Source organism: Pleurodeles waltl, chromosome 7, assembly GCF_031143425.1.
Source record: "Pleurodeles waltl isolate 20211129_DDA chromosome 7, aPleWal1.hap1.20221129, whole genome shotgun sequence".
NCBI classification, from domain to species: Eukaryota; Metazoa; Chordata; class Amphibia; order Caudata; family Salamandridae; genus Pleurodeles; species Pleurodeles waltl.
The window spans coordinates 674517506-675670938 of NC_090446.1; the positions used below are offsets into that span (position 1 = coordinate 674517506).

At 46.9% G+C, this 1153433-nt stretch overlaps 2 protein-coding genes across 3 annotated transcripts; one reads left to right on the forward strand and one right to left on the reverse strand.

Moving 5' to 3' along the window:
- Nucleotides 1–144430: 144430 nt before the first annotated feature.
- Nucleotides 144431–145978, forward strand: GPR151 (G protein-coupled receptor 151). Its single transcript, XM_069201698.1, has one exon. It carries the CDS (start codon nucleotides 144431–144433, stop codon nucleotides 145691–145693), a length of 1263 nt encoding a protein of 420 aa, XP_069057799.1. The 3' UTR covers nucleotides 145694–145978.
- A 6242-nt stretch (nucleotides 145979–152220) lies between these two features.
- Nucleotides 152221–889256, reverse strand: TCERG1 (transcription elongation regulator 1). Of its 2 annotated transcripts, XM_069244675.1 has the most exons (21): nucleotides 889152–889256; nucleotides 851740–851962; nucleotides 848064–848276; nucleotides 810940–812338; nucleotides 746095–746337; nucleotides 673617–673679; nucleotides 672006–672206; nucleotides 670655–670779; nucleotides 627466–627554; nucleotides 591479–591648; nucleotides 444190–444256; nucleotides 375870–376005; nucleotides 368207–368296; nucleotides 349396–349514; nucleotides 316655–316805; nucleotides 242484–242648; nucleotides 225220–225402; nucleotides 223826–224005; nucleotides 223513–223596; nucleotides 191118–191218; nucleotides 152221–155222 (listed from the first exon to the last, which is right to left on the reverse strand). In XM_069244675.1, exons 2-21 carry the CDS (start codon nucleotides 851959–851961, stop codon nucleotides 155021–155023), a joined length of 4203 nt encoding a protein of 1400 aa, XP_069100776.1. In that variant the 5' UTR covers nucleotide 851962; nucleotides 889152–889256; the 3' UTR covers nucleotides 152221–155020. The 2 variants fall into 2 exon arrangements, with proteins under 2 accessions (XP_069100776.1, XP_069100777.1); XM_069244676.1 differs by lacking the exon at nucleotides 242484–242648.
- Between the last annotated feature and the right edge of the window lie 264177 nt (nucleotides 889257–1153433).

Here is a 1153433-nt window from a genome sequence, read left to right on the forward strand (position 1 = left end):
AAGCTTCCATCTTCTCCGTCACCTTGCACCATTGCTTTACCCAAAGACATGGCGCAACACCTTTCTCTGCCATTACAATGTAAGCTGGTGTACCTTCTGGCAGTGTAGCCTCACCTATACTTGTTGTAATGTATGTATCATCCCCTCAGGGCACTCTATAAAGCTTTGAAAATTTTCATCTTTTTGACCTTTATTATTATTTGAAATCAAATCAGGAAGTGACTTGTTAATCAATAGCATTAGTAATCAATTGGAGTCAGTAATTATCACACACCATGACCTTTCAGTCATGAATAACCACACCTTTTAGTAAAAGTTAGAATATTTATTTCCAATAAACAATGTTAACAATGCTAATGTCACGTAAAATAATCTCAATATCAAATGATAAACATACAGAAACAGCACTGGCTGCCCAAAGCAGTGAAAGAAGAGTAATCTAATCAAAGCTTGAGCCACTACACATTCCAAAGTTACGGTGCAAATTAATAACAAGAACAACTGCGCAAACGATATCACATACATTTAGATTCAGCAAAGAAAAGATATTGATTGTTACTCGTTATAGCAAACTTTATCTAGCAGCACACAGAAGGTAAATATTGGTATAGGTTTCACTAGTGGCAAAATGCTGAGGCTGAAACATTGGAGGAAATTCTTGGCATAATGGAGGACAACCATGGCATATGTCAGGGGGTATCCATGATAAAATGCTGTTCCCGATATACTAGACATAATTTTTAACATAAGGGTCCTCCATAGTACATTGGCGGCAGTATGGGCAAAGATCACATGCAATGTTTGGGCAAAAGTGGCACAATGCTGGCCCTAGAAATGGAGGTAATTTTTGGCACATGGTGGCACACAGGCATTTTAAAAACAAAATGGGGTCAACTCATAAAGACTGTACAGTTTCATTATTTTGGCACACCATGAAAGGACTTAAATGTTTAATGAGTGCCTTTGCAGAGTCTATGTTTTTTTAGCAAATATATGTGAAAATTATACTTTAAATGCACCATTAGAACACATTTCTTTCACTATTTTCTCAGAGGAGAAAATCCCACTCAACGCACAAGCCATCGTAGAATAAGTCAGACCCATGTCACTCACTACAGGTCAGGTAAATGTTCCCTTGGCATATCATTGGTTAAAGGTCATATGACGTCACTTCCTGTGATATCAATAAGAGCAAATGGTGTATGTTGTCACCTCCGCTACCACTGGTATTTTGGTGAATCGACGTCCATGACCATCAAGTGTTGCGTAAGAACTTGGCTTCTCAAGTCGAGCAGACCTCGACCACACAGGGTAGATGGAAGCCTGATAGCCAAATAGGCCTCACTTCCCACCAACCACAAAAGGCTGCTTTTGCATTCCATGAGCAAAACAGGAGTTTACCACTTAACCCTACAAGACCTGGGTAATATATAACACTGTTTTAAAAAGGTGGTCAAATAGTAGGAAAAAATATATATACACCTAAGTTCCGTCAATAATGCAACATTTAAAATGTTGAACTTTGGTTGATGCATGTACAAAAATGACTGCTATAATTTGACCTGTTGTCTTAGTCCGTGGGTGGGGTAAGATGCTATGATTAAAAAGCAATTTAATTGCATGCTCAATGACTGACTGATTGCATCATTGATGGAGCTTTGGTGTGTATATATTTGTTCCTACTATTTGACCACCTTTTTAAAACAGGGTTTGCATTCCATGAGAGCAGGTCACAAGATCCCCACCCATAGGTCTGCTGTCCTGAAAGAACCCAGCAAACACCAGACACAACAAGCACATAGGTAATTGATAGAAACTCAGCCTGCAACACCTGAGAAGGCAGAGGGCACAGGAGAGAGAAACAAAGAGCATAGGCGAGAGTGGAGAAACAAAGAGAGTCAGAGCATAAGAGAGGTACCTGAGTATAGGCGTGAGGAGTGAGAGTAAAAGGGAAAAAGTCAGGGTCTAAGAGAAAAAGATAAAGAAAGGTATGCAGGGGGAGAAAGAAGAAGTAGATCTAGAAAGAGACAGGAGATTATGAGATGACAGGTAAAGAGAGGCAAAACGGAAAACAGAGAGAGAGGGAGAGAGCAACCAACAGAACGAGGGAAAAGATGAAGACTAGACAGACAGACCGCGAGATGGAGGGAGGATGAAAGAAAGTGAGAGATCATGAACATGGTTCTTTGGAGGCTCGTGCTTTGGCGCTTAGAGGCACGCCGCACCACTGGTTCAGGCCCTTCCCACAATCTTTCTGGCTTGTTTACCTCTGTTCGCGAACTTGCTAGTACTAAAACTGATGAATGTAACGTTGAGTGGTCCTGAGGATAGTAAGACCAGTAGCCTGCAGGTTGCACACAGATCTTAGCGCTGGTCGCACTAACCACTATACTGTTTTACTAACTGGAGCTTGCGGGTGCTTCGGTCACAGTTAAGTTATGAAGACACGTGTTTGTGGGGCGGGTGAGGCGTGTCCTATGGCTTTAAGAAACTTGCAGGTATGTAGCTCTAATGGTGGATTTATGGCGGTGGGTGATAATGTACTCGAAATACGTAGGTAGTTTCTCAAAGCAAAATAGGCAAGTTACTCCTCCCCTGTATGCCTCTCAGTCCTGTGGGTCCCCAAGGAGGCTCGGATAAAAAGATTAGGAGGGCAATCCCACAGAATTAAATAAAACTTGAAATATGTTTTTGGAGGGTGAGAAAGTTTTTCAGTGCAGATGAAGACGCAGACATCTATGGAATGCATTTAACTTGTTTGGAAAGTGAAGATGAATTAAAGGAGGGCGCCAGCCTTCAAGTGAGAGTGAGCCTGAGAGACGTGCGTGAGAACAGACTCGTCAAAAAATACTTTTTCCACATTACACGTTTGTTGTTACTGCTCTGCTTTCACAAACAGCATATTACCTTTAATGCTATAAAGATGAAAAATTCAGTTTCTGTGCGTCAGTTAGCAGCAGGTGAACGGTGTCCTTGGGCTTACAGCCTTCTGTGTTCGTCATACTTCGGCGTGGATTGTTTAAAAGGGCTGGTATCGACAATGCTAATAAAACTACGAATAATGCGCGCCACCTGGTGGAAGTCTTGTATAATTGAACTAACAAAGGGATCTCAGAAATGAATAATTTCCCCTGGCTCTCGGAGAGAGGACACACAATACAATTTCTGATGACTCGAGCCTCTCCTTTGCTAACAGACCTTCAGTTGAAAATAATACTGACCTCAGAGGCAGTGAGTGGATGAAAATAGTAGAACACCACCTATTATAAAGTTCAGGGATAAATGGGAATTACTCATGATCTTTAACACTCACCATTACTTACACGCAGATTAGAGAGCCCCTGCGCTAAATATGATGTGAAGTCAGCAAGAATGGTAGCTACTATCGTTCTCAAATGAACAACAAGTATATCTACTCACTCACACAGAAGAGGCTGCAGGCTCCCATCACAAGGCAGTGGCGGCCCACACCTTTTGCCCCCCATGAAGAGTGTCTGTCAGGCTGAACAAAGACACTCTTCATGTTCATGTTTAGGTCAGGCAGCCAGGAGCAGACATGCGCGATTTGCCAGACTCCTGGCTGCCTGAGCTGAACTTTGCTGGGCTGAGGAGATCACAGCTCCTATGGGCGTGACCTCCTCAGCCAAGCAAAGGTGCCTCGAAGGCCCTCCCCTGGGTGACGAGGAAAGCGTCACCAATTGACACTCTCCCTGAGCACTTCAGTTTAAGCCCTGAAGTGCCCAGGGCGAGTGTCAATCAGTGACACTTCGTCACAGAGTGGGGTGGGGTCAGCAGTCTCACTGACCCCATCCCACTCTGCGACAAGGCTGGGACTGCTGCTTTCCCTCATTGGCTGACCATAGTCAGCCAATGAGGGAAGGCAGCAGTCCCAACCCTCCTGGGACCTGGAGGCCGAAGGTAAGTGTGTGTGTGTATGTGTGTGATGTTTCAAATTGAATGTTTGGTGCATGCGTGCATGTTTGAATGGTATGAATGTTGTTAATGGATGTGCGTGCGTGTGTGAAAGAATAAGTGTGTGTGATGTTTTAAAATGAATGTTTGGTGCGTGCGTGCATGTTTGAATGGTATGAATGTTGTTAATGGATGTGCGTGCGTGTCTGTGTGTGAAAGAATGAGTGTGTGTGTGTGCCCCTCCCGCCCCACTCCCTCATAAAGCTGCCGGCCGCCACTGTCACAAGGTACTGAGGGCCAGATATAGGTAGCCTTTTTTCAGTCGCAAAAGCTTTGATTTGTACAACGGGGCCATTTGCAAATGGAAAAAGGCTTTCCTGTGTGTACAAACCACAAAAGTCCAAATAGGTATTTGGAAGGGGTGTGCTTAGTGATTCCTTTCCAAATACTGATTCATATTGGTATGTATTTATGTTTTGCAACCGAATTCCGGTCACAAAATATTACTCTTTTACTACCTTACTCAAAAGACTAGGGGGACCACTTCCCCATCTGAGAATATTGAAACAAATATTTCCAAGAGTAGGCAGTGATCCCCAGGACTACTGCCTACTTTTAAAAATGCTAAATAAAATGTTACTTTTTAAAAAAAAATGCACTATGTTTTCCTTTGAGGAAAACCATTTGCATTTCAATAAAAAGGCTCTATTTAAAAGTAATCACAGACATGGTTGTTTCCTGACATCAGCAAGTCACTGTCTCTTTGATGGCATTTTGTGACCCACCTCATTAATGTTCATGTGGTAGGTCAAATTGCGACCCGCTAGGAATCAGTAAATTAGAAACCGACCTACAAATACAAAGGTCAGTTCACAAACTACTACACAGGTCACCAAATACTGGTCGCACATTGAGACCAGTATTTTGTGACCAGTGCTACGTACATCTGACCTTCAGTAATCAAAAACAGTGAAAGGACAGAAAAGTTCTGCGAAGGATTTACGCTTTCTTAGAAAAGTAAGTGAAAATGTTCATTCAATTGGGATACAGATTGTTGTTGGAGTAGTTCTATTTTCTTTCTACTAGGAGGGAATTCCTAACTTGTAGCATTTTATAAAAAAATACATATTACTGACAGTCTCCTGTACGTAGTTATAGTTAGGACCTAGTTTCCATAGAAAAAGTGTTTTTTGACTTGCATGTATGTTTGGTGCCCTTTGACAAACCTTCACAAAATTACCAAAATAAGTGCCCCCTATGGTCTTGTTGTGCATGGAAAATTTTGTGATGATCTGGTGGGAGGGGGTGGGGGGGTAGAGACGAGCAGAAGGGGTTGTTAAAAAAACAAAAATGTGGGTTTCCAATGTTAATTACCGTAGACTCTTTAGACACTCCTACAGCCCGAACCGCTAGGGGGAATTACACCAAATTTAGCAGAAAGGTAGCTTTTGGTCCACAGATCACCCTTTTTTCTTTCTTGGTGAGAATCTGCTCAGTAGTTTGAGATATTAAAGAAATCCATATTTGTATCTCTGGAGACAAAGCCTAAGCACAGATCTTATGATGAAATCTGATTAGCTGTCAGCACTTCAACCACAAAGTGATGGCAGCCATCTTGGGAGCAATATACATGATAGCCCATCGCATTGAAATGCATTGTAGTGAACGGTAGGTTTTGAGGGTCACAAAAGGAGAAGATATAAAGGGTGATAACAAATTTTAGTTACAATATAAATCATTTGTTGATGGTACAATACTAATGTTGAGAATTGTAATGTGTTCAAAGGTGATTTTACCCTGCTAGGATTTCATGAATCATGCTTGAGAGAAAACAGTTTTCTCATGATTTTCCCATACAGCTTTTGGAAGGTGCTTCAGAAGCTAAAATGAGAGCATATTTTATGTAAATTCATAACTACCTTTTTCAGCCATATGAGACTGAAGTCTGACATTCTCTGAACATGAACTTCCAACAGGAGCAGCCTGTCAGGGTTGTATGATGAAACAACGCATGCTCCAACCACGCATGCCTGAACAACCGGGTCGGAACAACGACTGCGTTGTTTCCACAAATGCCTTTAACACGCATGCCTTTACAACAATTTTTCGTTGTAAAGGCATGCCTCGTAAAGGCATGTGTGGAATGGCATGCGTGGCTGTAGTATGCCACCCACGCTCTAAAAATACAACTCACCTGACCTCGCCCACCCACCCCTAAAAATAAAGGTACCCCAACACCCCCACCCACTCTGAGCCCTAAAACATTCCCAAACCCTCAACCGCCCCTAAAAAACAAAACTACCATGACCCCCCCACCCCTGCCCCTAAAAACAAAACTATCCTGACCCCCACCCCACAAACAAAACTACCCCCACCAGCCCTAAAAACAACAGACTCCCACCCCAAAAATAAAACTAACACCACCCTGCCCCTAACAAAACTACCCGCTCCTAAAAACAAAATTACCCCGACCTCTAAAAACAAAACTACACCGACCCCCCCACCCTGCCCCTAAATACACACCTACCCTGCCCCCACCCCACCGTAAAAAACAAACTACCCCACCCCTAAAAACAACTACCCTAGTGCCCCCTTGCCACCCTGAGCCCTAAACCCTACCCGACCCCACCCCCAAAAATAAAACTACCCGCCCCTAAAGCAAAATTACCCTGACCCCGCGCTAAAAACCAAACTACTCAAACCCTCGACCCCACCCCTAAAAACAAAATTACCTGGACCCTCCACCCCGCCCCTTAAAAAAAGAGAACCCAACCTCCCCTATCCCTAAAAACTACCCCCCAACCCTGCCCCCGCCCCACTTACCTGACTGCCTCCTCTCCTGATGCTCTCCCTTTTTCTCTGCCTTAACCATGCATGTGTGTTGTTTAGCACATGCGTGGTTAAGGCAGAGAAAAAGTGAGTCGTTGTTAACGTAAGCGTGGTTCCGCTTGCGTTAACAACGCAATCATTGTTCCGGAGTCAATGTTCTGGATGTTTCCCGCCTGTCAGTTGATTCCTTTGTGTTCTACTGCAGCCTCCCAGAGTGTTCTAAAGAACTACTAGAGCGCTGACAGTCAACTTATGACAAAAGTATGGCACACCTTAAGCTATCTTGATTGAATCAAAATGGTAAACTTTAAAACATTTAACTTAGAAAGAAACTAAATAAGGGGGTGCATTTTGTCATAGAAATTATGATTAGTGCTGTAGGAAGAAAAATTAGAACATGTTTTAAGCGAGTTCCAAAATATCGTCCTGTTTTACCTCCAACAGGAGTAGCCTGTCAATTGATTCCCTTGTGTTCTACTGCAACCTCTCAGAGTGTTCTAAAAAACAAATAGAGTGCTAACAGTCTTACTTATAACAAAAGTGTGGCACACCCAAAGCTATCTCGATTGAATCAAACTTGTAAAACCATCGACACTGAGAGAAATAGAATGCTTAGGTTTTGTTGACATTTCTTGACTAAATTATTAGTAAAACATCAGCAGTGGTGATGGTCATTGGGTTTAGGTGATTCTGTGGTTGGAGTATACACCACATAAATATGATTTACTAAATTTCTCACAGTTTGCAGATTTCATTAAAAATTGTGTTTCTCAAACAGGTGACAATCTTAAAGTCTGAGAAAGTGCTATATAGCTTGCATTTTTGCTGAATAATTTAAATAATAAAGCATAATTTGGTCCCCCATGTTACTTTTTGCTAGATGGCATGGCAATGTTTTAAGGTCTGCAGAACGGTTTGAGGAAAGCCATGATGATGATGGTGAAATCCATATTTCACAGGCAAGTGAGAAATATTTTCCACATTTCACTGTGAATTATGGGTTTTTACACAATTGCACTGTGTGCAATAAAATACATAAAAGTTCAAAAACATTGCTAAGACACTAAGACACTTGCGCACACTCAGACACAAAGACACTCGCGCACACTCAGACACAAAGACACTCGCGCACACTTAGACACAAAGACACTCGTGCACACTCAGACACAAAGACACTTGCGCACACTCAGACACAAAGACACTTGCGCACACTCAGACACTCATGCACACTCACACACTTGCGAACACTTGCGCACACTCAGACACTCGCACACGCTCAGAAACTCATGCACACTCAGACACTCAAGCACACTCGGACATTTAGACACTTGCGCACACTCGCACGCACTCCGACACACACACACACTCAGACACTAAGACACTTGCACACACTCAGACACAGACACTTGCACACACTCAGACACAGACACTTGCACACAGTCAGACACAGACACTTGCGCACAGTCAGACACAGACACTAGTGCACACTCAGACACTCTCGCACACTCAGACACTTGTGCACACTCGCACACACTCAGACACTCGGACACACTCAGACACTCGGACACACTCGCGCACACTCAGACACACTCGCGCACACTCAGACACACTCGCGCACACTCAGACACACTCGCGCACACTCAGACACACTCGCGCACACTCAGACACTCGCACATACTCAGACACTCGCACATACTCAGACACTCGCACATACTCAGACACTCGCACACACTCGCGTGCACTCAGACACTCGCACGCACTCAGACACTCATGCACACTCCCACACTTGTGAACACTTGCGCACACTCAGACACTCGCACACACTCATAAGCTCATGCACACTCAGACACTCGCGCACACTCGCATGCACTCCGGCACTCACATACACTCAGACACTAAGACACTTGCGCACACTCAGACACTCACGCACACTCAGACACAAAGACACTCGCGCACACTCAGACACAAAGACACTCGCGCACACTTAGACACAAAGACACTCGTGCACACTCAGACACAAAGACACTTGCGCACACTCAGACACAAAGACACTTGCGCATACTCAGACACAAAGACACTCGCGTACACTCAGACACAAAGACACTCGCGCACACTCAGACAGTTGTGCACACTCAGGCACAAAGACACTAGTGCACCCTCAGAAACCTGTGCACACTCAGACACTTATTCACTCATGCACACTCAAACACTTGCACACACTCAGACACTTGCACACACTCAGACACTTGCACACACTCAGACAGTAGCGCATACTCAGACAATAGCGCACACTAGTGCACACTCGTGCACTCAGGTGCACTCAGACACTCAGGCGCACTCAGACACTCGCAGACACCCGCGCCCACTCAGACACGTGCACGTACTCAGACATTCAGACACTCACGCGCACAGACACTCATGCACATTCGCGCACACTCACGCACACAGACACTCAGACACTCGGGAGCACTCAGACACTCACGCACACTCAGACACTCATGCACACAGACACTTGCACACACTCAGACACTCGCGCACACTCACACGCACTCAGACACAGACACGCGCGCATACTCAGACACTCGTGCACAATAGCACGCACGCAGACACTCGGGCACACTCAAACACTCGGGCACACTCAGACACTCGCACACACTTGGGCACACTCAGACACTCGCGCACACTTGCACGCACTCAGACACTCGCACACACTCATAAGCTCATGCACACTCAGACACTCGAGCACACTCGGACATTTAGACACTTGCGCACACTCGCACACACTCCGACACACACACACACACTCAGACACTAAGACACTTGCACACACTCAGACACAGACACTTGCACACACTCAGACACAGACACTTGCACACAGTCAGACACAGACACTAGTGCACACTCAGACACTCTCGCACACACTCAGACACTCGTGCACATTCAGACACTCGCACACACTCAGACACTTGGGCACACTCAGACACTCACGCACACTTGCACACACTCAGACACTCAAGCACATTCAGACACTCGCACACACTCAGAGACTCACACGCACTCACTCAGAATCTTGTGCACACTCACTTAGACACTAGAGCACACTCGCTCTCACTCACTTGCGCACACTCAGACACTTGCGCACACTCATGCACACTCAGACACTCGAGCACATTCAGACACTCGCACACACTCAGAGACTCACACGCACTCACTCAGATACTTGTGCACACTCACGTAGACACTAGAGCACACTCAGACACTCATGTATACTCAGACACTCGCGCACAATTGTGCACACTCAGACACTCCCACACAATGAGACACTCCGGAACTAAGACACTCGTGCACACTCACGCACACTCAAACACTTGCGCACACTCAGGCACAAAGACACTAGTGCACCCTCAGAAACCTGTGCATACTCAGACACTCACACTCACGCACACTCAGACACTTATTCACTCATGCACACTCAGACACTTGCACACACTCAGACACTAGCACGCACTCGCGCACTCAGACCCTCGCACGCACCCAGACACTTGCGCGCAGACACTCACGCACACTTGCGCACATTCTCACACACTCAGACACTCGCGCACACTCAGACACTCACGCACACTCAGACACTCACGCACAGACACTCGCGCACACACACTCGCGCACACTCAGACACTCGCGCACACTAAGACACTTGCGCAAACTCAGGCACTCAGACACTCGTGCACACACATGCACACCCAGACACTGGTGCACACTCAGACACTCACGCACACTCAGTCGTGGACACTCGTGCACACTCACTCTCACGCACACAGACACTCAGACACTTGGGCGCACTCACGCACCCTCAGACACTCGCACACACTCAGACGCACTCAGACACTCGTGCACACTCAGACACTCGCACACACTCAGACACTCGCACACACTCACACTCAGACACTAGTGCACATTCACACTTGAGCACACTCAGGCACTCGGTCACACTCACACTCGCGCACACTCAGACATGTGCACGCACTCAGACATTCAGACACTCATGCACACAAACACTCATGCATAGGCACATTCAGACACTCGGGCGCACTCACTCAGACACTCACGCATACTCAGACACTCACGCATACTCAGACACTCAAACGCACTTGTGCAAATTCAGACACTCGCACACACTCAGGCACCCACGCTCACTCAGACACTCACGTGCACTCAGACACTCGCTCACAATTGTGCACACTAAGACACTCATACACACTCAGACACTCGCACACACTCAGATACTAGTGCACACTCACACTCGAGCACAGTCAGACACACTTAGACACTCAGACACTCGCGCACACTCAGACACAAAGACACTAGTGCACACTCAGGCACAAAGACACTTGCGCACACTCAGGCACAAAGACACTTGCGCACACTCAGGCACAAAGACACTTGCGCACACTCAGGCACAAAGACACTTGCGCACACTCAGGCACAAAGACACTAGTGCACCCTCAGACACTAGTGCACCCTCAGACACTCACGCATACTCAGACACTCGCTCACACTCAGACACTCGCAATCACTCACTCGCAATCACTCAGACACTCGCACACACTCAGACACTTGTGCACACTCGCGCACACTCAGACACTCGCGCACTCTCATGCACACTCAGACACTTGCACGCACTCAGACACTCATGAAAACTCAGACACTCGTGCACACTCATGCACACCCAGACACTGGTGCACACTCAGACACTCACGCACACTCAGTCGCGGACACTCGTGCACACTCACTCTCGCGCACACTTACGCACACAGACACTTGGGCGCACTCACGCACACTCAGACACTCGCACACACTCAGACACTCGCGCATACTCAGACAGTCGCGCACACTCAGACAGTTGCGCACACTTGTGCACACCAAGACACTCGTGCACACTCAGACACTTGTGCACACTCAGACACACACACACTCAGGCACACTCAGACACTCGCACACACTCAGATACTAGTGCACATTCACACTTGAGCACACTCAGACACTCGAGAACACTCAGACAATCGCACGCACCTTGACACTCGCGCACACCCAGACACTAAGACACTTGCGCACACTCAGGCACAAAGACACTTGCGCACACTCAGGCACAAAGACACTAGTGCACCCTCAGACACTAGTGCACCCTCAGACACTCACGCATACTCAGACACTCGCGCACACTCAGACACTCGCGCACACTCAGACACTCAAGCAGTCTTGTGCGCACTCAGACACTCGCACACACTGAGACACTTGCGCACACTCAGGCACTCAGACACTCATGCACACTCATGCACATCCAGACACTGGTGCACACTCAGACACTCACTCACACTCAGTCGTGGACACTCACGCACATTCACACTCGCGCACACTCACGCACACTCAGACACGTGCACGCACTCAGACATTCAGACACTCACGCACACAGACACTCGTGCACAGGCACACTCAGACACTCGGGCGCACTCACTCACGCAGACTCAGACACTCACGCATACGGAGACACTCATACATACTCAGACACTCGCTCAAACCTGTGCACACTAAGACACTCGCGCACACTCAGACACTAAGACACTCGTGCACACTCAGACACACACTCAGACACTCGCACACACTCAGATACTAGTGCACACTCACACTCGCACACACTCAGACACTCACGCTCACTTAGACACTCGCACACACTCAGACACTCACGCGCACTCAGACACTCGCTCACACGTGCACACTAAGACACTTGTCCACACTCAAACACTAAGACACTCAGTCACACTCAGACATTCGCACACACTGAGTCACTCGCACACACTCATATACTAGTGCACATTCACACTTGAGCACACTCAGACACTCGCGCACACTCAGACATTTGCGCACACTCAGACACTCGCATGCACCTTCACACTCGCGCACACCCAGACACTCGCGCACACTCAAACACAAAGACACTCGCGCACACTCAGACACAAGACACTCGCGCACACTCAGACACAAAAGACACTCGCGCACACTCAAACACAAAGACACTCCCACACACTCAGACACAAAGACACTCGCGCACACTCAGACACAAAGACACTCGCGCACACTCAGACATTTGCGCACACTCAGACACTCGCATGCACCTTGACACTCGCGCACACCCAGACACAAAGACACTTGCGCACACTCAAACACAAAGACACTTGCGCACACTCAGACACAAAGACACTCGCGCACACTCAGACACAAAGACACTTGCGCACACTCAGGCACAAAGACACTAGTGCACCCTCAGAAACCTGTGCATACTCAGACACTCAGACACTCACGCACACTCAGACACTTATTCACTCATGCACGCTCAGACACTTTCACACACTCAGACACTTGCACGCACTCAGACACTAGCGCGCACTAAGACACTCAGGTGCACTCAGACACTCAGGCGCACTCAGGCGCACTCAGGCACTCGCGCGCACTCGGACACGTGCACGTACTCAGACATTCAGACACTCACGCACACAGACACTCATGCACATTCGCGAACACTCAGAAACTCGCACACACTCACGCACACAGACAATCAGACACTCGGGTGCACTCAGACACAGACAATCGCGCACACTCAGACACTTAGACACTTGCAAACACTCAGACACTCGCGCACACTCACACGCACTCCGACACTCGCACACACTCAGACACATAGACCCTCGCGCATACTCAGACACTCGTGCACAATCGCACGCACTCAGACACTCGCGCATACTCAGACACTCACACGCACTCAGACGCTCGGGCACACTCAGACACTCGCGCACACTGGGGCACACTCAGACACTCGCACACACTCAGACATTTGGGCACACTCAAACACTTGGGCACACTCAAACACTTGCGCACACTCAGACACTCACGCACACTTGCAAACACTCAGACACTCATGCACACTCACATACTTGAGAACACTTGCGCACACTCAGACACTTGCACACGCTCAGAAACTCATGCACACTCAGACACTCGAGCACACTCGGACATTTAGACACTTGCGCACACTCGCACGCACTCCGACACACACACACACTCAGACACTTGCACACACTCAGACACAGACACTTGCACACACTCAGACACAGACACTTGCACACAGTCAGACACAGACACTAGTGCACACTCAGACACTCTCGCACACACTCAGACACTCACGCACACTCAGACACTTGTGCACACTCGCACACACTCAGACACTCGGACACACTCAGACACTCGTGCACACTCAGACACTCGTGCACACTCGCGCACACTCAGACACTCGCACACACTCAGACACTCGCACACACTCAGACACTCGCACACACTTGCACGCACTCAGACACTCATGCACACTCCCACACTTGTGAACACTTGCGCACACTCAGACACTCGCACACACTCATAAGCTCATGCACACTCAGACACTCGCGCACACTCGCATGCACTCCGGCACTCACATACACTCAGACACAAAGAAACTTGCGCACACTCAGACACAAAGACACTCGGGCACACTCAGACACAAAGACACTCGCGCACACTCAGACACAAAGACACTCGTGCACACTCAGACACAAAGACACTTGCGCACACTCAGACACAAAGACACTTGTGCACACTCAGACACAAAGACACTCGCGTACACTCAGACACAGACACTCGCGCACACTCAGACACTTGCGCACACTCAGGCACAAAGACACTAGTGCACCCTCAGAAACCTGTGCATACTCAGACACTCAGACACTCACGCACACTCAGTCACTTATTCACTCAGACACTTGCACACACTCAGACACTTGCACACACTCAGACAGTAGCGCATACTCAGACACTAGCGCACACTTGTGCACACTCAGACACTCAGACACTCACGCACACTCAGACACTTATTCACTCATGCACACTCAGACACTTGCACGCACTCAGACACTAGCGCGCACTAAGACACTCAGGTGCACTCAGACACTCAGGCGCACTCAGACACTCGCGCGCACTCGGACACGTGCACGTACTCAGACATTCAGACACTCACGCACACAGACACTCATGCACATTCGCGAACACTCAGAAACTCGCACACACTCACGCACACAGACAATCAGACACTCGGGTGCACTCAGACACAGACAATCGCGCACACTCAGACACTTAGACACTTGCACACACTCAGACACTCGCGCACACTCACACGCACTCCGACACTCGCACACACTCAGACACATAGACCCTCGCGCATACTCAGACACTCGTGCACAATCGCACGCACTTAGACACTCGCGCATACTCAGACACTCACACGCACTCAGACGCTCGGGCACACTCAGACACTCGCGCACACTCGGGCACACTCAGACACTCGCACACACTCAGACACTTGGGCACACTCAAACACTTGGGCACACTCAAACACTTGCGCACACTCAGACACTCACGCACACTTGCAAACACTCAGACACTCATGCACACTCACATACTTGAGAACACTTGCGCACACTCAGACACTTGCACACGCTCAGAAACTCATGCACACTCAGACACTCGAGCACACTCGGACATTTAGACACTTGCGCACACTCGCACGCACTCCGACACACACACACACTCAGACACTTGCACACACTCAGACACAGACACTTGCACACACTCAGACACAGACACTTGCACACACTCAGACACAGACACTTGCACACACTCAGACACAGACACTTGCACACACTCAGACACAGACACTTGCACACACTCAGACACAGACACTTGCACACACTCAGACACAGACACTAGTGCACACTCAGACACTCTCGCACACTCAGACACTTGTGCACACTCAGACACTTGTGCACACTCAGACACTTGTGCACACTCGCACACACTCAGACACTCGGACACACTCAGACACTCGTGCACACTCGCGCACACTCAGACACTCGCACACACTCAGACACTCACACACACTTGCACGCACTCAGACACTCATGCACACTCCCACACTTGTGAACACTTGCGCACACTCAGACACTCGCACACACTCATAAGCTCATGCACACTCAGACACTCGCGCACACTCGCATGCACTCCGGCACTCACATACACTCAGACACAAAGAAACTTGCGCACACTCAGACACAAAGACACTCGGGCACACTCAGACACAAAGACACTCGCGCACACTCAGACACAAAGACACTCGTGCACACTCAGACACAAAGACACTCGCGCACACTCAGACACAAAGACACTTGCGCACACTCAGACACAAAGACACTTGTGCACACTCAGACACAAAGACACTCGCGTACACTCAGACACAAAGACACTCGCGCACACTCAGACACTTGCGCACACTCAGGCACAAAGACACTAGTGCACCCTCAGAAACCTGTGCATACTCAGACACTCAGACACTCACACACACTCAGTCACTTATTCACTCAGACACTTGCACACACTCAGACACTTGCACACACTCAGACAGTAGCGCATACTCAGACACTAGCGCACACTTGTGCACACTCAGACACTCAGGTGCACTCAGACGGACTCAGGCGCACTCAGACACTCGCAGACACTCGCGCCCACTCAGACACGTGCACGTACACTCAGACACTCGGGAGCACTCAGACACTCATGCACACAGACACTCATGCACACAGACACTCGCGTACACGTGCACACTCAGACACTTGCACACACTCAGACACTCGCGCACACTCACACGCACTCAGACACAGACACTCGCGCATACTCAGACACTCGTGCACAATTGCACGCACGCAGACACTCGCGCACACTCAGACACTCGGGCACACTCAAACACTCGGGCACACTCAAACACTCGCACACACTCAGACACTCGCACACACTCAGACACTCGTGCACACTCAGACACTCGCGCACACTTGCACGCACTCAGACACTCGCACACACTCAGACACTCAAGCACATTCAGACACTCGCACACACTCAGAGACTCACACGCACTCACTCAGATACTTGTGCACACTCACTTAGACACTAGAGCACACTCGCGCTCACTCACTTGCGCACACTCAGACACTTGCGCACACTCATGCACACTCAGACACTCAAGCACATTCAGACACTCGCACACACTCATAGACTCACACGCACTCACTTAGATACTTGTGCACACTCACTTAGACACTAGAGCACACTCAGACACTCATGTATACTCAGACACTCACGCACAATTGTGCACACTCAGACACTCCCACACAATGAGATACTTGAGCACACTCAGGAACTAAGACACTCGTGCACACTCATGCACACCCAGACACTTGCGCACACTCAGACACTCACACACACTCAGACACTTGCGTACACTCACACTCGTGCACACTCACGCACACTCAGACACTTGCGCACACTCAGGCACAAAGACACTAGTGCACCCTCAGAAACCTGTGCATACTCAGACACTCACGCACACTCAGACACTTATTCTCTCATGCACACTCAGACACTTGAACACACTCAGACACCTGCACACACTCAGACAGTAGCGCATACTCAGACACTAGCGCACACTTGTGCACACACAGACACTCAGGCGCACTCAGACGCACTCAGACACTCGCAGACACTCGCGCCCACTCAGACACGTGCACGTACTCAGACATTCAAACACTCACGCGCAGACACTCATGCACATTCGCGCACACTCACGCACACAGACACTCAGACACTCGGGAGCACTCAGACACTCACACGCACTCAGACACTCACGCACACTCAGACACTCATGCACACAGACACTCGCGCACACTCAGACACTTAGACACTCGCGCACACTCACACGCACTCAGACACAGACACTTGCGCATACTCAGACACTCGTGCACAATCGCACGCGCGCAGACACTCGCGCACACTCAGACACTCAAACACTCGGGCACACTCAAACACTCGGGTACACTCAGACACTCGCACACACTTGGGCACACTCAGACACTCGCGCACACTCAGACACTCGCGCACACTTGCACGCACTCAGACACTCGCGCACACTCAGACACTCGTGCACACTCGTGCACATTCAGACACTCGCACACACTCAGACACTTGGGCACACTCGCACACACTCAGACACTCAAGCACATTCAGACACTCGTACACACTCAGAGACTCACACGCACTCACTCAGATACTTGTGCACACTCACTTAGACACTAGAGCACACTCAGACACTCACGCACAATTGTGCACACTCAGACACTCCCACACAATGAGACACTTGAGCACACTCAGGAACTAAGACACTCGTGCACACTCATGCACACCCAGACACTTGCGCACACTCAGACACTCACACACACTCAGACACTTGCGTACACTCACACTCGTGCACACTCACGCACACTCAGACACGTGCACACACTCAGACATTCAGACACTCACGCACACAGACATTCGTGCACATTCACGCACACTCAGACACTCAGACACTCGCTCACACGTGCACACTAAGACACTTGTCCACACTCAAACACTAAGACACTCCCTCACACGCAGCCATTCGCACACACTCAGTCACTCGCACACACTCAGATACTAGTGCACATTCACACTTGAGCACACTCAGGCACAAAGACACTAGTGCACACTCAGACACTCATGCACACTTGCACGCACTCAGACACTCGCACACACTCAGACACTCGTGCACACTCGTGCACATTCAGACACTCGCACACACTCAGACACTTGGGCACACTCAGACACTCATGCACACTCGCACACACTCAGACACTCAAGCACATTCAGACACTCGCACACACTCAGAGACTCACACGCACTCACTCAGATACTTGTGCACACTCACTTAGACACTAGAGCACACTCGCGCTCACTCACTTGCGCACACTCAGACACTTGCGCACACTCATGCACACTCAGACACTCAAGCACATTCAGACACTCGCACACACTCAGAGACTCACACGCACTCACTCAGATACTTGTACACACTCACTTAGACACTAGAGCACACTCAGACACTCATGTATACTCAGACACTCATGCACAATTGTGCACACTCAGACACTCCCACACAATGAGACACTTGAGCACACTCAGGAACTAAGACACTCGTGCACACTCATGCACACCCAGACACTTGCGTACACTCACACTCGTGCACACTCACGCACACTCAGACACGTGCACACACTCAGACATTCAGACACTCACGCACACAGACACTCGTGCACACAGACACGCACACTCAGACACTCGCTCACACGTGCACACTAAGACACTTGTCCACACTCAAACACTAAGACACTCCCTCACACGCAGACATTCGCACACACTCAGTCACTCGCACACACTCAGATACTAGTGCACATTCACACTTGAGCACACTCAGGCACAAAGACACTAGTGCACACTCAGACACTCACGCACACTTTAACACTTGCGCACACTTGCGTACACTCAGACACTTAGACACTTGCACACACTCACACTCGCGCACACTCACACACACTCCGACACTCGCACACACTCAGACACAAAGACACTCGCGCATACTCAGACACGCGTGCACAATCGCACGCACTCAGAAACTCGCACACACTGAGACACTCGCACACACTGAGACACTAGCACACTTGCACACACTCAGACACAAAGACACTAGTGCACACTCAGACACTCGCAAGCACTCAGACATTCGCGCACATTCAGACACTCGTGCACAATCGCACGCACTCACTCGCGCACACTCAGACACTCACGCACACTCACACACACTCAGACACTCATGTAACACTCACATACTTGCGCACACTCACACACTCACACACTCGCACACACTCAGAAACTCATGCACACTCACACACTTGCGAACACTTGCGCACACTCAGACACTCGCACACGCTCAGAAACTCATGCACACTCAGACACTCGAGCACACTCGGACATTTAGACACTTGCGCACACTCGCACGCACTCCGACACACACACACACTCAGACACTAAGACACTTGCACACACTCAGACACATACACTTGCACACACTCAGACACAGACACTTGCACACAGTCAGACACAGACACTAGTGCACACTCAGACACTCTCGCACACTCAGACACTTGTGCACACTCGCACACACTCAGACACTCGGACACACTCAGACACTCGTGCACACTCAGACACTCGTGCACACTCAGACACTCGCACACACTCACACTCGCACACACTCAGACACTCGCACACACTCGCGTGCACTCAGACACTCGCACGCACTTAGACACTCGCACGCACTCAGACACTCATGCACACTCCCACACTTGTGAACACTTGCACACACTCAGACACTCGCACAAACTCATAAGCTCATGCACACTCAGACACTCGCGCACACTCGCATGCACTCCGGCACTCACATACACTCAGACACTAAGACACTCGCGCACACTCAGACACAAAGACACTTGCGCACACTCAGACACAAAGACACTCGCGCACACTCAGACACAAAGACACTCGTGCACACTCAGATACAAAGACACTCGTGCACACTCAGATACAAAGACACTCGCGTACACTCAGACACAAAGACACTCGCGTACACTCAGACACTTGCACACACTCAGGCACAAAGACACTAGTGCACCCTCAGAAACCTGTGCATACTCAGACACTCAGACACTCACGCACACTCAGACACTTATTCACTCATGCACACTCAGACACTTGCACACACTCAGACACTTGCACACACTCAGACAGTAGCGCATACTCAGACAGTAGCGCATACTCAGACAGTAGCGCATACTCAGACACTAGCGCACACTTGTGCACACTCAGACACTCAGGCGCACTCAGACACTCGCAGACACTCAGGCGCACTCAGACACTCGCAGACGCTCGCGCACACTCAGACACGTGCACATACTCAGACATTCAGACACTCATGCGCACAGTCACTCAAGCACACAGACACTCAGACACTCGGGAGCACTCAGACACTCACGCGCACTCAGACACTCACGCACACTCACACTCGCGCACACTTGTGCACACTCAGACACTCGCGCACACTCAGACACTCGCGCACACTCACACGCACTCAGACACATAGACACTCGTGCATACTCAGACACTCGTGCACAATCGCACGCACGCAGACACTCGCGCACACTCAGACACTCAAACACTCGGGCACACTCAAACACTCAGACACTCGCACACACTTGGGCACACTCAGACACTCGCGCACACTCAGACACTCACACACACTTGCACGCACTCAGACACTCGCACACACTCAGACACTCGTGCACACTCGTGCACATTCAGACACTCGCACACACTCAGACACTCAAGCACATTCAGACACTCAAGCACATTCAGACACTCGCACATACTCAGAGACTCACACGCACTCACTCAGATACTTGTGCACACTCACTTAGACACTAGAGCAGACTCGCGCTCACTCACTTGCGCACACTCAGACACTTGCGCACACTCATGCACACTCACACTCAAGCACATTCAGACACTCGCACACACTCAGAGACTCACACGCACTCACTCAGATACTTGTGCACACTCACTTAGACACTAGAGCACACTCAGACACTCATGTATACTCAGACACTCACGCACAATTGTGCACACTCAGAAACTCCCACACAATGAGACACTTGAGCACACTCAGGAACTAAGACACTCGTGCACACTCATGCACACCCAGACACTTGCGCACACTCATGCACACTCAGACACTCAAGCACATTCAGACACTCGCACACACTCAGAGACTCACACGCACTCACTCTGATACTTGTGCACACTCACTTAGACACTAGAGCACACTCAGACACTCATGTATACTCAGACACTCACGCACAATTGTGCACACTCAGAAACTCCCACACAATGAGACACTTGAGCACACTCAGGAACTAAGACACTCGTGCACACTCATGCACACACAGACACTTGCGCACACTCATGCACACTCAGACACTCAAGCACATTCAGACACTCGCACACACTCAGAGACTCACACACACTCACTCTGATACTTGTGCACACTCACTTAGACACTAGAGCACACTCAGACACTCATGTATACTCAGACACTCACGCACAATTGTGCACACTCAGAAACTCTCACAAAATAAGACACTTGAGCACACTCAGGAACTAAGACACTCGTGCACACTCATGCACACACAGACACTTGCGCACACTCAGACACTCACACACACTCAGACACTTGCGTACACTCACACTTGTGCACACTCACGCACACTCAGACACATGCACACACTCAGACATTCAGACACTCACGCACACAGACACTCGTGCACATTCACGCACACTCAGACACTCAGACACTCGCTCACACGTGCACACTAAGACACTTGTCCACACTCAAACACTAAGACACTCCCTCACACGCAGACATTCGCACACACTCAGATACTAGTGCACATTCACACTTGAGCACACTCAGGCACAAAGACACTAGTGCACACGCAGACACTCACACACACTTGCACGCACTCAGACACTCGCACACACTCAGACACTCGTGCACACTCGTGCACATTCAGACACTCGCACACACTCAGACACTTGGGCACACTCAGACACTCACGCACACTCGCACACACTCAGAGACTCACACGCACTCACTCAGATACTTGTGCACACTCACTTAGACACTAGAGCACACTCGCGCTCACTCACTTGCACACACTCAGACACTTGCGCACACTCATGCACACTCAGACACTCAAGCACATTCAGACACTCGCACACACTCAGAGACTCACACGCACTCACTCAGATACTTGTGCACACTCACTTAGACACTCGAGCACATTCGCGCACACTCAGACACTCAGGCACTCACGCGCACTCACACACTCGCTCACACGTGCACACTAAGACACTTCTCCACACTCAAACACTAAGGGGGTTATTCCAACTTTGGAGGAAGTGGTAATCCGCCCCAAAAGTAACGGTAAAGTGACGGATATACCACCAGCCGTATTACGAGTCCATTATATCCTATGGAACTCGTAATACGGCTGGTGGTAAATCCGTCACATTTGGGACGGATTACCACCTCCTCCAAAGTTGGAATAACCCCCTAAGACACTCACTCACACTCAGACATTTGCACACACTCACTCGCACACACTCAGATACTAGTGCACATTCACACTTGAGCACACTCAGACACTTGTGCACATTCAGACATTCGCACACACTCAGACACTCGCATGCACCTTGACACTCGCGCACACTCAGACATTCGCACACACTCATGCACACTCAGACACTCGTGCACACTCAGACACAAAGACACTCGCGCACACTCAGACACAAAGACACTCGCGCACACTCAGGCACAATGACACTAGTGCACCCTCAGGCACAATGACACTAGTGCACCCTCAGAAACCTGTGCATACTCAGACACTCAGACACTCACGCACATTCAGACACTTCTTCACTCATGCTCACTCAGACACTTGCACACAATCAGACAGTAGCGCATACTCAGACACTAGCGCATACTCAGACACTAGCGCATACTCAGACACTAGCGCACACTTGTGCACACTCAGACACTCGCGCGCACTCAGACACTCGCGCGCACTCAGACACTCGCGCGCACTCAGACACTTGCGCGCACTCACACTCGCGCGCACTCGCGCACACTCAGACATGTGCACGTACTCAGACATTCAGACACTCACGCACACACTCATGCACATTCGCGCACACTCATGCACACAGACACTCAGACACTCGGGAGCACTCAGACACTCACGCGCACTCCAACACTCACGCACACTCAGACACTCACGCACACTCCGACACTCACGCACACTCAGACACTCACGCACACAGACACTCACGCACACTCGTGCACACTCAGACACTTAGACACTTGCGCATACTCAGACACTTGCGCATACTCAGACACTCGTGCACACTCAGACACTCGCGCACACTCAGACACTCGCGTACACTCAGACACTCGCGCGCACTTGCACGCACTCAGACACTAGCGCACACTCAGGCACTCACGCGCGCTCACACGTGCACACTAAGACACTTGTCCACACTCAAACACTAAAACACTCACTCACATTCAGACATTTGCACACACTCAGTCACTCGCACACACTCAGATACTAGTGCACATTCACACTTGAGCACACTCAGACACTTGCGCACATTCAGACATTCGCACACACTCAGACACTCGCATGCACCTTGACACTCGCGCACACTCAGACATTCGCGCACACTCAGACACTCGCATGCACCTTGACACTCGCGCACACCCAGACACTAAGACACTCGCGCACACTCAGACACAAAGACACTCGCGCACACTCAGACACAAAGACACTCGCGCACACTCAGACACAAAGACACTCGCGCACACTCAGACACAAAGACACTTGCGCACACTCAGACACAAAGACACTTGCGCACACTCAGACACAAAGACACTTGCGCACACTCAGGCACAATGACACTAGTGCACCCTCAGAAACCTGTGCATACTCAGACACTCAGACACTCACGCACACTCACTTATTCACTCATGCTCACTCAGACACTTGCACACAATCAGACAGTAGCGCATACTCAGACACTAGCGCATACTCAGACACTAGCGCACACTTGTGCACACTCAGACACTCGCGCGCACTCAGACACTCGCGCGCACTCAGACACTCGCATGCACCTTGACACTCGCGCACACCCAGACACTAAGACACTCGCGCACACTCAGACACAAAGACACTCGCGCACACTCAGACACAAAGACACTCGCGCACACTCAGACACAAAGACACTCGCGCACACTCAGACACAAAGACACTCGCGCACACTCAGACACAAAGACACTCGCGCACACTCAGACACAAAGACACTCGCGCACACTCAGACACAAAGACACTCGCGCACACTCAGGCACAATGACACTAGTGCACCCTCAGAAACCTGTGCATACTCAGACACTCAGACACTCACGCACACTCAGACACTTATTCACTCATGCTCACTCAGACACTTGCACACAATCAGACAGTAGCGCATACTCAGACACTAGCGCATACTCAGACACTAGCGCATACTCAGACACTAGCGCACACTTGTGCACACTCAGACACTTGCGCGCACTCAGACACTCGCGCGCACTCAGACACTCGCGCGCACTCAGACACTCGCGCGCACTCAGACACTCGCGCGCACTCAGACACTCGCGCGCACTCAGACACTTGCGCGCACTCAGACACTTGCGCGCACTCAGGCACTCGCGCACACTCAGGCACTCGTGCACACTCAGACATGTGCACGTACTCAGACATTCAGACACTCACGCACACAGACACTCATGCACATTCGCGCACACTCAGAAACTCGCGCACACTCATGCACACAGACACTCAGACACTCGGGAGCACTCAGACACTCACGTGCACTCCAACACTCATGCACACTCAGACACTCACGCACACTCAGACACTCACACACACTCGTGCACACTCACAAGCACTCCGACACTCGCACAAACTCAGACACATAGACACTCGCGCATACTTAGACACTCGCACACACTCGCGCACATTCAGACACTTGCGCACACTCAGACACTAGCGCACACTTGTGCACACTCAGACACTCGCGTGCACTCAGACACTCGCGTGCACTCAGACACGTGCACGTACTCAGGCATTCAGACACTCAAGCACACAGACACTCATGCACATTCGCGAACACTCAGAAACTCACGCACACAGACACTCAGACACTCAGGTGCACTCAGACACAGACAATCGCGCACACTCAGACACTTAGACCCTCGCGCATACTCAGACACTCGTGCACATTCGCACGCACTCAGACACTCGCACGCACTCAGACACTCGCGCATACTCAGACACTCGCACACACTCAGACACTTAGACCCTCGCGCATACTCAGACACTCGTGCACAATCGCACGCACTCAGACACTCGCGCATACTCAGACACTCGCACGCACTCAGACACACTCAGACACTCAGGCACACTCAGACACTCGCACACACTCAGACACTCGCGCGCACTCAGACACTCGCACACACTCAGACACTCGCACACACTCAGACACTCGCACACACTCAGACACTCGCACACACTCAGACACTCGCACACACTCGCGCACACTCAGACACTCGCACACACTCAGACACTCGCGCACACTTGCACACACTCAGACACTCGCACACACTCAGACACTCGTGCACAGTCAGACACTCGCACACACTCAGCCACTTGGGCACACTCAGACACTTGCGCACACTCAGACACTCACGCACACTCGCACACACTCAGACACTCATGCGCACTCACACACTTGCGCACACTTGCACACACTCAGACACTCGCGCACACTCACATGCACTCCGACACTCACACACACTCAGACACAAATACACTCGCGCATACTCAGATACGGGTGCACAATGCCACGCACGCAGACACTCGCGCATACTCAGACACTCAGGCACACTCAAACACTCGGGCACACTCACTCGGGCACACTCAAACACTCGCACACACTCGCACGCACTCAGACACTCGCACACACTGAGACACTAGCACACTTGCACACACTCAGACATAGACACTAGTGCACACTCAGACACTCGCAAGCACTCAGACACTCGCGCACACTCACTCGTGCACACTCGCACGCACTCAGACACTCGCACACACTCACTCGGGCACACTCAAACACTTGCGCACACTCAGACACTCGCGCACACTCAGACACTCGCGCACACTCGCACACACTCAGACACTCATGTAACACTCACATACTTGCGAACACTTGCGCACACTCAGACACTCGCACACGCTCAGTATCTCATGCACACAGACACTCGAGCACACTCAGGCATTTAGACACTTGCGCACACTCGCACGCACTCAGACACTAAGACACTTGCACACACTCAGACACAGACACTTGCACACAGTAAGACAGACACTAGTGCACACTCAGACACTCTCGCACACACTCAGACACTCACACACACTCAGAGACTTGTGCACACTCGCACACACTCAGACACTCGGACACACTCAGACACTCGTGCACACTTGCGCACACTCACACTCACTCAGACACTCGCACACACTCGCACGCACTCAGACACTCGCACGCACTCAGACACTCGCACGCACTCAGACACTCGTGCACACTCAGACACTCGTGCACACTTGCGCACACTCACACTCACTCAGACACTCGCACACACTCGCGCGTACTCAGACACTCGCGCGTACTCAGACACTCGCACGCACTCAGACACTCGCACGCACTCAGACACTTGTGAACACTTGCGCACACTCATAAGCTCATGCACACTCAGACACTCGAGCACACTCGGAAACTTAGACACTCGCGCACACTCGCACGCACTCCGGCACTCACATACACTCAGACACTAAGACACTTGCACACACTCAGACACAGACACTAGTGCACACTCGTGCATACTCAGACACTCGTGCACACTCGCACGCACTCAGACACTCGCTCACAATCAGACACTAGCGCACAGACACTCGCGCACACTCAGACACTTGCTCACATTCTCACACACTCATGCACACTCAGACACTCGCACACACTCCGAAACAAACGCACACTCCGAAACTCACTCAGAAACTTGTGCACACTCAGAAACTTGTGCACACTCAGAAACTCGCGCACACTCAGAAACTCGCGCACACTCAGAAAATCACTCAGAAATTCATGCACACTCACTCAGACACTCGAGCAGTCTTGCGCGCACTCAGACACTCGCACACACTGCGACACTTGCACACACTCAGGCACACAGACACTCGTGCACACTCATGGACACCTAGAAACTGGCTCACACTCAGACACTCACGGAGTCGCGGACACTCGCACACACTCAGTCACGGACACTCGCGCACACTCACTCGCGCACACTCAGACATGTGCACGCACTCAGACATTCAGACACTCACACACACAGACACTCGCGCACAGGCACACTCGCGCACAGGCACACTCGGGTGCACTCACGCACACTCAGTCACTCGTGCACACTCAGTCACTCGTGCACACTCAGGCACTCATACGCACTTGTGCGCACACAGACACTCGCACACACTCGTGCACACTCATGCACACCCAGACACTGGCTCACACTCAGACACTCACGGAGTCGCGGACACTCGCACACACTCAGTCACGGACACTCGCGCACACTCACTCGCGCACACTCAGACATGTGCACGCACTCAGACATTCAGACACTCACACACTCAGACACTTGCGCACAGGCACACTCGCGCACAGGCACACTCGGGTGCACTCACGCACACTCAGTCACTCGTGCACACTCAGTCACTCGTGCACACTCAGGCACTCATACGCACTTGTGCGCACACAGACACTCGCACACACTCGTGCACACTCATGCACACCCAGACACTGGCTCACACTCAGACACTCACGCACACTCAGTCGCGGACACTCGCGCACACTCACACTCGAGCACACTCAGACATGTGCACGCACTCAGACACACAGACACACACACACACAGACACTCGCGCACAGGCACACTCGGGCGCACTCACGCACACTCAGTCACTCGTGCACACTCAGTCACTCGTGCACACTCAGGCACTCATACGCACTTGTGCGCACACAGACACTCGCACACACTCGTGCACACTCAGACACTCACACGCACTCAGACACTCACACTTGTGCACAATCAGACACTCAAGCGCACACTCACACTCAAGCACACTCAGACACTCGAGCACACTCGCCGGCACTCACATACACTCAGACACTAAGACACTTGCACACACTCAGACACAGACACTAGTGCACACTCAGACACTCGTGCATACTCGCACGCACTCAGACACTCGCTCACAATCAGACACTCGCGCACACTCAGACACTTGCTCACATTCTCACACACTCATGCACACTCAGACACTCGCACACACTCCGAAACTCACGCACACTCAGAAACTCACTCAGAAACTTGCGCACAATCAGAAACTCACGCACACTCAGAAAATCACTCAGAAATTCATGCACACTCACTCAGACACTCGAGCAGTCTTGCGCGCACTCAGACACTCGCACACACTCAGACACTTGCGCACACTCAGGCACTCAGACACTCGTGCACACTCATGCACACCCATACACTAGCGCACACTCAGACACTCACGCACACTCAAACGCGGACACTCATGCACACACTCAGACACGTGCATGCACTCAGACATTCAGACACTCACATACACAGACACTCGTGCACAGGCACACTCAGGCGCACTCACGCACACTCAGGCACTCGCGCACACTCAGACAATCGAGCAGTCTTGCACACACTCAGACACTCGCACACACTGAGACACTTACGCACACTCAGGCCCTCAGACACTCATGCACACCCAGACACTGGCGCACACTCAGACACTCACGCGCACTCAGTCGCGGACACTCGTGCACACACTCAGACACGTGCACGCACTCAAACATTCAGACACTCACATACCCAGACACTCGCGCACAGGCACACTCAGACACTGGCGCACACTCAGACACTCGTGCACACTCAGTCGCGGACACTCGTGCACACACTCAGACACGTGCATGCACTCAGACACTCACATACACTCGCGCACAGGCACACTCACTCACACTCACTCACACTCAGACACTCACGCATACTCAGACACTCACGCACACTTGTGCACACTTAGACACTCGCACACACTCAAACTCACGCACACTCAGAACCTCACGCACACTCAGAACCTCGCGCACACTCAGACACTCACGTATACTCAGAACCTCACACGCACTCGTGCACACTCAGACACTCACGCATACTCAGACACTCACGCATACTCAGGCACTCGCACACACTCAGGCGCACTCAGACACTCAGGCGCACTCAGACACTCGCTCAAACTTGTGCACACTAAGACACTCGTAGACACCAAGACACTCGTGCACACTCAGACAAACGCACACTCAGACAAACACACACTCAGATACTCGCACACACTCAGATACTAGTGCACACTCAGATACTAGAGCACACTCAAGCACACTTAGACACTCAGACACTCGGACACACTCAGACACTCGTGCACACTTGCGCACACTCACACTCACTCAGACACTCGCACACACTCAGACACTCGCACGCACTCAGACACTCGCACGCACTCAGACACTCGTGCACACTCAGACACTCGTGCACACTTGCGCACACTCACACTCACTCAGACACTCGCACACACTCGCGCGTACTCAGACACTCGCGCGTACTCAGACACTCGCACGCACTCAGACACTCGCACGCACTCAGACACTTGTGAACACTTGCGCACACTCATAAGCTCATGCACACTCAGACACTCGAGCACACTCGGAAACTTAGACACTCGCGCACACTCGCACGCACTCCGGCACTCACATACACTCAGACACTAAGACACTTGCACACACTCAGACACAGACACTAGTGCACACTCGTGCATACTCAGACACTCGTGCACACTCGCACGCACTCAGACACTCGCTCACAATCAGACACTAGCGCACAGACACTCGCGCACACTCAGACACTTGCTCACATTCTCACACACTCATGCACACTCAGACACTCGCACACACTCCGAAACAAACGCACACTCCGAAACTCACTCAGAAACTTGTGCACACTCAGAAACTTGTGCACACTCAGAAACTCGCGCACACTCAGAAACTCGCGCACACTCAGAAAATCACTCAGAAATTCATGCACACTCACTCAGACACTCGAGCAGTCTTGCGCGCACTCAGACACTCGCACACACTGCGACACTTGCACACACTCAGGCACACAGACACTCGTGCACACTCATGGACACCTAGAAACTGGCTCACACTCAGACACTCACGGAGTCGCGGACACTCGCACACACTCAGTCACGGACACTCGCGCACACTCACTCACGCACACTCAGACATGTGCACGCACTCAGACATTCAGACACTCACACACACAGACACTCGCGCACAGGCACACTCGCGCACAGGCACACTCGGGTGCACTCACGCACACTCAGTCACTCGTGCACACTCAGTCACTCGTGCACACTCAGGCACTCATACGCACTTCTGCGCACACAGACACTCGCACACACTCGTGCACACTCATGCACACCCAGACACTGGCTCACACTCAGACACTCACGGAGTCGCGGACACTCGCACACACTCAGTCACGGACACTCGCGCACACTCACTCGCGCACACTCAGACATGTGCACGCACTCAGACATTCAGACACTCACACACACAGACACTCGCGCACAGGCACACTCGCGCACAGGCACACTCGGGTGCACTCACGCACACTCAGTCACTCGTGCACACTCAGTCACTCGTGCACACTCAGGCACTCATACGCACTTGTGCGCACACAGACACTCGCACACACTCGTGCACACTCATGCACACCCAGACACTGGCTCACACTCAGACACTCACGCACACTCAGTCGCGGACACTCGCGCACACTCAGTCACGGACACTCGCGCACACTCACACTCGAGCACACTCAGACATGTGCACGCACTCAGACACACAGACACACACACACACAGACACTCGCGCACAGGCACACTCGGGCGCACTCACGCACACTCAGTCACTCGTGCACACTCAGTCACTCGTGCACACTCAGGCACTCATACGCACTTGTGCGCACACAGACACTCGCACACACTCGTGCACACTCAGACACCCACACGCACTCAGACACTCACACTTGTGCACAATCAGACACTCACACTTGTGCACAATCAGACACTCAAGCGCACACTCACACTCAAGCACACTCAGACACTCGAGCACACTCGCCGGCACTCACATACACTCAGACACTAAGACACTTGCACACACTCAGACACAGACACTAGTGCACACTCAGACACTCGTGCATACTCGCACGCACTCAGACACTCGCTCACAATCAGACACTCGCGCACACTCAGACACTTGCTCACATTCTCACACACTCATGCACACTCAGACACTCGCACACACTCCGAAACTCACGCACACTCAGAAACTCACTCAGAAACTTGCGCACAATCAGAAACTCACGCACACTCAGAAAATCACTCAGAAATTCATGCACACTCACTCAGACACTCGAGCAGTCTTGCGCGCACTCAGACACTCGCACACACTCAGACACTCGTGCACACTCATGCACACCCATACACTAGCGCACACTCAGACACTCACGCACACTCAAACGCGGACACTCATGCACACACTCAGACACGTGCATGCACTCAGACATTCAGACACTCACATACACAGACACTCGTGCACAGGCACACTCAGGCGCACTCACGCACACTCAGACAATCGAGCAGTCTTGCACACACTCAGACACTCGCACACACTGAGACACTTACGCACACTCAGGCCCTCAGACACTCATGCACACCCAGACACTGGCGCACACTCAGACACTCACGCGCACTCAGTCGCGGACACTCGTGCACACACTCAGACACGTGCACGCACTCAAACATTCAGACACTCACATACCCAGACACTCGCGCACAGGCACACTCAGACACTGGCGCACACTCAGACACTCGTGCACACTCAGTCGCGGACACTCGTGCACACACTCAGACACGTGCATGCACTCAGACACTCACATACACTCGCGCACAGGCACACTCACTCACACTCACTCACACTCAGACACTCACGCATACTCAGACACTCACGCACACTTGTGCACACTTAGACACTCGCACACACTCAAACTCACGCACACTCAGAACCTCACGCACACTCAGAACCTCGCGCACACTCAGACACTCACGTATACTCAGAACCTCACACGCACTCGTGCACACTCAGACACTCACGCATACTCAGACACTCACGCATACTCAGGCACTCGCACACACTCAGGCGCACTCAGACACTCAGGCGCACTCAGACACTCGCTCAAACTTGTGCACACTAAGACACTCGTAGACACCAAGACACTCGTGCACACTCAGACAAACGCACACTCAGACAAACACACACTCAGATACTCGCACACACTCAGATACTAGTGCACACTCAGATACTAGAGCACACTCAAGCACACTTAGACACTCCGACACTCGCTCACACTCAGACACTTGCACGCACCTTGACACTCGCGAACACTCAGACACAGACACTTGCGAACACTCAGACACTTGCGCACAGACACTAAGACACTCGCGCACACTCAGAAACTCATGCACACTCAGAACCTCACGCATACTCAGAACCTCACACGCACTCATGCACACTCAGACACTCACGCATACTCAGGCACTCACGCATACTCAGACACTCGCACACACTCAGACACTCGCACACACTCAGACACTCGCACACACTCAAGCGCACTCAGACACTCGCTCAAACTTGTGCACACTAAGACACTCGTAGACACCAAGACACTCGTGCACACTCAGACAAACGCACACTCAGACAAACACACACTCAGACACTCGCGCACACTCAGAAACTCATGCACACTCAGAAACTCACGTATACTCAGAACCTCACACGCACTCGTGCACACTCAGACACTCACGCATACTCAGACACTCACGCATACTCAGGCACTCGCACACACTCAGGCGCACTCAGACACTCAGGCGCACTCAGACACTCGCTCAAACTTGTGCACACTAAGACACTCGTAGACACCAAGACACTCGTGCACACTCAGACAAACGCACACTCAGACAAACACACACTCAGATACTCGCACACACTCAGATACTAGTGCACACTCAGATACTAGAGCACACTCAAGCACACTTAGACACTCCGACACTCGCTCACACTCAGACACTTGCACGCACTTTGACACTCGCGAACACTCAGACACAGACACTTGCGAACACTCAGACACTTGGGCACAGACACTAAGACACTCGCGCACACTCAGAAACTCATGCACACTCAGAACCTCACGCATACTCAGAACCTCACACGCACTCGTGCACACTCAGACACTCACGCATACTCAGGCACTCACGCATACTCAGGCACTCGCACACACTCAGACACTCGCACACACTCAGACACTCGCACACACTCAAGCGCACTCAAGCGCACTCAGACACTCGCTCAAACTTGTGCACACTAAGACACTCGTAGACACCAAGACACTCGTGCACACTCAGACAAACGCACACTCAGACAAACACACACTCAGATACTCGCACACACTCAGATACTAGAGCACACTCAAGCACACTTAGACACTCAGACACTCGCTCACACTCAGACACTTGCATGCACCTTGACACTCGCGAACACTCAGACACAGACACTTGCGAACACTCAGACACTTGCGCACACTCAGACACTAAGACACTAGTGCACACTCAGACACTCACAATCACACAGACACTTGTGCACACTCGCGCACACTCAGACACTCTTGCAGACTCAGACACTCACGCCTACTCGGACACTCGAGCACACTCAGACACTCACGCAAACTCAGACACTCACGCAAACTCAGACACTAAGACACTTGCGCACACTCAGGCACAAAGACACTTGCGCACACTCAGGCACAAAGACACTTGCGCACACTCAGGCACAAAGACACTAGTGCACACTCAGACACTCGCAAGCACTCAGACACTCAGACACTTGCGTACACTCAGCCACGTATTCACTCACTCACACTCAGACACTTGCACACACTCAGACACTCGTGCACACTTGTGCACACTCAGACACACACACTCAGATACTCACGCGCACTCAGACACTCGCACGCACTCAGACACTAAGACACTAGCGCACACTCAGGCACAAAGACACTAGTGCACACTCAGACACTCACAAGCACTCAGACACTCACGCACACTTAGACACTTGCGTACACTCAGACACTTATTCACTCACTCACACTCAGACACTTCCACACACTCAGACACTCGTGCACACTCAGACACTCATGCACACTCAGACACTCATGCACACTCAGACACTCACGCACACTCAGACACTCACACGCAGACACTCAGATACTTGTGCACACTCACTTAGACACTAGCGCACACTCAGACACTCATGCATACTCTGACACTCATGCACAATTGTGCACACTCAGACACTCCCACACACTGAGACACTTGCGCACATTCAGGCACTAAGACACTTGTGCACACTCATGCACACCCAGACACTCGGGCACACTCAGACACTCACACACACTCAGACACTCGCAGACACTCGCGCACACTCACACTCGTGCACACTCGCTCACACTCAGACATGTGCACGCACTCAGACATTCAGACAATCAGGCACACAGACACTCATGCACATTCGCGCACACAGACACTCGTGCACACTCACGCACACAGACTCTCAGACACTCGGACGCACTCACTCACGCACACCCAGAAATCACACATACTCAGACACTCGCGCACACTTGTGCACACTCAGACACTCACACGCACTCAGACACTCGCTCACACTTGTGCACACTAAGACACTTGTGCACACTCGGACACTAAGACACTCGTGCACACTCAGACACACACACACACAGACACTCACGCACACTCAGATACTAGTGCACATTCACACTTGAGCACAGACACGAGTACACTCAGACACTCACGCACACTCAGACACTCGTACGCACACTCAGACACTTGTACGCACACTAAGACACTAAGACACTTGCGCACACTCAGGCACAAAGACACTTGCGCACACTCAGGCACAAAGACACTTGCGCACACTCAGGCACAAAGACACTTGCGCACACTCAGGCACAAAGACACTTGCGCACACTCAGGCACAAAGACACTTGCGCACACTCAGGCACAAAGACACTTGCGCACACTCAGGCACAAGGACACTTGCGCACACTCAGGCACAAGGACACTTGCGCACACTCAGGCACAAGGACACTTGCGCACACTCAGGCACAAGGACACTACTGCACACTCAGGCACAAGGACACTACTGCACACTCAGACACTCGCGCATACTCAGACACTCGCAAGCACTCAGACACTCGCAAGCACTCAGACACTCGCAAGCACTCAGACACTTATTCACTCACGCACACTCAAACACTTGCACACACTCAAACACTTGCACACACTCAGACACTTGCACACACTCAGACACTTGCACACACTCAGACATTTGCACACACTCAGACACTTGCACACACTCAGACACTTGCACACACTCAGACACTCGCACACACTCAGACACTCGCACACACTCAGACACTCGCACACACTCAGACACTCGCGCACACTCAGACATTCGCGCACACTCAGACATTCGCGCACACTCAGACATTCGCGCACACTCAGACATTCGCGCACACTCAGACATTCGCGCACAATCACACTTGTGCACACTCAGACACTTGCGCACACTCAGACACTTGCGCACACTCTGACACACTCATGCACACTCAGACACTCATGCACATTCGGACACTCGCACACACTGAAACACTCACACGCACTCAGATACACATGCACACTCACTTAGACACTAGTGCACACTCAGACACTCATGTATAATCAGACACTCATGCACAATTGTGCACACTCAGATGCTCAGACACTCGCACACACTCAGACACTCACATGCACTCACACACACTCACGCACACTCACACACACACACACTCAGACACTCGGGCGCACTCATACACTCATGTACACTCACTCATGCACACTCAGACGCTCGCGCACACGCCGATGCTCGCGCGCACTCAGACACTCGCGCGCACTCAGACACTCGCGCGCACTCAGACACTCAGGCGCGCACTCAGGCGCGCTCAGACACTCATGCACACACTCAGACACTCATGCACACACTCAGACACTCATGCACACACTTGAGCACACTCAGACACTCTGGGGGTGAAAGTGACTGTGAGAATGTCTGTCTGTTTTTGAAAGTGGGTGCATCAGTGTCTTAGTGGGTGCGTCCGTTTCTGTGTGGGTTTTTGAGTGGGTGCATGAGAGTCTGAGTAGGTCTGTAAGTGGGTGTGTCAGTGGGTCTGTGAATGGGTATGTAATGGCCTGACTGGGGCTGTGAGTGGGTGTGTGAGTTTCTGAGTGGGTGTGTCAGTGGGTGCGTGAGTTTATGAGTGGGTGTGTGAGTAGGTGCCTAAGGGTGTGAGTGGGTGAAAGATTGAAAAAGAGAAATTAAGAGAGAGAGAAAGTGCGAGGGAGAGAGGCAATTTTCTAGGCTTTTGTGAATGATAAACTTAGAATGGCATATTTCTTGACAATTTTTAAAACAAATGTATTCGTCAATTAAAAAGAGTGAGATCCCCTTTCATTATGCACCTTAAACTTTCCAAGATTGAAAACAAATTAAATTAGGAAAATGGCCACAGTCCCACCTGGACTAGAACTCTCAACTTTCAGTGTAAGGGTCTGTAACCTTAACCATTATGCCACAGGTGAGTCCTTGCTCTCTTAAGTCATTGAATGAAGAGGCCATTGCAATGACGACATATTTATATATATATCCCATACCATCCCATTGTGGGATGGAAGAGAGAGAGAGACAGAAAGTAAGAGAATAAGAGAGATAAATTAAGAGAAATAGATTGAAAGAGAGAACCTGAGAGAGAGAGAGAGAGAGAGAGGTTTTTAGGCTTTGATGAATGATAAGTAGAATGAGATTGTTTAGGACAAATTGAAACGCAAAGTGTATTTGTCAATAAAAAAAAAGTGAGATCACTTCTCTGTATGAACTTTAAACATTTGAAATCGAAAAAAAATCAAAGCAGGGAATTGACCTCAGACATACCTGGACTTGAACCCTCAACTGTTCGTGTGAGGGTCTGAGATGTGGTGTGGTCACCGGGACTGCATGAGAGTCTGAGTAGGTCTGTGAGTGGGTGTGTCAGTGGGTCTGTGAATGGGTATGTAATGGCCTGACTGGGGCTGTGAGTGGGTGTGTGAGTTTCTGAGTGGGTGTGTCAGTGGGTGCGTTAGTTTATGAGTGGGTGTGTGAGTAGGTGCCTAAGGGTGTGAGTGGGTGAAAGATTGAAAAAGAGAAATTAAGAGAGAGAGAAAGTGCGAGGGAGAGAGGCAATTTTCTAGGCTTTTGTGAATGATAAACTTAGAATGGCATATTTCTTGACAATTTTTAAAACAAATGTATTCGTCAATTAAAAAGAGTGAGATCCCCTTTCATTATGCACCTTAAACTTTCCAAGATTGAAAACAAATTAAATTAGGAAAATGGCCACAGTCCCACCTGGACTAGAACTCTCAACTTTCAGTGTAAGGGTCTGTAACCTTAACCATTATGCCACAGGTGAGTCCTTGCTCTCTTAAGTCATTGAATGAAGAGGCCATTGCAATGACGACATATTTATATATATATCCCATACCATCCCATTGTGGGATGGAAGAGAGAGAGAGACAGAAAGTAAGAGAATAAGAGAGATAAATTAAGAGAAATAGATTGAAAGAGAGAACCTGAGAGAGAGAGAGAGAGAGAGAGAGAGAGAGAGAGAGAGGTTTTTAGGCTTTGATGAATGATAAGTAGAATGAGATTGTTTAGGACAAATTGAAACGCAAAGTGTATTTGTCAATAAAAAAAAAGTGAGATCACTTCTCTGTATGAACTTTAAACATTTGAAATCGAAAAAAAATCAAAGCAGGGAATTGACCTCAGACATACCTGGACTAGAACCCTCAACTGTTCGTGTGAGGGTCTGAGATGTGGTGTGGTCACCGGGACTGCAGGGGGGGTCTGAAACTGAGCCCCTTCACTTTTTTATTGCAGCCCAAGGAGGTGGTCACTGGGGCTGCAGGGGGGATCCGCCTGCATTTTTTGTCATTAGTGCCCTATCGAGGTAGTGGTCCCGGGGCTGCGGGGGGTGTCAGGCAGCGTGAATCACAGTGACATTTTTAAAAAAATGCTTGTTTGAAATGTGAAGCTAACTATAACACCCCTGTAACTTTTGATTTTTTAAATTAATGTTTATGTTTTTTTAACATTAAGTAATTTTAATTACGTTACATAAATCCAACCACCAACATGCATTACTTTTGCCCGAGCATGGCAGGAGTTGGCCATAGCCGCCTACTACCAATAACCACCCAACCCTGTGCCACACACAGTCTTTCACAGTGCGCGGCGGCAGAGGTTGGCCACAAGGTCTGCCCCTATAACCATCCCACACTACGCCACTCATGTAGTGCTTCTTTTTTGGGTGGAGATGTGATCAGAATCTGAAAGCATTCGAAACAAAAAAATCAGAACGCAAGGTAGAATGTAAATAATGTCACAAACAAATGCATAAACATAACTTTAAATAAGAATGTACTACAATATTGTATATCTTCATCAGGTAATAAACAGTGGAAATCCTCCCCTTAGCAAAGCATCTGCAATAAAAAAGGAAACAGGCTTTCTAGTCACATTGATTATATTAATGGCAAACAAAGGCACACCGAAAACGAGGCACACAGAGGTCTATCAATTATTTTATAGGATTCAGCATGGGCACTGTGGTAAATATGGTGGAATTTTTTGAAAGAGCATCAGAACACAGCCATTCTGGATTTGGGATATATATAGCCCTCTGAAAAACCGTTCAACATTTGAAAAATGTAGCTATCATGCTCAGTAGACCCTCTGGTTCAGTCCTTTAGAAGGCACCAAGACTATACTCCCCAATTCCTCACAAAGAAGCTGTATAGCTACCAGGAATATGAAATTTGCAGTAAGGATCAACCTACACAACTGAAAACCTTCTCAGACATTAGCACCCCAGATCATCTTGAAGTAACATTCTCTAATGAGCCATTCCCTCTGCATAATAGTAAAGACAGACAAAACATTTACTAATTTTTCCAACTTCAACAAACCTGATTACCCACTAAAGAAGCAATATTCAGCTAATATATTTAAAATGTACACCCAAATACACACTGCACACACACACAAAAACATATTGATAATTACATATGCCTCTTGTATGGATTGTTATTCACATACAGTACATTTTTAACAGTGGTTGCTGCAAAATACAAATTCTGCCCAGTAAAAAATAACAATTTACTTTGCTTTATCAATGACAACAGGCATCAAAGATATTATCCAGATTCCCAAATCTAGAGATGCATTTTTCATTTCCCCCAAGCAATCTAATGCAAACTTCAACAAAAAGCAGTATAGCAAAAGAAAAAATGTTGAACTTGAATTTTTTAAAAATCTATCTGTACCTCCTTAACACACTCAAGAACATTTCACATTACTTGTTTTACTGACAAGGAGGAAAATTGGCCACATATCAAATTATTTTGGATCAAGAGGATTGCCCTCCAAGAAGGGCATGTCACAGAAGACTACCACATGTTAATATTGAGCGGTGAAACAGTTACACAAACTACTTACAGGGAGGTACAAAGTCAAGTAATGCTGTAGACAATTGGCATAACTCTGGTGCAACTACAATGAGAAATACACACACTGCCTTTTATCTTCTCAATTAAACTTTACAAAAGGTGCAGAGTGTGCATGAAATGAGACATGCTCAGCCCCTCTCCGGAAGTCTACAATCAAACATTTGTAAAAACCTGACATGAACGCACAATTAGTATCCAAAGTGCAACAAAACAGTACATATTTGAGTAAAGGCTACACTAACTCAAGGCGCCTAAATTCCACAATACAAAACAAATAAACCTATTGAATCTTCATGCAGTATCTGCTAACAACACTGGTAGCACTCTCCTCACTTGTAATCAATAGGTAACATTTTGAGATAAAAGAAAAAATCCCCGCGCCCAACTAACATACCGACCTCCAAAAAATACATACATTAAATGGCAAAAATGCAATTGGCATCCCAAAATAAAATACTGCTTAAAAACTCACCTTAGAAGTTGTCAGTCGTGATCAATGAAATAGAGAACTCCACCACATTCAATTTTCAAAACCACCGAAAGCACATACATTGTGAAAAATGTCAACCGTTGCTCAAGGAAAACTGAAAAATGAATGGAGCAGTGAGGAATTATCAAAATAAAACAACGACACCCATTTTCCTTGAAAATCCAAGTGCCTCAACTCCATCCAGCTCCAAAACCCCGAAACCATCCAGGTCCTCGATTCTAATTTGAAATCACACAAAATCAAAAAATACTGAAAAATTGGAAAAAGCTGAAGGAAAATCAAAACATTAAGGAATGCATTTGTTGAGGTAGAACCCGGACACTAGCCACCCATTCTCTTAAAAAGAAAAAAACAAGCTCAGTACTCCATGTACCACGGTAAGCCTGAAGTCCCATAACCTGCAAAAAGCAAGCACACAAAATAACCAGTCAGTGGAGCCATGCAACTCCACACTGCTGCTGTTCCGCTCCAGAAATGACATAGGTTCCCACAATGGTGCCACTGTGCACACTGATGTCAGTTGCTTTCGAGGCTCTCTGCACTCCCAGATGCAGACTCAACAAGCAAATTGGCTTTGCCCAATCTGCAGATGCCTAGACATGGAGTCTTATTAACAGGTACTGCCGGCCAATTCACAGAGCGGGGAGGAGGGGAGGGTTAGGGAGGAATCTGCGGTTAGACAGAATCTCTACCACAATGAGCGTTAATGAAATAAGTAACTTCTTCTTCTGATAGAGACGTCTAACTGCAGATTTCTCACTGTTTGAATAGATACCAGTGCAGTGTTTATTTGGAGGTGGATCTGTGAATTATCTCAAACCAAAAAGTGCTATATGACTCAGCTGGCAAAATGCCCCACTTGGCAAACCTGAGAGACAGATGGTAGTACTTCATTAATATATAGAGTCATGTACACAAAACTCCCTGGCACATGTCCAGGAAAGGATCTCTGCATGCCAACACAGTGGTAGCAGCTTTGGCTCTGGTGGAATCAGCCCCAAGCTTTCTGGAGGCTGCTGTTTGACCAGTGTGTACCAGGCATGGATCTGGAGCCATTTCTTGTCTCCTTGACATAATGGCCCAAGTCATCCTAGTGGTACAGATTACACCACCCACTTAAGTAGTCCTTTAACATGTCTCAGGACTGCCATTAAGACCAAACAAGATAAACCCTTGCCAGGACCAAAGCTTCCTTTTTAATACATGTACGTCACCCCTAGGTTAGGTCCTACACAGCCCTTAGGGCAGGTCATGTTTAATGTCTAAATAATTGTAAGCACCCTTCAACGAGAAAGTTGTATTTTTAGTCAAAACTACAAAAGTGCTACTTTTAGAAAGTTGCCATTTTCTTGTTCCAACCATTTGGTGCTGCAGCCTGTTATTGAGTCATGTGACTAGGTATAGCTGGCAGTTGGTCATTGTGTATTGCTCCCAGACAGTGAGACAAGGAGTAGCCTAGTGTTGGCCTACTGTTAGCAACATGTTGAGTTGATGAGGGGAAGGAGCTGTCACCTTCCATATTTGCACATCACAAAAGATTTGCCTAAGCCCACTTACAAAAGGTTTGGTACTGGTCTTTTGTGACCCCAAACAAACAGGAGCAAAGATAGAGAAGAAGGGGGTGCCTAACACCTCATGGAGGTACACACCACTAGAGGCTTCCTCTCTGTCAAAGTGGGCACCAGGTATAAATATTTGACCTCAGACCTTAACTCTTCAGTACACTTGTGGACGTTGCTGAAAGAACTGCCACTCCGTTGGACTGCAGTCTGGGAGGAATGCTGCCTTGCTGTGCTGACCTGTTGTCCTCTTGCCTGTGTAAAAAGGACTGGATCAGCACCTCTAAACTCAGGAACCCAGAGGGACTCCAGCGGCTAATTGATCAGAAACCTCAGAATAGACTTCCAGCAACCTTGAGACCAGCACCTAGACTCTGCCATCTGGGAGTACTGCCCCTTCAGAAAGGATGAAGCGCCTCTGCTGCACGGACTTCCCCAACGCAAGAACTTAGCATCGCCCATAGCAGCCCTTTGGAACTGCTGCTGCACAAAGCATCTCCATGTACAGACATTCCCTTGCCATTGGAACCGCTGATGCGTGACACATCTCCACTCAAGGACATCGCATTTCGCAGCTCCCCAGAACTTTCAACTCATTATGCATCTCCTCGCCTGGACCTCACATAACCTCTGCTGCGTGACCCATCCTTAAGACAGGATTCCGCACCTCTTCGCTACCAGGATTTAGGGTACACTTGTTCAGCAGGCCTAACTGAGTACCTGTAGCTGAGCCCGCCTGAACTTGTGACTCTGTCCTGGTCTGGCCCCTCCAGATAACCACTGTTGGTGCTCTGCCTTTTGGCACTATTTTCACTTAAATATTTAAAATTGCAAATCTTTGGTTCTACTGATTTGATTTCTGTCGTTTTGTTCTTGATTTATTTATTAAAACTTATTCTTTCTAAATTTGTGTGGGATTTGTCTTGTGTTGTGTCTTCACTTTATTACTCTTTGAAGTGCTGCATAATACTTTGCATATGTGCCTCTAAATCAAGCCTGACTGCTCTGTGCCAAGCTACCAGAGAGTTGAGCACAGGTTAATTTGGGATTTGCTTGCTTTTTGACAAGGTTGCTGCTTCAATAAGGTTTCACCTACTTCAACCGGTAACCCGATTTCCTAACTTATGTGTTTCTATGGTTAAATAAATTTAATAAGCTACTTGACAATTATGAATTGTTTCAAAATAATATAACAAGAAACTGTTTAGATTTTAAAATCTGCTGTGTTACTTAATAAAAATTGCATACACAATTTAAGCAATTGTTTTTGACAATTATTAAATGTGCTTGCCTTAAAAATAAATGTAATAAGATACGTACAGTTATGTCTGCGCTTGAAAATATTCAACAATTTGCTAGTATATGAATTATTAAAACGTAAAAATAGTTGTCTAAATATAAACGTCATAGTCTTTCTTACTTCAGACTTTCTAGACAATTTTAAACCGATATAAAACAACTTAAAATATACTTACTGTGCAGTGTAACAACAATATAATGTCTCCCGGTGTAAGTACTGTCCTGATGTAAAGGTACCAAAGTAAGCATAGTAATTGATATTGATCACAAAGTAAAAGTACTGCACTGCGCTGGTACTCTCCCTTTCAAATGAAAGAAGCATAGATGTTCAGTACCTGAGAGTACATGCCTATTTAAATCACTGGCAACAGCTTATCAGACCAGTGGCTGTTCCCGAGGAATATGAGAGGCAGTATTGGCTGCCAGACTCAAAGTTCTCTGAAATAAGAAAAAAGATATTAACAAGACCATTTTCCAAGTGTTTTGGTTACACTCTGACCACCGAAAAGTATAGATTGCCCCTGATGGTGGAAACTGAGGCCCTCATTACAATCCTGGCGGGCGGTGATAAAGTGGTGGTAATACCGCCAACAGGCCAGCGGTCACAACTGCAAAATAATGACCATGGCGGAAACAGCTCAGACAGACAGCCACTTTAACACACCGACCGCCAGGGCGGAATCAACAGGCACCATGGCGGTAACCACCTACAGCCATGTGGAAGACAATGTTCCGCCCACTGCATTATGAGACAGGAAACTGCCATCTTTTCCAGGGAGGTACCTACGACATCAAAAGCCTGGCGGAAACAGACCTCAGAAGGGAAACGACTCACCTGTGGAGACTCAGGGAACAACCATGCCGCCATGGAGCCCGAGTTGCATGTCTTCCCTATGGTCTTCTACGTGCTGCTCCACTACGAACACCAACAACGGCGAAGATGACCACAGTGAGTACAGCTGCCTAGCACACACGGGAGGGGGTAGGAAAAAGAGAGTGACACACACATGCAACACACCCACCCCCAACACCATACACACAAGCAGATGCAGTAACATAACATATTTACCCCGAATCCCTCAGGAATAATGCAAGGACAACTACAAGAGAGTAAAAAGAGTGTAATAAGATAAATATAGTAGTAATACGTGCATCTAAATCAAAAAGTATATACATATTTACAAATTAAGGGATACTGCCCAGTCCTCACTGTTCGTGGGCCACAGGGCCACATCACAAAGTCCAAGGCCCCAACTCACTCCTGCAACAACACGGAGAGAACACTGCAGGGGCATCAGGTCAAAAATAGCTAGGCACCTCAACGGGACGGGGGGCACCTCTGTCGGAAGATGGTACAATGCCACTGGTCCTGGAGGAGGCAACATGCCCTGTGCTCTGTCCTGGGGAGTGCAAGGCCACAGTCTCTCAAGTGGGTGACTTGCCCACATGCTCTGGAGGGGGCAACGTGCCATGTGCTCTGTCCTGGGGAGAGAAAGGCCACAGTCTCTCAAGTGGGTGACTTGCCCACATGCTCTGGAGGGGGCAACATGCCCTGTGCTCTGTCCTGGGGAGTGCAAGGCCACAGTCTCTCAAGTGGGTGACTTGCCCACTGGTTCTGGAGGGGGCATTGTGCCCAGTGAGCTTCATCCCGGGGAGGATGGGGTGAGTGGATGACTTCTCCACTGGTTCTGGTGGGGGCATCATGCCCAGTGAGCTTCATCCTGGGAAGGATGGAATGGCGCCTCCACTGGTTCTGAAGGGGGCATCTTTCCCTGTGATGCAGATCTTGGGGAGTGCAAGGTCACAGTCTCTCAGCTGGGTGTCATACCCACAGGACTTGCAGGGGCCAGGCCGCACAACAGCCCATGGACGCAGGACTACACACTGTCCGCCCGCGGTGACGGCTGTTCAGTGGTGGTGCTGCTGCTGGTAGTGGTGGGGGGAGGATGCAGCCTATCCCCTGCAGCCTCTGATAGCTGCCCACTGGGGTAGGTGGCGGTGCTGGTGGCGGTGCTGCTGGTGGAGCTGGTAGTGGTGGGGGAGGCTACAGCCCATCCCCTGCAGCCTCAGACGGCTGCCCACTGGGGCAGGTGGCGGTGCTGCTGGTGGAGCTGGTAGTGGTGAGGGGAGGCTCCAGCCCCTCCCCTGCAGCCTCAGACGGCTGCCCACTGGGGCAGGTGGTGGTGCTGGTGGTGGTGCTTTTGGTGGAGCTGGTAGTGGTGGAGAGGCTCCAGCCCATCCCCTGCAGCCTTGGACGGCTGCACCACCATGGTTGTGGTGGTGGCTCCGACTGAGTCCTAGCACCAGGCCCCTTGTCTCTACTGTCTGCTGTTGCAGGCCCCTTGCCCTTCCTTCCTGCAGCTGGGGCTGGCTCCTGGCCCTTCCTTCCTGCAGCTGGGGCTGGCTCCTGGCCCTTTCTTCCTGCAGCTGAGGCTGGCCTCTTGCCCTTCCCTCCTGCAGCTGGGGCTGGCTCCTTGCCCTTCCTTCCTGCACTTGGGGCAGGCACCCTTTCCGTCTGGCTGTCTGGTGGCCAAGATCTGTTCTCACCTGGAGTTGCTGGGGACACTATTGTGCCCGTGGACTGGGTGGCTGAGGTGCTTACCTGGGTTTTGACCACACTGGCCTGACGTGAGGGACGGGAGGAGGGCTAGGGAAGAGGTCAATGGTGGCAAGGAAAAGATTCTTAGGGACATTGGGGCAGGAAAAGGGAGATGGTTTGGGAGTGAAGAAAGAGGGAGTGGTGGTAGGAGGTGTCGGTCTGCTGTGTTTGGGTGCAGGTGCATGGGCTGGATGCTGTTGTGAGGTGGATGACTGTGGGGTGTCTGAGTGCTTGCGTTTGTGTACTTTGGGAGGAGAGGGCACAAACACAGTGGGAGAGGACACATGGGACTTGTGCATGGATGTGAGGGTGGTGACTGCCAGTGAGGGGTGTGTACTGATAGGTGTGCTGGTGATGGTGGTAGTGCATGAGGATGCAGTGCATACAGGTGTGAGTGGAGATGCTACTGGAAGGGAGGTGAACGAGGAGGAGGAGGGTGCCACAGTGGAGGCAGTGGATGATGGTATGTCTGCTTCTGGATGGTGTTTGTGTGAGTGCCTGTGGGATGAAGTGTGGTGCTTGTGTTTGCCATGTCTACTCTTGTGTGTTGTCCTGGGTGCCTGCTCGTCTGACTGTGTGCTTGGGATAGGTTGAGGTTGAGGGGAAATGGGATTGGGAAGGGGAAGTTGGAGGGGGAAGGGTGGAAACAGGGACAATGGCTGCCATCAGAGGGGAGGCCAGAGTCTGTAGATCTCTGTTGGGCCGCCAAGCCAGTGTGAATGCCCTCCAGAAATGCATTTGACTGTTGCATTTGGGCTGCCAGTCCCTGGATAGCATTCACAATGGTTGACTGCCCAACAGAGATAGATCGCAGGCGGTCAAGAGCCTCCTCACTCAGGGCAGCAGGGCTAACTGAGGCAGGGCCTGAGGTGCCTGAGGCGACGGAGATGCCCACCCTCCTGGGTACGCGGGCACGGGAAACTCGCTGAGGGGCTGCTGGGAGGGCGGTGCTGGTACAGGTGGAGGCAGCTGTACCTGCAGCTGGTGTGGGCACAGAGGTGTCCACCACCAAGGAGCTTCCATCGGAAGAGGTATCCGTGTCCGAATTGTCCCCTCCAGTCTCCGCCGTGGTGCTTCCCTAGCCCTCCATCCCACTGGTGCCCTCACTGTCGGTGGATTCGGCCTTCTGGGTCCTGTGGGATGCAGCTCCCTCCGTCGCTGGTGCCTCTACCCCTCCACCAGATGATGCTAATGCACATAAGGACAGGGTGACAAAACAAAAAGAGGGTGTAAGAGACAAAGGACAGAGACAGAGGGTGTAAGAGACAAAGGTCAATGGTGGCACCAACTCCACCGTTTGCGTACACAATACACTCACACACAGGGAACAGCCCTATGCATTAGGAAATGCACTACCGGTCACAATGCTAGTCACCAGCCCATGGATAGGGACACCTAACGCAAATTGCAGCATACCTGAGACCCACAGGCCCCTGACCAGTAGTGGATGCCTACTAGCTTGGTTGGAGGACTTTCACATCAGAACCCTGCCCAACATGGGACCTACTCTGTAATGCCAGGCCTGGCCTAGGGGCGCCCACAGGGCCCACACCACCCACTCGGCCATCACCCCACCAGGCGCAAGTTAAAATGTAGGGGCACTGTACTCACCCCCTTGTTGCTGCTGTGATGCCCCCAAGCGCCCATCTAGCTCCGGATAGGCCACCACCAGTATGCAGGCCATCAGGGTGGTCAGGGTTCGATGGGCACCCCTTCCTCATTGGGAGGCCATCCCCAGCTGGGCCTCCACCCGTCTTCCATGCCCAGCGTCTCAGGTCCTCCCACCGTTTCCGACAGTGGGTGCTCCACCTGCCATAGACCCCCAGGGTCCGCACGTCCTGGGTGATGGCACACCATATACCCTTCTTTTGATGGGTGCTGACCAGCAGGGAAATAGACACAGGGAAAGGTATTAGTCCAACAGTCCTGCCTGTTACACTCATGGCCCACCATATCCCTTCCCATCCCCATTAGCACAGACATGGCCCAGCATACATGCTAAACACTGCCCAGGGCCCATCCACCAAACCCCCCTACATGAGGCCTTCACACACAGCACTCCATGCATTCACGCCCCATGCATCATAGTCACAGTGTACTCACCTGTTGGTCTGGAGGCCCATACAGCAGTCGGTACTGGGGTAGGACCCCATCCACCAATCGCTTCAACTCCACCAAGGTGAAGGCAGGGGCCCTTTCCCCAGTAAGCACGGGCCATGGTCGGTTCCAGACACAGGTCGCAGCAGCACCTGCAGTGTAGGTCCTCTCCTGTTGAAGGTCAGGTAGTAAGTGAGTGAACAGATAGAAAATGGCGGTCACGTCCGCAGTGGTGCGTACCGTCACTGCCAGCGTACATCACCATTGGCCACTGTACCCCATAGGGCCTAATGATAACCAATGAGGAGTTGCACAGTGGTTCTCAACGGCCTCCGGCAACAGCACACAATGTCTGCAGAATTACCTCATTTCCACCTGTCCCTCCATACAGGACAGGCGGACGTCATTTCAGGAGGGGGGGGGGGCATGCCATGGATCCTAACAGCGTCACAGTACACAAATTCACATTTTGGACATATCCCACCAAAATAATGTTACAATCATAACATGCATTGAACTGTAGTGGTTAGAATGTACAGATAATGACCAGCTGCTCACTCTTTTGCCTAATAGATTGCAACCGCTGTGGGCGAATAGGAGATGGAGACATCCCCTGTGTTTAGACCCCTGGTGCACTTGGCAACAATGGAGGACAGGCACATTATTCTCACCTATAGACTTGACAGGGCCACAATCACTGAGTTGTGTGCCCAATTGGAGCCTGACCTAACATCTGCTATCTGTCCCCCCACCGGGATCCTCCCTCTCGTGCAAGTCCTATTAGTGCTCCATTTCCTGGCAACTGGTTCTTTCCAAGTGACAGTGGGCTTGGCAGCAGGGATATCACAGCCAATGTTCTCAATAGTGCTGACCAGAGTGTTGTCTGCCCTGATTAAACACATGTGCAGCTACAACATTTTCCTAGATTTGGCCACAGTGAAAGCTGACTTCTATGCAATGGGGCACATCCCCAACATCATTGGGGCAATAGATGAAACACATGTTGCATTTGTCCCCCCCAGGCCAAATGAACAGGTGTTCAGAAATCGAAAGAGTTTTCACTCCATGAATGTCCAGATGGTGTGCCTGGTGCACCAGTACATCTCCCACGTCAATTCAAAGTATCCTGGGTCTGTGCATGATGCCTTTGTCCTGAGGAATAGCAGCATACCAAATGTGATGGTCTGTCAGATCATAGTGGCATACTGTATGTTGCACAACCTTGCCTTGCAACGCCATGTGCCTTTTCTGCAGGAGGAGGAGGCTGAAGATGGCCGTGTGGCAGCAGTGGACCCTGTGGACAGTGAAGATGAGGAGGCAGAGGATGAGAATGAGGACAACAGAAGTACAGTTATTCGTCAATACTTCCAATAAGACACGGATAAGACATTGTTATTTCACATATAATTGACAGTTTGATGTGTGACATTGTCACTGGCAGGCTGTGAAATCCTACTTCTATGCACACTCACTGTACCCTTTGGCATGTCTTTTTGCCGATGTTAGTGCCCCACTATTGCTCCTGGTGTGTTCAGTGCAGCCAACTACGAGTCTTTCCTATGTAAACATTACTGTACAGTTGAACTGCAATGTTTGAACCCGGTTAAATGAACACATTTTGAAAACATTTGACTTACACCATACTTGTATTTTATTAAAGTGTGTTTATTGCAGTGCTCTGAAGAAGGGGGTAGTGCAGTGGGCAGGGGTGATGATGGAAGAAAGTCCAGGTTAGAGTCCAGTCTATTCGTATCACAGGTGCAGTGTCCAAGGGGACATAGGAAGGAGAGCAATGGCAGTTCAAGGTGGACAGGTTGACAGAGTGGGACACAAGGGTGACAATCAGGAGAGTCTTATTTCCTGGCGGGGATCTTGGCAATAGTCTCTGGCTTCTGCCTGGATCGTAGGGAATGTTTGTGGGGTGGTTCTCCTTCTGGAGGGGGAGGGGTGCTGGTGGCCTGTTGGTCCTGTGGCAGGGCCTCCTGTCCACTTGTGGCTGCAGAGGTGGAGGGCTGTTCACAGCAGTGTGGCTAGTGTCAGGGGCCCGCTGGTGTGCCACTGCCTCCCTCATACTGTTGGCCATGTCTGCCAGCACCCCTGCAATGGAGATCAGGGTGGTGTTAATGGCCTTCAAGTCCTCCCTGATCCCCCAGGTACTGTCCATCCTGCAGCCGCATGTTCTCATGCATCTAGTCCATGATCTGGTCCAACGTATCCTGGGAATGTTGGTATGCTCCCAGGATCGTGGTGAGGGCCTCCGAGAAGGTCGGTTTCCTGGGCCTGTCCTCCCCCGTCACACAGCAGTTCTCCAAACTTGCCTGTTGTCCTGTGCCTCTGTCCCCTGAACCGTGTTCCCACTGCCACTGACCCCAGGTCCCTGATTGTCCTGTGTTTGTGGGATGGCCTGGGGTCCCTGTAGTGGTGGACACGCTGCTGATTGACGTGTCCTGGGGACAGAGGTATGGGTCCGCTGGGTGGGTGCTGTGGTGGTGTTTCCTGAGGGGGAGGCTCTGTGGTGGTGTGAGAGTGTGCCTGGGTAACCGACTGTCCGGAAGTCCCTGATGGGCCAGGTTGGTCATCCAGATCCAGGCGACCAGAGCTGCTGTCATCACTGCTGGCCTCTTCTTGGGGGGGGGGGGGGAGACTGGACGTTGCTGGCACCTTTTCGCTGGTGACATTGGCTGGGTTACCTGTGGGGATGTAAATGCAGTGTTATTGTTTCTGTGTGTGACATATTGTGCATGGGTGTGTTGCCCTCTATGATTGTTATTGTCCTGGCAGCTTTGCCTTGTGTGAGTTGTTATTTGGTGGGCTAGGTGATTCTCTCTAGTGTGCATGCTGTGGTGATCAGTGTCCATGCAGGTCTGTTAGGGGTGTCCATGCATTGGTGTTGCATGCAGAGCTTTGCAATGGGGTAAGTGGGTTGTGATGGTAGGTGTGTGGGAGGTGGTGGAGTGATGGGAGTGAGGGTGAGGGTGGGGTATGTGATGGCATGCAGGTAGGAGGTGATAGTAATAGAGAATTGACTTACCAGAGTCCAGTCCTCCTCCTACTCCTGCCAGGCCCTCAGGATGCATGATTGCCAAGACTTGCTCCTCCCATGTTGTTAGTTGTGGGGGAAGAGGTGGGGGTCCACCGCCAGTCCTCTGTACAGCAAGTTGCTGTCTTGCTGCTATGGAACGCACCTTCTCTCGTAGGTCGTTCCACCTCTTCCTGATGTCCTCCCTTGTTCTGGGGTGCTGTCCCATGGCATTGACTCTGTCCACGATTCTCCCCCATAGCTCCATCTTCCTAGCTGCTGCACCTGTGATCCAAATCGCTGTGGTTCTACCCGGATGCTTACCTCCACCATGACCCTTAGTTCCTCCTCAGAGAAGCTGGGGTGTTGTTGTGGTGCCATGAGTGTGGTGTGAGTGGTGTGGGTGAGGGTGTGTAGGATGATGTGTTGCGGTGTGTGATGTGGGGTGCGTGGGTGGTGTATAGGTGTGGGTGGTGTGTGGCTCTGCTCTTGTCTGTGGTCGTGGTGCCTGTCTCGTGCCAATGGTTTGTATTCGTAAAGGGTTGTGTGTAATGTGGGTGTGTGTTTTTTAGTGGAGTGGGTGTGTGGGTGTGGTGTGTGTATGAGTGTCAGGTGTGTGTAGTTTGAATAGACCAATGTAATGTTGTTTTCTATGTGTGTGTGTATTTTGAGCGCAGTGGTATGTACCACCAATGGTTTACCGCCATTGAATGTCCGCCGTGGTGATTTGTGGGACATAATGTTGTAGGCATTGTTCTGTTGGCCTAACTGTGTGGATTTTAATACGGCCAGTTTATCACTGACGTTTGGGTTGGCTGACTTATGTGTGTGGCTGTATAGTGACGGATTGGTATGTGTGTCATAATATGGTTAGCGGATATCCGCCACAGCGGCGGTATGTTGGCGGCATTCGGCATGGTGGTAAGTGGGATTTAACGCCAATGTCATAATGAGGGCCTGAATCTTTTTTGGTAGACTCAATGTGTGCCAATCAGATCCAGGGAATTAAAAAAATATGGAAGTGACAGTAAAGGAGTTGTTTCTGCTATGAAAATCATAGTAGCAGAAATAGCAAATGTTGCTGATCAAATCTGTCCTTTAATTCAATCTTCTGAGTCAGACATCTCTTTTTAAGAGTCTCCAGGGGCAAGGGGATAACACATTCACTCACTTCATTAAATTAAATGACAGTGTAACCCATTTGGTCACACATTAAATCTCAGAGACCAACTTTAAGTTTAAAAAGGGATTTATTATATACTCAGGCAAACTCACATAAATGAGACTCTCAACCAATCTATATGTGTAGAGAATCACCAAGGAAGAATTAAAGCATTAAACAATATTACATTTCACCAGCATGTACAAGACCAATATTTAAATGGCAACAATGCAATAAATAAGGAAAAGAGTATGATGCTTTGAATTTAAGCTCAGGTTTTCCTGCCTAACCATTGAATCTATATTCCAGACTATTCTAAAACCTAAGGATACGTTTAGGGAAAAATGTCAGCATTACAGAAAGCTCAGTAGAAGTTCTGCCAAGAGAGATGTGAGTAGCATAAAGCTACTTAACCTAACAAAAAGGAAGAGGCCTGCACCTCTCTAAAGGTCCGCTCTAGTCAAGGGGCTGGCATGACACAACCACGGATGCCTGTACCACGATTGCCTTAACAACACCGTCAGATCTACGACCGTGTCTTTCCTATGCATGCCCTTACAACAAATTTTGTTGTAAAAGTATGATTGCTAAAGGGATGTGTGTTAAAAGCATGCATAGTTGAGCCCTAAAACCCTGCATCCTTTAAAAATAAAAACTACCTCGACCCTCCTACCAGCACTGAGCCCTAAAACAGCCCCAAACCCTAAAACCTTGCCTCCCAAACCCAGCCCCAGTCCAAGCCCTACTTACCTCACCATGCATGCAAATACTGCACAACAGTGCCCCCCTCCATCCCAGCCCTGAGCCCTTAAACACTGCCCTGTTAAAAAAAAAAAAACTACCATGAACCATGAGCCCTAAAAACCTGCCCCATTCAAAAACAAAAACTACCCTGATAGCCCTAACCCCTCACCCCTAAAAACTACCCCCCCAAACTCTGCTCCAGCCTGACATACCCCATCAAAAATACTAAACCCACCTCCTCCTCCCCACCCTAAGCACTAAAACAAGCCCCACCCCTAAAAACTATCCCCAACCCAGCCCGAGCCCCACTTACCTCTCCTGTTGCTTCCTCTTACTGCTCCTGACTCCTAACACCTAGACCACGCTCTCTGCCTTAACCATGCACATGCGTTAAGGCACATGCGTGACACAGACTTCATCACCCCGCACGCCCTAGCCTTGCCTGACTACATCCTCCTCGGGGACCTGAACTTTCACCTGGAGAAGAACGACACCAACACCGCAACCTTGCTTGACAACCTTGCCAACCTCGGACTCAAGCAATTGGTGAACACCTTCACCCACACCGCCGGCCACACGCTCGACCCCCTCTTCTCTGCCAGCAACCACGTATCCTTCAACCACTCCTCCGAGATACACTGGACCGACCACAGATGTGTCCACTTCACCTTCAGACACAAGACCCACCACCTTCGCACACAACTAATCACCCGCAGACCCTGGAACAAAATCTCCACAGAACAACTACTCTCCACTCTCAACCATAACCAACCTGCCATCACCCCCGACGCCAACAACACAGCCCTCAGCCTCACAGAGTGGATCACCAACTGCGCCGACAACCTCGCCCCCCACAGAAACCTCCCAAGACAGACCGACATCAGGAAACCTCCTTGGTTCACAGACGCCCTCAAAGAATCCAAGAAAATCTGCCGCACCCTCGAAAAAACCTGGCGCAAAGAACACACTGCAGAGAACATGTCAGCCCTCAAGATCGCCACCCGTGAACACCACCAGCTGATCCGTTCCACCAAAAGGGCATCTTTCAAAGAGAGACTGGTCAAGAACACCCACAACAGCAAAGAACTCTTCAACATCGTCAAAGAGCTCTCCAATCCCAACGCCAGCTCCAACACCATCACGCCCTCACAAGAACTCTGCAACTCCCTCGCTACTTTCTTCCATCCAAAGATCACCGACCTACACAACAGCTTCGGACCCCATATCCCGCCGACCACCACTGAACTCACAGCCCCAACCATCACCCTCAACACCTGGACCCCCATCAGCTCCGAAGAGACCAGAACCACCATGAACACATCCACTCCGGCGCCCCCTCGGACCCGTGCCCCCATCACATCTTCAACAAAGTCGACACCATCATCGCCCTCTACCTCCAGAGCATCATCAACAGCTCGTTTGCATCTGCCACCTTCCCCGAGAGCTGGAAACATGCGGAAGTCAACGCTCTCCTGAAAAAACCTACAGCGGGCCCCAACGACCTGAAGAACTTCCGCCCCATCTCGCTCCTCCCCTTCCCGGCCAAGGTCATCGAGAAGGCCGTCAACAAGCAACTGACCAACTTCCTCGAAGACAACAACTTGCTCGACCCCTCCCAGTCTGGCTTTCGGGCCAACCACAGCACTGAAACTGCCCTCATCGCAGTCACCGACGACATCAGAACCCTGATGGACAACGGAGAAACAACCGCCCTCATCCTCCTTGACCTGTCGGCTGCCTTCGACACCGTCTGCCACCGCACCCTAATAACCCGCCTCCGCTCCACTGGTATCCAAGGACAGGCCCTGAACTGGATCATCTCGTTCCTCTCGGACCGAACCCAAAGAGTCTACCTCCCGCCCTTCCGCTCAGAACCCATTGAGATCATCTGCGGCGTCCCACAAGGCTCCTCGCTCAGCCCTACTCTCTTCAATATCTACATGAGCCCCCTCGCCAACATCGCTCGCAATCACAACATCAACATCCTCTCCTACGCTGACGACACCCAGCTGATACTCTCCCTCACCAAAGGCCCAGCCACAGCCAAAGCCAACCTGCAGGATGGAATGAAAGACGTCACACAATGGATGAAGCTCAGCCGCCTGAAACTGAACTCAGACAAGACGGAGGTCCTCATTCTCGGAAACTCCCCGTCCACCTGGGACGACTCTTGGTGGCCCACCGCCCTGGGCACTGCACCAACCCCCTCAGACCACGCACGCAACCTCGGATTCATCCTGGACCCCCTTCTCACCATGACCAAGCAAGTCAACGCCGTCTCGTCTTCTTGCTTCCACACCCTTCGAATGCTCCGAAAGATCTTCTGCTGGATCCCCGCCGATACCAGAAAAACTGTTACCCACGCCCTCGTCACAAGCCGCCTGGACTACGGGAACACCCTATACGCAGGAACCACCGCACAACTTCAGAAACGTCTTCAGCGCATACAAAACGCCTCTGCATGCCTCATCCTCGACGTACCACGCCACAGCCACATATCCGCCCACCTGAAACACCTGCACTGGCTCCCCGTCAACAAAAAGATCACCTTCAGGCTCCTTACCCACACACACAAAGCCCTCCACAATAAGGGCCCCGAATACCTCAACAGACGCCACGCCTTCTACACGCCCACCCGTCAACTTCGCTCAACCAGCCTCGCTCTCGCCACCATCCCTCGCATCCGCAGAACCACCGCTGGAGGTAAATCCTTCTCCTACCTGGCAGCCAAGACATGGAACTCCCTTCCTGTCCACCTCAGGACTACCCAGGACCAGCTCGCCTTCAGGAAGCGCCTCAAGGCCTGGCTCTTCGAGCAGCAGTAATCCCCCCCACCCCTAGGGCCTTGAGACCCTCACGGGTGAGTAGCACGCTCTATAAATGCCTTGATTGATTGATTGATGCGTGGTTAAGGCAGACACCACGCCAATGTGTGGTTCAGGCAAGCGTGGTTTAGCTTGCAGGGAAATGGCAAGCATGGCTCAGCCCGCGTTGTTAAGGCTGTATCCCAAACTAGGTAAACAACCCTTTAATCAACCTCTGAACCTTCCAGTAGCGGACATCACAGCCAAGGAAATTTCCACTGAGAGGGCACCATTGTGCATTGTATCCAATTAGCCTTCATTCTCTCCGGTACACATCTGGCAACCTTGGATCCAGGAATCCGAAAGAGGAGTTGTTCTTGCAGCTTCTTGTTACTGCTCCTCCTTACTGCTCCACAACCTTGGCAACCCATCTTCATGCTACCTTATCTGTACTTAACAATGCACTTCTCATTAACTGAAGACTGGTACAGAGGCACCTGGAAATCAAAAGATTAAACAACAAAAACAGACCTCACATTGAAAGTTTAAACAGGAAAAATAAAACACAGACATTCTCTTCAGCCTGTTCAACCCAGATATTTTACACACATTTGATTATAAAGTTATATGTGAAATTCTCATAAACACAATGTAAGGATAACATCGTTATAGGAATATATTGTTTCTAAACATTATAACACCTTTACATTTAAAAACATTTTTATAGATGCAGTTTACAGGAGTCATTTGCAGGCTTCATCTTATATGTGCACTTTAATAATTTGACTTCACAGTGCATCACGTTTACATGAAAGCAGTTTATGCACGTTATCTACGAAGCTGAGTGCCCTTTCTCAAAGCATAATGGCACAGCCAAGTTATGGTCTTTTATTGCTGAGACATGATCGGCCGTGCTCTCTTTAAAAATGTTTTTTCTGCATGATAATCAGCCTTGCTCAAAGGTGAGTTAGCAGTGTTTTGTCTTGGAATCGATCTCGAGAAAAAACAGCTAGTTCACATTCCTAAATGCCCAGTATCGCACAGAGGTTAGATCTGTAAGATGTGTACTTCAGTGTAAAAACACTTTACAAGTTGGTAAATTAGTAAATAAACCTCTCGACCCCTTGCTTGTGTGTAATTACATTTGGTGCTATGGTTTGATGCAAAGTCGTATTACACAACTTTTGTAGATCTGGCTTTGTGTCAAAAACTGTGTTTTAGATGGTTTTAAGTGCCACATACGCCCTGTTTGCATACATTAAAAGGGAGATGGCACAAAGTCATGTTGGCCCTGTGCAAGGGTCAGGTTTCTTTGAAAGAAAGTTTTTGAGCGTGTCAAACCAGCACAAAACATAAGTAAATTAGGACCATAGTGTTTTCAAAGACTGTTTGAGGCCACCAAGAATGCTCCTTTTAGTTGGGTGCCTTGGAATAACAAGTCTGCTTTCTTTCAGATGGGCCCTTCTATGGGTTATGGCCCTGGCACCAGTTTTATTGAGGAGTGAGTTGTAGATGAGGTGCTACAAGGCAAAAATCTCTCTGAAAGAAATATTGGTGCATTTATTGGTGCATTTATGGTGGCAGAATTATTAAGCACCCAACAAGTACGTACATATTACAAGGGCTGGGGCATGTACTCCTGGACATTAAGACCTGCCATACTAAAACTGTTAAACTTTCAGCCTGTCAGAGATACTTCTTCATCAAAAAAGAGGGCCCAAGCCTTCTCATGCTCAACAATCAAAATGCATGAATGTGATACCACTATACGTAACTGTGGCGAAGAGGGACATCTTTGTTACTTCTCTTCCCAATGAGAATCATCCTTCTTAAATATGGAGGACCTGTGGTTCATCACAAAGATAGTATTTATCAAAAGCTATCTTCCCCTTTTTTTCAGAGTCCAATTCTGATGACTAGGATAGTGGAAGGCTCTCCTGGGGGCTGTTAGCCCAATATTGGTCAGGGTGGCAATTGCCCCAGGTCGATGGGAGGACTAGAGTCCATGTACAACCTTCATCTCCTGTACCTAATGCAGAAGAAACCCAAAGCTGCAAGTTAGTCAGGAGTGGTTTCAAGTCCATCTTCAAGTTTGTTTTATACCATCCCTTCGAAGTCATAGGTACAATTCATGCAGGGTACATTCTAGCATCCCATCCCTTTTTAAGATTTTCAGAATTCATATCTGCATATTTAAATACAGTCAAATAAGCAGCAATTCCTGTGATATGGTTTAGTAGGCCTTAATTTCAGACTTTTGAGTTGTAGTTTGGGCTGCTATAAGATAAAGGATTATTGCTTTTGGAGGAGGGTCACCATCAACCTAACATTAATGTATACTGCTATGTCAAAACACAGTTTGAATTAGAAAATGTTAGTGTAATCTCCAATAGTTATGGCCTAAAGCGGCAGATTTTCCCCAGCGAAATACATGCTAAGTGTAAAGCATATCCAACACAATATTAAAGTCAGAAATACAAATAATGACGTTCCCAAGCCAATTTAATGAAAAAGAGGAACATATACATATAGGCGGTCATTCTGAGTGCCGCGGAAGCACCGCCAACAGGCTGGCGGTGCATCCGGGGGCATTCTGACCGTGGCGGTCGCCCGCCAGCCCAGCGGGAAAGTCAGAATGACCGCCGCGGTCTTTTGACCGCGGTGCGGTCTTCTGGCGGTTCCCGCCAGGCCGGCGTCTTCCGCCGCCGGCAGGGGTCAGAATGACCCCCTTAATTTCAAAGTCGCACTAAGGAAACCAGGAATATAAACGATTAAAGTTCATAATAAAAAGAATGTGGTAACAAAATAAAAGACCTTATATAAGTTAATGTTTATGGTTAGTAGCCCCATAAGATAACACAAGGTTACTGGTTGGCACCCCAACCTGGCTAATTCCTGAATGGGTCTGCCTAACTGGGTCATGTAAAGTATTAAATTAATCATGGCATTAAACCCAACCTCATACCAGGTCCAGGTATCGTATCGCCTATTAGTGAAGTGTAGTCAGTGTCTAGGAAGCCAGGCTCGCTAGAGGTAGCTGTGGATGAGCAGCCAAGGCTGATCTAGGAGACATGCAAAGTTCATGCAATACCACTTATAGTCACACAGCACTTACACACATGAAAGACCCACACAGTGTTACAAAAATAAAGGTACTTTATTTGAGTGCCACAAATACTAAAATACTATATATGTAGTACTCTACTAGCAGGTGAGGAAACACACTATCATATACACCTTAGTAATCAGGAATAAGCATAGAAAGCAATAGAAAACAGTGCAATGACAATATACAAAAGTGACCCTGTGGGGGGGGGGGGGGGGGGGGGGGGGAGTCCAAACCATATACTAAACAAATGTAATGCGAAAGGCAGACCCCCACCCAGGTAAGTGGAATCTGTAGAGGGGAACTGGAGGAACTAGGAACCCCAAAAAGTAAATACCAGAGTGCCCCCAGTGACAAGGAGAGAAAAGGTAAGTACCTGTTTTTTTCAAACCCACAGAGAAACTTTGTAAAAGGTCTGTGCAGGACTCAAGCAAGACTGCAAGTAACAGAAGATGGATCCAGACAGAAGGGGACCTGCAAATGAAGGGGACCAAGTCCAGTTCCAGTTGCAGTATCCGGTTGTACCAGTAGCCACTACCCACCCTTTTGGAGATGTAGGACCAGGTCGATGGTGAAGACCAGAAGTTGGCTATGCAGCACAGGAGTAGAGGGAGGGTTCCAGAAGTGATGCAGTCGATGTCCCACATTGAGAGAAGACTTGCAGTCCATCAGTGGTGTGGAAAAACCACCAACAAGCCTGGGCAAAGGCAAGAGTCACAGATGAAGATTTGCAGAGCTGCGGGAGATCAGGAAGGTCTGAGGGGACTCAACCCAAGAAGGAAGTCCAAGGCGACCCTCAGCAAAAAGGAGAGCCAGAAATCGAGGATGCAGCCCCCACAGGCAACTCACAGGCAGCAGGCACAGGAGTTGCAATGAGGCCCACTCAGCACACCTGGAAAGGACTCATTACATAACCACACATTACAGGGAAGAGTGTTGGAGGCCGGGGCTACAGGGAGCCTGAGGATTCCTTGGAAGAAGAACCAACAAGCCTTGAAAGCTGCAAGAGTCGCAGTACTCACGGATACTGTCCTGCAAGAAGAGGCAAAGACTCATCACCCCCAAAGTTGGTCAGCTGGTAGAAGGGACTGAGGTTACCACTCAAGACCACCACCTGTGTTGCAGGATCCATGCAGAGTTGCAGGAGAGAGGACGTGCACAGCCAGTCATCGGTGCAGCTGGTGCCTGCGGATCCAGGGGAGTGACTCCTTCACTCCAAGGAAGATTCCTTCTTGCTTCTTGGTACAGACTAAAGGCTTCCTGCCCTTAGAGGGTACACAGCTGGGGAAATTTTGCAGTTGCTGGAAGGAGCCGGAGAAACAATGTTGCAGAGCAAAGTCATTGCTGGAGCTGCATATTGTAAGATTCTGTGAAGTCCAGTTGCGGTTCCAGTGTCCAGAAGTCAAAGTAATCATTGCAGAGGAGTCCTGCTGGAATCTTGCATATCAAATCTAAGGACCCACCCAGGAGGGAGACCCTATATAGCCCTAAAAGGAGGGTTGGTTACTTAGCAGGGTGACCACCTATCAGGAGGGGGCTGTGACCTCACCTGCCTGGCCTGGCCACTCAGATGCTCCTAGAGGCCTCTGGCCATCTTGGATTCAAGATTTCAGAATCAACAGGCTACCTGGAGGAGCGCTGGGTACCACCCCTGGGGTGGTGGTGGACAGGGGAGTGGTAACTCCCCTATCCATTGTCCAGTTTCGTGCCAGAACAGGGACCAGGCGTCCCTGGACTGGTGCACAATGGTTTATGCACGGAGAGCACCAAATGTGCCCTTCAAAGCCTACCAGTGGCTTGGGAAGGCTACCCCTCCCAAGCCTGTAACACCTATTTCCAAAGAGAGAGGGTGTTGCGTTTCCCTCCCAAAGGAAGTCCTTTGATCTGCCTTCCTGGGCTTGAGCTGTTCAAGCAGCAGGAGGGCAGAAACCTGTCTGTAGGATGTCAGCAGCGCGGGGTGCCCAGGAATACCCTGCAAACTGGTAGGAGCAAAGCTGGGGGTCCACTATGGAGCCCCCAGAGAGCATGGAATCATACAACCAATAATGACAACAGTATTGGGGTATAATTCTGACATGTTTGATACCAAGCATGCCTAGGTTGGGAGTTACTATTATGTAGCTGGATATAGGTAGTGACCTATGTCCAGTACATGGCTAAAATGGCTTCCCTGCACTCACAAAGTCCAGGATAAAGGAGCTGGAGTTCGGGGGGGAACCTCTGCTCATGCAGGAGTGCCCTCACACATAGGTACTTACACCCTGCCCTCTGGGCTAGGAGTGCCTACCATAGGAGTGACTTACAGTGACCTGGTGCAGTGACCTGTAGTGAAAGGGTGCATGCATCTTTTCAAGCAGGCTGAATTGGCAGGCCTGCAGACACATTTTGCATGGGCTCCCATGGTTGGCATAATACATGCTGCAGCCCATGGGGAACCCCTGGTGCCCCAATGCCCTGGGTACGTAAGTGCCATATACTAGGGACTTATATGGGGCACCAGTATGCCAATTATGAGGTGTACTAAGTCAGGGACAACCAAAGTCAGAGGGAGAGAGCACAGTCACTGGGGTCCTGGTTAGCAGGATCCCAGTGAACACAGTCAAAACATAGACAGCAGGCAAAAAGTAGGGGTAACCATGCCAAAATAAAGGGTACTTTCCTACACTCCTCTCCCAGGATTGCCACTCTGTGTGTTAACCCAAAAAGTGAGCTTCAAAGGAGAAGTCACCCTTATTAGAGAAATCTAGTCTTCTAGTCAAGTCTTCAGGATTTGTAAAGTGTATGGTTACCCTCCAGGGCTTCCCAGCACCAAGAAGAAATGAGATATGTGACTTAATAGGCTACATCATTCAAACAGGAAGGTTTTTAACAATTTTCTGAATTGGAGTTCAGATTCATTCTTTCTGATTTGCAGCAGAAGGGCATTCCAGAGCTTTGGAACCATGAAGGCAAAGGAGCGGCTGCCAGCTCTCACCCTGTTGATCCTTGGCACTGTAAGTAGTTGCAGATTTGATTAACACAGAGGTCTAGAGGAATGATGGCGTATCAATAGCAACAAAACCCCTGAGCAGGGTGCCTTTTGTTCCTTCAGACAACGTGGAGACAGGACCAGAGAGGGAAACTCTCCCCAAACTGATTTTACCATGGGCATGTAGACCTCTGGTAGCCACACCTCTGGGGGGCTCTACCAAGCTCCTGATGACCGAGGAAGGGTTGTTCTATCTTGAAAGGGGCAAGAATGTTGCACTCTGGGAAAGCCAGTTGCCATACATCACAGAAATTTCACGCATGCATAGGAAGTGAGCAGTAGCCCAGGGCTAGTGATTGTGTGCCCCCCTCAGGGCACTTTCAAGGAATAAATAAGGCACCCCTGGCACCCTGCCCTTTGGATCACATTGGATTTGGTCGGAGGGCTGAAGGAGGGCTTCCAAGCTGCCTGTGGATTCCCACAAAGAGAGGCTACACTGCCTTAAAGACAGCACCTGCTGAACTTTGGGTTATTGAAGATTGGACTGTGCCTGCAACTCCCGGCTTAGGGAAATGTTGATTCCTGGCCCTATATCAAAGCAGTGACTCCAAACATCCGTCAGCTGATCTCCTGGAGCCAGCTCCAGAGATGCAAGAGATGCAAGAGCTCAAGAAGCCCAAACTGACAAGTTGGTAGCCACCACAAATGTTTTGCCGCTACCAGTAATTGGGCACTCAATTCTGAGATAGCCAAAAGTCACACCCAAGTCTGCATGACCTTAGACTGCTACCCGACCTATGGATTTCACCCTACCGTGGTGCAGACTGACCTGTAGCCCAACATCAGCTGGCCTGCTACTGCAACATAGTGGACTTCAAGGGGCCCCGATCTCTGAGCCCCAGGTCACCTCACTTATACCGTGGACCGAGGAGTAACCACAGACACCCCTTTTGGCCTCGCCACAACCGGAGCTTCCTTTGAGCATCTTTTCTGGCCTGTTGTGTTGGGGATGGGAGAGCCTTTCCATGGCGATAACGCAGGGGTATCTGCATTGGACCCCCACCTCAGGGAGGTTGGAAGTTTGGGTCTGGAGGTAATGGGGGAAAAAGTAGTCCTAAGTTCGCACCATCAGGGCAGTAGACACACCAAAGAGGCATCCATTTCACATTTCTTTAGTACTGTCACGGCGCACTTTACCCTCGAGGCCCACAAAGTAACACGGCTCAGCCCAGCCTCTGTCAGCCATGGACGGACACAGATGGGCCCGCCCTTGGCCTGGGCTTCACCAGGGCCTGGCCCGCACACGTTCCACCCGCAGTGGGAAAGTGCATATAGTTTTGTAATGCGATGAGAGGGCAGCGCCACCCCCAGCCTTCCAATGCTCGTTGGAGCTTGCCTGGCGCTGTGATTTTTGGGACTTGTGGTCCTTTTAAATGCTTGATGGCTTTTTGGGCTTGGGCACCCTTTACCGATGGGCCAAATACTACACGGAGCGTACTAGACAGAACACCACCTCACCGAACAACCACCCCTCCGACGATGGGGCAAAGTCACCGAACTTCAACTAACCAACGCCCTAGCCCAGAAACCACCTGTCAACCCCACCAACCCTGACATCGCAGCACACAACCTCAAACTATGGATCAACAACTGCGCCGACCGCCTTGCTCCAGTCAGAAAACCCTCCAACAACCACATCAACAAAAAAGCCACCTGGTTCACCGACGACCTCCAAGCCTCCAAATGCCACTGCCGAAAACTCAAGCAAATATGGCTACTCAAACGCACTCCAGACAACCTCACGGCACTCAAGGATGCCACACGCAAACACCACCAACTCATCAGGCTAGCAAAAAGATCCTCCTTCAAGACCCACCTAGAAAACAACGCCCACGACTGCAAAGAACTTTTCAGCATTGTAAAAGAACTCTCCAACCCAAACAACACCGTCAACTACATCACCCCCTCCCAAGAACTATGCGACGCCCTAGCAACTGCCTTCCACTGAAAAATCACAGACATCCACGACAGCTTCAACTCCCCTCACACTCCGGACGCTCCTACCCCACCCACCACAAACTCCACCCGCTCCAGCCGACTGACCTCCTGGACCATCATCAGCGACGACGAAACCCGCAAGACCATGAACTCCATCCACTCCGGATCACCATCAGACCCCTGCCCACACCACATCTTTAACAAAGCAGACACAGCCATCGCACCATGCCCACGGAAAGCCATCAACATCTCCTTCGAAACTGCAAGATTCCCGGAAAGCTGGAAACACGCCGAAATCAACACCCTTCTCAAGAAACCAAAGGCGGACCACAAGGACCTGAAAAACTTCTGGCCCATCTCTCTGCTCCCTTTCCCGGCAAAGGTCATCGAGAAAATCGTCAACACTCAGCTCACCCGGTACCTCGAAGACAACATCATCCTCGGCCCCTCCCAGTCCGGCTTCAGACGCAACCACAGCACCAAAACCGCCCTCCTCGCCGCCACAGACGACATCAGAAGCCACCTCAAAAATGGAGAAACATCAGCCCTCATCCTCCTCGACCTATCAGCCGCCTTTGACACCATCTGTCACCACACCCTAAAATCCCGCCTCCACACAGCAGGAATCCTGGACCAGGCCCTCGAATGGACCGCATCGTTCCTCGCCGGTAGAACCCAAAGAGTCCGCCTCCCCCGTACCAATCCAAAGCCTTCAACATCATCTGCGGCGTACCCCTGGGCTCATCCCTCAGCCCGATGCTGTTCAACATCTACATGGCCCCCCTCGCACAAGTGGCCCGTCAGCACAACCTCAACATCATCTCCTACGCCAACGACACCCAACTCATCCTCTCCCTCACCAAGGACCCGCACACCGCCAAAACCAACCTCCACGAGGGACTAAAAGCCATCGCCACCTGGATGAGACAGCCGGCTAAAACTGAACTCGGACAAAACAGAGATCCTCATCCTTGAGCGCACCCCCTCCGCCTGGGACAACTCATGGTGGCCGACCACACTGGGTCCCCCACAGACAGCGCACGAAACCTCGGCTTCACACTCAACTCCTCACTCTCCATGTCAAAGCAGGTCAGCGCCATCTCCTCCTCCTGCTACAACACCCTCTGCATGCTCCGCAGAGTTTCCAAATGGATCCCAACAGAAACAAGAAAAACAGTAACCCAGGCCCTCGTCAGCAGCAGACTCGACTACGGCAACGCCCTCTACACCGGTATCTCCTCCAAACTCCTACAACGCCTCCAACGCATCCAAAACGCCTCTGCCCGACTCATCATCAACATCCCTCGCCACTGCCACATCACCCCCCACCTAAGAGACCTTCACTGGCTCCCTGTCAACGAGAGGATCACCTTCAAGCTCCTCACCCACGCACACAAGGCACTCCACAACACCGGACCAACATACCTGAACAACAGACTCAGCTTCTACATCTACACCCCCACCCGACAACTCCGCTCCGCCAACCTCGCCCTCGCCTCCATCCCCCGCATCCGGCGCAAATCTTCCGGCGGCAGATCATTCTCGTACCTCACCGCCAAGACCTGGAACACCCTCCCATCAGATCTACGACAGACCCAGGACCTTCTTTCCTTCAGAAAACTCCTCAAGACTTGGTTCTTCAACCCCCCCCCACCCCACCAGAGCCTTGAAACCCTCACGGGTATGTAGCGCGCTTTACAAATTGATTGATTGATTGATTTGTGGTGTTTAATTTGGTATAAAGGTGCGAGATGTGTATTTATTGAAGTCTGTAGTCTACTCTGACACTAAATAAATAATACTTGACTAACCGAGAGAATGATTCAGCTCTACAGATTGAAGTGCATAATATGTAAACCTGGATTCCCGTCACCCTCACTTGACCAAAGAAAAGCCCATCTGAGAATCATGTGCGTTCAGTTTGTGCCAATGTCCACGCTCACCCTCGGTAAAAGCAAGCAGTAGTCATTCAAGCAACGTCAGCTTGGATGCCACTACCTAGGCGAAGAATGATAGTGCAGCGCCATCTGCTGGTTTTAAATTGAACCTTTCAAAGCTTTACCTTTAACTGCAAACGAGGCCAGTAAGGCTGGGGGATTCATTTTTTTTTTAGTTCACTGACAACGTTTTATAAACTTTTGCCCCGCTTGATGTAGCAAAGTCCAGTTTGCTTTTATCCATACAAATTGGCTACTTTTCACCGCAGGAGGAGATAATGTTAGTCTCGTAGTAATCGACGCCAGCCATAACATTAGAGCATGAATTTTTCTCTGCTGGTTTACTTTTTGCAAAACGTTACTACCAAGATTGCCAATGCAAGTTGATAAATAAACTGATTTCTGCTGGCTTTAGTTTTATCGTAATATTTCCGTCTTGAGTGCAGGCATGTTTACTAACGGGATGGCAGTGGATCCACTTACAAAGAAGTGCAGTAAACAATTAGGGAACTGTGATGCTGAGGGCAATGGGGGCAGGGTAAGGCTGAAACTTTGGCCAGGCTGAGCCGTGACATGACCTAACAATCATTTGCAATGCAATTGGTCAGGCGTTTGCTCGACCCTAAACACCACATATACTTGCCCCTTCAAGCTGACCCGCCTGGCTGTGTCAGACTGCTCGATATTCCAGTCCATCAATGATGGGTCAGTGAGTATGAGGGCAAGGTTAGAAAGAACAAAATACTATTTAAATATTTGTTAGCCTTTCGCCTAAAGGTAAATTCATATAAAACACATTGCACACATGTTGAATACAAAAATGCATGTTAAAATAATATGCATGAAATGCATTGCCCTGATATGGAAACACAGTTAACTTGATCACTGAGATGTCTGTGTGTAACTGGAAGGTCACTGATATGAATCCTGGTTGGTGCAATAGGGAATAGTGACATTTGCATTTATAGTCGATGAGCACCCTGCCTGTGACAGAAAGCACTGTGAATATGCAAGCAAATAGTTTAAAAGTGTATTATACACATCATAAAATTCGCTGTAGCTAAATGTGCAAACAGATTGTGTAGCGTAGTTATATTGATTATTGCCCCTGAGGCCAGGACATGTAGATGAACATTAACATTACATGCTTCCATTTTGTTTGTTCTTGTGAAGAACTCAAACTTCTATAGCATTGACTGTGCAATCCATCGGGGTTGAAGACCCCACTCTGCAAGATTGTAAGTCTGTTCATGTTTAGCACACAATAATTTTAGGAGAAAATGGGTTCCACCCATTTAGTCCTCCTGAACTTTTCTCAATTAACTATCCATTTTTTATTGTTTTTACTATTACTGTAAGTCTCACCACCTGAGTTTGACTCATCCTTGGCAGTTGGACTAAGTGCTAACCAGCAGTGTCTGTTTTTTAAGATTAGGTCACTGCTGTGCAGCTAAGGTAAGAAGTACTGGTCTGGCTACACATGAACATGTGAGCACACTTATGTGGACGTGTGAGCTGCTCATATGAGGCCAACTATGTGTACAGCCCGGAATCTGCACACAGCTAGCCTCCTCAACACAATAGGGCTGTTAACAGTGCTTGGCCCAGTTCCGTTGAAAGAAAGGGGTGGGAAGGAAATCTGCATCTGTTAACTAGTTTGTCACACTGCACCTGAACCCATGAACAAAGTAGGAGTGCCAAACCTCTGGAATATAGACAGGAGGGGCTCACCTTTGAAGTTTTGGTGGGGAGAGATCAAGCAGATGTGAAGGCTAGGGTGGTGTTAAGGGTCTCAGGAAAGCTCTTTCCACAGATAACTTGAAGTTTCCATATTGGAATATTCCAGAACGCTATGCAGGAGTATTGGACAGGAATGGAGTGATGATGTGGCACCCTAGGACTGGCCAGTGATGCAAGACTCTTAGAACTCTACAAGCCCACCTAAAAGAGAGACAGATGAGAAGACACTGCACCTGGGAGCAATCACGGCGAAAGAATGCCCAGCTGGAAGGGAAGCCACCCAATGCCCTGCAAGGATGACTTCTGGACATTGACTCCAGCCGACTTGGATGGGTTTCTCCAAGGCCAGTTGCACTAGCCCCATTATACCCTATGAGTAAGAGATGGGAGATTGAACCTGCGGGAGGCCCCTGGAGGGTGTTTCTAAGAGTTTTGTGGACTGGCCCATGACTCTCCTGACATAGGTGCCTTCAAGAAGCTAGGAGGATCTGGATCACGAGGAGTTAAACATGGAGAGTGTTCTGCTGGCTTGCTGTGGTGGGGCTGTGGAGGACATCCATCAAGCAGGATAGAGCACTAAAAGCCCCAGGGCACAGGACAGGTCTGGAGCAAGGAACAGGAAAAATCCAACACCCACAATAATTGCCCCTTTGGATGTCAGTAGGCCGGATAACATTTGCGGCAAATTCAAGACATTCCCTCTAGGGGATCAAGCCCCAGAGGATTGGCACTATTGGGTGAGGAAGCGATGCTTGGGGCCCCTTCCATAAGCCAAGCTGCGCCCCCACGGGGTTTCCTCGGTCCCAGGGCCTATGCACTGAAGAGACTGTTAGGGACCCCATCCCTAGGTCAGGAATACATTAGCAGGGCATGTTGCTGCCTCTGTGCCAGAGTCTGGGGGCAGCAGGCACATTCAGTAATACAGTTCTCACAGATGGAGCCACACTTCAGCCTGCTCCTACCAGCACTACAGACCAAGCAGGCAGGAGAGCAGGAAGAGATGCGCTGGTTCTCGCATGAGCAGAGCGAGACAAATGGGGTTGTGGGTCACTTAGGGCTTCTCCCCACATCTCCCACTGCAAAATAAAGGTGTCAGTGCTGGGGTGGGACTGGGACACCCATAAAAAAAAAAAAAAGAAATAAAAGAGTTGTGGCTTCCAAACTTCAGCAAATAGGAAGCTGTTCATTGAGTATTAATGTACTGAAGAATAACAGTGGCCTATAAGCCCCTGTAGGAGCCCCATTTGCATACTGGTTTTGCCTCTGTGGTGCCTCAAGAACAGAGGCACCACCAACATAGTTTAAAGTATATCTGAAGGGCTGCAAGAAATGCAGCAGTCCCCACACGTTGCCACAAAAATTTCCCTAAGTCTCTAGGGTGTTTATACACCAGGAGAGATTTTTGTTTTTCAAAACTTCGTTCTCTGCCGAGACCATCACGGAGCACAAGGCTTTGTCCTCTATCTCTCTGGCCTCACAGGGCGAACTTAGACAATCTTGGACTTAATTTGCTCCGGGCAGCTAGCCCTACCCACCAGGAGCATTTTCTACTGCCAGTGTGTCCCTGTCCAGGAAGATAGGGTCTCCAGAACAATCTCTTCAAGGTGCTGGCCTTGAGGGGCACAACTTGGATTGAGGAAGGTGCCCTACATGAGCACACACAGCCCCACAAAGAGAGAAATTAAACTAATTGTACCAAACCCCAGGCCTTGGTCCTCCCCGGGGAATATCTTGAAATCTACTTTGTTTTCCAAAGAGGATTGATGTATGACCTGAATTACAGCTTAAGCACCACAGAACCTTAATTAACCATATACACAAACCGAATTAACATGAGAAAGGCATATGGCATTACTACCCAGGTACATTAAGTCCTATACACATTTTATTTACATGTGCTTTCACACAAACAAGGGTGAAGCCAAGAATACACTCAAATTAAGATACAAGAAAATACGAACCAACTCATTGAAATAGGCGTCTTGCTACATAAAACAGAAAAGGAACGATAGCCTATGTTTATTACAATAAATCATGTCACTTTGTCACTGAATGCATTGGTCAACTTAGGGTACTTCTGACGTCAAGAAGCAAGCACTTGATTTCTAGTCACCTCTCCTAAAATTCATCATGGAACACAACCATCATGCATGACTGAGTAAACAGATCGCTCAACTTCCCTGGTGTTGATAGAGGCCTCAACCTCCGAGATGTCCTCACCACATTGCACTCACCAGAACTACTTGATGCCAACTAAGGAAAGGACAAGGCTGGAAAGTTGAAAGCGGTGATTAATATTTATCGTAGTTATACATTTCAAAACACGGCAAAAGTCGAGTAAACATGCAGTATGGTGTCCTCCCCTGCCAAGAAGTTGGGGGACATACAGCAGCGCCTGCATGTGGTCTGCTTTCCGTTCTGAGAAGCAGAATGCAGGAGCAAGGGGCTTTCAGAATCCAGCTTGGCCCAAAACAAAGGCCGAATTTAAGGGCCATCAGCTTTCCTTTTCCTCGAGTATGATTAACAGGCTGGGAGGTATCTGGAGCCTCACCCCTAGCTGCGATACAATGTAGGGGAAACAAAACAAACATCTTGTTATCACTTTGCAAAGTACTTAAGAGAGCTTTTGACTTTGTTCATTCTCAAAATACAAGAGATATGCATGAACTATACGAATGTTAGATGTGTCGGTCTATACAAGTATTTACCCAAAATAAAAAATTGAATAATTTTTTTATTGAATTATTTTATTGTCAATGTACGGAATGTGTTACACAAGGAAATGAAGACTCTCACACTGTCCTTCACAGCTCACTGTGCTGTACTAGAAGGACTGTAATCCATAAACTGCAAGTAACAAAAATATCTGTGTTAAAATCAGTAACCCACTTACCCATCTACATAAAATAAAAATCTGTCATCTGCATGTTACAAAATGAGCTTTGCAGGAGACAGGTTAACCTTCTTCTTTGAGTCAAAATTCTGACTGAGGCAAAGCACCGATCTCTTCAGCAAGTGCATTAATTATCAGAAATATCTTACCATTGTTATGACTCCCTAAAATTTAACAGGTACACAAAGATGTCCGCAGCAGGTGCCCTAACCCTTAAGATATTTTGAAATGCAGCCTTTGGAATTAAACCAGAACAGACTTACTGTCACGTTTCTCTCCCTTCCTCTGCAATTTCTTTGTGGCAGAGTTAAATATATATATATATATGTTTCAGTTGACTGTCATGCTGCTCTTCATGACTCCAACCCTAATGCCTTCATCCCCTTTTCGTTACCACACCTTGATCTCAAACTTATGTTTTCTGGAAGTAAGGTTTTCAAACTCCACTCTGCTTTAAGGATTACATACAGGGCAGTAACAAGGGGCGGCTGGTGTTAACGGGCGTCACCCTGCCACCTTGGGGCAGACAGAAGAAGATGAAAAGACTGAGCAGCTCTTAGAAAATTGCACTTGTTGCTCAGTCACAAATCAGTTTGAATCTGTGTTCTTTTGTGGGGAGGAGGAGGGGCTGGGGAATGTCCTGAGGCTGCTTTCTGCACATGTTATGGCTGGTCAATGCCTTCCTCGCTTTGGAGGCTTAAGCCTGGCCAGCGAAAACAAGTTGTTGGCGTGCTCAACTTAACCTTCAGGGTTTAGGCTTTCATATGGGCATTATTTATAAGGGCCCAGGGTGAGAGTTTAACACTTCCATTAAACAGAATGGCCAAGGGCGGGGATAGCTCGTGGGGACAACAAAGGGGTGAGTGTATCACTCACCTCTGCCTCCTTCATTGCCCCCAGCAACTGCTGCTGTTCCTGCCCACCTTAGATTGCTATAGGTGGGCCGAGGCTGGGAGGAGTCCATCGCAGCTTGCTTCCCTCTGGGTCATGAGTGGCGTTTTACTTTATTTTTTTATTTTTTTAGAAATTGCAGGTTCAGCCAGGGACGAGCTGCGCCACTTGACTTTAGGGGCCTCATTCTCCCACCCTTGTGAATGGCGTGTCTGAGTCACCGACAGTCTAGTGCTCTATTTCCCTCTTCCCCCGGCTCACTCCATGCTGGTTTTTCCTGAGAGTTTAAAAGACCAAGTCTGAGGTCGCGTAAGGAAACCAACAGTCTGGATCAGCAAGCACGTCTATTTTCGTTTCTAAAACTTCCATTCGTAACTTGCTGCAGACGTGACTGGTTCCTGGGCTGACCCTGCTGCTCTCCGCCACGACAGGCCTGCCTCTTACCAGCCGGAGGCAACATTGCAGCTACAGAGGACAGCACCTCAGTTTCACAACTCTGTTAACTTGTGTTATTTACAGCGTTCGCGCTTAGAACGGTATGAGTGTGTGCCCTATGAGCTGAGCACGGGTGTCACACTCCGCGGTTCTTAGGCCGTCATAAACCTCTAAGCAGTGTTTCTACAGACAGCGCTACCAGACAGTGCTTGGTGGTAATTCTGGAGCAAAGGGACCCAGGGTTACAATCGAACTGTGAGATGAGGTAACGCCTCAGTGCACAAAGAATCCCATGGGAATGTTAAAATAGGCACTGGCTCTATTTACATTTGGTGCAGAAAGTGAATGCGAGATTTGGGTTGTCCAGGTATTGGGTTCGAAATGTGATGACATAAGGTAGCACACAAGCCAAGAGCTGCCCAGTGCTTGAACTATGAGGCGGCAGAGAAACTTCGTCTTCTTAAAGACAACTTTGGAAAAACATTGTCACAGGTGGGCTCATATCTCTCTACTGAGAAAACCCGTACTTCGTGGAACAAGCTGAGGTCTGTGGCCGGGGGAGGAGGAGCCGAGGCTGTTCTGGTTATGTGTTAACTTTGATGCAATTTCGTTTTCCCTTCCCACGAACACTGTATAGACACTGGTAGACGGCGGCACATGAAGGCATAAGACAGGCATATTACGTCGATCTCTTATATTAACATACATATTCATATATAAATGAATTTAGCTCGATGAGCAGACACTTGCAGCGTACACTCACAGATCTGCGCACAAGCATGCAGACGGACATGGGCATCAACAGATAATGCACACAGGTAATGTGTATGCAGAAAGTAAACACATGCATTGCGCCATGGACACATATTATTTCTATGAATGCTTGACGCTGGCATATGTCCAAAACCATTTGTTGTGCCAACTGAAAAACCTGTAAATTACTAGTTTTATTATTGGGAAGACCTATTTTGAGCTGGAATGCTTTTTCCCTAGTGACAGCTGCCTGCTGGAGTGTGTAGAGCGAAAGTAAACATAAATAATGCCACAAAGTCATGAAAAAGGGAATCGCAGGTGAGAATTTTAGACCATCAAATTCACATTTGAAGCAATTGAATTTGCCTTCTGTGTTTTTTTAAATGTTAATTGATAATTAGTTATGTCCAGCATTGATGGTGACATTCACATTTAAATCAACTGATTTTGCCTTCTGTGGGTTTTCAGATTGCTTATGTGCAACATTTACATAGTATCAGTGTACGTATGTTGCACTGTACAATTGCACACCTGTTGAATGTATTTAATAAAGTCAGATAAAGGGCAGTTTTGAATGTGTTTACATATAAATATTTCAAGACTACACATTCACAACTGCTTTATAAACCTCCTTCCCTTCTTAAATTTGCTTTAAAGCACCTAATTTACCACCGTTTTCTTCAAAATTTTTGTTTGGGGAGAACTTCCAAACACCCTGTCAGTCGGGCTCGCGTGCTGCGCACTCTCACGACATAACACTCATACCCAACTTTTGCGCCCACCACTTTCAAATATCACGAGCCGCCACTGGCAGTAGCAAGGCTGGAAAAACGTTTCAAACCTGCCTCACGTCCGCCGTCAGCGACGTAGCTCCAGTAGATAATATGGGGTGAGACACCCCTCTAATCACTTCTTAGTCGGGTCTTGGCATGAGAGTAAAAGGTGGATGGGTTGGTTGCAACAACAGTGACATGAAGTCACTGTTGCTGCAGCCTGTGTAGTAGTGGCCGAGCCACCATATTAACAGAGGTAAGTGAGCCATGGGTATGGCTTTGCTCTAAAGGCCACACGAGCCGAGCCATGAAAATATTTGCCATGGAAATAAAGCATGCAACCAACATCATGTAAAAAAATATCACTTCAAAATGTAAAAAAACAGTATTTCTGTAACATGCAAAAGTGTTTCACCTTAGTACCTCAGATTATATCATTGCACTGTTTTTTAGTGATATCGAGGAAATTAGAAACATTGAGGCCTCCCACCATTCTGATGACAATACCATTAGTGAAATCAGAGGCAAGTCAGTTGTCATGGTGTACCCCATATGTGGCCTAGAGCCTTACGCTAGACAGCACACATTATACTCTGATAAGTCAAACACAAGAGGTTTTTGTACAGGACGCTTCCTGAATTCACATATTTGAAGGTGATCTCATCTACGATAATGAAGACAAAGGAAGCTCAGTGAAATAAAATATTTGCTGAGGATCACTCAATTTTTTCAAGGGGGGAGCCGAGATTCACCCCAGATTTTCTGGTTTCCTATTGTGAAGATGGATCGCTCTTTCTCTCACCTGTTGTACATTAACGGTCACAGTTGCAAGGGTAATTCTTGGCCCATCAGGTTAGAACATGGGTGGAGGGTAGAAGCCACATGAAAGCTCAGCTCATTTTGGGCGCGAGGGTCTAAGAAGATCTTGAGCTGAGCAAAAGCCAAGCATCTGGTTCAAGCCTTCAGTGCCCCCCACCTCTAAGACTGGGCCTGGCATGGTAGCATGCCATATGATGTGTATGATTTGTAGGTAAGGCCAAGCGCACACCTCTGATTGTGCTCTGGCCTGTCACGTACCCCGCGACAGCATGCTGCTTGGGCCGGGCCCGTCAGGTTTCAATGGGGCAGTGATTAAAAACGGTCTTTAAATCAGGTCCTAAGTTCAACTGCTTTACAGGCAAAAGCACTGATCGAATTCCCAATGTATTTAGAAAGTATTAAAGTAATCCATTACAATGTTGCTGTCCCTGTTTAAGTTTTACTTCATGTTTCTACCGATATTTGCTATGTACATGTTATGTTTCTGTAGCTTTTTCATGCAACAAATAACTTTTTATGTGACCCAAGTTACCACTAGGCATCTGGGTGAGTTCGGGTTGTGGTTGAGGATTCATGACAGGCACAAGTGAGAACTGGAGAGATGTTTGAAGGTAGTCTGAAGTTCTCAAAATGTCAGTGTGTCATAAAGGTGTTCAGACCTCATGCATGCCTCCGCAAAGTGTACGGAACAGTAGTCATATATGCGCCAACTAAAACTGTGATTTTATAGCAAAGTGTGTGAAGGAGCACCACAGCTGTCAAAATATTGGCAGTGCCAAAGAAAAATAAAATGCAGTGCTTGAGGTGGAGTTTGTGGATCGTGTGTATGAGGGGATGCTGAAGTGAGAGAAAGAGAAGTATGTGCAGAAGAAAAGAGTGTGAAGATGAAAATGATATGTGAGCTATGCAGATGGAACATTTCAAAAAGATGTGGGGAGAAAAATGCAGTAAGTGGTTAACATGTTGAGAGACAGCAGAAGAACCTTGTGCAAACAGGAACAGACATGATTAACACACACTGAAGTTCATTTTCTCTTCCACAGATCTAAGCATAGTTTCATTCAGTCTCAAATGCTGAGAAATTAAACATTTCAATTCTAATTATGGGCAATAAGATCATTGCTGTTACTCATCTATTTGATACGTCTCACAAGCATTGGCAAAGCCAATACGTTTGGCTTGTTTTTAGGCATATGTTATTTTATGTTATGTTATTTTTATTTGTACCGCGCACAGCTGCCCCAGCAAAGGGGCGTCCCGGCGCTTTGAGAAGGTAAAAACAACACAGCACTAAAAGCGGGCAAAAGAAGACAAAACACAACAGATAAGCTTAGACAAATAAAAAGGTCTTAATGTTTGTTGTTGTGTTACATATCTGAATGAAATGACATACAACTCATAGAGAGGCACTCAATTACTGTCCGGGGGGCACAAGATTTTAGTTTTCAGTTTTAATCCACACCCATAATTCCACGTGCCAAGCCTCTTGAAAAGGATTCCTAGTTACATATCTTTGCCAATGTCCTCGTATGCTTTATATGTGATGATTGAGCAATAGAAGCTGGCTCTTAAATGATGCGTTCCCTATTTTCCATGAAAGAAAGACACGTTCTTTTATAGCTTTGGAAATTTGAAAGTGCTGGATATGGCTGTGTTAAAGTTTGCCAAGTTGTTACCCTGTCTGGGTAGGGATGGTCTAGTTTTTCCCCTTCTTAGCCTTATCTACATTTCCACGTTAGTGAAGTTTTTCTATGCAAACTAGCAATTTTTGTGTGAAGGCCAATATTGTTTTGAAAGTGCCCGTAGGGACTGGAATTGCATGTGCCCATTTCTTGAGAACTAACTTTAGCACCATTCCAATATCATCCTTGGACATTGGGCGAGTGACACTTATTTTGATGTTAAGCAGATAGATCTCTCTGTGAAATGTATGGCTTGTTCTTTGTGCGGTTATTCTGGTGGTACTAATTGCAGGGTCAGCTGTTCTTCAGTTGGGCTGGTGAATGGGAGGGTGGTGTAGATACAGTTATCGACGATGATGTTAAAACAGGGAGACCAAATGGTCAATCCGATGCTAAAGCGGGGATGAGGGGAAAAAATAGGATACAGCCCCCTGTCTAACATTACTGCATCACAATGTATCCTATTACACAAAGTATAAACCTTGACCCTAACAAATCAACAAGATTTCTCATTGTTTGCAAGACCCTGGTCTCACGCCCCATCTTTGGGTCTCCTCATGGTCTGACTGCAATGAAGGATGTAGGATAATTATCTCCATAGACACCACACTTTTGTACTATTTTTAATCATACCAAGAACACCACTAATAAAGTGATACCTAGGTATTCTACAGTGTTCTAGTCCTAAAACCCTAGCAGGAAAATATCCAAAGTGGTCCCTGGAATACAGTCAAGCCAGTCCTTGTTTTTAGGGACTAGGGTGATACCCAATGAAGAAGCAGGACATCAATAGGAACTAGATATAGTTATGCCATCAGTAAGAACATGGGAGATATCTGCTGCTAAATGTGGAGGAGAAACGTTTTAGGTGCAGTGTATGTGCCTAGCTTGTAGCACTTAGTGGCTTGGCTACTGTATTTGGACACCAAACTTCACCCACAGTTGGGCTTTTCATTCCTTTGGACAGGGAACTCAAGTCACAGTCTTAAGTGCTGATCGATTTTCATTTCTTAAAAGTCATGAAAGACCTGCTAAACATATGTGCGAGGTCGTGGGATCTTATCTCACTTCTTATGATGCCACTTCCTGTGAAGTCATGGGCTGTGATGTCACATGCCGTGATGTCACTTGCATACTCTGTTACTGGTTCACTCCCCTACTTCTTTTTTTAAGGACTTCTGTCCTGTTCCAATACAAATGTTCCAAGTCATTTAGTACCGACTGCTGGTTGAGCCCTCACGCCCTTCTTTCTTATTCTTTTCTGTTTCCCATCTCATCTGTTCCCTCTCACTCAGGTGGATCTCAACTAAACAAGCCATTCGCTTCATTATGTGACTCCGGCTATTAAGAATTTGTGAAGAGCTTCAAAGATGATTGCTTCTTATTGCTCCTGTGTACGTGTGGATGCTTTACAGTACAACTCAAGACACAACTAGTTACAGAGAAGCTATATGAACATGAAGAGCAAAAAATAGAAAGCAATACCCTGAGCCCAAGGCAGCTACATAATATCCCCAACAATTACTCAGAATGAATTTGCAGTTGCCACAAACACAAATTTAAACAGACAGGAACCAAGTCAAGAGAATACCCACATACTAAAAGCATATCGAAACAAGGGCAACATGTGCCCATTTAACTGGGGACGAACCGGACCAGGCAATACATATTGGCAAATTAAGAAAGGGAAAAACCTTGCTAATTGTCCTAGAAGTAGAAGTGTCTCATACAGTTGCACCTCACTCCTATTACCTGCATTTGAAACATGTACACATATCAGGAATTCTCGACCCGGAAACACACGATAAGTGCCCGAGCAGATGTGCCCCCAAAAAGAGAAATTACATCAACCAATTTGGAAGGAGGATATCTTGACAGATAATGAAACACTAATATTTTACAGTCATTTCAAACTGAGGTGGAATACGTCATCTTCTACACCATCTTTGCTTCTTCCCAAGCGCAGCCCCTTATTAACATTTTCATTTCACAAAGAGTTAATCAAGAAGGCAGTCCTAAGTCTAATTTCAAAACCAGGGAAGGATGCCAAGGAATGTCCTTCGTGCAAATCAATCTTCCCTGTAAACCAAAATGGTTTATCACCACGTCAGGCTCAAACATAACGTGGTCAAGCTGGCTTTGTAAACGAAGGAATCACCTTTGACAAGACAAGAATTATACATCTATTGGAAAAGGGCACAAGACATAGCAGTCTTACCTTTCTGCTTACCTTGGATGCTGAAAAGCTTTCAGAAGGCTGGTTTGGCAGTTTAAGCGTATGGCACCATCAAACCTTGGGTACGTGAATCCTTCAAAGCCAATGTTATCTGAAATTTTTAACAGTCCAAGGCGAATATCGAGCTGAATGGCTATCTTTCAAAGGAAAAAAGATTAGATCAGGGGATGTTTTATTCACTTCTAATTTAATTTAATTTTAAGTAACCACTCAACTTATATCCCCGAGCAAAAACCCTTTCCTTTGCACAGGCGTTTGGCAATATCAGAGTTTGAAAAATGTACCAGTTCAAGTGAACCAGAATCAAACCAAATACCAGGACATTAACAATGTTAATCAAAAAACAAACAATGCAAATATATCAAAACGTTCGACAGCGTCAGTTCAGATTCTGCAAAGTAAAACAACTCCCAGTTCAGTTATTGGAAGAGGATCTCTGGATCCTTCTGGTTAGTAGATGGTGTTCTTGCTCACGGGTATCTTTAAAATACAAATAGGCCACACAGTTGAACAGTTCGTTCATACTAGTGCTGAATATAAGGGAATTTTATAATTGGAAAAGTTGAGACTGTAGAAAAATTATGCGATGTGCTTAAAAAAAGAGGATATTAAATTCTTAAAGTGTAAACTGGACTTTTAATCGCAGGAAGGAGAAAAGCTCCATCATTATTAACCATAATATTGGGCTATGCACCAAGAACAATAAGGACCATCTGGCAAACTAACCATCTTAAAATTACTTAAATATACTTTAGAGGACTAGGCTACACAATCTACAAATTAATTTCCACTGTGAACCTGCTTTAGGTGACATGCATGTCCTACAATGAAAGGATCTTGATATATAATGAAATGGAGTGGCAAGTAATGGCGTATGGAAATGCACAGATTATCTGCGTGCATACAACACACAGAACTAAATTACATTCCCTTATGTAGGCGCTATTTCAAGCTGGCCCGCTTTAAAATATTGTATACTGACCGACGAGATCAATGCTGCAGGGTTGTGCATGAAAGTGTGACCTACTATATGTATGATGGACTACTCTATTATTAGAGGACTTCTTGAGTGAAACAGCTGACATTGCGCATTCTCTGCGGAGGCAAACAGATCTAAACTAAGGCTCTCCCCACTGCTGAAAGAGACCTTGTGCCATCTCCGGATGGAGATGCCATTCGTAATCGGCTGTGCATCGACGGCTGAGTTCAACCACTCTGACGTTCAGAGAACTCGCCAGATGTTGAACCACCAGGGTAATGCCTTGATGTTCCAGCCATGTCCAGAGGCGTAGTGCCTCCTGACAAAGGGTCCAGGACCCTACTCTGCCTTGTTTGTTGCAGTACCACATGGCCGTAGTATTGTCTGTGAACACCTGTACTACTTTCCCTTTCAGAGAGGGAAGAAATGCTTTCAACGCAAGCCTGATCGCTCGGAGGTCCAGAAGATTGACATGGAGCCCAGACTCCGCCAGAGACCAGAGGCCTCTGCTCTCCGCCTCGCCCATGTGGCCGCCCCAACCCAGAAGTGACGCATCTGTCACTATAGATAGATCTGGTTGTGGAAGGGAAAGGGCTCTGCCATGGACCCAATGCGGATTCGAAAGCCACCACTGCAGGTCTTTCGCAGTCCCCTCTGAGATTTAGACCATGTCCGAGAGATTCCCCTGATGCTGCTCCCACTGGAACTTTAAGTCCCACTGCAGAGCCTGCATATTCCATCTGACTTGTGTTACCAGCATGATGCAGGAGTCCATGAGGCCCAGCAACCTCAGAGTCAACCTCACCGAAACACAAGACAGAGGCTGAAAGATTGGAATCGTAGCATGAATGACTCGCTTTTCAGGGGGATAAGCCAGAAACTGCACTGTGTCCAGAACAGCTCTGATGAAGGGAAGCGCCTGAGAGGGAGTCAGGTGTGACTTTGGCTCTTTTATGGTGAACCCCGGTGTGTGCAGGAGGTTCGCCATAGTCTGAAAGTGGGAGACAACTTTCTGGGGCGAGTCCACCTTCAACAGCCAGTCTTTTAGGTAGGGGAAGACTGATACCCCTAGCTTGCGCTTTTGTGAACACCCAAGGAGCGCTGGTAAGGCCGAAGAGGAGCACGGTAAACTGAAAGTGCTTGTGACATACCACAAATCGTAGGTAACGTCTGTGGGCAGGCAGGATGGGGATGTGGAAATAAGCATCCTGCAAGTCCAACACTACCATCCAGTCTCTTGGGTCCAAGGCAGACAGAACCTGAGCCAGGGTGAGCATTTTGAATTTCTCCTTCTTGAGGAAGTAGTTTAGGTCCCAAATGTCTTGGATAGGACGAAAGCCCTTGTCCTTTTTTGGCATGAGAAAGTAGCAGGAATAACAACCAAGACTTATTTCGGGCACATGGACCTTGTCTATAGCTCCCTTGGCCAAGAGAGCTGCGACTTCCTGGCGGAGAAGTGCCATATGATCCTCTGGAAGGTCACTGAAGGATGGAGGCATGGCTGGTGGAGCAGGTTCAAACGGGAGGGAGTAGCCTTTTCGAACAATATTCAAAACCCACCTGTCCGTAGTGATGGATTCCCAATGGGGCAGGTGATGGTGAATCCTGACGCCAACGGGACGGGAGTGAGGGGTGGACTAGGAGGGTTTGGAGGCTGCAGCGGGGGCAGAGGTGGACTGGGCAGACCTCTGGTTTCCTGTCCCAAGCCCACATGGGATTCTGCGTCCTCGGCCATGCAGAGGCTGGGCAGCATGGGTGGCACGGTGGCTGGGCAGGGGACGTGACAGGGAGCCTCTTCCGTGGCCACGAAAAAGGCAAAAAGCAGACTGCGAGGGACAGAGGAAAGACCAAGGGACCGAGCTGTAGCCTGGAAATCCTTGAATCTCTCCAAGGTCGAGTCCCCCTTGTCTCCAAAGAGACCGGAGCCATCAAAGGGCATGTCCATGAGGGACTGTTGGACATCCCCAGAAAAACCAGAGGTACACAACCAGGCATGGCATCTCAAGGCAACTGTTGCAGCAACTGATCTGCCCAGAGAGTCGTCGTGTCCAGCCCACAACGGATTGGGAACTTCACTGCATCTCTCCCATCGTTCACAACTTGGGAGACAATAGCACAGGCCTCCTCTGGTATCTACAGCAGGACTTGCACAATCTTACCCCACAAAGAGTAGGTATAGCAGCCCAAAAGGCATGCGGTGTTCACAGACCGCAGCGTAAGACTAGAGAAAGAAAACTTCTTACCAGATTGTTCCAGCCTTTTTGATTCCCTATCCGGGGGGTGAGGAATGGAATGCACCTGAAGAAGAGGAAGCCTGGATGACAAGACTCTCAGGCGTGGGGTGTTGGGACAGTAATTTAGAGTCGTTCGGAGTGGGCCGATGGCGGCGTGTGATAGTCCTATTCACAGGAGCCCCTGTGCTGGGTTGGGACCAAGTACCCAAAAGGACATCGGTGATGGCTTCATTGAATGGCAAAAGAGGTTCTGATGTGGAAGCCCTTGGCTGAAGCACCTCCGTCAGGAGATTGGACCTGACCTCTACAGTGGGAAGCTCAAGGCCAAGGACCTCAGTCGCCCTACTGACCAGCATACCATAAGTTGCTCCCTCCGCCGTACCCACGGTAGGAGGAAATAGAATGCCAGCATCAGGATAAGTATCCAGACCTCTGGCGTCACCCAATTCCTAAGCCCAGTCCAAAAAGGGGTCATCCTGGTATTCATAAGGGTCCAGGGACCCCTCCAATCCTTCTCCGAATTCGTAACCATAAGAAAAAGGGTCTGAATCAGACCTGGGGCGCATAGGCCCCATCGAAGACAAAAGCGGCGTCGGCCGATGCTGCTCCGACTCTGAGTCATCGGGGATAAGGATCGGGTCGACAGCAATAGTGGGCACTGCTGATGTCAGGAGCGTGGACAATCGACCCAGGGCCGGGAAAGTCTCAATGCTGCGACTTGCTCCGGTGCGGATCTGCGAGCGGATCTGGAGGGGACCTCAGTGGCCAGAGCCGAAGCTGCCAGCACGGAACCTAAAGGCCCCTCAACGAACCCCTTGGGCCTGAAGGCACCGTATCAGGGTCGGTGAGCCCAATGATGAGGTGCATGGCCTGATAGAATTCTTTACATTGGGCGGGAAACTCGGAGAAGCGCGGAGCAGACCCAGACGCAGGCTCCGAGGATGGAGGCCTTGAGCGTCGACGCTCCTCCTGCGTTGCATCAATAGAGCAACGGGGCAAAGTCAGAGAGCGATGGGACCTCTTCGACTTCTTCTTCTTCTTACCTGAAAATTTTGAAGACAATGAGTGGGGATGGCTCCGCAAACGTTCTCGAGACCTTCCTCTCGATCGAGACTGGGACTTACGTGGAGTCGAGTGCCAGGCCACCATAAGTTTGAGGGACCACTCCCTCAAGGCCTTCAGGTGCATGGCCCGGCACTCTGAGCACGAATTCGGGTCGTGCTCGAGACACCACAAACAAACCTGATGCGGATCCATCTCCGACATCATCCAGTGACAGTCCTTGCACTGCTTTTAAACCTGTCTTCGGGGACATCCTCAATGCTCCAAATATCTCACGAAAACTCAACAAAACGGTCAAAGTCGGTCAAAAAGAGACCAGGGTAGCTCTCTCCGGATCAGCGCGTGGCGCAGAAAAAAAAAGAACTGACGTCCCTGCATGAAGGCGACATCTATGTACTACTTCTGATGTCATCACGGCGACTACAACGCCAACGACGCCCGTGGAGTTGACAGACGCCACCTACTGACATGCAAGGGTATTGCTCAAAGAAAAATCTCTGGATCCAGTCTGACGCCTGGGGGAAATTCTAAGGTAAGGAATCTGCAACTAGAAGTCTCTATCAGCTAGAATACATAATCGATGTCAGGTGGCTGGGTTAACAGGGTATTAAAGTAGTAAGACTGGCAGCAACCTGTCCTGAGTTTGCATCCAAGAGATGGTTAGCGGTTGTAACTAGGAGAAGGGCTGAACTGCATTGTATATGTATATGACCGAAGGGAATGTGTAGTTGGTGTGACAGTACACTCGTACATTCTAAAGCTGAGGAGTGTGGAGACAAGGGATACACAAATACATACACATACCTGTAACTGCACAAGTAACAGGGCTATTAGTTTTGTGTTGGGTGTCGAAAGAGTAAATATTATCATAACCAGAATCCCAATCAATTCCTCAAGAAGACAGTAGGAAACTTGCAAGTTTGTGATATACTTTACTTGCGACAAGATCACCTTCTAAAACACCTTCCAAAACATTTCAATAGGCTACACGACCACTACATTTGAAACGTCATTGAGATTGTTACTTAAAGATTCTAGAAAAGCGTAAAGATTGCTAAGGCGACTCATTATCACCCGCGAGACACTCTTCCAACAGTAGCAACATTCCTCCTCATCTGCTTCAGAGAAGCCCCTTCCTGCAAATGCAAACAATAAAATCTAGCACGGCCTCATTCAGGTTCTTCGGAGCCAAGCTGTGGAAACAACTGCTCCCACAATTAAGAAAAATTGCACATTTTCTTGAACTCAGGACAGCACTTAAGAAACACCATTTTCCTTGATCAGTATCTCTATCTTTGTGATTCTTCAGAACCAAGAAACCTTTAGGTGTTAGTGCTCTTAAATAATAAAAATCCGAGCATTCCCTCCAACAGGAATCCCAACTCTTAAACATAGCTTTTACTCTGTGTGATGTTAAGATTTTATTTGAGTTTTCCACATGATGGGGACTGATGAAAGCCTTTTCGGCTCTTGTAGTGAACTAAAGATTCTACTGCCCATCTCGCATTCCAAATTCAATATGCAGCAGATTCTCATCGAGGGACGAGCCATTTCCAACGCAAGTGTATGCCTATACAAAAACTCAATAGTAGTAAGGTCCCTCTTGTCCCGTTTTTTCGACTTTATCTTATTTGGGCTAGGTACAGGAATTGTTCCTCCAAACATATATAACCTTTTGAAGTCACCCGTTCATTTTGATTTTGGTGAACTTTTACAGAAATGGCTAACAAATAAATCAATTGTCACTCTCTGGAAACACAAGTGACTTGCCTTAAGAGGAAATTGGTTGGAATTTACGGAAATAGCAATTCCCAAAGATTATCAAGACAATGCCTAGTCTCAATGAGACAGAAGGTGCCTCTGTGTCACCCTTACGACTATCCTACGTCATTAATACCTGGAAAATATGTTGCAGTATGGGCCCTCTGCAGTATATGGTAAATATACAGGCTACAAATTAACACGATGTTGTTGAACTATATTGATGGGATCTTTAAGAAATTCCATGAAACACCTCTCCTGTACAGTTGGAAATGTATTCGTCTTGGTAATGAGAATGATTGTTAAGATTAAATCTTGTACTGAATATACGGGCTTAAATGATAGCATTATCAACACTGCTACCTATTTCCAACGCCCCAAGAGTTGTTAGATCAAGTAGTAAAAAAAACTACTACACTTTACAAATTCTAAATGCAAGGTCGTGCTATTTGATAGATGCAGTGTGTCAAGTGCATTTCAATATTATCTAAATTATACCTTCCAGAAATGTCAAAATATATTTAGTGTCATCCATCATTAACATACTCTTGGTGCTTTTCCAAAGTGATTTTAAGGAACACAGGCAGTAAGAAGGATAAGCTACTTACCTCAGGTAACACCTTTTCTGTTCAATAGTCTAACCACAGATTGTTCTTCTTGTGAATCTCTATGGTATCAGAATTGTGGCACAGTCCGCTTTCGCCGTGAAATCGACCTTCCTTCAGACAGGATGACATGGCGCTGCATCAAGGTGTCACCCCCGCAAAACCTTGCTACGCTACAAAAAGAAGATCATCTACCCTTTAAGTATCAACCTGCCGTCCTTTACACAGGCAACAAAAATTGGATCAGCAGCCTGAAAAAAATAGATTCGGTGGAATGTTGGCAAACATCCAAAATGACATCTACCACCTCTGGCGGTAGATCAAAACCTTTTTTAGCGTCCACATTTCGAGGTGTAGATCGTAGAACTTCGGGTATAGTACCCTGCCATATTACTGGACAGCAAATGCTCCTGAAGAAGACATCAAAGTGGGGACAGACTCTCGGAGCCAGAAGTTCGGAATAACAGACTCTCCTAACTAAATCTGGGGCCACCAGAATCCTGCTCAATCCTGCCAGAACTTTCTCAGGACCCGCAGCAAAGGTAAAGATGAATATACAATGCAGTAATCCCACCAAATTTAGACCACATCTCCTAGAGACTGCTGAAAAGGAAACCTTAAAGCACAGAAAGCTGGACTTTCAGGGTTTTGGAGGTAGTGTATTGGCATACAGAGAATGTGCCTCACGGGATGAAGATAGCCGGCACCATACGGCAGTGAGAGGTGTGAACCACAAAGGGACACCTGCTGAGTTCATGAGGGATCCTGTTGGGTGATTCAGAAATCATGTGAAGTGCCAGCCATCGCCAGAGTCCTAGAAACTCCAGACATAGTACCCCCATGACCCCATCCACCGACCTTGTTGGATGTTCCACATAGCAGTCGTGTCACCCATCAGCACCCAGACTGACCTGTCTTTGAGAGAAGGCAGGAAAGCTTTCAGGACTAACCAGATGGCTCACAATTCAAAAGGATTTATTCAAAGACACTGCTTCATTAGAGAACAGAGACCTCTTTTTTACCATACCCAGCAATTATGCATCTGTCACTGAGATCGGGGTGGAGCAAGGAGGTTAGTCTGTCAGGTCAAATTGACTTAATTCATCTACCTCCAAAGATCTTAAGCTGCCTAATCTGATGTGCATATCTTGTCCAAAATGCATTTCCATTGTTGATCCCACTGGAGTTTCAGATTTCCTTTAAGGACCTGCATCTGCCATTGGGCATAAGACACCATCAGGATGCACAAAGCCAAACGCCCAACAACTATCGAGGTCAGAAGTGAAGAGCTCATCTGAAACATCAAGATCATAACCTGAATGTCCCAGGCTCGTTGTGGAGGTAAAAAGGCCAAAGGGCCGACAGTGTTCAGACTAGCAGCGATAAAGGAAATCCTCTGCACAGATGGGGTTCGTTGATGGAGAACCCCAGGGTGGACAGTAATTAAACTATTACCTCTAGATGGGCCATAAATAGATGTGGCCAGACCACTTTGTTTACCTCCAACCTGCGAAGATGTGCCACAACCACAACACAATCTTCAGAAAGACCCTAGGGGCATTTTAAGGCTGAAGGAAAGGAAGGTGAATTAGAAGGGGTCTGAATTCATCATAAAATAGTATTTCTTCTTGAGGGACCGCAGGTCCAGCAAGTACATCTTCAACAGATCTAGGGACACCAACCCTTCCTTGGGCTCCAACACCAGCAGAACCTGAGCAAATGTTGTCACTTTTAACTTCTTTATCAAGAAAGAATTAAAAATTTGAGGTCCTGAACCACTCCTGTGTCTTTCTGGGGGTATCAGAAAGTACAGAATAGCACCTCCGCCTTCTCCCCACCTCACACATACATTGATTGCCGCTTTGTCAAGTAAAATCACCAGTGATAACTGGTGAAGACAATGAGAAATCTGCTGTTTTTGGTGGCCCTTACCTTTAGCACCAAGCTTGTCACCACAGAGAGATCACGTGGGTTTCTGCACAGATAGAGAGGGTTGCTGCTGGTGATACACAAAACTTCATAATTGTCGTCTGAATTTTCTGTATCGGTGATGGAACTAGTGAGCACAGTAATTCAGCCCAGTGAGCAAGTTGTAGACCTACTGCCTAAATCTCTTGAAGGTTGCATCAGGGTTCTCATTGAAAAGCTTATATCTATCAAATGGCATGTCCATTAAAGAGGGCTGGCCTTCCCAAGAGAACGTGGAACACATCCAGACAGGTCTCATGACACTAGTGGCCAGAACGTGGGCAACAGGATCTGTAATGTCAAACCTAGAAGGTAGAAAATGTACTTTGTAGCATCCTGTATATCTGGTACTCTCAGCAAAGGCGTTGAGCGTGGTCTCTGGAATGGCTGACAGCTCACAAGAAGTGTCCTAGAGGGTATCGTTGTATTTACTCAGGAGGCAAACTGTTTTTGAGGGAGCACAAAGAAAGAACAGGAGATAAAAAAAATGTACCCCATTGTTTCAATTCTTCTGCATTCTCTATTGTGTGGGATGGTGGGAACAGAATTTGGGTTCACCTTATTTGTGGAAGCATACACCGATTTGCTCTATGGAGGTGGATGATGTGTTAATAACTTAGGGTCACCTGCTACGGGTCAGGGGCATTTTGCAATGGGATGACACTGTCTGAGCAGAGAACAGTTTCAACCACGCTGCCAGGAGTGGGGCAGTCAGGAATCCCACAGATAGGCAAGAAAATATCAGAGGTAGATGGCCCATGTTGCCAAATAGCTGTAAGGAGGTTAAAACTAGTCTTCTTGGTAAAGACCACTAATGCAAAAGAGACATTTTCTTCTGTAGAATGTCACTTGGGCGAATTAAGAGTGGCCTTCAAAGAGGTATCCAAGCCACTGGCATTTTGCAAGTCAAAATAGTGGCCAGCACCTGTATAGTTATCTACCTTCTCATAGTCATCCGTGGAACATGTTAGAGGCCTTGCATGCAAATCCAATCCAAAAATGTACTATGTCTTCTGGAAGTGTTGCCCTGTGGGTAGAGAAACTGGAAGAGAACCCTCTTTAGCTTGAGCATTAGCTTTGGTTATAGTGTTGACACTGGATGAGCCTTTGCAGAGGATGGTTCCAGATTGGAGATCAGAACCAGCACCACTTGAGCGACGGGATCAAGCAGTGTGGCCTGCAGCAGAGAAGCTGCAGCACAGCCATTGCTGATAAGGTAGGAGGCTAACTTTGTCCAGGTCAGTTGTGGCTGGGGAGGGTTGGCTGGCCAAAGTTAGACTTGAGCCCCGACTGGTAAGTCGGGCCGGAAACACACCAGACGGATCAGGAGGCATTTTAAATATTTGCAGCATGGCCTCCTTGAATGCCTCAGTCTCCTGGGGTGTTGACTGTGACCAGGAATTCAGGACCCATGGCATCAGATTCTTCATAGGTTCCGTGCTGAACGCTAAAGTCTGATGTTGCAGGCTTTCACTGCTGCACCCCCTGAATCGGGAGCACCTCTGCTGTCAATTCAACCTTTTTCATGCCACAGATAAAACTCAAAAACAGTTCAATAGAATGTAAATTAAAAAGAGAACTAGCTTTCTAGAAAGGAATACATTTTGATACGGAGTAATGTTACTATAAACAAGACCGATGTCTCAGTGTGTGCATCAGGCCAGCAGTACTGTGCCAGGCCTGGATGAATAGAAACATGCACCAAAAAGCGAATTACTGCAGTAAACTTAAGAAAGCAAAGTCTGGATGAATCATTTTATAACAGTGTTGTGCTAAAATACTTGTGCTCATAAGGTGAAGTGTCTGATAGGCAAAGATATCATTTGAAATGCGCTCAGACAATCAAAAAGTGATAATGTGGAGGACATTAACTTGTATTAATTGTCAGTCAATACCAATATGTTTACAAAGAACACTTCTGTCATAACATTCCCAACAGGAATAAAAAAAAATAGCTGATGAAACAAGCATTGGTAAAGCCAATAGGGTTCGCCCCTACGAAATCTATAGCTTTTGTCAATGTTTTTTTAGGCATGTGACACAGCAGTGATAGTTGCTGCACAGCATGTCTTAAATAAAAAAAAATAAAAAACTTTGACGCAGTCACCGCTAAACTGTAATGCGGTCAATGCTGGCCACATTATAGCTCTTTTGTTTTAAACTTTAAGACATGCTAGCGCTTCTGTGTCACATGTCTAAAACCATTGACAAAACTAACAGATTTTGTAGAGGCAAAACCTATTGGCTTTGTCAATGCTTTTTTAAATGAGTGTTTTCTGCTTTTAACATAGATGGATTCAAAGCTTTGGTTGAAAAGTGTACAACACAAACTTTGAAATGTGAACGGACTTTTAAAAAGAGCTAAGTTTTTGTGACAGGTCAAACTTTCCTGGTTGAGCACTTAAAACCCGTTTCTGATTCTCGGGCTAAAAGGATAACATCTCTGTCGAAGACGCATCAATCGCTTTTTCTAACCCAAATCAAATGGGACTTGCAAAACTGTTAAAATGAGTTTGATTTCCCAGTAATTTGGAAGAAAAATGCACATTATGTAATGAGTTGGGAACTTCAAAAATATTATAAGTACTAGACAAGTTACAGACTTTTAAGATCGTTTTTGAACTAGAGACAGGGGGACAAGATGTTAATTGGAGGCGAATCCGTGCTGTATCTCAGTGTTTTTTTTTTTTTTAACTGGCAGTACTCAGAGACCACATTGCAGCTGTTGAATACAGGGCCTGTGAGACTCTTCCATCCCAGAGAATTCGGTGTGTTCTATGCAAGGCTTAAAGGATAAGATATAGCACAAACACAAACTTCCACTTCTTAACTTTGGCTTTCCTTTATTGCTACTAAGTAGACGTCAAAGTCGTAAATTCTCATGCATGGGCCACTACGAGGCAGGGTGGGTCCTAGAAGGAGAAGGTGGGCCCGGACACATCCATTCTGCTGGGCATGGGGTTGGTTCTGTGGGGGTGCTCTTCAGTTTAGGTGGATGAAGTGTGCAGCACCTTCCAAACCAGACATTGGATGGGTGACCAACCTGGCGCTGAATATACTAATGGTTACTGCAATGTGTCTATATTAATTGCCATGTGGTTGGTGGATGTTTACAAAGATTTTTTGTTTATAAGATATTCTTTAAGGTGCATATAATTTGCATAAACTCCAATATTTTATAGTATAGTGTTAAATATGGTGTAGCGAGTTTATGAAAAGAGACTCCCATTCATCACACTGTGATTCTTTTTTACTGTGAGAAGTATCTATGAATGAAACTTTTTTTTCAACAGGTTCACATCCATAAATTGCATGCAAAGATTCTCAGCCTGTTATAACCCTTGAAATCCTGCATGAAAAACTGACCTTCCATCACTTATGTTTTTTAAATCTATCTCTGCTTCTTTCTACCTTCTGTCTCCCTCTTCTGTATACAAGTTACTCTAAAAATCTCATGCCTAACTGCTGTATCACTCTTTGGAAACCATAACAATATTAATTCCAGTTAGCAATCATGCCTCACGGAGCCCCCTCTATTAATCATGTCTAGGTCAACCATTGCCTCAAAGAAATTGGATTGAATGGATGGAATGAGCATGCAAATCGAACCCCGACAACCAAATGACTGACCACTAACTAGGCTCTGGGTAGAGTGCTACTCACTGTAAAGCGCTTCAACTCCGTGTCAGGGATAGTAAGCGCTATACAAGTACTATTATTATGTGCATGTGTGATGTTTTATTGCTCCAGCTTTTGGTTGGCTGGTTTAAAAGAAAACTAACTCAAGATTTGTCCTTTTCTGGTGGAAACTAGCTGTGGTGATATTACAGCTATTAGGCGTTTTAAGTTTTGCGATCTACTTGTGTGGAGAAATCCCTTGCACACCCCAGAACTCGATAATTGAGGAAAACTTCCTATTCTCAAATGTTTCAGTCAAAACACAAATGCTCCTGAGAACAAGCAAAACCCTCAAAAATGTTCTTTGGCATAAGGTAAGTGTGTGGCAACTACTGTTTTAATTTATTTAAAGCGATGGTATTTTCCTCCAATATAAATTAAACAATTATATTTTTGGTGGCTCATTGTTTTCTTCGACTTTTGTTTGTTTTTGGTTCATTAAACTCCTTCCATTGAGTGCTTTGGGAGACGGCGGTGTGTCGCATGAGCTGTCTGTGGGGCCCACTCCTCGAGGTACTGACTCTAAGTCTGGAGGACTGCACTGCCCTGGATCGAAGCCTTTGTTAATGGGGCTACTTCAGAATAGACAGGTGGTGATGAATGGAGTCCGCTCCCCAGGCAGCCCTTCCAGGACGCGTCAGAGAACGGTATCTGCACGTATGTTATTGATTTTAGTATGCAAACACCTTGTGCAACATTATCGGGCTCAGACTTTGTTACAGCAGGCAAGTTCTAAGGGGTGAAATATCCCCAGCAGCACGTCTTCAGGATATTGAGAGTCTCCAAGTCTATCCTAAGTAAAGGAGAGAGGAGGGGGTGTGTCATGGCATCCGGAGCTGCCGACTTTGGAGCGGAGGAGCCGGTTTCCAGTCTCGGCACCAGCGCAATGTCCTGTGATCCTGGCAGATCTCTTAATCTTCCCGTGCCTACCAAGAAATAAAGGCGCCCTTGTGTAACATAACTGGTGCCCCGCACAATATAAAAGTGCAAAAAAAAGTAAAAGCGAATTAAGGAGCGTGACGGACAGCATGAGGAAGTACGACAAAGAAGGTGGAAATGTCACAGAAGAAGTAAGAGAAGGAGCGTGAGAGAAGGAGGGAATGTTCCGAGAAAAAAAGAAGGAAAAACGTGCACATATTTGTAGTGTCGCGGGTCGGTGACGTAACCGGCCAGCCGACACCCGTGGTCCACGAGGGGGAGAACCCAAGGACATGCCCGGATGTCCAATGTGGATTCTCCCTCCAATTATAGAGTTTGTGGTTTGCCCCAAGGCCGTCGGCCCGAGGCTATAAATAAAGGCGGCGTGGTCGGGGCGAGACTGAAGAAGCGAAGCAGAGAGCAAAGAAGGATCTGCTGCTCCGAGCGCGACCCCCCCCAGGCCGCACCTGACCACGCAGCCTCTGAAACTGAAAACACTGTGTCCATGTGCTCCTTTACTCACCGCGTCGCTCTGCCGGTCGTCAGGGCATATATCGTCCCTGTGACATAACATTGGCGACGAGGGAGGCGGCCCCACGCTGTGCTCCAAGCCCCGCAGCGGCTGCAAATCACACGGTGCTCGTGCGGCGGGGGCATGATCTCGGCTGCACTGATCAAGGGCCACGCGGCGGCCGCACGTCACGTGGTGCTCGTGCCGCAAGTGTCCTGATCCAACGATAATGCCTCCAGGCCCAACCACCAATGCCCCCAAAGCATCGGAGTGCTAGCACTGGACAGTTTCATGAACCCTGTGCACACGTGACGGCAGGGTCACAACTACACAGATAGCCATCACCAAGCCGATGCCCATATCTCCCGGATAGAAACTACGTAAACCACTGTGAGTACCAGACGCCCTCCACTTCCTGTACCACTACTAGTGTGCCAGTCAACACAGCGCATACAGCTGCTCTAATACCTGCAGGAGAAACACCACCCAACACCTCTGTCACACCCATAGCCCCACTGGCCACCATGTCTGCCATACCTCCAGTAGAGCCCTTCATCGTCGAAGGAGCACCTTCCGCGCAGGCCCCAAAATGGAAGGAATGGGTAGAGAGAGTCCTCCTCTTCTTCGAGGCCACCAAGCTTGAAAACTACCAGAAGCGCACCATGCTCATCCATTTAGGGGGGAAAGACATATACAAGATATCCAAAAACCTGGTAGAAAATACCCCCAAAACACACAACGCTAATAGCTGCGCTAAACAGACACTTCGAACCAATGGCCAACATAGATTATGAGAGGTTCATCCTCAGGCAGGCCAGACAACAGGCAGAGGAGTCGTTGGACGCTTTCCACATGAGGCTGAGAGAACTAGCGAGCACCTGCTGATTCAATAACGACACAAAGGAAGTGAGAGGGCAACTCATCCAAGGATGTGCCTCCTTGAAGCTCAGAGAGCGCATCTTAGAAGAATCCGGGAAGCCGCTAGGGGACATCCTACAAATGGGGCGCACAAAAGATCTATCAAGGGCCCGCGCGTCCCACATGGAGGCAGCCCTGCAGCGGCCCATAAAGGAAGAGACGGCCAATGCAATCACGGTGCCCACCAACAGGCCCAGACAACGGCCAAACAAGTCACAAACAAGGCAATGTGGATACTGCGGCGGGGTCCACACAAACCATCGGAGTGCCCGGCGAGAGGCAGAATATGCTCCAGCTGCGGGAAGATAAATCATTTTGCAAAAGTCTGCAGATCCAAAAGAACCAGAACAGGACAGGCTGCAGTCAATACTGCATCAAACAAGTCAGAACATGGAAGTGACATGGACGACGACGAAGCCATGGTACACGTGGTTCACTCCCTCTTCACTGTTAGACGACAAGCAAAGCTGCTGAAGTGCCAGATCCACGTAGGTACACACAAGAGAGTTGCAGTGGTGGACACAGGAGCATCCATTAACCTCCTATCCGCAGAAGAACACCGCTGAATGGTACCAATCCCAGCGCTGACGAGGGCAAATGTGAAAGTCTACGCGTATGGGCAAAACACGCCACTGGCCCTGAAGGGTGTATTTCAAACTGACCTCACCCATGGGTCGCAATCAGTCCCGGCAAAGATCTACGTAACCGAGGAAGGACAAGGAATGCTACTAGGCTCTAAAGATGCAGAGGAACTGGGAATAGTCACGTTCGCACTCAGCATTCATCAGGAATTTGGATCGGACCTATTAGCGAGGTATGAAGGAGTGTTCGAAGGGATCGGATGCCTACGAGACCGCGAGATCAAGCTCCACATTGACGAAACAGTACAGCCAGTAGCCCTCCGCCACAGACGAGTCGCATTCCACCTCCGACCCCAAGTGGAAAAGGAACTTGACCACCTCGAAAAAGCAGGCATCATCGAAAAAGTATCTGTGCCCACACCGTGGGTCTCCCCCATCGTGGTGGCGCGCAAACCAAAACAACCAGGGGAGGTCCGCATATGTGGGGACATGCGCCTCCCCAACGTCGCTATCAAAAGGGAGAGCCATCTGACGCCCACAATCAATGACATCCTGGGTGAACCCAGCGAATCCCGCTGGTTCTCAAAACTAGACCTCCAATCCGGATATCATCAACTGGTGCTAGCAAAAGACTCCCGCTACATCACAACATTCTCCACACATGTCGGGCTAAGGAGGTACAAGCGACTAAACTTCGGAATATCCAGCGCCGCAGAGGTGTTCCAAAACATCATACAGGAGCTGCTGACTGACCTCCCCGGGACAATCAATGTCCGTGATGATATCCTCGTCCACGCACCCACCATCGCGGAGCACCACTCTCGTCTCCAAGGTGTCCTACAACGTATCCAGGAGACAGGGCTCACTCTACACCGTCGCAAATGCGAATTCCTAAAGGATAGGATACAATTCTTTGGTTACACGTTCTCAGCAAGTGGCGTTGCCCCAGATCCGGCCAAGGTGGACGACATCAAGAATGCCACCCCGCCCACAAGCGCCACGCAAGTACGAAACTTCCTAGGTATGGTCAACTACTGCGGACGCTTCATCAAGGACCTGTCCAACCTCACCCAACCCCTTCGGAGATTGACCAAAGCATCTGAGCCATGGGACTGGGGAGCAGTGGAACAAGCTGCCTTTGAAGCCATCAAAGAGGCGCTGTCCAGCGAAACCATTCTGAGGTACTTTGACCCCAAACAAAACACGAAGATCGCCGTCGATGCAGGACCAAAAGGACTAGGTGCTGTATTACTCCAGGAACAGGCAGAAGGTATGTGGGCCCCAGTTGCCTATGCCAGTAGTTCACTCACAGAAACTGAGCAAAGGTACTCCCAGATAGAAAAGGAGGCCATAGCCATGTACTGGGGCTGCAAGCACTACCACATCTACGTGTATAGTCGCCCGTTCGTGGTGACTACCGACCATAAGCCCTTACTTCCCCTATTCAATGGCACTGCTTCAAAACCTCTGCAGAGAATCGAGAAGTGGATGCTGCAATTGCAGGACTATAGTTGCCAACTGGAGTACCGCCCGGGGTCTGAGAATCCCGCAGACTACCTGTCGAGACAACCAAAAGCAGCTTCAGACATGGAAGTGGGTGAGGCACAAGAGACCGAAGAATACATCAGGTACATCACAGACTGGGCCAAACCAATACCCATGTCGGTGGACGAAATTGTGCAAGCCACTAAGGCGGATGAGTGCTTACAGAAAGTTCAGGCAGCGGTCAAAAACAATCAATGGCACATATGGAAAAACAACTACCTTTATTGACCTCCGAGTCCCAGCGCGTCATAGGGAGTCTGAACAATGTGAGAGACGAGCTCACAAGTGATGCCGACGGATGCATGCTGAGAGGGAATAGACTGGTCATCCCATCTTCCCTCACCACTAGAGCAGTCGAGCTAGCCCACAATGGCCACCAAGGCATGGTAAAGATAAAAAGCCACCTACGGTCAAAAGTGTGGTTTCCCCTCATGGACGAACTGGTTGAGAACATGGTGAGGTCATGTGTATGGTGCCAGGCCACAGGAGAGCCGAGCAAGCCAACCCCGATAGAGACTGAACCCGCGCCAGAAGAGCCCTGGAGATCGGCCAGTTTAGACTTCGGAAGTTTGCCCGCTGGTAGCCACACCATGGTCATCATTGATGATTTCTCCAAATACCCAGAGGTGGAGATCATCCCCGCCCTCACAGCCGAGGTCGTGATCTCAGGTCTGGAAAAGGCGATGGCCACTCATGGACTGATAACCGAAATAAAAACAGACAATGGACCTCCGTTCCAAAGCCGCAAACTGGCGGAATACCTAAACACCACCGGCACTCGTCATCGACGAATCACGCCACGATGGCCCCAAGCCAACAGCGAAGTCGAGAGGTTCATGAGGACGCTAAACAAAGTGATTCGTATTGCCCTCGCGGGGGATCAGGCAGTCGAGTATGCCATCTACTCATTCCTGCACAATTACAGACAAACGCCCCACTCGACCACAAACAGAGCACTGAGTCACATCGCATTCGGGAGGGCCTCCATGGATACCATTCCGCATCACTCCTCGTGGAACCCCCCCCAACCGTGATTAGCGACCAAGCTCAAGAGAAGTGGCTGATCTCCAACCGATGCGCCAACCTGAGCAGAAAGGCGACCCCGTCTGACCTTGCAGTTGGGGACCAGGTTTTGTTGAAACAGATCTCGTCGGGAAGAAAATTCGGCACACCATTCAGCACCGTCCCGTGGACGATCATTCACCGGAAAGGGGTCTGCGGTAGTGGCTCAGCGTGGTGATGAGACCATCACCGGCAACATATCCTTGTTCAAAAGGTTTCATCTCTCAGGCGACAATTCCAGGATGGAGCATCATGGTGACGAGGAGGAAGACCCTTCGTCATTATCGTCCGAAGACGGCAGCCACAGCCCATCTCCTGTTGATCAGCATGGCGAACCAGCAAGACAACCCCCTCCTGAACTGGCGAACCACTCCCCTGAGCTGGGTTCCACCCAAATCCGATCAGCAGCTACCAGGTACAATCTGCGCAACAATCCCTGTCCATCCACGCGTTTGCGTGATCATTTGTACGACGGATGAAGCATCTTAATCTTGTTAAATGTTACCTGTTTTGGAGGAATTTAGTGTCGCTGGTTGGTGACATAACCGGCCAGCCGACACCCGTGGTCCACGAGGGGGAGAATCCAAGGACATGCCTGGATGTCCAATGTGGATTCTCCCTCCGATTATAGAGTTTGTGGTTTGCCCCGAGGCCGTCGGCCCGAGGCTATAAATAAAGAAGGCGTGGTCGGGGCGGGACTGAAGGAGCGAAGCGGAGACCAGAGAAGGATCTGCTGCTCCGCACACGACCCCCAGGCTGCACCTGACCACGCAGCCTCTGAAACTGAAAACACTGTGTCCGTGTGCTCATTTACTCACCGCGTTGCACCGCCGGTCGTCAGGGCATATATCGGCCCTGCAACGTAACAATATTCTCGAGACGGCGTACTGCAAGTGGGGGTGGGTAGAGCAGCACAATGGAGCCAAAGGAGGGCAAGAAGAGAACAAATGGCATTGCAGCCGCATCGATGGCCAGGAAGAAAGTAAAATAATAAGTACCTCAGAAGCGTGCAGCCAGTGGAAGGATACTGATCGCCAGCCACTGATCGCCAACTGGAAAGAGTACTTGAGCCAGAGAACAGGTGAAGCCGAAGGAGAAGAGAGGAAGTGCAACCTGATGACGTTGGGATTGCTGCTGACCAGTGACAAGCACAACAAGCATTTGCAATGCAAAGGGTCTCTCATTTGCTCAATTTAGAGCTATTAGCATTGTAAACTCCTAACCCGACTTTTCTTGCCACAGAAATTGAAAATGAAAAGTAATACAGTTTCACATAAGCGAGCCGATTCAAAGCACCATGGCATCAGTGACGCAGCATACAAAAGGAAAAAGAAGTTCCCTTGCAGTCAAACGTATCGGCAAAACTACAATTAGCCATATAACAGGGGCGATGTCCCAGGCAGTAACTAAATCGCCCCAAGGAGGGACAAATTTAAACCATTTACCAACTAAAATAAAGAATTTTTGGAGGGCAAGCCAATGAACGAGTGATAGTAATGGGCGTGCGATGGACGTGGTTAAAAGCCCAGAAACATACCAACACGTCGGAAAAGCAGCGCTTGCGTGCTGCTATGCTTGACCTACAAAGGAGAGTGATTGGAGAAGATGACCAACCGTGAGTAATGGGAAGGCTGTGGTTGGATATAAACCGGTACGTAAGCCGCAGCGCAAGCGCTGTGCAGGTAAAACCTAAAAAGGACTTATATAGTTTGCGCCAATTTAGAAAATACAAGGAGCATTAAAATAGTCAAGAAAGCCTCATAGCAGGTCATCCTGGATGATGGAAGACCATTAGATAAATGCAGTACTGGCTCTGAAGGCCTTGAACTAACACAATGGTCAACAAGACACATTAGTGAGAACCTCCCTGGAATATCCTGAGGCATCCTGATCAATCCCTTGTTAATCAGACATTAGAAAGGACATTGGCAGGACTTTAAATAGGATGAAAAAAGTGGGAAAGGTGTTCTCCAAAACGTGTGCGGCCTATGTTATTAACACAGAAATCTGTGATTTGCATAGTGGCCTACACAGAGAGTATTTTGTTGCCTCTCAGAGCTTCCTTTTATTACATCCAGATATAGAACACAACAGCTGACTATTGGCTTTGTCAATGATTGTTTTGTAAATAATTAATTTTGAAAACGCTTTAATTATGAGCCTGTGAATTAAACATTACTGAGACCTGTGGAAGGGGTCTTCAGAGTGTGTCAGTCACACCCATTATGTTCAGTCAATGCTAGACATGTATGCCGTTTATCTCTCCATGTCTCTTCCATCCATATGTTACACCTCATCTCTTTCCTCTTCAGCACCTTGTTCTTCACTCTTCTGAATGCACTTCATCACATCTACTCACTACACCGCCGCCAAACACACACCATACCCACTCACCTATCAGCACAGCATTTTCTTTTTTGCATTGTCAAAATTTTGACAACTTTGTACCTCCTTCAAACACATCTGCACAGAATCACAATTGCAACTAGAATATCCATGCGCTGTAGAGAGGCCAATGAATGGATGACCATCAATTCTGAACATCGTTTGACCCACTGACAAGCACTGTGAGAAAGTCGCACTGCCTTCAGCCTCTTCTTCAGAGCTGACAATCGTGACCCATTCTAAACACCTGGAGGCGACTCACTTCAAAGTATGCATTATAAAGAAGTAATAGGCTACCCAAAATATACAGGACCACATCATCCTGGAAATAGCAAACACTCTCATGGAATGCAAGATTAAGGTAGAGAATAAATTAAAGAAAAAAGGCGCTAAATTGCTGATATATATTACCTTAAAGTTCTTCACATACATTATTTAGAAACCAAATCCGTGTTTTTGCCTATAAAATTCAGGGCATGAATATAAGGACTCATGGAGACCAGTTTCAATGTAAGTTTCTAATAACTAAGTGGTCTCAGGCCCGACTCACTTAAACACTTGGGTATTGGCAATATAATGTACTAAAATGAGCTTACCAGCAGTGTTGAGGGGGCATTGCCTCAGAGCAGGCGCGTCCTGCTGATGTCCATGGTGGGGTCAGGCCGAGTTCGAAGGAGCGCGAGAAGGCTGGTGGACCAGTGCTGACAGCCGGGTAAGAATCAGACCCCGGAGCTCAGCATCGAACAGAAGCAGAGGAGAGGGATGACGAAGACTAACCTGCTTGAAGGTGGGTGTCCACACAGAGTCTGGTGTCTGCACTTCCCGTCAGCTGGCATCCCAGCAGGCCTAGCAGAGGTGACCAGGGCAGGTAGAGCCCTCAATGCGGCAAGCAGAGGACTGGAGACAGGCAGTAGGGTTTATGATGTATGGATTGTTTTTTTGTTTTAGGTGTGTTTAATCCACTATATTGTTGGAATAAAATACATTATTTGTAGTCCTAAAGACAGTGAAAATATATGTAATCCACCATAATGCGTCGACAGTTTAGTGCGATACAATCAGTTTACACTGGACATTTGTACATGATTAATTAATTTCATAAATGCCTAGTGATATATTTGTTGTATGTATGTGTGCCTAAATACTGATTTTCTCTTACTCTAATATTTATATGTAATAATTATGTTGTATAAATGTATTTTAATTAAAATTGTTTTTCTAAGGCTAAGAATTCTTGTATTCCTATTTAGTTTCTCTTGTTTAGGAACGTAGGTTTGTTGAATGTGTGAAGTGTTTGAATATTTATTTGGATTTTATACTAAGATGAATCCTTTGGCATTTGGTTTTAGGACCCTGTCCCCTTGATTTAAGGGGTTGCTCTCGAGTGAAGAAAAACAGCTCCTACTTACTGGACGATGCCAGATTCAAGTACCTTTGATGGTGCTTACACTTACATAATACAGTTAAACTGACGAAATAATTTGAAAGAAGAAAAAAAAAAGCACAGTTGCTGTTTTGGAAAATTCTTCAGGAAGTAAAGTATGATGATGTACTGAACACGGACGGAAATTTGGAGACATTCCAGTATGAAAACAGGTTACTTAATTATTGTTCCTTAAAGAGACTGGTGGAAAAAAATATCTTCAAGATTAGGTGTAAACTATTGGGCTATGTTTTCCAATTTTGGAGGTTGTAGTTCATTACTTATCTGTATATGAGGACATCTTTTCATTTAGGTTTTTAATTTAAGGGGGGGGGGGGATGTGTGGTGTCTAGGATTTCTAAAATCCTGGGATTCTATTAGAATGTTAGGATATGAACAGGCTTAGAAGTTCAGAGAAGAGGACTTTTGCAGAAGGCGGTGGCTGAGGTACTTCTAAGGAACAAATTTACCTGCTTTTCTGGAAAATCGCTGTCTCCTTACATGGGTGTTTACACAACTTCATAAGGAGTCATTTCCAGAAATCATTTTGCTAAGGCTTGGGGGGAGTTATTGAACTTCTGTAGCAATCTTTGTGGTGTATACTTTAACCACAGAGAATCTTCCCCAGGAGTCAGGCTGGATCCACAAACGTTTAAGCTGTAATCCTGTGTGCTGAAGGTGGCACCCTGGAGCTCTACTCGGCCACCGTTCTGCTCCGAGCTGCATATAAGTACCAGCCATGCACTTTGGCATCAGTTGCTTTCTCAGGCTGTCAGCACCCTCAGACCAGTTTCAGGGGGGTGAGGGTGGGGTGTAAATAAATGCATTTTCTGACAAATAGGTGGGTACAGGTGATCGCAGTCTGGTATGGTGAGATGTTTGTCGGGTTTCACCAGGAATTTTGACATGCACACAGACAAAAATGCAAATACGCACACTCCCTCTCTATTTTGAAAGTATTAAAAAATGTAGGTTATTTTATGAATACTGTATTTTCTCTTAGTGCTTCTAGCAATCCGCATACTCTCCCTTTCCACTGCACCTTAGGCACCATGTATGTTGAATAATGTAGTTAAACATTATATACCAGCCTGATTGTCAGAAAATCTGAAGCCCCCCCCCCCAATTTTAATGCCTCAGATACAAAGACTATCGGCAGAGTGGCATACCCAGTGTGCAGATCTCCCAAGTGGTACCTTAAAGAGCACAGTTCAGAGAACGAGAGGATTGGTAAGGAATCGCTGGTTAGAGTATTCACTAGAAAGATAGTTACTGAAGATAAGTAATTTATGGATAGTTCCAACTGTAGATTCCTCACCTTGGGAATAGACAACATGGCAGTCCCTCCACAGGCGGTTGGACTGTAAAATGTCTCAGATCAAAACATCCTGCAAGACCAAGCAGGCGAAATTCCTGATTTGACTGCAGAGGCAGTGGTGCTTTTTCAATGTGTGTAGCGACACCCATATAGCCACCTGACAAATGTCCAGGAAGGTACTCCACATGCTAATGCAGTAGTAGCAGCTTTAACTCTGATTGAACAAGCTTGTAATCCTTCTGAAGGCTTTTTCTTAGCCAGTGTGTATCAGATTTTTAGCCAGAGAACAATTCATTCGGAGATGGACGTTTTTTGCGCTGCTTTGCCCATCTTTGCACCCAGGATTCCCACAAAGAGCTGATCATCCACTCAATGGTCTTTAGTGCGATTAATAGAAAAAGCTTAGTGCCTTTCTAGAGCTTAGTGTTTCTTCCTCCTTAGAGGGATTTGGGGAGGCGGGGATAAGAATTATTCCACAAGGGTAAGAGCTTGCCTGATATGAAATGATCACTGTCAGTAGAAAGCAGCGTGGGTCCTCAACACAAACTTATCTGGTACGAATGCTGAATAAGGTGAATTAACAGAAAGGGTCTGCAGTGCTCTCACATGCCTAGTCGATGACATGACGAGAAAGGCAATTTTCAAAATCAGAAGCGTTATTGGACAACTGCGCAGCAACTCAAAACGGGTGCACATCAAAAAAAAAAAAAAAAAAAGTGAGAACCAAGTTCAAGTACGAATGTGGCATCGCCAAGGGTGTTACTGGAAACGCACCCTTACAAAATCTCATATCAGAAGAAGTGACTAAAATAAGTAAGGCTGATCCAGCAACGGCAGAAAAAAAAAAAAGAAGAAAGCTGACACTCAGCCCTTAATTCTGCCTAGACCAAGTCATTGCTGGGCCAAGGACAAAATAAAGAATAAAACTTCAAACAGGTTGGCCTGAGGGGATAAATATGGCCACAAATTTCTCCCATCAACTTGCACACACCTATTTTGAAGAGGGGCACACTGCCGCCAAGTTATCGCAGACCTCAAGAGGGAGGTTAAAAGAGGGCAACTGCAGCCACTCAGTCTCAGTATGGAGAGGCAGATTGCGCATGCTTGATTGCAGCACCCTTCCCTGCTGCTGGGACAGAAGATCCTGAGCATCCTGATCCTTCAGCTTCATCAGAGGACAGATACTTATGCCCAAGACTTCCGGGTACAACACTATCCTGGCTTAATGTAGTGCCACATGACGACTTGGGCCCAGTCATTCCTGATCTTGTTCAGAACTCAGGAGAGGCAGCAGCAGAAAGAGACCGAGCACTCCTGAGCTGCTCCACTCTAGGTGGAATGTGACTCGGAGAAAGAGAACCTTCTTGGCAACTTCAACACATTAAATAGTTGATATTGTACATTTTCATCAATGACAAAAAGATCGAGCCAGGTTTCTACCCATTCACTGAAGATACACCCTGCAACCTCTACTTGTAATTGCCACGTGTGGTCTGCTTAGCATTGGTGGCTGAGTTTATCCACCCTGGCATTTAGGCATCCTGCTAGATGGTCTATCACAAGAGAAATTACCTGGCAGTATCACCACTTCTAGGCATAAAGCATCTTGCACAGGACCCAAGAACCTACCCCGGCCTGGGTGCTGCAGTACCATGTGGGAGTGGTGTTTAAGAGCATGTGCAGCAGCATTCCTTTCATGGTGGGCAAGAAGGCTGTCAATGCCAGCAAATCACCCTCATATCCAACAAACAGATGTAGAGTCAGATTTCTATTGGAGACCAGAGAGTTCTTAGTTGCACCTCTCCCAAATAGCCTCCCAACCCAGAAGTGATGCATCTTTGACCGCTGTTAAATCTGGGTGGTGTATGGAGTGGGGTCTGTAACTGAACCAATCACAGTCCAGCAGATATACTGCAGATCTTTTGCAGTCTCCTTCGAAATCTGGATGCAATCCAATAGATTTCCCTTTGTTCCCATTGGGACTTCAGGTCCCACTGCAGAGCCTGGCATATGTAAACAGCAAGATGCAGGAGGCCAACAATCCCAGCAGGCTCAGGGTCATCTACACTGAGATCCAGGACAGATGATGAAAAATCAGGAACATAGCCCCAGTGACCTAGGTTCTCCACTCCAGGAGAAGGGCAAAAATTCGTACCATATCCAGAATGGCTAGGATGAACAGGAGCATCTGCGGCGTGAGGTATGACTTCAACTCATTGACAGAGAACCGCAACAATGTTATGCTATGTCATGTTTGTCTGCAGGTGGTTGACAACTACCTGTGGCATTCCTGTCTTCAACAGTCAGTGTAGGAAGCTGGCTCTGTATATACTATACCAAAATGAGATATAGTGTGCACAGAGTCCAGGGGGTTCCCCAGAAGCTTAACAGAGGCTAAAGTAGATAATACAAATGCTCTCTTTTGTGGTAATGTGGTTGAGCAGCTAGGCTGATCAGAGAGTAGTGCAAAGCATTTGCTGTACACACACAGGCAATAAAGAAAGCACACACTCAATGACTAACTCCAGGCCAATGGTTTTTATATAGCAAAAATATATTTTGTTAGTTTATTTCTAGAACCACAAGATTCAGTTTGCAGGTAAGTACATTTTCAAGTAAGTATTCAACATGTGTATCAATACCCTTTGTTTCAAATTGGCAAGTTATACAGTTTTCAGTTAAATAGCAATAATCTCTTTCAAAAGTCGACAATGCAATTTACAAAGACAGTTCTAGGGGGGAGAAAAGTTAGCACAGATTCGAGGTAAGTACAAGACTTACAGTGCCAGTCTCTGGGGATTAGGAAGTCCACAGGTTAGGGTTCAAGCTAACCCCAAACACCCACCACTAGCATCACAGGGTCAGCCGGGTGGAGAGGTCAAAGTTGAGGTTGATTTAACGTGGGCTCCTATGGAGACTGGGGCACTCGGAATCAGGCCTGTTTGCAGGTACGTACCCACGTCTTCGGAGAGCAGACCTGAGGGCTTTAGAGAAGCACGGGGGCTACAGGTCAGCACCAAACACACTCTCAGAGGGGCAGGGGCAGCCAGCTGCAGGGTGCAAACACAGCATCGGGCTCCCAATACTTTCCTATAGGGAAGCCCCAGGGGTCACAAAGATGCTGCAGGTGATGTCCAGGGGGTCGGATCCAGGAAACAAAGGGCTGGACCGGGAGGAGGGCCGCCTGCTGGATGTTGCTGTACTGAAGATCAGATTCCCAAGGCCAGGGGGCTGCAGGTTTCAGGAGGGGGACACAGAGGGGGACACAGACCTAACCCTATATGTCCCTGACCTCCAAACCAAGATTGAGGATTTTGCAAGGAGGGGATCACTTCATCTCTAGACACCTTAGGGATGGTCCCAGCTGAAGTGGTCACTTCTCCTTGTTTTCCCTAATTTTCCCGTCAGACTTGCTGCCTAAAGTGGGACTTTGTGTGGGGGGCGGGCATCTCCACTAGCTGGAGTGCCCTGGGGCACTGTAACAAAAGGCCTGACCCAGTTCGTGCAATGAGAAGGAGTGAAGCACCTCAACCCAGTACAGGCTTGGGTTTATGGCCACAGAGAGCCCAAAGGCTCTCACCCCATGTGATCAGAAACTCCTCTGGGAGTGGCAGGCTGGCACAGACTGGTCAGTCCTTCACTAGGAGTTTGGCTAAAGCACAGGGGGCATCTCTACGATGCCCTCTGGGTGCATTTTTCCAATAATCCAACACTGGCATCAGTGTGGGTTTATTGTGCTGGGAAGTTTTATATCAAACTTACCAGACTTCAGTGAAGCCACTATGGAGTTTGTAATGACAAACTTCCAGTCCATATACTTTATATGGCCACACTGCACTTACAGTGTCTAAGAATGGACTTAGACATTGTAGGGGCATATTGCTCATGCAGCTATGCCCTCAACTGTGGTATAGTGCACCCTGCCTTAGGGGTGTAAGACCTTCTAGAGGTGTGACTTACCTATGCCACAGGCAGTGGTTTGTGGGCATGGCACCCTGGAGGGGTGCCATGTCGACTTTGTCTTTTTCTCCCCACCAGCACATACAAGCAGCAAAGGCAGTGGGCATGTGTTTGGTGAGGGGTCCACTAGGGTGGCATAATACATGCTACAGCCCTTGGGGACTTTCCCTGGCCACAGGGCCCTTGGAACCCTGAGTACCGTTTACAAGGGACTTAACTATGTGCCAGGGGTGTGCTAATTGTGGGAACAGTGGTACAGTTTTTGGGAAAGAACACTGGTGCTGGAGCCTAGTTAGCAGGACCCCAGCACACCCTGTCAAGTCAGCATGAATATCAGGCAAAAAGTGGGGGGGTAACCATGCGAAAAGGGGTACTTTCCTACTGTCAGTTACTGTAGTATGGGAGGACTGGGACCCAGGAATCTCCGCAGATGTGCTGTTTCATGAACATCCGAGGGGCCCGGGCGAGGATAAGGGAGAGCAGTACAAACTAAAAATGTTCCAATACTACTGTGTGTTTGCAGGATAGAGATATGGAAATAAGCTTCTAGCAGGTCAAATGCTGACATCCAGTCTCTGGAGTCAAGGGCGGACAGGACTAGGCTCGCATAAACAGCTTGAATATGTTTTTACCCAGGGAGGCACTGAGTGGAAAAAATAGGACAAAGGCTTTTGCCTTCTTTGACATCAGGAAGTAACAGGTTTTACAACCAGCTACTTCCCCCAATTCCAGAATTCTCTCTATGCTGCCCTTTGCAAAACAGCTTGCACTTCCTGTTGCAAGATGAACAGGTGGGTCTTTCGTCAGCCGCCCTAAAGGTGGTGGAAGCTGCAGCAGGGTGGAATGAAATGGGAAACAGTAGCCCTGATGCACAATTAGGAGGACCCACTTATCTGAAAGGATGGCTTGCCATTCTGGAGGACATCTCGGATCCTGCCACCAACAGGGTGGCTGTGTGCTGGAAAGTGCACACTAAAGCCGTTTTGCGGCTGCTAGAGAGGCAGAGTTCTGAGCTGCACATTGTTACTGACACCCTAGGCATTGTCTTTGTAAGTCGTGGCCTCTGGCATGAAAAGACTGAAAGTCCTGCTGGGCTACCAGAGTAGCCTGAAGTTGGCAAAACTGAAAATCCCTGCCATTTCCACAGAAAGGATATAATTGTAATTGTCTGCTGGAGGCAAAAAGACCCAGGGAACATGCTTTGCTGTGTTTTCCTTAAATTGTTCTAAGGTCAAATCTGCATTGTCGCCAAAATAGGGAGAGCCATTAAAAGGCATAACCATTAAAGATACCTAGATATCCTCAGAGAAGTCAGTAGACCTCATCACGCTATGGCACCAAAGTGCCATACTTGTACCCATCACCTGATCTAAGCAGTCCGTCAAGTGAAATTCAAAACCAGACTGAATTACAAATTTTGCTCTATCATGGCTATTTTGGAAAGCTTGAGTCAGGGATGCCCTGCATGTAACAATTGAGTTATGTCCAAAAGGGCATAGGGATGCAGCCTAGAAGATAACTGTCATTTACTGAACACAGAGCAGGACGTTTGGAGAAAAAACTAGCTTTTCCAAGTAGGGTCAGCTGGCACTAAACAATGGTGCAAGGGTGAACTGCTTATTAACTGGCGGCCCGAACATGGTTGCATTCAAGTGGAACCTTATTTAATGGAAATAGAGGTTCTATAGGAGCTTGACCTGGCTGGAGTATCTTTGTTAAGACATTAGTCTTCACCTCCATAGTAGGGAGCTGTAGATGCAATATTTCTGCCACCATTCACATAACAGCGAGAGACACTTTTCTCAGTGGCAGGAACAAGAGGCATATCAAGACCAGTATCTGGTGAAGTATCCAGTCCATCTTGGAGTCCTTTATATAAACTTTCCTCATAAGGTGAGAGAAAGTTACCCCCTTCTTCAAAGTCACTGTCTAAATCAGTGCTGAAAAGACAGTGCAAAGCCTGGGCCCTATCGTATGGTAATGGGACATTAACAGTTTCTTACCCGTAACCCCAGGTCTCTCGTAGAGACATTTCCATGATAAGTCATAAGCACTGAATAGTCCCGCCCACGTGCAGGGACTCCGGAGCACTTCTTCAAATAGCTTAAGTGGAGGTTTTTGCCTTTCTTCAGGAAGGCCTGTAAAGTCACTTAAGAAGTGGACAGATAATGCAGCCTATGTAGCTAGGCTACGCTGGATGAACTCTTCATCTTAAATCTTTGAAAGGGCCAGCACATTATAATTTGAGAGCAATTTGTCAACAGAATGAATCTCCGTCACAAACACCTTTTACATGATAGATGAAGGAGCCCCTTAGGCTGCCATCATATGGTTAAACAAGTGACTGTGCCTTTAAGAACTCAGAGACCACCAGTATCCTATCATGCACAGCTAGTGGCAGTTGCTTCAGTTCTTTTGAAGTTGACGTCAGACTTGTACAGTCTGTATTGATACTTCTATCTATTCTCCCAGGGAGGAGGGAGGGTTGCTTATGAATTATCATGGAAAGTCCCCTACGAGAGAACTGAAATTATAGGTAATAAACCTTCTCTCATAGGGGGGATTTCCATGTATAGTCATAGGCACTGAATAGAATAGTAAGCCCATACCTACAGAGAAGGGTGGAAAAAGACAGAATGAACTGGAAAGATTTTAAGCGAGTACATTTCTGAGGGAAACCTGCCCTTCTGGAGTGCCTGCTTTAGTGTCAGAATCTAGTAGTCAGTAATGTTTAGTGAATGTGTGAACTGATTTCCAGGTTGCAGCTTTGCAAATTTCTGGGATAGGAATATTACGCAGCAAAGCAGCAGTAGCTGCTTTACATCTAGTAGAGTGTGCTTTTAGTCTAGTTGGGAGTATTTTGTTAGCTTTTGATAGCATAATAAAATACACAACCCTATACATTGCAAAATGAATTGCTGAGTGTTGGCTAAGCCTGTGCAAAGAGGACAATAGTTGATAAACAATTGGTCTTATTTGCAAATGCTTCATGTTTTGTCAAATTTGAGAACTTGTTTTACATCCAGGGAATGGAGCAACGTTTCTGTTGGAGTGGAGGGATTCTGAAAAAATATAGGCATGGTTTGGTTGACATGGAAATTCGAAATTACCTTCGTGAGGAATTTCAGATGAGTTCTCATGACTACTTTGTTAGAATTAAATATGTATGGTGTATGGTTCGTGGGTGTAGAGTGCCTGGATTTCACTAACTCAGCACGTAGATGTAATGGTCACCAGGAAAGTAGTTTCCCAAGATAAGTGTTGGAGAGAAGCCTTATGTAAGGGTTCAAAGGTATCTTGCATAAGGTGAGAGTCCATTTCGCGCCCATGGAGGAGAAGGATGCCAATTGGGAGGAAAAACCTTTTTCAACCCCTCTAAGAAATCCTTGATGACTGGGATTTTGAAAAAAGAGGTTTGTGAAGGACATTTTCTGTATGCAGTAAGAGCTGCCAGGTGGACTTTTGTAGAAGAGAACTGCAAGCCAGATGGTGCCAAATGGAGTAGGTATGGAAGAATAACATCTTCTTTGCAGGTGGCAGGGTCTTTGTTTTTAGATGAACACCATGGCAAAATCTTTTCCATTTGAAGGCATATGAAGCTCATGTGGAAGGCCACTTTGCTTCTTTGAGAATGTCCTTGCAGTCTTGTGGAAGATTCAGGTGTCCATACTACACTAGCTCAGGAGCAATGCTGGCAAACTGAGAGGAGAGATTGGGATGCACCCTCTCGCCTCCAAATTTCATCAATAGATCTGGTCTGTATGGCAGTTTGAGATGTGGTTGGATGGACCGGTAATGGAGATCTGTGAACCACCACTGACTTGGCCACTCCAAAGCTATCAGTATCATCTTAGCTCTCGATTAACATAACTTGATGAGCACTGCCTGAAATAGGGGAATTGGTGGATAAGTAAAGAGATATCTGCCAGACCAATTGATCCGTAGGGCATTTCACAGAGTCCCTGGCTAGAAGTACCTTGATGCAAAGCTTAGGCATTTGGCATTTTCTGCAGTTGCGAACAAGTCAATGTCTGGAGTTCCCCACTATTTCAATACATCTTGAACGACTTTGTTGTTTAGAACCCACTTCCTGAAGGAGTCTTCTGAGAGAACTGGCTTGGGTATTTTGCCCTCCTGGAAGGTGAGTAGCAGTTATCGATACATTTCTGGCCAGAAGCCATCTCCAAATTTTCTGGGCTTTGTGTGACAAGGGCCTGGACCTCATTCCTCCCTGCTTGTTGAGGTAGTACATGATGGTTGTATTGTCAGTCTGAACATGCAGGGAGTTGGAGCTGAACGATGCATGGAACGCTTTCAGCACCAGATGAACTGCACGCAGTTCTAGAAGGTTGATGTGATATATATATTCTCTCTAGGACCACTTGCCCTGAATTTGAAGGTAGTCCTTGTGGGCGTCCCACCCCAGAAGAGAGGCATCCGTGACAATGGTTTGAGGAGAAATCTCCTGATGGAATGGTGTTCCTCGTAGGATGTTGGTTGAAGAGCTCCACCATTTAAGGGACCATTTTGAATAGTGGGACAGTGGAATCCTGTTGTCCTAGTTGCCTGTCAATTGCTCCCATTAGTCTTTAAGGCAATCCTGTAAAGGTCTCATATGGAGACAAGAATTTGGTAGAAGGAATATGCTGGACATCTTTGAGCCGAGGAGGGAGGACACTGTTCTCAAAGATGGATGACTAATTTCATGAGAGCTTGAGACTTCCGAAGGATTGATATGCATATCTCCCCCCAAAGGATACACATTTGCTCAGAGGGTATCAATGAGGGCTCCGAGATAGTGAATAGTTTCCACTGGGACAGAGATTTATTTTGCATGGTTTATCTGAAATCCCAAACGATGCAGTAGATCACGAGTTCAATTGTAGTGAAGTTGTGCCTTTTGAAATGAAGACGCTTTGATTAGCCAATCATCTAGGTAGGGATAGACTAATACTTTGTGCTTTTCAAAGATGTGCCACCACTACTGCCATGCATTTGCAAAAGATTCTGGGTGCTGACCAAATGGAAGCAGTTGGTAGTGATAGTGATTGTGACCCACTATGAACCTCAAAGTTTGTTGATGTTTCGTGACCACTGGAATATGAAGGTTGATGGAGCACAGCCAGTCTCCTTGGTGTAGTTTAGGGTAGGTCTGGGGTAAACCCAGCATCCAGAATTTTTCTCGCTGAATCCATGTGTTGGCCAGCTAGAGTTTGAGAATGGGTATGAATTTGTTCTTGTCTTTCTTCTGGACTAGAAAATACCTGTAGTAAATACCGGTCCCTCGTTGATAAGGAGGAACGGGCTCCACCGCCTGCTTCTGCAATAAGATGTCCACTTCTGCCTGTAATTGTGGAATGTGGAAATTGGAAGGTTTCGGTGGAATGGATGGTGGAGGAGCGGAACATCTGAGACAGTATCCATTGCAAACAATATTCAGAAACCATGCGTATTGGACGATGTTTGGCCAGTCTGCCAGATAATGTCGAGTGCTTCCCCCTACCGGAGTGGGTAAAGGAAGAGGAGGAAGAAATGATTGAAGGTTTAGTTCCTGTTGGCTGCTTGCCTCCCTGAGCAGGTCACCGACTCGATCTGCCCCTAGGCTGCTTTCTGTCATAAGGCTGGTAGGACCTTTGATAGTGTTGGGACTGAGCACCAGTCTGTTGGCGACCCTGATACTTGAACGCTCTGTGATGAGAAGCGGCATTGGAAAGGCCTGAAAGATTTCCTTGAACTCTTAGGTTTTTCTAAACGGACAGCTTTTAATATTTCTAATTCTGCTTTTATCCTCGCCATTTCATCATCTGTGTGAGAGTCGAAGAGGGTGGTGCAAGACACTGGTAAGTTAAGAATCCTTTGTTGAGACTGTGGTTTCAAAGAGGTGAAGCAGTATTCATGTGCTGCTAGTAGAGAGGAGTTTGCTGCTGTGCTAAAGATTTTGATTGATACCATTAGGCCTTCATTGAGAATCTCGTTAAAGTCCTCTCTTTTATCTCTTGTGAGATGTTCAATAGAATGCCGTAGTGTCACAACTGTCTAACAAGGCTGTGGCGCTTGCTGCTTCTATTGTTGTTACTGCAGTATTGCAGACTTTTCGCCCTACCAAGTCCAGTTTACGTGTCTCTTTAAATGGTGGCACTGTAGAAGTGGGAGCTGTGGCATGTTGCTTTCTCGCGGCTACTACCACCACTGAGTCTGGAGTTAGGTCCAAACGTAGGAAAGCCGGATCTTGGTCGGGAGGTCAATATTTTTTCCGAAGCCTTGATGGAATAGGAGCATTGGCGGTTCCAAAAAATGTAGACATGTCATCTACTGGGGAAATGCATGGTTGAGGACAGTCGTTGAGAGTTGGGGAATATCTCCCTGTACTAAGGAGGAAGTCTCTGTTGTGTGTATAGAATAGGATCTGGCGTCAACGATGTGAGCATCTTGGAACTGTAGATATGTGGCGTACCAGGTGACGGTGTTTGGGTGATGTCTAGAATGGTGTCTTGAAGGAGAACTGAACCTGGTTCTCACAGGAGAAGTTGCCGGTGGTGGTTCTGTTGTAGGTAGTGGAAGAGGTGTTAGCTGTAGAGGAGGAAGTGTAGCAGATATTGGCAAAGGATTCCCTGGTGCTTCTCTTGAAGGAGAATAGGTGCGAGAATAGCCTGAGTCTGGAGAGCTATAAATCAGTGTCTGCTTTCTGAGCACTTCTTGAGGTGCGAAATCTGAAATTGTGATGGACTTTGATCTTCCTCTCTCCCTCAACCTACTTCTCGACATCGTACAACGTCTCACCAAAGTATGCCTTGCTGACGTCAACCGTGACGATTCCACATCGATAAGGACCTCGACGGTGAACGGTGAGAGTGCCTCAATGTCAAAGACCTCCTCGACATTAAACACTTCGGTGTGACGACGGTGTAGCTGTCGGTCTTCTTCACTTCAGTGTCGATATGCATCATCTGTTTGAATTTGACCCATGTAGAGATAGTGAACAGGTCGGCGCTGCACCGATTCCCGACATCAACAGATGGTGTTTTTTCAGGCCCTTTTTGAGTGGAGCACTCTCCAGTGGCTGATGACAGAGCCCTGGTACAGGACTGTGCTTCTCCTCGCCCTGAAGTCCGCTTTCGCCACCCCTCCATACCTTGAAGGCATATTTACTCCCCATCATGTAGGGTGCGCCTGGATAATGTTACAAATTTTGCAGGCGTCAGGTATGTGGGAATCTAGAAGACAGAGAATACACACTCTATGAGGGTCAGTCTTGGACTTTTTCCTTCCACAGTATGGATACTTAACAAAAAGATGGCATTTTTTAAAACAAAAAGCAGATTCTCGTCAGAAAAAGGTGGTGACAAAATACTCTCAAATTATAATGTGCTGGCCCTTTCCTTGATTTAAGATGAAGAGCTCATGTAGTGACCAGCTAAATTTTGGTCTTTACGACAATCTGTGCTGTGTAGTTTGGTGATGTTTCTATTTAAGTCTGTAACTAATCAAGACAAGCACCTCTGCTTAAAGAGCCTTCTTACTGTGTTTTAGGTGTAAGATAATATAACTTTGTTGTTTCTCTCATTCATCAAGGGTGAACCATTGTTCACTGGAAAATCAGTTAAGTTCAGTTGGAAAATTTCCCCTTTCTAAAGGTACCTCTGCTCAGGGGATCCCTGCTTAGGGATCGCCACAGGAACGCAATCCTCAAGCAGGGATCCACCCACTTGCCACCAGGGGTGGATGAGCCTTTTGCTCCCCCACAGGCAATTCTTTTCATTTCAGTCTACGCCCCATGGTGGCAGATGGGAGCAATAACACACGATCTGGCCCCCCTCTGGGGGTGTGGTGTGTTGGGAGGCGGGGAGAGAGTTGAGAGCAGAAAGCCCAGTAGGCACCAGGGGCAATTTTTTTTTCTTAGTGTAGGGAGGGGGGCTGCCCAGAATGGGCATGTCAATGCCCCCCGAGTTAAATGGTCAGTTTTTCTGCCCTCTCTGGGGGAAAACAGGGGCTTTTACCTGTGATCTGCCCCCACACCCCTACCCAGTGGAAGCAGAAAGCTCACTAGACACCAGAAAATGATTTTAAAGAGGTGCGGGGGGTGTCCACAATGGGCATGGCCATGCTCCGAACCCAAATAATTGGGGATCAAAGTCTTTCTGCCTCGGGCTCCCCCGCATGGGGGCAGATAAGGCAACAGCCTCTGATCTGCTCTCCTGGGCAGGCAGAAAGCCCACTAAGCACCAGAAATTTTGTTAAGTGTAGTGGTGGGGCCTGCCCAGAATGCCCCCACCTTTCCAAAAAAAAAAGGGGGCAGTCTTTCGGCCTCTAGATACCAATGAATATATATATATATATATATATATATATATATATATATATATATATATATTTTAAAGAAGGGGGTGGGGCTGTTCATGATGGGCATGGCAATGCCCTCACCCCAAATAAATGAGGCTAAAATCTCTCTGCCCCCTGGGGGCAGATGGGATAATTATCCCCAGAGGTGGGGGGCAGACAGTCTACAAGATGCCAGGGGATTAAAAAATAAATAAAAAAAGAGGGGTGGGGGTGCCCACCATCATTGACATGGTTATGCCCCCCACCCCATCTGAAGGGGGCAACAGTCTTTCTGCTCCCCCTGTGGACTAAAGAATCTCATCCCAATGGCAACCAAGACATTAGACTATTTAGGGTGTTGGTTTTATATATGGTCTAGGAGAGCTTGGCTAACTCTCAATATGGGCCCATCAATGGTGAATGAATGCCCTTTTTGGGCTTTGGTAGGCTGCTACCTGCAAAAACCAGACCCAGACACTTCTGAAAACTAGACATTTGGGGGAGTCCAGGGCGGTGTGCTTCACATGTACCCCACACCCTTTCTTACCCACAATGCCCTGCAAACCTCAATCAATGACTAAAAACACAAGCTTTTCTCACATGTCTGTGAGAAAAACTTCTAGAATCTGTGGGGAGCCACAAATTTCCTACCACACAGCATTCCTCCTTAAGCCGCTCGATAAAAATGCTACCTCATGTGTGGATGGACCAAGAGACCTTGACACAAAAGAACATGAAGTGCTACTTGAAGAGATCAACAATAGGGACAGCTGTGGGATTTGGGACCATACTCGGCTGCCACTTATGGAAACCTACCACCACAGACATTTTGGAAAAGTAGACAACCAGGGAATTCCAGGGTGGTATGCCTTGTGTGAATCCCATGATGTTTTTTTACCCACAATGCCCTGCAAACCTCCAACTTTGCCTGAAGTCACACATTTCCTACATGTGTGTATTGTCTCTTCCAGAATCCAATGGAATCCACAAAATTCCTACCACCCAGCATTGCCCCACATGTGCGGATATAAACTCTGCCCCATTTGGGTGGCTGGGCCTAAAGCCAGCGACATGAACGGATACAACGCAGGTCAATAGAAGTCTACACACAAGAGCTCACATTGTCCTCAGGTTGATCCATTCCTGTCACAACACTAGGCCCAGCCACACAAGTTGCGACCCCTAGATGTCTAGTTTATAAAAATGTACAGGTTGGCTAGGTTTTCCTAGGTGTAGGCTGAGCTAAGGTCGAAAATCTAGAGCTAACCACATTGGAAAAAAGGGACAGTTTTCAGTGGAAAAATTTGATATGTCCATGTTGCCTTTTGGACCGTTTCCGGTTACAGTCACTAGGTCTATCCACATGAGTGAGGTACCATTTTCATTGAGAATCTTGTGGGAGCATAGAATAGAAGAGAGCTTGTAATCACCAATTGAGTTTGCTGCATTTGTGACTTTCAATTGTAAGATAGTGTATAAGAAAGATGACATTTTGAAATATACCCTCCAAATCATACACTACTATGGGTACCCACAGCTTCAGAGATGTAGAAATAACCACTGCTGCTAAACTATATCGTGTGCCCATTTCAGAAATACATAGGATATCTTGATACCCATTTTTCACTCTGCCTATTTTGCTCTAAGGATTGGTCTATACTTTTTGTACTCAATGAAAAAACATTGTACGGTGTGTAGGAGGCTGGCTCAGTATATGGTGTACACATACAGGTGGGGCACCCTGTACTGAGTCCAGGCAACCCTTAATGATAGTGTAGGCAGCTCTATATAACCAGAGCTCTCATAGGGGTAGCTGTAGAGAGCAGCTGAGGCTTATCCAGGAGGGTGTAAAGCGGTTGCAAATGCCACATAGGTCAGTCAGTGAAGTACACATAGGAAAGAACCACACCAGTGTTAGAAAAATATATACTATTTATTATAAGACACGCTCTAGAACTAACTTTAGTATATCTCCTACCCTGAGATATGGTCATACAAAAATATACTTAGCAAAAGGTAACTAAAGGCATAAAATAACATGGACCTCTGTTGGGGGGTGGCGAGCAAACCACATACCAAATAAAAAAAATGGAATGCAAAAAGCACTCCCAACCCACACTATCACCCAGGGATCCTTAAGACTGGGAAAGTACTAAAATCCCAAAGGTAAGTAGGTAGGATTCCCCAGGAGCTGGAGTGCAGAGTAGTAATCTCGGGTTAGTGCCTGTAGGCTAACATAGGGAAGTAGTGGTTGGAATTTTCACGTTTTAGGACACTTCCCAGAGGACCCTGAGCAAACCTGTTGGGATAAAGGAGGTTGGATAGTTCCTCCTCTGAGGTTACACAGACAGTGAATTACCTACACCAGGGAGCCACGTGTATAGGCGTGAAGTCATGTCAGAACCTCCAGCTGAAGTCAATTGGGATCTTGATTGTCCAGTTGTTGCCGTGTCCCGTGGACCAGGTCGGTGGAACCCAGGCGTGGATTCTGGAGGAAGAAGACCGAAGGAGAGAGGGGACAGAGTCCGGACCACTCAGAGGTGCCCAGGCGGTGCAGGAGGGCAATGCCCGCCCTTCCTGAAGGACGGTGGAAAAAAGTGCAGCTGTGGAGTCTAGGTGATGCAGGAGGATCCCAGGTTTTGTCCATGAGCTGTCCCACGCAGGTTGAACTCCAGAGGGATCAGTAGTCAGCATAACCCCTAACAAGCCTTGGCAAATGCATGGAGTTTGCAGGATTTGAGGAGACCACAAGGTCCAGGTGACCTAACCTTGGCAGGTAAGTCACAGCCAGCCCTCAGCAAGTAGTAGAGCCAGCAGGAATCATTGGAGACTTCAGCAGGACCCTATGGTAACAGTCACAGGGAGGTCTCAGGAGCACCACAAAGAGGGATGCCCACTTCGCAGGACTGGCAGAGAGGACACAGTTCTTGGAGCTGGGGAATGCTAGAGGCCGGGGCTTCTTGGAGCTAGGAGGTCTTCAGGCTGAAAAACCATTAAGTCTTGGCAATGACAAGCAGACGAGGTGCACAGGGGCTCTAGCGAGGGACCTCAAACTTCCCAGTTGCAAGGAAGATAGGTCCGACCTCTGGAGAGCCACAGAACCAATACCTGTGTTGCATAGCCTTGGAGAGTCCATGGGGCAGCAGGATCCACAAGCCAGTTGCCGTCGTTGAGGTGCCTGTGGAAGCAGGGGAGTAACTCTTGCACTCCAAGGAAGATCCTTTTGCTTTCCTAAGTGCAGACAGAGTCCCAATGACTCTGGGGGATGCACATCCACTGGGTTGCAGATGCCTTTGCAGTACTTGGAAACAAAGTTGCAGTAGGAGCCCTCCTTCTGGTTACAGTCTTGCTTTGGGTTCCAGTGAACAGCAGCAGCAGTTCCAGTGTCCAGGTTGCAGAAGTGTCTTGCAGAGGAGACTTGCAGACCGCTCCTGAAGTCTTGCAGATGAATCTGGGGTCGTACCCTTAGGGGAGCCCTTAAGTAACGCAGGAAGTGGGTTGGACACTAACTGCAATGACCCCACCTACCAGAGGGGGTCAGGGACGTCACCCAGCTGCACTAACCAGTCAGATGCTCCCAGAGGCCTCTGCTCATCTTATTTGAAACCTGGCAGAATCAAGCCATCAACTGGAGAGCTCTGTGCACCTCTCTAGGGGAAAAGCTGGACAGGGAGGTGGTCATTCCTTTGACCTTTGTGTAGTGCGCCTTCCCCTGCTCGAGTTTGGGTCAGCAGCAGGAGGGGAGAACAGTGTTTGTGGGCGGCAGGAGGACAGGCTGGCATGCAGACCATGCAAGACTGTACAGGCAGACTTTGGGGCATCCCAAGGGAACCCCAAGAGTACATGGTATCATGCCACTAGCACTGGAATTGGTGTAGTTGTATGATTGCAACACGTCTGATACCAAACATACCTATGTTCAGTGATGCCATTCTGTAGCTGGACCACTCATGTTGAACAGTGTCCACTACATACCTTAAGGTGGCTACCCTGTGCTCACAAAGCCCAGGGAAGAGAGTCTGGAGTTTGTAGGGCACTTCTGCCCATGCAGAAGTGCCCTCACACTTCAAACCATGCACTGTGCCCTTGGGCTAAAGAGCCTACCTTAGGGGTAACTTAGAGTCAGAGTGTAGTGACCATGATATAAGACAACCCTTATACCTGGACTGAAAGATGCATGAATCCTTTCACACAGGCTGCAATAGCAGGCTCGTAGTCACTGTTTGCCTTGGCCCTCATGGGTGGCACAATACAAGCTGCAGTCCATGGGGACCCCTGGTGTACCAATGCAATGGATACCTAAGCACCATATTCCAGCGCATAACAGTCTAAAGACACTGACACCAGGCAAAAAGTGGGGGAAACTCTGCCAGAAAGGTGCTACTTACCTACATAGTCCCCCCCCCCCCCCCACCAACAAAAGAGGATAAGACTAGCCTTACCCAGGTGAATCTTCATTTTCGAAGTGGAAATATCTGGAAAGTCCATCTGCATTGGCTTGGTTACTCCCAGGTCCATTTTTTTTTTCAAACATTTTTATTGGCTTTATCAAGAAAGTAACAGTACAGCACGGTATCTTTTCAGGCATAAACATCCGTATTGTCTACTACATTTCGGCCTATTCATGCCATGATCAGTACAGGTAGGATAAAGGTTGAGATCTTTTTTCCCATCATAGGAAACTGTGTATTATCCTAAAACATAGTATAATACATTTGTCTTCTGGCTTGATAATTTTCAGTAGCTAGAGTTACCAGCAGCCAATATGAGTCTAACTGCACAACAAACTAATAACTGAACAAACCAAACTTTGGTCCTTCATCAATCATTACGTGTGTCTTCAGTGTAATCACAGTCAGTGGACATGATCTATGCATCACCTATCTGCACCAATGTAAATGGGGGCGGTTCAGTGTACGGTGAGAGGTCGTTGACACCTCTTATACTTGGTATCACCTTTATTTTGGAATTCCTCTATAATATCACAGAATAATAAGTGGGTCTTGGGGCCTGCAAGTTCAATTGTTAATGCCGCTCAAGTGTGTCATGTGAGTCTGTACTTGTATCCGCTCCAAAGTCTGCCCCCGGCGTTCCCAAGCATCTAATAATTCATCCCAGAGCCCTGCCAGTGGCACCCTCCGTATCCACCTCCTGTCATCATTAAGCAGTGCTCTTTCCTCTACCCTAGCCCTTAAGGTTACTTCTGTATCCAGCCTGGCGCTGTAGGACCCCACCTTGACATCCATTGATTGGCTAAGCAACATTAGGCCACCACCATGGCTAGATCCACAAACCAACTGCCCACCTTTTGTGGTCTGGGCCTAGGATACAATCCTACCAAGCAGATTTCTGGTACACAAGGGAGGGTACAATTAAGTACCTAATTTTATATATTACAGGGCAACTCCTTGTCATATGACCAATATCTGCTTCGAGGGATGAACATGTTGGGCATTGTCTAAGGCCATCCCCATATATGACCTGCAGTCTGTGTGAAGTTAAATAGGTCATATGCAAGTAATTGAGTTGGGTATATTTCAATCTTGTGTTTCTGGAAACCCGTCGGGTATAAGCCAACACCTTTCGACATTCTGAGCTGAGTCCAGTATATCCCACCCCAATAAGTCCTCCCATCTAATTTTAATCCTTGATAGTGGCTTGCTGGCTGTATACAATAGAGCCTGGTATAGCCACTTCACCAAATGTCTGGCCTTTCCTAGTGTTAGTAGACTTTGCAATACTAAATGTATTTCTTGCTCTTGGTCAATGCCCAGCCACAGACTCACCAAGGTACGCATCAGAGCCTGGTAAGTTAGGAAATGGTCTGGGGGCAACTCACATTGTTCTATCAGATCTGCAAAAGGTACCAGAGTCCATTGTTGAAAGCAGTCCCCCAATGTCACTAGTCCTGCCTCTGTCCATGACTCGAGTTGCTTATATGTGAAAATGGTCAACGGGTCCCCATACGGGAGTCCCACCAGCGGTTGCGCTGGCACATATAAGGGTGTCCCCTTTGACCTACAAAGGGACCTTCTCCAGCACCACATGGACACCTCCAAAAATTTCTTTGGTCGGGGTATCTTATTGTTTTACTAAGCAATATCGCCAGGAGGGGCCACTGGCTACCCATTTCCCTGGGTGTTCTAGTTCCTCCAGGTTACAGACGTCAAGCCACTGTGCGACCCACTGTAGATATGCTGCCACATAGTTAGCTCAAAGTCTGGTGCCCCATCCCTTCTTCATCCGAGGGGTTGCGAAGAACCTCCAGGGAGACCCTGTTTCGACCGTCATCCCAGATTAAATTATGCAGTAAGGAATCTAGGGCCAGATGTAGCAAGCAGTTTTGCCCATTCTGTGTCTATGGGAAAATGTGTTCGTACATATGGCCCCTAGTTGGTTAAACCATTAAGCCGAGATTCTAAACAGTAAGTTTACAAAATAATATGTTAGCCGAGATAGCATTATCATTTTAGACAAGGAGATCCTCTTCATTATCAGCAGCTTCAGAGACCTCCAGAAAGTCACACATGTTCGGAGCAACCTAAGGGTGGTACCCAAATTAGCCTCCTGCAGATATGCCAGGGAATGGAAAATCCTAATACCCAAATATTTAAAGGAAACCGAGGGCCAGACCTAGGGGGTCATTACGACCCTGGCGGAACAAGTCCGCCAGGGCTGTGGGACGCGGTGGCACCGCCGACAGGCCGGCGGTGCCCCGCGGGGCATTCTGACCGCGGCGGCTCAGCTGCGGTCAGAGAAGGGAAACCGGCGGTCTCCCGCCGGTTTCCCGCTGCCCCAAAGGAATCCTCCAAGCCGGCGCAGCATGCTGCGCCGGCATGGGGATTCCGACTCCCCCTCCCGCCATCCAGTTCCGGGCGGTTCTCCCGCCGGGAACCGGATGGCGGGAGGGGGAGTCGCGGGGCCCCTGGGGGCCCCTGCCGTGCCCATGCCTATGGCATGGGCACGGCAGGGGCCCCCGTAAGAGGGCCCCTAAAAGTATTTCAGTGTCTGCAAAGCAGACACTGAAATACGCGACGGGTGCAACTGCACCCGTCGCACCTTCCCACTCCGCCGGCTCTATTACGAGCCGGCGTCATCGTGGGAAGGGAGTTTTCCCCTGGGCTGGCGGGCGGTCTTGTGAAGACCGCCCGCCAGCCCAGGGGAAAACTCGGAATACCCTCCGCGGTCTTACGACCGCGGAGCGGTATTTCGGAGGGGGGAAGCCTGGCGTGCGGCCTCCGCCGCCCGCCAGGCTCGGAATGAGGGCCCAAGTCTTGTGGGATAGTATGTTGTTGTTACATGTCCGCTATCAAGAGGAATAGTTACGTTTTGGTCTTATTTACCATTAGACTGGAGTAGATTGCAAAGCCCTTTAATAATGACAGTGTGTCCATCACCCCCTTGAGAGCCTTCCCTCCGATAAAGGAGCAAGTCATCCGCATATAGGGATGATATGTATTTTACCATCCAGTGTCCTCCCCAGTTCCGCTCCTCGCTGGTGGAACAAAGCCACCAGCAGCTCAATAGCTACTGCAAACAGGAGGAGTGACAGGCGGCACCCCAGCCTCGTGCTTCTATGAATGTCTTATTGGGCTTAGACAACACCCCCTGTCCATACCCTAGCTGTCGGAGATGTATACAGAAGCTTGGCTCACCACACCCATGTTTTACCTAGCCCCATTTGCAGCATAACAGAGAATAGGAAGTCCCATCATACAGAATGAAATGCATTTTCAAGTTCAACAGACTTTAGTATCGCATTCAGGTAGAGGCCCACCTCTGGGTGATACATGAAATGGTTTAGTCTGTGTAGATTAAGGAAGTTATTTCTCGTCGGGATAAACCCATTCAGATCTTGATGTATTAGCGTTTGCATATGTTGAACTAATCTCATGGCCAGTACTTTACTCAGTATCTTGAAGTCCAGGTTGAGCATGGAGAGGGGGCAGAATGCTGAGGCAGGGGCCCCGGGATCCACCGACTTGGCAAGTGGTATTGCCAGTGCATCCCTAGTGGTCTCCGGCAACTGTCTCAGTTTAAGTGCATCTGCATAAAGTATTTCTAACTTGGGAGCCAATGTGGTGGAGAATGCGGAGTATAATTATGCCGCAATCCATCTTGGCTGGGTGTTTTCCTGCAAGCCATCTCTTTGATAGTCGCCCAAATCTCCTGTGCTGTCACTGGATTGCCCAATGTCTCCCATATGTCACGGCCTACTGCTCTCAGAGGTATGAAGCACAGGTAATCAGTCTCCGCTGCACCAGAGTTCTCCAGGGTGGCTATAAAGTTCTTCATAGTATGTACGAAAGGTAGTATTAATGTCATTTGGGGAATACCGAAGGAAACCATTACCTGTTAGTATTTGTGTGATGGGTTTCCCCTAGTTAGCGAAGTAACCAACCAGGCCAGTAGTCTTCTCACTCTACCCTCTTCATCATGAGCCTTCGCTAAACAGTCTTTATAATCTAGGCAGTGGAGATGGTCCAGTGCTTTAAAGTACTCTACCCTAGTGTCACTATGGGACTTTCCCACATCCTCTTCCATCCCGATACGATTATCTAGGTTGTATAGTCGTTCCTCCAGCATTCTGAGTTCCTCTACCAGTGCTTTCTTGGCCCCCACTTTCTGACCTACACGGTGGCTGCGCATCACCACCTTTAGAGCATCCAACTCAATCAATTTATTAGAGGCTGAACCCGGATTGTGTTCAATGAGGTCTGTAATGGCTTTGTGTAATGATTCTTTAAAAGGGATGTCCTCAAGGACCAAGGGATTAAGTTGCCACAGTGGTTTCACCTGCTGCTCCGGAATTGGCCAAAATCTCAGCAACAGAAGGCTATGGTCAGACAATGTGCATCCTAAATATTCTGCTTGTAATACAGTGTGTCCTGGTGTGGACGAACACATGAACATATCTAATCTAGTGTGCAATTTGTATACTGGCAAGTCATAGGAAAATTCACAAACCTGATCATGTTGAGCCCTCCAAATCTCCAGTAAATCGCAGTTATTGTATTGTATTGTAATCGTATCTATATAGCGCTTACTACCCGTGACGAGGCGTAAAAGCGCTTTTCAGTGAGTAGCACGCTACTCTGGAACCCAACAAGAATTAGTGATGGATTAGTATCGGGAAAAATGAGTACAGTTTTAGTATTATTAAGAGTTAATTTGAGCCGCGAATATGAGAGTTTGTTAGTTAGATTGACTGGAGTAATGGAGGGGTGGAGGAGGAAAGAAATCCAGAAGTGTTAATTGGGAGTTTATCCTTAATTTACTCAACCCAAAGGCTTGAGATGAGTAAAGGGGGATGGAGGAGGGAAGAGTATGAGAAAGGGTTAGGGAGAGCATAGTAGCAGGGTGAGATAAATGCAGGAGAATTTAGATTGCTTCAATCGCTCTGAGAGTTTCCGGGTTGGGGCTCCTGACATTGGAGGGTTAGATCTATCCAAGTCCACATTAATTACACAGTTGAAGTCAATCCCTATGAGTAAAGTTCCTACACCAGTGGTGGTTAGGGGGGTTCAATAACTCCTTCAAAAAAGTAATTTGATCTTGATTAGGTGCATATATATACCCTAATGTTATCTCTTTACCCAGGAGTCTACATTTCACTGACATACTGCCCCTCTGTATCTATCAGTGTATGCATGTGCTCAAAGGGAACAACCGCCCTTATCCAAATTAGTAGGAAGTTGCAAAAAAGTGGCCTCACCATCTACTGCAGAGCCGTTTTATTTCATCTTAGGTTAAATGCGTTTTCTGCAACATGACAATTTGCGCCCCTTGGCACCTCAAATATTGATGAATAGCATATCTCTTGGTGGCTGACCCCATCCCCCTAATATTCCAGGTAATAAGCGTCAATGCAGGTCGTGGTTCAACCATTGGGCCATTGTTGTGTGGTTGCTGAATATGCATCAGCAGACCCTCACTGTCCCACCCCCCACATCCCACCCATAAGCTGATGACCCCCAGTACCCAGACAAACAGTTCCCATCAAGAACACCCATAGCCAAGGGCAGTCCAGCAACGGTCGGTCGTCCAAACCTAGAAGACAAAAACATTGATATAAGATCACTACTTCCAGATCGCAAGTAAAGGCAATCTTCCTGGGGGTGTCAGAGAAGTTGTCTAACTTAGGGCTCCACTCCAGCCCTATATAATTCAATAGAAGGTGTCGCCTGGACCTACAGCCTCCCAGTCGCTAGCGATGCACCCCCGCATTCACGGCACAACCCTGAGTAGTGATCCGAGTCATGTAGGCCTTGAATCTTGTCAACCACTTCGTTCCTTTGGGCTACACATCCCAGTGTGTCTCCTGTCATATCATGTCCTCAGCTGTTTGGGGTGGGGGGGGTCACAGCAGGCAATGTTTCACCCAGCACATTGGAGGCCTCCAAGCCTGACATGTTTGAGCTGTGCGCCGAAGAGTTGACAGTTTCATCCACAGTCTGTTGCGTTGACGCTATTTCAGTCACAGCTGGTTGCGCAACTGCTCTCTCGTTCTGTCAGCAAGGGAGAAGGTTTTTTCAGGTAATGTCTCCCTTGTCTGCCCCCAGTTTTTTTCCTTGATTTCAGTTTTGAGTCTCTAGCTAGGGGTGTGGGTGAGATGTTCCCATTCCGTGTGCTTCAAGCCAATTCCAGGCTTCCTCAGGCGTGTTACAGAAGTGTGTCGTTCCATCTTGGATAATCTGCAATCTGTCCAGGAACATCAGTGAATATTGTACTCCTTCATCGTGGAGGTGTTTCTTCCCAGTTTGATAGGATGCCCTTTGGGTCTGAACTTTCGCTGTGAAATTATGGAACACCAACACCTTCCCATTCCCCAGTGCATAGAGGCCATTATTGTGTGCCCTATGGAGTATGACATCTCAGACTTTAAAGTGCAATAGCCATGCCATCACAGGGCCAGGGTGGTAGCCAGGGCCAGACGCCGCTCCGGCACCCTGTGGGCTCTCTCTAAGGCAAAGAAGGGGGCAAGGCAATCTGGCGCCACCACTTTTTGGAGTCAATTCTCCAGAAATGCCACTATATCTGTGCCTCCGATCCCTCCAGTAGTCCTACTACATGAATATTGTTGCAGCAATTCCGGCCTTCTGCATATTAGTGTCAGGAATAAGGCTGTGTGCGGTCCAGGTCCTATCCGAAACTCCGCTGCGCGGATTTGCGGCGCTTCATGCGCACCACTTGTCATCCCCTCTTGTTCTAAAAGTGGTCATCAGCGTCGTCTGCCCTGTGGTAAAGCTCATGTAGCTGCAGGGTCAGGACATTGGTGGACAAGATGCACTTATCAGTGCTATCCTATGAAGGGACTACAATTCCTATTTTTTTAGAGGCAGCAGCTATCTTGGCGTGTGGCAGGCCTATAAAGCCCAGCCACACCCAAGCACATTGCTTACTATTTTGAAGACTTCGATGCAGTCAGACCTCGTGGGGGTTCCCCTGAAGAAGAGTAGATTTCGTGCATGGCAGATTGACAGCAAATCGGAGTATCCTTGTTTCCATGGTGAATTCAGATATGAGTAGGTCGTACTCGTAGCGGTAAGGTCTTGATGAGTCCAATCTTGAAGGGAGTTGTTACTTCCAAAGGTAAAGCACCCCTTAGCACAATGAGCAAAGCGCTTCTGGTCACACATGTAAAGCGCCTTTGGCACGGCAATCAAAGCGCTCCAGTCCACATGAGTAACGCGCCCTTGGCACGGCAATCAAATCGCTTCAGTCCACATGAGTAAAGCGCCCTTGGCACGGCAATCAAAGCGCTTCAGTCCACATGAGTAAAGCGCCCTTGGCACGGCAATCAAAGCACTTCAGTCCACATGAGTAATGTGCCCTTGGCATGGCAATAAAGAGCTTCATTTTACATGAGTTAAGCGCCTTTGGCACGGCAATCAAAGAGCTTCAGTCCACATGAGTAAAGCGCCTTTGGCACGGCAATCAAAGAGCTTCAGTCCACATGAGTAAAGCGCCCTTGGCACGGCAATCAAAGCGCTTCAGTCCACATGAGTAAAACGCCTTTGGCACAACAATCAAAGTGATCCAGACCACTAGAGTAAGGCGCCCCTTAGCATAATTAGTGTAGCGCATCAGACAAGACAAGTAAAAGCGCTTTCTGGTATAATGAATAAAGCGCTACATGTATATAATCAATGTGCTACATGAAAAATAAACAAGGTGCTTCTGCCCAACGAATAAAGCGCTTCAAGTTCAATGAGTAAAATTTTCAGGTCTATGGTTGTAAATGTAAAAGCAATTCGGAGATCAGCAAATTATAGTTTCATTGTTTTTTGGAAAGCATAATACGTGAGATACATATGTAAGTCTTTGAGAATTTCTAGGCTGTGATCAAACGTTTATGTTATGAATGCATAGTAGTTACAGGATTGATATTCAGAGTATGACCATATTCCAAACCTCTTGCCATCTCTTGGTTCAGGGCTTGCAGTTTGTTCTTGTTCCATGATTCAAAGTAGGGGCTTCGCCCTCACTTCATAAAAGGGCCTCAATCGGATGTCACGGAGACACCTTTATTTCAAGTCTATTGATATGTTATACTGCTATGAATGAGGATATGCATATTTGTTCTAACCTTTTCTTTTCAGATCTCTCTCCCTGCAGTTCCCTACCCTAATTCCCTTACCTCGCCTGGCTTCATCTTAACTCTGTGCTATAATAGCTTTCTGAGTTGGTGACGCCGGGAGGTGGGCCTTTTGTTCAGCAGCGTGCAGATCCAGAGGAAAGGGCACTGTGACACTTAGTCCCTGCGTTCAAGCACCTTTTCTCTCTGAGATCACCCAGGCTGCGTGCAAACTCAGCCTGGCCTTGGTGATCTCCCCCACAGCGTCCTCCATACGCGTGACCTTCTCGGCCAACTTAAGGTGTTCCGCCCATAGAAGTCCCAATCCCACAGAGACTGCACTTATGTCCTGTTGCAGCCCCTGTTTGGTGTCCGCCACAGCGGCCAGTACTTTATCCAGGGGCAAATGTATGGAGTCCTCTACAGCTTCCAGGTGTGTCTCGCCCCTCGGCAGAGTAGTCTCATCAGTGTCATGCGTAATGGTGCTCATTTTATGCCGTGCTTTGCCAATGCCGTACTCCCTGCTGCGGGGGTCAGTGCCCCAAAGACTTAGTCTGTGTCCTGCAGTGACACCCTGTGGGCTCAGTATGGTTCCAGGGGAGGGTAATTTTCAGTCTGCCGTCTCGTCACGGGGAACAAAATATTCTGTGCACCCTCAAGACTCAAACCAAAGGAGCCCCGTCCCAGAACAGCTCCTCAGGCAGGCGAGATGCCACACAACGTTGCAATCTGTCCCAATGTGGTAACTTATGTTATCGGAGGGCCCACCAGCACCACTTCCAATACAGTGTCTCTGGTTGGGCACAAAGAAAGTCCAGGTCCAATGTCAGCCTTTCGTTTTAGCCCCCCCATGATCAAGGCCCACTCCCTCTCTCTTACCAGCAGGTATCTGTGGCGTGGCTTCCACAGCGCAGGCAGACCAGGCCGAGGTCTCGGAGTCTTTTTTTCTGACCTCTTGTCTTCTGCTCGCAGGGTGCTCCAGGTCCCTCACCCTTCCGCCCCCCTCTCCCCTGGGGGAAGGGGTGCCGCAGTTTGCCGCAAGCCGCCTTGTGTGTTTTGCCCAAAGGCAATCGGCTCCCACTGCACTTCTTGCTCCTCTTTCGAGGGATCAGTAATTCTGCTTCGACATCCTCACCTGCCACAGGCCCCCTTCGTCATCGGGCTCACCAGGCACCAGTCGCTGGCCCTCACCCCGCCCTCTGCCCTCCAGCCAGGAAGGACAGAACTCAGGAGGGGGAGGCGTCTCCGTCCGCTGCCAGCCACCTCAATCCCAAGGCGAGCAGCCCCCTTCCATTCCTTTTGCTCTGCTGTGGGCTGTCTCTGCTCAGGGTGAGTGACTGCTTTGGCGGCCTAACCTGCCCTAGGCCGTCTTCATCATTGTGTTCTCCGGGCTCCAATCATTCGCTCTCATCCTGTGGCTTTCTCAGTTTGCCGTCCAAGAAGGACAGCACCGGGGGGGGCCCACAAGCGCCTGCAATGATAAATGTAGTGCAGGGGTGCCCTCTAAGCGCACCCCCAATGTCGACTATACAGGATTATTATTCGGGCCAGAGCGGAGCTGTCTGCTCATGCATCCACCATTGCTGGTTTCCATGCCACCCCCCCCCCCACTCACAGGTCCATGTTCCACTGAAAAGTCCAACCCCTGAAGGGAAATGGAGCACCTCAAAAGTTTTGGATTTTTACCCTTCATCTCTAAGCCACAAGAGTGGCTTGTGGTCTATCTGAACGATGAAGAGAGTGCCAAGTAGGTATGGCCTCAACTTCTTCAGGGACCTGAGCACAGCAAAGGCCTCCCTCTCAATAGCTGACCAAAGTTTCTCTCTTTTGGGGGGGGGTTCAACCTTCTTCTGATAAAAGCTACTGGTTGATCCTGGCCCTTTTCATTAAGTTGAGATAGTAATGCTCCTATTCCTATTTCTGAAGCATTTGTCTGAACAATTAATTGTTTCGAATAGTCAGGGCTTTTAGGAACTGAAGCTGAGCACATGGCCTTTTTCAGGTCAAAGACCTCTTGACAGTTAACTATCCATAGTACCTTTTTAGACATCATCTTGGATGTGAGATCATTCAAGGGGGTCACAATGAAGCCATACCCTCTTACAAATCTACTGTAGTACCCAGACATGCCCAGAAAAGCTCTGACTTGAGTGAATAGTTGGAGCAACCCAGTCCACAATGGTTTGGATTTTGCTCTGTAAAGGTTGAACATGGCCTCTACCTAGCAGGTGGCCCAAGTAATCAACTTTGCTCTGCCCTATCTCGCATTTGGTAGCCTTGATAGTGAGGCCTGCCTTTTTCAAGGCCTCAAGAGGTGGACCAGGTGATCCAGCCGGGTGGAGCTAAAGACAGCAATATTTTCTAGATACGCTGCACTAAAGTCTTCCAGGCCTGGCAGGACTTGATTCATCAACCTCTAGAATGTGGCAGGTGCATTTTTCAAACCAACGGGCATCACAGTGAAGTGAGAAGTAGAAAAACCTGTTTCAGGTTTAGTAGCATCAGTTCATTTGAACTGCCAATAGCCTGCAGTTAAATCAAAAGCCCTGGGGATATGATGGGCATCTGTCTTAATGACTGCATTGAGGCATCTGTAGTCTATACAAAATCTCATTGCTTACTTTTGGCCCTAGAATGATGTTTGAGCAAAAGCATTACAGGACTAGCCCAAGGGTTGTCTGAAGGCTAAATAACCCCCAAATCCAGCATTTTTTGGATATTTGTCCTGATGCAATCTCTGACATGGTCAGGCTGCCTATAAATCTTACTTTTAACAGGTAGACTGTTAGAAATGGGGTATCTGGTGGGCAGTCAGTTTGCACTCTGTCCGTGCAGGGACCCCTCACTCTAGGCAGGGCAATGGAGGTACACACTTAAGATAATCCCTGCTCACCCCATTGGTAGCTTGGCACAAGCAGTCAGGCTTATCTGAAAGTCAATGTGTAAAGTATTTGTACCAACCACACACAGTAATACAGTGAAAACACTACAAAATGGACACCACACCAGTTTAGAAAAATAGGTAATATTTATCTAAATTAAACGAGACCAAAATGACAAAATTCCAACCTACACAAATCAAGATATGAATGTTCAAAGTAAAAAGTCTTACTCCATAGAAAACAATGGAAACATTGATTTTACACAATGAACCTGGTTTGCGTCACAAAGCTGCACGGGTGAGCGTTCATCGGAAAAGTCAGATGCGTCAATTTCCTTAATCGCATTTGAGGCCGTACTTCGTTTCTTCTCTGGTCGGGTAGGCGATGCGTCATTTTTCTCAGTCGCAAAAGAGCTACGGGTCGATTTCTGGACTGGGCACCTCAGATCCGCACAGGTTTACAATGACTGATGCCCAGCGATGATGCGTGAGAAATACAGTCTCAGTGTGTTAGAAAACATCACTTTGTGTGGTTTGCATCGTTATCAGCAGTCGAAAGCGGGTGTTGCATCGTTTCTCCAGCCGTAATGCGTCGGTCTCCCAGCTGCGATGCAGGTGGAGCGTCGATTGTAGCCGCGAAGCGGGTGGCGCGTAGTTTTTTTGCTGCATTGCAGGTGGTGCATCGAAAAATTTCCCACACAAGTGTTCTGTGCCTGGATTTCAGTCCTTGTTCTGCCAACTTCACCTTTCATGGGCCCAGGGACTGGATGGGGCACCACTTGGCAGGAATCTCAACACAGAGTCCAGGTGCTGACAGAGGAAGTCTTTGATGGCCCTGAAACTTCAAAACAGGAGGCTAGCTCAGTCCAAGCCCTTGGGGATTCTTCTCAAGCAGGAATGCACAAGAAAGTCCAGTTGTTGTCCCCTTTCACAGGCAGAAGCAACAACTGCAGGACAGCCCAACAAAGCACAATCACAGGCAGGGGCAGCACTTCTCCTCAGCTCTTCTCCTTGGCAGAGGTGGTTCTTCTTGAATCCAGAAGTGATCAAAAGTCTGGGGTCTTGGGTCCACTACTTATACCCCTTTTCTGCCTTTGAAGTAGGCAAACTTAAAAGGAAAGTCTCTGTAGTTCACAAGTGCCTTGTCCAGGCCTGGCCCCAGACACACATCAGGGGCAATGTGTGTAGGCAGGCACAGCCCATTCTCACTCCTCCCTCCCTCCACTCTAGCCAACAGGATATGCAGGCTATACCCCAGCTCCTTTTGTGTCACTGTCTAGAGGAGATTCCAAACAGCCCACCTGTCAGTCTGACACAGACAGGGATCCACAAACTGGCAGAGTCACACAACAGTTTAAGCAACAAAATGCCTACTTTCTAAAAGTGGCATTTTCAAACTATTTAAAGATCAACTTTACTAAAAGATGTATTTTTAAATTGTGAGTTCAGAGACCCCAAACTCCACATTTCTATCTGCTCTCAAAGGGAAACTGCACTTTAAGGATAGTTAAAGGCAGGCTCCATGTTAACCTATGAGAGAGATAGGCCTTGCAACAGTGAAAATCGGATTTGGCAGTAAAGAAAAACATACAAGTACATGTCCTACCTTTAACATACATTGTCTTACAAGTATAAAAGGGAATGTTTGGGCCTGGCAAGTGGGTACACTTGCCAGGTCGAATTGGCAGTTTATAAACTGCACCACAGACACTGCAGTGGCAGGTCTGAGCCATGTTTACAGGGCTACTTAGGTGGGTGGCACAATCATGCTGCAGGCCCAGTAGTACCATGCTCCAGGACCCACACCTTCTTTCCTTTCTGGTAAACAGTCAGCACAACTTTTTGGTCATGCAATCGCTTTTGCAGCTTGTGTCTAGCCTCACGGTTTTAAGTGGCCTTCTTCAGATTCTCAGCCATACATGACCGTAGGCCAAGGGATGCCTAAACAGAAGTTCTATTGGGTTGTAGCCAACTCCCTTTGTGGAACCTCTCTGTAGGCAAAAAGAAGACAGGGTAACAGGGCATTCCACCTCCTGAGTTTTTCAGAGAGCCCCATGATCATGCCTTTAAGGATTTTGTTGCATCTTTCAACCAACCCATTTCCCTGTGGATGTTAAGGGGTGGTGAATTTGTAGGTTAGACCGCACTCCTTCCACACTGCTTTCAAGTAACAAGACATGAGGTTTGCTCCTCTGTCAGACTACCGCCTTAGAAAAAACAAACCTGGAAAAGATTCCCAGGAGGGCCTTGGCCACTGCAGGAACTGTAGTGGTCCTAAGGGGAATGGCTTCTGGGTACCTGGTGGCATGGTCCACCACCACCAGAATAAATATGTTCCCAGAGGCTGTAGGAGGGTCAAGGTGACCAACAATATCAATCTCTACCCTTTCAAAGGGAACCCCAACCACTGGTAGTGGGATTAAGGGGGCTTCTTTGTAGTACCACCAGACTTGCCAGGTGACACAGAAGCAACAAATCTCCTTGGTGTCTTTAGACATGTGGGGCCAGTGAAAGTGTGGGACAAGTCTGTTCGAAGTCTTGCTTTGCCCAAGATGTCCTGCAAGTGGAATGTCATGTACCAGAATCAATAAAACCTCCCTTAACTTCTGAGGTATGACCAAACTCCTGGTAGCACCAGGCTTGGGTTCTCTAGCAGAGTAAAGGAGATAATTTTCCCAATAGATCTTGAGGGATCCACTGACATCCCCTGCCTCTTCTGCAGCAGCTTGCTGAGGCCTTCAAGAGAGGGGGCCAGATGTCTGCTCTAGACTCAATTCCTCCCTGGAGGGTCCCCCTACCCCCAAAGGCTCTGTGTGGGAGGCCCAAGTTCCTCTGGGGCAGGCTCCTCACAAGGGGCAATATCATCCCCCTAAGGAGACTGATCCTCACATGAAGTCTGGGTAGAGGGTAACTTCTTACTCTTCCGACCTCTCTTCTTGGGAGCTCGTTATTGCAGGCTCCAATGCCCATGCTCTCCCCGTTTTCTTGACCTATGCTCTAGTTACCACAAACACACTCTCGGGGATGCCCAGCATTGTTGCAGTAACTCCACTTCAGCCCGGGCTAAAGTCTCCAAATCATTACCCATAAGATACTCTACAGGAATGGGTGATGACACTACAACTTTCTTAGGGCCAGTAAACCCCCCCCCCCCCCCACCCCCACCCCCAAAGTAAAAATTAACTGCCGTGGCATGGACTTAGTGATGTTATCAGCGTTGGTCACTTGGTAATTGTCTCCAAATAGAATTTGCTCAGGTGACAGTTTCAGTCACAGGTGATACTTACAACTGTGTCCGTGTAAGCCTCTGCCTCAATACCATTAATGAAGGGATGCTTTCTGTATTTCCTCATATTAGGAGGCCAGATAGCCAAAGTGGCAAGGTCAATGCCACCTTCTGATACTAAGACCGTCTCAGTGGTTTCTCTGGCTAGGCCAGAGTCCACCACAGTACCCAAGGTGAACCTTTCCCCCTTGGATGCGATACAACTAATAGTGCTAGGGGCAGTAGTAGTACTCTTGGTGCTTTTTATAGGACAACTAGGATCAGATGTGCTATGGCCTTTTTCTTTACAAAGAAAGCACCATGGTTTCTTATTAGAAGAGAAGGAGGATATGGACCCACCCCCCAGAAGAGGTTTGTGGACCAGAAGAAGACTTTCTTTTTGTCTTTAGGCTTCTCCCAATCTTTCTCTTGGGACTTAGAAGTATTCTTTTGATTCTGCTCACCCTCGCCTAGTTCTTACTCACCCTGGTGCAGACCCATTTGTCTGCATTCTTTCCCAATTCTTGGGAAGAGATCAGCTCAGAGTCCATCAGGTACAGGTGCAATTAGTCGGACACAAAGTTATTAAGGATGTACTCTCTCAAGATTATATTTTACATTCCTTTACAGTCAAGTGCATTACTACCATGTAGCCAGCCTTCCAGAGCCGTAACTGCACAGTCTACAAAATCAACCTATTCTTGAGAGGACTCCTTCTGGGTTTCCCTGAACTTAATCCTGTATTCCTCAGCAGTAATTCCAAACCCCTCAATCAGTGCCTCTTTCAAAACCTGGTAGCTGTCTGCATCCTCTTCCCTGACTGCCAAAGGTTTGTCTCTTCCTTTGTCTGCAAAGAAGAGCCACAGGATAGCTGCCCACTACCTCTTGAGGACTTTTTGGACTTTGCAGACCCTCTCCAGAGCAGTTACCCATTTGTGGATGTCATCCCTAGATTCGTAAGAAGCAACAATCCACCTGAGATTCCTAGAATCAAAATGTTAGTCTCTGGAAACTCTTGTGCTGCCACCATGGGGCTTTAACACCAAAATCATCACCTCCCTCTCCACTCTAGGGCCTCCATTTCAAGAGCCAGCTGCTCCCTTTTCAACCTGAGTTTAGCTTTCTCAAGCATGAGCAGGTGGTAACCCCTATCTAATACGAACTCTTCTGAGTGATTATAATAGGTGGACCCAGCAAAGGATGCTGAGGAGAGGGAGAATCTGTTCTTCCTGCTAACCCTTTGGACCCTCCCCGTGGGAATAAAGGTGGACCTACCTAGGAAGCTCCCTTCTGTACTATGAGTACCCTCCCTCTCCAGCCCCAAGGCTGTCCTTAGAGGCCTTCTCTGAGACCTATGGGACATGGTCAGAGGCAGAGCCTGAGGTACAGGGTACTTCCTGGCCTACCTCTGAAGAGGCAACTCTACTACCTTGGTCTCCCTGCCATTCAGGATGCTGGAGGTCATATTGTGTGAGCAATTCTAGGAGCCGAGGTTTAGTAGGGTTACTTCCTGTCTTTAGTTTTCTAGACCTATATAGAGTCATAAATTCCTGGAACGTACGGATGCTATATCCAAACTCCTGAGTCTGTCTAGATTCTTCAACTGAAGACATGGTACTAGTCTAGTGTATGTGTATTTACCTTAACCTACTGGTCTAAAAAATGTTTTCCAAAGATTGGTGAAAGGCTATGCTAGACCCTAAGCAACCCAAAATAAAATATAAATGAGAAAGATACCAATTTGCAAAAAGTACAGTAGGTACCTAACTCAGCAGTGGTTTCCTGTGGAAACTCACTTATGACCAAGTGGTGAAGCAATGCAAGTCTTTTTCCCACTGCTGTCACCAGTGTAGGAGTCTAGCCCAGTATCTTGTGTACACATATAGGTGAGGCACCCTGTACTGATTCTAGGTAACCCTTAGTGATAGTGTAGGCGGCTCCAGATAACCAGAGCCCTCATAGGGGTAGCTGTGGAGAGCAGCTAAGACTTATCCAGGAGGGTATAAAGCAGTTGCAAATACCACACACGTCAGTCAGTAAAGTGCACACAGGAAAGAACCACACCAGTGTTAGAAAAATATGTACTATCTATTAGAAAACACACTTTAAACTAACTTTGGAATATCTCTTAACCAGAGATATGGGCATACAAAAATACACTTAGCAAAAGGTAAGTAAAGGCATAAAGTAACATGCGCCCCTTTTGGGAGGGAAGGGTCAAACCATATACTAAAAAAAATGGAACGAAAAAAGCACTCCCAACCCACACTACCACCAAAGGACTCTTAGGACTGGGGAAGTACTAAAACCCCAAAGATAAGTAGGTTTTATTTCCCAGGTGCTCGTGTGCAGAGTAGTAATCTAGGTTCAGTGCCTGAAGGCTAATATGGGGAAGGCACGTTGGAGTTTTTACGTTTGGGGACCCTTCCCAGAAGGCCCCAAGAAAACAGGTTGGGACAAGAAAGGTTGAATAGTATCCCTACCCAAGGGTACCCAGAACAGTGGAGTACCTACACCAGGGAGCCGAGGTGCATGGGTTGAATTTGTGTCAGAACCTCCAACTGAAGTCAATAGGGATCTGGGTTGTCCAGTTGCTGAAGTCTCTCGTGGACAAGCTCGGTGGAAGCCAGGCATGGATGCCGGAAGAAGACCACCTAAGGAGAGATGGGGCAGAGTTCTTACCACCCAGGGGTGCCTAGGCGGTGCAGGAGGGCAATGCCCACCCTTCTCGGTGACGCTTCCTGAAGGACAGTGGATGCAGAAGTGCAGCTGTGGAGTCCAGGTAATGCAGAAGAATCCCAGGAGTCCTCCATGAGCTATCCCATGCTGGTCATTAAATTGCAGAGGGGTCAGCGGGCCCACCAACAAGCCTTGGCAAATGCAGAGAAGCATCAGGATTTGTGGGGGCCAGCAAGGTGCTGGTGACCCAACCTTGGCAGGTAGGTCAGATCCAGCCCTCAGCAAGCAATAGAGCTAGCAGGGATCGTTGAAGTCCCCAGAAGGACACTCTGGCAGCAGTCACAGGGAGTCCCTGGGAGGCCTCAGCAGCACAGAAAAGAGGAATGCCCACTTTGCAGGAGTTTTGGAGAGGACACCTTTCTTAGAGTTGGAGAGTGCTGGAGGACAGGGCTTCTTGGAGCTAGGAAGTCTTCAGGCTGAAGAACCAACAAGCTAAGACAATGACAGGCAGAGGCGGTGAACAGGGGCTCAAGCCAAGTAGCTCAAGCAAGGGACCACAAACCTTCCAGTTGCAAGGAAGATATGTCAGACCCCAGGAGTGCCAAAGTACCACCACCTGTGTTGCAGAGCCTTGGAGAGTTCATGGGACAGGAGGTTCCACAAGCCGGTCATCGTCACTGAGGTGCCTGCAGGTGCAGTAGAGTGACTCCTTCACTCCAAGGAAGATTCCTTTTGCTTTGCTAAGTGCAGGCAGAATCCCAGTGTCTCTGGAGAATGCACAGCCACTGGGCTGCAGAAGTCTTTGCAGAACTTAGAAACAAAGTTGCAGCAGGAGCCCTCCTACTGGTTACAGTCTTGCTTTGGGTTCCAGAGAAGAACAGCAGCAGTTCTGATGTCCTGATTGCAAATATGTCTTGCAGAGGAGACTTGCAGACAGTTCCTGAAGTCTTGTAGACAAATCTGGGGTCCTCACCTTTAGAAGAGCCCTTAAGTAGCAGAGGAAGGGGTTGGACTCTAACTGCAACTGCGCCCACCTATCAGAGGGGTCAGGGAGGTCACCCAGCTGGACTAACTAGTCAGATGCTCCAAGGGGCCTCTGCTCATTTTATGTCCAAGATGGCAAAATCAAGTGGCCACTTGACAGAGCTCTGTGCACCTCCCTAGGAGAGGAGCTGGACAGGTGGGTGGTCACTCCCCAGTCCTTTGTGTAGTTTTGTGCCAGAGTGGAGTAGGAACCAGGGGTTCCTGCATTGGTGCAAACCAGTTTATGCAAGGTGGGCACCAAATGTGCCCTTCAAAGCAGTCTGCCGGCGCTCAGAGGGCCCCCCCCACACCCCAGCTCAGAGACACTTATTTTTAAAGAAGAGGTGGTCACACCTCTGTCCCACAGGAAATCCCTTGTTCTGTCTTCCCCTGTCCGAGTTAGGCTCAGCAGCAGGAGGGCAGAACAGTGTCTGGGACTGACAGCAGCACGGGCTGGCATACAGACCCTGCAAGCTGTACAGTCAGACTTTGGGGTATCCCTAGGGAACCCCAGAGTACATGGTATGCAACTAGCACTGGAATTGGTGTAGTTGCATTAATCCAACACGTTTGATAGCAAACATGCCTGTTTGTTGAAACCATTATGTAGTTGGCCCATTCATGTTGACCAGTGTCCACTACATACCTTAAGGGTGCTTCCCCACACTTACAAAGTCCAGGGACTGGATTCTAGGGTTTGCAGGGCACCTCTGTTCAAGCAGGAGTGCCCTCACACTTAGAACAATGCAACCTGTCCTTCAGCTAAAGGGTCTACCTTACGGATGACATACAGGGTCAGAGTGCAGTGACAATGATATAAGGAAACCCTTATATCTGGAGTGAAAGGTGCATGCACCATTTCACACAAGTTGCATTGGCAGGCCTATAGTCACAGTTTGCCTGGGCCCTCATGGGTGCCACAATATATGCTGCAGCCCATAGAAGACCCCTCGAGTACCAAAGCCCTGGGTCCCCAAGTACCATATAATAGGAACTTACATGGGTGCACCAGAATGCCAATTGCGGGTTGTAAAATGTACCTTAAAACTACATTTAGGGGAGAGAGCACCGACACTGGGGTCCTGGTTAGCCAGCATCCCAGGGAACTACAGTCTAACCACACTGACACCAGGCAAAAAGTGGGGTGAACTATGCCAGAAAGGTGCTACTTTCCTACACAGCCAGCTGCTTAGTGTTAGGCTCTGGGTACCTTAGGTTCCAGGAAAACCTACAAACCCTATATATCCCTGAACTCAGAAGGGTCTAGCGGACGTAACAATATATTGCTTTTGTCAATTGGCCATTGTGACAAAAAGTTACAGATGAAAATGTCACAAATGTCAGTTTTTTCCTACTCATTCTCAATATTTATTTCAACAGTTATTATCTTGCAAAAACCTTGAGGGATCTACACATATGACCCCTTGCTGAATTTGAAATGTTGCGCACTTTTCAAAAATTTCAAGCTTTTCTGTATCACCCAGGGGTTTCATACTGTTTTTGACTACAAACTGGAAGTAGGTTGAGAGCACAGAAAATGGAGAAATAGGCTACCTCTTTGAAAAATGCCAAAACTGTGGTACAAAATTAGTTTTTTTGATCCAGTCTACATGTTCCTGAAAGCCGGGAAGATAGTGACTTTAATTCAGCAAACCGTTTGTGTATGCCATTTTTAGAGAAAAAAAAAACAAAACAAAAAAAAAACCAAAGACATTTATCTGGATCACTTTTTCTCAAAAATGAAAAATGTTGCTTTATTTTGCCTATTTTCTCGGTCCCCTCCAGGGGAATCCACAAACCCTGGTACCTTTACAATCCTCAGAACGTTGGAAAAAAGGATGCAAATTTGGCGTGGGTACTTTATGTGGAAAAAGGTAATGGAGCCCTAAGTGTGAACTACCCAAAATAGCCAAAAAAAACTACTGGCGGAAAATGAGATGCAGCTAAGGGGTTAAAGGTCTCAGGAGGATCCTCAGTGTCCAAAACATATCAAAGCTTAATGCAAGGAAAATCCACTGGGAGAAGGTCTGTGTCTTTACAAGCTTTTCCTTCTTTGCACCACTAGATTGAACAAAAGGAAAGCTGACTGTATACTCAATACTCTTTAGTCCTTTCAATGTGGAAGCTAAGGGCTTACAATGGGTCGAAAGCAGACAGTATGATGGACTACACCACATGGTAGGGAAACACCACTTTAGGAAGGAAGGATATACAAGTCCTAAGCACCAGCATGTCAGGGAACAAATACTGCATGGAGGCTGCACTGATCGATTGAAGGACACTCACATTCAGACTTTTGAATAGAGTAAAGTGGTTTTTAGAGCTAAGAGCCTCAAGGTACAACTATACAAAGCTTTAAATGAGCGCTCAAGGAACGGGAGTAATCATATCCCAGTAACATTTAAAAGTGCCACACCAAAGACTTGCTGAGCCAAGGACAAAACAAGCAAAATGACTTTATGTAACTTGGCCTGAAAAGGATCCAGCTTTTTCCTTGCACCAGGTGATGAACTTGGACTTACTTTAACTCATTGGACACCATAATCTTTACTGTGTTTGCAGATCCTGAGCATGATTGGATTTCTATGTGTCAGCCCACTTTCTTACAATATAACGCAGCAGTCACCCCCTTGCTTCATTGCGGTTTGCATTCTGTGACTGACACTTTTAAGATGGCCACCACATCCCCCTAACTACCCTCCGGCCTGGTGTGTCCCTCCTCTATTCCCACAGGGCTCATTCATGCCCTGTTTAGTCCCCATATATTATATTTGTCTTAACTTTACCTTTCTGGTGGTACTACAAAGCCAACTATGTCATTCGCTGACTTGCTCAAATCCAAATTAATGCAGCTGTCAGTGTTCGTCACGGTTCATTTGTGTTTATCTACGTTCAAAGGCGGCCGCCACATCCCTCAAGATATGTCCTGCCTGGTTGTGACTTCTATTCCCACGGGGCATATAAACACTCCATGGGGTGCGCACGCACACACACACTATTTGGACACTTCATTCAGACGTTTCTAATCGACACTGCAGGTAAGTGGTCTGGGATTGTATTGGGTACCAGTTTGATGTCCTACTTTGATTACGGACACTGTCTGATTTTCATGCCGGTTCACCCCTCACTTTTTGCGCTGTGTTTCTGTATACTTTGTTTGCACTCTTATTGCTGTTGGGCCGTATTTCAAGAGCCCAGTGAGTGGACCTCCCACTTACCTATCTATTACTTGTTGTAGCGCTCTCATTCAGAAGAGCTTGGTTACAAAGAGACACTGTAGGTAGGGCTCAGTGGACTCCTACTTGCCTAGTTTACTGTTGTTTTTAACTCTTTAGTTCAATTTGCTGTTACTGAAGGTAGCAGATTTGGGGCTGCTCGCTTACCAGTTTTGTGTCCATAATTTATCATAATCAGTGACTTAACAGGGTTTCGTGTGTCCCATACAAATGAGTATTCTCACTGTTTACATTTTGTGTATGCTGGCCATTAGACTGCTCACTTGCCACGCTTGCTTTTGCTTTGCTGACATTGAATGTCAGCGAACTGGGACTTGCATGCGTACTAGTTTCTATGTTCATAGTGTAACGGTACCCCTTGTCTAGTTTACTGTTGTTCCTACACTTCAGTACACTTTGCAGTTACTGAAGGATAGCAGACTTGGGTTTGCTTGCTGCTCAGTTGGTTTACACCAGGCCCCTTCCCGACACATGGCTTTCACCTATGTTCTTACCTGAGCTCTTCCCCTCTCTGTCTTCCCGCTAGGTCATAGACATAGCGTGGTCTTTGCATCAGGGACTACCAGTTGCCTTGATGCATGAACCCTTTGACCGATTTCTCTTCCACCTTATGTTTCACTTTGTTATATTGAGGTGAGTTTTACTTTGGTGTTCATTCTGCAATACCTCTCATTCTGCGCTGTTCTTTCACTTCTGACTACTACTACTTGTTTTGCTTTAGACACTGGAGTGCACACAAGTTGTTTGCGCTCCACCAACATATTCTTTGCTTACCAGATTAGGTACGGCCTTCCACGACGATCTCTATTTTTCTTGTTGCTTTGCAACATTTCATGGAACCCTCTCAATAGCAACCACCGCCCACTAGGGGTCTATATAGTCGATTAACTCCACTGAGTTTGGCTTGAGCAGACCAAGCCCATTTTTAGACAGGGTCGAATCACACTTGTGTGCGTTTGGCACACAGAAAAAATCTTTGCTGTTCGCACAGTTATCACTTCCTGTCACTCATTGTTTTGCGTGCTTTAAAAACCACTCAGCTCCTTTTGTTTGGGTATAGGAGTGCTTTACCATCCGCACCCTTGCTTGGATGGACACACAACTTTTTACAATTTTTCCACACTTCGGATCTATATGCTATCATCCTCAACATCTGCATATTAGGTTTAGCAAACATTTCTGTGTATCTTACAGCCTTGAAAAAGTCACCATTTGTGATGAAACACATGTTGTCTGTGATTGTGGAATCATACTGATCTTGCTACACTGATGTCCATATCTACAAATACATGGAACCTACTACAACCAAACTCTTTTGGATGACTTGTTGATTATGAACTATTTGGAGTGCTGCAGTGTATTTAGAAATATATGCAGTGTCTCTTGTGAACAGTATTTAATGCTTTTGGGTAGTGGAGCCTACATCACCTTCTAGCACCATGCTCTATGCTACTTTGGACTAACTTCAACACAAACTATCATTGATTGTACTTCTATAACCTATAGGAAGTGCTCCCATTTCACCACCACTACCCTATTTCTTCTCTGTATATTCAACTGAATGTAGAAACAGTCTCCTAGAGAGCCTTAAAGAGGAAACTAGAGCACAAAAGGCTAAAAAAAAATCATTTTTGCAGGTAGCAAAAATATCAACCGAGAGTACACCCCACCAGAAGACATCCAATGACTTACAAATGCAGACAGCACTCATGACTGTTAAAATGACACCTTCTGAATTTGCCCTTCCCAATGCTGAAGTATCCCTCTACATAATTCATTGTAAGATTTTGGCAGTTCCAGCCACTGCCACAGCCTCCTAATAGAAGGCACACTAATGCACCCTATTTGTAGCAGTATCACCTGGCTTTCATATTGTCTGTTAGAACCAGTGCCAACCTGCCTTTGCTGGAAGGAGGAAAGGCCTTAAGGGCAAGATGGGTGGCACGCAGCTCCAAAAAACTGATGTGAGGCACTGCTCTCGGAGACCAGAGGCCTCTGGGCTCCACGAAGTCCAGGTGACAACCCAAAACTACAATGGAAATATTGTTCATCATTGATAACTTTGGTGAAGAAGGGAAGAATAGCCTGACACATTAGGTTGGCATCCATTGTCCACAAATATAGGTCTTTGGCTGTCTCATCTGAACTCCAATCCTATCTGTGAGGTATCTTCAGTGTTAGGCCCAGTACAGTAACGAGTTTCATTGAAGGGTCTGCATGTGCCAAAAAGTATGAAGCACCAGAAGGATACAAGACAAGGTAGTCCCAGAACTAACAATTCTGAGAGCAATCTTCGTCTGAAACATTAGGATAACAGCCTGAATGAAGTTGGAATCTCTCTGGCATACAAGCTGCCCTTGCTGGACTTTAGATTATTTATTTACCAAATATCTTAATCAAGTCGTAATCACTTGTCTGTTTAGAACGTACTTGACACCAAAGACCTACATGCAGTTATCCCTTTTCCTCTGGGAACATAATAAAGAGGAGGCCGAAGCAGTAATGACCTTTAATCTCGATCTTAAGTATCACAACAAGCAGACTGTAGATGATCAGGTACTCAAAGGCAAACCTTCGTTTTCAGTGAAGCCAGTATGCTCTTACTGGTCCAATGGGAGTACATAAGTTTTTTCTTGAAAGAAATAGTTTTAATGACACCCTGGACGGCAAAATTAAACTTGAATCTACCTCATGATGCCAAGTCAACAAATAATTTTTAGTAATGTTCTTCAGTGTGTACTTTTTGGTTTTGGCAGCCTATCATCTTTTTGGAATGCCAGACTCCCTTTTAAGTCGAAGCCTACTAGGCAACGCAGCTTTTTTGTTCGCTATCATTATCTTGGGGATATTCTGAAAGCTTACCTGGGAATGCATTCTGCCCATTGCTTAACACTTGCTTTAGGTTTTGTTACTCACATTTGCTTGCTTACTATTAGCTGGCTTTATTTGTTTTAGGCTATCCAACTTGAGTTTGATGCTCCCATGGAGCATAACCTATTCACTGTATTTTTCCACGAGCAAGATTTAAAGACCTGTAAAGAGGTCTTGAAATCGTGTTTTTTCATATGTGTTGTGTATTTAAAGACTGAGATCAAATGCCAGGCTCCGTCATCCTAGGGAGCTTGGTAATTCCTTTTCTTTCTCCGACTTCAAAATGAGGGGATTTATGTGACAATCTTGCTGTGGAAGCAAATGTTTTTTTTTAATTTTTTTAATAGCATGCAACAAAAATGTAAATGTTTGTAAATAAACTGTGCAGATATTTAATAATATATCAGAATTCGGAGAGCATGAAAATGAAGCACTTTTTTGTAATTCTGAAATGTGGTGGAAACATTTTAATATGATCAAAATAAATCAATACACTAGCTGATGACATTTCCACACATTGTCATTTGTGCTACATAGTTGTATCAGTAGAGCGATGTCTCTGCAAATGTAATGGTCATTTAATGGAAAATGTGTTGTCTGTAATGGCAGTGCTACCACACCATGCATACACCACAAAATGCCACTTCACTCTACACCACTCCACTACACTCTATGACAAGCCTCTCCACTTTAGGAAACACCACTCCAAAACACTGCGCACAATGTGACACCACTATGACACTTTTCTCCACTCTACTTTCAACTCTCTCTTAATGTCACTTTAATCCACTATGACATTTTATGCCACTCCACTTTGACACTTTAGTCCAATCTATGCTATGGCACTTCACTCTACACCTCTCTACTATGACCCTCTATGACACTCTTTGCAACTCCCTTCATGTCACTCCACTCTGACACTATTCCACTGTACGACACTCTAGTCCCCTCCATTCCACTCTATACAACTTTGACAATCTACTACACTCTTCTTCCACACTCCACTGTACACAACTCCCTCTACTCCACTCTTCTTCACTGTACGTCCCTCCACCCTTGCAACACCACGTCAATCCAAGACATTCAACAACATGCTACACCATTCCACTCTATGCCACTCCACTGCCCTCTACACCACTAGCTTTGATGAACAGCAGCCACGCTGATGTACAATGTGGCTAAAAAACACATTGGCAAAGTCAATAGCTCTTGCATAGGTAAGACCTTCTGGCTTTGCTAATGCTGGTTCCTGTGTGCATCTGTATGGTTAGGACGTAACGCCTACCCCTACGAGAGGTGGTGCATACATACATTACATTACAGTACTACTAGGAGGTATGGGCTGATGTTGCAATAATTTAAAAAAAACGCACTACTGTGTATGTCGTCACCTTTATAGCGCACAGTTCCGGCTTATGTAAAATATTTTAAATAATTCATTCTGGGCAGCTAATAAAAATGAGGCAGATACATTTCCCCAGAGTCACACGAGAGACGGCGGTGAGGCCGGGATCAGTATTTAAGTCACCTTGATTAAAATCTGACAATTTAGCCACAAAAGCCAGCCTCCTCTGTCAAACTATTGCCTTATGCCATTTCTTGAGGCACTTTCTGTTCATTACGCACATTTCAGTACATACTCCTCAGTTAACGTTTTGAAATCCAAGGCAACTCTACATTCTGAATACTATCCAGAGACTAGGGAACACAGCGTCGACCTTAACATGAAAATATTTGATAAAGGGTTAACCAAACGCAATTAACGAAAATAATGAAACAAATCTATTCCACCTATTCGCCTTGTGAGCGCGCTCACACGCCGAGATTTCACCACAAGGGAACTGAACTAATCCCTTCCGAACACCCGGGTATCAATGAACTCCTTACCATAAATGAGACGGAAAATAAATTAAGTTTGCATTATTTAGGTTATGAGAAAACAATAGCCCACAGATAATACATAGTTCTTTGGCATGTGAAAACATTTATAGGAGATTAAATAGCTTTACTGTTTCTCCCGACTGGTGACACTCCCTTTCCTTGTGCATAATTTAATAGAGCGGTGTTTTAATTACTCGATGGGACAAAAAAGGCGCCATTACACTTGCTAATGAGCAGAAGCCACTGTACTCCTAGTGGGAGCTGTCAATCAAAAGGACTTCTAGCTATAAAGCTTGAGACTGAAGAGGGGGCTGCACTTTCATGCCGTTCAGCCCACAGCACAAGAAGCAGGCACAGAAACCAGATTCTGGGAAAGCAGCGGATTTTCTTTGGGTGAATTCCCGATGGAGACGGTTCCGGTGCAATTCGCCAATTTTAGCTCACCAAACAGCTCTCTACTTCCCCAGCATATACACTTGGCTGGCGGGTACCTGCCACCGGACTCCAGGGAGTGGAAGGTGATGGTCCCTGCCCTTCTCGTGGTCATCTGCTTAGTGGGCTTTGCAGGCAACATGTGCGTGATCGGAATCTTGCTCCACAATTCCAGGAAAGGGAAGCCCTCACTGATCCACTCCTTGATCTTTAATTTGAGCTGCGCAGATCTCCTCCTTCTGGCGTTCGTTGTTCCCTTCCGGGCTGCAGTATATTCCAAAGAAACTTGGAACCTGGGCTGGTTTGTCTGCAAAACGTCAGACTGGTTCGTGCACGTCTGCATGACTGCTAAGAGCATTACCATAGCAGTGGTGGCTAAAGCCTGCTATATGTATGCCAGCAACCCTACCAAACAAGTCAACATCAAGCATCACACCATTGTGGCCATTCTGGTGTCTACATGGCTTGTGGCATTTATTTTACCACTTTCCGAATGGTTCTTCACCTCCACCAAGCAACTGGCAGGCTCTATGGTGTGCCTTTTGGACATTCCAGAGTATGCACATGAATTCATGGCTATTTTCGTTAAACTATTCCCCATATTTGTTTTCTGCATCCCTTTTCTCCTGGAATGCTTGTATTTTTGGAAAGCATACAGCCAATGCCAACGCAGAGGGACCAAAACCCAGAACCTGAGGAACCAAATCAGGTCCAGGCGACTGACTGTAATGTTGCTGAGCGTCTCGCTCACATTTTCCTTCCTATGGCTTCCAGAATGGATATCATGGCTTTGGATGTGGCATCTACAAAGAGGTGGTCCTTCTCCCCCTCAAGCATTTAAGATTATGGCTCAATGTGTTATGTTTTCAATTTCTTCTGTGCATCCACTCATATTCTTGGTTATGTCGGAAGAATTCAGAGAATGTTTCAAGGGCTTGTGGAAAAGGATAGCTTTGAAAAAAACACTAGCTGCTCCTGACAACCAAGAAACTCATGTGGATAACTCGGAAGGTCTCCCAGATTCTGCTCATTACCAGGAACAATTGGCATCTCCTCTGCACCCCGAACACTCCTGCTCCCAGCATCATCTCGGAAGCCCCGACAACAAGGAAGCACCAGTCCTTCCAGATGTGGAGCAGTTTTGGCATGAGCGGGAAACACTACCTTCGGATCAAGATAACGACCCCATTCCTTGGGAACACCAAGATCAAGAGACAGTAGGTTGTAACAAATGAAGCTGGGAGGATAACATCCTCTATGTATATATGCTATATATTTTAAAATGAATCTAAAAAATAAGTAGCACCGTAACCACAGTAGTGCAATTTTGTCATTCACAAGTGTAGGGCACTAAAAAAAATGTGACTTTAGATAGATATTTTTTTCTACTTACAATTGTATGGAATGGACATTGTTAAAAATCACATGCATTTATTTACATTATAGTCAAGCTGTACTTCTTTGGGACATAGCATTCTAATATTTTTTACCTTTTTTTTTTTTACTTGTACGGCTCAGGTGACCACAATGTTACGCCATACTGTCAAAAATAAAACGTTTGCTTTAAACTAACAGTGTCTCAGTATCTCAAATTAATGTTCGAAGAGAAGTATTCTGCAATCATCGTTTTGTATGCAATGGTCAAACTTTAACAAATGTTTATTTGTATATAAATTGTTTTATTTTTAATTTTTATTTAACATCTAGTAGTCCCAATAAGTTAATTAATGGAAATGTTATTAAAAACAGTTTAAATGCGATAAGTTCCAAAGGTGTCAGTTGGAGGCTCTGGTTACAGTTACAAACTGCTCTGCCTGGTTTACTGTTGTTTATAAAGAAGCAAACCTGTGAAGGCAATATATAAATAATAAAAATAAAAACACTACCTAATGTAATTAAAGTTATTACACGTCTCTAAGGATTCCTACGATCAAATAAAAGAACAAGGCCGAAGGCAGAGTACTTTTACATAAGGGGGAATTTAATTTCATACAGTCATGGTCACACCATTATTGCTGTTTTGTTTTCCCCCAAAATTCCAAGAGATCCCTAAGTCAAGTCCCTGGTCTCTTGCTCCTTCTGATCAATATCATACGGTCGCAAATAATGTATAAACGAAATGGAGTTTTAGCTGCAAAAATTCACACTACAGTAAACAGTTTATCATTTTTTGAAAATTCCTAAGCAGTTTAGTTCAAGTTCTCAAAGCTAGTGTGGTACTTTTGATTGTGTAAGAAAAACGCATAGCGAGTTACTTCACAGCAGTGCAAATGCCCATTTCAGCATCACAAGCAAACGGCTTTCAGGACAAACATTGAAAATAATAGGGTCTGAGAAGAAAGTGTTCCCCTGAACTGTAAAGGGTTAGTTAAGCGCTCTGCTCCGAGAGCCTCTTTTTATGCTGTGTTGGCTAAGGCACCAGGCACTGAGACATCAAAAAACAACCATACTAAACTACTAAAGGGTCGCCAGCTAATTCGTTTAGTACATGTGGTTAGTGATGTCACAGGTAGACTGGGAATGGAAAATTGAAACCAAAATTTGAATTGGGAACCATAATACACGTATCACATTAGATAAATGCATTAGCACATTTGGATGTCATTGCTGCACAGCCACTGTTGACACCGATCAATTGCATAATTCCCAGGAATGAAGACATGCCCACAAATTATTTTCCATAATTGCAAGGAATTGCATCATTCGTGTAAATTAAATATTTCAATCAATAACCATGAATGACCATTCCATTCCAATTCCTTCTAGGCAGGGCATTAGTGTTCGTTCTTCAAACACGCAAACGCCCTAGGTTCATCGAAATCAAATATACAATGAACACTGTTTTTGGTTTACTGAACATTCTCTGCCCAAGCAAAGTAAACAATCCATACAGATTGCTGACATTGACTTTTTTTTAGCTTCATCACACAACCTGCTACTGTTAAACCCAGAATTCTCCAGATTTATCATGCCAAAGCAAATTTAAAAACGAAAAACTACTGTAAAATCTTATCAACTAGCAGTAACAAAACTTGAACTGCAGCATTAGGTTTACTGACTCAATGAAACATTTTACTTTTTCAAAATACCCTATATCTTTGTGTTATTCTAAAGCAAAGGAAAAATGCTGTGTACAAAATAAATAACGGCTAATATGCTTATTATAAACCAACCATGGTAATTCTGGCTTCTGATATTATTTAACTTTGGTCTTGCAGTTAATTGTGTCACCAGAAACCTTCACTGAAATATAAAATAAACTATCGGACCTTCCCGAACCCGACAGTTAGGACAAATATGCAGCAATAAGGACACACGTATAACGCTATACCCAGTAATAACCAGTAACCGACATCACCTGCAATTACGGCTGTGGCAGCGACCTACCAAACTCTGCCTATTGGAGCACCAAGCCAGATAGCGTTTGCTCTTGTTTTCAATTGAACAAAAGTCCTTCCTTATGTATTACTATTCCAAGCAAATTATCTCCCTGCCACACCGCCAGTAAAATGAATGGTCTCCTATGTAACACGAGATCCTTACCCAAGCACCCTGCAGAAATCTGGGATATGCTCTCCTCCAACACCCCTGATATTGCCTTTTTTTGCAGAAACCTGGATGAGCCCTTCGACCCTTCCTGCCATAAATTTGGGTAATCCAGAAAACTATCAAGTTTTATAAGATAGGCAGGGAGGGCAACACTGGCAGAGGTATAGCCATTGCCTATAAAGGCCTAGTTAAGGTCACACTAACAGAAAAACAAATTGTTGACTGGGATGGGCTGAGATTTGTATTTTCCGAATTGAGCTCTTTTGCCGAAGGTCTCCTGGAACAGAGTACCATTATACAAATGCCCGTGACCAAAAAGAGAATTCACTTAAATTGAATGCATCTCCCCTCATGTCCTCACTTCCCAACAATTTCTTCAACTCAGCAATTTCAATCATCACAGCGACAAAATCTCCGACCCAGAGGTCTCTTTTCAGACCACGACCCTCTTGGCCTTCAGTTGAAAATAAACATCCCTACCCATGTAGCCGGTCATACGTTAGACCTCATATTCACTAACTTTCCAGATCTTCCCTGCTACCCTCCTCTACCTTTGGTCTGGACTGACCACTACCTGATCAAATTTCAGATTACCACAACAGTTCTGTGATAGATCCCTCCAGTAGAAGTATAACCAGACCTTGGAACAAAATGAGCTCAGAGTCCCCTGCTACCGAGTATAAATTCTAATTTTCGGAGGCGGTCTTAGACCCTAATGAAGCCCTCAAAGAATTCAATAAAGCCTTAATTTCGGCCTTTGACTGTCTTGCTTCATCACAAAGCAGTCCTATAACCAGACTTAGGACACCTGCCACCTGGTATGCTACAGAGCTTTGTTCAGAAAAATCCCACTGCAAAAAGTTAGAACGACAATGGCGCTCAGGGCAAGGACCTTTCTGACAAAACATAAATCTACTCATCAAAGGCACTCTATAAAGCCTTGAAGAAATTCACCAACCCAAGAGGTTGTAATCCTATCTTATGTAAATCACAATTTTTATGTGATTCTTTAGTGGATTACTTTGATCAAAAAATTAATTACATTTATGCCAAAGAAAATGGAAAAGAGCCTTAAGAAATCAAAACCAGGCTTCCCCACAGACGCCTGTCCTTCAAGAATAGTGGCACTTCTTCCTGAACCTTTGACACCTGCTATATGTTTCTTATGCAATCACTCACTCACTACAGGGACCTTTCCACTGTCCTGGAAAGAAGCACTAGTAAGGCCCATCCAAAAAAAGGCCTTTTCTCTGAACCAGATGTATCTAAATACAGGCCCATCTCTCTTCTCCCCTTGCTCAGCAAAGTCTTGGAAGGGCTCACACAACCATCTGACTGCCTATCTTGAGAAAAATAGTATATTAGATCCCTCACAATCAGGCTTTCTCTCGGCACATAGCACAGAAACTGCTTTAGTGCCAATAACACTCTACATCACACTAGCCCTAAAGTCAGACATGCCAGCAATGCTGGTGCTGTTAGACCTCTCTGCTGCCTTTGATATGGTGTCACATCATAAGTTGATACAGAGGCTGCAAGAATGTGGCATTCAAGGGATGGCCTTAAAATGGCTCCAGGATTTCCTAAGCAACAGAAGACAAATTATCTCAGTAGGTCCTTTCAAATCAGCATCCATACGGATGAACAAGTAAGTACAGCAGGGTTCCTGTTTAAGCCCTTACGCCTTTTAATATCTATGTTGTCTCACCATGTCAAAGATTGTTAGACCATATGGCTTGGAGATTCACTCTTAGCCAGATGATACACAGCTGGTTATATCCTTCAATAAAGATCCAGCCATCACGAAGCAGTGCTCTTTATCTAGCATGAAAACATTCGCTGCTTGGATGTCTCTTAACTACCTTCAAATAAATGAAGCTAAAACTGAGATAATACTATTTGGAAAAGTCCAACAGTTCTGGACTGACTGGTGGCCAACCGAACTGGTCTCCATACCCACTCCCAAACAGGTGGTGAAAAATCTAGGTGTCTGACTGGACTACAAGCTCACCATGAAAGAGCAGGTCTTAATGACAGGTACCTACATCCACACCCTACAAATGTTGAAGAAAGCCTTCCCGTTTTTACCTTCATCATCTAGAAAAATCTTAGTACAAGGGCTTGTACGTAGTGGGTTAGACTACTGCAAAACCTTGTTAGCCTTTGCTAATGATAGCCTCTTTGCAAAACTTCAAGTAGTCCAAAACAGCTACTAGGCGAATATGCAACCAACCATCTGGCACAACCTCTTTACCTCTTCTGAAATCTTTACATTGGTTGCCGGTAAGAAAAAGAACCATTTAAAAAATTTGCTGTCTCCCCCCTAAAGCCCTCATAGGTCTAGGCCCCACTTACCTCACACAGAAACTTATAACATACTGCCCAGATAGAATTTTGAGGTCCAGCGATAAAGCTCTTCTCACGATTCCTTGAGTAAAGAAAACTAAAGCAGGTGCTAGAGCCTTCTCCTATCTGGCTCATGTCTACTGGAATAAACTGCCATGTGTAATTTGAACTTGTTCTGATAATCTCTCCTTCAGATAAAAGCTTGAGACTACTGTTTTAATGGTGCTACACCTTCTGCTTGCCTAGCTGTGCTGAGATACCCCCGCGAGGTGATTCATGCACAACAAATGACTAACAAAACAAATAACAATGCAGCTGCACACTGAGGTCAGATGCAGCTGACCCAGTAGAAGAGGAGATGGGAGGAATAATGGTGAAGCTAAGGTCGCTCTCAGAGTTCCTTGGACCTGGTAATCGTTTGATAAAATATGCTCAAAGGATGATCCTTTTTGGCACACAATATCATGCCAACAGCTCCCAAGTTCTTACAGAGCCTCATTCCAATATGTGAACTGTGGGCCAAGCAGTGTTTACAGTCATGATTGTTAGAGGATTCACAAATCTAAAATGGCTGCTCAAAGACAATTTTAACCTCAATTCAATGAATGAAAAGCTTAGTGGGCGTGTTTCAAATTCAGTGCCATACATACAATTCACACAATACACAGCCAAATCTTGTTTCTGGGGAACAAAAAAAACTCAAGGGAGTTTTACGATTACAATAAGAAAACGAGTTGTGCGAGGTAAACACTGGCCGCATGACACGTGAAGGGGAGAAGTTCAGTTGTTTTAGTGCTGTAAGTGGAAAAAATCAGCCAATAAAGAAGTTTGACTGGGGGCATATTCTTGGTATAACAATGGCACCATTTTTTCTGCACACACAAGCTGCTTCAGTTTCACAATTTACTATGTGGTTACACCATAAGGCCCTTGGAAATACGTTCAACAGGAAATAAACCCTGGCTAACAGCACTTTACAAGACAAAACAATATTGCACCATGAAGTACTTTAAATTTCAAGAAATAGGACATTAATGTTTACAATTATTTTAAACTCCAACTATAATTTATCCTAGGGTCATTTTGAAATAACTGCTGTTCTCCTTTGCTAACATGATGAAGTAAACGTGAATACATAGAAGTGAAACAAAATTCACAGCTAAATGAATCAATTTATTTGGCTTAAAAATGCAGGTTTCTTTTCTCCTGTTGTAGACCCGAACCAGGTACTCGCCTCCAACTTCCAGGCCCCCAAAAACCAATGTCTGTCTATAGGGATTTTAACACCATATGAGTACAATTCTCACCTCTCTAATGCCTAAACATGGCAATCAAAAGTTGAAATGTTACCAGTTAACGTTTCAAAAGAGCCATGCACTGCTCTCTACTAAATGCAGACTTTGGGGTATGTTTTAATTAACCTTAGATAGAAACACATTCTTTGGGCACTGATAAGCTAGACGTAGGGAGAGTATGGTGCAAGTGTTGCAAATTCAGAAATACTTCTCGAAACAGTTGCATCACAATTTCGGTGGCCCTACCTGTAACTCGCACACTTCACCTACACTCTATCACAACGAATGTTTATTAAACTTGGCAAAATAATTTAGTACGGTGGTAAATCGTTGTGCATGTTTGGCCCTTTAAAATTGTGTTGCCAATAAAATAAACTTGTTTCAACCATAACTTCTGGTGCTGTCACACAATGTAACTCCACACACAGATACACAAATGTATTTTAAAGCCGGCCTTGGAGGCCCTATACTTAGGAATAACAAATGTACATATTACAAGTAGGAAAGGTGCCTAACGACAAATTAAATAAGTACATTGCGATGAAGATAAACCACTCTTTCCATTCAAACAATTGAAAATAAATTTAGCAGTTTAATAGAATTCAAATGTACAATTGTTAAAAAGCGAACTAGTACACATGTCAAGAGATGCAAATGTCTTTCATACAATCTGTTCAATTGCCACGGGGGCAAAGATTCAAGTTGAGAAATGAAGCAATCATACAATTCTTGCAACGTCTGCCATAAAAACACATTTCATTAGGTAACCTATTGGTGAAGCGCACTTTGTACATTCTCAAATACCCCACGCACTGGCAAAACCATTTAACATCTAGGGGTGCTTGCGACATTTACAATGATAAAAAAATGCTGCAACTAATGTTAAATTATATTGAGCCGGTGCACCTCGAGGCTAGGCTTCTCCAGCAGACAAACCAGGGTTTACTGTGTTCCTCTACAAAAAAAAAAAATCGGACTACTTATTGATGCGAAGTATCCATATCAGCTACCTTCAAGTCAATAATACAAGCCTAAAATGCCCAAAGTAATTGAGTTCACATGCTTTATCGAGAAAGCCTTACATGGTGCCTGTCACATTTAATGCTAAATAAATATACTCCGTTGAAGGACACCACAAGGCATTTCAGAGAGCTTTGATCTAAAGGAAGTGCAGATGGAATACATTAATTCACGGACCAAGTATGCACAAAAGGAAATGCAGGAACAATCAGGTTTTGACAAGTTTGTGGAAATCTAAGTAGGCCATTCTAGTTAAACAAGTGAAGCAACTGAGTTGCAATTGAAAAAGTCCTAGGTGCCAGGGTTCGTCCTTCAGGACTGGCTAGGCCACCTCTGGTGTGCAATATTTGATTTTTGAGATAGACTTACATTTGGGGATAAGGCTAAACCACACCACCTAACAGGCTATGCTGTGGTTAAAATGAATCCTTAGAAAATCGTTTGGTCAAAGACATATGAGAGTAGAAGTTTATCGCCAAAAGTCGGCTTGATAATCCTGGACTGACTGCTCCATAACTTTTTAGGGCGAAGCCGGTGTCAACAACACAATAGTATGTAAATCTATTTATGCATAAAATTGGAGCAAACCCAGGACTTGCTGATTCTTGTCATGGCATAGCGTTTTTCCATTCTGTACTTACATGTTACAAGGGCGCTTTGGTCTTTACTTTTACCTGAAGACAAAAAGATTAGGAAGTTCACTATCGACTACCATTTCTTGAAAATAATTGGTGTTTTGTTTATTGCCCTTTACACAGGCTAGCCTAGCTTGATTTGCAAATTTACTAGGATGGTGTAAGAAGTTGTTAGGACCTCGCAGCTGCTCAAATTATGACCATTTACCTTAATCATTGCCAAGTTAGGGAATGAAAAAATGGATAATCCTGAACATAGATATCTGCTACTAATACCGGGAAATTGCTGCTCCTGCACTCATTACGATATGGAAATTCAGCATAAACGTTCATAAGAATTATTTTTTTAATTACTGCAGCCAATTGCCGAGTAAAAAGTAGAGAGGACAGACCTGAGAGCTTTCTACTAAAACCTCAGCCTAAAGATAACCCAACCATCAATCAGATCCAAAAAAGCCGAATCCACTGGATGAACATAGATGATGTGGGCATATCAAACAAACTAAGTGCCCATGAAAACAGAAGCATATAAACTACCATCCTTAAAGGCAAGATTTCTCCTTTCCATGTTAAACAAAACGGTCTCATATCTGATAGCTACAAAGGAACCACAGACTGCTGACAAAAAGACAAGCTTCTTCATCAGGTGGTACGGAAAGTCAGATTCAAGTGTGCATGAAGGAACACTGGCATAAAATTTTCCAAGCTGTGTATAAAAAATGTTGGTTTATTGTTGTTCAAATACAGAAACTGAACAATTCCAACGTTTCAAGATTAAACTCTAGAAACACAAGTTTAACATTCAAACAGGAGTATACAGTTGACAAGATTTAGCCTGTGTATTCTAGAAATGGATGAAGACTTATTCATTGCAAATAAAAAAATGTATTTTTACAGGCATCCTGGGCCTATTAACCACTGGGTGATCTTCACAGCACATAGCGGAGCAAGAACTTGCCAGACGAACCTTCTCTTGAGCAAAGCAACCAGGTTTTCTGACAGCGCCGAGAGGACAGTAAAAGCAGACTTGGGTACCAACTGAAAACTTCAATGAACAAAATCTTCCTTGACTGCCTTGAAACTTAAAACAGACACTATTAATTTTACTGTTTCCAATAGTACAAAGGTGAGAGCGCAAACATCATGGTATCACGGTATCTCTTGGAGAACATCAGGCAGACCAGCTGTGAAATATTTTCATTCAAATAGAAGGGATAAAATGACCCTGAACAAGAATTTCATGGTATTCCCATTTGGAAACGTAGCTCAAATAAAATATCACGGTTTACTACTTCCTTCAGTTGAAATTGGTTGAGCCTTCTTTTCAGATTATGAAGCCGCAAAGAAAAATTCCACAACCGTTTGCTGCCTCACGGTGACTATGACCGTTTCTTCCGTTTAAAATTTAAAAAACAAAACAAAAAAAAGGAGAAAAATGTAAATACTACAGGTTATTTCTTTTAAAGGTCAAGTCAGAATTAAAGATTCTGTATTTGTGACTATCCATGCTACACAAAGAAAAGCATAAATATTGTATAGGTTCATTTTTTTTTGTACAAAGGCCATTATCTGTTCACAAATGCTGCTTTTTCCTCTGCTCCTCCGATCAAGGGGGTTTTCTGTGACCGTTCGTTGTAATGCACATGGTAAAAAAAAATATTGACAGGTGGCTCATGCAAGCATCTTCCCACATTTCCATCCACAGAGTCTTTCAGCATTATTTTGTCGACCGCCTGGTGGGTTCAGATGCTGTGGGAGGTGGTGGAGGGCCCCGGCGATCCAGATCGTCCACGTATGACACAATTAGTTTGCGCCTTTCTTCGGGCACACAGTCGAGCACCAAATAGCGCTTGTCGTTCTGTAAAACCTTCTCAATGTCTTTCAGATGCTGGTCCGATTCTTGAACTAATTTTTTGGATCTAAATAGGAAAAAGGTAAACCATTTTAAAGCAAGGAAATGCTAATTTCTGAAAAACAATAGGTGCTGGATAGTCCTTCATTAAAGTGGTTAAAGTAATTAACAGTTGAAGGTTTCTGACAATATATAGCCCTTCCAGAAAAAGACGAGTGTTGTATAAGTTTCATGATGGGAACTTAAATGACATAGCGCAGAAGTGAATCAATGATCCAACATTTTCATACAATTGACTGGAATCTACTGATGCATAGGGACTGCAGATTATGTGCAATATTTAGAGACAGGGAAACTGCACACATTACAGCCCATCTCAATCATTTTATTGCACATGGAATGATAAGCCATCACTGTCAGTCAGAGCAACACTTTCTAGGTTTAATGTTCATACCATATACAATATCCTCACATGCCTGGTACAAAAGCTCCCAAAAACGTCACCTACAGATTATTTTTCATGTCATGCCCCTGAAAATCTGCAGCCACTCAATTGTTTAAAAAAAATCAAATAAAGGTATAAATATGAATAAGTAAAATTGTATAAATCAAAGAAGCCAAATAAAATATGTCATTATTTAACAATGTTGACTTACCGGAATAAGTTTTCTTTTTGTACTAACCTTTATTGCATAGATTTTCTTTATTAAGTCATCTTATGTATCTCAATTATAACTATGTTCCATCATTGCTTTTAACTTTAGTATTCCCACGTCTCCTTCCAATGTCTAATGTTTTCACCATCAAATAGAATTTTTACATCTGGCTTTCTTTATTTATACATATCCGCATGCCAGACGCATTACATATTATGAGCACACTATGTGCTTGACAGACATTAAAATCCATAATCCATGTGCACCCAGACTGATGTACAACCTTCAACATGGCGGGTGCGAGCGTTCAAAGTCACCTGATGGAAATACTCCACGTAATACACAAGCCCACCCAATCCAATAATACTACACTCATGATCCCACTCTCCTACTGCACATACTCTTCAAAGACACGCTCCTTTCAAACATTAAGAACACATACTCATGGTTCAATATACATTGTAACTGACTTACCCGATACACTACTACATGTGACACAAACATTTAATACATATACACTCAAAATGATACATACCGGGAAAATACAATGACAACACTCCGAACTCTACACATGCTTGAAAGACTCCTCACACACAGACCTTCGAGAACACACACTTAAGACTTACACTCCTGACTCCACTTGTAACACAGAGATGCACTCTTCATGACAAACATTTTAAAAACACACCCGTCTCCATATACATGCTTACAAAATACATTTTGAGTATTTTGTTCATATAAATGTTTACAAGGAGTATGGATGTGTTTGTAATACATTAACAGCAGTTTAAAACACGTTTTTATACTGTACATTAACTTCTGAAAACATTTAAATAGTTTTTCTAATGAAAACTAAGCTCTGCAAATCAAATGACACCAATAAATAGAAAAACAAGAAGTGCTTCGGTTCACCCACCTATACAAACACAACACAAATCTTGAGGAAAAAAAACTCACATTACTCATGCTAACTATTGCAAAACTAACCATAAAACGCAACTGAATGTGCACAAAAAAATAACAAAACAGACACTCAAACAATGGTTCTTTGAGTTAAATTGCGTATCCATTGCAATGATGTAACACCATAAGGAAATCGGGGTTAAACTACAACAATGTAAAGGACAATTTAGGCAAAGACAGAGAGCCTGTAAGGGCATGTATCAAGACTAAATTTAATTCCCCAGTAGTTTGAGCGTTACAGAGCCGAGGGAAATTACTGGCTGCTATTTTGAAAAGTCAAAATATTTACCAAAACCAAATACCCCTGTCCTCTGGGTTATGCTTGAAGATTAATCAAATGGCTGAAACCAGAACCCTTCCATTTGCCAAAGAAACGGTGCACTCAACATGAGTTATTGGACACAAAATGTCATAGAATTCTCAAATCACACCAATCACATTTTAGCTACAGGCGTTTTAACAGTGTTACTCTACCATCTAGCCTCCGCCATCACATTTGATAGAAGCATGCTGCTGACAACTGCTCCGGAACTGTTGGGCATCTTTACCCCTTTGCAGAACTGTAAGGAAATGCCTCCTTGGCATGGTTACCCCCTGACTTTTTGCCTTTGCTGATGCTATGTTTTGAATTGAAAGTGTGCTGAGGCCTGCTAACAAGGCCCCAGCACCAGTGTTCTTTCCCTAACCTGTACTTTTGTATCCACAATTGGCACACCCTGGCATCCAGATAAGTCCCTTGTAAATGGTACCACTGGTACCAAGGGCCCTGATGCCAAGGAAGGTCTATAAGGGCTGCAGCATGTCTTATGCCACCCTGGAGACCCCTCACTCAGCACAGACACACTGCTTGCCAGCTTGTGTGTGCTGGTGAGAACAAAACGACTAAGTCGACATGGCACTCCCCTCAGGGTGCCATGCCAGCCTCTCACTGCCTATGCAGGTATAGATAAGTCACCCCTCTAGCAGGCCTTACAGCCCTAAGGCAGGGTGCACTATACCATAGGTGAGGGCACCAGTGCATGAGCACTGTGCCCCTACAGTGTCTAAGCAATACCTTAGACATTGTAAGTGCAGGGTAGCCATAAGAGTATATGGTCTGGGAGTCTGTTTTACACAAACTCCACAGCACCATAATGGCTACACTGAAAACTGGGAAGTTTGGTATCAAACTTCTCAGCACAATAAATGCACACTGATGCCAGTGTACATTTTATTGTAAAATACACCCCAGAGGGCACCTTAGAGGTGCCCCCTGAAACCTTAACCGACTATCTGTGTAGGCTGACTGGTTCCAGCAGCCTGCCACAACCGAGACATGTTTCCGGCCCCATGGGGAGAGTGTCTTTGTCACTCTGAGGCCAGTAACAAAGCCTGCACTGGGTGGAGATGCTAACACCTCCCCCAGGCAGGAGCTGTAACACCTGGCAGTGAGCCTCAAAGGCTCACCCCCTTTGTTCCAGCACCACAGGGCACTCCAGCTAGTGGAGTTGCCCGCCCCCTCCGGCCACGGCCCCACTTTTGGCGGCAAGGCCGGGGGAAATAATGAGAACAAGGAGGAGTCACTGGCCAGTCAGGACAGCCCCTAAGGTGTCCTGAGCTGAAGTGACTTACTTTTAGAAATCCTCCATCTTGCAGATGGAGGATTCCCCAATAGGATTAGGGATGTGACCCCCTCCCCTTGGGAGGAGGCACAAAGAGGGTGTACCCACCCTCAGGGCTAGTAGCCATTGGCTACTAACCCCCCAGACCTAAACACGCCCTTAAATTTAGTATTTAAGGGCTTCCCTGAACCTAAAACTTTAGATTCCTGTAACTAACAAGAAGAAGAGGACTGCTGAGCTGAAAGACCCCTGCAGAGGAAGAAAAGAAGACACCAACTGCTTTGGCCCCAGACTTACCGGCCTGTCTCCTGCCTTCCAAAGAAACCTGCTCTGCCTGAACTTAAAGTCCCTACGGCTGGAAAAGACCCTGCACCCGCAGCCCCCAGCACCTGAAGGAACGGAACTTCTGTGCAGGAGTGACCCCCAGGAGGCCCTCTCCCTTGCCCAGGTGGTGGCTACCCCGAGGAGCCCCCCCCTTGCCTGCCTGCACCGCTGAAGAGACCCCTTGGTCTCTCATTGAAAACCCGATGCGTGTTTGCACACTGCACCCGGCCGCCCCCGCGCTGCTGAGGGTGTACTTTTTGTGCTAACTTGTGTCCCCCCCGGTGCCCTACAAAACCCCCCTGGTCTGCCCTCCGAAGACACGGGTACTTACCTGCTGGCAGACTGGAACCGCGGCACCCCCTTCTCTCCATTGAAGCCTATGTGTTTTGGGCACCTCTTTGACCTCTGCACCTGACCGGCCCTGAGCTGCTGGTGTGGTAACTTTGGGGTTGCTCTGAACCCCCAACGGTGGGCTACCTTGGACCCAAAACTGAGACCTGTAAGTGATTTACTTACCTGCTAAAAATAACAATACTTTACCTCCCCCAGGAACTGTGAAAATTGCACTGTGTCCACTTTTAAAACAGCTTATTGTGTTTTATGTAAAAAGTATATATGCTACTGTGATTATTCAAAGTTCCTAAAGTACTTACCTGCAATACCTTTCAAATGAGATATTACATGTAGAATTTGAACCTGTGGTTCTTAAAATAAACTAAGAAAATATATTTTTCTATAACAAAACCTATTGGCTGGATTTGTCTCTGAGTGTGTGTTCCTCATTTATTGCCTGTGTGTATGTACAACAAATGCTTAACACTACTCCTTTGATAAGCCTACTGCTCGACCACACTACCACAAAATAGAGCATTAGTATTATCTCTTTTTGCCACTATCTTACCTCTAAGGGGAACCCTTGGACTCTGTGCATGCTATTCCTTACTTTGAAATAGCACAATACAGAGCCAACTTCCTACAAGAACCCATGAAGGAGAACACTAAAAAGCCCATTTGTCGTGAACTTCCGAAGGCAAAACATCAGCAGGCCTAACAAATCTAACCTTCCTTTGAAAGTTGTTGGCTTTTCATATCACAAAGTCATCGGTACCTGCAATCTCATTAGAGCTATCCGAATGAAGGGTTTCCGAGTAAGTGTGCAAATGGAGCCAAGCCTCCAGAGCCCCTTAGTTTACTCAAAACGAACAGTTAAAGTGCTTTTGCAGCTGGTGGATAAAAGACACTTCAAAACAAACACCAATGCTGATAAAAACAGCTTTGCCCATTTCTTTTTGGCAATGCTCCACTCACATAAAGCAGTCTTATACCTGCTCAAAGAATCTGTCTTTGTGCTGGGTTCAGCCATAAGTGTGGGGTGGGCAGCCGTGCTAGAATCAACTTCACAGACTAGGGTCATTACTTCCCTGCATAAATTGACCAGTTCCAGACCTCCACAATTAACAATATAATGGAGGGCTTTATAATGGCACTTTGGCATTCTGTCTATACAAGAAAGGAAACCAAGTTATAATGAATGCGAGGCGGAGGGGTTCAACAAATTTAAATGGATAACTACTACTTTGACAAAACAGTACTCAACAGGAGCTATACCAGTTGAGGGGAATCCCCAACTTGATGACACACATTAATGCTAAACTAACAAGTTACTTACCTTCTCTAACGAGTTATCTGGTAGAGATATTCTAGTTGCAGATCCCTTACCTTAGAATTTCCCCCAGGCGTCAGACTGGATCCGGAGATTTTTCTACAAGCAGTACCCTTGCGCGCCATCAGGTGCCGTCAGTCGACTCCGTGTGCCTGGTTGGCACAGTGGTCACTGTGATGACGTCATGATCGTATATAGGCACCACCCGGCGTGATGACGTCAGTTTCTTTTTACGACTTTCCACGCCAGTAACTCTGCTCCATGAAGAGCACTGACAATGGTGCACCAGAACTAGGGACCTGAAAGGGATTCCCTGTCCTTAGAAATGATTTCACAGAGCAGGGAGGATGGGTGGGTCGGTAAGGAATCTGCAACTAGAATAGGTCTCTACCAGATAATTTGTTACCAAAGGTAAGTAACTTGTTCAACTGATAGAGATTTCTAGTTGCGGAGTCCTTACCTTAGAAAAGATTCCCAAGCAATACCATCCTCAGCGGTGGGCAGCAAACCAAGATCAGACTAGAAAGTCCTGCAAGACTGAACAGCCAAAGTAGCTCTCTCCGCGGACCTGACTGTCCAAGCAGTAATGCTTTGTGAACATGTGCAGAGATGCCCACGTTGCTGCCTGGCAGGTGTCCAGGACCGGAACTCTGCATGCCAGTGCTTTGGTTGCAGCAGTTGCTCTGGTGAAACGAGCAGGCAAACCCTCAGGGGGTTGCTTCTGTGTCAGAGGGAAACCCATCGAGAAATGGTCTGCTTCTGCACAGCTCGTCTTTTATTTGCACTCACATAACCTACAAATAGTTCATTCATTGTCCACCAGGTAATCTTTTGCGTGATTGAGGTAGAACACCACACTTTTTCTGGATCCAGGCGGTGGAGTATCTCCACTTCATGAGAAGGATGTTGGGGTGTGTAAAAAGTAGGCAAAGTGAAGGATTGACCTACATGAAAGGGTGTGACCACTTTAGGGAGGAAAAAGGCCCTAGTACGAAGCACCACTTTGTCACGATGGACAGATAGAAATGGTGGCTTAGAAGAAAGAGGTTGTAGCTCACTCACAGTGGGCAGAGGTGATGGCGATAAGGGAAGCAGTTTTCAATGTGAGGAGCTGCAAAGGACAATTATGTAGTGGCTCAAAAGGAGTGCACATAAGGTATTTAAGTACCAGGTTCAAATCCCACTGGGGCATAATGAATGGTTTAGGTGGAAACATGTATGAGAGTCCCTTAAGAAACCTCTGAACAATGGGAGATTTGAACAAGGAGGTTAGATCTCGCAGTCTGAGGAAGGCAGAGATGGAAGACAGGTAACATTTAAGTGGCCAAAGCAAAGCCCAGCTGGGCAAGAGAGGATGTACAATAGAACCTCAGACAGAGGTGCAGAATGAGGACCAACAGATCTGTCTGTACACCATGCCACAAATTTATTCCAACGACAGGCGTACACTGTTTTGGTGGAAGGATCCCTGCCTGGCAAGATAACATTACAGACTTCAGGCAGAAGGTCAAAAGCTGTTAACTGCCACCGCTCAATCTCCATGCAAGGAGGCATAGACTGGAGAGATTCAGGAGTACCGTCCCCCCTTCTGCTGAGACAGAAGATTCTCCTGAAGCAGCAGTCTGATAATGCTCAAAAACTGGGGATACTATATTCGCCGTGCCCAGTCTGAAGTCACAAGGATTACTTGGGCCCAGTCGTTCCTGATCTTGAGAACTCTGGGCAGAAGTGGTATTGACGGGAAGGCGTGAAGGAGGCCCGAGTTCCTTTTGAGACGAAAAGTGTTGTCGAGCGAGTGCCGCCCTGGAAACTCCAAAGTGCAAAACAGCTGACACTGCACGTTCTCTACAGAGGCGAGCAGATCTAACCAAGGCTCTCTCCACCGCTGAAAGAGTCCTTGCGTGACCTCTGTTTGGAGACGCCATTTGTGATCGACCATGCATTGACAGCTGAGTTCATCTGCTCTGGCGTTCAGAGAGCCCGCCAGATGTTGAACCACCAAGTATATGCTTCGACATTCCAGCTATGTCCGGAGGCGCAGAGCTTCTTGACAAAGGGTCCAAGACCCCATTCCGCCCTTCTTGTTGCTTTTCCACATGGCAGTGGCATTGTCGGTAAACACTTGCGCCACTTTCCCTTGGAGTGAGGGAAGGAATGCTTTCAATGCAAGCCTGATTGCTCTGAGCTCCAGAAGATTGATGTCGAACCCGGACTCCACCGGAGACCATAGGCCTTTGATCTCTGCCTCCCCCATGTGGCTGCCCCATCCCCGGATTGACAGATCTGTCACTACTGAGATATCTGGTTGGGGATGGGAGAGGGATCTGCCACTGAAACAATCACTATCCGAAATCGCTATCCGAAAGTCAACACTGCAGATCTTGCACAGTTCCCTCAGAGACCTGGACCATGGCTGCCAAGATAACATTGCAGATTTCGGGTGAAAGGAAAAAAGCCGTCAAGTGTCGCCGCTCAATCTCCATGCATGAAGGCGGAGGTTGGACATGTTTGGGTGAAGAACTGTCCCCTGTTGCTGCAACAGAAGATCCGCCTGAGGAGGCAGTCTGAGAGGAGGATCAATGGATATGCTCAATAGCTCTGGATACCATACCCTCCGTGCGGAGTCCGGAGCCACCAAGATGACTTGGGCCTGGTGGTGCCTGATTTTCTTAAGAGCTCTGGGCAGAAGAGGTGTAGGCGCAAAGGAGGCCGGATCTCCACTTGAGATGAAAAGCGCCTCTGAGCGAGTGCTGCCTTGGAAACTTCAATGCGCAAAACAGCTGTTTTTTGCATTCTCTGCAGAGGCAAACAGATCTAACCAAGGCTCTCCCCACTGCTGAGAGACCGTGCGCCATTTCCGGATGGAGACACCATTCGTGATCGGCTGTGCATCGATGGCTGAGTTTGTCCGCTCTGGCGCTGAGGGAGCACACCAGATGTTGAACCATCAGGGTAATGCCCCGATGTTCCAGCCATGACCATAGGCGTAGTGCCTCCTGACAAAGGGTCCAGGACCCTACTCCACCCTGTTTGTTGCAGTACCACATGGCGGTCGTATTGTCCGTGAACACCTGCACCACTTTCCCTTTGAGAGAGGGAAGAAATACTTTCAACGAAAGCCTGATCGCCCGGAGCTCCAAGAGATTGATATGGAGACCAGACTCCACCGGAGACCAGAGTCCTCTGATCTCCGCCTCCCCCATGTGGCCGCCCCAACCCAGAAGTGACGCATCTGTCACTATAAAGAGATCTGGTTGGGGAAGGGAGAGGTATCTGCCGTGTACCCAATGCGGATTCGAAAGCCACCACTGCAGATCTTTTGCAGTACCCTCCGAGAGCTGGACCATGTCGGGGAGATTCCTCTGATGCTGCGCCCACTGGAACTTCAGGTCCCAGTGCAGAGCCCACATATGCCATCTGGCATGTGTTACTAGCAGGATGCAGGGGGCCATGAGGCCCAGCAGCCTCAGAGTCAGTCTCACTGAAACCCAAGCCTGAGGCTGAAAGATAAGAATCATAGCCTGAATGTCTTGGACTCGCTTTTCGGGAGAATAAGCCAGAAACTGCACTGTGTCCAGAACCGCTCCGAGGAAAGGGAGCATCTGAGAGGGAGTCAGGTGTGACTTCGGCACGTTTATCGTGGACCGCAGCGTGTGAAGGAGGTTCACTGTAGTCTGAAGGTGGGAGACGACTTTCTGGGCCGAGTCTGCCTTCAACAGCCAGTCGTCGAGGTAGGGAAAGACTGAGACCCCTAACCTGTGCAGATGAGCTGCAACCACTGCCATCACTTTCGTTAACACCCGAGGGGTGCTGGTAAGGCCAAAGGTGAGCACGGTAAACTGAAAGTGCCTGTGATCTACCATGAATCATAGGTAACATCTGTGGATAGGCAGGATGGAGATGTGGAAATAAGCGTCCTGCAAGTCCAACGCTACCATCCAGTCTCCTGGGTCCAAGGCAGACAGAACCTGAGCCAGGGTGAGCATTTTGTATTTCTCTTTCTTGAGGAAGTAGTTTAGGTCCCAAAGGTCTAGGATAGGACGCAAGCCCTTGTCCTTTTTTGGTATCAGAAAGTAGCGGGAATAACAATCACGACCCACCTGGTCTTGGTGATGGTTTCCCAGTGGGGCAGGTGATGTCAAATCCTGCCACCAACTGGTCGGGAGTTAGAGGACGGATTAGGAGGGTTTGGAGGCTGCAGCAGGGGCAGAGGTGGACTGGGCAGACCTCTGGTTCCCTGTCCCACGGGCATGTGGGATTCCGCATCCCTGGCAACGCAGAGGTTGAACAGCGTGGGCGGCTTGGTGGAGGACGTGACGGGGAGCCCCTTCTGTGGCCACGAAAGGGGAGAAAAGCGGACTGTGGGAGGAGAGGGGAAAAGGAAAGACCGAGGGACCAGGCCGTAGCCCGGGAATCCTTGAATCTCTCCAAGGCCAAGTCCGCTTTGTCTCCCAAGAGACGTGAGCCATCAAAGGGCATGTCCATGAGTGACTGTTTGACATCCCCAGCAAAACCAGAAGTACGCAACCAGGCGTGCCGTCATAAGGCCACAGTCGTAGCAACCGATCTGCCCAGAGAGTCGGTCGTGTCCAGCCCACAACAGATTGTGAACTTTGCCAAATCTCTCCCATCAGTCACAGATTGGGAGACGATAGCACGGGCCTCCTCCGGTATCAGCGGCAGGACTTGCGCAACCGTATCCCACAAAGAGTGGGTATAGCGGCCACAGATCGCAGTGCAAGACTGGAGGAAGAAAACAACTTCTTGCCAAACTGTTCCAGCCTTTTGGATTCCCTATCCGGGGGTGCGGAAGGGAATGCGCCTGAAGAAGAGGAAGCCTGGATAACAAGACTCATGTGTGGGATGTTGGAACAGGAATTTAGGGTCGTTCGGAGGGGGCCGATGGTGTGCGATAGTTTGAATCACAGGAGCCCCTGTGTTGGGTTGGGACCAGGTACCCAAAAGGACATCGGTGAGGGCTTCATTAAACGGCAAAAGGGGTTCTGAAGTAGAAGCCCCAGGCTGAAGCATCTCTGTCAGGAGATCTGACCTGACCTCAACAGTGGGAAGCTCGAGACCAAGGACCTAAGCCCAGTCCATAGAAGGGTCATCCTGGTATTCAAAAGGGCCCAGGGACCCCTCCAATCCCTCCCTATATTCGTACCCATAAGAAAAAGGGTCAGAATCCGACCTGGGACGAATAGGCCCCATTGAAGTCTAAGGCGGAGTTGGCCGACCCCGCTCAGACTCAGTCGTCGCGGAAAAGAATTGGGTCGACGTCGATAGTGGGCACTAATGACATCAGGAGCTTCAACAAACAACCCAGCGCAGGGGAAGGTCTCAAGGGTGCGACCTGCACCGGTGCGGATCCGCAAGTGACCTTGGTGGCCGGAGCGGAACCCGGAGGCCCCTCAGCCGAAACCCTTGGGCCCGAAGGAGCCGTATCGGGGTCGGACCATCGAAAGATGAGGTGCATGGCCTCATAAAACTCTTTAAGCTGGGCCGGGGTCGCTCCGTCTCCGGGAAACTCTGGGAAACGCAGCCGACCCAGACGCAGGCACTGAAGACAGAGGCCTTGTGCATGGATGCCCCTCCTGCGTTGCGTCGGCCAAGCGATTGGGCAAAGTGGGAGAGCAATGGGACTTCGACGACGACTTCTTACCTTGACCTGAAGATTTTGAAGAAGAGGAGTGGTGATGACTCCGCGACCGATCGAGACCTTCCGCTCGAGCGAGACCTACGCGGAGTCGAGTGCCGGGCTGCCATGAGCTTTAGGGACCCCTCCCTCAAAGCCTTCGGGTGCATGGCCCGGCACTGGGAGCACGACTTGGGTCGCGCTCAAGAATTGAGACACCACAGACAAACCCGATGAGGATCCGTCACCGACATCGTACGATGACAGTCCTCGCACGGCTTGAACCCGGTCTTCAAGGACATTCTCGACGCACCAAATTTTCACAGAAAAACTCGACAAAACTGTCAAATTCGGTCAAAAAATAGCCAGGGTAGCTCTTCTCCAGATCAGCACATGGCGCGGAAAGAAAAGAACTGACATCACTGCGCAAGGGCGGCGTCTATGAACTACTCCCGTCATCACAGCGACGACGCCCGCGGAGTCGACCAACACCACCTAACGCGAAAGGGTATTGCTCGAAGAAAAATCTCTGGACCCAGTCTGATGCATGGGGGAAATTCTAAGGTAAGGAATCTGCAACTAGAAGTCTCTATCAGATACATTGGTATCATAGCCTGAATATCTTGACTCACCACTCGGGAGGATAGGCCCGAAACTGCACCATGTCAAGAACAGCTCCGATGAAAGGGAGTGTATGAGAGGGAGTCAGGTGTGACTGGCATGTTTATAGTGAACCCTAGCAAATGCAGGAAGTTCACCGAAGTCTGAAGGTGGGATGCGACCGCCTGGGGAGAACTTGCCTTAAACAGCCAGTTGTAGAGGAAGAGTGAAACCCCTAGCCTGTGCAGATGAGCTGCGAACACCGCCATCACTTTGGTGAACACCCGAGGGGCGCTGGGAAGGCCAAAGAGGAGCACAGTAAAATGAAAGTGATTGAGACCTACCATGAACTGGAAGTAACATCTGTGGGCTGGCAGGATAGGAATGTGGAAGTAGGCGTACTGAAAGTCCAAAGCTACCATCCAGTCTCCAGGGTAGAAAGGACCTGAGCCAGAGTGACCATTTTGAACTTCTCCTTTCTGACAAAGATTGGTGGACCGGAGGTCTAGGATAGGGCAAAGGCTCTTGTCCTTTTTGGGCATTAGAAAGAAGCGTGAATAACCATGACCTACTTCTGACACAGCGACTCTCTCTATGGCTCCCTTGGACATAACTTCCTTAAAGAGAAGTGCCAAGATTCCATCCTGATGGAGTCCCAGTGGGGGAGGTGATGGCGAATCCTGCCTCTAACTGGTCCGGGATGGATCAATGGACTAGGAAGGCTTGGAGGCTGCAGCGGGGGCAGTGGTGAACTGGATGGACCGCTGGCTCCCTGATCCATGAGCACGTAAGATCCTGCGTCTACAGCCACGCAGAAGCTGGGTAGCATACGTGACTCAGTGGCTTGTGGGAAAGGGACACAGTTGGGTATCCCTTCCGTAGCTACGAAAGGGGCGAAAAGTGGACTGAGGGGGGTGGGTAGCGGCTGGAAGGCTAAAGGCCCAAGCCCGAGCCTGGTACTCAATGCGCTCAAGCACAGAGTCTGCTTTGCCTGTGAAGAGACAGTTGCCATTGAAGGGCATGTGAATGAGTGATTGCCGGACATCCCCTGAAAAGTCAGACATCCTCAGCCAGAAACGGCGCTGTAAGGCCACTGTTGACGCAACCGATCTACCCAGTGATTCGGTCATGGTCAGTCCACAACGTATTATGTACCTGGCTGCATCTCTCCCGTCAACAACAGCTTGCTAGAGAATGGCCCGGGAATCCTCTGGGACCTACGGCAGCAACTGGCTAACCATATTCCATAGAGTATGGGTATAGTGGCCCAAAAGGCATGCAGTGTCCACAGACTGCAATGGCAGACTGGATGACGAAAACAATGTCTTCCCAATTTGATCCAGTGTTTTTGATTCCCTATCCAAGGGTACAGATGGGAGCACGTTCGCTGAAGAAGAAGTCTGGATGACAGGACTCTCAGACGTAGGGTCAGGAATTAGGGGTCGTTCGGTACAGGCCGATAGCGGTTGGCCATTGTCCTGTTTACAGGAGCCCCTGTGCTGGGTCTGACCAAGTACCCTGTAGAACATCAGTGAGGGATAGGTTAAATGATAAAAGGGGTGCTGAGGTGGAAGCCCCAGGCTGAAGCACCTCAGTCAGGAGGTTATCCTGACTGCCAAAGGCAGCAGCTCAAGGCCGAGGACCTCAGTCGCGCTCCTCATCATCATGGAATATGACGCTCCCTCCTCTGTAGTCATGGTAGGGGTAGAAAGCATGCCAGCATCAGAAGTATCCAGACCGCTAACTTCGCCCAATTCCTGTGCTCACTACTCTGGGTTTTCCAGCTAGAATTCTAAAGGGCCCAGCAATCCCTTTACATTTTCCCAGTACCTGTACATATAAGAATAAGGGTCAGGATCCAACCTGGGGAATGTAGGCCCCATTGAAGAGGGAGCCGGCATCCAGCAGTGTCAGTCCGGCTCCAGTTGGGAGTCAGGTATAAGTATGGGGTCGACATCAATCATGGGTACGACCAACATCAGAAGCATCAACATCTTTGCCGGCACTGGGAAAGGCTGCGCAGGCACAACCAGCATCAGCACGGATCTGATAACGGGTCCTGAGGAGCCTTCAAGAGCCTGGGCCGGAGTCCCTGGCACAGAACCCGAGGGGGGCCCTCTGACCCTACTGGGCCCGAAAGCATTGTAGGAGGGTCAGTCTACCCGAAAATGGTGCGCATAAAACTCCATGAGTCAGGCAGGGGTGGCTCTGGCTCCCAGAAACTCAGGGAGGTGCAGGGCTGACCTAGAAGCAGATTCTGGTTGCGGAGGCTAAGAATGTCAATGCTCATTCCACATCGCCTCTCTGAGTGATGGGGTGAAGTTGAAGAACATCTGCTCCTCGACTACTACTACTGGTGGCCAGAATATCCAGAGGACTTCAAGTGTGATGAAGAAGAGTGGTGATTGCTCCGCAACTGGTCTCGTGGCCATTCTCTCGAGCAAGACCAGAAGTGACGTGGAATTGAGCGCTGGGCCGCCAGGAGCTTTAGGTACTGCTCCATCAAAGTCTTTGGGTTCATGGCCTGGCACGCGGAGCTTGACTGGGTCGTGGTCACGCTCCAGACACCACAAGCACACGAGGTGCAGATCCGTCACCGACATCATGCAGTGACTGGAGTCACATGGCTTGAAATCGGTCTTGCATGACATCGTTGATGCACCAAAAAAGTGTACAAAAATTTAAAAAAGACAAAACGGTATAAGGCAAAAAACGACTGAGGATAGCAATCTCCGGATCTACGTGTAGGCTGGCACGGAAAGAAAAGAACTGATGTCAGCACGATGGGGTGGTGCCTATATACGACTGTAACATCATCACAGTAACCACGACGCCAATGACGCACGCGGCGTAGACCAACACCACTAAGGGTACTGCTCGAAAAAAAATCTCCAGATACAGTCCGACGCCTGGGGGAAATTCTAAGGTAATGAATCTGCAACTAAAGGTCTGTCAGATAAACTTCATACTGTGTAGTCAATGAAACTACTTTACAATGGCTGTAATAATTGCTCTACCTATTATTAGATTCAAATACTAAATGAAAGACCTTCAACGTCTGTCAGTTTCCTGCAATGTTGGGCCACATATGGGTCTCCAATGAAGGGATTGCAACCTTTCAGCAAAAATTTTATGTAATGTAGTTTTGTATAGTGCACAATTACACCTAAAGGCTGTCCTGGTGCTACTGGGAAACAAGAATGCTGCTGACCAATGGAAAAAGAAGATAACAAGTCTGGTTTTGAGTTTCATGAAGAAGACAGAAGTTAAGTCTATGGGCAGGAAGTTACAAAGTTTCACTGAGAGATGGGAGAAATCTTGGCCTCCTGAGCTCGTTTTCCTGCTAAGGGAAATGACACCAGTGTTGGAAGAGCTGTGGCAGAGTTTGCAAGATAAGTATATGGCAAACATCCTTCAGGTGAAAGCTATACTCACAGGTTATGAAGCACCTTTATTTAAATGGCAACAGCTTTCCTGGATTCTCCAACACTTTCTCATTAACAACAGACTGAAATATGCCTCGAATTAACATTGTAGACATCTTTCTAAGGATATGAGATACCCATGCCCTCCATATTTAATCAGACAATGCTATAAGGCCTGAAAGGTAAAGGAAGACTACTAGAAGGAGATAACCTACACTTCAAACAGACTAAATGTCTATATTTGTGGTGCTTTTAAGACAAGTAGCTCCAGTATCCTCAGGAAGCACATGTTCTTGGTCTGAGTTGTGGTATGAAACATTTGTTAAACAAAATGGCAAGCGTTATACATAAAAGTAATGTTGAGCTCATGCATTATGAAGTGTTGTAATGGCTGCAATATATGTTGATATTTTCCTATTGACTTCTCAAATTGAAATACACCAACCTCCACTCAAGATGAAGGGAGCTATTGGATACTTGTGACGTCTTGCGAGACTAGACAATCTTGGAGGCTATTTTCAATGAATGCCTATTTACACCATCCCCCAACTGACTCCAGCACTCTGCATTTAGATCCAAAGGTATCAATGGGAGAAAGTCCACACTGGTGTAAATCTTAGCAGTTGTTTGCCTCTGGTAGAGCAGCTGAAAACGACGACCATCAGCCACACAAGTGGGCTCATTTGTCAAAACACGATTTTGAAACTTGAGCCAAAACCGATTTCTGACATTTTAGCACCTGGAACTCACCCAGAAAAGATCCTAAAAACTTGTGATTATGTTTTAAAGTGTATTTTTATACAGTTAAGAAGTCTTGGTACTGCGGTTTGAAGGCCATTCTGGATGTTGTTACTGGGCAGACTTTAAGGTGACAAGAATAATTACTCCAACATATCGGATAGACTTGTGGCGATATAAACTACAGCACACAATATTCTGCCGGGAAACGAGAATAAATTACAAGAGCTGAAGGTAAACCCTCACTCTGATTTTTGTCTTCTTGGCTTTTCTGAAGAAAGAAAGCCCTCAAGGGCTGACAGATGCAATCGAGCAGAGAAGAAGCAGAAAGCTGGGATAGTTCAGGGTCAAAAATATTCAGTCATCCCAATACTGAGAGCAAAATACTATTTTTTATGTAAGCAAGGTACCATTCAGAGTCAACACCTAGAAAACGAAGTTATGATTATCTGAAAATAAAAACAAATTGGTTTTGGCTTCATTTATTTTGTCAATTATTTGCTCCCCACATCATTTCCTGTGGGATTACTTACTCCTCACTACAAAGGCCTCAGCGGAGGTTAAGTGACCTCAGGTGATTTTTGGGTCCCATGCTGCCACGGATAACAAAAGCAGACCAGAGCTGAACAATAATCATGTGCACTGAATCACTCTTGAATGGATGAGTGAAGACTATGCAGTATCTGCTAATTGAAGGAATACCTTGACCTTATTTTTGTTGGCTTTATTATAAAGACAACCGCATAAATACATTCAATGCTTTTACTGAATTTCCTGAGGTTAAGTTCTGTGCAGAGAAAGGAGTTGCTTCTAGAGGAAATTACTCTGGATTCATTTGTAGCAGTTGACAGTGACAGAAGGTTCAGGGATGCTAACTATGAGTATCTGGACTGCTGACAGGGAGAGAACATCCTAGAGAGGGAAATCAGTATTTGTGCTCATTATCAAATGACAAAAAAAAATTAAACAATGGTAAATAGGTTAGCATCAAAGTGGATTGCTAAGAGTATAATAAAATATGTAGTAGGTTTGGTGGCTAAGAAGTGACTATTACCAAAGCAATTACAAGCTTATTATAGAAGGATAAAGTAACCTGTTTTGTCCTTTAGCGAACACTATGCCTATACGTTCTTCACCTTTACGAACCTGTGGCTATCTCTGCACTTGGTGACCGGACTACCTACTGCACCAAAAGCTGCTTTATTTATAGAAACTTAGTATTCCTGACACAGAGTAAAGAAGCCATGGAGTATGATTTATGACAGATGGCTCATGGGTGCGAGGAAGGGTGAATGTTTTGAGAAAGAACCAAATGAAGGACACTAAAGAAGGGAAAAGGAGAAAGAAATTGGCAATAGGCATATAGGGGATAGGCAAAGTTTAACAAAGCCGTCTCCCAAAATATACCTTTGCTCTGGAAGAAAGCATCTAGGGAATAATGTCAGCAGAATGCGTATGGAGCAGCCAACTTTAGTACTCAGTATATATCATAAGGATCCAAAAAGAGGTGCAGACCCACTCACTCTTTTCTTAAAAAACGTATTAAATGCATACTCCTGCCCCTCCCTGGGGTGGAATGACTCAATAACGTCACAGAGGGAAACCTTGCTACATTTTGCAAACATTATTCAGCTGCTGGATGACTAAGGTACACCTGGCCTGTGTGGTAGCAGCTTTGGCAGTTGTGTAGCCTTTTTAATCACTGAGGTGACCTTTGCATTTTGGTGGGTTGGGTCTAGAGAAGGCCTAACTTACACCTCACCATGCGCATGGAGCACGCCTTTAGAAATGGTGCAGAGCACTGGTCCACCAGGAAATCTTTGCCTCGGCCGAGGTTGAAGGAACATGCTTATTTTTAACCCCAAAACGTCCTCTCTTCATCTGCTTCCCAAGGAAGAAATGGGTACACAGGTAGGGTGATGCATCAGGAGGTTTCCATAGCTATTGTAGAGGAGGTGGTCCAACCAATGCTGCTTTAATGGCAGGAATGGCTAGCGGAAGGGGTGGGCCGTGGAAAAACATTAAAGTAAATAAAAAGGAATAAAAAACACTTACCTTCTCTGCTGCGCCTCTCCTCTGCGGCAGGCAGCACAGGCTCCCAGCTCAGAGCAGCATCAGGATTGGCTGGAAGCAGCCAGCCAGGGCGCTGACAGACAGGGAACCTGTGCATGCTCTCTCCAGCCTGGCAACTATAGCACACTGCGCAGGTGTGTTTGGCCAGCCCAAGACTGCTCAGCACCCCTCCTCCCCCCATGGCCCTGCCCCTTTAAAAGAAAACGATAACGTTTATTATTGTTTTCTTTTAAAGGTTTTTCAGCTGCCACTGCTGGCGGGACAGCAACACTCCTCCACCCTCATGGATAAGCCACCCTTGTTTAATAGCATTATACTTTTTGCCACCAACTGTGCCTATTTTGAACTGCTGAAGGACCTTGTATATTGTAGCAGGGATGTAAAATTCCTATAGCCCAATGCCCAGAACACATTGTTTGGGGTCAAGGGCAACAAGTTTTTATGCTTATCTAGTCCTTGGGACAAGTAGGACCAACCTCCTGCAGCACAAACCCTTTGGCTGCCAGAATACAAGGAAGGGCATAGTCTGCAGATGAGGTAATACTTGTATTCATATGTTAATGCTGTTCAAATGTGTATTTATGGTTCATTAATTAAAAGGATTTATTTTTGGGGTGAGTGCTCTAAATAAATGTTTTAAGCTCACACTCCACTACTGACAATGGTTCCAGTACAAAACAAATGTGTGTACACATTTAAAAAGTTTAACAATATAAGGCTAAGTATAATGTTCCCAGAATGGTCCGATGAGATGCAAATGTTTGCAGAAGACTGACAAAAAATTGATGATTCTTTCAAAATAAGATGTTCAGAATCAACGTTTTGCAAAATTACAGTGACACTAAGTACTATTTCTTTGCAGCATCACTTACTAAAATTTGTTGATGCATGCAAGTAGTTCCAAAAACTATTCATAAAAAAAAAAAAAAATCTGTGTAATCAGTTTCAACAAGATTATGGGAAACATGAAAAGAAACGAGCATTGGCAAAGTCAACCAATCAGACATTAGTGGTCAGCCTTTTGGTTTTGTCAATGTGTGACATGGCTTTTGTAAAACTTTATTGTTGTGGGAGTTGCCAGGCACTCACTATTTAAAAAACACTGGCAGAAAGTAACCAAAAAAAAAAAAAAAAAGAAGTCTCAAAAAGCACACATTGCCACAGCAGTTCCCGAGTTCCTGGCACTGAACAAAACTACTTTGTGTTCCAATATGTTCCTTGTCAAAGTAAAGCATGCTATCACTCACAGTAAAGCCAGCCAATAGATGGACAAAGAGAGAATTAGATTTACAGAAGTAGAGCAGGAAATTGTACTCCTAGAAAATATGTGCGAATTGTATATTAGGACAAGCAAATATGCAAGTGTAGGTTTGCTCATGCGAAAATCTATTGAGCATTTACAAGTTCACTTTCCCTGCAACCACTTTTTTACCCCCATCCCTGTGTTAACTTCCACTTCTGCCCTAAATTTTCATCCTTTCTCAGTGTGGGGAAAGATTGGAGGTGGGTTGGTGAAAATCCTTAGAATATGCAAGTTAGGAGGTTTGCACGGATTCAAAGGCATCTCAACCCTAGAACTGCTGCTTACTGCCTCCTCCGGCCCCAGTATGTAAATCAGCAGAAAAGTGGCGAAATAAAGGAAATGGTTAGTATTCAAGCCCTACTATATTATTAGCCCAGGCATAATCAGATAGGCTATCAGAGCTATTATATAATGAGATCGCTGTCATAATTTGTCAATGCATTACAAGGTACCAAAGAGACAAGTACATATTTTTAAAGGGCAAGTAGATTTATGAAGCAACCCGTCCCATGGACAGGCAGATATTTTATTAAATTCCACACCCCTGACTGTAGAATAAAGGGAGTACTCCATAGAAGCCGATGACTATCATGGGCTCCTGGCTTAAGGTACCAGGTCTTGAACTACAACTGCTGCATAACCACACCAGTGTCATTGGACCTGGCGAACGGGTTCATGAAATCCCAGGTCATCAGTGGTTTCTTCTCTGCAGCTTCTTTAATAAGATTATTTATTTATAAAGACAAAAAGTGCTTTCCTGGAACAGTTTGTCCAGGAGCTAAACCCGTGTATATCACAAGGAGAACTCTTCAAGCCTTACAATGTCCCATCCAGAGAAGGAAACAAAGCATTCTGAATTTTCAATAGTCGTTGAAACGATCCACATTAATCCGATGTTGAGGTAAAGAACATTTATGACACTAGTTAGTAAGTACGAAAAGCAGTGGCAAAGCCAACAGGTGTCACATTTGAGATCTACTGGCTTTGTCAATAATTTTAACCATGCTGGGAGGCAGATAGGGAAAGAAAAAAAAAAAGCCAACATGGCCGGCCACAGAACTTTGGTTGGTGGTGTGGGCACCAAGAATGCACACACCTACAAAATGATCCACACATTAAATTGTTTTCCTCTTTTTGGTTACTGATTCGAGTTGGAGGGGCAGAATTGCAGAGGGGAGAGAAACAACATGAGGATAGGGGACGCAAATACAGAAGCCAGGCAGAAACAACACAGCTGTCTGAGGGGGGGTGGGCAACATGGAGCATGAAGGTTGGAGAAGCAACAGGGAGGGCACAGGAAGGGAAGAAAACAAAGCAACATGGAGTGGTGTAAGCAAGCAAACAAGGGTGCAGCATGGACTTAAAGCGCACAGGAGAACAACTCAGAGCGTGAAAGCATAGGAATCAGTGGCTCAAAGGACAATGCTGTGGAAAATAAAATGTTTACAATGTTATGAAATGCGCTGACAGAAGTGAGCAAACACGCTGAATGCTAAAAATCTATCTACTCATGGAACATTTAAAAAAAAAAAAAGCGTGGTTTAATTTTTTTAAATTATAGTGTTAGCAGTAAGAAATTAAATGTGCATGTAAAATTGTATGAAACACCCCAGATTAAATGGTTTAAAATTGAGTGCATGGGAGAGCAAATGAAAAGGAATCTGTGTAAACCTGTAAAATCAAAGACATCAGAGCAAAGAAAAAAGGTTTTGAAAGCAGAACTTTTTAATGTTACGAAAATAAATTGGTGGGAGAAATGGGAAATCCTAGAACAGGATTATTTTTTTTTAAAAGTTTGACGGGAGAAGCTGCTTTCCAGGTGCACTATCAACATGTCGCCAATAAGGCTTCAGCCAAAAAAATGAATAAGAGGAAAGCTTCAGGGTTTGCAACGAGCATTAAAGCTTAAATAGCCTACAGATTTAAATAAAGCCCTTTTTATAAAAGGTCGAATGTGCCAAACATAGCACCGTCAAAAAGATGCATTTTTCGACAGGTACCAAGTGGTGCGCAGAAAGGTAAGTGAAATATGGGCCCTTTAATTTGTGTCCAAGATTGACACTGCATGCAACTTTTAAAGGACTTGGAGCCTTATTAGGAGTTTGGAGTTGGGCACTGTGAGAAATGTCAGGAGTTGTAGATCTGACCTTTGGCAACAACTTAGGGATGCAACTTGCTGGTAACAATGCACTTACAAGTTAATCAAGGAAGAATTGTATTTAACAGCTTCCCTTAGTTCGATAACATGTCTGACAATAATTCTTGGTTCCTTTAGCTTTCCCTTTTGTTAGTTTGTTCATGGATTTAGTGTACCACACCTTTGTTATGTTCACTCACCTCTCACTTCCCTTTTACCCTTGTTGCTTCCTGGTTTTCACCTTGTACCGTGACCAAGAGTGAGGCCATCTGCTGCCCAATGTTAGTATCCAATGCCTGAACTTTGCCAGTATCCAGGATGACAACTGTTCTCTTGGCCATTACTCCTGATGAGATTTCTGGTATGCTTGCTGCATACTGGGCAGAAAAATCATTTAAAACTGAGTCTTCATGTTATTCTAGTTTACTTGACCTGTCCAGTTCTTGCAGTACTCTAGCTCACTCCTATGTATTTTACAGAGCCAGTGTTGTGTTCTTCCACATACCCCGAAAGTCCAGTCTGGGTTTTGCACTCTCTAAATGGCCACAGCAAGTGCCCCAGTCTTTTCTTTGTCACTTCCCCCATTTTGCCCTTCCTTTTTACTTGTGAGGAAGTAGGCTATTTAAAACATCCAGCGTTCTGGGAGAGCCAGGACTCAGTAAAGTCACATATTTGGTCTACAGCTTGACACAGCCTCTGAAAGAGAACGAGAGAGTGATTACAGTAGTCAAGCCTAGACAGAATACCTGCCTGGATTACAGTCCTAGGAGTTTGTGTATGAATCGGAACTCTTCCTAGGCACAGCTCAAAAAAGTGATTTAGAGATCAAACTTATACCAAATATGGAAATTAAAGATGGTCATGAAATCACTGGCCTCTCGCAAATAGATCTCCCGACTGGTAAGTTTTGCTTCAATGCTTCTCCAGACACTTCACCTCCATGTTAATGGGGGGTGGTGGTTTGAGGTGTTTGTCACCTTAAGCTTCCAGGATGCTGATACAGCCACAACAGAATGAACTGGAGAATTTGAAAAGACTGGACAATATCATCTATCCTAGGCTGCCTGGTAATGGGTATCCAGTGACAGATGGCAGGCTCATCAAAATGCTTCATTCAAATCTCCTGAGCCTGCTGGAAAAGCTGGGGGTTCTACCTTCATGATTGGTCATTTGATGCAACTCTGATTAGTTGCCGATATCCAAATCTTGTAGATGAGCTCCCCGACCTTCTAGGGAAGCATCTGTTATCGAAAAATGAAAGTCAAATCTGTCGATAGATTTGTCTGTTGGATCAACCATGGAAGTGCTGTCCCTTCTTTGGAGTAATTTTAATTATACTGTCGATAGATTCTTGAGTTTGCATCCAGTTTGTCCAGTTCTTCCTGAAATTGTTGCATTCAAAGCGGCAATAGGGGACTAAAGGAATTCATGAAGACATCATTCCTTTTAGGGATCTGAATAGGCTAACCAGAACAGACTTTTTCTCTGTAATGTGCTTGCCAAATGTATTAAGTTTACTCAGCCTTTTGGCTGCTGCCTCGTCTTTTACAGTATCTAATAAAGCACCAGGAACATAATTTTTCTGGGTGGTCAAAGGGCTGATTTTTTTGGGTTTAGAGTAAGGCCTAATTTATTGAAAAGATTTTGACAAATTCTGGTTGATGTATTTGCAGTCTGGTGTGAAGGTGCCTTTATTAACCAGTAATATAGGTATTGAAAGACTTGGTGTCCCTTTCTGTCATAGGACTGCAGCTACTGGGGCAAGGCATGGCAGCCAACTACTACACATCTTAAGAATTTGTGGTGCTTTGGTGAATTGGAATATGGAAGAAGGCATCCTGGAGATCTATGGCTGCCATATAATCACAATTATTGATTAGTTAAAAGGATGTCTTTTATAGTAACCATGCAAAATGACTTCCTTAAATAGTTGTTTAGCTTTTGTAAATTTAGAATGGATCACCATTCCCATGAGTATTTTCTTATATAGAAAAAAAGTGAGTGGAAAACCCATTGTTTCTGACTGCAAAAGACTCGTTCTGTGGCTCCTTTCTGAACACTGCCAGGATTTCCAATATAAAAAGATGGATATGCTTTTGGGATGTCTTGTGGTGGAGTTGGGGGGTAGTATCAGAATAAATTCCAATGTATCACCGTAAGAAATCAGGTCTGATACCCAATTGTCTGTTGTTACTGATCTCCATTCTGGTAGGTAATGTGAAATTCAACCTGTAGGAAGTTGGCTCTGTATATACTATCTCAAAGTGAGAGATAGTGTGCACAGAGTCCAAGGGTTCCCCTTAGAGGAAAGATAGTCAGCAAAATTAGATAATTCTAATGCTCTATTTTGTGGTAGTGTGGTCGAGCAGTAGGCTTATCAGAGGGTAGTGTTAAGCATTTGTTGTACACACGCAGGCAATAAATGAGGACACACACACTCAAAGACTTAACTCCAGGCCAATAGTTTTTATATAGAAAATTATATTTAATTTATTTTTAGAACCACAAGTTCAAGATTTGAAGAAAATACATAAAATGCAAGGTACTTCACCACACAGGTATGTTAGGAATTTTAATTAGAGCAATAGCATACACAGTTTTTGTAAAAATGGCAATAAGCTATTTTAAAAGTGGACACCGTGCAAAAATCAACAGTTCCTGGGGGAGGTGATGGTTAGTTTATCAGTTAAGTAAGACACATACAAGTCTAAGTTACTGGGCATAGGCAGCCCACCGTTTCGGTTTAAAGCAACCCCAAAGTTACCACACCAGCAGCACAGGGCCAGTCAGGTGCATAGGTTAAAGAGGTGAAAAAAACACATAGGCACCTATGAAGAACAGGGGTGCTCCGGTTCCAGTTTGCCAGCAGTTAAGTGCCCGCATCCTCAGAGGGCAGACAGGGGGGGGGGCGGGGGGGGGGGGGGGTGTTTGTAGAGCACTGGGGACACACACACAAGTAGGCACACAAATCACACCCTCAGCGGCACAGGGGAGGCCGGGTGCAGTGTGCAAAGCAGGTGTCCGGTTTTGCATTAGAATCAATGGAGGGACCCGGGGGTCACTAGCGGTGCAGGCAGGGCACAGGGGGGCTTCTCGGGCCAGCCACCAACTGGGATAGGCAGAGGGTCGCCTGATGGTCACTCCTGCACTGAGGCTTGGTTCCTTCTGGTACTGGGGGCTGCGGGTGCAGTGCTTGGTCCAGGCGCCTGGTTCCTTGTTACAGGCAGTCGCGGTCAGGGGGGGTCGTCTCAGGTCACTCACGAGGTCGCAGTCGCCTGGGAGTCCTCCCTGTAGTGTTGGCTTTCTGGAGCTCGAGCTGGGGGCGTCGGGTGCAGAGGCTGAAGTCTCACGTAGGTGAACAGTGCCGCCGTTCTTGGGAGTTTCTTGGTCCTTCGATTCAGGGCAGTCCTCTGAGGTTTCGGAGGTCGCTGGTACCTGTCGGATGCATCGCTGTGCAGGTTCTTTGAGTCTGGAGACAGGCCGGTAGGGCTGGGGCCAAGTCAGTTGTCGTCTCTGCAGGGCTTTCAGGTCAGCAGTCCTTTGTGTAGGATGCAGGAATCAGATTTCCTGGGTTCTGGGTCGCCCCTAAATACTGAATTTAGGGGTGTGTTTAGGTCAGGAGGGCAGTAGCCAATGGCTACTGTCCTGGAGGGTTGCTACACCCTCTTTGTGCCTCCTCCCTGTGGGGAGGGGGGCACATCCCTAATCTTATTGGGGGTATACTCTACTCTCGAGATGGAGGTTTTCTTAAGGCAGGGGTCACCTCAGCTCAGGGGCACCTTAGGGGCAGTCCTGACTTGTGGGTGGTGACTCCTTGTTTTTCTCATTATCTCCTCCAGCCTTGCCGCCAAAAGTGGGGGCAGTGGCCGGAGGGGCGGGCATCTCCACTAGCTGGGATGCCCTGGGGTGCTGTAACAAAAGGCATGAGCCTTTGAGGCTCACCATCAGGTGTTGCAGTTCCTGCAGAGGGAGGTGAGAAGCACCTCCACCCAGTACAGGCTTTGTTCCTGGTCACAGAGAACACAAAGGCGCTCTCCCCATGCGGCCAGCAACTCGTCTGGTTGTGGCAGGCCGGCAGAAACTGGTCAGCCTAGGAGTCGGACTGGTATTCAAGGGGCATCTCTAAGATGTCCTCTGGGTGTATTTTACAATAAATTCCACACTGGCATCAGTGTGCATTTATTGTGCTGAGAAGTTTGATACCAAACATCCCAGATTTCAGTGTAGCCATTATGGAACTGTGGAGTTTGTGTTTGACAAACTCCCAGACTATATACTCTTTATGGCTACCCTGCACTTACAATGTCTAAGGTTTTGCTTAGACACTGTAGGGGCATAGTGCTCATGCACATATGCCCTCACCTGTGGTATAGTGCACCCTGCCTTAGGGCTGTAAGGCCTCCTAGAGGGGTGACTCACCTATGCCACAGGCAGTGTGAGGTTGGCATGGCACTCTGAGGGGAGTGCCATGTCGACTTAGTCATTTTCTCCCCACCAGCACACACAAGCATTGAGGCAGTGTGCATGTTCTGAGTGAGGCGTCCCAGGGTGGCAAAAGACATGCTGCAGCCCTTAAAGACCTTCCCTGGCATCATTTACAAGGGACTTATCTGGGTGTCAGGGCTGTGCCAATTTTGGAAGCAAAGGCACAGTTAAGGGAAAGAACGCTGGTGCTGGGGCCTGGTTAGCAGGGTCCCAGCACACTTTCAATCATAACTGGCATCAGCAAAAGGCAAAAAGTCTGGGGGTAACCATGCCAACGAGGCATTTCCTTACACAACCCCAGACAAATGCTGGGGATAATAGTTTTGTAACCAGCGCCTTTAACTTATCACTGCCTTTTTACTGAATGTTTAGCCTGCAAGTCTTCTTGTTTTCTTCCCTGGGTTTACTTTGTGTAAGTTGCTGATGGGCGTTGTCTATGCGTGTACTGAGACGATATAGTTGCTGAGAGCGTTGATATGGTTGATAGCGATATGGTTAATAACCTCCCCTGTAAGGAAATTGCCCTCTGGGCTACAAAAAGGCAACCCCTCCCATTGTAGACTACCCAAAGATCTTGCGTTGTCAGTCTGAATCAATTGTAATGCATTATCAAAATGCTTTCCAAAAAGAGCTTCATAGTAATATGGTAGATCAAGACCCTTGCTTTCTACCTCCGGTCTTAAAGAAGTGGCCCCTGTTTCCTTAGTTCCCAGCATACTGCAAATTGTCTGAAATCGTGGCTAGAATGCCCATAGCACAATCTATTATCTCCGACAATACCCATTCTTCTTAAAGGATTTTGTTTGCCACCAACTTAATCACTTGTGGCAGACGGTCAATTTATGGTCCTTTATCTGATCAGTCGGTCATAATAACCAAGTATTGCTAATGAATTAGCTGCTCAAACTGTGATCCTTCCCATAGAAGAGAAATGTTTTCCTACGTTGGTATCTGCCCTATCAGGTGGCACAGAAACTGGTGCTGATGGACTCTGAGTGATGCTGGGCTGCCTGTGTCACCACTGAATCAGGTGTTAAGTGTACAATTACGCAAACTGGCAAATCGACTGGTGCTTTACACTTTGTCTAATTGTGGCAGTACCACTGCAACCGTTGCACGATCTTTCACTGTTTTAATGCCTTCCTCTCAGATATAATCCACAATAGGAGCTGCTCTGTTTTGCAGGAAGGTTCTTTAAAATTGTACAATAAACAATCTGATTGCTTCATGGGCATTGGGAATCCAAACTGTTTTGCTGATCTTTCTAAAAGGTTAAGAAATTCTCTGATATTTTCAGGAGGAGAATCGACCAGTTGTGGCACTAGTGGGATAGGACTGTAAATAATTATCCCATTCAGCAGCAACATCTTGCCCTTCCTTTATTACTTCTCTCTCTTCATCCGTAGACATATCATTCTTTGGAATGACTTGATTGTGGTGTTTGCCTTAAATTAGGTACTGGCAGTAAATAACAAGCTGTTTGCCGAGTAGACAGATGTACTTGTGGCGATTGTGAATATCGAATTGTGAAATCAAAGCTCGTCTAGGTGAGGGTGTTGCTGAAGGCTCTGGGAACCGCTTATCATAATCCATAAGAGGGAGTCTGAAGTCACTGACTAGCACACATGTCCTCGTGGTATTGTTGTTGCAAATAAGATTTATACTCATCTGTGTATTGTACTTCTTGTAGTTCCAGTTGAAATGAGTAATATTCCTCTCCATATTACATACCCCCTTCATCATCCTGTTTACATGTAGTTCTGACGGGCTATATGCAACACCAAATGGCCCATTATCATCAATCGTCTCCATTAAAAAGGTGACTTGGGGGTGGGGAGTGGTTTCTTATTTGGAGAAGTACACCGTCGTATCAATGAAACTATTTTTTTCCATTTTTCTACACCTTTGTCTTTCGTCAGTGTCCTTGACAAAGAGGTTTTCATGGATTTAGTCCTCAACGGTGCTGTTGATTTCGCCATTGACAATGTCACAATCAATGCCACTGTCACCACCTTTGCCATCAACGGCATTGTCACTGTCTGCTGTGTTATCGATGATGAGGATGTTATAGTCAGCTAACTGATAGTAATTGGTGTCGTAGCTGTCGAAGACTTTTTTAGTCGACCTGTCCATTGTTCAGGTGAAATTGATTTTTTTTATTTTTATTTCAACAGCACCTAGGTAGATGTAGTAGGGTCAGATTTTGATTTCTCTGAGGAACAAATATGTTTTATGCTTATGAGTGTGTTCTCTAGATGGAATTCACTCCTTTGAAAACCCATGGTGAGTTTATTTCAAAGCCTTCTTTGGAGTTTCTTGTGGCAGTTGACCTATTTTCTTGAAGAATCCTCACTATCTTCCTCAGAGACTGAGTCCTGAAGGCGCTTCGGTGAAGTCAGAACGCTCAAATATGAAGCGTATGACCTCATAAAACTCACGGAGTTGGGAAGGGGTCACTTGGGCTCCCAGAAACTCTGGGAGTTGCGGAATTGATCCAGACCCAGGCTCCGAGGACCGAGGCCTGGAACGACTCTCCTTTTCCCTCTCCTTGTTGGCCGATGGTTGGGGTGAAGTAAAAAAAAAATGCTTGTTCTTCTTCGACTATAGTGCCTCGTCATACCAGACTCACCCAAGGACTTGCAGTCAGACGATGAAGAATGGTGGTTCTGTGATTGTTCTCGGGACCTTCCTCTCGGCCAAGATCGGGAGCGACATGAAGCCGAGCACCAGGCCACAATGAGCTTTAGGGACCCCTCCCTCAAATCTTTTCTGATTCATAGCTCGGCACTCTAAGCACAATTTTGGGTCATTGTTGCGCTCCAGACAACACAAGCATACGTGGTGCGGATCCGTCACACACATCGCCCCCACAACATGATCCGCAGTGCTGGAACCTGGACCTGGGTGACATCTCGACGCACCAGAAGTGCGACAAAGTCGAAAAAGACCAGTCAAAAAGTGGCTAAGGGATAGCTCTTCTTTGGATCTGCACTGGCTGGCACGGAAAGAAAAGAACTGACGTCAGCCGGCCAGAGTGGTGCATATTTAGCTCCTGAAAAGTCAGATCTGGCGTGCACGGCGCTGACAACAGACACAAAGCCAACCGACGCCACCTGATAGTGCGCAGGGGTACTGCTCAAGAAAAATCTCTGGATTTAGACTGACGCCTGGGGGAATTTTAAGGTAAGGAATCTGCAATTAGAAGTCTATCAGATTTTGCCAAACTGTGGAAAATGTGCCTGGTAATTGGTCTTTTCCATCTATAGCAGATCATCAGTTTCAAGACAGAATTTGTATTAAGGAATCTTATCCACTAAAAGAAATGAGTTGAAGGATGTTCACAAATTAAGAACTAACAGTGGCAAGGAGTATACGGATGGAATAGTTTCTTACCTGTAACTCCAGTTCTCTCGTAGGGGTATTTCCATGATAGTCATAAGCACTGAATAGTTCCGCGCGCCTGCGGGGACCCCGGAGCACTGTTGTGTAATATATTCTTAAGTGCAATCATCAGCTCCTTGACAAAAAAGGTCTGTGAAAAACACTTAAGAATAACAATGTGCAGCCTATGTGAACAGCTACACAGGCCAAATTGTTAGAAGAAAAAACAGTTGTAGTGTAAATTCACGTTTAAACCTCAATTTATTCTATAAATACATAAATAAATACATTCTCATATTTTATTTACACCTCTCATGAGAATAAAACAATGTAGGGCAGTGTAGCCCATAGGCTGCCATTATACAGAATGAAAATAGAGCTGTGCCTTTAAGAAAGTAAAGTCTTCCTGTTTCCCATCATGCACAGCAAAAGGCAGTTGCCTCAGTTCTTTTTTGGAGGCTAGTAACCGGACATGAAGAAACAAAACATTTGTTGGGAGTACCAACCTCAATAATATTCATGTTCTATGTCAACTCCACCGGGGAGGAGGGAGGGTTGCTTATGACTATCATGGAAATACCCCTACGAGAGAACTGGAGTTACAGGTAAGAAACTATTCCTTCTCTCGTAGGGGATTTCCATGTATAGTCATAAGCACTGAATAGAGTAGCAAGCCCATCCCCATAACCGCGGTGGAGTAGACATAAGAATACTGAGAAAACATGAATCATGCAAACAAATTCTTGAGCAAGGCCTGTCCAACCTGCGCATCTGCCCTAGCGTCTGTATCAAGGCAGTAATGCTTAGTAAAGTTATGGACCGACCTCCAAGTGGCAGCCTTGCATATTTCTGCCAAAGGGACATTTCTCATCAAGGCTACAGTAGCTGCTTTCCCTCTGGTAGAGTGGGCTTTTGGCCTACCACCAAGGGATTTGTTTGCTAACTGATAACATAACATTATACATGAAACAATCCACCTGGATAAAGATTGTTTAGATGTGCCCAAACCTGTTCTGATTGGGCCATAGTTAATAAAAAGCTGTTGTGATTTTCGTAAGCTTTTTGTCCTGTCCAAGTAAAATTTCAAGACTCTCTTTACATCCAGAGAGTGCAGAGTTCTCTCAGCAGGAGTAGCTGGATTCTGAAAGAAAGTCGGTAATGAAATTGTTTGGTTCACATGGAAGTCGGAGACTACCTTAGGTAAAAATTTTGGATGAGTTCTCATTACCACTTTCGCAGAATGAAAAACCGTGTAGGGTTCCTGAGCACAAAGGGCCTGGATTTCGCTGACCCTACGCGCTGAAGTGATTGCCACCAGAAAAGCAGCTTTCCATGTGAGATGCTGCAGCGATGCCTTATGTATCGGCTCGAATGGCGGCAGCATCAGACGTGATAAGACAACGTTCAGTTCCCATGGAGGAGAAGGCTTTCTAATGGGAGGAAAAACCTTCTTTAAACCTTCTAGGAAATCCTTAATAATCGGAATCCGAAAAAAGGAAGTTTGTGAAAGACTCTTTCTGTATGCCGTTACCGCCGCCAAGTGAACTTTTATTGACGACAGTTGTAAGCCCGATTTTGACAAACTTAACAAGTATGGCAGGATAGATTGTTCTCCACAGGAAACTGGGTCAATGTTGTTGTGTAAACACCAAATGCAGAATCTCTTCCACTTGCTTGCATAGGCTGATCGTGTGGAAGGGCGCTTTGCTTCCTTCAGAATTTCCATACAGTCCTGAGGTAGGTTCAAGTGTCCATATTGCACTAGCTCAGGAGCCATGCTGCCAAACTCAACGATGAGGGGTTGGGATGAGATATCTGCCCTCTGAACTTCGTGAGAAGGTCCGGACGATATGGTAGCCTGATGTGTGGTTTGAGTGACCGGTGAAGAAGGTCTGGGAACCACCACTGGCGTGGCCACTCCGGAGCAATTAGGATCATTTTGGTCTGAGCATTGGACAGCTTCTGGAGGACCGCCGGAATCAGGGGAAGCGGTGGAAAGGCGTAAAGAAATGCTCCTGACCAGCTTATCCACAGGGCATTCCCCAGTGTCCCTGGATGGTAATATCTGGAGGCGAAGTTTTGGCATTTTTTGTTTTCTGGGGTTGCGAATAGGTCTGTAGAGGGGGTACCCCAGAGTGCGAAAATGGAATGAACGACGTCGTCGTGTAGTACCCATTCGTGGTTCTCGTCCATTACCCGACTGAGGGCATCCGCTTGAACATTCTGGATGCCAGGCAGGTGAGTTGCCACTAGCGACAGGTTCCTGGCTAGAAGCCAATGCCAGACTGTCTGAGCCTCTCTGGATAAAATTCTGGACCTGGTGCCTCCTTGTTTGTTCACGTAGTACATAGTGGCCACGTTGTCTGTCTGGAGAAGGAGAGTTTCCGTTCTCAGAGAGGGAAGGAAGGCTTTGAGCGCAAGGTGGACTGCGCGAAGTTCCAGCAGGTTGATTTGATAGAGACTCTCTCTCTCTGACCACTCGCCTTGGACTCGAAGATGTTCCATGTGCGCCCCCCATCCGAGCAGTGACGCATCTGTTACGATGGTTTGAGATGGAGGCCGTTGTTGGAACGGAATCCCCACCAAGAGATTGCTGGGTAAACACCACCACTTGAGGGATTGTAGGGTATGAGGAGAAAGAAGGACTTTGTTCTCCCAATCGTCCCTCAGTTGACACCACTGATCCTCCAGATTTTCCTGCAATGGTCTCATATGGAGGCGAGCATTGGGAACCAGATGGATACAAGACGCCATCGAGCCCAGTAGAGAAGCTATTATTCTTGCAGTGGCTTGAGGTCTTTCCTGCAGTTGTTTGCACTTTTGGAGAATCGATAACTGTCGTTCCTCCGAAGGAAACACCTTTCCTAGCCTGGTATCTACAATGGCCCCTAAGTAATGCAACCTCTGAAAAGGTGTTGCTGTAGATTTCAGGAGATTGACTTGAAGACCAAGTTTTTGCAGCAGTTGTAGAGTCCATTCGAAATGTTGTTGTGCCTCGAGACAACTGGAGGCCTTTATGAGCCAATCGTCTAGATAGGGGTAGACGAATATTAGCTGTTTCCTCAAGTGGGCGGCTACTACCGCCATGCATTTGGAAAAAGTTCTCGGCGCTGATTTTAGGCCGAAAGGTAGAACTGCAAATTGGTAATGGCGTTTTCCGACGGTGAACCTTAGGAATTTTCGATGTTTCTTGGTTACTGGGATAGGAAAGTAAGCGTCGCAAAGATCTATCGCACAGAGCCAGTCGCCCTGACGCAGATGTGGGTAAATTTGGTGTAAGGCTAACATCCTGAATTTTTCTTTGCGAATCCATTTGTTTGCTGTCCTCAGATCTAAGATGGGACGAAACTCTTGTTTGTCTTTTTTCGGTACAAGGAAATATCTCGAATAAATCCCCTTCCCTTGTTGGTTGATGGGAACGGGTTCTATGGCTCTTTTTTGCAATAGGATATTGACCTCTAACTGTAGAGCTTCGAGATGGTGGTTGGCTGTTTTGGGTGGAACAGATGGTGGAGAACTGGTGAATCTGAGAGCGTAACCATGTCTCACAATATTCAATACCCAGGCGTCTGTTGTGATGCGTAGCCACTCGTCCAGATGATTTGAGATACTTCCCCCTACCGGAGTGGATAACGGAGGAGGGGGAAGCAAAGATTCAGGGCTTAGACGTGGGAGCCTGTCGAGTTGCCTGAGTTTGAGGTGTTGAACGACCCCTTGTCGACCTTCGCTGAGTGGAGAAACCCCTTTGATACTGCTGTTGTTGCTGCTGCTGGGAGCGCGAAGACATCCAGTGTGGCGACTGATACCGGTGGGTGAAAAGTCGTTGTTGATATGGCTGGAAAACCTTTCTTTGTTCTTTCGGTCTTTCCATGCCTACCGCTTTCAGGGTATCTAGTTCAGCCTTCATTCTAGCCATCTCGTCATCGGCATGAGAACCGAACAAGGTGGAGCCCGAGAAAGGCAAGTTTTGTATTCTCTGCTGCGCTTCAGGTTTGAGTGATGTAAGTCTCAACCATGCATGCCTTCTGAGCGCTATCCCGTGTGCATAATTGTGTGCGGATAGCACCGAAGAGTCAGCTGCAGCACTTATAATTTGGTTAGAAACCATGGCTCCCTCACCCACGACCTCCAGGAAATCTTCCTTTTTATCCTTAGGAAGATGTTCCGCAAACTGCATTAAAGAGTCCCAGAGGGCACAGTCGTATCGCCCTAATAACGCAGTAGCGCTGGCTGCCTTCATCGTGACGGCTGCAGTAGAACATACTTTTCGTCCTGCAGCATCTATCTTTCTGCTCTCTTTATCTGGAGGCGAAGAAGAAGACGGTGAGGTTGAATGCAGTTTCTTTGCCGCTACTATGACCACCGAATCAGGTACTGGGTCCGACCTCAAGAATAGAGGATCTTGTTCTGGTGGACGATATTTTTTAATAAGTCTGGAAGGAGCAGACTTTGTTGCGGCCGGTGCAAGGAAAATATCCATTGCTGGTTCAAGGAGACCTGGAACCAGTGGAAGCAAAGGTCTGGAAGATGTCCTGTGATGCAAGGTCTCGAAGATCACTGACGTCGATGGGGCAGGTACCGCCAGCGGGATGTTCAGCTTGGTCGCCCCTCGTACTAAGACCTCCTGGAACGTATTCACATCATCTATGGGGGACACTCTCGGGGACGGTGAGTCCGATAGGGTTGGAGAGTAGTCCCGTGTAGACGAAGAAGAACGCCTGTGATGTGAATGCTGAGATCTCTGTGATTCATGACGGTGCCAAGAGGAAGAAGAGCGTCTAGAGGAATGTCCCGAACGTCTTACAGACCGCGTTGGAGTCCTCAAAACAGACTCTGAAGGAGGAGCCGGAAGAGGCGCCGTAGGTGTTACCGGCGTCTGTGGCAATGGTGATTGTCGAGGAGAGAGTTGTGGAGACGCTGGAAGGAGGATGAGTGAAGCCGAGGATTCTGAGGTTGTATAAACCCTTCTAGGTCTTTTTGATTGTCTCGACGTCGACACACTCCTCGACGTCGAAGTACGGTGACGGCGAGTGCCCTTCGCCGTCGATTCTTCTCGCCGTTGAGAATCTCGACGACGACCTTAGACGTCACCGTGATGACGGTGAACGCCTACGACGTCGAGCACCCCTCGACGTTGATCGCTCTCGCCGTGTCGACGGCGAGCCGGATTCAGATCTCCTCGACGTGGAACATCCTCGCCGTGTCGACGGCGACCCAGATCTCGACGGCGAAAGTCCACGCCGTCTCGACGGCGAAATCGTCGTCGACGGCGAGCGATGTCTCTTTCTCGCCGGCGAACCACTCCTCGACGGCGAGCATGTTGGAGCCGTTCCTTGCCTTGCCTCGACGTCGACGCCCTCGACGTCGTCGGAGACCTGTGCCGTTTTTGAGCCGGTCTGGTCGGAGTTATAGAGGAAACAGTGTGAGCCCTGGTAGAAGACTGACCTTCTCCTCGCTCTGTGGTAGAATGACCACTTTTCCTCCTGTCCTCTTTCGCCTGGAGTCGGATCTTCTCCCTGTCACGAAGGGTCCTTCTGGAGAAGGTTTTGCAGATGTCACACGACTCCGGTTTGTGGCTGGATGGAAGGCAAATTATGCAGACCCGATGTGGATCTGTTTTGGCCTTTTTTCTGCCACAAGAAGGGCATTTGTCAAACAGTGAAGGCATTTCTGAAGTAGAAAAACCTCAAAATTCTGTCAGAATCTAACAGAAAAAAGTAGAAAATGATCACTCAATGTTAAAAACGTCGAGTGAAATTGAAATTCAAAAGATTTTAAATGAATTTCTGTCACAAAAGGATTTTGTGAGGTAGAGCTCAATGCTTCAGGGTCCTGTCAGAAAGGAGCCGGAAAAAAGAACTGAGGCAACTGCCTTTTGCTGTGCATGATGGGAAACAGGAAGACTTTACTTTCTTAAAGGCACAGCTCTATTTTCATTCTGTATAATGGCAGCCTATGGGCTACACTGCCCTACATTGTTTTATTCTCATGAGAGGTGTAAATAAAATATGAGAATGTATTTATAGAATAAATTGAGGTTTAAACGTGAATTTACACTACAACTATTTTTTCTTCTAACAATTTGGCCTGTGTAGCTGTTCACATAGGCTGCACATTGTTATTCTTAAGTGTTTTTCACAGACCTTTTTTGTCAAGGAGCTGATGATTGCACTTAAGAATATATTACACAACAGTGCTCCGGGGTCCCCGCAGGCGCGCTGAACTATTCAGTGCTTATGACTATACATGGAAATCCCCTACGAGAGAAATTAATGTTAAACTGGCCAGACATTTTCAAATGAGAAGGCATCACAGGGTGACGGAAGATTCGCAACAAGTGGTGTAACAGTGCAACCTGAGGCAAGAGCATCACTTTTTAATTCATTTTAAGCATGCTCATGTACTAAATAGAGTTATGATTCAGAGAATGAGTTTCTATAGTAATTACAAGCTGCTAACTTATGGAAGTATGTAAAGTACTAATATTTGATAAGGTCTGAAATTTTAACCAACGAGTTACACAAACAAGAGAACAATTGTGGTGTATTTAAACCCAAAAGGCAAACTGTGATAGAAGTACAGTGCACACCTAAAATGTTTTCTTTCAAAAAGCACAATTTATTGCTTTGTTTCAGTTTCTATTCAGTGTGAGCCAGGTTTAGCTGCAAAGAGCTGTACATTGGACGTTTAGCAATACATTTGGCTTGCAAACAGATTTTGATGCAGGATTTGAATTTTACATGCAATTCAAGGAAAATAATTGTGGAAGCTAAACACTTTATAAAAATTTAAAGATGTAGTACTTGGGTCCTGTCTCATATACCAATAATAAAAGTTAAAAATGACATTTTCTACTTTTTAAAAATACTAATATCACAGAAAAAACACTTGCATGGATGCTAGAACACTGGATTACAGAAAGCACTGCAGCTGATCACACTTGTAAGTGCTTAATTACTGGAAAATAGATATACGTACCGATAAGTTATAAATTTGGTCTCTTTTAGAAGTGTCCTAAAATCAGCCTTTGCAGTAATATATTTATCTCTGATATATTCTTCAAATTCTCTTTGCCTTTTCTGGTGTTGGGGGGGGGGGTTAAAAAAAAACATTTGTAATAAATTATATATTTTTTTCAATCTGTATATTTGTACGTTTAAGATATATACAAAGAATACAGCAACATCGTTAGCCTGTATTGATGGGCAAAACTATAAGACAACTTTAGGAAAAGAAACAGATGTGGTTCAGCCCGACCTCCTCACCCCAAAATAATTACAAATCACATCCATTTTCTCCATCTCACATCTACAGCAAGCCACTCAATGGTTGGTGACAGTGTCTGACCGACAGAAGAACTGACAAGATAAAGAGTGTACTCCTGTTAAAAGTACTTACTGTCCAACTTGTAAAACAATAATATGTTGATAAACATTTGAAAGACAAACCAAAAAAGGTCCATCAATTTAGACACTTTATTTAGCACAATTTACTTTACATATTCATTATATCCTGTTTGAAGGTATGCTTAACCATTTTGGCTATCAAAAGTAGTACATTATTTTATTGGCAAAGAACTGCATTTGCTCTGAGAAATCTAGTAAAGCAAGATGAAATTTACAAATATATTATTTGCAAAAAAGCATACACCATTGTGATGTTGTCCACTTTTGTTTGGTGCAAGCACTCTGTTTCCTAACTATTAGGGCAGTGTACGCTGAGCAGCTGTGGGAATAAAAGGGGGGCAAACTACACTTGAGTCTGCAGGACCAAGCATGATAGTTAAACAACTTACCCTACGAGTGATCACTAGGAGGAAACACTACCCAGACGGCTCTTCCTTTCCAGGGCACAGAGAAAGAGCTGTCAGAAGAGGAATATTAACACTTGTTCTAAAGTTTCTCTTTCTGAACCCCTTGAGTGGGAAGCTGTACATAAATAACCCAGGTGAAGCTTAATGTATGTTAAGCCGTTGATGTAAAATGTTATCAGACAAAACAGTGCTTGCTAACCACTAGGTTGGAACAGTTTCCAAAGCATTAAAGTGAGATTTTGTGAAGGTTTGAGTGCCTTGAGATTTAAAACCCGTTTGTGTACTATGAAAGCATAGTTTGTTTTAAGGTATTAAAAAGTATGTCTTAACTGTTGTCCCATATCCACTCAAAGGGACCAGAGTATAATATTTCGGCAAGAATAACTGACTAGTGGAGGTATGAGGGCACAAAGTGATATAAGGATTTGACAATGAAAACTGAAAAATGTGTCAGACCATTGTCCAAGTTGGATTAGGCTAATACGCTTAGAAGCCGTGTGTAGTAGTTATCACTAAAAAGATGAGGGCAGCAAGCTACGTGCCAATACCACGTCTAGTCAGACCTTAACTGTTGGGCATTTCTACTAGACAACATAGGGAGTTCAAAATCAATTCCCTGCAAGTGTCAGGCTGCAGACTCCTCATAACTGATAAACTATGCACTATTTCCAACTGGGTTAAAGCTGTGGCAACTCATAGTGCCTTATTGAAAACAAAGAAGCTTTAAGTAGTAAAGAGCACAGACATTGCTGCAGATGAGAGATGGATTTGTAAACCATGTCACTTATATTACATATATTATGAAGAAGGTCATCAATCCACTCATGATATAGAAGAATGACAGGAGATTTGGTCAGTTTGGATTATTCAAAACTATTTCTAGAAAACACAGGCTTAAACTGTGCATCTCCAGTAGAATCCGGGCTCAGGCATGCAGGGTAGTCCAAGTGGCTACCGTGCAAATTGCATAAATGGAAACATTACTATGAAATGCAAGCTAAGTGGTAAAAGATGGCATGAATTACTTCTGAGAGGAGGTATTTCAAGGAGCAGAATCAAAGGAAAACTATTATTCAGCAAACTAATATTGCTTTAGGAGCCAGCCAGCCTTATAGTTATCTGAACAGAAAATACATAATTTGAAAGGTTGGTGTAAAGTAGGCTCTCTGGTGATATTCATATTTGATATTTTTCTTTCCTACAATGGAGATTTGGTTTGTGAAAATATCTGTGTGTAGCACAGGTGTGTTTAGTACTGTTATGAAGATCAAACATACTTGTATCATAATGCAGAAGTGTTGTCTTTAAATTATCCTAGAAAAGAATGTGTATGTTTGAGGCAACCAGAGCAGTTGTAACACATTATCAATTATGAAGACATAACTATTTTTACAGGAGTAGAAAAATACAAGTATGCCATCTCTTTGGAATCGAATGACAAATGGCTTTTACAGTGATGGCTGGCAACAATTAAGCCACTATGTTTATTGCCCTCTACTCTTCCATAAAGGAGTGCCGTCAGACTTAAAAAATTAACATATTAAAGTTACTTTTTTATCATCTCTGGTTATTGTAATTAAATTATGATAGTGCATATTTGCACTCTTGTCCAATACAAAATATGGATATAAAAGTATGTTCTTGCCTAACTACAACCAAAGGGCAGCAAGTGGTAGAATAATGACACTATAAATATACCAACTGCATTTGTCAAGTTGCAGGAATGCAATTCTCAACACCACTTTTTTTTTTTTTTTTAAAGAAATGGCGGTTTAACTTTTAAGCTCTCACCCTCCTGTGGCACTTTTCCCAACAATTGAGCCTGCAAATACTACAATTAACTCCCGAAGGGGAATATGGACAACTTATTCGAGGGTATACTTTCTAGAGGCCCTCTACAAAATATTTAATGGTAGGTATTCTCAAAAACTAGTCTCAGATGGTGACTTTCTGTAGGCTGTAGTTGCACTACATAAACTTTAATGGAGGACATACTGAGAACATATTTTGCTAGGCATAATAGAGAAGTAATGTTACTTCTTGGCATGTCTGAGGGTTAATCAGCTTCTTAATACACTACAAGCAGAATCTCTTCCACTTGAAAACGTGTAAAGGGTGGTCACACAGAGCATGTTCATGCGGTCAGGAGGACAGTTTAAATGACCGTAATGCGTGAACTGAAGAGCCAGATTATTAAGCGTTCAGAGATGCTGGAGTGGAATGCAACATCTTGACTTTGGCTTTTGATAGTAGACCTTGTCCACGCAGTCTTGTGATTACTATTCTGATTTGCAAAGATCGGCCTTAAAGCATTAAGAAAAGTTTTTGACCTGTTGGTCAAAAATGCAGTCCAAAGAGATACCGTTCCATAATATCTAGAAGTGAAGCCTGAGCACTTTGTTAGGGTGCCCGACGGATTAATTTCAACCAGTGGCTGCAGGAAGGGCCTACCAGCACTTGTTTTTCAGGACCAGCGCTTAACTATCCTCATCAGGCATTGTCCAGAACATGAGAGAAAAACATACAAGCATTGGCAAAGCCAATAGGTTTCGCCTTTTTTTTTTCTTTTGCATTCTATCTTACTAACTTATAAATATTAGAAAAAGGTTATAAAATGTTGGTTTTAAATGTGATAAACCGTTAATAGTTGTTTATGTTGTGATGTATGTTGAATTAATATCCCAGGGTTCCAAACTCTTAATTTGTACGTTATTTAATATGGCACTATATTAAAGTACAGTAATGTGTAGTTAGAGTGCCAGTGCACCTGATGCACCATTGAAATTATGCCCAATTTAACTGCAAGGTAACTAATTGTGACTGCCTGTTTAGAAGTAAATATAGCTATATTTGGTGTTTATAATAGTTGTGACAACTTTTGGGCCTGGTGCCACTGCACCTGCTCCAGTAGACTCATATATGTACAACTCACTTGCATTTCCCAGCTGTGTCAAACCAATGGAGTCTTTCTATGATGGAAAGTGTAGTAGTGCATGTAGGAAGCTGCTCTGCATCTACTATACCAAAGTGAGGTATAGTGTGCAGAATCCAGTTGATCCCCAGAGGCTTTACAGAAGCTAAAGTAGATAATACTAATGCTGTCTTTTGTGATAGTGTGGTCGGGCAGTTAGACTTAAGAGGATAGAGCTAAGCATTTGTAGTACACACCGTCAAGAAATGAGGCACACTCTCAATGGCTTAACGCCAGGAAAAGATATATATATATATATATATGGAAAATGTCACTTACCCAGTGTACATCTGTTTGTGGCATGAGACGCTGCAGATTCACATGCTGTGCACATCCCGCCATCTGGTGTTGGGCTCGGAGTGTTACAAGTTGTTTTTCTTCGAAGAAGTCTTTTCGAGTCACGAGATCGAGGGACTCCTCCCCTTTCGGCTCCATTGTGCATGGGCGCCGACTCCATCTTAGACTGTTTTCCCCGCAGAGGGTGAGGTAGGAGTTGTGTATTATAGTAAAAGTGCCCATGCAATGGAGTAAATATGTATGTACATAATGTGGTTTAAAGTAATATATTTACAAATTTACAAATGTTCAAGATCAACTTCGAAACGGCTACAGGCTCCCGGGGAGGTGGGTGTGCGCATGTGAATCTGCAGCGTCTCATGCCACGAACAGATGTACACTGGGTAAGTGACATTTTCCGTTCGATGGCATGTGTAGCTGCAGATACACATGCTTTGCATAGACTAGTAAGCAGTTATCTCCCCAAAAGCGGTGGCTCAGCCTGTAGGAGTTGAAGTTGTTTGAAATAAAGTTCGTAGTACTGCTTGTCCTACTGTGGCTTGTATTTTTAACACATCCACGCAGTAATGTTTGGTGAATGTATGAGGCGTAGACCATGTGGCTGCCTTACATATTTCAGTCATTGGAATGTTTCCTAGAAAGGCCATAGTAGCACATTTCTTCCTAGTTGAATGTGCCTTTGGTGTTATAGGCAGTTCTCTTTTTGCTTTGAGATAACAGGTTTGAATACATTTAACTATCCATCTGGCAATGCCTTGTTTGGATATTGGATTCCCTGTATGAGGTTTTTGAAAAGCAACGAACAGTTGTTTTGTTTTCCGTATTTGTTTTGTTCTATCAATGTAGTACATTAAAACTCTTTTAATGTCTAATTTATGTAGTGCTCTTTGAGCTACAGAATCTGGTTCTGGAAAGAACACTGGTAGTTCTACTGTTTGATTTAAGTGAAACGGTGATATGAATTTTGGTAAGAACTTTGGGTTTGTTCGTAAAACTACTTTATGCTTGTGTATCTGAATAAAGGGTTCTTGTATGGTAAATGCCTGTATTTCACTTACTCTTCTTAGAGATGTGATGGCAATGAGAAACGCTACTTTCCATGTTAAATATTGTATCTCACATGAGTGCATGGGTTCAAAAGGTGGACCCATGAGTCGTGCTAAGACAATGTTAAGGTTCCACGAAGGAACTGGTGGCGTTCTTGGTGGAATAATTCTCTTTAGGCCCTCCATAAATGCTTTTATGACTGGGATCCTAAATAATGAAGTTGAGTGCGTAATTTGCAGATAAGCTGAAATTGCGGTAAGATGTATTTTAATGGATGAAAAAGCTAGCTTTGACTTTTGTAAATGCAGTAAGTAGCTTACGATGTCTTTAGTAGATGCGTGTAATGGTTGAATTTGATTATTATGGCAATAATAAACAAATATTTTCCACTTATTTGTATAGCAATGTCTTGTGGTTGGTTTCCTTGCTTGTTTTATGACCTCCATACATTCTTGTGTAAGGTCTAGATGTCCGAATTCTAAGACTTCAGGAGCCAAATTGCTAGATTCAGTGATGCTGGATTTGGATGCCTGATCTGTTGTTTGTGTTGAGTTAACAGATCTGGTCTGTTTGGAAGCTTGATATGAGGCACTACTGAGAGGTCTAGTAGTGTTGTGTACCAAGGTTGTCTTGCCCAGGTTGGTGCTATTAGTATGAGTTTGTTTTGACTCAATTTGTTTACTAGATACAGAAGGAGTGGGAGAGGGGGAAAAGCGTATGCAAATATCCCTGACCAGCTCATCCATAACGCATTGCCCTGAGATTGATCTTGTGGGTACCTGGATGTGAAGTTTTGGCATTTTGCGTTTTCTTTTGTTGCAAATAGGTCTATTTGTGGTGTTCCCCATTTTTGGAAGTAAGTGTTTAGTATTTGGGGGTGAATCTCCCATTCGTGGATCTGTTGGTGATCCTGAGAGAGATTGTCTGCTAACTGATTCTGAATCCCTGGAATAAACTGTGCTATTAGGCGCATGTGGTTGTGAATCGCCCAATGCCATATTCTCTGTGCCAGGAGACACAACTGTGTCGAGTGTGTTCCTCCCGGTTTGTTCAGATAATACATTGTCGTCATGTTGTCTGTTTTGACAAGAATGTTTGTGGCTTATTATGGGTTGAAATGCCTTCAACGCTAGAAATACTGCCAGTAGTTCTAAGTGATTTATGTGAAACTGTCTCTGCTGAGTGTCCCATTGTCCTTGGATGCTGTGTTGATTGAGGTGTGCTCCCCACCCTATCATGGAGGCATCTGTCGTTATTACGTATTGAGGCACTGGGTCTTGGAAAGGCCGACCTTGGTTTAAATTTATATTGTTCCACCATTGAAGCGAGGTGTATGGTTGGCGGTTTATCAACACTAGATCTAGAAGTTGACCCTGTGCCTGTGACCATTGTGATGCTAGGCACTGTTGTAAGGGCCGCATGTGCAACCTTGCGTTTGGGACAATGGCTATGCATGAGGACATCATGCCTAGTAGTTTCATCACCATCTTGACTTGTATCTTCTGTTTTGGATACATGGCCTGTATTACGTTGTGAAATGCCTGTACCCTTTGTGGACTTGGAGTGGCAATCCCTTTTGTTGTGTTGATTGTTGCTCCTAAGTATTGCTGTGTTTGACACGGCTGAAGGTGTGACTGTGTAGTTGAGTGAGAAACCCAGTTTGTGGAGGGTTTCTATGACATACTTTGTGTGTTGTGAACACTGTTCTTGCGTGTTGGTTTTGATTAACCAATCATCTAGGTACGGGAACACATGTATTTGCTGCCTCCTGATGTGTGCAGCCACTACTGCCAGGCATTTTGTAAAAACTCTTGGCGCAGTTGTTATCCCGAATGGCAACACTTTGAATTGGTAATGTACCCCTTGGAATACAAACCTTAAGTACTTTGTGTGAAGGATGTATTGGTATATGGAAGTATGCATACTTTAGGTCTAGTGTGGTCATGTAGTCTTGTTGTTTGAGCAATGGGATTACGTCCTGTAATGTCACCATGTGAAAGTGATCTGATTTGATGTAGGTATTTAATGTTCTGATATCTAATATAGGTCTTAGAGTTTTGTCTTTTTTTGGGTATGAGAAAGTACAGCGAGTAAACTCCTGTTCCTTTCTGATGAATTGGTACTAGTTCTATTGCATCTTTTTCTAACAACGCCTGGACCTCCAGTTGTAGAAGATCCATGTGTTGTTTTGACATAGTGTGTTTTCGGTGGCACATTTGGAGGGAATTTTAGAAATTCTATGCAATAACCATGCTGGATAATTGCTAGAACCCAAGTGTCTGTTGTTATATCCTCCCATTGTTTGTAGAACTTGGTTAGTCTCCCCCCAACTGGTGTTATGTGTTGGGGATTTGTGACGTCTAAGTCACTGCTTGTTTTGTGGAGTTTTGGGACTTTGGTACTTCCCTCTACTTTTTGGGAATTGTCCCCCTCTATATTGTCCCCGAAAACGTCCCCGCTGATATTGACTCTGATAAGTGGGCCTTGTTTGTGAGGTTGTGGGTTCCGTGCTTTGTCCTCGAAACCCCCCTCTAAACTGTGATTTACGAAATGTGCCTCTGCTCTGTGGGGAGTAGAGTGCGCCCATGGCTTTGGCCGTATCAGTATCCTTTTTACGTTTTTCGATAGCAGTGTCCACTTCCGGCCCAAACAACTGCTGTCCGTTAAATGGCATATTCAGCACGGCTTGTTGTATTTCCGGCTTGAATCCTGATGTACGCAGCCAATGCTTGTCTCCGTATTGTCACTGCTGTGTTTACAGTCCTAGCAGCTATATCTGCCGCATCCATTGCTGACTGTATCTGATTGTTCGAGATACTCTGTCCTTCTTCCACCACTTGCTGTGCTCTTTTTTGGAACTCCTTGGGCAAATGTTATATAAAGTGTTGCATTTCGTCCCAATGAGCCCTATCATATCTGGCCAACAAAGCCTGTGAGTTGGCAATACGCCACTGGTTTGCTGCCTGTGCCGCCACTCTTTTCCCTGCCGCGTCAAACTTACGACTCTCTTTGTCTGGAGGTGGTGCATCTCCTGAAGTGCGTGAGTTCGCTCTCTTGCGAGCTGCCCCTACTACCACTGAGTCCGGTGTTAACTGTTGTGTGATGTACACGGGGTCTGTTGGGGGCGGTTTATATTTTTTCTCCACCCTTGGAGTAATTGTTCTTCCTTTCACAGGCTCCTCAAATACTTGTTTGGAGTGTTTTAGCATTCCAGGTAGCATGGGGAGGCTCTGGTACTGGCTGTGTGTGGACGACAGTGTATTAAATAGAAAGTCGTCTTCAATTGGCTCAGCATGCATGCTGACATTATGAAACGCCGCTGCCCTTGACACCACCTGTGCGTAGGCTGTACTATCTTCTGGTGGTGACGGTCTAGCTGGATAACAGTCGGGACTGTTATCTGACACTGGCGCATCATAAAGATCCCACGCGTCAGGATCATCCTGACTCATCCCTGTATGAGTTGGGGATGGCATCATTGGTGGAGTGGCTACCGGTGATGGTTGTGGAGAGCGTTGTGGAGATTGTGGCGGGGTTACTTGTTTAGCAACCTTCGCCTGTGGCTGCTTGTCTTTCTCTTGGAAGGCAAGTTTTGGTTTTATTCGAATTGGAGGGAGAGTACTGATCTTCCCTGTTTCTTTTTAGATGTGGAGCCTTCTTTGGGTGTAGTCTGGCTCCATTGTCTCTAGTTCCTGTCCAAATCTATGTGTTTGCATTTGTGAGGACAGGCCTTGTTCCTCTGTGTAGGAACTTGATTTCGGTTCCGAGGCCAGATGTTTCGGTATCGAAACCTTTTCGGCAGCCTTTTTCGGTTCTGACGACACTTTTTTGCTTTTCGGCGTACTGATTTCTCGGTGCCGCTCTCTCGGTGCCGAGATTGCTCTGACCAGGTGTCTCGAGGTCGAGTCTGCTCTGACCCAGTGTCTCGAGGTCGAGTCTGCTCTGACCCAGTGTCTCGAGGTCGAGTCTGCTCTGACCCAGTGTCTCGAGGTCGAGCCTGCTCTGACCCAGTGTCTCGAGGTCGAGTCTGCTCTGACCCAGTGTCTCGAGGTCGAGTCTGCTCTGACCCAGTGTCTCGACCGGAGTCGGATGACTTCGACACATGCATGCCCTTTTTCGGTGCCGATGCTCGGTCACCTATTTTTCGGGTTAAGCCATGGCCTGTTGGCGGTGGCGTCCCCTGGGCTTTACTGGTCTTTACGTGAGTCTTGTGTATCGACGTCTTACTCACGGTTTTCGGCGTCTGTTCAGGATCGACCTCTTCGGAGTCGGAATCCTCGATGGAGAAGGTTTCCTCTTCTTCCTCCATGTGTTTTTGTCCTGTCGGCACCGACGCCATCTGTAGTCTTCTTGCTCTTCGGTCCCTTAAGGTCTTTCTGGACCGAAATGCTCGACAGGCGCCTCAGGTATCCTCTGTGTTCTGGCGACAAACACAAATTACAGACCAAATGCTGATCTGTATAAGGATACTTGTTGTGACATTCGGGGCAGAAGCGGAATGGGGTCCGTTCCATTAGCCTTGAAGACGCACGCGGTCGGGCCGACCAGGCCCCGCCGGGGAATCGAAAACCCCGAGGGCCGCCGGAGCTCTTCCAAATTCGGTGTCGATCTGTTGTAACTAACCCGATACCGAACGCATGCAATACCATCGAATTTTCTGAGTTTTTCACTAACTTTCCGAACCAAAGCGCGGCGCGAAAAGGAACACGTCCGAACCCGATGGCGGAAAGAAAACAATCTAAGATGGAGTCGACGCCCATGCGCAATGGAGCCGAAAGGGGAGGAGTCCCTCGATCTCGTGACTCGAAAAGACTTCTTCAAAGAAAAACAACTTGTAATAGATTTGCCGCTAAAAGTGGTGCTTCATGTGGGGGGTGGGCATCTTCTTTGTTTCGGACTACAGAAGGCCCTCACCACATGAGGTCACAAATGTATCTTTTAGTGGCAGGCTGGCACAGACCAGTCAGCCTTACACTAGAGGGTTGGGTCAAATACAAGGTGGGTTTATTGTGCGGAGAGGTTTGATACCAGACTTCCCAGTCTTCAGTGAAGCCATCACCCCACACTGAGTCCACATGTGTTTCAGGTAAGCTGACATGAAGATGGCACCTGTCAGAAACCACCTCCTTAGGAAACCCTACCCTGGGGTAAAGATACCAATCAGGGCTTTAGCTACTGAAGGAGCTGTAGTAGACCTAAAGGGAACAGCTTCAGTATACCTGGTGGCATGATCCACTACTACCAGTAAATATTGTTTTCCTGAGGCTGTTGGTGGTTCAAGTGGGCCCACTATGTCCACACCAATCGTTTCAAAGGGAACCCCAACCACTGGTATTGTAATTAGGGGGGCTTTGGGTGACCACCTGCCTTACCAATGGCTTGGCAGGTGACAGGAGCTGAAAAACTCTTTCACCTTTTGAGACATGTTAGGCCAGTAGAAATGGCTGGCAAGCCTAGTTCACATTTTGGTTTGGCCCAGATGCCCAGCTAGGGGGATGCCATACGCTAAAGTAAGGATGAATTCCCTAAACTGCAGAGGCACTACCACACTCCTGGTTGCACAGGTTTGGGGACTCTGGCCTCAGTGTAAAGGAGTCCTTCCTCCCAAGAGACTCTGTAGGAGCCACTGACATCTCCCTTTTCCAGTGCAGTTGCTTGGTTCTGTCCCTGGAACAGCTGGTCCATAGAGGGTCCCCCTGGACCTAAGAAAGAGCTCTACCTGATAAGGATCAAGCATGATGGGCTCAGTTTCCTCAGAGGATGTCAACCCCTCACCCTGAGAAGAGGAGTCCTGTGCCTTATAATGTTCAGAAGCTGGTCCCCCAGTCTTCCTGCCTTTTCTCTTGGAAGGTTGGGCCATTATTCCAGGCTCCAACACTTCTTTTTCACATTGAGCTTGGCTTTGAGCTCTAGTTTTCACACACAATCTCAGAGATTTACAGCAAAGCTGCATGGGTTTTGAGTTCTAGCTCAGCCCTAGCTGAGGACTCCAGTTCATTCCCTAGCAGACACAACTGGGATTGCAGAAGAGACCACTACCTGTTTCAGGCCAGTAACCCCTCCCCATTTTAAGGTCACCAGTCACATTGTCAGCAGTGGTAACTGGATAGGATTGTCCAGCCAAGTGAGGTCCTGGGGAAACCAGTTTTTCTGTCACCATGGTGACACTGGCAACTGTATCCCTCAGGGCTTCTACTTTTGTCCTATTAATCAAGGGATGTTGTCTGTATTTGTTCATATTAAGGGGTCAGACAGCAAGAGTGGCAACATGTATCCCACCCTCAGAGACTAAAATAGCTTCAGTGTGAACCCCGATTTGCTCCAGGCACAGTGTTGATCTTATCTGGAGAATGGCTATACCAGTGCTAACCGGAGCAGTGCTAGGGGGATTCTTTTTGGGACAGGCAAAGTCTCCAGTTTGGTGTCCATGTTGTTTACAGCTGAAACAGCAGGCCTTTTTGGGATCCAAATTTTTACCCTTGAACCCAATGTGAAGAGGCTCGGGCGCACCCTCCTGAGCAGGTTTTTGCAGCCCTTGAGAAGACTTTATTTTTATCCTTCGATGTCTCACCACCCTTTAAATGGGGAGACTTTGTAACCCCTTTCTTTTGGTCACCCCCAGTGGAAGTCTTGGTCATCCTAGTCCTGACCCAATGGTCTGCCTTCTTTCCCAATTCTTGGGAAGAAATTGGACCTAGGTCTACCAGCTATTGAGGCAACTTGTCAATGAAGCAGTTACCGAAAAGATGTTCTTTCATAAATAAATTATGAAGTCCATCATAGTCATGCAATTCACGGCCAGCTATCCAACCATCTAATGTTTTGAGTGAGTAGTCTGCAAAATCAACCCAAGACTGGCTTGAGGTTTTGTGAGCCCCACAGAACCTGATTAGAGACCTTCCCTGGCATCAGGGCCCTTGGTCCCAGGGGTACCATTTACAAGGGACTTATCTGTGTGCCAGGGCTGTGCCAATTGTTGGAACAAAGGTACAGTTTAGGGAAAGAACACTGGTGCTGGGCCTTGTTAGCAGGGTATCAGCACACTGTCAATCATAACTGGCATCAACAAAAGGCAAACAGTCAGGGGGTAACCATGCCAAGGAGGCATTTCTTATACAAACCCCCCACAAATGAATAAGGATGAGACTAACCTTTCCCAAGAGAGTCTTAATTTTCTAAGTGCAAGAACCTGGAAAGGCCATCAGCATTGACATAGGCAGTCCCAGGTCTGTGTTCCACTACAAAGTCCATTCCCTCTAGGGATATGCACCACCTCAACAGTTTAGGGTTTACTCCTTTCATTTGCATCAGCCATCTGAGAGGTCTGTGGTCAGTTTGAACTGTGAAGTGAGTACCAAAAAGGTATGGTCTCAACTTCTTCAGGGACCAAACCACAGCAAAGGCCTCCCTCTCAATGGCACTCCAACTCTGCTATCTGGGGAGTAACCTCCTGCTAATAAAAGCAACAGGCTGGTTGTAGGAAGTTGGCTCTGTATGTGCTATTTCAAAGTAAGGAATAGCATGCACAGAGTCCAAGGGTTCCCCTTAGAGGTAAGATAGTGGCAAAAAGAGATAATACTAATGTTCTATTTTGTGGTAGTGTGGTCGAGCAGTAGGCTTATCAAAGGAGTAGTGTTAAGCATTTGTTGTACATACACATAGGCAATAAATGAGGAACACACACTCAGACAAATCCAGCCAATAGGTTTTGTTATAGAAAAATATCTTTTCTTAGTTTATTTTAAGAACCACAGGTTCAAATTCTACATGTAATATCTCATTTGAAAGGTATTGCATGTAAGTACTTTAGGAACTTTGAATAATTACAGTAGCATATATACTTTTTACATAAAACACAATAAGCTGTTTTAAAAGTGGACACTTAGTGCAATTTTCACAGTTCCTGGGGGAGGTAAAGTATTGTTAGGTTTCACAGGTAAGTAAGTCACTTACAGGTTTCAGTTTTTGGTCCAAGGTAGCCCACCGTTGGGGGTTCAGAGCAACCCAAAAGTCACCACACCAGCAGCTCAGGGCCGGTCAGGTGCAGAGGTCAAAGAGGTGCCCAAAACACATATGCTTCAATTGAGAGAAGGGGGTGCCCCGGTTCCAGTCTGCCAGCAGGTAAGTACCCGCGTCTTTGGAGGGCAGACCAGGGGGGTTTTGTAGGGCATCGGGGGGGACACAAGTCAGCACAAAAAGTACACTCTCAGCAGCGCGGAGGCGGCCGGGTGCAGTGTGCAAACACACGTCGGGTTTATAATGGTTTTCAATGAGAGACCAAGGGATCTCTTCAGCGTTGCAGGCAGGGGGGGGGGGGGGGGGGGGGTGGCTCCTCGGGGTAGCCACCACCTGGGCAAGGGAGAGGGCCTCCTGGGGGTCACTCCTGCACAGGAGTTCCGTTCCTTTAGGTGCTGGCGGCTGCGGGTGCAGGGTCTTTTCCAGCCGTCGGGAAATGGAGTTCAGGCAGTCGCGGTCAGGGGGAGCCTCGGGATTCCCTCTGCAGGCGTCGCTGTGGGGACTCAGGGGGGACAACTTTGGTTACTCACGGTCTCGGAGTCACCGGAGGGTCCTCCCTGAGGTGTTGGTTCTCCACCAGTCGAGTCGGGGTCGCCGGGTGCAGTGTTGAAAGTCTCACGATTCTTGCGGGGATTTGCAGGGGTCTTTAAATCTGCTCCTTGAAACAAAGTTGCAGTTCTTTTGGAGCAGTGCCGCTGTCCTCAGGAGTTTGTCTTTCTTGAAGCAGGGCAGTCCTCAGAGGATTCAGAGGTCGCTGGTCCGCCAAAAGTGGGGGCCGTGGCCGGAGGGGGCGGGCAACTCCACTAGCTGGAGTGTCCTGCGGTGCTGGCACAAAGGGGTGAGCCTTTGAGGCTCACCGCTAGGTGTGACAGCTCCTGCCTGGGGGAGGTGTTAGCATCTCCACCCAGTGCAGGCTTTGTTACTGGCCTCAGAGTGACAAAGGCACTCTCCCCATGGGGCCAGCAACATGTCTCGGTTGTGGCAGGCTGCTGGAACCAGTCAGCCTACACAGATAGTCGGTTAAGGTTTCAGGGGGCACCTCTAAGGTGCCCTCTGGGGTGTATTTTACAATAAAATGTACACTGGCATCAGTGTGCATTTATTGTGCTGAGAAGTTTGATACCAAACTTCTCAGTTTTCAGTGTAGCCATTATGGTGCTGTGGAGTTCGTGTAAAACAGACTCCCAGACCATATACTCTTATGGCTACCCTGCACTTACAATGTCTAAGGTATTGCTTAGACACTGTAGGGGCACAGTGCTCATGCACTGGTGCCCTCACCTATGGTATAGTGCACCCTGCCTTAGGGCTGTAAGGCCTACTAGAGGGGTGACTTATCTATACCTGCATAGGCAGTGAGAGGCTGGCATGGCACCCTGAGGGGAGTGCCATGTCGACTTACTCGTTTTGTTCTCACCAGCACACACAAGCTGGCAAGCAGTGTGTCTGTGCTGAGTGAGGGGTCTCCAGGGTGGCATAAGACATGCTGCAGCCCTTAGAGACCTTCCTTGGCATCAGGGCCCTTGGTACTAGGGGTACCACTTACAAGGGACTTATCTGGATGCCAGGGTGTGCCAATTGTGGATACAAAAGTACAGGTTAGGTAAAGAACACTGGTGCTGGGGCCTGGTTAGCAGGCCTCAGCACACTTTCAATTCAAAACATAGCATCAGCAAAGGCAAAAAGTCAGGGGGTAACCATGCCAAGGAGGCATTTCCTTACACAACCCCCCCCCCCAAACGAAAGAGGATGAGACTAACCTTTCCCAAGAGAGTCTTCATTTTCTAAGTGGAAGAACCTGGAAAGGCCATCTGCATTGGCATGGGCAGTCCCAGGTCTGTGTTCCACTATAAAGTCCATTCCCTGTAGGGAGATGGACCACCTCAACAGTTTTGGATTTTCACCTTTCATTTGCATCAGACATCTGAGAGGTCTGTGGTCAGTTTGAACTAGGAAGTGAGTACCAAAGAGGTATGGTCTCAACTTCTTCAGGGACCAAACCACAGCAAAGGCCTCCCTCTCAATGGCACTCCAACGCTGCTCCCTGGGGAGTAACCTCCTGCTAATGAAAGCAACAGGCTGGTCAAGGCCATCATCATTTGTTTGGGACAAAACTGCCCCTATCCCATGTTCAGAGGCATCTGTTTGCACAATGAATTGCTTGGAGTAATCTGGAGCTTTTAGAACTGGTGCTGTGCACATAGCTTGTTTCAGGGTGTCAAAGGCCTGTTGGCATTCTACAGTCCAGTTTACTTTCTTGGGCATTTTCTTGGAGGTGAGTTCTGTGAGGGCTGTCACAATGAATCCATATCCCTTCACAAACCTCCTATAGTACCCAGTCAAGCCAAGGAATGCCCTGACTTGAGTCTGGGTTTTTGGAGCTGCCCAGTCCAGAATAGTCTGGATCTTAGGCTGGAGTGGCTGAACTTGGCCTCCACCTACAAGGTGTCCCAAGTAAACCACAGTTCCCTGCCCTATCTGGCATTTGGATGCCTTGATAGAGAGGCCTGCTGATTGCAGAGCCTTCAAAACCTTCTTCAGGTGGACCAGGTGATCCTGCCAGGTGGAGCTGAAGACAGCAATATCATCAAGATAAGCTGCACTAAAGGATTCCAACCCAGCAAGGACTTGATTCACCAACCTTTGGAAGGTGGCAGGGGCATTCTTTAAACCAAAGGGCATAACAGTAAACTGATAATGCCCATCAGGTGTGGAGAATGCTGTTTTCTCTTTTGCCCCAGGTGCCATTTTGATTTGCCAGTACCCTGCTGTTAAGTCAAAGGTACTTAACAATTTGGCAGCACCTAATTTGTCAATCAGCTCGTCAGCTCTAGGAATGGGATGGGCATCTGTCTTGGTGACAGAATTAAGACCTCTGTAGTCCACACAAAACCTCATCTCTCTCTTTCCTTCTTTGGTGTGAGGTTTGGGGACAAAGACCCAGGGGCTGTCAGAGTACTCAATTCCTCCCAATTCCAGCATCTTGTGGACTTCCACCTTGATGCTTTCCTTAACTTGATCAGACTGTCTGAAGATTTTGTTTTTGACAGGCATGCTGTCTCCTGTGTCCACATCATGGGTACACAGGTGTGTCTGACCAGGGGTTAGGGAAAAGAGCTCAGCAAACTGTTGTAGGACCTTCCTACAGTCAGCTTGCTGTTGGCCAGAGAGGGTGTCTGAATAGATCACTCCATCCACTGAGCCATCTTTAGGGTCTGATGAGAGGAGATCAGGGAGAGGTTCACTCTCAGGTTCCTGATTCTCATCTGTTACCATCAACAGATTTACATCAGCCCTGTCATGGAAGAGCTTAAGGCGGTTCACATGGATCACCCTCTTGGAGCTCCTGCTTGTGCCCAGGTCCACCAGGTAGGTGACCTGACTCTTCCTCTCTAGCACTGGGTAAGGGCCACTCCATTTGTCCTGAAGTGCCCTGGGAGCCACAGGCTCCAGAACCCAGACTTTCTGCCCTGGTTGAAATTCAACCAGTGCAGCCTTTTGGTCATACCAAAACTTCTGGAGTTGTTGGCTGGCCTCAAGGTTTTTACTTGCCTTTTCCATGTACTCTGCCATCCTTGAGCGAAGGCCAAGTACATAGTCCACTATGTCTTGTTTAGGCTCATGAAGAGGTCTCTCCCAGCCTTCTTTAACAAGAGCAAGTGGTCCCCTTACAGGGTGGCCAAACAGAAGTTCAAAGGGTGAGAACCCTACTCCCTTCTGAGGCACCTCTCTGTAAGCGAAAAGCAGACATGGCAGGAGGACATCCCATCTCCTTTTGAGTTTTTCTGGGAGCCCCATGATCATGCCCTTTAATGTCTTGTTGAATCTCTCAACAAGGCCATTAGTTTGTGGATGATATGGGGTAGTGAACTTATAAGTCACTCCACACTCATTCCACATGTGTTTTAGGTATGCTGACATGAAGTTGGTACCTCTGTCAGACACCACCTCCTTAGGGAAACCCACTCTGGTAAAGATACCAATGAGGGCCTTGGCTACTGCAGGGGCAGTAGTCAACCTAAGGGGAATAGCTACAGGATACCTAGTAGCATGATCAACTACTACTAGGATGTACATATTTCCTGAGGCTGTGGGAGGTTCAAGTGGACCCACTATGTCCACACCCACTCTTTCAAAGGGGGACCCCCACCACTGGAAGTGGAATGAGGGGGGCCTTTGGATGCCCACCTGTCTTACCACTGGCTTGACAGGTGGGGCAGGAGAGGCAAAACTCCTTAACCTTCTGGGACATATGGGGCCAGTAGAAGTGGTTGACTAACCTCTCCCACGTCTTGGTTTGTCCCAAATGCCCAGCAAGGGGAATATCATGGGCTAAGGTCAGAATAAACTCTCTGAAACTCTGAGGCACTACCACTCTCCTAGTGGCACCAGGTTTGGGATCTCTTGCCCCAGTGTACAGGAGTCCATCTTCCCAATAGACCCTATGTGTTCCATTTTTCTTGCCTTTGGACTCTTCAGCAGCTTGCTGCCTAAGGCCTTCAAGAGAGGGACAGGTTTCTTGTCCCTTACACAACTCTTCCCTTGAGGGTCCCCCTGGGCCCAAGAGCTCAACCTGATAAGGTTCCAGCTCCATGGGCTCAGTTCCCTCAGAGGGCAGAACTTCTTCCTGAGAAGAGAGGTTCTCTTTCTCTTGTTGTGTTGCAGCTGGTTTCCCAGCTGACTTTCCTTTTCTCTTGGTAGGCTGGGCCTTTCTTCCAGACTCCAGCTCTACTTTTTCACCCTGTGCCTTGCACTGTGCCCTTGTCTTGACACACACCAGTTCAGGGATACCCAGCATGGCTGCATGGGTTTTCAGTTCTACCTCAGCCCATGCTGAGGACTCCAGGTCATTTCCAAGCAAACAGTCTACTGGGATATTTGAGGAGACCACCACCTGTTTCAGGCCATTGACCCCTCCCCACTCTAAAGTTACCATAGCCATGGGATGTACTTTAGTCTGATTGTCAGCGTTGGTGACTGGATAAGTTTGTCCAGCTAGGTATTGGCCAGGGGAAACCAGTTTCTCTGTCACCATAGTGACACTGGCACCTGTATCCCTCAGGCCCTCTACACTTGTCCCATTAATTAAGAGCTGCTGCCTGTATTTTTGCATGTTAGGGGGCCAGGCAGCCAGTGTGGCTAAATCCACCCCACCCTCAGAGACTAATGTAGCTTCAGTGTGACACCTGATTTGCTCTGGGCACACTGTTGATCCCACTTGGAGACTAGCCATTCCAGTGTTAGCTGGAGTGGAGTTTGAAGTGGTATTTTTCTTGGGACAGGCCTTGTCTCCAGTTTGGTGTCCAGACTGACTACAGCTACGACACCAGGCCTTTTTGGGATCAAAGTTTTTACCCTTGTACCCAGAATTGTTTTGTGAAGAGGCTCTGGGCCCACCCTCCTGTGCAGGTTTTTGGGGGCCTGTAGAAGACTCTTTACTATTTTTGTTTTTGGCTGTCTCACCACCTTTCCCCTGGGGAGGTTTTGTGACCCCTTTCTTTTGGTCACCCCCTGTGGAAGTTTTGGACACCCTAGTCTTGACCCAATGGTCCACCTTCTTTCCCAATTCTTGGGGAGAAATTGGTCCTAGGTCTACCAGATGCTGATGCAGTTTGTCATTGAAACAATTACTTAACAGGTGTTCTTTCACAAATAAATTGTACAGCCCATCATAATTACTTACACCACTGCCTTGAATCCAACCATCTAGTGTTTTTACTGAGTAGTCTACAAAGTCAACCCAGGTCTGGCTCGAGGATTTTTGAGCCCCCCTGAATCTAATCCTATACTCCTCAGTGGAGAATCCAAAGCCCTCAATCAGGGTACCCTTCATGAGGTCATAAGATTCTGCATCTTTTCCAAAGAGTGTGAGGAGTCTATCCGTACACTTTCCTGTGAACATTTCCCAAAGGAGAGCACCCCAGTGAGATTTGTTCACTTTTCTGGTTACACAAGCCCTCTCAAAAGCTGTGAACCATATGGTGATGTCATCACCATCTTCATATTTAGTTACAATCCCTTTAGGGATTTTCAACATGTCAGGAGAATCTCTGACCCTATATATGTTGCTGCCACCATTGATGGGTCCTAGGCCCATCTCTTGTCTTTCCCTTTCTATGGCTAGGATCTGTCTTTCCAAAGCCAATCTTTTGGCCATCCTGGCTAACTGGATGTCCTCTTCACTGGAGTTATCCTCAGTGATTTCAGAGAGGTTGGTCCCTCCTGTGAGGGAACCAGCATCTCTGACTATGATTTGTGGAGTCAGGGCTTGAGAGGCCCTGTTCTCCCTAGATAGGACTGGTGGGGGGGAATCACCCTCCAAGTCACTATACTCATCCTCTGTGTTGCCATCCTCAGAGGGGTTGGCTCTTTCAAACTTTGCCAACAGCTCCTGGAGCTGTAGTTTGGAAGGTCTGGAGCCCATTGCTATTTTCTTTACAGAGTGACCTTAGCTCTCTCATCTGTAGATGGAGGTAAGGTGTGGTGTCGAGTTCCACCACATTCACATCTGTATTAGACATTATGCTTCTAAAAGTTGGAATACTTTTTAAGAAACTAAAACTAGTTCTAGAATCTAATTCAAACTTTTACCAGACTTTTAAACTCTAAAAGAAATGCTAACAGGGACTAACACAAGGCCCTAGTAGGACTTTAAAGAATTTAGAAAAATTTCAAATTGCAAAAAATCAATTTCTAATGAAAATTTTTGGAATTTGTTGTGTGATCAGGTATTGGCTGAGTAGTCCAGCAAATGCAAAGTCTTGTACCCCACCGCTGATCCACCAATGTAGGAAGTTGGCTCTGTATGTGCTATTTCAAGTCCAAGGGTTCCCCTTAGAGGTAAGATAGTGGCAAAAAGAGATAATACTAATGCTCTATTTTGTGGTAGTGTGGTCGAGCAGTAGGCTTATCAAAGGAGTAGTGTTAAGCATTTGTTGTACATACACATAGGCAATAAATGAGGAACACACACTCAGAGACAAATCCAGCCAATAGGTTTCGTTATAGAAAAATATATTTTCTTAGTTTATTTTAAGAACCACAGGTTCAAATTCTACATGTAATATCTCATTTGAAAGGTATTGCAGGTAAGTACTTTAGGAACTTTGAATAATTACAGTAGCATATATACTTTTTACATAAAACACAATAAGCTGTTTTAAAAGTGGACACTTAGTGCAATTTTCACAGTTCCTGGGGGAGGTAAAGTATTGTTAGGTTTCACAGGTAAGTAAGTCACTTACAGGTTTCAGTTTTTGGTCCAAGGTAGCCCCCCGTTGGGGGTTCAGAGCAACCCAAAAGTCACCACACCAGCAGCTCAGGGCCGGTCAGGTGCAGAGGTCAAAGAGGTGCCCAAAACACATAGGCTTCAATGGAGAGAAGGGGGTGCCCCGGTTCCAGTCTGCCAGCAGGTAAGTACTCGCGTCTTTGGAGGGCAGACCAGGGGGGTTTTGTAGGGCACTGGGGGGGGGGGGGGACACAAGACAGCACAAAAAGTACACCCTCAGCAGCGCGGGGCGGCCGGGTGCAGTGTGCAAACACGCGTCGGGTTTACAATGGTTTTTAATGAGAGACCAAGGGATCTCTTCAGCGTTGCAGGCAGGCAAGGGGGGGGCTCCTCGGGGTAGCCACCACCTGGGCAAGGGAGAGGGCCTCCTGGGGGTCACTCCTGCACAGGAGTTCCGTTCCTTTAGGTGCTGGGGGCTGCGGGTGCAGGGTCTTTTCCAGCCGTCAGGAAATGGAGTTCAGGCAGTCGCGGTCAGGGGGAGCCTCGGGATTCCCTCTGCAGGCGTCGCTGTGGGGGGATCAGGGGGGACAACTTTGGTTACTCACGGTCTCTGAGTCGCCGGAGGGTCCTCCCTGAGGTGTTGGTTCTCCACCAGTCGAGTCGGGGTCGCCGGGTGCAGTGTTGCAAGTCTCACGCTTCTTGCGGGGATTTGCAGGGGTCTTTAAATCTGCTCCTTGAAACAAAGTTGCAGTTCTTTTGGAGCAGTGCCGCTGTCCTCGGGAGTTTCTTGTCTTTCTTGAAGCAGGGCAGTCCTTCAGAGGTCGCTGGTCCCTTGGAAAGCGTCGCTGGAGCAGGTTTCTTTGGAAGGCAGGAGACAGGCCGGTAAGTCTGGGGCCAAAGCAGTTGGTGTCTTCTGTTCTTCCTCTGCAGGGGTTTTTCAGCTCAGCAGTCCTTTTCTTCTTGTAGTTTCAGGAATCTAAAGTTTTAGGTTCAGGGAAGCCCTTAAATACTAAATTTAAGGGCGTGTTTAGGTCTGGGGGGTTAGTAGCCAATGGCTACTAGCCCTGAGGGTGAGTACACCCTCTTTGTGCCTCCTCCCAAGGGGAGGGGGTCACATCCCTAATCCTACTGGGGAATCCTCCATCTGCAAGATGGAGGATTTCTAAAAGTTAGAGTCACTTCAGCTCAGGACACCTTAGGGGCTGTCCTGACTGGCCAGTGACGACTCCTTGTTATTCTCATTATTTTCTCCGGCCTTGCCGCCAAAAGTGGGGGCCGTGGCCGGAGGGGGCGGGCAACTCCACTAGCTGGAGTGTCCTGCGGTGCTGGCACAAAGGGGTGAGCCTTTGAGGCTCACCGCCAGGTGTGACAGCTCCTGCCTGGGGGAGGTGTTAGCATCTCCACCCAGTGCAGGCTTTGTTACTGGCCTCAGAGTGACAAAGGCACTCTCCCCATGGGGCCAGCAACATGTCTCGGTTGTGGCAGGCTGCTGGAACCAGTCAGCCTACACAGATAGTCGGTTAAGGTTTCAGGGGGCACCTCTAAGGTGCCCTCTGGGGTGTATTTTACAATAAAATGTACACTGGCATCAGTGTGCATTTATTGTGCTGAGAAGTTTGATACCAAACTTCTCAGTTTTCAGTGTAGCCATTATGGTGCTGTGGAGTTCGTGTAAAACAGACTCCCAGACCATATACTCTTATGGCTACCCTGCACTTACAATGTCTAAGTTATTGCTTAGACACTGTAGGGGCACAGTGCTCATGCACTGGTGCCCTCACCTATGGTATAGTGCACCCTGCCTTAGGGCTGTAAGGCCTACTAGAGGGGTGACTTATCTATACCTGCATAGGCAGTGAGAGACTGGCATGGCACCCTGAGGGGAGTGCCATGTCGACTTACTCGTTTTGTTCTCACCAGCACACACAAGCTGGCAAGCAGTGTGTCTGTGCTGAGTGAGGGGTCTCCAGGGTGGCATAAGACATGCTGCAGCCCTTAGAGACCTTCCTTGGCATCAGGGCCCTTGGTACTAGGGGTACCACTTACAAGGGACTTATCTGGATGCCAGGGTGTGCCAATTGTGGATACAAAAGTACAGGTTAGGGAAAGAACACTGGTGCAGGGGCCTGGTTAGCAGGCCTTAGCACACTTTCAATTCAAAACATAGCATCAGCAAAGGCAAAAAGTCAGGGGGTAACCATGCCAAGGAGGCATTTCCTTACACTGGTCAAGGCCATCATCATTTGTTTGTGGCAGGACCACTCCTATCCCATGCTCAGAGGCATCTGTCTGCACAATGAACTGCTTAGAATAATCTGGAGCTTTCAAAACTGGTGCTGTACACATAGCTTGCTTCAGGGTGTCAAAGGCCTTTTCACAGTCCACGGTCCAGTTCACTTTCTTGGGCATTTTCTTGGAGGTTAGTTCTGTGAGGGGGGTCACTATTGATCCATATCCCTTCACAAACCTCCTATAGTACCCAGTCAAGCCAAGGAATGCCCTGACTAGTCTCTGGGTTTTTGGAGCTACCCAGTCCAGAATAGTCTGCATCTTGGGTTGGAGTGGCTGAACTTGGCCTCCACCTACAAGGTGTCCCAAGTGAACCACAGTACTCTGCCCTATCTGACATTTAGATGCCTTGATAGAGAGGCCTGCTGCTTGCACAGCCTGCAAAAGATTCTTCAGGTGGACCAGGTGATCCTGCCAATTGGAGCTAAAGACAGCAATATCATCAAAGATAAGCTGCACTCAAGGACTCCAAGCCAGCAAAGACTTGATTCACCAAACTTTGGAAGGTGGCAGGGGCATTCTTTAAGCCAAATTGCATCACAGTAAACTGGTAGTGCCCATCAGTTGTAGAGAATGCTGTTTTCTCTTTTGCTCCAGGTGCCATTTTTATTTGCCAGTACCCTGCTGTTAAGTCAAAGGTACTTGAGTATTTGGAAGCACCTAATTTATCTATGAGCTCATCTGCCCTTGGAATGGGGTGAGCATCTGTCTTGGTGACAGAGTTGAGCCCTCTGTAGTCCACACAGAACCTCATCTCTCTCTTGCCATCTTTTGTATGAGGTTTGGGGACCAAGACCATTGGGCTAGCCCAGGGACTGTCAGAGTGCTGAATTACTCCCAACTCCAGCATCTTGTGGACTTCCACTTTGATGCTTTCCTTAACTTGGTCAGACTGTCTGAATATTTTATTCTTGACGGGCATACTGTGTCCACATCATGGGTACACAGGAGTGACTGACCAGGGGTAAAAGAAAAGAGCTCAGCAAACTGCTGGAGGACTTGCCTGCAATTGGCCAGAGAGGGTGTCTGAATAGATCACTCCATCTACTGAGCCATCTTTAGGGTCAGTGGAGAGGAGATCAGGGAGAGGTTCACTCTCAACTTCCTGATCCTCATCTGTAACCATTAACATGTTTACATCTGCCCTATCATGAAAGAGTTTGAGGCGGTTCACATGGATCACCCTCTTGGGGGTCCTGCTAGTGCCTAGGTCCACCAGGTAGGTGGCCTGACATTTTCTCAAGAACTGGGTAAGGGCCACTCCATCTGTCCTGAAGTGCCCTTGGAGCCACAGGCTCCAGAACCCAGACTTTCTGCCCTGGCTGAAACTCAACCATTCCAGCCTTTTGGTCAAACCACATCTTCTGGAGTTGTTGGCTGGCCTCAAGGTTTTTGCTTGCCTTTTCCATGTACTCTGCAACCCTTGAACGTAGGTCTAGTACATAGTCCACCACATCTTGTTTAGGCTCATGGAGAGGTCTCTCCCAGCCTTCTTTTACAAGTGCTAGTGGTCCCCTAACAGGATGGCCAAACAGAAGCTCAAAGGGGGAAAACCTACTCCCTTCTGTGGCACCTCTCTGTAGGCGAAAAGCAGACCTGGCAAGAGGACATCCCATCTCCTTTTGATTTTTTCAGGGAGCCCCATGATCATGCCCTTCAATGTCTTGTTAAATCTCTCAACACCATTGGTTTGTGGATGGTATGTTGTGGTGAATTTGTAAGTCACACCACACTCATTCCACATGTGCTTTAGGTAAGCTGAAATGAAGTTGATACCTCTGTCAGAAACCACCTCCTTAGGAAAACACACTCTGGTAAAAATACCTATGAGTGCTTTGGCTACTGTAGGGGCAGTAGTGGACCTAAGGAGAATAGCTTCAGGGTACCTAGTAGCATTATCCACTACTACCAGGATATACTGGTTCCCTGATGCTGTGGAGGTTTAATTGGACCCACTATGTCCACTCCCTCTCTCTCAAAGGGGACCCCCACCACTGGAAGTGGAATCAGGGGGGCCTTTGGATGGCCACCTGTCTTACCACTGGCTTGACAGGTGACACAGGAGGTGCAAAACTCCTTAACCTTGTGGGACATATTGGGCCAATAGAAATGGTTGACTAACTTCTCCCATGTCTTGGTTTGTCCCAAATGCCCAGCAAGGGGAATGTCATGAGCTAAGGTCAGAATGAACTCCCTAAACTCCTGAGGCACTACCACCATCCTAGTGGCACCAGGTTTGGGATCTCTTGCCTCAGTGTAAAGGAGTCCATCTTCCCAATAGACTCTGTGGGTTCCACTGACATTACCTTTTTCTTGCTCAGCTGCTTGCTGTCTGAGGCCTTCAAGAGAGGGACAAGTTGCTTGCCCCTTACACAGCTGTTTCCCTTGAGGGGCCCCCTGGGCCCAAGAGCTCAAACTGGTAAGGCTCCACCTCCATGGACTCAGTTCCCTCAGGGGATAGAACATATTCCAGGGAAGAGAGTTTCTGTTTCTTGTGCTCTGTTTAAGCTGGTTCCTCAGTCTTTCCTTTTCTCTTGGAAGGTTGGGCCATTATTCCAGACTCCAACACCCTGAGCTCTGCACTGTGCCCTTTTCTTGACACACACCAGTTCAGGGATACCCAGCATGGCTGCATGGGTCTTTAGCTCTACCTCAGCCCACGCTGAGGACTCCAGATAATTCCCTACCAAACATTCAGTGGAATTGCAGAGGAGACTACTTCTTAAGGCAGGGGTCACCTCAGGACACCTTAGGGGCAGTCCTGACTTGTGGGTGACTCCTTGTTTTTCTCATCTCCTCCAGCTTTGCCGCCGAAAGTGGGGGCAGTGGCCGGAGGGGCGGGCATCTCCACTAGCTGGGATGCCCTGGGGTGCTGAAACAAAAGGCATGAGCCTTTGAGGCTCACCACCAGGTGTTAGAGTTCCTGCAGGGAGAGGTGAGAAGCACCTCCACCCAGTATAGGCTTTGTTCCTGGCCACAGAGTGACAAAGGCACTCTTCCCATGTGGCCAGAAACTCGTCTGGTTGTGGCAGGCTGGCAGAACTGGTCAGCCTAGCACTAGGAGTCGGACTGGTATCATCTCTAAGATGCCCTCTGGGTGTATTTTACAATAAATTCCACACTGGCATCAGTGTGCATTTATTGTGCTGAGAAGTTTGATACCAAACATCCCAGATTTCAGTGTAGCTATTATGGAACTGTGGAGTTCGTGTTTGACAAACTCCCAGACCAGATGCTCTTTATGGCTACCCTGCACTTACAATGTCTAAGGTTTTGCTTAGACACTGTTGGGGCATAGTGTTCATGCACATATGCCCTCACCTGTGGTATAGTGCACCCAGCCTTAGGGCTGTAAGGCCTGCTACAGGGGTGACTTACCAATGCCCCAGGCAGTGTGTGGTGGGCATGGCACTCCGAGGGGAGTGCCATGTCAACTTAGTAATTTTCTCCTCATCAGCGCATACAAGCTATGAGGCAGTGTGCATGTGCTGAGTGAGGGGTTCCCAGGATGGCACAACACATGCTGCAGCCCTTAGAGACCTTCCCTGGCATCAGGGCCCTTGGTACCAGGGGTACCATTTACAAGGGACTTATCTATGTGCCAAGGCTGTGCCAATTGTGGGACAAAGGTGCAGTTTAGGGAAAGAACATGGTGCTGGGGCACTTTAGCAGAATCATAACTGGCATCAACATAAGGCAAAACGTCAGGGGGTAACCATGCCAACGAGGCATTTACTCATAGTATTATAGTGCTCTCTGTACCTAGCTGTTGTATTGCTGTCACCATTAACGGGTACTAAGCAGATTTCAAATCTCTCCCTTCCTATATGGGGCCCTTTTAAACCTAGAAAAGAAATGTTAAAGGGGACTTAATCAAGAAAGAATGTCAATTCAAAAATCAATCGAATCTAAAGGCAATTTTGGAACTTAGTCATGTTATCAGATGTAGTTCAGCAAATGCAGCCGTAGAGCCACCGCTTATCCACCAATTTAGGAAGCTGGCTCTGTATATACTGTATCAAAATGAGATATAGTGTGCAGAGTCCACGGGTTCCCCAGAGGCTTGACAGAAGCTAAAGGAGATAATACTAATACTCTCTTTTGTGGTAGGGTAGTTAAGCAGTTAGGCTTAGAGTGCAGTGGAAAGCATATGTTGTACACACAGTCATTAAGTGAGGCATACACTCAATGTAACTCCAGGCCAACGTATTTATATAGGAAAATATGTTTTGTTACTTTATTTCTAGAACCAAAATGATCTTCTTGCAGGTAAGTACATTTGCAAGACAGTATTGGACATATGCATCAAATGTACTTTGTTTGGGTTTGGCACATAAAACAGTTTACAGCAAGTAACACTTCTCACTTTCAAAAGTGAACACTGTGCAGTTTTTAGTATAGTCCTAGCGGGGGAAGTGTTAGTGCAGTTTTGAGTGAGTACCGGACTTACAGTTCCAGTCTCCGGGGTTTAGGATGTCCACTGGTCAAGGTTTAAGATGACCCCAAACATACACCACAGCAACACGGGACCGGTCAGGGGCAGAGGTCAAAGTTAGTGCTGGATTTAGAATGGGATCCTACGGAGGCTGGGTGCACTCAGAAACAGTCTGGTGGCAGGTAAGTACCCGCCACTTCGGAGGGCAGACCAGGGGGGTTAGATGAGCACAGGTTAGCACCAAACACACACCCTCAGTGGCACAGTGGCAGCCGGGTGCAAACAGTGTCGGGCTCCCAATGCTTTTCAATAGGGGGACGCCGGGGTCACAAAGATGCTGCAGGCTGGGTCCAGAGGGTCAGTTTCGGTAAACCACAGGCTTGACAAGGAGGCGGGCCACCTGCTGAATGTTGCTGGACCAGTGGTCGGATTCCCCAAGGCCAGGGGACTGTGGCTGCATGAGTACCTTGAGGCATTGGGTATCTTTGTCCGGTTCTCTCATGGTCACGTGGGTCCTCTGGATTTAGGCTGCAGGCGTCGTGTTGGCCAGGCGGGATCACCACAGGGTGGACACAAGGTCAGAATCGCCTGGGGACCTGCTCTGGACCAGTGGGCCACCTGGACTCAAGCCATGGGTGTTGGGTGCAGAGTGGGCAGGATTTGCAGATCCAGGGTGGTTCTGGAGTCCTTGGAGTTTATTGTGGACAGGGCCGCTGCCCTTGGGAGTTTCTGGTCCTCTGGTGTGCAGGCAGTCCTCCGGAGGTTTGGAGAGGTCGCTGGTCCTGCAGGATGCATCTCCTTTTTGTAGCAGGGCTTCAGAAGCTGGTCAGTTGGTGTTTGGGGTCTTCTCTGCTGGGGTCAGCTTAGCAAGTCCTCCTTTCTACTTGAGGTCACCAGGAATCTGGTGAGCTAGGTTCAGGGGTTCCCTTATATTACAGGTTTAGGGGCGTTACAAGGGTCAGAGGGCAGTAGCCAATGGCTACTGTCCCCGAGGGTGGCTAATCCCCTCTTGTGCCCACTACCTTTGGGGAGGGGGGCACAGAGCTAACCCTATTGGTCCCTTCCCTCCAAACCAAGATAGATGATTCGGCAGGGAAGGGGTCACTTCAGCTCTAGACACCTTAGGGGTGGTCCTAGCTGGAGTGTCACTCCTCCCTGTTTTAACTAATTTTTCCACCAGACTTACAGCCAAGAGTGGGGCTTTGTCCAGGGAGTGGGCATCTCCATTAGCTGGAGTGCCCTGGGGCACTTTAACAGGAGGCCTGAGCATTTGAGGCTCACCGTCAAGTGTTGCAGTTCCTGTAATGGGGAAGTGTGCAGCACCTCCACCCAGAGCAGGCTTTGTTACGGACTCCAGAGGGCACAAGGCCCTCATCCCATGGGGTCAGGAACTTGTCTTTTAGTGGCAGGCTGGCACAGACTGGTCAGCCTTACACTAAAATGTTGGTTGAAACACAGGAGGCAGCTCCAAGATGCCCTCTGGGTGCATTGTACAATAAATCCAACAGTGGCATCAGTTTGATACCAAACTTTCCAGCCTTCAGTGAAGCCATCATGGAGCTGTGGAGTTAGGAATGACAAACTCCCTGCCCATGTACTTAATATTGTCACACTGTACTTACAATGTCTAAGAATGGACTTAGACACTGAAGGGGCATATTGCGCATGCAGCTATGCCCTCACCTGTGGTATATTGCACCATGTCTTATGGCTGTAAGGCCTGCTAGAGGGGTGACTTACCTATGTCACAGTCAGTGGTTGCTGGGCATGGCACCCTGAGAGGGATGCTATGTCGGCTTTACCTTTTTCTCCCCACCAGCGCACACAATCTGCAATGGCAGTGTGCATGTGCTTGGTGAGGGGTCCATTAGGGTGGCACAATACATGCTGCAGCCCTTAGGGCCACTCCCTGGCCACAGAGCCCTTGGTACCACTGGCACCTTTTACAAGGGACTTAGCTGTGTGCCAGGGGTGTGCCAATTGTGGGAACAATGGCACAGTTTAGGGAAAGAACACTGGTGCCGGGGCCTGTTTAGCAGGATCCCAGCAAACTCTGTCAAGTCAGCAACAATTTGGGGCGGGGGGTGTTAACCGTGCCAAAAGAGGCACTTTCCTACTAGCAGGTCCTGCACTTTGCTCCCCAGCAGCTGCTTGCCCGTGCTTGAGCTCTCCTAAGCCCTCCAGAGCCTCTCCTCGATCTGGTTTGACATAGCTGTCTGTGCCCTCTGCATTCAGTTACTGCCCACTGTTGTCCGTCTTTTCTGCCGTTCTCTTTTGCCTCCTAGTGTTATCTGCTGTCTCTGCTATTGCCTTTTTGCGCCCCCCCCCCCCCTTTCTGGTTTTGTCTGCCTGATTGTTTGTCCTGTTGTCATTCTGTGTCTCCTGGCTCTGTCCATCTGATTCCCTTTGCTGCTTACCTTCATGCCCCTAGTCCTGCCACCTGCTTCCCACTGATCTCGCCAAAGGTAAGCCCGTCTGCACCCGTCCATGCCTGGAACACGCTCATTGCCAGGAACCTTGGCTCTCCTACCACCAATTATTCTGCTGCCGAACTCCTAGATCTAGCCCCCCAAGAACAAGGACAACAGCTGCTGCACCGCCTCCCTTCAGGAACTAGAACGGATCCATTCACATGTTGCCGTTTCACCTCCTCCACGGAGACCCACATCAGCTCACCACCACTGCCCGCCAATCCAGAGAAACAGATGCACTCCATACTGACCAACACAAGATCCCTCTGCAAACAACACCACAGAGATATGGGACACCCAAACCACACTCAGCCTGGACCTAATGTTCATGAATGAATGAATCATGGCTTACGCCCTCATCAGCCCTGGACATAGCATCTGCCACCCCTGAAGGCTACAAAGCGATTCATAAAGACTGCCAAAACAGGCATGGAGGAGGCATCCCCATCATGCACAAGGAAAACATCAATTGCACCACCTCTGAAGACGAGACATCCCACCTCTTGGAAAACCTCAACCTTCTCATCAGAATCAATGGCATAACCACTATCAAAGGGATCCTCGCATACATCCCCCCCCCCAGCCCTGGTTTCTGCGAACACATCGCTGATTTCATCATCCGGCTGGCCATCAACCCAACGGACTACATATTTCTAGGAGATCATAATTTCCACCAGGACAATACCCTGAACCACAAAACCACCAACCTCCTAAACAACCTCAGCAATGTAGGACTTAGACAACTGGTCACCACCTCCACCCACACTGCGTGCCACATCCTCAACACCATCTTCACAGCCAGCAATAAAGTCATTTTCTCCCACAGCTCGGAACTCACATGGACTCACCACCTCCTGGTACGTTTCTCCACAGACCACAAATCTGAGCCCGCAACCATTCCTCCACCCCCCTCCATCTGCAGATAGAAGAAAATCACAAACAATAGAATGGCACCCTCCACGCCAATAGACTCCACCCTCTCGAATAACCCTGAACTACCCACCAACAAACAAACTAATTGGCTCCTCAACTGTGCCAACGAAGTAGCCTCCATCACTAGCTCCACCTCTAGAAGATCCAGTAAGCAGACAAAACGGTTCATCCCCCAACTCTGCACACTCAAAAGGGACTGCCACCGACTGGAAAAAGACTGTGGCGCACCCTCAAAGACCAAACAGGCCGTAGAATCTACAAAGAAGCACTGAAAAAATACTACCTCCTAATAAAGGACACCAAAAAGATTGCCCTCGTCAACCACATCGAGGAAAGCTCCAACCGCCCTATGGAACTTTTCAAGATAATCAAAGAGATCTCCTGCCCGGCAGCCACCGAAAAAGCCATCCAGCCATCTCAGACCCTCTGCGACTCACTGGCTGAATACTTCCTCAACAAGATCACAGCAAACTACAGTAACTTTTCTCACCAACATTATACACCTACTCACCTCAGAAGAAGAATCTCACAACCACATGATCATGGATTGGACCCCTGTTATCCACCCAGGAAACAGTGGACAACACGGGATCCACTCACTCCGGCTCACCTAACTACTCCTGCCCCCACCACATCTTCAACCTGGGTCAGAAGGAAATAAGTCCAGTCCTCACTCCCATCATCAACACCTCCATCAGAACGGCCACCACCCCCAAAACCTGGAAACAAGGAGAAGTCAAGCCACTCCTCAAAAAACCCACCGCAAACCCCAGTGAACTAAAAAATTACCAACCCATCCTGCTGCTCCCATTTCTAGCTATAATCCTGGAAAAAGCCATCAACAAACAACTCACTCAACACCTGGAAAAATCCAACTTACTGGACACCTCCCAATATGGCTTCCACTCCAACTACAGCAGAGAAACTGCCCTCATTGCGGCAACAGAATACATCAGGACCCTCCTAGAACGCGGAGAGAAGGGGGCTCTTATACTACTAGACCTCTACGCCGCCTTCGACACTCTCAGCCATTACACCCACACCCCAAGACAACACCACATCGGGATCAGAAGCAGCACCCTCAAATGGATCCACGCCTTCATCACAAGACGCACCCAGAGAATCCACCTCCCTTCTTTTACCTCAGAACCCAAGGAGATCATATGCGGAGTCCCCCAGAGCTCCTCCCTTAGCCCCAATTTGTTCAACATCTACGTGACACCATTGGCAGAGACCTCGCACTGCTACAGACTCAACATCTCATACACCGATGACAAGTATCTTGTCCTCTCCCTTGACGAAGGACACGTCCCACCTGAAGATCACACCTCCCCCAGAGAAAACTTCAGAAAAGCCATGTGCCACGTAGCCGACTGGTTGCGAGACAACTGCCTCCAGCAGAACACACAGAAAACAGAAGTGATCATTAACCACAGGCTCTCCTTCTACCAGCCCGCCAGAGAGCTCTGATCAGCCAATCATGCCCTCTCACGAGTATCCGACGAACCTGAAGCGGAGGACGAGCCTTCTCCTACATTGCAGCCAAGAACTGGAACAAACTACCCACCTATGTACGAATTAGACCCACCCTCGCTGAATTCAGGAAGAAGCTCACGCCATGGCTCTTTAGTTTGCAGCCAAAACTCCCAGCACCTGGATACTACCAGGGGTGATAAGTGGCACTGTATAAATCGATTTTGATCAAAGGTCCCGAAAAGCAATAAAAGCAATTATAAAAGTCATGTCAAAAGACATGCTGGGGGAGGCAAACAAATTGTTCTGCATGGATAATTGACAGTGCAAGGTAAAAGTCTGCAGTTTAATTATTCTAGATTGAAAGCAGTGAATAGCCATAGGCAATCACATAGCCTACCCGGTCACTTGAGGAATATTTAATGCACCGGGGATCTTCCTTAATCATCTTTTTAACCTCCTTCCAAGAAGACGTTAGGGTAATCTGCAAAAAAAAAGCATAGCATATTACAGTTCAGCTTCTATATACACTGAAATATATAACTGTGGATAAGAATTTGGGTGGCACATATGTCATAACAGAAGAAATATGTTGAATGTTAGGGGCTGTTTATACAAGTCTATTATACAGTAAGTGTGCACTAAAATCAAAAACGGTGGTAGACTTTTCTGTGGCTCGTAGAATCTAGAGAGAAAGAAAGCATTAGGTATACCGCAGTGGTTTCATCCAGGAGTTGCCTGAAGTGTTCCCTCTTTTTTTTGGTAAGTGCTTCGATGTGTTCAGTGAAAAGTTTTTCCTTTTCTTCTCGGTCTAAAGCAGATCCAGACTCCCATCGGTGATCTTTCCTGAGGGTTCGTCTTGTATCAGACCATGATACATCAGACGATCGAACCTAAAACATAGGTATGACAATCAGAGTCTTTTAAATGTCATCATCACAAACCAAGAAAGGAGCAAAATACAAAAAATACTTATGTCGAAGGTTTTGCTTTGACTATACACTGCATAGTAACCAATATGGAACAAGCACAACTCATTTTCCTTAAACATATCAGAACATCATGTCCCTTTATCATTTCTACCACTGTAGGCACTTTTTTGATCTTTGATACTGGGAATATTCTGGCCCAAAAATGGTTAACTATAGTTTTACTGGCAAATAAGAGGTAAACTACTGCTAACTGCTCTGGGTTTAACTCAAGCTTGCAAATAAGAAATCCCTCTGAACTAGCATCAACTTAACTAAGAGGTCCATATTTCACATTTCCATTTTGGTGTGCAACTTCCAAGCTGCAGAGCATCAGAAGTGGTCATTATGGAAAAAAATGTGTATAAAATATTTGTTAACTGCTTCTTGAGAGGCAAGAAAAAATTATGGAATGCTTGCACATATCTTGTAAACTTCCTATTTGATAGGCTCCAAACAATGCACAACGCATCAATGTTACATAAAATGTATATTTCAGGCGTCAGATAGCTTTCCTAAAAGTGACCAAAATGGGACAAGTTTGCTGCATGTGATATGAAGTGGCACACACATCAACACTTATTCTTCCGTCTGAGACAGAAGCAAAACAGTGGGAATGAAACTATCCTTTATGTTTAAAGCAGGTCTGTTAGATGTAGACATGTTTTAAGCGTTTTGACATCAACAAATGTAACTGGAAGGAGCCCTGAAGAAGCCCCAGGGGGGACGAACTGCAATGTTTATGGCTACAATAAAAACAATTTTATGAGACTATGAAAAATAAAGAATCGAATAGAAAATGTAGTCAGGATTTTCTTGTTATAATACTGAAACATGTACAAGTGATTCCAGAAAACGTGATTTTACAAGAACAAGCAGATGGATTTTGGGGGTGTTGGTGTTTAACCTGTTCACTCTTAACATTATGAAGAGGAAAGCCATAGCTGTTATCAGCAAAGGCTGCTGCTGGTGTGCATAAGCATTTGAAAATTCACCTAGTGGCAATGCAACAACCTGGAGGCTCACGCAATAGTGTTCTAATAATGCTCTGTTGAACATCACATGACATTCAAGAAACACTGAAAACATGACATATAAGCCAAACGTAAGTGTAAATGGAAGAGTAATATAATCAGTACCATATCTGACAGGAGAGCCTTGAAATTCTGAATGGCTTCCTCCCGTTTATGCTGCTCTCTTTCCCTGTCAATTTCCTTGGTTTGTTCTGAACGTGCCTTTTGAACTTCTCGCTCTCGTTCACGTAAACTGGCTTCTATGCGGGCTTGTCTTTCTAATTCCTTTTCCTTCTCAGAGTCAAAATTCTGTGAAAAATGAAAAATGATTGCATTAAAGGAAATGTACTTTTACTTTCTCTGCCATCAAACGTATTTAGAGCCGTTCTTAAAGAGGAAACTATTTGGTTTACACAAAGACACACAGTGTTCACTCCGAGGTCTTATGCGTGATAAACACATATTTCATGTTAAAACTAATGGTGAAAATAAAAACAAAAAGGAGACAAGTTAGACAGAAAAGAACACAGCTAGGTGTGTGTAAAACCATGACAGATGGCAGATTCTAATGACAACAGCATCATCATGGGCGGCATTATTTGGAACCAGAATAATTTTCAATGTAATCAACAACCACTGTATTATCTTTTTTATTCAACTAATGAACAAGTTACTCACCTTCTGTAATGCCTTTTCTAGTAGAGACTAACTGTATATTACTCTCCTTATGAACTTCTGCCAAGCACTAGACTGGATCTGAAAACTTTAAAGGAATTTTCTCGACATCAAGAAATAGTTTTTTGTGTTTCCAGATGTGATGTTAGGACCGCTATAAGACCGCCTCTCCGCATGCTGGCATCAGTTTCTTTAATGTTTCTGTGCCGTCAGAAGCCAATGAAATCTGACGTGAAGTGTGCAGATGTTTCAGATTCGGGATTATGGACATTAAGAATTCACTCCCCAGAACAGAAGGAGGGAGGATCGTTGAGGAATCCGCAGTTAGAGTCTCTACCAGAAAAGGTGTTACTGAAGGCAAGTAACTTGCTCTTCTTATAGAGCCTTCTAACTGCAGGTTGCTCGCCTTGTGAAAAGATACTAAAGCAGTACATGCAGAGGTGATGGGTCTGTGGAATGAATCCGACCGGGAAATCCTGCAGGACAGATCAAGCAAGGCGCCCATCCTACCTGACCTCGTTGCCCAGGTTGTAGTGCTTTGTGAACGTGTGGAGGGACACCCACGTAGCAGCCTGGTAAATATGCATGACTGGCGCAACGCACACTAGAGCAGTATTAGCAGCCTTAGCTCTGGTGGAGTGAGCATACAAGCCTTCTGGGGGCTGCTTCCAAGCTAGCCTGTGGCACATTTTTACACACAGGACAATTCATTGAGAGACGGTACTTTTCTGTACTGCTTTACCCTTTTTCGCTCCAGAGAACCCAGTGAAAAGCTGGCCATCTGGCCGGTTATCTCCGGTTCTCTTGACACAAAAAATAAGAGCCCTCTTAGGGTCAAATCAGTGAAGCCGTTCCTCCTCCTTAGAGGGTGTGGAAACTGGCTAAATAATCCATTTTATATTTCCCCAGGCCTGACCTCATCCTGTGATACTCAAGGAACAGGTCTGAAAAACATAAGCAAAATGTTGGACGACCTTTACTAAATTAACCCCGACAGATAGCTTGTAATGCAACAGCTTGCTTAGAAGAGACACCTCACACGACATGCATTGCTTCATTCGCCCAGCAAGACAGACATCTGGATTTCCACATAGGTATGAGAAGGTTATGAGGAAACTGGTTTGGTGACGCCTTGAAAAGTCCCAACCATCCAAGTAATGTGAAGGTCACGCTTGTGATCATCTTGTATCACGCTGTTTTACTGTGATTGGTCAGATGCCTAATATATGTGTAACACCAAGCATCTAATGATCCACATCACATAATGTACTTGATTAAGAAATTACCTTTCTGTTGTTCTGAATGGATGATTTATTTCACACCTTTGTGGTTTTCATGCTTAAAAAATTGTACTGGAGTTCTGCAATTCGGACTCAAACTTGGCTCTGCAGGTCAGTCTCCGTGTCACACCAAAATACATTTTTTTTTATCCTTCCTGATAAGTTCCTACTTCTGATTTTCTGCAGAATCTACAAGGGGTGAGATAGAGCACAGAAGGTAAGCAGAGTAACAGAGTACCCTGTGTGGAAGGGTGCAACCACCTTTGGCAGAAAAAATGCCTTTGTCCAGAGGACTACTTTGTCCGAAACGACAAAGTGTATGGTTGTTGGACACAGTGCCAGAAGTTTACTCACTCACCTAGAAGATGTGATAGCAGCTAGGGAAACCTTCCTGATGGTCAAAAGGCTCAAGGGGCAACTGTGAAAAGGTTTGAATGCTATGCACATTAGATAAGAGAGAACCAAGTTAAGGTCCCATAGCAGCATCACAAAAGGTATTTGCAGGAAGATATGGTCAGGGTCTTAAAAAAACACATCACAATAGGTGACTGAAAGAGGGATAGCTGATCTGGTAACCGTAAGAATGCAAAAAGGCAGACATTACTTTCACTATAGCCACAGCTAGGCCTTGCTGGGCCAATAAGAGACAAAACCAAAGGATGTCTGACAAACTTAGTTGTAGGGGTTGAACTTGACGGAGGGAACACCAAGGAACCAATCTCTCCTAGCGTTCTGAATATAAAAACTCAGTGGAAGAGCCTGGCTGCCAAAATCCCGATCTCCACTCCAAACAGAACGAGTCTTTGAGGGAGAACTACCTTGGCACTTAAAAAATCTACACACTGCACATTCTCTGCAGTGTCAAGTAGATTGAGTGAGGATTCTCTTCATTGCAGGAAGATGTCTGGTGTCACCAACTCACTGAAAGGAAGCAGAGGTACCCAAGTGGTAGATGCTGCGTTAACAACTTCTTTGAATATGTTGGTCTTTACTACTGGCATGGGTAGCTTAAGACTAAGAACTCTGACTACCCTTGCAATTGTCACAAAGCAAGCAGATTCTCAGAGGATATCGGGTTAGAAGAGTAAGTCTACATCAGGGGAGGTTATCTAACCCACTAGCATCTTGTAGGTACTCAGACACATTGCCCTCATAAGGAAACATCTTTCCTTCAGCATTCAAAGCATAAAACTGCTGATCCTCATCCGAACAGGCAAAACAGCTATGGGGGAATCATGGGAGTTGAGGTTCGAAATCAGAGAAAATGATCTGATCAGGGCCCGGCATCAAGGATCTAGCCCGAGGTGCTGTCTGTGCCCGGGGCAGTGTCTGACGTTGGGCCGTGGCTCGAATCAGTGGCACAGTGCTCAACTGCGGGTCTAAACTTGGGGGGATGTCAAGTGGAGGATAAAGTGTCAGGGAAGGATTCACCGAAGAGCCTCCAACACACTGCTACATTGAATCCTTGGGGACCCGGAGGTGTTCCAAAAGGATCCAGTGAAGTACGAAATATGATAGCTGCGGCCTCCTTTAAACAATGTAAGTAGCCTGCTGTAGTTGTCTGCTCAGAAGGAACAAGGTAGAACGAAAGCACATGTGGAGCAGCTCTGAGGACTAGAAGTGCCTGGGGTGTCGCGTGACTGAGCGATGGGAGCAGCGGGACGAAGGAGAACCATGTTTTGACATATGTTTTTGGGTTTCCTTGACCTACCTGAACTTCTGGATCTCGAAGTAGAGTGGTCTCGGGATTGGTCTCAGGAGTGTGACCACACCCGTGACCATGTCTGGGACTGTTTCTGTGACTTCTTCAGAGCTTGGCAATGGCAAGTTTGGCTGCGTTCAGCACAAACAAAACTTTGTGTCATGCGTGTTATCACTGGCAAGCCATAACTGCACACTGCAAAGAATTGTGTTGGAAAAAAAATAAACACATTTTCCTGATGGAATGTTGTGTCAAGAGACAGGACAGTTAACTCTATGGTCAACGATGGAGAGCTTCTAAAGAAGGAACTGAAGACAGACACAACATGGAGCCGCATGATGCTATCTGTCTACACATAACGGAATTGCTTTAAAGTTTCCAGATCCAGTCAGGCATCTGGGGGATGTTCACAAGGTGAGGAATCTGCTTCTAAAATTCTCAATCTAACACATTTGGCAATAACTTAAAGCCAATCTGCAACTCCTTGTAGTACAGGAGAAACAACCCGGGGTAGTGTTTCTTTGACAGAGGTTGTACCACTGTAGCTCCATTGGAACATATTTGCAACATAGTGGCTCGCTAGGGACACCAAATAGAGCAGCATGGGATTGCTGCAAAGTGACAATTTTGCATGCTTACTCTGAGCCGATTTTTTTTTTGTTTACTACATTAGCTTTCGAGACCCCAGGGGTCCCTGCTAGTAAATTTACCTTTTGAATATGGATCATGAATCTTGAAAGCATACTAATTATGACATCTATGCATTCTTCCTAATCCAATAATAGAAACCACAGCCTGTAATAAAACCAAAAGATTCCATTTGGACTAAATTTCAAAATTAGTATAAAAAAGTCTTGTAGTGCCGTCTAGTGAGGATTAGCAGACACCTCTGCAAAGTCACAGCTCTAGCTAATTCACTGATGGGTGACAATTAGTCCAGTACCAAGCAAAGCAAACTCCCCAATGTACGCCCACCTAGTATTATTCATAGAACCAAATCTAATTCCACCCTCAATCAACTCAAACTGAGAAGGAATATGGCACCCAAACACCAAGCATTTATTTGTGACTGTGGTATTTTAGCTTTCAGAAATGGTAAAAAATAAACAAGTTATCTGCAGCCTTCGTGCTAAACTAATTGCATCAAAGAACAGGTATCCAGAGCAAAGTGGAATATGCTGGGGGAGGTTAGACATGAGCCACTTTGTTAATACTCATCATAAGTAATGGCAGTAAAACACAGTAAACCGTTTAAAATGCTGATTGGTTCAAAATCACTAGAATGGAAGAGAATGTTTTGTACAAAAAAATAGAAACAATACCAAATGTCCTAACAAGGGAAGTTTCAATACTGTGTGCAAATCAAAAGCATGAATTGAGGAAGGCCACAATGAGAGGTATGTTAATGTACTTAAACCACACACTACCTGTAGCTTGAAAATATATGATTTGTGCATTATGGGTCTTAAGTTATCAGTTTTGTTTAGGTCGGCATCAGGTTTTTTCTTTCCAGTAGTGACCTAACGTCCTATTTTGAGATGATCACAGACAACCTTGATCAAGCGAGCCAGTGAGAGATTCTGTATGTGTTTGTTATACCAGGTGTACAAGGACATCTGATTAATGCAAATGTTTGGGCTGCAGCTGCTACTTATTTGATATTCCACAGTGTTATGAAAGTGAATGTACATTATTTGGAGGCACATGATTTGTAAGGATGATTGTGTGTTAAAAAATTGAAGGCCTCAACCTAGTTCCTTATGCCACTGATTTTCAGAAATATATTTGGCAAATTCCTTGCATCAATATTCAATTACCTGGACCACTGTCTGTTCTGTTGAGTGGGCATTTGGTATGTTGAGGTGCTTTTGCAGGCGATTAAAGGCTGAACTAAGTCTTTTGCTGGAAGATAGAGAGGCATGATGTGATACACAGAAGCAACAGCTGTGTTTAAGAGCCTCAATAACATTGCTGCCAGCATGAGAGTTGGGAGATTTAGACTTGAGTTATGAGCTCTACATTAAGGTCAATATTGTTGACGTGAGCCAAGGATGAAGGAAAACAACTCATGTCGAAATTAAAATACAACCAATCAGAGTAAAGAGCCAAGTCTTCAGTGCTTTCCGGAAACTACTGTGTTTCTGTAGATCACTAATAGTTAGTGGAAGAGAATCCCGCAACTTTAATACAGCCAAAGAAAAAGACCTTCTACCCCACCTGGTCTTCGTAAATTTGTGAATGACCTTAAGATTGTGATTAGCAGACCAGAGATGTCTAGTGTGGCTATATCCTTAGAACATCCTAGTCAATGCTCTGGGTCTGATATCTTGCACTGCCCAATGAACAATGTATAAAGGAATGCTTAAAGGAAATGCAATTGTTCACAGGTAGCCAATGTAAATTAGAGATCTCCGCCAAGACTGACAGATGTTTAGGCATGTCAAGTATCAGTCTGGCTGCCACACCCTGTACTTACCGAAGTTTAGCAACTGGGGTTTTATTGATCCCCAAGTAAAGAGCACTGTAGTAGTCTAGCCTAGAGGAAATCAAGTTAAGTACAACCCGCTTACATGCTTTCAGTGGAAAGAAGGGGAACACGTTTCTCAGCATTTGTACAACTCAAAAACAGGTGGATACCGTAAGATTGACCTGGAGTTCAAATGATGAGTTGGTGTCCACAAGTAGTCCAAGATTTTTGGCGGAGTCTATTTAAGTAGGTAATACCCCTAAAGTGCCTGGCCACCAAATGTTATTCCACATCGAGAGCTGATTACCAAAAATCAGAACCCCAGTCTTAACACCATTCAATCTAAGAAAGTGACTGCTCCTCCAAGACAACTGCCTGAATACGCTTCTCAAAACTGACTGCAATGGTCTCCACATCCTTGGGGATAGACATCGTTTATGTGTCATTCGCATAGGATAATACTTGCAGTCCAAAGGACCGTTTCAAATTGGCCAGAGGGGAAAAAAAGAGTAGGTCTCAAAGCCGAGCCCTGTCACACGCCACATTGCAAAGAAATGGGATCAGAGCTAAATTGGTTCAAGACAACTTCCTGGGATCTATACTTCAAAAACAAGGTTAACAGATCTAAATTTGACCCAGAAAGCCCCAGTATTTGCAGACGATCTGCCTGAAGGCCAGGTGAGATGGAGTCAAAAGCTGCAGATAGATCCAAAAGGATCAATGTGACAACTTGCCTTGCATCAACCACAGAACGGATATTATCCGCAGCTAAAACAAAAGCAGTTTCAGTCCCATGATTAGTTCATTTGGTGGGTAGCTTGAGGACATCTGTCATTTTCTAAGTGTTTAAAGGAAAGGTGGGCATATATTTATTTCTTTGGTTTTATTTTAAGAGTTTTAGTTTTGCCAATTATTTCACACAATCTGTGCAGGAAACATCTTGCTCCAGTTGGGAAGCGGTTACTAAACAGAGCGTGACAAGACTGCATAAGAATGTTCAGTCCACGAATGTATTATACAATCAACTTTATTTGAAAATTCATAGCTGGAATTAAAATATAACCTTTGAACGACAGAGGGTTAGAATTAGAACTTAGGTGATTATTATGACAGGCTAAATATTAATTTTGACAACTCTCACCAAGAGGATTAAGATGATGTTCATGTGGATATCAACTGAGAGGTCCCTGCTCTTTTACATAGAACATATAAGCCCCCACTTCAGGAAGATGTTTCTACCTGGGTTACCCAAAGACTCAACCTTGATACTGGTGGGGACTTCAGTTTCATAATGGATAAATACAATTGCAGAAAACTAAGCATCACACTCAGGTTCCACCAATACAAGGCACAGTACAATTCAGTTAAAACAAACTGGCAAAAAAAACTTTGCTGTCAGACTGACAGGCACAAAACACAATAAGGAGAATACATCTTTCCTAAACCACACAATGACTTCAGTAATAGTTAAAATAGATCATATGTTGTTTGTCTCAGACTCATGCATAGAACAGATAGCTATACAAACCCTTCATGCTAATAAGCATGCTCCGAAGCATAAAAAGCTTTTTCAAAACCAAGAGGTCTGGCAATGGCTCCTTATTAGTAGGCTTTGCCAATGCTTATTTCATTTATGAATGTTTGTAAGAATGCATGCATTGTATGACAACCAGCGTTGCATAAAAGACCATATACATATATACATTTTATATAAAAGCACACAATACACGAGTACTACCTGGTGCAGAAGGGAATAACTTAATGTGCCCATTTTATAAGAGCAGAATATTGAAACGTTCAGGTAAGTTAATGGGTTGACCTTGTGCCCCATACAATATATGCTGGAGTGGGTGGGAGAAAAATGTAAATGACACTACATCAGATCAATTAATGAAGAAGGTTGTTTTTAGTAAAATAGCAAGGTCTTGGCTAATACCACACTTAAACGTGACATTACAAATAAAATAGTCGCTGTTGACTAACAGTGAAGATTAAAAGGGATAAACTTTCAGCTAATTAACACAATTAAATCACATTAAATGTGACGTGTGTAAGCCTCTATAATGACACGAGAAGGTTCTACATTATACCCATTATAACCGTTTATTCAGCACAAAAGAATGGCAAATCATTGAAAATGTTACAAATGTTTCACTAAAACTGTGAAAATTATGGTAATGAACATTCAAGGAGAAACTCAGATTATCAACGTACACCTTTTTTAAAAAATTCAAACTTACATTTGCCACCACTAAATATTATTAAAAACCTATCAATCATACTCCCAAACTGAAAAAGAAACTAATCCCAACTTAAAGTTCTCTAATTTACAACATATTAAAAAAGCCAACATCTGAAGTGCCCATACAAATGATAATGGTCCAAAATAGTTCCCCAAGCCAATAATCACAATTAATAACATCTTCTCATACTCCTTTTCCAACAAGAAAAAGGTGTCAATCATCACCACTGAAATGCTTACTATGTGCTATTTGTTAGACTGTGGGAGAAAATTAAGTCTACTCTCATGATACACTCACTTTCGATCTTGAACTAAAAAACAGAACTTTTGAAAACATCGGTCCTGCGCCTTAAGCGTTTAAGGCCCATGCAGAAGGACCTGAACTAGGATTTCAAAGGCTGACTATAGTCTAGGGATCAGGTCAAAACTACTATAGAGAAAAAGATTCAAAAATGGAAAGTTCATAACACTAACATGGTCGCCTGCTAAGGAGGGACAGGGGAAAACAGTGAAAATGACGACTGTGCCTATAGTAAATCACAAAATTTGCATACATCCTTTACTTTTCCCTAATCACATACTGTAAGGCCTCTAAATTGACCTCAAACATCTTCTAGAATGAATAAAGCTCAGTTCGGGGCTTACCCTAATGTTCAAATAAAGAAGTGGCACAACTGCATTTTATTACCATGCTTTAAAATCTATCAATTGGTATTTATTGCTACAAATATGTATTCGTGGTTCCTAAATGAGGATTATTATAAAAACAACGTAAGCTCAATGTGGAGAAAATAATTACCAACTACAGCTGAAAAGGAACAAACCTAAACAGTGCCATGAAAACCATTGCTAAATAGAGAAGGAAAGTAAAAACTTGTCTGAATATGGAAGTTTCAATTTGGAAATCCTAAACATCAATATTGTTGGAAACATTACTCAATGGCAGATAGCATTATTTATAAATACATACATCAAATCATTAACAGACAACAATTGACTTACAAGAAGGTACTCACATCTTTTAACTGCATAAATATAAATGCCTGCATAAATATAAATGGCTACCGTTACGCGGTTTATAACAAATTAGGCAATAAATCACCCATCTTACAAATATATTGTTGCACTTTCACAAATATATCAATGGTTTAATGCAAGGTAGAAACTAGCCCCTACTCCATTTTCCTGTACCATTATATGCAAACAAACACAAAATAAATCCATTATCAAGTAACAGACTTTTATGAGAATATGAAACTTCACTCCCGGATGAATCTAATGAAGAAGAAAGCATGTTTCCATCTTGTAAGACACTTGCATCGGCTGCCTTCTCCAATCCGGAATATACTTGTCACTGGGCTGTGCTTGGTGGTGCAACAGTCCACAAGTCTAGATTTTCTCACCAATCACAAATGAGCATAACTAGGGAGGAACTGTTCACCAACTGAGATCAATATAGTTGAAACCCCACAACCGTTCAAAAGATCGCGCAGAGAGCAAGAATAGGGTCACTAGGACTCCAAGCTCGTCTTTGAAAGTGTGACACCGGGAACTGAAGCAACAGAAACGGCCATTCAATCACCAAAATGGATACACTGGGAATTCTCAAGAAGGTATAAAAGGGGTCAGTAGATGGACTTGTCTTCACTGTAAAAGCTGGCTTAGCCAGTCGTTGTCTAAGAAAGCAGCACAACAGGCTTTATAATACAACTGCAGAAGGCCCAGCCTACAGAGCTAATGTGTTCAAGGTTCAGCTGAAGAGAGTGTCTGGCATTCTACTAGGTATACAAGGATGTAGATCAGGAAACATTACTTGCAGGTTTGTGTGGTTCTTAGTTCTTGCTAACAATCCTTGCAAAATAGATAGGAACATCCTGCAGTGGCATACAAGACCAGATAAGTTTTACAAATTACTAAGAAGTCACTAAGAATTTGATTGCCATTGGACAAGCTTTGTGCTCGAGTGCTAACTCTAAATATGCACATTTTTTTCTGACATTCTCAACTCACCCCCTCCATCCTCCAAACTTGTAAAGTTGCAGCACAGCACAGTTCTCACAGGGATGGCATGCTGACAAGGAGAACAAGGACTAGGAACGCATGAATCATGAAAAATGTTGTTTGTTCTTACTGCCGTCCTGCTCTTTCACCATCCCCAAAGGTAAAAACAGAGCTTAAAAAGCTTGGAGAAAAAAAGACAAATATAGAGAAAAGTCTGAAGCAAACATGCAGCGAAGAACATTCAGCATAAACGTTTCATCTGTACCAAAAGGTGCACAGAGGGAGTATTGTTTGCAGAAAGCATGCACAGTAGCTCAGGATGCTACCCTACAAATGACAGAGCTGTTTTTCCTCTGGTAGAATGAGCCTGAACTCCTCTGTTGCCCTAGCATTTTGCAACTCAAGAGACTATCCATTTATGTGACAAACACATGGCTGGACAATCTGCAGGGCTTTCAAAGTAAAACCTCAAAGCTGATGTCTAGCTTGCAAAATGCCTCTTCTGCCAAGTAAGCGGGCGGTGTAGACAGAATGAATGCCACAGCTCTTATGGTTTGAAAGAAAGTAAGTTAATACCTCTTGAATAAGAGATGAGAAAAGTCATGCAACATGACTTTACCAAAGACCATAAACAATGCTTGCCAGTTCCCCCTGGCACCAGTCCGCACTACTAAAAAGGCACAATTTCAAGGTGGTCCCAAGAAGCCACGGACTCAAAAGATTTGTGCATGAGCATGATCAAAAGCAAATATAAGTCCTACTTTGGGTAGGATCCTACTAAGAGGAACATGATGGAGGAAACCACTAATCTGATGCTCCACAACTTAATTTGCCACTGAAAATTGCAGGAATAGCCATCTTGTGCATGGTGTATCCCAAGATGTTTGCCTTGATTGTTTCTGCTTGCTGTAGAACTCTGTGCACTTTAACAAGCAGTAAAGTGCCTATGCTCCTTGTTTCAACATGAAGAATCCTTTTGATACTTCAGTGTCAAATCATGATCATGGTTGACAGATCTGCTAGGTTTACTTATAACACTGGTGGTACACTTGAATGTAAGGGAAACATTATGTCAATACAATGTTTGTGCATCGCTGTAATTTTGCTAAAAACCTTTCCTTTGTTCAACCACACTTGTCTCCGTGTTTGTTGTGTGGGTACAGTGACTGTCCCAAACAGGATTTTAGTGTTAAATGTGGAAAGACAGTAGGATTACTATAGTACACTCCCCTACTCCCACAGCCCTCAAGAGCCCAGGTTTAGTTTGGCTGAAGACTTCTGATATCTTGAAAATGCCGTAAGTGCACATAGTTAGCCCCAGGAACTCCTATTCCATTGGTCTGCGTGTTCCCAGGAGTCACTTGTACCCACTAGATTGTGTCAGGCAAGTGGCATCTCCAGGCACCCACTTCAAAACACTCCTGGATCTAAGGAAGAACAGAAGAGGACTGTACTTGCTGTCTGTGACGTGGACCTGCTCTTTTGTGTACAGAACAAAGTGGACTCTAAGGATCACTAGGCTGACCTGTTCAGCTACAGAGATAAAACAGGCTACAAAAGGCATTTCCACAACAACCCAGCAGATCAGTGGCAAATGGAACTGGACTAGAGCCTACTGCTCACCTCTATCTTGATACCGTGTAACACTGCTGCATACAGAAAAGTGATAGATAGAATACTTTAATTAATCTCAGCCACTGGTGATCACTCGGGCCGCCCGCCAACCCATCATTCTTTTAAACACCGTGCCACCACAGATTGGATGTAGCCATGTGCAAATTAGAACTGACTGCTCTACCAGGCTCGGTCCTCCCTGAACCATAACACAAGAAACCCATGACCGGTTTCACACTTATCAGGGCTGCTCAGCCGGGTACAACTTGGTTACAGTGGCACAGTGTGCACAGGACCCATGTCTTGTCATACCCATCCCACTTAGGGTAAAACAGCGTATTAAAGAAAACAAAGAAAAAGCATTCTATCCATCATCGTATTTTTGTTATTGCAGTAGCTGCCCTAAGTGTAACAGTAGGCACACAAGTAGGGCCCCAGGCTCATTTTGTCACTGGGACCAAGTTATATCCGACTGAAGAGCCTCAATCAAGGAAAAAACGGTCTTGGGTTGCTTGTGTTCTGGTTCAGGGAGGACCCGCCTTGGTAGTTTAGGGAGGATTGTTCTTATTGGAGCAGGGTCAAGACTGATCCACATATATCTGGGTCCAAACTAAGGTAGCATGGTGTGCAAAAAACAATGACTGAAGCGCCAGTGGCTGAAAATAATTCAAGCATTCCATTCATCACCTTGTTGTTGCAGGTGCCACAGGCTGAATCTAAGTGTATCCCTTAGACGTGCACTACTGTGGTAGATTGGAACTTAAAGGGCTAAAGTCAGAAGGTAAAAACTATGACCAGGACGAACCTTGTTAGTGTATCTGACCTGCGCTTCATTGCCGTCAACATTGACTAGAGCCCAGTTACCAGTCTACAGCGACCATTGTCTATAATTGCTATTTAATGCTTCTTGACCTATTGCTTCTTAAAATTTCCCTTACTGGATTATCATTTTGGTGGCCTTTTGTTTATTAAATATTACTCTACTTTTCTTATTTGGTTTACAATTTATATTTCTTTGCATTTCGACTTTATTACAAAAAGGGTAACTGCATTAATACTTTACACATTGCCCTACATTAAACTTGCATTTCGACTTTATTACAAACCGGGTAACTGCATTAATACTTTACACATTGCCCTACATTAAACTTGTCTTGATCAACATTTTTCAGTAGAGGAGTAAAATAGAGTTTTGCTTAGAGACTGCTCCTACATCTGAATCATCTGTGCTGGCAGAAGAAATATAAGTTTTTTTATTGACTGTTCGGACTCAAAAAATCTGCCCCAAAGACAAGTAAGGAAGCAATTCATTAACAGACCTGCATATTAACATCTGAAGGTTGTCTGTTTTCTGTGTTCTATTTCAAGAGGCAAGAAAATAAGTGATCTCTCCCCCCTGCCCCCCCAAACAAAGAGTCTTCAGTCATACAGAGCAGAACCTATGGCAAGTGGGAAAAAGGAGATGTCTGCAAACTCCCAATCACAAAATTAGCTTTGGAGGTCAAAAGGCTGAAACAGCTGGCCAGATTAAAATTAAAATCATATCAGGTCTGACACCAGTTCTGAAACAGATGTTGAGGAATTATCATCAAAGGTGAGCCAGGAGAATGAGTAGGAATGCTAGGATCTGTAAGGCACAAGGGTAGTTTGAACTACCATGTCACAGTCACGGGATGGCTGTAAAAATGTCGTCCCCGCCCCCTCCCCCACTTCTAGGATATGATTTGTTCTGGAGGCGACACTGCCAAATATGTCAGCACTGCTCTCAAGAAGTTACGTCTCAGACTGCAGAAGATGACATTTTCTGGTTGATAGAAAACTTCAGATTGAAGAGTGCTGAAAACAATCTGAAGGCTCTCTGAACAAGCCATGCGAGACCAGGCATTACCAAACCAGTTATCTGTACATGTGTACGTGTACAAGTGTGACCACCATGGGCAGAATTTACTCAAAGAACCATGGTGAACACTCTGGGAGGTGTGCTCAGACAAACACCTGTACTGATAAATTATCTTAATTCTCAGAAACAATGCTTTTACTTGACAGGAACGTGGAAGTACATAACTTGGTGATACACAGGTGTCCCCCCCGTGCCCAATCTGTACTGCCTCCATGACCTCAGCAACAATATGAAAATAGTTACTCTAAGACACTGAATAAGGCTGTTGGCCAGATACCCCTGCCTCACTGGAGTATAAGAATTTTCTTTCGGAAGAATCAGCCGAATATCCCACAGAGGTGAAGTACTTTGTGTCCCTTCCAGATGCTATGGGCAGTCTCAATCTTGGAATACAGTGAAAAATCTAGACTCAAAGCTCCACACCTGAGGAGATACTGTTGAATATAAGGGAGGGACTGAAGGAAGATTTAGACAGTAGTTTCCAATTAGGTCTAGCTTGGTCAGACCTAAGTCAGATTTTTATGCTATATACCTAATTTAAAATGAATCTACGTCAAGCTCAGTCTCTTAGTGGTTGGCTTAAAAGGCTGACATAGCTTATCTTGAACCAAAAGTAAGCGATCAATCCATCATAAAAGTTTCCATTTATTAAGGAAAGGTTAGTTAGAAATATGAGGTCCCAATTTGGAAATAAGTAGTGACAAAGCCAATAAGTCTGGCTTCTTGATATTACAAGTGCTTAGTAAACAGGGCAGGGGGTGTCTGTGTGGTGCCTTCAGCTGTCCTATAAAGAAAAAAATTAACTGTTTCTCTACAAAAATATGGAAGCTGAGAATAAGGCCACTTTGCTGAACAGAATTGCAATAACCGAGGTAAGAAGTACCTTCCAAATATAGTTTAATCAAAAGGAGCCAGATGATGAAGCTTCCGTTGTAACTGGAGAACTTATCAGGCATACAGAACAAAATATTGCACAGCACAGTACACAGTTTCAACACATGGCCAGTGTCTTCATTGCATCTTTAAAACCGCTTATCGGCGCAAACATCTTAAATGTGTGAATTAAAAAAGCAGTAAACAAAATGTTATGGCAGCAAGGTAAAACAAGTGAATGCAAATGAGTAAACATCAGTGTCTCTTTATGACAAGGTATACAAAAAGTACTTACACTCTAAACGCCTCTTAAGTCAGTAATAAAATGTCAGCCATGTTTATAAATCAAAGAAAACCCAAAGGCTATCAATTACACTTTCATGTGATGGCGCACCTAGAGTTTAAGTGAAGGACAACTTCAGCTCCCTTACCAATTAAATAATGGAAGACACAATGCAGCGATACACACAATGTCTTGGCTTGATGGACAGCCCATCAAAACAATGAGAAACCATTAAAAAAATCATGAAAGCCAACAGCTGAAAGGGTCTGATCAACATTCATTCTCTCAACTACTACTACTACTACGTCTAGGACATTTATAAAGTTATGACAAGAGGTCCTCCACATACCAAAGCAGACTAGAGCCAGACTGAAAAAAAAACTTAAGGAACCCAATTTGGAAAGAGATAACAAAGACTTAATTTCCTTCAAGATCAATGCATGATTAATATTCAGCATTTTTAGAGGCTCTTGCATTAAGTCATGCATACCAAAATCAGTTGCCAAATTTAATCTTGTAAGCAGAGAACACCATTATAAGGCAGAAAGTTAGGCTTGCCTCCTGACTGAGATGTGAAGGCAGTGCAAAGGTAGGGTCTGAAACGGACACACAAATTATTTTCCTTGAACAGTCAAGTTATCTAGCAGTGGTGAGAAAAACTGGACTGCATCACTGTGGCCATGATACTGTTAGCCAACTCAAAGAAACTGCTGAATTATTTATTTCCCTAGAGAGGCCATTATTGAAGAAGTAGCATAATATAATACAATGGGGAGCAAGGGAAAAGGAGAATAAGCATTAGCTGTAGTATGGTACAATTTGAGACCAATGTATGTTAGTTAAAAGTACAGGTGAAACCTGATTAAAGAAAGGCAATGAGACCTGCTCAGTAAAATAACAATCCCAATGAGGAGAAAATTGTAAAGCAAGTGAACAACCACACTTCTTTTGTAGGAGTACTGAAAGACTAGTCTAGAAATACAGTGAAAAATTTGGACAAAGCTCCACATCAGAGGAGATATTGTATCACCTACATACTTGATAGCCTGGAAGTCTTTGGTAGATTCACCGGTACCAAAAAATATACAATGGTGTCCACGTCAATCAGTACCATTCCAGATATCAAATCTTCCTTGTTATTTTTATTCACTGATATTTTATCTGTGTTACTCTTTCTCCTCTCAAAGGCATTGATTTCTCAGTGCCCGATCAACTGCAAGATAATCTCAGCTTGTTCAGTTGAGCTGTGGCAAAAGTGCACCCTTACAAAAGAGCAAGGATTGTTGCAGGTGTAATCAGGTAATCTAAAATTGCAAGTCCCCAAACCTTGCAACATAGTGTGTTCTTTCCCTCTGGTAGTTACCTGCAAATGGGACAATCCACCTGGAACTGCTAGGTCTCACACAGCCTGAATGGGAGCAATACAGTTTTGAAGCATTATTGGTCTTCTTGGTAAGTTGCAAAACAAATGTGACAGAGAGGCACAGAATGTTTCTACATCACTTTGCTGCTCATATGGGTTCAAGCTACACTTCAAAGATGAGGATCATTAAGTTTGTGCAACAGGTCAGAGAGAATGTCACCTATCAGTTTGTATCCTTTTTGAGGTTGGGTCACAGACCAATCTCCATGCTTGGTAAGGGTCTACAATGACAGCTTAAGAAAAGTACACTAGGAATATGCATTTCCCCAGTATTTAAGGTTAATATAAGCATTCCATAAATGGACTACAAATCTTCATTTCAGGAACATCATTAGGGAAATGTTTACAGAAAGCATGTTATGTACATGAGGCAGCCAACATGCAGCTAAACTCACTTACATACATGCTCTTCAACAGCCACAGAACTGTGCTGTAATTTCATCAGAAAACAGCATGGCTAAATTAAAAGAATAAAAAAAGCTCTGCTTGTTGCCCATGTAGATACAAATACCTCACATCATGATGCTAGGGCTCTTACCAAGGATTGGAAACCAGTATCCAACACTTATTGGAAATGAAAAAATAAACCTATTTTTTCTGAATCCTGCTGAAGAACTTTTTCAAACCTAGTCACCGAAGAACACAAGATTTAGGGTTAGACTGCAGCTCACTGCTGAAGTGAGGAAATGTCAAGACGGACATCAGAGATATCAAATCACAACCTACTACTTGCTTGGAAACAACCTTTCAGAAACAGAAAACACAACTGCCTAGACCTCCAACTAGGAACCAGAGCCTTTAAGTGGCAATTGACAGAAGTTAACAATTGTATGCCAGTGTCCAGCACAGAACAGGCAAGAAGACTAAGTGAGGTAAGGGAGTTCCATTTTCACAAAAAAAATTGGTAGAGTGGATAAATATCGAACACACCTTGGCAACTTTTTCAATATACTGTTTGAAGAGGTCCTCCCTCATGGAGGAACCATCCACAGCTTTGTATCGTGGGTCTCCTTCTACTTTGTCTTTCACCTTGCTCCAGCGTGACTGACCATCCAAATGGTGATTAGATAGCAAGTCAAAGAAGTCCAATTTCACCTATAATCGAACACAGGCCAGGAACAAAAAAAAACAACCAAATTAGATTGGAAACAATCTCCTGAAACTCTTCTTTTAAAACGTGCATAGTAATAACAGGAATGTAAACTTTTCATCCCCTTTAAACTGTAAATATATTTTGATACAATCAAATTTGAATTCTAGGTACCTACACCTATACATGATCAGCAAATTAGATGATGCAAAGTTTAATAAAACCATTATCAAAGGTGATACAATGCCAACAAGAGGTAAGAAGGTACGACAGAGAAATCAACACATTTTCAAGGACTTGGAGCACATATTGCAAGGGAAGAACCCAACCACCTGTGTGGTCTATTCTGGTAAGGTGTCACTAGCTACAGAAATTACAATGAAAGTATGTTTCTTAAAGATAATTGAATAAATTCTACAGCTGTCACTGCACAATTTATTGAATATGAGTACTTACTCCTCAACTACACAACAGAGGCTTACTAAGCAAAAAGTTAATCAAGGGTAGTTACGGTGGTACAGCGATTCAACAAATGTATTCCCATCTACAAGACCTGGGAACCGTAAGGGTTTACAGCCCTGTAACTAGGCATCCTCAAATATCATTAATCCAGATTTTAATACTCCCAATTTATAAAGATGGATTCCTGCAGAAAATTAAAAAAAAGAAAGGCTTTTTAATCTTTACAAAAGTTTCTTGTGAGTTGACAGCCGAAGTCCATATTATGTACTTAACACTGTAGTCACCTTTCAACTAACACCCAAGCCCACCCGCAGTACACCCTTCACCACTCCGAGAGCTTTTCTCAAACATTTCACAAGGCCAAAAGCAAACACAATATACCCGAGCTTAAATGAAAAGGAAACAGAAAAGGTTGAGTACTGTATGTGTGCCATACAAGACACATTTAGAGGTCATATGCTAATCCTGATAAATGCACAATGTATACTGGCCGCCAGTCCTCCAACTGTCTCTCAGTTAAGCTCAAGATGACAGGCGGAAAACTGAAGTAATGTTTAGGTCAAAAACCATTTCAGGACCACACTGTCAAAAACCAAGTATTAACAAACATATATAAGTGTTCTGGTCTAGTAAAATAGGCTCAATTGTTTTTAATTTATCGCCATGGGGTAAAATGTAGAAAGCCAACTTTCATCCAAAAGCCATGAACGACTGCCTTGTTTACTCATGAACTGCAGTCATGTATGTTAAGTATTGCTATATTTGTACAGCAAAGTGCCATTCCTTAGCCTTTTGGCATTTGTTTCTCTATGGTCAAATAGGTAAGTAATTTCGTTTTTCACTCCAACAGGTCTCTCTGGAGGTGCAAAAAAAGGCCATTCAACATTACTATCTTTCTTTGTGCCAGTGAGTTGGTTTGCATCTATAATAGGGCCCTCTACCTAACCAGGGTTAATGTAGTAGTGTTGACCCTTTTTTTTTTTTTTTTTTTTAATCTGCAGGGAATCGGTAAAAGGATTTGTAACCCTCTATAAGAACCAAAGTGGATGTGGCTTCAAAAGCCTGGTTATTGTTTGGGGTGTTTAGTTCCTGATTTAAGAAATTAGTGATGGTTCATCTTGTTCACGGACTCCTAGAACTTCAGTAATGTGTTCTTTTTACTGTCTGATGCTTGGGCCCAGTGCCCAGGTATTCTACAGCACTGCAAGGCCCTTATGACACCCAGTGTTTCCATCATTGTTTCTCAAAATACATTTTTGGATGTACAGAAAAACAAATAAAGGGTAGACTTAAACCAATGTTCAAGCAAAGAATTTGTATTCATGAGTTCATTTAATGAGGGCCAAGCATCGTCCTGATTTTAATAATAGATGAAATTATAATGAGGGAATCTACTTTGAGAGTAGACCTTACATTAGTCAGGTCCCAACTTTGAGGTGGGAGAGCTACAGGTGGTAAAAAGATGAATGGCACAGAAGGTAATCACTGTTATGAGCTTGGCTGCATGAATGAAAGTATTTGAGAGTGAAGAACAGCTAAGATATCCTTATTGACAACATTCATTAAATGGCTCTTCCATTTCAAACGATGATTCTTTTCTATAAGGTTTTCTGGCTTTAGTGAGGAAGTTAAACACTAGTCTAAGAAGAGGCGATCTTAAACTTTCCAGAAACTATGTGCTTAGGTTTAACATGTTTGCTGACCAAGGAATCATTCCTTTCAGTTAGGTCAGCAGATACTGACTACTTATGTCTAAACGTGTATTTTGAGAAGTCTGGCAATATCTCAATATCTTGATATCACTGAAAGAAAGCAAAACAGAGAGGAGAGACTCTGCTATCCACCCTTGGACCAATTACTCGGAAGTGTCTTTACACCTTTCATTCTTAAGAGCTAAGCAGGCATATGTGACTGTCCATAGTTGCATCAAGATAAGGATTTGTTTTTTATTTTACTCCTTTGACAAGCTGTTACACCTAAGGGAGTCACAGAATGTCAGTCACTTTCTACAGTCTCAACCGGCCTAGAAGGTGCAATCAAAATGATAAATCTGGTTATGAAGAGAATGTTCCCACAGAATTACAGCTTCCTTGTGAAGGGGATTGATATTTAATAATCACCGCTCTTATTTGTACGCAACTGACGATGCAGGCAAACAGTGTAAACCAGTATTGTTAGAGAGGAAATGAACTACACTAAGATATACAAAGATAGGAACCAAAAAATCCTTTGATCCTCTCAGAAAAATCTTTAGGAGCAGCCTGTTATAGTCATATCAGGCAAACTTCATCAGATACATGGTTCTATATAGAAGGGAGAAAATTGCTTTGAAATAACAGTAGGCTAGTGAAACAGCAAGAGAGGTCTGCTTCTCTTGTGTGAGTATGTTCAATTATGTCTCATTTTATACAAGTTTTGCACATTTGCAAGTGAGATTTACTAACCATGCATTCTAAAGTACCGTCAGTACACTAAGATAGGTTATTTAGCAACATATTCTGCTTTATTTGGGGTATAATTTACTAATAGCTACATACATTTCTTTATTTGAAATGGTATGTGTACAGACTCTGAAACTGTAAACTGCAACCTTGTCTTTTCCACTTTAGTCTAATTAGACACCACAAATAAATGGCCACCAATAAGTGCAGAAAAATATCTTCTCATTCTCCAATTCTGAGAAATCAATTATGCATGTTACCAATGAGAAAGAAGAAACGTCATCAACAATGCAAAACCACATGTTTTCATTTTTTGGAACGTCCATATATCTTGGAACAGTTAATCATACAAATTGCACTAAGATATGAAGCTTTCTAAGTCATGTATATTGAAGTAAATTTAAATATATAACCCAAATGATCCCTATTAACACACAAGTCTAACGTTTTTACTTGTAAAGACAGTACTAAAAAATCTCCACAGAATCTCTAAAGAGTCATCCACAGTGGGCCCTTCCATACAAGTTGAGTACACTGCACAAGATATCAAATACTCAGTCTACTTGGATTAAAACACCAGAACGCAAACGTTTGTCTCTCTTGACTAGATTGCGTGTGTTAGTCAGCCACATCTGCAGCATTAAGGATTTACTGGTGTGGACTGAGCTGACGGGGGATCTGGGAAAGACCGTTTAAACATGGTCAAGTTACTGCATTTGGTGCAAAGAAGTGGAATGGAGGCCTATATAAAACATTAAATTATATTTTCTCTAGATTTTTAATTCGCATAATCTGCATTTTCAAACACTATATGGAGTTATGGGGCTTTGCCTTTCCTTAAATATCCTTAACAATTAACCCTTAAAATGGGTTTCAAAATGTAGTTGTGGTCTGTAATACAAGCCTTCCCCCTGAGACACTTATAAGTACATTAGATTGTAAGCAAAGAACATTCAAGCATAACCCTCAAGAGGTCAAACAATGTATTGATTGATGCAGAGATTTGGAAATGAGGATATCATTTCTTCACAGTTCTCATTGTTAAAACATTACGTACAAATTTCTTAACCTGACCTATGGGGTACTTTACTGTGCAGTCCAAGCACGTCTGGAGTTATGCGGGAACTTCACCCTTCCTAAATGGTTCTGGTTTCTTACACCCTCCTATAAGCCTCTTGTTCATATTTACAAATCATCAGTTGAGTCTCACTCTAGCAATATCAGTAAACTATAAAATCTATCACTCCATGAGGAAAAACGTTCCCATTGTAGGTGTCTGGTGTGAGTGCCTGCAAAGGTCCTGGTACCAAGTTACAGATAGGGTGACGAGGTGTCTGTTAGGGACACAGACCAACATCAGTGCAAAAAGGGGATGCAGCCAGATGTAGAGGTCCTGGTATCAAATTATAGAGAGGGTGATGAGAGATGTAGTTACAAGTGGGATACAGATGTTGATACCAGCACAAAGGGCTTCAGGCGAGATGTGTAGTGCTAAGCTCTGGAACACATTACCAGCCAAGTTTCGAAGCATCAAGGAGCATTTACAAATTCAGATGGTAGGTGATAAGATGGCTGCTTCAAAGACACCTAAACCAACCTATACCTTTGAGGCAGCACCCTAAACAATAATCGATCCTTCTAGTACAATCTACAGCTATGGAACAGCCCAAGCAGGATACACTTCATGATAGCAAACACTAACAACTTTTTATGTAAAGGTAAGTTAGGAAGGGCGGATCGGTGTCTAGCCTAGAAATTATGTAGTAACTTAAATTCATAAATAACCCTACCTTGTCATCACTAAGACTGAGCAGTTATGCAGCTGATAGTTCAAAGAAGCACTGTACTAAAATCCCCTTATACCAAATGGTCTTCTTACAAATCACACAAGACAGATCTGATACAAATCATATCTATCACTCAGTAGTGTACAAGTCCACAGGAACACATCACCCATCACCCATCACCAACTCAACAGGCACAGAATAAATAAATTGATCTGCCACATGACCCTGGTCACCAGAGGACTCAAATTTAGTCCACCATTGCATGTTCAAACTAACTCCATCTCACAATGAATCACATAAGAGATGATTGTAACTAAATGCATCCCAGCAAATCTCCCGACATCTCTCTCTTCAGCTTAGCAGCCAGGACCATAAACCTAAACAGGACATCTCAGAATGAATGGACAACACTCTGTGGTAACTAGCTTAGTGAACGGAGACCATAGGAAATATAAATGGGCCTATAGAGCTGCTAGATTTAACTTTCTCACACTTCTTAACCCATTGCACTAGAAATGAACCCCCGAACACGATACCTTAACCTCCTCTGTGGTCATCATGCATGACATGGAAACATTTGCCAAATAAGATAAAAACAAAGGCAAAACCCTTCCATCCACACAAACTATGCCGTGCATGGTGCTACCGTGTAGGCAAGCATTCCTGCACCGCACACTGGAATAGTAAGAGCTTTATAAGTGTTTCAACACACCTTTGATACTTCCACTAATCAAACCCTAATCAACAACCTGCCAAACTCTGTTTTCGGAAAACACAAAGTGCCTACAAATCTCCAAAGTCCTTGGTAGCCAAACCTTATATACAGTTGCCCTACATTTAACTGCACACTCTATAGGACTATATACCATGCCAAACCGTCACTAATATGGCCCTTACAAAACACTTTGCTGAAAACATTAGCCTTTCAGTACAAGAATGTGCCGCTAAGGAATATTTATTTGGTAACCTGCTTAATTTTTTCAGGTTTGGCCTACAGATAGTATCTTTACCTTGCAGGCCAGCCACATGCAGTGGAAATATATTTTTGTTCTTTGGTGACTACATATGTTTGATTAACTGTCTAAACACAAGTGTGTGTATGTGTGTGTGTGCGCACGTGTGTAAACAGAGGTACTGTGGATCAGCACTCTTCATCCACTGGTCTGCTCCAGCTCATTACCACTAGTTTATTTCCTTCTAGCCTTCATATTTTTCCATTTTAGTAATTCTTTTGAATTTAGGTTACAGTAGTTAAACATGAGTAGTGGCTTTTCTTCGCACCAATAAGGCATATGTTACTTACCTTGTAAGCATATATTTGTAGCACACAGTGCTGCAGATTTACATGCTAGGCACACTCCTGCCATCTTGTGTTGGGCCCGGACTCTGCAACTTGTTTTTCTCGAGGGAGTCCTTCATGGTCGACTTTGTGCATTGTATCTTCTCCTCCTCAAGGCATTGTGTATGTTCAGTGTTTCCTGTGTTAGATTATAATGCTTTTTCCTGCCAGACAGGAAGTGTCTTTCTTTGCGGTTTAACATGCTGAAATGTATCATGTACATGTGTCACAATCTAATACCTGTCGGGGAGGCGGGACGGTGCACGTGAATCTGCAGATTTACACACAATGAACAGATGCTTACAGAAGTACCGCTCCATAAGCGGCATGTGTTAGCTGCAGATAAACATGGTATGCATAGACTGTAAAGCAGTACTCCTCTCACGGTGGCTTAGGCATCAGATGGTGCATTTGCCTGAAATAATGTGCGCAAAACTGTCTGTCCCACCAGAGATTGTGGTCTGGCTTGTACATCCACATAACAGGGTTTTGTAAAAGTGTGTGGGTTTGCCCATGTTGGCGCCTTGCAAAAGTCTGTTATCGGGATATTCCTTAAGAAGGCCATTAATGCTGCTTTCTTTCTTGTTGAATGAGCTCTTGGAGTTGCTGTTAATGTTGTTTTTGCTTTAATATAACATTTGTATCCATTTTACTATCCATCTGGCAACTGAAAAATTGTGTTTTCCTAAATGTTTTTGTCCTTTCCACATAGTACATAAGGGCAGGTTTTACACCCAGTGTATGTAATGCCCTTTCAGCAACTGTTTCTGGATTGGGAAAGAAGACTGGTAGTCTAATGTCTGATTTAAATGAAAAGGTGATTTACCTTTTGGCAGAAACTATGGGTTTGTGCGTAATATAATTTTAGCTTGGAATACTTGGAAATACAGTTCCTCAATTGAGAGTATGTATTTTGCTACCTCTCCTAAGTGATGTAAAAGCAACAAGGAATGAAACTTTCCATGTTAGAAATTGTATTTGGCATTTATGCATTGGTGCATACAGTGTGGACATTAACCGTGTTACAACAATGCTGAAGTTCCACACTGGTACAGGGGGAAAGACTATTAAGTCCCTTCATGAATGCTTTAATGACAGGTAAAAGAAAAAGATTGAAGTTTCCTGTTTTGTAGGTATGCAGCAATCGCAGCTACATGCAGTCTTTTAGATGTGTATGTCAAATGTGCTTTCTGAAGACTTAACAAGTAACATACTAGTTGCTGTTCAGATGGTGAGGTAGGGTTTATGTTGTTTACAGTGCAGTAATGTACAAAATGCATCCATCTTGCTGCAGAACACACCCTTGAAGTTGGTCTCCGCCTCTTTTAGAATGTTTATACATTCCTGAAGTAACTACAGGTACCCGAATTCTAAGACCTAAGGAGCCAGACTGCACGGTTGAGAAGTGCTACATTGGGATGTCTGACCTTGACCCCACTATGAGTTAGTAGATCTGGAATGCTGAGCATTTTCTTGTGTACTAGTGAGTGCCAACAGGGTTGTGTACCACGGCTATGAAGATCATTGTTAGTGTAATCCGAGTTTCCTGACCACGTAAGGAATGAGTGGGAGAGGTGGAAAAGTGCACACAAGCATCCCTGACCAGTTCCACAGTGCAACGCCTTTAGATTGTGGGTGTAGGTGCCTGGATGCAAAGTGTTGGCATTTCGTGTTTTCCACAGTGGCGAAGAGATCTACTGTTTGAGTCCCCCACCCTTGAAAGTATGTTGATAGGAGTTGAGTGGGATTTCCCACTCGTGGACTTGTTGTGGCATCCTGCTCAGTAGGTCCACTAGAAAACTGTCCACCACTGTTATGTACTGAACCAGGAGGTGGATGCTGTCTTTGATGGCCCATTTCCATATGATTTGTTCTAGCTGAGATAGCTGTAATTAATGTGTCCCTCCTTGTTTTGGAATGAAGTACATTGCAGTCATATTGTCTGTGCGTAGAATGACATACTTCCCTGCTATGTTGGGTATAAATGCTTTGAGAGCTAATTGTATGCCTATTAGTTCCTGCATATTGATAGGCAATGTCTGTTTTGCAGATCAGTGAACATATACTGTAATGTCCCCCATGTGAGCATCCCAACCCATGAGTAGTAATGCATCTGTTATTGTCACCTGTGGGATTAGGTCTTTTCAAGTCTCTTCCCTTCTGTGTGTGTTCCACCACTGTAGTGCCTGATATACATTGGGTGAAACCAACACTAGATCCTCTATGTTGCCCCCTGCTTGTGACCATTGTGATACTAAGCACTCTTGTATGGGTCTCGTGTAGTCTTGCAGGTGATACTACTGCTATGTAAGAGGCCATCATCCCTAGGAGTTGCATCACCATTTTGACTGATAGGCGACAAAATGGCAGAAAACGAGCTGCTTGGTTCTGGAGTTTGAGGACTCTGTGGCTAGGGATAAGCTTTTGCTGTGATCGAATGGAGTATGGATCCAAGGTAAGGCTGTATCTGGAATGCCTGTAGATGGGATTTGGTCACATTTATTGTAGCCAGTTGAGTGTTTTGAGTGTGCTGGAGAAATTTTTTGCTGGAACTTGATCAGCCAATCATCCAGATATGGGAAAACATTTATGGTTTCCCTTCGTAGACTTGCAGTTACTACAGCTAAGCATTTGGTCAACAGTCATGAGGCTGTGGTCACCCCAAGTGGTATTACTTTGAATTGATAATGACATCCACTTACCACATACTGTAGGTACCGGCGATGGGATGGATGGATGGATTGTGTGTTCTGATACGATAGGCTAATTTAGTGGGCATAAGTCCAGTATGGGGCGCAGTGATCCATCCTTTTTTGGTATTATGAAGTACAGGGAGTACACTTTCTTTTCTTCATGTTTGAATGGGACAGGTTCTATGGCCCATTTTTGTAATAATGATTTAACCTCTTCCTTCGGCAAGTGAAGGTGTTTCTCTAGGGCGATATTTGGTGGCTATGTTTTGAGTTCGAGGCAATATCCAAGTTTTACAATTTCTAACACAAATTGGTTAGATGCAATTTGTGGTCACAACCGATGGAACTGTTGTATCCTTCTTCCAACAGGTGATGTGTGATTGGGGGGGGAATGGGTGGCAAGTCACTGTTTTGAGGTAGAAGCTCCCTTAGTGGGTGTTACTCTACCTTAACTTAAAATATCCACAGCCAGCTTGCTGGTGGCATTGCTGTAGCGGATGTTGGTAACTGGGGGTCTCCTGCATGTTACTCTTTGAGGTCTTCTCTGCCTTAGTACCTCTGAAGGGGCTAATGTTTTGGAGTGCTTGTCTGGAAGCCACCTATTGATTTGGCGGTCTGTGTCCTTTTTGATCTTTGAGTTGTGGGTCAACCTCAGGACCAAAGAGATGCTCACTATCAAATGGAACATTTAAAATATGTTGCTGAACTTCTGGCATGAAATCCAGATAGGCGAAGCCATGCATGGCGACGTAACATTATTGAAGAACTCAATCAATCAATCAGGAATTTGTAAAGCGCACTACTCACCCGTGAGGGTCTCAAGGCGCTGAGGAAGGGAGAGGGAGAGGTGCTGCTACAGCGCGAACAGCCAGGTCTTTTGACATTTCCTGAAGGTAAGGAGGTCTTTGATCTGGCACAGGTGAGTGGGAAGAGTGTTCCATGTTTTGGCGGTGAGGTGCGAGAATGATCTACCATTGGTTGTAGTTCTGTGGACGCTTGCGACGGTTGTGAGGGCATTGTCGGCGGAACGGAGATGCTTGGTTGGGGTGTAGGAGAGTTGGTTGTTGAGGTATTCTGGTCCGGTGTTGTGCAGTGCTTAGTGAGCGTGGGTGAGGAGTTTGAAGGTGATTCGCTTGTTGACTGGGAGCTAGTGCAGGTTTTTCAGGTGGCCTGTGATATGAAGAACTGATGCCTCTTGCAGCTGTGTCTGTGCTATCCAGTGCACACCAAAATGTTGCGATTGAAATTTGTCTCCCTTCCTCAACCAGCTATTCCCAATTCTTTTTATATTGGTATGGGAGATATTGTAATAGTTCCTCTTCAGTGGTGTGCATTGGCAGTTTGTGATATTCGCCTGCCATTTGAATCACACTACGATACGAAGAGCTATTGTGGTGGAAATGACTTGGTCAGAACAGGTGGCTCAATGTCAGTGTCCGAGAGGACCACATCAGTCGTCCCACAGGATGAGGATGTGTCCCTGCGAGTCATAGTAATCAGCCTCACGTCCTGCAAAAAAAAAAAAAAAAAACTCCATCTACTTCCTGGGCAGGTAAGGGTGATCTTGAGCGTGGTGATGGTTGACATAATGTGATGGGACTTGAGGCCCTATGTTCAAAAGCTACCTTTCTTAGTAGTTCGGCACATCCAAATCTTGTGCTTCTTTTTGGATGCCTCCTTATGATGTTTTTTCATGAGTTAATGAAGGCCTTTAAATACATTACTTTCTTCCTCTTGAATTGTAGGCTTGTGATGTGTTTTTGCCAGTTTCTCTGCCAATGGTGTTGTTGGAGGAGGGTTTTGTTCTCTTTTGGGCTGTTGGCACCAATGTCTTCTTCAGCATCGAAGAGTGACTGTACTGCCTAGGTTTTGTCGGGGTCAATGCACTTTGAGTCCGAATGGTTTGACGCCAAGAGTTTTTTGGATCCAACTCTTTGTCCGAAGCCAGGTATGGGTGTTTGGTCGATGCCAATGTGTGGATTGATGCTGATGGCTGTTTTGCCATCGATGTCAACCTGGTGTCAGCTCCATCCCTCTCTGTAGGTCTTTGTTTCCAGAACAGGATTGTTAATGTCTCTGATTCGATGCATGCTCCCTATGTTGACCAGCGTTTTAGGGCTGCGGCGCACCCTGGAGTGGAGGAGAGAGGTTTATGTATACTTTTTGGCACAGGGTGGGTCAATGGTACTCACGACCCTTGGATTGATCTTCATCCTGGACCCCAAACCTGGTTCCAGAGTCTGGTGCTTGATGACATTCGACTTGCACATCAGACTCTTTCCCTTTGCTAGCTCTATCGGAGGTGACATAATGTGGCCTCAGCCAGGGTAGCTTGAATCTGGTGTCATAGCGAGCACGGGACACACATCTGGGCATAGCATACCCTTCCCACTTAGTGCGACAAATGCACAAAAAAATAAAACAGATGGATGGAATGCTGTACAAAGTCACATTTATCACCAGTCACACTTCAGGGCCTAAATCCACAGGTTTTTTTTGCTCGTCATGTCATTCCGGTTTGGACCAAGCCATTTGCAACTCAGTATTGAACCTGTCCCCATGTAAACAGTCCAGCTGGGGTGGCATGGTGAGTACAACAATTTATAGATTTAGGGCCCAGATATTAGACAGGGGGTGAATGTTTGACATTCAACATTCCATCCATCATATGTCCCTTTTGCATTTGCAATGGGTATGCCCAGACGTGAGCACTGGGCTCACTGTGACAGTATTCAGCATTCCAACAATCATCTGTTCCCTTTGTATTTGTCAACCTTGGTGCGATGGGTATGCTCAGACGTAGGTCGCCAGCTCCACTGTGCCACTGAATTCAAGCTAGCCTGGATGCCTGTTTCCAGTCCAGTGAGGACCTTGCCTGGCAGTTTGGGCTAGGCTGTTGCCATGGGGACCAGGTTCAAAACTGATTTGCATGACTGGGTCCAAACTGGGTAGCATGGTGGGCAAACAAATAATGGATTTAGGCCCAGATCTCTGATTGGGGGTGAATGTTTGACATTGTTCAGAATTCCATCCATCATCTGTTTTTGCATTAAAGAAACTGGGGTAAAGTGGTGAGGCAAACGTCAACTTCAAAGATGCCTGCCTAACACAACCAATGAGCACAGAGTTCACCTTTTAGTCTAATTACTTGTATTATTTCTTCACTTTAGACATATCTGCCTTTAACTACCAGCACCAACCATGTTTGGGATATAACAATGTCTTCTTCTGCATCCTCTTCCTTCCACATGCAAATGATGTCATGCATTCCATTTTAAGGTGATATTTAGACATGCTTTTTTTGTTGTTAGATTCCCACATACTGTGTACACCTCTTAAGCATTGTGCTTGGAGATTACCAAACACCTCGCCCTCACCTCACATCAACTGTCTCTTTGATGCCAGCATCTTCCTGTATTCTGTGCGGTCTTCCTCCTGCACAAATTCACTAATGGAAGCCATTGTGGTTCTAGCTCTCTCTTACACCTTCTTGCTGTTCACCCTGTAGTTCAACATATCTGCCCCCATGGCTTCACTGTAAATCCTACAGCACTGTAAATGCCTCTTATCTTCTTTAATCCTAGCACCACCCTACTTGTGTGCAACAAAGAGGAGCCATTGCGATTGAATCCCTCAACTCCACTAAGGTGCATCCATCATTCATGTGCCTTGGGGAACTTTGAAATAACAATGTTAGTTAGGCCACACCAACTCGCAGGGGCAGACACAAATGCTGTAGGATTGCGCACCAGAAGCAGTGACGGTGAGTAGGTGACAGGAAATAGGGCTGATAGCATTACTTCCAGTAAGGCTGATTCAGGCAGGTGACACTAATTCCCACCGTTGTGCTAGGTGTGCTATGTGGGCCCCACCTTGATGGAATTCCTTCACCAGACCCAATCTCCTACTCCCTTCTAGCCCTCAACTCCCTTGAGACCGGTGACCTTGTCACTGTCAACATGTGCAGGAGCAGGATTCAATGTGTCAGGAAGAATCTTTTGCACTCTTCCCAAGCACAAACCCCGGTTTAAAGATCCACCTCTAAGCGCACTGGATGACCTTGCCCCCTTCACAGTGAGCATGAGCCGTAAACATAATGGAATGGAATGAGGCCTTTTCAGGTTAAACCAAAGCCCGATAAATCTTATGTCAGCTTCAGCAATGTAAGTGTAAGGAAATGCCTCCTTGGCATGGTTGCCCCCTGACTTTTTGCCTTTGCTGATGCTATGTTTACAATTGAAAGTGTGCTGAGGCCTGCTAACCAGGCCCCAGCACCAGTGTTCTTTCTCTAACCTGTACTTTTGTATCCACAATTGGCAGACCCTGGCATCCAGATAAGTCCCTTGTAACTGGTACTTCTAGTACCAAGGGCCCTGATGCCAAGGAAGGTCTCTAAGGGCTGCAGCATGTCTTGTGCCACCCTGGAGACCTCTCACTCAGCACAGACACACTGCTTGCCAGCTTGTGTGTGCTAGTGAGGACAAAACGAGTAAGTCGACATGGCACTCCCCTCAGGGTGCCATGCCAGCCTCTCACTGCCTATGCAGTATAGGTAAGACACCCCTCTAGCAGGCCTTACAGCCCTAAGGCAGGGTGCACTATACCATAGGTGAGGGTACCAGTGCATGAGCATGGTACCCCTACAGTGTCTAAATAAAACCTTAGACATTGTAAGTGCAGGGTAGCCATAAGAGTATATGGTCTGGGAGTCTGTCAAACACGAACTCCACAGCACCATAAAGGCTACACTGAAAACTGGGAAGTTTGGTATCAAACTTCTCAGCACAATAAATGCACACTGATGCCAGTGTACATTTTATTGTAAAATACACCACAGAGGGCACCTTAGAGGTGCCCCCTGAAACTTAACCGACTATCTGTGTAGGCTGACTAGTTTTAGCAGCCTGCCACAAACCGAGACATGTTGCTGGCCCCATGGGGAGAGTGCCTTTGTCACTCTGAGGCCAGTAACAAAGCCTGCACTGGTTGGAGATGCTAACACCTCTCCCAGGCAGGAATTGTCACACCTGGCGGTGAGCCTCAAAGGCTCACCTCCTTTGTGCCAACCCAGCAGGACACTCCAGCTAGTGGAGTTGCCCGCCCCCTCCGGCCAGGCCCCACTTTTGGCGGCAAGGCCGGAGAAAATAATGAGAATAACAAGGAGGAGTCACTGGCCAGTCAGGACAGCCCCTAAGGTGTCCTGAGCTGAGGTGACTCTAACTTTTAGAAATCCTCCATCTTGCAGATGGAGGATTCCCCCAATAGGGTTAGGATTGTGACCCCCTCCCCTTGGGAGGAGGCACAAAGAGGGTGTACCCACCCTCAGGGCTAGTAGCCATTGGCTACTAACCCCCCAGACCTAAACACGCCCTTAAATTTAGTATTTAAGGGCTACCCTGAACCCTAGAAAATTAGATTCCTGCAACTACAAGAAGAAGGACTGCCTAGCTGAAAACCCCTGCAGCGGAAGACCAGAAGACGACAACTGCCTTGGCTCCAGAAACTCACCGGCCTGTCTCCTGCCTTCCAAAGATCCTGCTCCAGCGACGCCTTCCAAAGGGACCAGCGACCTCGACATCCTCTGAGGACTGCCCCTGCTTCGAAAAGACAAGAAACTCCCGAGGACAGCGGACCTGCTCCAAGAAAAGCTGCAACTTCGTTTCCAGCAGCTTTAAAGAACCCTGCAAGCTCCCCGCAAGAAGCGTGAGACTTGCAACACTGCACCCGGCGACCCCGACTCGGCTGGTGGAGATCCGACACCTCAGGAGGGACCCCAGGACTACTCTGATACTGTGAGTACCAAAACCTGTCCCCCCTGAGCCCCCACAGCGCCGCCTGCAGAGGGAATCCCGAGGCTTCCCCTGACCGCGACTCTTTGAACCTAAAGTCCCGACGCCTGGGAGAGACCCTGCACCCGCAGCCCCCAGGACCTGAAGGACCGGACTTTCACTGGAGAAGTGACCCCCAGGAGTCCCTCTCCCTTGCCCAAGTGGAGGTTTCCCCGAGGAATCCCCCCCTTGCCTGCCTGCAGCGCTGAAGAGATCCCGAGATCTCTCATAGACTAACATTGAAAACCCGACGCTTGTTTCTACACTGCACCCGGCCGCCCCCGCGCTGCTGAGGGTGAAATTTCTGTGTGGACTTGTGTCCCCCCCGGTGCCCTACAAAACCCCTCTGGTCTGCCCTCCGAAGACGCGGGTACTTACCTGCAAGCAGACCGGAACCGGGGCACCCCCTTCTCTCCATTCTAGCCTGTGTGTTTTGGGCACCACTTTGAACTCTGCACCTGACCGGCCCTGAGCTGCTGGTGTGGTGACTTTGGGGTTGCTCTGAACCCCCAACGGTGGGCTACCTTGGACCAAGAACTGAACCCTGTAAGTGTCCTACTTACCTGGTAAAACTAACAAAAACTTACCTCCCCCAGGAACTGTGAAAATTGCACTAAGTGTCCACTTTTGAAACAGCTATTTGTCAATAACTTGAAAAGTATACATGCAATTTTGATGATTTGAAGTTCCTAAAGTACTTACCTGCAATACCTTTCGAACAAGATATTACATGTTAAATTTGAACCTGTGGTTCTTAAAATAAACTAAGAAAAGATATTTTTCTATAACAAAACCTATTGGCTGGATTTGTCTCTGAGTGTGTGTACCTCATTTATTGTCTATATGTATGTACAACAAATGCTTAACACTACTCCTTGGATAAGCCTACTGCTCGACCACACTACCACAAAATAGAGCATTAGTATTATCTATTTTTACCACTATTTTACCTCTAAGGGGAACCCTTGGACTCTGTGCATGCTATTCCTTACTTTGAAATAGCACATACAGAGCCAACTTCCTACATTGGTGGATCAGCGGTGGGGTACAAGACTTTGCATTTGCTGGACTACTCAGCCAATACCTGATCACACGACAAATTCCAAAATTGTCATTAGAAATTGATTTTTGCAATTTGAAAAGTTTTCTAAATTCTTAAAAGACCTGCTAGGGCCTTGTGTTAGATCCTGTTTAGCATTTCTTTTAGAGTTTAAAAGTTTGTTAAAAGTTTGAATTAGATTCTAGAATCAGTTTTAGTCTCTTAAAAAGTATTCCAACTTTTAGAAGCATAATGTCTAGCACAGATGTGAATGTGGTGGAACTCGACACCACACCTTACCTCCATCTACAGATGAGAGAGCTAAGGTCACTCTGTAAACTAAAGAAAATAACAATGGGCCCCAAACCTACCAAAATACAGCTCCAGGAGCTTTTGGCAGAGTTTGAAAAGGCCAACCCCTCTGAGGGTGGCAACTCAGAGGAAGAGGATAGTGACTTGGAGGACAATTCCCCCCTACCAGTCCTATCTAGGGAGAACAGGGTCCCTCAAACCCTGACTCCTAAAATAATAGTCAGAGATGCTGGTTCCCTCACAGGAGAGACCAACACCTCTGAAATCACTGAGGATAGCCCCAGTGAAGAGGACATCCAGTTAGCCAGGATGGCCAAAAGATTGGCTTTGGAAAGACAGATCCTAGCCATAGAGAGGGAAAGACAAGAGATGGGCCTAGGACCCATCAATGGTGGCAGCAACATAAATAGGGTCAGAGATTCTCCTGACATGTTGAAAATCCCTAAAGGGATTGTAACTAAATATGAAGATGGTGATGACATCACCAAATGGTTCACAGCTTTTGAGAGGGCTTGTGTAACCAGAAAAGTGAACAGATCTCACTGGGGTGCTCTCCTTTGGGAAATGTTCACAGGAAAGTGTAGGGATAGACTCCTCACACTCTCTGGACAAGATGCAGAATCTTATGACCTCATGAAGGGTACCCTGATTGAGGGCTTTGGATTCTCCACTGAGGAGTACAGGATTAGGTTCAGGGGGGCTCAAAAATCCTCGAGCCAGACCTGGGTTGACTTTGTTGACTACTCAGTGAAAACACTAGATGGTTGGATTCAAGGCAGTGGTGTAAGTAATTATGATGGGCTGTACAACTTATTTGTGAAAGAACACCTGTTAAGTAATTGTTTCAATGATAAACTGCATCAGCATCTGGTAGACCTAGGACCAATTTCTCCCCAAGAATTGGGAAAGAAGGCGGACCATTGGGTCAAGACAAGGGTGTCCAAGACTTCAACAGGGGGTGACCAAAAGAAAGGGGTCACAAAGACTCCCCAGCAGAAGGGTGATGAGGCAACCAAAACTAAAAATAGTAAAGAGTCTTCTACAGGCCCCCAAAAACCTGCACAGGAGGGTGGGCCCAGAGCCTCTTCACAAAACAATGGGTACAAGGGTAAAAACTTTGATCCCAAAAAGGCCTGGTGTCATAGCTGTAAACAGCATGGACACCAAACTGGAGACAAGGCCTGTCCCAAGAAAGGTTCCGCTCCAAACTCCCATCCAGGTAACACTGGTATGGCTAGTCTCCAAGTGGGATCAACAGTGTGCCCAGAGCAAATCAGGGTTCACACTGAAGCTACTCTAGTTTCTGAGGGTGGGGTGGATTTAGCCACACTAGCTGTCTGGCCGCCTAACATGCAAAAATACAGACAGCAACTCTTAATTAATGGGACTAGAATAGAGGGCCTGAGGGATACAGGTGCCAGTGTCACCATGGTGACAGAGAAACTGGTTTCCCCTGGCCAATACCTGACTGGAAAAACCTACACAGTCACCAACGCTGACAATCAGAAAAAAAGTACATCCCATGGCAATGGTTACTTTAGAATGGGGAGGGGTCAATGGCCTGAAACAGGTGGTGGTCTCCTCAAATATCCCAGTGGACTGTCTGCTTGGAAATGACCTGGAGTCCTCAGCATGGGCTGAGGTAGAGCTAAAAACCCATGCAGCAATGCTGGGTATCCCTGAACTGGTGTGTGTGAAAACAAGAGCACAATGCAAGGCACAGGGTGAAAAAGTAGAGCTGGAGTCTGGAAAAATGGCCCAGCCTACCAAGAGAACAGGAAAGTCAGTTGGGAAAACAACTGCAACACAGCAAAAGAAAGGGAACCTCTCTTCTCAGGAAGAAGTTCTGCCCTCTGAGGGAACTGAGCCTTTGGAGCTTGAACCTTATCAGGTTGAGCTCTTAGGCCCAGGGGGACCCTCAAGGGAGGAGCTGTGTAAGGGACAAGAAACCTGTCCCTCTCTTGAAGGCCTTAGGCAGCAAGCTGCTGAAGAGTCCAAAGGCAAGAAAAATGGAACGCATAGGGTCTATTGGGAAGATGGACTCCTGTACACTGAGGCCAGAGACCCCAAACCTGGTGCCACTAGGAGAGTGGTAGTGCCTCAGATGTTCAGAGAATTCATCCTAACATTGGCCCATGACATTCCCCTTGCTGGACATTTGGGACAAACCAAGACGTGGGAGAGGCTAGTCAACCACTTCTACTGGCCCAATATGTCCAACATGGTTAAGGAGTTTTGCCTCTCCTGCCCCACCTGTCAAGCCAGTGGTAAGACAGGTGGGCATCCAAAGGCCCCCCTCATTCCACTTCCAGTGGTGGGGGTTCCCTTTGAAAGAGTGGGTGTGGACATAGTTGGTCCACTGGAACCTCCCACAGCCTCAGGAAATATGTATATCCTGGTAGTAGTGGATCATGCTACCAGGTATCCTGAAGCTATTCCCCTTAGGTCGACTACTGCCCCTGCAGTAGCAAAGGCCCTCATTGGTATCTTTACCAGAGTGGGTTTCCCTAAGGAGGTGGTGTCTGACAGAGGTACCAACTTCATGTCAGCATACCTAAAGCACATGTGGAATGAGTGTGGAGTGACTTATAAATTCACTACACCATACCATCCACAAACTAATGGCTTGGTTGAGAGATTCAACAAGACATTAAAAGGCATGATCATGGGGCTCCCAGAAAAACTCAAAAGGAGATGGGATGTCCTCTTGCCATGTCTGCTTTTCGCTTACAGAGAGGTGCCACAGAAGGGAGTAGGATTCTCACCCTTTGAACTTCTGTTTGGACATCCTGTAAGGGGACCACTTGCCCTTGTTAAAGAAGGCTGGGAGAGACCTCTCCATGAGCCTAAACAGGACATAGTGGACTATGTACTTGGCCTGCGCTCTAGAATGGCAGAGTACATGGAAAAGGCAACCAAAAACCTTGAGGCCAGCCAACAACTCCAGAAGTTTTGGTATGACCAAAAGGCTGCACTGGTTGAGTTCCAACCAGGGCAGAAAGTCTGGGTTCTGGAGCCTGTGGCTCCCAGGGCACTCCAGGACAAATGGAGTGGCCCTTACCCAGTACTAGAAAGGAAGAGTCAGGTCACCTACCTGGTGGACCTGGGCACAAGCAGGAGCCCCAAGAGGGTGATCCATGTGAACCGCCTTAAGCTCTTCCATGACAGGGCTGATGTGAATCTGTTGATGGTAACAGATGAGGATCAGGAGGCAGAGAGTGAACCTCTCCCTGATCTTCTGTCATCAGACCCAAAAGATGGCACAGTAGATGGAGTGATCTACTCAGACACCCTCTCTGGCCAACAGCAGGCTGATTGTAGGAGAGTCCTACAACAGTTTCCTGAGCTTTTCTCCCTAACCCCTGGTCAGACACACCTGTGTACCCATGATGTGGACACAGGAGACAGCATGCCTGTCAAGAACAAAATCTTCAGACAGTCTGACCATGTTAAGGAAAGCATCAAGGTGGAAGTCCACAAGATGCTGGAATTGGGAGTAATTGAGCGCTCTGACAGCCCCTGGGCTAGCCCAGTGGTCTTAGTCCCCAAACCTCACACCAAAGATGGAAAGAAAGAGATGAGGTTTTGTGTGGACTACAGAGGGCTCAATTCTGTCACCAAGACAGATGCCCATCCAATTCCAAGAGCTGATGAGCTCATTGATAAATTAGGTGCTGCCAAATTTCTAAGTACCTTTGACTTGACAGCAGGGTACTGGCAAATAAAAATGGCACCTGGAGCAAAAGAGAAAACAGCATTCTCCACACCTGATGGGCATTATCAGTTTACTGTTATGCCCTTTGGTTTAAAGAATGCCCCTGCCACCTTCCAAAGGTTGGTGAATCAAGTCCTTGCTGGCTTGGAGTCCTTTAGCACAGCTTATCTTGATGATATTGCTGTCTTTAGCTCCACCTGGCAGGATCACCTGGTCCACCTGAGGAAGGTTTTGAAGGCTCTGCAATCTGCAGGCCTCTCTATCAAGGCATCCAAATGCCAGATAGGGCAGGGAACTGTGGTTTACTTGGGACACCTTGTAGGTGGAGGCCAAGTTCAGCCACTCCAACCCAAGATCCAGACTATTCTGGACTGGGTAGCTCCAAAAACCCAGACTCAAGTCAGGGCATTCCTTGGCTTGACTGGGTATTACAGGAGGTTTGTGAAGGGATATGGATCCATTGTGACAGCCCTCACTGAACTCACCTCCAAGAAAATGCCCAAGAAAGTAAACTGGACTGTGGAATGCCAACAGGCCTTTGACACCCTGAAACAGGCAATGTGCTCAGCACCAGTTCTCAAAGCTCCAGATTATTCTAAGCAGTTCATTGTGCAGACTGATGCCTCTGAACATGGGATAGGGGCAGTTTTGTCCCAAACAAATGATGATGGCCTTGACCAGCCTGTTGCTTTCATTAGCAGGAGGTTACTCCCCAGGGAGCAGCGTTGGAGTGCCATTGAGAGGGAGGCCTTTGCTGTGGTTTGGTCCCTGAAGAAGCTGAGACCATACCTCTTTGGGACTCACTTCCTAGTTCAAACTGACCACAGACCTCTCAAATGGCTGATGCAAATGAAAGGTGAAAATCCTAAACTGTTGAGGTGGTCCATCTCCCTACAGGGAATGGACTTTATAGTGGAACACAGACCTGGGACTGCCCATGCCAATGCAGATGGCCTTTCCAGGTTCTTCCACTTAGAAAATGAAGACTCTCTTGGGAAAGGTTAGTCTCATCCTCTTTCGTTTGGGGGGGGGTTGTGTAAGGAAATGCCTCCTTGGCATGGTTGCCCCCTGACTTTTTGCCTTTGCTGATGCTATGTTTACAATTGAAAGTGTGCTGAGGCCTGCTAACCAGGCCCCAGCACCAGTGTTCTTTCCCTAACCTGTACTTTTGTATCCACAATTGGCAGACCCTGGCATCCAGATAAGTCCCTTGTAACTGGTACTTCTAGTACCAAGGGCCCTGATGCCAAGGAAGGTCTCTAAGGGCTGCAGCATGTCTTGTGCCACCCTGGAGACCTCTCACTCAGCACAGACACACTGCTTGCCAGCTTGTGTGTGCTAGTGAGGACAAAACGAGTAAGTCGACATGGCACTCCCCTCAGGGTGCCATGCCAGCCTCTCACTGCCTATGCAGTATAGGTAAGACACCCCTCTAGCAGGCCTTACAGCCCTAAGGCAGGGTGCACTATACCATAGGTGAGGGTACCAGTGCATGAGCATGGTACCCCTACAGTGTCTAAATAAAACCTTAGACATTGTAAGTGCAGGGTAGCCATAAGAGTATATGGTCTGGGAGTCTGTCAAACACGAACTCCACAGCACCATAAAGGCTACACTGAAAACTGGGAAGTTTGGTATCAAACTTCTCAGCACAATAAATGCACACTGATGCCAGTGTACATTTTATTGTAAAATACACCACAGAGGGCACCTTAGAGGTGCCCCCTGAAACTTAACCGACTATCTGTGTAGGCTGACTAGTTTTAGCAGCCTGCCACAAACCGAGACATGTTGCTGGCCCCATGGGGAGAGTGCCTTTGTCACTCTGAGGCCAGTAACAAAGCCTGCACTGGGTGGAGATGCTAACACCTCTCCCAGGCAGGAATTGTCACACCTGGCGGTGAGCCTCAAAGGCTCACCTCCTTTGTGCCAACCCAGCAGGACACTCCAGCTAGTGGAGTTGCCCGCCCCCTCCGGCCAGGCCCCACTTTTGGCGGCAAGGCCGGAGAAAATAATGAGAATAACAAGGAGGAGTCACTGGCCAGTCAGGACAGCCCCTAAGGTGTCCTGAGCTGAGGTGACTAACTTTTAGAAATCCTCCATCTTGCAGATGGAGGATTCCCCCAATAGGGTTAGGATTGTGACCCCCTCCCCTTGGGAGGAGGCACAAAGAGGGTGTACCCACCCTCAGGGCTAGTAGCCATTGGCTACTAACCCCCCAGACCTAAACACGCCCTTAAATTTAGTATTTAAGGGCTACCCTGAACCCTAGAAAATTAGATTCCTGCAACTACAAGAAGAAGGACTGCCTAGCTGAAAACCCCTGCAGCGGAAGACCAGAAGACGACAACTGCCTTGGCTCCAGAAACTCACCGGCCTGTCTCCTGCCTTCCAAAGATCCTGCTCCAGCGACGCCTTCCAAAGGGACCAGCGACCTCGACATCCTCTGAGGACTGCCCCTGCTTCGAAAAGACAAGAAACTCCCGAGGACAGCGGACCTGCTCCAAGAAAAGCTGCAACTTCGTTTCCAGCAGCTTTAAAGAACCCTGCAAGCTCCCCGCAAGAAGCGTGAGACTTGCAACACTGCACCCGGCGACCCCGACTCGGCTGGTGGAGATCCGACACCTCAGGAGGGACCCCAGGACTACTCTGATACTGTGAGTACCAAAACCTGTCCCCCCTGAGCCCCCACAGCGCCGCCTGCAGAGGGAATCCCGAGGCTTCCCCTGACCGCGACTCTTTGAACCTAAAGTCCCGACGCCTGGGAGAGACCCTGCACCCGCAGCCCCCAGGACCTGAAGGACCGGACTTTCACTGGAGAAGTGACCCCCAGGAGTCCCTCTCCCTTGCCCAAGTGGAGGTTTCCCCGAGGAATCCCCCCCTTGCCTGCCTGCAGCGCTGAAGAGATCCCGAGATCCCTCATAGACTAACATTGAAAACCCGACGCTTGTTTCTACACTGCACCCGGCCGCCCCCGCGCTGCTGAGGGTGAAATTTCTGTGTGGACTTGTGTCCCCCCCGGTGCCCTACAAAACCCCTCTGGTCTGCCCTCCGAAGACGCGGGTACTTACCTGCAAGCAGACCGGAACCGGGGCACCCCCTTCTCTCCATTCTAGCCTATGTGTTTTGGGCACCACTTTGAACTCTGCACCTGACCGGCCCTGAGCTGCTGGTGTGGTGACTTTGGGGTTGCTCTGAACCCCCAACGGTGGGCTACCTTGGACCAAGAACTGAACCCTGTAAGTGTCCTACTTACCTGGTAAAACTAACAAAAACTTACCTCCCCCAGGAACTGTGAAAATTGCACTAAGTGTCCACTTTTGAAACAGCTATTTGTCAATAACTTGAAAAGTATACATGCAATTTTGATGATTTGAAGTTCCTAAAGTACTTACCTGCAATACCTTTCGAACAAGATATTACATGTTAAATTTGAACCTGTGGTTCTTAAAATAAACTAAGAAAAGATATTTTTCTATAACAAAACCTATTGGCTGGATTTGTCTCTGAGTGTGTGTACCTCATTTATTGTCTATATGTATGTACAACAAATGCTTAACACTACTCCTTGGATAAGCCTACTGCTCGACCACACTACCACAAAATAGAGCATTAGTATTATCTATTTTTACCACTATTTTACCTCTAAGGGGAACCCTTGGACTCTGTGCATGCTATTCCTTACTTTGAAATAGCACATACAGGCCATTGTGGTTCTAGCTCTCTCTTACACCTTCTTGCTGTTCACCCTGTAGTTCAACATATCTGCCCCCATGGCTTCACTGTAAATCCTACAGCACTGTAAATGCCTCTTATCTTCTTTAATCCTAGCACCACCCTACTTGTGTGCAACAAAGAGGAGCCATTGCGATTGAATCCCTCAACTCCACTAAGGTGCATCCATCATTCATGTGCCTTGGGGAACTTTGAAATAACAATGTTAGTTAGGCCACACCAACTCGCAGGGGCAGACACAAATGCTGTAGGATTGCGCACCAGAAGCAGTGACGGTGAGTAGGTGACAGGAAATAGGGCTGATAGCATTACTTCCAGTAAGGCTGATTCAGGCAGGTGACACTAATTCCCACCGTTGTGCTAGGTGTGCTATGTGGGCCCCACCTTGATGGAATTCCTTCACCAGACCCAATCTCCTACTCCCTTCTAGCCCTCAACTCCCTTGAGACCGGTGACCTTGTCACTGTCAACATGTGCAGGAGCAGGATTCAATGTGTCAGGAAGAATCTTTTGCACTCTTCCCAAGCACAAACCCCGGTTTAAAGATCCACCTCTAAGCGCACTGGATGACCTTGCCCCCTTCACAGTGAGCATGAGCCGTAAACATAATGGAATGGAATGAGGCCTTTTCAGGTTAAACCAAAGCCCGATAAATCTTATGTCAGCTTCAGCAATGTAAGGAAGCACATCTGAATCAAAATCAGTTTCTGAAACCTGTAAAATTGTTTGAAACATAAATTCCCAACACAGGCTCTACAAAACTTGATCTAAAATATTAACAGGATAAAAAGTGTAAACATTCTGGTCTCTCTTGTGTATTGTTATTACTGGGTCACTAAGTTTACAGGTATAATGAGACTGATAATGTCACGAAGATCTTAAAACCTACTTGCCAACAGAAACGGTGGAAGAGTAATAAAACACAAGAAAAGAGCTGTGTATTTTTCAGATAGTCTCTAAAGGGCAACGAGTCCTCATAAAGGAATTAATTGATCCCTACTCTCTGGCTTCTGAAAACCTACTAAAATAATGTGGACTACTTTTGTCTACTGTTGCACAATTATTAGAAATGGCTGCAATTCACTAGTATATCATGAAGTCAAAAAGGTGCACTGAAGGACAAGTAAAATGTTACTCACCTGGTAAGCATCTGTTTGCGGCATGTAGTGCTGTAGATTTGCATGCTCTGCATACTTCCACCATCTAGTGTTGGGGCCTGAAGATTGCAACTTGTTTTTGGTTCAAAGTCACAGGACATAGTGACTCCTCCTTTTGTTTGCAATGCGTATGATCTTCGACTCCATCTTCAGATTGTTTTCTCCCAATTGGTGATGAATGGAGTTTAATGGAAAGGTAGATAACTTAAAGGATCGTGCATTAAAATTTGTAATATGTAATGAAACAGCCGCAGGTGAACTGGAAGGCGGGAGGGCGCATGTTAATCTACAGCACTAAATGCCACAAACAGATGCTTACTGGATAAGTAATATTTTCTGTTTGATAGCATGTGTAGCTGTGGATACACATGCTCTGCAAAGACTGAAAAGCAGTGCCTCCATAAACGCAGTGACTAACCAGTATTTTGGAATAAAGAACATAGCACTGCCTGTCCTACATTGGATTGTTGGAGTGCTAAAACATCCACACAATAGTGTTTGGTGAATGTGTGTGCTGCTGACCATGTAGCTGCCTTGCAAAAGTCAGCTACAGGTATGTTGCCTACAAATGCCATAGATACATCTTTCTCACGTGTTGAATGTGCTATATGGGTAATAGGTAGTGGCCTTTTAGCTTTTGTATAACAAGTTTGGATGAACAAGTTACTTACCTTTGGTAACGATTTATCTGGTAGGGACTACTATTTGCAAATTCTTTACCTTAGAATAGATGCCCAAGCAATACAATCCTTGGAAGTGGGCTGCGAACGAAGATCATATTAAAAAATCCTGCAGGACCGAGAGACCAAAGTAGCAGTCTTTGCAGACCCAACTGTCCAGGCAGTAATGTCTTGTGAACGTGTGCAGAGATGCCCACATTGCTGCCTGGCAGATATTCAGGACAGGAACTCTGTGTGCTAACCCTGTGGTAGCAGCAAATGCTCTGGTGGAGTGAGCGCACAAGCCCTCAGGGGATTGCTCCTTTGCTAAAGCGCAGCATATTTTGATGCAAAGTAATTCCCATCGTGAGATTGTACGTGTAAGGAAATGGCTCCCTGTTGCAGTTACCCCCCACTTTTTGCCTGATACTGATGCTGACTTGACTGAGAAGTGTGCTGGGACCCTGCTAACCAGGCCCCAAGCACCAGTGTTCTTTCACCTAAAATGTACCATTGTCTCCACAATTGGCACAACCCTGGCACCCAGGTTAAGTCCCTTGTAACTGGTACCCCTGGTACCAAGGGCCCTGATGCCAGGGAAGGTCTCTCAGGGCTGCAGCATGTCTTATGCCACCCTAGGGACCCCTCACTCAGCACAGACACACTGCTTGCCAGCTTGTGTGTGCTGGTGGGCAGAAAATGACTACGTCGTCATGGCACTCCCCTCAGGGTGCCATGCCAACCTCACACTGCCTATGGCATAGGTAAGTCACCCCTCTAACAGGCCTTACAGCCCTAAGGCAGGGTGCACTATTCCACAGGTGAGGGCATAGGTGCATGAGCACTATGCCCCTTACAGTGTCTAAGCAAAACCTTAGACATTGTAAGTGCAGGGTAGCCATAAGAGTATATGGTCTGGGAGTCTGTCATGCACGAACTCCACAGCTCCATAATGGCTACACTGAATACTGGGAAGTTTAGTATCAAACTTCTCAGAATAATAAACCCACACTGATGCCAGTGTTGGATTTATAAAAAAAATGCACACAGAGGGCATCTTCGAGATACCCCCTGTATTTTACCCAATCGTTCAGTGCAGGACTGACTGGTCTGTGCCAGCCTGAAGCTGAGACACGAGTTTCTGACCCCATGTGGTGAGGGCCTTTGTGCTCTCTGAGGACAGAAACAAAAGCCTGCTCTGGGTGGAGGTGCTTCACACCTCCCCCCTGCAGGAACTGTAACACCTAGCAGTGAGCCTCAAAGGCTCAGGCTTCGTGTTACAATGCCCCAGGGCACTCCAGCTAGTGGAGATGCCCGCCCCCTGGACACAGTCCCCACTTTTGGCGGCAAGTCCAGGAGAGATAATGAGAAAAACAAGGAGGAGTCACTGGCCAGTCAGGACAGCCCCTAAGGTGTCCTGAGCTGAGGTGACTGACTTTTAGAAATCCTCCATCTTGCAGATGGAGGATTCCCCCAATAGGATTAGGGATGTGCTCCCCTCAGGGAGGAGGCACAAAGAGGGTGTAGCCCCCCTCAGGGCTAGTAGCCATTGGCCACTAACCCCCCAGACCTAAACACACCCCTAAATTCAGTATTTAGGGGCTCCCCAGAACCTAGGAAATCAGATTCCTGCAACCTAAGAAGAAGAGGACTGCTGAGCTGAAAAACCCTGCAGAGAAGACGGAGACACCAACTGCTTTGGCCCCAGCTCTACCAGCCTGTCTCCCCACTTCTAAAGACACTGCTCCAGCGACGCTTTCCACAGGGACCAGCGACCTCTGAAGCCTCAGAGGACTGCCCTGCATCTAAAAGGACCAAGAACTCCCGAGGACAGCGGCTCTGTTCACCAAAGACTGCAACTTTGCAACAAAGAAGCAACTTTGAAACAACACGCGTTTCCCGCCGGAAGCGTGAGACTTGGCACTCTGCACCCAACGCCCCCGGCTCGACTTGTGGAGAACAATCACTTCAGGGACTGCGAGACCGTGAGTAGCCAGAGTTGAGCCCCCTGAGCCCCCACAGCGACGCCTGCAGAGGGAATCCCGAGGCTCCCCCTGACCGCGACTGCCTGCTTCTAAGAACCAGACGCCTGGTAGGGACACTGCACCCGCAGCCCCCCAGGACCTGAAGGATCCGACCTCCAGTGCAGGAGCGACCCCCAGGTGGCCCTCTCCCTTGCCCAGGTGGTGGCTACCCCGAGGAGCCCCCCCCCCCTTGTCTGCATCGCTGAAGAGACCCCTTGGTCTTCCATTGATTTCTATTACAAACCCGACGCTTGTTTGCACACTGCACCCGGCCGCCCCCGTGCCGCTGAGGGTGTACTTTCTGTGTGGACTTGTGTCCCCCCGGTGCCCTACAAAACCCCCCTGGTCTGCCCTCCGAAGACGCGGGTATTTACCTGCTGGCAGACTGGAACCGGGACACCCCCTTCTCCATTGAAGCCTATGCGTTTTAGGCACCACTTTGACCTCTGCACCTGACTGGCCCTGAGCTGCTGGTGTGGTAACTTTGGGGTTGCTCTGAACCCCCAAAGGTGGACTACCTTGGACCCAAACTTGAACCCCGTAGGTGGTTTACTTACCTGCAAAAACTAACAAACTCTTACTCCCCCCAGGAACTGTTGAAAATTGCACTGTCTAGTTTTAAAATAGCTATATGTAATTTATGTGAAAACTGTATATGCTATTTTGCTAATTCAAAGTTCCTAAAGTACCTACCTGCAATACCTTTCATTTGAAGTATTATATGTAAATCTTGAACCTGTGGTTCTTAAAATAAACCAAGAAAATATATTTTTCTATACAAAAACCTATTGGCCTGGAATTGTCTCAGTGTGTGTTCCTCATTTATTGCCTGTGTGTGTACAACAAATGCTTAACACTACTCCTTTGATAACCCTACTGCTCGACCACACTACCACAAAATAGAGCATTAGAATTATCTCTTTTTGCCACTATCTTACCTCTAAGGGGAACCCTTAGACTCTGCATACTATTCCTTACTTTGAAATAGTACGTACAGAGCCAACTTCCTACAGTATGCTTCTGCGCCGCCTCCCCTTTCTTCGCACCAACATATCCAAAGAGTTGATCGTCCACCCTATAATCTTTAGTATGATTGAGGTAGAATGTGAACGCTCTTTTTGGATCCAGACTGTGGAGTCTCTCCTCTTCATGAGAAGGGTGTGGGAGTGCGTAAGAAGTATGACTGGCTTGCATGAAAAGGCATAACCTTAGAAAGGAAGGAGACCTTTGTACAAAGCACCACTTTGTCAGGGTCAACCGACAAAAATGAGGGTTTGGAAGAAAGAGCTTAAAGCTCACACACACTGCGACTGGATGTGATGGTAACAAGAAAAGCAAGTTTTGAGAGTAAAGAGATACAAGGGACAATTGTGCCACGGCTCAAAAGGGGTTCACATTGGGTAAGTGAGGACCAGGTGGAGATCCCACTGGGGCATAATAAATGTGTTTGGAGTAAACAAATAGGTGAGTCCCTTAAGGAATCTACCAACAATAGACTTGAAAAGGGAAAGTTGGTCTGGCCATCTAAGAAAGGTTGAGATAGCCGATAAATAACCTTTATGGGTGCCCAAAGTAGAGCCCTACTGGGCTAAAGAAAGGATGAACAAAAGAACGTCAGTGAGAGGGGCAGAGAGGGGATCAACAGACTTGTTGGTACACCATGCCACAAATTTATGCTATCAGGCATATACCGTTTTAGTGGAGGGATGCCTGGCTGGCAAGATAATGTCAGACTTTGGGCGGAAGGTCAAAAGCTGTAAACTGCCGCCACTCAATCTCCACGCATGAAGGTTAAGATTGGACAGGTTTGGGTGGAGGACGTCCCCTGTTGCTGCGACAGAAGAGCCTCTTGAAGAGGCAGTCTGACTGGAGGATTTGTGGCCATGCTTAGTAGCTCTGGATACCATAGTCTTCGTGCCCAGTCCAAAGACTGAAGGATTACTTGGGACCAGACATTCTTGATCTTCAGAACTCTGGATAGAAGTGGTATAGTCATGAAGGCATAAAGGTGGCCTGAGTTTTACTTGAGACGAAAAGTGCTGCCAAGCGAGTGTCGCCTCGGAAATTTCAGCAGCTGACATTGCATGTTATCTGTGGAGCCGAACAGCAAGCCTAACCAAGGCTCTCCTCACTGCTGAAAGAGGCTTTATGCCACCTCCGGATGGAGACGACATTTGTGATCGACTATGCATCAACAGCTGACTGTCTGCTCTGGCTTTCAGGGTGCCCGCTGTTGATCCATCAGGGTAATTGCCTGATGTGCCAGCCACATCCAGAGGCTCACAGCCTATTGACAAAGGGTCCAGGACCCCACTCTGCCCTGCTTTTTGCAGTATCAAATGGCAGTAGTGTTGCCCGTGGACACCTGCACCACTTTTCTTTTGAGAGATGGAAGGAATGCTTTCAATGCAAGCCTGATCGCCGGGAGCTCCAAAAGATTAATGTGGAGTCCATACACCTCAGATCTCCACCCCTCCCATGTGGCCGCCCCATCCCAGGAGTGACATGTCTGTCACTACTGTAGGATCTGGTTGGGGAAGGGAGAGACCTGCCGTTGACCCAATCCTGGTTCGAAAGCCACCACTGCAGGTCTTTTGCAGTCCCCTCCGAGATCTGGATCATGTCGTAACAATTCCCCTGGTGCTGTGCCACAGAAACTTCAGGTCCCACTGCAGAGCCTGCATATGCCATTTGGCATGTGTCACCAGCAGGATGCAGGATTCCATGAGACCCAGCAGCCTCAGAGTCATTCTCACCTTAACCCACGGTAGAGGCTGAAACATCGGAATCATACCCTGAATATTCTGACTTGCTTTCCGGGAGGATAGGCCCGAAACTGCACTGTGCCCAGAACAGTTCCAATCAAAGGAAGCTTCTGAGAGGGAGTCAAGTGTGACTTCAGCATGTTTATAGTGAACTCCAGCATGTACACAAGGTTTGCCGTAGTCTGGAGGTGGGAGATCACTTTCTGGGGCATGTCTGCCTTCAACAGCCAGTCATCGACATAGGGGAAGACTGAAACCCCTAACCTGCACAGATGAGCTGCAAACACCGCCATCACTTTCGTGAACACCTGAAGGGAGCTGGTAAGGCCGAAAGGGAGCACGGAAAATTGAAAGTGCTTATGACCTACCACGAATCGCAAGTAACATCTGTGAGCAGGTAGGACGGGGATATGGAAATAAGTGTCCTGCAAGTCCCATGCTACCATCCAGTCTCCTGGGTCCAAGGCAGCCAGGACTTGAGCCAGAGTGAGCTTTTGAACTTCTTCTTGAGGAAGAGATTGAGGGGCCGAAGATCTAGCATAGGACGTAGGCCCTTGTCTTTTTGGGGCAGGAATAGCAACTAAAACTTACTTCGGGCGCAGGGCCCCTCTCTATGGCGCCCTTGGACAAGAGAGCTGTGTCTTCCTCACGGAGGAGGGCCAGATGATCCTCCAGTAAGCGTCCGCAGGAAGGAGGCATGGCCAGACGGGCATTCTCGAAGGGGAGGGAGTAGTCCCTTTGGACGATCTGCAAAACCCACCAGTCTGTTGGGATGGATTCTCAGTGGGGCAGGTGATGGCAAATCCTGCCTTCAACTGGTAGATAAGGGGGGGGTGGGGGGGGGGGGGGGGTTGGGAGACGGACTAGGAGGCTGCTGCAGGGGCTGGACTGGACAGGGAAAAACTCTGGTTCCTTGTCCCACAAGCCCATGGGATTCCACCCCCCCCAGCCGCGCAGAGGCTGAGTAGCATTGGTGGCACGGTGGCTGGGAGGAAAGGGACACAACAGGGAGCCCCTTCTATGGCCACGAAAGGGGAGAAAGGTGAACTGTTTTGGTTGAGGGGCAATCGAAAGGCCAAGGGACTGAGCCATAGCACTGGACTCGAACGTTTTGAGCACCGAGTTCACCTTGCTCCTGAAGAGAGGGTTTGTTGGACATCCCCCAGAAAAACAGATGTCCTCAGCCAGGCGTGGCACCTCAAGACCACTGTCGATGCAACTGATCTACATAAAGAGTCGGTCGTGTCCAGCCCACATTGAATAGTGAAATTCGCTGCATCTCTCCCATCAGCAACAGCTTGAGAGACAACATCCCGTGCCTTCTCCTTGATGTGCGGCAAAGCTTGCATGACTGTATCCCACAATAAATGGGTACAGAGGCCCAAAAGGCATGCATGTTCACTGACTGCAATGCCAGACTGGACGAAGAAAACATCTTCTTTCCAAGTTGGTCCCTCTCTGATTCCCGATCTGGGGGTGTGGAAGGGAATGCGCCAGAAGAAGAGGAAGCCTGAATCACAATTCCCTCAGGAATGGGGTTTTGGGACAGGATTTCTGAATCGTTTGGGGCGCGTAGATGACGGTGGGCGAGTGTCCTGGTCACAGTAGCCCCTGTGCTGGGTCTGGAACAAGTACCCAGAAGGACATTGGGGAGGGCTTCATTGAATGAGAGTAGAGGCTCCGAAATGGAAGCCGCAGGCTGAGGCACATCTGTCAGGAGGTTAGTCTTGACTACTAAAGAGGGCAGTTCTAGGACAAGGACCTAAGCTGTCCTACTGACCACCTTTGAGGAGGAGGCTCTCCCTGCCGTAGCCACAGTAGGAGGAGAAAGCATGCCAGCGTCCAGAGAAGTATCCAGACCACTGGCCTCGCCCAATTCCTGTGCCAAGTCCATGTTAGGGTCATCCAGCTGGTATTCATAAGGGTTCAGCGACTCCTCCAATCCCTCCCCATATTCGTACCCATAAGAAAAAGGATCAGACCTGGGGTGAGTAGGACCCATTGAAGTCTGAAGTGACGTCGGCCAATGCCGTTCCGGCTCTGGGTCGTCGGGGATATGTATTGGGCCGACATCGATCGTGGGCCAACCGACGTAGTGAGCGAGGACGACTTAGCCGGCGAAGGTCGCAATGGTACATCCGATGTCTCCACAGATCCAATGGCGCATCTGGAGGGTTCCCAGCTGCCAGCCCAGAACCTGAAGGACTATCACCCAAACCCCCTTGTCCACGGTGGCACCTGGAAGGGGGGTGGGGGGGGACACTGGGGGGTGTATGGAGTGAGACATATGGCCTCACAGAGCTCCTATAGTTGTGTAGGGATTGCTTTGAATCCCGGATGTCGCGCTCCAAACACCATAAACGGACCCAGTTCAGATCCATCACCGACATCATGAGGTGACAGTCCTCTCATGGTTTGAAATCGGTCTTCAAGGACATTCCTCAACACACCAAAAGTCACAAAAAATATGACAAAATTGTTGAATTCGGTCAAACAATGACCAGGATAGCTCTCTCCGGATCAGTGCGGGGAACAAAGAACTGATGTCACCACGCCGGTGCCTATATACAACCCTGACATCACTGCGACCAGTACGCCAACCATGGACGCAGAGTCGACAGACGCCACCTGATGGCGCACAAGAGTACTGCTTGAAGAAAATTCTCCAGAGTCTGTCCGACGCCGGGGAGGAATCCAAAGGTAAGGAATCTGCAACTTGAAGTCTCTAAGATACATTTAACAACCCATCTTTGTAGGAAGCGGGCTCTGAATATACTATATCAAAAGGAGATATAGGGGGTCATTCTAACCCTGGTGGTAAAAACCGCCAGGGCGAATGACCGCGGTAGCACCGCCAACAGGCTGGCGGTGCACCGCTGGGCATTCTGACCGCGGCGGTTCAGCCGCGGCCAGAAACGGAAAGTCGGCGGTCTCCCGCCGACTTTCCGCTGCCCTTGAGAATCCTCCATGGCGGCGGAGCGCGCTCCGCCGCCATGGGGATTCTGACACCCCCTACCGCCATCCTGTTCCAGGATGGCGGTAGGGGGTGCCGCGGGGCCCCTTGTGGCCCCTGCAGTGCCCATGCCAATGGCATGGGCAGTGCAGGGGCCCCCGTAAGAGGGCCCCACTATGTATTTCAGTGTCTGCTATGCAGACACTGAAATACGCGACGGGTGCCACTGCACCCATCGCACCTTCCCACTCCGCCGGCTCCATTCGGAGCCGGCGTCCTCGTGGGAAGGCTGTTTCCCACTGGGCTGGCGGGCGGCCTTTTGGCAGTCGCCCGCCAGCCCAGTGGGAAACCCAGAATGACCGCCGCGGTCTTTCGACCGCGGTACGGTCTTCTGGCGGTTCCCGCCGCCCGCCAACATTAGAATCAGGGCCATAGTGTGCACAGAGTCCAGGGGTTCCCCAGAGGCAATATTATATAATAATAATGCTCTATTTGTGGTAGTGTGATCGAGCAGTTAGGCTTATCAGAGGGTAGTGTTAAGCATTTGTACACACACAAGCAATAGAAGAAACACACTCAATGGCTTAACTCCACACCAATCGGTTTTGATATAAAAAATATCTTTTGTTAATTTACAGTTTCTGGGGGAAGAAAAGATTGTACAGTTTTACAGGTAAGTATTCGACTTACAGTTCCTATCTCCAGGGTTTTAGGTATTCCGTCCTTGGGGGTTAAAGTTAACCCCAAACACCCACCATCAGCAACACGGGCCGGTAGGGTGCAGAGGTAAAAAAGGCACCAAATTAACGTGGGCTACTATGGAGATAGGGGGTACTCAGAATCCGGTCTGCCAGCAGCTAAGTACCCATGACTCGGAGGGCAGACCAGGGGGGGGTTCAAGAGCGCACTGGAGGGGCCCCCAAGTAGGCACCAAACATGCACCATCAGCAGCACAAGGGTGGGCCAGGTGCAGGGGGCAAACAGGGGGTCAAGTTTTCAATGCAACTCTATGAGGGGACCCTGGGGGTCACTGAGGCTGCAGACGAGGTCCAGGGGGCTTCTCACGCAAACCACCGGCTGGACAGCGAGGAGGGCCGCCTGCTGATCGATGCTGCACTGGGGGATCCGGTTCTCTGAGGCCTGAAGCTCGCGGTGAGAGGGAGGGGGGCTCTGGATTCCCTCTGCAGGCGTCGTGGAGGTTTGGAAGAGTCAATCCAGGGTGGGCTTTTGCTTCCAATCACAAGGGGACCCTTTCTTGCTGGGTGGACCACCCGGACATGGGCTGTGGGCATCGGGTGCACAGGGGTCAGGACTCACGCATCCGGAGTGAGGTGGGAGTCTTTGGTTGAAAGTTTCTTTTGGAGAGAACCACTGTCCTCTGGAGTTCTTGGTCCTTTGTGGTGCAGGGCAGTCTTCTGGAGTTGTCAGAGGTGGCTGGGCCTGCTGCTGGGTGTGTCGTGTTCTTCATGCAGGTTCTTTGAAGCAGGAGACAGGCCAGTAGGGATGGGACCAAAGCAGTTATCTTCCTTGCTCTCTGCTGGGGTTTTCAGCTTAGCAGTCCTCCTTCTCTTTGTAGGTCGTCAAGAATCTGGTGAGCTGAGTTCATGTAGGACCTTAAATACTAGATTTAGGGGTGTGTTAGGGGTCAGAGGGCAGTAGCCAGTGGTTACACCCTCCTTGGTCCCACTCCCTTCAAGGGGGCGGGGGGGGGGGGGCACATTCAAATCCCTATTGGCCCCTGTCCTCAAAACCAAGATGGAGGATTTCGCAGGGAGGAGTCACCTCAGTTCTGGACACCTTAGGGGTGGTCACTCCGCCCTGTTTTCCCTAATTTTCCTGACAGACTTGCCGCCAAAAGTGGGGCTTTGTACGGTGGGGTGGGCATCTTCACTAGCTGGAGTGCCCTGGGGCACTGTACCCGAGGCTTGAACCTTTGAGGCTCACCGCCAGGTGTTACAGTTCCTGCAGGGGGAGGTGTGAAGCACCTCCACCCAAGACAGGCTTTGTGTCTGACCACAGAGTGCGCAAAGGCACTCACCCCATGTGGTCAGAAACTCACCTGGAAGTGGCAGGCTGGCACAGACTGGTCAGTCCAACACTAGCAGTTGGGTTAACATACAAGGGGCATATCTAAGATGTGTGTGCATTTTTCAATAAATCTCACACTGACAGTGTGGTTTATTGTGCTGAGAAGTCGGATACTAAACTTCCCAGTATTCAGTGAAGCCATTATGGTGCTGTGGAGTTCGAAATGACAAATTTCCAGAACATATACTTAATATGGCTACACTACACTTAGAATGTCCAAGACTGGACTTAGACACTGTAGGGGCATATTGTTCATGCCGCTATGCCCTCACCTGTGGTACATTGCACCCTGCCTTAGGGCTGTAAGGTCTGCTAGAGGGGTGACTTACCTATGCCCCAGGCAGTGGTTTGTGGGCATGGCACCATGAGAGGGGTGTCATGTCGACTTTTCCTTTTTCTCCCCACCAGCACACACAAGCTGCAAGGCAGTGTGCATGGGCTGGCTGAGTGGTCCTCCAGGGTGGCATAATACATGCTGCAGCCCTTTCAGACCTTACCTGGCCACAGTGCCCTTGGAACCATGGGTACCATTTACAAGGGACTTAACTGCGTGCCAGGGCTGTGTCAATAGTGGAAACAATGGAACAGTTTTTAGGGAAAGAACACTGGTGCTGGGGCCTGGTTAGCAGGGTCCCAGCACACTTTCAAAGTTGGCATCAACACTAGGCAAAATGTGGGAGGTAACCATGCCAACAGCGGCACTTTCCTACACAACACCCTACCGCCTCCAAACGAAAGAGGACAAGACTAACATTTTCCAAGTGAGTCTTCATAGTCTAAGTGGAAGAACCTGGAATGTCCATCTGCATTGGCATGGGCAGTCCCAGGTCTGTGTTCCACTACTAAGTCCATTACCTGTAGGGATATAGATCACCTCAAAAGTTTCGGGTTCTCACCTTTCATTTGCATAAGCCATCTGACAGGTCTGTGGTCAGTTTGAACAACAAAGTGAGTGCCAAACAAGTATGGCCTCAGCTTTTTCAGGGACCAATTACAGCAAAGGCCTCCCTCTCAATTGCACTCCAATGCTGCTCCCTGCGGAGTAACCTCCTGCTAATGAAAGCAACAGGCTGGTCAAGGCCATCATCATTGGTTTGGGACAGGACTGCTCCTATCCCATGTTCAGAGACATCTGTCTGCACAATGAATTGCTTAGAATAATCTGGAGCTTGTAAAACTAGTGGTGGGCACATTGCTTCTTTTAGGGTGTCAAAGGCCTCTTCACAGTCAAGGGTCCAGTTTATATTCCTGGGCATATTTTTGGTGGTCAGTTGAGAGAGGAGTCACAATGGACCCATATCCCTTCACAAACCTCCTGTTGTATCCAGTCAAGCCAAGAAACTCCCTGACTTGTGTCTGGGTTTTTGGAGCTTCCCAGTCCAGAATTGTCTGGATCTTGGGCTGTAGAGCCTGCACTTAGCCTACACCTACCATGTGACCCAAGTATACCACTGTGCCCGGCCCTATCTGGCATTTAGATGCAGTGACAGAGAGGCCTACTGTTTGCAAGGCCTGCAAAATCTTCCCCAGGTGGACCAGGTGATCTTGCCATCTGGAGGTAAAGACAGCAATATCATCTAGATATGCTGCTCTAAAGGACTCCAAACCAGCACAGACTTGATTCACAAACCTTTGGAAGGTGGCAGGGGCGTTCTTTAAGCCAAAGGGCATAACAGTGAACTGATAATGCCCATCAGGTGTAGAGGATGCGGTCTTTTCTTTGGCTCCAGATGCCATCCTAATTTGCCAGTACCCTGCACTTAAGTCAATGGTACTTAGAAATTTAGCTGCACCTAACTTGTCAATTTGTTCATCAGCTCCGGGTATGGGGTATGCATCTGTTTCAGTGACAGAATTGAGTGCTCTCTAGTCCACACAGAACCTCATTACTCTATTGCCATCTTTGGTATGAGGTTTGGGGACCAAGACCACTGGGCTAGCCCAGGGACTGTCAGAGTGCTCTATTACCCCTAACTCCAGCATCTTATGGACTTCCACTTTGATGCTCTCTGACTTGGTCAGATTGTCTACAGATTTCTTTCTTGACAGGTAAACTGTCTCCTGTGCCCACATCATGGGTACACAGGTTTGTCCGACCAGTGGTCAAAGAGAAGAGCTCAGCATACTGCTGTAAGACTTGCCTGCAATCAGCTTGCTGTTAGGCAGAGAGGATGTCTGAATAGACAACTCAATCTAATGATCCACCTTTATGGTTAGTTGACAGAAGGTCAGGGATGAATCTCTCCCTGACCTTCTGTCAACTAACCATAAGCAATAGAAGAAACACCCTCAATGGCTTAACTTCAGACCAATAGGTTTTGATATAAAAAAAATCTTGTTAATTTATTTCTAGTCAGGATAAGGGAGATACCAGCTCAGATAACCCATGCTCACCCCCTTAGTAGCTTGGCACGAGAAGTCAGGCTTATCTCAGAAGCAATGTGTAAAGCATTTGCACATAACACACAGTAATAAGTAAAAACGCTACAAAAGGACACCACACCAGTTTTAGAAAATAGCCAATATTTATCTATATAAAACAAGACCAAATACAATAATAATCCAACATACAGTAAGAAAAATATGAATTACGCAAGATTTACTCAAAACTACAGTTCCTTGAAGTCTATAGCTCCACCTGGGGCTATCACAGCGTGGTGATCAATAAAACCAACAGTTCAGGCAGGCAGCAGTGTTGCGGGCCAGCTACGGTGATGGGAAGACCCACAAACAGTACCTTGGATTTGCAGGGTGTCGTGATCCTCGCGGTGAGCTCCGGAACGCAGCATCCTTGATGTCGCAGTGTCGGGTCCGGAGTCGGTGCAGGAGTCGCCGGGCCCTTGAGGTCACACGCATAGCAGATCGAACTCCAGGCTGATGAAGTCGGGTGCGCCGGTGTGGATGGTGTCGGGCCTGCGGTGCGAAGTGGGATTATGCGACGTGCGGTGCCCACGGGTCACGGTGCAGGCAGCGGCTCAGTGACTGCGTCCAGCGGCGTCGGTGAGACCAGGGCTGCGGTGTGAAGCGGGGCGGGCGACATGCACTGTCCATAGGTCACGGTGCAGGCAGCGTCGTTGTTGTTGCTGAAGCGCGGTCATCGGTAGGCCTAAGCCAGCAGTATGGGACGGTGCTTTGTGACTCTCACGAGCGGTGTCCACAGGCCACGGTGCAGGCAGGATGCCTGGGGATGACACAGGAGTCGATGGTGCTGGCGTCGGTGGACCGGGGCTGCGGTGCGGGATGGGACGGTGCTTCGTGTACCTCATGAGCTGTGTCCACAGGCCACGGTGCAGGCAGCGGCGCCGGTGTCAGCAGGAGCGGTGGCGTCTGGGATGCCCAGGCTGCGGTGTGAGCAGGCGATACCAGAGTGCGGGGCCCACAGGTCGCGGTGCGAGCAGCGGCTCGGTGAAGTCGTCCGATGACTGCGTCAGGGAGACCAGGGTTGTGGCGCTACGCGGGGCAATGCGACTCCACATGGCATCGGCAGGTCACAGTGCAGGCCAGTGGCGTCGTTGGCGGCGTCGCAGTGGTTTCTCCTCTTGAACAGCACAAAACACACAGTTCCCAGTGCTGCAGGTAGAGGAAACTGAAGTCTTTGGTGTCCCTGAGACTTCCAACAGGAGGCAAGCTCTACTCCAAGCACTTGGAGAATTTTCTCAAACAGGACACACAGCAAAGTTCACCCTTTTCACTCTTTTCAGGACGAAGCAGCAACTGCAGGCCAGTCCAGCAAAGCAACACAACAAAGGGACATTACTCCTTCAGCTCTTCTCCTGGGCAGAGGTTCCTCTTGATTCCAGAAAGATTCTACCAGTCTGGGGTTTCTTCTTATACCCAGTTCTGCCTTTGAAGTTGGCAAACTTCAAAGCAAAGCCTCAAGTGTTTGCAATATCCTTCCTTGTCCAGGCCAGGCCCCAGACAATCACCAGGGGATCGGAGACAGCATTGTGTGAGGGCAGGCACAGTCCTTTCAGGTGTGAGTGACCACTCCTCCCCTCCAGCACAGATGGCTAATAAAGATATGCAGGCTACACCCCAGCCCCCTTTGTGTCACTGTCTAGAGGAGAGGTGTGAACATCCCAACTGTCAAACTGACCCAGACAGACAATCCACAAACAGGCAGAGTCACAGAATGGTATAAGCAAGAAAATGCCTACTTTCTAAAAGTGGCATTTTCAAATAGACAATTTAAAAACCAACTTCACTAAAAGATGTATTTTTAATTTGTGAGTTCAGAGACCCTAAACTCCACATTTGTATCTGCTCTCAAAGGGAATCTGCGCTTTAAGGATATTTAAAGGCAGCCCCCATGTTAACCTATGAGAGAGAAAGGCTTTGCACAGTGAAAAAGTAATATGCCAGTATTTCACTGATAGGACATATAAAACACACTAGTATATGTCCTACCTTAAACATACACTGCACCCTGCCAATGGGGCTACCTAGGGCCTAACTTAGGGGTGACTTACATGTAGTAAAAGGGAAAGTTGAGGCCTGGCAAGTGGGTACACTTGCCAAGTCGAATCGGCAGTTTAAAACTGCACACAGACACTGCAGTGGCAGGTCTGAGCCATGTTTACAGGGCTACTAATGTGGGTGGCATAACCAGTGCTGCAGGCCCACTAATAGCATTTGATTTACAGGCCCTGGGCACCTCTAGTGCACTTTACTAGTAAATCAAATGTGCAAATTATGGATAAACCAATCCCCAGTACAATTTATATGGGGAGAACTTGCACTTTAGCACTCAGTAGCAGTGGTAAAGTGAGCAGAGACAAACCAGCAAAAACAGACCTAAAAATATAGGAGGAAGAAGGCAAAACGTTTGGGGATAACCCTGCAAAAAGGGGCCATTTCCAACAGTTAGCATTAACTCTAGGCAAAAAAGTGTGTGTGGTGGCGGGGAGGGGGGGGGGGGGGTAACAATGCCAACAGTGGCACTTTACTACTATCTTGCTATATAATATTTAGTTCTAGGATTACCTTTGTGTGGTGGAGAAAACACAACAAAAAGTTGTTTTGTCTTTCTAAAACTTCTTGCTCTATCAATATAGAACAGAAGCGCTCTTTTCTAGTGTGTAGGGCTCTCTAGGCAACTGAATCAGGTTTGGGGAAAAAAGAGGCAATTCAATAGTCTGATTTATATGAAAATAAGACACAGCCGTAGGTAGAAAAGTTGAATTTGTATGAAGAACCACTTTATCCTTATGTACCTGAAAAAATAGTTCTTGTAATGTTAATGCCTGAACCTCACTTACTCGTGTGAGGGATGTAACTGCAACTAGAAAGGCTACCTTCCATGATGGAAATTGTAGAAGACATGAGTGCATTGGTGTAAAAGGTGGTGCCATAAACCTGGTGAGTACTATATTCAGGGTCCAGGAAGGGACTGGAGGTAGTCTTGGTGGTATTACTCTCAAGTCCTTCCAGAAAAGCCTTTAAGACAGGGATTTTAAAAAGAGAAGAACATTGTATGTTTTGGAAAAAAGCAGCTGTAGTTGCTTAATGTAACATTAAAGACATATTTACTAAATTTGCCTTTTGCCAATGGAAAAGGTACAAAATAATGCTCTGTTTAAATACTTGAAAAGGGTTCCAGTTTCGAGAAATACAGTAATGCACAAAACGCTTCCACTTAGCCGCATAACAAGCTCCAGTAGTTGGTTTGCGTGCTTCCTTAAAAATTTCCATACATTCTTGAGATAAATTTAAATATCCAAATTCAATGACTTGAGGTGCCATATTGCAAGATTCAAGTCCTTGGGATTTGGGTGTCTGACCTGTCCTTTGTTCTGAGTGAGACGATCTATGTGTAGAGGAAGCATCTCATGCAGTACTACTGGAAGATCTAGTAACGTGGTGAACCATGCTTGTCTTGCCCATTTGGGTGCCACCATTATCATTGTGAGAGGGGTGAGTTTCTGAACCACATATGGAAGAAGAGGGAAAGGTGGAAAAGCGTAAGCAAATATCCCTGACCATATCATCCATAGAGCATTGCCCTTGGACTATGGGTGTGGAAACCTGGAGGCGATGTTTGGGCATTTTGCGTTTTCTTTTGTTGGGAATAGGCCTATGTCCGGAACACCCCATTTTTGGAAGTACAGCTATAGGACTCTGGGGTGGATTTCCCATTCGTGGACTTGTTGCGGTGGCCTGCTGAGGAGTCGGCAAAAGTGCTGTGTTCCCAGAAGGTGTTCCACCAAATGCAGATGTGATGAATGGACCAGTGCCAAATTGTCTGGGCAAGACAACTGAAGTGAATGTGTCCCCTCGCCGTTTCGGTAGATAAAACATGATGGTCATGTTGTCCCCGCGACAACTACTTTGTTTTTGAGTTGTAATACAAAGGCTTTTGTTGCTACGTGAACTGCTAGCATCTCCAGATAGTTATTGTGCACAACTTTGTTTACATGATTCCGAACAGCTTGGATTTTTAAGGTTGTAAGATGAGCACCCCATCCCACGTGCGAAGCGTCCGCTGTGAGAATGACCTGGGGAACAGGGTCTAGAAATGGCCACCCTTTGGCAAGACAGGTTTTGTTCCAACACTGGAGAGTGTGAGAGGTGCAGCTGTCTACCAAGACTAGATCCTCCAAATTACCCCATGCTTGAAACCATTAGCATGAGACATTTCTGCAACGGATGCAAGTGTAGTCGTAAGTGTGGGACAATTGCGATGCAAGAAGCCATCACTCCAATACGTTTCATAACTACCCTCACTGTAACACTCTGACTGGGGCGAAAGTGAAGCACTTTGTAAGGAAATGCCTCCTTGGCATGGTTGCCCCCTGACTTTTTGCCTTTGCTGATGCTATGTTTACAATTGAAAGTGTGCTGAGGCCTGCTAACCAGGCCCCAGCACCAGTGTTCTTTCCCTAACCTGTACTTTTGTATCCACAATTGGCAGACCCTGGCATCCAGATAAGTCCCTTGTAACTGGTACTTCTAGTACCAAGGGCCCTGATGCCAAGGAAGGTCTCTAAGGGATGCAGCATGTCTTATGCCACCCTGGAGACCTCTCACTCAGTACAGACACACTGCTTGCCAGCTTGTGTGTGCTAGTGAGGACAAAACGAGTAAGTCGACATGGCACTCCCCTCAGGGTGCCATGCCAGCCTCTCACTGCCTATGCAGTATAGGTAAGACACCCCTCTAGCAGGCCTTACAGCCCTAAGGCAGGGTGCACTATACCATAGGTGAGGGTACCAGTGCATGAGCATGGTACCCCTACAGTGTCTAAACAACACCTTAGACATTGTAAGTGCAGGGTAGCCATAAGAGTATATGGTCTGGGAGTCTGTCAAACACGAACTCCACAGCACCATAATGGCTACACTGAAAACTGGGAAGTTTGGTATCAAACTTCTCAGCACAATAAATGCACACTGATGCCAGTGTACATTTTATTGTAAAATACACCACAGAGGGCACCTTAGAGGTGCCCCCTGAAACTTAACCGACTATCTGTGTAGGCTGACTAGTTTTAGCAGCCTGCCACAAACCGAGACATGTTGCTGGCCCCATGGGGAGAGTGCCTTTGTCACTCTGAGGCCAGTAACAAAGCCTGCACTGGGTGGAGATGCTAACACCTCTCCCAGGCAGGAATTGTCACACCTGGCGGTGAGCCTCAAAGGCTCACCTCCTTTGTGCCAACCCAGCAGGACACTCCAGCTAGTGGAGTTGCCCGCCCCCTCCGGCCAGGCCCCACTTTTGGCGGCAAGGCCGGAGAAAATAATGAGAATAACAAGGAGGAGTCACTGGCCAGTCAGGACAGCCCCTAAGGTGTCCTGAGCTGAGGTGACTCTAACTTTTAGAAATCCTCCATCTTGCAGATGGAGGATTCCCCCAATAGGGTTAGGATTGTGACCCCCTCCCCTTGGGAGGAGGCACAAAGAGGGTGTACCCACCCTCAGGGCTAGTAGCCATTGGCTACTAACCCCCCAGACCTAAACACGCCCTTAAATTTAGTATTTAAGGGCTACCCTGAACCCTAGAAAATTAGATTCCTGCAACAACAAGAAGAAGGACTGCCTAGCTGAAAACCCCTGCAGCGGAAGACCAGAAGACGACAACTGCCTTGGCTCCAGAAACTCACCGGCCTGTCTCCTGCCTTCCAAAGATCCTGCTCCAGCGACGCCTTCCAAAGGGACCAGCGACCTCGACATCCTCTGAGGACTGCCCCTGCTTCGAAAAGACAAGAAACTCCCGAGGACAGCGGACCTGCTCCAAGAAAAGCTGCAACTTTGTTTCCAGCAGCTTTAAAGATCCCTGCAAGCTCCCCGCAAGAAGCGTGAGACTTGCAACACTGCACCCGGCGACCCCGACTCGGCTGGTGGAGATCCGACGCCTCAGGAGGGACCCCAGGACTACTCTGATACTGTGAGTACCAAAACCTGTCCCCCCTGAGCACCCACAGCGCCGCCTGCAGAGGGAATCCCGAGGCTTCCCCTGACCGCGACTCTTTGAATCCTAAGTCCCGACACCTGGGAGAGACCCTGCACCCGCAGCCCCCAGGACCTGAAGGACCGGACTTTCACTGGAGAAGTGACCCCCAGGAGTCCCTATCCCTTGCCCAAGTGGAGGTTTCCCCGAGGAACCCCCCCCTTGCCTGCCTGCAGCGCTGAAGAGATCCCGAGATCTCTCATAGACTAACATTGCGAACCCGACGCTTGTTTCTACACTGCACCCGGCCGCCCCCGCGCCGCTGAGGGTGAAATTTCTGTGTGGGCTTGTGTCCCCCCCGGTGCCCTACAAAACCCCCCTGGTCTGCCCTCCGAAGACGCGGGTACTTACCTGCAAGCAGACCGGAACCGGGGCACCCCCTTCTCTCCATTCTAGCCTATGTGTTTTGGGCACCACTTTGAACTCTGCACCTGACCGGCCCTGAGCTGCTGGTGTGGTGACTTTGGGGTTGCTCTGAACCCCCAACGGTGGGCTACCTTGGACCAAGAACTAAGCCCTGTAAGTGTCTTACTTACCTGGTTAACCTAACAAATACTTACCTCCCCTAGGAACTGTGAAAATTGCACTAAGTGTCCACTTTTAAAACAGCTATTTGTGAATAACTTGAAAAGTATACATGCAATTTTGATGATTTGAAGCTCCTAAAGTACTTACCTGCAATACCTTTCGAATGAGATATTACATGTAGAATTTGAACCTGTGGTTCTTAAAATAAACTAAGAAAAGATATTTTTCTATATAAAAACCTATTGGCTGGATTTGTCTCTGAGTGTGTGTACCTCATTTATTGTCTATGTGTATGTACAACAAATGCTTAACACTACTCCTTGGATAAGCCTACTGCTCGACCACACTACCACAAAATAGAGCATTAGTATTATCTATTTTTACCACTATTTTACCTCTAAGGGGAACCCTTGGACTCTGTGCATGCTATTCCTTACTTTGAAATAGCACATACAGAGCCAACTTCCTACATTGGTGGATCAGCGGTGGGGTACAAGACTTTGCATTTGCTGGACTACTCAGCCAATACCTGATCACACGACAAATTCCAAAATTGTCATTAGAAATTGATTTTTGCAATTTGAAAAGTTTTCTAAATTCTTAAAAGACCTGCTAGGGCCTTGTGTTAGATCCTGTTTAGCATTTCTTTTAGAGTTTAAAAGTTTGTAAAAGTTTGAATTAGATTCTAGAACCAGTTGTAGATTCTTAAAAAGTATTCCAACTTTTAGAAGCAAAATGTCTAGCACAGATGTGACTGTGGTGGAACTCGACACCACACCTTACCTCCATCTTAAGATGAGGGAGCTAAGGTCACTCTGTAAGATAAAGAAAATAACAATGGGCCCCAAACCTACCAAAATACAGCTCCAGGAGCTTTTGGCAGAGTTTGAAAAGGCCAACCCCTCTGAGGGTGGCAACTCAGAGGAAGAGGATAGTGACTTGGAGGACAATTCCCCCCTACCAATCCTATCTAGGGAGAACAGGGTCCCTCAAACCCTGACTCCAAAAATAATAGTCAGAGATGCTGGTTCCCTCACAGGAGAGACCAACACCTCTGAAATCACTGAGGATAGCCCCAGTGAAGAGGACATCCAGTTAGCCAGGATGGCCAAAAGATTGGCTTTGGAAAGACAGATCCTAGCCATAGAGAGGGAAAGACAAGAGATGGGCCTAGGACCCATCAATGGTGGCAGCAACATAAATAGGGTCAGAGATTCTCCTGACATGTTGAAAATCCCTAAAGGGATTGTAACTAAATATGAAGATGGTGATGACATCACCAAATGGTTCACAGCTTTTGAGAGGGCTTGTGTAACCAGAAAAGTGAACAGATCTCACTGGGGTGCTCTCCTTTGGGAAATGTTCACAGGAAAGTGTAGGGATAGACTCCTCACACTCTCTGGACAAGATGCAGAATCTTATGACCTCATGAAGGGTACCCTGATTGAGGGCTTTGGATTCTCCACTGAGGAGTATAGGATTAGATTCAGGGGGGCTCAAAAATCCTCGAGCCAGACCTGGGTTGACTTTGTAGACTACTCAGTGAAAACACTAGATGGTTGGATTCAAGGCAGTGGTGTAAATAATTATGATGGGCTGTACAATTTATTTGTGAAAGAACACCTATTGAGTAATTGTTTCAATGATAAACTGCATCAGCATCTGGTAGACCTAGGACCAATTTCTCCCCAAGAATTGGGAAAGAAGGCGGACCATTGGGTCAAGACAAGGGTGTCCAAGACTTCAACAGGGGGTGACCAAAAGAAAGGGGTCACAAAGACTCCCCGGGGGAAGGGTGATGAGACAACCAAAACTAAAAATAGTAAAGAGTCTTCTACAGGCCCCCAAAAACCTGCACAGGAGGGTGGGCCCAGAGCCTCTTCACAAAACAATGGGTACAAGGGTAAAAACTTTGATCCCAAAAAGGCCTGGTGTCATAGCTGTAAACAGCATGGACACCAAACTGGAGACAAGGCCTGTCCCAAGAAAGGTTCCACTCCAAACTCCCATCCAGGTAACACTGGTATGGCTAGTCTCCAAGTGGGATCAACAGTGTGCCCAGAGCAAATCAGGGTCCACACTGAAGCTACTCTAGTTTCTGAGGGTGGGGTGGATTTAGCCACACTAGCTGTCTGGCCGCCTAACATGCAAAAATACAGACAGCAACTCTTAATTAATGGGACTAGAATAGAGGGCCTGAGGGATACAGGTGCCAGTGTCACCATGGTGACAGAGAAACTGGTTTCCCCTGGCCAATACCTGACTGGAAAAACTTACACAGTCACCAACGCTGACAATCAGAGAAAAGTACATCCCATGGCAATGGTTACTTTAGAATGGGGAGGGGTCAATGGCCTGAAACAGGTGGTGGTCTCCTCAAATATCCCAGTGGACTGTCTGCTTGGAAATGACCTGGAGTCCTCAGCATGGGCTGAGGTAGAGCTAAAAACCCATGCAGCAATGCTGGGTATCCCTGAACTGGTGTGTGTGAAAACAAGAGCACAATGCAAGGCACGGGGTGAAAAAGTAGAGCTGGAGTCTGGAAAAATGGCCCAGCCTACCAAGAGAACAGGAAAGTCAGTTGGGAAACCAACTGCAACTCAGCCAAAGAAAGGGAACCTCTCTTCTCAGGAAGAAGTTCTGCCCTCTGAGGGAACTGAGCCTTTGGAGCTTGAACCTTATCAGGTTGAGCTCTTAGGCCCAGGGGGACCCTCAAGGGAAGAGCTGTGTAAGGGACAAGAAACCTGTCCCTCTCTTGAAGGCCTTAGGCAGCAAGCTGCTGAAGAGTCCAAAGGCAAGAAAAATGGAACACATAGGGTCTATTGGGAAGATGGGCTCCTGTACACTGAGGCCAGAGACCCCAAACCTGGTGCCACTAGGAGAGTGGTAGTGCCTCAGCTGTTCAGAGAGTTCATCCTAACATTGGCCCATGACATTCCCCTTGCTGGACATTTGGGACAAACCAAGACGTGGGAGAGGTTAGTCAACCACTTCTACTGGCCCAATATGTCCAACATGGTTAAGGAGTTTTGCCTCTCCTGCCCCACCTGTCAAGCCAGTGGTAAGACAGGTGGGCATCCAAAGGCCCCCCTCATTCCACTTCCAGTGGTGGGGGTGCCCTTTGAAAGAGTGGGTGTGGACATAGTTGGTCCACTGGAACCTCCCACAGCCTCAGGAAATATGTATATCCTGGTAGTAGTGGATCATGCTACCAGGTATCCTGAAGCTATTCCCCTTAGGTCGACTACTGCCCCTGCAGTAGCCAAGGCCCTCATTGGTATCTTTACCAGAGTGGGTTTCCCTAAGGAGGTGGTGTCTGACAGAGGTACCAACTTCATGTCAGCATACCTAAAGCACATGTGGAATGAGTGTGGAGTGACTTATAAATTCACTACACCATACCATCCACAAACTAATGGCTTGGTTGAGAGATTCAACAAGACATTAAAGGGCATGATCATGGGGCTCCCAGAAAAACTCAAAAGGAGATGGGATGTCCTCCTGCCATGTCTGCTTTTCGCTTACAGGGAAGTACCACAGAAGGGAGTAGGGTTCTCACCCTTTGAACTTCTGTTTGGTCATCCTGTAAGGGGACCACTTGCCCTTGTTAAAGAAGGCTGGGAGAGACCTCTCCATGAGCCTAAACAGGACATAGTGGACTATGTACTTGGCCTTCGCTCTAGAATGGCAGAGTACATGGAAAAGGCAACCAAAAACCTTGAGGCCAGCCAACAGCTCCAGAAGTTTTGGTATGACCAAAAGGCTGCACTGGTTGAGTTCCAACCAGGGCAGAAAGTCTGGGTTCTGGAGCCTGTGGCTCCCAGGGCACTCCAGGACAAATGGAGTGGCCCTTACCCAGTACTAGAGAGGAAGAGTCAGGTCACCTACTTGGTGGACCTGGGCACAAGCAGGAGCCCCAAAAGGGTGATCCATGTAAACCGCCTTAAGCTCTTCCACGACAGGGCTGATGTCAATCTGTTGATGGTAACAGATGAGGATCAGGAGGCAGAGAGTGAACCTCTCCCTGATCTTCTGTCATCAGACCCAAAAGATGGTACAGTAGATGGAGTGATCTACTCAGACACCCTCTCTGGCCAACAGCAAGCTGATTGTAGGAGAGTCCTACAACAGTTTCCTGAACTCTTCTCCTTAACCCCTGGTCAGACACACCTGTGTACCCATGATGTGGACACAGGAGACAGCATGCCTGTCAAGAACAAAATCTTTAGACAGTCTGACCATGTTAAGGAAAGCATCAAGGTGGAAGTCCACAAGATGCTGGAATTGGGAGTCATTGAGCGCTCTGACAGCCCCTGGGCTAGCCCAGTGGTCTTAGTCCCCAAACCTCACACCACAGATGGAAAGAAAGAGATGAGGTTTTGTGTGGACTACAGAGGGCTCAATTCTGTCACCAAGACAGATGCTCATCCAATTCCAAGAGCTGATGAGCTCATTGATAAATTAGGTGCTGCCAAATTTCTAAGTACCTTTGACTTGACAGCAGGGTACTGGCAAATAAAAATGGCACCTGGAGCAAAAGAAAAGACAGCATTCTCCACACCTGATGGGCATTATCAGTTTACTGTTATGCCCTTTGGTTTAAAGAATGCCCCTGCCACCTTCCAAAGGTTGGTGAATCAAGTCCTTGCTGGCTTGGAGTCCTTTAGCACAGCTTATCTTGATGATATTGCTGTCTTTAGCTCCACCTGGCAGGATCACCTGGTCCACCTGAGGAAGGTTTTGAAGGCTCTGCAGTCTGCAGGCCTCTCTATCAAGGCATCCAAATGCCAGATAGGGCAGGGAACTGTGGTTTACTTGGGACACCTTGTAGGTGGAGGCCAAGTTCAGCCACTCCAACCCAAGATCCAGACTATTCTGGACTGGGTAGCTCCAAAAACCCAGACTCAAGTCAGGGCATTCCTTGGCTTGACTGGGTACTACAGGAGGTTTGTGAAGGGGTATGGATCCATTGTGACAGCCCTCACTGAGCTCACCTCCAAGAAAATGCCCAAGAAAGTGAACTGGACTGTGGACTGCCAACAGGCCTTTGACACCCTGAAACAGGCAATGTGCTCAGCACCAGTTCTCAAAGCTCCAGATTATTCTAAGCAGTTCATTGTGCAGACTGATGCCTCTGAACATGGGATAGGGGCAGTTTTGTCCCAAACAAATGATGATGGCCTTGACCAGCCTGTTGCTTTCATTAGCAGGAGGTTACTCCCCAGGGAGCAGCGTTGGAGTGCCATTGAGAGGGAGGCCTTTGCTGTGGTTTGGTCCCTGAAGAAGCTGAGACCATACCTCTTTGGGACTCACTTCCTAGTTCAAACTGACCACAGACCTCTCAAATGGCTGATGCAAATGAAAGGTGAAAATCCTAAACTGTTGAGGTGGTCCATCTCCCTACAGGGAATGGACTTTATAGTGGAACACAGACCTGGGACTGCCCATGCCAATGCAGATGGCCTTTCCAGGTTCTTCCACTTAGAAAATGAAGACTCTCTTGGGAAAGGTTAGTCTCATCCTCTTTCGTTTGGGGGGGGGTTGTGTAAGGAAATGCCTCCTTGGCATGGTTGCCCCCTGACTTTTTGCCTTTGCTGATGCTATGTTTACAATTGAAAGTGTGCTGAGGCCTGCTAACCAGGCCCCAGCACCAGTGTTCTTTCCCTAACCTGTACTTTTGTATCCACAATTGGCAGACCCTGGCATCCAGATAAGTCCCTTGTAACTGGTACTTCTAGTACCAAGGGCCCTGATGCCAAGGAAGGTCTCTAAGGGATGCAGCATGTCTTATGCCACCCTGGAGACCTCTCACTCAGTACAGACACACTGCTTGCCAGCTTGTGTGTGCTAGTGAGGACAAAACGAGTAAGTCGACATGGCACTCCCCTCAGGGTGCCATGCCAGCCTCTCACTGCCTATGCAGTATAGGTAAGACACCCCTCTAGCAGGCCTTACAGCCCTAAGGCAGGGTGCACTATACCATAGGTGAGGGTACCAGTGCATGAGCATGGTACCCCTACAGTGTCTAAACAACACCTTAGACATTGTAAGTGCAGGGTAGCCATAAGAGTATATGGTCTGGGAGTCTGTCAAACACGAACTCCACAGCACCATAATGGCTACACTGAAAACTGGGAAGTTTGGTATCAAACTTCTCAGCACAATAAATGCACACTGATGCCAGTGTACATTTTATTGTAAAATACACCACAGAGGGCACCTTAGAGGTGCCCCCTGAAACTTAACCGACTATCTGTGTAGGCTGACTAGTTTTAGCAGCCTGCCACAAACCGAGACATGTTGCTGGCCCCATGGGGAGAGTGCCTTTGTCACTCTGAGGCCAGTAACAAAGCCTGCACTGGGTGGAGATGCTAACACCTCTCCCAGGCAGGAATTGTCACACCTGGCGGTGAGCCTCAAAGGCTCACCTCCTTTGTGCCAACCCAGCAGGACACTCCAGCTAGTGGAGTTGCCCGCCCCCTCCGGCCAGGCCCCACTTTTGGCGGCAAGGCCGGAGAAAATAATGAGAATAACAAGGAGGAGTCACTGGCCAGTCAGGACAGCCCCTAAGGTGTCCTGAGCTGAGGTGACTCTAACTTTTAGAAATCCTCCATCTTGCAGATGGAGGATTCCCCCAATAGGGTTAGGATTGTGACCCCCTCCCCTTGGGAGGAGGCACAAAGAGGGTGTACCCACCCTCAGGGCTAGTAGCCATTGGCTACTAACCCCCCAGACCTAAACACGCCCTTAAATTTAGTATTTAAGGGCTACCCTGAACCCTAGAAAATTAGATTCCTGCAACAACAAGAAGAAGGACTGCCTAGCTGAAAACCCCTGCAGCGGAAGACCAGAAGACGACAACTGCCTTGGCTCCAGAAACTCACCGGCCTGTCTCCTGCCTTCCAAAGATCCTGCTCCAGCGACGCCTTCCAAAGGGACCAGCGACCTCGACATCCTCTGAGGACTGCCCCTGCTTCGAAAAGACAAGAAACTCCCGAGGACAGCGGACCTGCTCCAAGAAAAGCTGCAACTTTGTTTCCAGCAGCTTTAAAGATCCCTGCAAGCTCCCCGCAAGAAGCGTGAGACTTGCAACACTGCACCCGGCGACCCCGACTCGGCTGGTGGAGATCCGACGCCTCAGGAGGGACCCCAGGACTACTCTGATACTGTGAGTACCAAAACCTGTCCCCCCTGAGCACCCACAGCGCCGCCTGCAGAGGGAATCCCGAGGCTTCCCCTGACCGCGACTCTTTGAATCCTAAGTCCCGACACCTGGGAGAGACCCTGCACCCGCAGCCCCCAGGACCTGAAGGACCGGACTTTCACTGGAGAAGTGACCCCCAGGAGTCCCTCTCCCTTGCCCAAGTGGAGGTTTCCCCGAGGAACCCCCCCCTTGCCTGCCTGCAGCGCTGAAGAGATCCCGAGATCTCTCATAGACTAACATTGCGAACCCGACGCTTGTTTCTACACTGCACCCGGCCGCCCCCGCGCCGCTGAGGGTGAAATTTCTGTGTGGGCTTGTGTCCCCCCCGGTGCCCTACAAAACCCCCCTGGTCTGCCCTCCGAAGACGCGGGTACTTACCTGCAAGCAGACCGGAACCGGGGCACCCCCTTCTCTCCATTCTAGCCTATGTGTTTTGGGCACCACTTTGAACTCTGCACCTGACCGGCCCTGAGCTGCTGGTGTGGTGACTTTGGGGTTGCTCTGAACCCCCAACGGTGGGCTACCTTGGACCAAGAACTAAGCCCTGTAAGTGTCTTACTTACCTGGTTAACCTAACAAATACTTACCTCCCCTAGGAACTGTGAAAATTGCACTAAGTGTCCACTTTTAAAACAGCTATTTGTGAATAACTTGAAAAGTATACATGCAATTTTGATGATTTGAAGCTCCTAAAGTACTTACCTGCAATACCTTTCGAATGAGATATTACATGTAGAATTTGAACCTGTGGTTCTTAAAATAAACTAAGAAAAGATATTTTTCTATATAAAAACCTATTGGCTGGATTTGTCTCTGAGTGTGTGTACCTCATTTATTGTCTATGTGTATGTACAACAAATGCTTAACACTACTCCTTGGATAAGCCTACTGCTCGACCACACTACCACAAAATAGAGCATTAGTATTATCTATTTTTACCACTATTTTACCTCTAAGGGGAACCCTTGGACTCTGTGCATGCTATTCCTTACTTTGAAATAGCACATACAGAGCCAACTTCCTACACACTTTTGTTTGGAAGTTCTGTATACTTGCTGCATTTGGATAAGCTACTACAATGCGAGTATTGATAATAGCCCAGAGGTAAGGTTAAACCTGTAGTGGGGGGGCTTCTGGAAATGGATTGTGAACCCTAACTGGTGAAGCAGATCTACTGTGGCTTGAGTGTGGCTGAGGCATTGTGGATGAGATATGCCTTGAAGAGCCAGTCATCCAGATTTGGGTATAAACGAATGCTTTGCCTTTGTAGATGAGCTACTACTACTGCTAGGCATTTTGTGAACACTCGGTGCTGTGGTGACCCCAAACGGAAGCACTATGAACTGATAATGCTGTTCCTCTATGACAAATCTGAGGTATTTGCGATGCGCTGTATGTATAGGAATATGAAAGAAAGCATCCTTTAGATCTAGTGCTGATAGAATGTCGCCTTGTTGCATCAGAGGTAGCACATCCTGTAAAGTGACCAAATGAACATGTTCTGACAGGATGTAGTGGTTTAAGGGTCTGAGATCTAATATGGGTCTTATTGAGCCATCCTTTATGGGGATGAGAAAATAATAAAAATAACACTTACCCAGTGTACATCTGTTCGTGGCATCAGTCGCTGAAGATTCACATGTTGTGCATAGCCCGCCATCTGGTGTTGGGTCGGAGTGTTACAAGTTGTTTTTCTTCGAAGAAGTCTTTCGAGTCACGGGACCGAGTGACTCCTCCTCTTTGTCTCCATTGCGCATGGGCGTCGACTCAATCTTCGATTGTTTTCCCCGCAGAGGGTGAGGTAGGAGTTGTGTTGTAGTAATAGTGCCCATGCAATGGAGTGACTAAGTATGTACCTATTTAAGGTTTGAATAATATATTTACAAATGTACAAAGCTTAAGCTAACTTCCGAACTGCTACAGGCTCCCGGGGAGGCGGGTGGGCACGTGAATCTTCAGCGACTGATGCCACGAACAGATGTACACTGGGCAAGTGACATTTTCAGTTCGATGGCATCTGTCGCTGTAGATACACATGTTGTGCATAGACTAGTAAGCAGTTATCTCCCCAAAAGCGGTGGCTCAGCTTGTAGGAGTGGAAGTAGTTTGAAATAAGGCTTGACCTACTGTGGCTTGTGCGGATAGCACGTCTACACAGTAGTGCTTGGTGAACGTGTGAGGCGTAGACCATGTGGCTGCCTTACATATTTCGTGCATTGGAATATTCCCTAGGAAGGCCATGGTAGCGCCTTTCTTTCTGGTTGAGTGTGCCCTTGGTGTAATGGGCAGTTGTCTTTTTGCTTTAAGGTAGCAGATTTGGATGCACTTAACTATCCATCTGGCTATACCCTGTTTAGATATTGGGTTTCCTGCGTGAGGTTTTTGAAATGCAATAAACAGTTGTTTAGTTTTTCTGATGTTTTTAGTTCTGTCGATGTAGTACATTAGTGCTCTTTTGACGTCTAATGTATGTAGTGCCCTTTCAGCTATGGAATCTGGCTGTGGGAAGAACACTGGTAGCTCTACCGTTTGATTTAGGTGGAACGGTGAAATAACCTTTGGCAAAAATTTAGGATTGGTCCTTAGGACTACTTTATTTTTGTGTAGTTGGATAAAAGGTTCTTGTATTGTAAACGCCTCAATTTCACTTACTCTTCTTAGAGATGTGATGGCGATGAGAAATGCAACTTTCCAGGTTAGGAATTGTATTTCGCAAGAATGCATAGGTTCAAAGGGTGGACCCATGAGTCTTGTTAAGACGATGTTGAGGTTCCATGAAGGAACGGGTGGTGTCCTTGGTGGTATAATTCTTTTGAGGCCTTCCATAAACGCTTTAATGACAGGTATCCTAAATAGTGAAGTTGAATGGGTAATCTGCAGGTATGCAGATATTGCTGCGAGGTGTATTTTAATGGAAGAGAAGGCCAGGTTTGTTTTTTGTAAGTGTAGTAAGTAGCCCACTACATCCTTTGGAGATGCGTGTAATGGTTGAATTTGATTCTGATGGCAGTAGCAAACAAACCTTTTCCATTTGCTTGCATAGCAGTGTCTAGTGGATGGTCTTCTAGCTTGCTTTATGACTTCCATACATTCTTGTGTGAGGTTTAAGTGTCCGAATTCTAGGATTTCAGGAGCCAGATTGCTAGATTCAGCGATGCTGGGTTTGGATGCCTGATCTGTTGTTTGTGTTGTGTTAACAGATCTGGCCTGTTGGGCAACTTGACGTGGGGTAATACTGATAGGTCTAGCAGTGTTGTGTACCAAGGTTGCCTTGCCCATGTTGGTGCTATCAGTATGAGTTTGAGTTTGTTTTGACTCAATTTGTTTACTAGATATGGAAGGAGAGGGAGAGGGGGAAAAGCGTACGCAAATATCCCTGACCAGTTCATCCATAGGGCATTGCCTTGAGACTGCCTGTGTGGGTATCTGGATGCGAAGTTTTGGCATTTTGCGTTCTCCTTTGTTGCAAATAAGTCTATTTGAGGTGTTCCCCAAAGTTTGAAGTAAGTGTTTAGAATTTGGGGGTGAATTTCCCATTCGTGGACCTGTTGGTGATCTCGAGAGAGATTGTCTGCAAGTTGATTCTGGATCCCTGGAATAAACTGTGCTATTAGGCGAACGTGGTTGTGAATTGCCCATCGCCATATCTTTTGTGCTAGAAGGCTCAGCTGCGTTGAGTGTGTCCCCCCCTGTTTGTTTAGATAATACATTGTTGTCATGTTGTCTGTTTTGACAAGAATGTATTCGTGAGTTATGATTGGTTGGAATACTTTTAGTGCTTGAAAAACTGCTAGCAGTTCCAGGTGATTTATGTGCAGTTTAGTTTGATGTACGTCCCATTGTCCTTGTATGCTGTGTTGATCGAGGTGTGCTCCCCAACCCGTCATGGAAGCATCTGTCGTTATTACGTATTGTGGCACTGGGTCTTGGAAAGGCCGCCCTTTGTTTAAATTTATACTGTTCCACCATAGAAGCGAGAGGTATGTTTGGCGGTCTATCAACACCAGATCTAGAAGGTGACCCTGTGCTTGTGACCATTGTGATGCTAGGCACTGTTGTAAGGGCCTCATATGCAGTCTTGCGTTCGGGACAATGGCTATGCATGAGGACATCATGCCTAGGAGTTGTAATATCATTTTTGCTTGTATTCTCTGTGTTGGGTACATGTGTTGTATGATCTTGTTGAAATTTTGAATTCTCTGTGGACTTGGAGTGGCTAATCCTTTTGTTGTGTCTATTATGGCTCCTAGGTATTGTTGTACTTTGCACAGCAGAATGTGTGATTTTGCATAGTTGATGGTGAAACCGAGTTTGTAGAGGTTTTGTATGACCTGATTTGTGTGGTGTGAGCACCTTGTCAGTGAGTTGGCCTTGATTAGCCAGTCGTCTAGATACGGGAATACGTGTATTTGCTGCCTTCTGATGTGTGCAGCCACTACTGCTAGACATTTTGTAAAGACTCTTGGTTGCGGTTGTTAAACCAAACGGCAATACTTTGAATTGGTAATGTATTCCTTTGAATACAAACCTGAGGTATTTCCTGTGCGACTGATGTATTGGTATGTGGAAATACGCGTCTTTGAGATCTAAGGTTGTCATGTAGTCCTGTTGCTTTAGCAATGGTAACACCTCTTGTAGCGTGACCATGTGAAAGTGTTCTGATTTGATGTAGGTGTTTAGTGTTCTGAGGTCTAGGATTGGTCTCAGTGTTTTGTCCTTTTTTGGTATTAGGAAGTACAGTGAATAAACTCCTGTGTTTATTTGTGTTTCTGGTACTAGTTCTATTGCGTTCTTTTGCAATAATGCTTGAACTTCTGTTTCCAGAAGGTCTGAATGTTGTTTTGATAAATTCTGTGCTTTTGGTGGTATGTTTGGAGGGATTTGTAGAAATTCTATGCAATAACCATGTTGGATAATTGCTAAGACCCAAGTGTCTGTAGTTATTTCCTCCCATGCTTGGTAATACTGACCTATTCTTCCCCCCACTGGTGTTGTGTGGAGGGGATGAGTGACATGTGAGCCACTGCTTGGTTGTAGGGGTTTTGGGGCTTTGAAATTTTCCCCTATTCCTAGGGAATTGTCCTCTGTATTGGCCCCGAAAGCCTCCCCTTTGGTACTGTCCCTGGTAGCTGGACGGTGTTGTCTGTGAGGTGCTGGCTTGTGTGGCCTGACCCCGAAACCCCCCTCTAAAGGTTGTCTTGCGGAAGGTGCTGTAAGTGCCTCTGCTCTGCGGGGAGTAGAGTGCGCCCATGGCTTTAACAGTGTCAGTGTCCTTTTTCAGTTTCTCAACTGCCGTGTCCACCTCTGGTCCGAACAGTTGTTTCTCATTGAATGGCATATTGAGCACTGCCTGCTGTATCTCTGGTTTAAAACCAGACGTTCGTAGCCATGCGTGCCTTCTTATAGTCACAGATGTGTTAATTGTTCTCGCAGCTGTGTCTGCTGTGTCCATAGAGGAGCGTATCTGATTATTGGATATGTTTTGTCCTTCCTCAACCACCTGCTTCGCCCTCTTTTGTAGTTCCTTGGGTAGATGCTCAATGAGGTGTTGCATCTCGTCCCAATGGGCTCTGTCATAGCGCGCAAGTAGTGCTTGAGAGTTAGCGATGCGCCACTGGTTTGCAGCTTGTACTGCGACTCTCTTTCCGGCTGCATCGAACTTGCGGCTCTCTTTATCTGGGGGTGGTGCATCCCCAGATGTGTGGGAGTTGGCTCTCTTGCGAGCTGCTCCTACAACGACGGAATCTGGTGGCAGCTGTGTGGTGATGAAAACAGGGTCTGTGGGAGGTGCTTTATATTTCTTTTCCACCCTTGGTGTTATTGCCCTACTTTTGACCGGCTCCTTGAAGATTTCCTTTGCGTGCCGAAGCATTCCTGGGAGCATAGGCAGGCTTTGGTAGGAGCTGTGGGTGGAGGAGAGGGTGTTGAATAAGAAGTCATCCTCGACTGGTTCTGAATGGAGGTTTACGTTGTGGAACTCTGCCGCTCTAGCCACCACTTGTGAATATGCTGTGCTGTCTTCTGGTGGTGAGGGCCTTGTGGGATACGCCTCTGGACTGTTGTCCGACACTGGGGCGTCGTATAAGTCCCAAGCGTCTTGGTCCTGGTCACCTTGGCTCACGGTGGTGTGAGCCGGGGAATGTGATGGAGTTTGTGCTGGTGAAACGTTAGTTACAGGTGAAGGAGAGGGTGGCGGAGTTACCTTTTTCACCATTTTTGTTTGTGGTGCTTTGTCTGTCTGAAACTCCAGTCTCCTCTTTCTCCTAATAGGGGGAAGGGTGCTTATTTTCCCTGTTCCTTCATGTATGAAAATACGTTTCTGCGTATGGTCCACTTCGGTGGATTGCAACTCTTCCTCAAATCTATGCTTTCGCATCTGAGAGGACAGTGATTGCTCCTCTGAATAGGAACCGGTAACTGGGTCGGTTGCGGGTCGTTTCTGCACCGAAACCCTGTCTGTACTCTTTTTTCGGCTCCGAGGTGACTTTCTTCTTTTTTGGAGTCGAAACCTCTCGGCGTCGATCTTCCTCGGTGCCACTGTCTCGGCGTCGAGCCGTTTCGGCACCGCTATCTCGGCGTCGATCTTTTTCAGCAGCACTTTCTCGGTCCAGAGAAGGCTGCGTGCCGGTGTCTCAACCGGAGTCGGACGATCTCGGCACTGTTTCGGCCTTTTTCGGTGCCGATGGTCGGTCACCGAATTTATGGGTCGAGCCATGGCCTGGTGGCAGTGGCGTCCCCTGGGCCTTGTCACTTTTCTTGTGTGTTGTCTTCGACGTCTTACTCACAGTTCTTTGATCGTCGAATTCCTCGGAGTCCGATTCGTGGATCGAGAAGGTTTCTTCTTCCTCTTGTTCCTCGAACTCTCGGTGTGCTGTCGGCGTGGACGCCATCTGAAGTCTTCTGGCTCGACGGTCACGGAGTGTCTTTCGGGACCGGAACGCACGACAGGCCTCGCAAGTCTCTTCACTGTGCTCAGGCGACAGGCACAGGTTACAGACCAAATGTTGGTCTGTATACGGGTATTTGTTGTGGCATTTGGGACAGAAACGGAAAGGGGTGCGTTCCATCAGCGTTGTTTTACACGCGGTCGGGCCGACCAGGCCCCGACGGGGGATCGAAAGCTACCCCGAAGGGCACCGGAGCTCTTCAAACTTCGATGCGGTGTCGATTCTATCTAAGCCGATCCCGAACGCAACAATACCGACGTAATCTTCCGATAGTTAGCTAACTTTCCGTTCCGAAACTCGGAGCGACAGAAACACGTCCGAACCAGATGGCGGAAAGAAAACAATCGAAGATGGAGTCGACGCCCATGCGCAATGGAGACAAAGAGGAGGAGTCACTCAGTCCCGTGACTCGAAAGACTTCTTCGAAGAAAAACAACTTGTAACACTCCGACCCAACACCAGATGGCGGGCTATGCACAACATGTGTATCTACAGCGACAGATGCCATCGAACAGGGAGTTTACGCCTGCTCCTTGTTGTTGAAAGGGAACTGTTTCTACTGCTCCTTTGAGAAGCAAAGACTGTACCTCTTGTTGTAGGACAACTATGTGATCCTGTGACAGAGTATGAAGACAAGGTGATATGTTTGGAGGTGTGGAAATGAGTTCCAGCAATAACCATGTTGGATAATACCCAACACCCATTGATCTGTTGTAATTGTTTCCCAAATTTGTAGGAAGGACTGAAGTTGTCCTCCCACTGGTGTTAAATGATCTGTTGGAATCTGCAGAGAGCCACTGTTTGGGGACAGTGGCAGATGCTGGAGAGGATGATGTTTTACCGCTAACTCAGAATCCATTCTCTCCATAAGATCCTCTGTAAAATTCTCTGCTGGAGGACATACGTGATTGTCCTTTATTATATGAGGAAAATGTTTCCCCTGCTGCAGGCTTGGAGGGTGATTTATACTGTGGTTTATGAGAAGTACCACAAGAGGAAGGGAGTTGTGAAGTGCTCCCATAGATTCAACCAGCTCAGTCTCCTCCCTCCCACCCCCCCCCCCCAAGGTTTGATCCACTTGTGGCCTGAAAAGGTTTGCCATGTTTAAAAAGGTATGCTGCACTTAGTGTGCATCCTGAGAGGCTTGTGAATTTGCTCTTTTCCCAGCATTAGAGACCACCAAAGAGTGTGCTAGTATTTGACTCGATGTATGTGGGATCTCGGGGAGAAGCTTTGTATTTTTTTCTCCACCCTTGGAGTAAGAATGCAAGCCTTAGATGGATCCTGGAAAATATAATCCGTATGTCTGAGCAGTCTCTTTAGAATAGGGAGATATTGTGTAGACTTATGAGAAGTTGTTAGTGTCTCAGAAAGAAAGTAATCTTCTCTAGGATGTTTGTGGCGGGATACCTGATATGTAACAGCCCTCCCCCTACTAGCTCTTGAAAAGACGTAGTGTCTTCAGGTGGTAAATGCCTAATTGGGTAGATTTCTACATCAGGATTGAAGTGTGCACAACATACTGTTACCATGTATCATCACTAATTTCACTGATATTTTGACCTGACTGAGGAGACCCCTGAGAGATCTTTCTAATGGGTCTTCTATAGAGTGTTGTGGAGATGGAGTTTGTGATGGTGGAGGGGTAATAGGTGGAGGGGATGCAGGTAATCTCCTGAGGCTCCTTGTCCACTCTTTTTGTTTTGGTGGAGGTTCATCAGAGTCCAAAGCTTTCTCAAAAGTTAACTGTCTTTTAGGAGGAGGAGTTTTTACCAATACCCTTATAAAGTATGAGGCTGAATATGCAGTTGGGACTGCTTCCCTTGGAGCTGTTGCTTAAATTTCAGAAGAATCAGTTCTGTTTTTTTTTTTTTTTTTTTTAACTCTGAAGTAGATTTCCGATTGTGTTTTTTCAGTTTCAAAGAGGTTTTCATTTTTTGATGCTAAAGATGTCGGTACCGATGCGGGCAGTCTTTTCGGTGCCAAAGTGGTGGGGACAGAGTGTGATGTGGAAGGTTTTGGTGCTGAAGTCACTGACACTCGACTTGGAACGGAAGCTTTGGTTTTAGATGTATATTTCGGTGCAGAGCCTGACTTTTTAGATGCCTGCCATGGCCAGAAAGCAGTGGTCCCTCAACAGCTCCCATATATGAATTTAGTCTTTTGGGTGGAGCGGGGGCATGTTTACTCACTGCATGTTGGCCCGGAGGGACCGCCTTCATTTCTAGTCATTTTGGCCTTGAATCCGAGTCTTGGACCAAAAACACTACCTCTTCAGCAGCTGATGCCTCTTGAATCTCCTGCTCTTTGGTCTCGTAGAGTTTTCCTCAACCTGAATGACTGGCAGACCTCGCAGTCTTTCTCTTGGTGCTCTGGCGACAGGCAGAGGTTACAGACCTGATGGTGATAGGCCCGAGGAAATTTGGAATGACACTTCGGACAGAAACTGCATGGTGTCTGTTCCATACGTTCTTCATTCTTGAACCAAGAACCGAGGGCGTGGCCCCAAGGGCCTCGATCGAAAAAGTTACTTATACAGGTTTTTTTTTTCTGATCCCGGAACGCTATGTTAAAAAGAGTAACACAATTGAAACAATACCGATGGGTTTGGACATGTTTACCGAACCGAAGGTGCCCAGGATGATCTCCGGCCGGAGCACTGGGTGAACACGACCAGACAGTGGAAGAAAACAATCTGCATATTGTCAACAAGAGGAGGAGTCACTATGTCCTGTGACTCGAAAGACTTGAGAACAAAAACAAGCTGAAACCTTTCAGACCCAACACTATATGGCGAAAAGTATGCAGAGCATGTGTATCTACAGCCACAAATGCTATTAAACAGTGGGTTTCAGAGTGGGAGAATTATCTTGAACAAATATTTAAGGCAAGAGGAGGTGAACACTAAGACTGAACCATATACAACAATCTAATCAAATCCCAGCTGTATGAGACACCATTTGGGAGCCAGGGCTTATGTTTAATTTCTTAAGGACCAAAATGGCACACCACATGACAGGATACAAACTTACTGAGACAACGTCTAAGTTAATGTAAGAGGAGTGCTAAATCAAACCCCATCTTCATGTCTTGAGCAATGTTCCATTGAAGGAAACGTCAAGGAGAGGAGACAAGGAGTAAACTATTCACCTCAAAGACGTCCGGATTCTATAGCATATGAAGGAGGACATGCAAGAAAAGGAATGCTCATTGCAAGTACCTAAGACAAGGCAAATGAATAGATTTGTAACCTGAGGGTAGAAAAAAATAAATTGCCACTAAGGGCTCTGTGAGTGAATATTAGAAAGGCGGCCACTTTCAACAGTTCAAACGACAAGTTACTTAACTTCTGGAACACCTCTTCTGGTGGATAGTTTAACCAAAGATTTCATACCTTAGAATATTGCCTGGGTGCTATATAAGATCCTGAGATTTATCATAGCAGTACTCCCCCAAACCGCTAAGTGGTACCATGAGGCTTGCGTCGTCTCCAAACCACCCAGGAAGTGATGAAGCAGAGCTGCATATAGGCGCTACCCTTTACATCAGTGTGCCCTTAGAAGCGCAGTATGATTAACTAGAGGTTACAGCGTGCGGAGCAGTAGTAGCTGCTCCATATGAGCGTTGGGCTCCGCGCACCCAATTCTGACCAACATAAGTGAGGAGGCAGTACTGCATTCAGGCAGAAAAAGCTTTATAGCAACGTGTCTGGAGCATTTGGTAATTGTTTCAAAAGTCCATCACTGTGCATGTACAGGGGGCATACTTTTCTAGCCCACCCATCCTTCATTTGAAAAGCCCACCCATTCACCATTAGATTTACTTGCCGCTGACTTAATTCTGCCTCAGGTGCAGAGCTTCACAGCACAAGGAAAAGGGATTGACCACTGATTTCTATGCTGCTCCCTTCACGCCTCTTATGATGCCATCCTTTTCACTGAGTGGGTGAGTCAGCAATGGCCCACCTCATCCTCTCACAAGATAGGGGGGCGGAGGGGGGATGGGGGGAATCTGAGGAAGATACAGTCCTTTTCTTGTTAAGCAACTTTCAGGATAGTCATGTGCACACGCTGGGTGAACACATCGCACCTGACTTCTTAAATGTTTACGATGGGGATCCTGTGCACTGATTTCAATTGTCTCTATGAGCTATTTAGTGACAGCTGACCCTTGCGGCCTTTAACATGCCAGTCGGAAATACATCAAGAAAAGTGTATCCCGAGAAAGCATTCTTCAGTGCTACACACAGTATTGCTGACTACACAAATGTGTTTGGTAAAAAAAATAAAAAAATAAAAAATGCTTGATAGACACTTCTATTCGTACTTCTGAGAACCCTGTTTGGGGTTTTGGGGGGGGGGGGGGGGTCATGGGGCACGCAGGAGTGAGTCCAACCAAGATGGTGGTGGCCTTTTACTCCTGATATCCCGGGCCCCACCCTATTATGGATCCTGCTCCACTGGGTCAAGCACCTGATTCTCAGTAAATAGCGTGACACAAGCAGTCAAGGCTACCTCGGAGGAAAGTGTAGATAAAGATAAGTGAACATGAGTCTACTCAACATGCAAGCAGCACCTAAAAGAAATCAATTCCCCACGAAATACTGGTTTCTGTATAAAAATAAATATTTTAATTCTAATTCTACTCAAGCAAAAGGTAAATGAAATTCAAAAAGCAGTAACACGGTTCACCCCTGTGAAGTAGGCCCTCTAGTAGTTGTTAGGGCACTCCCCAGCTACCCGATGTAGCGTGTGTTATTTGCCACTCACATAAGGTGACATCCAAAGAGCGTAAACTACTAGGCCCGGTCACGTGGTATCTTCCTCTCTGGGACTCAGTAAGGTGTAGTCGTGCTCGGCTGCAAAAACCAAAGGCAATATATTCCATGGGGGCTGGTAGGCCCAGTTTTCAGCTTACCCGCTGCGGTAGTACGAAACCTGGCAGAAGTGCACTGCGGTCCTGGCCCAGATTGGCAAAGACAGGCTGCACACAGTCACACACACACCGCTCCTGGCAATGGCAGGCTCTCCCTTCTGAGCCGCACTCAAGTGTACTGACGATCAGAGTTCCAATCTGCTCTCGACACACAGTAAGTTGTTGTCTCTTTACTTGGGGATGGGTACACTCTCCATGCTCCTCCGGGGCTTGGAGGGCATCTCCCAAGGCCTCTTGGGACACAAAACACCTCACATCTTGGTCGTAGAAGTACTTTGGCGTCATAATTAATGACCCAGACCTCCAGCCTCAACACTTCGAGTAGCCCCTCCTGGCATGTGGGGTCATGCCAACGAACCTCACTGTTAGATCACATTTGCCTCAGGTTGCTTCCCCTGAGGCCCCTCCTGGTGTACAGGGGCAATAGCCAGTGCTCAAAGCTCACCGCAAACACGCAGCTGCTGCATTTAAATGTGAGAGCACTGAATACTGAGGCAGCGTAATCCTAAAGCCACGTCGGGCCTCCTTAATCCACTTACAGCCACTTCCTGCTGTTCAGCTCACTCCAGCAGCTTTCTCCCTTTGCGACACTTTTCCGTCTTTCTCTTCCCCCCTCTTTCCCATGTGTGTCTTTGCTGGCAGTAAATGACTGATGCAGAAAAATAAGTGCCATCACTCAGAATTAAGTGCCGGTGCCCCGAACCTGAAGCCACCAGAACAAATTAAGCACTGGCTATGGCCAGATCGATAAGACAGTTTCTTGCCACACAGCCATCCCTTCTGGCATACAGGATTACCAACTGCCACACACTGAACACTGTCAATAGCCAGATCGAAGCAGCACTTTCCTTTGGGGCACAGTGGCCCCTTCTTGCATAATGGGTCACCAAACTCAACACTGCACACGGGCAACAGCCAGACTGGTGCCTCACTGCTTCTCACACCTCATTCAGGAGGCCCACTTGCCTGGGCTTTCTTCTGTTTCGCTCCTTCTATTACACTCCTCTCCCTCACGGGCATCTTGGCGAGCAGGCAGGTACTCGTGCTCCAGACTCCAGGTCAGGTGATCTTAATTTCCATGGGTGATGTTCCCTCACCAAGAAGGTGACCCTAGCCCTGGTCACAGGCAGAAGTCTTGCAGAGTTTCCCCTCCACATGCAGCACATCTGGCTGCTCGTCAGATCACAAGGTTGGGGATGTCAAACTCCCCTACTTATAGTTATTTTCCAGACATCAAATATGATTTAGGGTATGGGCCATTTAAGTTTTATGTTGTGGTTCTGGTTCTTTGAAAGGGACATTACTCCCCTTCATCCTTCCTCCTGAAAGGACGTCTATCACAGCAGGCAGGGCTCCAAAGCTGATTAGCCTACAACAATATTCATGAGTGACCAGAGCTCACACCTGGATGCCAGTGCATCAAAGTTTACTACTGGGCCCTCAGCCCTGCCCTTTCTGATTATCTTATCCCTAGCTCCCTTTTTCTGAGGCGTGTCCAGGCCCCTTCCTTGTGATCTGTTACAGAATCAAGAAGCCCCTTGTAATGCACAGGAAATCTGTCTTCCCCTCGTCCAGTGCTTGTCCCACCCAGCTTAAAGGAAGGCAGTAATATACAACTCTGTCTGGGGTGATTACTCAACTTCTCATGTTTTCACCATGAAAGCCTGGGCTTCCCAAAAATGGAACTCAAGGTCCTCCATGTAATGTACTAGTGCATGTACTTCTGCACTTAGTACATTCAACCATATTCTCCAGTCCAGTACTGCTGTGCCCATGTACCATGCTTCCCCCAGCATTCCCACATGTACTAAATCTGCGCACACTATTCAGTACTAGTCTCTATGCACTGCACCAGAGTATGTAACTTTAAACACACACTGCCAGTACACACACACATTTGCCATGTCAACAATGCACCCTCTGTGTAGAGGGTTGTGCCCACTCGCATGCATTCAGCATGTTTTCATCTCGTACCCACTCTCACATCAGCTATACGTACGCTAAAGGTGAGTTAAACATAAAGCAGCGTATTTAAAAAAAAAATGTTTAAAGGGTTAGTGCGCCTGTATGCGTCGCTCTTGTGGAACAGGGTAAAAAGAACCTATTCACTACGTGATGTGCTGCCAACAATATGCTTGTGCTGTTTAACTACTGGTTAAGGTAGTAGCCTTCCACCAATAGGAGGATAGCACTTTGGGTGCCCCTCCTGGTCCAACAAAACTGTGATCCGTGAGACAGGTTTAGGTCATGGCACACACCCATGACCAGTGTTTGCCTATGACAAAAAAAGGGGAAAAAAAGCATTACGGATTTAAACAATACACTTGGGCACTTAGTGCAGCGGTAAATGTCTTCAACATGCAAAGAAATTTTCCAGTGCCAAAGTCGTTTTTTTCTTTCTTAAAGAAGTGTTTTGCAAAAGAATTCCTCAGTGTGAACTTGCAGCACGTATGTGCACATTAGAAGCATGAGTTGTCATTTTTCTTTCTTAAATAATTGACCTAAATAGCAAATCAGAAATCATGAGCACTGGGGGATTAAAGCATACAGGACAACTTTATCACAGTGTATAATTTCTCTATGGTTACTGGAAATATCTATCTGAAAGGAAGACCAAAAAGGGCTGGCTATTTATCGTGCTCCTCTCCTCTTGTATGAGGTACTGCAGCTACAGGTTTAAGATCAAAACAATTACTAAGAAAACAGAGGCCTCAATAAACAAAAGCACAGAAGTTTGGTTACTACACTTAGCAACCCCATAGCTCGAATACATTACTGGCTGGCTGCACCTAATGAGTAATGCAAATCAATGTTTCATTTTTAACATTTAACAAACTTCTATATGTATTATAGTGTCTCAGCTGTATCTTGTGAATAAAGCTTGCAATGTTGTTGCTGTCTTCACAATGCCTCCCTGAGACACGAGTCAAGCTAACTCTGCTTTTAGGCCTTCTTGAACCTGTTTTTGCATGAGCGACTGTTACTATTCATCTGCCTATGCTTAATCCAACTTTTGTGTATGCGGAAGTTTGCAACAGTGCATAAGTTAAACATTCTGTAGGAAGTTGGCTCTGTATGTGCTATTTCAAAGTAAGGAATAGCATGCACAGAGTCCAAGGGTTCCCCTTAGAGGTAAAATAGTGGTAAAAATAGATAATACTAATGCTCTATTTTGTGGTAGTGTGGTCGAGCAGTAGGCTTATCCAAGGAGTAGTGTTAAGCATTTGCTGTACATACACATAGACAATAAATGAGGTACACACACTCAGAGACAAATCCAGCCAATAGGTTTTGTTATAGAAAAATATATTTTCTTAGTTTATTTTAAGAACCACAGGTTCAAATTTAACATGTAATATCTTGTTTGAAAGGTATTGCAGGTAAGTACATTAGGAACTTTGAATCATTTCAATTGCATGTATACTTTTCAAGTTATTCACAAATAGCTATTTCAAAAGTGGACACAGTGCAATTTTCACAGTTCCTGGGGGAGGTAAGTTTTTGTTAGTTTTACCAGGTAAGTAAGACACTTACAGGGTTCAGTTCTTGGTCCAAGGTAGCCCACCGTTGGGGGTTCAGAGCAACCCCAAAGTTACCACACCAGCAGCTCAGGGCCGGTCAGGTGCAGAGTTCAAAGTGGTGCCCAAAACGCATAGGCTATAATGGAGAGAAGGGGGTGCCCCGGTTCCGGTCTGCTTGCAGGTAAGTACCCGCGTCTTCGGAGGGCAGACCAGGGGGGGTTTTGTAGGGCACCGGGGGGGACACAAGCCCACACAGAAATTTCACCCTCAGCGGCGCGGGGGCGGCCGGGTGCAGTGTTGGAACAAGCGTCGGGTTCGCAATGTAAGTCAATGAGAGATCACGGGATCTCTTCAGCGCTGCAGGCAGGCAAGGGGGGGCTTCCTCGGGGAAACCTCCACTTGGGCAAGGGAGAGGGACTCCTGGGGGTCACTTCTGCAGTGAAAGTCCGGTCCTTCAGGTCCTGGGGGCTGCGGGTGCAGGGTCTTTTCCAGGCGTCGGGACTTAGGTTTCAGAGAGTCGCGGTCAGGGGAAGCCTCGGGATTCCCTCTGCAGGCGGCGCTGTGGGGGCTCAGGGGGGACAGGTTTTGGTACTCACAGTCGTAGAGTAGTCCGGGGGTCCTCCCTGAGGTGTTGGTTTTCCACCAGCCGAGTCGGGGTCGCCGGGTGCAGTGTTGCAAGTCTCACGCTTCTTGCGGGGAGTTGCAGGGTTCTTTAAAGCTGCTTCTTGAAACAAAGTTGCAGTCTTTTTGGAGCAGGTCCGCTGTCCTCTGGAGTTTCTTGTCGTCGTCGAAGCAGGGCAGTCCTCAGAGGATTCAGAGGTCGCTGGTCCCTTTGGAAGGCGTCGCTGGAGCAGAGTTCTTTGGAAGGCAGGAGACAGGCCGGTGAGTTTCTGGAGCCAAGGCAGTTGTTGTCTTCTGGTCTTCCTCTGCAGGGGTTTTCAGCTGGGCAGTCCTTCTTCTTGTTGTCGCAGGAATCTCATTTTCTAGGGTTCAGGGTAGCCCTTAAATACTAAATTTAAGGGCGTGTTTAGGTCTGGGGGGTTAGTAGCCAATGGCTACTAGCCCTGAGGGTGGGTACACCCTCTTTGTGCCTCCCCCCAAGGGGAGGGGGTCACAATCCTAACCCTATTGGGGGAATCCTCCATCTGCAAGATGGAGGATTTCTAAAAGTTAGAGTCACCTCAGCTCAGGACACCTTAGGGGCTGTCCTGACTGGGCAGTGACTCCTCCTTGTTATTCTCATTATTTTCTCCGGCCTTGCCGCCAAAAGTGGGGGCCGGGCCGGAGGGGGCGGGCAACTCCACTAGCTGGAGTGTCCTGCGGTGCTGTGACAAAGGGGTGAGCCTTTGAGGGTCACCGCCAGGTGTTACAGCTCCTGCCTGGGGGAGGTGTTAGCATCTCCACCCAGTGCAGGCTTTGTTACTGGCCTCAGGGTGACAAAGGCACTCTCCCCATGGGGCCAGCAACATGTCTAGTGTGGCAGGCTGCTGGAACTAGTCAGCCTACACAGATAGTCGGTTAAGTTTCAGGGGGCACCTCTAAGGTGCCCTCTGGGGTGTATTTTGCAATAAAATGTACACTGGCATCAGTGTGCATTTATTGTGCTGAGAAGTTTGATACCAAACTTCCCAGTTTTCAGTGTAGCCATTATGGTGCTGTGGAGTTCGTGTAAAACAGACTCCCAGACCATATACTCTTATGGCTACCCTGCACTTACAATGTCTAAGGTTTTGCTTAGACACTGTAGGGGTACAGTGCTCATGCACTGGTACCCTCACCTATGGTATAGTGCACCCTGCCTTAGGGCTGTAAGGCCTGCTAGAGGGGTGTCTTACCTATACTGCATAGGCAGTGAGAGGCTGGCATGGCACCCTGAGGGGAGTGCCATGTCGACTTACTCGTTTTGTTCTCACTAGCACACACAAGCTGGCAAGCAGGGTGTCTGTGCTGAGTGAGAGGTCTCCAGGGTGGCATAAGACATGCTGCAGCCCTTAGAGACCTTCCTTGGCATCAGGGCCCTTGGTACTAGAAGTACCAGTTACAAGGGACTTATCTGGATGCCAGGGTCTGCCAATTGTGGATACAAAAGTACAGGTTAGGGAAAGAACACTGGTGCTGGGGCCTGGTTAGCAGGCCTCAGCACACTTTCAATTGTAAACATAGCATCAGCAAAGGCAAAAAGTCAGGGGGCAACCATGCCAAGGAGGCATTTCCTTACACATTCTATGTGTGCCTCAAAATTGCACTTCTGCCTTTGTTGAACCCAATCACTCTATAAAGAAGACTGCTCTACTGCCCATGCTCTTGCTGTATAGAGTGCAATGTAGGCTTGTGTTGGTTGTGCTGTACCTGATGTGAGTGCATTGCCGAAGCTTCTGCTTCTGTTGCCTACTCTACTTTTTTGTATTCAAGCTTGCAGTTCTACCCCTGCTGTACAAATCATTTGTACTGACAGACATTTAAGTTTACTGTAAACAAAATATTCAGTTATGAGATGCAAAATTATCTCCTTTCACTGAAAATGGATACTTGAATGATTTCAGGCAGTTACGTGGATGTTTGGGATGTTCCACTAGAGGCCAATATCTCCTGATCTTTGCCTCCCCCAAACTCACCAGTGATACGGGCGACACCGCGGTCTGCTGCGGGCGAGGAATGTACAGTGGGTTACCAGTGTATAAGATGCTGTTAACCAGCACTGCCTCTTCTGAGAACTGGATGGTGTTAAAAGGGTGGCCTTAGTGCTGGACACAAATGGACTTAAAGCTCCACTGAAGGGACTGCATGTGCCACCTGGAGTTGTCAGAAAAAAAGGATGCACAAAACTAAGACGTGAAGGAGTCTGAGAACCACCCTAACCTTGGTCGAGGAGAAAACCTAAAACACTGGGATAATAGCCTGGATGTCTTAAGATTCGATGCAGGTGGAAAGGCCTGACCTCTAACGTATCCCAGATCGCCCAATAATTGGAAGACTGTTGGCGGTAATCAGGTGGGACTTTGGCTCATGTATGGAGAATTTCAACAATGGCAGGAGCTCTGCTGTTGTCTGGAGGTGGTCAATGACAGACTGCAGCAAGTGTGCCTTCAGCAGCAATTTGTCTTGGTACAGGAATATGATTTTATATCTATAAAGATGGGCAGCAACTAGCGTCATCACTTTCAGGCACATTCAGCATGACAACCAGTTGCACTTGTGTAATTCTGTACTGTGCCTTCGGTCGACAATGAGCTAATGTCTGTTTGGGATACGACAGGGATTAGCACTGGGTCAACAGGCACAGATGGTGGGATCAATGTGGAATTCTGCACCGGGAGAAGCCTAGTAGCGGGGAAAAATGGGGCAGGTGATGTTGGGGAGGAAACCACCAATGCTAACCACCCTGAGATCCCTTCATTTTCTTGGGGTCCTGAAGCATGCCAGAAGGAACTGGCAGTGCGCTAAAGATCTGGAGCATGGCCTCTTTCAAGGCAACCTGCTGCGGGATCAGTAGCAACCCTTTTAAACTCTGGACGAATGGAGATCAATTGAGAAATCAGTTCAGTGGCTGGCAACCTAAATTGAGAGCATCATGCATTTTGATGCCCTTGTGCCTTCTCGGTGTCAGAGTAGTGGGATGGAGTCGAGTTCAGCTTTGCTTTTGTTATGCTTGCAATGGACATGAAGATTTTGAGCAGGAAGTGTAATAGTCACAGGAATTGCCTTAAGACTAGACAGTCCAGGCCAGTGACCTCGAATAGTATCTAAGTAAAGGCTGAGATCACTTATTGTGCTCAGCAACATAAGCTTTGCTTCCAAGTCTCAAATCGCTTTCTGATGCATGATAACCCATTTACCAATCAGACATCATAGCTGTGTCCCCAGCTCAGGCACCAGAGAGACAGTGTGCATCAATGGCCAGCATATTTATGCTGTAGTACCAAAACAGCTTGAAACCTGTTTGAGATGGAGATAACGTTTCCTAGCACACTGTATAAAGTGTGGAAGCTGTCTGAAAACAGACAAATTCGGGAGAGGAACTCTGGATTCACTTCTTAAGGCATGGGAAGAAGGAACGGCAAATGTGCAGGGGTGGTGCTTATATGAGGCTCTGCTCTGTCACTTCCAAGAAGGTTTGTAGCCAACAGAGACCAGCACAGATCCAACTATTGTTGCGTAGGAGGACTGGAGATCAACTCTGCCTCGCGGGGAATATGTGGTTGGAAATAACCATCAGAAAGCTAATAAACCACAGCACTAATAAAAACAGCACTCTTCTGAATTTAAAACTGCAGAAGTACAGGTACTTCTTTGTAAGTCTTACAACACCAGAGAAAGACAACATTGCAGATAACAGAATGTGGAAGGAATTTTCTCCTTAGTCTAATTAAACAAAAGGAGGCAATGCGCTGCATAGGATCCAATGAATCAGGAGTGCTGCCCTCATGGGAGGCCAAACAACCATTTTGCAAACCATCAGTCTTACATTTTACTGTGGTTCTGCATATTTCTCCAAAGCAGATAGAGCATTCGTATTAGAAATGTGAGGTTCTCACAAAATGCTAATGCATGATTTGATAACCTCTGTAAGAGTAAACTGAGAGAACTTAACTCCACAACAATTAGTTGGGGAATGCGAAATTAGGAAGGGACAGAATCTGATGCACAGTGGTTGGAAGAGGTAAATTCAAGCCCCACAATGAGTCAACAGAAACAAATAATAGTGCTGTTTCATTACTACAACAAAGGGTAAAACACCAAGGAACAAGATGCTTAGCTGTACGTATTCAGAAGCAACACAGTGACTGTGAAGGACGTGCAGTTAATACTATAAATAATTACCTCCTGAGAAACTATGCAGATAAGTGGTCATGTTCATAATAAATACGAACAAATATTACTAGGTAAAGTTGTCATACTTCAAAATAAAGGTGTGGCCCAGAAGCCACGCATTACTGGAGGAAAAATAGGTTTTTGTAGGACAAACCGATCATTCTTTGATTATGAAAGAAAATAGCTTTCACCTCAAAACCGGAAATATGCTGCAAAACAGGACCCTTCCATAAAAATGTAAATCCACAAACTCACATTTTGTTTAAATAACATGGCAGTCGTAATTCAGGTTTGTCCATGACCATTTTACATCTCAGACACTTATGTTATCAAGCAAATGCCTATACCATTGTTTTGTCGACAGATGTATTTTGTTTCTGCAAGAGGTGGAGACAAATCTACATAATTAAATCGGGGGGGAAAATGGTTTTGATAGATCGAAAATAAAACTGAAGGAGCAGTGCAGTACATCAGTTAAAAGGTATTGGCTTTTGTACTGGAAAGGCTTAGAAAAACAAATGTGTTGGATGTCTTCTGGAGCAGATGGTCCAAATTAGGAGAGTTTAGACTAGGTTAGAGTAATTAACAGCATGCACAAAAGCACATGACCCAAAGATAGTCTGGGGATTGGAAGATGTGTAGAATGCAGCCTTTAGATACTGACAAAGGCTATTGTATGTGCATAGAGCATGCTTGGGAAGAATGAGTCTGGGAGAACAAACAGACTAAATGTTTAGTAAAACCGGACAAGAGAACCAAATAAACATCAACTAAAATACAATCTATTATATCTGAGCCCTGGATTCTATGAAGAGGTCTTTTCTGTTTTTTTGCAAAACTGGTTACTATTCTAAATAGTGATGATGGCTTAAAATGCTTTAGATTACAATCCGCCTACTTAAAATGCAATAAATTCAAAGTTATTTTAATTACTAGGGGTAGATGAAAAAGACAGAGCATATACAATATTTTTTCATTTTCACATCTGGGCACAACTTATTTCACAAGAAAACAAACTAAAAAAATGTAAAGTACCAGAGCTTCGGGATGCTAAATTCACGACACAGATACACATTCTTTCCTCAATAGGAAATTCCATAGTACTTTGCTCATCAGTGATTGACAGCCGTCAGGCTGGACTGATTGACAGGCGGCACAGCACAAAACTGTCAAGTCTAGCCTCTTGTTACAAAACAGAATACATAAAAAGGTTACACAGGGATTTAAAAAAAGAATGTTAATTCTGAATGCAACAAAACATTTCTGAATCTTCAGCACTGAAAATACAATATTAAAAATAGAAGGTATTTACATTTCTTTTCAATTACATGTCTGACTAGTTTCGTATTCCAATCCTCAAAAAGTCACAATCAAACATACGGTAAGAAACAACTACATCTTAAAACAAAAAAAAACAAAAAAAAGGCATCAAAATTTACTCAAAGAAGCATAATAATCCGCAGGTCACTATAATTTGTAATTGTCCACATAAAGGTAAGACGATGCAAGGCTGCAGTCAGTTATTAAACATTTTTTTAAAAACATACATCTTTGTGTTTCGGTCGATAGGATTTTATTCACTTTAATAACAGGGTGTTGGAGAATTTAAATGCAGACACTCATTTCTGGGATGGCACAGACTAACTCCATTTTAAGAAGAAAAAACACATTTTTCAGTTTAGCAGAGCATTGTTAAGTGCTTCTAAAGGTCATGGAAGACTACACTATTATAGCTTTTCCCTTCCTCGAAAAAACCGAAAGAAACATTCAGTTTAGTGGTAATGTGTTTTTGATGGTTACAATGTTGATGGTGCTTCCCTTCACAGTGGTGAGCTTGTGCTCCTGACACCTCAGGCAAATGACATTTGAAAGTCATTAATCTTTAATAGACGACCTTTATATCTGAAGAGATGCAATTTATACTAATATGTTTACAGAAAAAGTCTAAAACGGTATTACTTAATGGGGAACGGGGATAAAAGAGTGCTTTGAAATCCATAAACGATATGTCCTACAAAGAAATTGTTACTGTGACAACGTACAGTTATTTGAAAACCAGACCTTTAGGTTAAAAAAAAAAAAGAAGCTCCCATTAGAAAAATCCCTTTTTCAACAGACTTTCTAAGTATAATGCTAAGGAGATTCACTAGTCTTTCCCTATGATAAGTTCTTGTAAAATACCAGCCTGAAAAAGAATGAAGATCTAGCAGAGCAAAGTTTATCGATTACATATTCTTCACAAACTGGTCTATAACTTAAAGATATCAACATACATAGGGACATACAATACTGGGACCCCCAACACTTTAAAATGACTTGTGACAAGATGCGAAGCATCAAGAGTAAAATTATGAACAATCACTTCAAAGAAGCCACTAATGTATGAATAGGCGAGGAAAAGATGAACACGGAGTAAAGTAAAAACATAGTTAAAAACAAATTGGAAATTAAAAATAAGTGCTGTAAATCAACAAATCCATGAGATGTTATGAAAACAACTTGGAAAATGGGCAAATCAAAATGTGTAGTGGTAGTCAATATAAACGTAACCGTTGTTTACCATTTGTGAATGTTGTGCACTAAGAAAATGCAACCCATTAAAAATGTTTAAAAAGTACTTACCTTCTCGCCTCTGGATTTGGAATCTTCCTTCTCTCTTTTCCGAGAACTCATCATAAATTCAGTAAAAAGGGCCTCACGATCTTTCATTTTTTCAATAGCTTTGAATCTGGAGTCTCTGGCATGTTTTGCTGCAAATTCGCTGAAGGTTGTCCTATGACCGAATGGCAGTTATACTTAATTAGAATCCTTATCAGACTCCACAGAATCCAAGGAAAGACATCTCAAAATAATTATCTAATCACCTTGTTGTAGACATGCACATCTCTGCACCATGAAGCTCACTCTATTTAGTGAGTTTGCAAATATTTCAGTAAACGCAAAACAATGGCCTAATATTAGAATAGGTGAAAGTAACTGAACAAGTCACCACTGACACGAGAAAAATACAAAAGCTAGTGTGACATACAGAAAAGACCCTTGCACAGAGAAAAGGAAAGGAGAGTCAGAAAATCATGGCACCATGGAACAGAACCATCAAGAGGCCATTAGATTACCAGTTTCCTCGTAACTGATCATCAGTGTAATACAACAAATGACAGAAGCAGGTTCAAAAGAAAAGTCTTTGAAAGAGAAGAGTCTTGGGTTAGGAATGCCTCATTTGCTGGAATTATATTCACAGGCTAGCTCTCCTGTTTCCAGCAAATGAGTAAACTCCCCACCAACAGGATGAAAAGAATACTTTTTTCCATGCTCTCAGATGTGTGGCCCTTTTAAGAAATGTATCACCACCTGTGATTTCAATATGAAGATTGATCAGGCACATGAAGAAAGGCCTCAAGAGCTGGTAAGTAACTTAATTGTGCCCACAAGAAATCCTTGCCAAACCAAAGAAATCACCTTACATTTTCAATTGTATGTGGTTAACTCCCTCCTGCTCAAATCAGCAGGCTACACGTTTAGTCCAACAATCAGAACAAATATACTTGAAGAGAGGGCTGCAGGCAGCTAGAACATCCACATATGGAGGAATAGATTGTGGAGGCTCGGGTGCAAAACTCTGCCCTCCTGCTGGGACAGGAGATCTTCCCAAAAAGGGGGCCTGAGTGCAGGGCATATGATCTGGAGTTTGGAAAACTAGACCCTCCAAAACAAGTATGGGCTATGAAAATAAGCTTTTCATGCCCAATTTTCTTCCATAGCTGCATGATTAGGGGAGTTTTACTGAAGGCAACAGTAAGTACCGAGCTCTTTCAGAGGTAACAAAAAGATCTATTAGGACGAAAATGCCATCTGCCACGTCTGCGTAAAAACGCCACTCACGATCGGCTGGACAATTCTTGCGGATTTAATCTCATTCAATGTTGAGGGATCCTACCACATTATTCACTGTCAGAGATCCCATGATGTGTCAGTGGAAGAATTTGGCTCTGTATATACTATCTCAAAGTGAGAGATAGTGTGCACAGAGTTCAAGGGTTCCCCTTACAGGAAGATAGTGGCAAAATTAGATAATACTAATGCTCTATTTTGTGGTCGCGTGGTCGAGTAGTAGGTTTAGAAGAGAGTAGTGTTAAGCATTTGTTTAACACGCACAGGCAATAAATGAGGAACATACACTCAAAGACTTAAGTCCAGGCCAATAGGTTTTTATATAGAAAAATATATTTTCTTAATTTATTTTAGAACCACAAGATTCACGATTTTACTAAAATGTAATGTACTTCACACAGATAAGTACAGAACTTTGATTTTAAACAGTAGTACACACAGTTTTGGTTAAAATTGCAAATAGCTATTTTAAAAGTGGACACCGCAAAAATCAACAGTTCCTGGGGGAGGTAAGTTTTGGTTATTTTTTCAGGTAAGTAAAGCACTTACACAGTCAGTCTCCTGGGCATAGGCAGCCCACCGTTGGGGGTTTAAGGCAACCCCAAAGCCACTGCACCAGCAACACGGCCGGTCAGGTGCGGAGGTCAAAGGAGGGCCCAAAACACATAGGCACCTACGGAGAACAGGGGCACTCAAGTTCCAGTTTGCTAGCTGGTAAGTACCTGCGTCCTCAGGGAGCAGACCAGGGTAGTTTTGTAAAGCACTGGGGGGATGTGGGGGGAGAGAGACACACAAGCACACAAAACACACCCTCAGCAGCACAGGGGCAGCCGGGTGCAGTGTGCAAAGTAGGTGTCGGGTTTGCTGTAGAGATCAATGGAGGGACCCGGGGGGTCACTCTGGCGATGCAGGCAGGGCACGGGGGCTTCTCAGGCCAACCACCTACTGGGCTAGGATGAGGGCCACATGCTGGTCACTCCTGCACTGGTAGGTGGTTCCTCTCGGTCCTGGGGGCTGCAGGTACAGTGCTGGTCCAGGCGTCTGGTAACTTTGTTACCAGGCAGTCACGGACATGGAGAGCCTCTGGATCCTCTATGCAGGCGCCGCTGTCGGGGTGCAAGGAGGTCGACTCTGGGTGTCCACGTTGTTGGAGTCACCTGGGAGTCCTCTCTGCAGTGTTTGCTGTCCTGAACTTGAGCCGGAGGTGTTGGGTGCAGAGTGTGAAGACTCATGCTTCTGGTGGGAAGTTAGAGTCTCTTTAAAGTTGCTTCTTTGTTGCTGGTTTGATGCTGTTTCTGGACAGAGCCGCTGCCCTCGGGAGGTTCTTGGTCCTTTAGGTGGAGGTCAGTCCTCAGAGGGCGCTAGTCCTGCTGAATGCGTCGTTGTGCAGGTTCTTTGAGTCTGGAGACATGCTGGTAGGGCTGGGGCCTAGTCAGTTGGTGTCTCAGTCATCTCTGTAGAGCTTTCAGGTCAGCAGTCCTTGTTGTAGGTTGCAGGAATCTGATTTCCTGGGTTCAGGGTCGCCCCCTAAATACTACATTTAGGGGTGTGTTTAGGTCTGGGGGCAGTAGCCAATGGCTACTGTCCTTGAGGGTGGCTACACCCTCCTTGTGCCTCCTCCCTGAGGAGAGGGGGGCACATCCTTATTCCTATTGGGGGAATCCTCCAAAACCAAGATGGAGGATTTCTTAAGGCAGTGGTCACCTCAGCTCAGGACACCTTAGGGACTGTCCTGACTGGTAGGTGACTCCGCCCTGTTTTTCTCATGATCTCCTCCGGACTTGCCACCAAAGGTGGGTGCTGTGTCTGGAGGGTCGGGCATCTCCACTAGCTGGGATGCCCTGGGGCGCTGTAAAAGGCATGAGCCTTTGAGGCTCACCACCGGGTGTTACAGTTCCTGGAGGGGGAGGTCAAAGCACCTCAACCCAGTGCAGGCTTTGTTCCTAGCCACAGAGTGACAAAGGCACTCCCCTCATGTGGCCAAAAAAATCATCTGGTTGTGGCAGGCTGGCAAGAACTGGTCAGCCTAGCACTAGGAGTCGCAGCGGTATTCAGGGGGCATCTCTAAGATGCCCTCTGTGTGCATTTTTCAATAAATCCCACACTGGCATCAGTGTGGATTTATTGTGCTGAGAAGTTGGATACCAAACTTCCCATGTTCCAGTGTAGTAATTATGGAGCTGTGGAGTTTGTGTTTGACAAACTCCCAGACCATATACTCTTTATGGCTACCCTGCACTTACAATGTCTAAAGTTTTGCTTAGACACTGTAGGGGCATAGTGCTCTTGAATATATGCCCTCACCTGTGGTACAGTGCACCCTGCCTTAGGGCTGTAAGGCCTGCTAGAGGGGTGACTTACCTATGCTACAGGCAGTGTGAGGTGGGCATGGCACTCTGAGGGGAGTGCCATGTCGACTTAGTAATTTTCTCCCCACCAGCACACACAAGCTTTGAGGCATTGTGCATGTGCTGAGTGAGCCAGGACTGTGCCAATTGTGGGAACAAAGGTACAGTTTAGGGAAAGAACACTGGTGCTGGGGCCTGGTTAGCAGGGTCCCAGCACACTTTCAATCATAACTGCCATCAACAAAAGGCAAAAAGACAGGGGGGGTAACCATGCCAAGGAGGCAATTCCTTACACTAGTGTACTGACTAACTAGTCCTGAACAGTTCAGCCACCCTAGACATGTTTCTGATACCACTAACACCCCTCCAACTCCAACTGAGAGCCAGATACAAAAACCTGCACTAGGTGGGGGGTAACACCTCTCCCAGGCAGGATGAACATTCCAGGATGGGAAGTTTCAAAGGAATAGCCGCCTTTGTAATGCGACCCAGGTCTCTCCAGATGGTGGAGATGACAGACACCCTGCCCTGACACCACTTTTGGAAGCAGCAGAGGTGGGAAAATTAGTCAGATTAGGATGTGTGCCCACTTCAGGCCAGTACCACCCCCCTAAGGTGGACAAGCTGAAGTGGACACCACGTTTTTAAATTCCTTCCTCTTGTTTGGAAGGAATTAGGCCACTAAGGTTATAAGAAGGGTTAAGTTAACCTAAAGGTGGTCAGCCCAGCGGCTACCACCTGGCACTCCCTGTAACACCCTTAAATTGAGTATTTAGGTGGTACCCCTGCACCCTAGAAATCAGATCCTGATGACCTAAGAAGTAAAGGACAAAATAGAGTTGCACCTACAAAAGAGTAAAAGAAGCAGCAGCTGACTTGGAACCAGTTCCATCGGCCTGCCTGCTGACCTCACTGGACTCTGCCCAAAAAGACAACTCATCCAGCAGCAGAGCCTCAAAGAAACCCGGTGGGACTACCTGCCTTCCATAAAGACTCAAGACTCCTGTAAGAAGCAGAACTGCTCTGCAACAAAGTTTCAAGAAAGGACTATGCAGCCCCTGGAACATCAAAGACCAGACATGTGAAGTGACATCTGCACCGGACGTCCACGACCTAAGGTGAAGCCAACCAACAGTGCCAACCAAGTTCCACAGCTGCCTAGAGTCTGAGTCCACTCAGATTTTACCGCTTCTGGACTCTTTCAAGTTGCCTGCAGCCTCTGCAAGTAGGCCCCTCTCCTACACCCTTGTGTGAGAAAAAATACAACACCTCCAGTGACCATTGCCCCAGACACAATCAGATGTCCCCTGGCTCCCCTGAGCTCGAGTCCACCCTGGGACCCCTTTACACACACCGCTTCCCCAGACTCCCTGATGACACCTGCAGCCTCAGCACACAGGAACCCCAAGACAGCGAGTGCTCCCAGACGAAGAAACCCGACACTTAAGGACACACATGCATCTGTCACCCCTGTACACTGGAGAAAAGGATCAAAGCTAGACCTGCATTGCGAGCACCCAAAGTCTAATACCTACCTGCTTGTTGTCCCCGACTGGCTTCCTAGCCAGAGCCTGCAGCCTGTCTTCATGAGGTCCACCTCCCACAGAGAACCATTGGGCCCCTGACACCTCACTGCATCCTGCAACCAGCTGCCCCAGTGCTGCCCGCCATGACCTGATGGTGTGGCAAACTCTGGGACATAAGCTGAAGGACTTTGTGCAAAGTAGTATATTTATGGTTGAGAAGGAGACTGAACATTAAATTCGACTGCTTGTTTCTTTACAAAAATGCAGGCATAGGTCCCTGGCCTCTAGGATTCTCTTCACTTGCAGGTGGCTCCACAAGGAAGAATACTGAAAAAATATTTAAACAAAGTTTCCCTTTTATGCCAATGGCACACTCAAATCGGGTCAAAGAAACGTGTGGAATAGTGTGTGAGAGAATAACTTAGCAGAGCAGGCAAATGAAAACAGTAACAACGCTTTCTGAACAAAACAAAGAAACAGGAAAAGGATTGAGGTCTACCCTCGTACAGATTATAGAGGAAATGGCGCAACAGAAAGGTCAATTCAGATACAGGAACTCTTTAAAGTATTTGTAATACACATTTCTAATGGCCTCTAAGACTTTGTGGGACAGTAAAATGGTTCCTTCATCTTAACATCTTATGTAAAGATTATAAAAACTGGGCTAGTTGCTTGATTTAGGCCCTGAGTTAAGTAGCTCTATTTAAGATGATTTCCCTTCTAAAGCTCCTGTGTCATACAAAAGGATTCCTAGGAAATGCATTTTCTCCACAGATGTCAGGGTAGTGAGAGAGTGGTATATGAAGCAAAACTAATATTTCATGCGTTTAGTCCGCTGGGAGCAAAAGTCACGACAGAAGTGATAGCAGCGGAGTGATAAGTGTACTGCTCACTGGTAGTGAATGCGCAGGACCACTACATTAAGCGATCAATGGGAAAAGGAGGTGGAGACATGGAATATGATTAACCACTAGAGGTGAGGATGGCCCCACACAAAGTGCCAAATTCAATTTAAGTACCTACATGTGTACTATTAAACTCTAATGTGAATATTTCAAATGAGCAGTTCAATCAAAGTGTCCTAGATGTGAAACAGACAACTGATTTTTTTTTCCTTCACATTGAGTGCAACTGCCCAGAGGTGATCCAATTTTGGCAGGTGATAGAATTTACAATGTCAAAAGTTGTGGAGCAGCTGTTGGGAATCATGGAAAGACGCATATCACAAACAGATTGGTAGAGATGGGCTGTCTGCTCTCTAAAGAAATTGCACACAACCAGCTTACTAATAACATTCCACGAGTGGTAGAATGGCTTCAAATAAAGGACAGGTGGGCTTACAGTGAGGAATATTTATTTAGAGAGACAATGCAGAAATAAAAATAAAACATTCTGGGGTCCACGATTGGTGCTTTTCATCTGTAAACTATTAGTCTTGCTGAATAATAACTACACTGATATGTTTAGAGTTGGACAATAATGTCTGCAAACTTGTATTGTAATTTTAACACAATTTAACACATGAACAACAATTGCTGTTAACTGACGTTAGTAAAATGGTTTCATAACAAATTGTGCTTTTTTCCTGTGAATTCACATCATACAGAAATGAATTTTTATCACTATTATGACATGTTTGTGTACGGATAATGAAGGTGAGGGGCTGCAAAGTGATCAAGAAAAAAGCTGTAGCAACATTGTAATAGTCTAAATTGCAGTCTCAAAGCAATCTATCACTGGAGGTTAAAATGAACAACAAAGATACACGCAATGTTTCACTGATTCCAAAAATATGAAGCAAAAAAAAATCTCTATGTCCTCTATGACAACATTATAAAGCCCTAGGACAGGAAGAGGTTAACTGCCCAATATAGAGCTGAATAGAATTACACTTTAACATTATTAAATACTTTTGGCAGAAAATCCCACGGTTTATTCCCATACAGAAAACTGAAAGAACAAACTGTCTCTACGGCTTTACCCTAAATGCTGACATTATTCCTTTAAAGAAACCAGAAGCTTTAAAGTCTTACTATCCCAAATAAACAACTGCGTTGGGCAGTTAATTTTGGCAGGAAAATGTTCAAGAATGGGTGCAATCAACCAATAGTAGGGAAGTGCTCCTTTTAGACATGGTCACCCCCACTTTTTGATTAGTATTTGATGCAATTCTACTGCATTCCTGCTAACCAGGTCCTCGGTGCCAGATCTCTTCGCCCTAAAACTGCGCAATTGTTACCCAAATAGCAATGTCTTTAGCAGCCCTGTAAGTCCCTAGTAAATGGTACCTGTGGTACCTGAGGCATGTGTACTAAGGAGGGTCCCTAAGGGCTGCAGCAAGTATTGTTTCACCACACTCAAGCAGACTGCAATTGCAAGCCAAGTGACAGTGCAGACAAAAGTGAAACCACAACATTGCACACATCCTGTGGGTCATGCCTGCAGATACGGCATGTAATATATGTAAGTCACCCCCTACAGCAGGCCTTACAGCCCTAAGGCAGTGTGCAATATTCTACGTGTGGACATAACTGCATGAGCAGGCATGTCCTGGAGATGTCTAAGTCAATTCTTAGACATTACAAGTGAACAAGGAAACCATCTTAAGGTATCTACTGGGCACTGGTCAAAACAAGTCCCCCAGCTACAAAATGGCTTCACAGAAATGTGTGTTGTTTGTATCAAACAACTCAAATTATTAAACCCACACTGATTCCAGTGATGGATTTATTAATATATGCACCCAGAGGGTACCCTACAGGTATACCCTGAAACCTACTGGTCCTCTAGTGTGCTGGCTGACCGGTACAGTCCAGCCTGCCACAACAGACAGGTTTCTGATCCTAAAGATCAGAGACCCCCACCCACCCCTTTGGGTTCAAGCCAACTGGCCCCCCAGTTCCCGCATGCAGCTTCTTTTCACAGGTACTGATTTCTAATGACTTCAACGGGCCTCCAGACACCAAAAAGCACCTCTGCACCCAGACGCCCCAGAGCCCACCAAGATGAAGGTGACCTGTTGGTGCTGCCTTGAACCTTAGGCCCTACTTACCTTAAGTGCTGAAGAACAGTTCTCTAAGTCGATGACAAGTGGGTCTATGCAGAGTGTAACCCCCCCCCCCCTGATAGGTTACCTTTACCGCAAATACAGTATGGTCTGTTTGAATGCTGAACAACCTATCCTGAAAGAACTTACTGGTCAGGAAGATTCTGGTGCCTAAAATAATATAAAGAAATCGGTGTTATTCTGATAAACTACTGCTGAATTACTTTGAGTGTGTGTCCCATTTACTGACTGTGTGTGTACAAGTGTCCAACACTCCCCTTAAATTAGCCTAAGCTGCTCGACCACACTACCACAAAAATAGAGCACTTGGGAATTTTAAAGAAAGCACCGTAAACCAGTAAGGGGTGCCTGGACTCTACACAGCATACTTCATTTTAGTGCACCAAAAAAAGTGCTGCTTCCTATACCAATCACAAATGGTAATGCTAGGTTAATAAGGTTAAGCTCTTTATCAGTTATAAGATGAATCTGATCGGTGGATATGAATTACTCTTTGACAGCTCCAGCTTGTATTCAGGATTCAAATACACACTTTTATTATTTTTATTATTGCACTGTTTGTTTCTACAGAAATGTAGTGGCAGTGAAACTCATGGTAATGTGCTCTTGCAAAACAAAAAACCTTGATAAAAAGACTAAGAAAGGACAAATTAGAATTTCAAGCACAATATGTTTTTGCTTGTCGAGGATTATTATACATACCATGCCAATAGCTTTTCTGTGGCAGCGAGTAAACCAAGAGAGACTGGAAAAAGACGTGACAATCCAATCACGCAAGCAAGTTATACAAACAATATCTACTCGCTCATATCTATTTTCAAGTCACTCAATCCGGTAAAGCTTTGTAAAGGTGTTGAATGCCGTTCATTTAGTCATTCTGAAAATACCACAAGGTTGATACATTATTTATGGTATAACTGCCTGCTTTGTCTCTTGAGGAACGGGTTTTGGGTTTACTTGTAACTGACCTTTTGAATTTCTGGTAAAAAGCTGTGGTGCACAATACTTTACCTCTAGCTAAGAGTGGTTATGAGGATTGGTGGCAATTCCATATTGAGGGAGAACAAGTTCAACAAACTGGTCAGGCTAATGTTAAAGTATGAACTCATTTTAGAGAGAAAGAATGGATGGGTTAATAGGGGCACACTGTGCTTGAATGAAGTATATGGTGTTTGAGCCATGTAAAGTTTGAATCCCAATTGTCTAGATCAAATTTAGAAATATATAGAAAACGAGTTCGTAATGTGTCATTGTGACAGGTCCTTGGATAATTTTTTTTATCTAGATACCAAAAGCATAATCGTAAACATGAAAGCATACAATGCTGTAATTGAAGATCTGTTTGCGGACTTCTCATACCAGAGCAGCTGCAAGAAAGATTCGGTGCCAAAATTCGAAATATTCAGGAGTCGGGCAATCAAGTTTAAAAATATACTTCTTTGGTGAAGCATATGCCTGGAGAACTTGCTTCCATAGAAGACCGCAGCATGGCTCTTATGATCGCAGAATGTCAGGATCCATCAATGACCAACTGGGCGCAATGTTGATAGATCATCTCTATTCTGTTTTTCAATTCAATTACCAGTTTTGTAAAGGAGGGAAAATGATGGAACAGAATACATAGTGTTGAATTGTCTATAAGGGCACTCTATTTTGGGTCTGGGAAAACACCAATTATGCACTTCCTGCAGTGCAAGAAGTTTGTCTCCCATTTGGCTAACATGTCTTTGAATCCTTAGCTATCTGACTAAATGTTTTGAAGGCTTGGTACTGTGAAGACTTATGATATGAAGTACACCTAAGACACAACAAAACAGTTTTCAGCCCTTCTTGCAGGTGATTATGTTGTAGTCACTACCTGTATGTTTAGATAGTTGTAGGAAGCTGGCCATTTATGTAGTATATGAATATCGTGGCAAGGGTCCAGGGATTCCACAGTGAGTGGACAGAGCTTTTGCAATCCCAAAGTGCTCTATTTAGGGGTAGGTTAGTCAAGCAGCCTTAGGCTTAACACAGAGGAGTGCATGACACCTACAAAGACACACAACAGTCAATAAATGAGATACAACTCAAGAAGGCGATCCACCCCAATTTATTAAAATAGCAGGTATCTTCATATATGTTTAGGCATCAGAGAAAAATCATTCAGGTAAGTATGTTTTAAAAAAAGGAATTCATTTTACTTTCAAAAGTGGACAGTGCAATTTCTGAGTTCTGCAATGCTATCCTGTGGGAGAAAAAAACAAGTAGAGTACAGCAACTTACAAGACTAATCTCCAGGAGTTAAGGGGAGTAGTGGACAAGGCTGCACCAGCAGTACACCACCAACAGTGGCCAGGTGCAGGGTGCAAAACAGCATCGGGTGCCAAATGCCTTTTAATGGAGATCAGTCACTCCAAAAAGAGGCTGCAGTCTCTCGCCAGGAGGCCAGCAGGGCTGCACCAACAGCATGGCTCAAGCCTCACGTACTCTGGCACAGATAGGCACCTCGGGGCCTCTTCTCCATGGCTCAGGGGTGACGGATACAGTGGTGTCGGCTTTTCCTTACCTGAGAAGTCGCAGTAGAGAGGAGCTGCGTGCAGAGGCTGCAGGTGTCGTCGGGGAGTCCAGGAGGGGTGAAACCAGGATGGACTCAGGCTCTGGAAGGCTGGGGAACCTTGTTTGCACTGGTGGTCCACTTCAACTCGAGTCGGAGACAGCAGGTGCAGTGGTGACTTTGTGTCAGGTTTTGGCAGTTCCAGAGGCTTCAGAGTGACTTCTTTTGAAGTTTGCTGGAGAACAGGTCTCCTCCTCACGGGAGGTTATGAGTCTTTAAGACAGTCCTCCCATATTTCTAGAGTCCCAGCTGCAGGACGAGTCGACTTTTGGTGCAGATTTCGACGAGGGATGCAGACAGGCCAGCATGGTTGGTACTAAGTCAACTGCTTCTTTTTTCCTCTTCTGTTTTGGCAGCTCTTCTGTGTCCTTGGTCTTCTTAGGTCATTTGGATCTGCCTTTCTGATGCCAAGTGTGCCCCTAAATACTGAATTTAGTGGTGTTAGAGGTGTGTAGGGAGGTAGCCAATGGTGTACTGACCCTTGGGGTAACTACACCCCCTATATGACTACTTGATGTGGGAAGTGGGTATACCCAGTCTCAGAATTCCTAGGTATGCCATCTCAAAGATGGCTACCTTTGAAAAATCATGCTCACCTCGGCTTAGCCCACCCCTAAGGGTGGTACATGTCTGAGGGGGGTACGCCTACATGAATAGCTCATTCTCCCACCTGGCCCCATGCCGACTCTGGAAAGGGGTGTGGCTTCCTCTCCTGTGAAGGAGGCCAGATATGCATTCCAAGGTGGCAGCTTCTTTGAAGCTTTCCTGCCCAAGGAGGCTAATGAGCAGGTCATCCTGTTGGGGGTGAGATGGGGATTGATATACCCTCTACTAAGGCAGGCTTTTGTTCTGGGTCTCCTGAGAGCCATGCCCTCATCCTAGGAGGTTAGAACAGTGTCACGGGTGGCAGGCTGGCAGAAACCAGTCAGCAAGCACACCAAAGGCTGGCAAGTTTTAAGGGGGCACCTCTAAGGTGCCTTCTGGGAGCATGTATTGGTAAATCCAACACTGGCATTATTGTGGGTTCACCAATACAAGATGTTGGATACCAAACATCCCCATCTTCAGTGAAGCCAACATGTAGCTTGGGAACTCTTATTGACCAGTGTCCAGCACATGCATTTAAAATGGCTTCCCTGTCCACTCACAATGTTTAAGAATCATTAAAGACATTGCAGGGCCATACCTGCATAATGCACCCTGCCATAGGGCTGTAAGGCCTGCTGTAGGGGTGACTTGTATATACTACATACAGTGTTAGGGGGACATGACAATCAGAATGTGTGCCATGTCGTGTTTTAATTTTTTTCTGCACCAAAGAGCACAGATCCATACAATCATGCTTAAAGCATACATACATTTGCTATCATTTAGAAGTGCAGATGACAAAAGTAGAATAGAACCTCTTTGCAAAAGCCAAACTAAACCAGGAACCTGGAGAACAAGAGGACACAAAATGGAGACTTGAACTTATACCATCTGTGTCGCTCTGATGGAACTCTGTAATTAAACTTTTGTGGTGGGTTCAGAGAGATCCTGAGGAGGTTTCTGTTGTAAGGTCTTAACAATTCCATGTTAGGACTGGAGATCAGGCTTATGCTTTACTTTCTCCACTTTAATAAATTGCAGCCGATTTAAAGAACATTTAACAACAAAAGACTACTGATCACATGAAACCTACATATCAGGAAAGAAAAACAGGAACACTGAATGGAATGAATTGGAATGGTAAACAACCAATCAGCTGGAATGAGTTTATAATGTAGTCCATCTTTAGTGTCTCCAACTCCTCTTTCTTTGCTGCTTGCAGCTAAGATAACGGTCATGGTTTCATTCTTTACATGTTTCTGCTTTAACCGTGCAATTTTAACATGTTTTGTTGCTGTATTGATGCTATTCTTGCTTGGTTTTAGTACGCTGTTATTGTTTGTTTATTTTAGACATGGGAACAGTGATCTGCTCCTTTGCGGCTGATTTCCTTCCTGGTGCGGTTCTCATAGCGATGTGTTTTCAGCACTAGGTGGCATGCTATTTGACATATGCAAGTTGTCAGGAGCTCAGCTTCCAACTCAGTCTCAGAGGGAAGCTGCGCACCTCTACATGGAGCCTTGTTGTCTTTCCCTGGAGACGAACACCCTGAACGCTAGTGTTTGTAAAGCCCGGCCGGTTTCTAAATTTTGATTTTTTTCCAACACCCTGTTTACATAGGTTCTGTATTGAATACAAATATACATTTCTATATTTTATACACCCTTTATTCGGGTATGTAACTGTATTACAAGTTAGTATTCCTTCCTTTTGGAACACATTCCGGTGCACTTTAACCCCAGATATATAATTTTGACACCAGGGGTGTCCCAGGGTTAAGAACCCTACTTATTGGCCCTCTAGAAGAAAGGGTGTCTCAACAACTATCACTTGAGTGTGCTAGACTAGACGCTTCTACCCCACTTCCTACAAGTCTTGTATCCCAGAACCCAACTGATGGAGCTACTCCTGCAAAGTGTTGCCGCGACACAGAAGTTGATCGGGATATTTTTGACGAGTTAAAGTCTTTTCCATCAACGGATACTGGTCTCTTGGCATATTCTTCCTCCTCTTTCAATAATGATCGATATTCTGATAAGTACATTGATCCTGACTATGAACCTGGCCCCACTAGACCCTGGCTTCCTTCCTCCCAAACTCCTCCTTATATTATTCCTGAGAGATGTTAGACCCTGATGATATTCTTCACCCTCGTTCGTCCGAATGGGCTCTGTCCGATAACATAGCAAGTTGTATCGGGATGCATGCGGAAACCATTAGAAAAGGAATCTCATGATTGCCTTAGAACGGAGTGTCCCTGGCCATATTTGTCACAAACAGTTGCCCTAACTCCTAAGCAAGACTCTAGGATGTCCACCTTTTTGAAAAAAATTAAGAACCCTGAAAAGGGTTTTGACAGGCGTGTCAGGACAAACTACTGGATGTGCTCAGTCCCCTTACAAAAGTTTTAGACATAGCGGAGGATGCAAAATCTACAGGGTCTGTTATCTCCCAGGAGGCGCTGTCAGGTTGGGCCCACGCCATTATCTTTTTAGGAAATACAAATTGTGCTCTGTCAATGGAGCGACGCCGTTCCCTTTTAATTAAAGTGGATCTTAAACTTGGAGATCTGGCAGATTCTGAAGCACGGAAAGTGGCACAAGGGGAACTAATCGGAGAGCCTTTTATTAAAGAACAAGGAAAGTTTCTAACTACCTTCACATCTTAAGATAAGACTAAGTCATTGATTAAAAAGTTTTTTTCCTTCCTGTGGTTTCCACGGGCCAGTCGAGGAGGGGCTGCTCGGCCGGCTGCCTTTTTTCACAAAACTTCTTTAGAGGACAAGGAACCCGACCAGGTGAAGCCCAGGATCAAACACATTTCGCAAACTTCTACCAAACAAGAGGCCAGCGTTTGAGGTCGAGGTGGCAGAGGAGCTTCCACTCCCTCCTATTCAGGTAAATCTTCTCCCTTCTCTTCTAAAGTCAGGGGCCGTCCGGCGAATTTTACAAAGGCTTGGGAGTCAATCACAAGAGATGCATGGATTTTTACAAACCATCAGAGGCTTTCACAGAGTTTCACAGTAACCCCAAACAACTTGTTATTCCTCATCCTATTCATTTCTACTCTCACAATGCCAGTTTGGTGGAAGCGGAGGTTACGGCTTTGCTGGAAAAAGGTGCTATTTGTCCAGCTCATCCTCATGGTTGCATTAGCAATCTTTCCCTTGGTTCGCAAGACCAATTGGGGTCAACGACTGGTCATAAACCTTCACAACTTCAACGATTGGCTCATTTAACGGCATTTCAAAATGGAAGGGATTCACCTCATACGCAATGTTTTGCGCTCTCGGAACTGGCTAGTGCATCTAGATCTAAAGGACGCTTACTTGACTATTCCGATTTTTCCACCTCACAGTTTGTTTGGGGTCAGCAAACCTTTGAATTTACCACCCTTCCTTTCGGTTTATCCTCAGCCTGCTGGTGTTTCACTAAGGTACTTAAACCAGTCATTAAAAACCTCAGGAAATACACCTAATTATATACCTGGACGACATTCTCCTCTTAGCTCAGTGCCCTCAAAAGCGGTCACTTTAATTACAGATCACTGTCTACCTCCTCCAACAGCTCCGTTTCTTTATAAACAAATCCAAATCACTGCTAGTCCTTCTCAAAAGGTGTCCTTTCTAGGTTTCATAAAAGATTCAGTTTCAGTCACCATCATGCAAAATGTCAAAGATTTGTCACAAGTTGAGATGCTCTTTTACCAAGCAGCGAGTTTCTCTATGGCAGATTGCTCATTTGGTAGGACTCCTTTTCCCTCATCCTGGCAATATTTCCTGGTCCCCTCCACTATCGAGCGCTGCAACGTTTAAAAGCTACTCATCTTTGCAAAGATCTACCATTCCCTTACATGAGCTCCCTTTCAGAGGAGGCTCGAGAAGAGATTCGTTGGTGGCTCTCCCATATAGATGCCTGGAATGGCAGAGCAATCATCGACTCTGCCCCAGACCTTATGTTCGAGTCCGACGCCAGCAGATCAGGTTGGGGCACTCGCTGTGGAGATTCTTCCACTGGAGTATGGTCTCTGGACGAACAGATGTTACACATAAATTGTCTGCAACTTTTAGCTGGTTCCTTTGCAGTCAAACGCTGGACTAAGGATCAATTCAAACTTGTATCCTTCTGATGATGGACAATATTTTGGAGGTCCGATATATCAATCACCTGGGAGGGACACATTCCAAAATTTTGTCCGATCACGCACCCAGTTTTTGGTAATACTGCCTAGACCGTCAAATTTCCCTGACAGGGGAGTACCTTCCTGGTTGGGACAATTAGATGGCAGATTTTCAATCCACACATTTCCGGGGCGTCAGTAACTGGAAGCTCCATCCGGAAGTATTCCCCAATCTCCAGGATGGTTGGGGACCCTTTCTCTGTAGACCTTTTTGCCTCCAGTTTAGATCACCAAATTCCCAAGTTTTTCAGCTTTAGGTCGGACCCACGGGTGGCTGCAACAGACGCTTTTTTCCCGGACTGGAGTTAAGAGAGCAGTTACACTTTTCCTCCTTTTGATATGATCACTTGCACTTCCGCTCAAGTTCGTAGCCAGCTAGATAGTATATACAGAGCCAACTTCCTACAGTTGTCCTCATCGTATCTGCAGGACTTTCAGGTCAGCAGTCCTTGTTGTAGGTTGCAGGAATCTGATTTCCTGGGTTCTGGGGTGCCCCTAAATACTGAATGTAGGGGTGTGTTCAGGTCAGGAGGGCAGTAGCCAATGGCTACTGTCCTCAAGGGTGGCTACACCCTCTTTGTGCCTCCTCCCTGAGATTGGGGGGAAGGGGCAATCCCTAATCCTATTGGGGGAATCCTCTAATCTCAAGGTGGAGGATTTACAAAGGCAGGGGTCACCTCAGCTCGGGACACCTTAGGGGCTGTCCTGACTGGTGGGTGACTCCACCTTGTTTTTCTCATTATCTCCTCCAGCCTTGCTGCCAAAAGTGGGGGCAGTGGCTGGGGGGGGTGGGTATCACCACTAGTTGGGATGCCCTGGGGTGCTGTAACAAAAGGCATGAGCTTTTGAGGCTCACCGCGAGATGATACAGTTCCTGCAGGGGGAGGTGAGAAGCACCTCCACCTAGTACAGGCTTTGTTCCTGGCCACAGAGTCTAAGATGCCCTCTGGGTGCTTTTTACAATGAATTCCACACTTTAGGTATGGTCTCAACTTCTTCAGGGACCAAACAACAGCAAAAGCCTCCCTCTCAATAGCACTCCAACGCTGCTCCCTGGGGAGAAACCTCTTGCTAATAAAAGCAACAGGGTGGTCATAAGCCATCATTATTTGTTTGGGACAGGACTGCTCCTATCCCATGCTCAGAGGCATCTGTCTGCACAATGAACAGTTTAGAGTAATCTGGAGCTTTCAAAACTGGTGCTGTAAACATAGCTTGCTTCAGGGTGTCAAAGGCCTTTTGACAGTCCACGGTCCAGTTCACTTTCTTGGACATTTTCTTGGCGGTCAGTTCTGTGAGGGGTGTCATTATTGATCCATATTCCTTCACAAACCTCCAATAGTACCCAGTCAAGCCAAGAAATGCCCTGACTTGAGTCTGGGTTTTTGAAGCTGCCAGTCCAGAATAGTCTGGATCTTGGGTTGGAGTGGCTGAACTTGGCCTCCGCTTACAAGGTGTCCCAAGTAAACCACAGTACCCTGCCCTATCTGACATTTAGATGCAATGATAGGGGCCTGCTGCTTGCACAGCCTGCAAAACCTTCAGGTGGACCAGGTGATCCTGCCAGTTGGAGCTAAAGAGAGCAATATCATCAAGATAAGCTGCACTAAAGGACTCCAAGCCAGCAAGGACTTGATTCACCAACCTCTGGAAGGTGGCGGGGCATTCTTTAAGCCAAAGGGCATCACAGTAAACTTGTAGTGCCCATCACGTGTAGAGAATGCTGTTTTCCCTTTTCCTCCAGGTGCCATTTTTATTTGCCAGTACCCTGCAGTCAAGTCAAAGGTACCCAAGTATTAGGCAGCAACTAATTTGTCTATGAGCTCATCTGCCCTTAGGACGGGGTGAGCATCTGTCTTGGTGACAGAGTTGAGCCATCTGTAGTCCACACAAAACCTCATCTCTCTCTTGCCATCTTTTGTGTGAGGTTTGGGCACCAAGATCACTGGGGTAGCCCCAGCACTGTCAACAGTGCTCAATCACTCAACTCCAGCATCTTGTGGACTTCCACCTTGATGCTTTCCTTAACTTGGTCAGACTGTCTGAATATTTTATTCTTGACAGGCATGCTGTCTCATGGTTCCATATCGTGTGTACACAGGTGTGTCTGACGAGGGGTTAGGGAAAAGAGCTCAGCAAACTGCTGGAGGACTTGCCTGCAGTCAGCCTGATATTGGCCAGAGAGGGTGTCTGAATAGATCACTCCATCTACTGAGTCATCTTTAGGGTCAGTGGAGAGGAGATCAGGGAGATTGTCACTCTGCTTCCTGGTCCTCATCTGTAACCATTAACATATTTACATCTGCCCTATTGTGGCGGCTGGCCTGGCTTATAGTGGGTACCAATGGTACTTACACCTTGTGCCAGGTCCAGTTATCACTTATTAGTAGAGTATTAGTGTTCAAGCAGCTTAGGCTGATAGAGGTAGCTACAGCCAAGGCTGAACTAGGAGACATGCAAAGCTCATGCAATACCACTTATATCATATAGGTACTATATCATAAGAAAGACCATACTCAGTGTTATAAAAAATAAGGGTACTTTATTTTAGTGAAAATGTGCCAAACATCTCAGAGGATATACTCCCTTAGGAGGTAAGTAACACATGCAAAATATACACAACAAACCAAGTCAGGTAAGTAAAACAGTCAGAAAGTAGTGCAAACACTGTAGAATACAATAGGATGCAATAGGCCTAGGGGAAACACAAACCATATACTAAGAAAGTGGAATGCGAACCACGAACGGACCCCTAGGCTAGTGTAGTGTGTAGAGGGTTGCTGGGAGTGTAAGAAAACACTAAGGGTGTTAAAGGTACCCCACCTCCAAGACCCTGGAAAGTAGGAGTAAAGTACTACTATTTCCCCAGAAACACACTAGTCGTGATAAGGGATTCTGCAAAGACCACAACAGACTGCAAAGCACTGAAGACTGATTCCCGGACCTGAGAACCTGCAAAGGAAGGGGACCAAGTCAAAGAGTCGCAAAAAAGGGTCCGGGGGGGAGGGGGGGGAGGAACCCACTAAACCCTGGGTGAAGGTGCAAAATAGCTGCCTCCAGTTGGAAGAAGCTGAAGATTCTGCAACAACGAAAGGGGGTAGGAAGTTTTTCTTCATGCAAAAGATGTCCCATGGTGTGCTGGAGGATGCAGAGTTGTTTCCTTGGCAAAATACCGCAAACAAGCCTTACTAGCTGCAAGAGTCACAGTTTGAGAAAAAGGGTGCTGCCCAGGCCCAGGAAGGACCAGGATGTCGCCACTTGGGAGAGAAGACAGAAGGGGCCCTCAGCAATGTAGAGAGCCCACACACAAGCAGGAAGCACCTGCAGAAGTCCTTGAACACGGGTTCAAGAAGTCTGAACACGGCAGTCGTCTCAACACTGCAAAGAGAGGTCCCATGACACCGGAGATGAACTGAGGGAGCGGAGCATCGCAGGACAGAGTGCTGGGGACCTAGGCTCCGCTGTGCATGCAGGATTTCCTGGAAATGTGCACAGAAGCCCTTGTAGCTGCAGTTCACTTGGTGCACAGGATTACTGTAGGAAGTTGGCTCTGTATATACTATTTCAAAGAAAGAAATAGTGTGCACAGAGTCCAAGGGTTCCCTTTAGAGGTAAGATAGTGGCAAAAATAGATACTTCTAATGCTCTAATTTGTGGTAGCGTGGTCGAGCAGTAGGCCTATCGGAGGGTAGTGTTAAGCATTTGTTGTACACACACTGGCAATAAATGAGGAACACACACTCAAAGACTTCACTCCAGGCCAATAGGTTTTTATATTGAAAAATATATTTTCTTAGGAACTTTGAATGAACACAATATCATGTACAGTCTTTGTAAAAATGTCAACAAGATCTTTCAAAAGTGGACACAGTGCAAAAATCAACAGTTCGTGGGGGAGGTAAGTAAAGGTTAGTTTTGAAGGTAAGTAAAACACTTACACGTCTCAAAGTTAGGGCATAGGTAGCCCACCGTTGGGGGTTCAAGGCAACCCCAAAGTTACCACACCAGCAGCTCAGGGCGGGTCAGGTGCAGAGGTCAAAGAGGTGCCCAAAACACATAGGCTTCTATGGAGAACAAGGGTGCCCCGGTTCCAGTCTGCCAGCAGGTAAGTACCTACGTCCTCGGGGGGGCAGACCAGGGTGTGTTTTGTAGTGCTCCAGGGGGGGGGGGGGGGGGGGGGGGGGGGGGGGCGGAACAAGAAGGCACAGAAAGTACACCCTCAGCGCACAAGGGCGGCCGGGTGCAGCAGTGTGCAAACAGGCGTCGGGTTTTGTATAGGAAGTAATGAAGGGACCCGGGGTCACTTCAACGATGCAGGCAGGCACAGGGGCGGCTCCTTGGGGCAGCCACCACCTGGGCTAGGCAGAGGGTCGTCTGGGGGTCGCTCCTGCACTGGAGTTCGGTTCCTTCAGGTCCTGGGGGCTGTGGGTGCAGTGTTTGTTCCAGGCAGTCGCGGTCAGGGGGAGCCTCTGGATTCTCTCTGCAGGCGTCGCTGTGGGGGCTCAGGGGGGGGGGGGTCTTCATTGGTTACTCACGGGTTCGCAGTCGCCGGGGAGTCCTCCCTGAGGTGTTGGTTTTCTGCAGGTCGAGCCGGGGGCGTCGGGTGCAGAGTGGGAAGTCTCACGCTTCCGGCGGGAAACGTGAAGTCTTTAAAGTTGCTTCTTTGTTGCAATGAAGTTGCAGTTTTTTTTTTTAACAGGGCCGCTGTTCACGGGAGTTTCTTGGTCCTTTAGTCCAGGGCAGTCCTCTGAGGCTTCAGAGGTCACTGGCCCCTGTCGGATGCGTCGCTGGAACAGGTTTTAGAAGTTGGAGGCAGGCCGGTAGGGCTGGGGCCAAAGCAGTTATCTTCCTCCTCCTCTGCAGGCTTGTAGGTCAGCAGTCCTCATTGTTTCTTCAGGTTGCATGAATCTGATTTCCTGGGATCTGTGGTGCCCCTATATACTGAATTTAGGGGTGTGTTTAGGGCTGGGAGGGCAGTAGCCAATGGCTACTGTCCTGGAGGGTGGCTACACCCTCTTTGTGCCTCCTCCCTGAGGGGAGGGTGGCACATCCCCATTCCTATTGGGGGGAATCCTCCAAAATCAAGATGGAGGATATCTAAAGGCAGGGGTCACCTCAGGACACCTTAGGGGCTGTCCTGACTGGTTGGTGACTCCTCCTTGTTTTTCTCATTATCTCCCCTGGACTTGCTGCCAAAAGTGGGGGCTGTGTCCGGGGGGGGGGGGGGGGATTGGGGGGTCAACTCCACTAGCTGGAATGCTCTGGGGCATTGTAACACGAAGCATGAGCCTTTGAGGCGTTACAGTCCCTGCAGGAGGGGAGGTGTCAAGCATCTCCACCCAATGCAGGCTTTGTTTCTGGCCTCAGAGAGCACAAAGGCTCTCACCCCAGGGGGTCAGAAACTAGTCTCTCAGCATACCAAACTTCCCAGTATTCAGTGTAGCCATTATGGAGCTGTGGAGTTCGTTTTTGACAAACTCCCAGACCATATACTTAATATGGCCATACTGTACTTACAATGTCTAAGAATAGACTTAGACACTGTAGGGGCATATTGCTCATGCAGCTATGCCCTCACCGGTGGTATAGTGCACCCTGCCTTAGGGGGCTGTAAGGCCTGCTAGAGGGGTGACTTACCTATGCCACAGGCAGTATTTTGAGGGCATGGCATCCTGAGGGGGATTCCATGTCGACTTTGCCTTTTACCTCCCCCACCAACACACACAATCCACAATGGCAGTGTGCATGTGTTAGGTGAGGGGTCCCTTAGGGTGTCACAACATATGCTGAAGCCCTTAGGGACCTTCCCTGGTCACAGGGCCCTTGGTACCACTGGTACTTTTTACAAGGGTCCTATCTGTGTGCCAGGAGTGTGCCAATTGTGGAAACAATGGTACATTTTAGGTTAAAGAACACTGGTGCTGGGGCCTGGTTAGCAGGGTCCCGGCACACTTCTCAGTCAAGTCAGCATCAGTGTCAGGCAAAAAGTGGGGGGTAACTTCAACAGGAGGCCATTTTCCTACAATTACTGTCTGGAGAGGGGAGGCAAGGACTTACCTCCCCCAAATTTGGACAGTTGGACCACTGGACAGTCTGGGTCACTTGGGTCCACCATCTGTGTTCCAGGGGCCACGCTCATCAGGATGAGAGGTGACCCAGAGTACCGGTGAAGCTTTAGTTTGGTGCCTGCTGAAGCAGGGGGAAGATTCCGTCGATCCACTGGAGATTTCTTCGTGGCTTCCGGTGCAGGGTGAAGCCAGGCAGCCCCCAGAACATGCACCACCAGGAAACAGTCGAGAAAGCTGGCAGGATTAGGTGCTACAATGTCGCTGGTAGTCTTCTGGCTACTTTGTTGCAGTTTTGTAGCTGTCCTGGAGCAGTCAGAGGTCTATCCTTGGCAGAAGTCTAATAAGTGCAGAGGAGTCCTTCTGGATTCTTGCAAGTCATTATCTGAGGAAAATCCCACTGGAGAGACCCTAAATAGCCCTCAGAGGAGGATTGGCCACCATGTCTGGTAAGCACCAATCAGGAGGGGTCTCTGAAGTCACCTGCTGGCACTGGCCACTCAGAGGCCTCCAGAGTGCCCTAACACCTCTGGAAACAAGATCACAGAGGTCTGAGACATACTGGAGGAGCTCTGGGCACCACCACTGGGGTGGTGATGGACAGCGGAGTGGTCACTCCCCCTTTCCTTTGTCCAGTTTCGTGCCAGAGCAGGGACTGGGTGTTCCCTAAACGGGTGTTGTAAGGAAATGCCTCCTTGGCATGGTTACCCCCCTGACTTTTTGCCTTTGCTGATGCTATGTTTTGAATTGAAAGTGTGCGGAGGCCTGCTAACCAGGCCCCAGCACCAGTGTTCTTTCCCTAACCTGTACTTTTGTATCCACAATTGGCACACCCTGGCATCCAGATAAGTCCCTTGTAAATGGTACCCCTGGTACCAAGGGCCCTGATGCCAAGGAAGGTCTATAAGGGCTGCAGCATGTCTTATGCCACCCTGGAGACCCCTCACTCAGCATAGACACACTGCTTGCCAGCTTGTGTGTCCTGGTGAGAACAAAACGAGTAAGTCGACATGGCACTCCCCTCAGGGTGCCATGCCAGCCTCTCACTGCCTATGCAGGTATAGATAAGTCACCCCTCTAGCAGGCCTTACAGCCCTAAGGCAGGGTGCACTATACCCTAGGTGAGAGCACCAGTGAATGAGCACTGTGCCCCTACAGTGTCTAAACAAAACCTTAGACATTGTAAGTGCAGGGTAGCCATAAGAGTATATGGTCTGGGAGTCTGTTTTACACGAACTCCACAGCACCATAATGGCTACTCTGAAAACTGGGAAGTTTGGTATCAAACTTCTCAGCACAATAAATGCACACTGATGCCAGTGTACATTTTATTGTAAAATACACCCCAGAGGGCACCTTAGAGGTGCCCCCTTAAACCTTAACCGACTATCTGTGTAGGCTGACTGGTTCCAGCAGCCTGCCACAACCGAGACATGTTGCTGACCCCATGGGGAGAGTGCCTTTGTCACTCTGAGGCCAGTAACAAAGCCTGCACTGGGTGGAGATGCTAACACCTCCCCCAGGCAGGAGCTGTAACACCTGGCGGTGAGCCTTAAAGGCTCACCCCCTTTGTTCCAGCACCACAGGGCACTCCAGCTAGTGGAGTTGCCCGCCCCCTCCGGCCACGGCCCCACTTTTGGCGGCAAGGCCGGGGGAAATAATGAGAATAACAAGGAGGAGTCACTGGCCAGTCAGGACAGCCCCTAAGGTGTCCTGAGCTGAAGTGACTAACTTTTAGAAATCCTCCATCTTGCAGATGGAGGATTCCCCCAATAGGATTAGGGATGTGACCCCCCTCCCCTTGGGAGGAGGCACAAAGAGGGTGTACCCACCCTCAGGGCTAGTAGCCATTGGCTACTAACCCCCCCAGACCTAAACACGCCCTTAAATTTAGTATTTAAGGGCTTCCCTGAACCTAAGAATTTAGATTCCTGAAACTACAAGAAGAAGAAGACTGCTGAGCTGAAAAACCCCTGCAGAGGAAGAACAGAAGACACCAACTGCTTTGGCCCCAGACTTAACGGCCTGTCTCCTGCCTTCCAAAGAAACCTGCTCCAGCGACGCTTTCCAAGGGACCAGCGACCTCTGAATCCTCTGAGGACTGCCCTGCTTCAAGAAAGACAAGAAACTCCCGAGGACAGCGGCACTGCTCCAAAAGAACTGCAACTTTGTTACAGAGGAGCAGATTTAAAGACCCCTGCAAATCCCCGCAAGAAGCGTGAGACTTGCAACACTGCACCCAGCGACCCCGACTCGACTGGTGGAGAACCAACACCTCAGGGAGGACCCTCCGGCGACTCCAAGACCGTGAGTAACTGTTTTGGCCCCAGCCCTAACAGCATGTCTCCAGATTCGAAGAACATGCACAGCAACGCATTGGACAGGGACCAGCGACCTCCCCCCTGAGCCCCCACAGCGACACCTGCAGAGGGAATCCCGAGGCTCCCCCTGACCACGACTGCCTGAACTCCATTTCCCGACGGCTGGAAAAGACCTGCACCCGCAGCCCCCAGCACCTGAAGGAACGGAACTTCTGTGCAGGGGTGACCCCCAGGAGGCCCTCTCCCGTGCCCAGGTGGTGGCTACCCCGAGAAGCCCCCCCCCCCTTTGCCTGCCTGCACCCCTGAAGAGATACCTTGGTCTCTCATTGAACATCATTGAAAACCCGACGCGTGTTTGCACACTGCACCCGGCTGCACTTTTTGTGCTGACTTGTGTCCCCCCCGGTGCCCTACAAAACCCCCCTGGTCTGCCCTCCGAAGACGCGGGTACTTACCTGCTGGCAGACCGGAACCGGGGCACCCCCTTCTCTCCATTGAAGCCTGTGTGTTTTGGGCACCTCTTTGACCTCTGCACCTGACCGGTCCCTGAGCTGCTGGTGTGGTAACTTTGGGGTTGCTCTGAACCCCCAATGGTGGGCTACCTTGGACCCAAAACTGAAACCTGTAAGTGACTTACTTACCTGTGAAACCTAACAATACTTTACCTCCCCCAGGAACTGTGAAAATTGCACTAAGTGTCCACTTTTAAAACAGCTTATTGTGTTTTATGTAAAAAGTATATATGCAACTGTAATTATTCAAAGTTCCTAAGTACTTACCTGCAATACCTTTCAAATGAGATATTACATGTAGAATTTGAACCTGTGGTTCTTAAAATAAACTAAGAAAATATATTTTTCTATAACAAAACCTATTGGCTGGAATTGTCTGAGTGTGTGTTCCTCATTTATTGCCTGTGTGTATGTACAACAAACGCTTAACACTACTCCTTGGATAAGCCTACTGCTCGACCACACTACCACAAAATAGAGCATTAGTATTATCTCTTTTTGCCACTATCTTACCTCTAAGGGGAACCCTTGGACTCTGTGCATACTATTCCTTACTTTGAAATAGTGCATACAGAGCCAACTTCCTACAGGTGTAGACTGGCGTATGCCAGGAGGGCACCATCTGTGCCCTTCAAAGCATTTCCAGAGGCTGGGAGGGCCTACCCCTCCCAGGCCTGTAACACCTATTTCCAAAGGAAGAGGGCGTAACACCCTCTCTCAGAGGAAATTCTTTGTTCTGCCTTCCTGGGACTGGGCTGCCCAGACCCCAGGAGGGCAGAACCCTGTCTGTGTGGTGGCAGCAGTGGTAGCTGCAAAGAAAACCCCAGAGAGCTTGGTTTGGCAGTACCGGGGTCCATAGTGGAGCTCCCTCCCATGATGCATAAAATTGTCTCCCCAATGCCAGATTTGGGATGGGGGAAAAGTTCCATGATCTTAGACATGTTACATGGCCATAATCAGAGTTACCATTGTGAAGCTACATATAGGTATTGACCTATATGTAGTGCACGCATGTAATGGTGTCCCTGCACTCACAAAGTCCGGGGAAATGGCCCTGAACTATGTGGGGGCACCTCTGCTAGTGCAAGGGTACCCTCACACTTAGTAACTTTGCACCTAACCTTCAGCAAGTGAAGGTTAGGCATATAGGTGACTTATAAGTTACTTAATTGCAGTGAAAATGGCTGTGAAATAACGTCTGCGTTATTTCAGTCAGGCTGCAATGGCAGTCCTGTGTAAAGGTTTGTCTGAGCTCCCTATGGGTGGCAAAAGAAAAGCTCAGCCTATAGGGATCTCCTGGAACCCCCAATACCCTGGGTACCTAGGTACCATATACTAGGAAATTATAAGGGTGTTCCAGTAGGCCAATTGAAAGTGGTAAAAGTGGTCACTAGCCTATAGTGACAAACTTAAAGGCAGAGAGAGCATAAGCACTGACGTTCTGATTAGCACAGCCTCAGTGACACAGTTAGTCACTACACAGGTATACACATTCAGGCCACAAACTATGAGCACTGGGGTCCTGGCTAGCAGGATCCCAGTGAGACAGGCAAAAACAAACTGACATACATGTACAATTGGGGGTAACATGCCAAGAACGATGGAACTTTCTTACACCCATCATGAAAGAGTTTGGGGTGGTTCAAATGGATCACACTCTTGGGGGTCCTGCTAGTGGCTAGTTCCACCAGGAAGGTGGCCTGACTCTTTCTCAAGATCTGGGTAAGGGCCACTCCATCTGTCCTGAACTGCCCTTGAAGCCACAGGCTCCAGAATCCAGACTTTCTGCCCTGGCTGAAACTCAATCATAGCAGCCTTTTGGTCATACCACATCTTCTGGAGCTGTTGGCTGGCCTCAAGGTTTTTGCTTGCCTTTTCCATGTACTCTGCCATCCTTGAACGTAGGCCTAGTACATAGTCCACCACATCCTGTTTAGGCTCATGGGGAGGTCTCTCCCAGACTTCTTTTACAAGTGCTAGTGGTCCCCTAACAGGATGGCCAATCAAGCTCAAAGGGGGAAAACTCTACCCCTTTTGTGGCACCTCTCTGTAGGCGAAAAGCAGACATGGCAAGAGGACATCCCATCTCCTTTTGAGTTTTTCAGGGAGCCCCATGTTCATGCCCTTCAATGTCTTGTTAAATCTCTCCACAAGACCACTGGTTTGTGGATAGTATGGTGTGGTGAATTCATAAGTCACCCTACACTCATTCCACATGTGCTTTAGGTAAGCTGACATGAAGTTGGTACCTCTGTCAGAAACCACCTCCTTAGGAAATTCCACTCTGGTAAAAATACCAATGAGTGCTTTGGCTACTGCAGTGGCAGTAGTGGACCTATGGGGAATTGCTTCAGGGTACCTAGTAGCATGATCCCCTACTACTAGGATACACTAGTTCCCCGATGCTGTGGGAGGTTCCAGTGGCCCCACTATGTCCACTCCCACTCTTTCAAAGCGGACCCCCACCACTGGAAGTGGAATGAGGGGGGCCTTTGGATGGCCACCTGTATTACCACTGGCTTGACAGGTGAGACAAGAGGTGCAAAACTCCTTTACCTTCTGGGACATATTGGGCCAGCAGAAATGGTTGACTAATTTTTCCCATGTCTTGGTTTGTCCCAAATGCCAAGCAAGGGGAATGTCATGGGCTAAGGTCAGAATGAACTCCCTAAACTCCTGAGGCACTACCACTCTCCTAGTGGCACCAGGTTTGGGATCTCTTGCCTCAGTGTAAATGAGTCCATCTTCCCAATAGACCCTGTGAGTTCCACTGACATTTCCTTTTTCTTGCTCAGCTGCTTGCTGTCTTAGGGTTTCAGGAGGGGGACAAGTTTCTTGCTCCTTACACAGCTGTTCCCTTGAGGGTCCCCCAGGGCCAAAGGGCTCAACCTGGTAAGGTCCCAGCTCAATGTACTCAGTTCCCTCAGGGGATAGAACATATTCCGGGCCAGTGTTGGATTTATTACAAAATGCACACAGAGGGCAACTTAGAAGACGCCCCCTGTAATTTACCCAATCCTTCAGTGCAGAACTGACTGGTCAGTGCCAGCCTGCCACTGAGACAAGTTTCTGACCCCCTGGGGTGAGAGCCTTTGTGCTCTCTGTGGCCAGGAACAAAGTCTGTACTGGGTGGAGGTGCTTCTCACTTCCCCCTGCAGGAACTAACACCTTGCAGTGAGCCTCAAAGGCTCATGCCTTTTGTTACAGCACCCCAGGGCATCCCAGCTAGTGGAGATGCCTGCCCCTCCTGCCACTGCCCCCACTTTTGGTGACAAGGCAGGAGAGGATAATGAGAAAAACAAGGAGGAGTCACCCACCAGTCAAGACCGCCCCTAAGGTTTTCTGAGCTGAGGCAGCCCCTTCCTTTACAAACCCTCCATCTTGAGTTTGGAGGATTCCTCCAATAGGATTAGGGATATGCCCCCCTCCCCTCAGGGAGGAGGCACAAAGAGGGGGTAGCCACCCTCGAGGACAGTAGCCATTGGCTACTGCCCTCAACACCCCTCTAAATTCAGTTTTTAGGGGTGACCCAGAACCTAGGAAATCAGATTCCTGCAACCTACAACAAGAAGAAGGACTGCTGACCTGAAAGCCCTGCAGAGACGACGGAGACAACAACTGCTTTGGCCCCAGCCCTAACAGCATGTCTCCAGATTCGAAGAACATGCACAGCAACGCATTGGACAGGGACCAGCGACCTCTGAAGCCTCAGAGGACACCCCTGCAACCGAAGGACCAAGAAACTCCAGAGAACAGCAGCACTGCTCACACACAGCAATAGTTTTGCAACAAAGAAACAACTTTTAAAGAACTCACTCTTCCCGCCGGAAGCGCAAGACTTCACCCTCTGCGTCACCAGTTTGAGCTCCAGAGAACCAACACTACAGGGAGGACTCCCAGGCGACTGCGACCTCCTCAGTAACGCGAGACAACCCCTCTGGACCTCCACAGCGACGTATGCAGAGAGAATCCAGAGGCTCCCCCTGACCGCGACAGCCTGATACAAGGAACCGGACGCCTGAACCAAGCACTGCACCCGCAGCCCCCAGGACCAGAAGAAACCGAACTGCAGTGTACGAGTGACCCCTGTTTCCTGTCTGCACTGCTAGAGTGACCCCTGGGTCCCTCGGTTGACTTCTATTGAAAACCAGACGCCTGCTAAGCACACTGCACCCAGCCGCCCCTGTGCTGCTGAGGGTGTTTTTTGTGCCTACTTTTGCCCCTTCCCCCCCCCCCCCCCCCCCCCCACCCCACCCACCCAGTGCTCTACAAAACCCCCCTGGTCTGCCCTCTGAAGGCGCAGGTACTTACATGTTGGCATTAAAGTAAAAAGTTGTACACTGTTCCAAAAAAAAAAAAAAAAAGCCAATTCATAGGAAAATACTAGGTGCGATCCAAATCTTCCAGGAGCAAGAACCCTCATGCATCACAATGGATGACTGGCATCATCATTGGGAAAGCTCCTCATCAGGCTGGTGCTGCAATGCCTGACGGGCTCCCCAGACGGGGTTGCTCTTAACCAGAATGCTCAGATAGTAGCAAAAATGAAAACAATAAATAGTTTTCAAGTGGGTACCCAGTCCTTGGCACCCAAACAATAATGGAGAGAGAGGAAAAATTAAAATTGGTTCACCATCACAATACATGAGTCATTGTTTTAATCAGCAATTGATATGATGGGGACCAAGATTAAAAACCCAAAAGAGGAGTACTGGGTGAATATAATGTTCACCTACTCACACTATACGAAGGAGGAGAAAACCAAATTATGGAACCTCACTCTACTAAGTCTACATGTTTCGCGTCTAGGTGGTCCAGCCGGATCCAATGACACTTCATCAGGACAAGAAACTTCTCCAAAAAACTGAACTTATAGTCAAAAAAAAATTTCACTTACTCAGTTCAACTCGTTAAATAAGGTTACCCTAGATAAATGCAAACAGAAAACCATGGTGAATCAACGCGAGTGAAAATACAGTCACAACAGATAGTGCACGTATTAACTTGAAGTGCTCAAAGAAAAACACTCATGTGATAAATTAAAAAAGTTTCTGCTCACCATCCCCAATTTCAGAATAGGGTTCAGTAAGGATCGTTCGTCAGAACTAGGAGCTAAAATTCTGTGGATTAATAATCATACCAAAAAGCCATGGCATAGTGAGTTCAATGGATACTCAGCTCGCAGTGTGTTATGTTATACCAGCCATAAAAACGCATATTTATTAATTCCTAGGTACAGACATAGATAAAGGAAGAGCAAGAAAACAAACTATTCTATAGAATTCTCAGATGTCACCTTCCTCTAGTCCACCCCAACATACGTCATTATCGAACTCTTGATCTCAGAAATAAAATATTGGAGAAAACCGACCGTAATAATAAAGTATCGGTATGTTTTATCGTTTGGCACATGTAAATTACACTTCGCTTAGTCAATCTATACACGTAAACAACAGAATAGTCTTGTAACCACGTTAATATTGGACATCGATAAAAAGACCCGAAATCGGTAAAGTGAAACCCAAATCATGGGTCTAACAGTTACGGGGACTTACTTTTGGTGTCCTCGTGTAGGCAGATTAACCTACCAGTCTGACGCGCGTCCTCCAAAACACGGGCGCTGCGTACGCTCGGATCTTTTAAAGAACAGATCCGCGGGACCCGGAAGCCAACATCGGCTCCCATGGTCATCGAAAGAGAAAACGGACTACGTGTAGTCCGAAAGTAATCATACTAGAAATTGAACCGCAATAGTGACTGATCGTCCAGGAAATGTCCAAAAATGCATGGACAGATTAAAAAGACTACGGTTGTTGGGAGGAAATAAGTACTACTGGATAAAGAATAAATGGAAAATAAATGACAAGTATAGAGGAGGAGCAACAGAGAATTTAAAGACAACTGTCAATCAGTGTAATTTTACTCCATCACATTGTTGTCTTAAGTCAAAAACAAGTGGAGGCAGGGCAGGGGGATAAAGGAAGGTGCTATTACTTTCCACCTTCGAGGGCTATTATGTCAAAGACAGTGCAAAAAGGATTATGTGTAGCCCAGATCAATCCCAAAACTATACAACAGGGCAATGAAATTAATTATCAAAGACATCTATTAGGATGAGAGGGTAGTCCAGGGAATATCATCATTCAGCCCAATAGAAGCTCTTCCAAATTTAAAAATCCACCTTTGTTAGATTCTGAAAAGTGAATCAGAACCTTTGGGGAGGGATTGCGGAACTTCTAGGTATTGGCTGAGTAGTCCAGCAAATGCAAAGTCTTAGACCCACCGCTAATCCACCAATGTAGGAAATTGTCTCTGTATATACTATCACAAAGTAAGAGATAGTAGGCACAGAGTCCAAGGGTTCCCCTAAGAGGTAAGCTAGTGGCAAAATTAGATAATTCTAATGCTCTATTTTGTGGTAGTGTGGTCAAGCAGTAGGTTTATCAGAGGGTAGTGTTAAGTAGTTGTTGTACACACACAGGCAATAAATGAGGAACACACACTCAAAGACTTCACTCCAAGCCAATAGTTTTTATATAGAAAAATATCTTATTTTTAGAACCACACGATTCAAGATTTGAAGTAAATACATAAAATGCAAGGTACTCCACATAGGTAAGTTAGGAACTTTGAATTAGAGCAATAGCTTATACATTTTTTGTTAAAACGGAAATAAGCTATTTTAAAACTAGACAGTGCAAAAATCAACAGTTTCTGGGGGAGTTAAGTAATAGTTAGATTGTGAGGTAAGTAAGACACTTACAAGTCTCAGTTCCTGGGCATAGGCAGCCCACCGTTGAGGGTTTAAGGCAACCCCAAAGTTACCACACCAGCAGCTCAGGGCCGGTCAGGTGCAGAGGTCAAAAAGGTGCCCAAAACACATAGGCACCTATGAAGAACAGGGGTACTCCGGTTCCAGTCTGCCAGCGGGTAAGTACCTATGTCCTCGGGGGCAGACCAAGGGGGATTTGTAGAGCACTAGGGGGGACACAAGTAGGCACACAAAACACACCCTCAGTGGCACAGGGGCGGCCGGGTGCAGTGTGCAAAGCAGGCGTCGGGTTTTGTATAGGAAACAATGGAGGGACCCAGGGGTCACTCTAGCAGTGCAGGCAGGGCACATGGGGGCTTCTCGGGCCAGCCACCTCTTTGGCTAGGGAGAGGGTCGCCTGGGGGTCACTCCTGCACTGAGGTTTGGTTCCTTCTGGTCCTGGGGACTGCGGGTGCAGTGCAACGTCCAGGCGTCGGGTCACTTGTTACAGGCAGTCGCGGTCAGGGTGAGCCTCTGGATTCTCTCTGCAGGCGTCGCTGTGGGCGTGCAGGGGGGTTGTCTCGGGCTACTCACAGGGTCGCAGTCACCTGGGAGTTCTCCCTGTGGTGTTGGTTCTCTGGATCTCGAGCTGGGGGTGTCGGGTGTAGAGGGTGAAGTCTCACGCTTCTAGCGGGAAGAGTGAGGTCTTTGGAAGTTGCAGAAAAGTTGCAATATTGTTGCTGTTTCTTGAGTAGAGCCACTGCTCACAGGAGTTTCTTGGTCCTTAGGTTCAGGGCAGTCCTCTGAGGCTTCAGAGGTCGCTGGTCCCGGTCGGATGTGTTGCTATTGCACTTTTTCGAGTCAGGAGATAAGCCTAGTACATAGGGGACCACTAGCACTTGTAAAAGAAGTCTGGGAGAGACCTCTCCATGAGCCTAAACAAGATGTGGTGGACTAACAGGATGGCCAAACAGAAGCTCAAAGGGGGAAAACTCTACTCCCTTCTGTGGCACCTCTCTGTAGGCGAAAAGCAGGCATGGCAAGAGGACATCCCATCTCCTTTTGAGTTTTTCAGGGAACCCTTGGACTCTGTGCACAATATCTCTCACTTTGAGATAGTATATACAGAGCCAACTTCCTACAATGTGTATCTACAAAAACATGCTAAGAACATTATTTTCTACTCAAGGATGCCATTTAATGATACGTTTGAAGGCAAAGTGTAAGTCTGAAAACAAATTTGGATTTTAAAGAGTAGTGAGAAAAACAACGCTCCTGAGATCATCAATGTTCTGTTGAAAATACCACACCCTTCCACTATAAAAATACATTGTTCCACTTCCCAAAGGTCTAGAGGATTTATAGTTCAACACTTGATTCTGACAAACAAGAAGAAATTGAGGTAATGACTGAGAAGGGGCAACATAAATCATAAATTTATGAGTTACATAAGATATGACGAACTGAATTAGTCATCCCAATCAGTATTTTCTGGCAAACCATCTATTATTTCACATACCTGGGGTTAATTTTGGATTCTTCCATCATTCTTTTGAACTCATCCCTCGCATGCATGATTTTGTTTTTCTTTTCTTTACGCTCTTCCTCAGCCCTGGTTTTCACATATTGATCAAATACCTATGGTAACCAAATAAAATAGGATCTTACTTTAACAGCAACCACATATGTGCTCATTACACAACACAGTGCACTGTACTGCATAAATTATTTTCCTAGTTTCCCAATAACTTATAATATTGGAATGGTGATGATACTTATTAGAGGACCAATGTTATTAATCTAGTAAAAAAATATATTACAAACTGACAGAACATCAAATAGAAAACACTGCTTATGAGTAATCCAAGTTCTGCACTGTCAAAGTCTCTACTACAGTCAGAAATATCTGAGATAGCGCTGCCAGTTTGAAAGCCCGGAAAAAATTTCAATACATATATTAACCATATAATTATTTGAAAAAAATGCAGTTTAAATGGAGACAAAATAAATATGCAGCCTATCAAATTTAAGGGGGCATGGTTATGGCGCTCACTGAGATGGTGGCACTGTGTTGAGGCTCTGTGGTTGAAGGAGGCCTCAGGAACCATTAATGCTGCTTCACATTTTCTTTTCGGAGGAGACTAACGTGCACCTCCTCCGGATGTAATGGTGAGTCGCAGGAGCAACTTACTATTTATACACACTTGTGTGATCGGCCCGGGGATTTTTCGACATGAAGAGAGACACATCTGTCATTTTATGAAAGCGACGGACACGTTTTTCTTTTCAGAAAAATTTCATTTTGAACGGTCCTGCTGTACAAATATGCCACATCTACTTTCAGTAATGGTTTTCGTGTATATAATGTCACATTAAAAGGAGGAACTCTTCTATTTTCTCTTGGAAGCAGTGCTTCCTATTTTATTCAGTTGCTGTAAGGATAGGACTAGCTTTTAATTAACAGTTTTTTCCATGTTCATTGCCTTTACCTTGCAATATCTTTTTTAAAGCCACCAACGTCTTACTACATCTCTTTTTATTTGATAGCGCTACTGGATTCTATGAAATAATATTTATTTTTACAACTGTTTAATCTTTGACAGTTTTAATTATTATTCCTTTTAAAATGACCTCCTAGGATTCTGACACAACGTTGACTCAAAGTGTGCTTCCTCTTGTTTTGTAAATCCTCCTTGCACACTGACTGATATCCAACAATTTCTAACTATATTCCCTCTTTGAGTTTATGGGGAAAAATAAGCAATCTTAAGCTTTCTAGTACTCTTCAGTCAGAATCAGATTTTAACTGCGACGACATGGAAGACGATGTATCACTGAAATACAAGTCCCACTCAGGAACCATTCCGAAAGCGGCCTCATTAAACAAACTACCAACAGGATCAAACTAAAGGCTTAAAAAAGATTTCCCTTCACCAGTGAAATCTGCATCAACAGACATGGACTTGATTTTAGAAGAAATGTGTGCACTGAAACCTTTTATGGAAGAGAGCACAAAAACTTTGCAGCATTTGGATGATAAATGGTCTTCCTTGGAATCGCAAGTTTTGCTGGTGCAACAAAAAACAGACAATTTTAAGCATGCAGCTTCATATATTTCACACCTGAAATCTTAAATATCACAACTCAGAAAACATACTGAGGATCTTGAAAACAGATATTGCAGGAATAATCTACACTTATACGGTCTTCCTGAAAACCGAGGGTTCCAATCCGACTACACCTAATTGCAATCCTTTTTTCCAAAGCTACTGGATTTATCATCAACCACCTCCCTCAATATACAGAGGAAATACAGATTGGGTCCCAAGGTCTCTAATAAACCACAGGAGTCCTATTTCTACTGCAATATACAGATTTACTTCAAGTCTTGTCAGCGCTTAAGGCTAAAAACAAATATGGGATGGTCACAGACTATATTTTTCTCAAGATATTGCTAAAGCTACAGATGATCACCGCAAGCAATTTTTTGGCATGTGTTCCCGATTGAGAACCATGAATGCTAGATTCGGTCTACTTCATCCACGTTTATTCAAGGTGACATAGAAAGAAAAAACATCCACTTTCAAGGATCCAGTCGCACCTAAATAATTTTTACAATGACATGGAGCAGAAGAATTGACCCTTCAAAAGTCACCTGAATTTAGACTTGTTTTTAAGATTACTCGTTAGAAGATTTTCTCCTATTAATGCAAATTTAATTCGACATGGTCTCTTATTTTTTTATCATAAACATTTGTTCTCACGTCTTGTTCCGGTCTTACTCTTTATGCAACAACTTCATCAACGGTGAGGCCGACCCTGCGTTCTGTGATCCTTGACTGCTGTCATTGTCATCTTCTGGTGTTGACACCCTCCCCTTTTGTTCTGTATTTTTGTAGGTATGACTTTCTGTCATTTGTATGACATGTACTCTCTCTTTGGTCTTTGCACCTTTCTATCCTTTTCTTCTATAGCTTTAAATTATGCTTTACCTTTTCTTCCCTTTAATCATTCGCTCTTTCTCTCCTTTTATTCATCAATTTATTTATTCTTATTTTTTTATCTCAATTTTTATAACACTGTAAACATACAATATGCGCATACTAATATTTTCATGCTACATTCCGGATTACTAGATGGAATATCAAGGGGTTAGGTAATCCTATCAAACAACAGAGGGTGTTATCTAGAGCTTAGCCAGATTTAATCAGATGTTGCACTATTTCAGGAGTCGCACCTTTCTGAGATGGAAGTTACTAAATTAAAAAGTTGTTGGGTAGGCAATGTGTTTGCTTCTCATGTACTGGGGAAGAAAAATGGAGTAGTGATTCTTTGCCATAAAAAGTTGCATTTTACGACGGTTCACCAAGAAACTGATTATGAGGGTCACTGGATTATTGTCAAACTCTTGTTAAATAATTTAGCTCTATTTTCAATGTATATGGTTCGGTGGACAATACTGTAGGAAGTTGGCTCTGTATGCACTATTTCAAAGTAAGGAATAGTGTAAGGAAATGCCTCCGTGGCATGGTTACCCCCTGACTTTTTGCCTTTGCTGATGCTATGTTTTGAATTGAAAGTGTGCTGAGGCCTGCTAACCAGGCCCCAGCACCAGTGTTCTTTCCCTAACCTGTACTTTTGATTCCACAATTGGCACACCCTGGCATCCAGATAAGTCCCTTGTAAGTGGTACCCCTGGTACCAAGGGCCCTGATGCCAAGGAAGGTCTCTAAGGGCTGCAGCATGTCTTATGCCACCCTGGAGACCCCTCACTCAGCACAGACACACTGCTTGCCAGCTTGTGTGTGCTGGTGAGAACAAAACGAGTAAGTCAACATGGCACTCCCCTCAGAGTGCCATGGCAGCCTCTCACTGCCTATGCAGGTATAGATAAGTCACCCCTCTAGTAGGCCTTACAGCCCTAAGGCAGGGTGCACTATACCATAGGTGAGGGCACCAGTGCATGAGCACTGTGCCCCTACAGCAGGTCTCCAAACTTTTTAATGCTGCGCCCCCCCAGTTGACAAATAAAAATCATTGCCCCCCCCCTCAGAATTTTTCACAATTATTTTATAAACATGGCAATGTTTAAATATGTCTAAACATATTTAAACATTGCAGTTAAGTAATGTTACCTTTTTAAAACAGCAATAACATGCTTGTGCTTAAAACAAAGGCCTGTTATCTGTATAATATTTATTTTGGCCAGAGTCTGGGCCCCCCCTGGGATCACTTCAGGCCCCCCTAGGGGGCCCGCCCCCCAGTTTGAAGACCTCTGCCCTACAGTGTCTAAGCAATACCTTAGACATTGTAAGTGCAGGGTAGCCATAAGAGTATATGGTCTGGGAGTCTGTTTTACACGAACTCCACAGCACCATAATGGCTACACTGAAAACTGGGAAGTTTGGTATCAAACTTCTCAGCACAATAAATGCACACTGATGCCAGTGTACATTTTATTGCAAAATACACCCCAGAGGGCACCTTAGAGGTGCCCCCTGAAACTTAACCGACTATCTGTGTAGGCTGACTAGTTCCAGCAGCCTGCCACACTAGAGACATGTTGCTGGCCCCATGGGGAGAGTGCCTTTGTCACCCTGAGGCCAGTAACAAAGCCTGCACTGGGTGGAGATGCTAACACCTCCCCCAGGCAGGAGCTGTAACACCTGGCGGTGAGCCTCAAAGGCTCACCCCTTTGTCACAGCACCGCAGGACACTCCAGCTAGTGGAGTTGCCCGCCCCCTCCGGCCCGGCCCCCACTTTTGGCGGCAAGGCCGGAGAAAATAATGAGAATAACAAGGAGGAGTCACTGCCCAGTCAGGACAGCCCCTAAGGTGTCCTGAGCTGAGGTGACTCTAACTTTTAGAAATCCTCCATCTTGCAGATGGAGGATTCCCCCAATAGGGTTAGGATTGTGACCCCCTCCCCTTGGGGGGAGGCACAAAGAGGGTGTACCCACCCTCAGAGCTAGTAGCCATTGGCTACTAACTCCCCAGACCTAAACACGCCCTTAAATTTAGTATTTAAGGGCTCCCCTGAACCTAAGAATGTAGATTCTTGCAACTTACCTGAAGAAGAAGACTGCTGAGCTGAAAAACCCCTGCAGAGGAAGAACAGAAGACACCAACTGCTTTGGCCCCAGTCCTACCGGCCTGTCTCCTGCCTTCCAAAAGAAACCTGCTCCAGCGACGCTTTCCAAGGGACCAGCGACCTCTGAATCCTCTGAGGACTGCCCTGCTTCAAGAAAGACAAGAAACTCCCGAGGACAGCGGCACTGCTCCACAAGAACTGCAACTTTGTTTCAAGTAGCAGATTTAAAGACCCCTGCAACTCCCCGCAAGAAGCGTGAGACTTGCAACACTGCACCCGGCGACCCCGACTCGACTGGTGGAGAAACAACGCTTCAGGGAGGACCCTCCGGCGACTCAGAGTCCGTGAGTAACCAAAGTTGTCCCCCCTGAGCCCCCACAGCGACGCCTGCAGAGGGAATCCCGAGGCTCCCCCTGACCGCAACTGCCTGAACTCCATTTCCCGACGGCTGGAAAAGACTCTGCACCTGCAGCCCCCAGCACCTAAAGAAACGGAACTCCTGTGCAGGAGTGACCCCCAGGAGGCCCTCTCCCTTGCCCAGGTGGTGGCTACCCCGAGGAGCCCCCCACCCTTGCCTGCCTGCAACGCTGAAGAGATCCCTTGATCTCTCATTGAAAACCATTACAAACCCGACGCGTGTTTGCACACTGCACCCGGCCGCCCCCGCGCTGCTGAGGGTGTACTTTTTGTGCTGACCTGTGTCCCCCCCCCCCCCGGTGCCCTACCAAAACCCCCCTGGTCTGCCCTCCGAAGACGCAGGTACTTACCTGCTGGCAGACTGGAACCGGGACACCCCCTTCTCTCCATTGAAGCCTATGCGTTTTGGGCACCTCTTTGACCTCTGCACCTGACCGGCCCTGAGCAGCTGGTGTGGTAACTTTGGGGTTGCTCTGAACCCCCAACGGTGGGCTACCTTGGACCAAAAACTGAAACCTGTAAGTGACTTACTTACCTGTTAAAACTAACATTACTTTACCTCCCCCAGGAACTGTGAAAATTGCACTAAGTGTCCACTTTTAAAACAGCTTATTGTGTTTTATGTGAAAAGTATACATGCTAATCAAATGATTCAAAGTTCCTAAACTACTTACCTGCAATACCTTTCAAATGAGATATTACATGTAAAATTTGAACCTGTGGTTCTTAAAATAAACTAAGAAAAGATATTTTTCTATAACAAAACCTATTGGCTGGATTTGTCTCGGAGAGTGTTCCTCATTTATTGCCTGTGTGTATGTACAACAAATGCTTAACACTACTCCTTTGATAAGCCTACTGCTCGACCACACTACCACAAAATAGAGCATTAGTATTATCTCTTTTTGCCACTATCTTACCTCTAAGGGGAACCCTTGGACTCTGTGCATGCTATTCCTTACTTTGAAATAGCACATACAGAGCCAACTTCCTACAAATAGTATGCACAGAGTCCAAGGGTTCCCCTTAGAGGTAAGCTCCTCGGGGTAGCCACCACCTGGGCAAGGGAGAGGGCCTCCTGGGGGTCACTCCTACACTGGAGTTCCGATCCTTCAGGTCCTGGGGGCTGCGGGTGCAAAGTCTTTACCAGGCCACTGGATCTGGGAGTCAGGCAGTCGCGGTCAGGGGGAGCCTCAGGATTCCCTCTGCAGGCGTCGCTGTGGGGGCAACTCTGGCTACTCACGGTCTCGCAGTCGCCGGGGAGTCCTCCCTGTGGTGTTTGTTCTCCACAAGTCGAGCCGGGGGAGTCGGGTGGAGAGTGCAAAGTCTCACGCTTCCGGCAGGAAACGTGTCTTGTTTCAAAGTTGCTTCTTTGTTTCAAAGTTGCAGTCTTTGGGGAACAGAGCCGCTGTCCTCTGGAGTTCTTGGTCCTTCTAGATGCAGGGTAGTCCTCTGAGGCTTCAGAGGTTGCGGGACAATGGGAACGCGTCGCTGGAGCAGTGTCTTTAGAAGTGGGGAGACAGGCCGGTAGAGCTGGGGCCAAAGCAGTTGGAGTCTCCGTCTTCTCTGCAGGTTTTTCAGTTCAGCAGTCCTCTTCTTCTTAGGTTGCAGGAATCTGAGTTCCTAGGTTCTGGGGTGCCCCTAAATACTGAATTTAGGGGTGTGTTTAGGTCTGGGGGGTTAGTAGCCAATGGCTACTAGCCCTGAGGGTGGCTACACCCTCTTTGTGCCTCCTCCCTGAGGGGAGGGGGGCACATCCCTAATCCTATCGGGGGAATCCTCCATCTGGAAGATGGAGGATTTCCTAAAGTTAGAGTCACTTCAGCTCAGGACACCTTAGGGGCTGTCCTGACTGGCCAGTGACTCCTCCTTGTTTTTCTCATTATCTCCTCCGGCCTTGCCGCCAAAAGTGGGGCCGTGGCCGGAGGGGGCGGGCAACTCTACTAGCTGGAGTGCCTTGGGGTGCTGTAACAAAGGGGGTGAGCCTTTGAGGCTCACCGCCAGGTGTTACAGTTCCTGCAAGGGGGAGGTGATAAGCATCTCCACCCAGTACAGGCTTTGTTACTAGCCACAGAGTGACAAAGGCACTCTCCCCATGTGGCCAACAACATGTCTGGTGTGTGGCATGCTGCTAAAACTAGTCAGCCTACACGGATAGTCGGTTAAGGTTTCAGGGGGCACCTCTAAGGTGCCCTCTGGGGAGTATGTTACAATAAAATGTACACTGGCATCAGTGTGCATATTTTGTGCTGAGAAGTTTGATACCAAACTTCACAGTTTTCAGTGTAGCCATTATGGTGCTGTGGAGTTCGTGCATGACAGACTCCCAGACCATATACTCTTATGGCTACCCTGCACTTACAATGTCTAAGGTTTTGCTTAGACACTGTAGGGGCACAGTGCTCATGCACTTATGCCCTCACCTATGGTATAGTGCACCCTGCCTTAGGGCTGTAAGGTCTGCCAAATTGCTAGATTCAGCGATGCTGGATTTGGATGTCTGATCTGTTGTTTGTGTTGTGTTAACAGATCTGGTCTGTTTGGTAGTTTGACATGAGGTACTACTGAGAGGTCTAGTAGTGTTGTGTACCAAGGTTGTCTTGCCCATGTCGGTGCTATTGAGTTTGTTTTGACTCAATTTGTTTACTAGATATGGAAGGAGTGGGAGAGGGGGAAAAGCGTAAGCAAATATCCCTGACCAGCTCATCCATAATGCATTGCCCAGAGACTGATCTTGTGGGTACCTGGATGCGAAGTTTTGGCATTTTGAGTTTTCTTTTGTTGCAAATAGATCTATTTGTGGTGTTCCCCACATTTGGAAGTAAGTGTTTAGTATTTGGGGGTGAATCTCTGATTCGTGGATCTGTTGGTGATCCCAAGAGAGATTGTCTGCTAACTGGTTCTGAATTCCTGGAATAAATTGTGCTATTAGGCGAATGTGGTTGTGAATCGCCCAATGCCATATTTTCTGTGTTAGGAGACACAACTTTGTCGAGTGTGTACCTCCCTGTTTGTTTAGGTAATACATTGTTGTCATGTTGTCTGTTTTGACAAGAATGTGTTTGTGTCTTATTATGGGTTGAAATGCTTTGAGCGCTAGAAATACCGCTAACAGTTCTAAGTGATTTATGTGAAACTGTTTTTGCTGTATGTCCCATTGTCCTTGGATGCTGTGTTGATTGAGGTGTGCTCCCCACCCTATCATGGAAGCATCTGTTATTACGTATTGTGGCACTGGGTCTTGGAAAGGCCGCCCTTGGTTTAAATTTATACTGTTCCACCATTGAAGCGAGATGTATGTTTGGCGGTCTATCAACACCAGATCTAGAAGCTGACCCTGTGCTTGTGACCATTGTGATGCTAGGCACTGTTGTAAGGGCCGCATGTGCAACCTTGCGTTTGGGACAATGGCTATGCATGAAGACATCATGCCTAGTAGTTTCATCACCAGTTTGACTTGGTATCTTTTGATTTGGATACATGGTCTGTATCACATTGTGAAATGTGTGAACTCTTTGTGGACTTGGAGTGGCAATCCCTTTTGCAGTGTTGATTGTTGCTCCTAAGTATTGCTGTGTTTGACACGGCAGAAGGTGTGACTTTGTGTAATTGATTGAGAAACCTAGTTTGTGGAGGATTTCTATGACATATTTTGTGTGTTGTGAACACCGTCTTAGCATGTTGGTTTTGATTAACCAATCGTCTAGGTACGGGAACACATGTATTTGCTGCCTTCTGATATGTGCAGCTACTACTGCTAGGCATTTTGTAAAAACTCTTGGTGCAGTTGTTATTCCGAATGGCAACACTTTGAATTGGTAATGTATCCCTTGGAATACAAACCTTAGGTACTTTCTGTGTGAAGGATGTATTGGTATATGGAAATATGCATCCTTTAGGTCTAGTGTTGTCATGTAGTCTTGTTTGAGCAGTGGGATTACGTCTTGTAATGTAACCATGTGAAAGTGATCTGATTTGATGTAGGTATTTAATGTTCTGAGATCTAGTATAGGTCTCAGACTCTTGTCTTTTTTGGGTATCAGAAAGTACAGGGATTAAACTCCTGTGTTTATTTGTTGTTTTGGTACTAACTCTATTGCTTCTTTTTGTAGCAATGCCTGACCTTCTAGTCCTAGAAGATCTATATGTTGTTTTGACATATTGTGTGTTTTCGGTGGGATGTTTGGAGGGAATTTGAGAAATTCTATGCAATAACCATGCTGGATAATTGCTAAGACCCAAGTGTCTGTTGTTATTTTCTCCCAATGTTTGTAAAACTTGGTTAGTCTCCCCCCCCACAGGTGTTGTGTTGGGGATTTGTGACCTTGAAGTCACTGCTTGTTTGGAGGAGTTTTGGGACTTTGGAACTTTCCTCTACTCCTTTGAAATTGTCCCCCTCTATATTGTCCCCGAAAACCGCCCGCTGATACTGGCTCTGGTAAGTGGGCTTTGTTTGTGAGGTTGTGGCTTCTGTGGTTTGCCCTCGAAACCCCCCTCGAAATTGTGTCTTTCAAAATGTGCCTCTGCTCTAGGGGGAGTAGAGTGCGCCCATGGCTTTGGCCGTGTCAGTGTCTTTTTTTAGTTTTTCGATCGCAGTGTCCACCTCCGGCCCAAACAACTGCTGTCCGTTGAATGGCATATTCAGCACAGCTTGCTGTATCTCTGGTTTAAATCCTGATGTACGCAGCCATGCATGTCTCCTTATTGTTACAGCTGTGTTGACAGTTCTAGCAGCTGTGTCTGCAGCATCCATTGCTGACCGTATCTGATTATTGGAGATACCCTGTCCTTCTACTACTTGCTGCACTCTTTTTTGGAACTCCTTGGGTAAATGTTCAATAAGGTGTTGCATCTCATCCCAATGGGCCCTATCATATCTGGATAGCAAAGCTTGCGAATTTGCAATACGCCACTGGTTTGCTGCCTGTGCCGCCACCCTTTTCCCTGCATCGAATTTTCGACTTTCTTTATCTGGAGGTGGTGCATCTCCTGAATTATGAGAGTTGGCTCTTTTGCGCGCTGCTCCCACTACAACAGAGTCTGGTGTTAGCTGTTGTGTAATGTACACTGGGTCTGTTGGTGGCGGTTTATATTTTTTATCTACTCTTGGAGTAATGTCTCTCCCCTTAACAGGCTCCTCAAACAATTGCTTGGAGTGTTTTAGCATTCCAGGTAGCATAGGAAGACTCTGATATTGGCTGTGTGTGGACGACAGTGTATTAAAAAGAAAGTCGTCTTCAATGGGCTCAGAATGAAGGCTGACTGTAGGAAGTTGGCTCTGTATGTGCTATTTCAAAGTAAGGAATAGCATGCACAGAGTCCAAGGGTTCCCCTTAGAGGTAAGATAGTGGCAAAAAGAGATAATACTAATGCTCTATTTTGTGGTAGTGTGGTCGAGCAGTAGGCTTATCAAAGGAGTAGTGTTAAGCATTTGTTGTACATACACACGGGCAATAAATGAGGAACACACACTGAGAGACAAATCCAGCCAATAGGTTTTGTTATAGAAAAATATATTTTCTTAGTTTATTTTAAGAACCACAGGTTCAAATTTTACATGTAATATCTCATTTGAAAGGTATTGCAGGTAAGTACTTTAGGAACTTTGAATCATTTCATTAGCATGTATACTTTTTACATAAAACACAATAAGCTGTTTTAAAAGTGGACACAGTGCAATTTTCACAGTTCCTGGGGGAGGTAAGTTTTTGTTAGTTTTGTCAGGTAAGTAAATCACTTACAGGTTTCAGTTTTTGGTCCAAGGTAGCCCACCGTTGGGGGTTCAGAGCAACCCCAAAGTTATCACACCAGCAGCTCAGGGCCGGTCAGGTGCAAAGGTCAAAGAGGTGCCCAAAACACATAGGCTTCAATGGAGAGAAGGGGGTTCCCCCGGTTCCAGTCTGCCAGCAGGTAAGTACCCGCGTCTTCGGAGGGCAGACCAGGGGGGTTTTGTAGGGCACCGGGGGGGACACAAGTCAGCACAAAAAGTACACCCTCAGCAGCGCGGGGGCGGCCGGGTCCAGTGTGCAAACACGCGTCGGGTTTTCAATGTAAATCAATGAGAGACCAAGGGATCTCTCCAGCGTTGCAGGCAGGCAAGGGGGGGGCTCCTCGGGGTAGCCACCACCTGGGCAAGGGAGAGGGCCTCCTGGGGGTCACTCCTGCACAGAAGTTCCGATCCTTCAGGTGCAGGGTCTTTTCCAGCCGTCGGGAAATGGAGTTCAGACAGTCGCGGTCAGGGGGACCCTGGGGATTCCCTCTGCAGGCGTCGCTGTGGTGGCTCAGGGGGGACAACTTTGGTTACTCAGTCGTAGAGTCGCCGGAGGGTCCTCCCTAAAGCGTTGTTTCTCCACCAGTCGAGTCGGGGTCGCCGGGTGCAGTGTTGCAAGTCTCACGCTTCTTGCGAGGAGTTGCAGGGGTCTTTAAATCTGCTACTTGAAACAAAGTTGCAGTTCTTTTGGAGCAGTGCCGCTGTCCTCTGGAGTTTCTTGTCTTTCTCGAAGTCGGGCAGTCCTCAGAGGATTCAGAGGTCGCTGGTCCCTTGGAAAGCGTCGCTGGAGCAGGTTTCTTTGGAAGGCAGGAGACAGGCCGGTAGGACTGGGGCCAAAGCAGTTGGTGTCTTCTGTTCTTCCTCTGCAGGGGTTTTTCAGCTCAGCAGTCTTCTTCTTCAGGTAAGTTGCAGGAATCTAAATTCTTAGGTTCAGGGAAGCGCTTAAATACTAAATTTAAGGGCGTGTTTAGGTCTGGGGGGTTAGTAGCCAATGGCTACTAGCCCTGAGGGTGGGTACACCCTCTTTGTGCCTCCTCCCAAGGGGAGGGGGTCATAATCCTATCCCTATTGGGGGAATCCTCCATCTGCAAGATGGAGGATTTCTAAAAGTCAGAGTCACCTCAGCTCAGGACACCTTAGGGGCTGTCCTGACTGGCCAGTGACGACTCCTTGTTTTTCTCATTATCTCTCCCGGACTTGCCGCCAAAAGTGGGGGCTGTGTCCAGGGGGCGGGTATCTCCACTAGCTGGAGTGCCCTGGGGCATTGTAACACGAAGCTTGAGCCTTTGAAGCACACTGCTAGGTGTTACAGTTCCTGCAGGGGGGAGGTGTGAAGCACCTCCACCCAGAGCAGGCTTTGTTTCTGTCCTTGGAGAGCACAAAGGCTCTCACCGCATGAGGTCAGAAACTCGTCTCTCAGCAGAAGGCTGGCACAGACCAGTCAGTCCTGCACTGAACAATTGGGTAAAATACAGGCATCTCTAAGGTGCCCTCTGTGTGCATTTTTTAATAAATCCAACACTGGCATCAGTGTGGGTTTATTATTCTGAGAAGTTTGGTACCAAACTTCCCAGTATTCAGTGTAGCCATTATGGAGCTGTGGAGTTCGTTTTTGACAGACTCCCAGCCCATATACTCTTATGGCTACCCTGCACTTACAATGTCTAAGGTTTTGCTTAGACACTGTAGGGGCATAGTGCTCATGCACATATGCCCTCACCTGTGGTATAGTGCACCCTGCCTTAGGGCTGTAAGGCCTGCTAGAGGGGTGACTTACCTATGCAGTTGCAGTTACCCCCCCACTTTTTGTCTGATACTGATGCTGACTTGACTGAGAAATGTGCTGGGACCCTGCTAACCAGGCCCCAGCACCAGTGTTCTTTCACCTAAAATGTACCATTGTTTCCACAATTGGCACAACCCTGGCACCTAGGTAAGTCCCTTGTAACTGGTACCCCTGGTACCAAGGGCCCTGATGCCAGGGAAGGTCTCTAAGGGCTGCAGCATGTCTTATGCCACCCTAGGGACCCCTCACTCAGCACAGACACACTGCTTGCCAGCTTGTGTGTGCTGATAGGGAGAAAATGACTAAGTCGACATGGCACTCCCCTCAGGGTGCCATGCCAACCTCACACTGCCTGTGGCATAGGTAAGTCACCCCTCTAGTAGGCCTTACAGCCCTAAGGCAGGGTGCACTATACCACATTGTAAGTGCAGGGTAGCCATAAGAGTATATGGGCTGGGAGTCTGTCAAAAACGAACTCCGCAGCTCCATAATGGCTACACTGAATACTGGGAAGTTTGGTACCAAACTTCTCAAAATACTAAACCCACACTGATGCCAGTGTGGGATTTATTAAAAAATGCACACAGAGGGCATCTTAGAGATACCCCCTGTATTTTACCCAATTGTTCAGTGCAGGACTGACTGGTCTGTGCCAGCCTGCTGCTGAGAGACGAGTTTCTGACCCCATGCGGTGAGAGCCTTTGTGCTCTCTGAGGACAGAAACAAAGCCTGCTCTGGGTGGAGGTGCTTCACACCTCCCCCCTGCAGGAACTGTAACACCTAGCAGTGAGCTTCAAAGGCTCAAGCTTCGTGTTAAAATGCCCCAGGGCACTCCAGCTAGTGGAGATGCCCGCCCCCTGGACCCAACCCCCACTTTTGGCGGCAAGTCCAGGAGAGATAATGAGAAAAACAAGGAGGAGTCACTGGCCAGTCAGGACAGCCCCTAAGGTGTCCTGAGCTGAGGTGACTTGGACTTTTAGAAATCCTCCATCTTGTAGAAGGAGGATTCCCCCAATAGGGATAGGAATGTGACCCCCTCCCCTTGGGAGGAGGCACAAAGAGGGTGTACCCACCCTCAGGGCTAGTAGCCATTGGCTACTAACCCCCCCAGACCTAAACACGCCCTTAAATTTAGTATTTAAGGGCTCCCCTGAACCTAAGAATTTAGATTCCTGAAACTACAAGAAGAAGAGGACTGCTGAGCTGAAGAACCCCTGCAGAGGAAGAACAGAAGACACCAACTGCTTTGGCCCCAGACTTAACGGCCTGTCTCCTGCCTTCCAAAGAAACCTGCTCCAGCGACGCTTTCCAAGGGACCAGCGACCTCTGAATCCTCTGAGGACTGCCCTGCTTCAAGAAAGACCAGAAACTCCCGAGGACAGCGGCACTGCTCCAAAAGAACTGCAACTTTGTTTCAAGGAGCAGATTTAAAGACCCCTGCAAACTCCCCGCAAGAAGCGTGAGACTTGCAACACTGCACCCGGCGACCCCGACTCGACTGGTGGAGAACCAACACCTCAGGGAGGACCCTCCGGCGACTCAGAGACCGTGAGTAACCAAAGTTGTCCCCCCTGATCCCCCACAGCGACGCCTGCAGAGGGAATCCCGAGGCTCCCCCTGACCGCGACTGCCTGAACTCCATTTCCCGACGGCTGGAAAAGACCCTGCACCCGCAGCCCCCAGCACCTAAAGGAACGGAACTCCTGTGCAGGAGTGACCCCCAGGAGGCCCTCTCCCTTGCCCAGGTGGGGGCCCCCCCCCTTGCCTGCCTGCGACGCTGAAGAGATCCCTTGATCTCTCATTGAAAACCATTGGAAACCTGACGCGTGTTTGCACACTGCACCCGGCCGCCCCCACGCTGCTGAGGGTGTACTTTTTGTGCTGACTTGTGCCCCCCCCCCCGGTGCCCTACAAAACCCCCCTGGTCTGCCCTCCGAAGACGCGGGTACTTACCTGCTGGCAGACTGGAACCGGGGCACCCCCTTCTCTCCATTGAAGCCTATGTAGTTTGGGCACCTCTTTGACCTCTGCACCTGACTGGCCCTGAGCTGCTGGTGTGGTAACTTTGGGGTTGCTCTGAACCCCCAACGGTGGGCTACCTTGGACCCAAAACTGAAACCTGTAAGTGACTTACTTACCTGTGAAAACTAACAATACTTTACCTCCCCCAGGAACTGTGAAAATTGCACTAAGTGTCCACTTTTAAAACAGCTTATTGTGTTTTATGTAAAAAGTATAAATGCTACTGTAATGATACAAAGTCCCTAAAGTACTTACCTGCAATACCTTTCAAGTGAGATATTACATGTAGAATTTGAACCTGTGGTTCTTAAAATAAACTAAGAAAATATATTTTTCTATAACAAAACCTATTGGCTGGATTTGTCTCTGAGTGTGTGTTCCTCATTTATTGTTTGTACAAGAAATGCTTAACACTACTCCTTTGATAAGCCTACTGCTCGACCACACTACCACAAAATAGAGCATTAGTATTATCTCTTTTTGCCACTATCTTACCTCTAAGGGGAACCCTTGGACTCTGTGCATGCTATTCCTTACTTTGAAATAGCACATACAGAGCCAACTTCCTACAGGTCCGTTCCATCAGCCTTGAAGAGACACGTGGCCGGGCCGACCAGGCCCCGACAGGGATGGAAGAAAACCCCGAAGGGCCACCGGAGCTCTTCTTAATTCGGTGTCGATCTGTTGTAACTAACCCGATACCGAACGCAAACAATACCGATGATTTTTCCGAGATTCTAACTAACTTTCCGACCCGAAACACGGAGCGAAAAGGAACACGTCCGAACCCGATGGCGGAAAAAAACCAATCTAAGATGGAGTCGACGCCCATGCGCAATGGAGTCGAAATGGGAGGAGTCCCTCGGTCTTGTGACTCGAAAAAAGACTTCTTCGAAGAAAAACAACTTGTAACACTCCGAGCCCAACACCAGATGGCGGGATGTGCACAGCATGTGTATCTGCAGCTACACATGCCATCGAATATATATATATATATATATACACACACACATATATATATATATATATATATACACACACATACATATATATACACACATTAAGAGGCATAATGAAGTTACAAAACAGTGTAATAAATCAATATTGTAGGAAGTTGGCTCTGTATGCACTATTTCAAAGTAAGGAATAGTATGCACAGAGTCCAAGGGTTCCCCTTAGAGGTAAGATAGTGGCAAAAAGACATAATACTAATGCTCTATTTTGTGGTAGTGTGGTCGAGCAGTAGGCTTATCAAAGGAGTAGTGTTAAGCACTTGCTGTACATACACAAGCAATAAATGAGGAACACACACTCAGACAATTCCAGGCCAATAGGTTTTTGTATAGAAAAATATATTTTCTTAGTTTATTTTAAGAACCACAGGTTCAAATTTTACCTGTAATACTTCAAATGAAAGGTATTGCAGGTAGGTACTTTAGGAACTTTGAATAATCAAAATAGCATACACAGTTTTCATATAAATCACATATAGCTATTTTAAAACTAGACAGTGCAATTTTCAACAGTTCCTGGGGGGAGTAAGAGTTTGTTAGTTTTTGCAGGTAAGTAAACCACCTACGGGGTTCAAGTTTGGGTCCAAGGTAGCCCACCGTTGGGGGTTCAGAGCAACCCCAAAGTTACCACACCAGCAGCTCAGGGCCGGTCAGGTGCAGAGGTCAAAGTGGTGCCTAAAACGCATAGGCTTCAATGGAGAAGGGGGTGCCCTGGTTCCAGTCTGCCAGCAGGTAAGTACCCGCGTCTTCGGAGGGCAGACCAGGGGGTGTTTTGTAGGGCACCGTGGAGGACACAAGTCCACACAGAAAGTACACCCTCAGCAGCGCGGGGGCGGCCGGGTGCAGTGTGCAAACACGCGTCGGGTTTTCAATGGAAATCAATGGGAGATCAAGGGGTCTCTTCAGCGATGCAGGCAGGCAAGGGGGGGGCTCCTCGGGGTAGCCACCACCTGGGCAAGGGAGAGGGCCTCCTGGGGGTCACTCCTGCACTGGAGTTCCGATCCTTCAGGTCCTGGGGGCTGCGGGTGCAGAGTCTTTACCAGGCGTTGGGATCTGAGGAGCAGGCAGTCGCGGTCAGGGGGAGCCTCGGGATTCCCTCTGCAGGCGTCGCTGTGGGGGCTCAGAGGGGGCAACTCTGGCTACTCACGGTCTCGCTGTCGCCGGGGAGTCCTCCCTGAAGTGATTGTTCTCCACAAGACGAGCCGGGGGCGTCGGGTGCAGAGTAGCAAGTCTCGCGCTTCCGGTGGGAAACGCAAGTTGTTTCAAAGTTGCTTCTTTGTTGCAAAGTTGCAGTCTTTGGTGAACAGAGCCGCTGTCCTTGGGAGTTCTTGGTCCTTCTAGATGCAGGGCAGTCCTCTGAGGCTTCAGAGGTCGCTGGTCCCTGTGGAAAGCGTCGCTGGAGCAGTGTCTTTAGAAGTGGGGAGACAGGCCGGTAGAGCTGGGGCCAAAGCAGTTGGTGTCTCCGTCTTCTCTGCAGGGTTTTTCAGCTTAGCAGTCCTCTTCTTCTTAGGTTGCAGGAATCTAAGTGCCTAGGTTCTGGGGAGCCCTTAAATACTAAATTTAAGGGCGTGTTTAGGTCTGAGAGGGCAGTAGCCATTGGCTACACCCTCTTTGTGCCTCCTCCCTGAGGGAAGGGGGGGAACATCCCTATTCCTATTGGGGGAATCCTCCAAAATCAAGATGGATGATTTCTAAAAGTCAGAGTCACCTCAGCTCAGGACACCTTAGGGGCTGTCCTGACTGGCCAGTGACTCCTCCTTGTTTTTCTCATTATCTCTCCTGGACTTGCCACCAAAAGTGGGTGCTGTGTCCAGGGGGCGGGTATCTCCACTAGCTGGAGTGCCCTGGGGCATTGTAACACGAAGCCTGAGCCTTTGAGGCTCACTGCTAGGTGTTACAGTTCCTGCAGGGGGGAGGTGTGAAGCACCTCCACCCAGAGCAGGCTTTTGTTTCTGTCCTCAGAGAGCACAAAGGCCCTCACCACATGGGGTCAGAAACTCGTCTCTCAGCAGCAAGCTGGCACAGACCAGTCAGTCCTGCACTGAACAATTGGGTAAAATACAGGGGGCCTCTCTAAGATGCCCTCTGTGTGCATTTTTTAATAAATCCAACACTGGCATCAGTGTGGGTTTATTATTCTGAGAAGTTTGATACTAAACTTCCCAGTATTCAGTGTAGCTATTATGGAGCTGTGGAGTTCGTTTTTGACAGACTCACAGACCATATACTCTTATGGCTACCCTGCACTTACAATGTCTAAGGTTATGCTTAGACACCGTAGGGGCATAGTGCTCATGCACCTATGCCCTCACCTGTGGTATAGTGCACCCTGCCTTAGGGCTGTAAGGCCTGCAAGAGGGGTGACTTACCTATGCCACAGGCAGTGTGAGGCTGGCATGGCACCCTGAGGGGAGTGCCATGTCGACTTAGTCATTTTCCCCCTACCAGCACACACAAGCTGGCAAGCAGTGTGTCTTTGCTGAGTGAGGGGTCCCCAGGGTGGCATAAGACATGCTGCAGCCCTTAGAGACCTTCCCTGGTATCAGGGACCTTGGTACCAGGGGTACAAATACAAGGGACTTACCTGGGTGCCAGGGTTGTGCCAATTGTGGAGACAATGGTACATTTTAGGTGAAAGAACACTGGTGCTGGGGCCTGGTTAGCAGGGTCCCAGCACACTTCTCAGTCAAGTCAGCATCAGTTTCAGGCAAAAAGTGGGGGGTAACTGCAACAGGGAGCCATTTCTTTACAAATATGCAATATTAGCCCTAGGGGTAGCCCAAACCATATACTAAGAAAGTGGAATGCAAACACAGGGCCCCCTACCTAGGTAAGTAAATTATGTAGAGGGGAGCTGGGAGTACTAGGAAACCACACAGGTAAGTAATGTAGTAGCCCCATGCGACTAGGAATGCAGGAGTAAAACACTGGATTTCCCCAAAACCAACCCAAAGGATGAAAAGAAGAACAAAAAGACACCCAGAACAGCCTGCAAGGAACAAGGAGTGGAAAACCGAAGATGGAGACCTGTGGAGAGAGGGGACCAAATATATATATATGGAGAGAGAGAGACACACAGACAATGTGTGTGTGTCTCTATGGCATATGTGCACATCACAAAAAGCAATACTAATACAGCACATGATGTGCTACAATATTAAATGGGTGACCTCTGTGGGAGCAGAAGATGCACAAATACCACATATACAAAACACATGGCAATTTCTCATACCTGTTTTCTTTCCTTAGGATTCAACAGCAAGTAGCGGGGATCAAAAACTATCTTGTGCAGTTCCTTTTCCCAAGTAGAAAAAGCAGATACCTTTAAAATAGGAATTTTTATAACCATTAAAAACTAGCTTGAGGAATATTCAATTTCACAAATGTTACAAAGGCTGCATAATGCTGACTTACAAAGTACAGAGTATCAGTTAAAAGAGGACATTTCTGGAACCCACACAACTTCCCATCACTAATAGATGACAAGCAGCAGGTGGTTAGCATGGCAAACTGGCACTTTAATTGGTCCTGCAAACCTTAGGATAATTACACATTAGCCATACGCACCTAATTAGTCATTAAAACTACCACTACTGAGTGACATTTAGAACCCGATACATCTGAGGAAAGCATTGAAGTTTTTTCTTCTAGCTCTCACATGCCTTTTAAAATGGTTTGATTTACTCCACTGATTTAAAAAAAAAAAAAAAGATTTGTTAAATAGTGATCAGACCTCCACACCGTCAAAGCTCAAACATTTAGCTCTGCTGAAAATCCATTCTGAATTCAATTTCTTACACTTCAAAGGTAAGAACAATGAACTATTTGAACACGCCACTTTAGAAGAACAGAGAGATAAATGGATAGCCACTAGAATGTTAGACACACTGAAAAGAGAAAACGTAAAATCCATTTTTAAACAATCAGGACAAAAGTGAGTGGTTTGGAGGGGTCGTCAAGCAACCCGGATGAGGGTGGGTGCTTAGGAGGGGTCGTCACGCAACCCGGAGGAGAGTGGGGGGTTGAGAGGGGTCGTCCCGCAACCCGGATGATAGTGGGGGGTTGAGAGGGGTCGTCCCGCAACCCGGATGAGAGTGGGGGGTTGAGAGGGGTCGTCCCGCAACCCGGATGAGAGTGGGGGGTTGAGAGGGGTCGTCCCGCAACCCGGATGAGAGTGGGGGGTTGAGAGGGGTCGTCCCGCAACCCGGATGAGAGTGGGTGGTTGAGAGGGGTCGTCACGCAACCCGGATGAGAGTGGGTGGTTGAGAGGGGTCGTCACGCAACCCGGATGAGAGTGGGTGGTTGAGAGGGGTCGTCACGCAACCCGGATGAGAGTGGGTGGTTGAGAGGGGTCGTCACGCAACCCGGATGAGAGTGGGTGGTTGAGAGGGGTCGTCACGCAACCCGGATGAGAGTGGGTGGTTGAGAGGGGTCGTCACGCAACCCGGACGAGGGTGGGTGCTTAGGAGGGGTCGCTGCGCAACCTGGATGAGAGTGGGTGGTTGAGAGGGGTTGTCACGCAACCCGGATGAGAGTGGGTGGTTGAGAGGGGTTGTCACGCAACCCGGATGAGAGTGGGTGGTTGAGAGGGGTCGTCACGCAACCCGGATGAGAGTGGGTGGTTGAGAGGGGTCGTCACGCAACCCGGATGAGAGTGGGTGGTTGAGAGGGGTCGTCACGCAACCCGGATGAGAGGGTGGTTGAGAGGGGTCGTCACGCAACCTGGATGATAAGGGCTCGTCAAGCAATCTGGATGTGTGTGGGGGGGGGGGGGGGGGGGGAGGGGAGGGAGGGGTGCCGAACAATCGGGATTAGGGTTGGTGAGGACCTCGAGGAATCTAGACTAGGGTGGTCAGGAGGGGGTGGAGGGGGGACATCAAGCAACCCGAGGGAGGGAGGGTGGGGTGGGACATCAAGCAGCCCGAGGGAGGGAGGGAGGGAGGGTGGGGGGGGGAAGGGGGACATTAAGCAACCCGAGGGTGGGTGGATGGGGGTCATCAAGCAACCCCGGGGGGAGGGGACATCAAGCAACCCGATTAGGGGACATCAAGCAACCCGAGGGCGGGTGGAGGGGGAGGGGACATCAAGCAACCCGAGGGTGGGTGGGTGGGGAGGGGACATCAAGCAACCCGAGGGAGGGTGGGTAGTGGGGGGGGGGGGGACATCAAGCAACCCGAGGGAGGGAGGGTGGGGGGGGGGACATCAAGCAACCCGAGGGAGGGTGGGGGGGTGTGGGGACATCAAGCAACCCAAGGGAGGGAGGGTGGGTGGTGGGGGGGACATCAAGCAACCCGAGGGAGGGTGGGGGGGTGGAGGTGGGGACATCAAGCAACCCAAGGGAGGGAACATCAAGCAACCCGAGGGGGGGTGGAGGGAGGGGTGGGGACATCAGCAACCCGAGGGAGGGAACATCAAGCAACCCGAGGGAGGGAGGGTGGTGGGGGGGGGGGACATCAAGCAACCCGAGGGAGGGTGGGTGGGTGATGGACATCAAGCAACCCAAGAGAGGGAGGATGGGGGGGGGGGGACATCAAGTAACCCGAGGGAGGGAGGGTGGTGGGGGGGGGGGCGGTTTATCAAGCAACCCGAGGGAGGGAGGGAGGGAGGGAGGGAGGGTGGGGGTGGGGGTGGGACATCAAGCAACCCGAGGGAGGGTTGGTGGGGGGGCGGGCACATCAAGCAACCCGAGGGAGGGTGGGTGGGTGGGGGGGGGACATCAAGCAACCCGAGGGAGGGTGGGTGGGTGGGGGGGGGGACATCAAGCAACCCGAGGGAGGGTGGGTGGGGGGGGGGGGACATCAAGCAACCCGAGGGAGGGTGGGGGGGGGGGGGACATCAAGCAACCCGAGGGAGGGTGGGGGGGGGGGGGACATCAAGCAACCCGAGGGAGGGTGGGGGGGGGGGGACATCAAGCAACCCGAGGGAGGGTGGGTGGGGGGGGGACATCAAGCAACCCGAGGGAGGGTGGGTGGGGGGGGACATCAAGCAACCCGAGGGAGGGTGGGTGGGGTGGGGGGGGGGGGGGACATCAAGCAACCCGAGGGAGGGTGGGTGGGGGGGGGGGGGGGGGGGACATCAAGCAACCCGAGGGAGGGTGGGTGGGGGGGGGGGACATCAAGCAACCCGAGGGAGGGTGGGGTGGGGGGGGGGGGACATCAAGCAACCCGAGGGAGGGTGGGGGGGGGGGGGGGGACATGAAGCAACCCGAGGGAGGGTGGGTGGGTGGGGGGGGGGGGGGGGACATCAAGCAACCCTTTGGGGGGGACATCAAGCAACCCGAGGGAGGGTGGGGGGAGGGACATCAAGCAACCCGAGGGAGGGTGGGTGGGGGGGGGGGGGGGGGGGGACATCAAGCAACCCGAGGGAGGGTGGGTGGGGGGGGGGGGACATCAAGCAACCCGAGGGAGGGTGGGGGGGGGACATCAAGCAACCCGAGGGAGGGTGGGGGGGGGACATCAAGCAACCCGAGGGAGGGGACATCAAGCAACCCGAGGGAGGGGACAATGGGGGGGGGGGGGGAGGGAGAATGGGGGGGGGGGGGGACATCAAGCAACCCGGGGGGGGGACATCAAGCAACCCGGGGGGGGGGGGGGGGGGGGACACATCAAGCAACCCGGGGGGGGGGGGGGGGGACGGACATCAAGCAACCCGAGGGAGGGAGGGGGGGGGGGGGGCATCAAGCAACCCCTGGGGGGACATCAAGCAACCCGAGGGAGGGAGGGTGGGGGGGGGGGGACATCAAGCAACCCGAGGGAGGGGGGGGGGGGACATCAAGCAACCCGAGGGAGGGATGGGACATCAAGCAACCCGAGGGAGGGAGGGAGGGTGGGGGGGGGGGGGACATCAAGCAACCCGAGGGAGGGAGGGAGACATCAAGCAACCCGAGGGAGGGAGGGTGGGGGGGGGGGGGGGACATCAAGCAACCCGAGGGAGGGAGGGTGGGGGGGGACATCAAGCAACCCGAGGGAGGGAGGGTGGGGGGGGACATCAAGCAACCCGAGGGAGGGAGGGTGGGGGGGGACATCAAGCAACCCGAGGGAGGGAGGGTGGGGGGGGGACATCAAGCAACCCGAGGGAGGGAGGGTGGGGGGGGGACATCAAGCAACCCGAGGGAGGGAGGGTGGGGGGGGGACATCAAGCAACCCGAGGGAGGGAGGGTTGGGGGGGACATCAAGCAACCCGAGGGAGGGTGGGGGGGGGGCACATCAAGCAACCCGAGGGAGGGTGGGGGGGGGGGGGGGGGGACATCAAGCAACCCGAGGGAGGGAGGGTGGGGGGGGGGGGGGGGACATCAAGCAACCCGAGGGAGGGAGGGTGGGGGGGGGGGGGGGGGACATCAAGCAACCCGAGGAAGGGAGGGTGGGGGGGGACAGGACATCAAGCAACCCGAGGAAGGGAGGGTGGGGGGGGGGGCACATCAAGCAACCCGAGGAAGGGAGGGTGGGGGGGGGGGGGGGAGACATCAAGCAACCCGAGGGAGGGAGGGTGGGGGGGGGAGGGGGACAACAAGCAACCCGAGGGAGGGAGGGTGGGAGGGAGACATCAAGCAACCCGAGGGAGGGAGGGTGTTGGGGGGACATCAAGCAACCCGAGGGAGGGAGGGTGGGGTGGGGGACATCAAGCAACCCGAGGGAGGGAGGGTGGGGTGGGGGACATCAAGCAACCCGAGGGAGGGAGGGTGGGGTGGGGGACATCAAGCAACCCGAGGGAGGGAGGGTGGGGTGGGGGACATCAAGCAACCCGAGGGAGGGAGGGTGGGGTGGGGGACATCAAGCAACCCGAGGGAGGGAGGGTGGGGTGGGGGACATCAAGCAACCCGAGGGATGGGGGGGACATCAAGCAACCCGAGGGTGGGTGGGGGGGGGGGGGGGGACATCAAGCAACCCGAGGGAGGGAGAATGGGGGGGGGGGGACATCAAGCAACCCGGGGGGGTGACATCAAGCAACCCGGGGGGGGGGGGGGGGGGGAGACATCAAGCAACCCGAGGGAGGGAGGGAGGGTGGGTGGGGGGGGGGGGGGGGGGGGGGACATCAAGCAACCCGAGGGAGGGAGGGAGGGTGGGGGGGGGGGGACATCAAGCAACCCGAGGGAGGGAGGGTGGGGGGGGGGGACATCAAGCAACCCGAGGGAGGGAGGGAGGGTGGGGGGGGGGGCATCAAGCAACCCGAGGGAGGGAGGGAGTGTGTGGGGGGAGACATCAAGCAACCCGAGGGAGGGAGGGAGGGTGGGGGGGGGGGGGGAGACATCAAGCAACCCGAGGGAGGGAGGGTGGGGGGGGGGGGGGAGACATCAAGCAACCCGAGGGAGGGAGGGTGGGGGGGACATCAAGCAACCCGAGGGAGGGAGGGTTGGGGGGGGGGGACATCAAGCAACCCGAGGGAGGGAGGGTTGGGGGGGGGGGGGGGACATCAAGCAACCCGAGGGAGGGAGGGTGGGGGGGGGGACATCAAGCAACCCGAGGGAGGGAGGGTGGGGGGGGGGACATCAAGCAACCCGAGGGAGGGAGGGTGGGGGGGGGACATCAAGCAACCCGAGGGAGGGAGGGTGGGGGGGGGGGGGGGACATCAAGCAACCCGAGGGAGGGAGGGTGGGGGGGGGGGGGGGACATCAAGCAACCCGAGGGAGGGAGGGGGGGGGGGGGACATCAAGCAACCCGAGGGAGGGTGGGGGGGGGGGGACATCAAGCAACCCGAGGGAGGGAGGGTGGGGGGGGGGAGGGGGACAACAAGCAACCCGAGGGAGGGAGGGTGGGGGGGGGAGGGGGACAACAAGCAACCCGAGGGAGGGTGGGAGGGAGGGGGACAACAAGCAACCCGAGGGAGGGAGGGTGGGAGGGAGGGGGACAACAAGCAACCCGAGGGAGGGAGGGTGGGAGGGAGGGAGGGGAACAACAAGCAACCCGAGGGAGGGAGGGTGGGAGGGAGGGAGGGGGACAACAAGCAACCCGAGGGAGGGAGGGTGTTGGGGGGACATCAAGCAACCCGAGGGAGGGAGGGTGTTGGGGGGACGACATCAAGCAACCCGAGGGAGGGAGGGTGTTGGGGGGACGACATCAAGCAACCCGAGGGAGGGAGGGTGTTGGGGGGACGACATCAAGCAACCCGAGGGAGGGAGGGTGTTGGGGGGACGACATCAAGCAACCCGAGGGAGGGAGGGTGGGGTGGGGGACATCAAGCAACCCGAGGGAGGGAGGGTGGGGTGGGGGACATCAAGCAACCCGAGGGAGGGAGGGTGGGGTGGGGGACATCAAGCAACCCGAGGGAGGGAGGGTGGGGTGGGGGACATCAAGCAACCCGAGGGAGGGAGGGTGGGGTGGGGGATATCAAGCAACCCGAGGGAGGGAGGGTGGGGGGGACATCAAGCAACCCGCGGGAGGGAGGGTAGGTGAGTGGCTATGTTCAAAATCAAGCAAGCTGAGGGTGTGCTCCATCAAGCAAGCTGAGGGTGTGCTCCATCAAGCAAGCTGAGGGTGTGCTCCATCAAGCAAGCTGAGTGTGCTCCATCAAGCAAGCTGAGGGTGTGCTCCATCAAGCAAGCTGAGGGTGTGCTCCATCAAGCAAGCTGAGGGTGTGCTCCATCAAGCAAGCTGAGGGTGTGCTCCATCAAGCAAGCTGAGGGTGTGCTCCATCAAGCAAGCTGAGGGTGTGCTCCATCAAGCAAGCTGAGGGTGTGCTCCATCAAGCAAGCTGAGGGTGTGCTCCATCAAGCAAGCTGAGGGTGTGCTCCATCAAGCAAGCTGAGGGTGTGCTCCATCAAGCAAGCTGAGGGTGTGCTCCATCAAGCAAGCTGAGGGTGTGCTCGATCAAGCAAGCTGAGGGTGTGCTCGATCAAGCAAGCTGAGGGTGTGCTCGATCAAGCAAGCTGAGGGTGTGCTCGATCAAGCAAGCTGAGGGTGTGCTCGATCAAGCAAGCTGAGGGTGTGCTCGATCAAGCAAGCTGAGGGTGTGCTCGATCAAGCAAGCTGAGGGTGTGCTCGATCAAGCAAGCTGAGGGTATGCTCGATCAAGCAAGCTGAGGGTATGCTCGATCAAGCAAGCTGAGGGTATGCTCGATCAAGCAAGCTGAGGGTATGCTCGATCAAGCAAGCTGAGGGTATGCTCGATCAAGCAAGCTGAGGGTATGCTCGATCAAGCAGCCTGGGCAAGGGAGGGCGGGTGGGGCGATCAAGCAGCCTGGGCAAGGGAGGGCGGGTGGGGCGATCAAGCAGCCTGGGCAAGGGAGGGCGGGTGGGGCGATCAAGCAGCCTGGGCAAGGGAGGGCGGGTGGGGCGATCAAGCAGCCTGGGCAAGGAAGGGAGGGAGGGTGGGGCGATCAAGCAGCCTGGGCAAGGAAGGAAGGGAGGGTGGGGCGATCAAGCAGCCTGGGCAAGGAAGGGAGGGAGGGGCGGGGCGATCAAGCAGCCTGGGCAATTGGGGTCGTCTAGCAACCCAGGGGAGTGTGGGTGGGTGTGAGGGGTCATTGATCAACTCAGACAAGGGTGGGTGGGTGAGAAAGATGGATTTAAGCAACACAGATGAAGGGGGGATGCGATGAAGCAACAGACTTGGAAAGAACATGGTGGATGTCAAATACATGATTGAGACAGCTAGTTCACTATGGTAGAGTGCTTCAATACAAAGAAAAAGGTAGACTAAAATAATGAGCCGGAGAAGGACTAGTAATGCGTTGATGCTAGAGGGGACGGACACATGAAGAGGAAGGAAGTCTACTGTATCTGATCAATAAGAAGCATGTACATGAGTGACAATGGAGAATACCAATGGAACACAACGGGCGGCCTGTAAGGACACTGTTAGAAAACAAAAGGTCTTGAGGAGCCAGCACATACACGGCCTAGAGATGACAAAGTAAATTTGAAAAGATGCAAATACATCTTAAAAGATGGTTTCCTAACCCCTCTCTCAAGCAGCATATCTCTGAACTGTTTCATTCGAGCATCCAGTGGAACAATGGCTCTCTCCCTAGCAGCCTTGATTTCAGCCTCCATAGCAGCCTCCTTATCGGACTCCAGATCCTTGATATCTTCTTTCCTGTAAAACAATAATGTACATAAATATATAATATACTCATTTACGAGCTTTAAAAAGCAATATTTCTTTGTATGGACAATGGGATGATATGGTAGGGTTCCTCCAAGGGTGATATAACAAGCCCTGACTTCTAAGCATTAAACAGTTCAATAAACAGCAAAAAAGGCACCCTGGAACGGATGGGGGTGGGTGGGTGGGGGAAAGTCATATGGTCACAAGTCAACTTGAAGACAAAATACTAGGTAAATCCACTACTGAACCTTACAGTGTAGATGAAAAAAAAGATGTTATTGATATAAATGATAAATGTTACCCTAACAAGAAAATACTAATTAAAAAAAATGTGGTCCATGAAATTTATATTAGTATCTAGACATCCTACCACACCTTTTACTAAGTCAGCAAAATAACTGAAACAAACACCCTTCAAGCAGCATGATCTTGGAGTCTAGTTTGACAATGATGTGGACCAGATGAATTGTAACTGCATAAACTGACAACCAGAGACGGTCCAATTTACTTTTAGTTTTCAAGGAATCACAAACTCTGGAGGTTTCCAAATGCAGATTCCCAAAACCCTACAACACCACAGGGAGATCTTTTCCATTAAAGATATCAAAAATGTACATCTCAAAGCTTAACAGAGTATTTTACCAAGGTGCCTTGCATCAACATGATCAAAATGAACTTCAGTGCAGAGAGCAAAATTATGCGAGGAAAGACTGGCAGAACCTACATTGTATAGTCATTTGTCATCCAGTGGCTAAAATGTCATGTTAGTAGAATGCTAAAAAGATTTTGATATAACCTATGAAAGTCAGTGAATGATACAATTCACTAAGTTCTAAAGTCAGAGTGGATCATTTTTCACGTATACAGCCTGTGAAACAAAAAGATGTACAGTGAAAGCCACACCTTAAGTAGAAGGGTCAATCTGTACAAACTATAAATTATCAGCAAGGTCATCCTCAATCTTTCTGCTTTGTCTTCAGTTACGACTGAGTTTTGGACTACAGAGGGATTCAAGAAGATATAAATGAAACTATCTATGTAGTATTTTTACACCACTTAATACAGCTCAAAGGTACATAGGCAAAGGATGAACAGTATTACAAGTCAGCAGTGTATTATGCAACTGACATCAAATGCAAGTAACTGCAAATTAATAAAGCTGATTCCCATCTTACAAGTTATTTATCATAATCAGAATGATTGTTTCACAAATCACGTCAAAATAATATTTATGTCCGTCTGTCTAAGAAGTATTCTTACCTCACAGGAAGGTGGGTGAGTAAAACAAATTAAAGACTTTTTTTAATATATTTTCTTTTTTAATAAAGATAGTTTTTTTGCATTTTAAATACATTTTAACAGTCAGCACATAATGCTTCACAGTGGCATATCCATAAATTGTGATGATCTTTCAGCAATTCATTCTGATAGTTTTTAACACATAACCTAGTGCTCTTATCAAGTACATATGCACCTTATCAGAGGTCTGTAGCTATTACATTCAATAATTGCATTCAGGACCTCTGTGAGGGGTTGGATTTGTTGAACGTCTCGTCCCCTAGTGCAGAGCTATCATTCATCCAGAGCATAACCATGCCATATCTCAACGTGTATTGGATTATTATCCATATTATTAAACTACATCTCAACAAACTAAGTACAGCTCAGGAGATAAACTTCAGCTGCAGGGGTATATCCTTACTCGGTGCTCTAGGGCGTCCTAAAACAATAACATGCAGGACATTCCATGGCTCCATCCTAAGCTCCCCACTTGCTGCGCCAGTCATTTTCAGTGTGTCTACCTGTATTCTTCCTCCGCGTTAAGCTTCAACATTCATGGCTTCTGGGCTGGCCCCTATATGAGCATCATCCTCGTGATTAATAGATTCCCACTCGCCTGCTACTTCTGACCAGAGGTAGGCCAATGGGGTGACATTTAAGTCCCTGGGATTCCTCCCTCATTAATGCCCGCTCCTCCACACTGGCACACAGGCCCAGCCTGTGACCTCCTGTATCTATGTGAGTTGGCGGGGTCTCTCAGGGGCTTTCCAAGACAGCACTATCCTGCGTCTTGCTAGTGCCAGAGCCAAATCTATAAATCGGTTCCCTACCTTTTTAGAGGGTGTTCTAACCAACATGCCCATCACGCAGACTTCAATGGTAATTGGTAGGGACCTATCCAGGGTCAGATTAAGGCATGCAATGACTGCAGCCAATAGGCTGGTAGAGTGGGACATAACCAAGTCATGAGGCCAAAATCAGCATCTGGGGCTCATCATCTAGGACAGGTCTGGGGCTCCCCTCCATTTATGGCCTGAAGTCTGTGGGGGGTGAGATACGTTCTATGTATGACATTAAACAGAATAAGTTTAAGGCATGTATTCCGTGATTCACGGGATGCATAAGCAAGCACTCGGTCCCTTTCAACATCCCTCAGCTCACTGCCCAGGTCTGCATCCCCACAAGCCCTCAGAGAATGTAGTGTCCCACTCACCATCTCAATCACTGCCTTGATTAGCTCTGTCACTAAGTGGGAACCTCCACCCATCTAAAGCATTGTCTGAAGCACAGCATGGGTGGGGGGCTCCTCTGTCCCCTCTCCCCACAAGTCCCGCAGAGCACGAAGCAGTGCTTCGTATCTCAAAAACTGACCCTTGGGAGGTCAGTCTCCTCAAAGAGATCTACAAAGGATGACAACCTGTCCTGTGTATAATAGTCGCCCACTGAGGTCAATCCTGCCGTAGTCCAGGAAGCATTTGTCCTTGCGTAAAGCAGCGAGGGGGCTCACCAAGTGGCAGACCACACCAAGGGGATCGCGGGGGCGCAGGGGGTTGGGACTCCCATTCGTCTAAGCAATCTACGCCAGGCCCTACCCAAGAAAACCCCAGCCCGTGGAGTCTTGAGTCGCGGCTGAAACAATCTGACCAGGAACATGTCTGTGCCCTGTCCGTCACGGTCCTAGTCCAGTTTGGTCAGGCCATAGTTGTTCAGCCAGCACGCAAGCCAATGCAGCTGCGCAGCTATGTAGAAGAGTTCAAAATCTAGGACTCCCGATCCTCCTGCCACTGAGGGGAGGCAAAGAGTAGCAAGTGCAACCCTGTGATGCCCACAGTTCCAAATCGATCCCTGAGAAATGTATCCAAGGACATGAATCAAGTCACCGAGATAGTTACTAGTAGAGTAACAAAAAACACTACAGGAGTCTCGGGAGCATAATCATCTTAGAGAGGGAAATTCGTGCCATAAAGGGCAGGTTAAGGTAGCGCCAAAAACCGAAGTTGGCCCGGAGGGACCGGAGAACTTTACCCAGGTTACCCTCCCTGATATCAACCTCATTATGGTAAATTTGAATACCAAGGTATTTAAATGTTCGGGGGGGCCCATTTAACATTCGCCGGGAAGGTAGAGGGTGAGAGACAGTGCCCGCAACCACTGGGAACACACATCTTCCTCCTAGTGAGGTGTAGCCCGAGTATTGCTCAAAGTCCTCCAAAGCCGGGAGCGCCCAGGGTAGTGCCTGTTCCCCCATTTCTCAGATAGAGCGACAGGTCATCTGCATATAGCGATATAATATGTTCTGTAAATCCTCTACATATCCCTCCTACCATCGTCCTCCTTCCTGAACCATTCTGCTCTGCTAGCAGCTCCATCGCTATAGCAAACTGTAAGGGAGAGAGTGGGCACCCTTGCCTGGTCCCCCCGTTCAATGTTGTATAAGTAAGAAACAGGTCTCTAAGTTTTAACTCTCGCCGTTGGGGAGGCATTTAGTAACTTAAACCATTTAATCCATGCCTCTCCTAGCCCCAAGCCCCAGGCCTGCGCATACTAATTTCAAATAATCCCATCTCACTGTGTCAAAGGCCTTCTCGAGGTCGACCGACACTACCACTACGTTAGAATCAGTTGGGTGGGAATGACTGTAGGAAGCTGCCACTGTTGGCATGGTTACCCCCTAACTTTTTGCCTTTTGTTAATGCTAGTTATGATTGAAAGGGTGCTGGGACCCTGCTAACCAGGCCCCAGCACCTGTGTTCTTTCCCTAAAACTGTACCTGTCTCTCCACAATTGGCACAGCCCTGGCACACAGACTCTTTATGGCTACGCTGCACTTACAATGTTTAAGAATTGGCTTAGACACTGTTGGGACATAGTGCTCATGCACATATGCCCTCACCTGTGGTATAGTGCACCCTGCCTTAGGGCTGTAAGGCCTGCTAGAGGGGTGACTTACCTATGCCACAGGCAGTGTGAGGTTGGCATGGCACTGAGGGGAGTGCCATGTCGACTTAGTCATTTTCTCCCCACCAGCACAAACAAGATGTGAGGCAGTGTGCATGTGCTGAGTGAGGGGTCCACAGGGTGGCATAAGACATGCTGCAGCCCTTAGAGACCTTCCATGGCATGAGGGCCCTTGGTACCAGGGGTACCATTTACAAGGGACATATCTGGGTGCTAGGGCTGTGCCAATTGTGGGAACAAAGGTACAGTTTGGGGAAAAGAACACTGCTGCTGGGGCCTGGTTAGCAGGGCCCCAGCACATTTTCAATCTTAACTGGCATCAACAAAAGGCAAAAAGGAAGGGGGTAACCATGCCAAGGAGGCATTTCCTTACAGAGTCTCTTTAAAAGTTGCTTCTTTGTTGCAGTTTCAGAACAGTGCCGCTGTTCTCTGGAGGTTATTGGTCCTTTAGATGCAGGGCCTCAGAGGTCGCTGGTCCTGCTGGATGCGTCGCTGTGCAGGTTCTTGGAGTCTGGAGACAGGTCGGTAGGGCTGTGGCCAAGTCAGTTGGTGTCTCCGTCATCTCTGCAGGGCTTTCAGGTCTGCAGTCCTTGTTGTAGGAATATGATTTCCTGGGTTCTGGGTCGCCCCTAAATACTCAATTTAGGGGTGTGTTTAGGTGTGGGGGCAGTAGGCAATGGCTACTGTCCTGGAGGGTGGCTATACCCTCTTCCTATTGGGGGAATCAATCAAAACCAAGATGGAGGATTTCTTAAGACAGGGGTCACCTCAACTCTGGACACATTAGGGGCTGTCCCGACTGGTGGGTGGACTCCTCCTTGTTTTTCTCATTATCTCCTCTGGACTTGCTGCCAAAAGTGGGGGCTGTGTCTGGAGGGGTAGGCATCTCCACTAGCTGAAGTGCACTGGGACATTGTAACACAAAGCCTGAGCCTTTGAGGCTCACTGCTAGGTGTTATAGTTCCTGCAGGGGAGTGGCGTGAAGCACATCTACCCAGTGCAGGCTTTATTTCTGGCCTCAGACAGCATAAAGGCTCTCATCCCAGGGGGTCAGAAACTTGTCTCAGTGGCAGGCCGGCAAAGACCAGTCAGTCCTGCACTGAAGGATTGGGTAACATACAGGGGGAATCTCTAAGATGCTCTGTGTGCATTTTTTAATGAATCCAACACTGGCATCAGAGTGGGTTTATTGTTCTGGGACGTTTGATACCAAACTTCCCAGTATTCAGTGTAGCCATTATGGAACTGTGGAGTTCATTTTGACAAACTCCCAGACCATATACTTAATATGGCTACCCTGCACTTACAATGTCTAAGAATGGACATAGACACTGTAGGGGCATAATGCTCATGCAGCTATGCCCTCACCTGTGGTATAATGCACCCTGCCTTAGAGCTGTAAGGCCTGTTAGAGGGGTGACCTACCTATGCCACAGGCAGTGGGGTATGGGCATGGTACCCTGAGGGGGATGCCATGTCGACTTTGACTTTTTCTCCTCACCCACACACAAAATCTGCACTGGCTGTGTCCATGTGTTAGGTGAGGGGTCCCTTAGGGTGGCACAACACATGCTGCAGCCCTTAGGCACCTTCCCTGGTCACAGGGCCCTTGGTACCACTGGTACCTTTTACAAGGGACTTATCTGTGTGTCAGAGGTGTGCCAATTGTGGAAATAATGGTACATTTTTAGTGAAAGAGCACTGGTGCTGGGGCCTGGTTAGCAGAGTCCCAGCACACTTCTCAGTCACGTCAGCATCAATATCAGGCAAAAAGTGGGGGGTAACTGCAACAGGGAGCCATTTGCCTACAGTATTCACAACCACCGCATCCTGGGATCTATTTGTGCCAGATTTGTGATCTTCCAGCCACGCCCATGCATCCCCAGGATCCTGGCAGAAATGTGCGGTTCCATCCACCATCAGTTTTAATCTAGAGGGGAATAGTAGGGGGTAAGATATCCCCTTATCCCTAAGCGCTCTTTTCACCGCTAGGAGGAGTCACGTTTGGCCTGCACAGCTGCTCTAAAGTCCGGAAACAAACTAGCCTGGTATCCCTCGACTCTAAAGGGGCCAGCTTCATGTACCCTCCATACCAGGTCATGATAATGAAGGAGTTTAGCCACAACAGGTCTGGGCGGCTTACCAGGTCTGTGCCAGAACTCAGTGTGCCCTCTTGAGAGCAAAGAAGGGCGTGAGGCTGTCCTTGTCCATGAGGGCTTGCAATCACGGCTCCAAGAATTCTCCATGTTTTTCCCTTCCACTCCCTCTGGCAATCCGATAATACAGCTATTGTTGCAGAGCCTGCCCCCTTCCGCCCTATGCTCTGGGCATTCCCCTAAGTGACATACCTGGAGTTTCAACGCCAGATGGGATGGCTGTCGATCCGTGACCGTGGACACCACATCTCACACTTTATCCGAAAGTCTCAGATGATCCGCAAGCAGCAAACCCATCTCAACAGTGACTTTGCCTATCTCATGTTGCAGGGTGAGCTTAGAGTCCTCAATGGCCCCCAGTATTTTATTTAGGGTGTCACGCATCCCCTCAGTCATGGGGTCCTTGTCCATCTCTGAGGCTGGGGTGCTGTGCAGGTCCTCTGAGGTTGGTCCCTGGTGGCCCGGTGCTTTGGGCTTCTATTTCCCCATGGCCAACACCATCTGGGGTCACAGGTGCTATGTCTATTGTTCCCTCCGGGAGTCAGTTTTGTAGTATCTGCCGTTCAGGGCCAGGGGGGCGGGGGTGGGGGGGTTGGGGATCTACACAGCTGCCGCAGAACAACTTCCTCCTCGCAGCGACCGAGAAGAACAGTTCTAGGTCAGTTCTTATCACTCATGCAGTCCCCACCTTGGCCCCTTAGGGTCCAAGCTGATCCTATGCTCTGAAGGGGGGGGGATTTCGCTAGGCTTCTGCACTTCTTGCTTTGTCAGCGTCCAAGCGGGCTCATCTCAGTCTCTGCTATCACTTTGTCGCTCCTCATGCTGGGGCCTTCTAGAGCTCCCCAACATTCGACTCCGCACTCCCCACCGACGCCCCACTCAATCAGGCCGTTTCCTATGCCTCCGGCTTCCAGCGATGTCAGGTGCCCAGTGGCCCTCCACCGACTCCTCCACTCAGGGTCTGGCACGCTTACCTCCACCATTCCTCCTCTCTGCTGCCATGCCCTGGGCGTCTCAGGCCGTGTAGGCCCTAACTTTTGCTGTCCTCGCCTCATCTGTGCATCGTCACCATCTGCGGGACAAGGTACCTAGTATGAGGTGGGAATGTGCTGTAGCGGTTGCCTGCCTCATCAGCGCTGATCACCATCTGCAGTCACTGTAATAAGGAGGATTTTGTGGGCCGGAGCGGCAAAATTATGCACCCGCCTTGTTGGCTACCGTGGCAATGCCCCTAAATTAAAGACCTTATTCAAGTGCTTTGAACTACCTGGTATAGTCGGACAAACAGTCCTTGGATTAGGATTTCCATACACTTCTTTCTGGTACAAATCAAAATATTAGTGCACTCAACAATTAAATGAGCTAGAAAATATATATTTCTCCCCTATACAGTACAATAATACCCAAAAGATTTTCATGCTGGAATCTTGTCAAATTAGGTCTGGCCACTGCCATATTATTAATGTCAGTAAACACAGGAATATAAAACACCTAATTATTGCCTTTTTGTTGAGAAATAAATTTGGCAGTGGACTTCATACCTATGGCTTTGGCCATGTACTTTCAACCTGTCTGTACCTGCTGTAAGTTTAGTTATGCTAGATGTATGAACTTATTGCTACTTAGTGGTGCTCAGGAACGCAATGTGGAATAGACGTTATGAATTAAAAAAAAAAAAAATGCATTTCCTACCAGCTAGTGACCTTTTTTCAGATAGAATGAAATGCTCTACATCTTTTTCCTTCACTGTCGAACATAAAAGTGTGGCTCTTGAACAAATGATCATTAAAGCATCCATCCTGTCACACTATATCAAACGCAATTTTTAGAGCATAAAACATTTCTGCCGCTTAAGTATGTCCATTCCACTTGACCTAGCCACATGTGTGAATTGCATGGCCAATGCCCATGAACCATGCCTCTAACCACAGGTATTTGCACCAGAGAATAAAGACATGTCTTCTTAGCATGAGCAGTGCCTCTTGCTACAGGCGCCTTATGTGCAACAGCACTCCATCTATACTAACATCACTGTGAGAAAAGAATAAAGTCACACTGCACTTATCATACAGCTGACTGGATACAAGCTAAAAGCATAAAGGAATTTCTCAAGTAATCCAGTAATCAAGGAATCCAGAATGTGGGTGCTCGTCAGTGTGACCACAAAGCTCCTGCAAATCGTGTCTAAAAGGGGCATTCTTAAAAGTATCTTATGAAAAAGATTTTGAGTACTGATGTGCCTAGAGTCTGTTTTTAATCCATGAGGGTTGGTATGCCTCTAAAATGCTCATTAACAATTGATAGCAATAACAACAAATGAACTGTTGAGCACCAGAGTTGAGATTTGACCAGTTACCCTGCACAGAGCTAGGCAATAGCATTCATTCACAAAGTACATCAAAGTGCTGCTGTCAACATAGAAACACACCCAAAGGACAAGTGTGATGAAAACCATTAAGGAAATAAACATTATTCCAGTCACAAATGTTAATGAGAGATAACTGGTTATCTTTGGACAAAAGGGTGAATGGCTGATACATCCTACCTGTATTTAAATTAGATTAAAACGTGAGCTCCTAGCAGGGATATCTCAAACGATCATGAGTGGTTATGAAGCAGACAAGGCCAGAACTGTGAGGTGGCAGAAATAGCAAAACTTTTTGAAAGTTTTCCTGTCTCTGGCAGCTGAGTACTTTCATCTTCTATCTTGCTCGTGAAATGCTCTATGTGCAGGATGCTATAAAATCTCTCAAATCTCAAAGCCATGATTAAGGTTTGGAATGAAAATGTCACTTACCCAGTGTACATCTGTTCGTGGCATCAGTCGCAGTAGATTCGCATGTTTTGCAATAGCTCGCCATCTGGTGTTGGGCCGGAGTGTTACAAGTTGTTTTTCTTCGAAGAAGTCTTTCGAGTCACGGGACCGAGTGACTCCTCCTTTTGTCTCCATTGCGCATGGGCGTCGACTCCATCTTCGATTGTTTTTCCCCGCAGAGGGTGAGGTAGGAGTTGAATTGTAGTAATAGTGCCCATGCAATGGAGTGACTAAGTATGCACCTATTTAAGGTTGAGATGATACATATACAAATAGTTGAAGGTAACTTCCAAACTGCTACAGGCTCCCGGGGAGGCGGGTGGGCACATGCGAATCTACTGCGACTGATGCCACGAACAGATGTACACTGGGTAAGTGACATTTTCAGTTCGATGGCATCTGTGGCTGTAGATACGCATGTTTTGCATAGACTAGTAAGCAGTTATCTCCCCAAAAGCGGTGGATCAGCCTGTAGGAGTGGAAGTAGTCTGAAATAATGTTCTTATTACGGCTTGACCTACTGTGGCTTGTTGTGCGGATAACACGTCTACACAGTAGTGCTTGGTGAATGTGTGAGGCGTAGACCATGTGGCTGCCTTACATATTTCTTGCATTGGGATGTTTCCTAGAAAGGCCATGGTAGCACCTTTCTTTCTGGTTGAGTGTGCCCTTGGTGTAATGGGCAGCTGTCGTTTAGCTTTAAGGTAGCAGATTTGGATGCATTTAACTATCCATCTGGCTATACCTTGTTTTGATATTGGGTTTCCTGCATGAGGTTTTTGAAATGCAATAAATAGTTGTTTAGTCTTTCTGATGTTCTTTGTTCTGTCAATGTAATACATCAATGCTCTTTTGACATCTAATGTATGTAGTGCCCTTTCAGCTACGGTATCTGGCTGTGGAAAGAACACTGGAAGTTCCACTGTTTGATTTAGATGGAACGGTGAAATAACCTTTGGCAAAAATTTAGGATTGGTCCTTAGGACAACCTTATTCTTGTGTAGTTGTATAAAAGGTTCCTGTATTGTAAACGCCTGAATCTCGCTTACTCTTCTTAGGGAAGTAATGGCGATGAGAAATGCCACCTTCCAGGTTAGGAACTGTATTTCGCAGGAGTGCATGGGTTCAAAAGGTGGACCCATAAGTCTAGTTAGGACAACATTTAGGTTCCATGAAGGAACAGGTGGTGTTCTTGGTGGTATAATTCTCCTAAGGCCCTCCATGAATGCTTTAATGACTGGTATCTTATATAGGGAAGTTGAATAGGTAGTCTGCAGGTATGCAGATATTGCTGCAAGGTGTATTTTAATGGAAGAGAAAGCCAGGTTAGATTTTTGTAAGTGAAGCAAGTAACCCACTACATGTTCTGGAGTTGTGTGTAATGGTTGTATTTGATTAATATGGCAGTAGCAAACAAACCTCTTCCATTTACTTGCATAGCAGTGCCTGGTGGATGGCCTTCTGGCTTGTTTTAGGACTTCCATACATTCTTGGGTAAGTTGTAAGTGCCCGAATTCTAGGATTTCAGGAGCCAGATTGCTAGATTCAGCGATGCTGGATCTGGGTGTCTGATCTTTTGGTTGTGTTGTGTCAACAGATCTGGCCTGTTGGGCAATTTGATGTAGGGTACTACTGATAGGTCTAGCAGCGTTGTGTACCAGGGTTGCCTTGCCCAAGTTGGTGCTATCAATATGAGTTTGAGTTTGTTTTGACTGAGTTTGTTTACCAGGTAAGGAAGGAGAGGGAGAGGAGGAAAAACGTAAGCAAATATCCCTGACCAGTTCATCCATAGGGCATTGCCTTGGGACTGTTTGTGTGGGTATCTGGATGCGAAGTTTTGCCATTTTGCGTTCTCCTTTGTCGCAAACAAGTCTATCTGAGGTGTTCCCCAGAGTTTGAAATAAGTGTTCAGAATTTGGGGGTGAATTTCCCATTCGTGGACCTGTTGGTGATCTCGAGAGAGATTGTCTGCGAGTTGATTTTGGATCCCTGGTATAAATTGTGCTATTAGGCGAATTTGGTTGTGAATTGCCCAACGCCAAATCTTTTGTGCTAGCAGGCTTAACTGCGTGGAGTGCGTCCCCCCTTGCTTGTTTAGATAATACATTGTTGTCATGTTGTCTGTTTTGACGAGAATGTATTTGTGAACCATTATTGGTTGGAAAGCTTTTAGTGCTTGAAAAACTGCTAGAAGTTCTAGGTGATTTATATGCAGTTTTGTTTGATGTACGTTCCATTGTCCTTGTATGCTGTGTTGATCGAGGTGTGCTCCCCACCCTGTCATGGAAGCATCTGTTGTTATTACGTATTGTGGCACTGGGTCTTGGAAAGGCCGCCCTTTGTTTAAATTTATGTTGTTCCACCACAGAAGCGAGAGGTAAGTTTGGCGGTCTATTAACACCAGATCTAGAAGGTGACCCTGTGCTTGTGACCATTGTGATGCTAGGCACTGTTGTAAGGGCCTCATGTGCAGTCTTGCGTTTGGGACAATGGCTATGCATGAAGACATCATGCCTAGGAGTTGTAGTACCATCTTTGCTTGTATCCTTTGTGTTGGATACATGCGTTGTATGATGGTGTTGAAATTTTGAGTTCTTTGTGGACTTGGAGTGGGTACTCCTTTTGATGTGTCTATTATGGCTCCCAGGTATTGTTGTACCTTGCGCGGCAGAATTTTGGATTTTGTGAAGTTGACGGTGAACCCTAGTTTGAAGAGGGTTTGTATGATATGATTTGTGTGATTTGAGCACTCTATTAACGAATGGGCCTTGATTAGCCAGTCGTCTAGATATGGGAACACATGTATTTGCTGCCTTCTTATGTGTGCAGCGACTACCGCTAGACATTTGGTAAAGACTCTTGGTGCGTTTGTTAATCCGAAAGGCAGTACCTTGAATTGGTAATGTATTCCCTTGAATACAAACCTTAGGTATTTCCTGTGCGATGGGTGTATTGGTATATGGAAATAAGCATCCTTGAGGTCTAAAGTTGCCATGTAGTCGTGTAGTTTTAGCAATGGCAATACTTCTTGTAGTGTGACCATGTGAAAGTGGTCTGATTTGATGAAAGTGTTCACTACTCTGAGGTCTAGGATTGGTCTCAGCGTTTTGTCCTTCTTTGGTATCAGAAAGTACAGTGAGTAAACTCCTGTGTTTATTTGTGTGTTTGGCACTAATTCGATTGCATTCTTTTGCAATAGTGCCTGCACTTCTATCTCCAGGAGATTGGAATGATGTGTTGTCAAATTTTGTGCTTTTGGTGGTATGTTTGGAGGGAATTGTAGAAGTTCTATGCAATAACCATGTTGGATAATTGCTAGAACCCAAGTGTCTGTAGTGATTTCCTCCCATGCTTTGTAATAATGACTTATTCTTCCCCCCACTGGTGTTGTGTGGAGGGGGTGAGTGACATGTGAGTCACTGTTTAGTAGTAGGGGTTTTGGGGCTCTGAAATCTTCCTCTATTCCTAGGGAATTGCCCTCCTCTATATTGTCCCCGAAAACCTCCTCTATACTGTCCCTGGTAACTGGACGGTGTTGCTTGTGAGGTGCTGGCTTGTGTGCTCTGACCCCGAAACCCCCCTCTAAAGGGTGTTTTACGGAATGTGCTGTAATTCCCTCTGCTCTGCGGGGAGTAGAGTGCGCCCATGGCTTTGGCAGTGTCCGTATCTTTTTTGAGTTTCTCAATCGCTGTGTCCACTTCTGGACCGAACAGTTCTTTTTCGTTAAAAGGCATATTGAGAACTGCTTGTTGAATCTCTGGTTTAAATCCAGACGTTCGGAGCCATGCATGCCTTCTGATAGTTAGATGTATTAATTGTCCGTGCAGCTGTATCTGCAGCGTCCATGGAGGAGCGGATCTGGTTGTTGGAAATGGTCTGTCCCTCCTCAACCACTTGTTTTGCCCTATTTTGTAAGTCCTTGGGCAGATGTTCAATGAGATGTTGCATCTCGTCCCAGTGGGCTCTGTCATAGCGCGCAAGTAGTGCCTGGGAGTTCGCGATGCGCCACTGGTTTGCAGCTTGTGCTGCGACTCTCTTACCAGCTGCATCGAACTTGCGGCTTTCTTTATCTGGGGGTGGTGCATCTCCAGATGTGTGGGAGTTGGCCCTTTTCCTAGCTGCTCCTACAACGACAGAGTCTGGTGGCAGCTGTGTAGTGATGAAAACCGGGTCTGTAGGAGGCGCCTTATACTTTTTTTCCACCCTTGGTGTGATTGCCCTACTTTTGACCAGCTCCTTAAAGATTTCTTTTGCGTGCCGGAGCATACCAGGGAGCATAGGCAGGCTTTGGTATGAGCTGTGGGTGGAGGAGAGTATGTTGAATAAAAAATCATCCTCGACCTCTTCTGAGTGGAGGCTTACGTTGTGAAATTGTGCTGCTCTAGCCACCACTTGAGAATACGCGGTGCTGTCCTCTGGTGGAGATGGCTTCGTAGGGTATGCCTCCGGACTGTTATCTGACACTGGGGCGTCGTATAGGTCCCATGCGTCTTGATCTTGGTCACCCTGGCTTATGGTGGTGTGAGCTGGGGAGTGTGATGGAGTTTGTGCTGGTGAGACGTTAATCACGGGCGGAGGAGAGGGTGGTGGGGTAACTCTTTTCACCACTTTTGGTTGTGGTGTCTGTTCAGTTTGGAACTCCAACCTTCTCTTTCTTCTAATAGGGGGAAGGGTGCTTATTTTTCCTGTCCCCTGCTGTATGAAAATACGCTTTTGCGTATGGTCCACATCAGTTGATTGTAGCTCTTCCTCAAACCTATGCTTTTGCATTTGGGAGGTTAGCGAGTGCTCTTCTGTATAAGAGCCTGAAGCTGGGTCGGTTGCAGTTTGTTTCGGGACCGAAACCCTGTCTGCGTTCTTTTTCGGCTCCGAGGTGACTTTTTTCATTTTCGGAGCCGAAACCTGTCGGCGCCGATCCTCTTCGGGGCCGCTGTCTCGGCGTCGAGCCGTGTCTACACCGGCATCTCGGTGTCGAGGCTTGTCTCCAGCACTTTCTCGGTCCCGAGAAGGCTGCGTGCCGGTGTCTCGACCGGAGTCGGACGATCTCGGCACTGTTTGGGCCTTTTTCGGTGCCGACGGTCGGTCACCGAATTTATGGTTGGAGCCATGGCCTGGTGGCAGTGGCGTCCCCTGGGCCTTGTAAATCTTCCTCTGTGTGGTTTTCGACGTCTTACTCACGGTTTGTGTATCGTCGAATCCTTCGGAGTCGGAGTCTTGGATCGAGAAGGTACCTTCCTCTTCTTGTTCCTCGAACTCTCGGTGGGCTGTCGGCGCGGACGCCATCTGAAGTCTTCTGGCTCGACGGTCTCGGAGTGTTTTTTGGGACCGGAACGCACGACAGGCCTCGCAGGTGTCTTCACTGTGCTCAGGTGACAGGCACAGGTTACAGACCAAGTGTTGGTCTGTATAGGGGTATTTATTGTGGCATTTGGGGCAGAAACGGAACGGGGTCCGTTCCATCGGCGTTCTTCAGCACGCGGTCGGGCCGACCAGGCCCCGACGGGGGATCGAAAAAAACTACCCCCGAAGGGCACCGGAGCTCTTCGATCCTTCGACGCGGTGTTGAATCTAACTACGCCGATCCCGAACGCAACAATACCGACGAAAATCTTCCGAAATTAGCTATCTTTCCGTTCCGAAACTCGGAGCGACAGGAACACGTCCGAACCCGATGGCGGAAAAAAAACAATCGAAGATGGAGTCGACGCCCATGCGCAATGGAGACAAAAGGAGGAGTCACTCGGTCCCGTGACTCGAAAGACTTCTTCGAAGAAAAACAACTTGTAACACTCCGGCCCAACACCAGATGGCGAGCTATTGCAAAACATGCGTATCTACAGCGACAGATGCCATCGAACTTATACTTTCAAAAAAGACCGTTTCTGAACACTGCACCGCTTTTCCTTTTGTTTAAACAGGGGACATTAGTGGTATTAAAGGTGAATTTGTTGCTCAAAACCCTTGAGTATTTGAAGGCAGTTAAGAACTGTTTGTATTATCAAAAAAGTCTGAGAAGAATCCTAAACATTAAGTAACTTTAAAAAAAGATAGGCATGAAAGTGGTAACAGGAACATGTGCAGCAATCATCTAAAAGATATTTGAAGAATTAAAGGATGAAGCAATGGTCATTCCAGTACCCTTTTAAATATTAGAGATGTCTGATGAACTTTGTGAAGAAATATATGGATGCCTATTAAGCACTGCCACAGTGGTGTAATTTTGTCAAGGAATATTGTAAGAACTTTTCAAGTAGGATGTGCTGGTGGGAGGGTGTAACCCTCTGGTTGTCTTCTTCATTTACATAGTGAAACAAGCTACTCACCTGTTTATTCAGCATTTTTAATCTCTCCCATTTTGAACATGCAAAATGAGTGCTATGATGAGTCTAACAGGAATTTGCCAGATGTATATATGGTTGAGCAGAAGGTAAATTAATGTAAAACCTTCTATCACACTGGCTCTTTTTAAAATGTAATTCACTATTCCCGACTTTAACATCCACAGACCAGAACACATTTGTAATTGTTGGGCCGTGTGCTTAAAGATGAGGTGTGGGGCTTGAAAGACATGTAATACAAGATAACTTAAGTTACTGGAAAGGTATGTGATCATACAGCTATGTCAAGCTCTACCCCCATCCTCTTCACCAGTGCCTGAGCAAATTATAAAGGAGGAAAAAAAGGGGCCCTCAGATGATGAATTATTTTGTTATGTAATAGACTATTTTAGGTGGGGAAATACGGCCTCTGAAACATGCACTCATTAGCCGTACATTTAAAAATGAGTATGAGTGAAACATTTGACATCATTTAAACATTTAGCCTAAAACAAGCTCTGTAGAAAGATTATGCACGATTGCTTTTACCAACCTCGATGTCAGACAAATCTTGAAAAACAGTAAGTCTACTTGAAAACCTTCACAGTGAAAAAGGAGAGGTTCATGATCTGGTGCCCATTACAACAAAAACAATTTACTTCCATAATGTGACCTAATTGAGTGTTGTAGATTTCTGAACAGTAATTTTGTTGTCCGACAGATTCATGTAGTTGTAAAACTTCAGCTACTATATGGTTAAATTCTTAAGTTAAAGGATGAAAGCAAAGAACATTCCTTGTTCAATAACAAGGCTGTCGACATAGATGCAAGAATTTGCCCATTGTTAATGAGAAACAAATTAAAGAAATAAATAGAATGCTCCAAGTCTACGTCCACTAGTGATTATTGGTGACTATTTAATAACTAGGCAAGGTGAAGTGCCCAGAAAAAAAAGAGTGGAAGGAGCCAAGAGAAATGAAACGTGCACTGGAGTAGTTTACTGAAGCATATATATTTAAGTGAAAACGGTAGCTCCAACTCCACATGAAATCGCGTTTCAGACTTAGTGATGAACATGACTTTGAAGCACCTTATTTCATATTTGAGTACTAGGTTGTCAGTAGCAACTGCATGAGACATACTTCAGTATAAAGCCCAGTCCCATCATGCGTGTTGGCAAAGCAAATACAATTCATGCTCCTCTTGTTGGCATCTGTGCAGAACAGCACCACATTCCATTGGAGAGGGACTTCAAACCTACAGAATCAGTGACTCTAGAATGATGATGTAAACATGGTAGTCAACAAAGATAAAGAGTGGGCGCCTTAAGGAAATGCATTTAAAGACAATTAGTTTTCAAAGAACAGGCTATCAGTAAGAGGACAGCTAAAGCTGCATCTCTGATACACAATGAAAACATTTAACACATAAGGCCAAATCTCTCCATGAAATTATTAGACCAAGTTTTGGCTAAGCAAGAAAACCTTAGTGCAATGACCTTCAGGCCATGGATAACTGTCATGAGACTAACTTATCCCGGACCAATTCAAGAACTGCTCCAATGAAGTATGGTTTCTCCAAGGGCTGAGTGGTGATTGTGCTCAGTTCACAAAGACTTCCATGAAGGCAAAATTTAACCCAAGTGAAAAGGTTACTTTAGAATTTTGATAAGAAGGCCGCAATCAGCTAGTAAATTAGGCAAGGGTGAGACACTAGATAGGCGATTACACACTTTTGGGATATGATATGGTATATGTAAAAATAGACATGTTGCTATGTTTACAAGTTGAGAATGAAAGCAGTGCAAATAAGTGAAACCATCAACTAGGGTTTTCTAGCGATTAATGGTTAATAATTAATGCTGAACCCACTGTTTTGCAAATTAGTTAACTCAAACAAATGCTCAAAACAATTATCAAACACTAGAGCCAACAAATAAAAGGTGGACATGATTTAGTCACAGAAAATACGTTTACTTCATTTTTTTTTTTTACATTTGTTTTAACAAAAGGAAAAGACATCTCAAATGACCTGTAAAACTTGTAATACTTTGTTAAAAACTCTGAAATTTACGAAATGTAGCGTTCTGATTGAAAATGGATTCAAACAGTCATGAAACAGCAATTCTTTTTAACTTAATGCACTACAGTTTTCTTCAACTTTCTGCTGCTTAATTTAGCATGAACTCAGTGCTTTATACTGAACACAAAAAGTGGAGTAGGCATTCAATCAAAAAAGGCGTTAATGGTATACCTTGAGCCTGGTTTAAATGGGTAGGAGAGGCAGGAATGAGAGGAACATCCTTTCACATGTATACATGAACCTGCCGTAGAATTTGATGATAAAATCAGATATTTTATAGCAGAATAACAGCTAGCCACACCAGACCACAGCTTCCTCGAGCCACAGTCATTTGTGGGAAAGAAAGTTAAGACAGATTAGTCTAAGCAAGAAATAAACACTGCAGACAATGAATATAAATAAAACATCTTAAGTAAAAAGAATCTAAAGAAAGCGTTGCAATGGGAATGAAGCATTAGTTTTAGTCCGTGACATAAAAACCGTTGCTAAACCACTCATTACGCCTATGCACATAAAGGGCAAGAGAACAAAATGGAAAATATTTTAAAGCAGAACCCAGAGGTAAGCATTATAAATTTCTCTATTGTACGTCTCAGCAGCCCAAAACAACACTGAATCAAACTACATTTGCGCTAAGAACTGAAAGGATCGGAACTGAGGAACTATCCCAGCTCTGAATTCAGGGATGAGCAAAACGCAACACCACTGGTTTGAGATGTACAGTATGTACTAACAGGTCACAATGCCCGTTCAAAAAATACCCTGCCTAATGTATATTGATTTGGCAATTCACAATTTACAACCACCTGTGAATGGCAGAGAATGCTAGGACTGTGGGCCACAAGAAACAGACGACCGCCATCCATGCAGTTGCTTGACTAAAATCAGCCCATGCCAACATACTGGTTCTTATTTAAATAAAAACAAAAATGATTCCTGATTGGGAACAAACATTTATAGCAAATCTTCCACTTTATTAATTTACCATCCCAACATGAGAGGTGCCATCTTTGCAATATTTTGGGACCACAACTGGTCACAAACCACAAACCTATTCCTTTTCTATACAAAAACAAGGGAAGGCCTCTTTCATATCTGTCTCCAGTTTGGAAAAAGCTACCAAACCACTTATGAGTTGGGAACATTTTTTCAACTCTCACAAGGGATTTGGAGCAATGTGAAATTGCACTGGTTCACAAGCATTGTTAAGAGCCTTTTGGTACATGAAGCCCAAAATGACGGGCCTTACTACCGAATTGATAATTCTAAAACAGTCCTAAAGCACAAGAGGATTCTCATCACTTAGATGGCTGCTGAGCAGCCAAGAATGAAAACTCTTATGAATCCTCTGTGCTTCTTCACCAGAGTGATCCCTTCCCTGCTTGAATTCACAGTTTGCCCAATTAGCGCTCTTTCTGTTGCATGGATCTTTGGTCTGCACACGTATGTGGTGCACTTTTCCTTTTCAAGATTACTCTGTGGCCCCAAGTGCTGTTAGCCATTCTGTGGGCTTAGGGTAATGACTGCAAATGTCACACAGCACCCCCTTTTCCTAGATGCTGTGGACTGGTGCGGTTTCTTTGTTCAGATCAAGAAGGGCTTGTAGGGGTCTGGATGCAGGGGGAGGCCTGCTGGAGCCAGACTCCAGTACAATGTGGTTCATCTGCCACCAGGTGGTGAGCAAGTTTCTTCTCTACAGGAAGACACTAAACAGAGATCAAGAGTGGCTGTGAGGACTGTTGCAGAATCTAACTACATTGTGCAATGTTCACTCCGCTGTGTTATATAGGCCTTTGCCTGCAAGTTACTTTTAGTATTAGAGTCCTGCCAACCAACCCACTTCAGAACATTCACCTAACTTCTTGTGGGATTGTGACTTGAATTTGGATAGGGTCTTGGCCAGTGAATGAGAACAGTGTGGCCCAAACCACACTGATTAAAGAGGTGGAGGGTGGCCTTAACTGGTGTAAAAGTGGCAGTAGAGCGCTCAGTTTGTGATTGCTGACTCCCAAATCGCAGGTGCTGCTAAGCAAGAGCAGCTCTTCTGGAGAATAAGAGCAAGACTGTAGTTGTGATAGATCATAATGACTTATAAAAGACCATAATTCAGTGAGCGCATGGCACAGGAGCCACCAACCCACTGACAGACCTAGGAGGTAAATGGACATGTTTAGCCCAAATGTTATTTAACCCCTTACGGCAGTGGTCTCCAATCTTTTTAATGCCGCGCCCCCCCCACCAGTTGAAAAATAAAAATCCTTGGTCCCCCCTTCAGAATTTTTCACAAATATTTTTTAAGGATTGCAATGTTTAAATATGTTTAGACCTATTTAAACATTGCAGTTAAGTACTGTTAGCTTTTTTTAAATGCAATAACATGCTTCTGCTTAAAACACAGCCCTGTTATCTGTATAATGCTTCTTTTGGCCAGAGTGTGGCACCCCCCCTAGGATCACTTGGGGGCCCCCCTAGGGGTGCCCGCCCCCCAGTTTGAAGATCTCTGCCCTACGGTCATCCAACTAGTCCAACAAAGAAGGCAGCAAGTTTTATGTGCAGCAGACTGCGTACAACTAGGCACAAGGGGGCTACAGTGCCCCCTTGACCCTTACTCGAATGCAGTGAGGGTGTTTAGCCTAAGATCTATCTGAAGACTGCTACTTCTCTAGGAAAAGTAATTAAACCACTTCCCAAAAGAGCACAGACTCTTTATAGAAATCCTGCCAAGAAACTCTTGGATGTGCAGGGCACTCTGACTAAAATTCTGGATATTGCCAAAGCACCCAGGGCCTTGGGCAGCTCAATCTTCCCAAGAACATAGCAGACTGGGCCAGAGGGTGACATGGTTTTCCAGAGGAACGCATATGAACATTGTCCATAAAAGGATAAGATCTCTGGGAATAAAGGTAGATCCAAAGTAAATCATACTTCATTTGGAGGAGGGCCCCATTGTTCAAGATCACTTTTGTGGAGCCCTTTATTACGAAGCTTTGCAAATTTAAAGACATTCACCATCACTGGCAAGACCCAGGTTTCTATTAAGGAAATGCTTAGACCTAGGGCTGTTGCAGGGTCAGTGACTCCCAGTGTGCTTTTGATGCTCCAACTGCTCCCAAGGGCTTTAGGAAATGCAATCAGTGGCAGGATTCTAGACATTTCTTTCAATCAAAAGTGCATGCACACAGAGCCAGTGGGTGATTTCTGAGATACAAAAAACAGAAGGATATAAAGGTGAGGAGTATCCCTCTACCAAGAGTGGGGATTGCCCAGCCTCATTCAGTCACAATTTGACACGGATATGGGGGATATGTGGGTGCTCTACACAGTTATTGGATTCCACAAATAGTTCTATTGGGCCTCGTCTCAAAGGCAGTGTAGGAAGTTGGCTCTGTATGCACTATTTCAAAGTAAGGAATAGTATGCACAGAGTCCAAGGGTTCCCCTTAGAGGTAAGATAGTGGCAAAAAGAGATAATACTAATGCTCTATTTTGTGGTAGTGTGGTCGAGCAGTAGGCTTATCAAAGGAGTAGTGTTAAGCATTTGTTGTACATACACACAGGCAATAAATGAGGAACACACACTCAGAGACAAATCCAGGCCAATAGGTTTTGTTATAGAAAAATATATTTTCTTAGTTTATTTTAAGAACCACAGGTTCAAATTCTACATGGAATATCTAATTTGAAAGGTATTGCAGGTAAGTACTTTAGGAACTTTGAATCATTACATTAGCATGTATACTTTTCACATAAAACACAATAAGCTGTTTTAAAAGTGGACACTTAGTGCAATTTATACAGTTCCTGGGGGAGGTAAAGTATTGTTAGTTTTGTCAGGTAAGTAAATCACTTACAAGTCTCAGGATTGGATCCAAGGTAGCCCACCGTTGGGGGTTCAGAGCAACCCGAAAGTTACCACACCAGCAGCTCAGGGCCGGTCAGGTGCAGAGGTCAAAGAGGTGCCCAAAACGCATAGGCTTCAATGGAGAGAAGGGGGTGCCCCGTTTCCGGTCTGCCAGCAGGTAAGTACCCGTGTCTTCGGAGGGCAGACCAGGGGGTTTTGTAGGGCACCGGGGGGGACACAAGTCCACACAAAAAGTACACCCTCAGCGGCACTGGGGCAGCCGGGTGCAGTGTAGAAACAAGCGTCGGGTTTTCAATGGAAATCAATGAGAGATCAAGGGATCTCTTCAGCGTTGCAGGCAGGCAAGGGGGGGGCTCCTCGGGGTAGCCACCACCTGGGCAAGGGAGAGGGCTTCCTGGGGGTCACTCCTGCACAGTAGTTCCGTTCCTTTAGGTGCTGGGGGCTGCGGGTGCAGGGTCTTTTCCAGCCGTCGGGAAATGGAGTTCAGGCAGTCGCCGGTCAGGGGGAGCCTCGGGATTCCCTCTGCAGGCGTCGCTGTGGGGGCTCAGGGGGGACAACTTTGGTTACTCACGGACTCGGAGTCGCCGGAGGGTCCTCCCTGAGGTGTTGGTTCTCCACCAGTCGAGTCGGGGTCGCCGGGTGCAGTGTTGCAAGTCTCACGCTTCCTGCGGGGAGTTGCAGGGGTCTTTAAATCTGCTCCTTGAAACAAAGTCGCAGTTCTTTTGGAGCAGTGCCGCTGTCCTCGGGAGTTTCTTGGTCTCTTGGAAGCAGGGCAGTCCTCTGAGGATTCAGAGGTCGCTGGTCCTGGAGAAAGCGTCGCTGGAGCAGGGTTCTTTAGAAGGCAGGAGACAGGCCGGTAGGACTGGGGCCAAAGCAGTTGGTGTCTTTCTTCTTCTGCAGGGGTTTTCAGCTCAGCAGTCTTCTTCTTCGGTAAGTTGCAGGAATCAAAATTCTTAGGTTCAGGGAAGCCCTTAAATACTAAATTTAAGGGCGTGTTTAGGTCTGGGGGGTTAGTAGCCAATGGCTACTAGCCCTGAGGATGGGTACACCCTCTTTGTGCCTTCTCCCAAGGGGAGGGGGTCACATCCCTAATCCTATTGGGGAATCCTCCATCTGCAAGATGGAGGATTTCTAAAAGTTAGAGTCACTTCAGCTCAGGACACCTTAGGGGCTGTCCTGACTGGCCAGTGACTCCTCCTTGTTATTCTCATTATTTTCTCCGGCCTTGCCGCCAAAAGTGGGGGCCGTGGCCGGAGGGGGCGGGCAACTCCACTAGCTGGAGTGTCCTGCGGTGCTGGCACAAAGGGGTGAGCCTTTGAGGCTCACCGCCAGGTGTGACAGCTCCTGCCTGGGGGAGGTGTTAGCATCTCCACCCAGTGCAGGCTTTGTTACTGGCCTCAGAGGGACAAAGGCACTCTCCCCATGGGGCCAGCAACATGTCTCGGTTGTGGCAGGCTGCTGGAACCAGTCAGCCTACACAGATAGTCGGTTAAGGTTTCAGGGGGCACCTCTAAGGTGCCCTCTGGGGTGTATTTCACAATAAAATGTACACTGGCATCAGTGTGCATTTATTGTGCTGAGAAGTTTGATACCAAACTTCCCAGTTTTCAGTGTAGCCATTATGGTGCTGTGGAGTTCGTGTAAAACAGACTCTCAGACCATATACTCTTATGGCTACCCTGCACTTACAATGTCTAAGGTATTGCTTATACACTGTAGGGGCACAGTGCTCATGCACTGGTGCCCTCACCTATGGTATAGTGCACCCTGCCTTAGGGCTGTAAGGCCTGCTAGAGGGGTGACTTATCTATACCTGCATAGGCAGTGAGAGGCTGGCATGGCACCCTGAGGGGAGTGCCATGTCGACTTACTCGTTTTGTTCTCACCAGCACACACAAGCTGGCAAGCAGTGTGTCTGTGCTGAGTGAGGGGTCTCCAGGGTGGCATAAGATATGCTGCAGCCCTTAGAGACCTTCCTTGGCATCAGGGCCCTTGGTACCAGGGGTACCATTTACAAGGGACTTATCTGGATGCCAGGGTGTGCCAATTGTGGATACAAAAGTACAGGTTAGGGAAAGAACACTGGTGCTGGGGCCTGGTTAGCAGGCCTTAGCACACTTTCAATTCAAACATAGCATCAGCAAAGGCAAAAAGTCAGGGGGTAACCATGCCAAGGAGGCATTTCCTTACACAACCGCCCCCCCCCCCAAACGAAAGAGGATGAGACTAACCTTTCCCAAGAGAGTCTTCATTTTCTAAGTGGAAGAACCTGGAAAGGCCATCTGCATTGGCATGGCAGTCCCAGGTCTGTGTTCCACTATAAAGTCCATTCCCTGTAGGGAGATGGACCACCTCAACAGTTTTGGATTTTCACCTTTCATTTGCATCAGCCATCTGAGAGGTCTGTGGTCAGTTTGAACTAGGAAGTGAGTACCAAAGAGGTATGGTCTCAACTTCTTCAGGGACCAAACCACAGCAAAGGCCTCCCTCTCAATGGCACTCCAACGCTGCTCCCTGGGGAGTAACCTCCTGCTAATGAAAGCAACAGGCTGGTCAAGGCCATCATCATTTGTTTGGGACAAAACTGCCCCTATCCCATGTTCAGAGGCATCTGTTTGCACAATGAATTGCTTGGAGTAATCTGGAGCTTTTAGAACTGGTGCTGTGCACATAGCTTGTTTCAGGGTGTCAAAGGCCTGTTGGCATTCTACAGTCCAGTTTACTTTCTTGGGCATTTTCTTGGAGGTGAGTTCTGTGAGGGCTGTCACAATGGATCCATATCCCTTCACAAACCTCCTATAGTACCCAGTCAAGCCAAGGAATGCCCTGACTTGAGTCTGGGTTTTTGGAGCTGCCCAGTCCAGAATAATCTGGATCTTAGGCTGGAGCGGCTGAACTTGGCCTCCACCTACAAGGTGTCCCAAGTAAACCACAGTTCCCTGCCCTATCTGGCATTTGGATGCCTTGATAGAGAGGCCTGCTGATTGCAGAGCCTTCAAAACCTTCTTCAGGTGGACCAGGTGATCCTGCCAGGTGGAGCTGAAGACAGCAATATCATCAAGATAAGCTGTACTAAAGGATTCCAACCCAGCAAGGACTTGATTCACCAACCTTTGGAAGGTGGCAGGGGCATTCTTTAAACCAAAGGGCATAACAGTAAACTGATAATGCCCATCAGGTGTGGAGAATGCTGCTTTCTCTTTTGCTCCAGGTGCCATTTTGATTTGCCAGTACCCGGCTGTTATGTCAAAGGTACTTAAGAATTTGGCAGCACCTAATTTGTCAATCAGCTCGTCAGCTCTAGGAATGGGATGGGCATCTGTCTTGGTGACAGAATTAAGACCTCTGTAGTCCACACAAAACCTCATCTCTCTCTTTCCTTCTTTGGTGTGAGGTTTGGGGACTAAGACCCAGGGGCTGTCAGAGTACTCAATTCCTCCCAATTCCAGCATCTTGTGGACTTCCACCTTGATGCTTTCCTTAACTTGATCAGACTGTCTGAAGATTTTGTTTTTGACAGGCATGCTGTCTCCTGTGTCCACATCATGGGTACACAGGTGTGTCTGACCAGGGGTTAGGGAAAAGAGCTCAGCAAACTGTTGTAGGACCTTCCTACAGTCAGCTTGCTGTTGGCCAGAGAGGGTGTCTGAATAGATCACTCCATCCACTGAGCCATCTTTGGGGTCCGATGAGAGGAGATCAGGGAGAGGCTCACTCTCAGCTTCCTGGTCCTCATCTGTTACCATCAACAGATTCACATCTGCCCTGTCATGGAAGAGTTTTAGGCGGTTTACATGGATCACCCTCTTGGGGCTCCTGCTTGTGCCTAGGTCCACCAGGTAGGTGACCGGACTCTTCTTTTCCAGGATTGGGTAAGGGCCACTCCATCTGTCCTGAAGTGCCCTGGGAGCCACAGGCTCCAAAACCCATACTTTCTGCCCTGGTTGAAATTCAACCAGTGCAGCCTTTTGGTCATACCAACACTTCTGGAGCTGTTGGCTGGCCTCAAGGTTTTTGCTTGCCTTTTCCATGTACTCTGCCATCCTTGAGCGAAGGCCAAGTACATAGTCCACTATGTCTTGTTTAGGCTCATGAAGAGGTCTCTCCCAGCCTTCTTTAACAAGAGCTAGTGGTCCCCTTACAGGGTGGCCAAACAGAAGTTCAAAGGGTGAGAACCCTACTCCCTTCTGAGGCACCTCTCTGTAAGCGAAAAGCAGACATGGCAGGAGGACATCCCATCTCCTTTTGAGTTTCTCTGGGAGCCCCATGATCATGCCCTTTAATGTCTTGTTGAATCTCTCAACAAGGCCATTAGTTTGTGGATGATAGGGTGTAGTGAACTTATAAGTCACTCCACACTCATTCCACATGTGTTTTAGGTATGCTGACATGAAGTTGGTACCTCTGTCAGACACCACCTCCTTAGGGAAGCCCACTCTGGTAAAGATACCAATGAGGGCCTTGGCTACTGCAGGGGCAGTAGTCGACCTAAGGGGAATAGCTTCAGGATACCTAGTAGCATGATCCACTACTACTAGGATGTACATATTTCCTGAGGCTGTGGGAGGTTCCAGTGGACCCACTATGTCCACACCCACTCTTTCAAAGGGGACCCCCACCACTGGAAGTGGAATGAGGGGGGCCTTTGGATGTCCACCGGTCTTACCACTGGCTTGACAGGTGGGGCAGGAGGCGCAAAACTCCTTAACCTTCTGGGACATATTGGGCGAGTAGAAGTGGTTGACTAACCTCTCCCACGTCTTGGTTTGTCCCAAATGCCCAGCAAGGGGAATATCATGGGCTAAGGTCAGAATAAACTCTCTGAAAACCTGAGGCACTACCACTCTCCTAGTGGCACCAGGTTTGGGATCTCTTGCCTCAGTGTACAGGAGTCCATCTTCCCAGTAGACCCTATGTGTTCCATTTTTCTTGCCTTTGGACTCTTCAGCAGCTTGCTGCCTAAGGCCTTCAAGAGAGGGACAGGTTTCTTGTCCCTTACACAACTCTTCCCTTGAGGGTCCCCCTGGGCCTAAGAGCTCAACCTGATAAGGTTCCAGCTCCATAGGCTCAGTTCCCTCAGAGGGCAGAACTTCTTCCTGAGAAGAGAGGTTCTCTTTTTCTTGTTGTGTTGCAGCTGGTTTCCCAGCTGACTTTCCTTTTCTCTTGGTAGGCTGGGCCTTTCTTCCAGACTCCAGCTCTACTTTTTCACCCTGTGCCTTGCACTGTGCCCTTGTCTTGACACACACCAGTTCAGGGATACCCAGCATGGATGCATGGGTTTTCAGTTCTACCTCAGCCCATGCTGAGGACTCCAGGTCATTTCCAAGCAAACAGTCTACTGGGATATTTGAGGAGACCACCACCTTTTTCAGGCCATTGACCCCCTCCCCACTCTAAAGTTACCATAGCCATGGGATGTACTTTAGTCTGATTGTCAGCGTTGGTGACTGGATAAGTTTGTCCAGCCAGGTATTGGGCAGGGGAAACCAGTTTCTCTGTCACCATGGTGACACTGGCACCTGTATCCCTCAGGCCCTCTACACTTGTCCCATTAATTAAGAGCTGCTGCCTGAATTTTTTGCATGTTAGGGGGCCAGGCAGCCAGTGTGGCTAAATCCACCCCACCCTCAGAGACTAATGTAGCTTCAGTGTGACACCTGATTTGCTCTGGGCACACTTGATCCCACTTGGAGACTGGCCATTCCAGTTTTAGCTGGAGTGGAGTTAGAAGTGGTATCTTTCTTGGGACAGGCCTTGTCTCCAGTTTGGTGTCCAGACTGACTACAGCTACGACACCAGGCCTTTTTGGGATCAAAGTTTTTACCCTTGTACCCAGAATTGTTTTGTGAAGAGGCTCTGGGCCCACCCTCCTGTGCAGGTTTTTGGGGGCCTGTAGAAGACTCTTTACTATTTTTGTTTTTGGCTGTCTCACCACCCTTCCCCCTGGGGAGGTTTTGTGACCCCTTTCTTTTGGTCACCCCCTGTGGAAGTTTTGGACACCATAGTCTTGACCCAATGGTCCGCCTTCTTTCCCAATTCTTGGGGAGAAATTGGTCCTAGGTCTACCAGATGCTGATGCAGTTTGTCATTGAAACAATTACTTAACAGGTGTTCTTTCACAAATAAATTGTACAGCCCATCATAATTACTTACACCACTGCCTTGAATCCAACCATCTAGTGTTTTTACGGAGTAGTCTACAAAGTCAACCCAGGTCTGGCTCGAGGATTTTTGAGCCCCCCTGAATCTAATCCTATACTCCTCAGTGGAGAATCCAAAGCCCTCAATCAGGGTACCCTTCATGAGATTCTGCATCTTTCCCAGAGAGTGTGAGGAGTCTATCCCTACACTTTCCTGTGAACATTTCCCAAAGGAGAGCACCCCAGTGAGATTTGTTCACTTTTCTGGTTACACAAGCCCTCTCAAAAGCTGTGAACCGTTTGGTGATGTCATCACCATCTTCATATTTAGTTACAATCCCTTTAGGGATTTTCAACATGTCAGGAGAATCTCTGACCCTATTTATGTTGCTGCCACCATTGATGGGTCCTAGGCCCATCTCTTGTCTTTTCCTTTCTATGGCTAGGATCTGTTTTTCCAAAGCCAATCTTTTGGCCATCCTGGCTAACTGGATGTCCTCTTCACTGGAGTTATCCTCAGTGATTTCAGAGGTGTTGGTCTCTCCTGTGAGGGAACCAGCATCTCTGACTATTATTTTTGGAGTCCGGGCTTGAGCGGCCCTGTCCTCCCTAGATAGGACTGGTAGGGGGGAAATCACCCTCCAAGTCACTATACTCATCCTCTGAGTTGCCATCCTCAGAGGGGTTGGCTCTTTCAAACTCTGCCAACAGCTCCTGGAGCTGTAGTTTGGAAGGTCTGGAGCCCATTGCTATTTTCTTTAGTTTACAGAGTGACCTTCGCTCTCTCATCTGTAGATGGAGGTAAGGTGTGGTGTCGAGTTCCACCACATTCACATCTGTATTAGACATTATGCTTCTAAAAGTTGGAATACTTTTTAAGAAACTAAAACTAGTTCTAGAATCTAATTCAAACTTTTACCAAACTTTTAAACTCTAAAAGGAAATGCTAACAGGGACTAACACAAGGCCCTAGCAGGACTTTTAAGAATTTAGAAAATATTCAAATTGCAAAAATCCATTTCTAATGAAATTTTTTGGAATTTGTCGTGTGATCAGGTATTGGCTGAGTAGTCCAGCAAATGCAAAGTCTTGTACCCCACCGCTGATCCACCAATGTAGGAAGTTGGCTCTGTATGCACTATTTCAAAGTAAGGAATAGCATGCACAGTGTCCAAGGGTTCCCCTTAGAGGTAAGATAGTGGCAAAAAGAGATAATACTAATGCTCTATTTTGTGGTAGTGTGGTCGAGCAGTAGGCTTATCACAGGAGTAGTGTTAAGCATTTGTTGTACATACACACAGGCAATAAATGAGGAACACACACTCGGAGACAAATCCAGGCCAATAGGTTTTGTTATAGAAAAATATATTTTATTAGTTTGTTTTAAGAACCACAGGTTCAAATTCTACATGGAATATCTCATTTGAAAGGTATTGCAGGTAAGTACTTTAGGAACTTTGAATCATTACATTAGCATGTATACTTTTCACATAAAACACAATAAGCTGTTTTAAAAGTGGACACAGTGCAATTTTCACAGTTCCTGGGGGAGGTAAAGTATTGTTAGTTTTGTCAGGTAAGTAAATCACTTACAAGTCTCAGGTTTGGGTCCAAGGTAGCCCACCGTTGGGGGTTCAGAGCAACCCCAAAGTTACCACACCAGCAGCTCAGGGCCGGTCAGGTGCAGAGGTCAAAGAGGTGCCCAAAACGCATAGGCTTCAATGGAGAGAAGGGGGTGCCCCGGTTCCGGTCTGCCAGCAGTTAAGTACCCGTGTCTTCGGAGGGCAGACCAGGGGGGTTTTGTAAGGCACCGGGGGGGGGGACAAGTCCACACAAAAAGTACACCCTCAGCGGCACTGGGGCGGCCGGGTGCAGTGTCGAAACAAGCGTCGGGTTTTCAATGGAAATCAATGAGAGATCAAGGGATCTCTTCAGCGTTGCAGGCAGGCAAGGGGGGGGGGGAAGTCTCCTCGGGGTAGCCACCACCTGGGCAAGGGAGAGGGCTTCCTGGGGGTCACTCCTGCACAGGAGTTCCGTTCCTTTAGGTGCTGGGGGCTGCGGGTGCAGGGTCTTTTCCAGCTGTCGGGAAATGGAGTTCAGGCAGTCGCGGTCAGGTGGAGCCTCGGGATTCCCTGTGCAGGCGTCGCTGTGGGGGCTCAGGGGGGACAACTTTGGTTACTCACGGACTCGGAGTCGCCGGAGGGTCCTCCCTGAGGTGTTGGTTCTCCACCAGTCGAGTCGGGGTCGCCGGGTGCAGTGTTGCAAGTCTCACGCTTCTTGCGGGGAGTTGCAGGGGTCTTTAAATCTGCTCCTTGAAACAAAGTCGCAGTTCTTTTGGAGCAGTGCCGCTGTCCTCAGGAGTTTCTTGGTCTCTTGGAAGCAGGGCAGTCCTCTGAGGATTCAGAGGTCGCTGGTCCTGGAGAAAGCGTCGCTGGAGCAGGGTTCTTTAGAAGGCAGGAGACAGGCCGGTAGGACTGGGGCCAAAGCAGTTGGGTGTCTTCTTTCTTCTTCTGCAGGGGTTTTCAGCTCAGCAGTCTTCTTCTTCGGTGAGTTGCAGGAATCTAAATTCTTAGGTTCAGGGAAGCCCTTAAATACTAAATTTAAGGGCGTGTTTAGGTCTGGGGGGTTAGTAGCCAATGGCTACTAGCCCTGAGGGTGGGTACACCCTCTTTGTGCCTCCTCCCAAGGGGAGGGGGTCACATCACTAATCCTATTGGGGAATCCTCCATCTGCAAGATGGAGGATTTCTAAAAGTTAGAGTCACTTCAGCTCAGGACACCTTAGGGGCTGTCCTGACTGGCCAGTGACTCCTCCTTGATATTCTCATTATTTTCTCCGGCCTTGCCGCCAAAAGTGGGTGCCGTGGCCGGAGGGGGCGGGCAACTTCACTAGCTGGAGTGTCCTGCGGTGCTGGCACAAAGGGGTGAGCCTTTGAGGCTCACCGCCAGGTGTGACAGCTCCTGCCTGGGGGAGGTGTTAGCATCTCCACCCAGTGCAGGCTTTGTTACTGGCCACAGAGTGACAAAGGCACTCTCCCCATGGGGCCAGCAACATGTCTCGGTTGTGGCAGGCTGCTGGAACCAGTCAGCCTACACAGATAGTCGGTTAAGGTTTCAGGGGGCACCTCTAAGGTGCCCTCTGGGGTGTATTTCACAATAAAATGTACACTGGCATCAGTGTGCATTTATTGTGCTGAGAAGTTTGATACCAAACTTCCCAGTTTTCAGTGTAGCCATTATGGTGCTGTGGAGTTCGTGTAAAACAGACTCTCAGACCATATACTCTTATGGCTACCCTGCACTTACAATGTCTAAGGTATTGCTTAGACACTGTAGGGGCACAGTGCTCATGCACTGGTGCCCTCACCTATGGTATAGTGCACTCTGCCTTAGGGCTGTAAGGCCTGCTAGAGGGGTGACTTATCTATACCTGCATAGGCAGTGAGAGGCTGGCATGGCACCCTGAGGGGAGTGCCATGTCGACTTACTCGTTTTGTTCTCACCAGCACACACAAGCTGGCAAGCAGGGTGTCTGTGCTGAGTGAGGGGTCTCCATGGTGGCATAAGATATGCTGCAGCCCTTAGAGACCTTCCTTGGCATCAGGGCCCTTGGTACCAGGGGTACCATTTACAAGGGACTTATCTGGATGCTAGGGTGTGCCAATTGTGGATACAAAAGTACAGGTTAGGGTAAGAACACTGGTGCTGGGGCCTGGTTAGCAGGCCTTCGCACACTTTCAATTCAAAACATAGCATCAGCAAAGGCAAAAAGTCAGGGGGTAACCATGCCAAGGAGGCATTTCCTTACAGGCAGCAACCATCTCCATTGCATTTGTGTTATAGGACCAGTTTCTCAAGCAAGTAGGATCAAGAGCTTGGAAAGGAAAGAAGCTACTGTTGTAGTGATTTCACAACCTAAGAATTTCAGCAGAAATCTTTTTGGTGTGGAGAAACAAAAAAGTGACATTGTGATCAACCTGTGGGGCTTACAAAAGTAACCAACCTTTCAAGGTGAAGAGCCTAAGTCTTCTCAGTGGCATCCTGGTGGATGACCTGATGGTCAGCCTGGAACCTCAAAGTACAATTTCTATTTTTGGTTCATTTGAAGTTGCTCTAATTTATTTGTAAAAGCAGGTGTTGTCATTGCAGCTTTGCCCTTCAGGCTGGCAGCAGCCCAAGATACTACACCATTCTTCTGCCTATGATGATTTTTTTTTTTTTTGAGTCAGTTGAATGATATTCATTTATTTTGAGTGTAACCTGATAATGGTTCAAGATCCTACAGAGCTGATGGACCAAAAGTTTTGGGATTTTGTGATCACATCGACAAATGACTTTAAATGTGTGTGAATATTATCTTCTTGGAGTCAGGCTCATCCCTGACCATGGTTAAGCGTATTCAATGCAAAGTAGTGAATATAAGAGGGAATTGCAAAGATTAAGGTGAGAAGTATCTTTGTGACTGCTAGCCATGATCAAAGATCTCTTCAAATTAGGACATCGTTCAAAGAGACATCTAGTAAAGGTCCAACTGATGGCAAAGGCTAGGACGCTGATTTAGATACATGGACCACATTAAAGCTTGGAACGGAGAGGTGATAACTAGCATGATTCCAGATATAGTGGCAAAGATATGCGCCAGCCTTCTACATCTGGGAATTCACAGAAAAACTGAATCTTCATATAAATTGACTGGAACTGCAGACTGGCCCATTTGTGGTCATATGCCCAACCAAGGCAGGTGCGTGGTGTCCTTCTGAAGATGAATCGTGTATCTGTTGTGAGATGTATTAACTACCAGAGAGACAAAGTCCAAAATGCTGGTGGATTAGGGCAAGGATTTCTGGCATTTCTGCCTCGCCAGAGAAATCGCACTGCGAGCAGAGTAACTTCAAGGGAAGAAGAAACTAATGTCAGATTGGAGCTAGAGAAACATGCAGGATGCAAGAGATTGGAAACCAGGCATTTCAGTATTTTAGTGCCTGATAGTACTATTTGGATTCCTTCACGATAAATCTTTGCCTCTAGAATTAATTTTCAGCAGTCAAAATGTGAAAGCTAGAGACAGGATCCAGAGGCTGCAGAGGTTGTGCCAGGCCATTTAAAATATTGATTCTGCCTGGTGCAGATCAATCACTTAATGTATGGAACGGAATGTGGATTCCATGGCAGCAGGATCTGATCATATCTTATTTCTTTGCCAAGTTAGCTGGGTCAAGTATAGCCTAGAGGACAACCTATTTGTCCACATTTATGGTAATGGTTAATGGCTGGGGAGCACCCATTGCTGTGGAGACTGATGAAGGAGGTAGGGAGCCTTGCCTACACTGGAGGACAGGTATGGCTCCAATACCAGACTGGGGAACCCAAAGTATTTCTGGCAAAAATCCTCCATCCTGCTCAGCTTCCTTTGTCTCCTTACAAATCTCGCTTTTTATCCAACCTCTTTTTTTCTATGATCACTGTCTACCTTCCCTCCATCTCTTTCACTCTGCTTTGACCTACTTTATCACTTATCCTAGCAAGATTGTCAGGTGACTTATGCTTGGGAAGGACTAGGACACCTCCAGTTGAGACTCATTTGATAAGCAAGACTATGGCTGCCACATTTTTCCTAGTTGGGGAAGCTGGGAGATAAAATGAGGTCAAGAGACCAGTCTATGGAACCCATCTTAAAAAAGGTTTATTTTACAGCTGTTGTTGTTGCAGCCTCCTTTCTGTCAAAGCAACCTTCGAAATTGCATAATGTCCACCTCATGGCCCTGCCCCAGACAAAATGTATTTTTTTTAAAACAGACTGAAAGTAAAAATCCCATGAAGGACACAGAGGCAAAGATTATCCCACCTAACACCAGACGGTGCTGCTGTTTTCTCCTTAGATGGGGTTGTTAGGTAGTACCTTGACTCAGTAATGTTGGGTTTATCGTTGGCGACTAGCATTATGGACTGATGTGCCCCACACAAGATACGTTTGCATGCAATGGCTTTTCACTAACATGGAAGTAGTTTTACGCAAATTCTGTAAAATATTGTGACGTATGGTGCTGAAGATCCAACAGATGTCTGGTAGCTGTAATTCATTCAACCAGGTATCAAAATAAGCAGGATTGGTGTAGGTAGTTTATCATGTATAAAACAAATGAAGAAACAGTGCCGGGTTTTCCACATTTGCTTTAGGATATGTGCAGGACAGATACTGGTTAAAAAGAAGTCATGTTATGTTTTCTTCTGCTGTTATGGAAAAGGTAGTTTGATTCAAAGTGGTTAGTGAGTGGTAACTTTTAATCTCATTAACTATTACATTATAGCTGACAATCCAGTTGGTAGTTTCAGCAGGTAGGAAGGATCCAGTAAGCGAATAAGAACAATTGCCTCTTTAAAATCAGGGTGGTACTTAAACAGAGTAATTTAAAGGGAGAACTTCAGCTTGATCACAGAGTTCTGGTGACCCCCTACCCCCACCCCACCGAAAAATTGGAAAGATTCACCAGCACCACAAAAGGAAGTAAAACGTTCCACTGATCTAAAGAGGATATCAGTCTACAAATACATTTTAATGTTTTCCTATGATGCCAGCTGCAAAGACGGGATGTATTACAAAACAAACAAAAACATGGATCAAGAGTACAAAATACTAGCTAAAAAAACGTTTTTCCCTGAATTTCAACAGCTAGGATACATTTGTTCACGGACAAGCCCTGTACAAATCAAGGAAAGCACATCATGGCCTTGAATCTGAGATGTAGCCCTTTTAAGACAGCCAACAGGACTTCATCACTAATGGTAGGAAAATATATTTGGCCACTGGTACTGTTTATCAATTTAATCAATCTAGACTACGGGTAAAGGATTTTCTTATGTAATTTCAATTAAATGCTGGGAGGACAGTGTGTCTCAACAGGCCCACACTAGAATTCTCTTAACATGTGGGATTTAAATGTAAAATGTATGCTTCCAGGAAAACTGAAAAGAGTAATAGATTCATTAGATCATCTGAGGAACTTTGTTTTTCTCCTGAGAAATTCAAGGATGAGTGGATACCGAATAATAGTTTCTGAACAGCTGCAAACCATCAGGTTGTTTGGAAAAGGAACAGTCACCTTGCTGGGGCTGTACCGCAAGCTGTAGAATGGTGCAGCCAGCATTCAAGACGAAAAAACATGAAATGCCCCTTCACTTGATTTGATTTTTTTTTCTAAAGGAGCGTAGTTATTCATAGGGTTGTGCAAGTCAAATTCTGGAAAGGGTAATTTATTTGAAGTCTTTTCAAAACCAGCTCTTTTTACACAACCCATCAATGTTTACAGCAAATGTAAAATGTGAAAAGGCCATTAACAAAATTAACTGATGTCTCAGCCAATTAGACCAAAGACAAAATCCTAGGTTTGATGCAAAAGAGCACTGCTTTGTCCTAAAAGTCACACCAAATAAACCCTAGCTGCTCGTCAGTATGCAGCTTTGGGCTTCCTCAAGGAATCTACATCCTTTGCATTGGAAATGCTATGCCTCACTGTCACAGAGCAAATTCCTGTTTAAAAAGGTACTTCCATGTGTCATCCATGATAATCAGCATTTAAACTGTTAAAATTACAGTAGGGCAATGCACAGCAAATAAGTAGTTTTCTTTAACATCTGGGTTTTCATAAACAAATTTGGAGAAAATATTTTCAAGACATAGCAAAATCTAATAACATTTCTACATTACTTACACCTCTTAACATTTAAAAATGTTGGGTGAAGTCAATCAATAGTCAACAACAAAGAACTTTAGCAGCCTGGAAAGAGTTAATTATAGTTATATAATTTAAATCAAAATGAATTAAATCATTCTTGCAAGGTAACTGTCTGGATGCGGTATACTTCCATGCCATCCATATTTATCCATCAGACAGTTCAGATTTAATGTCATCATCTCTTCTTCAGTGAGAGAAGATGTGGGAGACCTCGAGCTCAGTTCCATTAACTACTGACTTTAAAACATTCGGCAACCATTTGCTTGGCAAATATGATACAAACGTTGGCTCTTTTATAAACATTAAAGCAAAGAGATGTGAAGAAAAGAGAAGCAAACCAGGTAAAAGCATCTTAAAATAAGGAAAGGCCTAGGAAACAGAAAAGCATTCAAGAAAATGACAAAAACAGAATTATGACCTGCAAAAGAAAAAAAAAGGTCAGAGCAAATAGACCACTTTTGACAAAAGGGTATTACAAAATGAAATGCACTGTGTAGCCTTCTTGCTTCATTTCTAAGCAGACATTTTGGCTAATCTCTTGTTTCTTCATATAGGGGAAAAAAGGATTTTAAAATGAATGCACAAAAATGTGTATTGTATTACCTTTAAAAACCGAAGATCTTCTGTTAAATAGCCATATGTGCCAGACTGGATACAGAAACTTTTCACAATTCTCCAGCACCAGTTCGGGAAGCCGGCTATCTCTGCACTGGACGCAATGCCAGGGTGACGTCTCAGAAGTCAGGTCACCCAACAACGAGCACCGAAGTCAGCTTCATTTACAGTTTTCTATGCCCAGAGGCCTAGGTGTGAAGCTGATAACAACTGAGACAAAGTGGCAAGCTAACTTGGAACCTTTTGGCTGCTGGTTATCATTCAGATCAGCTAGTTGATCAGTGAGGACTCTGTAGGTAGATATAGCATCCACAAGAATGATAGTTACTAAAGATAGGTAGCTTTTGTTTCTGATGGATATTTCATTCTGCAGATTCCTCATCTGCTGTGTTGATTCCAAAGCAAACCTCTTCACAGGTGCAAGGGTGGTGGGTCTGAAAGGATGGTCAAACTGAATCTAAGCTATAATAATGCTTAGTTTCAATGTCAAGAGATGCCCATGTCGCTGCACAGCAATTCAGAGCCACAGATACACTTATGGAAAGTTCCGATGATGAAGAAGGCTGAGATGCAATGTGCACATGTTTCTACAGGTGATTCAGTTTTCCAAAGCTTGTAGCACATTTTGATGCATAAGACGATCCAGCCCAATAAGGTTGTCTTTTCAACTGCCATGTGCTTCTTGCTGCCTGGAAATCCCACAAAAAGCTGGCTATCAGACTTGTTCTCTTTCGTTTGGTCGAGAACAGCACTCAGACGTCCCAACTCGTTTTTCATGGTGGGATAAGGTGTAGGGCAAAAAGCAGAAAGAATGATAGACTGCCCCCGGTAGAAAGATGCCACCATATTTGGAAAGAAGGCTGCTTTATTTTGAAAGACCTATTTGTCTAGAAGGAAGTGAAATGCAAGAGAACTCCTACTGAAACGTGCCCACTAAACCTTCCTGTAATGGAAACAGGAGTGCAGGCTGAGTTTGTTCTGTTGAGGTTCGAAAAGATTCACTCAAGGGGTGCTCCACAGGGAAAGAGTCAGGGGTTTCCAACCATTTCTGAAGTAAAAGCTGCTTATGTTAAATGAAAATCATCCAGAGCTACGCATATTAGTAGAATTTTAATACTGACCACATCAGACAAATTTACATGTTTGTTTTAAACATACACTTTTCAGTTTTTGTAGGCTGGGCTGGACACAGGAGAGCTACTTATGGGTAGCTCAAGAGCTACTAGTAGCTCACAAGCTACTTGTTGGAGACACCTGGGAAACCATCATTGAGGGGAAGATGACACTTGTGTCCGGAAAGGTCAATCCAACAGACTGTCACGCTGGTGTTTAGACAGCCAGCCAGATGTTAGGCAACTAGCCAATCCCATGCATGTGTGCCTACGACCAGAGCCTACATTTCTCCCAGCTTCTTTATAGACCTCATCACCGTCCTATTGCCTGGCAGGATTGGACAGAAACCACAAATGGAAGGGAGGAAGGCCTTCAGGTCTAGCCAAATTGCCCAGTTTGAGCAGGTTTAGATGGAACACCGTCCCCTCTGGTGACCAGTTTGATTCTTAGTTCCTGAAGATGCACATCCCACCAGATGGTGGATGTCTCCGTCACCATAGTGGCCACAGGGTGAAGCGACACACCTTTTGTAGGAAGCTGGGCTGGTGTGTGGTGAGCACCTATGGTGTTATCACCTTATAGCGGGTCCAGGTATCCCCTATTAGTGAGGTGTAGGCAGTGTCTAGTAAGCCAGGGATCTCTAGAGGTAGCTGTGGATGAGCAGCCAAGACTTATCTAGGAGACATGCAAAGTTTATGCATTAACACTACAGTCATGCAACACTTGCACACATGAAAGAACCACACAGTGTTACAAAAATAAAGGCACTTTATTATAGTAACACAAATACTAAAATACTGGATGGGCAATACACCAACTGGAGGTAAGTAAACACACTATTATGTACACATTAAAAGTTAGTGATTAGCATAGAGTGCAATTGTAAACAGTAAAGAGGTGGGGGGGGGGGGGGACAAACTAATTACGTGGAATGCGAAAGTCGGGCCCCCATCCAAGGAAGTGAAAAGGATCGAGGGAAGCTGGAGGAACTAGGAACCCCAAAAGGTAAGTACCAGGGTGCCCACCAGCAACCGGGAGAAAGGAGGTAACTATCTGGTTTTTCCCAAACCCACCAAAAGGACTTCAGAAAAGGATTATGCACGACCCATACAATACTGCAAGAAACCAAAGGTGGATCCTGGTAGAGGAAGACCTGTAAAGGAAGGGGACCATGCCCAGTTCGCATTCCGGGTTGGGACAGGAGCCACTACCCATCTGTCAGTGGATGCAGGATGTCGTTGAAGGTGGACAAAGACGGCCAGCAGTGCAGCACCACAGGAGAAGAGTTCCTGAAGTGATGCGGTCTATGTCCCACATTGTGAGGAGAGTTGCAGTAGGTCAGTGGTGTGGAAAAACCACCAACAAGCCTTGGCAAAGGCAAGAGTCGTGGATTAAGATGTCAGTGAGGAGAGTCGCAGGAAGAGGAGACAGCCCCAACAGGCAGCAAGCACAGGTGTTGCGGTGAAGCCCAAGCAGCACACCTAGAAAGGAGTCCCACGTCACTGGTGCACCACGCAGAGAGCTGTGCATCGCAGGGGAGAGTGCTGGGGCCTAGGGCTACATGGAGCTTGAAGATCCCTTGCATACAGTATTGTGGTATGATTCCAACATGTTGGATACCAAACAGTCCAGGTTAGGAGTTACCGTTATGTAGCTGGACACAGGATCTGTGCCCAGTACATGGGTAACATGGCTTCCCCACACTTACAAAGTCCAGTAAAGTGGAGCTGAAGTTCGTAGGGGAACCCCTGCTCATGCTGGGGTGCCCTCACAAAATAGGCACTTGCACCCTGCCCTCTGGGCTAGGAGCGCCTACCATAGAGGTGACACAGTGACCTGGTGCAGTGACCTGAAGTGAAAGGGTGCATGCACCTTTTCACACAGGCTGCAATGGCAGGCCTGCAGACACATTTTACATGGGCTCCCAGGGGTTTCACAATACATGCAGCAGCTCGTGGGGAACCCCTTGTGCCCCAATGCCCTGGGTACCTAGGTACCATATACGAGGGACTTATATGGGGGCACCAGTATGCCAAATGTGGGATGTGTGAAGTCCCAAGCAACCAAATTTAGAGGGAGAGAGCACAGCCACTGGGGCCCTGATTAACAGGATCCCGGTGAACACAGTCAAAACATACTGACATCAGGCAAGACGTGGGGGTAACCATGCCAAAAGAGGGTACTTTCCTCTGGTGAACATTTCCTGATGTCTAAAATGTACCCCTTCATCCGCAGCCCCTTGGCCTTGAGGAACCCAACAGACTGTCCAGCAACGTCCAGTGGGCTCTCTTGTTCCGCCTTCAAGGGATCTTCAGGCTCTGCTTAGCCCCAGCCCTCCTTTCTGCAAAGCACAGTCTTCTGCCTGCTGCTTCAGCAATGTAAGACTTCTCTCTTCAAGTGTGCTGGCTGGGCCTCACTGCAACTCCTGTGTCTACCGTCTGTGGGTCCCCTGTTGGGGCTGCCTCCTCTTCTCGTGACCCTCCCAGCTGCTGAGAGTCACCTTGAGCTCCCCTCCTTGGGTCGAGTCCCCTGGACCTTGCTGATCCTCTTCAGCCTTGCAAAACCTTCTCCGACTCTTGCATTTGCCAAGGCTTGTTGGTAGTTTCCCAGCACCACTGACTGACTGCATCACAACCGCCAATGTGGGACATCACTTGCATCACTTCTGAAACTCCTCTTCTGCTCCTGTGCTGCAATGCTGGCTTTCTTCATCCACTGTCGACATGGTCCTGCATCTACAGAAGGGCGGGTAGTGGCTCCTGCCACAGCTGGACACTCCAATTCGAACTGGACTTGGTCCGCTTCCTTTGCAGGTTCTCTTCTGTCAGGATCCACCTTTGGTTTCTTACAGTCTTGACTGGGTCTTCCACAGTCATCCTGTTGGTTTTAGGGAAAACCAGGTACTTACTTCTTCACTCCTGGTCGCACCCTGGTACTTGCCTTTTGGGGTTCCTAGTTCCTCCAGCTCCCCGCTACTGATTCCACTTCCTTGGGAGGTGGACTGCCTTTCGCCTTCCACTATTTTAGTATATAGCTTGGCCCTCCCGTAGGGCCCGCAAAGTTTGCTGTTGCTTTTACTAATGCCTATTGCTTTCAAAGCGGTTTCTTTATTGTTAATGTGTATATAATAGTGTGCTTACTTACATCCAGTTGGGGTAGTGACTAAACAGTATTTTAGTATCTGTGTTGCCATAATAAAGTACCTTTATTTTTATAACACTGTGGTTCTTTCATGTGTGTAAGTGCTGGGTGATTATAGTGGTATTGTATAAGCTTTGCATGTCTCCTGGATAAGTCAGGGTAGACTTCAGGTCAGAATCGACTGGGGACTCTCTGGTCCGATGGGTGACCTGGACGCGGGCCGTGGGTGTCAGGTTGGGGATCTGGGGCAGTTCTGAAATCCCTCTTGGAGGTTTCTATGTGGACATGGCAGCTGTCCTCGGGAGATCTTGGTCCTTGGGTAGGCAGGCAGTCCTCTGGGGGTTTGTGGAGGTCACTGGTCCTGCAGGATGAGTCGTCTTCTTGTAGCACGAGTCTTGAAGTTGCAGACAGGCCGGTAGGGCTGATGCCAAGTTAGCTGTCATCTGGAGTCTTCTCTGGTGGTGTGGCTCTTCAGTTCTTCTTGTCAGGGCGCCAGGGATCTGAAGCGCAAGGTTCATGGGTGTCCCTAAATACTAGATTTAGGGGCGTTTTAAGGGTCAGTGGGCAGTTGCTAATAGCTACTGACCCGGAGGGTGGCTCCACCCTTCTTGTGCCCACTCCCTTTGGGAAGGGGGAGCACATTACTAGCCCTACTGGCTAACATCCTACAAAACAAGATAGAGGATTCTGCGAGGACGGATTCACCTCAGCTCTGGGCCTAGCTGGGATGAGCACACCTTTTTGTTTACTAATATGAGGCTCACCGCCAAGTGTAACAGTTCCTGCAAGGGGGATGGGAGAAGCAGGCAAGAGCAGGCTTTGTTCCTGACCCGAGAGAGCACTGTTAGCAGCAAGCTGGCAAAGACCAGGGGCTTGGGTGAATTACAGGGGGCATCTCTAAGATGCCCTCTGTGTGCATTTTTCAATAAATCCAACACTGGACTCTGTGTGGGTTTATTGTGCTGAGAAGTTTGATACCAGATTTCCTAGTATTCAGTGGAAACATCCTGGAGCTGAGGAGTCCGCAATGACAAACTCCCAACCCATATACTTAATATGGCCACACTACAAGTACAAGGTCTAAGAATGGACTTAGTAGCGGAATATTGCTCCTGCAGCTATGCCCTCACCAGTGGTATAGTGCACCCTACCTTAGGGCTGTAAGGCCTGCTAGAGGGGTGACTTACCAATGTCACATGCAGTGGTTTGTGAGCATAGCACCCTGAGAGGGATGCTAAGTCGACTTTACCTTTTACTCCCCACCAATACATGCAATAGCAGTGTGCATGTGTTTGGTGAGTGTTCCCTTAGGGCAGCACAACACATGCTGCAATCCTTAGTGGTACCACGGACCCTGTGACCAGGGAGGGTCCCTACCACCTTTTACAAGGGACTTAGCTGTGTGCCAGGTGTTTGCCAATTGTGCAGGCAATGGTACAGTTTCGGAAAGGAACACAGGAGCTGGGGCCTGGTTAGCAGGATCCCAGCACACAGACAGTCAAGTTAGCATCAAATTTGAGGCAAAAAGTGGGGGTAACCATGCCAAACGGGGAACTTCCCTGCAATGTTGTCATTCTAGCTCCATATATTTTTACTGCTTGTCCCTCAAGGCCTTGTAGAAAAGAGGATTGAGATTCTGAGTTTGATTTCAGCCACAAACGGCATTGTCATGCAAAACATAAGTTTCTTGCTGGTTATTATGGTTATGCAACTAGAAAATCTTTTAGATGCACAAGCTGTGCATAATCCTGCCATCTTATTGAGTTTGAAGTATAAGATTGGCAAAAAGTTTCTTACTGTAGGTGGATGTCAACATGGGCAGAGCCCATTAGAGACACTAAAAGTAAGCCCACAATGCCCAAATACGTGGCTACAATTAAAATGTTTTCCTCCGCTAACCAACTTCAACAGGGAAAACGTAACTGATCTTCAAACTGTAAAACCATAATGGCAGGTAAGTAACTGCTTCCTTTTGCAGCACAAAGTCTCTTTCAGACTCAGATGCTGCACAACAACTACATGGTATCTCCTTTGCAGAGGGAGGATGAACAAGTGAAAAAAAGTGTTATATTGCTTAGTGTCCCATTGCTACCTCCTTGTGTGTGTTATATCTACACAATTTCCATAAAGTATGTTCCGAGGACCATGTGGCTGCTCTGCATATGTCCTGTATCAACACACTGCCCATTCTCCATAACCACCTCCCCTAATTATATGTTCTTTACATTTTGCCCTCTACCTTTACCTAAAACCCTGATAACTATGCCATTATTTGTATAAATAGGCGCTCCTATTATGCCTCAGTCTCTCTGTCTTTATGGTTGTTGTGCTCACTTGCTTATTGAATCTACTGTATGGCTATGTTTTACAATGCAAAACCCTAATTTTTTTTTTTTTTTTTTTTAAAACACACACACACAAACACTGACCATGAATGCCAGTCTGGCCCTCGTGTTCCTAGTGGAGAACGCCTTGGATTTTGCTTCTAGTGTCCTGATGGCCATCAAACAATACTTAATTGTTTGTACTATTAACCAGATAATGGTGTTTCTGTAACCACAGTGCCTAAGGGCTGCAGCAAGATTCCCATGACGAAACAATTTAACTGGTCTTCTGAGCTCTCTCTATATGTCAAAGATGTACAAAGCCCTCTTGGTTATAAGGCTTTCTGGAGAAAAAAAGTTGCAAGCATAATGGTTTGTCTGATGTTTAACTGTGAGTACTGGGGTAAGAATATAGGGTAATTTTTCATGATTACCTTATCTTTACATAATTAAGGATCTTATACAGTGAGTATTTAGAATTTGGTTACCCACCACAGATATGACTGCAACTAAGAAAGCGGTCTTCAATTGTACAAAATTAAGGGAATCCCAGTACTAAATTCAAATTCATTTGTGTAGCAGGAAGGGGGCACGATGAGTAGAGCTCTTCTGTAGCTTCCATGAACACTTAAAGACAGGTATGGCAAAAACAATACAAAATCTTGGGAGTGCTCCCTTCAAATAAGCTGCAATCAAGGATGTAGGTCCTTAATGAAACAAGACAAGCTGCAATCCACTAGGTGTGAGTTAGCTTTCAATTCTAATCTTATCTGACATGCTGAGATGCAAATTATTCATGCAGCACTAGCTTTCTCTTCAATTTCATAGCATAACACATCCTTTTGGATGCTCTACAGTCCTCCCCAATGATAGTGTGTGTGTTTTCTCAGACAGCTGTAGATGACTGAATTATTCTATTACAGTGTCTAGGCCATTAGTTGTAGCTCCACTGGATGCAAAACCATGCTTCCAAGCAAAGACATTGTGTCCATGTGTAATGGTATCTTCATGCATGTGCCCCATGCTATCTGTACCAGGCAAGCAAATCCCGCTTGATGTGGCCACCTCGATGCAACTGGGATCGTTATGAACTTCTCTAGCACTTATGGAACCAGGGGTCATGTTTCGACCAGGAAGTACACCTAGCAGACTGGAGTGTTTCTTTGATGCGAGACAATGACTCTGTAGCCTGCTTTTGTAGAAGTTCATGAATCAACTGTAGGCTCATCTGCCTTTGAACATTTTTGTGTCTATTGTATTATAGTAGTTGTCTTTCTGACTTTTGTGCAATACCAGTGTCTTACAACATTTAGCACCAATTTGTCAGATGTGATGGACTTCCAGGTGCTCGGAGAGGATTTTATCCTCCTCTCTACAGGTGATGTATGTAGGTGGGGGCAGATGGAACGGATGTATGTAGGTAGGTGGGGGCAGATGGAACTGTGCTCCATCACTTTGGGATCTGTCACGTGATACCCTAGGGGTGCTGTCTCTTCCTATGCCACTGCCTCGAAAAACCACCTTGGGCTGCATAGAGTGTACTTGTGTAAGTTGTGTACTGTGTTCCTGACAAGCAAGTTAGTTACGTTTGGTAACAATTTCTCTGGTAAACACTATTTAACCACCTATTCATCACCTTTTCAATACTGTCTAGACATCAGGCTAGATCTGGAAACCTTTGAGCAGTACCTCTGCACACAGCAGGTGGTGTCAAATGACTCTGCAGAGACTATTCTGCTTTGAAAAGGATCTGTGTGGCTTATGTAGGGGCCACTCCTGCGAACTGAAGTCCATTGCTTTTGAGCAATTCAGCAATCCCCAGCCTCAACAGCAAACTGGCTTTGACCAGCGTGCAGATTCCACAACTTGGGATCTCAATAATGGGTAAAGCCTATTTCACAGAACAGGGAAGATGGGAGGGCCTGTTTGGAATTTGTGGGTACATAGAGTCTACAAGAAAGTGCATTACTAAAGGTAATTAAATAGTTCTTATAGAGAGTTCTAACCGCAGATTCCTCACCTTTTGAGCAGATCCCAGAGCAGTACCTATTAGCAGGTTGGTCTGTAAATTGGCTCAAAACAAGAAGTCTTGCAATACTGAGTAGGCAAAATACTCTACTAGGCATACCAGACACTATTGCTTTGTGACAGTACAGAGCGACTAAGTGTTAGCAGTTTTATCCATGATGGAATGGGCTTGTAGACAGTCTGGAGACTGCTTTTTGGCAAACGAGTAGCAGAACTTGATGCAGAGTAAGAACCAACAGGAGATGGACCTTTTCTTCACTTACTTGCCTTTTATCACGGCAGTGAATACGCCAAAGACCCGGTGTCCATTAGGAGGATATATGTAAAAGCTCTGTGCTTTTTTGGGGTCTGAGCTATGAAGTCTCTCCTCCTCCTGAGAACGCTGGCAGGGTGAAGGACTGACTGACATGGAAAACTATCACACTTTTTGAAAGGACGATGCTTGAGACCGCAGAACCAGTCTGTCTGGCAACAAGGTGGTCTACACAGAGAGCCTGAAGCTCACATACTTGTCCGGCCGTGGTGATAGGGACAAGGCATAGTCTTGAAAGTCACAGAGGAAGCAGCCCAAAGAGTGCACACCAAATGTGTGAAGACCAAGTTAAGGTCCAACAGAGGTATGACAAAAAGGGGGGAGGAAACGGGTGTTAGAGACCTGACAAAAATGCATCACAACCGGTGACAAATGAGGGCTGGTCCGACAACAATAAGAATCCCCGAAAAGCTGAAAGCTAATTTTAGGGAAATGCCTCCCTTGGCATGGTTACCCCCTAACTTTTTGCCTTTTGTTGATGTCAGTTATGATTGAAAGTGTACTGGGACCCTGCTAACCAGGCCCCAGCACCAGTGTTCTTTCCTTAAACTGTACCTTTGTTACCACAATAGGCACAGCCCTGGCACACAGATACGTCCCTTGTAAATGGTACCCTTGGTACCAAGGGCCCTGTTGCGAGGAAAGGTCTCCAAGGGCTGCAGCATATCTTATGCCACCCTGGGGACCCCTCACTCTGAACATTCACACTGACTCAAAGCTTGTGTGTGCTGGTGGGGAGAAAATGACTAAGTCGACATGGCACTTCCCTCAGGATGCCATGCCCACCTTTCACTGCTTGTGGCATAGGTAAGTCACCCCTCTAGCAGGCCTCACAGCCCTAAGGCAGGGTGCACTATACGAACGCCACAGTTCCATAATGGCTACACAGAAATCTGAGAAGTTTGGTATCAAACGTCTCAGCACAATAAATGCACACTGATGCCAGTGTGGGATTTATTGTAAAATACACCCAGAGGGCATCTTAGAGATGCCCCCTGAATACCAGTCAAACTTCTAGTGCTAGACTGACCAGTTTCTGCCAGCCTTCCACAACCAGATAAGTTTCTGGCCACATGGGGTGAGTGCCTTTGTCACTCTGCGGCCAGGAACAAAGCCTGTACTGGGTGGAGGAGCTTCTCACCTCCCCCCGCCGGAAATGTAACACCTGGCTGAGAGCCTCAAACGCTCATGCCTTTTGTTACAGTACACCAGGGCATCCCAGCTAGTAGAGATACTGGCCCCTGCCCCCCACTTTTGTCAGCCAAGGCTGGAGGAGGTAATGAGGAAAACAAGGAGCCCCCCTGTAGGAAAGTACTATCTTGCCTGTCATGTTACCCCCATATTTCACTGTATATATGTTGTTTTAGTTGTATGCGTCACTGGGACCCTGCCAGCCAGGGCCCCAGTGCTCATAAGTGTGCCCTGAATGTGTTACCTGTGTTATGACTAACTGTCTCACTGAGGCTCTGCTAATCAGAACCTCAGTGGTTATGCTCTCTCATTTCTTTCCAAATTGTCACTAACAGGCTAGTGACCAATTTCACCAATTTACATTGGCATACTGGAACACCCTTATAATTCCCTAGTATATGGTACTGAGGTACCCAGGGTATTGGGGTTCCAGGAGATCCCTTTGGGCTGCAGCATTTCTTTTGCCACCCATAGGGAGCTCTGACAATTCTTACACAGGCCTGCCACTGCAGCCTGAGTGAAATAACGTCCACGTTATTTCACAGCCATTTACCACTGCACTTAAGTAACTTATAACTCACCTATATGTCTAACCTTTACCTGGTAAAGGTTGGGTGCTAAGTTTCTTAGTGTGTGGGCACCCTGGCACTAGCCAAGGGGCCCCCACATTGTTCAGGGCAAATTCCCCGGACTTTGAGATTGCGGGGACACCATTACACGTGTGCACTACACATAGGTCACTACCTATATGTAGCTTCACAATGGTAACTCCGAACATGGCCATGTAACATGTCTAAGATCATGGAATTGCCCCCCCCCCCCCCCAAATGCCATCCTGGTATTGGGGAGACAATCCCATGATTCCCCGGGTCTCTAGCACAGACCCGGGTACTGCCAAACTGCCTTTCCTGGGGTTTCACTGCAGCTGCTGCCAACCCCTCAGACAGGTTTCTGCCCTCCTGGGGTCCAGCCAGGCTTGGCCCAGGAAGGCAGAACAAAGGACTTCCTCAGAGAGAGGGTGTTACACCCTCTCCCTTTGGAAAAAGGTGTTAAGGCAGGGGAGGAGTAGCCTCTCCCAGCCTCTGGAAATGCTTTGATGGGCACAGATGGTGCCCATCTCTGCATAAGCCAGTCTACACCGGTTCAGGGATCCCCCCAGCCCTGCTCTGGCGCGAAACTGGACAAAGGAAAGGGGAGTGACCACTCCCCTGACCTGCACCTCCCCTGGGAGGTGCCCAGAGCTCCTCCAGTGTGCTCCAGACCTCTGCCATCTTGGAAAAAGAGGTGCAGCTGGCACACTGGACTGCTCTGAGTGGCCAGGGCCAGCAGGTGACGTCAGAGACTCCTTCTGATAGGCTCTTACCTGTGTTGCTAGCCTATCCTCTCACCTAGGTAGCCAAACCTCCTTTTCTGGCTATTTAGGGTCTCTGCTTTGGGGAATTCTTTAGATAACGAATGCAAGAGCTCATCAGAGTTCCTCTGCATCTCTCTCTTCACCTTCTGCCAAGGAATCGACTGCTGACCGCGCTGGAAGCCTGCAAAACTGCAACAAAGTAGCAGAGACGACTACTGCGACCTTGTAACGCTGATCCTGCCTCCTTCTCGACTGTTTTCCTGGTGGTGCATGCTGTGGGGGTAGTCTGCCTCTTCTCTGCACTAGAAGCTCTGAAGAAATCTCCTGTGGGTCGACGGAATCTTCCCCCTGCAACCGCAGGCACCAAAGAACTGCATCACCGGTCCTCTGGGTCTCCTCTCAGCACGACGAGCGAGGTCCCTTGAACTCAGCAACTCTGTCCAAGTGACTCTTCAGTCCAAGTTTGGTGGAGGTAAGTCCTTGCCTCCCCACGCTAGACTGCATTGCTGGGAACCGCGTGTTTTGCAGCTACTCCGGCTCCTGTGCACTCTTCCAGGATTTCCTTTGTGCACAGCCAAGCCTGGGTCCCCGGCACTCTAACCTGCAGTGCACGACCTCCTGAGTTGTCCTCTGGCTTCGTGGGACCCTCTTGTGCAACTTCGGGTGAGCTCTGGTTCACTCCACTTCGTAGTGCCTGTTCCGGCACTTCTGCGGGTGCTGCTTGCTTCTGAGTGGGCTCTTTGTCTTGCTGGACGCCCCCTCTGTCTCCTCACGCAATTGGCGACATCCTGGTCCCTCCTGGGCCACAGCAGCATCCAAAAACCCTAACCGCGACCCTTGCAGCTAGCAAGGCTTGTTTGCGGTCTTTCTGCATGGAAACACCTCTGCACGACTGTTCACGACGTGGGACATCCATCCTCCAAAGGGGAAGTTTCTAGTCCTTGTCGTTCTTGCAGAATCCACAGCTTCTACCATCCGGTAGCAGCTTCTTTGCACCCACAGCTGGCATTTCCTGGGCATCTGCCCACTCCCGACTTGATCGTGACTCTTGGACTTGGTCCCCTTGTTCCACAAGTACTCTCGTCAGGAAATCCATCGTTGTTGCATTGCTGGTGTTGGTCTTTCTTGCAGAATTCCCCTATCACGACTTCTGTGCTCTTTGGGGAACTTAGGTGCACTTTGCACCCACTTTTCAGGGTCTTGGGGTGGGCTATTTTTCTAACCCTCACTGTTTTCTTACAGTCCCAGCGACCCTCTACGAGCTCACATAGGTTTGGGGTCCATTCGTGGTTCGCATTCCACTTCTAGAGTATATGGTTTGTGTTGCCCCTATCCCTATGTGCTCCCATTGCATTCTATTGTGACTATACATTGTTTGCAGTGTTTTCTATTGCTATTACTGCATATTTTGGTATTGTGTACATATATCTTGTGTATATTTGCTATCCTCATACTGAGGGTACTCACTGAATACTTTGGCATATTGTCATAAATAAAGTACCTTTATTTTTAGTATATCTGTGTATTGTGTTTTCTTATGATATTGTGCATATGACACTAGTGGTACTGTAGGAGCTTCACTTGTCTCCTAGTTCAGCCTAAGCTGCTCTGCTAAGCTACCATTTTCTATCAGCCTAAGCTGCTAGACACCCCTCTACACTAATAAGGGATACCTGGGCCTGGTGAAAGGTGTAAGTACCCCTTGGTACTCACTACAAGCCAGTCCAGCCTCCTACACCCCCCCCCCCCCCAAGTCATGACAGCCCCTAAGGCACCCTGAACTGAGGGGACCCCTACCTGTATAAAGCCTCCATCTTGAGATTGGAGGATTCACTCAATAGGACTAGGGATGCGCCCCCCCCCCCCCTCATGGGGAGGAGGCACAAAGAGGGTGTAGCCACCCTCCAGGACAGTAGCCATTGGCCACTGCCCCCCTGACCTAAACACACCCCTAAAATTAGTTTTTAGGGGCGACCCTGAACCCAGGAAATCAGATTCCCGCAACCTACACAAAGGAGGACTGCTGACCTGAAAGCCCCACAGAGACAACAACTGACTTGGCCCCAGCCTTACCAGCCTGTCTCCAGACTCAAAGAACCTGCACAGCGACGCGTCCAACAGGGATCAGTGACCTCTGAGGATTCAGAGGACTGCCCTGAACCTGAAGGACCAAGAAACTCCTGAGAACAGCAGCACTGTTCAAAACCTGCAACAACTTTGCAACAAAGAGGCAACTTTCAAAGAACTCTCTCTTCCCGCCGGAAGTGTGAGAATTCACACACTGCACCCAACGCCCCCGGCTCGAGTTCAGGAGAACCATCACAGCAGAGAGGAATCCCAGGCGACTACAACGCCGTGAGTACCCTGAGTCAACCCCACAGCGACACCTTCAGAGAGGATCCAGAGGCTCCCCCTGACCGCGAGCGCCTGGTAACAAAGGAACTGACGCCTGGACCGAGCACTGCACCCGCAGCCCCCAGGACCGAGAGGAACCACCAACCAGTGCAGGAGTGACCAGCAGGCGGCCCTCATCCTAGCCCAGTTTGTGGCTGGCCCAAGAAGTCCCCCTGTACCCTGCCTGCATCGCCCCCCCCCCCCCCCCCCCGGGTCCCTCCATTGCTTTCTATAGCAAACCCGACACCTACTTTGCACACTGCACCCGACCACCCCTGAGGGTGTGTTTTTGATGCCTGTGTGTGCCCCCCCCCCCCCCCACTGCTCTACAAACCCCCCCTGGTCTGCTCCCCGAGGACATAGGTACTTACCTGCTAGCAGACTGGAACCGGAGCACCCCTGTTCTCCGTAGGTGCCTATGCATTTTGGACCCTCCTTTGACCTCTGCACCTGACCGGCCCTGTGTTGCTGGTGCTGTGGCTTTGGGGTTGCCTTGAACCCTCAACGGTGGGCTGCCTATGCCCAGGAGGCTGAACTTGTAAGTGCTTTACTTACCTGATAAACAAACAAAGTTACCTCCCCCAGGAACTGTTGATTTTCGCAGTGTCCACTTTTAAAATAGCTTATTGACATTTTAACTGAAACTGTGGATGTTACTGCTCTAATTCAAAGTCCCTAACTTTTCTGTGTGGAGTACCTTGCATTTTATGTATTTACTTCAAATCTTGAATCTTGTGGTTCTAAAAAAAAAAAGAAAAAGAAAAGATACTTTTCTATATAAAAACCTATTGGCCTGGAGTTAAGTCTGAGTGTGTGTTCCTCATTTATTGCCTGTGCGTGTACAACAAATGGTTAACACTACCGTCTGGTAAGCCTACTGCTCGACCACACTACCACAAAATAGAGCATAAAGTATTATCTAATTTTGCCACTATCAACCTCTAAGGGGAACCCTTGGACTCTGTGCACACCATCTCCCTTTGAGATAGTATATACAGAGGCAACCTCCTACAGTAATCCTTAACTGTGCCCAAAGCAAAGCCTTGCCGGGCAAGAGACAAAACAAACAGAATTTTAGTTAACTTGCCTGGAGGGGATCAATCTGATGTGCACCATTTTTGTCAAGGGACACTTGGCTATCAAGACAACACTAAGCCACCTCCTGAGGAAGGTCGAAGGAGTTCAGCTGTCGCTATTCACTTTCAATGCATGAAGGTGGAGATTGCTCAGCCAATTAACACTTCCCTCTTGTTGCAACAGGAGGTCCTCCTGGAAGGACATACTGAGCGGAGGATCGATGCCCAGGAGTTCTGGGTACCATACTCTCAGTGCCCAAACCAGGGCCAACCGATTATTTGGCCCAGCCGTTCCTGATGATCTTCAGAACTCTCAACAGGATTGGTATCTAGACAGAAAGCGGCACCTATTGAGAAGAACCCTTGGAAAGTTTATGCTGCTGACATTGCGTATTCTCAGCAGTGATGAACAGGTCGAGCCCAGGTTCATCCCATTTGCTAAAGAGACCTTGACCCATTTCTGGGTGTTACTGCTACTCACGATCCGCTGGGCACTGAAGGCTGAGCTTATCCACCCTGATGTTTGAAGATGGTCTGATGGATTACCAACGGGAAAACCCCTTGATGGTCCAGCCATTCCCAGAGGAGCTACACCTCTTGGCACAGGGTCCAGGACCCCACACTGCCTGGTTTCCTGCAATACCACAGGGCGGTGGTGATGTCCGCAAGGACTTGCACTAGTATGACAGACGGAAGAAAAGCTTTTAGCACCAAGCTTATGGGCCCTCAGCTCCAGGAATCTGGTATGGAGCTGAGCCTATGCCAGAGACCAGAGGCCTTTGATATCCACCTCTCCCAGATGTCCCTCCCTCCATCCTGAACCCAGAAGGGACGCATGGGTCCACTGTCAACTCTGGGTGGGGTATCTGCCGCAGACCCCATTCACGGTCCAATAACCACAACTGGAAACCTTTAGTATTCTTCTTCTGAGATCTGGGTGCCTGCATATGCTACCTGGAGTGTTTGACCAGCAGAATGCCATCAGTCCAAGTAATCTTAAAATCATCCTCACTGAAATCCAGACAAACGAAGGGATCATTACCCAAATGTATTGGATTCACCTTTCCAGGGGGAAAACATGCAACCAAACTGCATCCAGAATGGCTACTATAAAAGGGAGCCTCTGAGAAGGAGTCAGGTGAGAATTCACCACATTGATAGTGAACCCAAAGAATGACCAGAGATTTGCAATAGCCTGGAAGTGGTTGACGACTGCCTGGGGTAAAATCGCCCTAAACAACCAATCGCTAAGGTAGGAGAAGGCCTCCAAAAGGTGGGCTACTACTGCCATCACTTTCGTCAACACAAGTCGAAAAGGGGGAGCACTGAAAATGGTTCTGTGCTACCACAAACCGCATTTTGTATTGATGGACTTGAAAGATGCATATGTGAAAATGGGCACCCTGCAGGTTTAAAACCACCATCCGGCCTCCATGGTACGAGGTAGCCATTAGCTGGGCCTGTGCAAGCATCTTGAAATTTCACTTCCGAAGGAAAGTGATGAGGGGTCTAACATAGGACAGAGTCCTCCGTCCTTCATTGGCCCTAGAAAGTAGTGGTAATAACCAATACAACCTACTTATGGTGCTGGCAAGCTCTCAACAGCCCCTTTGGCTAAAAGCGCTTGCACTTCCTGCCTGAAGACAGACAGTTGCTCTGAGGAGGGTGGGAGTTGCAGCAGCAAGGCAATGAATGGCAAGCTGTGCCCCTTCTGGACCATCGGCAGCAGGTCGCACCTGTCCGATGTCATTGCCTACCAACCAAGCAAGATTTGTCAGATTCTGCTGAGGGAGGCAGCAGTGGGCTGAGTGGCTAGCTGACCCTGACTGCAGGGGGAAGGACTGTGTTGCGGCAGTGAAACTGCTGTGCACCCTGTTGGGGGCTAAATTAGATGACCATATGGGGCGCCTCTGCCAAAGCTGCAAAAGGAAAAGTAGGGCTGATAAGGTGGGGCAAATAAGCCGAGGGCATGCGAATCGGTCCCCCTCTTCTTGAACTGCTCAAGAGTGGAAAATGCCTGGTGTAGGAAGTTGGCTCTGTATGTGCTATTTCAAAGTAAGGAATAGCATGCACAGAGTCCAAGGGTTCCCCTTAGAGGTAAAATAGTGGTAAAAAGAGATAATACTAATGCTCTATTTTGTGGTAGTGTGGTCGAGCAGTAGGCTTATCCAAGGAGTAGTGTTAAGCATTTGTTGTACATACAAATAGACAATAAATGAGGTACACACACTCAGAGACAAATCCAGCCAATAGGTTTTGTATAGAAAAATATCTTTTCTTAGTTTATTTTAAGAACCACAGGTTCAAATTTAACATGTAATATCTTGTTTGAAAGGTATTGCAGGTAAGTACATTAGGAACTTTGAATCATTTCAATTGCATGTATACTTTTCAAGTTATTCACAAATAGCTATTTTAAAAGTGGACACTTAGTGCAATTTTCACAGTTGCTGGGGGAGGTAAGTTTTTGTTAGTTTTACCAGGTAAGTACGACACTTACAGGGTTCAGTTCTTGGTCCAAGGTAGCCCACCGTTGGGGGTTCAGAGCAACCCCAAAGTTACCACACCAGCAGCTCAGGGCCGGTCAGGTGCAGAGTTCAAAGTGGTGCCCAAAACGCATAGGCTTCAATGGAGAGAAGGGGGTGTCCGCGTCTTCGGAGGGCAGACCAGGGGGGTTTTGTAGGGCACCGGGGGGGACACAAGCCCACACAGAAATTTCACCCTCAGCGGCGTGGGGGCGGCCGGGTGCAGTGTTAGAACAAGCGTCGGGTTCGCAATGGAAGTCAATGAGGGATCAAGGGATCTCTTCAGCGCTGCAGGCAGGTAAGGGGGGGCTTCCTCGGGGAAACCTCCACTTGGGCAAGGGAGAGGGACTCCTGGGGGTCACTTCTGCAGTGAAAGTCCGGTCCTTCAGGTCCTGGGGGCTGCGGGTGCAGGGTCTTTTCCAGGCGTCGGGACTTAGGTTTCAGAGAGTCGCGGTCAGGGGAAGCCTCGGGATTCCCTCTGCAGGCGGCGCTGTGGGGGCTCAGGGGGGACAGGTTTTGGTACTCACAGTCGTAGAGTAGTCCGGGGGTCCTCCCTGAGGTGTTGGTTCTCCACCAGCCGAGTCGGGGTCGCCGGGTGCAGTGTTGCAAGTCTCACGCTTCTTGCGGGGAGTTGCAGGGGTCTTTAAATCTGCTCCTTTGGATAAAGTTGCAGTCTTTTTGGAGCAGGTCTGCTGTCCTCGGGAGTTTCTTGTCGTCGTCGAAGCAGGGCAGTCCTCAGAGGATTCAGAGGTCGCTGGTCCCTTTGGAAGGCGTCGCTGGAGCAGAGTTCTTTGGAAGGCAGGAGACAGGCCGGTGAGTTTCTGGAGCCAAGGCAGTTGTTGTCTTCTGGTCTTCCTCTGCAGGGGTTTTCAGCTAGGCAGTCCTTCTTCTTGTAGTTGCAGGAATCTAAATCTTTAGGTTCAGGGAAGCCCTTAAATACTAAATTTAAGGGCGTGTTTAGGTCTGGGGGGCTAGTAGCCAATGGCTACTAGCCCTGGGGGTGGGTACACCCTCTTTGTGCCTCCTCCCAAGGGGAGGGGGTCACATCCCTAATCCTATTGGGGGAATCCTCCATCTGCAAGATGGAGGATTTCTAAAAGTTAGAGTCACCTCAGCTCAGGACACCTTAGGGGCTGTCCTGACTGGCCAGTGACTCCTCCTTGTTATTCTCATTATTTTCTCCGGCCTTGCCGCCAAAAGTGGGGGCCGGGGCGGGCAACTCCACTAGCTGGAGTGTCCTGCGGTGCTGTGACAAAGGGGTGAGCCTTTGAGGCTCACCGCCAGGTGTTACAGCTCCTGCCTGGGGGAGGTGTTAGCATCTCCACCCAGTGCAGGCTTTGTTACTGGCCTCAGAGTGACAAAGGCACTCTCCCCATGGGGCCAGCAACATGTCTCTAGTGTGGCAGGCTGCTGGGACCAGTCAGCCTACACAGATAGTCGGTTAAGTTTCAGGGGGCACCTCTAAGGTGCCCTCTGTGGTGTATTTTACAATAAAATGTACACTGGCATCAGTGTGCATTTATTGTGCTGAGAAGTTTGATACCAAACTTCCCAGTTTTCAGTGTAGCCATTATGGTGCTGTGGAGTTCGTGTAAAACAGACTCCCAGACCATATACTCTTATGGCTACCCTGCACTTACAATGTCTAAGGTTTTGCTTAGACACTGTAGGGGTACAGTGCTCATGCACTGGTACCCTCACCTATGGTATAGCGCACCCTGCCTTAGGGCTGTAAGGCCTGCTAGAGGGGTGTCTTACCTATACTGCATAGGCAGTGAGGCTGGCATGGCACCCTGAGGGGAGTGCCATGTCGACTTACTCATTTTGTTCTCACTAGCACACACAAGCTGGTAAGCAGTGTGTCTGTGCTGAGTGAGGGGTCTCTAGGGTGGCATAATACATGCTGTAGCCCTTAGAGACCGTCCCTGGCATCAGGGCCCTTGGTACCAGAGGTACCAGTTACAAGGGACTTATCTGGATGCCAGGGTGTGCCAATTGTGGAATCAAAAGTACATTTTAGGTGAAAGAACACTGGTGCTGGGGCCTGGTTAGCAGGGTCCCAGCACACTTCTCAGTCAAGTCAGCATCAGTATCAGGCAAAAAGTGGGGGGGTAACTGCAACAGGGAGCCATTTCTTTACACCTGGCATCAAACAAATATGTCCCTTTAAAAGGCATGTCCTTGAGAAACAGACTGCAGCCAGGTGTGACGGCGAACGGGGACGCTGGTTCCAACATCCTGTCTGATTGAACTGATGGTGTACAAGCCACAACAAACTGACCTTTGCTACATCAAGACTGCCCTAGACGACTTTGGTTAGGATAGGTTAGAGCTCATCTGAGACACCTGGCAGAACTTGAATCCCAAAGAAGGACTAGTGGCCCAGGGGGCAGCTGGCATTCACAAACCTGTGGGAAAAGCTGGTGGAAATAAACTGCCTCCTTCTCAAAGGTTATTACTCATTTGGACTCCTACTGGTGTGGGGGGATTTGGCCGCTCAGTCGGGAAGATATTTTGTTTTTTTCTGACTTGTAGATGTCTGCACCTCCAAGCTTTCAGGGGAGGGAGGCTGAGTCAAAAATGCAGGATTTCCTGGGGTAGGTGATGGAATCTCGAAATCTGGCATTGATGGAGGGGCCAGAGCAAGGTTTGAACCAAGCCCCCAAAAGAGTATCTTTAAGTGCCTCAATGAAGGGAAGGAGAGGCTTAGCGGATGTTTGCCCCACCTAGAGCACGCCATCAAAATACTGGGTTTGACCACGATAGTGGGGAGAGCTGGAGGTCAAAAACTTAGGCTGCCCTTTGCATGGGCACTGTGTAATAGGTGCTCTCCTTAGCGGCAGGACAGAAGAGGCCAGGCTGGGGTGGGGTGGTATAGGTTACTATCAAGACCACTAGCTTTTTGAAGGTCATCATACCAATTTTCCTCATGGTATTGTTGCGCCATTTCATCACCCGCATCATAATCATTGTCCAAATCAGGAATGCAACATGTGTCTTTCCTTTTGGGGGGCACAAGTCGGGGAGGGTGTGGGGGGAATAGAGCTTCCGATGTAAGCCAACCAAGCACAGCCTCGTTAGAGGTCACAGTGGAACAGACTCACAAAGAGCACAATGGGCACCTTGTCCTACAGCATTAATGGAGTCTGTATCAAGGCTCTGGGGACAAGCGTGGGCCTCGATATGGAGTGAGTACAAGAGCCAGAGAAAGTCCAGTGGTGGATTCAGAGGGTTCAACTGGTGCTGACGGTCAACAAACCATTGTTAACTCAGATGGAGGGCCTCTTGGCTCTTTGGGGTTGGAAGGTGCACCAGAGGTAGTCTGGTAAGGATCCAAAGAAGCAGAGCATGGCTTTGTGGAACTCTTTAATCTGTCTTTGTGACACGGAAAGCCTCGGAAACTCTGCTTGTGCCAGGACAACTTGCAGGATAGGCTCAGGAAGGGACTGAGTCTAACTTGAATTTTTTATTTTCTTTAAAACTTACACAAAGACTTGGAGCACGATGACCAATGTCAGAAACAACTACTCTTGGGACTTCTGGACTGCGGATGGGAAAATAACAGACCATCTGACTTGGAATGGTCTAGTTGTGGAGGCATCCGGTGTTTAGCAGAAGTTTTGCCTCGCGGTCTTGTGTTGCTTTCAGGTTCACTGACGCGCAGTCAATGCAGGCCTTAGAGCTGCGGAACAACTGCAGGCAACACCGTAAACCTGATGAGGATTTGTCAGACCACTTGCAACAGTCCTTAAAGGGTTTGAATCCTGTTGTCATAGGAGAAGACATTTACATTCCAAACTGAAAACGTTTTGGTCGAAAAGTTGACTCAAAGGGAAGTGAGGCACTTGCTGATTAGCTAAAGAAAGGCTCTGACATCAGTGCATGGGAGTGGCACCTACACAGGCTGAGCACCTCCTTTCAGGGCAGAGGGCAGTAACCTACTGGTGGATTTTCCTTTTGACCTGGTTCAGTTAAAAAAAATGTTAATCTACTTCGACTGCATGTTTTTTCAATGTCACGCTATGTTGCCTGCGCAGGTCTTATTTTTTGTTCAAAATCACCTATGTCAATATCCACCAACAGTAAGAAATGTTTTTTTTTTGTGTTTTAATCTTATACTCCTGAACCCAACCACTAAAAGGTGTGATTAAGCACAGCATGTGAATCTATAAGCGACTTCATGCTGCATAAAGAGTTTACGTCGTGTTCTTTGATGGCCTTTGAGTGCATGTGGTTGCACAACATTAAATTTGCTTCAACCTGAAGCAAAAAGGGCACACATCATATGGATCAGAGATGGGCATTAGTCCACTGGAGTCACAACAGAGTTTGAATCCTACTTATTTCAGAGGAGAACTCACTGTGCACTGCACCGAAATGTGTTTTGTAGAAAAGGAAGAAATACTAACAAAAATGTGAGTGTAGGAAGTTGGCTCTGTATGTACTATTTCAAAGTAAGGAATAGTATGCACAGAGTCCAAGGGCTCCCCTTAGAGGTAAGATAGTGGCAAAGATAATTCTAATGCTCTATTTTGTGGTAGTGTGGTCGAGCAGTAGGCTTATCAAAGGAGTAGTGTTAAGCATTTGTAGTACATACACACAGGCAATAAATGAGGAACACACACTCAAAGACAATTCCAGGCCAATAGGTTTTTGTATAGAAATGAAAATGTCACTTACCCAGTGTACATCTGTTCGTGGCATCAGTCGCAGTAGATTCGCATGTTCTGCAATAGCTCGCCATCTGGTGTTGGGCCGGAGTGTTACAAGTTGTTTTTCTTCGAAGAAGTCTTTCGAGTCACGGGACCGAGTGACTCCTCCTTTTGTCTCCATTGCGCATGGGCGTCGACTCCATCCTCGATTGTTTTTCCCCGCAGAGGGTGAGGTAGGAGTTGAATTGTAGTAATAGTGCCCATGCAATGGAGTGACTAAGTATGCACTTATTTAAGGTTGAGATGATACATATATAAATAATTGAAGGTAACTTCCAAACTGCTACAGGCTCCCGGGGAGGCGGGTGGGCACATGCGAATCTACTGCGACTGATGCCACGAACAGATGTACACTGGGTAAGTGACATTTTCAGTTCGATGGCATCTGTCGCTGTAGATACGCATGTTCTGCAATAGACTAGTAAGCAGTTATTTCCCCAAAAGCGGTGGATCAGCCTGTAGGAGTGGAAGTAGTCTGAAATAATGTCCTTAATACAGCTTGACCTACTGTGGCTTGTTGTGCGGATAACACGTCTACACAGTAGTGCTTGGTGAATGTGTGAGGCGTAGACCATGTGGCTGCCTTACATATTTCTTGCATTGGGATGTTTCCTAGAAAGGCCATGGTAGCACCTTTTTTTCTGGTTGAGTGTGCCCTTGGTGTAATGGGCAGCTGTCGTTTAGCTTTAAGGTAGCAGATTTGGATGCATTTAACTATCCATCTGGCTATACCTTGTTTTGAAATTGGGTTTCCTGCATGAGGTTTTTGAAATGCAATAAAGAGTTGTTTAGTCTTTCTGATGTTCTTTGTTCTGTCAATGTAATACATTAATGCTCTTTTGACATCTAATGTATGTAGTGCCCTTTCAGCTACGGTATCTGGCTGTGGAAAGAACACCGGAAGTTCCACTGTTTGATTTAGATGGAACGGTGAAATAACCTTTGGCAAAAATTTAGGATTGGTCCTTAGGACGACTTTATTTTTGTGTAGTTGTATAAAAGGTTCCTGTATAGTAAACGCCTGAATCTCGCTTACTCTTCTCAGGGAAGTAATGGCGATGAGAAATGCCACCTTCCAGGTTAGGAACTGTATGTCGCAGGAGTGCATGGGTTCAAAAGGTGGACCCATAAGTCTAGTTAGGACAACATTTAGGTTCCATGAAGGAACAGGTAGTGTTCTTGGTGGTATAATTCTCCTAAGGCCCTCCATGAATGCTTTAATGACTGGTATTTTATATAGGGAAGTTGAATAGGTAGTCTGCAGGTATGCAGATATTGCTGCAAGGTGAATCTTAATGGAAGAGAAAGCTAGGTTAGATTTTTGTAAGTGAAGCAAGTAACCCACTACATGTTCTGGAGTTGTGTGTAATGGTTGTATTTGATTAATATGGCAGTAGCAAACAAACCTCTTCCATTTACTTGCATAGCAGTGCCTGGTGGATGGCCTTCTTGCTTGTTTTATGACTTCCATACATTCTTGGGTAAGTTGTAAGTGCCCGAATTCTAGGATTTCAGGAGCCAGATTGCTAGATTCAGCGATGCTGGATCTGGGTGTCTGATCTTTTGGTTGTGCTGTGTCAACAGATCTGGCCTGTTGGGCAATTTGATGCAGGGTACCACTGATAGGTCTAGCAGCGTTGTGTACCAGGGTTGCCTTGCCCAAGTTGGTGCTATCAATATGAGTTTGAGTTTGCTTTGACTGAGTTTGTTTACCAGGTAAGGAAGGAGAGGGAGAGGAGGAAAAGCGTAAGCAAATATCCCTGACCAGTTCATCCATAGGGCATTGCCTTGGGATTGTTTGTGTGGGTATCTGGATGCGAAGTTTTGGCATTTTGCGTTCTCCCTTGTCGCAAACAAGTCTATCTGAGGTGTTCCCCAGAGTTTGAAATAAGTGTTCAGTATTTGGGGGTGAATTTCCCATTCGTGGACCTGTTGGTGATCTCGAGAGAGATTGTCTGCGAGTTGATTTTGTATCCCTGGTATAAACTGTGCAATTAGGCGAATTTGGTTGTGAATTGCCCAATGCCAAATTTTTTGTGCTAACATGCTTAACTGCGTGGAGTGCGTCCCTCCCTGCTTGTTTAGATAATACATTGTTGTCATGTTGTCTGTTTTGACGAGAATGTATTTGTGAACTATTATTGGTTGGAAAGCTTTTAGTGCTTGAAAAACTGCAAGAAGTTCTAGGTGATTGATATGCAGTTTTGTTTGATGTACGTTCCATTGTCCTTGTATGCTGTGTTGATCGAGGTGTGCTCCCCACCCTGTCATGGAAGCATCTGTTGTTATTACGTATTGTGGCACTGGGTCTTGAAAAGGCCGCCCCTTGTTTAAATTTATGTTGTTCCACCACAGAAGCGAGAGGTAAGTTTGGCGGTCTATTAACACCAGATCTAGAAGGTGACCCTGTGCTTGAGACCACTGTGATGCTAGGCATTGTTGTAAGGGCCTCATGTGCAGTCTTGCGTTTGGGACAATGGCTATGCATGATGACATCATGCCTAGGAGTTGTAATACCATCTTTGCTTGTATCTTTTGTGTTGGATACATGCGTTGTATGATGGTGTTGAAATTTTGAATTCTTTGTGGACTTGGAGTGGCTACTCCCTTTGATGTGTCTATTATGGCTCCCAGGTATTGTTGTACCTTGCGTGGCCGAATCTTGGATTTTGTGAAATTGACGGTGAACCCTAGTTTGAAGAGGGTTTGTATGATATGATTTGTGTGATTTGAGCACTCTATTAACGAATGGGCCTTGATTAGCCAGTCGTCTAGATATGGGAACACATGTATTTGCTGCCTTCTGATGTGTGCAGCGACTACCGCTAGACATTTGGTAAAGACTCTTGGTGCGGTTGTTAATCCGAAAGGCAGTACCTTGAATTGGTAATGTATTCCTTTGAATACAAACCTTAGGTATTTCCTGTGCGATGGGTGAATTGGTATATGGAAATAAGCATCCTTGAGGTCTAAAGTTGCCATGTAGTCGTGCAGCTTTAGCAATGGCAATACTTCTTGTAGTGTGACCATGTGGAAGTGGTCTGATTTGATGAAAGTGTTGACTACTCTGAGGTCTAGGATTGGTCTCAGTGTTTTGTCCTTCTTTGGTATCAGAAAGTACAGTGAGTAAACTCCTGTGTTTATTTGTGTGTTTGGCACTAATTCGATTGCATTCTTTTGCAATAGTGCCTGCACTTCTATCTCTAGGAGATTGGAATGGTGTGTTGTTAAATTTTGTGCTTTTGGTGGTATGTTTGGAGGGAACTGTAGAAATTCTATGCAGTAACCATGTTGGATAATTGCTAGAACCCAAGTGTCTGTAGTGATTTTCTCCCATGCTCTGTAATAATGACCTATTCGTCCCCCCACTGGTGTTGTGTGGAGGGGGTGAGTGACATGTGAGTCACTGTTTAGTAGTAGGGGTTTTGGGGCTTTGGAATCTTCCTCTATTTCTAGGGAATTGCCCTCCTCTATATTGTCCCCGAAAACCTCCTCTATACTGTCCTTGGTAACTGGACGGTGTGGCTTGTGAGGTGCTGGCTTGTGTGCTTTGACCCCGAAACCCCCCTCGAAAGGGCGGTTTACGGAATGAGCTGTAATTCCCTCTGCTCTGCGGGGAGTAGAGTGCGCCCATGGCTTTGGCAGTGTCCGTATCTTTTTTGAGTTTCTCAATCGCTGTGTCCACTTCTGGACCGAACAGTTCTTTTTCATTAAAAGGCATATTGAGAACTGCTTGTTGAATCTCTGGTTTAAATCCAGACGTTCGGAGCCATGCATGCCTTCTGATAGTTACAGATGTATTAATTGTCCGTGCAGCTGTATCTGCAGCGTCCATGGAGGAGCGGATCTGGTTGTTGGAGATGGCCTGTCCCTCCTCAACCACTTGTTTTGCCCTATTTTGAAAGTCTTTGGGCAGATGTTCAATGAGATGTTGCATCTCGTCCCAGTGGGCTCTGTCATAGCGCGCAAGTAGTGCCTGGGAGTTCGCGATGCGCCACTGGTTTGCAGCTTGTGCTGCGACTCTTTTACCAGCTGCATCAAACTTGCGGCTTTCTTTATCTGGGGGTGGTGCATCTCCAGATGTGTGAGAGTTGGCCCTTTTCCTAGCTGCTCCTACAACAACAGAGTCTGGTGGCAGCTGTGTTGTGATGAAAGCCGGGTCTGTAGGAGGCGGCTTATACTTTTTTTCCACCCTTGGTGTGATTGCCCTACTTTTGACCGGGTCCTTAAATATGTCTTTTGCGTGCCGGAGCATACCAGGGAGCATAGGCAGGCTTTGGTAGGAGCTGTGGGTGGAGGAGAGTGTGTTGAACAGGAAATCATCCTCGACCTGTTCTGAGTGGAGGCTTACGTTGTGAAATTGTGCTGCTCTAGCCACCACCTGAGAGTACGCGGTGCTGTCTTCTGGTGGAGATGGTTTTGTAGGGTATGCCTCTGGGCTGTTATCTGACACTGGGGCGTCGTATAGGTCCCATGCGTCCTGGTCTTGGTCACCCTGGCTCATGGTGGTGTGAGCTGGGGAGTGTGATGGCGTTTGTGCTGGTGAAACGTTAATCACGGGCGGAGGAGAGGGTGGTGGTGTAACTCTTTTCACCACTTTTGGTTGTGGTGCTTGTTCCGTCTGGAACTCCAACCTTCTCTTTCTCCTAATGGGGGGAAGGGTGCTTATTTTTCCTGTCCCCTGCTGAATGAAGATACGCTTTTGCGTATGGTCCGCATCCGTTGCTTGTAGCTCTTCCTCAAACCTATGCTTCTGCATTTGGGAGGTTAGCGAGTGCTCTTCTGTATAAGAGCCTGAAGCTGGGTCGCTTGCAGTTTGTTTCGGCGTCGAAACTGTGTCTGCGTGTTTTTTCGGCTCCGAGGTGACTTTTTTCCTTTTCGGGGCCGAAACCTCTCGGCGTCGATCTGTTTCGGTGCCGCTGTCTCGGCGTCGAGCCGTGTCCACACCGGCATCTCGGTGTCGAGGCTTGTCTCCAGCACTTTCTCGGTCCCGAGAAGGCTGCGTGCCGGTGTCTCGACCGGAGTCGGACGATCTCGGCACTGTTTTGGCCTTTTTCGGTGCCGACGGTCGGTCACCGAATTTATGGGTGGAGCCATGGCCTGGTGGCAGTGGCGTCCCCTGGGCCTTGTAAATGTTTCTTTGTGTGGTTTTCGACGTCTTACTCACGGTTTGTGTATCGTCGAATCCTTCGGAGTCTGAGTCTTGGATCGAGAAGGTACCTTCCTCTTCCTGTTCCTCGAACTCCCGTCGGGCTGTCGGTGCGGACGCCATTTGAAGTCTTCTGGCTCGACGGTCTCGGAGTGTTTTTCTGGACCGGAACGCACGACAGGCCTCGCAGGTGTCTTCGCTGTGCTCAGGTGACAGGCACAGGTTGCAGACCAAGTGTTGGTCTGTGTAGGGGTATTTATTGTGGCATTTGGGGCAGAAACGGAACGGGGTCCGTTCCATCGGCGTTCTTCAGCACGCGGTCGGGCCGACCAGGCCCCGACGGAGGATCGAAAAATTACCCCGAAGGGCACCGGAGCTCTTCGATCTTCGATGCGGTGTTGAATGTAGGTATGCCGATCCCGAACGCAACAATACCGACGAAAATCTTCCGAAATTAACTATTTTTTCTGTTCCGAAACTCGGAGCGACAGGAACACGTCCGAACCCGATGGCGGAAAAAAAACAATCGAGGATGGAGTCGACGCCCATGCGCAATGGAGACAAAAGGAGGAGTCACTCGGTCCCGTGACTCGAAAGACTTCTTCGAAGAAAAACAACTTGTAACACTCCGGCCCAACACCAGATGGCGAGCTATTGCAGAACATGCGTATCTACAGCGACAGATGCCATCGAACAATATATTTTCTTAGTTTATTTTAAGAACCACAGGTTCAAATTCTACATGTAATATCTCATTTGAAAGGTATTGCAGGTAAGTACTTTAGGAACTTTGAACAATCACAATAGCATATATACTTTTTACATAAAACACATATAGCTATTTTAAAAGTGGACACAGTGCAATTTTCAACAGTTCCTGAGGGAGGTAAGTTAGTTAGTTTTTGCAGGTAAGTAAACCACCTACGGGGTTCAAATTGGGGTCCAAGGTAGCCCACAGTTGGGGGTTCAGAGCAACCCCAAAGTCACCACACCAGCAGCTCAGGGCCGGTCAGGTGAAGAGTTCAAAGTGGTGCCCAAAACACATGGGCTTCAATGGAGAAGGGGGTGCCCCGGTTCCAGTCTGCCAGCAGGTAAGTACCCGCGTCTTCGGAGGGCAGACCAGGGGGGGTTTTGTAGGGCACCGGGGGGGGACACAAGTCAGCACAAAAAGTACACCCTCAGCAGCACGGGGGCGGCCGGGTGCAGTGTGCAAACACACGTCGGGTTTTCAATAGGTTTCAATGAGAGACCAAGGGGTCTCTTCAGCCATGCAGGCAGGCAAGGGGGGGGGGGCTCCTCGGGGTAGCCACCACCTGGGCAAGGGAGAGGGCCTCCTGGGGGTCACTCCTGCACTGGAGTTCCGATCCTTCAGGTCCTGGGGGCTGCGGGTGCAGGGTCTTTTCCAGGCGTCGGGATTTTGGATTCAGACAGTCGCGGTCAGGGGGAGCCTCGGGATTCCCTCTGCAGGTGTCGCTGTGGGGGCTCAGGGGGGACAACTCTGGTTACTCACAGCCTCGGAGTCGCATGGGGGTCCTGCCTGTAGCGTTGTTTCTCCACCAGTCGAGTCGGGGTCACCGGGTGCAGTGTTGCATGTCTCACGCTTCTTGCGGGGATTGCAGGGGTCTTTAAATCTGCTCCTCTGGAAACAAAGTTGCAGTCTTTGTTGAACAGGGCCGCTGTTCTCTGGAGTTTCTTGGTCTTTTGGAAGCAGGGCAGTCCTCTGAGGATTCAGAGGTCGCTGGTCCTGGGGAAAGCGTCGCTGGAGCAGTTTTCTTCTGAAGGAGGGAGACAGGCCGGTAGGGCTGGGGCCAAAGCAGTTGGTGTCTCCGTCTTCTCTGCAGGGGTTTTTCAGCTCAGCAGTCCTCTTCTTCGTAAGTTGCAGGAATCTGAGTTCCTTGGTTCTGGGGAGCCCTTAAATACTAAATTTAAGGGCGTGTTTAGGTCTGGGGGGTTAGTAGCCAATGGCTACTAGCCCTGAGGGTGGGTACACCCTCTTTGTGCCTCCTCCCTGAGGGGAGGGGGGCACATCCCTAATCCTATTGGGGGAATCCTCCATCTGCAAGATGGAGGATTTCTAAAAGTCAGTCACCTCAGCTCAGGACACCTTAGGGGCTGTCCTGACTGGCCAGTGACTCCTCCTTGTTTTTCTCATTATCTCTCCTGGACTTGCCGCCAAAAGTGGGGGCTGGGTCCAGGAGGCGGGCATCTCCACTAGCTGGAGTGCCCTGGGGCATTGTAACACGAAGCTTGAGCCTTTGAAGCTCACTGCTAGGTGTTACAGTTCCTGCAGGGGGGAGGTGTGAAGCACCTCCACCCAGAGCAGGCTTTGTTTCTGTCCTCAGAGAGCACAAAGGCTCTCACCACATGGGGTCAGAAACTCGTCATGGGGTCAGAAACTCGTCTCTCAGCAGCAGGCTGGCACAGACCAGTCAGTCCTGCACTGAACAATTGGGTAAAATACAGGGGGTATCTCTAAGATGCCCTCTGTGTGCATTTTTTAATAAATCCAACACTGGCATCAGTGTGGGTTTATTATTCTGAGAAGTTTGGTGCCAAACTTCCCAGTATTCAGTGTAGCCATTATGGAGCTGTGGAGTTCGTTTTTGACAGACTCCCAGACCATATACTCTTATGGCTACCCTGCACTTACAATGTCTAAGGTTTTGCTTAGACACTGTAGGGGCATAGTGCTCATGCACCTATGCCCTCACCTGTGGTATAGTGCACCCTGCCTTAGGGCTGTAAGGCCTACAAGAGGGGTGACTTACCTATGCCACAGGCAGTGTGAGGCTGGCATGGCACCCTGAGGGGAGTGCCATGTCGACTTAGTCATTTTCTCCCCCCCAGCACACACAAGCTGGCAAGCAGTGCGTCTGTGCTGAGTGAGGGTCCCCAGGGTGGCATAAGACATGCTGCAGCCCTTAGAAACCTTCCCTGGCACCAGGGCCCTTGGTACTAGGGGTACCAGTTACAAGGGACTTACCTGGGTGCCAGGGTTGTGCCAATTGTGGAGACAATGGTACATTTTAGGTGAAAGAACACTGGTGCTGGGGCCTGGTTAGCAGGGTCCCAGCACACTTCTCAGTCAAGTCAGCATCAGTATCAGGCTAAAAGTGGGGGGTAACTGCAACAGGGAGCCATTTCCTTACAGTGAGCATCACAGACAGGCTCTGGATCTGCGTCTAAGGGTGCAGAGAAAGGCCACAGACATTAATGCCCAAGAGGGTGCTATATGGCTCCAGTGAGGTCAACCCCGCATGACTTCTTGCACTGAGATGGAGCCAGCTCCCTCTACCGACATGGTAAGCAAATTTTCCATATCTAGTTTTGGACATTGGATCTTCAACAGCTGAGGAATATGCAGGAAGAAGACCCATCAGAACATTTTATTTTGTAAGATCGAGTAAAATAGAACCAAGCAGAAATATTATATACAACAGTGATATTTAGACACAGATTTAGAAAGCCCCTAGACTCCAGTTTTCCATTTACAAAATGACCTTCAAACTGCTGCATGAAAAATATTCCCAAGTTATTTTAAATATCACAAAGGATATTTCGGTTTAATTTCAGTAAATCGTGGACGTTCTGATATTCATAAGAAGCATACAAGAAAAGCACACAGTTCTTCCAAAGTGAACATTAGATGCAATAGTGTTGTAATAACCTGAGCCACTTTGGTCATGGACAGCACAGTCTGGGACATTACTATAGCTTACCAAATTCAGTAACCCAGAAATTTGCTATTAATCAACAGAAGATGTAAACATTAACAAGAAACGCATAACTCCTAAAATAAGGTAAATCACAGCATTCCAAACTGGATTACAGACAAAAATGACTTTGAAATGGTACACTTTAAACTGATTTTGCATAAACTGGACTTTAAAAGAAGTGCACCGAGTGAATCAGATATTAGTATGTTTATAAGAGGGGAAATTGTCTTCATGTGACTCGCAGATAGTTTGCTTTAACAGGTAAGCCAACAATTCTATTTGGTGAACAGTAACTTCTGTATGCCAAAAGTCAAATGTATTCCTAATCGGCCTCTAAATGACCACGATATGTGCAATACATCTCAAACTGCCAACACAGACCACTGAAGATGTTTCGGTGGTGCAAGAGCCTTGGATTTACAGTTAAATCATAACATTTAATAACTAGTGCTAAAGCAAGTCTACATTTACAGTCAACACTGAGTGACAAGAGCACTGCAAAAGTAGATTGACTACAAAGGATGCCATGTCTCCTATGAGAAATTAGTGCACTACTAAGAGTTAAAACAGCCTATGCAATTCTCAAAGAAAGTAGAAAATCAACGTCAAAGCTGGTGTAGCCTAGGAAAACACTTTCAATGGAAATATGCAAAACAAATTCAAGTGAACTGAAGAGAAAAGGTATACATTATGGCTTATGAGAAGGTCAATCAGGCACCAACAATTTTCAAAATTCCTGCCCATTTATCTGTGCAGAGGAATCATGCACTGCATTGCAGTATTACATCAATAAAGATGCTCCCCACCAATCCAGCTTCACTCACATGCAGTTAGATTTTTGTACCAAATACAATTTTTTAAAATACATAATAGCTCTAAATGTGCATTATCTGTATCCTGACTCCTTTAAAATATGACTAGTCGTTAACACATCCTGTTGACTGGAGACGACATTACAAAGACAATGGCACCTTTGAAATTCAGAGACAACAGTGCGTGCACCTTTGCTTCATCCTTCATTACTTTCAACAGGTTGCATACATCAACGGTGTGAAAACAATACATAATGAAGACTACTCTAAAGTGAGACTATAGAGCACCACCTGAGACGAATCTAATCAAACATAATTATGTTCCAAAAAACAATTCCCACTCAAAACAATTTAAAACCCACTTACTTCCGTTTCTTAGCTTTAATGGGCTCATCATCATTCATCTCTTCTGCAGATTCTTGCTCTTCTTTAACTATTAAAAATAAGCTTAATTGTCAATCTTGCTCATATTCTAACTTCAGAATAAACATTTGCAATTCAAGCACATTAACATAATAAGACATGTTGACAACCACTGAATCATCATATATACAGCACAAAGCCAAACCTCAATTGTTCATCTCAATGCAAAACGTATGATTAATAATGCAGCTCTTGGATTTCTGCTGAAGTGCCAAAATGGCACTATGGCTGAAACATCATGCCTTTAATTATCTTCAACATTCAATTAAGTTCTAAAATTTCAGTTCCATTTCAGAAAATGAGATGCTCACATATCGGAGCCGAACTTGTATTCAACTACCAAAGGTAAGGAGTAGAAATTAATATGCAACTTTCTAAAATGTATTATAGCTGTTAGAAATGGGTTTTTTGGTTAGCAGTCAGGTTACCCCCTGTCCAAGCAAGAACCCTCCCTCTAGTCAGGGTAAGTGACACACAATCCAAAATGATCCTGTGCCCACCCTCTGGTAGCTTGGCACGAGCAGTCAGGCTTAACTTAGAAGGCAATGTGTAAAGTATTTGTGCAATAAGTCATACAATAACACAATATAGCACCACAAAAATACACCACACAGTGTTTAGAAAAATATATAATATTTATCTGGATAATTGCAGGTCAAAACGAATAAAGATGCAATATGAAAGGTAGATGTAGGAAGTTGGCTCTGTATGCACTATTTCAAAGCAAGGAATAGTATGCACAGTGGCCAAGGGTTCCCCTTAGAGGTAAGATAGTGGCAAAAAGAGATAATACTAATGTTCTATTTTGTTGTAGGGTGGTCGAGCAGTAGGCTTATCAAAGGAGTAGTGTTAAGCATTTGTTGTACACACACAGGCAATAAATGAGGAACACACACTCGGAGACAATTCCAGGCCAATAGGTTTTTGTATAGAAAAATATATTTTCTTAGTTTATTTTAAGAACCACAGGTTCAAATTTTACATGTAATACTTTGAATGAAAGGTATTGCAGGTAAGTACTTTAGGAACTTTGAATAATCACAATAGCATATATATTTTTCAAATAAAACACATATATCTATTTTAAAACTAGACACTTCGTGCAATTTTCACAGTTCCTAGGGGAGGTACGTAATTGTTAGTTCTTGCAGGTAAGTAAACCACCTACAGGGTTCAAGTTTGGGTCCAAGGTAGCCTACCGTTGGGGGTTCAGAGCAACCCCAAAGTTACCACACCAGCAGCTCAGGGTCGGTCAGGTGCCGAGTTCAAAGTGGTGCCCAAAACGCATAGGCTTCAATGGAGAAGGGGGTGCCCCGGTTCCAGTCTGCCAGCAGGTAAGTACCCGTGTCTTCGGAGGGCAGACCAGGGGGGTTTTGAATGGCACTGGGGGGGGGGGGGGGAACACAAGTAAGCACTGAAAGTACACCCTCAGCAGCACGGGGGCGGCCGGGTGCAGTGTGCAAACACACGTCGGGTTTTCAATTTTAATCAATGGGAGACCAAGGGGTCTCTTCAGCGATGCAGGCAGGCAAGGGGGGGGGGGGGGGGGGGGGGGCTCCTCGGGGTAGCCACCACCTGGGCAAGGGAGAGGGCCTCCTGGGGATCACTCCTGCACTGCAGTTCCGATCTTTCAGGTCGTGGGGGCTGCGGGTGCAGGGTCTTTTCCAGGCGTCGGGATCTGGGAGTCAGGCAGTCGCGGTCAGGGGGAGCCTCGGGATTCCCTCTGCAGGCGTCGCTGTGGGGGCAACTCTGGCTACTCACAGCCTCGTAGTCGCCAGGGAGTCCTCCCTGAAGTGTTTGTTCTCCACAAGTCGAGCCGGGGGCGTCGGGTGCAGAGTTGCAAGTCTCACGCTTCTGGCGGGAAACGCAGTCATTTTAAAGTTGCTCCTTTGGAAACAAAGTTGCAGTCTTGGGTGAACAGGGCCGCTGTCCTCAGGAGATTCTTGGTCCTTCTAGAGCAGGGCAGTCCTCTGAGGATTCAGAGGTCGCTGGTCCTGGGGAAAGCGTCGCTGGAGCAGTGTCTTTAGAAGTGAGGAGACAGGCCGGTAGAGCTGGGGCCAAAGCAGTTGGTGTCTCCGTCTTCTCTGCAGGGTTTTTCAGCTCAGCAGTCTTCTTCTTCGGTTGCAGGAATCCGAGTTCCTAGGTTCAGGGGAGCCCCTAAATACAGAATTTTAGGGGTGTGTTTAGGTCAGGGAGGGCAGTAGCCAATAGCTACTAGCCCTGAGGGTAGCTACACCCTCTTTGTGCCTCCTCCCAAGGGGAGGGGGTCACATTCCTATCCCTATTGGGGGAATCCTCCATCTGCAAGATGGAGGATTCCTAAAAGTCAGAGTCACTTCAGCTCAGGTTGCCTTAGGGGCTGTCCTGACTGGCCAGTGACTCCTCCTTGTTTTTCTCATTATCTCCTCTGGCCTTGCCGCCAAAAGTGGGCCCGTGGCAGGAGGGGGCGGGCAACTCCACAAGCTGGAGTGCCCTGCTGTGCTGTGACAAAGGAGTGAGCCTTTGAGGCTCACCGCCAGGTGTTACAGCTCCTGCCTGGGGGAGGTGTTAGCATCTCCACCCAGTGCAGGCTTTGTTACTGGCCTCAGAGTGACAAAGGCACTCTCCCTATGGGGCCAGCAACATGTCTCTAGTGTGGCAGGCTGCTGGAACCAGTCAGCCTACACAGATAGTCGGTTAAGTTTCAGGGGGCACCTCTAAGGTGCCCTCTGTGGTGTATTTTACAATAAAATGTACACTGGCATCAGTGTGCATTTATTGTGCTGAGAAGTTTGATACCAAACTTCCCAGTTTTCAGTGTAGCCATTATGGTGCTGTGGAGTTCGTGTAAACAGACTCCCAGACCATATACTCTTATGGCTACCCTGTGTAGGACGTTGGCTCTGTATGTGCTATTTCAAAGTAAGGAATAGCATGCACAGAGTCCAAGGGTTCCCCTTAGAGGTAAAATAGTGGTAAAAATAGATAATACTAATGCTCTATTTTGTGGTAGTGTGGTCGAGCAGTAGGCTTATCCAAGGAGTAGTGTTAAGCATTTGTTGTACATACACATACACAATAAATGAGGTACACACACTCAGAGACAAATCCAGCCAATAGGTTTTTGTATAGAAAAATATATTTTCTTAGTTTATTTTAAGAACCACAGGTTCAAATTCTACATGTAATATCTCATTCGAAAGGTATTGCAGGTAAGTACTTTAGGAACTTTAAATCATAACAATTGCATGTATACTTTACAAGTTATTGACAAATAGCTGTTTTAAAAGTGGACACTTAGTGCAATTTTCACAGTTCCTGGGGGAGGTAAGTTTTTGTTAGTTTTACCAGGTAAGTAAGACACTTACAGGGTTCAGTTCTTGGTCCAAGGTAGCCCACCGTTGGGGGTTCAGAGCAACCCCAAAGTCACCACACCAGCAGCTCAGGGCCGGTCAGGTGCAGAGTTCAAAGTGGTGCCCAAAACACATAGGCTAGAATGGAGAGAAGGGGGTGCCCCGGTTCCGGTCTGCTTGCAGGTAAGTACCCGCGTCTTCGGAGGGCAGACCAGAGGGGTTTTGTAGGGCACTGGGGGGGACACAAGCCCACACAGAAATTTCACCCTCAGCAGCGCGGGGGCGGCCGGGTGCAGTGTAGAAACAGGCGTCGGGTTCGCAATGTTAGTCTATGAGAGATCTCGGGATCTCTTCAGCGCTGCAGGCAGGCAAGGGGGGGGTTCCTCGGGGAAACCTCCACTTGGGCAAGGGAGAGGGACTCCTGGGGGTCACTTCTCCAGTGAAAGTCCGGTCCTTCAGGTCCTGGGGGCTGCGGGTGCAGGGTCTCTCCCAGGCGTCGGGACTTTGGATTCAAAGAGTCGCGGTCAGGGGAAGCCTCGGGGATTCCCTCTGCAGGCGGCGCTGTGGGGGCTCAGGGGGGACAGGTTTTGGTACTCACAGTATCAGAGTAGTCCTGGGGTCCCTCCTGAGGTGTTGGATCTCCACCAGCCGAGTCGGGGTCGCCGGGTGCAGTGTTGCAAGTCTCACGCTTCTTGCGGGGAGCTTGCAGGGTTCTTTCAAGGCTGCTGGAAACAAAGTTGCAGCCTTTCTTGGAGCAGGTCCGCTGTCCTCGGGAGTTTCTTGTCTTTTCGAAGCAGGGGCAGTCCTCAGAGGATGTCGAGGTCGCTGGTCCCTTTGGAAGGCGTCGCTGGAGCAGGATCTTTGGAAGGCAGAAGACAGGCCGGTGAGTTTCTGGAGCCAAGGCAGTAGTCGTCTTCTGGTCTTCCTCTGCAGGGGTTTTCAGCTAGGCAGTCCTTCTTCTTGTAGTTGCAGGAATCTAATTTTCTAGGGTTCAGGGTAGCCCTTAAATACTAAATTTAAGGGCGTGTTTAGGTCTGGGGGGTTAGTAGCCAATGGCTACTAGCCCTGAGGGTGGGTACACCCTCTTTGTGCCTCCTCCCAAGGGGAGGGGGTGTAGGAAGTTGGTTCTGTATGTGCTATTTCAAAGTAAGGAATAGCATGCACAGAGTCCAAGGGTTCCCCTTAGAGGTAAAATAGTGGTAAAAATAGATAATACTAATGCTCTATTTTGTGGTAGTGTGGTCGAGCAGTAGGCTTATCCAAGGAGTAGTGTTAAGCATTTGTTGTACATACACATAGACAATAAATGAGGTACACACACTCAGAGACAAATCCAGCCAATAGGTTTTTGTATAGAAAAATATATTTTCTTAGTTTATTTTAAGAACCACAGGTTCAAATTCTACATGTAATATCTCATTCGAAAGGTATTGCAGGTAAGTACTTTAGGAACTTCAAATCATCAAAATTGCATGTATACTTTTCAAGTTATTCACAAATAGCGGTTTTAAAAGTGGACACTTAGTGCAATTTTCACAGTTCCTAGGGGAGGTAAGTATTTGTTAGGTTAACCAGGTAAGTAAGACACTTACAGGGCTTAGTTCTTGGTCCAAGGTAGCCCACTGTTGGGGGTTCAGAGCAACCCCAAAGTCACCACACCAGCAGCTCAGGGCCGGTCAGGTGCAGAGTTCAAAGTGGTGCCCAAAACGCATAGGCTAGAATGGAGAGAAGGGGGTGCCCCGGTTCCGGTCTGCTTGCAGGTAAGTACCCGCGTCTTCGGAGGGCAGACCAGGGGGGTTTTTTAGGGCACCGGGGGGGGACACAAGCCCACACAGAAATTTCACCCTCAGCGGCGCGGGGGCGGCAGGGTGCAGTGTAGAAACAGGCGTCGGGTTCGCAATGTTAGTCTATGAGAGATCTCGGGATCTCTTCAGCGCTGCAGGCAGGCAAGGGGGGGGATTCCTCGGGGAAACCTCCACTTGGGCAAGGGAGAGGGACTCCTGGGGGTCACTTCTCCAGTGAAAGTCCGGTCCTTCAGGTCCTGGGGGCTGCGGGTGCAGGGTCTCTCCCAGGCGTCGGGACTTTGGATTCAAAGAGTCGCGGTCAGGGGAAGCCTCGGGGATTCCCTCTGCAGGCGGCGCTGTGGGGGCTCAGGGGGGACAGGTTTTGGTACTCACAGTATCAGAGTAGTCCTGGGGTCCCTCCTGAGGTGTTGGATCTCCACCAGCCGAGTCGGGGTCGCCGGGTGCAGTGTTGCAAGTCTCACGCTTCTTGCGGGGAGCTTGCAGGGTTCTTTCAAGGCTGCTGGAAACAAAGTTGCAGCCTTTCTTGGAGCAGGTCCGCTGTCCTCGGGAGTTTCTTGTCTTTTCGAAGCAGGGGCAGTCCTCAGAGGATGTCGAGGTCGCTGGTCCCTTTGGAAGGCGTCGCTGGAGCAGGATCTTTGGAAGGCAGAAGACAGGCCGGTGAGTTTCTGGAGCCAAGGCAGTAGTCGTCTTCTGGTCTTCCTCTGCAGGGGTTTTCAGCTAGGCAGTCCTTCTTCTTGTAGTTGCAGGAATCTAATTTTCTAGGGTTCAGGGTAGCCCTTAAATACTAAATTTAAGGGCGTGTTTAGGTCTGGGGGGTTAGTAGCCAATGGCTACTAGCCCTGAGGGTGGGTACACCCTCTTTGTGCCTCCTCCCAAGGGGAGGGGGTGTAGGAAGTTGGTTCTGTATGTGCTATTTCAAAGTAAGGAATAGCATGCACAGAGTCCAAGGGTTCCCCTTAGAGGTAAAATAGTGGTAAAAATAGATAATACTAATGCTCTATTTTGTGGTAGTGTGGTCGAGCAGTAGGCTTATCCAAGGAGTAGTGTTAAGCATTTGTTGTACATACACATAGACAATAAATGAGGTACACACACTCAGAGACAAATCCAGCCAATAGGTTTTTGTATAGAAAAATATATTTTCTTAGTTTATTTTAAGAACCACAGGTTCAAATTCTACATGTAATATCTCATTCGAAAGGTATTGCAGGTAAGTACTTTAGGAACTTCAAATCATCAAAATTGCATGTATACTTTTCAAGTTATTCACAAATAGCGGTTTTAAAAGTGGACACTTAGTGCAATTTTCACAGTTCCTAGGGGAGGTAAGTATTTGTTAGGTTAACCAGGTAAGTAAGACACTTACAGGGCTTAGTTCTTGGTCCAAGGTAGCCCACTGTTGGGGGTTCAGAGCAACCCCAAAGTCACCACACCAGCAGCTCAGGGCCGGTCAGGTGCAGAGTTCAAAGTGGTGCCCAAAACGCATAGGCTAGAATGGAGAGAAGGGGGTGCCCCGGTTCCGGTCTGCTTGCAGGTAAGTACCCGCGTCTTCGGAGGGCAGACCAGGGGGGTTTTTTAGGGCACCGGGGGGGGACACAAGCCCACACAGAAATTTCACCCTCAGCGGCGCGGGGGCGGCAGGGTGCAGTGTAGAACCAAGCGTCGGGTTCGCAATGTTAGTCTATGAGAGTTCTCGGGATCTCTTCAGCGCTGCAGGCAGGCAAGGGGGGGGATTCCTCGGGGAAACCTCCACTTGGGCAAGGGAGAGGGACTCCTGGGGGTCACTTCTCCAGTGAAAGTCCGGTCCTTCAGGTCCTGGGGGCTGCGGGTGCAGGGTCTCTCCCAGGCGTCGGGACTTTGGATTCAAAGAGTCGCGGTCAGGGGAAGCCTCGGGATTCCCTCTGCAGGCGGCGCTGTGGGGGCTCAGGGGGGACAGGTTTTGGTACTCACAGTCTTAGAGTAGTCCTGGGGTCCCTCCTGAGGTGTTGGATCGCCACCAGCCGAGTCGGGGTCGCCGGGTGCAGTGTTGCAAGTCTCACGCTTCTTGCGGGGAGCTTGCAGGGTTCTTTAAAGCTGCTGGAAACAAAGTTGCAGCTTTTCTTGGAGCAGGTCCGCTGTCCTCGGGAGTTTCTTGTCTTTTCGAAGCAGGGGCAGTCCTCAGAGGATGTCGAGGTCGCTGGTCCCTTTGGAAGGCGTCGCTGGAGCAGGATCTTTGGAAGGCAGGAGACAGGCCGGTGAGTTTCTGGAGCCAAGGCAGTTGTCGTCTTCTGGTCTTCCTCTGCAGGGGTTTTTCAGCTAGGCAGTCCTTCTTCTTGTAGTTGCAGGAATCTGATTTTCTAGGGTTCAGGGTAGCCCTTAAATACTAAATTTTAAGGGCGTGTTTAGGTCTGGGGGGTTAGTAGCCAATGGCTACTAGCCCTGAGGGTGGGTACACCCTCTTTGTGCCTCCTCCCAAGGGGAGTGGGTCACAATCCTAACCCTATTGGGGGACTCCTCCATCTGCAAGATGGAGGATTTCTAAAAGTTAGAGTCACTTCAGCTCAGGACACCTTAGGGGCTGTCCTGACTGGCCAGTGACTCCTCCTTGTTGCTTTCTTTGTTCCCTCCAGCCTTGCCGCCAAAAGTGGGGGCCGTGGCCGGAGGGGGCAGGCAACTCCACTAAGCTGGAGAGCCCTGCTGGGCTGTGACAAAGGGGTGAGCCTTTGAGGCTCACCGCCAGGTGTCACAGCTCCTGCCTGGGGGAGGTGTTAGCATCTCCACCCAGTGCAGGCTTTGTTACTGGCCTCAGAGTGACAAAGGCACTCTCCCCATGGGGCCAGCAACATGTCTCTAGTGTGGCAGGCTGCTGGAACCAGTCAGCCTACACAGCTAGTTGGTTAAGTTTCAGGGGGCACCTCTAAGGTGCCCTCTGTGGTGTATTTTACAATAAAGTGTACACTGGCATCAGTGTGCATTTATTGTGCTGAGAAGTTTGATACCAAACTTCCCAGTTTTCAGTGTAGCCATTATGGTGCTGTGGAGTTCGTGTAAAACAGACTCCCAGACCATATACTCTTATGGCTACCCTGCACTTACAATGTCTAAGGTTTTGTTTAGACACTGTAGGGGCACAGTGCTCATGCACTGGTACCCTCACCTATGGTATAGTGCACCCTGCCTTAGGGCTGTAAGGCCTGCTAGAGGGGTGTCTTACCTATACTGCATAGGCAGTGAGAGGCTGGCATGGCACCCTGAGGGGAGTGCCATATCGACTTACTCATTTTGTTCTCACTAGCACACACAGGCTTGTAAGCAGTGTGTCTGTGCTGAGTGAGGGGTCTCTAGGGTGGCATAAGACATGCTGCAGCCCTTAGAGACCTTCCTTGGCATCAGGGCCCTTGGTACTAGAAGTACCAGTTACAAGGGACTTATCTGAATGCCAGGGTGTGCCAATTGTGGATACAATGGTACTTTTTAGGTGAAGGAACACTGGTGCTGGGGCCTGGTTAGCAGGGTCCCAGCACACTTCTCAGTCAAGTCAGCATCAGTATCAGGCAAAAAGTGGGGGGTAACTGCAACAGGGAGCTATTTCTTTACAGGGGGTCACAATCCTAACCCTATTGGGGGAATCCTCCATCTGCAAGATGGAGGATTTCTAAAAGTTAGAGTCACTTCAGCTCAGGACACCTTAGGGGCTGTCCTGACTGGCCAGTGACTCCTCCTTGTTGCTTTCTTTGTTCCCTCCAGCCTTGCCACCAAAAGTGGGGGCCGTGGCCGGAGGGGGCGGGCAACTCCACTAAGCTGGAGTGCCCTGCTGGGCTGTGACAAAGGGGTGAGCCTTTGAGGCTCACCGCCAGGTGTCACAGCTCCTGCCTGGGGGAGGTGTTAGCATCTCCACCCAGTGCAGGCTTTGTTACTGGCCTCAGAGTGACAAAGGCACTCTCCCCATGGGGCCAGCAACATGTCTCTGGTGTGGCAGGCTGCTGGAACTAGTCAGCCTACACAGACAGTCGGTTAAGTTTCAGGGGGCACCTCTAAGGTGCCCTCTGGGGTGTGTTTTGCAATAAAATGTACACTGGCATCAGTGTGCATTTATTGTGCTGAGAAGTTTGATACCAAACTTCCCAGTTTTCAGTGTAGCCATTATGGTGTTGTGGAGTTCGTGTAAAACAGACTCCCAGACCATATACTCTTATGGCTACCCTGCACTTACAATGTCTAAGGTTTTGTTTAGACACTGTAGGGGCACAGTGCTCATGCACTGGTACCCTCACCTATGGTATAGTGCACCCTGCCTTAGGGCTGTAAGGCCTGCTAGAGGGGTGTCTTACCTATACTGCATAGGCAGTGAGAGGCTGGCATGGCACCCTGAGGGGAGTGCCATGTCGACTTACTCATTTTGTTCTCACTAGCACACACAGGCTTGTAAGCAGTGTGTCTGTGCTGAGTGAGGGGTCTCTAGGGTGGCATAAGACATGCTGCAGCCCTTAGAGACCTTCCTTGGCATCAGGGCCCTTGGTACTAGAAGTACCAGTTACAAGGGACTTATCTGAATGCCAGGGTGTGCCAATTGTGGATACAATGGTACATTTTAGGTGAAGGAACACTGGTACTGGGGCCTGGTTAGCAGGGTCCCAGCACTCTTCTCAGTCAAGTCAGCATCAGTATCAGGCAAAAAGTGGGGGGTAACTGCAACAGGGAGCCATTTCTTTACACAAGCCCCCCCCAGCCCACAGGCCAGGAGACTCAGCCCAAGCTGGGAGAGTCTTCCTAGTCTGTCAGGCGAGGAAGAGTAGGAGAAATAGGCTGGTTAGTTGCAGGGCCTACTCTGCCTTACATCCTTCTGTTCAGGTCATTCCCTTTGGGGAACTGACCTACTTCCACAGTGATAGGACCTAGTCTGAATTGCCTCTTGTCTGCCTCTTCAATGTCTCCACCCATTCTTTCTATTTTGGTCTTAGAGGTATCCACCTCTGCTAACCTTATCTTGGCCAGGGTTACCCCTAGCTTACCCAGAGAGGTTACCCAGAGCTGGAGTAACCCCACCATGACCAATAGGGTCAGGGGGCCTAACTTGCTATTTGGCATGGGGTCAGACCACCATGCTAAGGATAGTGCAGCCATAAAGGCTAACACCCAGCAGAGGCCACTGACAGCTGTCAGTGCCCAGAACCACACCTTTAGCTCTTCACCTAAAAGGGAAGGGGCTAAGTTACAGGCTTCTTTGGGTTCAGGTTGCCCGTCTGCTGTATTAGAGTGGGGGGTTACCACATCTTGTAGTAAACACCCTTCTTCCACTCTTTCTTCTGTTAGCTGAGGAGCCACCCACTCAGGTTTAACAGTTGCCTGACTAGCCAGGACTTCTTGTGGGTCAGGTTGGACTTTATCAGGGCCATTTTTGGAGTTCTCCCCTACTGGAGCAGAATCTCCTTGGCTTGCTGTAACCTTGGCTAAAGGTTGTCCACCCTTCCTACTCTGTTTTCTTTTCTTCTTCTTCTGGGGCCTGCTTGCATTTACTGCAGAGGCAGGACTTCCAGAATCCTTGGGAGAGGACTGGCACTGGACCAGTTCCTCTCTTGGGCTCTGACTAACCTCTGGGTAGTCATTTCCAAGGAGACAATCAAGGGGGAGGTCTGTACTGACTACTACCCTTCTCCAGCTAAGAGTGCCACCCACTTCTATGGGCACTAAAGCCACAGGCCTCTTAGTGACCCTGTCTAGGCTAACTCTTACCCTGGCAGTCTCACCTGGGATGTACTGGTTTGAGAGCACCAGCCTGTCATGCACAATAGTGTGACTGGCACAAGTGTCTCTCAGGGCAGTGGTTGGGATTCCATTCACCAGTAGGTGGTGGAAGTGTCTACTTCCCTCTGGAATCTCCAACTCACCTGTTGGGCCCTGCTTCCAGTTGAAGGCTATGAAGACCTCCTCATCTGAGGAGTCATCTCCCATGGCTACACTGGTTACCCCTGGAATTTTGTTCTGGGGTTTGTTTTTGGGACAAGAAGTGTCCTTGGTGTGGTGCCCAGACTGTTTACAGTTGTGGCACCATGCCTTAGTGGCATCCCAGTTCTTACCCTGGTACCCACCTTTGTTTTGGGTTGTGTCTTGGGGCCCACCCACCTGTTCTGGTTTTTGGGGGCCTACAGAGGACTCTTTCTTTGTTTCTAGTGTCACCCACTTTCTCCTGGGGAGTTTTTGTAACCCCTTTCTTTTGGTCACCCCCAGTGGAAGTTTTGGTTACCCTAGTCTTGACCCAGTGGTCTGCCTTCTTTCCCAATTCTTGGGGAGAAATTGGACCTAGGTCTACCAGATACTGATGCAACTTTTCATTGAAGCAGTTACTTAAAATGTGTTCTTTCATAAACAAATTATAAAGCCCAACATAGTCACACACTTCATTTCCAGTTAACCAACCATCTAGTGTTTTTACTGAGTAGTCTACAAAATCAACCCAGGTCTGGCTCGAGGATTTTTGAGCCCCCCTGAATCTAATTCTATACTCCTCAGTGGAGAATCCAAAGCCCTCAATCAGGGTACCCTTCATGAGGTCATAAGATTCTGCATCTTTTCCAGAGAGTGTGAGGAGTCTATCCCTACACTTTCCAGTGAACATTTCCCAAAGGAGAGCACCCCAGTGAGATCTGTTTACTTTTCTGGTTACACAAGCCCTCTCAAAAGCTGTGAACCATTTGGTGATGTCATCACCATCTTCATATTTTGTTACAATCCCTTTGGGGATTTTTAGGATGTCAGGAGAATCTCTGACCCTATTTAAGTTGCTGCCACCATCGATGGGACCTAGGCCCATCTCTTTTCTTTCCCTTTCTATGGCTAGGAGCTGCTTTTCCAAAGCCAATCTTTTGACCATCCTGGCTAACAGGGGGTCATCTTCACTGGAGTTATCCTCAGTGATTTCAGAGGTGTTGGTCTCTCCTGTGAGGGAACCAGCATCTCTGACTATTATTTTTGGAGTCAGGGTTTGAGGGACCCTGTTCTCCCTAGATAGGACTGGTAGGGGGGAATTTTCCTCCCAGTCACTACCCTCTTCCTCTGAGTTGCCACCCTCAGAGGGGTTGGCCTTTTCAAACTCTGCCAAAAGCTCCTGGAGCTGTATTTTGGTAGGTTTGGGGCCCATTGTTATTTTCTTTATTTTACAGAGTGACCTTAGCTCCCTCATCTTAAGATGGAGGTAAGGTGTGGTGTCGAGTTCCACCACAGTCACATCTGTGCTAGACATTTTGCTTCTAAAAGTTGGAATACTTTTTAAGAATCTACAACTAGTTCTAGGTTCTAATTCAAACTTTTACAAACTTTTAAACTCTAAAAGAAATGCTAAACAGGATCTAACACAAGGCCCTAGCAGGTCTTTTAAGAATTTAGAAAACTTTTCAAATTGCAAAAATCAATTTCTAATGACAATTTTGGAATTTGTCGTGTGATCAGGTATTGGCTGAGTAGTCCAGCAAATGCAAAGTCTTGTACCCCACCGCTGATACACCAATGTAGGAAGTTGGCTCTGTATGTGCTATTTCAAAGTAAGGAATAGCATGCACAGAGTCCAAGGGTTCCCCTTAGAGGTAAAATAGTGGTAAAAATAGATAATACTAATGCTCTATTTTGTGGTAGTGTGGTCGAGCAGTAGGCTTATCCAAGGAGTAGTGTTAAGCATTTGTTGTACATACACATAGACAATAAATGAGGTACACACACTCAGACAAATCCAGCCAATAGGTTTTTGTATAGAAAAATATCTTTTCTTAGTTTATTTTAAGAACCACAGGTTCAAATTCTACATGTAATATCTCATTCGAAAGGTATTGCAGGTAAGTACTTTAGGAACTTCAAATCATCAAAATTGCATGTACACTTTACAAGTTATTGACAAATAGCTGTTTTAAAAGTGGACACTTAGTGCAATTTTCACAGTTCCTGGGGGAGGTAAGTTTTTGTTAGTTTTACCAGGTAAGTAAGACACTTACAGGGTTCAGTTCTTGGTCCAAGGTAGCCCACCGTTGGGGGTTCAGAGCAACCCCAAAGTCACCACACCAGCAGCTCAGGGCCGGTCAGGTGCAGAGTTCAAAGTGGTGCCCAAAACACATAGGCTAGAATGGAGAGAAGGGGGTGCCCCGGTTCCGGTCTGCTTGCAGGTAAGTACCCGCGTCTTCGGAGGGCAGACCAGAGGGGTTTTGTAGGGCACTGGGGGGGACACAAGCCCACACAGAAATTTCACCCTCAGCAGCGCGGGGGCGGCCGGGTGCAGTGTAGAAACAGGCGTCGGGTTCGCAATGTTAGTCTATGAGAGATCTCGGGATCTCTTCAGCGCTGCAGGCAGGCAAGGGGGGGGTTCCTCGGGGAAACCTCCACTTGGGCAAGGGAGAGGGACTCCTGGGGGTCACTTCTCCAGTGAAAGTCCGGTCCTTCAGGTCCTGGGGGCTGCGGGTGCAGGGTCTCTCCCAGGCGTCGGGACTTTGGATTCAAAGAGTCGCGGTCAGGGGAAGCCTCGGGGATTCCCTCTGCAGGCGGCGCTGTGGGGGCTCAGGGGGGACAGGTTTTGGTACTCACAGTATCAGAGTAGTCCTGGGGTCCCTCCTGAGGTGTTGGATCTCCACCAGCCGAGTCGGGGTCGCCGGGTGCAGTGTTGCAAGTCTCACGCTTCTTGCGGGGAGCTTGCAGGGTTCTTTCAAGGCTGCTGGAAACAAAGTTGCAGCCTTTCTTGGAGCAGGTCCGCTGTCCTCGGGAGTTTCTTGTCTTTTCGAAGCAGGGGCAGTCCTCAGAGGATGTCGAGGTCGCTGGTCCCTTTGGAAGGCGTCGCTGGAGCAGGATCTTTGGAAGGCAGGAGACAGGCCGGTGAGTTTCTGGAGCCAAGGCAGTAGTCGTCTTCTGGTCTTCCTCTGCAGGGGTTTTCAGCTAGGCAGTCCTTCTTCTTGTAGTTGCAGGAATCTAATTTTCTAGGGTTCAGGGTAGCCCTTAAATACTAAATTTAAGGGCGTGTTTAGGTCTGGGGGGTTAGTAGCCAATGGCTACTAGCCCTGAGGGTGGGTACACCCTCTTTGTGCCTCCTCCCAAGGGGAGGGGGTCACAATCCTAACCCTATTGGGGGAATCCTCCATCTGCAAGATGGAGGATTTCTAAAAGTCAGAGTCACTTCAGCTCAGGACACCTTAGGGGCTGTCCTGACTGGCCAGTGACTCCTCCTTGTTGCTTTCTTTGTTCCCTCCAGCCTTGCCGCCAAAAGTGGGGGCCGTGGCAGGAGGGGGCGGGCAACTCCACTAAGCTGGAGTGCCCTGCTGGGCTGTGACAAAGGGGTGAGCCTTTGAGGCTCACCGCCAGGTGTCACAGCTCCTGCCTGAGGGAGGTGTTAGCATCTCCACCCAGTGCAGGCTTTGTTACTGGCCTCAGAGTGACAAAGGCACTCTCCCCATGGGGCCAGCAACATGTCTCTGGTGTGGCAGGCTGCTGGAACTAGTCAGCCTACACAGACAGTCGGTTAAGTTTCAGGGGGCACCTCTAAGGTGCCCTCTGGGGTGTGTTTTGCAATAAAATGTACACTGGCATCAGTGTGCATTTATTGTGCTGAGAAGTTTGATACCAAACTTCCCAGTTTTCAGTGTAGCCATTATGGTGCTGTGGAGTTCGTGTAAAACAGACTCCCAGACCATATACTCTTATGGCTACCCTGCACTTACAATGTCTAAGGTTTTGTTTAGACACTGTAGGGGCACAGTGCTCATGCACTGGTACCCTCACCTATGGTATAGTGCACCCTGCCTTAGGGCTGTAAGGCCTGCTAGAGGGGTGTCTTACCTATACTGCATAGGCAGTGAGAGGCTGGCATGGCACCCTGAGGGGAGTGCCATGTCGACTTACTCATTTTGTTCTCACTAGCACACACAGGCTTGTAAGCAGTGTGTCTGTGCTGAGTGAGGGGTCTCTAGGGTGGCATAAGACATGCTGCAGCCCTTAGAGACCTTCCTTGGCATCAGGGCCCTTGGTACTAGAATGAAAATGTCACTTACCCAGTGTACATCTGTTCGTGGCATCAGTCGCAGTAGATTCGCATGTTATGCAATAGCTCGCCATCTGGTGTTGGGCCGGAGTGTTACAAGTTGTTTTTCTTCGAAGAAGTCTTTCGAGTCACGGGACCGAGTGACTCCTCCTTCTGTCTCCATTGCGCATGGGCGTCGACTCCATCTTCGATTGTTTTTCCCCGCAGAGGGTGAGGTAGGAGTTGAATTGTAGTAAAAGTGCCCATGCAATGGAGTGACTAAGTATGTACCTACTTAAGGTTGAGATGATACATATACAAATAGTTGAAGGTAACTTCCAAACCGCTACAGGCTCCCGGGGAGGCGGGTGGGCACATGCGAATCTACTGCGACTGATGCCACGAACAGATGTACACTGGGTAAGTGACATTTTCAGTTCGATGGCATCTGTCGCTGTAGATACGCATGTTATGCATAGACTAGTAAGCAGTTATCTCCCCAAAAGCGGTGGATCAGCCTGTAGGAGTGGAAGTAGTTTGAAATAATTTTCTTAATACGGCTTGACCTACTGTGGCTTGTTGTGCGGATAACACGTCTACACAGTAGTGCTTGGTGAATGTGTGAGGCGTAGACCATGTGGCTGCCTTACATATTTCTTGCATTGGGATGTTTCCTAGAAAGGCCATGGTAGCACCTTTTTTCCTGGTTGAGTGTGCCCTTGGTGTAATGGGCAGCTGTCGTTTGGCTTTTAGGTAGCAGATCTGGATGCATTTAACTATCCATCTGGCTATACCTTGTTTTGATATTGGGTTTCCTGCATGAGGTTTTTGAAATGCAATAAATAGTTGTTTAGTCTTTCTGATGTTCTTTGTTCTGTCAATGTAATACATCAATGCTCTTTTGACATCTAATGTATGTAGTGCCCTTTCAGCTACGGTATCTGGCTGTGGAAAGAACACTGGAAGTTCCACTGTTTGATTTAGATGGAACGGTGAAATAACCTTTGGCAAAAATTTAGGATTGGTCCTTAGGACGACCTTATTTTTGTGAAGTTGTATAAAAGGTTCTTGTATAGTAAACGCCTGAATCTCGCTTACTCTTCTTAGGGAAGTAATGGCGATGAGAAATGCCACCTTCCAGGTTAGGAACTGTATTTCGCAGGAGTGCATGGGTTCAAAAGGTGGACCCATAAGTCTAGTTAGGACCACATTTAGGTTCCATGAAGGAACAGGTGGTGTTCTTGGTGGTATAATTCTCCTAAGTCCCTCCATGAATGCTTTAATGACTGGTATCTTATATAGGGAAGTTGAATAGGTAGTCTGCAGGTATGCAGATATTGCTGCAAGGTGTATTTTAATGGAAGAGAAAGCCAGGTTAGATTTTTGTAAGTGAAGCAAGTAACCCACTACATGTTCTGGAGTTGTGTGTAATGGTTGTATTTGATTAATATGGCAGTAGCAAACAAACCTCTTCCATTTACTTGCGTAGCAGTGCCTGGTGGATGGCCTTCTGGCTTGCTTTATGACTTCCATACATTCTTGGGTAAGTTGTAAGTGCCCGAATTCTAGGATTTCAGGAGCCAGATTGCTAGATTCAGCGATGCTGGATCTGGGTGTCTGATCTTTTGGTTGTGTTGTGTCAACAGATTTGGCCTGTTGGGCAATTTGATGCAGGGTACTACTGATAGGTCTAGCAGCGTTGTGTACCAGGGTTGCCTTGCCCAAGTTGGTGCTATTAATATGAGTTTGAGTTTGTTTTGACTGAGTTTGTTTACCAGGTAAGGAAGGAGAGGGAGAGGAGGAAAAGCGTAAGCAAATATCCCTGACCAGTTCATCCATAAGGCATTGCCTTGGGACTGTTTGTGTGGGTATCTGGATGCGAAGTTTTGGCATTTTGCGTTCTCTTTCGTCGCAAACAAGTCTATCTGAGGTGTTCCCCAGAGTTTGAAATAAGTGTTCAGAATTTGGGGGTGAATTTCCCACTCGTGGACCTGTTGGTGATCGAGAGAGATTGTCTGCGAGTTGATTTTGGATCCCTGGTATAAATTGTGCTATTAGGCGAATTTGGTTGTGAATTGCCCAACGCCAAATTTTTTGTGCTAGCAGGCTTAACTGCGTGGAGTGCGTCCCCCCTTGCTTGTTTAGATAATACATTGTTGTCATGTTGTCTGTTTTGACGAGAATGTATTTGTGAACTATTATTGGTTGGAAAGCTTTTAGTGCTTGAAAAACTGCTAGAAGTTCTAGGTGATTGATATGCAGTTTTGTTTGATGTACGTTCCATTGTCCCTGTATGCTGTGTTGATCGAGGTGTGCTCCCCACCCTGTCATGGAAGCATCTGTTGTTATTACGTATTGTGGCACTGGGTCTTGGGAAGGCCGCCCTTTGTTTAAATTTATGTTGTTCCACCACAGAAGCGAGAGGTAAGTTTGGCGGTCTATTAACACCAGATCTAGAAGGTGACCCTGTGCTTGAGACCACTGTGATGCTAGGCACTGTTGTAAGGGCCTCATGTGCAGTCTTGCGTTTGGGACAATGGCTATGCATGAAGACATCATGCCTAGGAGTTGTAACACCATCCTTGCTTGTATCCTTTGTGTTGGATACATGCGTTGTATGATGGTGTTGAAATTTAGAATTCTTTGTGGACTTGGAGTGGCTACTCCCTTTGATGTGTCTATTATGGCTCCTAGGTATTGTTGTACCTTGCGCGGCAGAATGTTGGATTTTGTGAAGTTGACGGTGAACCCGAGTTTGAAGAGGGTTTGTATGATCTGATTTGTGTGATTTGAGCACTCTATGAACGAATGGGCCTTGATTAGCCAGTCGTCCAAATATGGGAACACATGTATTTGCTGCCTTCTTATGTGTGCAGCGACTACCGCTAGACATTTGGTAAAGACTCTTGGTGCGGTTGTTAATCCGAAAGGCAGTACCTTGAATTGATAATGTATTCCTTTGAATACAAACCTTAGGTATTTCCTGTGCGATGGGTGTATTGGTATATGGAAATAAGCATCCTTGAGGTCTAAAGTTGCCATGTAGTCGTGCAGTTTTAGCAATGGCAATACTTCTTGTAGTGTGACCATGTGGAAGTGGTCTGATTTGACGAAAGTCTTCACTACTCTGAGGTCTAGGATTGGTCTCAGTGTTTTGTCTTTCTTTGGTATCAGAAAGTACAGTGAGTAAACTCCTGTGTTTATTTGTGTGTTTGGCACTAATTCGATTGCATTCTTTTGCAATAGTGCCTGCACTTCTATCTCCAGGAGATTGGAATGGTGTGTTGTCAAATTTTGTGCTTTTGGTGGTATGTTTGGAGGGAATTGTAGAAATTCTATGCAATAACCATGTTGGATAATTGCTAGAACCCAAGTGTCTGTAGTGATTTCCTCCCATGCTTTGTAGTACTGACTTATTCTTCCCCCCACTGGTGTTGTGTGGAGGGGGTGAGTGACATGTGAGTCACTGTTTAGTAGTAGGGGTTTTGGGGCTCTGAAATCTTCCTCTATTTCTAGGGAATTGCCCTCCTCTATATTGTCCCCGAAAACCTCCTCTATACTGTCCCTGGTAACTGGACGGTGTTGCCTGTGAGGTGCTGGCTTGTGTGCTCTGACCCCGAAACCCCCCTCTAAAGGGTGTTTTACGAAACGTGCTGTAATTTCCTCTGCTCTGCGGGGAGTAGAGTGCGCCCATGGCTTTGGCAGTGTCTGTGTCTTTTTTGAGTTTCTCAATCGCTGTGTCCACTTCTGGGCCGAACAGTTCCTTTTCGTTAAAAGGCATATTGAGAACTGCTTGCTGAATCTCTGGTTTAAAGCCAGACGTTCTGAGCCATGCATGCCTTCTGATAGTTACAGATGTATTAATTGTCCGTGCAGCTGTATCTGCAGCGTCCATGGAGGAGCGGATCTGGTTGTTAGAAACGGTCTGTCCCTCTTCAACCACCTGTTTTGCCCTATTTTGTAGATCCTTGGGCAGATGTTCAATGAGATGTTGCATCTCATCCCAATGGGCTCTGTCATAGCGCGCAAGTAGGGCCTGGGAGTTCGCGATGCGCCACTGGTTTGCAGCTTGTGCTGCGACTCTTTTACCAGCTGCATCGAACTTGCGGCTTTCTTTATCTGGGGGTGGTGCATCTCCAGATGTGTGGGAGTTGGCTCTTTTTCTAGCTGCTCCTACAACGACAGAGTCTGGTGGCAGCTGTGTAGTGATGAAAACCGGGTCCGAAGGAGGCGCTTTATACTTTTTTTCCACCCTTGGTGTGATTGCCCTACTTTTGACCGGCTCCTTAAAGATTTCTTTTGCGTGCCGGAGCATACCAGGGAGCATAGGCAGGCTTTGGTATGAGCTGTGGGTGGAGGAGTGTGTTGAATAAAAAATCATCCTCGACCTGTTCTGAGTGGAGGCTTACGTTGTGAAATTGTGCTGCTCTGGCCACCACTTGAGAGTACGCAGTGCTGTCCTCTGGTGGAGATGGCTTCGTAGGGTATGCCTCCGGACTGTTATCTGACACTGGTGCGTCGTATAGGTCCCATGCGTCCTGATCTTGGTCACCCTGGCTCATGGTGGTGTGAGCTGGGGAGTGTGATGGAGTTTGTGCTGGTGAGACGTTAATCACGGGCGGTGGAGAGGGTGGTGGAGTAACTCTTTTCACCACTTTTGGTTGTGGTGTCTGTTCAGTCTGGAACTCCAACCTTCTCTTTCTTCTAATAGGGGGAAGGGTGCTTATTTTTCCTGTCCCCTGCTGTATGAAAATACGCTTTTGCGTATGGTCCACATCCGTTGATTGTAGCTCTTCCTCAAACCTATGCTTTTGCATTTGTGAGGTTAGCGAGTGCTCTTCTGTATAAGAGCCTGAAGCTGGGTCGGTTGCAGCTTGTTTCGGTACCGAAACCCTGTCAGCGTCCTTTTTCGGCTCCGAGGTGACTTTTTTCTTTTTCGGGGCCGAAACCTCTCGGCGCCGATCTTCGTCGGGCCCGCTGTCTCGGCGTTGAGCCGTGTCAGCACCGGCATCTCGGTGTCGACGCTTGTCTCCAGCACTTTCTCGGTCCCGAGAAGGCTGTGTGCCGGTGTCTCGACCGGAGTCGGACGATCTCGGCACTGTTTGGGCCTTTTTCGGTGCCGACGGTCGGTCACCGAATTTATGGGTCGAGCCATGGCCTGGTGGCAGTGGCGTCCCCTGGGCCTTGTAAATGTTCCTCTGAGTGGATTTCGACGTCTTACTCACGGTTTGTGTATCGTCGAATCCTTCGGAGTCCTAGTCTTGAATCGAGAAGGTACCTTCCTCTTCTTGTTCCTCGAACTCCCGTTGGGCTGTCGGCGTGGACGCCATCTGAAGTCTTCTGGCTCGACGGTCTCGGAGTGTTTTTCGGGACCGGAACGCACGACAGGCCTCGCAGGTGTCTTCGCTGTGCTCAGGTGACAGGCACAGGTTGCAGACCAAGTGTTGGTCTGTGTAGGGGTATTTATTGTGGCATTTGGGGCAGAAACGGAACGGGGTCCGTTCCATCGGCGTTCTTCAGCACGCGGTCGGGCCGACCAGGCCCCGACGGGGGATCGAAAAAACTACCCCGAAGGGCACCGGAGCTCTTCGATCCTTCGACGCGGTGTTGAATCTAACTACGCCGAACCCGAACGCAACAATACCGACGAAAATCTTCCGAAATTTAGCTATTTTTCCGTTCCGAAACTCGGAGCGACAGAAACACGTCCGAACCCGATGGCGGAAAAAAAACAATCGAAGATGGAGTCGACGCCCATGCGCAATGGAGACAGAAGGAGGAGTCACTCGGTCCCGTGACTCGAAAGACTTCTTCGAAGAAAAACAACTTGTAACACTCCGGCCCAACACCAGATGGCGAGCTATTGCATAACATGCGTATCTACAGCGACAGATGCCATCGAACGTACCAGTTACAAGGGACTTATCTGAATGCCAGGGTGTGCCAATTGTGGATACAATGGTACATTTTAGGTGAAGGAACACTGGTGCTGGGGCCTGGTTAGCAGGGTCCCAGCACTCTTCTCAGTCAAGTCAGCATCAGTATCAGGCAAAAAGTGGGGGGTAACTGCAACAGGGAGCCATTTCTTTACACCCTGCACTTACAATGTCTAAGGTATTGCTTAGACACTTTAGGGGCACTTTAGGGGCCTCACCTATGGTATAGTGCACCCTGCCTTAGGGCTGTAAGGCCTACTAGAGGGGTGACTTATCTATACCTGCATAGGCAGTGAGAGGCTGGCATGGCACCCTGAGGGGAGTGCCATGTCGACTTACTCGTTTTGTTCTCACCAGCACACACAAGCTGGCAAGCAGTGTGTCTGTGCTGAGTGAGGGGTCTCCAGGGTGGCATAAGACATGCTGCAGCCCTTAGAGACCTTCCCTGGCATCATGGCCCTTGGTACCAGAGGTACCAGTTACAAGGGACTTATCTGGATGCCAGGGTGTGCCAATTGTGGAATCAAAAGTACAGGTTAGGGAAAGAACACTGGTGCTGGGGCCTGGTTAGCAGGCCTCAGCACACTTTCAATTCAAAACATAGCATCAGCAAAGGCAAAAAGTCAGGGGGTAACCATGCCAAGGAGGCATTTCCTTACACAACCCCCCCCAAACGAAAGAGGATGAGACTAACCTTTCCCAAGAGAGTCTTCATTTTCTAAGTGGAAGAACCTGGAAAGGCCATCTGCATTGGCATGGGCAGTCCCAGGTCTGTGTTCCACTATAAAGTCCATTCCCTGTAGGGAGATGGACCACCTCAACAGTTTTGGATTTTCACCTTTCATTTGCATCAGCCATCTGAGAGGTCTGTGGTCAGTCTGAACTAGGAAGTGAGTACCAAAGAGGTATGGTCTCAACTTCTTCAGGGACCAAACCACAGCAAAGGCTTCCCTCTCAATGGCACTCCAACGCTGCTCCCTGGGGAGTAACCTCCTGCTAATGAAAGCAACAGGCTGGTCAAGGCCATCATCATTTGTTTGGGACAAAACTGCCCCTATCCCATGTTCAGAGGCATCTGTTTGCACAATGAATTGCTTGGAGTAATCTGGAGCTTTTAGAACTGGTGCTGTGCACATAGCTTGTTTCAGGGTGTCAAAGGCCTGTTGGCATTCAACAGTCCAGTTTACTTTCTTGGGCATTTTCTTGGAGGTGAGTTCTGTGAGGGCTGTCACAATGGATCCATATCCCTTCACAAACCTCCTATAGTACCCAGTCAAGCCAAGGAATGCCCTAACTTGAGTCTGGGTTTTTGGAGCTACCTAGTCCAGAATAGTCTGGATCTTGGGTTGGAGTGGCTGAACTTGGCCTCCACCTACAAGGTGGCCCAAGTAAACCACAGTTCCCTGCCCTATCTGGCATTTGGATGCCTTGATAGAGAGGCCTGCAGATTGCAGAGCCTTCAAAACCTTCTTCAGGTGGACCAGGTGATCCTGCCAGGTGGAGCTGAAGACAGCAATATCAAGATAAGCTGCACTACAGGATTCCAACCCAGCAAGGACTTGATTCACCAACCTTTGGAAGGTGGCAGGGGCATTCTTTAAACCAAAGGGCATAACAGTGAACTGATAATGCCCATCAGGTGTGGAGAATGCTGTCTTTTGCTCCAGGGGCCATTTTGATTTGCCAGTACCCTGCTGTTAAGTCAAAGGTACTTAAAAATTTGGCAGCCCCTAATTTGTCTATTAGCTCATCAGCTCTAGGAATGGGATGGGCGTCTGTCTTAGTGACAGAGTTGAGACCTCTGTAGTCCACACAAAACCTCATCTCTCTCTTTCCATCTTTGGTGTGAGGTTTGGGGACTAAGACCACTGGGCTAGCCCAGGGGCTGTCAGAGTGCTCTATTACTCCCAATTCCAGCATCTTGTGGACTTCCACCTTGATGCTTTCCTTAACTTGATCAGACTGTCTAAATATTTTGTTTTTGACAGGCATACTGTCTCCTGTGTCCACATCATGGGTACACAGGTGAGTCTGACCAGGGGTTAGGGAAAAGAGTTTAGCAAACTGTTGCAGGACCTTCCTACAGTCAGCTTGCTGTTGGCCAGAGAGGGTGTCTGAGTAGATCACTCCATCCACTAAGCCATCTTTAGGGTCTGATGAGAGGAGATCAGGGAGAGGCTCACTCTCAGCTTCCTGGTCCTCATCTGTTACCATCAACAGATTTACATCAGCCCTGTCATGGAAGAGCTTAAGGCGGTTCACATGGATCACCCTCTTGGGGATCCTGCTTGTGCCCAGGTCCACCAGGTAGGTGACCTGACTCTTCCTCTCTAGTACTGGGTAAGGGCCACTCCATTTGTCCTGAAGTGCCCTGGGAGCCACAGGCTCCAGAACCCAGACTTTCTGCCCTGGTTGAAATTCAACCAGTGCAGCCTTTTGGTCATACCACAACTTCTGGAGTTGTTGGCTGGCCTGAAGGTTTTTACTTGCCTTTTCCATGTACTCTGCCATTCTTGAGCGAAGGCCAAGTACATAGTCCACTATGTCTTGTTTAGGCTCATGAAGAGGTCTCTCCCAGCCTTCTTTAACAAGAGCAAGTGGTCCCCTTACAGGGTGGCCAAACAGAAGTTCAAAGGGTGAGAATCCTACTCCCTTCTGAGGCACCTCTCTGTAAGCGAAAAGCAGACATGGCAAGAGGACATCCCATCTCCTTTTCAGTTTTTCTGGGAGCCCCATGATCATGCCCTTTAATGTCTTGTTGAATTTCTCAACAAGGCCATTAGTTTGTGGATGATATGGTGTAGTGAATTTGTAAGTCACTCCACACTCATTCCACATGTGTTTTAGGCATGCTGACATGAAGTTGGTACCTCTGTCAGACACCACCTCCTTAGGGAAGCCCACTCTGGTAAAGATACCAATGAGGGCCTTGGCTACTGCAGGGGCAGTAGTCGACCTAAGGGGAATAGCTTCAGGATACCTAGTAGCATGATCCACTACTACTAGGATATACATATTTCCTGAGGCTGTGGGAGGTTCAAGTGGACCAACTATGTCCACACCCACTCTTTCAAAGGGGACCCCCACCACTGGAAGTGGAATGAGGGGGGCCTTTGGATGCCCACCTGTCTTACCACTGGCTTGACAGGTAAGGCAGGAGAGGCAAAACTCCTTAACCTTCTGGGACATATTGGGCCAGTAGAAGTGGTTGACTAACCTCTCCCACGTCTTGGTTTGTCCCAAATGCCCAGCAAGGGGAATATCATGGGCTAAGGTCAGAATAAACTCTCTGAAACTCTGAGGCACTATCACTCTCCTAGTGGCACCAGGTTTGGGATCTCTTGCCTCAGTGTACAGGAGTCCATCTTCCCAATAGACCCTATGTGTTCCATTTTTCTTGCCTTTGGACTCTTCAGCAGCTTGCTGCCTAAGGCCTTCAAGAGAGGGACAGGTTTCTTGTCCCTTACACAACTCTTCCCTTGAGGGTCCCCCTGGGCCCAAGAGCTCAACCTGATAAGGTTCCAGCTCCATAGGCTCAGTTCCCTCAGAGGGCAGAACTTCTTCCTGAGAAGAGAGGTTCTCTTTTTGGTGTTGTGTTGCAGCTGGTTTCCCAGCTGACTTTCCTTTTCTCTTGGTAGGCTGGGCCATTTTTCCAGACTCCAGCTCTACTTTTTCACCCTGAGCCTTGCATTGTGCCCTTGTCTCGACACACACCAGTTCAGGGATACCCAGCATGGCTGCATGGGTTTTCAGTTCTACCTCAGTGTAGGAAGTTGGCTCTGTATGTGCTATTTCAAAGTAAGGAATAGCATGCACAGAGTCCAAGGGTTACCCTTAGAGGTAAAATAGTGGTAAAAAGAGATAATACTAATGCTCTATTTTGTGGTAGTGTGGTCGAGCAGTAGGCTTATCCAAGGAGTAGTGTTAAGCATTTGTTGCACATACACATAGACAATAAATGAGGTACACACACTCAGAGACAAATCCAGCCAATAGGTTTTGTTATAGAAAAATATCTTTTCTTAGTTTATTTTAAGAACCACAGGTTCAAATTTAACATGTAATATCTTGTTTGAAAGGTATTGCAGGTAAGTACATCAGGAACTTGGAATCATTTCAATTGCATGTATACTTTTCAAGTTATTCACAAATAGCTATTTTAAAAGTGGACACAGTGCAATTTTCACAGTTCCTGGGGGAGGTAAGTTTTTGTTAGTTTTACCAGGTAAGTACGACACTTACAGGGTTCAGTTCTTGGTCCAAGGTAGCCCACCGGTAGGGGTTCAGAGCAACCCCAAAGTTACCACACCAGCAGCTCAGGGCCGGTCAGGTGCAGAGTTCAAAGTGGTGCCCAAAACGCATAGGCTTCAATGGAGAGAAGGGGGTGCCCCGGTTCCATTCTGCCAGCAGGTAAGTACCCGCGTCTTCGGAGGGCAGACCAGGGGGGTTTTGTAGGGCACCAGGGGGGACACAAGCCCACACAGAAATTTCACCCTCAGCGGCGCGGGGGCGGCCGGGTGCAGTGTTAGAACAAGCGTCGGGTTCGCAATGGAAGTCAATGAGAGATCAAGGGATCTCTTCAGCGCTGCAGGCAGGCAAGGGGGGGCTTCCTCGGGGAAACCTCCACTTGGGCAAGGGAGAGGGACTCCTGGGGGTTACTTCTGCAGTGAAAGTCCGGTCCTTCGGGTCCTGGGGGCTGCAGGTGCAGGGTCTTTTCCAGGCGTCGGGACTTAGGTTTCAGAGAGTCGCGGTCAGGGGAAGCCTCGGGATTCCCTCTGCAGGCGGCGCTGTGGGGGCTCAGGGGGGACAGGTTTTGGTACTCACAGTCGTAGAGTAGTCCGGGGGTCCTCCCTGAGGTGTTGGTTCTCCACCAGCCGAGTCGGGGTCGCCGGGTGCAGTGTTGCAAGTCTCACGCTTCTTGCGGGGAGATTGCAGGGTTCTTTAAAGCTGCTCCTTTGGATAAAGTTGCAGTCTTTTTGGAGCAGGTCCGCTGTCCTCGGGAGTTTCTTGTCATCGAAGCAGGGCAGTCCTCAGAGGATTCAGAGGTCGCTGGTCCCTTTGGAAGGCGTCGCTGGAGCAGAGTTCTTTGGAAGGCAGGAGACAGGCCGGTGAGTTTCTGGAGCCAAGGCAGTTGTTGTCTTCTGGTCTTCCTCTGCAGGGGTTTTCAGCTAGGCAGTCCTTCTTCTTGTAGTTGCAGGAATCTGATTTTCTAGGGTTCAGGGTAGCCCTTAAATACTAAATTTTAAGGGCGTGTTTAGGTCTGGGGGGTTAGTAGCCAATGGCTACTAGCCCTGAGGGTGGGTACACCCTCTTTGTGCCTCCTCCCAAGGGGAGGGGGTCACATTCCTATCCCTATTGGGGGAATCCTCCTTCTACAAGATGGAGGATTTCTAAAAGTCCGAGTCACCTCAGCTCAGGACACCTTAGGGGCTGTCCTGACTGGCCAGTGACTCCTCCTTGTTTTTCTCATTATCTCTCCTGGACTTGCCGCCAAAAGTGGGGGCTGGGTCCAGGAGGCGGGCATCTCCACTAGCTGGAGTGCCCTGGGGCATTGTAACACGAAGCTTGAGCCTTTGAAGCTCACTGCTAGGTGTTACAGTTCCTGCAGGGGGGAGGTGTGAAGCACCTCCACCCAGAGCAGGCTTTGTTTCTGTCCTCAGAGAGCACAAAGGCTCTCACCGCATGAGGTCAGACACTCGTCTCTCAGCAGCAGGCTGGCACAGACCAGTCAGTCCTGCACTGAACAATTGGGTAAAATACAGGGGGTATCTCTAAGATGCCCTCTGTGTGCATTTTTTAATAAATCCAACACTGGCATCAGGGTGGGTTTATTATTCTGAGAAGTTTGATACTAAACTTCCCAGTATTCAGTGTAGCCATTATGGAGCTGTGGAGTTCGTTTTTGACAGACTCCCAGTCCATATACTCTTATGGCTACCCTGCACTTACAATGTCCAAGGTTTTGCTTAGACACTGTAGGGGCATAGTGCTCATGCACATATGCCCTCACCTGTGGTATAGTGCACCCTGCCTTAGGGCTGTAAGGCCTACTAGAGGGGTGACTTACCTATGCCACAGGCAGTGGGAGGTTGGCATGGCACCCTGAGGGGAGTGCCATGTCGACTTAGTCATTTTCTCCCCATCAGCACACACAAGCTGGCAAGCAGTGTGTCTGTGCTGAGTGAGGGGTCCCTAGGGTGGCATAAGACATGCTGCAGCCCTTAGAGACCTTCCCTGGCATCAGGGCCCTTGGTACCAGGGGTACCAGTTACAAGGGACTTACCTAGGTGCCAGGGTTGTGCCAATTGTGGAAACAATGGTACATTTTAGGTGAAAGAACACTGGTGCCGGGGCCTGGTTAGCAGGGTCCCAGCACACTTCTCAGTCAAGTCAGCATCAGTATCAGGCAAAAAGTGGGGGGTAACTGCAACAGGGAGCCATTTCTTTACACTCAGCCCATGCTGAGGACTCCAGGTCATTTCCAAGCAAACAGTCTACTTGGATATTTGAGGAGACCACCACCTGTTTCAGGCCATTGACCCCTCCCCACTCTAAAGTTACCATAGCCATGGGATGTACTTTAGTCTGATTGTCAGCGTTGGTGACTGGATAGGTTTGCCCAGTCAGGTATTGGCCAGGGGAAACCAGTTTCTCTGTCACCATGGTGACACTGGCACCTGTATCCCTCAGGCCCTCTACACTTGTCCCATTAATTAAGAGCTGCTGCCTGTATTTTTGCATGTTAGGGGGCCAGGCAGCCAGTGTGGCTAAATCCACCCCACCCTCAGAGACTAATGTAGCTTCAGTGTGACACCTGATTTGCTCTGGGCACACTGTTGATCCCACTTGGAGACTGGCCATTCCAGTTTTACCTGGATGGGAGTTAGAAGTGGTATCTTTCTTGGGACAGGCCTGGTCTCCAGTTTGGTGTCCAGACTGACTACAGTTACGACACCAGGCCTTTTTGGGATCAAAGTTTTTACCCTTGTACCCAGAATTGTTTTGTGAAGAGGCTCTGGGCCCACCCTCCGGTGCAGGTTTTTGGGGGCTTGTAGAAGACTCTTTACTATTTTTATTTTTGGCTGTCTCACCACCTTTCCCCTGGGGAGGTTTTGTGACCCCTTTCTTTTGGTCACCCCCTGTGGAAGTTTTGGACATCCTAGTCTTGACCCAATGGTCCGCCTTCTTTCCCAATTCTTGGGGAGAAATTGGTCCTAGGTCCACCAGATGCTGATGCAGTTTATCATTGAAACAATTACTTAATAGGTGTTCTTTCACAAATAAATTGTACAGCCCATCATAATCATTTACACCATTGCCTTGAATCCAACCATCTAGTGTTTTTACTGAGTAGTCTACAAAGTCAACCCAGGTCTGGCTCGAGGATTTTTGAGCCCCCCTGAATCTAATCCTATACTCCTCAGTGGAGAATCCAAAGCCCTCAATCAGGGTACCCTTCATGAGGTCATAAGATTCTGCATCTTTTTTTAGAGAGTGTGAGGAGTCTATCCCTACACTTTCCTGTGAACATTTCCCAAAGGAGAGCACCCCAGTGAGATTTGTTCACTTTTCTGGTTTCACAAGCCCTCTCAAAAGCTGTGAACCATTTGGTGATGTCATCACCATCTTCATATTTAGTTACAATCCCTTTGGGGATTTTCAACATGTCAGGAGAATCTCTGACCCTATTTATGTTGCTGCCACCATTGATGGGTCCTAGGCCCATCTCTTGTCTTTCCCTTTCTATGGCTAGGATCTGTTTTTCCAAAGCCAATCTTTTGGCCATCCTGGCTAACTGGATGTCCTCTTCACTGGAGTTATCCTCAGTGATTTCAGAGAGGCTGGACCCTCCTGTGAGGGAGCCAGCATCTCTGACTATTATTTTTGGAGTCAGGGCTTGAGAAGCCCTGTTCTCCCTAGATAGGACTGGTGGAGGGGATTCTTCCTCCAGTTCACTATCATCCTCCTCTGTGTTATCCACAGAGAGGTTGGCTCTATCATACTCTGCCAACAGCTCCTGGAGCTGTACTTTGGTAGGTCTGGAGCCCATTGTTATTTTTCTTATGTTACAGAGTGACCTTAGCTCTTTCATCTGTAGATGGAGGTAAGGTGTGGTGTCGAGTTCCACCACATTCATATCTGTACTAGACATTATGTTTCTAAAAGTTGGAATACTTTTTAAGAAACTAAAACTAGTTCTAGAATCTAATTCAAACTTTTAACAAACTTTTTAAACTCTAAAAGAAATGCTAACAGGGACTAACACAAGGCCCTAGCAGGACTTTAAAGAATTTAGAAAAATTTCAAATTGCAAAAAATCAAGTTCTAATGACAATTTTTGGAATTTGTCGTGTGATCAGGTATTGGCTGAGTAGTCCAGCAAATGCAAAGTCTTGTACCCCACCGCTGATCCACCAATGTAGGAAGTTGGCTCTGTATGTGCTATTTCAAAGTAAGGAATAGCATGCACAGAGTCCAAGGGTTCCCCTTAGAGGTAAAATAGTGGTAAAAAGAGATAATACTAATGCTCTATTTTGTGGTAGTGTGGTCGAGCAGTAGGCTTATCCAAGGAGTAGTGTTAAGCATTTGTTGTACATACACAGACAATAAATGAGGTACACACACACTCGGACAAATCCAGCCAATAGGTTTTGTTATAGAAAAATATATTTTCTTAGTTTATTTTAAAAACCACAGGTTCAAATTTTACATGTAATAGCTCATTTGAAAGGTATTGCAGGTAAGTACTCTAGGAACTTTGAATCATTACTTTAGCATGTATACTTTTTACATAAAACACAATAAGCTGTTTTAAAAGTGGACACAGTGCAATTTTCACAGTTCCTGGGGGAGGTAAGTTATTGTTAGTTTTCACAGGTAAGTAAGTCACTTACAGTTTTCAGTTTTTGGTCCAAGGTAGCCCACCGTTGGGGGTTCCGAGCAACCCCAAAGTTATCACACCAGCAGCTCAGGGCCGGTCAGGTGCAAAGGTCAAAGAGGGGCCCAAAACACATAGGCTTCAATGGAGAGAAGGGGGTGCCCCGGTTCCAGTCTGCCAGCAGGTAAGTACCCGCGTCTTCGGAGGGCAGACCAGGGGGGTTTTGTAGGGCACCGGGGGGGACACAAAGTAGCACAGAAAGTACACCCTCAGCAGCGCGGGGGCGGCCGGGTGCAGTGTGCAAACACGCGTCGGGTTTCCTTAAGGTTTCAATGGGAGACCAAGGGGTCTCTTCAGCGATGCAGGCAGGCAAGGGGGGGGCTCCTCGGGGTAGCCACCACCTGGGCAAGGGAGAGGGCCTCCTGGGGGTCACTCCTGCACAGAAGTTTAGTTTCTTTAGGGGCTGGGGGCTGCGGGTGCAGGGTCTTTTCCAGCCGTCGGGAAATGGAGTTCAGACAGTCGCGGTCAGGGGGAGCCTGGGGATTCCCTCTGCAGGCGTCGCTGTGAGGGCTCAGGGGGGACAACTTTGGTTACTCACAGTCGTAGAGTCGCCGGAGGGTCCTCCCTGAGTTGGTTGTTCTCCACCAGTCGAGTCGGGGTCGCCTGGTGCAGTGTTGCAAGTCTCACACTTCTTGCGGGGAGTTGCAGGGGTCTTTAAATCTGCTCCTTGTAACAAAGTTGCAGTTCTTTTGGAGCAGTGCCGCTGTCCTCGGGAGTTTCTTGTCTTTTTCGAAGCAGGGCAGTCCTCAGAGGATTCAGAGGTCGCTGGTCCCTTGGAAAGCGTCGCTGGAGCAGGTTTCTTTGGAAGGCAGGAGACAGGCCGGTAAGTCTGGGGCCAAGGCAGTTGGTGTCTTCTGTTCTTCCTCTGCAGGGGTTTGTCAGCTCAGCAGTCCTTCTTCTTGTAGTTGCAGGAATCTAAATCCTTCGGTTCAGGGGAGCCCTTAAATACTAAATTTAAGGGCGTGTTTAGGTCTGGGGGGTTAGTAGCCAATGGCTACTAGCCCTGAGGGTGAGTACACCCTCTTTGTGCCTCCTCCCAAGGGGAGGGGGTCACATCCCTAATCCTATTGGGGGAATCCTCCATCTGCAAGATGGAGGATTTCTAAAAGTTAGAGTCACTTCAGCTCAGAACACCCTAGGGGCTGTCCTGACTGGCCAGTGACCCCTCCTTGTTGCTTTCTTTGTTTCCTCCAGCCTTGCCGCCAAAAGTGGGGGCCGTGGCCGGAGGGGGCGGGCAACTCCACTAAGCTGGAGTGCCCTGCTGTGCTGTGACAAAGGGGTGAGCCTTTGAGGCTCACCGCCAGGTGTTACAGCTCCTGCCTGGGGGAGGTGTTAGCATCTCCACCCAGTGCAGGCTTTGTTACTGGCCTCAGAGTGACAAAGGCACTCTCCCCATGGGGCCAGCAACATGTCTCTAGTGTGGCAGGCTGCTGGAACCAGTCAGCCTACACAGATAGTCGGTTAAGTTTCAGGGGGCACCTCTAAGGTGCCCTCTGTGGTGTATTTTACAATAAAATGTACACTGGCATCAGTGTGCATTTATTGTGCTGAGAAGTTTGATACCAAACTTCCCAGTTTTCAGTGTAGCCATTATGGTGCTGTGGAGTTCGTGTAAACAGACTCCCAGACCATATACTCTTATGGCTACCCTGCACTTACAATGTCTAAGGTATTGCTTAGACACTGTAGGGGCACAGTGCTCATGCACTGGTGCCCTCACCTATGGTATAGTGCACCCTGCCTTAGGGCTGTAAGGCCTACTAGAGGGGTGACTTATCTATACCTGCATAGGCAGTGAGAGGCTGGCATGGCACCCTGAGGGGAGTGCCATGTCGACTTACTCGTTTTGTTCTCACCAGCACACACAAGCTGGCAAGCAGTGTGTCTGTGCTGAGTGAGGGGTCTCCAGGGTGGCATAAGACATGCTGCAGCCCTTAGAGACCTTCCCTGGCATCAGGGCCCTTGGTACCAGAGGTACCAGTTACAAGGGACTTATCTGGATGCCAGGGTGTGCCAATTGTGGAATCAAAAGTACAGGTTAGGGAAAGAACACTGGTGCTTGGGCCTGGTTAGCAGGCCTCAGCACACTTTCAATTCAAAACATAGCATCAGCAAAGGCAAAAAGTCAGGGGGTAACCATGCCAAGGAGGCATTTCCTTACACTGCCTGACAGATGTCTAGGACTGGAAATCTGCGTGCTAGCGCAGTGCTTGCAGCTGTTGCCCTGGTAGAGCGTTCACACCCACATACCCAACAAAGAGTTGATCATTCACCAGGAATAAAATCAAGGTAGAATGCCAATGCTGTTTTTGAGACCAGACTTTGGAGTCTCTCCCTTTCTTGGAAGGATGTGGGGTGCGTAAAAAGTAGAAATGGTGATGGATTGGCCCTAATGTAAGGGCATAACCACTTTCAGAAGAAAGGAAGCCCACGTGCGAAGTCCAGGATAGATGGAAAGGTAGGGTGGCTTAGATGACAATGTCTGCTCCTCGCTCACCCTGTGGACAGATATAATAGCCACAAGAATCTACTAACTATAGGAGACTTAAAAAGGTTTGGTCAGGTAATCTCAGAAATTCAGAGATAGCAGACAAATAACCTTTGAGGGTAACCCTCAAATGTGCCCAAAGCAGAGACGTGCTGGGCCAAAGAAAGTATAAACAAGAGGACCTCTGTTGTTCAAAGAGCCCGACAGGTGTTGAACCACCTGGGAAATGACCTGATGTTGAAGCCATGTGCAGAGGAGCAGAGCCTCCTGACTAAGGGTCCATCACCCGACTCTGCTTGTTGCAGTACCACATGGTGGTGGTGTTGTCCATCAACACCTGCAATACTTTCCCTTTGAGAGAAGGAATGCTGTCAATGCCAGTCTCATCATCCTGAGCTTGAAATGATTTATGTGGCACCTAAACTCCACCAGAGACCAGACGCCTCTGATCTCCGCCTCTCACATGTGACTGCCCCATCCCAGGAGTGACATCTTTCACTGTCAACTATGGTTGGGGAAGGGAGCAGGATCTGGCTCTGACCAAACCACTGTTCAAGTGCCACCAATGCAGATCTTGCACGGTTCCCTCCGAGATCTGGACCATTTTGGAGAGTTTCCCCTGTTGCTGAGCCCACTGGTACTTCAGGTTCCACTGCAGAGCCCGCATGTGTCATCTGGCGTGTCACCAGCAGGATGCAGGAGGCCACGAGGCCCAGCAGCCTCAGTCATTCTCACAGAAAACCAGTGTACGAACCTCGCCTTTGTGTGTGGTGAGCACCTGTGGTTATATCGCCTTACACCAGGTTCAGGTATCCCCCATTGGTGAAGTGCAGGCAGTGTCTAGAAAGCCAGGGCTCTCCTGATGTAGCTGTGGATGAGCAGCCAAGGCTTATATAGGAGACATGCAAAGGTGTCGCCAAGCAATCAGGACAGAAGAGCTAAGTACCTGGTTTTCTCCAAACCCAACAGGACTACTTCAGAAAAGGCTTGTGTATGACCCAGATAAGACTGGAAGAAACCAAAGGTAGATCCTGACAGAGGACCTGCAAAGGAAGGGGGTAAGTCCAGTTCGAGTTGGAGTGTCCGGTTGTGGCAGGAGCCACTACCCACCCTTCTGTGGATGCAGGACCAGATCGACGGTGGACAAAGCTGGTCAGCAGGGCAGCACAGAAGCAGAAGAGGAGTTCCGGAAGTGATGCAAGTCATGTCCCATGTCGGCGGTCATGATGCAGTCGGTCAGTGGTGCTGGAAAACCACCAACAAGCCTTGGAAAATGCAAGAGTCTGAGAAGGCTGAAGAGGACCAGCAAGGTCCAGGGGACTCGACCCAAGGAGGGGAGTCTGGGGTGATCCTCAGCAGCTGGGCGAGTCACAAGAAGAGGAGGCAGCCCCCACAGGTGACCCACAGACAGCGGGCACAGGAGTCACACTGAGGCCCACTCAGCACACCTAGAGAAGTACCCCAGTACCCCACATCGCTGGAGCAACAGGAAGCAGACTGTGCATTGCAGGAAAAAATGCTGGGGGCCTGGGCTACATGGAGACTGAAGTTCCCTTGGAGGAGGAACAAACAAGCCTTGGTGGCTGCAAAAGTTAGGGTACACAGAGGTACTGTCCTGCAAGAGGAGACAAGGGCTTACATTCTCCCAAGTTGGACAGTGGGTGGAGAGGACCCGGGGACCAATCCCAACCACCACCTGTGTGCAGGATCCACACAGTTCCAGAGGAGAGTGGATCCACACAGCCGGTCATCGTCGCAATTGGTGCCTACGGATACAGGGGAGTGACTCCTTCACTCCAAGGCAGATTCCTGCTTACTTCTTGTGCAGGCTGAAGACTCATCGCTCTCAGAGGTTGCACAGCCGGAGAACTGTTGCAGTTGCTGGAAGGAGCCAGAGAAACAATGTTGTAGAGCGGAGTTATTGCTAAAGTTGCAGATTCTCGGTTCCTGGAGAGTCCAGTTGCAGTCCCAGTGGCTAAAAGATGAATTAAACGATGTAGAGGAGTCCTGCTGAAATCTTGGACGTCGAAATCTGAGGACCCACCCAAGGGAGACCCTAAACAGCCCAGGAAGGAGGACTGGTCACCTAGCAGGGTGACCACCAATCAGGTCGGGGCTGTGATGTCACCTGCCTGATATGGCCACTCCGATGCTCACAGGGACCTCTGTCCACCTTGGATTCAAGATGGCAGAATCAAGTGGCCATCTGGAAGAATTCTAGGCACCACCACTGGGGTGATGGACATGGGATTGGTCGCTCGCCTTTCCATTGTCCAGTTTCGTGCCACAGCAGGGTGGACTGATGCAAACCTGTTTATGCAAGAAGGGCACCAAATGTGCCCTTCAAAGCATACCAGTGGCTTGGGGAGGCTACCCCCCCTCCCAAGCCATGTAACACCTATTTCCAAGAAAGAGGGCGTTACTTCCCTCTCCCACAGGAAATCCTTTATTCCACCTTCCTCTGCCCAAGCTGGTCAAGCAGCAGGATGGCAGAAACCTGTCTGACGGGTGGCAGAAGCGCAGGCTGCCTGGAAAACTTCATTAGACTAGTAGGAGCAAAGCTGGGGGTCCTCTAAGCAGCCCCCAGAGTGTATGGTAATGGTATTGGGGTACTGTAAGGAAATGCCTCCTTGGCATGGCTACCCCCTGACTTTTTCCCTTTTGCTGATGTCAAGTTATGATTGAAAGTGTGCTGGGACCCTGACAACCAGGCCCCAGCACCAGTGTTCTTTCCCTAAACTACCTTTGCTTCCACAATTGGCACAGCCCTGGCACTCAGATAAATCCCTTGTAAATGGTACCCCTAGTACCAAGGGCCCTGATGCCAGGGAAGGTCTCTAAGGGCTGCAGCATGTCGTATGCCACCCTGGGGACCCCTCTCGGCACATGCATACTGCCTCACAGCTTGTGTGTGCTGGTGGGGAGAAAATGACTTAGTCGACATGGCACTCCCCTCAGAGTGCCACGCCAACCACACACTGCCTGTGGCATAGTTAAGTCACCCCTCTAGCAGGCCTTACAGCCCTAAGGCAGGGTGCACTATACCATACCATAGGTGAGGGCATATGTGCATGAGCACTATGCCCCTACAGTATCTAAGCAAAACAGACACTAAGTGCAGGGTAGCCATAAGAGTATATGGTCTGGGAGTTTGTCAAACAAACTCCACAGTTACTTAATGGCTACACTGAAATCTGGGAAGTTTGGTATCAAACTTCTCAGCACAATAAATGCACACTGATGCCAGTGTGCAATTTATTGTAAAATGCACCCAGAGGGCATCTTAGAGATGCCCTCTGAATACCAATCCGACTTCTAGTGTGAGGCTGACCAGTTTCTGCCAGCCTGCCACAACCAGACAAGTTGCTGGCCACATGGGGAGAGTGCCTTTGTCACTCTGTGGCCAGGAACAAAGCCTGTACTGGGTAGAGGTGCCCTCACCTCCCCCTGCAGGAACTGTAACACCTGGCAGTAAGCCTCAAAGTCTCACCCCCTTTGTTACAGTGCCACAGGGCATCCCAGCTAGTGGAGATGCCCACCCCTCGGCCACTGCACCCACTTTGGCAGCAAGGCTGGAGGAGATAATTAGAAAAACAAGGAGTCGCCGCCCACCAGTCAGGACAGCCCCTCAGGTGCCCTGAGCAGAGGTGACCCCTGCCTTTAGAAAGCCTCCATCTTAGTTTTGGAGGATTCCCCCAATAGGATTAGGGATGTGCCCCCCTCCCCTCAGGGAGGAGGCAAAAAGAGGGTATAGCCACCCTCCAGGACAGTAGCCATTGGCTACTGCCCTCCCAGACAAACACACCCCTAAATGTATTATTTAGGGGCACCCAAGAACCCAGGAAATCAGATTCCTGCAACCTGAACTAAGAAAGACTGCTGACCTGAAACCCCTGCAGAGACGACAGAAGACGACAACTGCTTTGGCCCCAGCCCTACCGGCCTGTCTCCAGACTCAAAAAACTGCAACAGCAACACATCCAACAGGGACCAGCGACCTCTGAAGCCTCAGAGTACTGTTCTGAACCTAAGGACCAAGAAACTCCAGTATTGCAACTTCTTACAACTTTTAAAGGATTTCACCCTTCCCACCGGAAGCATGAGACTTCACACTCTGCACCCGACGCCACCGGCTCGAGCTTCAGAGAACTAACACCACAGAGAGGACTCCCATGCGACTGCGACCTCGTGAGTAACCTGAGATGACCCCCCCTAAACCCCCACAGCGACGCATGCAGAGAGGATCCAGAGGCTCCCCCTTACTGACTGCCTGGAACAATGAACCTGACGCCTGGAACAAGCACTGCACCTGCAGCCCCCAGGACCAAAAGGAACTGAACTCCAGTGCAGGAGTTACCATCGGGCTACCCTCTGCCTAGCCCGTCGGTGGCTGGCCTGAGAAGCCCTCCCCTGTGCCCTGCTTGCACCGCTACAGTGACCCCCAGGTCCCTCCATTGAATCCAATACAAAACCAGACGACTGCTTTGCACACTGCACCCGGCCGCCCCTGTGCCGCTGAGAGTGTGTTTTGTGTGCCTACTTGTGTCCCCCTCCAGTGCTCTACAAAACCCCCCTGGTCTGCCCCCAAGGACGCGGGTACTTACCTGCTGCAGACTGGAACCGGACCACTCTTGTTCTCCATAGGCGCCTATGTGTTTTGAGCACCTCTTTGACCTCTGCACCTGGCCAGCCCTGAGCTGCTGGTGTGGTAACTTTGGGGTTGCTTTGAACCCCCAACGGTGGGCTGCCTATGCCCAGGAACTGATACTTGTAAGTGTCGTACTAATCTAACCAATACTTAACTCCCCGAGGAACTATTGATTTTTGCACTGTCTACTTTTAAAATACAGGGAGTGCAGAATTATTAGGCAAGTTGTATTTTTGAGGATTAATTTTATTATTGAACAACAACCATGTTCTCAATGAACCCAAAAAACTCATTAATATAAAAACTGAATATTTTTGGAAGTAGTTTTTAGTTTGTTTTTAGTTTTAGCTATGTTAGGGGGATATCTGTGTGTGCAGGTGACTATCACTGTGCATAATTATTAGGCAACTTAACAAAAAAAAATATATACCCATTTCAATTATTTATCATTACCAGTGAAACCAATATAACATCTCAACATTCACAAATATACATTTCTGACATTCAAAAACAAAACAAAAACAAATCAGTGACCAATATAGCCACCTTTCTTTGCAAGGACACTCAAAAGCCTGCCATCCATGGATTCTGTCAGTGTTTTGATCTGTTCACCATCAACACTGCGTGCAGCAGCAACCACAGCCTCCCAGACACTGTTCAGAGAGGTGTACTGTTTTCCCTCCTTGTAAATCTCACATTTGATGATGGACCACAGGTTCTCAATGGGGTTCAGATCAGGTGAACAAGGAGGCCATGTCATTAGATTTCCTTCTTTTATACCCTTTCTTGCCAGCCACGCTGTGGAGTACTTGGACGCGTGTGATGGAGCATTGTCCTGCATGAAAATCATGTTTTTCTTGAAGGATGCAGACTTCTTCCTGTACCACTGCTTGAAGAAGGTGTCTTCCAGGAACTGGCAGTAGGACTGGGAGTTGAGCTTGACTCCATCCTCAACCCGAAAAGGCCCCACAAGCTCATCTTTGATGATACCAGCCCAAACCAGTACTCCACCTCCACCTTGCTGGCGTCTGAGTCGGACTGGAGCTCTCTGCCCTTTACCAATCCAGCCACGGGCCCATCCATCTGGCCCATCAAGACTCACTCTCATTTCATCAGTCCATAAAACCTTAGAAAAATCAGTCTTGAGATATTTCTTGGCCCAGTCTTGACGTTTCAGCTTGTGTGTCTTGTTCAGTGGTGGTCGTCTTTCAGCCTTTCTTACCTTGGCCATGTCTCTGAGTATTGCACACCTTGTGCTTTTGGGCACTCCAGTGATGTTGCAGCTCTGAAATATGGCCAAACTGGTGGCAAGTGGCATCGTGGCAGCTGCACGCTTGACTTTTCTCAGTTCATGGGCAGTTATTTTGCGCCTTGGTTTTTCCACACGCTTCTTGCGACCCTGTTGACTATTTTGAATGAAACGCTTGATTGTTCGATGATCACGCTTCAGAAGCTTTGCAATTTTAAGAGTGCTGCATCCCTCTGCAAGATATCTCACTATTTTTGACTTTTCTGAGCCTGTCAAGTCCTTCTTTTGACCCATTTTGCCAAAGGAAAGGAAGTTGCCTAATAATTATGCACACCTGATATAGGGTGTTGATGTCATTAGACCACACCCCTTCTCATTACAGAGATGCACATCACCTAATATGCTTAATTGGTAGTAGGCTTTCGAGCCTATACAGCTTGGAGTAAGACAACATGCATAAAGAGGATGATGTGGTCAAAATACTCATTTGCCTAATAATTCTGCACTCCCTGTAGCTTATTGCCATTTTAACAAAAACTGTATATGTTATTGCTCTAATTCAAAGTTACTAACTTACCTGTGTGGAGTACCTTGCATTTTATGTATTTACTTCATATCTTGAATCTTGTGGTTCTAAAAATAAATTGAGAAAGGATATTTTTCTATATAAAAACGATTGGCCTGGAGTGAAGTCTGAGTGTGTGTTCCTCATTTATTGCCTGTGTGTGTACAACAAATGCTTAACACTACCCTCTGATAAACCTACTGCTCGACCACACTACATCAAAATAGAGCATTAGAATTGTCTAATTTTGCCACTCTCTTACCTCTAAGGGGAACCCTTGGACTCTGCGCACACTATCTCTTACTTTGAGATAGTATATACAGAGCCAACTTCCTACAGGTATGATACCGACATGTTTGATATCAAACATGCCCATGTTCGGAGTTACCATTATGTAGCTGAACACAGTGACCTGTGTCCAGGACACAAGGAAAATGGCTTCCCCTCACTTACAAAGTCCAGTGTAATGAAGCTGGAGATTTTAGGGGCACCTCTGCTCACGGGGGTGCCCTCACACACAGTTACCTGTACCCTGCCTTCTGGGCAAGGAGGGCCTATCATAGGGGTGACTTGCAGTGACCTGTAGTGAAAGAAGTCTTGCACCTTTTCATGCAGGCCTGCAGACACATTTTACATGGGCTCCTGTGGGTGACAATACATGCTGAAGCCCATAGGGAAAACCTGGTGCCCCAATGCCCTGGGTACCGAAGTAACATACTAAGGAGTTATAGGAGGGCACCAGTATGCTAACTGGGAGGTGTGCTAAGTCCTAAGCAACCAACTTTAGAGGGAGAGAGCACAGTCACTGGGGGGTCCTGGTTAGCAGGATCCTAGTGAACAGTCAAAACACACTGACAGCAGGCACAAAAGGGGGTAACCATACCAAAAAGAAGGTACTTTCCTGCAACCAGGATAGAGGCTGAAACATCAGTATCATAGCCTGAATATCCTGGACTCGGAGGAGACGTAGCTTAGCGTTAAAGCTCCCGCAGATCTGAGGCCTTGTTTGGTGGAAACCCACGATCCAGCAAGTCTATGCCCCTCCAGTGACCCAACTTGACTTTTGAATGTCTGGCAGGGGTGGCGGAACCAGTGACGCTCCCCGACATCTGAGTGTGCCACATATGAACTGTGGCCTACATCCTGGCCCTGAGCCCCGGAAGCCCCGCAGGGACAGGGGAAGTGGGAGGGTTAGAGGCACGGGCCGTGAGCTGGTGCAGCTCACGTCTACTACTGCCTCCCATCTACCCCCACATACCAGCCATCATGCACGCTTGAGCGAGGGCCAACCTGCAACAAATTACGCTTCCCGGTGATGCCAATGAGTGTCCGGCCTCTGGCCATACATACCGGCTTTTGTGTCGGACCTGCTGACGACATGGCCTGCATTCGGCGGGCCGCCTTTCCTGCAGGGCTCCCTCCTGGCCTAGCAGAGCATCTAGAATCTGGCACACAAATCTTCGCCATGCCAGGTATGGACCCTTTGCACCTGGGCCCCCCTGCAAAACGCTACCCTCGACAAAGATGTCCTGGGGCTGCGCTGTTGGGCACACCATAAACATTTTATGATCCAAAGGGCTCAAATTGCATTGCACGTTTTTTCTGTATGCCTGCTGCTACCAGGGACCTTATGCTGTGTTCTTGCTATGTCGGACCTAAACAGTATGGGATCGTGGCCTAGAACACTACCAGGTCAAGGAGATCTGACTAGCCCTGGAACATGCCCTGCGTGGCTTGGTGCTGCAACCGTAGGCGGGGCCTACACAAGCTGGGGTCACTCAAGAACTCTGATCGCTTGGACCCCGAGGCTTGTTATACCTATTATATACAGGCTCAGCGAATGCTCCATGCCAACAGCAAATAAATAGTAGGAAAAGGAGATCCCAAGCAGCGCAAACTTGCCTTTGACAAGCATAAGCAAACACCACTAACAAGGAACTCCTGGGATGGCCGATATGGAGGCTTGCCTGGGAGAAGACACTGATCTGTCCATTAAAGCCACCACAATATTAATGGAACTTCACGCTGAATTTAAGGCGATAGACCCCAGGTTTGACATCATAGCATGTTGCCTTGACCGCATGGGTGAGCGCTTTGGCAAACAAAATGTGAACGAAAGTACCCTCTTTTTGGCATGGTGACCCCCCTCACCCCACTTTTTGACTGCTGTCAGTATGCTTTGACGGTTTTCACTGGGATCCTGCTAACCAGGACCACAGTGATTGTGCTCTCACCCTCTAAATTTGTTTACTTAGGACTTTGCACACCCCACAATTGGCATGCTGTTGCCCCTATACAAGTCCCTAGTATATGGTACTTAGATTCCCAAGGCATTGGGCACCAGGGGTTCCTCCATGGGCTGCAGCATATATTGTGCTATCCATGGGAGCCCTTGCAAAATGTGTCTGCAGGCCTTACGTTGCATGCACCCTTTCACTACAGGTCACTAAACCAGGTCACTGCAAGTCAACCCTGTGGTAGGCCCTCCTAGCCCAGAGGGCAGGGTGCATGTAACTGTGAGGGCACCCCTGACTTTTTGCCTTTGCTGATGCTAAGTTTTGATTTCAAAGTGTGCTGAGGCCTGCTAACCAGGCCCCAGCACCAGTGTTCTTTCCCTAACCTGTACTTTTGTTTTCACAATTGGCACACCCTGGCATCCAGGTAAGTCCCTTGTAACTGGTACCCCTGGTACCAAGGGCCCCGATGCCAGGGAAGGTCTCTAAGGGCTGCAGCATGTCTTATGCCACCCTGGGGACCCCTCACTCAGCACAGAAACACTGCTTGCCAGCTTGTGTGTGCTGGTGAGGACAAAACGAGTAAGTCGACATGGCACTCCCCTCAGGGTGCCATGCCAACCTCACACTGCCTACGCAGTATAGATAAGTCACCCCTCTAGCAGGCCTTACAGCCCTATGGCAGGGTGCACTATACCATAGGTGAGGGCACCAGTGCATGAGCACTGTGCCCCTACAGTGTCTAAGCAAAACCTTAGACATTGTAAGTGCAGGGTAGCCATAAGAGTATATGGTCAGGGAGTCTGTCATACACGAACTCCACAGCACCATAATGGCTACACTGAAAACTGGAAGTTTGGTATCAAACTTCTCAGCACAATAAGGGGGCACCTTAGAGGTGCCCCCTGAAACCTTAACCAACTACCCGTGTAGGCTGACTGGTTTTAGCAGCCTGCCACACTCGAGACATGTTGCTGGCCAGATGGGGATAGTGCCTTTGTCACTCTGTGGCTAGTAACAAAGCCTGTACTGGGTGGAGGTGCTTCACACCTACCCCTGCAGGAACTGTAACACCTGGCGGTGAGCCTCAAAGGCTCACCCCCTTTGTTACAGCACCACAGGGCACTCCAGCTAGTGGAGTTGCCCGCCCCATCCGGCCACGGCCCTACTTTTGGCGGCAAGGCCGGAGGAGATAATGAGAACAACAAGGAGGAGTCACTGGCCAGTCAGGACAGCCCCTAAGGTGTCCTGAGCTGAGGTGACTGACTTCTAGAAATCCTCCATCTTGCAGATGGAGGATTCCCCCAATAGGGATAGGAATGTGACCCCCTCCCCTTGGGAGGAGGCACAAAGAGGGTGTATCCACCCTCAGGGCTAGTAGCCATTGGCTACTAACCCCCCAGACCTAAACACGCCCTTAAATTTAGTATTTAAGGGCTCCCCAGAACCTAGGAACTCAGATTCCTGCAACCTAAGAAGAAGAGGACTGACAAGCTGAAAAACCCTGCAGAGAAGACGGCGACACCAACTGCTTTGGCCCCAGCCCTACCGGCCTGTATCCCCCCTTCTGAAGACACTGCTCCAGCTACGCTTTCCCCAGGGACCAGCGACCTCTGAATCCTCAGAGGACTGCCCTGCTCTAGAAGGACCAAGAACTCCCGAGGACAGCGGCTCTGTTCATCCAAGACTGCAACTTTGTTTCAAAGGAGCAACTTTAAAACAACCTGCGTTTCCCGCCGAAAGCGTGAGATTTGCTACTCTGCACCCGACGCCCCCGGCTCGACTTGTGGAGAACAAACACTTCAGGGAGGACTCCCCGGCGACTGCGAGACCGTGAGTAGCCAGAGTTGCCCCCCCTGAGCCCCCACAGCGACGCCTGCAGAGGGAATCCCGAGGCTCCCCCTGACCGTGACTGCCTGGCTCTCAGATCCCAATGCCTGGTAAAGGCTCTGCACCCGCAGCCCCCAGGACCTGAAAGATCGGAACTCCAGTGCAGGAGTGACCCCCAGGAGGCCATCTCCCTTGCCCAGGTGGTGGCTACCCCGAGGAGCCACCCCTCACCCCCTTGCCTGCATCGCTGAAGAGACCCCTTAGTCTCCCATTGATTTCTACTGCGAACCCGACGCGTGTTTGCACACTGCACCCGGCCGCCCCCGTGCTGCTGAGGGTGTACTTTCTGTGCTAACTTGTGTCCCCCCCGGTGCCCTACAAAACCCCCCTGGTCTGCCCTCCAAAGACGCGGGTACTTACCTGCTGGCAGACTGGAACCCGGGCACCCCCTTCTCCATTGAAGCCTATGCGTTTTGGGCACCACTTTGACCTCTGCACCTGACCGGCCCTGAGCTGCTGGTGTGGTAACTTTGGGGTTGCTCTGAACCCCTAACGGTGGGCTACCTTGGACCAAAACTTGAACCCCGTAGGTGGTTTACTTAACTGCAAAAACTAACAAACTCTTACTCCCCCCCAGGAACTGTTGAAAATTGCACTGTGTCTAGTTTTAAAATAGCTATATGTGAAAAGTGTATATGCTATTTTGATTATTCAAAGTTCCTTAAGTACCTACCTGCAATACCTTTCATTTGAAGTATTACATGTAAAATTTGAACCAGTAGTTCTTAAAATAAACTAAGAAAATATATTTTTCTATACAAAAACCTATTGGCCTGGAATTGTCTCTGAGTGTGTGTTCCTCATTTATTGCTTGTGTGTGTACAACAAATGCTTAACACTACTCCTTTGATAAGCCTACTGCTCGACCACACTACCACAAAATAGAGCATTAGTATGATCTCTTTTTGCCACTATCTTACCTCGAAGGGGAACCCTTGGACTCTGTGCATACTATTCCTTACTTTGAAATAGTGCATACAGAGCCAACTTCCTAAACCCCCCTCTTCAGATTCTTCTTTCTTACTTTCCTTGTTTACTTCTTTCTTGTTTGTTTTTTCCTTTCCCACCTTGTTGCTTCCTCTCTCATTTCCAGGGAGGTGGATGAGTCGCATGTGACCTTGGTGGAGTACTTCTTTTTGCTCCTTCTAAGAATCTCCTCACTGCTGAGGATGTGGAGAAACTGCTGCATGAAGTTCCTCCAGTTTAGGCCCCTTCAGCTCCCAGATGAAAAGGTTAGTTTAGTGTCTAGTAGGTGAGTGAGATATGTTAACGCAGTTTCCTGTCTAGTCCTCGTCTCCAAATGTTTGTTCTTTGTGCACCAGTTTATTTATCTTTCCCATTTTGCTGCAAAGCATTTCCTTGTAGCAGCTTTTCTACCTTTAAGGCTCTCCATTGTCCTAGGTAATAGTTGGTGGCATCCAAATTCTAGGTCTTCGGGAGCCAGTCCGCTAGGCTGAGTGTGGTTCCGGTGGTACACTCTCCCCTCCTGAATTGTTAGCAGGTATTGTTCTGCTCTGATTATCATTTGGCCTCTGGACATTTTCAGAAGGTCAGATTACCAATCTGTCTGGCTTATTAAGGTACTGTGAGAATGAGGTGTGCCCCTTGTTTTCTGGTTTTCTGTTGGAGGAAAGGTGGTTTATTGACAAGGCATGTCCCTCCGATTGGTGGTTTTGAAACCTGGAGGTGAAACGTTGGCATTTTGTGTTCTTTGCTGTTGCGAACAGGCCTATTTCTGGTCTTCCCCAGACTTTGAAGAGCCTCTCCAGTACTTGTTGCTTTAGTTCCCATTCCTGAGAACTGCTTTCCTGTCCACTCAGACTGCCCGCCTCTGTGTTTTCTTTTCTCTGTAGGTGTATCGCTAGCAGTGTGATGTTCCTTAATATAACATTGGAATGATGGCAGTTCCATTGAAAACAATGGAGTGCTCCGGGCTTTTACTGGCTGTAAAAGACCACAGCGCCAACATTCCAATCGGCTGTAGCTGTGAACAAAGCCTCACGGAGCCTGAGGGGATTTTAATCCCCTCCGGTTACGTGAAGCCTTTGTTTTGTTTAGGAGAATATTCTGCCCTCTAATGGGAGAATGTTCTAATAGCCTTAGAACCCGCCGTAGCAGGCTCTAACGGCTATTAAAGGCACCCCCCCTTGTTAAAGGCCCGAGACAAAGGCTTGGGGCTTTAACGCGCTTTAGCAGGCCTTTAATAGCCGGTAGAGCCCACTACGGCGGGTTCTAAGGCTATAGTAATGCACAGTGCCATATCTCCTAGGCTAGCTAGCTCAGGATGAATTATTTTGTTCCTCCCCATTTGTTGAGGTAGAACATCGTTGTGGTCTTGTCTGTATTTGCACAGTTTGACCTATGATGTGTTTTTGGAATGCCTTCAGGGCTCGGAAAACTTCACATTTCAGGATTGTTGATGTGCTTCAGCGCATCTGTCTTGCTCTACTGACTGCGTACCCCTATGTTGACTAAGTGTGCACCCCAATTCTTGTGGGATACATCCGTTTTAATGGTCGCTGTTGGAATTGGTGTTTTGAATGGTCTCCCTGCTGTCACATTCTTGAATTGCCATCATTGTGCTTCCTTTTAGTACCTTTGCTGTGGTAACCACTAGAGCCTCCCAATTTCCTGTGGCTTGTGACCATTTGTTGCAGATCCATTCTTGGAAAAGGCAACCTTGATCTGCGATCGCCTGTACGCATTTCTGGACCAGATAAGCTCTGGCTATTCTTTAGTTGAGTGTTGCTCCCAGAAACACCTTTTCTTGCTCTGACTTTTGGTGGTTTACTGAGAATCCCAGAAGTACAGAGTGCTGGTTACTGTCTGAATGTCATCTTGGCATTGGTTTTGTTTTTGCCTTCACAGCCAGTCGTTTAAGTATGGGAATTCATACATACTCTTCCTTAATATATATGATATAATTGCGGTGAGGTACTTTGTGAAGACTTGTGGTGGTGATATTATCCAGAAGGGCTGCACTTTAAAAAAGAATCCAAGGTAATTTTTGTGTCCTTGATTCATTTGGATGTGTAGGTAGGCATCCCTTATGTCTAAGGTTGCCATATAGTCTCCCTTCTTTAAGAGAAGTGTAATTCCTTGGAAAGTTGTCATCCTGAAGTGTTGGGTACAAATGAATTTTTTTAAGAATCTGAAGTCTAGGACTGTCTCAGAGTTAGATCCTGTTTTGGGACCAAGAAGAAAGGGAAATAGTTTCCCTTGTTTCTTTCCTTTGCCCATCCCCTTTGACAGCCTTCTTTAGTAAGAGTTCTTTCACTTTCCTTGGTTGTATGAACTCATCTCCCTGAAACTTCTTTGGTTTTCAGGGGGATTGGAGGTGGTTCACATCATGTTCAAAATCCATTTGTATGATGTGATGTTATCCCACTCCTTTCTCTTATTTGGCCTCCCACTGGTGTTATGTGGGTGCAGGTGTTTTTGCTCAAGTTACTTGCTAGCTTGTTCCGATCGAGGAGCCTGTCCTCTCCCCCCTTCCTCATGTGCTCAAAGGACTGTCTAGTAGGGTGTTGCCACAGTTGGTACATGGCCTGCTTTGTGGCTTGGTGTGTGAGCTGCCTTGGGGTTGCAGCCCAGATGTTAAATGTGCTCTGCATTTTACATCGGGCTGTGCCTCCTCCCCTTCTGAATGCACCTCTGTATTGTACAGCCCCATTGCTTTGGCCATTTCTGTGTCCTTCTTTAGCTGTTGTAAGTACTCATCAACCGCCTGGCCAATCAAGATGTCCTCTATAAAGGGCATGTTGACAATAAGAGACTTGTACCTCTGGCTTGAGCCGCAACACACTGAGCCACACGTTTTCTCAAAGTTATGCCTTTGCACACCTGCCTGCTGGCAGTGTCTGCCGTATCCAGGACTGATTTTAGACATGTATTGGCTATGTTTTGGCCCTCTTGCATTACTGCCTAAGTCCACTTTTCTTTTTTTCTCCTCAAGAGATGTTGCATGAGGGACTCCATCTTATCCCATTGTTTGTGGCCATATCTGTTAAAGAGGGCACTGGATTTGGCAATCCACCATTAGGTGTATCTATTTTCCTCCGCATGTCCAGCCTTTTGCTCTTACTCAGGTTGTGGTCCTGTGGAGGTGTGTGCATTGTTCCACTTGCTTAAGGTTGCCACAAAGATGGAATCAGCTGGAGCGTTCCCTTGTACATTTTTCAGGCCTTGAATAAAGGCCTTTTATTTTTTTCTCTTTTCTAAGAGTTACCGCTTTTGCAGTAGCTGGTTCCCGAAATGCCTCCTTTCCTTGATCTAATACGCTGGAAAGCATTGATAGATATAGGTTCCCCTTGCTGACTGGCATTAATATCTCAAGGAGGAAGCAAGAATCTCCCTTATCTTCCTTCAGCTGGACTCCATACGTCTCAGCAGCACTTTTATTCAGGTTATTGTACATGGAGAGGTCGTCTAGTGGTGATGGCCTCGAAGGGTAGAGGTCTACTCCTTCCTCGGGGGGAACTAGTCTTGAGGGAATCATGCCAAGATACTTCCTCGAACCCTGTCATTTCCTCAATGTGAGTTTACCGAAATCTTCTTGCTTTTCCTCATGGGGCTGTGGTGTTGCTTAAGCCTCCAGGGCAGATTGGTTGTCTTCGGTGTCAGAAGACTTCCATGGTTTTGTTAGGATCCGAAATCCTTTAAGGAGTTATCAAACAACTTCTTCCTTTGCAGGAGTGTCACCATTTCCACCTCGTCTTTTCTTTTGGTCTAGCTTTTTCTCTTCTTCCTAGAGTGTTGGCGAAGGTCTCTTTTTTGGCATAGATTGTTTGGCCACCTCTGGAGCCTTGGTTCTTTCTCTTGCTCCCTCTCGAGTAGATGGGATCTTCAAGACTTCGACAGTCTTGCCAGAATCGGTATCCCTCAGTCAGGATCAGTGTGGCTTCTTCTTTTCAGCTTGCCTTCGGTCAACAAATGTTTCAGCGCTGGGGCTACCTTTTGGGACTTATTGTCCACATGTTTCAACTCAGGGTCCTTATGGTTTTGTTACCTTATGCCTTAACTTCTCAGTGTCCTTCAACAGTTTCTTCACCATCTGCTTCTTTTCGGCATTGGTCACATGTGTTGCCGTCCGATCCCTCACCATAAGCTGCCTCTGCTTCCTCTATGTTTTCGTCATCACTTGAGAGACTGAGATCCTACTGGCCATGGTGGAATAGGGCTCCAGCTTCTGTTTTCGTAGTACCTTCAAGGTCTTGGGCTCGAATACATCACAGGCCTCGCAGTCCTCCTCTTGGTGGTCTTGAGGTAGGCAGAGATTGCAGACTTCGTGGGGGTCTCTCTGGACGAATTTGTGGTGGCAGCTTGGGCAGAAATTGAAGGGTGTGTTTTCCATGGCACCTCCCTTCCTTCATTCTCTGACCATGTGGCTGGTACCGACGGGATCCCCCATTGTCTGCTGGTCTTTCTCACCGGCTTCAGCAAATCAATGTATTTTCTTCCAAAAAAAAAATAACACTTTTGGAGCTCCTCCGTTGGTTCCAGAACCACAGCTGAAAAAAAGAATATGAAGATGGCATCTATGCACAAGAACATCCGGGAAGCCGTCTGACTTCACACAAGGAGACGACATACCAGCAAATGGCCGTCGACAATGCCCACAGAGTTATTTAAAAAAAAGGTGTGTAATGAACAGCATGTGAATCCAGAAAAGGATTCCTGCGGCAAAACATCTTGGTCAGAACTAGCTTTCAAGAAAGGCAAGACAATGAGGGACTTGAAAAGGGCGGCAAGAAAAAGAAAGCCACAAAGGCTGCTAGATATCCCTTTATCATACCCACAGCACGTATCTCTTGTGCCAAAGAGTATCCACACTTGAGGGCGTCAAGCATGATTTCAAGGGGTCAGCCCAGTGCATGAAGTGACAAAGCTGTGCCACCTTCTGGAGTAAACAGATTTGGTAGATGAATAATGAAAATGTCACTTACCCAGTGTACATCTGTTCGTGGCATCAGTCGCTGAAGATTCACATGTTGTGCATAGCCCGCCATCTGGTGTTGGGTCGGAGTGTTACAATTTGTTTTTCTTCGAAGAAGTCTTTCGAGTCACGGGACCGAGGGACTCCTCCTCTTTGTCTCCATTGCGCATGGGCGTCGACTCCATCTTCGATTGTTTTCCCCGCAAAGGGTGAGGTAGGAGTTGTTTGTTAGTAATAGTGCCCATGCAATGGAGTGAATAAGTATGTATCTATTTAAGATTTAATATATTTACAAATGTACAAAGTTGAAGCTAACTTCCAAACGGCTACAGGCTCCCGGGGAGGTGGGTGGGCACATGTGAATCTTCAGCGACTGATGCCACAAACAGATGTACACTGGGTAAGTGACATTTTCAGTTCGATGGCATCTGTCGCTGTAGATACACATGTTGTGCATAGACTAGTAAGCAGTTATCTCCCCAAAAGCGGTGGCTCAGCCTGTAGGAGTGGAAGTAGTCTGAAATAAGGTTCTTAGTACGGCTTGACCTACTATGGCTTGTTGTGCGGATAGCACGTCTACACAGTAGTGCTTGGTAAATGTGTGAGGCGTAGACCATGTGGCTGCCTTACATATTTCGTGCATTGGAATATTCCCTAGGAAGGCCATGGTAGCGCCTTTCTTTCTGGTTGAGTGTGCCCTTGGTGTAATGGGCAGTTGTCTTTTTGCTTTAAGGTAGCAGATTTGGATGCACTTAACTATCCATCTGGCTATACCCTGTTTCGATATTGGGTTTCCTGCGTGAGGTTTTTGAAATGCAATAAACAGTTGTTTAGTTTTTCTGATGTTTTTAGTTCTGTCGATGTAGTACATTAGTGCCCTTTTGACGTCTAATGTATGTAGTGCCCTTTCAGCTATGGAATCTGGCTGTGGGAAGAACACTGGTAGCTCTACTGTTTGATTTAGGTGGAACGGTGAAATAACCTTTGGCAAAAATTTAGGATTGGTCCTTAGGACTTCTTTATTTTTGTGTAGTTGGATAAAAGGTTCTTGTATTGTAAACGTCTCAATTTCACTTACTCTTCTTAGAGATGTGATGGCGATGAGAAATGCAACTTTCCAGGTTAGGAATTGTATTTCGCAAGAATGCATAGGTTCAAAGGGTGGACCCATGAGTCTTGTTAAGACGATGTTGAGGTTCCATGAAGGAACGGGTGGTGTCCTTGGTGGTATAATTCTTTTGAGGCCTTCCTTAAACGCTTTAATGACAGGTATCCTAAATAGTGAAGTTGAATGGGTAATCTGCAGGTATGCAGATATTGCTGCGAGGTGTATTTTAATGGAAGAGAAGGCCAGGTGTGATTTTTGTAAGTGTAGTAAGTAACCCACTACATCCTTTGGAGATGCGTGTGATGGTCGAATTTGATTATGATGGCAGTAGCAAACAAACCTTTTCCATTTGCTTGCATAGCAGTGTCTAGTGGATGGTCTTCTAGCTTGCTTTATGACTTCCATACATTCTTGTGTGAGGTTTAAGTGTCCGAATTCTAGGATTTCAGGAGCCAGATTGCTAGATTCAGCGATGCTGGGTTTGGATGCCTGATCTGTTGTTTGTGTTGTGTTAACAGATCTGGTATGTTGGGCAACTTGACGTGGGGTACTACTGCTAGGTCTAGCAGTGTTGTGTACCATGGTTGCCTTGCCCATGTTGGTGCTATCAGCATGAGTTTGAGTTTGTTTTGACTCAATTTGTTTACTAGATATGGAAGGAGAGGGAGAGGGGGAAAAGCGTACGCAAATATCCCTGACCAGTTCATCCATAGGGCATTGCCTTGAGACTGCCTGTGTGGGTATCTGGATGCGAAGTTTTGGCATTTTGCGTTCTCCTTTGTTGCAAATAAGTCTATTTGAGGTGTTCCCCAACGTTTGAAGTAAGTGTTTAGAATTTGGGGGTGAATTTCCCATTCGTGGACCTGTTGGTGATCTCGAGAGAAATTGTCTGCAAGTTGATTCTGGATCCCTGGAATAAACTGTGCTATTAGGCGAATGTGGTTGTGAATTGCCCATTGACATATTTTTTGTGCCAGAAGGCACAGCTGTGTTGAGTGTGTGTCCCCCCCTGTTTGTTTAGATAATACATTGTTGTCATGTTGTCCGTCTTGACAAGAATGTATTTGTGAGTTATGATTGGTTGAAATGCTTTTAATGCTTGGAAAACTGCTAGTAGTTCGAGGTGATTTATATGCAGCTTTCTTTGATGTACATCCCATTGTCCTTGTATGCTGTGTTGATTGAGGTGTGCTCCCCACCCTGTCATGGAAGCATCTGTTGTTATCACGTATTGTGGCACTGGGTCTTGGAAAGGCCGCCCTTTGTTTAAATTTATATTGTTCCACCATAGAAGCAAGAGGTATGTTAGGCGGTCTATTAACACCAGATCTAGAAGGCGACCCTGTGCTTGTGACCATTGTGATGCTAGGCACTGTTGTAAGGGCCTCATGTGTAGTCTTGCGTTCGGGACAATGGCTATGCATGATGACATCATGCCTTGGAGTTGTAATATCATCTTCGTCTGTATTTTTTGTGTTGGATACATGCGTTGTATAATCTTTTGGAAATTTTGAACCCTTTGTGGACTTGGAGTGGCTATTCCCCTCGTTGTGTCTATTGTCGCTCCTAGGTATTGTTGTACTTTGCACGGCAGAATGTGTGATTTCGCATAGTTGATGGTGAAACCGAGTTTGTAGAGGGTTTGTATGACCTGATCTGTGTGGTGTGAGCACCTTGTCAGTGAGTCGGTCTTGATTAGCCAGTCGTCTAGATACGGGAATACGTGTATTTGCTGCCTTCTGATGTGTGCAGCCACTACTGCTAGGCATTTTGTGAAGACTCTTGGTGCAGTTGTTAAACCGAACAGCAATACTTTGAATTGGTAATGTATTCCTTTGAATACGAACCTTAGGTATTTTCTGTGCGACGGATGTATTGGTATGTGGAAATACGCGTCTTTGAGATCTAAGGTTGTCATGTAATCTTGTTGCTTTAGCAATGGTAACACTTCCTGTAGCGTGACCATGTGAAAGTGTTCTGATTTGATGTATGTGTTTAGTGTTCGGAGGTCTAGGATTGGTCTCAGTGTTTTGTCCTTCTTTGGTATTAGAAAGTACAGTGAGTAAACCCCTGTATTTGTTTGTGTATCTGGTACCAGTTCTATTGCGTTCTTTTGCAGTAATGCTTGAACTTCTATTTCTTGGAGGTCCGAATGTTGTTTTGATATATTCTGTGATTTTGGTGGTATGTTTGGAGGGATTTGTAGAAATTCTATGCAATAACCATGTTGGATAATTGCTAAGACCCAAGCGTCTGTTGTTATTTTCTCCCACGCTTGGTAATACGGACTTATTCTTCCCCCCACTGGTGTTGTGTGGAGGGGATGAGTGACGTGTGAGTCACTGTTTGGTTGTAGGTGTTTTGGGGCTTTGAAATTTTTCCCTGTTTCTAGGGAATTGTCCTCTTCTGTATTGGCCCTGAAAGCCTCCCCTTTGGTACTGTCCCTGGTAGGTGGACGGTGCTGAATGTGAGGTACTGGCTTGTGTGGCTTGACCCCAAAACCCCCCTCTAAAGGTTGTCTTGCGGAAGGTGTTGAAAGTGCCTCTGCTCTGCGGGGAGTAGAGCGCGCCCATGGCTTTTGCAGTGTCAGTGTCCTTTTTTAGCTTCTCAATTGCCGTGTCCACTTCAGGTCCGAACAATTGTTGCTCATTGAATGGCATATTGAGCACCGCCTGCTGTATCTCTGGTTTAAAACCAGATGTTCGTAGCCACGCGTGCCTTCGTATGGTTACTGCCGTGTTAATTGTTCTTGCTGCTGTGTCCGCTGGGTCCATAGAGGAGCGTATCTGGTTATTTGAGATGTTTTGGCCCTCCTCAACCACTTGTTTCGCCCTCTTTTGTAGTTCTGTGGGTAGATTCTCAATGAGGTGTTGCATCTCGTCCCAGTGGGCTCTGTCATAGCGCGCTAGGAGCGCTTGAGAGTTAGCGATGCGCCACTGGTTTGCAGCCTGTACTGCGACCCTTTTACCGGCTGCATCGAACTTGCGGCTCTCCTTATCTGGGGGTGGTGCATCGCCCGATGTGTGAGAGTTTGCTCTCTTGCGAGCTGCCCCTACCACAACCGAATCTGGTGGCAGTTGTGAGGTGATGAAAGCTGGGTCTGTGGGAGGTGCTTTATATTTCTTTTCCACCCTCGGTGTTATTGCCCTACTCTTGACAGGCTCTTTGAATATGTCCTTTGCGTGCCTTAGCATTCCTGGGAGCATAGGCAGGCTTTGGTAGGTGCTATGTGTGGAAGAGAGGGTGTTGAAGAGGAAGTCATCCTCGACAGGCTCCGAGTGTAGAGACACGTTGTGGAACTCTGCTGCTCTAGCCACCACTTGTGAATATGCCGTGCTGTCTTCTGGTGGTGAGGGCTTTGTAGGATACGCCTCTGGACTGTTGTCCGACACTGGGGCGTTGTATAAGTCCCAAGCATCTTGGTCCTGGTCACCTTGGCTTAAGGTGGTGTGAGCCGGTGAATGTGACGGAGTCTGTGCCGGTGAAATGTGAGCTACAGGTGGAGGAGAGGGTGGCGGAGTTACCTTCTTCACCAGTTTTGTTTGTGGTGCTTGTTCTTGTTGGAATTCAAGTCTCTTCTTCCTCCTAATAGGGGGAAGGGTGCTTATTTTCCCTGTTCCACTCTGTATAAAAATCCGTTTTTGAGTGTGGTCCACCTCGGTGGATTGTAATTCCTCCTCGAATCTATGCTTTCGCATCTGAGAGGACAGTGATTGTTCCTCTGAATAGGAACCGGTAGTTGGCTCGGTTGCGGGTCGTTTTGGCACCGAAACTATGTCCACGCTCTTTTTCGGCTCCGAGGCGACTTTTCTCTTTTTCGGAGTCGAACCCTCTCGGCGTCGATCCTCCTCGGTGCCGCTGTCTCTGCGTCGAGCAGCTTCGGCTCCGCTATCTCGGCGTTGATCTTTGTCGGCAGCACTATCTCGGTCCCGAGATGGCTGGGTGCCTGTGTCTCGACCCGAGTCGGACGATCTCGGCACTATTTCGGCCTTCTTCGGTGCCGATGGTCGGTCACCGATTTTATGGGTTGAGCCATGGCCTGATGGCAGTGGCGTCCCCTGGGCCTTGTCAGTTTTCTTATGTGCTATCTTCGACTGCTTACTCACTGTTTCATGGTCGTCGAATTCGTCCGAGTCCGATTCATGGATCGAGAAGGCTTCTACCTCTTCTTGTTCCTCGAATTCTCGGTGTCCTGTCGGCGTGGACACCATTTGCAGTCTTCTGGCTCGGTGGTCACGGAGCGTTTTTCGGGACTGGAACGCACGACAGGCCTCACAAGTTTCTTCCCTGTGCTCGGGCGACAGGCACAGGTTACAGACCGAATGTTGGTCTGTATATGGGTATTTGTTGTGGCATTTAGGACAGAATCGGAACGGGGTCCGTTCCATTAGCGTCGATGTCACACGCGGTCGGGCCGACCAGGCCCCGACGGGGGATCGAAAACGACCCCGAAGGGCAACAGAGATGTTATCGTACCGATTCGATGTCAATGCTATCTAATCCGATCCCGAACGCAACAATACCGACGTAATTTTCCGATTTTAAGCTAACTTTCCATTCCGAAACCGGGAGCGAAAGGAACACGTCCGAACCCAATGGCGGAAAGAAAACAATCGAAGATGGAGTAGACACCCATGCGCAATGGAGACAAAGAGGAGGAGTCCGTCGGTCCAGTGACTCGAAAGACTTCTTCGAAGAAAAACAACTTGTAACACTCCGACCAAACACCAGATGGCGGGCTATGCACAACATGTGTATCTACAGCGACAGATGCCATCGAACTGGGGAGATCACACACATCCACCACATCTTTGGTCAGCTCGAATGCTGTTAAGTGTTCCTATTAAGCTTCCATGCATGAAGGTTTAGGCCCTGGAGATGTAGGTGGAGAACTTGACCCTCCAGCTGGGATAGGAAAAACACCCTGAAAGGAAGGTGGGACCATAGGAAGAGGTGCAGCAAGTCAGCCTGCACACACTTCTCAGCCATCCAGGGCCGCCCAGATGACTTGAGCCCAGTTTTGGCAGATCTACCTTAGAACCTGAGGAATCAAAGGTATGGGAGGTAACGAACAGCTGAGGATAGATGCATTTCAACCAAAATGCGTACCCTAATGTTTAACTGCATTGGACCTCATCACAGATATACTGTCTTTGAAGATCGGACTGGCCTACCTTGGAGGGAAGGGCAGATCGCTTTGAGCTCCAGACGAATAACCCTTGGTTCAAGCAATACATTAATTTTCTGCTCCACTGGAGAGAAAACAGCTCTCATCTCCAATTCCCTCAGACGATCCTGCAACTCTCACGTGGAGCCATCGGTCACAACTGTGGTCACGGATTGGGGTGTGGAGAGACGATTCCTCTAGAAAGTTTCTCCTCCACACTTCACCACGCAAACTGTGCCAGTGTCCCCAGATATCTTACTCGAGTCTGAGGTCCCCCGTGCTGGAGCCACTGCATGTAAAAGCACCACTGGAGAGCCCTCATGTACCAGTGGGCATGCATGACCAGGAGAATGCAAAATGGCAGCAGACTTGGAAGACAAAGGAAACAGGTCTGGAATCTAAGCCCCTTTCTAGAATAATTTAAATAGAGCATGAACTTACCCCCACACCCCACACACACACTTCGGGTGGAAAGGCTCCTCTCAAGGTGGTGTACAGTACTATGCTTTTGAACAGGAGGTGCTGAAAGGGCTCCAGGTGAGATTTCGGCACGTTGCCTTGACTGCACCATCTCTTGAGTCTAGGTCTTCAGAAGCCAGTTGTTTAGGTAAGGAAAAACAAATCCCCAACTCCCAAAATCAACGTTATGAAAACTCATGGCACTGACATCAGACCAAAAGGAAGTACCACAAATTGGGAGTGATTTGAGCCCACCACAAAACACTAGTACTACCAGTGGGACTTTAGGGTAGATATATGGAAATATGCATCATGTCAGTCAAGTGACACCAGCAAGCCTGCACGCTGTAGGGCCAACAGAACCTGTTCAAGGGATAGCGTCTTGAACTTCTCTTGGATGAGTAAGAGGGTCAAAACCCTATGGTCAGGGATCAGATGAAGGCGTATGTACTCCTTTGGTCAAGGATGCCATTTTCAATACTTCCAATTTCCAATCTCAAATCCACTGCTCCTAGTATAATCAAGGCTGCCATTTCCTGCTGCAGTAGAAGGCGGCGTCCAATGGAAGGTCTGACCAGGGAGGAGGGGTCCATGAAGGAAGACCTTTGGAAGGGAGGACACCCTGCCGTCCAGACTCAAACCGGCAAAGGAGAACTAGAGCGACTTCCCTGTTGTGGCTGAGGAGTGCGAGGAGGGAGTAACTTTCTAAGGAACCCAAAAGCCCCCATCCTTTCCATAACTCTTAATTTTCGTGCAATGGGGTTCTGGCATGGTTGCTGAGTGAGGGCTGCCTGGAGTTGGTAGACCATGAGCTCTCTCCTAAAACCACAAAACATCTGAAACCCATTAAACTCCTTCCTTTGAGGCTGCAGATCAAGTCAATGGGCTGTGGCAAAACATGCCTATAACTGTTCCAAGAATGAGTTGGTCTTCTTCCCTAATAGGTAGTCTGGGGCCTTCAGAAGCATAGTGCATTAATGTGCAATGAATATCTGAGGCGACTATGGAAGATTTCAGCCAGCCAAGTCTTCTGACAGCAATGGATGATCCCCTTAGACATGGCAATCAAATCCCCTGTATGCAGGACAAATTAGATTTCTTAATACGTGCATATAGCACCCCAGAAAGAGTGTCATTTAAAGATTTGCTCTCAGCTGCAAAGACTTTCTTGGCTAAAGCTTCCCTCTACAGAAATTACCCTGAACAACCACGCTTTCCAGAAACGGATGCTTTAAACCAAAAAAAGATTTGCTGGGGGAGGTCTACATTTTCTGGCACCAGACCAATTGACAGGAAGGGCAGAGGATGGTTTGGCCTACGTGGCCAGCACAGGGTGAGAAGTGTCTCCAAAGTGTGGATTGAGGGCTGAAAAACTTCTTTGAGGATTTTAGCTTTAGTTTCCGCAGTGGGAGGGGTAATTCCAGGACATCTGCAGCCTTTCTTACAATGTAAGATAAGAGGACAATCCCGGAGGGTGGGGATAAGATGGCTCTAAGAAATCCAGCTTTGGAGAAGTTTCAGTGTCACTATCCGCAGCCAGGCCCAAGAATTCCTGCAAAGAACCTCTAGGATTTTCTTGTTCATAGTCTGTGCCAAACAGATAATAAATAGAAGGATGCTCTTGACAAGGTTCCTCTTCCAGCAGATGCTGTGCCTCTCTTCTGGACGTATGTACTGGCACCAGAGGCTAAGAACCTCAAGTAGACTGCTCTAGAGGTTGTGCAATCGGAGTAATGACAAGAGTTGGTGTTGGCAGTGCCACATCTGGAGAAGGTCGTTGTAAAGAAATGGCTCCCTGTTGCAGTTACCCCCCACTTTTTGCGTGATACTGATGCTGACTTGACTGAGAAGTGTGCTGGGACCCTGCTAACCAGGCCCCAGCACCAGTGTTCTTTCACCTAAAATGTACTTTTGATTCCACAATTGGTACACCCTGGCATCTAGGTAAGTCCCTTGTAACTGGTACCCCTGGTACCAAGGGCCCTGATGCCAGGGAAGGTCTCTAAGGGCTGCAGCATATCTTATGCCACCCTGGGGACCTCTCACTCAGCACAGACACACTGCTTGCCAGCTTGTGTGTGCTGATGAGAACAAAACGAGTAAGTCGACATGGCACTCCCCTCAGGGTGCCATGCCAACCTCACACTGCCTATGCAGTATAGATAAGTCACCCCTCTAGTAGGCCTTACAGCCCTAAGGCAGGGTGCACTATACCATAGGTGAGGGCACCAGTGCATGAGCACTATGCCCCTACAGTGTCTAAGCAAAACCTTGGACATTGTAAGTGCAGGGTAGCCATAAGAGTATATGGTCTGGGAGTCAGTCAAAAACGAACTCCACAGCTCCATAATGGCTACACTGAATACTGGGAAGTTTAGTATCAAACTTCTCAGAATAATAAACCCCCACTGATGCCAGTGTTGGATTTATAAAAAAATGCACAGAGGGCATCTTAGAGATACCCCCTGTATTTTACCCAATTGTTCAGTGCAGGACTGACTGGTCTCTGCCAGCCTGCTGCTGAGAGACGAGTGTCTGACCTCATGCGGTGAGAGCCTTTGTGCTCTCTGAGGACAGAAACAAAGCCTGCTCTGGGTGGAGGTGCTTCACACCTCCCCCCTGCAGGAACTGTAACACCTAGCAGTGAGCTTCAAAGGCTCAAGCTTCGTGTTGCAATGCCCCAGGGCACTCCAGCTAGTGGAGATGCCCGCCCCCTGGACACAGCCCCCACTTCTGGCGGCAAGTCCAGGAGAAATAATGAGAAAAACAAGGAGGAGTCACTGGCCAGTCAGGACAGCCCCTAAGGTGTCCTGAGCTGAGGTGACTGACTTTTAGAAATCCTCCATCTTGTAGAAGGAGGATTCCCCCAATAGGATTAGGGATGTGACCCCCTCCCCTTGGGAGGAGGCACAAAGAGGGTGTACCCACCCTCAGGGCTAGTAGCCATTGGCTACTAACCCCCCAGACCTAAACACGCCCTTAAATTTAGTATTTAAGGGCTCCCCTGAACCTAAGAATTTAGATTCCTGCAACTTACAGAAGAAGAAGACTGCTGAGCTGAAAAACCCTGCAGAAGAAGAAAGACACCAACTGCTTTGGCCCCAGTCCTACCGGCCTGTCTCCTGCCTTCTAAAGAACCCTGCTCCAGCGACTCTTTCTCCAGGACCAGCGACCTCTGAATCCTCAGAGGACTGCCCTGCTTCCAGGAGACCAAGAAACTCCCGAGGACAGCGGCACTGCTCCAAAAGAACTGTGACTTTGTTTCAAGGAGCAGATTTAAAGACCCCTGCAACTCCCCGCAAGAAGCGTGAGACTTGCAACACTGCACCCGGCGACCCCGACTCAACTGGTGGAGAACCAACACCTCAGGGAGGACCCTCCGGCGACTCCGAGTCCGTGAGTAACCAAAGTTGTCCCCCCTGAGCCCCCACAGCGACGCCTGCAGAGGGAATCCCGAGGCTCCCCCTGACCGCGACTGCCTGAACTCCATTTCCCGACGGCTGGAAAAGACCCTGCACCCGCAGCCCCCAGCACCTAAAGGAACGGAACTCCTGTGCAGGAGTGACCCCCAGGAAGCCCTCTCCCTTGCCCAGGTGGTGGCTACCCCGAGGAGCCCCCCCCTTGCCTGCCTGCAACGCTGAAGAGATCCCTTGATCTCTCATTGATTTCCACTGAAAACCCGACGCTTGTTTCTACACTGCACCCGGCCGCCCCAGTGCCGCTGAGGGTGTACTTTTTGTGTGGACTTGTGTCCCCCCCGGTGCCATACAAAACCCCCCTGGTCTGCCCTCCGAAGATGCGGGTACTTACCTGCTGGCAGACCGGATGCGGGACACCCCCTTCTCTCCATTGAAGCCTATGCGTTTTGGGCACCTCTTTGACCTCTGCACCTGACCGGCCCCGAGCTGCTGGTGTGGTAACTTTGGGGTTGCTCTGAACCCCCAACGGTGGGCTACCTTGGACCCAAACCTGAGACTTGTAAGTGATTTACTTACCTGACAAAAACTAACAAAAACTTACCTCCCAGGAACTGTGAAGATTGCACTAAGTGTCCACTTTTAAAACAGCTTATTGTGTTTTATGTGAAAAGTATACATGCTAATGTAATGATTCAAAGTTCCTAAAGTACTTACCTGCAATACCTTTCAAAGGAGATATTACATGTAGAATTTGAACCTGTGGTTCTTAAAATAAACTAAGAAAAGATATGTAAGGAAATGCCTCCTTGGCATGGTTGCCCCCTGACTTTTTGCCTTTGCTGATGCTATGTTTACAATTGAAAGTGTGCTGAGGCCTGCTAACCAGGCCCCAGCACCAGTGTTCTTTCCCTAACCTGTACTTTTGTATCCACAATTGGCAGACCCTGGCATCCAGATAAGTCCCTTGTAACTGGTACTTCTAGTACCAAGGGCCCTGATGCCAAGGAAGGTCTCTAAGGGCTGCAGCATGTCTTATGCCACCCTGGAGACCCCTCACTCAGCACAGACACACTGCTTGCCAGCTTGTGTGTGCTAGTGAGGACAAAACGAGTAAGTCGACATGGCACTCCCCTCAGGGTGCCATGCCAGCCTCTCACTGCCTATGCAGTATAGGTAAGACACCCCTCTAGCAGGCCTTACAGCCCTAAGGCAGGGTGCACTATACCATAGGTGAGGGTACCAGTGCATGAGCATGGTACCCCTACAGTGTCTAAACAAAACCTTAGACATTGTAAGTGCAGGGTAGCCATAAGAGTATATGGTCTGGGAGTCTGTCAAACACGAACTCCACAGCACCATAATGGCTACACTGAAAACTGGGAAGTTTGGTATCAAACTTCTCAGCACAATAAATGCACACTGATGCCAGTGTACATTTTATTGTAAAATACACCACAGAGGGCACCTTAGAGGTGCCCCCTGAAACTTAACCGACTATCTGTGTAGGCTGACTAGTTTTAGCAGCCTGCCACAAACCGAGACATGTTGCTGGCCCCATGGGGAGAGTGCCTTTGTCACTCTGAGGCCAGTAACAAAGCCTGCACTGGGTGGAGATGCTAACACCTCTCCCAGGCAGGAATTGTCACACCTGGCGGTGAGCCTCAAAGGCTCACCTCCTTTGTGCCAACCCAGCAGGACACTCCAGCTAGTGGAGTTGCCCGCCCCCTCCGGCCAGGCCCCACTTTTGGCGGCAAGGCCGGAGAAAATAATGAGAATAACAAGGAGGAGTCACTGGCCAGTCAGGACAGCCCCTAAGGTGTCCTGAGCTGAGGTGACTCTAACTTTTAGAAATCCTCCATCTTGCAGATGGAGGATTCCCCCAATAGGATTAGGGATGTGACCCCCTCCCCTTGGGAGGAGGCACAAAGAGGGTGTACCCACCCTCAGGGCTAGTGGCCATTGGCTACTAACCCCCCAGACCTAAACACGCCCTTAAATTTAGTATTTAAGGGCTACCCTGAACCCTAGAAAATTAGATTCCTGCAACTACAAGAAGAAGGACTGCCTAGCTGAAAACCCCTGCAGAGGAAGACCAGAAGACGACAACTGCCTTGGCTCCAGAAACTCACCGGCCTGTCTCCTGCCTTCCAAAGATCCTGCTCCAGCGACGCCTTCCAAAGGGACCAGCGACCTCGACATCCTCTGAGGACTGCCCCTGCTTCGAAAAGACAAGAAACTCCAGAGGACAGCGGACCTGCTCCAAGAAAAGCTGCAACTTTGTTTCCAGCAGCTTTAAAGAACCCTGCAAGCTCCCCGCAAGAAGCGTGAGACTTGCAACACTGCACCCGGCGACCCCGACTCGGCTGGTGGCGATCCAACACCTCAGGAGGGACCCCAGGACTACTCTGATACTGTGAGTACCAAAACCTGTCCCCCCTGAGCCCCCACAGCGCCGCCTGCAGAGGGAATCCCGAGGCTTCCCCTGACCGCGACTCTTTGAACCTAAAGTCCCGACGCCTGGGAGAGACCCTGCACCCGCAGCCCCCAGGACCTGAAGGACCGGACTTTCACTGGAGAAGTGACCCCCAGGAGTCCCTCTCCCTTGCCCAAGTGGAGGTTTCCCCGAGGAATCCCCCCCTTGCCTGCCTGCAGCGCTGAAGCGATCCCGAGATCTCTCATAGACTAACATTGCGAACCCGACGCTTGTTTCTACACTGCACCCGGCCGCCCCCGCGCCGCTGAGGGTGAAATTTCTGTGTGGACCTGTGTCCCCCCCGGTGCCCTACAAAACCCCCCTGGTCTGCCCTCCGAAGACGCGGGTACTTACCTGCAAGCAGACCGGAACCGGGGCACCCCCTTCTCTCCATTCTAGCCTATGTGTTTTGGGCACCACTTGGAACTCTGCACCTGACCGGCCCTGAGCTGCTGGTGTGGTGACTTTGGGGTTGCTCTGAACCCCCAACGGTGGGCTACCTTGGACCAAGAACTGAACCCTGTAAGTGTCCTACTTACCTGGTAAAACTAACAAAAACTTACCTCCCCCAGGAACTGTAAAAATTGCACTAAGTGTCCACTTTTAAAACAGCTATTTGTCAATAACTTGAAAAGTATACATGCAATTTTTATGATTTGAAGTTCCTAAAGTACTTACCTGCAATACCTTTCGAACAAGATATTACATGTTAAATTTGAACCTGTGGTTCTTAAAATAAACTAAGAAAAGATATTTTTCTATATAAAAACCTATTGGCTGGATTTGTCTCTGAGTGTGTGTACCTCATTTATTGTCTTGTGTATGTGCAACAAATGCTTAACACTACTCCTTGGATAAGCCTACTGCTCGACCACACTACCACAAAATAGAGCATTAGTATTATCTATTTTTACCACTATTTTACCTCTAAGGGGAACCCTTGGACTCTGTGCATGCTATTCCTTACTTTGAAATAGCACATACAGAGCCAACTTCCTACATTGGTGGATCAGCGGTGGGGTACAAGACTTTGCATTTGCTGGACTACTCAGCCAATACCTGATCACACGACAAATTCCAAAATTGTCATTAGAAATTGATTTTTGCAATTTGAAAAGTTTTCTAAATTCTTAAAAGACCTGCTAGGGCCTTGTGTTAGATCCTGTTTAGCATTTCTTTTAGAGTTTAAAAGTTTGTTAAAAGTTTGAATTAGATTCTAGAATCAGTTTTAGTTTCTTAAAAAGTATTCCAACTTTTAGAAGCATAATGTCTAGCACAGATGTGAATGTGGTGGAACTCGACACCACACCTTACCTCCATCTACAGATGAGAGAGCTAAGGTCACTCTGTAAACTAAAGAAAATAACAATGGGCCCCAAACCTACCAAAATACAGCTCCAGGAGCTTTTGGCAGAGTTTGAAAAGGCCAACCCCTCTGAGGGTGGCAACTCAGAGGAAGAGGATAGTGACTTGGAGGACAATTCCCCCCTACCAGTCCTATCTAGGGAGAACAGGGTCCCTCAAACCCTGACTCCTAAAATAATAGTCAGAGATGCTGGTTCCCTCACAGGAGAGACCAACACCTCTGAAATCACTGAGGATAGCCCCAGTGAAGAGGACATCCAGTTAGCCAGGATGGCCAAAAGATTGGCTTTGGAAAGACAGATCCTAGCCATAGAGAGGGAAAGACAAGAGATGGGCCTAGGACCCATCAATGGTGGCAGCAACATAAATAGGGTCAGAGATTCTCCTGACATGTTGAAAATCCCCAAAGGGATTGTAACTAAATATGAAGATGGTGATGACATCACCAAATGGTTCACAGCTTTTGAGAGGGCTTGTGTAACCAGAAAAGTGAACAGATCTCACTGGGGTGCTCTCCTTTGGGAAATGTTCACAGGAAAGTGTAGGGATAGACTCCTCACACTCTCTGGACAAGATGCAGAATCTTATGACCTCATGAAGGGTACCCTGATTGAGGGCTTTGGATTCTCCACTGAGGAGTACAGGATTAGGTTCAGGGGGGCTCAAAAATCCTCGAGCCAGACCTGGGTTGACTTTGTTGACTACTCAGTGAAAACACTAGACGGTTGGATTCAAGGCAGTGGTGTAAGTAATTATGATGGGCTGTACAATTTATTTGTGAAAGAACACCTGTTAAGTAATTGTTTCAATGATAAACTGCATCAGCATCTGGTAGACCTAGGACCAATTTCTCCCCAAGAATTGGGAAAGAAGGCGGACCATTGGGTCAAGACAAGGGTGTCCAAGACTTCAACAGGGGGTGACCAAAAGAAAGGGGTCACAAAGACTCCCCAGCAGAAGGGTGATGAGACAACCAAAACTAAAAATAGTAAAGAGTCTTCTACAGGCCCCCAAAAACCTGCACAGGAGGGTGGGCCCAGAGCCTCTTCACAAAACAATGGGTACAAGGGTAAAAACTTTGATCCCAAAAAGGCCTGGTGTCATAGCTGTAAACAGCATGGACACCAAACTGGAGACAAGGCCTGTCCCAAGAAAGGTTCCACTCCAAACTCCCATCCAGGTAACACTGGTATGGCTAGTCTCCAAGTGGGATCAACAGTGTGCCCAGAGCAAATCAGGGTTCACACTGAAGCTACTCTAGTTTCTGAGGGTGGGGTGGATTTAGCCACACTAGCTGTCTGGCCGCCTAACATGCAAAAATACAGACAACAACTCTTAATTAATGGGACTAGAATAGAGGGCCTGAGGGATACAGGTGCCAGTGTCACCATGGTGACAGAGAAACTGGTTTCCCCTGGCCAATACCTGACTGGAAAAACTTACACAGTCACCAACGCTGACAATCAGAGAAAAGTACATCCCATGGCAATGGTTACTTTAGAATGGGGAGGGGTCAATGGCCTGAAACAGGTGGTGGTCTCCTCAAATATCCCAGTGGACTGTCTGCTTGGAAATGACCTGGAGTCCTCAGCATGGGCTGAGGTAGAGCTAAAAACCCATGCAGCAATGCTGGGTATCCCTGAACTGGTGTGTGTGAAAACAAGAGCACAATGCAAGGCACAGGGTGAAAAAGTAGAGCTGGAGTCTGGAAAAATGGCCCAGCCTACCAAGAGAACAGGAAAGTCAGTTGGGAAACCAACTGCAACACAGCAAAAGAAAGGGAACCTCTCTTCTCAGGAAGAAGTTCTGCCCTCTGAGGGAACTGAGCCTTTGGAGCTTGAACCTTATCAGGTTGAGCTCTTAGGCCCAGGGGGACCCTCAAGGGAAGAGCTGTGTAAGGGACAAGAAACCTGTCCCTCTCTTGAAGGCCTTAGGCAGCAAGCTGCTGAAGAGTCCAAAGGCAAGAAAAATGGAACACATAGGGTCTATTGGGAAGATGGGCTCCTGTACACTGAGGCCAGAGACCCCAAACCTGGTGCCACTAGGAGAGTGGTAGTGCCTCAACTGTTCAGAGAGTTCATCCTAACATTGGCCCATGACATTCCCCTTGCTGGACATTTGGGACAAACCAAGACGTGGGAGAGGTTAGTCAACCACTTCTACTGGCCCAATATGTCCAACATGGTTAAGGAGTTTTGCCTCTCCTGCCCCACCTGTCAAGCCAGTGGTAAGACAGGTGGGCATCCAAAGGCCCCCCTCATTCCACTTCCAGTGGTGGGGGTGCCCTTTGAAAGAGTGGGTGTGGACATAGTTGGTCCACTGGAACCTCCCACAGCCTCAGGAAATATGTATATCCTGGTAGTAGTGGATCATGCTACCAGGTATCCTGAAGCTATTCCCCTTAGGTCGACTACTGCCCCTGCAGTAGCCAAGGCCCTCATTGGTATCTTTACCAGAGTGGGTTTCCCTAAGGAGGTGGTGTCTGACAGAGGTACCAACTTCATGTCAGCATACCTAAAGCACATGTGGAATGAGTGTGGAGTGACTTATAAATTCACTACACCATACCATCCACAAACTAATGGCTTGGTTGAGAGATTCAACAAGACATTAAAAGGCATGATCATGGGGCTCCCAGAAAAGCTCAAAAGGAGATGGGATGTCCTCTTGCCATGTCTGCTTTTCGCTTACAGAGAGGTGCCACAGAAGGGAGTAGGATTCTCACCCTTTGAACTTCTGTTTGGTCATCCTGTAAGGGGACCACTTGCCCTTGTTAAAGAAGGCTGGGAGAGACCTCTCCACGAGCCTAAACAGGACATAGTGGACTATGTACTTGGCCTTCGCTCTAGAATGGCAGAGTACATGGAAAAGGCAACCAAAAACCTTGAGGCCAGCCAACAGCTCCAGAAGTTTTGGTATGACCAAAAGGCTGCACTGGTTGAGTTCCAACCAGGGCAGAAAGTCTGGGTTCTGGAGCCTGTGGCTCCCAGGGCACTCCAGGACAAATGGAGTGGCCCTTACCCAGTACTAGAAAGGAAGAGTCAGGTCACCTACTTGGTGGACCTGGGCACAAGCAGGAGCCCCAAGAGGGTGATCCATGTAAACCGCCTTAAGCTCTTCCACGACAGGGCTGATGTCAATCTGTTGATGGTAACAGATGAGGATCAGGAGGCAGAGAGTGAACCTCTCCCTGATCTTCTGTCATCAGACCCAAAAGATGGTACAGTAGATGGAGTGATCTACTCAGACACCCTCTCTGGCCAACAGCAAGCTGATTGTAGGAGAGTCCTACAACAGTTTCCTGAGCTTTTCTCCCTAACCCCTGGTCAGACACCCCTGTGTACCCATGATGTGGACACAGGAGACAGCATGCCTGTCAAAAACAAAATCTTCAGACAGTCTGACCATGTTAAGGAAAGCATCAAGGTGGAAGTCCACAAGATGCTGGAATTGGGAGTAATTGAGCGCTCTGACAGCCCCTGGGCCAGCCCAGTGGTCTTAGTCCCCAAACCTCACACCAAAGATGGAAAGAAAGAGATGAGGTTTTGTGTGGACTACAGAGGGCTCAATTCTGTCACCAAGACAGATGCCCATCCAATTCCAAGAGCTGATGAGCTCATTGATAAATTAGGTGCTGCCAAATTTCTAAGTACCTTTGACTTGACAGCAGGGTACTGGCAAATAAAAATGGCACCTGGAGCAAAAGAAAAGACAGCATTCTCCACACCTGATGGGCATTATCAGTTTACTGTTATGCCCTTTGGTTTAAAGAATGCCCCTGCCACCTTCCAAAGGTTGGTGAATCAAGTCCTTGCTGGCTTGGAGTCCTTTAGCACAGCTTATCTTGATGATATTGCTGTCTTTAGCTCCACCTGGCAGGATCACCTGGTCCACCTGAGGAAGGTTTTGAAGGCTCTGCAATCTGCAGGCCTCTCTATCAAGGCATCCAAATGCCAGATAGGGCAGGGAACTGTGGTTTACTTGGGCCACCTTGTAGGTGGAGGCCAAGTTCAGCCACTCCAACCCAAGATCCAGACCATTCTGGACTGGGTAGCTCCAAAAACCCAGACTCAAGTCAGGGCATTCCTTGGCTTGACTGGGTACTACAGGAGGTTTGTGAAGGGATATGGATCCATTGTGACAGCCCTCACTGAGCTCACCTCCAAGAAAATGCCCAAGAAAGTGAACTGGACTGTGGACTGCCAACAGGCCTTTGACACCCTGAAACAAGCAATGTGCTCAGCACCAGTTCTCAAAGCTCCAGATTATTCTAAGCAGTTCATTGTGCAGACTGATGCCTCTGAACATGGGATAGGGGCAGTTTTGTCCCAAACAAATGATGATGGCCTTGACCAGCCTGTTGCTTTCATTAGCAGGAGGTTACTCCCCAGGGAGCAGCGTTGGAGTGCCATTGAGAGGGAGGCCTTTGCTGTGGTTTGGTCCCTGAAGAAGCTGAGACCATACCTCTTTGGGACTCACTTCCTAGTTCAAACTGACCACAGACCTCTCAAATGGCTGATGCAAATGAAAGGTGAAAATCCTAAACTGTTGAGGTGGTCCATCTCCCTACAGGGAATGGACTTTATAGTGGAACACAGACCTGGGACTGCCCATGCCAATGCAGATGGCCTTTCCAGGTTCTTCCACTTAGAAAATGAAGACTCTCTTGGGAAAGGTTAGTCTCATCCTCTTTCGTTTGGGGGGGGGTTGTGTAAGGAAATGCCTCCTTGGCATGGTTGCCCCCTGACTTTTTGCCTTTGCTGATGCTATGTTTACAATTGAAAGTGTGCTGAGGCCTGCTAACCAGGCCCCAGCACCAGTGTTCTTTCCCTAACCTGTACTTTTGTATCCACAATTGGCAGACCCTGGCATCCAGATAAGTCCCTTGTAACTGGTACTTCTAGTACCAAGGGCCCTGATGCCAAGGAAGGTCTCTAAGGGCTGCAGCATGTCTTATGCCACCCTGGAGACCCCTCACTCAGCACAGACACACTGCTTGCCAGCTTGTGTGTGCTAGTGAGGACAAAACGAGTAAGTCGACATGGCACTCCCCTCAGGGTGCCATGCCAGCCTCTCACTGCCTATGCAGTATAGGTAAGACACCCCTCTAGCAGGCCTTACAGCCCTAAGGCAGGGTGCACTATACCATAGGTGAGGGTACCAGTGCATGAGCATGGTACCCCTACAGTGTCTAAACAAAACCTTAGACATTGTAAGTGCAGGGTAGCCATAAGAGTATATGGTCTGGGAGTCTGTCAAACACGAACTCCACAGCACCATAATGGCTACACTGAAAACTGGGAAGTTTGGTATCAAACTTCTCAGCACAATAAATGCACACTGATGCCAGTGTACATTTTATTGTAAAATACACCACAGAGGGCACCTTAGAGGTGCCCCCTGAAACTTAACCGACTATCTGTGTAGGCTGACTAGTTTTAGCAGCCTGCCACAAACCGAGACATGTTGCTGGCCCCATGGGGAGAGTGCCTTTGTCACTCTGAGGCCAGTAACAAAGCCTGCACTGGGTGGAGATGCTAACACCTCTCCCAGGCAGGAATTGTCACACCTGGCGGTGAGCCTCAAAGGCTCACCTCCTTTGTGCCAACCCAGCAGGACACTCCAGCTAGTGGAGTTGCCCGCCCCCTCCGGCCAGGCCCCACTTTTGGCGGCAAGGCCGGAGAAAATAATGAGAATAACAAGGAGGAGTCACTGGCCAGTCAGGACAGCCCCTAAGGTGTCCTGAGCTGAGGTGACTCTAACTTTTAGAAATCCTCCATCTTGCAGATGGAGGATTCCCCCAATAGGATTAGGGATGTGACCCCCTCCCCTTGGGAGGAGGCACAAAGAGGGTGTACCCACCCTCAGGGCTAGTGGCCATTGGCTACTAACCCCCCAGACCTAAACACGCCCTTAAATTTAGTATTTAAGGGCTACCCTGAACCCTAGAAAATTAGATTCCTGCAACTACAAGAAGAAGGACTGCCTAGCTGAAAACCCCTGCAGAGGAAGACCAGAAGACGACAACTGCCTTGGCTCCAGAAACTCACCGGCCTGTCTCCTGCCTTCCAAAGATCCTGCTCCAGCGACGCCTTCCAAAGGGACCAGCGACCTCGACATCCTCTGAGGACTGCCCCTGCTTCGAAAAGACAAGAAACTCCCGAGGACAGCGGACCTGCTCCAAGAAAAGCTGCAACTTTGTTTCCAGCAGCTTTAAAGAACCCTGCAAGCTCCCCGCAAGAAGCGTGAGACTTGCAACACTGCACCCGGCGACCCCGACTCGGCTGGTGGCGATCCAACACCTCAGGAGGGACCCCAGGACTACTCTGATACTGTGAGTACCAAAACCTGTCCCCCCTGAGCCCCCACAGCGCCGCCTGCAGAGGGAATCCCGAGGCTTCCCCTGACCGCGACTCTTTGAACCTAAAGTCCCGACGCCTGGGAGAGACCCTGCACCCGCAGCCCCCAGGACCTGAAGGACCGGACTTTCACTGGAGAAGTGACCCCCAGGAGTCCCTCTCCCTTGCCCAAGTGGAGGTTTCCCCGAGGAATCCCCCCCTTGCCTGCCTGCAGCGCTGAAGCGATCCCGAGATCTCTCATAGACTAACATTGCGAACCCGACGCTTGTTTCTACACTGCACCCGGCCGCCCCCGCGCCGCTGAGGGTGAAATTTCTGTGTGGACCTGTGTCCCCCCCGGTGCCCTACAAAACCCCCCTGGTCTGCCCTCCGAAGACGCGGGTACTTACCTGCAAGCAGACCGGAACCGGGGCACCCCCTTCTCTCCATTCTAGCCTATGTGTTTTGGGCACCACTTGGAACTCTGCACCTGACCGGCCCTGAGCTGCTGGTGTGGTGACTTTGGGGTTGCTCTGAACCCCCAACGGTGGGCTACCTTGGACCAAGAACTGAACCCTGTAAGTGTCCTACTTACCTGGTAAAACTAACAAAAACTTACCTCCCCCAGGAACTGTAAAAATTGCACTAAGTGTCCACTTTTAAAACAGCTATTTGTCAATAACTTGAAAAGTATACATGCAATTTTTATGATTTGAAGTTCCTAAAGTACTTACCTGCAATACCTTTCGAACAAGATATTACATGTTAAATTTGAACCTGTGGTTCTTAAAATAAACTAAGAAAAGATATTTTTCTATATAAAAACCTATTGGCTGGATTTGTCTCTGAGTGTGTGTACCTCATTTATTGTCTTGTGTATGTGCAACAAATGCTTAACACTACTCCTTGGATAAGCCTACTGCTCGACCACACTACCACAAAATAGAGCATTAGTATTATCTATTTTTACCACTATTTTACCTCTAAGGGGAACCCTTGGACTCTGTGCATGCTATTCCTTACTTTGAAATAGCACATACAGAGCCAACTTCCTACAAGATATTTTTCTATAACAAAACCTATTGGCTGGATTTGTCTCCGAGTGTGTGTTCCTCATTTATTGCCTGTGTGTATGTACAACAAATGCTTAACACTACTCCTTTGATAAGCCTACTGCTCGACCACACTACCACAAAATAGAGCATTAGTATTATCTCTTTTTGCCACTATCTTACCTCTAAGGGGAACCCTTGGACTCTGTGCATACTATTCCTCACTTTGAAATAGTGCATACAGAGCCAACTCCCTACAGTCGTGACATAACAGGCATTGGTACCAATGGTGACATGACTGTGCCATCTGGAGGGCAGAAAGAGGTTTGGGGGAAGCAGCTATGGAGAAACCCACATGTGTGAATTCCCCCTCCTCCCCCCCAAAAAAAACCCTGTCCCAACAGTGACAAAAGGCATTCCAGAGGGGGCATCACGCGGTGAAGTACCTAAAAAATGGCACTGTGTTAAGATGCCAGATCACAGCCAATCAGTCCATGTATAGTTGTAGAGCTGGAGCTGAGGCTGGTAGCATCAGAGCCAAAACCACTGGCTGCGCTCCCATGAGATTGTCATGGGGGCCTTGACCAACTCTATCACTGAAGTAGAGTCAAAGCTTCTAAGCCTCCCTGTCTTCCGAAATTTAAAAAAGGAACTTGAATCAGATGACCTTAGGATGCATGCACTGACATGACTCAAGATACAGAGCGGTGACAACGGCCCAGGCACCACTGGAAATCAGCATGGAAATCGGTTATCAACATTTGCCAATCACAAATAAGACCAAGCTTAAACCCTGGCCTTTAAAGAGAGGATACTGTTGCTTAACTAGTTATAATTTGAGGAGAATCCAGATCTCAGTCAAAGGCACGGAAAAATGGAACCACAGATGTGTTTAGGTTTCAATGAACATTGTGGTGCTGTTTCAAACCTTTCTATAGTTTGTGCTTAAAAAGCTTTTTTCTGTACATTTGCACAATCTTTTTCAAGAGTCTTATTAGAACCAGTTTGATAGCCACTGGTTACTACAGGATTACTAAGTCTCAATCAAGAGGACTGTTTTTTTTCCCTCTGTTGCACTGGGGCCGACCTACTAGGGCCCTTAAATCTGAGCCCCAAGCACACATATGTATGGTAACTGACAAGGTAGCAGATTGAGAAGCCCAGGGATTACTAAAAGAGCAGGTGTGTGTGTTAGAGGCTCAGAACTCCACAGTTCTTGAAATAATTCCTAGTAATAGTGCAAAATATACTGGACGACTCATTAGATTTATACCTGGGGAAATGGAGTAGGAAGACGAAAGATCAGGCCTCAGTTTACTACAAGATTTCGAGTTTGACATTTCCGTGATGCCAATGGTCAATTAGTCCATAAGCCTTCTGTGCCACCATGTTCTGTCACAATGGGAGCTCCCCCAGATTAGCAGGTGTAAATAGCGGTGTTCATACTGCTGTAGTCATCAGAAGGACTAGTTACCTGATAATACAGTGTTTAGAAATCCGTCTGAGAGGAAAGCTGCTCTTCTGCAGCCTCCCAGTCACAACTCCTTCATTCACCTGGCCCCATCTGGTCTCCAACTCTTCTACAGGCTCAAAGGGTGGTCAACGTTGAGACAGGTAAAGTCACAGATCCACAGGCTGCTGTCCCAGGCAAACACAAACCACCACCTGCCCAAACAAGAGGATGCCACTACCATCTGTGCTGAGTAAGTGGGGTGTTCCACTATGCAATAAATCAGGTAATTGTAGGACTAAATCCCTAAACCAATGCTCTACTATCCCCTGGCCACAAGGGTGAAGGTTCTAAAGGTCACGCCAGTGCACACTGCAGCACCATGCACAGTTCTTTTATCCTCAGTAAAACTATGGGTTGTGGCTTTCAATCAAAAATGCACTTGTAGGGGGAGGAGTGGGTACTTGGTCACAGGGCGGCCTGGGAGTGACAGAGTGCTTTACTTGATTAATGATCAAGGTTAGATGAACGGTTACTTATCACTGTCAGATTAATTCCACCAAGTCCTGCCATGTAATGGAGGAGGCCCCAGATGCAGATACAAGGCAGTTGTGAGCAAGGGGAACAGGCACTCAAGCTACGCAGGGCTCACTAGAGATATCTGCAGCACTGTTCCCACTCCTGGGGCCACACAATGATCGCTGGCAGTTTCTTGTGCAGTCTCTCCTCTCTCTGGATAGCTTCTCCAAAAAGCAACCATGTTTGGTTTCTAATCTGGGAAGACCCCTGCAGGGTTACTTCCAGCAACAAGGTAGGCCCTCCAGACAAGGCAGATTATCATCACCTGCAGCAGAAATTGGAAGACTTCTCAGGTGATGCCCTCTCATAACATCTCGAGAGGAACAAAAGGGCAAACAAGAGCCAAAGACCAACTATGAACTTCCAAAGAGAACTCCATCTCCTGTACTCCCACACTATTAACCTGATGGGGGTGACATCAAAAGGGGAGAAAAAGCAGGACCTGACAAAAAGCTATCCCTGCACTTTCTAAATAGTCTATCATTCCTCAGCTCCTAGTCATGGTCCTGCCCCGTGATTCAGGTATGTCTCCAAAAAACAATGTCAGTTTGGCAGGCTACGTCTAACCACAGTTTTACACACCTTGCTTGCAGTAAAGTTACAAAGTAGATTACACTGTAACAACAATCTCTCTCAGTATCTCGCTCTCCTCATCCTAACTGTATGCACTGAATGCAGCAAGACCGGACTGTATAACACTGGACAGACCATTTTAACAGGCAAGACCTGTAGCCTAACCGCTTCAAGAAGGATGCAGGTAACAAGGCCTGTAGGGCCACCCTAGATTAACACACTATAGGAAGCCGACTCTTCATATATTATACAAAAATTAGATATACTGGCAAAGAATACAAGGGTTCCTTTATGAGAAGGCAGGGGCTTGCTTTAGCAATCCCAGGGTGCTCTTTTAGGGAGTGGTGTGGCTGAGCAGCCCTAGGCTTATCAGAGAGTAGTATTAGACATTTCTTGCATGCATGCAATCAATAAATGATGCACACAACTCAATAAGGAGATCCTAGCCAATTTATGAAAATAACTTGTCTTTATATAATTTTAGGCATCAAGAGCATCACGATCAGTCAGGTAAGTACGCTTCAAGAGTATGAATTTTAAAGGTTAAGAAAAAAAATCAATTTCTGAAGCTGTAATGTTATGGAAGAGAGGCATATACTGCATATAGTTACTTTACAGCAACTTACAAGATCAATCTTCTGGAGTTAAGGTGCGTATTGGACAAGGTCCAAGGCAGCACCAACAGGTCACTTCGGGAGGCACAGGGGCATCAGGGTGAAGAGGTGCTTTTCAGCGTTGTGTGTCCTAATGTTATCCTATGGGTAAAAGGAATATATACTGCATTCAGACACTTTTTACAGGACTCTTCTTCTGGAGTTAAGTTAAGTCTGGGGGTAAGGTCCAAAGCAGCACCAACATGTCACTTTGGGAGGCACAGTGGCATCCGGGTGCAGGTGTGTGTTACAACGTAAGTTGCCCCATTCACTTCAATGGAGATCGGTCTGGTCAAAAGAGGCTGCAAGCACGAACTGGGAAGCCAGTCCACACGGGGGCTCAACCTTTGAGCTCCCCAAGGACGTAGGGACACCACTGGTCCAATTCTCAGGCTGTGAGCTCAGGTGCAGTGGTCTCTTTTGGTGTTGGGTTCCAGTGCAGGAAATACTCACAGTTGGAGGGGGCCTGCAGAAAGAGGCTGCAGGCCACGTTAGGAAGTTCACAGTTGGCAAACCCAAGGTGGGCTTAGTCTCTGGAGAATTGGGGGACCACACTGCCATCGTTGGCCCACTTCAAATCTGGCTAGGGGGCACGGGTGCAGTGGTGCTTTCTGGTTTCAGGGTGCAGTGGTGCCTTCTGGTACACAGGGGCACCTTCCTGCAAGGAGAAGCAAGGGCATACAGTCTCCCACACGTTGGACTGCTCGCAGAGAGGAACAAGGGGACCACTCCAGACCACCACCTGTGATGCAAGGTCCACGTCATACCAGAGGAGAGCAGACCCATGCAGCCGGTCGTCATTGCAGTTGGTACCTGCAGATGCAGGGGAGTGACTACTTCATTTCAATCCAAGGGAGATTCCTTCTTACTTCTTGGTGCAGCCTCGTCGACTTCAGAGGATGCACAGCCGGGGAAATGTTGCAGTTGCTGGAAGGATCCAGAGAAACAATGTTCCAAGGAAGAATTGTCACAGAAGTTGCAGATTGTTGGTTCCTGAAGAGTACAGAAGCGGTTCCAGTGGCCAGAAGATGAGGTAAAGGATGCAGAGGAGTTCTGCTGGAATCCTACACGTCAAATCTGGGGACCCACCCAAGAGGGAGACCCAAAATAGCCCAGGAAGGAGGTTGGCCACCTAGCAGGGTGACCACCTATCAGGAGCGGCTGTAACGTAACCTACCTGACCTGGCCACACAGATGCTCCCAGGGGCCTCTGCACATCTTAGTTTTAAGATGGCAGAATCAAGCAACCACCTAGAGGACCTCTGGGCACCACCACCCCTCTGGTGGTGATGAACAGGGGAGTGGTCACTCCCCTTTCCTTTGTCCATTTTCGCCCCAAAGCACGGACTGGGGGGTCCCTGGGCAGGTGAAAACCGGTTTATGCACAGAGGGCACCAAATATGTCCTTCAAAGCAAACCAGTGGCTTGGGGGAGGTTACCCCTCCTAAACCTTGTAACGTGTTGCCTCCCTCTCTCAATGGAAATCCTTTGTTCTGCCGTCCTCTGCCTGAGCTGGTCAAGCAGGCTGCCCGGAACACCCCCAGGAGACTGGTATGTGCAATCCTGGGGATCCTCTAAGAAGCCCCCAGAGTGCATGGGATCATACAACCAATACTGGCAACAGAATTGGGGTATGATTCTGACATGTTTGATAAACATGCCCGAGTTCTGAGTTACCATTATATAGACAGACACAAGGAGGGACCCGTGTCCAGTACACAGGTAAAATGGCTTCCCTGCACTTACGAAGTCCAGTGGTGCCCTCACACACAGGGACCTGCACCCTGTCCTCTGGGCTAGGAGGGACAACCATAGGGACTACTTACAGTGCCTTGTTGTGAAAGGGTGCCAGCACCTTTTCACGCAGGCTGCAACGGTAGGCCTGCAGACACATTTTGAATGGGCTCCCATGGGTGGCACAATATATGCTGGAGCCCATGGTGATCCCCTGGTGCCCCAATGCCCTGGGTACTTGAGTACCATATACTAGGGACTTATCAGGGGGCACCAGTATGCCAATTGTGGGGTGTGTAAGTCTTAGGCAACCAAATTTAGAGGGAGAAAGCACAATCACTGGGGTCCTAGTTAGCAGGATCCCAGTGAAAACAGTCAAAGCATACTGACAGTGGCAAAAAGTGGTGGTAATGAAAAAAGAGGGTCCTTTCCTACAATCCCCTCCCCCCCCCAAAAAAAAACGAAGGACAATAACACTATCCTTGCCCAGTTGAGTCTTCATTGTCTAAGTGGAAACATCTGGAGAGTCCATCTGCATTGGAGTGGTTACTCCCAGGTCTATTGTCCACTGTATAGTCTATTCCCTGTAGGGATATGGACCACCGAAACAATTTTGGATTCTCACCTTTCATTGTCTTAAGCCATAAGAGGGGCTTGTGGTCTATCTGAACAAGGTAGTGTGTGCCAAACAAGTATGGCCTCAGCTTCTTCAAGGCCCAGACCACAGCAAAGGCCTCCCTCTATGGTTGACCAATGCTTTTTCCTGGGGGTCAACCTTCTGCTTATGAAAGCTACAGGTTGGTCCTGCCCCTCCTCATTTAGATGAGATAGTACTTCCCCTATCCCTACCTCAGAAGCATCTGTCTGGACAATAAACTGCTTGGAGTAATCAGGGCTTCTTAGTATAGGAGTAGAGCATATGGCCTGTTTAAGGTCATCAAAAGGTTTTTGGCAGCTAGCTGTCCATAAAACTTTCTTGGGCATCCGTTTTGATGTGAGGTCATTTAAGGGGGCTACAATGGAACCATAGCTCTTAATGAACGTCCCATAGTACCCTGTTAGGCCTAGGAAGGCTCTGATTTGGGTTTGAGTGGTAGCGTCAGTCCAAGCGAGAATGGTCTGGATATTGCCCTGTAGTAGTTAAATCTTGCCTTCACCTACCAGCTAAGCCCAAGTAAACCCATTTCCCTGTCCTATCTGGCACTGAGGCCTATCTAGTGAGGCCTGTCTTTTGAAGGGCCTCCAATAAACTCCCAAGGTGGACCAGATGATCCTGCCAGGTGGAGCTAAAGACAGCTATATCGTCAAGATAAGCTGCACTGAAGCTTTCCAAGCCTTGGCGAACTTTATTCGCCAGCCTTTGGAATGTTGCAGGGGCATTCTTCAGTCCAAAGGGCATCACTGTCAAGTGATAATGCTCAGTAGGAGTGGCGAATGCTGTTTTTGGTTTGGAATCCTCTGATAATTTGATCTGCTAGCAGGTGCTTAGATACTTGGAAGAAGCCAGTGTATCTATTAGCTCATCTACACTAGGGATAGGATGAGCATCTGTTTTAGTCACAGTATTAAGACCTCTATAGTTCACACAGAACCTCATCTCTCTTTTGCCATTTTGAGAGTGTGGTTTTGAGACAAGGACTACAGGACTAGCCAAAGGGCTGTCTGAAGGCTAAATAACACCTAGGTCTAGCATCTTATGAACCTCAGCTTTGATGCACTCCCTGACATGATCAGGCTGCCTGTATATTTAACTTTTGACAGAGAGAACAGTTCAGATAACTGACCTAGGAGATTTCTGCGATCTTCCTTCTGTTGCTCACAGAGGCAGTCACCAAGAACACCACCATATACTGAGACATCCATTATATTGTGAGAGAAGAGATCAGGGAGCGGGTCACTCTTCTTACTGATTTTCATCAGTGGCCATAAGGAGAGTCATGGCAGCTCAGTCATAAAAAGATTTCACCTGAATCACCCTGTGGGGACTTCTAGGAGTGCCTAGGTCAATCAGGTAGATGGCCTCACCCTTTCTCTCCACAATAGTATGTGGGCCACTCCACTTATTCTTGAGTTCCCTGGAAACCACAGGCTCCAGGACCCACACCTTCCTTCCTGGCTGATAAAGTTAGCACAGTTTTTCTGAGTATACCATTGCTTTTGCAGTTCTTGGCTAGCTTGAAGATTTTTGGATGCCCTCTTCATATATTCGGCCATTCTAGATCTGAGGCCCAATACATAGTCCACAATGTCCTGTTTTGGAGACTTGAGAGGTTGCTTCCAGATTTCCTTCAAAAGAGCAAAAGAGCCCTTGACAGGGTGTCCAAACAAAGGTTCTAAGGGCTGTAGCCCACTCTCTTTTGAGAAACCTCCCTGTAGGCAAAGAGGCGGCAAGATAACTGGACATCCCACCTCCTTCTGAGTTTCTCTGAGAGTCCCATTATCATGCCTTTGAGGGTTTTGCTGAACCTTTCAATTAACACATTTGTCTGAGGATGGTAAGGAGTGGTGAATTTATAAGTGACAACACACTCCTTACACATGGCTTTAAGGTAAACAGATATGTAGTTTGCACCTCTGTCTGATACCACCTCTTTAGGAAAACCGACCCTTGTGAAAATTCCCAGGAGGGCCTTCGCCAGTGAAGGGGCTGTAGAGGTACTAAGAGAAATGGCCTCTGGATACCTGATGGTATGGTCTCCACCCCCAGTATGAATCTGTTTCGAGAGGCTGTGGGAGGGTTCAGGGGGCCAACAATATCCACCTCAACCCTCTCAAAGAGTACCCCAACTACTGGTAGTGGGATTAAGGGGGCCTATGGGATGCCACCTGTCTTACCACTGGCTTCACAGGTGATACAGCAGGGACAAAACTCCTTGGTGTCTTGTGACATATACGGCCAGTAAAAAAGTGAGGGACAAGCCTGTCCCAAGTCTTGCTTTGTCCTAAGTGGCCTGCAAGGGGTATTTCATGTGCAAGGGTTAAATGGAACTCCCTGAACTTCAGAAAGATAACCAGTCTCCTGGTGGCACTAGGTTAAAGGTCCCCTTTTTCTGTGTAAAGCAGGCTGTAATCCAAATATACTCTATCACATCCCCTGCCTCTTGTGCTGCAGCTTGCTGACTTAAGCTCTCCAGTGTGGGACAGGTTTGCTGTTCTAGACTGAGTTCCTCCCTGTTGGGCATCCCTTCACCGAGGAGCTCAGATGTGTCAACTTTGAGCTCCTCTGATGTAGGTTCCAGCCAAGGAGTAGATTCATCTCCCTCAGGAGTAGAATCTTCACTGGAGGTTTGAGCATGGGGTAACTTTTTACTCTGCCCACCTCTTTTTAGGAGCCCCCCTGGACCACTGTTTCAGGCTCGAGGACTTCATGTTTCTTTTTCGCATGTGCTCTGGCCAGGGCAAAGATATGCCCAGGGATGCCCAGCACTGCTGCATGGACCGCCAACTCCCCTTCAGCTCAGGCTGAGGTCTCCAAGTCAATACTTAGAAGACAAACTACAGGTAGATAAGAGAACACACCACAACCTTTTAAAGGCCAGTACCCCCCCCCCCCCCCACCCACTCACCAAGCTAAAGTCAATAACTGCCATCAGATGGCACAAAGTGTTATTGTGAGTGTAGGAAGTTGGCTCTGTATGCACTATTTCAAAGTAAGGAATAGTATGCACAGAGTCCAAGGGTTCCCCTTAGAGGTAAGAGAGTGGCAAAAAGAGATAATACTAATGCTCTATTTTGTGGTAGTGTGGTCGACCAGTAGGCTTATCAAAGGAGTAGTGTTAAGCATTAGTTGTACATACACAAGCAATAAATGAGGAACACACTCAGACAATTCCAGGCCAATAGGTTTTTGTATAGAAAAATATATTTTCTTAGTTTATTTTAAGAACCACAGGTTCAAGATTTACATGTAATACTTCAAATGAAAGGTATTGCAGGTAGGTACTTTAGGAACTTTGAATTAGCAAAATAGCATATACACTTTTCACATAAATCACATATAGCTATTTTAAAACTAGACACTTAGTGCAATTTTCAACAGTTCCTGGGGGGAGTAAGAGTTTGTTAGTTTTTGCAGGTAAGTAAACCACCTACGGGGCTCAAGTTTGGTTCCGAGGTAGCACACCGTTGGGGGTTCAGAGCAACCCCAAAGTTACCACACCAGCAGCTCAGGGCCGGTCAGGTGCAGAGGTCAAAGTGGTGCCCAAAACGCATAGGCTCCAATTGAGAAGGGGGTGCCCCGGTTCCGGTCTGCCAGCAGGTAAGTACCCGTGTCTTCGGAGGGCAGACCAGGGGGGTTTTGTAGGGCACCGGGGGGGGGGGACACAAGTCCACACAGAAAGTACACCCTCAGCAGCACGGGGCGGCCGGGTGCAGTGTGCAAACACGCGTTGGGTTTGTAATTGAAATCAATGGGAGACCAAGGTGTCTCTTCAGCGATGCAGGCAGGCAAGGGGGGGGGGGGGGGGAGCTCCTCGGGGTAGTCACCACCTGGGCAAGGGAGAGGGCCTCCTGGGGGTCACTCATGCACTGGAGTTCGGATCCTTCAGGTCCTGGGGGCTGCGGGTGCAGAGTCTTTACCAGGCGTCGGGATCTGAGAAGCAGGCAGTCGCGGTCAGGGGGAGCCTCGGGATTCCCTCTGCAGGCGTCGCTGTGGGGGCTCAGGGGGGCAACTCTGGCTACTTACGGTCTCGCAGTCACCGGGGAGTCCTCCCTGAAATGATTGTTCTCCACAAGTTGAGCCGGGGGCATCGGGTGCAGAGTGGTAAGTCTCACGCTTCTGGCGGGAAACGCAAGTTGTTTTAAAGTTGCTCCTTTGTTACAAAGTTGCAGTCTTGGGTGAACAGAGCCGCTGTCCTCAGGAGTTCTTGGTCCTTCTAGATGCAGGGCAGTCCTCTGGGGATTCAGAGGTCGCTGGTCTCTGGGGAAAGCGTCGCTGGAGCAGTGTCTTTAGAAGTGGGGACACAGGCCGGTAGAGCTGGGGCCAAAGCAGTTGGTGTCTATGTCTTCTCTGCAGGGTTTTTCAGCTTAGCAGTCCTCTTCTTCTTAGGTTGCAGGAATCTGAGTTCCTAGGTTCTGGGGAGCCCTTAAATACTAAATTTAAGGGCATGTTTAGGTCTGGGGGGTTAGTAGCCAATGGCTACTAGCCCTGAGGGTGGGTACACCCTCTTTGTGCTTCCTCCCTGAGGGGAGGGGGGCACATCCCTAATCCTATTGGGGGAATCCTCCATCTGCAAGATGGAGGATTTCTAAAAGTCAGAGTCACCTCAGGACACCTTAGGGGCTGTCCTGACTGGCCAGTGACTCCTTGTTTTTCTCATTATCTCCTCCGGCCTTGCCGTCAAAAGTGGGGCCGTGGCCGGAGGGGGCGGGCAACTCCACTAGCTGGAATGCCCTGTGGTGCTGTAACAAAGGGGGTGAGCCTTTGAGGCTCACCGCCAGGTGTTACAGTTCCTGCAGGGGGAGGTGTGAAGCACCTCCACCCAGTACAGGCTTTGTTACTAGCCACAGAGTGACAAAGGCACACTCCCCATGTGTCCAGCAACATGTCTGGTGTGTGGCAGGCTGCTAGAACTAGTCAGCCTACACGGATAGTCGGTTAAGGTTTCAGGGGGCACCTCAACGGTGCCCTCTGGGGTGTATGTTACAATAAAATGTACACTGGCATCAGTGTACATTTATTGTGCTGAGAAGTTTGATACCAAATTTCCCAGTTTTCAGTGTAGCCATTATGGTGCTGTGGAGTTCGTGCATGACAGACTCCCAGACCATATACTCTTATGGATACCCTGCACTTACAATGTCTAAGGTTTTGCTTAGACACTGTAGGGGCATAGTGCTCATGCACTTATGCCCTCACCTATGGAATAGTGCACCCTGCCTTGGGGCTATAAGGCCTGCTAGAGGGGTGACTTATCTATACTGCATAGGCAGTGTGAGGTTGGCATGGCACCCTGAGGGGAGTGCCATGTCGACTTACTCGTTTTGTCTTCACTAGCACACACAAGCTGGCAAGCAGTGTGTCTGTGCTGAGTGAGGGGTCGCCAGGGAGGCATAAGACATGCTGCATCCCTTAGAGACCTTCCCTGGCATCAGGGCTCTTGGTACCAGGGGTACCAGTTACAAGGGACTTACCTGGATGCCAGGGTGTGCCAATTGTGGAAACAAAAGTACAGGTTAGGGAAAGAACACTGGTGCTGGGGCCTGGTTAGAAGGCCTCAGCACACTTTCAAATCAAAACTTAGCATCTGCAAAGGCAAAAAGTCAGGGGGTAACCATGCCAAGGAGGCATTTCCTTACAGAGGAGGAATGTTTGGTGGAGTGGAAATCAGTTCTAGACAATACCTATGTTGGATAATTGATACAACCCATTGATCTGTGGTGATGTTGTACCACTGTGGATAAAAATCTACCAGTCTTCCTCCCACAGTAGTTGAATGCGCTGTGGGGATTTGTAAGAAGTCACTGATTTGTTGAGAGGGAGGAACCTCTGGAGGCACATGGTTTACCTCTTCCTCTATTGTTTGAGCCTCTGTATGAACCTCTGTTGTAGAAGTGTGGCCCCTTATTTTGTTGCGAGGTGGATGGCTCTGTGGTTGATGTTTGAAACCACTTCTTAAATTGAGGACTACAAAAAGTGCCTCTAGTGGGTGTGGTATATAGTGCACCCATAGCCGTAGCTGTTTGAGTCTTTTTTAAGCTTCTCTATAATGGTATCCACCTCTGGTCCAAATAAAGATTCCTTTGTCAAAGGGTAGGTGTAGGAAGTTGGCTCTGTATGTGCTATTTCAAAGTAAGGAATAGCATGCACAGAGTCCAAGGGTTCCCCTTAGAGGTAAAATAGTGGTAAAAATAGATAATACTAATGCTCTATTTTGTGGTAGTGTGGTCGAGCAGTAGGCTTATCCAAGGAGTAGTGTTAAGCATTTGTTGCACATACACAAGACAATAAATGAGGTACACACACTCAGAGACAAATCCAGCCAATAGGTTTTTATATAGAAAAATATCTTTTCTTAGTTTATTTTAAGAACCATAGGTTCAAATTCTACATGTAATATCTCATTCGAAAGGTATTGCAGGTAAGTACTTTAGGAACTTCAAATCATCAAAATTGCATGTATACTTTTCAAGTTATTGACAAATAGCTGTTTTAAAAGTGGACACTTAGTGCAATTTTCACAGTTCCTGGGGGAGGTAAGTTTTTGTTAGTTTTACCAGGTAAGTAGGACACTTACAGGGTTCAGTTCTTGGTCCAAGGTAGCCCACCGTTGGGGGTTCAGAGCAACCCCAAAGTCACCACACCAGCAGCTCAGGGCCGGTCAGGTGCAGAGTTCAAAGTGGTGCCCAAAACACATAGGCTAGAATGGAGAGAAGGGGGTGCCCCGGTTCCGGTCTGCTTGCAGGTAAGTACCCGCGTCTTCGGAGGGCAGACCAGGGGGGTTTTGTAGGGCACCGGGGGGGGACACAAGCCCACACAGGAATTTCACCCTCAGCGGCGCGGGGGCGGCCGGGTGCAGTGTAGACACAAGCGTCGGGTTTGTAGTGTTAGTCTATGGGAGATCTCGGGATCTCTTCAGCGCTGCAGGCAGGCAAGGGGGGGATTCCTCGGGGAAACCTCCACTTGGGCAAGGGAGAGGGACTCCTGGGGGTCACTTCTCCAGTGAAAGTCCGGTCCTTCCGGTCCTGGGGGCTGCGGGTGCAGGGTCTCTCCCAGGCGTCGGGACTTTAGGTTCAAAGAGTCGCGGTCAGGGGAAGCCTCGGGATTCCCTCTGCAGGCGGCGCTGTGGGGGCTCAGGGGGGACAGGTTTTGGTACTCACAGTATCAGAGTAGTCCTGGGGTCCCTCCTGAGGTGTCGGATCTCCACCAGCCGAGTCGGGGTCGCCGGGTGCAGTGTTGCAAGTCTCACGCTTCTTGCGGGGAGCTTGCAGGGTTCTTTAAAGCTGCTGGAAACAAAGTTGCAGCTTTTCTTGGAGCAGGTCCGCTGTCCTCGGGAGTTTCTTGTCTTTTCGAAGCAGGGGCAGTCCTCAGAAGATGTCGAGGTCGCTGGTCCCTTTGGAAGGCGTCGCTGGAGCAGGATCTTTGGAAGGCAGGAGACAGGCCGGTGAGTTTCTGGAGCCAAGGCAGTTGTCGTCTTCTGGTCTTCCGCTGCAGGGGTTTTCAGCTAGGCAGTCCTTCTTCTTGTAGTTGCAGGAATCTAATTTTCTAGGGTTCAGGGTAGCCCTTAAATACTAAATTTAAGGGCGTGTTTAGGTCTGGGGGGTTAGTAGCCAATGGCTACTAGCCCTGAGGGTGGGTACACCCTCTTTGTGCCTCCTCCCAAGGGGAGGGGGTCACAATCCTAACCCTATTGGGGGAATCCTCCATCTGCAAGATGGAGGATTTCTAAAAGTCAGAGTCACCTCAGCTCAGGACACCTTAGGGGCTGTCCTGACTGGCCAGTGACTCCTCCTTGTTGCTTTCTTTGTTCCCTCCAGCCTTGCCGCCAAAAGTGGGGGCCGTGGCCGGAGGGGGCGGGCAACTCCACTAAGCTGGAGTGCCCTGCTGGGCTGTGACAAAGGGGTGAGCCTTTGAGGCTCACCGCCAGGTGTTACAGCTCCTGCCTGGGGGAGGTGTTAGCATCTCCACCCAGTGCAGGCTTTGTTACTGGCCTCAGAGTGACAAAGGCACTCTCCCCATGGGGCCAGCAACATGTCTCTGGTGTGGCAGGCTGCTGGAACTAGTCAGCCTACACAGAAAGTCGGTTAAGTTTCAGGGGGCACCTCTAAGGTGCCCTCTGTGGTGTATTTTACAATAAAATGTACACTGGCATCAGTGTGCATTTATTGTGCTGAGAAGTTTGATACCAAACTTCCCAGTTTTCAGTGTAGCCATTATGGTGCTGTGGAGTTCGTGTGAAACAGACTCCCAGACCATATACTCTTATGGCTACCCTGCACTTACAATGTCTAAGGTTTTGTTTAGACACTGTAGGGGCACAGTGCTCATGCACTGGTACCCTCACCTATGGTATAGTGCACCCTGCCTTAGGGCTGTAAGGCCTGCTAGAGGGGTGTCTTACCTATACTGCATAGGCAGTGAGAGGCTGGCATGGCACCCTGAGGGGAGTGCCATGTCGACTTACTCATTTTGTTCTCACTAGCACACACAGGCTGGCAAGCAGTGTGTCTGTGCTGAGTGAGAGGTCTCCAGGGTGGCATAAGACATGCTGCAGCCCTTAGAGACCTTCCTTGGCATCAGGGCCCTTGGTACTAGAAGTACCAGTTACCAGGGACTTATCTGGATGCCAGGGTGTGCCAATTGTGGATACAATGGTACATTTTAGGTGAAGGAACACTGGTGCTGGGGCCTGGTTAGCAGGGTCCCAGCACTCTTCTCAGTCAAGTCAGCATCAGTATCAGGCAAAAAGTGGGGGGTAACTGCAACAGGGAGCCATTTCTTTACAGTAGGTTTAATACAGCTTGCTCTATCTCAGGTTTAAAACCTGAACATCTCAACCATGCATGCCTCCTGATTACTATGCTAGTGTTGACCTCCCCTTACTGCTGTATCAGCTGCATCAGTAGCACATCTAATTGCATTGTCAGAAATAACCTGTCCCTCTGCTATTTATTGCCCTCTCTTCTGGTGTTTCTGTGGAAGAAATTGCAATAGTTCTTGCATTGATTTGCAGCCAGGGCAGCCCCACTTTTGCCCGCTGCGTCTAATTTCTTAACTTTCTTTGTCTGGAGGAGCATCTCCTATTGGCACGTTTTCTTGCCGCAATTACAACTATGCAGTCGGACGGGACTTGTGTTTTAATGAAAACTGGATCAGAGGGTGCAGGTTCGTATTTTTTTTATTTTAATTTATTTTATTTTAAATCAACCTTAGGTGTGATGATGTCTGCCTTGATGGGTTCTTTGAAAATGTGTGCAGCATGTCTAAGCATGGCTGGAAGCATATGGAGATATTTGTACTCTGTGTGTAGTTGTCAAAGTACTAAACAAAAAGTCCTCTTCAATGGGATCTGTATGTAATTGTACGTTGTGATATGCATCTGCTCTAGCTATCACTTGATTATAAGCAGTGGTATTCTTTAGGGGAAAATGGCCGTGCTGGGTATAAATCTGGGCCATTAGAAAGAATGGGATCAGGATCATATAGATCCTATGGGTCTACATCCTGTTGAACATCACTTAAGTCGTCCCTATGAGGTGGTGACGATGATGTTTATGGAGATAATTGTGTAGAATATGGTGGTGGGGTAGAAGGAAGAAAAGGTGAATGAGGTACTGTAGGAAGTTGGCTCTGTATGTGCTATTTCAAAGTAAGGAATAGCATGCACAGAGTCCAAGGGTTCCCCTTAGAGGTAAAATAGTGGTAAAAATAGATAATACTAATGCTCTATTTTGTGGTAGTGTGGTCGAGCAGTAGGCTTATCCAAGGAGTAGTGTTAAGCATTTGTTGTACATACACATAGACAATAAATGAGGTACACACACTCAGAGACAAATCCAGCCAATAGGTTTTTATATAGAAAAATATCTTTTCTTAGTTTATTTTAAGAACCACAGGTTCAAATTCTACATGTAATAGCTCGTTCGAAAGGTATTGCAGGTAAGTACTTTAGGAACTTCAAATCATCAAAATTGCATGTATACTTTTCAAGTTATTGACAAATAGCTGTTTTAAAAGTGGACACTTAGTGCAATTTTCACAGTTCCTAGGGGAGGTAAGTTTTGATTAGTTTTTCCAGGTAAGTAAGACACTTACAGGGTTCAGTTCTTGGTCCAAGGTAGCCCACCGTTGGGGGTTCAGAGCAACCCCAAAGTCACCACACCAGCAGCTCAGGGCCGGTCAGGTGCAGAGTTCAAAGTGGTGCCCAAAACACATAGGCTAGAATGGAGAGAAGGGGGTGCCCCGGTTCCGGTCTGCTTGCAGGTAAGTACCCGCGTCTTCGGAGGGCAGACCAGGGGGGTTTTGTAGGGCACCGGGGGGGGACACAAGTCCACACAGAAATTTCACCCTCAGCGGCGCGGGGGCGGCCGGGTGCAGTGTAGAAACAAGCGTCGGGTTTGTAATGGAAGTCAATGGGAGATCTAGGGATCTCTTCAGCGCTGCAGGCAGGCAAGGGGGGGGTTCCTCGGGGAAACCTCCACTTGGTCAAGGGAGAGGGACTCCTGGGGGTCACTCCTCCAGTGAAAGTCCGGTCCTTCAGGTCCTGGGGGCTGCGGGTGCAGGGTCTCTCCCAGGTGTCGGGACTTTGGATTCAAGGAGTCGCGGTCAGGGGAAGCCTCGGGATTCCCTCTGCAGGCGGCGCTGTGGGGGCTCAGGGGGGACAGGTTTTGGTACTCACAGTATCAGAGTAGTCCTGGGGTCCCTCCTGAGGCGTCGGATCTCCACCAGCCGAGTCGGGGTCGCCGGGTGCAGTGTTGCAAGTCTCACGCTTCTTGCGGGGAGCTTGCAGGGATCTTTAAAGTTGCTGGAAACAAAGTTGCAGCTTTTCTTGGAGCAGGTCCGCTGTCCTCGGGAGTTTCTTGTCTTTTCGAAGCAGGGGCAGTCCTCAGAGGATGTCGAGGTCGCTGGTCCCTTCGGAAGCGTCGCTGGAGCAGGATCTTTGGAAGGCAGGAGACAGGCCGGTGAGTTTCTGGAGCCAAGGCAGTTGTCGTCTTCTGGTCTTCCGCTGCAGGGGTTTTCAGCTGGGCAGTCCTTCTTCTTGTTGCAGGAATCTAATTTTCTAGGGTTCAGGGTAGCCCTTAAATACTAAATTTAAGGGCGTGTTTAGGTCTGGGGGGTTAGTAGCCAATGGCTACTAGCCCTGAGGGTGGGTACACCCTCTTTGTGCCTCCTCCCAAGGGGAGGGGGTCACAATCCTAACCCTATTGGGGGAATCCTCCATCTGCAAGATGGAGGATTTCTAAAAGTTAGAGTCACTTCAGCTCAGGACACCTTAGGGGCTGTCCTGACTGGCCAGTGACTCCTCCTTGTTTTTCTCATTATTTTCTCCGGCCTTGCCGCCAAAAGTGGGGCCTGGCCGGAGGGGGCGGGCAACTCCACTAGCTGGAGTGTCCTGCTGGGTTGGCACAAAGGAGGTGAGCCTTTGAGGCTCACCGCCAGGTGTGACAATTCCTGCCTGGGGGAGGTGTTAGCATCTCCACCCAGTGCAGGCTTTGTTACTGGCCTCAGAGTGACAAAGGCACTCTCCCCATGGGGCCAGCAACATGTCTCGGTTTGTGGCAGGCTGCTAAAACTAGTCAGCCTACACAGATAGTCGGTTAAGTTTCAGGGGGCACCTCTAAGGTGCCCTCTGGGGTGTATTTTACAATAAAATGTACACTGGCATCAGTGTGCATTTATTGTGCTGAGAAGTTTGATACCAAACTTCCCAGTTTTCAGTGTAGCCATTATGGTGCTGTGGAGTTCGTGTTTGACAGACTCCCAGACCATATACTCTTATGGCTACCCTGCACTTACAATGTCTAAGGTTTTGTTTAGACACTGTAGGGGTACCATGCTCATGCACTGGTACCCTCACCTATGGTATAGTGCACCCTGCCTTAGGGCTGTAAGGCCTGCTAGAGGGGTGTCTTACCTATACTGCATAGGCAGTGAGAGGCTGGCATGGCACCCTGAGGGGAGTGCCATGTCGACTTACTCATTTTGTCCTCACTAGCACACACAAGCTGGCAAGCAGTGTGTCTGTGCTGAGTGAGAGGTCTCCAGGGTGGCATAAGACATGCTGCAGCCCTTAGAGACCTTCCTTGGCATCAGGGCCCTTGGTACTAGAAGTACCAGTTACAAGGGACTTATCTGAATGCCAGGGTGTGCCAATTGTGGATACAATGGTACATTTTAGGTGAAGGAACACTGGTGCTGGGGCCTGGTTAGCAGGGTCCCAGCACACTTCTCAGTCAAGTCAGCATCAGTATCAGGCAAAAAGTGGGGGGTAACTGCAACAGGGAGCCATTTCTTTACACAAGCCCCCCCCAGCCCACAGGCCAGGAGACTCAGCCCAAGCTGGGAGAGTCTTCCTAGTCTGTCAGGCGAGGAAGAGTAGGAGAAATAGGCTGGTTAGTTGCAGGGCCTACTCTGCCTTACATCCTTCTGTTCAGGTCATTCCCTTTTGGGGAACTGACCCACTTCCACAGTGATAGGACCTAGTCTGAATTGCCTCTTGTCTGCCTCTTCAATGTCTCCACCCATTCTTTCTATTTTGGTCTTAGAGGTGTCCACCTCTGCTAACCTTATCTTGGCCAGGGTCACCCCTAGCTTACCCAGAGAGGTTACCCAGAGCTGGAGTAACCCCACCATGACCAATAGGGTCAGGGGGCCTAACTTGCTATTTGGCATGGGGTCAGACCACCATGCTAAGGATAGTGCAGCCATAAAGGCTAACACCCAGCAGAGGCCACTGACAGCTGTCAGGGCCCAGAACCACACCTTTAGCTCTTCACCTAAAAGGGAAGGGGCTAAGTTACAGGCTTCTTTGGGTTCAGGTTGCCTGTCTGCTGTATTAGAGTGGGGGGTTACCACATCTTGTAGTAAACACCCTTCTTCCACTCTTTCTTCTGTTAGCTGAGGAGCCACCCACTCAGGTTTAACAGTTGCCTGACTAGCCAGGACTTCTTGTGGGTCAGGTTGGACTTTATCAGGGCCATTTTTGGAGTTCTCCCCTACTGGAGCAGAATCTCCTTGGCTTGCTGTAACCTTGGCTAAAGGTTGTCCACCCTTCCTACTCTGTTTTCTTTTCTTCTTCTTCTGGGGCCTGCTTGCATTTACTGCAGAGGCAGGACTTCCAGAATCCTTGGGAGAGGACTGGCACTGGACCAGTTCCTCTCTTGGGCTCTGACTAACCTCTGGGTAGTCATTTCCAAGGAGACAATCAAGGGGGAGGTCTGTACTGACTACTACCCTTCTCCAGCTAAGAGTGCCACCCACTTCTATGGGTACTAAAGCCACAGGCCTCTTAGTGACCCTGTCTAGGCTAACTCTTACCCTGGCAGTCTCACCTGGGATGTACTGGTTTGAGAGCACCAGCCTGTCATGCACAATAGTGTGACTGGCACAAGTGTCTCTCAGGGCAGTGGTTGGGATTCCATTCACCAGTAGGTGGTGGAAGTGTCTACTTCCCTCTGGAATCTCCAACTCACCTGTTGGGCCCTGTTTCCAGTTGAAGGCTAGGAAGACCTCCTCATCTGAGGAGTCATCTCCCATGGCTACACTGGTTACCCCTGGAATTTTGTTCTGGGGTTTGTTTTTGGGACAAGAAGTGTCCTTGGTGTGGTGCCCAGACTGTTTACAGTTGTGGCACCATGCCTTAGTGGCATCCCAGTTCTTACCCTGGTACCCACCTTTGTTTTGGGTTGTGTCTTGGGGCCCACCCACCTGTTCTGGTTTTTGGGGGCCTACAGAGGACTCTTTTTCTTTGTTTCTAGTGTCACCCACTTTCTCCTGGGGAGTTTTTGTAACCCCTTTCTTTTGGTCACCCCCAGTGGAAGTTTTGGTTACCCTAGTCTTGACCCAGTGGTCTGCCTTCTTTCCCAATTCTTGGGGAGAAATTGGACCTAGGTCTACCAGATACTGATGCAACTTTTCATTGAAGCAGTTACTTAAAATGTGTTCTTTCATAAACAAATTATAAAGCCCAACATAGTCACACACTTCATTTCCAGTTAACCAACCATCTAGTGTTTTTACTGAGTAGTCTACAAAATCAACCCAGGTCTGGCTCGAGGATTTTTGAGCCCCCCTGAATCTAATTCTATACTCCTCAGTGGAGAATCCAAAGCCCTCAATCAGGGTACCCTTCATGAGGTCATAAGATTCTGCATCTTTTCCAGAGAGTGTGAGGAGTCTATCCCTACACTTTCCAGTGAACATTTCCCAAAGGAGAGCACCCCAGTGAGATCTGTTTACTTTTCTGGTTACACAAGCCCTCTCAAAAGCTGTGAACCATTTGGTGATGTCATCACCATCTTCATATTTTGTTACAATCCCTTTGGGGATTTTTAGGATGTCAGGAGAATCTCTGACCCTATTTAAGTTGCTGCCACCATCGATGGGACCTAGGCCCATCTCTTTTCTTTCCCTTTCTATGGCTAGGAGCTGCTTTTCCAAAGCCAATCTTTTGACCATCCTGGCTAACAGGGGGTCATCTTCACTGGAGTTATCCTCAGTGATTTCAGAGGTGTTGGTCTCTCCTGTGAGGGAACCAGCATCTCTGACTATTATTTTTGGAGTCAGGGTTTGAGGGACCCTGTTCTCCCTAGATAGGACTGGTAGGGGGGAATTTTCCTCCAAGTCACTATCCTCTTCCTCTGAGTTGCCACCCTCAGAGGGGTTGGCCTTTTCAAACTCTGCCAAAAGCTCCTGGAGCTGTATTTTGGTAGGTTTGGGGCCCATTGTTATTTTCTTTATTTTACAGAGTGACCTTAGCTCCCTCATCTTAAGATGGAGGTAAGGTGTGGTGTCGAGTTCCACCACAGTCACATCTGTGCTAGACATTTTGCTTCTAAAAGTTGGAATACTTTTTAAGAATCTACAACTGGTTCTAGAATCTAATTCAAACTTTTACAAACTTTTAAACTCTAAAAGAAATGCTAAACAGGATCTAACACAAGGCCCTAGCAGGTCTTTTAAGAATTTAGAAAACTTTTCAAATTGCAAAAATCAATTTCTAATGACAATTTTGGAATTTGTCGTGTGATCAGGTATTGGCTGAGTAGTCCAGCAAATGCAAAGTCTTGTACCCCACCGCTGATCCACCAATGTAGGAAGTTGGCTCTGTATGTGCTATTTCAAAGTAAGGAATAGCATGCACAGAGTCCAAGGGTTCCCCTTAGAGGTAAAATAGTGGTAAAAATAGATAATACTAATGCTCTATTTTGTGGTAGTGTGGTCGAGCAGTAGGCTTATCCAAGGAGTAGTGTTAAGCATTTGTTGTACATACACATAGACAATAAATGAGGTACACACACTCAGAGACAAATCCAGCCAATAGGTTTTTATATAGAAAAATATCTTTTCTTAGTTTATTTTAAGAACCACAGGTTCAAATTCTACATGTAATAGCTCGTTCGAAAGGTATTGCAGGTAAGTACTTTAGGAACTTCAAATCATCAAAATTGCATGTATACTTTTCAAGTTATTGACAAATAGCTGTTTTAAAAGTGGACACTTAGTGCAATTTTCACAGTTCCTAGGGGAGGTAAGTTTTGATTAGTTTTTCCAGGTAAGTAAGACACTTACAGGGTTCAGTTCTTGGTCCAAGGTAGCCCACCGTTGGGGGTTCAGAGCAACCCCAAAGTCACCACACCAGCAGCTCAGGGCCGGTCAGGTGCAGAGTTCAAAGTGGTGCCCAAAACACATAGGCTAGAATGGAGAGAAGGGGGTGCCCCGGTTCCGGTCTGCTTGCAGGTAAGTACCCGCGTCTTCGGAGGGCAGACCAGGGGGGTTTTGTAGGGCACCGGGGGGGGACACAAGTCCACACAGAAATTTCACCCTCAGCGGCGCGGGGGCGGCCGGGTGCAGTGTAGAAACAAGCGTCGGGTTTGTAATGGAAGTCAATGGGAGATCTAGGGATCTCTTCAGCGCTGCAGGCAGGCAAGGGGGGGGTTCCTCGGGGAAACCTCCACTTGGTCAAGGGAGAGGGACTCCTGGGGGTCACTCCTCCAGTGAAAGTCCGGTCCTTCAGGTCCTGGGGGCTGCGGGTGCAGGGTCTCTCCCAGGTGTCGGGACTTTGGATTCAAGGAGTCGCGGTCAGGGGAAGCCTCGGGATTCCCTCTGCAGGCGGCGCTGTGGGGGCTCAGGGGGGACAGGTTTTGGTACTCACAGTATCAGAGTAGTCCTGGGGTCCCTCCTGAGGCGTCGGATCTCCACCAGCCGAGTCGGGGTCGCCGGGTGCAGTGTTGCAAGTCTCACGCTTCTTGCGGGGAGCTTGCAGGGAACTTTAAAGTTGCTGGAAACAAAGTTGCAGCTTTTCTTGGAGCAGGTCCGCTGTCCTCGGGAGTTTCTTGTCTTTTCGAAGCAGGGGCAGTCCTCAGAGGATGTCGAGGTCGCTGGTCCCTTCGGAAGCGTCGCTGGAGCAGGATCTTTGGAAGGCAGGAGACAGGCCGGTGAGTTTCTGGAGCCAAGGCAGTTGTCGTCTTCTGGTCTTCCGCTGCAGGGGTTTTCAGCTGGGCAGTCCTTCTTCTTGTTGCAGGAATCTAATTTTCTAGGGTTCAGGGTAGCCCTTAAATACTAAATTTAAGGGCGTGTTTAGGTCTGGGGGGTTAGTAGCCAATGGCTACTAGCCCTGAGGGTGGGTACACCCTCTTTGTGCCTCCTCCCAAGGGGAGGGGGTCACAATCCTAACCCTATTGGGGGAATCCTCCATCTGCAAGATGGAGGATTTCTAAAAGTTAGAGTCACTTCAGCTCAGGACACCTTAGGGGCTGTCCTGACTGGCCAGTGACTCCTCCTTGTTTTTCTCATTATTTTCTCCGGCCTTGCCGCCAAAAGTGGGGCCTGGCCGGAGGGGGCGGGCAACTCCACTAGCTGGAGTGTCCTGCTGGGTTGGCACAAAGGAGGTGAGCCTTTGAGGCTCACCGCCAGGTGTGACAATTCCTGCCTGGGGGAGGTGTTAGCATCTCCACCCAGTGCAGGCTTTGTTACTGGCCTCAGAGTGACAAAGGCACTCTCCCCATGGGGCCAGCAACATGTCTCGGTTTGTGGCAGGCTGCTAAAACTAGTCAGCCTACACAGATAGTCGGTTAAGTTTCAGGGGGCACCTCTAAGGTGCCCTCTGGGGTGTATTTTACAATAAAATGTACACTGGCATCAGTGTGCATTTATTGTGCTGAGAAGTTTGATACCAAACTTCCCAGTTTTCAGTGTAGCCATTATGGTGCTGTGGAGTTCGTGTTTGACAGACTCCCAGACCATATACTCTTATGGCTACCCTGCACTTACAATGTCTAAGGTTTTGTTTAGACACTGTAGGGGTACCATGCTCATGCACTGGTACCCTCACCTATGGTATAGTGCACCCTGCCTTAGGGCTGTAAGGCCTGCTAGAGGGGTGTCTTACCTATACTGCATAGGCAGTGAGAGGCTGGCATGGCACCCTGAGGGGAGTGCCATGTCGACTTACTCATTTTGTCCTCACTAGCACACACAAGCTGGCAAGCAGTGTGTCTGTGCTGAGTGAGAGGTCTCCAGGGTGGCATAAGACATGCTGCAGCCCTTAGAGACCTTCCTTGGCATCAGGGCCCTTGGTACTAGAAGTACCAGTTACAAGGGACTTATCTGAATGCCAGGGTGTGCCAATTGTGGATACAATGGTACATTTTAGGTGAAGGAACACTGGTGCTGGGGCCTGGTTAGCAGGGTCCCAGCACACTTCTCAGTCAAGTCAGCATCAGTATCAGGCAAAAAGTGGGGGGTAACTGCAACAGGGAGCCATTTCTTTACAGGTACTGAAAGCTGTTCTGTAGCCGTTTCCTCAGACCTTCTTAGGTGCAGGCCCAGCATCTAAAGTCTCTTGAAATATATGTTTTATCTTAATTGTCACAGGAGGAGATGCTATGATCCTTCTTGTTCCCTTTTGTATGTGAAGTTTGCGCAGTTTAGCGTCCATGACTTCCAGTATATGTTCCATGTCAGATGACTTCTAGGTAACTGGAGAATTTTTACTGCTGTCCGTTTTCGTTTCTGAAGGTTTCGACACAGAAGGCTTGATCAGAATCGAAAATGTCAGCTCCGAAATCGATGTTAATTTTTCGGCTCAGAGGTGGAAATGTCTGATTTTCGCTTTGATACTGAAACAGATAAAGCTGTCTGTTGTCAGTCCCAAATGCATTTTGGTCTTCTGTATTTTCAATGCTGTACCTGAAGGCTGGTCATCAGATCTTTGCCCGAAGGTAGTGCGTACGTGTATACGTCGGTATACACATACTGCGCCGGTGGTATGGACTGGCGGTCAAGATCAGAGTCTCGATCCGAGTCAGAGTCTCTAATGGAGAAGGCTGTGCGTTGTCCTACTTATTCCTGTGTGTGCTACTCTCTGAAGATATCGGGTGTGCAGTCTGTTGACTTGGACGCCCTCTCTAATCGATGCGCTCTTCGGTCATGGAGAGTCGTCTTTGATCAAAACAATCTACAGATGTTTTAGGTTTCTTCTCTGTGTTCCAGAGACAGGCACAGATTACACACCAAATGCTGGTAGGTGTAGGGAAACAAAACACTGAGGACAGAACAGAAACAAAGTTAGTTCCATCAGCCTATTATTCTTCGACTACAATTTGACCAAGTAGGCCCAAGAAGGGAATGGATGCCACTAAGGGCGTTAAATCGACCCTGGAAAAAGAAATTGGATCTACTATCGAAAGTACAGAATACGCAATAGAAAACTATACTGACGTTAATAGAAAGATTGAATAAAGTTCAGAAGATACCGAAATGAGAACCACAGGAGGAGCGAGAGGAAACATGCCCGAACCAGACGGTGGAGAGAAAACAATCCTAACAAACTACTCACCGAGCAGGAGTCACTCGATCTTGTGACTCAAAAATATTCTTAGAAGATAAACAACTTGTGACACTCAGAGACCAACACTAGATTGCGAGCTTATGCAAAGCATGTGTATCTACAGCTACACATGCCAAACTAAGTTACTTTATTATGGCTACACAAATACTAGAATATTAATAGGCAGTCTCCCCAACTGGAGGTAAACACTAATTATATACACAATAGCAATCAGTAAAGAGCATAAAAACAACAAGCATTGGCAAAAGCATTAGAAAATAGTGAGGGCCCTAGGGAAGGGCCAAACCATATACTAAATAAGTGGAATGCGAGATACAGTCCCCCATCCAAGGATGCAGAATTGTTAGAGAGGTTAAACAGGTGAGTACCAGAGTGAACCCCCCCCCCCCCCCCCGGCGACAAGGAGAGCCAGGGTAAGTACCGGGTTTTCCCCAAAATCAACAGGAGGACTCAGGAAAAGGATTGTGCAAGACCCATACCAGACAGGAAGAACCCAAAGGAGGATTCTGGCAGAAGAGGACCTACAAAGGAAGGAGACCAAGTCCAGTTTGTGATTGAGTGTCCAGTTGCGTCACAAGCCACTACCCACCCTTCTGTGAATGCAGGACCCGGTTGACAGGGGGAAATGAAGACCAGCTGTGCAGCACAGGAGATGAAGAGGAGTACCTGAAGTGATGCAGATGGTGTCCCACATCGGTTGTCAAGATGCAGTGGGTCAGCGGTGCTGAAGAACCACCAACAAGCCTTGGCAAAGAAGAAAAGGATGAGTTGCAGAAGGCTGAAGAGGCCCAGCAAGGCCCAGGGGACTCAACCCAAGGAGAGGAGTCCGGGGTGACCCTCAGCAGTCGGCATTCTCACCAGAAGCAGCTGCAGCCCCCACAGGCAACCCACTGGCAGCAGACACAGCAAGTCGCAGTGAGGCCCAGTCAGCACACCTGAAGGAGAGTTCCACGTCGCTGGAGTGGCAGAGAGGAGACTGTGCTTGGCAGGAAGAAGTGCTGGGGCTACACAGAGCCTGAAGATCCCTTGGAGCACGACCAAACAAGCCTTGGTAGCTGCAAGAATCCCAGTGCACAGGGGGTACTTTCCTTCAAGGAAAGGCAAGGGCTTACCGTTTCTCAAGTTGGACAACTCATATAGAGGACCACTACAGACCACCACCTGTGATGCAGGACAACGCAGTTCCGGAGGAGGACGGAGTTACGCAGCTGGTCGGCACTGCAGTTGGTGCCTGCATTTGCAGGAGAGTGACTCCTTCACCCCAAGGGAGATTCCTTCTTAATTTGTGGTGCAGACTGGAGTCTTGTCAACCTCAGAGGATGCACAGCCGGGGAATCGTTGCAGTTGCTGGAAGGAGCTTAGGAAACAATGTTGCAAAGTGGAGTCATGGCTGAAGTTGCAGATTGATTGTTCCTGAAGAGTCCAGTTGCAGTTCCCATGGCCAGAAGATGAAGCAAATGATGCAGAGGAGTCCTACTGGAATCTTGCACGTCGAATCTGAGGATCCCACCCAAGAGGGAGACCATAAATAGCCCAGGAAAGGAGGGGGCCGCGATGTCACCTACGTGACCTGGCCACTCAGATGCTCCCAGGGGCCTCTGCACATCTTAGTTTCAAGATAGCAGAATCAAGAGGCCAACAGAAGGATCTCTAGGCACCACCACCTGGGGTGGTGATGGACAGGGGAGTGGTCACTCCCCTTACCTTTGGCCAGTTTTGCACCAGAGCAGGGACAGGGTGTCCCTGGGCCGGTGCAAACCGGTTTATGCACATAGGGCACCAAATGTGACCTTCAAAGCAAACCACTGGCTTTGGGAGGCTATACCTCCCAAGCCTTGTAACACCTATTTCTAAGGTAGAGGATGTTACCTCCCTCTCCCACAGAGAATCCTTCCACTGCCTGTAGGAAAGTACCCTCTTTTTTGCATGGTTACCCCCACTTTTTGCCTTGTCAGTATGGTTTGACTGAGTGCTAGCCAGGACCCCAGTGACAATGCTCTCTCCCTCTAAATTTGGTTCCTGGGACATTACACCCCCCCCCCATACACACACATTTGGCATACTGGTGTCCCCTTGTAAGTCTCTAGTATATGGTACTCAGGGCATTATGGCACCAGGGGCTCCCCATTGGCTTCAGCATGTATTATGCCACACACAGGAGCCCATGTAAAAAGTGTCCGCAGGCCTGCCATTGCAACCTGCATGAAAGGGTGCATGCACCCTTTCACTTGCACCCTTTCACTTGCACAAGGTCACTATAAATCACCCCCATGGTAGACCCTCCTAGCCCAGAGGGCAGGGTTCAGGTACCTGTGTGTGAGGACATCCCTGCATGAGCAGAGGTGCCCCCACAAACTCCAGCTCCATTTCCCTGGACCTCATGAGTGCGGGGACGTCATTTTAAGCGTGTACTGGACATAAGTCACTACCTATGTCCTGCTACATAATGGTAACTCCGAACCTGGGCATGTTTGGTATCAAACATGTCTGAATCATACCCAAATATTGTTGGCAGTATTGGTTGTGTGATTCCATTCACTCTGTGGGCTCATTAGAGGACCCCCAGCATCACTCCTACCAGTTTTCTGGGCAACCCACACTACTCCCACCACTCAGACGGGTTTCTGCACTCCTGCTGCTTGACCAGCTCAAACCCAGGAAGGCAGAACAAAGGATTTCCTTTGGGAGAGGGAGGCAACACCCTCTCCCTTTGGAAATAGGTGTTACTTGGCTTGGGAGGAGCACCCTGGTTGATGCCCTCGTAGCATAAACCAGTCTGCCCCTGTTCAGGGACCTCCATTCATTGCTCTGGTGCAAAACTGGACAATGGGAAGGGGAGTGACCAGTCCCCTGTCCATCCCCACCCCAGACGGGTCCCTTGATTCTGCCATCTTCAATCTGGCCTCTGGAAAGATCTGAGTGGCCAGGTCAGGCAGGTGACTTTAGAGCCCCTACCTGGCAAGGTGACCAATTCCCCTGCCAGAGCTTTTTAGGGTCTCCCTTTGGGTTGGGTCCTCAGATTCGGCTTGCAAGATTCCAGCAGGACTCCTCTGAAACCTCTACCTAGACTTCTGCCCACTGGAACTGCAAAGGGATCCTCCAGGAACAGACAATCTGCATCCACAACGAAGACTCTGCCTGAAACATTGTTTCCATAACTCCTTCCAGCTTCTGCTACATTTCCCTGGCTGTGCATCCTCGGTTTGGTGAGGGGTCTCTTAGGGTGGCACAATAAATGATGCAGCACTTAGGGACCCTCCCTGGTCACAGGGCCCTTGGTACCACTGGTACCTTTTACAAGGGACTTGGCTGTATAACAAGTGTTTGCTAATTGTGAAAGTAATGGTACAGTTTAGGGAAAGAACACAGGTGCTGGGGACTGGTTAGCAGGATTCCCAGCACACACTTAGCCAAGTTAGCATCAAATAGCAGGCAAAAAGAGGGGGTGACCAAGCCAAGAAGGGCATTTTCCTACACCAGCCTCCCTGCTAACTTCGACTATTGCCTCGTCTCCAGATGCTGCAACTTCCAAAAGCCGGCGAAGACTGCTAGCCTTCACCCCAGCACCGGGGAAATACCGTTGAATAGCGAAGCTGGTCCCCTGCATCCTTGCAGGCTCCCAAGAACCGCTTAATAGGACTGCGGACCGCCAAAAACACTGCTGGACAGCACCACTGCCTCCTAGCTCATGTTTAAGTGAGCCAACGATGCCAACCTGGTCCCTAGCCTCAGAGACTAGGTCAAACATGGGTCTCCCCACTGAGACCTTCACTCCGACACCTACACTCTTGTTGAGCAGGAACTCCTCAACGGTAGCCTCCTCTGGTGACAGCAAATCTGACAGTACACTGCGTGTCTGCACCCAGACTGAGAACAGGACCATTGGGGTCTCCATGTCCCCCAGACTTTTGAGGCTTGAGCTCACCCGGACTAGTCTCCCAGTTTGTTTCTGTGGGGGCCTCCCCCCCCCGCAACTCTTGATGGACACCCAACCGTGCAAGAACCCTCTGCATCTGGCCGCCTCAGACCAAGGAGAAGAGGACTACTGGTGTTCCTCCATCCTGTAGCATCACAAGACCTGAGCCTACTTGGTGGCTCACTCAGATCAGATACCCAGTCCTAACCTGCAGCCTTTTTTCCCAGTGACAGATGTCCATTGGAACGCCTTGGTCAGAAAATGCTGTTTTGCACCTTGCACCTGGCTGCCCCCGTGCCACTGAGGGTGTACTGCTGGTGCTGCTGTAGACCTTGCCCACTACTCACTTTAAACCCCAGGAGATTGGTCTTGTAAGTCGCTGTACTCTACCTATTTGCAGAACTAGTTTTTCTTTCCATAGGAAAACATTGCAGAACTCCGAAATTGCAGTGTCTACTTTTTAAAGTGAAACGAATTCCTATTTAAAAACGTACTGACCTGAACGGTTTTTCTCTGGTGCCTAATGAAAATGTCACTTACCCAGTGTACATCTGTTCGTGGCATCAGTCGCTGAGATTCACATGGTATGCATGAGCTCGCCATCTGGTGTTGGGTCGGAGTGTTACAAGTTGTTTTTCTTCGAAGAAGTGTTTTCGAGTCACGGGACCGAGTGACTCCTCCTTCTGTGCTCATTGCGCATGGGCGTCGACTCCATCTTCGATTGTTTTCCCCGCAGAGGGTGAGGTAGGAGTTGTACTATAGTAATAGTGCCCGCGCAATGAAAAATGTAAGTATGTACCTATTAAAGGATTAAATAATATATATATATACAAATGTTCAAAATTGAAGGTAACTTCTGAACTGCTACAGGCTTCCGGGGAGGTGGGTGGGTCCATGTGAATCTCAGCGACTGATGCCACGAACAGATGTACACTGGGTAAGTGACATTTTCAGTTCGATGGCATCTGTCGCTGTAGATACACATGGTATGCATAGACTAGTAAGCAGTTAGTTCCCCATAAGCGGTGGTTTAGCCTGTAGGAGTAGAAGTTGTCTGAAATAGAGTTCTTAATACAGCTTGACCTACTGTAGCTTGTTGTGCGGATAGCACATCGATACAGTAGTGTTTGGTGAATGTGTGAGGCGTAGACCAAGTGGCTGCCTTACATATTTCCTGCATTGGGATGTTTCCTAAAAAGGCCATTGAAGCACCTTTTTTCCTTGTTGAATGTGCCCTGGGAGTAATGGGCAGTTGTCTTTTTGCTTTAAGGTAGCAGATTTGGATGCATTTAACTATCCATCTGGCTATACCTTGTTTTGATATTGGGTTACCTGCATGAGGTTTTTGGAATGCAATAAATAGCTGTTTAGTTTTTCTGATGTTTTTTGTTCTGTCAATGTAGTACATTAATGCTCTTTTGACATCTAATGTATGTAGTGCTCTTTCAGCCACAGAATCTGGCTGTGGGAAAAAAACTGGTAGTTCTACCGTTTGATTTAGATGGAATGGTGAAATAACTTTGGGTAAAAATTTTGGATTAGGTTGTAGGACGACCTTATTTTTATGTATTTGTATAAAAGGCTCTTGTGTTGTGAACGCTTGAATTTCACTTACTCTTCTTAGAGATGTAATGGCGATGAGAAAGGCAACTTTCCAGGTTAGGAATTGTATTCCGCAAGAGTGCATGGGTTCGAAAGGTGGGCCCATGAGTCTTGTTAGAACCACGTTTAGGTTCCATGAAGGAACAGGTGGTGTTCTTGGTGGTATAATTCTTTTAAGCCCTTCTATGAATGCTTTGATAACTGGTATCCTATACAAGGAAGTTGAATATGTAGTTTGCAGGTATGCAGATATTGCTGCAAGGTGTATTTTAATAGAAGAGAAGGCTAGCTTTGCCTTTTGTAAATGGAGCAAGTAATTTACTATATGTTTTGGAGTTGCGTCTAGTGGTTGTATCTGATTATGATGGCAGTACCAAACAAATCTTTTCCACTTACTTGCGTAGCAGTGTCTAGTGGATGGCCTTCTGGCCTGCTTTATGACTTCCATACACTCTTGGCTAAGTTGTAAGTGTCCGAATTCTAGGATTTCAGGAGCCAGATTGCTAGATTCAGCGATGCTGGGTCCGGGTGTCTGATCTGTTGGTTGTGTTGCGTTAACAGATCTGGTTTGTTGGGCAGTTTGATGTGTGGTACTATAGACAGATCTAGCAGTGTTGTGTACCAGGGTTGTCTTGCCCACGTTGGTGCTATTAAAATGAGTTTGAGTTTGTTTTGACTCAATTTGTTTACTAGGTAAGGAAGGAGAGGGAGAGGAGGAAAAGCGTAAGCAAATATTCCTGACCAGTTCATCCATAGGGCATTGCCTTGGGATTGCTTGTGTGGGTATCTGGACGCGAAGTTTTGGCATTTTGCGTTCTCTTTTGTTGCAAATAAGTCTATTTGTGGTGTTCCCCAGAGTGTGAAGTAGGTGTTCAGAATCTGTGGGTGGATTTCCCATTCGTGGACTTGCTGGTGATCTCGAGAGAGATTGTCTGCCAGCTGATTCTGGATCCCCGGAATAAACTGTGCTATTAGACCAATTTGATGGTGGATTGCCCACTTCCATATTTTTTGAGCTAACAAGCTTAACTGCGTTGAATGTGTTCCTCCTTGTTTGTTTAGATAATACATCGTTGTCATGTTGTCTGTTTTGACAAGGATGTATTTGTGGGTTATGATTGGTTGGAAAGCTTTTAGTGCTTGAAAAACTGCTAATAATTCTAGATGATTTATATGCAGTTTTGTTTGATGTATGTTCCATTGTCCTCTTATGTTGTGTTGATTGAGATGTGCTCCCCACCCTGTCATGGAAGCATCTGTTGTTATTACGTACTGTGGCACTGGGTCTTGGAAAGGCCGCCCTATGTTTAAATTTATACTGTTCCACCATAGAAGCGAGAGGTAAGTTTGGCGGTCTAGCAACACCAGATCTAGAAGGTGACCCTGTGCTTGAGACCACTGTGAGGCTAGGCACTGTTGTAAGGGCCTCATGTGCAGTCTTGCGTTTGGGACAATGGCTATGCATGAGGACATCATGCCTAGGAGCTGTAGTATTGTTCTTGCTTGTATTGTTTGGTTTGGAGACATGTGTTGAATGACCCTGTTGAAATTGTGGATCCTTTGTGGAGTTGGCGTTGCTACTCCTTTTGTCGTGTCTATTATGGCTCCTAGATATTGCTGTACTTTGCTTGGCAGAATGTTTGATTTTGCAAAGTTGACGGTGAACCCTAGTTTGTAGAGGGTTTGTATGACTTGATTTGTGTGGTTTGAGCATTGTGTGAGCGAACTGGTTTTGATTAGCCAGTCGTCTAGATACGGGAACACATGTATTTGCTGCCTTCTGATGTGTGCAGCGACTACTGCTAGGCATTTTGTGAATACTCTTGGAGCGGTTGTTAAACCAAAAGGCAATACTTTGAATTGGTAATGTATTCCTTTGAATACAAACCTTAGATATTTCCTGTGTGATTGATGTATTGGTATATGGAAATATGCGTCCTTGAGGTCTAGGGTTGTCATGTAGTCGTGTTTTTTGAGCAATGGTAACACTTCTTGTAGTGTGACCATGTGAAAGTGGTCTGATTTGATGAATGTGTTTACTACCCTGAGGTCTAGAATTGGTCTCAGTGTTTCGTCCTTTTTTGGTATCAAGAAGTACAGTGAAAAAACTCCTGTGTTTATTTGTGTGCTTGGTACTAATTCTATTGCATTTTTTTGCAGTAGTGCTTGAACTTCTATCTCTAGAAGCTGTGAATGGTATTTTGATAAATTTTGTGATTTTGGTGGTATGTCTGGAGGGAATTGCATGAATTCTATGCAATAACCATGTTGGATAATTGCTAGGACCCATGTGTCTGTAGTTATTTTGTCCCATGCTTCGTAATATTGACGTATCCTCCCCCCCACTGGTGTTGTGTGGGAGGGGTGAGTGACGTGTGAGTCACTGCTTGTTGGTAGTGGTTTTGGGGCTTTGAAATCTTCCTCTATTCCTAGGGAATTGCCCCCCTCTATACTGGCCCCGAAAACCTCCCCTGTACTGTCCCTGGTAGGTGGGCGGTGCAGACTGTGAGGTGCTAGCTTGTGTGGCCTGACCCCGAAACCCTCCTCTAAAAGGTGTTTTGCGGAAGGTGTTATAAGATCCTCTGCTCTGCGGGGAGTAGAGTGCGCCCATGGCCTTGGCAGTGTCAGTGTCCTTCTTGAGCTTTTCTATGGCTGTGTCGACCTCCGGACCGAACAGAAGTTTTTCGTTGACTGGCATGTTAAGCACTGCCTGCTGAATTTCTGGCTTGAAACCAGACGTTCTGAGCCATGCGTGCCTACGGATGGTAACCGACGTATTAATGGTCCTTGCGGCCGTGTCTGCTGCATCCATGGAGGAGCGTATTTGATTGTTGGAAATGTTTTGACCCTCCTCAACAACCTGTTTTGCTCTTTTTTGCAGATCTTTTGGGAGATGTTCAATGAGATGCTGCATCTCATCCCAGTGGGCTCTGTCGTATCGCGCTAGCAGCGCTTGTGAATTTGCGATGCGCCACTGGTTTGCTGCTTGGACAGCAACCCTCTTCCCGGCTGCATCGAACTTCCTGCTTTCTTTATCTGGGGGAGGTGCATCCCCAGAAGTGTGTGAATTTGCCCGTTTTCTGGCAGCCCCTACCACCACAGAATCTGGTGGCAGCTGAGAGGTGATGAATACAGGGTCCGTAGGAGGCGCCTTATACTTTTTGTCCACCCTAGGCGTCACTGCCCTACTTTTAACTGGCTCCTTGAAAATGTCCTTTGCATGGCGTAGCATGCCTGGGAGCATCGGCAGGCTTTGGTAGGAGCTGTGGGTTGAAGAGAGGGTGTTAAATAAAAAATCATCCTCTACTTGTTCCGAGTGTAGTTCCACATTATGGAATAGTGCTGCTCTAGCCACCACTTGTGAGTAGGCTGTGCTGTCTTCCGGTGGTGATGGCCTAGTTGGGTATGTGTCTGGGCTGTTATCAGACACTGGTGCGTCGTACAAGTCCCACGCATCCTGATCTTGGTCATCGTGGCTCATGGCGGTGTGAGCTGGCGAATGGGACGGGGTGTAAGTTGGCGAAGCCGGAGTTACAGGTGGAGGCGAGGGAGGAGGTGTTACCTTTTGTGCTGTTTGTTGCTGAGGAGTAAACTGAAGCGTTCTCTTTCGTTTGACAGGTGGAAGGGTACTGATCTTCCCAGTCCCCTGCTGAATAAAGATACGCTTTTGCGTGTGATCCACGTCAGTGGATTGCAGTTCTTGTTCAAATCTATGTTTCTTCATTTGTGAAGACATAGAATGCTCTTCAGTATAGGAGCCTGAAACAGGGTCTGATGTCGCTTTTTTCGGCTCCGAAAACCCTGTTGATTGTTTTTTCGGCTCCGAGGTAACCTTCCTCTTTTTCTGTGCCGAAAATTCTTGGCCTCTATGGTCTTCGGCGCCACTGTCTCGGCGTAGATCCGTGTCGACACCGAACTCTCGGTGTCGATGCTTCTGTTTAGCACTCTCTCGGTCCCGAGGAGGCTGCGTGCCGGTGTCTCGACCGAAGTCGGACGATCTCGACACTGAATGGGCCTTTTTCGGTGCCGATTGTTGGTCACCGAGAATTTGGGTGGAGCCATGGCCGGTTGGCAGTGGCGTCCCCTGGGCCTTCTTTACTTTTTTAAGTTCTGATCTCGACATCTTACTCACAGTTTTTGTAGAGTCTAGCTCGTCGGAGTCTGAATCCTGGATGGAAAAGGATTCCTCCTGTTCCTCTTCTGTCTCGAACTGTCGACGCTCCTTTGGCGTGGACGCCATCTGCAGTCTTCTCGCTCGACGGTCGCGCAGAGTTTTTCGGGACCGGAACGCCCGACAGGCCTCACAGGATTCTTCGCTGTGCTCGGGTGACAGGCACAGGTTACAGACCGAGTGTAGGTCCGTATAAGGATATTTGTTGTGGCATTCGGGGCAGAATCGAAACGGGGTCCGTTCCATCGGCGTTGTTCTCCACGCGGTCGGGCCGACTAGGCCCCGACGGGGTGCCGAAATCTACCCCAAAGGGCACCGAAGCGTTTCGATGTTCAACGCGTCGTCGTATGTGTCTATCTCGAACCGGATCGCAACGATACCGTCGAAAATCTTCCGTTTTCAGCTATCTTTCCGTTCCGAAACTCGGAGCGACAGGAACACGTCCGAACCCGATGGCGGAAAGAAAACAATCGAAGATGGAGTCGACACCCATGCGCAATGAGCACAGAAGGAGGAGTCACTCGGTCCCGTGACTCGAAAACACTTCTTCGAAGAAAAACAACTTGTAACACTCCGACCCAACACCAGATGGCGAGCTCATGCATACCATGTGTATCTACAGCGACAGATGCCATCGAACATTTAGTTTTTTTTCAACATTTCAGCTTTGCAGGGTATTCTGGGTAAGAAAACTTTGGGGAATCCACACAAGTCACACCTCTGTGGACTCCCCCGAATGTCTAGTTTCCAGAAATGTTTGGGTTTAGTGTGTTTCTCTATATGGCCGCCGAATCCAGGACCAAAAACACAGGTGCCTGCCTTACAAAACCAGTTTGTTTTGCCATAGACCATTTTGATGTCTCCACAATATGATTTGGGTGGTGGAATTTGGGGCTGAACTAAATTGGGGAGCTCCCAAGAGAGCACTCTCTCTCTGCTTGCTGCCGCATTCACCTGCTGTAAGGAAATGCCTCCTTGGCATGGTTACCCCCTGACTTTTTGCCTTTGCTGATGCTATGTTTTGAATTGGAAGTGTGCTGAGGCCTACTAACCAGGCCCCAGCACCAGTGTTCTTTCCCTAACCTGTACTTTTGATTCCACAATTGGCACACCCTGGCATCCAGATAAGTCCCTTGTAACTGGTACCTCTGGTACCAAGGGCCCTGATGCCAGAGAAGGTCTCTAAGGGCTGCAGCATGTATTATGCCACCCTAGAGACCCCTCACTCAGCACAGACACACTGCTTACCAGCTTGTGTGTGCTAGTGAGAACAAAATGAGTAAGACGACATGGCACTCCCCTCAGGGTGCCATGCCAGCCTCTCACTGCCTATGCAGTATAGGTAAGACACCCCTCTAGCAGGCCTTACATCCCTAAGGCAGGGTGCACTATACCATAGGTGAGGGTACCAGTGCATGAGCACTGTGCCCCTACAGTGTCTAAGCAAAATCTTAGACATTGTAAGTGCAGGGTAGCCATAAGAGTATATGGTCTGGGAGTCTGTTTTACACGAACTCCACAGCACCATAATGGCTACACTGAAAACTGGAAAGTTTGGTATCAAACTTCTCAGCACAATAAATGCACACTGTAAGGAAATGCCTCCTTGGCATGGTTGCCCCCTGACTTTTTGCCTTTGCTGATGCTATGTTTACAATTGAAAGTGTGCTGAGGCCTGCTAACCAGGCCCCAGCACCAGTGTTCTTTCCCTAACCTGTACTTTTGTATCCACAATTGGCAGACCCTGGCATCCAGATAAGTCCCTTGTAACTGGTACTTCTAGTACCAAGGGCCCTGATGCCAAGGAAGGTCTCTAAGGGCTGCAGCATGTCTTATGCCACCCTGGAGACCTCTCACTCAGCACAGACACACTGCTTGCCAGCTTGTGTGTGCTAGTGAGGACAAAACGAGTAAGTCGACATGGCACTCCCCTCAGGGTGCCATGCCAGCCTCTCACTGCCTATGCAGTATAGGTAAGACACCCCTCTAGCAGGCCTTACAGCCCTAAGGCAGGGTGCACTATACCATAGGTGAGGGTACCAGTGCATGAGCATGGTACCCCTACAGTGTCTAAACAAAACCTTAGACATTGTAAGTGCAGGGTAGCCATAAGAGTATATGGTCTGGGAGTCTGTCAAACACGAACTCCACAGCACCATAATGGCTACACTGAAAACTGGGAAGTTTGGTATCAAACTTCTCAGCACAATAAATGCACACTGATGCCAGTGTACATTTTATTGTAAAATACACCACAGAGGGCACCTTAGAGGTGCCCCCTGAAACTTAACCGACTATCTGTGTAGGCTGACTAGTTTTAGCAGCCTGCCACAAACCGAGACATGTTGCTGGCCCCATGGGGAGAGTGCCTTTGTCACTCTGAGGCCAGTAACAAAGCCTGCACTGGGTGGAGATGCTAACACCTCTCCCAGGCAGGAATTGTCACACCTGGCGGTGAGCCTCAAAGGCTCACCTCCTTTGTGCCAACCCAGCAGGACACACCAGCTAGTGGAGTTGCCCGCCCCCTCCGGCCAGGCCCCACTTTTGGCGGCAAGGCCGGAGAAAATAATGAGAATAACAAGGAGGAGTCACTGGCCAGTCAGGACAGCCCCTAAGGTGTCCTGAGCTGAGGTGACTCTAACTTTTAGAAATCCTCCATCTTGCAGATGGAGGATTCCCCCAATAGGGTTAGGATTGTGACCCCCTCCCCTTGGGAGGAGGCACAAAGAGGGTGTACCCACCCTCAGGGCTAGTAGCCATTGGCTACTAACCCCCCAGACCTAAACACGCCCTTAAATTTAGTATTTAAGGGCTACCCTGAACCCTAGAAAATTAGATTCCTGCAACTACAAGAAGAAGGACTGCCTAGCTGAAAACCCCTGCAGCGGAAGACCAGAAGACGACAACTGCCTTGGCTCCAGAAACTCACCGGCCTGTCTCCTGCCTTCCAAAGATCCTGCTCCAGCGACGCCTTCCAAAGGGACCAGCGACCTCGACATCCTCTGAGGACTGCCCCTGCTTCGAAAAGACAAGAAACTCCCGAGGACAGCGGACCTGCTCCAAGAAAAGCTGCAACTTTGTTTCCAGCAGCTCCAAAGAACCCTGCAAGCTCCCCGCAAGAAGCGTGAGACTTGCAACACTGCACCCGGCGACCCCGACTCGGCTGGTGGCGATCCAACACCTCAGGAGGGACCCCAGGACTACTCTGATACTGTGAGTACCAAAACCTGTCCCCCCGGAGCCCCCACAGCGCCGCCTGCAGAGGGAATCCCGAGGCTTCCCCTGACCGCGACTCTTTGAACCTAAAGTCCCGACGCCTGGGAGAGACCCTGCATCCGCAGCCCCCAGGACCTGAAGGACCGGACTTTCACTGGAGGAGTGACCCCCAGGAGTCCCTCTCCCTCGCCCAAGTGGAGGTTTCCCCGAGGAATCCCCCCCTTGCCTGCCTGCAGCGCTGAAGAGATCCCGAGATCTCTCATAGACTAACATTGAAAACCCGACGCTTGTTTCTACACTGCACCCGGCCGCCCCCGCGCCGCTGAGGGTGAAATTTCTGTGTGGGCTTGTGTCCCCCCCGGTGCCCTACAAAACCCCCCTGGTCTGCCCTCCGAAGACGCGGGTACTTACCTGCAAGCAGACCGGAACCGGGGCACCCCCTTCTCTCCATTCTAGCCTATGTGTTTTGGGCACCACTTTGAACTCTGCACCTGACCGGCCCTGAGCTGCTGGTGTGGTGACTTTGGGGTTGCTCTGAACCCCCAACGGTGGGCTACCTTGGACCAAGAACTGAACCCTGTAAGTGTCTTACTTACCTGGTAAAACTAACAAAAACTTACCTCCCCTAGGAACTGTGAAAATTGCACTAAGTGTCCACTTTTAAAACAGCTATTTGTGAATAACTTGAAAAGTATACATGCAATTTTGATGATTTGAAGTTCCTAAAGTACTTACCTGCAATACCTTTCGAATGAGCTATTACATGTAGAATTTGAACCTGTGGTTCTTAAAATAAACTAAGAAAAGATATTTTTCTATATAAAAACCTATTGGCTGGATTTGTCTCTGAGTGTGTGTACCTCATTTATTGTCTATGTGTATGTACAACAAATGCTTAACACTACTCCTTGGATAAGCCTACTGCTCGACCACACTACCACAAAATAGAGCATTAGTATTATCTATTTTTACCACTATTTTACCTCTAAGGGGAACCCTTGGACTCTGTGCATGCTATTCCTTACTTTGAAATAGCACATACAGAGCCAACTTCCTACATTGGTGGATCAGCGGTGGGGTACAAGACTTTGCATTTGCTGGACTACTCAGCCAATACCTGATCACACGACAAATTCCAAAATTGTCATTAGAAATTGATTTTTGCAATTTGAAAAGTTTTCTAAATTCTTAAAAGACCTGCTAGGGCCTTGTGTTAGATCCTGTTTAGCATTTCTTTTAGAGTTTAAAAGTTTATAAAAGTTTGAATTAGATTCTAGAACCAGTTTTAGTTTCTTAAAAAGTATTCCAACTTTTAGAAGCATAATGTCTAGCACAGATGTGAATGTGGTGGAACTCGACACCACACCTTACCTCCATCTACAGATGAGAGAGCTAAGGTCACTCTGTAAACTAAAGAAAATAGCAATGGGCCCCAAACCTACCAAAGTACAGCTCCAGGAGCTTTTGGCAGAGTTTGAAAAGGCCAACCCCTCTGAGGATGGCAACTCAGAGGATGAAGATAGTGACTTGGAGGGAAATTCCCCCCCTCCAGTCCTACTTAGGGAGAGCAGGGCTTCTCAAGCCCTGACTCCACAAATAATAGTCAGAGATGCTGGTTCCCTCACAGGAGGGACCAACAACTCTGAAATCACTGAGGATAACTCCAGTGAAGAGGACATCCAGTTAGCCAGGATGGCCAAAAGATTGGCTTTGGAAAGACAGATCCTAGCCATAGAGAGGGAAAGACAAGAGATGGGCCTAGGACCCATCAATGGTGGCAGCAACATAAATAGGGTCAGAGATTCTCCTGACATGTTGAAAATCCCCAAAGGGATTGTAACTAAATATGAAGATGGTGATGACATCACCAAATGGTTCACAGCTTTTGAGAGGGCTTGTGTAACCAGAAAAGTGAACAGATCTCACTGGGGTGCTCTCCTTTGGGAAATGTTCACAGGAAAGTGTAGGGATAGACTCCTCACACTCTCTGGACAAGATGCAGAATCTTATGACCTCATGAAGGGTACCCTGATTGAGGGCTTTGGATTCTCCACTGAGGAGTACAGGATTAGGTTCAGGGGGGCTCAAAAATCCTCGAGCCAGACCTGGGTTGACTTTGTTGACTACTCAGTGAAAACACTAGATGGTTGGATTCAAGGCAGTGGTGTAAGTAATTATGATGGGCTGTACAATTTATTTGTGAAAGAACACCTGTTAAGTAATTGTTTCAATGATAAACTGCATCAGCATCTGGTAGACCTAGGACCAATTTCTCCCCAAGAATTGGGAAAGAAGGCGGACCATTGGGTCAAGACAAGGGTGTCCAAGACTTCAACAGGGGGTGACCAAAAGAAAGGGGTCACAAAGACTCCCCAGCAGAAGGGTGATGAGACAACCAAAACTAAAAATAGTAAAGAGTCTTCTACAGGCCCCCAAAAACCTGCACAGGAGGGTGGGCCCAGAGCCTCTTCACAAAACAATGGGTACAAGGGTAAAAACTTTGATCCCAAAAAGGCCTGGTGTCATAGCTGTAAACAGCATGGACACCAAACTGGAGACAAGGCCTGTCCCAAGAAAGGTTCCACTCCAAACTCCCATCCAGGTAACACTGGTATGGCTAGTCTCCAAGTGGGATCAACAGTGTGCCCAGAGCAAATCAGGGTCCACACTGAAGCTACTCTAGTTTCTGAGGGTGGGGTGGATTTAGCCACACTAGCTGTCTGGCCGCCTAACATGCAAAAATACAGACAGCAACTCTTAATTAATGGGACTAGAATAGAGGGCCTGAGGGATACAGGTGCCAGTGTCACCATGGTGACAGAGAAACTGGTTTCCCCTGGCCAATACCTGACTGGAAAAACTTACACAGTCACCAACGCTGACAATCAGAGAAAAGTACATCCCATGGCAATGGTTACTTTAGAATGGGGAGGGGTCAATGGCCTGAAACAGGTGGTGGTCTCCTCAAATATCCCAGTGGACTGTCTGCTTGGAAATGACCTGGAGTCCTCAGCATGGGCTGAGGTAGAACTAAAAACCCATGCAACAATGCTGGGTATCCCTGAACTGGTGTGTGTGAAAACAAGAGCACAATGCAAGGCACAGGGTGAAAAAGTAGAGCTGGAGTCTGGAAAAATGGCCCAGCCTACCAAGAGAACAGGAAAGTCAGTTGGGAAACCAACTGCAACACAGCAAAAGAAAGGGAACCTCTCTTCTCAGGAAGAAGTTCTGCCCTCTGAGGGAACTGAGCCTTTGGAGCTTGAACCTTACCAGGTTGAGCTCTTAGGCCCAGGGGGACCCTCCAGGGAGGAGCTGTGTAAGGGACAAGAAACCTGTCCCTCTCTTGAAGGCCTTAGGCAGCAAGCTGCTGAAGAGTCCAAAGGCAAGAAAAATGGAACGCATAGGGTCTATTGGGAAGATGGACTCCTGTACACTGAGGCCAGAGACCCCAAACCTGGTGCCACTAGGAGAGTGGTAGTGCCTCAGCTGTTCAGAGAGTTCATCCTAACATTGGCCCATGACATTCCCCTTGCTGGACATTTGGGACAAACCAAGACGTGGGAGAGGTTAGTCAACCACTTCTACTGGCCCAATATGTCCAACATGGTTAAGGAGTTTTGCCTCTCCTGCCCCACCTGTCAAGCCAGTGGTAAGACAGGTGGGCATCCAAAGGCCCCCCTCATTCCACTTCCAGTGGTGGGGGTTCCCTTTGAAAGAGTGGGTGTGGACATAGTTGGTCCACTGGAACCTCCCACAGCCTCAGGAAATATGTATATCCTGGTAGTAGTGGATCATGCTACCAGGTATCCTGAAGCTATTCCCCTTAGGTCGACTACTGCCCCTGCAGTAGCCAAGGCCCTCATTGGTATCTTTACCAGAGTGGGTTTCCCTAAGGAGGTGGTGTCTGACAGAGGTACCAACTTCATGTCAGCATACCTAAAGCACATGTGGAATGAGTGTGGAGTGACTTATAAATTCACTACACCATACCATCCACAAACTAATGGCTTGGTTGAGAGATTCAACAAGACATTAAAAGGCATGATCATGGGGCTCCCAGAAAAGCTCAAAAGGAGATGGGATGTCCTCTTGCCATGTCTGCTTTTCGCTTACAGAGAGGTGCCACAGAAGGGAGTAGGATTCTCACCCTTTGAACTTCTGTTTGGTCATCCTGTAAGGGGACCACTTGCCCTTGTTAAAGAAGGCTGGGAGAGACCTCTCCATGAGCCTAAACAGGACATAGTGGACTATGTACTTGGCCTTCGCTCTAGAATGGCAGAGTACATGGAAAAGGCAACCAAAAACCTTGAGGCCAGCCAACAGCTCCAGAAGTTTTGGTATGACCAAAAGGCTGCACTGGTTGAGTTCCAACCAGGGCAGAAAGTCTGGGTTCTGGAGCCTGTGGCTCCCAGGGCACTCCAGGACAAATGGAGTGGCCCTTACCCAGTACTAGAGAGGAAGAGTCAGGTCACCTACTTGGTGGACCTGGGCACAAGCAGGAGCCCCAAGAGGGTGATCCATGTAAACCGCCTTAAGCTCTTCCACGACAGGGCTGATGTCAATCTGTTGATGGTAACAGATGAGGATCAGGAGGCAGAGAGTGAACCTCTCCCTGATCTTCTGTCATCAGACCCAAAAGATGGTACAGTAGATGGAGTGATCTACTCAGACACCCTCTCTGGCCAACAGCAAGCTGATTGTAGGAGAGTCCTACAACAGTTTCCTGAACTCTTCTCCTTAACCCCTGGTCAGACACACCTGTGTACCCATGATGTGGACACAGGAGACAGCATGCCTGTCAAGAACAAAATCTTTAGACAGTCTGACCATGTTAAGGAAAGCATCAAGGTGGAAGTCCACAAGATGCTGGAATTGGGAGTCATTGAGCGCTCTGACAGCCCCTGGGCTAGCCCAGTGGTCTTAGTCCCCAAACCTCACACCAAAGATGGAAAGAAAGAGATGAGGTTTTGTGTGGACTACAGAGGGCTCAATTCTGTCACCAAGACAGATGCCCATCCAATTCCAAGAGCTGATGAGCTCATTGATAAATTAGGTGCTGCCAAATTTCTAAGTACCTTTGACTTGACAGCAGGGTACTGGCAAATAAAAATGGCACCTGGAGCAAAAGAAAAGACAGCATTCTCCACACCTGATGGGCATTATCAGTTTACTGTTATGCCCTTTGGTTTAAAGAATGCCCCTGCCACCTTCCAAAGGTTGGTGAATCAAGTCCTTGCTGGCTTGGAGTCCTTTAGCACAGCTTATCTTGATGATATTGCTGTCTTTAGCTCCACCTGGCAGGATCACCTGGTCCACCTGAGGAAGGTTTTGAAGGCTCTGCAATCTGCAGGCCTCTCTATCAAGGCATCCAAATGCCAGATAGGGCAGGGAACTGTGGTTTACTTGGGACACCTTGTAGGTGGAGGCCAAGTTCAGCCACTCCAACCCAAGATCCAGACTATTCTGGACTGGGTAGCTCCAAAAACCCAGACTCAAGTCAGGGCATTCCTTGGCTTGACTGGGTATTACAGGAGGTTTGTGAAGGGATATGGATCCATTGTGACAGCCCTCACTGAACTCACCTCCAAGAAAATGCCCAAGAAAGTAAACTGGACTGTGGACTGCCAACAGGCCTTTGACACCCTGAAACAGGCAATGTGCTCAGCACCAGTTCTCAAAGCTCCAGATTATTCTAAGCAGTTCATTGTGCAGACTGATGCCTCTGAACATGGGATAGGGGCAGTTTTGTCCCAAACAAATGATGATGGCCTTGACCAGCCTGTTGCTTTCATTAGCAGGAGGTTACTCCCCAGGGAGCAGCGTTGGAGTGCCATTGAGAGGGAGGCCTTTGCTGTGGTTTGGTCCCTGAAGAAGCTGAGACCATACCTCTTTGGGACTCACTTCCTAGTTCAAACTGACCACAGACCTCTCAAATGGCTGATGCAAATGAAAGGTGAAAATCCTAAACTGTTGAGGTGGTCCATCTCCCTACAGGGAATGGACTTTATAGTGGAACACAGACCTGGGACTGCCCATGCCAATGCAGATGGCCTTTCCAGGTTCTTCCACTTAGAAAATGAAGACTCTCTTGGGAAAGGTTAGTCTCATCCTCTTTCGTTTGGGGGGGGGTTGTGTAAGGAAATGCCTCCTTGGCATGGTTGCCCCCTGACTTTTTGCCTTTGCTGATGCTATGTTTACAATTGAAAGTGTGCTGAGGCCTGCTAACCAGGCCCCAGCACCAGTGTTCTTTCCCTAACCTGTACTTTTGTATCCACAATTGGCAGACCCTGGCATCCAGATAAGTCCCTTGTAACTGGTACTTCTAGTACCAAGGGCCCTGATGCCAAGGAAGGTCTCTAAGGGCTGCAGCATGTCTTGTGCCACCCTGGAGACCTCTCACTCAGCACAGACACACTGCTTGCCAGCTTGTGTGTGCTAGTGAGGACAAAACGAGTAAGTCGACATGGCACTCCCCTCAGGGTGCCATGCCAGCCTCTCACTGCCTATGCAGTATAGGTAAGACACCCCTCTAGCAGGCCTTACAGCCCTAAGGCAGGGTGCACTATACCATAGGTGAGGGTACCAGTGCATGAGCATGGTACCCCTACAGTGTCTAAACAAAACCTTAGACATTGTAAGTGCAGGGTAGCCATAAGAGTATATGGTCTGGGAGTCTGTCAAACACGAACTCCACAGCACCATAATGGCTACACTGAAAACTGGGAAGTTTGGTATCAAACTTCTCAGCACAATAAATGCACACTGATGCCAGTGTACATTTTATTGTAAAATACACCACAGAGGGCACCTTAGAGGTGCCCCCTGAAACTTAACCGACTATCTGTGTAGGCTGACTAGTTTTAGCAGCCTGCCACAAACCGAGATGTTGCTGGCCCCATGGGGAGAGTGCCTTTGTCACTCTGAGGCCAGTAACAAAGCCTGCACTGGGTGGAGATGCTAACACCTCTCCCAGGCAGGAATTGTCACACCTGGCGGTGAGCCTCAAAGGCTCACCTCCTTTGTGCCAACCCAGCAGGACACTCCAGCTAGTGGAGTTGCCCGCCCCCTCCGGCCAGGCCCCACTTTTGGCGGCAAGGCCGGAGAAAATAATGAGAATAACAAGGAGGAGTCACTGGCCAGTCAGGACAGCCCCTAAGGTGTCCTGAGCTGAGGTGACTCTAACTTTTAGAAATCCTCCATCTTGCAGATGGAGGATTCCCCCAATAGGGTTAGGATTGTGACCCCCTCCCCTTGGGAGGAGGCACAAAGAGGGTGTACCCACCCTCAGGGCTAGTAGCCATTGGCTACTAACCCCCCAGACCTAAACACGCCCTTAAATTTAGTATTTAAGGGCTACCCTGAACCCTAGAAAATTAGATTCCTGCAACTACAAGAAGAAGGACTGCCTAGCTGAAAACCCCTGCAGCGGAAGACCAGAAGACGACAACTGCCTTGGCTCCAGAAACTCACCGGCCTGTCTCCTGCCTTCCAAAGATCCTGCTCCAGCGACGCCTTCCAAAGGGACCAGCGACCTCGACATCCTCTGAGGACTGCCCCTGCTTCGAAAAGACAAGAAACTCCCGAGGACAGCGGACCTGCTCCAAGAAAAGCTGCAACTTTGTTTCCAGCAGCTCCAAAGAACCCTGCAAGCTCCCCGCAAGAAGCGTGAGACTTGCAACACTGCACCCGGCGACCCCGACTCGGCTGGTGGCGATCCAACACCTCAGGAGGGACCCCAGGACTACTCTGATACTGTGAGTACCAAAACCTGTCCCCCCGGAGCCCCCACAGCGCCGCCTGCAGAGGGAATCCCGAGGCTTCCCCTGACCGCGACTCTTTGAACCTAAAGTCCCGACGCCTGGGAGAGACCCTGCATCCGCAGCCCCCAGGACCTGAAGGACCGGACTTTCACTGGAGGAGTGACCCCCAGGAGTCCCTCTCCCTCGCCCAAGTGGAGGTTTCCCCGAGGAATCCCCCCCTTGCCTGCCTGCAGCGCTGAAGAGATCCCGAGATCTCTCATAGACTAACATTGAAAACCCGATGCTTGTTTCTACACTGCACCCGGCCGCCCCCGCGCCGCTGAGGGTGAAATTTCTGTGTGGGCTTGTGTCCCCCCCGGTGCCCTACAAAACCCCCCTGGTCTGCCCTCCGAAGACGCGGGTACTTACCTGCAAGCAGACCGGAACCGGGGCACCCCCTTCTCTCCATTCTAGCCTATGTGTTTTGGGCACCACTTTGAACTCTGCACCTGACCGGCCCTGAGCTGCTGGTGTGGTGACTTTGGGGTTGCTCTGAACCCCCAACGGTGGGCTACCTTGGACCAAGAACTGAACCCTGTAAGTGTCTTACTTACCTGGTAAAACTAACAAAAACTTACCTCCCCTAGGAACTGTGAAAATTGCACTAAGTGTCCACTTTTAAAACAGCTATTTGTGAATAACTTGAAAAGTATACATGCAATTTTGATGATTTGAAGTTCCTAAAGTACTTACCTGCAATACCTTTCGAATGAGCTATTACATGTAGAATTTGAACCTGTGGTTCTTAAAATAAACTAAGAAAAGATATTTTTCTATATAAAAACCTATTGGCTGGATTTGTCTCTGAGTGTGTGTACCTCATTTATTGTCTATGTGTATGTACAACAAATGCTTAACACTACTCCTTGGATAAGCCTACTGCTCGACCACACTACCACAAAATAGAGCATTAGTATTATCTATTTTTACCACTATTTTACCTCTAAGGGGAACCCTTGGACTCTGTGCATGCTATTCCTTACTTTGAAATAGCACATACAGAGCCAACTTCCTACATTGGTGGATCAGCGGTGGGGTACAAGACTTTGCATTTGCTGGACTACTCAGCCAATACCTGATCACACGACAAATTCCAAAATTGTCATTAGAAATTGATTTTTGCAATTTGAAAAGTTTTCTAAATTCTTAAAAGACCTGCTAGGGCCTTGTGTTAGATCCTGTTTAGCATTTCTTTTAGAGTTTAAAAGTTTATAAAAGTTTGAATTAGATTCTAGAACCAGTTTTAGTTTCTTAAAAAGTATTCCAACTTTTAGAAGCATAATGTCTAGCACAGATGTGAATGTGGTGGAACTCGACACCACACCTTACCTCCATCTACAGATGAGAGAGCTAAGGTCACTCTGTAAACTAAAGAAAATAGCAATGGGCCCCAAACCTACCAAAGTACAGCTCCAGGAGCTTTTGGCAGAGTTTGAAAAGGCCAACCCCTCTGAGGATGGCAACTCAGAGGATGAAGATAGTGACTTGGAGGGAAATTCCCCCCCTCCAGTCCTACTTAGGGAGAGCAGGGCTTCTCAAGCCCTGACTCCACAAATAATAGTCAGAGATGCTGGTTCCCTCACAGGAGGGACCAACAACTCTGAAATCACTGAGGATAACTCCAGTGAAGAGGACATCCAGTTAGCCAGGATGGCCAAAAGATTGGCTTTGGAAAGACAGATCCTAGCCATAGAGAGGGAAAGACAAGAGATGGGCCTAGGACCCATCAATGGTGGCAGCAACATAAATAGGGTCAGAGATTCTCCTGACATGTTGAAAATCCCCAAAGGGATTGTAACTAAATATGAAGATGGTGATGACATCACCAAATGGTTCACAGCTTTTGAGAGGGCTTGTGTAACCAGAAAAGTGAACAGATCTCACTGGGGTGCTCTCCTTTGGGAAATGTTCACAGGAAAGTGTAGGGATAGACTCCTCACACTCTCTGGACAAGATGCAGAATCTTATGACCTCATGAAGGGTACCCTGATTGAGGGCTTTGGATTCTCCACTGAGGAGTACAGGATTAGGTTCAGGGGGGCTCAAAAATCCTCGAGCCAGACCTGGGTTGACTTTGTTGACTACTCAGTGAAAACACTAGATGGTTGGATTCAAGGCAGTGGTGTAAGTAATTATGATGGGCTGTACAATTTATTTGTGAAAGAACACCTGTTAAGTAATTGTTTCAATGATAAACTGCATCAGCATCTGGTAGACCTAGGACCAATTTCTCCCCAAGAATTGGGAAAGAAGGCGGACCATTGGGTCAAGACAAGGGTGTCCAAGACTTCAACAGGGGGTGACCAAAAGAAAGGGGTCACAAAGACTCCCCAGCAGAAGGGTGATGAGACAACCAAAACTAAAAATAGTAAAGAGTCTTCTACAGGCCCCCAAAAACCTGCACAGGAGGGTGGGCCCAGAGCCTCTTCACAAAACAATGGGTACAAGGGTAAAAACTTTGATCCCAAAAAGGCCTGGTGTCATAGCTGTAAACAGCATGGACACCAAACTGGAGACAAGGCCTGTCCCAAGAAAGGTTCCACTCCAAACTCCCATCCAGGTAACACTGGTATGGCTAGTCTCCAAGTGGGATCAACAGTGTGCCCAGAGCAAATCAGGGTCCACACTGAAGCTACTCTAGTTTCTGAGGGTGGGGTGGATTTAGCCACACTAGCTGTCTGGCCGCCTAACATGCAAAAATACAGACAGCAACTCTTAATTAATGGGACTAGAATAGAGGGCCTGAGGGATACAGGTGCCAGTGTCACCATGGTGACAGAGAAACTGGTTTCCCCTGGCCAATACCTGACTGGAAAAACTTACACAGTCACCAACGCTGACAATCAGAGAAAAGTACATCCCATGGCAATGGTTACTTTAGAATGGGGAGGGGTCAATGGCCTGAAACAGGTGGTGGTCTCCTCAAATATCCCAGTGGACTGTCTGCTTGGAAATGACCTGGAGTCCTCAGCATGGGCTGAGGTAGAACTAAAAACCCATGCAACAATGCTGGGTATCCCTGAACTGGTGTGTGTGAAAACAAGAGCACAATGCAAGGCACAGGGTGAAAAAGTAGAGCTGGAGTCTGGAAAAATGGCCCAGCCTACCAAGAGAACAGGAAAGTCAGTTGGGAAACCAACTGCAACACAGCAAAAGAAAGGGAACCTCTCTTCTCAGGAAGAAGTTCTGCCCTCTGAGGGAACTGAGCCTTTGGAGCTTGAACCTTACCAGGTTGAGCTCTTAGGCCCAGGGGGACCCTCCAGGGAGGAGCTGTGTAAGGGACAAGAAACCTGTCCCTCTCTTGAAGGCCTTAGGCAGCAAGCTGCTGAAGAGTCCAAAGGCAAGAAAAATGGAACGCATAGGGTCTATTGGGAAGATGGACTCCTGTACACTGAGGCCAGAGACCCCAAACCTGGTGCCACTAGGAGAGTGGTAGTGCCTCAGCTGTTCAGAGAGTTCATCCTAACATTGGCCCATGACATTCCCCTTGCTGGACATTTGGGACAAACCAAGACGTGGGAGAGGTTAGTCAACCACTTCTACTGGCCCAATATGTCCAACATGGTTAAGGAGTTTTGCCTCTCCTGCCCCACCTGTCAAGCCAGTGGTAAGACAGGTGGGCATCCAAAGGCCCCCCTCATTCCACTTCCAGTGGTGGGGGTTCCCTTTGAAAGAGTGGGTGTGGACATAGTTGGTCCACTGGAACCTCCCACAGCCTCAGGAAATATGTATATCCTGGTAGTAGTGGATCATGCTACCAGGTATCCTGAAGCTATTCCCCTTAGGTCGACTACTGCCCCTGCAGTAGCCAAGGCCCTCATTGGTATCTTTACCAGAGTGGGTTTCCCTAAGGAGGTGGTGTCTGACAGAGGTACCAACTTCATGTCAGCATACCTAAAGCACATGTGGAATGAGTGTGGAGTGACTTATAAATTCACTACACCATACCATCCACAAACTAATGGCTTGGTTGAGAGATTCAACAAGACATTAAAAGGCATGATCATGGGGCTCCCAGAAAAGCTCAAAAGGAGATGGGATGTCCTCTTGCCATGTCTGCTTTTCGCTTACAGAGAGGTGCCACAGAAGGGAGTAGGATTCTCACCCTTTGAACTTCTGTTTGGTCATCCTGTAAGGGGACCACTTGCCCTTGTTAAAGAAGGCTGGGAGAGACCTCTCCATGAGCCTAAACAGGACATAGTGGACTATGTACTTGGCCTTCGCTCTAGAATGGCAGAGTACATGGAAAAGGCAACCAAAAACCTTGAGGCCAGCCAACAGCTCCAGAAGTTTTGGTATGACCAAAAGGCTGCACTGGTTGAGTTCCAACCAGGGCAGAAAGTCTGGGTTCTGGAGCCTGTGGCTCCCAGGGCACTCCAGGACAAATGGAGTGGCCCTTACCCAGTACTAGAGAGGAAGAGTCAGGTCACCTACTTGGTGGACCTGGGCACAAGCAGGAGCCCCAAGAGGGTGATCCATGTAAACCGCCTTAAGCTCTTCCACGACAGGGCTGATGTCAATCTGTTGATGGTAACAGATGAGGATCAGGAGGCAGAGAGTGAACCTCTCCCTGATCTTCTGTCATCAGACCCAAAAGATGGTACAGTAGATGGAGTGATCTACTCAGACACCCTCTCTGGCCAACAGCAAGCTGATTGTAGGAGAGTCCTACAACAGTTTCCTGAACTCTTCTCCTTAACCCCTGGTCAGACACACCTGTGTACCCATGATGTGGACACAGGAGACAGCATGCCTGTCAAGAACAAAATCTTTAGACAGTCTGACCATGTTAAGGAAAGCATCAAGGTGGAAGTCCACAAGATGCTGGAATTGGGAGTCATTGAGCGCTCTGACAGCCCCTGGGCTAGCCCAGTGGTCTTAGTCCCCAAACCTCACACCAAAGATGGAAAGAAAGAGATGAGGTTTTGTGTGGACTACAGAGGGCTCAATTCTGTCACCAAGACAGATGCCCATCCAATTCCAAGAGCTGATGAGCTCATTGATAAATTAGGTGCTGCCAAATTTCTAAGTACCTTTGACTTGACAGCAGGGTACTGGCAAATAAAAATGGCACCTGGAGCAAAAGAAAAGACAGCATTCTCCACACCTGATGGGCATTATCAGTTTACTGTTATGCCCTTTGGTTTAAAGAATGCCCCTGCCACCTTCCAAAGGTTGGTGAATCAAGTCCTTGCTGGCTTGGAGTCCTTTAGCACAGCTTATCTTGATGATATTGCTGTCTTTAGCTCCACCTGGCAGGATCACCTGGTCCACCTGAGGAAGGTTTTGAAGGCTCTGCAATCTGCAGGCCTCTCTATCAAGGCATCCAAATGCCAGATAGGGCAGGGAACTGTGGTTTACTTGGGACACCTTGTAGGTGGAGGCCAAGTTCAGCCACTCCAACCCAAGATCCAGACTATTCTGGACTGGGTAGCTCCAAAAACCCAGACTCAAGTCAGGGCATTCCTTGGCTTGACTGGGTATTACAGGAGGTTTGTGAAGGGATATGGATCCATTGTGACAGCCCTCACTGAACTCACCTCCAAGAAAATGCCCAAGAAAGTAAACTGGACTGTGGACTGCCAACAGGCCTTTGACACCCTGAAACAGGCAATGTGCTCAGCACCAGTTCTCAAAGCTCCAGATTATTCTAAGCAGTTCATTGTGCAGACTGATGCCTCTGAACATGGGATAGGGGCAGTTTTGTCCCAAACAAATGATGATGGCCTTGACCAGCCTGTTGCTTTCATTAGCAGGAGGTTACTCCCCAGGGAGCAGCGTTGGAGTGCCATTGAGAGGGAGGCCTTTGCTGTGGTTTGGTCCCTGAAGAAGCTGAGACCATACCTCTTTGGGACTCACTTCCTAGTTCAAACTGACCACAGACCTCTCAAATGGCTGATGCAAATGAAAGGTGAAAATCCTAAACTGTTGAGGTGGTCCATCTCCCTACAGGGAATGGACTTTATAGTGGAACACAGACCTGGGACTGCCCATGCCAATGCAGATGGCCTTTCCAGGTTCTTCCACTTAGAAAATGAAGACTCTCTTGGGAAAGGTTAGTCTCATCCTCTTTCGTTTGGGGGGGGGTTGTGTAAGGAAATGCCTCCTTGGCATGGTTGCCCCCTGACTTTTTGCCTTTGCTGATGCTATGTTTACAATTGAAAGTGTGCTGAGGCCTGCTAACCAGGCCCCAGCACCAGTGTTCTTTCCCTAACCTGTACTTTTGTATCCACAATTGGCAGACCCTGGCATCCAGATAAGTCCCTTGTAACTGGTACTTCTAGTACCAAGGGCCCTGATGCCAAGGAAGGTCTCTAAGGGCTGCAGCATGTCTTGTGCCACCCTGGAGACCTCTCACTCAGCACAGACACACTGCTTGCCAGCTTGTGTGTGCTAGTGAGGACAAAACGAGTAAGTCGACATGGCACTCCCCTCAGGGTGCCATGCCAGCCTCTCACTGCCTATGCAGTATAGGTAAGACACCCCTCTAGCAGGCCTTACAGCCCTAAGGCAGGGTGCACTATACCATAGGTGAGGGTACCAGTGCATGAGCATGGTACCCCTACAGTGTCTAAACAAAACCTTAGACATTGTAAGTGCAGGGTAGCCATAAGAGTATATGGTCTGGGAGTCTGTCAAACACGAACTCCACAGCACCATAATGGCTACACTGAAAACTGGGAAGTTTGGTATCAAACTTCTCAGCACAATAAATGCACACTGATGCCAGTGTACATTTTATTGTAAAATACACCACAGAGGGCACCTTAGAGGTGCCCCCTGAAACTTAACCGACTATCTGTGTAGGCTGACTAGTTTTAGCAGCCTGCCACAAACCGAGACATGTTGCTGGCCCCATGGGGAGAGTGCCTTTGTCACTCTGAGGCCAGTAACAAAGCCTGCACTGGGTGGAGATGCTAACACCTCTCCCAGGCAGGAATTGTCACACCTGGCGGTGAGCCTCAAAGGCTCACCTCCTTTGTGCCAACCCAGCAGGACACTCCAGCTAGTGGAGTTGCCCGCCCCCTCCGGCCAGGCCCCACTTTTGGCGGCAAGGCCGGAGAAAATAATGAGAATAACAAGGAGGAGTCACTGGCCAGTCAGGACAGCCCCTAAGGTGTCCTGAGCTGAGGTGACTCTAACTTTTAGAAATCCTCCATCTTGCAGATGGAGGATTCCCCCAATAGGGTTAGGATTGTGACCCCCTCCCCTTGGGAGGAGGCACAAAGAGGGTGTACCCACCCTCAGGGCTAGTAGCCATTGGCTACTAACCCCCCAGACCTAAACACGCCCTTAAATTTAGTATTTAAGGGCTACCCTGAACCCTAGAAAATTAGATTCCTGCAACTACAAGAAGAAGGACTGCCTAGCTGAAAACCCCTGCAGCGGAAGACCAGAAGACGACAACTGCCTTGGCTCCAGAAACTCACCGGCCTGTCTCCTGCCTTCCAAAGATCCTGCTCCAGCGACGCCTTCCAAAGGGACCAGCGACCTCGACATCCTCTGAGGACTGCCCCTGCTTCGAAAAGACAAGAAACTCCCGAGGACAGCGGACCTGCTCCAAGAAAAGCTGCAACTTTGTTTCCAGCAGCTCCAAAGAACCCTGCAAGCTCCCCGCAAGAAGCGTGAGACTTGCAACACTGCACCCGGCGACCCCGACTCGGCTGGTGGCGATCCAACACCTCAGGAGGGACCCCAGGACTACTCTGATACTGTGAGTACCAAAACCTGTCCCCCCGGAGCCCCCACAGCGCCGCCTGCAGAGGGAATCCCGAGGCTTCCCCTGACCGCGACTCTTTGAACCTAAAGTCCCGACGCCTGGGAGAGACCCTGCATCCGCAGCCCCCAGGACCTGAAGGACCGGACTTTCACTGGAGGAGTGACCCCCAGGAGTCCCTCTCCCTCGCCCAAGTGGAGGTTTCCCCGAGGAATCCCCCCCTTGCCTGCCTGCAGCGCTGAAGAGATCCCGAGATCTCTCATAGACTAACATTGAAAACCCGATGCTTGTTTCTACACTGCACCCGGCCGCCCCCGCGCCGCTGAGGGTGAAATTTCTGTGTGGGCTTGTGTCCCCCCCGGTGCCCTACAAAACCCCCCTGGTCTGCCCTCCGAAGACGCGGGTACTTACCTGCAAGCAGACCGGAACCGGGGCACCCCCTTCTCTCCATTCTAGCCTATGTGTTTTGGGCACCACTTTGAACTCTGCACCTGACCGGCCCTGAGCTGCTGGTGTGGTGACTTTGGGGTTGCTCTGAACCCCCAACGGTGGGCTACCTTGGACCAAGAACTGAACCCTGTAAGTGTCTTACTTACCTGGTAAAACTAACAAAAACTTACCTCCCCTAGGAACTGTGAAAATTGCACTAAGTGTCCACTTTTAAAACAGCTATTTGTGAATAACTTGAAAAGTATACATGCAATTTTGATGATTTGAAGTTCCTAAAGTACTTACCTGCAATACCTTTCGAATGAGCTATTACATGTAGAATTTGAACCTGTGGTTCTTAAAATAAACTAAGAAAAGATATTTTTCTATATAAAAACCTATTGGCTGGATTTGTCTCTGAGTGTGTGTACCTCATTTATTGTCTATGTGTATGTACAACAAATGCTTAACACTACTCCTTGGATAAGCCTACTGCTCGACCACACTACCACAAAATAGAGCATTAGTATTATCTATTTTTACCACTATTTTACCTCTAAGGGGAACCCTTGGACTCTGTGCATGCTATTCCTTACTTTGAAATAGCACATACAGAGCCAACTTCCTACACACACTGATGCCAGTGTACATTTTATTGTAAAATACACCACAGAGGGCACCTTAGAGGTGCCCCCTGAAACCTAACCGACTATCTGTGTAGGCTGACTGGTTCCAGCAGCCTGCCACACTAGAGACATGTTGCTGGCCCCATGGGGAGAGTGCCTTTGTCACTCTGAGGCCAGTAACAAAGCCTGCACTGGGTGGAGATGCTAACACCTCCCCCAGGCAGGAGCTGTAACACCTGGCGGTGAGCCTCAAAGGCTCACCCCTTTGTCACAGCCCAGCAGGGCACTCCAGCTTAGTGGAGTTGCCCGCCCCCTCCGGCCACGACCCCCACTTTTGGCGGCAAGGCTGGAGGAAACAAAGAAAACAACAAGGAGGAGTCACTGGCCAGTCAGAAAAGCCCCTAAGGTGTCCTGAGCTGAGGTGACTAACTTTTAGAAATCCTCCATCTTGCAGATGGAGGATTCCCCCAATAGGATTAGGGATGTGACCCCCTCCCCTTGGGAGGAGGCCCAAAGAGGGTGTACCCACCCTCAGGGCTAGTAGCCATTGGCTACTAACCCCCCCAGACCTAAAACACGCCCTTAAATTAAGTATTTAAGGGCTTCCCTGAACCTAAAGATTTAGATTCCTGCAACTACAAGAAGAAGGACTGCTGAGCTGACAAACCCCTGCAGAGGAAGAACAGAAGACACCAAGTGCCTTGGCCCCAGACTTACCGACCTGTCTCCTGCCTTCCAAAGAAACCTGCTCCAGCGACGCTTTCCAAGGGACCAGCGACCTCTGAATCCTCTGAGGACTGCTCTGCTTCGAAAAAGACAAGAAACTCCCGAGGACAGCGGCCCTGCTCCAAAAGAACTGCAACTTTGTTACAAGGAGCAGATTTAAAGACCCCTGCAACTCCCCGCAAGAAGCGTGAGACTTGCAACACTGCACCCGGCGACCCCGACTCGACTGGTGGAGAACAACCAACTCAGGGAGGACCCTCCGGCGACTCTACGACTGTGAGTAACCAAAGTTGTCCCCCCTGAGCCCCCACAGCGACGCCTGCAGAGGGAATCCCCAGGCTCCCCCTGACCGCGACTGTCTGAACTCCATTTCCCGACGGCTGGAAAAGACCCTGCAACCGCAGCCCACAGCCCCTAAAGAAACGGAACTTCTGTGCAGGAGTGACCCCCAGGAGGCCCTCTCCCTTGCCCAGGTGGTGGCTACCCCGAGGAGCCCCCCCCTTGCCTGCCTGCATCACTGAAGAGACCCCTTGGTCTCCCATTGAAAACTAAAGGAAACCCGACGCTTGTTTGCACACTGCACCCGGCCGCCCCCGCGCTGCTGAGGGTGTACTTTCTGTGTGGACTTGTGTGTCCCCCCGGTGCCCTACAAAACCCCCCTGGTCTGCCCTCCGAAGACGCGGGTACTTACCTGCTGGCAGACTGGAACCGGGGCACCCCCTTCTCTCCATTATAGCCTATGTGTTTTGGGCACCTCTTTGACCTTTGCACCTGACCGGCCCTGAGCTGCTGGTGTGATAACTTTGGGGTTGCTCTGAACCCCCAACGGTGGGCTACCTTGGACCAAAAACTAAAACCTGTAAGTGACTTACTTACCTGTGAAAATTAACAATAACTTACCTCCCCCAAGAACTGTGAAAATTGCACTGTGTCCACTTTTAAAACAGCTTATTGTGTTTTATGTAAAAAGTATACATGCTAAAGTAATGATTCAAAGTACCTATAGTACTTACCTGCAATACCTTTCAAATGAGATATTACATGTAAAATTTGAACCTGTGGTTCTTAAAATAAACTAAGAAAAGATATTTTTCTATAACAAAACCTATTGGCTGGATTTGTCTCGGAGTGTGTGTACCTCATTTATTGTCTATGTGTATGTACAACAAATGCTTAACACTACTCCTTGGATAAGCCTACTGCTCGACCACACTACCACAAAATAGAGCATTAGTATTATCTCTTTTTACCACTATTTTACCTCTAAGGGGAACCCTTGGACTCTGTGCATGCTATTCCTTACTTTGAAATAGCACATACAGAGCCAACTTCCTACACCTGCTCTCTGGGTTGGCCTAACCCACTATTACCCAGTTGCACGAACAGCTTGCGAAGGGACAGCAGGACTGTCCTCATCACCTCCCTCATAATGTACTGGAAGAAGAGTTATCGAATGGGACTCCTCTGACTGAAAAATGACTCCCAGAGTCTGCGCCATTGTCCTATTCCCTCAGATGCTGTCTCAGTATCTGATGTCTCAGTCTCTGATCCTATGTCAGAGCGGTCCTCTATAACCCGAGTGCAGGCAGCAGTCATCCATCAAGATACCATCACTGCTATTGGCTAAACTGTCGCTCTAAAACACTAGCCTACGTAGACAGTCACAAAATCGATGGTGTGTGTGAGATACGTGCAACAGTAGAGGCCACCTTACCTGCGCTTCTTCCCTCAATCAGCACGTACTTTCAAGACACTCAAAAAACACCTTGTCACATACCATTCGTCACAGTCTTTAGCACCTCCTGCGCCCAGTCCAACAATCATTATTGGTGCTCCCACTCCCTCCTCCTCGGATTCCCTCATTACCACCCAGCAAAAGTGCCCTTCATCTCTCCATAGACTTTACTAATGTACTCAGCTATTTACATAAAATACAGATTTGCTCTTTGCAGTAGGCATATAAACCTTCTGCGCTTCTTTATGGCACTAAAACTGCCACTAGACAAGTCGGACCCTTTTCCCCCCCAGGGAAACCACACACATATTGACAAAAGTGATATATATATGACAACCAACTACCTGAAACTCAACTCAAGCAAAACCGAAATAATCCTCTTTGGCCCACACAAAAACACCTGGGACCCCTCATGGTGGCCCACCACGCTAGGCCTTGCACCCACCCCCGCCAACCACGCATGCGACCTCAGCATCATCCTAGACTCCTCCCTCTCGATGACCCAACAAATCAACGCTCTTACCTCCTCATGCTTCAACACACTCCGTATACTGAAAAACATTCAAATGGATCCCCAAAGAGACCAGAAAAACTGTCACACGCACTCATCAGCAGCAGGCTTGATTACGGAAACGCCCTCTACGCCGGCACCACTCTAAAACTCAAGCGCAAACTACACGCATCCAGAACTCAGCAGCACGACTCCTCCTCGACCTCCGCCGACACGAACACATCTCACCACACCTCAAATCCCTCCACTGGCTCCCCATTGACAAAAGGATCACCTTCAAGATCCTCATCCTCGCACACAAATCACTCCACAACACAGGCCCTGCCTACCTCAACGAGAGTCACCTTCCACACCCCCACACGAAACGTCCGCTCAGCTGACCTCTCTCTCGCCTCTGTCCCCCGCATCAAACACACCACCACCGGGGGCAGATCCTTCTCCTACCTTGCACCTAAAACCTGGAACGCCCTCACAACCCACCTTCGCAAGACCCAAAACCTACTTCTTTTCAGGAAGGGCCTCAAAACCTGGCTTTTCGAACAGTGAAATTCCCAGCCCCTTTCCCTCCCCCCGTCCCCCCCCCCCCCCCCCCCCCCCCCAGCGCCTTGAGACCCTCACTGGTGAGTAGCGCGCTTTATAAATCTCTTTGATATACATATATATATATATATATATATATATATCTACATATCTACATAGATATATCTATAGATATATCCATGTACCTAGATATATCTATCTACATAGATAAATATAGATCTATATATATCTATTTTTTTTTAAGTTGTTGTATGGTTTCCTTGGGGGGCAAAATGGCCCCCAGGGAAACCCTACAACATCTAAAAAAAAAAATATTGCCCCGACAGGGGGTCACCCTGCCCACGGGCGACCCCCTGTCATTTCATTTTATTTATTTTTAATTTTTTTTGGGGGGGAAAAAAAAAATCCCCCCCTTTCCTCCCACCCCCCCCCCCCCCCCCCCCCCCCCGGGGGCACCTACTTTTTTTTTTTTTAAATTATGCGGGGGTGGGGGCGTTTTCCGGGGGGGCCGCCCACCCAAAGTGAAATCCCTGGTGTCTGGTGTTTCCTGGCCCCCGATCGCAGCTGTGCTGCGATCGGGGGCCAGGAAACACTTTCAGGAAGGCCTCGTAAGAAAGGGGAGACTCTCCCCTTTCTTACGAGGCCTTCCCGAACGTGGAAAAGCCCGTTTTCCCCATCAAAGCAGGAAGCGGCCGCAAGGCTGCTTCCTGCTTTGATGGGGAAAACACCTTTGAAACGAAAGGGGCGGGTGGGGGGCGGGGGGAGACACGGAAGCTTCCGTGTCTCCCGGGGGAAGTTTAAAAAAAAAAAAAAAAAAATCCTCGGGTGCGACGCACCCGAGGATTTATTAATGCCCTTCCTGGTGTCGGCCACTGGTCGTGACCCGCACCAGGGAGGGTGTGTGGGCGTCGGCACCAAAGAGGTTAAATAGTCCCCAAATAACGTTAAATATATACCACCAAAATATCTTGGTGACATGTGTTTCTGAAATTAAATTTAACGCTACCACCAGTCATCTGTTGTATGAATTCATTAATTATATACAACAAATACTGAAAAAGAAGAAATAAAACCATTTGGATCTACTATCATAATTCAAACCATTGAGGCACGTCTTCTCTCTGCTTTTCCGCCAAGCAAGATGACTTTGATAGATATCCAATGGACTAGATCACCGTTTTTGGAAGCATCCCTCTCCAGTTTTGAACTCATTTCTTTGGATGACTCTTTAAAGGCGCTATGCGCTCTGAAATGAGGCTCCCCCTAAGATCCATGTCCACCTAGAGTATGTGGACTAGCTGCACCTGTAATTAAGACGGTAGTTAATCATGTACTGGACTCCAACAAAGTTCCTAGAAGTTGGAAACAAGCCAAAATCCTTCCCCTTTTAAAGAAACCTTCAGCAGATCCAGAGTGTCTTGCAAATTATATACCAGTCTCCTTGCTCGCAGCTTTTTCTAAGACTCTGGAAAAACATGCGAACTCACAACTTTCCAGTTACCTTGAATCCAATAAGCTACTACATTCCAGTCAGTTGGGGTTTAGGCCCAGGTATGGCACTGAGACAGCACTTCTGGAGGTCAGCAAGTTCGTAGTTTGCTCTTGCTCTAGGCAAGACTGCTGGTTTAGGGATGGCAGCACTTTTGTTTCTAAGCGACTAGGTCAATCTTACAAGTCGCAACTGTCGGCCCAACCCTCCCAGCTCACAAGCAGTACATCACCAAAAACCCAAACCATAAAAGGTAATTTGTGGCAGCCTTTACGCATGGACTCAAGAGTGTGACATCTCAGGGGAGTCCTGGTTAAACGGAGATTACCCTTTTCTCACATGAGCATCATGTCTCAGTCACACACAGGCAACGAAAGAGATGCAGTTACACTTAATAGGTTTTATTAACAAGACTGCAATCTACTATAAATCGCATTGGCTGCAATGATTAGGATAATGAACAATGCAAGAAACAGAATGGTAAAAACTAGAGCCATGAATACAAAGACACCCACCATCTTGCAATAACATGTAATATTATGATTTGAAATAGGCCCTACTACCCTAGCATGATGACCCTAATCTCTAACCTGAAGAGAGCTAAGTGTGTTAATACTAATCTGCCAATATCATGCCAAGGAGAGGACCACCTGCCTACCCCAAACTCTTGTTACCTTGGAATGAGGTCTCTAGATCAGACTCCATGGTAACACGAAGACGGGGTCTGCATCAAGGACAGTGTAGCACAGATAGTGTGGATGCCATCTGGAAGGAGTCAAAGAATAGATACGCCGGCATGCTTGGGATGGCAATTTTATAAACCATTCCCTGACAAGGTACATTATGCTACTTTAACACGAAAGTGGGAAAGTACATGATGTGAATTCCGAAATATCTATTTTATCTTTGATACTGATCGTGACGCCTTTACAGAGTGGCACTGATAACATGAAACTAAAACTTCTTCCTAACTATAAACATGGCAGCCATCTTAGAAGAAATAATTAATTAAATGTGCTAAAACAGAGCAAGCTATGTAGGTTAAAAGTCACTATGTGGCTGAGGCACAGGCCTGCAAGCCAAAGGCTAAGCTATACTCTGATTCCCATTAAAACTAAAGGATCGAGGGTGTGGCCTGGCCGTACATGGCGTAGCACACAGCTATCAGATCCAGGGAAGGATGGAAGCCAGAGGCTCATAAATCCTATACATATGGATTAGACCCCACACAAAGATTTGGTCTCCTGAAGACACACTGCCTAGACAGATGCAGTGGTGCCAGGAGAATAGGAGAAAACAGAGATCTGGAGGTGAGCGGCGTGGTGAATACAAAATGGCCGTGGGACAAGAGACACTGATGCGAAGATGGATGGAGCAGACGCGGACAAGATGAAGTTGGTCATAATTGCAGGCAGAAAGGCAACCAGAGGTGAGAAACCCGAAAGGGGAAGGTGCTGTAGGCTCGCCAGGTGAAGAGCAGCAGAGTAGAACAGATCTGCACCGGAGATGAGACGAGGGAAGAGAAGGCGCTCCCAGTGGGCACAAAGGCCGTAAAGGGGACCCTGGCAACTGGGGAGTGATCCCTTTCTCCCAAGTCACAGAGGGAGGAGTGGGAGTCTTGGAATCGGGAGTAAGGACAGAGGTGGTGTAGGAAGTTGGCTCTGTATGCACTATTTCAAAGTAAGGAATAGTATGCACAGAGTCCAAGGGTTCCCCTTAGAGGTAAGATAGTGGCAAAAAGAGATAATACTAATGCTCTATTTTGTGGTAGTGTGGTCGAGCAGTAGGCTTATCAAAGGAGTAGTGTTAAGCATTTGTTGTACATACACACAGGCAATAAATGAGGAACACACACTCGGAGACAAATCCAGCCAATAGGTTTTGTTATAGAAAAATAGCTTTTCTTAGTTTATTTTAAGAACCACAGGTTCAAATTCTACATGTAATATCTCATTTGAAAGGTATTGCAGGTAAGTACTTTAGGAACTTTGAATCATTTCATTAGCATGTATACTTTTTACATAAAACACAATAAGCTGTTTCAAAAGTGGACACAGTGCAAATTTCACAGTTCCTGGCGGAGGTAAGGTAATGTTAGTTTTAACAGGTAAGCAAGTCACTTACAGGTTTCAGTTTTTGGTCCAAGGTAGCCCACCGTTGGGGGTTCAGAGCAACCCCAAAGTTATCACACCAGCAGCTCAGGGCCGGTCAGGTGCAAAGGTCAAAGAGGTGCCCAAAACACATAGGCTTCAATGGAGAGAAGGAGGTGCCCCGGTTCCAGTCTGCCAGCAGGTAAGTACCCGCGTCTTCGGAGGGCAGACCAGGGGGGTTTTGTAGGGCACAGGGGGGGGGACACAAGTCAGCACAAAAGTACACCCTCAGCAGCGCGGGGGCGGCCGGGTGCAGTGTGCAAACACGCGTCGGGTTTTCAATGGTTTCCTATGAGAGATCAAGGGATCTCCTCAGCGTTGCAGGCAGGCAAGGGGGGGGGCTCCTCGGGGTAGCCACCATCTGGGCAAGGGAGAGGTCCTCCTGGGGGTCACTCCTGCACAGGAGTTCCGTTTCTTTAGGTGCTGCGGGTGCAGAGTCTTTTCCAACCGTCGGGAAATGGAGTTCAGGCAGTCGCGGTCAGGGGGAGCCTCGGAATTCCCTCTGCAGGCGTCGCTGTGGGGGCTCAGGGGGGACAACTTTGGTTACTCACAGTCGTAGAGTCGCCGGAGGGTCCTCCCTGAAGCGTTGTTTCTCCACCAGTCGAGTCGGGGTCGCCGGGTGCAGTGTTGCAAGTCTCACGCTTCTTGCGGGGAGTTGCAGGGGTCTTTAAATCTGCTCCTTGAAACAAAGTTGCAGTTCTTTTGGAGCAGTGCCGCTGTCCTCAGGAGTTTCTTGTCTATCTTGAAGCAGGGTAGTCCTCAGAGGATTCAGAGGTCGCTGGTCCCTTGGAAAGCGTCGCTGGAGCAGGTTTCTTTGGAAGGCAGGAGACAGGCCGGTAAGTCTGGAGCCAAAGCAGTTGGTGTCTTCTGTTCTTCCTCTGCAGGGGTTTTTCAGCTCAGCAGTCCTCTTCTTCTTGTAGTTTCAGGAATCTAAATTCTTAGGTTCAGGGGAGCCCTTAAATACTAAATTTAAGGGCGTGTTTAGGTCTGGGGGGTTAGTAGCCAATGGCTACTAGCCCTGAGGGTGGGAACACCCTCTTTGTGCCTCCTCCCAAGGGGAGGGGGTCACATTCCTATCCCTATTGGGGGAATCCTCCTTCTACAAGATGGAGGATTTCTAAAAGTCTGAGTCACCTCAGGACACCTTAGGGGCTGTCCTGACTGGCCAGTGACTCCTCCTTGTTTTTATCATTATCTCTCCTGGACTTGCCGCCAAAAGTGGGGGCTGTGTCCAGGGGGCGGGCATCTCCACTAGCTGGAGTGCCCTGGGGCATTGTAATACGAAGCTTGAGCCTTTGAAGCTCACTGCTAGGTGTTACAGTTCCTGCAGGGGGGAGGCGTGAAGCACCTCCACCCAGAGCAGGCTTTGTTTCTGTCCTCAGAGCACAAAGGCTCTCACCGCATGAGGTCAGACACTCGTCTCTCAGCAGCAGGCTGGCACAGACCAGTCAGTCCTGCACTGAACAATTGGGTAAAATACAGGGGGTATCTCTAAGATGCTCTCTGTGTGCATTTTTTAATAAATCCAACACTGGCATCAGTGTGGGTTTATTATTCTGAGAAGTTTGATACTAAACTTCCCAGTATTCAGTGTAGCCATTATGGAGCTGTGGAGTTCGTTTTTGACAGACTCCCAGACCATTTACTCTTCTGGCTACTGTAAGGAAATGCCTCCTTGGCATGGTTACCCCCTGACTTTTTGCCTTTGCTGATGCTATGTTTTGAATTGAAAGTGTGCTGAGGCCTGCTAACCAGGCCCCAGCACCAGTGTTCTTTCCCTAACCTGTACTTTTGATTCCACAATTGGCACACCCTGGCATCCAAATAAGTCCCTTGTAACTGGTACCTCTGGTACCAAGGGCCCTGATGCCAGGGAAGGTCTCTAAGGGCTGCAGCATGTATTATGCCACCCTGGAGACCCCTCACTCAGCACAGACACACTGCTTGCCAGCCTGTGTGTGCTAGTGAGAACAAAATGAGTAAGTCGACATAGCACTCTCCTCAGGGTGCCATGCCAGCCTCTCACTGCTTATGCAGTATAGGTAAGACACCCCTCTAGCAGGCCTTACAGCCCTAAGGCAGGGTGCACTATACCATAGGTGAGGGTACCAGTGCATGAGCACTGTGCCCCTACAGTGTCTAAGCAAAACCTTAGACATTGTAAGTGCAGGGTAGCCATAAGAGTATATGGTCTGGGAGTCTGTCAAACACGAACTCCACAGCACCATAATGGCTACACTGAAAACTGGGAAGTTTGGTGTAAAGAAATGGCTCCCTGTTGCAGTTACCCCCCACTTTTTGCCTGATACTGATGCTGACTTGACTAAGAAGTGTGCTGGGACCCTGCTAATCAGGCCCCAGCACCAGTGTTCTTTCACCTAAAATGTACCATTGATTCCACAATTGGCACACCCTGGCACCCAGATAAGTCCCTTGTAACTGGTACCTCTGGTACCAAGGGCCCTGATGCCAGGGAAGGTCTCTAAGGGCTGCAGCATGTATTATGCCACCCTAGAGACCCCTCACCCAGCACAGACACACTGCTTACCAGCTTGTGTGTGCTAGTGAGAACAAAATGAGTAAGTCGACATGGCACTCCCCTCAGGGTGCCATGCCAGCCTCTCACTGCCTATGCAGTATAGGTAAGACACCCCTCTAGCAGGCCTTACAGCCCTAAGGCAGGGTGCACTATACCATAGGTGAGGGTACCAGTGCATGAGCACTGTGCCCCTACAGTGTCTAAGCAAAACCTTAGACATTGTAAGTGCAGGGTAGCCATAAGAGTATATGGTCTGGGAGTCTGTTTTACACGAACTCCACAGCACCATAATGGCTACACTGAAAACTGGGAAGTTTGGTATCAAACTTCTCAGCACAATAAATGCACACTGATGCCAGTGTACATTTTATTGTAAAATACACCACAGAGGGCACCTTAGAGGTGCCCCCTGAAACTTAACCGACTATCTGTGTAGGCTGACTGGTTCCAGCAGCCTGCCACACTAGAGACATGTTGCTGGCCCCATGGGGAGAGTGCCTTTGTCACTCTGAGGCCAGTAACAAAGCCTGCACTGGGTGGAGATGCTAACACCTCCCCCAGGCAGGAGCTGTAACACCTGGCGGTGAGCCTCAAAGGCTCACCCCTTTGTCACAGCACCGCAGGAATACTCCAGCTTAGTGGAGTTGCCCGCCCCCTCCGGCCACGGCCCCCACTTTTGGCGGCAAGGCTGGAGGAAACAAAGAAAGCAACAAGGAGGAGTCACTGGCCAGTCAGGACAGCCCCTAAGGTGTCCTGAGCTGAAGTGACTAACTTTTAGAAATCCTCCATCTTGCAGATGGAGGATTCCCCCAATAGGGTTAGGATTGTGACCCCCTCCCCTTGGGAGGAGGCACAAAGAGGGTGTACCCACCCTCAGGGCTAGTAGCCATTGGCTACTAACCCCCCAGACCTAAACACGCCCTTAAATTTAGTATTTAAGGGCTACCCTGAACCCTAGAAAATTAGATTCCTGCAACTACAAGAAGAAGGACTGCCTAGCTGAAAACCCCTGCAGAGGAAGACCAGAAGACGACAACTGCCTTGGCTCCAGAAACTCACCGGCCTGTCTCCTGCCTTCCAAAGATCCTGCTCCAGCGACGCCTTCCAAAGGGACCAGCGACCTCGACATCCTCTGAGGACTGCCCCTGCTTCGAAAAGACAAGAAACTCCCGAGGACAGCGGACCTGCTCCAAGAAAAGCTGCAACTTTGTTTCCAGCAGCTTTAAAGAACCCTGCAAGCTCCCCGCAAGAAGCGTGAGACTTGCAACACTGCATCCGGCGACCCCGACTCGGCTGGTGGCGATCCAACACCTCAGGAGGGACCCCACGACTACTCTGAGACTGTGAGTACAAAAACCTGTCCCCCCTGAGCCCCCACAGCGCCGCCTGCAGAGGGAATCCCGAGGCTTCCCCTGACCGCGACTCTTTGAATCCTAAGTCCCGACACCTGGGAGAGACCCTGCACCCGCAGCCCCCAGGACCTGAAGGACCGGACTTTCACTGGAGGAGTGACCCCCAGGAGTCCCTCTCCCTTGACCAAGTGGAGGTTTCCCCGAGGAACCCCCCCCTTGCCTGCCTGCAGCGCTGAAGAGATCCCTAGATCTCCCATTGACTTCCATTACAAACCCGACGCTTGTTTCTACACTGCACCCGGCCGCCCCCGCGCTGCTGAGGGTGAAATTTCTGTGTGGACTTGTGTCCCCCCCGGTGCCCTACAAAACCCCCCTGGTCTGCCCTCCGAAGACGCGGGTACTTACCTGCAAGCAGACCGGAACCGGGGCACCCCCTTCTCTCCATTCTAGCCTATGTGTTTTGGGCACCACTTTGAACTCTGCACCTGACCGGCCCTGAGCTGCTGGTGTGGTGACTTTGGGGTTGCTCTGAACCCCCAACGGTGGGCTACCTTGGACCAAGAACTAAGCCCTGTAAGTGTCGTACTTACCTGGTTAACCTAACAAATACTTACCTCCCCTAGGAACTGTGAAAATTGCACTAAGTGTCCACTTTTAAAACAGCTATTTGTGAATAACTTGAAAAGTATACATGCAATTTTGATGATTTGAAGTTCCTAAAGTACTTACCTGCAATACCTTTCGAATTAGATATTACATGTAGAATTTGAACCTGTGGTTCTTAAAATAAACTAAGAAAAGATATTTTTCTATATAAAAACCTATTGGCTGGATTTGTCTCTGAGTGTGTGTACCTCATTTATTGTCTATGTGTATGTACAACAAATGCTTAACACTACTCCTTGGATAAGCCTACTGCTCGACCACACTACCACAAAATAGAGCATTAGTATTATCTATTTTTACCACTATTTTACCTCTAAGGGGAACCCTTGGACTCTGTGCATGCTATTCCTTACTTTGAAATAGCACATGCAGAGCCAACTTCCTACACATATGTACAGCTTACGTGTCTCTGAAAATCAGTTTCCGGTGTGGTTGAGTCTGTGCATTACTGGTGGAAGGATCCACTTTGCATGGAGGCTTATAGTACACTGTGTCATCAATTTGTGTTATGGTGGAGTGGAAGACAGCCACATCTTGGATAGGTGTTGTCGCTGAAGTGGTAACTGGAATCATCAAAAGCTAATTTTCCGCCCTTCCCATGCTTGAAGAGGCATTTGTAGCATTGTTGTATATGCTGTTGTCAGAAGTGTTATTTCTCCTTTGAAAAGGTATGTCCTGTTGGGTAGTGAGAGGGGACTGGGAACTAACCAAGGAAACTCTGTGTCTACTGAGCAGGATCGGCCACATGATGTAGTTTGATATTGTCAGTGGAGATGAAGCTGTTTGTTTTGGAACCAGGCAGCGGTGGCAGGATGACAGTTCTGGTACCTTGTATGCCCACGACTTGGACCAGTGCTCCATATGATGGGCCAAATTCCTTCTTCACAGCAGTCTTCTCACAAAGCAGACCCCCCCCCTTTAGGAATCCAGCATGCAGAAGCTGTTGGCAAATCCCTTATTCCTAAGGTGGCAGCACTGGCGGATGATTTGTCATCACAATATTGCTGAAGCTCCTGTAAGACAGTGAAACGTTCATTTATGTCAAATGGGGTATCTGCTACCACCAAACCAGGGCCACCTAGATCTGGGACATACAAAGGTATCTCAAAGAGAACCTCATAAGGAGTGCGCCCTCCCAAGAACCTTCTTGGCAGATTATTCAGTGCTCTCTGGACCCCATATTGGCGATGAAAACAGCTGTGGCCAGAACCTAATACTCTAGCTGTTAAGGACTGCTTTAGATCTCCATTCCTCCTCTCCACAACCAAATTTCCCTCGGGATGGTAGGTTGAGGAGTAATGGAGTTCAAAACCCATCGCCCTCATGGTGTCCCTGAATGCCTTAGAGGTCCAAATGGAATGCTGCAACTTCATTTATACCAATAAAGATGAGCAAGTTTGAGCGTCAGCCATCCATTGAGGCCATACCCACAGAAATCTAGAAAAATCTACAGCGACTAAGATGTATTTGCATGCACCATCTGGTTCTAAGGGACCACAATGGTCTAGGTACACACATTGTAGTGGCCTGTTGGACACTAAGAGGGATGTCTGCAAAGGGCGTTTGATGTTTGAGCCCTTAATTTGCTGGCAAATGTCACAACAAAGAACATATTGCTTGGTCTGTTTGTATATACCCGGCCACCAGAAGCGTTTTAAGAGTGTTATTAGGGCCGCAACACCAGCATGTGCAGAGGCGACATCCTCATGCGCTGCTTTGATTAGATCTAATCTCTGGTCTTGGTTGGGGATCACTCGATCTCCAACCCCAGGAAGTGCTGCATAAGCAACATTCTGTACACTGGTATGGTAAGAGTATTTTGTAGCGTATGCTTTTGTGAGAGGCTTGCCTTCAGGCAAAGCTTTCACGGCAGTCAATATTCCATTATCCAATCTAGTCTGAGAACGGGACACTGCAGCCACAGAAGCCGTGGCTACTGCAGATTTGGCCACTTCGCCAGCCAAAGTGTTGCCAATAACATGTACTCGTACACGTTGGTGGCCCAATGTATTGACTACATGAGCACTCGGTACCTTATCCTTAAGATCAGCCACCCTCCCCAACAGAGTTCTGTGTCTTATGGTGTTCCCCTTTGAGTCTCTGAACCCATTCAATCGTCAATGATTAAGATGATCATTGTAGGACTGGACACAGTAGTACGAATTACAGACAATCAAAGTGAGTTGTCCTGAATCCGTATGTTCTAGCGCTAGGATAAGGGCTTTAAGTTCAGCCAGCTAAGCAGTGCAGTCCCCCAGGGTCTGCATGTAGGTATTTTGAGGGTGGAATACACCGTCCTTCATTACTCTACTCACAGCTGCGCAAGCGGCTCAATATTGATGTCCAGTACCTACAGCTTGTTGTGCTGAACCATCAGGGAAAAGGACAGTATGGTATCTGTCAAGTGGCAAGATGTCTTTCGTATTGGAGGAATTCTTGTGTCTTAAGTTTTGGATCAAAGATGTAATCAACATCAGTGGCAGTCCGGGACGTTGCACACTGAATCCAACGTGGATGTAATGCTTTAGCGTCAGGGACGCTTGCATTAGTTACAGCCTCCAAGACTGTTTCCTTTGGGCAAGCGGTCTCTTCTTGATGAAAGCCATCTTTACAGCAGTTAGAATTTTTTCTGTGGCCGCAAAACGTTGTTCTGCATTGGAGTATAAATGTGATTTATAAGCTATGGGCACCGTGTTGCCTTCATCAAAGGTGACATAAGTGAACCTAATGGCACCAGCAATTATTCTGATGACCAAATTTGTTTTCTTATCACGTGTGTGTAAGTGTTTTGCTTCTAGCATGTCCTGCTGTAATCCTTTAAGGATGTCCAGGAAATCAGGGCGTATTAAGTCAGAGTGGCTTGATACGTTGTGCATGGTCAGGAATGTAAGTTCTGCCAAAGTTAAAGAAATCAAGTAAAGACTGTAGTTTCTTGATTGCATTTGGTGGCTGAAGTTGAGCACACTTCTCTAAAAAGTGCAGGCCAGGCTCTTGCCCTTGTTTGATAGCTCGTATCCCAGGAACAAAACGCAGAGAAAGGCTATTTTAGTTTTCCTGAAATTGAATGTGTAACCAAAGGCTACGAATCTTAGAACGATCCAATCGACCCTGGCAAGATGAATGTTGAGGTCATCATCTTTGAGACAGATTTCATCTACACAGGACAACGCCTCAGCCCGTGTAACATCAATATTACATGATACTGATCCTGATAACAGCCCTGGGCTGTTTTTGTAGCCTTAGGGCAAACAGAAGAAGCGTTTGTGAGCCAAATTAAGAATGTACTCAGATCCCGACTTTTGTGTGGTAAGTTGTGTCAGAAAAACCCACTGGAGATATCCAAGGTTGTTTTGTGTTTTTTACAAACTATGTTGTTAATTAGTGCTATGTGAGTTGTGTATTGCCTGTGTGTGTATATGACTGTTTAAGTGTCTATAATCGAAGACTATTCAGTATGAATGGTCAGGTTTGGAAAAGGGGATACTGGGTTACTTGTTGCAGAGACACAGGGCTCAATTACACCCTGGTAATTGATCCTTTTGAGGATCTCCATCACTGGAGCTTTGGCTTCATGTTTAACAGGATATTGTGACTGAGGCTTGGATGTAGACATAATAGGTATTACATGGCAAGGAGAATTTGTGTCCCCTCCTACATTGCTGCGGTATAGTGCCAGTGCCTGCGCTAAAGCCCAATTGACAGCGTAGGCTTGTTTTGCCGCCTCTGGTACAAGATCAGAGAAAGAAGGCAAAATCACTTCTTCCCCCATGTGGAAGCTTACGGTCGTGTTCGGGTGGCCAGTCCCTCTCGGCCAGCAGGATATCACAACTAAGTTCATCCCAGAATAACACACTAATGGTGCGCTCTAGGTCTCCCTCAATTTGGATATTTAAAACGTAAACCCTGTCAGGTGGGAAACCGCACCCATCCGCAGTCTTGACTGCAATAAAGCAGATAGTTGCTGTCGCATCCAGATGATCTTTCAGACTCTGGTGACAATGTAACTTCTGCCGCTGTCTAGCATTGTCACTGCCCACATCTTATTCTTCTGCAGGGTTCTCAAGCTTACTGGCATTTTTAACTGACAAGGCTGATACCTTTTTCTTTTTACAACGTGACTTTTGATATGGGAACTTGTCGTCCTTTTTTGTCTGAAGACTGTGGTGAGTTATGTTTCACGTAGTCAGGACGTCGCTCTGACTGGCTCACTCTCTCTAAATCTATCCAGTGCGTTCTGAGAGGAACGAGAGGGACTTGAATCAGTATATCTGTCAGGAGCTTTTATATTTTCTCTATTTGTGAGATCAGATCTCCTTTCGGAGTTCTCCGGGTGTGGAGAATCTGCTCTTTGACTTTGTCTTTAATTTGTTTTTATGTATCCCAGTGCTTTTTAGAACCCTCCTGTGCTTGTTTAGTACCTTCCTTAGGGGTGGTTCTCTGTATTTCAGGCTTTTTCGTCTTGGCCCCCAAACTACCACATCCTATAATGGTATAGGTATTAGAAATAATTTTCGGTAGCTTTTTCCTCAGTTCTAAGAGTGGAATCTCTTGGAGCCGCTGGCGTATAGCCAACGCTGCTGCTTCCCCTTTAATGTTACGGAGTACGACTTGGGAGTCTGCAAAGTTACACATCCGTTTCATCCCCAAATCTAGGGCTGGAGCAGCCCTTTGCTCATTCTGAATTTGTTTTAACAGTTCCGGTAAACTGCCAAGTGTCGGGGTACCACGTGTGGTAGTATAAATTAAGACTTACCCTATGTGGTGCAGTCATCCACTAAGGGAACCATCCCAAAGGGCAAGCACATTGTGAGAATTCTATGTTTTTCCTGTGTCCTCTGTGGGGAAACAGCTTCCAATGCCACCGAACCAGGATTTTCTCTCGTTCCATGGGCACCTTGCCCCCGATAGAATGTACTATTTCTGGATTAATCACAGTAGTGGCCAACTGGTATCCAGCGGGTGCTGGACGCGCTGGTGTTGTGTTCAAAGTTCGCATCACAACTGAACAAGTCGTTTATATAGTGTTACTAGCTCAATGTATAGATTGTGCAGATCTGCTGCCTGCATGTTTTGTACACCAAGATGAGGTGTATATGTGGCAAACATAGGCTATTTTGGTCCATCATTATCTAAGAGACCTAGACCCACGTGTTATTTTACGTGTGGTAGAGCGCCATTAAACCAGTTGTGATGTTCCAGAAGTGATCGAAATTGCAAGATTCTGGTATGCATGGTACTGTTGTGGTACGTTTGCAATTCTGAATGTATGTAATGTGAATGATCTAGGGTCCTCCTCAGGAAAGGTGACCCAAGAGAAGGTTTGTTTGGTAAGCTTCATTACCTTCTACGATGAATGTGAGATTCCTGCCCTCTTCTGTTAAGCTATGTGCTTCTAGGTGTAATGTTAATGTTTGTCTGGCATTCTCAGGAATGCCAATTGTGTTAGCCATATTGTGAAATGGGTAAAGGGATGGAACACAAAATGGGGAGGAAGTCGTTTTAGTAGTTCAAGCTCAAACAACCTACAGCCTAGTTAGGTGTTCCCGGTTCAGCTAAGGAGGATCTTCCCCAGGGCCACAGACGTCTCCGTATAATGGTACTTAGGGTACCTGTTGTGTGTGAGACAGAGATACTCAGAGTATCCGTAGATTAGTGCCTAAACACCATCGCTGGTGGCATCATGTCCCAGTTTGACTCCTGTTTAGGGATGACAGCACTTTTGTTTGTAAGAGACTAGGTTCATCCTACAACAAGTCGCAAATGTCAGCCCATCCCTCCCAGCTCACAAGCATTACTTCACCAAAAACCTAAACAGTAAAAGATGATTTGTAGCAGCCTTTACGCAAGGACTCAAGAGAGCGACATCTCGGGGGAGTCGTGATTAAACTGAAATTACTTTTTTTCGCACATGAGCAATATGTCTCAATCACACAAAGGCAATGAAAGAGATGCAGTAAAGTTTTCAACAGGTTTTATTAACAAGACTGCAATCTACTATAAATTGCATGGGCTGCAATGATTAGGATAATGAACAATACAAGAAACAGAATTGTAAAAACGAGAGTCATAAATACAAAGACCCCCACCATCTTGCAATAACATGTAATATGATGTGAAATAGACCCTACTACCATAGCATGATGAACCTAATCTCTAACCTAAAGAGAGCTAGGTGTGTTAAACCTAATCTTCCAGTACCATGTCCATGAGAAGAGCCCCCGACCCTCGTTACCTTGGAATGTGGTCTCTAGACCAGACTCCGTGGTGACATGAAGACTGGGTCTGCATCAAGGCGACGTGTAGCACAGATAGCGTTGATGGCATCCGGTAGGAATCCTTCTAATTATCTAGTCTGTGTGAGATGTATTTATACAGATCTTGTATGACCCCTGACGCAGGTATGGTCCCAAACAATAAATAAGAAGGCATGCTTAGGGCAGCAATTATATAAACAACTACCCGAAAATGTACATAATGTTACTGTTACACAAGTGGGAAAGTACATGATGTGAATACCTATGTATCCCATTTATCTGTGACGCTGATAGTGCCGCCTTTACAGAGTGGCACTGATAATATAAACATGGCAGCCATCTTGGAAGAAATAATTAAATAAATGTGCTAAAACAGAGCAAGCTAAGTAGGTTAAAAGTCACTAGGAGACAGGGGCACAGGCCTGCAAGCCAAAGGCTGAGCTAAACTCCGGATTCCCATTAAAACTAAATAGGATCCACTGCATAAGTAGATTAAAAGGTATACTGGATGGAGGTGGAGGTGGTAGGGCAGTGCTGATTATGTAGGACTTATCGGCCGCCTTTGATATGGTTCCCTGTGCTTGCCTCCTGAGGTGTGCAACAGTGGGCTTTTTCTGGTCAAGCCTTGAACTGGCTGTCCTGTTTTTCAGAGGGTTGCAGTCAGCATATTTGGATTCTGCCTTTTACATCCGAATCTCAGGATCGGTCAGCGGGGGTTCCGCATGGACCAGCTTTCAGCCCCACACTCTTTAATATATATCTGACACCTCTTGCCATGCTCGCAGAATCTCTAGGTGCTAAGGTAATTTCTTATTCCGACGATACACAGCTCCTGTTCTCCAGTGAAAAGGGCCGTGAGCTCCCTATGAGCCAGATCAGAAGGTGCTTAACAGCTGTATTCTACTGGATGAATTAACACCAACTTAAATGTAAAGCTGAGAAGACTGAAATTCCTGTGTTTGGTGATCTGCCTCCCAATTGCTTGTTATATTTCTGGCATAATAATGCTCCTTCTCCAGGCCTTCAGAGTGGCACGATTAAGAATCTGAGAGTGAAATCTGACGACCAACTATCCTTTAAGCCTCAAATTAGGGCAATGGCTGGCACCTGCTTTGGGGTTCTGCGTTCGCTAAGAAAGTTTTTGTATCTTTTGTCTTTCCCAGCAAAATCAGCCATCCAGTCTATTATGAGATCTAGGGTTGACTATGGCAATGCAGTTTATGTAGGTTAGCCGGAGTGGCTTCTGGAGAAAATTCAGATGGTTTAAAACGCAGTAGCTTGCCTTCTTCTCCATCTACCGATAAGTGCATATCTCTCCATACCTACGTACGCTGAACTGGCTGCTAGTTAGGAAAAGGATTCAGTTTTAAAAACTAGTTTTGACACGCAGCCCTCTATTCGTACGGGGCAGATTGCCAGAGACCCTAATTTAGTTTTCATCATTCTTCTCGCAACCCGAGATCAGCAAATAAGGCATTGGCAGAGATTCCAAGAGTACGGAAGGGCAGAATAGGAGGTAGATCTGATGGCTTCCTTTGGGAAACTGCTTGGAACAGGCTTGGAATTAGAATTACAAATCTTGACCTGTCAATCTGCTTTTAAGAAACATTGGAAAACACAGCTCTTCAATCAGTGATGTCTACTGTACGGCTTTGGATCTTGGCTTATGCGCTGGGACATTATTGAGTAGCTGCGCGCAGTGTAAGTATTTAACATAACCGAACATAAGGGGAGCGTAGAAAGCAGCTCAGAATCTATATCTGCAGTGGCCTACAATGCAAAATTGAAAGTATTTCCATCACAACATTTGAGTTTGAAACCACTCGTGGATAGGTGATGACCAAACTGCCTACGGCATACCACTTCAAACGCTCCATATACACATTTGCTACATGTGAACTACAGAGCGAACATGTTCACCCAGGGGCATGTTGGAGCTAGGAGGGAGGTAGGGGGCCACCACTGCTCCTACACAGACTGGTTTTATGCAAGATTCGGCATTCAAAGAATATTTAACACAACATGATTAAGTGACAGAACCAAATTCTGTAGAATACGTCAAAATGCAGATCATGGGTGTAAGAATATAGTAGCAGAATTACTTCCTGTCGATATGCAGTGCTCTGACAAATGTACTGACTGAGCTATCAGAGGTGCGGTATCATTCGCAATGTCCAGTCTTTACAGGGAATAAGGAACTACAGGGAATAGACTCATAGCACCTTGCTGAAGTGGTATGACATACTGTGTAGCTCCTTTTTGGAAGAACACCCACACTACTTCTACCAGCAGCCAAATATGGTCTTCTTTGATTACGTGCCAGGTGGATGGTATTTTGTGAGGATGGAGGTGAAATTCTAAACAGTTTCAACAGTGGGAAATAAAGAGCACTAACTGATCAGAGGTTACATCCATTACAGCCTTTCACTAGGGGTAACATATAACCTGATGCATTCCCAGACAGATGTTGAGTGGTTCGAGGAAATGTGTGGAAGATTACCGCTTAGAGGCAAGGTGTCCTTGTTCTGGTTGACTGACCTTATTGTAGCGGTTGCCATTGTATTGCTTGGTCAACTAATCTTTCTGAAGAGGATGCTGGGGCTGGTATTGTGGACACTGTAGGGTTGCCTGCAGGTTTTGTTGCAGCCTGTGACTGTTGGTGTAAACTCAGACTTCTGTTGCTGGTTTTGGAGCACTCCCATTACCTTTCAATGTCAATGTCCGTTTTAATTTTCTCTAGCATGGAGATGACTTGTGGCTGGAAGAGGTGATTGCCATCAAAAGGCAAGCCAATGAGGGGCTTGCTGAACCTCGGGTGAAAGCCAGGCACCCGAGCCAAGCACAGTGATGGGGAATCTAGTGTAAGTATCTATGAAGGCAGATTAGTGTCTCACGAAGCAGGAATATATTCTTTAACCAACCCTGGAGATGACTTGTGGCTAGAAAAGGTGATTGCCAAAAAAGGGCAAGCCAATGAGGGCTTGCCACACCTCGGGTGACAGCCAGGAGTGGTGATGAAGGTCTTACAGTAGGATGCATCAGTATTGAATATGTATCGGATGTTGGCATTAGAAATCGTTTTGCCCTTTTAGGCAATTTCCTTCTCTTGCATTTCGTAAGCAACGAGAAAATGCCTGATAAGCTCTTCTATTTGCTCCCATTGAATTCATCATACCCGGAGAGCAGGCCAAATGAGTTGGCTAGCTCTTACAGGTATACCTAATTTGCCCACAGAACTGATCTTCTTGCTCTACTTAAAAGGTGGGGGGATATCCTGCCATGAACACCCTTTTACATGCTTTGTGAATTACAAGGGAAAATAGTGTAAAGTCTATGCAGGCAGATGAGTGTCACACGGAGCAGGAATATACTCTTTATACAACCATGGTGCAACCATGGGGCAACCATTCATGTTTTGACTAGGTCTTTTAATTTGTCACTGGTGCATATGAAAAAGACTAAGGGCCAGATAACTACCTTGGTGGAGGGGATTACTCTGTCCCAAATGTGACGGATATTCCGTCCGCTGTGTTACAATTTCCATAGGATACAATAGACCTTGTAATACGGCGGCCGGGATATCCGTCACATTTAGGACAGAGTAATCCCCTCCGCAAAGGTCATAATCAGGCCCTCAGTGCTGACAGGACAGACTGCTCCGTTTTAGAGAGGATCTTAATAAGGAAGTCCTCTTCTACCATTATGATGTTTGACTTTGTAGTGGTCTGCATTACTGCCTACTAGAAAGCTCTCTCATCATGAGAAGAGAGTTTCACAGGCTATGGTTCCAAATAAGGGTCATCTGGACAATGTAATCACAGCAAGTGTCGTCTGTCACCCACTGGCATTGGAATCATAGAATGGACCTGCATATGGACTAAGCCAAGGAAGGCGATTTTGAGACTGACTGTGTGTGGGTTCCCATATTCTCTTTTATTGGTATTGGGTAAGCCTTAAGTTTTTATGAAATTGTCTCTTTGAAATTGAGCCAGAGTGCTTGGTGTGGGACTAGCCATGGGGAAGAGATCATTCCAGGATGTGGGACTCTCCTCGTTTGTACGTCAAGGCTTGTTGCTTTTGGCAGAGAGTCACAGAGTCAACCTGACTGTTGGCTTTAGAGTCGATCTTGAAGTCAGTCTCCAAGTTCTGAGAGAGACTTAATAGGCTTGTGTCTTACGTTTAACCTTTGGAATTTGAGGTGAGGTGTCTGCCTCCAAAGATGTTTTTGGGCACAGAGAGCTTCGAGAAAATTGGTGAGGCAAAGACTGCCAAGCCCTCTTTGGATGAGGTTCATGAGTCAGGGCATGGCACTGTTGGGGCAGTTTCTTGCCCTGCACTAGAGCATAGCTATGTTCAAAGTAGAACTTTGGATGTAAGATCCGTATATGAGGTGGAGGTGAAAACCTAGGTATGGTGCTCAGCCAGGGTTCAACCAAAGGAGACTAGAGATATGGCGGGAGCTGGCGACTTTGGAGCTGGGGAACCAGGTTCGAGTCCTGACACCGCTCAACATCCTGTGACTCTAGGCAAATCACCATCTCCCCATGCCTAATAAAAATGAATGTGTCCTTGTGAAACGTAACTGGTGCTCTTGTAAAGTGCTCCAATACCTCTGGGTTGAGTACACACTATATAAAAACTGCCAAAAGAAATGACATTTTCCTCAAACGCTTTGACTTCAGCCAAACCACAAGTGTTTTTACTTTGTTTTCAGGACCGGAATGGAAAACGTGAAAAGGGATAACAATGGTGTTTTCATATTTAATAATATATTCCTTGGCTAGAATATCATTTATGTCTGGACACTTATTCAAATCCAATTGAACAACTGAGTATGCAACTCATCACTCCATTTTCCACCACAGGTTTCAGTTATAATATAGTGATAGCGTTAAAAAAATAAATATATATGCATGCATGCATTCTTACATGACTCAATAAATTTCTTTACTTCCTCCAATCCTCTTTTGTGGGGTGGTTCCTGAATGATTTTATCAACATCTGCTCTTCCAACCAGATCTTCAGGCCTATCCCACATGGAGAGGCGAGTGGTGGGATTGTAAAAAAAGACACGCTCATCTCCTGTCCACACTACGCACCTGAAGGTTTGGTGACAAGAATTTCCAATATCAATGACCATCAGCAAATAAAATTAACATATGCATCATTATACTACTTTGCGTACACATAATTTTAGTTTTTAATTTGCATAGAATACTCATGACAGTAAACAAATGTTACAAAGGAACAAGCAAATTAGAAACAAATTGTCTACAGCATGCAGATACTGGACTCTAGAAGAGGGAACCCCGGTGTGTCGAAAAATCATCCAGAGCATAGGACAAAATGTTTGGGGTCCAGAACAAGAAGTGTTAATGTTTGTTTTCTCTACTAGAAAAGTATGGCCAACACTTGCAGCACAAATGCTTACAGTTCATTAGTAGGAGTCTGTGAAAAAGGACTGTCAACCGCCAAGATAAGATTTGAATACTTGTATACTAATTTTTCAAACTAGTATATAAAATTTATTAATGCAAATCCTTTCATTTTAAGGTGTGTGTTTTAACGACATGTTTTGAGCTCAGCTTGCATTACTGACAGTAGTGCTATTATAAAAACATGCACGTTCACAACATTTAACAACTTGAAACTACCTTTAAAGCTGCTGGAATGCTCTAATTGAATGAAAAACATGCAAAAGCGCTAAAAACAGACTGGGGATTGTTCCCTTTTTAAATAACATGTATATGAAACAAGTTACAACTTTGGGGTGTGTGAGGGGGTTTAATCGGTAAACTATTCTGCAGCTTTAGTCCAAGTTCTGCATCACAGGAAGCTTTACTGAAGGTATATATGTTAGAATAATTCGTGTGTGTGTGTGTGTGTGTGTGTGTGTGTGTGTGTGTGTGTGTGTGTGTGTGTGTGTGTGTGTGTGTGTGTGTGTGTGTGTGTGTGTGTGTGTGTGTGTGTGTGTGTGTGTGTGTGTGTGTGTGTGTGTGTGTGTGTGTGTGTGTGTGTGTGTGTGTGTGTGTGTGTGTGTGTGTGTGTGGACCTCGGATCGCTTCCTCTTAACATAATTCTATATACAATCATGCACAAGGTACTACTGTCAATATTTTCATATGGTGTCCCTTCAAAGGCCTGTCAAATGCAAGATTTTTCAAAATGTAAACTGAACATAATTCCAAAAGAGACTATTTTAATTGCTAACGAACAAGTCTACTTTTGTAGGGGAAAAATACAGCCTGATAAGGCCAACATTGAAAACAGATGTGAAAATAAATGTAAACAGACACCTGTTCCTTTAAGGCGCTACATGCTTCCCATACCGATGTTCTGTGGAGAATTGATAGCCTCCATTTGGAAAGCCGAAGATAACTCAAACGGAGAAACAGGTGGGTCATTTATTTACTTCAATAAAAATTACTACAACACAGAACTAAGACTACAAGTAACACTGCTTCTGTATCGTAGGATCTTCACTGTTAGAATACTATAACAATCTAGGAACCCATTTCGTACTGAAGCTCTTTGGCAGAAGACACATTTGTTAAATATGGCATTCAACAACATTAAAAAAGGAATGTGCCTAACTGCAGAGGTTTCCCAATGTGGTTTGACTGACTTTAGCATCAACCTGCATGTGTAAATCCAGACAAGGGTGCTTTGTGGTGGTGGATAGTTTACCATTAGCAGAATAGGCTTTTGGCCTTGTTGGGGCAGGTTTATTATTTGCTAACTGGTAGCGCACCGAAATGTATGACAATCGACCTGGTCATAAGTTATTTGGATGTAGTAAGAACATGTCAGATATGACCAAAATTAATGAACTAATTATCTAAGAAGAAATGAAGAAAGCTTTTTACTTCTAAGGAATTAAGTGAGAGTTCTACTGCAATTGATGGATTGTGAAAAAGGTAGGCAGTTTTATTATTTGATTACTGTGAAACTCTAACACCATCTTGGGAAGAAAAGACAGGTGCATTCTGATAACTATCCAATTTGTATGAAAGCCTCACAATGGTTCTAAAGCATGAAGAGGATGTATCTTTCTCACCATAGGGGCAGATGTTATCTTGATCCAAAATGCTGTTATTCAAGATACACACTGCAATGTAGCTTGTAACTAGGCTCATATGGAGTACCTATTAATGTAAATATAATTTAGATAAACTAAGTGCAGTTCTCAAAGAGAAGATGTTCTGATCTGAAGGAACACTTTCTTTAGGGGATCCAAAGTATTGTTGATTACAGTATTCTTGAAAAAGAAGACTTGACAACTTTATGTACAATGTACTTGCAGCAAGATTAACCTATGGAAGGGAACTACCATTTTGAATGAGAAAAAGGTAAGTAGTATGAGACAATTATGTCTTCTTGGAATTAGACTTGGTCATATATATACATTATTCTGGCACCACATATTGAACATATGAAGGGGTCTTGCCTCTATAATTCCCCAGACGTGATGGTGGCTAACTTCAAATGTAATTTCCAGGAGATAAAGCCTGCCTTCTAGCCAGGCGTGGCATGACCAGCATTTGTAGTAGTTATGGTTACAACAATTGCTTCCGCCCGTCTGTTACTATCATCTTCAAGTTTTGTAGTTTCAACAGCACAGTCTGAATGACTGGGATTGGATAAAAATGGTACAGTAATGTCCTGGACCAACTGATTAAAAGGAAATCGACTGTTAGACTCAAACTCTGGAAATGAAGTCTCAGCATTTTATGTTTTGATCTGTTGCAGAGAGGTCTAAAAATAGAGTTTAACACTCTTCAAAGACGTTTTGTTAAACTCTCGTCTATAACCCACTCTTTATTTTCCTTGTAAATCCGATGAACAAAGTCTTAAATTAGGTAATTTTCTTTCTGGTGGGCTCTCCTACTGTAGAAGCATCGCCTTTTGCCTATTACCCAGGCGTCAGACTGGATCTGGAATATTTTCAGCAGTATGCATGAGAGCAGGAAGGTGGCATCATGTGGCTCAGCGCTGACATCACTGTGCTCCAGAAGTGACTTGCAGAGCATGTACGAGCCACCCACATGCACCAATGTCACTTGCTTTCTAGGCTGTGAACGCCACAATACGCTAAGACAATTAGCAGATTAGCTGTGACCAATGTGTAAATAACTGGACTTGGGACCTTTTTAAATAGAGAAAAGGAGCCATGTTCACAGAACCGGAAGGTGGGAGCGTTGGTGTGGAATCTGCAATGAGATGCAGTTTCCATCAGAAACAGAATTACCCAAGGTAAGTAACTTGTTCTTCTCACTGATACTACTAACTGCAGGTTCCTCACCTTTTGAATAGATTCCAAAGCAGTGATGAGTCTGAACGGGTTATGATCAAAAAGTCCTTTAAGACTGAGCAGGCGAAGTGCCATTCTGGACAGACCAGGCTTTCCAGGCAGTAGTGCTTTGTGAACGTATGAAAAGAAGTCAACATCGCGACCTGGAAAATATCTGCAACAAGCACTCCCTGTGCTGACACAGTAGCAGTCGCCTTGGCTCTGTTGGAAGGAGCCCACACATTTTCTGCAAGCTGTTTCCTGGCCAGCGAGTAACAGACCCTGATACAGTGCACGATACAATGAGAGATGGTTCTCTTCTGCACAGTCTTGCCCTTTTCCCCTCCGGTGAATCTGATAAAGCGCTGATCGTCCACTCGATGGGGTTTGGTATAATCAATGTAAAAACTGAAAGCTCTCTCAGGATTCAAGTGATGGAGCCTTTTCTCAGAGGGATAAGACGGAGAGAAGAACGCCACAAGGGTGACACTTTCCCCTACATGTAAAATAATCATCATTTTCAGAAGAAGAGGCTCAGGCCCATAAGACCAACTTCAATGGGAAGAAGTCTGTGTATGGCGAATTAACAGAAAGGGCCTTGATCTCGCTCACACAGAGCGGACATTATGGCAACAAGGGAAAGAGTCTTGAGCATAAGAAGCTGAAATGGACAGTTGTGTAAAGGTACAAAGGGAGTACACAAGGAATGGGACCATCAAATTTAGGTCTCACTGAGGCACAACAAAGGGAGTAGGAAGAAATTTATGTTGCAACAACACATCACAACAGGTAATTTAAAGAAGGCTGATCTGGCAACCGGAAAAGGCAACACTTTGGATGGTTTGGCCTTAACTAGGTCGATCTGCTGATTACCGTACCAAGACGCAAATTTGTCCCAAAAACAGGCATGTACCTATTTAGTGGAGGGATGCCTAACTGCCAAGATGACACCCACAACCTCGGGAGGGAGGTCAAATGCAATGAACCGCTGACCCTTAAGGAATGGAGGAATAGTTTAGGCATGCCTGGGTGCAGGAGCTAGTCCTGCTGTTGCAACAGGTCTGCCCAAAGGGGCAGTTTATCAGAGGACAAATGCTCATGCCCAGGACCTCCAGGTACCAAACTCTCCTGGCCCAATATAGTGCCACAAGAATGACTCAGGCCTAGTCACTCCCCATCATCATCATCATCTTCAGAACTAGGAGCAGGAGTGGTAACAGCGGAAAGCCTTACAGGAATCCCAAGTTCCACTCTAGGCAAAAAGTTTTTCCGAGAGACGTCTGGAAAACTGTAACATACAGATGTGCAAACACTGCACGTCATCGTTGGTGGAGAAACGATAGAGCCAAGGTTCTACCCATTTACAGAAAATACATTGTGCTATCTCCGCATGTAACTGCCATTTGTTAGCCACTAGTGTAGGAAGTTGGCTCTGTATGCACTATTTCAAAGTAAGGAATAGTATGCACAGAGTCCAAGGGTTCCCCTTAGAGGTAAGATAGTGGCAAAAAGAGATAATACTAATGCTCTATTTTGTGGTAGTGTGGTCGAGCAGTAGGCTTATCCAAGGAGTAGTGTTAAGCATTTGTTGTACATACACATAGACAATAAATGAGGTACACACACACTCAGAGACAAATCCAGCCAATAGGTTTTTATATAGAAAAATATCTTTTCTTAGTTTATTTTAAGAACCACAGGTTCAAATTCTACATGTAATATCTCATTCGAAAGGTATTGCAGGTAAGTACTTTAGGAACTTCAAATCATCAAAATTGCATGTATACTTTTCAAGTTATTCACAAATAGCTGTTTTAAAAGAGGACACTTAATGCAATTTTCACAGTTCCTGGGGGAGGTAAGTTTTTGTTAGTTTTACCAGGTAAGTAAGACACTTACAGGGTTCAGTTCTTGGTCCAAGGTAGCCCACCGTTGGGGGTTCAGAGCAACCCCAAAGTCACCACACCAGCAGCTCAGGGCCGGTCAGGTGCAGAGTTCAAAGTGGTGCCCAAAACGCATAGGCTATAATGGAGAGAAGGGGGTGCCCCGGTTCCGGTCTGCTTGCAGGTAAGTACCCGCGTCTTCGGAGGGCAGACCAGGGGGGTTTTGTAGGGCACCGAGGGGGACACAAGCCCACACAGAAATTTCACCCTCAGCAGCGCGGGGGCGGCCGGGTGCAGTGTAGAAACAAGCGTCGGGTTCGCAATGTTAGTCTATGAGAGATCTCGGGATCTCTTCAGCGCTGCAGGCAGGCAAGGGGGGGATTCCTCGGGGAAACCTCCACTTGGGCAAGGGAGAGGGACTCCTGGGGGTCACTTCTCCAGTGAAAGTCCGGTCCTTCAGGTCCTGGGGGCTGCGGGTGCAGGGTCTCTCCCAGGCGTCGGGACTTTAGGTTCAAAGAGTCGCGGTCAGGGGAAGCCTCGGGATTCCCTCTGCAGGCGGCGCTGTGGGGGCTCAGGGGGGACAGGTTTTGGTACTCACAGTATCAGAGTAGTCCTGGGGTCCCTCCTGAGGTGTCGGATCGCCACCAGCCGAGTCGGGGTCGCCGGGTGCAGTGTTGCAAGTCTCACGCTTCTTGCGGGGAGCTTGCAGGGATCTTTAAAGCTGCTGGAAACAAAGTTGCAGCTTTTCTTGGAGCAGGTCCGCTGTCCTCGGGAGTTTCTTGTCTTTTCGAAGCAGGGGCAGTCCTCAGAGGATGTCGAGGTCGCTGGTCCCTTTGGAAGGCGTCGCTGGAGCAGGATCTTTGGAAGGCAGGAGACAGGCCGGTGAGTTTCTGGAGCCAAGGCAATTGTCGTCTTCTGGTCTTCCTCTGCAGGGGTTTTCAGCTAGGCAGTCCTTCTTCTTGTAGTTGCAGGAATCTGATTTTCTAGGGTTCAGGGTAGCCCTTAAATACTAAATTTAAGGGCGTGTTTAGGTCTGGGGGGTTAGTAGCCAATGGCTACTAGCCCTGAGGGTGGGTACACCCTCTTTGTGCCTCCTCCCAAGGGGAGGGGGTCACAATCCTAACCCTATTGGGGGAATCCTCCATCTGCAAGATGGAGGATTTCTAAAAGTTAGAGTCACTTCAGCTCAGGACACCTTAGGGGCTGTCCTGACTGGCCAGTGACTCCTCCTTGTTTTTCTCATTTTTTTCTCCGGCCTTGCCGCCAAAAGTGGGGCCTGGCCGGAGGGGGCGGGCAACTCCACTAGCTGGAGTGTCCTGCTGGGTTGGCACAAAGGAGGTGAGCCTTTGAGGCTCACCGCCAGGTGTGACAATTCCTGCCTGGGAGAGGTGTTAGCATCTCCACCCAGTGCAGGCTTTGTTACTGGCCTCAGAGTGACAAAGGCACTCTCCCCATGGGGCCAGCAACATGTCTCGGTTTGTGGCAGGCTGCTAAAACTAGTCAGCCTACACAGATAGTCGGTTAAGTTTCAGGGGGCACCTCTAAGGTGCCCTCTGTGGTGTATTTTACAATAAAATGTACACTGGCATCAGTGTGCATTTATTGTGCTGAGAAGTTTGATACCAAACTTCCCAGTTTTCAGTGTAGCCATTATGGTGCTGTGGAGTTCGTGTTTGACAGACTCCCAGACCATATACTCTTATGGCTACCCTGCACTTACAATGTCTAAGGTTTTGTTTAGACACTGTAGGGGTACCATGCTCATGCACTGGTACCCTCACCTATGGTATAGTGCACCCTGCCTTAGGGCTGTAAGGCCTGCTAGAGGGGTGGCTTACCTATACTGCATAGGCAGTGAGAGGCTGGCATGGCACCCTGAGGGGAGTGCCATGTCGACTTACTCGTTTTGTCCTCACTAGCACACACAAGCTGGCAAGCAGTGTGTCTGTGCTGAGTGAGAGGTCTCCAGGGTGGCATAAGACATGCTGCAGCCCTTAGAGACCTTCCTTGGCATCAGGGCCCTTGGTACTAGAAGTACCAGTTACAAGGGACTTATCTGGATGCCAGGGTCTGCCAATTGTGGATACAAAAGTACAGGTTAGGGAAAGAACACTGGTGCTGGGGCCTGGTTAGCAGGCCTCAGCACACTTTCAATTGTAAACATAGCATCAGCAAAGGCAAAAAGTCAGGGGGCAACCATGCCAAGGAGGCATTTCCTTACAACTAGGTACTGACCTTCTCCTCAGAAGAGACACAGAAGTAGGCCTTGAAACCATCCATGGCAGTGGAGGCACATCTACAGGGCACAATGCAACCTGGAGTGGGTTGGCTAGAGATAATAGGGTTTGGTGGACACAAAGTAAGGAGCCTTGGTTCATCAAGCATTAGCCTAAGTCTCCTTAATGGTGCTGGAGAAATGGAGGAGGAGGTACGAATGAGAAACTCTGTCTATCTCAACATCACAGTGACAATGACTCAAGCCTTTTAGAATGTAGACGCAAAGTGGAGAAATTGATTTGCATTGATGACTGTCGCCCAAATAGTGTGATTCAAAATAAACAGTGAAACTGACTGCTGGTCTGTATTTCTTCGATGTTGATGAAGTGAGTTGTTATCCTGGAATGTTCACTACCTGAAACTTTGATGATCTTGAATAGCAATGTGGCAACGTCTTGAACGACTCCAACTTACACAGTAAGCACGATGGGCCGCAGCCTATAAACAAGATGTTCTCGTCGACATCAAGAGTGATGGTCTTGATATGAGCTTGTCCTGGACACCCTTCTGTGTGAGCATTTTACAGTTGCTGGCCTTTTTTTCCCAGAGGCAGGAAAGAAAGAGGACTTCTCAACCACCTAATAACTTTTTGATGAATGTTTCTATTCAGATTCCTCATCTTGTGAATAGATACCACACCACTACCTCCCCAGTTGGTGGGTTTGTCAAGTGCTGCATACTAAAACGTCTGTCAGGACAGAGCAGACAAAATGCCCATTGTAGAAAGTTGGCTCTGTATGTGCTATTTCAAAGTAAGGAATAGCATGCACAGAGTCCAAGGGTTCCCCTTAGAGGTAAAATAGTGGTAAAAAGAGAATACTAATGCTCTATTTTGTGGTAGTGTGGTCGATCCAAGGAGTAGTGTTAAGCATTTGTTGTACATACACATAGACAATAAATGAGGTACACACGCTCAGAGACAAATCCAGCCAATAGGTTTTGTTATAGAAAAATATATTTTATTAGTTTATTTTGAGAACCACAGGTTCAAATTTTACATGTAATAGCTCATTTGAAAGGTATTGCAGGTAAGTACTCTAGGAACTTTGAATCATTACTTTAGCATGTATACTTTTTACATAAAACACAATAAGCTGTTTTAAAAGTGGACACTTAGTGGAATTTTCACAGTTCCTGGGTGTAAAGAAATGGCTCCCTGTTGCAGTTACCCCCCACTTTTTGCCTGATACTGATGCTGACTTGACTGAGAAGTGTGCTGGGACCCTGCTAACCAGGCCCCAGCACCAGTGTTCCTTCACCTAAAATGTACCATTGTATCCACAATTGGCACACCCTGGCATTCAGATAAGTCCCTTGTAACTGGTACTTCTAGTACCAAGGGCCCTGATGCCAAGAAAGGTCCCTAAGGGCTGCAGCATGTCTTATGCCACCCTAGAGACCCCTCACTCAGCACAGACACACTGCTTACAAGCCTGTGTGTGCTAGTGAGAACAAAATGAGTAAGTCGACATGGCACTCCCCTCAGGGTGCCATGCCAGCCTCTCACTGCCTATGCAGTATAGGTAAGACACCCCTCTAGCAGGCCTTACAGCCCTAAGGCAGGGTGCACTATACCATAGGTGAGGGTACCAGTGCATGAGCATGGTACCCCTACAGTGTCTAAACAAAACCTTAGACATTGTAAGTGCAGGGTAGCCATAAGAGTATATGGTCTGGGAGTCTGTCAAACACGAACTCCACAGCACCATAATGGCTACACTGAAAACTGGGAAGTTTGGTATCAAACTTCTCAGCACAATAAATGCACACTGATGCCAGTGTACATTTTATTGCAAAATACACCCCAGAGGGCACCTTAGAGGTGCCCCCTGAAACTTAACCGACTATCTGTGTAGGCTGACTAGTTCCAGCAGCCTGCCACACTAGAGACATGTTGCTGGCCCCATGGGGAGAGTGCCTTTGTCACTCTGAGGCCAGTAACAAAGCCTGCACTGGGTGGAGATGCTAACACCTCCCCCAGGCAGGAGCTGTGACACCTGGCGGTGAGCCTCAAAGGCTCACCCCTTTGTCACAGCCCAGCAGGGCACTCCAGCTTAGTGGAGTTGCCCGCCCCCTCCGGCCACGGCCCCCACTTTTGGCGGCAAGGCTGGAGGGAACAAAGAAAACAACAAGGAGGAGTCACTGGCCAGTCAGGACAGCCCCTAAGGTGTCCTGAGCTGAAGTGACTCTAACTTTTAGAAATCCTCCATCTTGCAGATGGAGGATTCCCCCAATAGGGTTAGGATTGTGTCCCCCTCCCCTTGGGAGGAGGCACAAAGAGGGTGTACCCACCCTCAGGGCTAGTAGCCATTGGCTACTAACCCCCCAGACCTAAACACGCCCTTAAATTTAGTATTTAAGGGCTACCCTGAACCCTAGAAAATTAGATTCCTGCAACAAGAAGAAGGACTGCCCAGCTGAAAACCCCTGCAGCGGAAGACCAGAAGACGACAACTGCCTTGGCTCCAGAAACTCACCGGCCTGTCTCCTGCCTTCCAAAGATCCTGCTCCAGCGACGCCTTCCGAAGGGACCAGCGACCTCGACATCCTCTGAGGACTGCCCCTGCTTCGAAAAGACAAGAAACTCCCGAGGACAGCGGACCTGCTCCAAGAAAAGCTGCAACTTTGTTTCCAGCAACTTTAAAGATCCCTGCAAGCTCCCCGCAAGAAGCGTGAGACTTGCAACACTGCACCCGGCGACCCCGACTCGACTGGTGGCGATCCAACACCTCAGGAGGGACCCCAGGACTACTCTGATACTGTGAGTACCAAAACCTGTCCCCCCTGAGCCCCCACAGCGCCGCCTGCAGAGGGAATCCCGAGGCTTCCCCTGACCGCGACTCTTTTGAACCTAAAAGTCCCGACACCTGGGAGAGACCCTGCACCCGCAGCCCCCAGGACCTGAAGGACCGGACTTTCACTGGAGAAGTGACCCCCAGGAGTCCCTCTCCCTTGCCCAAGTGGAGGTTTCCCCGAGGAATCCCCCCCTTGCCTGCCTGCAGCGCTGAAGAGATCCCGAGATCTCTCCTAGACTAACATTGCGAACCCGACGCTTGTTTCTACACTGCACCCGGCCGCCCCCGCGCCGCTGAGGGTGAAATTTCTGTGTGGACTTGTGTCCCCCCCGGTGCCCTACAAAACCCCCCTGGTCTGCCCTCCGAAGACGCGGGTACTTACCTGCAAGCAGACCGGAACCGGGGCACCCCCTTCTCTCCATTCTAGCCTATGTGTTTTGGGCACCACTTTGGACTCTGCACCTGACCGGCCCTGAGCTGCTGGTGTGGTGACTTTGGGGTTGCTCTGAACCCCCAACGGTGGGCTACCTTGGACCAAGAACTGAGCCCTGTAAGTGTCTTACTTACCTGGTTAATCTAACAAATACTTACCTCCCCTAGGAACTGTGAAAATTGCACTAAGTGTCCACTTTTAAAACAGCTATTTGTCAATAACTTGAAAAGTATACATGCAATTTTGATGATTTGAAGTTCCTAAAGTACTTACCTGCAATACCTTTCGAATGAGCTATTACATGTAGAATTTGAACCTGTGGTTCTTAAAATAAACTAAGAAAAGATATTTTTCTATATAAAAACCTATTGGCTGGATTTGTCTCTGAGTGTGTGTACCTCATTTATTGTCTATGTGTATGTACAACAAATGCTTAACACTACTCCTTGGATAAGCCTACTGCTCGACCACACTACCACAAAATAGAGCATTAGTATTATCTATTTTTACCACTATTTTACCTCTAAGGGGAACCCTTGGACTCTGTGCATGCTATTCCTTACTTTGAAATAGCACATACAGAGCCAACTTCCTACATTGGTGGATCAGCGGTGGGGTACAAGACTTTGCATTTGCTGGACTACTCAGCCAATACCTGATCACACGACAAATTCCAAAATTGTCATTAGAAATTGATTTTTGCAATTTGAAAAGTTTTCTAAATTCTTAAAAGACCTGCTAGGGCCTTGTGTTAGATCCTGTTTAGCATTTCTTTTAGAGTTTAAAAGTTTGTAAAAGTTTGAATTAGATTCTAGAACCAGTTGTAGATTCTTAAAAAGTATTCCAACTTTTAGAAGCAAAATGTCTAGCACAGATGTGACTGTGGTGGAACTCGACACCACACCTTACCTCCATCTTAAGATGAGGGAGCTAAGGTCACTCTGTAAAATAAAGAAAATAACAATGGGCCCCAAACCTACCAAAATACAGCTCCAGGAGCTTTTGGCAGAGTTTGAAAAGGCCAACCCCTCTGAGGGTAGCAACTCAGAGGAAGAGGATAGTGACTTGGAGGAAAATTCCCCCCTACCAGTCCTATCTAGGGAGAACAGGGTCCCTCAAACCCTGACTCCAAAAATAATAGTCAGAGATGCTGGTTCCCTCACAGGAGAGACCAACACCTCTGAAATCACTGAGGATAACTCCAGTGAAGATGACCCCCTGTTAGCCAGGATGGTCAAAAGATTGGCTTTGGAAAAGCAGCTCCTAGCCATAGAAAGGGAAAGAAAAGAGATGGGCCTAGGTCCCATCGATGGTGGCAGCAACTTAAATAGGGTCAGAGATTCTCCTGATATCCTAAAAATCCCCAAAGGGATTGTAACAAAATATGAAGATGGTGATGACATCACCAAATGGTTCACAGCTTTTGAGAGGGCTTGTGTAACCAGAAAAGTAAACAGATCTCACTGGGGTGCTCTCCTTTGGGAAATGTTCACTGGAAAGTGTAGGGATAGACTCCTCACACTCTCTGGAAAAGATGCAGAATCTTATGACCTCATGAAGGGTACCCTGATTGAGGGCTTTGGATTCTCCACTGAGGAGTATAGAATTAGATTCAGGGGGGCTCAAAAATCCTCGAGCCAGACCTGGGTTGATTTTGTAGACTACTCAGTAAAAACACTAGATGGTTGGTTAACTGGAAATGAAGTGTGTGACTATGTTGGGCTTTATAATTTGTTTATGAAAGAACACATTTTAAGTAACTGCTTCAATGAAAAGTTGCATCAGTATCTGGTAGACCTAGGTCCAATTTCTCCCCAAGAATTGGGAAAGAAGGCAGACCACTGGGTCAAGACTAGGGTAACCAAAACTTCCACTGGGGGTGACCAAAAGAAAGGGGTTACAAAAACTCCCCAGGAGAAAGTGGGTAACACTAGAAACAAAGAAAAAGAGTCCTCTGTAGGCCCCCAAAAACCAGAACAGGTGGGTGGGCCCCAAGACACAACCCAAAACAAAGGTGGGTACCAGGGTAAGAACTGGGATGCCACTAAGGCATGGTGCCACAACTGTAAACAGTCTGGGCACCACACCAAGGACACTTCTTGTCCCAAAAACAAACCCCAGAACAAAATTCCAGGGGTAACCAGTGTAGCCATGGGAGATGACTCCTCAGATGAGGAGGTCTTCATAGCCTTCAACTGGAAACAGGGCCCAACAGGTGAGTTGGAGATTCCAGAGGGAAGTAGACACTTCCACCACCTACTGGTGAATGGAATCCCAACCACTGCCCTGAGAGACACTTGTGCCAGTCACACTATTGTGCATGACAGGCTGGTGCTCTCAAACCAGTACATCCCAGGTGAGACTGCCAGGGTAAGAGTTAGCCTAGACAGGGTCACTAAGAGGCCTGTGGCTTTAGTGCCCATAGAAGTGGGTGGCACTCTTAGCTGGAGAAGGGTAGTAGTCAGTACCGACCTCCCCCTTGATTGTCTCCTTGGAAATGACTACCCAGAGGTTAGTCAGAGCCCAAGAGAGAAACTGGTCCAGTGCCAGTCCTCTCCCAAGGATTCTGGAAGTCCTGCCTCTGCAGTAAATGCAAGCAGGCCCCAGAAGAAGAAGAAAAGAAAACAGAGTAGGAAGGGTGGACAACCTTTAGCCAAGGTTACAGCAAGCCAAGGAGATTCTGCTCCAGTAGGGGAGAACTCCAAAAATGGCCCTGATAAAGTCCAACCTGACCCACAAGAAGTCCTGGCTAGTCAGGCAACTGTTAAACCTGAGTGGGTGGCTCCCCAGCTAACAGAAGAAAGAGTGGAAGAAGGGTGTTTACTACCAGATGTGGTAACCCCCCACTCTAATACAGCAGACAGGCAACCTGAACCCAAAGAAGCCTGTAACTTAGCCCCTTCCCTTTTAGGTGAAGAGCTAAAGGTGTGGTTCTGGGCACTGACAGCTGTCAGTGGCCTCTGCTGGGTGTTAGCCTTTATGGCTGCACTATCCTTAGCATGGTGGTCTGACCCCATGCCAAATAGCAAGTTAGGCCCCCTGACCCTATTGGTCATGGTGGGGTTACTCCAGCTCTGGGTAACCTCTCTGGGTAAGCTAGGGGTAACCCTGGCCAAGATAAGGTTAGCAGAGGTGGATACCTCTAAGACCAAAATAGAAAGAATGGGTGGAGACATTGAAGAGGCAGACAAGAGGCAATTCAGACTAGGTCCTATCACTGTGGAAGTAGGTCAGTTCCCCAAAGGGAATGACCTGAACAGAAGGATGTAAGGCAGAGTAGGCCCTGCAACTAACCAGCCTATTTCTCCTACTCTTCCTCGCCTGACAGACTAGGAAGACTCTCCCAGCTTGGGCTGAGTCTCCTGGCCTGTGGGCTGGGGGGGGCTTGTGTAAAGAAATGGCTCCCTGTTGCAGTTACCCCCCACTTTTTGCCTGATACTGATGCTGACTTGACTGAGAAGTGTGCTGGGACCCTGCTAACCAGGCCCCAGCACCAGTGTTCCTTCACCTAAAATGTACCATTGTATCCACAATTGGCACACCCTGGCATTCAGATAAGTCCCTTGTAACTGGTACTTCTAGTACCAAGGGCCCTGATGCCAAGAAAGGTCCCTAAGGGCTGCAGCATGTCTTATGCCACCCTAGAGACCCCTCACTCAGCACAGACACACTGCTTACAAGCCTGTGTGTGCTAGTGAGAACAAAATGAGTAAGTCGACATGGCACTCCCCTCAGGGTGCCATGCCAGCCTCTCACTGCCTATGCAGTATAGGTAAGACACCCCTCTAGCAGGCCTTACAGCCCTAAGGCAGGGTGCACTATACCATAGGTGAGGGTACCAGTGCATGAGCATGGTACCCCTACAGTGTCTAAACAAAACCTTAGACATTGTAAGTGCAGGGTAGCCATAAGAGTATATGGTCTGGGAGTCTGTCAAACACGAACTCCACAGCACCATAATGGCTACACTGAAAACTGGGAAGTTTGGTATCAAACTTCTCAGCACAATAAATGCACACTGATGCCAGTGTACATTTTATTGCAAAATACACCCCAGAGGGCACCTTAGAGGTGCCCCCTGAAACTTAACCGACTATCTGTGTAGGCTGACTAGTTCCAGCAGCCTGCCACACTAGAGACATGTTGCTGGCCCCATGGGGAGAGTGCCTTTGTCACTCTGAGGCCAGTAACAAAGCCTGCACTGGGTGGAGATGCTAACACCTCCCCCAGGCAGGAGCTGTGACACCTGGCGGTGAGCCTCAAAGGCTCACCCCTTTGTCACAGCCCAGCAGGGCACTCCAGCTTAGTGGAGTTGCCCGCCCCCTCCGGCCACGGCCCCCACTTTTGGCGGCAAGGCTGGAGGGAACAAAGAAAACAACAAGGAGGAGTCACTGGCCAGTCAGGACAGCCCCTAAGGTGTCCTGAGCTGAAGTGACTCTAACTTTTAGAAATCCTCCATCTTGCAGATGGAGGATTCCCCCAATAGGGTTAGGATTGTGTCCCCCTCCCCTTGGGAGGAGGCACAAAGAGGGTGTACCCACCCTCAGGGCTAGTAGCCATTGGCTACTAACCCCCCAGACCTAAACACGCCCTTAAATTTAGTATTTAAGGGCTACCCTGAACCCTAGAAAATTAGATTCCTGCAACAAGAAGAAGGACTGCCCAGCTGAAAACCCCTGCAGCGGAAGACCAGAAGACGACAACTGCCTTGGCTCCAGAAACTCACCGGCCTGTCTCCTGCCTTCCAAAGATCCTGCTCCAGCGACGCCTTCCGAAGGGACCAGCGACCTCGACATCCTCTGAGGACTGCCCCTGCTTCGAAAAGACAAGAAACTCCCGAGGACAGCGGACCTGCTCCAAGAAAAGCTGCAACTTTGTTTCCAGCAACTTTAAAGATCCCTGCAAGCTCCCCGCAAGAAGCGTGAGACTTGCAACACTGCACCCGGCGACCCCGACTCGACTGGTGGCGATCCAACACCTCAGGAGGGACCCCAGGACTACTCTGATACTGTGAGTACCAAAACCTGTCCCCCCTGAGCCCCCACAGCGCCGCCTGCAGAGGGAATCCCGAGGCTTCCCCTGACCGCGACTCTTTTGAACCTAAAAGTCCCGACACCTGGGAGAGACCCTGCACCCGCAGCCCCCAGGACCTGAAGGACCGGACTTTCACTGGAGAAGTGACCCCCAGGAGTCCCTCTCCCTTGCCCAAGTGGAGGTTTCCCCGAGGAATCCCCCCCTTGCCTGCCTGCAGCGCTGAAGAGATCCCGAGATCTCTCCTAGACTAACATTGCGAACCCGACGCTTGTTTCTACACTGCACCCGGCCGCCCCCGCGCCGCTGAGGGTGAAATTTCTGTGTGGACTTGTGTCCCCCCCGGTGCCCTACAAAACCCCCCTGGTCTGCCCTCCGAAGACGCGGGTACTTACCTGCAAGCAGACCGGAACCGGGGCACCCCCTTCTCTCCATTCTAGCCTATGTGTTTTGGGCACCACTTTGGACTCTGCACCTGACCGGCCCTGAGCTGCTGGTGTGGTGACTTTGGGGTTGCTCTGAACCCCCAACGGTGGGCTACCTTGGACCAAGAACTGAGCCCTGTAAGTGTCTTACTTACCTGGTTAATCTAACAAATACTTACCTCCCCTAGGAACTGTGAAAATTGCACTAAGTGTCCACTTTTAAAACAGCTATTTGTCAATAACTTGAAAAGTATACATGCAATTTTGATGATTTGAAGTTCCTAAAGTACTTACCTGCAATACCTTTCGAATGAGCTATTACATGTAGAATTTGAACCTGTGGTTCTTAAAATAAACTAAGAAAAGATATTTTTCTATATAAAAACCTATTGGCTGGATTTGTCTCTGAGTGTGTGTACCTCATTTATTGTCTATGTGTATGTACAACAAATGCTTAACACTACTCCTTGGATAAGCCTACTGCTCGACCACACTACCACAAAATAGAGCATTAGTATTATCTATTTTTACCACTATTTTACCTCTAAGGGGAACCCTTGGACTCTGTGCATGCTATTCCTTACTTTGAAATAGCACATACAGAGCCAACTTCCTACACTGGGGGAGGTAAGTTATTGTTAGTTTCAACAGGTAAGTAAGGCACTTACAGGTTTCAGTTTTTGGTCCAAGGTAGCCCACCGATTGGGGGTTCAGAGCAACCCCAAAGTTATCACACCAGCAGCTCAGGGCCGGTCAGGTGCAAAGGTCAAAGAGGTGCCCAAAACACATAGGCTATAATGGAGAGAAGGGGGTGCCCCGGTTCCAGTCTGCCAGCAGGTAGGTACCCGCGTCTTCGGAGGGCAGACCAGGGGGGTTTTGTAGGGCACCAGGGGGGACACAAGATAGCACAGAAAGTACACCCTCAGCAGCGCGGGGGCGGCCGGGTGCAGTGTGCAAACAAGCGTCGGGTTTCCTTCAGTTTTCAATGGGAGACCAAGGGGTCTCTTCAGCGATGCAGGCAGGCAAGGGGGGGGCTCCTCGGGGTAGCCACCACCTGGGCAAGGGAGAGGGCCTCCTGGGGGTCACTCCTGCACAGAAGTTCCGTTTCTTTAGGGGCTGGGGGCTGCGGGTGCAGGGTCTTTTCCAGCCGTCGGGAAATGGAGTTCAGACAGTCGCGGTCAGGGGGAGCCTGGGGATTCCCTCTGCAGGCGTCGCTGTGGGGGCTCAGGGGGGACAACTTTGGTTACTCACAGTCGTAGAGTCGCCGGAGGGTCCTCCCTGAGTTGGTTGTTCTCCACCAGTCGAGTCGGGGTCGCCGGGTGCAGTGTTGCAAGTCTCACGCTTCTTGCGGGGAGTTGCAGGGGTCTTTAAATCTGCTCCTTGTAACAAAGTTGCAGTTCTTTTGGAGCAGTGCCGCTGTCCTCGGGAGTTTGTCTTTTTCGAAGCAGGGCAGTCCTCAGAGGATTCAGAGGTCGCTGGTCCCTTGGAAAGCGTCGCTGGAGCAGGTTTCTTTGGAAGGCAGGAGACAGGCCGGTAAGTCTGGGGCCAAGGCAGTTGGTGTCTTCTGTTCTTCCTCTGCAGGGGTTTGTCAGCTCGGCAGTCCTTCTTCTTGTAGTTGCAGGAATCTCATTTCTAGGTTCAGGGAGAGCCCTTAAATACTAAATTTAAGGGCGTGTTTAGGTCTGGGGGGTTAGTAGCCAATGGCTACTAGCCCTGAGGGTGAGTACACCCTCTTTGTGCCTCCTCCCAAGGGGAGGGGGTCACATCCCTAATCCTATTGGGGGAATCCTCCATCTGCAAGATGGAGGATTTCTAAAAGTGAGTCACTTCAGCTCAGGACACCTTAGGGGCTGTCCTGACTGGCCAGTGACTCCTCCTTGTTGTTTTCTTTGTTCCCTCCAGCCTTGCCGCCAAAAGTGGGGGCGGGCAACTCCACTAAGCTGGCGTGCCCTGCTGTGCTGTGACAAAGGGATGAGCCTTTGAGGCTCACCGCCAGGTGTAACAGCTCCTGCCTGGGGGAGGTGTTAGCATCTCCACCCAGTGCAGGCTTTGTTACTGGCCTCAGAGTGACAAAGGCACTCTCCCCATGGGGCCAGCAACATGTCTCTAGTGTGGCAGGCTGCTGGAACCAGTCAGCCTACACAGATAGTCGGTTAGGTTTCAGGGGGCATCTCTAAGGTGCCCTCTGTGGTGTATTTTACAATAAAATGTACACTGGCATCAGTGTGCATTCATTGTGCTGAGAAGTTTGATACCAAACTTCCCAGTTTTCAGTGGAGCCATTATGGTGCTGTGGAGTTCGTGTAAAACAGACTCCCAGACCATATACTTTTATGGCTACCCTGCACTTACAATGTCTAAGGTTTTGCTTAGACACTGTAGGGGCACAGTGCTCATGCACTGGTACCCTCACCTATGGTATAGTGCACCCTGCCTTAGGGCTGTAAGGCCTGCTAGAGGGGTGTCTTACCTATACTGCATAGGCAGTGAGAGGCTGGCATGGCACGCTGAGGGGAGTGCCATGTCGACTTACTCATTTTGTTCTCACTAGCACACACAAGCTGGTAAGCAGTGTGTCTGTGCTGAGTGAGGGGTCTCCAGGGTGGCATAACACATGCTGCAGCCCTTAGAGACCTTCCCTGGCATCAGGGCCCTTGGTACCAGAGGTACCAGTTACAAGGGACTTATCTGGATGCCAGGGTGTGCCAATTGTGGAATCAATGGTACATTTTAGGTGAAAGAACACTGGTGCTGGGGCCTGGTTAGCAGGGTCCCAGCACACTTCTCAGTCAAGTCAGCATCAGTATCAGGCAAAAAGTGGGGGGTAACTGCAACAGGGAGCCATTTCTTTACACCCATCTTGACCAGCCTGACTGTTGAGGCAGTAATGCTTCATGAACAAGTATGCAGACACCTATGGAGCCACCTGAAACATTTCCAGAACAGACATTTTGTGTGTCAACAAAGTGGCAGCAGCTTTAGCTCTGCCAAGTATGGAGATGCAGACTGTGCAGGGCTGTGTTTATTTATAGAATTATCCGAAGACTTAGATGCGGATGAAGCTCCGCCACAAGAGCAATTTCAGAAACCAGACCTTCCTTATGACTTTGACAAATTATTATGTTGAGTCTTTCGGCGTCTGGTGAAGTAAAGTATTGTATCACATTCCTATATGGCCTTCAGGTTGATTGAACCAGTCGCAGCAGGTCCTGGAGCCATGTTTCGATCCCAGGCACCTCAGGCTTACCTCGTGGGGGATCGGTCACAGACCGCTTCATGGCAGCCCTACAAGATAAACACCATTATTTTTTTGGGAGGGGACATTTCTTGCACACAAAATGTGGAGACAAAATTAAGGAAAAACTTGTCAAAAGACGAAGAGGCAGCTCAGGATCCATGTCTAAAAAAGCAAAAAGAAAGAACCGATAGGAGTGTGCCTGGATGGCGCTTATGAGGCTTTGTTCGTCACTTCCAGAGTGGAACAACAGCAGTGCAAAGCCGCACAATGCAAACTAATGGAGCGCAGGGGTACTGCTTAGAAGTTTCCAGACACACTTATGTTACAGGATTATTTGTAAGGTAAAGAATGTGGTGTTAGAGGGATCCATCAAAAACTATAATATTAAGCAATGTTTGCAAATTTAATTTCACAAATGCACGCATATCTATTTGCTGACGTGAAAATCTGCTGAACGACTACAATTGCACTCATTCTACACCCTTTTTCCCCCCTCCACACTGGCATGTTTTACTCCTGCCCTTGGGAGAAGTAATATTCCAACCTTTTCCAGTGTAAGAAGAGAGTGAAGAGTAGTTGGTAAATAACATTACACATGTAAGTTTGTGGTTGTGCACAGAATCACAGGGTATTCCAATCCTGATCACTTTGTGCTTACTTTCAGCTCAGTAGATATACAGAAAGGTGGCAAAATCAATCTTGCTAGAATCCAAACACTGATATACCATGACCGCTGCAATTAGCAGAGATGCTATGATCAGAACTCTGAAATAAAAAAATAAAAAAAGACCCTCACGTCACCTCAGACCACCAAAGGTGCAAGTTCTTTTTTTTTTTTTTTTTTTTTTAAGGAAAAGAGTAGATTTCTGAAACCAACAGTCCCTTTGAAAAATAGATATTTTACAAAATTCTACACTCTTGAAAAATTTAATTGAACTCCCATAGCAGTTAAACCAAGAATTCAGCAACTCATCGCCGCTTAATCCAGGATTGTTACTTACCCTGTAAGCATCTATTCATAGTGTGTAAATTCACATGTGCGTATTACTGCAGTGTCTGGCAGATGTTTACCTTCTAAGCGGTTTCGAATCATGCGGTGTAGAGTGACTCATCTGTGCATCCATAAGGGCTCCACCCTTAGTTTTCTGTCTAGTGTGTGAAAGGGAGTGTGAGCAAGAGTATACATATTTAAATATATTCACCTTATTTAGTAAATTACATAGAAAACATATGCTGGCACTACCCATTTATGGGGAGTTGGCAGGGTTCAAGCGAATCTACAGCACTATAGAGTACGTACAAATGCTTACAGGGCAAGTAACAATTCGTTTTTAGCATGTGTTGCCGTAGATACACGTGCTCTGCAAAGACTAGAAAGCACCATATTCTAAAAAGTGGTGAGTGTGCAGTAGAGTCAGAGGCTTGAAAAAGTGTTTTCAGTACTATTTGGCCATTCATAGCTTGTTGTCAGGCTAGCCATAATGTTTAGTAAAAGTGTGTAGTGTTGACCAAGTTGCTGCCTTTCATAGGTCATCTGAAGATGCTACCTAAAAAGGCCACAGTTGCTCCCTTCTATTAAGCAGAATGGGCCTTCGGAGGTACATAAAGCACTAAGTAGGCATTCACGTAACAGATTTGAATACATTTTACAATCCATCTTGCAATCCCTACCTTAGAAACTGCTTGTCCTCTTTGTGGTGTGTTGTGCAAATACCACAAACAGTTGATCAGTCTTACATAATGCTTTTGTCCTACCAACATATTGCGTAAGTGCCCGCTTTAGGTTCAGTGGGTGTAAAGTCCTTTCAGCAAAAGAGCCGGATTCTGGAAAGAAAACTAGTAGCTCTATAGACTGATTTGAAGGAAATCGAAAAATTACTGTGGGTAAAATCTTTGGGTTAGCCCTCTGGAGCATCCTATCTTTATGTACCTGAACAAAAGACTCTTAAATAGTGAGCGTACGTAGCTCACTAATGTAGGAAGTTGGCTCTGTATGTGCTATTTCAAAGTAAGGAATAGCATGCACAGAGTCCAAGGGTTCCCCTTAGAGGTAAAATAGTGGTAGAAATAGATAATACTAATGCTCTATTTTGTGGTAGTGTGGTCGAGCAGTAGGCTTATCCAAGGAGTAGTGTTAAGCATTTGTTGTACATACACAGACAATAAATGAGGTACACACACTCAGAGACAAATCCAGCCAATAGGTTTTTGTATAGAAAAATATCTTTTCTTAGTTTATTTTAAGAACCACAGGTTCAAATTTAACATGTAATATCTTATTTGAAAGGTATTGCGGGTAAGTACATTAGGAACTTTAAATCATAAAAATTGCATGTATACTTTTCAAGTTATTGACAAATAGCTGTTTTAAAAGTGGACACTTAGTGCAATTTTCACAGTTCCTGGGGGAGGTAAGTTTTTGTTAGTTTTACCAGGTAAGTAAGACACTTACAGGGTTCAGTTCTTGGTCCAAGGTAGCCCACCGTTGGGGGTTCAGAGCAACCCCAAAGTCACCACACCAGCAGCTCAGGGCCGGTCAGGTGCAGAGTTCAAAGTGGTGCCCAAAACACATAGGCTAGATGGAGAGAAGGGGGTGCCCCGGTTCCGGTCTGCTTGCAGGTAAGTACCCGCGTCTTCGGAGGGCAGACCAGGGGGGTTTTGTAGGGCACCGGGGGGGACACAAGCCCACACAGAAATTTCACCCTCAGCGGCGCGGGGGCGGCCGGGTGCAGTGTAGAAACAAGCGTCGGGTTCGCAATGTTAGTCTATGAGAGATCTCGGGATCTCTTCAGCGCTGCAGGCAGGCAAGGGGGGGGGGGTTCCTCGGGGAAACCTCCACTTGGGCAAGGGAGAGGGACTCCTGGGGGTCACTTCTCCAGTGAAAGTCCGGTCCTTCAGGTCCTGGGGGCTGCGGGTGCAGGGTCTCTCCCAGGCGTCGGGACTTTGGATTCAAAGAGTCGCGGTCAGGGGAAGCCTCGGGATTCCCTCTGCAGGCGGCGCTGTGGGGGCTCAGGGGGGACAGGTTTTGGTACTCACAGTATCAGAGAAGTCCTGGGGTCCCTCCTGAGGTGTTGGATCTCCACCAGCCGAGTCGGGGTCGCCGGGTGCAGTGTTGCAAGTCTCACGCTTCTTGCGGGGAGCTTGCAGGGTTCTTTCAAGGCTGCTGGAAACAAAGTTGCAGCCTTTCTTGGAGCAGGTCCGCTGTCCTCGGGAGTTTCTTGTCTTTTCGAAGCAGGGGCAGTCCTCAGAGGATGTCGAGGTCGCTGGTCCCTTTGGAAGGCGTCGCTGGAGCAGGATCTTTGGAAGGCAGGAGACAGGCCGGTGAGTTTCTGGAGCCAAGGCAGTTGTCGTCTTCTGGTCTTCCTCTGCAGGGGTTTTCAGCTAGGCAGTCCTTCTTCTTGTAGTTGCAGGAATCTAATTTTCTAGGGTTCAGGGTAGCCCTTAAATACTAAATTTAAGGGCGTGTTTAGGTCTGGGGGGTTAGTAGCCAATGGCTACTAGCCCTGAGGGTGGGTACACCCTCTTTGTGCCTCCTCCCAAGGGGAGGGGGTCACAATCCTAACCCTATTGGGGGAATCCTCCATCTGCAAGATGGAGGATTTCTAAAAGTCAGAGTCACCTCAGCTCAGGACACCTTAGGGGCTGTCCTGACTGGCCAGTGACTCCTCCTTGTTGCTTTCTTTGTTCCCTCCAGCCTTGCCGCCAAAAGTGGGGGCCGGGCCAGAGGGGGCGGGCAACTCCACTAGCTGGAGTGTCCTGCGGTGCTGTGACAAAGGGGTGAGCCTTTGAGGCTCACCGCCAGGTGTTACAGCTCCTGCCTGGGGGAGGTGTTAGCATCTCTACCCAGTGCAGGCTTTGTTACTGGCCTCAGAGTGACAAAGGCACTCTCCCCATGGGGCCAGCAACATGTCTCTAGTGTGGCAGGCTGCTGGAACTAGTCAGCCTACACAGATAGTCGGTTAAGTTTCAGGGGGCACCTCTAAGGTGCCCTCTGGGGTGTATTTTGCAATAAAATGTACACTGGCATCAGTGTGCATTTATTGTGCTGAGAAGTTTGATACCAAACTTCCCAGTTTTCAGTGTAGCCATTATGGTGCTGGGGAGTTCGTGTTTGACAAACTCCCAGACCATATACTCTTATGGCTACCCTGCACTTACAATGTCTAAGGTTTTGTTTAGACACTGTAGGGGTACCATGCTCATGCACTGGTACCCTCACCTATGGTATAGTGCACCCTGCCTTAGGGCTGTAAGGCCTGCTAGAGGGGTGTCTTACCTATACTGCATAGGCAGTGAGAGGCTGGCATGGCACCCTGAGGGGAGTGCCATGTCGACTTACTCGTTTTGTCCTCACTAGCACACACAAGCTGGCAAGCAGTGTGTCTGTGCTGAGTGAGAGGTCTCCAGGGTGGCATAAGACATGCTGCAGCCCTTAGAGACCTTCCTTGGCATCAGGGCCCTTGGTACTAGAAGTACCAGTTACAAGGGACTTCTCTGGATGCCAGGGTCTGCCAATTGTGGATACAAAAGTACAGGTTAGGGAAAGAACACTGGTGCTGGGGCCTGGTTAGCAGGCCTCAGCACACTTTCAATTGTAAACATAGCATCAGCAAAGGCAAAAAGTCAGGGGGCAACCATGCCAAGGAGGCATTTCCTTACACTCTTGCTGTAATTTCCAATGTAACCTTCCCTTGAGTAACCCACTGTGTCCTTGGGATCTTGAAAGGTCTGATGTTATTGCCTTTGGTAGTGGTGTGTAAAGCTTGGCCTGATTTTTTAAAGACTCTTGGTATGGCCAGGGGAAAACAAAGCCCTGTGAGGATGTTGCTTGTTCTGCCCAAGGACTTTGCTATTTCAGAGTCTTTTTGTTAAAAAATTTTCTGCCATTTTGTTAAACTGTGGACCAAAACGATACCCCAGTCAAACAGTAGATTGAAAAGGTGGTGCTGCTGGTGAGGCGCCAAGCAGGCCAAGCTGACGGACACACATTGCTAGCGCTTTGCACAATCCACCCTGCATTCTTCATGAAATCAGGCTCTGGGCCCCGTATCAGATCTTCCTTTCTCTCAGTGTAGCAGCCATAGACAGACCCTACTCGCTGGGGCACCCTGTGGGCCCTAGTACACCTCCTGTGCCCAAGAAGAGGTCCGTGGTGACAGAGTGACAGCTCCCTGCACTGAGGTCCTCGGAGCGAGAGCCAAGACCTCCGAACTGCAGCAGAGGCACTTGGATCAAGGTCGGTGCCTGAGGTGAGCTACAACGGGAACCCGCAAGATGGAGGCCTTCCTGATTATAGGGCGTGTGCTGCCGCGGACCCAGGAACAATGCACCAGGCCATGAGAGGCGTGGAGCGTGGCCCACTGCCTGCGCTGCTGCCCTTTCCTCCCTGAGGAGACTTCAGGTCCTAGTCTAGGTACGCAAATGCTGCTGGGGATCGAACGATGTGAGGACCTGAAGCAACACCAGTGCCCATTTTGGGGCATGGACAACAAATTGAGGCACAGGCTGTGGGGTAGTGAGGAGGCCAAATCAGGGCAGAGAGGCGTTGGGGCATTCTTTCTTCGTTCTCTGCCAAATGCAGAGCCAAGGAATCCAGAGGACCCCCTGCCACACAATGATGTGCCTTGAGATTGACTCTAGCCACAGAGCTGCCTTCTCAGTCAGACACTTTCTTTGCCCCTCCCTGCCACCTCTAGCCACTCTTGCTCGACCCCACGAGCACCTTTCAGAAGTCTGACGGTCGCCACAACCCAGAGAAGGTGAGACTTCTTCTAGGCAGCATTCGCCATGGGTCGCCTGAAGACCACCATACCGGCGCTGACACCAAAACAAGTGATGCCTGACCCCACCTCAACTATACCGGGTACTCCTCAACTGAACAACATGGGCAGCCCCCCCTCTGAGCATCCCCCACAGGACAAGCTGGATCAAGTTGGCAACCGTTGAGAGCTCTTAGAAGTCCATGGAGACTGCCCTGGGGTCCCCAGTCTCAGAACTGAGGCAGCCATTGGAAGATCTTGGATCAGGTGTCTGAAGGGGAGAAGACTCTGGCTGAAATACAACCCCAAACGGCAAACAACCATTCTGCCATGAGGGATCTGGAAACTGGAGAATAGTAAAGACTAAGTCGAAGCCCGCTCCTGCCAGAGCATCATCCAAATCCTGGGCATAATGGAGGGTCTACGGGGCAATGATCCCCCTGAAATTCCCAGAAAACTGATTCAGGTCCTTTGTGCCCACCTCGGACTTCACATCTTTCTTCTCTTTGGGGCAGAAACATTGCGTCCCGGCCCACCGGCCCGTCTCGTCCTATGCTGGCCAAACTCCTCCACTTCTAGGATCGAGAAGCATTCCTGCAAGCAGCTTGGGCGGCAGGTCCCCGGCACCTTGAGGACAAGCACAATGCTTTTTCCAGACTATACGCTTGCCGTGCAACGTCAACGTACTACCTTTCTGAAGGCCAACCAATGACACTGACAAATTGGGATCCAATACTTTATGCTTTTGCTGGTGCGCCTCCAAAATACTGGACCAAAGCAAGCCACACTTCTACATCAACCCTAAAGAGGTCTGGGATTGGATAGATCAACACTCAGACACCTCTGTCTAAAACTGCAGATAAGTCATCACAACCACCTAAATACAGCCTGTAGCCAAGCAGCCACTCCAGCAGGGGCCCCTCCCTGAAATCCTTTTCTCTACAGATCCCTGTGCTTTAACAAATCATAGAAGACTGACAACAGGCCCCCAAGGCCGCAGCCAACCTGGGTATTGAGGCTGGATAATCAGAACTGGACAGCGGTATGCATTTATTATCTCAGAATCCTCTCTGGTGTCCACCCACACTATGCCTCCTCTCTTACTGGTAATACCTCAAAAAGCGGAAAACATTATTTAACTGAACTGTGCATCTTGGAATCCCTCGCCGCTCGTCTCCTGTATACACAAAACTATTAACTTTAATGCAGATTGACTGTCATATCGAGTCCTCTCACTACATTTCCCCTCTCCTTGCCTCCCCCCACCCCCCCCCAAGATAAGGCCCTCTCCTCTACCTACTTGTCACACTCTCCCTCCCATATGCCCCCTGCACAAGACTTAACCGCCTCTCCCACAAGGACTGCTGCACCACTGCAGACTTCTGCTACATTGGTTCGCACTTCCTCCTACTTGTTGACTCCCTGTTCAACTATCACTCGGCGCCAACTTCAATGAAGTGAGACCCTGACTTACGAGTCCAACAACCCAGGGCTCACAACGCGTACACATCGCATACACTGCTGACAGTGCGGACGGCTCTCAAGCCCACCGATTTTTCAACACGACTACAACCCCCACTTTTCGCTGGTTACCCTCAGCATTCAGTTTGGGCGTACTGCCGTTTGCGGTAGGTGCTACAAGTTTTTGGCTCTGCATTTGCATCTGCAACTTGCTTCCTCCCCTACCCGCAAGAAACACATTTAATAATGGTAACATGGCTTCCTTACTCTACTCATCGTCCACCCTGGGGTGCAGGGAACAGACCACCCAAACACGACCCACAATGTCTCCACAAACAACCACTAGGATCCTCTCACTTAACATTGGGGGGGGAATAAATTCAGCGTGAAAACAAAACTCAGTTTATTCATATCTCAAAAGACAGCAAGTGCACATATTCTTCCTCCTAGAGACCCACACAATTACAACTGAACTACAACGCCTGCAGAAGCGTTGCCGAGGCTTAGTACATGCTACCACTTACTCAGCTTATGCCAGGGAGACCATGATGAGTGTGTAGGGAAGTCCCCTCTTTCTGGCACTGTTGTCCCCACTTACTGCCTGATGTCAGGGTGCTTAGACTGTTTAAACTGGGATCCTACTAATCAGGACCCTAGTAATTGAGCTCTCAGAGCATTGGTACACCAGGGGTCCCCCCCACCATGGGCTGCAGCATGTATTATGCCACCAGGGGAGCCCATGCAAACTGTGCCTGCAAGCCTGCCATTGCAGCATGCATGAAAAAGTGCATATATCCTTTCACTGCTGGCCACCACACCAGGCCACTACTTCAAGCGACCCCGTGGGGGCACTCATGTATGAGTAGCGGTGCCCCTACAAACCGCAGGTCCAATTCCCTGGACTTCGTAAGTGCAGAGAAGCCATTTTAGCTATGTACTGGCCACTGGTCCAGCTACATAATGGTAACTCCAAACCTGGGCATGTTTTGTATCAACCATGTCAGAATCATACCCCAACACTGATTCTAGTTTTGGTAGCATGATTCCATGCTCTCTGGGGGTTCCTTAGAGAATCCCCCCCCAGTTCTGCTCCTAACAGTTTTCCAGGTCTGTGGGCAGCACACGCTTCTGTAGTCCCTCAGACAAGGTTCTGCCCTCCTGCTGTTTGACCAGCTGAAGCAGGGGACATCAGAACAAAGGATTTCCTGTAGGAGAGGGGTGCAACCTCTTCTCCTTTGGAAATAGAAGTTACTGGGCTTAGGAGGGGTAGCCTTCCCAAGCCACCGGGCTGCTTTGAAGAGCACATTTGGTACCCTCCTTGCACAATCTGCTTTGCACCAGTCCAGGGACCACTGGTCCCTGCTCTGGCACAAAACACACAAAGGAAAGGGGAGGGTACACTTCCCTGTCCAGCTCCACCCCTAGGATGGTGCCCAGAGCTCCCAGGTGGCCACTTGGTTCTGCCATCTTGAAACAAAGACGAGCAGAGGCCTCTGGAAGCATCTGACTAGGTAGGCCGGGTAGATGACAGAGACCCTCCTGATAGGTGGTCATTCGAGAGTTATATCAAACACCCTTTTTGCCTTATTTAGGGACTCCCTTGAGGGTGGTCCCAAGATTTATCGTGCATAATTCCACCAGGACTCCTCTGAAAAGAGCTCTTCTGCTCCTAGCTTCTGGAACCCCTGCTGGGCAACACACAAAGCGAACACGACTGCATCACCTGATAAGACTTCTCTTTGCAACATTGTTTCCACGGCTCCGGTCAGCATTCTGCAACATTTCCACGTCTGTGCATCCTCTGGGGTCGGCAAGACTTCAGCTGCACCAGGAAGCAGGAAGGAATCTCCCTTGGAGCGAAGGAGTCACTCCCTTGCATCCACAGGCACCTAGCACCTAAGGCAACCACGTCTGGCTGGTGGGATCTTCTGTCCTCCAGATCCGTGAAGATTCTCCAACACAGATGGTGGTACTGAGGGATCCCCTGGGTCCTTTCTGCAAAGTGGGAGACAGTAAGCCCTTGCCTCTGCCACTGGGACAGAATCCCTGTGCACCGCGACTGCTGCACCAACCAATGCTTGTGGACTTCTGCCCAAGGGATCTTCAGGCTCCTAGGAGCCCCGGCCCCCAGAACTCTACCTCTGCAAGGACAGTCTCCCCTCTGTTGCTACAGTGACATGGGAATCCTCTCCAGATGTGCTGACTGGGTCTCACTGCGACTTACTGTGCCTGCTGCCAGTGGGTTTCTTGTGGGAGATCTGACTGCCCTTGCTGGCTCTCCTGTTTTCTGAGGGTCAGCCCGGACTCCCCTCCAAAGACCAAGTCCCCAGGGACCTTGCTGGTCCTCCACAGCTCTGCAAAAAGTCGAACTGCTCCTCTTCAATTTGCTTGTTGGTGGCCACACTGACACTGAACCGTCCACAATCCAGCGACCATCGAGGGACAGCCTGTAGACTACTTCAGGGACTCCTTTGCAGCTCCTGGACCCCGCAGCTGGACTTCATCCATCACTGTTGACCCGGATCTTCAGCTACAGAAGGGTGGTCATTGGCTCCTGCACCATCTGAATACTCCTGCGTGGACTGTGTCCCCTTCTCTTTCACGTCTTCTTGACCCAGAATCCACCCTTGGGTTCCACTGGTCCCATTCTACTCCTGCATTTTTCAACCGTGACAAACCATCGTAGCCTGTGGGAAAACCAGGTAACTTACACCTCTGCGCCCGGCCGCTGGGAATCTACTAGGTACTTACTTTTTGGGGTTCCACTCTCTCCCAGCGCTCATCTAACCACTCCATACACAAGATGGACTTCATCCATCACTGCTGACCCAGAGCTTCAGCTACAGACACTCCTGCATGGACTGGACTGTCCCCTTCTCTTGCAGGTTGGGACTCCTGCTAATATTCCATTTTTTTAGTATATGGTTTGCCCCCCCCCCCTTCTTTTAATAGGGCCCTTGCTATTTAATGCTTTTTCTAATTACTTAACTGTGTATATCTTGTGGATTCATACCTCCAGAGATAGGTATACCAATGGTAGTCTAGTCTAGTGTGCTTATAAAGTACCTTTATTTTTGCCATACTGTCTTGATTCCTTTCATGTGTGGTAAGTTACTCTGACTACAGTGGTATTGCAGGCTCTAAGATTGGGGGAAGCTTCCAACCCTCTCTCTGGAATCTCTACTCATCTGGATCCCCAAGCAAATCGGGACCCAACCTGTATGTCTTCCGATCGATCTATACCCATACTAAGACCAGACTAAGATACTAAGGAAGATCCTGTTGCACAAATACATGCAAGTTCCCCCATAACTTATCCACCAGAACAGGTTTGTTCCAGGGTGTAGTATCTCCCACAATCTTCAACATCTATTTTATGTATAGGATCAGGTTGAGGGGTGCTTCCCATTCCCAGCCTGCCTGAAACTTGACTTGGAGAATGAGTCTGATAGACTCGATGGGGGGGTACTTGTTTCAGGTCCTTGCATGGATGGGTATCGGTAGGAGCCTTATGGCCCACACTCTACTCCATAAAACTAATCCTCTCTCTCGTGTCATGCTAGGCTATAACATCTCCCCCAGTTCACTGTAGATCACAACACACAAAGGGTTGCCCACTCTTTCCACTGCTGCTTGCGATGTCTATGGAGCTGCTTGCCATTCAGCCGCGGATAGAGGACAGACAATTGGGAATTCCACTCGCTGTCTGGACACACTGTCGCCAGACGTGGGCAACCTTCTATTGTTTGTTGGCGACACCCAAGCAGATTTCGCCTTCATTCAAAACTCATTGCAGTCATTTGACAGGTATATAGCCTTGAAGTCAACTGGAACAAATCCCTCATCTGTCCGCTACACCCTCCTCAACCCCGCAGGAGATCTGCCTTGGAGGCACTGCTTACGTGGTGCAGTTCTGGAGTCCAATACCTCGGAATTCGCCTATAACCGTCCCAGACTGATTTATTAGATTGTAATTTACAACCTGCCCTCACAGTGCTGAAATCCCTAGTGCACTTTTGGTGGTGGTTACCACTAGCCACTACCAGGAAGACTGCTTTATCAAAGATGGTAGTCTTACCCCAATTCCCTCAAGTACTTCTCCAACCTGAAAATTACATCTCCCCTGTAGCTCCTTTTGCGAGCTAGACTCATTACTGATAGGCCTTATTTGGGGGTAATGGCCGCTGCCACACAGCCCTGAAAAATCTACAATTACCTATTGGAAGGAGTGGCTTAAACGCTCCCTTGTGGGCTAGTTCCTGGCAGCACAACTGCAATGGGTCGCCAGATGGTTGGCAAACCGTAATCTAGTGCAAACATACCACAACTCCTGGCCCCTCACAGCTGCTAACGTAGTCTTCGACCCATGACTCCCACCACCCCCACCCCACGTACTCCATGTGTGGAGGTAGCCATAAAGTTCTCACCAGAGCACAATTCCTCACTCCACATGTTCTCCCCCCCCCAACATGCTCTGGGATTCCCAGATAGGTTCCTGCCCTACCCTGGGACATATTCAGCTACAGAAACGCACAGCTGGCATGAGAGGTCCGTAACTATAGCCGAGGACCTGTTTGCAGAAGGCCAACTCCTTTCATTTGAGCAATTTCAAACATACTACGGCCTCCCACTGGGCATTTCCTTATTTGCGATAAGTAACATAACACTTACCTGTCCCTGTGGGATACACAAGATAAAGAACCCCCTACACATGCAGTTCTCCAGACACTCATTACCATGGGTGACAGTAGATATTTAATCTCATGGCTATAGAAGGCACTTTGATTGCCCTGAGAACCTTACAGACAAAATGGTAAGAGGACATAAGGAGAACATTAAATGACACTGAATGGGACCATGCCCATGGCTTACCCCAAACGGTTTCGGGGAATGACAAGATTTAAAATGATAAAATTCCATATCCTTCATCGGGCATATTTAACCCCCACACAACTGAACCGCTATTTCCCCATGGAACAACTGTATTGTCCTCGCTGCCAGTCGGGAGACGCAGACCTTTCGTCAATGCTATGGTCCTGGCCTACCGGTATCCCTTACTGGAGATACACACTGTCCTCTGCGACGTCACTGTACTCAAGACATCTCTACGTGGGAGGCATGTGCTCTTGGCATCTTTAAGTACAAAAGGAAGCACTCAGTCCGCACTAGTTTCACTGGACTGGCTCATTTACTCGCCGAAAGGACACTCACTCTTCACTCGAAAGCCCCAGCTGGTCCTCCATTGGCAGCATGGCAGGGAAAAGTAGCAAACAAGAAACGTGCTATGAAGAGGCACGACATCTTCGGGAACGCCCAATTTCCATAGAATGAGACACCCCTTTGTCAATTCCTGTACCTCATAACTCCAGGGGATTCCCTCAGGTCATTGACGTCGAGTGCAGAGGTCAATTCAGGTGCTGGGTCTTTGCTGTTCTTGAGGCTGCAAAATCCTTCACTGTTACTTTGTCGCTGATCAGGTCCGCTGCTCACGGGAGTCCTGAGTCTTTATTTATTTTTTATAAAAAGGCAGGCAAACCTCCTCTGTTTCTTGGAGGCTCAGCTGCAAGGCGAGTCGTCTTCTTGGGCAGAATCCCGTGAGGTCAGCAGGCAGGTAGGTAGGGCTGGTACCAAATCAGCTGTGGCTGCTTCTTCTCCTCCTCCTTGCAGGGGTGTGACTCTTTGTCCCTGCTTTGTAGGTCATCGAGATCAGAGTTCTAGTGGTCCAGAGATGCCACCTAAATACTTAATCTAGGGGCATTACAGGGAGTGCCAGGTAGCAGCCAATGGGCTGACCACCTTTAGGGTGACTACACCCTTCTTATGACCACTTCCGCTGGAATGTCTATCCTGCCTGGGAGAGGTGTTACCACCCCCACCTTTACCCCACTGAGTGCAGGCATTTGTCTCTGGCCCTCAAGAGCGCTGGCTCTCACCTTGAGGGGCCAGACACGTGTCTAAGGTTGTTGAACTGGTCAGGACCACTCAGTCAACATACTAGTAGCTGGTAGGTTTTCAGGAGGCACCTCTAAGATGTCCTCTGGGTGCAGTTATTAAATAAATCCCTCAACGGCATCAGTAAGAATGTATTAACCTGAGATGCTGGATACCAAACATCCCTATATTCAGAGAATCCATCATGTAGCTTGGAAACTCGTAGTGACCAGTGTCGGGCACATGCATTTAAAATGGCTTCCCTGGTCATTTACTAGGACTGAAAATGGAAAAAAAAAGACATAGCAGGTGCATATCTGCTCATGCAGCTATGTCCTCACATGTAATATAAACCATCCTGCCTGGGGGCCGTAAGGCCTGCTAGAGGAATTACTTACATATACTGCATGCAGTGTTTAGGGGATATTGCACACAGGTTATGTGTCATGTCGTTTTCACTTTTGTATACAAGACATGCAGCCTGCAATGTGGTTGGTCAGGGGTCCCTTAGGGTGGTACTATTTGTGAGCAGCCCTTGGCTACCCTCTTTAGTACCCCACACAACAGGGATGCCATATACTAGGGACTTAAAGTGGGTGCTAACGGTTTTGCTAATAGAGGAAAAATGACCATGCAGTTTTGTGGAAAAAGATCTTGTACTGCAGACCTGGTTAGCAGGAAGCCAGTGCACTTTCAGTCGAAGTTACAACAGAAACCAGGCAAAAAGTGTTTGGGAGTGGGGAGCAGATGACCATGTCAAAAGAGGCATTTTCCTACAACGCGCTTATACCTCTTTACTGTATCCAAGTACCCATCCAAACTAATACAGTTTTTATTTATTAAGTTTTGCTGCACCTCTGGTTTGAAGCCTGACAACTGGAGCCAAAGAGGTGTACAGAGAAATATGTTCATTTTTACACTCTCTGAAGCAGTGTTTGCACCATCTAGTGCACAGTGGATATTGGCAACAAGTCTCAGCAGCTTCAGAGTCTACCTCTTTGAAATCCAGGACAGAGGTTGGAAGATTAGGATCAAAGCCTGAAGATCCTGGACTCTTTCCCAGGGAAAGACAAGAAACCGAACGATGTCCAAAATGGTACAGATGAAGCATCTAAGGAGTCGGGTGCAATTTCAGTAGGTTGATTGTGAACTTTAAAGATGACAGGAGGTTTACCGTAATTTGTAGGTGGCTGATGACTGCATGGGGCGAACCTGCCTTCAACACCCAGTTGTGCAGCTAGGGGACGACTGGAACCCCAGACCCCTGAAAATGAGCTGAGACTACCCCATCACTTTTGTGAACACCTAGGGGGCACTTGTGGGACCGAAGGGAAGCACAGCAAACTGAGAAGGCTCCTGTCCCACTGTAAACAAGTGGTAGCATAGATGGGCAGGGAGGACGGGTATATGGAAATAGGCATCCTGCAGGTCCAGCACCACCATTCAGTCTCCTGGATAAAGTGCAGACAAAACTTGGCCACGGTGACACTGTTCTTCTTGGCCACCAGGAAATAGTGCAAATAACAAGCAAATCATACGTCTGGCACTAGCACCCTTCCAACAGGCCCTTTGGCCAATGGGCTTGAACTTCTTGTCTCAAAATCCTCCAAAAGTCATTATGGGGAGGGCAGACACTGCAGCGCCCAAGAAATTAATGAGGGAGATTACCCTTCTGCGGGACCCACCTGTCGCCTGATTCAGCCTGCCGTTAGCTGGCAAGGACACACTAGGATCGGCAGGTGGGGCTGCCAAGAAGAGTGGGGTTTTTAAGAAGTGAGGGACTGGTCACATAATAGCAAGGTTTTTGTAGCAACCCTTGGCTGCAAAGTTTCCATGATTACTGAGCCATTGTGGCTCTCTCAAATTTATGCTGAACTTAGCCTGGCTAAGGCATCATGAAAGATTGTAACAATCAGACAGGAGGGAGAAGTGGCTAGTGAAAATGGAACATAAGATAAACGTGTATTATCTTTGCCCGAAATAGGAGTCCTGCATCCGGAAGGGGATCTGTTTCTTTTTCCTCTTTAGCATGAAATCACAGGCTGCTGGATATCTGTGAGGAGGCGTTGGAGTCAGTCTTTGCTTTTTTAGTGGAGACGGACACAGTGGCCTCAACTCCTCCCGTTAGGTAAAAGTTGCAAAGTTTGCAAAGGAACCTGCACTGGATAGTCTAAAGAGACTGTTCTTCACGGACTGAAAGGTGGTGGATGCGGAGAGACATATAGCTTGAGGAGGCTTTGAAGTGCGCTCTACTCTCTTTTTCGGAGTCTAAATTAGTGACAAGGTGAAAAAACCGGTTATCAGGAGACATGGCAAGTTGACGAGGGGATGATAACCTTGATAAATGTAGAGGCAATTTTGAAGCAAGTGATCAACAGCAATGGAGTAGCAGTCCGTGTTGACATCGCACATGAAGGTTATAATCTTGCTCTTTTTGAGGTTTATCGACATAGGGGACCTTGACAGTGTCCGCTGGCCCTGCTCTTTGACATAAATGAATAGACGATTGGTGTTCTAGCTTTGACATTAGGTGTGTTGAGTGTTCTAACAACATCAATTTAGATGCAGGCTTAGAAACAGATAACAATAGTAATTATGTTGATGTCTACTACTTAGGTGGTGGGTGTATTGGGTTTCTGGTATGTTCTCCATGACATCGATGAGTGGTAGATGTCGATCCTGCCTTCAACAGAGCAGGTTGGAGCAGATGCTCTTCACACAGTTACCTTACACACTGATCTCAAACAATGTAGAGAACAATATAGTTAGTTTATTTTCTTCCCAGATCTCCTTTTTCTTGATGTCCCTCTATGGGAGTCCTTAAGAGAAGCAGGCTGACTTCTAGAAGATGCAAAAGATTTTTTTTTTTTTTTTTAAACAGATGCAAAGTGTGCTCGACAAAGCTGGTAAGTGACAAAGTTGGAAGTGGTGCTCTAAATCCTCATTGGAATGGGTCTAGAAAAAGGAACTTATGTCAGTGAGCAGGGGATGGTTATATGCAGCTCTGCTCCGCCATGTCTGGGTCGTATGGGCTCAGTGTGGAGGATTGCTGAAGAAGTCTCAGGATCCAGTCTGGCACCCTATGGTATATTCTAAAGGTGAATAATCTTTGGTTAGCGTTATCCATCAGATCAACAATGTTTATCAGTTCCTCTTTAATTCGGCAAGCAGTGCCTCATTTTAGGCAGCATATGAGACAGGTGCTGCCCATATCTCGAGCCATGATTAGGAATAAATACTATGCATTTCATCCAACTGCAACAGAGCAGAAAATCCTGTGTTTCTTAATATGCATCACTTTGTAATATTTAGAATAGATGTTTAACAACACACTTACTGGAGGTAACGGAAATTACAGTGTACATGAAAACATGCGCTAGTGATGATAAATACCATGGAGTGCCAGGAATTGCTGTGGTAGCCACTGGCTTTGCTTTTTGAGCAGCCTTTTCTTCCTCTGTCATTTCCTCCTCTTTTGGTTCCTGGAAGTAAATATAAGCGGTTATCAAGCATATCTGAATTCACTTACCAAGAATCTAAAAATCATACATATTGTGGGATCTGTATCATATTTCAGTGAGCTTAAGTGGTCAAAAACTACTGATGTTCACCATAGTGATACTTTTATTTAGTTGATGCAAAACAACGTGAGCCACTTTGCTTGCTTGATTAAGATCAAATTTCGAACAGAGGTATGCACCTGGTAGATCAAATATTCATTACCATGCAGTGGGGGAAACTTATAATACCCCTTGTTGCATGTTCGCAAACAACAAAAATATAGACTTGTATCCTGATGCTTAAGTGATCCCATATTTATAATATAAAAACGAGTCTAGAGGATTTGTAAAGCGCATGGCTGCCCAGAGGCCTCCCAGTGCTAGTGCAGTGCCACTAGACAGAACATCAGACATTACATAGTAAACATCCAGGTCTTTATGGCCTTAGAAAAGGAGAGCTCACTAGAAAGGTGTTGTATCTCAAGAGGGGGAATATCCAGCATCTAGAGCCTAAATAGCAGAAGGACTGGCCTCCACAACAAGGCTTCGGATTCCTATGGTTAAGAAGGAACTGAGCAGAAGGGATCTAGGCAATCTATTTGGGATATAAAGAGAGGCAAAGGAACTCAACAAAGACGTTGTGCAGGATGCATAAGGCTTTGAAGTAGATATATGTTGAACCGGAAGACAGTGTAAGGACTTAAGAGCTTTCCTTGCAGAGTGCTGCCATGGGAAATCTGTCAGCAGTCTGGAAAATTCGTTTTGCACAACCTGCAACCAGTTGGTGATATATCCTGGTGAACCAAGATTTAAAACATTGCCATAATCAAGTCGAGAAAGGATGAGGGTTTGTGAAACTATTAAATTGTTTCACAAACAGGGTACCTGTCAACAGTTAATCAGAAGCACATGTGCTATGACTATTTGTAAAGAAATGGCTCCCTGTTGCAGTTACCCCCCACTTTTTGCCTGATACTGATGCTGACTTGACTGAGAAGTGTGCTGGGACCCTGCTAACCAGGCCCCAGCACCAGTGTTCCTTCACCTAAAATGTACCATTGTATCCACAATTGGCACACCCTGGCATTCAGATAAGTCCCTTGTAACTGGTACTTCTAGTACCAAGGGCCCTGATGCCAGGGAAGGTCTCTAAGGGCTGTAGCATGTATTATGCCACCCTAGAGACCCCTCACTCAGCACAGACACACTGCTTACAAGCCTGTGTGTGCTGGTGAGAACAAAATGAGTAAGTCGACATGGCACTCCCCTCAGGGTGCCATGCCAGCCTCTCACTGCCTATGCAGTATAGGTAAGACACCCCTCTAGCAGGCCTTACAGCCCTAAGGCAGGGTGCACTATACCATAGGTGAGGGTACCAGTGCATGAGCACTGTGCCCCTACAGTGTCTAAGCAAAACCTTAGACATTGTAAGTGCAGGGTAGCCATAAGAGTATATGGTCTGGGAGTCTGTTTTACACGAACTCCACAGCACCATAATGGCTACACTGAAAACTGGGAAGTTTGGTATCAAACTTCTCAGCACAATAAATGCACACTGATGCCAGTGTACATTTTATTGTAAAATACACCACAGAGGGCACCTTAGAGGTGCCCCCTGAAACTTAACCGACTGTCTGTGTAGGCTGACTAGTTCCAGCAGCCTGCCACACCAGAGACATGTTGCTGGCCCCATGGGGAGAGTGCCTTTGTCACTCTGAGGCCAGTAACAAAGCCTGCACTGGGTGGAGATGCTAACACCTCCCCCAGGCAGGAGCTGTGACACCTGGCGGTGAGCCTCAAAGGCTCACCCCTTTGTCACAGCCCAGCAGGGCACTCCAGCTTAGTGGAGTTGCCCGCCCCCTCCGGCCACGGCCCCCACTTTTGGCGGCAAGGCTGGAGGGAACAAAGAAAGCAACAAGGAGGAGTCACTGGCCAGTCAGGACAGCCCCTAAGGTGTCCTGAGCTGAGGTGACTCTGACTTTTAGAAATCCTCCATCTTGCAGATGGAGGATTCCCCCAATAGGGTTAGGATTGTGACCCCCTCCCCTTGGGAGGAGGCACAAAGAGGGTGTACCCACCCTCAGGGCTAGTAGCCATTGGCTACTAACCCCCCAGACCTAAACACGCCCTTAAATTTAGTATTTAAGGGCTACCCTGAACCCTAGAAAATTAGATTCCTGCAACTACAAGAAGAAGGACTGCCTAGCTGAAAACCCCTGCAGAGGAAGACCAGAAGACGACAACTGCCTTGGCTCCAGAAACTCACCGGCCTGTCTCCTGCCTTCCAAAGATCCTGCTCCAGCGACGCCTTCCAAAGGGACCAGCGACCTCGACATCCTCTGAGGACTGCCCCTGCTTCGAAAAGACAAGAAACTCCCGAGGACAGCGGACCTGCTCCAAGAAAAGCTGCAACTTTGTTTCCAGCAGCTTTAAAGAACCCTGCAAGCTCCCCGCAAAAGGCGTGAGACTTGCAACACTGCACCCGGCGACCCCGACTCGGCTGGTGGCGATCCAACACCTCAGGAGGGACCCCAGGACTACTCTAAGACTGTGAGTACAAAAACCTGTCCCCCCTGAGCCCCCACAGCGCCGCCTGCAGAGGGAATCCCGAGGCTTCCCCTGACCGCGACTCCTTGAATCCAAAGTCCCGACACCTGGGAGAGACCCTGCACCCGCAGCCCCCAGGACCTGAAGGACCGGACTTTCACTGGAGGAGTGACCCCCAGGAGTCCCTCTCCCTTGCCCAAGAGGAGGTTTCCCCGAGGAATCCCCCCCTTGCCTGCCTGCAGCGCTGAAGAGATCCCGAGATCTCTCATAGACTAACATTGCGAACCCGACGCTTGTTTCTACACTGCACCCGGCCGCCCCCGCGCCGCTGAGGGTGAAATTTCTGTGTGGACTTGTGTCCCCCCCGGTGCCCTACAAAACCCCCCTGGTCTGCCCTCCGAAGACGCGGGTACTTACCTGCAAGCAGACCGGAACCGGGGCACCCCCTTCTCTCCATTCTAGCCTATGTGTTTTGGGCACCACTTTGGACTCTGCACCTGACCAGCCCTGAGCTGCTGGTGTGGTGACTTTGGGGTTGCTCGGAACCCCCAACGGTGGGCTACCTTGGACCAAGAACTGAGCCCTGTAAGTGTCTTACTTACCGGGTTAATCTAACAAATACTTACCTCCCCTAGGAACTGTGAAAATTGCACTAAGTGTCCACTTTTAAAACAGCTATTTGTCAATAACTTGAAAAGTATACCTGCAATTTTGATGATTTGAAGTTCCTAAAGTACTTACCTGCAATACCTTTCGAATGAGATATTACATGTAGAATTTGAACCTGTGGTTCTTAAAATAAACTAAGAAAAGATATTTTTCTATATAAAAACCTATTGGCTGGATTTGTCTCTGAGTGTGTGTACCTCATTTATTGTCTTGTGTATGTACAACAAATGCTTAACACTACTCCTTGGATAAGCCTACTGCTCGACCACACTACCACAAAATAGAGCATTAGTATTATCTATTTTTACCACTATTTTACCTCTAAGGGGAACCCTTGGACTCTGTGCATGCTATTCCTTACTTTGAAATAGCACATACAGAGCCAACTTCCTACATTGGTGGATCAGCGGTGGGGTACAAGACTTTGCATTTGCTGGACTACTCAGCCAATACCTGATCACACGACAAATTCCAAAATTGTCATTAGAAATTGATTTTTGCAATTTGAAAAGTTTTCTAAATTCTTAAAAGTCCTGCTAGGGCCTTGTGTGTTAAGTCCCTGTTTAGCATTGTCTTTTAGAGTTTAAAAGTTTGTTAAAAGTTTGAAATTAGATTCTAGAAACAGTTGTAGATTCTTAAAAAGTATTCCAACTTTTAGAAACAAAATGTCTAGCACAGATGTGACTGTGGTGGAACTCGACACCACACCTTACCTCCATCTTAAGATGAGGGAGCTAAGGTCACTCTGTAAAATAAAGAAAATAACAATGGGCCCCAAACCTACCAAAATACAGCTCCAGGAGCTTTTGGCAGAGTTTGAAAAGGCCAACCCCTCTGAGGGTGGCAACTCAGAGGAAGAGGATAGTGACTTGGAGGACAATTCCCCCCTACCAGTCCTATCTAGGGAGAACAGGGTCCCTCAAACCCTGACTCCAAAAATAATAGTCAGAGATGCTGGTTCCCTCACAGGAGAGACCAACACCTCTGAAATCACTGAGGATAGCCCCAGTGAAGAGGACATCCAGTTAGCCAGGATGGCCAAAAGATTGGCTTTGGAAAGACAGATCCTAGCCATAGAAAGGGAAAGAAAAGAGATGGGCCTAGGTCCCATCAATGGTGGCAGCAACTTAAATAGGGTCAGAGATTCTCCTGACATCCTAAAAATCCCCAAAGGGATTGTAACAAAATATGAAGATGGTGATGACATCACCAAATGGTTCACAGCTTTTGAGAGGGCTTGTGTAACCAGAAAAGTAAACAGATCTCACTGGGGTGCTCTCCTTTGGGAAATGTTCACTGGAAAGTGTAGGGATAGACTCCTCACACTCTCTGGAAAAGATGCAGAATCTTATGACCTCATGAAGGGTACCCTGATTGAGGGCTTTGGATTCTCCACTGAGGAGTATAGAATTAGATTCAGGGGGGCTCAAAAATCCTCGAGCCAGACCTGGGTTGATTTTGTAGACTACTCAGTAAAAACACTAGATGGTTGGTTAACTGGAAATGAAGTGTGTGACTATGTTGGGCTTTATAATTTGTTTATGAAAGAACACATTTTAAGTAACTGCTTCAATGAAAAGTTGCATCAGTATCTAGTAGACCTAGGTCCAATTTCTCCCCAAGAATTGGGAAAGAAGGCAGACCACTGGGTCAAGACTAGGGTAACCAAAACTTCCACTGGGGGTGACCAAAAGAAAGGGGTTACAAAAACTCCCCAGGAGAAAGTGGGTAACACTAGAAACAAAGAGAAAGAGTCCTCTGTAGGCCCCCAAAAACCAGAACCGGTGGGTGGGCCCCAGGACACAACCCAAAACAAAGGTGGGTACCAGGGTAAGAACTGGGATGCCACTAAGGCATGGTGCCACAACTGTAAACAGTCTGGGCACCACACCAAGGACACTTCTTGTCCCAAAAACAAACCCCAGAACAAAATTCCTGGGGTAACCAGTGTAGCCATGGGAGATGACTCCTCAGATGAGGAGGTCTTCCTAGCCTTCAACTGGAAACAGGGCCCAACAGGTGAGTTGGAGATTCCAGAGGGAAGTAGACACTTCCACCACCTACTGGTGAATGGAATCCCAACCACTGCCCTGAGAGACACTTGTGCCAGTCACACTATTGTGCATGACAGGCTGGTGCTCTCAAACCAGTACATCCCAGGTGAGACTGCCAGGGTAAGAGTTAGCCTAGACAGGGTCACTAAGAGGCCTGTGGCTTTAGTGCCCATAGAAGTGGGTGGCACTCTTAGCTGGAGAAGGGTAGTAGTCAGTACAGACCTCCCCCTTGATTGTCTCCTTGGAAATGACTACCCAGAGGTTAGTCAGAGCTCAAGAGAGGAACTGGTCCAGTGCCAGTCCTCTCCCAAGGATTCTGGAAGTCCTGCCTCTGCAGTAAATGCAAGCAGGCCCCAGAAGAAGAAGAAAAGGAAACAGAGTAGGAAAGGTGGACAACCTTTAGCCAAGGTTCCAGCAAGCCAAGGAGATTCTGCTCCAGTAGGGGAGAACTCCAAAAATGGCTCTGATAAAGTCCAACCTGACCCACAAGAAGTCCTGGCTAGTCAGGCAACTGTTAAGCCTGAGTGGGTGGCTCCTCAGCTAACAGAAGAAAGAGTGGAAGAAGGGTGTTTACTACAAGATGTGGTAACCCCCCACTCTAATACAGCAGACAGGCACCCTGAACCCAAAGAAGCCTGTAACTTAGCCCCTTCCCTTGTAGGTGAAGAGCTAAAGGTGTGGTTCTGGGCACTGACAGCTGTCAGTGGCCTCTGCTGGGTGTTAGCCTTTATGGCTGCACTATCCTTGGCATGGTGGTCTGACCCCATGCCAAATAACAAGTTAGGCCCCCTGACCCTGTTGGTCATGGTGGGGTTACTCCAGCTCTGGGTAACCTCTTTGGGTAAGCTAGGGGTGACCCTGGCTAAGATAAGATTAGCAGAGGTGGATACCTCTGACCTCAAAATAGAGAGAATGGGTGAAGACATAAAAAGCACAGACAAGAGGCAGTTCAGACTAGGTCCTATCACTGTGGAAGTGGGTCAGTTCCCCAGAGGGAATGACCTGAACAGGAGGATGTAAGGCAGAGTAGGCCCTGCAACAAACCAGCCATTTCCTCTACTCTTCCTCGCCTGACAGACTAGGAAGACTCTTCCAGCGTTGGCTGAGTCTCCTGGCCTGTGGGCTGGGGGGGGCTTGTGTAAAGAAATGGCTCCCTGTTGCAGTTACCCCCCACTTTTTGCCTGATACTGATGCTGACTTGACTGAGAAGTGTGCTGGGACCCTGCTAACCAGGCCCCAGCACCAGTGTTCCTTCACCTAAAATGTACCATTGTATCCACAATTGGCACACCCTGGCATTCAGATAAGTCCCTTGTAACTGGTACTTCTAGTACCAAGGGCCCTGATGCCAGGGAAGGTCTCTAAGGGCTGTAGCATGTATTATGCCACCCTAGAGACCCCTCACTCAGCACAGACACACTGCTTACAAGCCTGTGTGTGCTGGTGAGAACAAAATGAGTAAGTCGACATGGCACTCCCCTCAGGGTGCCATGCCAGCCTCTCACTGCCTATGCAGTATAGGTAAGACACCCCTCTAGCAGGCCTTACAGCCCTAAGGCAGGGTGCACTATACCATAGGTGAGGGTACCAGTGCATGAGCACTGTGCCCCTACAGTGTCTAAGCAAAACCTTAGACATTGTAAGTGCAGGGTAGCCATAAGAGTATATGGTCTGGGAGTCTGTTTTACACGAACTCCACAGCACCATAATGGCTACACTGAAAACTGGGAAGTTTGGTATCAAACTTCTCAGCACAATAAATGCACACTGATGCCAGTGTACATTTTATTGTAAAATACACCACAGAGGGCACCTTAGAGGTGCCCCCTGAAACTTAACCGACTGTCTGTGTAGGCTGACTAGTTCCAGCAGCCTGCCACACCAGAGACATGTTGCTGGCCCCATGGGGAGAGTGCCTTTGTCACTCTGAGGCCAGTAACAAAGCCTGCACTGGGTGGAGATGCTAACACCTCCCCCAGGCAGGAGCTGTGACACCTGGCGGTGAGCCTCAAAGGCTCACCCCTTTGTCACAGCCCAGCAGGGCACTCCAGCTTAGTGGAGTTGCCCGCCCCCTCCGGCCACGGCCCCCACTTTTGGCGGCAAGGCTGGAGGGAACAAAGAAAGCAACAAGGAGGAGTCACTGGCCAGTCAGGACAGCCCCTAAGGTGTCCTGAGCTGAGGTGACTCTGACTTTTAGAAATCCTCCATCTTGCAGATGGAGGATTCCCCCAATAGGGTTAGGATTGTGACCCCCTCCCCTTGGGAGGAGGCACAAAGAGGGTGTACCCACCCTCAGGGCTAGTAGCCATTGGCTACTAACCCCCCAGACCTAAACACGCCCTTAAATTTAGTATTTAAGGGCTACCCTGAACCCTAGAAAATTAGATTCCTGCAACTACAAGAAGAAGGACTGCCTAGCTGAAAACCCCTGCAGAGGAAGACCAGAAGACGACAACTGCCTTGGCTCCAGAAACTCACCGGCCTGTCTCCTGCCTTCCAAAGATCCTGCTCCAGCGACGCCTTCCAAAGGGACCAGCGACCTCGACATCCTCTGAGGACTGCCCCTGCTTCGAAAAGACAAGAAACTCCCGAGGACAGCGGACCTGCTCCAAGAAAAGCTGCAACTTTGTTTCCAGCAGCTTTAAAGAACCCTGCAAGCTCCCCGCAAAAGGCGTGAGACTTGCAACACTGCACCCGGCGACCCCGACTCGGCTGGTGGCGATCCAACACCTCAGGAGGGACCCCAGGACTACTCTAAGACTGTGAGTACAAAAACCTGTCCCCCCTGAGCCCCCACAGCGCCGCCTGCAGAGGGAATCCCGAGGCTTCCCCTGACCGCGACTCCTTGAATCCAAAGTCCCGACACCTGGGAGAGACCCTGCACCCGCAGCCCCCAGGACCTGAAGGACCGGACTTTCACTGGAGGAGTGACCCCCAGGAGTCCCTCTCCCTTGCCCAAGAGGAGGTTTCCCCGAGGAATCCCCCCCTTGCCTGCCTGCAGCGCTGAAGAGATCCCGAGATCTCTCATAGACTAACATTGCGAACCCGACGCTTGTTTCTACACTGCACCCGGCCGCCCCCGCGCCGCTGAGGGTGAAATTTCTGTGTGGACTTGTGTCCCCCCCGGTGCCCTACAAAACCCCCCTGGTCTGCCCTCCGAAGACGCGGGTACTTACCTGCAAGCAGACCGGAACCGGGGCACCCCCTTCTCTCCATTCTAGCCTATGTGTTTTGGGCACCACTTTGGACTCTGCACCTGACCAGCCCTGAGCTGCTGGTGTGGTGACTTTGGGGTTGCTCGGAACCCCCAACGGTGGGCTACCTTGGACCAAGAACTGAGCCCTGTAAGTGTCTTACTTACCGGGTTAATCTAACAAATACTTACCTCCCCTAGGAACTGTGAAAATTGCACTAAGTGTCCACTTTTAAAACAGCTATTTGTCAATAACTTGAAAAGTATACCTGCAATTTTGATGATTTGAAGTTCCTAAAGTACTTACCTGCAATACCTTTCGAATGAGATATTACATGTAGAATTTGAACCTGTGGTTCTTAAAATAAACTAAGAAAAGATATTTTTCTATATAAAAACCTATTGGCTGGATTTGTCTCTGAGTGTGTGTACCTCATTTATTGTCTTGTGTATGTACAACAAATGCTTAACACTACTCCTTGGATAAGCCTACTGCTCGACCACACTACCACAAAATAGAGCATTAGTATTATCTATTTTTACCACTATTTTACCTCTAAGGGGAACCCTTGGACTCTGTGCATGCTATTCCTTACTTTGAAATAGCACATACAGAGCCAACTTCCTACACTATTTCACACTTTAAGTGGTTCACCCTTAACTATAATAATGTTACTTCTCCTTCAAAGTAATTTACAATGAATCAGAATTTCTAAATTGTATCTTCCAAGCAAAAGATGCAAGAGCACTTTTGGACAATGTAGGAAGTTGGCTCTATGTGCTATTTCAAAGTAAGGAATAGCATGCACAGAGTCCAAGGGTTCCCCTTAGAGGTAAAATAGTGGTAAAAATAGATAATACTAATGCTCTATTTTGTGGTAGTGTGGTCGAGCAGTAGGCTTATCCAAGGAGTAGTGTTAAGCATTTGTTGTACATACACATAGACAATAAATGAGGTACACACACTCAGAGAAAAATCCAGCCAATAGGTTTTTCTATAGAAAAATATCTTTTCTTAGTTTATTTTAAGAACCACAGGTTCAAATTCTACATGTAATATCTCATTCGAAAGGTATTGCAGGTAAGTACTTTAGGAACTTCAAATCATCAAAATTGCATGTATACTTTTCAAGTTATTCACAAATAGCTGTTTTAAAAGTGGACACTTAGTGCAATTTTCACAGTTCCTAGGGGAGGTAAGTATTTGTTAGGTTAACCAGGTAAGTAAGACACTTACAGGGCTTAGTTCTTGGTCCAAGGTAGCCCACCGTTGGGGGTTCAGAGCAACCCCAAAGTCACCACACCAGCAGCTCAGGGCCGGTCAGGTGCAGAGTTCAAAGTGGTGCCCAAAACACATAGGCTAGAATGGAGAGAAGGGGGTGCCCCGGTTCCGGTCTGCTTGCAGGTACGTACCCGCGTTTTCGGAGGGCAGACCAGGGGGGTTTTGTAGGGCACCGGGGGGGACACAAGTCCACACAGAAATTTCACCCTCAGCAGCGCGGGGGCGGCCGGGTGCAGTGTAGGAACAGGCGTCGGGTTCGCAATGTTAGTCTATGAGAGATCTCGGGATCTCTTCAGCGCTGCAGGCAGGCAAGGGGGGGATTCCTCGGGGAAACCTCCACTTGGGCAAGGGAGAGGGACTCCTGGGGGTCACTTCTCCAGTGAAAGTCCGGTCCTTCAGGTCCTGGGGGCTGCGGGTGCAGGGTCTCTCCCAGGCGTCGGGACTTTAGGTTCAAAGAGTCGCGGTCAGGGGAAGCCTCGGGATTCCCTCTGCAGGCGGCGCTGTGGGGGCTCAGGGGGGGCAGGTTTTGGTACTCACAGTATCAGAGTAGTCCTGGGGTCCCTCCTGAGGTGTTGGATCGCCACCAGCCGAGTCGGGGTCGCCGGGTGCAGTGTTGCAAGTCTCACGCTTCTTGCGGGGAGCTTGCAGGGTTCTTTAAAGTTGCTGGAAACAAAGTTGCAGCTTTTCTTGGAGCAGGTCCGCTGTCCTCGGGAGTTTCTTGTCTTTTCGAAGCAGGGGCAGTCCTCAGAGGATGTCGAGGTCGCTGGTCCCTTTGGAAGGCGTCGCTGGAGCAGGATCTTTGGAAGGCAGGAGACAGGCCGGTGAGTTTCTGGAGCCAAGGCAGTTGTCGTCTTCTGGTCTTCCTCTGCAGGGGTTTTCAGCTAGGCAGTCCTTCTTCTTGTAGTTGCAGGAATCTAATTTTCTAGGGTTCAGGGTAGCCCTTAAATACTAAATTTAAGGGCGTGTTTAGGTCTGGGGGGTTAGTAGCCAATGGCTACTAGCCCTGAGGGTGGGTACACCCTCTTTGTGCCCCCTCCCAAGGGGAGGGGGACACAATCCTAACCCTATTGGGGGAATCCCCCATCTGCAAGATGGAGGATTTCTAAAAGTTAGAGTCACTTCAGCTCAGGACACCTTAGGGGCTGTCCTGACTGGCCAGTGACTCCTCCTTGTTTTTCTCATTATTTTCTCCGGCCTTGCCGCCAAAAGTGGGGCCTGGCCGGAGGGGGCGGGCAACTCCACTAGCTGGAGTGTCCTGCTGGGTTGGCACAAAGGAGGTGAGCCTTTGAGGCTCACCGCCAGGTGTGACAATTCCTGCCTGGGAGAGGTGTTAGCATCTCCACCCAGTGCAGGCTTTGTTACTGGCCTCAGAGTGACAAAGGCACTCTCCCCATGGGGCCAGCAACATGTCTCGGTTTGTGGCAGGCTGCTAAAACTAGTCAGCCTACACAGATAGTCGGTTAAGTTTCAGGGGGCACCTCTAAGGTGCCCTCTGGGGTGTATTTTACAATAAGATGTACACTGGCATCAGTGTGCATTTATTGTGCTGAGAAGTTTGATACCAAACTTCCCAGTTTTCAGTGTAGCCATTATGGTGCTGTGGAGTTCGTGTAAAACAGACTCCCAGACCATATACTCTTATGGCTACCCTGCACTTACAATGTCTAAGGTTTTGCTTAGACACTGTAGGGGCACAGTGCTCATGCACTGGTACCCTCACCTATGGTATAGTGCACCCTGCCTTAGGGCTGTAAGGCCTGCTAGAGGGGTGTCTTACCTATACTGCATAGGCAGTGAGAGGCTGGCATGGCACCCTGAGGGGAGTGCCATGTCGACTTACTCATTTTGTTCTCACCAGCACACACAGGCTTGTAAGCAGTGTGTCTGTGCTGAGTGAGGGGTCTCTAGGGTGGCATAAGACATGCTGCAGCCCTTAGAGACCTTCCTTGGCATCAGGGCCCTTGGTACTAGAAGTACCAGTTACAAGGGACTTATCTGAATGCCAGGGTGTGCCAATTGTGGATACAATGGTACATTTTAGGTGAAGGAACACTGGTGCTGGGGCCTGGTTAGCCGGGTCCCAGCACACTTCTCAGTCAAGTCAGCATCAGTATCAGGCAAAAAGTGGGGGGTAACTGCAACAGGGAGCCATTTCTTTACAGACAATATGTAAAATAGAGGACATTTGTTTATAATATGCATTAAACAATACACAAAGTGAAATCTATCTACTGGCCAAGTTTAGTTTATACCTTTAAAAAGCTCACCAGATTAATAAATGTGCCAAGAAAACTAATTCAGAAAATAGTCGAAGTAGCAGGATAGGTTGCAAGCTTTCGTGGCTGGAGACCCAACTGTTGCATAAAGGAGACTCCTCCAGAATCTCACCTTTCTCTGTCAGTGACAGTGTTACAGTCTGTGTGGAGACCTATGATACTGCCCTGAATGCAGTGTTCCTTATGGTTCCTTCAATAGTGAACTAGAAATACAGATAAATAACTACAATCTCCTTTAGGGATATCTACACTGTTTATAAGTATTGAACAGGAGAGCAAACCCATCCCTTGAAAAAGTGGTTCAATAAAGAAGAAAGTATGATGTTCTACCTAAAGAGATCAAAGGAGCATTTCCCTTTGTTCCCGACTGGTATTAGCTGGAGGCAAAGTATGGGTGTTTTGTTTCTGCTAAGGAAAAAAAGGAAGAAAACAACGGTCATAGAAAATATCATGCAGCACCATAGTAAAGGCATGCCGCTTTTAGTCATTTTAGACCTACATGTGTTTTTTCTGAAAAATACTGATAAGAAATGAAAATGTCACTTACCCAGTGTACATCTGTTCGTGGCATCAGTCGCAGTAGATTCGCATGTTCTGCAATAGCTCGCCATCTGGTGTTGGGCCGGAGTGTTACAAGTTGTTTTTCTTCGAAGAAGTCTTTCGAGTCACGGGACCGAGTGACTCCTCCTTTTGTCTCCATTGCGCATGGGCGTCGACTCCATCTTCGATTGTTTTTCCCCGCAGAGGGTGAGGTAGGAGTTGAATTGTAGTAATAGTGCCCATGCAATGGAGTGACTAAGTATGCACCTATTTAAGGTTGAGATGACACATATATAAATAATTGAAGGTAACTTCCAAACTGCTACAGGCTCCCGGGGAGGCGGGTGGGCACATGCGAATCTACTGCGACTGATGCCACGAACAGATGTACACTGGGAACAGATGTACACTGGGTAAGTGACATTTTCAGTTCGATGGCATCTGTCGCTGTAGATACGCATGTTCTGCATAGACTAGTAAGCAGTTATTTCCCCAAAAGCGGTGGATCAGCCTGTAGGAGTGGAAGTAGTCTGAAATAATGTTCTTAATACAGCTTGACCTACTGTGGCTTGTTGTGCGGATAACACGTCTACACAGTAGTGCTTGGTGAATGTGTGTGGCGTAGACCATGTGGCTGCCTTACATATTTCTTGCATTGGGATGTTTCCTAGAAAGGCCATGGTAGCACCTTTCTTTCTGGTTGAGTGTGCCCTTGGTGTAATGGGCAGCTGTCGTTTAGCTTTAAGGTAGCAGATTTGGATGCATTTAACTATCCATCTGGCTATACCTTGTTTTGAAATTGGGTTTCCTGCATGAGGTTTTTGAAATGCAATAAAGAGTTGTTTAGTCTTTCTGATGTTTTTTGTTCTGTCAATGTAATACATCAATGCTCTTTTGACATCTAATGTATGTAGTGCCCTTTCAGCTACGGTATCTGGCTGTGGAAAGAACACTGGAAGTTCCACTGTTTGATTTAGATGGAACGGTGAAATAACCTTTGGCAAAAATTTAGGATTGGTCCTTAGGACGACTTTATTTTTGTGTAGTTGTATAAAAGGTTCCTGTATTGTAAACGCCTGAATCTCGCTTACTCTTCTTAGGGAAGTAATGGCGATGAGAAATGCCACCTTCCAGGTTAGGAACTGTATGTCGCAGGAGTGCATGGGTTCAAAAGGTGGACCCATAAGTCTAGTTAGGACAACATTTAGGTTCCATGAAGGAACAGGTAGTGTTCTTGGTGGTATAATTCTCCTAAGGCCCTCCATGAATGCTTTAATGACTGGTATCTTATATAGGGAAGTTGAATAGGTAGTCTGCAGGTATGCAGATATTGCTGCAAGGTGTATTTTAATGGAAGAGAAAGCTAGGTTAGATTTTTGTAAGTGAAGCAAGTAACCCACTACATGTTCTGGAGTTGTGTGTAATGGTTGTATTTGATTAATATGGCAGTAGCAAACAAACCTCTTCCATTTACTTGCATAACAGTGCCTGGTGGATGGCCTTCTGGCTTGTTTTATGACTTCCATACATTCTTGGGTAAGTTGTAAGTGCCCGAATTCTAGGATTTCAGGAGCCAGATTGCTAGATTCAGCGATACTGGATCTGGGTGTCTGATCTTTTGGTTGTGCTGTGTCAACAGATCTGGCCTGTTGGGCAATTTGATGCAGGGTACCACTGATAGGTCTAGCAGCGTTGTGTACCAGGGTTGCCTTGCCCAAGTTGGTGCTATCAATATGAGTTTGAGTTTGCTTTGACTGAGTTTGTTTACCAGGTAAGGAAGGAGAGGGAGAGGAGGAAAAGCGTAAGCAAATATCCCTGACCAGTTCATCCATAGGGCATTGCCTTGGGATTGTTTGTGTGGGTATCTGGATGCGAAGTTTTGGCATTTTGCGTTCTCCCTTGTCGCAAACAAGTCTATCTGAGGTGTTCCCCAGAGTTTGAAATAAGTGTTCAGAATTTGGGGGTGAATTTCCCATTCGTGGACCTGTTGATGATCTCGAGAGAGATTGTCTGCGAGTTGATTTTGGATCCCTGGTATAAACTGTGCTATTAGGCGAATTTGGTTGTGAATTGCCCAATGCCAAATTTTTTGTGCTAGCAGGCTTAACTGCGTGGAGTGCGTCCCCCCCTGCTTGTTTAGATAATACATTGTTGTCATGTTGTCTGTTTTGACGAGAATGTATTTGTGAACTATTATTGGTTGGAAAGCTTTTAGTGCTTGAAAAACTGCTAGAAGTTCTAGGTGATTGATATGCAGTTTTGTTTGATGTACGTTCCATTGTCCTTGTATGCTGTGTTGATCGAGGTGTGCTCCCCACCCTGTCATGGAAGCATCTGTTGTTATTACGTATTGTGGCACTGGGTCTTGGAAAGGCCGCCCCTTGTTTAAATTTATGTTGTTCCACCACAGAAGCGAGAGGTAAGTTTGGCGGTCTATTAACACCAGATCTAGAAGGTGACCCTGTGCTTGAGACCACTGTGATGCTAGGCATTGTTGTAAGGGCCTCATGTGCAGTCTTGCGTTTGGGACAATGGCTATGCATGAAGACATCATGCCTAGGAGTTGTAATACCATCTTTGCCTGTATCTTTTGTGTTGGATACATGCGTTGTATGATGGTGTTGAAATTTAGAATTCTTTGTGGACTTGGAGCGGCTACTCCCTTTGATGTGTTTATTATGGCTCCTAGGTATTGTTGTACCTTGCGCGGCAGAATGTTGGCTTTTGTAAAGTTGACGGTGAACCCGAGTTTGAAGAGGGTTTGTATGATCTGATTTGTGTGATTTGAGCACTGTATGAACGAATGGGCCTTGATTAGCCAGTCGTCCAAATATGGGAACACATGTATTTGCTGCCTTCTTATGTGTGCAGCGACTACCGCTAGACATTTGGTAAAGACTCTTGGTGCGGTTGTTAATCCGAAAGGCAGTACCTTGAATTGGTAATGTATTCCTTTGAATACAAACCTTAGGTATTTCCTGTGCGATGGGTGTATTGGTATATGGAAATAAGCATCCTTGAGGTCTAAAGTTGCCATGTAGTCGTGTAGTTTTAGCAATGGCAATACTTCTTGTAGTGTGACCATGTGGAAGTGGTCTGATTTGATGAGTGTTCACTACTCTGAGGTCTAGGATTGGTCTCAGTGTTTTGTCCTTCTTTGGTATCAGAAAGTACAGTGAGTAAACTCCTGTGTTTATTTGTGTGTTTGGCACTAATTCGATTGCATTCTTTTGCAATAGTGCCTGCACTTCTATCTCCAGGAGATTGGAATGGTGTGTTGTTAAATTTTGTGCTTTTGGTGGTATGTTTGGAGGGAATTGTAGAAATTCTATGCAATAACCATGTTGGATAATTGCTAGAACCCAAGTGTCTGTAGTGATTTTCTCCCATGCTTTGTAATAATGACCTATTCTTCCCCCCACAGGTGTTGTGTGGAGGGGGTGAGTGACATGTGAGTCACTGTTTAGTAGTAGGGGTTTTGGGGCTTTGAAATCTTCCTCTATTTCTAGGGAATTGCCCTCCTCTATATTGTCCCCGAAAACCTCCTCTATACTGTCCCTGGTAACTGGACAGTGTGGCTTGTGAGGTGCTGGCTTGTGTGCTTTGACCCCGAAACCCCCCTCGAAAGGGCGTTTTACGGAATGTGCTGTAATTCCCTCTGCTCTGCGGGGAGTAGAGTGCGCCCATGGCTTTGGCAGTGTCCGTATCTTTTTTGAGTTTCTCAATCGCTGTGTCCACTTCTGGACCGAACAGTTCTTTTTCATTAAAAGGCATATTGAGAACTGCTTGTTGAATCTCTGGTTTAAATCCAGACGTTCGGAGCCATGCATGCCTTCTGATAGTTACAGATGTATTAATTGTCCGTGCAGCTGTATCTGCAGCGTCCATGGAGGAGCGTATCTGGTTGTTGGAGATGGTCTGTCCCTCCTCAACCACTTGTTTTGCCCTATTTTGTAAGTCCTTGGGCAGATGTTCAATGAGATGTTGCATCTCGTCCCAGTGGGCTCTGTCATAGCGCGCAAGTAGTGCCTGGGAGTTCGCGATGCGCCACTGGTTTGCAGCTTGTGCTGCGACTCTTACCAGCTGCATCGAACTTGCGGCTTTCTTTATCTGGGGGTGGTGCATCTCCAGATGTGTGAGAGTTGGCCCTTTTCCTAGCTGCTCCTACAACGACAGAGTCTGGTGGCAGCTGTGTAGTGATGAAAACCGGGTCCGTAGGAGGCGGCTTATACTTTTTTTCCACCCTTGGTGTGATTGCCCTACTTTTGACCGGCTCCTTAAAGATGTCTTTTGCGTGGAGATGGCTTTGTAGGGTATGCCTCCGGACTGTTATCTGACACTGGGGCGTCGTATAGGTCCCATGCGTCCTGATCTTGGTCACCCTGGCTCATGGTGGTGTGAGCTGGGGAGTGTGATGGAGTTTGTGCTGGTGAAACGTTAATCACGGGCGGAGGAGAGGGTGGTGGTGTAACTCTTTTCACCACTTTTGGTTGTGGTGTTTGTTCCGTCTGGAACTCCAACCTTCTCTTTCTCCTAATGGGGGGAAGGGTGCTTATTTTTCCTGTCCCCTGCTGAATGAAGATACGCTTTTGCGTATGGTCCACATCAGTTGCTTGTAGCTCTTCCTCAAACCTATGCTTCTGCATTTGGGAGGTTAGCGAGTGCTCTTCTGTATAAGAGCCTGAAGCTGGGTCGCTTGCAGTTTGTTTCGGCATCGAAACTTTGTCTGCGTGTTTTTTCGGCTCCGAGGTGACTTTTTTCCTTTTCGGGGCCGAAACCTCTCGGCGTCGATCTGTTTCGGTGCCGCTGTCTCGGCGTCGAGCCGTGTCCACACCGGCATCTCGGTGTCGAGGCTTGTCTCCAGCACTTTCTCGGTCCCGAGAAGGCTGCGTGCCGGTGTCTCGACCGGAGTCGGACGATCTCGGCACTGTTTGGGCCTTTTTCGGTGCCGACGGTCGGTCACCGAATTTATAGGTCGAGCCATGGCCTGGTGGCAGTGGCGTCCCCTGGGCCTTGTAAATGTTCCTCTGAGTGGATTTCGACGTCTTACTCACGGTTTGTGTATCGTCGAATCCTTCGGAGTCTGAGTCTTGGATCGAGAAGGTACCTTCCTCTTCCTGTTCCTCGAACTCCCGTTGGGCTGTCGGTGCGGACGCCATCTGAAGTCTTCTGGCTCGACGGTCTCGGAGTATTTTTCGGGACCGGAACGCACGACAGGCCTCGCAGGTGTCTTCGCTGTGCTCAGGTGACAGGCACAGGTTGCAGACCAAGTGTTGGTCTGTGTAGGGGTATTTATTGTGGCATTTGGGGCAGAAACGGAACGGGGTCCGTTCCATCGGCGTTCTTCAGCACGCGGTCGGGCCGACCAGGCCCCGACGGAGGATCGAAAAACTACCCCGAAGGGCACCGGAGCTCTTCGATCTTCGATGCGGTGTGGAATCTAAGTACGCCGATCCCGAACGCAACAATACCGACGAAAATCTTCCGAAATTAGCTAATTTTCCGTTCCGAAACTCGGAGCGACAGGAACACGTCCGAACCCGATGGCGGAAAAAAAACAATCGAAGATGGAGTCGACGCCCATGCGCAATGGAGACAAAAGGAGGAGTCACTCGGTCCCGTGACTCGAAAGACTTCTTCGAAGAAAAACAACTTGTAACACTCCGGCCCAACACCAGATGGCGAGCTATTGCAGAACATGCGTATCTACAGCGACAGATGCCATCGAACATAAGATTCTGCATTATGTCTCTTGGCAGGGCTACTATAGTGATCTACACACATCTGGCCATAAACCAGCGCTAGACCATTTGAGTTTTATGAAACACTCTGGATCAGGAAAATCTTGTTTTTTTTCCCCACCGAATGCATTGTGGTCGTACAGTCTGGAATGCACTGAGCTACAAACAATTGGTGTGGTAAGACATCTTTCTGGGACCACGGCCCTGAAATGTCAAAATACTTAATGCGAGTTAACAACAGGAGAGGTGTGTTGTAAGGAAATGCCTCCTTGGCATGGTTGCCCCCTGACTTTTTGCCTTTGCTGATGCTATGTTTACAATTGAAAGTGTGCTGAGGCCTGCTAACCAGGCCCCAGCACCAGTGTTCTTTCCCTAACCTGTACTTTTGTATCCACAATTGGCAGACCCTGGCATCCAGATAAGTCCCTTGTAACTGGTGCTTCTAGTACCAAGGGCCCTGATGCCAAGGAAGGTCTCTAAGGGCTGCAGCATGTCTTATGCCACCCTGGAGACCTCTCACTCAGCACAGACACACTGCTTGCCAGCTTGTGTGTGCGAGTGAGGACAAAACGAGTAAGTCGACATGGCACTCCCCTCAGGGTGCCATGCCAGCCTCTCACTGCCTATGCAGTATAGGTAAGACACCCCTCTAGCAGGCCTTACAGCCCTAAGGCAGGGTGCACTATACCATAGGTGAGGGTACCAGTGCATGAGCATGGTACCCCTACAGTGTCTAAACAAAACCTTAGACATTGTAAGTGCAGGGTAGCCATAAGAGTATATGGTCTGGGAGTTTGTCAAACACGAACTCCACAGCACCATAATGGCTACACTGAAAACTGGGAAGTTTGGTATCAAACTTCTCAGCACAATAAATGCACACTGATGCCAGTGTACATTTTATTGTAAAATACACCCCAGAGGGCACCTTAGAGGTGCCCCCTGAAACTTAACCGACTATCTGTGTAGGCTGACTAGTTTTAGCAGCCTGCCACAAACCGAGACATGTTGCTGGCCCCATGGGGAGAGTGCCTTTGTCACTCTGAGGCCAGTAACAAAGCCTGCACTGGGTGGAGATGCTAACACCTCCCCCAGGCAGGAATTGTCACACCTGGCGGTGAGCCTCAAAGGCTCACCTCCTTTGTGCCAACCCAGCAGGACACTCCAGCTAGTGGAGTTGCCCGCCCCCTCCGGCCACGGCCCCCACTTTTGGCGGCAAGGCTGGAGGGAACAAAGAAAGCAACAAGGAGGAGTCACTGGCCAGTCAGGACAGCCCCTAAGGTGTCCTGAGCTGAAGTGACTAACTTTTAGAAATCCTCCATCTTGCAGATGGAGGATTCCCCCAATAGGGTTAGGACTGTGACCCCCTCCCCTTGGGAGGAGGCACAAAGAGGGTGTACCCACCCTCAGGGCTAGTAGCCATTGGCTACTAACCCCCCAGACCTAAACACGCCCTTAAATTTAGTATTTAAGGGCTACCCTGAACCCTAGAAAATTAGATTCCTGCAACTACAAGAAGAAGGACTGCCTAGCTGAAAACCCCTGCAGCGGAAGACCAGAAGACGACAACTGCCTTGGCTCCAGAAACTCACCGGCCTGTCTCCTGCCTTCCAAAGATCCTGCTCCAGCGACGCCTTCCAAAGGGACCAGCGACCTCGACATCCTCTGAGGACTGCCCCTGCTTCGAAAAGACAAGAAACTCCCGAGGACAGCGGACCTGCTCCAAGAAAAGCTGCAACTTTGTTTCCAGCCGCTTTAAAGAACCCTGCAAGCTCCCCGCAAGAAGCGTGAGACTTGCAACACTGCACCCGGCGACCCCGACTCGGCTGGTGGAGATCCGACACCTCAGGAGGGACCCCAGGACTACTCTGATACTGTGAGTACCAAAACCTGTCCCCCCTGAGCCCCCACAGCGCCGCCTGCAGAGGGAATCCCGAGGCTTCCCCTGACCGCGACTCTTTGAACCTAAAGTCCCGACGCCTGGGAGAGACCCTGCACCCGCAGCCCCCAGGACCTGAAGGACCGGACTTTCACTGGAGAAGGGACCCCCAGGAGTCCCTCTCCCTTGCCCAAGTGGAGGTTTCCCCGAGGAACCCCCCCCTTGCCTGCCTGCAGCGCTGAAGAGATCCCGAGATCTCTCATAGACTAACATTGCGAACCCGACGCTTGTTTCCACACTGCACCCGGCCGCCCCCGCGCCGCTGAGGGTGAAATTTCTGTGTGGGCTTGTGTCCCCCCCGGTGCCCTACGAAACCCCCCTGGTCTGCCCTCCGAAGACGCGGGTACTTACCTGCAAGCAGACCGGAACCGGGGCACCCCCTTCTCTCCATTCTAGCCTGTGTGTTTTGGGCACCACTTTGAACTCTGCACCTGACCGGCCCGGAGCTGCTGGTGTGATGACTTTGGGGTTGCTCTGAACCCCCAACGGTGGGCTACCTTGGACCAAGAACTGAGCCCTGTAAGTGTCTTACTTACCTGGTTAACCTAACAAATACTTACCTCCCCTAGGAACTGTGAAAATTGCACTAAGTGTCCACTTTTAAAACAGCTATTTGTGAATAACTTGAAAAGTATACATGCAATTTTGATGATTTGAAGTTCCTAAAGTACTTACCTGCAATACCTTTCGAATGAGATATTACATGTAGAATTTGAACCTGTGGTTCTTAAAATAAACTAAGAAAAGATATTTTTCTATAGAAAAACCTATTGGCTGGATTTGTCTCTGAGTGTGTGTACCTCATTTATTGTCTATGTGTATGTACAACAAATGCTTAACACTACTCCTTGGATAAGCCTACTGCTCGACCACACTACCACAAAATAGAGCATTAGTATTATCTCTTTTTGCCACTATCTTACCTCTAAGGGGAACCCTTGGACTCTGTGCATGCTATTCCTTACTTTGAAATAGCACATACAGAGCCAACTTCCTACATTGGTGGATCAGCGGTGGGGTACAAGACTTTGCATTTGCTGGACTACTCAGCCAATACCTGATCACACGACAAATTCCAAAATTGTCATTAGAAATTCATTTTTGCAATTTGAAATTTTTCTAAATTCTTAAAAGTCCTGCTAGGGCCTTGTGAGTTAAGTCCCTGTTTAGCATTGTCTTTTAGAGTTTAAAAGTTTGTTAAAAGTTTGAAATTAGATTCTAGAAACAGTTTTAGATTCTTTAAAAAGTATTCCAACTCTTAGCAGAATAATGTCTGATACAGAGATGCAGGTGGTGGAACTCGACACCACACCTTACCTCCATCTTAAGATGAGGGAGCTAAGGTCTCTCTGTAATATAAAGAAAATAACCATTGGCTCCAGACCTACCAAAATTCAGCTCCAGGAGCTGTTGGCAGAGTTTGAAAAAGCCAACCCCTCTGATGATGACATCACAGAGGAAGAAATTAGTGACTTGGAGGCCAATGCCCCTCCTCCAGTCCTAAATAGGGAGAACAGGACCCCTCAAGTCCTGTCTCCAACTGTGTTAGTCAGAAATAGTGAGTCCCTCACAGGAGGGTCCCACATTTCTGAAATCACTGAGGATGCTCTCAGTGAAGATGACCTCCTGTTAGCCAGGATGGCCAGAAGATTGGCTTTAGAGAGACAGCTCCTAGCCATAGAAAGGGAAAGACAAGAGATGGGCCTAGGACCCATCAATGGTGGCAGCAATATAAATAGGGTCAGAGATTCTCCTGACATGTTAAAAATCCCCAAAGGGATTGTGACAAAATTTGAAGATGGTGATGACATCACCAAGTGGTTCACAGCTTTTGAGAGGGCTTGTGTAACCAGGAAAGTGAACAGATCTCACTGGGGTGCTCTCCTTTGGGAAATGTTCACTGGAAAGTGTAGGGATAGACTCCTCACACTCTCTGGAAAAGATGCAGAATCTTATGACCTCATGAAGGGTACCCTGATTGAGGGCTTTGGATTCTCCACTGAGGAGTACAGGATTAGGTTCAGGGGGGCTCAAAAATCCTCGAGCCAGACCTGGGTTGACTTTGTTGACTACTCAGTGAAAACACTAGATGGTTGGATTCAAGGCAGTGGTGTAAGTAATTATGATGGGCTGTACAATTTATTTGTGAAAGAACACCTGTTAAGTAATTGTTTCAATGATAAACTGCATCAGCATCTGGTAGACCTAGGACCAATTTCTCCCCAAGAATTGGGAAAGAAGGCGGACCATTGGGTCAAGACAAGGGTGTCCAAGACTTCAACAGGGGGTGACCAAAAGAAAGGGGTCACAAAGACTCCCCAGGGGAAGGGTGATGAGACAACCAAAACTAAAAATAGTAAAGAGTCTTCTACAGGCCCCCAAAAACCTGCACAGGAGGGTGGGCCCAGAGCCTCTTCACAAAACAATGGGTACAAGGGTAAAAACTTTGATCCCAAAAAAGCCTGGTGTCATAGCTGTAAACAGCATGGACACCAAACTGGAGACAAGGCCTGTCCCAAGAAAGGTTCCACTCCAAACTCCCATCCAGGTAACACTGGTATGGCTAGTCTCCAAGTGGGATCAACAGTGTGCCCAGAGCAAATCAGGGTCCACACTGAAGCTATTCTAGTTTCTGAGGGTGGGGTGGATTTAGCCACACTAGCTGTCTGGCCGCCTAACATGCAAAAATACAGACAGCAACTCTTAATTAATGGGACTAGAATAGAGGGCCTGAGGGATACAGGTGCCAGTGTCACCATGGTGACAGAGAAACTGGTTTCCCCTGGCCAATACCTGACTGGAAAAACTTACACAGTCACCAACGCTGACAATCAGAGAAAAGTACATCCCATGGCAATGGTTACTTTAGAATGGGGAGGGGTCAATGGCCTGAAACAGGTGGTGGTCTCCTCAAATATCCCAGTGGACTGTCTGCTTGGAAATGACCTGGAGTCCTCAGCATGGGCTGAGGTAGAACTAAAAACCCATGCAGCAATGCTGGGTATCCCTGAACTGGTGTGTGTGAAAACAAGAGCACAATGCAAGGCACAGGGTGAACAAGTAGAGCTGGAGTCTGGAAGAATGGCCCAGCCTACCAAGAGAACAGGAAAGTCAGTTGGGAAACCAACTGCAGCACAGCAAAAGAAAGGGAACCTCTCTTCTCAGGAAGAAGTTCTGCCCTCTGAGGGAACTGAGCCTTTGGAGCTTGAACCTTATCAGGTTGAGCTCTTAGGCCCAGGGGGACCCTCAAGGGAGGAGCTGTGTAAGGGACAAGAAACCTGTCCCTCTCTTGAAGGCCTTAGGCAGCAAGCTGCTGAAGAGTCCAAAGGCAAGAAAAATGGAACGCATAGGGTCTATTGGGAAGATGGACTCCTGTACACTGAGGCCAGAGACCCCAAACCTGGTGCCACTAGGAGAGTGGTAGTGCCTCAGCTGTTCAGGAAGTTCATCCTAACATTGGCCCATGACATTCCCCTTGCTGGACATTTGGGACAATCCAAGACGTGGGAGAGGTTAGTCAACCACTTCTACTGGCCCAATATGTCCAACATGGTTAAGGAGTTTTGCCTCTCCTGCCCCACCTGTCAAGCCAGTGGTAAGACAGGTGGGCATCCAAAGGCCCCCCTCATTCCACTTCCAGTGGTGGGGGTGCCCTTTGAAAGAGTGGGTGTGGACATAGTTGGTCCACTGGAACCTCCCACAGCCTCAGGAAATATGTAAATCCTGGTAGTAGTGGATCATGCTACCAGGTATCCTGAAGCTATTCCCCTTAGGTCGACTACTGCCCCTGCAGTAGCCAAGGCCCTCATTGGTATCTTTACCAGAGTGGGTTTCCCTAAGGAGGTGGTGTCTGACAGAGGTACCAACTTCATGTCAGCATACCTGAAACATATGTGGAATGAGTGTGGAGTGACTTATAAATTCACTACACCTTACCATCCACAAACTAATGGCTTAGTTGAGAGATTCAACAAGACATTAAAGGGCATGATCATGGGGCTCCCAGAAAAACTCAAAAGGAGATGGGATGTCCTCCTGCCATGCCTGCTTTTCGCTTACAGGGAGGTGCCACAGAAGGGAGTAGGATTCTCACCCTTTGAACTTCTGTTTGGTCATCCTGTAAGGGGACCACTTGCTCTTGTTAAAGAAGGCTGGGAGAGACCTCTCCATGAGCATAAACAAGACATAGTGGACTATGTACTTGGCCTTCGCTCTAGAATGGCAGAGTACATGGAAAAGGCAACCAAAAACCTTGAGGCCAGCCAACAGCTCCAGAAGTTTTGGTATGACCAAAAGGCTGCACTGGTTGAGTTCCAACCAGGGCAGAAAGTCTGGGTTCTGGAGCCTGTGGCTCCCAGGGCACTCCAGGACAAATGGAGTGGCCCTTACCCAGTACTAGAAAGGAAGAGTCAGGTCACCTACCTGGTGGACCTGGGCACAAGCAGGAGCCCCAAGAGGGTGATCCATGTGAACCGCCTTAAGCTCTTCCATGACAGGGCTGATGTCAACCTTTTGATGGTAACAGATGAGGATCAGGAGGCAGAGAGTGAACCTCTCCCTGATCTTCTGTCATCAGACCCAAAAGATGGCACAGTAGATGGAGTGATCTACTCAGACACCCTCTCTGGCCAACAGCAAGCTGATTGTAGGAGAGTCCTACAACAGTTTCCTGAACTCTTCTCCTTAACCCCTGGTCAGACACACCTGTGTACCCATGATGTGGACACAGGAGACAGCATGCCTGTCAAGAACAAAATCTTTAGACAATCTGACCATGTTAAGGAAAGCATCAAGGTGGAAGTCCACAAGATGCTGGAATTGGGAGTAATTGAGCGCTCTGACAGCCCCTGGGCTAGCCCAGTGGTCCTAGTCCCCAAACCTCACACCAAAGATGGAAAGAAAGAGATGAGGTTTTGTGTGGACTACAGAGGGCTCAATTCTGTCACCAAGACAGATGCTCATCCAATTCCCAGAGCTGATGAGCTCATAGACAAATTAGGTGCTGCCAAATTCTTAAGTACCTTTGACTTGACAGCAGGGTACTGGCAAATAAAAATGGCACCTGGAGCAAAAGAGAAAACAGCATTCTCCACACCTGATGGGCATTATCAGTTTACTGTTATGCCCTTTGGTTTAAAGAATGCCCCTGCCACCTTCCAAAGGTTGGTGAATCAAGTCCTTGCTGGCTTGGAGTCCTTTAGCACAGCTTATCTTGATGATATTGCTGTCTTTAGCTCCACCTGGCAGGATCACCTGGTCCACCTGAAGAAGGTTTTGAAGGCTCTGCAATCTGCAGGCCTCTCTATCAAGGCATCCAAATGCCAGATAGGGCAGGGAACAGTGGTTTACTTGGGCCACCTTGTAGGTGGAGGTCAAGTTCAGCCACTCCAACCCAAGATCCAGACTATTCTGGACTGGGTAGCTCCAAAAACCCAGACTCAAGTCAGGGCATTCCTTGGCTTGACTGGGTACTATAGGAGGTTTGTGAAGGGATATGGATCCATTGTGACAGCCCTCACTGAACTCACCTCCAAGAAAATGCCCAAGAAAGTGAACTGGACTGTGGAATGCCAACAGGCCTTTGACACCCTGAAACAAGCAATGTGCTCAGCACCAGTTCTAAAAGCTCCAGATTATTCTAAGCAGTTCATTGTGCAGACTGATGCCTCTGAACATGGGATAGGGGCAGTTTTGTCCCAAACAAATGATGATGGCCTTGACCAGCCTGTTGCTTTCATTAGCAGGAGGTTACTCCCCAGGGAGCAGCGTTGGAGTGCCATTGAGAGGGAGGCCTTTGCTGTGGTTTGGTCCCTGAAGAAGCTGAGACCATACCTCTTTGGGACTCACTTCCTAGTTCAAACTGACCACAGACCTCTCAAATGGCTGATGCAAATGAAAGGTGAAAATCCTAAACTGTTGAGGTGGTCCATCTCCCTACAGGGAATGGACTTTATAGTGGAACACAGACCTGGGACTGCCCATGCCAATGCAGATGGCCTTTCCAGGTTCTTCCACTTAGAAAATGAAGACTCTCTTGGGAAAGGTTAGTCTCATCCTCTTTCGTTTGGGGGGGGGGGTTGTGTAAGGAAATGCCTCCTTGGCATGGTTGCCCCCTGACTTTTTGCCTTTGCTGATGCTATGTTTACAATTGAAAGTGTGCTGAGGCCTGCTAACCAGGCCCCAGCACCAGTGTTCTTTCCCTAACCTGTACTTTTGTATCCACAATTGGCAGACCCTGGCATCCAGATAAGTCCCTTGTAACTGGTACTTCTAGTACCAAGGGCCCTGATGCCAAGGAAGGTCTCTAAGGGCTGCAGCATGTCTTATGCCACCCTGGAGACCTCTCACTCAGCACAGACACACTGCTTGCCAGCTTGTGTGTGCTAGTGAGGACAAAACGAGTAAGTCGACATGGCACTCCCCTCAGGGTGCCATGCCAGCCTCTCACTGCCTATGCAGTATAGGTAAGACACCCCTCTAGCAGGCCTTACAGCCCTGAGGCAGGGTGCACTATACCATAGGTGAGGGTACCAGTGCATGAGCATGGTACCCCTACAGTGTCTAAACAAAACCTTAGACATTGTAAGTGCAGGGTAGCCATAAGAGTATATGGTCTGGGAGTTTGTCAAACACGAACTCCACAGCACCATAATGGCTACACTGAAAACTGGGAAGTTTGGTATCAAACTTCTCAGCACAATAAATGCACACTGATGCCAGTGTACATTTTATTGTAAAATACACCCCAGAGGGCACCTTAGAGGTGCCCCCTGAAACTTAACCGACTATCTGTGTAGGCTGACTAGTTTTAGCAGCCTGCCACAAACCGAGACATGTTGCTGGCCCCATGGGGAGAGTGCCTTTGTCACTCTGAGGCCAGTAACAAAGCCTGCACTGGGTGGAGATGCTAACACCTCCCCCAGGCAGGAATTGTCACACCTGGCGGTGAGCCTCAAAGGCTCACCTCCTTTGTGCCAACCCAGCAGGACACTCCAGCTAGTGGAGTTGCCCGCCCCCTCCGGCCACGGCCCCCACTTTTGGCGGCAAGGCTGGAGGGAACAAAGAAAGCAACAAGGAGGAGTCACTGGCCAGTCAGGACAGCCCCTAAGGTGTCCTGAGCTGAAGTGACTCTAACTTTTAGAAATCCTCCATCTTGCAGATGGAGGATTCCCCCAATAGGGTTAGGACTGTGACCCCCTCCCCTTGGGAGGAGGCACAAAGAGGGTGTACCCACCCTCAGGGCTAGTAGCCATTGGCTACTAACCCCCCAGACCTAAACACGCCCTTAAATTTAGTATTTAAGGGCTACCCTGAACCCTAGAAAATTAGATTCCTGCAACTACAAGAAGAAGGACTGCCTAGCTGAAAACCCCTGCAGCGGAAGACCAGAAGACGACAACTGCCTTGGCTCCAGAAACTCACCGGCCTGTCTCCTGCCTTCCAAAGATCCTGCTCCAGCGACGCCTTCCAAAGGGACCAGCGACCTCGACATCCTCTGAGGACTGCCCCTGCTTCGAAAAGACAAGAAACTCCCGAGGACAGCGGACCTGCTCCAAGAAAAGCTGCAACTTTGTTTCCAGCCGCTTTAAAGAACCCTGCAAGCTCCCCGCAAGAAGCGTGAGACTTGCAACACTGCACCCGGCGACCCCGACTCGGCTGGTGGAGATCCGACACCTCAGGAGGGACCCCAGGACTACTCTGATACTGTGAGTACCAAAACCTGTCCCCCCTGAGCCCCCACAGCGCCGCCTGCAGAGGGAATCCCGAGGCTTCCCCTGACCGCGACTCTTTGAACCTAAAGTCCCGACGCCTGGGAGAGACCCTGCACCCGCAGCCCCCAGGACCTGAAGGACCGGACTTTCACTGGAGAAGGGACCCCCAGGAGTCCCTCTCCCTTGCCCAAGTGGAGGTTTCCCCGAGGAACCCCCCCCTTGCCTGCAGCGCTGAAGAGATCCCGAGATCTCTCATAGACTAACATTGCGAACCCGACGCTTGTTTCTACACTGCACCCGGCCGCCCCCGCGCCGCTGAGGGTGAAATTTCTGTGTGGACTTGTGTCCCCCCCGGTGCCCTACAAAACCCCCCTGGTCTGCCCTCCGAAGACGCGGGTACTTACCTGCAAGCAGACCGGAACCGGGGCACCCCCTTCTCTCCATTCTAGCCTATGTGTTTTGGGCACCACTTTGAACTCTGCACCTGACCGGCCCTGAGCTGCTGGTGTGGTGACTTTGGGGTTGCTCTGAACCCCCAACGGTGGGCTACCTTGGACCAAGAACTGAGCCCTGTAAGTGTCTTACTTACCTGGTTAACCTAACAAATACTTACCTCCCCTAGGAACTGTGAAAATTGCACTAAGTGTCCACTTTTAAAACAGCTATTTGTGAATAACTTGAAAAGTATACATGCAATTTTGATGATTTGAAGTTCCTAAAGTACTTACCTGCAATACCTTTCGAATGAGATATTACATGTAGAATTTGAACCTGTGGTTCTTAAAATAAACTAAGAAAAGATATTTTTCTATATAAAAACCTATTGGCTGGATTTGTCTCTGAGTGTGTGTACCTCATTTATTGTCTATGTGTATGTACAACAAATGCTTAACACTACTCCTTGGATAAGCCTACTGCTCGACCACACTACCACAAAATAGAGCATTAGTATTATCTCTTTTTACCACTATTTTACCTCTAAGGGGAACCCTTGGACTCTGTGCATGCTACTCCTTACTTTGAAATAGCACATACAGAGCCAACTTCCTACACATACCATGTGAATCTCAGCGACTGATGCCACGAACAGATGTACACTGGGTAAGTGACATTTTCATTTTGCTACAAACTCCATTATTCTTCTCTACTAATGACCCTTAGTCTTTGTCAACACAACACTGAAAAACAGTAAAGTTTAAAACCCTAAGTCTCAGTTTTGAAGCTAGTAAGGCATAACCATAAGAACTCTTATGAAACAGCATTTTGAAAACAGGGGTACTAGCTGGTGGTGCTGGCATTAGAATATTAAGTTTAGCAGCACCTCCGATTAGAACCTCCTGGAAGGTCTATATGTTGAGAGACATGATCTTTGAAGGAAGAGAGTGCTAGTCTAGATGAGTATCTTCTAATCTAAGATGAGGAGGAAGAAGACTTCATAGGTCCAGACTACCTGCCACAGCACTAGAGCATTGTAAGGAAATGCCTCCTTGGCATGGTTACCCCCTAACGTTTTGCCTTTGCTGATCCTAAGTTTTGATTGAAAGTGTGCAGGAACCCTGCCAACCAGGCCCCAGCACCAGTGTTCTTTCCCTAAACTGTACCTTTGCTTCCACAATTGGCACAGTCCTGGCACTCCAATAGGTCCCTTGTAACTGTTACTCCTGGTACCAAGGGCCCTGACGCCAGGGAAGGTCTTTAAGGGCTGCATGTCTTATGCCACCGTAGGGACCCCCACTAAGCACATGCACACTGCCTCACAGCTTGTGTGTGCTGGTGGGGAGAAAATGGCTAAGTCGACATGGCACTCCCCTCAGAGTGCCATGCCCATCTCACACTGCCTGTGGCATAAGTAAGTCACCCCTCTAGCAGGCCTCACAGCCCTAAGGCAGGGTGCACTATACCACAGGTGAGGGAATTTGTGCATGAGCACTATGCCCCTACAGTGTGTAAGCAAAACCTTAGACATTGTAAGTGCAGGGTAGCCATAAGAGTATATGGTCTGGGAGTTTGTCAAACACAAACTCCACAGTTATGTAATGGCTACACTGAAATCTGGGAAGTTTGGTATCAAACTTCTCAGCACAATAAATGCACACTGATGCCAGTGTGCAATGTATATGTAACATGCACCCAGAGGGCATCTTAGAGATGCCCCCTGACTACCAATCTGACTTCTAGTGTAGGCTGACCAGTTCCTGCCACACACCAGACAAGTTGCTGGCCACATGGGGAGAGTGCCTTTGTCACTCTGTGGCCAGGAACAAAGCCTGTACTGGGTGGAAGTGCTTCACACCTCCCCCTGCAGGAACTGTAACACCTGGCGGTGAGCCTCAAAGAAACAAGGACTGCTGGCCTACAAGTCTGCAAAGAAGATGGAAGGCGACAACTGCTTTGGCCCCAGCCCTACCAGCCTGTCTCCTGACTCGAAAACCTGCAACCAGCGACGCATCCAACAGGGACCAGCGACCTCTGAAGCCCAGAGGACTGCCCTGGACTACAGGACGAAGAAACTCCAGTGAGCAGCGGCCCTGCTCAACAGCAGCAACTTCTTTGCAACAAAGCAGCAACTTTTAAAAAACTCACATTTCCCGCCAGAAGCGTGAGACTTCCCACTCTGCACCTGACGCCCCCGGCTCGGGATCCAGAGAACAAACACCACAGGGAGGACTCCCCAGTGACTGCGAGCCTGTGAGTAGCCCGAGACGACCCCCGAGACCTCACAGCAAAGCCTGCAGGGAGAATCCACAGGCTCCCCCTGACCGCGCCTGCCTGTAACAAGGGACCTGACGCCTGGAACCAGCACTGCACCCGCAGCCTCCAGGACCTGAAGGAACCGAACTTCAGTGCAGGAGTGACTCCAGGGGACCCTCTTTCTAGCCCAGGTGGTGGCTGTCCCGAGAAGCCCCCCTGCACAGCTAGAGTGACCCACGGGTCCCTCCATTGTTTCCTATCTAAAACCAGATGCCTGCTTTGCACACTGCACCTGGCTGCCCCTGAGGGTGTGTTGTGTGCCTACTTGTGCCCCCCCCCCCCCCCCCCAGTGCTCTACAAACCCCCCCCTTTCCCTCCCCCCCCAGGACGCGTGTACTTGACTGCTGGCAGACTGGAACCGGAGCACCCATGTTCTCAATAGGCGCATGTGTGTTTTGGACACTTCTTTGACCTCTGCACCTGACCGGCCCTGAGCTGCTGCTGTGGTAACTTTGGGGTTGCCTTGAACCCCCAACGGTGGGCTGCCTATGCCCAGGAACTGAGACTTGTAAGTGTTTTACTTACCTCGCAATCTAACCTTTACTTACCTCCCCCAGGAACTGTTGATTTGTGCACTGTCCACTTTTAAAATAGCTTATTGCCATTTTATCAAAGACTGTCCATGATATTGCTTTTATTCAAAGTTCCTAACGTACCTGTGTGGAGTACCTTGCATTTTATGTGTTTACTTCAAATTTTGAACCTGTGGTTCTTAAAATAAACTAAGTTAAGATTTTTCTATATAAAAACCTATTGGCCTGGAGTATGTCTTTGAGTGTGTGTTCCTCATTTATTGCCTTTGTGTGTACAACAAATGCTTAACACTACCCTCTGATAAGCCTACTGCTCGACAACACTACCAAAATAGAGCATTAGAATGATCTAATTTAGCCACTATCTTAACTCTAAGGGGAACCCTTGAACTCTGTGCACACTATTTCTTACTTTGAAATAGTATATACAGAGCCAACTTCCTACAAGCATACTCTTGTAGGGGTGCAGTTACCTTCTGGAGTGTGCCCATGAAGAGTAAGGAAAATTCTGCAGGAATGTCTCGAGTGGTGATGTTAACTGTGCCTATTACAGGTATAAGCCTAACTAAGAGAAGTAACAGCCCTTCTGGGTGTCAAGGTTGGAGTTTGCTTCATAGGTCTTCTGGGAAGTGACGCTGTAGTTGCCGTGCAGTGGGTACCGTAACAATAGATTGGTACCGGGACCACAGGAACCACTCCTGGGGAAGCTGAAGCAGGTTCAGGAGACCCGGCAGGAATCACTGACTGAGATGAAGTGCTTGGAAGCAGTGCTGGATGCACTGGCAGCTACACTGTAATGACAGCAGAAAATGGTAACAGACAGCAATCTGGCAAAGATGGAGAGTCAGATATATCTCCATTCTGGAATAAGCTTTTGGATACCAAGGGTCTGAGGCCAGATGCTCAGCGTTTATCCATGATGCAAGAAGGGTGTAAACTGAACTCTACAATGAATGTTTCAATGCTAACTTAGTCCTCGACATCAAGCGTTTGTGCCACGCATGAAGTGGTGTGATGACAAACTTGACAAGACGGCGAACCTGGTGGAACGGCACACAAGTGTCCAGTGTGCACATCAACAACATAGACAATGTCTATAACCAAGAGCAGAGAAATCTCTAATCAAGTCTGGGTCTCTTACCAGATTTTTCTCTGGGTAGTACACAGAGGAGGTTGGCAAGTTAGCGTGAGTAACTTCTCTAAGCTCCTTTGATCTGCCAGTTGAAGCATGGCAACTAAGTTCTTATCTTCCATGAAGGATGATTAACTCTCTCAGCTTCTGACATCTCTTGATTTTAACAGAAAACTCACACTATACATGGAGAGCAAAGTCAGAAGAAAGACTATTCTGACACAGTGAGGACCTTACTTTGCATTTTTCCAACCAGAGGACATTTGATTAAAAGAAATGATGGCAAAACCTTTAAAAGGATGAGCTTTGTGCTCCAGTTTCCAGATTACATAAACTGGAATAACCGAACTGGAGCAAATGCCGATGACAAGTAATAAGGAGACAATGTTTGTATCCCTAGATAAACACTGTCCGTTTTCAAGCTTCTAAAGATTTGGGCCAGATCCACTTGTAAGTATATCAGCTACTCAAGACCGAGCAGGGACTCTGCAGTTAGCCAGGACTTGCTTGAATGCGGATAAAATTAGCCCCTAGTTTGAAGTAACAGTGGCACTTGTCATGATGCCTATTCCCGATTAAATTATTAACGTTCATTCTCCATGGCCATAACAATGCCCAGGACATTCACCCGACTAGACGGTACTTAACGCAACCTTATTTCAGGAGATCAAAGAAGTTGACATCTCCCAGTTAAAATGAAAATTCACTTTAAACAAGAAAACATCAACTTTTGGATGCTAACCCTTCGAGAGTAATCAAAAATAGTTTGTTCTACATCACAGTGTCAATTTAGACAACAGGAAAAAAACTTCTACGCGGAACAAGAAGGCTAACTATTATTAACCAGATATTCTACTTTTTGCAATTGACAGTAGTACACCAACAGTTAATTGCATGTGCACTATTTCATTATCTCTTTCAGACACAGACCTCTCAGATGGCTGATGCAAATGAAAGGTGAAAATCCAAAACTGTTGAGGTGGTCCATTTCCCTACAGGGAATGGACTTTATAGTGGAACACAGACCTGGGACTGCCCATGCCAATGCAGATGGCCTTTCCAGGTTCTTCCACTTAGAAAATGAAGACTCTCTTGGGAAAGGTTAGTCTCATCCTCTTTCGTTTGGGGGCGGGGGGTGTAAGGAAATGCCTCCTTGCCATGGTTACCCCCTGACTTTTTGCCTTTGCTGATGATAAGTTATGATTTGAAAGTGTGCTGAGGCCTGCTAACCAGGCCCCAGCATTAGTGTTCTTTCCCTAACCTGTACTTTTGTTTCCACAATTGGCACACCCTGGCATCCAGGTAAGTCCCTTGTAACTGGTACCCCTGGTACCAAGGGCCCTGATGCCAGGGAAGGTCTCTAAGGCATGCAGCATGTCTTATGCCACCCTGGGGACCCCTCACTCAGCACAGAGACACTGCTTGCCAGCTTGTGTGTGCTGGTGAGGACAAAAACGAGTAAGTCAACATGGCACTCCCCTCAGGGTGCCATGCCAACCTCACACTGCCTATGCAGTATAGATAAGTCACCCCTCTAGCAGGCCTTACAGCCCTAAGGCAGAGTGCACTATACCATAGGTGAGGGCACCAGTGCATGAGCACTGTGCCCCTACAGTGTCTAAGCAAAACCTTAGACATTGTAAGTGCAGGGTAGCCATAAGTGCATATGGTCTGGGAGTCTGTCATGCACGATCTCCACAGCACCATAATGGCTACATTGAAAACTGTGAAGTTTGGTATCAAACTTCTCAGCACAATAAATGCACACTGATGCCAGTGTACATTTTATTGTAACATACACCCTAGAGGGCACCTAAGAGGTGCCCCCTGTAACCTTAACCGACTATCCGTGTAGGCTGACTAGTTCTAGCAGTCTGCCACACACCAGACATGTTGCTGGCCACATGGGGAGAGTGCCTTTGTCACTCTGTGGCTAGTAACTAAGCCTGTACTGGGTGGAGGTGCTTCACACCTCCCCCTGCAGGAACTGTAACACCTGGCGGTGAGCCTCAAAGGCTCACCCCCTTTGTTACAGCACCACAGGGCATTCCAGCTAGTGGAGTTGCCCGCCCCCTCTGGCCACGGCCCCACTTTTGGCGGCAAGGCCAGAGGAGATAATGAGAAAAACAAGGAGGAGTCACTGGCCAGTCAGGACAGCCCCTAAGGTGTCCTGAGCTGAGGTGACTCTAACTTTTAGAAATCCTCCATCTTGCAGGTGGAGGATTCCTCCAACAGGATTAGGGATGTGCCCCCCTCCCCTCAGGGAGGAGGCACAAAGAGGGTGTAGCCACCCTCAAGGACAGTAGCCATTGGCTACTGCCCTCCCAGACCTAAACACACCCCTAAATTCAGTATTTAGGGGCTACCCAGACCTAGGAAACTAGATTCCTGCAACCTAAGAAGAAGAGGACTGCTAAGCTGAAAAACTCTGCAGAGAAGACGGTGACACCAACTGCTTTGGCCCCAGCTCTACCGGCCTGTCTCCCCACTTCTAAAGACACTGCTCCAGCGTCGCTTCCCACAGGGACCAGCGACCTCTGAAGCCTCAGAGGACTGCCCTGCATCTAGAAGGACCAAGAACTCCCGAGGACAGCGGCTCTGTTCACCAAAGACTGCAACTTTGCAACAAAGCAGCAACTTTGAAACAACTTGCGTTTCCCGACGGAAGCGTGAGACTTACCACTCTGCACCCGATGCCCCCGGCTCGACTTGTAGAGAACAAACACTTCAGGGAGGACTCCCCGGCGACTGCGAGACCGTGAGTAGCCAGAGTAGCCCCCCCTGAACCCCCACAGCGACGCCTGCAGAGGGAATCCAGAGGCTCCCCCTGACCGCGACTGCCTGCTTCTCAGATCCCGACGCCTGGTAAAGACTCGGCACCCGCAGCCCCCAGGACCTGAACGATCCGAACTCCAGTGCAGGAGTGACCCCCAGGTGGCCCTCTCCCTTGCCCAGGTGGTGGCTACCCCGAGGAGCCCCCCCCCCCCTTGCCTGCATCGCTGAAGAGACCCCTTGGTCTCCCATTGAAACCTATTGAAAACCCGACGCGTGTTTGCACACTGCACCCGGCCGCCCCTGTGCTGCTGAGGGTGTACTTTGTGTGGACTTGTGTCCCCCCCCCGGTGCCCTACAAAACCCCCCTGGTCTGCCCTCCGAAGACACGGGTACTTACCTGCTGGCAGACTGGAACCGGGGCACCCCCTTCTCCATTGAAGCCTATGCGTTTTGGGCACCACTTTGACCTCTGCACCTGACCGGCCCTGAGCTGCTGGTGTGGTAACTTTGGGGTTGCACTGAACCCCCAACGGTGGGCTACTTTGGACCCAAACTTGAACCCCGTAGGGGGTTTACTTAACTGCAAAAACTAACAAACTCTTACTCCCTCCAGGAACTGTTGAAAATTGCACTAAATGTCTAGTTTTAAAATAGCTATATGTGATTTATGTGAAAACTGTATATGCTATTTTGCTAATTCAAAGTTCCTAAAGTACCTACCTGCAATACCTTTCATTTGAAGTATTACATGTAAATCTTGAACCTGTGGTTCTTAAAATAAACTAAGAAAAAATATTTTTCTATACAAAAACCTATTGGCCTGGAATTGTCTCTGAGTGTGTGTTCCTCATTTATTGCCTGTGTGTGTACAACAAATGCTTAACACTACTCCTTTGATAAGCCTACTGCTCGACCACACTACCACAAAATAGAGCATTAGTATTAACTCTTTTTGCCACTATCTTACCTCTATGGGGAACCCTTGGACTCTGTGCATACTATTCCTTACTTTGAAATAGTGCATTCAGAGCCAACTTCCACCAGTCTGATGGTCAATTATGCACTGGAGTTAGGTTTGTTTCGGTCCTGGGGGCTGCGGGTACAGTGCTTGGTCCAGGCATCTGGTTCTTTGTTCCAGGCAGTCGCGGTCAGGGGGGCCTCTGGATCCTCTCCGCATGCGTCGCTGTGGGTGTGCAGGGGGGTCGTCTCAGGGTACTCACGTAGTTGCAGTCGCCTGGGAGTTCTCTCTGTGGTGTTGGTTCTCTGGAGCTCGTGCCGGGTGCAGAGTGTGAAGTCTCACGCTTCCGGCGGGAAGAGTGAGTTCTTTGGAAGTTGCTATAAAGTTGCAAAGTTGTTGCTGTTTTTTTTTTTTTTTTTAAATAGTGCCGCTGTTGTTGGTAATTTCTTGGTCTTTTGGGTTCAGGGCAGTCCTGAGGCTTCAGAGGTCGCTGGTCCTGTCGGATGCGTCGCTGTGCAGGTTCTTTGAGTCTGGAGACAGGCCAGTAGGTCTGGGGCCAAGTCAGTTGTCATCTCCGTAGGGCTTTCAGGTCAGCAGTCCTTTGTGTAGGTTGCAGGAATCTGATTTCCTGGGTCACCCCTAAATACTAGATTTAGGGGTGTGTTTAGGTCAGGACGACAGTTGCCAATGGCCCTCTTTGTACCTCCTCCCTGAGGAGGGGGGGGGGGGAGCAATCCTCCAATCTCAAGATGGAGGATTTCTAAAGGCAGGAGTCACCTCAGCTCAGGGCACCTTAGGGGCAGTCCTGACTGGTGGGTGGTGACTCCTTGTTTTTCTCATAATCTCCTCCAGCCCTGCCACCAAAAGTGGGGGCAGTGGCCGGAGGGGCGGGCATCTCCACTAGCTGGGATGCCCTGTGGTGCTGTAACAAAAAGGCATGAGCCTTTGAGGCTCACCGCCAGGTGTTACAGTTCCTGCAGGGGGGCGGTGAGAAGCACCTTCACCCAGTACAGGCTTTGTTCCTCCTTTGTGACAAAGGTACTCTCCCCCATGTGGCCAGAAACCCGTCTGGTTGTGGCAGGCTAGCAGAAACTGGTCAGCCTAGCACTAGAAGTGGTATTCAGGGGGCATCTCTAAGATGCCATCTGGATGCATCTTTACAATAAATCCCATACTGGCATCAGTGTGCATTTATTGTGCTCAGAAGTTTGATACCAAACTTCCCAGATTTCAGTGTAGCCATTATAGAACTGTGGAGTTCGTGTTTGACAAACTCCCAGACCATATACTCTTTATGGCTACCCTCCACTTACAATGTCTAAGGTTTTGTTTAGAAACTGTAGGGGCATATTGCTCATGCACATATGCCCTCACCTGTGGAATAGAGCACCCTGCCTTAGGGCTGTAAGGCCTGCTAGAGGGGTGACTTACGCATGCCACAGGCAGTGTGAGGTGGGCATGGCAATTTGAGGGGAGTGCCATGTCGACTAAGTCATTTTATCCCCACCAGCACACACAAGCTGTGAGGCAGTGTATATGTGCAGAGTGAGGGGTCCCCAGGGTGGCATAAGACATGCTGCAGCCCTTAGAGACCTTCCCCGGCATTAGGGCCCTTGGTACCAGAGGTACCATCTACAAGGGACGTATCTGTGTGCTAGGGCTGTGCCAATTGTGGGAACAAAGGTACAGTTTAGGGAAAGAACACTGGTGCTGGGGCCTGGTTAGCAGAGTCCCAGCACACTTTCAATCATAACTGGCATCAACAAAAGGCAAAATGTCAGGGGGTAACCATGCCAATGAGGCATTTCCTTACAGATACCCTTGGGTGCTGATTTTATCCCAAAAGGGAGCACTGTGAACTGGTAGTGCATTCTGTTGACAATGAATCAAGGAATCTCTTGTGTTTGATGTTCATTGGGGGGTAGAGGTAGGAGTCATTGAGGTCTACGGTTGCCATGTAGTCTCCTTGTCATAAGTATGTTATGAATTCCTGTAATGTTAACATCATGAACTTTTGAGTCTTTATGAACTTGTTTGAAGTGCGAAAATTCAGGATCAGTCAGTGTCTTCCCTTTTAGGTACCAGGAAACATGTTGATGTGACCCTTGTCCCCTCAGTAATTTAGGGACTTTTTATTGCCTCTCTTTGCGGAGGCGGTCCTGTACCTCCTCTATGAGGCAAGATTTTCCCTCTTGGTTGCCATCCTTTGCCCCTGGTGTTATGTATGGAGGTGGCCTTAATTCTATACATATTTCTGTTGTATTATGTGTAGGATCTATTTTTAGGAGGTGATCTTTTGCCATTCCTTGAGTAATCCTCTGATTCTGCCCCTTGTAGGTTCTGCATGTAGGGTGGTTTGTGTAGTGGAGTCACAAAGGAGTGCTCCACGCCTCTTGGTGGGGCACCTCTGCCTTGGCCCAGCCTAAAAGGGATGTCTGTGTACTGGAGTACTGCTATTGTGATGTTTGTGTTTGGCGAGTGGCATGGGGCGAAAAGCTTGGGAGGAAGGTGCAGTGGGATAGTTGGTTGTGATACCACTTGTCCAGTTTATCTCCTTCAGCATGCCTGGCACCCTTGGAAGACCCCTCTGAAACGGTGTGCCCCAGATGTCTTTGCAGTGTTGCAGTCTTTTTAAATGTTGTAGGGACTCATCGAAGAGCCCTGTAAAGGGCATGTTCAGTACTGCCACCTGCATCTCCTGTTTGAAACAGGAGCTTCTCAACCACACGTCAACTCAGTATTGAGTCTTCACATAGCTCTCTACTAGCTGTGTGAAGAGTGTTGAGGGCTGATTTTAAACAGGTGTTAATGATGCTTTCACCTTTCTGCGTTAAAGTCTCAGCCCTTGCCTGATACTACTCTTGGAGGTGCTGCATGAGTCATTCATCACCTCCCAATGCTGGTGTTTGAGAAGGGTGTTGTAGTAGGCAACGCACCATTGTGTTGCTGCAGATCTCTCCCTTTTGGCCCACCATCTACTTTCTCTTGCATTCTAGCCGGTGGAGGACATAAGGTAGCTGGGGCATTAGCTCTCCTGAATGCTGCTGTGACAATGATGGAGTCAGCACTTGCATCCCCCCGGTGAATGGTGGGTCTTTGGGTGAGTTTATATTTCTTTTTCATTAGTGGTGTTAATCAGTGGTGTCCATTCCAGATCAGATTCCACATTTTGCCACATTGCAGTCACCCTAAATAGTCTGGGAAAGAGATGGTCAGTAAAGTGTTGTTACTGTATTTCAACTGGCATGAGAATAGTGGCAAAGAAGCCAGCAGGCATTTAATGATCTCAGAGCAAGGCTCATGGAGGAAAGAAATCTGTTTACCAAATGTTTCTATTTATTTCAACTCATGATCACATAGGAAAGGAAGGCAATGGGGTTGACTTTGTTGGTGGACAGCTGTATCACCAGAGTCTCTGGTGTAGGATGCGATGCAAGAAAGGGAGGGTTGCCAGGCACAGAGTGATGGAGAAGAGCGAATCGTCTGCTAACAGGTAGGCCTGAACAAGGCTTTGACCAACTGGAGCCATACACTGCACATAGACTTTATGAGGGTACACCACAGACATCTGTTTGCAACTACCCTACAAGGCTCAAACTCTGCTGTTTTAGAGGGTGATGTTTTCCCTTGCATACTGGTAACATTTCGAAATAAGCTGCTCTAAAGACTACAGAGAACCTCCAGATCCTTACCTGAAGACACAGAAAGAAAGGAACTGACATCAATGTGCATGGATGCCACTTATATGTGGCTACACATCACTTCTGGATCAGAACATTGTTGGTGCAAAGTTACACAACACCATGAAGCAGAGAGATGAATGTTTTTAAAGTTTACAGATCCAGACTGACACCTATGGTATATTCACAAGGTGAGTTATCTGTGGTTAGAAGTACCCATTAGAACAGATCAAATCACAGCAAGGATAAAAGGAGGGATCATGAGACTGAGTTGGAAAATAATTTGCTGGAAAAGTAAACTTTTGTGGGAAGACCTATTACTAGCAATCATTTTGCCCCACATGTTGACCACCTACATTAACCATAACAAAACTGAATATATGGTGAAGTCAAAGAAAACAAACACTCAAAATAGAACACAGCAACTAATAAGCATGATGAGAACAACTGACTCACAATGGATTGTTAGGGAGGGATCATCTTTGAGACATTTATCTAGTGAATCAGAGTGATAGCTCACTCAGGTGGTTATCTATTTAATCCCATTACTTTGGTACCATTCCCAGCAACTAGTTGGAATTAGAAAGTATACACTCTGAAAGAGAATATGGCTCAATATTATTCATTATGAGAATCATTTTGATCCACTCAACCATTTCAGAAGGATAACTTTACCTGTAGGAATCTAGGCAAGAATTATGAAGGCCCATCAAAACATATCTGTAGGAGCACAAGACAATATTCATGTATAGGGACGGATTTAAGGAGTTCAAGTGGGAGTCCAGGGCAGGAAGCCTCTTTGCAAATTGAAGAAAGCTTGACAGTTTTTCAACATTTTACAGCCTGCCTGCTCGCTTAGGTGGACTAGTGCTGATATGCCCAAAAGGTGAACAGCAGGTTTTGTTTGAACTACAGAATTTGTTTGAACCATCAGGACAACCTCCTGAAGAAGAGCCCTTGTATGGGAAAGGTCCCAGTGGACGTATATGTAGAACCAATCTCTTGGGGCACTGCTTCCAACGTGATCTGTTGCTCCAGCATATTCACTGAGATCTGCAGTCTACCAATCATTATAATTTAAGGAAATGAAACAGATCTTGTTTTATATGCAGATTTCCTTCATAGTTTCATTATTTAACTGTTGGCAGGATTAGACCAAGAGGAATGAGATCTCCTTAGATGACCCATTTGGCAATGCCCAAATCCATATATGATCAGCAAATATATGATCTGGCATTAACTACCTTTCAACTACATTTGTTCTGGATGGCAAGTCCAAAATTAAGAGACCTTTAAGGGGACTGGGTTTAGGAGACATGACTAATTCTGACCCAGAATATCCACTTCAGCTATCAAGCTGTAATCAAATAAGGATGCTATGGAGAATGTGACAAACATTTTAGCTCAGATGTGGGTCCTGTGTACCCTGTGCCACTGGAACCAAGCTATACTCGACTGATGAGCCCTAACAGGGGCAAAACCAGTCTTTGGATAATTGTGTTCTGGCTGAAGGAGGACCAGACCTGGCTGTTTGGGCGGGACTGTTCCTACTGGAACAGAGTCAAGACTGATTTGCATTTAACTGGGTCAAAACTGAGGAGGCGCAGTGGGAGAACGATGGACTGGGATGCAGCCCGAGTAATAATCAGTGGCAGAGTTAATTCCTCCATCACATCCATCACTTTTTTGTACAGTTCAATGTGAACCTTTTAGCTCAGCAAGATGTTTGACAAGAGTGTGACTAGGTCCACTCCATCTTTCCAATAATTGGCGAAGGAGCTATGATCTTCACAATGTGATCTCCCAAAATTGGTTATAGAGCTATCCCACTAATAAAGTACAAGGGCAATGCTATTCTAATTCCCCAAATAGCAATTTCACTAGAGCACTTGGAAACTATGTACATCATATTTGAAGGATAACTTGCAGCCCAGGACTGTATCCAAGCCAAAGAAAGTAAAACAGACTAACAATTCCCATCTAGAAGTTATCACCACATTCTTGTGGCATGTGATAACTTAAATGGGAATGGGGGTGCCACTGTTACTATCAACAAGGCTTAGTGTAGTCATAATAAATGGTTGAGTAAGCAGCTTAGCAACAATACATGGGCGTTGGTTGAACACATACCCCCAAAGATGAAAATCTACACAGCAAAGAGTATTCCAGCTCCATCCTGCGTATCAATCTGTGGGTACACTAATCTACTTTCTTACAATAGGCAGAGGAAACCATATTATTCAGACAGTGTTAGGCTTACCATAATATCCCTTGAGTTTTTATATGTCTAGACAGAGTCTGAGGCTCCAGAATGCAGAAAGCACATATGCATCTTCCATTGTGTGTACTGTGTAGTGACTACTCAGGACACCTGTTTTTCCTTTTTGTAGCACTTTACAAATTTTACAAAAACGAATGCAAAATGATTCACAAAAAACCTTTATTTTTGGGAGAATAGTTTCCACCATATTGAGACATGTAGTTTTGACTTGAATAAATAATGCTAACGCGATTATCTAGTTCGGTGTACTTACACTAGATATTTTAGTTAAAAGAGCCAATTCCCGCACGCACTCTTCTAAGTAATATTAGTAAAACTAGATGAAACATTTCACCAAGTCTATGCCACATGCAATTGTAAACATTTAGAGACTGATCTCGTCCCCAATGCTCATCCTATCTCCTCCCAGGCACCAACTTTGCAAAAGTATTTCACCTTAATTTATAAATATTACAAAAGTCAAAAGTAGGGTTAGAGACATGCTACTACACTCCATACCAGTGCCTTTCTTCGTCTAGGAAAAACCATACATGCACATAGTGAGCACAGATATGGCTAATTCTTTGAGTCTGGAAATAGATAAAATCTAAATATCAAATTCAAGTGGCAAACACTTAATCATTCACCCTTGACAACGCCGGACAGTCTAGGAAAGAAAGGGGCAACAGTGAGTTTAAAAAAGAGGCAGGAAGGTGTTCACATCTGCCTTACGGGCAAGGCAGTCATGTTTAGTAGTGCTTTTCAAAGCGTATTTCTTCAAAAGAGCATCAATCACAGGTAGCAAGATGCCCCATGGAGGGTGGGTTAGAGGGTAGGGCTTAGGATGTTTCTCCAACTCCCCCTCAACCTAAAACTCCTCTTTAAATCAACCAATTCAGTAATTGCTTCCAAATGGAGATTATTCCAGTTCCTGGAAAAACTCATGTTTAAACCTGTATGCAAAAAGGAAAACACTAGAAGATACTTAAAAAGACAATACCAAGTCATTTAGTTGGAGTCATTTAGTTGGAGTCTATTACCTCCTTGATCTCCTTTGGAGGTTCTTCTTTCCGATCCTCTTCATCAGTGTCCATGGGCTTTGGCTCTTCAGCAACTGGCTCAGTTTTCACAACTGGTTCAGGTTTAATCTTTTCTTCTACTTTTTCTGCAAACAAAAACGTTTTTATAATAATAATAATAATAATAATAATAGCCACCCATGACATTATTCTTCATTTGCACATTATGCATTACAATTTTGATGCTTTCCAGCCAGAATGTAAGTTAAGGATGCCAGTTAAATCACAGATAATAATTGTAGCCATATTTCTCTACTTCCTAATAGTTCTCTTACTTTGTTTACTACAGCCCCATACATGTTCAAGGGGGAAGAAAAAGATACTAGACACTTAGTTTTGCCAGTTATACTCATTTAAACAATGTGGTAGTGGCTCATGACATTTAATGAGCACAAACACATTAACTATTAGCCAAGATGTATGTTATTGTGAGATCTATTACTAGTCCATCATAATGAGAACATCGGTGGGGAAAATGGCATTGAAGGTCAAACCTTACTTGAAACCTACCTAGAGGTGGTTTTACCCTGTATGCCATTCGTAGTCACAATACAATAGAGGTTAGGACTGTATACTTCTTTTGTACAATATAACACACTTGAATGAAAAAGATGTATAAATAATTTATAAGAATAAACATTTTTTCTATTTAAAGGCTTGCTGTGTGAACAGTAACCCATTAGTATGTCAACTCTTAAATGTGGACTTCGGGTGCTTCTTTTGTAAAATAAGCTTATTTTAGGAGGCAGAGGTAAACGAGGACAGCACTGGAACAAATCTAAAACAAATGTCAGCAACATTGAAGGAGGTGAGGGGTACAGAATGCTGCAATAAAGTGCATGCAGCTACCAGCCTAAGACACCCACAGTGAAAAGTGAGCTACCAAGAAATGACAAAAGTAGTCCATCACAGCAACAGATAAAGAAACCAAAGTGGAATTATACAGTAGTTGGTCACTGCTCTCAAACAGAAAAAGGAGGGACAAAAAGGCAGAACTGACCAATAGCGAGCAATATTTGTTTTAATGAGACTGCAACCAACAAATGAAATTGCTTTAAGCCATAAGAAGAATATTAAAAGTATACATGAGGTCAAATGCTTACGCTCTACTTAAAAATGAATTGTTTCTGGATAAAAATAAGCTGCTTACCTTACGACAGCCAGCCAGAGTAATGAAACAATAGAAGCATTGTAATGAAACACATCCTAAAAGGAACAACTATTTTCGGAGCAATGTTAAAATGTTCAAATCGATAAAAATACCAAGGTATGTTAAATACACTTTTCTTGCCATGAAATAAAGACCTTTTACCTTTTTGTTTAAGTTCTTGGGGTTTTTCCCAGGTTGATTCCAGCGTTCTATTGTTATAATAATAGGTTTTCCCTTCTGCTGTTTTATATTCAGTCCATTCAGAAACAATGGTCGCTCCAGCAAGTGTAGCTGGAGATGCTGCAATAGCAACTTGGGGGTGAATCATTGGAACCATAGGAGGAGCAATTCCTTGGAGCATACCTACAATAGTAAAAACATGTGCTAGCTTATCAGTTTTTACAAAGAAGCAAAGCAACTCTCCTTTTCCCTCCAGTAAAAGCTTTGAACAACTGGCAACTACATTAAATAGATACTCTTACAAGGCAGGTGTCAGAACTGCCCCTTTTGATTAATGAAGCACTCTTGGAAATATGTAGGCAGAAACAAAACACTAAATAGGCCTTTTAACTGAATGTGTTCAGATAGACTAAAATAAACAGAACGCTCCAGCTTACGTCAGCTAAAAAATGATGCTGTTCTGAAGGACTAAACCTCAAAGGCTAATGCCAATCATTAAAAATATATCCCACCTTAACACTGGTTTACAAAAACCTGAGAATGGCAAGGTAAGTAAATAATTCCATCATCATTAAATAGCTTTACCAAAATATATGAGCTTGCTTATAGCTTAAAATATCAAGGTTCACTATTTCTATTACCTGGTGCAAAACCTTATTTTGTATGTGACTGACACAGCATAATCCTATCTACAAGAAGCAGTAGAGCTTTCAGGTATTTTCATTGTAGAAGGAACATCTTGAATAGGAGGGGCTGTACACTCAGTGTGCATCAGACTGTTTTTATAAGTAGGAGGGTGTGGCTGCATGTGTGTCTGCGTAAGTGTGCTTTTTATGTCTGCATATATCCATCCACCTTCAAGGATGCCTGCATCTGCATACTTCTGTGCCCAACTTTGTGTACGCTTCCACTGGAGTCCTTCTAACTTTATGAGCATACCTCTGCATTATAAACATTTATAAGCGAAGGCACAGAGATGAGTGATCTGCCCCGTATCACAATTTTTGCACTGCCGCAAAATAGGATACTAAAACACAGCACTTGAGCTTGAAGGTACAGCAACCTAATGACCAGATCTCACCTCCAACTTAGGTCTTGATTAAAAGTATTAAAATAACTATTAGCCCCAAAGAAAGCGTGTACTTTCAACTTCTATACATGAACAAATGACTGGATCTTGAAGTAGTTACTTTCTCTGTTACCAGAAATAGGATAACCATAGAATAAAACCTCATACACGACTGGACAAATATTTCACTTGGGTCACCTCAAAATCATTGCTCCTCCACCTAGCTACAGAATAACTATAAAACATCCACCTAATTCTCAAGCAACAGGATAATTTTCAACATGCAGGTTTCTAGACATGAAACATTTGTAATAAAAATTACCTCCATGTTACTAAATGTCATGTACACAGACATCACTGTTTCAATGAAATTGTTAAGAATACTGGCAAATCCAATCAACACAGTGTAACAAATGTATAACTTAGTCTGAAATGCATAGTCTACTTACGTTGACATAAACAAGCACATTCACATGCATACAAACTTACAGAAAAAAGAAACAATTTTTGATTTTAGAAGTTACCGGTCTTGGTGGTAGCAACAGTCTTTACGTATGGGCAGCTGACTATCTGCATCATTGCTACACCTGAAAAGTGGATAGGGAAACATGTTGAAAAGCTGCCATTTTATGTGCACTACCATAAAAGGTGAGAGAATTACAGTCATCAATGAAAATTTAAAAAAATTTTTTGTCATTAACACAAATTAAGAAAATTAAATACTGTAGTTGATGCCCTGTGATGCTCCAAAAACATTCTGTAGCATTCAGTTTTACCCTGCAAGTCTGCACTATTTATGTGCACACAACTGCCACGTCATGGAAACGCAGTCTGTGCATTTTAGCATATACTGAAACACGTTTGTAGTACATAAACATTAATAAAATGTGTATGGCACAGAAGCATGTGGATGTTAACGTGCACGGTTACCTACAACTGCAAAATAATAATCACTGCTCAGGGAGAAACTAACAGCTGGACATAGTGGCATTCCAGTGTGTCAGGGGAGCAATAATGAAGTCTGAAAGGCTAGTCAATCTGTGATCCACTACAACATCCACAAAACTTTGAATGATTAAGAGAGAAATCTCAAACCTTTTAAACATACTAAACGATGAGACCCTCACCTAAGAGCTCAAGAAGGATGCTATGCTCACTACTACTATTCAAATTCACATCAGAATCAAAATATGCATTTGATTTTGATCACAAAATCAGGGTTAACTATGAGGAATTTTCATATCTGCTCAGGAAAGAGCAGAAGTTCCAACCTAATTGAAATCTGAAAGAAGTCCCATAAGATTTAGTGTCTTAGCCCATTCCAACTCGTCAAAAATTGCTGAGACTTATTTTACACTTGAGCTGATTTCTAATCTAAAACATATGAAGCCAAAGTTACCTACCTCCAAAAGCAGATTCATCACCTTCTGATTAACCCTCGGAAGCCAAACTTGATTCATAGATTTTTTTTCAAGTACTTGTTCCAGCACATAAGTAGGTGGTGGCATTGAGTCCTTGCCTGCCTCCAAAAGTAACAGTGCGGCACAGAATATAGGCACTCCATGCCAATGTCAATTTACCTTTCCACATTGTAAGAGGCATAGCAACAGTGAAAACGTGCCAAATATAATTTGGAATCTATTCATACTCCTAGTCCACTCTACAGAATGGTGGAAGGGAGAGCAGTGAGAAATCTGAAGACCGATACAGTATCCCACAGAAGGAAAATGTTACTTCTCAGTAGACATCTGTTCATGGCATGTAGTGCTGTAGATTCACATGCTGTGCATAAGCTCATCGTCTAGTGTTAGAAATTTTTGGAGTCACAGGTTACGATGAGCCAATCGTCTAGATAAGGGAAAACATGAAGTTGTTTTCTTCTGAGATGTGTTGATCCCACTGCAAGGCATTTTGTGAATACTCTGGGAGAAAGTTGTGACTCAGAAGGGTAACAAATGTTTTCCTTCTACAGCAAGTCTTAAGAATTTTCGGTGCGCAGGATGAATGGGAATGTGAAAGTAAGCGTCCTTTAGATCCATGGCTGTCATGAAGTCTCCTATATGTATTAGAGGAATAACGTCCTGAAGAGTGACCATGTGAAAATGTTCTGATAGATTGTAGTGATTTAAGGGTCTGGATCTAATATTGGTCTGCAAGACCCATGTTTTTTTGGGAATTAGAAAATACAGGGAGTAAACTCCTACCCCTTGGTATTGTAATGGTACTGGTCCTATAGCCCCTTTTAAAAGAAGGGAATTTACTCATTATTTGAGGAGGGTTAGATCTTGTTAGAGTGTGTGTACGAGGGAGTATATTTGGTGGCGTGGAAATGAGCTCCAGACAATAATCATTTTACACAATTTGAAGTACCCATTGATCTGTGGTGATCTGAGTCAATTGGTGGTAAAAGAGTTGTAACCTTCCCCCTAAAGGAGTGATGTGGTTTAGTATTGAGTCATAGTTTAGAGACTGACGAGGAACTTCTAGAGGAAGATAGCTTTCCTGTTCCTTTGTTATTGTTTCCTCTATATGACCCTCAGAAATAACCTCTGATGTATTGTGAGGTGGGTTTAGTTTGACCTGTGGTTGGTTCCTGGAATGAGGACCTGAATCCTCTACTAAACCCTGCATAACGAAAAATATTTTTATGTGTCTGGCAGTTTGAATGTCCTGGTTTAATTTTTCAAGTGTGGTATCCACTTGTGGGCCAAATAAATGCTCCTTATCAAAGGGCATATTTAGAACTGCCTGTTGTACTTCTTGTTTGAATCCCGAACATCTAAGCCATGCATGACATCTTATGATGAGACTTGTATTAATACTACGTGCTGTCTTATCAACAGCATCAAGTGCACACCTAATGGAGTTATTAGGTATTGATTGTCCCTCATTTACAATCTCTACCCCTCTTTTATGAAGTTGTTTTGGTAGGTATTGTAAAAGTTTATCCATAGCATCCCAGTGAGCACTGTCATATCTAGAAAGTACAGCTTAAGCCTTGGCAATTTGCCAGCGATTAATTGCTTGAGCTGCTACTCTCTTCCCTGCAGCATCTGATGTTTTACTTTTTTTGTCAGGAAGAGGGGTGTCTTCTGTTGATTTACTATTAGCTCTTTTCCTTGCAGCAGATGCCACAATAGAGACTGGAGGAACTTGTGTCTTTATATACAGAGGATCAGTGGGTGCAGCATGATACTTTATCAACTCTAGGAGTGATAATACTTGCTCTAACAGGCTCTTTAAATATTTCATCTGCATGTCCAATCATTCCCGGTAACAATGGAAGAAATTTGGTTTGTTTATGTGTTGCACCAAGGGTGTCAAATAAAATGCCTTCCTCTATGGGGTCAGTGTATCCATTTACATTATGATATCCTGCTACTCTTGCTATCACTTGTTATGATGAAGAATCCTCAGGAGTTGAGGGTCTGGCTGGTAAAGATCCGGATCATTCAGTGTAACGGGATCTGGATCATACTCATCCCATGGGTCTTGCTCGTCTAATGCATCCCCTATATCTTGTGATCTCCTCCCTTCCCCCCAAAATGTGGTGAACTAGTGAACTAGGTGGTGTGAACCCTAAATGAATAGGTGGAGAAATAGAAGTATGAGAAGAAGTCTTTTCTTTAGTAGTCTTCTTTGGAGGTGCAGAGGAATCAAGACTTTCTTCAAAATTAATTTCCTCTTTAGAGGTGGCGGAGGTGAAGCTGTAATCCGCCCTGTTCCTTGCTGAATCTAAGTCAGGGCTGTCTAGTGCCCATAACTTCCAAAATTGGTTCCACCTGTAGGTGTAGGGATGTTACAGACTGTCCAGAGTCAGTTTGAGTCTTTTGGAGTTTTTTGGGCTCTGAACCTTTTTTCGGATGGAAAACTCTTGGTGCCGAAATTGTAGCTGTTTGGCGTTTCTTTTCCAGTGTCAAAGCGGTCTGTACCGAAATAGCGTACAGTTTTTTTTTTTGTTGTCAATGCTGAAGTGGAGCTACAGGAGGTCGATGCCGAAGATTTGTCTTTGGCTTTATTTGGTGCCAAGCTGGTATGCAGGGGCATCAGAATAACCACCTCAGCCCCAACCATGGCTGGAATGCAGCTGCGGACCGATGACCTCTTGTTTTATCCAAAGGGAAAAGGGGCTTTTTACTTACAATTTGTGCTGGCTGTAAATGTTGACTTTCGATGTCCGATTGCACATCAGAGTCAGAATCTTGGACGGAGAAGAGCCCCTCTTATTCTACATCTTCTTGTGCATGCTCTTCTCCAAAGATGTTCGTTGTATCTTCTGTCTGTTGAGACATTATTTCCATACGATGGGCCCTTCAATCTCGAAGCGTTTTCTTTGATCGAAAAGAATGGCACGCCTCCGGTCTGATCGCTGTGGTCTGGTGAAAGACACAAATTACACACCTGTGTTGGTCGGTGTGTGGAAATTTCAAGTGGCATGCCAGCAGAACAGAAATCTAGTACATTCCATCATGGCTGCATTGTTCGACACCACGTGGAAGAAGTAGGCCCGATGAGGGCCCCACTAGGCCTTTCTGCCCCAAAAGGTCTGAAAAATTTGATTCAAAGTGTAGAAAAAGGAACCAAGAGTTGAATATTAAGGACTCTGCGTTCGGAAACAATACAGACGATGATAGAAAGACGGAAAAAATCCTGTTACCGACTGTTTGGAGCCAAGAATTCGGAGTGAGAGGAACACACGTTCGAATCACACGGCGGACAAAAACAATCTAACAAAGGACTCGATGCCCATGCGCAGTATCACAGAGAAGAGGAGTCACTCCATCCTTTGACTCGAAAATTTCTTCGAACAAAAACAAGTTGTACTACTCCAAACCCAAAACTAGATGGCAAGCTTATGCACAGCATGTGTACCTACAGCTACACATGCCATCAAACAGCATGTTTCCAAAGTTAAGTAACATGTTCTTCTTTCTGTTGGATACTTCTAAGCACAGATCACCTTTTGAATAGATACCCAAACAGTACCTACCAAAAGGTAAAGGGTCTGAGGAGTGGACTCACACTAAGAAGCCCTGCGGTACTGAGGAAACAAAATGGCCTTCTCTGAGGACTTGGATGTCAAGCAAGTGATGCTTGCGGAACGTATGCACAAAAGCTCATGTAGCAGTCTGGTATTGTGTAACAATCTTCACCAACACTGTCATGGCACCTTTGCTATAGCAAAGTGATCCCACAGGTCCTCAAAAAGAGCTCTTCCTTGGCCAGGGCATTGCAGATTTTTATTTTTATGCAGAGAATGATTTAAATGGACAGGGCTCATTTCTTCGCTGCCCTCTTCTCAGCACCAATTTACCCAATGAAAAGCACGTCATCTACTTAGTACTCTGACACTGGACGTGGAATCCAAGGATATGGTCTCTTTGGGTCTAGTAAATGAAAAAGCTCTCCCTCCTTGGAGGAAATGTGGTCGAATGGAAAATGTGGGCACTGTAATGGGCTGGCCCATGTGAAAGGCGATATAGCTTTCAGCAAGAATGAAGCATGAGTCTTGAGAATCAACTTGTCAGGGAAGAAGGTGGTGTACAGGAGATACATAGAGCCTGAAATGCAAGGACATGGTAGGGAGAGTTGACTGCAAAAAGGAACACCTTTTTGTTGGTGAGCAGAAGCAGGTAACAGTTGCGCATGGGCCAGAAAAGTAAGCTCATAAGAAATTAATCAACCACGTTAAGGCCACAACAAGGCATATTAAAAAGTGATGGACACATGTAGGTCAGTTCTTTGAGAAATCAACTGGTGCCTTGAAAAATAAAGGCTAACTGTGCAAACCCAAAAAGACCAAACGGGCAGATTGCCCTTAGCTGCACCCACAGAAAAGGCTTGTTGGGCCAAAATTAGAATTAACAAAACATCAGATATCTCGGAGTGTAGAGGATCACGCTAACTGTCCTCACCAGGTCACACATTTCATCCAACAACCTGATTAGACAGATTTAGTAAAAGGACACTGAGCAGTAAGATTCACATCCACTGCTCCCGGGAAGAAGGGACTGACCCCATATTTTCCAGTTTCACACTGTGCAGTTCAGCCACTAGATGGGTATCACTTTTTGACAAATGTTATTGCTTTGTCCTTATTTCTTGGTGGATGAGATTAGAGCTAAGGGTGTCTGGCAGAATCCACATTTAATTATTGGCACTTTTACATAGCATAAACCTTGCCCAAGGAAGAAAACCAGTTACCTGTGACTGCATTTATCCAGTATTGGTACCTTTCATAGATGCATCATTCCCAGTCGAAGTGGGAGCCCCAGGGTACCTTAGGAAAGCAGTATGTAGGAATCGCCATAGGCTATAATGGCAGGAGTCTTCAATCAAATAGCCTAAGTCCTTTTGAAAAAGATATTTAAAAAAAAAAGTAAAAAGTAAACTTGACTTATAACCAATCAGGTGCCAGCACTCTCTAGAATACTCCCAAGAGAGACTCTTTCCCTCAGCCAGATTTTCAAGCGCAAGAGTGAAGTACATACTGCAATGGAAGGTAAGCCTCAAAGGGGAGAAGGGTGGGCTGCATGTTAATCTACAAAATATACCAATACTGGACCACTGGAGTTAAAGGTAACTAACCTGTTTTCTTATCCAGTACTGGCTCTTTCATAGATTCACATGCTTTTATCAGAATAGCAAGCAACACTTAAATCAACTGTCATGACCCTCAGTGGATGGTGGGCCAAGACAAAAAAAACAGGACAGAAATAGCTATGCCTAAGCAGTATTTAAAATAATATGCTCAATCTGATTGAAAAAGCTTGCAAAATTTTAAAACATGCATGTGTGAATACTTGGAGAAGAAACACAAGGAAAACAATTAGTCAGTAAAATTAACTTACATTAAGAAAGAGGCTCACCCTTAATTTCATAGATGGCGCAACAAAGCCTGTCCTGTTGCAACACGGCATATCTTGTCGAGAGATGCCTGCAAAAGGAGAAGCTTAGATTGGCAGTCGGCACCAGTGCAAGAAGATCTTGTCCACCTTCTGTTAATCCAGCTCCCATTCGTAGCAATTGTCCTCCTTCCCGCTGAGTGAGTCTGCAAGAGCATTGCTGGTGCCAGTTACGTGTTCTGTCCCCAGAGAGATTGTGTGCAACATTAGCTAATCCCAGAGAGCTTAAGCTTCTTGTGAAAGAGATAGGGATCATGTTCCTCCCTGTTTGTTGATGTAATACATGCTGGTCGTGTTGTCCATGGGGACCAGCACAGATGAACCTGATATCAATGGTAGAAAAGCTTGGAGAGTAAGAAAAATTGCCTTTAACTCAGAGACTGATATGCATCAGTTTCTGATAATTTGACCACTTTCCCTGGATGCACATGTCTTGCAAATGACCACCCCAGGCCTCTAGGGAGGCGTCCGTTGTGATGAAGTCTGGAACTGGAGTAAGGAACGCCAACCCCTGAGAAACGTGATTGGTGAGAGTCCAACACGGTAATGCTTCTACTATCCTTAGGGTAACATTTATCAAGACCTCAAAGGACCCTTGGGACTGGATCCACTGATGCTGCACTTCCTCCTGGAGTGGCCTCATCTTTATCTGCGCTAGATGTAGCAGGTTTATTGACGAAGAAATCCTCACTAGGAGTGGAGTCTCACAGAAAAAAAAAAAAAAAAAAAACTTTCTTTTGGATATTCTCATAGCTCGATTGGATAAGGTTTGCTGTCTTTTGTCTTTCTTCTGAAAGGCAAGCCTTGTTTTCGACTGTTGAGTTTTGGACCCAGAAACATGATTGAGTGTTGGAATGATGGAGGACGTTTGGTGGTTTAATGTTAGCCGTAGACTGTGAAATAATGCAAGGCAGGCGTTGGTGGCTTGGAAAGCCTGCTGTGGTGTTGGCGCTTTTAGCAACCAATCGTCTAAGTGGAGAATACGTGAAAAACCCACTTGAGCAGTGCAACAGCCACTGGTGCGAGATTTTGTGAATATTCGTGAGGCCGACTTCAGTCCCAAAGGGAGAACTTTGAACTGATAATGGGTACCGGTTACGATGAAGCAAAGATATCTGAGATGCCGGGGGACTACGGGCATGTGAAAATAGGCATCTTGGAGATCTAACAATGTCATGTAATCTCTGTTGTTCAGAAGGCGGAAAATGTACAACAGGGTTATCATACAGAAGGATTGTTTGCGAAAACATGTCTCTGAAATTAAGCTTTCAACCAACCCTGGTGGCGCAAAACCGCTGCCCCGGCTATTTGTCGGATGTCTGTGGCAGAAATGTCTAAGGCACAGTCGATTTCTGCCGATGTACTTTCACTCTCTTGCTATGTTTTCCTAGCTTCAGGTTGTTTCTCCTCCAGGATGAGATCGATGAAGCTACACATCTGGCAGTCATAGCGTCCTAAAAATGCTAAGGTTTTGGCTGCACAGACAGTGATCACCAACATGAGGGACAACCTCTTCCTTACATTGTTCACACGCCTGCCTCTCTTATCCAGCCGAGCTGTAATAGGAATGGATGGATTCTTGGAGCGCCACTGGGCAGCTTGGAACACAACAGAGTGACCTTGGAAGCCCTATTAAAAAGGCCAGAGAATCTTCCAAAGCTTTATATTTCTTATCCAGACGAGGTGGTACTGGGGCTGGATTTTTCATTATTTTTATTCCTTTGCTCCATTTATAATTAATATTGGGGATTGCCCTTACAGACTTTCTGGCTTGCTCCTTAAAATCATGGAGAAAACAACCTTTGTGGGGGACCGGTGTTGGCAAGTGAAAACGAGTGGCATCCCTATCCATCAAGTTATGAAACCCTCTGATACCCTAAGGTGGAGAGTCCGATGGGTTGGGGGTGGGGATGGGAGGAGTTATGGTGTAGGGGCTAAGTAATTGTCCCACTCATCGGGTGCTGAGGAACAATGATTTCTCCCTCTTCTCTCCTCATCTGAGGAGGTATCATCCTCTCTGGGAGGTGCAGCTATAGCAGAAGCTGCTGTAAACCTAGGTGTAGCTGGAGGTGAAGGCATGTTTCTTGGTGTAGCCGGAGAGGTAGGCTGTCATGGTTAGTCCAGAGTCAATACCAGAAACCTTAATTTGAAGTCCTGAAGCATGGCTTGACGGTCCTGAATCAGGGACGTAGGCATTGGAATAGCTCGTATTGTCTGCCAGGAGGGGTTTAGTATGACCCATAGTCCTGCTGGTCATATTCGCCTTCGTCATCTTGGTATTTGACGTGTAATTCTGATGTACTGCACACATCCCCGAATGATCCCTCATCCTCACTCTTTCCAGTCCAAGAAGTGGCTAGGTAGTAAAGTTGAAACTTTTCAAGTAGATGTGTCGTCAGGATGCAAAGTAGTCTTTGTGACTTTAGTAATCCTGATTGCAGTGTTGAAGATCAGCAGAATCTAAAGAGGTGGCACCAAAAGTGTATTGTGGCACTATCTCTTTTGAGGCAGATGCAGTCATTGACGGTGGCACCGTCTACACTGCGGTCATCGACGACAGATTTGGTCTGGCATCTTTGGTTGCATAAAGTACCTTTGAAAGAAAAAAAAACTGAGCAGAAGTCAGGGAGACTCCCTTCACACAACATGCAGTAGTTAGTACCCGATTGGTCATAGGTCAAGTTTTTTTTTCTCGTTTTTTTTCTTCCCAAAAGGACACAGATAGGCTATTTGATTGAGGGCTACTGCCATTAAAGCCTATGGTGATTCCCACATAGGACTTTTCTAGAGTAACGTGGAACTCCCCCTTCAACGACGGGGAATGGTTCAAACATGTAAATCTATGAAAGATCCAATACTGGATAAATGAGAGCACCTAACAGGTGGACTACATTACATCTTATTTTTATTAGGCAGAGAAAGCTGCTGAAATTCACAGGATGCCAAGACCAAGATTCTGTTTGCAAATAAGTGTCTAAGACCACTACCATTTTGTAAAAACCATAGTACTTAGCATCAGTAAAGTGACAGGGGAGAAGGTGGCCGTCCCCTCATTGTCAGCATAATGTGGAACGTTCTGGAATCTCTGAACTGCGGCTGAATGTAAGACAAACAGTGCCTCAAGTTTCCAATAGTACTGATGTCGAGGAAGAGGATGGTGATCACTGAAGGTCCAGTTACTAGAGACCTGGACTAGCACAGGGCAACTTCGTCTCCAGAACAGAGATGGGTATTGGAACTGGATCCAGAGCAGACACCACTAGAGCTGGGAAACGTAACAGCAGTCAGTTCAAGCTTTGCCTCTAGGGCAAAAGTACAAGCATTGGTCAGCAGTGGAATGGGTGATGGCACAGGAACAATAGGAGTGCCAAGGCCAGACACAGATGGCCTCGGAGTCTGACTCTTCCTATGGACTCGGTCCTTGGGAGTATTCACTACACATCTTCTCTCCAGTACAAGAGCGGCAAAAGGGAGAAAGTTCACAATTGGCTTTCTTGCGCTATTGTTATGCTGCAAGAAACTGCCTCAGTGAGCAGTCCTTTCACTTGAAGTGGGACTGCTGTTTGGGGAGCAACCTGCCACGCATTTGATGTTCTCTGACAGTGTCGCTTTCAACTCCCTCATAACCTACGGGTACATCATGGAGTATTTGTTGCACAATAGAACCATGACCGGAACCTAGATACCACAGGCAAACATTGTTGCGATCTGTGATAGACAGTTGCAGGGACCAAAGCTACAGATCCCTATCAAAGGTGCAGAAAAAGACGAACAGAAATCAGCATGCACAGGTGACTCCTAAATGCAGCTTCATGACATCACTAGGTGGTGAGTGGCCGCTGCTCGAGCAAGTTGTTGAAAATAAATCCTGCCCAGTCGGGCACCTTAGAATATTCAAAAGGTGAGGAATTTGAGGTTAAAAGCACAAATCAGAAATGTTTAATTTCTCCCCATAGTCTAATGTACCTGTAAGATAGAAAGTACATTTTAAGCAGTGCCACCTTTCTCAAGATCCACACCTTTGCTAGCTCAGATTTTCTATGCTACTATGGATAATAAAGGACAAGCATAACCTTTTGAAAAAGCGGAACTCAATATTCATATCTGGCCTCTTAAATGTGCTTAGTCAGAGGAATGTACTGAAGAGCAGCTGGACTGCCAAGAGAAGCACATATGTCAACATGAAGGCACAATTGTAATTCTACAGCTGTGCTTTAAGTTGTGGATGATTAGCATATCTGTCCCTTCATGTTTCCCTCCCTGGAACACAGTTAAAAGTGGAACTGCTTGCTTCACATATAAGAACATGGCTACATCAACCTCCACCCCCCACCCCCACCCAATCGTGACAAAGTAACGCTATTCCATTCCAACAGAGCTAGGACAGACAACCTAGAAAAGACCTGGATTTAGGGAATGAATAATTGATATTTATGGATTATGAGCTTTAGAAAAAAAAAAAAAAGTCTACACGTACTAAATGAACACACACTCATGGCCCAAACTACTGACATGAAAAACATACCCAGAACCTTCATATAAAACATTTTAGGATATTACAAGCTGAGCTCACTGGATTAAACAGAATCTTCCTGCTCTGACTCACTCATGAAATCAGTCCTGCAACTGTGGCCTTTTTTATTATGCCACAGAATTTGGCACAACGTGGTAAAGACTGACTTTAGTAGATTACATCGGAAAACCCTTACAAGTGCACAGGCCCAGGCAGAAAGACAGAATGGGTGATTATTTGAGGCAAAGTATAATTTTGTCATCACTTCAGTCACGGGGCATAGGTAACTGTCTGACAAAGGGAGCTCCAACAACAGAAGATGTAGTAGATTTTGGACCAATTTCAAGGCAATTCAACTATGATGCCTTCAGAGGCGAAAGCAAGAAAGAGAAACATGGTGCTTTGTGAAGATGCATTCAAACCCTCTACACTACTCCAAACAAAATCTCATCAATTTAAATAATTTACCACTTTCTGAAATTACAAGTGAATTAGAAAGCAAGAGGCACTATGACCGCAGAGCATACGGTGTTCCTTTTATCAGGTTTACTTCACAGATCAATACTTTTCAAATTTTAAAGGAAGTACTTCCTGAAAAAGAATAAGTATATATGACTGTATACAAATTATATTGGATTAAATATAGTCAATGCACTAAATATGGATTTTTCATTGACTGATATTCTGTCTACTAGCAAGCAAATGGAAATTCTCCATGGAACTCCCACTGTGTCTTTTAAGAATTACATTGTTTAACAAAGTCTTAGAACTTAATATGCCACACAATCTTCAAATAAAGCTAAACCGCACACCTATGTCAGATTGAGCCTTACCATGAAGAACATCTTAAGTTTTAAACCGTATGTGTAAGGAAATGCCTCCTTGGCATGGTTACCCCCTGACTTTTTGCCTTTGCTGATGCTATGTTTTGAATTGAAAGTGTGCTGAGGCCTGCTAACCAGGCCCCAGCACCAGTGTTCTTTCCCTAACCTGTACTTTTGATTCCACAATTGGCACACCCTGGCATCCAGATAAGTCCCTTGTAAGTGGTACCCCTGGTACCAAGGGCCCTGATGCTGAGGAAGGTCTCTAAGGGCTGCAGCATGTCTTATGCCACCCTGGAGACCCCTCACTCAGCACAGACACACTGCTTGCCAGCTTGTGTGTGCTGGTGAGAACCAAACGAGTAAGTCGACATGGCACTCCCCTCAGGGTGCCATGCCAGCCTCTCACTGCCTATGCAGGTATAGATAAGTCACCCCTCTAGTAGGCCTTACAGCCCTAAGGCAGGGTGCACTATACCATAGGTGAGGGCACCAGTGCATGAGCACTGTGCCCCTACAGTGTCTAAGCAATACCTTAGACAATGTAAGTGCAGGGTAGCCATAAGAGTATATGGTCTGGGAGTCTGTTTTACACGAACTCCACAGCACCATAATGGCTACACTGAAAACTGGGAAGTTTGGTATCAAACTTCTCAGCACAATAAATGCACACTGATGCCAGTGTACATTTTATTGTAAACTACACCCCAGAGGGCACCGACTATCTGTGTAGGCTGACTGGTTCCAGCAGCCTGCCACACTAGAGACATGTTGCTGGCCCCATGGGGAGAGTGCCTTTGTCACTCTGAGGCCAGTAACAAAGCCTGCACTGGGTGGAGATGCTAACACCTCCCCCAGGCAGGAGCTGTAACACCTGGCGGTGAGCCTCAAAGGCTCACCCCTTTGTCACAGCACCGCAGGACACTCCAGCTAGTGGAGTTGCCTGCCCCCTCCGGCCACGGCCCCCACTTTTGGCGGCAAGGCCGGAGGAAACAAAGAAAACAACAAGGAGGAGTCACTGTCCAGTCAGGACAGCCCCTAAGGTGTCCTGAGCTGAAGTGACTAACTTTTAGAAATCCTCCATCTTGCAGATGGAGGATTCCCCCAATAGGATTAGGGATGTGACCCCCTCCCCTTGGGAGGAGGCACAAAGAGGGTGTACTCACCCTCAGGGCTAGTAGCCATTGGCTACTAACCCCCCAGACCTAAACACGCCCTTAAATTTAGTATTTAAGGGCTTCCCTGAACCTAAGAATTTAGATTCCTGCAACTTACCTGAAGAAGAAGACTGCTGAGCTGAAAAACCCCTGCAGAGGAAGAACAGAAGACACCAACTGCTTTGGCCCCAGTCCTATCGGCCTGTCTCCTGCCTTCCAAAGAAACCTGCTCCAGCGACGCTTTCCAAGGGACCTGCGACCTCTGAATCCTCTGAGGACTGCCTGACTTCGAGAAAGACAAGAAACTCCCGAGGACAGCGGCCCTGCTCCAAAAGAACTGCAACTTTGTTTCAAGTAGCAGATTTAAAGACCCCTGCAACTCCCCGCAAGAAGCGTGAGACTTGCAACACTGCACCCGGCGACCCCGACTCGACTGGTGGAGAAACAACGCTTCAGGGAGGACCCTCCGGCGACTCTACGACTGTGAGTAACCAAAGTTGTCCCTCCTGAGCCCCCACAGCGACGCCTGCAGAGGGAATCCCCAGGCTCCCCCTGACCGCGACTGTCTGAGCTCCATTTCCCGACGGCTGGAAAAGACCCTGCACCCGCAGCCCCCAGCACCTGAAGGATCGGAACTTCTGTGCAGGAGTGACCCCCAGGAGGCCCTCTCCCTTGCCCAGGTGGTGGCTACCCCGAGGAGCCCCCCCCTTGCCTGCCTGCAACGCTAAAGAGATCCCTTGGTCTCTCATTGATTTACATTGAAAACCCGACGCATGTTTGCACACTGCACCCGGCCGCCCCCGCGCTGCTGAGGGTGTACTTTTTGTGCTGACTTGTGTCCCCCCCGGTGCCCTACAAAACCCCCCTGGTCTGCCCTCCGAAGACGCGGGTACTTACCTGCTGGCAGACTGGAACCGGGGCACCCCCTTCTCTCCATTATAGCCTATGTGTTTTGGGCACCTTTGACCTTTGCACCTGACCGGCCCCGAGCTGCTGGTGTGATAACTTTGGGGTGGCTCTGAACCCCCGACGGTGGGCTACCTTGGACCAAAAACTGAAACCTGTAAGTGACTTACTTACCTGTTAAAACTAACATTACTTTACCTCCCCCCAGGAACTGTGAAAATTGCACTGTGTCCACTTTCAAAACAGCTTATGGTGTTTTATGTAAAAAAGTATACATGCTAATGAAATGATTCAAAGTTCCTAAAGTACTTACCTGCAATACCTTTCAAATTAGATTTTACATGTAAAATTTGAACCTGTGGTTCTTAAAATAAACTAAGAAAAGATATTTTTCTATAACAAAACCTATTGGTCTGGATTTGTCTCTGAGTGTGTGTTCGCCATTTATTGCTTGTGTGTATGTACAACAAATGCTTAACACTACTCCTTTGATAAGCTTACTGCTCGACCACACTACCACAAAATAGAGCATTAGTATTATCTCTTTTTGCCACTATCTTACCTCTAAGGGGAACCCTTGGACTCTGCATGCTATTCCTTACTTTGAAATAGCACATAGAGCCAACTTCCTACAGTATGCAACTGATATAAAGCTTGTTCTTGTCTGTGAGATTGACGATTTGAATTACAAACTATAACTGTGAAGGACAGAGTCAAAATAATGTGACCTGTGGTGTCATCACATTTGTGTTAAAGCAAGCTTGAAATCCACGAAATCGATAAAGGAAAATCTGATAAATCACATGGTCTATGACAGCCTGGACAAATTACAATTGAAGAGTCTATTTCGGAGGAGGAAGGGGGAATAGAGACATTTAACAACAAAATGAGACCAGTAGTGCCTCTAGTCCTATGGCTGATTAATGAACAGGTATATATAGGACAGTAGAATGAGGCACATGAGGACGACAAAATTGATGAGAAAAGTTGGAAGAAGTGGGTGAACTTGACAAGGAGAGAACAAGAATTTGATCCCTCCAAGTGGATATAGGCACCTTTGGACAAGGCTACTATCAGACACAGCATCTGGAAGGCTTGGGCTTACAAGTCTATATGATTTGTGCAATCCACTTTAAAATGGTAAGCCAAATTAAATTAACTCCTAGTTTATAGTTTCTTGGCAGAAAGATACTTCCCCCTTTAAGTAACATCCTATGACTATAGTGCTAGGAGAGTATGGGTTCTGCCAGCCACACCTTTAAAACACTAAATACCTCACCATAGAGGTCTTTAACTGCTTGAGAAAGCATATCTTCTGATCACGATTCAGAATTGGAGCACATTTTATTTTTGTAAGCAATATATAAAAAATGGAAAAACAATGTGCCATGGCCTCATGAGCGAATAGTTTTTTTTGTGTCAAGTAAATTTAACATTGGGAATGTCATTTAAATGTGTTTGCCCTGCAAGCAACAGCTCAATGCACATAAATTTCCTGCATAGCAAATAAACCACGGTTTGCATAAAAGCCAAAGATATTTTGCTCATGCTGTAAGATTGCTTTTCATAGGTATTCTGCTTAACAATGTCCACAACAATAACAATAAAGTTAGATAATCTGTAAATGTTTCATAAACGATTTTGATTTTCTTATTTGTTTAAAGGAAACCCTGCCCAATTTCAAAAGTGCAGATACAAAATGGGTTGTGTCAACAGTGTTCCTTTTTGAGACTAAGCTGAACTAAGATCTAGCTAGTGCTATTGAAAAATAAATAATTGTATGTGCATGTATGTTAGCTCATACGGTTTAAGCCCATGCAGTGGCTTTTTGGTTCAGCTGACTGTCTTGAGAAACAAAAACATGCTAGTGTCTATTTAGAAGGCAATCAAATAGGTCAAAGACTAATGTATGTCGGCCAAGGCAAGCAGCTGTATTGACTAGAGAAATACTACAGATGTTTTGAGCAGAACAGATACAATTTTCACCATCTAGATGTGACAGTACCACTGGTAGAACCAATATTCTGAATTCAGAAGGAGGAATGCAAGGTTTCGGTTTCTTGAGCACAAGGAGGTGCAAAGGAGGCGGTTTTGTTGATTTTGGAGATAGGAGACATTTAGATTTTTGTCAATGTAACCAGGTGATCTGGATTACGTGATTAATGTGGGAGAAAGTTCAAAAGGAAGGAGAGTTCTAAGTCACTGACCAAAAGGAAAATAATTTTTGGGAGTAGATGGCAACAAATTCAGTCTTCATAGGGTTTCATTTCATGAAGAAAGAGACCACCACATTTATAACATTTGACAGGAAGATTATTAGGCTTAGTATGTTTGCAGGTTTAAAACTTATCTATACAATAGGAATATTATTTTCTGTATCTTTAGTTTTGAGTTGACAATTCTTGCAATTACAGTTCCCATCCAAGCTGCAGAAGCATGCATTATTTTTTACTGATGTAGTGAAGTATTAACAGTTATGTGAAACTAGCACACAGGATGAAACAAAAACGCTCTAAATTCCTACTAGAAAACACATGCAGTTTAGTAGTATGAAAATAGTCTAAACATTTGTGAATAATCTAACATTGCTGGCAGCTGCAGCTGCTAGATTTATACAATTGTAGAGTTTCAGGTTCTAAAGCATCAAAGAGCACAACGATGGACTACTGGGCTAAGTAAGTGACTAACTGAATATCCAGGTAATCACCTCTGAGGCAGCTGTCTTTTGCTTTTGGTTGTTTCAAGCTCCATCAACACACAGGTGGTCACAATAGAAGGAAAGCCTATGGATTCATGATGTTGGACTGTGCTAGTTTTGATCAGAAACATGAACAAACCTAGGAAGGCTGTCAGAATATGTGTGTCAAAATAAATAGCTCACGCTATGTCAGAAAAGCTAAGGCCAATATTTTGACAACCAAGGACAAGGGCATTGGCAACTCATATGATACTTATCAAGCGGTTACCTAGGAATATATACAGAACTTTTGGATCATCTAAAGAATGGTAGTCTACCCAGGGGGAACCAAACCCATGTATAAAAAATAATATAAGTAGTAAGAAAAATCTACTTAAATGAGTTCCAACTTCTGCAGATGAGAATTCGGTACTGTGTGTTAACCTCATTATAATGTTTTCAAAATACTTCGGCTCTCCAACATAGTGGCCTTTTTCTTTTTTTTTTTTACATTAACTTTTAAGTCAGGGTAAATTTATGACAGCAACTTAATACAACTGTGCGCACTGACAATGGCCCACTTCACCCTTTAAATGGGACAGCCTCGTAGCATTGTCTTACACTCTGCCACAATCTGCTTTCTTCTAGCCCTGCAGCTGGTCAGTCAGGCAATAAAAGTGGTTGGTGGGGTTGGATGGTCACGGTTGACGTATTATACAGCCACAATAGGATGGCTGGAGTTAACAGGTGTTATGCATTGACTAATTATAGAATAAAAGTTGGGGCTAACCATGGGAGGGGCTGTAATGGGAAAATGAAGCACTGGTGAGAGGACAGTCTCCTACAAAGAGGGGGCATAATTGGGGAAAGGAAAACATGGTGAACAGTGATGCAGGTGGAATGTTAAAGAGATAGCTTTCCTACAGTCAAGTGACTTCCACAGCTGAAAGGAGGGATTCTTGACAAGAGGGCGAATACCACACCACAATCTATGAACTGCACACAAAATACCCCTGTGCACCACAAATCACTCTGTACTTCAAGGCATCGCCAAATCAAAACAGCTACAAAGGTTAACCTCTGGTTACCAGGATTGCAATAATAGAAAATAATGCATTAAACCTGAAGGACTACAAAAAAAATAAATCGGGAGAGAAGAGGTCAACTGGTACATTGAAAGAAAACTACATTATATGAATAATATTGTATCTGACACCCCTCAGAAGGCACCTTTTGCAACATACTGCTTTTTGATCTACTAACACAAAACCAGAGATTGCAATACTTCTAGGTATTAGTGAAAGAGGAATACACATGGAAACCAAATAGTTTACTGCTCAACAATGGATATCTAGGGTACAACTAAATTACAGCTGAAGTCAGTGAGATTAATCCCCAAGAGAGGTTCTCAAATGATTACAATGAAAACAACCTAGAAAGAAACTATAGAACCTCCACAGTGGACAGTAAAGATCTTTGAATTCAGGGAAGGCTTAACTGGGAAGGAATAACTAGTCTCATCGTAACAGATAAAACTGGCAAATGCCCTGCTGAAAATAAATTCAGAATTTGCGCATATTAGGCATTTAAATGTGTTTTTGCATCGCCAAAAGCATGCATTATTATTTTTATTAATGCACTAGCCCCCTAAAGAACAGGTGAAAAGATTTATCACCTAACCAAAAGAGGTCTACAGGGCAAGTCCTTAGAGAATGGCAATGAGAAGAGTGAGAGCTCCGTTAGAAACCACATCTTGACATCCCAACAGAATACCTGTATCCACAGCCTATTGATGTCTGGGTTTACAGTTTAACCACTTTCAGTGAAATGGCATCCTGGTGAAGTTAGAAAATATGTCTGGCAACTAATGATCAGGCCAGGAGTAGGTAAAATAGAGAATCTTACCTGGATCACATGGGTACAGCTGTATAATGTACAGCTCGCTCAGTTCTCACTTATGTTTCGTCCAGCTTCTACCTTAACCAGGACATTGTCCATCCTAACTTTTGACCAGAACCTAAGAACTCAAAAAAGAGAAGAGTTTACTCTCTCAATATTATAAGGGTTTGGAAGATTTTATGGAAATAAGCCTTGTGGCTGAGTACATCCTTGACATACACTATCACATGTATGCTGACAATACACAGTGGCATCTGTGCATGCCCCTGAGGATCTCGCAAAACATTCTTCATGAACTCTAGTCTAACAGCTGTTATAATCTGGCAAAGTAGTTCAACTAAAATGTTAAAAGGTCTAAATATTCATGTGCATGTAGCATTCGAGAGGACTGTGGGTCTCACTGTAACTCTGTGTACTGTGTAATATATTTATAAAGGCTGCTACACTTGTGCCTCAACTACACACTTTTACCACTTCACATTTAAATAGATTTTCATATCGTACTTCTTATGGGACTGAAGTGAACAGCATTATTTTTTCCTTAATACAGCCCAGTGGAAGTGCACAATACAGGTCTATGGAGGATATTTGAAATAAGACCAGTGCCTCTGGGTATCGTGGCTGGACTGCAGCAGTGTCACTTCTATTAATCAGCTGGCTCTTTAACATGCAGATAGCATGGAATGTGTCAGCGAAGTGTGCAATGGTTCAACTGAGATTTTTTCCAAATCATCGGACAAAACAACTTAAGCAGAAGATCACTAAAGACATCCAAACTAAAGTTACTCTTCAAAGAGGTTTGAGGCGGAGAATATTAAAAACAAATAGATTGTGCCTGCAATACTCACTCTTTTTGGCAGGTTATGCTGTGCATATAGCCAGCAGGAATCATCTTTCCTTTTGCAGGAAAGGAGAGAATTCTTAAATGCACGACAAATTCCCATATATCATCAATTAATGTTAGGTCTAGTAATTCAGACATAACATGTACACCATGGCATTACTGAGCAAGTCTTTCAGACAAATATTACAACTTGGATAACCGGGTTAACCTTTTTGAAACCAAGTAAATGGTTTCCACTATTACTGACAGAGCTGCATTAGTTCCTCTATCATTACATAATATTACAACATATTTTTCAAATGAAAACGTTCTCAGTTAAATTTGCAATATGTTAATCCCTGCCAATGTCATTTTAGCGGCCCAAAGTAGCTTAAGCTTTCAGATTTTTTCAGTTCAATACCATTTTTTAATAATGTGTTGTGCTAGACTTTAATTTCTCTTAGTGTAAAATCATTTTATATTCTTCACCCAAGACAACAGACTTTTCTAAGCAACTCTGAAACACCAAAAACCCATTAAATCATTGCGGTTGTGTGCTTTTCAGGCACCTCACTGAAACAATCTTCAATTGTTTCCAACTACATCCCCTCTGAAGAATATACAGAATCTATTCTGCAAAGAGAAAGTACTTGAGTGACACATTCTAGAGTACAAACGCATTTAAATGGGTCTTTGTGGCCTCTGTTGCAATACTTTACCTTCATGAAGGAACCACATGAGTAGATCGAGGTTGAGTTATTTTAAGCAAGTCACGAAATTCAAGTTAAGTAATTTCTGCTCACAAGACTGTACAGTGTCATTTCTTAGTATAGTAGTTTGGCTTGCTATGATGCATTTTTAAACTGCCATTGCAATTCTTTAAAGTGTTTATGGTCAGAAAGATACACTGACTCAGTTGAGGTGCATATGGCTGATCAACCACTCTCCTTGACTTAGGCCCTCCCCTGTTTACTTGATACCAGTGACGTTATGTCTTAGTTGTTTGTTCTATTCTACCAGGTCACACTGCATGGGACATTCAGTTAAGAACCAGAAAGAATTATTACTCTGAGTCAATGTGAAACCTACAAATGGAGCATCACAAATATTTAGTAATTTTAAATCTCAGCGCACACACCAGTATTGGTCAGAACCCTACTTGTAAATACACTAGTACACTTCAAAAGCATAGTGAAAACAGGAAAAATGTTTTTTGGCTTCAAAAGGTATTTCATACCGTACAAATACCTTCGGTTACTAGGCTGATTACTTTGTGTAATGCAAGACCATACTACTAAATGAATGGTTAATTTAAGCCTTTAATCGGATGCTACTTCATTTTCACAAAGTGAGCTATCACTAAGTAGCTCTTTCCACTAGAAATCAAAAATTCAAAAGGTATTGGTGAAAAACACATTGTTAACATACTGGAATGGGGGCGAGGACAGGAAGATAGCCGACAGCACTAGGAACCAGAGGCTGGGTAGGCATAAATAAATCCAGCAAAAAATTCTAATTATTTCCTGCCGCCTCACTATGCTGAAATCATACCTGTATTGAGTAAAGGTTCCTACATCTGATCAACATCTGCTCTTAAAACATTGCCATGTGACATAGAAAGCCAGAGGTTTGGGTCCCTCCCCCTTCTGGGCCAGCTGTGCAGCCACATCACAATGAAGCCTGACGTTAGTCTTTAGATCCACCAAGCAAAACCCTCAACAGTGGCAATGTCAGGAACAGTCCGCTCTAAAGTACCAGAGTGAAGCAGAATGCCAATCAATTGAGAAACATCAAAAAGAAAGGTGGGCTTCACACTTATTTCAACCAAAGAAACGGAAGGAAGAAGGGAGAGAGGGAGTAGCTTTATTAGAAACAAGTCAGAAGAATCTAAACAACTTTTTTTTAGAAGCACCTCAAGATTTAGCAATATATAGGAAATGAAAAAGGTATTATTTGTGTTTTTAATCATATTTCTATAGAGTACTTGCGGCTATCACACCCAAAGATATCACATCACATCTGTGTGGGTCATATAAAATATCTAGCATAGCCCAGTAGTATCATTAAAGTATAAAACGCTCTGGCTAAAATAAATTCAGATAACTGGGGGCACCCGTCCTCCCTTTTACCGTGGGAAATAATTAATACTTTTCTTAAAAATTGCACTTCAACATAAAACTAAAGAAGAAGATGCAGAAATATGGGCAAACATTTTTCACAATGCTGACTCACCAAATCAATGACAATAAGAAATGTTAGCATTTTTCTTAATTCTACTTGAAAGAGCAGTTTAGGTATAAAGTGAGCAAAATATTTTATAATTGGTCAAATCTGGGCAATACTAAACTGGAAACCTTTGGCTTGGAAATGTTGGGTAATGATATATTCACCTACACCTTGAAGGTGATCCACTCTCCTGCAAGGTGCTAAAAAGATGGGTATGTATAAAACTGCGTGAAATGCTTTTTACATGCTGTAATCTCACATAGTATCCGAATTCAACATTACACCAAATGTGACATTTCCACTGATTTATACAATGCAAACTGTTGCATCATAGGAGAACATTCTCTCCACAGACAAGTTATTATTATTTTTTTTTTACTCTAACCAATCTCTTGTTGATATTCTGAGCATGACTTTTTAGAGTGAGATATACCCTCACTGCAAAAAAAAAAAATAAGTCACAAATTTTGCACACCCCGAGTGAAATTAATCTGGTGTCAGGTCTACATAAGGCTACATCATCAACTACAAGCTTAATTCAAACATGTTACATATGAGCAAGTTAGCCGTCTAGCAGATTTAATTAAAAGGGTTTCCACATAGATGGAGATAGTGACTTGGTGCAACACTAACTCATTCCAAGAGAAATGTATAACTTACTGTATTACTCTATTAAGCTCAGTAGAAGAGAAAATCTATTACTCCGCCTACAGCTAGCTTGAACAGCCCATGTTCTGTGAGAACAGAAGCATTCTACTATTCCCAGAGACTGATGTCACTAGATAGGTGGAAGTTTGTATAACAGATTCTATGTCAGGGCCGGAGCCGAGAATTAGGTTGTACTTTCTTCACTTTATTTCAAACAGCAGCATTAAACAAGAAAGCAAACGTCCAACTACTTTTCCCAGCAGACAGCAGAAAAGTAAAGAACAACAACAACAAGGGACTTCCTTTTCATCCATTCGGCAGTCGTCTGACGAGCCAGACTCCACGTCTTCCTTCAATCTTTCTTCAGTGCTCCAGATAAGTCGCATTTTTTCTTTGCTCTGCTCTATTTTTTCTTATATCGTTACATTTGAAGAACTAGGTTATATAAATTCTCTAGCCGCGGAAACGCTGTTTCCTTCGCGGCTCTTTGAAGCACGGCTCAGTGCAGTCTTCCAACTGCTAGATGGCCGTGCATTCCGTGCCTTGCGCGTTCGACCCGAGAGGTGATCACGCATCCGTTTCGCATAGTTTACACAGCGATCCCAACGTGCGCTCGCCACTTTCACTCCGGGAAGTTTTTCTCTATAACCCCCATGTCGGAAAAAACGGTGGGAGCTGTCAGATCTCGGAGATGGCCTGGAGTCTGACACCTGAGGTGAAAGGCTCTTTTCTCCACACAGGGACGCGGGCCCAGGCCTCGGAGTTGGCGCAATCAGCCCTCCGCCCCTCGAAATATTCAGGGGGAAGTACGTCCCGATTTAGTTTGATGCAATTTTGAGCACCTCGCGCAACAGTATCCTGCTAATCCGCACCCATATCACCTTCAAGTCACTGCAGGTGGCTGGTAGTGCCCGTGGGGCCACATTGGTTTGACATGGGGGAGAAAATTAGTTTGGACGATACCTCAGGGGAGTACATGGAGGAACAGATATCCTACCTCCGTATTGAAGACAATTTCTGTCAAATCATGGACGCCTCAATCTAGAAGGTCGTCACCCAACTCATGGCTCCCCTTGAGAAGAAAATCGATTTAATGGCATCTCAAAGTTCCCTTTCTCTGCCAGCCGAGGACTCCGCCGGACCCTTAGGTCTTTCTTCTCTGGGATGCGCGAGGAGCCAGGAACCTACACGTAAGCGCACAGGAGAAGATGCCCTGGAGGCCTCTACGCGCCTCAAAAAAAGCCTGCTTGGAACAACCTCACAATCCTGACTCCCTCCTTGACAAATCCATGGATTCCCACGCTCTTCGGACGTGGATTTGAATCCAGAGGGTCCTGCGCCCAGTCCATCTAAAAACCCCAGACCGGATGGGGTTCCTATGGATGATATGCTTGATCCTGATGATCTGATTCACCCACGGTCGGCGGAGTGGATGCCGGCTCCCACGGTGGCCGCCTATGTTGCAGGTCGTCTTCGTAAACCGCTGGATAAAGAAGTCCAGAACCGCCTTAAAGCATAATGTCCTCGCCCTTCTCTCCAGGATAAGGTACCCTGACTCCCGAGACTGATACCAACATGACGACGTTCCTGGGGAAGTTCATCAAAGATCCCAAAAAAGGGATCGACCGGTCATGGCGAGCCTGCCAGGACAAGGTCTAGAAGTGGTTGGCCCGCTCACAAAAAAAAGTTTGGACATGGCGGAGGACGCCAGAGCTTCGGGATCCCTCATATCCCCTGATGCCTTGTCAGGTTGGGCTCAGCAGGCGATAATCCTACTGGGCAAGGCCAACTGCGCTCTTTCTGCGGAAAGACGCCGGTCTCTTCTGATCAAGGTGGACCCCAAACTGGGGGGAACTGGCTTCTTCAGAGGCAAGCCCGGTCGCCCAAGGCGGCCTCTTTGGAGAGCCCTTCATCAGGGAACTCAATAAATTTGTTTCTATCTTCACGTCCTTGGATAAAGCCCAGACTGCTGTCAAGAAAGTATTTTCTTCCCGGGTTTTCACCATGGCCAAACGAGGAAGGGGGTGCTCAATTGGCCATGCTACCCAGAATGCCTCCAGAAGACGAGGACAATGACAGCATTTGTCCAGATTTGGGTCTTTCTACCCAGCTCGCAGTTTCCCTAGGCCCCAAGGATCTAGAGGCACTGGCAGAGGCAACCTCCACGCCTTCAATACCAAACAAGGAGAGTTTTTCTCCAGGTTTGGTAAATGCTTTGGGGTGCAGACTGGCGCTCTTTTTGCAATTGGGCAAACCTCATTTTCCGACGCATCGGTTCTACAGACAATAAAGGGTAAGGAGGCCTTGCCCGATGACTTTTTCCTCGATACAGAGGTGTCTTATTGATGGCGAAATCTCCAATCTCTTGGAAAAGCAAGCTATCGTTCCCACCTTTATCCGTCCTTCTGGGTTCGTCACCAACATCTTTTTAGTGGAGAAAAGAGACAGAGGCTATCGTCCTGTGATCAATCTGAAAGAATTCAACGAGTGGGTGGTGTTCAGACATTTCAAAATGGAGGGCATCCACCTTCTTCGAGACCTCCGCCAAGTCAACGACTGGCTGGTACAGCTCGATCTGATGGACGCTTATCTAACGGGTCCCATCTTTCCGCCCCACAATTGTTTCCTTCAATTCCAATGGAGAGGACAAACTTTTGAATTCTCCTCTCTTCCGCTTCTTCGTGCTTCACCAAGTTCCTCTGCCCAGTGGTGGAGTTTCTTCGATCCAGAGTCATCACGCTTAGAATATATCTGGATGACATTCTCCTGATGGATCAATGTCCCCGCTGTCTCTCTTTTCACCTTCAGTCGTCTGCCCATCTCTTGGAATCCCTAGTTTTGTAATCAATGAAACCAGGTCAGTTCTCACTTCAACCCAGTCCCTCCAATTTCTGGGTTTTGTGGTGGATTCTGTCAAAGCCACACAGTCTCCCAACCTGCAAGCTGTCCAAAATTTGACACAAACTCCGACGGACTCTGAGCAAAGGAACAACTTCCCTTCGCAATCTGGCTCTTATTGTAGGCCTGCTTTCCTCGTCCACCCACGCGATTTTTCCAGGACATCTCCACTATTGAGCCCTTCAACGACTAAAGATTTCCCATCTGCAGAAGAGCCTCACCTATTCTCAAGTGGTTTCTTTATCGGACAAGGCCAAGGAGGAAATCCAATGCTTGATTACTCACATTGAGGCGTGGAACGGGTGCGTCATTTTCGGTTCTCAACCGGATTTGGTCTTCAAATCAGACGCCAGCGCCTCTGGTTGGGGATTGCGCTGTGGGAAATTTGTCACAGGCGGAGTGTTGTCTTCAGACGAACGCTCCCTTCACATCAATTGCCTAGAACTCCTGGTGGGTTCTTTTGCGGTGCGCGACGAAAGACAAACCTCAATGCTGCGTCTTGCTAAAAATGGACAATGTGGCCACGGTGCGTAACATCAATCATCTGGGGGGTGCACCCGCTTGAAGGCTGTCTGATCTAGAGAAATCCTTCTGGGAGTATTGTCGCACCCACAGGATTTCAGTGGTGGCCGAACAACTCCCAGGAACCTCCAATCAAGTAGCAGATTGGCACTCCCGTCATTGGCACAACGCAAGCCTATGGAAGCTGCATGTACGAGTGTTTCAAGCGATCCAGGCCAGATGGGGTCCTTTCTCTGTGGATCTTTTTGTGTCTCGCCTGGATCATCAACTCGAAAGGTATAGCAGTTGGAGACCGGATCCTGGAGCAATAGCCACAGACGCGTTTCTCCAGGATTGGTTCCAAGAACAGTGTTATGCATTTTCCCCCCTTCGCAATGATAATGAGGGTATTATCCCAACTCTGGAGACAGTAGGCGGATCTGATGCTGATCACGCCGATGTGGAAATCTCAAGCCTGGTTTCAAGTTCTGATGGAACTTTCTTGGGATTTTCCAATCCGTCTACCCCTGCTTCCAGATCTCCTTCTCAGTCCGTCGGGTCTTCCCCACCCTCTTATCAAGAGGGGTGGCCTCAACTTGAAGCTTTGGAGGATTACCGGAAACGTTGGAAGATCCTGGAGCTTTCGCCATCGGCTGCCGCCCTCCACTCCAGAGCCTGGTCGGAGAGTACTGACAAGAGGTACAAATCTGCATGGAAACGTTGGTTGGGTTGGTGTCTTCAACAACGCTTGGAGGCCATGGGGGCAGGCATTGTCCAAATAATTTTTGGCATCCCTCGCTTCAGAAGGGATGGCTTATAGATCGATGAACACCTTCCGTTCTGCCATATCTGTGGGTCATTCCAGATTGAAGGTTCTTCCGCAGGGCAATACCCTATGGTTAGCAAACTTTTGAGGGGCATTTGATTGTTGTTTTTTTATACGGATGTATGTTTGCTTCTAAAACCGTTATATCATCTCAAATAAACCAGGCCAAACTGTAAAATCTCAATATATTAGTAAGCCTTAATATTAACCGTACGACTTGGCAGAGACTGAGACGGAGACTTCAAAACAGGAGTAACGCAATTCGACGTGGAGAGTGGTCGCAGGAAGAAAGAGAAAGGGAAGACGTGGAGTCGGGCTCGTCAGACGACTGCCGATTGGATAAAAAGGAAGTCCTTTGTTGATGTCCTTTTGTTTACTTTTTCTGCTGTCTGCTGGGAAAAGTAGTTGGACATTTGCTTTCTTGTTTAATGCTGCTGTTTGAAATAAAGTGAAGAAAATACAGCTCCGTGCCCTTAATAGAATTGAAACTTTGTTACGATAGCTAGGAAATTTTTAATCCTAAGGCCATGTTTATTATGCTTAAAGTTTCAATCTCTCACTGCTTTCACTTCAGGTTCATGCAACCAAGTTTGGAGCAGGTCTCCTAAAAAGACATTTTACAAACAACAATCTTCCAGCCACACACTTCCGAAAAGGTAAAAGTGAATCGTTGAAAATCAGAGCAGTTTGTTACCATGTCAGGGGTATTGACACTACACAACTGATGCATAACAAAACAATGTAACAATATTGGACATTGGTCTGATTTGAGTCAATTAGGAGACCGGTCTGGAGGGCTGTTAGCAGTGAATCCTCCAATGTATGCTTGTAAAGTTTTCTATACTGTTGTAGAAGTGTCTTGTAATAATACAAATGCTAAAATTTCAGCACCAATATATTAGAACAATTCAGCACTGGATAAACAAGGTTGCTCAAAGGGCCAACTTTACAAGGATGGTGCAACTGCAGAAGATATTGAGACACAAAAGAGTGGACTGAGATAACCTTCAAGGGAACTTAAAGAGCCATAGGAGTCCCAGTTGCATCAAACTAAACAAACATTTGTAATGCAATAGGTCTCACATTTGCTTGAGTTAGAGCTACTGGCATTCTAAATGCATAACTGGACTTTTCCAGCCACATAAAGTTGTCAACCCTACAGCATAATTTGGTTGTCAGCCACATAATCTATCTGCAGCAAAAAATGAAAATATTGCCATTATTTATTATATATATTCATATTTTCTTTTTTATTATATTTATTCATATGTTTTTTCCATAAACCCCTCCCCCCTCAAACCCCCCAAAAAAACACCTAGTGTGGTGGCCCAGAGATGAACCAGACAGAAAGAGTACAACATGTGGTGAGTCATGGGCAAAAATGTTGATGGTTTTTTTTTTGCACAAACTCTCAGACCTAAAACGAAACATAATATTCAGAGGTTAACCATGACCTTTTGAATAACTCTTCCACTAAAGTTTTGGGGGATCAGTTGAAGAAAAGTAGAGGAAAACTTCAGGTGAAAAAAACGTGTACCTTAAGGAAAAAAGGAGTTATGGAGGCAGATGGAGAGCGAGAAAGACAGAACAAGAGCACAAGGGCAAGTGAGTCCAAATACAAGATTTGTGTGTCGTGTTTACAATTCCTACATAGATGACCTAATGTTTCATCTGTATGTGGTCGATATAACCGATTTAGCTGTGTTGCAGAACACCTGTTTTCAAAGTGCCTCAAAGTTGCCAGAATGTGGATGCAACTGCAGACAAACACCTGGTCAATAAAGTCCAGCACACTTCATGCACAAACATGCGTTGCGCTCCTGACTCCAGTTAGTGGGGAGAAAGCAGAGGCTGTTTAAGACTAGTTCTTTCGAAACCCAGAGAGGCACGAAGCCATGGGAAAGGCGGAAATGTGCCAGTAACAGTCTTCATGTTTCAGCCGCACCTACATTTGCCTCTTGATAAAGGCTCAAGACAAGCCCATCCTTTAATTGCAACATAAAACAGTCCTGATCACTGCACAACACTGCCCAAGAGTGGACAAAATCCCAGGACCGTTACAACCGGAAATGCCCATTTTGCTGCACACTCTGCCCTGAGTGACCGCAAGGCTGGTTAAGCCACAGTAGCGGGCATCCTGTCATGGCTGATCACTGTCAAGGAAGGTGTAGGAAAATGGCTCCCTGTTGCAGTCACCCCCCACTTTTTGCCTGGTATTGAGGCTGACTTGACTGAGAAGTCTACTGGGACCCTGCTAACCAGGCCCCAGCACCAGTGTTCTTTCACTAAAAATATACCATTGTTTCCACATTGGCAAACCCCTAGCACACAGATAAGTCCCTTGTAAAAGATACTGGTGGTACCAAGGGCCCTGTGACCAGGGAAGGACCCTAAGGGCTGCAACATGGGTTGGGCCACCCTAAGGGACCCTTCACCTTAACACATGCACACTGCCATTGCTTTTTTCTCCCCACCAACACACACAATCTGCAAAGTCGACATGGCATCCCCCTCAGGATGCCATGCACACAAAATACTGCCTGTGGCATAGGTAAGTCACCCCTCTAGGTGGCCTTACAGCCTTAAGGCAGGGTGCATTATACCACAGATGAGGGCATAGCTGCATGAGCAATATGCCCCTACAGTGTCTAAGTCTATTCCTGGACACTGTAAGTACAGTGTGGCCATATTAAATATATGGTCTGAGAGTTTGTCAAAAACAAACCAGTTCCATAATGGCTACACTGAATACTGGGAAGTTTGGTATCAAACTTCTCAGAATAATAAACCCACACTGATGCCAGTGCTGGATTTGTTAAAAGATGCACACACAGGGCATCTTACTGATGCCCCCTGTATTTTACCCCAATCCTTCAGTGCAGGACTGACTGGTCTGTGCCACACTGCCACGGAGACTAGTTGCTGACCCCCTGGGGTGAGAGCCTTTGTGCTATCTGAGACCAGAAACAAAGCCTGCACTGGGTGGAGGTGCTTAACACCTCCCCCCTCCAAGAACTGTAACACCTAGCAGTGAGCCTCAAAGTCTCAGGCTTCGTGTTACAACGCCCTAGGGCACTCCAGCTAGTGGATATGCCTGCCCTGTGGACACAGCCCCCACTTTTGGCGGCAAGTCCAGAGGAGATGAGATAAACAAGGAGTCAGCACCTACCAGTCAGGATAGCCCCTAAGGTGCCCTGAGCTGCGGTGACCCTTGCCTTTAGAAATCCTCCATCTTGGTTTTGGAGGATTTCCCCAATAGGAATAGGGATGTGCCCCCCTCCCCTCAGGGAGGAGGCACATGGAGGTGTAGCCACCCTAAAGGACAGTAGCCATTGGCTACTGCCCCCACAGACCTAAACACACCACTAAATTCAGTATTTAGGGGCGGCCCTGAACCCAGGAAATGAGATTCCTGCAACCTGAAGAAAGGACTACTGACCTGAAAACCCCGCAGAGACACAGGAGACACCAACTGAGTTGGCCCCAGCCTTACCGGCCTGTCTCCAGACTCAAAGAACCTGCACAGCGACGCATGTGATAGGACCAGCGACCTCTGAGTACTCACAGGACTGACCTGCACCTAAAAGACCAAGATGCTCCCAAGAACAGTGGCACTGTTCAGAACCTGCAACAACTTTGCACGAAGAAGCAACTTTTAAAGAACTCTCACTTCCCGCCGGGAGCGTGAGACTAACACGCTGCAACCGACGCCCCGGCTCGAGTTCAGGAGAGCCAACACCGCAGAGAGGACTCCCAGGTGACTCCAACGACGTGGACACCCTGAGATGACCTCCCTGCACCCCCACTACGATGCCTGCAGAGAGGATCCAGAGGCTCTCCCTGAGCGTGACTTCCTGGTAACAAAGAAACCGACGCCTGGACCAAGCACTGCACCCGCAAACCCCAGGACCGAGAGGAACCACCTACCAGTGCAGGAGTGACCACCAGCTGGCCATCATCCTAGTCCAGTCGGTGGCTGGCCCGAGAAGCTCCCACCCCCGCCCTGCCTGCATCTCCTAAGTGACCCCCAGGTCCCTCCATTGCTTTCAATAGCAAACCCGACGCCTACTTTGCCTACTGCATCGAGCTGCCCCTGTGCTGCTGAGGGAGTGTTTTGTGGGCTTGTGTTCGCCCCCCCTCCCACCTCCCCCCTCAGTGCTCTACAAAACCCTCTGGTCTGCTCCACGAGAACGCAGGAACTTACCTGCTAGCAGACTGGAACCGGAGCACCCCGGTTCTTCATAGGCGCCTATGTTTTGGGCCCTCCTTCGACCTCTGCATCTGACCGGCCCTGTGTTGCTGGTGCGGTGGCTTTGGGGTTTCCTTGAACCCCCAACAGTGGGCTGCCTATGCTCAGAAAACTGAACTTGTAAGTGCTTTACTTACCTGGGAAAACTAACCAAACTTACCTCCCCCAGGAACTGTTGCTTTTTGCACCGTGTCCACTTTTAAAATAGCTTATTGCCGTTTTTAACTTAAACTGTGTGTACTACTGTTTTAAATCAAAGTTCTATACTTACCTGTGTGAAGTACCTTGCATTTTATGTACTAACCTCAAATCTTGAATCTTGTGGTTCTAAAATAAATTAAGAAAATATATTTTTCTATATAAAAACTATTGGGCTGGAGTTAAGTCTTTGAGTGTGTGTTCCTCGTTTATTGCCTGTGTATGTATGCAGGAAAATGGCTCCCTGTTGCAATTACCCCCCACTTTTTACTTGATACTGATTTGACTGAGAAGTGTGCTGGGACCCTGCTAACCAGGCCTCAGCATCAGTGTTCTTTCACCTAAAATGTACAATTGTTTCCACAATTGGCACACCCCTGGCACACAGATAAATCCCTTGTAAAAAGTACCAGTGGTACCAAAGGCCCTGTGACCAGGGAAGGTCGCTAAGGGTTGCAGCATATGTTGTGCCACCCTAAGGGACCCCTCACCTAACACATGCACACTGCCATTGTAGATTGTGTGTGTTGGTGGGGAGAAAAAGGCAAAGTCGACATGGCATCCCCCTCACAATGCCATGCCCACAAAATACTGCCTGTGGCCTAGGTAAGTCACCCCTCTAGCATGCCTTACAGCCCTAAGGCAGGGTGCACTATACCACAGGTGAGGGCATAGCTGCATGAGCAATATGCCCCTACAGTGTCTATGTCCATTCTTAGACATTGTAAGTGCAGTGTGGCCATATTAAGTATATGGTCTGGGAGTTTCCCAAAACGAACTCCACAGCTCCATAATGGCTATACTGAATACTGGGAAGTTTGGTATCAAACTTCTCAGAATAATAAACCCACACTGATGTCAGTGTTGGATTTATTAAAAAAATGCACACAGAGGTCATCCTAGAGATGCCCCCTGTATTTTACCTAATCCTTCAGTGCAGGACTGACTGGTCTGTGCCAGCCTGCTGCTGAGAGACAAGTTTCTGACCCCCTGGGGTGAGATCCTTTGTGCTCGGAGGCCAGAAACAAAGCCTGCACTGGGTGGAGATGCTCAACACCTCAAACCTGCAGGAACTGTAACACCTAGCAGAGAGCCTCAAAAGGCTCAAGCTTTGTGTTACAATGCCCCAGGGCACTCCAGCTAGTGGAGATGCCCGCCCCCTGGAGACAGCCCCCGCTTTTGCCGGCAAGTCCAGGGGAGATAATGAGAAAAACAAGGAGGAGTCACCCACCAGTCAGGACAGCCCCTAAGGTGTCCTGAGGTGAGGTGACCCCTGCCTTTAGAAATCCTCCATCTTGATTTTGGAGGATTCCCCCCAATAGGAATAGGGGTGTGCCCCCCCCCCTCCCATTAGGGAGGAGGCACAAGGAGGGTGTAGCCACCCCCAAGGACAGTAGCCATTGGCTACTGCCCCCCAGACCTAAACACACCCCTAAATTTAGTATTCAGGGGCACCCCAGAACCCAGGAAATCAGATTCCTGCAACCTGAATAAACAAGGAGGAATGCTGACCTACAAGCCTGCAGAGGAGGAGGAAGACAACTGCTTTGGCCCCAGACCTACCGGCCTGTCTCCAACTTCGAAAACCTGCACCAGCAACGCATCCGACAGGGACCAGCGACCTCTGAAGCCTCAGAGGACTGCCCTGGACTAAAGGACCAAGACACTCCCGTGAACAGCGGACCTGTTCAAAACCAGCTACTTCTTTGCAACAAAGAAGCAACTTTCAAAGACTGCACGTTTCCCGTCGGAAGCGTGAGACTTCACACTCTGCACCCGACTCGAGATCCAGAGAACAGACACCTCAGGGAGGACTCCCCAGCGACTGCAAGCCTGTGAGTAACCAGAGACGACCCCCTGAGCCCCCACAGTGACGCCTGCAGAGAGAATCCAGAGGCTCCCCCTGACCGCGACTGCCTATAACAAGGGACCCGACGCCTGGAACCAACACTGCACCCGCAGCCCCGCAGAACCGAACTTCGACGCAGGAGTGACCCCCCCCACCCCCCCGGCGATCCTCTGCGTAGCCCAGGTGGTGGCTGGCCCGAGAAGCCCCCCCCCCCCCCATGCCTGCCTGCACCGCTAGAGTGACCCCCGGGTCCCTCCATTGTTTCCTACCTAAAACCCGACGCCTGCTTTGCACACTGCACCCGGCCGCCCCTGTGCCGTTGAGGGTGTGTTTTGTGTGCCTACTTGTGTACCCCCCAGTGCTCTACAAAACCCCCCTGGTCTGCTCCCCGAGGACGCAGGTACTTACCTGCTGGCAGACTGGACACCGAGCACCCCTGTTCTCCATGTGGCCAGCAACATGTCTGGTGTGAGGCAGGCTGGCAGATACTGGTCAGCCTACACTAGAGGTCGGGTTGGTATTCAGGGGGCATCCCTAAGATGCCCTCTGGGTGTATGTTACAATAAATTGCACACTGGTATCAGTTTTCATTTATTGTGCTGAGAAGTTTGATACCAAACTTCCCAGTTTTCAGTGTAGCCATTATGGAACTGTGGAGTTTGTGTTTGACAAACTCCCAGACCATATACTCTTATGGCTACCCTGCACTTACAAGGTCTAAGGTTTTGCTTAGGCACTGTAGGGGCATAGTGCTCATGCACTTATGTCCTCACCTGTGGTATAGTGCACCCTGCCTTAGGGCTGTAAGGCCTGCTAGAGGGGTGACTTATGTATGCCACAGGCAGTGTGAGGTTGGCATGGCACTCTGAGAGGTGTGCCATGTCGACAGTCATTTTCTCCCCACCAGCACACACAAGCTGTGAAGCAGTGTGCATGTGCTGAGTGAGGGGTCCCCAGGGTGGCATAAGACATGCTGCAGCCCTTAGAGACCTTCCCTGGCATCAGGGCCCTTGGTACCAGGGGTACCAGTTACAAGGGGCTTACCTGAGTGCCAGGGTTGTGCCAATTGTGGAGACAAAGGTACAGCTTAGGGAAAGAACACTGGTGCTGGGGGGCCTGGTTAGCAGGGTCCCAGCACACTTTCAAATCATTACTTAGCATCAGCAAAGGCAACCATGCCAAGGAGGCATTTCCTCACAAGTATATACAGAGCCAACTTCCTACAATGTACAACAAATGCTTAACATTACCCTCCGATAAGCCTACTGCTCGACCACACTACCACAAAATAGAGCACTAGTATTATCTAATTTTGCCACAATCAACCTCTAAGGGGAACCATTGGACTCTGTGCACACTATCTCTCACTTTGAGATAGTATATACAGAGCCAACTACTTCCTACAGCAGGTGTACTTCATGACCAACTGTTTCTTGATAGGCCAGATAACCATAATACACAGACTACAAAATAAAGTCTCAGTCATCGACGAGTTCACAGTTACCCACTCCGAAGCCACCAGCAACCCTCACTGGGCAGCTCCCAGTCCGGCTTCCGCAGCAACCACAACATGGATACAACATTCCTGGCATCCATCAACATCAGATTACTCTTAGACCGCGGCCACACTGCAACACTCCTACTCCTCGAGCTCTAAGCAGCATTCGACACGGTCTCCCACAGCACTCTGCTCACCAGACTCCACGACATAGGAATCCATGGAAGAGCCCTGGAATGGCTCCACTACTTCCACTTGGGGAGGACGCAGAGGGTCAGACTCTTGCCCTACACTTCCAGACCCACAGGAGTCAATCAATCAAAAAATGTGTAGAGCGCGCTACTGACCCTTGAGGGAAGTCGGGGGGCAGGGAGCGTCACTGATCGAACAACCATGTCTTGAGGTTCTTTCTGAAGACCAGGAGGTCTTTGGTTTTGCGAAGGTCAGTGGGGAGGGAGTTCCAGGTTTTGGGGGCAAGGTAGGAGAAAGACCTGCCTCCTGTGGTGGTGCGTTGGATGCAGGGGACTGTCACTAGGGCGAGATCGGCTGATCGGAGGTTGCGTGTGGAAGTTGACTCTTTCGTTGAGGTAGGTTGGGCCGATGTTGTGGCGGGATTTGTGTGCGTGGATGAGGATCTTGAATGCTGCTGATGAGTGCATGGGTGACGGTCTTTCTGGGGGAATCCATTTGAAGGATTTTTTTTTTTTTTTTTTAGAGTGCGGAGTGGGTGGCAGCAGGAGGAGGTTAGAGTATTGATTTTCTGTGTCATGGAGAGGGAGGGATCAAGGATGATGCAGAGGTTGCATGCGTGGTTTGCGGGTGTGGGAGCGGGATCTAGGGTGGTGGGCCACCAGGAGTCATCCCATGTGGTTTTGTTGGGGCCGAAGATGATGATCTCTGTTTTGTTTGAGTTGAGCTTGAGGTGGTTAGTGGCCATCCAGTTGGCAGTGTCGAGGAGAGCGGCGTGTAGTTTTTGTTTTGGCGGTGGTAGGGTTGCGGGTGAGGGAGAGGATGAGTTGGGTGTCATCTGCATAGGAGAGGATAGTGATTCTGTGTGCTCGGAGGATGTTGACTAGGGGGATCATGTAAATGTTGAAGAGTGTGGGGCTGAGAGAGGACCCTTGGGGGACTCCGCAGGTGATCTTGGTATTGTTGGAGTGGAAGGGTGGAAGGCGGACTCTCTGAGTCCGGTTGGTGAGGAAGGAGGTGGGCCAGTCTAATGCTTTGTGGCGAATTCCGATGTTGTGGAGGCGTGTGCGGAGTGTGTGGTGGCAGACGGCGTCAAAGGCAGCAAATTATATGCAAAGGCAACCACGTGGTCCTAGGAAGACACTCATCTCTTTCAAGAAGGGTCCCCACCAACAGTAATAAAACGAATTTATTTTTTAGGTCGAGCATAGCAGCGCGCAAGCACTGCTTTTCCGACGTGTTAGTATGTACCTGGGCTTTTAACCATGCCCATTGCACGCCCAATCACTCGTTTGTGGGCTTGCCTTTCAAAAATCCTTTGTTACCGCCTTGGCCATCGACCCTGTTACATGGATAATTGTACTTTGACTGCGAGCTTACTTCTTTTTCCTTTTGTATCTCTCTTCAAGCTCACGAAGGCGCTTTGAATAGACTCGCTTATGTCAAATGTTTTACTTTTTATTTTCGGTTTGTGTAGCAAGAAAAGGCCAGTTAGGAATTTACAATGCTAATAGCACTAACTCGAGCAAATGCAAGACCCATTGCATTGCAAATGCCTTTTTTTTTTTTTTATTGTGATTATACTCGCTTAGCGAATGCAACCGCCTTCCCTCACACGAAACAAACACGCCAGCAAAGCTTTGCCTTTCGTCCTAGATTACCTCTTCAGAAGTGGGAACCCTGCCCGACAGCACCCTCACTCAAAATTCTACTAGAGATGGGTTGGCGGATGAATGGTCCCCAACGGCACCGACGATTCCCCACCGTAGGCATTGTAAAAAGCCGCAGACACTACAGGCATAAATAGAAATTTCACTTCGCTAACATCCTGTCTGCATCAGGACAGCACATGTCCGCAGAATGTCCCTAGTCTCCTCTCTAGCTTTAGTCTATGTTTAGGTTACCAGAAACATCCGTATCCATCAATCTATTGGCTGCCATGTGGAATCAAGCCAGGTATAACAATTACAGCGAGTTATGGAAATTTAGTCACCAGTGTTTTTCACGCTGGGTATTATAAACCCAAAGGACCAATGTCAAAAATCAGAACTACAGGTCACAGAAAGATACTGTGGATTAAAAAGGCTTGTTCATCTCAGACCCAAAGCACTGGAGCCATTCACCCACTAAAATCATTTAAACGGAAGGCATTTATTTATAATATATCTCATATATGCATACTTCAACACCTACTTTTATTTGCAGCACCTGCCCATAGGTGCCAAATGCAACAGTACCAATATCCATTGTTTTTGTTTTATGTTTCAAAAAAAAAAAAAAAAGAGATTAACTACAACTTGCATAATGTAATGTGCTGTAGGGTTTAAAAAAATTAAAAAATAACAGGACATGCCTGGCTATGTGTGACCAGGAGCTTCTCGGCAATTATTGTTTACAACTTGACACCCCTTTTAATAAAAAAAAAAAAAAAGCCTAGTTGTAGGAAGTTGGCTCTGTATGTGCTATTTCAAAGTAAGGAATAGCATGCACAGAGTCCAAGGGTTCCCCTTAGAGGTAAAATAGTGGTAAAAATAGATAATACTAATGCTCTATTTTGTGGTAGTGTGGTCGAGCAGTAGGCTTATCCAAGGAGTAGTGTTAAGCATTTGTTGTACATACACATAGACAATAAATGAGGTACACACACTCAGAGACAAATCCAGCCAATAGGTTTTTGTATAGAAAAATATATTTTCTTAGTTTATTTTAAGAACCACAGGTTCAAATTCTACATGTAATATCTCATTCGAAAGGTATTGCAGGTAAGTACTTTAGGAACTTCAAATCATCAAAATTGCATGTATACTTTTCAAGTTATTCACAAATAGCTGTTTTAAAAGTGGACACTTAGTGCAATTTTCACAGTTCCTAGGGGAGGTAAGTATTTGTTAGGTTAACCAGGTAAGTAAGACACTTACAGGGCTTAGTTCTTGGTCCAAGGTAGCCCACCGTTGGGGGTTCAGAGCAACCCCAAAGTCACCACACCAGCAGCTCAGGGCCGGTCAGGTGCAGAGTTCAAAGTGGTGCCCAAAACACATAGGCTAGAATGGAGAGAAGGGGGTGCCCCGGTTCCGGTCTGCTTGCAGGTAAGTACCCGCGTCTTCGGAGGGCAGACCAGGGGGGTTTTGTAGGGCACCGGGGGGACCACAAGTCCACACAGAAATTTCACCCTCAGCAGCGCGGGGGCGGCCGGGTGCAGTGTAGAAACAAGCGTCGGGTTTGTAATGGAAGTCAATGGGAGATTGTAGGAAGTTGGCTCTGTATGTGCTATTTCAAAGTAAGGAATAGCATGCACAGAGTCCAAGGGTTCCCCTTAGAGGTAAAATAGTGGTAAAAATAGATAATACTAATGCTCTATTTTGTGGTAGTGTGGTCGAGCAGTAGGCTTATCCAAGGAGTAGTGTTAAGCATTTGTTGTACATACACATAGACAATAAATGAGGTACACACACTCAGAGACAAATCCAGCCAATAGGTTTTGTATAGAAAAATATCTTTTCTTAGTTTATTTTAAGAACCACAGGTTCAAATTCTACATGTAATATCTCATTTGAAAGGTATTGCAGGTAAGTACTTTAGGAACTTTAAATCATAAAAATTGCATGTATACTTTTCAAGTTATTGACAAATAGCTGTTTTAAAAGTGGACACAGTGCAATTTTCACAGTTCCTAGGGGAGGTAAGTTTTTGTTAGTTTTACCAGGTAAGTAAGACACTTACAGGGTTCAGTTCTTGGTCCAAAGTAGCCCACCGTTGGGGGTTCAGAGCAACCCCAAAGTCACCACACCAGCAGCTCAGGGCCGGTCAGGTGCAGAGTTCAAAGTGGTGCCCAAAACACATAGGCTAGAATGGAGAGAAGGGGGTGCCCCGGTTCCGGTCTGCTTGCAGGTAAGTACCCGCGTCTTCGGAGGGCAGACCAGGGGGGTTTTGTAGGGCACCGGGGGGGACACAAGCCCACACAGAAATTTCACCCTCAGCAGCGCGGGGGCGGCCGGGTGCAGTGTAGAAACAGGCGTCGGGTTCGCAATGTTAGTCTATGAGAGATCTCGGGATCTCTTCAGCGCTGCAGGCAGGCAAGGGGGGGGGGGTTCCTCGGGGATACCTCCACTTGGGCAAGGGAGAGGGACTCCTGGGGGTCACTCCTCCAGTGAAAGTCCGGTCCTTCAGGTCCTGGGGGCTGCGGGTGCAGGGTCTCTCCCAGGCGTCGGGACTTTGGATTCAAAGAGTCGCGGTCAGGGGAAGCCTCGGGATTCCCTCTGCAGGCGGCGCTGTGGGGGCTCAGGGGGCACAGGTTTTGGTACTCACAGTATCAGAGTAGTCCTGGGGTCCCTCCTGAGGTGTTGGATCTCCACCAGCCGAGTCGGGGTCGCCGGGTGCAGTGTTGCAAGTCTCACGCTTCTTGCGGGGAGCTTGCAGGGTTCTTTCAAGGCTGCTGGAAACAAAGTTGCAGCCTTTCTTGGAGCAGGTCCGCTGTCCTCGGGAGTTTCTTGTCTTTTCGAAGCAGGGGCAGTCCTCAGAGGATGTCGAGGTCGCTGGTCCCTTTGGAAGGCGTCGCTGGAGCATGATCTTTGGAAGGCAGGAGACAGGCCGGTGAGTTTCTGGAGCCAAGGCAGTTGTCGTCTTCTGGTCTTCCTCTGCAGGGGTTTTCAGCTAGGCAGTCCTTCTTCTTGTAGTTGCAGGAATCTAATTTTTTAGGGTTCAGGGTAGCCCTTAAATACTAAATTTAAGGGCGTGTTTAGGTCTGGGGGGTTAGTAGCCAATGGCTACTAGCCCTGAGGGTGGGTACACCCTCTTTGTGCCTCCTCCCAAGGGGAGGGGGGTCACAATCCTAACCCTATTGGGGGAATCCTCCATCTGCAAGATGGAGGATTTCTAAAAGTTAGAGTCACTTCAGCTCAGGACACCTTAGGGGCTGTCCTGACTGGTCAGTGACTCCTCCTTGTTTTTCTCATTATTTTCTCCGGCCTTGCCGCCAAAAGTGGGGCCTGGCCGGAGGGGGCGGGCAACTCCACTAGCTGGAGTGCCCTGCTGGGTTGGCACAAAGGAGGTGAGCCTTTGAGGCTCACCGCCAGGTGTGACAATTCCTGCCTGGGGGAGGTGTTAGCATCTCCACCCAGTGCAGGCTTTGTTACTGGCCTCAGAGTGACAAAGGCACTCTCCCCATGGGGCCAGCAACATGTCTCGGTTTGTGGCAGGCTGCTAAAACTAGTCAGCCTACACAGATAGTCGGTTAAGTTTCAGGGGGCACCTCTAAGGTGCCCTCTGGGGTGTATTTGACAATAAAATGTACACTGGCATCAGTGTGCATTTATTGTGCTGAGAAGTTTGATACCAAACTTCCCAGTTTTCAGTGTAGCCCTTATGGTGCTGTGGAGTTCGTGTTTGACAGACTCCCAGACCATATACTCTTATGGCTACCCTGCACTTACAATGTCTAAGGTTTTGTTTAGACACTGTAGGGGTACCATGCTCATGCACTGGTACCCTCACCTATGGTATAGTGCACCCTGCCTTAGGGCTGTAAGGCCTGCTAGAGGGGTGTCTTACCTATACTGCATAGGCAGTGAGAGGCTGGCATGGCACCCTGAGGGGAGTGCCATGTCGACTTACTCGTTTTGTCCTCACTAGCACACACAAGCTGGCAAGCAGTGTGTCTGTGCTGAGTGAGAGGTCTCCAGGGTGGCATAAGACATGCTGCAGCCCTTAGAGACCTTCCTTGGCATCAGGGCCCTTGGTACTAGAAGTACCAGTTACAAGGGACTTATCTGGATGCCAGGGTCTGCCAATTGTGGATACAAAAGTACAGGTTAGGGAAAGAACACTGGTGCTGGGGCCTGGTTAGCAGGCCTCAGCACACTTTCAATTGTAAACATAGCATCAGCAAAGGCAAAAAGTCAGGGGGCAACCATGCCAAGGAGGCATTTCCTTACACAACCCCCCCCCAAACGAAAGAGGATGAGACTAACCTTTCCCAAGAGAGTCTTCATTTTCTAAGTGGAAGAACCTGGAAAGGCCATCTGCATTGGCATGGGCAGTCCCAGGTCTGTGTTCCACTATAAAGTCCATTCCCTGTAGGGAGATGGACCACCTCAACAGTTTAGGATTTTCACCTTTCATTTGCATCAGCCATTTGAGAGGTCTGTGGTCAGTTTGAACTAGGAAGTGAGTCCCAAAGAGGTATGGTCTCAGCTTCTTCAGGGACCAAACCACAGCAAAGGCCTCCCTCTCAATGGCACTCCAACGCTGCTCCCTGGGGAGTAACCTCCTGCTAATGAAAGCAACAGGCTGGTCAAGGCCATCATCATTTGTTTGGGACAAAACTGCCCCTATCCCATGTTCAGAGGCATCAGTCTGCACAATGAACTGCTTAGAATAATCTGGAGCTTTTAGAACTGGTGCTGAGCACATTGCTTGTTTCAGGGTGTCAAAGGCCTGTTGGCATTCCACAGTCCAGTTCACTTTCTTGGGCATTTTCTTGGAGGTGAGTTCAGTGAGGGCTGTCACAATGGATCCATATCCCTTCACAAACCTCCTGTAATACCCAGTCAAGCCAAGGAATGCCCTGACTTGAGTCTGGGTTTTTGGAGCTACCCAGTCCAGAATAGTCTGGATCTTGGGTTGGAGTGGCTGAACTTGGCCTCCACCTACAAGGTGGCCCAAGTAAACCACAGTTCCCTGCCCTATCTGGCATTTGGATGCCTTGATAGAGAGGCCTGCAGATTGCAGAGCCTTCAAAACCTTCCTCAGGTGGACCAGGTGATCCTGCCAGGTGGAGCTAAAGACAGCAATATCATCAAGATAAGCTGTGCTAAAGGACTCCAAGCCAGCAAGGACTTGATTCACCAACCTTTGGAAGGTGGCAGGGGCATTCTTTAAACCAAAGGGCATAACAGTAAACTGATAATGCCCATCAGGTGTGGAGAATGCTGTCTTTTCTTTTGCTCCAGGTGCCATTTTTATTTGCCAGTACCCTGCTGTCAAGTCAAAGGTACTTAGAAATTTGGCAGCACCTAATTTATCAATGAGCTCATCAGCTCTTGGAATTGGATGGGCATCTGTCTTGGTGACAGAATTGAGCCCTCTGTAGTCCACACAAAACCTCATCTCTTTCTTTCCATCTTTGGTGTGAGGTTTGGGGACTAAGACCACTGGGCTAGCCCAGGGGCTGTCAGAGCGCTCAATTACTCCCAATTCCAGCATCTTGTGGACTTCCACCTTGATGCTTTCCTTAACATGGTCAGACTGTCTAAAGATTTTGTTCTTGACAGGCATGCGGTCTCCTGTGTCCACATCATGGGTACACAGGTGTGTCTGACCAGGGGTTAAGGAGAAGAGTTCAGGAAACTGTTGTAGGACTCTCCTACAATCAGCTTGCTGTTGGCCAGAGAGGGTGTCTGAGTAGATCACTCCATCTACTGTGCCATCTTTTGGGTCTGATGACAGAAGATCAGGGAGAGGTTCACTCTCTGCCTCCTGATCCTCATCTGTTACCATCAACAGATTCACATCAGCCCTGTCATGGAAGAGTTTAAGGCGGTTCACATGGATCACCCTCTTGGGGCTCCTGCTTGTGCCCAGGTCCACCAGGTAGGTGACCTGACTCTTCCTTTCTAGTACTGGGTAAGGGCCACTCCATTTGTCCTGGAGTGCCCTGGGAGCCACAGGCTCCAGAACCCAGACTTTCTGCCCTGGCTGGAACTCAACCAGTGCAGCCTTTTGGTCATACCAAAACTTCTGGAGCTGTTGGCTGGCCTCAAGGTTTTTGGTTGCCTTTTCCATGTACTCTGCCATTCTAGAGCGAAGGCCAAGTACATAGTCCACTATGTCTTGTTTAGGCTCATGGAGAGGTCTCTCCCAGCCTTCTTTAACAAGAGCAAGTGGTCCCCTTACAGGATGACCAAACAGAAGTTCAAAGGGTGAGAATCCTACTCCCTTCTGTGGCACCTCTCTGTAAGCGAAAAGCAGACATGGCAAGAGGACATCCCATCTCCTTTTGAGTTTTTCTGGGAGCCCCATGATCATGCCTTTTAATGTCTTGTTGAATCTCTCAACCAAGCCATTAGTTTGTGGATGATAAGGTGTAGTGAATTTATAAGTCACTCCACACTCATTCCACATATGCTTCAGGTATGCTGACATGAAGTTGGTACCTCTGTCAGATACCACCTCCTTAGGGAAACCCACTCTGGTAAAGATACCAATGAGGGCCTTGGCTACTGCAGGGGCAGTAGTCGACCTAAGGGGAATAGCTTCAGGATACCTGGTAGCATGATCCACTACTACCAGGATATACATATTTCCTGAGGCTGTGGGAGGTTCTAGTGGACCAACTATGTCCACACCCACTCTTTCAAAGGGGACCCCCACCACTGGAAGTGGAATGAGGGGGGCCTTTGGATGCCCACCTGTCTTACCACTGGCTTGACAGGTGGGGCAGGAGAGGCAAAACTCCTTAACCATGTTGGACATATTGGGCCAGTAGAAGTGGTTGACTAGCCTCTCCCACGTCTTGGTTTGTCCCAAATGTCCAGCAAGGGGAATGTCATGGGCCAATGTTAGGATGAATTCTCTGAACATCTGAGGCACTACCACTCTCCTAGTGGCACCAGGTTTGGGGTCTCTGGCCTCAGTGTACAGGAGTCCATCTTCCCAATAGACCCTATGCGTTCCATTTTTCTTGCCTTTGGACTCTTCAGCAGCTTGCTGCCTAAGGCCTTCAAGAGAGGGACAGGTTTCTTGTCCCTTACACAGCTCCTCCCTTGAGGGTCCCCCTGGGCCTAAGAGCTCAACCTGATAAGGTTCAAGCTCCAAAGGCTCAGTTCCCTCAGAGGGCAGAACTTCTTCCTGAGAAGAGAGGTTCCCTTTCTTTTGCTGTGTTGCAGTTGGTTTCCCAACTGACTTTCCTGTTCTCTTGGTAGGCTGGGCCATTCTTCCAGACTCCAGCTCTACTTGTTCACCCTGTGCCTTGCACTGTGCTCTTGTTTTCACACACACCAGTTCAGGGATACCCAGCATTGCTGCATGGGTTTTTAGCTCTACCTCAGCCCATGCTGAGGACTCCAGGTCATTTCCAAGCAGACAGTCCACTGGGATATTTGAGGAGACCACCACCTGTTTCAGGCCATTGACCCCTCCCCATTCTAAAGTAACCATTGCCATGGGATGTACTTTTCTCTGATTGTCAGCGTTGGTGACTGTGTAAGTTTTTCCAGTCAGGTATTGGCCAGGGGAAACCAGTTTCTCTGTCACCATGGTGACACTGGCACCTGTATCCCTCAGGCCCTCTATTCTAGTCCCATTAATTAAGAGTTGCTGTCTGTATTTTTGCATGTTAGGCGGCCAGACAGCTAGTGTGGCTAAATCCACCCCACCCTCAGAAACTAGAGTAGCTTCAGTGTGGACCCTGATTTGCTCTGGGCACACTGTTGATCCCACTTGGAGACTAGCCATACCAGTGTTACCTGGATGGGAGTTTGGAGTGGAACCTTTCTTGGGACAGGCCTTGTCTCCAGTTTGGTGTCCATGCTGTTTACAGCTATGACACCAGGCCTTTTTGGGATCAAAGTTTTTACCCTTGTACCCATTGTTTTGTGAAGAGGCTCTGGGCCCACCCTCCTGTGCAGGTTTTTGGGGGCCTGTAGTAGACTCTTTACTATTTTTAGTTTTGGTTGTCTCATCACCCTTCCCCTGGGGAGTCTTTGTGACCCCTTTCTTTTGGTCACCCCCTGTTGAAGTCTTGGACACCCTTGTCTTGACCCAATGGTCCGCCTTCTTTCCCAATTCTTGGGGAGAAATTGGTCCTAGGTCTACCAGATGCTGATGCAGTTTATCATTGAAACAATTACTTAATAGGTGTTCTTTCACAAATAAATTGTACAGCCCATCATAATTACTTACACCACTGCCTTGAATCCAACCATCTAGTGTTTTCACTGAGTAGTCTACAAAGTCAACCCAGGTCTGGCTCGAGGATTTTTGAGCCCCCCTGAATCTAATCCTATACTCCTCAGTGGAGAATCCAAAGCCCTCAATCAGGGTACCCTTCATGAGGTCATAAGATTCTGCATCTTGTCCAGAGAGTGTGAGGAGTCTATCCCTACACTTTCCTGTGAACATTTCCCAAAGGAGAGCACCCCAGTGAGATCTGTTCACTTTTCTGGTTACACAAGCCCTTTCAAAAGCTGTGAACCATTTGGTGATGTCATCACCATCTTCATATTTAGTTACAATCCCTTTAGGGATTTTCAACATGTCAGGAGAATCTCTGACCCTATTTATGTTGCTGCCACCATTGATGGGTCCTAGGCCCATCTCTTGTCTTTCCCTCTCTATGGCTAGGATCTGTCTTTCCAAAGCCAATCTTTTGGCCATCCTGGCTAACTGGATGTCCTCTTCACTGGGGTTATCCTCAGTGATTTCAGAGGTGTTGGTCTCTCCTGGGAGGGAACCAGCATCTCTGACTATTATTTTTGGAGTCAGGGTTTGAGAGACCCTGTTCTCCCTAGATAGGACTGGTAGGGGGGAATTGTCCTCCAAGTCACTATCCTCTTCCTCTGAGTTGCCACCCTCAGAGGGGTTGGCCTTTTCAAACTCTGCCAAAAGCTCCTGGAGCTGTATTTTGGTAGGTTTGGGGCCCATTGTTATTTTCTTTATTTTACAGAGTGACCTTAGCTCCCTCATCTTAAGATGGAGGTAAGGTGTGGTGTCGAGTTCCACCACAGTCACATCTGTGCTAGACATTTTGCTTCTAAAAGTTGGAATACTTTTTAAGAATCTACAACTGGTTCTAGAATCTAATTCAAACTTTTACAAACTTTTAAACTCTAAAAGAAATGCTAAACAGGATCTAACACAAGGCCCTAGCAGGTCTTTTAAGAATTTAGAAAACTTTTCAAATTGCAAAAATCAATTTCTAATGACAATTTTGGAATTTGTCGTGTGATCAGGTATTGGCTGAGTAGTCCAGCAAATGCAAAGTCTTGTACCCCACCGCTGATCCACCAATGTAGGAAGTTGGCTCTGTATGTGCTATTTCAAAGTAAGGAATAGCATGCACAGAGTCCAAGGGTTCCCCTTAGAGGTAAAATAGTGGTAAAAATAGATAATACTAATGCTCTATTTTGTGGTAGTGTGGTCGAGCAGTAGGCTTATCCAAGGAGTAGTGTTAAGCATTTGTTGTACATACACATAGACAATAAATGAGGTACACACACTCAGAGACAAATCCAGCCAATAGGTTTTGTATAGAAAAATATCTTTTCTTAGTTTATTTTAAGAACCACAGGTTCAAATTCTACATGTAATATCTCATTTGAAAGGTATTGCAGGTAAGTACTTTAGGAACTTTAAATCATAAAAATTGCATGTATACTTTTCAAGTTATTGACAAATAGCTGTTTTAAAAGTGGACACAGTGCAATTTTCACAGTTCCTAGGGGAGGTAAGTTTTTGTTAGTTTTACCAGGTAAGTAAGACACTTACAGGGTTCAGTTCTTGGTCCAAAGTAGCCCACCGTTGGGGGTTCAGAGCAACCCCAAAGTCACCACACCAGCAGCTCAGGGCCGGTCAGGTGCAGAGTTCAAAGTGGTGCCCAAAACACATAGGCTAGAATGGAGAGAAGGGGGTGCCCCGGTTCCGGTCTGCTTGCAGGTAAGTACCCGCGTCTTCGGAGGGCAGACCAGGGGGGTTTTGTAGGGCACCGGGGGGGACACAAGCCCACACAGAAATTTCACCCTCAGCAGCGCGGGGGCGGCCGGGTGCAGTGTAGAAACAGGCGTCGGGTTCGCAATGTTAGTCTATGAGAGATCTCGGGATCTCTTCAGCGCTGCAGGCAGGCAAGGGGGGGGGTTCCTCGGGGAAACCTCCACTTGGGCAAGGGAGAGGGACTCCTGGGGGTCACTCCTCCAGTGAAAGTCCGGTCCTTCAGGTCCTGGGGGCTGCGGGTGCAGGGTCTCTCCCAGGCGTCGGGACTTTGGATTCAAAGAGTCGCGGTCAGGGGAAGCCTCGGGATTCCCTCTGCAGGCGGCGCTGTGGGGGCCCAGGGGGGACAGGTTTTGGTACTCACAGTATCAGAGTAGTCCTGGGGTCCCTCCTGAGGTGTTGGATCTCCACCAGCCGAGTCGGGGTCGCCGGGTGCAGTGTTGCAAGTCTCACGCTTCTTGCGGGGAGCTTGCAGGGTTCTTTCAAGGCTGCTGGAAACAAAGTTGCAGCCTTTCTTGGAGCAGGTCCGCTGTCCTCGGGAGTTTCTTGTCTTTTCGAAGCAGGGGCAGTCCTCAGAGGATGTCGAGGTCGCTGGTCCCTTTGGAAGGCGTCGCTGGAGCAGGATCTTTGGAAGGCAGGAGACAGGCCGGTGAGTTTCTGGAGCCAAGGCAGTTGTCGTCTTCTGGTCTTCCTCTGCAGGGGTTTTCAGCTAGGCAGTCCTTCTTCTTGTAGTTGCAGGAATCTAATTTTTTAGGGTTCAGGGTAGCCCTTAAATACTAAATTTAAGGGCGTGTTTAGGTCTGGGGGGTTAGTAGCCAATGGCTACTAGCCCTGAGGGTGGGTACACCCTCTTTGTGCCTCCTCCCAAGGGGAGGGGGTCACAATCCTAACCCTATTGGGGGAATCCTCCATCTGCAAGATGGAGGATTTCTAAAAGTTAGAGTCACTTCAGCTCAGGACACCTTAGGGGCTGTCCTGACTGGTCAGTGACTCCTCCTTGTTTTTCTCATTATTTTCTCCGGCCTTGCCGCCAAAAGTGGGGCCTGGCCGGAGGGGGCGGGCAACTCCACTAGCTGGAGTGCCCTGCTGGGTTGGCACAAAGGAGGTGAGCCTTTGAGGCTCACCGCCAGGTGTGACAATTCCTGCCTGGGGGAGGTGTTAGCATCTCCACCCAGTGCAGGCTTTGTTACTGGCCTCAGAGTGACAAAGGCACTCTCCCCATGGGGCCAGCAACATGTCTCGGTTTGTGGCAGGCTGCTAAAACTAGTCAGCCTACACAGATAGTCGGTTAAGTTTCAGGGGGCACCTCTAAGGTGCCCTCTGGGGTGTATTTGACAATAAAATGTACACTGGCATCAGTGTGCATTTATTGTGCTGAGAAGTTTGATACCAAACTTCCCAGTTTTCAGTGTAGCCCTTATGGTGCTGTGGAGTTCGTGTTTGACAGACTCCCAGACCATATACTCTTATGGCTACCCTGCACTTACAATGTCTAAGGTTTTGTTTAGACACTGTAGGGGTACCATGCTCATGCACTGGTACCCTCACCTATGGTATAGTGCACCCTGCCTTAGGGCTGTAAGGCCTGCTAGAGGGGTGTCTTACCTATACTGCATAGGCAGTGAGAGGCTGGCATGGCACCCTGAGGGGAGTGCCATGTCGACTTACTCGTTTTGTCCTCACTAGCACACACAAGCTGGCAAGCAGTGTGTCTGTGCTGAGTGAGAGGTCTCCAGGGTGGCATAAGACATGCTGCAGCCCTTAGAGACCTTCCTTGGCATCAGGGCCCTTGGTACTAGAAGTACCAGTTACAAGGGACTTATCTGGATGCCAGGGTCTGCCAATTGTGGATACAAAAGTACAGGTTAGGGAAAGAACACTGGTGCTGGGGCCTGGTTAGCAGGCCTCAGCACACTTTCAATTGTAAACATAGCATCAGCAAAGGCAAAAAGTCAGGGGGCAACCATGCCAAGGAGGCATTTCCTTACAGAGATCTAGGGATCTCCTCAGCGCTGCAGGCAGGCAAGGGGGGGGTTCCTCGGGGAAACCTCCACTTGGTCAAGGGAGAGGGACTCCTGGGGGTCACTCCTCCAGTGAAAGTCCGGTCCTTCAGGTCCTGGGGGCTGCGGGTGCAGGGTCTCTCCCAGGTGTCGGGACTTAGGATTCAAAGAGTCGCGGTCAGGGGAAGCCTCGGGATTCCCTCTGCAGGCGGCGCTGTGGGGGCTCAGGGTGGACAGGTTTTTGTACTCACAGTCTTAGAGTAGTCCTGGGGTCCCTCCTGAGGTGTTGGATCGCCACCAGCCGAGTCGGGGTCGCCGGGTGCAGTGTTGCAAGTCTCACGCTTCTTGCGGGGAGCTTGCAGGGTTCTTTAAAGCTGCTGGAAACAAAGTTGCAGCTTTTCTTGGAGCAGGTCCGCTGTCCTCGGGAGTTTCTTGTCTTTTCGAAGCAGGGGCAGTCCTCAGAGGATGCCGAGGTCGCTGGTCCCTTTGGAAGGTGTCGCTGGCGCAGGATCTTTGGAAGGCAGGAGACAGGCCTGTGAGTTTCTGGAGCCAAGGCAGTTGTCGTCTTCTGGTCTTCCTCTGCAGGGGTTTTTCAGCTAGGCAGTCCTTCTTCTTGTAGTTGCAGGAATCTAATTTTCTAGGGTTCAGGGTAGCCCTTAAATACTAAATTTAAGGGCGTGTTTAGGTCTGGGGGGTTAGTAGCCAATGGCTACTAGCCCTGAGGGTGGGTACACCCTCTTTGTGCCTCCTCCCAAGGGGAGGGGGTCACAATCCTAACCCTATTGGGGGAATCCTCCATCTGCAAGATGGAGGATTTCTAAAAGTTAGAGTCACCTCAGCTCAGGACACCTTAGGGGCTGTCCTGACTGGCCAGTGACTCCTCCTTGTTATTCTCATTATTTTCTCCGGCCTTGCCGCCAAAAGTGGGGCCTGGCCGGAGGGGGCGGGCAACTCCACTAGCTGGAGTGTCCTGCTGGGTTGGCACAAAGGAGGTGAGCCTTTGAGGCTCACCGCCAGGTGTGACAATTCCTGCCTGGGGGAGGTGTTAGCATCTCCACCCAGTGCAGGCTTTGTTACTGGCCTCAGAGTGACAAAGGCACTCTCCCCATGGGGCCAGCAACATGTCTCGGTTTGTGGCAGGCTGCTAAAACTAGTCAGCCTACACAGATAGTCGGTTAAGTTTCAGGGGGCACCTCTAAGGTGCCCTCTGGGGTGTATTTTACAATAAAATGTACACTGGCATCAGTGTGCATTTATTGTGCTGAGAAGTTTGATACCAAACTTCCCAGTTTTCAGTGTAGCCATTATGGTGCTGTGGAGTTCGTGTTTGACAGACTCCCAGACCATATACTCTTATGGCTACCCTGCACTTACAATGTCTAAGGTTTTGTTTAGACACTGTAGGGGTACCATGCTCATGCACTGGTACCCTCACCTATGGTATAGTGCACCCTGCCTTAGGGCTGTAAGGCCTGCTAGAGGGGTGTCTTACCTATACTGCATAGGCAGTGAGAGGCTGGCATGGCACCCTGAGGGGAGTGCCATGTCGACTTACTCGTTTTGTCCTCACTAGCACACACAAGCTGGCAAGCAGTGTGTCTGTGCTGAGTGAGAGGTCTCCAGGGTGGCATAAGACATGCTGCAGCCCTTAGAGACCTTCCTTGGCATCAGGGCCCTTGGTACTAGAAGTACCAGTTACAAGGGACTTATCTGGATGCCAGGGTCTGCCAATTGTGGATACAAAAGTACAGGTTAGGGAAAGAACACTGGTGCTGGGGCCTGGTTAGCAGGCCTCAGCACACTTTCAATTGTAAACATAGCATCAGCAAAGGCAAAAAGTCAGGGGGCAACCATGCCAAGGAGGCATTTCCTTACACTAGTTGTGACGAATGTTGCGGTCCAGTCTCGTGACTGCAATAGGAGAGTAAAATCACGTGAAGTAATGCTCGGCGCTGTATGCACATCCCTCGTCAGTTCCTTGTAGCAGTGAGTAAGAAGGAGAAACCTCCCTCACTTCCTCACCCCAAAGCAATTACATCACCGGCACACCTAGGTAATCTGATCACCCAGTAAACAAAGGTACTTAGGGAAGCTCCTCAGGGCAGGGAAAAATGGGCAGGGTCTCAAATGTGAAACAGGTTTATCACCATGGAAGAAAACTTCTCTCTAAACATACGTATTCCTCTGACCTGCGCTTAAAGAGTTTAAAGGATGCACACTTCAGACAAAAAGTCTCTATTTAAAGGATCAATACATGCAGATTCTCTCAAGTCTGAGAAACAGCTTAAGTAGGAAGCAACAAGAGGCAGAGATATTCTGCTATGTGTTGTTGGGAAAAAAAACCACAAAAACAGTTTCACAAAAAAGGCAATAAAGTTTAACTCCTTCCTGGGAAGTCTGTTTCCACATATCCACTGGACTCGTGTTACCGCGAGGAGAAAGGATTGGCTGGGATGAAAGGCTATACCAAAACCAGATGGAAGGAGGGAGGTTGGGCCACCAGATGCTGTAAAAGGAGGAAGCATGACGTAGTGTGATGGCCAACAAAAATGTTCTCTTGGTGAAATCGCCTGGGAGGGAACAAATCACACTAAGGGAGGGACATTTAGAAAAATGGACCAATGGAAAGGAAGCATTTAAGACAAGCACAACAAAGAACAAATGGCAAGAGTGAGCATGGTTAAAAGTCCATACTGAATAGAACACGCCTTACAGACAGCGCTGCGCACTGCTAAGCTCAATCTAAAAATTAATAAGTCCTTGAAAATTCGGATTGGTGTGTGTAGGAGGAGAAGAGCGTGACCAATAAGGAAAATGTTACTTACCCAGTAGACATCTGTTCATGGCATGTAGTGCTGTAGATTCACATGCTTTACATAAGTCTGCATCGAGTGTGGGGCTCAGTGTTACAAGTTGTTTTTTTTCAAAGAATATTTTCAAGTCACAAGATCGAGTGACTCCTCTCAGTGATACTGCGCATGGGCATTAAGCCCTTTGTTAGATATTGTTTTGCTGCAGGCAGGTGACAAAGAATATATATAATGAAAAAGATGTCCATGCAATGTATGTACGTATTCACAATATAATGTACTACAACTAACACAGGCTTCCGGGGAGGAGGGAGGGTGCATGTGACTCTACAGCACTACATGCCACAAACAGATGTATACTTGGTAAGTAACATTTTCCGTTCAGTGGCATGTGTAGTTGTAAATACACTTGCTTTGCATAGACTGTAAAGCAGTTCCCTCCAACTAAGGGGTGGCTAGCCTGTAGGAGTTGGTGTAGCTTGAAAAAGTGTCTTAAGGACTGCTTGGCCAACATTTGCTTGCTGAAGAGCTAGAACATCTACACAATATTGTTAAGTAAATGTGTGTGGTGTAGACCAAGTAGCAGCTTTACAAATATCTGCAATTGGAATGTTACCTAAAAAGGCCATTGAAACACCTTTTTTCCCTGGTAGAGTGCGCTTTAGGAGCTACTGGTAGTTGTCTTTTAGCTTTATGAAAACAAGTTTGAATACACTTGACTATCCATCTTGCTAATCCACTCTTTGAAATTAGATTATTTTGTGAGACATTGAAAAAGCTACAAAACGTTGTTTTGATTTTCTAAAACTTTTTGACCTGACAATGTAAAACATAAGAGCTCTTTTAACATCCAGTGTATGGAGAGCTCTTTCAGCATTTGAGTCTGGCTGTGGGAAAAAGAATGGCAACTCCACTGATTGGTTCAAGTGAAATGGTGAAACTACTTTAGGTAGGAATTTATGGCTTGCCTAAGAACTATTTCATCTTTATGTACTTGGAAAAAAGGTTCCTACAAAGTGAATACCTGTATTTCACTTACTCTTCTAAGAGAAGTTATAGCTACCAAAAAAACAACCTTCCGTGAAAGAAACTGCAATGAGCAAGAATGCATGGGTTCAAAACGGCGAACCCAAGTCTGGTAAGTACAATTTTCAGGTTCCGTACAGGAGCTGGAGGAACTCTGGGTGGAATAACTATTTTAAGCCATTCATAAATTCCTTAATAACTGGGTTTCTAAATAAAGAAACATGTTGTTTGTTTTGGAGGTACGCAGCTATGGCTGCTAAGTGAAGTCTAATAGAAGAGTATGTTAAATTTGCCTTTTGTAAATGTAGCAAACAAGCAATGTCTTGTATAGATGCTTTAAGTGGATCAACATTTTTAGGTTGGCAGTAATATACAAAATGTTTCCATTTAGCAGCTTAACACTGTCTAATTGTAGGTCTGCGTGCTTCTTTGAGTCAATACATTCAGAAGGAAGTTGTAAATACCCAAACTCTAGGACTTCAGGAGCCATATCGCAAGATTGAGTGTTTTGGGGTTTGGATGTCTGATTTGACCTCTCTTTTGAGTAAAAAGATCTGGTCTGTTTGGAAGTTTGTGATGTGGAACCACAGATAGATCTAACAGTGTTGTGTACCAAGGCTGAGAGGTGCCCAAATGGGGACTACAAGAATCAGGGCGAGTGATGTTTCATTCAATTTGCGTAATAGAAATGGAATGAGTAGAGAGGCGGAAAAGCATAAGCAAATATCCCTGACCAATTCATCCTTAGAGCATTGCCCTTGGACTGAGGGTGTGGGTATCAGGATGCAAAGTTTTGAGTTTTCTGCTGTGATGAAGAGATCTAGCTCTGGTGTTTCCCATAATTGAAAGCTTTTTTGAACTACTTGTGGGTGGATTTCCCATTCGTGGGACTGTGAATGTGCCACTTCCAAATTTTCGTAGCTAGAAGGGACAATTGAGATGAGTGTGTCTCCCCTCCCCCCCCCCCCCTGTTTTTGCAGATAACACTTTGTTGTCATATTGTCTTTATAGACCAACACAGATTTGTGTGAGATTTGTGTAAGGAATGCTAGAAAGACTGCGAGTCCTTCCAAATAATTGATGTGATAAGATCCCATTTCCCTTGTATGGTGAGGTTGTTGAGGTGAGCTCCCCAACCCATCTGTTATGCATCGGTTGTGAGAGTGATCAGAGGCACAGGGTCCTGAAAGGGCCGCCTTTTGAAATGTTGGTGGGATTACACCTCTGCAGAGAGGTGGCAAGTCTGGTAGTTCAACAACACTAGACCTTGAAGATGACCCTGTGACTGAGACCAATGATGAGAAAGGCATTGCTGCAGTGTCAGTATGTGTAGTCTTGCATGGGGAACGATGGCTATGCAAGCCATCATTCCAAACAGTTGCATCACAAGCTTTACTGTTTAAGTATGATTCTCTTGTACTTGAGCGATGAGATTTTGAAAAGCCTAAATCCTTACTGGGTTTGGACTTGCTAATGCTGACTGAGTGTTAAGAATTGCACCCAGATAAGGCTGTACTTGTGAGGGTTGCAGATGGGATTGGAGGTAATTTATTGTGAATCCCAAATTGTGTATACGATTTATTGTGCATTGAGTGTGCTGCTGGCATGTTTGAATGGTACTGGCTTTTATTAGCCAATCTGCCAGATATGGAAAACATGTATGTGTGGTCTTCTGAAGAATGCTGCTACAACCGTCAATCATTATGTGAATACTCTGGGGGCTGTTGTCACCTCGAATGGTAGTACTTTGAACTGGTAATGCTTTCCTGCAATTACAAATCATAGATATTTGTGTTGTGCTGGATGTATGGGAAAATGGAAATCAGCATCTTTGAGATCTAGTGCTGCCATGTAATCTCCTTGCTGTAACAGAGGAATAACATCTCGCAGAGTGACCATGTGGAAATGCTCTGAAAGTATATGTAGATTGAGAGGCCTGAGATCTAGAATTGGTCTTAAGGAACTATCCTTTTTGGGTATAAGGAAGTACAGTGAATATACTCCTAACCCTTGCTGGGATGGAGAAATTGGTTCTATAGCCCCTTTGAGAAAAAGGGACTGTACTCCCTCTTTTAGTAGAGCAAGATGATCGTGTGATTTTGTGAAAACAAGGAGAAATGTTTCGTGGAGTGGAAATTAGGTCTAGACAATAGCCATGTTGCCCACTGGTCTGTGGTGATGTTGTACCATCGTGGATAAAAATTTACCAGTCTTCCTTCCACAGATGTATGTGCTGGGGAATTTGTAAAAAGTCACTTTTGTGGTAGAGGAAGAACCTCTAGATGCAGATGTTTTACCTCTTCCTCTATTGTTTGAGCCTCTATATGATTCTCTAAAGGAATGGAACCTTTATTATAGAAATGTGTTCCTTGTTTTTGTTGTGAGGTGGAAGGCTATGTGGCTGATGTTATGAAACCACCTCTAAATTGTGGCCTATGAAAAGTACCTCTAGTGGGAGTAGTGAATACCGCACCCATGGCGTTAGCTGTTTGAGTTTTTTTTTTTTTAGTTTTTCTACAGTGGTATCCACCCCTGGGTCAAATAGAGGCTCTATCTCAAAACGCATGTTTAATACTGCTTGTTGTATTCCAGGTTTAAAAACCTGAGCACCTTAACCATGCATGCCTTCTTATAATAACACACTAGTATTAACCCCCACGTGCTGATGTGTTGGCTGCATCAGTAGCACATCTGATTGAATTATTTGAAATGGCCTGTCCCTCTGCTACTATTTTTTTTTATGTTCTTGTGGAAGATATTGTATATTTCTTCCATTTTGTCCCAGTGGACCCTGTCATACCTCGACAGGATTGCTTGAGAACTTGCAATTCTCCAAAGATTAGCAGCTTGAGTAGCCACACTTTTGCCAGCTGCATCTAGTTTGTTACTCTCCTTATCTGGAGAGAAGAGCATCCCCTGTGGACTGAGTATTAGCACGTTTTTGTGCAGCACTAACCACTATGAAGTCAGGTGGTAGTTGTGTTTTTATAGAAGTATAGGGTGCAGCTTTATATTTTTTTTTATCTTCCCTTGGTGTGATAATCCTTGCTTTGACATGTTCTTTAAATATATTGTTGGCATGTCTAAGCATGCCTGGAAGTACAGGTAGACATTGGGACTCTGTGTGTACTTGCTGAAGTGTTTAATAAAAAGACCTCTTCAATTGGGCCTGTATGTATCTGCACATTATGATACGCAGCTGCTCTAGCTATGACCTGGTTGTAGGCAGTGGTATCTTCAGTAGGAAAAGGCCTTGCTGGATATAAGTCAGGGTCATTGGATAAAATGGGTTCAGGATCATATAGATCCCACTGGAACAGGAGGAGAAGCTATAATCCTTCCTGTTCCTTTCTGCATTTGAAGCCTGCACTGTTTAGCATCCATTACTTCAACTATCGGCTCTATAAAAGATGACTCCTCTGTCGTAGATGTAGAAGGTTTTAGTCCGTATACTTTTAGGTTCCGAATCCTTTGATACCGAATGTTTTACTCGAACCAAAAATGTCAGTTCTGAAATGGCTGGTAATACTTTCGGCTACGAAGTGGAAATGTCCAATTTTCGGCTTGATACGAAACAGAATGGGATGTCTGTTTGGTCAGTGTCAAATGCATTTTCGTCTTTTGTATTTTCAATGCCTAACTGGAAGATGGGGCATTCAAATGTGTCTTTTGGCTCCTACCATGGCCCAAGGGCAGTGGAGGACCAACAACCAATGCTTGAGTCTTTTTCAAAGTCTTTGGTACAATGGTGCTGATGTACTCAGGTACTGCACCGGTGGGATGGACTGGTTCTCGACATCCGAATCAGAGTCCCAAATGTAGAAGGCCAAGTGGTGTCCTATTTCTTCTGGCGAGTGCTCTTCTCCGAAGAGGTCTGGTGTGTCCTCTGTTGCTTTTAAAGCCATTTCTAGTCAATGCGCGTTTCAGTCCCGGAGAGTCTTCTTTCGGCCTAAAAGCTCTACAGGCATCGCGGGTCTCTTCTTTGCTTCCGCAGACAGGCACAAATTACACACCAAGTGTTGATCTGTGTAGGGAAACTTGGTGTGACAGAGGACAGAACCAAAACTGAGTTCGTTCCATCAGCCTATTATTCTCCGACTACAATTGTCGAAGCAGGCCCAAAAAGGGCGTGGACGCCCCAGAGGGCGTTAAATCGACCCAGACGATAAAAATCGGGTCAACTATTAAGAGTATAGAATGTACAATCGAAAACTATACCGACATTGATAGAAAGGTGGAAATAAAGTTCAGAAGATACTGAACCGAGATTCACCGGAGCGAGAGAAAGCTCATCCGAACCAGATGGTTGAAAGAAAACAATCTAGCAAAAGACTTGATGCCCATGTGTAGTATCAAAGAGGAGACACCACTTGATCTCATGACTGAAAAATATTCTTTTAAGAAAAATAACTTCTAACACTCCGAGCCAAACACTAGATGGCGGACTTATGCAATGCATGTGTATCTACAGCTATACATGCCATCCAACAAGCTGAATTTATCAGCTGCCAAGTGCTCACCAACCTGAAGGAATTAATTTATTTAAGTACAGCATGGTCAAATCTCAAACCAGCTTGGTCCAATGTTCTGAGTTGGAGACCTCTTGCTTAATATTCAAAGTACAGCTGCTTTGCTGCTCATTATACCAGTGCAAGTAACAGTGCTAAAAAGAAAAAAAAAAGCAGAGCTTCTGGCACACACTGAGAACAATCAGTTACAACAAAACATAGGTTCAATTTCTAAACTGCCCTCATATTGTAGTTTAGAGGAAAAACCTACCCTGTAATATAGACCCATCATGCACTCTTCCTCGAAGTTTCAATTGTGAAAAGCATTATGAAAGCAAAAGTAAAGACTGTCTTGTGCGTTCACAGCGCTTTACAATAAATGAATAAAACACTATTTCTGCGCACAAGGTACACTTTGACTACCTGTGAATTGGTGTGGGAAAAAAAAAAAAAAAAAATAGCACAGGGCTTTGACACCACGAGAGGCTTGGATGTCATACGAGTAGGCAGCATTGAGCCCTTCATGTTAAAAGAGCACTGGCTGCCCCCAGTAAGTCTAAAAAGAAATTGTGAGCACCACCAACAAGAAGGGTCTCAGTAGATTGGGGCTAACCAGGATAGAGAAGTTACTAATTAGGAGGAATATGAGGGAGCAGTTTTAAAAATGAAAAATCTAGAAACAAGGGTCAGAAAGACTGCCTGAAGAGCAAATCTCAGACTAAGATTTGTTTTATGGTGAAGGGAACACAGATGTACAACTTAGACAGTTTCTTCTAATGCCTTCCCCTCAATTTGAAGCTTTTAGAACAAAAAGGATTTGCAAGTAATAAGCATGCTTTGGTTATGGGCACCTCAGAAAAAATGACTGGCATTATCCTTGCTGGTCACGTTTCTGCATCAAGAGCAGCATCTGAAAGGGGTTGATCTCCGACACAAACATTTCACCATAATGATAAAAGATGACATGGTGAAAAAACAAACATTTAAAAAAAAAAAAAAAAATGGACTTTGGTGCCTTTTGGTAGGAATGTGGGTTTTCAGTACAGAGTAATAAACAAAAAACACATTAAAAATCTGAAAATGTTGGGATGCTAAAACACGTTTGTAAGGAGCAGAATAGTCACATACTGAACTATCAAGAAGAGGAGGCAACTACGGATGCAGACACCTGACTAGGGCTGTGCATCTCGCGAGACAAAGGGCTGCATAACCCCTGTAGTATCTGGAGCCAGGAAGTGAAGGGATTTTGTGTACTTCAACGGCCTCTCTCTGAAGTCTCCCCCACTTCTAAGGCTCAACTGGGTATAAATACTGGACCCCAAAACTGACCAACTCAGTACTCGTCTGTATCTGAAGGACATTCTACGAGGAAGGAGGACTCCTGTGCTGCCAGGAAGGACTACCACTTTGCTCAAATGCATTGCTGTGTTGGCCTGCTGCTTCTTGCCTGAAAGTGAGAAGGGCTGGACTTTGCTCTCTACATCCTCTGCAGAATCAAATGACTCCCTTTTTTCTAAGTATCAGGGCCATCAAAGACTTCTCCTCATTTCTCCTTCAGCTGCTGGACTCTCCCACTGTGAGTCCTGCCCTGCCAAGAGGCACTAATCCTGTCCTGGGCCTTGATGAAGGACTTTTCAGCTGCTTTTCATAAAAAGCTGACGCATCAAGGCCATTGCGCAGCTCTGAACCACCGCAGTGGCCTTTTATGCAGACGTAGAGCCTATTCGAAGACGACACAGGACCAAACTACGAAGTTAAACGATGACGCACGCTGATCCACGGACATCATCACTGAGTGGCTCGATGACTATGCAAAGCCTGCATCGAAAGGGATTTGATGTAGACGCAGGACCTGACTGCGAGGCTCGACGACGCATCTACCCGACTTCACAGATCATAACCGATGATCGAGTCTTCGATGCAGACGCTTGCTCCAACCAAGGTACTGTTTCAGCAGGCCCAGCATATGTTCTGTAGCGGGCCTGCCTTCCATCACGTTCGGCCTGAACTTTGGATATATCCCAGTCTAGCGTGACCTCAAGTAACATTTTAGCACTATTGACTTAAAAGTACTACATTGTGGTTTGTTAATAAAAAAAACAAAAAAAACCTTGAGCTCTAATTACTCGATGTTTGTAGTTTTGGCCTTGTTTTACTCTGATAAATATTCTTTATTTTCAGAGTCTTTTTGTTATGTTTTTCACAGTGATACTGAATTTAAGTGTTACACAAATACTTTACACATTGTTACTTAAGTCAAGCCTTACTGCTCTGTGCCAAGCAACCATGGGATGAGCACAGGTTAATTTAGGGTGTGTATTTGACTTACCCGAACTAGGATTGTGGTCCCTAATTGGACAGGGTGGATACCTCTGCCAACTAGTGACAATTTCTTCCACGTTACTCAACTCTTACGTTTCCCAATGCACAAGACAATTTAAAAACTTCTTCTAGCAAGTGATCCTACATGCTAGTAAATCAGAATTCGCAACAGCTCATGCCGCCCCAAGAAGGGATGGCACGGAATAATATATAGGCGCCACCACTGCAGCTGACATCAGTTTACAACTGAGCATACTGCACCCTTAGACACAGAATGTCAATAACTTAACACCTAGGTCACTCTACATAATGTAGGTAAGGGTTAGCCGGTGCAGTTAGATAGAAGTATCTTTCAGAACAAGAGGTTACTTTCTGGTGGATACTCTAACTGGAAGTTTCTCACCTTCTGAATGGATAACAAATCTGTTTGTCACAAAAGATGGAGGGCCTATGGAGTATACATCAGCCCAGGAAATATGCATGACCAATGGAACAAAAACATCCTCCCTGAGGACCTGAGAGTTAAGGCAGTAATACCTGGTGAAGGTATGGATGGGCACCAAAGTGGATGCCTATTATATTTCCAGCACTGGAATGTACCAGGCCAAGGTCATAGTTGCAGCCTTAGGTTTGGTAGGAAAATCCCAAAGATTCTCAGGAGACTCATTCTTTGCCAAGGCACACAACATTTTTAGGTTAAAAAAATAAAATCCACCTGCTATGGTCTGCTTCCTTATTGCATTTTCCTTCTTAGTATCTAAGACACAGGCACAGAGTTGGTTATCCACTCTATGCTCCTTAGTGTGATCAATATGAAGATTACAGTTTCTCTTTAGATCCAATTGGTGAAGCCTCTTCTCTTCACAGAGATGTGGCAGAGAGAAGAAAGCAGGGATTGTAATGGACTGCCCAACAAGGAAACGGATACCACTTTAGGTGTAAATCAGGAGTTTCCAACCTTTTCAATTGTGCGAGCCACTTCTTAAATATAAAGAGCACCCTGAGCTATTGCCTACTATAGTGTCTACATAAAAATACAGAAATTAGAAGCAAGCAAAAAAAAAAAAAAAAAAAGGAAAGGAAAAAGAATGGTAGAAGGAACACAAGGATGGAAAGAAAAAAGTAAACAAGGTGAAAAAGTAACAGTGAAACGAAAATTAAAGGAGGAACGCAGGAAACCGGCAAGAAACAAAGAAGAAAGGATAAAGAGAAAGGGATAAACAGATAGGAAGAAAGATGGCGAAGACAATGAAAGAAGGAAAGGTACAGACGAAAAACAAGAGAAAGGCGAAAAAAGAAATGGAGGTAAACGGTAAGAAATTAAGGCGATGAAGAGAAAGGAGTCAAGAGGAATGAAGCAGAGGAGAAAAGGAAAGAAGGACAAAGTAAAGAATGAAAGAAGAATGTGAAACACAAATGAGGGAAGTAAGGATGGAATAAAAGGTAAAAAGAAGAGGATAGAAAGAAGAGCACAAGGACAAAGAAGGAGCTAAAGGAAAGGTAAGAAGGCATGCAGGAGAGAAGAGAAGAAAACAAAAGGGGAATGCAAGAAAGGATCAAATGAGGGAAAGAAAACAAGGAGAGAAGAGAAAGAAAGAAATTAAGAAAAGAAACTGTGCATGGTCATGTTGTAGGAAAGTAGCCTTTTTATCATGGTCCCCCCCCCACTTTTTCTTTGTTGACAGTATGTCTTGACTGTGTTCAGTGGGATCCTGCTAACCAAGACACCAGTGACTAGGCTCCCTCCCTTTAAATTTGGTTGCTTGAACCACACACTTGGCATACTGATGCCCCCATATCAGTCACTAGTATATGGAGCCCAGGTACCCAAGACAATGGAGCATTAGCATGTATTATGCCACCCATGGGGAGCCCGTACAAAGTGCATCTTCAGGCCTGCCATTGCATTCACCCTTTTCACTACAGGTCACTACACCACATCACTGTAAGTCACCCGTATGGTAGGCCCTCCTAGGCCAGAGTGCAGGTTCCCATGGAGGGCAGTACCCACATGCACTGCGTCCCAGGCAGCTACCAAGGCTTGTTGGCATCTCCTCCAAGAGATCATCAGGCTCCGGGTAGCCCCAGCCCCCTTCCCGGCTACGCACAGCCCTCTGCAGTCTTCTCCTGCAGCGTGGGACCCTTCTTCAGTTGTGCTGCATGGGTTCCTCTGCGACGCCTGGGCCTCTTCCAGCGGGTATTCTGTGGGGGATGCCTTTTCATCTGTGGACACTCTGCCCTTGCTGAGCAAGGCCCCCCCCAGTGGGTTAAGTCCTTGTAGGAAGCTGGCTCTGTATATACTAAATCAAGGTGAGAGATATTGTGCACAGAGTCGAGGGCTTCCCAGAGGCTTGGCAGAGACAATAATAGATAATACTAATGCTCTATTTGTGGCAGTGGGGTCGAGCAGTTCGGCTTATCAGACGGTAGTGTTAAGCATTTGTTGTACACACACAAGCAATAAAAGAAACATACTCAATGACTTAACTCCAGACCAATAGGATATAGAAAAATATATTTTTGTTACTCTACTAGAATCACAAGACTCTGTTCAGAAGTAAATACTATTGCAGGTAAGTACTTAGCGTAGACATCAATGTAACTTTGTTTCGCTTTAGTCAAGTAAACAGTTTTTAAGAAAACAGAGAATATCTATTTTAAAAGTGTACAAACTGCATTTTCAGAACATTTCCTGGGGGAAGAAAATGAAGTACAGTTTTAGAGATAAGGACACAAGGGGGAGGAGGGATTACAGTGTCTCAGGCACACCACCGGTCAGACAGGGAAGAGGGCTGCCTGTTGATAGTCGCTGCACTGTGTGTCGCTTACTCCAAGGCCTGGGGGCTGCGGGTGCACTGGGTCTGGTCCTTTGGCGTTGGTTACCTTCATCCAGGGCAGTCGCGGTCAGGGGAGTCCTCAGGACTCCCTCTGCAGGCATCGTCGTGGAGAGGTCAACCTTGGGTGGGCACTTGGTCACCGTCAGTCACCTGGGAGTCCTCTCTGGTCAGTTGGGCCACCTGGACTCGGGACGTGGGTACTTGGTGCAGAGTGGTTAGGACTCGTGCTTCTGGAGGGAGGTGGGAGTCCTTCTGAAGAGGTTTCTTCTTCTGTTCTTCTTTGGACAGGGCTGCTGGCCACGGGAATTCTTGATCCTCTGTGATGCAGGCAGTCCTCTGGAGGTTTTTCCAGAGGTCGCTGGACCTGCAGGACGTGTCACTTTTCTTCTGCAAGTTCTTTGAAACAGGAGACAGGCCAGTAGGGCTGGGGCCAAGTCAGTTCTTGTCTCCTTTCTGTCTCTCATGGGGTTTCAGCTAAGCAGTCCTTCTTGTGAGGTCGTCAGGAATCTGACTAGCTTGGTTTAGGGAGCCCTTAAATACAAGACTTGGGGGCATTTTTAGGGGTCAGGGAGCAGTAGACAATGGCTACCGTCCCGGAGGGTGGCTATACCCTTCCTGTGCCCATTCCCTTTGGGGAGGGGGCACATTCCTAACCCTATTGGTCCCTGTCCTCCAAACCAAGATGGAGGATTCTGTAAAGAGGGGGTCACTTCAGCTCTGGGCACCTTAGGGGTAGTCCTAGCTTAGGTGGTGACCCCTTGTTTTTCCTAATTATACCTCTGGACTTGCTGCCAAAAGTGCGGCTTTGTCTGGGCATCTCCACTAGCTGAAGTGCTCTGGGGCATTGAAACACAAAGCCTGAGCCTTTGAGGCTCACCATTAGGTGTTACAATTCCTGCAGGGGGGAGGTGAGATGCACCTCCATCCAGTGCAGGCTTTGTTTCTGTCCTCAGAGAGCACCAAGGCTCTCACCCCAGGGGGTCAGAAACTAGTCTCTCAGTGGCAGGCTGGCACAGACCAGTCAGTCCTGCACTGAAGGATTGGTTAAAATACAGGGGGAATCTCTAAGATTACCTCTGTGTGCATTTTGTAATAAATCCAACACTGGCATCAGTGTTGGTTTATTATTCTGAGAAGTTTAATACCAAACGTCCCAGTATTCAGTGTAGCCATTATGGAACACTGTGGAGTTCGTTTTGGCAAACTTCCAGACCATACACTTAATATGGCCACACTGTACTTACAATGTCTAAGAATGGACATAGACACTGTAGGGGCATATTGCTCATGCAGCTATGCCCTCACCTGTGGTATAGTGCACCCTGCCTTAGGGCTGTAAGGCCTGCTAGAGGGGTGACTTACCTAGGCCACAGGCAGTATTTTGTGTGCATGGCATTGTGAGGGGGATGCCATGTCGACTTTGCCTTTTTCTCCCCATCAATACACACAATCTGCAATGGCAGTGTGCATGTGTTAAGGTGAGGGGTCCCTTAGGGTGGCACAACACATGCTGCAGCCCTTGGGGGACCTTCCCTGGTCGGGCCCTTGGTACCACTGGTACCTTTTACAAGGGACTTATCTGTGTGCCAGGGGTGGAAACAATGGTACATTTGTAGTGAAAGAACACTGGTGCTGAGGCCTGGTTAGCAGGGTCCCAGCACAGTCAACTCAGCATCAATATCAGGCAAATAGTGGGGGGTTAACTGCAACAAAGGCCATTTTCCTACAGTCCTCCTATACCTTGCTGGTCCCCGGCAGCTCCACTTTCCGTCTACCGTGACTCTTGCCTTTGCCAAGGCTTGTTGGTGTCTTTTCCACACCACAGACGGACTGCAATCTTCTATCTGGCATGGAACATAGACAGCATCCTTCAGGTACTCTTTAACAACTCCAGGGCTGCATTGCTGACCGTCTTCATTCTACCATCGATCATCTGCTGCAGCCACAGACAGGTGGGTAGTGGCTCCTGCCACCACCAGACACCTCTACGACTTCTGCACTTGGTCTCCTTTTTCAGATCTTCCTTTTCAGGAATCCACCACAGGTTTCCTGCAGTCTTGTCTGGGTGTTGCATTATCCATCTTTTCCTTCCTTTTAGTGTTTTGGGGAAAATACAGTAACTTACTCCTTTCTTCCTGGTTGCTGGGGGGGCACTGTGGTACTTACCTTTGGGGTTTCCTAGTTCCCCCAGCCCCCTTCTACAGATTCCACTTACCTAGGTAGGGGTCCGGCATTCCCATTCCATTTTTTTTAGTATATGGTTTGGGCTTCCCCTAGGGTCACTATGGTCTATTGTACTATGTTCCATTGCTGTTTATGCCTATTTCTGATTACTAGTGTACATATTTGGTGTGTTTACTTCTCTCCTGTTGGAGTATTGCCTAACTAGTATTTTTCTAACTGTGTTACTGCAATAAAGACCCTTTATTTTCTTAACACCAAGTGTTTTCTTTCGTGAGAGTGAGAGAGAGTGAGAGAGAGTGAGAGAGAGTGAGAGAGAGTGAGAGAGAGTGAGAGAGAGTGAGAGAGAGTGAGAGAGAGTGAGAGAAAGTGAGAGAGAGTGAGAGAGAGTGAGAGAGAGTGAGAGAGAGAGAGAGAGAGAGAGAGAGTGAGAGAGAGTGAGAGAGAGTGAGAGAGAGTGAGAGAGAGTGAGAGAGAGTGAGAGAGAGTGAGAGAGAGTGAGAGAGAGTGAGAGAGAGTGAGAGAGAGTGAGAGAGAGTGAGAGAGAGTGAGAGAGAGTGAGAGAGTGAGAGAGAGTGAGAGAGAGTGAGAGAGAGTGAGAGAGAGAGAGAGAGAGAGTGAGAGAGAGTGAGAGAGAGTGAGAGAGAGTGTACGTGCTGTGTGACTACAGTGGAATTGCATGAGCTTTGCATGTCTCCTAGATAAGCCTGGGCTGATCATCCACAGCGACCTCTAGAGAGCCTGGCTTCTAGACACTGCCTACACTACACTAATGGGGGATATCTGGACTTGGTGTAAGAACCTTATACCAGGCTAGCTTCCTACACATGTGCATCAAAGTAAAAAAACAAATTAAAGTCCCACTGCAGGGTAAAACAAAATTTGTTGGCGGAAACTTAAGTAAGCCCTTTTAAAAACATCACAACTGGTGACTTCCATAAAGGGGGCTGATCTGGAGAATGCAGAAAGGCCATAGTTGCTGACAAACACGTTTATAACAGTGAAAACACTAGACGCCTTGGCAAATCAAAGAAAGGACAAACAAAAGAACATCAGAAAGGTTAGTCTGCAGTATTTAGACCTGAGAGTATTGATGCTAAGCCAACAAAGACATCCACTACTACTTCTAGCAGATCGAATTCCCCTCAAGTGGTTCCACCAAATCTCCACATATGGAGATGTAGATTCCCCTCAGGTGGCTTCAGTAAACCTTCACACATGGAGATGTAGATAGGTTAAGGATGTTCAAGTGTAGAACCCGGCCTGTTGTTGGGAGAGAAGGTCCTCTCAAAGAGGGAGGTTGAGCGTGGAGTAGATGCTCGGACTCAGCAGGTCAGAGTACCACAGCCTTTTAACCAGTCTAGGGATAACAACATGATCAGAGCCTGGTCATTCCAGACCTCGTTCAGAAATCACAGAAGCAACAGCAGGGATTATTCCACACAGGAAGCCAAAATCCAACAGCAGACGAAACACGGCTCCCAAAGAACTTTGAGGTAATCACTCTGAACTGCAAAAAGCTAAACAAAGCATTCTTGGAAGTGCCAAAAAGATCTAGCCAAGGCACACCCTGCTTGGCGAATGCACTTTGAATAACCTCATGATGAAGATGCCACCAATTGTCACTGAGTGCCACTATGGAGCTTGTTCACCCTAACATTCAGGAATTCCTGCAAGACCATGGTCAACCAAATCCCTTTAAGGTCCAATCAGCCCACCCAGTCTTAGTGCCTCCGGCTGCAGCAAACGTGACCCAACAGTGCCTTGTTTGTTGCAGTTCTACATGGCAGTCTTGCTGTCAATCACAACTTGAACAGGACAGCCCATGATGGAAGGCAGAAAGGCTCTGAGAACCAACTGTATAACACACAACTCTAGAAGATTCATGTGATGCCGCTTCTCAAAACAGAAAACCAGGCCTCTGATCTACACTGTGTCTAAGTTCCCTCACCCCTTCTCAACTTGGAGTGGACACCTCAGCAACAACTGAAAACTCTGGGTGGGGTAGAGAGAACAGTCTGCTATAAATTAAGATGGGATCCTACATTTGCCACTGGAGGTCCTGATCCAAATCATCACAGCGTTGCAGACTGAGGGGCATTCAGTGTTGAGCCCAATTAACAGGTTTCACTGTGCCAAGAGGCATGAAGCACCAGCAGAAACATGGGAACAGGAGATCAAGAAGTCGGACTACCTTTCAGGCGACAACATAGGTCAGAGCTTGCAATATGAGATATGCTAAATGAGTTATTTACCTTTGATAACACCTTACCTGGTAGAAGCAAACTCTAGTTGCAGATTCCTTACCTTAGAATTTGTGTCAGTCTGGGCCCAGATTATTATTATTTTTTATTTTATTTTTTTTCAATCAAGCAGCACCCCTGCACGCCGACGGGTGGTATCAGCCGGCTCCACGTCCATGTCATGCGCGCCAGACATGAAGTTGCAGGACCTATATAGGGGCCACACAGGTGCACTGATGTCAGTTTTATTTCATGAATTTCCATGCCAGAAGCCCGGAGCCATTAAGAACACTGACCACTGGTGCATCAAAACAAAGGGGTCTGAAAAGGAAGTCCCTGTCGCTAGAAATCAGTTTCCAGAGTGGGGAGCATGGGTGGATTGGTAAGGAATCTGCGACTAGAATAGGTCTCTTCCAGATAAGGTGCTACCGAATAACTTATTTATCGGACTGAGATTTCTAGTTACCGATTCCTTACCTTACAATAGATACCCAAGAAATACCAGCCCCGTAGATAGGACTGCGAATCAAGATCATACTAGGAAATCCTCTAGGACCGAAAGGACAAAGTGCATGTCTCTTCGGAACGGACTGTCCAGGCAGTAGTGTTTGGTGAACATGTGCAAGGATGACCAAATTGCTACCTGATACATGCTTAGGACTGGGACTGTTGCCCTGGTAAAGTAAGCACACAAACCCTGTAGGGTTTGCTTTTTAGCCAATGAGTAGCACATTTTAATATAGAGAACTATCTATCTAGAGATGGATCTCTTCTACACTGCCCACAGCAATAAAGAGCTGATCATTCACGCTTGGTACAAACAAGGCAGAACACCAAAATTTTTTGGGTTGAGGCAGTGGAGTCTATCCTCTTCCTTAGAAGAAGGTGGGGGTGCATAAAAAGTAGGCAAGGTGATGGATTGGCCTACATGAAAGGGAGTGACCACTTTTGGCAAAAAGGAAGCCCTAGTACAAAGAACCACTTTGTCAGGATAGATAGAAAAGTAGAGTGGCTTAGATGATAATGCCTGCAGCTCACTCACCCTCCAGGCATAAGTAAAGACCACAAGGAAGGCTGTTTTCAATGTCAAAAGCCTGAGATAACAATTGTGAAGAGGCTCAAAGGGAGCACACATGAGGAACGCCAGAACCAAATTCAAATCCCATTGGGGCATGATGAATGGGGATGGAGGAAGCGTATGGCTAATGCCCTTAAGGAACCTACTAACAAACAATAGAAGACTTGAACAAAGAGGCTTGGTCAGGTAATCTCAGAAATGTGGGGATAGCAGATAAATAACTTGTGAGGGTGCTCAAAGCAGGGCCCTGCTGGGCCAAAGAGAGTGAATATTAGAATCTTGGAGAGAGGGGCAGAGGGTTTCAGACTTGTCTATGCACTATGCCACAAATTTCTTTTGACAGGTGTATACCGTTTTGGTGGAGGGATGCCTAGCTGCCAAGTTAACGTTACACACTTTGGGTGGAAGGTCAAAAGCTATCAACTGCCACTGCTTAATCGCCACGCAAGAAGGCAGAGACTGGACAGGTTTGGGTGGAGAAGCCTTCCATACAGGAGGCCTGAGCTCCACTCATGATGAAAAGCGTTGCTGAGCAAGTGTTGCCTTTCAAACTCCAACAGGCAAAACTGCTGACATTGCACGCTCTCTTCTCTGCAGAGGTAAAAAGATCTTACCAAACTCTCCCCACTGCCGAAAGAAACCTTGCACCACCTTTGGATGGAGATGCCATTCGTGATGGACCAGGAATTAACGGTTGAGTTTGTCTGCTCTGGTGTTCAGAGACCCTGGCAGGCCGAACCGCTGGCCCTCTGAGGACAGTGGATCTCACGTCCATGGCCATGTACAGACTGGGCAGCATGCCCAGTACAGTGGCTGCATGGTAACACATGATGGAGTGCTGCTTCTATGGCCCAGAAAGGGGCGAAAAGCAGACTGAGGGCGGAGCGGGGCAACTGCAAGGCCGTAGCATGAGAGTACTTGAAGCGCATGAGCGCAGAGTCTGCTTTCTCTCCGCAGAGATGAGTGCCATCAAAGGGCATGTCCAAAAAGGTAGACTTGACATCCCATTCCACCCCCACCCCTTAGGTACCCAGCTGGACATTTGTAAGGGCTTTATTGAAGGACAAAAAGGGGTTCAGAGGATGAAGCCCCAGGATGAAGCACCTCTAGCAGGAAGTTAGTCCTGACTGCCTCCGAAGGTAGCTCGAGGTAGAAGACCTCAGCCGCTCTTCATGCCACCACTGAATAGGATGCTCCCTCCTCCATAGTCATGGTAAGGGGAGAAAGCATGCCAGTGTCACAGGAAGTATCTATACCACTGACCTCACCCAGGTCCATCCACCAGTTCACAGGGTCTTGGAGTTGGGATTCTAAAGAGTCCAGCAACCCCACCCACCCCTCACTGTACCCTAACCCATAACAATAATGGTCAGGATCCGACATAGGAGGCAAAGCCTCTGTCGACATCTGAGTTGGGGTCGCAGGACTGCTACCCATCTCTGTGGCAGTCGGCAATAAGGATAGAGTCAAGGCTGCACAGGCGGAGTCAGGAGCGTTGACGTCGGAACCGGCATCAGGGAAGGTCAAGGTGGTACGACCGATGACGGTTCGGATCTGGGAACGGATTTCTGAGTGTCCCCTGGAGCCGAGACCAAAGCCCAGGGGACCCCCTGTTGATGCTGCAGGGCCCAAAGGTGCTGCAGCGGAGCCGGACTGCCTAAAAATGAGGTGCATGGCCACATAAAGCTCTCTAAGTTGGGCAAGGGTCGTTCAAGCTCCTTGAAACTCTGGAAGACACGGAGCCGAACCAGACACTGGTTCAGAGGTCAGGGGCTTCAGCAACAATGCTTCCTTTCCCTCGTCTCATCAGCCTACATACGGGATGAATTCAAAGAACGCTTGTTCTTCTTCAATTTCTTCTTGTGTCTCTTACCCGACCGCCCTGAGGACTTGGAGTGGAACGATGAAGAATGGGGGCTCCCAGACTGTTCTCTCGACCCTCCTCTCGACTAAGTTCAGGAGCGACTGAGTCAAGCCGCAAGAAGTTTTAGGGACCACTCCCTCAAAACTTTCAGATTCATGGCCCGACACCCGATGCATGACTTTGGGTCGTGTCGCACCAAACACCACAAGCATACAAGGGGTAGATCTATCATTGACATCGTCCGATGATAGTATCCGCAGAGCTTGAACCCAGTCTTAGGTGACAACATACTTGACACACCAGGAGTGTAGACACTCAAAAATCTTCGACAAAAAAAGACGAAAAAGACCAGTCAAAAAGTGACCTAGGGGTAGCTCTTCTTCTTCAATCAGCAATGGCTGGAGTGGCAAGAAAAAAACTGATGTCAGAGTGCCAGGATGGCACCTATATAGGACCTACGCATCATGTCTGGCGTCCATGATGCAAACGACAGAAGTGCAGCTGACCAACTCCACCTGATGACGCTCAGGGATAATGTTCAAGAAAAATCTCTGGATCCAGACTGACACCTGGGGGAAATTATAAGGTAATGGATCAGCAGCTAGATTCCTCTATCAGATGTCCCAGACCCACTACCTGGGCCACAAGTTTGAATGCTAATTTGTCCAGAATAGCCCCTATAAATGGAATCAGCTCATTGATGGAGATTTCCAGGGAACAGCAGAACAAGATAGTTGTCTGCAGGTGAGCAGCTCGCATTCTCCAGCCAGTCAAAGTACAGGATTATTGCAGTGCTGAGCCAAAAAGTTGTGCCACAACCACCATCAACTTCGTAAACCCCCTGTAGTCAGAGGGTAAGGCTAAATGACAGGGAGGTAAACTGCAAGTGTTCCTTCCCTACCATGAAGTAGAAAAAAATGCCAATGGGACTGAAGGATGGGTAAATGAAAAAATATGACCTGCAGGTCCACAGAGGCCATCAAATCTCCAAGATCTAGAGTGAAGAGCTGTATGAGGTTGGCTCTGTATATACTATCTCAAAGTGAGAGAGAGTGTGCACAGAGTCCAAGGGTTCCCCTTAGAGGTAAGACAGTGGCAAAATTAGGTAATTCTAATGCTCTATTTTGTGGAAGTGCGGTCGAGCAGTAGGCTTATCAGAGAGTAGTGTTAAGCATTCGTTGTACACACACAGGCAATAAATGAGGAACACACACTCAGACTTCACTCCAGACCAATAGTTTTTATATAGAAAAATATCTTAATTTATTGGTAGCTGTTGATTTTTGCACTGTGTCCACTTTTAAAATAGCTTATTGCCATTTAAACCAATACTGTGTATGTTACTGCTCTAAATCAAAGTTCCTTACTTGCCTGGGTGGAGTACCTTGCATTTTATGTATTTACTTCAAATCTTGAAACTTGTGGTTCTAAAATAAATTAACAAAGTATATTTTTCTATATAAAAACTATTGGCCTGGAGTTAAGTCTTTGAGTGTGTTCCTTATTTATTGCCTGTGTGTGTACAGCAAATGCTTAACACTACCTTCTGATATGCCTACTGCTCGACTACACTACCACAAAATGGAGCATTAGAATTATCGAATTTTGCCACTATTAAAGGGAATCCCTTGAACTCTGAGACAGTATAGACAGAGCCAACTTCCCACAACGCCTATGTTTCCTAGTGATAGGGCAATTTCTCAAAGGTACTTAACAAGACTTCAACCATGATGCAGGCAGTGTGTCAATTCCTCAATGAAAGGTAGCACATGTTCTAAAGTTGAAGGGCCAAGCAGCAAAATTTCCTTATGAAGATTATAGCATTAATTTCCAGAGGGCAACTACAGATCCAACCTCTGCAGATCAGCATACAACAGAGCCACTTTTCTCAGTTGTAGGCCCAAAATGAGTCCAATTTCACCGCTAGAGAAGTGTCAAGACCGCTGCTATTTTGGAGGTATAAATCCAGTCCATCATCAGTGTAGTAAGGAAGCAATAAGATGTCCTCCTCCACTTCATCATTATCAGCTGGAACATTCTGAAATTTTTGAATGGGATCAAAGTAAGGCCTTAAGCATTCAAAAACACTAGCGCACCGGCACTGCCAATAGTTTTGTCTTCTAGTAACCTCATAATGAGTCATTGGCAGAGAGCTAGCTGATCACGGAACCAGATCAGAAATGGGCATAGTGACAAATTATATTAAAACAAACATAAAATATTTTCCAAATCAAGTTAAATCCAACATTCTTTAGCAATCCTAAAATTTGCAATCATATAAACCTAATATATAAAATGTAATGGGGGATTTTGGAGCAGACAAAATCAAAGAATAAGCAGTCAGGTGCAGATAATGGCCACACAAAGGTCTAACACGGGCAGTAGGCACCAGGCAGGATCCACAAGCATAGTACTGACCAGGGGCACAACTGAGCCAGGAGATCCAAAAGCTCTCCATGGGGACCCTTAATTGTACAGAAAAACATTTTTTTCACCTCTTTGAAGGACTCTCTTATGTTAAGTCTAGGATGGCTGGGGAATTTCAGAACGCACCAACTCCAGCTATGGAATGAGGGTTGGAGTTGGACGACTGGTGCAGAGTCAGACCTAAAGAGTGCCAACGTTGCAGATCCTCCCGTGGAGCAGTAGCAACAATGGGAGGGTTCCCTGCTACACTTCTTGTGTTTGCAGAGAATTGAACTCTGACATCTACTTAGGCTTACCTGAGGTAAGAGACCTAGAGTGGGACCAGCCCACAATTTGGAGCAGGTCCCTTGTGATGGCTATGTCAGGGAGCATTTGCCACCCCACTTTAAAACATGCTTAGCTCAGACAACAAATACAGACACGATTTGGGTCCATTATTGACAATTACCAACAAATTGTAGAAGTGGAGCTCTAAATTCACCACAGGAGGCACAGAAAAAAAATTAAAAGGGTGTCAGTATGTAGGGGTGGTGCCTATATAGGACTCCACACCATCGCTTTCGGAGGGGAATGAGACATCTATGGCACCACTTAGCAGCTCACAGAATGAATTGCTAGACATTTCCAGATCCAGCGTGACACCGGGGGAATTGAAAAGGCGAGGAATCTGCAGTTAGAAGTATCCATCAAAACAGAGAGCCTCTAAGAGCAGACATATGTTGGCACTTCCTACTACTCATGCAAGAGCAGGGAACTGATGAGGGGTAGACACACAAGCCAGAGGAGACTATGGCAACAAAAGGCATGGGGTAGTTTTCATAATCCACAGACTATCAATTGCATTCCCTTCTCCCCTTGTGATTGTCATCAACTGATCTAGAAAAGGACTCAAGATAAGTGGGTGCAATGCCCAAGTAAGGCATGGAAGATAAGTGAAACAGAAAACAAATTCTAACTTTTTAGGTACTGTTATAATTGGGAAGTTTTTAATTATCCATAGAGACAAAGTACTAATTGTAGAATACTAGGGAATACGAAGTAGAAGACCATGTGAAACCAATATGGAACCGCAGACTAGATGGGTGTGATAGACCTCTCCACCGTCAGTTTATGTTTGAACATGCAGAACTGAAGTCTGTGTGCCATTTAGAAGACCACGGAAATCATCATAGAACATGCTACTTGTGGGCCGTGAAGAAAACAAAATCTTGAAACATTACCTGGCAGTGGAATGGGCATCCCAGGAAGAGGAACACGAAATGGAGGTACCATGACTGGTGGAAAAGCTGGCATGGACGCAGACGGTTGAGGAATTGCATGCGTCACTGTGGAAGGTAAGGTCTGTGGGTGAGACTGGTGTAAAGTCTGTCCAGATGTGATAGTAGGAGATGCTGTTGAAATGCTGACTGTAGACGTAGGCACTGACGCAGAAGAACTGGATATCTGGGTTGAAGCAGTTGAGGCTGATAAAACAAAGTTATGCCCATTAATAGAAGTGTACTGCTTAAAGGGTTTTTACCGAACAGGCACACTATAGATAATCATAATTAACAAATAATCTATAGCTATGTGTATTTATCTTCATTTAACAGAACAAATGTCATTAATTTGGGACCTAGTCTCCAGCCACCCTCTGAATCTTTAAAAAAAATAAAAAAACAATAACGACAAATAAAGAGCATTCAACCGAATTCCTGCCACTGCACGAGCAACACCCCCTTGTGTAGGGCTGTAAATAAGAGTAATGTGAATTTTTACCAAATGCACAAAACACTGCATCCCTCTAATCACTTTTCTGCTCTCAACTGCCTGCCAGCAGGACATTAATTAGGCTGCACACGTGGATATTAGATGGGCTAATGCGAGTCCAGAACGCCAGAGTTTTGCAAAAATACAAATCAATCATTGCCACAGCAATAACTACAACGCACCACAACACATTCTGTAAGGCTGCCAACCCATGCTGAGTATTTGCAATGGACCTCGAGTCAACGCCCATCGATGCAGATGGGTATGAGGAATGACGTTATCAAAGATAATGAAATCAACCATTTCACTGGTTGACTTGATGACTGGCACACCCTAAGTCATATCAATAAATGATGAAGGGAACACCTACTTTACGGAATTCACCATCAACTGGAATCACTACAAGACACCAAACATTATACAAAGAAATGCTAAGGAAAACAGTGTAATGCGGATCACTGCTCTCTCATAAGCAGCTGAGTACAGCACAAGGGTCTCCTTTATCCCTTCAAGCAAACAGGTAACGGAGGTAAAGGACATTACAAGACCCGTTTCTCAGAACAGTCCTTTTCTCCAAACACCTTAATGATGCACAATTCAACTCCAGAACGCAACCCAGGAAAGCATATTTTAACAAATCCGACAATTATATGCAATCTGGGGAGATACCACAATCCTAGGAGACCAAGTTACATAAATCTTCAATAATGCACTTTTAAGCATGGACTGAAAGATTTATCACCTTGGATTATTCCCCAGGTGCCAGACTGGTTCCTCAGAATTTTCTATTAGTGCTACCATGCACTGAAAGGTGGCACCCTGAACATTTAAGAATCACCCATAGACTAACATTTTCTTTTTCAGCCTGCATCCTTAGACATTTTAGATGTTAATAAGTGACCACTTTGCAGAACAGGAAGGTTGGGGGCAGTCTGGAATCTGCAGTTAGAGTATCCCCTGTGGAGCCATTGGCTGATGATATATCAACAGTATGCATATCACTAAATTGGAATCTTTTTAACATGGAGAAGAGTCCATTCTGCAGAAAAGGGAGGCACTGAGCTGGGGGTTGCCAGTGAGGAATTCAAGGCTAGATAAGAGTATCCAACAAATAGAGCGTTTCCAAAGGTAAGTAACATTTTCTTCTGCTGGATACTTCTAACTGCAGTTTCCTCACCTTAGAATGGATACCATAGCAATGCCTTCAAAGGTGGAGTGCCTGCACAGTGGGCTCAAGTCTGATAGGACCAGGTGGTCGAAGTATTCCTCTCACTGTATCTCGATGTCAAGGCAGTAGTGCTTCATAAACATATGGACCAATGCCCACTTTGCAGCATGAGAAATATCACTAGAGGGTGCTCTTCTACACATCGTACACATCCTTCTGTTTGCTCCTGAAGATCCCACAAAAATGTGACCACCCACTCCATGGTACAATCAATGTGAAACCTCAAAGCTCTTTTGGGATCTAAGAGATGGAGCCTGTCCTCCTCTTTTAAGGCTGGTGGGGGACAAAAGAACACTGGCGAAGTGACTGCCCAACGGGGAAAGAATATATAACAGAAATTTGACTTCCATGGCAATGATTCAATAATTACTCAAATCTTTTTGTCCCAATGAACTTATCTTACTATTTATACCTTTTATTCAATAAATTTAGCATAAAGATATCCAAACAGTGGTTTTCACTGTGGATGACACATGGACTATTTCTGTCACCATCTGGGAACTTTAGTCATTGGTATTTTTGATGGAGATTATGTGAAGGTATACTATGGCTTCCACATTGAAGTAATTAATTTGTAAGTGATATACATACATAATGGGATGAGAAGATTTGACCCCTACGAAGATAAGAGATACACGAGGACCTTTGTTTCTTTTCAAAAGGAGGAACAGTTGACGTTAACTGGGCGTAGAAATAATTCTCTTGCCCTCTGTACTTTAGTCACTTTAGAAGGAAGACATGGCTCTAAGTTATGATGTATAAGTTACTTACCTTCATAGCGATATATCTGGTAGAAACATTCTAGTTGCCGATTACTTATTTTTTAATTTCCCCAGGCTTCGGACTGGATCCAGAGATGTTTTCCTCGAGCAGCGCCCATGTGCACAGTTAGGTGGCGTCTGTCAACTCCGCTGGTGTCGTGGTCGCCATGATGACGTCACCATCGTATATACGCGACACTCTGGTGCGTTGACGTCAGTTTGTCACGACTTTACAAACCAGTAGCGCGGAGCCATGAAGAACACAGAATGATGAGCCAAAACTAGGGCCCTCAGAAGGAAGTACCTGTCCCTAGAAATCAGTTTGCAGTGTGGGGAGGATGGGCGGATCAGTAAGGAATCTGCAACTAGAATAAATCTCTACCAGACATATCGTAACCAATGGTAAGTAACTTGTATATATAACAGACTTCTAGTTGCAGATTTCTCACCTTGGAACAAATAACCGAGCAATACTATCCCCAGTGGTGGGCTTGGAACTAAGATCACACCAAAATATTCTGCAGGGCCGAATGGCCAATATAGCCACCCCTGCTGACTCGACTGTCCGGGCAGTAATGCATGGCGAATGTATGTAAGGACACCCACGTTGCGGTCTGACAGATATCCAGGACAGGAACTCCACATGCTAACGCTATGGTAGCAGCAGTTGCTCTGATAGAATGCGCGTGCAAACCCTCAGGCGGTTTTCTTTTTCGCCAAAGCGTAGCACATCTTGATGCAGAGGACTATCCATTGTGAAATCGTCCTCTTCTGCACTGCGTTCCCCAATATATCCCACAAAGAGTTGATCATCCACCCGGAAATCTTTGGTACGATATAGATAGAATGCCAATGCTCCTTTTGGATAAAGAAGGTGGAGTCTCTCTTCCTCATGTCAGGGATGTGAGGGTGCGTAAAAAGTAGGCTAGGTGATAGATTGGCCTATGTGAAAAGACATTACCACTTTGGGAAGAAGGGAAGCCCTGGTACGAAGCACCACTTTGTCAGGATGTACTGCTAGGAATGGTGGCTCCAAAAAAAGAGCCTGAAGCTCACTCACTCTGCGAGCAGAGGTGATGGCAACCAAGAAAGCTGTTTTAAGCGTTAAGAGGCGTAAAGGACAATTGTGGAGCGGCTCAAAAGGGGCGCACATGAGGTATGTGAAGACCAAGTTTAAATCCCACAGGGGCATGATGAATGGAACAGGAGGGAACATATGAGTGAGGCCTTTAAGAAACTTCCCAACAATGGGAGAATTGGAAAGAGAAGGTTGGTCTGGTAGCCTTAAGAAGGCAGACAAATATCCCTTGAGGGTTCCCAGAGTAGAACCCTGCTGGGCAAGAGAGAGGATAAAGAGGAGAACCTCTGAACGAGGTGCAGACAGGGGAATTAACAGATTTGTTGATACACCATGCCACAAATTTCTTCCAACGACAGGCATATACCATTTTGGTGGAGGGAAGCCTGGCTGCCAAGATAACATTTCAGACTTCAGGTGGAAGTTCAAAAGCTGTCAACTGTCGGCACTCATTCTCCACGCAAGGAGGTGGAGACTGGACAGGTTTGGGTGGATAGCCATCCCCTGCTGCGACAGAAGATCCTCCCGAAGGGGAAAACTGATCAGAGGATCAATGGCCATGCTCAAGAGCTCAGGTTACTAGACTCTTCGTGCCCAGTCCGGACTACCAAGATTATTTGGGCCCGGTCTTGCCTGATCTTCTTCAGAACTCTGGGCAGAAGTGGTATTGGCGGAAGGGCGTACAGGAGACTCGCGTTCCAATCGTGAGGAAAAGCGTCGACGAGCAAATGCCCCCTTGGAAACTCCAACATGCAAAATAGCTAACATTGCGTGTTCACTGCGGAGGCGAACAGATCTAACCAAGGCTCTCCCTACTGCTGAAAGAGACCTTGTGCCACCTTCAGATGGAGATGCCATTCGTGATCGACTATGCATCAACAGCTGAGTTTGTATGCTCTGGCATTCAGGGAAATGCTCTGGTGTTCCAGCCATGTCCAAAAGCGAAGAGCCTCTCCACAAAGGGTCCACAACCCCACTCCGCTCTGTTTGTTGCAATACCATATGGCGGTGGTGTTGTCGGTGAACACCTGCACCACTTTCCTTTTGAGAGGGAAGGAATGCTTTCGATGCAAGTCGGAACGCCCGGAGCTCCAAAAGGTTGATGTAGAGAGGGACTCCGTCGGAGTTCAGAGGCCTCTGATCTCCACCACTCCCATGTGGCTGCCCCATCCCAGGAGTGATGCATCTGTCACTGGTTGGGGGAAGGGCAAAGGATCTGACCTTGACCCAATGTGGACTGGGCAACCACCACTGCAGGTCTTTCGCAGTTCCCTCCGAGATCTGAACCATGTCGGAGAGACTCCCCTGATGTTGCGCCCACTGGAACTTCAGGTCCCACTGCAGAGCCCACATATGCCATCTGGCATGTTGTACCAGCAGGATGGAGGAGGCCATGAAGACCAGCAGCCTCAGTCATTCTCACCGAAATCCAGAATAGAGGCTGAAACATCGGTCTCATAGCCAGAATATCCTGGACTCACTTTTCGGGAGGATAAGCCTGAAACTGCACTGTGTCCAGAACAGCTCGGATGAAAGGGAGCATCTGAGGGTGAAGTCAGGTGCAACCTCGGCACACTGATAGTGAACCCCCGCAAATGCAGGACGTTTGCTGTAATCTGGAAGTGGGAGATGACTTTCTGGGGTGTGTCCGCCTTCAACATTGTCGTCGAGGTAGGGGAAGACTGGGACCCCTAACCTGTGCAGATGAGCTGAAACCACTACCATCACTTTTGTGAACACCAGAGGGGCACTGGTAAGGCCAAAGGAGGGGCACAGTGAAAGGAAAGTGCTTGTGACCTACCACAAATCTTAAATAACATCTGTGGGCTAGCAGGACAGGAATATTGTAAAGAAATGGCTCCCTGTTGCAGTTACCACCCATTTTTTGCCTGATACTGATGCTGACTTGACTGAGAAGTGAGCTGGGACCCTGCTAACCAGGCCCCAGCACCAGTGTTCTTTCACCTAAAATGTACCATTGTTTCCACAATTGGCACAACCCTGGCACCTAGGTAAGTCCCTTGTAACTGGTACCCCTGGTACCAAGGGCCCTGATGCCAGGGAAGGTGTCTAAGGGCTGCAGCATGTCTTATGCCACCCTAGGGACCCCTCACTCAGCACAGACACACTGCTTGCCAGCTTGTGTGTGCTGATAGGGAGAAAATGACTAAGTCGACATGGCACTCCCCTCAGGGTGCCATGCCAACCTCCCACTGCCTGTGGCATAGGTAAGTCACCCCTCTAGTAGGCCTTACAGCCCTAAGGCAGGGTGCACTATACCACAGGTGAGGGCATATGTGCATGAGCACTATGCCCCTACAGTGTCTAAGCAAAACCTTAGACATTGTAAGTGCAGGGTAGCCATAAGAGTATATGGGCTGGGAGTCTGTCAAAAACGAACTCCACAGCTCCATAATGGCTACACTGAATACTGGGAAGTTTAGTATCAAACTTCTCAGAATAATAAACCCACACTGATGCCAGTGTTGGATTTATTAAAAAATACACACAGAGGGCATCTTAGAGATACCCCCTGTATTTTACCCAATTGTTCAGTGCAGGACTGACTGGTCTGTGCCAGCCTGCTGCTGAGAGACGAGTGTCTGACCTCATGCGGTGAGAGCCTTTGTGCTCTCTGAGGACAGAAACAAAGCCTGCTCTGGGTGGAGGTGCTTCACACCTCCCCCCTGCAGGAACTGTAACACCTAGCAGTGAGCTTCAAAGGCTCAAGCTTAGTGTTACAATGCCCCAGGGCACTCCAGCTAGTGGAGATGCCTGCCTCCTGGACCCAGCCCCCACTTTTGGCGGCAAGTCCAGGAGCGATAATGAGAAAAACAAGGAGGAGTCACTGGCCAGTCAGGACAGCCCCTAAGGTGTCCTGAGCTGAGGTGACTGACTTTTAGAAATCCTCCATCTTGTAGAAGGAGGATTCCCCCAATAGGGATAGGAATGTGACCCCCTCCCCTTGGGAGGAGGCACAAAGAGGGTGTACCCACCCTCAGGGCTAGTAGCCACTGGCTACAAACCCCCCAGACCTAAACACACCCTTAAATTTAGTATTTAAGGGCTCCACTGAACCTAAGAATTTAGATTCCTGAAACTACAAGAAGAAGAAGACTGCTGAGCTGAAAAACCCCTGCAGAGGAAGAACAGAAGACACCAACTGCTTTGGCCCCAGACTTACCGGCCTGTCTCCTGCCTTCCAAAGAAACCTGCTCCAGCGACGCTTTCCAAGGGACCAGCGACCTCTGAATCCTCTGAGGACTGCCCTGCTTCAAGAAAGACAAACTCCCGAGGACAGCGGCACTGCTCCAAAAGAACTGCAACTTTGTTTCAAGGAGCAGATTTAAAGACCCCTGCAACTCCCCGCAAGAAGCGTGAGACTTGCAACACTGCACCCGGCGACCCCGACTTGACTGGTGGAGAACCAACACCTCAGGGAGGACCCTCCGGCGACTCAGAGACCGTGAGTAACCAAAGTTGTCCCCCCTGAGCCCCCACAGCGACGCCTGCAGAGGGAATCCCGAGGCTCCCCCTGACCGCGACTGCCTGAACCTAAAGTCCCGACGGCTGGAAAAGACCCTGCACCCGCAGCCCCCAGCACCTGAAGGAACGGAACTTCTGTGCAGGAGTGACCCCCAGGAGGCCCTCTCCCTTGCCCAGGTGGTGGCTACCCCGAGGAGCCCCCCCCCCCCCTTGCCTGCACCGCTGAAGAGATCCCTTGGTCTCTCATTGAAAACCCGACACGTGTTTGCACACTGCACCCGGCCGCCCCCGCGCTGCTGAGGGTGTACTTTTTGTGCTGACTTGTGTCCCCCCCGGTGCCCTACAAAACCCCCCTGGTCTGCCCTCCGAAGACGCGGGTACTTACCTGCTGGCAGACTGGAACCGGGACACCCCCTTCTCTCCATTGAAGCCTATGTGTTTTGGGCACCTCTTTGACCTCTGCACCTGACCAGCCCTGAGCTGCTGGTGTGGTAACTTTGGGGTTGCTCTGAACCCCCAACGGTGGGCTACCTTGGACCCAAACCGGAGACTTGTAAGTGATTTACTTACCTGCTAAAACTAACAATAACTTACCTCCCCCCAGGAACTGTGAAAATTGCACTGTATCCACTTTTAAAACAGCTATTTGTGTTTTATGTGAAAAGTATATATGCTATTGTAATTATTCAAAGTTCCAAAAGTATTTACCTGCAATACCTTTCAAATGAGATATTACATGTAGAATTTGAACCTGTGGTTCTTAAAATAAACTAAGAAAATATATTTTTCTATAACAAAACCTATTGGCTGGATTTGTCTCTGAGTGTGTGTTCCTCATTTATTGCCTGTGTGTATGTACAACAAATGCTTAACACTACTCCTTTGATAAGCCTACTGCTCGACCACACTACCACAAAATAGAGCATTAGTATTATCTCTTTTTGCCACTATCTTACCTCTAAGGGGAACCCTTGGACTCTGTGCATACTATTCCTTACTTTGAAATAGTGCATACAGAGCCAACTTCCTACAAATATGGAAATAGGCGCCCTTCAAGTCCAACTCCAGGGTCCAGGGCAGAAAGGACCTGAGCCAGGGTTAACATCTTGAACTTCTTCTTGAGAAAGAGATTGAGGGACCGGAGGTCTAGGATAGAACGAAGCCCTTGTCCTTTTTTGGGCACCAAAAAGTAGCGGGAATAGCAACCTAGACCTACTTCTGACGCAGGGACCCTTCTCTATGGCTCCCTTTGCCAGGAGAGCCATGACTTCCTTGCGGAAAAGTGCCAAATGATCCTCAGACAGGTGATCGAATGATGGCGGCATGGCTGGAGGAGAAGTCTCGAAGGGCAGGGAGTATCCCCTTCGGACGATCTGCAGAACCGGTCCGTGGTAATGGATTCCCACAGGGGCAGATGATGGTGAATCCTGCCGCCAACTGGTCCTGGATGTCTTAATGAACTAGGAAGGTTTTGAAGCAGAGGTGGGAGCGGTGTGGACTGGGCGGCCCGCTGACCCACGAGGTCATGGATCCTGCGTCTGCGCAGGGGTTGTGCAGCATGCGTGGGTCGCTGACTCGGTGGAAATGGACACAGTTGGGTGCCCCTTCCGTAGCCGTGAGAGGTAGACTGAGGGGGGGGCGAGGAGCAGCTGCGAGGCCAAGGGATTGAGCCGTAGCCTGGGAATCCTTAAAGCGCTCGAGCGCCGAGTCTGCCATGTCTCCGAAGAAACAAGTGCCATCAAAGGGCATGTTCATCAAGGATTGCTGGACATTCCCCGAAAAGTCAGACGTCCTCAACCAGGCGTGGCGTCTCAGTGCCACCATCAATGCAACCGATCGGCCCAGTGAGTCAGTCTTATCCAGTCCACAACAGATCACGAACTTGGCTGCGTCTCTCCCGTGTGTCATGGCTTGGGAGAGAAAATTCCGGGCCTCTTCCGGAACTTGGGGCACCACTTGCACGATCGTTTCCCAGAGATTAGGGAATAGCAGCCCAAAAGGCATGCAGTGTTCACAGACCGCAGCGCTAGACTGGCAGAAGAAAACATCTTCTTCCCTAAGTTAACCAGTTTTTTTGATTCCTTGTCCAGGGGAGCGGTAAGGAATGCGCCAGAGGATAAAGAAGCCTGGATGACAAGGCTTTCAGGCAGAGGGTGTTGGGTGAGGAAATTTGGGTCATTCGGCGCAGGCCGATGGAAGGCAATTGTCCTATTCACAGGAGCCCCTGTGCTGGGTTTAGAACAGGTCCCCAGTAGGATGTCTGCAAGTGCTTCATTAAAGGGAAGAAGGGGTTTCCGAGTTGGAGGCACCAGGCTGAAGCACTTCGGTCAAGAGGTTAGGCCTGACCACCACAGAAGAAGCTAGAAAGCTAGAAAACGGTGTGGCGTCGAACTACGTTGTTCCGGATCATCGGGAATGAGTATAGGATGGACGTCAATTGTGGGCCCGATCAGCACCGTAAGCGTCGACGTCTGACCCAACACCGGGGAGGCGGATCCTGAGGTGCCCTCAGGAGTCAGGACCGAAGTCACTAACTTTGAACCCGAGGGAGCCCTCACCGATTCCCCTAGGCCAGAAGGCACAGAGGATGGGTTCGGCTGCACAAATATGAGGAGCATGGCCTCAAAGAACTCCTTTAGTTGGGCAGGGGTAGCCCCTGCACCCAGAAATTTGGGGAGGCACGAAGCGGACCCAGACTGAGGCTCTGAAGACTGAGGCCTAGAGCGTCGAAGCTCTTCCCGCATTGGGTCATGCAAGCGACAGGGCAAAGTCAAAGACCGTTTTGCCTTCTTCGACGACGACTTCTTACCCAAATGTCCAGATGAGTTGGACGAAGAATGGTGGTGACTCCGTGACCGGTCTTCTGACCTTCCTCTCAAACGGGATAGGGAACAACGCGGACTTAAGTTTTGAGCCACCATGTGCTTTAGGGACTGATTCCTCAAAGCTTTCGGGTTCAAGCCCCAAAACTCTGAGCACGACTTCAGGTCATGTTCGTGCTCCAAACACCAGAGGCACACGAGGTGCGGATCATGACTTCAATCCAGTCTTACGGGACATCCGTCAACGCATCAAAACTCGTCAAAAACTAATTTGATAAAATGCGCAGTTAGTAAAAAAATTACTGGGGTAGCTCTTCTGCGCGTAGGCTGGCACGGAAAGAAAAGAACTGACTCAGCGTGCGTTGGTGGCACCTATATACGACCGCAACTTCATCATGGCGACGCAACACTTGCGGAGTCGACTGACTCCACCTAACGGCGTACAGGAGTACTGCTCAAAGAAAAAATCTCCAGATCCAGTCTGACACCTGGGGAAATTCAAAAGGTAGGGAATCTGCAACTAGAAGTCTCTATTAGATATACAGGCTTATACTAGACAATTATTAGGATACATGCTTAATGTAAGGAAATGCCTCCTTGGCATGGTTACCCCCTGACTTTTTGCCTTTGCTGATGCCAAGTTATGATTTGAAAGTGTGCCGAGGCCTGCTAACCAGGCCCCAGCACCAGTGTTCTTTCCCTAACCTGTACCTTTGTCTCCACAATTGGCACACCCTGGCATCCAGGTAAGTCCCTTGTAACTGGTACCTCTGGTACCAAGGGCCCTGATGCCAAGGAAGGTCTCTAAGGGCTGCAGCATGTCATATGCCACCCTGGGGACTCCTCACTCAGCACAGACACACTGCTGGCCAGCTTGTGTGTGCTAGTGGGGAGAAAATGACTAAGTCGACATGGCACTCCCCTCAGGGTGCCATGCCAACCTCACACTGCCTAGAGGTAAAGATAAGTCACCCCTCTAGCAGGCCTTACAGCCCTAAGGCAGGGTGCACTATAACATAGGTGAGGGCATAGGTGCATGAGCACTATGCCCCTACAGTGTCTAAGCAAAACCTTAGACATTGTAAGTGCAGGGTAGCCATAAGAGTATATGGTCTGGGAGTCTGTCAAACACGAACTCCACAGCACCATAATGGCTACACTGAAAACTGGGAAGTTTGGTATCAAACTTCTCAGCACAATAAATGCGCACTGATGCCAGTGTACATTTTATTGTGAAATACACCCCAGAGGGCATCTTAGAGATGCCCCCTGAAAACATACCCGACTTCCAGTGTGGGCTGACTAGTTTTACCAGCCTGCCACACACCAGACATGTTGCTGGCCACATGGGGAGAGTGCCTTTGTCACTCTGTGGCCAGGAACAAAGCCTGTACTGGGTGGAGGTGCTTCTCACCTCCCCCTGCAGGAACTTTAACACCTGGTGGTGAGCCTCAAAGGCTCACACCCTTTGTTACAGCGCCACAGGGCATCCCAGCTAGTGGAGATGCCCGCCCCCTCCGGCCACGGCCCCACTTTTGGCGGCAAGGCCGGAGGAGATAATGAGAAAAACAAGGGGTCACTGGCCAGTCAGGACAACCCCTAAGGTGTCCTGAGCTGAGGTGACTGACTTTTAGAAATCCTCCATCTTGCAGATGGAGGATTCCCCCAATAGGATTAGGGATGTGACCCCCCCCCCCTCCCCACCGGGAGGAGGCACAAAGAGGGTGTAGCCACCCTCAGGGCTAGTAGCCATAGGCTACTAACCTCCCAGACCTAAACACACCCCCTAAATTGAGTATTTAGGGGCTCCCAGAACCGAGGAAGAAAGATTCCTGCAACCTGAAGACAAAGAAGGACTGGTGACCTGAAGCCCTGCCGAGAAGGAGACACCAACTGCTTTGGCCCCCAGCCCTACCGGCCCGTCTCCCCACTTCGAGAAAAACTGCAACAGTGACGCGTCCCTCCAGGGTCCAGCAACCTCTGAAGCCTCAGAGGACTACCCTGCATCTAAAAGGACCAAGAACGCCAGAGGACAGCGGCCCTGTTCCACAAAGACTGCAACTTTGCAACAAAGAAGCAACTTTTAAAGACCACACGTTTCCCGCAGGAAGCATGAGACTTTCCACTCTCCACCAGACGCCCCCAGCTCGACCTACGGAGAACCAACACTACAGGGAGGACTCCCCGGCAACTGCGACCCTGTGAGTAGCCAGAGTTGACCCCCCTGAGCCCCTACAGCGACGCCTGCAGAGGGAATCCGAGGCTCCCCCTGACCGCGACTGCCTGCTTCAAAGAACCCGACGCCTGGAAAACACACTGCACCCGCAGCCCCCAGGACCTGAAGGATCCGACCTCCAGTGCAGGAGCGACCCCCAGGTGGCCCTCGCCCTTGCCCAGGTGGTGGCTACCCCCGAGGAGCCCCCTCCCTTGCCTGCATCGCTGAAGAAACCCCTGGGTCTCCCATTGAAACCTATTGCAAACCCGATGACTGTTTGCACTCTGCACCTGGCCGCCCCTGTGCCGCTGAGGGTGTACTTTTTGTGCTGACTTGTGTCCCCTCCCCATTTGCCACTATCTTACCTCTAAGGGGAACCCTTGGACTCTGTGCATGCTATTTCTTACTTTGAATTAGTACATACAGAGCCAACTTCCTACATTTGTGGATCAGGGGTGGGGTACAAGACTTTGCATTTGCTGGACTACCCAGCCAATACCTGATCACACTACTAAATTCCAAAAATTGTCATTAGAAACTGATTTTTGAAATTTGAGCTCTTTTTCAAATTTTTTAAAAGTCCTGCTAGGGCCTTGTGTTAGTCCCTGTTAGCATTTCTTTTAGAGTTTAAAAGTTTTGTAAAAGTTTGAATTAAGTTCTAGAGATAGTTTTAGATTCTTAAAAAGTATTCCAACTTTTAGAAACAAAATGTCTACTACAGAAGAGATTGTGATGGAACTCAACCTCACCCATTACCTGCATCTTAGGATGTCAGAGTTAAGGTCTCTCTGCAAAATCAAAGAGATACTGGTTCAAACCCTACCAAAGTACAGATCCAGGAGCTTTTGGCAGAGATTGCTAAAAATATCCCCTCTGATGATGTCCTCACAGAGGGGGATGCTAGTGATTTGGAGGAACTCCCACCTCCAGTCCTAGATAGGGAGACCAGGGTTCCCTCCAACCCCGACTCCACAAGTGATAGTCAGAGATGCCATTTCTCTCACAGGAGAGTCCAGCAACTCTGGAAGCATTGAGGGCAGCCTCAATGAAGATGACCTCATGTTAGCCAGGATGGCCAGAAGATTGGCTTTGGAAAGACAGATCCTAGCCCTAGAAAGGGAAAGACAAGAGATGGGCTTAGGTCCCATCAATGGTGGCAGCAATTTAAATAGGGTCAGAGATACTCCCGACATGCTAAAAATCCCCAAAGGGATTGTAACTAAATATGAAGATGGTGATGACATCACCAAATGGTTCACAGCTTTTGAGAGGGCTTGTGCAACCAGAAAAGTAAACAAATCTCACTGGGGTGCTCTCCTTTGGGAAATGTTCACTGGAAAGTGTAGGGATAGACTCCTCACACTCTCTAGAAAAGATGCAGAATCCTATGACCTTATGAAGGCTACCCTGATTGAGGTCTTTGGATTCTTAACTGAGGAGTACAGGATTAGGTTCAGGGGGGCTCAAAAATCCTCGAGCCAGACCTGGGTTGATTTTGTTGACTTCTCAGTCAAAACACTGGATGGTTGGATTCATGGCAGTGGTGTAAATGATTATGATGGGCTGTACAATTTATTTGTGAAAGAACACCTTTTGAGTAATTGTTTCAATGATAAACTGCATCAGCATCTGGTAGACCTAGGACCAATTTCTCCCCAAGAATTGGGAAAGAAGGCGGACCATTGGGTCAAGACTAGGGTGACCAAGACTTCCACAGGGGTGACCAAAAGAAAGGGGTCACAAAGACTCCCCAGGGGAAGAGTGTTGAGACATCCAAGGGTAAAAGTAAAGAGTCTTCTACAGGCCCCCAAAAACCTGCTCAGGAGGGAGGGTCCAAAGCCTCTTCACAACCCAATTTTGGGTACAAGGGTAAAAACTTTGATCCCAAAAAGGCCTGGTGTCGTAGCTGTAATCAGCAGGGACACCAAACTGGAGACAAGGGATGTCCCAAGAAAGGTTCCACTTCAACTACTACTTCAGTTAGCACTGGAATAGCCAGTCTCCAGGTGGGATCAACAGTGTGCCCAGAGCAAATCAGGGATCACACTGAAGCTACATTAGTTTCTGAGGGTGGGATTGACTTAGCCACACTGGCTGCCTGGCCCCTAATATGCACAAATACAGGCAGCAACTCTTAATTAATGGGACTAGTGTAGAAGGCCTGAGAGATACAGGTGCCAGTGTCACCATGGTGACAGAGAAACTGGTTTCCCCAGGACAATACCGGACTGTCAGCGTTGGTGACTGGATAGGTTTGTCCAATCAGACTAAAGTACATTCCATGGTTATGGTAACTTTAGAATGGGGAGGGGTAAATGGCCTGAAACAGGTGGTAGTCTCCTCAAATATCCCAGTTGACTGTTTGCTTGGAAATGACCTGGAGCCCTCAGCATGGGCTAAGGTAGAACTCAAAACCCATGCAGCCATGCTGGGTATTCCTGAACTGGTGTGTGTCAAGACAAGGGCACAGAGCAAAGCTCAGGGTGAAAAAGTGGTGTTGGAGCCTGGAATAATGGCCCAACCCTCCAAGAGAAAAGGAAAGAAGACTGGGGAACCAGCTTCAACACAACAAAAGAAAAAGAACCTTGTAGGAAGTTGGCTCTGTATGTGCTATTTCAAAGTAACGAATAGCATGCACAGAGTCCAAGGGTTCCCCTTAGAGGTAAAATAGTGGTAAAAATAGATAATACTAATGCTCTATTTTGTGGTAGTGTGGTCGAGCAGTAGGCTTATCCAAGGAGTAGTGTTAAGCATTTGTTGTACATACACATAGACAATAAATGAGGTACACACACTCAGAGACAAATCCAGCCAATAGGTTTTTATATAGAAAAATATCTTTTCTTAGTTTATTTTAAGAACCACAGGTTCAAATTCTACATGTAATATCTCATTCGAAAGGTATTGCAGGTAAGTACTTTAGGAACTTCAAATCATCAAAATTGCATGTATACTTTTCAAGTTATTCACAAATAGCTGTTTTAAAAGTGGACACTTAGTGCAATTTTCACAGTTCCTAGGGGAGGTAAGTATTTGTTAGGTTAACCAGGTAAGTAAGACACTTACAGGGCTTAGTTCTTGGTCCAAGGTAGCCCACCGTTGGGGGTTCAGAGCCACCCCAAAGTCACCACACCAGCAGCTCAGGGCCGGTCAGGTGCAGAGTTCAAAGTGGTGCCCAAAACGCATAGGCTAGAATGGAGAGAAGGGGGTGCCCCGGTTCCGGTCTGCTTGCAGGTAAGTACCCGCGTCTTCGGAGGGCAGACCAGGGGGGTTTTGTAGGGCACCGGGGGGGACACAAGTCCACACAGAAATTTCACCCTCAGCGGCGCGGGGGCGGCCGGGTGCAGTGTAGAAACAAGCGTCGGGTTCGCAATGTTAGTCTATGAGGGATCTCGGGATCTCTTCAGCGCTGCAGGCAGGCAAGGGGGGGATTCCTCGGGGAAACCTCCACTTGGGCAAGGGAGAGGGACTCCTGGGGGTCACTTCTCCAGTGAAAGTCCGGTCCTTCAGGTCCTGGGGGCTGCGGGAGCAGGGTCTCTCCCGGGCGTCGGGACTTTAGGTTCAAAGAGTCGCGGTCAGGGGAAGCCTCGGGTTTCCCTCTGCAGGCGGCGCTGTGGGGGCTCAGGGGGGGCAGGTTTTGGTACTCACAGTATCAGAGTAGTCCTGGGGTCCCTCCTGAGGTGTTGGATCGCCACCAGCCGAGTCGGGGTCGCCGGGTGCAGTGTTGCAAGTCTCACGCTTCTTGCGGGGAGCTTGCAGGGTTCTTTAAAGCTGCTGGAAACAAAGTTGCAGCTTTTCTTGGAGCAGGTCCGCTGTCCTCGGGAGTTTCTTGTCTTTTCGAAGCAGGGGCAGTCCTCAGAGGATGTCGAGGTCGCTGGTCCCTTTGGAAGGCGTCGCTGGAGCAGGATCTTTGGAAGGCAGGAGACAGGCCGGTGAGTTTCTGGAGCCAAGGCAGTTGTCGTCTTCTGGTCTTCCGCTGCAGGGGTTTTCAGCTGGGCAGTCCTTCTTGTAGTTGCAGGAATCTAATTTTCTAGGGTTCAGGGTAGCCCTTAAATACTAAATTTAAGGGCGTGTTTAGGTCTGGGGGGTTAGTAGCCAATGGCTACTAGCCCTGAGGGTGGGTACACCCTCTTTGTGCCTCCTCCCAAGGGGAGGGGGTCACAATCCTAACCCTATTGGGGGAATCCTCCATCTGCAAGATGGAGGATTTCTAAAAGTTAGAGTCACCTCAGCTCAGGACACCTTAGGGGCTGTCCTGACTGGCCAGTGACTCCTCCTTGTTATTCTCATTATTTTCTCCGGCCTTGCCGCCAAAAGTGGGGGCCGGGCCGGAGGGGGCGGGCAACTCCACTAGCTGGAGTGTCCTGCTGGGTTGGCACAAAGGAGGTGAGCCTTTGAGGCTCACCGCCAGGTGTGACAATTCCTGCCTGGGGGAGGTGTTAGCATCTCCACCCAGTGCAGGCTTTGTTACTGGCCTCAGAGTGACAAAGGCACTCTCCCCATGGGGCCAGCAACATGTCTCGGTTTGGGGCAGGCTGCTAAAACTAGTCAGCCTACACAGATAGTCGGTTAAGTTTCAGGGGGCACCTCTAAGGTGCCCTCTGAGGTGTATTTTACAATAAAATGTACACTGGCATCAGTGGGCATTTATTGTGCTGAGAAGTTTGATACCAAACTTCCCAGTTTTCAGTGTAGCCATTATGGAGCTGTGGAGTTCGTGTTTGACAGACTCCCAGACCATATACTCTTATGGCTACCCTGCACTTACAATGTCTAAGGTTTTGTTTAGACACTGTAGGGGTACCATGCTCATGCACTGGTACCCTCACCTATGGTATAGTGCACCCTGCCTTAGGGCTGTAAGGCCTGCTAGAGGGGTGTCTTACCTATACTGCATAGGCAGTGAGAGGCTGGCATGGCACCCTGAGGGGAGTGCCATGTCGACTTACTCGTTTTGTCCTCACTAGCACACACAAGCTGGCAAGCAGTGTGTCTGTGCTGAGTGAGAGGTCTCCAGGGTGCCATAAGACATGCTGCAGCCCTTAGAGACCTTCCTTGGCATCAGGGCCCTTGGTACTAGAAGTACCAGTTACAAGGGACTTATCTGGATGCCAGGGTCTGCCAATTGTGGATACAAAAGTACAGGTTAGGGAAAGAACACTGGTGCTGGGGCCTGGTTAGCAGGCCTCAGCACACTTTCAATTGTAAACATAGCATCAGCAAAGGCAAAAAGTCAGGGGGCAACCATGCCAAGGAGGCATTTCCTTACACAACCCCCCCCCCAAACGAAAGAGGATGAGACTAACCTTTCCCAAGAGAGTCTTCATTTTCTAAGTGGAAGAACCTGGAAAGGCCATCTGCATTGGCATGGGCAGTCCCAGGTCTGTGTTCCACTATAAAGTCCATTCCCTATAGGGAGATGGACCACCTCAACAGTTTAGGATTTTCACCTTTCATTTGCATCAGCCATTTGAGAGGTCTGTGGTCAGTTTGAACTAGGAAGTGAGTCCCAAAGAGGTATGGTCTCAGCTTCTTCAGGGACCAAACCACAGCAAAGGCCTCCCTCTCAATGGCACTCCAACGCTGCTCCCTGGGGAGTAACCTCCTGCTAATGAAAGCAACAGGCTGGTCAAGGCCATCATCATTTGTTGGGGACAAAACTGCCCCTATCCCATGTTCAGAGGCATCAGTCTGCACAATGAACTGCTTAGAATAATCTGGAGCTTTTAGAACTGGTGCTGAGCACATTGCTTGTTTCAGGGTGTCAAAGGCCTGTTGGCATTCCACAGTCCAGTTCACTTTCTTGGGCATTTTCTTGGAGGTGAGTTCAGTGAGGGCTGTCACAATGGATCCATATCCCTTCACAAACCTCCTATAGTACCCAGTCAAGCCAAGGAATGCCCTGACTTGAGTCTGGGTTTTTGGAGCTACCCAGTCCAGAATAGTCTGGATCTTGGGTTGGAGTGGCTGAACTTGGCCTCCACCTACAAGGTGGCCCAAGTAAACCACAGTTCCCTGCCCTATCTGGCATTTGGATGCCTTGATAGAGAGGCCTGCAGATTGCAGAGCCTTCAAAACCTTCTTCAGGTGGACCAGGTGATCCTGCCAGGTGGAGCTAAAGACAGCAATATCATCAAGATAAGCTGTGCTAAAGGACTCCAAGCCAGCAAGGACTTGATTCACCAACCTTTGGAAGGTGGCAGGGGCATTCTTTAAACCAAAGGGCATAACAGTAAACTGATAATGCCCATCAGGTGTGGAGAATGCTGTTTTCTCTTTTGCTCCAGGTGCCATTTTTATTTGCCAGTACCCTGCTGTCAAGTCAAAGGTACTTAAGAATTTGGCAGCACCTAATTTATCTATGAGCTCATCAGCTCTTGGAATTGGATGAGCATCTGTCTTGGTGACAGAATTGAGCCCTCTGTAGTCCACACAAAACCTCATCTCTTTCTTTCCATCTTTGGTGTGAGGTTTGGGGACTAAGACCACTGGGCTAGCCCAGGGGCTGTCAGAGCGCTCAATTACTCCCAATTCCAGCATCTTGTGGACTTCCACCTTGATGCTTTCCTTAACATGGTCAGATTGTCTAAAGATTTTGTTCTTGACAGGCATGCTGTCTCCTGTGTCCACATCATGGGTACACAGGTGTGTCTGACCAGGGGTTAAGGAGAAGAGTTCAGGAAACTGTTGTAGGACTCTCCTACAATCAGCTTGCTGTTGGCCAGAGAGGGTGTCTGAGTAGATCACTCCATCTACTGTGCCATCTTTTGGGTCTGATGACAGAAGATCAGGGAGAGGTTCACTCTCTGCCTCCTGATCCTCATCTGTTACCATCAACAGATTGACATCAGCCCTGTCGTGGAAGAGCTTAAGGCGGTTTACATGGATCACCCTCTTGGGGCTCCTGCTTGTGCCCAGGTCCACCAGGTAGGTGACCTGACTCTTCCTTTCTAGTACTGGGTAAGGGCCACTCCATTTGTCCTGGAGTGCCCTGGGAGCCACAGGCTCCAGAACCCAGACTTTCTGCCCTGGTTGGAATTCAACCAGTGCAGCCTTTTGGTCATACCAAAACTTCTGGAGCTGTTGGCTGGCCTCAAGGTTTTTTGTTGCCTTTTCCATGTACTCTGCCATTCTAGAGCGAAGGCCAAGTACATAGTCCACTATGTCCTGTTTAGGCTCATGGAGAGGTCTCTCCCAGCCTTCTTTAACAAGGGCAAGTGGTCCCCTTACAGGATGACCAAACAGAAGTTCAAAGGGTGAGAATCCTACTCCCTTCTGTGGCACCTCTCTGTAAGCGAAAAGCAGACATGGTAAGAGGACATCCCATCTCCTTTTGAGCTTTTCTGGGAGCCCCATGATCATGCCTTTTAATGTCTTGTTGAATCTCTCAACCAAGCCATTAGTTTGTGGATGGTATGGTGTAGTGAATTTATAAGTCACTCCACACTCATTCCACATGTGCTTTAGGTATGCTGACATGAAGTTGGTACCTCTGTCAGACACCACCTACTTAGGGAAACCCACTCTGGTAAAGATACCAATGAGGGCCTTGGCTACTGCAGGGGCAGTAGTCGACCTAAGGGGAATAGCTTCAGGATACCTGGTAGCATGATCCACTACTACCAGGATATACATATTTCCTGAGGCTGTGGGAGGTTCTAGTGGACCAACTATGTCCACACCCACTCTTTCAAAGGGAACCCCCACCACTGGAAGTGGAATGAGGGGGGCCTTTGGATGCCCACCTGTCTTACCACTGGCTTGACAGGTGGGGCAGGAGAGGCAGAACTCCTTAACCATGTTGGACATATTGGGCCAGTAGAAGTGGTTGACTAACCTCTCCCACGTCTTGGTTTGTCCCAAATGTCCAGCAAGGGGAATGTCATGGGCCAATGTTAGGATGAACTTCCTGAACAGCTGAGGCACTACCACTCTCCTAGTGGCACCAGGTTTGGGGTCTCTGGCCTCAGTGTACAGGAGTCCATCTTCCCAATAGACCCTATGCGTTCCATTTTTCTTGCCTTTGGACTCTTCAGCAGCTTGCTGCCTAAGGCCTTCAAGAGAGGGACAGGTTTCTTGTCCCTTACACAGCTCCTCCCTTGAGGGTCCCCCTGGGCCTAAGAGCTCAACCTGATAAGGTTCAAGCTCCAAAGGCTCAGTTCCCTCAGAGGGCAGAACTTCTTCCTGAGAAGAGAGGTTCCCTTTCTTTTGCTGTGTTGCAGTTGGTTTCCCAACTGACTTTCCTGTTCTCTTGGTAGGCTGGGCCATTCTTCCAGACTCCAGCTCTACTTGTTCACCCTGTGCCTTGCACTGTGCTCTTGTTTTCACACACACCAGTTCAGGGATACCCAGCATTGCTGCATGGGTTTTTAGTTCTACCTCAGCCCATGCTGAGGACTCCAGGTCATTTCCAAGCAGACAGTCCACTGGGATATTTGAGGAGACCACCACCTGTTTCAGGCCATTGACCCCTCCCCATTCTAAAGTAACCATTGCCATGGGATGTACTTTTCTCTGATTGTCAGCGTTGGTGACTGTGTAAGTTTTTCCAGTCAGGTATTGGCCAGGGGAAACCAGTTTCTCTGTCACCATGGTGACACTGGCACCTGTATCCCTCAGGCCCTCTATTCTAGTCCCATTAATTAAGAGTTGCTGTCTGTATTTTTGCATGTTAGGCGGCCAGACAGCTAGTGTGGCTAAATCCACCCCACCCTCAGAAACTAGAGTAGCTTCAGTGTGGACCCTGATTTGCTCTGGGCACACTGTTGATCCCACTTGGAGACTAGCCATACCAGTGTTACCTGGATGGGAGTTTGGAGTGGAACCTTTCTTGGGACAGGCCTTGTCTCCAGTTTGGTGTCCATGCTGTTTACAGCTATGACACCAGGCCTTTTTGGGATCAAAGTTTTTACCCTTGTACCCATTGTTTTGTGAAGAGGCTCTGGGCCCACCCTCCTGTGCAGGTTTTTGGGGGCCTGTAGAAGACTCTTTACTATTTTTAGTTTTGGTTGTCTCATCACCCTTCCCCTGGGGAGTCTTTGTGACCCCTTTCTTTTGGTCACCCCCTGTTGAAGTCTTGGACACCCTTGTCTTGACCCAATGGTCCGCCTTCTTTCCCAATTCTTGGGGAGAAATTGGTCCTAGGTCTACCAGATGCTGATGCAGTTTATCATTGAAACAATTACTTAACAGGTGTTCTTTCACAAATAGATTGTACAGCCCATCATAATTACTTACACCACTGCCTTGAATCCAACCATCTAGTGTTTTCACTGAGTAGTCAACAAAGTCAACCGAGGTCTGGCTCGAGGATTTTTGAGCCCCCCTGAACCGAATCCTGTACTCCTCAGTGGAGAATCCAAAGCCCTCAATCAGGGTACCCTTCATGAGGTCATAAGATTCTGCATCTTGTCCAGAGAGTGTGAGGAGTCTATCCCTACACTTTCCTGTGAACATTTCCCAAAGGAGAGCACCCCAGTGAGATCTGTTCACTTTTCTGGTTACACAAGCCCTCTCAAAAGCTGTGAACCATTTGGTGATGTCATCACCATCTTCATATTTAGTTACAATCCCTTTAGGGATTTTCAACATGTCAGGAGAATCTCTGACCCTATTTATATTGCTGCCACCATTGATGGGTCCTAGGCCCATCTCTTGTCTTTCCCTCTCTATGGCTAGGATCTGTCTTTCCAAAGCCAATCTTTTGGCCATCCTGGCTAACTGGATGTCCTCTTCACTGGGGCTATCCTCAGTGATTTCAGAGGTGTTGGTCTCTCCTGTGAGGGAACCAGCATCTCTGACTATTATTTTAGGAGTCAGGGTTTGAGGGACCCTGTCCTCCCTAGATAGGACTGGTAGGGGGGAATTTTCCTCCAAGTCACTATCCTCTTCCTCCGAGTTGCCACCCTCAGAGGGGTTGGCCTTTTCAAACTCTGCCAAAAGCTCCTGGAGCTGTATTTTGGTAGGTTTGGGGCCCATTGTTATTTTCTTTATTTTACAGAGTGACCTTAGCTCCCTCATCTTAAGATGGAGGTAAGGTGTGGTGTCGAGTTCGACCACAGTCACATCTGTGCTAGACATTTTGCTTCTAAAAGTTGGAATACTTTTTAAGAATCTACAACTGGTTCTAGAATCTAATTCAAACTTTTACAAACTTTTAAACTCTAAAAGAAATGCTAAACAGGATCTAACACAAGGCCCTAGCAGGTCTTTTAAGAATTTAGAAAACTTTTCAAATTGCAAAAATCAATTTCTAATGACAATTTTGGAATTTGTCGTGTGATCAGGTATTGGCTGAGTAGTCCAGCAAATGCAAAGTCTTGTATCCCACCGCTGCCACCAATGTAGGAAGTTGGCTCTGTATGTGCTATTTCAAAGTAAGGAATAGCATGCACAGAGTCCAAGGGTTCCCCTTAGAGGTAAAATAGTGGTAAAAATAGATAATACTAATGCTCTATTTTGTGGTAGTGTGGTCGAGCAGTAGGCTTATCCAAGGAGTAGTGTTAAGCATTTGTTGTACATACACATAGACAATAAATGAGGTACACACACTCAGAGACAAATCCAGCCAATAGGTTTTTATATAGAAAAATATCTTTTCTTAGTTTATTTTAAGAACCACAGGTTCAAATTCTACATGTAATATCTCATTCGAAAGGTATTGCAGGTAAGTACTTTAGGAACTTCAAATCATCAAAATTGCATGTATACTTTTCAAGTTATTCACAAATAGCTGTTTTAAAAGTGGACACTTAGTGCAATTTTCACAGTTCCTAGGGGAGGTAAGTATTTGTTAGGTTAACCAGGTAAGTAAGACACTTACAGGGCTTAGTTCTTGGTCCAAGGTAGCCCACCGTTGGGGGTTCAGAGCCACCCCAAAGTCACCACACCAGCAGCTCAGGGCCGGTCAGGTGCAGAGTTCAAAGTGGTGCCCAAAACGCATAGGCTAGAATGGAGAGAAGGGGGTGCCCCGGTTCCGGTCTGCTTGCAGGTAAGTACCCGCGTCTTCGGAGGGCAGACCAGGGGGGTTTTGTAGGGCACCGGGGGGGACACAAGTCCACACAGAAATTTCACCCTCAGCGGCGCGGGGGCGGCCGGGTGCAGTGTAGAAACAAGCGTCGGGTTCGCAATGTTAGTCTATGAGGGATCTCGGGATCTCTTCAGCGCTGCAGGCAGGCAAGGGGGGGATTCCTCGGGGAAACCTCCACTTGGGCAAGGGAGAGGGACTCCTGGGGGTCACTTCTCCAGTGAAAGTCCGGTCCTTCAGGTCCTGGGGGCTGCGGGTGCAGGGTCTCTCCCGGGCGTCGGGACTTTAGGTTCAAAGAGTCGCGGTCAGGGGAAGCCTCGGGTTTCCCTCTGCAGGCGGCGCTGTGGGGGCTCAGGGGGGGCAGGTTTTGGTACTCACAGTATCAGAGTAGTCCTGGGGTCCCTCCTGAGGTGTTGGATCGCCACCAGCCGAGTCGGGGTCGCCGGGTGCAGTGTTGCAAGTCTCACGCTTCTTGCGGGGAGCTTGCAGGGTTCTTTAAAGCTGCTGGAAACAAAGTTGCAGCTTTTCTTGGAGCAGGTCCGCTGTCCTCGGGAGTTTCTTGTCTTTTCGAAGCAGGGGCAGTCCTCAGAGGATGTCGAGGTCGCTGGTCCCTTTGGAAGGCGTCGCTGGAGCAGGATCTTTGGAAGGCAGGAGACAGGCCGGTGAGTTTCTGGAGCCAAGGCAGTTGTCGTCTTCTGGTCTTCCGCTGCAGGGGTTTTCAGCTGGGCAGTCCTTCTTCTTGTAGTTGCAGGAATCTAATTTTCTAGGGTTCAGGGTAGCCCTTAAATACTAAATTTAAGGGCGTGTTTAGGTCTGGGGGGTTAGTAGCCAATGGCTACTAGCCCTGAGGGTGGGTACACCCTCTTTGTGCCTCCTCCCAAGGGGAGGGGGTCACAATCCTAACCCTATTGGGGGAATCCTCCATCTGCAAGATGGAGGATTTCTAAAAGTTAGAGTCACCTCAGCTCAGGACACCTTAGGGACTGTCCTGACTGGCCAGTGACTCCTCCTTGTTATTCTCATTATTTTCTCCGGCCTTGCCGCCAAAAGTGGGGGCCGGGCCGGAGGGGGCGGGCAACTCCACTAGCTGGAGTGTCCTGCTGGGTTGGCACAAAGGAGGTGAGCCTTTGAGGCTCACCGCCAGGTGTGACAATTCCTGCCTGGGGGAGGTGTTAGCATCTCCACCCAGTGCAGGCTTTGTTACTGGCCTCAGAGTGACAAAGGCACTCTCCCCATGGGGCCAGCAACATGTCTCGGTTTGTGGCAGGCTGCTAAAACTAGTCAGCCTACACAGATAGTCGGTTAAGTTTCAGGGGGCACCTCTAAGGTGCCCTCTGGGGTGTATTTTACAATAAAATGTACACTGGCATCAGTGGGCATTTATTGTGCTGAGAAGTTTGATACCAAACTTCCCAGTTTTCAGTGTAGCCATTATGGAGCTGTGGAGTTCGTGTTTGACAGACTCCCAGACCATATACTCTTATGGCTACCCTGCACTTACAATGTCTAAGGTTTTGCTTAGACACTGTAGGGGTACCATGCTCATGCACTGGTACCCTCACCTATGGTATAGTGCACCCTGCCTTAGGGCTGTAAGGCCTGCTAGAGGGGTGTCTTACCTATACTGCATAGGCAGTGAGAGGCTGGCATGGCACCCTGAGGGGAGTGCCATGTCGACTTACTCGTTTTGTCCTCACTAGCACACACAAGCTGGCAAGCAGTGTGTCTGTGCTGAGTGAGAGGTCTCCAGGGTGGCATAAGACATGCTGCAGCCCTTAGAGACCTTCCTTGGCATCAGGGCCCTTGGTACTAGAAGTACCAGTTACAAGGGACTTATCTGGATGCCAGGGTCTGCCAATTGTGGATACAAAAGTACAGGTTAGGGAAAGAACACTGGTGCTGGGGCCTGGTTAGCAGGCCTCAGCACACTTTCAATTGTAAACATAGCATCAGCAAAGGCAAAAAGTCAGGGGGCAACCATGCCAAGGAGGCATTTCCTTACAAACCTCTCTTCCCAGGAAGAAGTTCTGCCCTCTGGGGGAACTGAGCCCAGGGAGTTAGAACCTTATAAGGCTGAGCTCCTAGGCCCAGGGGAACCCACAAGGGAACAGTTGTGTAAGGGGCAAGAAACCTGTCTGTAGGAAGTTGGCTCTGTATGTGCTATTTCAAAGTAAGGAATAGCATGCACAGAATCCAAGGGTTCCCCTTAGAGGTAAAATAGTGGTAAAAATAGATAATACTAATGCTCTATTTTGTGGTAGTGTGGTCGAGCAGTAGGCTTATCCAAGGAGTAGTGTTAAGCATTTGTTGTACATACACATAGACAATAAATGAGGTACACACACTCAGAGACAAATCCAGCCAATAGGTTTTTATATAGAAAAATATCTTTTCTTAGTTTATTTTAAGAACCACCGGTTCAAATTCTACATGTAATAGCTCATTTGAAAGGTATTGCAGGTAAGTACTTTAGGAACTTTAAATCATAAAAATTGCATGTATACTTTTCAAGTTATTGACAAATAGCGGTTTTAAAAGTGGACACTTAGTGCAATTTTCACAGTTCCTGGGGGAGGTAAGTTTTTGTTAGTTTTACCAGGTAAGTAGGACACTTACAGGGTTCAGTTCTTGGTCCAAGGTAGCCCACCGTTGGGGGCTCAGAGCAACCCCAAAGTCACCACACCCGCAGCTCAGGGCCGGTCAGGTGCAGAGTTCAAAGTGGTGCCCAAAACACATAGGCTAGAATGGAGAGAAGGGGGTGCCCCGGTTCCGGTCTGCTTGCAGGTAAGTACCCGCGTCTTCGGAGGGCAGACCAGGGGGGTTTTGTAGGGCACCGGGGGGGACACAAGTACACACAGAGATTTCACCCTCAGCAGCGCGGGGGCGGCCGGGTGCAGTGTAGACACAAGCGTCGGGTTTTCAATGTTAGTCTATGAGAGATCTCGGGATCTCTTCAGCGCTGCAGGCAGGCAAGGGGGGGATTCCTCGGGGAAACCTCCACTTGGGCGAGGGAGAGGGACTCCTGGGGGTCACTCCTCCAGTGAAAGTCCGGTCCTTCAGGTCCTGGGGGCTGCGGGTGCAGGGTCTCTCCCAGGCGTCGGGACTTTAGGTTCAAAGAGTCGCGGTCAGGGGAAGCCTCGGGATTCCCTCTGCAGGCGGCGCTGTGGGGGCTCAGGGGGGACAGGTTTTGGTACTCACAGTATCAGAGTAGTCCTGGGGTCCCTCCTGAGGTGTTGGATCGCCACCAGCCGAGTCGGGGTCGCCGGGTGCAGTGTGGCAAGTCTCACGCTTCTTGCGGGGAGCTTGCAGGGTTCTTTAAAGCTGCTGGAAACAAAGTTGCAGCTTTTCTTGGAGCAGGTCCGCTGTCCTCTGGAGTTTCTTGTCTTTTCGAAGCAGGGGCAGTCCTCAGAGGATGTCGAGGTCGCTGGTCCCTTTGGAAGGCGTCGCTGGAGCAGGATCTTTGGAAGGCAGGAGACAGGCCGGTGAGTTTCTGGAGCCAAGGCAGTTGTCGTCTTCTGGTCTTCCGCTGCAGGGGTTTTCAGCTGGGCAGTCCTTCTTCTTGTAGTTGCAGGAATCTGATTTTCTAGGGTTCAGGGTAGCCCTTAAATACGAAATTTAAGGGCGTGTTTAGGTCTGGGGGGTTAGTAGCCAATGGCTACTAGCCCTGAGGGTGGGTACACCCTCTTTGTGCCTCCTCCCAAGGGGAGGGGGTCACAATCCTAACCCTATTGGGGGAATCCTCCATCTGCAAGATGGAGGATTTCTAAAAGTCAGAGTCACTTCAGCTCAGGACACCTTAGGGGCTGTCCTGACTGGCCAGTGACTCCTCCTTGTTGCTTTCTTTGTTCCCTCCAGCCTTGCCGCCAAAAGTGGGGCCGTGGCCGGAGGGGGCGGGCAACTCCACTAAGCTGGAGTGCCCTGCTGGGCTGTGACAAAGGGGTGAGCCTTTGAGGCTCACCGCCAGGTGTCACAGCTCCTGCCTGGGGGAGGTGTTAGCATCTCCACCCAGTGCAGGCTTTGTTACTGGCCTCAGAGTGACAAAGGCACTCTCCCCATGGGGCCAGCAACATGTCTCTGGTGTGGCAGGCTGCTGGAACTAGTCAGCCTACACAGACAGTCGGTTAAGTTTCAGGGGGCACCTCTAAGGTGCCCTCTGGGGTGTGTTTTGCAATAAAATGTACACTGGCATCAGTGTGCATTTATTGTGCTGAGAAGTTTGATACCAAACTTCCCAGTTTTCAGTGTAGCCATTATGGTGCTGTGGAGTTCGTGTAAAACAGACTCCCAGACCATATACTCTTATGGCTACCCTGCACTTACAATGTCTAAGGTTTTGTTTAGACACTGTAGGGGCACAGTGCTCATGCACTGGTACCCTCACCTATGGTATAGTGCACCCTGCCTTAGGGCTGTAAGGCCTGCTAGAGGGGTGTCTTACCTATACTGCATAGGCAGTGAGAGGCTGGCATGGCACCCTGAGGGGAGTGCCATGTCGACTTACTCATTTTGTTCTCACTAGCACACACAGGCTTGTAAGCAGTGTGTCTGTGCTGAGTGAGGGGTCTCTAGGGTGGCATAAGACATGCTGCAGCCCTTAGAGACCTTCCTTGGCATCAGGGCCCTTGGTACTAGAAATACCAGTTACAAGGGACTTATCTGAATGCCAGGGTGTGCCAATTGTGGATACAATGGTACATCTTAGGTGAAGGAACACTGGTGCTGGGGCCTGGTTAGCAGGGTCCCAGCACTCTTCTCAGTCAAGTCAGCATCAGTATCAGGCAAAAAGTGGGGGGTAACTGCAACAGGGAGCCATTTCTTTACACTGTCCCTCTCTTGAAAGCCTTAGGCAGCAAGCAGCTTAAGAGACCAAAGGAAAAATCACTGGAACACAGTCTATTGGGAAGATGGACTCCTCTACACTGAGGCAAGAGATCCCAAACCTGGTGCCACTAGGCGAGTGGTAGTGCCTCAGGAGTTTAGGAAGTTCATTCTGACCGTAGCTCATGATATTCCACTTACTGGGCATTTGGGACAAACCAAGACTTGGGAGAGGTTAGTTAACCATTTCTATTGGCCCAACATGTCCCAGAAAGTTAAGGAGTTTTGTGTCTCCTGTGCCAACTGTCAAGCCAGTTTTAAGACAGATGGCCATCCAAAGGCCCCCCTCATTCCACTTCCAGTGGTGGGGGGTCCCCTTTGAAAGAGTGGGTGTGGACATAGTGGGTCCACTTGAACCTCCCACAGCCTCAGGGAACCAATACATACTAGTAGTAGTAGTGGATCATGCTACATAGATACCCTGAAGCAATTCCCCTTAGGTCCACTACTGCCCCTGAAGTAGCTAAAGCACTCATTGGTATCTTTACCAGAGTGGGATTTCCTAAGGAGGTGGTGTCTGACAGGGGTACCAACTTCATGTCAGCATACCTGAAGCACATGTGGAAGGAGTGTGGGGTGACTTACAAATTCACCATACCATCCACAAACCAAGAAGAGCATGATCATGGGGCTCCCTGAAAAACTCAAAAGGAGATGGGATGTCCTCTTGCCAGGTCTGCTTTTCGCCTATAGAGAGGTGCCTCAGAAGGGAGTAGGGTTTTCCCCCTTTGAACTTCTGTTTGGCCATCCTTTAAGGGGACCACTAGCTCTCGTAAAAGAAGGCTGGGAGAGACCTATTCATGAGCCTAAACAAGATATAGTGGACTATGTACTAGGCCTACGTTCCAGGATGGCAAAGTACATGGAAAAGGCAAGCAAAAACCTGAGGCCAGCCAACAACTCCAGAAGATGTGGTATGACCAAATGGCTGCTATGGTTGAGTTTCAGCCAGGGCAGAAAGTCTGGGTTCTGGAGCCTGTGGCTCCCAGGGCACTTCAGGACAGATGGAGTGTCCCTTACCCAGTGCTAGAAAGAAAGAGTCAGGTCACCTACCTGGTAGACCTAGGCACTAGCAGGACCCCCAAAAAGGTGATCCATGTGAATTGCCTCAAACTCTTTCATGACAGGGCAGATGTGAATCTGTTGATGGTGACAGATGAGGACCAGGAAGCTGAGAGTGAACCTCTCCCTGATCTCCTCTCCACTGACCCTAAAGATGGCTCAGTAGATGGAGTGATCTATTCAGACACCCTCTCTGGCCATCAGCAATCTGACTGTAAGAAAGTCTTACAACAGTTTGCTGAGCTCTTTTCCCTGACCCCTGGTCAGACACACCTGGGTACCCATGATGTGGACACAGGAGACAGCATGCCTGTCAAAAACTAAATATTCAGACAGTCTGACCAAGTTAAGGAAAGCATCAAGGTGGAAGTCCACAAGATGCTGGAATTGGGAGTCACTGAGCACTTTGACAGCCCCTGGGCTAGCCCAGTGGTCTTAGTCCCCAAACCTAACACCAAGGATGGTAAGAGAGGGATGAGGTTTTGTGTGGACTACAGAGGACTTAATTCTGTCACCAAGACAGATGCCCATCCCATTCCAAGGGCAGATGAATTGACTGACAAACTAGGTGCTGCCAGATACTTAAGTACCTTTGACTTGACAGCAGGGTACTGGCAAATCAAAATGGCACCAGGAGCAAAAGAAGAGACAGCATTCTCCTCACCTGATGGGCATTATCAGTTTACTGTAATGCCCTTTGGCTTAAAGAATGCCCCTGCCACCTTCCAAAGGTTGGTGAATCAAGTCCTTGTTGGCTTGGAGTCCTTTAGTGCAGCTTATCTTGACGATATTGCTTTCTTTAGCTACAGCTGGCAGGATCATCTGGTCCACCTGAAGAAGGTTTTTGAAGGCCCTACAAGCAGCTGCCTCTCTATCAAGGCATACAAATGTCAGATAGGGCAGGGAACTGTGGTTTACTTGGGACACCTTGTAGGTGGAGGCCAAGTTCAGCCACTCCAGCCCAAGATCCAGACAATTCTGGACTGCGTAGCTCCAAAAACCCAGACTCAAGTCAGGGCATTCCTTGGCTTGACTGGCTACTACAGGAGGTTTGTGAAGGGATATGGATCAATAGTGACACCCCTCACAGAACTTACCTCCAAGAAAATGCCTAAAAAGGTAAACTGGACTATAGAATGCCAAGAGGCCTTTGACACCCCGAAACAAGCATGTGCACAACACCAGTTCTAAAAGCTCTAGATTACTCCAAGCAGTTCATTGTGCAGACTGATGCCTCTGAACATGGGATAGGGGCAGTTTTGTCCCAAACAAATGATGATGGCCTTGACCAGCCTGTTGATTTCATTAGCAGGAGGTTACTCCTCAGGGAGCAGCGTTGGAGTGCCATTGAGAGGGAGGCCTTTGCTGTGGTTTGGTCCCTGAAGAAGTTGAGACCATACCTCTTTGGTACTCACTTTGTAGTTCAAACTGACCACAGACCTCTCAGATGGCTAATGCAAATGAAAGGTGAAAATCCAAAACTGTTGAGGTGGTCCATCTCCCTACAGGGAATGGACTTTATAGTGGAACACAGACCTGGGACTGTCCATGCCAATGCAGATGGCCTTTCCAGGTTCTTCCACTTAGAAAATGAAGACTCTTGGGAAATGTAAGGAAATGCCTCCTTGGCATGGTTACCCCCTGACTTTTTGCCTTTGCTGATGCCAAGTTATGATTTGAAAGTGTGCTGAGGCCTGCTAACCAGGCCCCAGCACCAGTGTTCTTTCCCCTAACCTGTACCTTTGTCTCCACAATTGGCACACCCTGGCATCCAGGTAAGTCCCTTGTAACTGGTACCTCTGGTACCAAGGGCCCTGATGCCAAGGAAGGTCTCCAAGGGCTGCAGCATGTCTTATGCCACCCTGGGGACTCCTCACTCAGCACAGACACACTGCTTGCCAGCTTGTGCGTGCTGGTGGGGAGAAAATGACTAAGTCGACATGGCACTCCCCTCAGGGTGCCATGCCAACCTCACACTGCCTATGACATAGATAAGTCACCCCTCTAGCAGGCCTTACAGCCCTAAGGCAGCTTGCACTATACCATAGGTGAGGGCATAGGTGCATGAGCACTGTGCCCCTACAGTGTCTAAGCAAAACCTTAGACATTGTAAGTGCAGGGTAGCCATAAGAGTATATGGTCTGGGAGTCTGTCAAACATGAACTCCACAGCACCATAATGGCTACACTGAAAACTGGGAAGTTTGGTATCAAACTTCTCAGCACAATAAATGCACACTGATGCCAGTGTACATTTTATTGTAACATACACCCCAGAGGGCACCTTAGAGATGCCCCCTGAAAACATACCCGACTTCCAGTGTGGGCTGACTAGTTTTACCAGCCTGCCACACACCAGACATGTTGCTGGCCACATGGGAAGAGTGCCTTTGTCACTCTGTGGCCAGGAACAAAGCCTGTACTGGGTGGAGGTGCTTCTCACCTCCCCCTGCAGGAACTGTAACACCTGGCGGTGAGCCTCAAAGGCTCACCCCCTTTGTTACAGCACCACAGGGCATCCCAGCTAGTGGAGATGCCCGCCCCCTCGGGCCACGGCCCCACTTTTGGCGGCAAGACCGGAGGAGTGAGAAAAACAAGGAGTCACTGGCCAGTCAGGACAACCCCTAAGGTGTCCTGAGCTGAGGTGACTGACTTTTAGAAATCCTCCATCTTGCAGATGGAGTATTCCCCCAATAGGATTAGGGATGTGACCCCCCCCTCCCCACCGGGAGGAGGCACAAAGAGGGTGTAGCCACCCTCAGGGCTAGTAGCCATTGGCTACTAACCTCCCAGACCTAAACACACCCAGAAACGAGGAAGATAGATTCCTGCAACCTGAAGACGAAGAAGGACTGCTGACCTGAAGCCCTGCAGAAAAGACAGAGACCCCAACAGCTTTGGCCCCAGCCTACCGGCCTGTCTCCCCACTTCGAGAGAAACTGCAACAGCGACGCGTCCCCCAGGGTCCAGCGACCTCTGAAGCCTCAAAGGACTACCCTGCATCTAAAAGGACCAAGAACAGCGGCCCTGTTCCACAAAGACTGCAAGTTTGCAACAAAGAAGCAACTTTTAAAGACCACACGTTTCCCACCAGAAGCGTGAGACTTTCCATTCTGCACCCGACGCCGCCGGCTCGGCCTGCGGAGAACCAACACTACAGGGAGGACTCCCCAGCGACTGCGACCCTGTGAGTAGCCAGAGTTGACCCCCAGAGCCAACCCAGCGACGCCTGCAGAGGAAATCCAGAGGCTCCCCCGACCGCGACTGCCTGCTTCAAAGAACCCGACCTCTGGGAAACACTGCACCCAGGACCTGAAGTATCCAACCTCCAGTGCAGGAGCGACCCCCAGGTGGCCATCTCCCTTGCCCAGGTGGTGGCTACCCAGAGGAGCCCCCCCCCCCCTTGCCTGCATCACTGAAGAGACTCCTGGAGGTCTCCCATTGAAACCTATTGCAAACCCGATGCCTGTTTGCACTCTACACCCGGCCGCCCCTGTGCCGCTGAGGGTGTACTTTTTGTGCTGACTTGTGTCCCCACCCCCCTCAGTGCCATACAAAACACCCCTGGGTCTGCCCTCCGGGTACTTACCTGCTGGCAGACTGGAACCGAGGCACCCCCTTCTCCATTGAAGCCTATGCGTTTTGGGCACCACTTTGACCTCTGCACCGGACCGGCCCTGAGCTGCTGGTGTGGTAACTTTGGGGTTGCTCGGAACCCCCAACGGTGGGCTACCTTGGACCCAACTTTGAACCCTGTAAGTGCTTTACTTACCTGCAAAACTAACCAATACTTACCTCCCCCAGGAACTGTTGAATTTTGCACTGTGTCCAATTTTAAAATAGCTTATTGTCATTTTGTTGCCAAAACTGTACATGCTATTGTGTTGATTCAAAGTTCCTAAGATACCTGAGTGAAATACCTTTCATTTATAGTATTGTTTGTAAAGCTTGAACCTGTGGTTCTTAAAATAAACTAAGAAAATATATTTTTCTATACAAAAAACTATTGGCCTGGAATGGTCTTTGAGTGTGTGTTCCTCATTTATTGCCTGTGTGTATGTACAACAAATGCTGAACACTACCCTCTGATAAGCCTACTGCTCGACCACACTAACACAAAATAGAGCATTAGAGTTATCTCTTTTTGCCACTATCTTACCTCTTAGGGGAACCCTTAGACTCTGTGCACGCTATTTCCTACTTTGAAATAGTACATACAGAGCCAACTTCCTACACTTAAGGTTACTGATTATTCGAGACTCATAGAAGAGTTTTTCATTTATTCTACGTGCTTCCTATCTAAAGACTATCAGTCCTGATGATGACCCATTATTGATTTGTTCTCATATGCTGGGTCGAATTGTCGACATATTTTTATGTGGATTATTGTTAAAATGAATAGTGACTTCCAGACACCTGGATTGAAGGGGTCTCTTTGAAGATCATTCATCTTTTTAACCACACCTTTTATATACTGTTTACAACACTGGCACTGTAATCACATTATTCACCTTCACTGCCCTGTCACTTTAGGAACGCCTGTACATTGGAGTTCTACCATTATTTTTTATGCATAATCAATATGAAACTGTTTATTGAATAAAGAGTATAAATAGCAAGTTAAATTCATTGGGACAAACAGATTTCAGTAATTATTGGATTATTGCTGTGGAAGCCAAGGGCTACACTTCCCCTTTGGGGCCAAAACATTTTCGGTTATATATTAATGTACCCATGTCCAGGGTTTACTGGGTTCGCCTCATTTCCAATGTGGAAAGAAGTCACAACTTTCCATAAGAAGACAGTCATCAAGGTCAGTAGATGCAGCGAGCAGCTATGCATGGGCTTGAAGTGAGGAACACCAAGACCAAGTTAAGGTGCCACTGTGGCATCCCAAAAGTGTCAAATCTTAAATAAACCTTATCACAGCCGGCGAAAAAAATCTAGGGGCTACTATGCTTGATAACTACCTGGTTAAGGTGGTTAAAAAGATTAATAGCGATCGCAGAGTCTCCCTAGGGAAAGAGGTTCCCCCGTTCAGACATACCCTAGTTCCTCCCCACATATAGTGTCTACTTTTGAGGATCTGGGCGTCAACACTGACAAGGATATGATACTAACTGAGGCACAGATACATTCTAATCCCTTAGACTCAACGGATATAATTGGCGAGAGCCCATTTAGCCCTGTGGTTATGGCAGTGACTCCCCCCCCCAACCAGCAAGAGCAGTTAGGGCTTGCAGAAAGTCGTTGGGCAAAAGAGGAGTGGGGAAGGTCAGCAATTCTCGAAAGCCCCTCAAAGCAAAAACCCATACCATTAAAACAAAAGGATTAGACGGGGGATCTGATAAGCCAGTGGGTTGCTGTCATAACAGGCAGTATATAGAAAATATACTGGCAACAGTAGAGGATAAGTTAGCGACAAAAATGGCTGAAATTTTTAGCACATTATTGCTGAAAATTGAAGTACTTACCCAAGAGGTTCATAGTCTGAGGGTACAAGCAACATCGACACCAGCAGATGTACTAACGGTACCTCTAGATTTACCATCTGGAAATTGTGTTGAGCAGGCAATACTCGCGGGCAGCAGTTTAAGACAAAGCCCCATGTAACGAAACAAGTTTGGAGGCGGAGCCCACTATACCTAGGGAACCCGAAGTGATTCGAGGGTCCCTAGAGGGTAGGCCTCAACCAACTCGAGTCCATAAGGTAGCAAGAGAGCACAACAATTATTATAATGTTAGGATTGATCTCCCACCGGAGGCCGCTCCATTTGTATGTATATTGTCAGGAGTCCCAGAACTTAGTTCAGGTAAAAAAGAAGGTTACAATGATTTAAAAAACAAAGTAGCCTTCTGGCTTACTAAGAATAGACCCCTCCCCCCTACTATTGATGGTAAAATCTTAAATGTGATAAGGGTGGGTTGGCTTGGCCACATGATTAAAGATATCCCAGGTGATCTGATAATAGTTAATTTCAGGAGTATTAATGTGGTCCCATTTTTGAGAGGCTGGTGCCCGCAACTTGCAGATGGACCAATAGTCACGTGGGAACTACTAGATTTTTATCCTACGGTGTATCCCGAGGTGAAGGTGCCTTCCCAGATTAACAAAAATGTCATTAACCCTCCCAGGGGTTGGTTCGCACCAGAAAGCATTGTACCCTTGATTACTGCCGGGAGATATGGGCCGTTATCCTGACTAGATGAGAATGATTGACTCATCGGTAGAGAAGAATTAGTTAATTTAACTTTATTGAAATCTCCCCACATAGAAGATATAAGTTGGAAGGCTATTGCCACAGATCAAAGTAATAATCCTGACACTACCCCTGTTGGTACATTGTCTGCATTACCCAATTTTAGTACGGACTCACCCTCTGCTTTAGCTGAGCCTGTTGATATGTTATCAAGGTATATATCCTGGAATATAGCCGGTCTGGAGTCCAGCCAGTGTATTCCTGATTGGAGGGACTTCATAGATCAGGGCGATATAATTGCATTCCAGGAAACTTGGGCTATCACACCGATATTTCGGGTGGGGTATCTGAACTTTAGCAAGCCAGCAATTAGAGGCCAGAAAGGGCGTCCTGTTGGAGGTCTTACAATTTGGGTCCGCCAAAGTGCGGGTGTAAGAGTTGAAGAAGTGACTATTGATAGTCCAGACATAATTGCCTTAAAGATAAAATCCACCCAAGGTACAAACATCCTGTTGGTTAATATTTATGTCAGGGGCCTCCAGGGAGGAAGGGTTTCTCCGACCCTCCTCCTGTTGGATGACATTCTATCAGGAACAACGACCGATGGCCACAAGATTGTGATGGGGGATTTTAATACTTGTTTTGAGCCTTTGGGTATTGAGGACGGCCTGCTCACCGAGGATGAGGATCTATCCTGGGGTATTCCCCAACTCGAGATACCTCAGATTGCTAAGTGGTCGAGCTCAGCCACCTATATCAAGGGGCTATGCCTGGACATGGGTCTAAGAGCTGTTAACGGAAGGGTCAAGTCAGATAGGAAGGGCAGGCATACGTTCAACAACGGCAGACACAGTAGTCGTATCGACTATATTTTGGTCGATGTGAGGCAGTGGTTTGCAGTTGTTGATATGTTAGTTACGGAACGCCCAGAGAGCGATCATGACCTGCTGGTTTTGACCTTAAGGGATTCCAGCTTTCAGAGGTCTGAGGGCAGTGGTCCTAATAGAATAGAAAAAGAGGTCATTGTGAGCAATGATACGCGCAGGGTACGCTGGCCCAAAATAGCTGTGGACGCTGGGGCCCGCAGGGTGATAAGAACCTTAGTGTCTAGTTCTGTGGAGCTTTTAAACAATTGTGGCTCACAGGACGAGATTAACAGCGAACTTATACGTACCCATTCTGACTTGTTTCAGGAACTTAAAAAGTTGTTCATCAAATTTATTCCTAAACAACCTAGGACCAAGAAATACTCATCCACTACCTGGTTTGATAAAGAGTGTAGCAAGACAAAAAGAGTTCTCTTTGAGGCTATTAAAAACAAAAATCAAAGCCAGATTAGATCTTGTAGAAAACTCTATAATGAGGCAAAACGCAAAGCAAAACAAAAGTGGGACGAGGAACGCTGGCTTATGCTGTCAGAAGCCTGTGGTAAACGCACACACGGATGCTCCCCAGATAGCGGGAATGAAAGTACCATTGCTCATGTTCGCGGATGATACCTTGTTATTATCTAAGACAAGGCAAGGGCTTCAGCAGGCCCTACTCAGATTTGAGTTATTTTGTGACGAGCATGAGCTAGAAGTAAATGTATCTAAAACAAAATTCATGGTACTAAGAGGTCGAACACAAACTGTGGCAAGGGTTAAAATGGGTGGTGCTATTCTTGTGCAAACTAATGTATTTACATATCTGGGTGTGCGTTTTAGTGATAATTTTAGTTGGAAACCCCAGATTGATATTCAAGCACTTAAACATGTTCAATTGGGCGGTGCCCTTCTTAAGGAATATAAAAGATCATTTACCCGCCCGATGTCCCCACTTATGGAAATCTATGGGTCAAAAATTCTTCCCTCAGTTTTGTATGGGGCAGAGCTTTGGGGTTATAGCAATCTGGACCGACTGATGCTGGCCCAAAACAGATTTACAAGAGGGGCGGTTGGTCTTCCGAGGTCATCCCCACGCATCCCGCTCCTTTATGACCTTGGGCTCCAACGGGTGGAAGATCAAGCCAGATTTCGGCCTTTGGCCTTCTGGCGGAGGTTGTGGTCTACCCCAGAGCTGTTATTATATGCGAAAGCATGTCTCGAGGTAAGGGACACCCTAGGATCCGATAAGATTGGTTGGTTTAATGGTGTTAGAACCACCCTTTGTGCCATGGGTCTAGGTGCCCTTTGGCACAACCCAGACTCAGCTACTTTTCCTTCAAAAAAAGAGCTGAAACAACTATATTGGGAATGGGTGGTAGGCATAAGACACTCATCCCTTATAGGTAGTTCCCTTACAACAACATTTGTACACGTGAAAGATGTCTCTGCAATTGAAATGTATTGGGATGTTATTACAAAACCTATGGACCGCAAATTATATCACCAAGTTAGAGTGGGCTCAATACCATTAAGGTGTTTAACCTCAACCTGGGGCATTGGAGGCCCAGATAAATGCCCATTGTGTACTGAAATGCGGGAAAATGTGAGCCATTTGTTCTTTGTCTGTCCATTATATGCTGCCCCAAGGAAGAAGTGGTTGGTACCCCTATGCAAAAGTCTGGGCACACAATCGGCCGAGACTGCTTGTAGGATCCTTAAAACTGATCTTTCACCTACTATAGCAATAGGGGTGGCCAAATTCCTGGGGTGGGCATGGATAATTCGTTCTGAACTACTAAAACAGTTACATGTTTTAGATAAGTAAAATATCTTGAACATTAGAACTGAGTAATGTACATCCTTTTTTAATATGTTAAAATATTTAACAAATGAAGCATTAGTAGCTTTTATGAAATATTGTATTTATTGTTTTAATCGTTAGCACTGTTAATTTTATAAGTATTATGACGTGTAGCATGTCTTTTATGATGAAATATCGAATAAAGACTTCATTGACTTGACTTGACTTGAATTATTGGATTATTGCTGTGGAAGCCAAGGGCTACACTTCCCCTTTGGGGCCAAAACATTTTCGGTTATATATTAATGTACCCATGTCCAGGGGTTACTGGGTTCACCTCATTTCCAATGTGGAAAGAAGTCACAACTTTCCATAAGAAGACAGTCATCAAGGTCAGTAGATGCAGCGAGCAGCTATGCATGGGCTTGAAGTGAGGAACACCAAGACCAAGTTAAGGTGCCACTGTGGCATCCCAAAAGTGTCAAATCTTAAATAAACCTTATCACAGCAGGCGATTTACACAAAGACAGTTACGCTGGCAAAAGTAACAAGCATTGGAAAAGCCAGTGGGTCTCTGCAATCCAAGAGCTATAAGCGTTGGAAATATTAATGCATTTGTGTATATCAATAAAACCAGCCCAAGAGCCGTACACAAATGCATTAACATTGACAACGCCTGTAGCTCATGGATTGCAGAGACCTACAGGGTTGCCAATGCCTTTTTTCCGTGAGCTAAATCTCAAACACAAGTCCTGTGAAAATCACCCAATAAAAGCTCGATAGAGAACCAGAAACTTACCCGTATCTTTGTTGTATGGACTGTGAAATCAAAAACGGCATCCGAGCAGCGAGTACACTAGCCGTGGTGGTTAAAGGAAGAAGTACTTAGGTAAAGTACAAAAGCCATAAAAACAAAAAACTGACCCGTGTAATGAACATAGAAAGAGGACCGAAAAGTCCTGAGTAACCAGCATATTATACCTCCGTGATCAACCTATCTACAATGCAAAGAATATGTACAGGCACGAAACAACCTCTCAACAACATCTTAAACCAAGACTAAGCAAGGAAACTTTCAACACTATAAACAAAAGCCCTGAAGGTTCAAAAGTATGAAAACTATATAAGTACTGTTTGCATTTTATTTCTCAACTCAAGTGATTTGTTTGGTGAAATTTTCAGCCCTGAAGAAGTCGGAGGGGATAGTTCCCCGAGACGAAACACGTGTTGGCATTGTGTTCCAGAATTGACTGAACCTCCGAAATTCATTGACCAACTGTGCTCTGCGTTCTGAAATTGGCTATGTACTCAAGAATTTGAACAACGAAGTACCAAAAGTTATTCTTCAATAAATCAAAGACTGGACCATACATCAAGAACTGATCTTTGACTGATTATTGGGACTGTCAAATATAGCTCGTTATCTAATTTGCAATTGCGATTTCTGGTATTTTTTTTGTAGCTTCAAGACGTTGCCTGCTCCAATCCAAGTGTGTTTAGGAGATTCATCCCACAGGCTCATTTAATGTTTTGTAGGCCCTCTTGTCTAAATAGACACAAAACAGCACCTTCTTCACTCAATTAAGGCTCAATGCTTTGTACAATAGTCAAAGCTGAATGTCAAAAACAATGCTTTGAGTGAGTAAGAAAACAATGAAGCAAAGACAAATAGGCCAGCCTCACAACTGCCTGCTGAGACCAGCCACAAAATGCAGTCCGGCTCAGCAGCAACCCCAGCTGTCACAGGAGACAGGAAAAAATAGAAGATTGACAAGCCCTTTTGCAGACGTCAACCAGGCAAGAAAGGGAAGAGTAGTTCCTGAACAGATGTTTAAATGGTGACCAGTGTATTTACAGAGTACTTGGTCCCTGCTCTCAGGGAAGGCTAAGCACAGCAGGAGGCATGACAAATGCATGCCATGGACAAATGAGAAGGAATAGGAGAGTAATGATGCAGCCAGCAAATGAAAAGCCTATTGGCAGGCTAAAGCCCACAAAGTATATACAGGTCTCTTCGAGGCAGCAATGCACTGTGTAGCAGAGACCTAAAGGGAGGACAAATAACCTAATATTGCCCAGTGGAAGGCCTTGATGGGCTAAAGACAAAAAAGGACGTCAGACAGCTTTACCTGTGATGAGCTAGTATCCTGAGAATCACACTTGGTTCTGAACTTGTCCTAGCACCATAGATCTTGTAACGGGGCATCTGGTGGAAAGGATAACAAATAGTTTCTTACTTGGGGTTTAGTTTTGCAGCTTCAATATTTTTTCTGGATTCACATGCTATGCATTATTCCGCTATCTAGTGGATGGGCCTGGAATTTTCCACTCCTTTGTAGTCCTTCCTCTTGTTGCTTTTTTTCTTTAAGTTGTTGCTGGGCGTTGACTGGTCCCCATTTAGTGCTTCCTGTCACGTTGTATGCCCTTCCCAAGAAGCTCCCACCTTTGGTTGGCATATTCAGATTCTTTTTATTTTTCCTGATCTTTTTATTTTTTCCCTGCATCCATCTTCCTGGTGGAGGTGAGTGGATTGCTTGGGAATCCAGACAATTCTTCAAGCTGCATAACTACACCTACAGGTAAGAGACTTTTTTTGCAGCGTGAATCTTTTTTGGATTCACATGCTGTGCATCGATTATGTAGCTGTTCTCTGTTAATTTTGCGGTGGCTGGGTTGAAGATGGACTTAAATTTGTGAACAGATGTTTTAACACTTTTTGTCCCATTTGAGCTTCCTTATTCATTTTAATGCAGTAGTGTTTTGTGAGTGTGTAACGAGCCTCCATACATATATTTTGCAAAGGTCCGTTTGCTAGAAATGCAATGGTTGCTCTTTTTTTTATCTGGCTGAAAGACCTCTTAGTGTGGAGTTTAGCCTCTCCTCTGCGCTTGTGTGGCATAGTTCAATAGTTTGTGTGATCCATCTGGCAATTGTGCCCTTAGTTACAGGTTTCCCCATATTGCTGTCTGCAACAGAGGCACATAAATGCTTAGTCTTCCTGCTTGACCTTTTCCTTTAAATGTAGTACTTTATATTGAGTCTTGTTATTTGTATAGATTGGTTTATGTGGAATAGGGGGAACTACCATGGGTATGAACGCTGGATCTGTCCTCATGAAAATTTTGTCTTTGTGGATTTTCTAAATATGGTTCTTGAGTCATCAGTGCTTTTATTTCACTCACCCTGCAAAGAGATGTTATGGCCACCAGGAAAGCTGCTTTTAGCATCAGCATCTTTAGTGTGGCTTTGTGTAATGGCTCAAAGGATGACTTAATTAACTGCGTTGTTACCAATTTTAGATTCCATGTGGATGCAAATGTGCCTGACTAGTCTATCAACAGGGCAATCCCTAGGGATTGATGGTATGGTAGTCTTGATGCAAAGTTTCAGCATTTTTGCATTCCTAGGAGTTGCAAATAGATCTATTGCTGGAGTTCCCAAATCCTGAAGGTCTTTTACAGTACTCTTTGATTGAGTTCCATGATACTTGTCTGCTGAGCTTGTCCACTTTTACATGGTCTTTCCCTGGTAGGTGAACTGCTGTTATCTCAATTTTCCTTCCGATCTCCTGTGCTAGCCTCACTCTATAAGGCAAGGGACGGAGTGTGTTGATGTAAAACATTCTCCTTCTCTGTTTGAATCAGAGTTGTCCCCCCCCCCAATAGCTCTTTCTAAATAGCTTTCAAGGCTACCAACACTACCATTATTTCCAAGATATTGCTAAGTTGTACTGCATCCTGTTCCTTCTAGACTCCTCACCTTGAGTGAGCCCATATAAGCTCCCCAGCCCATATGTGAGGTACCTGTTGTAACAGTCACAGTTGGTTAGGCAAAGTTTCTGCCTTGTGTTACATGTGGTTCACCACGCCATCTCCTCCTGCACTTTCTGCGTGACAACCACTAGATCCTCCCAACTCCCTGTTGTTTCTGACCATTGGTTTTGATGCCATTCATGGACTGGTCTTACATACAGTCTTGCATATGGAATCAAAGGGATAATTAAAGCCATTTCCCTAGCAATTTCCCCCACTGTCCTCCGTATCAGAGCTTGCCCCTGCTGGTAAAGTTGAGTTTACTGCAGTATAGACTACACCCTCTTTTCACTGGTGTAGGAAGTTGGCTCTGTATGCACTATTTCAAAGTAAGGAATAGTATGCACAGAGTCCAAGGGTTCCCCTTAGAGGTAAGATAGTGGCAAAAAGAGATAATCCTAATGCTCTATTTTGTGGTAGTGTGGTCGAGCAGTAGGCTTATCAAAGGAGTAGTGTTAAGCATTTGTTGTACATACACACAGGCAATAAATGAGGAACACACACTCGGAGACAAATCCCGCCAATAGGTTTTGTTACAGAAAAATATATTTTCTTAGTTTATTTTAAGAACCACAGGTTCAAATTCTACATGTAATATCTCATTTGAAAGGTATTGCAGGTAAGTACTTTAGGAACTTTGAATAATTACAGTAGCTTATATACTTTTCACATAAAACACAAATAGCTGTTTTAAAAGTGGACAGTGCAATTTTCAGGAGGTAAAGTATTGTTAGTTTTTGCAGGTAAGTAACCCACCTACAGGGTTCAGATTTGGGTCCAAAGTAGCCCACCTTTGGGGGTTCAGAGCAACCCCAAAGTCACCACACCAGCAGCTCAGGGCCGGTCAGGTGCAGAGTTCAAAGTGGTGCCCAAAACGCATAGGCTTCAAAGGAGAGAAGGGGGTGCCCCGGTCCCAGTCTGCCAGCAGGTAAGTACCCGCGTCTTCGGAGGGCAGACCAGGGGGGTTTTGTAGGGCACCGGGGGGGGGGGGGGGGGGGACACAAGTCAGCACAAAAAGTACACCCTCAGCAGCACGGGGGCGGCCGGGTGCAGTGTGCAAACAAGCGTCGGGTTTCCAATGGGAGTCAATGGGAGACCAAGGGGTCTCTTCAGCGGTGCAGGCAGGCAAGGGGGGGGCTCCTCGGGGTAGCCACCACCTGGGCAAGGGAGAGGGCCTCCTGGGGGTCACTCCTGCACTGGAGTTCCGATCCTTCAGGTGCTGGGGGCTGCAGGTGCAGTGTCTTTTCCAGCCGTCGGGATTTTAGAGTCAGGCAGTCGCGGTCAGGGGGAGCCTGGGGATTCCCTCTGCAGGCGTCGCTGTGGGGGCTCAGGGGGGGACAACTTTGGTTACTCACAGTCTCGGAGTCGCCGGAGGGTCCTCCCTGAGGTGTTAGTTCTCCACCAGTCGAGTCGGGGTCGCCGGGTGCAGTGTTGCAAGTCTCTCGCTTCTTGCGGGGATTTGCAGGGGTCTTTAAATCTGCTCCTCTGTAACAAAGTTGCAGTCTTTTTGGAGCAGGGCCGCTGTCCTCTGGAGTTTCTTGTCTTTCTTGAAGCAGGGCAGTCCTCTGAGGATTCAGAGGTCGCTGGTCCTGGGGAAAGCGTCGCTGGAGCAGGTTTCTTTAGAAGACAGGAGACAGGCCGGTAGGTCTGGGGCCAAAGCAGTTGGTGTCTTCTTTTCTTCTTCTGCAGGGGTCTTTCAGCTCAGCAGTCCTCTTCTTCTTGTAGTTTCAGGAATCTAAATTCTTAGGTTCAGGGAAGCCCTTAAATACTAAATTTAAGGGCGTGTTTAGGTCTGGGGGGTTAGTAGCCAGTGACTTCTCTATACTGCATAGGCAGTGTGAGGTTGGCATGGCACCCTGAGGGGAGTGCCATGTCGACTTACTCGTTTTGTTCTCACCATCACACACAAGCTGGCAAGCAGCGTGTCTGTGCTGAGTGAGGGGTCCCTAGGGTGGCATAAGATATGCTGACCTTCCCTGGCATCAGAGCCCTTGGTACCAGGGGTCCCAGTTACAAGTGACTTACCTGGATGCCAGGGTGTGCCAATTGTGGAATCAAAAGTACAGGTTAGGGAAAGAACACTGTGACTGGGGCCTGGTTAGCAGGCCTCAGCACACTTTCAATTCAAAACATAGCATCAGCAAAGGCAAAAAGTCAGGGGGTAACCATGCCAAAGATGCATTTCCTTACACAACCCCCCCCCCCAAACGAAAGAGGATGAGACTAACCTTTCCCAAGAGAGTCTTCATTTTCTAAGTGGAAGAACCTGGAAAGGCCATCTGCATTGGCATGGGCAGTCCCAGGTCTGTGTTCCACTATAAAGTCCATTCCCTGTAGGGAGATGGACCACCTCAACAGTTTTGGATTTTCACCTTTCATTTGCATCAGCCATCTGAAAGGTCTGTGGTCAGTCTGAACTAGGAAGTGAGTACCAAAGAGGTATGGTCTCAGCTTCTTCAGGGACCAAACCACAGCAAAGGCCTCCCTCTCAATGGCACTCCAACGCTGCTCCCTGGGGAGTAACCTCCTGCTAATGAAAGCAACAGGCTGGTCAAGGCCATCATCATTTGTTTGGGACAAAACTGCCCCTATCCCATGTTCAGCGGCATCAGTCAGCACAATGAACTGCTTGGAGTAATCTGGAGCTTTTAGAACTGGTGCTGTGCACATTGCTTGTTTCAGGGTGTCAAAGGCCTGTTGGCATTCTACAGTCCAGTTTACTTTCTTGGGCATTTTCTTGGAGGTGAGTTCTGTGAGGGATGTCACAATGGATCCATATCCCTTCACAAACCTCCTATAGTACCCAGTCAAGCCAAGGAATGCCCTGACTGGAGTCTGGGTTTTTGGAGCTGCCCAATCCAGAATAGTCTGGATCTTGGGCTGGAGTGGCTGAACTTGGCCTCCACCTACAAGGTGTCCCAAGTAAACCACAGTTCCCTGCCCTATCTGGCATTTGGATGCCTTGATAGAGAGGCCTGCAGATTGCAGAGCCTTCAAAACCTTCTTCAGGTGGACCAGGTGATCCTGCCAGTTGGAGCTAAAGACAGCAATATCGTCAAGATATGCTGCACTAAAGGACTCCAAACCAGCAAGGACTTGATTCACCAACCTTTGGAAGGTGGCAGGGGCATTCTTTAAACCAAAGGGCATAACAGTGAACTGATAATGCCCATCAGGTGTGGAGAATGCTGTCTTTTGTTTTGCTCCAGGTGCCATTTTGATTTGCCAGTACCCTGCTGTTAAGTCAAAGGTACTTAAGAATTTGGCAGCACCTAATTTGTCTATCAGCTCATCAGCTCTAGGAATGGGATGGGCATCTGTCTTGGTGACAGAATTAAGTCCTCTGTAGTCCACACAAAACCTCATCTCTCTCTTTCCATCTTTGGTGTGAGGTTTGGGGACTAAGACCACTAGGCTAGCCCAGGGGCTGTCAGAGTGATCCATTACTCCCAATTCCAGCATCTTGTGGACTTCCACCTTGATGCTTTCCTTAACTTGATCAGACTGTCTGAATATTTTGTTCTTGACAGGCATGCTGTCTTCTGTGTCCACATCATGGGTACACAGGTGGGTCTGACCAGGGGTTAGGGAAAAGAGCTCAGCAAACTGCTGCAGGACTTTCCTACAGTCAGATTGCTGTTGGCCAGAGAGGGTGTCTGAATAGATCACTCCATCTACTGAGCCATCATTAGGGTTTGATGACGGAAGATCAGGGAGAGGCTCACTCTCAGCTTCTTGATCCTCATCTGTTACCATTAACAGATTTACATCAGCCCTGTCATGGAAGAGCTTAAGGCGGTTCACATGGATCACCCTCTTGGGGCTCCTGCTTGTGCCCAGGTCCACCAGGTAGGTGACCTGACTCTTCCTCTTGAGCACTGGGTAAGGGCCACTCCATTTGTCCTGAAGTGCCCTGGGAGCCACAGGCTCCAAAACCCAGACTTTCTGCCCTGGTTGGAATTCAACCAGTGCAGCCTTTTGGTCATACCAAAACTTCTGGAGCTGTTGGCTGGCCTCAAGGTTTTTACTTGCCTTTTCCATGTACTCTGCCATCCTTGAGCGAAGGCCATGCACATAGTCCACTATGTCTTGTTTAGGCTCATGAAGAGGTCTCTCCCAGCCTTCTTTCACAAGAGCTAGTGATCCCCTTACCGGGTGGCCAAACAGAAGTTCAAAGGGTGAGAATCCTACTCCCTTCTGAGGCACCTCTCTGTAAGCGAAAAGCAGGCATGGCAAGAGGACATCCCATCTCCTTTTGAGTTTTTCATGGAGCCCCATGATCATGCCTTTTAATGTCTTGTTGAATCTCTCAACAAGGCCATTAGTTTGTGGATGGTAGGGCGTAGTGAATTTATAAGTCACTCCACACTCATTCCACATGTGTTTCAGGTATGCTGACATGAAGTTGGTACCTCTGTCAGACACCACCTCCTTAGGGAAGCCCACTCTGGTAAAGATACCAATGAGGGCCTTGGCTACTGCAGGGGCAGCAAGTCGACCTAAGGAGAATAGCTTCAGGATACCTAGTAGCATGATCCACTACTACTAGGATGTACATATTTCCTGAGGCTGTGGGAGGTTCAAGTGGACCCACTATGTCCACACCCACTCATTCAAAGGGGACCCCCACCACTGGAAGTGGAATGAGGTGGGCCTTTGGATGTCCACCTGTCTTACCACTGGCTTGACAGGTGGTACAGGAGACACAAAACTCCTTAACTTTCTGGGACATGTTGGGCCAGTAGAAGTGGTTGACTAACCTCTCCCACGTCTTGGTTTGTCCCAAATGCCCAGCAAGGGGAATATCATGGGCTAAGGTCAGAATAAACTCTCTGAACTCCTGAGGCACTACCACTCTCCTAGTGGCACCAGGTTTGGGATCTCTTGCCTCAGTGTACAGGAGTCCATCTTCCCAATAGACCCTATGTGTTCCAGTTTTCTTGCCATTGGACTCTTCAGCAGCTTGCTGCCTAAGGCCTTCAAGAGAGGGACAGGTTTCTTGCCCCTTACATAACTGCTCCCTTGAGGGACCCCCTGTGCCTAAGAGCTCAACCTGATAAGGTTCCAACTCCATAGGCTCAGTTCCCTCAGAGGGCAGAACTTCTTCCTGAGAAGAGAGGTTCTCTTTTTGTTGTTGTGTTTCAGCTGGTTTCCCAGCTGACTTTCCTTTTCTCTTGGTAGGCTGGGCCCTTTCTCCAGACTCCAGCTCTACTTTTTCACCCTGTGCCTTGCACTGTGCCCTTGTCTTGACACACACCAGTTCAGGGATGCCCAGCATGGCTGCATAGGTTTTCAGTTCTACCTCAGCCCATGCTGAGGACTCCAGGTCATTTCCAAGCAAACAGTCTACTGGGATATTTGAGGAGACCACCACCTGTTTCAGGCCATAGACCCCTCCCCACTCTAAGGTTACCATAGCCATGGGATGTACTTTAGTCTGATTGTCAGCGTTGGTGACTGGATAAGTTTGTCCAGTCAGGTATTGACCAGGGGAAACCAGTTTCTCTGTCACCATGGTGACACTGGCACCTGTATCCCTCAGGCCTTCTACACTTGTCCCATTAATTAAGAGCTGCTGCCTGTATTTTTGCATGTTAGGAGGCCAGGCAGCCAGTGTGGCTAAATCCACCCCACCCTCAGAGACTAATGTAGCTTCAGTGTGACACCTGATTTGCTCTGGGCACACTGTTGATCCCACTTGGAGACTAGCCATTCCAGTGTTAGCTGGAGTGGAGTTAGAAGTGGTTGTTTTCTTGGGACAGGCCTTGTCTCCAGTTTGGTGTCCAGGCTGATTACAGCTACGACACCAGGCCTTTTTGGGATCAAAGTTTTTACCCTTGTACCCAAAATTGTTTTGTGAAGAGGCTCTGGGCCCACCCTCCTGTGCAGGTTTTTGGGGGTCTGTAGAAGACTCTTTACTATTTTTATTTTTGGCTGTCTCACCACCCTTCCCCTGGGGAGGTTTTGTGACCCCTTTCTTTTGGTCACCCCCTGTGGAAGTCTTGGACACCCTAGTCTTGACCCAATGGTCCGCCTTCTTTCCCAATTCTTGGGGAGAAATTGGTCCTAGGTCTACCAGATGCTGATGCAGTTTATTATTGAAACAATTACTTAATAGGTGTTCTTTCACAAATAAATTGTACAGCCCATCATAATTACTTACACCACTGCCTTGAATCCAACCATCTAGTGTTTTTACTGAGTAGTCTACAAAGTCAACCCAGGTCTGGCTCGAGGACTTTTGAGCCCCCCTGAATCTAATCCTATACTCCTCAGTGGAGAATCCAAAGCCCTCAATCAGGGTACCCTTCATGATGTCATAAGATTCTGCATCTTTTCCAGAGAGTGTGAGGAGTCTATCCCTACACTTTCCTGTGAACATTTCACAAAGGAGAGCACCCCAGTGAGATTTGTTCATTTTTCTGGTTACACAAGCCCTCTCAAAAGCTGTGAACCATTTGGTGATGTCATCACCATCTTCATATTTAGTTACAATCCCTTTAGGGATTTTCAACATGTCAGGAGAATCTCAGACCCTATTTAAGTTGCTGCCACGATTGATGGGTCCTAGGCCCATCTCTGGTCTTTCCCTTTCTATGGCTAGGTTCTGTCTTTCCAAAGCCAATCTTTTGGCCATTCTGGCTAGCTGGATGTCCTCTTCACTGGAGTTATCCTCAGTGATTTCAGAGAGGTTGGTCCCTCCTGTGAGGGAACCAGCATCTCTGACTATTATGTTTGGAGACAGGGCTTGAGAGGCCCTGTTTTCCCTAGTTAGGACTGGTAGGGGGGAATTTTCCTCCAAGTCACTATCTTCATCCTCTGTGTTGCCATCCTCAGAGGGGTTGGCCTTTTCAAACTCTGCCAAAGGCTCCTGGAGCTGTAGTTTGGAAGGTCTGGGGCCCATTGTTATTTTCTTTATTTTACAGAGTGACCTTAGCTCCCTCATCTTAAGATGGAGGTAAGGGGTGGTGTCGAGTTCCACCACATTCATCTCTGTACTAGACATTTAGATTCTTAAAAAGTATTCCAACTTTTAGAAGCATAAACTAGTTCTAGGTTCTAATTCAAACTTTCACAAAACTTTTAAACTCTAAAAGGAAATGCTAAACAGGGACTAACACAAGGCCCTAGCAGGACTTTTAAGAATTTAGAAAAATAGTTCAAATTGCAAAATTCAATTTCTAATGACAATTTTTGGAATTTGTCGTGTGATTAGGTATTGGCTGAGTAGTCCAGCAAATAAAAAGTCTTGTACCCCACCGCTGATCCACCAATGTAGGAAGTTGGCTCTGTATGCACTATTTCAAAGTAAGGAATAGTATGCACAGAGTCCAAGGGTTCCCCTTAGAGGTAAGATAGTGGCAAAAAGAGATAATACTAATGCTCTATTTTGTGGTAGTGTGGTCGAGCAGTAGGCTTATCAAAGGAGTAGTGTTAAGCATTTGTTGTACATACACACAGGCAATAAATGAGGAACACACACTCAGAGACAAATCCAGGCCAATAGGTTTTGTGATAGAAAATGAAAATGTCACTTACCCAGTGTACATCTGTTCGTGGCATCAGTCGCAGTAGATTCGCATGTTCTGCAATAGCTCGCCATCTGGTGTTGGGCCGGAGTGTTACAAGTTGTTTTTCTTCGAAGAAGTCTTTCGAGTCACGGGACCGAGTGACTCCTCCTTTTGTCTCCATTGCGCATGGGCGTCGACTCCATCTTCGATTGTTTTTCCCCGCAGAGGGTGAGGTAGGAGTTGAATTGTAGTAATAGTGCCCATGCAATGGAGTGACTAAGTATACACCTATTTAAGGTTGAGATGATACATATATAAATAATTGAAGGTAACTTCCAAACTGCTACAGGCTCCCGGGGAGGCGGGTGGGCACATGCGAATCTACTGCGACTGATGCCACGAACAGATGTACACTGGGTAAGTGACATTTTCAGTTCGATGGCATCTGTCGCTGTAGATACGCATGTTCTGCATAGACTAGTAAGCAGTTATTTCCCCAAAAGCGGTGGATCAGCCTGTAGGAGTGGAAGTAGTCTGAAATAATGTCCTTAATACAGCTTGACCTACTGTGGCTTGTTGTGCGGATAACACGTCTACACAGTAGTGCTTGGTGAATGTGTGAGGCGTAGACCATGTGGCTGCCTTACATATTTCTTGCATTGGGATGTTTCCTAGAAAGGCCATGGTAGCACCTTTCTTTCTGGTTGAGTGTGCCCTTGGTGTAATGGGCAGCTGTCGTTTAGCTTTAAGGTAGCAGATTTGGATGCATTTAACTATCCATCTGGCTATACCTTGTTTTGAAATTGGGTTTCCTGCATGAGGTTTTTGAAATGCAATAAAGAGTTGTTTAGTCTTTCTGATGTTCTTTGTTCTGTCAATGTAATACATCAATGCTCTTTTGACATCTAATGTATGTAGTGCCCTTTCAGCTACGGTATCTGGCTGTGGAAAGAACACTGGAAGTTCCACTGTTTGATTTAGATGGAACGGTGAAATAACCTTTGGCAAAAATTTAGGATTGGTCCTTAGGACGACTTTATTTTTGTGTAGTTGTATAAAAGGTTCCTGTATAGTAAACGCCTGAATCTCGCTTACTCTTCTCAGGGAAGTAATGGCGATGAGAAATGCCACCTTCCAGGTTAGGAACTGTATGTCGCAGGAGTGCATGGGTTCAAAAGGTGGACCCATAAGTCTAGTTAGGACAACATTTAGGTTCCATGAAGGAACAGGTAGTGTTCTTGGTGGTATAATTCTCCTAAGGCCCTCCATGAATGCTTTAATGACTGGTATTTTATATAGGGAAGTTGAATAGGTAGTCTGCAGGTATGCAGATATTGCTGCAAGGTGAATCTTAATGGAAGAGAAAGCTAGGTTAGATTTTTGTAAGTGAAGCAAGTAACCCACTACATGTTCTGGAGTTGTGTGTAATGGTTGTATTTGATTAATATGGCAGTAGCAAACAAACCTCTTCCATTTACTTGCATAGCAGTGCCTGGTGGATGGCCTTCTTGCTTGTTTTATGACTTCCATACATTCTTGGGTAAGTTGTAAGTGCCCGAATTCTAGGATTTCAGGAGCCAGATTGCTAGATTCAGCGATGCTGGATCTGGGTGTCTGATCTTTTGGTTGTGCTGTGTCAACAGATTTGGCCTGTTGGGCAATTTGATGCAGGGTACCACTGATAGGTCTAGCAGCGTTGTGTACCAGGGTTGCCTTGCCCAAGTTGGTGCTATCAATATGAGTTTGAGTTTGCTTTGACTGAGTTTGTTTACCAGGTAAGGAAGGAGAGGGAGAGGAGGAAAAGCGTAAGCATTTTGCGTTCTCCCTTGTCGCAAACAAGTCTATCTGAGGTGTTCCCCAGAGTTTGAAATAAGTGTTCAGAATTTGGGGGTGAATTTCCCATTCGTGGACCTGTTGGTGATCTCGAGAGAGATTGTCTGCGAGTTGATTTTGTATCCCTGGTATAAACTGTGCAATTAGGCGAATTTGGTTGTGAATTGCCCAATGCCAAATTTTTTGTGCTAGCAGGCTTAACTGCGTGGAGTGCGTCCCTCCCTGCTTGTTTAGATAATACATTGTTGTCATGTTGTCTGTTTTGACGAGAATGTATTTGTGAACTATTATTGGTTGGAAAGCTTTTAGTGCTTGAAAAACTGCTAGAAGTTCTAGGTGATTGATATGCAGTTTTGTTTGATGTACGTTCCATTGTCCTTGTATGCTGTGTTGATCGAGGTGTGCTCCCCACCCTGTCATGGAAGCATCTGTTGTTATTACGTATTGTGGCACTGGGTCTTGGAAAGGCCGCCCCTTGTTTAAATTTATGTTGTTCCACCACAGAAGCGAGAGGTAAGTTTGGCGGTCTATTAACACCAGATCTAGAAGGTGACCCTGTGCTTGAGACCACTGTGATGCTAGGCATTGTTGTAAGGGCCTCATGTGCAGTCTTGCGTTTGGGACAATGGCTATGCATGATGACATCATGCCTAGGAGTTGTAATACCATCTTTGCCTGTATCTTTTGTGTTGGATACATGCGTTGTATGATGGTGTTGAAATTTTGAATTCTTTGTGGACTTGGAGTGGCTACTCCTTTTGATGTGTCTATTATGGCTCCCAGGTATTGTTGTACCTTGCGTGGCAGAATTTTGGATTTTGTGAAATTGACGGTGAACCCTAGTTTGAAGAGGGTTTGTATGATATGATTTGTGTGATTTGAGCACTCTATTAACGAATGGGCCTTGATTAGCCAGTCGTCTAGATATGGGAACACATGTATTTGCTGCCTTCTTATGTGTGCTGCGACCACTGCTAGACATTTGGTAAAGACTCTTGGTGCGGTTGTTAATCCGAAAGGCAGTACCTTGAATTGGTAATGTATTCCCTTGAATACAAACCTTAGGTATTTCCTGTGCGATGGGTGTATTGGTATATGGAAATAAGCATCCTTGAGGTCTAAAGTTGCCATGTAGTCGTGCAGTTTTAGCAATGGCAATACTTCTTGTAGTGTGACCATGTGGAAGTGGTCTGATTTGATGAAAGTGTTCACTACTCTGAGGTCTAGGATTGGCCTCAGCGTTTTGTCCTTCTTTGGTATCAGAAAGTACAGTGAGTAAACTCCTGTGTTTATTTGTGTGTTTGGCACTAATTCGATTGCATTCTTTTGCAATAGTGCCTGCACTTCTATCTCCAGGAGATTGGAATGGTGTGTTGTTAAATTTTGTGCTTTTGGTGGTATGTTTGGAGGGAATTGTAGAAATTCTATGCAATAACCATGTTGGATAATTGCTAGAACCCAAGTGTCTGTAGTGATTTCCTCCCATGCTTTGTAATAATGACCTATTCTTCCCCCCACTGGTGTTGTGTGGAGGGGGTGAGTGACATGTGAGTCATTGTTTAGTAGTAGGGGTTTTGGGGCTTTGAAATCTCCCTCTATTTCTAGGGAATTGCCCTCCTCTATATTGTCCCCGAAAACCTCCTCTATACTGTCCCTGGTAAGTGGACGGTGTTGCTTGTGAGGTGCTGGCTTGTGTGCTTTGACCCCGAAACCCCCCTCGAAAGGGCGTTTTACGGAATGTACTGTAATTCCCTCTGCTCTGCGGGGAGTAGAGTGCGCCCATGGCTTTGGCAGTGTCCGTATCTTTTTTGAGTTTCTCAATCGCTGTGTCCACTTCTGGACCGAACAGTTCTTTTTCATTAAAAGGCATATTGAGAACTGCTTGTTGAATCTCTGGTTTAAATCCAGACGTTCGGAGCCATGCATGCCTTCTGATAGTTACAGATGTATTAATTGTCCGTGCAGCTGTATCTGCAGCGTCCATGGAGGAACGTATCTGGTTGTTGGAGATGGTCTGTCCCTCCTCAACCACTTGTTTTGCCCTATTTTGGAAGTCCTTGGGCAGATGTTCAATGAGATGTTGCATCTCGTCCCAGTGGGCTCTGTCATAGCGCGCAAGTAGTGCCTGGGAGTTCGCGATGCGCCACTGGTTTGCAGCTTGTGCTGCGACTCTCTTACCAGCTGCATCGAACTTGCGGCTTTCTTTATCTGGGGGTGGTGCATCTCCAGATGTGTGAGAGTTGGCCCTTTTCCTAGCTGCTCCTACAACAACAGAGTCTGGTGGCAGCTGTGTAGTGATGAAAACCGGGTCCGTAGGAGGCGGCTTATACTTTTTTTCCACCCTTGGTGTGATTGCCCTACTTTTGACCGGCTCCTTAAATATGTCTTTTGCGTGCCGGAGCATACCAGGAAGCATAGGCAGGCTTTGGTAGGAGCTGTGGGTGGAGGAGAGTGTGTTGAACAAGAAATCATCCTCGACCTGTTCTGAGTGGAGGCTTACGTTGTGAAATTGTGCTGCTCTAGCCACCACCTGAGAGTACGCGGTGCTGTCTTCTGGTGGAGATGGCTTTGTAGGGTATGCCTCCGGGCTGTTATCTGACACTGGGGCGTCGTATAGGTCCCATGCGTCCTGATCTTGGTCACCCTGGCTCATGGTGGTGTGAGCTGGGGAGTGTGATGGAGTTTGTGCTGGTGAAACGTTAATCACGGGCGGAGGAGAGGGTGGTGGTGTAACTCTTTTCACCACTTTTGGTTGTGGTGCTTGTTCCGTCTGGAACTCCAACCTTATCTTTCTCCTAATGGGGGGAAGGGTGCTTATTTTTCCTGTCCCCTGCTGAATGAAGATACGCTTTTGCGTATGGTCCACATCAGTTGCTTGTAGCTCTTCCTCAAACCTATGCTTTTGCATTTGGGAGGTTAGCGAGTGCTCTTCTGTATAAGAGCCTGAAGCTGGGTCGCTTGCAGTTTGTTTCGGCATCGAAACTTTGTCTGCGTGTTTTTTCGGCTCCGAGGTGACTTTTTTCCTTTTCGGGGCCGAAACCTCTCGGCGTCGATCTGTTTCGGTGCCGCTGTCTCGGCGTCGAGCCGTGTCCACACCGGCATCTCGGTGTCGAGGCTTGTCTCCAGCACTTTCTCGGTCCCGAGAAGGCTGCGTGCCGGTGTCTCGACCGGAGTCGGACGATCTCGGCACTGTTTGGGCCTTTTTTGGTGCCGACGGTCGGTCACCGAATTTATGGGTCGAGCCATGGCCTGGTGGCAGTGGCGTCCCCTGGGCCTTGTAAATGTTTCTTTGTGTGGTTTTCGACGTCTTACTCACGGTTTGTGTATCGTCGAATCCTTCGGAGTCTGAGTCTTGGATCGAGAAGGTACCTTCTTCTTCCTGTTCCTCGAACTCCCGTTGGGCTGTCGGTGCGGACGCCATTTGAAGTCTTCTGGCTCGACGGTCTCGGAGTGTTTTTCGGGACCGGAACGCACGACAGGCCTCGCAGGTGTCTTCGCTGTGCTCAGGTGACAGGCACAGGTTGCAGACCAAGTGTTGGTCTGTGTAGGGGTATTTATTGTGGCATTTGGGGCAGAAACGGAACGGGGTCCGTTCCATCGGCGTTCTTCAGCACGCGGTCGGGCCGACCAGGCCCCGACGGAGGATCGAAAAACTACCCCGAAGGGCACCGGAGCTCTTCGATCTTCGATGCGGTGTGGAATCTAAGTACGCCGATCCCGAACGCAACAATACCGACGAAAATCTTCCGAAATTAGCTAATTTTCCGTTCCGAAACTCGGAGCGACAGGAACACGTCCGAACCCGATGGCGGAAAAAAAACAATCGAAGATGGAGTCGACGCCCATGCGCAATGGAGACAAAAGGAGGAGTCACTCGGTCCCGTGACTCGAAAGACTTCTTCGAAGAAAAACAACTTGTAACACTCCGGCCCAACACCAGATGGCGAGCTATTGCAGAACATGCGTATCTACAGCGACAGATGCCATCGAACATATATTTTCTTCGTTTATTTTAAGAACCACAGGTTCAAATTCTACATGTAATATCTCATTTGAAAGGTATTGCAGGTAAGTACTTTAGGAACTTTGAATAATTACAGTAGCATATATACTTTTCACATAAAACACATTTAGCTGTTTTAAAAGTGGACACAGTGCAATTTTCAACAGTTCCTGGGGGAGGTAAAGTATTGTTAGTTTTTGCAGGTAAGTAACCCACCTACAGGGTTCAGATTTGGGTCCAAAGTAGCCCACCGTTGGGGGTTCAGAGCAACCCCAAAGTCACCACACCAGCAGCTCAGGGCCGGTCAGGTGCAGAGTTCAAAGTGGTGCCCAAAACGCATAGGCTTCAATGGAGAGAAGGGGGTGCCCCAGTTCCAGTCTGCCAGCAGGTAAGTACCCGCGTCTTCGGAGGGCAGACCAGGGGGGTTTTGTAGGGCACCGGGGGGGGACACAAGTCCACACAAAAAGTACACCCTCAGCAGCACGGGGGCGGCCGGGTGCAGTGTGCAAACAAGCGTCGGGTTTCCAATGGGAGTCAATGGGAGACCAAGGGGTCTCTTCAGCGGTGCAGGCAGGCAAGGGGGAGGGGGCGCTCCTCGGGGTAGCCACCACCTGGGCAAGGGAGAGGGCCTCCTGGGGGTTACTCCTGCACTGGAGTTCCGATCCTTCAGGTGCTGGGGGCTGCGGGTGCAGTGTCTTTTCCAGCCGTCGGGATTTTAGAGTCAGGCAGTCGCGGTCAGGGGGAGCCTGGGGATTCCCTCTGCAGGCGTCGCTGTGGGGGCTCAGGGGGGACAACTTTGGTTACTCACAGTCTCAGAGTCGCCGGAGGGTCCTCCCTGAGGTGTTGGTTCTCCACCAGTCGAGTCGGGGTCGCCGGGTGCAGTGTTGCAAGTCTCACGCTACTTGTGGGGATTGTAGGGGTCTTTAAATCTGCTCCTCTGTAACAAAGTTGCAGTCTTTTTGGAACACGGCCGCTGTCCTCGGGAGTTTCTTGTTCCTCTTGAAGCAGGGCAGTCCTCCAAGGATTCAGAGGTCGCTGGTCCTGGAGAAAGCGTCGCTGGAGCAGGTTTCTTTAGAAGGCAGGAGACAGGCCGGTAGGACTGGGGCCAAAGCAGTTGGTGTCTTCTTTCTTCTTCATCTGCAGGGGTTTTCAGCTCAGCAGTATTCTTCTTCGGTAAGTTGCAGGAATCTAAATTCTTAGGTTCAGGGGAGCCCTTAAATACTAAATTAAGGGCGGGTATAGGTCTGGGGGGTTAGTAGCCAATGGCTACTAGCCCTGAGGGTGGGTACACCCTCTTTGTGCCTCCTCCCAAGGGGAGGGGGTCAAATTCCTATCCCTATTGTGGGAATCCTTCATCTGCAAGATGGAGGATTTCTAAAAAATTAGAGTCACTTCAGCTCAGGACACCTTAGGGGCTGTCCTGACTGGCCAGTGACTCCTCCTTGTTATTCTCATTATCTCTCCTGGACTTGCCGCCAAAAGTGGGGGATGGGTCCAGGGGGCGGGCATCTCCACTAGCTGGAGTGCCCTGGGGCATTGTAACACGAAGCTTGAGCCTTTGAAGCTCACTGCTAGGTGTTACAGTTCCTGCAGGGGGGAGGTGTGAAACACCTCCACCCAGAGCAGGCTTTGTTTCTGTCCTCCGAGAGCACAAAGGCCCTCACCGCATGAGGTCAGACACTCTTCTCTCAGCAGCAGGCTGGCACAGACCAGTCAGTCCTGCACTGAACAATTGGGTAAAATACAGGGGGTATATCTAAGATGCCCTCTGTGTGCATTTTTTAACAAATCCAACACTGGCATCAGTGTGGGTTTATTATTCTGAGAAGTTTGGTACCAAACTTCCCAGTATTCAGTGTAGCCATTATGGAGCTGTGGAGTTCGTTTTTGACAGACTCCCAGACCATATACTCTTATGGCTACCCTGCACTTACAATGTCTAAGGTTTTGCTTAGACACTGTAGGGGCATAGTGCTCATGCACCTATGCCCTCACCTGTGGTATAGTGCACCCTGCCTTAGGGCTGTAAAGCCTGCTAGAGGGGTGACTTATCTATCCCACAGGCAGTGTGAGGTTGGCATGGCACCCTGAGGGGAGGGCCATGTCGACTTAGTCGTTTTCTCCCCACCAGCACACACAAGCTGGCAAGCAGTGTGTCTGTGCTGAGTGAGGGGTCCCTAGGGTGGCATAAGACATGCTGCAGCCCTTAGAGACCTTACCTGGCATCAGGGCCCTTGATACCAGGGGTACCAGTTACAAGGGACTTACCTGGATGCCAGGGTTGTGCCAATTGTGGAAACAATGGTACATTTTAGGTGAAAGAACACTGGTGCTGGGGCCTGGTTAGCAGGGTCCCAGCACGCTTCTCAGTCAAGTCAGCATCAGTATCAGGCAAAAAGTGGGGGGTAACTGCAACAGGGAGCCATTTCTTTACAGTAGTGCTATTATTGCTCAACCTTGGTGCATGATAGAGGGGATTGAGAAGGCCCAGGTGCAGAACCCTGCCCTGTTGCTGTCTCAGCATGACCTCCCAGAGGGGCAGTGTAATTGGAGGACAGATGTTCAAGCCCAAAAGCTCTGGATACCATACTCTGTGTCCAGGCTGGATGGCTTGAGTCCAGTTGGTCTTGAGTTTCTTTAGAAATCAGTGAACAAGATGTATTAGCAGATAGGCATACAGGCGTCTGGACTTCCATTCTAAATGGAACGTGTCTCCAGCGAAAAAAAAGTTTTGCAATCTCCAATGCACAGAACTGCTGACATTGTGCGTTCTCAGCAGTCGCGAATAGATCAAGCTAATGGTCGAAGAGACCTTGCGCTTCCTCTGGTTGCCGCTCATGATCCAATAGGACTCGACGGCTGAGCTCTTCCACCCTGGCATTTAAAGATCCTGCCAGGTGGTTCACTATCAGGTATCATTTTTGCGGGTCTAGCCATTTCCAGAGTCATAGTGCATCCTAGCACAGGGCCTACAAATCCACACTGCCCTGTTACAATACCACATGGTCCGTAATTATAGGTACCAACCTTTTCTTGATGGCTGGAATGGTGGCTTTCAATGCCAAGGGGGTGATCCATAGCTCCAAAAGGTTGAAATGAAGCAGGGTCTTCTCCAGAGACCAAAGGCCTCTAATCTCAACCTCTCCCAGATGGCCACCTCAACCCAGAAGTCACTACTGTCAGTTATGGATGTGGTAAAGAGAGGGATCTGCCACTGACCCAATTGTAGTCCACTAACCACTACTGCAAACCTTTTGCAGTCTGTTCCGAGATCAGGACATGGTCAGGGAAGTCACCTTGATGTTGGGCCCTCAGACTTCAGATTGCAGGGCTCACTTGGGTCGTTCCCATCATGGTGATGGTGACCACAACCATGTTCTGCACAAAATAAGAACGAAATATGGCCGTGGCATCTGCAGCAATGGTGGGCGCAAAGGATGGTGATCCCCAGCACCCTACAGGAAGGATCGAGGAAGCTACTCTGGCCACACAGTCTCAGAGGTTTGATGAGATTCTGTCAGCCGTAATGGATGTCGAGACTACATTAGAACCGAAGGTCGATGCTTTGCGTATTGACATAGGCTCCTGAGACAAAGTTTAAAAACTGGGTCGCTAATACAGAATCAACACGGTCATCCCTTGAACTGACGGTTTTGGATGCCACAGTCTATATTAAGGTCCTGTGGGCCTGGAGTACGAGGAAGTCCACTTCCCCACCCCCCCAGAGTACTATTCAACTACAGATCGAGATCACATCCTACGAGCTACTCGAGTGAAGGGACCATGTACAGTGGACAATGCTCAAGTCAACATCTTTCCTAACTACACCATGGAGGTGCAGCACCAAAGATCATCCTTCCTCTCGGTGAAAAGATACCTCAGCGACCACAATATCAAACATGCCCTACAGTTCCTGGCCACACTCAGGATCATACAGGGCGACAATATCGCCTCCTGCACCACCCATGAAGAGGCCTTGGACGGGCTAGAACGTAAGGGCATAGTTACCAAACCTCAAGAGTTTGATGACACCCTTAACGGCTGGAGGATGCAGAAATGCCGCAGGTCTCAATGTGCATCCTCAACTGGGCCCCAGGAAAAACAGACTTCCATGGGGAGGTTGCAGGCAGTCACAGAACGAGAACTGAGAAAGTCAACCCCATATCCCACTGGATCAGAGGCAAGCAGACCAGATGATGAAATGGCAGACATTCCACACACTGGTTGAGTGATCCCTTGTTGCGCAAAATCACAAAGGCCCAACCAACCCTTAGGTATGACGAATGATACACCATGGGTGGAGATTGCCAGATAGCTGTTCGGGCTGGGGGCTGTGTAACCGCAAAACAAAGTAATTGGTATTGTTTTGTAACCACTACCCCACTAATGACAGTGTCACCACCATTGACTGATTCAAACTTTAGTTCCTTATGTAGTAATTCAGTGCTGTTAGCCAGACGCACATTAGTGTACTGGCCTGGGATGGGACGGTCAATGATTGTTTTTTTTTTGTTTTAGATTTCTAACCCTCTTATTTGATAATGTTTCCCTAAATGTTTTAGCAATAGAGTGGCTTGGGGGTGGGGGGGAAGCAGGACTAGTAATGTCCCACTATAATTTTCCCGACTGTATGGCTGCACTAGGTTCTAGATAAAGGGCACAGTGTCTGCTGATGACCTGGAATGTGAGGGGGATAGCCAGCTACGTGAAGTGCAGGTACACCAATACCTGCAGAGACGGCACATGCACATTGCAATTCTACAGGACACACATCTGACTGTACTGGATCTAGACAGTATGTGCTGGCAATGGTGAGGCACAATGATGGGAACAACTTATTCCCGATATGCTTGAGGGGCACTTATCTGGGCAACCCCAGGGACACCGCTAGGGTGTTAAAACACCAAGCTAGATCAGGAAGGGAGGTACGCAATACTGGAAGGGATCTTAGATGGTCTTCCTGTCACTTTTTTAGGTGCCTTTTTACCTTTAAGGAGTGTGGGGGGTGGGGAGGAGGAAATACAACTGCATACCCCACTTAGCCTTCCATTGCTCCCGTTCATCTCTACCGGGAGCACAATCAACCGTGCTTTCCCAATACCTCAAACACTAGGCCACAGACTCGCAGGTTACATAAGCATGATGCAACCTACACCCTCTGCTCAGAGAATACTCATGACTCTGGGTTGCATGACCAGCACACAAGGAAAGACCGTATTTCAGTTTGGAGGCACTTGTGATGGTCATCCACGCCGAATACTTAGAGCGCACCACATCCGACCATTGCCCTCTCCAACTTCAACTGATTTGGGGGCATGGGCACCCCTGCATATCCACTTAGCTCCTTCCCTGCAGATGCCCTGCGTGATGAACTCTTCCGAGACGCTGTATCAGCGCATATCACCTCATACTTTACTGACAAGGTCGATACCTGACACACCCTGGCATGGAATGGGACGACTTTAAGGTGGTTCTGCGGAGTCTTGCAATTAAAATGGTATATGGATCTAAGATGGTGCTACGTAGGGAATTACATAGACTAGAATCAGACATTCGCATCTATGAACTTTAGCTGCCAGGAGAGTAGATAGCAGCTGCCCCGCGAGGGCAGCTGGCCTACAAGGCGACATTGGAGCAACTGCGCAGAGTAGATTATAAGGAATAGTTGACAAAAAAAAGTATGCAGAGGATGATAAGGTGGGCAAACTGTTAGCCTGGCATCTTCGCGCTCACACATGCCCAGGGTCCCTATGACGGCTATTTGGGACTAAATGAGGCTCATATTGAACACCCAGGAGGTCATTAAACCAGCCTTCCGATCCTACTACACCAATCTATATTCAGTCCCACATTTGGCAAATAAATTCTGGATCGAAACATTTCTGGATGCCCTCCAACTACCACACCTACAGGCGACACACCAGGCATATCTCAAAGTCCCTCTATCGGTATCAGATTGCAGATGCGATGAGATGGCACTGGACAAGGCACTAGGAACGGATGGCTGGTCAATAATTTTATGCCGTGCTCTGAGCCAAACCTGCCCAACACCCGTTGAAGGTGTTTAACTCGGCCTTCTCCACAGGTGTGCTCCCTGCCCCACTGAGACAAGCAATATTGGTTGTACTTCCCAAACCGGACAGTATGCACTATTGATGGGATCCTATCGCCCCCCTCTTTTTACTCAACATGGACAACGAGATCCTGGGGAAGGTGTTTGCTAAACAGTTGAGCCTTATAGCACACCCGGACCAGAACTGGTTTATTCCCAGAAGAAACGCCTTTTTGAATTTACAGCACCTATTAAAGCAGATGGCTGGGCGCGGTGCTCAGGCACCAACCTCTGGGTTTTCTTGTTAGATACAGAGAAGGCATTTGACACCTTCGTGTGGAAATACTCAATGGCAGCCCTCGGAAGGATTGGAGTAGGCCAAAATTCCTTAAATGGATCACCTTACTCTACAAATCTCATGAAGTTAAGGCCAGAAGTGCCATTTCAGACCCATTCCATATACAGTGCAGCACTCACCAGGGTTGCCCTTTATCCCTGGTCATCTTCGAACTTGTAATGGAGCCGCTAACGTGTGCGCCTCGGAGTGGGGAATCCAGGCTGGTGGCAGCTGGCACATCATCTCGCTCTATGCAGATAATACTCCGGTGTACCTGAGAGACAATGTCTAAGTGCTACCCAGACTTATGGATCTCCTACAGCAATTTCGAATGGCATCTGGGCTGTGGGTGAACTCCTCCCTCAATCTAACTGTGGTTCTAGGACCTCCTGTCCTGCATGCTGGCAGAACAGCAAACGCTGTGATGCAGGACCAGGGTGCACTAGGCCAACCACACCAACAGACTGGCAGACATATCTAGAAAAGATAGAAGCTAAATCTGAGGTTAGGTCATAATAGATGCTTACAGAATCCCCCCAGACAATGCTGACACACACCGTGCATTTATCAAAATACTTTCAACACCAATGCTATGTAATCTTGGATACACCATCTCCACGCAGATATTAAGGCAACCCTTGGGCTCATCTGGATAACGACCCTGCTTATGAGAACAAAAGAGAGTGGGGCTGCCGCCTCTCACCACTGTATTTCCTCCTAGTGTACCTGATATTCGCTCTTCTCCCCTTCCTCCCCACATAAGCAACCTTTACAAGGAGAGATGAAGAATTATGTGCCATTGGTTATGTTATGGCTTCTCTTTTAGATTAAGATGTTTATACCGAAGGGTAAGTACTGTGAGAAGCACTAATACTATTGTACTAATGTTTATAAATCCTATATCATTGCATTCCTAGCAACGTCCTCTAAGGGCACATCTTACAGACAGAGAACTCCTGTAAATGTAAAACCATTTAAACTCTTCTCTTACAAAAATGCAAGGCTAATACATGCAATATGTTTGACATAAAACTAATAAAGAACTATCAAAAAGTACACATTCTTTCATCTGCTCCGATTTATAATGCAGGTATGCGGTTTTAACTGTGTTTTTAACTAAAACTGTTTAACTGCAAATAAAAGCAGGACATGAAAAGTTAATTGTCCCCCGACAGCCAACTTCTGACTTCGAATTTCATAAACCACTGCACTCACCACAGCTTTCACTCAACTGGACCCAATTCAGAAAAAGGTAATCATTGAAAGACCTGAATCAAACTTGCAGATAAGTCTGTAATTATGGTGAACCTCTGAAATTTAGTATGAAGTATAATGTGAACCATCTCAAACCTGTGTGGAGAAAGCTCAGAACACCAGACACACAAAATTGCAGCAAATACATCAGACAGTGCACGATCAATCACAGTAAAACTCATAATTTCTTAATTCAATAAAGAGAAAACAGACAATAGACTCAGAGAAACGAGTCACTGCATTGGCTGTTCAAAGTATGCTAATATATTATTGGTGGTACAAACTAAGCTTAATGAGAAATTAAAATCAAAGCAAATCTTCATATACATCCATTCACAATTCTGCACCCCTTAAAATAGTTTACTAGGGAAAACAGTATCAGTAAAGTACTATTGTTTAGTTTACAGTAACTCCCAAATGTATAATCAGTACTTTAGGTCAGTTATTCTTATATTCATGCTTACAACTCAAACATCTGGGGTTTTATACGACGACTCCTAATAACCAACTGCCTCGCCCATTTTAATCTTCTTTCGCAATAAATATGGGTTATCTGTGAAAGTATGATGAAATACCTATAACAAACTTTATTAGCATGACTAAATATATTAGAATTGCAAGGTTTAAAAATGTTCCTTACATACAGACTGCCCCACTGGGTAGCACCAGTTACTTTGGGCTTGGGCAAAGTATAGTCCTGTGGCAACCTGCAGCAGGCAGAACAGGGAACACACTGACTGCTCAGGGCACAGAGCTCTGCACTATCAACACGCATCAAAACGCTTAAACGTTTTGTCTGTGGTGGTAGTGCTTCGTATAACAACTGACTCCTGCAGGTCCCCGAGAAAGGCCTAACATTACTGACTCTACTAAAAGACCAATATTATGTAGCCGACTAATGTGTGGGGGGCAGGGGGGAGTTTGATGATTATTATTTTTTTAAAGCCCTGTTGTATAGAGATTGCAACACTGAGTTTCAGTATTGGTATGTACAGTTTAACAATCAAAATCATTGCTGAACCAGAAGAATATGAATGTGTAGGTGATCAATTTTATTTTAGTTTCAGCATGATTATCCAAATTTAACAGCGATTTGTTCACCTGAACTCCGTGAGAAATCCACCTCTATAACAATCATGAAATATCAATTTAATTAAAAGGACCTGCTGATTTACAAAATTCTTCAAGTAAAACAGTCATTCAGTCACTTATAATTCAGTGTAGAGACAGACATCCAACAAGGTGGCAGATGAAGACCAGAGAAAACAACGATGTAACAGACGAAATACATTGATTTACTGGTGCAAGTCGTGATCTCAGTTTAAATACTGAATGTGTGTGATAAATCCCTTTGAAGAAGCTGCGGCCCCAAATACAAGATATTCAAAAACATGTCAAAAGGCTCATCTACAATCTGAAAAAGAAACATTATCTCAAAGAGGTTAAAAAACTAAATTTAGACAAGTGTTTTCTGGTTCATATGAAAAATAAGTAAAAGTCCTTACCCTGCTAATCTTGTCAAGTTAACCTGATTTAATATTTCAACAAGAAATTAGTACACCAATGCAGATCCCAAATGGAGGGTTTTATGTGATGTGTCTATGACATGTGGGAAGCTTTCAGAATGAAGTGGGTGTGGGGGGGGGGGCACTCAAAACAGGGGCATAGGGGAGAAGTAGCAACATGGGGGGGGAGAAGTAGCAACATGGGAGCGGAGGTGGAGGAGATCAAACCAGTGAAAGAACAGCACGAAGCTGGCAGGGAGAAAGTACACTGGTGAGAAGACAATGCAAGGGAGTGGAGAAGAAACACACGAGGAAAGAGGGGAACCTGGAAATAAGTAAACAAAGGAGACAGGGGAAATCACAGGCACTTTCATGCTCCAGTGGCAGGGCAATCACAAGAAGAGCTCATACAACTAACTATTGAGAAGCAAACCAATGGTAAGCAATGGGTGGTCTCTATACCCGCTATAAAATAACAATAGGTCTCAAACAAACACATGCACTGTCTTAGGAAAGACCTAAAAAGGGAAAGCAGACAAATCCCTGTTTTGCATTATTAGCAATAGTGTTAGAAATATGGTACTCACTGGAAATGGCTTGCGACACTGTAGCTGGAGTAGTAGAGGCTGTCGAGGTAGAGTGAGAAAGGCTGCTTGAGGAGGATGTTGAAGCTGTAGATGAAGGACTGCTGGATGTAGCTGCTGTACTGGCCGCTTGCGTATGCATTTGACTTTGGGTCTGGGATTGTATTTGAGAATGGGCTGGCAGCTTGGCCTGGACTTGAAGGGGACTCTGAGCTTGCGATAGTGCTTGCAATTTGCTCTGTGTTTGGGAGTGGGCCTGAAGTTGACTATGGGGTTGGGGATGGGCCTGCAGCTGACTGTGAGCTTGTGAGATGGGCTGCAGCTTACTCTGAGTTTGGGAGAGAGTCTGCAGCTTACTCTGGGCTTGAGAAAGGGCCTGTAACTGTGCCTGGGATTGAGAAAATGTCTGCAAATGGCTAGGTGGTTGAGTGTGGGCTTGTAACGTATTCTGGGCCTGTGAATGGGTCTGTAACGGAGCTTGGGCATGGGAGTGGGTCTGCAATGGACTCTGAGCAGAAGAATGAGTTGGCAATGGACTCTGAGTCTGCAACTGACTCTGTGTTTGAGTGTGTGACTGTAACTGACTTGAGGCTTGTGAGTGGGACTGCAACTGACTCTGGGACTGAGAGTGGGCCTGCAAGTGGCCTTGGGATTGAGAGTGAGCCTGCAACAAGTTCTGGGATTGTGAGTGGGCCTGTAACTGATTTGTGGCTGGAGAAAGTGTTTGCAATTGGGTTGTTGCTTGAGAGTGTGCTTGCATCTGGCTTGACGACTGAGTGAGAGCCTGCAACTGGCTTGTAGCTTGCGACTGGACCTGCAGTTGATTCTGGCCTTGAGAATGAGGTTGACCCTGACTCTGTGTTTGAGTGTGCGCTTGCTGCTGGTTTTGGGTTTGCGACTGGGGCTGCAGTTGACTTGGTGCCTGAGAGTGGGCCTGCAGAGGACTCTGGGTTTGAGAGTGGGCCTTCAGAGGACTTTGGACCTGTAATGGACTCTGTGACTGAGCATGGATCTGCAGCTGATTCTGGGCTTGAGCTGCTGCCTGCACCTGAGCTTGGGCCTGTACATGGGCTTGCACTTGAGCCACTGCTTGTGCCTGAGCCTGTGCATGAGCTGCCTGAGCTTGCACATGAGCCTGCACTTGAGCCACTGCCTGAGCCTGCGCTTGAGCTGCCTGAGCTTGCACATGGGCCTGCACCTGAGCCACAGCCTGGGCTTGAGCTTGGGCTTGAGCTTGAGCTTGGGCTTGAGCCTGGGCTGCTTGTGCCTGGGCATGAGCTGCCTGAGCTTGCACCTGTGCTTGAGCTGCCAACATTGGGGTAAGTTCAGATTGCTGAATAATTTTAACACCTTCAGGTTTTGACCACGCAGATTCTCTTGTCCTTGCATTATAATAATAAATCTAGGAAAAAACAAAAGACAGTTAAGACTAAGAAGGAGAAAAGTAATGAGAGGAATTTTGCTGTTTAAGACATTTAGCAAAAGCTGCACTGTTTGGAAACCTAATCAGTATTTTTCTAGGACACAGACCTCCGAAAAAGCGTATTAAAAGCATTGGAAAAGAAGATGCCATGCTACTAACACCCACGTTTGTTTGCCATTTGAATAAACTACAGGGGATTGGTGAGAACCAACATTGAAGATAGATCCATCTCATAAAATAGGCCCCTTAAAATTGCCAAATCATGGTAATCTCATATAAGCACACGTCAAGGCTTTCCATTCCAGTGCAAAATTCCTTCTTTGCTAGTATAGCACTAATTTATGTTGCATAAAAAAATAAATTAAAAAAAAAAACATTTATCCTTTCTTTATCATACAAAATATTGGAATTAATCAATGCTCGCTTATATAGCACAGCTTATCAGGCGTGAGGAATATCAAGGTTCTTGCTGCCGGTCTCCGCCAAAAAGCAATGTCTCGAGCCCTCTTCACAAGATGGTGAGCGAGGGAGCAGTGAGGAGGTGGAGGGTGTTCCAGGCTTTGGGGCAAGATGAGATTAGATGCACCCTCCAGTGAGACTGCGGCAAACGCAAGGTACTTCTTCTAGGGCTAGGTGTGCGGCGGTTCCTGGGTGGTCGGTGGAAGGCAGGCGTTGGTTCATGTAGGTAGATCCAAAGCTGTCGAGGGTTTGGTAGGCCAGAGTCAGGAGTCTGAAGTGGTATCTATTCTGGACCAGGAACCAGTGGAGGTTTCTCCGGAGCTGGGTGATATGCATTCTTTTGGGCAGGTTGAGTACTAGTCTGGCAGCTGCATTCTGAATCAATTGGAGTCTTTGTATGCAGACACCTCCACTGAACTGATGAAGTGTTGCCATAGTAGAGTCGGCTGGTGACGAGTGCCTGCGTTGCCATCTTCCTGGTGTTGATGGGCAGCCACTTGAAGATCATGCAGAGCGTGCAGAAGCAGGTTAAGGAGACTGAGTTGACTTGGTGTTTCATCATGGATAGTTCGCTGTCAAGGATTATGCCGAGGATGCAGGAGTGGTCTTCCTATGTAGCAGGGATTGCCTTTTCAGAGACTGATATGCAGGCGAACCGAGGGGCGATAGTGAGGAGTTTCTTGGCTTAGTTGGCAAATCAGGGGGCCAGGGCATCCTTTTTTGCACCTTTAACTCATCGGGGGTCGTTGCTGAGGGCAGCTTTGAAAGTGGCTTTGAAAGAGGTTGGTGGAGCTGGTGTTGGTTTTTTCATCTAGGTGTAAGTTGAGTTCTCTCAGGAAGACGTGTTTGGAATCGATGGCATGCAGCACGAAGAATTCAGTGATGACATTGCTGAAGCCGGTTCATGATCCTGCCAGTCTAAGCGAGGGGGCCTTTAATGGCTGTATTGGTGTCTACGTGGAGCCGGAGATTTATGTGTTCCATGATCTGTGTGGTTTCATTGTTGGCAATGGAGCAAGAGATTGATTCCTTGTGTGTGATTGTGATGGCGATGCTGCCTGAGCATCTGTTGGTGAAGACTGTTTTTTTTTTCCGCCTCTGGGAGTGGACATGGCGATATTCAGGTTGGATGCTGAAGGGAGTTAGGTTTCAGTGATGAAGGCCACATCTGGGGAGAGAGTGGAGATGGTGTCCTAGTTTTTTATGGCGTGCTTGCTGAGTTGAGATGAACCAGCAACCAGTGGCGAGGCAGCAGTTGTTACGTCCTGGGTCCAAGGCATAGAGTTCTGCCGTGGAGTAATTGTGGGTGATCTAAGATCCAGTGTTCCTGGCGCTGGGTGTGGTCCAGGCACAGATGGGTGCGCCTTGGGTGCAGTCCAGGCGCAGACAGGCACCTTTGGCACGGCTGGACAGCAGCCTCCATATATAGTCCTGGGATGGGAGGGGCTTAGTAGGAGGCGGGATATCAGGCAGGGAGAGCAGAAAAACAGCAGTCCAGAGCATTGCAATGCAGACTGAACAGAAACTGACTACAGTGTAAATAGAATAAAATTAGCAGCAAAGAAAATGTGAGGATAAATCTAAAATGCCTAGGGAAGGCAGCAAGGCTGCCTGCAGGCACGTACAGGGGGGCTGAGCGCTCTGAAGGCAAGTCCTGGTCTCCGGGAGCTAGGCAGGGTGGAGCAGAACAAAGACCAGAGGTCAATAAGCGATTACTGAAGCTGTGCAGCAACCTCCATAAGTAGTCCTGGGGATGGAGGGGCTTAGCGGGAGATCGTCCGGGGACTGCAGGAGCAAGGAAAGGGTGAAAAGGGCAGTCCAGAGCAGCGCAATGCAGCCTAAATAGAAACTGACTACAGCTTAAATGGAATAAAATTAGCAGTACAGAAAATGCAAGAAGAAATCTGAAATGCATAAGGGAGGAAGAAAGGTGGACTGCAGGAACGAACAGGGGGCTGAGCATTTGGAAGGCAAGCCCCGGTCTTGAGGAACCAAGCAGGGTGAGCAGTGCAAAGACCAGAGGTCAATGGGCTACAAAACAAAACAAACACCAAAAAAAATTGAATTTATGTTTAAAGAAAAATAAAAAAATCCTGAAGAATTTAACACAAAATTCAATATTAAGAATTCCATGCGTCTAGAATTATCCTCCAAGCATCCTAAAAAACAACACTCAGTTGTTCACTTTTAAAATAGCTTATTGTCATTTTATGCCAAACTGTGTACCTTACTGTTTTCATTCAAAGTTCTATATTTACCTGTGCCAAGTAACTTACAATGTATGTACTTATTTGAAATCTGAATCTTGTGGTTCTAAAATAAAGAATATTTTTCTATATAAAAACCTATATGCCTGGAGTTAAGTCTGAGTGTGTTCCCATTTATTGCCTGTGTGTACAAAAAATGCTTAACACTACCCTCTGATAAGCCTACTGCTCGACCACACTACCACAAAATAGAGCATTAGTATTATCTATTATTGCCACTATCAACCTCTAAGGGGAACCACTGGACTCTGTGCACACTATCTCTCACTTTGAGATAGTATATACAGAGCCAGCTTCCTACAAACACCACACCAGTTTTAGAAAAATAGCCAATATTTATCAATATAAAACAAGACCAAAATGATAAAAATCCGACATACAGTAATAAAGATATGAATTTTGCAAGACATACTCAAAAATACATTTCCTTGAAGTCGATGGCTCCACCTGGGGCTATAACGGCATCGTGATCAACAAAACCAACAGTTCGTGGGCCAGTTACGGTGTCGGGAAGACCCGTAAACAGTACCTTGGAATTTCAGGGCATCATGATCGTTGCGGTAGGCTCCAGAGAGCATCGTCGCTGGGGTCGGTTCGGGAAAGTCAAACGCATTGCGGATTCAACTCCGGGCCGATTAAGTCAGGAGCGCTGGCGTGGGTGGCGTTGGGGCTGCAGTGCAAAGCGGGACGATGAGACTTGTGGTGCCCACAGGACACAATGCACAAAGTTGCTCGGTGACAGCATCCAGCGGAACAGTGAGACCAGGACTGCGGTATGAGGGAGAGCAGTGCCACCAGGACGCAGTGCAGGCAGTGGCGGTGCTTCGTGACCCTCACGAGTGGCGTCCACAGGCCACGGTGCGGGCAGGGATGCCTGGTGATGGCAATGGAGTTGATGGTGCCAGCGTCTGTGGACCGGAGCTGCGGTGTAGGACAGGACCGTGCTTTGTGTACCTTATGAGCAGTGTCCACAGACCACAGTGCAGGCAGTGGTGCCGGTGTCAGCAGGAGCTTAGTCATCGGGGATGCCCAGGCTGCGGGGTGAGCAGGCAATGCTGGAGTGCAGGGCCCACAGGTCGGAGTGCGAGCAGCGGCTCGGTGAAGTCGTATGATGACGACGTCAGTGAGACCAGGGTCACGGTGCAAAGCAGGGCAATGCGACTCAGTGCGGAGTCGGTAGGGGGTTTCTCCTCTTGAACAGCACAAAACACACCGTTCCCAGTACTACAGGTCGAGGAAACTGAAGTCTTTGGTGTCCCTGAGACTTACAACAGGTGGCATGATCTACTCAAAGCCCTTGAAGAACTTTCTCAAGGAGGACACACAGCGAAGTTCACCCTTTGCACTCTTTTCAGGCAGGAGCAGCAACTACAGGCCAGTCCAGCAAAGTAACACAACAAATTGACAGTACTCCTCCTTCAGCTCTTCGCCTGGGCAGAGGTTCCTCTTGATTCCAGAAAGATTCTAAAAGTCTGGGGTTTTGAGTCTTCTTCTTATCCCCATTTCTGCCTTTGAAGTTGTCAAACTTCAAAGCAAAGTCTCAAATGTTTGTGAGATCCTTCCTTGTCCTGGCCAGGCTCCAGACACTCCAGAGGGTTGGAGACTGCATTGTGTGCGGGCAGGCACAGCCCTTTGAGGTGTAAGTGACCACTCCTCCCTCCACTCTAGCTCAGATGGTTCATCGGGATATATAGGCTACACCCCAGCTCCCTTTGATGGAGAGGTGTGAACAGCCCAACTGTCAAACTGACCCAGACCGGGAATCCACAAACAGGCAGTCACAGAATGGTTTAAGCAAGAAAATGCCTACTTTCTAAATGTGGCATTTTCAAACAGACAATTTAAAAACCAACTTCACTAAAAGATGTATTTTTAAGTTGTGAGTTCAGAAACCCTAAAATCCATATTTTTATATGCCCCCCAAAGGGAATCTGCACTTTAATAATATTTAAAGGTAGCCCCCCATGTTAACTTATGAGAGAGACAGGCCATGCACAGTGAACACTGAATCCGGCAGTATTTCACTGTTAGGACATCTAAAACACATTAGTATATGTCCAACCTTAAACCTACACTGCACCCTGCGGTTAACTAGGGCCTACCTTAGGGGTGCCTTACATGTAAGAAAAGGTATGGCAAGTGGGTACACTTGCCAAGTCGAATTGGCAGTTTAAAACTGCGCACACAGACATTGCAGTGGCAGGTCTGAGCCATTGTTACAGGGCTACTAATGTGAGTGGCACAAACAGTGCTGCAGGCCCACTAGTAGCATTTGATTTACAGGCCATGGGCACCTCTGGTACACCTTACTAGGGACTTACCAGTAAATCAAATATGCCAATCATGAATAAACCAATCACCAATACAATTTAAACAGAGAGCATATGCACTTTAACACTGGTTAGCATTGGCAAAGTGCCCAGAGTCCTAAAGCCAACACAAACAGTTCAGAAAAATTAGGAGGAAGGAGGCAAAAAGATTGGGAATGACGCTGCAAAAAGGGACAGGTCCAACATTCACATTTATTAAGAATGTGTCAGTGTTCCTTTATTAAATTTTTAAGGGAATGTCTTATCACACATACTGTGTGTTCATTTTTGTTTGTTTCTTCTCCCTGAAAAAAATGCCTCTGTTTGAAAACTTGGCTCTTGTCTAATCAGTCATCTAGGATAAGCTGGGCTTAAAAATTTCTAAATGAGCATTGCAGCATGCTTAAAAATATTCTCCACTGAGAAGCAATTTCTAAAAGAAATTGACTAAATGCAATACATTTCTTTTGACTCTTTTCAGTTTATTCCTTGCTGTAGATTTGACATTCAATTCTGCAGAATTTCTCTGGGACAGTGAGCAGTCTCCCTTGTCATCAATACGCTCTAATTAATCCAATAGCGGGATATTCGCATACTTGCTCTCACATCAAGAGCAGCCTGAAAGTCTCTTTCAGTGTTAAAGGTGAGGTTTCCAATTTTTGAATCATGAGTATAGTATCTCTAATGTATGAAGGGAGACTAATAACTGGTTTGAAGAGTGCAGCCATGTATTTTTACAGAAGCTTAAGTGAATATAAGAAACAGCAGGTTTCAATTGGGGGTCCTCGTCTTCATTATGGATCTTTGGCAGACCATAAAAGACTGGTATGTTGTGGTCTTCACAGTACAAAAAGTAAATTCCTGTTGGCCTCTGACCAATGCTTCACTCACAGTTTTGTTAGATGGTCTAACTTATTCTAAGTGTTTGTTTTTAAGTGTATCCCCTGACTCTGTCTGACTCAAATTGATGCTGGAATAGCCTGTTTGTTTTGTACTGTTTCCCCTCCTGTACATAAATATAAAGTAAGATTGCATCTTCTTTCCTGGTCTTCTTTGCATCTATTTCTTTGCTTCCACGTAAGGCTTCAACAAGGTACCTTAATTTAACAATTTAATGTTGTTGCTTCAAGTTTCTTTGGGTGCTATTGAGTGCTTTAGCTTGCTGTCTCTCTACACATTCTATTCCACCCTGGCGTAGACCTCAAATTCTTGATTTTGAGATCAGTACCCATTGAATTTCTACAATATAGGCCTTGATTGCTGTATAACGCTTTGTGTCCTCTCCAAAAACTGGAGGATCAAACTTCTCCTATTCCCACTCCTTTTTCCTTTGTAGTCTTTGCCTCTTCCATTCTTCCCAGTCCCCTATCCCAATGACCTCCATCTCTTCAGCTCCCTCCTAAGGATGTATGCATTTATGTACAAGTGAGAGAGGGAATGAGAGAGGGGGAAAAAAAAAAAAAAAAAGGTTACTTATCCAGTAGACATCTGTTTGTGGCATGCAGTGCTGTAGATTCATATGCTTTGCATAAGTCCCTCCATCTAGTTGCGATCGGAGTGTTACAAGTTGTTTTTGTTCAAAGGATATTTTCTTGTCACGGGATCGAGTTACTTACCCAGTGTACATCTGTTCGTGGCATGTAGTGCTGCAGATTGACATGCAATGCATTATTCCGCCATCTAGTGTTGGGCTCTGAGTGTTACAAGTTGCTTTTTTCCTAAGTCATCTTTTCGGAGTCACAGGATCAACTGACTCCTCCTCTCAGTCATACTGCGCATGGGCATCGACTCCATTGTTAGATGGTTTTCCCGCAAAAGGGTGTAGGAAGGAGTGAGTGTAAGAATATAAATGTTGTATAAAAACAGTAAGTAAAAATAGCTGTCCATGCAAATGTAAATGTATCTACATATGTACAAATGATAAAACTTACGACTACAGGCTTCCGGTGAGGAGGGAGGGTGCATGTGCATCTGCAGCACTACTTGTCACGAACAGATGTACACTGGGTAAGTGACATTTTCCGTTCGATGGCATGTGTAGCTGCAGATTCACATGCTATGCATAGACTACAAAGAAGTTAATCATCCCAAAACATTGGGGTGGCTAGCCTGTAGGAGTTGTAGTTGTTTGAAATAATGTTCTTAAGACAGCTTGGCCAAACATTGGCCTGTTGCTTTGAAAATACATTTACACAATAATGTTTTGTAAATGTATGAGGAGACCATGTGACAGCTTTACATATATCAGCCATTGGTATGTTTCCTAAGAATGCCATAGATGCACATTTCTTCCTAGTAGAATGTGCTCTAGGTGTGATCAAAAGTTGTCTTTTAGCCTTAATGTAACATGTTTGTATGCATTTAACAATCCATCTTGCTAATCCTGGTTTAGAAATAGGATTGCCTTTATGTGGTTGCAGAAAGGCAACGAAAAGTTGTTTTGTTTTCCTAAATTCTTAAGTTCCATCTACATAGTTCATTAGAGCTCTTTTGAGGTCAAGAGTATGAAGGGCTCTTTCAGCAACTGAGTCTGGCTGGGGAAAAAAGACTGGCAATTCCACTGTTTGGTTTATGTGAAAAGGTCATACTACTTTTGGTAGAAATTTGGGATTTGTCCTAAGTACAACTTTATGTTTGTGCACTTGGAAAAAAGGTTCTTCAAGAGTGAATGCTTGTATTTCACTAACTCTTTGCAATGAAGTAATAGCTAATAGGAAGGCAACTTTCCATGTCAAAAATTGAAACTAACAAGAATGCATGGGTTCAAAAGATGGGCCCATGAGTCTGGTGAGTATGATATTTCGATTCCAAGTAGGAACAGGTGGGGCTCTAGGTGGAATAATACGTTTTTAATCCTTCCATGAAGGCTTTTATAGCTCGAACTCTGAATAGAGAAGTGTGTTGAATAGTTTGCAAGTATGCGAATATTGCAGTAAGATGAATTTTAATGGCTGAGAAAGCTAGATTTGATTTCTGCAAATAAAGTAGAGCATCAAATATCTTGTATTGATGCTGTAAGTGGCTCAGTATTTTTAGATTGACAGTAGTAAACAAATCTTTTCCATTGGTTAGAATAACATTGTCCAGTGGTAGGTTTACGTGCCTGCGTCGGCACTTCCATGCATTCTAATGGAAGTTTTAGGTATCCAAATTCTATGACTTAAGGAGCCAAATCGCTAAGTTGAGAGCACTGGGGTTTGAATGCCTGATTTGACCTTTGTTTTGTGTTAACAAATCCGGTCTGTTTGGAAGTTTGGAGTGAGGCACTACCAACAGATCTAGGAGTGTGGTGTACCAATGTTGTTGTGCCCACGTTGGGGCTACGAGTATCATGGTGAGAGATGTCTGACGTAGTTTGTTAACCAGAAAGGGAAGTAATGGGAGAGGGGGACCAGCGTAAACAAATATCCCTGACCAATTGATCCATAGAGCATTGCCCTTGAATAGGGGATGTGGGTGTCTGGACGTGAGGTTTTGGAATTTTGTGTTTCTGCTTGTTGCAAATAAGTCTATTTCTGGTGTTCCCCACTTTTGAAAGTACTTTTGAAGTACCTGAAAGTGAATCTCCCATTCGTGTGTCTGTTAGTGGTTCCCACTTAAAAGATCCGCCAGTTGATTGTGTATTCCTGGAATGTATTCTGCTAATAGATTCACACGATAGTGAATTGCCCAATTCCATATTTTGCGGCTAAAAGGGACAGTTGAGATGAATGTGTCCGCCTTATTTTTTCAGGTAATACATGGTCGTCATATTGTCTGCTTTTATCAGAACAATCTGGTGTTTGAGAAGAGGTTGAAACACTTTTAGGGCAAGGAACACAGCTAATCATTCTAAACGGTATATGTGAAAATGTATCCGTTTCGAATCCCATTCCCCTTGAATGGTAAGGTTGTTGAGATGAGCTCCCCAACCTATCATTGATACATCTGTTGCTATTGTGGTCTGAGGCACGGGTCTTGAAATGACCGCCCATTCATTAAATTGCTGAGACTCCACCATTGAAGGGACGTGTGCGTTTGGCGGTCCAACACCACTAGATCTTGCAATTTACCTTGTGCCCGAGACCACTGTTGAGAAGCATTGTTGTAATGGCCTCATATTGAGTCTTGCATGCTGTACTATTGCTATGCAAGATGCAATCATTCCTAGAATTCTCATGATAAATCTTACAGTGTATTGTTGATTTGGCTGTATTTGTGGTATGAGATTTTGGAAGGCCTGTATCCTTTGTGTATTTGGATTTGCTAGAACTTTTTGCGTATTTAAAATAGCACCTAGGTAAGGTTGTACTTGTGCTGGTTGAAGGTGAGATTTTTGGTAATTGAGAGTGAACCCTAGTATATGTAGGGTCTCTATTAGATATTGAGTGTGTGGTTGGCATTGTATAAAATTGCTTGATTTTATAAGCCAATTGTCTAGATATGAAAAGACATGTATGTGTTGCCTTCTTAGGTAGGCTGCCACTACTGTTAGACATTTTGTGAATACCCTTGGAGCTGCTGTTATGCCGAATGGTAGAACTTTGAACTGATAATGCTTTCCTGCTATGACAAACCTGAGGTATTTTCTGTGAGCTGGATGGATGGGTATATGGAAATACGCATCTTCGAGGTCTAAAGCAGACATGTAATCTTGTTTTTGTAGTAGTGGAATGACGTCCTGCAGAGTTACAATGTGAAAGTGTTCTGAGAGGATGTATAGATTTAGAGGTCTGAGGTCTCGGATGTGCCTGAGTGCGCCATCCTTTTTGGGGGATAAGGAAGTATATTGAGTATACTACTGTTCCTTGTTGAGAATGTGAGACCAATTTTATTGCTTGTTTTAGTAGCAGCAATTGTACTTCTTGTTGTAACAGAACATTGTGTTCTGGGGACAGTCTGTGGTAACGTGGGGGAATGTTTGGAGAGGTAGAAATCAATTCTAGGCTATAGCTATTGCAGATAATTGACAACACCCAATAGTCTGTGGTGATTTTTTGCCAATGAGAGAGGAATTGCTGTAGTTTTGCCACCACAGGAGATGTGTGGGGTTGAGGGATGGTAAATAAGTCACTGTTTAGATGGTGTAGTGGCTTGTTTTGAGGTTTGGAACTTGCCTCCGTTTCTAAAATATTGGCCTCTGTAAGACCCTCTAAATCCCCCTTCTCTGGTATTGTCGCTGTTGTCCTTGCTTTGCCTGGGAGGTAGAAGCCTCATAGGATTGTGGTTTGAATCCTCCTCTAAACTGCTGCCTGCGAAAGGAACCTCTATACAGTGTTGTTTAATGCTCCTATTGCTTTGGCAGTGTCCGAGTCTTTCCTCTGTTTTTCTATGGTCGTATCGAACTCAGGACCAAACAAATGTTTTTTGTCAAAAGGCATGTTAAGTACTGCCTGCTGACAGGCAATGTCGGCGTGACACGAAGCGCAAGGCCGACACCCCCACACCCTCCCCCCACCCCCAGATCACCCCCAATTTGGTGGCTAAGCCCCATGGTCTGTCTATCTTGTTTCCTGTTCCCCTCTTGTCTCCCTTCTCTTCCCGCCATCCACCACACAAACGTGGATCACCCACCGAGCGGCCCCCTACTTTTCTTCATTTTTTATTTTTCTTTACATAGCTTATGACGTTTTTGTACATCTACATTTAATTTTTAAATGTTGTGTAACAGTTCTGTTAACATATTGTAAAAAGTGTAGAGCTGTTCTCAGGTGGCGTAACCTGAAAAACAGATCCGACAGTATATTATATTCACTGTATAGTACCTGATAATCCCAATAAACCGATTTCCCAAAAAAAAAAAAAAAAGTACTGCCTGCTGGATTTCTTGTTTCTTGTTTAAAACCATTATAGTAATGGCAGTATTGACACTTCTGGCTGCTGCATCAGCACCATCAAGGGCAGACCTTATCGGATTATTGGCCTGACCCTCTTCTACAATCTGCTGTGCACTTTTCTGATATTCCTTTGGGAGGTGCTGTAGGATTTGTTGCATCTCGTCCCAGTTGGCTCTATCGTATCTGGCTAGCAGGGCGTGCAAATTTGCAATTCACCATTGGCTAGCCGCCTGTGTGGCCAATCTTGCCAGCAGCTTCAAATTTCCTACTCTCCTTATCAGGGGGAGGAGCATTCCTGGAGGATTGACTATTAGCCCTCTTTCTAGGCGCGCCCACTACCACTGATTCTGGAGGAACTTGGTGTGTGATGTAATCAGTGTCTGTAGGAGCATGTTTGAATTTTTTGTCAATAGAGTAATTACTCTAGCTTTGACTGTCTTGCTAAAAATTGGGCCTGCACGTTTGACCATTTCAGGTAAAATAGGAAGGTACTGATATATAGAGTGAGTGGTGGGATAGTGTGTTAAACAGGAAATCCTCATCTAGGGGTTCAGAGTGCATAAGCACCCCATGGTAAGTAGCTACCCTGGAAACAACCTGCGTGTATACAGTAGTGTCCTCTGGTGGAGAAGGCTTGGAGGAGTAGAAATCAGGGTCATTATCAAGAATAGGATCTGGGTCATATAGATCCCAAGGATCCACTGTATCCCCATGTGAATGCGTTGGTGAAGGCAACGGTGGTGGGCTAGTGGGTGGAGGTGAAAATGAAAGCTGTGGTGAATGAGGAGAAGTAGGGGCAGGTGCAAGATACATTTTTGCTGGTGGTTGAACAGTGTCTAAATGTTCTTGAAAAGCCAGCTTCCTTTTGCTTTACAGAGGAGGTGCAGTAATATTTCTGCCAGTCTCTTTGTGGATGTGGATCCCGGATTGTCTCTCATCCATAACCTCAAGGATAGGCTGAATCTCAGTGTCTTCATCAGAAGGTCTGTAAGATTCCTGCAGTGATTTCAAACTCTGAGATAGCTCAAAAGTCCTTGCTCTTCTGAATAAGAAGATTTTTTTCGGTTCCGAAGATGGAAGCTTTTTCGGTCCCGAAAATGGAGTCGGTTGTTTCGGCGTCGAAACAGGGCGTTGAGGACACTTACTAGAGTGACACCGAACTCGACAGATCTACTCGACTCAGATGTCGACGGAGGAATGGCCCTCAGGCAGTGGTGTACCCAATGCCTTCAATGTTTTTTTGTTTTTTTATATGTGGGCGTAGAGGCAGACGTACTCGTGCTGTCCAGCAGTGATAGGCCTATCTTCTTCCGATTATTGTTCGGAGTCGGTGTCTCGATGGAGACCGCTGTCTGCGCCTGTTCTTCCATGACGTCGAGATGTTCTGTACTTTGACGCCATCTCCAATCTTCTAGGGCTCTGATCACGCAGGGTCTTCTTGGATCGAAACGATCAACAAGCCTCACTATCTTCTTCTTTGTGATCGGGAGAAAGACACAGATTACAAACCAGGTATTGGTCTGTGTAGAGGAATTTTGCGTGGCACTGAGGGCAAAATCAAAAATGGAGTCCGATCCATCAGGCTTCCACGGGGTAGGCCCGAATAGGCCAGAGTCTGGCGCATGCGCCCAAAAGGGCAAAATCTAGATTACAACGGTACTATCGGTTCGAGGCTGGATGGAAACACAACTGAAACAATACAGACGACTAAAGGAGATTTCTAAAGTTTCCGATTCGAAATCTCAGAGCGAGAGTAAACAAGTCCGAACCAGACAGTGGAAAGAAAATCTACTGATTGGAGTCGATGCCCATGCGCAATATGACCGAGAGGAGTCACCACTCGATCCTGTGACTCCGAAAAGACTTCTTCAAAGAAAAACAACTTGTAACACTCTGAGCCCAACACTAGATGGTGAAATAATGCATAGCATGTGTATCTGCAGCTACACATGCCATTGAACAGATATTTACAATATATATTACTACAATGGCTTCCGGTCAAGTCAGGATTTCTAGTCTCCTAAGCTTGGGTAAGCTAGGTGTCTAGCACAGCCCTTGCTCCAAACGTTCCTAGGGAGCCTAGTTGTTAAAGTAGTCAAGTACACCTACACCACTCTGGCAAGAATGTCTCCAGTACAGCACAACTCTCAGGCCCCAGACTCTCACTAGGAGGGTCTTACCTTCCAAGAGCTGAGGGATGTGTGTCACCAGAAAACTGAAAACAAGGAAAAATCCCCAATAAGAGTCTGCTTCTACAGTTACTCTTCCAGGCTACCCAGGACAATAGAGGCAGCCAGGAGGAAGAAGAAGTAGAAACTGACCCTCCTGTCCTAGACAAGGTAGACTGACGCTACACTGGGGAGGGTCAAGAAGAACCTGGGGAACACCACAGCCCTGTTAGGAGCACTGCAGGTAGTGAGAGAGTCATGTCTGTCGGTCCACCTTCACTCCTAGGGGGTTGTTTCAGAGAGTTCCCAGGAGGAGGGATGGATCCTTCTCTGTCAACACCCATGTCTCCTTTGTATCTGAGGGGGACTTACTGCTCCACCTCATGGGATGATTCCTTGGACATGGAGCTTAGGAAACGGAGGTTGGGGGAGGTCAAGTTGAGGCTGCAGCAGCAGCAACTGGCCCTAGATAGGGAGGCCTTGGTAGTGGAAAGGGACAGACAGGGTTTGGGGTTAGCATCCTATGGGGGCAGCAACCTTGGCTTTAGGGACACCAGAATCAAGGAGGACATTTAGGATTCTAGGAATCTCAGCAAAATAGTCCCACCTTACAAGGAGGGACATGATATTTACAAATGGTTGACTGCTTGGGAGATGGCCTGTAAAGTGCAGAAGGTCCCCGAAAGACAGTGGATAGCAATTGTGTGGCTCTCCTTCTCTGACAAAGGCAGAGAAAAAAACTCTTCACTGTCCGAGAGGAAGATGCAGACAACTATATATCTCTAAAAAGTGCACTGTTGGATGGTTTTGGTTGAACAATACAGGATCAAGTTCAGGGAAACCAAAAAGGAGCCCTCCCAAGATAGGGTAGATTTTGTGGACTGTTCTGTGAAAGCTGTGGAAGGCTGGTTGCAAGAGAGAAAACTAAGGGACTACCAGGGCGTATGCAATTTGATTCTGAGAGAGTACATTTTGAATAACTGTATATCTGATCAGCTGCGTCAGTACCTGGTGGATTCTAATCTGACCTCTCCCCAAGAATTAGGAAAAAAGGCAGACAAGTGGGTCTGCACCTAGGGGAGTAGAAAAAGTCACATAGGAGGTGACCACAAAAAGAAGAAAGCAGGTAAGCATCAGTTAAGGGTGGGGACTAAGATAAAACTAAAGTCTTCATCTGGCCCACAAAACCCATCTAGGGGTGGGAATAAATCCTCTTCCTAAAATGTTAAAAAGCCTTGGTGCTATATTTGTAGAAACAAAGGCCAAAGGGCAGGAGACAGCTCCTGTCCTAAGAAAGGCACCAATCCCCTCCCCCCCTACTAACACCAATTCTACCTCTCGTGCCCCTAGCAATAGCAGGAGTGGTGGTATTAACAATAGTGGTAATCAGCCCAAAAGTGTAGATGGGATCAGAGTGTCCACTGAGGCTGCATTGGTCTCGGATAGAGGCATTGACATTGCCATCCTAGCTGCCTGTCACCGTAACACAGGCAAGTACAGGCAGCATCCCTTAATCAATAATGTTGAGGCCTACAGGGACACACGGGTGCCAGGGTTACTATGGAGACTGAAACACCTGAGCACCACCTACTTGGTCACAGGTACCAAGTGACTGATGCTCATAATAACACTTTGTGCCACCCCATGGCAGTTAGTGATTTCAGCTGGAAGGGGTGGGTGGGTGGGTGGGGGGGGGTCATTACTAGCCCTAAAAAGGTTGTAGTGTCCTCTGATCTACCTGTAGAATGTCTGCTAGGTAATGACTTGGAAACTTCAGCTTGGGCTGAAGTGGAATTGGAGGACCATGTAGCAACGCTGGGCATCCCTGGGCATATCGCTGTCCTCACCAGAGTACAGGCCAAGAAAAAAAAAGTACAAGGAACCCTGTAGCCTGGAACAATGGCCCAGGAGGCTCCTAAACAAAAGAGCAGAAAGGGTAGAAAGATACCCCCTGCTACAGCCTCCAGTGAGGATTCAACTCCTGAGAGAGAAGAATCTACTCCTTGGATGAAACCTACACCAAAGGAGCTCCAAGCTGACACAGCTGAGCTCCGGGTTGCAGTGGGCCCACCAGGGAGGAACTCCGTATGGAACAGAAAACCTGTTCCACACTGGAGGACTTAAGGCAGCAAGCTGCAGTACACGAGGCAGGGGATATCAGTGGCACCCACAAGATGTACTGGGATAACGGTCTCCTATACTCAGAAGCATGAGACCCTAAACCTGGTGCCACCAGGTGACTGGTTATCCCTCTGAAGTGTAGGGAGTTCCTGTTAACTCTAGCACACAATATTCCCCTTGCAGGTCACTTCGGGCAAAGCAAGACATGAGACATGCTTGTGCTTCACTTTCACTGGCCCCATTGGTCACAAGACACCAAGGGGTTTTGTTGCTCCTGTGTCACTTGTCAAGCCAGTGGCAAGAGGTGGCACTCCAAATCCCCCTTTAATCCCACTACCATTGTTTGGGGTGCCCTTTGAGAGGGTTGGATGGATATTGTTGACCCCCCTAGACCCTCCAAAGGCCTCTGGTAATAGATTTATACTGGTGGTGGTCAGATATCCAGAGGCCATTCCTTTTAGGACCACTACAGCTACAGCAGTAGCCAAAGCCCTCTTGGGAATTTTCTCAAGGATGGGTTTTCCTAATGAGGTGCTATCAGCCAGGGGTGCAAACGTCATGCCTGCTTACCTTAAAGCCACGTGGAAGGAGTGTGGTTTAACTTATAAATTTACCACCCCTTACCATCCACAAACAAATGGATCAGTTGAAGCAGTTTAATAAAACTCAAAGGCATGATATTGGGACTCTTTGAGAAACTCAGAAGGTGGTGGGATGCCTCCTCTTTGCCTATAGGGAGGTTCCTCAGAAGGGAGTGGCTACAGCCTCTTTGAACTTCTGTTTGGACACGCTAATAGGGGTCCCCTTTGCTCTTGTAAAGGAAGGCTGGGAGCAACCTCTCAAGCCTCCAAAACAGGACATTGTGTACTACACCTCAGATCTAAGTTGACCGAACACATGAAGAGGGCTTCCAAAAACCGTCAGGCCAGCCAAGAGATGCAAAAACAACTGATGACCAGAAGGCTGTGCTGATTAAAACAGCAGGACAGAAAGTGTGGGTCCTGGAACCTGTGGATCCTAGGGCACTCAAAGACAAATGGAGTGGACCACACAGAGTGCCCCACACATTATTGTGGAAAAAAAAGGGTGAGGTCACCTACTTGGTTGATCTAGGTACTTCTAGAAGCCCCCACAGGGTGCTTCATGTGAAAAGCCTGAAACCCTACTACGATAGGTCTGACATGACCCTGCTCATGGCAACTGATGAGGGACAGGAAGAAAAGTGTGACCCTCTCCCTGACCTCTTCTCGCACAATAGAGTAGACTGAGGTGTGATGGGAAACTGCCAGAGTCACAAAAAGATGACTTGACCCCTTCTGTGACAGTTCTCTCAACTGTTCTCCCTAACCCCTGGTCCAACTACATAGTGTGAACACAACCTTGAAACAGGTGACAGCCTGCCTGTTAAGAGTAAAATTTACAGGCAGCCTTATGTCAGGGAGTGTATAAATCTGAGGTGCAAAAGATGTTAGTCCTGGGAGTTATTGAGCCCTCTGACAGCCCCCTGGGTTAGTCCTGTAGTCCTTGTCCCAAAACCACACTCCCAAAATGGTAAAAAAGATGAGATTCTGTGTGGACTACAGGGGTCTTAATACTGTGACTAAAATAGATGCTCATCCTATCCCTAGGGCAGATGAGCTTAGATACACTGGCTTCTGCCAAGTATCTGAGCACTTTTGACCTGGCTACTGGCAGATCATGTCAAAAAATGCCGAACCAAAAACCGCATTCTCCACTCCTAGTGGGCACTATCACTTCACGGTGATGGCTTTTGGACTAAAGGATGCACCTGCCACATTCCAAAGGTTGGTGAACAAAGTTCTTCAAAGCCCGGAATACTTCACTGCAGCTTACCTTGATGATATAGCTATCTTTAGCTCCACCTGAGAGGATCACCCGGTCTACCTTGGAAATGTACTGGAGGCCATGCAGAGAGCAGGCCTCACTATCAAGGCTTCAAAGTGCCAGATAGGACAGGGAAAAGTGGTTTATCTGGGCCACCTGGTACGTGGAGGCCAGATTCAACCACTACAGGGCAAAACCCATACCATTCTGGATTGGACTGAACCCACCACACAAACCCAAGTCAGAGCCTTCCTAGGCCTGACAAGGTACTATATGAGGTTCATTATGAATTATGGCTCTATTGTAGCCCCCTTAAAAGAACTCACATCCAAAAGGATGCCCTAGAAAGTTTTGTGGACAGCTAGCTGACAAAAACCTTTTGATGACCTTAAAGAGGCCATGTGCTCTGCTCCACTACTAAGAAGCCCTGACTACTCCAAGCAATTTATTGTGCAAACAGACACTTCTGAGGTAGGGATAGAGGCAGTACTATCTCAACTGAATGAAGAGGGCCAGGCCCAACTTGTAGCTTTTATTAGTAGAAGGATGACACCACCCCCCCCCCCCCCCCCCCCCCCCCCAAACCAGGGAAAGGCACTGGTAGGCCACAGAGAGGGAGGCCTTTGCTGTGGTCTTGGTAGGAAAGTACCCTCTTTTTGGCTTGGTTACCCCCACTTTTTGCCTGCGGTCAGTGTGTTTTGACTGTGCTCAGTAGGATCCTGATAACCAGGACCCCATTGACTGTGCTCTCCTAAATTTGGTTGCTTAGGACTTAGCATACCCCCACAATTGGCATACTGGTGCCCCCATATAAGTCCCTAGTATATGGTACTTGGGTACCTAGGGTATTGGGGCACCAGGGGTTCCCCATGGGCTGCAGCATGTATTGTGCAACGCATGGGAGCCGATGCAAAATGTGTCCGCAGGCGTGCCATTGCAGCCTGTGTGAAAAGGTGCATCCTTCCATTCACTACAGGTCAATGTAAGTCACCCTATGGCAGGGCCTCCTAGCCCAGAGGGCAGGGTGTAGGTACCTGTATGTGAGGGCAAACCTGCATGAGCAGGTGTGCCCCCTGCGAACTCCGGCTCCATTACACTGGACTTCATAAGTGCAGGGAACCCATTTTACCCATGTACTGGACACAGCTGGGTCCAGTTACATAATGGTAACTCCGAACCTGGGCATGTTTGGTATCAAACATGTCAGAATCATACCCCAATACTGTTGCCAGTATGGGTTATATGATTCCATGCACTCTGTGGACTCCTTAGAGGACCCCCAGGATTGCTCCTACTAGTGCTCTGAGGTTTTCCAGGCAGCCTGCGCTGCCGCCACCCCTCAGACTGGCTTCTGCCCTCCTGCTGCTTGACCAGCTCAGGCAGATAAAAAGGCAGAACAGAGATTTTCCTGTGGGAGATAGCGGTAACACAATCTCTAGTGGAAATAGGTGTTACATGGCTTGGGAGGGGCCACGGATATGATTTCAAGGGTATAAACTGTTTTGCACCAGTCCAGCGACTCCAGCTCCCTGCTCTGGCACAAAACTGGACAATGGAAAAGGGAGTGACCCCTCGCTTGTCCATCATCAGCCCCAGGAGAAGTGCTTCAGTATTCAAGAGAACGATTTAAATATATAGGAATATATACGACGCACAAGACGGACGTGAGTTGTGAACGTAATCTGGAGAAGGTGGCAGGAACCTGTCAAACAGATGTAGAGCGTTGGGAGGGTCTTCCACTCACCCTGATCAGGCAGGTGGCTAGGTTTAAAATGATCCCTCTTCCGAACGTACTCTATGTTCAGCAAAACACGTACTACCAAGTCCCATTAGACTTCTTTCAATCCCTGGCACAGGATATACGGCATTTTCTTTCGGAAAAGGAACACCCTCGTGTTGCTCTTCAATGTTGCAAAGAAATCAGTATAATGGGGGGGGGCTCATCTCTGCCGGACATAGAAGCATACTACTGGACGGCCCACCTGATAAAGATTAATGAATGGCTGTGCCCCCCTGCAGGACCACCCCACGTATAAGTTGGAAAGACTACAATGGGAACAGCACATACAGGGAGTGCAGAATTATTAGGCAAGTTGTATTTTTGAGGATTAATTTTATTATTGAACAACAACCATGTTCTCAATGAACCCAAAAAACTCATTAATATCAAAGCTGAATATTTTTGGAAGTAGTTTTTAGTTTGTTTTTAGTTTTAGCTATGTTAGGGGGATATCTGTGTGTGCAGGTGACTATTACTGTGCATAATTATTAGGCAACTCAACAAAAAAAAATATATACCCATTTCAATTATTTATTATTACCAGTGAAACCAATATAACATCTCAACATTCACAAATATACATTTCTGACATTCAAAAACAAAACAAAATCAGTGACCAATATAGCCTCCTTTCTTTGCAAGGACACTCAAAAGCCTGCCATCCATGGATTCGGTCAGTGTTTTGATCTGTTAACCATCAACATTGCGTGCAGCAGCAACCACAGCCTCCCAGACACTGTTCAGAGAGGTGTACTGTTTTCCCTCCTTGTAAATCTCACATTTGATGATGGACCACAGGTTCTCAATGGGGTTCAGATCAGGTGAACAAGGAGGCCATGTCATTAGATTTCCTTCTTTTATACCCTTTCTTGCCAGCCACGCTGTGGAGTACTTGGACGCGTGTGATGGAGCATTGTCCTGCATGAAAATCATGTTTTTCTTGAAGGATGCAGACTTCTTCCTGTACCACTGCTTGAAGAAGGTGTCTTCCAGGAACTGGCAGTAGGACTGGGAGTTGAGCTCGACTCCATCCTCAACCCGAAAAGGCCCCACAAGCTCATCTTTGATGATACCAGCCCAAACCAGTACTCCACCTCCACCTTGCTGGCGTCTGAGTCGGACTGGAGCTCTCTGCCCTTTACCAATCCAGCCACGGGCCCATCCATCTGGCCCATCAAGACTCACTCTCATTTCATCAGTCCATAAAACCTTAGGAAAATCAGTCTTGAGATATTTCTTGGCCCAGTCTTGACGTTTCAGCTTGTGTGTCTTGTTCAGTGGTGGTCGTCTTTCAGCCTTTCTTACCTTGGCCATGTCTCTGAGTATTGCACACCTTGTGCTTTTGGGCACTCCAGTGATGTTGCAGCTCTGAAATATGGCCAAACTGGTGGCAAGTGGCATCGTGGCAGCTTCACGCTTGACTTTTCTCAGTTCATGGGCAGTTATTTTGCGCCTTGGTTTTTCCACACGCTTCTTGCGACCCTGTTGACTATTTTGAATGAAACGCTTGATTGTTCGATGATCACGCTTCAGAAGCTTTGCAATTTTAAGAGTGCTGCATCCCTCTGCAAGATATCTCACTATTTTTGACTTTTCTGAGCCTGTCAAGTCCTTCTTTTGACCCATTTTGCCAAAGGAAAGGAAGTTGCCTAATAATTATGCACACCTGATATAGGGTGTTGATGTCATTAGACCACACCCCTTCTCATTACAGAGATGCACATCACCTAATATGCTTAATTGGTAGTAGGCTTTCGAGCCTATACAGCTTGGAGTAAGACAACATGCATAAAGAGGATGATGTGGTCAAAATACTAATTTGCCTAATAATTCTGCACTCCCTGTATTGTAGGCCCACTAAGATGACTCCCCTCTGGGAGGAAAACTGGCTGCTAGAAATCAACAAGCAGATGGGCTTTGAGGCTTAGGAGCGGGTAGGCATTTCCAAGATTGGGGATGTGATAGAAAGAGGAGTCCTTATGACTCGCTTAGGGCCGCCTATGCGCTTGGTGCAAAGCAAATGTTTCAGTATATCCGACAGAGAGATGCTTGGAGGGTGGGAGGTCTATCTGGGGAAACTATATCGGACTACTGCTGGTTAGAAGGCAGACTGCTGACAGAGTCTAGCCTCCAAAGCAATTTTCATGGTGTATAAGACTATTAATAATAATATGTTGGAAACCCTAATTAAATTATGCAGAAGATGGGAACTTGATATAGGGGAAATGGAGGATCTGGATTGGGAGGGCTGCACTGATGCTCCTCCGAGAGGTGGCTATCCGGTCAAGGTTGCGACTGATCCAGTTTAAGATCTTGCATAGGATCTACTATGATAGACAGCGGTTACATGAGATGGGTAAGTCGCAATACCCAGAATGTCTTAGATGCATAACTAGAATAGGAGACTTTATACATACTAACTGGGGGTGCCCGGTAATACAGGACTATCGGACAAGGATTGTGGAGAGTTACCAGGAATACTGATGGAACAGATCCCTCTAGACCCCAAATTAATTCTTCTAGAGATCGCCAATGACGTGGACCTGTCCGGGGCGCACATCCTTTTTTGTAACCTTGGGCTGGTGGTGGCTAAAAGAGATATCACCCTATTATGGGGATCAGAGGTAGGCCCAGAGGTGGAAGTGTGGCGAAGAGGAATAGATGGATTTATGATGGCAAAGCAGGATACATATGGGAATAGAGGCTGCCCTCGGAAATTTGGGAAGATCTGGGTGACCTGAAAGACATACTATTCACTGGATGTCCAGGAGCCTAATAGCTGAAGATGCACAGGTTGGGTCACAAGATGGGGCTGGTGGCAAAATAAGAGGCAAAGAGGCCAGGACGCCTAAGGATGAGAAATGCCTTATGGGCCGATTAGTCTGGCGGTATGCTACTGAGTCTGTAGAGGGACGGAGAAGGATAGCTTAGTTGTATCACTTTCTGATAAACAGGGTGCTACGAAGAGATATTACTATTACTGTATGTATCCCGTCCGAATGTGGTATGCACCTGTTGAAAAACAATTAAAAAGATTTAGATATTTTTTTTTTAAATAACAAATTCCAGCAGGACTCCTCTGCATCGTTTACTTCATCTTCTGGCCACCGGGAGTGCAACTGGACCCTCCAGGAACCAACAATCTGCAACTCTAGCAATGACTTTGCTCTGCAACATTGTTTCTCCAGCTCCTTCTAGCAATTGCAACATTTACCTAACTGTGCATCCTCTGAGGGAGAAGAATCTTCAGCCTGCACAAGAAGTAAGAAGGAATCTCACATCAACCCTGCACCGCAAGACGCTACACTGGCTCCCGATCCAGAAGAGATGCCAGTTCAAGATGCTGACCCATGCATACAAAGCCCTGCACAACAAAGGACCAGCATACATCAACAAAGGAATGACCAAATGCCTTTGATCCGCCTCATTCTTCACCGCAGACACCACCTGGATCCACTGATCCAACAGCGGAGAACGCTCCATCTCTCACCTGGCAGCCGAAGCCTGGTATTACCTTCCCCAGCACCTCAGGAAAGCTGCATTGCTTCGGGAATGCAGAAAATAACTCAAGACATAGCTGATCAAATAAACAGACCACTGCAAAGCAGCTAGCAACTCCAGCACCTTGAGACACTCACAAGTGACTTGCCACACTTTAGAAATGCTGACGGATTGATACATAGGGCTCCGCCGAGTGACCTGCACATCGCTTTTCATCCTGGCCAGGGGCCCGGCATTGCAAACACTGGGGGTTTGGTCTCACCTCCTTCATGCTGTGCTACTGCCGCACTTGAGCACCTTCCTTCGCTCCAGTGACTAGAGCAGTCAAACCTGACTGAAGCACAGCCTCATCTGCGTCTGGCCGTGTGGGCCTAGGGATGGAACTGCTGGGAGGATCAGCAGTGCACCGAGGGCCTCCCCTCCACCCATGGGGTCCCACCTGTCACACCAAGAAATGGGAGGGATCACCCGGAGAGCCCGATGATGGACCCGGGCACCTGACATGCAACACGACTGTGGCAGATGGCCGAAAAAGCCACAGCAACCCCCAGGTGAGCCGCTGAACAAGTGAGAACAGCCTTGTTTTTTTGTTTTTTTTGTCTGGCACCATGCCCCCGCCCCCCCACCACACACACACACCCTATTGCCTGAACGAGCATTGCAACACCCATCTCCTCCTGCCTAAACAGCCTATAGTCAGGGTTCACTGTGAGGTGCAATCAGGGGGGCCCCTCCTTGCCTTTTCCTTCAACAGGAGGGAGCCAGCATCTAGGAGGCCACTCACCTGCCGGTTTGTCTCCCTACCCCCCTACTCTCTCATCCCCCACACCCTACGTTGTCGGCACTATCAGAGCATGTAAGGGGGATCCTCAATCCCAGTCATCAGCAGGGTAACAGCAGATTATCTCGACCCAGGGCATTCCTCCTTGAGGTCTAGTAGGGCACCCCTACCACCAGTAGTTTGCAATCATTGCAGAGTGATTCCCTCCATAGCCTGACACCAGTGCACGGCACACCCTATTTGACACACACAGCCGGAAATCTCAACTGGCCAGGACTCTGGTTTGCCACCCATGACTGATCGGACCTACTGAGCGGATGCCTCGATTCACACTACAATGCCCAAACAGCCTTTAGCCTAGTCTCTCATGCCTGGGCATGCGTTCGAACTTCCCTTAACAAGCCTGTGCCTGATGCGGTCTGCACCCCGACTAGTAACTTCCTAGCTCCATGCACCTATCTTAAAGCCGTCACCGCTCCGCTCACAACAGTCCAATCCACAGCACTAGTCACCTGGCAGCACTGCACCCTTTGATATGCTGAGATTGCTTGACAGGACCCTCCCCTGAAACTATAACCGCCAAGGCTCTCCACAGAGTAATCCAGAGACCACTGAGAGCCAAAACTCAGCTGAACCCATATCATGGGTAGGCTCAGCTCAGCTACTCAGACACAGCCCTCAACGACTGCAGTTCCACCGTCAGCCATCCCAGACACTCTGCTAACAGGGCCAACCTTGTCAATGTCCACATCAGACAAGTTGGCTCCCATCGAACACTCACGTGTCTCTATAGAAACGAGTTTCGATAATTTGGCTGCCAAAATCAGTTTCCTCCGCGACGATCCCTGCATGCTCTTAGACAAGGTCCCAGATGGTGAGAGAACCCTGGCCACCCTACAACTCATCACAACTGACAACCAACGTGCCCTTTGGGTCTTACAGGAACGGGTCCGCCACTTTAATGTCCTGTGATCTTTCCTCCAAGACCGCTCGCGGAAAAGCAACATAAAAATCTTTGGCTTCCCAGATAGGGTGGAAGGCCAGGACCAAATCACATACTCAGAAGGCTGGTTTAAGTCCTTTACCCAATTGCCAGAACGTAATCCCTTTTTCACTTTGAAGCAATCACACTGAGTACCTGCTAGTCAGCCTCCCTGGACCATCTTCACGCCAGAGGTCAGCGAAACTTTTAAGTTTCAAGGACCAAGATGCTCTCCTTGGAGTAGCTCGGGAGCTGGCCCTCTATGGATAGAAGACAAAGTGGTCATGCTGTTTCAGGACTACACCAGAGCACTTCAGCAGCAACTCACTTTCTTGGAGGCTAAATGCCACCTAGATAAACAAGGAGTCCAATACTTGTTTCCAGTACACCTCAAAATCATGTTTCTTTCTTCTTCACCAACCCCAAGAATGCCTGAGAATGGGCAGAACACCAGTAGGGCATGGATACATCTGATCGCTATAACACATCCCTCACTCCCTCCCAAACTGCACAAGAAACGGTGGACTAAGCCTTGAACAGAAGCTGCAACAAGACTATCTCCGATGACACCTCCAAACCTTGAACAGATCACACAAAACAAACAGCTGGCTCTGCAAGCAGCAGCCGACCTGGGGCCAACATCGCCACCACAGACAACAAAAAGGGCCCACATATTTTCACGAAAAAAAAACCACCCTCCCCGCTGACGACTCGCAACAAGGCTCCCAGACTCCTCCGAGTGTGACCCCCCCACAAACTGTGGATGCACTCATAAGATGACACCCTCTCAGCACATTCATAGAGGAAGAACTCTGTTTCAAGTAATCAACTGTTAAACTTATTGCTATGTTAATACCATTACCATGGCTTGTACTCCCACTGCCTCCAAGATAGTAGGTGTCCGAAAAACACGAGCTTGAGACGTCACAGTAGCTGAATAACAACTTGTGGAACTAGAGAAGGTGGCAGATCATGATACCACACTGGCCAAAACACCATATAATACACTTTCAGAGTGCCTTTAGCGCTTCCCCTTCACAGCCCACGAAACAAAAGTTCACAGGGATGGAGATAAATCTGGTTGCCTACTGGCCTGGCTGATGTAACAGGACCACACAATGACCCTGGTCACAAAGCTCTGGGCACCAACAGGAGTCATTGTTCACACGCTGAAAGAAATACTACAATCCTTCTACAATTTTTACTCCTCAATAAATCGTGCCCTCTGACTCCTCAGAGCCACTTTATGAACATGGTTAAGTTACCCTGCATTCCCACCAGCCTTGCTCTTAATGCTAAAATAACTACAGACAGCATAGCCCAGACAATTTGAGATCTAGGCCAGAACAAAACACCAAGAATTGACAGTCTGCACATCGAATACTATAGCACCTTACGAACTCCTAGCACCCAGTCTCGCTGAACAGTACAAGGCATCGTTGGCAGCCGAACTTTGCGCTCTCAGGCGGACTGGGAGCCTGTGTCTTATGTCTTCAACCCAGCATCACGGTGCCAGGTTGGAGAGAGCTCATTGTGTATGTATGTTTGGCCATCCTGAGATAATAAACACGGTTTATTGTTTTATTTTTAAAGTTTTGCAGCTGCTGCTTCTTATGGGGGTTGACGCTCCTCTGCCATGGTGGAGGAGCCGCCCTGGCTGTTGGAAGGCCAATGTGGTCTGGGTGCTCTACCATTTGAGACATATTACCTAGTGATCCAGCTGCAGTGGCTATCGTGGTGAAAGCTGGACAATACATGGAAAAAGACCTGCAGCAATTTTGGGAGGGGGGGGGGGGGGGAAGAGAGGGAATGGGCACCCTCTCCATATGGACAATTTGCAGCCTCCTAAGACCTTACCTCCCACCACACAGACACTACGCTTGGTGGTGGCCAGAGCATGTGTGTTCCAGATACACCACTTATTACATGAAATGCTGATGTATGCTCCGGCTTACCCCCTAGTTGGCCTCCTGCAATTCCCAAACTTCTGTACACGACAGCATATGACACCTTTGACAGCGCATTCCATTCACACATTAGGCAATCTTTTTGTCGTCAGCCTGCTCCTCCCAGTTGAGCAACCGTTGAGTGACTATGGCTTCCCACCAGGCCAATTTCTTCTTTAAAGACGACTCGTCCACACATGCTGCACCCTATGGAATACCATAAAGGTGGAACCTGCAACCAACTCAGTAATGCCAACTACACTCATAATAGGAAAAGCCCAGCACCCTTTCTCTTGGCTGTACAAAGCCATTCATGACCTGACAGCAGGGCCTCGTTTAGGTCCTGTTCTGCCTTGCATCATTACTGGAAGGCGATCCAGGACATCCTATGAGAAGTCAGAAATATTCGACACCTGCATGCTCACTAGGCATTTTCAAACATCGCGAACAGCATAGGGTACACATTCACTTTGCCTCTCTGGTGCCTCTCCTTGCGAAATGCACATTCACCCTACACTGGCGTTTCCCCCCCACAGCCCCACTATTGGAGGCTTGGCATGGTGCAGTACGCAAGTGGGTGAAGGCTGAAGATGTCTTCTGTTATGAGGAAATGCGACATCTGCAAAAACAAACTAGTATCATAGTTCCTATAACAGACCAGAAGTGATGGTCTTTCCCTGTGACTGACAGACAGGCAGACACACCAACCCTCTAACCAATTACAGCTATACATATAACCTCCATATCCCATCTCCCTCAACACACATAACTATTGCGTCCCCCATTGCCAGACCTCCCTCACTGCGCTACTACTGCACTTGCATCTCCCTTCGCAGACCCCGCACTGCCACATTCTCCCGTTATACACCGCTATTTAGTCTCATCCTTGGATACAAACCTATTCCTAACCTATTTTTCACCACTGACTCAATGCATGGTTATTTCCTCCAGTCTCACCAAAACAAGTTAGTACCTGTAACATGGCTTTTAACCACCTCAATGCGCACTGTTCAGTGAAACAGTCGAGTAAAACCCAATAAAAAAATCTTTTTTTTTTTAAAAACAGGAAGCATACCAGTCTTAGGGTTGGAGGTTGGATTGATAAGATTTAATATATTGTGGCAACATGGTAACAGTCATCAGCTAAGCAGGCCAACAAAGCAAACCTATATTACCAAATGTAATACAATTTAGAAACTGAGTGGTAATGCAGAGGGAAGAAAATGACTGACGCTTCCATTCAACTCAAAGCAGCTTGCAAGCAACTGGCAAATACACTGATAAAAGAACCTGGACAGTGAAAAAAATTAACAGTGCTGTAAAAAACACTGGGTCAAACGAGATTGGTTATAAACTGATTCTAAGAGAAAAATGTTCTGCAAAACTGGCTGCCTTAGAATTTATCCACAAAGAACTGAAGTTAAGGAAATCTAAAATGTGTTTCTATGAATGTTTCCAAGTAGGGTTATATGCCATTTTAGAGCAGAGGCATCTGTCACTCATCTCTTGTTTGCACTTCATTCTGAACATTGCTGTCAAATCATAATTTAATGAAGACACCCTATCCCTTCCAGAGTCCACTTCCTTGGTCCTGGTCCCAGAACCATTTGGTGCCTACCCCTTACGACAATTTTTCAGGTCAGTTAAGTCTGCAAGTGGAAACTTCTACTTATCTTAAAATGCTTCATCACATGCTTACAGGCCCTCCACTATGGTGGAAACTAAGTCGGTGTTAGATGTATTGCATAACACAGGAAATCAGATTGTCTCCCTTCGGGGTATTTGCCACAAAGTTGTGAGATCTTCAAAAATATAGGATTTTAATACGCATGCTTAAGAAAAAGCGTCCCATGTACGATTTTCCTTCAATGAGACATCCTTTAACAGAGCCCTAAGCAGTAATTAGATTGTTCTACATCAGGCCAACTTTTAGAATTTCCGGAAGTTAGCCATAAATGCTTGAGCAACAGTTCCTGCACCAGTATGCAGGCAGTTCTCTTATCAGAACATATGGCCAGACTTGCAGAAATTAACATGACCTTGAACAACCAATGAGAGGAGGTACTTCAACTCACATGCAAAAGAAAAAAAAAAATAAGCTGGATGGTCAGAGGTGGTTTAGAAGAGCACAGCAAGTGTCTGAAAGAGTTCGTAAATTTAAGGGTTGAAGTGGGGAAACAGAAGACATTAAAAAGTAAATGTATTAACATCATAGTGGTCTTCTCAGCACTGAAAATGAATACTGTACTTCCTGCACCAGCATTATAAAGTGAATAAACAATGTACAACCAACTTAGCACCAATAGAGTCCTTAGACATTTTCTATCCTTATAATTCTAGCCTTTCTCTTGTGTTGCCTAGTAAGCAATTACATGACTCTCCAAGAAAGAGTTTAAATTGTACTAAAAGGCTGAAATGATTTAACAGGCTTTGACCAACGTTTGTTGGTGAAAACAATCAAGTCCCGAGTGTTTCTCTTGTTAAGAAAACAATGGAATTCTGAAAGGCCACTCTAGAAACAGACGTCCTACCAAAACCTATAATAAGCTGAGCCCTCTGTTTTGGGTCACTTTTTGCTTACCTGCCTTTCCCCCAGCAGGCTGAACAATATCATGTTTAAATGTTTGATACTAAAACCTAGCCTCTACTAGTTACGTTGTATACCCAAACTTTACTCTAACCACAGTGGAGAGTGACTTGTGCAGCTTTAAATTAGGCAATAGCAGTAAGTACTGTTGGTGGCAGTACAGCATCTCTGAAGGAGGCCCAGGATTTCTCACCTGTACCTTTTTGAGTGTAGACATCCTACCAGTCAGTACCTTGCCCATACTATCGGAATTGTTCCCCCAAACTGGACAGAGAGTGAGTGGCACATTGTGTGTATGTCACATGTATTGGTAAATAAATAAGGGGGACACAACACGCAGCACGAAGAGAGGCTAATGAGAACATTACACATTTCTATACAAATTGACACATTTCTTGCAGGCTTTCTTGCCTATTTGTCTGTTACAACAGCCTGAATGCCCCTTATTTACAGGGCCGCCGCTCCAAAACTGATATTTTGTGATGAGCTGGAGAGAGACACACTCTTTCATGACAAGGTCACTCTGGTTTCATTTTGCCTAAGGTACCATTTACCCGTGTTGACCACAGTGTTGCAAAGTGATCTACAGATCTTGGCAAAAAGTGTCAGCGCCACATCTTGTAGCCACCCTCATTGGTTAGAACCAAGTTTCCCATTATTTATTTTTTTTTTTAAAGAACTGTTCTCATTATACAGATCAATTAAAAGAAAAGCATGGAACAAAATAACTTACACAAGTAAACTAGCTAATTCGTAACAAATGGAAATCATTAAAAAAAAAAAAAATCAGGCCCATAAGCAGGCACATTAATTTACACATTTGTTTTATATACAGACTTGATCTTTTACAACTTTGAATACCAAGTAGTCAAGTAACAAACAACACAACATTTCATGAAAAGACACCACTGATCATGTAATGAGAAAAGAAAAATAAATCTCCCTCTCAATCTGGTCATTAATTTTTTGGGATATGTACCAAATTGCTTCAAAGTTGTCCATCAAATCCAAATGTTAGAGAAAAAAAATCTACTCATTCCCGGACAATGGTGACATCCCTTTTTTCCAACAGTTGGCATTCCACTAAACTAAGGCCCTAATTACCCACAACTTCTTATCAGAACTCATACATTATATTTGAGCAATTAAGTGTTTAACACAAACGCTCTCGATCACAAACCCTCTATCAACCTTAAGAAACCACGATTTCCAAACACAAATGCAAAAGAAAGATACAAAACTCCATAGTGTCTGGAGAAGAGTTTTTATTTTACTGAATGCTAGTACTTTGTCCACTTGTGTGAATCGCAAATTATTCAACGTAGAATAAATATTAGGGCTTTCAAGAAAGCAAACTGCAATCTGTCCAACTTTAGAAGAGACTATCCACATAATCACAGAGAAACAAAAAAAAACTTTCACCAGTGGCATAAATGTGCTGGTGGAAGATTCTTCCTGCAGCTCTCAGACCAGGCCTCAACTATGGAAGAAGCCACTGTGTCTCTCGATTCTTAACTTATAGCAAACCCCTGCAAACAAACCTTTGTGGAGAATATCTTGGGGACATCAGCCACCCAAGAGACACAAGGACCTTTCACCTGAGCTTTCCCAGAACTACGGAGAATTAATCTGGGCCCAGAGGTTAACTATCAACTAAACATGCTAGGACTGCAAGAGCGGAGCCTGCCATTCCTGCAATCTGTCCGGTAGTTCCAAAGGAGCCTATATTTGCCAAGATCCAGCCCCACAAAGACACCAAGATATGAGGTAGCATCCAGTTAGCTGCAATTAACTTGTGAGTATTCTTGAACAGTTTGAATGGTGTAAGGAAATGCCTCCTTGGCATGGTTACCCCCTGACTTTTTGCCTTTGCTGATGCTATGTTTACAATTGAAAGTGTGCTGAGGCCTGCTAACCAGGCCCCAGCACCAGTGTTCTTTCCCTAACCTGTACTTTTGTATCCACAATTGGCAGACCCTGGCATCCAGATAAGTCCCTTGTAACTGGTACTTCTAGTACCAAGGGCCCTGATGCCAAGGAAGGTCTCTAAGGGCTGCAGCATGTCTTATGCCACCCTGGAGACCTCTCACTCAGCACAGACACACTGCTTGCCAGCTTGTGTGTGCTAGTGAGAACAAAACGAGTAAGTCGACATGGCACTCCCCTCAGGGTGCCATGCCAGCCTCTCACTGCCTATGCCAGTATAGGTCAGTCACCCCTCTAGCAGGCCTTACAGCCCTAAGGCAGGGTGCACTATACCATAGGTGAGGGTACCAGTGCATGAGCATGGTACCCCTACAGTGTCTAAACAAAACCTTAGACATTGTAAGTGCAGGGTAGCCATAAGAGTATATGGTCTGGGAGTCTGTTTTGCACGAACTCCACAGCACCATAATGGCTACACTGAAAACTGAGAAGTTTGGTATCAAACTTCTCAGCACAATAAATGCACACTGATGCCAGTGTACATTTTATTGCAAAATACACCCCAGAGGGCACCTTAGAGGTGCCCCCTGAAACTTAACCGACTGTCTGTGTAGGCTGACTAGTTCCAGCAGCCTGCCACACTAGAGACATGTTGCTGGCCCCATGGGGAGAGTGCCTTTGTCACCCTGAGGCCAGTAACAAAGCCTGCACTGGGTGGAGATGCTAACACCTCCCCCAGGCAGGAGCTGTAACACCTGGCGGTGAGCCTCAAAGGCTCACCCCTTTGTCACAGCACCGCAGGACACTCCAGCTAGTGGGGTTGCCCGCCCCCTCCGGCCCCCACTTTTGGCGGCAAGGCCGGAGAAAATAATGAGAACAACAAGGAGGAGTCACTGGCCAGTCAGGACAGCCCGTAAGGTGTCCTGAGTTGAGGTGACTAACTTTTAGAAATCCTCCATCTTGCAGATGGAGGATTTCCCCCAATAGGGTTAGGATTGTGACCCCCTCCCCTTGGGAGGAGGCACAAAGAGGTTGTACCCACCCTCAGGGCTAGTAGCCATTGGCTACTAACCCCCCAGACCTAAACACGCCCTTAAATTTAGTATTTAAAGGCTACCCTGAACCCTAGAAAATGAGATTCCTGCAACAACAAGAAGAAGGACTGCCTAGCTGAAAACCCCTGCAGAGGAAGACCAGAAGACAACAACTGCCTTGGCTCCAGAAACTCACCGGCCTGTCTCCTGCCTTCCAAAGAACTCTGCTCCAGCGACGCCTTCCAAAGGGACCAGCGACCTCTGAATCCTCCGAGGACTGCCCTGCTTCGACGACGACAAGAAACTCCCGAGGACAGCGGACCTGCTCCAAAAAGACTGCACTTTATCCAAAGGAGCAGCTCTAAAGAACCCTGCAATCTCCCCGCAAGAAGCGTGAGACTTGCAACACTGCACCCGGCGACCCCGACTCGGCTGGTGGAGAACCAACACCTCAGGGAGGACCCCCGGACTACTCTACGACTGTGAGTACCAAAACCTGTCCCCCCTGAGCCCCCACAGCGCCGCCTGCAGAGGGAATCCCGAGGCTTCCCCTGACCGCGACTCTCTGAAACCTAAGTCATGACGCCTGGAAAAGACCCTGCACCCGCAGCCCCCAGGACCTGAAGGACCGGACTTTCACTGCAGAAGTGACCCCCAGGAGTCCCTCTCCCTTGCCCAAGTGGAGGTTTCCCCGAGGAAGCCCCCCCCCTTGCCTGCCTGCAGCGCTGAAGAGATCCCTTGATCTCTCATTGACTTCCATTGCGAACCCGACGCTTGTTCTAACACTGCACCCGGCCGCCCCCGCGCCGCTGAGGGTGAAATTTCTGTGTGGGCTTGTGTCCCCCCCTGGTGCCCTACAAAACCCCCCTGGTCTGCCCTCCGAAGACGCGGGTACTTACCTGCTGGCAGACTGGAACCGGGGCACCCCCTTCTCTCCATTGAAGCCTATGCGTTTTGGGCACCACTTTGAACTCTGCACCTGACCGGCCCTGAGCTGCTGGTGTGGTAACTTTGGGGTTGCTCTGAACCCCCAACGGTGGGCTACCTTGGACCAAGAACTGAACCCTGTAAGTGTCTTACTTACCTGGTAAAACTAACAAAAACTTACCTCCCCCAGGAACTGTGAAAATTGCACTAAGTGTCCACTTTTGAAATAGCTATTTGTGAATAACTTGAAAAGTATACATGCAATTGAAATGATTCAAAGTTCCTAATGTACTTACCTGCAATACCTTTCAAACAAGATATTACATGTTAAATTTGAACCTGTGGTTCTTAAAATAAACTAAGAAAAGATATTTTTCTATACAAAACCTATTGGCTGGATTTGTCTTGGAGTGTGTGTACCTCATTTATTGTCTATGTGTATGTACAACAAATGCTTAACACTACTCCGTGGATAAGCCTACTGCTCGACCACACTACCACAAAATAGAGCATTAGTATTATCTATTTTTACCACTATTTTACCTCTAAGGGGAACCCTTGGACTCTGTGCATGCTATTCCTTACTTTGAAATAGCACATACAGAGCCAACTTCCTACAAATGGTCAATTAAGTCTCGGGTGTTCTGGAAAGGTCAAGTTATAAAGTTAAAAACAGCAAGTTCCCAGACTCAAAGGTTGAGTCTGAAGGTCAAGTGGGTAAGTCCGAGCCCTGCAGGAGCCATCAGCATTGCAACTTGCCAACTCAGAGATAAGGGCCCCTGATTTGGAGCACCCCAAGGAGCTGTGGAAATGTAATGGCAGTAGAACTGATTTTACCTATAACAACTTCGGACCATTTCTGCCCCAGACTTGTTTCCCCTTTTGTGTAATTCGAGACTGTGCACCATATTTCCAAACCAGCAGATACATTAGGGGCCTTGTTAAACTGGACACAGACTACCGTATGAACTTGTTTTTTTGGCATTCAAAATTTTTTAGCGTTAATGCGACTTCTACCATAGTTTAGGCACGAGCTTTTAGATTTACTTCAATATTTGTGGTAAGACATTTCAGTCACTTTGACTCAAACCAGTGAGTTTTCACACCTCGTGCACAGGGCTACCAAGTAACTATGTTTAATACCATGTATTATAGCCAAATTATTAGGATGTTGCATTCTGACTAGCACCCTTCTGTGAGTGACTGAGACTGGGGAAAATAATCAGTAGCAGCTTGTGAAGGCTCCCGAAGAATACCAGAAGTGCTTCAACATATGGTAAAGTCCGAGATAGAGCACCATACTATAAAAAAGTAAAAACAAAAACATAATGCACACAAACCCTAAAAAAAAATGTAAGGGTCAGACCACGGGCCCCGGATTGTGCTCAGGTACTGGCTTGTATTTTATGCACATTAATGTTATCTACGTCATGTTGTATATGAATGTTTAACCACCATCCACCTTAGTAAAGTAAAATGAGACTGCTAAACTGTTTCCACTCGAGAGGATAGGTAAATTATTCATTTGAAAAGCACCACTTCTTCTGGTTCAGGGATTCATCATAAAAAAGAAAACAAATAAAAAAATTAAAAAAGTGAGTGCCCCAATGCGCAAAAAAAACACCACTTAAGTACTCAGCTGAAGACTTCTTTCAATGAACTAAGCTGACTCTATAGACTATCAATTTAAGCAACGTTTTTAGCTTCCCTGTAATGAGGCCAGTTAGGCCTGGATTAAATTTTAAGAAAACAACTGATGCGTCAACATTTCTCAGATTGGAATTATCAGGAAACTCCGTTGACCAAAGGGCTCAAAACAAAGCATGGATCAAACTGGTTTGCAAGCACACAGGTAACCCTTTAAATACACAATTATCTTTGCCAGTACTCGGGCATGGGTACTAGCTTATGATGTTAAAAGGCAGGCTAGCTTTCAATCTGTAACCAAAACAATTTAGAAACTGATTCCCGGGACTGACTAAAAATTAAAGTAAACAGTGATACAGGAAACTAAAACACGGTATATCAGATTCACTGGAAGAGCAAAGAAACAATACAGGAAAATTATTTGGCATATGATGAAAAAAAACACTGACTTCTCCATAAATAAATGACTTATGTCTGTCGGAGAGACTTCAGCTGAATACCCCCTCACAAGGAGCTTCACACACACAAGACTCAGTAGGCCGAGACAATATTCTATACTTCTCAGAGGCATCAACCGCATGCACTTGAGATGCTCAAATATAAACATTTTTCCACTGTTAGTGGGAATTCCTAAATATGACTGGCCACAGGTCCTTGTACAAAAGCCGAAGGAATCTTAAATACTGCTAGGCTCTCTCTGTTCAGGATCAAAAAGCAGTCATTCAGTGGAGTTAGGCTGAAGTTAGATGTACTATCAACAAGGTATCAAGCCTAATGTTGCTTCAAAAATAAAATTCCTTCTCCACTGCACAATCCTAGGAATGCCTCAAGGCAGTAATAGTTTTTTTTTTTTTTTTTTTTTTTTTTTTTTTCAAATCAGCCAACACAAATTATCCATTAGTACCAGAGTATGGCGACCACACAGCGGCATCAAGTTATGAAGCTGTGGAAGCCTATATATATTTTTTTTTAAACCCCATTATCTAAAATATCCGTTGTATCTTCAGGTTGGACACAGCTACAGATGACACCAATATCTGTCTCTAACTAAGCATACTTTGGAATATATGTTAATTTTTCTTCTCCGTGGATCTATCACTTCGCTTGGCATGGACTATCACCAGCCTAATCACCATGTATGGTGCATGAATTAAAATACCGAGGGAACAGAAGGATTCCTTCCCTCTCTTAACCTTCACTACAGACTGATTAACTAAAGGATTTTAAGAATAGTGGGACAATTACAATCTTCAGAATGAAGTGGTCACTGTGCTAGTCAGACCTGAATTCCTAGAAGGAAGTCAACTGATTTACCAAGGCACACAGCAGGACCTCCACTAAAAGATATAGATCAGGATAACATTTCAGCAACAACCAACTGGGAAGTGCACAGAACAAAAATATTCCAGAGAATCTTGATGTGCAGAACTCCCTATAGCCATTAAAGATGATGTTTCGCTTATCCATCCAGGTGAGCTAATGGTTAGTCAGAGTAGCCATACATTTCAAGAAATGACAGTCTTCCAGAATCATTGCACCACTCCATTATATAACATGTAGGACTTATGAGCTAGGGTGCACAGGGCTTCGGAGTAGATTAACACTTACCTTTCCATCAGGAGTCTTGTTTTCAACCCATAGCTCCTCGTTCGGTGGTAAAGTTGGGGCTGGGGCTGGGGCTGGTGTTGTGGCTTGAACTGGTGCAGGTGTTTGAGTGGGAGTGTGGTTTGCAGGGGTTGTTACAGGCGGCATTCCTGGCGGAAACATCATTCCTGGTGGCGGTGGCATGTTACTCATGGGCGGCGGCATAAAAGGAGGCCTCTATAGGTGAAAAACAGTAAGCTCAGCGTATCAGTAAAATCATACTTTTGTTCACACAAAATGTATTTCTCTTCCCATGCTTTAAATATTAAATTAGTGATGCTTTTCTTTCGGAGAGGATGTTAACAAATCCAGTGAAATCAAGAAAAGGAGGCAAATATAAAATTAGCTAGATTTTAATGGAGGACAGAATCAACATTTCAATACACAAATCTTCTGTAAATGTGATAACAATCAGACCACAGTGCAGCATAACTTTAATATCCATGGTGTAGAACTCATAAAAGACAGTTGTGAGTGGGCACATGTTCTTGCTAAAAAAATAAAAATGACTACAGAATCGTCATAATGAGCAGCACTTGTACTTCCAATCAAATTAGGAACAAACAGGAGGGAACCCACCGATTATATCAGTCAAAATAACTCACTGATTTCAGGAGTAACTAGGGAATGTGACAATAAAAGAAGAATGGATAATAGGAATCAGTTGTGGGGAAGTGCAAAAAGTAGCAGAGGAGTAGCAAACAAAGAAAATGAAAATGGAGGAAAGAGCTTAGTAATAGGTAGGGTATGAGATAACTAATATTGGACTTTCAACAACTTCTTTTCATTACATTTCCTTTCCTGTACACTGAAGTAGATGCAAACGTCTATGGGCTTTTCCATCCTTAGTCCTGTAGCACCACCAAGAGTATGGTTCATTTATCTCACAACACCAAGAGCACCCATGTAATTTGAAGTAGTTGCATTTATATGACTACATGGAACAGATTCTGTGTCAGGCAACTAAATGTTGAAGGTTAGAGGGCTTGAGAGCGTGTGTCCCCAATGCCCATTTACGAGTCTGCTCAAAGTGACATTTACCTAAACATCACCATGAAAGTCTAACTATTGTGTAGAAAATATAGGAGTGATTTATCTGCCTGTACAATACTTTTTCCATGTGCATTAAAACGGCAGGAATTGAATATTAGATCGTCAAATGCAAAATCAATAGTTTTTGGCAGTATGATGATCATCTAGAGCAAATGTATGGGCCTTATTTCACCCTTTGCAGTAAAACTTGCTAAATAACTGATAAAGAAAAAAGTTATTTCCTTCAGTATGGACTTTTAGCTGCAGATTCTTCCCCATTGTGCCAGATTGGAATCAGAGACTTTTTTCAGCAATTCTCTGGTGTGCAAGTAGATGTCAACTCTGCTCCACCCAGGAAGCGATGAAAAAAGCAACACAATCGCCACCCTGCATGCCAACATCAGTTTACTTCTGAAACTTATCCACACTGTCCAACTCCGAGCCACTGGCTGACATAGTGACAGTATACAGATCTCTGAATTTGAACCTCTTTATGATAAAGAAGAGAGTCCATTCTACAGAACGGGTAGGTGGACGGGTTGGTGAGTAATCAGCAGTTAGATTTAAGTGTCCACCACAAACAACATTACTGAACTTATTCTTCTAATGGATACTTCTAATCAGAGATTCAGCACTCTGTGAATAGATACCAAAGCAATACCTCTCTTAAGGTGGAAGGTCTTTGAAATGGCTCAGACAAAATAATTCCTGCAGGACTGACCAGAAAAAAAGCGCCTCCCAGCAGACCTGGCTGCCAAAGCAGTAGCGTTTTGTAAACATGTGAATGCTGCAGCCTGACTGATGTCCAAGACAGGTACTCCACAAGATAGTGGTAGAAGTCTTGACCCTGGTGGAATGGGCCCCCAATCCTTCTTGGGGGCTGATTCTTAGGCAGTGTGTATCAGATTTTGATACAGAGGACTACCGAGCTTGACATTTTTTTTCTGTACTACTTCACACTTCTTTGGCTCCTACAAACCTCAACAAAGAGCTGATCGTTCACCTGATGATCTTTGGTGCTATGTAAAACCTCAAACCTCTTTTGGGATCCAAACAAAATTTTTATTTATATTTCAAGGGATGTGGTGGAGCAAAGAACGCCAAAACATTGATGGATTGTCTCACATGAAATGGCATCACAACATTGGACAGGAATGCCACGCTACGCCACAGTACCAGCTTGTCAGGAAAAAGGTAATATATGGTTGCTGGATAAACAGCGCTTGAAATCCACTCATTAGACGAGCTGATGCAGTCGCTATGAGACTGTTTTCAGATTCTGGAGATACAAAGGGCAGCTGTGAATAAGCCCGAATGGGGTTCACATCAAATATGGGAGAACCGGGACATGGTCACACTGTGGCATCACAAATCGCGAGTGGAGATATACAGGTTAAACCTTTCAGAAAACGCATTACAATATGTTCTGAACAATTAAGTTTGATTTGAAAAACATAAAGGCCGATAAATACCCTTTAACAGAGGGCACATTAAGAACTGCTGGGCAAAAGATAATACAAATAGCAGCACATGATAATTTGGCAAGCAACTGTTCTATCTGGAGAGAACTACACCAAGCCACAAACTCCTCCCAGCGTGCAGCAAAGACGGTCTTGATGGACACCTGGCCACCAAAATTACCTTCACTACCGTCAGGCAATCGATTTCAGTCGCCACTCAGTCTCCATGTATGGAGGTGTAGATGGCTCAGGTCTGGGAGGAGAGTCTAGCTCTGTTGCTTTAACAGCAGGAGGACAGATGATCATGCTCAGAATTTACAGGTACCAGACTCCCTGCCCAATCCGGAGTCAATAATAAGGCATGGTAGGCAATCTAAGGAGAAGAGAAATCAATCTAAAAGTCAGAAATTATGATGGGACCAGACCCCATTTAGAGAAAAGCAGTCAGCAAAAGAAGCATGGTCCTGTTCACACCAGTAGGGAGACTAAAAACTATAAATGTGTAAACCTGTGCAGGGGAATGAAGGTTAGCCATATGCACATTATGAGAAGCATAGCGCCAGTCACGCAAAGTTCTGAATATGAATAGCAGATTGTGTGCTGTTAAAGTGCTAATTAACAATAAAATAAAAAAGCATGGAGGAAAAGTTTCTCATTTGCAGCTTTGAACTCAAAAGGTTGGGAGCCGGAGATTCATGGAAAACATGAACAGCATGTTTTAAGTGGTAAATCAAAATTATAATCCATCTATCCGGTATGGTTTATGTAAAATTGCATACTCGAGGCTCTGTATGACACAGAAATATTAGTGCTTGGAAACCCCTCACACTTGTACCACTACACTGCCATTTTCTTCAATGCAGGTGAAGAAATGCATTTGTAATATGTTCACCCTATCATTAATAAAATTTTCATAATCCGCCTTCTATCTCATATAAGAAACTTGAGGTATTCACAGACTAGTGAATTCAGCAACTCAGAGTAACTTGACCACACTTAATCTCTTACATGGGGTAAAACAAAGGATAGTTCAAAGCCTTACAGAATCCATTAAGTCATCCTTAATGTGATGCATAAAAGATGTCATGACATAGAAGAAACATCTTATGTTATCCATTTAGGTTTGTAATTAATTTACAACCACTTACCTGAAGATGTGGTGGGCCCAATGGAGGAGGAATCCCTCCTGGCGGTATTGGAGGCATATTGGGATCAAATGGAGGGCGTCCAAAGGGTGGGCGAGGTGGTGGTGGTGGTCCCCTCATCATTCCAAATGGAGGAGGTGGGCGCATGAGAGGTGGTGGACCTCTCATAACTGTGTTAGGAGGGGGGGCTGGACCTCGGAATCTCATAGCCTGTTGCTGAGCCATCCTGCACAAAAATAAATCCCTATTTTGTTTATCTCTTGACAGCATTATGCCACAAAATAATTCTAAAATAATAATTTACTCTTTTCACTACTGAAAAAAACTGAAAAGGAAATGTAGGCAATTTTTAAAGCAAATGTTAAAAGATCATACAATTGACATGAAAACTACATGCAAAGTGCTTACTGTTAAAGGAAGGTGAAATAAAAGTACACTTGAGGGGTAGCAAATCCTTGCTAAAGGGGAGGTATGCATATAGGTCTTCAATGCAAGTCTTATGATACGAAGTAAAATAAAATGGCAAGAAAACAATATATCTTTTTAAATGCAAGACACCCACTCCATTAGACATGTTTAGGTCTGGTTTAACTATGCAGCTGCTGCAAGCCCTTATCTATCAATAGAAAGAGGTTTAATAATCACTACTGAGAGGTGGGATATGCCTTCACCCACATATTTTGCAGTCCACCTTTACATCATTTAACTGTACTTTTGCTGAACAAGAGTACTTGTATTGCACAGTCTATGCTCAATAGTGTAGGTCTGAGATGGATATTGTGACAAAGCAGTAATCATGACTGTTGACCAACTAATTCACTAGGAAGTTGTTGGATGCCATAGAACGGATTATGATGAAATAAATAAGGTACAGGCAATAGAAAATGTCATAACATGCCTGAAGCACACATCAAATCATAATACGGTTGAGCCAAAGCCTAAGCCACTGGCCATAAACATTTATTAGACCATGTTATCCTATTCCTAAAACATCTAAAAAAGGAAAGTTTTTTTTTTTGTGATAACAAGTATAAAATACATAGCTGTTCAATAAGACATACAAAAAAAAAGCAGAGTACACAGAAAAAACTAATGGACAGTACAAGCCAGAAATATGTCTGCTGCAAGGTGACAATGTCCACATACTGGTGTAAGCACAGTTGTCTTAACAGCCAACAAGTGTTTAGTCTTGAAAATAACTTCTTCAGGGCTGTGAAACTATTTAAGGAAATATACAAACGCAAGAATAATACCAAAAATAAAACAATCGCTTCATATAGGAGACACTTGAGGAAAACAAATTTACAAACCAAAAAAAGAAAACCAGTGCGGAGTTGAAAACATCACAAGTGCCCCAAAAAAAAAACAACCACCACCACCACCACCACCACAGTCAAACCAGGCAATAAAAAAAATGGCTAATGTACCAAGGAAAATATGGATATGATTTATCGATAAGTTACAAGACATAGAAGGTAGGCCAGGCCTTGTGGTCTATATAATGCTAGCACTCTACATATTCACGTAAAGCACATTTAAGTCCAACAGCCAGAAATTACCCCCATGCGAGATAAGTAAATAATATATACAAATATATATATAAATAAAAATAACAACCACCCCCCCCACATATATACATACATACACACACACACACACAACCACACCCACCGGATAAAAAGGATCAAACAATATACATATATAATAAGAATGTCTATCACAGTAGTACAAATAACATATATAAGGTCACAAATGACTCCTATTTGGACATGAAATTACTTGCATATGTGGAGAACTAAAGCCTAAAAATGGTAATAAAGTTTAAATAAACTATTTACCCCCGGAGTCAGGATCCACTTCAGGACTACATCGCACGCCAAAAGGCACCAAACAAGACTGCTACCGTATGGCATGCTTAAATGGGCCAATAGTAAACACAAAAAACGGACGTATTGGGGTTATGCAGCAAGTATACCTGACAGTGGCGGCCATATTGCAATGTGTAACGGGCCTATTGGTAAGCCCACGTACAACAAAGATAATCCGAATTTTCCTAATAAGTATAAATGTACAACCATCTCACTCCGCTTATCTCACAAAATTCTAATTAAAGATAGATCCAATCATATGGAAGCAACTTTAACGAAAGTAGAAAATATGCAAAATAGACGAAAAAAATGCAAATTATACATTATAATTCCCGAGCACATCCTAGCACTACTGATATGGCTCCACGAGGGCAACTATGCACGTGTCAGGTGGGACAACAAGCCGCAACTAACTGATAGAATCCAGGTATCAAGGGGTGTGCGGCAAGTGTGTGTCCTTGCCCCCACCCTCTTCTCCTTGTATATCAATTACATCGTCCCCTCTCTGCTTAGAGTGGAGGCGGACGCACCATCACTTGGCACAAAAAAAATCCCTGTCTTGCTCTTTGCAGACGACACTCTCCTGATATCCAAAACCCCTAGTGGATTAAGGAAACTCCTCACGCGCTCCGAGGAATTCTGCTCCATGCGGGGACTTCAAATCAACGCCTCAAAACGTAATTAATGACCCTCAATCCCCATAGATCCTTTAAAGGAAAGTTCACACTTGAGGGCACCACGCTTGAGAAGGTGGGCACCTTCAGTTGCCTGGGTATAGCATTGACTGATAACATGTCTTGAAAACCACACATACGAAAGCAAGCTTAAAAACTAAAGCAAACAAAGGGGGTACGAATAAAGGATTTTCACCTCTCACATACAAAACCAATTCGCCCAGCAATCCAGATATACGAAGCCCAGGCTGTGACCGCTTTACGGGGCTGAACAATGGGGCTATGCTAAAATCCAAGATGTAACCATCCCTGAAAAACAACTTCCTAAGAAACCTGGTGTCCCTTCCACCAAGCACTCCACTGTTCCCACTTTTTAAGGATCTTGGTATGAAACGCATTGGTCACAAGGCCCGCATACACCCTCTTCTGTGCTGGTGGCGTCTCTGGCCTACCCCAGATCTTGAATCCTTCACTGCGGCCCTTCAGGTCATTTTAGAAGCTGACCATCTCCATAGCACCCCCTGGCTTAGATACATCAAGGGGTTACTCTACTCACTTGGGCTTAGAGAACTTCACCAACCACCTCCTCCGTTCCCTCAAAAAGCAAACTTAAAAAACTGGATCAGCACATGGTAGACTCCGAAGATCTGGGAGCCGCACTTCATACTACATTTTCTTGCGACTGTCAACCTAAAAGACATGCAAGTACGAGGCTTTCTGGAACATAATCACGGTACCAAGGGAAAGGAAACTGTACTTTCAGTTTCGCATTGGCACGCTACCAATAAGACCGTTTACCAGTCGCTGGTCGCACGAAGAATCAACCACTTGCCCAGCCTGCAAAGCCCCCATTGAGAACCTCCCTCATGTCCTATTTGCTTGCCCCGCATACACTGCCTCACGTAGGAAACGGCTGGCCCCTGGTATGCAGACTGCTGGGAGTCCGCAGTTCTGAAATAGCCCTCCGAATCCTCAGATCAGACACTCAGCCAAGTTAGTGACCGCTGTCACCAAGTTCCGCTGAGCTAGTTGGATTGTTAGAGGAAATTTTTTATCTGTTTAATGGTTCCAACAAGATTGTTTCATCATACCGTGCGAGTGTCTTATCTTTATTTTATTCTTATTTAATCAGCCATACGTATCATTATATTTATTTAAATTGTGTATTTATTTTGTATTTATTGCTGCTATGTGTTTTTATGGCTCTTGTAGCAGAAATAAAGTTCGAGTGAGTGAGTGAGTGGCCTTTAAGGTGGTATTGAGAGGTCACGCGATGAAAACTAATTTCTGGGTGGCGCTGCTCCTGCGTCAGGAGCTCCGGGACCTAGAATCTGTGTTGCAACACTATGAGCAGCTTCTACCAATGGACGCGGGGGCAGTCGCATCATTGGCAATACACGGATTGCTCACCAACAGGCACTGGACAGATTGGCCCAGTTGCATTACAGTGACTACCAAGCCTGTAAACATGCAGAGGGAGACAAGGCGGGCAAATTGCTGGGTTGGCTCCTTCGGTCGGCGCGCGCTCAGACACCAATCATTGCGCTGCGGGTTGGGAGTGACCAACTACTGAACACACAGGAAGAAATTAATGCAGCATTTTAGGACTATTATTCCACACTTTACACAGCCTCGGAGATGGGGGGGGGGGGAGAAGAGGAGGGGAGTGCGCTGCAGCAGAGGAGTGTCTGGGCTCCCTCCACTTGCCAAGTGTATCCCCTGCAGATAGGGAGGCATTGGAGACTTCCTTACAGCAATTGTGGAGGTCATTAAAAGTATGGCGCGGGGGAAGATACCTGGCACGGACCGGTGGGCAATGGAATTTTATGCCACATATCAGGCAATGTTAACCCCAAAACTGCTTGCCTCCTTGAGGGAGGCAACATTGGTGGTCCTCCCCAAACCAGGCAGAGACCCCTTACTGCTGGGGTCATACCAGCAGCTCTCTTTACTCCACTCAGATTACAAGATCCTATAAACCGTATGAAAGCAGACAGACTTATGCCCATAATCCCTGGCTTAGTTCATTCTGACCAGGACGGATTCATTCCGGGCAGAAGCACTTTCCTCAACCTTCGCCGACTGTTCCCTATTATGGACTGGGCAAGAGTGAGGGAGAGGGAAAGTGACACTGTGGTGGCCTCACTGGATATAGAAAAGGCATTTGATACACTGGGGTGGGCCCACCTGCTGAGGGTACTGGATATACCATGAGGAAAACTATATAATAGACGCAAATATAGATAGTGTACCGCCGGGAGCGAGGTCTTAGTTCCAATTCTGGACCTCCCCCCCACTCTCCCCATGCTGATGCTCCCAAGATTACTATGCTATTTCGTGGCTCTCCCGATCTTCCTTCAGAATAAATGGTTCACCGAGTTGCGTTCCCGTCTTACGGCGTTTATATGGGGTAAAGGTAGAAGCCGGGTAGCCTTAAACAAGCTTTATGCACCTATGTGGGAGGGAGGCCTGGGTGCCCCAAATTTTGAACACTATTTCATAGCAGCCCAACTCTAGTGTCCTATGCGTTGGCTAGCAGGGCAAAACTTGTATGAACTATGCACCACATACAAACAAGGAGGCACAGATAGACTGTTGGGCTGGTTGATGACTCCAAACCCAGATACGCCACTCGGTGATAGTAACTTATTAATGGGAAATGCCAAGAAATGCTGGTTCAGGTACACGCATAAATCAAGGCAGGAATTCCCATATGCGCCACAACCACCCTGCCGGGTTGTACTAATAATTTACACAAATCAACGGTGACTGCCTGGGAAGGTGCGGGAATAGTGGAGTGGGGCAACCTCTTTGAGGACCATATGCTGATCCTGCTTACTAGCTTGGTGAATGATTTCAGTGTGTCACCGGGCACCTTTCTTACTTTCACGGCGCGGTCTGGACTTGCAGCAGTATACTGAGGCACCATGCCCAGGGAGCCGGATGTATTGGTATTGCTCCAGACACTGCTGACACACGGGGTGAGAGGAAGGAGATCACAAACATCTACAAAGCGGTACACAGAGATGAAAAGGGTCCCCTTACATCGCTTCGAGCATACTGGGCGGAAGCGCTCCAAAGGGAACTCACAGATGAACAATGGGAACAAGCCCTCACGGCCTGAAAATTATTTCAATGCATGCCCGCTACAAATACATTCAGTTTAGTTATCTACATCGCACTTAACTCGCCCCTGCAAGGTTGGCAAAGATCTACCCATCTGTAGTGGATAGGTGCACGAGATGCCACAATGGGAATGCTGATTTTCTACACATGGTATGGCCCTGCCCCCAAGTGGTTGAGCATTGAGAAACTATAGCCAAGACGCTAAACAAAATTACGGGGGGTAACACAGGCTGCAACATGGCACACTTTATGCTCGGTGTAACACGCAGAACCCCTAAAAACAAGTCAAACAAAATCATAGACTCAGCGCTCATACTAGCAAAGACGTTTAGCAATGTGCTGGAAATCTGCCACGACTCCACCAGTGTCGATGGCTCGCAGACCTACACAGTGGTGTTGTGGCAGAACAACAAATATTATTGTCTTCACATGCCCCGGCTTGCCTTCCATCCAACGCTCCAAACTGGACATCATTTCTTGAGGGAATTGAGAGCATCCTCGGTCGACAAGTAGTGTGGTGTGGTGTTGGGCGGGGGCAATTTCCAACCCCCGCCCCCCAATGTACTGGGGTCTCATGGGTGACCCGTCCACTGTGCCAACTCTGGCCCTGACCGTAGTCTGTAAATCCGGCTCATGCATTTTTTGGCATACCCTAGCTGCACACCTAGTTATTTGTAGTTGTTATTGTTTGATTTTTCTGGTCATAGTATGGAAACACAGTGGTATTTAAATTGTGAGCCTGTGGACGACTTTAATCAGTACACATACGTCAATTTGATAGGTCTTGCTTTATTATTATGGTTGTCAAACGTAATGCATTATGTGACGATACCCATTTACAAGCACTGATATGTTGCAGCTAAACAATTGTTATACTGTATAGCTTTGTAATTGTAAACAACTTCTAATGTTCAGAAAAATAAATAAATAGGTAATAATTTTTTTTTTTTTTTTTTAAAAGAAAACGGTTGGCCATGTCGGCGCCCCACTGGATGAGTCCAATTGAGCTGTTTGTTACTATGTTGTGGGATATGTGTTTGGGTTGGTTTGTAGGGCAGGCACAATTGGGGAGTCAGTGTGGGTGGGGGTGCTTGTTTTCTTGTTGCTTACTACATTCTCTGCTTTCCTTTTATCTCTGCACTGCTGTTTCTCTTTGTCCTCGGCGCTGTTCTGATTGATGCATAGATACACAATGGTTATGGCGCAGTTGAGGGGCCTGCTATGATGATTCTTAAAGGGGTGACATATGTGAACTGTATGACCTGGAATGTTCGAGGTCTGAATGACAGGCATGAGATGATGTTGCTCTCTGCATATTTGCAGCACCAAACGGTTGTTGTGTGTGTTTCAGGAGATTCATCTAAAGGCTGCCACAAAACGGTCTGAGAGCTGGCTGGATTGGGGAATGCCATGTGGCTGCATATTCGAGCTATGAGCATGGGGTTGCCATTGTGATTCGCAAAGGTCTGCAATGGCACACAGAGGGTGATTCTGGACCCGCAGGGTTATGTTCTTCTGCATGCTACACTACATGACAAACCGTTTCGCCTGTTGTCAATATATGGTCCAAATGTGGCTGACCCTGCAGTTTTTTTAAGAGGTGTGGCGACTGATATGCTCTCTGGGGCCTGGGTCGATATTATGGGGTGGTGATTTTAATGTTGTTTTGGATGTGGAGGCGGATCATGAGAGCCTGGCACGGCCCAACATGTGGCAGTTGCAGGGGGGCTTGCTCATATCATGACTAAAAGGTGCTGTGGTTGATCGATGGAGGGCAAAACATGGCACTGTTAGGGAAGGTACTTGTGTTAATACTGTCCATAGCAGCTGGTCGTGACTGGGCAGATGGCTCTGTACCTAGGATGTGGAGCTATGGACGGACGCTGTCGAGCACATGCCCCAACCTTGTCGGATCATTCTCCGGTTTTGTTGCGACTGGTGATTCCAGGGTATGCAAGGCATGGCTTTGTGGAGGCTATCATGTAATGCATTGAAAGATTGTGTTTTCAGAGAGGAGGTCCATACGGGTATAAAGAAGTACTTTGTGACTAACAAGGGCTCGGTCTCCTTGGCTTGTACCTTGTGTGAGGCATTTAAAGTGGGGATCCGGGGGATTCTGCTTAGCTAAACAGCATGGTGTGCTCAGGGCAATACGTTGTGAATTGGCGCATTTAGAGGCTCAGTTGATTGCGCTGGAGAAACACCTGTACGTTGGTCTGTCAAATGCTCGCCTGGCTGAGTTTCGGGAGAAGCTGTCCGACTAGGAGGAAGCGGCGCTCAGCGAGGTCTGCTTCCTGGGTAGAGAGGCTAAGGTGCAACGGTATGGAGAGGGCAAGCGGACAGGTAGAACGCTGGCGGAAATGTTGTCTCGACCATGGGCTGGGACCAATTTCATGGAGCTGCTGGATTCTGCGGGTGTCCATCTGCAGGGTGCGGAGGAGGTTGGGCGTGTGATGACAGTTCTATGCTTCCCTCTATTCCGCCTAGGACGGCTCAGAGTCCGAGGCCTATTCAGATTATTTTGAGGATGTTAGTTTACTGTGGCTGGAAAACAAGCAACGGCAGTATTTGGATGGGTCTTTCTCTGTTGAGGACACTGTGCAGGTCATCTGCGGTCTGCCCGGGGACAAGGCCCCTGGCCTTGATGGGCTCACAGAGGCCTTTTATAAGGAATATTCGGATTTGTTGGCCCCACATTTATTAGATGTGTACGCTGAGGCGCTTGAATGCAGCCCCCTGCCACTGTCGCTGAGGAAGCCCTTACAGTTACTATACTTAAGCCGGGCAAGGATCCCCGCTTGTGCGATTCATATCGACCACTGTCGCTTATGAATCTTGATAGTAAGATTTTGGCAAAGTTTCTGGCTGTGCACCTCTTCTCCCATCTTTGGTACTCCCGGACCAATCCCGGTTTGTGCAGAGTCATTTGACCTTGTATAATCTTCATACATTCTTTGCAATAGCGCAGATGGTGCCTCCTGAAGATCAGTTGCAGCAGTCTTTTTGGACGCCACTAAGGCGTTCGAGTCTTTAGAATGGTCATGTTTGTTTGGCCTACTGCCGCGAGCAGTCTTGACTCAGATTTATTCAATTAATTTGCCTTCTATACTCTGCTCCCGAGGCGTGATTAATGGGATGACTGGATCCTTTCCCAGTGCCTACGGGTACCCGTCAGGGCTGCCCCCCTTCGCTCATTGCGGTGCCGATGGAGCCGCTTGCTGCACAGCTGTGACAGCACCATAACCATAGAGGTTTAGCGTTTAGACAACGCCCAATCTTGGTTTCTATGTATGCTGAGGATGTTCTCTATATGTACAGGACCCGCATGTTCTCCTCAATAAACTTCTTCACTAGATCGCACGTTTTGGCTGGATCTCTGGGATCACCATCAATTGGTCTAAGTCTGTGGTCTTACCTCTGTCGGTTGCCACAGTGCAGTATTGTTCGCGGTATCCTTTGCGCTGGGCAGATGGTCCGGTCTGATATCTGGGTGTGCAGGGAACTAGATGAGCTATGGTCAGCCCATTATGGCAGGGCCATTGGTTGGCTGGAAGACAAGGTCAGAGCATGGCGCTCCTTACCGCTCTCGCTGACTGGCCGTATAGCCAATGCGAAGATGGTGGTTCTGCATACATTTCTCTATTTGTTTACCATCATCCCTCTTGTGCCCACTTCCAGTTTTTGGAAGAGGCTTTGGTCTTTCAGGGGTGTGGAATTTATTAAAATATCTACTTGTCCATGTGGCAGGTAACAATCTACTTGTCCTGTAAAAACATCTACTTGTCCCTTTGGTGCCATGTAGTGCGGTGACAAATTATGGCAGCAGTCTCGTAATGTAAGAGCTCTGATAATAGCCTCTCTGATTATGTCAGGGCTACTACTTTAGTAGGGCTTGAATACTTGCAATTTCAATCCCTACTATAGCAATTTCCTTATTTTGCCAGAGCTTCCTGCAGAGCTACATACTGGCGCTGGAGGAAGCAGTAAGCAATAGTTCCAGAGCAGGAATGCCTGAGTCTGCAAACCTACTAACTTGCATGTTTAAGGACCAGCTCTTCTCCAATCTTTTCCCATAATGAGAAAGGTTGGAAATTTACTCCTGACAAAGGCAGAAGTAGATGTTCTTCCAGGTTTGGAGGGTAAAAAAAAAAAAAAAGAAAAAAAAAAAAAGGAGGTTGGAGGGAAAGTGAACTTGTAAACGCTCAATAGATTTTCCCATGAACAAATCTACACATGCATATTTGCTCGTGCTAAAATACATTTCACAAATATTTTCTAGGAGTACGATTGTCTGGTGTACTTCAGTAAGTTCTTGTGAATTCATGAAAGCCACTAATTCAAAGACGTAGACCACTGGTGTACTTTAGTGACATTCTTTAAGAATTGGGTCCCTAATTAGGTCTGGCGTAAACAAAGACATTTTGTCCCAGATTCAAGAAAAGTGGTGCTTCATATCGTAAAGCGCCACTTTTCTTGCACCTCCTTAAAGCTACTATTTAAGATACAGCGCACCATGGCGGAATTAGGTACAATAGTGTCAAACTTTTTATGCTATCGTGGCACTTTGCTCGACTAGCGTCAAAATTTCAGACGCTAGTAGAGCATACTGCAAGGAGGCCTATTGATTCCAAAGGGTGCGTTCTTCTAGCGCCTGCTTTAAGCAGGCGTTAAAAATGACAGCAAAAAATGGCACAATTAAATCTTGTAGACATCATTGTGCCATTTTTGCGGCCTCCTTGTGCCAGAACACCCCTTTGCATACATTAAGCATGGCGCATGCATAATGTGACACAAATAGTCACAAAGTGGAGCAGTGCACGCATTGTGCCACTGTGTAGACATGGTGCAGCGTTTATGGCAAACTAATGACACATTAACGTCCGGACAATGACAATGTGGCGTTAGATGGCGCAAGGCCATCCTTAAACTTTGTTTTTAATAAACATCTATTTCTCTATCTATTGGCTGGCTTTACTGTGAGTGATTGCATTCTGCTCTTCCACAAGAAGCATATTGGCACACAAAGTAGTTTTGTGCAGTGCCAGGAACCACTGTGGCAATCAGTGTCGTAATGAAATTGGAGGGGCCCCACCTGCAAAGAATATGGAGAGCCCCTCCCTCCAGACTAACTCAGGGTACATATATACAAACCAAAAGATCATCTGTGTTCACTCCATGGGGAAAAGATAAAAATAAACGTCCTCTGGCACTCATTACTCCATATAATGGGAATATAGCAAGGAGATTTATAACATCATTTATAACATCATGGTAAACACTGGCATGTTTTGACTCTTGACTCCAATTTGGTAAACATTGTTTTGAACAGACCTATCATTGTTTTAAAAAAAAAAAATAAAAAAAAAAAAATAAAAAAAAGGGGGACTACCATTTGTGTTTCACAGTTTTCTATCACTGCTACCTAGTAAGGTCACCACTACTTGGCTTCCCCCCTAAATCCAAAAGGATTTTTTTAAATGTGTCAAGTGTAGTACCTGTCCTTTTACTGTGGATAAAGTCATCACATTTCAATGTAATAATAGTGCATGCTTTTCCATTCATGATTCCATCAATTGTGGAACAACATTTGTAGTCTGTGGTCATCTGCCAATGTTTCCTAGTATATGTGGGCAGCACTATTAGATGCTTTATGGAAAGAATGCAGGTACACATATGAGCGATTCGCAACAGAGGTAACCGGTATTCTTTGGCGACACACTAACAATGCATGTGGATACAGATTGCCTCAAGATCACATCCCATGCCATGCCCTAGAACTGGTGAAAATGCTGCAACCTAGTGGCAACAGAGCTGCACAGTTACACCAACGTGATGCAAAATGGTTAATCAGGATACGTGCTGTTGACCATGGTCTCAATGGTGATAAGGTTGTGTACAATCTTCTGTCTTTTATTAACGTCTTTGTCTACTCAATTGTACTCCTGGATGGATGGATGGATACCAATCCTGGCAGCAAGGGGCCAGCTTTCTACCCCAGCACATTGCAACTCTGTGCTTCGCCAACACCAGGAGTAACCCCACTAGTCTCCTGTTCTCAGGGGGAATCTCCTGAATATAACCCAAGAGTGCAAATATAGGAGGTCAGTTTGATCCCGACCATCTCCTCCAGTGCATTCAACATGTCCGCCCAAAGCTCACAAGCGCCCCACAACCCCACGCCAAATGCATAAAATCCGCTCCCCGTGTCGCACATCTATCGCAGCAATCAGACCAAACACTCATCCTCTGAAGGCTGTGCGGAGTGTAGTACAAGCAGTGAAGAAAATGTAAAATGCGACAGACATAACCTGTAACTGGGAGAGAGCTCACGCATTTGCGCACAACAGTATTTCCACACGTCATCCGACAGGGCCTCCCCTACATACAGTTCCAATGGCCCCCTTGCTCTGGAGGGCACCGCAGGCACGGTCGCCTGCATACACACATACAAGCTGGTAATAAGCCCACGTGGATACAGAGACCTGTACAATAACTCCAAAACACGACTCGTCTGAGGCGCTGCAGGAAAGGTGGGGTACCTGGATCGCAAGGATTCCCTGACCTAAAGATAAGTAGGCCGATACTGTATGTCGCACAGCACACAAAGCGATACCTCGGAAGAGATAAAAGAATTCTCAGGGTACCAGAAGCCTGAAGTCGTCAGCTGCAATTCCGATACATGCCTGTCTAATCGATCGCCCCCAATGCACGCAACTTCCCTTACCATCGCCGAGGTCGCAAACGGCACCCCGCCCCCGGTCCACCGCAGGAGCGCCCGCTAGGCCTTCACCGTACACGCCACTGTATCCATGCCACGCAGTGCGAGGTGTATCATATACCACTCCAGGCAGGCAGGCAGGCCAAATCAAGTCCTGCCCCGGAGACAAGTGCAGTAAATATTTTATAGGGTGCAATCAGAAATGCGCATACCAAGCTTGTGCGCAAGTACAATAAAGATCCAAATCCGGAGCAGCCAAACCGCCCAGCTTGAATGGCAGCATGAGCGTCTCCCACGTTATCCTGGGCTGCTTACCAACCCAAACCAAGACCAGCGATGTGGAATTCCTATCCACAATGCCCGGGACATATTGTTTGGGGTCAAGGGCCAAAAGTTTTCATGTTTATTTTGTCCCTGGGACAAATAGGCCCAACCTCCTGCAGCACAAGAGCACAAACCCTTCGGCTGCCAGTTCACAGATCAGGGAATTGTCTGCAGTTGAGGAAATGTGTGTCCAAAAGTTAACGCTGTTCGAATCTGTATTTATGGTTCATTAATTAAAAGCCTTCATTATTAGGGTGAGCGCTGTAAATAAACATTTTAAGGTCACACTGCACTACTGGCCGTGGTTACAGTAAAAAAAAAAAAAAAACACTGTACACACTTGTTTGAAAAGTTTAACAGTTTGAGACGAAGTCTAATGCTCCAAGAGTGCTCTCTGATAAGAGGCAAATATGTGGCAGCAGCTTGTAACCAAGAGTGCTTTTTTTGCTTTCAAAATTCAATGTTCTGAAGGAGAAAATGCAAGTAGGAAAAAAAACATTTGGCTTCTGTGAAAGATGCCATTTCTTGGAAGCGTCATGTAGTAAAATGTGTCGATGCATGCTAGTATTTCCGAAAAATATTCCTAATGGAAAGTCAGTGTAACCATTTTCAACAAGATTATAAGAAGCATAAAAATAAACAAGCACTGGCAAAGCCAATCGATCTAACATTTTTGTGTGTGAGTCTTTTGGTTTTGTCAATGCGTGCCTTGTTTTGAAATGGCTTTTATAACACTTTATTGTTGGGGGAGCTGCCAGGCCCATTCAATTGTAACAAACACTGGCAATAAGAAGAAAAAAAAGTTTTTGGTCTCAAAATGCACACATTGCCACTAGTGGCGGAACAAAGGCCCAGCAGCCCCCTTCCAGGTGGCCTCCCTCAGCACAGCGCCTGCCCTTACTCTGGAGGGGACCCCTCCATGTTCTTTGCAGGCGGGTGCTCCAGTTTTGTTATGCTGCTGATTGCCACAGTAGTTCCTGGCACTGAACACAACTACTTTGGGTGCCAATATGCTCCTTGTGGAAAAACAGTAAAGCCAGCTGATAGAAAGAGAAATGGAAGTTTAATAACAAAATGTCTTTATTAACGCCAGCCTTAATTAGGGGCTCAATTCTTGAAAGACATCAAAGGGCACCCATGGTGTATGTCTGAATTAGTGGCATTTACGAGTTCACAAGAACTTACAAAAGTAGACCAAGAAATTGTACTCCATGCAAATATTTCTGAAGTGTATTTTAGCACGCGCAAAATATGCATGCGTAGAATTGCTCATGTGGAAACCTATTGAGCGTTCACAAGTTCACTTTCCCTCCAACCACTTTTTTCCCCAACCTTGGAAGAACTTCTACTTCTGCCATTGCCAGGAGTAATTTTCCAACCCTTCTTAATATGGGAAAAGACTAGAGAAGAGCTGGCGAAAATCCTTAAAACATGCAAGCTAGTAGGTTTGCAGACTCAAAGGCATTCCAGCCCTGAAACTATTGCTTACTGCTTCCTCCACTCCCAGTATGTAGATCTGCGGAAAGGTGGCAAAATAAGGAAATTGCTAGTATTCAAGCCCTACTATAGTAGTAGCCCTGGCATAAGCAGAGAGGCTAAATGGCATCTACCATGAATCATCTCTATCTACTATGAAAAAACAACACATTCAGAACTCGGATGCCGGACTACGACGACATGTAAAGTAACAATCCCACATCTGTGTGCATATATGTGTATACAATGTATGTAACACGTATGTGTGTGTATTTTTCTATGCTTAACATGTTCATAGATCATTGCATAGTTCCTAGATAGGTTGTTAGATTAGATACTCATGAATCCCTGCTTTCATTTTAGCCATCACAATGAGCAAATGTTATTTTAAGTATTTTATCAGCAAGTATTTAGCTATTGAAAATTGTAAGAAAAGTACACAAATAAATTAACCTCAAATATTGCTAATCTTGAAAGTCTGTGTGTTTTTACAACACAACTTTAAATCGCAAAATATTGAATCCATCACTATATTCCTTACACAGATTCCCTTAATATGTATTTACGTATCCATTTATTACTTTAGAACTACTATACACAAGGGGAAAAAAATATCTTGTGTAAGCTTTACTCTGCCTCCCCATCACAGACCTTTCCCTCCTCCATTTCTCCTTTACTCATCCCAAGCCTCTTTATATTACTATAAACTCCCAATTAACACTTCTGGATTCCTCCCTCCTCTATCCCTCAGTTATTCTTTTCAAACCTATTAAATTTACATATCCTCTGCACAAATCAACTCATACTAATTCTGTACTCATATGTGCCTATACTAATCCTTTTGGGTTCCAGAGTGGCGTGCTACTCGCTAAAAAGTGCTTCGATGCCTCAGCATGGGTAGTAGGCGCTAAATAAATGCAATTAGATGATCTTAGTGTGTGGTTCAGTGGAAACTGTCCGTCCAGTAAGGGAAGTTCCTACTGAGGTTTTGACTTATGTATTATGTATGTATCTAGAGTTACATAGTGGTCAATTTTTTTTTTATTTTTTTTTATTTTTTTTAAAAGCAGATTTAAATGTCCCATGGAAGCATTGTTTACTAAGCGTTATTCAAGACTATGAACCTCATTAAGAGTTTGGCAAATGGGAATACTCCGTCACAAATGTGATGGTACTCCCACCCACGCTATTACAAGTTTCATTATATTTTATGGAACTTGTAATACAGTGGACCGGATATCTGTCACATCTGTGGCGGAGTAATGCCCTTCGCCGAACTCGTAATGAGGCCCTAAGTGTTGACTTCCAATTTAATTTTTTTATCCTGATACCTACGAAGACGATTATGTCAAACAGCAGAATGCCTTAGCATTTACAGCATGGGCCTCAAAACATGCAAAGAATGGATCTAGTTAAATTTGTTTCTGAGGCGTATTTGAATATTGTCTGCTGTTACTTGCCAAATGTACAAACATGTGGAAGAAATTGCCTTTTTCTTCACAACAGTTCCAGCATAGGCCCAATATAGTGAAGCCACAGTAGTGTCAAGTGCACTTGATGGTTCATAAAGCATTTTGTTTGAGATTTAGTGGGAGGAATAATGGGTCAAAAAGGGGAGCGCCATCTTTGTAACTATTGAAGTTTGAAAGTACTGAACGTTTGAACCCTTTGTACATTAGTCTCCCATTTGATCCAATTGGGTTTGGCAGAATCGCGGCATAACAGTATGCATACTTTAGTTCAGATAAGACACTTGGAAAATTAAGACCATGTCTATCAGTTTTCCCCAAGTAAGGTTCATTTTGATTAGTATGTCAAAGAGACAGAGTTGATTTATTCAACTAGATTTCTAGTCGGTCTGCCCTGGCTAGGGCAAGCAGTGATAGCCAAATTAAGTCTGGAGTGGAGGGACTTTAAAAGTCCGATTGGAGAGGTAGGCATTTTGCAAGTGCGTTCTTGTCAAGAATTCCATTTGTTATAGGATACTTTGGTAGACTCATGCCTTGCACATATGGTTCTTAAGACTACGCTTATTCTGAAAAATCTTACATTTATTTTACTTCTATATGATGGAGACCAGGACATTTAGAGCTCATTAAGTAAGACAATGGGAGTTTTCCTTTCTTTATTTAGAAATATATCTGGGGGAAACAGGCATCGATAAGTAATATATGACTTTGGATGTCATGTATTTTTCGTTTTGCATTCCAGATTGGTTTCAAATCAGGTAGGATCTTTTCCAGATGTTAACATAAATCTTACATTCCACATTTATTAATGATACTGGCCTATTTTTTTTTTTTTTAGTTAAGAGGGTATGTTTCCTTCTTTATGAATTACTACAATTATATCTTTAGCAGATGAGACTTAGAGCCTAATTAGTTTTCAAAAGGTTCCTCTACCAGGGAAATTAAATTTTCATGGTAAGAGGTTTTATTTAAAAAAAATAAAAAAAAAATAGCCAGAAAGCAATCAAGTTCAAGAACTTCCCACCGACTGGTAATTAGACAATTGTATCTCTTTTTTAATTGATCTAACTACTGTTGAGAAATAGTAGCAGTAGTTTTTATTTTATTTTTTATTTTTAAAAAGACTGATGGAAGACCTTCAAGTTTTGTATGGGAAGAGCTACCGTAGATAGTTTTTTTGGCCCTTAGGTAGCCTGGTAACATTTTAGCTACTCTACAGAGGTCATTGAACTGCAGTCACACGTGAAGTAGGTTCTTTAAATCCTTCCAGATTCAACAATTTCATTTGCATTATATCAGTATTTGTTTTGGTGCTCCAGAAATCACGTAGCGCTATAAGCTTTTTAATTATTATCGGTGGTTGCTTTTTGGCCCTTTTGTGCCCTGCCTTGGTTTCTTTTGAAACAGTTTCTTTGGAGGCCATCGCCTGAGCAATTAACTCAGGATATTTGGCCTTTTAGAATCCTTTAGTCTTAAATCTTCTTAGTATGGCGTGCTAAAGCTGATCTTAAAAATGTATTTGTTACACCTAGGTCCACTTTAGTACTTCATATCTAGCACCAACATCGTAGTGCCCTTATCAACCATATATTACATCTGTGAGCAATCAATCGGTAGAGCCCTTCTTGTCACCCATGAGTGTATTCAGGCAATGGCATGGTCCAATTGATTAGTCAAACTGCTAGGTCTTTGGAGACTTTCTGAACTCTGGAAGGGATAGGGAGGTTTGGAGTCGAAAGCATAGCTTGTTCCATGTCTTTGCTGCTAGGTACGAAAAAGGAGCAATCTCTGCATCTGCTACGTCCCTTCCCTTTCTCTAATCCTCAACCCCAGGGTAGGGAGAGGAGGTGTCTGGTGGGCCAATGGAAGTTCAGGCAGTGGTTCCAGTAGGCGGGCCTGCAGTTGTGTAGGGCCTAGTACACGTGGGTGAGGAGCTTAAACTGGGAACTTTTCTGTTCAGGGAGAGTTCCCTGAGGAAGGGGTTATTTGGGTTTGTCTATGGAGATCCAAGACGAGTCTGGCTGAGGTTCTGTATGGTCTGTAGTTGTAAGAGATGGTGATCTGCGATCCCCGTTTAGAGACCGCTGCCGTCTCCCCGTCGGCTGGAGATGTGGGTGTGTGCAATGGTTGCATCTTGAGCTTTGGGGTAACCATTTGTCTTTGTTACAAAGCATGTGAAGCACGAAGAAGCAGTCGGAGATGGATTTGACCAGAGTCGTTATGGTTAGCTTGTTGTCCAAAATTATGCTAGGTTCCTAGCTGGTCGGTAGGAGTAGGTCAGAGTTCTGAAGGCCACCTGGATCTTCAGTTTTTGGAGATCAGTACCTCTGTCTTGTCAGTGATGAGCTTCAGGCAGTTGTCATTCATCCAGTTGGCGACATCTGTCATGCAGCTGTTGAAGATGGCCTTGGTGCTGGTTTCTTCGGAGAAGAGAACGAGTGTTTTGTCATCAGCCTAGGATATGATGTTGAGTCTATGGGTTTTTTGTCCATGCTGGCCAGAGGTGTTAAGTGTTGAAGAGGAGGGGCTGAGCGAGGATCATTGGAATGCTCCACAATTGAGTTCCTTAAGTTTGGAGGAGACCGGGGAGGGCAGACCCTTTGCATTCTTCCAGTGAGAGAAAAAAAGCGATCCATGAGAGAGTGGTCCTTTGATGCCTATGTTGTGCAGCCTTGTGACAAGCATGTGGTGGGAAACTGTATCAAAAGGTTGCTAAGAGGACTAGGAGGCTCACAGTACAGTGTCTCCTCAGTTGAGTAAGGTTGTCAGTAGCTTTAATGAGGGCTGCCTCAGTGTTGTGGTGGCTGCTGAGGAATCCACATTGGGAGCAGTCGAGTAGTAGGTTCAGTTCCTGATGTGAAGAGAGTGGTTTGTTAAGGGCTTTTTCCTAATACCTTGTCTGAGAATAGGAAGATCAGTCTGTAGTGGCTGAATTTGCTGAGGTCTGCCAATGGTTTCTTTCGTAAGGAGTCGACTGTGTTTCCAGTCCTCTGGGAAGGTGGCCGAAGCAAATGAGGTGTTGAACAAGGTGGTGAGTAAAGCTGATTCTGGCCTCACCAGATTAAGTGCAACTCTGCTCTTCAGCGTTATAAAAACTTAGTGAGACTTATTAACCTAACCAGTGTATTTGTACAGCACACGTTCTCCCCAGAGGCATACTGACACTGACTAACCAGATTTTATTGTTATCCAATATAATCGTACTCATTTTATTGACAGCTGAGTGGCTCCACCATTTTTAGGTTGAGCGAGCAAGCGCTTTGACCTGTTGTAATTATTTTGGGCTTTAAACCACACCCATCTGACACCCAACACACTCAATCGTTTGTGTCCTTGCCTTTCAAAAATCCTTTATCATTATTTTTAACTGTTTTACGTTTGTCCCTCCTTAGGGAGGTTTTGCTACCGCCTTGCAGACTGCCCCGGTTACATGGATAATTGCACGATTGCCGATACAGTTGACTGCGAGCAAACTTTTTTCTTTTTGTGCCTCTCCTTCGTGCTCATGCCGGCCATGGCGCTTTAAATCGGCTTGTTTATGCCAACTGTTTTACTTTTCAATTTAAGTGGCAAGAAAAGCCCAGCTAGGAATTTACAACCCTAATAGCTCTAACTTGACCAAAGGCGAGACCCACCGCATCACAAGTGCTTGTTCTAATCTGTGGCCATGAAGTCATACACAGATCTCTGGAGTGGATGCATTAGTCCACTGGGTCAACGAATCTGGCATTATTTGGCCTCTGTGCCCCTTAATGAGGAATGCAGTCAAGTTAGGGTTAAGAGTCTCCACAGTGATTTTGGCTTTGTGTGGAATCAGGGAAGTCTATTAATAATGTAAATCAATGTATTTTTCACCCAAACGCAGCTCTTGAGTTTGGCAAAACAGTAAGTTATCACAACCCTCAAAATATATTGTTTACAATTACAATATATGTACTTAACCTGGCAGTACCCCACTGCAATTCTAATTCTGTTTTTGGGCTATCCTTCACAATTTTTTAAAGAAAACTTGGGAATATATTCTTAGAAAGTGCCTTTCACGAGACACTTGAGTTTTATCGCCAAGCTAAAGAAAATGAAGATGGTGAGGCGAGTGTGGCTGATGGTATGAACAGAAACCTCACCAAGCTTTTTGATGACCTTTTTTTTATAAAAAGGATACAAGAATCAAGTCTTTGTTGGAACAAAGTAGAAAGGAGATGAAAAAGCAAAGCCTGTCAATTTTTTTGGGTGGTGGGGGAGTGATGACATTTTTCACCCGAAATCCTTTGATCTCAATTGTATGGACAAAAGGACTGTTTACCGGTACCTTATGCCCCTAGTATTGTTAGAATTCACTGCATAAGCTATGGGTACCTGCTAGGCATACTGCACAGGCTGTTGTTGTGAGACAGGAATATACATCCATTCATATTCTGAGGAGCCCCACCCCATTCACCTTCCTGCCTCCTTCACAAGCCCGATAAATTGTTCTCTCTGCAGAAGCATAAAACTAGTCAATTTTCTAACTTGTTCTGTTCCATATGCAAATGTATTTGATGCATGCCCACTAATGAACAGAAGAGAATCCTTCAGCCAGCAGTATCAAGGAACTTTTCTGCCCTCCAGAAGGAGTAAACCTCAACAGTTTGTCCCGAAGGCCTCTGTCCAAGCCTATGTGAGCAAGCCTGAGGACTGTGCTACTAATCTGCTTGCAAAATGCTGTCCCTGGCCCTATGGTGGTAAATGTTAGCAACACATGGGCATCCAGGATGTGACACCCCCCGCACCCTCAACTGCAAAACCCTGTTGGCATTCACATAATGGTGGCAACTCTTGAGAACATGTGGATATATGTAGGATGATGACCAATTGTTAGGCCTAAAATAATTGTGGCATTTCTTGCCAAATTTGAGGCATTCAATGCATGTTCTCCTCTCTTGGTATTTTTTTTTCTCCTTCCACATAGACTGTAATTCCAGACTCATTGTGGGCAGTCACTGTGTGATAAGTGCCAATGTAAAAAAAAAAAACATTCCGACATCATGGTGGCCATACTTGACATGTGTACATCTTTGGCACAGTGATGCCCACCCACAGAATAATGGCAGTCTTCATAGCTTGAGTAGTTATTAAATTATTGTGGGCATCTACTGGACAATGGTAGCGATTCTTGATGTACGGTGGTCACATACTGTAATGCTGGCCGCTGCATTAAGATGGACATTTATGAATATTGCGGGAATCAATCACAAGCTAGTGCCAACCTTAGCATAATACTGGCCAGAATGGTCGCAATCCCTGGAATAAATCTGGGCAGTCATGGTATAATGGTTCCAAGAACAAACATTTTTTTAAATTATTTTTATTTCATTTCTTAAGCATATATCCTAAACCTTACAGAAAAAAAAGAAAACCTAAAACCAGACCAAGTCATTAGTGAATAAGTGCACAGCAGTTATCAGTGTAACCAGGAGTTTGGAGTTGGAGTCTTGGCCGCCAAACATGGAGCCTTCACGCTCTGTCGTGAAGCTATAAACACATGAGGCTGATCGGGTTCTCCTGATAAAGCATAATAGTTTATCAGCAAGATGTCCCACGAGTGCGGAGCAGATGACTTGAAAAACAAATTTTTAATACATTCAAATTACAACATACTCAGATGAGAGCAAGCATTACAAGTGAGCATTTGTAGGGCGCTAGAGAGTCCTGCTGTAAGATGGCCACTGCATAGCGTGGCTCCGCGGGCCAGGAAACAACATCAGTTATTTATCCGGCTCAGTGAGGAACACGGGTCTTGATCTGCCTAATACAGCAGATTAGTTTGGACCCTTTTGGTGGAGAAGAGAATGCACAAGACCCTTATTTCGGCACTGCCTACTTGAGTGCACATGGAGCTCATGCTTCTGCACACTGGGCCGCTCCTAATTGCATTATTGTGGGGGATTTTAATCTCCATTTTGATGACAGTCAACTTACCCATATCAAAGATCTGGTCAATTTGATGGCCACATTTGACTGGAATCTTATAGTTACCACGGCCACCCATGTGGCAGGGCATATTTTAGATGGGATTTTTCCTCGCTCAGAGGATAGGGTGACTGTGTCTAACATACCTCCGGAGTGGTCGGATCATCACCCTATTTTGTTTAAAGGTGAGAACTGCTTTCCTATCAAACATATGAGGAGGTGCCGCAAAGTTTTGCGGCACTGGAACAAGATAACCAAGAATCAGTTGGCCCCAGCCCCAAGTGCTGGGTGGGAAGTGGCAGCTAGCTCTTAGTTGTCCGCCATAGATGCATTTAACTCGGGTCTTAACTATGCTCTGGGCCAACTGGCCCCACCTGTGAAGAAGACACCGGGCGGGGAATAATAAAACTAGTTGGCCCTGGTTTAATAGTAATCTGAAGCTGTTACAAAGGAGATATCATCAACAAGAAAGGTGATGGAAGCTAGCTCCTAACGCAGTGGAAAAGGATAAGTTGAGAACAGTTTTAAAAACGTATAAAACTGTGTGTTTTGAGGCTAAAGATGATTATCTTTCGGTACGAATTAAAGATGCGAACAGCCCGAGAGAACTATTCAAGGGGGTCCGATCCTTGACCACACCCCCCCGCCCACTGACAGTCCATTCTCAGGAAATTTGCCATCAAAGTGCTTCTTTTTTTTTTTAAAACAAAAATGTTACGAATTTATGCGGCCTTCCCTCAATCTACCGTGATCCACGCTTCCCCTCCGGTCCTGGACCCCATCCTGGGCTCTCAAAACCCATTACTTACAAAATTTCCAACTCTACTGCCAGATAGGGTTAAAGAACTCTTATTGGGGATTAAGTCTGGTTCACCGTTGGATCCCTGCCAGCCCTATATCTTTCAGATGGTTCCCAATTTGGTCGTACCAGCTCTGGTGACGATTTTTCAGGAAGTTCTCTCATCTGTAGTCACACACACACACACACACACCCCCCCCCCCCCCGGAAGGGAAGCTACCGTTATTCCTTTGATAAAGAAACCTGACCAAGCTGTCTTTGAGTTGAGCAATCTGCGTCCCATCTCCTTACTGCCCACACTGGCTAAAATCTTTGAAAAACACATTAATCATGAACTTGCCGCTTTTTTCCCCATCAAGACGGCTGCCTTGATCAGTCGCAACATGGTTTTAGGAGTGCCCATAGCACTGAATCAGCGCTTCTTACGACTTCTGACTCCATACGTAGGTTGCTAGATGAGGGCCAGGGTGCTGTTTTAGTCCTGTTGGATCTCCCCGCAGATCATGTTGTCGCGTTTTTACCAGGCAGGGATAAGAGACGAAGCTCTTAAGATTTTGGAGTCCTTCCTTGGCACTAGACAGAGCATGGTAAGCTGGGCCGGCTTTAACGCACCGGCCTTTTGTTTGCCATGTGGGGACTCAGGACTCTGCTCTTAGCCCTACTCTGTTTAATCTTTTGTTGCCCCATTGGCCAAACTGATTAGTTCATTTGGCTTTACTCCCACTTCCTATGCGGATGACACTCAGCTTATCATCCCGGTGTCCAGGAACAACTGGGACGCAGTTGCAGACTGGTTTTGCAACTGTATGCGCGAGATTAATCACTGGATGGGCCAGAATTGGCTAAAGCTCATACCAACAAGACAGAAATTGTGTTGTTTGGATTTAGTAATGAGGTATGGAACCCGCGCTGTAGGAAACCCTCCCTTGAGTAAGCTTTGGATTGCTCTGCAATGCTACCCTATAAAAGTCAAGCGCTACAATGGGGTGTTTGGTTCCCAGTGGTGGTCAATTGGGACCCATTACTTGTGCAGGCCACACAAATAATGACCCACCTCACAACACACCCCCAGCTCTCAGTTACCGCAGACGCAAACATTAGTAATCGTCCGAGGTGGCTACAGTTAATAACCTTCGGGTACATGTACCCACACACATCCTTTGTTCCCCGCAGCTAGTGTTTGGCGACCCTACCTCCACGCCCCTGGATGTTCTAACTTAGCTGTGGGCAGCCTTGCATGCTCTGCATAATACCTTCCCATTCCACCCCCAGACATTCCTTGTACTGGAGGCGAAGTGTACTAACCAGTCACTGTGCAAGCTCATCACACACCTCTACACAATGATTCAGGAGACTGCCTCGCCCTCAATCCTACAACGCGGACGGCCAGGGCTGCAAACTTGGCAACCCCTGTTAGTGAGGAACAGTGGTGTTATTGTTGCTCTCAATCCTTGGCCCTTTTCCCGAACTACAGGCACTGCCTAGTTCATTTTAAATACCTACACAGACTTAATCGTACACCTACACAACTATACAAGGCTTGAAGACTCGTGCTGCCTGCGTTGCGCTGTGCCTAAAGCTAACTTCATGCTTTTGACATGGGAGTACCTCAAAGTTGTGCTCTTTTGGTCTAACATTTTCAATTCTATCATGCTAATCATGATCTATACCCCTGAGCGGACACAGACGATGGAGTTGTTTGGATATGTAAAAGATGACCCTGCTATAGTGCACAAACTACTTACTATCGTGCTGGCTAAGGGCAGGGTAGCCATCCACTGGGGCAGGCGTCCCAAACCTCGACTGCCCATTGGCTGTGGGATGCTGCCTACTACCAGGAACTGAGCACCTACAAGGGACTGATGACAATACGCTTGCCTCCTAAAGATATTTGGGCCCCACTTGGGGCATACCTAACGGTGCAGCAGGGTGTGAAGAAGAGCAATGATCATGTCCATTCTTAAGACGCCGCTCTCTGATTCTCTGGAGCTATGGGGGGGGGGGGGGGGGGGGCCGAGAGTACACCCTCTGGAGTCACTGTTTGGTCAGTTTTGGAGGTGGTGGGGGAGGGGGGGGATTCTTCAGGATTGTGGGATGGGAATTATTTGAGCATTGCCAGGCTGCATGCATTACTTGTCCTGATGTGATCAGTGCTGTTTTCTGTATTCCTCCAGTGAATGTAGGAGTGGTACAGTGGTTTGTTTTTGTCCCCCTCCCTCTCCCTGGGTTGTGTTGAGCTTGGAGCCTGTGTTGCTCCACTCCTCGTTCGACCTTGATGCTAATAACCAATAACCGTCCAAAATATTTATTTTTTTTTAAAAAAATTTTAAAAAGTGCGCATTTGTGAAAAGCAGCTAGTGTACATACTCAGACAACCCGCTTGTAAAATCTAGGTCAGATATTTTTTTGCAATGTTGCGGGTATTGAGAAGGGGGTTGGACAAGGCCTATCAAATTTCTTTTTAGAGGCGTTCTGTCTTCCCTTTGTCTTTCTTTAAGTGAAATATCTCAGTGAAGTCTATAGAGCTACATATTGCCGATCTTAACAATATGTGAATGCTTTTAATGTCCGATACACAAAAGTCTACAGTCGAAGCATGTAAATACAACTTCAGATTTCTGATACAATATGCAACTAATCGTATGGCTAGAGCTTTTTAGAAACGGCCATTAGGTATTTTAAGTACACAGTACCAGCTACTTGAATATTACATTCTTTTTACACAAACAGTGCGACCATTCAGCCTACTTGTTTTCCACATTTGTAGGCGCTACTTTTAGCAAATAGCTGTCTTCCGTTTGAAATAATCTTTCTCCTAGCTTAGACTCACTCTTAACTGGAGTATTGAATTTTTTAAAGGTTTTCTTTGCTACTGCCATATTAGGTGGGGTCCTTAATGCCCAAACACTGAATATGTAAGACTGCTCTTTGATGCCATTTTTAAGAACCCAAACATTAAATCCTGGTTAATGTGACCTTGTGGGCTGAGAACTCTTGGGTCGTCAGCCTATAATTACTGCTGTATGGGTTTGCCATATATTATGCTTTTAAAAAATAATGGTAATGCTACAACTCCCCTTGCTGTAACACTAAAAATTTTGTATATGTGTGCAACTTATTGACCTTTGAAGTAACAATCTATACCTGGCTCAGTAAAAGAACTAAATTATGTAAATCCACACATGGGACTACTAATTTCCACAAAGAACGCAGTACAATACACCGAAACAAGAGTTTTGATGTCAGTAGTAGATCCAATAAGTAGTCCAAATGCAAAACCAAGTCAATGTTTTATTCTTCTAAGAATGCTAAGATTAACAGTTAGGCTAATTCCAGTGGCAGAGACGAATTCAATCTTCCATCAATAACTTTCCATTTTGCTAGGAGACTGTGACCAGCTTCCACAGTACAGCTCTGTCTGTATTTATTTTTTTGAAGTAGAAAAATAAAGAACATTGTGCTTCTTGCGAGTGATTCTCCATGCTATCCTTCATGAATTAGAGGCCAACGGCTGAGAAGAGAGGCAGCACGGGAAGTTATAAACAGGATATTTCATTTTATACAGCTATATGTTGAACTATATTAGTACACTACACTAATATTTTTACATGTGGGTGTTAGGATTTGTTATATTTGGCTGCTTAATTTTCCAAAATGAGATAAGCATCAAAGTTTAAGTGCATGTTCATAAGTTAAATAAATATGGTAATATACAATTTCATGACTCCATCTATTCTCAAAACACAAAATAAATATTAATAAATACCAGTAAGATGACCAAAAAATAAATGACTACATACAGACGGAAAACTTATAAAAACAAATACTATAAAACTGGGAGCTCTAAATAAAATGGCCACCACACCTAACTTGGCAGGTCATATGTAATTAGAACCAAATAAAAAGGATGTGATTAGTATAAATGCTACCAGGTCCTGAGGAACAGCAATTAGGAACTGCACTTGTTATATATTCAATGAAAAAGGAAAAAAAGGTTAAAGCTTAGTTATAGTTAAGAAATGTACTTTCCCAATACACACAAAGTTCAAGCTATATAAACTTTAAACATTCTAAAAGTGTATCTATTACTTTCATTCACACTTTAATCCACCACCTTCAAATTATAGGTAGCAGACCTCATTACACACTTTGCAACTGGCTAACCAGTCAACATTACCAATAACTCGCCACTCTACCATGCACTGTGTTGTGACAAGTAATGTCATTTGCAAACTTATGTGCTGTTAAGAAAGCTATGATTCCACATGCAATAGGTATTCTAGTATGCAAGAATATAAATAGTGCATGGAAAAGGCATACGTTATAGCTAATGTAGCATGGTGAGGGAGGTGACAAGACTGTTCGGAGGTGCATGACATAGTAATTTGAAGGCGGTGCTTAAATTGAAGTTATAATTAATAACATTACAATTTTTTATGTTTGTGTATTTTAAGTTGACTTTGTATAGAAAGAATTCATAATATTTCTATCTATGAATTATCCATAACCTTTTTGTTCATTGCATGTTAATGGTTATTTCTTTTGTGTTTCACATCGCAGAGTGGAGTGTAGTACAGTACAGTGAAGGAGTGTGTTGTAGAGTGGACTATTTTAGAAAGGAATAGAATGGCGTGGAGTGACGTAGCATATAGTGGAGTTTAAGTGTGGATTGGTGTATCATAGAGCGATATATTGTAGAGTGGAGCGGTGTGCGGTACAGTTTAGTGGAATGTCGAACAGTAAAGCTCAGTGTTGTACACTGGAGTATCTTCGGCTGGAGCTCCATCACATGTGAGTGTGATTGAGTGGAGTGCCGTAAAGCGGCAATGAGTGTAACAGAGTGTTGCAGTGTTTAATGGCATAATGTTCAGTGAAGTAGTGTCGTATAGTTCAGTGCTGTGAAGTGTGTGCAGAGTCTTGTGCCATGGAGTATCATCATTTGTGAAAACACAGTACATGGGACAGTGGCAAGTTATAGTTAGTGTTGTCCGATTAGCAAGCTGAAATGCGTTTAACGAGGTGTGCTACTTATAATAATTTAAAGGTGGTGGCTAAACTGTCAATGAAAAGTTATAACTATATCTTTAAATTAAATACTTTAAAGTTTGTGGAGTTTAAACTTGGTTTGTAGAGGGGAAAATATGTTTTCCCAATAATAACTAAGCTTTAACCTTTGGGTTTTTCACTGAATTTAGATTTTTTTCCTTAAATAAAATAAAAATGCATTTCAAATCATAGAGTCCAGTGTTGCAAGTGGAGAGTTATGTGGAGTGTCATACAGTACAATGGATGAAAGTGTTGTGAAGTATATGGTCACAGACCGGAGTATTGTAGATTAGAATCAAGTAGATAGCATTAGCCTATTGTACAGTGTAAAGTGGTATATAGGGTAGCGGCATGGTGTTTCATATAGTGGAGCGAGGCATCGTAGACTTTAGCAGCAAGTTGTACAGTAGAGTAGGGTAGGGTGTTCGAGACTGTCAGAGGAGTAGAGCATTTTAGGGCAAAGTAGAGTGTCAGAGTTGAGTGTTGTAGAGTACAGTGAAAAGTGTAGTGCCCTGTCAACAGTGGAGTTGCATATTGTAGGGAGAAGTAAGGTGGCATATTGTTGAGTATCATACAGTGTAGTACAGAGGCCCTAGAGCAGATAGGCATAGAGTGGAGTACAGCATCTTAGAGTGGCACAAAGTGCAGTAAAGTATTGTAGAATGAAGTTGCATATTGTGTAGTAGGGTGTCGGGCAGTGGAGCGGTGCAGAGCGGAGTATAGTACTGTGGAGTACAGTAGGGTAGAGTGGAGTAAAGGGTCACAGAATGGAGTGGCGTTAGACTAAAGTGGCAGGAGTGCAGTAGAGAGCAGTGAAGTAGCACACACGAGTACTGGAAAGTGACGCGAGTAGAGCTGCATGCAGGCTATTTGATTTTTGTACAGTGGAGTCATGTACAGTGTTGAAGAGCGTGGTACAGTGGATTGGCATACAGTGTTATAAAGCACAATGGCACTGGGTGGCGGGGTGTACAGCCGAGTAGGGTGGAGTACTGTGTCAGAAGAGTGGAGTAAAGTTGGATGCAGTGACATACATAGAGTTGCGTACAGTGGACTAGAGTACTGTAGAGTGGAGCAGTGTGTTGTACGGTGGCACACAGTATAGTGAAGTGTCATACAATGGAGTTAAGGGGTTATAGACAGAAGTTAAGTGTTGAAAGGTGGCATACAGTAGTACAGTGGAGTTGCGTAGAGTACAGTAGTATGTAAAACAGTGCAGCTGCATAGAGCTTATGGTTTTATAGTAGTGTAGAGTGAGGTAAAGTCTCATACGGTGGAGTCAAGTGATGTAATGTAGTGTGGAGTAAAGTACAACAGATTTTATTGGTGCATCGTAAAATGGCGTGGAGTGTACTGTATAGCATAGGTCGTAAACATATTGGAGTGAGGTCTCGTACAGTAGAGTGGAGTGCTGTGTCATGTAGAAAACTGTTAAGTGGGACAGACTGTACATTGGAGTGTACTGGCAAATAGAGTTGGACAGTGAGGTGTACGCGGACAGAGTAGAGTTGAATGTTGTGGAGTGCCAAGAAATGTGGTAGACTTTAATACAGCAAAGTTATATAGAGTGGAGGAGAGCATCATACAATGGAGCAGCATAGAGTGGAGTGGCATACACTGCAGCGACGTAGATTGGATTACCGTAAAGTGGATTAACAGAGTGAAATAGCATACAGTGGAATACTGTACAGGGGAGTGTAGAAGAGGAGTGGTGTACACTGGAATAGGGTACAGTTGATAAGTAAAGAGCAGGGTGGCATACTGAAGTAGCGTAGAGTCAAGGTAAATGTTTTAAGCTGGAGTGGCGTCTCATACAGTAAAGTGGAGTGCTGTGTCTTACAGTGTTGGATGGTGGTGTATTTTAGAGTACTGTGTTTTTCAATAGAGTCTAAGGACAGAGTTGAGTGCAAATGTGGACAGAGTCTACTGGGATAAGGTGGAGTATAGTCTAGTAGAATGCCACAGAGTGCAGTGAAGTTATATAGAGTGGGGGGGAGCATATTGGAATGGCGTAACATGGAGTAGCGTACAGTGCAGTGACAAAGTGGAATAGCAATATGTGGAGTACTGTAGATTGAGTGGCGTACAGTGTAACAGCATATAGCGTAGTAACCCACAGTGGAGTGACTAACAATGTAGTGGTTTAGAAAGGTGCATGGTGGGTAAAGTGTAATATTATCTAGTGGAGGGGGCATGGTAGAATAGAGCAGCACACAGGACAGAGTCAAATATTGCAGTTACATACAGTGTAAGAGTTAAGTGGCAGTGGGGTTCAATGGACTAGCGGAGAATGGAGTGGAGTTCACTGGAGTGGCACAGAGTGGAGTAGCTTGTAGTGAAGTGGGATATAGTGGAATAGATTACAAGTGATTGTTTTTAAACATGAACCATTGGTGAGCTATGACAAAACAGTTGTCATGTAAATGGCTCAGACTATTATAGAGCAACATTATAATACATTAAATGAAACACAACAGGCTTTCGTACAACCGGTATTGTGAACTCACATATTTGCTTTCATATGTGCCAATTAAGAAAAGGAAGTTTTGGTGACATAAAATATTTGCCTAGGAGAGCACAATTTGAGCAAGGAAGCTGTGATTTATTCAGGTTTTCTGGTTTCACTCTGTACATATCAGCCAATAAATGTGTATGTATTTGTTCTTTCTTACGTTGACTCTTTGGGTCTGATTTAGACCCAACGGTAAGGCTAATGGTGTGCGACACTGCCATATTTTCAATCTGTAAACTGAGATCTGGTGCGCTAACCAACAAAACTGAACTTTTCTGCTCTCTGAAATGCAATAGAACTACGTGTAATGACTAGAGCTGCAAGGCCATGCATCCGTGACTAAATCAGGCTGGGAAGAAAATCTAATAGTAACATTTGCCTGCTTTCTGTGTGCTAGTGCAACAGAGACATTTCTGGTGTTGTGGACTGACGATATGTAGGAGATGCCCCTTGCCATGCCACAGAAAATGATTTGAAGAGAAAGTAAAATGAGTAGAGAGTTTAGGAGGACTGATTGTTGGAGGGACACGCCAAAGTACCACTATTACACTGCAGACCTGAAGGGTTTCTTGGGTAGGCAAGGATGTGGAGAGACATTATTATTTAGGGCTACGTCTAGTGGTTAGAGCTGCCGACCTTGGAACTGGGGGAACCAAGTTAGGCCTGGCCTTACATCAACATCCTACTATTTTGGGCAATTTACTTAATCTTGTATGCCCAAATAATCAGGTTCTCTTGTAAAGCTCTCAAGAGTTACTGAGACAGGTTTGAGCTTTTTTTTTTTTTTTAAATGTAAGCTCACCCCACTGTTTTTTCGGATCCATTTTCCCTTCCATGGCCAAATATCTTAAACCAATACTGTTTGCTGTTCGACAAAAAAACAGTGTCAACACTTCAGTTAAAAGGGTACATTTCCAACCTTTTTCAAAGCTAGGTAAGCCACAACCCTTAAAAAAAAAAAAACACACAGGCAAATATCCTAATTTCAGACATCACTATTCTGCCCTTCATAGTCAAGCTTATGGAAAGTTGCATTTGGCACCCAGTTTAAACAGATCAAGGAGCACCACCCGCTTTCTAATCTACTGCTAGTGGTTAGATCAGTTTGTAGTATGGAGGCACCTATGCTTCAAATAACTAATGAGGGTTTACAAACCTTGCACAGTGGAGAATCATGCTTCCACAGTGGTCAGGTCACTTTCTCTCCCTCTCTCTTTTCCCATCTCTTAATGGGATTAGAGAGCGAGAGAGACGGATTGCAATTGTCTCAACACAATGACTTCAAAGCGTCACTAGCACAGTGTTTGATACGAATGTTATAGTTACATTTTGATGCATAGAGGAGCAGTCATTTGTGGCCTACTGTTAGAGCTCTTGGACTGTCACTCAGAAGGTTCAAGTCCTGGTATCTCATGGCAGTGTGTCTGTAGGTTTACTTGTGTTTTGAATTTTAAACATTGCTAGTGGTGGAACACTTACATTTTTTTTCTAACAACGTCTTTGGTTTGAATGTCATAGGTATGTCTGAACAATGCACAGTAAGGGAATCATCTGTGGCCTAGTGGCTAAGGTCTCAGACCCTCACACAGAAGGTTGAGGGTCCCAATCTAGGTGTGTCAGTTGTCATTCCTCTGCTTTAATTTCTTTTCAACTACAAATATTTAAGGTACATATCGGAAGGCGATCTCACCATTTACTTGACGTATTCATTTTTTCCTTTTCAGTCGTCCAATAATATCTCATTCTGAGTATATCATTCAACAAAGCCTAAAAAAAACATCTCTCTCAATTTCTCTATTTCGATCTATTTCTGTAAATCTCTCTTTCATCCCATAAGGAGGGGGTGGGGGAAGAGGGAAGAGAGATTTTGTTATTGCAAGGTCTCTCCATACAACGTTTTCAAAGTGGCATACTAGCAAAATGTTTGGTTTGAATGGTATAGTTACATTTTGTTGCAAAACGAACAGTCACTTTTGGCCTACTGTAAAAACTCGGACTGCCACACAGTAGCCTGAAGGCTCAAATTTTGGTATCTTATGGCACTGTTTATCTGTTTATTTACTAGTGAATTTTAAACATTCCTTTTGATGAAGCATTTACATCTCCCCTCAAATCAAAATCTTTGTGTCGGATGTCATAGATATGCCTGGACAATGCACAGCAAGGAGTCACCTGTGGCCTAGTTGTTAAGGTCTCTGACCCTCACAGTGAGAATTGAGCATTCTTGTGTAGGTATGTCAGTCATTATTACCTTGCTTTAATTTCTATTCAACGTAAAATATTTAAGGTACATACCGAAAGGTGATCTCACTCTTTGCGGGTGGGGTTGGATGCTTATAATTGGTCGGCTGCAGGCTAGGCTGCAGGCAACCCCCTGTGCACATGGCCAAAGGAAGAGCATGGCACAAGGTGGCTATAGGGAGATGCCACAGGCCATGCACAGCGGGGTTGTATTAACATAAAGTAATTGAAATTACTTTATACGCATACAAAAAAATAAAAATAAAGGGGAGGGGGTTCATAGGAAAAAAATGGTTATAGGGACATTACAGTTAGCTTCTGAATTTACACACACACACACACACACACCCCCAACACCATAGAAATTCAGCAGTTATAGTTACAGTATCTTGCGCAACTAACTTGTGACTTAAGGTAACTATAACCCTTGCCTTCGCCATGTACTGCTAATCACCCCCACATATTACGACACTCATGACATTTTTTATACCATCATTAATATTATCAATGTAATATTTGCAGTAACATTAGTGAGGAGAAAACTGTGCATGGTGAAGGTGCAAGTTAGTTACTTGAGATAACCATATCAGTAACTGCTGAATTTCTATGGATTTGTGTGTGTCAGTTCAAAACTTAACTATATCGTCCAGTAACTTTATATATCTCCATACACACACACTCCAACAGGTGTCATTAGAAAGACATGCCAATAATCTGCAACAGTACAGTTGATTGGTCTAAGCCACTAGTCTTGTCATCTACAAACCAGCTAAACTGATCAGCTATTAATGCCAACCTGAGCATGCTTAGCTACTTTGCTCACTATTCTAGAACAACAAATGGACAGCTGTTTTGGCCAACATAGTTTGCACTCACTTGCTCTCCCAGCCAAGCCACAACATGCTCCATCAATATGTTCAAGAAGAATCCAATATCTACTAAACCACTTTTTATTCTTTAAGAGGTCTGCCCTTAAATAGAAAATGAAAAAAGACTATACCCAGCTGAAATTACACAATAGTGGTATAAGCAGAAACATATGGCATTCAACACCAAGTTAAGCACACTAAGCACCCCAGCTCCACCTTTCAAGTACAAACTGTACCATCAAATATGGACCTTAAAAAATTTTTTAAAAAACACACAAAGATTGCACGAGGCAAGTTTACAGACTGAAGGCTACACTGGACTATAAGTGACAGCAGCAGCTAAATTATTTGTTTATGGTTTTTCAAAAAATATATAATGGTTCAAACACTGCTGGGATAGAACGTAACCATCATCTATCCTTGTCTGCACCTTTGCATCTCTAGGCACTAAGTCCATTCACACTTTCCATTCATATCATTGCCATTACCGTCCAAATTCTAACAACCAGGTCATTTCACTTCCCATCATAAACCCATCTGGAAAGTACTCACTGCTCAGACCCAATTACTAACTCCATCCTCAATGATATAGTTCCAAGTCAGGCGGCCATGAACTCTACATACTGAATGCCCCCACCCAAGCACCTCAGACATCTTGTTCTTAAGCACCCATAGTGTTGGACAGGTTTTAATACACAATAAAGTACGGTGGAACACTAATGAATATTCTACGGCTCAAAGCAATACAACAAAGCAAAATATTCACTGAATTATTTATGGTTGTTTTATATAGGGACATTTTAATCTTCTTAACAAGTACACCAATGATCAACTTCTGTAACACAAAGATGTTCACAATGTGCAGCACACATTAAGACACTGGCTAGATTGAAGACATACATATAAACACAAATTATGCCCTTGTCAACGGTCATTTTGATCAGCAAGTCCAGCACAAGGTAATCTCTATGCACATTCCAAGAAAAATGCGAGAAAAAGTGAAAACATGGCAAAAAATATTTTTTGATCTTGGTCTCAAAAAGCACCCATTGCCACAGTAGCTACTGTCTGTAAATGACAGCGCACTACCACACCATATTTTAGTAATGTATTTATTTAAAGTGAGTGTTTAAACAAACTGTGAAACGCTCCTGCTCGGACAGCAAAGCTATTAGTAAACTAAGAGGCAAGTCATGCATGGATCATGTGTACCCTATATGTGGGCTAGATCTATTATACATGGAGCAAACGTTGAGTGTATTTAATCAAATAAGAGGATTTTTTATTTATTTTTTACAGCGGAAATGCTGAACTCATATATTTGAAGGTGCACTCATTTGTGAGAATGACGAAAAAGGTGACTGTAAAATACAATATTTGCCTAGGAACACACAATTTGAAACCTGTTTCCGGGTCAAGTACATTAAAGTTTGGTCGAGTAGATTATTCAAGCTACTCGACCTGCAGGTCCTGTAACATTTTTATGATTTTTCGAAGCCTGAGGTCATAAAAGGGCACCTATGGTATGGGTGTATATTTGCTCATGCGGAAATCTGTTGAGTGTTAACAAGTTCACTTTCTCTCCAACCACTTTTTCCCAACCCTGGAAAAAGCTTTACTTCTGCCCTTGTAAAGTGTAAATTTACAACAGTATTCTCAGTTTCGGAAAAGATTACAGAAGAGCTAGTGAAAAACCTTTAAACATGCAAGTTAGTAGGCTTACACATACTCAAAAAGGCCTTCCAACCCTAGAACTACTGCTTACCGCTACCTCCAGCCAGTATCTGCGGAAAGGTGGCAAAATAATGAAACTGCTAGTTTTTCGAGCCCTAGTGTTAACCCTGGCATAATCAGAGAGACTACAATCCAAGTTCTTATATAAAGAGATTGCTGCCATAATTTATTGCCGCACTAAATGGCACAAATTGATATTTTTTTTTAAGAGGACAAGTAGATTTATGAAGCAACCTGTCCCATGGGCAAGTCTTTTATTTAATTCCACACCCCTGCATATAATTAAGAAATAAACTTGCCTATTTTGGATTCCTCGAATTTGTTGACTGAACAAAAGGGTGCTTACCTTAAAGTAGACCACAAGAATCGTAAGACTCCTCATGACACTACTTTACACCATGCAAAAATCACTAACTGTAACGTCTTTCGTATACATAAACATAAAGCCACTTTAGTAAAGTAAGAATATATCCCTAAACAATGTAATGCCTGCTCAAGAATTGCTCAGTATTCAGTATGATTTGCATCTAAGGAATGAGAGCCACGAAATACAGACCACTGAGACTTGTCACCATGAATCCCAGAACAGTACTGGTCACTCAGATTATGAAAGCGATTGGGACCAAACAAATGGTGGGAATGCACTTAAATGCAGCTCTACTTGTTCTGATACGACAAACCATGAGGTTTATTTTACAAGCCATAAACATCAGAGAAACACAGTAGAAGTTACAACAGCATCAAATCAATAAGCAGAATGAAACAATGAATGCGCCTACAGCGCCTTTGAACACATTCATAAAAAGGATTGTGCAGTCATTACAAAAGATCAACAGATTTAATGAGCTATGGATATACAAATATGAGTGAATCAATGACAGGAAACTATGTACAGACATAATCTGCAAATCTTAATAGAACATGCCTTTAGAAATTAATGTCTTCGGAAGAGCATAAAAACTTTTCTTAAATAGGATTTTTGACAGCCAGGAAGCCCTTTCTGATTCGACAGACTGGCGCTGTATGAATGCACAAATTTTTAAAAAAAATACAACACACATTATCCCTTTCTTCTACTAACTTTAAAAGAAAAACGTTAAGGTCCTTATATCTTCACAAACGGATACTGTTATTGCCCTGTACTTGGGATTTACCGATTATTGCCCAAACGTCCAAGAGCACCGCCATTTCAATAATCACGACTGACCAATCCATTAAAAAAAAAAAAAAAAAAAAAAAAAAAAAAACACACTCGATCGTTTATTAGTGGGATCGGAAAAGAGAATTTGGATTAACGCCCATCAAGAAGTGAGACCGGTCTCGCAATGGAGGTAGTTTAAGGCACTAATTAAATAATTATACAAATGATAAAATACCCTGATAAACTAACAGTTTTTTTAAGCACTTTAGGACCAACTGTATGCGTAGCCTATTTACATCCTTAAGCTTTGCCTACCGCTTAACAGATTTCTTCCTAGTTTACAACTCATTTTTAAATAGACATCTGGAATATTGACTACAACTATCCCAGAAGGGAAGCCTGCCCTTATTAACACCATTACTACTACAAAATGTGCGTGTTCTGGTGTGCTTACTGCTTTCTATCAAAGAGTATACATTTCAGGGCAACTGTATAAAAGTATTTGTATACTGATGAGCTTCTAACGATTTTTAAAAAGATGTTCTGCCAATTCTTTTGAAGACTGCTGACGTCCACTTGAAAACGTACGACGTAATAATAATAATAATAAGTATCTAAAATAGTTTGTCTTTCTTATAAGTGACGATGCATGTGTAGTTTGTGTGAAAAACAAATGGCCCGATGAGCAACTAATTGCTGGATACGAAGTACTGCTTAAATGGCAACCACAATGGTTCTCACATGTCACCCATGCTATAAACCACAAATGCACAGTTCCAATTGGTAACTGGAGTGCAATTACAATGGTCCATAAGTATAGCGACGTACAGAGCCGGAATAAGGCGACGTATTAAGCAGTGACTGATCATAGGCCACACAATAATAAGCACATGGGCCGTCGGGATTATCGTTTTCCGAAGGCAGCCCTTGTCAAATATACCCGTTTTAGTTAACAGTCTCAAACGTGTCAAAATTAAGATCCAAACCGCTCCGATGTACTTAAGGGGGCAATAATGTTCGGTTTTGCCGATACGGCAGAGCATTGTCCTCGTTTAAACTAGGAATGTTAATTTACGAGGCATCCTATGTGAACCTTCACTAAGCGCCAAGAACGAACATCTCCTATAAAGTGCGCCAGGTGCTCGGCCTCCCAAACAAAGTGGATGGGTGAATCGGAAGGAAATGTTGTAGCGGTCGCTGTCCTTGCGTTGGAAGAATAAGTTGGCTATATCCATAACTTCAACAAGATAATTGGCCACGCAACTACACAGGGTAAAAGGTAAGGGAATGCTGCTTCCCTCAAAGCCAGAACTACACAGATCACAAGCAGCGAAACTCAGCATCGGCCCAGTTGCCTGCCGTCGTAAGCGGACGCCCTGGTCGCTGCGGGGCTCCAGAGGCTTTGGCTTTAAGAGCTTCTGGGCTTATTCTCTAAACAAAGAGGCAACAGACCGGTGCAGATGGCTTACCTTTTACCGGCGACGGCTTCGGCGTGCTAACTAGGCCTGCAGCGGGCCTCCTCCTGACTTCCTCCGCCTCCTTCTTCCTCCTCCTCTCCTTTGGGAGCGTCTAGTGGTTGGCCAAGGGCCTTGCGAGACGGTGAAGAGCCAACCAATGAGCGATCACGCACGGGTCACGTAAAGTTCAAGCATAGACAGAGTAGAATTTTTTTTTGCCGTCGTTGACGCTCGGACATAAGCCCATGCTCTCATTGGCCCAAAACGTGTTTGCTCTCTTTAGCTTGTTCGCCTCTCAAACCGAGCCCAATAAAGTTTTTAATGAAAAATAAAAAAAAACGAGAGGAAAGATACGAAGGTAAAGCAACCTGCTCTGCGAAAGTCGCACACATGCCAATAGACCCTATTTGCTGTCTCCCTCCTAACACTGCCCCTGCTTCAATAGCATCCACAGGGAGAAACACATTCTCCCGATTTTTTTTAATCTCCCTCTTTCCCCTTTTCTAAAATGTTGGCATGAATGAAATTGCCTCTTACGAAGTAAGCCTATATAGTGTAAGGCAGAGGGCTTCACACTGGGGGGCCTCAAGTGATCCCAGTGGGGGGCGCCAGGCTCTGGCTAAAAGAAGCATTATATAGATAACAGGGCTTTATTTTGAGCAGAAGCATGTTATTACATTTTTAAAAAGGTAACATACATATTTAAACTTTATAAAATGTGAAAAATTCTGAAGGGGGGACAATTATTTTTATTTTTCAACTGGGGGTTGTAGAGACGTACATCGACAGGTTGGAGTATATCTTTTATTAATTTAATAAATAAAATGTTGGTTCTTTACAGGAGCTGATGCTGCACATCTGCTGGCCACCGTCCAACCCAACAGCTCCCCTCCAAACTATCCTACCCGGCCGCATTCCATCACAAGGTAGATCGAATGTAGATCAACATTCCCACGCGCCACACATCTTCCCCGTTATCAAAACAAACAAAAAACATTGTTTAATTGTTACATTTTTCTTCTTCCTATTCGAAACAGAACAGAAACATACATAACCAAAATATACGTAACACATATATAACACATTATCCCATCACAAACTCATTGAAATGTCCAGGTAATTTCCGTTCTCTCTAGTTTTTCCGAATAGGTATCGTACTATTCCCTTGATACCTAAACTCACGCTCATCAACACCATCAGAACGTACTTCATCTGACTGAAATATGGAATTGTCTCCCCATAAATATCCATTAGTATAATCCGGATCATCATACCCTAAGCCTTCAAGAATACTACATGCTTTGAACAAACTTAGATGCCACAAATTATGTATTTTCCCATCTTCAAGTTGAACAGCTCCATCCAAGACCTTCACAGGACACAACCATCGAGCACCCCCTTTATGTATTAATCCATGATTCTTTACATGTACATACTGTACAGCCACCAACCTCAGCATAGTTTTACCATTGTTAACTCTCCTCAGCACTTTACCTTGATACTCATGCACTCGTTCCCTCACAGCACTAGAATCCTTTGTTTTTTGTTCTTTAACCACCAGGGAATCAATCTAGAAGATGGTTTCCAACCCCTCAATAGCTCAAAAGGTGTTTTCCCAGTGATTGAATGTGATGTAATCCTGTAAGATATTAACATACTTTGAATGGCCTCTTTCCAAGATGATTTAGATGCTAAAGCTTACTGTATAGCTTCCTTGATCACCTTGTTAAATCTTTGTACTTGGCCATTTCCCTCAGGATGATACAAAGATACCCTCACATGACTTACACCACAGCTCTTCAAGAAAGATTGCATTTTTTCAGAAGTAAGTTGCACCCCATTGTCTGAAACAATAGTTTTGGGAATGCCTTCTTTTGCAAACACATCCTTTAGAAATTCAATAACTGTACCAGTAGTTATATTGCCCACCATTCTAACTTGCGGCCATTTGGAAAAATAATGAATCAGGACAATAGCATATGCTTCCTTAGTAGGTAAGGTAACAAACGGGCCCATAAAATCTATCGCAATTTTACGCCATTGACGATCAGGCAGTTCTAGCATCTGTAATGGCACTACTAATGGTTTCACCTATTTATCACTCAACATACATTTATCACATTCTCTTACCCAACGGTCCACCATGCCATCCAGACCGGGCCACCAAAATATTTCCTTAACCTCCCTCCTAGTACTTGCCATGCCATCATGTCCTTCATGTCCCACCTTGACAATAGTATCACGAATACCGTAGGGTGGCACAATTTTATCACCTCTCAATATAATGTCATTCAACGCCGACAAAACAATTGTATGTTGGAAATTTTTCATACTTCCCAATTGACTGCTAAAAACTGTTGAAAACAACTTCTTTAAATCAGAATACAAATCATTCTGCAACCAATCTGCACTCACCATATACACTGGCGGGCTGGCACTAGGGTCCACTACGAACCCCAATTCACATACATTGTGACACCCACCACACAAAATACACATACAAAAATAAAATCCCTGGTGCCTAGTGGATTCTGCCCCCCTTGGGGCCAGATGGGCCTTAAAAAAGGCAGATCTGCCCCTAACGGGGGCAGAACTGCCCAAAAGTGTTTCTCCCACTTTGGGGGGCAACTATTACCCAAGGGGCCGCCCCAACACAAAAAAAAACAGCAGCACATCCCTGCTGCCATTGTGGCTTCTGCCCTCCCGGGGCAGATCGGCTTAAAGATAATGAGCCGATCTGCCCCCCAGGGGGGGGCAGAAACAGCGTAAAAGATTATGTCCCCTTGTGGGAGCAGCCCTTGCAAAAAACACAAAAAACATGCACATACGCACACAAACATAATCCCTGGTGCGTAGTGGGCATTCCTGCTGCCCGATCGCATCACGATCAGGAGGCAGGAATGCTAAAAGAGGCATTGAGGGAAAAGAAAACCCTTTCCTTTCCCCGATGCCTCGTTTGAAGCAATTCCCCCCCCAGCTGGAGGAGAAACTTATCTCCTCTTCTCATGACACGCTAAAAGCAGATGGCTTCCAGCGCGTCGGGAGGCCTCTAATGATGTCAGCGCATGATCGCACGCTGATGTCATTAGATGGGGGTGCAGGAGGGGAAGGGGAAGTGATTCGCCTTCCAGCCCTGCCAGTGGGGGTGTGGGAGGGAGGCCTTCGGGGCAGCGCCAGCACTTTCCCTGAGGGCCAGGTGCGGTATGTAGCGGTTACATCTTGGGCCCCCGAGCGGTGCTGCTCAGGACATAACCGTTACATCCTAGGCATCCAAGGGGTTAAGGGCCTTGTTTATAATATTATTCTAGTAGGCCTGCTAGGCCTGAAAATGAGTAATGCACTACACCCTCCAGGGGCTAAATATATGGTTACACTGCATTACATTCTGCCATTCTGTTTTCATGTGGTTATGCTCTCTAGGAGCTGACTATATTGTTACATGACCATGTTTCTCTAATGTTATTTTTATAGTGGTGCCCTCTAGAGACTGTTCTGAGCATTACAGTCAAGATACTACAATATTTGCTGCACTCGGAAACTCGCCTCACAATGCTTTGCGGGCATTTTCTTTTACAAAATGTTTTTGCCTATATCTCACTGCACAATGTGCTGATTCTGTCTAGGTCATCTCTGGGTCTTCACTCTAGGTTGAGGGGACCCCAAAATAATAATATAAAAAATATAATAAATAATGGCAATATTTTTATTTTTTTGCTGCAGATAGAGGAAGAATGTAAATAGAAGTGCTTTAGTTATATGCAGGGCCACTGGAATTGTGTGGCAGAGAGGACCAAGTAATGCGGCAGGGTTGCCCAATTTATGTGGCATCATAAGTCTAGTTATGCATTTACAACAGCAACAGCTCTTTACAACACCAATAGCTCTAGCTCAAGCAAATGTAAAACCTATTGCATTACAAATGCTTGTTCCAACATCATCGGGATTCTAAAGGTACCCAGGGTTTGTGGATAACCCTGGAGAGACTGAGAATGTACGCAAAATATTTTAAAAATTGAGTTTTTGTGGGGAAAAAAAGAAAAAAGTGCTCAGCAAAAACATGTCTATTTTTCCCTAAAGATGGCATCAACAAAAGGTTTGCTGTGCTAAAGTCACAATTTTCCCAGATTTCAGGAACCACACAGAGCTTAATTAAAAACCTATTTTGCTTTTTACCACAGTTTTGGTATTTTTAAAGGGGGTAGCCGATTTTTCCTCATTTTTGTGCTTTCAACCTACTTACAGTTTATGATGAAAACTACTATGAAACCCATGGGTTATCCTAGGGAGCTATAGATTTTCCAAAAGTAGACTAATTTCAGAATTCAGCAAGAGGTCATTTGACTAGATGCCCCAAGGTTTTCTGTTGAAATAGAATATTGAATATTAGTGGGAAAAAAATGTCCATTTGTGACAATGTTTTAATTTGTGAATTTTTGTCTCAGTGGGTGATTTACAAAAGCAATGTACCATTACATTTGCTAGACCCTTTTGGTTATGGGGGTATATAGGGTTTGTGGGTTGTGCAAGAACTTGAGGTACACAGCCAACAACTGAGCAGCACAGTGCAATGGATTTTCATTGTGTATCGGGTATAGAGCAATTCATATTGTAAAATATAAAGAGTGAAATATAGGTATGAAGGAAACCTGTGTATTTCCAAAATTGGCAGATGATAGGTTGTCCACAAACAATAGTTATTTGCACATCACCGAATTAGTGGGTACCGATATCAGCAAGCAAATTAGAGGGCATTTCTCAAAATCTCTTCTTTATTACATACTGGCTTACATTTGCAAGGCACAAATGTGGAGAAATACAATTAGTTATAACACTTATTCTATTATTCTGTGTTCCCCCAAGTCTCCTGATACATATGTTACCACACTTGTGCGGGTAGACCTAGTGCCCACGATGAAATTAAATTAAGAAAAAGAAAAAGAAACTTATAAAGTGCTCTAAACCCAAAGATATCAAAATGCTGCATCTGAGAATTCTAGAAACCTAGCAGGGAAAACCCAACTCAGAGTGAAAAAGACAAAGAGACTGAAATCCAGCAAAAACTGGGAGAGGATGAGAGGGAGATCATTATAATCTGTGAAACCAAAAGGTCAAGCCTAGGAAGAGAAGTGCCAGGCTTTAAAATGTTTTAGAAAGGAAATGAAGGACTCAGTCTCAGCAGTGTAACTTGGCAGGGTGTTCGATAATTTGACAGCTGCCACAGAGGAGCATGCGCCCCATCTTGGCTTTCGAAATTTTGGACCAGTAACTTTCCCGCTAGAGGATGATCTTAAGTGCCTGGTCGGCCTGTACAGATAAAAAAAATGACCTGATGGCCAGGGATCATTTGCCATGAAGGGCTAGGTACACTATGCTAAGTGCCTTGAAGATCACTTGCTTCCTAATTGGCAGCCAGTTTTGGAGGCCTTCTCTCACAGAAATACATATCTGGAGGGGAGGGGGTGTTAAGAATGAGACGTGCGGTTGCATTTTGCGCTATCTGTTGTTCATCCTGAGGGAATGAATAATGAAAAAGCAACTCCTCGTGGTACGGTTTACCTGTAGATGAAGTTGAGAGAGGTGAAAAATAGGTCTTCAAGGTTCTCAATTGACTCTGCAGGAGTAGGGAGGGCCCCACATGATTCCAGCCACCGTAGCTCTGACCAGATAGAATGCTGGGCTCCAAATATCATACATCATTAAGCTTAAGTAAATTATCCTTCAGACAGCGGCTAACACCACTCATACAGAGTTTTAATTTTTCTGCCCTCTCAGGAAGATTGTCAGTGAGGGGCACAATAATTTGCAGCTCCCTCCTCTCTTCCCACAGGGGCTGGGCCTAGCTGATTGGCTCTCTGAGTCCCAGACAACCTGAGCCCTCCTCCCACACCTGCTCTGGCCCCTTAAGTTTGTGAAGGGAACACTAAGACAGTCACCTCCATTTTGTGAGCCCAACATTTTCCCTCTGCCCTAATACAGCCCAGTGATCAGGTATTCCTAAGAGACCTAGGTAAGTAGCCCCAGACCTTTCTGGGAAATTTTATAATTTTCTAAATGTGTGTTTGTTTACTGCTACCTGTGTCTGTTTACTGTAGGCTCTCTGTGTTTCAGGCAGCTTGGCCTTTGAAAGTGCTGTTTTTTAGCCGTGCCTGTTTGAGATTTCCCTCCTAGTTTGTGGCACAAGACTACATAACCCCCCCTCTTTTCTAAGTAAAAAGGCTACATACATCTTCCAGATTGTGTTTAGGACACTGCTTAATCTGTTTCTGTGATTTAAATTGTGTTTAGAAACTGTCTGCATCCCCTGTTTTTGCCTTAAAAAAGGCACATTTCAGAAGTGCCGACAAGCAGTATTTCAGTGTTTTTACAATCGCTCCCTTACCTGGAAAGTAGACTCTGCAAGCTTGGAAGTGTGGATTCAGCCTCTCTGTATCCCGGGAGATTCTGAATAGAGCAGCAGCTCACTCCTCCCTTCCCACAGGAATGGGCTTCAGTTAACTTGGCCCTTATATAAGTTTCTATTGGTTGTTGCATATGGTGTTGTGATAGGTTGTTGGGGGGTGGTCTTTCTATTGGCTTAGGGATAAGAGTTGGGCTTGTGATTGGTAGTAGGGCTGAGATTCTGACTGGTTCCTGGTTTTTAGGATTAGGCCTGTGATCGGTAGTGGGGCTGAGATTCTGATTGGTTCCTGGTTTTCAGGGTTGGGCTTGTGATTGGTAGTAGGGCTGATATTCTGATTGGTTCCTGGTTTCCAGGGTTGCGCTTGTGATTGGCAGTAGGGCTGAGATTCTGATTGGTTCCTGGTTTTCAGGGTTGGGCTTGTGATTGGCAGTAGGGCTGAGATTCTGATTGGTTCCTGGTTGTTAGGGTTGGGCTTGTGATTGGCAGTATGGCTGAAATTCTGATTGGTTCCTGGTTTTTAGGGTTAGGCTTGTGATTGGCAGTAGGGCTAAGGTTCTGATTGGTTCCTGGTTTTTAGGGTTGGGCTTGTGATTGGTAGCAGGGCTGAGATTCTGATTGGTTCCGGGTTCTAGGGTTGGGGGTGTGATTGGTTGTCAGGATTAGGGGTATGATTTGTGATTAGGGCTGTATCTCGCATTGGCTGTTTGAATTAGGGTTACAAATCTGATTGGTTAGGGTTAGGACTAGATTTCTATTGGCCAGTAGGGCTATTTAAGCCTAAGGCTCAGGGCATCTCAGCCCGGGCGTTGAGGCGAAGGGCGGAGAGGACAAGGGCAGCTGCCTATTTGGGCCTCTTCAGGACTGGTCAGGCCTAGGGCCATTAGTGCTGCCCATTTTCCCATTTATCAGAAAGGAACTTACTCCCTACACATCCATCAACATGCAAACACATTATCTGCAAAGACATCCAACTCCTGTATCACAAACTGGCCTCATACAGATTGCAATGTCCCATCATCCAACACAATACCCCATATACAATACATATCCACTCCCACTAACCCAACCTGCCATCACCCACACAACACAAAACCACATTATACATTACTTTCAGCCTTCCAGATACACACTCCCTGTTCATACAAAACAACAACACTATCCTCTATTTACTCCACACAGACCACCTTTCATCATGACATTTCCTAAACTCAGCCTTCCAACACACCATCTACAAATGCCCTTCCCCTCTCTTCACCAATTACACACAACCATACAATCCTCACACTCCACTCTACTAACAAATATTACCTGTTCCAGTCATCACAACTAACACAAACTCCCCTGACACACATCCATCCCCTCTTACACACCTCATACATTAATCTCCAAAACACATCAACACCCCCTGTAATACTCTAATTCCACTCACCAGCACGAACTCACATACAGATCCCTCACTGAAAACCACTACATCAATATCCCCTCTCACTATTCGACAAAAACAAGACAGACGACACACATCAGCACATCAAATCAGCACAAACTTTCATTATACTTGTCGCCACACCCACTTCCACTCTCATGACTACACAAAGAATACAAATCCCGTCGAATCTTTACCGCTACATTCTCACTCTTCACAAACATCTACCACAAGCACTCCAACACAGCAACATTCATTCACCCGCCGCTCGTCCATTGCACAATTTAGAGCCTTACATCATGATCCACATGCTCCGCCACCACCCCTAAGCTATACTGCTTCCACACTAAACAGATGCAAACAGCATAAACAACATGCCACTCGTAACAACTTTGCATCCCCTTGTCTATTACATAATAAGGGTACCCTACAAAAAACAGTACACTCTTCATGTCTCTCTCAGCCACCAAGTTCACCACCCACACACCCACACAGACCCTCCCAACAAAATGCCTCCTAAACCTGCTGGAAGAGGAACAGTATATTGAAAAACAAGACTATTGTGACCCTCACAGTTATCACAACTAACAACACACCTGCTACAAGCTCAAAATATACTGCTCACCCTTCTCCTAAACAAAACAACACCGCCACTAACACAGTTTTTCTAAACTGCCAGCTCATAAATGCTCGGTCACTCTAAAAAAACAAACACCATATCTACGACCTGCTCACAGACACACAACCTGACTTACTATTCATAACAGAATAATGGTTGGGAGATGACATGGCCCCCAGTGTTGCATGAAGCCCTTTCTCCGGACTATCAAACCATCACTCAAAACCGTATAGGCAAGAGAGGAGGTGGGCTATCTATTATATTCAAACAGGCAATAAATCTCAGTAAAACTGACAACATTTCCATACAAGGTTGTGAAGCCCTCCTCACCAGATGCCACACTGCTCCAACTTCCTCCTTTAACTTTCTCCAGACCTCCATCTAACAACTCAACATTCCCAGACGCTTTTCTAGATACAGTCTCAAACCTTATTACATTATACTCAAACCTATGCATTCTTGGGGTCCCAAACATTTGGTTTGACAAACTCAATATGCCCCATCCAAAAGGTATCACCACTGGCCTAGTCGCATTGAACCTACATCAGATTGTACACAATCCCACACACATCGCTGGACACATCCTAGATGTCATTTTTGCTAAGCCTGAACTAGTTACCGTTCATAGCATCACGCCAATCACGTGGTCAGACCACCATTTGATAACTTTCCAACATAAAACACCACAAATCAACACACCCCACAACTTCTTACATACATGCACCTATCGGCCTTGGAGCAAACTCAGTTTTGATGATTTAGAAACACAACTAATAGCCAACACAGACCTAGATACAATTAATTCTGTTCCAAAACTTTATGAGTGGCTACAGGAAGCTTTTGATATCCTATTACCACTAAGAAAAACTAAACAGGACAAAAAACAACAACACCTTGGAGAAACACGGATCTTAAAAAGATAAAGCAACTAATCAGAAAGTTGCAGCTGACCTGGCTCAAAAAAAGCAACAGTCAAGACAAATTGCAACTACACAAACTTAACAGAATATACAAATCATCAATCAAAAAAGCTAAAAAAGATACTACTCAGACAGAATTCAAAATGCTAAATCTGCAATCAAAGAATTTTCAAAATTCTCAATGAATTTCGAAATTCTACATGCATGGAAGGAAGTCATCCCACTATTCAAGATTTCACAAACAAACTGGAAACTCAATACACAACCAAGGCAGACACATTGGACTCCTATTTAAAAAAGAAGAAAACCATCAGCACCAACCCCTTTCCTAAAATCTCCTCTAAGAATAAACCAACCTAGCCTCTACAGTCCTTCAAACAAATATCACGAGGTGAATTTATGGATTTGGTCAAAGCAAGCAGACCTTCCGGTTGCCCTTCTGACCCTTGCCCACCACAATTCATTGAAGACAATTCTATACTTTCATACTACCAAACTGGATTCTGCCCAGGAAGAGGCACTGAATTGGCACTCATAGCAACCTGGGATGATCTTAAAAACACAGTCCACCACAATGGAGTTTCTGCACTACTTCTCTTGCACCTCTCGGCTGCCTTTGATACGGTTGACCACAACACCCTAATTCAAAGACTCCACGAAGCCGGCATAGAAGGGACTGCTCTCGACTGGATTACATCCTACCTTAAAAAAAGAACTAATATCATCTATTCTCCCCCCTTTTCGCCAAACCCTACATCACAAAAGCAGGGGTCCCCCAAGGATCAATCATCTCACCTTTGCTTTTCCACATCTACATGATATCATTACCAGAACTGATCAATGATTTTCATCTCACATGCTACAACTATGCAGATGACACACAAATACTACTTAAATTAGAATGCCCCAAAAACATTGAAAACTCACTAATCTTCAGTTGCCTCAGAGCAGTTGATCAGTTGATGACTTGGAGCCATCTCAAACTAAATGCCCCTAAAACAGAAATACTCATATGTGGTGACTGGAAAAATTATGACCCACTGTGTGCCTGGTCTGACGATCTTGGACCACCTCCTCAATTATCCAAGGAAGTTAAAAACCTTGGAATCACCATGGTCTCCAAGTTAACATTGAATGCCAAAGTGGACAAATTAGCACAAACAAGCTTCATTACCTTGAAGACTCTACGATGCATCCTCCCCCACCGCGGATTTCCACACAAGATGCAGGCTACTATCTCGCTAGTACTATCCAAACTGGATTATGCCAATGGCCTCTACCATGGACCATCTCTATCTATTATGAAAAAACGACAACGTATTCAGAACTCCGCACCCAGGCTACTATTGCATGTAAAGCCACCACCCCACATCTCCCCTGCCTTGAAAGCACTCTACTGGTTACCGGTTGCCAGAAGATGCACCTTCAAGCTGCTTTGTATCACCCACAAAGCTATACATGGAACAGGACCACTTTTTATCAGAAACAAAATAACCAAATACATTCAAGAAAGAAACCTCCGCTCAAGATTGGCACCCCGCCTTAGAACACCACCATACAAGAAAAAGACTATAGGTGGTACATCCTTCTCCGTTCAAGAAGCCAAACTATGAAATTCATTACCCCCAACCATAAGATCCACAGATAACTATCTTGTCTTCAGAAGACTACTCAAGAGTTGGCTCTTTCCTTCATAACCACCATATTCAAACAGCTATGGACTGCATATGCCTGTGTTGATAAATATTTTTTATCTGATTGTATGTATTTTCTAGATACATATATAGTTCTATAGAAAATATGTATTGCTACTTTGTCATAACAATAAACTAAACACATACTCTTTAAACCTGTTTAACTAATGTATATTTACTCACAGTTTAAATATGTATATGTATGTACATATATGTGTGTGTATCCATGTGGGTATGTGTGTGTGTATATATATATATATATATATATATATATATATATATATATATATTTATGTTATTCTATGCTTCACATGTTCATAGGTCATTGCATAGCTTCTAGATTAGTTGTTATATTAGATACCTATGAATCCCTGCTCTCATTTTATATCACACTGATCAAAAGTTTATTAACATAGGTATTTGGATATTCAAAAATTGAGTAAAGATAAATAAATGTTAGAAAAGTACACTTATTAATTAACTTCAAATATTACAAATCTTGAAAGTCTGTGTTTATACAATACTACTTTTCTTCTCATATTATACCCACTATTATAATCCTTGGGCATATATCCCCTCACTATGTACTTACATATCTATTTATTTATTACTCTAGTCCTACTGTATTAGAGACAAAATAAATAAAAATAAAATAAAATCTATAAATAAAATTCAAATTATAAATAAATCCAATTAATAATATATAATATATAATGATCACAAATGTAAAATTACTTTGTCTACCCATCACCATATGTCATGTCTTTATCAATCTATCCTCCATTCCCACTCTGACTCATCCCAAATCTATCCTCCATTCCCACTCTGACTCATCCCAATTCCATTCTACTACTTTCATCTCCTAAATAACCCTGCCTAAGCTCTTCCATCCTCTTCCACATCTAACTCACCCAAACCTCAGTTTACTACCATGATCTCCCAAACAACCCTACTAAATTCTCCCTCATTTATCTCACCTTTAACTCATCCAAAACCCCTCCTGCTACTATGATCTCCACTTTCCACAGACTCTTCCCTCCTCCATCCCCCCTTTACTCATCGCAAGCCTAAATCCTATTACTATAAACTCCCACCGTAGAGTAGCGCATACTGGGGGAGGACCCCATCCACAAGTTTCTCCAATTCTTCCGCAGTGAAGGCAGGGGCCCTTTCCCCAGTCGCATGAGCCATTGTCTCTTCCATAACATGGTCTAATCAATTAATACCATGTCATAATTTGAATAGAAACACTGGATATATTCTTGGTTATATAAGCGCGTTAGTGAAAGACTGCAGCTTATAGCATGGTTCACTGGCAAACTATGGTAAGTAGTTCCTTCTTTCATTGAAGTCAGAATCTACGTACAGACATAACAATCTTTCGCGTCCATCACCTCAACATACTTAAGCAATAAGCGATAGAAAGCATTAGAGGAAAGCTCTTCATGTAAGTATTTAACAACTATTCTAAACTTATCTTTCGTTAGTGATGTAATAGTTGTATCCAAAGAATTATCTATCATTGCAGTATGGTTGGCTCCATTCGTCTCATAAACAATCACTCCTACAAATAAAAATAAACACATTAACACACTCGCTACTGCCAAACCAATACCTAAAACTTTACAACGGCTAATTCTACTGTTTTGGTTACTAAAGTTTCTCATGGTCTCCAAAAAATCAGGAAAGAAAAGGAAAAACTAAAATGTTCAAACATTTCAAAAATAAGGTAAACAAAATTTGAAACAAAATCCCTTCAAAATTTTTTTTTTTTTCAATATTTCATTCACTCAGGATAGTCTTTATGGCAAAACCGATGTAGCAGCTTGTCAAATCCGATTATCAATTCGTCTATTACAATTATTAATGTCTCTTTCAAGCACGGCTTTCAAATAAGCCTCAAATATTTCTCAAATAATTTCTCATAATCTTCATGTGCCAGAATAAAAATGTTCAGTGTCTCTATCAAAACAATAAGTGAAAAATTCTTCTTCCCATTAATTTGTAGTTACATATGCCCATTCTGGACCAGAATATCGCCTACTTGAAACTCTTTTTCTTTTCGGTCTTTTACTACTCTTGTCTTCTTTTCCACTAATGTTTTCTCCTTCATTCAACTCTTTTTCTTCCTGAATCGGTGGTACTACATTTATTCTTCCACCTTGTGAACTTTTCTCTGGCCAATTGTCTCCTTTCAACGTCTTCTTCGTTAACAATTTCCTCAAGACTGAGCTTACATTTTAATTTGAACCTTTTTCTTCTGACATTCCCGCAACTGGTTCAGGAAGAGTATAATCCACTTGGGCGGGACTACCCTCAATTCCTTTCCCAATGGGGTCAGTCCTTTGTTTGGTACGTCAAACCACCTGCTACTGAGGACACCCTCCTCTGAGCAGATCTTCTCTCAGCCGATCGTCTCTGATCACTCTTTTCTGAGGACACCCTCCTCTGATCAAAATTTCTCTCGACCAATATTCCTCTTTCTTCTTGAACCAACTCTTCTTCTACTCCGTCTGCAGATTGTTCAGTCTCTCCTGAACCTTGTTCTTTCTCATCTGTCATAGGAGTGGGTACATTTCGATCATTCTCCGGATCCAACTCTTCACTTTCTTGCTCGTTACCTGGAATGTTGTTAGCTGTTGGTAACCTCAACAGCTCCTTTTCTTGTTCTGTTGGGTTATTCAGTTTTCTTGTGTGGCTGGCATGCACCCAGTTCAGTAAACCTGCACACTTCACAGCTGTCGTCACAAGAATGACTTGGTAGGGCCCCTTCCACCTTGGCTCCAGACATGTCTTTCTCACATGCTTCCATATAATAACCCAATCACCAGCTCTCAAGTTGTGGCCTTGACCTTGTATTTGCTGCACCGTTGTTGCTTCCACCTGATGAGAAAAAGACTGAACTACAGCAGCCAGACTTTTGCAATATTCTAGCACCATGTCATCTGTAATATTCACAAGTGCATTTGCAGGTATCTCTGGCAATCTCATTGCTCTCCCATTAAAATTTCATGCGGGGACAACCCTGTGTTCTTGTCAGGAGTACTTCTCATTGACACTAGAACTAATGGTAAAGCATCTGGCCACTTTAAATTTGTTGACGCACACACTTTTGCCAATCGAGACTTTAGAGTTGCATTCATCTGCTCTACAAGTCCTGGGGCTCCTGGCGGTAACTACAATGTAGTTTCTGCTGAATGTTTAAAGCTGAAAAAAGTAATTTTATCACTTCGTTATTGAAGTGGCTTCCTCTTTCTGATTCCAAAGAGACAGGAAAACCAAAATGTGGAATTAACTCTCTTAAAAGTAACTTAGCTACTGTAAGGCTATCATTTCTCCTTGTTGGATAAGCCTCAATCCAGTGACTAAAAATGCACATAATCACCAACACGAATTTGAAACCAGCACACGCAGGCATCTCAATAAAATCTATTTGCATTCTGCTGAATGGACCTCCTGCCATGCCTATGTGTCCCATGTTGACAACTGTTCCTTTGCCTACATTCATCTGTTGGCAGACAATGCACCTATGGCAAACTATTTCAGTAACTTGCCTAAATTTTGGATTGTACCAGAACTGTTTGAAACATCTGATCATCGCGTCTCTCCCTATGTGTGCTTGACCATGATAATATCTGGCCATTTGTGTCAAGAGACTGTTTGGCAATTCCACTTTCCCTTCTGTTGTCACCCAAATGTCATCTTCTCTCTGAATGCAATTATGTTTCACCCAGTCTCAATGTTCTTCTTCTGAAACATTGTTCTATATTGCCTTCAGCTCTTATAAGGTCTCAACAATTTGCATTGTGAAATTTGTATAAACTTCATAATTTTCAGACATCAATTCCCAATTTCCTTTAAATGAGATACCATTTAAGGCACAGAATTTTGCAACCTGGTCTGCATAAGCATTTCCCGAAGTTACATAGGGGGTCATTCTGACCCTGGCGGCCGGTGACCGCCAGGGTCACTGACCACGGGAGCACCGCCAACAGCCTGGCGGTGCTCCCAAGGGCATTCTGACCGCAGCGGTTCAGCCGCGGTCAGAAAGGGTAAACCGGCGGTCTCCCGCCGGTTTACCGCTGCCCCATTGAATCCTCCATGGCGGCGGAGCGCGCTCCGCCGCCATGTGGATTCAGACACCCCCTACCGCCATCCTGTTCATGGCGGGAAACCCGCCATGAACAGGATGGCGGTAGGGGGTGCCGCGGGGCCCCTGGGGGCCCCTGCAGTGCCCATGCCAATGGCATGGGCACTGCAGGGGCCCCCGTAAGAGGGCCCCACAAAGTATTTCAGTGTCTGCTTTGCAGACACTGAAATACGCGACGGGTGCAACTGCACCTGTCGCACCCCTGCAACTACGCCGGCTCAATTCTGAGCCGGCGTCCTCGTTGCAGGGGCATTTCCGCTGGGCCGGCGGGTGCTCTTGTGGAGAGCGCCCGCCGGCCCAGTGGAAATGTTTGAATGGCCGCCGCGGTCTTTTGACCGCGGTGCGGTCATTTGTCGGCGGGACCTTGGCGGACGGCCTCCGCCGTCCGCCAAGGTCTGAATCAGGCCCATAATCTTGTCCTCTCTGATGTGCACTGCATTTAACCATGGCAATTTTCTCAGGTTTCTGTACAGCCTGTAGTAATTCATGTATCCTTTCACCATTTCTTACAGGTGAACCCGATGAGGTTAAGAAGCCCCTCTGTGACCAAATTTGCCCAAAATCATGTACAATGCTGAATCCATACTGGCTGTCAGTGTAGATCATTACTTTCATCTGATCTGATAATTGGCATGCTCTAGTAAGAGCCACCAATTCTGCAGCCTGAACAGAAATCACTCATTTAAGCCATGACGCTTCTAGTCGGCCAGTATTTGTGCACACTGCATAGCCTACTCTTAATGCACCCCTGTTATCTCTTAGACAGGAATCATCAACAAAGATAATTTGATCATTGTCTTCTAGAAATTTGTCTTTAATATCATCTCTTGGTTTTGTGCACAATTCTGTCACTTCTAAACAATCATGCTCAATATCGTCTATTTTATCTGGATCATCTCTCTCATCTGGTAACAACGTTGCTGGGTTATGAACTGTGCACCTCTTGATCGTCACATTTGTTGCCCCAAGAATCGCTGTCCCATAACGTGTCAATCTTGCATTGGTCAGGTATTGTGTCTTTGATTGTGTCAATAATATTGAATGAGGTACCATTACTGTCAGAGGATAACCCATTACAATATTTTCACTTTGAGTCATACTCTGCTCAACTGCTGCAACTGCTCGTAAACATCCTGGTAAGGCTGCTGCAATGGGATCCAAAGTAGCTGAAAAATATGCTACTGTTCGATTGACACCACCATGTGTCTGTGTCAGGACAGACAAAAAACATCCATCATGCTCATGACAAAACAACAGGAAAGTTTTTGTGTAATCAGGCATGCCTAAAGCTGGGGCTTGACACAACTTACTCTCAAATCAGTAAATGCTCTCATGCATTCTTCATCTATCATTATGGGACCTGAAACATCCTTATGCATCAGCTTTAGCTAAGATTTAGAAATGGCTGAAACATTTGGAATCCACTGACGACAATATCATACCATTCCCAGAAACATTCTCAACTCTTTCTGTGGGCTTGGTATTTTTATTCTCATAATTGTCGCTACTCTTTCCCTCGAGATTCTCGGTGAACCTTTCTCAATCAAATGACCCAAATATTTTACCTCTCTCTGACAATACTGCAACTTGGTAGGATATACCCTATGACCATTATCTCCTAAAAAGTTCAACAATGCAATTGTATCCTCTTTGCAGCCTTCTCTTGTCTTGTCTTTGATGCAATTAATAAATCATCAATGTATTGCACCAATGTCGATTGGTAAGGCATTACCAATGACTCCAGGTTCTTTGTCAAAATCTGATTGAAAATCGTTGGTGTCTCTGAAAACCCTTGAGGAATTCCACACCAGCAATAGACTCTGGTCAGGAATTTTAAACAAAAGAGATATCTACTGTCCTCATGTAGAGGCACAGAGAAGAATGCTTGACACAAATCAATCATGGTTAAAGGTCTTATCCCTTCAATTGCCTCAAGTGTCATTGGTTATTGTGCAGTTTGTGGAAACACCACATTCTTTTTCACTGCCACTCTGACTCCTTCAGCTCCTTTAATTAAACCAATGTCTTTTCCTGACAAATCCAAAACCTTTGACTTGACCCTCTCCTGTAAATCAACTGGTAGTTTTTTTATTTCAAAAACTGGAAAGAAATCGATTAAGTCAACTGAATTGTTGTCTACATTTGTCTGTTCGTTTTCATTAGTTTGATCATCAAAATTAATCAGAGGAAACTCTCTGGACACTAATTCCTTTTCAACAGCAATAGTTGTTTCCTCTCCATCACTGTTTTTCTCACTCTCAATCCCTTTAGTCGAACATGAAATTGAACAATTTATCTTACACAGCAAATCTCTTCCCAGTAATGACACTGGACTAGAATCACAAATGACAAAACTGTGAAAATATCAAAATTTGCCAACCTTCACAAGAACTGTAAAAGTGTTAGTCAGATGCTTGTTCGCAACTCCTACTATCTGAACTGTTCTCTCTAAAATCGGTATGTCTGGAACTTCTACAGTTCTTACTGTCGAACGTGTTGCTCCTTGTCAACCAAAAAATTAACTTCATGACCATGTACTTCACCCTTCACATAAGGACCCCTCTAATCCACTTCTAATGATGCTGCCATCACATATTCCTCCTCATCTGAACTATCCAACTGCCATTCATCTTTTATTTCATCCTCACTGTGTAAAGGCAACTGGTCAACAGTTTTTTCACTTTTGTTCTTTTTCGTATTTGTGACCACTTGCGAAAGCATTACCTGTTGTTGATCCATAGGACTGTATCATTTGAACCTGTCTCGCCATGTGCATTTGCTGTACAGGCACCATCTGCACCTCTGGCTGAATTTGTTGTATTTGTGGCATTTGTACTTGTTGTACCTGTGGTTGTGCATTCTGTATCTGTTGCATTGGTTGTAAAGTCTGAAAACCTTGCATACTATTCATATTATTTTGGAAATTCTGATTTTGACCCCCCATTCTAGGTCCTCTCATGCTCTGATGTGAATTGACACCGTTTGTCTGCTGTACAACACTACCTTGATTCAACATTGGACACTGTCTTTTCCAACGTCCAATTATCCCGCAATTATGACAAGGTAACACTTTCTGCCTTTGTGCTCATCTCGCATCACCACTGAACTCAAATCCACATTTCTATTGACCACTGGAAGCATCATTCCACCTTGACCTCTGCCTTGACTCTGGAACATACCATTCCCTTGCGGCAACTGCTGAAAATGTCCCTGCAATTCTGTCTGTGCAGCCTTAATCTGCATCCCGTATTGGTTTCTCTTTCAACTTTTTCTGCTTCAATTCGATCTCATCACGACAGTATTTCGCATACTGTAACACTTCATCAATCGGTTTAGCTTGCCAGCAGATTAAATGATTCTTAATCATTTGATTCATTTCTGGTTTAAATCCTTCTACAAACCTAAACACCAAATACCAAATGATTCATGCTCTCTTTCTCAATTGTTCCCACACCACTGAATTGTTTAAACGCCTTCAACAACCTTTCATAGTACGCAGGAACAGATTCCTTCCCTTCCTGTGGTGTCCTATCTATGCGTTGCCAATAAACGCTTTTTGGCGGAACTCTCGTTTTCAGAAACTCAATAACTTTTTAGTAATATTTCATTACTTCTGAAGATGGTGCACCTGTTTTCAAATCCCTGTGCGGCTCACTGGTTGGCCAGTCCACATTCCTTTTGCATTCTATCCACAAATCTGCTGGAACAACAATATCAAAAAGTGTATTCAGGTCTTCCCACAGACCTTTTGCAAGCTTCACAAACCTATCTGTTTGCTGGTACCACTCTACTGGCTTTTCTCTCAACCTTGGGTAATCATTCGTAAAACCTAAGATATCACCTCTATTCCAAGGTACATGTACAAAATTTCCTCCTGGCGTTTCTCTCATCAGCAACATTTTCACATCTCCTGCCTGTGTCATGTCATCCTTCTTTGGCCTTTCTCTTTTCTTGACCCATCTGCCTTCCCATTTGTCTAATGCTCTCCAAACCTGTACTCTCTCAAGTAATTCTCTAAGATATGTTTTCATCCCTGCAGACCTCATGTGTATAAAATCTTCCTAGTCCATGTTTAATCTGTAACTTCTTTGTCAGCTTTTCATTTTCGATAAATCAATGTCATACTCATCTGCTATTTCCTGTAACTGCTGGTGCACTTTCTCTGTTCCCTTTGTAATTAGTTTACACAGATATCTCAATTGAGCTTCAGTATAAAACTCAAGTCTGTTCACACCTGTGGTCCCTTCCAGAAGTTAATTTCCTTCCATTGATAATCTCACTCTGTTTTTCATGTCTTCTTCCCTTTCTTTCTTCTCTGGGGTCTTTGAATTACTTAAATCTTCCAACCACTTTGTTATCTCTTGTGCAAATCAACCTTTCAAGGAAATCTCAGTAGACTGTGCAACCAAATCTCGTTCTTGTGCCATGCTTGCACATTGTTGTGGAGACATTAATCTCTCCCCCTGATTATTGTAAGATCTGATCCCAGAATTTTTGACAGGAGACAAATATATTAAATAATTAGTTTCATTCAGTGTATGTTCTTGTCTAGGAGTTGTTTTTTCCAAAACCCCATTCTGAACTTGAATCAAAGAATTCACTCCACTATTGTTTACACGCACGTATAGTGGGGTCAGCGGACCCATCGTAATAGGTACAGAAATCTGGACCAACTAGAGATCCAATCTTCGGTGTTTGCCCTGTTCTCCTGCTCTGTATTTGTGGAATCTGTATCTGAACTGTCTCCCTTTGAATCATACCCAGTCCTTGTTGACCTGGAGACAACACAAAATTAGTAGTCGTCCTTATGACCTGAGCCTCTGGATGTATTTAAGGAATGTTTATTTCCAACTGCTGTCTGTTGTTCAGTGAATCATTAAAACTACTGTGCATCTGAACTCGTTCATTGGTCAGGGAATCCCGTGACATCTCTGATGTGGATGGTGCAGTAGGAATTGTATTACTAATCCCACTCGTTCCACTCTCGCTTGTTCTCTGATCCTTCTGACTTGTGTTTGGTGGAGGATAAGTCTCTAAAATCTCAGAAACTATTTTGTCTTCATCCAAATCATTGTCATCATTAAACATGACTTATTTTAAGTCTTTTAATTTCTGTTCTTTAGTTACTGAAGAACGCTTTTTCTATTTTTTTTTCCCCATCTTTTGACTCATCCTCATCCTCTTTTGTCCTTGCAGGAAATAATATGATTCCCTGTAGAGTTGCTACTCTCCACTTTTTATGCCCTTCATCCCATCTAGCTTCCGCTAGCTTCTTTTCTACTCTCCTCATTCTTTTCTCAAATTTCAATGCTTGTTGCTCTCTAGCTACCAGCTCCCAAATTGCTAGGGCCTCGTACTATGCTGGCCTCGGAGGAGGTTTTAAACTGTACATTTGCTGCCTTAAATTCTCCAAAATTTTCAAATTAAATATTCAATTTTCTAGAAAAGCTAAGCAACCTTCTTTCCTTGTAATCTTAACCCAATGTTTCAACCAAAGACATGCTCCTGCACCTTTCTCCTCAAATACAATATATGCTGGAGTATTTTCTGGCAGACAAATATCTCATTTGAGTGCCGGAATATATTCATCACCTCTCAACGCACTTTTCAAAGCCTTGAAAAACTTCATTTTCAACTGAATTCTTATTCAAAACTGCTGTCCACAACAAAAATTATTATTTACGAACTAAATTAAACTAAGCAAAACAAATGATGAAATCTGTTCAAAAACAACCAATCAGGAAAAGGGACTACGATCCCACAATTCTCTTCGAACCTCTTACCTTCCAATCGCGTTACCTTATTAACAGACTGATTGACAAATCCGTGCGCGACCCTTCTCACTAATCAACCAAATCCCAGCGCTGCACCACTTACGTCACACTAACACACACACCCCTTCTCAGCCCGATCGCTGAGACGCTGACAAAGTCTTTTGGTCTGATTTCTTTCACAACTCACACGACAACACAATATTAATTTGCGAGCAGAACTTAAAACCAAAAAATAAGAAAACAAATTTGCCCATTTACTACAGGTAGGGTAATACAATTGCTTCAGGAACCTTCCAAAGTAACCTTCGGCCTCCACTTACTCTTTTTCACAGTTCCCCTCATTCGCAAGCAAAATTCGACCTGCAAATTTCGCTTCTCAACTGGTCATTGGACTGTTGTCCTAGGGCACTTAGTACTCACCAAATCTCAGTATAATTTCAAACACACCAATTATCTCACGACCTCAATTTACCAATCACGCCGGATCGGTCTACTAAATGGACAAATTACAACATATGCCAAGTGTCTCACTACACTTGTAAATATACTCCGGAGGCTCAGACCTCTCTCCTTAGGTCTGTCATCAACAAACAGGTGGATAATTTTTCCTGCATTAATCGCCACACTCAAATGAAGAACGTTGCTTCCCTACTCTCATACCTATTGGAGTACGCCCACTCCTTCTAAACTCTACTGGAGTACCTCCACTCCTTCTGAACTCATATGCACCTCCATCATCTGCAAATTAGCTTAAACTGTGCCAGCGCAAATCACCGCATTCAATTCAACCAAACACTCCTAGAAACATACCCTTCAACCTAGAGGGTCTCCAAGAACTGGGAAGGTCACTTAAGGCAAATAGCAACTCGTTTTATCAAATCCGTATAACATTTCAGAAAAGTCAACAAATCTATTTCTTTTAGAAGAATTTGTTTTTCACAAGTTACATTACTCTCATTATGACATCATCAATCGATGACGTAACCGTAATCTGCTACCAAAAAACTGCTGCACTGACACAAAATCCCGGCTATTACTTTAAACTGAATAGTGGATTCTGTACAAGAGGTCAATGGATCGATGCAACAAAGGATTGAGGGAATGTCATCCATGAGTAAGGTAATCATCAACAATAATGAATATATTCAAAGATCTGAACCTCAAACAATAACCACACCAGTTTATTAAGAAGGATAATAAATGTATTTTCCTAAATTATCAATGCTAATGTCACAAAAATAACTCTCAAACACAAATGGGAAGCATATAGAATCAATATAGAATCAATAATGGCTGATTAGAACCTCTTATATATCTGAGTTTAATCGAAACAGTCAAGCAAATAATCTTAAGTATCATAACACTGATTAATAACACTAGAATTGGCAACAAAGGTAAAGTATACATTAGTACAAACAATCAAAGAGTGTCAATATGAATCTTGAGCATATGAAGATCAATTCCCTCACTAACCACAAATTAGCATCAACATGTTGGACTTCATGTAAAAGAATTTAGAAACACAAATTTAGAAAATTACACTAGCTCGAGTTATTGTAAAAAAAACATTATTATTATTATTATTATTATTATTATTATTATTATTATTATTATTATTATGCAGCAATTAAACTATAAGTTGCAGCTGGTACCTGCAAAGCAAAAGAGACACATATATCAATGTGATTTCATACATTACCCATAGAACAACAATATGCAGTCTACTTCAGCAAAGGGACACCATCAGGTAAGTCTTCAGAGAATCGGGTCTATCGACATCTAAACCCACACCGCTAATACGACTCGAACCATCATCCGGAACTCTTGAACTCTAAACTAATTCTAGAAAATCCTACCCAGGTTGTTATACTAATCTTCAAAAAGTTTATGATTGGACAGTACATGGGGTTGTTTATGATTCAACCAATAGTCGTTCTAATTGATAACCTAAAACACAATGACGTTAGCAATAACCAGGACACATTCATAACAGTAACTTTTCCTCTTCCGTCTCGTCTGTGACTCCATTGTTCCATCTCGTCTAAACTTCTCTTCTCAGGAAGAAACTTCTCATCATGTAGCATTTAATTCCATCCTCAAGGAAGAAACCACGTATTAGTGACAATTTCAAACAATAGAACATTCATGCTCGTGTAATGACTTAATAAATCTGACCTTGTAAGACATAGTGCAGCAACCCACTAGGGGTAGCTATACACATTTATTAAGCTATTAAGCACACTCTTTTATGTAAGCATTGAGCTACGGAAAATAATTACGACTTCAGTTAGAATTTTGCTCAGCCAGAGAACAAAATTAATTATGTCAACCATTTACAAAAGTCACCTGTTTGCATGTTAATTCACTAAATGATTAATGCATTAGAAATCATTAATAAAATATATTAGAAAATTCACACTCTCACAGCGTGGCCGGGCTGGCACTGTGATGAGAGGCCATGGGCCCTGGGGGATGGAGTGGACCAGACCGCAGGGCCTTGTATTAGCCTCTGCCCACCTGGGTGACACCATTGCAAAGAGTCGAGGGGCAGTACACCGGCTGATGGGAGAGCCAGGTAGAAGGGAGAGCTGACCGTAGAAAGTAGTCAAGGCATTTCGGGGCCTGGAGGGTACCAGAGCGGGACCAGTCCTGCAACCGCTGGGGGCCTGTCATCAGAGGGCCCCCCGTGTACCCTCCCGCCCCCAGGTCTGGAAGGCCAGTGAACCGACCAGCGGAAGATCCAGGAGCTGCCCCCCGATCCAGAAGGCCAGTAAGCCGACCAGTGGAAGATCAAGAAGCAGTGCTGGTCGGCAAATTAACACTGCAGAGCGGAAGACAGCCGAACTGTGCTCCGATGCAGAGGGCCCACTTTAGGAACAGCCATGCAAAAGGTACGGGGGGCTGGGAATGCAGCGGAGCTAAAGGGGAACAATAAGCTTACTTCCCTCCCCTAACGAAGGAGTGCAGAGATCCCGAATGGGCCGGCAGTATGGAGCTGGGCCCAGGGGAGCCAGATCGAGACCTGGATGGGTTGCACCGCCTAGTGCATCAGGCCAGACTGAATGCTGGGGTTACGGCTCTCGGTTGGAGTTTACTGCACAGAGGCTTTGAGCACTGCCCGAAAAGAGACGCGCGGGATCGGGTTGCACTGGGAGGACAGTGTACCACATAATGGCTACCCCCCTATTTGAAACTGAAGGGATCCATATAATCCTCGTCTGGCAGGTGTCCACCCCTGACCCTGTGATAGGAACTGGAGAACTGGGAAAGGCACTGGGGGAGCCAAACAATAGACAGAGCCTGGGTTGGCGAGCTGGCACCGCTGGTCTGGGGCTTGACAGCGGGGGGCCCGCCAGTAAACAGAGGAATACCAGACTGGGGGAGTAGTGGGGTGCTGCTCACCTGGCTCCTCCTGCTCGTCGAACAACTGAGAACCAGGAGTAACGGCTGGAGAGTGGAGATAGTGCGGCCCTGTTTTGCCCAGCAGGTGCTGAGGGGATGAGCAGAAAGACCCCCAAGCATAAAGGTATTAGCGACATCTGGGGGAGTCTACCATGACACTATAGAAGGGGTGCTCACTGTATCCTGGGCGTGAACCCGAAAAGGAAACGTCAATTATAACCAACACATACTAACATGAAGAAGGCGAGTGAAAAACGAGAAGCAAGAGCAGATCGTGCTGAGCTTAATGGCAGGACCTGGTGCCCTAGAACAATGAGAAGTATCCCCAATGCAAATAGGGAGCCCTACTCTTGGGGACATATTGCAAGTGATAACGGCCTCCCGTGCGGCCCTGGAAATGAAGATTGACACTCTGGGTGCCGAATTTGAACTACAAAAGGATGATAATCGCCGCTTGGCTGAGAGGGTTGCCCCAGTGGAAAGAGAAGTAGCGGATGTCTAGCCGCCATGACAGGGGCGCAAGCAAGACTGTCGGAACTGGAGAACAAGGTCAGAGTCTTAGAACAGAAAGCAGATGATGCGGAGAACCAGTCCAGGCAAAAAATATACGAATACTGTGGATACCAGAAAAAGCGAAGGGCCTGGATATGATCACCCTACTTGAAACATGGCTCAAAGATGAAATAGCACCAACTGGGATGCCGGCATTTTTTACGCTGGAGAGAACGCACAGAGTCCCTCTATGGCCGCCTCTACCAGGGACTCCTCCTAGAGTGATAATAGTGCATTTCCTGCATTATAAAGACGGGGGTGCAAAGGTGACATAACGTTGAACAATAATAGGATCATGATATTCCCAGACTACTCAAAAGAAATCCAAACCAGTAGGAACACTTTCCTGGCAGCGAAGTGGAAACTGAGACAAATAGGAATAGCTTACGCAATGATCTGCCCGGCTGAGGGTGCTGTCCCAAGGAGTTGCCCTCTTCTTCAATACCGCTCGGGAAGTGTGGTAGGGGATCGAAATGCAGCCAATGCAGGACCCACAGGACACTCAGACTTGCCAATCACCACACCCAAAATGAGCTAAATGAAGGAAGGGAACAGTACAGGGAAGCCCACCAAAGGCTGAGGAGGCGCAACAGGCCCGACACCAGGCGATGGCATTTGTAATGGCCTTTGGAAAGAGCACACAGGCCTACTGTAGGAAGTTGGCTCTGTATATACTATCTCAAAGTGAGAGATAGTGTGCACATAGTCCAAGGGTTCCCCTTAGAGGTTGATAGTGGCAAAATTAGATAATACTAATGCTCTATTTTGTGGTAGTGTGGTCGAGCAGTAGGCTTATCAGAGGGTGGTGTTAAGCATTTGTTGTACACACACAGGCAATCAATGAGTAACACACTGTGAGAAAACAGGGCTGATTGCAGAGGCCCCATAACTTTTTGCCCCATTTTCCTCTTTTTGCTTTTGTTTTCCTGACTTTGATGGTGCCCTGGGTACTGCTAACCAGTCCCAGGGCCTGTGCTCTGTGTAAAATGGATATGCAAATTAGGCTAATTATAATTGGCTAAGTTAACCTACCTATAAGTCCCTAGTATATGGTAGGGCATGTAGGTTTAGGGACCACAGCATAGGTGGTGCACACCTAGGTGCACTGCTGAGGTGCCCAGTGTCATTTTAAAAGCAAGCCTGCCTTGCTGGCTGGTTTTAAATTAAAGTTATATGCAAATTCGACTTTGGAATTAAAGGTACTTCCAAAGTCTTAAACTACCTTATTTTTACATATAAGTCACCCCTAAGGTGTGCCCTATGTGCCCCTAGGGCTGGGTGCCATGTAACTATAAGCAGGGACTTTATAAAAATAGATTTATAAGCCCTGGTGAGGTAAAAACAGCCAAATTCGTTTTTCCCTCATTGAAGTAAATGGCCTTCATAGGCTAGAATGGGCAGACTTTATTTTAAATTCTAAAGTCTCCTTAAATGTTACATACCAAGAATTTGGTATCAAATTGATTGTTGTAATAAATCCCACAACTTCCAGTTGTTGGATTTAATATAACTTGTCCAGGTAAAAAGTTTAGACTTTACCTAAAAAGTTGCCAATATCAGCTCTGCATTGTTTTTGCTGCTGTGCTCTGATTGGCCAGCCTGCAGCAGCTTCTGCCAGGCTGCCTTGATGAGGTGTGAAGTGGCCAGGCTTCACACAAAGGAATGTGCTTGGGGGAGAGAATCTCCCCTCAGCAGATGGTGAGGCAGGAAGGGGGAGGGCTGCCAAACTGGTCTTCAAAGGCAGAGAAGGACATTTGGAGCACCCAGCAACACCCCCACATCCTGCAACCCCAGACAATTAGGTGCCCCCTTGATTAGATTAGGAGAGGGCAGGAGAGGGGGGTGTTTATGATTTTTAGCCACACCAGTGGGTGGGCTCAGCCAGATGTAACCTCCAAAAATCAGATTCATCCATGTTGGATTTTTAGAGACTGTTGCCTTCTGGGATGGATTTTTGCCACACTTCCCAGGAAGTGGTCATCACAGGGGGACGACCCTGTCCCTGATTGGAGAACCAGGGCCCCCCTGTTTTTCACCCAGGAGCAAGGATAAAACTGGCAGACCTGCCCCCACACCTCAGATCCCCTCCAGAATTCAACAAGAAAGGAACTAAAGAAGAAGAAGGACTGCCCTGCTGGACCCCTGGCCTGCACCTGGACCCTGCACTCAGAAGGACTGCACCAGCTGCACACTTGGGCTTCACCACAAGAAGGACTTTGCCTGGCTTTAACTGGTTCAAGGAGGGACTCCCTGTTTGCTACAGGTGAAAAATTGCTAAACCAGAGTCCCCTGCACCAACTCCTGAAGAAAGCGACCAGCTGACCACTGTCCAGTGGCCAAAAAGGAGTTTGCGCCAGGTGCATTCTGGGAGTTGAAGTCCGCACCCCCCAAGGACCATCACAGAACTTCTGGACCCTTGGGGTGAGCTGTGGACCCTTAAAAGAACATCTGGGTGAAGCCCCAGAAGTTTGGAAAAGATTTGAGAATTTTTGGAAAAAAGCTCCAGAGAGGGACCGACCCGCCGCGGAAATTCTAGCCGGCTTGCCTCAACCGCGACCCGGCCTGACTTCGTGGTTCGTCCCGGTAAAGAAAAACATCCAAAAAAGAGACTAAGGGGGTGATTCTGATTCTGGCGGGCGGCGGAGGCCGCCCGCCAGAATTCCGCCCCCATTATACCGCTCCGCGGTCAGAAGACCGCGGAGGGTATTATGAGTTTTTCCCTGGGCTGGCGGGCGGTCTCCAAAAGACCGCCCGCCAGCCCAGGGAAAAACTCCCTTCCCACGAGGATGCCGGCTCGTAATCGAGCCGGCGGAGTGGGAAGGTGCGACGGGTGCAGTGGCACCCGTCGCGTATTTCAGTGTCTGCAAGGCAGACACTGAAATACTTTGTGGGGCCCTCTTACGGGGGCCCCTGCCGGCAGGGGCCCCCAGGGGCCCCGCGACCCCCCCTACCACCATCCTGTTCATGGCGGCTTTCATGAGCCGCCATGAGGGGGGTCAGAATCCTCATGGCGGCGGAGCGCGCTCCGCCGCCATGAAGGATTCCCCCGAGCAGCGGTAAGTCGGCGGGAGCCCGCCTACTTGCCGCTTCTGACCGCGGCTGAACCGCCGCGGTCAGAATGCTCGTGGGAGCACCGCCAGCCTGTTGGCGGTGCTCCCGGTCAGAATGACCCCCTAAGTCCGAACGTAAAAAGTTGACCGGGACCTCCCAGCCATCGTATCCGAGAAGGGCTCCATGGACGTCGGATCAAGATCCAGGTTTACCCCGGTAGAAGGATTTTCATCTCGAAAAAACGACTACGTCCGAAGGTAAAAGTCTCCACCGAGGAAACCCACATCGCGTATCCGGACAAGGGCTCCAGGAGGTCGGATTCAACTGGCAGGTTCGTCCCGGTGAAGAAAAACTTCAAAATAAAGACTAAGTCAGAAGGTAACTTTTTAACCGAGGCCTCCCGCGACCTGTAGCCGAGCAGGGCTCCATCGCGGTCGGCCTGAAAGTTTGACTTTGCCCCGGTCGAGGTGCAACCAGATGACCCGATTGGCGCTTTTTGTTTCTAAGCGCTAGAAAAGTAATAATTCTTTAAAAATTCATATCTCCGGTTCCCCTGAACCGATTTTAATAGTTTTTGTGTCATTTTAAAGATAAAAATATAAACTATTTTTATAAATTGGTTTTGGATTTTTAAACTGTTTCCTGTGTTTTATTTAATTACTGTTTTGTGATATTTGAATGCTTTACACTTTGTCTCCTAAGTTAAGCCTTGACGCTCGTTGCCAAGCTACCAAGGGTTGAGCTGGGATTAATTTACTGAGACCTAACTGTACCTATATGGAGGTTAGTGGCTTGTTGCTAGGTGTAGGTACCTACCTGCCCTACCAATAACCCATTTTCCAACACACACACTCAAGGACTTAACTCCAGGCCAATAGTTTTTATATAGAAAAATATATTTTCTTAATTTATTTTAGAACCACAAGATTCAAGATTTGAAGTAAATACACAAAATGCAAGGTACTCCACACAGGTAAGTAAGGAACTTTGAATAAGAGCAGTAACATACACAGTATAGGTTAAAATGGCAATAAGCTTCTGTGGTAAGTAAAGCACTTACAAGTTCAGTTTCCTGGGTGTAGGCAGCCCACCGTTGGGGGTTCAAGGCAACCCCAAAGTCACTGCACCAGCAACACAGGGCCGGGCAGGTGCAGAGGTCAAAGGAGGGCCCAAAACACATAGGTGCCTATGGAGAACAGGGGTGCTCCGGATCCTGTCTGCTGGCAGGCAGGTACCCACATCCTCGGGGAGCAGACCAGGGGGGTTTTGTAGAGCACTGGGGGGGACACAAACAGGCACACAAAACACACCCTCAGCAGCACAGGGGCGGCTGGGTGCAGTGTGCAAAATTGGCGTTAGGTTTTCTGTAGAAATCCATGGAGGGTCCTCTGGTTCACTCTAGCAATGCAGGCAGGGCACAGGGGGGCTTCTTGGGCCAGCCACCAACTGGGCTAGGCAGAGGGCCACCTGATGGTCACTCCTGCACTGGAGCTTGGTTCCTTTCGAGCCTGGGGGCTGCGGGTGCAGTGCTGGGTCCAGGCATCAGGTTCTTTGTTCCAGGCAGTCGGAGTCTGGAGACAGGCCAGTAGGGCTGGGGCCAAGTCAGTTGTCGTCTCCGTCGTCTCTGCAGGTCTTTCAGGTCAGCAGTCCTTCTTCTTTGTGTAGGTTGCAGGAATCTGATTTCCTGGGTTCTGGGGCACCCCTAAATACTGAATTTAGGGGTGTGTTTAGGTCTGGGGGCAGAGGCCAATGGCTACTGCCCTAAAGGGCGGATACACCCTCTTTGTGCCTCCTCCCTGAGGGGAGGGGGGCACATCTCTATTCCTATTGGGGGAATCCTCCAAAACCAAGATGAAGGATTTCTAAAGGCAGGGGTCACCTCAGCTCAGGGCACATTAGGGGCTCTCCTGACTGGTGGGTGACTCCTCCTTTTTTTTCTCATTATCTCCTCTGGACTTGCCGCCAAAAGTGAGGGCTGTGTCCAGGGGCGGGCATCTCCACTAGCTGGAGTGCCCTGAGGCATTGTAACACAAAGCCTGAGCCTTTGAGGCTCACTGCTAGGTGTTACAGTTCCTGCAGGGGGAGGAGGTAAGCACCTCCACCCAGTGCAGGTTTTGTTTCTGTCCTCAGAGAGCACAAAGGCTCTCACCCCAGGGAGGCAGAAACTCATCTCAGTGGCAGGCTGGCACAGACCAGTCAGTCCTGTACTGAAGGATTGGGTAAAATACAGGGGGCATGTTCTAAGATGCCCTCTGTGTGCATTTTGTAATAAATCCAACACTGGCTCAGTGTGGGTTTATTATTCTGAGTAGTTTTATACCAAACTTCCCAGTATTCAGTGTAGCCATTATGGAACTGTGAAGTTTGTTTTTGACAAACTCCCAGACCATATACTTAATATGGTCACACTGTACTTACAATGTCTAAGTGCGTGTGTTAGGTGAGGGGTCCCTTAGGGTGGCATAACTCATGCTGCAGCCCTTAGGGATCTTCCTTGGTCACAGGGCCCTTGGTACCACTGGTACCTTTTACAAGGGGCTTATCTGTGTGCCAGGGGTGTGCCAATTGTGGAAACAATGGTACATTTTTAGTGAAAGAAGACTGGTGCTGGGGCCTGGTTAGCAGGGTCCCAGCACACTTCTCAGTCAAGTCAGCATCAATATCAGGCAAAAAGTGAGGGGTAACTGCAACAGGGGGCCATTTTCCTACACATACCCTACCACCAGTGGTGATAACTCACTAGACTGAGATGAGAACACTGAAGTCACCCTGAGTAATGGAACAAACCATTCTGACTCATCAGACCTGTCAGACTCTGAGCCGAATTTCCCCATAGTCACACCCAGAACAGCGGATGATCACCTCTGAGTCCAGCAGACAGTCAGTGCTTAATTTGTAAATAAAAAGGTGCCGGTGCCCAAAGCCCTCCTCTTAAACACGCGGCTGCTGCAATTAAATGTGTGAACACGGAATACAGAGGCGGCGTAATCCCGAAGCAAACTCGGGCATCTTCAATGCATTAAAAAAAACTCCCTGCCCCTTCAGTTTACTCTAGCAGCTTTCTAATTTCTCCCTCTGTGGCTTTTTTTGTTTTTCCCCTCCTTCGTCTTTCCCATATGTGTCTTTTGCTCGCAGCAAATGCTTGAAGCAGAAGAATACGTCAGGACCTCAAAAATAAGTGCCGGTGCTTAGCACCGGAAACAACAAGCACAAATTAAGCACTGCAGACAGTTAACCTTTGGAGAGGCCACCATTGGTGCATTACCTTTGAGAAACCCTTGAATCTTGGATTCGGAAACAAAGCAGTTAGCTAATGGCCAGCTGAGCTGCAACATGGACAATAATCTCAGTGGGCTACGGCCCGAAAACTTTGATCACCATCCAAGCCGCTATGCTGTTCCTGGGCTGCCCGTAGTCCTACATTGACGGCTGGTGAAACCGGCTGCACTGGCACATGACCCCCACCCACCCCTCAACCGGAGAGGTGGAAGATACCACAATGCTGGTGTCTAAGATAACAGTTTAGACAAGAAAGGTTTTACCAGTCCTGGGGAAGGGGAGTTGGGGAGTTATGTTGTTGTTTGGGAAGTTGGGCAAAAGTGCAGTACATCATGACTCAAGGGAAATATATCCACAGCATGCGAGCACCTGACCCCGGTGGTCCCTAGGGCGACCTGTTCTGGTAGGGCACAAGGCAGACAACCGAATTTATCACACAAAATGCAGGTCCCCAAGTGTTATAACATAATCTGGAATGTGAGGGGTTTCCATTCACTAACGAAACGATATATAGTATTTTTATACTTGTTACTTAGGGAAGCCCACCTCGCATTACTACAGGAAACGCACTTACAACAGAAAGAGGGGCAAGCTCTACAGAGGAAGTGGAGGGGTCAGCTATACTATACAACATATTCGGCATTTGCTTGAAGAGCTCTAATCTGGGTCAAACCTGGAGTCCCGTTTCCGTGTACTGATCATAGGGTGGACCCACAGGGGCATTTTGTGGCACTCCGGGGTCTCCTGGATGGGAAAGACATCACTATTATTAATACTTAGGCCCCAAATGTCAATCGGACAGGCTTCAAATATTACAGGAGAAGTATAGGAGGTGACTTTAAGTATGTCAGCGACCCCAACAAGCACAGGTCTCACCCGCCTCGAGATGGGACAGTGATCAGTAAGCTTGCTCACACATTTAAGGACTGGGGAGAGAATTCTAACTTGATTGATACCTGGCGAGTGTTAAACCCACAAGGGCGTGAATATTCATATTTCTCCCCTGTATACAATTTGCATGTAAGGTTAGATAAGTTTCTTAGCTTACCACCGCTACACCCAAAAATATTCGACATAGAATATCTTCTGATCACAACCCAGTACTACTGTATTTGCGCTGGGGCACTGACCCTCCTCCCATACCCACATGGAAGCTTAGGCTGGAGGCACTGTTGGATCCTCCCTTTAGGGGACAAATAGGTACATGTAACACACAATACTACCAAGAGAACGGAGAGTCTACTGACTCCAGAGGCTTAGAATGGGCCACCTTTAAAACTGTCCTCAGGGGTCGCTGTATAGCAGAATCAGTGGGGGTATGACAAACTCTTCTGCGGGAAACTCAAGCCGCGGAAGCTAAGCTGAAACAAGTAGAAGTTGAATTGGTGGAGGACTAGTTGATAGAGAGGCTTTACTAAAAGCCAAAGAACAGGTGGCAATCCTGGTTGAACGTCTCCACTGTCACGACTACCGCAATTATATGATAAAAACATATGCGACAAGAGACAAAGCAGGGAAATTACAGGCCTGGTTGGTGACACCAAGTGTCCGAGGGTCCCCGATTGAAGAGATTCAAGCGGAATCTGGGCAAACTATGACTACACAAACTGAGAATAATGAGGCCTTCCTTGCCTACTATGCAGGCAGGCCTGTATAAAAGTAAGTCACAGGTCACCCCTGCTAAAATAAAGCATTCCTTGAACCCCTAGTCTTCCCTAGAATAGCGCAAGAAGAGGCAGAATTATTGGGGGGGATATTACACTCCCAGAGGAGCGGGCAGCCATACAACACTTGGCGAGACTGAAAACACCAGGAGCAGACAGGATCCCGGGTAAGTTCTACACAACATTTATAGAGCAGGTAGGGCCTAAACTGGTTGCCATGTACAATGAGGTAAGACAACTACAAACCCTTCCATCGATGACCAGAGAAGCACTGATGGTCTCCCTGTTAAAACTGCAGAAGATACCCCAGGCCATGAAGGCCTACCGCCCACTATCAATTCTCAACACAGATTATAAAATTCTCAGTAGAGTCTTAGCCTCCTGGCTGCTAACCCATATGCCACAGCTGAGCCACAGGGACCAAACGGGCTTTATCCCAAATCGAAACACAGCCCAAAATATCTATCGGCAGTTGCTGATACTAGAAAAAGCCCCAACCGCAGCACAGCAGGCTGCAACCCTGTCTATTGACATTGAAAGAGCATTTGACAGCCTAGAATGGAATTTCCTAGAGGAGGTACTTGTTAGGTTTGGTCTGGGAAATGGATTCTTACACTGGGTCAAACTACTATATGCAGAGGCGGAAGCCAGAGTTAAAACTGGTGCTTATATTTCGCTGGGTTTTGAAAGAGAACGAGGTACACGTCAAGGATGCCCGTTGTGACCGCTACTGTTCACCCTTGCAATGGAGCCTATGGCGCTCCGAGCTCGCCTGGGGACAAATTACAGGGGCTCTAAGATATTAGCCGAGTGGCAACAAATTGCATTATAGGCAGATGACATTCGGATATTCCTACGGGATAGGGAGAGGGACTTGACAGGAGCACAATTATTGCTGCGCTCCTTTGGAGAGATGTCCAGCCTTCTGATCAACTGGGAAAGACTAGCCTATTCCCGGTCCCCCCAGACACCCCCCCCTCCAGCGGTACAGGAAAATATCCACTGGGAACCATGTCAGATTACGTACTTGGGAGTAAGAGTATATCATGACCATTCAGAAGTGCTACAAGGTAGCATCGGAGGAGCTCTGTGTTCCCTAAAACAGGCTATGGACTTCTGGAGAACACTGCCATTATCTGTTATGGGACGAGTGGCCCTGCTAAAGATGGTAGCATTGCTGCAGCTACTCTATTACTTCTGTACTCTACCTATTAAAATACTGCATGCTGTTTTTAAGGAATTGGACAGCATGATTTAGTCCTTTATATGGGGCACAGGGCACAAAAGGGTGGCTTTGTCCGCCTTGCAATGACCCACATCCGCTGGTGGTCTAGCGGCACCTAACTTTGAAGACTACTACATGGCAGGGCAGCTGCAATATTTCACACAGTGGATGGGGAGCCAGCAGAGCCCTCCGAGCGAGAGACAGTTTGGAACACCACCAATGTCCAAACTTGTCTGACTTCTCCTAGGGTTAAAAAAACCAGGACTGTGGGAGACGAGAAAACAAGTGGTGGTGGCACACTGCTGGCATAGGGGCTTCCAAAAGACAGGGACTAAATGCCCTTATTCAGAAGAAATCCCACTTGATTACTTAATCACACTAGTCCACAGTGCTCATAGGATGGGGCTTCAACAACTCAAAGAAGCAGGGGTGTGCCAATTAGGAGACCTATATAGAGATGGGACATTGCTCCACTATAACGAATTGCAGGCTGAATTTGACCTTAGACCGCATTATTTCTTGGTACATGGGGCCATTATGACCACAATACGGCAACATTGAGGAACTGGTGGAGCTGAACCTCCCTCACATCTGGGCTGCATATATATAGTGACAGCTGCGGCCACGCAGAAAGCAGTCACTTGTCTATATAGTAAGGTACATTGTAGTCTACTACCACCCCTGTCTTGCCTACGTCAGAAGTGGGAAGCAGATGTTGACAGACCTTTTACAGATGATGGTTGGGAAGTGTTAATAGAACGTGTGCCGAAAATCTCTAGCAATGCAAGGTTTAAATTAATACAATTCTACATCGTTCACAGAGCGTATCTGACTCAACATAGGCTGAATAAGATGTTCCGAATGTCAGAGAGTAAATGTCCCAGAGGTGGGGACGAAGGGGCTGGATTCCTACATATGTTCTGGAGTTGTCCGGTGCTCTCTAGATATTAGCAAGAAGTAATAGGCTCCCTCTCCAGATTAGTTGAAAGGGAGATCCCTTGAGTCCCCACTTACTGCCTGTTGAATCACTTCCCACATACTGCCAAGACTAAGGTTACAAGCAATTTTCTAGACTTTGGTTTCATACTAGCTAAAAGGGAAATAGCCCACAATTGGAAAGCTGGACAGAGCCCTTGAGCACTAGCATGGCGCAAAAAACTCTTGAAGTGGGCTGACTATGAAGGGGCGGTACTGGTGCTTGAGGCGCAGAAGCGAGGTTGTCCTTCGGAGAGGGCCAGGGGGTGGTCGATCTTAGTGGCCGAACTCAGTCATTTGATAACACCAGCGACTAACTAGCCATCTGGCACCCCCTGATTGGGCGATGTGCAGATGAGAACGGGGGGAACTAGGGCAAGGCAGAAAATGCATGAGAAGCATTTAATGGATAAGGCTTGGTACTAGACTCCTGGCTGTGAACTATTGAGCATTACACTGCACAGTAGGGCAGGGGTATAAGGCATGGGGTTGGGAGATAAGGGAGAGGGGGTGTACAGGGAAGTATGGACGGGATAGGCTATAAATATAAAGTGATGTATACTGAGAAACTAACGTAGGGAGATATCCATTTTGGCAAATGTTTTATCCTGTTGGTTGACTAAGCAATAAAATGTGTTTAAGAAAAAAAAAGGACCGTAGGCGAGGATTTGCCATTTTCTTCTTCACTTTAATAAACAGCAGGTTCAAAGTCAAAGAAAATACAATCACTACATTTCCCATCACTACATTTCCCATGAGTGTTCAGTCTCAGGTGACCATAACAACCAGTAACCAATCATAATGTAGTCCAAAGTGTGTTTATATGTACATATATATGACATTGTTTTCTCTGTCTTCTTCACTGCTCTGTCAGTTAAGTTCCCTACGTTCCTTAACTCTCTCTGGGGGTTGCAGTCTTAACAGGATAGAAACTGCTTTGCTTCTTTGCTTTTGATATTGTGTATGTGCCAATTTTTACATTGCCACTGTTTTCACTAGCAGCTTGTGCTGCGCAGTAGGCTTCGGCTCAGCGTGTTTTTTCCTTGATACAGAGCGGATCCTCTAGAATGTGCTCCTTGCGTACCTTGGGTGCATAACAGTCTGAGGGAGCAGCTCTTTTATGCTCCTCAGTTCAGAGATATGCATTAGGGCTTATTTTAGAGAGTCTATACTATAGATTTCTCTAGTATCATAACCCTACCAACCCTCTCCTGACATCGAGAACGTAGTCTTTTCATTGCTTTCGGCCACCCAGCCATTTTTACACCACGAATGTGGTCTACTCATTGGTCTTTGCATCATATTATATGTGTGTGTCACAGCAATTGCAGCAGTTTATCATATATTTCACCTGTTTTTCCAATATATATTTTGTCAGTCCAGAGCACCAGCGAGGGGGCTACCCATTACACTATATACAGTTGGGCATTTTTCATGTGTTTCTAACTAGCTGCTCACACCCTTATATTAATGGAACCCTTCAGGTGCCACAAATATACCCCTGGGTTTAAGTTTGAAGAGGAGTGGCCACCCCAACGTGGATTCCCTACAGAGGTGGACAAGCTTCTCTCAGTGAGCCATATCCAGGGTGATTGCACCTCTGCAGGAGCCTGTGGATAAGGTGATGTCACAGGTCTCTGGGGTATCAGGGTGTATGCTTGACCCAGGTCGGGGGCCCAGCAAAAAACCCTTACAGAACAAGCCTAAAGCCCAGAAATGTGCTGCGCGGCTCCTGGAGGGCTTCAACCGTTGTTGGGAAGCTTTCCACAAGAGTGCGCACATGTTAAAGCACACACCCTTTTGGGAGGAAGATATACCTGGAGAAAACCACAACTTAGTTGTTCCAAACTTTGACCTGGACAAGGGGTCACCCGCAAAAGGGGAGGATGAGACTCGCCGAGTTGGCTCCTCCGACAAAGACGAGAACCCCGGACACCCATGGGTGTCTACAGAATTTCTTTTTAGGGAGGGGGCATTATTTTAGCATCAAAATCTGCTGCCAGGAGGACTCACCCGCCGTGACCTGTTCGCCACGATCCGTGACTGTTTTTGGCGGGGGCCGTACTAGAGCAGACAGCGTAACTCTAGGGTGGCTGTAGTCTTACACTGCACTCAGCTCTGCCAAGTACCATGCTTTAGGCATTAGACTAAAGCATTTCAGTGTGGTGATCCACATCACTGCACTAAAATGCATTAATCACGCATTTTTAGTACCTGGACACCCCTCGCTTGCTGAAATGGAAAAGCTGGGATTGACCACAACCGTCAGAGCTGAATTTACAGCAGCGTGCCGAGTGCATTGCAGATCATGGTGATTGTAAACTCGTCAGGTCTTTGTGTTTATAAATTGACATACCTATTGGTTAAACAACATTAATATTATTTATTTTAGCAGTCTGCATTTCAGAAGAACTGCTCTTGCCCACGGCGCCATGCCGTGGGCTGTGCTCAACTCACTTTAAGGAGATATTACCTTCTTTAAGGTTGGCCCCACATGGATACTGTCTTTCACTATCATGATACCGGGGTCCCGTTGGCTCAGGCTGTGAATTGAAAGGATGTTATTCATTTCAATTTCCTGTTGGCCCGGGCCCGCAGGAATTGCAGCTGCCGCCTGGCACTGGAGTTTAATTATAGGACAAGATGTGTCCGTTCTCCCTGACTTGAACACGCGCTTCTGGCCTGTTGTGTGGGGAAAGTGGGACGCCATGGATGTGTCCGCTAGCGGTGAGTCTGAGAGCAGGTACTGTGTGTCTTTAAAAGCCATGTGTTTTGCTTTTCACTAATGATCGAGCTGACAAAAATCTCTGGAATGCACTTCTTAGTTCAAAGAAGACATTTATTATTTCACCACGAGGTTCCTAAGAGGAGATCAGCATGTTGAAAGCACATGTTTAAAAATAGTCACAGCAATGAAAGGAAAACATACCAACATGGTTATCCACTGAAATATACACAGCAAATTTATGTATCTATATTATAATGCAAAGCAAATAATGAATTAAAAATGCATCACCATAGGGCCTGTCAGGTGCTTCATCTTTCTCATGCCAGCAAGACCATGACCCATTCCGACTGCGAAATAGAAAAAGATCTCTACCCTCACAGGATATATATCAGGCATCTGAAGTCAAGAATCCTGATTTAGGCCACTGACCCTCTCACTGTCACACTGTGTCTTTTTATATCTTCAAAAACCAAAGGAGCTTTATGGAAAACCCCCTTATTTCGCAATTCAAACATGCTGGGTAGTTTAGGTATGCTTTGAAAATAACACGTTGGGGATTGGCCACAATCCCAAGATGTCAAGTCAAAACAAGGCCGTTCACTGCTGTCTGAGTACACCCTTATCAACCAAAGCCCTTGGTGAGAAAAAGCACGAAAACAAGACAGAATTAACAGTTTACAATGTGGAATGGTATGGGCAGCCTTTAACATGGCAGTGTCTAATGCTACGATAAAGTCAATAGGCAGAATGAACCTAAAGGCTAAACTGAATACAAAATGTAGTCTGTAACTGGTGAACACTGGACAGCTAATCCAGGTGCAAAGGGGTGCAACACAAAGTCAGTGGTCAAAACACATATTTCACTACAGCATGCATCACCACTCTCAAGACAGAGGTGCCACAATGATGAGCTCCTCTCACTTCAGTATCTATGGCAGCTGCTGCAGCTGTGACTCACAGACACTTCAGCGACAGTCCGAGGCAGCAGGCTTAATTTTTCCAGCTGCAGCACTGTTGTGACTTGGAGACATTTGGTAAGTTGGATCTAAAATTAAAACTGGTTATTGTAATGTTCCTACTAAAGGCCTGAGTTTTATCTAATGGCGGTCTTACTCACCATGTAATAGCGCAGAGGGTAACCTTCCTACTGCACAGAAAATGTACCACCCATGTTCGCAAAAACAAATTTTATGAAGAAACTAGAGAGGTATTGCTTTTCTCACAGAAACCCTTTTATTACTTCTGGAACTTCTTCTGCCTGGCACCTGGAGCTGAGGGGGTGGAGGGTACTTTGTATAAATATCATTGGTTTAAAATCACCTGGGATTATTTGTGTGTCCAGGAGTTTTCAACACAACAATAAAAATGTCACGATAACTGTGCTGAATAATGTTCCTGCTATAGCAAGATTAGCGTTTTTTTTGTAGCAGTTTTCACTCATGATAAACTAGTGCAGAGGGTTAATATGCCTCCTGCAAAGAATGTGGATGAGATTACAAGAGCACTAGATTAGTGCCTTCCGTTTCTGGTGCTTTGCAGAAGTTTCAAGATCTTCTTAGCATTTCCCATTGCTCAAATAGGTGTAATTTCTGATATTCATCTGCTTCCCTGGAATTCATTGCTTGTTTTTGCTTGTGAGAAAGTGTTGCTATAGCCATTGAAATGTCACTCATATTCACACTGAAATTATGAAAACGTCACACATACCAATCTAAAACCTTGGCAGCTATGTGTATTGTGAGCCTGCACACCAGGCTGTATCTAACTCCTGGGGGGGAAGTGTTCCCCCTACCCCCACCCCACGGGTGACCATGCGGACGCCCGTGGTGCCCCAGATCTGCCGCCTCTGATTCCATAGAAGGGAAGGCAGGCTACCCAGATATGTTTGACCCGGAAGAGATATTCTATCCCAGGTCCTCTCAGTGGCTTCCAGAACAAAAAGTAGCAGAATGTAGCCAGCAAAATCAGGCAACCGTTAGAGAGGTATGCCCTAGCCTGTAAGCAGAATGCCCATGACCCTCTCTTGAAATGACAGTAGCATTAACCCCGGACATTGATCCAAAAATGTACACCTTTTTTTTAAGTACATAAGGGACCCTAGGAAGGGGATTGATCAATCTTGGTGGGCATGTCAAGAGACACTGCTTGATGTCTTGGGTCCCCTCACCAAGATCATCGAATTGGCTGAACTATCCAAACAAACGGGTGAGCCACTCCCTACGGACTTTGTCGCAGGCTGGACACATAGGGCGATATGCCTCTTGGGGAACGCCAACTGTGCCTTTTCATCCGAGAGGAGGCAGTCTTTGTTAATCAAGATCAGCACCAAACTTGGCAAGCTTGCCACGTCGGAGGCCGGCACAGTGACGCAAGGGCATTTATTTGGAGACCCCTTCGTTGAGGAGCTGGGAAAATTTGTGGCCACCTTCTTGGCGCTGGACAAGGCCTAGTCTTCCATCAAAAAGATTCCCTGAGTAAGGTTTTCGCTGGGGCCGGAAGAGGCAGGGGCCACTCCTCCGGCCGTCCAGACCAACAAGACTCCTACAGAGGACAGCCCAAAAGGAACAATGGATTTCATGACGGCCGTCAAGGGGTCTTCTTTCCCAACCGAGGTGGAAGTAGAGGCAGAGCCAGATAAGCAGCAAGAGGAGGGGCCAATGCCCAATGGTAAGGCATATCCTTTCTTTCCATCAAAGTCTCTGGGGGGAGACTGAAACATTCTGTAAACAAATGGGCAGAGTTTACAGCAGACCAGTGGGTACTGGAAACACTACGAGGGTACCACTTAGATTTCTACGGGACTCCGGAGCAGGTAGTAAGACCTCCCCCTCATATTTATCAGATGAGGAGACAAACCTCATTGACTCAGAGGTCCAAGAACTGTTACAAAAAGAGGCAATTTGCAGGTCAGTACTTCACCCTCATGGTTTTCGCAGCAACCTCTTTCTTGTAGAGAAGAAGGACAAGGGTTATCGACCAGTGATGAACCTGAAACAGTGGTATACCACCACTTCAAAATGGAGGGGATATAACTATTGAGGGATCTCCTCCTATAGGACGACTGAATGGTCCGGCTCGACCTCAAGAACGCATATCTCAAAGACCCCATTTTTCCACCACCCCGGCGCTTCCTCCAATTTGCATGGAAAGAACAGCTGTACGAATTGCAGACGCTACCATTCGGACTTTCTTCAGATCCATGGTGTTTCACCAAACTTCTCTGACCGATGGTGGAAGTCCTGCAATTGAAAGGGGTCAGGTTGATCATCTACCTGGACGACCTCCTTATCATGGATCAGTCCTGATCGCAATTGCTCACACACTTGACCATGACTATTATGCTTCTCCAGAATCTGGGATGCTCAGAAGTTGGAGCTGACGCCCGCACAAAATATTACTTTCTTGGGGTTTCTCATCAACTCCAGAGTGGCAACCCTGAGCTTGGCTGTGCAAAAAATACACAAAATCAGGAAAGAGCTTACTAAGTTTCTAAGTAGAGACAGGATTTCGCTATGTAAGCTAGCCAGAATTGATGGATTATTGTCATTGCCAATAACAGCGATATTTCTCAGTCCCCTGCACTACAAGGCTCTACAATGACTGAAGGCTGTCCATCTTCAGAGGGGGCTTACGTACTCGGAATTGATTCCCCTGACGCAGGCCAGGATGGAGCTCCAATGGTGGATCAACCAAATATATAGGCCTGGAATGGCAGAGCGATTTTTGTTTTAGCCCCGGATCTGGTTAAAGAATCGGATACAAGTCAAAGGCTGGGGGGCCACATGCAGTGAGATCTCCATGGGGGGCAAATGGATGGAGGAGGAACTCAACCTTCACATCAATTGCCTTGAGCTCCTGGTGGGCTCATTCGCCATTCGCTCCCTCACATTTGTGCGTTACCGTACATCAACTGACTGGGAGGCACGAGATGGAGAACCTCAGTGGAACTGGCAAAGGACTTCTGGCACTATTGCCTTCAATTCCAGATATCAGTGACAGCGGAATATTTACCGGGGGCTCAGAACAGGGTGGCGGACTAGAACTCCCATTATTTCAAGGATTCCAGCGACCTGCAACTACTCCCTTCAGTGTTCTGAGCTCTGATCGGCAGATGTCATCCATGCTGCATAGACTTGTTTGCATCCAGACTGGACGCCCATCTTCCCCTCTACGTCAGCATACGGTGGTGTGTGGAGAGGCACCTTGATCCCATGGGCGCAGAAGTTATGGACATCCTGAACTTCCTAGTGGAACTTGCACAATTTGGTTTGGTTTGCTGCACAGTCAATTTGTTCACGTCAGCCATTTCAGCAGGACACTGCCCCATCAACAATTAATGAACACCCTTGAGTGTGCAAACATTTGAAGGGTAACAGACTATCCAAGTCTCCCGAACCCAGATACACTGGCTTATGGGATGTCAATCTGGTCTTGAAGCTTAGTTGGCACGATAATTATTTCCTCACCGATAAGGAAATGTTGGCAAAGTTAGCCACTCTCCTGCACTTGATAGCTTGCAAGAGAGTATCTGGGGTCAGAGCTCCAGACATTTCAGCGAGAGTTTTCACTCCAGAAGGGGTGACCTTTACATTTTCCAAGAGAACTAAAACCAATACCAGGTCAGTATCCTACCCAGTATTTCAAGACTCTCCTAAACTTTGTGTGGTATGTTGCATTAAGGCATACGAGAAAATGACAGTGGATGTCAGACCACCCGGTGAGAGACAGGTTCTGATTTCTCTCAAGAAACTCTTTAAGGCGGCTTCTTCCCCTTCTATTGCCAGATGGGTAAGGTGGATTATGTCAGAGGTAGGCACTGATGTTTGTCAGTTTGGAGCTCACTCTGCCAGGGGAGCCATGGCCTCCAATGCCATTCAGGTAGGTGGCGGCAGACTCGGGGATATCATGAGTGCGGTGATTGGTCCTCTGAGTCCACGTTTAACCCCTTCGCTGCCAGGCCTTTTCCCCCTCCTGTGCCAGGCCTTTTTTTGGCTATTTGGGCAGTTCGCGCTTAGGCCCTCATAACTTTTTGTCTACATAAGCTAGCCAAGCCAAATTTGCGTCCTTTTTTTCCAACATCCTAGGGATTCTAGAGGTACCCAGACTTTGTGGGTTCCCCTGAAGGAGGCCAAGAAATTAGCCAAAATACAGTGAAAAGTTCGTTTTTTTCAAAACAATGGGAAAAAGTGGCTGCAGATGAAGGCTTGTGGTTTTTCCCCTGAAAATGGCATCAACAAAGGGTTTGCGGCGCTAAAATCACCAGCTTCCCAGCTTTCAGGAACAGGCAGACTTGAATTAGAAAACCCAATTTTTCAACACAAATTTGGCATTTTACTGGGACATACCCCATTTTTACGATTTTTTGTGCTTTCAGCCTCCTTCCAGTCAGTGACAGAAATGGGTATGAAACCAATGCTGGATCCCAGAAACCTAAACATTTCTGAAAAGTAGACAAAATTCTGAATTCAGCAAGGGGCCATTTGTGTAGATCCTACAAGGGTTTCCTACAGAAAATAACAACTGAAAAAGAAAAATATTGAAATTGAGGTAAAAAAACTGCAATTTTTCTCTACGTTTTACTCTTAAACTTTTTCCTGCAATGTCAGATTTTTGAAAGCAATATACTGTTACGTCTGCTGGACTTTTCTGGTTGCGGGCATATATAGGGCTTGTAGGTTCAACAAGAACCCTAGGTACCCAGAGCCAATAAATGAGCTGCACCCTCCACTGCGTTTTCATTCTATACCGGGTATACAGCAATTCATTTGCTGAAATATAAAGAGTGAAAAATAGCTATCAAGAAAACCTTTGTATTTCCAAAATGGGCACAAGATAAGGTGTTGAGGAGCAGTGGTTATTTGCACATCTCTGAATTCCGGGGTGACCATACTAGCATGCGAATTACAGGGCATTTCTCAAATAGACGTCTTTTTTACACACTCTCTTATATTTGAAAGGAAAAAATGTAGGGAAACACAAGGGGCAATAACACTTGTTTTGCTATTCTATGTTCCCCCAAGTCTCCCGATAAAAATGATACCTCACTTGTGTGGGTAGGCCTAGCGCCCGCGACAGGAAATGCCCCAAAACACAACGTGGACACATCACATTTTTTTAAAGAAAACAGAGGTGTTTTTTGCAAAGTGTCTACCTGTAGATTTTGGCCTCTAACCTAGGGAAACGTACCAAACCTGTGCATTTTTGAAAACTAGAGACCTAGGGGAATCCAAGATGGGGTGTCTTGTGGGGCTCTGACCAGGTTCTGTTACCCAGAATCCTTTGCAAACCTCAAACTTTGGCTAAAAAAACACATTTTCCTCATATTTTGGTGACAGAAAGTTCTGGAATCTGAGAGGAGCCACATATTTCCTTCCACCTAGCGTTCTCCCAATAAAAACGATACCTCACTTGTGTGGGTAGGCCTAGCGCCCGCAACAGGAAATGCCCCTAAACACAACGTGGACACATCACAATTTTTGACAGAAAACAGAGGTGTTTTTTACAAAGTGCCTACCTGTAGATTTTGACCTCTAGCTCAGCCGACACCTAGGGAAACCAACCAAACCTGTGCATTTTTGAAAACTAGAGACCTAGGGGAATCCAAGATGGGGTGACTTGTGGGGTTCTGACCAGGTTCTGTTACCCAGAATCCTTTGCAAACCTCAAAATTTGGCTAAAAAAACACGTTTTCCTCACATTTCGGTGACAGAAAGTTCTGGAATCAGAGAGGAGCCAGAAATTTCCTTCCACCTAGCGTTTTCCCAAGTCTCCCGATAAAAATGATACCTCACTTGTGTGGGTAGGCCTAGCGCCCGTGACAGGAAATGTCCCAAAACACAACGTGGACACATCACATTTTTTAAAAGAAAACAGGTGTTTTTTGCAAAGTGCCTACCTGTAGATTTTGGCCCCTAGCTCAGCCGGCACCCAGGGAAACCTACCAAACCTGTGCATTTTTGAAAACTAGAGACCTAGGGGAATTCAAGATGTGGTGACATGTGGGGCTCTGTCCAGGTTCAGTTACCCAGAATCCTTTGTAAACCTCAAAATTTGGCTAAAAAAACATGTTTTCCTCACATTTCAGTGACAGAAAGTTCTGGAATCTGAGAGGAGCCCCAAATTTCCTTCCACCCAGCGTTCCCCCAAGTCTCCCGATAAAAATGATACCTCACTTGTGTGGGTAGGCCTAGCGCCCGTGACAGGAAATGCCCCAAAACAGAACGTGGACACATCACAATTTTTGACAGAAAACAGAGGTGTTTTTTGCAAAGTGCCTACCTGTAGATTTTGGCCTCTAGCTCAGCTGGCACCTAGGGAAACATACCAAACCTGTGCATTTTTTTAAACTAGAGACCTAGGGGAATCCAAGATGGGGTGACTTGTGGGGCTCTGACCAGGTTCTGTTACCCAGAATCCTTTGCAAACATCAGAATTTGGCTAACAAAACACATTTTCCTCACATTTCGGTGACAGAAAGTTCTGGAATCAGAGAGGAGCCACACATTTCCTTCCACCCAGCGTTCCCCCAAGTCTCCCGATAAAAATGATACCTCACTTGTGTGGGTAGGCCTAGCGCCCGTGACAGGAAATGCCCCAAAACACAACGTGGACACATCGCATTTTTTGAAAGAAAACAGAGGTGTTTTTTGCAAAGTGCCTACCTGTAGATTTTGGCCTCTAGCTCACCTGGCACCTAGGGAAACATACCAAACCTGTGCATTTTTGAAAACTAGAGACCTAGGGGAATCCAAGATTGGGTGACTTGTGGGGCTCCGACCAGGTTCTGTTACCCAGAATCCTTTGCAAACCTCAACATTTGGCTAAACAAACACGTTTTCCACTCATTTTGGTTACAGAAAGTTGTGGAATCTGAGAGGAGCCACAAATTTCCACCCCGTGTTCCCCCAAGTCTCCCGATAAAAATGGTACCTCACTTGTGTGGGTAGGCCTAGCGCCCACGAAAGGAAATGGCCCAAAACACAACGTGGACACATCACATTTTTTCATAGAAAACAGTGCCTACCTGTGGATTTTGTCCTCTAGCTCAGCCGGCACCTGGGGAAACCTAGCAAACCAGCACATTTTTGAAAACTAGAAACCCAGGGGAATCCAAGATGGGGTGACTTGTGGGGCTCTGACCAGGTTCTGTTACCCAGAATCCTTTGCAAACATCAAAATGTGGCCAAAAAAACACCTTTTCCTATCATTTCGGTGACAGAAAGTTCTGGAATCTGAGAGGAGCCACACATTTCCTTCCACCCAGCGTTCTCCCAAGTCTCCCGATAAAAATGATACCTCACTTGTGTGGGTAGGCCTAGCGCCCGCGACAGGAAATGCCCCTAAACACAACGTGGACACATCACAATTTTTGACAGAAAACAGAGGTGTTTTTTACAAAGTGCCTACCTGTAGATTTTGGCCTCTAGCTCAGCCGACACCTAGGGAAACCAACCAAACCTGTGCATTTTTGAAAACTAGAGACCTAGGGGAATCCAAGATGGGGTGACTTGTGGGGTTCTGACCAGGTTCTGTTACCCAGAATCCTTTGCAAACCTCAAAATTTGGCTAAAAAAACACGTTTTCCTCACATTTCGGTGACAGAAAGTTCTGGAATCAGAGAGGAGCCAGAAATTTCCTTCCACCTAGCGTTTTCCCAAGTCTCCCGATAAAAATGATACCTCACTTGTGTGGGTAGGCCTAGCGCCCGTGACAGGAAATGTCCCAAAACACAACGTGGACACATCACATTTTTTAAAAGAAAACAGGTGTTTTTTGCAAAGTGCCTACCTGTAGATTTTGGCCCCTAGCTCAGCCGGCACCCAGGGAAACCTACCAAACCTGTGCATTTTTGAAAACTAGAGACCTAGGGGAATTCAAGATGTGGTGACATGTGGGGCTCTGTCCAGGTTCAGTTACCCAGAATCCTTTGTAAACCTCAAAATTTGGCTAAAAAAACATGTTTTCCTCACATTTCAGTGACAGAAAGTTCTGGAATCTGAGAGGAGCCCCAAATTTCCTTCCACCCAGAGTTCCCCCAAGTCTCCCGATAAAAATTATACCTCACTTGTGTGTGGGTAGGCCTAGCGCCCATGATAGGAAATGCCCCAAAACAGAACGTGGACACATTACATTTTTTTAAAGAAAACAGAGGTGTTTTTTGCAAAGTGCCTACCTGTAGATTTTGGCCTCTAGCTCAGTCGGCACCTTGGGAAACCTACCAAACCTGTGCATTTTTTTAAACTAGAGACCTAGGGGAATCCAAGATGGGGTGACTTGTGGGGCTCTGACCAGGTTCTGTTACCCAGAATCCTTTGCAAACATCAGAATTTGGCTAACAAAACACATTTTCCTCACATTTCGGTGACAGAAAGTTCTGGAATCTGAGAGGAACCACAAATTTACTTCCACCCAGCGTTCCCCCAAGTCTCCCGATAACAATGATACCTCACTTATGTGGGTAGGCCTAGCGCCCGCGACAGGAAATTCCCCAAAACACAACATGGACACATCACAATTTTTGACAGAAAACAGAGGTGTTTTTTGCAAAGTGCCTACCTGTAGATTTTGGCCTCTAGCTCACCTGGCACCGAGGGAAACATACCAAACCTGTGCATTTTTGAAAACTAGAGACCTAGGGGAATCCAAGATTGGGTGACTTGTGGGGCTCTGACCAGGTTCTGTTACCCAGAATCCTTTGCAAACCTCAAAATTTGGCTAAACAAACACGTTTTCCACTCATTTTGGTTACAGAAAGTTGTGGAATCTGAGAGGAGCCACAAATTTCCACCCCGTGTTCCCCCAAGTCTCCCGATAAAAATGGTACCTCACTTGTGTGGGTAGGCCTAGCGCCCACGAAAGGAAATGGCCCAAAACACAACGTGGACACATCACATTTTTTCATAGAAAACAGTGCCTCCCTGTGGAGTTTGTCCTCTAGCTCAGCCGGCACCTGGGGAAACCTAGCAAACCAGCATATGTTTGAAAACTAGAAACCCAGGGGAATCCAAGATGGGGTGACTTGTGGGGCTCTGACCAGGTTCTGTTACCCAGAATCCTTTGCAAACATCAAAATGTGGCCAAAAAAACACCTTTTCCTATCATTTCGGTGACAGAAAGTTCTGGAATCTGAGAGGAGCCACACATTTCCTTCCACCCAGCGTTCTCATAAGTCTCCCGATAAAAATAATACCTCACTTGTATGGGTAGGCCTAGCGCCCGCGACAGGAAATGCCCCTAAACACAACGTGGACACATCACAATTTTTGACAGAAAACAGAGGTGTTTTTTACAAAGTGTCTTCCTGTAGATTTTGGCCTCTAGCTCAGCCGGCACCTGGGGAAACCAACCAAACCTGTGCATTTTTGAAAACTAGAGACCTAGGGGAATCCAAGATGGGGTGACTTGTGGCGTTCTGACCAGGTTCTGTTACCCAGAATCCTTTGAAAACCTCAAAATTTGGCTAAAAAAACACGTTTTCCTCACATTTCGGTGACAGAACGTTCTGGAATCAGAGAGGAGCCACACATTTCCTTCCACCCAGCGTTCCCCCAAGTCTCCCGATAAAAATGATACCTCACTTGTGTGGGTAGGCCTAGCGCCCGTGACAGGAAATGCCCCAAAACACAACGTGGACACATCACATTTTTTGAAAGAAAACAGAGGTGTTTTTTGCAAAGTGCCTACCTGTAGATTTTGGCCCCTAGCTCAGCCGGCACCTAGGGAAACCTACCAAACCTGTGCATTTTTGAAAACTAGAGACCTAGGGGAATTCAAGATGTGGTGACTTGTGGGGCTCTGACCAGGTTCAGTTACCCAGAATCCTTTGTAAACCTCAAAATTTGGCTAACAAAACACGTTTTCCTCACATTTCAGTGACAGAAAGTTCTGGAATCTGAGAGGAGCCACAAATTTCCTTCCACCCAGCGTTCCCCCAAGTCTCCCGATAAAAATGATACCTCACTTGTGTGGGTAGGCCTAGCGCCCGTGACAGGAAATGCCCCAAAACAGAACGTGGACACATCACAATTTTTGACAGAAAACAGAGGTGTTTTTTGCAAAGTGCCTACCTGTAGATTTTGGCCTCTAGCTCAGCTGGCACCTAGGGAAACATACCAAACCTGTGCATTTTTGAAAACTAGAGACCTAGGGGAATCCAAGATTGGGTGACTTGTGGGGCTCTGACCATGTTCTGTTACCCAGAATCCTTTGCAAACCTCAAAATTTGGCTAAACAAACACGTTTTCCACTCATTTCGGTTACAGAAAGTTGTGGAATCTGAGAGGAGCCACATATTTCCACCCCGCGTTCCCCAAGTCTGCCGATAAAAATGGTACCTCACTTGTGTGGGTAGGCCTAGCGCCCACGAAAGGAAATGGCCCAAAACACAACGTGGACACATCACATTTTTTCATCAAAAACAGTGCCTACCTGTGGATTTTGGCCTCTAGCTCAGCTGGCACCTGGGGAAACCTAGCAAACCACCACATTTTTGAAAACTAGAAACCCAGGGGAATCCAAGATGGGGTGACTTGTGGGGCTCTGACCATGTTCTGTTACCCAGAATCCTTTGCAAACATCAAAATTTGGCCAAAAAAACACTTTTTCCTCTCATTTCGGTGACAGAAAGTCCTGGAATCTGAGAGGAGCCACACATTTCCTTCCACCCAGCGTTCCCCCAAGTCTTCCGATAAAAATGGTACCTCACTTGTGTGGGTAGGCCTAGCGCCCAGGAAAGATAATGGCCCAAAACACAACGTGGACACATCACATTTTTTCACAGAAAACAGAGGTGTTTTTTGCAAAGTGTCTACCTGTGGATTTTGGCAACTAGCTCAGCCGGCCCCAGAGGGGCAGAAATGGCCTAAAATAAATTTGGCCCCCCACACCCCCCCTGGGAGCGACCGTTGCCTAGGGGGGCAGAAATGGTTTAAATACAATTTGCCCCCCAGGGGAGCAACTCTTGCCCAATGGGTCGCTCCCCATCTCTAAAAAAACAAACAAACAAAAAAAAAACCACCCCAAAAAATTTGCTCTGGCGCCTAGAGGTTTCTGCCCCCCCCGGGGGCAGATCGGCCTAATAATAGGCCGATCTTCCCCTGGTGGGGCCGAAATAGTGTAAAATAAATGTGCCCCCCCCCCACGGGAGCGACCCTTGCCTATGGGGTCAATCCCCCTGCGTGACATTGGCGCCCAAAAAAAATCCACGTGCCTAGTGGTTTCTGCCCCCTTGGGGGCAGATTGACCTAAAATCGGCCGATCTGCCCCCCTAAATACAATTTGCCCCCCAGGGTAGCGACCCTTGCCTAATGGGTCGCTCCCCATCTCTAAAAAAACAAACAAAAAAAAAAAACACACAAAAAAAATTTGCCCTGGCGCCTAGAGGTTTGGGGGCAGATCGGCCTAATATAAGGCCGATCTGCCCCCAGGTGGGGCAGAAATGGCCTAAAATAAATTTGCTCCCCCAAACCCCCCCCCGAGCGACCCTTGCCTACGGGGTCACTCCCCCTGCGTGACATTGGCGCCCAAAAAAAATCCACGGTGCCTAGTGGTTCCCTGCCCCCTTGGGGGCAGATTGACCTAAAATCGGCCGATCTGCCCCCCTAAATACAATTTGCCCCCCAGGGGAGCGACCCTTGCCTAATGTGTCGCTCCCCATCTCTAAAAAAACAAACAAACAAAAAAAAAAACACAAAAAAAAACATTTGCCCTGGCGCCTAGAGGTTTGGGGGCAGATCGGCCTAATATAAGGCCGATCTGCCCCCAGGTGGGGCAGAAATGGCCTAAAATAAATTTGCTCCCCCAAACCCCCCCCCCCCCCCCGGAGCGACCCTTGCCTACGGGGTCACTCCCCCTGCGTGACATTGGCGCCCAAAAAAAATCCATGGTGCCTAGTGGTTTCTGCCCCCTTGGGGGCAGATTGACCTAAAATTGGCCGATCTGCCCCCCTAAATACAATTTGCCCCCCAGGGGAGCGACCCTTGCCTAATGGGTCGCTCCCCATCTCTAAAAAAACAAACAAACAAACAAAAAAAACACAAAAAAAAACATTTGCCCTGGCGCCTAGAGGTTTGGGGGCAGATCGGCCTAATATAAGGCCGGTCTGCCCCCAGGTGGGGCAGAAATGGCCTAAAATAAATTTGCTCCCCCAAACCCCCAACTCCCCCCCCCCCCCGGGAGCGACCCTTGCCTATGGGGTCGCTCCCCCTGCGTGACATTGTCGCAAAAAAACAAATCCCCGGTGCCTAGTGGCTTCTGCCCCCAAAGGGGGCAGAAATGGCCTAAATACAATTTTCCCATCCAGGGGAACGACCCTTGTCCAAGGGGTCGCTCCCCATCTGTAAAACAAAAAAAAACAAAAATCCCCGGTGCCTAGTGGTTTCTGCCCCCCTTGGGGGCAGATCGGCCTAATCAAAATAGGCTGATCTGCCCCCCAGGGGGGCAGAAATGGCCTAAAATACATTTTCCCCCCAGGGGAGCGACCCTTGCCTAAGGGGCCGCTCCCCTTGCGTGAAATTCAGGTAAAAAAAAAAAACTCCCTGGTGTCTAGTGGTTTCTGTCCCCCTTGGGGGCAGATTGGCCTCATCAAAATAGGCCAATCTGCCCCCAAGGGGGGCAGAAATGGCCTAAATATATTTTGCCCCCTAGGGGAGCGACCCTTGCCTAAGGGGTCGCTCCCCACCTCCAAAAAAAACAAACAAAAAAAAAAAAAACGATCCCTGGTGCCTAGAGGTTTCTGCCCCCCCTGGGGGCAGATCGGCCTAATAATTGGCCGATCTGCCCCCAGGGGGGGCAGAAAAGGCCTTCCAAAAAAATGTCCCCCATTGGGAGCGACCCTTGCCTAAGGGGTCGCTCCCTTATGACAATTTCAACAACAACAAAAAAAATCCCTGGTGTCTAGTGGGCGTTTCAATCCGGCTTTTGAAACGCTCAGAGAGACTTCAAAGGGAAGGAAATACATTTCCTTCCCTTTGAAGCCTCTCTAGGCCTCCCCCACGTGATTGAAAGAGAAATGCAAAGCATTTCTCTTTCGATCACGCTGGAAGCTGAGCTTCCAGCGCGATGGGAGGAGGCCCTGTGACAAATCAGTGCACGATCGCGCGCTGACGTCACGGGGGGGTGGGAGGGGTCGGGGGTGGAAGGGGAAGGGCTTCCCCTTCCATCCCTGCCTTGGGGGGGTGGGTAGGGAGCACCGGGGGGAGCGCTAGCGCTCCCCCCAGTTCCCGGGTGTAGGACGAGGTGACCTCAGCCAAGGCACCCAGGAACAGGTGCCTTGGACGAGGTCACCTCATCCAAGGCACCCTACGGGTTAAAAGGTTTTACTTTGAACCTATTTATGAAGCTGCATCTCTGGTGGCAAGCAAGCTTTGAACCTGCATAATCCTCGCCTTTGGTCCTGACATAGAATAAAAAAATGTTTAGCTAACAAGAAGGAAAGTTGAAATTCTATTAAGGACACGGAGGCCAGGATTATCCCACCCAGGGTTTATATAAGGATATATAACTCTTCCCACCCGACTTTACATTGACAGGTGGTATGTGACGTTTCATTTTTCTGGAATTGCATTGATGCAAACTATTGGTCTGTGGCTTTCTGGAAAATAAGAATGAACTGCATCTTTGTGCCAGGTTGATTAACTATTAATTTGACATGTAATTGCTTGAATGTTCTCTGTTATGGGACAGCATGTTATTGATAAATATCAGTAGCTGAAATGTTTAATTCTTATTCTTCCAATCTCTGGTTATGCTTGAATATCTTGGTTATGGTTTTTCAATGGATATCAGAATTGGTATAATAAACTTCCCTTCTTCCATAAGCATGGATTCAAAGAATGATTAATGGCACATGATCCTTAACTTCCTTCAGCGAAGAAGAAGGACGAGGAAACAACGTCATGGTTATATATACACTTTGGAATGCGTTATGATTGGTTATTGGTTGTTATGGTCACCTGAGCCTGAATACTCTTAGGAAATGTAGTGAATGTTTTCTCTTTGATTTTGAACCTGCTGTTTATTAAAGGGAAGAAGAAAATGCATAATCCTCGCCTCTTTGTCCTTAATAGAATTGAAACTTTCCTTCTTGTTACCTAGAAAATGTTTCACTATGTGTGACATTTCAGTGCATTTTGTTTAGGGTGACCAGAATTTTAAAGCCAAAAACCAGAACAGTTCACAAAAATGGAAGAAGGGCTATAATTTTAATTCACCCGAGCGCACAGAATGAGAGCCTCATCGGCACAGAATTAGAGAAGAGGCACTTTAAGTCCGATGTACAAAGAAATTGTGCAGTCGCAAAAGGTGAATTTCGCCATTTGCGATCGCAAAATGGCCTTGCACAATGTACCATCTCTATTTTGCGAGGTGGTATCCTGTTACTGACTCGCAAAATAGGGATTGTGTCTCACAATTGGGAAGGCGTACCTTCGTAATTGCGACTCGCAGGCCTGTGTATGATTGATTTATAACCATGAATGCGGTTGCAAAACAATCACAGCTAACACCAATTTCAATTTGGTGTTAACACATTCACAGAAGGGAAGGGGTCCCCACGGGACCACTTACCCTATGTGAATGGTAGCACTAAATTGTTTCCAGAGCAGGCAGTGGTCCAGTGGACCACTGCCTACTCTGAAAAAATTAAAAGAAAACTTTTCATTTTTATTTTGAAATTCATCACATTTTCCATCAAGGAAAACGGGCTGAATTTCCAAAAAAAACAGCTTTATTGAAAAAGCAGTTACAGATATGATGATCTGCTGACCCAAGCAGGCCTCCATACCTATGACTATGGCCATTCCCAAATAGGTCGCTAATTGTGACCTGCCTCATGAATATTAATGAGGCAGGTCCTTTGCAACCCATTTGGGAATCGATAACAGTGTCTCAGCCACTGTTGTATATTACAGATTGCGACTTGCAAAAATATGCAAATTAGAAGTCACGTTCTGTAATGGTCGTACATCGGGCCCTAAGAACATAGATGAAATGCAATTTTTAAACCTAGTATCATGCCTCTTAATTAAATTGCTTTCTTATAACAGCTCCTAATTACCCCATGCTTTGGGAAACATAAAAAGGCACCTCCCACGGTTTTCAGTCGACCCTCTGAAAAAACAGGACTTGCCCTAAATTTACCGAAATCTGCCAGACCAGCTGGTGAAAAAACAGGACTGTCCCAGCAAATCCAGGCATGCCTGTTCACCCTAATTATATGGTACATGCAAGAAAATGGTGGGTTATGCCAGGCTAATATATATATATATATATATATCAAACCAAGGCCCTTTCAGGGTTAGAGTGACACATAAATTATGCAAAAAACAAAGGAGAACTCTGGGAAGTTCCCAATTTTAGGTGGAGAGCCGCTCTAGTAAAGAGCACCATGCAACACCAGAGACACTCTAGATTTGCTCACCTCAAATGTCTGCTTATCTAGCAAAGTTTTTAAGCATAGGATCAGCACAGTGCTATCCTCGCCGAGCTAGATAATGACAAGGGGGGTCATTACAACATTGGTGGTATAAGATGCTTACCGCCGTGCAGAAGACCGCCAATACACCGCCGCGGCCACTGTAGACCGCCACAGCTATTATGACACACATCACGGAATCCGCAGAAATTCAGACACCCACACAATACCGCCACACCAAAGGTCAGCGATAAACATGCGGAAACAAATCCTCCACCTCCACGCCAACAGAAACACGCCCATGCTATTACGACCCACGAATCCACGCAGCGGTCTTTCAACCGTGGTATTCCATTGGCGGTACACACCGCGGCGCTCAAAATACACACAGATCTCCAAAACACCGCCACATTGGACAATTCAAAATACACACACCTGATACACATACACACACCACTCCCACACACCCAACACAATATAAAACACACACCCACATCACCCACAAACCCCTACGACCACAATTCACGAACGAAGGCCAGAGAGATAGCACAGAACAGACAACCCCATCACACACAGGCACACAACACCATCACCCACGCAACATCCAAGCACAAAACACCACATACCACTACACTCACCACACTCATCAACACATACACCACACCACACATCACACACACCACCCCATGTCACGCCAAAGACACCCCCGCTTCTCCGAGGAGGAGCTCAGGGTCATGGTGGAGGAAATCATCCGGGTAGAGCCACAGCTATTTGGCTCACAGGTACAGCACACATCAACAGCCAGGAAGATGGAGCTATGGCAAAGAATAGTCGACAGGGTCAACGCTGTGGGACAGCACCCAAGAAATAGGGAGGACATCAGGAAGAGGTGGAACGACCTACGGGGGAAGGTGCGTTCAACGGTATCCAGGCACCACATCGCGGTACAGTGGACTGGCGGTGGACCACCACCTCCTCCCCCTCAACTAACAACATGGGAGGAGCAAGTCTTGTCCATCTTGCATCCTGAGGGGCTCGGAGGAGTCGTTGGAGGAACGGACACTGGTAAGTCAAATCTTAACTATCATATCCCCCACCCTACCTGCATGATATCACACACCCCCACCATCACACCCTCCCCTATCACCCCAAATCCTCACCTATCTACCCATGACACCAACCACCCATCCCAACCCCAAGCCCTGCATGACATAACTAAGCATGGACACCCATCACCAAAGGATGCCCACTGCACAGACCCAGAACACCCCCCAACCATCAGCACACAAGCCCCCCCACAGGAACGCCTGCACTGGGGTTCACGCACACCCAACCATTGCACACCATGAAACACACACATGCAATAATCATGTACTTATACCCCCGCAGGAACCCGAAGGAACGTCACCACACCAGAGGGTCCAGACAACACCACTCCACCCCCAGAAGAGGCCCACAGTGACGACAGCAGCTCTGCCCCACTGGATCTTGATGACCAGCCCGGACCATCGTGGGCCTCGGGACAGTCGGTTCCCCTTGCCCAGCCACAGCCCAACACCGAGCTTCCACCCTCTGGTAACACCAGCACAGCACCCACCCAGCGGGCCCAAACCTCCCTACCCAGGACAGGTCAATCAGCGGTGTTTCCACCACTACAGGGCACCCAGGCTAACCCACCACTGCAACAACAACAGGGACCTGGGGGCAGTGGTAGTGGGCACACAGTCCAGGGGACGGAGGCCCAGGAACATAGGGGAACTGGGAGGGCTGCTGTGCGACAGAGGGAGGACAGGCCAAGGGAACCCACTCTCAACGAAGCCCTCTCCTCCATCATGGGAGCATACCACCACTCCCAGGAGACGATGGCCACGGTCCTGGACAAGTTGCAGGAGACCCTGCGTCTGCAGGAGGAACAATATTTGGGGTTCAGGGAGGAGCTCGGGACCATCGGCTCCGCCCTGGGCACCATCGTAGGGGTGCTGACGGACATTCAAAAGACCTTGAGGGACACCGTGGCACTCCAAGGGGCCCCTGACACTAGCCAGGACGACAAACTGCCCACCACGTCCATCGGCGCTAGTGGACAGGAGGCACCGCCACAGGACCACCACACCAGCACCCCACCCCCTGCAGATGGAGAACCACCCCGCAAGTGGTCCCTGAGATCCAGGAACAGGACAGAGCAAGATGGCAAGACCCCCGCCAGGAAATAAGACCATCCTGATTGTCCTCCCACTGTCCCACTTTGTTACCCTGCCCAAATCGGAACTGCCCCAGCTCCACTTCCAATGCCCAGATGTGCAATGTACCTGTGAGACTAATAGACTGGACTCTGCCATGGACATTCCTCCACCATCACCCATCACCATTTTACACCCCCCCTTAATTTTATTTGCACTTAAATAAACACCCTTGAAACACCCCCAAAAAATTGAGTCAGTCTATGATTTGTAAATCTGTGTTATCAATTACAGTTTCATAATGGATTACCCATTGGAAGGCTAACATACCTATGTCACACATCACAAGCCCTTCAAGGATGCAAACAGTTGACACGTAGGCTACCACATTTGTGAAACTGAAATGGAAGGGGACAACTCAGTTAACAAATAGTGAGTGAAATGGAGGTACAGGATAGAGGTAGGTGTGTGAAAGTCAATGTAATGGTAAAGAAGAAAAAGTTATCACCTGTGTGTCACTGGAAATATTGCTGTATGACTGACTCCCTGTTGTCGTTTTCTTCTTCCTCAGCTTCATCCTCATCACTGTCCACAGGCTCCACAGCTGCTACAACACCGTCATCTGGATCATCCTCCTGCAGAAAAGGCACCTGGCGTCGCAATGCCAAGTTATGGAGCATGGAGCAGGCGATGATGATGTCGCACACCTTCTTCGGTGAGTAGAATAGGGATCCACCTGTCATATGGAGGCACCTGAACCTGGCCTTAAGAAGGCCCAAGGTGCGCTCGATAACCCTCCTAGTCCGCCCATGGGCCTCATTGTAGCGTTCCTCTGCCCTGGTCCTGGGATTCCTCACTGGGGTCAATAGCCAGGAAAGGTTGGGGTAACTAGAGTCCCCCAATAGCCATACACGGTGCCTCTGGAGTTGACCCATCATATCAGGGATGCTGCTATTGTGCAGGATGTAGGCGTCATGCACTGAGCCAGGGAACATAGCATTTACCTGCGAGATGTACTGATCTGCCAAACAGACCATCTGGACATTCATCGAATAATAACTCTTCCTGTTCCTGTACACCTGTTCACTCCTGCAGGGGGGGACCAGAGCTACATGGGTCCCATCAATGGCACCTATGACGTTGGGGATATGTCCAAGGGCATAGAAGTCACCTTTCACTGTAGACAAATCCTCCACCTCAGGGAAAATGATGTATCTCCTTACGTGTTTCAGCAGGGCAGACAACACTCTGGACAACACGTTGGAAAACATAGGCTGGGACATCCCTGATGCCATGGCCACTGTTGTCTGAAATGACCCACTTGCAAGGAAATGGAGCACTGACAGCACCTGCACGTCAGGGGGGATTCCAGTCGGATGGCGGATTGGAGACATCAGCTCTGGCTCCAACTGGGTACACAGTTCCTGGATTGTGGCACGGTCAAACCTGTAGGTCACGATTAAATGTCGCTCCTCCATTGTCAATAGGTCCACCAGCGGTCGGTAAACTGGCGAATTCCGCCATCTTCTCATATGTCCCAGCTGACGGTGCCTACGAAGGACAACAGCGAAGAAACAGTCACTATTCCTCCAGGTATGTACCCACAGTCACACACAAGACTACACCAGACAATAGACCCTTCCTGTATGTGTGTTGAGTGTAGGCCTCAGTATGTGTGACGCAGTTGAAAATGAATCCATGTGGGCACCTGAAATGGCGGCTGCCTGACCTCTAAAATGGGACAATGGGATTGTGGGGTAACAGCGCTGGCGTTGCACACCGTCGCGGTAGGCGGTCGTAGAGTGCGGCACAATGCTGCATTGGTTAACATTGGACCCTATGGGTCCCAGGAGCCACTGAACAGGTGCGCCGGCGGTGATGATGCGCCCCGCCGCGGACGTCACCGCCGCGGACGTCACCACCATTTTCTATCTCTTCAATCACTAGATACCTGACCTTCGACAGGAGAGGACCTACACTGCTAGTGCTGCTGTGACCTCGGTCTGGAAGCGACGATGGCTGCTGCGTCTGGGGAAAGGGCCCCTGCCTTCACTGCACAGGAGTTGGAGAAACTTGTGGATGGGGTCCTCCCCCAGTACACGCTACTCTACGGTCCTCCAGACCAACAGGTTAGTACACAGGGAGCACGTTGTAGGGGCTAGGCCAGGGTGGACAGGGCTGGGTGAAAGAGGGAAGGGGGCAGAAGTCATACTACAGTAAAGCATGGGAATAAATGGGCCACATGGTCAGAGTATGGAGGGGGCCACACACATTGATGGTGCAATTGGTAATGATTGTTCCTCTTCCCTTGTGCATGTCATGTAGGTCAGCGCCCACCAGAAGAGGGACATTTGGCATGCCATCGCCAAGGAGGTCCGGACCCTGGGGGCCCACCAGAGACGGGGCACCCACTGCCGGAAGAGATGGGAGGACATTCGCCGCTGCAGCAAGAAGACGGCGGAGGCTCAGCTGGGGATGGCCTCCCAACGTGGGAGGGGTGCCCGTCGTACCATGACCCCCCTGATGTTCCGGATCCTGGGGGGTGGCCTACCCGGAGTTGGATGGGCGCTTAAGGACATCACAGCAGACACAAGGGGGTGAGTACAACCTCATTCTGCTGACTTTGCGTGCAGTGGAGGTGTCTGGGTGGGGGAGGTGGTCTGTGGGTGTCCCTAGGCCAGGGCGAGTTAGTTAGGCAAGGCCCCTCCGTAATGTAGGCCATGTGGCACTCTACCCCACCTCAGAAAATTAGCAAGTTGAGGTATAGTTGCCCCTGTGGCACCCATGTGTGCAGATTTCCAACATTGCCATGTAGGCCAAATCCATGAAATTGCATGTGCAGAGGGCAGGAGCGCAGCGTTGTGCATGGGGCTGCTGAGTCTGTCTTGTCCTTCAACGGTAGCGGTATGCCATGCACTAATACTCTCTTTCTTCTGTCTCCCCCCCTTTTCCTGCTCTCCCTGTCCTTTTGTATATCAGCATCAACAGGCGGAGGTACAGTGGCACCGGAGCACGAGGGAGCTGCATCCCACATGGCCATGGAGGGTCACACCACAGACTCTGAATACACCAGTGGGACGGAGGGCGAGGGGAGCTTCACGTCGGCCACCAGATCACCAACCAGCGACACAGACTCGTCCGCCGATGTGAGCTCCCCTGTGGTGGCGGCACCATCTGTGCGCCCCACTTCTACAGGTACAGCCGCCACCCCCCTACCAGCACCGCCCTCCCAGCAGCCCCTCAGCGTTCGCCCCGTGCCCGCTCACCCAGGAGGGTGGGCATCACCTTTGCCCCAGGCACCTCAGGCCCTGCCCCAGTCACCCCTGCTGCCCTCAGTGAGGAGGCCATTGACCTCCTCAGGTCACTCACTGTTGGGCAGTCTACCATTGTGAATGCCATCCAGGGTGTAGAAAGGGCGTTGCAACACGGTAATGCATTCCTGGAGGGCATTCATTCTGGTCAGGCTGCCCTTCAGCGAACCCTGTAAACTCTGGCCTCAGCACTGATGGCAGCAATTGTCCCTGTGTCTAGCCTCCCCCCTCCAACTTCCTCCACCCAGACGCAATCCCCTGTATCCCAGCCCATCCCAAGCACACCTACAGACCAGCATGCAGACAAGTCAACACACACAAGTAGCTCAAGCAAACATAGACACCACACACACCACAGGCACTCACACAAGCATCACACCCATACAGACACAGCAACATCCACTGTCTCCACTGTGTCCCCCACCTCCTCTTCTCCCTCCTCCCTCCCAGTCTCGTCTACACACACACCTGCATGCACCACATCTACAGGCACTAGGACTCGCACCAGGACACCCAGCACCACACGCCGCTCACCTGCACTCACCACCTCCACTGCCAGTTACACGTCCCCTGTGTCCTCTCCCAGTGTGTCTGTGACGCCCCCTCCCAAAGTACCCAAACGCCGGAAATCACTCACCCAACATCCATCCACCTCACGACAGCCTCCAGTACTTGCACCTGCACCCAAAACAGCTAAAGTGACACCTCCTACAACCACCTCCTCTTCCTCCACTCCCAGACCCCCTCCAGCTACCCATCCCAGTGTTCGTCAGAAACTGTCCCTCTGTCAAATTGACCTTTTTGCCCCCCCCCCTCCAATTCATCAGTCCCTTCGTAGTGCCTCAGCCAAAAATCCTCCAGTACCAGTGGTGCCTGTTCAAGGTTTTTGGAGTGCACCGTCCACCAGGGCAGGCAGTAGGACCCAGAGCCAAGGCACTGGCAGCCCACCCCCTGTAAAGGCTCCGAAATTGGAGAGTGGATGACGGGACCGTGTCAAGACTCCTGGTGGGACTACAAGTGAAATGGGATTGAAGGCGATTGGTGAGTCAGCTGTAACTCCAAAAAAGGTGGGGAAGGTCCAGAGGAAGTCTGCCCAGCCTGTTGTGAGTGTCACGGCAGAGAAGTGCGCCATCATTTCCGGCGGTCCAGACACAACCGCCAGCACCGTCGTCACTGGTCCAGAGAGCACCGCCAGAGTCACAGCCCAGGAGGGCTCAAGTATTGTCACTGGTCCAGAGAGCACCGCCAGAGTCACAGCCCAGGAGGGCTCAAGTATCGTCACTGGTCCAGAGAGCACCGCCAGAGTCACAGCTCAGGAGGGCTCAGGTATCGTCACTGGTCCAGAGAGCACCGCCAGAGTCACAGCCCAGGAGGGCTCAAGTATCGTCACTGGTCCAGAGAGCACCGCCAGAGTCACAGCCCAGGAGGGCTCAAGTATCGTCACTGGTCCAGAGACCACCGCCGGAGTCACAGCCCAAGCGGGGCCAGGATGCCACAGCCCCGCTGGGCAATAATGGAACGTCATGCCACACACCAATGTCCAGTGTGGAAATCGTCATGCCACACACCAATGTCCAGTGTGGAAATCGTCATGCCACACACCAATGTCCAGTATGGAGATCGTCATGCCACACACCAATGTCCAGTGTGGAAATCGTCATGCCACACACCAATGTCCAGTGTGGAAATCGTCATGCCACACACCAATGTCCAGTATGGAGATCGTCATGCCACACACCAATGTCCAATGTGGAAATCGTCATGCCACACACCAATGTCTGTACCAGAACTGCCATGTCATAGCACCGCTGAAGAGGGCAAAGACCGCCATGTCAAAGCACCGCTGAAGAGGGCAAAGACCGCCATGTCATAACACCGCTGAACAGGGCAAAGACCGCCATGTCAAAGCACCGCTGAACAGGGCAAAGACCGCCATGTCATGGCACCGCTGAAGAGGGCAAAGACCGCCATGTCATAGCACCTCTGAAGAGGGCAAAGACCGCCATGTCATAGCACCGCTGAACAGGGTAAAGACCTCCATGTCATAGCACCGCTGAAGAGGGCAAAGACCGCCATGTCATAGCACCGCTGAACAGGGCAAAGACCGCCATGTCAAAGCACCGCTGAAGAGGGCAAAGACCGCCATGTCACAGCACCGCTGAACAGGGCAAAGACCGCCATGTCAAAGCACCGCTGAAGAGGGCAAAGACCGCTATGTCAAAGCACCGCTGAAGAGGGCAAAGACCGCCATGTCATAGCACTGCTGAACAGGGCAAAGACCACCATGTCAAAGCACCGCTGAACAGGGCAAAGACCGCCATGTCAAAGCACCGCTGAACAGGGCAAAGACCGCCATGTCATAGCACCGCTGAACAGGGCAATGCACCTGGTAGGAATGAATGGCCCACCACATCAGGCATCCTTATCCCATGTGCAGCTGGGACAGTGACAGGACACTACCTTTCACGGGGAGACTCATCCAGTCTGGGCACCAGTCACCCCCCAGTACCAGTATGGACCTGGATCAACTTGAGAGACTGTGGCTTTGCACTCCCCAGGATGTGACAGTGGGCAACCCACCCACTGTAGAGACTTGAGAGACTGTGGCTTTGCACTCCCCAGGATGTGACAGTGGGCAACCCACCCACTGTAGAGACTTGAGAGACTGTGGCTTTGCACTCCCCAGGATGTGACAGTGGGAAACCCACCCACTGTAGAGACTTGAGAGACTGTGGCTTTGCACTCCCCAGGATACATCAATGGGCATGGAGCCCCGACGTGGATCTGGCTTTGCATTCATGTGGCTGAGGTGCCCCCCCTTCCCTTCCCCCTGAGGTGCCTGTAGTGTTTCTATCTGATGCCCTGGCAGTGTTCTTTCCGATTTTGGTCAGGTATCTATTGTGGGCCTCGCCCATGCATTTTTGGACTGTTTGTGCACGGACATTGTTGTGTACATATCTGCACTACTTCTCGGATTGTATATATGTAAATAAGAGTGATTTTATAATACATATATTTGTATATTTTTGTATGACATGTATATTGGCACATTACAAAGTTTGACCGAAATTCGCATTGTCTTTGCATTCTTCCGCGGAATTGTGGGTTGTTACTGTGATTTTTGTGACTGCATTGGTGTGTATGTTGTAATATGCGAGGGTGGGGGTGGGGGTGTTTGGTGGGTGTCCCCCTAACTTTTGCCTCCCCGTGTCGTAGGTGCTGTACTCACCGGTATCTTCTGCGCCTACGTCGCTGTTGGTCGTGAAGGAGCAGAAAGACAAGGGCAGGTAGTATTTGGAGTTCCGGGTCCATGGAGTCGTCGTTCCTCGTGGGATGTGTAGAAGGTGAGCGTTTTCCCATAGCAATAGCTGTTTTACCACTCCAGGCACAGTATTACAGTTTTGGACTGGTCAAATACCATCCAAGCCAACCTGGAATGAGTAAAGCAACCCCTGACACGTGTTTTGCTCTCATTAGTGCTCTTCAGAGGGGTATAGCTTTGTCCAGACACAAGGGAGCACCAAGTATAAGTCAAACCAAGGCCCTTTCAGGGTTAGAGTGACACATAAATTATGCAAAAAACAAAGGAGAACTCTGGGAAGTTGCCAATTTTAGATGGAGAGCCGCTCTAGTAAAGAGCACCCTGCAACACCAGCGACACTCTAGATTTGCTCACCTCAAATGTCTGCTTATCTAGCAAAGCTTTTAAGCATAGGATCAGCACAGTGCTATCTTCGCCGAGCTAAATAGTGACAAAGTCTTTTGCCATTTGTACAGCAAAATCTTTAAGCATAGGATTGACACAGTGTCATCCTCGCCGAGCTGTAAAATGACAAAAGCCATTTACCACTCCAGGCACAGTATTATAGCTTTGGACTGGTCAAATACCGTCCAAGCCAACCTGGAATGAATAAAGCAACCCCTGACACGTGTTTCACTCTCATTAGGGCTCTTCAGAGGGGTATAGCTTTGTCCAGACACAAGGGAGCACCCAGTATAAGTCAAACCAAGGCCCTGTCAGGGTTAGAGTGATGCATAAATTATGCAAAAAACAAAGGAGAACTCTGGGAAGTTCCCAATTTTAGGTTGAGAGCCGCTCTAGTAAAGAGCACCCTGCAACACCAGCGACACTCTAGATTTGCTCACCTCAAATGTCTGCTTTTCTAGCAAAGTTTTTAAGCATAGGATCAGCACAGAGCTATCCTCGCTGAGCTAGATAGTGACAAAGTCTTTTGCCATTTGTACAGCAAAATCTTTAAGCATAGGATTGACACAGTGTCATCCTCGCCGAGCTGTAAAATGACAAAAGCCATTTACCACTCCAGGCACAGTATTACAGCTTTGGACTGGTCAAATACCGTCCAAGCCAATCTGGAATGAGTAAAGCAACCCCTGACACGTGTTTCGCTCTCATTAGAGCTCTTCAGAGGGGTATAGCTTTGTCCAGACACAAGGGAGCACCCAGTATAAGTCAAACCAAAGCCCTTTGAGGGTTAAAGTGACACATAAATTATGCAAGAAACAAAGGAGAACTCTGGGAAGTTCCCAATTTTAGGTGGAGAGCCGCTCTAGTAAAGAGCACCCTGCAACACCAGCGACACTCTAGATTTGCTCACCTCAAATGTCTGCTTATCTAGCAAAGTTTTTAACCATAGGATCAGCACAGTGCTATCCTCGCCGAGCTAGATAGTGACAAAGTCTTTTGCCATTTGTACAGCAAAATCTTTAAGCATAGGATTGACACAGTGTCATCCTCGCCGAGCTGTAAAATGACAAAAGCCATTTACCACTCCAGGCACAGTATTACAGCTTTGGACTGGTCAAATAGCGTCCAATCCAACCTGGAATGAGTAAAGTTACCCCTGACACGTGTTTCGCTCTCATTAGAGCTCTTCAGTGGGGTATAACTTTGTCCAGACACAAGGGAGCACCCAGTATAAGTCAAACAAGGCCCTTTCAGGGTCAGAGTGATGCATAAATTATGTAAAAAACAAAGGAGAACTCTGGGAAGTTCCCAATTTTAGGTGGAGAGCCGCTCTAGTAAAGAGCACCCTGCAACACCAGCGACACTCTAGATTTGCTCACCTCAAATGTCTGCTTACCTAGCAAAGTTTTTAAGCATAGGATCAGCACAGTGCTATCCTCGCTGAGCTAGATAGTGACAAAGGGGGTCATTACAACATTGGCGGTAAAAGCCGCTTACCGCCGTGCAGAAGACCGCCAACACACCGCCGCGGAATTCCGCCACAGCTATTATGACCCACATCTCGAAATCCGACAAAATTCAGACACCCACACAAGTCCGTCACGCCAAAGGTCAGTGATAAACTGGCAAAAACAAATCCTCCACCGTCACGCCAACAGAAATACGCCCACGCCATCACGACACACGAATCCACGCAGCGGTCTTTCAACCGCGGTATTCCATTGGCGGTACACACCGCCGCGCTCAAAATACACACACTTCTACAAAACACCACCACATTGGACAATTCGAAATACACACACCTGATACACTTACACACACCACTCCCACACACCCATTACAATATAAAACACACACCCACATCACCCACAAACCCCTACGACCACTATTACAGAGAGAAGGCCAGAGAGAGACACCACCATCCACAAACTAGCAGCCACAGGTACTCAACATCATCACCCACACAACTTCCATGCACAAAACACCACACACCTCTACATATTACCACACTTATCACCACACACACCACCCCACACATCACCTGCACCACCCCATGGCACGGCAAAGACACCCCAGGTTCTCTGAGGAGGAGCTCAGGGTCATGGTGGAGGAAATCGTCTGGGTAGAGCCACAGCTATTTGGAGCACAGGTGCAGCACACCTCAATTGCAAGGAAGATGGAGCAATGGAGAAGAATAGTCGACAGGGTCAACGCAGTGGGACAACACCCAAGAAATCGGGACGACATCAGGAAGAGGTGGAACGACCTATGGGGGAAGGTGCGTTCCGTGGTCTCCAGACACCACCTGGCGGTCCAGCGGACTGGCGGCGGACCCCCACCTCCTCACCCACAACTAACAACATGGGAGGAGCAGGTCTTGGCGATTCTGCATCCTGAGGGCCTCGCAGGAGTCGGTGGAGGAATGGACTCTGGTAAGTCAAACCTTTAACTACCATATCCCACACCCTACCTGCATGCTATCACATACCCCCACCCTCGCCCCCACCCCTAGCACTCCAACTCCTCACAAATGTACCAATATCACAAACCACACATCCCAACACCAAGCCCTGCATGCAACAACAACGCATGGATACCCATCACTAAAGCATGCCCACTGCACATACCCAAACACCCCCCTAAACCAGCATCACACAAGCCCCCACACAGGAATGCAAGCACTGGGGTACGCGCTCACCCACCCATTGCACACCATGAGACACACAGAAGCAATAATCATGCTTTTACACCCCTGCAGGACCACTACCCAACGTCACCAGACAGGAGGGTCCAGACATCTCCACCCACCCACAGAAGAGGCCCACAGTGATGACAGCAGCTCTGTCCAACTGGATCTAGATGACCAGCCCGAACCATCGTGGGCCTCGGGACAGTCGGTTCCCCTCACACAGGCACAGGCCACCACAGACCTTCCCCCCTCTGGTAACACCAGCACAGCACCCACCCAGCGGGCCCATACCTCCGTCCCCAGGACACGTCAATCAGCTGTGTGTCCACCACTACAGGGAACCCAGGATAACCCACCACCCCAACAACAACAGGGACCTGGGGGCAGTGGTAGTGGGCACACGGTCCAGGGGACGGAGGCCCAGGAACACAGGGGAACTGGGAGGGCTGCTGTGCGACAGGGGGCAGACAGTCCAAGGGAACCCACTCTCCATGAGGCCCTCTCCTCCATCATGGGAGCATACCACCACTCCCAGGAGACGATGGCAACGGTCCTGGCCAAGTTTCAGGAGACCCAGCGCATGCAGGAGGAACAGTATTTGGGGTTCAGGGAGGAACTCAGAACCATCAGCTCCGCCCTGGGCACCATCGTAGGGGTGCTGAAGGAAATACTCAACACCAGGAGGGACACTGTGGCAATCCAAGGGGCCCCTGACACTAGCATGGACGATGAACTGCCCACCACCTCCGCCGGCGCTAGTGGACAGGAGGCACCGCCACAGGACCACCACACCAGCACTCCACCACCTGCAGATGGAGAACCACCCCGCAAGCAGTCCCTGAGATCCAGGAACAAGACAGAGCACGATGCCAAGACCCCCGCCAAGAAATGAGACCACCCTGATTGTGAACCCACTGTCCCACTTTGACACCCTGTGCATATTGGAACTGCCCCAGCTCCACTTCCTATGCCCATATGGGCAATGCACCTATGAGACAAATAGACTGGACTCTGCCATGGACCCTCATCCACCATCACCCCTCACCATTTAACTTCACCCTCCAATCTTTTGTATGTAAATAAACACACCTAAAGCACCAAAAGATCTGGAGTCTGTCTGTGATTTTGAAATAGTGTATTTGCAATGACAGTGACAATATTTCCAGGAATTAGTAATGTCAACATACCTATGTCACACAGCTCTAGTCCATGAGGAATCTAAGCAGATGACACACGTTGGGACCCACACCTGTGAAACCGTAAGGGAAAGTGACAACTCAGTGACCATACACTGGGTGAAATCGACAGACAGGATAGAGGTAGAAGTGTAAAAGTACATGTAGTAGGCAGGAATGTGTTTCACTGGAAATATTGCTGGATGACTGAGTCCCTGTTGTCAATGTCTTCTTCCTCTGCTTCCTCCTCATCACTGTCCACAGGCTCCACAGCTGCCACAACACCGCCATCTGGACCATCCTCCTGCAGAAAAGGCACCTGTCGTTGCAAAGCCAAGTTGTGAAGCATACAGCAGGCCACGATGATCTGGCACACCTTCTTTGGTGAGTAGAATAGGGATCCACCTGTCATATGGAGGCACCTAAACCTGGCCTTCAGGAGGCCGAAGGTGCGTTCGATCACCCTCCTAGTCCGCCCATGGGCCTCATTGTAGCGTTCCTCTGCCCTGGTCCTGGGATTCCTCACTGGGGTCAGTAGCCATGACAGGTTGGGGTAACCAGAGTCACCTAATAACCCCACCCGGTGCCTCTGTAGTTGACCCATCACATAAGGGATGCTGCTATTCCGCATGATGTAGGCGTCATGCACTGAGCCAGGGAACATGGCATTCACATGGGAGATGTACTGGTCTGCCAAACATACCATCTGTACATTCATGGAATGATAAGTCTTCCGGTTCCTGTACACCTGTTCACTCCTGTGGGGGGGGGGACGAAAGCCACATGGGTCCCATCAATGGCACCTATGATGTTGGGGATATATCCAAGGGCATAGAAATCACCTTTCACTGTAGACAAGTCCTCCACCAGAGGGAACACGATGTAGCTGCGCATGTGTTTCAGCAGGGCAGACAACACTCTGGACAATACGTTGGAAAACATAGGCTGGGACATCCCTGATGCCATGGCCACAGTTGTTTGAAATGACCCACTTACAAGGAAATGGAGCACTGACAGCACCTGCACTTCAGGGGGGATGCCTGTGGGATGGCGGATTGCTGACATCAGGTCTGGCTCCAACTGGGTACACAGTTCCTGGATTGTGGCATGGTCAAACCTGTAGGTGATAATCAAATTTCTTTCCTGCATTGTCAACAGGTCCACCAGCGGTCGGTACACCGGAGGATTCCGCCATCTCCTCACATGTCCCAGCGGACGGTGCCTATGAAGGAAAACAGCGACCACAGAGTCAAACAACTCAGAGGTATGTACCCACAGTCTACACAGAACACGATTCATACACAAAATCTGGCCTGTATGTGTGTTGAGAGTAGGCCTAGGTATGTGTGACGCAGTTGGTATTTAGGCCATGTGGCCCCTCGAAATGGCGGCTGCCTGTCCTCTAAAGCGGGACAATGGGATGTGAGGTAACTGCACTGGCGTTGTACACCGTTGCGGTAGGCGGTCAAAGACCGCGGCGCAATGCTGCATTGGTTAACATTGGACCCTATGGGTCCCAGGAGCCAATGACGATGTACGCCGGCGGTGATGGTACGCACCGCCGCGGACGTGACTGCCACGGACGTGACCGCCATTTTCTATCTGTTTAATCACTCGATACCTGATCTTCGACAGGAGAGGACCTACACTGCAAGTGCTGCTGTGACCTCGGTCTGGAAGAGACAATGGCTCGTGCGTCTGGGGAAAGGGCCCCTGCCTTCACATCGGAGGAGTTGGAGAAGCTAGTCGATGGGGTCCTCCGCCAGTACACGCTACTCTACGGTCCTCCAGACCAACAGGTAAGTACACAGGGAGCATGTTGTATGGGCTATGCCTGTGTGGAGAGGGCTGGTTGTAAGAAGGAAGGGGGCAGAGTCCTGCGTGCATGAAAGACGGTGGGTGCATGTGCCACATGGCAAGGGTAGGGATGGGGGCCAATCACTTTGACGGTGCAGTTGGTAATGACTTCTGTTCTTCCACTGTAAATTTCATGTAGGTCAGCGCCCACCAGAAGAAGGATATTTGGCGTGCCATCGCCAAGGACGTCCGGACCCTGGGGGTCCACAACAGACGGAGCACCCACTGCTGGAAGAGATGGGAGGACATTCGCCGCTGGAGCAAGAAGACGGCAGAGGCTCAGCTGGGGATGGCCTCCCAACGTGGGAGGGGTGCCTGTCGAACCATGACCTCCCTGATGTTCCGGATCCTGGCGGTGGCCTACCCTGAGTTGGATGGGCGCTTGAGGGCATCACAGCAGACACAAGGGGGTGAGTACACTCTCATTCAGCTGACTTTGCGTGCAGTGGAGGTGTCTGGGTGGGGAGGAGGGCTGTGGGTTTCCCTAGGCCAGGGCGAGTTCCGTAGGCTAGGCCCCTTCGTAAGGCATGGCCCTGTGGCCCCTCACCCCACCTCTGTAGAGTGCCAAGTACAGCTATTCATGCCCCAGGGTCATCTATGTGTGCAGATGTCGTCCATAGCCTTGTAGGCCATTTCCCAGGAATTGCACTGTAGAGCCCAAGTGTGCGGCGTAGTGCAGGGGGTTGCTGTGTCTGTCTTGTCCGCCAACGGTAGCGGTAAGCCATGGACTCAACCTGTCTTATTTCTGTCCCCCGTCCCCTTTTTTTGCGGTCTCCTTGTTCTTGTGTGTATTAGCATCATCAGGCAGAGGAGCAGTGGCACCGGAGCACGAGGGAGCTGCATCCCTCATGGGCATGGAGGCCCACACTACGGACTCGGAATACACCAGTGGGACGGAGGGCGAGGGGAGCACCACGGTGGTCACAGGATCTGCAACCAGCGACACAGACTCGTCCTCCGATGGGAGCTCCCTTGTGGTGGCGGCAACATTTGTGCCCCCCACTTCAACAGGTACAGCCGCCACCCTCCCTACCAGCACCGCCCTCCCAGCAGCCCCTCAGCCTTCGCCCCGTGCCCGCTCACCCAGGAGGGTGGGCATCTCCTTCGCCCCAGGCACCTAAGCCCCTGCCCCTGTCACCTCTGCTGCCCTCAGTGAGGAGGCCATTGACCTCCTCAGGTCCCTCACTGTTGGGCAGTCTACTATTTTGAATGCCATCCAGGGTGTAGAAAGGGAGTTGCAACACACAAATGCATTCCTGGAGGGCATTCATTCTGGTCAGGCTGCCCTTCATCGAACCGTTCAAACTCTGGCCTCAGCACTGATGGCAGCCATTGTCCCTGTGTCTAGCCTCCCCCCTCCAACTTCCTCCACTCAGACCCAATCCCCTGTACCTCGGCCTATCCCAAGCACACCATCAGACCAGCCTGCACACACCTCACCACACAAGGGAAGCTCAGGCAAACATAAGCTCCACACATCCCACAGGCACTCACGCAAGCATCACACACATACAGACACACCAACATCCACTGCCTCCACTGTGTCCCCCTCCTCCTCGTCTCCCTTCTCCCTCCCAGTCTCGTCTACACTCACACCTGCATGCACTACCACTACAGCCACTACGTCCCGCACCAGCACACCCACCACCACACCCCGCTCACATGCACTCACCACCCCCATTACCATGCACACATCCCCTGTGTCCTCTCCCAGTGTGTCTGTGACGCCCCCTCCCAAGATACACCATCCACCTCACGACAGCCTCCAGCGCATGCACCTGCACCCAAATCCACAAAACTTACACCTCCTACAACCACCACCTCTTCCTCCACTCCCAAACCCCCTCCAGCTACCCATCCCAGTGTCTCCAAACAATTTTTCCTGTCCACCCTTAACCTATTTCCCACAACCCCCACCTCCGTCCAACTCATAGGTCCTGTACTAGCACCTCAGCCACAAAATCACCGGACCAGTGGTGCCTGTTGTGACAGGTATGTGGAGTGCACCAGCCACCAGGCCAGCCAGTGTATCACGGAGCCAGAGCACTGCCAGTCCCCCCCCTGTGAAGCACCAGAAGTTGGCCAGTGCCCGGCGGGAGAGGGGGAAGACTCCAGCCACCCACGCCGCTCACAGTGGTCCCGGGGGGAGTGTGGACTCAGCTGTGACTCCTCCCAAGGTGGGGAAGGGCCAGAAGAAAGCCGCAAAGTCTGGGAGGAGCAGCATGACGGAGAATACCGCCATCATCCCCGCTGCCCAGGAGGGCCCCGCCAGCCACAGCCCCACTGCCCAGGAGGGCCCCGCCAGCCACAGCCCAGCTGCCCAGGATGGCCCCGCCAGCCACAGCCCAGCTGCCCAGGAGGGCCCCGCCAGCCACAGCCCAGCTGCCCAGGAGGACCCCGCCAGCCACAGCCCAGCTGGGCATTGAAGGACCGCCAGCCCCAGCCCAGCTGGGCAATGAATGACCGCCAAGTCAAGCACCGCTGAACAGGGCAAGGACCGCTGAACAGGGCAAGGACCGCCAACTCAAGCACCGCTGAACAGTGCAAGGACCGCCAACTCATGCACCGCTGAACAGGGCAAGGACCGCCAACTCAAGCACCGCTGAACAGGGCAAGGACCGCTGAACAGGGCAAGGACTGCCAACTCAAGCACCGCTGAACAGGGCAAGCACCGCCAACTCAAGCACTGCTGAACAGGGCAAGGACCGCCAACTCAAGCACCACTGAACAAGGCAAGGACCGCTGAACAGGGCAAGCACCGCCAACTCAAGCACCGCTAGCCCTTGAGCGGCAGGGGCAGTGACGCAACAGGGACCGTCACGGGGTGAGTGATGCACTCTGGGCACCAGTCCCCCTCCAGAACCAGTGGAGACATGCATCCACTCCGTCTGTCCTGCACAGGATGAAGCACTCTGGGCACCAGTCCCCCTCCAGAACCAGTGGAGACATGCATCCACTCCGTCTGTCCTGCACAGGATGAAGCACTCTGGGCACAAAGCCCCCTCCAGAACCAGTGGAGACTGTTATCGACTTGAGAAACTGTGGCTTTGCACTCCCCAGGATGGTACAGTGGGCAAACCACCCTCTGGAGAGACTTAAGAGACTGTGGCTTTGCACTCCCCAGGATAAAGCAGTGGGCAAACCACCCACTGGAGAGACTTGAGAGACTGTGGCTTTGCACTCCCCAGGATGCAGCAGTGGCCAAACCACCCACTGGAGAGACTTGAGAGACTGTGGCTTTGCACTCCCCAGGATAAAGCAGTGGGCAAACCACCCACTGGAGGGACTTGAGAGACTGTGGCTTTGCACTCCCCAGGATGCAGCAGTGGGCAAACCACCCACTGGAGAGACTTGAGAGACTGTGGCTTTGCACTCCCCCGGATAAAGCAGTGGGCAAACCACCCACTGGAGAGACTTGAGAGACTGTGGCTTTGCACTCCCCAGGATGCAGCAGTGGGCAAACCACCCACTGGAGAGACTTGAGAGACTGTGGCTTTGCAGTGCCCAGGATAAAGCAGTGGGCAAACCACCCACTGGAGAGACTTGAGAGACTGTGGCTTTGCACTCCCCAGGATAAAGCAGTGGGCAAACCACCCACTGGAGAGACTTGAGAGACTGTGGCTTTGCACTCCCCAGGATGCAGCAGTGGGCAAACCACCCACTGGAGAGACTTGAGAGACTGTGGCTTTGCAGTGCCCAGGATAAAGCAGTGGGCAAACCACCCACTGGAGAGACTTGAGAGACTGTGGCTTTGCACTCCCCAGGATAAAGCAGTGGGCAAACCACCCACTGGAGAGACTTGAGAGACTGTGGCTTTGCACTCCCCAGGATGGTACAGTGGGCAAACCACCCACTGGAGAGACTGTGGCTTTGCAGTGCCCAGGATAAAGCAGTGGGCAAACCACCCACTGGAGAGACTTGAGAGACTGTGGCTTTGCAGTGCCCAGGATAAAGCAGTGGGCAAACCACCCACTGGAGAGACTTGAGAGACTGTGGCTTTGCACTCCCCAGGATAAAGCAGTGGGCAAACCACCCACTGGAGAGACTTGAGAGACTGTGGCTTTGCACTCCCCAGGATGGTACAGTGGGCAAACCACCCACTGGAGAGACTGTGGCTTTGCACTCCCCAGGATAAAGCAGTGGGCAAACCACCCACTGGAGAGACTTGAGAGACTGTGGCTTTGCACTCCCCAGGATGCAGCAGTGGGCAAACCACCCACTGGAGAGACTTGAGAGACTGTGGCTTTGCACTCCCCAGGATGCAGCAGTGGGCAAACCACCCACTGGAGAGACTTGAGAGACTGTGGCTTTGCACTCCCCAGGATAAAGCAGTGGGCAAACCACCCACTGGAGAGACTTGAGAGACTGTGGCTTTGCACTCCCCAGGATGGTACAGTGGGCAAACCACCCACTGGAGAGACTGTGGCTTTGCACTCCCCAGGATAAAGCAGTGGGCAAACCACCCACTGGAGAGACTTGAGAGACTGTGGCTTTGCACTCCCCAGGATGCAGCAGTGGGCAAACCACCCACTGGAGAGACTTGAGAGACTGTGGCTTTGCACTCCCCAGGATGCAGCAGTGGGCAAACCACCCACTGGAGAGACTTGAGAGACTGTGGCTTTGCACTCCCCAGGATACATTAATGGGCATGGAGCCCCCCTGTGGATATGGCGTCGTGCACTCATCCGGCTGAGGTGCCCCCCCCTTCCCTTCCCCCTGAGGTGCCTGTTGTTTTTCTATCTGATGCCCCTGCAGTGTTCTCTCCGTCATGTTCGGGTATCTTGTGTGGGCCTCGCCCATGCATTTTGGGCCCAGTGGTCCACGGACTATGAATGGTGTATTACCTGGACTACTATTCGTGGTGTATATTTTGTTAATAGTGTATATATGTATTTTTTTGCTTACTCGATTTAGATATTATACAATGGTTACACTCATTTCCTTTTGTCTTTGCATTCTTCCGGGGGGGGTTTGGGGGTGTTACTGTAATGTTTGTATATGCATTGGTGTGTGTGTTGTAGTGGGTGAGGGTGGGGGTGGGGGTTGGGGTGTTGCGTGTATGTGTCCCTGTTTTTTGCCTCCCCTATGTCGTAGGTGCAGTACTCACCGTGGTCTTCGCGGCCGGTGTTGGTGCTCCTGGTACAGGAGCAGGAATACTATCGCAGGAAGAATATGGAGTTCCGGCTCCATGGTGCCCTCCTTCCTCGTGGAGTGGGTAGAGGTGAGCGTTTTTCATTCGAAATGCCTGTTTCCGCCGTGTTTTTATCCGCGGTGAATCCGCCCCGGAAAAGGTGGAGGATTGGCCTGTCATAATAGTGTGGGCGGTACATTGTCTCCCGCCTGTCTGTTGGCGGTGACCGCCGCGCTGTTTGTCTGTACCGCCGTGGCGGTCGGAGTGTTAAAGTGGCTGTCTTTGTTGGTGGTTTCCGCCACGGTCATAATTCCAATTTTTTACCGCCGGCCTGTTGGCGGTCTTACTGCCGCTTTAACACCGTCCGCCAGGGTTGTAATGACCACCAAAGTGTTTTGCCATTTGTACAGCAAAATCTTTAAGCATAGGATTGACACAGTGTCATCCTCACCGAGCTGTAAAATTACAAAAGTCATTTACCACTCCAGGCACAGTATTACAGCCTTGGACTGGTCAAATACCATCCAAGCCAACCTGGAATGAGTAACCCCTAACACGTGTTTCGCTCTCATTAGAGCTCTTCAGAGGAGTATAGCTTTGTCCAGACACAAGGGAGCACCCAGTATAAGTCAAACCAAGGTCCTTTCAGGGTTAGAGTGATGCATAAATTATGCAAAAAACAAAGGAGAACTCTGGGAAGTTGCCAATTTTAGGTGGAGAGCCGCTCTAGTAAAGAGCACCCTGCAACACCAGCGACACTCTAGATTTGCTTACCCCAAATGTCTGCTTATCTAGCAAAGTTTTTAAACATAGGATCAGCACAGTGCTATCCTCGCCGAGCTAGATAGTGACAAAGCCTTTTGCCATTTGTACAGCAAAATCTTTAAGCATAGGATTGACACAGTGTCATCCTCGCCGAGCTGTAAAATGACAAAAGCCATTTACCACTCCAGGCACAGTATTACAGCTTTGGACTGGTCAAATACCATCCAAGCCAACCTGGAATGAGTAAAGCAACCCCTGACACATGTTTTACTCTCATTAGAGCTCTTCAGAGGGGTATAGCTTTGTTCAGACACAAGGGAGCACCCAGTATAAGTCAAACCAAGGCCCTTTCAGGGTTTTGCATATATATATATAAAATATCACTCATTTGATTTCGCTCTGCTGCTGGATTTCCTGTGTTTTTAAACTGTAGTTATATGCACTGTTGGTCAAGGGTGACTGAGTCTTATGACTTGGAAGATGCTTACACTTTCTTTCTACGAAAAGGAAGTTGAAATATTATGTCTGGAGCCATGTCAAAAAGAATGCATGTACACTACCAAGGTTGACATGGTACACAGGAACAATAATTAGAAACAATGGATGGCATCCATGGCCACAAGACTTGGTCAAGACAAACTTTCTGTATTTTCTAGAATTCTGTTGAACTAATCATGAAATAGACTTTTCACTACTCTAACACTATGGGGGGTCATTATGACCATGGCGGAAGGCGGAGAACCGGCGGTAAGCCCGCCAACAGGCTGGCGGTCTTACTTTGTGGAATTATGACCATGGTGGTTACCGCCATGGTCATCCGCCGGTTTTCCATTCCGCCCACCGGGCTGGAGACCTGGGTCTCCAGCCCGGCGGCTGTCACTATACCGCCGGCGGTATTTGGACCCGGCTTACCGCCGTGGATTTCCAGCGGTTTGAACCGCCATGAAATCCATGGCGGTAAGCACAATCAGTGCCAGGGAATCCCTTCCCTGGCACTGATAGGGGTCGTCCCCACCCCCCACCCCAACTACCTCCCCTACCCCCCCACCACCCCTGCCACCCCCCAAAGGTGGCAGGGATCCCCTCCCCACCCCGACTACCAACATCACTTCACCCATACCCACACGACACGCACGCAGGCACCACCTACACACTTACACGCACACAGGCCGACATACATGCCTACATCCACACACACAGTCATACACGCACACCCACATTCAAACATACACGCACACATCCATACAGACATACCCACAGACATACACGCACTCATTCCCATACACACAACACCCCCGCAGGCATACACGCACTCACACACCCCCTCTACATACACACACGCACACCCCCATGCACCCACACAACACACACACCCCCCACCCCCCTCCCCTCACGGACGATCGACTTACCTGGTCCGACGATCCTCCGGGAGGAGACGGGAGCCATGGGGGCAGGTCCGCCGACACCACACCGCCAACAGAACACCACCACAGCGAATCACAGGATGTGATTCGCTGGGCGGTGTTCTGTTGGCGTGGCGGTGGAGGTGGAGCAACCTCCACTTTCCCGCATCCCGCCAGTATGGCTGTTGGCGGCTCTCCGTCCGTAAAAGGACAGAGAGCTGCCAACGGTCATAATAGGCCGAGTGGCAAACCGCCATCACTGGCGGTCTTCCGCACGGCAGTCCCTCAGCGGTCTTTAAAAAAGACCGCCGAGGTCAAAATGACCCCCTATGTATTTTGACTTGTGACCATTACTAATGTTACTAGGATGATTAAAATTATTATTTAATTTATTTTCGTACCTTTATCACCTTTTCCGGTAATTCAAGGAATCTCTTGCCATTTTAAAACACTGTACTCTGAGTATCAGAATACTATCTATCTAGATTAAATAAACAAGGGACTTAGGCCTACATATACCATCTCTCCCACGCTCAATGAGAAGGTCCCTTTGCTTTGCATGACTTAAATACCTGTAGCACACTCAGCGTTGGCGACCATTCGTAGTCTCGATAGAAATGGGACCTACACAATTTATACAGTTAAATACCTTCTCCTCTATACATAGTGTTACAGAATTTCTCTGCATGTGTAACTTTCACAACATAGAATACTTTCCAATATGGCAACCTCCTGTAGCCACTACTTCTCGGGAATTTACTCGTCATAGAAACCGAAAACGGACTTCAACATTACTGAAATATGGAGCTCGAGTACCCCTCCGTTATCACTTCGTTGGAATCCCTTCTCGGGACTTAGGGCCAGATGTAGCAACTTCCCAAATTGCGACTTGCAATTTGCGAGTCCCTGAGACTCGCAAATTGCAAGTCGCAATTTGGGATGCAGAAAGGTGTCTGAGACACCTTCTGCGAGTCGCTATGGGGTCGCAAAGACCCACCTCATTAATATTAATGAGGTGGGTCGCAATTTGCGACCCCATAGCGACTCAGGGCACTCACGGGGATGGAGGCCTGCTGGGAACAGCAGACCTCCATGTCCGTGACTGCTTTTGAATAAAGCAGTTTTTTTTTTTCAAAGTGCAACCCGTTTTCCTTAAAGGAAAACGAGCTGCACTTTGAAAAATAAACCGAAACCTTTTGTTTCGGTATTTTTCAGGGCAGGTAGTGGTCCATTGGACCACTGCCTGCTCTGAAAAATTATTTTTGGGTCCAGTCACAAAAGGGAAGGGATCCCATGGGGACCCCTTCCCGTTTGCGAGTGGGTTACCATCCACTTCAAGTGGATGGTAACTGCGAGTCCATTTGCGACCAAATGGAATTGCATACCACTGCGACTCGCAAATAGGAAGGGAACACCCCTTCCTATTTGCGACTCTGAAATGCATTTTGCGAGTCTGTTCCAACTCGCAAAATTCATTTCTACATAGCAAACACGCATTTGCGACTCGCAAACGGCGATTTTTGCCGTTTGCGAGTCGCAAAGTGTTTGCTACATCTGGCCCTTAGACCTGAAAGAGTAGGGTGACCATATTTTTAAAGCCAAAACCCGGGACATTTCACTAAAACAGGAGTGCAATTTTACTTCAACCGAGCGTATAGACTCCATTTTGCCTGGCACGTATTTACTTAGAGCTCACCTTAAAAAATGTAGGATGCATGGAGAGTTACGAGAGCTTTCACAATCACCCTATCTCAAATATAACAACATGCGGTCTGCTTACCCATGTGTATCCAGTGTAGCCAACCATACTAACGTGCGGTTGGAAATGCCCCCTAACTTTGGTGACCAGCAGACGCTTTTCAGATATTGTCCTACTTGTCGGGTTTATGGTATTTGTTGAGTCGCCCTAGGAAGTTTAATACGTGGTAACATGTATGGCCTTTAAACTTACCTCAGGCTCGAACGAGCAGACCATGTACCATATGACTTATGTAAAATTGATATGTTAACTTCTTCAGGAATTCAAATACACGATGATATGTATGGCTTCCATACTTAACTCAGGTTCGATTATGTACTAATTCTTCTTTTAACACAGTGTAACATGATTTACTTGATGTATATTTATCTCTGTTTCGACAAATTTCACAAAGATATGACTCTGCTTTGACTCCTTTATTTGCTTTATTTGACCTATATTGGACTTTAATGTGAGCCATATCGAATATATGGGAGAATTATTCACTGTATCTTGATTAAGAGGTACCCAACTCGTTTTGAACCTACTATTCTAATATTTTTCCTTCTAATTAGCATGTTTCTGAAGTCACAGTGGTATAAGGGCTTCTCTTTCAACTTTCTCATTCATAAACCCTAATTTTATATATTTTTGGTATTCGGCTAGAGGTACCTATATCTGGGGTGTGGAATTTAATAAAATATCTACTTGACCATGGGACGGTTTGCTTCTTAAATCTACTTGTCCTATAACACACTCCACTTGTCCCTTTGATGCCATGTAGTGCGACAACAAGTTTTTGCAGCAATCTCATTACGTAAGAGCTTTGATACTAGCCTCTTTCATTGTGCCAGGGCTCGTACTATAGTAGGGCTTGAACACTAGCAATTCCCTTATACACCACCTTTATGCAGATCTACATACTGGAACTGGAGGTAGCAGTAAGCAATAGTTCCAGGGTTGCAGTACCCTTTTGAATATATTGCAAACCTAATAATGAGTACTATTTAGGGGTTTTCACTAGTTCATCTACAATCTTTTCCCATGTTGGAAAAGGCTGGAAATCTACTTCTTGATAAAGGACAGAAGTTAAACGTCTTCCAGGGATGGGAAAAACGTGGTTGGAGGGAAAGTGAACTTGTAAACTTGCTCAACAGATTTTCACATAAGCAAATCTATTTGCTTGTTCTAAAATGGAGTCCACAAATATTTTCTAGGAACACAATTTCCTGGCCTACTAACGTAAATTCTTGTGAATTCATGAAAGCCATAAATCTACACTAAAACAAGGACATGTACCACAGGTGCACGTTTGACATTCAGAATTGGGCATCTCATTTGGTCTGGCGTTAACCATGATCTTTCATTATTATTAAAAGTTTATCTCGATCTGCTAGCTTCACTGGACAGCATACTTCTCTTTCATAAGGAGCATATCAGCACACTAGGGGGCATATTTATACTCCGTTTGCGCCGAATTTGCCTCGTTTTTTTCGACGCAAATTCGACGCAAAACTAACTCCATATTTATACTTTGGCGTTAGACGCGTCTAGCGCCAAAGTTCATGGAGTTAGCGTCATTTTTTTGCGTGAACACCTTCCTTGCGTTAATGATATGCAAGGTAGGCGTTCCCGTCTTAAAAAATGACTGCGATGCATATGCGTCGTATTTATACTCCTGGGCAAAAATGACGCCCGGGAGTGGGCGGGACTAAAATACCCGCATTGGCGCCGGATTTTAGCACCTGGGTCAGGGCAGGCGTTAAGGGACCTGTGGGCTCAGAATGAGCCCAGAGGTGCCCTCCCAAGCCCCCAGGGACACCCCCTGCACCCTTGCCCACCCCAGGAGGACACCCAAGGATGGAGGGACCCATCCCAGGGAAGAAATGGTAAGTTGTGGTAAGTATTTTTTTTATTTTTTTTTGTGGCATAGGGGGGCCTGATTTGTGCCCCCCTACATGCCACTATGCCCAATGACCATGCCCAGGGGACAGAAGTCCCCTGGGCATGGCCATTGGGCAAGGGGGCATGACTCCTGTCTTTGTCATGTTAATGGCGTCTGGGCGCCAAAAAAAAATGGCGCAAATCGGGTTAAGACGATTTTTTTGCCTCAGCCTGACTTGCCCCATTTTTGGACGCCCAAACGCCATTTTGCCCTACGCCGGCGCTGCCTGGTGTACGTGGTTTTTTTTCACGCACACCAGGCAGCGCCGGTCGGCTAACGCCGGCTAACGCCATTCAATAAATACGGCGCCCGCATGGCGCTTCAGAATGGCGTTAGCCGGCGCTAATTTATTTGGCGCTAAACTGCGTTAGCGCAGTTTTGCGTCAAAAAGTATAAATATGGCCCACAGTTTTGTTCCGTGCCAGGAACTGCTATGACAATGTGTGCTTTTTAGACCAAAAAGTATTTTTGCCTTTTGCTAATGTTTGTTAAAATGGTGAGGGCCCGGCAGCTCCCACAACAATAAAGTTTTACAAAAATCACTTTAAAACAAGACACGCACTGACAAAACCAAAAGGATTGCCAATGCTAGTTTATTTAATATTTCCCACAATCTTGTTAAAACTGGTTACACTGATTTTCCATTACAAACCTTTTTTGAAATGCTAGCATGTATAAACACATTTTACTAAATGATGCTTCAAAGAAATGGTGCCGAAAGGTTCACAGTAATTTAGCCAATCATTTTTTTTTCTAGTTGCATATTTTTGGGAACATTTTCTTTTGAAAGCAAAGAATCATTAATCTTGCTTTCAGCATCTACAAATATTTGCATGTAATCAGAGAGCATTCTGGGAGCATTATATGTAGCCTCATACTTGTAAACTTCGGAAACGTGTACACATTTTTATACTGGAACCCCGTTCAGTAATACAGTCCAAGCTTATAAAATGTCCTTACAGCGCTCACCCTAATTGTAAAGGCTTTGCGTTAATTAACCACAAATACAAGTTTGAACACCATTAACATGTTGACACAAATATTACCTTAACTGCAGACAATGTCCTTCCCTGCTCCATAATGTGTTACAGTAAACTAGCAACCAAAGGGTTTGTGCTGCAGGGGGTTGGGCCTACTTGTCCCAAGGACAAAATAAGCAATAAATCTTGTTGTCTTTGACCCCAAACAACGTGTCCTGGGCATTGAGCAATAGGAATTCCACACCTCTGAATTATATTGGACTATTTCATGATTTCAGATCGGGTGTTCAAGCATAACTCTAAATCAGGCCCATAGTTTTTGGTATACTGGAATGCAGCGCAGTACATTTTTCATGACAGTCTAATTAGGTATATGTGACTTGCAATTGTTGACATAAGTGATTATTAAAGAGGAGCATGAGGCTCTCATGAACAGACAGCTGGGAAGTGTGTTGCAGCTCACATTTGTTTTCTCTGCTCAGTGTATACCAGTTCCTCTCGCATGACTGTTCAGTCAGAGAAAGTGGGTATTGTTAGCCCGCCTGGCTGCTGTATAGGAGCTCATAGATCAGGTGCCCAGCTGCCATTTTGAAATGGAAAGTTATGAACGAAATAGAGGCGTGGATGGTCTGCCATATTTTGGGATAGGAAATCTGAGGGGAATATTACAAGAGAACCAGTGTAAGGATGAATTTTGGTTAGAGTTAGAGGAGCCTGGGGAGTGTTGTTGTTGATATTTTTTCAGGGGACTGGTTCTTGTTTAAAAACAGTTGAAAGTAGTGTAAAGAGTGGAATACGGCAGATTCTGAGGTAAATCCGAGTTTGGATGAGAAGGAACAAGCATGTGTTGATAAGGCTTTCACAGCTTTAGGTTCACAGCCAAGAGATTGGATGATTGTGGGGAGAGAGTAACTTCTGCTTTAGGTAACACTTCTGATAAGGTCAAAGAGGAGTACTTTAGGTCAGTTGAGGAAACAGAAGTGAAGACTGATGGATTGAATGAGAGTCACAGTATGACATAAACAAGCATTTGCAATGCAATAGGGTCTCGCATTTCTCAGAGTTAAAGCTATTAGCAGTTGTAAACTCCCAACCGGATTTTTCTTGCCACATTAAATGGAAAAAAAACAGCGTGATCGTGCTGCTACAGTTCACTCGTAGTGAAACCTATTGGCAAAAGTGTAATTATCTATGTAACCGGCAAAAGTGCAATTAACTATGTAACAGGGTCGATGTTATGCAAAGCGCTCGACTTCTGCCAAGCGAGATCGCGCTGCAAAAAAAGGTAAAAATTAGTCCACAAACCTGATGGGAAACAGCGAGCCTCGCATGTTTTCAGTACTTGGTCGCTGCGCTCGAGGAGGGCTAACTACCGGAAAGGCATGACGTATGCGTGCCTTCCACTAATGAAAGCAAGCAGATTTTGAAAGGTAAGCCCAAGAACCAATGAAAGACACTGACGTGAAATGGACGGGGCTCTGAGCCCTTTTCTAACTCCTAAAGTGTCTCGCAAGCAAAACGCATGCGACGCAGGCTCGACCCTAAAAAGGAAACATTTAGCAAGAAATATGGAGTAAATCTCTATTTTGAGAGGATATGTTGAAAGGCTATAAATGCCAGTAAGAGGGTTCACAAAACGATTGCTTGTGATGAATCGTACAAGAGTGGAGATGTGGAAATACAATGTTATTCTGATCTTGAGGATTCAGAGCAGGAAGAACATAAAGTACAAAAGAGAGATAATAACAAATCTGATTAAAATAATGGTGAGTGAATCCCTTTGGGGAGGACTATGTTTGATTCGCCCCGTATTGAACACCGGCTACATCCCTGAAGACTACGGCTGATCATGTTGCTCAATATATTGAATATTTGGTTAGGCGATATATGCCTAAAAGGGTGAGAATATGGTTAGGTCTAAATGCCCTAGACCACCGCTGCGTCACAAGTGACTTTTACTACCCAGTTGGATCCCAAGATGATGGTCTTTCTGAATAAATCTGCTTGAGATCCAAGAAAGGTTTTCAACAAGTGCGTTAAAGGCTGTTAGTATTGATTGTTGGACGCACTGGGACTTTTTCACAAAGGTATTTGATATGCGCGTGGATGCATATTTAAATAAGAGGATTAATGAGGAGGAGATGCACCAGTGGGTGTGAAGGGCTGCTTGCTTATTGGGTCACACTAATGCTGCCCTTTGTGTTGAAAGGAGGAAGTGTATCCTTATGAAGATAGACCTAAATGTGGTGGACCTAGCAAGCAAAAAGTCAGGCTTAGGAGCCAACAGATTACTTTTTGGAGATGAGTTTGTAGAGGATAGGTACAGATATGTAGGGGGTTTGGATTAATTTAGAAAGGAACAAAACAATGTTTGAAAGGATTTGTGTGGGGCCAGAAGAATGTTGGGTTGTTCTCCCAGGTGTGAATATGGAGCCATGCAAGCTTCATTCTCTTGGGATTTTAGACCTTCCAGTGGATACCAGGATTCTACTGTCAAAGACAAAGAGGATGAGCGAGAGATTCAAGATATGACAGAAGGGCCAGTGCATCATCAGATATGTATTAGCAGCAGGCTCCTTGTGCACCCTAATAAAGTTGGGTGACAGACTTGCCCAGTATTTGTTTCATTGGAAGAAGATTACAGCAAATCAGTGGGTTCTGAAGACAGTACAGGGGTATCATATAGAGTTTGTAGGAGTGCCAAAGTAGATAATGAAACCGAAAGCGCTAAACGTTTCAAAGGAGCAGGAGGATTTGGGCACTCAGGAGGTGAAAGCTCTTTTGGAGAATGGTGTGATAGAAAGATCACAGAGAGACTCAAAAATATTTGTAAGCAATATCTTTTTGATGGAGAAAAGGGACAAAGAGTTGAGACCAGTGTTCAATCCAAGGGGTCTAAACATTTAGGTTCAATACAATCCTTTCAAGATTGAAGGCATCAATCAATCAATCATTGAATTTATAAAGCGCTCTACGTACCCGTGAGGGTTTCAAGGCGCTGGGGGTGGGGGGTGGGGAGGGTGCAGCTGTTACTGATCGAAGAGCCAGGACTTGAGGAGTCTTCTGAAGGTGAGTAGATCTTGGGTCTGTCGCAGCTTGGTAGGGAGGGTGTTCCAGGTCTTGGCAGCGAGGTATGAGAAGGATCTGCCGCCGGAGGTCTTTCATTGGATGCGGGGAACGACGGTGAGGGCGAGGGGTGGAGGTGTAGAAGCTGAGTCTGTTGTTCAGGTAGGCTGGTCCGGTGTTGTGGAGTGCTTTGTGAGCGTGGGTAAGAAGCTTGAAAGTGATCCTCTTGTCCATGTGGAGCCAGTGAAGGTTTCTCATGTGGTGGGAGATTTGGCTGCGGCGGGGTACGTCGAGGATCAGCCGGGCGGAGGCATTTTGAATGCGTTGGAGGCGTCGTAGGTATTTTGCTGGGATGCCTGTGTAGAGTGCGTTGCCGTAGTCTAGCCGGCTGCTGACGAGGGCCTGTGTCACCGTTCTTCTTGTTTCTGTCGGGATCCACTTGTAGATCCTACGGAGCATGCGGAGTGTGTTGTCGCAGCAGGAGGAAATTGCGTTGACCTGTTTAGACATGGTGAGGGAGGAGTCGAGGACGAAGCCCAGGTTGTGTGCGTGGTTGGTTAGTGTTGGTGGGGTTCCTAGTGAGGTAGGCCACCAGGAGTCGTTCCAGGCGGAGGGGGTGGGTCCGAGGATGAGGACCTCCGTCTTGTCCGAATTCAGTTTCAGATGGCTGCTTCTCATCCATTCGGCGATGGATTTCATTCCCTCTTGGAGGTTAGTTTTGGCGGTGCGTGGGTCCTTGTGAGGGAGAGGGTGAGCTGGGTGTCGTCGGCATAGGAGAGAATGTTGAGGTTGTGTTGTCGGGCCACTTGTGCGAGGGGGGCCATGTAGATGTTGAACAGCGTCGGGCTGAGGGATGAGCCTTGGGGGATGCCGCAGATGATGTCGGAGGGGAGTCGGACTCTCTGGGTTCTGTCGGAGAGGAAAGAGATGATCCAGTCGAGGGCTTTTCCTTGGATTCCGGTTTTGTGGAGGCGTGTTTTCAGGGTGCGGTGGCAGACTGTGTCGAAGGCGGCAGATAGGTCCAGGGGGATGAGGGCTGATGTTTCGCCGTTGTCCATTTGGCGCCTGATGTCGTCTGTAGCGGCGAGAAGGGCAGTCTCAGTGCTGTGGGTTCGTCTGAAGCCGGACTGGGAGGGGTCCAGGATGTCGTTGTCTTCGAGGTGGCTGGTTAGTTGTGTGTTGACGATTTTTTCAAGGACCTTCGCTGGGAAAGTGAGTAGGGAGATCGCTCGGAAGTTCTTGAGGTCGTTGGGGTCTGCTTTGGGCTTCTTGAGGAGGGTGTGGATTTCGACGTGCTTCCAACTTTCCGGGAATGTTGCTGTTTTGAAGGAGATGTTGATGATCTTCCGTAGTTGGGGGGCGATGGTAGAGTCGGCTTTGTTGTATACGTGGTGGGGAATAGGGTCTGACGGAGATCCTGAGTGGATGGAGTTCATGATCTTGCGTGTCTCTGTGTCGTTGACGTTGGTCCAGGAGGTCAGGAGGTTTGTACAGGTGAAGCTTTCGGGGGTGGGGTCTGGTGTGGGTGTGGCGTTGAAGTTGTCGTGGATGTCGGTGATCTTTCGGTGGAAAAAGGTGGACAGCGCGTCGCAGAGTTCTTGGGATGGTGGGATGTCGTTGACATTGGCGCTGGGGTTGGAGAGTTCTTTCACGATGCTGAAGAGCTCTTTGCTGTTGTGTGCGTTGTTGTCCAGGCGGTCTTTGTAGTGGGATCGTTTGGCTTGTCTGATGAGTTGGTGGTGCCTGCGGGTGGCGTCCTTGTGGGCTGTGAGGCTGTCAGGTGTGCGTTCGAGGAGCCATTCCTTTTTTAGTTTCTGGCAGTCGCGCTTGGAGTTTTGGAGCTCGTCGGTGAACCAGGTGGCTCTTCTTCTGGCTTGGTTGTCGGTGGGTTTCTTGAGTGGTGCGAGGTTGTTGGCGCAATTATTGATCCACAGTGTGAGGTTGTGGGCGGCAGTGTCTGGGTCGGTGGGGTCGGAGGGTGGGTTCTGGGCGAGGGTGTTGGTAAGCTGGTCTTCAGTAACTTTGCTCCAGCATCGGCGGGGTGGTTGTTGGGTGCCGTAGTGCTCGGTATGTTTCTTGTAAGTGAAGTGGATACAGTGGTGGTCGGTCCAGTGGAGTTCAGTGGTATGGTTGAAGGTGACGTGGGCGCTTGAGGAGAAGATGGGATCAAGCGTGTGGCCGGCGATGTGGGTGGGTGTGTTGACAAGTTGTCTGAGGCCGTGATTGGTGAGGTTGTCGATTAGCGTTGTGGATTTGGTGTCGTTGTTGTTCTCCAGGTGGAAATTTAGGTCCCCGAGGAGGATGTAGTCCATTGAGGTGAGTGCGTGGGTGCTGGTTAGGTCGGCGATGGATTCACTGAATGGTGCTCGTGGTCTGGGAGGTCTGTAGATGAGTGTTCCTCTGAGAGTGGTGTTGGGGTCGGTGTACGAAGTGTAGGTGTTCGGTGGTCTTGAGGATGTCGTCCGTGTGGGTGCATTCATTTGTTAAGAGATCTGGTAGGGAAAGGAGATTGGTTAACACACCTGGATTTGAAGGATGCATATTCAAGTACCAATATGTTTGGAGCACAGAGAATAGCTCAGATTTTAGTGGCAAGGGATAATGTAGAGGTTCAGTTCTCTATACACATACACAAATTCCCTTTGGATGTGAATTTGAATCCTAAAACTCAATTGAAATTACGTTGCTGGTATGCAATTTTGCAAAAGTTCTACATATATGGGATTAAAAGATATATACCAGATAAAAAAATAAAGGGCTATTGACCGTTTTCCAATGTCACTATGCTCCAAACATTACTATTTGAAGACCATACTCTACACACTGTTTTTCTTATTATTTCTTATCTTTTTATTTTTATGTTATTCAAAATATTTAAATAAATACACCAAATGTATCTTCAATGTATAATACTTCGCAACATTTTAACATTAACATTTTTTTCTCCTATCCTTTATAATAAAACATAATCACAAAAAATATATATTTCTCATATAATTATAAAAACTGTTGATGCAGCGTTTTGGTGGTCTTTCAGTTGGTTCACACCACCTTCTTCAGGACAAGTTCATCAATTTATACATACATTTACCAAACACTTTAACTAAAAAATACAAGAAAAATGGTTTTAACAATTTCATTGTTAAGACGATTTTTTCTTGTAATTTTAGGTTAAAGTGTATGGACTTTTAACCCTGTCCATTTGGTGTTAGAAGGGGTGCCTCTCTGATTTGTTTCAGAGGTTCAATTGTCTCCCATTCGGCTTGACATCCGCTCCATGGTGTTTCACAAAGATCATGAGGTCAGTAATGGATTGGTTGTGATCAAGATCAGGAGAGGTCCATTTTATAGTGTATTTAGATGACATCCTGATCATGGCGCAAACGAACGAGTTAGCGCAGGAGCAGACAGAGTTTGCAGCTCATGTTGTGGAGGATCTTGGATTTGTGGTGAACTGGAGGAAGTTGTGTTTGGTTCTGAGCCCGGAGACAGAATTTTTAGGTTTTCAGAAACGGACATTGGATTGTGTGTTGAAATTACCAATGAAGAAGGTGAGAAAGATCCACATGCAGTTAAAGGTGAGAATGAGTGATTTGGTGTCTATGGCGATTGGCCAGGTTATTCGGTCTGCTCCCTTACATGACAGGTCTTTGCAGAGATTAAGGGCTTGTCATCTTCGGATGGGTATGAGGCATTCACAGAAAGTGATATTGACCAGGATGCGAAGAAGAAGCTGGATTGGTGGATGGCACATTTAGAGGCTTGGAAAGGAAGGGCCATTTTTAGGAAGGTTCCAGAGATGATGATAGATCTATTTGCCAATCTTCAAGGTTGAGGAGCAAGATACAGTGCTTTGACAACAGAAGGGAAATGGTATTTGAAAGAGAAGAAGATACATATCAATTACCTGGAATTGTTGGCAGGTTCTTTTGTGGTGAGTTTTGTCAGAGACCACTGAAAGTGTTGTATTTTGTTGCAGATAAACAATGTGTCGCCACTCAGGTATCTAAACAGATTAGGATGGTGAAAGGCTTTAGCAGATTTGGCGAGAGAATTTTGACATTATTGTCTGTGGAGGAATATCATGTTTCCGGCTCAACATAATGCAGGATTGAGCGATTCAGTGGCAGATTAGAATTCAAGGCATTTGAGGGATTCAGGTGATTGGAGACTGGACAGAGAAATCTCTAGCAGGCTGAAGAGAAGAAAGTGTCAATTTGCATTGGATTTGTTTGCGGGCAGGTTGCATGTCCAACTTCTGGGTTTCTTGAGTTGGGAACCAGATCGAGAGGCCAAGGCAGTGGATGTGTTTCCATGGAGTTGGATCTTGGGTCACAGTTATGCTTTCACCGTTTTCTATGATTCAGAGATTGTTAGTGAAAATGAGGAGAGACCAAGTGGAAGTGCTTTTGGTAGCTCCTTTTTTGGCCATCTCAGGTGTGGTTTCCAGATCTGATGAGTTGTTGATGGCCAATCTAGTTGTTTTTCCACGTTTTCCAGGGTTGGTGGGAACCCAGTAGGGGAGAGTCATGAACTAATGTTACAAGGCATCTGCAGTTGATAGGATGGAATATTTCAGGAGAGTATGGCAGATGTCAGGCTTATTGTCAGAAGCTTCAAAATCCCACATCAAGGGAATTGGGTGCCTTGTACTACAGAGGCTTATAGAATGGCATGGACAGGATGGCTTTGTTGGTGTTTTGACTCCATTTCAGCATCTGTAGTAGGTGTGGTCAATTATTTAGTGGAGGTGTTTAGGAAGGTAGTTCTTATAGTTCTTTGAATTTAAGCAGGTCACCAATTTCTGGAAGTCATATTGGGTGAAATGCAGATAGGGAAGCATGATAAGTAATGAGATTGGTTAGAAGTGTTTGAAGAATCCTCCAGGTTCAAGACCTTCTTCTCTTTGGAATGTTGATTTGGTTTTGAAGGAGTTGGCAAGTTGGGGTGAAAATTAGTTTGTCTTTGAAGAATTTGTTATTTAAGTTGGGTATTTTTCTTTGTTTGGTTTCTTTCCGGTGGGTTTCTGACATTAGGGCTTTGAAAGTTTCTTCTAGAAGTTATCATCCAGAGGGAGTGTGTTTTTTTGTAAGGAAAATGGCTAAGACTGTCTAGCATTATTTTCTTTTAATCTCAGCTTGGGGGATAAAGACAAGGACGATTTGTGTGGGGTTAAGGTTTTGAGAGAGTATGAATGAAGGTCTAAAGAAATTAGTTGTTGGTTTCATTCAGATATTCACACAAGCCAGTTTCTAGTTCTAATTTAGCAAGATGGGTTAAGGAGGTATTGAAAATAGCAGGAATTGATATTTCTAGGTTTGGGGTGCATTCTGCAAGAGGTTCTATGACCTCTAAGACTTTTTTGATTGGTTGAAGTTTGAGTAGCATTCTTGTTTCAGGGGACTGGGCAATTGATTTGGTGTTTGAAAAAGTTTATTTCAAACCAGTAGTTAGTGCAGCAGTGAATATAATTACAAGGCTTTGAACATGCATAATATTGGCCTCCGTTCCTTGCCACACATTTTCCAAAAGCAGGTGTGGGTAGAACATCATGATTTTATTAAAGGCACTGAGGCTGATGTTATGCATAACTACTGTATTGCACCTCACACAACAGCAACAAAGATAGACGTTGAATCAGAATCAGAACCTTAAAACATCTAAACATGTATAAATACTATGAAAATGCAGCCAATTTCCTTCATTTTTGCAGCAAATGAACAAAGTCCTACTCAAAAAAACGGCAAACCAATCTATGAGCTATCCTTGAAGATTTCTTCCAAATAAATTCCATCACGGTCCATACACAGATGCCAACCTCATACTTGTCCTGAAACAAAACAAAAATCATAATGGTGGGATGTAACTTGGGAGGAATAATATTAGAATCTGTGTCTTCAATAAAATCATAATTTTCTACCCCCCCTAGCTGGGGAAAATCGCAATTTCCAAACACTATTTTTTGTATGCTATATAGTTTTATCAGGAAAACTGCATATCACTGGGGATTTTTGGGGCCATTTCAATAGAAAATGTGCTGACTGGAAATGTTGGCGTACTACCACTTCATGCTTTTTTAATATATTTATTAAAAGTGAGAGTTTTTAAACATGAACTGAAAAACATTGCTGCCCCTGCCTTGACAGGAATTCTGTTAGTAAACTCAGGCAAATCAGGGATCATATGTGGGCTAGATTCATATTATACATGGAGCAAAATTTAGGGCCTGATTTAGAGTTTGGCAGTTGGAATTACTCCGTCACCAACATTATGGATGTCCTGTGAGCTGTATTACAATTACATTATATCCTATGGAAATCGCAATACAATGGACTGGATATTTTTTAACTTTTAAAGGAATAACTCATCCGCCAAACTCTAAATCAGGCCCTTAGTCTTTTATATTAAAACAAAATAGTTATTTTGTACAGCAGACATGCTGAAATCATATACGTGAAGGTGCTCTCGTGTGATAGTTAAGAAAAAAGCAGCTCAGTGAAATAAAATATCTGCTCGGGATTACACAATTTGAGACCAGTTTATGGGTCAAGAGCATTACACTTAGGTCAAATAAATTACTCAAGTCACTAGATCTGCAGGTAATATATGTATGGTTTTTTGAGGCCCGCTGGGGATCCAATGTTTTCACTGGATCTGGAATATGCTTTTTTCAGATGCAAATCCACTTCAGAGAGCAACATTTCCTGAAGTTTGCCATGGGTGGTTTCCATACCAGTTTCTGGTATGTCACTTTAGGCTGGCATTGCCTTTTTCTTTTTTTTTAACTAAGGAGATCCATCCATTGCATTTGTGCATTTCAAGGGTGCTAGATTGTTGCCTTATTTGAATGACTGATTTATTGCTGCTCATCCTTTTCCTAATCTCATTAAGATTCCTTTGTGGTGTTCTATACACTTCATAATCACAAACTGCAGTCCCAGCATTTGACTTTCATCAGGATTTGACCTTTCCAGGAATACATAATTAGGCTATGGTCTCCACTGACATCCTTGTTGCAAAGGATCCCAGCCTTTGCACAGGACTGGTTGTAGCTTCTGCGCCTCATTGCAGCCAAAACTGTTGTCCTGTCTTGGGCTTGCTTCCATCTCAAATCCCTGGCATACTTATTTCTGACTTCACAAAAGCACAATGTCTTTCTGATGACTCTTCTGAGTCACTTCCTTGGTCATCGTGGACAGTCTGTGGAGAGGGGTGTACCTTCTTTCTCAAAAATCCCTCTTGTTCTGATAACTAATGAGTTCTGTGGCATGGGGAGGTACTCTTGAGGATCTTTCTATCCATTTTCGATGGTCCCCTTTGAAGACTTTGGAGTTATTTAGCTGGAGGGTAATGAGTGCCATCGCGAGAGCCCTTCAGTTCTTTTCTCTGGAGTTGTAGGGTCAGCTGCTGATGGTGAAAATTGACAACCAGTTGTCAGTGCCTTCCATCACCTTTTCAGGGGGGCCATGTCTCTCTCCTCTCTTTGACTGGTGAGACATTCCTTTGGGTGAAGAGTCATCTTTTATTTTTTTATTGGGAGAAATATAAAAATTAAATCAAATTTATTACATAGGCAGACATAAAAATTGCATTAATAAAAAGACATTGATATCATTATACTATGGCAGTCAAGTACGACAGGTTAATGCATGTAAAATTAATACAATCTTTTTGAGATTCAATCTATTTTCCATATTGTGGAATAATATTATCTAAAATCATCTCAAAGTATCAATTTTATTCGCACCTACTCCAGCCGCATATTGTTGCTTTTACTGCTTAACTTTGAGCATTGTATCCTTCCATTGATCGAATGTTGGTATTGATTTGGTCTTCCACTTTTGTTGTATTGATGAGCATCCTATAAGCATTTTACTGTAGAACTGCTTTACAGTATTTAGACGTTAATTCAAATGTGGATGGCTAGGCCAATAAAATTATTTGAGCATTTGTCAGTAGACATATATTTAATTTATTTTGACAGCAATCTAATGCTGTCAACCAAAGGTTGTTTGTCCTACCTGGGGTAGCTCTGTAGAATATGTGACCATTTTCCCTTTTTTCTGAGAATCACATCAAAAACAGGTCAGAGTTGAATACTGATCTTATTCAAGAACACAGACTTATGGTAACTTAACTGTTTGGTATAGTATTGCGTTTTGCGAAACTTAGATCTCTCCAACAAAGAGAAATTCAGTCTATTAATTGTATCCAATCCTCAGTTGTAATTGTCAGATTTTCTCCTATTTGTGATTTTCACAACATTCTGGAAAAAAGTATATCTTATTAAAGGCATCAAATGCATTTTTCCAAATAGCGACTGATCCTACTGTTGTGCTCTCTATTAACTCCACAACTAAATCAGTATTTTCACTGTTGGAATCTAGTTTTAGCAAACTGTGATGAATGTGATTATATGACCACATCATCTAAACTTTAAAAATGTTAATAAATGGCTCTACGTATGCCCAAGTTTTCTAGACATAATTATTTTAAAAATCTGTTAGCCTTTTAAACTATTGGTATGTCCTCTATGTATTGTTATTTTATCTAAAATTGCCAATTGGTCCACATAGACAGTCTTAAGATGAGTGGCAGCATTAATGGATGGGATGGAAAAGTTATTAAAGAGCTGCTCTCTTCTCTTTAACAGCCATTGCACTGTCTTATACAATTAAATCAATCACATAAAATCATTGATTCTGTATTCATTAAATATCAAATTCATCAGTTAATTATCAAAATATTTATGTGAAGATGCATATCTCTAATTCGGGAGGATAGGTGTGCATAACTAATAAAATAATCCAATTTAATATATGACAAAGATAAGGCTCCTTGTGCTGTTGACCTATATAGATTACTCAGCACCAATCCGGAAGATTTGTTAGCCCATATACATGTCGAAAACATGCCTTCTGCATCTACTTATTTGAAAACTTGAAGTATAATACACATGTAACAGCAGCAGAGGCAAAGTTAGATAAAGGTAAAATTGACATTTGAATTCGTGCAACTCTGCCCAAGATAGAAAGAGGAAGAGGATTCCCCTTCATAAATAATACTTTCAGTTTGTGGATTAATGATCTATAAATCAAATCATAAAGGTCATCATAGAGGTAGTCTCAATGAGTGTAACATAAATCTCCCAATAAAGTTTTGGTGTATTATTAATCTATGATCATATATCGATTTGCTAACACATCTAGTGTACTGTTCTGTAACAAAACCTCTGTTTTGAATTTGTTAATTTTATAACCGCCTTACTCCTGATATTGTGCAAAAACATTATACATTTTGAGCTGTACTTTAAAATCTTGTTTCAAAAACAGGATGATGTAATCAGCATACTGTTTTGCTTTCACTAATGACCGAGCTGAAAACAATCTCTGGAATGCACTTCTTAGTTTAAAGAAGACATTTATTATTACTTCACCATTAGGTTCCTAAGAGAGGAGATTAGTAGGTTGGAGGCACACGTTTAAAAATAGTCACAGCTATGAAAGTAAAATATATCAAAGTGATTCTCAATTGCAATGTACACAACAAATATATGTGGTTATATTATAGCATAACTTCAAAGCAAAGAATAAAAGTCAGAATTCATCACCGTAAGGCCTATCACTGCTCTTCATCTTTCTCATGCCTGCAAGTTGATGACTCCCGTTCAACTGCGAGAAAGAGATTTTCCACCCATACGGGACAGGTCAGGCAGCTAACGTCCGCTCCTGACTGAATTACGGGAAAATTCCCCTCGCTGCTGCCCAGGGACACCTTTTATCCCTTCCCCCGAATAGTCAATATATGCTGGCTACTGTAGGTCAGAGTTGGAAGAAACAAGCGTTGAAGGTTGGCCAGGCCTTCAAGGCTGTCTCTCCCAATGCTGCACTAGAGAAAAACACAAAATATGCGCTTCCTTATCATGATTAGTGTTTGGTGAGAGAATCTACGAAAAACATAGCTTGGTTTACCATGTGGAAAAACACAGCTCATCTGCAATGTCTCAACTGCAAAGTCTAATGCCACGTTAAAGCCAATAGGCAGCTAAACTGAATACAGAATGTAGGGCCAGAAGTATCAAACGGAATTGCATTTGCAAACAGTGCGAATTGCTAAATTTGGCTGTTTGCGAATGCAAAAACGTGGTCTGCAATGCATGAAAGGCATTCGCAGACCAAAAATAAGAAATCGCAAAAATAGCGTTTTTTTGCGTTGTGACCTGGTTTTGCGTGTCGCATTTTGCGTCTAGCAATTTGCGACATGAAATACTGAATCGCAATTAGCGAATCAGTATTTCAAGTCGGAAATTGCGAGACGCAAAATGCGACACGCAAAACCAAGTCACAATTTGATGCACCAAAAAATCGCAAATTGCGATTTTTTGCAGAATGGCCTTTTGCACATGCAAAATACCACTAAGTGAAACCAGGTGGTAACCAGGTGCAACCTATATAAAGAGGCCCAGAATGCCTCAGACTCTTTTCCACAATGGCTGCACTCTACATCATGGCGAGGAGAATGAGGATCTTGGAAGGTTTGAGGAGAGGGAGGAGGAGACAGGAGCGCATTTTCAGAGTGCGCATTACCCTTTTTGACCAGACTGAGGAGGAAATATTTGAGCTACAACCCATACTGCAGCGCACAACACACAGGACAAATAGCATACCCACCCATGTGCAGGTATTATGCTCCCTCCACCTACTTGCCTCAGGGAGCTATCAAGGGGTCATAGCAGCAGCTGGGGGGGTATCACAGAGTGGCCTCTCTAGATTTTTCAATGCATTTATCAACGCTATGCTGAGAAGAAAACACCAGTACATCCGATTCCCCCACACCCCACAGGAAATACAGCAGACAAAATTGATTTTTACCAGATAGCACAGTTCCCCCACGTCCTAGGTGCCATAGATGGGACACATGTTGCAATCTCTCCACCATCAGCCACAGAGTATGTGTACCGCAACCGTAAATACCAACATTCAATGAATATAATGATGATATGCAATGCCTCTTATATCATAGCTGATCTCGTGGCCAGGTACCTAGGGAGCACACATGATTCGTACATCTTTTGCCACAGTGGGATTCACACAAGACTGCTAGCTGGGGAGTTTGGAGAAGGATATCTACTAGGTATTGACCCTCTGTACAGTGGCGCATTGATGGCGTGGTGACGTCAGATGGCTCACTTACTCATCATACCCTCTGTTCCTTCCAGGAGACAGTGCCTACGCAGTGCGCACCTACATGATGACGCCCTAACGCAATCCTACAACACCTGCTGTACGGAGATACAATGCAGCACACGGGGCAACCCGCAATGTGGTGGAGCGCACCTTTGGACTGCTGAAGAGTCGCATCCGGTGCCTCCACAAAAGTGGAGGTGCACTACAATACAGCCCGGAGACAACATGTAGAATAGTGGCTACTTGTGCAATCTTGCACAATATAGCTATCTCCAGGAGTATACCTGTGGAAATATCTGATTCTGAATCTGATGAGGATGATGATCCCATACCACCCCAACAGCCAGCAGACAGGGCCAGCGCAGCAGAGGGCAGGCAAAGGCGTGCTGACATCACGCACAACCATTTCAGATGTAAGTAAGAACAACACAACTCCACTGACATTTGTACTTGTAGTTAGTAAATTTATTACCTTACTGTCAGGTAACAGCAGTTTCACTAGCAGCAAAAATAAGATTATTTAACTTAAAACAAAAGCAGATAACAGTATCTCACTATTCAATCATAGTTTACTGTATGACACAAAGATAAACAGTCCCCTGTGGCCATTACTCTCACTTTCTACGGCCACGCAAGCCACTCGAGTGCGCAGTGGCCTCACTGGCACCTCTGTTTTCTGCCTCAGTGGCAGTGCTGTGCCTGGCACTGCGACGCCTAGCATCAGTTGTCGGCACTGCTACGCTGCTGAGGCTAGATATGTCCTCAGTGTCCCCCAGTCCCAGTTCACTGGGTGTGGCGGAGCGGTTACCCAGCATATTGTCAAGCACATTTGTGATCTGCACCATTCCCTGTGCCACATCCATACTGCCGTGCGCTGCCTCCACCTGTGCGGCCACAGCACGCCGCAATATGAGGGCTGTTGAATTTGCAAGGCGATTGACTGAGCCACAAAAACCACCAAACATCCCCATAAAACGTCTCTCCTGCCTGCGGTGGCTGACTCTGTCGCGGCGCAGCTCAATACACAGTTCCCTCACTGCACTTGTCAGCTCCCTGGTGTTCTCAGATGCTTGGATCTGTCCCTCATGCAGTTTAGTGAGGTTCGAATTGAGGCACTCCAACTGCAGATGCAGCCCCTCCATGTTTGAATTGTGTGCCTGCATCTGCCTTTGTAAAGCAGAGATTTTCTTGTTTTGCAGGCGCTGCTGCTTCAACATAGCAGATTCCAGGCCACCAAAGACTGATGGTCCCTCTCCTGCTTCAATATGCTGTTCGTCCACATACGTAGGCCTCCTGCGGGGTGTTGTGCTACGCTGGGGCTGGGACTCCTGCATACCAGTGCATCTGCCATCTGGAGAAGGTGTGTGGCCGTCATCCCGCATGTCATCAGAGTCCTGGCTCAGTTCGGGTAGCGGTACAGCCCTAGCCCTGCGTATGATGGGCGCTATAATCTGTGACTCACTGGTGTTTGAGTCAGATGCAGGGTGGGTTTCAGTATCCCCGTAATGGCACTTGCAGAAGCTGCTGGGCCTGGGCCACCTGCAACGACAATGTGCAGCATGTCAGTTATGTATGTATTACCAAAGGTCTCACAATGGTAATAAATGTACAGTTACTTCTCATCACAATGTTGTGGGTGTTGTGTTCTTCTGGGTATCGCTCTGCATATTTACATTCTATGTGCTACTTTCAGCTCTGGGTTGTGGACTACCACTCCCATAAGGCATTGTTGTGCTGCTTCTAAGATGTGGAATGGACTAATTCTCACAATGCTTTGCCCTACTTGCTAATTCCTAAGGGGCATTTGTACATACACATATGGGGTTACATTTCAATATTGCACTTACCTTTACTGGTGCTTGGTGTGCCGGATGTATTGATGTCAGTGACCCCACTGACAGCTTCTGGGAGGAGTGTTGACTCCACCAGGTCTTCCGTCGGGGTGGAGGGTGTCTTTGTGGGTGGGCCGCCTCCTGCAGTCGCCTTTCCACCCTCTCCTTGGCACGGGAACGCAGGTCGTACCACCTCTTCTTTATCTCCTCCACATAGCGCTGCGCAACTCCCACAGCGCAGATTTTTGTCTGAATGTCTGCCCAGAGTCTGCGCTTTTCACTCTCAGGGACCTGGAGTGAGCTTTTACCAAACAAACGGTCATGGCTCCTCACCACCTCCTCAGTGAGCACCTCCAGTTCCTGCTCACTAAACTTGAGTTTCCTTTTCCTTTCTCCCTTCTCCTTTCCCTGTACAGAGGTGTCCATGGTGGTTGTGCAGTTCTGCCTTCTTCAAAGACTTGCTCACTGTGGCTGGGCTGTCTCTCTCTGAGTGCTCCTTTGGGTGTGGCACCTGCAAACTGCCTGGGATGACTCACTTCCTGCTTGTGATGTCATCAGGCTCCTCCAGGTGTGCGTTCTCGCAATTTGCGATTTTCAATTACCGAATCGCAAATTGCGTTCTCGCAAATTGCGATTCGGTATTTGGGCCTCGCAAACCACAAATAGCGATTTTTAAGAAATCGCTAATTCCGAATCGTAAAAGTGATACATGGCATATTGCGACTCGGAAATAGCGATTTCTTAAAAATCGCTATTTGCGATTGGCAAAGCCCTTTCTTGATACATCTGGCCCGTAATGTCTAATGCCACGTTAAAGCCAATAGGCAGCTAAACTGAATACAGAATGTAGGGCCATATGTACAAACACATTTTCCCATTGACACAGAATGGGAAAAACCCTTTGCTACATCTGGCCCGTAATGTCTAATGCCACGTTAAAGCCAATTGGCAGCTAAATTGAATACAAAATGTAATGTGCTACTGGTGAACATTGAACAACTAATATGCACAGTGGTGAAACACAAAGTCAGTGGTCAAACATACTTATTTTCACTACTTCTCCACTCTCTGACCAATGACTTTTGTTTACTTTTCTCTTATTTGAAAGAAAAAACAAAAAACAAAAAAAACATTATAGTAGTAGTACAAACTTTATTCGGCTTTCAACAAGTCATAAAAGTATCAAATATTATACATTTCAGTATATAATAAATAAAGTTAAATAAGTTAAAATAATAAAAAGATTTTTAAAAAAACAGAGTATCTAGTATATCATTAAAATTTCCCAATCACAATATCTAAATGGACTAAATAAAATTACATCACTACCCCCATAGACTTTCTTGTATTTAATACGGAGCATAAAAAGTTAGCCAAAGTTCCACACATCTCAATAGAGGATAACACCTGGAGGATGGCATACGCGATACGACACTGGGGCAAGTTGATTAACCTTAGAAGAGGCACTACTAAGCGCTTTCTCTGCTTAGCGTAAAATTTACAGAATAAGACCACGTGAATTGTAGTTTGAAGTGCCTTTGCATCACAGGGGCATGCCTTTAGCGTGTGTAGGAAGTTGGCTCTGTATGTACTATTTCAAAGTAAGAAATAGCATGCACAGAGTCCAAGGGTTCCCCTTAGAGGTAAGATAGTGGCAAAAAGAGATAATTCTAATGCTCTATTTTGTGGTTGTGTGATCGAGCAGTAGGCTTATCAGAGGGTAGTGTTAAGCATTTGTTGTACACACACAGGCAATAAATGGGGAACACACACTCAAAGACAATTCCAGGCCAATAGGTTTTTATATAGAAAAATATATTTTCTTAGTTTATTTTAAGAACCACAGGTTCAAGATTTACAAACAATACTTTAAGTGAAAGATATTTCACTTAGGAACTTTAGGAACTTTGAATTAGAAAAATAGCATGTACAGTTTTCACACAAATGGCAATAAGCTATTTTAAAACTGGACACACTGCAATTTTCAACAGTTCCTGGGGGAGGTAAGTGTTTGTTAGTTTTGCAGGTAAGTAAACCACCTACAGGGTTCAAAGTTGGGTCCAAGGTAGCCCACCGTTGGGGGTTCAGGGCAACCCCAAAGTTACCAAACCAGCAGCTCAGGGCCGGTCAGGTGCAGAGGTCAAAGTGGTGCCCAAAACGCATAGGCTTCAATGGAGAAGGGGGTGCCCAAGTTCCAGTCTGCCAGCAGGTAAGTACCTGCGTCTTCGGAGAGCAGACCAGGGGATTTTGTAGGGCACCGGGGGGGACACAAGTCAGCACAAAAAGTACACCCTCAGCGGCACGGGGGCGGCCGGGTGCAGTGTGCAAACAGGCGTCGGGTTTGCAATGGAGTTCAATGGGAGACCAAGGGGTCTCTTCAGCGATGCAGGCAGGCAAGGGGGGGGCTCCTCGGGGTAGCCACCACCTGGGAAAGGGAGAGGGCCACCTGGGGGTCGCTCCTGCACTGGAGGTCGGATCCTTCAGGTCCTGGGGGCTGCGGGTGCAGTGTCCTTACCAGGCGTCGGGTCTTTGAAGCAGTCAGTCGCGGTCAGGGGGAGCCTCTGGATTCCCTCTGCAGGCGTCACTGTGGGGGCAGGGGGGTCAACTCTGGCTACTCACGGGCTCGCAGTCGCTGGGGAGTCCTCCCTGTAGCGCTGTTTCTCCACAAGTCGAGCCGGGGGGGTCGGGTGCAGAGTGCAAATTCTCACGCTTCCGGCGGGAAACGTGTGTTCTTTCAAAGTTGCTTCTTTGTTGCAAAGAGGCTTCTTTCTTGGAGCAGAGCTGCTGTCCTCTGGAGTTCTTGGTCCTTTTAGATGCAGGGTAGTCCTCTGAGGCTTCAGAGGTTGCTGGACCCTGTGGAACGCGTCGCTGGAGCAGTTCTTTTGAAGTGGGGAGACAGGCCGGTAGAGCTGGGGCCAAAGCAGTTGGTGTCTCCGTCTTCTCTGCAGGGTTTTCAGCTCAGCAGTCCTTCTTCGTCTTAGGTTGCAGGAATCTATCTTGCTTGGTTCTGGGGGCCCCTAAATACTCAATTTAGGGGTGTGTTTAGGTCTGGGGGGTTAGTAGCCAATGGCTACTAGCCCTGAGGGTGGCTACACCCTCTTTGTGCCTCCTCCCTGAGGGGAGGGGGGCACATCCCTAATCCTATTGGGGGAATCCTCCATCTGCAAGATGGAGGATTTCTAAAAGTCAGAGTCACCGAATCTCAGGACACCTTAGGGGCTGTCCTGACTGGCCAGTGACTCCTCCTTGTTTTTCTCATTATCTCCTCCGGCCTTGCCGCCAAAAGTGGGGCCGTGGCCGGAGGGGGCGGGCAACTCCACTAGCTGGAGTGCCCTGGGGTGCTGTAACAAAGGGGGTGAGCCTTTGAGGCTCACCGCCAGGTGTTACAGTTCCTGCAGGGGGAGGTGAGAAGCACCTCCACCCAGTACAAGCTTTGTTACTAGCCACAGAGTGACAAAGGCACTCTACCCATATGGCCAGCAACATGTCTGGTGTGTGGCAGGCTGCTAAAACTAGTCAGCCCACACTGGTAGTCGTGTATGGTTTCAGGGGGCATCTCTAAGATGCCCTCTGGGGTGTATTTCACAATAAAATGTACACTGGCATCAGTGTGCATTTATTGTGCTGAGAAGTTTGATACCAAACTTCCCAGTTTTCAGTGTAGCCATTATGGTGCTGTGGAGTTCGTGCATGACAGACTCCCAGACCATATACTCTTATGGCTACCCTGCACTTACAATGTCTAAGGTTTTGCTTAGACACTGTAGGGGCATAGTGCTCATGCACTTATGCCCTCACCTATGGTATAGTGCACCCTGCCTTAGGGCTGTAAGGCCTGCTAGAGGGGTGACTTATCTATACCTATAGGCAGTGTGAGGTTGGCATGGCACCCTGAGGGGAGTGCCATGTCGACTTAGTCATTTTATCCCCACCAGCACACACAAGCTGGCAAGCAGTGTGTCTGTGCTGAGTGAGGGGTCCCCAGGACGGCATAAGACATGCTGCAGCCCTTAGAGACCTTCCCTGGCATCAGGGCCCTTGGTACCAGGGGTACCAGTTACAAGGGACTTACCTGGATGCCAGGGTGTGCCAATTGTGGAAACAAAGGTACAGGTTAGGGAAAGAACACTGGTGCTGGGGCCTGGTTAGCAGGCCTCAGCACACTTTCAAATCATAACTTGGCATCAGCAAAGGCAAAAAAGTCAGGGGGTAACCATGCCAAGGAGGCATTTCCTTACGCAACCCCCCCCCCCAAACGAAAGAGGATGAGACTAACCTTTCCCAAGAGAGTCTTAATTTTCTAAGTGGAAGAACCTGGAAAGGCCATCTGCATTGGCATGGGCAGTCCCAGGTCTGTGTTCCACTATAAAGTCCATTCCCTGTAGGGAGATGGACCACCTCAACAGTTTTGGATTTTCACCTTTCATTTGCATTAGCCATCTGAGAGGTCTGTGGTCAGTTTGAACTACAAAGTGAGTACCAAAGAGGTATGGTCTCAGCTTCTTCAGGGACCAAACCACAGCAAAGGCCTCCCTCTCAATGGCACTCCAACGCTGCTCCCTGGGGAGTAACCTCCTGCTAATGAAAGCAACAGGCTGGTCAAGGCCATCATCATTTGTTTGGGACAAAACTGCCCCTATCCCATGTTCAGAGGCATCAGTCTGCACAATGAACTGCTTGGAGTAATCTGGAGCTTTGAGAACTGGTGCTGTGCACATAGCCTGTTTCAGGGTGTCAAAGGCCTGTTGGCATTCTACAGTCCAGTTTACCTTCTTGGGCATTTTCTTGGAGGTAGGTTCTGTGAGGGGTGTCACTATAGATCCATATCCCTTCACAAACCTCCTGTAGTACCCAGTCAAGCCAACGAATGCCCTGACTTGAGTCTGGGTTTTTGGAGCTGCCCAGTCCAGAATAGTCTGGATCTTGGGCTGGAGTGGCTGAACTTGGCCTCCACCTACAAGGTGTCCCAAGTAAACCACAGTTCCCTGCCCTATCTGGCATTTGGATGCCTTGATAGAGAGGCCTGCTGCTTGCAGGGCCTTCAAAACCTTCTTCAGGTGGACCAGGTGATCCTGCCAGCTGGAGCTAAAGACAGCAATATCGTCAAGATAAGCTGCACTTAAGGACTCCAAGCCAGCAAGGACTTGATTCACCAACTTTGGAAGGTGGCAGGGGCATTCTTTAAGCCAAAGGGCATTACAGTAAACTGATAATGCCCATCAGGTGTGGAGAATGCTGTCTTTTCTTTTGCTCCTGGTGCCATTTTGATTTGCCAGTACTCTGCTGTCAAGTCAAAGGTACTTAAGTATCTGGCAGCACCTAGTTTGTCAATTAATTCATCTGCCCTTGGAATTGGATGGGCATCTGTCTTGGAGACAGAATTAAGTCGCCTGTAGTCCACACAAAACCTCATCTCTCTCTTACCATCTTTTGTGTGAGGTTTGGGGACTAAGACCACTGGGCTAGCCCAGGGGGTGTCAGAGTGCTCAATGACTCCCAATTCCAGCATCTTGTGGACTTCCACTTTGATGCTTTCCCTAACTTGGTCAGACTGTCTGAGAATTTTGTTTTTGACAGGCATGCTGTCTCCTATGTCCACATCATGGGTACACAGGTGTGTCTGACCAGGGGTTAGGGAAAAGAGCACAGCAAACTGTTGTAAGACCTTCCTACAGTCAGCTTGCTGTTGGCCAGAGAGGGTGTCTGAATAGATCACTCCATCTACTGAGCCATCTTTAGGGTCAGTGTAGAGGAGGTCAGGGAGAGGGTCACTCTCAGCTTCCTGGTCCTCATCTGTAACCATCAACAGGTTCACATCTGCCCTCTCATGAAAGAGTTTGAGGCAGTCCACATGGATCACCCTTTTGAGGGTCCTCCTAGTGCCTAGGTCTACCAGGTAGGTGACCTGACTCTTTCTCTCTAGCACTGGGTAAGGGCCACTCCATCTGTCCTGAAGTGCCCTGGGAGCCACAGGCTCCAGAACCCAGACTTTCTGCCCTGGCTGAAACTCAACCATAGCAGCCTTTTGGTCATACCACATCTTCTGGAGTTGTTGGCTGGCCTCAAGGTTTTTACTTGCCTTTTCCATGTACTCTGCCATCCTGGAACGTAGGCCTAGTACATAGTCCACTATATCTTGTTTAGGCTCATGAAGAGGTCTCTCCCAGCCTTCTTTTACAAGAGCTAGTGGTCCCCTTACAGGATGGCCAAACAGAAGTTCAAAGGGGGAAAACCCTACTTCCTTCTGAGGCACCTCTTTGTAGGCGAAAAGCAGACATGGTAAGAGGACATCCCATCTCCTTTTGAGTTTTTCAGGGAGCCCCATGATCATGCCAATGTCTTGTTGAATCTTTCCACAAGTCATTTGGTTTGTGGATGGTATGGTGTGGTGTGGTGATTTTTTAAGTCACCCCACACTCATTTACATGTGCTTCAGATATGCTGACATGAAGTTGGTACCCCTGTCAGACACCACCTCCTTAGGAAATCCCACTCTGGTAAAGATACAAATGAGTGCTTTAGCTACTGCAGGGGCAATAGTGGACCTAAGGGGAATTGCTTCAGGGTATCTAGTAGCATGATCCACTACTACTACTAGTATGTATTGGTTCCCTGAGGTTGTGGGAGGTTCAAGTGGACCCACTATGTCCACACCCACTCTTTCAAAGGGGACCCCCACCACTGGAAGTGGAATGAGGGGGGCCTTTGGATGGCCACCTGTCTTACCACTGGCTTGACAGGTGGCACAGGAGACACAAAACTCCTTAACTTTCTGGGACATGTTGGGCCAATAGAAATGGTTGACTAACCTCTCCCAAATCTTGGTTTGTCCCAAATGCCCAGCAAGTGGAATATCATGAGCTAAGGTCAGAATGAACTTCCTAAACTCCTGAGGCACTACCACTCTCCTAGTGGCACCAGGTTTGGGATCTCTTGCCTCAGTGTAGAGGAGTCCATCTTCCCAATAGACTCTATGGTGGTCATTACAACCCTGGCGGACGGTGTTAAAGCGGCGGTAAGACCGTCAACAGGCCGGCGGTAAAAATTTTGCAATTACGACCGTGGCGGAAACCGCCAACAAAGACAGCCACTTTAACACTGCAGCTGCCACGGCGGTACAAACAAACAGCGCGGCGGTCACCGCCAACAGACAGACGGAGGACAAAGTACCGCCCACAGTATCACAACAGGCCAATCCGCCACCTTTTCCGGGGCGGTTTCACCGCGGATAAAAACACGGCGGAAACAGGATTTCAAAGGGAAAACACTCACCTCTACACACCCCAGGAGGAACGAGGACACCATGGACCCGGAACTCCAAATTCTCCCTGCGATTGTCTTCCTGCTCCTCTACCAGGAGCACGAACGCCGGCGGCGAAGACCACGTGAGTACTGCACCTACGACACAGGGGCAGGGGGAGGGAAAAAACAGGGACACACACACCCAACACCCCCACCCCCACCCTCACCCACTATAACACACACACTAATACAGCATGATGCATCACAGTTACACCCCCCAAGCCCCCCGGAAGAATGCAAAGACAATAGAAAATGTGTGTAACCATTGTAATATATTAAAATCAAGTAGGCAAAAATATATATATACACCATGTACAAAATATATACCAAGCATAGTAGTCGAGGTAGTGCTCCAATTAAGTCCGTGGAACACTGGGCCCACACGGTATGGGCGAGGCCCATACAAGATCCCCGACCATGACGGAGAGAACACTGCAGGGGCATCAGAGAGCAACAAAACAGGCACCTCAGGGGAAGGGAAAGGGGGGGCACCTCAGCCGCTTGAGTGCACGACGCCAAATCCACGAGAAGGCCACATGCCCACTGTTGCATCCTGGGAGTGCAAAGCCACAGTCTCTCAAGTCTCTACAGTGGGTGGGTTGCCCACTGTTCCATCCTGGGGAGTGCAAAGCCACAGTCTCTCAAGTCTCTACAGTGGGTGGTTTGCCCACTGTTCAATCCTGGGGAGTGCAAAGCCACAGTCTCTCAAGTCTCTACAGTGGGTGGTTTGCCCACTGTTCAATCATGGGGAGTGCAAAGCCACAGTCTCTCAAGTCTCTACAGTGGGTGGGTTGCCCACTGTTCAATCCAGGGGAGTGCAAAGCCACAGTCTCTCAAGTCTCTACAGTGGGTGGGTTGCCCACTGTGCAATCCTGGGGAGTGCAAAGCCACAGTCTCTCAAGTCTCTACAGTGGGTGGTTTGCCCACTGTTCAATCCTGGGGAGTGAAAAGCCACAGTCCCTCAAGTCTCTACAGTGGGTGGGTTGCCCACTGTGAAATCCTGGGGAGTGCAAAGCCACAGTCTCTCAAGTGGATAACAGTCTCCACTGGTTCTGAAGGGGGGCATGGTGCCCAGAGTGCTTCATCCTGCTAAGGACAGAGGTAGTGGCTGGATCTCTCCACTGGTTCTGGAGGGGGCTTGGTGCCCAGAGTGCTTTATCCTGCTAAGGGCAGAGATAGTGGATGGATCTCTCCACTGGTTCTGGAGGGGGCTTGGTGCCCAGAGTGCTTCATCCTGCTAAGGAAAGAGGTAGTGGATGGATCTCTCCACTGGTTCTGGAGGGGGCTTGGTGCCCAGAGTGCTTCATCCTGCTAAGAACAGAGGTAGTGGATGGATCTCTCCACTGGTTCTGGAGGGGGCTTGGTGCCCAGAGTGCTTCATCCTGCTAAGGACAGAGGTAGTGGATGGATCTCTCCACTGGTTCTGGAGGTGGCTTGGTGCCCAGAGTGCTTCATCCTGCTAAGGACAGAGGTAGTGGATGGATCTCTCCACTGCTTCTGGAGGGGACATGGTGCCCAGAGTGCTTCATTCTGCCCGTGACAGACTCAGTAGCGTCAGTGCCCTTGGCGCTCATGGGCCAGCGGTGCTTGAGACGGCGGTGCCCTGTTCAGCAGTGCTTGAGGCGGCGGTGCCCTGTTCAGTGGTGCTTGAGACGGCGGTGACCTGTTCAGTGGTGCTTGAGATGGCGGTGCCCTGTTCAGCGGTGCTTGGAGCGGCGGTCTCCTTTGCAGTGACTCAGCTGCTGGCGGTCCTTCATGGCCCAGCGGGGCTTTTGCTGGCGGTCCTTCATGGCCCAGCAGGGCTTGTGCTGGCGGTCCTTCATGGCCCAGCGGGGCTTGTGCTGGAGATCCTCTCTGTCCCAGCGGGGCTTGTGCTGGCGGTCCTTCATGGCCCAGCGGGGCTTTTGCTAGCGGTCCTTCATGGCCCAGTGGGGCTTGTGCTGGCGGTCCTCTCTGTCCCAGCGGGCTTGTGCTGGCGGTCCTTCATGGCCCAGCGGGGCTTTTGCTGGCGGTCCTTCATGGCCCAGCGGGGCTTGTGCTGGTGGTCCTTCATGGCCCAGCGGGGCTTTTGCTGGCGGTCCTTCATGGCCCAGCGGGGCTTGTGCTGGCGGTCCTTCATGGCCCAGCGGGGCTTGTGCTGGCGGTGGCCTTCTGGGCAGCTGGGCTGGTACTGGCGGTGGCCTCCTGGGCAGCTGGGCTGGTGCTGGCGGTGGCCTCCTAGGCAGCTGGGCTGTTGCTGGCGGCGGCCTCCTGGGCAGCTGGGCTGGTGCTGGCGGTGGCCTCCTGGGCAGCTGGGCTGGTGGCGGTGGCCTCCTGGGCAGCGGGGATGATGGCAGTCTTCTCCACGGTGCTGCTCTTCCCAGACTTGCTGACTTTCTTGTGCCCCTTCCCCACCTTGGAAGGTGTCGCAGCTGACTCCACACTCCCACCTGTACCCCTGGGTGTGGCTTTGGTGGCTGGAGTCTTCCCCCTCTCCCGCCGGGTACTGGCCAACTTCTGATGCTTCACAGGTGGGGGACTGTCTGTGTTGTGGCTCTGTGCCACACTGGCTGCCCTGGTGGCCGGTGCACTCCATATTCCGGTGACTACAGGCACCACTGGTCCCGGAGATGTTGTGGCTGAGGTGCCAGTTCGGGACCTAGGAGATGGACGGGGTAGGGGAGGTGTGGGAAAAAGGTCAAGGTTGGACAGGAAACATTTTTTGGAGACACTGGGACGGGTAGCTGGAGGGGGTTTGGGAGTGGAGGAAGAGGTTGTGGTTGGAGGTGTTCGTTTGCTGACTTTAGGTGAAGGTGCATGCGCTGGAGGCTGTCGTGAGGTAGATGGCTGTTGGGTGGGTGTGTGCCTGTGTTTGTGTATCTTGGGAGGGGGCGTCACAGACACACTGGGAGAGGACACAGGGGATGTGTGAATGGTAGTGGGGGTGGTGACTGCACGTGAGCGGGGTGTGGTGGTGGGTGTGCTGGTGATGGTAGTAGTGGCTGTAGAGGTAGTGCATGCAGGTGTGAGTGTAGACGAGACTGGGAGGGAGGAGGGAGACGAGGAGGAGGGGGACACAGTGGAAGCAGTGGATGTTGGTGTGTCTGCATGTGTGATGCTTGCGTGAGTGCCTGTGGGATGTGTGGTGCTTATGTTTGCCTGAGCTTCCCTTGTGTGTTGACGTGTGTGCATGCTGGTCTGTAGGTGTGCTTGTGATAGGCTGGGGTACAGGGGATTTGGTCTGGGTGGAGGAAGTGGAGGGGGGAGGCTAGACACAGGTACAATGGCTGCCATCAGTGCTGAGGCCAGAGTCTGAAAAGCTCGCTGAAGGGCCGCCTGACCAGAATGAATGCCCTCCAGGAATGCATTTGTTTGTTGCAACTGCTGTTCTACACCCTGGATGGCATTCAAAATGGTAGACTGCCCAACAGTGAGGGACCTGAGGAGGTCAATGGCCTCCTCACTGAGGGCAGCAGGGGTGACTGGGGCAGGCCTGAGGTGCCTGGGGCGAAGGTGATGCCCACCCTCCCAGGTGAGCGGGCACGGGGAGAAGGCTGAGGGGCTGCTGGGAGGGCGGTGCTGGAAGGGGGGGTGGCGGCTGTACCTGTAGATGGGGGGGCACAGATGTTGCCGCCACCACAAGGGAGCTCCCATCAGAGGACGAGTCCGTGTCACTGGTCTCAGCTCCTGTCCCCGTCGTGGAGCTCCCCTCGCCCTCAGTCCCACTGGTGAAGTCCGATTCTGTAGTGTGACCCTCCATGGCCATGTGGGATGCAGCCCCCTCGTGCTCCGGTGCCTCTGCTCCTCCGCCTGATGATGCTAATGCACACAAGAACAGGGATACCACAAAAAGGGGGGGGACTACAGAAGAAAGACATGTTGAGTGCATGCATTACCGCTACCGTTGGCGGACACGACAGACACACAAGCCCCCTGCACTACGCCGCGCTCTTGGGCTCCACTGTTCAATTCCTGGGAAATGGCCTACTAGGCTATGGACGACATCTGCACACATGGATGACGCAGGGTCATGACTAGGTGTACTTGGCACTCTACAGAGGTGCGGTGGGGTGCCACATGGCCTGCCTTACGGAGGGACCTTGCCTACGGAACTCGCCCTGGCCTAGGGAAACCCACAGCCCACCTCCCCCACCCAGACACCTCCACTGCGCGCAAAATCAGCAGAATGCGAGTGTACTCACCCCCTTGTGGCTGCTGTGATGCCCTCAAGCGCCCATCCAACTTTGGGTATGCCACTGCCAGGATCCTGAACATTAGGGGGGTCATGGGGCGACGGGCACCCCTCCCACGTTGGGAGGCCATCCCCAGCTGAGCCTCCGCCGTCTTCTTGCTCCAGCGGCAAATGTCCTCCCATCTTTACCAGCAGTGGGTGCTCCGTCTGTGATAGACCCCCAGGGTCTGGACGTCCTTGGCAATGGCACGCCAAATATATTTTTTCTGGTGGGCGCTGACCTACATGATTTGTACAGGGGGAAGTGAAAGTTATTACCAACTGCACCGTCAAAGTGATTGGCCCCCATCCCTACCCTTGCCATGTGGCACATGCACTCACCATCGTTTCATGCACGCCGCACTCTCCCCCCTTCCTTCTTACATCCACCCCTCTCCACACAGGCATAGCCCATACAGCATGCTCCCAGTGTACTTACCTGTTTGTCTGGAGGACTGTAAAGTAGCGTGTACTTGGGGAGGACCCCATCCACGAGTTTCTCCAACTCCTCCGATGTGAAGGCAGGGGCCCTTTCCCCAGACACTCGAGCCATTGTCTCTTCCAGACCGTGGTCACAGCAGCACTTGCAGTGTAGGTCCTCTCCTGTCGAAGATCAGGTATGGAGTGATTGAACAGATAGAAAATGGCGGTCACGTCCGCGGCGGTGCGTACCGTCACCGCTGGCGTACCTCGTCATTGGCTCCTGGGACCCATAGGGTCCAATGTTAACCAATGCAGCATTGCGCCGCGGTCTTCGATCGCCTACCGCCACGGTGTACAACGCCAGCGCAGTTACCTCACATCCCATTGTCCCACTTTACAGGTCAGGCAGCCGCCAATTCAGGGGCCCACATGCCTTCCTTTTCAACTGCGTCACACAACCCTAGGCCTAGACTCAACACACATACAGGCCACTTTTTAGATTATGAATGGTGTTCTGTGTAAGCTGTGGGTACGTACCTCTGAGTTGTTTGACTCTGTGTTCGCTGTTGTCCTTCATAGGCACCGTCCGCTGGAACATGTGAGGAGATGGCGGCATCCTCCAATGTACCGACCTTTGGTGGACCTGTCGACAATGGAGGAAAGACATGTGATAATCACATACAGGCTTGACCGTGCCACAATCCAGGAACTGTGTACCCAGTTAGAGCCAGACCTGATGTCAGCTATCCGCCATCCCACAGGAATCCCCCCTCAAGTGCAGGTGCTGTCAGTGCTCCATTTCCTTGCAAGTGGGTCATTTCAAACAACAGTGGCCATAGCATCAGGGATGTCCCAGCCTATGTTTTCCAACGTGTTGTCCAGAGTGTTGTCTGCCCTGCTGAAACACATGCGGAGCTACATCGTTTTCCCTCAGGTGGAGGATTTGCCTACAGTGAAAGGTGATTTCTATGCCCTGGGACATATCCCCAACATCATAGGTGCCATTGATGGGACACATGTGGCTTTAGTACCCCCCCCCAACCGGAGTGAACCGGTGCACAGAAACCGGAAGAGTTATCATTCCATGAATGTACAGATGGTATGTTTGGCAGACCAGTACATCTCCCATGTGAATTCCATGTTCCCTGGCTCAGTGCATGACGCCTACATCCTACGGAGTAGCAGCATCCCTTATGTGATGGGTCAACTCCAGAGGCACTGTGTGTGGCTATGAGGTGAGCACCTTGAAGCTAGTCAGTGGGAATGGTTGTCTGTATCTGGGGATATCCCTCCAGGTTAGTGTGTGTCTAACAGTTGTCCCTCGCCATTTGCAGGTGACTCTGGTTACCCCAACCTGTCATGGCTACTGACCCCAGTGAGGAATTCCAAGACAAGGGCAGAGGAACGCTACAATGAGGCCCATGGGCGAACTAGGAGGGTGATCGAGTGAACCTTCGGCCTCCTGAAGGCCAGGTTCAGGTGCCTCCATATGACAGGTGGATCCCTATTCTACTCACCAAAGAAGATGTGCCAGATCATCGTGGCCTGCTGTATGCTTCACAACTTGGCTTTGCGACGACAGGTACCTTTTCTGCAGGAGGATGGTCCAGATGGCGCTGTTGTGGCAGCTGTGGAGCCTGTGGACAGTGAAGACGAGGAAGCAGAGGAAGAAGACATGGACAACAGGGACTCAGTGATCCAGCAATATTTCCAGTGAAACACAGGTAAGAATACAGACCTGCCTACTACATGTACTTAAACACTACTGCCTCTCTACTGTCTGTCGTTTTCACCCAGTGTATGGTCACTGAGTTGACACTTTCCCTTACGATTTCACAGATCTGGGTCCCACAGTGTGACAGCTGCTTTGATTCCTCATGGACTAGAGCTGTGTGACATAGGTATGTTGACATTACAAATGAAAGAGCTTTTTGCCACAGTTATTGCTAATACAGTATTCCGAAATCACAGACTGACTCCAGATTGTTTTGTGCTTTAAGGGTGTTTATTTAAGTGCTCAATATTGGAGGGGGTTGTAAAATGGTGAGGAGTGATGGCGGAGGAATGTCCATGGCAGAGTCCAGTCTATTAGTCTCACAGGTGCATTGCCCAAATGGGCATAGGAAGTGGAGCTGGAGCAGTTTAAGGATGGACAGGGTGACAAAGTGGAACAGTAGGAACACTATCAGGGTGGTCTCATTTCTTGGTGGGGGTCTTGGCATCGTTCTCTGTCTTTGTCCTGGATCTCAGGGACCGTTTGCGAGGTGGTTCTCCCTCTGCAGGGGGTGGGGTGCTATTGTGGTGGTCCTGTGGCGTTGCCTCCTGTCCACTAGCGCCGGCGGAGGTGGTGGGCAGTTCATCGTCCAGGCTAGTGTCATGGGCCCCTTGTAGTGCCACAGTGTCCCTCCTGGTGTTGAGTACTTCCTTCAGCACCCCTACGATGGTGCCTAGGGTGGAATTGATGGTTCTGAGTTCCTCCCTGAAGCCCATATACAGTTCCTCCTGCAGGCGCTGGGTCTCCTGAAAGTTGGCCAGTACCGTTGCCATTGTCTCCTGGGAGTGGTGGTAGGCTCCCATGATGGAGGAGAGGGCCTCATGGAGAGTGGGTTCCTTGGGCCTGTCCGCCACCTGTCGCACAGCAGCCGTCCCAGTTCCCCTGTGTTCCTGGGCCTCCGTCCCCTGGACCGTGTGCCCACTACCACTGCCCCCAGGTCCCTGTTGTTGTTGGGGTGGTGGGTTAGCCTGGGTTCCCTGTAGTGGTGGACACACAGCTGATTGACGTGTCCTGGGGACGGAGGTATGGGCCCGCTGGGTGGGTGCTGTGCTGGTGTTTCCAGAGGGGGGAAGCTCTGTGGTGGCCTGTGACTGGGTGTGGGGAACTGACTGTCCCGAGGTCCACGATGGGCCGGGCTGGTCATCTAGATCCAGTTGGACAGAGGTGCTGTCATCACTGTGGGCCTCTTCGGTTGGTGGTGTGGACATGTGTGGACCCTCCTGTCCGGTGACGTTGGGTAGGGGTCCTGCAGGGGTATAAAAGGATGGTTATTACATCTGTGTGTGGCATGGTGTGCAATGGGTGGGTGACCGTGTACCCCAGTGCTTGCATTCCTGTGTGGGACCTTGTATGATGATGGTTTAGGGGGGTGTATGGGTATGTGCAGTGGACATGCTTTAGTGATGGGTGTCCATGCTTTGTTGTTGCATTCAGGGCTTGGGGTTAGGATGTGTGGTTTGTGATGTTGGGACATTTGTGAGGAGTTAGAGAGATGGGGGTGAGGGTGGGGGTATGTGCTGGCATGCAGGTAGGGTGGGGGATGTAATAGTTAAGATTTGACTTACCAGAGTCCATTCCTTTATCTACTCCTGCGAGGCCCTCAGGATGCAGAATCGCCAAGACCTGCTCCTCCCATGTTGTTAGTTGTAGGGGAGGAGGTGGGGGTCTGCCGCCAGTCCGCTGAACCACCAGGGGGTGTCTTGAGACCACGGAACGCACCTTCCCCCGTAGGTCGTTCCACCTCTTCCTGATGTCCTCCCGATTTCCCTTTGTTGACCCTGTCCACTATTCTTCGCCATAGCTTCATCTTCCTTGCAATTGAGGTGTGCTGCACCTGTGATCCGAATAGCTGTGGCTCTACCTGGACGATTTCCCTTCACCATGACCCTGAGCTCCTCCTCCGAGAACCTGGGATGTCGTTGCCGTGCCATGGGGTGGTGTAAGTGATGTGTGGGGTGGTGTGTGGGGTGATAAGTGTGCTGATATGTAGTGGTGTGTAGTGTGCGGTGCATGGAAGTTATGTGGGTGATGGTGTTGTGTGCCTGTGGATGCTTGTATTGTTGATGGTGGTGTCTCTCTCTGGCCTTCATTCGTGATTTGTTGTCGTAAGGGTTTGTGGGTGATGTGGGTGTGTGATTTATATAGTAGTGGGTGTGTGGGAGTGGTGTGTGTATGTGTATCAGGTGTGTGTATTTCGAATTGTCCAATGTGGCTGTGTTTTGTAGGAGTGTGTGTATTTTAAGCGCGGCATGTGTACCGCCAATGGAATACCGCGGTTGAAAGACCGCTGCGTGGATTCGTGTGTCGTGATAGTGCGGGCGTATTTCTGTTGGCGTGACGGTGGAGGTTTTGTTATCACCAGTTTATCACTGACCTTTGGTGTGGCGGACTTGTGTGGGTGTCTGAATTTTGGCGGATTCCGAGCTGTGGGTCATAATAGCTGTGGAGGTTTTCCGCGGCCGCGGCGGTGTTTTGGCGGTCTTCTGCACGGCGGTACGCGGCTTTTACCACCAATGTTGTAATGACCCCCTATGTGTTCCAGTGATTTTTCCTTTGGTCTCTTCAGCAACTTGCTGCCTAAGGCCTTCAAGAGAGGGACAGGTTTCTTGCCCCTTACACAACTGTTCCCTTGTGGGTCCCCCTGGGCCTAAGAGTTCAACCTTATAAGGTTCCAACTCCATGGGCTCAGTTCCCTCAGAGGGCAGAACTTCTTCCTGGGAAGAGAGGTTCTTTTTCTTTTGTTGTGTTGAAGCTGGTTCCCAGTCTTCTTTCCTTTTCTCTTGGAGGGTTGGGCCATTATTCCAGGCTCCAACACCACTTTTTCACCCTGAGCCTTGCACTGTGCCCTTGTCTTGACACACACCAGTTCAGGAATACCCAGCATGGCTGCATGGGTTTTGAGTTCTACCTCAGCCCATGCTGAGGACTCTAGGTCATTTCCAAGCAAACAGTCTACTGGGATATTTGAGGAGACTACCACCTGTTTCAGGACATTGACCCCTCCCCATTCTAAAGTTACCATAGCCATGGGGTGTACTTTAGTCTGATTGTCAGCGTTGGTGACTGGATAAGTTTGTCCAGTCAGGTATTGTCCTGGGGAAACCAGTTTCTCTGTCACCATGGTGACACTGGCACCTGTATCCCTCAGGCCTTCTACACTAGTCCCATTAATTAAGAGTTGCTGCCTGTATGTTTGCATATTAGGGGGCCAGGCAGCCAGTGTGGCTAAGTCCACCCCACCCTCAGAAACTAATGTAGCTTCAGTGTGAACCCTGATTTGCTCTGGGCACACTGTTGATCCCACCTGGAGACTGGCTATTTCAGTGCTAACTGGAGTGGAGTTTGAAGTGGAACCTTTCTTGGGACAGGCCTTGTCTCCAGTTTGGTGTCCCTGCTGATTACAGCTACGACACCAGGCCTTTTTGGGATCAAAGTTTTTACCCTTGTACCCAAAATTGGGTTGTGAAGAGGCTTTGGACCCTCCCTCCTGAGCAGGTTTTTGGGGCCCTGTACAAGACTCTTTACTTTTACCCTTGGATGTCTCAACACTCTTCCCCTGGGGAGTCTTTGTGACCCCTTTCTTTTGGTCACCCCCTGTGGAAGTCTTGGTCACCCTAGTCTTGACCCAATGGTCTGCCTTCTTTCCCAATTCTTGGGGAGAAATTGGTCCTAGGTCTACCAGATGCTGATGCAGTTTATCATTGAAACAATTACCTAAAACGTGTTCTTTCATAAACAGATTGTCCAGCCCATCATAATCTTTTACACCACTGCCATGAATCCAACCATCCAGTGTTTTGACTGAGAAGTCAACAAAATCAACCCAGGTCTGGCTCGAGGATTCTTGAGCCCCCCTGAACCTAATCCTGTACTCCTCAGTTGAGAATCCAAAGCCCTCAATCAGGGTAGCCTTCATGAGGTCATATGATTCTGTATCTTTTCCAGAGAGTGTGAGGAGTCTATCCCTACACTTTCCAGTGAACAATTCCTAAAGGATAGCACCCCAGTGAGATCTGTTTACTTTTCTGGTTGCACAAGCCCTCTCAAAAGTTGTGAACCATTTGGTGATGTCATCACCATCTTCATATTTAGTTACAATCCCTTTGGGGATTTTTAGCATGTCAGGAGAATCTCTGACCCTATTTAAATTGCTGCCACCATTGATGGGACCTAAGCCCATCTCTTGTCTTTCCCTTTCTATGGCTAGGAGCTGTCTCTCCAAAGCCAATCTTTTGGCCATCCTGGCTAAAGGCGGTCATCTTCATTGAGGCTGCCCTCAATGCTTCCAGAGCTGTTGGACTCTCCTGTGAGAGAAGCAACATCTCTGACTATCACTTCTGGAGTCAGGGTTGGAGAAACCCTGGGCTCCCTAACTAGGACTGGAAGTGGGAGTTCTTCCACATCACTAGCATCCCCCTCTATGAGGCCATCATCAGAGGGGTTGTTTTTAGCAAACTCTGCCAAAAGCTCCTGGAGCTGTACTTTGGTAGGGTTTGAACCAGTTTTTATCTTTTTGATTTTGCAGAGAGACCTTAACTCTGACATCCTAAGATGCAGGTATGGGGTGAGGTTGAGTTCCATCACTATCTCTTCTGCAGCAGACATTTTGTTTCTAAAAGTTGGAATACTTTTTAAGAATCTAAAACTATCTCTAGAACTTAATTCAAACTTTTACAAAACTTTTAAACTCTAAAAGAAATGCTAACAGGGACTAACACAAGGCCCTAGCAGGACTTTTAAAAATTTCGAAAAATAGCTCAAATTTCAAAAATCAGTTTCTAATGACAATTTTTGGAATTTAGTTGTGTGATCAGGTATTGGCTGAGTAGTCCAGCAAATGCAAAGTCTTGTACCCCACCGCTGATCCACCAATGTAGGAAGTTGGCTCTGTATGTACTATTTCAAAGTAAGAAATAGCATGCACAGAGTCCAAGGGTTCCCCTTAGAGGTAAGATAGTGGCAAAAAGAGATAATTCTAATGCTCTATTTTGTGGTAGTGTGGTCGAGCAGTAGGCTTATCAGAGGGTAGTGTTAAGCATTTGTTGTACACACACAGGCAATAAATGAGGAACACACACTCAAAGACAATTCCAGGCCAATAGATTTTTGTATAGAAAAATATATTTTCTTTGATTATTTTAAGAACCACAGGTTCAAGATTTACAATCAATACTTTAAATGAAAGGTATTTCATTCAGGTATCTTGGGAACTTTAAATCATCACAATAGCATGTACAGTTTTGGCAAAAATGGCAATAAGCTATTTTAAAATTGGACACTGCAAAATTCAACAGTTCCTGGGGGAGGTAAGTATTGGTTAGTTTTGCAGGTAAGTAAAGCATTTACAGGGTTCAAAGTTGGGTCCAAAGTAGCCCACCGTTGGGGGTTCAGGGCAAGCCCAAAGTTACCACACCAGCAGCTCAGGGCCGGTCAGGTGCAGAGGTCAAAGTGGTGCCTGAAACGCATAGGCTTCAATGGAGATAGGGGTGCCCCGGTTCTAGTCTGCCAGCAGGTAGGTACCTGCGACTTCAGAGGGCAGACCAGGGGGGTTTTGTAGGGCACCGGGGGGGACACAAGTCAGCACAGAAAGTACACCCTCAGCGGCACAGGGGCGGGCGGGTGCAGAATGCAAACAGGCGTTGGGTTTGCAATAGGTTTCAATGGGAGACCCGGGGGCAAGAGGGGGGCTCCTCGGGGTAGCCACCACCTGGGCTAGGAAGAGGGCCGCCTGGGGGTCGCTCCTGCACTGGAGGTCGGATCCTTCAGGTCCTGGGGGCTGCGGGTGCAGTGTGTTTCCCAGGCATCGGTTTCTTTGAAGCAGACAGTCGCGGTCAGGGGGAGCCTCTGGATTCCCTCTGCAGGCGTCGCTGTGGGGCCTCAGGGGGGTCAACTCTGGCTACTCATGGGCTCGCAGTCGCCAGGGAGTTTTCTCCAGGTCGAGCCGGGGGCGTCGGGTGCAGAGTGGAAAGTCTCACGCTTCCGGCGGGAAACGTGTGGTCTTTAAAAGTTGTTTCTTTGTTGCAAGTTTCAGTCTTTGTGGAATAGGGCCGCTGTTCTCTGGAGTTTCTTGGTCCTTTTAGATGCAGGGTAGTCCTATGAGGCTTCAGAGGTCGCTGGACCCTGGGGGACGCGTCGCTGTTGCAGTTTTTCTCGAAGTGGGGAGACAGGCCAGTAGGGCTGGGGCCAAAGCAGTTGGTGTCTCCGTCTTCTCTGCAGGGCTTCAGGTCAGCAGTCCTTCTTCGTCTTCAGGTTGCAGGAATCTATCTTCCTCGGTTCTGGGCACCCCTAAATACTCAATTTAGGGGTGTGTTTAGGTCTGGGAGGATACCAATGGCTACTAGACCTGAGGGTGGCTACACCCTCTTTGTGCCTCCTCCCGGTGGGGAGGGGGTCACAGCCCTAATCCTATTGGGGGAATCCTCCATCTGCAAGATGGAGGATTTCTAAAAGTCAGAGTCACCTCAGCTCAGGACACCTTAGCGGTTGTCCTGACTGGCCAGTGACTCCTCCTTGTTTTTCTCATTATCTCCTCTGGCCTTGCTGCCAAAAGTTGGGGCTGTGGCCAGAGGGGCGGGCATCTCCACTAGCTGGGATGCCCTGTGGCGCTGTAACAAAGGGGGTGAGCCTTTGAGGCTTACCGCCAGGTGTTACAGTTCCTGCAGGGGGAGGTGAGAAGCACCCCCACCCAGTACAGGCTTTGTTCCTGGCCACAGAGTGACAAAGGCACTCTCCCCATGTGGCCAGCAACATGTCTGGTGTGTGGCAGGCTGGTAAAACTAGTCAGCCCACACTGGAAGTCAGGTATGTTTTCAGGGGGCATCTCTAAGATGCCCTCTGGGTGTATTTCACAATAAAATGTACACTGCCATCAGTGTGCATTTATTGTGCTGAGAAGTTTGATACCAAACTTCCCAGTTTTCAGTGTAGCCATTATGGTGTTGTGGAGTTTGTGTTTGACAGACTCCCAGACAATATACTCTTATGGCTACCCTGCACTTACAATGTCTAAGGTTTTGCTTAGACACTGTAGGGGCATAGTGCTCATGCACCTATGCCCTCACCTGTGGTATAGTGCACCCTGCCTTAGGGCTGTAAGGCCTGCTAGAGGGGTGACTTATCTATGCCATAGGCAGTGTGAGGTCGGCATGGCACCCTGAGGGGAGTGCCATGTCGACTTAGTCATTTTCTCCCCACCAGCACACACAAGCTGGCAAGCAGTGTGTCTGTGCTGAGTGAGGGGTCTCCAGGGTGGCATAAGAAATGCTGCAGCCCTTAGAGACCTTCCCTGGCATCAGGGCCCTTGGTACCAGGGGTACCAGTTACAAGGGACTGACCTGGATGGCAGGGTGTGCCAATTGTGGAGACAAAGGTACAGGTTAGGGAAAGAACACTGGTGCTGGGGCCTGGTTAGCAGGCCTCCTCAGCACACTTTCACATCATAACTTGGCATCAGCAAAGGCAAAATGTCAGGGGGTAACCATGCCAAGGAGGCATTTCCTTACAGGGTCCTTGCTTGAACAGGGGGTTACCTGACTGTCAACCAAGAACCCGATTTCTAACATTGGTGATCAGCGGTTGAGATTTGGACTTGTATGTGTACTTGACATGCAGTAATTAAGTGTCCACTACTGTTTTGAGTGCAGACCACTACGTGACCACATACTACTTGTTTGGTGATCTTTGATTTTGTACACTTTACAAAACTAGACACCTATGGGTTTCCAGGGTGGGCTGACTTGCGTGGCTGCGGTCACATTATTTTACCCGGAATCCTTTGCAAACCTCAAATTATAAGTAAAAAACAAATTTTCATCACATTTCTGTGATGGAAAGTTCTAGAATCCACCGAGAGCCACAAACTTCCTTCCACTCGCAATCCCCCAAGTCTCCCAATAAAAATGGTGCTTCACTTGTGTGGGTAGTGCCCGCGACAGGGAGTAGCCCAAAACGCAACATCGACGCAGGTCATTTTTTCACCCAAAACTGACCCTTTTTTTCTAATATGGGTAGCTCTAGATTTTTGACTGTAGCTCAGCTGGCACCTTGGGAAACCTAGCTAACCTGTACATTTTTTAAAACTAGACACCTAAGGGATTCCAAGGTGGGCTGACTTGTGTGGCTCTCACCACGTTTTGTTTCCCAGAAACCCTTGCAAACCTCAGCCTTTCACAAAAAAACACATTTTCCTCATATTTCTGTGATGGAAAGTCCCAGAATCCGAGGAGAGGCACAGACTTCCTTCCACCCGGCATCCCCCCATGTCGCCTGATAAAAATGGTACCTCACTTGTGTGGGTAGACCTAGTGCCTGCGACAAGAAACGGCCCAAAACACAACATGGAACAGCAGATTTTCCCACTCAAAGCAGACCCTCTTTTTCCAATGTGGGCAGCTTGAGATTTTGGATACTAGCTCAGCTGGCACGTAGGGAAACCTAGCCAACCTGTACTTTTTTTATAATTAGACACCTAAGGGTATCCAGGGAGGGCTGACATTTTGTTACCCAGAATCCCTTTCAAATCTCAAACTTTCACCAAAAAATACATTTTGCTCATATTTCTGTGATGGAAAGTTCTAGAATCCATGGGGAACCACAAACTTCCTTTCATCCGACATTCCCTCCAAGTCTCCTGATAAAAATGGTACCTCACTTGTGTACCATAAAATGGTACCTCAGATTTAGTTCCCACGACAGGAAACGGCCCAAAATGCAACATGGACACGAAACATTTTTCCGTCCAAAACTGACCCTCTTTTTCCAATATGGGTAGCTCTTGATTGTTGTCCCTAGCTCAGCTGGCACCTAGGGAAGCCTAGCCAACCTGTACATTTTTGAAAACTAGACACCCAAGAGTATCCAGGGTGGGCTGACAAGCGTACCTCTTGACACATTTTGTTACCCAGAATCCCTTGCAAACACCCAACTTTTACTAAAAAAAAACAAAATTTCCTCACATTTCTGTGATGGAAAGCTCTAGAATCTGCGGGGACCCACAAATTTCCTTCTATCTGGCATTCCCCTAGGCCTCCCAATACAAAATGTGCCTGCAACAGGAAACGGCCCAAAACGCAACATGGACGCAGCTAATTTTTCCACCAAAAACTGACCCTCTTTTTCCAATGTGGCTAGCTCCAGGTTTTGAATACTAGCTCAGCACCATCTAGGGAAACCTAGCCAGCCTGTACATTTTTGAAAACTAATACCTAAGGGTATCCAGGGTGGACTGACTTGTGTGGCTGTAGCCACATTTTGTTACCCAGAATCTCTTGCAAACCTCAAACTTTAACTAAAAAAACACATTTGCCTCACATTTCTGTGATGGAAAGTTCTAGCATCCGCGGGGAGCCACAAACTTCCTTCCATCCGGCATTCCCAGAAGTCTCCCGCTACAAAATGGTACCTCACTTGTGTGACACCAGAGCAAATCAATCCAAGGTCAAGGACGGTCCATTTGCGAGGACTCCCATTGATGTTAGTTTGATCAGTTCTTGTCGCAGGTACTAGACCCAGCCACACAAGTGAGGCAGTATTTTTATTAGGAAAAACGCTGGGTGGTAGGAATTGTGTGTTTTCCTTCTGATTCTGGAAGGCTGTGGCACAGAAATGAAGGATAATATGTGATTTTAGGCTCATTTTGAGGTTTGCAGGGCATTGTGGGTAGGAAAACTTGTTGGGATCCACGAGAGGCACATCACCCTGTACTCCCCTGGGTGTCTAGTTCACGAAATAATCTAGAGTTCGTATATTTTCCATAGGGACAATGTACACATTGGCAGAGTAAGACAGAAAAGACAAATATTACTGCACAACCATCTATTCCTCAAGTACACACACACATACTGGTTGGATTTGGCATGAGGGTGAGTGAAGGTTCAAAATGTAAAATTTTAATAACAAGAGATGTCACAAAAATAAAAATTGCTGTTAATAATTGAAAGGTTAAAAAACTGAACCAATGACTTACAGCTTGTGAGCTGTAAAGCTGAGTCAAGGCACCAACCGCTTTACAGGCTACTCACACACCTTTCGTGCATGACACACACATTACCATTCACACCACCAGCTCGGCCCAGCATATTACAACACTCACATAAACAGACCACGCCATTTAAGGGCCCAATTACACCTACTGTTGGCCGACAGAATGAGTGGACTAGCGTTTGGCTAGCAGTGTGTGTAGTGACCAGCAGCAAGTCACTTCTCACACCGTCAGCCAAATGCCAGCTCACAAACACAGTCAGCCAAGCACCAGCTCTCACATACTGCCATCGAATCGTCAGCTCTCACACATCGCCAGCCAAGAGCCAGTTCACCCACACAATCAGCCAAGCACCAGTCCACACACACCGCCGGCCAAGCACCAGTCCACTCACACCTCCATCACAAGCCACTTGGAAGTAAATACAAAACTATAACTACAAACATAACAGGTCTAACTAAATACATCACTCTAATGCCAACTGTGAAATCTGAACAAATAGTTATAAAACGATGCAGACCAGTCAGTTAACTTTTACTCTCACGGTTGCGCCAAATTACTCTGTTGCGTGTGGTACAATTTAAAACATGTGAGCACACATAGCCCAGGTTTATAAGGACGCTCAGGACAGTACATACGACTCTCCAACCACCCACCTCTTTAGATACAGACTCTTCATCTCCTGCAAGGATTGTGTTTTTTTGGGCGCAGTAGGAATGTAATCAGCAAAGTGGCGATCTTTCAGTCTAGCCCAATCCTCCACCACTCCAACTGTAGGAACACTTGCCTGTTACACTACAACAAGGCTACCTGTCACAAACTGCTGAAACTGAACAAATGTCATTTTTGACTCTGGAGAACGATCTTTGAAAACAACAAAAGCATTGAAGGTTGCTAGATGAAGCAAATGGATAGCCAACTTCTTATACCGAATGTAAGCCGTACAAACAGCAGCTTAGGGTTCCAACCTCTGATATATTCTATCCACACCACCCATTTGCTTATTGTAGTATAAAATGCACACAGGTTTTATCACTTCATCTACCTGACCCAAAACAGTCACAGACGAAGTACTTTCATCATGGATGGTAGTCGACATGTAGAACTCTCCTCTGTGCAAATTTCACAGCTCCAGAAGTTCACCACTATGTAAATCAAATACCGATCATCACTCATGGTTGCAGGAAAATATAGCCGTGCCATCAAGGGACAGGTAGACCGATACGAAGACAGTGACAGCTTCCTTAGGAAGCCCATCAACAAAGTTAAACCCAAGAACTTCTTCAATTCATCCAGATTTGTGTGAGTGCACCGGGTAGCTCTGGAGCAGGGCTTAAGTCTGGCACTGTTGTTCCTCAAATACTGTTCAGCATGCAAATTAGTCTGGTCAACAATCATATTAAAAAATACTTCGTCCATAAACAACAGAAAGAAATTTATAGGCAAAACGTTTTCATATTCACTCTACGCCTTGTGACACCAGTAAAGGCATGCAGTGCCGGCTGCACCATTTTTAGGGCAACCCAGAGTTCAGCTCTTTCAATGAGAAGCCTTTTAGCCCCAGACTGCAATCCAGATGCCCCTTGCTGCACTATCTGCACATCAGTGTCCTCCTCTAAAAGAGGCACTTCCTCCACACGGCTAGTGGCTTCATCATCAGATAATTTCTCTCGAACAGACAATTCACTGTCAGAATCCTTGACTTCCTCCTCTGCCTCAGATGCAGAGTCAGTCTCATAATCATGGTCAGAGGAAGATTTGAAAAGCATACCAACAACCTGCTGAGCGGTAATCCTGCAGCTAACCATAACCCTTACTAATAAAAGTAACTTGACAAGTCAACAATAAACAATACTGTGTAAAATAAGTAATAAGTGTGACTTTATCAAACAGAAAGTAAAACTACTGCCATATAATAACTGGGAAGGAAAAGTCAATCAATACAAAGCACACAAAAAAATCATATACTCAAATATGATACCACTCACTTGCCAGAGACAGCTAGACTTAGGATTACCTCCACATGTTCTGCACAAACACAACAAGCACCAACGACATCCTATGAGAAAGGAAAAACTAAAGAAAATTACACACAAGACAACACAATACAGATCGAGCACAAATCCAAGGAGAATTTCACACACAATAAGAAAGAAGCTAAATATGCTGCTATAATTACACAATTTACAAAAAAACTCATTAATGCATGGCAAAGAAACTCATTTGGAGTAAACAGTACAACATTTTTTTTTTTACCAAACGCTGCAACTACACAAACTGCAGATCTACCAGTGCCGAAACCGCAAGCAGGAGTCACAACATAGGAAATCAAAAGCTTTGCACTAGAATAAAAAGAGGACATAAAACATTTTGATCACAAATGCAAATGATGACAAGAAATGAAACAGTTAACATGATAAAACACTATGACCATCCAAATGCCAGCCACACACATTGCCAGCCAGAACCCAGTCAACACACATTGTCAGATGCCAGTCCACATACACTGCTAGCCAAGCACCAGTCCACATCCTCTGCTAGGCAAATGCCAGTACACACACAGCCAGACAAACGCCAGTACACGCAGAGCGTCAGCCAAACTCCAGTTCTCACACACAGAAACTTTCCCTGGGGGGCAGATGGGTCTAAAAATATGGCCAATCTGCCCCCAAGAGGGCCAGAAATGGCCAAAACATACACCCCCAGAATGGGAGCAAGTGTTGCCTAAGGGGCCACTCCCCAAACAACAACAATTGCATTCCGTAAAAATCCTGGTGTCTAGTGGCCTCTGCCCCCCTTGGGGGCAGATGGGCCTAAACCCATACGGCTGATCTGCCTTCAAGCAGGGCAGAAACGGCAAAAATAATCACCCCCTAAAAGGGGAGCAACCCTTGCCCAAGAGGCTGGTCCCCAAACAACAGGAATCATATTCATTAAAAATCCCTGGTGTCTAGTGGCCTCTGCCCACCTTGGGTTCAGATGGGCCTTAACACATGTTAGACTTTTCAACCTTGGCGTGGTCTCCCTTAACTTTTTGCCTCTGTTTCCCAGGTTGTTGATGTGTGCTGGACTCTGATTTTGTGTTTTTGTTACTCTGGGCACTTTACCACTGCTATCCAGTGCTAAAGTGCAAGTTCTCCTTTACAAAATGTGTATGTAATTGGCTTATCCATGACTGGCATATTTTATTTACTAGTAAGTCCCTAGTATAGTGCACTAGAGGTGCCAGGGCCTGTAAATCAAATGCTACTACTGGGCCTGCAGCACTGGTTGTGCCACCCCATTAAGTAGCTCTGTAATCATGTCTCAGACCTGCCAATGCAGTGTTGGTGTGTGCAGTTTTAAATGTAAATTCGACATGGCCAGTATACCCACTTGCCAGGCCTACTCCTTCCCTTTTCTTAATGTCAGACCCCCCAAAGGTAAGCCCTAGGTAGCCCCAAGGGCAGGGTGCAGTGTATGGTTAAGGTAGGACATACAGTAATGTGTTTTACATGTCCTGACAGTGAAATATTGCTAAATTCGTTTTTCACTGTTGCAAGGCCTGTCCCTCTCATAGGTTAACATGGGGGCTACCTTTAAATCTGATTAAATTGTAGATTCCCTTTGGGAGCGGATGGACATGTGGAGTTTGGGGACTCTGAGCTCACAATTTAAAAATACATCTTTTATTAAAGTTGATTTTAAGATTGTGTGTTTGAAAATGCCACTTTTAGAAAGTGGGCATTTTCTTGCTTATACCATTTCTGTGACTACTCTGCCTGTTTGTGGATTCCCTGTCTGGGTCAGTTTGACGGTTGGGTTGGTTGCACCTCACACTAGACAGTGACACAAAGGGAGCTGGGGTGTAGTCTGCATTTCCTGATGAGCCATCTGTGCTAGGAGGGATGGGAGGAGTGGTCACTTACACCTGAAAGGGCTGGGCCTGTCCTCACACAATGCAGTCTCCAACCCCCTGGTGAGTGTCTGGGGCCTGGCCTGGACAAGGCAGGATTTCACATTCAAGAGAGACTTTGCTTTGAAGTAGGCCTACTTCAAAGGAGAAATTGGGTATAAGAAGGGCACCCCAAACCAGAGACTTTAGAACACTTCTGGAAACCAAGAGGAACCTCTGCCTGAAGAAGAGCTGAAGAGCTGAGGAAGAAGAGTTGCCCTGCTGGTGACTGTGCTTTGTGGAGCTATCCTGCAGTTGCTGCTTCAGCCAGAGTAAGAGGGGAAAGACTGGACTTTGTGTGCCTTCCATCTTGAGAAGAACTCTCCAAGGGCTTGATTTAGAGCTTGTCTCCTGTTTTTTGAAGTCTCAGGGACAGCAAAGACTTCTCTATGCCAGCACCTGGAGTCTCTGGAGAGACTCCTACTCTGCCCTGTGGTGCCCATCCAGTTCCTGGAACCCTGAAAGGAGAAGCTGGCAGACTAAAAGGAGAAAATACACGCATAGAGCGCCCTGCGGGGAAAAGATCGACGCGACTCCGATCTGCGGCTGAAGAAATGACGCGCCGCCGGCTCCATGGCTGAAAATCGGCGCTCGCCGGAAACGCAACCGAAGAATCAACGCACGGAGCTGGAGAAACGACGCGCAGCATCGCTGACAGAGGCTGGGAGATCGCATCCCACGCTGCGTGGTTTTCAGATCATCGTGCCGCTGGATTTCCGATGGAAGCACCGCTGGGCAAGTAAAAACAACCCAAGGCCTGCCCGGACCTGAAAGTGCTGACCGGATTGACCCATCGCTCTCCTGTGGAGAGAAGAAACAACGCGCCCGACCCGATGAAAGGAGAAACAACGCAAGGTCTCGCTCGTGAGTGAAATCGATGCATCGCGAGCCCTTTTTGACGCACACTCGCCTGTGCGGGTTTATTTTTTGACGCACCCAGGGTACACTTTCACGCTAACAGTGTTAGTGTGTGTTTTAAACTACAAAAATACTCTTTTTGCTTTTTAATTGATAACTTGACTTGTGTATTGTGGATGTTTGTTGTTTTGGTCTTGTTTTGTTTAGATAAATATTTCCTATTTTCCTAAACCTGTGTTGTGTCATTTTGTAGTGTTTTCATCAAGTTACTTTGTGTGTTAGTACAAATACTTTACACCTAGCACTCTGAAGTTAAGCCTACTGCTCTGCCAAGCTACCAAGGGGGTAAGCAGGGGTTAGCTGAGGGTGATTCTCTTTTACCCTGACTAGAGTGAGGGTCATTGCTTGAACAGGGGGTAACCTGACTGTCAACCAAGAACCCCATTTCTAACATTGGTGATCAGCGGTAGGGATTTGGACTTGCATTTGTACTTGACATACAGTAATTAAGTGTCCACTACTGTTTTGAGTGCAGACCACTACGTGACCACATACTACTTGTTTGGTGATCTTTGATTTTGTACACTTTACAAAACTAGACACCTATGGGTATCCAGGGTGGGCTGACTTGCGTGGCTGCGGCCACATTATGTTACCCAGAATCCTTTGCAAACCTCAAATTATGAGTAAAAAACACATTTTTCTCACATTTCTGTGATGGAAAGTTCTAGAATCCACGGAGAGCCACAAACTTCCTTCCACTCGCAACCCCCCAAGTCTCCCAATAAAAATGGTGCTTCACTTGTGTGGGTAGTGCCCGCGACAGGGAGTAGCCCAAAACGCAACATCGACGCAGCTCATTTTTTCACCCAAAACTGACCCTCTTTTTCTAATATGGGTAGCTCTAGATTTTGACTGTAGCTCAGCTGGCACCTTAGGAAACCTAGCTAACCTGTACATTTTTTTAAACTAGACACCCAAGGGATTCCAAGGTGGGCTGACTTGTGAGGCTCTCACCACGTTTTGTTTCCCAGAAACCCTTGCAAACCTCAGACTTTCACTAAAAAACACATTTTCCTCATCTTTCTGTGATGGAAAGTTCCAGAATCCGAGGAGAGGCACAAACTTCCTTCCACCCGGCATCCCCCCATGTTGCCTGATAAAAATGGTACCTCACTTGTGTGGGTAGACCTAGTGCCTGCGACAAGAAACGGCCCAAAACACAACATGGAACAGCAGATCTTTCCACTCAAAACAGACCCTCTTTTTCCAATGTGGGCAGCTTGAGATTTTGGATACTAGCTCAGCTGGCATGTAGGGAAACCTAGCCAACCTGTACTTTTTTTGAAAACGAGACACCTAAGGGTATCCAGGGTGGGCTGACTTGCGTGGCTCTCGACACATTTTGTTACCCAGAATCCCTTTCAAACCTCAAACTTTCACTAAAAAAATACATTTTCCTCATATTTCTGTGATGGAAAGTTCTAGAATCCATGCAGAACCACAAACTTCCTTTCATCCGACATTCCCTCCAAGTCTCCTGATAAAAATGGTACCTCACTTGTGTACCATAAAATGGTACCTCAGATTTAGTTCCCACGACAGGAAATGGCCGAAAATGCAACATGGACACGAAACATTTTTCCATCCAAAACTGACCCTCTTTTTTCCAATATGGGTAGCTCTTGATTGTTGTCCCTAGCTCAGCTGGCACCTAGGGAAGCCTAGCCAACCTGTAAATTTTTGAAAACTAGACACCCAAGAGTATCCAGGGTGGGCTGACAAGCGTACCTCTCGACACATTTTGTTACCCAGAATCCCTTGCAAACACCCAACTTTTACTAAAAAAAAAAAAAAATCCTCACATTTCTGTGATGGAAAGCTCTAGAATCTGCGGGGACCCACAAATTTCCTTTTACCTGGCATTCCCCTAGGTCTCCCAATACAAATTGTGCCTCACTTTTGTGGGTAGTGCCTGCAACTGGAAACTGCCCAAAATGCAACATGGACGCAGCTAATTTTTCCACCAAAAACTGACCCTCTTTTTCCAATGTGGCTAGCTCCAGGTTTTGAATACTAGCTCAGCACCATCTAGGGAAACCTAGCCAGCCTGTACATTTTTGAAAACTAATACCTAAGGGTATCCAGGGTGGACTGACTTGTGTGGCTGTAGCCACATTTTGTTACCCAGAATCTCTTGCAAACCTCAAACTTTAACTAAAAAAACACATTTGCCTCACATTTCTGTGATGGAAAGTTCTAGCATCCGTGGGGAGCCACAAACTTCCTTCCACCCGGCATTCCCAGAAGTCTCCCGCTACAAAATGGTACCTCACTTGTGTGACACCAGAACAAATCAATCCAACGTCAAGGACGGTCCATTTGCGAGGACTCCCATTGATGTTAGTTTGATCAGTTCTTGTCGCAGGCACTAAACCCAGCCACACAAGTGAAGCAGTATTTTTATTAGGAGAAGCGCTGGGTGATAGGAATTGTGTGTTTTCTTTCTGATTCTGGAAGGCTGTGGCACAGAAATGAAGGATAATATGTGATTTTAGGCTCATTTTGAGGTTTGCAGGGCATTGTGGGTAGGAAAACATGTTGGGATCCACAAGAGGCACATCACCCTGTACTCCCCTGGGTGTCTAGTTCACAAAATAATCTAGAGTTTGTATATTTTCCATAGGGACAATGTACACATTGGCAGAGTAAGACAGAAAAGACAAATATTACTGCACAACCATCTATTCCTCAAGTACACACACATACTGGTTGGATTTGGCATTAGGGTGAGTGAAGGTTCAAAATGTAAAATTTTAATAACAAGCAATGTCACAAAAATAAAAATTGCTGTTAATAATTGAAAGGTTAAAAAACTGAACCAATGACTTACAGCTTGTGAGCTGTAAAGCTGAGTTAAGGCACCAACCGCTTTACAGGCTACTCACACACCTTTCGTGCATGACACACACATTACCATTCACACCACCAGCTCGGCCCAGCATATTACAACACTCACATAAACAGCCCACGCCAGTTAAGGGCCCAATCAAACCTACTGTTGGCCGACAGAATGAGTGGACTAGGGTTTGGCTAGCAGTGTGTGTAGTGACCAGCAGCAAGTCACTTCTCACACCGTCAGCCAAATGCCAGCTCACAAACACAGTCAGACAAGCGCCAGCTCTCACATACTGCCATCCAATCGTCAGCTCTCACACATCGCCAGCCAAGCGCCAGTTCACCCACACAACCAGCCAAGCACCAGTCCACACACACCGCAGGCCAAGCACCAGTCCACTCACACCTCCATCACAAGCCACTTGGAAGTAAATACAAAACTATAACTACAAACATAACAGGTCTAACTAAATACATTACTTTAATGCCAACTGTGAAATCTGAACAAAGAGTTATAAAACGATGCTGACCAGTCAGTTCACTTTTACTCTCACGGTTGCGCCAAATAACTCTGTTGCGTGTGGTACAATTTAAAACATGTGAGCACACATAGCCCAGGTTTAGAAGGACACTCAGGACAGTACATACGACTCTCCAACCACCCACCTCTTTAGATACAGACTCTACATCTCCTGCAAGGATTGTGTTTTTTTGGGGCGCAGTAGGAATGTAATCAGCAAAGTGGCGATCTTTCAGTCTAGCCCCATCCTCCACCACTCCAACTGTAGGAACACTTGCCTGTTACACTACAACAAGGCTACCTATCACAGACTGCTGAAACTGAACAAATGTCACTTTTGACTCTGGAGAACGATCTTTGAAAACAACAAAAGCATTGAAGGTTGCTAGATGAAGCAAATGGATAGCCAACTTCTTATACCGAATGTAAGCTGTACAAACAGCATCTTAGGGTTCCAACCTCTGATATATTCTATCCACACCACCCATTTGCTTATTGTAGTATAAAATGCACACAGGTTTGATCACTTCATCTACCTGACCCAAAACAGTCACAGGCGAAGTACTTTCATCATGGATGGTAGTCGACAAGTAGAACTCTCCTCTCCTCAAATTTCACAGCTCCAGAAGTTCACCACTATGTAAATCAAATACCGATCATCACTCATGGTTGTAGAAAATATAGCTGTGCCATCAAGGGACAGGTAGACCGATACGAAGACAGTGACAGCTTCCTTATGAAGCCCATCAACAAAGCTAAACCCAAAAACTTCTTCAATTCATCCAGATTTTTGTGAGTGCACCGGGTAGCTCTGGAGTAGGGCTTAAGTCTGGCACTGTTGTCCCTCAAATACTGTTCAGCATGCAAATTAGTCTGGTCAACAATCATATTCAAAAATACTTCGTCCATAAACAACAGAAAGAAATTTATAGGCAAAACGTTTTCATATTCACTCTACGCCTTGTGACACCAGTAAAGGCAGGCAGTGCCGGCTGCACCATTTTTAGGGCAACCCAGAGTTTAGCTCTTCCAATGGGAAGCCTTTCAGCCCCAGACTGCAATCCAAATGCCTCTTGTTGAACTATCTGCACATCAGTGTCCTCCTCTAAAAGAGGCACTTCCTCCACACGGCTAGTGGCTTCATCATCAGATAATTTCTCTCGAACAGACCATTCGCTGTCAGAATCCTTGACTTCCTTCTGTGCCTCAGATGCAGAATCAGTCTCATAATCATGGTCAGAGGAAGATTTGAAAAGCATACCAACAACCTGCTGAGCGGTAATCCTCCAGCTAACCATAACCCTTACTAATAAAAGTAACTTGACAAGTCAACAATAAACAATACTGTGTAAAATAAGTAATAAGTGTGACTTTATCAAACAGTAAGTAAAACTACTGCCATATAATAACCCGAAAGAAAAAAAGAATCAATACAAAGCACACAAAAAATCATATACTCGAATATGATACCACTCACTTGCAAGAGATAGCTAGATTTAGGATTACCTCCACATGTTCTGCACAAACACAACAAGCACCAACGATATCCCACGAGAAAGGAAAAACTAAAGAAAATTACACACAAGACAACACAATACAGATTGAGCACAAATCCAAGGAGAATTTCACACACAATAAGAAAGAAGCTAAATATGCTGCGATTATTACACCATTTACAAAACAAACTCATTCATGCATGGCAAAGAAACTCATTTGGAGTAAACAGTACAAAAATGTTTTTTTACCAAACGCATGCAACTACACAAACTGCAGATCTACCAGTGCCGAAACCGCAAGCAGGAGTCACAACATAGGAAATCAAAAGCTTTGCACTAGAATAAAAAGAGGACATAAAACATTTTGATCACAAATGCAAATGATGACAAGAAATGAAACAGTTAACATGATAAAACACTATGACCATCCAAATGCCAGCCACACACATTGCCAGCCAGAACCCAGTCAACACACATTGTCAGCCAGATGCCAGTCCACATACATTGCTAGCCAGGAACCAGTCCACATCCTCTGCTAGGCAAATGCCAGTACACACACAGCCAGCCAAACGCCAGTACACGCAGAGCGTCAGCTGAACTCCAGTTCTCACACACAGAAACTTTCCCTGAGGGACAGATGGGCCTACAAATATGGCCAATCAGCCCCCAAGAGGGCCAGAAATGGCCAAAACATACACCCCCAGAAGGGGAGCAAGTGTTGCCTAAGGGGCCACTCCCCAAACAACAACAATTGCATTCAGTAAAAATCCTGTTCTCTAGTGGCCTCTGCCCCCCTTGAGGGCAGATGGGCCTAAACCCATACGGCTGATCTGCCTTCAAGCAGGGAAGAAACAGCAAAAATAATCACCCCCTAAAAGGGGAGCAACTCTTGCCCAAGAGGCTGGTCCCCAAACAACAGGAATCATATTCATTAAAAAACCCTGGTGTCTAGTGTCTTCTGCCCACCTTGGGGTCAGATGGGCCTTAAAACATGTTAGACTTTTCATCCTTGGCGTGGTCTCCCTTAACTTTTTGCCTCTGTTTCCCAGGTTGTTGATGTGTGCGGGACTCTGATTTTGTGTTTTTGTTACTCTGGGCACTTTACCACTGCTAACTAGTGCTAAAGTGCAAGGGCTCCTTTACAAAATGTGTATGTAATTGGCTTATCCATGACTGGCGTGTTTGATTTACTAGTAAGTCCCTAGTAAAGTGCACTAGAGGTGCCAGGGCCTGTAAATCAAATGCTACTAGTGGGCCTCCAGCACTGGTTGTGCCACCAACATAAGTAGCTCTGTAATCATGTCTCAGGCCTGCCAATGCAGTGTCTGCGTGTGCAGTTTTAACTGTATATTCGACTTGGCCAGTGTACCCACTTGCCAGGCCTAAATCTTCCCTTTTCTTAGTGTCAGACACCCCAAAGGGCAGGGTGCAGTGTATGGTTAAGGTAGGACATACAGTAATGTGTTTTATATGTCCTGACAGTGAAATATTGCTAAATTCGTTTTTCACTGTTGCAAGGCCTGTCCCTCTCATAGGTTAACATGGGGGCTACCTTTAAATCTGAATAAAGTGTAGATTCCCTTTGGGAGTGGATGGACATGTGGAGTTTGGGGTCTCTGAGCTCACAATTAAAAAATACATCTTTTAGTAAAGTTGATTTTAAGATTGTGTGTTTGAAAATGCCACTTTTAGAAAGTGGGCATTTTCTTGCTTATACCATTTCTGTGACTCTGCCTATTTGTGGATTCCCTGTCTGGGTCAGTTTGACAGTTGGGCTGGTTGCACATTTCAAGTGGGAAGGGTATGCCCAGACGTGGGTCCCGTGCTCAGTATGCCACCAGATTCAAGCTAGCATGGCTGAAGAGGGGTGATACCCCAAAACCAGTCCCAGGATGCTCGTTTCTGGTCCAGAGAGGACCTGGCCTGGCAGTTCGGGCTTGACTATTCCCATGGGGAGCAGGGTCATGACTGATTTGCATATGGCTGGGTCCAAACTGGAATGGCATGGTGAGCAAAATAAATGATGGATTAAACCCAGATCTGTGACTAGGGGAGAATATTTGATTTGGTCTACATTCCATCGATCAGCTGTTCTTTTTGGCTTTGAGAAACCAGAATGCCCACTTCAGGAGTCTCGCTCAGGAGAACCTGGAAGCAAGCCAGGAGGACATGTAACACTGGCATGACCAGAATGCCACTCTGGTCGAGTTTCAACCTGGACAAAAAGTGTGGGTGATGGCTCCAAGATAAGTGGACTGGGCCATTTGAGGTGGTGGAGCGCAAGAGTGAAGTCACCTACCTGGTGGACTTGCGGTCTCCAAGGAACCCTTTACGGGTCCTGCATGTCAACCGCCTCAAACCTCACTTTGAGCGGACTGAACTGTCCATGCTCCTTGCAACAGATGATGGGGTACAGGAGGAGAGTGAGCCTCTTCCTGACCTCCTGTCTGCAGGAGAAAAAGATCGGTCAATGGAGGGAGTGATCCTATCCCCCTCCCTGACTGAGGAGCAGCAAGGTGACTGTTGCCACGTGTTGGGACAGTTTTCCTCACTGTTTTCCCTGATCCCAGGAGTCACACACTTGTGCTCACATGATGTGGACACTGGGGACAGTACACCCATTAAACACAAGGTTTACAGGGTGACTGACAGGGTCAGGAGGGCATGCATTAAGGATGAGGTATCCAAAATGCTTGCCCTAGGGGTTATTGAGCACTCCAGCAGTCCTTGGGCCAGCCCAGTGGTATTGGTCCCAAAGGCTGCTGCACCTGGTGCCACTGCAGAACTCAGGTTCTGTGTGGACTACCGGGGACTCCATGTGGTCAGCAAGACTGATGCACACCCATCCCCTGAGCTGATGAGCTCATTGACCGGTTGGGAGCTGCCAAGTACCTCATTACGTTTGATTTAACATCTGGGTCCTGGCAGATTGCCTTAACTGAGGGGGCCAAGGAGAGGTCAGCATTATTTACCCCAGATGGACACTTTCAATTTAAAGTGTAGCCATTTGTGATGAAGAATACCCCTGCCACCTTTCAGAGGTTGGTCAACCGGGTGTTGGCTGTGCTGCGTGAGTTCAGTGCCGCCTACCTGGATGACACTGCTGTGTTTAGTTCCACATGGGAGGAACACCTGCAACACCTCTGGAGAGAGTTAGAGGCCCTGCAGAAGGCAGGCCTCAGTATTAAGGCAAGCAAGTGCCAAATAGGGCAGGGTTCTGTGGTGTACTTAGTACACCAGGTGGGGAGCGGCCAGGTGGCACTCCCCAAGCCTAAGATTGACACAATTCTGGCTTGGGGGCCTCCCAAGACCCAGACTGAAGTGAGAGCCTTTTTAGGTCTCACAGGATACTACAGGAGGTTTGTTAAGGGGTATGGTACCATTGTTACCCTCTTAACTGAGTTGACTTTGAAGAAGCAACCCAGGAAAGTGATCTGGACAGAGGCTTGTCAGAACGCTTTTGATGCCCTGAAGACTGCCATGTGCACAGCACCTGTGCTGAAGGCACCTGACTACTCTAAGGAGTTTGTTGTGCAAACAGACGCCTCAGAGCATGGTATTGGACCAGTACTCTCACAGCTTAATGAAGAGGGCCTAGTCAACCCGTAGCCTTCATTAGCAGGAGGTTACTAACCAGGGAACGTAGGTGGAGTTCCATAGAATGTGAAGCGTGGTCTGGGCACTGAAGAAGCTAAGACCCTACTTGTTTGGGACTCACTTCCGAGTTCAGACCGACCACAGGCCCCTCAGATGGTTAATGCAGATGAGGGGTGAGAATCCAAAACTGTTGAGGTGGTCCATTTCCCTACAAGGGCTTGACTTTACAGTGGAACACCGTCCTGGTACAGAACACGCCAATGCTGATGGTCTGCCAGGTTCTTCTGCCTTAGTGATGAGAACTCCCATGAGGTTGGGTAGTTGCTCCCCACTTTGAGCTGGGGGGACATGTGTTAGACTTTTCATCCATGGCATGGTCTCCCTTAACTTTCTGCCTCTGTTTCCCAGGTTGTTGATGTGTGCTGGACTCTGATTCTGCGGTTTTTGTTACTCTGGGCACTTTACCACTGCTAACCAGTGCTAATGTGCAAGTGCTCCTTTACAAAATGTGTATGTAATTGGCTTATCTATGATTGGCATATTTGATTTAATAGTAAGTCCCTAGTAAAGTGCACTAGAGGTGCCAGGGCCTGTAAATCAAATGCTACTAGTGAGCCTGCAGCACTGGTTGTGCCACCCATAAGTAGCTCTGTAATCATGTCTCAGACCTGCCACTGCAGTGTCTGTGTGTGCAGTAGTTTTAACTGTAAATTTGACTTGGCCAGTGTACCCACTTGCCAGGCCTAAACCTTTCCTTTTCTTTCATGTCAGACACCCCTAAGGGAGCCCTAGGTATCCCCAAGGGCAGGGTGCAGTGTATGGTTAAGGTAGGACATATAGTAATGTGTTTTATATGTCCTGACAGTGGAATATTGCTAAATTCGTTTTTCACTGTTGCAAGACCTGTCCCTCTCATACGTTAAAATAGGGGCTACCTTTAAATTGGATTAAAGTGTAGATTCCCTTTGGGAGCGGATGGACATGTGGAGTTGTGTGTTTGAAAATGCCACTTTTATAAAGTGGGCATTTTCTTGATTATATCATTTCTGTGACTCTGCCTGTTTGTGGATTCCCTGTCTGGGTCAGTTTGACAGTTGGGCTGGTTGCACCTCACACTAGACAGTGACACAAAGGGAGCTGGGGTGTAGTCTGCATTTCCTGATGAGCCATCTGTGCTAGGAGGGAAGGGAGGAGTGGTCACTTACACCTGAAAGGGCTGTGCCTGTCCTCACACAATGCAGTCTCCAACCCCCTGGTGAGTGTCTGGGGCCTAGCCTGGGCAAGGCAGGATTTCACATTCAAGAGAAACTTTGCTTTGAAGTAGGCCTACTTCAAAGGAGAAACTGGGTATAAAAAGGGCACCCCAAACCAGAGACTGTAGAACACTGCTAGAAACCAAGAGGAACCTCTGCCTGGAGAAGAGCTGAAGAGCTGAGGAAGAAGAGCTGCCCTGCCTGTGACTGTGCTTTGTGGAGCTATCCTGCAGTTGCTGCTTCTACCAGAGTAAGAGGGCAAATACTGGACTTTGTGTGCCTTCCATCTTGAGAAGAACTCTCTAAGGGATTGATTTAGAGCTTATCTCCTGTTGTTTGAAGTCTTAGGGACAACAAAGACTTCTCTCTGCCAGCACCTGGAGCCTCTGGAGAGACTCCTACTCTGCTCTGTGGTGCCCATCCAGTTCTTGTGACCCTGAAAGGAGAAGCTGGCAGCTTAAGAGGAGGAAATCCACGCACAGAGTGCCGTGTGGGAAAAAGATCAGGGCAACTCCGATCTGCGGCTGAAGAAACAACATGTCACTTGCTCCGCGATTGAAAATCGACGCTTGCCAGAAACGTGACAGAAGAATCGACGCACGGAGCTGGAGAAATGACGCGCAGCATCGCTGTTGGAGGCTGGGAGATTGCAACCTGCGCTGTGTGGTTTTTGGATCACCATGCGGCTGGATTTCCAACCCAAGCACTGCTGGGCGTGTGAAAACAACGCAAGGCCTGCCTGGACCCAAGAGTGCTGACCGGATCGATGCATCGGTCACCGGCGGAGAGAAGAAACAACGCGCCCGACCCGAAGAAAGGAGAATCGACGCAAGGTCTCGCTTGTGAGTAAACTGACGCATCGCAAGCCTTTTTTAACGCACACTCGCCCGAGCGGGTTATTTATGACGCTCCCAAGGTACATTTTCACACTAACAGTGTTTGTGTGTGTTTTAACTACATAAAGACTCTTTTTGCTTTTTACTTGATAACTTGACTTGTGTATTTTGGATTTTTGTCATTTTAGTCTAGTTTTGTTCAGATCAATATTTTGTATTTTTCTAAACCTGTGTTTTGTCATTTTGTAGTGTTTTCATTAAGTTACTGTGTGTGTTGGTGACAAATACTTTACACCTAGCACTCTGAAGTTAAGCCTATTGCTCTGCCAAGCTACAAAGGGGGTAAGCAGGGGTTAGCTGAGGGTGATTCTCTTTTACCCTGACTAGAGTGAGGGTCCTTGCTTGAACAGGGGGTAACCTGACTGTCAATCAAAGACCCCATTTCTAACAACACACATGGCCGATCTGCCACCAACGGGGGCAGAAATGGGCTAAATAATCACCCCCAAAAAGGGAACGACCCTTGCCGAAGGAACTGCTCCCCAAACAACAGGAATTGCATTCACTAAAAATCCCTGATGCCTAGTTGCTTCTGCCCTCTTTTGTGGGCAGATGGGCCTAAAAAATATTGCCGATCTGCCCCCATGGGGGGTAGAACTGGCCAAAATAATCACCCCCAAAAGGGGAGTGACCCTTAACCAAAAGGATAGGAAAACCCCTTCCTTTCCTCTGATGCCTCTTTGCCTTCCCCAAACCCTCCCCCGAGAAAAATACTCACCTTTCCTCTGACGGCACTGGAAGTGAATGGCTTCCAGCGTGATCCCGACAAGTTTTGATGAAGATGATGCTCCAACATCATCAGATCGCTGAGGGGAGTGGTCAGGGGTGGCAGCGGAAATGCTTCCCTACCATCCTTGGTGGGGGGCTTTAGAGGGGCGGCCCACGGTGTTAGCACCTGCGCTTTTCCTGTGGGTGGAAAGGACGGATGGGAGCCGTTCTATTCACATGCCTACTGCAATGTCCGGAGGCTCCCAGCCATCTGATGCATGCAAGGGGTTAAAAGTTTTAGTTGGCCTATTGTTGTGCCTATTTTCTCCAGTAAAATACATCTCCACAAGAGATTAATTAAATGCAGTACATAATACACTGACCTGTAGGGAAAGTTTGTGGAATTCAAGAAAATATATATACAAAAATGTCAAGGGAGTATGTTGAAATACAAACTATAAAGAACTGCTTTAAATGGAGTTTATTTTTTCCCTCTTCTGCAGGCGGAGGTTCCACTTCCATAATACTTCCCTTTTCCTGTAGCTTGGCATATACAGTGTTTTTAGTATCATTAACAAAACATCATTTCTGTCTTTTTTTGTCAGATTTCAACGTCTTGTTGGAGGATCTGCCCATTGCTGAAGATGAAAGTGTTCATAATGGTTTGAAATATGGTACACTTCTGAAAATAATTGCACAAATTGAGCATGAAACGAAATGTATAAACCATGGGTATGAGTGTGGTTCAAGCAAAGAAGAGCATACATGTATTAAAGCATATAAAGATTGTGAAAGATTGGAGAGATGAAAGAACAGGGTAGAAGAATAATTTACATTGCTGAATCTACATCCTAGATTGAGAATGGAACAAGAGAGGAAAGATGTGTTGTGTATGGTGCATTGTGTACCTTTAAAAGATGTCAATGTGGATTAAGTAGGAAAGAGGTAGTGTGAAAGAATTGTGTTATGAAGTTGAGGTGAGTTTCAGAGTGGTGAGGAGACGATTTTGAGAGGAATTTATTATGTGTGTGGTAAGATTGCTCATTTCAATTTGCTGTGTAATTGAGTTGGATCATGCTATCTTGCTTTAGCTTTTCCTAGAGTGTATCAGTCAAAAGCTTTTATTCGGTTGAAAGCCATAAAAATATAAAACATCAGTAAAACTATGGTACGTACATACAGATGAAAAATATGAAGTCACAAAATGTAATACAATTATAGGTCAAAATTCATACTACAAACATGTAGACATATTATGACAATCAAGACAGAGCTCTATTTACGTCAGAGTTGTAAAACATTGCAAGCTCAGGGTTAAAGTTGAAAATTTGAGTTTTTCTGGAGTTGCTCTAATTCTCAGATCTTCTGATGCTTAGAGCTTGATAGACTTAACATATATGACAGCTGAACAACAGTATTCCGAGTTTAAAAGCTGGAGGCTTTGCAAACATACATTATAAGAACTGGAACCATGGGTGCGCAACAGTGGACATAAAAATTGCAGACTAGGGCATATATAAAAAACATTAGAAATGTAAACGGTGCAAATGTTTGCTTGGAAGTGTTGTTGCAAGGACAGGGAGGTGGGGTACAAATCAAGGTGCCCTCCTGAGGATAGGCTACAAGAAAGTGCAGAGTACCTATTCTACAACTGGTCAAGTAAAATCTATGTTCAGAATTCAAAATCCAAAATAAATATGGTTCTGTTCAAATACCTTCAATTACGGCATACTTTACAAACAGGCATTTAAAATGGCACAACACTCCCTGAATTTGGTCCCCGGCAGGCCAAAATCCTGGTAGGTACACTGGGTGAGGGTGGTGTCTCTCAGATACACTGTGCATTGGTTATTAGCATGCCTTCCACATTGAAGCATCTCCGGACTCGGTGAGAGGAATGGGTGGGAACGTTGGAAGATAAGGATTCGCAGAATGCAGTGATGCCCTCCTGTGTCATCTCAATTTCCTCTAAACTCCGATTGGCACAGACGTTCTATTTATACTGTGCTTATCTCACTCCCAATCGATTATATAAGGCAGGTCACTTTCCAAGCCCCGCATGTTTCTGCTGCTCATTACTCTTGCGGACTTCTAACACATGTTTTGGGCCTGCCCTGTTTTGACTCAAGACGGCCCTGATGTGTGTGCGGAGCTATCTGCTGTACTAAGTTGGGAGGTTGAACTCTCAGCAAAATTGCTGCTTTTGGGCATCTTTGAGGGACCCGGGGGGACGAAGGCTGTCCTGGCACTATGAGGGCCGGCCACCATGGTAGCCAAATGAGACAGTTGCTCGCTGGAAATCCCCTGGGCGACCCTGACTGACTCAGTGGTGTTGTGGAGTGCACAGGTGCGCCCAGCAAGAGAAGCCGGTCTACAGAGCTAGGGGATACCCTTCCGATAAAATTGTTTACAAAAAAAATATGGTAAATAGTGGGAGCACTTTGGGTTAAGTTCGCTACTGTAACTGTAATTGTACAACATAAAGGAAGCCACACGATCTTGTCTTAAGCACTCTTCAATAACCAATCATGTAATGAAGTGTGTGGTGAATACCAAATTGTAAGCCAGGTTAACAACGGTGGGTCCTCGGCTATATCCTCCAAAAAACGAAGTCCAAGTTCTAGATGGACAATAAGGCTGGCTGTGCTCCTGGAGGTAGCTAGCAGCCTGCACAAACATTTGTTTTGATCATTTGAAGACTTCCAAGGGGAGTGAAACCCCAGACACCAGTCCCAGAGATCCCCAAAGAAAGACACTTACTGTTGTACAGAGTACATTGGTTCCTTAATTGGCTGATGGCCAAGTCTTCTTGGAGAACTTAAAAATTGTGTCTATAGCCCGGCAAATTTACTGGCTCTCTGGGTCAGGAGCTTATCCCAATTCAAATCGCCCGTCATCAGTACCTGAGGTAGTTAAAGCTCTGCTCCTTGGTGATAGGGATCCTGTTGCAAGGTGGCAGTATTATGTAGTATGACTGGGGTGTCTTTCCATGTAATACTTACAGATTACCCAGAAGTGGACCTTTGGTTCACACCAGTAAACCTTAGCTCACTCCTGGTGTAAGCCTGAGGTCCACATCTGGGTAATATGTTAGTATTACATGGTAACCCCCCCCCCCCCAGTCATACCACATAATACTGCCACCTTAATACATTGGTGTTTCAGAAGTGCGTATCTTGTGTTTCACTTCATCACCTAGACATAAGTATGTTTTTGGGTACACAAGAAATCCTCAATCCTCAATTTATTTCTTTAGGCCCAAAAGCATTTTTTTGAGATTTCTTTGAAAATCTAATTTCATTTGAGGTTACAAAAAAGTCTAAAAGTATTCAAAAGTATTTAAGTAGCTAGGTAAAAGTATTTTAAAAAGTTTTTTTAAAGTACCCAACTTCACAGATAAACAGTGCACAGTGGAAAATATTCTGAGACTCGATCAGCCTATTCTTTCACTACTCAAGATCAATAATCTGAGGGCCTTGTGGAAGATTTGAGGCGTTAGCTTCAGAGGTACTGTCAAGAGAGAGGACCATGGGGAGGTCCTCACCTCATTTGAGCAAAACAAGCATAGGGAAGAGGCTTCCTCCTCAGAAGGAAAACCTGTATAGGTGGAGAATGAAGCCCTCGTGGGACAGGAAGGGGAAGGAGGTGAAAACCATGATTCTCCACCCTTCCCCAGACCCCCTTCACCAGTGGGTAGTGACAGGAGTCACTCTAGTAACTGCCCCACCCCCATTGGCAGTATGGATAGGGCTCCTGAGAACAGGCTTCAGCAGCTCTCCCTAGAGGAGAGGAGCCTTGAACTCGAAGAGAGGAGACAAGCCCTGGATGAGAGAAGGGTTAGCCTTGGACTAGTTCCCAAGGATGGTGGCAGCAGTATAAATAGGGAAAATGGGGGTTCTTTTGACCCTAGTGTCCCCACAGTGCAGGAGATGACATTGGTAAATCGTTTGCAGGCTTTGAAAGGTGCCACAGAATGAGGAAGTTAGATCACCAGGACTGAGGCTCCCTACTTTAGGAGTTATTCCCAGCTAAGGGCAGAGACAGGCTACTGATCCTTCCTGTCAACATCAGGACTGTGCGCGCTCTACGGGTGACAAAAATGCAAAAACCCAGTCTTTATGCAAGAGCATAATTCATGTATTGTGTTTATATGCAGTATGTTACCCTTTTGCATTGCAGAGTTTAACCTTGAAAAACACTATTAATGATGTTTGCAATAACTGTTCATTTGCAAGGTATTGCTGCAGGCTTACTGAGTGTGTTAGGGTGGGGCCCCTTTCTAGGACCTTCTAGCAGCTTTTCCCTGCAGCATGACTGGGTGTGGTTTGTGGGCTGGGCTTGATTCTATAAAATGGGTCCTTTCATTGTTGAAATAGCAGTAGCCTGAACAAAAAGATGTAAGGCAGAGTAGGCTCTGCAATACTACAACCAGTTTCTTTACATTCTTCCTCACCTGACAGGCCAAGAAGACTCTTCCAGAGTTGGGTTGAGTCTCCTGAGTGTTTTGGCTGGGGAAAGAGGGTGTTTGTAGGAAACTGTGCCCTTTGCAGATGCCCCCTACTTTTTGCCCCCATTTAGACTACTGATGCTGTCATTTTTGATCTGAAGATGCACTGAGGCCTGCTAATCAGACCTCAATGCCAATGCTCTTTTCCTTAACCCCTTTGCTGCCAGGCCTTTTCCCCCTCAGGTGCCAGGCCTTTTTTTGGCTATTTGGAGCAGGGCGTGCTTAGGCCCTCATAACTTTTTGTCCACATAAGCTACCCACGCCAAATTTGCGTCCTTTTTTTCCAACATCCTAGGGATTCTAGAGGTACCCAGACTTTGTGGGTTCCCCTGAGGGAGACAAGAAATTAGTTAAAATACAGTGAAAATTTCGTTTTTAAAAAAAAAAAATTGGAAAATGGACTGCAGAAGAAGGCTTGTGGTTTTTCCCCCTGAAATTGACATCAACAAAGGGCTTGCAGTGCTAAAATCACCAGCTTTCAGGAACAGGCAGACTTGAATCAGAAAACCCAATTTTTCAACACAATTTTGCCATTTTACTGGGACATACCCCATTTTTACAATTGTTTGTACTTTCAGCCTTCTTCCAGTCAGTGACAGAAATGGGTGTGAAACCAATGCTGGATCCCAGAAACCTAAACATTTCTGAAAAGTAGACAAAATTCTGAATTCAGCAATGGGTAATTTGTGTAGATCCTACAAGGGTTTCCTACAGAAAATAACAACTGAAATAAACAAATATTGAAATTGAGGTGAAAAAAACAGCAATTTTTCTCTACAAATTACTCTGTAACTGTTTCCTGCAATGTCAGATTCTTGAAAGCAATATACCGTTATGTCTGCTAGACTCTTCTGTTTGTGGGGATATATAGGGCTTGTAGGTTCATCAAGAACCCTAGGTACCCAGAGCTAATAAATGAGCTGCACCTTGCAGTGGGTTTTCATTCTATCCCGGGTATACAGCAACTCATTTGCTGAAATATAAAGAGTCACAAAAAGGGAACCAAGAAAACCTTTGTATTTCCAAAATGGGCACAAGATAAGGTGTTGAGGAGCAGTGGTTATTTGCACATCTCTGAATTCTGGGGTGCCCATACTAGCATGTGAATTACAGGGCATTTCTCAAATAGACGTCTTTTTTGCTCACTGTCTTATATTTGGAAGGAAAAAATGTAGAGAAAGACAAGGGGCAAGAACACTTGTTTTGGTATTCTATGTTCCCCCAAGTCTCCCGATAAAAATGGTACCTCAGTAGGCTAGTAGGGTAGGCCTAGTGCCCGTGATGGGAAATGCCCCAAAACACAAAGTGGACACATAACATTTTCTCAAAGAAAACAGGTGTTTTTTGCAAAGTGCCTACCTGTGGATTTTGGCATCTAGCTCAGCCGCCACCTAGGGAAACCTACCAAACCTGTGCATTTTTGAAAACTAGAGACCTAGGGGAATCCAAGACGGTGTGACTTGTGGGGCTCTCACCAGGTTCTGTTACCCAGAATCCTGTGCAAACCTCAAAATGGGGCACATTTCAGTGACAGAAAGTTCTGGAATCTGAGAGGAGCCACAAATTTCCTTCCACCCAGCGTTCCCCCAAGTCTCCCGATAAAAATTGTACCTTACTTGTGTGGGTGGGCCCAGTGTTTGTGACAGGGAAGAGCCAAAAACACTTTGAAATCGAGGGGGAACCAAAGTGGGTCCAAAAGGGCAGTTTGAAAAAAATATATTTTTAGGCTGACAAGTGCAGCAGAAATTTTATCGGTATAGATGAGACAATGCTCGGTGGTAGGAATTTTGTGGATTCCTGCAGATTCCAGAAGGTTCCATCACAAAAATGTGGGAAAAATGTGTGCTTTCCAGCAATTGTGGGTAAGGAAATGGTGCAGGGTGCATGTGAAGCACACCACCCTGGAATCAATGGATGTTTAGTTTTCAGATGTGTCTAGGTCTTGTGGATTTTTCTACATGGCAGCTTCCCAAAGTAAAAAAAAAGTGCAGCCCTCACCATTCCAAGTGGGACGATTTTAAGAGTTACCAAGCTCTCATGGCCCAAATGTGAAACAAAAAACAAAAACAATCAAATGTCCCCTTGCTTGCCATGGGATAAGATGTTTTAGTGTGCGGGGGAGAGCTGATTGACTGTTAGCCCTTTCAGTTCGGATGGGGGCATAACGAGGCCCATACTGGTTGGTAGCCACCACCCCACTATGTTCTTTTATTGTTTTTATTCCCTGGCATCTAGTAGACTTTCTGACCCCCCGGGGTGTGGATCGGGGTTATTGCCCAATCTGCCCACTGGTGGGCAGAACAACTTTGGCCCCATTTATTTGGGGTGGGGGTATGGCCATACCCCCAACCTCCTATTTTGAGAAAACAAAATCTTCCCTGGTCTCTGGTGGGCTTTCTGGCCCCCTTGGGGGCAGATGGGCCTTCCAAAAATAGGCCAATCTGCCCCCAAGCGGGGCAGTTATGGCCAACAGTAATGTGCCCCCATGGGGAGCGATCCTTGCCCAAGGGGCTGCCCCCCCCAAAGCAAAACACACACATACACACACACCAATCCATGCTGTCTAGAGGTTTCTTAACAAAAATAGGCCGATCTGCCCCCGGGGGGGCAGAAATGGCCTGATAATAATTCCCTCCCCCCCAGGAGCGACCCTTGACCAAGGGGTCGCTCCCCAAACATAAAAAAATAAAAAATAAACAAAAAAAATGATCCCTGGTGTCCAGTGGTTTTCTGCCCCCCCCAGGGCCAGATCGGCCTAATAATTTTGGGTCGATCTGCCCCCATGGGGGGCACAAATGGCCTAAAAGTAATTTGCCCCCCTGGGGAGTGGCCCTTGCCCAAGGGGCCACTCCCCTTATGCGCAAGTACAAAAAATAATCCCTGGTGTCTAGTGGTTTCTTCCCCCCCGGGGGCAGAAATGGCCTACTAAAAATTCCCCCCCCCCCCACTCGGGAGCGACCCTTGCCCAAGAGGTCACTCCCCAAACATAAAACAAACAAAAAAACAATAAATAACATTTTCCCTGGTGTCTAGTGGATTTCTGCCCCCCCGAGGGCAGATCGGTCTATTAATATTGGGCTGATCTGCCCCCAGGGGAGACAGAAATAGCCAAGAAATAAATTGCCCCACGAGGAGCGACCCTTGCCCAAGGGGCCGCTCCCCTTATTGGAATTAACAAAAAAAAAAAAAACCCTGGTGTCAAGTGCCATTTCTGCTGCCCGATCGCATCGCGATAAGGCAGCAGAAATGCTCAGAGAGACATGAAAGGAGAGGAAAAGCCTTTCCTCTCCTTTCCTTCCTCTCTGTCCCCCCCACGTGATTGGAGGAGAAATGCTTTTGCATTTCTCCTTAGATCGGTGCTTTCCCCTTGAATCTCTGCCCAGGGGAGAGGGGTACGCGGCCATCTGGGGGAGTGCTAGCGCTCCCCCCGGGGGCCCATAGCCGGCGAGACCACCTTGTCCACGGCACCCAAGGGGTAAATTGTACTGTGAATGGTAAACCCGATTGACAAGGACTTTACCACCCCTGTAAGGCCCAACTGAATGGTACCAGTGGTACCAAGGGCAGGGATGGTAAAGCGGTCACCCTGGCTGCCACACTGATTGTGCCACCCTGCTTGACCGAGTAAAAGCAAAGCCTACAGAGCTGCCATGTCAATCTGCATGAGCAGCTGGTCTGCTCGAGTTTCGACTCTGCCCACACCCATAGCACAGGTTAGTCACCACTAAGGAAGGCCTCCTATAGCCCAGAAGGCAGGGTTTACTGTGTTGTGAGTGTGGACATATATGCACAAGCATATATGACCCTGTGATAGCATTCAAAACTGATTGCTACTACAAGTGACCAGCGGTCCATAGGTTACATTGGGATGGCACCTGGGCAAACCCCAGGTGTCCAGCTCCATGATGGCCCGACCAATTACCCCTGTGTTTGGTGCTTTTTAACCCTGAACACTATTCTCATGCCCAGGGTTACTTAGCATGTACCCTGGTGGCGTCCTTAGAGGGTGCCCACCAAGTTGACAGCTTTCCCTTACCTTGGCGGGCTCTCCTTAGCCGCTTGGTGCCAAGACAAGAGACAGAGACAGAGGACCTGGGTAGGGAGGAAGTCACACCTCCATCCTCCCAGGATGGCTAGTGTTTATAGTGATCACGGTTGTGAGCCTCAAAATCTTTCACTGCTCTCGATATGTAATCTCTTGGCCCCCACTCAAGCACAAAGCCCTTCCCACCCTGTCCAGGCTCACAGGTGGGAAAATTAGTTATGCAGGAGGTGTACACCCCGACAGGCTAGCCACAGCTTTAGGGTGGGCTAGAAGGTCTGTATAGCCAAGGAAAGGTTCTGCCATCTTGGCGAACCCTGAATTAGTGGGTTCTGTGTAGAAATGTGACATACTCCCACAGGAAGTCATCACCTCAGGGGCAGACTAGCCACTAGGACCAGTAACCCATTGGGCACTGTCCCTCACACCCTTAACACCCCATAAACTAGGATTTAAAAGGGTTCCCTAGCACCAGAACCTCAGTTTTGGCTTTGAATCAAAGAAGTGGCACGGAGAAGACACCGGCAACCGGACTTTGGACTCCACTGCAGCACAAAGAAAGGACACTTACGTGCCCTGAATAGACCATATACTGGAATTGTGTGTTTGATGTGTGCCTGTAGCAAAAGCTTGTTGCCCCCAGCAAGAGGGTCTCCAGTGGACTCCAGAAACTGAAGCAGACTGCTCTGACTGGTGGAACCAGTCACCTGCAATCTGCAGAAGGATTGTCGCGCTGTGGTCCAAGAAGTGCAACCTGTCTGGCACCTCTTGAGTGAGCTGAAAGAAAATAGGTGGCCTCCACTCCGGGAGCTGTAGTGAGGCTCACACCAACGTTCGATCCGCTATACCACTCCTGTCGACCTCCGGCCAACTGAGTACCCATGGATTACTTTTGCCACTGCCAAGGTTTGTTGGTCACCAGCTCCAGAGCAAATCACAGAACTGTGGCCAACATCAGCAACATCCCCACTCCTGAAATCCTGCTTCCTGAAGAAGGCGACTAAGTGGCAAAGCATCTTTGGCGTGACCCTCCAGTGGTTGACAACTGCAAGGCCACCTCTGAACCCATAGCCGCTGGACATGGTGGTGAAGTGCCAGCTATAGAATCTAGGTCCTGGGACCCAAAGGCCTCTTCTCTCTGAGGGTAGAGTGTAACTCCATCTTCAAGTGTGGTTTTGCAAAGTGCTGCATCTTTGATTGACAGCAGTTGCTGTTCCCGGTCTATTCTCAGGACAGCAAGGCTACCTCTGCACCCGGACTCCCTGGGCAAGGTAAAAAGGTACTGCCTATAGAAACTTGGTCTAGGGACCCATCAGACCTTAACTCCAGGTGGGTTCAATGGAACTCATCCCACAAGTGACCAACTGCACACTGTGCTTTCCCTTATTGACTTCAATGGTATTTGTTTGACAACTAAAAGTGCATCTATTTTTAAACGCTTTACAAATCCACAACTCTGGTTGTATAAGATACAAAGTTTGTTTTGGTGTCTAAATTAGGATAAAACCTGCTTTATTTTTTTGAATTGGTGTTGGAATTCTTTTGAGTCGTGTCAATTACTTATTGTCCATGTTGGTGTTGTGAAAAGCTTTACACCTATTCCTTTAAGTAGCCTGACTGCTCTGTGCTACTCTATCAGGACTGAGCTAAGGTTTACTGGTGTGAACCTGAGGTCCACTTCTCAGTAATGTGTTAGTATTACATGGTAATCCCCCCATGCCCTCCAGGCATACTACATAATACTGCCACCTTGCTACAGATCCCATCTATATTGTGTGTCCGTGAACAAGTCTTTTTGGATCCGAATATCATTATGTATGACTTGTGGTGGTTTATTTTCAAATTTAGCTCCCTCATAAAATAAATAAAAATGTCAAGGAGCAACTGCAGGCCATTGGAAGTGCAGGCAATTAAATATAATAGGGAGGGCATGGCCAAGCCGCTGACTGAAATGGGGGGGCAGCTCTGAAGCTCCTGCAGAGGCTCCCAACACTCCTGCAGAAGAGGGCACCCGAGACCCAGAGGTGGACGAATGGTGAGAACAAAGTGGTGAGGAGTGGGGGAAGATCACGGGAGAGCACTGCTGTGGGTTTTGCGCTACCTTTATTGCTGCTCACGCCCGCCAGCTTATGTGCCTCGGATGCCTGAGGTGACAGGGGCCTCTGTAAGCCTCAGGGGCTGGTCCACAGGGCGGTGTGGGTCTGCCTGGGGCAGCCGGTTGCTGGTCCCTCCCCCAAGACCAGAGCAACGCTTGGGGAGTGTTACACACCTCCCCCCGGACCTTTGTTGAGGGGACCTAGTGGTGGAGCAGCCCTCTCTATGGCTTTGGTGATGCCCATGGGGGTGGCCTGTGGCGCATCCTGCTACATGGGAGCGCGGGCCTGGCTGTCTTTGTGAGGACCGGCGGCGATGTGGGGGGCGGCCCCTGTGCCCCCCTTTTCTTTGCTATTCTGTTGGGCTGCCAGCAGAGTCGCTCCCGATTTTGCACTGGGTCCTATGTTTAATGCTGTTTGACTGGCAGTGTGTCCATCAGCGGGGGCCTCAGTTGAGGTCCCACATTCCTGAATGGTCCACGCTGGATGTTTGTGCCACTCTGCGGACCTGCCCCCATTTGCGTGGGTGATTGGAGTTGCCTGCCTGGTGGTCTAGTTAATGACCGCTGGCCTCATGGCTGCTGCCTGGGTCGCCCCTCACATGGCACGGGACCTTACCCGATGACTCTTGGTGTACTCCTGGACTGGCGGTGGCTGGTGGTTGGCCCTGGGTGGCCAAGGGCTGAGGTGGCCCCAAACAACAGAAACCTCCTTTTGAGAAGATGCCACAGGAAGACATAACTGTCGCCCCGACGAGGGAATCGGATGAGGTCCGGAGTGGTCAGATGCGAGATCAGACATTAGGAGTGGAGGAAATATTGACAGAGCTGAGGGTCAGATTCTGCGGCATTGATAATAGATTTGACTTGCTGACCACCAGGCTTGACAACATGGGTAGTAGGTTGGACAAACACCAATCACGCCTGGAGGGAGCGGAGGGTCGAATCTCTGCCATTTAGGACGATACAGCGACACTCAGAAAACGCCTTGAGAAGGTCGAGGGGAGGTTAAAGACTGTGGCTATAAAGAATGAGGATTTGGATGCCAGAGGGCACCGTTACAACCTGCATTTAGCTGGTATTGTGGAATCCACCAACACTGGTCAGCTAGATTTGTTTGTAGAGAACCTGCTGGTGGAGATACTGGGGCGTCAAGGCTTCATCTCAACCATTGTGGTAGAAAGGGCCCTAGACCTCCCCAGGGCACCTGCCCACTTGATAATTGCTTGCCTATTGAATTATAGAGACAGAGACACTGCACTCCGACTTCCCAGAAAAAAAGGCCCATTCCAGTGTCAGGGAGCAGTCGTGTCCCTCTACCCCGATTTCATGCCTACAGCCTACAGTGCAGGAAGCCAGGCGGAAATTCCTCTGAAGTCAAGGCCATGCTCCGTTCTCTTGGCGTACGCTATGGCATGATATATCCAGCCAGGTTGAGAGTGGAGGTGAACGGCAAACTGTGATACTTTGATAGCTCTAGTGATGCCTTGAAGTTCTGCAAGCAACATCTGAGGTTGGGCAGATGGCCAGCTGATCTCTGTGGGGGCGTGACGATCTGGATGCTGAGCCCGCTTCGAGCATTGAACTGTTTCCCCTGGACCAGATGAGACTGCCTAGACTGTGGGCCCTGCCATGTTTGTATAAACACCACTCCCCCATCGATTATATATGATAGTCGCTGTTTTGCGCTCTATTGTCTATAACTCAGGTTTTTCTTTAAGTCAGGTTGGCCTCTCCTATGTTACACTGTCAATCCCATTAGCGGCTGGGAGTACTCCGTGGCTGCGTTGTCATGCTCCCATGGTTAATACCAAGATATTTATTTTTCTATTGTGATGGTCTTTGTTTACGGTTTTGTGGGTTTCACTTGGCATCTTTATGCCAGGTGTGGGAGGTGGGAGGGTTGTTTCACTCATATGGGTTTTGTGATGTAATATTGTTCTGTTATGCAATGAAATTTCTATATACGCCTACGTACATATGGCTGCACAGGTTCCTCACGCTGGGGCCCCTGTGACGAAAACTTGTTAGGCCTTACATTCCTATCCTGGAACATACGCAGCCTCAATAACCGGCGGAAAGGTAGAATGGTGCCGCACTACTTCCACAGGCATGTGGTGCAGAGTGCTTTCCTGCAGGAGATACATCTCTCCCCTGGCACAGTGCCCTCCTTTGCAGCCACGTGGGTCTCGCACTAATACCTTGCTATTTACAGCACCTACTCTCGGGGTATGTATCTTGATTCATAAAACAGTACAGTTTAGGCCACTATTGACCCGGGTGGATGGCAATAGCAGATATGTGATGGTTGCGGGGCTTTTGGATAATCATAAGATCCTACTTGTAAATGGGTACGCTTCTAATATTGCCGCTCCTGAATTTGTTCAGGATATCCATTCACACATCGATCACTTTGATATAGATCCCATCCTTGTGGGTGGGGAATTTAATTTGGCGGTAGACCAAGCAATAGACACCACCTCTCGTGTCCCAGCGTCCAAGCCTCGCTCCTTTAGGGCTTTGAGAGATCTATGCTGCACTTTCACTTTATATGACCCTTGGCAACTGTTTGGCGCTGGCACGTTGGCTTACACCTTTCGTTCAGCACCACATAGTACCTGGTCGCGTATTGACTATTGGCTTTTGATGGGCGCTACTGCGCAGTGGGTTGCAGATGTCACGCATCTACCTTGGACATTATCTGACCATTCCTCGGTGCAACTTGCACTTTCTGTACCTGCAGCTTGTGGGGCCAGGAAATGTTGGAGGTTCCCGGACATGGCATAGCTGGATGATCCGTTCTGTGCATCCTTGCGGGAGGCAGTGGTTGACTTTTTAAAAGTAAACGAGGGCTCAGTGGGTACCTGGGCGGTACTGTTGGATGCCTTCAAGGCCTATATCAGAGGCATCTACATTTCCACACTCTCTGGTGTCCTACGAGAAATACGTTGTGATCTTGCATGGGTGGAGGCACAGCTTGCCGATATTGAATGGGAAACAGAGGCTGTAGATATTGCCACCCAGCTAGGTCGTCGTATGTCTTTGCTCGATTAGTTTAATGCATTGGCAGCGCTGGAGGTGCACTACATGGGCATAGATACGGAGTGGGGGACAGGCCTGGGAGACTTTGGGCCAGACTGATCCGACCATAATGTCCTGCGACCCATGTACTCGAAATTAAAAGGCCTGTTGGCAGTGTTGCGATCAGTACCACTGAGGTCCAGGTGGAACTTCTCAAATATTACTCCATGCTCTATACAACGCAAGCGGGCCGCCGTATCCCACTTTACAAGACTATCTAGATGACATTGCTATGGTCTGGTTAACATCCGCCCAACAACAGTTCCTCAGTGAACCCTTCTCTGATGAGAAGGTGTCGCAGGCAATAAATTTGCCGAATGGAACATGTGCCTCGGAGTTGGATGGGTTTACCGGGTGATTTACAAGAAATACAAAGATATTCCAAGCCCTCATCTGGTATCGGTGTATGCCGAGGCTGTGGAGACTGAGGCTCTCCCTGCATCAATGAGAGAGGCAGTTATTGCCCTTTTGCCGAAACCTGGCAGAGACCCTCTATATTGTGGGTCATATCGCCCCCCTTTCTCTGATAAATTTCAACAATAATATTCTGGCCAAAATGATTGCTACCCACCTCTTCCTCTTGTGGATATGATTATCTCCCCCGCTCAGTCTGGCTTTGTTCCACACAGCTGTACCTCTATGAATCTTCGCACTGGCTTTCTGGTGATAAACAGAGTGTCCCCAAAGATTCCAGCGGTGATCGCTTTATTGGAAGCCGAAAAGGTTTTTGATTCACTTGAATGGCTCTTTAAACAAGCTATCCTTATTAAGCTTGGGTTCCCCCGAGGCTACACCAAACTGATTTCCCTGCTGTACTCGCAGCCCACAGCAGCCATATGGCTTAATAGTGAGCTCTCCTCATTTTTCACCATAACACGCGGCACAGAGCAGAGGTGCCCTCTGTCACCTCTGCTTTTATTCTGGCACTCAACCCTCTGGTACGCCACTTACTCAATGGACGTAACCACAGGGGACTGCAATGGACCAGTGCACTGCTCCTGGTGTCACTAAATGCAGATGATATCCTGCTCTTTGTCCGCCATCCGGATACAAACCTTGCACCAATGTTGCCAGAAGTGACTCACTTTGAAGAATTCTCTGGGCTGCATATAAATTGGAGTAAGTCAGAGCTGTTTCCGCTGACTGACATTACCCGTCCACCTGAGATAGTATTCCCTTTGTGCTGGTGCCCTGACTCGGTGTAATATTTAGGTATTCATTTACACAGAGACAAGGAGCAGGTGCGACGGCTCAATTATGGACCTGCGGTGGAGAGATTCACTGCACAGGTGCATAGATCGGTAAAGGTGACGATCTCTATGGCGGGCTGGATATCGCTCATAAAAATGGTGGTTCTCCCACAATTTCTGTATCTATTTCTAAATATTCCTATCCAGCTTATTAATTCCTTTTTTGCTACACTTCGCAGATTGGTCATTCGACTGGTATGGGTGGATAAACATCTGTGCATTCACTCTCCCATATGAGCGGGTGGGTTTGGGGTCCCCCACTTCCAGCTTTACTATTTGGTGGCTCAATGTCAATACATGTATCACTGGTATCATCCTAAAGCCCGCCTTCCTTACTCTATCCCTGTTGGATCATGTCCCGCTGAGTGCCCATTTTGCCTGGGGGTGTTCCTCTACATCGCAGAGATATTCAAATTCTTTCCACAACTAGCTGGGCATGGCGCAAACTGGCTCATTTGCTTCAGTGCAACACATTGTACTCCCCAGCACTGACCATGATTAATAATCTATTTATACCTGTTAGAAATGGGGTATTTGGTTGACAGTCAGGTTAACCCCTCTTCAAGCAAGGGCCCCCACTCTAGTCAGGGTAAAAGAGAATTACCCTCAGCTAACCCCTGCCTACCCCCTTGGTAGCTTGGCAGAGCAGTAGGCTTAACTTCAGAATGCTAGGTGTAATGTATTTGTACCAAAAAACACAGTAACTTGATGAAAACACTACAAAATGACACAACACAGATTTAGAAAAATAGGAGATATTTATCTAAACAAAACAAGACCAAAACGACAGAAATCCACCATACAAAAGTCAAGTTATGAATTTTTAAAGATTAAATCCAAAAATAGCACTTAGAAACACCAAATGCTTCAATGAGGTGTTAACATGGCATCGTGACGGAGTCGTTCTCAACAATACGACACCAAAGGCGCCGGCCATGGAGTCACGTGGACCCCCAGGTACAATACCTTTGGTGAAGAGTGAAAATAAGCCGATGCGCGAAGTCAGGGATCGTGGTGTCTGTGCAAAACGTTGAATCTGCGCACTTTGAGCGGCGTCGGTCACGACGTGTTGCAGCGACTTCCACGGAGTCGCGGACTTCAGCGGTGCTGCAGCAGTGTCGGGCCTGCGAAGTTCGTCGCATTCCAGCGAAGATCACGGAGTCGGTTGCAGGCGGCGTCATCGGATTCAGCAGCGGCGTCGGTCCGGAGCTATCCGAAGTCGATTTCCTTGAATTTTCACCAGTTTTTCCTTTCCAGGGCCCAGGGACTGGATAGGGCACCACTTGTCAGAGCAGGAGTCTATCCAGAGACTCCAGGTGCTGGCAGAGAGAAGTCTTTGCTGTCCCTGAGACTTCAAACAACAGTAGGCAAGCTCTAAATCAAGGCCTTGGAGATTTCGTCACAAGATGGAAGGCAGACAAAGTCCAGTCTTTGCCCTCTTACTCTGGCAGAAGCGGGAACTGCAGGATAGCTCCACAAAGCACAGTCACAGGCTGGGCAGCAATTCTCTTCAGCTCTTCAGCTCTTCTCCAGGCAGAGGTTCCTCTTGATGTCCAGAAGTGATCTTAAGTCTGTGGTTTTGGATGCCCTGCTTATACCCAATTTCTCCTTTGAAGTGGGCCTACTTCAAAGTAAAGTCCCTGTTGAATGTGAAATCCTGCCTTGCCCAGGCCAGGCCCCATACACTCACCAGGGGGTCAGAGACTACATTGTGTGAGGACATGCACAGCCCTTTCAGGTTTAAGTGACCACTTCTCCCCTCCCTCCTAGCACAGATGGCTCATCAGGAAATGCAGACTACACCCCAGCTCCTTTTGTGTCACTGTCTACTTTGAGGTGCAACCAGCCCAACTGTCAAACTGACCCAGACAGGGAATCCACAAACAGGCAGAGTCACAGAAATGGTATAAGCAAGAAAATGCTCACTTTCTAAAAGTGGCCTTTTCAAACACACAATCTTAAAATCAACTTTACTAAAAGATGTATTTTTAAATTGTGAGCTCAGAGACCCCAAACTCCACATGTCCATCCGCTCCCAAAAGGAATCTATACTTAAATCCAATTTAAAGGTAGCCCCCATGTTAACCTATGAGAGGGACAGGCCTTGCAACAGTGAAAAACTAATTTAGCAATATTTCACTGTCAGGACATATAAAACACATTACTGTATGTCCTACCATACACTGCACCCTGCCCTTGGGGCTACCTAGCGCCTACCTTAGGGGTGACTTACATGGAAGAAAAGGGAAGGTTTGGGCCTGGCAAGTGGGTACACTTGCCAAGTCGAATTTACAGTTAAAACTGCACACACAGACACTGCAGTGGCAGGTCTGAGACATGATTACAGAGCTACTCACGTGGGTGGCTGTATTGCTACATGCACTACGTGCAAGGTGAACAGTGGTGCAGGGTAAGGGCAATGAAATATACTATGGACCATTGGCCTCGGCTTCCATTTTACATTGGCTCACAACTCCATTCTGTCGAGTCTGGTTCTGTGCGTAAAGCAGTGTTCTGTGTTTTTCCACAAGCTTCTGCAAGCTGCAGGGTTGGGTGTTTTTCTGCTCAACTTCGCTCCATCTGCCTGGTACGGAGGGCGCTATTTATATTCCACGAGCTATCAATTAGAACAACAGGGGGATGCACCTGTACTCAAGGAGGAATGCAAGCTTCACCTTGGAGCCCTCTTCTGGGAACCTGGCCCGTTCCGAGGAGACGTCTCGAAGGGTGAACAAGGTACCGCTGATTGCACAATTTGTAAAGGAGGGGGTCTTTTTCTAGAAAAGACTCCTGGGCATTAGTAAATACTATAAAGGTCAGGAGCCCTGATGGACTGGTTTAGGAACTCTCTTCTGGGTTGGACGCAATGCCAGGAGGACTGATTGTCCCGAACGAGACTCCCTGCGACAGTCGATTTGGGTTCCCTGGCTTGGTGGGCGGCGAAGGGATGCAGAATCTCTTTTCCGTGAAGCCTTTCAATTTATAAGCATTTAAGCATATTGTGTGTGTGTAATATGCACTTATTTTTGCAGTTATTCTCATGTTATTTTTCATGATATCACAGAGTGTTTATATTCTTGCAGTTATTCTCATGTTATTTTTCATGATATGTTAGTGTGGTCAGTTTTGCTACATAAGAACTTGACCCATAAATAAACTTGATTATTCTTCTTACTAAGGTGTGTGAGAGTGATTGTTTCACATTGTGCCCTAAGCTATCCTGAAGTGCATGGTTCTGTTATTCTGAAGAGTGAAGCAACACAATGGCACAACCAGTGCTGCAGGCCCACTATTAGCATTTGATTTACAGGCCCTGGCACCTCTAGTGCACTTTACTGGGGACTTACTAGTAAACCAAATATGCCAATCATGGATAAGCCAATTACATACACATTTTGTAAAGGAGCACTTGCACTTTAGCACTGGTTAGCAGCGGTTAAGTGCCCAGAGTAACAAAAACAGCAAAATCAGAGTCCAGTACACATCAACAACCTGGGGAACAGAGGCAAAAAGTTAAGGGAGACCACGCCAAGGATGAAAAGTCTAACAATACCCATTACACAGGAGGCGCTGGTGCCGTGCTTTTCACTTTTGGTGATGTTTTCCCGGATGACCACATATTTTCATGCACTACAGATACACGTTTCACAGTTGCCACACAATTGCAACTCTGTAATTTGCCATCTGCAACACGCCATGCATGCACGCTACACTATGTATCCATTGGCTGATGCTAAGTTTGCACCACCTACCCTGGTTGCCACAGTGGATTCGGGGGCAAGTTTGAAATCCAGACTCTATTTAGTTCGTATTAGGGCTCTCCCGGTTCCATGTGCATGGCTAAGGGAATCCCAAAAACTCTGGGAGGCATGCTGCGCGCAGACCAGATTCATCTCACCTAAACAGAGCCACAAGCTAGTACACTTCAAATTCCTTAGAAGGGCATACATCACCCCCAGAGACACTGCTCGGATGGACCTGAGCCGCTCTGCCGCTTGCCCCAAGTGCTGTGCTTTGATCGCTGATTTTTCACATACAACTAGGACCTGCCCTAACGTTAGTCCCTTTTGGTGCAAGGTATTTGACAGATTGTCGGCTATTGGCTTCTGCGACTCTCGGCCCTTCTCGGCTACACAGGTGACTTACCAAAGCCCATAAGATGCTTCACTGCGATATCGCTCCTGCTGGCTAAGCGGGAGGTTGCACTTCAATGGGGGTCCAAACATGCGCCTAGCGATCATTCCTGGTTAGCCAATCTCACGTACTGTGACATTAATAGCGAACTCTATGCCTCACTACAGCCTGTGATGTCTAGACCTAGAGGCATTTGGCAACCGCTGAGGGACTCCTTGTCTACATTAGCCACCTCTCCTCCAAAATCACAGACTTCTAATGACGTCAGCTCATGTTGAATTCATTCCACTCATGTTAATCTGTCTGATTCAGTACTAATTGTCTTTTGCCTGCTGCTGCTCATTTGTCCTCTGATTGCAAGTGATGATATCATATATGATTTTTACTGACATTCTTCCACTCATATGTGGTACAGTTTCCTTGTTTGAATTGCATTGCTATGTGTTTGTTTTAAAATGAAAAATAAGATATTTAAAATATATATAGAACGTGGACTGGATGGTTTACAACTCTGAGAAGATCCCTGCCTTTGGTCACGAGCTCTGACCCAAGAACGTTTATATGAAAAAAGACATAAAAAGGAGGCTAAAATACAACCTTGTCCTACGCCCTTGCTAGAATAAAAGGAAGGAGTACTATCTCAATTTGTATCAAAGTGAACCCGAGCCTTCATTCCACAATGCAAACGTTTTAATAGGTTGATCAAGGCATGGTCAATCCCTGCTTCCCCCATCATGAACCATAGCTTGCCCCTATTCACCAGATCAAAAGCGGTGGAGAGGTCCATGAAGGCCATATGGAGTGCCCCTTCCCTGCTTGGCCATATTTACCAGATATCAGGAGGAGGTTCAGTGTTTGCTTGACAGTACTGGCCCTGGGATGGAAGGCATATTGTGGCAAGAATAATTTGTTCTCGGTAGCCCAGTCTTCCAATATCTGGAGGACTCCCCACCCCATGATCTTTACAGAAGAGTTTGGGAGAGAAATAGGTCAATAACATGAGGGTTGAATTCTGTTTCCTTTTTTAAAAATGGGGATGATGTTAGACTCCTTCCAGAAATCAGGGATGTGACCTCTTAGCGCTGCTCGGAATACCTTTGTTAACAGGGGTGCCCAGAAGGAGGTATTTTGTCAATAAACGTGAGTGGGAAACCCATCTAGACCTGGCTCCTTTCCAGCAGGTGATTATAAAATTGCTCTATATGCTGCATTTACTTCAGTAGAATTACTTAAAACTAGAATTTCAGCAGAGGAGGGAATCAATACTTCCACTGTGGCATCAGATGGTGAGTCTTTTCAAAAAGCCCTGGGGTCCCTAAGTACAGAAGCCACTTGCAGATATTCCCATGCCTGTTTTCTAACCTCCTATTTCTTATTTATCTGAAACCTCTAACCTCATCCATGTTGCAAGAAGATGCTTTTAAGGCCTCTTTTAACAGTTTTAAAGAGTTGAACTATTTATCGGGGGCAGTTCCTTTTGCTTTAGTTTTGTATTCAGCAAACTGGATTGTGATCCCTTATTTTGGAATGGAGCAAATAGGAGTTCTGTATATACAAAACGTGGAATGAAAACAAGATAAAATCATTTACGGAACCCTTGCCTTTACGGTTCCTAAACCCTATTAGGGCAATGGTACTGCAAAACTGCTTAGCAGTAGGTTTCCTTCTTACAAAGAAAAGTGATTTTTGTAGGGTGCTGAAAGTTAAAAGATGCTGTACTTTCATACCTGATAACAACCTGGTTATTCCTGCATTAATAATGTGACTAATATTTCTTGTGAACTTCAAGCTTTAGACGAGCATAGAGTGTGGGAATTTATAGAGCGAATTGTGGCTGTGTAAAAACTGGTGCGCACTTCCAAGATTTTTGCTTATATTGTAAATACAAAAAGGTAGTCAATCATGTTGAAACTTGAAACATATAAACTTCAGGAGTGCCAAGGTAGTTCCACACCCAGCCACAGGGTGTGTGGGCTGTGACCCAACTGGTCCACAGTGGATAAATAGAGCAGAAGGAACCACGGCACATCCAAATATTCAAAATAATGTCCTTTATTCTTCCATCTAGTTTATCCTTTGTAACATCCGCCAAAGTGTTCAATGTGACTTCTGCTCTATAGAGTGTGGGAATACTCTAGGTCTTGGGTTAGTTAGATAGAGAAGGGATTTAGCAAAGTTGTAGAATGGATTGATAATCTGGGGGGAGGGACTTTACGTTCAACTCCTGTAATAATTATAATGATTTGTGCAATTGTCTAGCTTCTCTTACTAAAGGTTTCTGGATGTTTGATGAAAAATGAAGGGTGCAAAAATTAAAGGAAATCATTGAAAAGAAAATGTGATGAAGAATAATATCAAGGATTAATGGAGAATTCCAGAAAGAAGAAAAAAGTGATGCAGTCTGAATAACTCGCTGATTAATAACTTTTTATTAATTATTTTTAGTAAATATAAAATAATCAGAGGAGATATTTGTCAAAGTATTTTAAAGATATGTTTTTGTGCATCATTAACATTGTGTAATGTGCATTTACCCACAATTTGCTACCTATAGACTGTTATAGTGTAATTGCCTCATAAATGAATTTCCTATGATGTGTAGAAGTGTGTTTTGTGATGTGTTTTAGTTATGCCACATTTCTGTGCAGACGCCATCTTGAAAAGGATGTAAACCATTTTTGTCACTCGCTTCTCGTGCTCCCCCCTGCACAATCCTCTCCCCAGAGGCTCCGCAGCACACAGTCAACCTGAGGTCATATGAGTATGTTAATTGCTCTATTGGTTTGCTTGTTTTGTTTACAATGAACTTTCCACGGTGTTGATGTACAATTTTATCTGTGTTGTCACTAGATGTATCGATTTAAAGAAAGTCTTGTTGTCAGTATTTCCTATTTTGTTCAGTCATCTCCGGATTACATTAATTCAGAGGATGCTGAATAATTATCCATAAAATGGATTAGTGCTTAAGTGTCATCACAATATGATATTTATTTTCTATGTGCTATGATATGCTGAGGAAATGATGGATTTGCTTACACCACAACAAAACTGCAGATCTAGTGGTGTAATATACAAGAACTGCATATAAAAATCACTTGATTTGGGGCATAAGCTAGACTTTTAGAGAAGTCTTTCCTATTCTGCTAGGGATTCTGACTGATTATTTCCTGATTTTGCTGCCCATTGGAACTTAGAATATTTTTCTGACTTTGGCATACTCTGTATAACTTTGCATCAGAGAACCTTCACAGCATTAACTTTGTACCACTTATGTTTGAATTGTTGTAATCAAACTCTTTATCCCTTCATTGATCCAGAACTCAGTTAATGACAGTTTGTTTTACTCTTCTCTTCTGATTTGATGCTTTGGGAGGTGCCTCAGTGCGGGGACACATTGCCTCTTGAAATTGAGGTTTAACACCATCTACAATCCACTAAACAGTGGAGGACTGCATGAAGTAGGTTTTGGGATGATTGAATTTTGGGGTACCATTTTGCTCCCACACCACTCTCTCAGCAATGTCTGCCTGCACTGTAGGAGACCCAAGCAGATAGTATTGCTGATTTGTTTGCTGCTGTGGCAATGGTGGACTTGGCTATGGTTGAAGCAGTGGGCTCTTCTCTTGCAGATCCCTTTTCAAGTCTGTGGCCCTCATTCTGACCCTGGCGGTCCTAAACCGGCAGGGCCGCGGGCAACGGAAGCACCGCCAACAGGCTGGCGGTGCTTCATTGCCCATTCTGACCGCGGCGGTAAAGCTGCGGTCAGAAAAGGGGATCCAGCGGTTTCCTGCCGGAATACCCCTGGCAGGGCTGAACCTCCATGGCGGCGCTGCAAGCAGCGCCGCCATGGGGATTTCGACCCCCTTCCCGCCAGCCTGTTTCTGGCGGTTTTGACCGCCAGGAACAGGATGGCGGGAACGGGTGTCGTGGGGCCCCTGGGGGCCCCTAACAGGGTCCCAGCATGATTTTCACTGTCTGCATAGCAGACAGCGAAAATCACGACGGGTGCAACTGCACCCGTCGCACCCCTGCAACACCGCCGGCTCCATTCGGAGCCGGCCTCTGTGTTGCAGGGCCTTTCCCGCTGGGCCGGCGGGCGCTCCTTTGGCGGGCGCCCGCCGGCCCAGCGGGAAAGCCAGAATGGCCTCCGCGGTCTTTTGACCGCGGAGCGGGCAAATGGCGGTGACCGCATGGCGGGCGGCTACCGCCGCCCGCCGCGGTCAGAATGACCGCCTGTGTCTCTTCTGTTGCTATCAGGCTGTACAGATGTTATTGGGATATCATAGTTAATTGAGAGGTCAGTGGTGTATAGGCTGTTGCTGGACCGCCAAAACATCTGGTTCGCAAGTACTAGTTTCTGAGAAAGTCTTACCAACTCATCAAGATGACATTCCAGCTTCTAGGCTGCATGGATCTTTAACATTAGATTAACCAGGAGCTGTATATAAATTAATCAGTCATCACACTTTCAATCTTTCTTAGTCGCTAAGGAGATTTTGATGAGAGTTCAAATGTTTTATTAATACATCTCTTTATATGCTCATCTGTATTAAGACAGCATCAATTTAATCAAAAAATCAAATCAATAAGCAGAATACATAATCAATATTCCTTAAGCAAATTCAGAAAGCACATTCCATAAAGGAAAGAATTCCTGTTCCTAGAGAGAGGATGGCTAAAAGCGAATGGAGAATCAAGAAAAAGGTCTCAGAACCCATAAAGAGGTCTGTGGAGAGGTCAAGCATAAAGCTTAAATTCATATAACAGAAACAATCCGAGCTGAACTTTCCTTGAAAAGAGGTTTGAATAAGTCAGTAGAGTCAACCTGATCTGCATAGACTCTATCAGGTAAAGTAGTGTGGCAAGTGAGAGATCTTCTTAAATCATCTGCATCAGTACTAAGAACATATTTTTATAAACATTACAATCTTAAGCTTTTGCAACATGTTCCTTCATCTAATCTTCAGTTTTCCAATCAGCTTGCAAGGTTTCTTGGAAATGGAACGCTCCTGTGTCTCTTCTCCAAGAACAGCATCAATACGTAGCCATGTTTATCTCTTATTGCCAAGTGTCCTTATTATTCTCATTATAGGATTCAATACATTTTGCCTGTGAGAACCCTCTTAGGTCATCTACTAAATAGCTATTCTTATTCATATTATCAACAGCTGTTATTGTCTGTTAGAAAGATAAACATTCTTCTGAATACACTGTATAACTTTGCCTCTCGTTCTCATCATTCATTAGCTTCAAGAGTTTGCATTTTATGTTTATTTCTGCATTCCCACACTAATGTACAAGGTCTTCGTTCATAGTTTTACAATGCTTGTTGTTTAAATCAGAAACATTTGCAAGGTTACATATCAACGATTTACTCAAGTTAATACGTTGTATTGAAACATATACCTATGTGAAGGTCAGGAACATTACATTTCACAATCGTGAACTAGGTCAGTTGTTAGGAAAAAAATGAATGCAGCTTTCAGACTAAATATGTGTAACTGTGACTGTTTCACACATAATTTACAGTTTAAATGCAGTTGCCTTTCTTATGAGGCCTACATGTTAATTTCACATGTGATGTTAAATGCATTGTTTTTGGACATTATAAAATCTGCTCACTCAATTTCCTCCCTCTGATAGTTATATTAACCATCACAAAATTCTCCACAATTGATCCGTCAGATTTCATACTCTTTTTCAGTTGAGTCTTTTCTTTTTCTTTTTAAACTTTCTGATAATGTATGTCTTTTGCATGCTTTATTAATGTAATCATTCATTTCTAATTGTATTTTCATTCCTTTGTTTCTCTTTATTGTCTTTCTCTTTTTGAGATAACATTTGATACCCTTATAAAAGGCCCATAAGGTTAGAAAGCAAACACCAAATATTAATAGGGGCATTAAAATGAGTTTGAGAATCCCTCCTCTATAGCAGAAACTCCTCTACTCATGCTATTTAAGAAACTCTCAGCTTCCAAAGATTCTAATTCAGGTTCAGGTTAGAGATAGTCTTGGTGAATTCTAAAATCTTCTTACTCTCTTCGAGTACATAGGTACAGCAATGGTGAACTTTGAGCATCTTACAGACTCCACCTTTTTTCTACGAATAATATGTCTAATGCTAATCGATTTTGCAAAACCATGGATGTAATTGCAACCAATTCAGTGTTCACAACTAATAATGCTCCAGAAGTACTAGTTGGTGTAGGAAGCTGGCTCTTTATATAGTATACCAAAAAGAGATATGATGTGTAAAAATTGGAAGTATTCCCTTAGAACTGGACAGGGCTTTCCTTAAAAGTTCCAAGTGCTCTATTTGTGGTAGGGTGGTCAAGCTGCTTAGGGAGTGTTAGACACCTGCTGCATACACACAGTCAATAAATGACATCCACACACACACACTCAATAAGGAGATCCACACCAATTTAGAAAAATAACATGTATTTTTAAGTTAGCAGTTTTGAAGTATACAGCAAATACACTTGCATTGACTTTAATGCGGTTATGTTATCCTATGAGAAAAGAAGCTCAACCTGCATACGGGTACTTAGCAACGACTTATAGGAATGTTCTTCTGGAGTTAAGGTAGGTATGGGGCAAGGTCCAAGGCAGCACCAACAGGTCACCTCAGTTGGCTCTAGGGCATCTGTGTGCAGATGTAGTTTTCACCATCAGGTGCCCTAACGTTATCCTATGGGAAAGAAACATATCCTACATATGGGTACTTAGCAGCGACTTACAGGATTTTTCTTCAGGACTTAAGGTAAGTATGCAACAAGGTCCAAGGCAGCAGCTACAGGTCACCTCGGTCGGCTCTGGGGCATCCAGGTGCAGAGGTGCTTTTACGCGTTGACTGCCCTGTTAAAGTCAGTGAAGAATGGTCCGGTTCAAAAGATGCTGCAAGCAGGGACTGGGGGGCCAGTCCGGGTGAACCCACGGAGGGCTCGCGTCTTGAGAGTTTTTGGCCTGCAGGGACTCTGTCAGCAATGGAACTAGACATTACAGGGGCATATCTGCTCATGCAGATATGTCCACACATGTGCTAAAATGTACCTTGCCTTAGGCCTCCACGGCCTGCTGCATGGGTGTCTTACAAATAGCCCATGCAGTGTCTTTGGCATTTCATTTTTTCTATTATGGTTTGCACCATGTCACGTGGCCTGCAATGGCAATTTGTGTGTGGGTCCCTTAGGGTGGCATAAGATATGCTGCAGCCGTTAATGAGCCTCTTTAGTGCCTATGCTCTAGGTGCCAGGGGTACCATTTACTAGGGACTTACAGAGGTATGTTTGGCAGGCCTCATTTAACTGTCAGAGTCGAAAACCAGCATCTAATAGCTAAGAATGGGGCAAAAAGTAGGGGGACAACTGCAGCAAAATTCCAGTTTCCTACAGTTGCCAATCTGTCTACCGCTGTTGAAAGCTGTCTAATGCTCTCATCATTTGAAACAATCCCTACTTGTAGGATAATTGCTCCAAAGATGTCTCCAACAAATTGTGTTCCATCTTTTACACTACATGGGTGTATGTGTGTAAGGTGTCACTCTCAAAGCATCTATTCTGGTCACATGGTACATTTTGGGAAATATTAGGCCTACATAGCATATACCTTCCCATTGCCCACAAATTAAATAAACTCCAGGAATAACTGTTCCTTCTGCTTGTAAGATTTGCCATTTCCCTCCCATTAATTCAAACGTGTGTTCACAGCTACTAATCCCTACATGTTTTTGCCTGTGTTGGTTTTTACTTTTGTAAACACAAATTTTACCTTCTTGTCTCCTGTCCGTTTTCAATTTTGGATAAACCATTTTCTTTCTGAATTCATATTCTTCGTTTTTCCAAACAGCTTTCAAAATGTCTTCCCCTTAATTCCTACCGTGGGAAATGTTAGTTCTTCTTTGATCTAGCATCATAACAAATACCTTTTCTAAGGGTCTCATCAAAGAGGTTGTATTGGTAGCATATGCTGTAACTTTATCTATAGTTTGAGATGGAAAGAAATAATGGCATGTGGTATCCATCTCTTTTGCTTGCTGGTGTAAATTTATGATTTTCTGTAACGGAACTTTAGAAGGAATCAAGTTGTAATTGGAATAATAAGTTTCAAAATTATCTCATCTGCACACTAAACTAAACAAAACACTTCATGTGATTGCATATGATGGGGGATGTGATGGTAATGCACCTACTCTGCAGCAGACAAGGTAAATGAGCACATATGTAACAGTCCTTGTGTATACTCTTGCACTAATCTGGAATAAACATTTGTTGTGTAATCTTCTTTCATGTAATCTACAAATGAAGCCTTCAATTGCTCCTCATCAATCTTGTGTGTCTGTGTATGTCATAGGTATAGACGTTGAGTTAGTTCACTCAGTCTCTGGTGTGTAATAATCAACTACAATTGTGACAACTAATACTACTACAAAACATGTAATACCAACAATGATTTTGCATCTAGCTCTGGTTAAAAAATATATATTTATCTAATGTCAGATCTTTGAAAATAGAAAAGTGTAACAGCAAAAAGTCAATAGTTAGTCTTCACATTGTTTTCACAAATAGCTTTTCAGTTTTTTTCTTTTGTGTAGTTAGTTCTTTCAACTTTATTTACAGCAATATACATATAGTCATCCTTATCCCTACTCCAGCTTCTTCTAAAATGCTATCCCTACTATTCTACTGCAGCCTTGGACCTTCGGAATCTTCTTAATTCTTTTTTTAGTAACTTATAGCTTTTTAATTTCAGTTTCTATTTTATTTCAACAAGATTTATCAGAGCAATTTTTCTTTCAGAATATACTTTCAACTACTTTTTCCCCAATTCTTTTTTCAGGATGATATAAAGGGGGATCAAACAGTTTGTTGCTCACATCAGCCAAATCTGATATTGGAACATTCAGGACTTGATTCACCTAGTAAGTCCATTCAGGTGCAGAATACATTCCACAAGATAGTCTTGCTCTTTTTGATCTCCTTGATGCTTATTGATCTTCTTATGTGTTGCTTATATCGCTTGACTATGCCTCCTCTGAAATTGTTGGTGATATACGTACAACTGAAACACTTCATTTTAGTTTCTTTCAACCATAACGTCTTGGCCATTCTGTGCTGTGCTGTAAGGTACTCTTCTTGGTCCACTAGAATTCTGGGCTGATACACTTGTCTGAGGTTCTTCACCCCTTTCTCTTCTCTGCTGTTGTGCCTCTTGTGGTACATCCCCTTGATGTTGTACAACTTGTGGTGGTACATTCACCAGTGCTCTGGGTTCAGGCTCATAGAACACTATTTCTTTGTACAGATTCCTTGTTCTCTGGGCGTGTGAGGCATGCACCCAGTTCGGTGTTCCGGCACATTTAAAAGCAGTGTTTGTGACTAAAATCATCTTGTAGGGGCCTTTCTACCTTGACTTCAAGCACAACTTCAGAACGTGCTTCTTCACCAGGACCCAGTTAATGGGACTGAGATCGTGACACTGCTCCTGATGTGGAATTACGGTGATAGCTTCCACCTGTCACAAAACAGAACGCAACTCATCAGCCAATCCTTTGCAGTAATCCAGGATCATGTCATCTGTGATGTTCACAAGTGCATTGGCAAGTACAGCAGGCAATCTCATTGTATGCCCCATGGGGATTTCATGTAGCAAAAACCTAGTTCTCCTGTCAAGGGTACTTTGGATACTCATCAGCACCAAAGGCAAAGCATCTGGCCATTTCAGTGAAGTCGATGCACGAACGTTTGCCAACCTTGACTTTATAGTACTGTTAAGTTGTTCCACAGTTTCAGATGCTGCTGGCTGGTAACTAAAATGCAACTAAAATGCAACCTCTGCTCCACCTACAGTGCTGCATACAACATTCTGTGGATTTTCTTGTTAAAATGAGTCCCTCGATCTGCCTCTAGAGAAACCAGAAATCCAAACCTCAAAATGAGTTCACACAACAGCAGTTTAGCTACACTGAAATTCCTCCATGTTGGGTAGGCTTCCACCCATCGAGAGAAAATGCACACTATAACCAGGATTTATCTCAGCCCATTGAAAAGAGGCATTTTCATAAAGCCCATCTGCATTCTGTTGAAGAGACCACCTGATCTTCCTACATGGCTCAGCATCACTGGTGTTCTTTTCCCTATATTAATCTATTGGCATGTTACACAGCGATGGCACAATTCGTCTGCATTTGGTTCATATTAAATCTGGGGTAACCCATTTTCTGAGAAGTCATCAAGGCTTGTGGAAACTGCATCATTGAAACCTGTGTCTGCATTGAAACTTGCATTTGTTGAACAGTTACACTCTGCATTTGCATTTGATTCTCTCCTTGCATTTGATTATTTCAATTTATTTTATGTGGATTCAGCCTACACTCCCTCTTCCAATGCCAGACCTTCTTACACCTTGCATTTCTGTCTGAAAATCAATGCCTTGCATTCCTTTAGAGTTCCTTACAAATGACTGATTCTGAATACCTTTGTACACCAACTTTGTCTGTGCCAACATAAACTTCTCCTTAATTTTCCTCTGCTTCATTTCTTGCCCATCACTGTAATACTTTACTTATCTCAGGGTCTCATCTAGTGGCCTGGTCTGCCAACAAAGTAACCTTTGTTGTACGTGTTGATTGATCGCTGGTCTCAACCCAAAAACAAACTGTGTCACAAAGAAACCCAAATCACTTAGATCTAAATGTGACTGGCCACTATGCTGTTGAATGGTTTCCAACAGTCTCTCATAATATTCATGCACTGACTCTTTCGGCTCTTGTTGAGTTCTGTTTACCTTCAAATAATTCGGGACTTTTGGAGGAATATTACCCTTTAGGTAAGTAATCACTTCATCATACTTTTTCCTTACCTCAGGTGATGGTGCATTAGTGCATGAATCTCTAATCTGTTCTGTAGTCGGCCACCATACAGTAATTTTACACTCTGTCCACTTGGACATTTGGAACTACAATATCAAAGAAGGTATTCAAACCCTTCCACAGCACTTGTAACAGATCTCTCAACCTCTGTAAACCGCTGCATGGGATTGTCTCTTATTTTTGGAAAATTGTTTGTAAATGCTACAAGATCTCCCCTAGTCCATGGCACATGAACATATCCTCCACCTGGTTTCTCTCTCATTGGATAAGTCGGGGCTGGGCTGGAGATGGCTTTCCATTTACGCCAGCCACTAATTCAGTGATGTGTAGTCACATTTCTGAGGAACGCATTGTCTCAATGGCTTCATCGTCTGGCTGTACCCTGAAACTTTTCTGCAATGGTTGACAATTTGAGAGATCAACCTCATATCTGTGTGCTAATTCAGTCAATTTATCATGTGTGGTAGCAGCACACCTTATAGTCTCTTTGCACAAATAAACCAATTAATTTTCTTGATGCTGGTTCACATGTTTGATATCTAAATGTCCCTGATTATTTCCTCTAACTTCACCTTCAATCTCGGATCATTTAATGCCTCTCCTTCTCTATCTCTTGTATAATGAGAAACTGATTTTCTGTAGTTTCTGTCATTTTATTCTCAAATTGTTCCTCAAACCATGGGGGAAAATCATGTCTTCAAATGAATTTGTCTCTTCCTGTGCTAAGGATATTGTAAATGTAAGTCTCTTCACCTCTCTCAGTGCTTGAACAGTTTATGGTGTTTTCGAAGCAACAATCTGTGAACTCTGCAACATTGGGATAAATCCTGCCACAGGTACTTCTCCAACAGCTTCTTGAGCTACAGTACTTGGGACAATGGTAATCAGAGTAGTTGCTGTGCGAACCTTTAATAGTTGTCCGGTTTTAACCTCAGTAATTGGTGCTAGGACAGTTACAATTGAAGCAGTAACACCTGGAGGGAGTACTGTCGGAAACATGGTCAACTCTAGTAGGCATAGTATTTGTAATAACTGGTTGCCCAACAGGCTGTGTCACTTTTAACGGTCTTTCAATGTATATTGTATCTGGATCAACAGGGGCTATAGCCACTGTTGCATTAGGTGTTGGAGTACTCTAAGTCTCTGTAGCCACATAAGGTGGTGGATGTGAAGCCAATAGTTTGTCTAAAGTATCATCCCTTGAATCACTTTCAGTGTCTGATTTCTTTTCATCTTTTTCTCCCTTAACCTTTGAACTTTTCGGTTTCTCAGGTTTCCCAGATTTCTCATTAGTAATTGCGGGATATAATCTAGTTCTCTCCAACTCTGTTGTTTTTATCCCATCGAGCATCTGCATAATTGCACATTGCTCTTTTTGCCTTTTTCTGGTATTTCTCTCTCTACTTAGCATTTGCAACCTTCAAACATTTAATGCTTTGTATTGGGTCAGAAGTGGCTTCCTTTCATAATGTTTCGCCCTCAATCTGTCAAAGATTCTGATTGCAAATGTACCATTGTTTGAGAAAATCAAAGGAGGTTCTTTCTCAGTGATCTTGCACTTTTGACAAAGCCACAAACAGGGGTATGACCCTACTTTTGATGTCATATTATGTGCTGCGTACCCTCAGGAGGCACCTCTTCACCTTCCTGTACCAGAATTGTCACATTCCCTCTCACCAAACCTTTATAAGTTTTTATGCACTTTGCATTTTCAATTTTAATCAACAATATTTCAAATAATTCAGTTCAAAACACACATTTTTTATTCTGTTCCACATATGTCAGTTACTGAATAAGCCCTTCTTCATATCACAGTGTGGCTCTGTACACAAAGTATTCAATCACAGCGTGGCATTTCACACTAACCGACCAATCTCAGCGCGTACAGATGGTGCAACAACTCGCTCCTTGCAGCGGTTCACACTCCTGTACAATTTCTTCATACACACAATGGTACAATTCTACAACTCTATGTGACATAAAATAGCAGTCTTTGTCTGCTCCTCTAAAGAGTTTAACAGCCAGGACATTCAGGTTTTCACACCCTCTGACTTTTCACAATCAGAAAGAGTTTTCACAAATGCAAATGAAATCTTGACTAGTGGGAAATTACCTAAATCAATTCATCTTCACCTTTGCACATCGGTTCTGCCAACATCAATCAAAATTATGTAGCCACATTCATCTCTTATCTCCAAGTCAGGATAAGGGAGATACCCGCTCAGATGAACCCTGCTACTCCCTTGGTAGCTTGGCACGAGCAGTCAGGCTTATCTGAGAAGCAATGTGTAAAGCATTTGCACATAACACACAGTAATAAGTGAAAACACAACAAAAGGACACCACACCAGTTTTAGAAAAAGAGCCAATATTTATCTACATAAAACAAGACCAAATACAATAAAAATCCAACATACAGTAAGAAAAACATGAATTCTGCAAGATTTACTCAAAACTACAGTTCCTTGAAGTTGATACCTCCACCTGGGGCTATCACAGCGTCGTGATCAACAAAACCAACAGTTCAGGCCAGCTGCGGCGTTGCGGGACAGCTATGGTATACGGAAGACCCGCAAACAGTACCTTGGATTTGCAGGGCATCGTGATCCTCGCGGTGAGCTCCAGAGAGCGGCGTCACTGAAGTCGCAGTGTTGGTTCTGGAGTCGGTGCAGGAGTCGTCGGGCCCTTGAGGTCACATGCGTTGCAGATTGAACTCTAGGCTGATGAAGTCAGGTGCACCGGCATGGATGGCGTAGGGGCTGCGGTGCGAAGTGAGATGATGCGACATGCGGTTTCCACAGGTCACGGTGCAGGCAGCGGCTCGGTGATGGAGACCAGGGCTGCGGTGTGAAGGGGGGCGGTGCGACGTGCGGTGTCCACAGGTCACGGTGCAGGCAGCGCGTCGTAGTTGCTGAAGCGCAGTCGTCGGGCGGCTCAAACCAGCGGTGCGGGACGGAATGGTGCTTTGTTACCCTCACGAGCGGTGTCCACAGGCCACGGTGCAGGCAGGATGCCTGGTGACGACACAGGAGTCGATGGTGCTGCCGTTGGTGGACTGATGCTGCGTTGCGGGATGGGACGGTGCTTTGTGTACCTCACGAGCAGAGTCCACAGGTCATGGTGCAGGCAGCGGCGCCAGTGTCAGCAGGAGCAGTGTCGTCGGGGATGCCCAGGCTGTGGTGTGAGCAGGCGATGCCGGAGTGTGGGGCCCACAGGTCGTGGTGCGAGCAGCTGCTCGGTGAAGTCGTCCGATGACGGCGTCGGGGAGACCAGGGTCATGGTGCAAAGCAGGGCAATGCGACTCTGTGTGGCGTCGGTAGGTCACGGTGCAGGCCAGCGGTGTCGTTGGCGGCGTCGCAGTGGTTTCTCCTCTTGAACAGCACAAAACACACAGTTCCCAGTGCTGCAGGTCGAGGAAACTGAAGTCTTTGGTGTTCCTGAGACTTCCAACAGGAGGCAAGCTCTACTCCAAGCCCTTGGAGAATTTTCTCAAGCAGGACACACAGCAAGGTTCACCCTTTGCACTCTTTTCAGGCAGAAGCTGCAACTGTAGGCCAGTCCAGCACAGCAACACAGCAAAGGGACAGTACTCCTCCTTCAGCTCTTCTCCTGGGCAGAGGTTCCTCTTGATTTCAGAAAGATTCTAAAAGTCTGGGGTTTTGGGTCTTCTTCTTATACCCAGTTCTGCCTTTGAAGTTGGCAAACTTCAAAGCAAAGTCTCAAGTGTTTGCAAGATCCTTCCTTGTCTAGGCCAGGCCCCAGATGCACACCAGGGGCTCGGAGACTGCATTGTGTGAGGGCAGGCACAGTCCTTTCAGGTGTGAATGACCACTCCTCCTTCCTCTCTAGCTCAGATGGCTCATCGGGATATGCAGTCTAAACCCCCGCCCTCTTTTGTGTCACTGTCTAGAGGAGAGGTGTGAACAGCCCAACTGTCAAATTGACCCAGACAGACAATCCACAAACGGGCAGAGTCACAGAATTGTATAAGCATGAAAATGCCTACTTTCTAACAGTGGTATTTTCAAACCGACAATTTAAAAAACAACTTCACTAAAAGATGTATTTTTAAATTGTGAGTTCAGAGACCCTAAATTCCACATTTTTATCTACTCTCAAAGGGAATCTGCGCTTTAAGGATATTTAAAGGCAGCCCCCATGTTACCCTATGAGGGAGATAGGCCTTGCACAGTGAAAACCAAATTTGGCAGTATTTCACTGTTATGACATATAAAACACACTAGTATATGTCCTACCTTAAACATGCACTGCACCCTGCCCCCGGGGCTACCTAGGGCCTAACTTAGGGGTGCCTTACATGTAGTAAAAGGGAAGGTTGAGGCCTGGCAAGTGGGTACACTTGCCAAGTCGAATTGACAGTTTAAAACTGCACACACACACACTGCAATGTCAGGTTTGAGTTATGTTTACAGGGCTACTAATGTTGGTGGCACAACCAGTGCTGCAGGCTCACTAGTACCATTTGATTCACAGGCCCTAGGCACCTCTAGGGCACGTTACTAGGGACTTATTAGTAAATCAAATATGCCAATTATGGATAAACCAAACCACAGTACAATTTATATGAGGAGCACTTGCACTTTAGCACTGATAAGCAGTGATAAAGTGTGCAGAGATATTAAACCAGCAAAAACAAAGTCCAAAACCAGGAGGACAGAAGACAAAAAGAAAGGGAAGACACCCCAAATAGCTGCCAGGTCTAACAAGAACACTTTAAATAATCTACTAAATAGCTACTCATATTCATATATCAACAGCTGTTATTGTCTGTTAGAAAGATAAACATTCTTCTCTATACACTGTATAACTTTGCTCCTTGTTCTGACCTTTCATTAGCTTCAAGAGTTTGCAATTCGTGTTTGAGTTTCTACATTATCTCACTAATGTACAAGGTCTTTATTCATGGTTTTAGAATGATTATTGTTTAAATCAGAAACATTTGCAAGCTTACATATCAGCAATTTACTCAAGTTAATATATTTTATTGAAACATATGCCTATGTGAAGGCGAGGAACATTGCATTTCACATTCTTGAACTAGGTCAGTTGTTAGGGAAAACGTAAATGCAGCTTTCAGCTATTCAAACTAAATATGTCTAACTGTGGCTTTTTCATATGAATTTACAATTTAAATGCAATTGCCTTTCTTATGAGGCCTACATGATAATTATGCTGGTGTTAAATACATTAATTTCTCAAATTTAACAATCTGTTCCCTCACTGCCAGTGATAATTGATGCATGTACTGCCTAACAAAACTACTGTGTGTACTGTATGCATGTGCATGTTGAAACCCCTATAGCAAATGAAATGCCTACCTCTTAGCTACTTCTTAGCAGAGGTGTTTGCTAATTAAGAGTTTTGTTAGTGAAGATGCAAAAACGTCACTCATTCATGTAATTTATTTTTCACAGATCAGAAGCAACATGATTATTTCTCATGACTAGTTAGATGTCAGAAGATGTGGTTTTATAGTGGACAGAGGATAGTGAAGAGAAATATGGTTAATAGGGAAGACTTAGAAAGAAGGAGAGTGAGTAATGGATGAAAAGATGCAGAAAGCGAGAGATAAAGCAAAAAAAGAGTAAGAAGTAGAGAGCGAAACAGAGGGACAGAGAAATTGAAAGAAATGGAGAGGGAGAAAGAGAAGATGAATGAGAGGGAAATACAGAAACGGAATGAGAAAAATAAAAATAGGATTAAAAACAGATTCTGCCCAAATACCTACTGGTTTGTTCATCTCTAGTCCAAAGTCAAGGTGACAAATGTCAAAAGATGAGCACAAATTCTAGCTCATCCTCTGTTTTCTCTCTTGTCACTTATTAACTCTTAAAGGGCACATATTCTGGTTGTTGCAGTTGAGACTGAAAAGCAATTTAAGGAGCATTGTACAACTGAAATAAAAAATTGCCAAAGATTGATTTTGGGGGTGGGGCAGAGGAACACAAAAATTGTGTACATTACTGCCATACCTGCGACCATGGTTGAGTCAAATGTAAAATATCCTGACCCATTGGTGGAGGGATTACAAGGCTTCGGTTATGCTGCTTCTGAGGCCTGCTGAGATAGTCAAATCCTGACTGCTTTGACATTTATGGCAGGTACCCTTAAATGGTAGACATTATCTGTGTTTAATGAGGTGTGCATGTGCAGAACCACCACACACTACATTACATTTCTCCCCCTCAAACAGGTAAATGTTGTAATTCTCTAAACTTGAGTAAGAAACATGCTGGACATGCTAGTCCTCTGGGTATCGTGTCCAGGTACAAGTTATCTGGGGGTATCTACAAAAGATATGTACATTTGCTGCTGCTTTGCTTGGGGTAATTAGTTGTGCGCTTCAATGCCCCATTGTGTGGTTCTCCTCATGGCAGGTTTTTTTCACCCCCTCTCATACTGCATCGTCCTACTTGATTATATTGGATCAGAAGCCTTACTTTGCTCAAGGAGGTGCCAGTGTTTCAGTAGAAACAATCAACAAAGGCCTAGTCACAGCACTAAACGACTGCATGAGTACAAAAACGAATGAATGAATAAATGACCTGGACCTTATAAAGCGCATAGCTGCACTGAGGAGTATCCGGCGCTAATAATTCATGAGTCTGGCTTTAAAGAAATTATGCCTGAACGAATAACCAAGTCTTGAGCTTTTTCCTTAAAAGAGTTCTGAGGATAATGACCTAAGCTCAAACGAGAGAGTGTTCCACGTGGAAGGACCAAGAAAAGAGAAAATGTGACCGTCCCTTCTGACTTGCCTTACCCTTGAAACTACAGCCAAGGATTCTTGAGACGAGTGGAGTACTCTGACAGGAACATAAGAATGTATTCTAGCTTCCAAATATTGAGGTCCCGTTCAAATAAAGGCCCTGTGGATCAACACTTTAGAACACTTTATAAAGAATGTGCTTCTTTACCTGTAACCAATTGAGTGAGATATGTTCTGAACGGAAGTTTAAGAATGAGATGAGTGCAGTGTTTAATTTGAGCCAGTGGTTTCCAGTGCTAATCACCAACACTTAATTGCAAACACTTGCACTTATTAGAGTTTGTCACCTGGTAGAGCTGTTTTTTTAGTCACAGATGAACTAAACAGTTTTTTAATTCAATATACATTGCCATCAAAGCCATTTTATAGCATTTTTTAAACCTGAAATAGTCTGAAGTGTCGCTAGTAGGAGTATGATGGTTATTAGGTGTGTCTGTAGTTTCAATGGCAGTGCTGGGAGGGGCATTTGGTTGTCCAAGCTGCAGTGGCCTCATCACGAGGACCCTCGCAATTCTTTTTTTATTTTATTTTTTTACAAATTAAGCACTGGACAGGTGGCAGCATTCTGACCAGTCTGAAGACTCTTGATCAAATAATCCGTGATGCCCAGGTAAAGAACATTGGCATAGTCCAGCCTAGATTTGATTAGGCCATGGACAATTGTTTTTCATGCAGACAACTGGAGAAACTGCAAACATGTCTTTAATGCAGAAAGCAGACCAACGCAGGTTCCCAGTACGGACCACACTTGTGTCTGAAAAGATAACTGATTATCAAATTTGATCCCAAGATTTTTGACCACCGCCGAAGGAGATGATGGGGAAAGGGCTCTGTGAGGCCAGCAGTCAGATAACCAGTGGGGCTGGAAGGAAACCAAATAAAAGAACCTCCATCTTGTCCCTGTTACACATCAGATGGTTATGATGCATCCATTCGAAAACAGCAGCGAGACACAACTTGAGAAGGCACAATTCACCTTCTATCCAAAGGGGAAAAGAAGTGGTGTGTTGTCAGCACGGGAGATCAACTTAGTGCCAAAAGACTCTACCAGAGCTGCAGGGGTGCCAGATGAACATTAAAATGCATGGGGCTCAAGGCAGTACTCTGCAGAACACACAGTGGAAGAGTCTTAGACCCTCAGGAGAAAGAGGCTAGCCACACAGATTGACCTCGGTTCTCGAGAATGGATTTAATCCAATCCAGCGCTGGTCCTCCACCTCAATGGACTGCAGGCTCTGAAATATGTGACATGGTGCCAAGCGCCACAGAAAGATCTAATGAAATCAGTATCAGCTTCGCCCCTTGGTCCAAAAAGCATTACATAAATTTGGAAACCTTCAGCAGAGATTTTTCAATATCATACTTAGGGGCAAAACCAGGCAGGCTAGAATGCAGAAGCTTATTAGATTCCAGAAAATCCAAAAGCTGTTTCTATATTTGTTTTTCAAAAAACATAGTAAACGCTGGCAGCAAAGACTCAGGTTTAAAGTTAGTCAAGACACTAGGGTCAGTAGAAGATTTTTTTAGAAGAGGAAGAAGTTTATCCTTCATCCTCGAGGCACTGTGGTAGTGGATACTGAAGCATTTAGCAGTTAAGTCAAAATAGGGTTAATCAAATCCACTGCCTTAATACACAAATTAATGGGACAAGGGTCAGCTGGCAAACCCGACTTCAGATCACAAATATTAGTCTTACAATCTAGATTATAAGAGATTCAAATTCAGAGGGAGAGAGCGAAACAATGGGCCAGTACCATGCCAGAATAGGGCATCTAGCATCCTCGCGCACCTCATGTGCTTAATAAAAGCACAAATAATAAAAGGTTGCCACCTGCAACAACTTGAATGTACATATTAAGCAGAGCTAAGAAGGATATAAAAAATATAACAGGAACAATAAGAGCACAGGTCTTAGCAGAAATTCAAGTCATTGGGATGGAAACAAAGTTGGGGCATCAAAGCAAATAGCAAGGACCAGTACTTAACAAGGTGCAAATACATATGAGAACTAATACACAACAATGCATAACTCCACAAGACCAAACCTGGGGAGCAAGCAGCAGAGAAAGAGGACACCAAAACTAACCGCTCTGCTTTCCAAAATGCAAAAACTATAGAGGAACACATCAATGTTGCCAGAACTCTCTTTCACTGAACATGATATGGTGAATGAGTGAGAAAAGAATACATTTCACTGTAGTGTGGGGGGAAACTACTCAGAGAGGAATCAGCAGACAGATAACACAAGTAAGGAAAGTAGAAAACCCACTGGAATTTTTAAACAGTAGGAGAACAAGCACCAACAGATCATGTGAGGTTTCAAGTGCACAGTGAAGCATAGATTGTGAGAATTAGAACTTGAATAACATGATATCAGTGCCAAGTCCACTGCCAAGGTGCAACGTGACAATACATGAGAAACAATTCAATGTCTTATAAAAAGCAGGGTATTTGTCAGCATCATGTTGTGGGCACTTTATACTTTGCTATCAGAAAGACAAAGACTTCAAGCCACAGAATTGAACATCAACACCTACGCAAAGCCAATGCTACTAGCACTACCTGGATACTTTGAAGAAGCAACGCCAACAGAACAACAAACTAATGAAGCATGATAATGTGTGGTAGATCAAGGAGTATCAGTATGGTTGAGCTTTAAGGTAACACTAGTCATAAGGCTAGTGGAAATCCTGAAAAAGCTCAATGGAGATTCAAAAGCTAGAAACACTAACCGAAAAATACCAAGAACTCTTCAAACGAAGAAGAAAAGGTAAAGGAAGCAGTTACTCTTCACATAGACAACTCAATACAACCAGATGGGTATACCACTTGGTCACATCCCCTTCCTGCTAAGAAGATAGAAAAATACCTAAAAAGGATTGAAGAGATGGACATAATTAAGAAAGTTGTAGTCACATTCATTTTGGGTATCATCGGTCTTAGTAATGGTGAAACCAAAAGAATCTGAGCTGATAAGAATCTGCATAGACATGTGATCAGTGTTGGGAATGGCACATCACATGTACTCTACATAATGGCACAAAAATATTCTCAATGTTAGATTTAATATCCAGATAAGATTGGCTAGAATTAGAAGAACAGACATGCATGATGACTTTTTCAAATCATTTAGGGTCAAAGGGGGACAAGTCACTAAATTCTTAAATTTCATCCACAGCAGAAATATTTTAAAACACAGTAGAGGAGGCATAAAAGAATACTAAATATCAGCAAGGATATCCTAATCCACGCAGAGAAGAAGCAAAAACATTATAAAAGATTGACAACAGTCCCACACAGATTGTGTGACACTATAAACAAGGCCAAGTGTCAACTCAACATGAACTAAATACATTTCTTTGGATACCTATTGAGATGAAAATGTTGCCTGATCCCAAGATTAAAACAATAAAATATGGGAAGATAGAACAACTACGAAAATGAGGAGCTTTCTATGGCTGGTAAACTCCTGTGAAGACTTCAACCTGACTTATGCACCAGTTACTAAACCAATAAGGCAACTCGCCAAAGCCATGGCAGTATGGATAGGGACAAAAGAATAACACAAAACGTTCAACAGTGTGCAGTAGTCTCAGGGACAGCTTTAGGGTGGTGCTGCCTCACCAGGTGCTGACCTGGACTGAGGGGAGATGACCTCAGGGGCGCTGTGTTTAGCAATGAATTTCCAAACTTGCAATTTAAAAGCACCTGCTGAAAAGTTCCTTGTGTGTCCAGCCTTCATGAAATAATTAAAATGTCAAGATACCTCTTGTAATTAACGTTCCTGCTAGGGAGAGAGACTGGAGTTTTGCCTATCGGCAGCTTTGACTCGTCATACAGTAGTGGAAAGGGGTTAATATGCCATCTGCAAAGAACCGAACCATATTTTATGAGGATAGATGAGTGGATTAGTAAAGCCAGCCCTTACAAGCGTTTTAAAACAAATGAATGTATGTGAAACGGAGGCTATGGAGAGATGAGGGGCACATTTGCCGGGTGGGAGTGAGTGAATCCGAGGAGGTGGTCATGGGGTGGGGGGCGCCAAAAAAGACTGTGGCACAGGTCGCCACCAGCGCTAAAGCTGGCCCTAAGTAGTCTCTTCAAGAGCACACAATAACTGAGTACTGTGTCCGGGAAAGAACAAACTAATAGTAGATGCAAGCCTGGTAGGGCTCAGAGGTATAGCTACTCGAATCACAGAAAAAAAGCACTCACTAAGTTATAGGCAAGTCACGCACTGACAGCAACACATCAAAGGTACTATCAAACAGAATGAGAAACTTATCAATAGTTTGAGGATGTAAATACTTCAGCATGTAGCTCAGTGGTAAAGAGCTCACTGTTTTGAACACCCACAACCTAATGATATACCTGTTCAGCCAAAAAAGCTCAAAGATGTACCTGAGGGTAGAACAATGACTACCACAACAGTGAAATCAATTCCAGGTTTGTGTATCCTGTCCTTCTCACCATGCGTTACACTGCCTGAGAATAGAAATGAATACACCTCCAGTCAGCATGGACAGTTTGCGCTGAGTACCCTAGTACAGCAGACGCAAACTGTGTTTAATAAAGTGTGACTTTGCTCAGAACTCCCAGACAGTAGCAATAGCATTTTCCAAGGACGTAGTAGTCCCCCTACTTTGCAACTGATTTACACTATCCATTCCTTTACAGACGACCTCGAATCACGCCATGAGGCAGAGGGAGCAGCTCCCCCCAACACCCTACCTATTAGTATCGCCAATGGCTGTACAGTGGCCACAATTAGCATTGAATTAATTTCTGCTGGCAATTTCCCAGGTGTGCATCTCTGCCATTAGCTCAGAACTTACTATGTTCCATTATTTTAGCCTGTTTGACTGGGGCAGGTAATCTAAATATAACATATACGTTATCACGGATGGGCGACACAGTCTATCGAAATCCCCTTCTACTTCTGGTTGGAAAATAGCAGAGTAATTAACACACATGTTCTCCTAATGTTCTCTGAAAATCTTTAATATTTTCTCCTTAGGAGTCACCTTTTCCTCGACATCTAGATTCATCAGGGGATTGAGCCTGTTGTAATTGTATTTTTCAATCGTTTCTATCAAAACATGAGTGAGGCCTCTGTAAAGGGCAAAATACACAAGTGATGACAAGAGACTGATCTGAGATTGGGGTATTCAAAATGTGTGGCATAGATTCTGACACTTAGGCCCCGAGCACCAGTAAGCTTTGGAATTGTAATCCTTTGCGCAGAACCATGATTGCTCAGAGATGGGAATTAATGCGGAGTTCACCTCATCTGATAATTATCAGGTTCCATAATCTAAACACCTCTATGATTTTCCTAAGGTCAGTTTCAGCAGGTGAAAGCTTGTTAAATTTACCCAAGGACTACTGTTCGGTAAATGACGGGACATGGAAAATTCAGCGGAGTAGGCACAAAATTGCGTTTTTTTTTGTCCGTGTATTTCGGTTTGAACTATGAATAGCAGTTATTTACTGGACCCAGAGGACACCTCAGGCTGCTGCGTCTGTATTTTCCAGAGGCGGGAAACATCACTACCCTAACCACGCCTCTTGTGGTCGGCCTGTTTGCTCAGATAGTGTTGTCTGGTCGGTCTTGAATAAACACTCGTTAAGATGAACAAAATGAAAAAGATCTTGTGAAAGGATTTACACAATGTCACCAGTCACCGAGCATTGATTAAATGCTCTCTTTTCGTATTACCAAAGATCAGATGTTTCTGTGTTGTGGATCCCTTCAAGCTCTATCTTGCCTGGCGTCTAAAGGCACATTAAAAACTTTGGTCCACAGTCTTTCTAAAAATAAATGGGCGTCTAACATCTAACATTTAGATCCTGATTACGAGTATAGGTGCTATTTATCGCACCAGATAAAAAAACGATGTTACTGGGTACGTTATTTATCAGGTGCCATAAATAGCCCCTATTACAGGTTTGTGGCAAATAAAATGAGTGAGGGATTTTTGTGTTTAACGCACCAAAATCCGCATGATAGATACTGTATGCTTTCCCCCCATTAATTTCTTCATGTTTGTCAAACTTTAACGAAAAGTGAGCTACAGTATTCCGAAGATTATTGGTCATATTAAATACCTTCCAAAATGTACTTCCAACCTATGTGTAAACTCCTTTTTACAGTAGGCGACTCGTAATCAGGCCCTTAGACTGTAAAAAGAAGTGATTGTTAGCTGCTAATGTTCTCTTATCAAAGACCCAACACTCCTAATTATACTCTGACAGTCGCATAAACTAATCCCCGATGAACTATTGGCCAAATTTAAGACTATTCCAGCTTGTGATAATTACAGCTTGAGAGCTGATTTCGTAATACCTCTTGAACAGAAAAGGCACCAGATTGATCACCAGTCCGTCCTTTAAATGTGTTACCTGGAGAAACAAGATCAGCACCTTATTTACTCAGAGAAAGCTTAATTTGGCAGGCTGTACTTTAGCCTTCACAAAAAAACATTTATGTTCAAAGATATTGTGGACAATCGTTAATATGAAATTATTTACATTTCTAAACACAGCCACAGGCTTCAGAAACTGCCAAAAACAGTACGAGTAAAAGTATTTTTTAATTTTGTGGCTGCTTGTTTGTACTTTTAGAGGGTGCTCTACATTACTCCACCACCCTGTGAAAACCTGTCTACTAGGTTGCACTGTATATCAGTCTGCTTCCAGCATCCTGGATTGGAGGTATAGAAGACATTACATCCCTGTCCGATCACCCTAGCAGTGTTGTGTTTTTCCACGAAGGCGTTGCCTTCCCAATTTGCAATTAAAAATAGAAATGTGCCTTTTAGAAGCCCCTTACCTTGGCAGACTTTGACATTTAGGAAAACAAGTCTTAAAATGCTGTCTGAAACTACCCCCTTCCTAAATAATATCTGATATGTTTGAAATCTTCGATGACTCTTAAACCAATAGGCTACCTGGTAGAATATATTTTATGTTTGTTTCTTCCAGTACAAAATTACTCCATCAAACCTAGAATGTGCCAAAGTGATGAGAAGGGAGAAGCTGATCTACGTTCCAACAGTAATAGATTTCTTTAGGATTATTGCATTTCTTTGTCAATGGCCCATGCAAACCCACCAGGAAACAACATCATCAAGAGTTTTACCACAAACCCTTTAGATCTGATCCAGCTACCCTTCTTGAGTTCCTAAACATTTCAACGTCACTGTACGTGACCGATTTCCCAAGGTGTCCACTTTTCCAATAAGACGTACAGCTTCCTGATCCTGTAGTTATCAACTATAAGGAAGTAGAATATTTACATAGGGTGGCAAAAGACCCCAATCCTGTTTCCTCCTCTAAAGACCAGGTAGTACCTAATGCTTCCGTCTCAGCAACACTATTCTACTTGGTCCAGGGGAAAATACTATAGTCTAAGTCTAGTAGTAAATCTACAGCAAGACTCGAGAAATGGGAAAACAATTTCTTTTTTCGTATTGTATGAATTTCAGGCCTATGTGCAGAGTGAATAGGCTTTAATCATTCCAGTTCTTCTAAGAATCAGAGGAGTCTATACTGTGGATACCGTTCGCACCCTTCATCCTCTAGTGTTTATTTTGTTCATTTCATTGGCAGTGGCGGCTCCTCCGTTAAGGCAGACGACCGTCGCCCCACTGCTCCAAGAAGTGAAAAAAGGAAAAATAAAATGATAATAACACCATGTTATCATCATTTTATTTCCATTGCGAGCCAGATTATGGCGGGCGGGCTGGGCTGCAGAGGGCTGGAGGAGGAGTGGTATCTGCGCCAAAAGTGTGCATGACTGTTTGGCCGGCCGCCTTGGGCCAGCCAAACAGACATGCACACTTTGCAATTCTCCACCCAGCTGTATTGCACAGCCGGGTGGAGAACATGCACAGGCTCCCACTTCCTGTCTGAGTGCCGAAGCAGGCCGCTCAGACCAATCATGACGCTGATGTCATGCTGGTGACAGCAGCATCGTGATTAGCTTAGGGGAGTCTGGGAGCCTGTGTGCTACCGGACTGTGTTACCAGGAGGAGAAGAAGACGGAGGAGAGGCGGCCGCCATTCTCAGGTAAGTGACTTATTTTATTTATTTAACTCAAACCCCCTCCCTCCGCCCACCCTACCACTAACTTTACAAAGCAGCCGCCACTGCTTTATGGCATTTCTTGCCATCCTCATCACAGATTTTCCAAGCCTGTAAAAAAGAATCTTTGTGAGGTACTGCCTGAAATACAGTCTGCTTTTAGATATGCATGGTCGTATTCCAGAGGAACTTCACTGCACACTCTTGTAGTTTCTCCCCTTGATCTATGACAAAACCAAGAAGGAACAAATCAGTTGAAATTCCATTGACTTTTATGTTATAGTTAGTTGAATCCTCTGCCATGGAGTCACACCAATTCTTCCATAAGTGTGCAAGGACTGCAAGGAGACCACACAGACGGTGACCTGCTCACTTCAGACCAATTTATTCTATTTACCCGCTCCAGAATGACCTTTCAATGTTGGTCCTTTCCATTATTAAAGTGAGCAAGCCAGAGCAGCTCATGGGGCTTCCAATTGTCACTAGTTAATGCAATCGAAGGATATTGAATTTTGATAGAATACTCCAGGGCTCCAAGTCATGTACTCAGAAGTAAAGCAGCTTTTGACAGGTACATTGCATAAAGATGCATATCAGATACAGAAATAAGTCCTAAAGAGGAAGTCTCAGTGCTACAATCTAGCTGGTTCCCATTTCATCCTACTAAAGTGGGTCTGTCATATGAATGTGTATGCTTGTAACTATTCTGTGCAAACATGTGAAATGTGTATACACACACACCCAGACACACACTCTCCCCACCACAATCTTATGTGCAGCCTTGAAATGGAGCCCATACAAACCAGCATTGCTAAAGGTAGTACGTATAGCCTTTACAAGTGTTTTGCTTTCCTTCTCTTATCTTATGACCGAGCTTACAAAACTTCTCTGGAATGCACTTCTTAGTTTAAAGAAGACATTTATTATTATTATTATTACTTCACCACGAGGTTCCTGAAAGACGAGATTGGTAGGTTTGAAGCACATGTTTAAAAGTAGTCGCAGCAATGAAAGCAAAATATATCAAAGTATTTCCCAGTTGCAATGTACACAGCAAATACATGTGATTATATTATAGCATAACTTCAAAGCAAAGCATAAAAGTCAAAATTGCAACACCGTAGGGCCTATCACTCTGCTTCATCTTTCTAAGGTCTGCAAGTTGATGACTCTGGTTCAACTGCGAGAAAGAGATTTTCCACCCAAACGGGAGACAGGCAAGTGACGTCCGTTCCTGCGTGAAGTCAAGATCCTTCTCTCGCTGCTGCCCAGGGCAATCGTTAAAAGCAAACTCAGTGTGGGAACCGAATAAACGTGGAGAGTGGCCAAGTCTCCAAACTTCACTCGTTCCCAGACTGGATTGAGAGGTAAACACAAAATCTACGCTCTCTTATCAGCTAGGGTTTGGTGTGGATTCAATTTGAAAAACACAGCTTGGTCTATCATGTGGAAAAACACAGTTTGGAAAAACACAGCTCATCTGCAATGTCTCAACTGCAATGTCTAACTCCATGTTAAAGCCAATAGGCAGCTGACCTACATACCAAATGTAATGTCTAATGCCATGTTAAAGCCAATAGGCAGCTAAACTGAATACAGAATGTAATGTCTAATGCCATGTTAAAGCCAATAGGCAGCTAAACTGAATACAACATGTAATGTGCTACTGGTGAACATTGAGCAACTAATATGCGCAGTGGTGAAACACAAAGTCATTTGTCAAACACAATTAATAGCATAACAACAAGCTAGGGTGACGGTTACATTTTTTTATTGCAAGCATATGCCACAAAAAGAAAAATGAAAAAAATGCATGCCACATAAAAAAGGCCACCATATGTATACATTATATTTTTACATAAAAAATAGCCATTGCTTTTAATTTAATAGAAACTGTATGAGTCCTTTCTAGCAAGCAATGTACTTGAACTCAATGGAAAGTAAAGGCTCTATTAGCTTTGAATTACTTGACGATGCAGACACAGTTTAAAATACAAAAATGACTAAAAATTCAAAAGATAATGAATAGAAAAAAACCTATGCAAATTAATGCTTTGGTCAACTAGCTCTGGCACTTAAGAGCGCTTCATTTTAGGCAGATTTCATGTGATTATTGGGCAGATGTTCACATGTTATTCGGAAAAGTGCAATCACTCACAGTGCTAGAGACCCAATTTCTGAAGTGGGCTGACGTAGTATCACATAACCAGTGGCGTAACGAAACTTGAGAAAGCCCCCCTGCAAAGTACCTTGCCTGCTCCCCCCTGCTCCCCCATGGACCCATGTGAAGCCGCCCCTGCACAGTGTACTTTGCTGAAGAGGACCCCCGGGAGCTCATCCTGTCCCCATACCGTGGGGGCTGTGGGGGTCTTTGTTACACCACTGCACATACCGTATGGCGTGACGGGTGGAAGCAAAATATGAATGACATTTGAACAGACCAATGGATCAAAGGAGTTGTCCCAAAGCCGATTCATGCCTGAATATATGTATGTATTTTATACCTATGACATTTTTTTATTAAAAGAGGCTGGCTACACAGCTCAAGCTCTCTGACGGCCAGACCTAAAATAACTTGGAAATACTCGCTTGCACCTGTATCCTTTAGCCGTCCTTGTAAAATAACGTCCAAGACGGTAAACCCCTTGGTGCCCAGGACGTCACTGTTACGTCCTCGATTGCACCGCTCGGGCGCTCTGGGAGAGCGCTAGCGCTCCGATGGCCAAGCACCCCCCTCCCCTGGGCAGGGATGGAAGGGGAATTGCTTCCCCTTCCACGCCCGCTTCCCCTGGACCTTCCTGTGGCGTCTGATGACATCATCGCGCAACACATGCTGACCTCATCAGAGGCTGCATCCTCCGTGGTGGAAGCTCAGCTTTCAGCATGGATCAGAGGAAAAATGCAAAAGCGATCATGTGGAGGGGGTGAGAGAGGCATCAAAGGAAAGGCCTTTCCTTTACTTTGATGTCTCTCTCAGCATTTCTGCTGCCCGATTGCGATGCGATCGAGTAGCAGAAATGCCCACTGGACACCAGGGAGTTTTTATTTGTTTGGTTTGACACATAAGGGAAGCGGCCCCTTGGGCAAGGGACTCTCCCCATGGGGGCAAATTATTTTACGGCCACTTCTGCCTCCCCTGGAGGCAGATCAGCCTATTTAAATTAGGCCGATCTGCCCCCGGGAGGGGGGCAGAAACCTCTAGACACCAGGGATCATTTTAAAAAAATGTATTTTTATGTTTTAGACGTGGGTAGCGACCCCTTAGGCATGGGTCCCTTTCCTGGGGGGACAAATTGTTTTTAGGTCATTTCTGCCCCCCTTAGGGGCAGATTGGCCTATTTTTATTAGGCCAATTTGCAACCAAGGGGGGCAGAAACCACCGGACACCAGAGATTTTTTTTGCACCCATTTCACACAAGTGGAGCGACCTCTGAGGCAATGGTCGGTCCCCTGGAGGGGGACATTTATTTTAGTCCATTTCTGCCCCCCTTGGGGGAGGTTCGGCTTAATTTTATCAGGCCCATCTGGGGGCAGAAACCACTTAGGCAGCAGGGATTGGTGTGTGTGTTTTGTTTCAAGGGGGTAACCCCTTGGGCAAGGGTTGCTCCCCATGGGGGCACATTACTTTTGGCTATTTCTGACCCCCTTTGGGGCAGATCGGCCTATTTTAGTAAGGCCCATCTGCGGGCAGAAAGCCCACCAGAGACCAGGGAAGATTTTTTTTCAACAATAGAGGGTGGGGGTGTGGCCATACCCCCACCCCAAATACATGGGGACAAAGTTGTTCTGCCCACCAGTGGGCACATGGGGCAATTACCAATGATCCACTCCCCTGGGGGACAAAAAGCCTACTAGATGCAAGGGAATTCAAAAAAAGAAAAAATAGTGGGGTGGTGGCTACCAACCAGTATGGGCATAGTTATGGTCCCACCCCAACTGAAGGGGGTAACAGTCTTTTAGCTCTCCCCCCGCACACTAAAACATCTTATTCCATGGCAAGCAAGAGAACACATTGATTATTTTGGGTTTTGGTTTTACATTTGGGCCATAAGAGCTTGTCTAACTCTCAAAATCGTCCCACTTGGAATGGTGATGACTACACTTTTTGGACTTTGGGACGCTGCCATGAAGAAAAATCCACAAGACCTAGACACATCTGAAAACTAAACATCTGGGTGAGTCCAGGGTGGTGTGCTTTACCTGCACCTGCACCATTTTCTTAACCATAATGCCCTGCAAACCTTTAACTTTGCTGGAAATCCCACATTTTTCCCACATTTTGGTGATGAAACCTTCCAGAATCTGCAGGAATCCACAAAATTCCTACCACCCAGCATTGTTGCACCTATACCGATACAAAATCTGCCCCACTTGTCAGCCTAAAACATTTTTTTTCAAATTGCCCTTTTGGACCCGCTTTGGTGCCCCCTCATTTTTTACATGTTTTTGGCTCTTCCCTGCTAGAGGCACTTAGACCACCCACACGAGTGAGATATCATTTTTACCAGGAGACTGAGGGGAACGTTGGGTGGTAGGAAATTTGTGCCGGTGTGGTGATCCCACGCAGAAATGTGGGGAAAATTTGATTTCTTAGCTAAATTTGAGATTTGCTGAGTGCTCTGGGTAGGAAAACACTGGGGGATCCACACAAGTCACACTTCTGTGGACTCCCTTGGGTGTCTAGTTTTCAGAACTGTTTGGATTTGGTAGGTTTCCCTAGATGGCTGCTGAGCCTAGGATCAAAAATGCGGGTTCCACCCCCTGCAAAAACAGGTAGTTTTGTATTTGATAATCTTGATGTGTTCACCTAGTGTTTCGGGACATTTCCTGTGGCGGGCACTAGGCCTACCCACACAAGTGAGGTACCATTTTTATCGGGAGACCTGGACGAACGCTGGGTAGAAGGAAGTCTGTGGCTCCCTCAGATTTCAGAACTTTCTATCACCGAAATGTAAGGAAAAAGTGTTTTTTTTGCCAAATTTTAAGGTTTGCATAGGATTCTGGGTAACAGAACCTGGTGAGAACCCCACAAGTAACCCTATTCTGAATTACCCTAGGTGTCATGTTTTCAAAACTGTATATGTTTGTTAGGTTTTCCTAAGTGACGGATGAGCTAGAGGCCAAAATCCAAAGCTAGGCACTATGCAAAAAACAGGTCAGTTTTCTTTGGGAAAATGTGATGTGTCCATGTTGTGTTTTGGGGCATTTCCTGTCACTGGCACTAGGCCTACCCACACAAGTTAGGTACCATTTTTATTGGGAGATGTAAGGGAATGCTGGGTGGAAGGAAATGTGTGGCTCCTCTCAGATTCCAGAACTTTCTATCACTGTAATATGAGAAAAACATGTTTTTTTGCCAACTTTTGAGGTTTGCAAAGGATTCTGGGTAACAGATCCTGGTGGAAGCCTCACAAGTCACCCCATCCTGGATTCCCCTAGGTGTCTAGTTGTAAAAAATGCACAGGTTTGGGAGGTTTCCCTACGTGCCGGCTGAGCTAGAGGCCAAAATCCACAGCTAGACACTTTCCAAAAAACACATCAGATTTCAATGTAAAAATGTGATGTGTCCATGTTGCGCTTCCTGCCACAGGCATTAAGCCTACCCCCGCGAGTGAGGTACCATTTTTATCAGGAGACTTGGGGGAACACAGAATAGAATAAGAAGTGTTATTGCCCCTTGTCTTTCTCTACATTTTTTCCTTCCAAATGTAAGACAGTGTGTAAAAAAGAAGTCTATTTGAGAAATGCCCTGTAATTAACATACTAGTATGGGGACCCCGGAATTCAGAGATGTGCAAATAACCACTGCTTCTCGACACCTTATCTTGTGCCCATTTTGGAAAAACAAAGTTTTCCTTGGTACCTATGTTTCACTCTTTATATTTCACCAAATGAATTGCTGTGTACCTGGTATACAACGAAAACCCCAAAAGGTGCAACTCCTTCATTGGCTCTGGGTACCTAGGGGTCTTGATGAACCTACAAGCCCTATATATCCCCGCAACCAGAAGAGCCCAGCAGATGTAACAGTATATTACTTTTGAAAATCTGACATGGCAGGTAAAAGTTACAGGTTAAAGCGTGGAGAGAAATGGCTGTTTTTTTAGCTGGATTTCAATTTTTATTTTTTTATTTAGCTGTTATTTTCTGTAGGAAAACCTTGTAGGATCTACACATATGACCCCTTGCTGAATTCAGAATTTTGTCTACTTTTCAGAAATGTTTAGCTTTCTGGGATCTATCATTGGTTTCGCACACATTTCTGTCACTAACTGGAAGGAGGCTAAAAGCACAAACAATAGTAAAAATGGGTTATGTCCCAGTAAAATGCCAAAATTGTGTTGAAAAATGTGGTTTTCTGATTCACGTCTGCCTGTTCCTGAAAGCTGAGAAGATGGTGATTTCAGCATCGCAAGCCCTTTGTTGATGCCATTTTCAGGGGAAAAAAACACAAGCCTTCTTCTGCAGCCCTTTTTTTCCTATTTTTTTTTAAACACATTTTTTTCTGTATTTTGGTTAATTTCTTGGTCTCCTCCAGGGGAACCCACAAACTCTGGGTACCTCTAGAATCCCTAGGATGTTAGAAAAAAACAGAAGCAAATTTGGCGTGGGTAGCTTATGTGGACAAGAAGTTATGAGAGCCTAAAGGCTAACCGCCTCTGATAGCCAAAAAAGGCCTGGCACATAAGGGGAGGGGGAAGGCCTGGCAGCGAAGGGGTTAAGGAGCGCATAACTGAGCGGCCAACTCACAGGTGCTGCGGAGCGCGTGCAGGTGTTTTATGTGCGATGCACACAACAAATTGACGTGAGGAAGGCAACCATTGACCTGAGAGCATTACCCCTGGAGCCACCCTGCGGTTGATTTTCAGAGCAGTCGACCCATGGCTCGCGCCCCAGGCCACTCTGCGAGGAATTCCTTCTGTGTAACTTTATTTGTCGTTTTGCTATTACACGGACTCACATTTGGCCAGTAAGCGTTCGAGGAGCGTCTTAAAATCAATATCAATTCTCTGCCATACCAAGAAAAAGGCCGTGACATTCTAGAAGTGTTAGATTCGAAGTTTATGTGTGCAATTAAAGATTGGTCTCGCCTTTGAGACAACGTGGCATTACCAATACCCTTAGCCATGCTGTACAGCATAACTGCTGCTGTGAAGCATGACTAAATAAAAAATACAAAAAATAAAAGCCTTGCGTCATATTGCAGGCGCGTGCATGCAAAATGATATGGCTGTTTTTTCAATTTTATTTCAGCTCAGCAAATTGTTTGGAAGCAGGTGGGGGAAGCACCAAATGCGCACAAGCGTGTGAGTGTGTGTGTGGGGGGAGGGGTCTTGGGGGTCGGGGTGAACGCAAAATGGGGGCAAAGAAAGAGGATATGAGGAAGCAACTCGGGCGGGAGGGGCACAGAAGCAACACATAGGCCTACGGAAGCAACAGAGAGGGTGTGAGTGGCGGGGAATTAACAGGGAGGGCGACGGGTGGTAACAATCTGGCCAGTGGGAGAGTAATGTGGAGTGCGGGGGTCGGGGAGAAAAGTAAACGGGTGAAAGAAAGAGAGCAACGTAGAGCTGGGAAGTACACGGACGTGAAAGCAATGCAGGTGGGGGTGCACATAAGGTCAAGCAAATCACGGAGGGGCGGGAGAGAACCACACAGGCGAGAGAGAGTAACATGGAGTGGGCAACAGAAGCACAAAAGGGAGACAGCTTGAAAACACATGCACTCTTTGTAGAGTACTTAAAAAGGCAAAAATTAGTGCCTGAAAAAGTGAGCAGTGTATTTACAAAGTAATCCTCCAGGAGAGAGACAAACAGATGATGAAGAAGGAAAACATTACACACTATTGAAGAAGAAGCAAGCAAATGTGAGTGACAATCAAGCCAACCAAGCGTAAGTAAGGGACAAGTTCTAAGCACCCGGTATCTAACAATATGTCTTAGAAAAGACAGGGCGCTGTGACTATGCAATACCTAAAACACAGAGAGCATGGTAATAATTACTTCTCTCTGTTGATCTTCTTTATTCTAAATAAACAACTAAACTTGCTAGAACATATAGTTAAAAATGAAAATGCAAGTTTTCCACAATGGTCGGAAGGGAAACATGACTCAATAACAATTCACGAGTCACTGTAATGCATGGTCTTCTTTTAATGCAAGTTACAGCATAAAAAACCTCACTCAAAAGTCTAAAGTCTTTATATATGGGTAGAACATCACAGTATCCTCTTTTTTTTTGGATTTTTTGGTTGAGACCACTAAATGACCAATATGTTATTGCATCATAGTGACACAACATCAAGACCCTTATTATGAGTGGCCTGGTAATTTCGATAAAGCAGGTAAATAAGGGAACCAGTCCACCAGAATTAGGAGCTGCCACTGTAATCTCTCTGTAAAGCTTTGTCAAGAAAGGAGTAATTACCAGGGGAGATGGACTTGAATTAATGATTCCCCCCGAATTAAAAAGCAGCCATAAACTCTGGGTGAAGCTCCAGCAAGAAATGACTAATGACTGAGGAAATCGAACCTGAACTTAACCATTCCACAAGTAATTCTTGATTTCTTCCAAGAATTGTGCCTTTGCTTAGTATGTTATTTGGTAATGTGTAAATTCCTTTAGTAGGTTCTGAGATGCTTGCGTTGCAAAGATCTGTTGGGTGTGCTTGGAAGGGATAAAGTAAGTACCGTCAGGACTGTGCAGATGTGGACTTGTAAGTAGTCTGTAGTTCTAGATTGTTGAAATAAACAAATCTTATGGGATCAGAGACAACTTTCTCTAGTCATCCAGTTGGAGCTGATGAGTACAAATCTAAGTTCCAATAACCAGTACCCACTGATTGCCTATCCATAGCTGAAAAAGTTTTGTGCAGCGGCAGTTACACAGTGCGAGCCCTACTGCTGCGTCCTGCTAGGAAGATTGAAGATGGATTGCCGGAGAAAGGGGAAAACTCAACCGACCCTGAGTGGAGGAGGATGGCCCCGCTATCTTGACTTATGTGAAGGATGACCAAAGGAACAGAGTCTTCTGGAGCCACAAAAGCCCTGCAGAAAGGGTGTGCATATTAAATATCCAAATGAAAAAGCCTATGGTTCTAAATACCAAGGACAAAATATACAAAAAAAATATTGACATAGTCTAGATTTTCTATACCTAACCCCACAAATTGGTCCTATGGGGCACATATAACGTCAAGGTACTTTTATGTGGTTTTAGGAATAGTAAATCTATACTTCCCTATACCTACATTTCGATATTTTGTGTCTTGATATCTTTGATATTCTAGTATGTCGATATTCTTCATATTCATATTCAGTAGTACAATCAATAGACAGCTAGCCTTGACTGACCCACGACCTCTGCTTATTTTGAAGGTCAGAAATGTGCTTGGAACAATGAAGGGCTCTGCCAGGTGGTGACCCTGCATCCCTCTTTGGCCCGTGCCCGTTCAGGAGCTCTTTCCATACCATTATAGTTTGAGAAGTGAACAAAGGTTTTGCAACATTAACCATAAGTCTTAGAGTCTGATCCACTTTGTGCAGGCAGGTTGCCCTAATTATTTAACTATTTAAACCATCTTCCCATGACTCATTTTCTGAGATAACATGGTTTTTGGGTAGGAAAGCATCCTGGCTCCCAAATTGTGTCCCCTTTTTGCCATCCGGTGCCATTGAGTCCCCAGCCACTATAAGACATAGAATATGACAAGTTATTTAAGAGATATGAGCCAAAAATATAGTATGCAGTAGACCAACTTTTGACTCAAAATCCATTCCAAGTATTATTACCTTCTCTGCTGGAACACTTAATTTTGAAAAAGATTGGCGCTGCTAGTATTTTCCTCCGGAACTCTGACCCCTAGCAATGTTGCTGACCACCATTCTTGTGCACAAGAGAACTAGACACTTCATAGCTCAGAAAACGATTATTTTTAGCATTCTAAATCCAGTGCCTTTTTGGGGTGGTTATCCCAGTTCACAATGTAATGGTGGGCATTTGGATTTTAGAGACTTTTTGCAGAACCTTATCGAGACACTTTTAGTTTTTCATCTCAGCAAACTTTATACATTTTCAGCATTCTGCATGCCACATTTGTCCCCTGAGAAATACTGAGGTAGCAAAAAAAATAAGAATCAACAATTGTCTTTAGGAACCATCATTATTTCAGTTGTGGCACCGTTCCACTGAACTGTTAAGAACGGTAGAATTCTTGTGGCCCCAGAAGGTGTCAGAACCATGTGGCTTGTTTTGTTGCTATTCATTATATCTCCATGTATATCCTATATGTAGAGACATTCTTATTGTTTTTAAGCAACTGTGTGTAGAAAGGCTGTCTTTGCTGTGTCAGGGTTTCAAACCTTGTACCACCATCTGGGATAAATAATGACTGCTCAATCAAGCTACCTTTTGAGGTTCAAGTGTACAAAGACAGTAACTTGATTTTCCCATTGCAATGGTGTTTCAACCCCTTCACAATTCGAGGGTCATCACCAGGACATATGCAGTCAAGACTGAGCACATAAATGAGTGGCCTGGTGCCACCAAAGAGCCAGGGGTGGTGATGTGCTGGATATCCACTGAATATAGGTAGTAGAATGAATCATGAGTCGGGCAGGAAATGACCCGCGAGGATTGAATCAGACCATGGAAAGTGCAGAGACGAATTACTGAAGAGGAATACCAAAGGTTTGTGTCCTCCACGTCGTGCAAGCCAATTGCAATGGAAATTCAGGCATCTCTACATTTTCTCAAGTGGAAATCTTAGTAAATAGGACAGACAGATAACGCTACAGGCTCTCATGAAGAACATAAATTAAGACATAGGGCAGTATTAAAGGCATACACGCGCAAATAGGAAACACATGGAATATAGAGACGGACATACGTAGTCACTTAGTAAACTGTTACTAATTTTATTCCCTTATGGAGTTTTGCTTCCTAAACTGCTAAGATAGATCAATGGGACACTATGGGGGTCATTACAACATTGGCGGTAAAAGCCGCTTACCGCTGTGCATTAGCCTGCCAACACACTGCCGTGGCTGCGGAATTCCGCCACGGTCATTATGACCCACAGCTTGGAATCTGCCAAAATTTATAAACCCACACAAGTCCGCCACACCAAAGGTCAGTGATAAACTGGCGAAAACAAAACCTCCACCATCACGCCAACAGGAATACACCCACACTATCACGCCCCACGAATCCATCTTTCAACCGTGGTATTCCATTGGCGGTACACACCGCCGCGCTCAAAATACACACACATTTTGAAAACACAACCACATTGGACAATTCAAAATACACACACCTGATACACATACACACACCACCCCCACACACCCAATACAATATAAAACACACAACCACATCACCCACAAACCCTTACGACCAGAATATCGACAGAAGGCCAGAGAGAGACCCACAATTTACAAACAAGCATCCACAGGCACTCAACACCATCACCCACATAACATCCACGCACCTCACACAACACACCACTAAATATCACCCCACACATCACAACACACACCAACCCACACATCACCCACACCACCCCATGGCACGGCAAAGACACCCCAGGTTTTCTGAGGAGGAGCTCAGGGTCATGGTGGAGGAAATCATCCGGGTAGAGCCACAGCTATTCGGAGCACAGGTGCAGCACACCTCCATAGCTAGGAAAATGGAGCTATGGTGAAGAATCGTGGACAGGGTCAAGGCAGTGGGACAGCACCCAAGAAATAGGGATGACATCAGGAAGAGGTGGAACGACCTACGGGGGAAGGTGCCTTCCGTGGTCTCAAGATACCACCTTGCGGTTCAGAGGACTGGCGGCGGACCCCCACCTCCCCCCCACAACTAACAACATGGGAGGAGCAAGTCTTGGCTATTCTGCATCCTGAGGGCCTCACAGCAGTAGCTGGAGGAATGGACTCTGGTTAGTCAAATCTTTACTATTACATCCCCCAACCTACCTGCATGCCATCACATACCCCCACCCTCGCCCTCACCCCCATCACTCCAACTCCTCACAAATGTCCCAATATCACAAACCACCCATCCCAACACCAAGCCCTGCATGCAACAACAAAGCATGGACACCCATCACCAAAGCATGGCCACTGCACATACCCATACACCCCCCTAAACCATCACACAAGGTCCCACACAGGAATGCAAGCACTGGGGTACACGGTCACCCACTCATTGCACACCATGGCACACACTGATGCATTAATCATGCCTTTACACCCCTGCAGGACCCCTACCCAACGTCACCGGACAGAAGGGTCCAGACATGTCCACACCACCAACAGAAGAGGCCCACAGTGATGACAGCAGCTCTGTCCAACTGGATCTAGACGACCAGCCCGGCCCATCTGGGACCTTGGGACAGTCGGTTCCCCTGACAAAGTCACAGGCCACCACAAAGCTTCCCCCTTTGGAAACACCAGCACAGCACCCACCCAGCGGGCCCATACCTCTGTCCCCAGGACACGTCAATCAGCAGTGTGTCCACCACTACTGGGAACCCAGGCTAACCCACCACCCCAACAACAACAGGGACCTGGGGGCAGTGGCAGTGGGCACACAGTTCAGGGGACAGAGACCCAGGGAGACAGGGGAACTAGGAGGGCTGCTGTGTGACAGGGGGAGGACAGGCCCAGGGAACCCACTCTCCACGAGGCCCTATCCAGCATCATGGATGCCTACCATTATTCTCAGGAGACGATGGCAACGGTACTGGCCAAGTTTCAGGAGACCCAGCGGATGCAGGAGGAACAGTATTTGGTGTTCAGGGAGGAACTCAAATCCATCAATTCCACCCTGGGCACCATCGTAGGGGTGCTGAAGAAAGTCCTCAACACCAGGAGGGACACTGTGGCACAACAAGGGGCCCCTGACACTAGCCTGGACAATGAACTGCCCACCACCTCTGCCGGCGCTAGTGGACAGGAGGCACCACCACAGGACCACCACACCAGCACCCCTCCCCCTGCAGATTAAGAACCACCCCGCAAACGGTCCCTGAGATCCAGGACAAAGACAGAGAACGATGCCAAGACCCCTGCCAAGAACTGAGACCACCCTGATTGTCATTCTTTTGTCCCACCTTGTCACCCTGTCCATCCTCAAACTGCCCCAGCTCCACTTCCTATGCCCCTTTGGACAAGTCACCAGACAGGAGGGTCCAGACATGTCCACACCACCAACAGAAGAGGCCCACAGTGATGACAGCAGCTCTGTCCAACTGGATCTAGACGACCAGCCCGGCCCATCTGGGACCTCGGGACAGTCGGTTCCCCTGACAAAGTCACAGGCCACCACAAAGCTTCCCCCTTTGGAAACACCAGCACAGCACCCACCCAGCGGGCCCATACCTCTGTCCCCAGGACACGTCAATCAGCAGTGTGTCCACCACTACTGGGACCCCAGGCTAACCCACCACCCCAACAACAACAGGGACCTGGGGGCAGTGGCAGTGGGCACACAGTTCAGGGGACAGAGATCCAGGGAGACAGGGGAACTAGGAGGGCTGCTGTGTGACAGGGGGAGGACAGGCCCAGGGAACCCACTCTCCACAAGGCCCTATCCAGCATCATGGATGCCTACCATTATTCTCAGGAGACGATGGCAACGGTACTGGCCAAGTTTCAGGAGACCCAGCGGCTGCAGGAGGAACAGTATTTGGTGTTCAGGGAGGAACTCAAATCCATCAATTCCACCCTGGGCACCATCGTAGGGGTGCTGAAGAAAGTCCTCAATACCAGGAGGGACACTGTGGCACAACAAGGGGCCCCTGACACTAGCCTGGACAATGAACTGCCCACCACCTCTGCCGGCGCTAGTGGACAGGAGGCACCACCACAGGACCACCACACCAGCACCCCTCCCCCTGCAGATTAAGAACCACCCCGCAAACGGTCCCTGAGATCCAGGACAAAGACAGAGAACGATGCCAAGACCCCTGCCAAGAACTGAGACCACCCTGATTGTCATTCTTTTGTCCCACCTTGTCACCCTGTCCATCCTCAAACTGCCCCAGTTCCACTTCCTATGCCCCTTTGGACAATGCACCTGTGAGACTAATAGTTTCAACTCTGTCATGGACATTCCTCCACATCACCCCTCACCATTTTACAACCCCCTCCAACATTGAGAACTTAAATAAACACCCATAAAGCGCAAACAAATCTGGAGTCTGTCTGTGATTTCGAATTAGTGTATTAGCAATTACAGTGACAAAATGCTCTTTTAAATGTAATGTCAACATACCTATGTCACACAGCTCTAGTCCATGAGGAAACAAAGCAGATGTTGCACAGTGGGACCCACATCTGTGAAATCGTAAGGGAAAGAGAAAACTTAGTGACCATACACTGGGTGAAAAGGACAGACAGGAGAGAGGTAGTAGTGTTAAAGTACATGTAGCAGGCAGGTTTGTCTTCTTACCTGTGTCTCACTGGAAGTATTGCAGGATCACCGAGTTCCTGTTGTCGATGTCCTCATCTTCTGCTTCCTCGTCTTCACTGTCCACAACTCCACAGCTGGCACAACACCTCCACCTAGACCATCCTCCTGCAGAAAAGGCACCTGCCGTCGCAAAGCCAAGTTGTGAAGCTTGCAGCAGGCCACGATGATCTGGCACACCTTCTTTGGTGAGTAGAATAGGGAACCACCTGTCATATGGAGGCATCGGAACCTGGGGGGCGTGGATTGGCGCCATGGCGGAAGCAGCTTCTTCTTGAGGCTCCCGTCTTTCTCTCCTCACCCCTGGGGCTATAATACTGAATTAGGCTTCAGATTCCGTGCAGTTGGAGCGGAATGCGTGGTGCCCCCCGAGCTATCGATGATCGGCTTTGTCCCCCTGAAACCACTAGTTTGGGCTCAGTCGAGAGCTCGAGGGGACAAGATGGCGGCTGCCAAGCACTCCGGGACCTGGGTGGCCGGGAGAGCACCCTTGGACGTCACCTCAGCTGACTGAGAGAAACACGGAGGCCTAGATCGAACCTTACTGTTCCAAGACAAGCAGAGCGAAGAAAGAAACCGGCAGACAAGCAATGCTGGAGAAGGCGGCCCGGCACAGCGGAGACGTTATAAGAGGAGGTGAGGAGGCCTGGCATCAATAGGGGATCGAGGGCGCTACCATCCGACACAGTAGACCGTGATAAACCCACCGGGAGGAGATGGCCTGGGGTACTGTAATCCGGAGACCCGAATAGCGAGAAAGCAACCGAAGGTGAGAAGGGGCCTGACGTAACGAGGCTGAAACCCAGTGAGACCGCTAAAGAAGGGGTGGGAGATCGACTGGGCCAGCAATACGGGGACCCAGAGCAGAGGGACGCCCCCCCAAACCGGAACACTGAAAGACGGCCGCTGGGAAGACACTGACCTACCAATATCCAAATCAGACCTTTCTAATAGATGAATCAACTAGCGATCGAATAAAGAAGGGAACGGTGGTGTAACTTAAAAATACAGCCCAGCTCCACGCTTTACCCCTAAGTTCCGGCACGTTAATAAAAATAGCCATCAGCTCAAATCGGAAGGTCCAACAGATTGTTCGCCAATCCAGCTTAATAATCTGTAATTAAGACATTTGGCTCAATAAAAGACAGGCCTCCACCCCCCAGGTGCTGGACCCATGTGGGCCCATCCAGCAACTTTTGGAAAACTGGTACACACAATCATCGGCTCTATACTGTCATTACACTATTAAGCGATCACCAGCAAAAGCGCCACGCACCGCCAGAGATGGGCAAACCAAATAGAAGGCGAGAAGTCGATAATACTAGGGATATAACAGGCAATGCTCCCCCAGAACAGGAGGTTGTGGGGAAATTTTCCTCTGTGGAGGAGGGAGCCACAAAAGAGCCTACCCTGCAGGATGTAATACAGGCTATTGCTGCTTCCAGAACCGCTCTTGAGATGAAAATAGACTCTCTTGCGTCAGACTTCACAGTGCTCAGAGACGATCACCGGCGCCTAGCGGAAAGAGTGACCTCGACAGAAAAACAGCTGAAAGAGATTTGGAACTGAGGGCGGAAGATGCTGAAAACAGATCAAGAAGAAATAACATCAGAATCATGAGGCTACCGGAGAAAGTAGAAGGAACCAACATGGTTGACTTCCTTGAAAAATGGTTGAAGGAAAATATAGCGAATGAAGGACTATCCCAATTTTTTGCAGTGGAAAGAGCACATAGAGTCCCGGCACGTCCTCCTCCGCCGGGCGCTCCTGCTAGACCAGTGGTGGCCAAACTATTGCACTATAAAGACAGGGACCATTTACTCACCCAAAGCAGGAAAAAGGGAGATTGCTTATTGGACAACCAAGTGATTCGAATTTTCCCTGATTTCTCGCGAGAGGTGTTAAAGCAGAGGGCTTCTTGCAGGGAGGCCAAACAGAGACTCAGAAATCTAGGGGTCCAATACGGGATGCTATTCCCGGCCAAACTCCGAATAATAACCACAACAGGTTCACAGTTTTTTAACTCGGCGGAGGAGGTTTGGAACTGGATGGACAAGCATCATCCCAACGAGAAACGAATTAACCCTGAAAAACACCACTAAACCTTAAAGGAAAATCTAACAGCAGAAATGTATCAAGACGCACTAGTCCATCCCCTCTGGAGATTCTAAACGACCGTCAAAAAGCAGTGGAGGCAGCTCCGTCCCTCGGCTGTTCTGTACAGAGTTCACCTAAGCAAACACATTGTGACGTAAACCAATCGGACTCGGAACAGGAATCAGATTTGTCACTCACGCCTATCCAAAAGGGCCCGGATGTAACCCCAGGGACGCCAGACACCATAATTTGAAGTACATGCTTGAATTACAAACAGAGCCCCTGGGAGATATGATATATGTAAACCTCAGGGACAACCAGGAGTACACCTACGGCTTCTAAAATCGAATTAAAAGTCTGCAAGAAGAGACTAGCCCACTGACACCCGATATTCGAAATCCTGGAGCCACTGAATTTCAGTCTTTCTTCCACCCGGGGGCTGAGGAGAGGTCGCCCGGCTGAGCTTCGGTTTTCTGTCTGAGGCACCCCCCACGTTGTTGGACAGTTAACTTTTATTTCACACAAGTTTGTGCGAGAGAGGTTCGACTTTTGTCCTAGGGATGGGGAGTTGGGTAGTTATTATGTTGGGGAATTTTCTAGGGTTTAATATCGGTCCGAGAATCACCACAGAAATTGCAAAATGGAGCAGGGAGCAAGGAATCATCAGGGAACCCATCATAATACTAGGCTACCAGAAACCACCCCTCAGTAGTACAACGAAAACACTACTATGACTAACCCAAAATCGTATAAGATCCTTACCTGGAACATCAGGGGTATGAACTCTTTAGTCAAGAGATATAAGATATCTTCCTATCTGCAGAGAAGGGGTATCCAAATAGCTATGTTACAGGAAACTCACTTAACATCGAAAGAGGGCAAAGCCTTACAAAAAAGATGGAGAGGTCAGGCATTCTATACTACTTATTCAGCATGCTCGAGGGGCACTCTGATTTGGATCCGAGCAGGGGTCCCATTTCAGTTGACAGATAGCCAAGTGGACCCAGAGGGGAGATTCATAGTGATCAAAGGCAGACTGGAGGGGAAAGACCTAGCACTAATCAATGTATACGCCCCTAACACAGGACAGGGCGAATTCTTTACTCGACTATCCAACGCATTAGCGACATTCCTGCAAGCACCGGTAATAGTGGGTGGTGATTTTAACTGTGTAAGTGACGTAGGTGCAGATAGATCACATCCTCTCCTACCACATTCTCCATTAGTGAAGATAGCTCAACAGTTCACCACATGGCAGGCAAACTGGGGCCTCATCGATACCTGGCGTAAACTACATCCTAGTGCCAAAGACTACTCCTTTTTCTCTGCCCTTCACGAGCTCCATGTTAGATTAGACTCCTTCTTGTGCTCACCAGACATACACTCACTTGTATTAAACACAGAATACTTGTCTCGCACAATATCTCACCATAACCCCCAGTTGCTGTCATTAGGATGGGGGTCCCCCATCCCATCTATACCCACATGGAGACTTAGACCCGAATTACTAGAAGATCCCCCCTTCCGAGATTATATCCACCAAGCCATAGAACATTATTTCGAAGAAAACAACAACACCACGACTTGCAGGCTGGTAGAATGGGATGCCTTTAAAGTAGTAATAAGAGGGAGATGCATTGCTGAAACAGTTGGAATTCGTAGGACCTTATTAGGAGAGACTGAGAAGGCCGAGGATATACTAAGAGAAACAGAGAAAAATAGGCCTGGAAACCCTCATTTACAACCCCAAATACAGGAAAACAGATCAAAAGTAGCACACTGTGTCGAACGCCTCACATGTTTCGACCATAAGCAGTATCTCGCAAGAGTGCATGGCGAAAGAGATAAAGCAAGTAAACTGCTTGCCTGGGTAGTATCGCAGTCAGTAAAATTCCCCCCCCATAATGAACCTGACCGCAAGTGATGGGACCCAAATACACGACCCTAAACAGATTAACGCCCAGTTCTTGGCTTTTTATAAATCACTATACCAAAAAAGATCCAACCTAAATAGGGACCTAACTGAGCAATATTTATTAACCATAAACTTAAAACCGTGGGAACCAACACCCACTGATGCACTAGAAGGAAATGTCACACCAGATGAAATCAAAGGGGCTATGAAAGACCTGGCAAGGGGAAAAACACCTGGTACTGACGGCCTGCCCGCCGAATTTTATAAAACCTTTGCTGAGATACTCGCAACCCGCTTGGAAAAAATGTTTAAATGCGCCAAGGATCGGGGCATGTTACCTGAAACTACTAGGGAAGCCATCATAGTACCGCTGCTCAAGCCCGGCAAGGATCCAACTGGGATGGGGGCATACAGGGCCCTCTCCATGCTGAACCTTGATTATAAGATACTCAGCAAAATCTTGCCAACTAGACTCCTACCTCTGATGCCCTCTTTTATCCACCCAGACCAAGCGGGCTTCATCCCAGGTTGTAACACCGCAGGAAACATACGCAGGCTCTTCGCAGTCATGAATGGAATAGCCCCCTCGACTGAGTCTCCGGGCATATTGGCAGTAGACATCGAAAAAGCCTTTGATAGCCTAGAATGGGACTTCCTTTATAAGGTTATGGCCCAAATGGGAGTTGGCCCTGATTATATTGCATGGGTGAAACTGCTTTATACTAACCCTGCAGCTAGAGTCCGTACGGGACGTATTATATCATCCAGATACGCAGTGGAACGCGGGACGAGACAGGGTTGCCTCCTCCCCCCCCTGTTGTTCGCAGTAGCAATGGAACCTCTGGCTGCGGCGGCCAGGGCGGGAAAGGGAGGACCTGGAATTCTGATCAGAAATGGAAGACATTTCATAGCCTTAGATGCAGACGACCTCCTGATATTTTTGGGTGACATGCAGAGAGATCTCCCTGTAGCTCAACTAATGCTGTCCAACTTCGAAAAACATTCAGGCCTAAAAGTAAACTGGGACAAAACGGGTCTATTCCCCCTGGTGAAACATCATCAACCCCCACTGACCTTGGGAATGGTTAGATGGATACCTGATGGGCTTCCATACCTAGGAGTAAAAATATATCATGAGACTAGAGACATTTTTGATGGAAATTTAGGCAGCGTATTCCGCTCCATAAAATCCTGCATGACATTCTGGCAAACACTCCCTCTTTCGGTGATGGGTTGCATCGCGATCCTTAAAATGATAGTACTACCAAGATTGTTATACCATTTTGCAGCCCTTCCGATATGGATCCCTAAGTCCTTCTTCAGGGATATGAATTCAACAGTAAACTCATTTATATGGGGTAGCGGCAGGAAAAGGGTGGCTCTAATAAAGCTCCAGAGACAGATGTCAAGTGGGGGCCTATCAACACCGGACTTTGAGTCATATTACATTGCAGCTCAATTACAATGGCTGGCACTTTGGATCTCTAACAGCCTAGTGTCACAACCTAATGCAGAGTCCTCCTTGCCACAGAAAGCGAGACTGTTTGAAATATTGCTAGGCCCTACAAAAGAAGGAAAGCAGGACAGCCCAGAAGTGAAAATAATAGCTAAATGTTGGAAATCACATTTACGCAAAACTAAAACTAAAACTCCCTATTCAGCGGAACTTCCTCTCAGTGCGCTGCAAGCAATAACTCGGAAAAGGGCTGAACTTCAGCTTAGAGACTGGCTGGAGGCCGGGGTTAATACTGTAGGCACATTATTCGAGAACAATAGGTTGAAATCGTTTGAGACCCTTAGAGCACAGTATGACATCCCAGCGAAACATTTTTTAACTTACAGGACCATAAAGGCTAGCATAGGCAACCACTGGCGAACAAAAAATTCTGAACCACCAGCGCAGGGTATGTGCCTGGCATCCTCAACTCCCAAAACTAGGGTTATTTCTACTTTATATGCATTGATTAGAACAGATAATACAGCCCCCCTTCCAGACCTGAAACAACAATGGGAAAAAACTTTTAACAGAGATATCTCTGAAACAGAATGGGAACGTGCACTACAGAACTTACCTAAAGCATCGCGGAACGCCAGATTTAAACTGATCAATTTTTATGTCTTACATCAAGCCTACCTTGCACCCGCCCGTATTAACAAATACTTCAACAAAACCACAGAGGGTTGTCCAAGATGTAAGACAATAGATGCAGAATTCAACCACAAGTTTTGGGAATGCCAAACACTGATATCTTATTGGTCTGAGATTTGCCAAAAACTATCCCAGATACTAGGTAGGACTGTGCCATGCTCAGGTGACACCTGCCTCTTGCACACATTTACACATTCTACTAAGCATAAAGCCTCAGACAGATTCCTAGACTTAGCCCTAACCCTGGCGAAAAGAGAAATAGCCAGCAACTGGAAAAATCCTGTGGGCCCTAAACTAACAAACTGTAAAAACGAACTACTTAAGTGGGCTACTGCCGAAGGTACTCTACTACAAAAAGAAGCCAGAACCGGGATCAGACCTCCTGAAGTATCAGATAACTGGGAACTAATAATGGATTCATTAAAAACCGAACTAACCATACAGCACTCCCCCAACACTCCGTAGCCACGCCCAAGTTGCTTATACAAATACACAAAAGCATTCAGCCCTCAAAAACAAAACATAGCTCTCCCATGGACAAAGTCAGCTGACCCCTACACATGCAAACTACCCCCAGAGACTCAATTAAGTTAATTGAAAGTCTCCAACTCTCATATTGCAGATGTGATATCATCAAATAAGTATTCGGACTGAGGGGTTAGGGTGGGTATAGGGAGGGAGGGAGTTGGATTTCGATGATACCAAATAAATAATGTTTACTAAGTACAAATCTCTACCAGTTTAAGTGCGCAAATAAATAAATCCAATGTGTTATACAGAGAGATGTGAAGAAGGAAGTACAATGTAAACTGTTTTGAATTGTTTATAAAATCAATAAAATCTGGTTTAAAAAAAAAAAAAAAATGGAGGCACCGGAACCTGGCCTTCAGGAGGCCGAAGGTCCGCTCTATAATCCTCCTAGTTCGCCCATGGGGCTCATTGTAGCGTTCCATTGCCCTTGTCCTGGGATTCCTCACTGGGGTCAGTGGCCATGACAGGTTGGGGTAACCAGAGTCACCTGCAAATGGGTAGGGACAACTGTTAGACACACACTAACTCTTAGGGATATCCCCAGACCCAGACAACTATTCCCACTGATTTGGTTCCAGGTGCTCACCTAATAGCCACACCGGTGCCTCTGGAGTTGCCCCATCACATAAGGGATGCTGCTATTCCACAGGATGTAAGCGTCATGCACTGAGCCAGGGAATTTGGCATTAACATTGGAGATGTACTGGTCTGCCAAACACACCATCTGCACATTCATCGAATGGTAACTCTTCCGGTTTCTGTACACCGGTTCACTCCTGCGGGGGGTACCAAGGTCACATGTGTCCCAACAATGGCACCAATGATGTTGGGGATATGTCCCAGGGCATAGAAGTCACCTTTCACTGTAGGCAAATCCTCCACCTGAGGGAAAAGGATGTAGCTCTGCATGTGTTTCAGCAGGGCAGACAACACTCTGGACAACACGTTGGAAAACATAAGCTGGGACATCCCTGATGCTATGGCCACTGTTTGAAAATACCCACTTGCTAGGAAATGGAGTACTGACAGCACCTGCACTTGAGTGGGGATTCCTGTGGGATGGCGGATAGCTGACATCAGGTCTGGCTCCAACTGGGCATACAGTTCCAGGATTGTGGCACGATCAAGCCTGTAGGTGATGATCACATGTCTTTCCTCCATTGTCGACAGGTCCACCAGCGGTCTGTACACCGGAGGATGCCGCCATCTCCTCACATGCCCCAGCGGACGGTGCCTATGGAGGAGAACAGCGACCACAGAGTCAACCAACTCTGCGGTACGTAAACACAGCTTACTCAGAAAACTATTCATAAATCGAAATTTGCCTGTATGAGTGTTGAGCCAAGGCCTAGGTATGTGTGACGCAGTTAAAAATAAAGCCATGTGGGCCCCTGAAATGGCGGCTGCCTGACCTGTAAAGTGGGACAATGGGATATGAGGTAACTGCGCTGGCGTTGTACACCGTCGTGGTAGGCGGTTGAAAACCACAGCTCAATTCTGCATTGGTTAACATTGGACCCTATGGGTCCCAGGAGCCAATAAGGATGTACGCCGGCGGTGACGGTACACACCGCCGCGGACGTGACCGCCATTTTCTATCTGTTCAACCACTCAATACCTGATCTTCGACAGGAGAGGACCTACACTGCAAGTGCTGCTGTGACCTCAGTCTGGAAGAGACAATGGCTCGTGCGTCTGGGGAAAGGGCCCCTGCCTTCAGCACGGAGGAGTTGGAGAAACTCGTGGATAGGGTCCTCTCCCAGTACACGCTACTCTACTGTCCTCCAGACAAACAGGTAAGTACACTGGGAGCATGCTGTATGGGCAATGCCTGTGTGGAGTGGTGTGGATGAAAGATAGGGTGGGTGAGAATGAGGCGTGCATGAAATGACGGTGACTGCATGTGCCACATGGCAAGGATAGGGATGCGGACTAATGACTGTGACGGTGCAGTTGGTAATAACTTCTCTTTTTCCCCTGTACAATTCCTGTAGGTCAGCACCCACCAGAAGAAGGATATTTGGCGTGCCATCGCCAAGGATGTCTGGACCCTGGGGGTCTACCACAGACGGAGCACCCACTGCTGGAAAAGATGGGAGGACATTCGCCACTGGAGCAAGAAGAAGGCGGAGGCCCAGCTGGGGATGGCCTCCCAACGTGGGAGGGGTGCCCGTTGCACCATGACCCCCCTGATGTTCAGGATCCTGGCGGTGGCGTACCGGGAGTTGGATGGGCGCTTGAGGGCATCACAGCAGCAACAAGGGGGTGAGTACACTCTCATTCAGCTGATTCAGTGCGCATTGTAGGTGTCTGGGTGGGGGAGGTGGGCTGTGGGTTCCCCTAGGCCAGGGCAAGTTTGCTAGTTAAGTCCCCCTTTTCAGGCAGACCCTGTGGCACCCCACCCCACCTGGGTACAGTGCCAACTACACCTAGTCAGGCTCCTGTGACATCCATGTGTGCAGAAATCGGCCATAGCCTTGTAAGCCATGTCCCAGGGATTGAATAGTGGACCCCAAGTGAGCGGCGTAGTACAGGGGGCTTCTGTGTCTGTCGTGTCCACCAACGGTAGCGGTATTGCATGCAATCAACATGTCTTTCTTCTGTCTCCCCCCCCCCTTTTTGTAGTCTCCCTGTACTTGTGTGGATTAGCATCATCAGGTGGAGGAGCAGTGGCACCGGAGCAGGAGGGAGCTGCATCCCACATGGCCCTGAAGGGCGAGACTACGGACTCCGAATTCACCAGTGGGACAGAGGGCGAGGGAAGCTCCACGGCGGGGACAGGAGCTGACACTTGCGATACGGACTCCTCCTCTGATGGGACCTCCCTTGCGGTGGCGGGCCCATCTGTGCCCCCCGCATCTACAGGTACAGCCGCCACCACCCTTCCAGCACCGCCCTCCCAGCAGCCCCTCAGCCTTTGCCCCGTGCTCGCTCACCCAGGAGAGTGGGCATCACCTTCACCCCAGGCACCTCAGGCCCTGCCCCAGACACTCCCTGCTGCCCTCAGTGAGGAGGCCATTGACCTCCTCAGGTCCCTCACTGTTGGGCAGTCTACCATTTTGAATGCCATCCATGGTGTAGAGAGGCAGTTGCAACAAACCAATGCATTCCTGGAGGGTATTCATTCTGGTCAGGCAGCCCTTCAGCAAGCTTTTCAGACTCTGGCCTCAGCACTGATGGCAGCCATTGTCCCTGTCTCTAGCCCCCCCTCCAACTTCCTCCACCCAGACCCACACCCCTGTACCTCAGCCTATCCCAAGCACACCATCAGACCAGCATGCACACACCTCAACACACAAAGGAAGCTCAGGCAAACATAAGCACCACAAATCCCATAGGCACTCATGCAAGCATCAGGCACATGCAGACATACCAACATCCACTGCCTCCACTGTTTCCCCCTCCTCCTCGTCTCCCTCATCCCTCCCTGTCTCGTCTCCACTCACACCTGCATGCACTACATCTTCAGCCACTACGTCCATCACCAGCACACCCACCACCACACCCCGATCACATGCAGTCACCACCCCCACTACCATTCACACATCCCCTGTTTCCTCTCCCAGTGTGTCTGTGAGGCCACCTCCCAAGGTACACAAATACAGCCACACACCCACCCAACAGCCATCCACCTCACGACAGCCTCCAGCCCATGCACCTTCACCCAAAGTCACCAAACGTACACCTCCTACGACTACTACCTCTTCCTCCACTCCCAAACCCCCTCCATCTACCCGTCCCAGTGTTCCTAAGAAACTTTTCCTGTCCACTCTTGACCTCTTTCACTCACCTCCCCCACCCCGTTAGTCTCCTAGGACCTGACTCTCCAGGTCCCAACCTAGCACCTCAGCCACAACATCGGCGGGACCAGTGGTGCGAGTAGTCACTGGATTATGGAGTGCACCAGGCAGCAGGGCAGGCAGTGTGGCAAGGAGCCACAGCACGGACAGTCACCCACCTGTCAAGCATCAGAAGTTGGGCAGTGCCCAGCGGGAGAGGGGGAAGACACCAGCCACCAAAGCCGCTCACAGGGGTACAGTTGGGATTGTAGAGTCAGCTGGGACACCTTTCAAGGTGGGGAAGGGGCACAAGAAAACTGGCAAGTCTGGGAAGATCAGCACGGTGGAGAAGACCGCCATCAGCCCCGCTGCCCAGGAGGTGACCGCCATCAGCCCCGCTGCCCAGGAGGCGACCGCCAGCAGCCCCACTGCCCCAGACAGGACCGCCAGCAGCAGCCCCGCTGCCCAGGAGGCGACCGCCATCAGCCCCCCTGCCCAGGATGCGACCGCCAGCAGCCCCACTGCCCAAGACAGGACCGCCAGCAGCAGCCCCACTGCCCAGGAGGTGACCGCCATCAGCCCCGCTGCCCAGGAGGCGACCGCCAGCAGCCACTGCCCCAGACAGGACCGCCAGCAGCAGCCCCGCTGCCCAGGAGGCGACCGCCAGCAGCCCCACTGCCACGACCGCCAGCAGCTGAACCGCTGCCAAGGACACCGCCGCCACAAGCACTGCTGCCAAGGACACCGCCGCCACAAGTAACGCAGGCCCATGAGCGCCAAAAGCTCTGACGCTACTGAGGCCGCCACGAGCAGGATGAAGCACTCTGGGCACAAGCCCCCTCCAGAACCAGTGGAGAGATACATCCACTACCTCAGTCCTTGGCAGGATGAAGCACTCTGGGCACAAGGCTCCCTCCAGAACCATTGGAGAGATACATCCACTACCTCAGTCCTTGGCAGGATAAAGCAGTCTGGGCACAAAGCCCCCTCCAGAACCAGTGGAGATTGACATCCACTACCTCAGTCCTTGGCAGGATGAAGCACTCTGGGCACAAGGCCCCCTCCAGAACCAGTGGAGATTGACATCCACTTGAGAGACTGTGGCTTTTCACTCCCCAGGATATAGCAGTGGGCAACCCACCCACTGTAGAGACTTGAGAGACTGTGGCTTTGCACTCCCCAGGATATAGCAGTGGGCAAACCACCCACTGTAGAGACTTGAGAGACTGTGGCTTTGCACTACCCAGGATATGGCAGTGGGCAAACCACCCACTGTAGAGACTTGAGAGACTGTGGCTTTGCACTACCCAGGATATGGCAGTGGGCAAACCACCCACTGTAGAGACTTGAGAGACTGTGGCTTTGCACTCCCCAGGATTGAACAGTGGGCATGGGACCCCCTCGTGGATTTGGTGTTGTGCACTCAACCGGCTGAGGCGCTCACCCTTTCCCTTCCCCCTGAGGTGCCTGTTTTATTTCTATCTGATGCCCCTGCAGTGTTCTCTCCGTCTTGTTCGGGTATCTTGTGTGGGCCTCGCCCATGCCTTTTGGGCCCAGTGATCCACGGATTATGATTGTGGACTCCCTTGGACTTGTGTTCTTGGTGTATTTAATTGTATATAGTATAAATGTATATATTTGTAAATATTTTGGATGTATGCAATTGAATATATCACAATTTTTCGACTCATTTCCTTTTGTCCTTGCATTCTTCCAGGGGGGGTTAAGGGGTGTAACTGTGATGTATCATGATGTATTAGCGTGTGTGTTGTAGTGGGTGAGGGTGGGGGCAGGGGTGTTGCGTGTGTGTGTCACTGTTTTTTCCCTCCCTCCTCCCCTGTGTCGTAGGTGCAGTACTCACTGTAGTCTTCGCCGCCAGAGTTCGTGCTCCTGGTAGAGGAGCAGGAAGATGAAGGCTGGAAAAATCTGGAGCTCTGGTTCCATGGCGTCCTGGTTCCTCGTGAGATGTGCAGAGGTGAGCGTTTTCCCTTCGAAGTCCTGTTTCCGCTGTGTTTTTGTTCGCAGTGAATCCGCCTCGGAAAAGGTGGCGGATTGGTGGGTTGTAATTCTGTGGGCGGTACATTGTCCTCCGCCTTTCTGTTGGCGGTGACCGCCGCTGTGTTTGTTTCTAAAGCCGTGGCGGTCGGAGTGTTAAAGTGGCTGTCTATGTTGGAGGTTTCCGCCACGGTCGTAATTCCATTTTTTTTCCCGCCGGCCTGTTGGCGGTCTTACCGCCGCTTTAACACCGACTGCCAGGGTTGTAATGACCACCTATATCTGCTACTGATATATTTACATGAATTGCTCTGACAACCTTTCATTCCATTAGTATGAAGCGAGTCCCAAAAAGTTACTCAATGTTAACATTTTCCAGGTATAGTGCTGTGAAGATGCAATACTGCAGCATCAAAAACTGCAAGTGAGTTAAATATACTTTCTTAGCAAAAACAGTTTGTTTTCGAACTGAGGGTGATGACATTTTTACGCGTAATAAAGGAGTTTTATAAAAAGCTAATATTTTGATCTAACTTCAATCACAAGGTTATGTGAATCGCAGTCCTCTGACCATAGGCCGAATCTCGTCTCTGAATGAATCGCCCCCTTTAGTTCCGAGAACTTCTGAGAGCAACCATTCACGAAGGATTTCACTTCCCTATTGGCTATTAAAACCGAATTAGGCCAATATGCCCTAAAATGCACTTTAAACGAGGCACAAGGATAACTGAAATGATCAAAGTGTATGGACGTCACCCAGGGTAAGAAACAAAGTCACATGTCCAGTTCCTTACAATTGTTACCTGGTCTGTTGAAAATGTTACCTTTGACAGGTCAGAAAACAGCTGTACCACCGCAGTCATAAACTCCGTACCACATGAATTACAATTGTAATCAATTAATTGCTGAGTAAAGAATGTAACTAATAACATATGCAGTGGCCGAAGGAGTCAGAGACTGAAACTAATGCTTAATTGAAAAAAAATACATAAGGGCCAGGACCCTTCTGACGAAGAAACTGCATCTTGCACCAACCTTTGCCCCAACACCCACACCCTACAAGTGTGACCATTCAGACTATTCCAGGCCCCCAAAGCTATAAGAATGGCTCGGGTGGCAGGCATTCCTAATTTTTTAATGTATATTGAATTAAAAAGCAGCTGTTGTTGTGCTATCTTTCATTTAGATAACAGCGCCACCATGTGGCAGACTGTCATACATGCCAGTGTTGACAACTACGTGCTGGTGGTAATCGCCGGAAACCACTGACTGGAATTAAGCACTGCCTGAAACCCCCAATAACCACCATGATCCACAAGTCATTTGTGAAAGCAGAAGGCGCATCTAACCACTCACAAGCATAGTTTACCTATCCCACCTAAAGAAACCCAGTGCAGACACATTAGACTTGGTCCTGCACTGACCTCGATCCATTCTGTCCTGTCACATACCACCCCAACCCACCTCATTTTTCATTCTGTCCTATGTCCCATCTCATGATACGTTCTGTCCTTTACTATCCTATCCTAATCCAGCTGTATTGAATCTCCTCTCCTATTCTTTGATATCATATTTGGTGTTTTATCCATCTGTAGTTGTTCACTGTCGGCATTACTGTTCAACATCTATTTGTTCAACAGTACCCATTTTAACAAGTATCAGTTCTCAATGTATGTACATGAAATCTACGTTACTTCCCAGTTGTAGATGCTCATGTGGTTCATAACCTGAACGGCATTCTTGTATTTTAGCAGCAGCACCAACAGAGCATGCTTGCAGCATCTTCTCTAGTGCATTGTACCCCAGCTCAAACTAGATCACATTTAGTTCTGCACATTGGTCTAGGGTGAATGAGCCATTTCGAAGTACCTGTTCATTGCCTCCCCAAAAACACAAAGTTCAGACAGGCCCAGTTAGTACATAATTGTGCGGTCATGGGAACAATGAGTCTAAAAACAAAGGACGAAGCGACACAAGATGTGATACCCTGAACTAAACAGCAGCCTGAGAAGGGAATTCCATCCACATCCAAAACGTTGTGACACTGAAGAATTCCCTATTCAGCTATGTAAAGATACCACACTTACACATTTATTGGAGTCAGACAACTCATAAGGGTTCGATTACAGCAATCTTTCTCAATCTTTCTCAATCCAAGTCCTAGCGTTTCTCATCCCAGCTACTATACAGGCACCTTTTTTAGTTTTAAACTCAGAAACTTTCAGACTTTATTCTATAGAGACACTCCTACTGTTACTTCTGTAAAGAGTATACCCCCAGCCTGCAGCAATGAAAGAGTGATATAAAGTGAACAATTACACAAAACAAGCTTATACACAAAAACGCACAATATAATGCAATGCACCATACGCCCATTCCTCAACGGATTATAGGACTGAAAGTTTGAAACCGAAAGATTAATGTAATGTAATAGTCCAGTATTCTAAATTTACAGTCCCGAATGGAACTTGTTTCGTATAATTTATTGTTTCCTTCCCAGTTGAACATTTTGGTTGAATGCTTTGATTACCCTTGTCCTAGGGATTATAGGATGCACGTCATGGGTTTTAGTTTGCTGTAGGCTCTTTCAGGTGTAATGTGGTTTTAAGGGCTAGGGTATACCAGCAGAACTACTGGGTCTAGCCTGGAATTGGGGACTTTATTGACTACTATAATTTTCCTTTAGGTACAGGTTTTGCATCCCACTAGCTTGTGATCCCCCTTTAGAAAGTGCAAATTTGTGTTTTCCCATTGTCCCTTTGTAAATGTTTGTAAGTTGAGGGAAGATAGAGAAAGAGAGGAGATGTTGGAGCTGTGAATAAGCGATGGCACTACCTTACCTGCAAGTCCAGTAAGCAAGACCATGCCAAGCATGGGAAGCGGGCAGATGGGGAAAACATGTAAGGGCAAGGCATTACCTGCACCACTTTCGACCATCCCTGTTGAACGTAGACCTACTGAGTATAGGGGAGACAGAGTGAGACCCCATCAACTGAAGCACGCATGGAACAACAGGTAAATTAACCAAAAACAAAAATGAACCACCAAAAGTATTACACTGAGAACCGCAACACGGTGTCCCTTATCTGGTGGACACAATCAAGTAACTTGTTTCAGTACAGGAAAAAAAGGGATGTGCTGCGAGGGAAGGGTGGTTGGAGGTGGGGCTTCTGGTCTATGATGGAGATAAAATAACGTTTTGGGGGTTCTTTTATGTTATGGCAAGGTGCCCAATTGGTGGAAGATCACCCACCATATCCAGAAATCCTAGCAGTTTTCTGGTCCTTTAGTCTATCCACCAGTATGACAGGTGCACTGTAGTCACAGTGACCAGTGAGCAGGTGCATTGTTTGTTTGGCCCACTTGGCATTCCTTTTTTATTGGGAGTTTGTTTTGTAAACACAAATAAAACAAGGGTGTTGACACATAGGGAGTTTTCTCCATGCATTCTGGGGTCATTGTTTGCTTTCCCTTTCTGGACAATAGCAGGGAAAATCATTCGTGACCCTCCTGTCCAAAATTTGGTAGTTTTATAGCCACTGTTACCTGCCAGCCAGAGGTTCCGCATTTGGAAACCAAACAGTTTCCACAACTTAGTGAAACCCAAGTTTTAAGGCCGATGGTCCACACATTTACAGTAGTGCTGCCATCCCGACAAACCCGAAATGAGGTCCCTTATGTCCATAGTATAGAAAAAATATTTTTTTCTAGGTGTGAAACTAAAAACAGCCCTTGTTTAATGTTCTCTCTACATTTTTTCATCTAGGTGCGTGCACTGAAGAAAAGCACCAACTTAATAAACAGGTATGTCAACTCTGTAAGCCATCAACATCAGTGGTGTAGCAAGGGTGCTATGGGTCCTAAGGGAAACCAGACAAAAGTGGCCCACTCACCTCTGGTATTAAGACATCCATTCCAAGGATGCAGTGGGCTCCTTACACCCCTTGGGACTGGCGCCACCGCATCTTGGGCCATATGTACTAAAGCATTTTCCCATAGACACAGAATGGGTAAAATCCTTTGGTACACCTGGCCCCTTGTGCCTTAATCATTCTACCAATCCTCTACCTTCTCTCTCTCCTTGGCTCTCTTATCACCTCCTGGCACCTTTTATCACCCCTATTTACTTCCTCTGTATCATTCTTACTTACCTTTATCTCCTTTGTCCTTTTTTTCAGTTTTTGTATTCTTTTTGCTCTTTACCCTGCCCACATTTCGTTCTCTCTTTCACCTCTCCTCCCGTTCTTTCTCATCCTCTCTCTTTGGCCAATGTCTTGCCCTTCTCTCGCTCCCCCAGCCTCCCTCGAATCTCTCTGTTCTCTTTCATTCCACCCCTATTTTGTCAAATCTACATCTTGTCTTTGCTTCACTCTAAATCATCTTTTTCCTTTTCCTGTTTCCACCTCCTTGTTTGTAACCTCTTTGTCTCCCTATTTCCTTTTGTTTGGACATATCTTCTTTGCCTTCCTTTGTTATACCCCTTCTCTTTTCTAGTCCTTCCTGCATTGCACTCCCCTTTATTACTTTTTCTCTCCATTCCTTGCCTATTCACTTCTTGCATTTTCTATCTCACTTCGATAGCTCATCCTCTCCACACTTGCCCCTTTCTCTCTCTGCTATCATATCTCTCCTACACTTCACTCTCTCCTCCAAATTTTCTTACCTCACCATCTTTCTGTCCTCTCTCCTTTTTCTCCTTTCCTATCATTTACCTTTTTTACATTCCTGGTTCCTATATTTTCTTCATTTCTCTACTCTCCCATTTTTCTTTGCATTCTGTCTTTCCTATCTCCTTTGTGCACTTTCTCATAAACTCCCTCCTCTTTCTTTGTTCTCCCCACTTCCTATCCCATTCTCATCTACTATTAATCCTTTCTTTCCCCACTTAATATCTCACCTCCATAGCTGCCCTACTCAGTGGCGTAATGAAACTTGACAGCCCCCCCTTCAAAGTACATGGAGGGTCCCCCCTTCAAAGTACATGGAGAGACCCCCTTCAAACTTACTTGGTAACTCTCAGGCCCGGCTAATGTGCTGAGGGGGCCCCTGGAGCTCGCCCCCCCCGCACGACTGGAGCTGTGGGGGTGTTTGTTACACCACTGGCCCTCCTCCTCCTAACCTCTTCGTAGCCATCTTTTCATGTTTCACCCTTCTGTTTGTCTTCTTTTCTGATACCTTCTCACCTTTTCTATCACTTTCCAACCTGTCACTTTGTCCCCTTTTCTTTTCTACCTCATGACGAGTCACGTGCTCAAAACTACTGTATAGAACATAAGGCCTTTGCTCCAGTGTAGCCTCCCTTCTGGGTTTATCAGTACCCGCTGGGAATCTGTCGCACTCTCTGTGACAATTTCTTTTGCCCAGCCTCTTCCCAAGGAACGGACTGCACAGAGCTAAACCCAGGAAGTAATTCCAAAAAAATATCTCAACATAAGGCTGTTAAATAAACTTGAAGCATCGCAGAGCAGACTGGCCCTCTCTCGCAACTTGGCCCTGGTGCCTTTGCACCGGCTGTGGCAAAATATTCACACCACTGGCTAAAATCACATGTTTAGATCACAGCACAAGGAAGCACTCTCTAATGCCTATGCCACACTTGTCTATCCTCTACAATCCTCACAAGTCAATAGGGCAGGAGACATTGGCTAGAGCCAGGTGCCCCACCATTGCTGCCTCTAAAAGGCCCTCACCCACACCTCACCACTTGTGATAGCTATAGAAGAGAAACACTGATGTGGTTGCTTGGCTCACTTGTAGTTACACAGTGCTTAATACTCTGGACAAATTTGTAATATATTCTGATATGCATTGTGGTTCTGGGGAGCTTTTTAGACTTCGTGGTTGAATAGGATGTTGGTGTGGCGATATGGAAGGTGTTGGATGAGATGCATGAAGTTCAAAAACATGATGCTGTGAACATTGCTGCACAGAAGTAAGAGGTACTGCAGAGCATGTGCAAGTTGGCCTAGCATTTAGATAAAAAAAACTGTAATGCGCAATTAGGTGAATTAGAGTAATGCCCTCCTTTGCACCATACTCTCCCCTATGGGTTAGAGGACAATCCCCATCATCCCTATCTACTGGCATCTGTAGATAGTTATTTGAATCACAAAATTACACCCCCTTGAGACAACCTTAACAGTGGAGCAACACCTAAAACTCTCCACATTTTTAAAACTTTGTTTGTGTGTTGTGCTGCACTTTACAGTACACATGCAAAGTGAGAAAAGTAGTGACGTTTCACCTTCCAGTCAAAAGACCTAAGCCTCACAGAATGCACACACCCTTGCATTGTCATGGAAGGGTGTGTGTGTTGGCTCGTGAAAGCCTTAAGTGCATCAGTACTGGGGGAAGAGAAAAACAGCACCTTGCTGATGTTTTTCTCTCACTCTTTGATGCAACTCAATGAAGCAACTTGGTTGCTCTGCTACTTGGTGCTAAACCATAGTAAATCTGTCCTTCCCTCTATCTCAGCCCAAGCAGCACAGAGTCACTACGTGCTTGGTTCTGTTATGCAGAAACCAATCTAACAGTTCAATTAACAGTTTTGCTACTCACATGTCTTTAAAATCCACACATACTAGCTTCCTTAGTGTAGGGGTAACCAGCTGTTGAAATGGGATTTATCTCATTATACAATGAGGACTGAGCAAGTCCAGGGTCGGGCTGGGACAGAAAATAGGCCCGACCATGAGCACAGAATTGGCCCATTGGTGAATTAGATAGCTGACAAGCATTGGTTTGCCTATGTGAGATCCACTGACTTCGTCAATGTTTTGATACAGACACCAGGGGTTCTTGGGGGTAACGAAACGAACAGCTGGAGGAAGACGAGGGGGTCCAAAATGGAGAGCAGGAGGAGTGTTGAGTGATGGGAAACAAAACTGACAGTGACAGGAGGGCTGGATTGGTGGGGAACAAAAGAAACAGCAGGACATGGAGTGAAGGACAGAGAAGTGTGCTGTGGAGGAGGGAGAAGAAACACTGGAGGAGGGTGGGGACGGGAAGACCATACAGTGCCATGAACTCTTATAGAGTGCATGGCAAAATGTTTAAAACTAGTACCTGGAGCAGCGCATGGCCAGTGAAAGAACACTGGCCACAACAGGAAGCTGTGTTAGGTCCATGCTAACAGCTGAAACAGCAACCCCATGAAGAATGCAGGAGGAGGTGAGCAGCTGGCAGGAAGCAGAAGGCGTGACCAGTAGGAAGCAAGGAAATGAGAGTGACGTGAAAGCCACTCAATGTTAAGTATTGGTAAGTAATAGGCGAGTCCTAAGCCTGTTTGAAAGCTTTTGTTTATTTACAGTAGCTTTCACAGACAACGCATGCACGCTGTAGGTGAAACCTAAAAAGTTGTGCATGTGATCAAATTGTAGCACTTGTAAACTTGTAAAGGCATGATTTGTAGGTGTTTTGCAAAAGATGGAAGACTACATGGATTTGAACCTGCTGCAGGCAATATTTATTTTAATGTCAGGGAACTCAACAATTAAAACCAGCCCAGTGGACTATAAAATAGGCCACAAACAGCAGGGTCAGTGAGCGTGGAAGCAGGTTCAGAGGCATGGCCAAAAAGGACAAAAAATTCTGTAATCATTTTTTTGGTATTTCACCTTTAAGTAACTGCATATAAAATAGCGTACACCTTAAATGAAAAATATATGCAAGTTAAACATACAAGTGAGAGATGCACTATTTTACTTTGGTTAGCCAGATTATGGCAGATATCTTATGTGTGCAACCAGAGAGTCATATAATTGAATTCTGGTTGGTGCAGTAGGAAATAGTGATGTGAGTTTTTAAGATTACGAGGTCCCAGTCTGTAACAGAAAGCACTGCAACTGTGTATGTTATAATTTTAAACTTGCATTACACAAAGTATAGCTAGGATGCCACAAAGTGCCCAAAAGGATTTAGGTTCAAGCTAAAAAGTGCTTCCAAAATGTGGATTTGAGTAATATGCAGACTCTTGGCCTGTTTTGGTGGGGGGGTTGGCAGACGCGGCAGCACTGGGCCCTGACCTGGAGCGGGGCACTGTGTTGAACAATAACTTACAATTTAAAAGCACCTGTTGCAGAGTTCCTTGTTGGTCCAGCTTTCAGGCAGCTATAAAAATGTGAAGATAACTCTTGTGATTAATGTTCCTGATAAAGAGAGAGAGAAATTGAGTTTTGTCTAGGGGCAGTGTTGACTCATCATAAAGTAGTGCAGGGGGTTAATATGTTTGCTGCAAAGAACAGATCTGTATTTTATGTGGATAGCTGAGTGGCTATCAGCCTTTACCAGTCCTTTGAAGCAAATGAAATGTATGTGAGAGAAAGGCTATGGAGAGATGAGGGGCACTTTTGCCAGGTGGTATTGAGGGAATCTGAGGAAGAAGCCTTTGGGGGGAGAGAGGGCACCAAAAAAGATTGTCGCACAGGACCCCATCTGTGCAGACTGTACCTAGTGAAAACATTGTTTATAACTATCCATTAAAATCACACACTCCACATCTCATCAGGCCCCCATTACAGTGCCCATCAAAAATAATAAATTTCCAGTTACAACTAAAGCCAACATCAGCTTCCAAGCAGCCTTTACATTTGCAGATTAACTAAATGTGCACATTTCCATTTCCTTCAGGCAGCAGGCACCCTGCCAAGATGGTATTTTCCCCTGTCTCTCCCTCCCTCTGTTTCACAGCTCTGGAGATACTTCCCTCTTTTACTTCAGCTGAGGCATCACAGATGTCTGAATTACCTGTCTGACTGCCACACTGGATAAAGAGGAGCTTTCACACCTTCCTCATCTTTAAAAAACAAGGGGCTGGCATTAGCAAAACACCTGTTTTGTTATTTCCTGGGAGCAGTGAGCGCTCTGCTAGAGAGAGCCTGGTCTCTGGAAGGAGCAAGGTTGTGCGCAAGCAGACATGCAGTGTAAAGGGAACGTAGCTCTTGTATCAGTAGGAGTCTGACAATGTGTAAGGAGAAGAATGGAAAAGACAGATGTGGAGGTAATGAAAGACTCATCTGGCAGTTTGGTCTCAGTCTCTCAATGGTCCTTCAGGCAAAAAGTTTTACAAACAAATACTAAGGGGCATATTTATGAACCCCTTGTGCCAACCATGCATCTATTTATGTGATGCAAAGACAGTGCAAACCTTGCAACCATATCTATGAGGCCACGCAAAGCAACTTTGCATGGCTTTGAATGGCTCATAGATATGGAGTAAATTGCTTTGTTGCCTTACTCTGCGCGGGGGGGGCATTCCATTGGCACTGCAGTGGGTTTTCCCAAGCAACACCCATGGATTTTGACGCATCCCCAGATTTGCCAACCCTGGTAAATTTGAGAATGTTTCAGAATCCTATGCCTCCCCAGGGGAGGCACATGCAGGAAAAATATATTTATTTCTCCTAGTTCTTTTTTCCTTTGTCTGTGTGTTCTGACTTCTGAAGCACACATAGAAAGAGGAAAACGACTCCCAGGATTGTTTATGTCCAGGAAGGTAAACCTTCCTGCACAAAAACAATCCTGCGTGCATGTAGTCACCCTTGCACGATGATTAAAAACGTGGAAATTATACTTCAACTTCAATTCCATTGCTTATTTGGTTTTCATCTCAACTGAATTCTCTATTCGGGTTAGAATGAAAGTTGTTTATTGGGAACTATTCTGTCCTACAAGCCTTCGTTGTCCACAATTTTCCTCAACTTTTCCCCATGAGCTTTGCACCAGTGGTTTCTCAGTCACGGCTGATAATCTCAGTATAACCACTAGAGGACGCCCCTACCGCGTTAAAAGAACAAGAAATCGCAACATTCACAGGGGATTACGCAACTTTGTTTAGTTATATTTGAGCAGGAAAAAATATTCAGTCTCCATCCAATTACCGTACTTCACCAAGATGTTCTTTTTCTTTTCCTATATAAATCGATTCCTCCACTAAAATTGGGGGTCTACTAACTGGTGAGCCTAGTCTAGATGTCAATTAATAGTTTAAAACAGCTGCCTTATATGTCAACTCGAAAGATAAGTGATTAGTCTTTCCACGCCTCCGCAGGAGTCTCTGCTTCTGAGGACACACCAAGGAACTGTTTCAGTGCTTAATTTGTAGAAAACAAAAGCAGGTCCAGGGCCATTGTCAGGAGGGCACTGCAGCTTGCACCACCCATTCCCCCTGACAGTGCTACAGATGATAGTACCAGTACAACTAGTGACCGTCATAAGTGTGACAATTCAGACATTTAATATATATTAAAACTAACACCTGAAGCCCAGGCTATTCTTGTAGCTTTGGGTGGCAGGTATTAGTCATTTTTCATGTTTATTGAATTATTAAACAACTGTGGGTGTGCTGACTGTGTGTAGTGGGGGCTTGACCCACTAATAGCGCTTTCATGTCTGGACGAAATATATTGTATTAGCAGTCTGTGGTCTATGCACAGTCTGTGCACTGAGCACAGACCGTTCTTAGTAACATCTTGCCCACCTAATAGGGCTTAGGTTTCTGGAGGGAGTGGGCTCTGACTGTGCGTAATAAGGGCTCTTTCTTGTATGTAGCGAGTGGGCGTTAAGCATAATTTGCACACTGGGTTGCCCACATCATGGGGCTTCATAGCGTATTAAGAGCCCACTCTCTTTAAATGGCCTTGTACAGTCCGAAGGCATTGCTTAATATTTTTGGGGGGTCTCACCCGGTCCAGGGGGCTACAGCGGGGCCGTGACAACATTTAAAAAAAGTTTGTCTTTGTATTTCACCCTTGGTGGAGGTCCCTCTGGCACCACTCCCCTCCCCCAAGAGCTACCCTTCCTCGCCCTCTTATATCCTTTTTTGTGATGGTGGCTGCTACATTGTTATCTTGAGGTGACTACCAATCAGGTCTTTTGATCCCGCGAGGGTCCTGGGGTCACCCCACCTCTCCCAACTTAGTGTTCTGTGGGAGCTCGAGTGGGCACTAGGGCACCCATTTAAGGCCCGAGCAATAGGATCCCTGGGCCCGTATTTATACTTTTTTTGCGCCGCATTTGCGTCGTTTTTTGATGCAAAAACGGCGCAAACTTGCAAAATGCCGTTGTATTTTGTAGGTTTGCGCCGTTTTGTGCCAAAAAGCGGCGCAAATGCGGCGCTAAAAAAAGTATAAATACGGGGTGTCTCTATTGGCTCAGGGAAGGGGGGCGTGCACCGCCTCTTCTTAAAAAATAAAAGGCCCTGGGGCATGAAGCCCTGGGCTCATAGTGGCCCAGGGAGGGGTCAGAACACCCCCTTGCCTTAAAAAAAAGAGGCCCCAGGGGATGGGGTCTCCATGGCTGTAGTGGCTTGGGGAGGCTGTCCCTGGGGCCGTAAAGCCTAATAAATAAATAAAAGCTCAAGAAGACAGGCACTCCGAGCTTTAAAGCCTCAAGGAGTGGGGGCCCGCACACCTTCCTCCCCAATAACTATAATGTGTATGTCCGGTTGACACAGGATAACAAAATGAATGATAAAGGAGCTGCAAGAGCTGTTCATTCATTATTCACTGCTCCCTCAAGGGGAGACCCGTAGTGCCCTGCAAGGGCTTATTTGTTTATCAGTTTGTGAGCTTGGTGGTGCCCCTAGAATAGAGAGGGGTTCCCCCATGTCTTTTTTAAAGTTGAGGGTGGCTGCAGGGAGTGCTGCAGGAAAACCATGGCCCCAGGAGAGCCTACTATATGTTTTCCTAGCTGGAGTGCTGTGTTCGTCCGGTGGAGTGCAAGATCCTTTTGTGGTTGTTTTCATGATAGCATTGATGACGTCCTTGCAACATCTGAAATGACATAATTGATGACTAGGCCTTGCATGGCAGGGGAACACGTTATGGTTACTACAAATAACTTTACCAGGTGAATTTCAGTTTTATTTTTAGTTTTAAAATGTTAAGTTGTCATTGAAACGTTCACCTACCTATACCAACTATAGCGTTACTTTAACCTTTGTTTTTTTAATGAACAGACAGTCAGATAGATAGATAGATGAAAATAGGGGTCCTAAAATCCATTAACACATGAGATAGATTCAGAGGTAGAGTCAGGAGTGAGAAAAATCGTGTTAGAAAAATCGAGAGTGATAGAAAAATCGAGAGTGATAGAAAAAAACACATTCTCAAGGCCCCCCTTGGAAAGTAGACAACCTGGGCAACTGCCTAATTTGCCAATGTCTCAGGGCATCTGTGCTTGGAAGCGCCACAGACCCACCCTGTGCTGAAAACAGACAAAATCACTGGAGGAACCTGCTGGGTGGAGAATAAGGAATTAATTAAAGGGTGAATTGGGTTTAGAGTTACCAGTACCCAAGGTAACAGTTCATTTTTCAAGGGGTTCTCAGGGTTCAATTCAGATTCGACTTTATCACTCCTTGAGTTAGTAGGACCCTGGTACTGTTAAATCCAGTAAAGATGAAATCAACCCCTCGCACAGAGGGCACTCGTAGTGAGGCCTCCAGGCGAGTCTTGTGGATTTCTTGAACATGTGGAAGTTATCTTATTAAGCAGATGGACAAAGGAACCTAAAAAAGGGATTGTATTGAAACTCTTTGTGTTGTACCTAAGGCTTTGCGTAATCAGGCAGCAGAGCACCCAACAAGATGGGTTCCATCGCCATCCAAACAGACTCCTGAAAGATGCTCCCAGAATGATCCCGTGGTTCTCCGTATGAAACTTGGGAACAGCTGCTGCACTCCCAATTTTATCTACTTCTGACTCTATGCCCCTGACTCTTTGCTTCAAGGGGGACTTTCTGAAATATCGTAAATGGCTGAAACATTCACACTCAAACAACTTTAGACCTCCATCATGCCATGATGCTGAAGTTAGTGTCATGATCATACCTCCATTTTCTTTCCCCTATCCCGTTGTTCCACGAGTTCTCTAAAACTACCACCTTGCAGCATTAGTGTTCATGAACGTCAGTTCACCAGAACGCCTGGGGCAGCAGAAGTAACAACACAGGCCCCCCTTTGACAACTTGATGACATGAAATATAGTGACCTTTGCATGAGAGGAAGAAGTGTTAAAGGACCGATGACCCTGAAGACATCACATGACACCAAATCACTGAATTAAGAAGCTCATACAATACTTGCAAGATTGATGAAATGCAAAACGTTTTCTAAGACAAATTAGGAGTTATCATGTTTGATCCCCAAGCTATCGGAGGTCAATGCAAATGTCTCAAGTCAGTCTAGACACTTTATTCAGCTAGATCACCATAAAAGTATATCACGTGTATAGCAATAACACAAGTCAGTAAATACATACAAAACGATCAAATTCAATTTCCTACATATTAAAACATAGTCTACAAAGACAACGTAGCAATCAAGTCCCAGGTCCAATAGATGTTGATCAAACTGATAAAACAATAAACTGATTATCATTAATTAGTCAACCAATTAATCATATACCTCGTTGCGATTAAAACAGACTAAAATACAAATTAAAACACTGCTCCTCATTCTGTAGAATACAACATCGATTGCAAATTAGCAGTGTTACAAAATGAGGTCTCTAGTTGGCAGAGGTATGCACCCTTGTCTAAGTAGGGACTGCAATCCTAATCAGGGTAAGTCACACACAATCCAAATTATCCTGTGCCCACCCTCAGGTAGCTTGGCACTGAGCAGTCAGGTTTAACGTAGAAGGCAATGTGTTAAGTATTTGTGCAATCAATCATACAGTAACACAGTGAAAACTCCACCGGAAGACACCACACAGGTTTAGAAAAATAGAGAATATTTATGTGAATGAAATAAGGTAAAAACAATGAAAATCCAATGTACATAAGCAGAGTTATGAATTTTTAACGATTAAATCTAACTAAAGCACTTAGAAAACACAATAGCTCCTACTTGGGCTATCACGGCGCCGTTGACGGAGTCGTTCCCAACAATCCAACACCAATGGTGCCGATCACGGAGTCACAATGACCCCCAGGTACAATACCTGTGGGAAACGAAGAACAAGGATGTTGCACGGAGTCGGAGAGGGGCGTCGCTGAAGTTGGTGCGGTATCAGTCCCTTACGGAGTCCTAGGAGATGAGGCATCGGTTCGGTACTGCGAAGCAGGTGGAGGTGAGGCGCTGGTTCCGTCCGGAGACCCTGGGAGTTGATGCGTTGTCGTCTGCGGTGCGATGCGTCGATCCTTTGTGACCCAACGGGGTTGCTGGTACCAGCCCGTCAGGATGTGAGGTGTTGACTTTGCAGTGTCGCGATGACCCTGAGTGACGTCAGTGGAGTCGTGGCAACGTCGGACTTGCGTTGTAGGCTGGAGTCGTTGAGTGCAGAGATGTCCATGGAGCGGGAACAGGCTGCGACGTTGCTGGTTTCGGTGAAGTCGTTTCGGTGTCTCTGAAATCGGAAACTAGCAAAAAGCTTGCTGGTCAAGTCTTTTTGGCCCTCAGGCAACAGGAGGTAAGCTCACTCCAAGCCCTTGGAGAGTACTTTTCAGTAAAGTCAGAGGTCAACAGGGCAACGGCAGGCAACAGTCCTTCTCAGCAAAGCAGCCCAGATGAGTCCTTTGAGCAGCCAGGCAGTTCCTCTTGATAAGTTGCAGGTTCAGGTCCAGAAGTGTCTGAGTTGGTGGGGTCACGGACCCAGTTTATATATCCCAAAATGGCTCCGAAGTAGGGGAGACTTCAAAGAGTGGTTTTGAAGTGCACAAGTTCCCCTTTCAATACAGGTCTGCCTGCCAGGGTCCCAATAGGGGGTTTGGCAGTCCATTGTGTGAGAGCAGGCCACTAGTCTTTGAAATGTAAGTCTCAGGCCCTCCACCCTTTCAGCCCAGGAGGACCCATTCAGTATGTAGATGAGTGCAGGTGTGACTGAGTATCCTGCGTTTGTGGTTGTCTGGGTGAAATGCGCAAGGAAGCTGTCAACCAGCCCAGCCCAGACATTGATTGGAGCCAGGCTGTAGGGAAGTGGCAATTTAAAAATAGTAATATAAAATCCAACCTCACCAATATGCAGGATTTTCTATTACCATTCTGGACATACGAAATATGACCTGGTTACCCCTTTCTGATCAGAGTCTACCACTCAAACAGTATATGAGGGTAGCCCTAATGCTACCCAATGAAAGGAGCAGGCCTCACAGTAGTGGAAATCTAATTTAGGAGTTTTCCACTACCAGGACATATAAAACTCACATGTACATATCTTGCCTTTTACCTACATAGCACCCTGCTCTATGGGTTACCTTTGGCCTACCTTAGGGGTGACATATAGAAAAAAAAGGGGAGTTTAAGGCTTGGCAAGTACTTTTAAATGCTAAGTCGAAGTGGCAATGAGACTGCACACACAGGCCTTGCAATGGTTGCACAGGCCTGAAACATGGTTAAGGGGCTACTTATGTGGGTAGCACAACTGGTGCTTCAGGGCCACTAGTAGCACTCAATCTACAGGCTGTGGGCACACGTAGTGCACTTTACCAGAGACTTACAAGTAAACCAAATATGCCAATTGGGAATGAACCAATGTTACCATGTTCAAGAGAGAGAGCATATGCACTTTAGCACTGGTTAGCAATGGTAACATGCGCGGAGTCCTAAAACCAGCAAAAACAGTGTCAGAAAAAGGCTGTCAGGTCTAACAAGCAATACGAAGGGCCCTGGGCTTCCACCTATGAAATAGATACTACGTCATTTTCTCACCCTTCAGGAGCATCTTATAAACTGATCTCTCCACTGCATACTTCAGAGGAGTCCAACTGCTGTAGATAGAGCATTCCCAACTTATATGATCTAATATTAACAAAATGCAGGGTTGGAGCTAAAAAAACATAACCACTGTGTTGTTTAAAGCATGCAAAAAACATGAAATTGGTTGGACTTTGAAGGGATCGATTAGCACACAGGCAATTCAGGAGGAAAGGAAACCACGCATCCTATCATAGTCATCCAGACTCACTTCTCACACAGCACATTCATGCTTATAAACCAACTTTGTCCCATAATGAATCTGATCAGGTTGGCCCTCCAACGACCATAATCAGCTGTTGAAAAACATTTTTTGCCAATATTATTCTTATACTACTTTAAGATTTTAGCTTTTGTATCTGATAATTTCTTTCAATTTAGCATTGTCTAAAATTGGCATTTTATTTTGTATTGTATTGCAATGGGTTTTATTAATCAAGCAATAAAGAATAACACAACATACAGAATCCATGTCCAATGCATTTAAGTCAACTTTCTCTGAAGCAGAAAGCTGTTAAAGGCCCACCTATTAAGGCAGACATAGGGTTGCACAATCTAGTGAGCTGGTTATCTGGTTATTGCCATGACTGGGCCTACTGGTTAGTTTACTTATCCCAAGGTCAATTCGTCTGGGAATAAAAGTTCTTATCTAAGGCTTTACCATCTTGTTTTCAAGGTGCATGCTTCCAACTTTATACTTATTTAGTTGATTGCTCTACTGATGTATGTGACAAAGGGCTCTGAAACTACCACCAGTGGGCTGTAATGCTTTATAAAGCCCTACATAAAAAACACAGACATCAGACTCTGCCAATTGAGTTGAATGAGCCAAACGGCATTGGTAAGTTCAGAAGTTCTAGACGAAATGCATCCATTATGTTACAGAGGTGTTTTTGACATGAACTCTTTCTATCTTGCTGGCTCACTTGTGTGAGTTTGAAATTAGTAAGGTAGGTACTTAAGAGCGAGAAATAAAACCCAAAGCTGTTCCTGAGGGTGTCTGGGTACTAAAACACGGGTAACCGCTATACGTCAGTGGCTAGATAACCACTCACAGGCAGAGTTTAGCAAAAGACCATGGGTCAAACGAGGCAACAGAACAGGGGAACAGCGAAGTTTTTAAAAGTTGTCTCAATCTGTGGTTATTTGATTCACTACACATAGATAATGCTAATTTGTTCTAGCCCTTTCTCATGAGGTAATACAGGGCTCAGCCACCTGCCGATGCATGGCGGATCCTGGAGACCTGCAGAAGATTAGCAACGCCACTGCAAGAAGGTGTATGGGGATCCTGTAGATCTGATACTTTCAGTCGAAAGGAACTTCATCAAATTTCTTGCAGTGGAATGGTCGAGTCAAAAGTAAATATGTTATGCTTTGTAGATCGTAGGCTTTTAAGTGGAAGGTAAAATACAAGTAACTTGGTCAAGTAGTCAGTGACATGCCAGGATGCTAATTAGAGCTTTAGGAACAAACAGGGATTTTAAGCTTACTTTTTCTTTAACGGGAGCAAGTGCGGATACATAGTCAAAGTGATGTAAGTCAATTGTAAGATAAAAAGCTTGATTTTAGTGTGAATGGATGGGTCTGGGAATATATTAGAGAACAGGCAGCACCAGGGTGCATGGAAGAGAGGATGGCTCAAAGCGTCACCAAGCTTCTTCTTTCGGTTCACCCTCACACACAATTGTTCATTCAATTAGCCTCCTTACAGTGCCAAAGGTCTCCCTCATTCTTGGTTTGATAAGGTGTTGTGTCACAGACCACTGCATCAGATGTGAAGGCATCTTGGTCTCGCCCCCCCCCCCCTCCCCACCCGTGTTCTCCACATTTTCCTCCTCTCGAAAATACAGTGATTTTGGTTTGGGTCATGGGTAGTGCAGCTCTATTCCATGAATCAGGAGTTCACACGGAAAGTGGCCATCATGGCAGGCAGGCAACCATACCCCAATAAAATTAGAGAAATGTATTTTGAGGAGGTTTTGTGACATTTGTAGTCGGGAACATGGCTGGAATATGGAGTGCAGAATGGATGATGCAGCAACAATGTGGAGATTTCTGTGTGATGTAGAGGGCGCTCAATTTGCCAGAAAGAAGATCCTTACATGTTGCCTACTGTGCGCCCTTTGGAACTCATACTTCAATAAACCTATTAGGATTTCATGTCCTCTTGGATTGATGCTTCTTTCATTGGAGCAATAGCGACAGTGTGCAGGTGCAGTGCATATTAGATATTTTGGGACCATGGGCAAGACATATTTGTTGACCCTTGTCCCGAAAAAAAATTAATGTTATTACCCATTTCCTGCTTATATAAGTCTGCATCATGCCAAACGATACTAAGTTACATGTTATACATTGACCTAGTCACACAAAAAGTTGAAATGTTCCTTGCTCAGGACCATAAAAATCCTTAAAATGATAAAGGGTAGAAAGACAGAGTCAGAGGTAGAGATAGGCAATGAGTGAGAAAGGTTTAGATTGAAAAATAGGGTAGACAGAGGTAATCTAGAGAGGAAAATCACTTTCCCAGGGGGCCCATTTGAAGGCGGGGGCGTAGGCAATTGCCCACTTTACCCATGCCTTAATACTTCTTTGGGTAGGGGGCTGTTTAGCCAGGTCTTTCCTGTGGGTGTCTTGGACTTGGAGGGACATCTAAACCCTGAATTTATGGGGGTGATTGAGAGTTCAGTGAGGCACTAATCTGGTTATCGATGAAACCATAATGGATAATTTCCATGTTTGATTTATCGTGATGGCCTAACTATTGCACCGGAGGGAACGCAAATTATTATAGAAAAATGCTTTTGATCAGGCTAACGAAGGATCTTCTCTCATCTTACTTTCTCCGGGCTCACATGTGAGGATTGCAGCTTCAAGGCTTAAAATATCAGGGATATGTCGGTATGAGCCGAACAGCTCATTAAATATTAATGTAGTTGCAAGTGTATCTACCATGGGAATTTACAAATTATCAAGCTTACTCTACACATTCTCTGACAAATATATCAGGCCGCTACTTTGAAGATTTAATACACCTTCAGTGACATTAGTTTTAAAACGTTAAATAGATAAAACACAAACTCCTGCTGTAGTCTTATTTCTTGACATGCAAAATGGCAGCCCTACTGTGGGGCACAATGAGGTTCCTTTCCACTCATGGCATGCGGACAAGAGAGGGGTACGTTGCAATTACTCAGACCCCTGCAGCCGCTGTCATGCAGGAAGGCCCGCAGCTCTTCATTGGGCCTCTAACCGTTCATGGCCCCCCAATTCAGTCAAAGGTCCATGACTACCTGTGAGATATGAAAGATGCAGGGATCCCTCATTACATTCTGCCGGGTTGCCTCATCATTTTGCATTACGGCACTGTCCAATGTTTTTGTGTACATGCTTGTAGTACTTGCAGAATTAGCTTGTTAGCATTTGCTCCATATCCAATCTCCACGTCCACTGGCGAGTAAACCACAGTCTGGGTCCCCCCTGTTTTACGATGAATAAATGAACTGTATACTTCTCACATTTAATCTTTGGCTCGTTGAGGTCTAGAACTGGAAGATGCGAGAAGATGTAATACTGTAATCTGACATACATAAACATTACTTTATGGTGGTGAATTGTATTGGGTGCACTATTTATATGGGAACAGTGGGATTGCCTTGCCAAAGCACCCTAAAGGATCTGCATGCAAATTTGATATTTCTGATAGAATAAGACATCCGAGGGCAGGGAAGTGCTGATCGTCCAACTGAAGGAACAAGTAAATTATTAAGTCTGACTGTCTTCACCCTCACTCCTAACCAGCACAGGCCAATAAGACTCAAACATAAACCTTTGTTACCTCTCGCGCGCCTACCATAACACACTTCATTCTGGTCTTTCTCTTTATTCAGCGCCTGGCTAGTGACCAGTTTACCCTGTGCCCAGAATGTCCAGTCAGGCAGTGATGATGCGGTCAATACACTGTTTGGTGCCTTTATTTCTGTGGCCACTTGCTACTCAGGTGACACTTCCACCTCTCCATTAACACTTTAGGAGCAGTTCTACATCCTACTCACTTATAGGCTAGAGAAGGGTTGACAATGTGCTTCTTGACCCAGAGGCTTTATAATTTGCCTGTCTCTGCTCTACATCTCTTTGAGGCCCCTCGAGCAGGCATGCCAGAGGGGGTAGGAGGCAGAAAGGAAGGACTCCCAACAAATGCCCCTGGTGACTATACCTGAGACGAGGTCTGAGGCTCATGTCTTCCAAACTTCAACTTATTCAGACCCCCTTACTAAAACAGACACTTCAGTTCTCAACCACACCCCTCCATCCATAATGAAAACAAATCCAGGTTGAAAGTTCCAGTGTGGTTTGGGAATATCGAAACCAAACATCAATGTGTCACAATACTGTGACCAGAACATTGATGGAAAAAATATGAAAAGGTAAGTTTGTTTAGATGCGTACCTTGGTGAGATATTTATATGTAGATATTTATATGTATATATCCACTAAACAGAATTACTCCATATTTTGGCATGAAGCTAGATTCTGTTCCGCAGGTCATGATTTTTGTGATTTGGTGTGAATCCGTTCAGTAGTTTTGGAGAATTTAAGGCCAGAAAATATAGATATATAAGGATACAGATCCTCCCCGCGGATCCACTGCAGATCGATCCGCAGATCAAGGCAGTAGAGGAAGAATCTGATTGGCTGCCCGCACCTGAGAGAAATGTTGCAGTCACCATTTTCTTTTCTAGGTAAATGGTCCTGGGGGCAGAAATGCGGGGGGCAATTAAGCTGATGGGGTTAGGATAAAGGTTCCCTGAACCCATGGGGTGATGTAGTTGTGGTGATGGGACTAAAAATACCTTTGAAATGTGGAAAATGATTTTTTTGGTACTTTACGTGGTCTGCAGATCCACCCACAGGGCCCATCGCTGCCCCGGTGTGAATCCACGGTTGGATTCGCAGAGCTTGGGGAAAAAAAAGAGTAAATTCTAATAGAGACACTCTTACATTCAGTATTACACACAGAGAGAAACTCTCACACCCAGTCTGACACCTGACATGCAGGTAGACACTGTGATGTCCACTCTCACGCCTACAGAGATGCTGTTACATCCACTGTCACATGTACACAGACACTCTCACACTCACTCCCACAGTCAGAGAGACACTCTCACACCCACCCTCGCATCCAGACAGACAGTGTCACACTCCCTCTCACACTCAGAGTGTGGTATGAGATATCATCAGTGATGTCATCAGTGATGTAACTGACCATGTCATGAATAATGTAATATGTGAGATCATAAGCAGTGCATTACGGGAGCGCAAGTTATTGTTATCTCAGGTAACTATAACTGCTGAATTTCTACGGTTTTGTATGAGTAAATTCAGAACCTAACTATAACATACATGTAATCTTTGTTTTTTTCAGTGAATATATATATATATATATATGTATATTTACCACCTCAGCTCCTTCCTGAAAAGTGTCAGGGTGATCTGTCAAACAGGGCACTGAGAACATTTCCATAGACTTCTTTAGATGCTGCTACATCAAAAACTGCTGAACGGAATTATACGAAATTCAGCAGGAAGCTAGATATTGGTCCAGCAGATTGTGCTTTTTATGATTTGGTGTAAATCCGTGCAGAGTCGTTTCTGAGAAATTAAGGTTGAAAAATATTTGTATATGTGGACGGTTGGGCTCACTAGAGTACTGCAGGAGTCCTGCGGGAACACAAATTAAAAAATTGAGGCCTGTGATTGGTCGAGAGGCTTGTTTTTCCCATGAGCCTTCTTGCTTTTGTGGGAGAAAGTGCTCTGATTGGCTGACTGTTGAATGTTAAGAATAAAATGGCAGCCATTGCTGTTTACTGTGAAATATTTGAGGTGTTGTGGAAATAAAATAAAAAAGCTATGTAAGGGGGCAGTTGAAAGGCATGCTGTCCACCTAAGTTTAGAGAGGATGCACCTAAGGTATAACTGCTGTGAAAAAAATTATTGTATGGTGTTTTAAACTGATTTTTACATTCTCGAGGACTCTCGCGAGATCATGAATAGTAAAAAGAGGTAGATGAGTTCTGAATACACTCCATTAGTAGAAATGCATATTGTGGACATTGTTTTTGAGTGTAAGGGCCTGATTTTGAGTTCGGCGGACGGGATGACCATCCGCCGAACCTCAGATGGGGAGGCTGCCGCCATACTGGCTACCTTTCGCCGGGCCCATTATGACTTTACCGCTAGGCTGACAGATGGAAACCAAGGTTTCTGACCGTCAGCTCAGTGGCAAAGTGGTGGCAGCATTATCACTGGCTCATAATCGAGCCGGCACAACAGACAGTGAGCATTGCGAGGGTGCTGGACAGGGAGACCCCTGCACTGTCCATGCCAAGCGCTCCCTGCACCTGTCTTCGCCAGCCTTTTCATGGCGATGAAACTGCTATGAAAAGGCTGGCAGAGAACCAGGTCATAATCAGCAGGTTGGTGCTGACTTCAGCGCCGCCCTGGGTGATTCCGACCTCCACCACTATCAGCCTGTCAGGTTTGAAGATCCCGGAGGAGACGGCGGTAAGTTGGCGGGGCTGTCTGTCAACATCGTAATGTGGCGGTCCGACAGCCACCACGAGTGTGGCAGCCTGAGGACCGCCACACACGAATCAGGCCCCAAGTGTGTAAGAGATAAGTACTGTGGTGAGTCGATGGTTAATTCCTATTTTCCAAAAAACATTACTGTTAGAAATGGGGTCTTTGGTTAGCAGTCAGGTTACCCTCTGTCCAAGCAAGGACCCTCTCTCTAGTCAGGGTAAGTCACACCCAGTCCAAATTATCCTGAGCCTACCTTCTGATAGCTTGGCACTGAGCAGTCAGGCTTAACTTAGAAGGCAATGTGTAAAGTATTTGTGCATTAAATCATGTAATAGCCCAGTATAACACCACAAAAATACACCACATAGTGTTTAGAAAAATATAGAATATTTATATTGTTAAATGCAGGTCAAAACAATCAAGATTTGATAAGTACATGCTGAAAAATCACTTTAGAGAATGTTAAAAAGTCTTAAGTTCTTAAAAAGCAATAAGTGTCTCTTGCAAGCACAAAGTCTAAATTATCCGCAAGGGGCTGCAGAGGAAGAGATGCATGGAAAACGGGGAGGTGTGCGTCGGTTTCTCCGGGTGCGCAAAGATGATGCGTCAATATTTTTCTGCGCAGTCAGGGCTTGCGTCGATTTCCAGTGTGAAGACTTGGATCCTCTCCGGGTTGCGGGGTATTTGGACGCCCTAGGGATGATGCGGAGAAATCATGGGCGAGCAGGACGAAGTCAACAGTTTCTGCGTCAATCCAGTGGGCAATGCATGGAAATTTCTGTCACACAGCAGGCTCATCAATTCTTCTCGCAGGAGGTCAGGCTGTGTCGTTCCGGCTTGGCTATGCATCGATCCAGTGGGCCGTGCGTCAAAATTCCGGTCACAAAGCTGGTGCTGCGTCGATCTCCTCTCTGCGTCATTCGGGTTCGACGTGCAGTAATTTTCTCACTGCGATGCAGGCTGTACGTCGTTTCGGGCTGGCTGTGCATCGAATTTTCACTGCACAAGGAGTTCTTTACAGGTTGAAGTCATTTTGGCCCTGAGACTTCAAGGAACAGGAAGCAAGCTCTATCCAAGCCCTTGGAGTGCACTTCTCAATAGAGCCAGAGGGCAGCAAGGCAGCAGGGCAACAGCAGGGCAGCAGTCCTTTGCAGAAAATCAGTCAGGTGAGTCCTTTGGGCAGCCAGGCAGTTCCTCTTGGCAGGCTGCAGGTTCTGGTTCAGAGTTTCTCCACTAGTGGTATCTTGTCCAGAACTGTCTAGTTTGGTAGGGTCAGGGGCCCTGTTTAAATACCCAAATGTGCCTTTGAAGTGGGGGAGACTTCAAAGAGTGACTTAGAAGTGCACCAAGTCCCCTTTCAGTTCCATCCTGTCTGCCAGGGTCCCATTAGGGGGTTTGGCAGCCCATTGTGTGAGGGAAGGCCACTGTCCTTTCAGATGTAAGTGTAAGGCCCTCCACCCTCCCAACCCCGGAAGACCCATTCCGTATGCAGATGTGTGCAGGTGTGACTGAGCATCCTGTGTTTGGGGTTGTCTGAGTGAAATGCACAAGGGAACGGTCAACTAACCTAGCCAGACGTGGATTGTAAGGCACAGAAGGATTTAAGTGCAGTGAAATGATCACTTTCTAAAAGTGGCATTTCTAGAACAGTAATATTAAATCCAACATCACCAGTCAGCAGGATTTTCTATTACCATTCTGGCCTTACTAAATATAACTAGAGTACTCCTTTCAGATCAGAAGCTATCACTCAAACAGTATATGAGGGTAGCCCTAATGCTATCTTATGAAAGGAACAGGCCTCACAGCAGTGTAAAACAAATTTAGGAGTTTTACACTACCAGGACATTTAGAACACACATGTTCATGTCCTGCCTTTTACCTATACAGCACCCTGCCCTATGGGCTACCTAGGGCCTACCTTAGGAGTGACTTACATGTAGAAAAAGGGGAGTTTAAGGCTTGGCAATTACTTTTAAATGCCAAGTTGAAGTGGCAGTGACACTGCACACACAGGCCTTGCAGTGGCAGGCCTGAGACGTGGTGAGGGGATACTTATGTGGGTGGCACCACCAGTGCTGCAGGCCCACTAGTAGTATTTAATTAGCAGGCCCTGGGCACATGTAGTGCACTTTGCTAGGGACTTACAAGTAAATGAAATATGCCAATTGGGTATTGTAGGAAAGTACCATCTTGCCTAGCATGTTACCCCCATATTTCACTGTATATATGTTGTTTTAGTTGTATGTGTCACTGGGACCCTGCCAGCCAGGGCCACAGTGCTCATAAGTGTGCCCTGTATGTGTTACCTGTGTTATGACTAACTGTCTCACTGAGGCTCTGCTAATCAGAACCTCAGTGGTTATGCTCTCTCATTTCTTTCAAATTGTCACTAACAGGCTAGTGACCAATTTTACCAATTTACATTGGCATACTGGAACACCCTTATAATTCCCTAGTATATGGTACTGAGGTACCCAGGGTATTGGGGTTCCAGGAGATCCCTATGGGCTGCAGCATTTCTTTTGCCACCCATAGGGAGCTCTGACAATTCTTACACAGGCCTGCCACTGCAGCCTGAGTGAAATAACGTCCACGTTATTTCACAGCCATTTTACACTGCACTTAAGTAACTTATAAGTCACCTATATGTCTAACCTTTACCTGGTAAAGGTTGGGTGCTAAGTTACTTAGTGTGTGGGCACCCTGGCACTAGCCAAGGTGCCCCCACATTGTTCAGGGCCAATTCCCCGGACTTTGTGAGTGCGGGGACACCATTACACGTATGCACTACATATAGGTCACTACCTATGTGTAGCTTCACAATGGTAACTCCGAATATGGCCATGTAACATGTCTAAGATCATGGAATTGCCCCCTCTATGCCATCCTGGCATTGTTGTCACAATCCCATGATCCCACGGGTCTCTAGCACAGACCCGGGTACTGCCAAACTGCCTTTTCAGGGGTTTCACTGCAGCTGCTGCCAACCCCTCAGACAGGTTTCTGCCCTCCTGGGGTCCAGCCAGGCTTGGCCCAGGAAGGCAGAACAAAGGACTTCCTCAGAGAGAGGGTGTTACACCCTCTCCCTTTGGAAAATGGTGTTAAGGCAGGGGAGGAGTAGCCTCCCCCAGCCTCTGGAAATGCTTTCATGGGCACACATGGTGCCCATTTCTGCATAAGCCAGTCTACACCGGTTCAGGGACCCCTCAGCCCTGCTCTGGCGCGAAACTGGACAAAGGAAAGGGGAGTGACCACTCCCCTGACCTGCACCTCCCCTGGGAGGTGCCCAGAGCTCCTCCAGTGTGCTCCAGACCTCTGCCATCTTGGAAACAGAGGTGCTGCTGGCACACTGGACTGCTCTGAGTGGCCAGGGCCAGCAGGTGACGTCAGAGACTCCTTCTGATAGGCTCCTTCAGGTGTTGCTAGCCTATCTTCTTTCCTAAGTAGCCAAACCCTCTTTTCTGGCTATTTAGGGTCTCTGCTTTGGGGATTTCCTTAGATAACGAATGCAAGAGCTCATCAGAGTTCCTCTGCATCTCTCTCTTCACCTTCTGCCAAGGAATCGACTGCTGACCACGCTGGAAGCCTGCAAAACTGCAACAAAGTAGCGAAGACGACTACTGCAACTCTGTAACGCTGATCCTGCCGCCTTCTCGACTGTTTTCCTGGTGGTGCATGCTGTGGGGGTAGTCTGCCTCCTCTCTGCACTAGAAGCTCCGAAGAAATCTCCCGTGGGTCGACGGAATCTTCCCCCTGCAACCGCAGGCACCAAAGAACTGCATCACCGGTCCTCTGGGTCTCCTCTCAGCACGACGAGCGAGGTCCCTTGAATCCAGCAACTCTGTCCAAGTGACTCACACAGTCCAGTGACTCTTCAGTCCAAGTTTGGTGGAGGTAAGTCCTTGCCTACCCACGCCAGACTGCATTGCTGGGAACCGCGTGTTTTGCAGCTACTCCGGCCCCTGTGCACTTTCCGAGGGAATCCTTTGTGCACAGCCAAGCCTGGGTCCACGGCACTCTAACCTGCATTGCACGACCTCCTGAGTTGTCCTCTGGCGGCGTGGGACTCCTTTGTGCAACTTCGAGTGAGCACCATATCACTCCACTTTGTAGTGCCTGTTCTGGCACTTCTGCGGGTGCTGCCTGCTTTTGAGAGGGTTCCTTGTCTTGCTGGGCGCCCCTTCTGTCCCCTGGCGCAATTGGCGACATCCTGGTCCCTCCTGGGCCACAGCAACATCCAAAAACCCTAACCGCACGACTTGCAGCTAGCAAGGCTTATTTGCGGTCTTTCTTCAGGAAAACACTTTTGCACGACTCTCCACGGCGTGCGACATCCATCCTCTAAAGGGGAAGTTTCTAGCCCTTGTCGTTCCTGCAGAATCCTCAGCTTCTACTGCCTAGTAGCAGCTTCTTTGCACCCACAGCTGACATTTCCTGGGCATCTGCCCACTCTCGACTTGGTCGTGACTTTTGCACTTGGTCCCCTTGTTCCACAGGTACCCTCGTCTGGAAATCCATCGTTGTTGCATTGCTGGTTTTGGTCTTTCCTGCAGAATTCCCCGATCACGACTTCTGTGCTCTTTGGGGAACTTTAGTGCACTTTGCACTCACTTTTCAGGGTCTTGGGGTGGGCTATTTTTCTAACCCTCACTGTTTTCTTAAAGTCCCAGCGACCCTCTACAAGGTCACATAGGTTTGGGGTCCATTCGTGGTTCTCATTCCACTTTTGGAGTATATGGTTTGTGTTGCCCCTATCCCTATGTGTCCCCATTGCATCCTATTGTAACTATACATTGTTTGCACTGTTTTCTAATACTATACTGCATATTTTTGGTATTGTGTACATATATCTTGTGTATATTTGCTATCCTCATACTGAGGGTACTCACTGAGATACTTTTGGCATATTGTCATAAAAATAAAGTACATTTATTTTTAGTATATCTGTGTATTGTGTTTTCTTTGTGTATTGTGCATATGACACTAGTGGTACTGTAGGAGCTTCACTCGTCTCCTAGTTCAGCCTAAGCTGCTCTGCTAAGCTACCATTATCTATCAGCCTAAGCTGCTAGACACCCTAGACATTAATAAGGGATACCTGGGCCTGGTGCAAGGTGTAAGTACCCCTTGGTACTCACTACAAGCCAGTCCAGCCTCCTACATTGGTTGTGCAGCGGTGGGATAAGTACTTTGCAACTACTTACCACTTTTGTCATTGTACTTTTCATAAGAGAAAAATATACAAAACAAGTTCAGTGTATGTACACCTACCAAAAAGTTTTGCTTTTCTTTTCTCACTTCTTTTCTAAAGTGCTGAAAAGTACCTCTAAACTTTCTAAAAAGTTCTTAAAAAGTTTAAAAAGTTTTTTTCTGTCTTTCCAAAAGTTCTGAAAAACCTTTTTCTCTCCCTTAAACACTTTCTAAAATGTCTGGCACAGGCCAAGCTGTTGATCTGTCCAAACTTGCTTTTGATCACCTTAGCTGGAAAGGAGCAAGGAGTCTCTGCATAGAAAGAGGTTTAAGTGTAAGGAAGAATCCCTCTAGAGAACTGTTAGTTAATATGCTTGTTGAACAGGATAATGCCAGAGGTGCCACTTCTGTTGAGAAATTAGCTGATGGTTCCCAATCTGACCCTGGGGCACCCCTAGCAAAAGATTTAGAGAAGAAACTTCCTAGCCTGCCCATTATCAGACAACCTAGCATAGCTGGTGCTGATGTAGAGTCACACCATACTGATAGTGTTGTCTCACATCACAGTAAGAGTATTCCTTCTCATCATAGTAGAAGTGATGTTTCTGTTAGCCAAGCTGTTAGGGTGCCATCTGTTAGGGACAGGTCTCCTTCGGTTCATTCTCACCATACTTCTGTTTCAAGGCATGTCCCACCCACCCACCCTGATGACAGAGTGTTAGAAAGGGAGCTCAACAGATTGAGAGTGGAACAAACCAGGCTGAAGCTCAAGAAGCAACAGCTGGATTTGGATAGACAGTCCTTAGAAGTGGAAAGAGAAAGACAGAAATTGGGTTTAGAAACCCATGGTGGCAGCAGCAGTATTCCCCATAGTCATCCTGCAAAAGAGCATGATTCTAGGAATCTGCACAAGATAGTTCCCCCTTATAAGGAGGGGGATGACATTAACAAGTGGTTTGCTGCACTTGAGAGGGCCTGTGTTGTACAGGATGTCCCTCAAAGTCAGTGGGCTGCTATCCTATGGCTATCATTTAGTGGAAAGGGTAGGGATAGGCTCCTTACTGTGAAAGAAAGTGAAGCCAATGATTTCAAAGTTCTTAAGAATGCACTCCTAGATGGTTATGGCTTAACCACTGAACAGTAAAGGATGAAGTTCAGAGAAACCAAAAAGGAGTCTTCACAAGACTGGGTAGACTTTGTTGACCATTCAGTGAAGGCCTTGGAGGGGTGGTTACATGGCAGTAACGTTACTGATTATGAAAGCCTGTATAACTTAATCCTGAGAGAGCATATACTTAATAACTGTGTGTCTGATTTGTTGCACCAGTACCTGGTGGACTCTGATCTGACCTCTCCCCAAGAATTGGGAAAGAAGGCAGACAAATGGGTCAGAACAAGGGTGAACAGAAAAGTTCATACAGGGGGTGACAAAGATGGCAAGAAGAAGGATGGTAAGTCTTCTGACAAGGGTGGGGACAAATCTAAAAATGAGTCTTCATCAGGCCCACAAAAACACTCTGGTGGGGGTGGTGGGTCCAAATCCTCTTCAAATCAAAACAAAGAAAAGAAACCATGTAACTTAGTTGGGGTTGGTCTTGTTAGGGAGACCACAGAGGCTGTGTTAGTCTCTGAGGGGGCTATTGATTTAGCCACCTTAGTTGCTTGTCCCCTTAACATGGATAAGTACAAGCAACTACCCCGAATAAATGGTGTTGAGGTTCAGGCCTACAGGGACACAGGTGCCAGTGTTACAATGGTAATAGAGAAACTGGTCCACCCTGAACAACACCTACTTGGTCACCAGTACCAAGTAACCGATGCTCACAACAACACACTTAGCCACCCAATGGCTGTTGTAAATCTCAACTGGGGGGGGGGGGTTACTGGTCCAAAGAAAGTTGTGGTTGCCTCAGATTTACCTGTAGACTGTCTACTTGGAAATGATTTAGAGACATCAGCTTGGTCAGATGTGGAGTTGGAGGCCCATGCAGCAATGCTGGGCATTCCAGGGCATATTTTTGCTTTAACCAGGGCTCAGGCCAAAAAGCAAAAAGGACAGGGTGACTTGGATCCTGGAAGAATGGACCAAGTGCTCCCTAAAGCTAGGGCTAGTAGAAGTAAAACACTACCTACTATCCCTCCCTCTACAGTGGATTCTTCTTCTGAGGAAGAAGAATTTCCACCCTGTGCAGAACCCACACCAGAGTTGCTGGAAGCAGACACTGCTGAGCTTTTGGGTGAACGGGGGCCTGCCAGGGAGGAGCTGAGTGTGGCACAGCAAACCTGTCCCACACTAGAGGGTCTAAGGCAGCAAGCTGTCAAACAAGCAAATGGGGATGTCAGTGACTCTCACAGAGTTTACAAGGAGGACAACCTCTTGTACACTGAAGCAAGGGATCCAAAACCTGGAGCTGCCAGGAGATTGGTGATTCCTCAGGAGTACAGAAAGTCCCTCCTAACTCTAGCCCATGACATTCCCCTAGCTGGACATTTGGGGCAAATGAAAACTTGGGACAGGCTTGTTCCCTTGTTTCATTGGCCTAGAATGTCAGAGGACACAAAGGAATTTTGTAAGTCCTGTGAAACCTGTCAAGCCAGTGGCAAAACAGGTGGCACTCCAAAGGCACCCCTTATTCCACTGCCTGTGGTTGGGGTTCCCTTTGAAAGGGTAGGGGTTGACATAGTTGGCCCCCTTGACCCTCCTACTGCTTCAGGCAATAGGTTTATCTTGGTGGTAGTGGACCATGCCACCAGATACCCTGAAGCAATTCCTCTAAGGACCACTACAGCTCCTGCAGTGGCAAAGGCCCTCCTGGGAATCTTTTCCAGGGTGGGCTTCCCAAAAGAGGTGGTATCAGACAGAGGAAGCAATTTCATTTCTGCTTACTTAAAGGCCATGTGGAAGGAGTGTGGTGTTACATACAAGTTCATTACACCCTATCATCCACAAACAAATGGACTGGTGGAGAGATTTAACAAAACTCTCAAAGGCATGATTATGGGACTCCCTGAAATACTCCGCAGGAGATGGGATATCCTATTACCTTGCCTCCTTTTTGCTTACAGGGAGGTAGCCCAAAAAGGAGTGGGCTTCAGCCCCTTTGAACTCCTATTTGGACACCCTGTGAGAGGTCCTCTAACACTTGTTAAGGAGGGTTGGGACCAACCTTTAAAAGCTCCAAAGCAAGACATAGTGGACTGTGTACTTGGCCTCAGATCAAGGATGGCTGAGTACATGAAAAAGGCCAGTAAAAACCTTCAGGCCAGCCAAGAGCTCCAAAAGCAATGGCATGACCAGAAGGCTGTTTCGGTTCAGTACCAACCAGGGCAGAAAGTGTGGGTCTTGGAGCCTGTGGCCCCAAGAGCACTCCAAGATAAATGGAGTGGACTCCACACAATTGTTGAGAAGAAGGGTGAAGTCACCTACTTAGTTGACTTAGGCACTGCCAGGAGTCCCCTTAGGTTGCTCCATGTCAATCGCCTGAAACCCTACTATGACAGGGCTGATCTCACCCTGCTCATGGCAACAGATGGGGGACAGGAAGAAGAGAGTGACCCTCTCCCTGATCTCTTCTCTTCCACAGAACAAGATGCTCTGGTGGAAGGTGTAGTACTGGCAGATTGTCTCACTGCTGAGCAGAAAGACCACTGCATAAATTTACTAGGTCAGTTTTCTGAACTCTTCTCTACTGTGCCAGGCACCACTTCTTGGTGTGAGCACACTATAGATACTGGAGACAGCTTACCTGTCAAAAGTAAGATCTATAGGCAGCCTGACCATGTCAGAGACTGCATAAAACAAGAAGTGCAGAAAATGCTTGAACTAGGAGTGGTTGAGCACTCTGAAAGTCCATGGGCCTCTCCTGTGGTACTTGTACCAAAACCTCATTCCAAGGATGGAAAGAAGGAAATACGGTTTTGTGTAGACTATAGAGGTCTCAACCAAGTAACCAAAACTGATGCTCACCCTATACCCAGGCCAGATGAGCTAATAGATACACTGGCATCTGCCAAGTATCTAAGCACTTTTGACTTGACTGCAGGGTATTGGCAGATCAAATTATCAGAAGATGCAAAAGCAAAAACTGCATTTTCAACCATTGGAGGCCATTACCAATTCACAGTAATGCCTTTTGGATTGAAAAATGCACCTGCCACTTTTCAAAGGTTGGTGAATACAGTCCTGCAAGGGCTGGAAGCTTTTAGTGCAGCATATCTAGATGATATAGCTGTCTTTAGCTCCAGCTGGGATGATCACCTGGTCCACCTATGGAAAGTTTTGGAGGCCCTGCAAAAGGCAGGCCTCACTATCAAGGCTTCAAAGTGCCAGATAGGGCAGGGGAAGGTGGTTTATCTGGGACACCTGGTAGGTGGAGAACAGATTGCACCACTTCAGGGGAAAATCCAAACTATTATAGATTGGGTTCCCCCTACAACTCAGACCCAGGTGAGAGCCTCACTGGGTATTACAGGAGGTTCATAAAGAGCTATGGGGGTCATTCTGACCCCGGCGGTCATGGACCCCCGGGGCCAGGGTTGGCGGGAGCACCACCAACAGGCTGGCGGTGCCCCGCAGGGCATTCTGACCGCGGCGGTTTGGCCGCGGTCAGAAGTGGAAAACCGGCGGTCTCCCGCCGGTTTTCCGCTGCCCACAAGAATCCTCCATGGCAGCGCCATGAACAGGATGGCGGTATGGAGTGTCGTGGGGCCCCGTAAGAGGGCCCCACTTTGAATTTCACTGTCTGCATTGCAGACAGTGAAATTCGCGACAGGTGCAACTGCACCCGTCGCACCTTCCCACTCCGCCGGCTCCATTCAGAACCGGCGTCCTCGTGGGAAGGTTGTTTTCCACTGGGCTGGCGGGTGGCCTTTTGGCGGTCGCCCGCCAGCCCAGTGGAAAACCCAGAATCACCGCAGCGGTCTGACGACCGCGGTGCGGTGTTCTGGCGGGGGTACTTTGGCGGGCGGCCTCTAAGAAAATGCCTAAAAAGGTATTGTGGACAGCTAGCTGTCAGAAAGCTTTTGAGGAGCTGAAGCAGGCCATGTGCTCTGCACCTGTCCTGAAAAGCCCCTGTTACTCCTAAAAATTCATTGTCCAAACTGATGCATCTGAATTAGGGGTAGGGGCAGTCCTTTCACAACTTAATTCTGAGGGCCAGGATCAACCTGTTGCTTTTATCAGTAGGAGGCTGACCCCTAGAGAAAAGCGTTGGTCTGCCATAGAGAGGGAGGCCTTTGCTGTGGTCTGGGCACTGAAGAAGTTGAGGCCATACCTGTTTGGCACTCACTTCATTGTTCAGACAGACCACAAACCTCTACTTTGGCTAAAACAAATGAAAGGTAAAAACCCTAAATTGTTGAGGTGGTCTATATCCCTACAGGGAATGGACTATACAGTGGAACATAGACCTGGGAGTACCCACTCCAATGCAGATGGACTCTCCAGATATTTCTACTTAGACAATGAAGACTCATCAGGTCATGGCTAGTCTTATTGTCCTTCGTTTGGGGGGGGGGGTTGTGTAGGAAAGTACCATCTTGCCTGGCATGTTACCCCCATATTTCACTGTATATATGTTGTTTTAGTTGTATGTGTCACTGGGACCCTGCCAGCCAGGGCCCCAGTGCTCATAAGTGTGCCCTGTATGTGTTACCTGTGTTATGACTAACTGTCTCACTGAGGCTCTGCTAATCAGAACCTCAGTGGTTATGCTCTCTCATTTCTTTCAAATTGTCACTAACAAGCTAGTGACCAATTTTACCAATTTACATTGGCATACTGGAACTCCCTTATAATTCCATAGTATATGGTACTGAGGTACCCAGGGTATTGGGGTTCCAGGAGATCCCTATGGGCTACAGCATTTCTTTTGCCACCCGTAGGGAGCTCTGACAATTCTTACACAGGCCTGCCACTGCAGCCTGAGTGAAATAACGTCCACGTTATTTCACAGCCATTTTACACTGCACTTAAGTAACTTATAAGTCACCTATATGTCTAACCTTTACCTGGTAAAGGTTGGGTGCTAAGTTACTTAGTGTGTGGGCACCCTGGCACTAGCCAAGGTGCCCCCACATTGTTCAGGGCCAATTCCCCGGACTTTGTGAGTGCGGGGACACCATTACACGCGTGCACTACATATAGGTCACTACCTATGTGTAGCTTCACAATGGTAACTCCGAATATGGCCATGTAACATGTCTAAGATCATGGAATTGCCCCCTCTATGCCATCCTGGCATTGTTGGCACAATCCCATGATCCCACGGGTCTCTAGCACAGACCCGGGTACTGCCAAACTGCCTTTTCAGGGGTTTCACTGCAGCTGCGCTGCTGCCAACCCCTCAGACAGGTTTCTGCCCTCCTGGGGTCCAGCCAGGCTTGGCCCAGGAAGGCAGAACAAAGGACTTCCTCAGAGAGAGGGTGATACACCCTCTCCCTTTGGAAAATGGTGTTAAGGCAGGGGAGGAGTAGCCTCCCCCAGCCTCTGGAAATGCTTTCATGGGCACACATGGTGCCCATTTCTGCATAAGCCAGTCTACACCGGTTCAGGGACCCCTCAGCCCTGCTCTGGCGCGAAACTGGACAAAGGAAAGGGGAGTGACCACTCCCCTGACCTGCACCTCCCCTGGGAGGTGCCCAGAGCTCCTCCAGTGTGCTCCAGACCTCTGCCATCTTGGAAACAGAGGTGCTGCTGGCACACTGGACTGCTCTGAGTGGCCAGGGCCAGCAGGTGACGTCAGAGACTCCTTCTGATAGGCTCCTTCTGGTGTTGCTAGCCTATCTTCTCTCCTAAGTAGCCAAACCCTCTTTTCTGGCTATTTAGGGTCTCTGCTTTGGGGATTTCCTTAGATAACGAATGCAAGAGCTCATCAGAGTTCCTCGGCATCTCTCTCTTCACCTTCTGCCAAGGAATCGACTGCTGACCGCGCTGGAAGCCTGCAAAACTGCAACAAAGTAGCGAAGACAACTACTGCAACTCTGTAACGCTGATCCTGCCGCCTTCTCGACTGTTTTCCTGGTGGTGCATGCTGTGGGGGTAGTCTGCCTCCTCTCTGCACTAGAAGCTCCGAAGAAATCTCCCGTGGGTCGACGGAATCTTCCCCCTGCAACCGCAGGCACCAAAGAACTGCATCACCGGTCCTCTGGGTCTCCTCTCAGCACAACGAGCGAGGTCCCTTGAATCCAGCAACTCTGTCCAAGTGACTCCCACAGTCCAGTGACTCTTCAGTCCAAGTTTGGTGGAGGTAAGTCCTTGCCTCCCCACGCCAGACTGCATTGCTGGGAACCGCGTGTTTTGCAGCTACTCCGGCCCCTGTGCACTTTCTGAGGGAATCCTTTGTGCACAGCCAAGCCTGGGTCCACGGTACTCTAACCTGCATTGCACGACCTCCTGAGTTGTCCTCCGGCGGCGTGGGACTCCTTTGTGCAACTTCAGGTGAGCACCATTTCACTCTACTTTGTAGTGCCTGTTCTGGCACTTCTGCGGGTGCTGCCTGCTTCTGAGAGGGCTCCTTGTCTTGCTGGGCGCCCCCTCTGTCCCCTGACACAATTGGCAACATCCTGGTCCCTCCTGGGCCACAGCAGCATCCAAAAACCCTAACGGCATGACTTGCAGCTAGCAAGGCTTGTTTGCAGTCTTTCTTCAGGAAAACACTTTTGCACAACTCTCCACGGCGTGCGACATCCATCCTCTAAAGGGAAAGTTTCTAGCCCTTGTCGTTCTTGCAGAATCCTCAGCTTCTACTGCCTAGTAGCAGCTTCTTTGCACCCACAGCTGGCATTTCCTGGGCATCTGCCCACTCTCGACTTGGTCGTGACTTTTGGACTTGGTCCCCTTGTTCCACAGGTACCCTCGTCTGGAAATCCATCGTTGTTGCATTGCTGGTTTTGGTCTTTCCTGCAGAATTCCCCTATCACGACTTCTGTGCTCTTTGGGGAACTTTAGTGCACTTTGCACTCACTTTTCAGGGTCTTGGGGTGGGCTATTTTTCTAACCCTCACTGTTTTCTTACAGTCCCAGCGACCCTCTACAAGGTCACATAGGTTTGGGGTCCATTCGTGGTTCGCATTCCACTTTTGGAGTATATGGATTGTGTTGCCCCTATCCCTATGTGTCCCCATTGCATCCTATTGTAACTATACATTGTTTGCACTGTTTTCTAATACTATACTGCATATTTTTGGTATTGTGTACATATATCTTGTGTATATTTGCTATCCTCATACTGAGGGTACTCACTGAGATACTTTTGGCATATTGTCATAAAAATAAAGTACCTTCATTTTTTGTATAACTGTGTATTGTGTTTTCTTATGATATTGTGCATATGACACTAGTGGTACTGTAGGAGCTTCACTTGTCTCCTAGTTCAGCCTAAGCTGCTCTGCTAAGCTACCATTATCTATCAGCCTAAGATGCTAGACACCCTATACACTAATAAGGGATACCTGGGCCTGGTGCAAGGTGTAAGTACCCCTTGGTACTCACTACAAGCCAGTCCAGCCTCCTACAGGTATGAGCCAATGTCACCATGTCTTAGGGAAAACGCATATGCACTTTAGCACTGGTTAGCAATGGTAACGTGCGCAGAGTCCTAAAACCAGCAAAAATGAGGTCAGAAAAAGAGAAGGAGGAAGGCAAAAGGTTTGGGGGTGACCCTGCAGAAAGGCCATTTCCAACAGTTATGATCTTGGGAGACTCTTGCAGGATTGTGAACAGTACAAAGGTGTAGGTGATCTTTGAATAGACTGTAGTATGCACACTTGCTCTTGTAGGGAGAGGTATAGCTGGAGGTGATCATTGCTAGAGTGTACTATTAACGCCCATTTGCTCTGTAAGTGTTGTGAGTAGGGTATAGTCTTCTCCCGCACCCTACTATACACATCCTTTATCAGAGGGAGGAGTGCTGGGGAGTTCAGTCCCTGGAAAGGGCATAATATGCACACATGTCATCCAAGAGAGAGGTCTCAATGGAGAGGCCAGTCTCTCTCCACACACCCTACTACACATACCTGTCATCTGAGGCAGAGTTGTGGCTGAAGAGGCCACTTTATGTACAATGCCTAATACCTCACAACTATCATCTGAGAGAGAGGTCTGACAGGAGAGGCTAGTCCATGTACACTCCCTACCATGCACAGCCATCATTTGAGACCGAGGTCTGACAGACGAGGCTAGTCCATGTATGCACTCTACTACACACACCCATCATCTAAGAGAGAGTTCTGGAAGGAGAGGGTATTCTCTGTACATGACCTACGAAGCACACCCATCATTTGAGACAGAGGTCTATTAGAAGAGGCCAGTTCATGTACACGTCCTAATATGTACACCCGTTATCTGAGAGAGAGGAGTTAATGGAGAGGCAGTCTCTCTTCATACACCCTATTACACAAACCTGCCATCTGAGAGAGAGGTCTGGATGGGGAGAGGGAGGTCCATGTGCATACCTCACTATGAACTTCTGTTTTCTGAGAAAATGGTATAGAAAGACAGGGTAGTCCATGCAGGCACCCTATTACTCGCACCTTTCATGTCAGAGAGATGTCTGAGGGAATAGGCCAGTCTCTCCTCACACCCTACTATAAACACCAATCATCCAAGAGAGGGGTCTCAATGGAAAGGCCAGACCCTCAATACACACTACTACACACACCAGTCATGTAAGAGATATGTCTTAGTGGAGAGGATACTCCATCCTACATACTACTATTTGCCTACAATGTTGCAAGGCTCTCACAAGAGTAGCTCACAAGCTTCAGGGAGTGAAGCTTGCTGTATGGACACATGCAATCTCACAAGAGGCTTGGAGAGCACGGGAAAATTCCTGAGGCTGCCATGAGGTGTTTTCCGATCCTGTGAGCCTCTCGCAAGACCTGCATGAAAAATTACTGGGACTGCCATGAGGTGTTTTACGATTGAGCAAGGGTCTCACAAGATCATACGGGGGGTAAGTTAAAGGGCCAAGGATAGCCAATAGTTGCCAATCTTATCGCATGGTTGAAGAAATGCTGTAATATGCATGGGTGCAGAACCAGGGATAGCTCAGATTTTTCTTGGTGATTTGGAGGAGAAGGAGGCCTGTTGTGCTCAGCAGAAGCGACTGAATTTCGGAACTGAGACAGACAGTTGTCTTTAGCTGTACATAAGAAACTGCTTAAATTAAATTCAGGTAATTAGAAATATACTTTATGAACTGCATTGAGAAGTGTCAGTAACAGCAGCACTATTTGTCTTTTTATTCTATACAAGGTTTAGTGAATCAAAAGCTGTTTATATAGGTGCATGTTTATTGATATAGGTTTTGAGAGGTAGAGTTTAGAATTTGGAGAGATAACACCAAGTATTGGATGTTTTGTTAAAAAAACAGAAATATTCAATCTTTATGTAGTTGTAAGTAAAAGAGGTAGTGTTTCTGAAATGATAAAACAAAGCATCTGCAATCTGTTAATACTAGGCCTAGGGTTTTTATAAACCTTACTGTGCACATATTTTACCCCTACGAGACATGTGAGTGTAGATATTACCATTTCTAAACACTGTGATCACTGTTAGGAAAGGTGTGTAAAAGGTGTGTAAAGAGGAATGTGTCACTTTACAAATTGTTATGGAACCATGCTTGAAGGCCTGTTATAGCTTAATTGTGAAAACATGCATTAGTTGATGATGTTGAATATGAAGATAGTGATACAGTACTTATAACTATGAAATTGAGGGTGAAAATTGTAAAAACAAAAACTTTAGAGTATATAGTGATGTGTCACTGTTATCAATTACTGATCAGTACATAACTTTTTTTTTTTGGTTTTCTTGTCTTTTTTTAGTTGGAAAATGGAAAACAGAAGTTTTGAAAAACAGAAGTATCATGCCACAAAATAAAAGGAGGAGAAAAATAAAAATTGTTCACTTTGGACGAAAGAGTGAACAGTAACTGTGTGGAAAGCCAAGAATAAAAATCAATTGCACAACTAATGTTGTTATTACTGCCTATGGTGACATTTGTACCCTTGAGGAAGCTTGTTCTATGTAGCTCTACTTGTTTTGATGACAAAGTGATCTGCTTAATTAAACAGCAAAAAGGTGATTTATTTAGAAAAGGAGGGTTGTTATCTGCTTGAGCAGGTGTAAATGCCTGTAATGGTATAACACACTGATTGTTACTAGTTTCTTGGCTGACCTCCTTTTTGCAAATGTTATTTTACTTTAATTGACTCTTTTGCCACGTAGCCTGCCAGAAAAAGACTAATAACGCGGCTATTGGTTTGTAGGCTAAAGTGACTGACACAAAGCAAAAAGAAGATCTATCCGCACCAAACTCCAGTAGTCAAATGAAGCAAAAGGTGAGGAGGTGTTGGTGCCGGAGTGAGGAAAAAATGTTATCAATTAGTTAAGTCTGTTATTTGTTTTGTTTTACAGTTGTTGTTGTAGTTTATTAATGTAGTTGTTGTTATTTGTAATGTTGTTAAAAATGTTTTATAAAAAGTTTAAAGTTACCACTGATTTCTTTCCCTAATAGCTTTTAAAGAATTTTAATATTATTACGATCTGGCAATGATGACTTAAATTCCATTTCCATCTTTAAGAACTGTAACTGTGTTGCTTGATATATATGTGTACAAGGTATTATAAAGAGATTAGGGCTTCTTCCCACTGTGGTATAAAGATTTATATACAAGAAAGAGGTTTTGGCACAAAGGGAAATGCATTCTCATAGTATACTTCGTACTGATCTCATCTAGTGGAGATGGCAGTTCTTTTACACATCTTAGTATGCATGCTTGTCACTCTGGAGAGACGTTTCAGCACAGAGGTCTGTCTCTGTGTGCACATTACTACACATGCCTGTCCCCAGAAGGAGTTGCCTGAGAGAGAGGAGAATTTTTCCTTACATTCAAATGTGTACACTGGTTGTGCAAGACACATTTCTCAACAGAGAGGATACTCTGTTTTATACTCTAATAATGACATTCTTTATCATGAACAGAGTTATGAGCAGAGATAGCAGTCTCTATCCACAACATATTTTGCACATGTGTTACTTTGGGAGATGTCTCAACTGAGAGGGCAGTGTGTTTAAATATTTTTAATATCATAGGCCCTCATTTTGACTTTGGCGAACTTTGGCCAGTGCAGCAGCCTCCCCGCCAGCCCCATTACGAGTTTCCTGCTGGGTCAGCGGGCAATGCTGTAGGGAGTAGCAAAGCAGACAGTGAACATTGTGACGGGGCTGGCCAGGGTTTCCCAGGGGGACCCTGCACTGCTCATGCCAGGTGCATGGGCAGTGAAGGGGCCCACTGGGGCACCCCATCTCCATTAGCCGTTTGATGGCGGTGTTACCGCTTTGAAACCGCTGGCGGAGAAGTGGGTCGTAATCCCCAGGGCAGCACTGCTTGCAGCACTGTCCTGGCGGATTAGAACCGCCAGCACCGCCACACCATCGTGTTGACGAAAAGTGGTACTGGTGGTCTGACTGCGGCGCTACCGCCACAGTCCTAATGTGGTGGTTGGACCGCCGCATTGGCAGCAGTCTGACCACCACCCTGAACCTGGCTTTGGAGCGCCGGGGTTGTAATAAGGCCCATAGTCTCTATAATTGTTATGCAAGATATACTTATAAGTATAAAGGTAATTTCAACTGCATACCTTACTTGTACTTCTTTCATAATGGGGAAATGTGTGATAACAAAAGTAAGTCCCTTTTCACACCTTGATTTGCACAAGCATTACCCAAAAGACATATCACAGGAGAGAGGCCCGTCTCTCTACACACTATACTATGCAGAGTTATCATGCAAGAGACTTGTTTCAGGAAACAGTGCCGTTTCTCCCACAGCCTACTATGCACATCTGTCACTTTGAGAAGAGGTATGATTAGAGAGATACATTTTTCTCAATCCCTACTAGAGACACCTCTTCAACCGGTAAGATGTGTTAGCAGAAAGATTACTTCCTTCTCAGACAGCACTACATATCTCTGTTGTTCTAAGGTGGGGTATGAGGACAGACCTGACTAGTTCACTACACCATAATGTATATCCAAGTTGTCATGGAGGGATGTGTTAGTGCAGAAAAGACGATTTCCCTAAATACTACTGTATATATCTGTCAGGCTGGGGAGAGCTGTGAGTGGACAGGGAAATCCTTTCCCACACACTAATAAATATGATAATTTCCCTGGGGAGAGCTGTTAGTGAGGAGGCTAGTACTTGTTATACTTACTATGGAATAGTGAGGTCTTACATGTGAGGTGAGTACCATCCCCACCCTATGCATACCACGGAGCCTGGAAAATGTGTGAATGGAGAGGCAGCCTCTCTTTACACCCTACAATACACACTGGTTATCTTCATGCAAGGTCTCAGTGGAGAGGCAAGTGTCTTGACTTAGTCTAGTCGTGGGGATTGTAAGAGGTAAGCATAGTAATGAAGGAAAACGTAAATTCTTTCTGTAAAGTATTTTTATGATCTTGCAAGAGTCTAGCGGGATCTTATAAAAAAACGAGTAGCAAAAATCTAATGCATATAAATTATACCTATTACAAAAGGATATGTTCAGTGAAAATGCAAATTCCATTATAAAAGAAGACTCTTGCGAGAGGCTCACAAGCCTAAAGAAGCAAACACTGCACCCTTACAGTGGACATGGAGAACTGTGCCCCTGGTTCTCACGCGAGGCCCACGAGAGTCAACCACACTATGTATGAGAGAATGGTTACTCTTGCCAGTGCCTCGCGAGAGTCATAAAGAAGGAAAAAAAGGGGTATATAGTACAAACAACATACATAATGAAAGTATAGGGCAGTTCTGAAACAGGTTTTCAATTAACATTTTCAACAATTGCTTTGTATTTTTTAACATTTTTATCAACTTTTTTGTATGTTTTCTTTAAAAGAGATGAACAAAAACAAGAAACTGTGAGTAAAAATAGCAACATCTACTTCAAAGCAAAGAGAAAACAAATGTAGAAAAAACTAGCCTGTCTTACCGGTCTTACCTTAGGGTGCGAGTTTTAGTTGCTTTAAAGAACTCTAACTATAACTGTTGAATATCTATGGTTTCGTACAAGTAAATTCAGAACCTAACTATAACGTACCTGTAACTAATTTTAAGAGCTATACGTCATTCTAACCACTGCCACGCACGCCTGACCTATGGCCAGACCCTGAGGCCAACCCTCTACAGGCACCCAACTTTGCACCATGCAGGCCTTCTCCTGTGTGCAGTAGCGGTTGCCCGCAATGGCTGGCCTGTAGCCAGTCCCTGCGGCCAACCCCCCTAACCACCCAACCTGATGCTGTGCACAGCCCTTTGCGCATGCGTGGCGGAAGTTGTCTGCGGCCTCTCTGGGGGAATAGGTGTCAGAAGCTGTATCAGGGTAAGAGTGGCTGTCAGAGTATCTGTTTGGATGTGAGAGTACATACATCAGTGTTTTAGTGGGTGCATCAGAATGTGCCCGGGTCTGTGAGTGGGTGCATCAGGGTGTCAGTGGGTCTGTGAGTGGGTGTGTGATGGTCTGAGTGGGTGTGTGAGTTGGTGCGTAACTGAATGTTTCTAAGTGAGTGCTTGAGCGTCTGACTAGGGCTGTTAGTGAGTACATGAAGGTCTGAGTGGGTTTGAGTGGGTGCTTGAGTGTCTGAGTGGTTTTGCTAGTGGGTGCATGAGTGTCTGAGTGGGTCTGTGAGTGGGTGCGTAAGTGTCTGAGTGGGAGAATTGATTGAAAGAGAGACAGTGAGAGTGAAAGACAGCGAGGGGGAGAAAAATTTAGTTTTGTAGTCTTTGATGTCTGATACACTTAGAATGAATTCTTTGTTTCCAATTTAAAAAATTTAAAAGTATTTTTAAGAAAATATAATAATTAAAAAATAAAATTGAAATGAGTATGCTGGACTGAATTCCCAAAGCTCAGTGTGAAGGTCTATGCCCTTCACACTGAGCTACGGGGTTTTCATTTTTTAATTTAATTTTTTTTGTTATCCGTTTATGGGCTATCTGGGACTGTGAGGGAGCCCTCAAGGGATCACATTCGGTCCCTATATATTTATTAATTAATTTTTTTTAAATAAAATGCCCTTTATGGGCTACCTGGCACTGCAGAGATGCCTTAAGGCTTCCCTTACAGTGACATAATAATAATAATTAAAAAATAAAATTGAAATGAGTATGCTGGACTGAATTCCCAAAGCTCAATGTGAAGGTCTATGCCCTTCACACTGAGCTACGGGGTTTTCATTTTTTTATTTAAATGTTTTTGTTATCCCTTTATGGGCTATCTGGGACTGTGAGGGAGCCCTCAAGGGATCACCTTCGGTCCCTATATATATATATTTTATTTTTTTTAAATAAAATGCCCTTTATGGGCTACCTGGCACTGCGGAGATGCCTTAAGGCTTCCCTTACAGTGACATTGCTTCAGCAAGAAAGGAGATGCTTTGACAGCAGCTCCCTGCTTGCTGAAACATTTCATTTCTTTCCCTTGCACGCATGCACGGGACAGAGATGGAACTTTGGATTTTGACAGCAGGACTTGCTTTACCGGTCCAGCTGTCAAAACCCAAAGTGTTTGCTGTGGCTTGGCTGCAGCCAAGCCACAGCAAACAGCTATGTCCATGGGGATGGCACCCTGGGAAATAGCAGGAGAGGCCTAGAGGTGGCAGTCCCTAGGGCCATCAATGGCTCCTCGAGGGGGGGCCAGGTGGCCCCCATCCAACTAGGAGATAGCCCAGGTTGGTTGGGGGTGGGCCACAGGGTTTGGTGGTCCCGAAGGGACCCCTTTTCTTTTTTCAAATATTTGCCCCGGGGGATGGTGGTCCCCAGGTCAGTGGCGGGGGCTGCATGCCCCCGCATATTTTAAAAGTAAAGCCCTGGGGTGTTGGCAGTCCCTAGGAGAGCAGGGGGGATCAGCCCCGCATATTTATAAATGAAACCCCTGGTGAGGTAGCGGTCCCCAGGGCAGCAAGGGGGGTGCAGGCCCCAGCAGGGATAATAAGGAAAGCCCTGGGGAGGAGGCGGTCCCCAGGGCAGCAGGGGGGGCGCGGGCCCCCCTCATATAAAAAAATGAAACCTCTGGGGAGGTGGTGGTCCTCAAAGCTGTGGGGCACACTACATTTTTAATGCCCCCAGGTCCTGGCCCTCTAGGGGCAGGTGAAAAAAACAAGCACGGGAGCCGTACTTTTAAAAGTAAAAGCTTTTTGCTGTAAATTTGAAAATATTGCGAACTCACAGCAAGAAATAATTAAAAAAAAGTTTTTTTGCTCTGATGGGTAGCCTTGGGATCCCCCCCACACCATTGCTAATGAGTCAGTGTCTCTTCCCCTTGCCCCTTTTCTTTTTTTTACTTTTTTGCTGGGACTCGGCTCAAGCTGAGTCCCAAGATGACTGCCAACACTTAATGGTTTGAGGTGCTGGCAGCCAATCAGAGCTGTGCATTTTCCTGCACCAGCAGGTCGTTGTTCGCAAATTCTTCGCACCAGAGATAGCTAGCTTTCTGCCAAATCCGGTGCAATTCCGGCCTGCGGTTCGGACTGTAGACATGTTGACAGGTTTTCTATTCATAACTCCCCATCTGTTACATATATAGCACTTTAATTGGGATTCAGCAGAAGCCTGCATTTTAGTGTCTGTCAGTCTGTGAGAACTGTACCCTAATCTCTTGTAATTGTCCTGTTTTTAGCCATGGTGGGCACAGCCCCTGTGTCAACAACATTCCAGATTCAGGGACCCTCTTGATATTAGGACTACTGTTTTGAAATAATCAGATAAACATTTGATTATATTTATAAAAAAGTGAGAATGGAGCACACATAGGATAGTAACATTCTATTGTCAGTTCTAAAGTGGTCATAACCCACTAAATTGTGTATGAGAACCGTAATAATATAAATATATCCAAATGTGGTATCAGTGCAATGTACACTTTTTTATAAATTTAGCTTGCTGGTACAAGATCTCTTGTTCCGACACACATGCTTGACAACAGGCATGTTTTGAATGTTTTGAGCACCTATACAATACTCGACATTATAGGAATGTGCGGCAAGTATTAGGTTTTCTGTTGTCTATGAGTTCCCTCGAATGAAATAAACATTTTATTATAGCCTGATCTACACTTGATCCCAATCTGACTAGTGCCTTTAAATCAAAAGCGCATGGGTGACAGTGTTGGCATAACCCCTACGTCTCCCAAAATCTGTCTGTTTTCCAAAATAATTACAGATTTCTAAAACTGACCCAAATATACCACTGTGATTCACCTCAACAAAGGCTAGAGAACTGAGGGCATATTTACAAATGTAAATGTACGCATCTATATGTAAACATACTCTTACACTTTGTAGTAAATGTACTACTTTTGGTTATTCAGCAATTAAAACAGGATGTGGAGCTAAATGCACTTGTGTAAAGATACTATACAGTAAAAATATGTTATGTTACATATTAATGTAAAGTAATGTTATATATTTATTTTAAATGTAGAACAAAATAAAAAAAGGAACTATCAATTGAATTTTGAATTAAATATTCAATTCATTTCAATATGTTAAACTAAATTATTTTTTAAAAGATTTATTTTCAAAAATCCCACCTAAACTAGAATGTTTATATTTAGTATTTGTAAAAATTACTGAAAGTTATGTATATCGTTAATTTAAATTAATGCAATTATTTTTTTTTTAATGAACCTACATTAAAAAGGGCATTAGACTATTTCATTATAAAATATTATTTTGTGTTTAGATGTAATATTTTTGACCTACAATTACACACATATATTTTTTTAATGAATTCCATTGGGATTTAATTTTAAGTAATGGCCTCCATTATTTTCTATGAAATGGCCTGCAGTACAAGTGGTTGGCCTTGTGTGGTGCTGGACTTACTCTAGGTCTGAGCTGGAGTACATTTACTTCTAGAAGTGTTTTTTTTTAATAGGAATGGACTTACTATTTTGCTGAATAATACATGTTCCTAGCTAAACCCCTTCTTAGCACTCTTTAAACGGCTTCTTACTCCTCCCTAATTCCCTCCCTTTCTGTGATATGTATTCCCCGTTTTCCAGCAACCCCCTTGTCCGTCCCACATTCCCTACTAAATTGCAGACGTAAAAGTGCAGAGATCCCTGCAGTAGGAGTGGAGATCTCTGCACAGAAAAGGCCAGAGAGCTGAAGATCGCATGTGGGTTTGTGAATTGCATTTTGTGGTGCATGAGTACTACAACTGTTGTACTACAAATGCAGTTTGTGAATGGGCCCTTTAGTAATGATGGGCAGTTGGATAAATGCTTGTTCAATAGCTCAGAGAAACATGATTTATTTTTTAAAGACGTATGTGTACTCATGCCAAAAGTTTCAGCAGATATATTTCTTATCATAACAGATGTGAAGGATGCCAAGACATAAATGGGTATAATTGACAAAAGGTTTCTGTTAGAAATGGGGTCTTTGGTTGGCAGTCAGGTTACCCCCTGTCCAAGCAAGCACCCTCACTCTAGTCAGGGTAAAAGAGAATCACCCTCAGCTAACCCCCGCTTACCCCCTTGGTAGCTTGGCACGAGCAGTAGGCTTAACTTCAGAGTGCTTGGTGTAAAGTAATTATACCAACACACACAGTAACTTAATGAAAACACTACAAAATGACACAACACAGGTTTAGAACAATAGAAAATATTTATCTAAACAAAACAAGACCAAAACAACAAAAATCCACAATACACAATTCAAGTTATCACTAAAAATGCAAAAAGAGTCTTCATGTAATTTTAAACACAACGCTAACACTGTTAGCATGAAAATGTACCTTGGGTGCATCAAAAGTAACACCGCACGGCCGAGTGTGCGTCGAAAAGGGCTTGTGATGCATCGATTTTACCCAATAGTCAGACCTTGCGTTGTTTCTCCTTTAGTCGGGTTGGCGTGCGTTGTTTCTTCTCTCTGCAGGAGAGGGATGCGTTGATCCAGTCAGCACTCTCGGGTCCGGGCAGGCCTTGCGTAGTTTCTACATGCCCAGTGGTGATTGCGTCAGAAATTCAGGCGCACGATGGTCCGAAAACGACACAGCGCAGGTTGCGATCTCACCAGCCTCCATCAGAGCGAAGCCAGCGGTGCGTCGATTTTTCTGCCGCAGATCAGAGATCGATCTTTTCCCCGCACGGCAGACTGTGCGTGGATTTCTCACTTTTGAGCTGCCAGCTTCTCTTCTCAGGGTCCCAGGAACTGGATGGGCACCACTTGGCAGAGTAGGAGTCTCTCCAGAGGCTCCGGGTGCTGGCAGAGTGAAGTCTTTGCTGTCCCTGAGACTTCAAACAACAGGAGGCAAGTCCAAATCAAGCCCTTGGAGATCTTCACAAGAAGGACGGCAACACAAAGTCTTTGTCCTTTAGCACAGGCAGAAGCAGCAACTGCAGGATAGCTCCACAAAGCACAGTCACAGGCATGGCAGCTCTTCTTCCACAGCTCTTCTCCAGGCAGAGGTTCCTCTTGGTTTCCAGAAGTGTTCTCAAGTCTGTGGTTTTGGGTGCCCTTCTTATACCCATTTTGCCCTTTGAAGTAGGCCTACTTTAAAGCAAAATCTCTCTTGTTTGCGAAATCTTGCCTTGACAGGCCAGGCCCCAGACACACACCAGGAGGTTGGAGACTGCATTGTGTGAGGGCAGGCACAGCCCTTTCAGGTGTGAGTGACTACTTCTCCTCTCCCCCCTAGCACAGATGGTTCATCAGGAAATGCAGGCTACACCCCAGCTCCCTTTGTGTCACTGTCTAGGGAGAGGTGCAAACAACCCCACTGTCAAACTGACCCAGACAGGGAATCCACAAACAGGCAGACTCACAGAAATGGTATAAGCAAGAAAATGCTCACTTTCTAAAAGTAGCATTTTCAAACACACAATGGTAAAATCAACTTTACTAAAAGATGCATTTTTAAATTGTGAGCTCAGAGACCCCAAACTCCACATGTCTATCTGCTCCCAAAGGGACTCTACACTTTAGTCAGATTTAAAGGTAACCCCAATGTTAACCTATGAGAGGGACAGGCCTTGCAACAGTGAAAATGAATTTAGCAATATTTCACTGTCAGAACATATAAAACACATTACTATATGTCCTGCCTTAACCATACACCATACACTGCACCCTGCCCTTGGGGCTACCTAGGGCCTACATTAGGGGTGCCATACATGTAAGAAAAGGGAAGGTTTAGACGGCCTGGCAAGTGGGTACACTTGCCAAGTTGAATTTACAGTTAAAACTGCACACACAGACACTACAGTGGCAGGCCTGAGACATGATTACAGAGCTACTTATGTGGGTGGCATCACCAGTGCTGCAGGTCCACTTGTAGCATTTGGTTTACAGGCCCTGGGCACCTCTAGTGCACTTTACTAGGGACTTACTAGTAAATCAACTATGCCAATCATGGATAAACCAATTAACCATACAATTTACACAGAGAGCATATGCCCTTTAGCACTGGTTAGCAGTGGTAAAGTGCTCAGAGTTCAACTGCCAACAGCAACAGGTCAGAAAGAAATAGGTGGCAGGTGGCAAAAAGATTGGGGATGATCCTGCATAAGGAAAAAAGTCCAACAGTTTCATAAGGCAGAAAAAAATGTTTTGTGTGTGAAAGGTATGAAATTATACCCTCCACCTTCTTCTAGCTCATGACATACCTCCGATAGCTCTTAGATAGATTTAATAACAGGGTGTTAAGTAGAGTTTGGTAGAAAATATATATTATCAGTATGTGGTGGGTGTCCAACCCACTGTATTTAGAGAGCCACTGTTTATAACGCACTTGATGTACAGCAAACAGAACTTCCACTTGTTTTTTTCTGGAGTATCCTGTCCCCTAAACTCTAAAAAAGGGTGTAAGGTTTAACGTTTTGAAGGAGTAAATTGAAATGGGAGAACCAGAATGGGAAACAATTTGTGTGTCAACTAGTTTCTAACACTCCTCGGCTAGCTAGTATGGCCCTGATGTGGGGTTAGGCAGATAGAGGGCATCTGCAAAAATAGATGGCTGTCCTTACCACCTTATTTAGCGTGAATCCATGGCTTTACAATATAAATATGATGGATGGATATCTACCGATGTTTGCTTATGTTCAGCAACTGCCAAACTCTAACGCATGATCTAAGTATCAAACAGAAATATATTGAGTGCACAGAGCTCTGTTGTCCAGATGATTCAAGCTTCTCAGACTCTCCATACTGTGATTCCTGAGAGTTTTTCATTATGATTTTGCTGAAAAGTAAGAACAACTACATTGCTTCCATGAGGGAATTATTTGATTTCTTTACTTAAAAGTTTACGACGTGGTTGAGCGAGAGAGAACAAAAGGTGATGTAAATCCCAAAAGAATCCAAAACCTGTTCATGACGCAAAGGAATATACACAGGGATACCTGAAAAGACATGGATCTTGATAGCACAAGTACAGACAAAAAACACTTCAATATGACCACAACACAAGATCGGTTAAAACACCTACTCCGATAGAAACTTGGAACAACAAGAGGTTAATAGGACAGGAGCAATGCTCTGAATATTTGGCTCATTCCAAAAGAAAAGATTAGACGTTCCCCATGTAGCACATCTAACCATAAGAGACAAGGAGTAACTGCATAAGTGAAGCAGGGGTCTGATCTTCATGTCACCTTATGGCCCCATCTATGGTGATTCATTTTTCGTCATAACTTTAGTTAAAGTTGTGGAATAGGAATTAATACTGGTTTGAGAAGGTAAAGAGTTGTTCATACAAACGTTGCATAGATATGTCTTAGCTACGACCACCCATGACATGCCACAAACACTTTTGATCAGTTTCAAGAGAGTAAATCCAGATAGACCTTTGTAGGTAGGTGTGCCCTTAAACCACACTTATATGTTTCAACGTCAGAAGCATTTGATTTTCTCCGCTATTGATATATGGCCACATACCCAGCGTGTCCAGATCTGCAGGGTCCAAGAACATGTTCTGGTCTCTATTGCTGCACAATTTGTAGCAGATTTCTATCATTACTCGGTTTCAGTACAAAACTCATGCAAGGATCCGAGAAGTCTGTTATTAGGCAGTATATATAACTGAATCATATTGGGAACATCTCTTTCTGAAGAATGCAGTAAAGTTGGCCTGACAATCCGTTTTTAAGGGCACGGGAGCACCGAAAAACAGGGAGGCTCTCAAGTATATATCCACCACAAGGTTAACGATGGAGAGTCCCCCAGAGACCCAATCTTGATTTCTGTTTATTTCCTGACATTCTACAGCACTCATCATAAATCAGGTTTGCAAGACAACTAATCGAAAAACTGCTGCTTCACAGTGTAAGACCTCTCTAACACTATTAATCCTTTAAGAAATGTGAAACCCCTAAAATCTGGCTAATATGCACCCAATGCTTAATTTGCAAATGAATAAGTGCCGGGCCTGTAATTTTGCTCAGAAGCCCACATTCACTGCTACTGACAGCTTCCCACCCTCCTTAATCCACCACCAGACACTTCCTGACCCTTTAGCTCAATCTTCCACGTTCTAGCTTCCTTCCTTTACCACTGTTTTTCCAACTATCTCGTCCTCATTCTTTACCCCTTGTGTGTTTTCCCTTTCATGCTCTTGGTCAAAGTGTGTGGAGGAAAAATAAGTGCTTGTCCCCAAAAGTAAGTTCCAGTGGGCCACACCTTCACCCCCCCCAGCTCAAATCAAGCCCTACATGCAGCACAATTCTATATGCAGTTTGAGGAAACACATAATCCCAGGCAATCTGCCCCTCATTGCAACCACTAGGGCTGAATTAGCGGTCGGACTACCGCCAATGTGGCGGTCCGACAGCCACATTATGACTGTGGCAGTTGCGCCACAGTCTGACCGCCAGCACCATCACTTCTCCTCCACTGGCGGGGCTGGGGGTCCTAACCCTCCAGGGCAGCGCTGAAAGCAGCGCTGCCCTTGGGATGACGAGTCCCTTCTCCACCAGCTTTTACATGGCAGTGCTAGCAGAGGCAGGGTGCAGGGGGCCCCATGGAGGCCCCTGCACTGCACATGCACTTGGCATGGGCAATGCAGGGGCCCCCATGGCCAGCTCCATTGTAATTACGAGCGCAAAGGGTGTTAGTGCATACTACGCACCGCAACATTGCCGCTGGCTCTATTGTGAGCCAGTGTCAATGTTGTGGCCTGTTTCCTGCTGGGCCAGCGTTGACCCAGCAGGTAACTCTTAATAGGGGCCACGGGAAGGGGACTGCACTGGCAGTAACCTCAACCGCGGGACTACAGCAGACAGCCTCTTCCGTCTGCCGAAGTCTTAATGAGAGGCTCTGTCTCAAGCAACTGTAACAAAAATCCCAGACCCAGAGGGGATCGGGTTAGCCTTATCAACCAAAGGTTTCAAATGAGCAAACCATTACATGTACATGTTATACATAAGGCAATGGAGACTGATGGTCAATCTACTCTGATATCTATTAATGCAGTTCAGAACTTCATCAGGGTTGGTGGGCCCTCTTGTCACACTTTACACTATGGCAGTGGAATTCCTCTAACCGAGAACCCTTCAATAGAAATTATATGCATGGAGGAAATTACATCATCGCTGCTTTTCAGATGATTGTTTGTTACTTCTGACATCTAAAACAAGGACTAAGGCCCTGATGTTGATGGTTTTGCTGGTGTTTTGATTGTATTTAAATGTTTTGGATGTCTGCTTTCCTTCATTATCTATATTTGCCCCTCATGTTGTTTCGGTTGTGGAGGAAAAGTCTATTTTTTGTCAGTAAAGACTATACAACCAGCCGCTGTTTGGCTCCAGCTCTTCAGTATTTAATGGGATCATGGCGTTTTACATATCTTTTTTGATTAAACAGGATGAGAAGTTTCTTATCTTATTTTTGGGATGAGAACCTCTAGGTGTTAGATGCCGCTAGTAGTATCTTCTGGAGGCAGAGAGTCTGTATTTTTGCAGAAAAACGTTTTTCATACTTCATTTTTGTAAACACATTTTTTCACATTTTGGCAAATGTTATCATAATTTGAGCAATAAAAGCAATGGGAGTAGCTCGAGGACAGAAGCTTCTGCTGTTAACTGGACACGGGCGCCGACTGGAAGCACAGAAAGCAAGTCCGGCAGATTTTATCAGTGCCAACAAAAGCTCCCCAAGAAAACAGAAAGCAGAAACCTTATGTGGAACAAAGACATAGAAGGTGTGTGAGTATTTGGAATGTACGTGGAACCGTCTGTAAAGGCTTACAACTGAAGCTGAATGGGAGTTGAAGCTAAACCATACCACAATAACTGCAGTTTCTCCTCTGGCGAGTTTCTAGCGGTGCTTCATTTTATTGCAACAGGATTGTTTTAAGGCAGTATGATCAAATGATGGCTGCGACCACACCATATCTTAGTTTTCACTATTCCATTGCCAAATCACCATAGTAAACACACTGACAAGCAGTCCTACTATACAAGGCACAGACATCTGACCTAGCACATCACTTCTTCCCAAACTCACTCAATAATCCTGCCCCTCCCCCTTTTATACCTCCTTCTACATGTGGTAACCCCCGAAATATCCAGTCTAAATGACCACTCCTTCCCACTACCCAGTGACACATGATAACATAATACCCTACTGATACCCTTCTATTTCACATTTTGCCCTTACACCACCATTCCCTGAAATAAGTCACAAGCCACCTGATGCCATGAGGCTGAACTACAAAGTATGAACCTCTCACATCCGCCCATAGCAAATTCTCATTCTTACTATGTCCACTGAATACCTGCTCTGCCTGTAACAAGATAGCCTTTGACAATGGTCACTTTTTCTCCAGCAGCCCCTCACGTCAGTTGTCCCTCACACAATTCACCACACCGGCAAAGGAAGGGGGGGGCAGTCATTCTTCCCAACCAGCTCCTCACTACCACCCCCACTACTACATCAGTCACCCCAATCTTCTTCTGAATTCCTCCGTGCTATTATCATTGGCATTTCCATATTACCTACTCTACCCAGGCACAATTGGACCTTCTCTGATGAACTTGATACTGTTCATGAGTCACTTATCTCTACCACTCCAATCATGTTTCTGGGCGATCGATTTTTTTATGGCCTTTAATAATGAATGACAACATACCGTATTCTCGCGACTCCTCTCTGATAATTTGTTAATCAAGTAATGCTCCAGGAGTATGAAAGATTGTTTGCATTCCTTTATTTTCTGGTATTCTTTATTTTATTTTTTTAAATACGGTTATCCTTTTTTTAACTCTTTCGAAAAGCATGTGTGGTTTTAGTATTCTAGGGCACAATTTCAGAATGCAACAAAAATTAGGATGTTTTTACATTTGTAATGATGAAAAACCAATGATTACTAAACTAAGGTTACTGGTGATCCTTGCTTGGTGAACCACCTCCATCTCTTCGCTGACAACGTTGCAGCCTTCTACTAGGCACGTTGCCGCTTGTTCTCTAGCAGACAGATGCTGTCTTCATCATTAAGAGGCTCATGCGAAGCCTGAAATGACATGGACGCATCAGGAGAGCAGTTTGGTGAGGACCCCAAATATATCGAGTAGGGAATATCATTGCACCTGAATATTGTAGTCGTAGTATCGAGCACAAAACAATGTAAATATCAGCAAGGTTAATAGTAGTGAACTAAACGATAATGGCTCAAGAGCATAGATAAGTGTATAGAGGCAGAATAAGTGGTCTTCACCAGCAGAGGATGCCCCAAACTGTTGGACAGAGTCTGGGGCAGATGGAGAGAGCACAGCGGTCTAGGATGGTAGAGGTGAGAAGTACTAATTTAAAGTGTATTTCTGTATGTCATCGTGTGAGGCCAGGTCCCGTCACCCAGCCGACACAGTAGGGGAGAAATCAGTGAAGAGGGCCATGGAATGGAGGACCAGTCGAAATATACCATTTTACTGCAGATTTACCGCACTGAAGGGGTTGTATATTGTGTTACTTACGATGTGAATAAGGCATATGCTCCCTTCACCTCTTAGCTGCTGGGCCTTCCCCCCCCCCCCCCCAGTGCTGAGCCCTTTTTTGGCTATTTGGGGTAGTTCGCGCTTAGGCCTTTATAACTTTTTGTCCACATAAGCTATCCATGCCAAATTTGCGTCCTTTTTTCCAACATCCTAGGGATTGTAATGGTACCCAGAGTTTGTGGTTTCCCATGGAGGAGACCAAGACATTAGCCAAAATACAGTGAAAATTTTGTTTTTTTTTAAAAAAATGGGAAAAAAGGGCTGCCGAAGAAGGCTTGTGGTTTTTTCCCTGAAAATGCATCAACAAAGGGTTTCTGGTGCTAAAATCACCATCTTCCCACCTTTCAGGAACGGGCAGACTTGAATCAGAAAACCACATTTTTCAACACAATTTTGGCATTTTACTGGGACATACCCCATTTTTACTATTTTTGGTGCTTTCAGCCTCCTTCCAGTTAGTGACAGGAATGGGTGTGAAACCAATGCTGGATCCTGGAAAGCTAAACATTTCTGAAAGGAAACAAAATTCTGAATTCAGCAAGGGGTCATTTGTGTAGATCCTACAAGGTTTTCCTACAGAAAATAACAGCTGAAATAAAAAAATATTGAAAGTGAGCTGAAAAAAACAGCCATTTTTCTCCACGTTTTACTCTGTAACTTTTTCCTGCAGTATCAGATTTTTTAAAGCAATATACCGTTACGTGTGCTGGACTCTTCCGGTTACGAGGATATATAGGGCTTGTAGGTTCATCAAGATCTCTAGGTACCCAGAGCCAATAAATGAGGTGCACCTTGCAATGGGTTTTCATTCTATACCGGGTACACAGCAATTCATTTGCTGAAATATAAAGAGTGAAAAATAGGTATCAAGAAAACCTTTGTATTTCTAAAATGGGCATAAGATAAGGTGTTGAGAAGCAGTGGATATTTGCACATCTCTGAATTCCGGGGTGCCCATACTAGCATGGAATTACAGGCCATTTCTCAAATAGACGTCTTTTTTACACACTGTCTTACATTTGGAAGGAAAAAATGTAGAGAAGGACAAGGGGCAATAACACTTGTTTTGCTATTCTGTGTTCCCCAAAGTCTCCCGATAAAAATGGTACCTCACTTGCGTGGGTAGGCCTAATGCTCGCGACAGGAAACGCAACATTCACACATCACATTTTTACATTGAAATCTGACGTGTTTTTTGCAAAGTGCCTAGCTGTAGATTTTGGCCTCTAGCTCAGCCGGCACCTAGGGAAACCTAGCAAACCTTGGAATTTTTGAAAACTAGGCACCTAGGGGAATCTAAGATGAGGTGACTTGTGGGGCTCTGACCAGGTTCTGTTACCCAGAATCATTTGCAAACCTCAATAGTTGGCTAAAAAAACACATTTTCCTCACATTTCGGTGACAGAAAGTTCTGGAATCTGAGAGGAGCCACAAATTTCCTTCCACCCAGCGTTCCCCCAAGTCTCCCGATAAAATTGATACCTCACTTGTGTGGGTAGGCCTAGCGCCCGCGACAGGAAATGCCCCAAAATACAACGTGGACACATCCCATTTTTTGACAGAAAACTGAGGTGTTTTTTGCAAAGTGCCTACCTGTAGATTTTGGCCTCTAGCTCAGCCGGCACCTAGGGAAACCTACCAAACCTGTGGATTTTTGAAAACTAGAGACCTAGGGGAATCCACGATGGGGTGACTTGTGGGGCTCTGACCAGGTTCTGTTACCCAGAATCCTTTGCAAACCTCAACATTTGGCTAAAAAAACACATTTTCCTCACATTTCGGTGACAGAAAGTTCTGGAATCTGAGAGGAGCCACAAATTTCCTTCCACCCAGCGTTCCCCCAAGTCTCCCGATAAAATTGATACCTCACTTGTGTGGGTAGGCCTAGCGCCCGCGACAGGAAATGCCCCAAAATACAACGTGGACACATCCCATTTTTTGACAGAAAACTGAGGTGTTTTT

Bases quoted from the DNA above. Each gene is read 5' to 3' on its own strand.
- TCERG1 (XM_069244675.1), bottom strand. From the start codon at position 851,961: ATGGCTCAGCAACAGGCTATGAGATTCCGAGGTCCAGCCCCCCCTCCT. The intron at 627,555-670,654 runs GTAATAGACTCC...ATTTACTTCCAG, and splicing joins CTCCAAAGGAGATCAAGGAG to GAACCAAAAGAGGAGGAAAT. The intron at 225,403-242,483 runs GTGTGTTCGATA...CATTTTTCACAG, and splicing joins ATATTGAAAAAGTTGCCAAG to AATTTTGACTCTGAGAAGGA.
- GPR151 (XM_069201698.1), top strand. From the start codon at position 144,431: ATGGAGACGGTTCCGGTGCAATTCGCCAATTTTAGCTCACCAAACAGC.